This window comes from Pseudophryne corroboree, chromosome 4, assembly GCF_028390025.1.
Source record: "Pseudophryne corroboree isolate aPseCor3 chromosome 4, aPseCor3.hap2, whole genome shotgun sequence".
Taxonomy (NCBI): Eukaryota; Metazoa; Chordata; class Amphibia; order Anura; family Myobatrachidae; genus Pseudophryne; species Pseudophryne corroboree.
The window spans coordinates 495,636,967-496,730,136 of record NC_086447.1 but is presented as its reverse complement, the minus strand read 5'-3'; the positions used below and the strand labels follow the sequence as shown (position 1 = coordinate 496,730,136).

At 45.7% G+C, this 1,093,170-nt stretch overlaps 3 protein-coding genes and 4 long non-coding RNA genes across 9 annotated transcripts; 5 read left to right on the top strand and 2 right to left on the bottom strand.

The window, feature by feature from the left end:
• Positions 1 to 426,691: 426,691 nt before the first annotated feature.
• LAMA4 (laminin subunit alpha 4) lies at positions 426,692 to 648,978 on the top strand. The gene is made up of 40 exons (XM_063917152.1): positions 426,692 to 427,276; positions 462,873 to 462,974; positions 481,806 to 481,933; positions 484,310 to 484,390; positions 487,329 to 487,543; positions 489,444 to 489,544; positions 490,729 to 490,909; positions 501,664 to 501,756; positions 503,794 to 503,945; positions 507,839 to 507,949; positions 509,383 to 509,494; positions 516,741 to 516,908; positions 520,065 to 520,261; positions 522,061 to 522,177; positions 522,915 to 523,063; positions 524,751 to 524,892; positions 526,404 to 526,500; positions 527,976 to 528,074; positions 534,452 to 534,637; positions 537,522 to 537,661; positions 546,479 to 546,643; positions 547,667 to 547,812; positions 548,685 to 548,847; positions 551,182 to 551,315; positions 564,476 to 564,647; positions 564,729 to 564,860; positions 565,099 to 565,238; positions 566,891 to 567,026; positions 567,354 to 567,491; positions 585,796 to 585,929; positions 587,059 to 587,217; positions 592,315 to 592,468; positions 596,210 to 596,397; positions 597,627 to 597,816; positions 621,890 to 622,045; positions 622,239 to 622,398; positions 640,085 to 640,215; positions 647,021 to 647,114; positions 648,551 to 648,670; positions 648,787 to 648,978. The coding sequence occupies exons 1-40, from the start codon at positions 427,076 to 427,078 to the stop codon at positions 648,930 to 648,932; spliced, it is 5,730 nt and encodes a 1,909-aa protein (XP_063773222.1). The 5' UTR covers positions 426,692 to 427,075; the 3' UTR covers positions 648,933 to 648,978.
• LOC134909844 (uncharacterized) lies at positions 565,193 to 775,712 on the bottom strand. The gene is made up of 4 exons (XR_010176042.1): positions 775,571 to 775,712; positions 640,061 to 640,188; positions 584,392 to 584,806; positions 565,193 to 565,276 (listed from the first exon to the last, which is right to left on the bottom strand). It is a non-coding gene; the product is annotated as an uncharacterized LOC134909844 (long non-coding RNA).
• A 22-nt stretch (positions 775,713 to 775,734) lies between these two features.
• Positions 775,735 to 923,293, top strand: TUBE1 (tubulin epsilon 1). Of its 3 annotated transcripts, none has more exons than XM_063917154.1 (12): positions 775,735 to 775,858; positions 841,778 to 841,851; positions 842,983 to 843,035; positions 861,182 to 861,239; positions 863,679 to 863,794; positions 870,179 to 870,300; positions 870,649 to 870,836; positions 890,087 to 890,256; positions 892,508 to 892,648; positions 914,528 to 914,668; positions 920,972 to 921,146; positions 921,973 to 923,293. In XM_063917154.1, exons 1-12 carry the CDS (start codon positions 775,834 to 775,836, stop codon positions 922,129 to 922,131), a joined length of 1,422 nt encoding a protein of 473 aa, XP_063773224.1. In that variant the 5' UTR covers positions 775,735 to 775,833; the 3' UTR covers positions 922,132 to 923,293. The 3 variants fall into 3 exon arrangements, with proteins under 3 accessions (XP_063773224.1, XP_063773225.1, XP_063773223.1); XM_063917153.1 differs by lacking the exon at positions 775,735 to 775,858 and adding an exon at positions 786,248 to 786,472; XM_063917155.1 differs by lacking the exons at positions 841,778 to 841,851; positions 842,983 to 843,035.
• Positions 923,294 to 950,651: 27,358 nt separating this feature from the next.
• Positions 950,652 to 977,908, bottom strand: CCN6 (cellular communication network factor 6; the record flags this gene model as incomplete). The annotated part of the gene is made up of 5 exons (XM_063919696.1): positions 950,652 to 951,025; positions 953,834 to 954,027; positions 964,373 to 964,615; positions 972,832 to 973,120; positions 977,900 to 977,908. Coding segments are annotated over 5 exons (1,017 nt in total), but the record flags the coding sequence as incomplete, so codon positions are not given.
• A 56,874-nt stretch (positions 977,909 to 1,034,782) lies between these two features.
• Positions 1,034,783 to 1,089,760, top strand: LOC134911539 (uncharacterized). Its single transcript, XR_010176652.1, has 2 exons — positions 1,034,783 to 1,034,993; positions 1,089,493 to 1,089,760. It is a non-coding gene; the product is annotated as an uncharacterized LOC134911539 (long non-coding RNA).
• On the top strand, positions 1,036,435 to 1,041,649 carry LOC134911540 (uncharacterized). Its single transcript, XR_010176653.1, has 5 exons — positions 1,036,435 to 1,036,528; positions 1,036,667 to 1,036,771; positions 1,037,594 to 1,037,674; positions 1,038,079 to 1,038,262; positions 1,041,281 to 1,041,649. It is a non-coding gene; the product is annotated as an uncharacterized LOC134911540 (long non-coding RNA).
• LOC134911538 (uncharacterized) lies at positions 1,083,538 to 1,084,158 on the top strand. Its single transcript, XR_010176651.1, has 2 exons — positions 1,083,538 to 1,083,705; positions 1,083,878 to 1,084,158. It is a non-coding gene; the product is annotated as an uncharacterized LOC134911538 (long non-coding RNA).
• Positions 1,089,761 to 1,093,170: the final 3,410 nt, after the last annotated feature.

Genomic DNA, 1,093,170 nt, shown 5'->3' with positions numbered 1-1,093,170 from the left:
CTACAAAGTGTTCTGTAGGTATTCTTTGATAACTTAATTGGTCATGACCACAATCATTCATTACACTAATTGGATTCGTAATTGAGGAAGGCTTGTTGAGTTTGAATTGAAAGGTGTAATATAACTTGGAAAAAAAAAGCCATTGCTGTGCGTTTTTCAGCAAAAGCGTGTGCAATTTTAAGAGGAATGTGTAAATCTACGAGAAGTTAGGATTTTTACGATGAGGTTTGTGGAATTGCGATGGGTTCGCATTAGTGCGATGTCATTTGGCATACGCCTACTTTGTGTAATACTGCGTATGAAATAGCAAAAATACGTTGGGGTCGGTTATTCGCTATTGTGCAACGTGTTCGCAAAATTGCGAATATGTTGTGCGAACAAAAAAAATAGCGAACAACTCGGAATCACCCCCTATGATCTACACATATCAAATAAATACCTAAATATCCAGGATGAATTATATGGGGCAGCACCCGGCAGATGGTGAAACAGCATCATGCGTGTATCCAATGAACTACAAGAATATATATCAATGTGTAACTATATAATAAGACAGTCAATATAATCACAAGTAAGCCAAACCCCAGGAGAGATTACTTACAAACTTCAGCAGGTCGCCGCGTGTACCGAGGCAGCACACACTAGACTGATCCTGACCGGAAGTAAATATACCCCCCAACCCGGAAGTACCTCGGGCGGGTGCGTGCTGCATTAACCAATGGTATGTGTAATAAACAGTCACTAATGCTCAAAAATATCCAAAATACCTCTGGTCCCAAGCATTTTGGATAAGGGATACTCAACCTGTATAATTAAAAAAAATACACAATTAAAATAACACTCAATAGAGCCACTGGGATGATCTGCATACTTATTATTGAAAGTTGGTCACTTTGTATCGCTTTTGAATAAAGGAAACAATAAAGTATCCATGTGACTGTTCTCTTCTTTGTTAATATAGCAACAATTCTGGTGATACACTTTCAGAAATTTAAAGTTCCACACCATGAATTAGGATCTTCAATTAGCATTCATTTATGCATTATTGTTAACAGAGCTCAATTAACTGGATTTAGCATCCGGTTTTTCCAAACTCCGCAATTAATAACTGGTTCTCTGATTTTAAGCAATATGCAAACTGCCCATTAATAGTGGAATTTTGGAAATATCCTCTTTTCATTCACTAATCAGCAAATCAATAGGGACTCCTAATATACTCTGTGCTGTTGGGGACCCTGCTTCTCCCACTATATAACTCTCAGCATGTGGCTTCCTGCTACCTGCATTCCCCTCCTCACATCATGTCACTGCCACTGTCACATGAAGCCCTGTCATCACTGACATATCATGCATGTCCTGATATAGTCTGTGCTGCTGGCCCACCCCTAGGGGTGCTAGCAGTGTCTTACCCCCACAGTGTTTGTTCTCAGATTGTAAAGTCATATATGTACCAAGTTTGGTATAAATTTCTGCAGGCATTCTGGAATTATGCTGGAACATACATACATACATACATACATACATACATACATACATACATACACACATTCATTTTTGGCGATTTCCGTGGATGGGCAGTGACATTTGTAAAACCGGTTATTAGCAAGCACCTGGGACCTAAGGAGAAGCTACCTGCCAAGTTTCAAGATTGTAGGCCTTGTGGTTTAAGAGATTTTGTGATGAGTCAATCAGTGAGTCAATCTCCTTTTTTGCCTTTAATATACAGTATATAGATGAGTGAGGAACTTAACAAAGATACAGAGAGTGGTTAGAGATCTGAGTAACTTGGAACTGGGTTTGTGCCAGCCTCACACATTTTATATATTTTCATTTTTATTCTGTAGTTCATCTTTTATGTTTTGCATATTGACCTCTCCAGTTGATAATACTTTATTATTATGGTTATTAATACCATTTTCAGACAGAAAAATCTCAAAAACCCAGATTTTTCCAGGTTTTGTGAAACTGGGAAAAACCCGGGTTACAGTCCCTTACCCCCTTTCACACAGAACATTTAACCCGGATAATTCCCGGGTCGACCCCTTTCAGACAGAACACGTGTCAGCCTTGCAATAGACTTGTGTGTCATAAGAAATGGACTGTTTTTATGGTGCACAGAGATGAGGTCATGAAAAGGGGGTGGTGACTGATCACAGCATTGCATTAACCATGGCCGACGAGTTACTGTTGAGTAGCCCGGAGTTCCTGGCTTCTTGCTGTTTTTTGCTGTTTCACACAGCAAATGAAAGCCTGATGCAGCTGCTAGCACTGTGCTACCTGGCACAGTCTTATGCCAAGAGGAGAAGGGAGCAATTTCTGGTGGAGAGGGCTAATTCTCGACGCCGGTATTTGCGCAGGAGGAGAGCCCTGATTTTGGGCAGCATTATGTCTACCCTGAGATTTACCAGCTCAACTAATCGATCGTTGTGGGCCAGGGACCGCAGGCATGGACAAGCTTTCTGGGCGACCGTGAAAGCTTATCAGCCACAGGAGTGGATGGCACACTTTCGGATGTCGCGTGATATGTTTTACTACCTGCTGGAACTTCTCACTCCAGCACTCACCAGGGGAAACACCAACTACCGCAAGACCATTGAGCCATTCAGGAGACTGGTGATTGTGTTGTGGTAGTATGCAACCCCGGGGGAATACCGCACCGTTGCCTGCTTGTTCGGTGTTGGCATATCGACTGTGTGTGTGCTAGTACGGGAAGTGACCCAGGCATTGCTGGAAACCCTTTACCACCGCTTCATTTCCTTACCGCAAGGTGCCCGGCTGGATGATACTATAAAAGGTTTCCAGCAACGTAAATATTCCCAGTGTGCTAGAGCCATAGATGGGACCCACATACCCATTATTGCCCCCAGAGACAACCCAGCCGATTACTACAACCGAAAAGGCTGGCACTCCATCATCCTGCAGGCTGTAGTGGACCATAAGTATTGGTAAGTAGTATGGTGTGTTAATGTGAGTCATATGCTGGGCTCATGATGTGTATTGTTAAACACAGCTAATACGTATTCTATTCAGTTTCACAGATGTCTTCATTGGCTGACCGGGTCGTGCTCACGACTCCCGGGTACTTGGCAACTCAGAATTGTTCCAGATTGCAGAGGAGAACCAACATGGCTGGTTGTTCCAGAGAGAGGTAAATATATCTCTTTTGATGGGTTGTATTTTTCACAGCAGAATCATAATACAATAGATTGCAATTATGGTATAGGGCCGGCCTCTTACGTCATGTAGCAGGGGTGTCAAAATATAGCTGCTGTGGAACTAAACCTCCCAGCATGCCCATGCAACAAATTTTCAATTTGGGGGTGCTGCAACTGTGGCAAGGCATGCTGGCATGTCTAGTTCCACAGCAGCTGGAGGTTCGCAAGTTTAGGCTAGGGTTAGGCTGCAGAAAGGGAGGGTTAGTTGGTAGGAGAGGGGTGGGTGTGTTTAGGATACTTATCTCATCTATGTCAGGATTAGATTGTTGGTATTCCATAATTATTCCCTGTACTTTCCTGAACACTATGTATGCCACCTATACTATATATATTAAATTTTATTTCCCATTACAGAAATCAAAGTTTGTTGATGGAGTGGAGATCCTGGTGCACCTTATTGGAGATGCGGCATACCCTTTGAGGGGTTGGCTGATCAAGGGCTTCACACAGCATCTCCCACTCTCTCCGGAACAAGTGCATTTCACCCACACTCTCAGCTCGGCCAGGATGGTGGTGGAGAATGCTTTTGGAAGACTGAAGGGGCGCTGGCAGTGTTTACTAAAGTGCAATGACATTGCCATCACCCTGGTGCCGGATGTGGTTGCTGCTTGCTGTATCCTACATAACTTTTGCGAGATACAGAAGGAACACTTTTTGCCGGAGTGGAATGTTGTGGACACTGAACTGTGCGATACTCCGGTAGAAGCAGCAGAAGCAGCCTACGAGGGGGAGATAAGTAGTGGCAGTGCTGAGGAGATACGCAACACCCTCACTGCTAACTTAACTACTATGACACAGTAGAGGACACAGATATGTTGGCAAAACATTTTTATTGTTTTTTTCAAAAAGTTTGGGTTTTATTGTTTCAAAAAAGTTATGTACATTTTACCTCACATGTATCTTTTTAAATATAACATGTTTTCAGTTTAAAATGCTTCTTACATTTTTGAACAAAAATAGGCCATAATATGTGTAGACATTAGACACATAAATAGAGGGCATAATGCTTGTACATTTAGAGTAATTTACTTCCCTATTTGGAGAAGTGGCTGAGGTAATGGCCAGGTATGGGCCGTACACTTGACAGGCCTGTAAAGTGCTGAATACACATGAACACAGGAGCGGATAGGGATTGAACACCAGCCCGGGAAATTTATGGAAGTAGCCCTAATAGGGGCGCAGTCTGTTGAGGGGGAGGGGTCTGTCAAGAGGGCAGGGTCACTCCTCAGAGGTCCTGATTCTGAGATAGACACAGTTGGTGCCTCCTTTGCTTTACGTTATGCTAATGTTTACATGCGACTTTATGCATATGCTGCTACAATGCCCTTCCCTGATGTACATCTGTACGTCTGAATATACAAGGACTGATATGCCCACTTTCAGTGTCTACTGACACTGCAGTCATGCCTTTAATCTGCTTCTGATTTTATTGATTTTTCATTCTACAAACTCTATTTTTTTAACCTTATATGTTTCAAAGTACAGGTCCAGGTCCTATGTTGCTAGAATAGCTTCAACACTTTTCGCGGCTAGCGGCACCTGGAAGTCCTTTCTAGCCTAACTTACTAAATTGCATTCTAATGAACCGCAAGTACTGGAAGCAGCGTGAGCCAGCCCAGCCTGAGTGTGAATCAGCCTAACTGAAGGGGGTATGGGACCTGCCCATTGGAATCTGTCATGGTGTCCTGGTGGGCCAATCCGCCCCTGCATGAACATTTCAACTGTCTGTAAGAAGTGCTGCCCAGTGGACGGTTGTGAGTAGTGCCATCTGGATAAGTATGCTCAGTGCCATGTGGAGTATTATTCCCTGTGCCATCTGGATAAGTATACACAGTGCCATGTGTAGTATTATTACCCATGCCATCTGGACTAACACGCACAGTGGCATGTGGACTGCTATGCACTGTAACATCAGGACTGGTCTGCTTATTGGCATGTGGACTGCTACGTGCAGGGGTGTGTGAAAAATTATTCCCTGTGCCATCTAGATAACTAGGCACTTCGCCATAGTGAGAAGTATTCCCTGTGCCATCTGGACTATTATGTGGAGTAGCATTAGGTGGATTTGAGGGGTTTGTTTCCATAAACTGTATGCCTCTGCTATGACGCTGGTAGTTGGAAAAATGGCCCTCAGAATAGTGAGGAGTATACACTGGATAAGGGTGCGGAGGGTGCGGATTTGTAATCTAGACACCAGACCATTAAGAGAAGACTTTTGTGCATATCTGTTTTCCCTAGAAATGCGTTCATGCATACCCACAAGTTGCGTGAGAAATGAATTTTGTAACTCTTTCTCGTTGTCAAAAAAGTGTTGTAGTCGTGCATCCTCCTGTGCCTACATTTCAGCATCGGATTCTCGCAGCTGATTGACTAGGATTCTTGTCATTATGCGCGTAGCTTACTCCATCTTTGAAGTTTTTTTCTTCCATTCAGGTACGTCAAAGACTAGAAATGGAGGGAAAACAACAATTTTAGAAAATCAAATAGCAGTGATGTCAGCATATATGTGCTTGAGGCCTTGTTCATCCTGCACACTAGCTTCACACTGCAACATATATATTTTGAGTATTGGTCAGGACAAAGATATCATGTGTGAGTTATGGAAGTGCGCAATTGTACAAACACTGCATGCTATGCAAGATGTATCCTTTCTTCATGCGATTAGCATGCAGGTGTGGCCTATGATGTTGTTAGCAGTCGTTATTACTGATAAATGGTGCAACAGCTAATATGGCCTTCTGATATTGTTGAAATACAGAAACAGACAGGCACTGAATGTGTAACGCAGCATTCAAAACTAATAATAAGTGCAAACAACATTATTGTGGAATACGGCCCATATCATATACTAGATTTAAAATATAAGAAAAATCTTAAGTGTGTTTTTAAAAAAACAACTTACTGTTCCTACGCAACTTTGGCGTCTAAGTCTGCGCAGAAGTCGGCGTCCCAGCCGGAGTCACCATGCGGCTTCCACTGGCATCGACCTCGATAGTATTGGTGTCTGGGTCCCCCACAGCAGCCATTGAATCGGTGTCACTGATCTCAGTGATGTCATCATACAGCATTGGTGGCGTCAGTGGGAAGGATTGGCTGTTCTCCGGGGTAGCGCTTTGTGAGGACGCACAACTGGACGATGAAATGGCAATGGGATTAACCAGTGCAGAATTACCAAATACTTAATTGCACTGATCGTAATAAAGCCACTCCATTCTAGCAGCACCACTTTTCCTCCTGTTGTGGTCGTGAACTTTGTTGTAATATTTGCGCAGAGCTTTCAATTTATTCACTACCTGCTGCTGTGTCCGCATAATGCCCTTTGAGGTAAGTATCTTGTCAATGTTGGTGTATACTGTGGCATCCTGCACTGTCCCAGTGATCTGCTCCCGGATCTCCTCCTCCCCTCTAACAGAAAGCAGCTCCCTGATCCCTTCCTCCTTCCAATGCGCCATGCTATCTCCCTCCGTCTCCCCTGCAGCATAATGATGACCTCAGACGCCAGTGCCACGCCCGCTCAGCCAATCAGAGAGACCCTACTGCTCAGCCAATCGCCAGTGCCCCGCCAGCTCAGCCAATAAGCTCTGTTAACTGTGACCCGTTTCGAAAATACCGGGTCGGACCCTATCAGACAGCCACAGCCCGTGTAAGATCCGGGAAAAGCCCAGGTAAAAACCTGGGTCGAATTCCCGGGAACTCAGTGCCGTGTTGACCCTTTCAGACAGAAAAAAATCCTGGGTCGACCCTTCAAGAGCCGGGAAATAACGGGTTCTTTTCTCTGTCTGAAAGGGGTATAAGTCATTCATTTGTACTGCTTTGTAAAATATACTATTTGTCTCTATAAGAGCCTTTCAAAAATACTTGGCTGTACTAGGTAATAGCTGTAATTACTATATTTCAATTATTCTGATGTTACCTGGGTAATACAGAACACTGTAAGATAATTAATGATAAGACAGCCCCCTATAGCTTTGTAGAACTGTGATTAGTGACAAGTGATTCAGTCACTGCAGCTGGAGTTTGCAATGCAAAAACAGTTATTCCCAGAACAAAACAGAAAATGCTCAGATTTACTTAATTTTACACACACAAAAAATACATAATATAGACAGCTTTTTTTAACCATTTGAATAGCAGAGGTTATGTAAAACATGTTAAATGACACCAGGGGAATTTGCAAGGTTTTTACATCTGTCAGCTTAGGTCTTAGGACATCCCTCTACTCACATGCTGGGGGCCTCCCAGCACAGGGCAAGGCTTCCCAGCATGTGTGTGGTGCCACCACATGTTGTATTTGCAATTTAATTGCAAACGCATTGATTTAAGGTCAACCCCTGCCTGCGCTGGCAGGCGGTCTGGCGCCATTTTTTTCTTGAAGCGGCTGGATGTGATGTCATGTAGCCATCTTGAAAATTCTCCCGACATGCCCCCATTTTGAAATGCCATGTCGCTACCCACCCAACGCCCGCAGCTGTCAATCACCTTGCGGCTGCATTCATCAGGGATGCGGCTGCATGGTGAAGAGTCGTGCATATGCACTATTGTCAATGCTCAATAATTGTGTCATTGTGTCTACTCTACGTATGCACTGCACATCCACAAATTTATTGCACTTCCCTCATACTTTCAACAAAGCAGCTGCTCATCTTGTTTGGCCCTTGCCAGTTCAGACCCACACTAAATCAAATATACAAGCCCCAAGAGCGCACTTATGGTGCATAGATTTCAATAATCAATTAATAATGTTTCAATAAGCATTATTCGTAAATTCTTCAAACTTAACATATTTTTTTCTTATCTGAATATTTTCACCACTGCAAACATTGTCTTTTTAGTTTCAATCCTTTTTCCACTGTCGAAGTCAAAAATATTACATACAGAAAACATATAAATGCCACACGGATGAGTCGCTGTGCGTGCGAATACGCGCAGCGTGCATAGCGATATATGGTAGCATACGCACTCACACAGACATGCCACAAAGATATATTCAACACATATTTCATACCACACATAAATTTAACATGTCAAGCACTAGACATTATAATGTTTTAAATTATATAATGGAGTATAACATCATGTATATGTATTAATGGAACGGAACAAGATAAACATGTCATGCTTGGTGTCAAAGTAATCAGAGGAATGTGTGGATTAATTTGATACCTGTGGTTAGATTGTAGCACATTGCAATGAGTAGTTATAATTGAATGCATGAATATGAAGCCACAATTTTCTTTGATAACAAAGGAAAGCAGATAGACAGGAAACCAGTGCCCAACCCCTATGATGTCATCTTCAAGGCTGGACGTTGCTTGCATATGAACTGACCAATAACACATCATGAATGAGAAAGTTCCCTCCCCTGGGCCAATAACAGAAGACTCAGTCCCAGACCTGTACTCCCCCAATATACACAGAGTATAGCATTGCAGACACACAAGAAGTTCTGTTTGCTGGTTGCTGTTTGAGATGCTGTTTTTTTTGCTGTTCTGTGTAGCTGCTGTTGAGGCAGATCCAAAGACAGAGAAAAGTGTGCATTGAGGGACAGGGTAACGCATGTATGCTGGCTGTGGCTGTAACTGTATGGATTCTTTTGTAAATATCTGCTTCTTGTGTAATTGTAATCATGTAACCATATATATACTGTACATGTGATATATTGTATACATATCCGTTTAATATCAAATATATACATCACTGAGCATTGGAACTCATACAATGTGTGCGAGTGCTTGTTTTCTCTTAAGGCAGGCATGTCCAAACTGCGGCCCTCCAGCTGTTGAGAAACTACACATCCAAGCATGCCTTGACACAGCTTTAGCATTCTCTGACAGCAAAACTGTGTCAGGGCATGCTGGTATTTGTAGTTTCACAACAGCTGGAGGGCCACAGTTTGGACATGCCTGTCTTAAGGGATGTAGTGTTTGCAACGTACAGCGCACTTTTATCGTATATAGTAATATGATGCACCTTGCGTTTGCTGCATATATTAATGCTGGCATTTTAGATATTTATTAGAATTTAATCTGAACTTCTTAGTTGGGGGCTGCGTCAGGGATATCACGTACTTAATGATGCACTGTACACAGGAGCTGCCCTTGGTGCGGGCAAGCAGGGCCTGCACCCGGGGCTCTGCGGCCTGGGGGCGTGGCCGCAGTCACCCTGCAGGTACCGCCGCCAACCCGCACCCCGCTCCCAGGCTACAGCGGACGCCGTGGGCTGTGTGGGCGTCCGCTGCAGCCGGCTCCAGTGACAGACACTAGAGGTCAGTATTGACCTCTAGTGTCTGTGCGGCGCTGCTATGGGAGAGACGTCATGACGTCTCTCCCATAGAGAGGAGCCGCGGGAGGCAAGAGACGGAGCAGCAGCAGCAGCGGCTGCGGCGGTCAGGAAGCAGTGGTAAGTACTGTTTGTTTTTTGTGCGTGTGTCTTTTTTCAGTGGCAGGGGGCACAGCAGCAGAGGGCACAACTCCAGGGGCACAGCAGCAGAGGGCACCACTCCAGGGGGCATGCAGCAGAGGGAACAAATACAGGGGGCACAGCAGCAGAGGGCACAAATACAGGGGGCACAGCACCAGAGGGCACAACTACAGGGGGCACAGCAGCAGATGGCACAACTCTAGGGGGCATGCAGCAGAGGGCACAAATTCAGGGGGCACAGCAGCAGAGGGCACAAATACAGGGGGCACAGAAGCAGAGGGCACAACTCCAGGGGGCATGCAGCAGAGGGCACAAATACAGGGGGCACAGCAGCAGAGGGCACAAATACAGGGGGCACAGCAGCAGAGGGCACAACTCCAGGGGGCACAGCAGCAGAGGGCACAACTACAGGGGACACAACTACTGGGCAAATCTACTGGGGGCAAAGCAATAGGGGGCACAGCTACTGGGGGCAAAGCAACAAGCGGCGGGGCACAACTAATGGGGGCACAGCTACAGGGGGCAAATCTACTGGGGGGCACAACTACTTGGGGCAAATCTGGGGGCATAACTGTGGCCACGCCCCTATTTTTGGATGCACGCCTCAGGCGCGTACAAACTGTCTTGCCGCGGGGGGGTGGGGTGCCAGTGGAAAGTTTCGCACTGGGCGCCACAAGGTGTAGAACCGGCCCTGACTGTACAGATGCCGCTGTGGTCTACCAGCTAATGATGGATGCATCGACATGCTTCTGAACAACACGCCATTTGTTTTTTTGTGTTATCAGTAAGGCGCTGATATGAAATTCAAGGGACAATATATATTTCTTTGTTGTGTGAGTATGACAAAGAAATGCACTATTTGAAAATGCTACAGCGTATTTTTATTGTTGCAAAACAAGTTCAAATAAGTCATATTGTGTTTGATTCAGATTGTATTGTTTATCTGTTAAGTAAATTTAAAGAGCATTTAAAATTTGGTGCATAGGTATGATATAGCTGTGTTAGCATGCTGAGGCCAAGTCACATACTTTTAAACCCAGGCCTAAAGTAACAAACGTCCAGTGCTTGTATAATTTGTGATTTATTTGTGACAAAAGAGCTAGCCACATGGTCTGTCCTCCATTTTGTTCAAGTACATGGCTTGTGAATAAGGGGGAGGAGCAGCGGCCATTTTAGGAAGGTCACCCTATCCACCTAGCAAACAGCTGACTTTCAGTGTGTTTAAAACAATCAGTTTCCTTTGTCACAAATAAACAATAAATATGTACAAATACAACACCATTCAAAAGCTACCAATGAATTTAACAAACCCATGCCATAGTCAATTACAAATAGTTTCAATTGGGCCTAGTGAGAGTTAATAGTGAGGTGAATAATTACACACAGATATAAAGTTTGTTTGTTTTTTTCCCCCAGGCTTTGTTAACTCTCTGGTTGCTACAAGATAGGCATTGAAATATTAATTAACCTGTTCAACCACTAGTACAAGCATATTGTTAGGGTCTCCTGCCCTGTGCTGCCACGTCGTCATGGCAACCGGGAGACAAGTGCTAGCGGAGTAACCTGAGCGCAGCTGATACTCCGGTTCTGGTATTTTGCTGTGCAGTGGTTACAGGCTCTGTGCACGGCAGGGGATCCGGTGCTGGTTTTTGTGCTCACAGTCTGTGAGGTCTGAGTGGGGCGTGGACAGCACCTGCTTTATAAGGCCTCTTCTCAGGTTAAGCAGATGCTGCTGAATCTTTGTTGGTTAGTCAGTTCCTGAAAGTTAGCCAGTACTGTGTAGCTTTGTATTTGTTGTTGCTTACTGCAAATAGGCCTGGGGATTTGGTACTACACTCTGCCAATCCAGACCTAGCAGTAAGACTGGAGTCTGTCATTTAGCTTGCTGGGGTTCTTTTACTACTCTGTGAACTTAGCAAGTTTGCGGCTGTATTCTAAGACTTGCCTGCCTAAATCCTGTCTCACTGTGCAAGGTGTCAGGTGTCAGTTTAGTGGCAGTAAGCTGAACCTGTGCACTGCAAGTGAGAATTAGGATTGTGGAGACTCTCCTTGTGTCTATCATTCCATCTCTGACCAAGGAGTTTACTGCCACACCTGTTGGTAACCCTTTAGGGTTTTGCTGTTGCCCTTAGCAACAGCATTTCGGGTTCTCTACGTATTAAAACACAACATCTTGCTTTTCCCATCTGAGCATTACTAATACTAGGGAGACACCCAGTTCCTTAGCCTCTGGGCTTCTCTGTTCACTTTGTGTGTATTTTGTTACCCTATCACCTTCTGTGCACGTAATGTCATATTCCCCAGTCTGTCTGTGAGTTCATTTGTTTTGCATACCTATCCGTTCAGACACCAGTATATTCCTGCAGGCACTGGTGTGCATAACAGTTCAAACACCAGTACATTCCTGCAGGCACTGGAGTGCATAACAGTTCTGACACCAGTACATTCCTGCAGGCACTGGTGTGCATAACACATATGAACCTCTGTTGATATGCAGATTAGAGACGTTGGAGAAACTACATTCATTCAGTATGTGTTTACGAATACATATGCTGGGTGAGGGGTTTCATAGAAGTGTAGAGTCAAGTGGTATATACACTACTCAAAAAAATAAAGGGAACACCTAAACAACACAATGTAACTCCACGTCAATCACACTTCTGTGAAATCAAACTGTCCACTTAGGAAGCAACACTGATTGACAATCAATTTCACATGCTGTTGTGCAAATGGAATATACAACAGGTGGGAATTATAGGCAATTAGCAAGACACCCCCAATAAAGGAGTTGTTCTGCAGGTGGTGACCACAGACCACTTCTCAGCTCCTATGCTTTCTGGTTGATGTTTTGGTCATTTTTGAAAGCTGGCGGTGCTTTCACTCTAGTGGTAGCATGAGACGGAGTCTACAACCCACACAAGTGGCTCAGGTAGCGCAGCTCATCCAGGATGGCACATCAATGCGAGCTGTGGCAAGTAGGTTTGCTGTGTCTGTCAGCGTAGTGTCCAGAGCATGGAGGCGCTACCAGGAGACAGGCCAGTACATCAGGAGACGTGGAGGTGGCCGTAGGAGGGCAACAACCCAGCAGCAGGACCGCTACCTCCGCCTTTGTGCAAGGAGGAACAGGAGGAGCACTGCCAGAGCCCTGCAAAATGACCTCCAGCAAGCCACAAATGTGCATGTGTCTACTCAAACGATCATAAACAGACTCCATGAGGGTGAGGTGGGGGTTGTGCTTACAGCCCAACACCGTGCAGGACGTTTGCATTTGCCAGAGAACACCAAGATTGGCAAATTCGCAATTGGCGCCCTGTGCTCTTCACAGATAAAAGCAGGATCTCACTGAGCACATGTGACAGACGTGACAGAGTCTGAAGATGCCAAGGAGAACGTTCTGCTGCCTGCAACATCCTCCAGCATGTCCGGTTTGGCAGTGGGTCAGTAATGGTGTGGGGTGGCATTTCTATGGGGGGCCGCACAGCCCTCCATGTGCTCACCAGAGGTAGCCTGACTGCCATTAGGTACCGAGATGAGATCCTCAGACCCCTTGTGAGACCATATGCTGGTGCGGTTGGCCCCGGGTTCCTCCTAATGCAAGACAAAGCTAGACCTCATGTGGCTGGAGTGTGTCAGCAGTTCCTGCAAAACGAAGGCAGATGCTATGGACTGGCCCGCCCGTTCCCCAGACCTGAATCCAATTGAGCACATCTGGGACATCATGTCTTGCTCCATCCACCAACTCCACGTTGCACCACAGACTGTCCAGGAGTTGGCGGATGCTTTAGTCCAGGTCTGGGAGGAGATCCCTCAGGAGACCATCCGCCACCTCATCAGGAGCATGCCCAGGTGTTGTAGGGAGGTCATACAGGCACGTGGAGGCAACACACACTACTGAGCCTCATTTTGACTTGTTTTAAGGACATTACATCAAAGTTGGATCAACCTGTAGTGTGTTTTTCCACTTTAATTTTGAGTGTGACTCCAAATCCAGACCTGCATGGGTTAATAAATTTGATTTCCATTGATAATTTTTGTGTGATTTTGTTGTTAGCACATTCAACTATCTAAAGAACAAAGTATTTAATAAGAATATTTCATTCATTCAGATCTAGGATGTGTTATTTTAGTGTTCCCTTTATTTTTTTGAGCAGTGTATATATTATATAAATATATATATATATATATATATATATATATATACACTGCTCAAAAAAATAAAGGGAACACTAAAATAACACATCCTAGATCTGAATGAATGAAATATTCTTATTAAATACTTTGTTCTTTACATAGTTGAATGTGCTGACAACAAAATCTCACATAAATTATCAATGGAAATCAAATTTATTAACCCATGGAGGTCTGGATTTGGAGTCACACTCAAAATTAAAGTGGAAAAACACACTACAGGCTGATCCAACTTTGATGTAATGTCCTTAAAACAAGTCAAAATGAGGTTCAGTAGTGTGTGTGGCCTCCTCGTGCCTGTATGACCTCCCTACAATGCCTGGGCATGCTCCTGATGAGGTGGTGGATGGTCTCCTGAGGGATCTACTCCCAGACCTGGACTAAAGCATCCGCCAACTCCTGGACAGTCTGTGGTGCAACGTGGTGTTGGTGGATGGAGCGAGACATGATGTCCCAGATGTGCTCAATTGGATTCAGGTCTGGGGAACGGGCGGGCCAGTCCATAGCATCAATGCCTTCGTCTTGCAGGAACTGCCGACACACTCCAGCCACATGAGGTCTAGCATTGTCTTGCATTAGGCGGAACCCAGGGCCAACCGCACCAGCATATGGTCTCACAAGGGGTCTGAGGATCTCATCTCGGTATCTAATGGCAGTCAGGCTACCTCTGGCAAGCACATGGAGGGTTGTGTGGCCCCCCAAAGAAATGCCACCCCACACCATTACTGACCCACTGCCAAACCGGTCATGCTGGAGGATGTTGCAGGCAGCAGAACGTTTTCCTTGGCATCTCCAGACTCTGTCACGTCTGTGACATGTGCTCAGTGAGAACCTGCTTTCATCTATGAAGAGCACAGGGCGCTAGTGGCGAATTTGCCAATCTTGGTGTTCTCTGGCAAATGCCAAACGTCCTGCACGGTGTTGGGCTGTAAGCATAACCCCCACCTGTGGACGTCGGGCCCTCATACCACCCTCATGGAGTCTGTTTCTGATTGTTTGAGTAGACACATGCACATTTGTGGCTTGCTGGAGGTCATTTTGCAGGGCTCTGGCAGTGCTCCTCCTGTTCCTCCTTGCACAAAAGGCAGAGGTAGCGGTCCTGCTGCTGGGTTGTTGCCCTCCTATGGCCTCCTCCACGTCTCCTGATGTACTGGCCTGTCTCCTGGTAGCGCCTCCATGCTCTGGACACTACGCTGATAGACACAGCAAACCTTCTTGCCCGAGCTCGCATTGATTTGCAATCCTGGATGAGCTGCACTGCCTGAGCCACTTGTGTGGGTTGTAGGGAGGTCATACAGGCACGTGGAGGCCACATACACTACTGAGCCTCATTTTGAGTTGTTTTAAGGACATTACATCAAAGTTGGATCAGCCTGTAGTGTGTTTTTCCACTTTAATTTTGAGTGTGACTCCAAATCCAGACCTCCATGGGTTAATAAATTTGATTTCCATTGATAATTTTTGTGTGATTTTGTTGTCAGCACATTCAACTATGTAAAGAACAAAGTATTTAATAAGAATATTTCATTCATTCAGATCTAGGATGTGTTATTTTAGTGTTCCCTTTATTTTTTTGAGCAGTGTATATTATTATTATTATTATTATTATTATTATTATGTGTATATTTATATCAGCATAAGTTCTGCAAGATAGCTATCCAATTTGAATCATAGCATTTAAAATAGGCTTTTAATACCTACCGGTAAATCCTTTTCTCTTAGTCCGTAGAGGATGTTGGGGACACTTCAAGTACCATGGGGTATAGATGGGATCCGCAGGAGACATGGGCACTTTAAGACTTTAAAAGGGGTGTGAACTGGCTCCTCCCTCTATGCCCCTCCTCCAGACTCCAGTTATAGGAACTGTGCCCAGGGAGACGGACATTTCGAAGAAAGAATTTATTGTTAACCAAAGTGGGACATATACCAGCTCACACCTCAAACACGCCGTACAACATGGCATTTAACAGAAACTCCAGTCAATGGCATGAACAACGTCAGCAACAGGCTGACCATAACGTAACACAACCCGTGTGAAAACATAACTAACAACTGCAGATAGAGTCCGCACTGGGACGGGCGCCCAGCATCCTCTACGGACTAAGAGAAAAGGATTTACCGGTAGGTATTATAAACCTATTTTCTCATACGTCCTAGAGGATGCTTGGGACACTTCAAGAACCATGGGATTTATACCAAAGCTCTAGAACGGGCGGGAGAGTGCGGATGACTCTGCAGCACCGATTGACCAAACATGAGGTCCTCATCAGCCAGGGTATCAAACTTGTAAAATTTAGCAAACGTGTTTGAACCCAACCAAGTAGCTGCTCGGCAGAGTTGTAATGCCGAGACCCCCCGGGCAGCCGCCCAGGATGAGCCCACCTTTCTGGTAGAGTGGGCCTTCACTGATTTCGGCAATCCAGCCATAGAATGAGCCTGCTGAATCGTATTACAGATCCAGCGCGCAATAGTCTGCTTGGAAGCAGGCATCCCAATCTTGTTGGCAGCATACAGGACAAACAGAGCTTCCGTTTTCCTAAGTTGAGCCATTCTGGTGACATAAGTCTTTAAGGCCCTGACAACATCGAGAGATTTTGACTCCGCGAAGGCGTCAGTAGCCACCGGTACCACAATAGGCTGGTTCATGTGGAACGATGAAACCACCTTCGGCAGAAATTGTTGACGAGTCCTCAACTCCACTCTATCTTCATGGAAGATTAAATAAGGACTATTGCGAGACAAAGCCGTTAACTCAGACACCCGCCTTGCGGATCCTAAGGCCAATAGCATGACCACTTTCCAAGTGAGAAATTTCAACTCTACCTTCTGTAAAGGTTCAAACCAATGTGACTGAAGGAAATGCAACACCACATTAAGATCCCATGGTGCCACTGGGGGCACAAATGGAGGTTGGATGTGCAAAACTCCTTTCACGAAAGTCTGAACTTCTGGAAGGGAGGCCAATTGTTTTTGAAAGAAAACCGATAAGGCCAAAATTTGTACTTTAATCGAGCCTAACTTTAGGCCCGCATCCACACCTGCTTGCAGGAAATGGAGCAAATGCCCTAGCTGAAATTCTTCCGTAGGAGCCTTCTTGGATTCACACCAAGACACATATTTTCTCCAAATACGGTGATAATGTTTAGACATTACTCCTTTTCTAGCCTGAAGAAGTGTGGGAATGACTTCACTGGGAATACCCTTTCGGGCTAGGATCCGCCGTTCAACCGCCAAGCCATCAAACGTAGCCGCGGTAAGTCGTGATATACGCACGGCCCCTGCTGTAACAGATCTTCTCGTAGAGGAAGAGGCAAGGGATCTCTTATGAGTAATTCCTGAAGATCTGGATACCAAGCCCTCCTTGGCCAGTCCGGAACAATGAGGATCGCCTGAACCTTTGTTCTCCTTATGATCTTTAGCACCTTTGGAATGAGTGGAAGCAGACGGAACACATACACCGACTGAAACACCCATGGTGTCACCAGTACGTCCACTGAGGGTCCCTCGACCTGGAACAATATCTCTGAAGTTTCTTGTTGAGGCGAGAGGAATTACTCAAAGACTTGTCACTTCTGTGAAGACCTCTTGATGAAGACCCCACTCTCCTGGATGGAGATCATGTCTGCTAAGGAAGTCTGCTTCCCAGTTGTCCACTCCTGGGATGAAGATTGCTGACAGAGCACTTGTATGTCTTTCCTCCCAGCGGAGAACTCTTGCGGCCTCTGCCATTGCTGCCCTGCTCTTTGTTCCGCCCTGGCGGTTTATGTGCGCTACTGCTATTATGTTGTCTAACTGTATTAGGACAGGCAGGTTGTGAAGAAGACGTTTCGCTTGAAGAAGGCCGTTGTAAATGGCCCTTTACTCTAGAACATTTATGTGTAAACAAACTTCCTGGCTTGACCATTTTCCCTGGACGGTTTCCCCCTGTGTGACTGCTCCCCAGCCTTGGAGACTCGCATCAGTGGTTACTAGGATCCAGTCTTGGATCCCGAACCTGCATCCCTCTAGGAGGTGAGAGCTGTGCAGCCACCACAGGTGTGAGATTCTGGTCTTGGAGGACAGGATTATTTTCCGGTGCATGTGCAGATGGGATCTGGACCACTTGTCCAATAGGTCCCACTGAAACACTCTGGCATGGAATCTGCCAAATTGAATGGCCTTGTAGGCCGCTACCATCTTCCCCAGCAATCGAGTGCATTGATGGATTGATACTCTCGCTGGTTTCAGAATTTGTTTGACCAAACCCTGAATTTCCAGAGCCTTCTCTTCTGGAAGAAAAACTCTCTGTAATTCCATGTCCAGCATCATTCCAAAAAATGACAGCCGTTTCGTCAGATTCAACTGTGACTTTGGCAAGTTTAGGAGCCAACCATGTTGCTGCAGAACTGTCAGGGAGAGCGCAATGTCCTGCTCCAGCTTGTCTTTGGATCTCACCTTTATCAGGAGATCTTACAAGTAAGGAATAATTGTGACTCCTTGTTTGCGAAGGAGAACCATCATTTCCGCCATTACCTTGGTGAAAATCCTCGGAGCCGTGGACAGACCAAACGGCAACGTCTGAAATTGGTAATGACAATCCTGAATAGCAAACCTCAGGTAAGCCTGATGCGGAGGATATATGAGAACGTGTAAGTAGGCATCCTTTATGTCGACCAACACCATGAAATCCCCTTCCTCGAGACTGGAGATCACTGCTCGGAGAGATTCCATCTTGAATTTGAATTTTCTTAGGTAAAGATTGAGGGACTTTAGGTTCAGAATTGGTCTGACTGAGCCGTCTGGTTTCGGGACCACAAACAGGCTTGAATAAAAGCCTTCTCCCTGTTGTGACGGGGGAACCCTGATAATGACTTGATTTAGACACAACTTTAGTATTGCATCGCATTAGTGATGTGCACCGGAAATTTTTCGGGTTTTGTGTTTTGGTTTTGGGTTCGGTTCCGCGGCCGTGTTTTGGGTTCGAACGCGTTTTGGCAAAACCTCACCGAATTTTTTTTGTCGGATTCGGGTGTGTTTTGGATTCGGGTGTTTTTTTCAAAAAACCCTAAAAAACAGCTTAAATCATAGAATTTGGGGGTCATTTTGATCCCATAGTATTATTAACCTCAATAACCATAATTTACACTATTCTCAACACCTCACACCTCACAATATTATTTTTAGTCCTAAAATTTGCACCAAGGTCGCTGGATGACTAAGATAAGCGACCCAAGTGGCCAACACAAACACCTGGCCCATCTAGGAGTGGCACTGCAGTGTCACGCAGGATGGCCCTTCCAAAAAATACTCCCCAAACAGCACATGACGCAAAGAAAAAAAGAGGCGCAATGAGGTAGCTGTGTGACTAAGTTAAGCGACCCAAGTGGCCGACACAAACACCTGGCCCATCTAGGAGTGGCACTGCAGTGTCACGCAGGATGGCCCTTCAAAAAAATACTCCACAAACAGCACATGACGCAAAGAAAAATGAAAGAAAAAAGAGGTGCAAGATGTAATTGTCCTTGGGCCCTCCCACCCACCCTTATGTTGTATAAACAGAACATGCACACTTTAACGAACCCATCATTTCAGCGACAGGGTCTGCCACACGACTGTGACTGAAATGACTGGTTGGTTTGGGCCCCCACCAAAAAAGAAGCAATCAATCTCTCATTGCACAAACTGGCTCTACAGAGGCAAGATGTCCACCTCATCATCATCGTTCAATTCATCACCCCTTTCACTGTGTACAGCCCCCTCCTCACAGATTATTAATTCGTCCCCACTGGAATCCACCATCTCAGGTCCCCGTGCACTTTCTGGAGGCAATTGCTGCTGGTGAATGTCTCCACGGAGGAATTGATTATAATTTATTTTAATGAACATCATCTTCTCCACATTTTCTGGAAGTAACCTCGTACGCCGATTGCTGACAAGGTGAGCGGCTGCACTAAACACTCTTTCGGAGTGCACACTGGAGGGAGGGCAACTTAGGTAGAATAAAGCCAGTTTCTGCAAGGGCCTCCAAATTGCCTCTTTTTCCTGCCAGTATACGTACGGACTGTCTGACGTGCCTACTTGGATGCGGTCACTCATATAATCCTCCACCATTCTTTCAATGGTGACAGAATCATATGCAGTGACAGTAGACGACATGTCAGTAATCATTGGCAGGTCCTTCAGTCCGGACCATATGTCAGCACTCGCTCCAGACTGCCCTGCATCACCGCCAGCGGGTGGGCTCGGAATTCTTAGCCTTTTCCTCGCACCCCCAGTTGCGGGAGAATGTGAAGGAGGAGCTGTTGACGGGTCACGTTCCGCTTGACTTGACAATTTTCTCACCAGCAGGTCTTTGAACCCCTGCAGACTTGTGTCTGCCGGAAAGAGAGATACAACGTAGGTTTTAAATCTAGGATCAAGCACGGTGGCCAAAATGTAGTGCTCTGATTTCAACAGATTAACCACCCGTGAATCCTGGTTAAGCGAATGAAGGGCTCTATCCACAAGTCCCACATGCCTAGCGGAATCGCTCTGTTTTAGCTCCTCCTTCAATGTCTCCAGCTTCTTCTGCAAAAGCCTGATGAGGGGAATGACCTGACTCAGGCTGGCAGTGTCTGAACTGACTTCACGTGTGGCAAGTTCAAAAGGTTGCAGAACCTTGCACAACGTTGAAATCATTCTCCACTGCGCTTGAGACAGGTGCATTCCACCTCCTTTGCCTATATCGTGGGCAGATGTATAGGCTTGAATGGCCTTTTGCTGCTCCTCCATCCTCTGAAGCATATAGAGGGTTGAATTCCACCTCGTTACCACCACTTGCTTCAGATGATGGCAGGGCAGGTTCAGGTGTTTTTGGTGGTGCTCCAGTCTTCTATACGCGGTGCCTGTACGCCGAAAGTGGCCCGCAATTCTTCTGGCCACCGACAGCATCTCTTGCACGCCCCTGTCGTTTTTGAAATAATTCTGCACCACCAAATTCAAGGTATGTGCAAAACATGGGACGTGCTGGAATTTGCCCAGATGTAATGCACGCACAATATTGCTGGCGTTGTCCGATGCCACAAATCCCCAGGAGAGTCCAATTGGGGTAAGCCATTCTGCGATGATCTTCCTCAGTTGCCGTAAGAGGTTTTCAGCTGTGTGCGTATTCTGGAAAGCGGTGATACAAAGCGTAGCCTGCCTAGGAACGAGTTGGCATTTGCGAGATGCTGCTACTGGTGCCGACGCTGCTGTTCTTGCAGCGGGAGGCAATACATCTACTCAGTGGGCTGTCACAGTCATGTAGTCCTGAGTCTGCCCTGCTCCACTTGTCCACATGTCCATGGTTAAGTGGACATTGGGTACAACTGCATTTTTTAGGACACTGGTGACTCTTTTTCTGAGGTCTGTGTACATTTTCGGTATCGCCTGCCTAGAGAAATAGAACCTAGATGGTATTTGGTACCGGGGACACAGTACCTCAATCAAGTTTATAGTTGGCTCTGAAGTAACGATGGATTCCGGAACCACGTTTCTCACCGCCCAGGCTGCCAAGGCCTCAGTTATCCGCTTTGCAGCAGGATGACTGCTGTGATATTTCATCTTCCTCGCAAAGGACAGTCAATTGCTTACTGGAAGTAGTACAAGTGGTCTTCCGACTTCCCCTCTGGGATGACCATCGACTCCCAGCAACAACAGCAGCACCAGCAGCAGTAGGCGTTACACTCAAGGATGCATCGGAGGAATCCCAGGCAGGAGAGGACTCGTCAGACTTGCCAGTGACATGGCCTGCAGGACTATTGGCTGTCCTGGGTAAGGAGGAAATTGACACTGAGGGAGTTGGTGGTGTGGTTTGCGTGAGCTTGGTTACAAGAGGAAGGGATTTACTGATCAGTGGACTGCTTTCGCTGTCGCCCAAAGTTTTTGAACTTGTCACTGACTTATGATGAATGCGCTGCAGGTGACGTATAAGGGAGGATATTCCGAGGTGGTTAACGTCCTTACCCCTACTTATTACAGCTTGACAAAGGCAACACACGGCTTGACACCTGTTGTCCGCATTTGTGTTGAAATAATTCCACACCGAAGAGCTGATTTTTTTTGTATTTTGACCAGGCATGTCAATGGCCATATTTCTCCCACGGACAACAGGTGTCTCCCAAGGTGCCTGACTTAAACAAACCACCTCACCATCAGAATCCTCCTTGCCAATTTCCTCCCCAGCGCCAGCAACACCCATATCCTCATCCTGGTGTACTTCAACACTGACATCTTCAATTTGACTATCAGGAACTGGACTGTGGGTGCTCCTTCCAGCACTTGCAGGGGGCGTGCAAATGGTGGAAAGCGCAAGCTCTTCCCGTCCAGTGTTGGGAAGGTCAGGCATCGCAACCGACACAGTTGGACTCTCCTTGGGGATTTGTGATTTCGAAGAGCGCACAGTTCTTTGCTGTGCTTTTGCCAGCTTAAGTCTTTTCATTTTTCTAGCGAGAGGCTGAGTGCTTCCATCCTCATGTGAAGCTGAACCACTAGCCATGAACATAGGCCAGGGCCTCAGCCGTTCCTTGCCACTCCGTGTCGTAAATGGCATATTGGCAAGTTTACGCTTCTCCTCAGACGCTTTTCATTTTGATTTTTGGGTCATTTTTTTACTGATCTTTTGTGTTTTGGATTTTACATGCTCTGTACTATGACATTGGGCATCGGCCTTGGCAGACGACGTTGATGGCATTTCATCGTCTCGGCCATGACTAGTGGCAGCAGCTTCAGCACGAGGTAAAAGTGGATCTTGATCTTTCCCTATTTTTTTAACCTCCACATTTTTGTTCTCCATATTTTAATGCGCACAGCTAAAAGCCACCACAGGTATACAATGTAGATGGATGGATAGTATAGTATTATATTACTTATGGAGGACGAGTGACGACACAGAGGTAGGTACAGCCGTGGCCTACCGTACTGCTATATATAATATACTGTATAATAATAACGGACCTGGTGGACACTGTCAGCAGACTGCTAAACTAGTATGAAGAAAAAAAAAGCCACCACAGGTATACAATGTAGATGGATGGATAGTATAGTATTATATTACTTATGGACGATGAGTGCACTGACGACACAGAGGTAGGTACAGCCGTGGCCTACCGTACTGCTATATATATATATATATATATATAATATACTGTATAATAATAATGGACCTGGTGGACACTGTCAGCAGACTGCTAAACTAGTATGAAGAAAAAAAAAGCCACCACAGGTATACAATGTAGATGGATGGATAGTATAGTATTATTATATTACTTATGGACGACGAGTGCACTGACGACACAGAGGTAGGTACAGCCGTGGCCTACCGTACTACTATATATATATATATATATAATATACTGTATAATAATAACGGACCTGGTGGACACTGTCAGCAGACTGCTAAACTAGTATGAAGAAAAAAAAACCACCACAGGTATACAATGTAGATGGATGGATAGTATAGTATTATATTACTTATGGATGACGAGTGCACTGACGACACAGAGGTAGGTACAGCCGTGGCCTACCGTACTGCTATATATATACTGTATAATAATAACGGACCTGGTGGACACTGTCAGCAGACTGCTAAACTAGTATGAAGAAAAAAAAAAGCCACCACAGGTATACAATGTAGATGGATGGATAGTATAGTATTATTATATTACTTATGGATGACGAGTGCACTGACGACACAGAGGTAGGTACAGCCGTGGCCTACCGTACTGCTATATATATATATAATATACTGTATAATAATAACGGACCTGGTGGACACTGTCAGCAGACTGCTAAACTAGTATGAAGAAAAAAAAAGCCACCACAGGTATACAATGTAGATGGATGGATAGTATAGTATTATATTACTTATGGACGACGAGTGCACTGACGACACAGAGGTAGGTACAGCCGTGGCCTACCGTACTGCTTTATATAATATACTGTATAATAATAACGGACCTGGTGGACACTGTCAGCAGACTGCTAAACTAGTATGAAGAAAAAAAAAGCCACCACAGGTATACAATGTAGATGGATGGATAGTATAGTATTATTATATTACTTATGGACGACGAGTGCACTGACGACACAGAGGTAGGTACAGCCGTGGCCTACCGTACTGCTATATATATATACTGTATAATAATAACGGACCTGGTGGACACTGTCAGCAGACTGCTAAACTAGTATGAAGAAAAAAAAAGCCACCACAGGAGTGTTTTTCAGGCAGACAAACGTATACTGGACTGGTGGTCACTGTCAGCAAAACTGTGCACTGTACTCCTGCTATAACTGCTCCCCAGTCCCCACAATTAGGCAGTGTGAGCAGTGCACTCAGCACAGATATATCATGCAGCAGTGCAGCACACTGAGCACCGATATGGTGGAGCGTTTTTTTTCAGGCAGAAAACCAACGGATTAAACTGGTGGTCACTACTATTATAATCAAAACCCTGCACTGTACTCCCTAACAGCTGCTCCCCGTCCCCAATCCTCCCCACAATTATAACTAAGTCACTCTGTGTCTTTTCTACTATAACGGAGAGGACGCCAGCCACGTCCTCTCCCTATCAATCTCAATGCACGTGTGAAAATGGCGGCGACGCGCGGCTGCTTATATAGAATCCGAGTCTCGCGAGAATCCGACAGCGGGATGATGACGTTTGGGCGCGCTCGGTTTACCCGAGCCACACGGGAGAATCCGAGCATGGCTCGGACCCGTGTAAAAAGGCTGAAGTTCGGGGGGGTTCGGTTTCCGAGAAACCGAACCCGCTCATCACTACATCACTTACAACCTTCCTGTCCGGAAGAGAAGCTGGTAAGGCCGATTTGAAAAATCGGTGAGGGGGAACGTCTTGAAACTCCAGTTTGTACCCCTGGGACACTATTTCTAAAACCCATTGGTCCAGGGCCGAACGAGCCCAGAATTGACTGAAGAGCCTGAGACATGCCCCCACCGGTGCGGACTCCCGCGGAGGAGCCCCAGCATCATGCGGTGGATTTGGCAGAAGCCGGGGAGGACTTCTGCTCCTGGGAACCAGCCACGGCCGGAGATCTTCTACCTTTTCCTCTTCCCTTATTAGCAAGGAAGGAATAACCTCTGCCTTTTTTGTATTTATTTGGCCAAAAGGACTGCATCTGAAAGTGGTGAGCTTTCTTTTGTTGAGGAGGAACATAAGGCAAAAATGACGACTTACCCGCGGTAGCCTTAGGATACCAAATCAGTGAGACCCTCACCAATCATCAGTGAGACCCTCCTTTAGGTAGGCCGCAGCGTCCCTGATATAACCCAGAGTTAACAGGATGCTATCCCTATCTAGGGTATCTATATCAGATGACAAGTTCTTTTCGATAGCACTACTCACTCATGCAGATGCGATAGTCGGTCTGAGCAGTGTACCTGTGGTGACGTAAATGGATTTTAACGTATTTTCCTGTCTACGATCCGCAGGATCCTTAAGGGCTGCCCTGTCAGGAGACAGTAAAGCCACCTTTTTAGACAACCGTGATAGAGCCGTGTCCTCAATTGGGGATGACTCCCACTTTTCTCTATCCCCAGAGGGGAACGGATACGCCACCTGAATCCTTTTGGGAATCAGAAACTTTTTGTCAGGATTTTCCCAAATTTTCTCAAAGAGGGTATTCAGTTCATGAGAGGGAGTAAACGTTACCTCAGGTTTCTTTCTATTGTACATACAGACCCTAGTATCAGGAACAGCAGGGTCCTTGTATATATGCAACACGTCTTTTATTGCCACAATCATGTACTGAATGCTCTTTGCCAATTTTGGGTCTAATCTGGTATCACTATAGTCGACACTGGAGTCAGTGTCCGTGTCGGTATCTGTGTCTGCTAACTGAGCAAACGAACGTTTATGTGACTCCGAGGGGGTCTGGACCTGTGATAACATATCCTCCACAGACTTTTTCCATACCTGGTTCTGAGACTCAGATTTATCTAATCTCTTATTAATAAGAGCCACATTCGCATTCAAAGCATTCAACACATTTACCCAGTCAAGAGTCGGCGGTGCCGACAGGGTCACTCCCACAGCCGTTTCTGCCCCTAACACAGTCTCCTCCTGGGAAGAGCACTCCGCCTCAGACATGCCGACACACCCGTACCGACACCCACATACACACTGGGCCAAAAGGGGGACAGACCCACAGTAAAGCCTGTCAGAGAAACACAGAGGGAGTTTGCCAGCTCACAACCCAGCGCCTGTCCCTGATCTGAAACCTTACTATATAATTTCTCAGACCCTGCAGCGCTTTTTAAACACTTAATTTTTTCACCAAACTTGCTGTGCCCCCCCCCCCCCCCCCTCGTTTTACACCCTGTTACTTGTCAATAGCAGTGGTGAGGAAGGACCAGCGTCTCTGCAGCTCCGGAGAGAAAATGGTGCTGAGGAGAGCTGTGAGAGCTAAGCCCCGTCCCCTGCACGGCGCGCTTCAGCCAGCTCTTTTTTTAAAATAACACAGCTGGCGGGGGAACGAATTTAGTGCCAAGGCACACCAATATAACTTTGCCAGCCTATACAGAGGATTTTTCCGCTGCCCAGGGCGCCCCCCCCCCCCCCCCCCCCCCCGTGCCCTGCACCCTACAGTGCCGCTGTGTGTGGGAGCATGGCGTGCAGCGCGATCGCTGTGCGGTACCTCAGAAGCCATCACTGAAGTCTTCTTTTCTTCTTCTACTCACCTGTCTTCTGACTTCTGGCTCTGCAAGGGGGGTGACGGCGGGCTCTGGGAGTGAACCCCTAGGCGTACCTAGTGTTCCAAACCCTCAGAAGCTAATGGTGTCCTGTAGCCAAAAAGCAGAGCCTTTAATCTCACTAGAAGTAGGTCTGACTTCTCTCCCCTTGGTGGTCATTCCGAGTTGTTCGCTCGTTGCCGATTTTCGCTATATTGCGATTAGTCGCTTAATGCGCATGCGCAAGGTTCGCAGAGCGCATGCGCTTAGTTCTTTTACACAAAAGTTAGGTATTTTACTCACGGCATAACGAGGAATTTTCATCGTTCTGGTGATCGTACTGTGATTGACAGGAAGTGGGTGTTTCTGGGCGGAAACTGGCCGTTTTCTGGGAGTGTGTGAAAAAACGCTGGCGTTTCTGGAAAAAACGCGGGAGTGTCTGAAGAAACGGGGGAGTGTCTGGGCGAACGCTGGGTGTGTTTGTGACGTCAAACCAGGAACGAAACTGACTGAACTAATCGCAATGGCTAAGTAAGTCTGGAGCTATTTAGAAACTGCTAAGAAATTTCTATTCGCAATTGTGCTAATCTTTCGTTCGCAATTCTGCTAAGCTAAGATACACTCCCAGAGGGCGGCGGCTTAGCATGTGCAATGCTGCTAAAAGCAGCTAGCGAGCGAACAACTCGGAATGAGGGCCCTAAGTCCCACGATGCAGGGAGACTGTTGCCAGCAGTGCTCCCTGAACATAAAAAACCTAACATAAAGTATTTTTCCGAGAAACTCAGTAGAGCTCCTCAGTGTTCATCCAGTCTGCCTGGGCACAGATTCCAAACTGGAGTCTGGAGGAGGGGCATAGAGGGAGGAGCCAGTTCACACCCCTTTCAAAGTCTTAAAGTGCCCATGTCTCCTGCGGATCCCGTCTATACCCCATGGTTCTTGAAGTGTCCCCAGCATCCTCTAGGACGTATGAGAAATTAAAGTCATTTTAGATCTGCATAAAATCGGATAAGTAATTTGTTATATATTTATGGTATTTGTTTAGTGGGGATTTGTAAAAACACAGAATGCAGTTCCGGCCTAAAGGTTTAGGTAAGCACTCGGAGGAGAATTACTCTTGTGGGCGACTTCCAGCGAGTGCAAGGAACAAAAGTGTATTGGGTATTAATCGCAAAATATTTGCATTTTATTAGTGAAGCTCCGTTTCTGCCTAAAAGTTTGGGTAGCACGCAAGCGGAAACTCTCCGGCAGAGGACTTCCGGTGCTCAAAGGGAAAGTGGAAGAATTTATCTAACTACAACAATACAGTACAAATAGTGTTTTATTGTTGTTATTATTATTGTATTGCGGGACTTAGGTAAAACCATGTGGAAAGCTGCGTACAGTGGTATGCAGTGATACACACTCACGTACGCAGGTATACACGTGACATAGACAATAGTTTGTGGATGTGTATATAGCAACGCACGGATACGCACGTGACACTAGAGAAACGTGAGTGCATACGTACGCAGCGGAGGTAAGCGACATAATAGAAGTTAGTTTTTTTCATTTTAAAGGTGGGATAAAGGATTATAGTCGCACATTAACAAGTAATTATCCGATTTTAGACAGATTACTGAAAATTCTTATTATAAGTGTAGTACCTCTGGAACAAGTTACCGACCAAAGGGAGTGAGGTTTTTTTTTCTGTACAGAAACCTAAAAGTGTGGGGGTGTTGAAAGCAAGTGTGAGTGGATTGAACCAGGACAAAGCGGGATCTCGTCGGTGAAGGCACTGAGTTAGCAGAGGCTCGGTGGTGTGAAGGTTGGCTACCTTACGTTTTTATTGGTATTGAGGCACGTAGTGTGTGTGTATATTATTACAGGAAAAACGTGCAGAGGAGCATGATAGATAGATTGTGAATGTATTGTATTGATTAAAGACTGACCAAAGGGTTGGTATCACGCTCCGGCTGAGGAGCGCAGCTTGTGAATTCGACTCCCGTGATCGTAGGGCGTATAGATAACAACTATCTATAAGCCATGCGATTCGACCGTGCATCTGTGAGTGTGATACGTGGTGCAACGTGATACCATTTGCGTGATTTTGCGCAAGTTGCGTTATCATACGCGCTGTGTAAAGCATATGCAGACGTGATTTGTGTAAAGTGAAGGAATTTTTCGCTGACTCTCTCTCAGGAAATCTTCCTGATGGACATGGTGATCGATAAGTTGTTTCTCACCCAACAAAATTCCAGTGGATAGAAACCCAAAAAGGATCAGGCCTGTAACCTCCACTCAAAAAGGTGTTGTATTAATTTCTTGCTGTTAATATTTCAATACTTCCAGTGCTGAGGGGTCTGGTAGGGGCCTAGGCTGGGTACACGGAGGTCACTATTGGAGTGGACCATGGTACTGGCCAGCGGAGGCAGGAGCGGGTGAAAAGCGATCAGTAAGGACTTTTCACCGTCATCTCGTGTGGGCCATTTTGGTGTGTTGTGAAAAAGCTCACAATGGGAGCCAAATGGGCACGCGAGGGGCGATCTGGAGCTAGGGTTAAGGCTGAGGAGCAAAGACCAAGAGGGTGCGCTCGGTATATTATGAGTAGGAAGTACAGTCCCTACACGGAGGCTTTTTGTGACGCATGGATACTAGAGATGAGCGGGTTCGGTTTCTCTGAATCCGAACCCGCACGAACTTCATGTTTTTTTTCACGGGTCCGAGCGACTCGGATCTTCCCGCCTTGCTCGGTTAACCCGAGCGCGCCCGAACGTCATCATGACGCTGTCGGATTCTCGCGAGACTCGGATTCTATATAAGGAGCCGCGCGTCGCCGCCATTTTCACACGTGCATTGAGATTGATAGGGAGAGGACGTGGCTGGCGTCCTCTCCATTTAGATTAGGAGAGAGAGAGAGAGATTGACCTGAGGCTGATACTGTAGAAGAGAGTGCAGAGTTTAGTGACTGACCACAGTGACCACCAGCAGTGCAGTTGTTTTATTTAATATATCCGTTCTCTGCCTGAAAAAAACGGTACACACAGTGACTCAGTCACATACCATATCTGTGTGCACTGCTCAGCCCAGTGTGCTGCATGCCTGCATCATCTATGTATATATTATATATCTGACTGTGCTCAGCTCACACAGCTTATAATTGTGGGGGAGACTGGGGAGCACTGCAGTGCCAGTTATAGGTTATAGCAGGAGCCAGGAGTACAAGACAGTCACATACCATATCTGTGTGCACTGCTCAGCCCAGTGTGCTGCATCATCTATGTATATATTATATATCTGACTGTGCTCAGCTCACACAGCTTATAATTGTGGGGGAGACTGGGGAGCACTGCAGTGCCAGTTATAGGTTATAGCAGGAGCCAGGAGTACATATTATATTAAAATTAAACAGTGCACACTTTTGCTGCAGGAGTGCCACTGCCAGTGTGACTGACCAGTGACCTGACCACACTGACCACCAGTATAGTTAGTAGTATACTATATTGTGATTGCCTGAAAAAGTTAAACACTCGTCGTGTGACTTCACTTGTGTGGTGTTTTTTTTTTTATTCTATAAAAAACTCATTCTGCTGACAGACAGTGTCCAGCAGGTCCGTCATTATATAATATATATACCTGTCCGGCTGCAGTAGTGATATATATATATTTTTTATATCATTATTTATCATCCAGTCGCAGCAGACACAGTACGGTAGTTCACGGCTGTAGCTACCTCTGTGTCGGCACTCGGCAGTCCATCCATAATTGTATACCACCTACCCGTGGTTTTTTTTTCTTTCTTCTTTATACATACATACTACGACATCTCTTTATCAACCAGTCTATATTAGCAGCAGACACAGTACAGTACGGTAGTTCACGGCTGTGGCTACCTCTGTGTCGGCACTCGGCAGTCCGTCCATAATTGTATACCACCTAACCGTGGTTTTTTTTTCTTTCTTCTTTATACATACATACTACGACATCTCTTTATCAACCAGTCTATATTAGCAGCAGACACAGTACAGTACGGTAGTTCACGGCTGTGGCTACCTCTGTGTCGGCACTCGGCAGTCCGTCCATAATTGTATACCACCTAACCGTGGTTTTTTTTTCTTTCTTCTTCATACATACATACTACGACATCTCTTTATCAACCAGTCTATATTAGCAGCAGACACAGTACAGTACGGTAGTTCACGGCTGTGGCTACCTCTGTGTCGGCACTCGGCAGTCCGTCCATAATTGTATACCACCTAACCGTGGTTTTTTTTTCTTTCTTCTTTATACATACATACTACGACATCTCTTTATCAACCAGTCTATATTAGCAGCAGACGCAGTACAGTACGGTAGTTCACGGCTGTGGCTACCTCTGTGTCGGCACTCGGCAGTCCGTCCATAATTGTATACCACCTACCCGTGGTTTTTTTTTCTTTCTTCTTCATACATACATACTACGACATCTCTTTATCAACCAGTCTATATTAGCAGCAGACACAGTACAGTACGGTAGTTCACGGCTGTGGCTACCTCTGTGTCGGCACTCGGCAGTCCGTCCATAATTGTATACCACCTAACCGTGGTTTTTTTTTCTTTCTTCTTCATACATACATACTACGACATCTCTTTATCAACCAGTCTATATTAGCAGCAGACACAGTACAGTACGGTAGTTCACGGCTGTGGCTACCTCTGTGTCGGCACTCGGCAGTCCGTCCATAATTGTATACTAGTATCCATCCATCTCCATTGTTTACCTGAGGTGCCTTTTAGTTGTGCCTATTAAAATATGGAGAACAAAAATGTTGAGGTTCCAAAATTAGGGAAAGATCAAGATCCACTTCCACCTCGTGCTGAAGCTGCTGCCACTAGTCATGGCCGAGACGATGAAATGCCAGCAACGTCGTCTGCCAAGGCCGATGCCCAATGTCATAGTACAGAGCATGTCAAATCCAAAACACCAAATATCAGTAAAAAAAGGACTCCAAAACCTAAAATAAAATTGTCGGAGGAGAAGCGTAAACTTGCCAATATGCCATTTACCACACGGAGTGGCAAGGAACGGCTGAGGCCCTGGCCTATGTTCATGGCTAGTGGTTCAGCTTCACATGAGGATGGAAGCACTCAGCATCTCGCTAGAAAAATGAAAAGACTCAAGCTGGCAAAAGCACAGCAAAGAACTGTGCATTCTTCGAAATCCCAAATCCACAAGGAGAGTCCAATTGTGTCGGTTGCGATGCCTGACCTTCCCAACACTGGACGTGAAGAGCATGCGCCTTCCACCATTTGCACGCCCCCTGCAAGTGCTGGAAGGAGCACCCGCAGTCCAGTTCCTGATAGTCAGATTGAAGATGTCAGTGTTGAAGTACACCAGGATGAGGAGGATATGGGTGTTGCTGGCGCTGGGGAGGAAATTGACCAGGAGGATTCTGATGGTGAGGTGGTTTGTTTAAGTCAGGCACCCGGGGAGACACCTGTTGTCGGTGGGAGGAATATGGCCGTTGACATGCCAGGTGAAAATACCAAAAAAATCAGCTCTTCGGTGTGGAGGTATTTCAACAGAAATGCGGACAACAGGTGTCAAGCCGTGTGTTCCCTTTGTCAAGCTGTAATAAGTAGGGGTAAGGACGTTAACCACCTCGGAACATCCTCCCTTATACGTCACCTGCAGCGCATTCATAATAAGACAGTGACAAGTTCAAAAACTTTGGGTGACAGCGGAAGCAGTCCACTGACCAGTAAATCCCTTCCTCTTGTAACCAAGCTCACGCAAACCACCCCACCAACTCCCTCAGTGTCAATTTCCTCCTTCCCCAGGAATGCCAATCGTCCTGCAGGCCATGTCACTGGCAATTCTGACGATTCCTCTCCTGCCTGGGATTCCTCCGATGCATCCTTGCGTGTAACGCCTACTGCTGCTGGCGCTGCTGTTGTTGCTGCTGGGAGTCGATGGTCATCCCAGAGGGGAAGTCGTAAGCCCACTTGTACTACTTCCAGTAAGCAATTGACTGTTCAACAGTCCTTTGCGAGGAAGATGAAATATCACAGCAGTCATCCTGCTGCAAAGCGGATAACTGAGGCCTTGACAACTATGTTGGTGTTAGACGTGCGTCCGGTATCCGCCGTTAGTTCACAGGGTACTAGACAATTTATTGAGGCAGTGTGCCCCCGTTACCAAATACCATCTAGGTTCCACTTCTCTAGGCAGGCGATACCGAGAATGTACACGGACGTCAGAAAAAGACTCACCAGTGTCCTAAAAAATGCAGTTGTACCCAATGTCCACTTAACCACGGACATGTGGACAAGTGGAGCAGGGCAGGGTCAGGACTATATGACTGTGACAGCCCACTGGGTAGATGTATGGACTCCCGCCGCAAGAACAGCAGCGGCGGCACCAGTAGCAGCATCTCGCAAACGCCAACTCTTTCCTAGGCAGGCTACGCTTTGTATCACCGGTTTCCAGAATACGCACACAGCTGAAAACCTCTTACGGCAACTGAGGAAGATCATTGCGGAATGGCTTACCCCAATTGGACTCTCCTGTGGATTTGTGGCATCGGACAACGCCAGCAATATTGTGTGTGCATTAAATATGGGCAAATTCCAGCACGTCCCATGTTTTGCACATACCTTGAATTTGGTGGTGCATAATTATTTAAAAAACGACAGGGGCGTGCAAGAGATGCTGTCGGTGGCCAGAAAAATTGCGGGACACTTTCGGCGTACAGGCACCACGTACAGAAGACTGGAGCACCACCAAAAACTACTGAACCTGCCCTGCCATCATCTGAAGCAAGAAGTGGTAACGAGGTGGAATTCAACCCTCTATATGCTTCAGAGGTTGGAGGAGCAGCAAAAGGCCATTCAAGCCTATACAATTGAGCACGATATAGGAGGTGGAATGCACCTGTCTCAAGCGCAGTGGAGAATGATTTCAACGTTGTGCAAGGTTCTGATGCCCTTTGAACTTGCCACACGTGAAGTCAGTTCAGACACTGCCAGCCTGAGTCAGGTCATTCCCCTCATCAGGCTTTTGCAGAAGAAGCTGGAGACATTGAAGGAGGAGCTAACACGGAGCGATTCCGCTAGGCATGTGGGACTTGTGGATGGAGCCCTTAATTCGCTTAACAAGGATTCACGGGTGGTCAATCTGTTGAAATCAGAGCACTACATTTTGGCCACCGTGCTCGATCCTAGATTTAAAGCCTACCTTGGATCTCTCTTTCCGGCAGACACAAGTCTGCTGGGGTTGAAAGACCTGCTGGTGAGAAAATTGTCAAGTCAAGCGGAACGCGACCTGTCAACATCTCCTCCTTCACATTCTCCCGCAACTGGGGGTGCGAGGAAAAGGCTCAGAATTCCGAGCCCACCCGCTGGCGGTGATGCAGGGCAGTCTGGAGCGACTGCTGATGCTGACATCTGGTCCGGACTGAAGGACCTGAAAACGATTACGGACATGTCGTCTACTGTCACTGCATATGATTCTCTCACCATTGAAAGAATGGTGGAGGATTATATGAGTGACCGCATCCAAGTAGGCACGTCACACAGTCCATACTTATACTGGCAGGAAAAAGAGGCAATTTGGAGGCCATTGCACAAACTGGCTTTATTCTACCTAAGTTGCCCTCCCACAAGTGTGTACTCCGAAAGAGTGTTTAGTGCCGCCGCTCACCTTGTCAGCAATCGGCGTACGAGGTTACATCCAGAAAATGTGGAGAAGATGATGTTCATTAAAATGAATTATAATCAATTCCTCCGCGGAGACATTGACCAGCAGCAATTGCCTCCACAAAGTACACAGGGAGCTGAGATGGTGGATTCCAGTGGGGACGAATTGATAATCTGTGAGGAGGGGGATGTACACGGTGATATATCGGAGGGTGATGATGAGGTGGACATCTTGCCTCTGTAGAGCCAGTTTGTGCAAGGAGAGATTAATTGCTTCTTTTTTGGGGGGGTCCAAACCAACCCGTCATATCAGTCACAGTCGTGTGGCAGACCCTGTCACTGAAATGATGGGTTGGTTAAAGTGTGCATGTCCTGTTTTGTTTATACAACATAAGGGTGGGTGGGAGGGCCCAAGGACAATTCCATCTTGCACCTCTTTTTTCTTTTATTTTTCTTTGCGTCATGTGCTGTTTGGGGAGGGTTTTTTGGAAGGGACATCCTGCGTGACACTGCAGTGCCACTCCTAAATGGGCCCGGTGTTTGTGTCGGCCACTAGGGTCGCTAATCTTACTCACACAGTCAGCTACCTCATTGCGCCTCTTTTTTTCTTTGCGTCATGTGCTGATTGGGGAGGGTTTTTTGGAAGGGACATCCTGCGTGACACTGCAGTGCCACTCCTAAATGGGCCCGGTGTTTGTGTCGGCCACTAGGGTCGCTAATCTTACTCACACAGTCAGCTACCTCATTGCGCCTCTTTTTTTCTTTGCGTCATGTGCTGATTGGGGAGGGTTTTTTGGAAGGGACATCCTGAGTGACACTGCAGTGCCACTCCTAAATGGGCCCGGTGTTTGTGTCGGCCACTAGGGTCGCTAATCTTACTCACACAGTCAGCTACCTCATTGCGCCTCTTTTTTTCTTTGCGTCATGTGCTGATTGGGGAGGGTTTTTTGGAAGGGACATCCTGCGTGACACTGCAGTGCCACTCCTAGATGGGCCAGGTGTTTGTGTCGGCCACTAGTGTCGCTTAGCTTAGTCATCCAGCGACCTTGGTGCAAATTTTAGGACTAAAAATAATATTGTGAGGTGTGAGGTATTCAGAATAGACTGAAAATGAGTGGAAATTATGGTTTTTGAGGTTAATAATAATATGGGATCAAAATGACCCCCAAATTCTATGATTTAAGCTGTTTTTTAGTGTTTTTTTAAAAAAACACCCGAATCCAAAACACACCCGAATCCGACAAAAAAAATTCGGTGAGGTTTTGCCAAAACGCGGTCGAACCCAAAACACGGCCGCGGAACCGAACCCAAAACCAAAACACAAAACCCGAAAAATTTCAGGCGCTCATCTCTAATGGATACGTATGACTGTTGAGGACAGGGCATCATTTCCTAGAGTTTGTGGTTTTGATCCTGACGTATTGCAGGTAGTATGTTTAACCAAATTCATATAAGACAAGAACGAAAACATAATAACTGTTTGAACTTGTAGCAACAATAAATAAGTAGAAAAGAGAGAAAGCAAGTACACTACCATATGTGGATATGGAAGCAGTTATAGCCAGCATGCAAACTAGAGAAAATAATAAAAATAAAAATATGAATGTAACCTATATATGTACTAATGTATGTCAAAGTTTTATTTAGGAGGAGAAGGCAACCTGACTGGTTTCAGCCATTTCTCATGCACTCAAAAGGAGTATCCAACCGGTAAAAGAGTATCAGAAGCCTGCAGGGGAAGTGGCTGAGACCAGTGGAACTGGAGTCATTCAAGTACATAACATATATAGTAAAACCCAAAAAATAAAAAAACGAGAAAGTAACGTCATAAATGGAGAATATCCTGTCCGCACATTAGTATTTCCAAGTAGGAAAGCGGACAGAGATAGGGTAACTCCCGGGTATTTCTTTTAGTTACCACATAAGAAGTATCCATTTCTAGTAATGCCCCTAGTCAAGATAAGCTCGGAAATGTTTGTTGGACCATGTACAGACCCTTAATACGGGATGAGAAGGATTGAAGGAATACTTTGCATGACCTAGAAGCTTGTTGTTGTTGTTTTTTTTTTTTGTTTTTTTTTTTGCAGTACTAGAAAATTCTTCGTCAGGATAAGATCACTGGTAATTCGGCAAATGGGAGGAACGAGAGAAGTGCAACATTACCCTTTGACAAAACCTGCAGAAGTTACGATTGGGCCTCTATAAAGCTAAACCCTTTTTCTTTTTTTCCTAGCAGCAGTGGCCCCTGACTAACTTAATCGACAGATTTTGTTATGTAAATTGAAATGTGAAATATATATATTGTACTCCCGCTCAGGAAGTACAAGGTATGTTAGATACTCCTCAAAGACTAATGTTGCATTTCACTGTTCTAGATTCATGTCCATCACAGGTAAAGGAAATTATCTCACAGATACCAGGTTCCCTATGAACTTAGGATGGACAGGACACTGGATTGATGGTTGAGGTAGTCCCAGTAGTGACACAGCAAGCACAAGCTTTAAGGGGGTAGACCAAGTATTTAAGAATCAATTCCCCTTAGTGCCCAATCCAGTTGTCACTTTAATAAAATCCTCTCCATCTCTACAAACTTATCTGTCACCAACCTCTATTCTGTTTTTCTTCACAGTTTCCTCTTCATCGTTTGCGTTCACACATGGACCCGATTCTCCCAAGGTTATGAGTGACGGCCTGAGTATTGTCTCCCAAGCTCTACATAACTGTTTACAGTCCTTTCAGCCTGAGAATGGGTCGGTGCTGATACAATATGTTGATGACTTGTTGTTGTGCGCTGATTCATTTGAGTTGTCCCTGGCAGATATGAAGCAGTTTCTGTTTCATCTCTTCCAGACAGGACACCAGGTCTCAAGGGATAAACTACAGTTGTGTAGGACAAGGGTCAAATACCTGGGACGTAGTACTGGTACATGATTTGACAGTTCATACACCACATGCCGTATTGGTCCTTCAAAGTTCTGCCCGAACCCGGTATGTCTCATCAGGACGATGGCACCAGTATATTACTGTAGTGTGCCTTGTCATGCACAAAGGGTGGAGGATGAGAATACTGGTGAAGGGAAATTTTGTATATACACTGATATACATGATGGTATGGAATATCTGAATCAGACCTTTTCTTCGAGACCTAACAAAAAGGGACGAACGCAGACCTGATATTTTTCTTCTTCGTTTTCTCCTCTAGAGATGGTTGTTGTTTTTTTGAGTGATGCTCATGGTACTCTACCTTGCAAACACACAACAATTAAATTGAGATGCAAATTTGTGTTCCCTACAGGAAAAGGAGGTCTGGAAGGTGAAGGGGTATGGTCAGGAGTCCTCAGGACTCTGGAGAGATGGACAAGGTAAGCCAGTGGTCTCCCAAGCCTAGCTGAGGCGGAACATGGTCTGACTCATCTGGGTAAGGAAGGTATGTGCAAATTGGTAAGAGCTTACTGGCGTGCACCAGGGTTCTCTTCTCAGGCAAGCAGGAAAACAATGACCTGTCTCACTTGCATGAGGAAGACCATTTGGTAAGGTAGTACCAACAGAGCCATCCCATACTCCTCCTGCAGATGGACCTTTTTCAGGTAACACAAATCGACTTCGTACAGTTAACACCCTGTAGGAATTTGAATTATGTATTGGTGCGCACTGATGTTTTCTCAAACTGGAAGAGGCATTTCCTGCCACCACGGATACTGCTGTGTTTACCGCAAAGAAAATTGTGCAGAAATTTGTGTGTAGATATGGTGTCCTTAGGAGTAGGAGCAAAGTGATAGCTTAGCATGAAACTGGACTATTGTGGTCATAGACACTGCCACTAGTGTTATGTAACATCGGAACCACTCCCAGATCCCCACTTAACGAATCATCGTCTTTGAATTTTTTTTTTTTTTGGGAAGACAGCCTCATGTCATGATCGATGCGCACCATGATCAGAAATACACCAATGAGGTGACAGTACAGTACCTTATCGAGATGAGCCAGCATTTGAGAACTTAACAAAAGAACTTGAAACTGTTGATTCCTGGTATGCTAACTACTAACTGTCTTGATTGTGAACCAAGAGACTGTGTGATTGGTCTTACGCTCAGGTTGCCTAATAGACAGGTGGGAAGGACTGTACCAAGTTTTGTTGACAGCACGATCCCAGTGAAAGTAGCCGAGAGAGAGACTTGGGTCCACGATTCCCATCGCAGGAAAGTCAGTAGTCCGGAAGGAACTCGTAAATGGAGTGAGATCGCAGAAGTATCACCAGAGAGTCTGTTCCGTGATGACTGAGAGGCGGCATTGTTGAAGACTACCTGAGCATACTAAAGGAGTACAGAAAGACCAGTCGTTGTAATTGATTTGTTATGGAAAAGATTTGTTTTGTTTTAGCTTTCTTTTTTGCCGTTGACAAACATTTTTTTTTCAGGACATTCTATTTTTGTGAGGTTTTTCATGAGGAGTCGAGTGTGGGACTGGAACTGGTTCTGGAGAAAGGAGTGATGTCTTTATAGGATCCCAGGATCAGCCTATCACTTTGTTAAAGCCAGAGAAAATCAAAGGTCTAGTAGTTACGGAGTTCGGAGGTAACGTGATAGGCTATTGTCTGAGGAATACTGTATTTTGTAGTTATTGTGACCCCATATTTGAAGATGAGTGCATCCAGGGATGTCAGTCTAGCAATAAGGCAGCATTTGATAGACATCCCTTGAGTGATTACCACTCACTAGTGGGTAAGGTCTTAAACCAAACAGAATGTTGGATGTGCTCACAGGTACATCTAAGACCAAAATGATGCAGGATTAGTGCCATATTCTTTAGAGTTAGCTGAGGTACTTGAATTACATGGAAGGGGGAGGGGACCGGTGGACAAGGAATATAATATAACTAGACACCCTAGTCTTAACATCCACCAATACCATAGATAAATCCCTGGAATGTTTAAATCTCACCAATTTCAGGAAATCAGGAACAATCAGACAATGGCTATTTACACATAGCAGATAAAGAGCTCATTAATATATGTGGTAGAAAGGTTTATAAATGGCTCTCCTCGAACTCCGAAGGTTCATGTTATCTAGGAATGACACTACTAATAACCCATGTTCAATGATGAAACAGACATAGCATACGATCCAGAAATGGAAACAATGTTGAGGGAATGATAGGAATATATACCATGAACATTTTATATGTCTCTTTTACGATGTGTTTTCTCCCTCTACCCAGCAGAACCTCAATCAAATCCGAACATCAGTGTGCAAAGACGTAGGTACATGTATGTGTGAAACGTTCATTCAAATCAGACATCATAGGCCGTAGCACTGTTCCAGCATACCCTATAGGTTGAATGTCATCCCACACCCAACCAGTGATCCCATGACCGCCGAGTGCATATAGAGGATGTCCCATCCTCCTCTCTGTCTTTCCCAAATATGGTCAATGTCTGATTTGCGAAATGAATACATACGTGTGTCTAGGTCAGCGATTATTGTTTGAAATACTTTTCTTCTGTTAATAATTTATGGCAGTTATTGTTTACTGCCAAAGGGTTGACTGTCGAAGTCAAAAATATTACATACAGAAAACATACAAACTCCACACGAATACGCGCAGCGTGCACAGCGATATATGGTAGCATACGCACTCACACAGACACGCCACAAAGATATATTTAACACATATTTCATACCACACATAAATTAAACATGTCAAGCACTAGACATTATAATGTTTTAAATTACATAACGGAATATAACATCATATATATGTATTAATGGAATGGAACAAGATAAACATGTCATGCTTGGTGCAAAGTAATCAGAGGAATGTGTGGATTAATTTGATACCTGTGGTTAGATTGTAGCACATTGCAATGAGTAGTTATGATTGAATGCATGAATATGAAGCCACAATTTTCTTTGATAACAAAGGAAAGCAGATGGACAGGAAACCAGTGCCCAACCCCTATGATGTAGTCTTCAAGGCTGGACGTTGCTTGCATATGAACTGACCAATAACACATCATGAATGAGAAAGTTCCCTCCCCTGGACCAATAACAGAAGGCTCAGTCCCAGACCTGTACTCCCCCAATATACACAGTGTATAGCATTGCAGACACACAAGAAGTTCTGTTTGCTGGTTGCTGTTCGAGATGCTTTTTTTTGCTGTTCTGTGTAGCTGCTGTTGAGGCAGATCCAAAGATGGAGAAAAGTGTGCATTGAGGAACAGGGTAACGTATGTATGCTGGCTGTGGCTGTAACTGTATGGATTCTTTTGTAACTATCTGCTTCTTGTGTAATTGTAACCATGTAACCATATATATACTGTACATGTGATATATTGTATATATATCCTTTTAATATCAAATATATACATCACTGAGCGTTGGAACTCATACAATGTGTGCGAGTGCTTGTTTTCTTTTAAGGGATGTAGTGTTTGCGACGTACAGTGCACTTTTATCGTATATGGTAATAAGATGCGCCTTGCGTCCGCTGCATATATTAACGCTGGCATTTTAGATATTTATTAGAAATTAATCTGAACTTCTCACCACATTGTTTATTTGTGAGCTTAGTGGGACTCTTATTCCTGTAATCATATCCTTCTACCGAAAACACCCAAAAACATGGCCCAAAGCCAATCATTGATTACTTTAACCACTTGCATGGCATTGTCGTATCAGATGCGACCACACCAACAAGTGCCTTATCTGACCTGGTTGCACAGGATGCAGAAGAGAAACTTCTCTCTGCTTTCGCACTGAGAGAGACTGGAAGGTCCCTTTGCCTCCCAGCACCCTCCACCAGTGTTTGCCATGCTACCGATCATTACTGATCCGTCAGCATGGCAGGACCCCCCACCCTGCACTACACACAATAGCTGCCACTGGGGCAGTGTCAATTAGCCCCATTAAGCCCCCCAGGGTACCTGGTGGTTGTCACGGTTGTTAAAATGAAAGTCGCAATGTTTCTGGTGTTCCCGATGTTCCTATGGTGCTGACGGATATTCCAATGTTAGGATGGAAAAATATTTTTTTTACAAATATCAAAAAAATATATATTTTTTTTTTACTAAAATCATTTTGGATAATGTTAAATACACCTAATTGACTCATAAAAAAAACTGACAATTTCTGAGCAGTTTTTAGGAAAAACACCATCAGTTAAGTGGTTAATAAATCCTCTTGCTTAAAATCTTTCAGTAAAATACTGAACTCATGCAACAGTCTTAGATTAATTTAGAACTTTCAGCTTGTGTGCATGATTCAGTCACCTGTATCAGTCAATACATTTTGTTGTATCACCAAATTCTTCAGGGATTCAAGATAGCATGGGTGCCTGCACAATGGCCCTCATTCCGAGTTGTTCGCTAGCTGCTTTTAGCAGCCGTGCAAACGCTAAGCCGCCGCCCTCTAGGAGTGTATTTTAGCTTAGCTGAAGTGCAAACGAAAGGATCGCACAGCGGTTACAAAATAATTTTGTGCAGCTTCAGAGTAGCTCCAGACCTACTCCTAGCTTGCAATCACTGCAGACTATTTAGTTCCTGTTTTGACGTCACGAACACGCCCTGCGTTCGTCCAGCCACGCCTACATTTCACCAGTCACGCCTGCGTTTTTATCTGGCACGCCTGCATTTTTTCACTCACTGCCGGTCAGTTGACACCCAGAAACACCCACTTCCTGTCAATCACTCTGCGGTCAGCAGTGCGAGTGAAAAGCGTCGCTAGACCTTGTGTGAAACTACATCGTTCGTTGTAATAGTAGGACGCGCGTGCGCATTGTGCCGCATGCGCAGAACTGCCGTTTTTTTGCCTAATTGCTGCGCTGCGAACGAAAGCAGCTAGCGATCAACTCCTGGGTGTGTTATTATTATTATTATTATTATTATTACCAGTTATTTATATAGCGCACACATATTCCGCAGCGCCTTACAGAGAATATTTGCCCATTCACATCAGTGTGTTAAAATAAGCTGTTAGTCACTTGAGAATCAGCACAATGGGAGTAATTCAGATCTGATCGCTAGAGTCCCTCCTTCCAAATGTCTGGTCCCTCCTATGTTTTCCCTGCCACTCCTTTAAAATGGTCAGTTGCCACCCATAAACGCCATCTTCCTGTCAATCTCCTTGTGGTCGCCGGTGCGTTCAGAATTTTTGCATCATCCCTTTGTTGACTGTCGATCCCCGTTGCTGCGGATTGTCATGCCTGCGCATTGCGGTGCATACGCATGTGCAGTTCAGATCTGATCGCCCGCTGTGAGAAAACGCAGCCTAGTGATCAGGTCTGAATCGACCCTAATGCCATAGTAAAGTACAGCCGAGTAAAGTACAATGAAAAGAAAAGTGGTGTACAATGTGATTGTCCTTGTACCCTCCTACTCACCCTTATGTTTTATATTAAAAAGGGCATGCATTGTTTAACAAACTAAGTACTTCATCAGCAGGAACTGTCACTTTTTTGGCTAAAGTGCTTGGTTTGTTTGCGACCTACAAACCAAACTACCAGTGGGCTTAAGGTAACTAACAGTGTTGTTGTTAATCATCGTTACACTTGGTAAATGTCATTATCATCCTCATCATCACCCTTATCACTGCTAATATCATTAGACAATATTAGGTCATCCCCACTGGTATCAACAATTACAAAAGCATCTGTTGTCATTGGCAGCAAAGATCCTCCTCATAGAATTTGTAGTTCATTTTTTAGAAGTACTGTACAGTAACCTCTTACGCCGATCACTCACAAGGTTTCTGTCTGTGTTAAATAGTTTTTCTGCATACACACTGGAGGGTTGGCAGCTTAAGTACACCAAACTAGAAGGGGCTCCAAATTCACGGGTGTGGATCATAGGGTTTGACCACACTTAGATCGACGGTGTCTAGGTCGACCACTATTGGTCAACAGTAACTAAGTCAACGCCCAAAATAGGTCGGAACAAGCAATAGGTCGACATGACAAAAGGTAGACATGAGTTTTTTATTTATTTTTTTGTGTCGTTTTCTTCGTAAAGAGATCGGGAACCCCAGTTAGTGCACCATGTCCCCTTGCTTCGGGCAAGGTGCCTCGCTGCGCTCGGCAGAGGTTACCGTTCCCAACAGTAGTCCACGTGAATCGTAAAGTATGAAAACGTTCAACAAATGAAAAAATTGTGAAAAACTCATGTTGCTCTTTTGTTATGTCGACCTAGAAACCATGTCGACCTAATGCATGTCGACCAATAGTGGTTGACCTAATGACTGTCAACCTAAGTGTGGTTGACCTAGAGACAGGATACCCAAATTCACAGTAGAGGTGTCAATAATTGTGGCCAAATCTTTTAGCCTGACCTGATGTCATGATGTTTTACTCAGGTGCACTGAGTTAACCGATCATCACCAGTGAGTCTCTTGGAAAGATCCGTTTTTTTCATTGCAACATTTGAAGTAGAAGCTGAAGCAGGAGACATGGGTGGTCATTCCGACCTGATCGCACGCTAGGGTTTTTCACTGCACTGCGATCAGGTCAGAACTGCGCATGCGTATGCACCGCAATGTGCAGGCGCATCGCACGGGTACAAAGTGGATCATTGCTGAACGATGGATTTAATGAAGAATCCGTTCACACAGCCGATCGCAAGGTGATTGACAGGAAGAGGGCGTTTGTGGGTGTCAACTGACCATTTTCTGGGAGTGGTTGAAAAAACGCAGGCACGTCCAAGTGTTTGCAGGGAGCATTCCTGATGTCAATTCTGGGACCAGACAGACTGAAGTGATCACAGCGGCTGAGTAAGTTCTGAGCTACTCAGAAACTGCACAAACTATTTTTGTACCGCTCGGCTGCACATGTGATCGCACGCTTGCACAGCAAATATATACTCCCCAGTGGGCGGTGACTATGCGTTTGCACGGCTGCAAAAAGTAGCTGTCGAGCAATCAAATCGGAAGGACCTCCCTGGTCATGTATAATGTCCTACTGACAACTTAAGGTCCATACACACTTAACGATATAATGAGCGACGTCGCTCATTTTCCCCCTCCTTGAGCGACGTCGCTCATTATATCGTTAAGTGTGTATGCCGCCAGCGACGATCGATGCGCGGCCCCGCGGGTCGGCAACGATCGTCGCTGTCGGTAGGGCATGCATGAAGGATGTGGACTGTCGTCCACGACCTTCATGCAGGGCTGGCGGGGGCGTGACGTCACTGAGCGATATGAGCGGTCATATCGCTCAGTGCGTACAGGCGGCCGCCGACCGGCCGGCCTGGGAGGGGGAGACGTTAGACGATGTCGCTCACAGAGCGACATCGTCTAATGTGTATGGGCCTTAAGTCGCAAGGAGCTGTTTGCATCTCTAATGTCAGAAATAGAAAAATATTTGATGGTGTTTGAAACTAATTTATAATAAATAAGTGACAATGATAAAGGTAATAATATTCATTCACCTCCTGCTGCTCAATGCTGTGTAATCTACAGCATGGTTTAGTGAGGCGCAGGGTCATGTTTGTGGTATTGGCTACAAATTGCATCATCAAGACCCCACTCTGTGCACTTTAAGTGGCCAGCATGTCTTCTCTTTAAGAGTGTGTTAGCACTCCCTGACAGGAGAGAAGTCGCACACACAGCCACTGCGACCCAAAAGATGACTGGTTGCCATCTGCTAGTGTTGCGTAGGCAGAGGGCAACCCTAAACATATGAATGCATCGCTGTCATGCAATGCTTTTTTAATGTTTGCAGGGGGGCAGGACCAGGCATGCGGGGCAGACTTGACTTGTTCTGGGCATCTTCCCCCCCCCCCCGCATGTCAGAGGAAAGAGTTGTAGATGTGCGTGTTTTCTAGAGATGAGCAGGTTCGGTTCCCTGAGAAACGAACCCCCCTAACTACACTACCCGAACCCGGATCCTAGTCCGGCTCGGGTTTTCCCGCCTGACTCAAAAACCAGAACGAAGCAAACGTCATCATCCCGCTGTCGGATTCTCATGGGTTTTGGATTCCATATGAGAGTGTAGCGAGAGGACGTGTCTCTGTCCTCAGTGTCTGTGCGGGAGGGGTCGCGATTCCAGTGTTGTCTTGTGCTGCTCAGTCCAGTGTAGTGTCTTATGCTGCATCAGTCCAGTCACAGTGGTGGTGTCCTCTGCTGCCATATGTCCGATATAGCAGTATAAATCCAGTGCAGTGGTGCTGTGTTGTCCTGCATCAGTACAGTGGTAGTGTCTTGTGCTGCATCAGTCCAGTCACAGTGGTGGTGTCCTCTGCTGCCATATGTCCAGTGCTGCTGTATAAGTCCAATCCATTGCAGTGGTGCTGTGTTATCCTTCATCAGCCCAGTGGTGTTGTCACTGTGCTGCTGTATAAGTCCAGTGGTACTGCAATATATGTCTAGTGATATTGCTATATATCTCCAGTGATACTGCCGTATATGTCCAGTGGTACTGCCGTATAAATCAGTGGTACTAGCATATAAATCCGGTCCAGTGAAACTGCCGTATATGTCCAGTGATACTGCCGTATATGTCCAGTGATAATGCTGTATAAATCCAGTGGTGCTGACATATAATTCCAGTGATACTGCCGTATATGTCCAGTGGTACTGCCATATAATTCCAGTGATCCGGACGTATAATTCCAGTGATACTGCCATATAATTCTAGTGATACTGCCATAAAAATCCAGTGGTACTGCCATATAATTCCAGTGATACTGCCGTATAATTACAGTGATACTGCTGGATAATTACTGTGATACTGGCATATAAATCCAGTTATACTGCCATATAAATCCAGTCCAGTGGTCCTGCCGTATACAGTAAGTCCAGTAGTACTGCCATATAAATCCAGTGATACTGCTGTATAATTCCAGTGGTACTGGCGTATAAATCCAGTCCAGTGATACTGTCGTATATGTCCAGTGGTACTGCTATATAAATCCAGTGATACTGCCGTATATGTCCATTGGTACTGCTGTATAAATCCAGACCAGTGATGCTGCCATATAAGTCCAATGGTGCTGCCATATCATTCCAGTGATACTGCCGTATATGTCCAGTGATACTGCCATATAATTCCAGTGATACTGCTATATAATTCCAGTGATCCGGCTGTATAATTCCAGTGATGCTGCTGTATAATTCCAGTGGTACTGGCATATAAATCCAGTGGTATTGTTGTATAATTCCAGTGATACTGCTGTATAATTCCAGTGATACTGCTGTTTAAATCCAGTGATACTGCTGTATATGTCCAGTGATACTGCAATATAATTCCAGTGATACTGCCAAATAATTCCAGTGATACTGCCGTATAATTCCAGTGGTACTGGCATATAAATCCAGTGATACTGCCATATAAATCCAGTCCAGTGGTACTGCCGTATAAATCCAGTGGTACTGCTGTATAATTCCAGTGGTACTGCTGTTTAATTCCAGTGATACTGCCATATAAGTCCAGTGATACTGCTGTATAATTCCAGTGGTACTGGTGTATAAGTCCAGTGGTACTGCCTTTTAAATAACAGTGATACTGCCCTATAAGCCCAGTGGTACTGCCATAAAATTCCAGTGATACTGCCGTATAATTCCAGTGATAATTACTGTGGTATTGGCGTATAAGTCCAGTGATACTGCCGTATAAATCCAGTCCAGTTGTACTGCCGTATAAGTCCAGTGGTACTGCAATATAATTCCAGTGATACTGCTGAATAATTCCAGTGATACTGCCGTATAATTCCAATGGTACTGCCGTATAAATCCAGTGATACTGCCGTATAAATTCAGTCCAGTGGTACTGCCGTATAAGTCCAGTGGTACTGCAATGTAATTCCAGTGATACTGCCATATAAGTCCAGTGATACTGCTGTATAATTCCAGTGGTACTGGCGTATAAGTCCAGTGGTACTGCCTTTTAAATAACAGTGATACTGCCCTATAAATCCAGTGGTACTGCCGTATACAGTAAGTCCAGTAGTACTGCCATATAAATCCAGTGATACTGCTGTATAATTCCAGTGGTACTGGCGTATAAATCCAGTCCAGTGATACTGTCGTATATGTCCAGTGGTACTGCTATATAAATCCAGTGATACTACCGTATATGTCCATTGGTACTGCTGTATAAATCCAGACCAGTGATGCTGCCATATAAGTCCAGTGGTGCTGCCATATCATTCCAGTGATACTGCCATATATGTCGAGTGGTACTGCCATATAATTCCAGTGATACTGCTATATAATTCCAGTGATCCAGCCGTATAATTCCAGTGATACTGCTGTATAATTCCAGTGATACTGCTGTATAAGTCCAGTGATACTGCTGTATATGTCCAGTGATACTGCAATATAATTCCAGTGATACTGCCGAATAATTCCAGTGATACTGCCGTATAATTCTAGTGGTACTGGCGTATAAGTCCAGTGATACTGCTGTATAAATCCAGTCCAGTGGTACTGCCGTATAAGTCCAGTGGTACTGCCGTATAATTCCAGTGATACTGCCATATAATTCCAGTGATACTGCCATATAAATCCAGTGATACTGCTGTATAATTCCAGTGGTACTGGCGTATAAGTCCAGTGGTACTGCTTTTTAAATAACAGTGATACTGCCCTATAAGTCCAGTGGTACTGCTGTATAATTCCAGGGATACTGCCGTATAATTACTGTGGTACTGGCGTATAAATCCAGTGATACTGCTGTATAAATCCAGTCCAGTGGTACTGCCGTATAAGTCCAGTGGTACTGCAATATAATTCCAGTGATACTGCCGAATAATTCCAGTGATACTGCCGTATAATTCCAGTGGTACTGGCGTATAAGCCCAGTGATACTGCCGTATAAATCCAGTCCAGTGGTACTGCTGTATAAGTCCAGTGGTACTGCCGTATAATTCCAGTGATACTGCTATATAATTCCAGTGATCCAGCCATATAATTCCAGTGATACTGCTGTATAATTCCAGTGATACTGCTGTATAAGTCCAGTGATACTGCTGTATATGTCCAGTGATACTGCAATATAATTCCAGTGATACTGCCGTATAATTCCAGTGGTACTGGCGTATAAGTCCAGTGATACTGCTGTATAAATCCAGTCCAGTGGTACTGCCGTATAAGTCCAGTGGTACTGCCGTATAATTCCAGTGATACTGCCATATAATTCCAGTGATACTGCCATATAAGTCCAGTGATACTGCTGTATAATTCCAGTGGTACTGGCGTATAAGTCCAGTGGTACTGCCTTTTAAATAACAGTGATACTGCCCTATAAGTCCAGTGGTACTGCTGTATAATTCCAGTGATACTGCCGTATAATTCCAGTGATACTGCCGTATAATTACTGTGGTACTGGCGTATAAATCCAGCGATACTGCTGTATAAATCCAGTCCAGTGGTACTGCCGTATAAGTCCAGTGGTACTGCAATATAATTCCAGTGATACTGCCGAATAATTCCAGTGATACTGCCGTATAATTCCAGTGGTACTGGCGTATAAGCCCAGTGATACTGCCGTATAAATCCAGTCCAGTGGCACTGCCGTATAACTCCAGTGGTACTGCCGTATAATTTCAGTTATACTGCCATATAAGTCCAGTGATACTGCTGTATAATTCCAGTGGTATTGACGTATAAGTCCAGTGGTACTGCTTTTTAAATAACAGTGATACTGCCCTATAAATCCAGTGGTACTGCCGTATAATTCCAATGATACTGCCGTATAATTCCAGTGATACTGCTGTATAATTACTGTGGTACTGGCGTATAAGTCCAGTGATACTGCCGTATAAATCCAGTCCAGTGGTACTGCCATATAAGTCCAGTGGTACTGACATATAAATCCAGTGGTACTGCCGTATAATTCAATGGTTACTGTCATATATGTCCAGTGGTACTGCCGTATAAATCCAGTGGTACTGGCATATAAATCCAGTCCAGTGATACTGCAGTATATGTCCAGTGATACTGCCGTATATGTCCAGTGATACTGCCGTATATGTCCAGTGATACTGCTGTATATGTCCAGTGGTACTGCCGTATAAATCCAGTCCAGTGATACTGCCGTATAAGTCCAGTGGTACTGCCATATAATTCCAGTGAAACTGGCATATATGTCCAGTGATACTGCCGTATATGTCCAGTGGTACTGCCGTATAAATTCAGTCCAGTGATACTGCTGTATAAGTCCAGTGGTGTAGCCATATAATTCCAGTGATACTGTCGTATATGTCCAGTGGTACTGTCATATAATTCCAGTGTTACTGCTGTATAATTCCAGTGATCCGGCTGTATAATTCCAGTCCAGTGGTACTGCTGTATAATTACTGTGGTACTGGCATATAAATCCAGTGATACTGCTGTATAAATCCAGTCCAGTGGTACTGCCGTATAAGTCCAGTGGTACTGTAATATAATTCCAGTGATACTGCTGAATAATTCCAGTGATACTGCCGTATAATTCCAGTGGTACTGGCGTATAAATCCAGTGATACTGCCGTATAAATCCAGTGGTACTGCCATATAAATCCAGTGGTACTGCCGTATAATTCCAGTGATACTGCTGTATAAATCCAGTCCAGTGATACTGCCAGGGCCGTCTTAACAGCAGTGTAGGCCCCTGGGCACGGCAATGCACTGGGCCCCCTACCCATCCACCAGCGGTAGGGGTGGGGGGTTGCTATCAGTGGGAGCTTTGATGTACCGCGGGCGGTAGGGGTGTTCTATCTTCCACTCGGCATGTAGGACCTGGGGGCGGGGAGTTATCCAGAGTTGATCACAGCAGCTAATTTGTTAGCAGTTGGGCAAAACCATGTGCACTGCAGGTGTGCCAGATATAACATGTGCAGAGAGAGTTAGGTTTGGGTGGGTTATATTGTTTCTGTGCAGGGTAAATACTGGCTGCTTTATTTTTAGACTGCAATTTAGATTTCAGTTTGAACACACCCCACCCAAATCTAACTCTCTCTGCTCATGTTATATCTGCACCCACCTGCAGTGCACATGGTTTTGCCCAACTGCTAACAAATTTGCTGCTGCGATCAACTCTGAATTAGGCCCCTGGAGCAGTAATTTCTGCCAATTATTCCTTTACTGCACAGATGGGGCTAAACTGTAGAAGGGGACTTTGGGCTGAATGAAGAAGCCCTGATACATCACTTCCAGGGTGGTAGGGGGTGTTTAATACGTAGGGGAGGGGTGGATAGTGGAGTGGCCTTAATGTTTATCATTTTCTGGTGGGAGGGCAGCTTGCTTGACTGCAGATATCTCAAGTTCCTGAAAATATATTTCTTAGCTTTGAATGGGATAAAAAAAACTAGAGAGTCTCACCTTTCAGAAGGTTCTGGGGACTTGGGGATCAGAGTTCAGGAGCCAGACCAATTTACCAATAAAAATCTAAAACTGCATATTAGGTGTGTGTGGAGCTGGAGCAGGGACCAGCTGCTTGGAGGCTGATATCTCAGGTTCTGGGCACAGCAGAGACAAGCTGCCAAAGTCCACCAAAAGGGGAGAGTCACAGCTTTTGGGTTATACCCTCAGAAAAACTCTAAGTCAGACAGAACCCGAGATATATGGCTGGGAAGAGCAATTAACAGGCTTGGATGGGGACCACTGCTTTCAAGTCTGATATCTCCAGTTCCCCAGGGCCGATTTTCAAAAATCTGGTACCCCTGGAAAGAGGGGATCCTCAGCTATCAGCCTAGGACCCGTATACTCCTGGGGCCCTTGGGCAAGAGCCCATTGAGCCCATACGAAAAGACGGCCCTGGATACTGCCGTATATGTCCAGTGGTACTGGCGTATAAATCCAGTCCAGTGGTACTGCCATATAAGTCCTGTCCAGTGGTGCTGCCATATAAGTTCAGTGGTGCTATCCTGTGCTGTATATTATTTACTCCACATTAAGGGGTTATTAATATTTAATCAAAATAATTTTTACAGGGTTTGCCCTGTGTGGTAGAGAGGTACGCTCTCCGTTGCTGCATTTTGTTATATAACTCCAGAAAAATAATGGAGAACTAAAGTTTGGAGGATAAAATAGGGAAAGGTCAAGAACAACTTCCTCCTACTGCTGCTGCTGCCGCTGCTGTTGTTGCTGTTGGGAGTCGATCATCATCCATGAGGGGACGTTGGAAGAACACTTGTACTACTTCTACTAAGCAATTGACTGTCCAACAGTCCTTTGCGAGGAAGATGAAATATGACAGCAGTCATCCTCTTGCAAAGCAGATAACTGAGGCCTTGACAGCAATGTTGGTGTTAGACATGTGTCCGGTATCTGCCATTAGTGCAGTGGGACTGCAGTGCCAACCCTAGATGGGCCAGGTGTTTGTGCCGCCCACTTGTGTCACTTAGCTTAGTCATACAGCTACCTCATTGCACCTCTTTACTTCTTTGGATGATGTGTTGTTTGGGGACTATTTTTTTTAAGTGCCATCCTGTCTGCCACTGCAGTGCCACTACTAGATGGGTCAGGTGTTTGTGCCACACAATTGTCTCGCTTAGCCTAGTCATACAGCTACCTCATTGCACCATTTTTACTTCTTTGCATGATGTGCTGTTTGGGGACAATTTTATTTTAAGTGCCATCCTGTCTGCCACTGCAGTGCCAACCCTAGATGGGCCAGGTGTTTGTGCCGCACACTTGTGTAGCTTAGCTTAGTCATACAGCTACCTCATTGCACCTCTTTTACTTCTTTGCATGATGTGCTTTTTGGGGACTATTTTTTTTTAAGTGCCATCCTGTCTGCCACTGCAGTGCCACTCCTAGGTGGGACAGTTGTTTGTGTGGCACACTTGTGTAGCTTAGCTTAGTCATACAGCCACCGCGGTGCAACCTTTTGGCCTAAAAACAATATTGTGAGGTGTGAGGTGTTCAGAATAGACTGGAAATGAGTGGAAATGAATGTTATTGAGGATAATAATACTGTAGGATCAAAATTACCCCAATTTCTGTGATTTTAGCTGTTTTTATCATCCAGATCCAAAACCAAAACACGAAAGCGTGGTTTTGGCAAAACCAATCCAGATCCAAAACACGAGCATGGAACCAGAACCAAAACCAAAACACAAAACACAAAAAGTGCCCGCCGCACATCTCTAGTTTTTTCGCACATCTACAACTCATGCTGAATTAGGCAATATATACGAGTTCCAGATTGCATATACAATAGTAGTCACCACACTACAGAGAATTCTGCTAATCAATGTCTCAGCAGCAAGTATAGCCCATAAAGATATCTGGGACAGTGCAGAATTGATTAGCAGGATTCTCTGTAATGCAGTTTTTGCTATTGTGTGACTTTGTACTGCACAGTGGTTGAGATTCAGTCTATCTATTAGACATAAGGCATACATTATGCTGTATATGTAATCTGCACTTGTATGTAATGTTTTGCATACATTCCCGGGAGTGTGTTTAGATTTTCTGTAATTGTATTTTGATATGTAAATTGACATACTGTATACAGTATATACAGTATGGTTTTAATAAATAAGATATTTGATATTTATTGGTAATTGTACTTTTGTGTGCCGCGGTCCCTACTACTTTTCTATTTTTCTAGTTGGATGGTGACAACAGTCAATTTTTGTGTATACCAGGGTTATTGGTCCTGAGTCAGAGCTGCACCAACTGCCTTTTCAGACACAGGGAACTTGTGAAAATATGCTAATGACTCAGTCTCTGTCTTGTGTACAGAGACGCCCACCATCAGTGTCTCAGATCACCACTGAGAACATTGATACCATCATAAAACTTCTCTGCATCCATATTATGTCTGGGCGGATTGGTCAAGTAGAAAACCGTGTAAGTTCCTACTGGGCCAGTCAATCACCCACCTCTATGGGCCGGCTCATCACACTACCTGCCGGCCAGGCTACTTGTCTGCTATGCTTGCTTGCGTCTTATTGCCTTCAGACTGGACTCCTCCTCCCCGTAAATCTAAACTACCCACCTGGCTCCACTTTCCCATATGTCACACAGTGAGGGACTAGGCACCGAAACACAGCTCAGTGCGCAGAGTTGGAGTAAAGGGGGAAAGTACCCCTAGGCCCCCCCACCCCTTTTTCAGTTGAACCCTACTGGTAGGCACTGACCAGCCATAGAATGCCGCATCCGCTGGAGGAAAGATGCAGACGCAGGATGATGGTGACCATCTCTGTGACTGGTAAGTGCTCTTTCATGGATACCCCCTTGCCCCAGGAGTCATTGCAACAGGCACAGCAAACACACAGTTGGGAATGAGCACCTCCTGTTCTGCCTGTGGCTGCAACCATGGGCACAGCAGGTAATGCTCTGCGCTGTATTGCCCTCAGATAAGGCGCTGCAATGAGTGCAGGCTGCAATAGCAGGCAGGGGCATGTTTTTGTATTTTTCGTCTGTGCATGCATCTGAGTTGCACTTTACATGCTCCTCATTTGTTTCATACAGAGTTACAGTACAGATTCAGACACATGCACCAAGAAGTGTAATAGAAAAGTGTTGGACAGCTACAAGGGTTTGGCTAATCAGATTACAGATGTAATGTATTATTGCTGAAAGTGGTTGTGTATAGCGACGCTGAATAGCTCACATTGGAGGCCTTATTCAGACTGATGATCTGCACACAGTATAGAACTGTTCAAAGTTTTAATGGTGCGACTGATGGTAGCATCTAAAGATGCACAAATTATGACTGCAGCATCTGTAGACACTGAATGTGGGCATATAAGTCCTTGCATATTCGGATGCTTGGATATATAACAGAGAAGGGCATTGTAGCGGCATTAGCATAAAGTCATAGACACAACTGCAGCTAAAAGGTGCACAGAGTCCTACTCAGAATTAGGCCCTCTTGACAAACTCCACCCCATTAGGGCTGTTTTCATACATTTCCTGGGCTGGTTTTCCATCCCACTCTGCCCTTGGTGTCTCATCTAAGATGCCAGGGCCAGTCCAACTGCATGACTAGCTAGGATACACCCAGAAAATGGTGGTGACACACCAGTGGTTTTGTAGCCACCCCTGTTACCTCCCCCAACTGGGCACTACCCATCACTCACTTTGCAAAACATTCCTCACAGCATCTGCTGTCGCTATCTGAGGGTGTTGCTGATGGCAGGACATTCAGATACACATAGGCATCATCAGCTTACAGCGGGCATTTAAATACAATTGCTTAATGGGGTAGCGGCCACAAAGCTTCTAAACCTGTTAAAATAGTAGATACAATATTGCTGATCAACCATCATGGATGCAGTTAGATTGGTAGGGTCAGTTGTATTTTTATTCACATTTCCAATTTTACTATGTATGTAATTTTGATTAAAGCTTTTATTTACTTTATTCTAAAACATCCACCATAGAGAATGGTCATTTGTGTCTGAAATTAACCAAGGATTGGAAGTTTGTGCTCCCAATAAGTTTATACCCAACTATTTCCTCCCTTTCATCGAGTTATCCAGTCATCCAGTCACTATAGTAGGACCTATAGAGTGCAGTAGGTGCTGCCACCAAGGACAGACAGAAACACAAACTATAAAGCGGTAAAACTAATTAAACAATATTGATGGTATTTGTTATAATAGCAGCAAAAAATGTATCACATAGGTGTGCAAAATTCCATATTCAAAAAAAGCAAGGGAAGAAGACTTTTCATTATATAGAAGTACTACAACAGGCGCAATATTCTATGTAGCTAATTGCAACAAAACGCATTGCGTTCAGGACAGTATGGGTAGTGATGCCTCTCTGTTGCATGTTCTTTACCTAGTCTTTGAGATATCAATATAGTACTTAACAGTGTACTGTGATTAACAGTTTATTTTTTAGAATGTTTATCCTTTGTTTGTAATACGTGTTATTCTTATTATCATTAGAGTTAGTCCTTCTTTACCATTTACAGTAAATTCACCATTTAGTAAATCCCACATGCACAGACTATACATAAAAATGTTGCAACAAATGTGTCGTATTAGTGAACACACATCATCTGCCTGACAACGTTTACATTTTTTTGAGGGTGTATATAGAGGAACTCACCCTGTCTGATGCTGTGACTTTTAGGAGGGCTTTATGCAGTTTATGTCAACACAAAGAACTGTTTATTTACAAAGAAAAAACTTTGAATAAACAATTCAAAGATTTAATTATGAGACAAAAAACATGGTCAAGCATGGATCAAACCGGTAACCTAGCCCATATTTACCAGGGCTTCCAATTCAGAATATATTACTTCTGTTCTTGGTGCATTAAATGTATGATATGGTATGATCTATCTATCTATCTATCTATCTATCTATCTATCTATCTATCTATCTATCTATCTATCTATCTATCTCTATCTATCTATCTATCTATATCATCTACTGTAATAAAACAATATAAAACAATAAGGAATAAATCCATCAAATGGTGGCAAGTTTGAGATAAGCCTTTTATTCCTTACTAGCTGTTGTACTTCTCACAGGAGTTTGTTTTTCACATTTGTAAATATGGGTTCACTACGGCTGGCCGGCGGTCGGGCTCCCGGCGACCAGCATCCCGGCGCCGGGAGCCCGACCGCCGGCTTACCGACAGCTTGGCGAGCGCAAATGAGCCCCTTGCGGGCTCACTGCGCTCGCCACGCTACGGGCACGGTGGCGCGCTACGCGCGCCACACTATTTTATTCTCCCTCTATGGGGGTCGTGGACCCCCACGAGGGAAAATAAGTGTCGGTATGCCGGCTGTCGGGCTCCCGGCGCCGGTATACTGAGCGCCGGGAGCCCGACCGCCGGCAAACAGAAGACCACCCTGTAAATATAAATGAGTGTCAAGAATTTGGTAAATCTATAGAGATGTAAAAAGTGACAGGACCATTTTTGTAGTTTATTAAATTCTACCCACTGGTGGTACAATCCAAATTTTGATCCGATGATCCGTTTGGGTATTATCGTTCACGCAACGCAAGCCACGCATCTAATGATGTCGTCGTGGTATATTTACTAATATACGTGTTTCTGCCGATGTCAGCTGAGATCAATCTTGGCTGACATCGGCAGGGTGAGAATGCAACTTTTTGAAAAAAAACTTGGTCATTTACTAAACTCAGTAATTTACTAAACTACCGTGTTTTTTTAATTTGCACTCATTGATGTCGAAGTAATTCGTATTGCCGGCAGAGTTTTACGGGAGAGAATAGTAAAACACTGCCAGACTTAACACAATGAAGACTGTTCGGATCAGTGAGATCCGTGCAGGGCTTCATTGTGTACAGTATAGAAAGAGTTAAAGGTTTGAAAAAAAAGCCGGTCCTGGTTGTTTAAATACCGGTAAAAAATTGGACAGGGGTTCCCCAGTATTTAGACAACCAGCAGTGGTTCCAAAAATATGGGGGACAAAAGAAGTAGGGGTCCCCTGTGTTTTTTAAACCAGCACCGGGCTCCACTAGCCAGGGAGATAATGTCGCAGCCAGGGGACACACTTATGTAGGTCCCCGCGACCGTGGCATTACCCCCCTCCCCCCCAACTAATCACCCCTGGCTGGGGTTCCCTGGGGGAGTGGGGACCCCTAAAACCAATGTGTCCCCCCCCATCCAGGCACCCAAGGGCCAGGGGTGAAGCCCGAGGCTGTCCCCCCCCCCCCATCCCTGGGCCTTTTCACATTTAACAAAAAAGAATATTGCCTTTTGTTGTGGAACTACAAGTCCCAGCAAGTCTCCCCCACTTGCTGGCACTTGAAGCATCACAAGTACCAGCATGCAGGGAAATAATGGACCCACTGGTACCTGTAGTTCTACAACAAAATAACTACCCAAATAAAAACAGTACACACACAGTGACAGTAAAAATGTAATAAACATATAAGTACACTTACACACTCATACATACTTACCTACATCCCACGCTGCCATTCACATTCACTTCTCCATGTAGAATCCAATAGGGGTCAGTGGTGCAAGTAGAAAAAATGCACCAAAAAAATGGGTATGGCCAAATGCCACATGGGGTGTGGCCAATGAAAATGGGGGCGTGATACACATATGGGGGGAGGAGCAGTTACACATATGACCCAATAGTGCCAGATATACATTGCCCCACAGTGCCAAATACACATTGCCTCACTGTGCCAGATACACAAATGCCCCCAGAGTGCCAGATATACTGTACATTGCCTCACAGTGTCAGATACACATTGCCCCACAGTGCCAGATACACAAATGCCCCCAGAGTGCCAGATATACATTGCCTCACAGTGCCAGATACACAAATGCCCCCACTGTGTCAGATATACATTGCATCCCAGTGCCAGATACAGAAATGCCTCCACAGTGCCAGATATGCCCCCAGTGCCAGATACAAAAATGCCACCAGTGCCAGATACACATGTCCCCAGTGCTAGATATGCCCCCAGTGCCAGATATGCCAGTAGTGCCAGATACAGAAATGCCCCCACAGTGCCAGATATGCTCCCAGTTCCAGATATGCCCCCAGTGCTAGATACACATGTCCCAGCAGTGCCAGATATGTCCCCAGTGCCAGATATACATGTCCCCCCAGTGCCAGATATGCCCCCAGTGCCAGATACACATGTCCCCCCAGTGCCAGATACACATGTCCCCCCAGTGTCAGATATGCCCCCAGTGCCAGATACACATGTCTTCCCAGTGCCAGATATGCCCCCAGTGCCAGATATGCCCCCAGTGCCAGGTACACATGCCCCCCCTCCCCTGCTGCTCACCACTGCTGCTGTCCTGTGTGATGGGAGGAGAGTGCAGCGTGCGCCTCTCCTGCCCCTCAGTTTCTGGCGGCAGTGCAGGTGTCTACATTCAATTCAGCGCTGATCCGTGAGCCAATCAAAGCTCGCGGTCCGGCAGCCAATCAGGAGTCTTGGCCGCCTGTCCGCGAGCTCTGATTGGCTCACGGGCCGGTGCTGAATTGAAGGGAGACACTGAGGGGCAGGAGAGGAACACGCTGCGCTCTCCTCCCCTCAAGCAGCAGCGGCGGTGAGCAGAAGTGGAGGGAGGGAGGGAGCGGCGGCCCATCGGCGGTGGGTACGGCGTACCCACGGCTAAATTCTTAAGGGTACACCGCACCCACCCATACCCGCGCACTTGCACCACTGATAGGGGTACCTGTAAAAATTAAATATACTTACAAACAAGCCAGTGAAGCTCAGTCCTCTTCATTCCTGAAGTAATCCACAGGGTTTTAAAAAAAATAATAAAACGCAAAAATCCCGGTCCAACAAACTAAAGGGGTTCCATGTTTAGACATGGAACCCCTTTCCCCGAATGCCAGGACCCCTCATGACTCCTGTCACTAGAGGACCCGGCAGCCAATCAGGGAGTGTCACGTCATAGCGCTCTTCTGGCCTGTCAGTCAGGCGGAGTGTGCCGGCTAGAATGGAGCTGTGCAATGCTCCATTCTAGCCTATGATGGGAAAATTGCTGTCTGCGGCTAACCGCAAGGTTAATTGGGGTCGCTCTTGTGGGTGACCCCACTTAACCTCACGGTTAGCTGCAGACCGCAATTATCCCATCATAGGCTAGAATGGAGCATCGCACAGCTCCATTCTAGCCGGTGCGCTCCGCCTGATTGCCAGGCATGCACAGCCAATCAGATTGCCTAACAGACAGCTGAACAGGATTGATCAAGAAAGAGGACCACTCTAGAAATGTCAAAGAGGACAACCTATTGTTACCTCTATTCTATTCTATATATATTGGCTGGGACAATTAATATTATTAGGTTTCTACAAAGAAAACAGGTACCAGAGAGTTCATTCCCCATCAGCCACCTACTCGCTTTACGGATAGGAGGAGGCTTATAGCTATTGAGTAACAGTACATAACAACCTGAGCAAAAAGCATACTGGAGCACAGAGTAGCTGGAATTCCACCATTACTGACTCTTTGCCGTAGAATACGCCTGATGAAGTCTTTGATGACAAAACGCGTTGGTTGATATATTGTTTTACTATTCAAACTCAAAAGGAAAGAAAAGAACTGTCTTTCAAATATATGCTGAGAATTCAACTGTACTTATGCATTAGTACAAGGATTGTCTCTGCAGTTACAATTTTTCATATGAATTTTTAAAGAATTATTTTAATAAATACACTTATGTCACAACTGAGGGCTGAGGCTGACCTGGGGAAGCCTCAGATGTAGGGGCTGGCATGTAAGTGAACCATGAAGGTAAGATAGGATTCCTGGACATACAGGAGATCTAAGCACCGTCTGCCTGAAGGCGTGACCACAACAATGGAGTATATAAAAACAAAGTCAGTTAACTGAACACACAGTGTTGACACCTTGGTAATTCAATGACTTCAACTGCAGATGTGCAGAATGACATAACAGTACAGTTCTTAGGAGCGCAATGATAATGAGTGCTGTGGCTATGCACAACAAGATGACAAAGTCCTTGCGAGACCCAGAGTAGGTAAGTCCGTAGGCCACAGCTAACCACTGTAATGAGGAACGAGCTGGTACTGCCCAGCTGATGATACACAGGAAGCTTGGATAGGCACAAGGCACAGAGGCTGAAGTGGTACTTGCAAGCACTGCCAGAGACTACCCGATGGAAACGGTGCAAATGGAAGGTGTGCTGAACTCACCACTGAAGTTTAGAGTCCGATGGTGAGTATCGATGGAGACTGTAGTTCGATGTTGTGTGGAAGATGATGCAGAGCTGCGCCCATGTTTGAATCTGGAGGGAAAGTGTGCTTGAACTTTAGCATGTGGAAATCAGTGGTGATGGCGGCCGAGGCCGCAGAGGACAGGAGACGCCCTTCACTATAACAGAAGGGATTAACTGTGAATCTGCCATGACAACGCTGCCGGGATCATGGAGAGGAGACTGAGGCAAAGTTGTACAGCGCGCTGCACGCAGACAGCGCAGGCAGAATCAAGGCTTGGAGTGCTGGGCCAGTCTCAGGAGACAAAGAAAATGCACTAAGCGCTTAGGTGAGTATGACTGCAATTGAGTGTCAGCAGCCTCTTGGAAAGGGAATTGCCAATCCCTTAATGCACAAAAATACCAGAGAAAACCAAGTGGCGCTTAACAATCATGTAATAAAATACATTTAATAAAAATACAAATAAAATACAATACAACAACCTCCCGGGGGTGTGATACAGTGTTAAAACATCACACTAATGTTTATAAACAGTGTGATCTACCAAAACACCTGGTATTTGCTTAGAGCACTTGGAGACATATAATGAGGATTCAATTGCCAATATTATCACGGGGGGTCTCAGGTTTCAGCCAATGTGAGCAATGTGAGCAAATGTTGAAGTCAATGGAAATAAAAGTACCTGTTGTCGCTGGGCAGGAGCTTTCGATTCCTGCTCCCTGGTGCTATCCCGTTAGCCAGGGAGATGTTAAACACCAGAGCCTCAGGAGACACTTGGAAGGTAAGAAGTGGTGACAACTTATATCTTGTAAAAATTGCACTTCGTTGTATTTAACGAATAATCTGTCATAGTACTCTGAACAAACTTTGTACCTTATATGTGTTTCATAAATCTGAAAGGTATTACCCTGTAGAGATCCATATAATTAAGCGCCCCCCAAAAGAAACCATTCCTTTAGATCCATCCAATAGGTCCATTTAAGCAGAGGACCAATCTTAGGGGTGCTGCCGAACATACCCTAAGATAACTGTTATTCTTTATTACTGAACTATATTAAACAAAAATAATACGAAAGTTCATTAAGCGCAGTACTAGTTACCAAATACTCTCTCTCTCTTTCTCTATATATATATATACATATATATATATATATATATATATATATAAAATTCCTTAAAGAACGGCACTGGAGACTTTCAGCAAATGACGAAATTTATATTAAAGGTAGACGTTTCGGAGCTTACACTCCGTCCTCAGTACCAAACACAATCAAATGACATAAGACACACAAACATTTCAATACCTGTACAAAACCACGCCGTCCTCGCCGCCGCACACCGGGTCCTCTCTTCCGGCCATCACCTCGCACTTCCCCCTTTCCTCTGACGTCACCGTTGCCATAGTCACGCACAGCATGCGTGTCACCGGCCCCGCCGCCCGGAACTACAGGGAATTGGATCTGGAGCCGTCTGCAGGGAACCCTCCGTGCCAGCTGACCGAGACAGGCTGTAGCTGTGAAATAACAAAACATATATCAACATAAACATAACATGGACAATAATATAACCAAATACACAATACAAAAGCAGCACCAGGGAATATATACAATAACCGAAGGTGCCTATATGGGGGATATCGACATAGCTCTACAATGCATCAACCCATGATAGCACACTAATAGCCTAAATAATGACCCTAAAGAACAGTTACTATCAATACTAAAATGCCCTGAAGTGCTTAAACAAATTATTTATTAAATAAAACAGACTTAGAAAGCTATACTATAACACATTCCAATTGATCTTATCATTTAGACCACGTGGAGCAAAAGTGTTTAGCCGCATTATCCATCTGGACTCCCTTTCCAACAGCGCCTTTGCTCTATCTCCTCCTCTAAAGGTGGGTACACACTAATAGATATATCTGCAGATCAATTGATCTGCAGATATATCTATGGACGGAACGGGCAGTGTGCTGTGCATACACACTGCCCGATCCGTCGGGGACTGACGTCATGAACTGGGCGGGCGTGTACACACGCCCGCCCAGTTCAGCTGTCAAACACCGCCGGCCGCCGCAGCATGTGTACGGGCGGTCGGCCGGCCACCGCAGCATGTGTACGGGCGGTCGGCCGGCCGCCGCAGCATGTGTACGGGCGGTCGGCCGACCGCCCCGTACACACACAGCGACGCGCCAATATATCGGTAGATATATTGGCCGTCGGCTGTGCTGCACGGCCGACGCGATACGTCTGTGAACGACGGAGTTCACAGACGTATCGGCCGTACACACTGGCCGACGGTCCCGCAATATATCGGCCGTTCAAGAGAACTTTAGTGTCAGGGGTACATGATCAATTCCAAAGTACTTCAGATCGTCAAGAGTATGTTTTGCCAACTTAAAGTGGCGTGCTACCGGTTGGTCGATGGTTTTGCCCTCCAGAGTTAACTTGATGGCAGATCTGTGAGCTGCCATCCTTTCACTCAGGTTACGTGTAGTCTGTCCGACGCAAAAGAGACCGCACGGACAGACCACAACGTAGACAACAAAAGAAGTGCTTTCTAAGTCTGTTTCATTTAATAAATAATTTGTTTAAGCACTTCAGGGCATTTTAGTATTGATAGTAACTGTACTTTAGGGTCATTATTTAGGCTATTAGTGTGCTATCATGGGTTGATGCATTGGAGAGGTATGTCGATATCCCCCATATAGGCACCTTCGGTTAGTGTATATATTCCCTGGTGCTGCTTTTGTATTGTGTATTTGGTTATATTATTGTCCATGTTATGTTTATGTTGATATATGTTTTGTTATTTCACAGCTACAGCCTGTCTCGGTCAGCTGGCACGGAGGGTTCCCTGCAGACGGCTCCAGATCCAAATCCCTGTAGTTCCGGGTGGTGGGGCCGGTGACACGCACGCTGTGCGTGACTATGGCAACAGTTACGTCAGAGGAAAGGGGGAAGTGTGAGGCGATGGCCGGAAGAGAGGACCCGGTGTGCGGCGACGAGGACGGCGTGGTTTTGTACAGGTATTTAAATGTTTGTGTGTGTTATGTCATTTGATTGTGTTTGGTACTGAGGACGGAGTGTAAGCTCCGAAACGTCTACCTTTAATACAAATTTCGTCATTTGCTGAAAGTCTCCAGTGCCGTTCTTTAAGGAATTTTATGTTTGATTATACTGTGGCACGGAGAGGAGCTGCGCTATTTGTAGAGGAGTGCCGGCTGCCATGGACTGTATGTACTAGTGTCTTGGGACACCGTTTGCCGGGGCACCCATAATTATATGTATTGCAGGCCTTCAGATACCTGTTTATTTTACTGGAGCAGCACAGGGTCGGTGCTTGTGGAGGCTGTCCTGTGGTTGGGAATCAGCATACTCTGCGGTGTGCAGTGCTGCACTACATGAGAACTAACTAACAAACTGTATCCATCATCGGTGACATTAGTGTGAATCGTCTGGTGGGGCTTTTGGCTAGGTGACCAGTATGGATAGCCAATCCACTGCAGCACTTGACCCCATGGGATGCAACATCATGCAAGCCATGACCCCTGGGGAAACCTTTGGTTTTACGCCAGCACAAATTGAAAACATTTTGTTTAAAGACATGACATCAGCTATGGATCAAACTATGAAAGCGGATGATTATTTTTTTCAGCTTGTGAAGCTTAAACGTTGCGAGATAGATTTTTCCTTGTCTTTGTCGGAATATTACAGGGAACACAAGATACCACGCGGATTCAGGGTACGGAATGTCCCCACGATTGGGCGACATAACCCAGAGTTTGTTAGAAAATTGATCGGAATACTGAATCGATGCAGATTTGATCTCATGATTTTGGACATTGAGGAATCGTATCGAGAATTAGAGTTAACGAAGAATAAAATTGTAGCTCTGGAGAGAGATAAAACTCATACTGGATAAAGATACCTCCCAAGATTGGGTACAAAAATTGGAGAAACAATGCGACCAATATAGACGTGAACTGTTGAAGTTTAAATGTAACAAGAAATCACTGGTGGACCAAGACTATGAGGAAAATAAAGTTTACCGCTGGCTGATGGGTACAGAACCCACTGGAAAAGCAAGATCCTCCAGCAGACGGAGGCCGTGGCAAAACATTAGAAAGAAGGGTGACAAGGGTGGAGGCTCTAGTAGTGACAGCAAATTTATTTTCTCTGAATCAGAAGATAACATCCACCACAGAGCGGCCCCTTTAGATCAGAGTGGCAGAGATGGAGCCATAGGTACAACAGGCCTCCCACCCGCAGGGGTGGCCAGAACAAAAGGTGTAAGAAGCGTGACGCTCAAGAAGAACTCCTAATCTTCAATCTATATAAAAGACCGTTGTCAGCCATTGAGATGCAGGTCCTAAACAAGGGCCTTAGTTTTGTCCCAACCAATGGAAACGACCCTTTCAATTGGTCATGTGATTTACATAACTTCACACGTAAATTACGTCTCAAAGAATATTTCCAAAATTTCTTGTCAACTAACTGTTCTTCGATTTTTTACTAATTTCTCGATAAGGTCTCCAGATCACACTTTGATCCTAATTCACAAAATGCATCAATAAAGACTTTTAGTCGATTAATGGATGATTCAGTCACGAGATTCCTGGCAGCGCCAGCTAAAATCAAGTTTAATCTATCTCAGTGTGAACGGGTGGCTTTGGACCAACTTTCCTCATACCAGGACATAGTGATCAGGCCCGCCGACAAAGGCGGTGCCATAGTGATCCTTGATCTTGAATACTACAGAAATGAAATCAGATCACAGTTGTCAGAGGTAGGGGTCTATAGGAAATTAAGGGCAAATCCTGTCCTTGAATACCAAAAGGAGCTCTTTGGGATCCTCAAACAGGCCACCGATAAGAACTTACTTCCTGAGAAAATATTGAAGATCTTGTGCGTGAATCATCCAAAAAATCCGATACTCTATACGCTACCCAAGCTTCATAAGCATGCAACACTTCCACCTGGGAGACCAATCATTTCCGCGAGAGACTCTCTTTACCAACCAGTGGCCCAGCTCCTCGATAGTATATTACAGCCCTTGTTGATTACCCAGAGGACCTTCCTTAAAGATACTACTTCCTTTCTTATAAAATTACAGGAATTTGGAGAAGTTCCAGCTCACACCCTTCTCTGTTGTTTGGACGTGTGCAGTCTGTACACGTCAATACCACATGAGGAAGGGCTGCGGGCGATGAAGGCCTTTCTGGACTTTAATTTGTCTCCAGAATTATTTGATCATGAGTTGTTTCTTACATTGCTTGAACTTACACTGTGCAGAAATGACTTCCTGTTTGACTGTGATTTTTTCTTGCAGCTACGGGGGTGCGCAATGGGATTGCACACCCTCGTATGCAAATGTGTTCATGTTTGAACAAGAGAACAGGATGTTCTTGTTATGCACACCAGTGCCAGCAGGAATGTACTGGTGTCTGAACGGAGAGGGATGCAAAACAAATGAACTCACAGACAGACTGGGGAATATGACATTACATACACAGAAGGTGATAGGGTAACAAAATAAACACAAAGTGAACAGAGAAGCCCAAAGGCTAAGAAACTGGGTGTCTCCCTAGTATTAGGAATGCTCAGATGGAAAGAAGCGAGATGTTGTGATTTAATACGTAGAGAACCCGAAATGCTGTTGCTAAGGGCAACAGCAAAACCCTAAAGGGTTACCAACGGGTGTGGCAGTAAACTCCTTGGTCAGAGATGGAATAATAGACACAAGGAGAGTCTCCACAATCCTAGTCTTCACTTGCAGTGCACTGGTTCAGTTTACTGCCACTAAACTGACACCAGAACACCTTGCACAGTGAGAAAGGATTTTGGTAGGCAAGTCTGAGAATACAGCCGCAAACTTGCTAGGTTCACAGAGTAGCAAAAGAACCCCAGCAGGTTAAACGACTGACTCCAGTCTTACTGCTAGGTCTGGATTGGCAGAGTGTAATACCAAATCCCAAGGCCTATTTGCAGTAAGCAACAAACAAATACAAAGTTTACACAGTACTAGCTAGCTTTCAGGAACTGACTAACCAACAAAGATTCAGCAGCATCTGCCTAACCTGAGAAGAGGGTTTATATAGCAGGTGCTGTCCACGCCCCACTCAGACCTCACAGACTGTGAGCACAAAAACCAGCACCGCATCCCCTGCCGTGCACAGAGCCTGTAACCACTGCACAGCAAAAGACCCGAACCGGAGTATCAACTACGCTCAGGTTACTCCGCTAGCACTTGTCTCCCGGTTGCCATGACGACGTGGCAGCACAGAGCAGGAGACCCTAACAGTACCCCCCCTCTTACGAGGGGTCAAAGAACCCCTACCACCGGGTTTATCGGGGAACTGCGAGAAGAAAGAGCGTAACAGTCTGGGGGCATGAAGATCACAACTGCGCACCCACGACCGCTCCTCCGGGCCATACCCCTTCCAGTGCACCAAAAATGACAGCCGACCCCGAACCATCTTGGAGTCAAGAATCCTTTCAACAACAAACTCCCTCTGGCCACGTATCAGAAGAGGGGAAGGTCTTCCACTGGAAGAAGGATTACTAATCGCCCGTTTTAAAAGGGAACAATTAAATGTTTTATTGATACCCAAAGAACGGGGTAGATCTAACTGAAATGCCACCGGATTGATAACCCTAGTGATCTTATAAGGACCGATGAACCGGGAGCCTAACTTATGAGATGGCTGTCTCAACTTCAAATTCTTGGTAGACAACCAGACGAAGTCTCCTAATTTGAAGCTCCAGGGTCTCTTCCGCTTATCAAAAACCCTTTTGGTCACTAATGACACAGACACAAGGGCTTTCTTCACTTTCCTCCAAATACCTCTAAGGACCCAAACCACAGAGGAACCACCAGGCGTGGAGTCCAGGGGGTCAAAAGAATTGGCCTTAGGATGATGCCCATACACACAAAGGAAGGGAGAGATCCCTGTAGCAGAGTGAGCCGCGTTGTTATAGGCAAACTCCGCCATGGACAGATGAGCAACCCAGTCAGTCTGACACTTGGAGACATAACACCTGAGGAACTGCTCCAAGGACTGGTTCACCCTTTCAGTCTGCCCATTAGACTGCGGATGGTACCCTGACGACAAGCTGACAGAAATCTGGAGATTGGAACAAAATGCCCTCCAGAATTTGGCCACAAACTGGGATCCGCGGTCAGAGACCACATCAAGTGGCAACCAGTGGAGGCGCACAACATGCAGCATAAATAATTCAGACAGGCGTCTGGCCGATGGCAGCCCAACCAATGGAACGAAGTGCGCCATCTTCGAAAACCTGTCAACGACAACCCAGATGGCTGTCATCCCCAAGGATTTGGGCAAGTCCACCACAAAATCCATTGAAATGTGGGTCCATGGCTTAGATGGAATAGAGAGTGGATGTAATGGGCCAACAGGAACCCCTCTAGGAGTCTTATTTCGGGCACAGATGTCACATGCCCGAACCCACTGATCCACATCCCTAGCCACCGAGGGCCACCACACCGCCCTAGATAGCAACTCCCGAGTTCTGGCAATACCCGGGTGACCTGCCGACTTCTTGGCATGGAATTCCAGGAACACTCGCTGTCTTAACCTAGGAGGCACAAACAAAAGACCTAGCGGAAGGTCTGAAGGAGCCTGCTCCTGTGCTCTAAGGACTAATGACAAGAGGTCCTGGGTAATGCCCACTTTAATACATGATGGGGACACAATGGGAAATGGCTCCTCGGTGGTCTCCTGGATTGGAGCAAAACTCCGCGAGAGCGCATCAGCCTTGATGTTTTTTGACCCAGGGCGATATGTTATCAAAAAATTAAAGCGAGCAAAAAACAAAGCCCATCGTGCCTGCCTGGCATTGAGGCGCTTCGCTGACTCTAAATATGCCAAATTCTTATGGTCGGTGAGAATTGAGACCACAAACTTAGCCCCCTCAAGCCAGTGTCTCCACTCCTCGAGTGCATCCTTAATAGCCAACAATTCCCGGTTACCCACGTCATAATTCATCTCGGCAGGCGAAAATTTACGGGAAAAGTAAGCACAGGGATGAAGGCGATTATCAGACACCCCCATCTGAGAGAGCACTGCCCCAATACCCATCTCAGAGGCATCCACCTCCACCACAAAAGGACGCTCTGGATCTGGGTGTCGCAGCACCTTGGCCGAGACAAATGCCCTTTTGAGACGGGCAAAAGCCGCTTTGGCCTCACAAGACCAGTGAGCAACATCCGCCCCTTTCTTAGTGAGTGCCACCAAGGGCGCCACTATAGACGAAAATCCAGCGATAAATCGTCTATAAAAATTCGTAAAGCCCAGAAAACGCTGAAGCGCCTTCAAACTAGTGGGCTGCACCCAATCCAGGACTGCCTGTACCTTGGAACCCTCCATTTGGAAACCTTCTGGAGAGATAATATATCCTAGAAATGCGATTTGCTGAACTTCAAATTCGCACTTCTCCAGCTTCGCCCCAAGCCTGTGGTCTCTGAGTTTCTGGAGGACTAAGCGTACATGCTTCCGATGTTCCTCCAGGGAATGGGAGAAGATTAGGATGTCATCTAAGTATACAACTAAGAATCCATCCAAATATTCCCTGAGCACATCGTTCATGAAGTCCTGGAAGACTGCCGGGGCATTACAGAGCCCAAAAGGCATCACCAAATATTCATAATGCCCTGAGTGGATATTAAAGGCAGTCTTCCATTCATCCCCCTCTCTTATTCGGATTAGATTGTACGCACCGCGTAGGTCAATCTTAGAAAAAATGGTGGCCGTACGAAGCTGGTCAAACAAGACCGAAATGAGAGGCAGTGGGTATGAGTTTTTAATCGTGATACGGTTCAATTCCCTGAAGTCGATGCAGGGTCGCAACGAACCGTCCTTTTTACCCACGAAGAAGAACCCCGACCCAACTGGAGACTGTGAAGGTCTGATAAATCCCTTAGCCAAGTTCTCCTGAATGTACTCTGCCATAGCCTGAGTCTCAGGACGTGACAGGGAGTACAACCTGCTCTTGGGAAGCTTAGCATTCGGCAACAAATTAATGGCACAGTCATAGGGGCGATGGGGAGGTAGTACCTCTTCAACTCTTTTGGAGAACACGTCCGCAAAATCTGCATAACATCCTGGCAATCCTGGCAAACTTAGCTGCGAAAGCCTGACTGGAAGGCTCAAGCAACTCCTGAAACAATCAGTACCCCAACTAAGAATCTCCCCAGAGACCCAGTCAAATTGAGGATTGTGGGCCCTTAACCAGGGTAACCCCAACACCAATGGGGCAAAAGTACAGACAGTCACATAAAAGGACAATTTTTCAGAGTGTGTGGCTCCAATAAACAAAGAAATCTGGCTAGTGCAAGAGTTAATTTTACCCTGGGATAATGGTTCCCCGTTTAACCCACAAATCTCAATTTCCGATGCCAAGGGTACTAAGGGAACAGAGTGTTTCAGGGCGAATTGGTGGTCCATAAAAACCCCGTCGGCCCCACTGTCCACAAAGGCCTCAGTCTTGACAGTTTGACCGAGGATCTTCAAGGTCACCGGAATGATAAAAGTCTTCTTGGGAAATTCTGACTTCTGGCCTGACAGGATATTTCCCATCACCCTCAGGCCCTGAAGTTTTCCGGCTTTTCTGGGCATGATACTACCACATGACCTTTATTACCACAGTACAAATATAACCCCTGCTGTCTCCTCCGCGTCTTCTCACGCGAGGAGAGGCGGGTAGCCCCAATCTGCATAGGCTCCTCGGAAAATTCCTCAGAGTCTGAGGTTCCCTTGGGAAAGAAGGAAACCTCGGTCTCCCTTTCAAGCCTGCGCTCTCTCAGCCGTCTATCCACCCGAATGGATAACTGCATGAGCTGATCCAAGCTATCAGGCAAGGGATATTGTACCAGTTGGTCTTTTAACTGGTTAGAAAGACCTCTTCGGTACTGGTGTCTCAGGGCTGGGTCATTCCACTGGGTATCATGGGCCAACCTCCGAAACTCCGTACAATAAACCTCAACTGGCCTTCGCCCTTGCTTAAGGATCGAAATCTGAGCCTCGGCTGAGGCCGTCTTGTCAGGGTCATCATACAACATGCCCAGTGCCGTAAAAAAAGCATCAACACTTTTAAGCGACGGACAGTCAGGCTGCAACCCATATGCCCAGACCTGTGGGTCTCCTTGTAGCAAGGAAATCACTATGCCCACCCGCTGAATCTCCGACCCAGAAGACTGAGGCCTAAGCTGGAAATATAGCTTGCAGCTCTCCTTGAAACAAAAGAACTGCGAGCGATCTCCAGAAAAACGATCCGGGAGATTTACTTTCGGCTCCTTAACCCCTGAAGGTACTGCTGCTGCGGGAGCTCCGCCAGCGGCCTGCGAGGTGTGCATTTTAATGGACAAATCATTAAATTGTCGAGTCAGGACCTGCACCTGATCGACCACCTGTTGCAAAGTATTTTGAGGGGTATGCTCCATATTCCCACAAAATTTCAACAGAAGTATTAGGCTGCTGAATATGTTATGCACACCAGTGCCAGCAGGAATGTACTGGTGTCTGAACGGAGAGGGATGCAAAACAAATGAACTCACAGACAGACTGGGGAATATGACATTACATACACAGAAGGTGATAGGGTAACAAAATAAACACAAAGTGAACAGAGAAGCCCAAAGGCTAAGAAACTGGGTGTCTCCCTAGTATTAGGAATGCTCAGATGGAAAGAAGCGAGATGTTGTGATTTAATACGTAGAGAACCCAAAATGCTGTTGCTAAGGGCAACAGCAAAACCCTAAAGGGTTACCAACGGGTGTGGCAGTAAACTCCTTGGTCAGAGATGGAATAATAGACACAAGGAGAGTCTTCACAATCCTAGTCTTCACTTGCAGTGCACTGGTTCAGCTTACTGCCACTAAACTGACACCAGAACACCTTGCACAGTGAGAAAGGATTTTGGCTGGCAAGTCTGAGAATACAGCCGCAAACTTGCTAGGTTCACAGAGTAGCAAAAGAACCCCAGCAGGTTAAACGACTGACTCCAGTCTTACTGCTAGGTCTGGATTGGCAGAGTGTAATACCAAATCCCAAGGCCTATTTGCAGTAAGCAACAAACAAATACAAAGTTTACACAGTACTAGCTAGCTTTCAGGAACTGACTAACCAACAAAGATTCAGCAGCATCTGCCTAACCTGAGAAAAGGGTTTATATAGCAGGTGCTGTCCACGCCCCACTCAGACCTCACAGACTGTGAGCACAAAAACCAGCACCGGATCCCCTGCCGTGCACAGAGCCTGTAACCACTGCACAGCAAAAGACCCGAACCGGAGTATCAACTACGCTCAGGTTACTCCGCTAGCACTTGTCTCCCGGTTGCCATGACGACGTGGCAGCACAGAGCAGGAGACCCTAACAGTTCTTTAGCAATCCAATAGTCAATGCCAACATTCTAATGTACACAAGGTACATTGACGACGTGTTCCTGATGTGGGTTGGAGGACAGGAGTCTTTTGAGTCCCTTATGTCAGAGATCAATGATCTGGCGTGTCCTATTAAATTTACATATGCATGTAGCAACTGTGAAATTGATTATTTGGACGTCAAAATCAGATTAACAATGGTATCATCCAGACTGAGATCTACTACAAACCCACAGACAGGAACACGCTCCTTTTAGCCTCTAGCCACCACCCAGAGCCCTTAAAGAGGGGGCTACCAGCATCTCAAATGATGCTGGTGGCACGCATTACTAGTGAGAGCGCAAAAGTACCAGAATTACTTGACAACATGATTGCTAAGTTTGTGTGTCGTGGCTACGATAGGACCTTATTAGAAGAGCAGAAACAGCGGATTCTGCTTATGTCTAGAGCTGATTAATCTGGACCCAGGAAGAATAGGAATATCTTACCTTGGGCCTGTGATTATACAATGGCCAGTCCTATAGTCCGCAGAGCCTCTAAGGCCCTTTGGCCCATTGTAGCCTCCGACCCTGATTTACCAGTGTTTAAGGATACCAGGCCCATAGTAGCATTTAAGCGTGGTAGCAATTTAAGAGACTGCTTAGTGAAATAGGATATTACGGGGATGGGTGGTACTGTTATTCCAAATGTACATTACAAAGCACCGGGGTGTTATAGATGCCCTAAATGTGCAACATGTCAATACATGGTGGTATGCAAAGAGTTTAAGCATCCACACATTGATAAAATGTATACCATTAGACATGTTATTACGTGTAGCACTTCTTTTGTTGTCTACGTTGTGGTCTGTCTGTGCGGTCTCTTTTACATCGGCCAGACTACACGTAAACTGAGTGAAAGGATGGCAGCTCACAGATCTGCCATCAAGTTAACTCTGGAGGGCAAAACCATCGACCAACCGGTAGCACGCCACTTTAAGTTGGCAAAACATACTCTTGACGATCTGAAGTACTTTGGAATTGATCATGTACCCCTGACACTTAGAGGCGGAGATAGAGCAAAGGCGCTGTTGGAAAGGGAGTCCAGATGGATAATGCAGCTAAACACTTTTGTTCCACGTGGTCTAAATGATAAGATCAATTGGAATGTGTTATAGTATAGATTTCTAAGTCTGTTTCATTTAATAAATAATTTGTTTAAGCTCTTCAGGGCATTTAAGTATTGATAGTAACTGTACTTTAGGGTCATTATTTAGGCTATTAGTGTGCTATCATGGGTTGATGCATTGGAGAGCTATGTTGATATCCCCCACATAGGCACCTTCGGTTAGTGTATATATTCCCTGGTGCTGCTTTTGTATTGTGTATTTGGTTATATTATTGTCCATGTTATGTTTATGTTGATATATGTTTTGTTATTTCACAGCTACAGCCTGTCTCGGTCAGCTGGCACGGAGGGTTCCCTGCAGACGGCTCCAGATCCAATCCCCTGTAGTTCCGGGCGGCGGGGCCGGTGACACGCACGCTGTGCGTGACTATGGCAACAGTGACGTCAGAGGAAAGGGGGAAGTGTGAGGCGATGGCCGGAAGAGAGGACCCGGTGTGCGGCGACGAGGACGGCTTGGTTTTGTACAGGTATTTAAATGTTTGTGTGTGTTATGTCATTTGATTGTGTTTGGTACTGAGGACGGAGTGTAAGCTCCGAAACGTCTACCTTTAATACAAATTTCGTCATTTGCTGAAAGTCTCCAGTGCCGTTCTTTAAGGAATTTTATGTTTGATTATACTCTGGCACGGAGAGGAGCTGCGCTATTTGTAGAGGAGTGCCGGCTGCCATGGACTGTATATATATATATATATATATATATATATATAATTCCTAAGTGCGCTATATTCGTTGAATGTTTATTCATAAATTCTTCCAAGATGGACCCAATGGGTATAGACTGCAAATTGGAGAATTCTTAAAGATAATTTTTCCTGGGGTCATGAATCATATATCCCCTCACCAGAGAATCACAAAAACAAGAAGCCCAAGGCCAATTAGTACCAATTAAGGGTTTATTAACACAGATTTTGAACATACACATTAAAAAAGCTGTACAGAGATAAAATTTGTTTATCAGTGAGAAATGTCCAGAATATGATGATGGCAAGTTAGATCCTCCCTCATCTTTACAAGGTGTGAACTCAAAAGGGATAATCTTCACAAACTGGAGTGATAACTCATGGCTGACAGACCATACGCGTTTCATCTTATTGACTTCATCAGGGGTAGTTCTTTAAGGGTGAAAAAAATATAATTTCCTTGATATTTATTTAAAAAAACTAGCTGCAGTTAAGAATTCTAATTGATGTACCATCTAGTTAAATGTTTATTGTTGCAGTATATGCTGAGATCTTCTCTGTAGATTTTAATTTACACACAAGCTGTTTATAGCCATTGTATTGGAGATGCATTAATGAGCTATTGTTAAATGAATTTGTCTAAGTACAGTATGTATACTGAAACAGTTTCTTTTACTTTGACGATCCATTTGTGATTCTTACTGTGGAGGTTTCCATTGCCAAAAATGTTTTTTTCTTTTAGCTCCTGTTGTACTATTATGGTATGTATGTTTTTTTTTTTATTATTCTAGTTTGTTCTATGGTGGCTGACACACCCCATGCTAATGGTTTAGATCATTTATTGTATAAACATTTTTATAGAGTTTCTATAGATTAACTTTTTCCAAGTTCCATCAAAGCTATTTGGATGTAAAGCTTTCTAGTGTACTTATGTGTTTATGAAGCAGACACTTCACATATTAATATGAGTTAGTCAGATTTGTAATACACAATCTGTCCTTCATCCTTACCAGGTGCTTTCAAGGACACCTATATATGTACATTACCGAAACAGATGAGCTTCACCAAAGCTATTGGGATTAAAAACATTAATTGGTTTTTCTAAAAGGCATATTAAGGTATGTGTCAATGGAGTCAGTTTATTAGTTTAAAGCCCCCTTAGATAGACCCATAAAATAGTATGTTTTCCATTATTATTGGTAGGTACCTGCCACATAAAATTCACTCTTCTTTTATTATATATAGTTTTTTATAAATATCAAGGAAATTATATATTTTTCACCTTTGAAGAACTACCCCTGATGAAGTCGATAAGACGAAACGTGTAGGGTCTGTCAGCCACGAGTTATCATTCCAGTTTGTGAAGATTCTTCCTTTTGAGCTCACGCCTTGTTAAGGTATGGGAGGATCTAACTTGTCATCATAATATTCTGGACATTTTTCACTGATATACAAATGTTATCTCTGTACAACTTTTTTAATGTGTTTGTTAAAAATCTGTGTTAATAAACCATTAAGTGGTACTAATTAGCCTTGGGCCACTTGTTTGTGTGATTCTCTGGTGAGGGGATAACTGTTTCAGGACCCCGGGAAACATTATCTTTAAGAATTCTCCGATTTGCAGTTTATACCCATTGTGTCCATCTTGGAAGAATTTATGAATAAACATTCAATGAATATAGAGCACTTCAGAATTGTGTTTTATTCTATGTGTATTTGAGATTTAACAACAGAGATCTCTCGTGTAGTGCTGCTCCTGTTTTGGCGCAAGATAAGGATATTGTTTTTTATTGCTATATATACATATATATACATTGTGTATATATAAATATATATATATATATATATATATATATACAGTATATACATACATATACATTTATATATATATACAGAATATATATATATATATATATACGTATATATGTATATATATATATATATATATCTATCATATAGTGACAGTCTGGGGTATTTAGCTCAGTAGAGTGCTTAATGGTGAAGTGCTTAGGTGCCCAAATCAGGGTCCAAACATAGCTTTTACAGGTTCATTATATCAATTGAGTGGTGCTTTACTGTCAGCTTACAATATTAAATGAAAAACAAAAACAGCCTACAGTAGTCCTCACTTAGTGCACTAGCTCACTTCTTGGCCATTCTCTACAATGGGCAGCTAGTCTGCATGCAAAGTATCATAGTCTTTTGAGTCTTGTTGCTCACAGGTACAGTATGCTTCTTAGCCTGTCCTGGCTTTCACTATTTCACCTGCACAGTCCCAGAGTTGTGTGATCCTCTCTGCCTCCTGCAGATTTAGACACTGGTCATCTTCCCAGCTCTGGTCTTTTTCCTAATGTTATTGAACCAAATGAGGACATTGCTTTCTATATCCAGTACTTGATATTTATTCTTGAATACAATGTTAAACATTAGAATTCAAAGTAAATTTCTCCAACATAACATTCTTCATCTTTACTCTTGTCATCTACTGTACATCAAAATTATCCAAGTTCTTTTCCGCAGAATCTTCTGCTTTCATCGTAACAGACTAAAGGTTATCAAGCTTAAATCTTTTACAGGCACACCAATTAACCGACTTCTGCTTGAAACCTCTCTAACCTTCAACCTTGAAGCACAGTATGGACTACTGGCATCCTTCACTTTTAACTCATCCTCTTTTAAAGAACCCTTATTATCCTGAGGGCCACTAACATCATAATCTACAGATCTTGGCTTTATTTCATCAGAGAACATACTTACACTGTCACTCTCAGATTCTGAACTCTCTCATCCCTATAACATACTCATTAATTATTCCATTGACTCATAAATTTCATCTCATGGTTTTCATGGCTATAGGACACTTTTCATATCCCTCTGATCTTCTTGGGCAACTGCTCGGGTCTTTAAAATATAGTGAACAACTTCAACATGTTTCCTTTTACACAGATTGAGACTCACCCTCCACAGATGTCTTTCATTTCAGAATTTGTTGGTTTTCGTGCTTCTAGACTAGTAGTGTGAGACAAATTTATATTCACATCCTCACTAACAAATTCAGGTGCATAGCAAATTCTGACTTGATTGCATAAAGGCACTGTTTCATGTACAGGAGTACTACTATTCACAAGACTCAGTACTAATTAACTTCCTGCAAGGTTTTGCTTTCACACTCATAGCACTCTGATCACATGGCACAATTCTAGGCTCACCCTGGGAAGCCATAAATATGTTTATAGTCTTCTGTAGGTCTCTTACCTTTGTCTCATGAGTCAAATGATCACCAATTGTATTTGTCAGTTCCATATGATCAGCTTTAGACACAACTTTATCACCAGGAACTGTAACCCTTTGAGAGGACTACACAACTTCAGCTAATGTATAACGGTGAGCTGAAAGTCGCTGCAAGACATTTCTTCCTCTGCAGCAAGTTCCTTTGGGGAGTTTTGCAGCTTTGAAACATCAGTCCCTTCTTGCTCACGAGGTCATTAAGTGAGAACATCTCCATTGTCCCATTGTTGCCAACATCTATTATCCTTCTGGAACATCTTATTTTGTTAAAGAAATCATGGTTTATCTACTGTTCATTATACAGTACAAGTCCCTGTGCATCTTACCGGTTGCAGCATTGGGATCGCAAATGCAGCAAGGAGGTGTTTAACACTTCCTACTGTATTTGCATATTTAGTGATTGCATTTGCAAAGCTGCCTGCAAGCAGCTTTGCAAATGCAATCAACGTTGAATGAGGGCCATAGTCTTCCCATGGCAGATCCAGCACCATACACTGACCACACACACTGTTATACCCCTTTTTCCACCTGAGTACCGTGTCCGATTCAGTATGTTTAACACGGCTACAACCCGTGTTGGCCCCGCCGTTTCCACTGCACTTCGACACGGGTTATGCCCGGGTTGGATCTGTTTCCACTTAACCTGGGTAAGCACTGTAAAAGCTATTGATGTCACTTGTTACTCGGGTCTGAAAACACGGGTAATGACCTTTTCCCCTGCACAGTTACCCGGGTAATTACCGTGTTACCGTGTTCAACCCAGGTAGCTACCCGGGTAGGATTTCAGGGTCACTCAACCCATGTTGAGCTGTTTCCAACTACTAAAATCCTGTGTTGATGCGCGCCCCCGTGCAAAAACACAGGTAAATTTAGCTAGTGGAAAAGGGGTATTCGTTTTACTCTGCTTTGTCATTTTAATTCTGGATTTGTCTTACATTAGACTAAAGGGAGGGTACTCATGGAGAAATCCATGCTTAAAATCTAAGCAATCTGACTAGATTACTTATATTTTAAGCACAGATCACTCGTGTGTACCCCCCACAGCGATAGCCGCGCATCGCTATCGCCGGTGCTAGATTAAGCCTGCATGCAGGCAAATCTAGCACGTCGCTCATTTCACCCGCTGAGTGAAATGAGCGGCCCCCCGTCCTCCCCTGCATCGCTCAGCACACATTGCGCTGTGCTGAGCGGCAGGAGAGATGTGTGCTGAGCGGTTCTTTGAAAAACTCACGTCGACCTTTTGACCTGTCGACATAGAACATGTCGACCTAAAGACCCTGTCGACCTAGAAACCCTGTCGACCTAGTTACTTTTGACCAATAGTGGTCGACCTAAACATTGTCGGCCTAGTTACTGTCGACCTAGAGACCGGATCCCAATAGCAATGGGTCTGTCTCTTCATGCATACTGTACCATATGGCACAAAAAAAGGATAGGTACTGTATGTAAGGGTACAACTGTAGTTAAAAATATTACAGAAGTCTTAAAATAAATTAAGAGTTAGCATGTTTGCTTTGTACAACAGAAGCCACACCTGAAACTCGTACTATGGGGTGTATTCAATAAGAGTCGGATCCATTCCGACCTGCATTTGTCGGAATGGATCCGACAACCCCTATTCAATGAACGGCTAAATCCAACTGTTGGATTTCACCATTCCTGGTGTCCTGTCCTGCTGCTGCGGTCAGCAGCTGCCGGGTGCGCTGTCAGCGGCAGCAGGAGAAGCTGGCAGCGGCACAGGGGGTGATGTGTGTGGCGGTGGGGGGAGCTGGTGGCGTCTAATGTGTGCGGCGGTGGGCGAAGCTGGTGGCATTGGCTGGGGTTAATGTGTGCAGTGGCGGGGGAGCTGGCGGCGGCGGGGGGAGTTGTCTTCGGCAGAGGGGTGGCGCTGCATGGAGTAAGGAGCCTGGCCGGGGGAACGCCCTGCTCAATCCAACTTTTTTAAAGTCGGATTGAGATTGTCAGAAAGGGGGCCAAAACTTGTCGGATTTGGCCCCGCTTCCTACAGCAGCAGGTGGATCGGCGGGTATTCCACTGATCCACCTGCTTTCAAACAGCATTCCGGCAAGTCAGATTTCCCGACTTGTCGGAAAAAATGTGCCCGTATTGAATAGGTCAGAACCCCTTCCGACCTATTCCAGTTGGAAACTGACGTCTTTCCAACAAGACGTCAGTTTCCGACTCTTATTGAATACACCCCTATGTATAACTTATGGCAAAATATGAGTTAATAATATTAAATCTCAAAAATCCCTGTAAAAACAGTGCACCATTCCGAGGAATGTGTATAAGTGAGCAACACGTGTGATGTCACGTACTTTACAAATCCCACATACAATCATACCTACCATATGAGAGGTGTATTTAACTAGTCATTGCTTTATGTCCTGCAATTTTAATATAGCTGTATTTTGTATCTTCAAACAGCATGTACCATTACAGCTGCTTTGATATTTGTTTTACAGTATAAAACCCTACAATATCTAGTTTGTATCTTTGTTTCAGGAACCTTATGCACACAGGCCCAAGAGTAGGAGGAAGAGTAGAATGTAAATGGTTTCTTATCTTGTTTGATATTTGTTATTTCTGGGGAGGGTGGTTATTGTTATACTATTATTATTATTATTATTATTATTATTATTATTATTATTATTGTTATTATTATTCCTTTATGTATAATAGTATAGGGGGTAATTCTGAGTTGATCGCAGCAGCAAGTTTGTTAGCAATTGGGCAAAACCATGTGCACTGCAGGGGGGGGGGGCAGATATAACATATGCAGAGAGAGTTAGATTTGGGTGGTTTTTTTTGTCTGTGCAGGGTAAATACTGCCTGCTTTATTTTTACACTGCAATTTAGATTTCAGTTTGAATACACCCCACCCAAATCTAACTCTCTCTGCACATGTTATATCTGCCCCCCCCCCTGCACTGCACATGGGTGGTCATGCCGAGTTGTTCGCTCGTTGCCGATTTTCGCTATGCTGCAATTTGTTGCTAAATGCGCATGCGCATGGTACACAGGGCGCATGCGCTTAGTTATTTAACTAAAAACTTAGCAGTTTTGCTGTTGTTCGTGCGGCGCTTTTCAGTCGCAATGCTGATCAGTGATTGATGGACAGGAAAGGGGCGTTTCTGGGTGGTAACTGAGCGTTTTCCGGGAGTGTGCTAAAAAACACAGGCGTGTCAGGAAAAAATGCGGGAGTGTCTGAAGAAACGGGGGAGTGGCTGGCCGAACGCAGGGCGTGTTTGTGACGTCAAACCAGGAACTAAACGAACCGAGCTGATCGCAATCTAGTAGTAGGTCTGGAGCTACTCAGAAACTGCAAGAAAATATTTAGTAGCAATTCTGCTACTCTTTCGTTCGCTATTCTGCTAAGCTAAGATACACTCCCAGAGGGCGGCGGCCTAGCGTTTGCAATGCTGCTAAAAGCAGCTAGCGAGCGAACAACTGGGAATGAGGGCCATGGTTTTGCCCAACTGCTAACAAATTTGCTGCTGCTATCATCTCAGAATTAGGCCCTTAGTCCTTTAGATAAGTCCATGTTAGCCCAGGCCACACATATTGTTGTTGCACTGTATTAATATCACCATGTTCTAAAATGACCTCCTCTGGTTTTCATGTGTGTAGTGTGTAATTGTGTAATTAAGTGGTTGATGTATCAAGCAGTAAAAATAGGGAGAACTGGACCAGTGGAGTAGTTGCTCATAACAACCAATCATCTTCTATCTATCCTTTACCACATACATTCTATGATAGATAGCTGCTCATTGATAGCAATTGTCTACTTATCCACTCTTTTCACTGCTTGATACTGTACACTAACCTGTACATCTTATTGTAATGTAATGATGATGGCCTCACTAATACGTTATATTTGCTTCTTCTGCCATTCTTCTGCCATAGGGTTGGAAGCGGTGATACCCCCATCAGTTCTGCAGTTTGACACCGTCATTGAGATTACAGAAACGTAGAATATACCGAGTACCTTGCATTACATCCTAATATACTTAGTCCTGCTTGGTAAAGAAAGACAATACATTGTCTGAAAAAATAAATATCATGCATTTACAATCAATTATGTTTGGTTTACTTGATGGGAATGTATATGCTGCTAATGTGTAATGTTAGTGTTGCAGTGCCAGTGGGGTACTCTATACATAAACATATGATGATAATATAATAAAATAAAAAAATATTATTTTCACATGAAGTAATCCAAAGTGTGTGAAGTGATTAAAAAGCTCATAATATTTAATTGCCATGTGTGATTAGACCATAAATCCCTAGTGCTTATGTAATGTAATATTCTTTACTTGGTAGGAAACGAAGCTGTTTATTGAGTAATGAGCCTAATTAAGGACATACAGTAAGTGCATTGTGTTAGCCTGGGATGTAAATACACCTGCAGGAACTGTGCTTTATACTGTATACTGCCACTTACTGGCTGGGCTCACGTTTTTTTTGCAGTTGGTGTAAATAAGCTTCCCAGGCAGAGTGGGCTGTATCTCAGAAAAGTGCTTCCCTCTGCATATGCGCAAATGGCCCTCATTTTACTATATTACCACCTCTGCATCAAGCCATACAGGTAGCTCAAGTTACAGTAAGTGTAAAATACCTCACCAAAACACTATACTGGCCACAACAGAATACCTGCTGTACCAGAAAGGACCCAATGCTACTGTACTTAGGGGGTCATTCCGAGTTGATCGCAAGTAGCAACTTTTTGTTGCTCGTGCGATCAACTAGACGCCGCCTATGGGGGAGTGTATTTTAGCATAGCAGGGCTGTGATCGCTTGTGCAGCCCTGCTATGCTAAAAAAGTTTTGTGTAAAACAAGATTAGCCCTGCAGTTACTTACCCTGTGCGATGTATCCAGTGATGAAGGTCCCGGAATTGATGTCAGACATCCACCCTCCAAACACCTGGACATGCCTGCGTTCGGATCTCCAAGCCTGGAAAAGGGTGAGTTGATGCCCCAGAACGCCTTCCTCCTGTCAATCTTCTTGCAGTCGCCGCTGCGACTGCTTTCTTCATACGCGGCAGCGTCACCAGGCAGCGATGCGCCTGCACAATGCGGCCAATGCGCATACGCAGTTCCGACCCATTCGCACTGCTGCGATGAACCGCAGCGTGCGAACGGGTCGGAATGACCCCATTAGTGGTTTCAGCTACAGCACCTTGCCTCACACAACAATCTCTTTTTTCTGGTGTTATTTGTGGTGTGTTTGAATGTAGCACTTTATATTTTAACATGGAAACATCAGGGCAGCAAATAGTAACGTGGGACTTTGAAAAATAGTGATTTTGCAGTTTTTATTACATTTTGCTGTTTTAAGACTGCAAGACAAATCACAGAGAAAAAATATGCTACTCAGTTACCACGCATGATCCAAATTGATACATTCCTTAAAAAAGTGTCATTTTAATAATTGTATTGCAATTTGCCTGTAACTCCTTTCCACATTTTCAAGAGTTATTTGCAAAGCATTTAAAATCCAATTAAGAAAAGATCATTAGTCAGATATGCCTAAATAGAATCCATTGAATATGTTTATACTGTGAAAATTGAGAGTATTGAGAAAATAGATAATGTAGTTAATTTGAAACATCCAATTGTACATGTACATTACTTGCATTCTTGTCAACCCCTAAATTACAAATTGATGAGCGTAGAGCAGGAAATCAAGTTATTAGGAGGCACAATTTAAATTGTTCCTATTAATACCAGATTAACAACATAACACGCTGTTTTGCTCACTGGTACATAGAAAAATACTTAAGTGATCAGTCTTCCCTACTTCTACATTTGAAGCTATGATAATAACATAATAAAGAGTATAATATATTGTGCTACCATGTTGGAATGGCTCTATTTCTCTCCTTGCACATATGTATGAAACTAGATGCATGTACTAATAATGTTTGCATAACACAAAATAGTAGCAGAGCACTGACAAGCCTTCTGCATGAAATATATTGCCTCAGGGTATGGTATTAGAAAGTCATTAGCTCAACCCCATATAGTCGATATGCACTAGGTTGACAGGGTCAAAAAGGTCAACAGGGTCAAAAAGTCAACATGGGAAATGTAGACAGTAGAAAAGGTCGACAGGTACAAAGGTTGAGTGTTGTCAGTAATGGGGATGAGTTTGTGGCATGGAGCCTTTTTGGTTAATGTGGCTGGGCCACTTCAGGGCAATGTAACACTTAATGCAGCACCTTATTTGTTTGTTTTTTTTATCAATGTAACACTTTTAACACTTTTATTATTATCTCTCACCCATGTAACACCTAGCAGCTGCTATTTAGTTATCTAACACCCTCTAACACTTTACTTGCTATTTCTCACTAGTGTGGTGCCTTGGGGCAGTTTAGTTGGGCTGGCCTGGTGGTGTCCCATGCCATGGACTTAAACTTTTAGAATGTTAGGGATCTAACTGATGATGAGGTTACCTGTACACGGTGGGTAGGCCCGTACTTTTGGACAAAATTATGCACAAACCTCACTTTTACTCCATGTTAAATTGCAGAATTTATAACAATTATTCTTATTTGTATTGTTTAGAAAGCACACCAGCATTGTGTGTGTGTGTGTGTGTGTGTGTGTGTGTGTGTGTGTGTGTGTGTGTGTGTGTGATAGCACCTCTCATAATGTTTAGTAGGGTGTGCAGTCCAGCCTCCATTCCCCCACACATATAAAGTACAAAGGTTGACCTGGTCAAAAGGTCAATATTGAGATGTTCAACAATTAAATGGTCAACACAAGTTTATTTGGTGTCATTTTCTATGTTTCATGGTATGTGACCCCAGTTATAGCAAATGTAGACCCTTGTGGGCTCGCTTTGCTCGCCTTGCTCTGGGCGAGGTTATAGTTTCCAATCGTATAGTCCATATGGATGGTGGATAAAGCAGAAGTTGAGACTTATTTTTAAAATCCCCCAAAAACTGTCATGTCAACCTTGTGAACCTGTTGACCTTAAGCACTGTCTACCTTTTACTTGTTGACCTTTTGACCATGTTGACCTATTGACTCTCTATCCAGACAGTGTACTTCTATCATCCAGATACCATTGCCTCATGCAATATACTGTATTCTAGTAAATGGTACAAAAAGAAAAATTCCTAAACTGCAGATGCTGTAAAAATAAGATAATATATTGTATTTAAATCAAATGTGTGAATCAAGAAATGCAGATAATTAATTTTCAGAAACTGTTCTGTCATTTTTAGAAAAATCTATAACCCTAAATTGACTGCATTGCAATTTTGATATTTTATGCACTCTTTATAATGAAAATATCCCATTTAATAAATGTACTGTATAATATATTTCTAATAGAGAAATGTAAGCAGCAAGTATTAGGGGAAGGATGACATGGGATAGCCTAGCATCTCACTCACTTTCACTCACTTTCTTTTGCCCTAATTTGACCAACATAGCTACAAACTGCCACAGTGGTGACATAAGAAGATGAAGGATGAAGTCAGTAATAATAGTGACATTGAAAGTAAAATATATGAGACCACTGGTATGATCAGTTTGAGGAGGACAAGACTACTGATGCAATGTTGTAGTGCTAAATGGTCACTGGTTTTGCAGAGGATCAATTTCTTGTCATCGATGTAAAGCGTAGATGGCACCATTGATAGAAGCTATCGATAGTGATCCCTTCTTTGGCCATCCCTACCCCTGTGCAAGAAGAAGAAAGTGTGTATACCTGTGCTTCTCATCTGACAAAACAATGTAGGACCCATCCTTTCTCTTTAACAGCAAGCTCCTCCTTTTAACTATGTATCATTGCTGGTTATTTTCTGTAGTGTTTTAAACTTGTGTGGTACTGTACTTAAGTAACTTATGTTATTGAGCCATAGTGTACAGTTTGTAATTACACAAGGCCTCACCTGTCCTCCCCTATTTGAACCTGTAGCGTGCAGATAGTTCAGTGAGCCTCTGTCCAGCTCCAGACATAGCTCCAGACACTGATGGAACTGAAGAGAAGGGGAAAGTGACAATCTTTCTTTTCGCTTTTCTTCACTTTTCTTCACATAAATAGTGGAAAACTGCTCTAATCAAGCTGGTAACAAACAAACTTATTTTTGTAGCACTTTCTAACCCATAGCTTCTGCTTCTTTCTTAACACATATTAACACTTTAGTATTTCAATGGTGTGCTGCCCTGGGGTGGTCGGGCCTGAGCCGACTTTGTGGGGTCCAAGCCTTGGACCTATGCTTAGTTAGGGACCTCCAGCAATAGAGCAGCCGTGAAGTGGCCTGGAGGCTTATCATATCTTTTGCAAAACATATGTAACGAAGAGCTCTAAATTTCCTATTATTACATAGTATATAGTTCTTCTTACTAACAGCCAGCAGAGTGCGTGGGAAAAATCCCTTTTGTATTTCTTGTCTAGAGTAACCCCCTCCCGCAGCACCTGGGGATTGTTACCAGCTTGATTAGAGCAGTTTTCCACTATTTATTGCAGTTCAGAGAGGCATAGATGGAGCCAGCATTAGGAGGGCATGCTGGGTCCTGTAGTGCCATTTGGAGGATACAGGGGTGCCTCCAGGTAAACTAGCTCTCAATCTGGATATGTTCTGTATGTGCCATTATCATGTGGCCATATATTAAGCAACTGTATGACCCATAGTGGATGTTATTATTATTATGCTGTGTATGGGTTTGGGGAGTGGTACCCCCCGGGTCTGGTGGGGCTGGGCCACCTTGGGGTAGCATGCCATATTATTTATTTAGCACTTATGTAACACTCCTATTTTTTCACTAATATTACTCTTTTAAGTATTTTATTAACACCCTTATTTTTGTAGCACTTTCTAACCCATAGCTTCTGCTTCTTTCTTAACACATATTAACACTTTAGTATTTCAATGGTGTGCTGCCCTGGGGTGGTCGGGCCTGAGCCGACTTTGTGGGGTCCAAGCCTTGGACCTATGCTTAGTTAGGGACCTCCAGCAATAGAGCAGCCGTGAAGTGGCCTGGAGGCTTATCATATCTTTTGCAAAACATATGTAACGAAGAGCTCTAAATTTCCTATTATTACATAGTATATAGTTCTTCTTACTAACAGCCAGCAGAGTGCGTGGGAAAAATCCCTTTTGTATTTCTTGTCTAGAGTAACCCCCTCCCACAGCACCTGGGGATTGTTACCAGCTTGATTAGAGCAGTTTTCCACTATTTATTGCAGTTCAGAGAGGCATAGATGGAGCCAGCATTAGGAGGGCATGCTGGGTCCTGTAGTGCCATTTGGAGGATACAGGGGTGCCTCCAGGTAAACTAGCTCTCAATCTGGATATGTTCTGTATGTGCCATTATCATGTGGCCATATATTAAGCAATTGTATGACCCATAGTGGATGTTATTATTATTATGCTGTGTATGGGTTTGGGGAGTGGTACCCCCCGGGTCTGGTGGGGCTGGGCCACCTTGGGGTAGCATGCCATATTATTTATTTAGCACTTATGTAACACTCCTATTTTTTCACTAATATTACTCTTTTGAGTATTTTATTAACACCCTTATTTTTGTAGCACTTTCTAACCCATAGCTTCTGCTTCTTTCTTAACACATATTAACACTTTAGTATTTCAATGGTGTGCTGCCCTGGGGTGGTCGGGCCTGAGCCGACTTTGTGGGGTCCAAGCCTTGGACCTATGCTTAGTTAGGGACCTCCAGCAATAGAGCAGCCGTGAAGTGGCCTGGAGGCTTATCATATCTTTTGCAAAACATATGTAACGAAGAGCTCTAAATTTCCTATTATTACATAGTATATAGTTCTTCTTACTAACAGCCAGCAGAGTGCGTGGGAAAAATCCCTTTTGTATTTCTTGTCTAGAGTAACCCCCTCCCGCAGCACCTGGGGATTGTTACCAGCTTGATTAGAGCAGTTTTCCACTATTTATTGCAGTTCAGAGAGGCATAGATGGAGCCAGCATTAGGAGGGCATGCTGGGTCCTGTAGTGCCATTTGGAGGATACAGGGGTGCCTCCAGGTAAACTAGCTCTCAATCTGGATATGTTCTGTATGTGCCATTATCATGTGGCCATATATTAAGCAATTGTATGACCCATAGTGGATGTTATTATTATTATGCTGTGTATGGGTTTGGGGAGTGGTACCCCCCGGGTCTGGTGGGGCTGGGCCACCTTGGGGTAGCATGCCATATTATTTATTTAGCACTTATGTAACACTCCTATTTTTTCACTAATATTACTCTTTTGAGTATTTTATTAACACCCTTATTTTTGTAGCACTTTCTAACCCATAGCTTCTGCTTCTTTCTTAACACATATTAACACTTTAGTATTTCAATGGTGTGCTGCCCTGGGGTGGTCGGGCCTGAGCCGACTTTGTGGGGTCCAAGCCTTGGACCTATGCTTAGTTAGGGACCTCCAGCAATAGAGCAGCCGTGAAGTGGCCTGGAGGCTTATCATATCTTTTGCAAAACATATGTAATGAAGAGCTCTAAATTTCCTTTTATTACATAGTATATAGTTCTTCTTACTAACAGCCAGCAGAGTGCGTGGGAAAAATCCCTTTTGTATTTCTTTTCTTCACATAGCAGCATCTATATGGACTTCACTTCTCTCCAGGAGATATTGTCGATCACTGCCATCAATCCATCAAATGTACAAAGACCATGAAGACCATGGTGGGATAGTGAATGGTATTCTGGCCTACTGTAACTTCAAGCTGTGCAAATTATGGAAACATCAAACATAATGTTTACATTCAGCTATAGTTATTTACTTGTAGTGGGCAGAACATAATACTGTACAGTACTTTATAAACAGAGCAGGTATTCATACTTAATGCACTGCAGTTTTTTTTATTATGTTTGCACTACCACGTTTCTTTAATTTATATTTTGCTATGGCATATTAGGATTTGATAAGGTAAATTAGGGGCAAGAAGAATTAAATAGTTAACATTCTTGAGCTATTCTCCCACGTGAAAGCAGAAAACAAGTATTTCATTGATGCAAATTATTCCCAGCACTGTCCGTACATTTTCCCAGCCATCTGCGGCACCAAATATCTCAGTGCTTAACATCTGGCTTAGGAATGTGATCATTCTATTTCATTTCTGTGGCTTTGCTGGGGAACCACTTTATGACTTACTGTACATCATGAGGAAAATACATCATGAGAACTGTAGTTATGAAAAGTACAGATAACAGACATTATTATATTATATAGAATCAGTTGATCCTTAACCTATACACTATTTTTACAGCAAAAGTTGCAGTTATGTTTCTGCTGACATAAAAATGAAGTCACAATACGCCACTGCCTAAATTAATGGCAGCCCACCTGTCTGTATAAACATATATTTATTATATTATTGTTTCTTTGTTACTGGAGCTACAAATATACTGTACCTGACTAATTTGTAGTCCTTTCCTAGAAGGGATACTGATGCTTTTTCTAAACTGATTAAAACTGGACTGTGCTACAATAGTATGTCCATGACCTGAACTGAGGGAGGCAAACTCCCAACCGCTATTGTCACACTCAGCTATTCCTACCAGTGTGCTTCATTACTACAGCCTGTATACCTACTGCTGTACCACAGCCGGGATCCGGACTGAAAGTCGACAGTAACTAGGTCGACAATGTCTAGGTCGACCACTATTGGTCGACAGTAACTAGGTCGACAGGGTGTCTAGGTCGACGGGGTCTTTAGGTCGACATGTTCTAGGTCAAAAGGTCGACATAAGTTTTTCACAATTTTTTTCTTTTTTTGAACCTTTTCATACTTAACGATCCACGTGGACTACGATTGGAACGGTAATCGAGCGAAGCGAGCCATGCGAGGGGACGCGGTGCACTAATTGGGGTTCCCGGTCACTCTACGAAGAAAACGACACCAAAATAACATTAAAAACTCATGTCGACCTTTTGACCTGTCGACCTAGAACATGTCGACCTAAAGACCCTGTCGACCTAGACACCCTGTCGACCTAGTTACTGTCGACCAATAGTGGTCGACCTAGACATTGTCAACCTAGTTACTGTCGACTTTCAATACCACACCCACCACAGCCTGCATATTTCTGCATGCAGTCTTAACCTTGCGCATACCTGACTGCGGACTCAACCTGTATTCTACTGTGTGCAGTGTCTACCAGTATATTCCTGAAAACACTGGTTACCACTGCCTGCTAAATATCATTGTACAGTACCAATTTCATTCTGTGTATTCATTTGTACAGTTCAAGCTACAGTCTGCTAATATCAATGCACAATCCCTTCAGAGGGGACAACTGTACCGGCCCAAGGATCAGGGGGGCCCCAAGTTCATGCTGATAAGTACCCAGCAGGGATGTGACCCACCTTGTCCAAATAAGGCAGCGAGCTGTAGGCGTTGTGGCCACAGCCTCAGAGTGACAGGAGCCTCTCACACACAGTGACTGTGCGGAGGGAATATGTGTCCGCTCTTCCGCATTCTGCTCGGTTGCAGGCAGTTACGGGACATGGCAGCAGCTCCGCTGAACAGGATTCCCATGCCCTGCACTGGCCTCTTCTAGTAGGGTGTGCAGTGTGGTGTTCGGGTCTGTGGAGTGCAGCACAGGTGAGTCTCTCCCCCTGGTAAGAATGGATTGGTGTTGGGATACAGGGATTTGGGATGGGCTGGGGGAGATGGGAATGCAGCATTGAGTCATTGGGGAGAGACAGACTGTGGGGTGTGTGGGAGGAAGGAGAGAGGGAGACACAGACTGTGCTGTGTGAGGGAGGGAGGAGAGATATACATATTTATATAGTTGTATAAATAAATATATATATATATATATATATATATATATATATATCTGAACAAATGAGGTGGCACTGGGAGACTTGTATCCAAGCAAAAGTGGAGTTAATGTTTCAGGGACATACTCCCCTTCTTCCGAACAAATTACAAGTGACAAGAGTGACAAATAAATACCTTAACTTAAGGTCCATACACACTGGGCATTTTTGCCCAGCGTGTATGCACAGCGATGATCGCTGACATCGCTGGGCTGAAAAGCGCTCAGTGCATACACACTGAGCGCTTTTCCCCCCTGCCCAGCGATGTCAGCGGGAGTGAGCGGCTTTCCATATCAGGTCGCTATGGAAAGCCACTCACCCCGCCGTTCATCTGCTGGTAATACCAGTAGATGAACGGCGGCCGCCAGCGATGAAGCGGGAGCGTGCATCAGCAGTCACCGCTCATCGTTTGGGCATACACACTGGGCGGCTTTGAGCTGAAAGCAGCTCAACACACCAAAAGTGACCAGCTTTCATCTAAAAATCGCCCAGTGTGTATGGGCCTTTACCCCCATGGACCTCCCCACCGGCATTCTCCTCTGCCACGCCGTCCACGGGTGTGCCATTACACATTTCCGGCTTCCATATGTCCGGCGGAAGTGACGTCACGGGTCCCGGCTGCATGACCTAGGTAACTCTGAAAACTATAACAAACAGCGTTACAGACACTGACTGCTCGTACACACAATTTTACATGTGAACTGTGTTGCAAAAATGCATACTACCAATGTAAATAGCCCTGTTGGCATAATAACCATAGCTATGATCACTTCCCCACTACATCATTGATATATCTATACATGAATTTTACTCTAAAGCAATCCAAAATAAAAAATGCATACTGTGTGTGTGTGTATATATATATATATATATATATATATATGTCCAACAGAAAAGAAGGCACTCAGAGACTGTTTCAAAGCGATAAAGAAAGACATCTGTATTTAAGATGTTATGACATCTAACGTTTTCGGAGCGGTTGCCCCGTCCTCAGGATAACATCTACAGCAATAAACACATAGACAACACATACATAAATACCCTTACCTGTCCCTCCGTTCCCGCTCCGTCCAGCGCTCAGACCGCACGCCCACCGGAACCACTGCCTGCTGAACTTCCTGGTGCGCACCCTCCGTTACTGTGGTAACCGCTGTGCATGCGTTCCACAGCCAGCTTCATGCGCTCCACTAGCGCAGCAGAGGATCCCAGTGAGGTAGCAGCACAAGAGCTGAAAAGGAGAGGAACATAAATTGATATATAAAAAAAGCACCCACATAAAATAACATACAGATATTGCAGAGGATATATTCATGGTCAGGAATTACATAATGAAAAACATTCATGTAACAAAAAATAAACGCTGAATAATAACAGTGACTAAGACCTATTAAGACAAGCTATTCCAATTGATTTTTTCATTTAACCCCATAGGGCTCGTGGTGCCTAAACGGACAATCCAACGCGATTCTTTTAATAATAATTGTTTTGCCCGATCCCCACCCCGGAGGGAAAATGGTACATGATCTATAATATAGTGCTTAAGGTCATCCAATTTGTGACCTGCCAATTTAAAATGTCGGGATACCGGCTGATCAATATCTTTCCCATTTAGGGTCATGTTGATTGCCGACCTATGGGCATTCATCCTCTCCCTGAACTTCCTGGTGGTCTGGCCGATGTAATAAAGGCCACAAGGGCACACTATAATATACACTACATAAGCAGTAGTGCAAGTAAGGACAAACCTAATGTCGTAGACCTTGTCTAGATGTGGATGTTTGAATTCTCTACATGCTACCATATATTTGCAAGTAGTGCAATTATGGCATTTATAACAGCCTGGGGGTTTAATATACACATTGGCCGGTTTTTTAATCCCAAGCCCTGTAATATCAGCATGGACAAGTCTATCACGTAGGTTATTACCACGTTTGAACGCTGCCAAAGGTCTCATCTTTTTAAAGATGGGGAGCTCCTTATCCGAGCTCACAATGGGCCAGAGTGCATTAGTAGCTCTCCGGATAATTGGGCTGGCCGTGGTATAATTGCTGACCCAAGGAATAACCTTATCCTGATGGCGTTTAGTGGGTTTCAATAAACTGGATCTATCCATCGCAAGTACCTGCTGTTTTTGTTCCTCTAAGGTTATAGGGCAATATCCCCTATCCACAAATTTGGATATAAGACCATCTAAGGCCTCTGGCAAACGTTCAAAATCGCTGGTGATGCGCGCAACGCGCATCATCTGTGATAACGGAAGACCTTTCTTTAAGGCTACCGGATGGTGACTAGATGCCCTCAAAAAAGTGTTCCTATCAGTACATTTAGAGTAGACCTCTGTGGTGATTTTACCATTATTGACTGTCACCAGTACGTCCAGAAAGTTAGCACTATTGGTACTGTGTGTATAAGTAAATTTAATTGGCGAATCAAGGCCATTAATAGTAGTCATAAGCTGTACAAAACGTTCCTCCCCCCCGGTCCATAGAAGAAATACATCATCTATGTATCGGGTGAAGAACATAATATATTGACTCACATCACTGTCACTAAAGAACATATCAGCTTCTTGAAAAAACATAAAAATATTCGCGTACGAGGGGGCCACGGGAGAACCCATAGCACACCCTCGTAGTTGGAGAAAAAAAACCCCATCAAACAAAAAATAATTGCGCCTTAGAGTTAATTCCAACAGAGTCAAAAAAAGTACATGATCAAAACTTGATGCAGGAAGATGACATTCAAGAAAACGCCTCATCGCAATAAGACCTCCCTCATGAGGGATAGAGGTATACAGACTGGATACATCTAGGCAGCATAACAAGGTGCCACTCGGTATGCTGTCAATGTCTTCCAGATAATTCAAGAAGGAAGTAGTGTCTTTCAGGAATGTTTTTTCTTTCAACAAAAATGGCTGGAGGACACTATCCAAAAGTTGAGAGATAGGCTGTAACAATGAGTCCCTGGCAGAGATTATAGGTCTGCCAGGAGGCTCTCTCGGGTTTTTATGTATTTTTGGCAAAGTGTACAGCACAGGCACTTTAGGGTGCTGGACACAAAGAGCCTTAAAAACTTTTTGTGGGATTTTATTCTCATTGTATGCCTTCTCAAGAATTTCAAACAGTTCTTTTTGATAGGCGGCCGTCGGATCCATATGCAATTTCATATAAACCTCCCTATCTTGTAGCTGACGTTCAATTTCCAATCTGTATTTATCAAGATCTTGAATAACTATGGCCCCGCCCTTATCGGCGGGTCTGATGACAATGTCCTGGTATGAAGCAAGATCTTTCAATGCCAGATGTTCCAGTTTAGAAAGATTAGGACGTACTTGACAAGGGGTAGAAGTGAACTTATTCACCGACTCGTCCAGCAAGCGGTTAAAGGTTTTTAAAGAGGCATTGGTTGATATAGGATCATAGTTAGACCTAGAAGCAGACTTCAAAAAAGAAGAAAAGATGTTGTCATCCTGTATTGGGATGCTTGATTGAAAATGTTCCTTCAAACGTAGTTTCCTGGAAAAATTATGTAGATTGACTTTCCAGTCAAAATCATTATGCTTATTGGTAGGAACAAAGCTTAGTCCCAAATTAAGTACTCTTGATTCAGCTGGAGTAAGAGATCGTCTGGACAGGTTGAAGATCAGGTCTTCTTTTTGTTCACCAACGTGACTTTTCTGGGTTCTCTTGTTCTGACCACCCCGGCGGGTGGGAGCGAATCGTTTTGGCGTCTCGCCTCTTTCTCTGGTTGATCTAAAGGGACCACAGACTGAGATCCATTATCCTCCACGTCAGAGAACCTGAAGTCACTGTCACTGCTTGATTTATTCTGATCAAATCTTGCTCCTTGCGTTCTTTTCTGCCACGGTCTACGTTTTTTGCCGCCATCCATCATAGGTTGTGTAGTGTCACCACCATATAACCATTTGTATACGCGGTTGTCATCATAATCAGAATCGACTGCAAATTTCTTATTCCTCTTGAATTTTAGTAAATCTGTGCGATAACGATCACACTGTGTTTGTAATTTTTGTAGCCAATCTTGGCTGGCATCCTCCTCAAGTTTCTGGCGATTATCTTTTTCAAATGCAACGATCTTTGATCTAATGGCAGTGAGTTCTTTATTCGCTTCATCTACCACTAAAATCATGAGGTCGAATGCGCACTTATTGAGGATAGCAATCCACTTCCTCACAAAATCAGGGTTATTTCTTCCAATAGTAGGAACGTTCCTGACCCTGAAACCTCGTGGTATCTTATGTTCTCTAAAATAGTTAGACAAAGTGACACTGTGCAATAGATAGTCAGTTTCGCGTTTTTTCATTTTCAGCAACTGGAAGTAAATATCCTCCGCTTTCAACGCTGGATCAAAAGGGGTTAACAGTTCTTTAGACAGTATGTTTTCAATTTCGGCAGCCGAAAAGCTAAAAGTTTCACCTGGAGGAGTGAGTAATAACCCCTGGAAGCCTGATGTGTCACGTGCTTGTGCTGAATTGGCTTGATCCATACTGAACCTCCACAGTATTGCAGTGTCACTTATGCAAACAGATATAGATACGCCTGTAGTGATGTGCTATCAACAGGTTCAATCAATCAAATAAATTGACGGTGCCTTGCAACAGGTGCTGTAACACAGCACAAACATACCCATCCACAGTATGCCGGCACTCACTTTACAATGTCCCAACTGCTCAGGTGCCACTCAGAGAAGTAAATATCCAACAGAAAAGAAGGCACTCAGAGACTGTTTCAAAGCGATAAAGAAAGACATCTGTATTTAAGATGTTATGACATCTAACGTTTTCGGAGCGGTTGCCCCGTCCTCAGGATAACATCTACAGCAATAAACACATAGACAACACATACATAAATACCCTTTGTCACAACTGAGGGCCTGAGTTGATGGGAGGCAACCTCAGTTGTAGGGGCTGAGATGTAACGGAACCTGGGAGGTTGTATCAGACCCCTAGACATGTAAGTAACATGTAGAATAACTGCCCGAAGGCGTGACCACGACTACCAGGATAAAAGTCAATGATGTTTATTATGACAAACTCCGTAACACAGCAGAAAATAAGAAAACATAAAAGTCAGCAGGGCAATAATACAGTTCCTGGGTACTACAGGGTGGCAAGGGCCACAGGCACTGGTAGTGTGAGACAGTTCTAATAATCTTCTAGTTGGAAAGTCCTTACCAGGCCTGACTGTAGCAATGGAGAGAACCCAGGATCGTACCAGCTGGTGTTCCAGGAAAGGCTGGGCTGCTGAAGATACTGGCTGGAACCAGACTGTTGTTGGTACGGAGTGGATACTGGCTGGAACCAGTTAAATAATAAACGAACTTGAGAGCGATGAAATAATAATACCGGTGGAGAGTGGTAAACTGCAGAAAGGACACCGGCCCTTTAAGGGAAGCTGTACACTGCTGGAAGCTGGGCTGGAAGCAGGTGATTGACTTGAGAGCGATGAAATAATAATACCGGTGGAGAGTGGTAAACTGCAGAAAGGACACCGGCCCTTTAAGAGAAGTTGTACACTGCTGGAAGCTCGGCTGGAAGCAGGTGATTGCTGTAGCTGGAAACAGGTGAGTCCAGAATCGATCGGAGAGTCAGGCTACACCGCAGATGGAATGCTGGTGCGGGTCTCTATAGCAGAAGTCTGGAGACAGGAGCTGGAACCTGGAAGACAACCACAGGAGAGAGACAAACTGGAACTAGGTTAGACAACCAAAGCACTGACGCCTTCCTTGTTCAGGCACAGCTTACTTATACCTGCAGCAAGGAAGGGGTTGGCTAGGCAATTATGCAAATCAACAATACAGACAGCAGATTGGTGGAAATGATCAGATGACAAAAACCAAGATGGCTGCGCCCATGCAGACACTTGGAGGGAAGTTTGGTTTGTAATCCATGTGAGAATTGAAACAGTAATGGCGACGCCGGCCACAGGAGACAGGAGACACCAGACTGACAAGCGCACATTTAACCACGCGGGCACAGCGGAGGCCGCGGCTGATGAAATCACCACTCTGACATTCTGCATGTGGAAACTCAGAAACAGCGGGATCCGGTCCTGGAATGCTGAGCCAGCCTTAGGAGGCATCTGAAGGGTAAGTAATGGCGTCCAGATACCCGGATCGTGACAGCACCCCCCCCCTTTAGGAGTGGCCCCAGGACACTTCTTAGGCTTTAAAGGAAACTTTGCGTGGAAATTTCGGACCAAGGCAGGAGCATGGACGTCTGAGGCATTGGTCCAAGAGCGTTCTTCAGGACCATAGCCCTTCCAGTCAATGAGGTATTGTAACTGACCGTAACGGAAACGTGAGTCCAAAATCTTGGCCACCTCGTATTCAACTCCCCGTTGAGTCTGAACTTTGGGAGCTGGAGGAAGTGCGGAATGAAACCGATTCAGGATCAGCGGTTTCAACAAAGAAACATGAAATGTCCTGGGTATTTTCAAGAAGGATGGTAACTGTAACCTGTAGGCAACAGGATTGATGACTTGTTCAATCTTGAAGGGTCCGATGTAGCGAGGTGCAAATTTCATGCTGGGAACTCTCAACCTCAAATTCTTCGTGGACAACCACACACGATCACCCACCTTGAGAGCAGGAACCGCTCTACGCTTCCTATCGGCAAACTTTTTATACCTGAATGAGGCTTTAAGCAGGGCTGCGCGGACGTTCTTCCAGTTATTTGAAAACTGACGCAAGGTGACATCCACTGCTGGAACAGAAGTTGCGGGAAGCGGTTGGAATTCTGGGACTTTAGGGTGGAATCCATAATTAATGAAGAATGGTGTAGAAGAAGATGAGGAATGGTATTGATTGTTGTGGCTGAACTCGGCCCAAGGAAGGAGTTGAACCCAGTCATCTTGAGAGGAAGACACATATATACGGAGGAAGGCCTCCAAGTCCTGATTCACCCTCTCGGTTTGACCATTGGTCTGAGGATGGTAAGCCGTGGAAAACTTTAACTTGACTTGGAGGGCTTGACACAAACTTCGCCAAAATTTGGCTACAAATTGTACTCCACGATCCGAGATGATCTCTTCAGGAAGACCGTGAAGTCGGAAGATCTCTTGTATAAACACTTGAGCCAACTTGGAAGCTGACGGAAGACCGGTGAGAGGGATGAAATGTGCCATCTTGGTGAACCGGTCAACTACCACCCAGATGGTATTAAACTTGTTGCAGATAGGTAGATCGGAAACAAAGTCCATCGACAAATGGGTCCATGGTCGACGGGGAACAGATAATGGAACCAGTTGCCCCGCAGGCGACTGGCGGGAGACTTTGTGTTGGGCACACTTTGGGCAGGAGGCAATAAATTCCATAACGTCCTTCTTCAGAGTTGGCCACCAGTAGGACCTAGAAATAAATTCAAGGGTTTTCTGAATGCCTGTATGTCCAGCAAAACGGGAAGCATGGGCCCAATGCATGAGCTTCTTCCTTAGAACTGGCTTAACAAAACTTTTCCCTGGTGGAGGCGTAGAGTCCATCCCTACCGTGGAGAATGCCAACGGATTAATAATAGGATGCTTGTCTGCAGACTCGGACTCATTTTCTTGCTCCCATGAGCGGGAAAGGGCATCGGCCTTACGATTCTGAGAACCCGGACAGAACTGGAGTTTAAAGTCAAATCTGGAAAAGAAAAGTGCCCATCTGGCCTGACGAGGGTTGAGACATTGTGCGCCTTTGAGATATAAAAGATTTTTGTGGTCGGTAAGTATGGTGATTGAGTGGGAAGCTCCCTCCAACAGGTATCTCCACTCCTCCAGAGCGAGCTTGATGGCTAGCAACTCCTGATCGCCAATGGCATAGTTGCGCTCAGCTGGGGAGAACTTCCGGGAGAAGAAACTGCAAGGATGTAGATGTCCATCTTTGGCCCTCTGGGATAACACTGCTCCTACTCCAACGGAGGAGGCATCTACCTCTAAGATAAAAGGAGAGTCGGTGTCAGGCTGTTTCAGAACTGGTGCAGAGATGAACCGTTGCTTCAGAAGGTGGAAGGCCTGTGTAGCTTCCTCGGACCACTTGGACGGATTAGCACCTTTCTTGGTTAATGCAGTGATAGGCGCCACAATGGTGGAAAAGTCTCGTATAAATTTTCTATAATAATTGGCGAACCCTAAGAACCTCTGGACCCCTTTGAGGCTTAAGGGTATAGGCCAATTCTGGATTGCTTGGAGTTTCTCCATCTCCATCTCTAGTCCGGAACCGGACACAATGTAACCTAGAAACGGAATGGTTCTAACTTCAAACACACACTTCTCCAATTTACAATAGAGGTGATTGACACGGAGACGGGAAAGAACCTCTTTTACCCAGAAACGATGATCTTCGAGATTATTAGCAAAGATGAGGATGTCGTCTAGATAAACCACGACATGGCGGTACAAGATGTCCCTGAAGATCTCATTCACGAAGTGCTGGAAGACTGCTGGAGCGTTGCTCAATCCGAAGGGCATGACGAGGTACTCATAATGTCCGTCACGGGTGTTAAAGGCGGTCTTCCACTCGTCACCCTCACGGATTCGGATGAGATTGTAGGCACCCCTCAAGTCCAGCTTTGTGAAAATGGTTGCACCACTAACTCTATCAAAGAGCTCAGTAATCAGGGGTAAAGGGTATCGGTTCTTGACGGTAATGTCGTTCAGACCCCTGTAGTCGATGCACGGACGCAGACCACCGTCTTTCTTCTTAACGAAGAAGAAGCCTGCGCCGGCTGGAGAAGAAGATGGTCGGATGAAACCCTTCGCCAGGTTCTCTTTGATGTACTCTTCCATGGAGTGTGTCTCGGGCAGAGACAACGGATAAGTTCGGCCTCGCGGTGGAACCTTCCCTGGAATGAGGTCGATTGGGCAGTCCCATTCTCTATGAGGAGGAAGGATATCAGCAGAGGCTTTACTGAACACATCCGTGAAGTCTTGATATGGAGGAGGCGGAACATCAGTTGACCTGGGGAAGGAAGAACAAACAGGAAGAACTTTGGCTAAACAAGTCTCAGCACAGGAGGGACCCCATGCCAGTATTTGCGTAGTCGTCCAGTCAATTGATGGGTTGTGGAGACGGAGCCATGGAAGGCCTAAAACCACTGGATGTGTGGCTCTTGGAATCACTAAAAAAGAAATATACTCAGAATGAAGAACTCCCACTCTCAGACGAACTGGAAGAGTCCTTAAGGAAATGACTGCGTCAAAAATCTTGCTGCCATCCACGGCAGTCAAAGAGATGGACGAGGACAGTCTCTCGGTGGGTAGGGACCACCGTTTGACATAAGCTTCGGTTATGAAATTCCCAGCTGCTCCGGAATCAAGGAGGGCAATGACGTTCCTGTAACGTTGAGCAATTTGGAGCGACACTGGGAGGTTACAGTCATGAGGAGATGGAGAGGAGATCATCACTCCTAGCCGGCCCTCTCCTTGGCGAGCTAGGATCTGGAGTCCCGGACGTTTGGGACAGGCAATGATAGTGTGCGACGGAGCTGCACAGTAGAGACAGAGAGACTCAGAGAGACGTTTTCGGCGCTCAGCAGGAGATAGACGGGAACGACTAATTTGCATAGGCTCATCCTTGGATGGAGATGGTTGACGAGAAGGAGGAGCAGAAGATTTAGGAGTAGATGATCTTCCTCGCTCGGTTGCTCTCTCTCTAAAACGTAGATCAACCTTCGTGCAAAGAGAAATTAGCTCATCCAACTTAGAGGGCAAGTCTCTGGTAGCTAACTCATCCTTGATGCGTTCTGATAAGCCATGCCAGAATGCAGCATACAGGGCCTCGTCGTTCCATGCCAGTTCGGATGCCAGGATTTTAAACTGTATAAGATACTGTCCCACGGTACGTGTTCCCTGGCGTAAACGAAGAATCTCAGATGAAGCAGATGTTATCCGGCCTGGCTCGTCGAAGATGCGCCTGAATGTAGCTACAAAGTCAGTATAGGAGGATAGCAGGGGACTTCTCCCATAAAGGTGATGCCCAGTCAAGGGCTGAGCCACTGAGAAGGGAGATGATATAGGCAATTTTGGTACGGTCACTGAAGAAATTGCCAGGTAGAAGCTCAAAGTGGATTTCACATTGATTGAGAAATCCCCTGCAGAACCTTGGAGATCCATCAAATTTTGCTGGCGTTGGAAGATGAAGATGTGGACTGGAAATGGGTAAGGTGGGTGGGGTTACAGCTGGTGTCACTGTAGTGGACGCACCGGACGTGCCAGGTCCACGGAGGGTCGTTTGAATCCCATCCAGCCGTGTGGAGAGATCCTGGAGACAGCGGATGATGTGGCCCTGTGCAGCCTCCTGATGTTCAAGTCGGGCTGCCAGTTCTTGCATCGGCCTGGCCGCTTGATCCTGGTCTCCGGCTGGATTCATTAGGTCAGTGCTTACTGTCACAACTGAGGGCCTGAGTTGACGGGAGGCAACCTCAGTTGTAGGGGCTGAGATGTAACGGAACCTGGGAGGTTGTATCAGACCCCTAGACATGTAAGTAACATGTAGAATAACTGCCCGAAGGCGTGACCACGACAACCAGGATAAAAGTCAATGATGTTTATTATGACAAACTCCGTAACACAGCAGAAAATAAGAAAACATAAAAGTCAGCAGGGCAATAATACAGTTCCTGGGTACTACAGGGTGGCAAGGGCCACAGGCACTGGTAGTGTGAGACAGTTCTAATAATCTTCTAGTTGGAAAGTCCTTACCAGGCCTGACTGTAGCAATGGAGAGAACCCAGGATCGTACCAGCTGGTGTTCCAGGAAAGGCTGGGCTGCTGAAGATACTGGCTGGAACCAGACTGTTGTTGGTACGGAGTGGATACTGGCTGGAACCAGTTAAATAATAAACGAACTTGTGAGCGATGAAATAATAATACCGGTGGAGAGTGGTAAACTGCAGAAAGGACACCGGCCCTTTAAGGGAAGCTGTACACTGCTGGAAGCTGGGCTGGAAGCAGGTGATTGACTTGAGAGCGATGAAATAATAATACCGGTGGAGAGTGGTAAACTGCAGAAAGGACACCGGCCCTTTAAGAGAAGTTGTACACTGCTGGAAGCTCGGCTGGAAGCAGGTGATTGCTGTAGCTGGAAACAGGTGAGTCCAGAATCGATCGGAGAGTCAGGCTACACCGCAGATGGAATGCTGGTGCGGGTCTCTATAGCAGAAGTCTGGAGACAGGAGCTGGAACCTGGAAGACAACCACAGGAGAGAGACAAACTGGAACTAGGTTAGACAACCAAAGCACTGACGCCTTCCTTGTTCAGGCACAGCTTACTTATACCTGCAGCAAGGAAGGGGTTGGCTAGGCAATTATGCAAATCAACAATACAGACAGCAGATTGGTGGAAATGATCAGATGACAAAAACCAAGATGGCTGCGCCCATGCAGACACTTGGAGGGAAGTTTGGTTTGTAATCTATGTGAGAATTGAAACAGTAATGGCGACGCCGGCCACAGGAGACAGGAGACGCCAGACTGACAAGCGCACATTTAACCACGCGGGCACAGCGGAGGCCGCGGCTGATGAAATCACCACTCTGACATTCTGCATGTGGAAACTCAGAAACAGCGGGATCCGGTCCTGGAATGCTGAGCCAGCCTTAGGAGGCATCTGAAGGGTAAGTAATGGCGTCCAGATACCCGGATCGTGACACCCTTACCTGTCCCTCCGTTCCCGCTCCGTCCAGCGCTCAGACCGCACGCCCACCGGAACCACTGCCTGCTGAACTACCTGGTGCGCACCCTCCGTTACTGTGGTAACCGCTGTGCATGCGTTCCACAGCCAGCTTCATGCGCTCCACTAGCGCAGCAGAGGATCCCAGTGAGGTAGCAGCACAAGAGCTGAAAAGGAGAGGAACATAAATTGATATATAAAAAAAGCACCCACATAAAATAACATACAGATATTGCAGAGGATATATTCATGGTCAGGAATTACATAATGAAAAACATTCATGTAACAAAAAATAAACGCTGAATAATAACAGTGACTAAGACCTATTAAGACAAGCTATTCCAATTGATTTTTTCATTTAACCCCATAGGGCTCGTGGTGCCTAAACGGCACCTGAGCAGTTGGGACATTGTAAAGTGAGTGCCGGCATACTGTGGATGGGTATGTTTGTGCTGTGTTACAGCACCTGTTGCAAGGCACCGTCAATTTATTTGATTGATTGAACCTGTTGATAGCACATCACTACAGGCGTATCTATATCTGTTTGCATAAGTGACACTGCAATACTGTGGAGGTTCAGTATGGATCAAGCCAATTCAGCACAAGCACGTGACACATCAGGCTTCCAGGGGTTATTACTCACTCCTCCAGGTGAAACTTTTAGCTGTTAACCCCTTTTGATCCAGCGTTGAAAGCGGAGGATATTTACTTCCAGTTGCTGAAAATGAAAAAACGCGAAACTGACTATCTATTGCACAGTGTCACTTTGTCTAACTATTTTAGAGAACATAAGATACCACGAGGTTTCAGGGTCAGGAACGTTCCTACTATTGGAAGAAATAACCCTGATTTTGTGAGGAAGTGGATTGCTATCCTCAATAAGTGCGCATTCGACCTCATGATTTTAGTGGTAGATGAAGCGAATAAAGAACTCACTGCCATTAGATCAAAGATCGTTGCATTTGAAAAAGATAATCGCCAGAAACTTGAGGAGGATGCCAGCCAAGATTGGCTACAAAAATTACAAACACAGTGTGATCGTTATCGCACAGATTTACTAAAATTCAAGAGGAATAAGAAATTTGCAGTCGATTCTGATTATGATGACAACCGCGTATACAAATGGTTATATGGTGGTGACACTACACAACCTATGATGGATGGCGGCAAAAAACGTAGACCGTGGCAGAAAAGAACGCAAGGAGCAAGATTTGATCGGAATAAATCAAGCAGTGACAGTGACTTCAGGTTCTCTGACGTGGAGGATAATGGATCTCAGTCTGTGGTCCCTTTAGATCAACCAGAGAAAGAGGCGAGACGCCAAAACGATTCGCTCCCACCCGCCGGGGTGGTCAGAACAAGAGAACCCAGAAAAGTCACGTTGGTGAACAAAAAGAAGACCTGATCTTCAACCTGTCCAGACGATCTCTTACTCCAGCTGAATCAAGAGTACTTAATTTGGGACTAAGCTTTGTTCCTACCAATAAGCATAATGATTTTGACTGGAAAGTCAATCTACATAATTTTTCCAGGAAACTACGTTTGAAGGAACATTTTCAATCAAGCATCCCAATACAGGATGACAACATCTTTTCTTCTTTTTTGAAGTCTGCTTCTAGGTCTAACTATGATCCTATATCAACCAATGCCTCTTTAAAAACCTTTAACCGCTTGCTGGACGAGTCGGTGAATAAGTTCACTTCTACCCCTTGTCAAGTACGTCCTAATCTTTCTAAACTGGAACATCTGGCATTGAAAGATCTTGCTTCATACCAGGACATTGTCATCAGACCCGCCGATAAGGGCGGGGCCATAGTTATTCAAGATCTTGATAAATACAGATTGGAAATTGAACGTCAGCTACAAGATAGGGAGGTTTATATGAAATTGCATATGGATCCGACGGCCGCCTATCAAAAAGAACTGTTTGAAATTCTTGAGAAGGCATACAATGAGAATAAAATCCCACAAAAAGTTTTTAAGGCTCTTTGTGTCCAGCACCCTAAAGTGCCTGTGCTGTACACTTTGCCAAAAATACATAAAAACCCGAGAGAGCCTCCTGGCAGACCTATAATCTCTGCCAGGGACTCATTGTTACAGCCTATCTCTCAACTTTTGGATAGTGTCCTCCAGCCATTTTTGTTGAAAGAAAAAACATTCCTGAAAGACACTACTTCCTTCTTGAATTATCTGGAAGACATTGACAGCATACCGAGTGGCACCTTGTTATGCTGCCTAGATGTATCCAGTCTGTATACCTCTATCCCTCATGAGGGAGGTCTTATTGCGATGAGGCGTTTTCTTGAATGTCATCTTCCTGCATCAAGTTTTGATCATGTACTTTTTTTGACTCTGTTGGAATTAACTCTAAGGCGCAATTATTTTTTGTTTGATGGGGTTTTTTTTCTCCAACTACGAGGGTGTGCTATGGGTTCTCCCGTGGCCCCTTCGTACGCGAATATTTTTATGTTTTTTCAAGAAGCTGATATGTTCTTTAGTGACAGTGATGTGAGTCAATATATTATGTTCTTCACCCGATACATAGATGATGTATTTCTTCTATGGACCGGGGGGGAGGAACGTTTTGTACAGCTTATGACTACTATTAATGGCCTTGATTCGCCAATTAAATTTACTTATACACACAGTACCAATAGTGCTAACTTTCTGGACGTACTGGTGACAGTCAATAATGGTAAAATCACCACAGAGGTCTACTCTAAATGTACTGATAGGAACACTTTTTTGAGGGCATCTAGTCACCATCCGGTAGCCTTAAAGAAAGGTCTTCCGTTATCACAGATGATGCGCGTTGCGCGCATCACCAGCGATTTTGAACGTTTGCCAGAGGCCTTAGATGGTCTTATATCCAAATTTGTGGATAGGGGATATTGCCCTATAACCTTAGAGGAACAAAAACAGCAGGTACTTGCGATGGATAGATCCAGTTTATTGAAACCCACTAAACGCCATCAGGATAAGGTTATTCCTTGGGTCAGCAATTATACCACGGCCAGCCCAATTATCCGGAGAGCTACTAATGCACTCTGGCCCATTGTGAGCTCGGATAAGGAGCTCCCCATCTTTAAAAAGATGAGACCTTTGGCAGCGTTCAAACGTGGTAATAACCTACGTGATAGACTTGTCCATGCTGATATTACAGGGCTTGGGATTAAAAAACCGGCCAATGTGTATATTAAACCCCCAGGCTGTTATAAATGCCATAATTGCACTACTTGCAAATATATGGTAGCATGTAGAGAATTCAAACATCCACATCTAGACAAGGTCTACGACATTAGGTTTGTCCTTACTTGCACTACTGCTTATGTAGTGTATATTATAGTGTGCCCTTGTGGCCTTTATTACATCGGCCAGACCACCAGGAAGTTCAGGGAGAGGATGAATGCCCATAGGTCGGCAATCAACATGACCCTAAATGGGAAAGATATTGATCAGCCGGTATCCCGACATTTTAAATTGGCAGGTCACAAATTGGATGACCTTAAGCACTATATTATAGATCATGTACCATTTTCCCTCCGGGGTGGGGATCGGGCAAAACAATTATTATTAAAAGAATCGCGTTGGATTGTCCGTTTAGGCACCACGAGCCCTATGGGGTTAAATGAAAAAATCAATTGGAATAGCTTGTCTTAATAGGTCTTAGTCACTGTTATTATTCAGCGTTTATTTTTTGTTACATGAATGTTTTTCATTATGTAATTCCTGACCATGAATATATCCTCTGCAATATCTGTATGTTATTTTATGTGGGTGCTTTTTTTATATATCAATTTATGTTCCTCTCCTTTTCAGCTCTTGTGCTGCTACCTCACTGGGATCCTCTGCTGCGCTAGTGGAGCGCATGAAGCTGGCTGTGGAACGCATGCACAGCGGTTACCACAGTAACGGAGGGTGCGCACCAGGAAGTTCAGCAGGCAGTGGTTCCGGTGGGCGTGCGGTCTGAGCGCTGGACGGAGCGGGAACGGAGGGACAGGTAAGGGTATTTATGTATGTGTTGTCTATGTGTTTATTGCTGTAGATGTTATCCTGAGGACGGGGCAACCGCTCCGAAAACGTTAGATGTCATAACATCTTAAATACAGATGTCTTTCTTTATCGCTTTGAAACAGTCTCTGAGTGCCTTCTTTTCTGTTGGATATTTACTTCTCTGAGTGGCACCTGAGCAGTTGGGACATTGTAAAGTGAGTGCCGGCATACTGTGGATGGGTATATATATATATGTATACATATATATATATATATATATATATATATATATACATGCATATATATATATATATATATATATATATATATAATTGTGCACCGGAAATTTTTCGAGTTTTGTGTTTTGGTTTTGGATTCGGTTCCGCGGCCATGTTTTGGATTCGGACGCGTTTTAGCAAAACCTCTCTTAAAATTTTTTGTCAGATTCGGGTGTGTTTTGGATTCGGGTGTTTTGGATTCGGGTGGGTTTTTTTTACAAAAACCCCTCAAAAACAGCTTAAATCATAGAATTTGGGGGTAATTTTGATCCTATAGTATTATTAACCTCAATAACCACAATTTCCACTCATTTCCAGTCTATTCTGAACACCTCACAATACTATTTTTGGTCCTAAAATTTGCACCGAGGTCGCTGGATGACTAAGCTAAGCGACCCAAGAGGGCGGCACAAACACCTGGCCCATCTAGGAGTGGCACTGCAGTGTCAGACAGGATGGCACTTAAAAAAATTGGCCCCAAACAGCACATGATGCAAAGAAAAGAGAAAAAGAGGTGCACTGTGGTCGCTGGACGGCTAAGCTAAGCGACACTAACACCTCAATATCACAGGAATTATTTGTTCTAATCAATGGTATTATTGGTCCAAATCACTGGAAGAAAATGACAAAATCACTGGAATTATTCGTTCTAATCAATGGTATTATTGGTCCAAATCACTGGAAGAAAATTACAAAATCATTGGAATTATTTGTAAACATTTGTAGAAAGTCGCTGCTTTCTGATTACAGAAATGCTCAGATTGTTAGGTGCCGCGGTACGCGGCGCCGCTCGGTCTGCTTCCGAGCGACGCTCACGGCCGCCGCACCTCTCTCCCTGCCCGCCCGACACCTAGCAACGCCAGGACGCCGTGCGTACTGTAGCCGCCGGGTCCCTGGCAACGCTAGGACGCCGGGCGTCCACATCCGCTGGGTCCATAGCAACGGGGACGCCATTGGCGGACCGCGTTCCCCGTTGCCAGATAAAGATTGATTAGTTGCTCGTGCAGCAGGGCAGCTGCACGGCAACTAGTAATTAGGGTCTGGGGGCTGATCTTGCTGGCCCTCCTGTCATTGGCCAGCAGGGCCTTTTTATGGGAGCCAGCACACTACAGCCTCGCCGGTGATAGCTTCCTGTATGCTGTTCCTGCCTTGCAACGTCTGTTCCTGGTCAGCTGTATCTGGTCGATCCTGCTCCCTGCGCTCCTGAGTCCTGGAGTTCTGAAGCCAGTCCTGGAAATCCTTCCTGTCCAAGTGAACCTGTTGCAGTCATCTGGGGGTTCTTGCTTGTTGGGGTTCTCTCCCGGTTTCGTGAGTAGCGGCTTCTGCCGCGGGTTGCGGCCTAGGCCGCTTAAGTACTTGTGTTCATTTTGTATTGGTGGTTTTTGCGGAGGTTTCCGCTTTTTTCTGTCCTCCCCGGTACACGGCGGTGCCGTGTGGGGGTGTGGACAGTGGTGCCTTTTGTTGTTCTTTTCCTTTGGCGGCGTGCCGCACATATATTTAGTTTTAGGGCAGTTAGTAGCCCCTAGCTTTCTGTTTGCTTTAGTTAGAGGTCCCCTTGTTATTATCCTGTCTCGGCTCACGCCTTGTCTCACTCTAAGACCTGGGGGCATCGGAGTTGGGCAGACCTAATCCACCCTTCAAACGCGGCTGCCGTGGGCCCAAGAAACCATAGTCACTCAGGCGTGAACTGACCACACGGGTAAAACAATGGAGGTAGGGTGCTAGGGGCTATTCCCGTACCATCCCTTATTTCAGCGTCACGTCCTGGTGCTCTGGACTTACTACGCAACATCTCTCTAGTTCTGAGCATCAGGAACGTAACACAGATATTCTTGCGAATCCACAATCCCTTCCCAGAGGAAAAAGAAATTGAGAAACCGTTGTTTGAGAACGTTTCTTCTCTTTCCCTTACAAAGGAACAAACCACTTTCCAAGAAGACTGACGTTTTGGGGATTATGGAGACATAATGTTTTTGAATATAAATCCTAAAGCAGGTGGTGTATTAGAGCAAAAGAGTTCAAGAGACCAGCCATGCAGTTTCTGAAATATTATGACAAAATGTTACTGTATTTCATAAGCACTCATTCCTAACTCTGCTAAGTACTGTTTGGTATACTGTATCTGGCTTCCATGAGGTAGTTGTCCATTATTTCAGCTTCCATTGACATTTTTGAAAGCGGTAGAAGTTATCAATTCTTTTTTTTTTTTTTTCCTATTTTAAATTTTCTCCTGCATAGCCCAGTAAAATGTTGCAATGTTAAGTATTGACTTGTGCCTCCTGGGGGGTCCACTTCTTCACCAAACCCAGCCAAATCTCATCCTAACCCTCTGTTCCACGTTATCTATGTACCCCATCTGTGTCACCCATGTCTGTCTACCACTTCCCTTTAGATTGTAAGCTCTCACGAGCATGGCCCTCTTCCCTCAAGTGCTTATCCTTTGTCTTACTTTAATAATCTTCAACTGTACCACATCCAGCAGTCTTCTGCCACCTGATACTTATTCCAGTGTCATCTGCTGATGTAACTATGTTTATTTACCCTGTACTTGTCTATACTGTACTTGTCTATACTATACTGTCATCAACTGTAAGTTGCTGTTTTCCTGTTTGATTATTTATGTACTCTGTAATTGGGCGCTGCGGAACCCTTGTGGCGCCATATAAATAAAGGATAATAATAATAATAATAATAATAATAATAATAATAATATAGGGTGTATGATCCCCAGGTGTATCTCACACATCACACAGTACAGTATATAGGGTGTACAATCCCCAGGTGTATCTCACACATCGCTCAGTACAGATTACAGGATGTATAAAATCACCAGGTGTATAACACACGTCGCACAGTACAGTATACATACTGGTACCAACAATGCAGCAGATATTGAGCACTGATCAGGATACTAGAAGTGACACAGAGCTGCAAGATACAGCAATGGCCTACTGTACTATATGTGTACTGCTGGTCACCAAAATGCTGCACTGTCCTACTATATACTGCTCACAATAATGCAGCACAGAGATAGTATACTTGACACAGAGCTGCAAGATACAGCAATGGCCTACTGTATTGTACTACTATATATACTGGTGGTCCCCAGTCCCCACAATGCAGCACACTGAGCACAGATATTTGCAGCACACTGAGTACAGATATGGAGCGTTTTCAGGCAGAGAACGTAGATATTTTCAGCACACTGAGCACAGATATTTGCAGCACACTGAGCACAGATATTTGCAGCACACTGAGCACAGATTACTGAGCTTTTCAGGGAGAGAACGCAGCCACGTCCTCTCCGTTCAATCTCCAATGCACGAGTGAAAATGGCGGCGACGTGCGGCTCTTTATATGGAATACGAATCTCGCGAGAATCCGACAGCGGGATGATGACGTTCGGGCGCGTTCGGGTTAACCGAGCAAGGCGGGAAGATCCGTGGCTGCCTCGGAACTGTGTAAAATAGGTGAAGTTCGGGGTGGGGTCGGATCTCGGAGAACCGAACCCGCTCATCTCTAATATATATATATATATATATGTGTGAAAAATTCATTAAGGAAGTGTACAAAATTAATTAAAAATATGTAAAGAAAAATCTATGGATATGTGACTATAAATATAAATGTGTCCAAGTGCACAAATAAATACATGTGTACAAGCATAACAGTATATGCAAAAAAGAATATAAAAAAAATATGTGTATAAAATATCTATAAAAAGTGGTATAAAATATAGAAATACACAAATAGCAGCATGACACGTAGGCAAAGTACTGTATTATAAGTTAACTGATGGGGAAAAAAATCATATGACTTAAAACAAGACACTAATTAATTACAACAATGTTCCTCACAAAAAATTAATTACCACAATGTTTCTCACAAAAAATTAATTAACCCCAACAAGTGATTTAGCCCCTTAGGGTGTAAAGTTTGTAATCTAAAAATCGATTGAGATTCTAACTGCAAAAGTTTTTCCCCCCGATTACCTCCTCTTTTACTTTCCGGGACATGGTCAATTATTCTATGTCTTAACATGGCCATATTATGTTTCTTTTCCAAGAAATGCCTAGCCACTGTTTGTTCAGCCATACCTGTAAGCAAGGCATTCCTTATAGCTTGTCAATGCTGTGCCATGCGAATTTTAAATTGGCACTCCGTCTTTCCTATGTAATATGTGCCACATGGGCACATTATTGCATAGAGGACAAACTTAGTACTACATGTCAAAGGCCATTTGATGGGGAATTTTTTTGCCCAAGAATGGACCCGAAACTACTGGCCCTACACAACAATAGCTAATAACCTAGTTATACCAGAAGCCGTAATATTATAGATATCTGTTTAAGACATACATAACTAATTTTAAACAGACACCAACTCATTTTTTGACTAGGAAGATGTTACAAGTAGAGATGAGCGGGTTCGGTTTCTCTGAATCCGAACCCGCCAGAACTTCATGTTTTTTTTCACGGGTCCGAGCGACTCGGATCTTCCCGCCTTGCTCGGTTAACCCGAGCGCGCCCGAACGTCATCATGACGCTGTCGGATTCTCGCGAGGCTCGGATTCTATCGCGAGACTCGGATTCTATATAAGGAGCCGCGCGTCGCCGCCATTTTCACACGTGCATTGAGATTGATAGGGAGAGGACGTGGCTGGCGTCCTCTCCGTTTAGAATTAGAATAGATTAGAGAGACACTTGATTTACTAATTTTGGGGAGCATTAGGAGTACTCAGTAGTGTACAGTGCAGAGTTTTGCTGATAGTGACCAGTGACCACCACTTTTATTTATAATCCGTTCTCTGCCTGAAAAAAGCGATACACAGCACACAGTGACTCAGTCACATACCATATCTGTGTGCACTGCTCAGGCTCAGGCCAGTGTGCTGCATCATCTATTATCTATATATAATATTATATATATCTGTCTGACTGCTCAGCTCACACAGCTTATAATTGTGGGGGAGACTGGGGAGCACTACTGCAGTGCCAGTTATAGGTTATAGCAGGAGCCAGGAGTACATAATATAATCCGTTCTCTGCCTGAAAAAAGCGATACACAGCACACAGTGACTCAGTCACATACCATATCTGTGTGCACTGCTCAGGCTCAGGCCAGTGTGCTGCATCATCTATTATCTATATATAATATTATATATATCTGTCTGACTGCTCAGCTCACACAGCTTATAATTGTGGGGGAGACTGGGGAGCACTACTGCAGTGCCAGTTATAGGTTATAGCAGGAGCCAGGAGTACATAATATATTATATAGTGAGTGACCACCAGACACACAGTGCAGTTTATTTAATATATCCGTTCTCTGCCTGAAAAAAGCGATACACACAGTGACTCAGTCAGTCACATACCATATCTGTGTGCACTGCTCAGGCTCAGGCCAGTGTGCTGCATCATCTATATATATTATATATCTGTCTGACTGCTCAGCTCACACAGCTTATAATTGTGGGGGAGACTGGGGAGCACTACTGCAGTGCCAGTTATAGGTTATAGCAGGAGCCAGGAGTACATAATATTATATTAAAATTAAACAGTGCACACTTTTGCTGCAGGAGTGCCACTGCCAGTGTGACTAGTGACCAGTGACCTGACCACCAGTATATAATATTAGTAGTATACTATCTCTTTATCAACCAGTCTATATTAGCAGCAGACACAGTACAGTGCGGTAGTTCACGGCTGTGGCTACCTCTGTGTCGGCACTCGGCAGCCCGTCCATAATTGTATATACCACCTAACCGTGGTTTTTTTTTCTTTCTTTATACATACATACTAGTTACGAGTATACTATCTCTTTATCAACCAGTCTATATATTAGCAGCAGACACAGTACAGTGCGGTAGTTCACGGCTGTGGCTACCTCTGTGTCGGCACTCGGCAGCCCGTCCATAATTGTATATACCACCTAACCGTGGTTTTTTTTTCTTTCTTTATACATACATACTAGTTACGAGTATACTATCTCTTTATCAACCAGTCTATATATTAGCAGCAGACACAGTACAGTGCGGTAGTTCACGGCTGTGGCTACCTCTGTGTCGGCACTCGGCAGCCCGTCCATAATTGTATATACCACCTAACCGTGGTTTTTTTTTCTTTCTTTATACATACATACTAGTTACGAGTATACTATCTCTTTATCAACCAGTCTATATTAGCAGCAGACACAGTACAGTGCGGTAGTTCACGGCTGTGGCTACCTCTGTGTCGGCACTCGGCAGCCCGTCCATAATTGTATATACCACCTAACCGTGGTTTTTTTTTCTTTCTTTATACATACATACTAGTTACGAGTATACTATCTCTTTATCAACCAGTCTATATATTAGCAGCAGACACAGTACAGTGCGGTAGTTCACGGCTGTGGCTACCTCTGTGTCGGCACTCGGCAGCCCGTCCATAATTGTATATACCACCTAACCGTGGTTTTTTTTTCTTTCTTTATACATACATACTAGTTACGAGTATACTATCTCTTTATCAACCAGTCTATATATTAGCAGCAGACACAGTACAGTGCGGTAGTTCACGGCTGTGGCTACCTCTGTGTCGGCACTCGGCAGCCCGTCCATAATTGTATATACCACCTAACCGTGGTTTTTTTTTCTTTCTTTATACATACATACTAGTTACGAGTATACTATCTCTTTATCAACCAGTCTATATATTAGCAGCAGACACAGTACAGTGCGGTAGTTCACGGCTGTGGCTACCTCTGTGTCGGCACTCGGCAGCCCGTCCATAATTGTATATACCACCTAACCGTGGTTTTTTTTTCTTTCTTTATACATACATACTAGTTACGAGTATACTATCTCTTTATCAACCAGTCTATATTAGCAGCAGACACAGTACAGTGCGGTAGTTCACGGCTGTGGCTACCTCTGTGTCGGCACTCGGCAGCCCGTCCATAATTGTATATACCACCTAACCGTGTTTTTTTTTTCTTTCTTTATACATACATACTAGTTACGAGTATACTATCTCTTTATCAACCAGTCTATATATTAGCAGCAGACACAGTACAGTGCGGTAGTTCACGGCTGTGGCTACCTCTGTGTCGGCACTCGGCAGCCCGTCCATAATTGTATACTAGTATCCAATCCATCCATCTCCATTGTTTACCTGAGGTGCCTTTTAGTTGTGCCTATTAAAATATGGAGAACAAAAATGTTGAGGTTCCAAAATTAGGGAAAGATCAAGATCCACTTCCACCTCGTGCTGAAGCTGCTGCCACTAGTCATGGCCGAGACGATGAAATGCCAGCAACGTCGTCTGCCAAGGCCGATGCCCAATGTCATAGTACAGAGCATGTCAAATCCAAAACACCAAATATCAGTAAAAAAAGGACTCCAAAACCTAAAATAAAATTGTCGGAGGAGAAGCGTAAACTTGCCAATATGCCATTTACCACACGGAGTGGCAAGGAACGGCTGAGGCCCTGGCCTATGTTCATGGCTAGTGGTTCAGCTTCACATGAGGATGGAAGCACTCAGCCTCTCGCTAGAAAAATGAAAAGACTCAAGCTGGCAAAAGCAGCACAGCAAAGAACTGTGCATTCTTCGAAATCCCAAATCCACAAGGAGAGTCCAATTGTGTCGGTTGCGATGCCTGACCTTCCCAACACTGGACGTGAAGAGCATGCGCCTTCCACCATTTGCACGCCCCCTGCAAGTGCTGGAAGGAGCACCCGCAGTCCAGTTCCTGATAGTCAGATTGAAGATGTCAGTGTTGAAGTACACCAGGATGAGGAGGATATGGGTGTTGCTGGCGCTGGGGAGGAAATTGACCAGGAGGATTCTGATGGTGAGGTGGTTTGTTTAAGTCAGGCACCCGGGGAGACACCTGTTGTCCGTGGGAGGAATATGGCCGTTGACATGCCAGGTGAAAATACCAAAAAAATCAGCTCTTCGGTGTGGAGGTATTTCACCAGAAATGCGGACAACAGGTGTCAAGCCGTGTGTTCCCTTTGTCAAGCTGTAATAAGTAGGGGTAAGGACGTTAACCACCTCAGAACATCCTCCCTTATACGTCACCTGCAGCGCATTCATAATAAGTCAGTGACAAGTTCAAAAACTTTGGGTGACAGCGGAAGCAGTCCACTGACCAGTAAATCCCTTCCTCTTGTAACCAAGCTCACGCAAACCACCCCACCAACTCCCTCAGTGTCAATTTCCTCCTTCCCCAGGAATGCCAATAGTCCTGCAGGCCATGTCACTGGCAATTCTGACGAGTCCTCTCCTGCCTGGGATTCCTCCGATGCATCCTTGCGTGTAACGCCTACTGCTGCTGGCGCTGCTGTTGTTGCCGCTGGGAGTCGATGGTCATCCCAGAGGGGAAGTCGTAAGCCCACTTGTACTACTTCCAGTAAGCAATTGACTGTTCAACAGTCCTTTGCGAGGAAGATGAAATATCACAGCAGTCATCCTACTGCAAAGCGGATAACTGAGGCCTTGGCATCCTGGGTGGTGAGAAACGTGGTTCCGGTATCCATCATTACTGCAGAGCCAACTAGAGACTTGTTGGAGGTACTGTGTCCCCGGTACCAAATACCATCTAGGTTCCATTTCTCTAGGCAGGCGATACCGAAAATGTACACAGACCTCAGAAAAAGAGTCACCAGTGTCCTAAAAAATGCAGCTGTACCCAATGTCCACTTAACCACGGACATGTGGACAAGTGGAGCAGGGCAGGGTCAGGACTATATGACTGTGACAGCCCACTGGGTAGATGTATGGACTCCCGCCGCAAGAACAGCAGCGGCGGCACCAGTAGCAGCATCTCGCAAACGCCAACTCTTTCCTAGGCAGGCTACGCTTTGTATCACCGCTTTCCAGAATACGCACACAGCTGAAAACCTCTTACGGCAACTGAGGAAGATCATCGCGGAATGGCTTACCCCAATTGGACTCTCCTGTGGATTTGTGGCATCGGACAACGCCAGCAATATTGTGTGTGCATTAAATCTGGGCCAATTCCAGCACGTCCCATGTTTTGCACATACCTTGAATTTGGTGGTGCAGAATTTTTTAAAAAACGACAGGGGCGTGCAAGAGATGCTGTCGGTGGCCAGAAGAATTGCGGGACACTTTCGGCGTACAGGCACCACGTACAGAAAACTGGAGCACCACCAAAAACTACTGAACCTGCCCTGCCATCATCTGAAGCAAGAAGTGGTAACGAGGTGGAATTCAACCCTCTATATGCTTCAGAGGTTGGAGGAGCAGCAAAAGGCCATTCAAGCCTATACAATTGAGCACGATATAGTAGGTGGAATGCACCTGTCTCAAGTGCAGTGGAGAATGATTTCAACGTTGTGCAAGGTTCTGATGCCCTTTGAACTTGCCACACGTGAAGTCAGTTCAGACACTGCCAGCCTGAGTCAGGTCATTCCCCTCATCAGGCTTTTGCAGAAGAAGCTGGAGGCATTGAAGGAGGAGCTAACACGGAGCGATTCCGCTAGGCATGTGGGACTTGTGGATGCAGCCCTTAATTCGCTTAACAAGGATTCACGGGTGGTCAATCTGTTGAAATCAGAGCACTACATTTTGGCCACCGTGCTCGATCCTAGATTTAAAGCCTACCTTGGATCTCTCTTTCCGGCAGACACAGGTCTGCTGGGGTTGAAAGACCTGCTGGTGACAAAATTGTCAAGTCAAGCGGAACGCGACCTGTCAACATCTCCTCCTTCACATTCTCCCGCAACTGGGGGTGCGAGGAAAAGGCTCAGAATTCCGAGCCCACCCGCTGGCGGTGATGCAGGGCAGTCTGGAGCGACTGCTGATGCTGACATCTGGTCCGGACTGAAGGACCTGACAACGATTACGGACATGTCGTCTACTGTCACTGCATATGATTCTCTCAACATTGATAGAATGGTGGAGGATTATATGAGTGACCGCATCCAAGTAGGCACGTCACACAGTCCGTACTTATACTGGCAGGAAAAAGAGGCAATTTGGAGGCCCTTGCACAAACTGGCTTTATTCTACCTAAGTTGCCCTCCCACAAGTGTGTACTCCGAAAGAGTGTTTAGTGCCGCCGCTCACCTTGTCAGCAATCGGCGTACGAGGTTACATCCAGAAAATGTGGAGAAGATGATGTTCATTAAAATGAATTATAATCAATTCCTCCGCGGAGACATTGACCAGCAGCAATTGCCTCCACAAAGTACACAGGGAGCTGAGATGGTGGATTCCAGTGGGGACGAATTGATAATCTGTGAGGAGGGGGATGTACACGGTGATATATCGGAGGGTGAAGATGAGGTGGACATCTTGCCTCTGTAGAGCCAGTTTGTGCAAGGAGAGATTAATTGCTTCTTTTTTGGGGGGGGTCCAAACCAACCCGTCATATCAGTCACAGTCGTGTGGCAGACCCTGTCACTGAAATGATGGGTTGGTTAAAGTGTGCATGTCCTGTTTTGTTTATACAACATAAGGGTGGGTGGGAGGGCCCAAGGACAATTCCATCTTGCACCTCTTTTTTCTTTTCTTTTTCTTTGCATCATGTGCTGATTGGGGAGGGTTTTTTGGAAGGGACATCCTGCGTGACACTGCAGTGCCACTCCTAGATGGGCCCGGTGTTTGTGTCGGCCACTAGGGTCGCTAATCTTACTCACACAGCTACCTCATTGCGCCTCTTTTTTTCTTTGCGTCATGTGCTGTTTGGGGAGGGTTTTTTGGAAGGGCCATCCTGCGTGACACTGCAGTGCCACTCCTAGATGGGCCCGGTGTTTGTGTCGGCCACTAGGGTCGCTAATCTTACTCACACAGCTACCTCATTGTGCCTCTTTTTTTCTTTGCGTCATGTGCTGTTTGGGGAGGGTTTTTTGGAAGGGCCATCCTGCGTGACACTGCAGTGCCACTCCTAGATGGGCCCGGTGTTTGTGTCGGCCACTAGGGTCGCTAATCTTACTCACACAGCTACCTCATTGCGCCTCTTTTTTTCTTTGCGTCATGTGCTGTTTGGGGAGGGTTTTTTGGAAGGGACATCCTGCGTGACACTGCAGTGCCACTCCTAGATGGGCCCGGTGTTTGTGTCGGCCACTAGGGTCGCTTATCTTACTCACAAAGCGACCTCGGTGCAAATTTTAGGACTAAAAATAATATTGTGAGGTGTGAGGTATTCAGAATAGACTGAAAATGAGTGTAAATTATGGTTTTTGAGGTTAATAATACTTTGGGATCAAAATGACCCCCAAATTCTATGATTTAAGCTGTTTTTTAGTGTTTTTGGAAAAAAACACCCGAATCCAAAACACACCCGAATCCGACAAAAAAAATTCGGTGAGGTTTTGCCAAAACGCGTTCGAACCCAAAACACGGCCGCGGAACCGAACCCAAAACCAAAACACAAAACCCGAAAAATTTCAGGCGCTCATCTCTAGTTACAAGTGCCTCAGGTGCACAACTTGTACGTTCATGTCTCCGAGTGACACTAATACACATCCGTTCTCGGGCAAAAAATTCCCCATCAAATGGTGTCCAGTATTCTGTACCAGACATCATCTGCAGTAAGCACATATCCCAGTGTGTATTAACTAAATTTAATCCAGCATGTCAGACACTATCATATTGAGCACCCCTATTTATTAGTGTTCTAGGCCTCAGCAGTGTTTCTTTTTAATATAAACAAGTGTTGTTATTAAAAGTGTGGCTCTTATAAGTCTTATTATTTTCCGAGAATAGAGTGATGATTTTTAAGGAAATGGGAGTGGGCGGACGTTAGTAAATGCAAACATAAACCTACACAATTGTATCATTTGGAGATTTATTTAGATTACATTATTGGCTTTATGCACTGATTTTTATTAAACAGAATGAAATGGGAAGTTTTAGAGCCTCTGCCAGCACGTACCCCTCATGTGTTATTTAGAAGCTACAGTATCTGTAACAGCCTGGAATGATAACCCTGTAAGAATACATTTTGGCAATTGTATTTATCTTTTAATAACACAGTAAATATGTGTAAGCAGGAGGTCTATAAAAATACAGAGGGATATCTAGATAGAAAATGACAGTCATCTGAAGAGAACAGATTCCCAACAATGGTATAAAGACAGGATCCAACTCCTGTCACACAAAAACAAAGGTGTTGGATTTTAGAAATGCTGACTTTGCAAAAATGGGGAGATGTTTAAGTGATTCACTGGCAGACTGGTGGAATTTGGAAGGAGTGCACGAGAGGTGGGAAAAACTGAAAAGTGCAATACTAAGTGCAACAGACCTTTGTATCAAAAGGGTTAGGAAAAGCACCAGGAAAAGGAAACCAGTGTGGTTCACAAAAGAAGTATCAACTAGTGTGAAAGCAAAAAAGATGGCTTTTAGGAAATACAAACAGACTCAAAATAATAACGACAAAGAGGTGTATCTGGACAGACGGAAGGTTGCTAAGAAAGTGATAAGACATGCAAAGGCAGAAGCAGAGGAGAAAATGGCCCAGCCAGTAGATAAAGAGGGCAAAACTTTTTTTAAGTATATAAGTGAAAGGAGAAAATCAAATGGAGGAATAATTAGACTTAAGACGGAGAGAAAGCATTTGGTGGAGGGAGACGAGGCAATAGCAGATAACCTAAATAATTATTTTTGCTCAGTATTTACTACAGAAGAAGTAGTTAAGTTGCAGTTAAGTTGCAAGGACATTCATAAAAATATGGTAGATGAAAGTACATTTACAGAGGAGAAGGTCCTAGCAGAACTTTCAAAACTAAAAGTGGATAATCAATGGGACCAGATGGGATACACCCAAGGATACTCAAAGAGCTAATAGATGTTCTGGTTACACCTTTAACAGAATTATTTGACCAGTCTCTAAGTACAGAGGACTGGAAAAGAGCAAATGTAGTTTCACTGCACAAAAGTGTAAGCAAGGAAGAAGCAAGTAACTACAGACCAGTAAGCCTTACATCAGTAGTAGGGAAAGTAATGGAAAAACTATTAAAAGAAAGAGTTGTGGAATATCTTAAATCAAACAACTTACAGGATCCAAAACAGCATGGATTTACTGGTGGGAGATCATGCCAAACAAATCTTATTGACTTTTTTGACTCTGTGATGAAAATAATAGATCAAGGGGGAGCTGTAGATGTAGCATATCTAGACTTTAGTAAGGCATTTGACACTGTCCCACATCGCAGACTGCTAAATAAACTTGAAAGCGTGGGGGTGGATTATAGAACAGTTAAATGGATAAGAAACTGGTTGCAGGATAGGAAACAGACAGTTGTAGTTAATGGAGTGCAATCTATGGAGGGAAATGTTACCAGTGGAGTACCCCAGGGATCTGTACTCGGTCCAGTTCTGTTTAATATCTTTGTTGGTGACTTTGCAAATGGTATTGAAGGGAAGGTATGCCTTTTTGCAGATGATACAAAGATATGCAACAGAGTAGACCCACCGGGAGGGGTAAAACAAATGATTGATGACCTAGGTAGGCTTGAGAAATGGTCAAGAACGTGGCAACTACAGTTTAATGCTAAAAAATGCAAAATCATGCACCTGGGTCTCAAAAACCCAAAGGCTAAATATAGTATCAAGGGTACTATAATGGAAACTATTGAGGAGGAAAGGGATTTAGGAGTCACTATTTCAAGTGACTTGAAGGCAGGAAAGCAATGCAACAAAGCAATGAGAAAGGCAAGTCAGATGCTTGGTTGCACAGGGAGAGGAATCAGTAGCAGGAAAAAAAGAAGTGATAATGCCACTGTATAGGTCATTGGTACGGCCCCATCTGGAATACTGTGTCCAGTTCTGGAGACCATATCTCCAGAAGGATATAAATACATTAGAGAGTGTACAAAGAAGGGCAACTAAAATGGTGCATGGCCTACATCACAAAACTTACCCGGAAAGGCTAAAAGATCTTAACATGTATAGTTTGGAGGAGAGAAGGGTAAGGGTGGGACATGATAGAAACTTTCAAATATATCAAGGGTCTTAACAAAGTTCAGGAGGGAAACATTCTTCAAAGGAAGAGAAGTATTAGAACTCGAGGACATACACTGAGACTGGAGGGGAGGAGGTTCAAGGGAAATTTAAGGAAAAATTACTTCACAGAAAGGGTAGTGGATAAGTGGAATAGCCTCCCATCAGAGGTGGTAGAGGCTAAGACTGTAGAGCAATTTAAACATGCTTGGGATAGGCATATGAATATCCTTACAAAGAATTAAGGTTCAAAAAGGGTTGAGATTGCCTAAAGGAAAAAAAAAAAGGGGCAGACTAGATGGGCCAAGTGGTTCTTATCTGCCGTCAAATTCTATGTTTCTATGTTAATGACACTCAAGTCATGTGAAATTTTGTTATGTCTACAACGCCATCACTAATGATTATTACTAACTTTCTTTAACTGTAATTTATCTCTAAAGGCAAATGCAATAATATCTCAATGCAAAATATTTGTTTGGTACAACCACAATATAGTATCTACAAATTTAGCCTAGACTGCCATAATACCTTACGTAGCTGTGCCTTGAAAGGCTAAGGTTTGTACACACATTGAGATAAATCTGTAAGATTTTGACTATATAGTCAAAATCTTATGAAAAGTTAGTGCATATCTCAAGGTGTTAGGCAGCTTGCGATACAGATTCGATCCCGATGCTCGCTCCCGTGGGGTCGGTATCGCAAGGCTAGATAGACTGTGCAGGCAAGTCAATCTTGACTATCTAGTGTACTGTCTGGTACAAAGTATAGTCTAAATTGGCACTTAGTCAAAATCGTACATAGACAAAATCTCATGCACAGATAGTCACAATCTGTACAATCTGTGCTATCTGGGCTCTGAGGGAGTTCAAGGGAAATCGCATAGTCAAAATCGAACATAGCAAGGATCTCACCGTGTGTACACATCTTAGGAAATTGCATGGGGGAAGGGGGGGAAGGGATTATTTTGGAAATCTGTTAGTTACAGTAGGGTTAGGTGGAATGTTTTTTATACTAATTTTTACAATAGTGGAAATAGCTTTTAATCCCACTGTTTAAAAACTATGTACAGTAAATGAAAAAAACTTTTATGTTCTGTATGAAATTGTAATATTGAACGGAAGTTAATGTATATTTTGAACGGAAATTAATTTACACTTGTACCCTGGGGAAAACTGCTTTTAAAGACAGTGACATCACAAGGCAGCTGCTAGGAGATGACATGCTGTGGGGTGAACCGTGCAGCCTTTAGGGCAGTGATATTCCTGAACATTTATGTAGCATTTGCAAACACTTGTTCTGCTGATTTAACATTTAACCTTCTGTCACTCCAGTAACTATACAATCTGCAAACCACAAATTTAGTACAAAGTGAATGTCACTTAAGTATATGCAAGGACCACTGGAATACTGTTTCTGGATTACTAGCTGGCCTTATGCAGATATAGCATTGTTTCACAACACAGCTGTACCCAGTCGGACATCTGAGCAGATCAGAATTAGATCAGTGAGATTCATGTAGTGAAAATAAATGATTCTAGAAATTGTTGCCTTGCATGTGTTATTTGTGTTCAAATAACCATAAAATAGGCATTGTCTTCCTTTTTAGAAATCTAGATTCTTTGTTTGCTAATCAGAATAACGTGTTTGAGATGGTGATGAGTGACATACTAAGCAGTAATACACATTCATTATAGAGGGAGCTTGGTCTAATAGTAACTGTGTTCACAGTAGCGGATCTTGCCACGGGCAAGCAGGACTTTTGCCCGGGGCGCCGCCTTCCGGAGGGCGCCGCACCAGGGCAAGATCCGCTGCTGCTGTGCCACCCGCTGCCCGCTGCCCCCCGCTGCCGCTGGCCGCTGTGAAGGGAAACTAGAGTTTCCCTTCGTGGAGAGGTCCTTTACTGTGCGGTGCGCGATGATGTCATCGCGCACCGCACAGCAAAGGTTCTCTCCACGAAGGGAACTAGACGCTACGCGTCTAGTTTCCCTTCGTGGAGAGGACCTTTGCTGTGCGATGCGCGATGACGTCATCGCGCACCGCACATTAAAGGACCTCTCCACTAAGGGCTTCACAGCGGCCAGCGGCAGCGGGCAGCGGGGGGCACATTTCAGAGCGCTACAGTAGTCTGTACAGGGGGGCGTAAATGACCACGCCCCTGTACGAAGCCACGCCCCCCATTGCCGCCCGGGGTGCGCAAAGCCCCAGAACCGGCCCTGTGTGTTCAGCAGCATTACAGTATTTATTAATATATCTCAAAGGTGTAAAATGATATCAGCCAATTATTTATTTGCTTTTATTACCTAACATGAATAAGAAAAATAAAAAGAACCTTCACTCACTATATGAGTGTGTTTTGATGGTGTCCTTACATGTTGAAAGTAACACATGGAACATTGGGGGTAATTCAGATCTGATCGCAGCAGCAAATTTGTTAGCGAATGGGCAAAACCACGTGCACTGCAGGTGGGGCAGATATAACATGTGCAGAGAGAGTTAGATTTGGGTGGGTTATATTGTTTCTGTGCAGGGTAAATACTGGCTGCTTTATTTTTACACTGCAATTTAGAGTTCAGTTTGAACACACCACACCCAAATCTAACTCTCTCTGCACATGTTATATCTGCCCCCCCCCCTGCAGTGCACATGGTTTTGCCCATGAGCTAACAACTTTGCTGCTGCGATCAGATCTGAGAGGGTAATTTCAAGTTGATCGCAGCAGGATTTTTGTTAGCAATTGGGCAAAACCATGTGCACTGCAGGGGAGGCAGATATAACATGTGCAGAGAGAGTTAGATTTGGGTGGGGTGTGTTCAATCTGCAGTCTAATTTGCAGTGTAAAAATAAAGCAGCCAGTATTTACCCTGCACAGAAACAAAATAACCCACCCAAATCTAACTCTTTCTGCACATGTTATATCTGCCCCACCTGCAGTTCACATGGTTTTGCCCAATTGCTAAAAAAAATCCTGCTGCGATCAACTTGGAATTACCCCCTGAATTAGGCCCAGTGAGGCATCCAGCCTCTCATATATACTGTATATATATCCACAATAATGGGTATGATAAAATGCAACAACACAGATTTATATGGCAGAAATAGATTCCACACCAAGATCAAATACTATTTTTCACGCTTTAGTTAAACACAATGGGGGAGATTCAAATGTTTGAAAAGTCGGTTGGGTGTCTGTTTTTTTCATGTCTATTAGATAGGAATATACAGACTCCCAACTGACTTTTCAAACATTTGAATCTCCCCCAATGTATGCAATTTATTTTCATGGAATTTTAAGATATATAAAATACAAAAAAAATTATGAACGGTTTTGAAGGGAATAATCGTCAGTTAAGTGGTTAAATCGGTAGTTATTTACAAGGCAAAACCATGCTTTGTAAATGACTGCTGCTTTAAAAAAATGCCAGAGATCGGCCAGAATCCCGAACCTCCGCAGTCTCGGGCGCTATTACACCTCGCTTAATTTTTCCACTTACTGTTAAAAAGGAAATTTGATTTTGATCAGGTCAGAATTTCATTACATCTAGTTTTCAAAATCAAGAACTCGAAACAAGGACATTTGAAATAATAAGAAATGATTAGGCTGTCCACATACAAACCCAAGCACAACACTTAGCAAAATGCATGTTCTCTACAGGATTTACCTTTGTCTCCCCTCTGTTACCAGACTTTACTCTGTCTGACTTTTAAGTCCTGAATGATCCAATTACTCCTTGTAATATGGTTACTACACACTGAATATATATTTTTTTAAATCCCCGTTTTGTAAATAATCTATTATTATGGTGACTCACCAATAATTATGTTTTTGTTGCATGCAGGATAAAAAAAATAGTATTGGGGTTCAGCTGAATACATATTATATCAACTGAGAAGTACTTTGTATTAAGCAAATGAATGTGGCAACCATGTTTTTAATTTGGAACCCTTAGTTTTTTTTCTGCTTTTACTTTGTTTCTGAATTATGCAGAGCATGAGCAGAAGTGAATTGAGGATTGTAAAATGAGAACAAGTAAAAAGTAAAGACCCGCCACCTTGCACACCAGTGTGGAAAGGATTGGAACAGGCTTATAAATGTAGAAAACTGTAATCAGTTTTCCCTTCATATTATATTTAATTTAGGTGAAATGACAATATCTCTGCTTCTCATCTAACAAGTGTGTTGGAATGAGTATGTTCCTTCAATTCCATGTTTCTAGTAAGCATTCATATTTTTGAGTTTGTATAAGAACAGGGAAACAGTGCTTATATCTAGAACATACAGTATGTTCCAATTTCACTTCCATATTTTATTATGATTTTTCTATATAAACAGGTTTTATTATAGTTTTTCAAGATTTTTATGACAAAACTTAAATGCATCAAATGTTCAGTATAATATTGTAGAAAATGTGAACTTAGAAATACTATTATGGCTTTTTTGAGGTGTATTTGTACTTTGCACTTGTGAGAAATGTGTAAAATGACATACTGTATATACAGTACATAGGGCCTAATTCAAGTTTGTACGTAATGTGTGATTATCACACAACAAAGCAACAATCGTCATACTGTGTATGTGCTGTGATCACAATGCGCATGCACGAGGGTGTCATTGTGGTCCGGCTCGCACTGAGCAGAGTCGCAGAGTGATTGTCAGGCAGTGGCTGTTTGGATTTGTTAATGGGGAGTTTAAGGGGAGTGGTTGGGAAAATGCAGTTGTGTCATGGCCATTTTCAAGGCGTGTATCTTCTGATGGCTGCTTGATCGTCCGTGCAAATACATGGCATCTGAGTCACTACTGTTGTGGCCAGTCTGCATAGTGATAGAACAACCCTTAGCTTCAATGTTCTCTGTAATTGTGTATAGTTTGCTAATGTGTACAGTACGCAATTGAAATTGAGTTTGCAATGTCTCTCGGGAGATTCTCTTTTCATTACTGGGCGTCATTAGGCGTATTAGCCTAGAGTATCACAATTGCATTTGCATACAAACATGAATTAGGCCCATAGATACCAGACTGGGTAATGACTGTGGTTTGAACAGAAACAATAGACTTCATTGACCCTGCACATGGAAATTGCTTGAGCTAGATTTTCTTTATGTCATGGAAGGGCTAAAGGTATGTTTTTAAGGAGACAAGCAATAATACTATGATTGAATATGAAATTGTGCTTTTTAAACCAAGCTTTTTCTTAGCTAGTTTAAAGTAACTGTCTGATACATAATGAGACATTCAATCCACCTAGTGAGAACCTCTTACACACATCCACAGCCCCTCTGCAAAATAATAAACTCACTCTGAGTAAGAGACACCTCTAAACTATGAACAAGGAAAGGCACAATCTAATAAGAGAATGAGTACAACAACAGCACTTCAGTAGTCCAGGTGTAATTTGTACGATCAGCATTTGAATAGCAATATATTCATCAGCAATAACAAAGTAATACTGTAAGTGGTGATATATATGGTAATTGCACTTCTGCGCTGAATGCGCTCTCATCAATAGTATGGCTACTATACTCAGAAGCGTAACTAGGGGTTTTTGCAGAGGGAAATACGGGACACTTATCCAACCACTAGAGACACCTTTACCCCATCTCTATGAAGAGGACACCGCACTAATTGAGGATCCCGAACCTGGCTGGTTTATGAGCTACTACAACAGAGACACTCTTAAGGGACTACTCCTCTAGCGGCCATTGGGTAACGTGTACTGGTGTGACTACACTGATAGTCTGTCCCCCTCTGCCACTTAACCCAGTTGTACTAATAGGAACGGATGGTATCATGTTAGACAGTCACAATGTATTGACCCATACATGCAAATTTTTTTTTTTGTCATGTTTTAACTTGTTATATTGATCTCAAATCCAGTGTTTTATTGAGGCCTAAATTTATGTTTTATTAAATCAAATCATTTTTTCACTCAATCCTTTTCATTAAGAATTTTTAAGTAACATCATTAGCGCTGCTATTTTTTCTCTTGGTTTTCTTTGATGTATAGTTGGGGTGTGACTACCCCCAAATTATTGTAGCAGCAGCATTAGAGACACAGCACCTGAAAGCGCCCGATCATCCATTTACTTGGTATATCCTTTTTTGCTATACTCAGAAGCGTAACTAGGGGTTTTTGAGCCCAGGGCAAGATCAATAATGGCGCCCCCCCCCCCCCAAAAAAAAAATAATAATAATAATAATAATAATACAAAAGGAAAGTATGTGCGCACGCCAATGGCGATGTGCCAACATGACACGCCAGCTGTTTCAGGTCATACTGGGAGCATTCTTTTCAATTCCACATGCACCTTACCATCATCATCTCCTGCACTAATAGGTGTCACTGTATATAAAGATGTCAGGGTGTGTATGTATAGATGTAGGTGCAGTGGTCAAAGTGTAATTTTTGAAGGGGGATATGAAAAAGTGAAGGATCGAATTATGCGCTCGCCGAAGGCTCTGTAAAAGGGGGCGTGGCCACTCAGAAGGGGCGTGTCCTTCAGTGTAGTAGGACCCCTTATACTATCTAGTACTGGTGCCCCTTTCACATTATAACACACGGTAGGAGCCGAAATTTACATTATAGAGTGAGGGGATCCTACCCCCTTAATTAACAAAGCCTGTGGGGCACTGTGGTGAGGGGAGCCTACCCCCTTAATTGACTAATTGCAGAGTTTAGCAGCAGAAGGGTTGCAGTGATTTCTCACTCTAAGCTACGGCGCTTCTGCCACCTCTGACACTCCACGTCTTCGGCACCACCCGGGATGCAGAGCACCGCACCAGGGATGCACCCTTTTCAGTGTGGTCTGCTGCGCTCCAAAGAGGAATCTTCTCTCCTGCTGCAGGATCCCGATCTGCGCCGTCCTCCCCGATGTTCCGTGCCGTCTTCTTTAAGCCAGCCAGGGTCTTCCGCCGGTGCTCCCATCGCTGGTCAGTCTCCTCCATGGCTGCAGTGTCCCGGTCCACCGAAGTTTGGATGTCCTTCCCCGGTCCTGCGGCTGGCTGGACTCCTCTTCTGCGGCATCTTCTACACTCAGTGAGGATGGCTCTGGTCGCTCCGGTGACAGGTGCAGGCGTGAATCCTCCAGGGCCTCCATCCTACGCGCTGCTGCTGTCTGCTAATTAAAAAATAAGTTAGTTACGCCTCTGGTCGTCTCTCACTCAGCACACCATCACCTCCTCCTGTGTCGTCACTCAGCACACCATCACCACCCCCTGCGTCGTCACTCAGCACACCATCACCTCCCCCTGCGTCGTCACTCAGCACACCATCACCTCCCCCTGCGTCTTCACTCAGCACACCATCACCTACCCCTGCATCATCACTCAGCACACCATCACTTCCCCCTGCATCGTCACTCAGCACACCATCACCTACCCCACTGTGTCTTCTCTCAGCACACCATCACTGAGACTTGTAGTTTGACAGGATAACTCTGGCAGGTAGTCAGACAGCATGGGAAGGGGAGAGGGCGGTACTCTTCTGCTCAGGGCCTCAGGCACTGTCCACCACAGACTGCACCGCAGTCAGACACGCAGGCTGCGGATATTCAAGCAGGCTGGTGGTCGTTCGCTAGTGAGCGGGCCGTCATTCAGGCAAGTCCACGGCTCCACCTCAGTGCCTCACAGCTGTGGTGGCCGAGCGGATGAGGGTGGAGGGTGACGTGACATGCGATGCTGCAATGGTTGATACAGGGGGGCGGTGCCTGGGAGCTGCAGTGTGTGGAACGTCCTCCCGGTCAGCAAATGCATTACTGACCGGGAGGTGCGTGTCTGTCAGAGAGGAGGAGGGGAGGGAAGGGGAGTGGGCTCCCTCCTGCTCTTCCAGCTGGACGGCCTCCTCCTGTTCGTAATGCCCTGTGGCAGTGCGCACCAATATAAAATTCAGTGTAGAGCAATAGCGGGGGTGAGTGGGCATGATGCCCTGGTCGCCTGCGGCGTCCCCCTCTGCTGAGCCTGCCAAGGCGCCCAGGGCACGTGCCCTGCTCGACCCCCCTTAGTTACGCCTCTGCTGTAGATTACACACACACAGACTAACCACCCCCAAACCCCACACACACCCACTCAGACTACACACACATTCTCATACTTTCCCCTCCCCCACATGCACTGGACTGCAAAAATTGACACACAGTCACACTGTCCCACACACACACACACACACACAATTAACACACACGCACTCACACTGTCCCGCACCCCCCCTCCTCTCCCGACAGTAAACTGCTGCAGCCTGCTCACCTGCACCTCCGAGACCAATATGGAGACACTGCAGGGGGGGAGTAGGGGGAGGCTCCTAGCTGCCACTGCCTGTACAGTGTGACAGGCACAGCAGTCAGGGCCGAGGAGACAGGGAGCGCGCCACGGATAGCGCTGGCGAAAACCCTGTCACATGGGGCGAGCGGGCCATGTAGGTGCTGATGGCGCCCCCCTCTGCTGGGGCTGCCACGGCGCCCAGGGCATGTGCCCTGTTCGCCCCATGCTAGTTACGCCTCTGACTATACTACACTGCCTGGAGCACAAGGTAGCAGTGTCTGCTTTATAACTAGGGGTAAATTAAATATGTGTTTCAAAGAACAAATATATAAAGCTCCAGGAAACAAGCAGAACTGTTATGTTTATATTGCCCACAAGCTTCAGGGAAAGTAGAAAATAATAGCGTGCTTTTAAAGGATATATGTGTATAAACAGTGTTAAAATTGCTTTGTGAATTACCTATAGATTTAATAAGCATGAGATGATCACTAAGAAAATATTAATGGGGAGATTTAAGAGATTACCATCATCCCAGCAGGTACAGAGTCTTGGAAAACAATGTTGACAGTCATAATGTCGATACAATGGTGATAGTTATGTCAACCTTGATAAAATGTGTGAAGGCAATTTGTGATGCTGCCGAAGATACTTCCATTTCAGCCTGTTATTACAAATTCATATGTGTTAACTGTGCTCAGAAGGAAGATGCTAAAGGGAGAATACACAGAAGAGAGTGTTTCCTTGTGTTATTCATTATGGTATCTGCTGATTTCATTATAACATGCCCATCTGGGATCAGCGCTTTCCCATTGATTCTACTGGCTGTGTCCACAGTGACAGGTCATTTCAGGTTAGACACTACATAGTGTACAGTGCATATCCATGGGCTCTCATTCATTTTTTTTATTTTACCAAGACCTATAGATGCCTACATGAACTGAAGAGGAGGTCACCCATGGATTTGGTAAGTATGGAATTGATGTGTATGTGATGTGGGTTTCTTTTACTTTAAATGTATACAACCTTTGGTGTATAAGTCCTGTCTTTATTTTAATATTTTCTTTACAGACAGAGTAGAGGTGCTAGTGGCCCATAATGTCCAGGTATGCTGGCACATGTTCCATAAGTGATGAAATGTCAGGGCAGGCTTCCAGGTACCTGCATTCCACCTGTAAAGACTAATATTAACTGTGGCAATACCATTAACGCTGCACCCACTGTCACCAGGGGTGGTAGTTCCTTGGGAGGGGTGACCCCATTTTATATTTGGAGTCCTCACTTCCCGAGGGAATTCCATCCCTAGGCTGACCAGTTTGGGGCTGGTTTCCATTACAGCAGGGGGACCTGGATCAGCCTGGTGCTGGGTATTTGAAGTAAGAGGAACAACAAGCCCAGCCCAGTACAATACAGGCTCCCCCCTGTTTACTAGTATCAGCCCAGACTGAGAGATATAGGGCTGGTTATGGAATTGGGGGGAGCACACATTGTTTCTTTAAATTAACTTTTTATTCTATTTTTTACATATAACTAAGAATGCACATATCATACTGATCTGTGAAGTGCTTTCCGCCTGCCCTCAAGGGAGGAGCTACTTCAGGGAGGAGTTAGGAAGTAGACACGTAAGATCCAACATTTTTGGAATTACGATGTTTTGCATTGATTTGAGAACCGAACTTGCTGGGAGTTTGACTCGTAACCCCCAAGTTGGGTGTTTTTGGATTTCAACAATCCAAACCCGAATCTTTAGTCAATACAGTTTCCAGAAACTCTGGGTAGGGGAGAGTTCCTATGCATATTGTCGCACTTGGTTTGGCTTCCTCAGGGGTTGTGTACATTGGCAATCAAAATTACATAATTTTCATTAGACATTTCAGCAACATATCAGCAAATGCTGGGTAATATCTTGATTATTTTGTGACTATTTGGAACAATGAGACACTCCTAGACCTTAGCAGCTGGTAACTCACTTGATTTGGGAACAAGGGCCCTCATTCCGAGTTGTTCGCTCGCTAGCTGCTTTTAGCAGCATTGCAAACGCTAGGCCGCCGACCTCTAGGAGTGTATCTTAGCTTAGTAGAATAGCGAACAAAAGAATAGCAGAACTGCTACTAAATAATATCCTGCAGTTTCTGAGTAGCTCCAGACCTACTCCTAGATTGCGATCAGCTCGGTCTGTTTAGTTCCTGGTTTGACGTCACAAACACGCCCTGCGTTCGGCCAGCCACTCCCCCGTTTCTCCAGCCACTCCTGCGTTTTTACCTGGCACGCCTGCGTTTTTTAGCACACTCCCTGAAAACGCCATGTTGCCGCCCAGAAACACCTACTTCCTGTCAATCACACTACGATCACTCGAGCATTGAAAAAACGTCGCTCTAGCCTGTGTAAATCTACTAAGTTTTGTGTTACATAACTAAGCGCATGCGCGCTGCGTACCATGCACATGCGCATTTTCTACCTAATCGCTCCGTTGCGAAAAACGGCAACGAGCGATAACTCGGAATGACCACCAATATTCACAGTGCTGCATTATTGGATGTATATTGAATAGAGATGTGTAGCGGGCATTTTTCGGGTTTTGTGTTTTGGTTTTGGATTCGGTTTCGCAGTCGTGTTTTGGATTCGGACGTGTTTTGCCAAAACCTCCCTTTCGAATTTTTGTCGGATTCGGGTGCGTTTTGTATTCAGGTGGTTTTTTTTTAAAAAAACCCCCAAAAACAGCTTAAATCATAGAATTTGGGGGTAATTTTGATCCTATAGTATTATTAACTTCAATAACCATAATTCCTACTCATTTCCAGTCTATTCTGAACACCTCACACCTCACAATATTATTTTTAGTCCTAAAATTTGCACCAAGATCGCTGGATGACTAAGCTAAGCGACCCAAGTGAGCGTCACAAACACCTGGCCCATCTAGGAGTGGCACTGCAGTGTCAGACAGGATGTCACTTAAAAAAAAATAGTCCCCAAACATCACATGATGCAAAGATAAAAAAAAAAAGAAGTGCAAGATGGAATTGTCCTTGGGCCCTCCCACCCACCCTTATGTTGTATAAATAGGACATGCACACTTTAACAAACCCATCATTTCAGCGACAGGGTCTGCCACACGACTGTTACTGAAATGATTGGTTGGTTTGGGCCCCCACCAAAAAAGAAGCAATCAATCTCTCCTTGCACAAACTGGCTCTACAGAGGCAAGATGTCCACCTCCTCCTCATCGTCCGATTCCTCACCCCTTTCATTGTGTATATCCCCCTCCTCACAGAGTATTAATTTGTCCCCACTGGAATCCACCATCACAGGTCCCTGTGTACTTTTTGGAGGCAATTGCTGGTAAATGTCTCCACGGAGGAATTTATTATAATTCATTTTGATGAACATCGTCTTCTCCACATTTTCTGGAAGTAACCTCGTATGCCGATCGCTGACAAGGTTACCGGCTGCACTAAAAACTCTTTCGGAGTACACACTGGAGGGGGGGCAACTTAGGTAAAATAAAGCCAGTTTGTGCAAGGGCCTCCAAATTGCCTCTTTTTCCTGCCAGTATACGTACGGACTGTCTGACATGCCTACTTGGATGCTGTCACTCATATAATCCTCCACCATTCTTTCAATGGTGACAGAATCATATGCAGTGACAGTAGACGACATGTCAGTAATCGTTGGCAGGCCCTTCAGTCCAGACCAGATGTCAGCACTTGCTCCTGACTGCCCTGCATCACCGCCAGCAGGTGGTTTTGGAAATGTTATCCTTTTCCTGGCAGCTCCAGTGGCGGTAGAAAATGAGAAGGAGGAGCTGTTGGCAGGTCACGTTCCGCTTGACTTGACAAGTGTCTCACCAGCAGGTCTTTGAACATCTGCACATTTGTGTCTGCCGGAAAGAGAGATACAACTTAGGCTTTAAACCTAGGATCGAGCACGGTGGCCAAAATGTAGTGCTCTGATTTCAACAGATTGACCACCCGTGAATCCTGGTTAAGCGAATGAAGGGCTCCATCCACAAGTCCCACATGCCTAGCGGAATCGCTCCGTTTAGCTCCTCCTTCAATCTCTCCAGCTGCTTCTGCAAAAGCCTGATGAGGGAATGACCTGACTTAGGCTGGCAGTGTCTGAACTGACTTCACGTGTGGCAAGTTCAAAGGGTTGGAGAACCTTGCCCAACATGGAAATCATTCTCCACTGCGCTTGAGTCAGGTGCATTCCCCCTCCTTTGCCTATATCGTAGGCAGCTGTATAGGCTTGAATGGCCTTTTGCTGCTCCTCCATTCTCTGAAGCATATAGAGGGTTGAATTCCACCTCGTTACCACCTCTTGCTTCAGCTGATGGCAGGGCATGTTCAGGAGTGTTTGCTGGTGCTCCAGTTTTCGGCACGCGGTGGCTTAATGCCGAAAGTGGCCTGCAATTCTTCGGGCCACCGACAGCATCTCCTGCACGCCCCTGTCGTTTTTTTTTTTAATTATGCACCACCAAATTCAGTGTATGTGCAAAACATGGGGCGTGCTGGAATTTGCCCAGATGTAATGCACGCACAATATTGGTAGCGTTGTCCGATGTCACAAATCCCCAGGAGAGTCCAATTGGGGTAAGCCAATCTGCAATGATGTTCCTCAGTTTCCGTAAAATGTTGTCAGCTGTGTGCCTCTTCTGGAAAGCGGTGATACAAAGCGTAGCCTGCCTAGGAATGAGTTGGCGTTTGCGAGATGCTGCTACTGGTGCCGCTGCTGCTGTTGTTGCTGTGGGAGGCAATACATCTACCCAGTGGGCTGTCACAGTCATATAGTCCTTAGTCTGCCCTGCTCCACTTGTCCACATGTCCGTAGTTAAGTGGACAATGGGTACAACTGCATTTTTTAGGACACTGGTGACTCTTTTTCTAACGTCTGGGTACATTCTTGGTATCGCCTGCCTAGAGAAGTGGAACCTAGATGGTATTTGGTACCGGGGACACACTACCTTAAGCAATTCTCTAAGTCCCTGTGAACTAACCGCGGATACCGGACACACGTCTAACACCAACATAGTTGTCAAGGCCTGAGTTATCCGCTTTGCAACAGGATGACTGCTGTGATATTTCATCTTCCTCGCAAAGGACTGTTGGACAGTCAATTGCTTACTGGAAGTAGTACAAGTGGTCTTCCGACTTCCCCTCTGTGATGACGATCGACTCCCAGCAGCAACAACAGCAGCGCCAGCAGCAGTAGGCGTTCCACTCAAGGATCAATCGGAGGAATCCCAGTTAGGAGTGGACTTGTCAGACTTGCCAGTGACATATGCTAAACTCTCCACCAGAGAAAAGCGCCTTAGTGAGCCTTTGCTGATTTGCTGATTGCTGCTCTGAAATAACAGGATATTAGCACCCCTGTATACAGTAAAAAAAAAAAAGCACACAGAGAGCGCAAACAGACTGTATTGGTTTATATTATTTAGTTTAACAAAATTGGGATTCAAAGGTCCAATGTAAACTATATTAAATGAATATACACACATATAAATTCACATAGACATAATAAAAACAGGATCCTCCCTACCGCTCTCCATAGATTAGTATTGCAGTAGTGGTAAATGCTTACCGCTTCTAAGGGTTTAGGCTTCGGGACTCCTGTAGCTGCCACGGATACCATCCGCTACTGCACTGCATCGCACCGCACCGAGCTTTTGGATTCTAAGCCACCTGCAGTGGTCTCCCTTGCTAAACGGGGACTGTGGCCGACATTCATCCACTACGAGTGAGGAGCTTAACCAGTGAGCGCACGGGGACGCCCAGCGCCGCCGGTCTCAGACTCACTTAGAAGCGGTAAGCATTTACCACTACTGCAATAATAATCTATGGAGAGCGGTTGACGAAGCAGCTGCAGTGCCGAGTGTTATTTCTGCCCCAATGAGCGGAGCATCTGTTGCTAAATAAGTTTGGAAATTAACTGTACAATCAATGATATAAGAGCAAGCACATTGTATATGTGCTCTATGGTCATTTGGAATTCCCTAAGGAACTTTTTGAGCAACATTAATTTTTAAAGAAGCTGCATTATTGAATGAATTTTAATATGGGACATATTCCAATTTATTGCTAAAAAGCAAAAAAACATCAACCTGATTTTATAACACATTAATGTGTCTAGTTCCTTGGGATAATTACCGTGGACTCAGTAGGGAGGATCTTGTTTTTATTATGTCTATGTGAATTTATATGTGTGTATATTCATTTAATATAGTTTACATTGGACCTTTGAGTCCTAATTTTATTAAACTAAATAATATAAACCAATACAGTCTGTTTGCGCTCTCTGTGTGCTTTTTTTCTTTATTGCCAGTGACATAGCCTGCAGGACTATTGGCGTTCCTGTCTAAGGAGGAAATTGACATTGAGGGAGTTGGTGGGGTGGTTTGCAGGAGCTTGGGTACAAAAGGAAGAAGGGATTTAGTTGTCAGTGGACTGCTTCCGCTGTATAAGGGAGGATGTTCCTAGGTGGTTAGCGTCCTTACCCCTACTCATTACAGCTTGACAAAGGCAACACACGGCTTGACACCTGTTGTCCACATTACTGTTAAAATAATTCCACACCAAAGAGGTGATTTTTTTTTTGTATTTTGACCAGGCATGTCAATGGCCTTATTCATCACACGGACAACAGGGGTCTCCCCGGGTGCCTGACTTAAACAAACCACCTCACCATCAGAATCCTCCTTGTCAATTTCCTCCTCAGCGCCAGCAACACCCATATCCTCATCCTGGTGTTCTTCAACAGTGACATCTTCAATTTGAATATCAGGAATTGGACTGTGGGGGTCATTCGGAGTTGTTCGCTCGCTAGCAGATTTTAGCAGCATTGCACACGCTAGGCCGCCGCCCTCTGGGAGTGTATCTTAGCTTAGCAGAATTGCGAACGAATGATTAGCAGAATTGCGAATAGAAAATTCTTAGCAGTTTCTGAGTAGCTCGAGACTTACTCCTACACTGCGATCAGCTCAGCCCGTTTTGTTCCTGGTTTGATGTCACAAACACGCCCTGCGTTCGGCCAGCCACTCCCCCGTTTCTCCAGACACTCCCGCGTTTGCTTCCATCCTCATGTGAAGCTGAACCACTAGCCATGAACATAGGCCAGGGCCTCAGCCGTTCCTTGCCACTCCGTGTCATAAATGGCATATTGGCAACTTTACGCTACTCCTCAGATGATTTTAATTTAGATTTTTGGGTCATTTTACTGAACTTTTGTTTTTTGGATTTTACATGCTCTCTGCTATGACATTGGGTATCTGCCTTGGCAGACGACGTTGATGGCATTTCATCATCTCTGCCATGACTAGTGGCAGCAGCTTAAGCACTAGGTGGAAGTGGATCTTGATCTTTCCTTATTTTACCCTCCAAATGTTTGTTCTCCATTTTTTAATGTGTGGAATTATATGCCAGTAATATATCTGGAATTAGACAGCAGTAATGTCTGGAATTAGATACCACTAGATAGATACCAGATACCACTGTGACTGCAATGATGATGACCTATGTACAGTGACAGGACACTACCACAGCACCCTACAGCAGCAAGATGCAGCACAAGACACTGGACTTTTAGTAATGTACTGTAGTATACTGGTCACCACAATGCAGCACAAGACAATGAGCAGTGATACTGAGCACTGATGAGGATACTAGAACTGACACTGAGCAGCAAGATGCAGCACTGGACTATTTTACTGTAGTATACTGGTCACCACAATGCAGCACAAGACAATGAGCAGTGATACTGAGCATTGATGAGGATACTAGAACTGACACTGAGCAGCAAGATGCAGCACTGGACTATTGTACTGTAGTATACTGGTCACCACAATGCAGCACAAGACAATGAGCAGTGATCCTGAGCACTGATGAGGATACTAGAACTGACACTGAGCAGCAAGATGCAGCACTGGACTATTGTACTGTAGTATACTGGTCACCACAATGCAGCACAAGACAATGAGCACTGATCCTGAGCACTGATGAGGATACTAGAACTGACACTGGGCAGCGAGAACAGCACTGGACTATTGTACTGTAGTATACTGGTCACCACAATGCAGCACAAGACAATGAGCAGTGATCCTGAGCACTGATGAGGATACTAGAACTGACACTGAGCAGCGAGATGCAGCACTGGACTATTGTACTGTAGTATACTGGTCACCACAATGCAGCACAAGACAGTGAGTAGTGATACTGAGCACTGATGAGGATACTAGAACTGACACTGGGCAGCGAGAACAGCACTGGACTATTGTACTGTAGTATACTGGTCACCACAATGCAGCACAAGACAATGAGCAGTGATCCTGAGCACTGATGAGGATACTAGAACTGACACTGAGAAGGAGAGACACACTACTAGTATTACTGAGCAGCAATAAGTAAGCACTGATACTGAGCACTGATATTGAGATTTCCACTGAGAGAACGTAGCCATATCCTCTCCGCTCTCTTTATAATGCACGAGTGAAAATGGCGGCGACGCGCGGCTCTTTATATGGAATCCGAATATCGAGAGAATCCGACAGCGGGATGATGACGTTTTGCCTCGTTCGGGTTTTCCGAGTCAGGCGGGAAGAACCGAGTCTGCCTCGGACCCATGTAAACCACATGGAGTTCGGGGGGGGGGGGTTCGGTTCTCGGAGAACCGAACCCGCTCATCTATAATATTGAATAGTGTTAGGTACATTGTACAGTATGGTACACCATACCCATATGTGCTTGTTTGAGAACTACAGTATGAGCATTCCATTTAAGATGGACTACCCTTTGCTGTTCCTCCCCTCTTCTGAAAAGGCATTCCGCTAGGAACTGAGCAGGGAACTGTGTGGTTAAATTAGTTTTCCACTGTGAGTATTTTCACGCAAATCGTGGCATATGCTTAGTTCCAATGACTGTAATGTGGACACGAATCTTGAAGAGGGCTCGACTGACAAGTACAGTAGGAGCATTTAAACACATAAGAAGAATGGAACTGAGGTTCCCAAATGAATATCCTGATTCCAAACTTACATGGATGGCTTTCCAAAGTTGTAAATAGTTTATTTTACATTTTACTTTGTGTAATCTTCAGAGGAAATTTCTCATGCTTAAATGTAAACAACACAAGAAACAGGTTTTGTAAACAGATTAATTTATTAATATAACAGATGGTGCTCATCTTATAATAAACATAAATGCATGGAACATTTTATGGTGTATTATCTTTGCTAACCATAAATGACTACAATCTCTTTATTGTCTGTGTATCTTTTAAGGCAGACTTCTTACAAATAGACATTCTCATGCAATAGTAATATCTTTTGTATTTTATGTTTAGCCAGAAATGCATTGTTTTTATTAGAATTCATCCTTTTAATTTTATTGTACTGACCTTTTATCAACAAACATTTAGGGGGTCATTCCGACCTGATCGTAGCTGTGCTAAATTTAGCACAGCTACGATCACAGACACAGATATGCGGGGGGACGCCCAGCATAGGGCTAGTCCTCCCCGCATGTCTGGCCCAGCCCCACCGCACAAGTACAAAAGCATCGGCCAGCGGAGATGCTCTTGTAATTGTAGAGTTACTCCTGCGGCTGGCCGGGAGTTACTTGTCGCTGCCAGGGTCGCAGCGGCTGCATGTGACGTCACAAAGCCGCTGTGGACCGCCCCCCCGCATGGTCTTGCCACACCAGCATTGGACGGACCGCGCTCTGAAAACGGCGGCCAAATGCCCCCGTGCCGCCCCCTCCCGCCCAGCGACCACCTATGCCCGTCAATCAGGCAGAGGTGATCGCTAGGCAACGACGGCCGTTGGCTGTCTGGCATGAACCGGCGCACTGTGGCGCCGGCGCATGTGCAGTTCTGGCCCTGATCGCACTGCTGCAAAAACTGCAGCGTGCGATCGGGTCGGAATGACCCACTTAGTCTGGTTGAAAAGATACAGTATATATGTTCTGTTATTCAAATTAAAATAAACAAAATAGTTACTGTACGTACTTTTCCACTGTCTTGTATAATTTTAGCACAGGCAAATAGCAGATAATGGGGCTGATTCAGACCTAGACACAGCTGCACATTATACACGACAAAAGAGGTGATCTCCCAGCGACGCTATGTATGACTTCCTGATCCGTATATGTTCCTGTTCCTCAGAGAGAAAACACAATACGCAATATGTCCATTAGCATATGGTTGTACTTTGATGGACTTCTAAAGTCACTCCTCTTAGTGACTGACCTGGGTTAAATGAGATGCATTCACGTAACAGTTTCTTTAATACTGCATACACTTGACCTTCATCAGCTTATCTACACCAGGCTTACCTTTCTTATAAGCCCTATGTGCGTCAGTCTGGTGTCTTGGAATCGCTATATCGATGACATCATTTTCATGTGGAACGGTGATCATGATAGTCTGGAGGTTTTTTGCACCCACCTAAATAATAATCCATACAACATTAAACTTACCTTTGAAATAAGTGAAATTGAGGTAAATTTCCTTGACTTACGGGTCTATGCAGAAGATGGTATGTTGAAGACCAGTAATTACACCAAAAAGACCGATTGTAATTCCTTTATTGATTACACCAGCAATCACCACCACAATTGGCTGCAGAGTATCCCCAAAAGTCAGTTCCACCGTATTCGGCGGAACTGTACAGACATTAGGGAATATGACAAACATGCTGATATCCTACAGGATCAATTACAACAAAAAGGATATGATAAGGTGATAATAAGCAAAGCTAGAGATCAAGGCACACAGTTAGATAGGGAGGCCTGTTTGAATGTAAATAAAAATAAACAGAAAGATAATCGTGGCACGAGGGGAATATCTTTTGTCACTGATTTCAATAGCCAATATGGTCAGATTGAAAAGATTGTCAGACGACATTGGGATATCCTAAATAGAGATCCTTTACTAAGGGAACATATATCAGACCGGCCGAGCTTCATATATAGAAAAGCAAAAAATCTAAAAGAAAATGTGGTGAATAGTGTGGTGATGGCCCCAAAAATGCAGACCAGGATAAAATCAAAAGGTTTTTTCAGATGCGGCATGTGCATCATGTGCCGTCATTGTAAGGGGAATGGAAGCAAAATAACGGAATATAAGTCCATACAAACAAATGTGGTGTACCCAATTAGACAGTTTCTTACGTGTTCTACTAAAAACTGTGTATATTTGCTAGAGTGCCGATGCGGTACACAGTATGTGGGACGCACAACAAGGGCACTTAAGGTAAGGATGGCAGAACACGTCCGAAATATTAAGAAAGGCCTTGAAACTCACAGCGTGTCTCAACATTTTAAAAACAAACATGAGTGTAATATTAACCATCTGGTGAGTTTCTGTGCCATTTTAAGTATTCAATCTAATTGGCGAAAGAATGATGATGAAGATAGGTTGGCAAGGGCGGAAATGAGAAAAATTTATGAATTAAAAACACTCCATCCTAAAGGTTTAAACTTAGATTTCGAAACCAAGTGGTTTTTATAAATTCCCCCTTGTTTTTTAAACTATTAAATATATGCATGAGAATGATCGGATTGCACCCATTATAAATCATGTTATATAAAAAAAAATTTTAAGGATGTAAATTACATATAACTTATAAAAAAATCTGTGTATTAATGATAAAAGGTAATTACGGGTTAGAGACAAACTTATTGGTATTTTAAGATCATTGGATAAGTGTAAAAAGGTGGAGTGACTAGAAATGAGCATTATGATTGAATATAAATGTACTGATATACGTCTTTGTTTTTTTCCTGTATGGACACGTAACGTTTCCGATATGCGGTTCAACATGACAAGTATGAACTTCCGCGTTTGCGGTCCAACAACCGGAAGTAAGACGCATCAGGTGATAACAACATCCGGTTAGGACGGGCCGCGGACGAATCGGAAGATCAACAAACGGTCTCCAAGGAGACCTATCTACATCACGAATACGGACATCCGGTTGACGACAATGCGCGGGGTCACATGACCATCTGCTAACCGGGACTTTGTGGACATGGACACTCGGGATTTACAATGGACATTATCTGGAATGAACTATTCCTGTAGTCCATTCCGGACTTTCATTAATACCAATTTAATGAAATTAATGTTTTTTTATGTTATTTGGTAATTATTTATATAAATTGACAGCTGAATAGGACTATACAGTCATGTATTATAACTATATGGCAAATGTGAAAGAAGATCAGGTTTTTTATCATATTATTGAGAATAGTGGAACCCGATTGGCCAGGGCCGATATGTGGCATGGTCAGTCAGGGATAAAAGGGCGAGGAGACCACTTCCAATATATGCCCTGAGGAAGGATTGAATCCGAAACGCGTTGGCATTCTATAAGGGAACCCTGGACTTGACCCTTCCACGGTGGTTGGCGGTACTTTGTGGGTAATTTTTTCTTTATTGCCAAATTGCCAAAAATTGAGAACATCTACCCATATCCATCCTACCGGTATTATTGGAAGTGGTTTTTTGGTCTTAGAGAGAGGGTACCGTGTAAAACTGTTTTGTGTTGTATTGTACGAGTCTTTTTACGTCCCACAAAGTTGGTGGGTACAAATATTTTTTATTAAATACACTTTTTACTATTCGCTGTCATTTGGGATCCTTTTGAGTGGAGACAACAAAGATGTGGATATAAAGACCGGAAAAGATACCTTTCAACGCACATAGGGCTTATAAGAAAGGTAAGCCTGGTGTAGATAAGCTGATGAAGGTCAAGTGTATGCAGTATTAAAGAAACTGTTACGTGAATGCATCTCATTTAACCCAGGTCAGTCACTAAGAGGAGTGACTTTAGAAGTCCATCAAAGTACAACCATATGCTAATGGACATATTGCGTATTGTGTTTTCTCTCTGAGGAACAGGAACATATACGGATCAGGAAGTCATACATAGCGTCGCTGGGAGATCACCTCTTTTGTCGTGTATATTGTATTCATAGAGGAGTGGTGCTCCTCTTTTGGGGATCTGCCGAGCTGAAGCTAGGGCGCAAGTTATTGTTTCAATCCATTTTTTGTTTCTGGTTACAGCTGCACATTAGCATACAGTGGCTGCATCCAGGTGCTCTGCGCACATGCACTGGCTACTGTGCATGTGCGCAACGTTACACATTGCGGCCGTATCCAGGAATGAAGAGGCCGCAGCGTGACTGACAGGGGCATCATCATGGCATTGGGGGAAGGGCACCCCAAACATTGGCAGACTGGGACCATTTTTGATGCAGCTGCATGACATCACAGGCAGCCGCTCTGAAAAAAAATGGCGGCAGGGCCAGTGGCGTAACTAGAAATTTTCCTCCCCCAAGCCAAAAAATCCTTCGGCGCCCCCCCCCCCCCCATACCCCCCATAATTGGCATTAGCAAAGGGACAAATATGTGCGCGCCGTAGACGCGCGCCGCCAAAAAGGGGTGTGGCTTCGTTAAAATGGGCGTGGCTTCGTGTAAAGGGGCGTGGTATTGCAGGGAAAGACTACCTTATACCCCAGTTTTGCAACCTGCACGCCCAGACGTTAGCCACCACAGGAAAGAAAAATAATCCTGATTCATGCCCCTTACATTATTTGTCATTTTTCCTCCTTATAGTAATGCCCAGTATACATTATTCCACATACTGCAATGGCCCTTAGACATTATGCCACACACAACAATGCACATGACACAATATGCACACACTGTAATGCCCCCGACACATTATGCCACACACCGTAATGCCTGTGACACATTATGACAGGAATCGCAATGCCCGTTATACATTATGCTACACACTGCAATGCCCCTGATACATTATAGCACATACAATGTCTGTGACACAGTATGACACACACCACAATGATCCTGAGACATTATACCACATACCACAATGCCCGTGATATAGTATACAACACACCGTAATGCCCGACACATTATGACACACACCGCAATGTCCGTGATACATTACGCCACACACCGTAATGCCCATTACACATTAAGTTCTACAGTAAGGCTTCTAATTACTTTTAAATTACCTGCTCGTTGCCAGGGGTTTCATGCTCTTGGTTCCATGCATGGTGCCAGGGGTTTTCTTGCTCAGGGTGTCATGCTCGTTGCCAGGGGTTTCATGCACTGGGTGTCATGCTCGTTGCCTGGGGTTTCATGCACTGGGTGTCATGCTCGTTGCTAGGGGGTAGTGCTTGTTGCTAGTGCCGTGCTCCCAGTGCCACATATGCCCCCAGTGCCAGATATTCCCCAACAGTGCCAGGTATATGCCCCCAGTGCCAGGTACATGCCCCCAGTGCCAAATATACCCCTCCCCCAGTGCCACATATGCCCCCTCAGTGCCTGCTACCCCCAGTGCCAAATATTAATCCACAGTGCCACATATGCCCCCTCAGTGCCTGCTCCCCCACAGTGCCAGGTATATGCCCCCAGTGCCAGATCTTCCCCCACAGTGCCAGGTATATGCCCCCAGTGCCAGGTATATGCCCCCAGTGCCAGATCTTCCCCCACAGTGCCAGGTATATGCCCCCAGTGCCAGGTATATGCCCCCAGTGCCAGATCTTCCCCAACAGTGCCAGGTATATGCCCCCAGTGCCAGGTATATGCCCCCAGTGCCAGATCTTCCCCCACAGTGCCACATATGCCCCCTCAGTGCCTGCTCCCCCCAGTGCCAAATATTCCCCCACAGTGCCAGGTATATGCCCCCAGTGCCAGATATTCCCCCACAGTGCCAGGTATATGCCCCCAGTGTCAGATCTTCCCCCACAGTGCCAGGTATATGCCCCCAGTGCCAGGTATATGCCCCCAGTGCCAGATCTTCCCCCACAGTGCCAGGTATATGCCCCCAGTGCCAGGTATATGCCCACAGTGCCAGGTATATGCCCCCAGTGCCAGGTATATGCCCCCAGTGCCAGGTATATGCCCCCAGTGCCAGATCTACCCCCACAGTGCCAGGTATATGCCTCCAGTGCCAGGTCTTCCCCCACAGTGCCAGGTATATGCCCCCAGTGCCAGATCTTCCCCCACAGTGCCAGGTATATGCCCCCAGTGCCAGGTATATGCCCCCAGTGCCAGATCTACTCCCACAGTGCCAGGTATAAGCCCCCATTGCCAGATCTTCCCCCACAGTGCCAGGTATATGCCCCCAGTGCCAGGTATATGCCCCCAGTGCCAGATCTACCCCCACAGTGCCAGGTATATGCCCCCAGTGCCAGGTATATGCCCCCAGTGCCAGATCTTCCCCCACAGTGCCAGGTATATGCCCCCAGTGCCAGGTATATGCCCCCAGTGCCAGGTATATGCCCCCAGTGCCAGATCTTCCCCCACAGTGCCAGGTATATGCCCCCAGTGCCAGATCTTCCCCCACAGTGCCAGGTATATGCCCCCAGTGCCAGGTATATGCCCCCAGTGCCAGATCTACCCCCACAGTGCCAGGTATATGCCCCCAGTGCCAGGTATATGCCCCCAGTGCCAGATCTTCCCCCACAGTGCCAGGTATATGCCCCCAGTGCCAGGTATATGCCCCCAGTGCCAGATCTACCCCCACAGTGCCAGGTATATGCCCCCAGTGCCAGGTATATGCCCCCCAGTGCCAGATCTTCCCCCACAGTGCCAGGTATATGCCCCCAGTGCCAGGTATATGCGCCCAGTGCCTGCTCTCCTCTCCCCTCTCCCCCCCCCCCCCCGCACCTTTGTGTTGGAGGGACACTGAGCGCATAGCGCGTCTCTCCTGTGTCCCTCCTGGCTCTCCCCCGGCAAGTCTAATAAAGGAAGTGCCGGTTCGTGAGCCAATCAGAGCTCACGAACGGCACTTAGACCGGCCGGGGGAGAGCCAGGAGGGACACAGGAGAGACGCGCTATGCGCTCCGTGTCCCTCCAAGTCCTTACAGCAGGGTGGGAGACCGCAGATTGACATGCGGACGCTCGTCCGCATGTCAATCTGTGCAAAGTCAGTGGCGCCCCCGCAGCCCCTCGCCCCCAAGCCACCGCGAGGACTGCGGGGGCAGTAGTTACGCCACTGGGCAGGGCTCAACCTTAGTTCCGATGCGTCCGCGTATTTGGAGACAGACTCACACATGCTGGGCGGCCTTGCCCTGTGCTGGGCGGCCCAAGCATTTGAGTAGATGAACGCAGATCTGGCTGCATATGCAGCGATCTGCGTTCATCTCTGAATAAGGACCAATGTACTGTGTATTCAAGTGACCAATCTCAAAGTATCGATCAATTGGACATGCCGAATCATCCAATATGTCTGATAGATCCGATAATTGGTCGGCCTCATCTAGCAGTGTATGGACTGCCGTGGCCAACTGACCGACATTTCCCCAATTCCTTCACATGGGAGGAATGGGAAAATGTCTCCTAATTGGAACAGCCATGGCGAAGTAGTTTTTAATTACAGTAGTTACAGAATCCCAGAAAGCGGTGGATACCTTATAATCCATAAGGTCATGGCCAGTTTATAATGCTGGACAGATGTACTAAGCCCTGAAAATTTACAGTATACATTTTATGGTGATAAAGTACCAGCCAATCAGCTCCTAACTGCCATGTTACAGGCTGGGTTTGAAAAATGACAGGAGCTGATTGGCCATGAAGTTTATCACTTTTCAAGGCTTAGTATATCTCCACCCTCATCTTTATACCTACAAAGTCCTGGACCAGAACTTATATGCCTTAAAAAAGGTATTTCAGATTATTAGAAAATGCACTTCTCTAGTTTGCAATACAAATGTTTGGAGGAAAGATGGGTCACAATAATAGCTATTGCTGATAGCTATTAGTCATATAGGGGGTAATTCAGAGTTGATCGCAGCAGCAAATTTGTTAGCAGTTGGGCAAAACCATGGGGGTCATTCCGTGTTGATCGCTCGCTAGCAACTTTTCGCAGCGCTGCGATCAGATAGTCGCCGCCTATGGGGGAGTGTATTTTTGCTTTGCAAGTGTGCGAACGCTGTTGCAGCCGATGGCACAAAAAAGTTTTTAGCAGTTTCTGAATAGCTCTGGACTTACTCAGCCGCTGCGATCACTTCAGTCTTTTTGGTACCAGAATTGACGTCAGACACCTGCCCTACAAATGCTTGGACACGCCTGCGTTTTTGCAAGCACTCCCAAAAAACTATCAGTTGACACACAGAAATGCCCTCTTTCTGTCAATCACCTTGCGATCGGCTGTGTGAATGGATTCTTCGTTAAATCCATCGCCCAGCACGATCCTCTTTGTACCAGTACGACGCGCCTGCGCATTGCGGTGCATACGCATGCGCAGTTTTGCCGAGATTTAACCTGATCGCAGCGCTGCAAAAAGTTGCCAGCGAGCGATCAACTCGGAATGACCCCCCCATGTGCACTGCAGGTGTGGCAGATATAACAGTTGCAGAGAGAGTTAGTTTTAGCAGCCATGCAAACGCATTGTCGCCGCCCACCGGGGAGTGTATTTTCGCTTTGCAGAAGTGTGAACGCTTGTGCAGCAGAGCGCCGGCAAAATCATTTTGTGCAAAACAAGACCAGCCCTGTAGTTACTCTTTGTGTGCGTTGATTCTAACGACGGAGGGACGGCTTTTGACATCACACACCCGCACAGTGTTCGCCCAGCCACGCCTGCATTTTTCCCGACACGCCTGCGTTTTTCTAAGCACTCCCTGAAAACGTTCGGTTGACACCCAGAAATGCCCACTTCATGTCAATCTTCCTGCGTTCAGCCATGCGACTGAAAGCTTTGCTAGAACCTGTGCAAAACTCAGAGCCGGCCCTAGGCATAGGCAAACTAGGCAAATGCCTGGGGCATTTGGTATGCCTAGGGGCACCAGCAGCTTCTGCTGATTAAAATGATATGCGGCATGCCTATATTCTGTGTGTAGCATTTCATATGCAGATACAGCCACAGTCGCACACAGAATATAGGCATGCTGCATATCATTTTAATCAGCAGAAGCTGCTTGTGCATCCTAGCCACATAGCAATACACATAAGATGCATTTTCATTTAAAAAAAAAAGGCACCCGACGTTAGCAGAGCTGCCAGCTGACTCACGCCAGGCATCTCCTGCTGCATGGCATATTGAGGCAAGATGTATGAGGACATATCTGTAGCAGAGGCAGAGGTCACAGGGTTAGCGGCCGTGTGAGTGCTGTGTGTGGGTGGGTTGGTTGTGCAGTAGTTTGTAAGGGGCATTATGGGGGAAATTCAATTGTTTGAAAAGTCGGTTGGGTGTCTGTTTTTTCCTGTCTATTAGATAGGAAAAAACAGACACTCAACTGATTTTTCAAACAATTGAATACCCCCCTATGTGTGTCGTGTGTATAAATGCATTAATAATGTGCAGAAAATGTGTAAGGGACATTATGTGTGTCATTATGTGTATAAAGTCACTAATAATGTGCGGCATATGTGTAAGGGACATTATGTGTATAAGGGCATTAATAAAGGTTGTCAGAATGTGTAAGGCGCATTATGTTTATAAGGACATTAATAATGTGTGTCATATGTGTAAGGGGCATTACTGTGTGGTATTATGTGTATATAAAGGCATTACTAATGTGTGGCATTATGTATATAAGGTGTTCTACTGTGTGGCGTTACGTATAGACAGGGCACTACTGTGTAGTATAATGTGAATAAACAGCAATATGGTGTGGTGTAATGTGAATAAGGAGCAATTCAGTGTGATGTTATGTGAATAAAGGGCACTACTGTGAGGAGTAATGCACTACTACTACTGTGTGATGTAACGTGAATTAGGGAGACTATCGCATGATAAAATGTGAATAAAGTTGCAGTACTGTGTGGCATAATTTGAATTGGGGGTACTATTGTGTGGCCATGCCCCTTCCCAGCAAGAACACGCCCCTTTTTGGAGTGTGCGCCAAATGTGCGCACTGTTCCTTTTTAAAATATAGTGGGTAGTAACACCAAAATAAGGACTGCTATGGGTGAGGGGTGATGGTGCTGGGAAAGGGGTGCAGGGTCAGAAGTGGAACTAGCGGTGGTGCTAGGGGGCACCAGACAAAATCTTGCCTAGGGCATCATATTGGTTAGGGCCGGCTCTGGCAAAACTACAATGCTCTTTGTACCCGTACGTCGCGCGTGCGCATTGCGGTGCATACGCATGCGCAGATTAGCCATTTTTTTCACTGATTGCTACACAGCGAACAACGGCAGCTAGCGATCAACTCGGAATGAACCCCATGGTTTTGCTCCAACTGCTAACAAATTTGCTGCTGCGATCAACTCTGAATTAGACCTATAGAAAGGTTTCCATAAGGTGCATATACAGTCATTAGTACAGTTACTATTTTTCTTGTTTTTGTGTATATTACATGTATGTGTATTGGTTTTTAATAAAACTATTGTATTACTTACCACCATGTATTATTTAATTCTTTCATAAAGTTCTGAAATCATGGGAAGTAGATGGTGATCTTTAATAGTGATAGTGTTTAGTCCTTGACTATCAATACAGCGCCCCCCTCTCCCCATCCTGTTTCTTAACAAAGAAGAATCCCACCACTGCTGGAATTTGATTTTAGAATAAATTCTAGTTCCAGGTTTTACTTAATGTACTCTGCCATGGCTTGAGTGTCAGATAATAAGACACACATCCTCATCGGGGAACTTCCCCGCCATATATTAAATGGATTTTTAAAACATGAAGATGGAAATAAAGATGTAGTCATGCTCATCTTTGTTGCGATGCAGCATGCTGCAACACCGCTTGCTGCATGGCATGCCAGGCTGCGACTATTTGCAGCTAGCAACCGCTTTAATATTTAGGAATTAATGAAGCGATCATTGACTGCAAATAGTCGCAGCCTGGCATGCAATGCAGCATACCGGGATGCAACATGCTCCAGATCCTGGTAGGCCGACGTGTCTGTGGGGCCTGTTTTGTGTGTTGTCCTTTGGCAGCCCACTGCCCTGAATACACTGCTTTGTCCCCATTCATTCTGTTATTCCATCTCTGCAGTACAGCAACTCTGCCATCCAGTGATGCTGCCATGGCTACACAGTATGTTATTACCTCTTGTGCTACCCCTGTCAGGCCACTTCTACAAAATTTTACAGGGCCACTTTTAGTTCCCAATTCGCCCCTGGTCTCACACACAACTGCATCAAAAGACACAAGAAAGGCCGCAATTGCGTACAATTAGGCCCTATGAATAGGTGCCGCCTCCCTCAACAGACCCTACCCTCTCTTCAAACCACACCCCCCATTAGGGATGCTTCCATAAATTTCCTGGGCTGGTTTTCCATCCCAATCCATCCCTGACAAGACAGAAGATTAAATTACTGCATGTGTCCATTCCCTTCCCCATTCCTCAGCATTAACTTAGCATGAAATAAAGTGTATGCAGTTAGCATACAAGCTTGTAGGGGAAGCTGACACTGCATCACAACAAGCGACGGACTGGGGCTCTAATTCGGCTCGGGCATTCGTGAGCGCACGCGCACGTCACAGGGGCACGCTGCCACAATGTACGGGGGTGTGCTGCGAGTCATGGGGGCGTAGTGGCATGCCCCCGTTACCATGGTGACACTTGCTGGAGGTGGGGGCACACCGCGAGTCTGGGTGCGTGGACTCGCAGCACATCCCCATTTCCATGGAGACCGGTGGGGGGCGGCTGAAGCAGAGAGCCGGAGGCTGCGCTGTGTGCGCCCTTCTCTGCTCTCTGAGGGACTGGATCGGTCCACCTGCCCATCGGCCCTTCTGGTATGTGCCAGATGGCCAGTCTGGCACTGATTACAACACTGTATAATGGGCAGTAATCAGAATTAGAATACTTTAAAGCCTGTAAAGAGCACTGATTAGTGGTCCAGGGCAGCTGATGCCAGAAGCCTTCCAATTGCTTGGCTTCCATTAGTCATACTGCTAGTAATACACTTAGAGAAACTAGTGTGGTACCCCAGAGTCTGGCATACCACTATTATCACCCAGTGCAGCTCTGATAGCCAGAATCCAGCTTTGTCAGTCAAATAGGGCTGCTGTGAACTTTCAGTGACCCTACACTTTCACAGAAGCATACTCAAGTAATCATGTTGGCTTGTGCTACTCATCTCCACATTTCTAGAGGGTGCAGAAATGGTGGAAAGAAGCTACAGGTTGAGTATCCCATATCCAAATATTCCGAAATACGGAATATTCCGAAATACGGACTTTTTTGAGTGAGAGTGAGATAGTGAAACCTTTGTTTTTTGATGGCTCAATGTACACAAACTTTGTTTAATACACAAAGTTATTAAAAATATTGTATTAAATGACCTTCAGGCTGTGTGTATAAGGTGTATATGAAACATAAATGAATTGTGTAAATGTAGACACACTTTGTTTAATGAACAAAGTTATAAAAAATATTGGCTAAAATTACCTTCAGGCTGTGTGTATAAGGTGTATATGAAACATAAATGCATTCTGTGCTTATATTTAGGTCCCATCACCATGATATCTCATTATGGTATGCAATTATTCCAAAATACGGAAAAATCCCATATCCAAAATACCTCTGGTCCCAAGCATTTTGGATAAGGGAGACTCAACCTGTACTCTATGAGTACAGTAACAGAAAGGTGAGGCTCACACATAGCACTCGTGGACACACTTAGACTCTCCTCAGGGACTTGTGACATTTCCGTTTCTGAACACAGAGTTTGTTCTACTGACTTAGTGGTTTTCATTTTTTTTTACACCTCTTAAGACTCTGAATAAAAGGTCTTGTATCATCATGAGAGGCAGATGAAGGTGCCTCACTGACAGTTGCAGAACCACCACTCATAAAATAAAGGACAAGGATTGAGTCTTAACTTGCCACTGTGTGTGGTGAATGGCATGCTGGCAATTTTATGTTTATCTGCACTAAATTTTCCCATTAATAGAGTGTTTTTTCTTTACCACTGTACAATATTGTTTTTTGGATTTCAGGTGACCCTGAACATTGGCTTTAGTAGCTGACAATGAAGGAATAGTATCGTCATGATTGGTGGCAGCAGCTGCAGTGATAGTATTTGTTTGGTGCTCTTGTTCTTCTCTAAACTGATCTATGGGCCTAATTCAGACCTGATTGCAGCACCAAAATTGTTCTCTAATGGGCAAAACCATGTGCACTGCAGGTGAGGCAGATATAACATGTGCAGAGAGAATTAGATTTGGGTGAGTTATTTTGTTTCTGTGCAGAGTAAATACTGGCTGCTTTATTTTTACACTGTAATTTAGATTTCAGTTTGAACACAACCCACCCAAATTTAACTCTCTTTGCACATGTTATACCTGACTGCACATGGGTTTGCCCAATAGAGAACGATTTTGCTGCTGCGATCAGGTCTGAATTAGGCCCTATATCTATTATTACATTTGTAGCTCAGCTAACACTAAGGGGATTCAAAGGACTTTTCTATGTATGTAAACAAAGTTGCACTGAGGTACAGTTCACAGAACAGTACAAACATTAGAACATTTTTTATTTTTTTCAATTTGCATCTCAACTCACACCATGGGGATTCAATGGGCTTTTATATGTACATGAATAAACGCACTGTGGTACAGTACACAATGGGGGTATTTCAGAGCTGATCGTAGCAGCAAATTTGTTAGCAGTTGGCCAAAACCATGTGCACTGCAGGTGGGGCAGATATAACATGTGCAGAGAGAGTTAGATTTTGGTGGAGTTTGTTTAAACTGAAATCTAAATTGCAGTGTAAAAATAAAGCAGCCAGTATTTACCCCGCACAGAAACAAAATAACCCACCCAAATCTAACTCTCTCTGCAAATGTTATATCTGCCACACCTGCAGTGCATATTGGGCCTAATTCAGACCTGGTCGCATGCAGGCTATTTTTTGCACTGCAGCGACCAGGTAATCGCTGCCTACAGGGGAGGGGGTAATCGCTGTGCAGGGGTGCGATCGCTTGTGCAGAGAGCTGCACAAGCAAAAAGTTTGTGCAGTCACTCTCTGCATAGCTCAAGACTTACTCAGCCGCTGCGATGATCCTTGCTGTAGCTGATGTCAGGAACCCTCCCTGGAAACAGCCGGGCATGTCTGCGTTTTCCTGGACATTCCCAGAAAACGGTGAGTTGACACCCCCGGATGGCCTCTTCCTGTCAATCTTCCTGCGTTCGCAGCTGCAAACGCATTCTTCGTTATTTTCATTGCTGCCCGGTGACTGCCGTCGCCAGCGGTCAATGCGCTTACGCATTGCGGCCCGATTCAGACCCGATTGCACGGCTGTGAAAAAAGGCAGCTTGCGATCGGGTCTGGATGACCCCCATGGTTTTGCTCAACTGCTAACAAAGTTGCTGCTATGATCAGGTCTGAATTACCCCCAATGGTTGTACAAACTTTAAAAAAAAAAATATTTAACTTTAAAAAAAAAATGTATTTAACTTTTTCACATCTGACACTGCGGGGAGTCACACTGCTTATATGTGAACGCAGTCAGAGCCGGCCTTAGGCATAGGCAACCTAGGCAATTGCCTAGGACATCTGGTATGCCTAGGGGCACAAGCAGCTTCTGATGATTAAAATGATATGCGGCATGCCTGTATTCTGTGTGCAGCATTTCGTATGCAGATACAGCCACAGTCGCACACAATATATAGGCATGCTGCATATCATTTTAATCAGCAGAATCTGTATGTGCATCCTAGCCACATAGCAATGCAAATAAGATGCATTTTCATAAAAAAAATAGGCACCCGACATTAGCAGAGCTGCCAGTTGACTCACGCCAGGAACTATATGTGTCATTATTTGTATAAGGGCATTAATAATGTGTAACATATGTGTAAGGGGCACTATGTGTGTCATTATGTGTATAAGGGCACTAATAATGTGCAGCATATGTGTAAGGGACATTATGTGTGTCATTATGTGTATAAGGGCATTAACAAAGTGCGGCATATGTGTAAGGGAAATTATGTGTATAAGGGCATTAATAAGGGTTGGCATAAGGCGCACTATGTTTCTAAGGACATTAATAATGTGTGTCATATGTGTAAGGGCCATTATTGTGTGGTATTATGTGTATAAATGCATTACCAATGTGTGGCATTATGTGTATAAGGTGCTCTACTGTGTGGCGTAAAGTATAGAAAGGGCATTACTGTGTGGTCTAATGTGAATAAAGAGCAATATGGTGTGGTGTAATGTGACTAAGAAGCAATTCAGTATGATGTTATGTGAATGAGGGGCACTACTGTGAGAAGTAATGTATATAAGGTAAATTGGTACTACTGTGTGATGTAATGTGAATATGGGACACTATCGTATGATAAATTGTGAATAAAGTTGCACTACTGTGAGGCATAATTTGAATTGGGGGTACTATTGTGTGGCCATGCCCCTTGCCAGCAAAAACACATACCTTTTTGGGCTGTGTGCCGAATGTGCACACTGTTCTTATTTAAATTACAGGGGGTAGGAAAACAAAAAAAGGACTGCTATGGGTGGGGGGTGATGGTGCTGGGAAAGGGGTGCAGGGTCAGAAGTGGAACTAGCGGTGGTACTAGAGGGCACCAGCCAAAATCTTTCCTAAGGCATCATATTGGTTAGGGCCGGCTCTGAACGCAGTGGGGTATGGCCTGTGGAGTCAGTGCCTCACCACTGACAAAAATAATTAGACTAAGAGGACTGGATACAGTACAGCCACATGATTGGACACAGCACAGCTTGTGTATGGACAGTGACAGCACAGCTTGTGGATGGACCAGCGCTGTAACTACGTGTGTGCCAGGTGTGCCTGGCACACAGCGTAGTTGCCCTGAGGGTGCAGCGGCCAGTAGCTTGTAATGAGTCAAATTGACTCATTACAAGCCGCCTGTTCTGTGCTGTGTGCGCCGTGCTGGAGGAGAGCAGCAGGGGAGGAGGAGGAGGGAGATGGACTGGAGCCACAGCAGCGCTATGTAATTGGTAGTAGCGCCGCTGCAGCAGTCCCCTCTCCTTCCGCATTGGCTGCCCGGCGCTGCTGTGAATGCTGGGATGCGCTTCCCTCATCCCAGCATTCGCAGCAGCGGCCAGCCAATGCGGAAGGAGAGGGGACTGCTGCAGCGGCGCCTCTACCAATTACATAGCGCTGCTGCGACTCCAGTCCCCCTCCCTCCTCCTCCTTCCCCCTGCCCGGGATCTGGCAGCACCGAGGAGCCTGACTGCCAGCGGGGAGGGATGGAAAGTATCTCTCTATCTCTCTATCTCTCTCTTTCTCTATCTATTCTGTCTGCCACAATGTGTAAAAAGGGGGACTGGCTGCCGTAATGTGTAAAAAGGGGGACGCTGTCTGCCGTAATGTGTAAAAAGGGGGACGCTGTCTGCCGTAATGTGTAAAAATTGGATTTTAATACCTACCGGTAAATCCTTTTCTCTTAGTCCGTAGAGGATGCTGGGGACACTGCAAGAACCATGGGGTATACACGGGATCCACAGGAGACATGGGCACTTTAAGACTTTCAAAGGGGTGTGAACTGGCTCCTCCCTCTATGCCCCTCCTCCAGACCCCAGTTATAGGAACTGTGGCAAGGGAGACGGACATTTCGAGGAAAAGGATTTATTGTTAAACTAAGGTGAGATACATACCAGCTCACACCTCAAGCACGCCGTACAACATGGCATTCAACAACGCAAGTCAACGGCATGAACAACATCAGCAACAGGCTGAGCATAAACATCACACTACACGTGTGTAACCATAACTAATAACTGCAGATACAGTACGCACTGGGACGGGCGCCCAGCATCCTCTACGGACTAAGAGAAAAGGATTTACCAGTAGATATTAAAATCCTATTTTCTCATACGTCCTAGAGGATGCTAGGGACACTTCAAGAACCATGGGGTTTATACCAAAGCTCTAGAACGGGCGGGAGAGTGCGGATGACTCTGCAGCACCGATTGACCAAACATGAGGTCCTCATCAGCCAGGGTATCAAACTTGTTGAACTTTGCAAAGGTGTTTGAACCCGATCAAGTAGCCGCTCAGCAAAGTTGCAAAGCCGAGACCCCTCGGGCAGCCGCCCAGGATGAGCCCACCTTTCTGGTAGAATGGGCCTTCACCGATTTCGGTAACAGCAATCCAACCGTAGAATGAGCCTGCTGAATCGTATGACAGATCCAGCACGCAATAGTCTGCTTGGAAGCAGGAGCCCCAATTTTATTGTGAGCATACAGGACAAACAGAGCCTCTGTTTTCCTAAACTGAGCCGTTCTGGCGACATAAATTTTCAAAGCTCTTACTACATCGAGAAGCTTCGATTCCAGCAAGGCGTCAGTAGCCACTGGCACCACAATAGGCTGGTTCAAGTGGAACGTTGAAACCACTTTCGGCAGAAACTGCTGACGAGTCCTCAATTCTGCTCTATCTTCATGGAAGATCAAATAAGGGTTCTTGTGAGACAAGGCCGCCAATTCAGACACCTGCCTTGCGGATGCCAAGGCCAACAGCATGACCACTTTCCAAGTAAGGAATTTCAACTCTACCTCCTGTAAAGGTTCAAACCAATGAGATTGAAGGAACTGCAACACCACGTTAAGATCACATGGTGCCACAGGGGGCACAAAGGGAGGTTGGATGTGCAATACACCTTTCACGAAGGTCTGAACTTCTGGAAAGGAGGCCAATTGTTTTTGGAAGAAAACCGATAAAGCCGAAATTTGAACTTTAATTGAGCCCAACTTTAGGCCCGCATCCACACCGGCTTGTAGAAAATGAAGAAAGCATCCTAACTGAAATTCTTCCGTAGGAGCTTTCTGGGATTCACACCAAGACACGTATTTTCTCCAAATACGGTGGTAATGTTTAGACGTTACTCCTTACGGTGGTAATGTTTAGACGTTACTCCTTTTCTGGCCTGAATAAGAGTGGGGATGACTTCCTTGGGAATACCCTTTCGGGCTAGGATCCGGCGCTCAACCTCCAAGCCATCAAATGAAGTCGCGGTAAGTCTTCGAACAAGCACGGCCCCTACCGTAAGAGATCCTCCCTCAGAGGAAGAGGCCAGGGACCTCCTATGATTAATTCCTGAAGATCTGGACACCAAGCCCTCCTTGGCCAATCTGGAACAATGAAGATCGCTTGAACCTTTGTTCTTCTTATGATCGTTATCAGTTTTGGAATGAGTGGAAGCGGAGGAAACAAGTACACCGACCGAAACACCCACGGTGTCACTAGGACGTCCACTGCCATTGCTTGAGGGTTTCTCGACCTGGAACAATATCTCTGAAGTTTCTTGTTGAGGCGAGACGCCATCATGTCTATTTGAGGAATTCCCCAAAGATTTGTCACTTCTGCAAAGACCTCTTGATGAAGACCCCACTCTCCTGGATGGAGATCGTGTCTGCTGAGTAACTCTGCTTCCCAGTTGTCCACTCTTGGAATGAAGATTGCTGACAGAGCGCTTGTATGTCTTTCCACCCAACGGAGCACCTTTGTGGCCTCTGCCATTGCCGCTCTGCTCCTTGTTCTGCCCTGGCGGGTTTATGTACGCCACTGCTGTTATGTTGTCCGACTGAATCAAGATGGGCCGATTGCGAAGAAGATGTACCGCTTGCAGAAGGCCGTTGTGAATAGCCCTTAACTCCAGAATGTTTATGTGTAGACACATTTCCTGGCTTGACCATTTTCCCTGGAAGCTCTCACCCTGTGTGACTGCTCCCCAGCCTCGGAGACTCGCATCCGTGGTCACTACGATCCAGTCCTGGACCCCGAATCTGCATCCCTCTAGGAGGTGAGAGCTGTGCAGCCACCACAGAATTGAGATTCTGGTCTTGGAGGACAGGGTTATCCTTCGGTGCATGTGCAGATGGGACCCGGACTACTTGTCCAATAGGTCCCACTGAAACACTCTTGCATGGAATCTGCCAAACCGAATGGCCTCGTAGGCCGCCACCATCTTCCCAAGCAACCAAGTGCATTGATGGATCGATACAATTGCTGGTTTCAGAATTTGTTTGACCGGGTTCTGAATTTCCAGAGCCTTTTCCACTGGAAGAAAACTCTCTGTAATTCTGTGTCCAGAATCATTCCCAAAAACGACAGCCGTCTCGTCGGAACCAACTGCGATTTTGGCAAGTTTAGGAGCCAACCATGTTGCTGCAGAATCGTTAGAGAGAGCGTAATGTTCTGCAGTAATTGGTCCCTGGATCTCGCCTTTATCAGGAGATCGTCCAAGTACGGGATAATTGTGACTCCTTGTTTGCACAGAAGAACCATCATTTCGGCCATTACTTTGGTGAAAACCCTCGGAGCCGTGGACAGACCAAACGGCAACGTCTGAAATTTGTAATGACAATCCTGAACAGCAAACCTCAGGTAAGCCTGATGTGGAGGATAAATGGAAACATGTAAGTAGGCATCCTTTATGTCTACCGACACCATAAAATCCCCCTCCTCCAGACTGGAAATCACCGCCCGGAGAGATTCCATCTTGAATTTGAATTTTCTCATGTAGAAATTGAGGGATTTGAGGTTCAGGATTGGTCTGACTGAGCAGTCCAGCTTCGGGACCACAAACAGGCTCGAATAAAATCCTTCTCCCTGTTGTGACGGGGGAACCCTGACAATGCAATGACTTGATTGTGACATAATTTTTGTATTGCAGCGCATACCACTTCCCTGTCTGGAAGAGAAGATGGTAAGGGCGATTTGAAAAATCGGTGAAGGGGGACGTCTTGAAACTCCAGTTTGTACCCTTGGGACACTATTTCTACAACCCATCTGTCCAGGCCCGATTGAGCCCAGAACTGACTGAAGAGCCTGAGACGTGCCCCCACCAGTGCGGACTCCCGCAGAGGAGCCCCAGCGTCATGCGGTGGACTTGCCAGAAGCCGGGGAGGACTTCTGCTCCTGGGAACCGGCCACGGCCGGTGATCGCTTACCCTTTCCCTTTCTTCTAGTAGCAAGGAAGGAAGACCCTCGGCCTTTTCTCTATTTATTGGGCTGAAAGTACTGCATCTGATAGTGTGCTTTCTTTTGTGGTGCAGGCACATAAGGTAAAAATTATGAATTACCCGCGGTAGCCGTAGACACCAAGTCAGCGAGACCGTCACCAAACAATACACCACCTTTATACGGCAGAGACTCCATAGCTTTCTTAGAGTCAGCATCAGCATTCAGTTGATGAATCCACAATGCTCTCCTAGCTGAGACTGCCATGGCATTGGCCCGTGATCCCAAGAGGCCAATATCCCTCGCAGCTTCCGTTAGGTAGACTGCAGCGTACCTGATATGACCTAGTGTCAGAAGAATGCTATCCCTATCCAGGGTATCCATTTCAGATGACAAGTTATCTGCCCATTTTTTGATAGCACTACTCACCCACGCAGATGCAATGGCTGGTCTGAATAGTGTACCCGTGGTGATATAAATGGATTTCAATGTACTTTCCTGCCTACGATCCGCAGGTTCCTTTAGGGCTGCCATGTCAGGGGATGGAAGAGCCACCTTTTTGGACAGCCGTGATAAAGCTTTGTCCACAATGGGGGGTGACTCCCACTTTTCCCTATCCCCAGAGGGAAACGGATACGCCACTACAATCCTTTTGGGAATCTGCAACTTTTTGTCAGGATTTTCCCAAACCTTTTCACAAAGCGTGTTCAGTTCATGAGAGGGAGGAAATGTTACCTCAGGTTTCTTCCCCTTATACATACAGACCCTAGTATCAGGAACAGTAGGGTCCTCCGTGATATGTAATACATCTTTTATAGCCACAATCATGTACTGAATGCTCTTTGTCAGTTTTGGATCTAATCTAGCATCACTATAGTCGACACTTGAGTCAGTGTCCGTGTTGGTATACGTGTCTGCCAGCTGGGCAAATGAACGTTTTTGTGACCCCGAGGGGGTCTGGACTTGAAACAACACATCCTCTACGGATTTCTTCCAAGCCTGGTTCTGAGACTCAGATTTATCCAATCTTTTATTAATCAGAGCCACATTTGCATTCAAAGCACTCAAACAATTCACCCAATCCGGTGTCGGCGGTGCCGACAGGATCACTCCCACTGCATTTTGTGTCCCTAACATATTCTTCTCCTGGGAAGAGCCCTCCGCCTCAGACATGCCGACACACATGCACCCACCACACGCAGATACACTGGGCCTATAGGGGACAGACCTACAGTAAAGCCTGTCAAAGAGACGCAGAGGGAGATATTGCCAGCTCACACCCCAGCGCCTAATCCTGGTCTGAAAACACCACAGACAATGTCCCAGACCTGCAGCGCTTTTATAATAATAATATAATGCACCAAAATCACTGTGCCCCCCCGACCCGTTTTTCACCCTGTTACTTGTACAGCAGTGTTGAGGAAGGACCAGCGTCTCTGCAGCCTTGTGAAGAGAAAATGGTTCCGGGCTGTCTGCTGTGAGGGCTAAGCCCCGCCCCCGTACTGGCGCGCTTCAGACCCGTTCTTTTTTAAACTTTTTTATACTGGCGGGGGTCCGGACAGTGCCCTGGCACTTAGCACACTATAGGCAGTCAGATATTTGTGGTTTATATGCTGCCCAGGGTGCCCCTCCCTCCCCCCCCCGCGCCCTGCACCATGTAGTGCCGCTGAATGTGGGAGCATGGCGCGCAGCGCGGCCGCTGTGCGGTATCTCAAAGCCGTCACTGAAGTCTTCTGATCTTCTTCTACTCACCTGTCTTCTGACTTCTGGCTCTGCAAGGGGGGTGACGGCGGGCTCTGGGAATGAGCATCTAGGCGTACCTAGCGATCAGACCCTCAGGAGCTAATGTCGTCCTGTAGCCAAAGAAGCAGAGCCTTTAAACTCACAGAAGTAGGTCTGACTTCTCTCCCCTAAGTCCCACGAAGCAGGGAGACTGTTGCCAGCAGCCTCCCTGAAAATAAAAAACCTAACATAAAGTCTTTTCAGAGAAACTCAGTAGAGCTGAGCACAGATGTGCCTGGGCACAGATTCTAAACTGGAGTCTGGAGGAGGGGCATAGAGGAAGGAGCCAGTTCACACCCCTTTGAAAGTCTTAAAGTGTCCATGTCTCCTGTGGATCCCATCTATACCCCATGGTTCTTGAAGTGTCCCCAGCATCCTCTAGGACGTATGAGAAAAGGGGACGCTGTCTGCCATAATGTGTAAAAAGGGGAACACTTTCTGCCGTAATATGTAAAAAGGGGGACGCTGTCTGCAGTAATGTGTAAAAATGGGAAGCTGTCTGCCGTAATGTATAAAAAGGGGGACGCTGTCTGCCGTAATGTGTAAAAAGGGGACGCTGTCTGCCGTAATATGTAAAAAGGGGGACGCTGTCTGCCGTAATGTGTATAAAGGGAGATGCTGTCTGCCGTAATGTGTAAAAAGGGGACTCTGTCTGCCGTAATGTGTAAAAAGGGGACGCTGTCTGCCGTAATGTGTAAAAAGGAGGTGCTGTCCAGTGGCAAACACAGAATTTGCATAGGGGGGTTTCCAGAACTGGGTGGAGCCAAGCACGGGGATGGGGACTGAGGTGACCCAGTATATGCTGTGTCCGTAAAACTAGTGTGTCTGTGTATATATATACACTGCTCAAAAAAATAAAGGGAACACTTAAACACCACAATGTAACTCCAAGTCAATCACACTTCTGTGAAATCAAAATGTCCACTTAGGAAGCAACACTGATTGACAATCAATTTCACATGCTGTTGTGCAAATGGAATAGACAACAGGTGGAAATTATAGGCAATTAGCAAGACACCCCCAATAAAGGAGTTGTTCTGCCCAACACCGTGCAGGACGTTTGGCATTTGCCAGAGAACACCAAGAATGGCAAATTCGCCACCGGCGCCCTGTGCTCTTCACAGATGAAAGCAGGTTCTCACTGAGCACATGTGACAGACGTGACAGAGTCTGGAGACGCCAAGGAGAACGTTTTGCTGCCTGCAACATCCTCCAGCATGACCGGTTTGGCAATGGGTCAGTAATGGTGTGGGGTGGCATTTCTTTGGGGGGCCGCACAGCCCTCCATGTGCTCGCCAGAGGTAGCCTGACTGCCATTAGGTACCGAGATGAGATCCTCAGACCCCTTGTGAGACCATATGCTGGTGCGGTTGGCCCTGGGTTCCTCCTAATGCAAGACAATGCTAGACCTCACGTGGCTGGAGTGTGTCAGCAGTTCCTGCAAGATGAAGGCATTGATGCTATGGACTGGCCCGCCCGTTCCCCAGACCTGAAGCCAATTTAGCACATCTGGGACATCATGTCTCGCTCCAGCCACCAACACCACGTTGCACCACAGACTGTCCAGGAGTTGGCGGATGCTTTAGTCCAGGTCTGGGAGGAGAACCCTCAGAAGACCATCCGCCACCTCATCAGGAGCATGCCCAGGCATTGTGGGGAGGTCATACAGGCACGTGGAGGCCACACACACTACTGAGCCTCATTTTGACTTGTTTTAAGGACATTACATCAAAGTTGGATCAGCCTGTAGTGTGTTTTTCTACATTAATTTTGAGTGTGACTCCAAATCCAGACCTCCATGGGTTAATAAATTTGATTTCCATTGATAATTTTTGTGTGAGTTTGTTGTCAGCACATTCAACTATGTAAAGAACAAAGTATTTAATAAGAATATTTCATTCATTCAGATCTAGGATGTGTTATTTTAGTGTTCCCTTTATTTTTGTGAGCAGTGTATATATATATATATATATATATATATATATATATATACAGAATAGCAGAAACTTAGGTGCTTTAGTACAAATGTGTAATGATGGGGTAATATTAAATAACACTCCTTAACCCCTTTAAGGGTAGCAGCTCATAATACAAAATATTGTGTATGGTGTACACATAGACAAAAATTGGTAGTGGAGAAAATAAGCGCTTCTGAGTGTAACAATGAATTAAAAAGGAAATAGCCAGGTGGGTGAAATTATAAGCAAGAACACTTATCTGGTTGTAACAGAACTTCCAGCGAGTGTTCCTCAGTTTTGGATTAACATGTAGAGAGAAAAACACAACAGAACATGGGCCCTCATTCCGAGTTGTTCGCTCTGTAATTTTCTTCGCATCGCAGCGATTTTCCGCTAATTGCGCATGCACAATGTTCGCACTGCGACTGCGCCAACTAGATTTGCTATGCAGTTAGGTATTTTACTAACGGCATTACGAGGTTTTTTCTTCGTTCTGGTGATCGTAATGTGATTGACAGGAAGTGGGTGTTTCTGGGCGGAAACTGGCCGTTTTATGGGTGTGTGTGAAAAAACGCTGCCGTTTCTGGGAAAAACGCGGGAGTGTCTGAAGAAACGGGGGAGTGTCTGGGCGAACGCTGGGAGTGTTTGTGACGTCAAACCAGGAACGAAACTGACTGAACTGATCGCAGTTGCCGAGTAAGTCTGGAGCTACTCAGAAACTGCTAAGAAGTGTCTATTCGCAATTCTGCTAATCTTTCGTTCGCAATTTTACTATGCTAAGATTCACTCCCAGTAGGCGGCGGCTTAGCGTGTGCAATGCTGCTAAAAGGTAAAGAACACAGAGAAGCGCTGTCGTTGAAAGTATTATACAATTTATTAAAAAAGTAATTATCACAATTTAGTGAATAAAACCAGGTATCCTGTGGCTTGAAAACACAACAAATATTATGTACCAAACATTAATAGCTCAAATTTAAAGTAGCAGCAAATAAATAGCACATTCAAAAGCTCCCCTAAAACAATGTAACCACCTGTGCTTCAGATGGTAATATAGCACTTGTAATTATACGAAGCTCCTTGCTGAAAGCTCCACATGTGGGCTATTTGGACATATGAGCTCATTGGATGTTTTGAAGATTTGAAAGTCCATCCGTAGTGTAAATATAGTAAGCAGTTCACGTTTGTATTGTCCACTTAACAACTATCTGCTCCCAATATTCTCATTCAATATTTGAGAGGCTTTTATCGGGTAGCTTTAATAAGCGCAGTTTAATGCACAGCACGATGACATTTAAGCTTAAACCGCTATTTTGACAGTCTAGTGTTGTGCTTACCCCAGCCTCTGCTGAAATACAGTTGATCGGTAATTCCTTTCAAGTGGTGGGCGCCGGCTGCCCACACCGCTAAGCTGCGGCACCGAGGAAGTTGAAAAGAGCAGTGTATAATAGTGGACTGGACACTCGAGATGGCAATCAAAGACGTATGGATCCAAACCATATACCGCTCACTCGCGGTGATGTAGCGGGAGCCGCCAAAGACGTGCTTTTGGATATGGTCAGTCTCTAGTGATAGCAATCAGTAGGACACCGGGCGGGATGCTAGGAGGAATGCTTGACGCGTTTCTCAGCCTCAATCCTGGGGTTGTTTCATCAGAAGTCACCGCTATCACCAGAGACTGACCATATCCAAAAGCACGTCTTTGGCGGCTCCCGCTATATCACCGCTAATGAGCGGTATATGGTTTGGATCCATACGTCTTTGATTGCCATCTCGAGTGTCCAGTCCACTATTATACACTGCTCTTTTCAACTTCCTCGGTGCCGCAGCTTAGCGGTGTGGGCAGCCGGCGCCCACCACTTGAAAGGAATTACCGATCAACTGTATTTCAGCAGAGGCTGGGGTAAGCACAACACTAGACTGTCAAAATAGTGGTTTAAGCTTAAATGTCATCGTGCTGTGCATTGAACTGCGCTTATTAAAACTACCCGATAAAAGCCTCTCAAATATTGAATGAGAATATTGGGAGCAGATAGTTGTTAAGTGGACAATACAAACGTGAACTGCTTACTATATTTACACTACGGATGGACTTTCAAATCTTCAAAACATCCAATGAGCTCATATGTCCAAATAGCCCACATGTGGAGCTTTCAGCAAGGAGCTTCCTATAATTACAAGTGCTATATTACCATCTGAAGCACAGGTGGTTACATGGGCCCTCATTCCGAGTTGTTCGCTCGGTATTTTTCATCGCATCGCAGTGAAAATCCGCTTAGTACGCATGCGCAATGTTCGCACTGCGACTGCGCCAAGTAACTTTACTATGAAGAAAGTATTTTTACTCACGGCTTTTTCTTCGCTCCGGCGAACGTAATGTGATTGACAGGAAATGGGTGTTACTGGGCGGAAACACGGCGTTTCAGGGGCGTGTGGCTGAAAACGCTACCGTTTCCGGAAAAAACGCAGGAGTGGCCGGAGAAACGGTGGGAGTGCCTGGGCGAACGCTGGGTGTGTTTGTGACGTCAACCAGGAACGACAAGCACTGAACTGATCGCACAGGCAGAGTAAGTCTGGAGCTACTCTGAAACTGCTAAGTAGTTAGTAATCGCATTATTGCGAATACATCGGTCGCAATTTTAAGAAGCTAAGATTCACTCCCAGTAGGCGGCGGCTTAGCGTGTGTAACTCTGCTAAATTCGCCTTGCGACCGATCAACTCGGAATGAGGGCCATTGTTTTAGGGGAGCTTTTGAATGTGCTATTTATTTGCTGCTACTTTAAATTTCAGCTATTAATGTTTGGTACATAATATTTGTTGTGTTTTCAAGCCACAGGATACCTGGTTTTATTCACTAAATTGTGATAATTACTTTTTTAATAAATTGTATAATACTTTCAACGACAGCGCTTCTCTGTGTTCTTTACTATTTTTCATGATATTTTTTGAGGCTCAGCACCTCAATTTGTGAAGCTGCAGTCAGTGATAAGTATTTATATATTTGTCTCATAGCCATTTTACTAGCGCTCACCTGTTTTATTTTCCTTGTGCAAAGCTGCTAAAAGCAGCTTGCGAGCGAACAACTCGGAATGACCACCATAGTGTGTACCGTTCTCACAATCAAATAAGATCATTTGCATATGAGGGGCAGTAAATTAGGGAACATGCTTATTCCCATTTAGACATAATTAGTAGCCCGGACATTTAAAAATAGTAACAATTTAATATACAAAGACATACAATGGCTAGACAACACACGTACAAGATCAACATTTGATCTTGTACGTGTGTTGTCTAGCCATTGTATGTCTTTGTATATTAAATTGTTATAATAATAATAATAATAATAATAATTTTATTTATATAGCACTCTTTCTCCAATAGGACTCAAGGCGCTTAATAGATACATAGCATAATATAGTACAGAAAATAATGAAGTACATTTTCATAAAATACAGAAGCATGAAGATACTAAAAGGGACATTATGGAAATGCTTGAGTAAACAGAAAAGTCTTGAGTCTACTTTTGAAGGATTCTATAGTTGGGGCCTCTCGCACTGTTCGGGGAAGTGAGTTCCATAGAGTCGGAGCCGTATGACTAAAAGCTCGACCCCCAGATGAATTACGGTAGATTCTAGCTACTGCTAAAAGTCCTTCATCTACAGATCGCAGTAATCGAGTGGGGCAGTATGGGGTCAGAAGCTGTTTCAGGTACCTTGGGCCTTGGTCATGTAATGCTTTGAAACTTAGTAAGCCAATCTTGAAGATGATTCGCCATCGTACAGGCAGCCAGTGAAGGGAGTAGAGGATGGGTGTTATGTGGCTAGAACGGGGCTGGTTGGTTAATAGCCTGGCAGCTGTGTTTTGCACCAGCTGTAAGCGCTGCAATTCTTTTGCTGGTAGACCAAGGTAGAGGGCATGACAGTAGTCTAAACGAGATGATACAAATGCATGTATGACTTTTGGCATATCATCTGAGGGAATTAAGTGCTTGATTCTGGCTATGTTCCTCAGGTGAAAGAATGAGGATTTGATTGTGGCTGATATCTGATGTTTAAGTGTCAAGCCACCATCCAGGACAACGCCAAGATTCCGCACACGATCACTGGTCTGTAATTCTGAATCCCCGAGTGTAAGTCCAGTTGGTTGGCTATGCTGCAGTCTTGTCCTTTGATGTTGCGGTCGTATCATAAGGACCTCTGTTTTATCCGGGTTCAGTCGCAGCCAACTGGCGCTCATCCACTCCTGTAGCTCAGCTAGACAGCCATTTAGGGTTGCTATTGGGTTATCAGTGCCCGGAGCAAAGGACAAGTACAGTTGTGTATCATCTGCATAGCAGTGGTAGACCAGGCCATGGCGCCTGATTATTTCGCCCAATGGGAGCATGTATACTGCAAAAAGCATGGGGGATAGTATAGAACCTTGTGGGACACCACATGGCAATGGCACTGGTGGTGATGAGTATAATCCAGACGATACTCTCTGTGACCTGCCTAGGAGAAATGATTTGAACCAGCTTAGGACTGTTACTATTTTTAAATGTCCGGGCTACTTTTTATGTCTAATTGGGAATAAGCATGTTCCCTAATTTACTGCCCTTCATATGCAAATGATCTTATTTGATTGTGAGAACGGTACACACTATGTTCTGTTGTGTTTTTCTCTCTACATGTTAATCCAAAACTGAGGAACACTCGCTGGAAGTTCTGTTACAAACAGATAAGTGTTCTTGGTTATAATTTCACCCACCTGGCTATTTCCTTTCTAATTCATTGTTACACTCAGAAGCGCTTATTTTCTCCACTACAAATATATATATATATATACATATACATATCTACACATATATATCGTATATACACCTATATATATATATATATATATATATATATATATATACACACATGTGCATACATATATATATATATATACATACAGTACATGTATATATACGCATATATATATATCATGTGCGTGTGTGTGTGTGTATATACACATGTGTATATATGTATGCACATGGACATATATATACTATAATTAAAATAAAGTAAACTTTTATTAAGCACTTACAAGTGCCACCAGGAAGACAGCCGGATGCAGAGGACGCTAGACAGCCATTAATAATACTCATGCAGCAAAAAAAAAATATATATATATATATTTTTGGGTGGAGGGGGGTTTCTGGGTGCTCGGAAACCCCCTGGGTGCGCCACTGCTGTCTGCTGTAATGTGTAAAATGGGGACGCTGTCTGCCATAATGTGTAAAAAGTGGGACTGGCTGCCGTAATGTGTAAAAAGGGGGACTGTCTGCCGTAATGTGTAAAAGGGGCTCTACCTGGTGTAGCAGCGCTACTTGGCAGCGTAATTTGAATAATGGAGACTACTGTGCACCGTAGTATGAATTGGTATTATTTTGTGGCCATGCCCCTTCCCCATGAAGCCATGCCCCCTATATATTTTTTGCGTGCCTACGGCACGTACTGCCCCTATCTTGCATGTTGGGGGTGGGGGGTGGGGGAAGGGGGGCGCCAATGCTGTTTGTTGCACACAGCTCTAAAATGCCTAGTTACGGCACTGGAATGGACACAGTGACAGCACAGCTTGTGTATGGACAGTGACAGCACAGCTTGTGGATGGACACAGTGACAGCACGGCTAGTGTATGGACAGTGACAGCACAGCTTGTGGATGGACACAGTGACAGCACAGCTTGTGTATGGACAGTGACAGCACAGCTTGTGGATGGACACAGTGACAGCACAGCTTGTGAATGAATACAGCACTTACACACAGCAGAGCACAGAGAAGCACACAGCAGTGTGACTGGAGTTAAGTGGCGCCGAATCACCACAGTGGGGTCCTTATATTGAATCCAAAACCTACGTGAATCCAATGCCAGGATGATGATGTTTTGTCTTGATTTGGAATCCGAGCCTGGAGGGAAAACCCAAGCCAGGGCTCGGATTTACTCGGTTACCGGAAGTTCAGATGGGCTCGGATTTCCTAAAATCTCTAATGTGAAGGAGATAAGGCAGCAAATTTACCTAGGGAGATACTACTAGGCATATTTATAATGGGTGTAAGGTGTGCAGTGCACACGGACCCCTCGGGCTAGGGGGGCACGCACTGTACATCCATCACCCACATTATATGAACCATATGCGCTCGCAAGGGTTCCGGTATGAATGGTTGACCATGTTATGGTCGACAGTCATTAGGTCGACCACTATTTGTCGACATTGACATGGTCGACATGGACACATGGTCGACACATGAAAATGGTTGACACGTGAAAGGTCGACATATGAAAGGGTCGACATGAGTTTTTTAACTTTTTTGGTGTCGCTTTTTGCGTAAAGTGACTGGGAACCCCAATTAGTGCACCGCTTCGCTCGCCATGCTTCGGGCATGGTGCCTTCGCTCCGCTACCGCTTCGCTCGGCACACTTTACCGTTCCAATCGTAGTCCATGTGGATCGTAAAGTATGGAAAAGTTCCCCAAAAGAAAAAAAAGTTAAAAAACTCATGTCGACCTTTCCATGTGTCGACCATGTGTCCATGTCGACCATGTCAATGTCGACCAATAGTGGTCAACCTAATGACTGTCGACCATAACATGGTCGACCATGTGAACGGATACCGCTCGCAAGTAGGTCCCTCCTCATTTGCAGTGCCATTTTCCCAGTGACAATCATCTTGAGTTCTATTGGAGAAAGAGCACTATATAAACAAAATATTAATAATAATAATTATTATTATTATTATAATTATTATCATCATTAGGTAGATGGCGCCGCACAATGAAAATAAAGACGCCACTGCTTAGGAGTATCACATATCCCACCTGTATTCTTTGTGGACTTCTACACAGATCCCTATGAAGACCAGCATATTCCATTGCGTTTTGTAATTGGAAACAAAATAGTATTGCACGTGTGTGTATTAAGTTACTAGAAAACAAACATATGTAAAATGAGTACACTACAAGGTAGCATCACCAGAATTGCAAATTAGTTTGTGAACGGTACTGTAAAAATGGAATCTCACAATAAGAAGTCATTTTATTTTGATATTTCTGAAACATTCCCAGTCATGTCTGACCGAAAGAACCCTGGTGTCTGTCTACAATTACCCCTCCCTCTCATGGTTTCCTAAGTGACCTGGTGAATTTACTTGCTCCAAAATCTGTGTGCTGTTTGTTGTTTTTTTTTCAGATCAGCTTGTTTGGGACTAGAAATAATTTTCAGACGATAAAAAGGATGTTTTACTGCCATCTACTGTGTCTCACTGGCAAAGGCAAGGTAGAAACACATCCAGACTGCATACTAAAATGGTGGGCTTTATTTCTTTCTTTATTTGTTTATTTATTTATTTATTTATTTTTGGCTTATTAAATATTCAATTTGTATGTTTTTGATTGTTGGTTTTTAGTTACAAGACATTAAAAATAAATGTTTACCAATTATGGTTATTGCATATTTATTAAGCCACGAGCAGCTTTTACAATTTATTAGCTGCATGGGATTTATTTATCATGAAAGCATGGGATTTATTTATTGTGATAATAAAAACAATAATCACTGCAATTTAACAAAAAAATCTTAGAAAAGACAGCTGAGCAATACTGTCACGAAGCTGAAGGGGTTAAGTTGCTTTGCCTGTCCATCCTCTGTAGTTGTGTGGGCTGGCTTGACATCTCGTTTCTGTAGTGGAAGTGAAAGTCCACAATTTATTATGGGACTGATTCAGACCTGGACGCAGCCGCGCGTTCGGATGCAGTGGTCGCATCTAGAGAGCTGCACCCACATTGACTATTGTGTGCGTACGCAACTCTTCACTGTGCGATCGCATCCCAGAAGGATGTGAATGCATAGTGATTGACAGTGGTGGCCATCGGAGGGGGCGTCAATGCAGCATTTTTCGGGGAGTGGTCTAATGAACGCAGGTGTGTCTAGAGCATTTTTCGGGGCAGCTGCGTGACGTCACATACAGCCGCTGCAAAACAAAAGGGGGCATTGGACAGCGCAGCCAGGTCTCGTTCTCTATTCGATGCATTCGCAATTAAATTGTGAATGCATCCTGGGGAAGCGCAACACACATGCTGGGCGGCCCCCATAATGTTAGTATATGGATGCAGATTTTGCAGTGGAAGCAAGCTCTGCGTCCATCTCTGAATAGCCCCCTATGTGTCCAAATAAAATACAGTAAACAATTGTATGCAATGGTCTTAAAAGATTTTCATGGATCTATCCCTTGCACCTGGATACTAGGAGATCCCATACAGGGGCAAACGCAGGATTTTCAGGGGGTGGGGGGGGGGGGGGTTCTATATATGTTCCAAACTGGCGGCTCTCACAGCCCACAGAAGAATCACAGGTAGCTGCTTTGCTTCTGTCTTATCTGTAATATTGCATTGTATTGAACAATGTGTTATATCTGTATTCTTGACTATGGTTGAATAAACCGAAACCTAGAAGCAAAGCAGCTTTCTGTGTTTCTTGTGTGGTCTGTGAGTGACGAAATTTTGGAACATGTGCATCAATTTTATTATAGAGGGCACCCGGCAATAGTTATCATTTGAATTATACAGCACACACAACATACTTGCATTAATGCACACAGCATACATACAGACACATACACATAATATTTAAAAACACCCACAGGGCATACATACAGTATACACACACATAGCATACATGCACATAACATACTTACGCTCACATACACAGTTTACACACACATATACATACATAGCATACAGTGCATTACACATAGCATAGTTATATACACTAGAGATGAGCGGGTTCGGTTTCTCTGAATCCGAACCCGCCAGAACTTCATGTTTTTTTTCACGAGTCCGAGCGACTCGGATCTTCCCGCCTTGCTCGGTTAACCCGAGCGCGCCCGAACGTCATCATGACGCTGTCGGATTCTCGCGAGGCTCGGATTCTATCGCGAGACTCGGATTCTATATAAGGAGCCGCGCGTCGCCGCCATTTTCACACGTGCATTGAGATTGATAGGGAGAGGACGTGGCTGGCGTCCTCTCCGTTTAGACACTTGATTTACTAATTTTGGGGAGCATTAGGAGTACTCAGTAGTGTACAGTGCAGAGTTTTGCTGATAGTGACCAGTGACCACCACTTTTATTTATAATCCGTTCTCTGCCTGAAAAAAGCGATACACAGCACACAGTGACTCAGTCACATACATACCATATCTGTGTGCACTGCTCAGGCTCAGGCCAGTGTGCTGCATCATCTATATATATTATATATCTGTCTGACTGCTCAGCTCACACAGCTTATAATTGTGGGGGAGACTGGGGAGCACTACTGCAGTGCCAGTTATAGGTTATAGCAGGAGCCAGGAGTACATAATATTATATTAAAATTAAACAGTGCACACTTTTGCTGCAGGAGTGCCACTGCCAGTGTGACTAGTGACCAGTGACCTGACCACCAGTATATAATATTAGTAGTATACTATCTCTTTATCAACCAGTCTATATTAGCAGCAGACACAGTACAGTGCGGTAGTTCACGGCTGTGGCTACCTCTGTGTCGGCACTCGGCAGCCCGTCCATAATTGTATATACCAGTGACCTAACCGTGGTTTTTTTTTCTTTCTTTATACATACATACTAGTTACGAGTATACTATCTCTTTATCAACCAGTCTATATATTAGCAGCAGACACAGTACAGTGCGGTAGTTCACGGCTGTGGCTACCTCTGTGTCGGCACTCGGCAGCCCGTCCATAATTGTATATACCAGTGACCTAACCGTGGTTTTTTTTTCTTTCTTTATACATACATACTAGTTACGAGTATACTATCTCTTTATCAACCAGTCTATATATTAGCAGCAGACACAGTACAGTGCGGTAGTTCACGGCTGTGGCTACCTCTGTGTCGGCACTCGGCAGCCCGTCCATAATTGTATATACCACCTAACCGTGGTTTTTTTTTCTTTCTTTATACATACATACTAGTTACGAGTATACTATCTCTTTATCAACCAGTCTATATATTAGCAGCAGACACAGTACAGTGCGGTAGTTCACGGCTGTGGCTACCTCTGTGTCGGCATTCGGCAGCCCGTCCATAATTGTATATACCACCTAACCGTGGTTTTTTTTTCTTTCTTTATACATACATACTAGTTACGAGTATACTATCTCTTTATCAACCAGTCTATATATTAGCAGCAGACACAGTACAGTGCGGTAGTTCACGGCTGTGGCTACCTCTGTGTCGGCACTCCGCAGCCCGTCCATAATTGTATATACCAGTGACCTAACCGTGGTTTTTTTTTCTTTCTTTATACATACATACTAGTTACGAGTATACTATCTCTTTATCAACCAGTCTATATATTAGCAGCAGACACAGTACAGTGCGGTAGTTCACGGCTGTGGCTACCTCTGTGTCGGCACTCGGCAGCCCGTCCATAATTGTATATACCACCTAACCGTGGTTTTTTTTTCTTTCTTTATACATACATACTAGTTACGAATATACTATCTCTTTATCAACCAGTCTATATATTAGCAGCAGACACAGTACAGTGCGGTAGTTCACGGCTGTGGCTACCTCTGTGTCGGCACTCGGCAGCCCGTCCATAATTGTATATACCAGTGACCTAACCGTGGTTTTTTTTTCTTTCTTTATACATACATACTAGTTACGAGTATACTATCTCTTTATCAACCAGTCTATATATTAGCAGCAGACACAGTACAGTGCGGTAGTTCACGGCTGTGGCTACCTCTGTGTCGGCACTCGGCAGCCCGTCCATAATTGTATATACCAGTGACCTAACCGTGGTTTTTTTTTCTTTCTTTATACATACATACTAGTTACGAGTATACTATCTCTTTATCAACCAGTCTATATATTAGCAGCAGACACAGTACAGTGCGGTAGTTCACGGCTGTGGCTACCTCTGTGTCGGCACTCGGCAGCCCGTCCATAATTGTATATACCAGTGACCTAACCGTGGTTTTTTTTTCTTTCTTTATACATACATACTAGTTACGAGTATACTATCTCTTTATCAACCAGTCTATATATTAGCAGCAGACACAGTACAGTGCGGTAGTTCACGGCTGTGGCTACCTCTGTGTCGGCACTCGGCAGCCCGTCCATAATTGTATATACCACCTAACCGTGGTTTTTTTTTCTTTCTTTATACATACATACTAGTTACGAGTATACTATCTCTTTATCAACCAGTCTATATATTAGCAGCAGACACAGTACAGTGCGGTAGTTCACGGCTGTGGCTACCTCTGTGTCGGCACTCGGCAGCCCGTCCATAATTGTATATACCACCTAACCGTGGTTTTTTTTTCTTTCTTTATACATACATACTAGTTACGAGTATACTATCTCTTTATCAACCAGTCTATATATTAGCAGCAGACACAGTACAGTGCGGTAGTTCACGGCTGTGGCTACCTCTGTGTCGGCACTCCGCAGCCCGTCCATAATTGTATACTAGTATCCAATCCATCCATCTCCATTGTTTACCTGAGGTGCCTTTTAGTTGTGCCTATTAAAATATGGAGAACAAAAATGTTGAGGTTCCAAAATTAGGGAAAGATCAAGATCCACTTCCACCTCGTGCTGAAGCTGCTGCCACTAGTCATGGCCGAGACGATGAAATGCCAGCAACGTCGTCTGCCAAGGCCGATGCCCAATGGCATAGTACAGAGCATGTCAAAACAAAAACACCAAATATCAGTAAAAAAAGGACTCCAAAACCTAAAATAAAATTGTCGGAGGAGAAGCGTAAACTTGCCAATATGCCATTTACCACACGGAGTGGCAAGGAACGGCTGAGGCCCTGGCCTATGTTCATGGCTAGTGGTTCAGCTTCACATGAGGATGGAAGCACTCAGCCTCTCGCTAGAAAAATGAAAAGACTCAAGCTGGCAAAAGCACCGCAAAGAACTGTGCGTTCTTTGAAATCCCAAATCCACAAGGAGAGTCCAATTGTGTCGGTTGCGATGCCTGACCTTCCCAACACTGGACGTGAAGAGCATGCGCCTTCCACCATTTGCACGCCCCCTGCAAGTGCTGGAAGGAGCACCCGCAGTCCAGTTCCTGATAGTCAGATTGAAGATGTCAGTGTTGAAGTACACCAGGATGAGGAGGATATGGGTGTTGCTGGCGCTGGGGAGGAAATTGACCAGGAGGATTCTGATGGTGAGGTGGTTTGTTTAAGTCAGGCACCCGGGGAGACACCTGTTGTCCGTGGGAGGAATATGGCCGTTGACATGCCAGGTGAAAATACCAAAAAAATCAGCTCTTCGGTGTGGAGGTATTTCACCAGAAATGCGGACAACAGGTGTCAAGCCGTGTGTTCCCTTTGTCAAGCTGTAATAAGTAGGGGTAAGGACGTTAACCACCTCGGAACATCCTCCCTTATACGTCACCTGCAGCGCATTCATAATAAGTCAGTGACAAGTTCAAAAACTTTGGGTGACAGCGGAAGCAGTCCACTGACCAGTAAATCCCTTCCTCTTGTAACCAAGCTCACGCAAACCACCCCACCAACTCCCTCAGTGTCAATTTCCTCCTTCCCCAGGAATGCCAATAGTCCTGCAGGCCATGTCACTGGCAAGTCTGACGAGTCCTCTCCTGCCTGGGATTCCTCCGATGCATCCTTGCGTGTAACGCCTACTGCTGCTGGCGCTGCTGTTGTTGCCGCTGGGAGTCGATGGTCATCCCAGAGGGGAAGTCGTAAGCCCACTTGTACTACTTCCAGTAAGCAATTGACTGTTCAACAGTCCTTTGCGAGGAAGATGAAATATCACAGCAGTCATCCTACTGCAAAGCGGATAACTGAGTCCTTGACAACTATGTTGGTGTTAGACGTGCGTCCGGTATCCGCCGTTAGTTCACAGGGAACTAGACAATTTATTGAGGCAGTGTGCCCCCGTTACCAAATACCATCTAGGTTCCACTTCTCTAGGCAGGCGATACCGAGAATGTACACGGACGTCAGAAAAAGACTCACCAGTCTCCTAAAAAATGCAGTTGTACCCAATGTCCACTTAACCACGGACATGTGGACAAGTGGAGCAGGGCAGGGTCAGGACTATATGACTGTGACAGCCCACTGGGTAGATGTATGGACTCCCGCCGCAAGAACAGCAGCGGCGGCACCAGTAGCAGCATCTCGCAAACGCCAACTCTTTCCTAGGCAGGCTACGCTTTGTATCACAGAATACGCACACAGCTGAAAACCTCTTACGGCAACTGAGGAAGATCATCGCGGAATGGCTTACCCCAATTGGACTCTCCTGTGGATTTGTGGCATCGGACAACGCCAGCAATATTGTGTGTGCATTAAATATGGGCAAATTCCAGCACGTCCCATGTTTTGCACATACCTTGAATTTGGTGGTGCAGAATTTTTTTAAAAACGACAGGGGCGTGCAAGAGATGCTGTCGGTGGCCAGAAAAATTGCGGGACACTTTCGGCGTACAGGCACCACGTACAGAAGACTGGAGCACCACCAAAAACTACTGAACCTGCCCTGCCATCATCTGAAGCAAGAAGTGGTAACGAGGTGGAATTCAACCCTCTATATGCTTCAGAGGTTGGAGGAGCAGCAAAAGGCCATTCAAGCCTATACAATTGAGCACGATATAGGAGATGGAATGCACCTGTCTCAAGTGCAGTGGAGAATGATTTCAACGTTGTGCAAGGTTCTGATGCCCTTTGAACTTGCCACACGTGAAGTCAGTTCAGACACTGCCAGCCTGAGTCAGGTCATTCCCCTCATCAGGCTTTTGCAGAAGAAGCTGGAGGCATTGAAGAAGGAGCTAAAAGGGAGCGATTCCGCTAGGCATGTGGGACTTGTGGATGCAGCCCTTAATTCGCTTAACAAGGATTCACGGGTGGTCAATCTGTTGAAATCAGAGCACTACATTTTGGCCACCGTGCTCGATCCTAGATTTAAAGCCTACCTTGGATCTCTCTTTCCGGCAGACACAGGTCTGCTGGGGTTGAAAGACCTGCTGGTGACAAAATTGTCAAGTCAAGCGGAACGCGACCTGTCAACATCTCCTCCTTCACATTCTCCCGCAACTGGGGGTGCGAGGAAAAGGCTCAGAATTCCGAGCCCACCCGCTGGCGGTGATGCAGGGCAGTCTGGAGCGACTGCTGATGCTGACATCTGGTCCGGACTGAAGGACCTGACAACGATTACGGACATGTCGTCTACTGTCACTGCATATGATTCTCTCAACATTGATAGAATGGTGGAGGATTATATGAGTGACCGCATCCAAGTAGGCACGTCACACAGTCCGTACTTATACTGGCAGGAAAAAGAGGCAATTTGGAGGCCCTTGCACAAACTGGCTTTATTCTACCTAAGTTGCCCTCCCACAAGTGTGTACTCCGAAAGAGTGTTTAGTGCCGCCGCTCACCTTGTCAGCAATCGGCGTACGAGGTTACATCCAGAAAATGTGGAGAAGATGATGTTCATTAAAATGAATTATAATCAATTCCTCCGCGGAGACATTGACCAGCAGCAATTGCCTCCACAAAGTACACAGGGAGCTGAGATGGTGGATTCCAGTGGGGACGAATTGATAATCTGTGAGGAGGGGGATGTACACGGTGATATATCGGAGGGTGAAGATGAGGTGGACATCTTGCCTCTGTAGAGCCAGTTTGTGCAAGGAGAGATTAATTGCTTCTTTTTTGGGGGGGGTCCAAACCAACCCGTCATATCAGTCACAGTCGTGTGGCAGACCCTGTCACTGAAATGATGGGTTGGTTAAAGTGTGCATGTCCTGTTTTGTTTATACAACATAAGGGTGGGTGGGAGGGCCCAAGGATAATTCCATCTTGCACCTCTTTTTTCTTTTCTTTTTCTTTGCATCATGTGCTGATTGGGGAGGGTTTTTTGGAAGGGACATCCTGCGTGACACTGCAGTGCCAATCCTAGATGGGCCCGGTGTTTGTGTCGGCCACTAGGGTCGCTAATCTTACTCACACAGCTACCTCATTGCGCCTCTTTTTTTCTTTGCGTCATGTGCTGTTTGGGGAGGGTTTTTTGGAAGGGACATCCTGCGTGACACTGCAGTGCCACTCCTAGATGTGCCCGGTGTTTGTGTCGGCCACTAGGGTCGCTAATCTTACTCACACAGCTACCTCATTGCGCCTCTTTTTTTCTTTGCGTCATGTGCTGTTTGGGGAGGGTTTTTTGGAAGGGACATCCTGCGTGACACTGCAGTGCCACTCCTAGATGGGCCCGGTGTTTGTGTCGGCCACTAGGGTCGCTAATCTTACTCACACAGTCAGCTACCTCATTGCGCCTCTTTTTTTCTTTGCGTCATGTGCTGTTTGGGGAGGGTTTTTTGGAAGGGCCATCCTGCGTGACACTGCAGTGCCACTCCTAGATGGGCCCGGTGTTTGTGTCGGCCACTAGGGTCGCTAATCTTACTCACACAGCTACCTCATTGCGCCTCTTTTTTTCTTTGCGTCATGTGCTGTTTGGGGAGGGTTTTTTGGAAGGGACATCCTGCGTGACACTGCAGTGCCACTCCTAGATTGGCCCGGTGTTTGTGTCGGCCACTAGGGTCGCTTATCTTACTCACACAGCGACCTCGGTGCAAATTTTAGGACTAAAAATAATATTGTGAGGTGTGAGGTATTCAGAATAGACTGAAAATGAGTGTAAATTATGGTTTTTGAGGTTAATAATACTTTGGGATCAAAATGACCCCCAAATTCTATGATTTAAGCTGTTTTTTAGTGTTTTTGGAAAAAAACACCCGAATCCAAAACACACCCGAATCCGACAAAAATAATTCGGTGAGGTTTTGCCAAAACGCGTTCGAACCCAAAACACGGCCGCGGAACCGAACCCAAAACCAAAACACAAAACCCGAAAAATTTCAGGCGCTCATCTCTAATATACACACACAGCAAACACAAACATTACACTTGCAGAGGGCACACAGCATACTTACACCATTTGTCAGTTGTGGGGGCTAAGCTGCCATAGTAGCTGCGGACCTCTTTCGTAGCCCTGCCGGGAAGCTGGGCTGCACAAATCCTAAGGAGTCCCTCTGTGGTTGCGCCACGCTTCCCGGCCTCCCGCTGCAGGTACGGCTGTCAGCGCTCCGCATCAGGTATATGAAAGCCACCTGACACGGAAGCGCTGAGAGCTGACCCGGCAGTGAGAGACCGGCAGCGTTCTGATCTCCTCTGCCTGGTGCCCGGCAGCTGCTGCAGAGACGGAGACAAGGTTGTCTCCGTCTCTGGAAAAAAAAAAGAAGAGTTTGGTGCATCAGGGTAGGGGGTTTCTGGGTACTCAGAACCCCCCCCTGCGTGCGCTACTGCCATAGCAGCTGCATCCCCTGCACCCACTATAGTTACGTTACTGTGACAAAGTACTGATTCAGCTTGAACTTTTAGATGAGAGGACCTTCCTCTTTCAATAGCTTGCTCCCGGACACGTAAGTCCATCTTTGTTCATAAAGAGACTGCGGTGGCTATTCAGAGATGGATGCCACTCTTGCTTCCTGCAGCAAGATCTGCATCCATCTAATCACATGCTGTGGGCTGCCTAGCACAGGGCAAGGCCACCCAGCATGTGTATGGTGCTACTCTGCGATGCGTCCGCAATTTAATTGTAGACATATCGATTTAAGGTAGAACCTTGCCAGCACTGGCAGGTGGCCCAACACCATTATTTTGATCGGATCGGCTGTGTGTGATATCACAGTCACCACGAAAATGGCCCAGACATGCCTGTGTTGTCCGGACTGTGCCCACAAAATGCCGCAACGATGCCCCCAACGGCCGCTGCTGTCAATCACCTTGTGGCCGCATCCTGGAAGCGTGGCCAGTAAGTGTCCACAGAGCCCCTGGATGCGGCCACTGCATGCTGCCACTGCATGCGAACACACGGCTGCGTCCAGTTATGAATAGACCCCTAAATCCTCCAACTTGTCTGGGACAACACGAGTGGCAAGCTCGTCCTTGAATTTTTTCAGAAAGACCATTCCAGAAAGCCTCATTATTCTAGCTTAATTCAGAAGCCAATATTTGAAATTGGACCAGGTATTGATTGACCAGTGTGACGTGACCCTTGACAAAGGTGTAAGATGTCTGTGGTAGCAGATGTCACTCTTCCAGGTTTGTAAAAAATCTGATGGAAAGCTGTAACAAAGTCTTTATAGGAGGACAATAGAGCATCAGATTTTTCCCAGAGAGGGGATGCCCAGTCCAGGGCGGACCCAGAGAGATGACATCCGCCACTTTGGTATGCTCAGTAGGAAAGTTACTAGGTTGCAACTTGAAGTGGATTTCACATTGGTTTAAAAATCCCCTGCAATTCTTGGAGTTGCCTGCGTATTTAGTAGGGGTTGAAGCCAGAGTCAAGATTCTTCAGATGGAGATAGTGCTGGGGAACTTGGAGGCAACGGAGGAGTAGCTCCTGAAATTAGGCAGGTACTGAGAATATACGCTTAGAAGAATCATTGGTGTTCTAGCAGTGATAAGCCCTAAGCCAGGTATGACATGAGCAAAAACTTTATGAAACTGGAACTGTGGATCACTGTTGATTCTGTAAGAGGAATTCGATGAAACCAGATTGGTGATCATAATGCTGACTGGAATGGTACCAGAATGGCGACTGGAATGGAACCAGAATGCTGGCCAGAATGGACTGAGGTGCTGACCGAGCTGGAACCGGAATGACGACACTGGTAAGTCCTTGGGAGATGCAGATATACCTGCAGAGAATGGAGACCGGAATGGAACCACAATGGACTGAAGTGCTGACCAGGCTGGATCCAGAATGATGACACTGGAAAGTCCTTGAGAGATGCAGATTTAATTGCAGATATACTTGGAACTTGAAAATCACCAGAGTGGAACTGGATCAGAGCAAACAGTATGTAGGAACTCAGCACAGAGTTGTTACTTCCTGAGAAAAGACTGTTGTACTGGTGAGTTGATGTCAGCAGGAAGTCCCCTTTATGGCACAGATTGCTCAGAGATTGGAAGCTGTGATTTCCTGGTTGGAAGAAGTTCCTGGATTGGACAATGGAAGATTAGCTGATAGAATCCAATATGGCAGCGCCCATGTCCGGTTTTGGAGGGCACTCTGGACTAGGCCCAAACACCAGGAGGATCAATGCTGAGACAGTGGACAGTGACAGCAAGAGCTGTGCAGCACCGCTAACAAAGAATGCGGCAAATGCTGAGAGCTTCACATGGGGACAGCACCAGTGGACCCTGCTTGAACCGGGAGTGATGTGTGGAAGCAGAACGACCAGACCTCTGCGTCATCCATGACAGACACAGTAGAGGTAAGAAACCAGTTTTAAACTCTGGAGTGTGACAGAATGTAGATCAGGGGTGTCAAACTCAAATTCATCGGGGGCCGCATCAGCAGTTTGGTCCCCATCAAAGGGCCGGTTGTATCTGTAGGTCTATCCAAAATTTACCGCTCCACCTGCCTTATATGTGCCCAGCCATCTGCCCCCTTTTAAAGTGCCCAGCCATGTGCCCCCTTTTATAGTGCCCAGCCATGTGCCCCCTTTTATAGTGCACAGGTCCCCATTTTACACATTGCGGCAGGCACAGGTCCCCATTTTACACATTGCGGCAGGCACAGGTCCCCATTTTACACATAGCGGCAGGTACAGGTCCCCATTTTACACATTGTGGCAGGCACAGGTCCCCATTTTACACATAGCGGCAGGTACAGGTCCCCATTTTACACATTGTGGCAGGCACAGGTCCCCATTTTACACATTGTGGCAGGCACAGGTCCCCATTTTACACATAGCGGCAGGTACAGGTCCCCATTTTACACATTGTGGCAGGCACAGGTCCCCATTTTACACATAGCGGCAGGTACAGGTCCCCATTTTACACATTGTGGCAGGCACAGGTCCCCATTTTACACATTGTGGCAGGCACAGGTCCCCATTTTACACATAGCGGCAGGTACAGGTCCCCATTTTACACATTGTGGCAGGTGGTGGAAGGAGGGAGAGAGAGAGAAAGAGAGGAAGGGAGAGGGGCTGACTTACATTTGAAGCGGTTCTCGCCGCTCTTCAGCCGCCTCTCCCTCCTCGTCTGCGCGGCTCCCTTCTCCCTCCTCCGACGGGGTTTCGTTGAATGACGCGTTTGCGCCGTGACGTCACGACGCAATCGCGTCATTCCGCGAAACCCCGCCCCCCCGAGCTGGGCACTCGGGAGAAGGGGGTTTCATGGCGGCGGCACCGCGGGCCATCAGACGAGGTCTGGCGGGCCGGATTTGGCCCGCGGGCCTTGTCTTTGACACCCCTGATGTAGATGATGTGTGCATTTTAAAAGAGCTGTGTGATACAGACCTGCAGAAACATATGATTTCTATCATGGAGATAGTAAGTTTTTATTTCATGTCTGTGGCATAGATAAAAAAGTAAGGGAGAGTGTCTGCACTTGCCAAGTGTTTAAGTATGTAAAATGACAAGACTAGTGTGCCAGTAAACTGATTTATTATGCGAGTCATATTGCTCAATAAATAAAATGATCAACAAAATTAATGATGCATTATCTGCATCAGAAAAAAATATCAAAACAGAAAAAAATATCATAACATACATAAAAAGTCACTAAAAGATTATGTAAGCTGGAAAATGCAAGGGTAAATCAGGTCATGCAGTAGAAATGACAGGTAATTAAAGTTCCAATGTAACTGTTAAATCAACATAATCTTGGGAGTTATAACCTGCTGGTTATTAAAGTATGCTGTACAGAGAGCTGTGTCTGGAGGGCCAGTGTCCCATCCCCCACAGGTGTCTTACACATCTGGTGTCTTTGCTCTCACCAAGGGGTGGTTGCTGTAGTCAGATCCCTGCTGCTGCACCCGCGATGCTGCCCGCTATACACATTGGTATGGCCGATGTGTGTGCTCCACACACTCACCTGGTTGCTGTGGGGGCCGCTGGGTTCCCAAGACTTCCTTAAGCCGCACTCTACCAAGATTAAGAAGCTCTCTGCAGTCATCAGTGATTTCCTGGCCGCTTGACTTAAGAGGGTTTGCATGTGAGCAAGGGTGTAGTCCAATATCAGGATTTTGGTGGACTAATGGTGTGCTCCAACATGTATTCAGCACCCTGGCTTACTTCAGGGATAGTGTATGCATTATCTTTGTTTAGGGTTCCCTTATAAAGGCTAACTGGTGCCGTAACCTAATTGCAGCATTAACCCTTGGTGAAAAGCACACTGTTGTTGTTGTTGGGTTTTTTTGTCACTGCTCGCAGTGCGGCCCAGAGTGCCTAATACAGGGGCAGCATTAACCTTTGGTGCACACTGATGGTCTTTTTTTGCAACTGCCCGCAGTGCTGCCCAGAGTTCCTAATACAGTGCAGCATTAACTTTTTACTAGTGCACACTGGTGCTGCAACTGCCCACAGTGCAGCCCTGCATTACCTTAGGTGCACACTGTTGTTTTGTCACTGCCTACAGTGCAGCATTAACCCTCTATTGGTGCACACTGGTGCATGCCACATTACTATAATATAAGTACAGTGATTAAAAAGCACTGTAACAGTGTAAAAAAAAAGTTTTTCCAGAGCCAGGCCATGCCAACACATTAATAAATTTAATATGAGCACTGTGAGTTGCAGTCTGAAGTTGTCAATTATTACAAAACAGAAAAAAAGTTTGTTTTTTGTTTTTTAACTTGTGTGTGTCCAGGGCCAGGTTGTGACACTGTGCTAATAATATAAGCACTGTGAGTGCTTATAAAAAAGAAATATAAAAAAATATATATATATAATATATATATATATATATATATACTGTATATAAAAAAAAAGAAAAATGTAAAATAAATTGTGTGTGTTTAGGGCCAGGCAGAATATTTAAGCACTGTGAGAATAGCAGTGTGAAGTTGTTGTCAATTGTTGAAAAAAAGAAAAAAGTTATGCCACTGCATTAATAATAACAGCGCTGTTAATTTATGTGGATCATGTTCAGTCGACGGAAGAGCAGATGCAGCAACCAAGTACTAGTGCTGTGGCTGCTGAGAGTCATGCTGATTGTTAAATTAGTACAGTACTTTAAAATTTTCTAAAGCTGGTGCTCAAGGGCATAGAGGGTTTAAGATACGGCACCTGAAAGCAACAGAAAAAAAATCACCTCTAATAGAGAGAAAGTTTACAAAAAAAAATGTCCACTATACCACACACCACACGCAGTGGCAATTTATTTATGAGTGGTGATTCTGTAACTGTAAGTGAGGCATCTTCTTATGAGTCTCATGATGATGTAAGACCTTCTCACTCAGGGTCTAGAAGAGGTGTCATAAAAATAATAACCAGAAAATCAGTGCTGCTAAGGCAGTAGAACAAACTGTATGTTCAAAAATGTCACAAATCCCTAAGAAGAGTCTAAGTGTGTCCATGAGTGCTATGTGTAAGCCTGACCTTTTTGATACTGTACTTGTAGAGAAGCCTCCTTCCACCAATTATGCACCCTCAGTAAATGTGGGGATGCGCAAATTGAGGTTGCTACTGTGGAAGTGCAACAGAATGAGGGGGAAATTTGATACCAGCACCAATAAGGGAGCTTGATGATGAGGATGTTATGTGTGTAAGTCAGGCACCAGCTGTTCATATGTCACGGACCTGCCGGTCGCTTCTCCAGATACGCCAATCTAAAAATCACCATCTGTGACATGGAGGTCACTTTGGACACACGGGTTACAACACATTCGCTGCCACCAGCAAAAGTCTTATTAGCGCTAAAGCGAATGGTAAGCTTTTGCTCTTACCTGCAAACCCACTGCAATACTCTGAAAAATCGGCAACGTGGGCCAAAAGAGGCCTTGACTCTTAAGAAACACAAAATCAGAAATAGAATTTTCATATTAATTCCAAAAATACTTCAGAGCTTTAGTTACAAAAAGTGTTAGAAAGATTATTAGGAATATATTAAGAATACACACACACACAGTATGGTACAATCTCAAACAAAAATAATAGGAGATAATAATTCGGAAGCCTAAACTTACACACAAATTTATGATCCTGTTGTGGGGGGATTTCACAGATGAAAAGATTTGATGTATTCCCGGCCTATGCTAGTCAATTTCCCCCAAGGAATAAACACACATATTCAGGGAGATAGTTATACCCTCAGCTGCACTCACTCCCCCCCCCCCCCCTGCCCCCTTTTCCTGTTTTAACCAGCTCATTGCTGGACCATAGACTCAAGGTATCATACACCCCCTCCACCTAAAGATAGAGACGCGCTCAACTGAGGCAGCTCCATCGCAGGCGTGCACTCTCGGCGTGACTAGGCGATCCATCTGCCTAGTCACGCAGGGAGTGCACAGAGACATTCCCATACTGAGTGACCCTGTCCGGGCGCGGGTGCCCGCCCGGACGGAGATGCTCTCCCATTCTAGTGAATGTGGCGCGTCTCGATCACGGGCGCCCGGCCGGACAGAGATGCTCTCGGTATTAGGCGCGTCCAGGCACAGACGGAGCCACAACTAGCATGGCTCCATATGTGGCTGTCTTGCAAGAGTAAGGGGTGGACACATGGACACAAAAAATCCATGCCTCTTTGCTTTATTATCTCTGACCGAAGTGACCAGGTTGTTTGAAGATGAGAATTGAATGATGAGTCTTCCACCCCCCAAACATTTTTGACTGGTCCAGGATGAGAGATCATCTGCTGGCTGGACATAAATTTCTCCTTCTCCCATTTTATTGCTTGGGTGTGGTTAGATGCACTCCTGGGAAGAGTGATAACCTCTTAGCCCCCCTGGAGTTATGTCAACAGTACATTTACAACCTAGTAGAGGAGACCTGGTACTTGCAGAATGACATGCAGTTCAAGAAATAACATTTACCACACAGATAATACATTGATACCTCATGCAATTTGAAGAATACCATATTCTGGGATCCAATCATGTGATGGTTTCTGACATTGCCCATGAATGATATTGTCTTGCCTAGGCATAAAACCAAAATATCCAGCTCTTATGCATGGAATTATTTTTACCCAAATCTTGAATACACTTGTCAAGCCATCTGTAGCATTGTAAAGTCATAGTAAGTAGAGCTAGGGACATTAACCATCTAACAATCACCTCCCTGTTACGTAATTTGCAATAAGTTTCTGCACTCGTCTCACATCACACACCCTATTCCAATATATTATACTCATTTCATTGGCTCTGCAGAAATTACTGGAAAAATAATAATAATAATAATAATTTTATTTATATAGCGCTCTTTATCCAATAGGACTCAAGGCACTTAACAGACTTTATTATTTATTTATTTATTTATTAACAGTTTCTTATATAGCGCAGCATATTCCGTTGCGCTTTACAATTAGAACAACAGTAATAGAACAAAACTGGGTAAAAACAGACATAGAGGTAAGAAGGCCCTGCTCGCAAGCTTACAATCTATAGGGAAATAGGCATAGATACACAAGGATAGATGCTACCTATTGCATAATGGTCCACCAGATTGCTAGGTTCTTAATGGGTTGTATGATGATACCCCACAAAGTTAACCAAGTGTCAGGAGGTTGAGACTAAAGAAAGACAAGATATGTGATGTTATGAATACTCTACAGAGGATGTAATTAGATAGGGAAGCACTGAAGGTTATGTGGGTGGGTCTGGAATTTGATAGGCTTGTCTGAAGAGGTGAGTTTTCAGGGAACATTTAAAGGTTTGGAGACTAGAGGCGTGTCTTACTGTGCGTGGGAGGGCATTCCACAGAGTGGGTGAAGCCCGGATAAAGTCCTGTAATTTTGAGTGTGAACAAGTAATGCGTGTGGATGAGAGACGTAGATCTTGTGCAGAGCGGAGAGGTCGGGTAGGGAGATATTTTGAGATGAGTGAAGAGATGTATGTTGGTGCAGTTTGGTTAATAGCCTTGTATGTGAGTAAAAGTATTTTATATTTAATACGGTAGAATACCGGTAACCAATGGAGGGACTGACAGAGCGGATCTGCAGACGATGAACGTCTGGCAAGGAAGATTAGCCTCGCAGCTGCATTCAAAATGGATTGTAGTGGTGAGAGCCTATGTTTGGGAAGACCGGTCAGGAGACTATTACAATAATCAATGCGGGAGATAATGAGAGCATGGATTAGAGTTTTTGCTGTGTTTTGTGTAAGATAAGGGCGTATTAATCCTTCTGTATCTCTCAATGCAAGATTCCGCACATGATCAGTGGTTTGTAATCTAAGAAACATATCCAAAATACGACTTAACATAATACATTACAGAAACAATGAAGAACATAAAAAGCTTTTCACAAAATACATAGAGCATGTAGATATAAAGGGACAATTATGGATATGCTTGAATAAACAGGAAAGTCTTATTTCATTTTTAATGGATTCTAGAGAGGGGTCTCTCAAACTGTACAGAGAAGCGAGTTTCATAGAGTTGAAACCACATGGCTAAAAGCTCGACCCTGAGATGAATTACGGGAGATTCTAGGTACTGTTAATAGTCCTTAATATACAGATCGCAGTAATCTAGTGGGGCAGTATGAAATCAGAAGCAGTTTCAGGTACCTTGGGCCCTGGTCATGTAGTGCTTTGAAACTCAACAAGCCAAACTTGAAGACGATTCACCATTTTACTTGCAACCAGGGAAGTGAGTAGAGAATGGGTGTTATGTGGCTGGAACGGGGCTGGTTGGATAACAACCTTGTAGCTGCATTTTGTACCAGCTGTAAGTGGTGCAATTCTTTTGCTAGGAGATCAAAGTAGAGGGCATCGCAGTAGTCTTATCGAGATTATACAAATGCATGTATGACTTTAGGCAGATCTTCAAAGGGAATTAGCTGCTTGATTCTGGTTATGTTCCTCAGATTAAAGAATGAGGATCTGATTGTGGCTGATATCTGATGTTTAAGCGTCAAGCCACCATCCAGGACAATGCAAGATTCCGCACATGATCAGTGGTTTGTAATTCTGAATCCCCAAACATAAATCCAGTTGACTGGCTATGCTGCAGTCTTGTCCTATGATGTTGTGGTCTTATCATAAGGACCTCTAGTTTATCAGCATTCAGTCGCAGCCAACTGGCACTCATCCACTCCAGGAGTTCAGCTAGACAGCCATTTAAGGTTGTTATTGGTTTCCCAGTACCCAGGGCAAAGGACAGGTACAGTGGTGTATCATCTGCATAGCAGTGGCAGACCAGGCCATGGCGTCTGATTATTTCACCCAGTGGTAGCATGTATACTGCAAATAGCATGAGAGATAGTATAGAACCTTGTGGGACACCAGATGGAAGTGGCACTTGGGATTATGAGTGGACTCCAGATGAAACTCTCTGTGATCTGCCAGTGAGAAATTGAACCAGTTTAGGACTGTGTCGTCCAGTCCACAGAAATTTTTCAGGCACTCAATCAGAATTCTATGGTCCATGGTAAAAAATGCTGCAGAGAGATACAGAAGGATTAAGATGGAACTGTCACCCAGGGGTGTATCTTCCTATTGGCCAGGATGGCACTTGCCAGGGGCGCCGGCCAAAGGGGGGGGGGGGGGCGCCGCCTGGCAGTGCCACCCGCACCAGGGGGTAGAGTGACATAGTAGTTCTTACTGAATACATCCCTTAGCAGTGCTCATCCACTGCCGGACTCTCAGAAGCGTATTGCAGTCCGACACTCTCTGTGGCTACAGTCACAATGATAGTGAATATAGCCGGGGAGTGGAGCACTTCCAGTTATGGGGAGGGGCGAGGCACCTCCTCTTCCTCATCCGCTCCCCTTCTCATTGGTCCCACTCGGTCTGTCACCAAACAGCAGCCACTACAATCAGCACCAGTCACCAGTGCAGCATGAGCATACCTGTACATTTTCTGCGGTACCGTAGCTGCACTGCATGGTCTATCCTGGTAGTCTGGATCACTGGTTACAAAGAGCTCTGTATGGAGAGGTATCTAGACCAGTGACTGCCTGTCCAGCTGTGTTGAGACTATAAGTCCCAGCACACCTTGTCAACTGGATTTGCTGGGACATGTATTGCCATCACACCTAGGGAGGGGTTTTTAACTGTATGTATGTGTGCATATATCCCCTCGGTGTCCCTGCCTGTACCCTCCTTGTAATTCCCCCTCAGTGTCCCTGCCCGCCCCATCCATGCAACTGCCCCCTCAGTGATCCTGCCCATACACTCCTGTAATTCCCTCTCAATGTCCCTGCCCGCACCCTTCCCATAATTCCCCCTCAGTATCCCTGCCCGCACCCTCCCCATAATTCCCTCTCAGTGTCCCTACCCGCACCCTAACCATAATTCACCCTCAGTGTCCCTACCTGCACACTTCTTGTAACTCCCCTTCAGTCTCCCTACCTGCCTGCACCCTCCCCGTAATTCCATCTCAGTGTCCCTGCCCGCACCCTCCTCATAATCCCTCCTCAGTGTCCCTGCCTGCACCCTACCTGTAATTCCATCTCAGTGTCCCTGCCCGCACACTCCTCGTAATTCCCTCTTTGTCTCCCTGCCTTTACCCTCCCCGTAATTCCATCTCAGTATCCCTGCCCGCACCCTCCCCGTAATTCCATCTCAGTATCCCTGCCCGCACCCTACTCGTAATTTCTCTGCAGTGTCCCCACCTGCACCCGCCCTGTAATTGTCCCTCCGTGTCCCTGACCTCAGCCTCCCTGTGACTCCCCCCTCAGTGTCTCTGCCCACACCCCCCTGTAATTCCACCTCAGTGTCCCTGCCCGTAACCTCCCTGTAATTCCCCCTCAGTGTCCCTGCCCGCACACTCCTGTAATTCCCCCTCAGTGTCCCTGCCCGCACACTCCTGTAATTCCCCCTCAGTGTCCCTGCCCGCACACTCCTGTAATTCCCCCTCAGTGTCCCTGCCCACACCCTCCCTGTAATTGCCCTTCAATGTCCCTGACCTCAACCTCCCTGTAAGCCCTCCACCTCATTGTCCCTACCTGCACCCTCCATGTAATTCTCCCTCAGTGTCCCTGATCTCAGCCTATCTGCAACTCCCCCCTCTGTGTCCATGGATGGGGGAGGTGGGGGGCGCCAGTTCCTTACTTTGCCAGGGGCGCTCAGACCCCTAGATACACCCCTGCTGTCACCTCTATCTCTTGCCATCAGAAGATCATTTAACACACCAGGGCTGTTTCAGTGCTGTGTCTTCTCCTGAACCCTTTAAGGGTTCAGGAAAAATTCCAGTCTGCAGAGGGCATTGAACTGTTTTTGCAAATACAGGGACAATTACTGTATGTCCATACACCCTATTAGGAGCTTGGTTGAGACGGGTACAGAACACAGCTAATTGGATGCAACATTCGGGCAATTTCAACAATATCTTTTACCTCCATTGGGTCAAAGCTGGTCCAGGGTAACAGGTGGCTTATAGTGGCAGGCTTGGTAATTTGGCCCTCCTTTGATGGCACTGTGGAGATTCCAGCCCGGATGGTGGATACTTTATCTGCACAGAAGTTTGCGAATTCATTGCATCTTGCCTCAGAGAGGGTTTGATCAGGTTGCAGGAATGCTGGCTTGCAAAGCATCTCCACTGTACGGAAAAGCTAAGCTGGCCTATTGTTTGCTGCTGTGATCTCATGTGACACACAGGGGTTATAATATCCATTGCAGCTGTCACATCCCTATTATAGTATTGGACTAGGGAAACTGGATCTTCACATGTACCCAATACCACAGAGAGATCCAGATCTGCTGCAAGAGCCTGGGTAGTCACGCCTAGGGGATCGGCGGGATCGGAAACCGGCGAGGTCCCGGGATTTAGGCCAAAAAATGGCTGGGATTCAATCCCGGGGTTGGAAGCTCCAATCCCGAGGATTGCGGGATTTAGCTGCCCCATTGTTTTTGAATGCCAGGCAGCACTGAGCGTCCACAGGAGGCTCAGATGCTGCCCTCCTCCCAGCTCCCTCCTCCTGGTTCCCATGCCCCTGGCAGTGTGTACTGCGCAGCTGACATGATCTCAGAGGTCACGTTGCACAGTCTGATGCCAGCAGCCCACGCCACCTAGACTGCACCTCACCGCCTGCAGCCCGCAAGCCTGGCTCCCATCCACGATGGTGAGTATTTGTGTGGGCTGGGCTGGGGTGGGCTGGTCTTCAACCCAATCCCGGGTATCCTGGGAATCCTGGGATTGATCTTTTTTCAATCCCAATACCCAGGACCTGGGATTGGCCACCTTAGTCATGTCTCTCCTTGGATGATACCTGGTCAATTCCATGGGCAAAGAACTACTTTTAAGTATTGCAACATTGAACCAAATTGAGTGGTGTTCTGACTAAGTGACTGGGTTTATTTTTAGGTCAGAGACTTCTAGCTCAATCTGAAAGACAAGATCAAGAGTGAGACCACTTCTATGTGTGGCAGACGGAATGACTTGTGTGAAGCCCAGACTTTTTATTGTGCACAGGAGGTCTTGACCAACGCATGAGAACTCATCATCAACCCATGCATTGAAATCCCCAGAAATGAGCCATCTTTGATGCTCTAGAACAGTAAATTCCATTGTTTACTGTTACTATTACATTACACTATAGGAGCCAAAAGTAATAGCCTACAATTTGCAAGAGTCTGCATGATTCCAGCAAGATAGTCACCAGATTGGTTGGTTAGTTTTGCCTTCAAATTGATATTCACTTCAAATCTAATAAAACTTACCAGAAACATGCCAGCTCCCGCAAATTGCAGGCTATTGCATTTGGCCCTAGGTATGTTAAAAAGGCAATGAATACTTCCCCATTCCATTACAGACAACACAAGCTCCTCTAACATCTTTAGGGCAGTATCTCAATAAGGTCTAGTGCAAGTGAAAGTACAGCTGAGAGCTGTAAAATGATCATCTAAGGCATGACAGAACCTTTCTATGGAACATGTAAGTAATCGTTGGGCATTAGCATTTCTATAATGGGGGCACCCATGTTTTAATACATACCTTTCTGGAGTACAGGGTCGTGTGCTGCAGCCGCGCCAAAAATCACAGCCAAAATGGACGCTGCACATGAGCAGTAGTGAAATTAGCTTCGGGTATTTTCAGAGACCTGCACCTACTGCGCCGTACATTGGAGGGGTCCCACCCGGAGTCTACACATGGGCCCCCACCTCCAGAGACAGATTTAGACATCATGGGGTCCTAAGCAAGACCCCCCCCCTACCGGTAAGTGTATGGAGTCACGTACTCCCCCCTCGGTCAGTGTATGTGTATGCAGCCACAGTCCGCATCCCCTAACCCCCCTTCAGTCAGTGTATGTGTATGTATCTGTGCAGTCCACTCTCCCTAATCATCTCCCCACCGAGTCAGTGTATGTGCATGCAGCCAAGCAGTCCGCAGCCCCTAATTCCACCCACCTGGTTAGTGCATGCATCTCCGCAAACCCAACCTCCCCAAGTGGGAGTGATTTACTATTAACAGTTTATAAGTGCTGACATGCCTGTTTAGCTGACTGTCCACAGTCACCCGCAGTAACAATCTAAACACACACAGCCATAGTGCTCACAGGGGGTAATTCAGACCTGATCACTGGGCAGCAATTTTTGCAGCCCTGCAATTGGATAGTCGCCGTCTACGTGAGGAGTGTATTGTAGATGTGCAAGTGTGCGATCGCATGTGTAGCAGAGCTGCAAAAAACTGATTTTGAGCAGTCTCTGCGCAGCCCAGAACTTACTCAGCTGCTGCGATCACTTCAGGCTGTTCAGGACCGGATTTGATGTCAGACTCCCTCCCTGCAAACGCATGGACACGCCTGCGTTTTTGCAAACACTCCCTGAAAACAGTCAGTTGCCACCCACAAATGCCCTCTACCTGTCAATCTCCTTGCGATCGCCCGTGCGAATGGATCATTCGCACAAACCCATCGCTGAGTGGCGATCTGCTTTGTAGGCGTGTGACGTGCCCGCGCATTGCAGTGCATGCGCAGTTTGTGTCTGATCGCCCGCTGCGCAAAAACACCCAGCAGTGATCAGGTGTGAATCGGCCCCACAGAGCGCTGGGCAAACCCCCTCAATGATGAAAATAGGAGGCATGGCAGATGGTCACAGCATTCCCACGATGCCATGCCCCCTTTTACCAAGCCCACACCCCCTTTTCTGCCATACCCCCTTTTACCAAGCCCACGCCCACTTTTCAAGTGTGTGCGGCTTCGCTGCACAGAGGAGTCACGGGTCTCTAATAATGAAAGTTGGGAGGTATGCTGTGGACATGATGTCTCGATCAAAAAAATGCAATCAAACTCAGAAAACTTAAATTTTCTGAGGTTTACAACAATACAGTACATACAGTATGGTTCACCAAATGTATTAAAATTGTTAACAGCAGATATCGGGGATATACAGTACAGTACACTGTGGACCTTCGTCCAGTAAGCCCCATAGAATTGTATGGGGTTAGAACTAGAGATGAGCGGGTTCGGTTTCTCTGAATCCGAACCCGCCAGAACTTCATGTTTTTTTTCACGGGTCCGAGCGACTCGGATCTTCCCGCCTTGCTCGGTTAACCCGAGCGCGCCCGAACGTCATCATGACGCTGTCGGATTCTCGCGAGGCTCGGATTCTATCGCGAGACTCGGATTCTATATAAGGAGCCGCGCGTCGCCGCCATTTTCACACGTGCATTGAGATTGATAGGGAGAGGACGTGGCTGGCGTCCTCTCCATTTAGATTATAAGAGACTGAGAGAGATTTACTGGAGCTGACTAGGAGGAGTACTGTTACTGTAGAAGTGTAGAGACTGAGTGGAGAGAGTTTACTAGTGAGGACAGTGCAGTTTACTTTATAATCCGTTCTCTGCCTGAAAAAAGCGATACACAGCACACAGTGACTCAGTCACATACCATATCTGTGTGCACTGCTCAGGCTCAGGCCAGTGTGCTGCATCATCTATTATCTATATATAATATTATATATATCTGTCTGACTGCTCAGCTCACACAGCTTATAATTGTGGGGGAGACTGGGGAGCACTACTGCAGTGCCAGTTATAGGTTATAGCAGGAGCCAGGAGTACATAATATATTATATAGTGAGTGACCACCAGACACACAGTGCAGTTTATTTAATATATCCGTTCTCTGCCTGAAAAAAGCGATACACACAGTGACTCAGTCAGTCACATACCATATCTGTGTGCACTGCTCAGGCTCAGGCCAGTGTGCTGCATCATCTATTATCTATATATAATATTATATATATATGTCTGACTGCTCAGCTCACACAGCTTATAATTGTGGGGGAGACTGGGGAGCACTACTGCAGTGCCAGTTATAGGTTATAGCAGGAGCCAGGAGTACATAATATATTATATAGTGAGTGACCACCAGACACACAGTGCAGTTTATTTAATATATCCGTTCTCTGCCTGAAAAAAGCGATACACACAGTGACTCAGTCAGTCACATACCATATCTGTGTGCACTGCTCAGGCTCAGGCCAGTGTGCTGCATCATCTATATATATTATATATCTGTCTGACTGCTCAGCTCACACAGCTTATAATTGTGGGGGAGACTGGGGAGCACTACTGCAGTGCCAGTTATAGGTTATAGCAGGAGCCAGGAGTACATATTATATTAAAATTAAACAGTGCACACTTTTGCTGCAGGAGTGCCACTGCCAGTGTGACTGACCAGTGACCTGACCACACTGACCACCAGTATAGTTAGTAGTATACTTATATTGTGATTGCCTGAAAAAGTTAAACACTCGTCGTGTGACTTCACTTGTGTGTTTTTTTTTTTTTTTATTCTATAAAAATAAAACTCATTCTGCTGACAGACAGTGTCCAGCAGGTCCGTCATTATATAATATATAATATATACCTGTCCGGCTGCAGTAGTGATATATATATATTTTTTATATCATTTATCATCCAGTCGCAGCAGACACAGTACGGTAGTTCACGGCTGTGGCTACCTCTGTGTCTCTGCACTCGGCAGGCAGTCCGTCCATAATTGTAATACCACCTAACTGTGGATTTTTTTCATTCTTCTTTATACATACATAGTTACATAGACATCTTCTCTTTATCAACCAGTCTATATTAGCTGCAGACACAGTACAGTACGGTAGTTCACGGCTGTGGCTACCTCTGTGTCTGCACTCGGCAGGCAGTCCGTCCATAATTGTATACCACCTAACCGTGGTTTTTTTTCATTCTTCTTTATACATACATAGTTACATAGACATCTTCTCTTTATCAACCAGTCTATATTAGCTGCAGACACAGTACAGTACGGTAGTTCACGGCTGTGGCTACCTCTGTGTCTGCACTCGGCAGGCAGTCCGTCCATAATTGTATACCACCTAACCGTGGATTTTTTTCAGTCTTCTTTATACATACATAGTTACATAGACATCTTCTCTTTATCAACCAGTCTATATTAGCTGCAGACACAGTACAGTACGGTAGTTCACGGCTGTGGCTACCTCTGTGTCTGCAGTCGGCAGGCAGTCCATAATTGTATACTAGTATCCATCTCCATTGTTTACCTGAGGTGCCTTTTAGTTGTGCCTATTAAAATATGGAGAACAAAAATGTTGAGGTTCCAAAATTAGGGAAAGATCAAGATCCACTTCCACCTCGTGCTGAAGCTGCTGCCACTAGTCAAGGCCGAGACGATGAAATGCCAGCAACGTCGTCTGCCAAGGCCGATGCCCAATGTCATAGTACAGAGCATGTCAAATCCAAAACACCAAATATCAGAAAAAAAAGGACTCCAAAACCTAAAATAAAATTGTCGGAGGAGAAGCGTAAACTTGCCAATATGCCATTTACCACACGGAGTGGCAAGGAACGGCTGAGGCCCTGGCCTATGTTCATGGCTAGTGGTTCAGCTTCACATGAGGATGGAAGCACTCAGCCTCTCGCTAGAAAAATGAAAAGACTCAAGCTGGCAAAAGCAGCACAGCAAAGAACTGTGCATTCTTCGAAATCCCAAATCCACAAGGAGAGTCCAATTGTGTCGGTTGCGATGCCTGACCTTCCCAACACTGGACGTGAAGAGCATGCGCCTTCCACCATTTGCATGCCCCCTGCAAGTGCTGGAAGGAGCACCCGCAGTCCAGTTCCTGATAGTCAGATTGAAGATGTCAGTGTTGAAGTACACCAGGATGAGGAGGATATGGGTGTTGCTGGCGCTGGGGAGGAAATTGACCAGGAGGATTCTGATGGTGAGGTGGTTTGTTTAAGTCAGGCACCCGGGGAGACACCTGTTGTCCGTGGGAGGAATATGGCCGTTGACATGCCAGGTGAAAATACCAAAAAAATCAGCTCTTCGGTGTGGAGGTATTTCACCAGAAATGCGGACAACAGGTGTCAAGCCGTGTGTTCCCTTTGTCAAGCTGTAATAAGTAGGGGTAAGGACGTTAACCACCTCGGAACATCCTCCCTTATACGTCACCTGCAGCGCATTCATAATAAGTCAGTGACAAGTTCAAAAACTTTGGGTGACAGCGGAAGCAGTCCACTGACCAGTAAATACCTTCCTCTTGTAACCAAGCTCACGCAAACCACCCCACCAACTCCCTCAGTGTCAATTTCCTCCTTCCCCAGGAATGCCAATAGTCCTGCAGGCCATGTCACTGGCAATTCTGACGAGTCCTCTCCTGCCTGGGATTCCTCCGATGCATCCTTGCGTGTAACGCCTACTGCTGCTGGCGCTGCTGTTGTTGCCGCTGGGAGTCGATGGTCATCCCAGAGGGGAAGTCGTAAGCCCACTTGTACTACTTCCAGTAAGCAATTGACTGTTCAACAGTCCTTTGCGAGGAAGATGAAATATCACAGCAGTCATCCTACTGCAAAGCGGATAACTGAGGCCTTGACAACTATGTTGGTGTTAGACGTGCGTCCGGTATCCGCCGTTAGTTCACAGGGAACTAGACAATTTATTGAGGCAGTGTGCCCCCGTTACCAAATACCATCTAGGTTCCACTTCTCTAGGCAGGCGATACCGAGAATGTACACGGACGTCAGAAAAAGACTCACCAGTGTCCTAAAAAATGCAGTTGTACCCAATGTCCACTTAACCACGGACATGTGGACAAGTGGAGCAGGGCAGGGTCAGGACTATATGACTGTGACAGCCCACTGGGTAGATGTATGGACTCCCGCCGCAAGAACAGCAGCGGTGGCACCAGTAGCAGCATCTCGCAAACGCCAACTCTTTCCTAGGCAGGCTATGCTTTGTATCACCGCTTTCCAGAATACGCACACAGCTGAAAACCTCTTACGGCAACTGAGGAAGATCATCGCGGAATGGCTTACCCCAATTGGACTCTCCTGTGGATTTGTGGCATCGGACAACGCCAGCAATATTGTGTGTGCATTAAATATGGGCAAATTCCAGCACGTCCCATGTTTTGCACATACCTTGAATTTGGTGGTGCAGAATTTTTTAAAAAATGACAGGGGCGTGCAAGAGATGCTGTCGGTGGCCAGAAGAATTGCGGGACACTTTCGGCGTACAGGCACCACGTACAGAAGACTGGAGCACCACCAAAAACGCCTGAACCTGCCCTGCCATCATCTGAAGCAAGAAGTGGTAACGAGGTGGAATTCAACCCTCTATATGCTTCAGAGGTTGGAGGAGCAGCAAAAGGCCATTCAAGCCTATACAATTGAGCACGATATAGGAGGTGGAATGCACCTGTCTCAAGTGCAGTGGAGAATGATTTCAACGTTGTGCAAGGTTCTGATGCCCTTTGAACTTGCCACACGTGAAGTCAGTTCAGACACTGCCAGCCTGAGTCAGGTCATTCCCCTCATCAGGCTTTTGCAGAAGAAGCTGGAGGCATTGAAGAAGGAGCTAAAAGGGAGCGATTCCGCTAGGCATGTGGGACTTGTGGATGCAGCCCTTAATTCGCTTAACAAGGATTCACGGGTGGTCAATCTGTTGAAATCAGAGCACTACATTTTGGCCACCGTGCTCGATCCTAGATTTAAAGCCTACCTTGGATCTCTCTTTCCGGCAGACACAAGTCTGCTGGGGTTGAAAGACCTGCTGGTGACAAAATTGTCAAGTCAAGCGGAACGCGACCTGTCAACATCTCCTCCTTCACATTCTCCCGCAACTGGGGGTGCGAGGAAAAGGCTCAGAATTCCGAGCCCACCCGCTGGCGGTGATGCAGGGCAGTCTGGAGCGACTGCTGATGCTGACATCTGGTCCGGACTGAAGGACCTGACAACGATTACGGACATGTCGTCTACTGTCACTGCATATGATTCTCTCAACATTGATAGAATGGTGGAGGATTATATGAGTGACCGCATCCAAGTAGGCACGTCACACAGTCCGTACTTATACTGGCAGGAAAAAGAGGCAATTTGGAGGCCCTTGCACAAACTGGCTTTATTCTACCTAAGTTGCCCTCCCACAAGTGTGTACTCCGAAAGAGTGTTTAGTGCCGCCGCTCACCTTGTCAGCAATCGGCGTACGAGGTTACATCCAGAAAATGTGGAGAAGATGATGTTCATTAAAATGAATTATAATCAATTCCTCCGCGGAGACATTGACCAGCAGCAATTGCCTCCACAAAGTACACAGGGAGCTGAGATGGTGGATTCCAGTGGGGACGAATTGATAATCTGTGAGGAGGGGGATGTACACGGTGATATATCGGAGGGTGAAGATGAGGTGGACATCTTGCCTCTGTAGAGCCAGTTTGTGCAAGGAGAGATTAATTGCTTCTTTTTTGGGGGGGGTCCAAACCAACCCGTCATATCAGTCACAGTCGTGTGGCAGACCCTGTCACTGAAATGATGGGTTGGTTAAAGTGTGCATGTCCTGTTTTGTTTATACAACATAAGGGTGGGTGGGAGGGCCCAAGGACAATTCCATCTTGCACCTCTTTTTTCTTTTCTTTTTCTTTGCATCATGTGCTGATTGGGGAGGGTTTTTTGGAAGGGACATCCTGCGTGACACTGCAGTGCCACTCCTAGATGGGCCCGGTGTTTGTGTCGGCCACTAGGGTCGCTAATCTTACTCACACAGTCAGCTACCTCATTGCGCCTCTTTTTTTCTTTGCGTCATGTGCTGTTTGGGGAGGGTTTTTTGGAAGGGACATCCTGCGTGACACTGCAGTGCCACTCCTAGATGGGCCCGGTGTTTGTGTCGGCCACTAGGGTCGCTAATCTTACTTACACAGCTACCTCATTGCGCCTCTTTTTTTCTTTGCGTCATGTGCTGTTTGGGGAGGGTTTTTTGGAAGGGACATCCTGCGTGACACTGCAGTGCCACTCCTAGATGGGCCCGGTGTTTGTGTCGGCCACTAGGGTCGCTAATCTTACTCACACAGCTACCTCATTGCGCCTCTTTTTTTCTTTGCGTCATGTGCTGTTTGGGGAGGGTTTTTTGGAAGGGCCATCCTGCGTGACACTGCAGTGCCACTCCTAGATGGGCCCGGTGTTTGTGTCGGCCACTAGGGTCGCTAATCTTACTCACACAGCTACCTCATTGCGCCTCTTTTTTTCTTTGCGTCATGTGCTGTTTGGGGAGGGTTTTTTGGAAGGGACATCCTGCGTGACACTGCAGTGCCACTCCTAGATGGGCCCGGTGTTTGTGTCGGCCACTAGGGTCGCTTATCTTACTCACACAGCGACCTCGGTGCAAATTTTAGGACTAAAAATAATATTGTGAGGTGTGAGGTATTCAGAATAGACTGAAAATGAGTGTAAATTATGGTTTTTGAGGTTAATAATACTTTGGGATCAAAATGACCCCCAAATTCTATGATTTAAGCTGTTTTTTAGTGTTTTTTGAAAAAAACACCCGAATCCAAAACACACCCGAATCCGACAAAAAAAATTCGGTGAGGTTTTGCCAAAACGCGTTCGAACCCAAAACACGGCCGCGGAACCGAACCCAAAACCAAAACACAAAACCCGAAAAATTTCAGGCGCTCATCTCTAGTTAGAACTAGTGACGTGCGATGAGGTCAGAGGCTGGAGAGGTACACATGAGGGAGGGTCTGAGTGCTGGTAGTCTGTCTCACCCACTACGCAATGTAACAGAGACACACAGGGGGAGATTCAAATGTTTGAAAAGTCAGTTGGGAGTCTGTTTTTTCCTATCTTAAGGCCCGTACACACTGGTCGATATATCAGCCATTCTCTTGAGCGGCCGATATATCGCGGGACCTTCGGCCAGTGTGTACGGCCGATACGTCTGTGAACTCCGTCGTTCACAGACGTATCACGTCGGCTGTGCAGCACAGCCGACGGACAATATATCTACCGATATATTGGCGCGTCGCTGTGTGTGTACGGACCGCCCGTACACATGCTGCGGCGGCCGGCGGTGATTGACAGCTGAACTGGGCGGGCGTGTGTACACGCCCGCCCTGTTCATGACGTCAGTCCCCGACGGATCGAGCAGTGTGTATGCTGAACACACTGCTCGATCCGTCCATAGATATATCTGCAGATCAATTGATCTGCAGATATATCTATTAGTGTGTACCCTACCCACCTTAATAGGAATAGGAATAGGAAAAAACAGACACCCAACCGACCTTTCAAACATTTGAATCTCCCCCACAGAGTCATATCCCTACACTCACTACATAGCCAGGGACGTGCGGTGAGCTAAAAGGCTAAGGAGGCACTAACTAGCACCAGAGCCAGATTTATACACAAAATATGAGCCAAAGGGTACATCTGGGCATTATACACAGGTGCAGCAGTATAAACTCCAGGAAATTTGGTGAGTTTTGATCAGAGATGTGCTGAAAAGATAAGCAGGTGAGCACCATAGAATTTTTACTCCAGAGTTTTGGCTATAAAAATGATTAGAATAATGCATAGAAGATATTTCAAACATATTCTTTGTATTTTTCATATACCGTATATACTAGGGATGTGCACTTGCAATTTTTCGGGTTTTGTGTTTTGGTTTTGGGTTCGGTTCCGCGGCCGTGTTTTGGGTTCGACCGCGTTTTGGCAAAACCTCACCGAATTTTTTTTGTCGGATTCGGGTGTGTTTTGGATTCGGGTGTTTTTTTCAAAAAACCCTAAAAAACAGCTTAAATCATAGAATTTGGGGGTCATTTTGATCCCAAAGTATTATTAACCTCAAAAACCATAATTTCCACTCATTTTCAGTCTATTCTGAATACCTCACACCTCACAATATTATTTTTAGTCCTAAAATTTGCACCGAGGTCGCTGGATGACTAAGCTAAGCGACCCTAGTGGCCGACACAAACACCTGGCCCATCTAGGAGTGGCACTGCAGTGTCACGCAGGATGGCCCTTCCAAAAAACACTCCCCAAACAGCACATGACGCAAAGAAGAAAAAAAGAGGCGCAATGAGGTAGCTGTGTGAGTAAGCTAAGCGACCCTAGTGGCCGACACAAACACCTGGCCCATCTAGGAGTGGCACTGCAGTGTCACGCAGGATGGCCCTTCCAAAAAACACTCCCCAAACAGCACATGACGCAAAGAAGAAAAAAAGAGGCGCAATGAGGTAGCTGTGTGAGTAAGCTAAGCGACCCTAGTGGCCGACACAAACACCTGGCCCATCTAGGAGTGGCACTGCAGTGTCACGCAGGATGGCCCTTCCAAAAAACACTCCCCAAACAGCACATGACGCAAAGAAGAAAAAAAGAGGCGCAATGAGGTAGCTGTGTGAGTAAGATAAGCGACCCTAGTGGCCGACACAAACACCTGGCCCATCTAGGAGTGGCACTGCAGTGTCACGCAGGATGGCCCTTCCAAAAAACACTCCCCAAACAGCACATGACGCAAAGAAGAAAAAAAGAGGCGCAATGAGGTAGCTGTGTGAGTAAGCTAAGCGACCCTAGTGGCCGACACAAACACCTGGCCCATCTAGGAGTGGCACTGCAGTGTCACGCAGGATGGACCTTCCAAAAAACACTCCCCAAACAGCACATGACGCAAAGAAGAAAAAAAGAGGCGCAATGAGGTAGCTGTGTGAGTAAGCTAAGCGACCCTAGTGGCCGACACAAACACCTGGCCCATCTAGGAGTGGCACTGCAGTGTCACGCAGGATGGCCCTTCCAAAAAACACTCCCCAAACAGCACATGACGCAAAGAAGAAAAAAAGAGGCGCAATGAGGTAGCTGTGTGAGTAAGCTAAGCGACCCTAGTGGCCGACACAAACACCTGGCCCATCTAGGAGTGGCACTGCAGTGTCACGCAGGATGGCCCTTCCAAAAAACACTCCCCAAACAGCACATGACGCAAATAAAAATGAAAGAAAAAAGAGGTGCAAGATGGAATTGTCCTTGGGCCCTCCTACCCACCCTTATGTTGTATAAACAGGACATGCACACTTTAACCAACCCATCATTTCAGTGACAGGGTCTGCCACACGACTGTGACTGAAATGACGGGTTGGTTTGGACCCCCACCGAAAAAGAAGCAATTAATCTCTCCTTGCACAAACTGGCTCTACAGAGGCAAGATGTCCACCTCATCATCATCCTCCGATATATCACCGTGTACATCCCGCTCCTCACAGATTATCAATTCGTCCCCACTGGAATCCACCATCTCAGCTCCCTGTGTACTTTGTGGAGGCAATTGCTGCTGGTCAATGTCTCCACGGAGGAATTGATTATAATTCATTTTAATGAACATCATCTTCTCCACATTTTCTGGAAGTAACCTCGTACGCAGATTGCTGACAAGGTGAGCGGCGGCACTAAACACTCTTTCGGAGTACAGACTTGTGGGAGGGCAACTTAGGTAGAATAAAGCCAGTTTGTGCAAGGGCCTCCAAATTGCCTCTTTTTCCTGCCAGTATAAGTACGGACTGTCTGACGTGCCTACTTGGATGCGGTCACTCATATAATCCTCCACCATTCTTTCAATGGTGAGAGAATCATATGCAGTGACAGTAGACGACATGTCCGTAATCGTTGTCAGGTCCTTCAGTCCGGACCAGATGTCAGCATCAGCAGTCGCTCCAGACTGCCCTGCATCACCGCCAGCGGGTGGGCTCGGAATTCTGAGCCTTTTCCTCGCACCCCCAGTTGCGGGAGAATGTGAAGGAGGAGATGTTGACAGGTCGCGTTCCGCTTGACTTGACAATTTTGTCACCAGCAGGTCTTTGAACCCCAGCAGACTTGTGTCTGCCGGAAAGAGAGATCCAAGGAAGTTTTTAAATCTAGGATCGAGCACGGTGGCCAAAATGTAGTGCTCTGATTTCAACAGATTGACCACCCGTGAATCCTTGTTAAGCGAATTAAGGGCTCCATCCACAAGTCCCACATGCCTAGCGGAATCGCTCCCTTTTAGCTCCTCCTTCAATGCCTCCAGCTTCTTCTGCAAAAGCCTGATGAGGGGAATGACCTGACTCAGGCTGGCAGTGTCTGAACTGACTTCACGTGTGGCAAGTTCAAAAGGTTGCAGAACCTTGCACAACGTTGAAATCATTCTCCACTGCGCTTGAGACAGGTACATTCCACCTCCTATATCGTGCTCAATTGTATAGGCTTGAATGGCCTTTTGCTGCTCCTCCAACCTCTGAAGCATATAGAGGGTTGAATTCCACCTCGTTACCACTTCTTGCTTCAGATGATGGCAGGGCAGGTTCAGGCGTTTTTGGTGGTGCTCCAGTCTTCTGTACGTGGTGCCTGTACGCCGAAAGTGTCCCGCAATTCTTCTGGCCACCGACAGCATCTCTTGCACGCCCCTGTCGTTTTTTAAAAAATTCTGCACCACCAAATTCAAGGTATGTGCAAAACATGGGACGTGCTGGAATTTGCCCATATTTAATGCACACACAATATTGCTGGCGTTGTCCGATGCCACAAATCCACAGGAGAGTCCAATTGGGGTAAGCCATTCCGCGATGATCTTCCTCAGTTGCCGTAAGAGGTTTTCAGCTGTGTGCGTATTCTGGAAACCGGTGATACAAAGCGTAGCCTGCCTAGGAAAGAGTTGGCGTTTGCGAGATGCTGCTACTGGTGCCGCCGCTGCTGTTCTTGCGGCGGGAGTCCATACATCTACTCAGTGGGCTGTCACAGTCATATAGTCCTGACCCTGCCTTGCTCCACTTGTCCACATGTCCGTGGTTAAGTGGACATTGGGTACAACTGCATTTTTTAGAACACTGGTGAGTCTTTTTCTGACGTCCGTGTACATTCTCGGTATCGCCTGCCTAGAGAAGTGGAACCTAGATGGTATTTGGTAACGGGGGCACACTGCCTCAAGAAATTGTCTAGTTCCCTGTGAACTAACGGCGGATACCGGACGCACCTCTAACACCAACAAAGTTGTCAAGGCCTCAGTTATCCGCTTTGCAACAGGATGACTGCTGTGATATTTCATCTTCCTCGCAAAGGACTGTTGGACAGTCAATTGCTTGGTGGAAGTAGTAAAAGTGGGCTTACGACTTCCCCTCTGGGATGACCATCGACTCCCAGCAGCAACAACAGCAGCGCCAGCAGCAGTAGACGTTACACGCAAGGATGCATCGGAGGAATCCCAGGCAGGAGAGGACTCGTCAGAATTGCCAGTGACATGGCATGCAGGACTATTGGCATTCCTGGGGAAGGAGGAAATTGACACTGAGGGAGTTGGTGGGGTGGTTTGCGTGAGCTTGGTTACAAGAGGAAGGTATTTACTGGTCAGTGGACTGCTTCCGCTGTTGCCCAAAGTTTTTGAACTTGTCACTGACTTATTATGAATGCGCTGCAGGTGACGTATAAGGGAGGATGTTCCGAGGTGGTTAACGTCCTTACCCCTACTTATTACAGCTTGACAAAGGCAACACACGGCTTGACAAATGTTGTCCGCATTTCTGGTGAAATACTTCCACACCGAAGAGCTGATTTTTTTGGTATTTTCACCAGGCATGTCAACGGCCCTATTCCTCCCACGGACAACAGGTGTCTCCCCGGGTGCCTGACTTAAACAAACCACCTCACCATCAGAATCCTCCTTGTCAATTTCCTCCCCAGCGCCAGCAACACCCATATCCTCCTCATCCTGGTGTACTTCAACACTGACATCTTCAATCTGACTATCAGGAACTGGACTGCGGGTGCTCCTTCCAGCACTTGCAGGGGGCGTGCAAATGGTGGAAGGCGCATGCTCTTCACGTCCAGTGTTGGGAAGGTCAGGCATCGCAACCGACACAATTGGACTCTCCTTGTGGATTTGGGATTTCGAAGAACGCACAGTTCTTTGCGGTGCTTTTGCCAGCTTGAGTCTTTTCAGTTTTCTAGCGAGAGGCTGAGTGCTTCCATCCTCATGTGAAGCTGAACCACTAGCCATGAACATAGGCCAGGGCCTCAGCCGTTCCTTGCCACTCCGTGTGGTAAATAGCATATTGGCAAGTTTACGCTTCTCCTCCGACAATTTTATTTTAGATTTTGGAGTCCTTTTTTTAATGATATTTGGTGTTTTGGATTTTACATGCTCTGTACTATGACATTGGGCATCGGCCTTGGCAGACGACGTTGCTGGCATTTCATCGTCTCGGCCATGACTAGTGGCAGCAGCTTCAGCACGAGGTGGAAGTGGATCTTGATCTTTCCCTAATTTTGGAACCTCAACATTTTTGTTCTCCATATTTTAATAGGCACAACTAAAAGGCACCTCAGGTAAACAATGGAGATGGATGGATACTAGTATACTTATGGATGGACGAGCGACTGCCGACACAGAGGTAGCTACAGCCGTGGACTACCGTACTGTGTCTGCTGCTAATATAGACTGGATGATAATGAGATGAAATCAATATATATATATATATAATATCACTAGTACTGCAGCCGGACAGGTATATATATTTATTATGTAATGACTGATGACGGACCTGCTGGACACTGTCAGCTCAGCAGCACCGCAGACTGCTACAGTAAGCTACTATAGTAGTATGTATAAAGAAGAAGAAAGAAAAAAAAAAAAACACAGGTAGGTGGTATACAATTATGGATGGACCAGCGACTGCCGACACAGAGGTAGCTACAGCCATGGACTACCGTACTGTGTCTGCTGCTAATATAGACTGGATGATAATGAGATGAAATCAATATATATATATATAATATCACTAGTACTGCAGCCGGACAGGTATTTATATTTATTATGTAATGACTGATGACGGACCTGCTGGACACTGTCAGCTCAGCAGCACCGCAGACTGCTACAGTAAGCTACTATAGTAGTATGTATAAAGAAGAAAGAAAAAAAAAAACCACGGGTAGGTGGTATACAATTATGGATGGACGAGCGACTGCCGACACAGAGGTAGCTACAGCCGTGGACTACCGTACTGTGTCTGCTGCTAATATAGACTGGATGATAATGAGATGAAATCAATATATATATATATATATATAATATCACTAGTACTGCAGCCGGACAGGTATATATATTTATTATGTAATGACTGATGACGGACCTGCTGGACACTGTCAGCTCAGCAGCACCGCAGACTGCTACAGTAAGCTACTATAGTAGTATGTATAAAGAAGAAGAAAGAAAGAAAAAAAAACACGGGTAGGTGGTATACAATTATGGATGGACCAGCGACTGCCGACACAGAGGTAGCTACAGCCGTGGACTACCGTACTGTGTCTGCTGCTAATATAGACTGGATGATAATGAGATGAAATCAATATATATATATATAATATCACTAGTACTGCAGCCGGACAGGTATTTATATTTATTATGTAATGACTGATGACGGACCTGCTGGACACTGTCAGCTCAGCAGCACCGCAGACTGCTACAGTAAGCTACTATAGTAGTATGTATAAAGAAGAAAGAAAAAAAAAAACCACGGGTATGTGGTATACAATTATGGATGGACGAGCGACTGCCGACACAGAGGTAGCTACAGCCGTGGACTACCGTACTGTGTCTGCTGCTAATATAGACTGGATGATAATGAGATGAAATCAATATATATATAATATCACTAGTACTGCAGCCGGACAGGTATATATATTTATTATGTAATGACTGATGACGGACCTGCTGGACACTGTCAGCTCAGCAGCACCGCAGACTGCTACAGTAAGCTACTATAGTAGTATGTATAAAGAAGAAAGAAAAAAAAAAACCACGGGTAGGTGGTATACAATTATGGATGGACCAGCGACTGCCGACACAGAGGTAGCTACAGCCGTGGACTACCGTACTGTGTCTGCTGCTAATATAGACTGGATGATAATGAGATTAAATCAATATATATATATATATAATATCACTAGTACTGCAGCCGGACAGGTATATATATTTATTATGTAATGACTGATGACGGACCTGCTGGACACAGTCAGCTCAGCAGCACCGCAGACTGCTACAGTAAGCTACTATAGTAGTATGTATAAAGAAGATAGAAAAAAAAAACCACGGGTAGGTGGTATACAATATTATATATATATTATATACAATTTTATATATATATATATATATATATATATATATAACTGGTGGTGACTGGTGGTCAGGTCACTGGTCACACTATCAGCAACTTGCAAGTAGTACTCCTAAGCAGACAATCACAATATATATTATACTGGTGGTCAGTGTGGTCACAATGGCAGTGTGGCACTCTGGCAGCAAAAGTGTGCACTGTACGTTATATGTACTCCTGAGTCCTGCTCTCAGACTCTAACTGCTCCCCACTGTCAGTGTCTCCCCCACAAGTCAGATAATATACAGTCACACTATCTATCACTTCAGCAAGTAACTAGTACTCCTCCTAATGCTCCCCAAAATTACTACTGTGTCTCTCTCTACTGTCTTACTCTCTTCTCTATAAACGGAGAGGACGCCAGCCACGTCCTCTCCCTATGAATATCAATGCACGTGTGAAAATGGCGGCGACGCGCGGCTCCTTATATAGAATCCGAGTCTCGCGATAGAATCCGAGCCTCGCGAGAATCCGACAGCGGGATGATGACGTTCGGGCGCGCTCGGGTTAACCGAGCAAGGCGGGAAGATCCGAGTCGCTCGGCCCCGTGTAAAAAAACATGAAGTTGGGGCGGGTTCGGATTCCGAGGAACCGAACCCGCTCATCCCTAGTATATACTCGAGTATAAGTTGACCCGAATATAAGCCGAGGCACCTAATTTTACCACAAAAACCTGGGAAAACTTATTGACTCGAGTATAAGCGTAGGGTGGGAAATGCAGCTCTAGCCGTACACAGCCCTCAGTGCCAGATATGCCCTCATACTGCCAGATATGCCCCCATAGTGCCAGATATGCCCTCATACTGCCAGATATGCCCCCACAGTGCCAGATATGCCCTCATACTGCCAGATATTCCCCACAGTGCCTGATGTGCCAGATATGCCCTCATGCTGCCAAATATGCCCCACAGTGCCAGATGTGCAAGATATGCCCTCATGCTGCCAGATATGCCCTCATGCTGCTGCCAGATGTGCCCCTCATGCTGCTGCCAGATATGCCCCTCATGCTGCTGCCAGATATGCCCCTCATGCTGCTGCCAGATATGCCCCTCATGCTGCTGCCAGATATGCCCCTGCTGCTGCCAGATGTGCCCCTCATGCTGCTGCCAGATGTGCCCCTCATGCTGCTGCCAGATATGCCCCTCATGCTGCTGCCAGATATGCCCTCATGCTGCTGCCAGATATTCCCCTCATGCTGCTGCCAGATATACCCCTCATGCTGCTGCCAGATATGCCCCTCATGCTGCTGCCAGATGTACCCTCATGCTGCTGCCAGATATGCCCTCATACTGCCAGATATGCCCCTCATGCTGCTGCCAGATATGCCCTCATGCTGCTGCCAGATATGCCCCTCATGCTGCTGCCAGATATGCCCCTCATGCTGCTGCCAGATATGCCCCTCATGCTGCTGCCAGATATTCCCCCTCCCCAAGTGCCAAATATGCTCCCCCAGTGCTGTTACTTACCCCTCCGTCGATCCCGCGCTGTCTTCTGAAGGAGGGACACGGAGCGCACAGCGCACGGCTCTCCTGTGTCCCTCCTGCATCTCCGGTGGCCGCGGCGGGTCTATTAAAGGAAGTGCCGGTTCGTGATCAGAGGTCACGAACGGGTACTTCCTTTAATAGACCCGCCGCTGCCGCCGGAGATACAGGAGGGACACAGGAGAGCCGCGCGGTGTGCGCTCCGTGTCCCTCCTTCACACTGCACTCCCTGTCACTGTGCACTGACTCGAGTATAAGCCGAGGTGGCTTTTTCAGCACAAAAAAAAGTGCTGAAAAAGTCGTCTTATACTCGAGTATATACGGTACTTTATACAATCAAAACTCTAGTACAAACGTAAGTATGACAGGAAAGGCTCTGCCTCACCTGCCTCACCCCACCGCACATCACTGCTAATAAACACACACACACAGAGTCATATCCCCACACTCACTACGGATGACACACACACACAGAGTCCTGTCTCCTCACTCATTACAGTTGTCATACACACACGCACACTCACTATGTATGTCACGCACACACAGAGTCCTGTCCCCACACTCACTACAGATGTCACACACACACAGAGTCCTGTCCCCGCACCCACTACAGATGTCACTCACACCCACACACACACACACACACACACACACACACAAAGAATACAGATGCCACATGCGCACACGCACACACACACACACACACATACACATGCAAACACACAGAGTCTTGTCCCCACACTCACTATGGATGACACAAACATACACACACACACACAGTCCTGTCCCCACACTCACTACAGATGCTACACGCACACATACACATGCATACACACAGAGTCCTGTCCCCACACTCACTACAGATGTCACACATACACAGAGTACAGGCACTGGCTGCTACTCACCCAGTCACTATGCATGGGTGACTGCTGCTGGCACTTCGGGTCTCCATCTTCATCCTCCCCTGCCACGCAACTCAGCTGCGGTGTCTGTCTTCCTGCACTTCCTGTATTGGCCACATGACCAATCCGATGCGGCCATCAGAGCTAAAACACGCCCCACACTGTGAGGCATGCCTCCCATTTATCTTTTCTAAGCAGCATGAGTGGCCGCTGTGTAGCTCAACCTCGCTGTACAGGCAGTGTATGACAGTGTGAGAGATGAAGCTGAGCTCCCGCTGTCTCATATCTGTCTCTCCCTGCAATTCCAGGAGTCCTGCAACTCTGGCCAGATTTGACTATAAAAATGATTGCAATAATACAAAGAAGATGCTTATAAATTATACATATCTTCTTTGTATTATTCTAATAATTTTTACAGTCAAAACTCTAAAGTATGACAGGGAGCATGACAGGTGAGGCAATGCCTCTCGTAACTGCATGTCTCTGGGTAGAACTAGAGATGAGCGGGTTCGGTTCTCAGAGAACTGAACCATACCGGACTTTCATGTCACGAGCCCGGCTCCGAGTCAGGCTCGGGTTTTCCCACCTGACTCGGAAACCAGAACGAGGCAAAACTTCATCATCCCACTGTCGGGTTATCGCGGGGTTTGGATTCCATATAAGGAGCCACGCATCACCGCCATTTTCACTCCGGCATTGGAGAGTGTAGAGAGAGGACGTGTCTCCGTCCTCAGTGTCCTCAGTGTCCGTGTCTTGTGCTGCATCAGTCCAGTCACAGTGGTGGTGTCCTCTGCTGCCATATGTCCAGTGCTGCTGTATAAATCCAGTCCGTTGCAGTGGTGCTGTGTTGTCCTGCATCAGTCCAGTGGTGGTGTCCCTGTGCTGCCGGCCTGCCGTATATGTCCAGTAGTACTGCCGTATATGTCCAGTGATCCTGCCGTATATGTCCATTAATACTGCTGTATATGTACAACGGTACTGGCGTATAAGTCCATTGATACTGGCGTATAATTACAGTGATCCTGCTGTATAATTACAGTGATCCTGCTGTATAAATCCAGTGATCCTGCCGTATAAGTCCAGTGAACCTGCCGTATAATTACAGTGGTACTGGCGTATAAGTCCAGTCCAGTGATACTGCCATATTAGTCCAGTGGTACTGCCGTATATGTCCAGTGATACTGCCGTATATGTCCAGTGGTACTGCCGTATATGTCCAGCGGTACTGCCGTATATGTCCAGCGGTACTGCCGTATAAATCCAGTGATCCAGCCGTATAAGTCCAGTGATCCTGCCCTATAATTACAGTGGTACTGCCGTATAATTACAGTGATCCTGCCGTATAATTACAGTGATCTTGCCGTATAATACCAGTGATCCTGCCGTATAAGTCCAGTGATCATGCCGTATAATTACAGTGATCCTGCCGTTTAATTACAGTGATCCTGCCGTATAATTACAGTGATCCTGCCGTATAAGTCCAGTGATCCTGCCATATAATTACAGTGGTACAGGTGTATAAGTCCAGTCCAGTGATACTGGCGTATATGTCCATTGAAACTGCCGTATATGTCTATCTATATGTCCAGCGATACTGCCGTATATGTCCCGTGATACTGCCGTATATGTCCAGCGGTACTGCCGTATATGTCCAGCGGTACTGCCGTATAAATCCAGTGATCCTGCCGTATAATTCCAGTGATCCTGCTATATAATTACAGTGGTACTGGCATATAAATCCAGTGATCCTGCCGTATAATTACAGTGGTACTGGCGTATAAGTCCAGTCCAGTGATACTGCCGTATATGTCCAGCGGTACTGCCGTATAAATCCAGTGATCCAGCCGTATAAGTCCAGTGATCGTGCCGTATAATTACAGTGGTACTGCCGTATAATTACAGTGATCCTGCCGTATAATTACAGTGATCTTGCCGTATAATACCAGTGATCCTGCCGTATAAGTCCAGTGATCATGCTGTATAATTACAGTGATCCTGCCGTTTAATTACAGTGATCCTGCCGTATAATTACAGTGATCCTGCCGTATAAGTCCAGTGATCCTGCCATATAATTACAGTGGTACAGGTGTATAAGTCCAGTCCAGTGATACTGGCGTATATGTCCTTTGAAACTGCCGTATATGTCTATCTATATGTCCAGCGATACTGCCGTATATGTCCCGTGATACTGCCGTATATGTCCAGCGGTACTGCCGTATATGTCCAGCGGTACTGCCGTATAAATCCAGTGATCCTACCGTATAATTCCAGTGATCCTGCTATATAATTACAGTGGTACTGGCATATAAATCCAGTGATCCTGCCGTATAATTACAGTGGTACTGGCGTATAAGTCCAGTCCAGTGATACTGCCGTATATGTCCAGCGGTACTGCTGTATATGTCCAGTGATATATATATATATATATATATATACCCTGTTGCAAAGCGGATTACTATGCTGGTGTTAGACGAGTGTTCGGTATCTGCCATTAGTGCAGTGGGACTGCAGTGCCAACCCTAGATGGGCCAGGTGTTTGTGCCGCACACTTGTTTCACTTAGCTTAGTCATACAGTTACCTCATTGCACCTCTTTTAATTCTTTGCATGATGTGCTGTTTGGGGCTTTTTTTTTATATCTGCCCTCCTGTCTGACACTGCAGTGCCACTCCTAGATGGGCCAATTGTTTGTGTCGCTTAGCTTAGTCATACAGCAGCCTCATTGCACCTCTTTTTCTTCTTTGCATGATGTGCTGTTTGGGGCCTAGTTTTTTTTAAGTGCCATCCTGTCTGCAACTGCAGTGCCACTCCTAGATAGGCCAGGTGTTTGTGCTGCACACTTGTGTCGCTTAGCTTAGTCATACAGCCACCTCGGTGCAACCTTTTGGCCTAAAAACAATGGGCGGTCACTCCGAGTTGATCGTAGCTGTGCTAAATTCAGCACAACTACGATCATCTTCCCTGACATGTCAGTCCGCCCCCCCCCCCCGCACAAGTACAAAAGCATCGCACAGCGGCGATGCTTTTGTACTTATGGAGTAACTCCCGGCCAGCGCAGTTCCTGCGGCTTGCCGGGAGTTGATCGTCGCTGCACCTGGTCGCAGCGGCTGCGTGTGACATCACGCAGCCGCTGCGGCCCGCCCCCCACACGGTCCCCATAACGCGCCCCCATAACGGCATCCAAACGCTCCCACGCTGCCCCCTCCCGCCCAGCAACCGCCTCTACCTGTCAATCAGGCAGAGGCGATCGCAGGGAAACGACGGCCTTCAGCACAATTCCGACCCGATCACTGTGCTGCGATAAATTGCAGCGAGCAATCGGGTCGGAATGACCCCCAATATTGTGAGCTGGGAGGTGTTCAGAATAGACTGGAAATGAGTGGAAATGATTGTTATTGAGGTTAATAATACCGTAGGATCAAAATTACCCCCAAATTCTGTGATTTTAGCTGTTTTTATGTTTTATTCAAAAATCATCCAGATCCAAAACCAAAACACGAAAGGGTGGTTTTGGTAAAACCAATCCAAAACCAAAACACGAGCGGGGAATTAGAACCAAAACACAAAACAAGAAAAGTGCCCGCCGCACATCTCTAGGTAGAACCAATGTTTCTAAATAAACAATACTGTACCACTCCCATGCTTCAGAGATGCATTGTGATATAGCCAAGCATATATCATACTGTTTGCTTGGTAATCTGTCAAACTGGGTGTATAGATTAAATTGATTTATCTATCTTGACTCCTTGAGTAATCATAGTGGTAGCTTTTATATTCAGTTCTGTAATGAATCCTGTATTTTAGGTCTACATACTGTATGCAACAGTGATAGTGGGCAGTAAGGTAGTTTAATACCAAATGTTATTGAAGTAGCATAAAGGGTTTTAGTCCTAGGTCCTAGGTGTCAAGCTGCAGATACCATATACTCCTTCATGTTACTTATGGGTGCCTCTACATGTTATTCTGTATGTGAAGCTTCTAATGACTTAATTCTGGATATAATTTCGTAAGCGCTGTAAGTCACCTGAGCCTCAGTTTGAACTAGTGATGAGCGGGTTCGGATCCTCGAACTTCACCTTTTTTTTCACGGGTCTGAGCAACTCGGATCCTCCCGCCTTGCTCGGTTAACCCGAGCGCACCCGAACGTCATCATCCCGCGGTCAGATTCTCGCGAGATTCGTATTCTATATAAGGAGCCGCGCGTCGCCGCCATTTTTCACTCGTGCATTGGAGATGATCGTGAGAGGACGTGGCTGGCGTCCTCTCAGTTTCTATGTTCAGTGGGCTGCAAATTGTGCTGCAAATATCTGTGCTCAGTGTGCTGCAAATATCTGTGCTCAGTGTGCTGCAAGTGCAAATATCTACGTTCTCTGCCTGAAAAACGCTCCATATCTGACTTTTCTCAGTGTGCTGCAAATATCTGTGCTCAGTGTGCTAATTGCTTTATTGTGGGGACTGGGGACCAGCAGTATTATATAGTAGGAGGACAGTGCAGTGTTTTGCTGACCAGTGACAAGTGACCACCAGTATTATACGTTCTCTGCCTGAAAAACGCTCCATATCTGTGCTGCATTGTAGTATATAGTAGGAGGACAGTGCAGAATTTTGCTGACCACCAGTATAACTATATATATAGCAGTACGGTACAGTAGTCCACTGCTCTACCTACCTCTGTGTCGTCAAGTATACTATCCATCCATACCTGTGGTGCATTTCAGTTTTGCACAGTTTGCTGACCACCAGTATATACTATATAGCAGTACGGTACAGAAGGCCACTGCTCTACCTACCTCTGTGTCGTCAAGTATACTATCCATCCATACCTGTGGTGCATTTCAGTTTTGCACAGTTAGCTGACCACCAGTATATACTATATAGCAGTAGGTTACAGAAGGCCACTGCTCTACCTACCTCTGTGTCGTCAAGTATACTATCCATCCATACCTGTGGTGCATTTCAGTTTTGCACAGTTAGCTGACCACCAGTATATACTATATAGCAGTACGGTACAGAAGGCCACTGCACTACCTACCTCTGTGTCGTCAAGTATACTATCCATCCATACCTGTGGTGCATTTCAGTATTGCACAGTTAGTATATACTATATAGCAGTACGTACTATATAGCAGTACGGTACAGAATATACTATATAGCAGTATATACTATATAGCAGTATGGTACAGAAGGCCACTGTTCTACCTACCTCTGTGTCGTCAAGTATACTTTCCATCCATACCTGTGGTGCATTTCAGTTTTGCACAGTTTGCTGACCACCAGTATATAATATATAGCAGTACGGTACAGTAGTCCACTGCTCTACCTACCTCTGTGTCGTCAAGTATACTATCCATCCATACCTGTGGTGCATTTCAGTTTTGCACAGTTTGCTGACCACCAGTATATAATGTATAGCAGTACGGTACAGAAGGCCACTGCTCTACCTACCTCTGTGTCGTCAAGTATACTATCCATCTATACCTGTGGTGCATTTCAGTTTTGCACAGTTAGCTGACCACCAGTCTATACTATATAGCAGTACGGTACAGAAGGCCACTGCTCTACCTACCTCTGTGTCATCAAGTATACTATCCATCCATACCTGTGGTGCATTTCAGTTTTGCACAGTTTGCTGACCACCAGTATATACTATATAGCAGTATGGTACAGAAGGCCACTGCTCTACCTACCTCTGTGTCGTCAAGCATACTATCCATCCATACCTGTGGTGCATTTCAGTTTTGCACAGTTTGCTGACCACCAGTATATACTATATAGCAGTACGGTACAGAAGGCCACTGCTCTACCTACCTCTGTGTCATCAAGTATACTATCCATCCATACCTGTGGTGCATTTCAGTTTTGCACAGTTTGCTGACCACCAGTATATACTATATAGCAGTACAGTACAGTAGGCCACTGCTCTACCTACCTCTGTGTCATCAAGTATACTATCCATCCATACCTGTGGTGCATTTCAGTTTTGCACAGTTTGCTGACCACCAGTATATACTATATAGCAGTACGGTACAGAAGGCCACTGCTCTACCTACCTCTGTGTCGTCAAGTATACTATCCATCCATACCTGTGGTGCATTTCAATTTTGCACAGTTTGCTGACCACCAGTATATACTATATAGCAGTACGGTACAGTAGTCCACTGCTCTACCTACCTCTGTGTCGTCAAGCATACTATCCATCCATCCCTCTGGTGCATTTCAGTTTTGCACAGTTTGCTGACCACCAGTATATACTATATAGCAGTACGGTACAGAAGGCCACTGCTCTACCTACCTCTGTGTCGTCAAGTATACTATCCATCCATACCTGTGCTGCATTTCAGTTTTGCACAGTTAGTTGACCACCAGTATATACTATATAGCAGTACGGTACAGAAGGCCACTGCTCTACCTACCTCTGTGTCGTCAAGTATACTATCCATCCATACCTGTGGTGCATTTCAGTTTTGCACAGTTTGCTGACCACCAGTATATACTATATAGCAGTACGGTACAGAAGGCCACTGCACTACCTACCTCTGTGTCGTCAAGTATACTATCCACCCATACCTGTGGTGCATTTCAGTTGTGCGCAGTATATATAGTAGTAGGCCATTGCTATTGATAAATTACTGGCATATAATTCCACACATTAAAAAATGGAGAACAAAAATGTGGAGGGTAAAATAGGGAAAGATCAAGATCCACTTCCATCTCGTGCTGAAGCTGCTGCCACTAGTCATGGCCGAGACGATGAAATGCCATCAACGTCGTCTGCCAAGGCCGATGCCCAATGTCTTAGTAGAGAGCATGTAAAATCCAAAAAAATAAAGCTCAGTAAAATGACCCAAAAATCTAAATCAAAATCGTCTGATGAGAAGCGTAAACTTGCCAATGTGCCATTTACGACACGGAGTGGCAAGGAACGGCTGAGGCCCTGGCCTATGTTCAAGGCTAGTGGTTCAGCTTCACCTGAGGATGGAAGCACTCATCCTCCCGCTAGAAAACTTAAAAGAGTTAAGATGGCAAAAGCACAGCAAAGAAATGTGCGTTCTTCTAAATCACAAATCCCCAAGGAGAGTCCAATTGTGTCGGTTGCGATGCCTGACCTTCCCAACACTGGACGGGAAGAGGTTGCGCCTTCCACCATTTGCACACCCCCTGCAATTGCTGGAAGGAGCACCCGCAGTCCAGTTCCTGATAGTCAAATTGAAGATGTCACTGTTGAAGTACACCAGGAAGAGGATATGGGTGTTGCTGGCGCTGGGGTGGAAATTGACAAGGAGGATTCTGATGGTGAGGTTGTTTGTTTAAGTCTGGCACCCGGGGAGACACATGTTATCCGTGGGACAAATATGGCCATTGACATGCCTGGTCAAAATACAAAAAAAATCACCTCTTCGGTGTGGAATTATTTCAACAGAAATGCGGACAACTGGTGTCAAGCCGTGTGTTGCCTTTGTCAAGCTGTAATAAGTAGGGGTAAGGACGTTAACCACCTAGGAACATCCTCCCTTATACGTCACCTGTACTGCATTCATCAGAAGTCAGTGACAAGTTCAAAAACTTTGGATGACAGCGGAAGCAGTCCACTGACCACTAAATCCCTTCCTCTTGTAACCAAGCTCCTGCAAACCACACCACCAACTCCCTCAGTGTCAATTTCCTCCTTACACAGGAAAGCCAATAGTCCTGCAGGCCATGTCACTGTCAAGTCTGACGAGTCCTCTCCTGCCTGGGATTCCTCCGATGCATCCTTGAGTGTAACGCCTACTGCTGCTGGCGCTGCTGTTGTTGCTGCTGGGAGTCAATCATCTTCACAGAGGGGAAGTCGGAAGACCACTTGTACTACTTCCAGTAAGCAATTGACTGTCCAACAGTCCTTTGCGAGGAAGATGAAATATCACAGCAGTCATCCTGCAGCAAAGCGGATAACTCAGGCCTTGGTAGCCTGGATGGTGAGAAACGTGTTTCCGGTATCCACCGTTAATTCACAGGGAACTAGAGACTTGATTGAGGTACTGTGTCCCCAGTACCAAATACCATCTAGGTTCCATTTCTCTAGGCAGGTGATACCGAAAATGTACACAGACGTCAGAAAAAGAGTCACCAGTGTCCTAAAAAATGCAGTTGTACCCAATGTCCACTTAACCAGGGACATGTGGACAAGTGCAGCAGGGCAGACTCAGGACTATATGACTGTGACAGCCCACTGGGTAGATGTATTGCCTCCCGCCGCAAGAACAGCAGCGGCGGCACCAGTAGCAGCATCTCGCAAATGCCAACTCATTCCTAGGCAGGCTACTGTCACAACTGAGGGCCTGAGCTGACGGGAGGCAGCCTCAGTTGTAGGGGCTGAGATGTACCGGAACCTGGGAGGTTGTATCCGACCCCTGGACATGTAAGTAACATGAATAATAACTGCCCGAAGGCGTGACCACGACAACTTGGATAAAAGTCAATGATGTTTATTATGACAACTCCGCAACACAGCAGCAGTAAAAGAAAACGTAAAAGTCAGCAAAGAATAAATACAGTTCCTGGGTACTACAGGATGGCAGGAGCCACAGGGCACTGGTAGTGTGAGATAGTTCTTATGATCTTCTAGATGGAAAGTCCTTACCAGGCCCGACTGTAGCAATGGAGATAACCCAGGATTGTGCCAGCTGGTGTTCCAGGAAAAGCTGGGTTGCTGAAGATAAAACAGCTGCTGTGGATACTGGCTGGAACCAGACTGTTGTTAGCACGGAGTGGATACTGGCTGGAACCAGTTAAATAATAAATGAACTTGGGAGCGATGAAATATGAACTGAAATGTAGAGCTTGAGAGCGGAGAAATAATAATACCGGTGGAGAGTGGTAAAGTGTAGAAAGGACACCGGCCCTTTAAGGGAAGCTGTACTCTGCTGGAAGCTGAGCTGGAAGCAGGTAATGTTGTAGCTGGAAACAGATGAATCCACAATGGATTGGAGAGTCAGGCTACACCGCAGGTGGAATGCTGGTGCGGGTCTCTATGGTGGAAGTCTTGAGACAGGAGCTGGAACCTGGAAGACAATCACAGGAGAGAGACAAACAGGAACTAGGTTTGACAACCAAAGCACTGACGCCTTCCTTGCTCAGGCACAGTGTATTTATACCTGCAGCAAGGAAGGGATTGGCTAGGCAATTATGCAGATTATCAATACTGAGAACAGATTGGTGGAAATGATCAGCTGACAGAATCCAAGATGGCTGCGCCCATGCAGACACTTGGAGGGAAGTTTGGTTTGTAATCCATGTGGTAATGAAAACAGTAATGGCGGCGCCGGCCACCGGAGACAGGAGGCGCCAGGCTGACAGATGCACATCCAACCACGCGGACACAGCGGAGGCCGCGGCTGACGTAATCGCCACTCAGACACTCTGCATGCAGAAGTTCAGGGACGGCGGCGGAGGCTGCGGGAGACGCCATGCCAGGTGTAATATGGCGTTTACTGTGACAGCGTCCCAGAGTGACAGGAGAGGATACAGGAATGTACACATCAGGATAACAGATGGGATCCGGTCCTGGAGCGCTGAGCCAGCCTTAGGAGGCATCTGATGGGTAAGAAATGGCGTCCAGATACCCGGATCGTGACAGCACCCCCCCCTTTAGGAGTGGCCCCAGGACACTTCTTTGGCTTTTGAGGAAACTTGGAATGGAATCTCCGGACCAAGGCAGGAGCATGGACATCAGAAGCATTGGTCCATGAACGTTCCTCAGGACCATAACCCTTCCAGTCAATAAGATATTGTAGTTGACCGTAACGGTGACGTGAGTCCAGGATCTTGGCCACTTCATACTCAACGCCTCGTTGAGATTGGACTTTCGGAGTTGAAGGAAGTGAGGAATGAAACCGATTCAAGATCAGCGGTTTCAACAGGGAAACATGGAATGTCCTGGGTATTTTTAAGAAGGGAGGCAACTGGAGTCTGTAAGCAACAGGATTGATGACTTGTTCAATCTTGAAAGGACCGATATAGCGAGGTGCAAACTTCATACTGGGAACTCTTAACCTCAAATTCTTCGTGGATAACCATACCCGATCACCCACCTTGAGAGCAGGAACTGCTCGACGCTTCTTATCCGCAAACTTCTTGTACCTGAACGATGCCTTGAGCAGAGCTGATCGTACGCTCTTCCAGATATTGGCAAACTGATGCAAGGTGATATCCACTGCGGGAACAGAAGTTGCTGGAAGCGGTTGGAACTCAGGGACTTTAGGGTGGAATCCAAAGTTAGTGAAGAATGGTGTTGAAGCAGATGAAGAATGATACTGGTTGTTATGACAGAACTCGGCCCAGGGAAGTAATTGAACCCAGTCATCTTGAGAGGAGGACACATAGATGCGGAGGAAGGCCTCCAAGTCCTGATTCACCCTCTCGGTTTGACCATTGGTCTGAGGATGGTAAGCCGTGGAAAACTTTAGCTTGACTTGGAGGACTTGACATAAACTTCGCCAGAATTTGGCTGTGAATTGAACTCCTCGATCTGAGATAATTTCTTCAGGAAGACCGTGGAGTCGGAAGATCTCTTGTATGAATACTTGAGCCAACTTGGAAGCTGACGGAAGACCGGTGAGAGGAATGAAGTGTGCCATCTTGGTGAACCGGTCAACTACCACCCAGATGGTATTGAACTTGTTGCACATGGGTAAGTCTGTAATGAAATCCATCGACAAGTGGGTCCATGGTCGACGGGGAACGGATAGTGGAACCAGTTGCCCCGCAGGCGACTGGCGGGATACTTTATGTTGGGCACACTTTGGGCAAGATGCAATAAACTCCAAGACGTCCTTTTTCAGAGTTGGCCACCAATAGGACCTAGAGATAAACTCCAGGGTTTTTTGGATACCTGTATGTCCGGCAAAACGGGAAGCATGGGCCCAATGCATGAGCTTCTTCCTTAGCATCGGCTTCACAAAACTTTTCCCTGATGGGGGCGTAGAGTCCATCCCTACCGTGGAGAATGCCATCGGATTTATAATAGGATGCTTGTCTGAAGACTCTGACTCATTCTCTTGCTCCCATGAGCGGGAAAGGGCATCGGCCTTGCGATTCTGAGAGCCCGGACAGAACTGGAGTTTAAAGTCGAACCTGGAAAAGAAAAGTGCCCATCTGGCCTGACGAGGGTTGAGACATTGTGCGCCCTTCAGGTATAAAAGGTTCTTGTGGTCTGTAAGTATGGTGATTGAATGAGAAGCTCCCTCCAACAGATACCTCCACTCTTCTAGAGCGAGCTTGATGGCTAGCAACTCCTGGTCGCCAATGGCATAGTTGCGCTCAGCTGGGGAGAACTTCCGGGAGAAGAAACTGCAAGGGTGTAAATGGCCATCTTTAGCCCTCTGAGATAACACCGCTCCTCGATGTCAGGCTGTTTCAGAACAGGCGCAGAGATGAACCTTTGTTTTAAAAGATGAAATGCTTGCATGGCTTCTTCAGACCACTTGGACGGGTTAGCACCCTTCTTAGTGAAAGCAGTAATAGGCGCCACAATGGTGGAAAAGTCTCGTATAAACTTTCGGTAATAGTTGGCGAACCCTAAGAACCTCTGGACTCCTTTGAGGGTTAAGGGTACCGGCCAATTTTGGATTGCTTGTAGTTTCTCAGGGTCCATTTCTAGTCCGGAACCGGACACAATGTACCCTAGAAACGGAATGGACTTGACTTCAAAGACGCATTTTTCTAATTTGCAATAGAGATGATTGACACGGAGACGGGACAGAACCTCTTTAACCCAAAAACGATGTTCCTCTAAATCGTTGGCAAAAATGAGGATATCGTCTAGATAGACCACGACATGACGGTATAGAATGTCTCTGAAGATCTCATTGACAAAATGCTGGAAGACAGCTGGAGCATTGCTCAATCCGAAGGGCATGACGAGGTACTCATAATGTCCGTCACGGGTGTTAAAGGCGGTCTTCCACTCGTCACCCTCACGGATCCGGATGAGATTGTATGCACCTCGCAAGTCCAGCTTTGTAAAGATGGTAGCTCCGCTAACTCTGTCAAAGAGCTCAGTAATCAGGGGTAAAGGATAACGGTTCTTGATGGTAATGTCGTTCAAACCTCTGTAGTCGATGCACGGCCGCAGACCACCATCTTTCTTTTTTACAAAAAAGAAGCCTGCGCCGGCTGGAGAAGAAGAAGGTCGAATGAACCCCTTTGCTAGGTTCTCTTTAATATATTCCTCCATAGAATGCGTCTCAGGCAGAGACAACGGATAAGTTCGGCCTCGAGGTGGAACCTTCCCTGGAACGAGATCAATCGGACAGTCCCATTCTCTATGAGGAGGAAGGATATCAGCAGAAGCTTTACTGAACACATCCGTGAAATCTTGATATGGAGGAGGTGGAACATCAGACGACCTGGGGGAGGAAGAACAGACAGGCAATACTTTAAACAAACATGTCTCAGCACAGGAGGAACCCCATGCCAGGATTTGCGTAGTCGTCCAATCAATTGTAGGATTGTGAAGACGGAGCCATGGAAGGCCCAGGACCACAGGATGTGTGGCTCTTGGAATCACTAAAAAGGAAATAAGTTCGGAATGAAGAACTCCCACTCTCAGACGAACTGGTAGAGTCCTTAAAGAAATAACTGCATAAAAAATTTTGCTGCCATCCACGGCAGTTAAAGAAATGGACGAAGGAAGTCTCTCGGTGGGTAGGGACCACCGTTTAACATAGGCTTCGGTAATAAAGTTCCCAGCTGCTCCGGAATCAAGGAGGGCAATGACGTTCCGATAACGTTGAGCAACTTGAAGCGAGACTGGGAGATTACAATCTTGAGGAGATGGAGAGGAGATCATAACTCCTAGCCGGCCCTCTCCTTGGCGAGCTAGGATTTGGAGTTTCCCGGACGTTTGGGACAGGCATTAATGGTGTGAGACGGAGCTGCACAATAGAGACAGAGAAACTCGGAGAGACGTCTTCGGCGCTCAGCAGGAGTTAAACGGGAACGGCCAAGTTGCATGGGCTCATCTTTAGATGGTGACAGTTGACGAGGAGGAGGAGCAGAAGATTTGGGAGCAGATGATCTTCCACGCTCAGTTGCTCTCTCTCTGAAACGTAAATCAACTTTCGTGCAGAGTGAGATTAGCTCATCTAACTTAGAAGGTAAGTCTCTGGTAGCTAACTCATCTTTAATACGCTCAGATAAGCCATGCCAGAATGCAGCATACAGGGCCTCGTCGTTCCATGCCAGTTCGGATGCCAGGATCTGGAACTGTATCAGATATTGTCCTACAGTACGTGACCCCTGGCGTAAACGGAGAATCTCGGATGAAGCTGAGGTTACCCGGCCTGGCTCGTCGAAGATGCGCCTGAATGTTGACACGAAGGCAGTGTAGGAAGATAGCAGGGTGTCGGACCTCTCCCATAACGGTGATGCCCAATCAAGGGCTGAGCCACTGAGAAGAGAAATAATGTAGGCAATTTTTGTACGGTCACTGGGAAAAATGCCAGGTTGTAGCTCAAACTGAATCTCACACTGGTTGAGAAATCCCCTGCAGAATCTTGGAGATCCGTCAAATTTTGCTGGCGTTGGAAGATGAAGACGTGGAGCAGAAATGGGTAAGGTGGGTGGGGTTATAGCTGGAGTCCCTGTGGTTGACGCACCAGACGCGCCTGATCCACGGAGAGTTGTCTGAATCCCATCCAGCCGAGTAGAGAGATCCTGGAGACAGCGGATGATGTGGCCCTGTGCAGCCTCCTGATGTTCTAGTCGGGCTGCCAGTTCTTGCATCGGCCTGGCCGCTTGATCCTGGTCTCCGGCTGGATTCATTAGGTCAGTGCTTACTGTCACAACTGAGGGCCTGAGCTGATGGGAGGCAGCCTCAGTTGTAGGGGCTGAGATGTACCGGAACCTGGGAGGTTGTATCAGACCCCTGGACATGTAAGTAACATGAATAATAACTGCCCAAAGGCGTGACCACGACAACTTGGATAAAAGTCAATGATGTTTATTATGACAACTCCGCAACACAGCAGCAGTAAAAGAAAACGTAAAAGTCAGCAAAGAATAAATACAGTTCCTGGGTACTACAGGATGGCAGGAGCCACAGGGCACTGGTAGTGTGAGATAGTTCTTATGATCTTCTAGATGGAAAGTCCTTACCAGGCCCGACTGTAGCAATGGAGATAACCCAGGATTGTGCCAGCTGGTGTTCCAGGAAAAGCTGGGTTGCTGAAGATAAAACAGCTGCTGTGGATACTGGCTGGAACCAGACTGTTGTTAGCACGGAGTGGATACTGGCTGGAACCAGTTAAATAATAAATGAACTTGGGAGCGATGAAATATGAACTGAAATGTAGAGCTTGAGAGCGGAGAAATAATAATACCGGTGGAGAGTGGTAAAGTGTAGAAAGGACACCGGCCCTTTAAGGGAAGCTGTACTCTGCTGGAAGCTGAGCTGGAAGCAGGTAATGTTGTAGCTGGAAACAGATGAATCCACAATGGATTGGAGAGTCAGGCTACACCGCAGGTGGAATGCTGGTGCGGGTCTCTATGGTGGAAGTCTTGAGACAGGAGCTGGAACCTGGAAGACAATCACAGGAGAGAGACAAACAGGAACTAGGTTTGACAACCAAAGCACTGACGCCTTCCTTGCTCAGGCACAGTGTATTTATACCTGCAGCAAGGAAGGGATTGGCTAGGCAATTATGCAGATTATCAATACTGAGAACAGATTGGTGGAAATGATCAGCTGACAGAATCCAAGATGGCTGCGCCCATGCAGACTCTTGGAGGGAAGTTTGGTTTGTAATCCATGTGGTAATGAAAACAGTAATGGCGGCGCCGGCCACCGGAGACAGGAGGCGCCAGGCTGACAGATGCACATCCAACCACGCGGACACAGCGGAGGCCGCGGCTGACGTAATCGCCACTCAGACACTCTGCATGCAGAAGTTCAGGGACGGCGGCGGAGGCTGCGGGAGACGCCATGCCAGGTGTAATATGGCGTTTACTGTGACAGCGTCCCAGAGTGACAGGAGAGGATACAGGAATGTACACATCAGGATAACAGATGGGATCCGGTCCTGGAGCGCTGAGCCAGCCTTAGGAGGCATCTGATGGGTAAGAAATGGCGTCCAGATACCCGGATCGTGACAGCTACGCTTTGTATCACCGCTTTCCAGAAGAGGCACACAGCTGACAACCTCTTAAGGAAACTGAGGAACATCATCGCAGAATGGCTTACCCCAATTGGACTCTCCTGGGGATTTGTGACATCGGACAACGCCACCAATATTGTGCGTGCATTACATCTGGGCAAATTCCAGCACGTCCCATGTTTTGCACATACATTGAATTTGGTGGTGCAGAATTATTTAAAAAATGACAGGGGCGTGCAAGAGATGCTGTCGGTGGCCAGAAGAATTGCGGGCCACTTTCGGCATTCAGCCACCGCGTGCCGAAGACTGGAGCACCAGCAAACAGTCCTGAACATGCACTGCCATCATCTGAAGCAAGAGGTGGTAACGAGGTGGAATTCAACCCTCTATATGCTTCAGAGGATGGAGGAGCAGCAAAAGGCCATTCAAGCCTATACATCTGCCTACGATATAGGCAAAGGAGGGAGAATGCACCTGACTCAAGCGCAGTGGAGAATGATTTCAACGTTGTGCAAGGTTCTGCAACCCTTTGAACTTGCCACACGTGAAGTCAGTTCAGACACTGCCAGCCTGAGTCAGGTCATTCCCCTCATCAGGCTTTTGCAGAAGAAGCTGGAGACATTGAAGGAGGAGCTAAAACAGAGCGATTCCGCTAGGCATGTGGGACTTGTGGATGGAGCCCTTAATTCGCTTAACCAGGATTCACGGGTGGTCAATCTGTTGAAATCAGAGCACTACATTTTGGCCACCGTGCTCGATCCTAGATTTAAAACCTACGTTGTATCTCTCTTTCCGGCAGACACAAGTCTGCAGAGGTTCAAAGATCTGCTGGTGAGAAAATTGTCAAGTCAAGCGGAACGTGACCCGTCAACAGCTCCTCCTTCACATTCTCCCGCAACTGGGGGTGCGAGGAAAAGGCTAAGAATTCCGAGCCCACCCGCTGGCGGTGATGCAGGGCAGTCTGGAGCGAGTGCTGACATCTGGTCCAGACTGCAGGACCTGCCAACGATTACTGACATGTCGTCTACTGTCACTGCATATGATTCTGTCACCATTGAAAGAATGGTGGAGGATTATATGAGGGGTGTAGTATGGCTGACCGGCGGTCTCCTGACCGCTGGTCAGCTTACCGATGCCGGGATCCCGGCAGCATACCGACGCCGGGATCCCGGAGGGGAGGGGCGAGTGCAGCAAGCCCCTTGCGGGCTCGTGCGGGCTCGGTGGCGACCTGCGGTCACCACGGGTTCTATTCCCACTCTATGGGTGTCGTGGACACCCACGAGTGGAAATAGTCCCTGTTGGTCGGCATGCCGACCATCGGGATACTGAGCCGGCGGGATGGTGGAGGAGGTCATGTGACTGTCGGTCAGCAGACCGCCGGTCACATGAATACCACCCTATATGGGTGACCGCATCCAAGTAGGCACGTCAGACAGTCTGTACGTATACTGGCAGGAAAAAGTGGCAATTTGAAGGCCCTTGCACAAACTGGCTTTATTTTACTTAAGTTGCGCCCCCTCCAGTGTGTACTCCGAAAGAGTGTTTAGTGCAGCCGCTCACCTTGTCAGCAATCGGCGTACGAGGTTACTTCCAGAAAATGTGGAGAAGATGATGTTCATCAAAATGAATTATAATCAATTCCTCCGTGGAGACATTCACCAGCAATTGCCTCCAGAAAGTACACAGGGACCTGAGATGGTGGATTCCAGTGGGGACGAATTAATAATCTGTGAGGAGGGGGATGTACACAGTGAAAGGGGTGAGGAATCAGACGATGAGGAGGAGGTGGACATCTTGCCACTGTAGAGCCAGTTTGTGCAAGGAGAGATTGATTGCTTCTTTTTTGGTGGGGGCCCAAACCAACCAGTCATTTCAGTCACAGTCGTGTGGCAGACCCTGTCGCTGAAATGATGGGTTTGTTAAAGTGTGCATGTCCTGTTTATACAACATAAGGGTGGGTGGGAGTGACCAAGGACAATTCCATCTTGCACCTCTTTTTTCTTTCATTTTTCTTTGCATCGTGTGCTGTTTGGGGACTATTTTTTTGAAGTGCCATCCTGCCTGACACTGCAGTGCCACTCCTAGATGGGCCAGGTGTTTGTGTCGGCCACTTGTGTCGCTTAGCTTAGCCATCCAGCGACCTTGGTGCACCTCTTTTTTTCTTTGCATCATGTGCTGTCTGGGGACTATTTTTTAAATCTGCCATCCTGTCTGACACTGCAGTGCCACTCCTAGATGGGCCAGGTGTTTGTGTCGGCCACTTGGGTCGCTTAGCTTAGTCACACAGCGACCTCATTGCGCCTCTTTTTTTCTTTGCATCATGTGCTGTTTGGGGACAATTTTTTAAATCTGCCATCCTGTCTGACACTGCAGTGCCACTCCTAGATGGGCCAGGTGTTTGTGTCGGCCACTTGGGTCGCTTAGCTTAGTCACACAGCAACCTCATTGCGCCTCTTTTTTTCTTTGCATCATGTGCTGTTTGGGGACAATTTTTTTGAAGTGCCATCCTGTCTGACACTGCAGTGCCACTCCTAGATGGGCCAGGTGTTTGTGTCGGCCACTTGGGTCGCTTAGCTTAGTCATCCAGCGACCTCGGTGCAAATTTTAGGACTAAAAGTAATATTGTGAGGTGTGAGGTGTTCAGAATAGACTGAAAATGAGTGGAAATTATGGTTATTGAGGTTAATAATACTATGGGATCAAAATGACCCCCAAATTCTATGATTTAAGCTGTTTTTGAGGGGTTTTTGTAAAAAAACACCCGAATCCAAAACACACCCGAATCCGACAAAAAAATTTCAGGGAGGTTTTGCCAAAACGCATCCGAATCCAAAACACGGCCTCGAAACCGAATCCAAACACAAAACTAGTGATGAGCACCGGAAATTTTTCGGGTTTTGTGTTTTGGTTTTGGGTTCGGTTCCGCGGCCGTGTTTTGGGTTCGAACGCGTTTTGGCAAAACCTCACCGAATTTTTTTTGTCGGATTCGGGTGTGTTTTGGATTCGGGTGTTTTTTTCAAAAAACCCTAAAAAACAGCTTAAATCATAGAATTTGGGGGTCATTTTGATCCCAAAGTATTATTAACCTCAATAACCATAATTTCCACTCATTTTCAGTCTATTCTGAACACCTCACACCTCACAATATTATTTTTAGTCCTAAAATTTACACCGAGGTCGCTGGATGGCTAAGCTAAGCGACCCAAGTGGCCGACACAAACACCTGGCCCATCTAGGAGTGGCACTGCAGTGTCACGCAGGATGGCCCTTCCAAAAAACACTCCCCAAACAGCACATGACGCAAAGAAAAAAAGAGGCGCAATGAGGTAGCTGTGTGAGTAAGCTAAGCGACCCTAGTGGCCGACACAAACACCTGACCCATCTAGGAGTGGCACTGCAGTGTCACGCAGGATGGCCCTTCCAAAAAACACTCCCCAAACAGCACATGACGCAAAGAAAAAAATAGGCGCAATGAGGTAGCTGTGTGAGTAAGCTAAGCGACCCTAGTGGCCGACACAAACACCTGGCCCATCTAGGAGTGGCACTGCAGTGTCACGCAGGATGGCCCTTCCAAAAAACACTCCCCAACAGCACATGACGCAAAGAAAAAAAGAGGCGCAATGAGGTAGCTGTGTGAGTAAGCTAAGCGACCCTAGTGGCCGACACAAACACCGGGCCCAACTAGGAGTGGCACTGCAGTGTCACGCAGGATGGCCCTTCCAAAAAACACCCCCCAAACAGCACATGACGCAAAGAAAAATGAAAGAAAAAAGAGGTGCAAGATGGAATTGTCCTTGGGCCCTCCCACCCACCCTTATGTTGTATAAACAGGACATGCACACTTTAACCAACCCATCATTTCAGTGACAGAGTCTGCCACACGACTGTGACTGAAATGACGGGTTGGTTTGGACCCCCACCAAAAAAGAAGCAATTAATCTCTCCTTGCACAAACTGGCTCTACAGAGGCAAGATGTCCACCTCATCATCATCCTCCGATATATCACCGTGTACATCCCCCTCCTCACAGATTATCAATTCGTCCCCACTGGAATCCACCATCTCAGCTCCCTGTGTACTTTGTGGAGGCAATTGCTGCTGGTCAATGTCTCCACGGAGGAATTGATTATAATTCATTTTAATGAACATCATCTTCTCCACATTTTCTGGATGTAACCTCGTACGCCGATTGCTGACAAGGTGAGCTGCGGCACTAAACACTCTTTCGGAGTACACACTTGTGGGAGGGCAACTTAGGTAGAATAAAGCCAGTTTGTGCAAGGGCCTCCAAATTGCCTCTTTTTCCTGCCAGTATAAGTACGGACTGTCTGACGTGCCTACTTGGATGCGGTCACTCATATAATCCTCCACCATTCTTTCAATGGGGAGAGAATCATATGCAGTGACAGTAGACGACATGTCCGTAATCGTTGGCAGCTCCTTCAGTCCGGACCAGATGTCAGCATCAGCAGTCACTCCAGACTGCCCTGCATCACCGCCAGCGGGTGGGCTCGGAATTCTGAGCCTTTTCCTCGCACCCCCAGTTGCGGGAGAATGTGAAGGAGGAGATGTTGACAGGTCGCGTTCCGCTTGACTTGACAATTTTGTCACCAGCAGTTCTTTGAACCCCAGCAGACTTGTGTCTACCGGAAAGAGAGATCCAAGGTAGGTTTTAAATCTAGGATCGAGCACGGTGGCCAAAATGTAGTGCTCTGATTTCAACAGATTGACCACCCGTGAATCCTTGTTAAGCGAATTAAGGGCTCCATCCACAAGTCCCACATGCCTAGCGGAATCGCTCTGTGTTTGCTCCTCCTTCAATGTCTCCAGCTTCTTCTGCAAAAGCCTGATGAGGGGAATGACCTGACTCAGGCTGGCAGTGTCTGAACTGACTTCACGTGTGGCAAGTTCAAAAGGTTGCAGAACCTTGCACAACGTTGAAATCATTCTCCACTGCACTTGAGACAGGTGCATTCCACCTCCTATATCGTGCTCAGTTGTATAGGCTTGAATGGCCTTTTGCTGCTCCTCCAACCTCTGAAGCATATAGAGGGTTGAATTCCACCTCGTTACCACTTCTTGCTTCAGATGATGGCAGGGCAGGTTCAGGCGTTTTTGGTGGTGCTCCAGTCTTCTGTACGTGGTGCCTGTACGCCGAAAGTGTCCCGCAATTCTTCTGGCCACCGACAGCATCTCTTGCACGCCCCTCTCGTTTTTTAAATAATTCTGCACCACCAAATTCAAGGTATGTGCAAAACATGGGACGTGCTGGAATTTGCCCAGATTTAATGCACACACAATATTGCTGGCGTTGTCCGATGCCACAAATCCACAGGAGAGTCCAATTGGGGTAAGCCATTCTGCGATGATCTTCCTCAGTTGCCGTAAGAGGTTTTTAGCTGTGTGCGTATTCTGGAAAGCGGTGATACAAAGCGTAGCCTGCCTAGGAAAGAGTTGGCGTTTGCGAGATGCTGCTACTGGTGCCGCCGCTGCTGTTCTTGCGGCGGGAGTCCATACATCTACCCAGTGGGCTGTCACAGTCATATAGTCCTGAGTCTGCCCTGCTCCACTTGTCCACATGTCCGTGGTTAAGTGGACATTGGGTACAACTGCATTTTTTAGGACACTGGTGAGTCTTTTTCTGAGGTCTGTGTACATTTTCGGTATCGCCTGCCTAGAGAAATGGAACCTAGATGGTATTTGGTACCGGGGACACAGTACCTCCAACAAGTCTCTAGTTGCCTCTGCAGTAATGATGGATACCGGAACCACGTTTCTCACCGCCCAGGATGCCAAGGCATCAGTTATCCGCTTTGCAGCAGGATGACTGCTGTGATATTTCATCTTCCGCGCAAAGGACTGTTGGACAGTCAATTGCTTGGTGGAAGTAGTAAAAGTGGTCTTACGAGTACGACTTCCCCTCTGGGATGACCATCGACTCCCAGCAGCAACAACAGCAGCGCCAGCAGCAGTAGGCGTTACACGCAAGGATGCATCGGAGGAATCCCAGGCAGGAGAGGACTCGTCAGAATTGCCAGTGACATGGCCTGCAGGACTATTGGCATTCCTGGGGAAGGAGGAAATTGACACTGAGGGAGTTGGTGGGGTGGTTTGCGTGAGCTTGGTTACAAGAGGAAGGGATTTACTGGTCAGTGGACTGCTTCCGCTGTCGCCCAAAGTTTTTGAACTTGTCACTGACTTATGATGAATGCGCTGCAGGTGACGTATAAGGGAGGATGTTCCGAGGTGGTTAACGTCCTTACCCCTACTTATTACAGCTTGACAAAGGCAACACACGGCTTGACAAATGTTGTCCGCATTTCTGTTGAAATACTTCCACACCGAAGAGCTGATTTTTTTGGTATTTTCACCAGGCATGTCAATGGCCCTATTCCTCCCACGGACAACAGGTGTCTCCCCGGGTGCCTGACTTAAACAAACCACCTCACCATCAGAATCCTCCTGGTCAATTTCCTCCCCAGCGCTAGCAACACCCATATCCTCCTCATCCTGGTGTACTTCAACACTGACATCTTCAATCTGACTATCAGGAACTGGACTGCGGGTGCTCCTTCCAGCACTTGCAGGGGGCGTGCAAATGGTGGAAGGCGCATGCTCTTCACGTCCAGTGTTGGGAAGGTCAGGCATCGCAAACGACACAATTGGACTCTCCTTGTGGATTTGTGATTTCGAAGAACGCACAGTTCTTTGCTGTGCTTTTGCCAGCTTGAGTCTTTTCATTTTTCTAGCGAGAGGCTGAGTGCTTCCATCCTCATGTGAAGCTGAACCACTAGCCATGAACATAGGCCAGGGCCTCAGCCGTTCCTTGCCACTCCGTGTGGTAAATGGCATATTGGCAAGTTTACGCTTCTCCTCCGACAATTTTATTTTATATTTTTGAGTCCTTTTTTTACTGATATTTGGTGTTTTGGATTTTACATGCTCTGTACTATGACATTGGGCATCGGCCTTGGCAGACGACGTTGCTGGCATTTCATCGTCTCGGCCATGACTAGTGGCAGCAGCTTCAGCACGAGGTGGAAGTCGATCTTGATCTTTCCCTATTTTTGGAACCTCAACATTTTTGTTCTCCATATTTTAATAGGCACAACTAAAAGGCACCTCAGGTAAACAATGGAGATGGATGGATACTAGTATACTTATGGATTGACGAGTGACTGCCGACACAGAGGTAGCTACAGCCGTGGACTACCATACTGCGTCTGCTGCTAATATAGACTGGATGATAATGATATAAAAAATATATATATATCACTACTGCAGCCGGACAGGTATATATTATATAATGACGGACCTGCTGGACACTGTCAGCTCAGCACTGCAGACTCCTAAAGTAAGCTACTAGTAGTATCAAGAAGATAGAAAAAAAAAAACCACCACAGGTAGGTGGTATACAATTATGGATGGACTAGTGACTGCCGACACAGAGGTAGCTACAGCCGTGGACTACCGTACTGCGTCTGCTGCTAATATAGACTGGATGATAATGAGATATAATATATATATATATCACTACTGCAGCCGGACAGGTATATATTATATAATGACGGACCTGCTGGACACTGTCAGCTCAGCACTGCAGACTCCTAAAGTAAGCTACTAGTATCAAGAAGATAGAAAAAAAAAAAAAACACCACAGGTAGGTGGTATACAATTATGGATGGACTAGCGACTGCCGACACAGAGGTAGCTACAGCCGTGGACTACCGTACTGCGTCTGCTGCTAATATAGACTGGATGATAATGATATAAAAAATATATATATATATATCACTACTGCAGCCGGACAGGTATATATTATATAATGACGGACCTGTTGGACACTGTCAGCTCAGCACTGCAGACTCCTAAAGTAAGCTACTAGTAGTATCAAGAAGATAGAAAAAAAAACCACCACAGGTAGGTGGTATACAATTATGGATGGACTAGCGACTGCCGACACAGAGGTAGCTACAGCCGTGGACTACCGTACTGCGTCTGCTGCTAATATAGACTGGATGATAATGATATAAAAAATATATATATATATCACTACTGCAGCCGGACAGGTATATATTATATAATGACGGACCTGCTGGACACTGTCAGCTCAGCACTGCAGATTCCTAAAGTAAGCTACTAGTATCAAGAAGATAGAAAAAAAAATAACACCACGGGTAGGTGGTATACAATTATGGATGGACGAGCGACTGCCGACACAGAGGTAGCTACAGCCGTGGACTACCGTACTGCGTCTGCTGCAGTGCTAATATAGACTGGATGATAATGATATAAAAAATATATATATATCACTACTGCAGCCGGACAGGTATATATTATATAATGACGGACCTGCTGGACACTGTCAGCAGAATGCGTTTATAGAATAAAAACACCACACGACGAGTGTTTAACTTTTTCAGGCAGACAATCACAATATACTGGTGGTCAGTGGTCACTGGTCAGTCACACTGGCACTGGCAGTGGCACTCTGGCAGCAAAAGTGTGCACTGTTAAAATATGTACTCCTGCTATAACTGCTCCCCAGTCTCCCCCACAATTAAGCTGTGTGAGCAGTGAGCACTCAGCACAGTCAGATATACAGTATTACATAGATGATGCAGCACACTGAGGGCACACTGAGGCTGAGCACAGATATGGTATGTGACTGTGTCACACTGTGTATCGTTTTTTTTTCAGGCAGAGAACGGATTAATTAAACTGGTGGTCACTGGTCACACTATCAGCAAGTAGTACTCCGTCCTAATATGCTCCCCAAAATTAGTAAATCAAGTGTCTCTACTCTCTACTACTCTCTAGTCTACTCTAAACGGAGAGGACGCCAGCCACGTCCTCTCCCTATCAATCTCAATGCACGTGTGAAAATGGCGGCGACGCGCGGCTCCTTATATAGAATCCGAGTCTCGCGATAGAATACGAGCCTCGCGAGAATCCGACAGCGGGATGATGACGTTCGGGCGCGCTCGGGTTAGCCGAGCAAGGCGGGAAGATCCGAGTCTGCCTCGGACCCGTGTAAAAAGCGTGAAGTTCGGGGGGGTTCGGTTTCCGAGAAACCGAACCCGCTCATCACTACACAAAACCCGAAAAATTTCTGGTGCACATCACTAGTTTGAACGATCACATTTGAGGGCTTACATGCTAAATCTGCACAGTCATGCCATCATTGTCTTTCAGCGAGAGTCATTAAAACTCAGAAATGCCCATAGATAGAGTGCTTGGCTATGGAATATGTGCAACCAACAAGATCCATCATCAACATCAGTCATTTTGTGAGTAATCACAAGTAAAAGGGAAGGAAGGACAGAGGTTATATGCAAGAAACATTCAAATACTGTAAATTGTATGTTTTACAATGGTTCAAGAAGTCAGTATTTCTAAAACAAGGGGACACACTGTGAAATAGGAGGGAGGAAGACTGATAAGTAACACTAAAAGGTGTTTTTTGGCTTTTTTTTAACAGACAAGTTATAATTCCATAGGTTTTATCTCTTAGCAGATGTGGTTGGAGATTCCCACAGTAAAGGAATTCAAGAATGCATGGGACTAACACATGATTATTGTTAAGCCTACAGCCCTTTCACACATGCATTTAAACATGTGGATCTAGGCTAAACCCATGTTTCATAACAATGTTTGAAGTATATGGGAATGACGCACATATTTTAAAAATGGGAAGGAGCCAAGTTCTACTTTTACAAGTACATGTCTTAAAATACCTATATTTTTCCCCTTCAGAATATAAACTCTCACGAGCAGGGCCCTCTCCCCTCATGTGTTTTTTCCTATCTTAGACTATTTCTTATTCCATATCCCTTTCAACAACACATAACCCTCAATTTCTGCCAACCTACTGATAATTTCAGTGTCCTGTCCCCTGATGCAACATTGTTTATATACCATCTACTTGTCCTACATTGTTCTTGTACTGTAAGTCGTAGTTTTCTTATTTTGCTCATTTGTTTATTTACTCCGTTAGGTGCTGCAGAACCCTTGTGGCGCCATACAAATAAATGATAATAATAATAATAATAATAATAATAATAATAAAAATTGGGCTTGGTGAAGCTATTTTGGCAATTGAAGTACTTGATGTGTCTGCGTCCTTCACTGACACAGTAATGGTCCTGCAGGGCTCCTGTATTACACTACCAGATTACTAAACAGGGATTTAGTAACAGTGGGATTCCTTATGTCATATACCTTCAAACTGCTGGAGGGTAATAGCCAGTGTCAGACTGGGGCATGAAGGGCCCACCAAGGGAAGGAAGTGGTAGGGGCCCATGCTTAGGGGTGTGGCCAGAAACCTCAGAGGCTTGGCTAACCATTAGAGAGTGTATGGTCTGGGCATCTTTATAAATATGGGCCAGTCCTTTTTACAGTCACCGAGGTGGCATGCCCAGCGCTCTGTGAGCTGCTGGCATGCCCCCTCTCTAGAGATGTGCACTTGAAATTTTTTCGGGTTTTGTGTTTTGGTTTTGGGTTCGGTTCCGCGGCCGTGTTTTGGGTTCGACCGCGTTTTGGCAAAACCTCACCGAATTTTTTTTGTCGGATTCGGGTGTGTTTTGGATTCTGGTGTTTTTTTTAAAAAACACTAAAAAACAGCTTAAATCATAGAATTTGGGGGTCATTTTGATCCCAAAGTATTATTAACCTCAAAAACCATAATTTCCACTCATTTTCAGTCTATTCTGAACACCTCACACCTCACAATATTATTTTTAGTCCTAAAATTTGCACCGAGGTCGCTGGATGACTAAGCTAAGCGACCCTAGTGGCCGACACAAACACCTGGCCCATCTAGGAGTGGCACTGCAGTGTCACGCAGGATGGCCCTTCCAAAAAACACTCCCCAAACAGCACATGATGCAAAGAAGAAAAAAAGAGGCGCAATGAGGTAGCTGTGTGAGTAAGATAAGCGAACCTAGTGGCCGACACAAACACCTGGCCCATCTAGGAGTGGCACTGCAGTGTCACGCAGGATGGCCCTTCCAAAAAACACTCCCCAAACAGCACATGACGCAAAGAAAAAAAGAGGCGCAATGAGGTAGCTGTGTGAGTAAGGTAAGCGACCCTAGTGGCCGACACAAACACCTGGCCTATCTAGGAGTGGCACTGCAGTGTCACGCAGGATGGCCCTTCCAAAAAACACTCCCCAAACAGCACATGACGCAAAGAAAAAAAGAGGCGCAATGAGGTAGCTGTGTGAGTAAGATAAGCGACCCTAGTGGCCGACACAAACACCTGGCCCATCTAGGAGTGGCACTGCAGTGTCACGCAGGATGGCCCTTCAAAAAAATACTCCCCAAACAGCACATGACGCAAAGAAAAATGAAAGAAAAAAGAGGTGCAAGATGGAATTGTCCTTGGGCCCTCCCACCCACCCTTATGTTGTATAAACAGGACATGCACACTTTAACCAACCCATCATTTCAGTGACAGGGTCTGCCACACGACTGTGACTGAAATGACGGGTTGGTTTGGACCCCCACCAAAAAAGAAGCAATTAATCTCTCCTTGCACAAACTGGCTCTACAGAGGCAAGATGTCCACCTCCTCATCATCATCCTCCGATATATCACCGTGTACATCCCCCTCCTCACAGATTATCAATTCGTCCCCACTGGAATCCACCATCTCAGCTCCCTGTGTACTTTGTGGAGGCAATTGCTGCTGGTCAATGTCTCCACGGAGGAATTGATTATAATTCATTTTAATGAACATCATCTTCTCCACATTTTCTGGAAGTAACCTCGTACGCCGATTGCTGACAAGGTGAGCGGCGGCACTAAACACTCTTTCGGAGTACACACTTGTGGGAGGGCAACTTAGGTAGAATAAAGCCAGTTTGTGCAAGGGCCTCTAAATTGCCTCTTTTTCCTGCCAGTATAAGTACGGACTGTCTGACGTGCCTACTTGGATGCGGTCACTCATATAATCCTCCACCATTCTTTCAATGGGGAGAGAATCATATGCAGTGCCAGTAGACGACATGTCCGTATCCGTAATCGTTGGCAGGTCCTTCAGTCCGGACCAGATGTCAGCATCAGCAGTCGCTCCAGACTGCCCTGCATCACCGCCAGCGGGTGGGCTCGGAATTCTGAGCCTTTTCCTCGCACCCCCAGTTGCGGGAGAATGTGAAGGAGGAGATGTTGACAGGTCGCGTTCCGCTTGACTTGACAATTTTCTCACCAGCAGGTCTTTGAACCCCAGCAGACTTGTGTGTGCCGGAAAGAGAGATCCAAGGTAGGTTTTAAATCTAGGATCGAGCACGGTGGCCAAAATGTAGTGCTCTGATTTCAACAGATTGACCACCCGTGAATCCTTGTTAAGCGAATTAAGGGCTCCATCCACAAGTCCCACATGCCTAGCGGAATCGCTCTGTGTTAGCTCCTCCTTCAATGTCTCCAGCTTCTTCTGCAAAAGCCTGATGAGGGGAATGACCTGACTCAGGCTGGCAGTGTCTGAACTGACTTCACATGTGGCAAGTTCAAAGGGCAGCAGATCCTTGCACAACGTTGAAATCATTCTCCACTGCGCTTGAGACAGGTGCATTCCACCTCCTATATCGTGCTCAATTGTATAGGCTTGAATGGCCTTTTGCTGCTCCTCCAACCTCTGAAGCATATATAGGGTTGAATTCCACCTCGTTACCACTTCTTGCTTCAGATGATGGCAGGGCAGGTTCAGGCGTTTTTGGTGGTGCTCCAGTCTTCTGTACGTGGTGCCTGTACGCCGAAAGTGTCCCACAATTCTTCTGGCCACCGACAGCATCTCTTGCACGCCCCTCTCGTTTTTTAAATAATTCTGCACCACCAAATTCAAGGTATGTGCAAAACATGGGACGTGCTGGAATTTGCCCAGATTTAATGCACACACAATATTGCTGGCGTTGTCCGATGCCACAAATCCACAGGAGAGTCCAATTGGGGTAAGCCATTCCGCGATGATCTTCCTCAGTTGCCGTAAGAGGTTTTCAGCTGTGTGCGTATTCTGGAAACCGGTGATACAAAGCGTAGCCTGCCTAGGAAAGAGTTGGCGTTTGCGATATGCTGCTACTGGTGCCGCCGCTGCTGTTCTTGCGGCGGGAGTCCATACATCTACCCAGTGGGCTGTCACAGTCATATAGTCCTGACCCTGCCCTGCTCCACTTGTCCACATGTCCGTGGTTAAGTGGACATTGGGTACAACTGCATTTTTTAGGACACTGGTGAGTCTTTTTCTGACGTCCGTGTACATTCTCGGTATCGCCTGCCTAGAGAAGTGGAACCTAGATGGTATTTGGTAACGGGGGCACACTACCTCAAGAAATTGTCTAGTTCCCTTTGAACTAACGGCGGATACCGGACGCACGTCTAACACCAACATAGTTGTCAAGGCGTCAAGGCCTCAGTTATCCGCTTTGCAACAGGATGACTGCTGTGATATTTCATCTTCCTCGCAAAGGACTGTTGGACAGTCAATTGCTTACTGGAAGTAGTACAAGTGGTCTTCCGACTTCCCCTCTGGGATGACCATTGACTCCCAGCAGCAACAACAGCAGCGCCAGCAGCAGTAGGCGTTACACGCAAGGATGCATCGGAGGAATCCCAGGCAGGAGAGGACTCGTCAGAATTGCCAGTGACATGGCCTGCAGGACTATTGGCATTCCTGGGGAAGGAGGAAATTGACACTGAGGGAGTTGGTGGGGTGGTTTGCGTGAGCTTGGTTACAAGAGGAAGGAATTTACTGGTCAGTGGACTGCTTCCGCTGTTGCCCAAAGTTTTTGAACTTGTCACTGACTTATTACGAATGCGCTGCAGGTGACGTATAAGGGAGGATGTTCCGAGGTGGTTAACGTCCTTACCCCTACTTATTACAGCTTGACAAAGGCAACACACGGCTTGACAAATGTTGTCCGCATTTCTGTTGAAATACTTCCACACCGAAGAGCTGATTTTTTTGGTATTTTCACCAGGCATGTCAATGGCCATATTCCTCCCACGGACAACAGGTGTCTCCCCGGGTGCCTGACTTAAACAAACCACCTCACCATCAGAATCCTCCTTGTCAATTTCCTCCCCAGCGCCAGCAACACCCATATCCTCCTCATCCTGGTGTACTTCAACACTGACATCTTCAATCTGACTATCAGGAACTGGACTGCGGGTGCTCCTTCCAGCACTTGCAGGTGGCGTGCAAATGGTGGAAGGCGCATGCTCTTCACGTCCAGTGTTGGGAAGGTCAGGCATCGCAACCGACACAATTGGACTCTCCTTGTGGATTTGGGATTTCGAAGAACGCACAGTTCTTTGCTGTGCTTTTGCCAGCTTGAGTCTTTTCATTTTTCTAGCGAGAGGCTGAGTGCTTCCATCCTCATGTGAAGCTGAACCACTAGCCATGAACATAGGCCAGGGCCTCAGCCGTTCCTTGCCACTCCGTGTGGTAAATGGCATATTGGCAAGTTTACGCTTCTCCTCCGACAATTTTATTTTAGATTTTTGAGTCCTTTTTTTACTGATATTTGGTGTTTTGGATTTTACATGCTCTGTACTATGACATTGGGCATCGGCCTTGGCAGACGACGTTGCTGGCATTTCATCGTCTCGGCCATGACTAGTGGCTGCAGCTTCAGCACGAGGTGGAAGTCGATCTTGATCTTTCCCTATTTTTGGAACCTCAACATTTTTGTTCTCCATATTTTAATAGGCACAACTAAAAGGCACCTCAGGTAAACAATGGAGATGGATGGATACTAGTATACTTATGGATGACGAGCGACTGCCGACACAGAGGTAGCTACAGCCGTGGACTACCGTACTGTGTCTGCTGCTAATATAGACTGGATGATAATGAGATAAAATTAAAATATATATATATATCACACTAGTACTGCAGCCGGACAGGTATATATTATGTAATGACGGACCTGCTGGACACTGTCTGTCAGACTCAGCACTGCAGACTCCTAAAGTAAGCTACTAGTATCAAGAAGATAGAAAGAAAAAAAAACACGGGTAGGTGGTATACAATTATGGATGGACGAGCGACTGCCGACACAGAGGTAGCTACAGCCGTGGACTACCGTACTGTGTCTGCTGCTAATATAGACTGGATGATAATGAGATAAAATTAAAATATATATATATATCACACTAGTACTGCAGCCGGACAGGTATATATTATGTAATGACGGACCTGCTGGACACTGTCTGTCAGCACTGCAGACTCCTAAAGTAAGCTACTAGTATCAAGAAGATAGAAAGAAAAAAAACCACGGGTAGGTGGTATACAATTATGGATGGACGAGCGACTGCTGACACAGAGGTAGCTACAGCCGTGGACTACCGTACTGTGTCTGCTGCTAATATAGACTGGATGATAATGAGATAAAATTAAAATATATATATATATCACACTAGTACTGCAGCCGGACAGGTATATATTATGTAATGACGGACCTGCTGGACACTGTCTGTCAGACTCAGCACTGCAGACTCCTAAAGTAAGCTACTAGTATCAAGAAGATAGAAAAAAAAAAAACCACGGGTAGGTGGTATACAATTATGGATGGACGAGCGACTGCCGACACAGAGGTAGCTACAGCCGTGGACTACCGTACTGTGTCTGCTGCTAATATAGACTGGATGATAATGAGATAAAATTAAAATATATATATATCACACTAGTACTGCAGCCGGACAGGTATATATTATGTAATGACGGACCTGCTGGACACTGTCTGCAGAATGCGTTTATAAAAACACCACACGACGAGTGTTTAACTTTTTCAGGCAGACAATCACAATATACTGGTGGTCAGCAGACAATCACAATACTGGTGGTCAGTGGTCACTGGTCAGTCACACTGGCAGTGGCACTCTGGCAGCAAAAGTGTGCACTGTACTTAAAATATGTACTCCTGCTATAACTGCTCCCCAGTCTCCCCCACAATTAAGCTGTGTGAGCAGTGAGCACTCAGCACAGTCAGATAATGATATACAGTATTACATATGATGCAGCACACTGGGCTGAGCACAGATATGGTATGTGACTGTGTCACACTGTGTATCGTTTTTTATCAGGCAGAGAACGGATTAATTAAACTGGTGGTCACTGGTCACACTATCAGCAGCAAGTAGTACTCCTCCTAATAATATGCTCCCCAAAATTTGTGTCTCTCTCTAGTACTCTAGTCTAAACGGAGAGGACGCCAGCCACGTCCTCTCCCTATCAATCTCAATGCACGTGTGAAAATGGCGGCGACGCGCGGCTCCTTATATAGAATCCGAGTCTCGCGATAGAATACGAGCCTCGCGAGAATCCGACAGCGGGATGATGACGTTCGGGCGCGCTCGGGTTAACCGAGCAAGGCGGGAAGATCCGAGTCGCTCGGCCCCGTGTAAAAAAACCTGAAGTTCGGGCGGGTTCGGATTCCGAGGAACCGAACCCGCTCATCTCTACCCCTCTCCTTCTGTCACCTGTGAATAGACGCTGTGCGCATACACATAGCGCCTATTCACCACTGCTCTGCTAAGCAGAGCAGCAGTGACAGGAGCCTCCCAAATGCCCCCCCCCCCCCACTACTGGACACTGCGGCCCGTGGGTGGGACAGCGGGGCAGTCCCAAAAAAACGGGACTGTCCTGCGAAAATCGGGACAGTTGGGCAACTTCACTTTCTCTCTAAGGTTTGATACATCTATCCCACAGACACTGTACGCATTTAATTGTCTGGGGATCTCTCCATTAATATGTATGTAGGAGAGACACATTTAAATATGATGCATTGTCTACTACATAATAGTGGTGGTCAGTGACGTGCAGTGAGGTGAGGCAGGTGAGGCAGAGCCTTTCCTGTCATACTAACGTTTGTGCCAAAGTTTTGATTGTATAAAGTATATGAAAAATAAAAAGAATTTGTTTGAAATATTGTCTGTGAATTATTCTACTAATTTTTATAGCCAAAACTCTGGAGTAAAAAGTCTATGGCAGATGAGGCAGAGCTTCCCTTGCCTATCTTTTCCGCACATCTCTGATCAGAACTCACCAAATTTCCAGGAGTTTATACTGCTGCACCTGTGTATAATGCCCAGATGTACCCTTTGGCTCATATATTGCTTATAAATCTGGCTCTGGTGTTAGGCAGTGCCTCCTGAGTTATTTAGCTCAGTGCACGTCCCTGGAGGTGGTTACCCTTTACCATAGGCGTGCGCAGCACATTTTATTAGGGGGTGCACCGTTGGAGGGGTGTGTCTAGCACCGCCTTTTGGGCGTGTCTAGCACCAACTATTGACGGTCAGCGCAATATAAAATATCCACCCTTGTACCAATCCTAATAAAGCAGATACATTGTCAGATGTTGTGGTGTGCACCAAACAAACACCCCTGATGGCACTCACTGCAATTACAGTGCTCCTCCTCAGCCTGATATGGCTCCCCCTCTCTTTCCCCTGCAAGCTGCAGCAGCTTACTTACAAGTCAGTCACTCACTGACACTGTCAGTCGCAGACTAGTACTACTGCTGCTGCTGGAAAAACGAGTGACGTGTCAATGTTGCTGCCGACTACCTGCCAGTATTGAATTTGTCTTCCTAAGAGGAACGCTGGCTGCATGCTGCTCCTCATCAGTGGCTAGCGTTGGCATAGCATAGAAGGAGAGAGATGGGCTCGTGGCAGGTGGGCGTGCGAGCAGCATGACGTAATCACATCACGCTGTTTTTGTACATGGAAATGGAGCCGGGAGTTTGAAAGCCGGTGGCAGTGGCACCCTTGATTAACCCAGGCATCCGGTCAGTAATGCAGTCCTGACAGGGTGCAGCGCACACCTATGCCCTTTACCTGGGTCTGGGCCTGTTGGAAGTAACCGGAAGGGGCCTGGCTCCTGCTACCCCCCCCTTCCCTGTTGTAGACAGTGGCACTAGGGTGTGGGGAGAGAGAGGACTGACCGTTGCTGCAGCAGCTTCTCTCCCACACCCAGTACACAGAAGCAGTTTCCTCTCTTACCCTGTGTGATGTGCGGGTATGAGCGATCACACCCGTCAACTACCCCCCCCCCCACCACCACACACACACACACACACACACACTGCAGCTGCTGCCCACTGGTCCTCAACCGACACCCTTCTATGCAGAACAGAAGATACTATTTTTATATTTCCTACGGCAGGGGGCTGGTCACACCACCCTGCATTGGCCATGCCCCCTCCCAGTACTTGGGCCATGCACAGCTGTCAGTATCCCTGGCCAGAGCCAAACACTATGGGGCATATTCATCATGAAAAAATTGTGCAAAGAGAATTTTTAGTTTTCGAAAGTGTGATGAATGTCACAATTTCTACATCTTCTGTGGAGTGTAGAAATTGTGACATTTAAGTGATGATGAATAGACCCTATGAGTCACTAAGGGGGAATGCAATAGGGTGCGGGAACGAGCAAGTGAGAGTTCTCCTTTTTTTAAAGTGGCAATCGTTTACACGGAAAAACCAAGCTGATTTTGGCATGTAAAGGATTGCCACTTAAAAAAATAAAACAGAACTCTCATAAAATCTCTCACTTCCTGATTCTCACACCCTATTACAATCCCTGCTTGGGCTGAAGAACAAATCGAGACTAATACCCCTTTCACACCGCAGCTTGTACCCGGTAATTTGCCGTTTTTACTGGCTTCCTAAACGGTTCGAGCTGCGATGTGAAAGGGTCACCTTCAATTTACCGTTTACAAAATACCGGTATTTTGAAACTGTAAAAAAGCAGGGTCCTACCCGTTTCAGACCCGTTTAATTGTGCAGTGTGAAAGGGTCTGAAACGGTATTTGCAAGCCCCAGAAGGTGATAGGCTGTCTCCATGTGTGATCTCACCAGGCAGAAGCAGGAAATAAACATTTAAAATGACAACCACTGTTTTGTATGGGTGAAACGGGTTCAGTGTGAAAGGTACCAAAACGGTAATGAAATGGTAATATACTGGTTACAACATGCGATGTGAAGGGGGTTTAACTGCTCAGACCCGTTTTAAGAACCGTTTAAAGAACCGTTTCAAAAGCAGGTTTTGCGATGTGAAAGCAGCATAAAGGTATCCATGAGTACTATGAGTCTGGTATTTCTTATTCTGACACTGTAATCCTAGAGAAGCCTCCTTCCCCCATTTCTGAACCCACTGCAAATGAGTAGTAGTAAAAATAATGATGATGACGATGATGATGATGATTATGATGATGATGATGATTATGGTTTAGACATAAATGCTACTTTGGAAGCTATAAATCCTATAATCCTAGAGAAGCCTCCTTCCCCCATTTCTGAACCCCCTGCAAATGTGAAGTTGAGTAGTAGTAAAAATAATGATGATGACGATGATGATGATGATGATGATGATGATGATGATGATGATTATGGTTTAGACATAAATGCTACTTTGGAAGTTATAAATGTGCAACAGAATGAGGGGGATAATTGTGTATCTGACATTAATGAAGAGCATGATGATGATGATGATGAATGTTTGTCATGCCTGGGCAAAAGAGAAAAATCCATGTAATGACCATGCTATGATGATATGCTGCATGGAGTGCCAAACATTTCTCCAAAGCATTATATACAAGTATATATATATCTATATATACATACACACACACACACCATATTTTTTTTCCTTTTTTTATTTAAGGGTGGGGGAGCACCAAACTCCAGCTTGCCTCAGGGTGACTGGGTTAAACTTACGCCCCTGGCGAGGTATGTTAATCCTTTTACCCACTGCCTGATCTCCCACTGATTGAAAGCACTAGCTGGGGGAAGCTTGGGCTCTCACAACAGGAAGCGCTTAAGATACCACCACACGGGATCCTGTCGATCACAATGTCGGCACTGGAATACCGTCGTGGTAGGTAATTCTTCCTCTATAGATGTCCACAACACCCATAGAGGGAGAATATACTAGTGCTTGCCCCGCTGCCGGCATACTGGTGGCCAGGATGTTGCTGTCGGCAGGGTCGGACTGGCCCACAGGGGTACAGGGGAAACCACCGGTGGGCCCCACTGCCTGTGGGCCCTCCTCCTCCTCTAGTGATCAGGTTCCAGACTGTGTACATGAATTATACATTATACACATGTTACCTTATACTGCACAGGACTATAATGTATTTTCTACAGTGCATTGCCAATATTTATCTGGTACATTATCATGCACGCACAATAAGTTTTTATATATTTGTCAATGGGCCCAGCCCATGCCTCAATAATGGTCAGGCAATACAATGTAATGGCTGGTGACACCCCTTCTGGAGACTGACCACACCCCTAAACATCGGCCTCTACCAGTGCATTACCCAGTGGGCCCTTCATGCCCCAGTCCGACACTGGCTGTAGGTATATTGACGGCCGGCATCCCAGCCATCGGTATTGGATATCGAACCCCTCACAACATCTCTCTCTTCTTGCTTGCTGTTTTCCCAGTCTATTGGCAGGAGAGATGCTGGGTCTCTACTAAGTGACAGGAAGGAAGGTCAGCCACCTTCCCTCTGTGCACACAAGCTGTTGCAGGACATACACAGGAGATTTATTAATAACTAATATGGCCACTATAAACTGCAAGAGGTTTTATAATACACAGTCTATATTCTGTAATATACAAAGCTATTGCTGCCTGCTGCTGCCTTCCCAACCTACTAGGGGAAAAGGAGCCAGGGCTCTGCTAGGGAGGCGGTCGTTAGGTCGACAAGCATTAGGTCGACATACATTGGGTCGTCCACTGAAGGTCGACATGGTCACTAGGTGGACATGCAAAAAGGTCGACATTCATTTTTCACAATTTTTTTAATTTTTTCACTTTTCATACTTAACGATCCACGCTGACTACAATCGGGAACGGTAACCTGTGGCGAGCGCAGCGGTAGCGGAGCGAGGCACCTTGCCCAAAGCAAGGTGGACGCGAGGGGACGCGGTGCACTAATTGGGGTTCCCCATCACTTTACGAAGAAAACTGCACCAAAAACAGTAAAAAAAACTCATGTTGACCTAATGACCATGTCGACCTAATGACCATGTCGACCTAATGCATGTCAACCTTCAGTGGTCGACCCAATGTATGTCGACCTAATGCATGTTGATTTAATGAACCACACCCCTCTGCTAAATGATAACATCTGTATCTGTACTGACATGCTGAAGCAGGAGTTACACAGTGGTGTGCAGTGTACACATAATATATGGGGTGGAACAGAGCTTCTTTTTTCCATTTTGATGTGTTTTATATACTGTATAAAAAAAATGCCCACTGTTAGCTGCAATAGCTTGATTGTATAATATGGCACTCCGTGCCTCCCCAGCCAATGACCTCACCACATGTCACTTATTGAAACATAATCACAGACAGGGCCGTCTTTTCATATGGGCTCATTGGGCACTTGCCCAAGGGCCCCAGTAGTATAAGGGCCCTAGCCTGATAGCTGAGGGTCCCCTCTTTCCAGGAGTACCAGATATTTTAAAATCGGCCCTGGGGAACCAGAGATATCTGACTTCAAACAGTGGTCCCCATTCGAGCCTGTTAATTGCTCTTCCCACCGCAGCACTAGGTGGCGCCTTTTGCTCCCCGTCCTCCCTCTACCATAGTACTCCGCTTGGCCAGTGGGGTTTTGCAGAATGATGCGGTTGCATTGTGATGTCTTCACACAGCCGCGTCATTCCACGAAACTCGGCCCCTGAGCGGAGTAGTATTAGAGAAGAGGGTGGAGGGGGAGTGGGAAATATACTTACACCCTCTTGGCAATGAGCATTACCCTTGTCAACTAGCATTATCCTTGGCAACAAGCATGGATCCCAGAGCATGAAACCCCTAGAAATTAGCATGACACACAGCACGTGAAACCCTTAGCAACATGCATGACACCCATCGCGTGAAACCCATGGCAACCAGCGTAACACCTAGTGCGTGAAACCCCTGGCAATGAGCGAGACACTCTTTGTCTTGCTCACAGCCACAGACACCTTATCATTCTCAACCTCCTCTTCTGACAGAGGCTGCTGCACAGACACTTCCTCCACATCTAGCCCCATCTCTTCAGCCCTCCTGCTCCAACTCTCCTCTTTCATCAGAAAACAGTTAAGACTGATAAATCAAAGACAATAATAAACCTCTTCACCACCACCTATATCACACACACACACACACACACACACACGACACTCACACAACAAACACAAATAATGACAAGACAAAACTTAAAATGAAACAGGACAAATACATGACAAAACTTTAAAAAGGACATAGACAAAACAATAAAATAAGACAACTTTCAATTCCAGGCAACAATGACAAAATTAACTCTCCTCTAACTCTAACGCTGCCTAGGGGCGCCGGCCACTGGAGGACACCACTGAATTCATTAAAAAAACTGAAGGATGTCTCTGTACAAGGGTCAGTAATGAACTTACAGAATGGGGGATAGAACACAATAAGGAGAATACTGTATGTTTGTGCGTATAGATGTATATATACACATACAATTAAAGGGATGTAGTTGGCATCCCGATAGGACACCTGACCTGATTGACAGGCAGAGGCGTTCGCAGAGTGTGAACATGGCGGTGCGCGGAAAACTGCAACTGAAACTGAATAAGGCCCTTTATAAGGAAATTTCCTGATGGTATAGATATCCTTAAATCCTTAAACTTAGTACATAAAATGTTCTGAGTGGTCTCGATTAAGTTCTGGAGATGCAAGACATTTATGTGGGATTGCCTGAATCTTCTTTTTGGGAAGCAGTCTTTAAGTGTTCTGACACAATTCAAGGGACTTGGGATTCTGGCTTTAAAAATATCTCCTCTTCTGTGACTGGAACCTATAAGAAGTCTCTTCTCAAGCACCTTAACAATGCAGCAAAGGCAGTGATCCCGATCATTTGGAGATCATCCCCCCTCTATTTGGATTGATTACTACATGTGTGTGGATGAAATTTTCACTTTTTCCTTAGGAAAGCACACTGATCTATCGGCCACCTGGTTGCCCTGGCTGTAGTTCAAGAATACTGCTGTATATGCCTCCTACCTTTCAATCAATACTATGTCCTTCTCCTTCTCCCACTCCCCTCTAACAGACTCAGAATTGTACCTCGATGATCTATGTTTAGGCCGCAAAGTACAGTACATCCTTTGTTTATACGAGTGACTTACCTATTCCTCCTTTCCTAACCCCCTACCTTCATTCATTTCTCATTCATTCATCCTCTTTCCATCCCCCATCCCATATTTCTTTACTGTTTAATGTGTTTTTAATATGTTCTTTTATGTTCATATTGCTTTTATATCTGTTGCAATATACATGGTATGTCCAGACCATACTTGCCTACCTGACCCTCTCCATGAGGGAGAAAATGCTCTGTTCCTGGACTTTCCTGGTAATGTATGATTGCCATCACCTGTGGTGAGCTAGTTAATTGATAAGAAAAGTGTTTCACCACAGGTGATGGCAATCATACATTACCAGGAAAGTCCAGGAACAGAGCATTTTCTCCCTCATGGAGAGGGTCAGGTAGGCAAGTATGGTCCAGACATAAGACATAATATGTATTGTGATATTATCCACCTAATTTTCATGCTCCCCTGTGTTACCATATACTGTGTTGCTATATGGTTTTTTTAACCTTTCCTCATATCTCCACATACAGTATGTTTTGTGTATCATTGGGGGATATTCAATTGTTTGAAAAGTCAGTTGGATGTCGGTTTGTTCCTATCTAATAGACAGGAAAAAACAGACACCCAACCAACTTTTCAAACAATTGAATTCCAATATGTCCTATATGTCTTGTATACCATTTTTCTTCAATAAACACAGTTTGAATAATAAAAAAAAGAAGTGGTGTTCTTGGTGCTGTTTTCCAATGAACTTTCCTTCAGGAAAATGAAAAGATCACAAACATAGGGCAAAGTCAGTCATTGTGGGGCACTGTCAACCACACAGGCTGTATGGAATAGGCCCAATTAGTAGAAAAGAAGACTGCAATTTACATATGTCATACCTCCCAACATGACCCTCTCCAGGAGGGACAGAATGCTCTGTTCCTGGACTTTTCTCTTAATTTATGATTGCCATCACATGTTCTGAAACACCTTTCTTATCCATTAACCTGTTCAACACAGGTGCCAGCAATCTTAAATTAAGAGAAAAGTCCAGAAGCAGAGCTTTGTGTCCCTCCTGGAGAGGGACATGTTGGGAGGTATGATATGTGCTTACTTATTCCACTTTTTTATGAGTTGCCAAGCCTACATGTTTTACTGAGCTCCCATTGAAAAGACAAAAGCAATATAAAGAAATAAATATTAGTTGTAAGACAAGGAAATCATTCAGCCGACTAAAGAAATTCCTAGGAGTTCAAACTTCTTAGCTTCTTTTATACTAGTTGGAATTTAGCTTCCATCATAGTTGGAAATGCTGTAGGATTAAACTAAATCAAGTCCAAATATGTGTAGATATAATATTGCAAGGTTTGAGACTGATATTTATATTGATAATATATTACTCATTGCACCATACTTCATATAAAGGCATTCTATTACCTTTATGTGTTTCCTTCACAGTAATCCATTAATCATTTCAACATAATAGACTGCAGATATGCTTGTGCTCAGCAAGTCTATAAAGCCATTTATTTTATTTTATCTAAACTAAGGTTTCCTTTGGCCAAGCCATGCCGTATAATGTGGCTCAGCTTTTCAGAGCTTCAGAAAATGATTGATAATCTCACATAGCTTTACTGAAGTGGGCAGAAGGCAGACAAGCTCTATTATGTTCCACAAGAGATGAAAAAGTGTTAGGTTCTTGACAGCAATGTAATATCATACAGCCAGTACCCAGGGCCTTTTTTTTTTTCATTCAAGGAGGCTGTTGTATTGAAGAAACAGAGATAATGTGAGATGACTGCTCCATCCATCTGAGCTGTACAGTACAGGTTAGGTGGATGGCAGCAGACTACATTATTATGTGAAATAGGAATTTGATACATATACCTGTACTTCCAATATAGCATATTTCATATATTACAAAAATGCACTGGAATGTGCAAAATGCTGGGCAACAAGTAAGTCATATTTTGGATTCATTTGTAATTGATCCTTAATTGATTCTGTAGATGTCCACTCAAGCTAAGATTTCAGTTTTGGGGGGATTTAGACTTTAAGGTGTAACTTGAAATTTCAGCTGTGCATCAGTCATCGAGCACCTGTTATCGGACAGCCAACTTGGGTAAAGAATCTTAACTGTATTAACTGCAATAGGATGAATCCAGTTTGTGAATACAAATAATACTATGTATTAAAGTATACCTTTTGTATTAAATGTTGCTAGAGTTAAAAAAAAATTATCTTCTACAGTAATTAGGGGGTAATTCAGAGTTTATTGCAGCAGAAAATTTGTTAGCAGTTGGGCAAAACCATGTGCACTGCAGGGGGGCAGATATAACATTTGCAGAGAGAGTTAGTGGGTTATATTGTTTCAGTGCAGGGTAAATACTGGCTGCTTTATTTTTACACTGCAATTTAGATTTCAGTTTGAACACACCCCACCCAAATCTAACTCTCTCTGCACATGTTATATCTGCCCCCCCCCTGCAGTGCACGTGGTTTTGCCCAACTGCTAACAAATTTGCTGCTGCAATCAACTCTGAATTAGGCCCTTAGTCTTATGTATTGTGTGCTGAGTTATATCACAGTTTACCTAGCAATTTGCAAAAGTTTGGGCTTCTACGCTGATATTTTATTTATATTGTTTACCTGTCGTAAATTGATTAAGTTGTAAAATCAACAGGCTGTATTATATTCATTCAGTGATGAATTAGTCTATGGGTCAGGGTGATCATCCTAGTACTAGAAACACTGGCATTACTACTAGTAATTCAACATCTTCTACCAGTGCAGACAAAGTTAATGTGGAAAGAAGAAATATAAGCAAGGCCTTCAAAGTTATTTAAATCTAACTCAACGTCAAATAAAACATCAGCTTGTGGTGATGGGACTGGCAATGGAAATGTAATTGCTGATGAGTGTAGTGATTTGGAAAAAAATTAAATAACATTCCATACAGCACCCATGGTGGCAAAGAAATGCTCAGACCATGGTCACTGTTACTCTACATGGTACTAGTAGAAAGTGAGTGACCAACGCAGTCATGCATCTCCTGCAACTTCCCAAGCACGCTCCTCACTCTAAGTGTCACCTCCAACCCAGACATATCCATAACTGGAAATAATAACACTTAGGCTGAAGAACAAAATGTGACTGTATTCACAGAGGAATTGAGAGGAGAGTCCAAGGGTGTCCACGAGCGGTATGTGTGTGTGTCAGATTGCATTTTGATACTGTGATACAGATATGTCTATCGTCAGCTTATCAGCAACAATCTGCACCCACATGTGATCTGTTTGCTGGAGCATATGCATCATGTGATCCTATAGATCACGGGTGCTTACACAGTACACATGTTGGCAGGCATTGTAATCGCGGCAAACAACCCACGACTATTAGCAGCCGCGTATAAGTGGAGACAGGACTCATCTGTAATTTCTGAGCTGCATCCTTCCACAATTTCTAAATCATCTGAAAATGTGAAGATAAGTAATATTGCAGAAGATTAAGATATAGAGGGTGGAAATTAAAATATTATTAATCTGTAACAGGATAATAGCGATGAATGTATATCTGACAATGAGGATAATGATGATGATGATGATGATGACACTGTTATATGTGAAAAAGTTGATGATGATAATTATAATAATAATAATAATAATAATAATAATAATAATGATGGCGGTGAATGTATCCAAGTAAAGTAGCCACCAGTGGTCCCACCTCATACCCATGAAAAGCACATTTTCTACATGCAATTCGAATGGGCAGTTTTAAACACATTCTATTATTTATCCACACAATAAACTTTATGGTTCAGAATTCCTTCAAAAAAGAGGGTCCTCTGCAGTAGATGCTCTCCATGTACCATCTGGGGAAAAAACCCATACGATCTACCATATCATCAGCTAAAGCATACCTTCCAACTGTCCCGATTTTCACGGGACAATATAGTTTTTTGGGGGCTGTCCCACTCGTGGATCGCACTGTCCCGCAATAGGGGGAGGGGCAGTTGGGAGGCTCCTGTCAGCCGCTGCTCTGCCTAGCAGAGTAGCAGTGAACAGACCCTATGCGCACAGTGTCTATTCACAGCAGACAGAGGGACTGGGGGCATGCCAGCAGCTTACTGAGCACTGGCCATGCACCCACTGTGATGAAAACGAAGGCACCCACTGTGATGAAAGCGAAGGCTCCCTTTTCGGATGGGCGCGGCTCCACCGCGCGCAGAGTCCAAGTGGCCTCATACTAAAAGTTGAGAGGTATAGCTAAAGCAACAAGAATTAAGGCAGTAGAATGCCACACTTTATATACTTGAGCAACTGGAGAAACAGTTGCAAGCCATCAAAAGCTACATATCTAACCATGACGTAGAGAGAGGGGAGAGGAAGCATATTACCTTAAGGCAGGACGGCCTTTAAGTTATATGCAAGCTGCAAAAGCCATTTGAAAGTGTCGCAAACAAGGTGAGTTCTGGCACTGTCAGCCTGACTCATACCAGTAATTACAGTACTCAAAAAGCATTTAGAGAAGATAAAGGAGCATATGCTGAAAGCAAGCGATTCTGCAAAGTATGTTGACCTTTGTTATGACACTGGGGTTTTGCAGATGTGGATCGGGAATGAATGTCATGCCTGAGGGTCTGGCTTGGTTGGGAGATGCGTGTCTGACTGGGACAGAGGTGGACATAAGGACTGGAAGCTGGAAGGCCTAATCCATTTCCTACTCATGGAATAAATGACATGAATTCCAATGGGGTCCACAATGGTAGCAGGAACTTGTAAGAACTGTCTGATGGCATGCACCGATGCAGCACTAAGAATATATAAACTTTATTAAACTGAATAGTGCTGATGGTAACTTGAGCTAAGGCCAATGTACGCAGCAATAAGATAGAATACAGGAGGATGCATGGACTGGAACCAGAATGATGACCAGAATGAGACCATTATTAGAGCCGGACTGAAACCGGAGGTGACTGGACTGGAACTGGTATTGAAGCCTGACTGGAACCAGTATTGGAGCTAGACTGGGACCAGTATTAGAGCCAGACTGGAACCAGAAGGTGACACGACTGAGACTAGAGTTTGAGCCGGAGAGAAACCGGGAAAGCAACTGAACTGCACCCTGAAAGTCAACCAGACTAAACCCAGAGTGGCAAGCGGACTGGAGCTGGAGAGGAAACCAGAACCACAGACTGAACCCACACAGACAACCAGACTGGACCCTGAGTGGCAACTGAATTGGACTCAGAGAGGCAACCTAACTGGAGCTGGAGAGACAACTGGACTGGACCCAGAGAGGCAATCGGACTGAAGCTGGAGAGACATCCAGACTAGACCCAGAGAGGCAACTGGAAAGACAACCAGTAATCAGAGCAGCTGGAAGCTTAGAAACAGGTAGGCATCTCGTAGAATGTTTGGATGCTCTGAGTGGAGAAAACTGGGTCAGTGGACACATTCCATCATGGCGCATCCATGCTGTACTGTTGGCGGGAATTCAGGTGTGCATTGAGACAACCAAGCACACCATGACAAGGGAGAGACAACATAAAGGTAAATAACCCAGCTGGGAACTCAAGAGCATTACAAGGAGGATGTTTAAAGCTTGTAGCCCTGATAATGCTTCTACTCATGGAGTAGAAAACACAATAAAACAATAAAACAGAGTTCTTAAATGCACACAAGACTTATGCGGAGGGTTTCCAAAGTGGTTTCCTCCCACCTCCACCATAACAAATGCAAAACAGAGAGTTTAAAACCTCTACACCAGCACTAGCTGTATAATGAATAATAAATGGAAATGGTGTCACATTACTTGAAATAGAGAGGACTATCCTTCTACTCCTTTAGCAAATAGGTTCTCTGCAATAATCTGTCTCCAAAGAATGTCTACTCTCCTTCATACTGTTTTTACTGTAGATCACCAATCCTCACAATATCATAAATGTGCACCCAAAACAGAGGAGAAGATGGACATACTGTAGTGTAATCCATTTAATAAAAGCATGATAAAGCAACACAATAACATTAAGTATATAGACATTCTATGTGGTTAGAATCTCTTAGTGACTGAAAGGAAACAATTACTGACAGACAGACAAGAAGTGACAATCAGCAGTTCTTAAGAGCATGTTAGGTGATAGGCCCCAGCATCAGTCCCAGGTCATCCAGTTCCACCTGTGCCAGACAGTCCACAATAACTACAGTTGGGAACCCCTGTAATGCACCTATGCATTTTGACCCACCACGGCTCTTTCTGAAGGTGAGCCAAATGAATGTCTCCAATTGTCTCTTCTTCCCTTAAAAACCCCATCTAACCAATCCAATTGGTGCAGTGCAGCTGATCACTGAACAGAGATCGACTGCAAGTCCCATGAAACTTTACTGCACCAGACCAATCTCCACACGGCAGGGCGGCGCTCGTGACTTACATAAGTCACTGCCCACATACAGCAGTAACCGTGCAGAAGTCAGATGCTATCATCACTGCTTCCTGTTATAGTGTCAACCACAATGTTGATCTTGTTGAACAGTGTTCTGTGTCAATATCCTGTTTGGCATGGCAACCGCATAGTATCACTGGTGGTGGCCATTGTTAACAGTGAGCATGAATATTTATTGGTTCAGCGAGCAGGATTCTTTTCTGTATTAATTCTGTATTTAATCTTCCTGCAACTCACATATGCATGTAAATATGCTCTTTATTTTTACTTACGGTATGCCACGCCTACATGTGGGGGTAATTCAGACCTGATCGCTGGGCTGCTAATTTTGCTGTCCTGTGTTTAGATAGTCGCCGCCCAAGGGAAGTGTAAATACCGACCCGTACAAGTGTGCGATCGCATGTGAACGCCAAGATGCAAAAATCCAGTGTGTGCAGTCTGTGCGCAGCCCAGGACTTACTCCTACAGTGTGATGAGAACAGGCTGATCAGGGCTGGAGCTGACATCAGACACCCTCCCTGAAAACACTTGGGAACACCTGCATTTTTCCGGATACTCCCAGTAAACGGTCAGTTACCACCCACAAACGGCCTCTTCCTGTCAATCACCTTGCGAACTCCCATGCGATTAGAATTTTCACACCATCCTGTCGCTGGTGGGCGTGCACATTGCAGTACATATACATGCGCATTCTATTGCTGTGCAAAAACACACAGCAGCAATCAGATCTGAATCACCCCCATGGTTCGAGCACAAATGTGTGCACCTCTAAATGGGCTTTAGTCAGGGCCATCTTAATATATAGGCACACTGGGCAGTTGGCCAGGGCCCCACAATTCTATGGGCTGTCAAGCATGGGTGGTTGGTAGTCACACAATCAGAGCGGCCAGGCTGCATTCTCTACAAGCCTTCTGCCAGACAGTGAATGGCTGTTACATTCTGACTGGTGGATGGCTGGAGCTATTCACCAATAAGAGTGCTGACCAGTGGCGGAACTACCACAAGTACAAGCACTGTGAAGGGGCACAAAGCCAGCGGCATGTAATGAGTCAAACTGACTCATTACATGCCGCCTGGCTGTCGCTGTGTGCTGTGCCTGCGGGCCGCCTAAGAGCCGAGGAGAGAGCAAGGGGAGAAGGAGGAGAGAGCCGCAGCAGTGCAACGTAATTGGTGGAGGCGCTGCAGCCGTCCCTCTCCTTCCATATAGGCTGGCCGCTGCTGCTATGAATGCTGGGATACGCTTCCCTCATTACAGCAGCAGCTGCCAGCCTATGTGGAAGGAGAGGGATGGCTGCAGCGGTGCCTCCACCAATTACACTGCACTACTGCAGCTCCCTCCTTCTCCCCTGCCTGGGATCTGCCAGAAGCTGCACGAGGAGCCTGAGCCAGCGGAGATGGTAAGATCATCTGTTCTTTCTGTCTGTCTGTCTATCTATCTATCTATCCTGTCTGCCTGCTGTAATGTGTAAACAGGGGACTCTGTCTGCCGTAATGTGTAAAAAAGGAACGCTGTCTGCCGTAATGTGTAAAAAAGGGAGCGCTGTCTGCCGTAATGTGTATAAAATGGGACTCTGTCTGCCGTAATGTGTAAAAAGGGGATGCTGCCTGCCGTAATGTGTTAAAAGGGGGCTCTGTCTGCCATAATGTGTAAAAAATGGGACTCTGTCTGCCGTAATGTGTAAAAAGCGGATGCTGTCTGCAGTAATGTGTAAAAAATGGGACTCTGCCTGCCGTAATGTGTAAAAAAGGGGACTCTGTCTGCCGTAATGTGTAAAAAGGGGGGACGCTGTCTGCCGTAATGTGTAAAAAGGGGCGCTGTCTGCTGTAATGTGTAAAAAGGGGACTCTGTCTGCCGTAATGTGTAAAAAAGGGAATGCTGTCTGCCGTAATGTGTAAAAAAAATGGGACTCTGTCTGCCGTAATATGTAAAAAGGGACGCTGTCTGCCGTAATGTGTAAAAAAGGGGATGCTGCCTGCCGTAATGTGTAAAAAAGGGAACGCTGTCTGCAGTAATGTGTAAAAAATGGGACTCTGCCTGCCGTAATGTGTAAAAAAGGGGACTCTGTCTGCCGTAATGTGTAAAAAGGGGGCTCTGTCTGCCGTAATGTGTAAAAAATGGGACTCTGTCTGCCGTAATATGTAAAAAGGGACGCTGTCTGCCGTAATGTGTAAAAAGGGGGCGCTGTCTGCTGTAATGTGTAAAAATGGGACTCTGTCTGCCGTAATGTGTAAAAAAGGGAACGCTGTCTGCTGTAATGTGTAAAAAGGGGATGCTGCCTGCCGTAATGTGTAAAAAGGGGACGCTGTCTGCAGTAATGTGTAAAAAATGGGACTCTGCCTGCCGTAATGTGTAAAAAAGGGGACTCTGTCTGCCGTAATGTGTAAAAAGGGGGCTCTGTCTGCCGTAATGTGTAAAAAATGGGACTCTGCCTGCCATAATGTGTAAAAAAGGGGACTCTGCCGTAATGTGTAAAAAGGGGGACGCTGTCTGCTGTAATGTGTAAAAAGGGGGCGCTGTCTGCTGTAATGTGTAAAAAATGGGACTCTGGGGGTAATTCCAAGTTGATCGCAGCAGGAAATTTTTTAGCAGTTGGGCAAAACCATGTGCACTGCAGGGGGGGCAGATATAACATGTGCAGAGAGAGTTAGATTAGGGTGGGTTATTTTGTTTCTGTGCAGGGTAAATACTGGCTGCTTTATTTTTACACTGCAATTTAGATTGCAGATTGAACTCACCACACCCAAATCTATCTCTCTCTGCAAATGTTATATCTGCCTCCCCTGCAGTGCACATGGTTTTGCCCAACTGCTAACAAAGTTCCTGCTGCGATCAACTCAGAATTACCCCCTCTGTCTGCCGTAATGTGTAAAAAGGGGATGCTGCCTGCCGTAATGTGTTCAAAGGGGACTCTGTCTGCTGCAATGTGTAAAAAATGGGACTCTGTCTGCCGTAATGTGTAAAAAGGGGACGCTGTCTGCAGTAATGTGTAAATAATGGACTCTGCCTGCCATAATGTGTAAAAAAGGGGACTCTGTCTGCCGTAATGTGTAAAAAGCGGATGCTGTCTGCAGTAATGTGTAAAAAATGGGACTCTGCCTGCCGTAATGTGTAAAAAAGGGGACTCTGTCTGCCGTAATGTGTAAAAAGGGGGGACGCTGTCTGCCGTAATGTGTAAAAAGGGGCGCTGTCTGCTGTAATGTGTAAAAAGGGGACTCTGTTTGCCGTAATGTGTAAAAAAGGGAATGCTGACTGCCGTAATGTGTAAAAAAAATGGGACTCTGTCTGCCGTAATATGTAAAAATGGACGCTGTCTGCCGTAATGTGTAAAAAGGGGATGCTGCCTGCCGTAATGTGTAAAAAATGGGACTCTGTCTGCCGTAATGTGTAAAAATGGGAACGCTGTCTGCTGTAATGTGTAAAAAATGGGACTCTGTCTGCTGTAATGTGTAAAAAGGGGATGCTGCCTGCCGTAATGTGTAAAAAGGGGACGCTGTCTGCAGTAATGTGTAAAAAATGGGACTCTGCCTGCCGTAATGTGTAAAAAAGGGACTCTGTCTGCCGTAATGTGTAAAAAGGGGGCTCTGTCTGCTGTAATGTGTAAAAAATGGGACTCTGCCTGCCATAATGTGTAAAAAGGGGGACTCTGCCGTAATGTGTAAAAAGGGGGATGCTGTCTGCCGTAATGTGTAAAAAGGGGGCGCTGTCTGCTGTAATGTGTAAAAAATGGGACTCTGGGGGTAATTCCAAGTTGATCGCAGCAGGAAATTTTTTAGCAGTTGGGCAAAACCATGTGCACTGCAGGGGGGGCAGATATAACATGTGCAGAGAGAGTTAGATTAGGGTGGGTTATTTTGTTTCTGTGCAGGGTAAATACTGGCTGCTTTATTTTTACACTGCAATTTAGATTGCAGATTGAACTCACCACACCCAAATCTATCTCTCTCTGCAAATGTTATATCTGCCTCCCCTGCAGTGCACATGGTTTTGCCCAACTGCTAACAAAGTTCCTGCTGCGATCAACTCAGAATTACCCCCTCTGTCTGCCGTAATGTGTAAAAAGGGGATGCTGCCTGCCGTAATGTGTTCAAAGGGGACTCTGTCTGCTGCAATGTGTAAAAAATGGGACTCTGTCAGCCGTAATGTGTAAAAAGAGGACGCTGTCTGCAGTAATGTGTAAATAATGGACTCTGCCTGCCATAATGTGTAAAAAAGGGGACTCTGTCTGCCGTAATGTGTAAAAAGGGGGACGCTGTCTGCCGTAATGTGTAAAAATGGGGGCGCTGTCTGCTGTAATGTGTAAAAATGGGAATCTGTCTGCCGTAATGTGTAAAAAAGGGAAAGCTGTCTGCTGTAATGTGTAAAAAAATGGGACTCTGTCTGCTGTAATGTGTAAAAAGGGGATGCTGCCTGCCGTAATGTGTAAAAAGGGGACGCTGTCTGCAGTAATGTGTAAAAAATGGGACTCTGCCTGCCGTAATGTGTAAAAAAAGGGACTCTGTCTGCCGTAATGTGTAAAAAGGGGGCTCTGTCTGCCGTAATGTGTAAAAAATGTGACTCTGCCTGCCATAATGTGTAAAAAAAGGGGACTCTGCCGTAATGTGTAAAAAGGGGGACGCTGTCTGCCGTAATGTGTAAAAAGGGGGCGCTGTCTGCTGTAATGTGTAAAAAATGTGACTCTGGGGGTAATTCCAAGTTGATCACAGCAGGAAATTTTTTAGCAGTTGGGCAAAACCATGTGCACTGCAGGGGAGGGCAGATATAACATGTGCAGAGAGAGTTAGATTAGGGTGGGTTATTTTGTTTCTGTGCAGGGTAAATACTGGCTGCTTTATTTTTACACTGCAATTTAGATTGCAGATTGAATTCACCACACCCAAATCTATCTCTCTCTGCAAATGTTATATCTGCCTCCCCTGCAGTGCACATGGTTTTGACCAACTGCTAACAAAGTTCCTGCTGCGATCAACTCAGAATTACCCCCTCTGTCTGCCGTAATGTGTAAAAAGGGGATGCTGCCTGCCGTAATGTGTTCAAAGGGGACTCTGTCTGCTGCAATGTGTAAAAAATGGGACTCTGTCTGCCGTAATGTGTAAAAAGGGGACGCTGTCTGCAGTAATGTGTAAATAATGGACTCTGCCTGCCATAATGTGTAAAAAAGGGGACTCTGTCTGCCGTAATGTGTAAAAAGGGGGACGCTGTCTGCCGTAATGTGTAAAAAGGAGGCGCTGTCTGCCGTAATGTGTAAAAAAGGGAATGCTGTCTGCCGTAATGTGTAAAAAATGGGACTCTGTCTGCCGTAATATGTAAAAAGGGACGCGGTCTGCCGTAATGTGTAAAAAAGGGAACGCTGTCTGCCGTAATGTGTAAAAAAATGGGACTCTGTCTGCCGTAATGTGTAAAAAGGGGATGCTGCCTGCCGTAATGTGTAAAAAGGGGCGCTGTCTGCTGTAATGTGTAAAAAGGGGACTCTGTTTGCCGTAATGTGTAAAAAAGGGAATGCTGTCTGCCGTAATGTGTAAAAAAATGGGACTCTGTCTGCCGTAATATGTAAAAAGGGACGCTGTCTGCCGTAATGTGTAAAAAGGGGATGCTGCCTGCCGTAATGTGTAAAAAATGGGACTCTGTCTGCCGTAATGTGTAAAAATGGGAACGCTGTCTGCTGTAATGTGTAAAAAATGGGACTCTGTCTGCTGTAATGTGTAAAAAGGGGATGCTGCCTGCCGTAATGTGTAAAAAGGGGACGCTGTCTGCAGTAATGTGTAAAAAATGGGACTCTGCCTGCCGTAATGTGTAAAAAAGGGGACTCTGTCTGCCGTAATGTGTAAAAAGGGGGCTCTGTCTGCCGTAATGTGTAAAAAATGGGACTCTGCCTGCCATAATGTGTAAAAAAGGGGACTCTGCCGTAATGTGTAAAAAGGGGGCGCTGTCTGCTGTAATGTGTAAAAAATGTGACTCTGGGGGTAATTCCAAGTTGATCACAGCAGGAAATTTTTTAGCAGTTGGGCAAAACCATGTGCACTGCAGGGGGGGGGCAGATATAACATGTGCAGAGAGAGTTAGATTAGGGTGGGTTATTTTGTTTCTGTGCAGGGTAAATACTGGCTGCTTTATTTTTACACTGCAATTTAGATTGCAGATTGAATTCACCACACCCAAATCTATCTCTCTCTGCAAATGTTATATCTGCCTCCCCTGCAGTGCACATGGTTTTGCCCAACTGCTAACAAAGTTCCTGCTGCGATCAACTCAGAATTACCCCCTCTGTCTGCCGTAATGTGTAAAAAGGGGATGCTGCCTGCCGTAATGTGTTCAAAGGGGACTCTGTCTGCTGCAATGTGTAAAAAATGGGACTCTGTCTGCCGTAATGTGTAAAAAGGGGACGCTGTCTGCAGTAATGTGTAAATAATGGACTCTGCCTGCCATAATGTGTAAAAAAGGGGACTCTGTCTGCCGTAATGTGTAAAAAGGGGGACGCTGTCTGCCGTAATGTGTAAAAAGGGGGCGCTGTCTGCCGTAATGTGTAAAAAAGGGAATGCTGTCTGCCGTAATGTGTAAAAAATGGGACTCTGTCTGCCGTAATATGTAAAAAGGGACGCGGTCTGCCGTAATGTGTAAAAAAGGGAACGCTGTCTGCCGTAATGTGTAAAAAATGGGACTCTGTCTGCCGTAATGTGTAAAAAGGGGATGCTGCCTGCCGTAATGTGTAAAAAGGGGCGCTGTCTGCTGTAATGTGTAAAAAGGGGACTCTGTTTGCCGTAATGTGTAAAAAAGGGAATGCTGTCTGCCGTAATGTGTAAAAAAATGGGACTCTGTCTGCCGTAATATGTAAAAAGGGACGCTGTCTGCCGTAATGTGTAAAAAGGGGATGCTGCCTGCCGTAATGTGTAAAAAATGGGACTCTGTCTGCCGTAATGTGTAAAAATGGGAACGCTGTCTGCTGTAATGTGTAAAAAATGGGACTCTGTCTGCTGTAATGTGTAAAAAGGGGATGCTGCCTGCCGTAATGTGTAAAAAGGGGACGCTGTCTGCAGTAATGTGTAAAAAATGGGACTCTGCCTGCCGTAATGTGTAAAAAAGGGGACTCTGTCTGCCGTAATGTGTAAAAAGGGGCTCTGTCTGCCGTAATGTGTAAAAAATGGGACTCTGCCTGCCATAATGTGTAAAAAAGGGGACTCTGCTGTAATGTGTAAAAAGGGGGACGCTGTCTGCCGTAATGTGTAAAAAGGGGGCGCTGTCTGCTGTAATGTGTAAAAAATGGGACTCTGGGGGTAATTCCAAGTTGATCGCAGCAGGAATTTTTTTAGCAGTTGGGCAAAACCATGTGCACTGCAGGGGGGGCAGATATAACATGTGCAGAGAGAGTTAGATTAGGGTGGGTTATTTTGTTTCTGTGCAGGGTAAATACTGGCTGCTTTATTTTTACACTGCAATTTAGATTGCAGATTGAACTCACCACACCCAAATCTATCTCTCTCTGCAAATGTTATATCTGCCTCCCCTGCAGTGCACATGGTTTTGCCCAACTGCTAACAAAGTTCCTGCTGCGATCAACTCAGAATTACCCCCTCTGTCTGCCGTAATGTGTAAAAAGGGGATGCTGCCTGCCGTAATGTGTTCAAAGGGGACTCTGTCTGCTGCAATGTGTAAAAAATGGGACTCTGTCAGCCGTAATGTGTAAAAAGAGGACGCTGTCTGCAGTAATGTGTAAATAATGGACTCTGCCTGCCATAATGTGTAAAAAAGGGGACTCTGTCTGCCGTAATCTGTAAAAAGGGGGACGCTGTCTGCCGTAATGTGTAAAAATGGTGGCGCTGTCTGCTGTAATGTGTAAAAATGGGACTCTGTCTGCCGTAATGTGTAAAAAAGGGAACGCTGTCTGCTGTAATGTGTAAAAAAAATGGGACTCTGTCTGCTGTAATGTGTAAAAAGGGGATGCTGCCTGCCGTAATGTGTAAAAAGGGGACGCTGTCTTCAGTAATGTGTAAAAAATGGGACTCTGCCTGCCGTAATGTGTAAAAAAAGGGACTCTGTCTGCCGTAATGTGTAAAAAGGGGGCTCTGTCTGCCGTAATGTGTAAAAAATGGGACTCTGCCTGCCATAATGTGTAAAAAAGGGGACTCTGCCGTAATGTGTAAAAAGGGGGACGCTGTCTGCCGTAATGTGTAAAAAGGGGGCGCTGTCTGCTGTAATGTGTAAAAAATGGGACTCTGGGGGTAATTCCAAGTTGATCACAGCAGGAAATTTTTTAGCAGTTGGGCAAAACCATGTGCACTGCAGGGGGGGGCAGATATAACATGTGCAGAGAGAGTTAGATTAGGGTGGGTTATTTTGTTTCTGTGCAGGGTAAATACTGGCTGCTTTATTTTTACACTGCAATTTAGATTGCAGATTGAATTCACCACACCCAAATCTATCTCTCTCTGCAAATGTTATATCTGCCTCCCCTGCAGTGCACATGGTTTTGCCCAACTGCTAACAAAGTTCCTGCTGCGATCAACTCAGAATTACCCCCTCTGTCTGCCGTAATGTGTAAAAAGGGGATGCTGCCTGCCGTAATGTGTTCAAAGGGGACTCTGTCTGCTGCAATGTGTAAAAAATGGGACTCTGTCTGCCGTAATGTGTAAAAAGGGGACGCTGTCTGCAGTAATGTGTAAATAATGGACTCTGCCTGCCATAATGTGTAAAAAAGGGGACTCTGTCTGCCGTAATGTGTAAAAAGGGGGACGCTGTCTGCCGTAATGTGTAAAAATGGGGCGCTGTCTGCCGTAATGTGTAAAAAAGGGAATGCTGTCTGCCGTAATGTGTAAAAAATGGGACTCTGTCTGCCGTAATATGTAAAAAGGGACGCGGTCGACTTCCGGTTCCGGCATGGGAGAGTGAGCAGCCTCCCTTGTCAGCTCCGTTCCTCAACTCACCTGCAAGAACCGTAGCCCTGTTTACCAAGGGAAGACACCGCTCCCGGTCCCCACGCAGAACAGAGGGGACGATGGACAAGTTTTTAAATTCATCACCCTCTCCGAAAACATCCCCGCAGTCGCAGCCGCCGAGACAAGAGAAGCGCCGGGGAGATCACAATATGGCGCCGGGCGGCGATAACACGCCGGGGACGCCGGTGCACAAGAAATCTATTGTGGAGCCTGCAGTGGATTCTCCTTTGGCTACAGAAGGTTCAGGTACTCTTTCCTCCTCCTATGAGGATATGGTTTTGGCTATTAAGTCCACTATGACACCTTTATTGCAAAAGGCAGTTACCGATATTACGTCACAGCTGCAGGATTTAACCAGTCGTGTGTCAGTCACTGAAAGGCACTTAAGTGAAAATATGGATGATATTACTGCTTTGCAGAAATCTGTCAGGGCCCTGGAAATTGATAATAAACGCTTGGCAGAGAAGCTTGATAGTTTTGAAAACAGGGCCAGAAGAAAAAATTTAAGAATTACAGGTCTCCCTGAGACACTTAAGGGAGTTCCCTTAGAGCAATTTATCCACACTACTCTTCCTAAGTTGCTGCACGTGGAAGCAGCGTGCGCTGATATTTCTATAGAACGTGCTCATAGAGTGGGAGATATTTCAAAAGCATCTGCACAGAAACCGAGAGTAGTTGTTTTCAAGACTCTAAATTTCCTGCATAAGCAAGTTATATGGAAGGCGTCTCGTAAACTTCACCCCATTCAATGGGAAGGACATAACATTCGGATTTATCAAGATTTTTCGGTGGAACTATCCAAACTGAGACGTTCTTTTTCTGATGTTTGCACTACCTTGGTTCGGGCAAATAGGAAATTCATCATGTTTTTCCCGGCGCGTCTCCGTATATTTACTGGCGCATCATATTCTGATTTTACAACACCAGAAGATGCAGCGGCATTTTTAAAGGAAGAATCCTCTGAGAAAGAAGATGGTGATATTGCTGATGATGTGGTTGACTGATATCGGGACTACCCGGAGTATCTATGCTGATATACAAATATAAGTGGTATATTTTTTGGTTAAAGGATGCGGTATTTTAAACTACATGTCTATGACACCTTTAACGAGATTTAGCCATAGTATCTTTGCTTACCTGTTCTTTTTTTAAAATTATAGATACTAGGCTATAGGTAATCAATACCATTTGTTTTTGGTATAAAGAAGGAGCGGAGCTGAGCCGTTTTGTATTTTTATGTTGATGTTATTATGCTTACTATTTGCGACCTTAGTGTCGCAGATGGTAGAAATTGGCTGGAAGTCCAGTTTGGTTCAGGTTAAGATTAGTACTGCTCATAGTGATAGGTTATATATGTTTGTCCTTTTTATATTTATTTTTCCCTCATGTGTTTTCCTTCCCCCTCTATCCTATTCTTGCCGATTTAAACAATATCAGATTACTTTCAGACTTGTATATGATAATGTCTCTTAGAATAGGATCACTCAATATTAGAGGTATACACACACCTGCAAAAAGACGTAGACTTCTTGTATATCTTAATAAGTTGTCTATTGATTTGATATGCCTTCAGGAAACCCATTTAAAAAACCCGGAAGCGAATAAATTAAAAATGTTAGGTTGGGACTTATTAGCTGTAGCTTCTTACAATACTAAATCACGAGGTGTAATTGTTTTAGGGAAAAAATCATTGAATAGTAAAGTTTTATCTGTCTATCCTGATCCGGAAGGCAGATCTGTGGTACTCACTGTAGAAATACAGGGAAGCATATTCTCTATATGTAATGTTTATGCTCCAAATCAATATAGCAAATTCTTTTTTACTTCGTTATTGGCTAAACTTCATACCTATGATCCAGCTTCTTTAATTGTCTGTGGAGATTTTAATTTAATTTCATCTTCTTTCCTCGACCGTTCCCCAGCCCCAAAATCCCCGATTGTCCTCCCAAAAATAGGGGTTCCATTTTTTGTTAAAACTCTTAACCTAGTAGTTGATACATGGCGAGCAGTTTACCCAACTGAGAGGGAGTTTACATGTCTCTCCATGACTCATAATACCTGCTCTAGGATTGATTATGTTTTGATTGCGGAACCTTTATTTACAAAAATTTCTTCTGTAACTATCGAGTCTCCTATATTGTCAGATCATGGTATGGTATGGATTACCTTGGATCTCGGGAAGTCTGCTGATAATAAACCCCTGTGGAAATTCCCAGTACATCTTGTTAAAGCTAGGGGGTTTAAGGTATTTTTAGAAACAATATGGGAAAAATATCAAACACATAATTCTGATTGTGCTATATCTAATCCTTCCAATTTTTGGATGGCAGCCAAAGCTGTGTTACGTGGTGAATTAATCGAATATTCTTCCCGAATTAATAGGCGGCGGAATGCTTCCTACTTGGATCTACAAGATAAGCTTACTAATGCTTTTCAATTATTTAAACAGACCCCATCCTTAGAGAACAAAAATCGCTATAATGAAGCTAAAACTCATTTTTTAGAGCTTTTACAAACAAGTGGCGATAAATATTATTTTAATGTGAACTCCAAATATTATAAGTTTGGTAATAAGAATGGTAGACTTCTTACAAATTTATTACATGGTTCTCGGAAACGAAATGTGATTAGGCCCTTATTGAAATCAGATGGAACCTTTACTGATTCTGATTCTCACATACTAGATGTCATGAAATCTTTCTATAAAGATCTTTATTCAGTACCTACACGCCCCATCAGTGTTCCCATTGTTCCTGATGTCTCGGAAACCACCCCCTCTATTTCTGTTTCTCTTTCTTCTACTTCTTCTCCTTCGTCTGCTTATTGGGAATTACTTCAACTTCCACATCTACCAGATTCCTTTTTTCCTGCTTTGATAGCTCCTGTAACCCCTTTAGAGGTTATAGGGGTTATCAAGCGATTGAAATTGTTTAAGGCACCAGGCCCAGATGGGTTTTCCAATGAATTTTTTCGTATTTTATCTACACATGTTGCTGGTCCATTGACAGCGTTGTTTAATGGGATTATGGATGGGGGAGCTCTCCCTGCTCACTTCTCGGATGCCATCATTAAAGTTTTACCGAAAGAGGGACGTGATTTGAATTTGCCAGGGTCTTATAGACCAATCTCGCTATTAAATACTGATTATAAAATTTTTACTAAATTGTTGGCGGAAAGATTAAAACCCATTCTTCCGGTTTTGATACATAAGGATCAAACCGGTTTTATAACAGGAAGGCATTCGGTGGTGAATGTGCGGAGGGTTCTCACATCCATATTCCATGTAACATCTAATCCCACCTTGAGATCTGCCCCACATATGATAGTAACCTTAGATGCAGAAAAAGCGTTTGACTTAGTATTATGGCCCCACCTATTTCGTACATTAGAAAAATTTGGTTTTCCTTCTTATTTTATTAATATCCTTCGTGCTTTATATTCTTCCCCGCAGTCACAAATAGCATGTAATGGGCTTTTATCATCTGCTTTTACACTAGAGAGGGGGACGCGTCAGGGATGTCCTTTATCCCCTCTCCTTTTCGCCATTGCTATAGAACCCCTTGCTGTAGCTGTACGTACTTCTCCTTTGATTCATGGGATTAAAATTGGGGGGGAGGAATTGAAGATAGGATTATTCGCTGATGACACTCTTTTATTTCTCTCTGAACCTAAACAATCTTTACCTTCCTTACTTTATTTACTTGATTCATTTGGGGTGGTTTCCGGATATAAAATTAATAAATCCAAGTCGGAGGTATTATTGCTGGGAGGTTCTAATCCAGAGTTTCTGAAGTCTTTACCAATGCCATTTTCGATAGCTCCATCTAGGTTTAAGTATTTAGGGGTCCATATATGTGCAGATTTAACCCAATTATATTCGGCAAATTTTTCTACAACAATTACCAAAATCACTACAAAACTTGAGTCATGGAGAGACTTACCTCTCTCTCTTTTGGGACGGTTAGCTATAATTCGGTCTATTATCTTTCCAAAAATTTTTTATTATATGCAACAATTACCGATTGCCATACGTAAATTGGATATTAAGAGATTAGATAAATTATTTTCTGATTTTATTTGGCAGCATAAACGCCCGAGAATATCGCGAGCAAAACTCATTACCTCTAAAAGTAAAGGTGGGTTGGGATACCCAGATCTGGAAGCATATTCTCAAGCAGTGTTCTTTCGTTATATTAGTGCCTGGATACTAAATAAAGATCAATATGTAGATTTAGCGTTGGATTTAGCAGCTTTCTCCCCTTATTCTCCTAGTGCCCTTTTACAAACTAAATGGCTTTCTATCCCACTAAATCTTAGAAGCCATATTTTGTTCGTAGATACATATAAAGCATGGATTGGGCTAAATAAAAGATGTAGGTCCAATCCTTTTGTTACTCCTTTTATCCCTCTGTGGGGTAACCCGTCATTTTCACCATCACTTTCGAACTCATGGTTTGATGTTTGGAAAACAAAAGGATTGGATCTGTCGTGCAAAGTTTTTGATCCGGGTGGTTCTTTACTTACCTTCCAAGAGTTATGTTATAAATTCTCCCTACCGAGTTCACATAGGTTTATGTACTTCCAAATGAGACACTTTTTAACATCTATTAAGGCACCTAAACCTTTTACTGGGAACCGAAAGGTTACTGTATCTCAGATCAAATCTATTGACACAATGTTATATTTTCTGCTTGAAAAAGATTACAAAGTGAAATACTTATATAATGTTATAATCAGCTCTGTGGAGCATGTACATTGGCAAGAGTTGGTTCGGAAATGGACACGGGATATTCCATTGTTAGTTGATATTCAAGATTTGACTGAGATGTATTCCTACTCACTTAAGGTACTACAATCAGCCTATTTACAAGAAGTCCATATCCAAACACTACATAGGGCGTACATTACTCCATATCAAAGACGGTATATGGCTAAAGACGAATTGGGACATTGTATAAAATGTAGAACTGTAGTGGCAGATTTCTTCCACTGCATATGGGACTGTTTTAAACTACGTAAATTTTGGTGCAAGATACTGAACTTTATTAATAAAATGTTTGATCTTGATTTACAACTTGACCCTATGGCTTGCTTAGGGTTCAGTTTTAAAAACTGGAATTTAACGGGAAAAAAAAGATATATCTTTCCATTGTTGATTACAACACTGGTGGTATGTAAAAAATGCATATTATGCCATTGGATCAAGAAATCGGTACCTAGTCTTATGGAGGTCAAACAAAAACTACTTCAGATATTATATTATGAGCGGAAATATGCGGATGTTGACCTACTCGTGGGGGCTCAAAAGTTTTATTGTAAATGGGCTCCATTTGTTAGTACCTTAGATAGAGAAACTCGATTACATATATATAACTCTTTTGAATATTTTACTTTGGATATACATATGGTATCCTCTAATATGTGATTTTTAAAATTGGTGTACTCTGAGAGACATGTATTTCATGCGTATGCGTTTTATACTTTTTTTGATTATTTTAATAATTATGATATTGTGCTAAGGTAGTTGACGAATAGTATCTGATTTGTCCTCCCTATTCCCCTCTTTCCTCGCCTCCCTCCCGTGTCTTTGTCTTTGTTCCCACTTTATTTGTATGGTTTATTTCTATATGAATATCCCTGCATCACTATAAACTGGTATATACCAGTAATACTATGTTGATATACATTGGCAATTGTACTGGTGATATTTGGGATTAATGTTTGATTGTAAAGTATTTTGCTTCTTTTTCTGTATGTGCAAAAAATCTTTAATAAATATATTTAAAAAAAAAAAAAAAAGGGACGCGGTCTGCCGTAATGTTTAAAAAAGGGAACGCTGTCTGCTGTAATGTGTAAAAAATGGGACTCTGTCTGCCGTAATGTGTAAAAAGGGGATGCTGCCTGCCGTAATGTGTAAAAAGGGGACTCTGTCTGCTGCAATGTGTAAAAAGGGGACTCTGTCTGCCGTAATGTGTAAAAAAGGGAATGCTGTCTGCCGTAATGTGTAAAAAATGGGACTCTGTCTGCCGTAATATGTAAAAAGGGACGCTGTCTGCCGTAATGTGTAAAAAGGGGATGCTGCCTGCCGTAATGTGTAAAAAATAGGACTCTGTCTGCCGTAATGTGTAAAAAAGGGAACGCTGTCTGGTGTAATGTGTAAAAAATGGGACTCTGTCTGCTGTAATGTGTAAAAAGGGGATGCTGCCTGCCGTAATGTGTAAAAAAGGGACGCTGTCTGCAGTAATGTGTAAAAAATGGGACCCTGCCTGCCGTAATGTGTAAAAAGGGGACTCTGTCTGCCGTAATGTGTAAAAAGGGGGCTCTGTCTGCCGTAATGTGTAAAAAATGGTACTCTGCCTGCCATAATGTGTAAAAAAGGGGACTCTGCCGTAATGTGTAAAAAGGGGGACGCTGTCTGCCGTAATGTGTAAAAAGGGGGCGCTGTCTGCTGTAATGTGTAAAAAATTGGACTCTGTCTGCCGTAATGTGTAAAAAGGGGATGCTGCCTGCCGTAATGTGTTCAAAGGGGACTCTGTCTGCTGCAATGTGTAAAAAATGGGACTCTGTCTGCCGTAATGTGTAAAAAGGGGACGCTGTCTGCAGTAATGTATAAAAAATGGGACTCTGCCTGCCGTAATGTGTAAAAAAGGGGGACTCTGCCTGCCATAATGTGTAAAAAAGGGGACTCTATCTGCCGTAATGTGTAAAAAGGGGGACGCTGCCTGCCATAATGTGTAAAAAGGGGGCGCTGTCTGCCGTAATGTGTAAAAAAAGGAATGCTGTCTGCCGTAATGTGTAAAAATGGGGCTCTGTCTTCCGTAATGTGTAAAAAATGGGACTCTGTCTGCCGTAATATGTAAAAAGGGACGCTGTCTGCCGTAATGTGTAAAAAGGGGATGCTGCCTGCCGTAATGTGTAAAAATGGGGCTCTGTCTTCCGTAATGTGTAAAAAATGGGACTCTGTCTGCCGTAATGTGTAAAAAAGGGAACGCTGTAAGCTGTAATGTGTAAAAAATGGGACGCTGTCTGCCGTAATGTGTAAAAAGGGGGTGCTGCCTGCCGTAATGTGTTCAAAGGGGACTCTTTCTGCCGTAATGTGTAAAAAATGGGACTCTGTCTGCCGTAATGTGTAAAAAGGGGACGCTGTCTGCAGTAATGTGTAAAAATGGGACTCTGCCTGCCGTAATGTGTAAAAAGGGGGACACTGTCTGCCGTAATGTGTAAAAAGGGGGCGCTGTCTGCTGTAGTGTGTAAAAAAGGGAATGCTGTCTGCCATAATGTGTAAAAAATGGGACTCTGCCTGCCGTAATGTGTAAAAAAGGGGACTCTGTCTGCCGTAATGTGTAAAAAGGGGGCTCTGTCTGCCGTAATGTGTAAAAAATGGGACTCTGCCTGCCGTAATGTGTAAAAAAGGGGACTCTGTCTGCCGTAATGTGTAAAAAGGGGGCTCTGTCTGCCGTAATGTGTAAAAAATGGGACTCTGCCTGCCATAATGTGTAAAAAAGGGGACTCTGCCGTAATGTGTAAAAAGAGGACGCTGTCTGCAGTAATGTGTAAATAATGGACTCTGCCTGCCATATTGTGTAAAAAAGGGGACTCTGTCTGCCGTAATGTGTAAAAAGGGGGACGCTGTCTGCCGTAATGTGTAAAAATGGGGGCGCTGTCTGCTGTAATGTGTAAAAAAAATGGGACTCTGTCTGCTGTAATGTGTAAAAAGGGGATGCTGCCTGCCGTAATGTGTAAAAAGGGGACGCTGTCTGCAGTAATGTGTAAAAAATGGGACTCTGCCTGCCGTAATGTGTTAAAAAAAGGGACTCTGTCTGCCGTAATGTGTAAAAAGGGGGCTCTGTCTGCCGTAATGTGTAAAAAATGGGACTCTGCCTGCCATAATGTGTAAAAAAGGGGACTCTGCCGTAATGTGTAAAAAGGGGGACGCTGTCTGCCGTAATGTGTAAAAAGGGGGCGCTGTCTGCTGTAATGTGTAAAAAATGGGACTCTGGGGGTAATTCCAAGTTGATCACAGCAGGAAATTTTTTAGCAGTTGGGCAAAACCATGTGCACTGCAGGGGAGGGGGCAGATATAACATGTGCAGAGAGAGTTAGATTAGGGTGGGTTATTTTGTTTCTGTGCAGGGTAAATACTGGCTGCTTTATTTTTACACTGCAATTTAGATTGCAGATTGAATTCACCACACCCAAATCTATCTCTCTCTGCAAATGTTATATCTGCCTCCCCTACAGTGCACATGGTTTTGCCCAACTGCTAACAAAGTTCCTGCTGCGATCAACTCAGAATTACCCCCTCTGTCTGCCGTAATGTGTAAAAAGGGGATGCTGCCTGCCGTAATGTGTTCAAAGGGGACTCTGTCTGCTGCAATGTGTAAAAAATGGGACTCTGTCTGCCGTAATGTGTAAAAAGGGGACGCTGTCTGCAGTAATGTGTAAATAATGGACTCTGCCTGCCATAATGTGTAAAAAAGGGGACTCTGTCTGCCGTAATGTGTAAAAAGGGGGACGCTGTCTGCCGTAATGTGTAAAAAGGGGGACGCTGTCTGCCGTAATGTGTAAAAAGGGGGCGCTGTCTGCCGTAATGTGTAAAAAAGGGAATGCTGTCTGCCGTAATGTGTAAAAAATGGGACTCTGTCTGCCGTAATATGTAAAAAGGGACGCGGTCTGCCGTAATGTGTAAAAAAGGGAACGCTGTCTGCCGTAATGTGTAAAAAATGGGACTCTGTCTGCCGTAATGTGTAAAAAGGGGATGCTGCCTGCCGTAATGTGTAAAAAGGGGCGCTGTCTGCTGTAATGTGTAAAAAGGGGACTCTGTTTGCCGTAATGTGTAAAAAAGGGAATGCTGTCTGCCGTAATGTGTAAAAAAATGGGACTCTGTCTGCCGTAATATGTAAAAAGGGACGCTGTCTGCCGTAATGTGTAAAAAGGGGATGCTGCCTGCCGTAATGTGTAAAAAATGGGACTCTGTCTGCTGTAATGTGTAAAAATGGGAACGCTGTCTGCTGTAATGTGTAAAAAATGGGACTCTGTCTGCTGTAATGTGTAAAAAGGGGATGCTGCCTGCCGTAATGTGTAAAAAGGGGACGCTGTCTGCAGTAATGTGTAAAAAAATGGGACTCTGCCTGCCGTAATGTGTAAAAAAGGGGACTCTGTCTGCCGTAATGTGTAAAAAGGGGGACGCTGTCTGCCGTAATGTGTAAAAAGGAGGCGCTGTCTGCCGTAATGTGTAAAAAAGGGAATGCTGTCTGCCGTAATGTGTAAAAAATGGGACTCTGTCTGCCGTAATATGTAAAAAGGGACGCGGTCTGCCGTAATGTGTAAAAAAGGGAACGCTGTCTGCCGTAATGTGTAAAAAATGGGACTCTGTCTGCCGTAATGTGTAAAAAGGGGATGCTGCCTGCCGTAATGTGTAAAAAGGGGCGCTGTCTGCTGTAATGTGTAAAAAGGGGACTCTGTTTGCCGTAATGTGTAAAAAAGGGAATGCTGTCTGCCGTAATGTGTAAAAAAAATGGGACTCTGTCTGCCGTAATATGTAAAAAGGGACGCTGTCTGCCGTAATGTGTAAAAAGGGGATGCTGCCTGCCGTAATGTGTAAAAAATGGGACTCTGTCTGCCGTAATGTGTACAAATGGGAACGCTGTCTGCTGTAATGTGTAAAAAATGGGACTCTGTCTGCTGTAATGTGTAAAAAGGGGATGCTGCCTGCCGTAATGTGTAAAAAGTGGACGCTGTCTGCAGTAATGTGTAAAAAATGGGACTCTGCCTGCCGTAATGTGTAAAAAAGGGGACTCTGTCTGCCGTAATGTGTAAAAAGGGGGCTCTGTCTGCCGTAATGTGTAAAAAATGGGACTCTGCCTGCCATAATGTGTAAAAAAGGGGACTCTGCCGTAATGTGTAAAAAGGGGGACGCTGTCTGCTGTAATGTGTAAAAAATGGAACACTGGGGGTAATTCCAAGTTGATCGCAGCAGGAAATTTTTTAGCAGTTGGGCAAAACCATGTGCACTGCAGGGGGGGCAGATATAACATGTGCAGAGAGAGTTAGATTAGGGTGGGTTATTTTGTTTCTGTGCAGGGTAAATACTGGCTGCTTTATTTTTACACTGCAATTTAGATTGCAGATTGAACTCACCACACCCAAATCTATCTCTCTCTGCAAATGTTATATCTGCCTCCCCTGCAGTGCACATGGTTTTGCCCAACTGCTAACAAAGTTCCTGCTGCGATCAACTCAGAATTACCCCCTCTGTCTGCCGTAATGTGTAAAAAGGGGATGCTGCCTGCCGTAATGTGTTCAAAGGGGACTCTGTCTGCTGCAATGTGTAAAAAATGGGACTCTGTCAGCCGTAATGTGTAAAAAGAGGACGCTGTCTGCAGTAATGTGTAAATAATGGACTCTGCCTGCCATAATGTGTAAAAAAGGGGACTCTGTCTGCCGTAATGTGTAAAAAGGGGGACGCTGTCTGCCGTAATGTGTAAAAATGGGGGCGCTGTCTGCTGTAATGTGTAAAAATGGGACTCTGTCTGCCGTAATGTGTAAAAAAAGGAACGCTGTCTGCTGTAATGTGTAAAAAAATGGGACTCTGTCTGCTGTAATGTGTAAAAAGGGGATGCTGCCTGCCGTAATGTGTAAAAAGGGGACGCTGTCTGCAGTAATGTGTAAAAAATGGGACTCTGCCTGCCGTAATGTGTAAAAAAAGGGACTCTGTCTGCCGTAATGTGTAAAAAGGGGGCTCTGTCTGCCGTAATGTGTAAAAAATGGGACTCTGCCTGCCATAATGTGTAAAAAAGGGGACTCTGCCGTAATGTGTAAAAAGGGGGACGCTGTCTGCCGTAATGTGTAAAAAGGGGGCGCTGTCTGCTGTAATGTGTAAAAAATGGGACTCTGGGGGTAATTCCAAGTTGATCACAGCAGGAAATTTTTTAGCAGTTGGGCAAAACCATGTGCACTGCAGGGGGGGGCAGATATAACATGTGCAGAGAGAGTTAGATTAGGGTGGGTTATTTTGTTTCTGTGCAGGGTAAATACTGGCTGCTTTATTTTTACACTGCAATTTAGATTGCAGATTGAATTCACCACACCCAAATCTATCTCTCTCTGCAAATGTTATATCTGCCTCCCCTGCAGTGCACATGGTTTTGCCCAACTGCTAACAAAGTTCCTGCTGCGATCAACTCAGAATTACCCCCTCTGTCTGCCGTAATGTGTAAAAAGGGGATGCTGCCTGCCGTAATGTGTTCAAAGGGGACTCTGTCTGCTGCAATGTGTAAAAAATGGGACTCTGTCTGCCGTAATGTGTAAAAAGGGGACGCTGTCTGCAGTAATGTGTAAATAATGGACTCTGCCTGCCATAATGTGTAAAAAAGGGGACTCTGTCTGCCGTAATGTGTAAAAAGGGGGACGCTGTCTGCCGTAATGTGTAAAAAGGGGGCGCTGTCTGCCGTAATGTGTAAAAAAGGGAATGCTGTCTGCCGTAATGTGTAAAAAATGGGACTCTGTCTGCCGTAATATGTAAAAAGGGACGCGGTCTGCCGTAATGTGTAAAAAAGGGAACGCTGTCTGCCGTAATGTGTAAAAAATGGGACTCTGTCTGCCGTAATGTGTAAAAAGGGGATGCTGCCTGCCGTAATGTGTAAAAAGGGGCGCTGTCTGCTGTAATGTGTAAAAAGGGGACTCTGTTTGCCGTAATGTGTAAAAAAGGGAATGCTGTCTGCCGTAATGTGTAAAAAAAATGGGACTCTGTCTGCCGTAATATGTAAAAAGGGACGCTGTCTGCCGTAATGTGTAAAAAGGGGATGCTGCCTGCCGTAATGTGTAAAAAATGTGACTCTGTCTGCCGTAATGTGTAAAAATGGGAACGCTGTCTGCTGTAATGTGTAAAAAATGGGACTCTGTCTGCTGTAATGTGTAAAAAGGGGATGCTGCCTGCCGTAATGTGTAAAAAGGGGACGCTGTCTGCAGTAATGTGTAAAAAATGGGACTCTGCCTGCCGTAATGTGTAAAAAAGGGGACTCTGTCTGCCGTAATGTGTAAAAAGGGGGCTCTGTCTGCCGTAATGTGTAAAAAGGGGGCTCTGTCTGCCGTAATGTGTAAAAAATGGGACTCTGCCTGCCATAATGTGTAAAAAAGGGGACTCTGCCGTAATGTGTAAAAAGGGGGACGCTGTCTGCTGTAATGTGTAAAAAGGGGGCGCTGTCTGCTGTAATGTGTAAAAAATGGGACTCTGGGGGTAATTCCAAGTTGATCGCAGCAGGAAATTTTTTAGCAGTTGGGCAAAACCATGTGCACTGCAGGGGGGGCAGATATAACATGTGCAGAGAGAGTTAGATTAGGGTGGGTTATTTTGTTTCTGTGCAGGGTAAATACTGGCTGCTTTATTTTTACACTGCAATTTAGATTGCAGATTGAACTCACCACACCCAAATCTATCTCTCTCTGCAAATGTTATATCTGCCTCCCCTGCAGTGCACATGGTTTTGCCCAACTGCTAACAAAGTTCCTGCTGCGATCAACTCAGAATTACCCCCTCTGTCTGCCGTAATGTGTAAAAAGGGGATGCTGCCTGCCGTAATGTGTTCAAAGGGGACTCTGTCTGCTGCAATGTGTAAAAAATGGGACTCTGTCAGCCGTAATGTGTAAAAAGAGGACGCTGTCTGCAGTAATGTGTAAATAATGGACTCTGCCTGCCATAATGTGTAAAAAAGGGGACTCTGTCTGCCGTAATGTGTAAAAAGGGGGACGCTGTCTGCCGTAATGTGTAAAAATGGGGGCGCTGTCTGCTGTAATGTGTAAAAATGGGACTCTGTCTGCCGTAATGTGTAAAAAAGGGAACGCTGTCTGCTGTAATGTGTAAAAAAAAAGGGACTCTGTCTGCTGTAATGTGTAAAAAGGGGATGCTGCCTGCCGTAATGTGTAAAAAGGGGACGCTGTCTGCAGTAATGTGTAAAAAATGGGACTCTGCCTGCCGTAATGTGTAAAAAAAGGGACTCTGTCTGCCGTAATGTGTAAAAAGGGGGCTCTGTCTGCCGTAATGTGTAAAAAATGGGACTCTGCCTGCCATAATGTGTAAAAAAGGGGACTCTGCCGTAATGTGTAAAAAGGGAATGCTGTCTGCCGTAATGTGTAAAAAAAATGGGACTCTGTCTGCCGTAATATGTAAAAAGGGACGCTGTCTGCCGTAATGTGTAAAAAGGGGATGCTGCCTGCCGTAATGTGTAAAAAATGTGACTCTGTCTGCCGTAATGTGTAAAAATGGGAACGCTGTCTGCTGTAATGTGTAAAAAATGGGACTCTGTCTGCTGTAATGTGTAAAAAGGGGATGCTGCCTGCCGTAATGTGTAAAAAGGGGACGCTGTCTGCAGTAATGTGTAAAAAATGGGACTCTGCCTGCCGTAATGTGTAAAAAAGGGGACTCTGTCTGCCGTAATGTGTAAAAAGGGGGCTCTGTCTGCCGTAATGTGTAAAAAGGGGGCTCTGTCTGCCGTAATGTGTAAAAAATGGGACTCTGCCTGCCATAATGTGTAAAAAAGGGGACTCTGCCGTAATGTGTAAAAAGGGGGACGCTGTCTGCTGTAATGTGTAAAAAGGGGGCGCTGTCTGCTGTAATGTGTAAAAAATGGGACTCTGGGGGTAATTCCAAGTTGATCGCAGCAGGAAATTTTTTAGCAGTTGGGCAAAACCATGTGCACTGCAGGGGGGGCAGATATAACATGTGCAGAGAGAGTTAGATTAGGGTGGGTTATTTTGTTTCTGTGCAGGGTAAATACTGGCTGCTTTATTTTTACACTGCAATTTAGATTGCAGATTGAACTCACCACACCCAAATCTATCTCTCTCTGCAAATGTTATATCTGCCTCCCCTGCAGTGCACATGGTTTTGCCCAACTGCTAACAAAGTTCCTGCTGCGATCAACTCAGAATTACCCCCTCTGTCTGCCGTAATGTGTAAAAAGGGGATGCTGCCTGCCGTAATGTGTTCAAAGGGGACTCTGTCTGCTGCAATGTGTAAAAAATGGGACTCTGTCAGCCGTAATGTGTAAAAAGAGGACGCTGTCTGCAGTAATGTGTAAATAATGGACTCTGCCTGCCATAATGTGTAAAAAAGGGGACTCTGTCTGCCGTAATGTGTAAAAAGGGGGACGCTGTCTGCCGTAATGTGTAAAAATGGGGGCGCTGTCTGCTGTAATGTGTAAAAATGGGACTCTGTCTGCCGTAATGTGTAAAAAAGGGAACGCTGTCTGCTGTAATGTGTAAAAAAAAAGGGACTCTGTCTGCTGTAATGTGTAAAAAGGGGATGCTGCCTGCCGTAATGTGTAAAAAGGGGACGCTGTCTGCAGTAATGTGTAAAAAATGGGACTCTGCCTGCCGTAATGTGTAAAAAAAGGGACTCTGTCTGCCGTAATGTGTAAAAAGGGGGCTCTGTCTGCCGTAATGTGTAAAAAATGGGACTCTGCCTGCCATAATGTGTAAAAAAGGGGACTCTGCCGTAATGTGTAAAAAGGGGGATGCTGTCTGCCGTAATGTGTAAAAAGGGGGCGCTGTCTGCTGTAATGTGTAAAAAATGGGACTCTGGGGGTAATTCCAAGTTGATCGCAGCAGGAAATTTTTTAGCAGTTGGGCAAAACCATGTGCACTGCAGGGGGGGGCAGATATAACATGTGCAGAGAGAGTTAGATTAGGGTGGGTTATTTTGTTTCTGTGCAGGGTAAATACTGGCTGCTTTATTTTTACACTGCAATTTAGATTGCAGATTGAATTCACCACACCCAAATCTATCTCTCTCTGCAAATGTTATATCTGCCTCCCCTGCAGTGCACATGGTTTTGCCCAACTGCTAACAAAGTTCCTGCTGCGATCAACTCAGAATTACCCCCTCTGTCTGCCGTAATGTGTAAAAAGGGGATGCTGCCTGCCATAATGTGTTCAAAGGGGACTCTGTCTGCTGCAATGTGTAAAAAATGGGACTCTGTCTGCCGTAATGTGTAAAAAGGGGACGCTGTCTGCAGTAATGTGTAAATAATGGACTCTGCCTGCCATAATGTGTAAAAAAGGGGACTCTGTCTGCCGTAATGTGTAAAAAGGGGGACGCTGTCTGCCGTAATGTGTAAAAAGGGGGCGCTGTCTGCTGTAATGTGTAAAAAAGGGAATGCTGTCTGCCGTAATGTGTAAAAAATGGGACTCTGTCTGCCGTAATATGTAAAAAGGGACGCGGTCTGCCGTAATGTTTAAAAAAGGGAACGCTGTCTGCTGTAATGTGTAAAAAATGGGACTCTGTCTGCCGTAATGTGTAAAAAGGGGATGCTGCCTGCCGTAATGTGTAAAAAGGGGACTCTGTCTGCTGCAATGTGTAAAAAGGGGACTCTGTCTGCCGTAATGTGTAAAAAAGGGAATGCTGTCTGCCGTAATGTGTAAAAAATGGGACTCTGTCTGCCGTATTATGTAAAAAGGGACGCTGTCTGCCGTATTGTGTAAAAAGGGGATGCTGCCTGCCGTAATGTGTAAAAAATAGGACTCTGTCTGCCATAATGTGTAAAAAAGGGAACGCTGTCTGGTGTAATGTGTAAAAAATGGGACTCTGTCTGCTGTAATGTGTAAAAAGGGGATGCTGCCTGCCGTAATGTGTAAAAAGGGGACGCTGTCTGCAGTAATGTGTAAAAAAATGGGACCCTGCCTGCCGTAATGTGTAAAAAGGGGACTCTGTCTGCCGTAATGTGTAAAAAGGGGGCTCTGTCTGCCGTAATGTGTAAAAAATGGTACTCTGCCTGCCATAATGTGTAAAAAAGGGGACTCTGCCGTAATGTGTAAAAAGGGGGACGCTGTCTGCCGTAATGTGTAAAAAGGGGGCGCTGTCTGCTGTAATGTGTAAAAAATTGGACTCTGTCTGCCGTAATGTGTAAAAAGGGGATGCTGCCTGCCGTAATGTGTTCAAAGGGGACTCTGTCTGCTGCAATGTGTAAAAAATGGGACTCTGTCTGCCGTAATGTGTAAAAAGGGGACGCTGTCTGCAGTAATGTATAAAAAATGGGACTCTGCCTGCCGTAATGTGTAAAAAAGGGGGACTCTGCCTGCCATAATGTGTAAAAAAGGGGACTCTGTCTGCCGTAATGTGTAAAAAGGGGGACGCTGCCTGCCATAATGTGTAAAAAGGGGGCGCTGTCTGCCGTAATGTGTAAAAAAAGGAATGCTGTCTGCCGTAATGTGTAAAAATGGGGCTCTGTCTTCCGTAATGTGTAAAAAATGGGACTCTGTCTGCCGTAATATGTAAAAAGGGACGCTGTCTGTCGTAATGTGTAAAAAGGGGATGCTGCCTGCCGTAATGTGTAAAAATGGGGCTCTGTCTTCCGTAATGTGTAAAAAATGGGACTCTGTCTGCCGTAATGTGTAAAAAAGGGAACGCTGTAAGCTGTAATGTGTAAAAAATGGGGCGCTGTCTGCCGTAATGTGTAAAAAGGGGGTGCTGCCTGCCGTAATGTGTTCAAAGGGGACTCTTTCTGCCGTAATGTGTAAAAAATGGGACTCTGTCTGCCGTAATGTGTAAAAAGGGGACGCTGTCTGCAGTAATGTGTAAAAATGGGACTCTGCCTGCCGTAATGTGTAAAAAGGGGGACACTGTCTGCCGTAATGTGTAAAAAGGGGGACACTGTCTGCCGTAATGTGTAAAAAGGGGGACACTGTCTGCCGTAATGTGTAAAAAGGGGGCGCTGTCTGCTGTAGTGTGTAAAAAGGGGACTCTGTCTGCTGTAATGTGTAAAAAAGGGAATGCTGTCTGCCATAATGTGTAAAAAATGGGACTCTGCCTGCCGTAATGTGTAAAAAAGGGGACTCTGTCTGCCGTAATGTGTAAAAAGGGGGCTCTGTCTGCCGTAATGTGTAAAAAATGGGACTCTGCCTGCCGTAATGTGTAAAAAAGGGGACTCTGTCTGCCATAATGTGTAAAAAAGGGGACTCTGCCGTAATGTGTAAAAAGGGGGACGCTGTCTGCCGTAATGTGTAAAAAGGGAGCGCTGCCTGCTGTAATGTGTAAAAAATAGGACTCTGGGGGTAATTCCAAGTTGATCACAGCAGGAAATTTTTTAGCAGTTGGGCAAAACCATGTGCACTGCAGGGGAGGGGGCAGATATAACATGTGCAGAGAGAGTTAGATTAGGGTGGGTTATTTTGTTTCTGTGCAGGGTAAATACTGGCTGCTTTATTTTTACACTGCAATTTAGATTGCAGATTGAATTCACCACACCCAAATCTATCTCTCTCTGCAAATGTTATATCTGCCTCCCCTACAGTGCACATGGTTTTGCCCAACTGCTAACAAAGTTCCTGCTGCGATCAACTCAGAATTACCCCCTCTGTCTGCCGTAATGTGTAAAAAGGGGATGCTGCCTGCCGTAATGTGTTCAAAGGGGACTCTGTCTGCTGCAATGTGTAAAAAATGGGACTCTGTCTGCCGTAATGTGTAAAAAGGGGACGCTGTCTGCAGTAATGTGTAAATAATGGACTCTGCCTGCCATAATGTGTAAAAAAGGGGACTCTGTCTGCCGTAATGTGTAAAAAGGGGGACGCTGTCTGCCGTAATGTGTAAAAAGGGGGCGCTGTCTGCCGTAATGTGTAAAAAAGGGAATGCTGTCTGCCGTAATGTGTAAAAAATGGGACTCTGTCTGCCGTAATATGTAAAAAGGGACGCGGTCTGCCGTAATGTGTAAAAAAGGGAACGCTGTCTGCCGTAATGTGTAAAAAGGGAATGCTGCCTGCCGTAATGTGTAAAAAGGGGCGCTGTCTGCTGTAATGTGTAAAAAGGGGACTCTGTTTGCCGTAATGTGTAAAAAAGGGAATGCTGTCTGCCGTAATGTGTAAAAAAATGGGACTCTGTCTGCCGTAATATGTAAAAAGAGACGCTGTCTGCCGTAATGTGTAAAAAGGGGATGCTGCCTGCCGTAATGTGTAAAAAATGGGACTCTGTCTGCCGTAATGTGTAAAAATGGGAACGCTGTCTGCTGTAATGTGTAAAAAATGGGACTCTGTCTGCTGTAATGTGTAAAAAGGGGATGCTGCCTGCCGTAATGTGTAAAAAGGGGACGCTGTCTGCAGTAATGTGTAAAAAAATGGGACTCTGCCTGCCGTAATGTGTAAAAAAGGGGACTCTGTCTGCCGTAATGTGTAAAAAGGGGGCTCTGTCTGCCGTAATGTGTAAAAAAATGGGACTCTGCCTGCCATAATGTGTAAAAAAGGGGACTCTGCCGTAATGTGTAAAAAGGGGGACGCTGTCTGCCGTAATGTGTAAAAAGGGGGCGCTGTCTGCTGTAATGTGTAAAAAATGGGACTCTGGGGGTAATTCCAAGTTGATCGCAGCAGGAAATTTTTTAGCAGTTGGGCAAAACCATGTGCACTGCAGGGGGGGCAGATATAACATGTGCAGAGAGAGTTAGATTAGGGTGGGTTATTTTGTTTCTGTGCAGGGTAAATACTGGCTGCTTTATTTTTACACTGCAATTTAGATTGCAGATTGAACTCACCACACCCAAATCTATCTCTCTCTGCAAATGTTATATCTGCCTCCCCTGCAGTGCACATGGTTTTGCCCAACTGCTAACAAAGTTCCTGCTGCGATCAACTCAGAATTACCCCCTCTGTCTGCCGTAATGTGTAAAAAGGGGATGCTGCCTGCCGTAATGTGTTCAAAGGGGACTCTGTCTGCTGCAATGTGTAAAAAATGGGACTCTGTCAGCCGTAATGTGTAAAAAGAGGACGCTGTCTGCAGTAATGTGTAAATAATGGACTCTGCCTGCCATAATGTGTAAAAAAGGGGACTCTGTCTGCCGTAATGTGTAAAAAGGGGGACGCTGTCTGCCGTAATGTGTAAAAATGGGGGCGCTGTCTGCCGTAATGTGTAAAAATGGGACTCTGTCTGCCGTAATGTGTAAAAAAGGGAACGCTGTCTGCTGTAATGTGTAAAAAATGGGACTCTGTCTGCTGTAATGTGTAAAAAGGGGATGCTGCCTGCCGTAATGTGTAAAAAGGGGACGCTGTCTGCAGTAATGTGTAAAAAATGGGACTCTGCCTGCCGTAATTTTTTTAAAAAAGGGACTCTGTCTGCCGTAATGTGTAAAAAGGGGGCTCTGTCTGCCGTAATGTGTAAAAAATGGGACTCTGCCTGCCATAATGTGTAAAAAAGGGGACTCTGCCGTAATGTGTAAAAAGGGGGACGCTGTCTGCCGTAATGTGTAAAAAGGGGGCGCTGTCTGCTGTAATGTGTAAAAAATGGGACTCTGGGGGTAATTCCAAGTTGATCGCAGCAGGAAATTTTTTAGCAGTTGGGCAAAACCATGTGCACTGCAGGGGGGGGCAGATATAACATGTGCAGAGAGAGTTAGATTAAGGTGGGTTATTTTGTTTCTGTGCAGGGTAAATACTGGCTGCTTTATTTTTACACTGCAATTTAGATTGCAGATTGAATTCACCACACCCAAATCTATCTCTCTCTGCAAATGTTATATCTGCCTCCCCTGCAGTGCACATGGTTTTGCCCAACTGCTAACAAAGTTCCTGCTGCGATCAACTCAGAATTACCCCCTCTGTCTGCCGTAATGTGTAAAAAGGGGATGCTGCCTGCCGTAATGTGTTCAAAGGGGACTCTGTCTGCTGCAATGTGTAAAAAATGGGACTCTGTCTGCCGTAATGTGTAAAAAGGGGACGCTGTCTGCAGTAATGTGTAAATAATGGACTCTGCCTGCCATAATGTGTAAAAAAGGGGACTCTGTCTGCCGTAATGTGTAAAAAGGGGGACGCTGTCTGCCGTAATGTGTAAAAAGGGGGCGCTGTCTGCCGTAATGTGTAAAAAAGGGAATGCTGTCTGCCGTAATGTGTAAAAAATGGGACTCTGTCTGCCGTAATATGTAAAAAGGGACGCGGTCTGCCGTAATGTTTAAAAAAGGGAACGCTGTCTGCTGTAATGTGTAAAAAATGGGACTCTGTCTGCCGTAATGTGTAAAAAGGGGATGCTGCCTGCCGTAATGTGTAAAAAGGGGACTCTGTCTGCTGCAATGTGTAAAAAGGGGACTCTGTCTGCCGTAATGTGTAAAAAAGGGAATGCTGTCTGCCGTAATGTGTAAAAAATGGGACTCTGTCTGCCGTGATATGTAAAAAGGGACGCTGTCTGCCGTAATGTGTAAAAAGGGGATGCTGCCTGCCGTAATGTGTAAAAAATAGGACTCTGTCTGCCGTAATGTGTAAAAAAGGGAACGCTGTCTGGTGTAATGTGTAAAAAATGGGACTCTGTCTGCTGTAATGTGTAAAAAGGGGATGCTGCCTGCCGTAATGTGTAAAAAGGGGACGCTGTCTGCAGTAATGTGTAAAAAATGGGACCCTGCCTGCCGTAATGTGTAAAAAGGGGACTCTGTCTGCCGTAATGTGTAAAAAGGGGGCTCTGTCTGCCGTAATGTGTAAAAAATGGTACTCTGCCTGCCATAATGTGTAAAAAAGGGGACTCTGCCGTAATGTGTAAAAAGGGGGACGCTGTCTGCCGTAATGTGTAAAAAGGGGGCGCTGTCTGCTGTAATGTGTAAAAAATTGGACTCTGTCTGCCGTAATGTGTAAAAAGGGGATGCTGCCTGCCGTAATGTGTTCAAAGGGGACTCTGTCTGCTGCAATGTGTAAAAAATGGGACTCTGTCTGCCGTAATGTGTAAAAAGGGGACGCTGTCTGCAGTAATGTATAAAAAATGGGACTCTGCCTGCCGTAATGTGTAAAAAAGGGGGACTCTGCCTGCCATAATGTGTAAAAAAGGGGACTCTGTCTGCCGTAATGTGTAAAAAGGGGGACGCTGCCTGCCATAATGTGTAAAAAGGGGGCGCTGTCTGCCGTAATGTGTAAAAAAAGGAATGCTGTCTGCCGTAATGTGTAAAAATGGGGCTCTGTCTTCCGTAATGTGTAAAAAATGGGACTCTGTCTGCCGTAATATGTAAAAAGGGACGCTGTCTGCCGTAATGTGTAAAAAGGGGATGCTGCCTGCCGTAATGTGTAAAAATGGGGCTCTGTCTTCCGTAATGTGTAAAAAATGGGACTCTGTCTGCCGTAATGTGTAAAAAGGGAACGCTGTAAGCTGTAATGTGTAAAAAATGGGACGCTGTCTGCCGTAATGTGTAAAAAGGGGGTGCTGCCTGCCGTAATGTGTTCAAAGGGGACTCTTTCTGCCGTAATGTGTAAAAAATGGGACTCTGTCTGCCGTAATGTGTAAAAAGGGGATGCTGCCTGCTGTAATGTGTAAAAATGGGGCTCTGTCTGCCGTAATGTGTAAAAAAGGGGACGCTGTCTGCCGTAATGTGTAAAAAGGGGACGCTGTCTGCCGTAATGTGTAAAAAGGGGGACGCTATCTGCCGTAATGTGTAAAAAGGGCTCTACCTGGTATAGTGGCGCTACTGTGCGGCGTAATTTGAATGGAGACTACTGTGCACCATAATATGAATTGGTATTATTTTGTGGCCACACCCCTTCCCCTTGAAGCCACGCCCCTATATATTTTGTGCGCGCACTGCCCCTGTTTTACATAAAGGGGGACGCCGATGCAGTTTCTTGCACACAGCACTAAAATGTCTAGTTACGGCACTTTTGCTTGGTATCCATTTCCCTGGCCCTGAGCAGGTCACCCTCACCAGATCCTCACCAGCACAGTGCCCCCATTGCATCCAAATAATCACCCCCCTCTCCACATCCTAAATCTAGGACACATCCACATCCTAAACCTGAACGGATCCCATCTGTATGGGTAGCTCTTACCTGTTATGTCATACTGTACTTTGCATCGCTGAGTACCGCTGAATATTGTATATATATGTGTTTGTGTGTGTGTGTGTGTGTGTGTGTGCGTGCGTGCGTGTGTGTGTGTGTGTGTATGTATATATATATATACACACACACACACATATACCTGTGTGGCCAGCAATCCCATTTTTAAGATATATATCAATATCTATACATAAGATAGATATATGTAGATATATAGATATAGATATATATATATAGATATAGATATATATAGATATATAGATATATAAAATGCGGGAGCATGCAAAGAATCCCTAATTTGGAGTTGGGGGTGAGGGGGTGGACTTGGACGGGATGAGAGGGGGGGCCCAAAGCATCTTGTTGCACCTGGGCCCATCGCTCGCTAGTTCCGCCACTGGTGCTGAGTCATTCACTTTATAGAAGCATGTGGAACGACAGCACAAGACCGCAGGAGGGGTATGTTATGATTTTTTTTTTATATTATTGGTTCCCGTAAATGGGTGGGCAGGGGCCCCTGTGCATTGCTTTGCCCAGGACCTACAAATGCTGTTAAAATGGCCCTGGCTTCAGTATGTATAGATTTAAAGCAAACAAGCAGTTTCCTAGACATACATCTGATGCTGTAAATGTGTTGTCACCAATAGCATGACAGTTCTTATCTATTTCTTTCTTGTGGATTAGACAGAGCATATAAACATTCTCCAGCTGGTACATATTACATTTATGTAGGATTTGGCTGCAGTGAAATCAATGATTGTTGAGCAAACAGAAAAGACGGCTGGGCCCAGGATTCCTGGCTCCACTTCTCAATGGAGTGTTGGCAGGATCACCTAGGAATTAGGCTTAACATTTAAGACATGTTAGTTTGCATTTTATCATCAAAAAGTAAAATTATATTGAGATTATTTAAATTATTCTGCAAGCGCAAAATATAGCATTCTCAACAGCAATGTGGTGTTATACACAGTAGTATACCAAATTATCAATATTGATGCTAAAAGGAAGTCTATGTTATTTAAGCTGGTCCTCCAGATACTGTGTTCTTAGAAGTAGCACTGAAGTATTTATAAAGGCTTGTACACTGATAATGGGTTCTGGCTCCAAGTGTATCACTGTATTGGTCAGGGGCAAATGCAGGATTTGGCAGGGGAGAAGGGGGGGGGGTTCCATATATATACTCTCCTTTTCAAATGCTTATCGCTTGGGCATCCTCTGTATGGGTAAGGATATCCAAAAAGAAAACCAGCAGCACTCCAAGGTGTCTATTCAAGAAGCAGTGAAAAGTGCGGAGAAGTGCGCCAGTGGAGAAGTTGCCCATGGCAACCAATCAGCATTGAAGTAACATTTATAATTTACATACTATACAGTTGTACGGAGCATCTGATTGGTTGTCATGGGCAACTTCTCCACAGGCTCACTGCTCCACGCTTATAGGGGTTATACATATTGCTCAAACGTTTTCGGTCCACATGGGACCTTCATCAGGAGTCACTGCAGCACATCTTTGTTTCAACAGATGTAAGATCTCTCAGCAGTCCAGCAGCAAGGCTGGCTGTGTCTATCTGGCTCCTTAAATACCCTCCAACGTGTGTAAAAGGGTGCCAAAACCCCACTTCTGCATTCCAACATGGAACGTATATGACATCACATAAAAGCACCAATAGTAAGGATAATAGGGCAATACAGTGTAATCTTTATACTCTAATGTCCAAATATACTTTCAGACCACAAGCTTAATCATTATTACTTACTCCCTTGCCTTCCCAAATATATGGATATACAACCAAACAGGCAACAGGCGATCCTGTTTCTCCGGACTATGTCCCTGTACTTCCGGCTTCCGGTAGTTGGAACACAAGCACTCCACAGCCGGAAGTATTGTGGCCACCAATGGAATGCAAACTGCGCTAGTGCAGAATTCTGCACAAGCACAGCTCGCAATGGTCATGAAATGCGAAAACCAAAACAGAGGAAAAATGGTGGGAGAGGAGAACTGGTCAGGCTTACTAATGAATAAGACCCGATCACCCTATCAGTGAGTCATAAATGCAAGGTATAGTAACTAATACTTAAGTCATATGTGGTTTACATCCACAACAGCAATCCACATGATACCTATAGAGGGTAATGGAGCCAGATATTCACAGTAAATGTATCCTGCATACATGTATATATGATCAAAAAACTGAACACTACAACCACACATATCATTCAATCACCTCAGATAGAAAAAACATACATACAATAACTTGCTGGGGTCCTGTAATAATTTTTATTGTCATGCAGCATCCTAGAGCAAAATAGTTTGTGAACCCCTGCTCTAGATGCTCCAGCCCTACAAAACTACAAAACTAGTATATGCACCAGGGGTATACGTTCAGAATCGCGGCTGTCGGGATTCCCGCCAGCCAAAAAACGAACGCCAGAATCCCAACAACCATCAGACCACCGACACTGGAATCCCGACCAGGTCAGCATTCCAACGCTGGAATACCGAAAGTTGGGATCCCGAAAGGTAAAAATAGTCGAGAAGGTTAAGATTTGGATGCGGTGGGGGGAGGGGCACAGTTTAGGCAACCCCAGGGAGTGGATAGGGTCAGGCTGCGTGGAGGGTGGTTAGGCTTAGGCACCTCCGGGGGGGGGGGGGGGGGGTAGGTTTAGGCACTAAGGGGGAGGGATAGGGTTAGGCTGCAGAAGAGGGACGGTTATGTTTAGGCACTGAGGGGGGGAAGTTAAGGTTAGGCACTTAGGGCGGAAATTAGGGTTGGGGGGGAAGTAGAATACTTACCTCACCCCTGTTGGGATTCTGAACGTTGGGATGCCGGCGTCTGTATTGTGATCGAATACCGATCCCATACCAGGTTGACGACAGGAGTAACAAATCAGTATACTTATGCACTATGACAGCATTGAACTGTGATTTCATTGTGCTAGTAGTAAATGTGAAATTAGTATTTTCCTATTTGCACACAGAAAAATACATGACAAAGACTGGTGACTGGATAGTGTTATTAATGAATGCAAAAGTAGCGATTGCAACATCAATGTAGTTACAGTAAATACAGACATAAAATACAAGTACAAATGAAATAGAATTAAATGAAATACAAACATACGTTGTTCTCCACTTTAAGCATCTTCTTTTCTGCTGCAATACAAATTGGCTCATCAAATTAACACTGCATATACACTTCTGCAACTTTATATAATATAGTAGCAACACTAGTAAATTAAATACTGACATTTAACTGTGTTAGTGCATGGCAGACTGAGGTGCAAATTAAGATCCAGAGATTAAATTTGGAGCAAATGTTCTTACATTGGTTCTTACATTGGAGCTGGCACAGTCATTTGTAAATCCTCAGTTAGACATAATAAAATCACATCCTTTGGAAGAGCAATATTTGTATAACATTTTCTATAAATAATTATATACTTCAATAAAACACACTCTACAGACAAAAAAAAACAAATACATAAAATATTATAATTAAAACTATTACAATTCATTAAAAGACATTTAAGCTATTGTACCAGAAAGAATAAGAAATAGTATTTAACCTTTTCGATATTAATTTTCATACCTGAAAGAGTTGTCTACTTATAATTTATGAATAATTAATTTGCTACAGTTGTAACTGTTCAGTATACAGTAATTTACACTTCAAATGCTTGATATAAAGTCAGATCTACAAATTAGTTTTATGCCTTTATACAAACTACTGTATAATTCCGCAAGTAGTTATAAGAAAAATAACCACTAGGGTGCACTGCATTTCAGTATATTTTAGCTGTACTCTAAATGAGTGCTTCAGGAGAAATCATTGTTGATTATATTCATTGTACATTAAATACCTGAGCTAGAGCTTGCTATAAGTCTATTTTTGTATTGTTAATATATGTATCTCAGTACTGCACATGCACACCAAAATAGGTTTACATTTAGGTTTGCACATAGCTTACATTTTCAGCCCCTTATGCTTCGAGTGGCAGAAAGGGGCATGATTGAGTTGACACAAGAACAGCATGCCCCCCTGGAAATGTATTATAATTACATTTGGACATATGCCCAGATACGCTTCTTATGGGCCCTACACACTTAAAGATCCAAGTGAATGATATGAACGTTCTTAAAAAAAAAAAATATATATATATATATATATATATATATATATATATACAAGTCTTGAACGGCGGCACTCAGAACAAAAGAGACAAGACACTGCAAGTTGTTGCCAACGTTTCAAAGCAGACAGCTTTTTCGTCAGGGCATGACGAAAAAGCTGTCTGCTTTGAAACGTTGGCAACAACTTGCAGTGTCGTGTCTCTTTTGTTCTGAGTGCCGCCGTTCAAGACTTGCATATCTGGGGAGTTGCTATACTCTCCTAATTACGGAAGGCAACAGACGGAGTAATCCTATTATGCTGAGAGTGCCGGGCCAAAAGCGGTATATATATATATATATATATATGTATATATATATATATAGAGAGAGAGATATATAGATATATAGATATACTAGGTGATTCATCGCGCCCTACGGGCGCTCTTCACACCGTCGGAAGGGGCTACGCCCCCGTAACCCCTGCACGTAGTTGTGTGAGTGGGTAAATAGTGCACGACGAAAGTGCGTTTGATGTTGAAGTGGGCGAAGGCCCTTTAGTGGGTGTGAACAGTGGCTGCAGGGCATGATGTACAGAATGTAGCGGGTGCAGGGGTGACCGCGTATGGGGGAGGGTGTCTGTGGGTGGAGGAGGGGCGGATGCCGGGAGTGTGTGCGGATAGGAGAGGGGGGCGGGAGGTGGTGTGGGTGGGGGAGGAGCAGGGGACTGGGGGTGGTGGATGGGGTCTGGATGCGATGTGGGTGGGGTAGCGTTGGAGGGGGTGGGGGAGGGGTCGGTGCAAGGCTCTCGTGGATGTGGGAGGGGTTTTGGAAGCGTTGTGGGTGGGTAAGGGGTAGGTGTGCTTGCGGGTGGTGTTGGGGGTCTGGTGGTGGCGGGTGAGGGGCTGGGGTTCATTGGGTGGGGGAGGTGTAGGGGGTGCAGTGGATGGTCGAGGTGGTCCGTAGGTGGTGTAGGGGCAGCCGTGGGTTTGCTGTGGGTAGAATGGAGGTAGGTATCTCCTATATATTAGGACAGATCTGTGACTTTGTGACTCATTGCTAAAGCTGGGTGGAGTCACAATGCTGGGCGGAGTCAAGTTACAGATCTGGCCAAATATATAGGAGAAGCATAGGAGAAAATAGGAGAACACACTGGCCAAATATATAGGAGAGAATAGAAGAACACACTGGCCAAATATATAGGAGAGAATAGGAGAACACACTGGCCAAATATATAGGAGAGAATAGGAGTACACACTGGCCAAATGTATAGGAGAGTATAGGAGAACACATAACAGTACATTGTAATAACAGTACATACATAGTGAGCGCAGGAAAGGCAGCAGCAGCAGCATGGTAACGCGACATACAAGCACCGCCTCCAGGCACCAGCCATTGGACACATACTGAAGGGTGCGCTGTGATTAGCCACCCGTGGGTGTGATGGGATGTAGCTACTGCTGCTGCCCCCGTGGTACAGAGCATCCCCAACTCCCTACATATAGCGGGGACGCGGGGTGAGGGCGGGTACGAAGCGGGGCTCACTGCCAGGGGACGGAGCGCACAGGCATCTTACTGCACTCTCCGGCGCCTGGCACTGTAGTGTCCGCCAGCGTCTCCCTGTGTGAGCGGGGACCCAGGTGCTAGTTGCATTGGCGGCCAATCACAGCGCACTCCTCAGCCATGTGTCCAATAGCTGGTGGCTGGAGGCGGTGCTTGTATGGAGCTTTAACATGTGTCCAATAGCTGGCGGCTGGCGGCGGTGCTTGTACGGAGCATTAACATGTGTCCAAAAGGTGACGGCTGGGGGTGGTGCTTATACGGAGCTTTAACCTGCTGCTGCTGCTGTCTCTCCTGCGCTCACTATGTATGTACTGTTATCACCATGTACTGTTAAATGTTCTCCTATTTTCTCCTATATATTTGGCCAGTGTGTACTCCTATTCTCTCCTATATATTTGGGCAGATCTGTGACTTGACTCCGCCCAGCATTGTGACTCTGCCCAGCATTAGCAAATGAATCACAAAGTCACAGATCTGGGCAAATATATAGGAGATATAGATATATATATAAAAAAAAATTTTTTTTTTTTTTTTGCCAATTATTTTTTGGCAATGAATGGGTTAATTAACACTTTCTCCCCAAAACACTAGAATGAATGTAAGAAAGATGGATGAGGGGGGGGGAGGGGGGGGACACACACGACTCTTAGGAGACAGATGGTCACATACTCACCTCAGTAATGTCAGAGGGAATTTCCCACTGTTATGTGGGCCACTGTATGATCCTACAGAACTCAGTCAGCGGTCAGCAACAGAACACTTCAAGTTCTGTGTGTGGGTTAGCGGGCCGCGGGTGGGAGGACAGGACGGGTGGGCGTGAGGGAGCATGGTGTGACGTCAACACATCACACCATGGTCGGGAACACAGCACAGGGTGGCCAGGAGCACAGTACAAGGCGGGCAGGAGGGATTGCGGTGTGACATCAGCACGTCACATCGCGAGCCGGACGGTGCTGGTCGGGGCTGTGTCTCGGCAGTGCGACCATCCATTACACCCAGGAATTTTATTTTTACCCCATTTGGGGTAATTTACCCCTGTTCCCTGACTACTGATTTAGTCGAACCGACAGTCTAACCAGATCCTGAGATATGAAATCGGGAAAAGAATATTGCCACTTCGTCAAGCCTGTAATAACCGCTGATAAATCTATTTTTTTCCTAATGTGAGCATATAACAAGGAGGTGGAAAGAGGCCTGCCCTTAGGTGTAATTATTAACATATTTTCTCTTACGTCCTAGAGGATGCTGGGGTCCATATCAGTACCATGGGGTATAGACGGGTCCACCAGGAGCCATTGGCACTTTAAGAGTTTAATAGTGCGGGCTGGCTCCTCCCTCTATGCCCCTCCCACCAGACTCAGTTTATAAAATGTGCCCGGAGGAGCCGGTCACAGCTAGGGGAGCTCTACAGAGCTTCTTTAGAAAAAGTTTTTTTCGCTTACGTCCTAGAGGATGCTGGGGACTCCGTAAGGACCATGGGGTATAGACGGGCTCCGCAGGAGACATGGGCACTATAAAGAACTTTTAGTATGGGTGTGCACTGGCTCCTCCCTCTATGCCCCTCCTCCAGACCTCAGTTAGATTTTGTGCCGAGAGGAGATAGGGTGCATTACAGGGGAGCTCTCCTGAGTTTCTCTGAAAAATAATTTTGTTAGATTTTTTATTTTCAGGGAGCACTGCTGGCAACAGGCTCCCTGCATCGTGAGACTGAGGAGAGAGAAGCAGACCTACTTAAATGATAGGCTCTGCTTCTTAGGCTACTGGACACCATTAGCTCCAGAGGGAGTCGGAACGCAGGTCTCACCCCGCCGTTCATCCCAGAGCCGCGCCGCCGTCCTCCTCGCAGAGCCGGAAGATAGAAGCCGGGTGAGTATAAGAAGAAAAGAAGACTTCAAGACGGCAGAAGACTTCAGATCTTCATTGAGGTAAGCGCGCAGCGTTACCGCTGCGCGCCATTGCTCCCACACACTACACACACACTGAAGGCACTGATGAATGCAGGGCGCAGGGGGGGGGGCGCCCTGGGCAGCAATGTAAACCTCTGGACTGGCAACAGGGTACATTAGGCTGCGGAGGCAGTAAATGAAAAAAATCCCCCGCCATTTTTTGTATATTAGAGCGGGACCGAAGCCTGCCACTGGAGGGGGCGGAGCTTGATCCCTCAGCACTAACAGCGCCATTTTCTCCACAGAACGCTGCAGAGAAGCTGGCTCCCCGGACGCTCCCCTGCTGAACACGGTGACAGAGGGCTGAAAAGAGGGGGGGGGGGCATTTGTAAGGCACAGTGAGTGTATACACATTTATTATACATATAAAAAGCGCTATATCTAGGTTTTCATTCCAGTGTCAGTTGGCGCTGGGTGTGTGCTGGCATACTCTCTCTCCCTGTCTCTCCAAAGGCCCTTGTTGGGGAATTGTCCCCTTATAGATATATCCCTGTGTGTGTGGGGGTGTCGGTATGTGCATGTCGGCATGTCTGAAGCGGAAGGCTCGTCCAAGGAGGAGGTGGAGCAGATGAGTGGTGTGTCTCCGTCGGCAACGCCGACTCATGATTGGATATATTGGCATATGTTAAATGCAAGTGTGACCGCATTACATAAGAGAATGGACAAAGCAGAGTCCAGGGAAAAGGCAGGGAGTCAATCCACGGATTGGACTGGGTCACAGAAACGTCCCCTATCCCAAATAGCAGATACTGGTACCAACACAGATTCTGACTCCAGTGTCGACTACGATGATGCAAAATTACACCCAAGGGTGGCAAAAAGTATTCAGTATATGATTATTGCAATAAAATACATTTTGCATATCACTGATGACCCCTCTGTCCCTGACATGAGGGTGCGCATGTATTTGGAAAAGAAACCTGAGGTAACCTTTTTTCCCCATCCCATGAGCTTAACGAGTTATTTGAAAAGGTTTGGGAAACTCCAGATAAAAAACTGCAGATTCCCAAAAGGGTTCTTATGGCGTATCCTTTCCCTGCACAGGACAGGGTACGTTGGGAATCCTCTCCAAGGGTGGACAAGGCTTTAACACGCCTGTCCAAGAAGGTGGCGCTACCGTCTCCGGACACGGCAGCCTCCAAGGATCCTGCTGATCGCAGACAGGAAACTACTTTAAAGTCTATTTATGCGCATACAGGTGCTTTGCTTAGACCGGCAATAGCATCGGCATGGGTGTGTAGTGCAGTTGCAGCGTGGACAGATACCTTGTCAGCTGACCTTGATACCCTGGACAGGGATACCATTTTATTGACCTTAGCCCACATTAAAGATGCAGTCTTATATATGAGGGACGCTCAAAGAGACGCGGGGCTGCTGGGTTCCATTCTATTTCTGCGAGACGAGCTTTATGGACCCGCCAATGGACGGGTGATGCAGACTCAAAGAAGCATATGGAGGTTTTACCTTACAAGGGTGAAGTGTTGTTTGGGGATGGGCTCGCGGACCTGGTTTCCACAGCTACCGCGGGTAAATCTACCTTTTTATCTTTTGTTCCCCAACAGCAAAAGAAAACTCCACAGTATCAGATGCAGTCCTTTCGGTCGCATAAGTCCAGAAGAGGTCGGGGCTCCTCCTTCCTTGCCAGAGGTGAGGGTAGAGGAAAGAGAACGCCTGCTTCGGCTAGTTCCCAGGAGCAGAAGTCCTCCCCGGCTTCTACAAAATCCACCGCATGACGCTGGGGCTCCACTGAGGGAGTCCGAACCAGTGGGGGCACGTCTTCGACTTTTCAGCCAGATCTGGGTTCTTTCAGACGTGGATCCTTGGGCGATGGAAATTGTTTCCCAAGGCTACAAGCTGGAATTCGAAGAGGTGCCCCCTCGCCGATTTTTCAAGTCGGCCTTGCCAGCTTCACCCCCGGAGAGGGAAGTAGTGTTAGCTGCAATTCAAAAGCTGTGTCCACAGCAAGTGATTGTCAAGGTTCCCCTGGTCCAACAGGGAAGAGGGTACTATTCAACCCTGTTCGTGGTCCCGAAGCCGGATGGTTCGGTCAGACCCATTTTAAATCTAAAATCCCTAAACCTGTACTTGAAAAAGTTCAAATTCAAGATGGAATCGCTCCGAGCTGTAATATCCAGCCTGGAAGGGAGGGATTTTATGGTGTCACTGGACATAAAGGAGGCATACCTTCATGTCCCCATATATCCCCCTCATCAGGAGTACCTGAGATTCGCTATACAGGACTGTCATTACCAGTTTCAGACGTTGCCGTTTGGGCTTTCCACGGCCCCGAGGATTTTCACCAAGGTGATGGTGGAGATGATGGTGCTCCTGCGCAGGCAGGGAGTCACAATTATCCCATACTTGGACGATCTCCTGATAAAGGCGAGATCGAGAGATCAATTGCTGAAGAGCATGTCGCTCTCCCTGAGACTGCTGCAACAGCACGGTTGGATTCTCAATCTGACAAAGTCACAATTGGTTCCAATGACTCGGCTATCATTCCTAGGCATGATTCTGGACACGGAACAAAAGAGGGTTTTTCTCCCATTGGAAAAGGCCCAGGACGTCCAGAACATGGTCAGAGACCTGCTAAAACCAAAAAGAGTGTCTGTTCATCAATGCACTCGAGTTCTGGGAAAAATGGTGGCAGCCTACGAGGCCATCCCCTTCGGCAGGTTCCATGCGAGGACTTTTCAGTGGGATCTTCTGGACAAGTGGTCCGGGTCCCATCTACAAATACATCAGAAAATAACCCTTTCCCCCAGGGCCAGGGTGTCTCTCCTGTGGTGGCTGCAGAGTGCTCACCTTCTAGAGGGTCGCAGGTTCGGCATTCAAGACTGGTTTCTGGTGACCACGGACGCGAGCCTCCGAGGATGGGGAGCAGTCACACAAGGAAGAAATTTTCTGGACTATGGTCAAGCCAGGAGGCTTGTCTACACATCAACATACTGGAATTGAGGGCCATATACAACGGCCTACGACAAGCGGAGAATCTTCTTCGCGACCTACCGGTTCTGATTCAATCAGACAACGTCACAGCCGTGGTTCATGTAAACCGCCAAGGCGGGGCAAGGAGCAGAGTGGCGATGGCGGAAGCCACCAGGATTCTTCGCTGGGCAGAAAATCATGTAAGCGCTCTGTCAGCTGTCTTCATTCCGGGAGTGTACAACTGGGAAGCAGACTTCCTCAGCAGACACGATCTCCATCCAGGAGAGTGGGGACTTCATCAAGAAGTTTTTGCAGAGATAACAAGTCTTTGGGGAATTCCTCAAATAGACATGATGGCGTCACACCTCAACAAAAAGCTTCGGAGGTATTGTGCCAGGTCACGGGACCCTCAAGCAGTAGCGGTGGACGCCCTGGTGACACCATGGGTGTTTCAGTTGGTCTATGTGCTCCCTCCTCGTCATCTCATCTCAAAAATATTGAGAATCATAAGACGAAAAAGAGTGCAGACAATACTCATTGTTCCAGATTGGCCTCGAAGGGCCTGGTACTCAGATCTTCAGGAAATGCTCACAGAAGATCCGTGGCCTCTTCCTATCAGGGAGGACCTGTTACAGCAGAGGCCCTGCGTGTTCCAAGACTTACCGCGGTTACGTTTGACGGCATGGCGGTTGAACACCAAATCCTAGCTGGGAAAGGTATTCCGGAGGAAGTCATCCCTACTCTGATAAAGGCTAGGAATGAGGTGATGGCAAAACATTATCACCGTATCTGGAGGAAGTATGTATCTTGGTGTGAATCCAAGAATGCTCCTACGGAAGATTTCCATCTGGGCCGTTTTCTCCACTTTCTACAGACAGGAGTGGATATGGGCCTGAAGTTAGGCTCCATTAAGGTACAGATTTCAGCCCTGTCTATATTCTTCCAGAAGGAATTGGCTTCTCTCCCAGAAGTCCAGATGTTTGTGAAGGGAGTGCTGCACATCCAGCCCCCCTTTGTGCCCCCAGTGGCACCGTGGGACCTTAACGTGGTGTTAAGTTTCCTAAAATCTCACTGGTTTGAACCTCTTCAAACGGTTGAATTAAAATTTCTCACGTGGAAGGTGGTCATGTTACTGGCCTTGGCATCTGCAAGGCGGGTGTCCGAATTGGCGGCCTTGTCCCACAAGAGCCCCTATTTGATTTTCCATGTAGATAGAGCGGAGTTGAGGACTCGTCCTCAATTTTTGCCTAAGATGGTTTCTTCATTTCATATGAATCAACCTATTGTGGTGCCTGTGGCTACGGGGAACTTGGAGGACTCCAAGTCCCTCGATGTAGTCAGGGCCTTAAAAATATATGTAGCCAGGATGGCTAGGGTTAGGAAAACAGAGGCTCTGTTTGTCCTGTATGCAGCCAACAAAGTTGGCGCTCCTGCTTCTAAGCAGACTATTGCTCGCTGGATCTATAACACGATTCAGCAGGCTCATTCTACGGCTGGATTGCCGTTACCAAATTTGGTAAAGGCCCATTCCACTAGGAAGGTGGGCTCTTCTTGGGCGGCTGCCCGAGGCGTCTCGGCATTACAGCTTTGCCGAGCAGCTACTTGGTCGGGTTCAAACACTTTTGCAAAATTCTACAAGTTTGATACCCTGGCTGATGAGGACCTTACGTTTGCTCAGTCGGTGCTACAGAGTCATCCGCACTCTCCCGCCCGGTTTGGAGCTTTGGTATAAACCCCATGGTCCTTACGGAGTCCCCAGCATCCTCTAGGATGTAAGAGAAAATAAGATTTTAAACCTACCAGTAAATCTTTTTCTCCTAGTCCGTAGAGAATGCTGGGCGCCCGTCCCGATGCGGACTAAATCTGCAAGACTTGTATATACTTGTTGCTCCCATAAGGGTTATGTTACAGTTGGAATCTGTCTTTGACTGATACTGTTTTTTGTTCATACTGTTAACTGGTTGCGTATTTTCCAGGTTATATGGTATGATTGGTGTGAGCTGGTATGAATCTTGCCCTTAGATTAACAAAATCCTTTCCTCATGTTGTCCATCTCCTCTGGGCACAGTTTCTCTAACTGAGGTCTGGAGGAGGGGCATAGAGGGAGGAGCCAGTGCACACCCATACTAAAAGTTCTTTATAGTGCCCATGTCTCCTGCGGAGCCCGTCTATACCCCATGGTCCTTACGGAGTCCCCAGCATCCTCTACGGACTAGGAGAAAAATATTTACCGGTAGGTTTAAAATCTTATTTTTCTTTCTTTTCAGAGTATTTTGTATTACAGGGAGGCTGCTGGCGACAGCCTCCCTGCAGCGAGGGACTGAGGGGGGGGAGCAGTGTCCGCCCTGCGGGGTCTTGAACCACTGCTCCCGCTGACTGAACATTAGGCTTCAGAGTGGTCTGATCGCACCCCGCCGCAGGGAAACTCTCGCCCTGGCAGCTGGCCGCCACCCCCTCGGGAGCTGAAGATGGCGAGTGAGTCACTGTCCCCCCTTGCAAGTGGGGGGACAGTGTGAAGAAGGCGGCTTTAGGGTAGGGAGCGCGGTCTCACCCGCGCTCCGTGATGGCTCAGCGGTACTGCAGTGCGGCACTGGGAGGGGCGCCCTGGGCCAACGCCGAACCCTACACTGTCCACTTAAGTCTGTCGGGGTCTGCGGATCCAGGCCAGAGCAACTCCTCCAGCCAGTATAATCTTTCGGTGAGCGGGAAGACATCGCCATTGAGGGGGCAGAGCTTCTCCTCAGAACGGACCCAGCAGCGTTCAGCGCCATTTTCTCCTGCCTGCACTACTACAAGTGGAACCAGGTCCCTCCAGAGCAATCTCCAGCTATCTGTACGGTACCAAGGGGGTTGTAGAAGGGGGGGAGGCTGTATACAGGCTGTGTCACCTATTAAGGGACACAGTCAGCGCTGGTTAGGGACTCCCTATACCTTTGATAGTGCTGTGTGTGGGTTGGCACCAATCTCTGCCATTCTTGGGGGGGAAACTCTGTCTTCATAATACCCTGTGTGTTTGTGGGGTGTTTGAGTGTGTGTGCAACATGTCTAGGGACACTGTTTCATATGCTGCAGAGGATTTGTCTTCACAGATCCCAGCTAGAGAGCCAGAATGGTTAGTCTCTCTGAGAGGGACTATTTCTCAGGTTTCTGATAGAGTTGCTAGGACTGAGCATGCCACTTAGGTCCTCCAGTCCTCTATGGTGGTATGGTCTGATACTGCATCCTCGGGGTCCCCTGCGGTACATTCTCACAAACGTGCACTTGCAATTTTGCAGGATGACACGGACACCGACTCTGATGCTGCAGACGGTGACGGGGATGTGTTGAGGGGGACAGCATCACTTGCCAAGGGGGTGCAGTTGATGATTGAGGCTGTTAGGGATGTTTTACACATTTCGGCCACAGCTCCGGAACGGGTGGAGGAGGCCTTCTTTACAGATAATAAGAAGCCCCCCTCACTTTCCCGGCATCCAAAAAATTGAATGCTATCTTTAAAAGGGCCTGGGAAACTCCGGAAAATAAATTCCAGATTCCCAAGAGGGTCTTGGTGGCTTTTCCCTTCCCAGAGGAAGATAGGAAGAGATGGGAGTACCCGCGGATCGTTGACGCCTCCGTCTCCAGGCTGTCCAAACAGGTGGTATTACCGGTCCCGGGGTCTACTGCGTTAAAGGACCCGGCAGATCGCAAGGTGGATGCTACGCTGAAATACATTTACACGGCTTCAGGGGCTATATTGCGGCCTACTATAGCTTGTGCTTGGATTGCTAAAGCTATTGCCAGGTGGTCGACCACTTTACAGGAGGAATCGTCTACGCTGGACAAAGGTGATGTTGATTTATTTTTACATACTATTCAGGATTCTGCAGGGTTCCTGGTGGATTCCATGAAAGACCTGGGTTCCATGGCTGCGGGGATCTCCTCCATGTCTGTCTCGGCTCGCAGGGGTCTCTGGCTGCGCAACTGGTCTGCGGACGCGGAATCCAGGAAGTGTGCGGAGGGCCTACCATACAAAGGTCAGGCTCTCTTTGGGGAGGCGCTGGATGCGTGGATTGCCACGGCTACTACGGGTAAGTCTCCTTTTCTCCCCTCAGCTGCTCCACCTAAGAAGAAGCCTTTTTCATCTTCCACGTCACAGTCCTTTCGGCCCGCAAGGCCTAGAAAGAATAAGCCTTCGAACACCTTCTTCAGAGGTGGTCATGCGAAAGGAAAGAAACCTGATCCCGCAGGTTCCCAGACACAGAAGCCCATTTCTGATACCCCTAAGTCCTCCACATGACGGTGGACAGCTAGGCCTGGAGGAGGGACAGGTGGGGGCAAGACTCCGGCAGTTCAGCCACAACTGGGTATCGTCGGGTCTGGATCCCTGGGCTCTGGATATAGTGTCCAGAGGGTACAGACTGGAGTTTCAAAATCCCCTGCCTCACCGTTTCTTCAAGTCAGGCTTGCCAGCCTGGCTGGCAGACAGAACGATTCTTCTGGAGGCCATCAAGAAATTGGTGGTGTCAGAGTTCATTGTTCCGGGGCCACCTCAGCAGTGGACCAAGGGTTATTATTCAAACCTTTTTGTGGTACCAAAACCGAATGGTTCGGTAAGGCCTATTATAAACTTAAAGTCTTTGAACCCTTACCTCAGGGAGTTCAAATTCAAGATGGAATCTCTGAGAGCTGTCATCTCAGGACTGACAGAGGGCGAGTTTCTGCTGTCTCTGGACATCAAGGATGCTTACCTCCACATTCCCATTTGGGCACCGCATCAGGCATACAGTATCTCAGGTTTGCACTGATGGACGATCACTATCATTTCCAGGCGTTGCCGTTTGGTCTCTCTACGTCACCGAGGGTCCTCACCAAGGTAATGGTGGAGATGATGGTTCTCCGCAAACAGGGGGTGAACATAATTCCATACCTGGATGATCTCCTGATCAAGGCGTCGTCCAGGGAGCGGTTGTTGCGCTCCATCGTGCTCACGACACAGCTGCTCAGGAAGCGCGGTTGGATCCTGAACCTTCCAAAGTCTCATCTGGAGCCGACAAGGCGGCTGTCTTTCCGGAGAATTATCCTCGACATGGATGTGCAGAGGGTGTTTCTCCCGGTGGAGAAAGCGTTGGTGATTCAAACAATGGTCCGGGATGTCCTAAAACCTACCCGGGTATCGGTTCATCAATGTATACGCTTTCTGGGGAAGATGGTTGCCGCCTACGAGGCTCTGCAGTACGGCAGGTTTCATGCTCAACCTTTTCAACTGGACCTCTTGGACCAGTGGTCGGGCTTTCACCTACACGTGCACAAGAGGATATGCCTGTCTCTAAAAGCCAGGATTTCACTACTCTGGTGGCTGCAACTTCCACACCTTCCGGAAGGAAGAAGGTTTGGAATTCAAGACTGGATCCTTTTAACCACAGATGCAAGTCTAAGGGATTGGGGAGCAGTTGCTCTGGGGGAAAGCTTTCAGGGACGGTGGTCGGATCAGGAGTCACTCCTCCCAATAAACATCCTAGAACTCAGAGCCGTGTACAACGCCCTTCTGCAGGCAGCACACCTTCTACAACATCAGGCTGTTCAGGTGCAGTGAGACAATGTGACCACAGTGGCCTACATAAATCGACAAGGCGTAACAAAGAGCAGGGCTGCCATGGCAGAGGTGGCAAAGATCCTCGGCTGGGCAGAAAGGCACGCGGTGGTGATGTCGGCAATCTTCATTCCGGGAGTAGACAACTGGGAAGCAGACTTTCTCAGCAGACATGATCTCCATCCAGGGGGGTGGGGCCTCCATCCGGTGGTGTTCAAGGAGGTAACCAGTTGGTGGGGGGTTCCCCACATAGGCATGATGGCCTCACGCCTCAACAAGAAGCTACGGAGGTACTGCTCCAGGTCAAGAGATCCACAGGCAGTGGCGGTGGATGCAATGGTCACTCCGTGGGTGTTCAAGTCATTGTATGTGTTCCCTCAACTTCCTCTGATACCAAAGGTTCTTCAACTCGTCAGAAGAACATAGGTCCTGGCAATCCTCATCGCTCCGGACTGGCCAAGGAGGGCTTGGTACGCGCATCTGCTGGATCTTCTGCTGGAAGATCCATGGCCCTTACCTCTTCGGGAGGATCTGCTTCTGCAGGGGCCATTCGCTTTTCAAGACTTACCATGGATACGTTTGACAGCTTGGCGGTTGAACGCCAGATCTTAGCTCAGAAGGGTATCCCGAGCGAGGTCATTCCTACCCCGATACAGGCCAGGAAGGGGGTAACGTCTAAGCATTACCATCGCATTTGGAAGAAATATGTTTCTTGGTGTGAGGCCAAGAAGTTTCCGGCGGTGGATTTTCAACTTGGACGTTTTCTCCTTTCCCTGCAAGCAGGGGTGGATATGGGACTGAGATTGGGCTCCATCAAGGTACAGATCTCTGCTTTGTCCATCTTCTTCCAAAAATAATTGGCTGTTCTTCCTGAGGTTCAGACATTTTTGAAAGGGTTTCTGCACATACAGCCTCCCTTTGTGGCGCCTACGGCACCATGGGATCTGGATGTAGTGTTGCAGTTCCTGCAATCTGCTTGGTTTGAGCCTCTACAGGAGGCTGATCTCAAGTTTCTCACGTGGAAGGCGGTCACCTTGTTGGCCTTGGCTTCTGCACGACGCGTGTCGGAATTGGGGGCTTTATCTTGTAAAAGCCCCTATCTGATCTTCCATGAAGACAGGGTGAAACTTAGGACTCCTCCTCAGTTCCTGCCCAAGGTTGTGTCGGCTTTCCACATTAACCAACCTATTGTGGTGCCAGTGGCTACTGACTCCTCAATTACTTCAAAGGCCTTGGATGTGGTAAGGACTTTGAAGATTTACGTGAAGAGGACGGCTCGCCATCGGAAAAGTGACTCTGTTTGTCCTCTATGAGCCAAAGAAAATTGGATGTCCTGCTTCTAAGCAGTCAATTTCCCGCTGGATCAGGTTCACTATCCAGCATGCCTATTCCTCGGCAGGATTGCCGTGCCCGAAATCTGTAAAGGCCCACTCTACTCGCAAAGTGGGCTCTTCCTGGGCGGCTGCCCAGGGTGTCTCGGTGGTACAACTCTGCCGAGCAGCTACTTGGTCTGGGTCGAACACGTTTGCCAAGTTTTACAAGTTCGATACTTTGGCCTATGATGACCTCAAGTTTGATCAAGCAGTGTTGCAGGAGCCTCCGCGCTCTCCCTCCCATACTGGGAGCTTTGGTACATCCCCATGGTACTGATATGGATCCCAGCATCCTCTAGGACATAAGAGAAATTAGGATTTTGGTTACCTACTGGTAAATCCTTTTCTCGTAGTCTGTAGAGGATGCTGGGCGCCTGCCCAGTGCTTCGTTTTCCTGCATTGTTTTTTATAGTTCAGTGCTACCTGGTTCCTAGGTAAGTTCTGTGTTATTTACTGTTTCAGCTGTTGCTGAGTTGTTCTGGCATGTTGGCCGGATTTGCATGTTGTGTGAGCTGGTATGAATCTTGCCACTATCTGTGTAATTCCTTCTCTCGAAGTATGTCGTCTCCTCGGACACAGTTTCTAGACTGAGGGGGTCATTCCGAGTTGATCGTAGCTGTGCTAAGTTTAGCACAGCTACGATCGTTAACTCAGACATGCAGGGGGACGCCCAGCACAGGGCTAGTCCGCCCCGCATGTCAGTGCTGGCCCCCCCGCACAAATACAAAAGCATCGCACAGAGGCGATGTCTTTGTATTTGAGGAGTAACTCCCAGCCAGCACAGCTCCTGCAGCTGGCCGGGAGTTGCTCACCACTCCCGCTGGTCGCAGCAGCTGTGTGACACGTCACGCAGCCACCGCGGCCAGCCCCCCCCCCAATGGTCCGGCCACTCCTGCAAAGTCCCAGATATACCAAAAATTTGTTAGCCCAACGGAAAGGAAATGGTGAGTTCCATCCCAATTTAGCATTGGCATGGAATACCAGAGCCTCCATTTTATCAAAGTTAATCAAAAACCCTGATATCTTTTGAAAATCAGTCAAAATCGTTTGCAAGCAAGGCTCAGCCGTTTTCAGTTACTCATGTACAATAACAAATCATCTGCAAAGGCTGAGACCTTGATTTCTGTGTCCGCTAACTGTATCCCTTTCTATGCCTTCATTGAAGAAGGCACGGATTAACGGGTCTAAGGTCAAATTGAAAAGTAATGGTGAAAGGGGGCAGCCCTAACGTGTTCCCCTAAATATTTGGAAACAAGGTGAATTTAAGCCATTAATTGCCAAGTGTGCACAGTAGGGCGGGAATATAACATTTGAAAAAGATCTATAAAGCCTTTACCAAATTGCTGTATTTGAAGAACCCTATGACTATGGTACCAGGAAACCCTATCAAAAGCCTTATCGGCATCACAACTAACTATAATAGCTTCTTTATTGTTGAGTTGATTAATACGATGTATGGCTGCCACCATCATGCGTATATATTGTGCATGGAAGTACGCCATTTAACAAACCCATTTTGTGCAGGGTGCAAGATTCTCGGAAAGAATGGATTGTAGACGTTGGGCCATCATTTTTGTGAACACCTTTAAATCTTGATTCAATAAGGAAATTGGTCTGTAGGATTGCACTTTCGTGGGGTCCTTTCCAGGTTTTGGAAAGAAAACTATCCTGGCTTCATTAAATTCTGAGGGGGGCGGCTTTCCAGATAGTTTAGAATTAAATAAAGAAATAAGATAAGGTAGTAATTGGTCATGAACCATTTGATAATATTCATCCCCTAAACCATCTGGACTGGGGGATTTACCTTTAGCCAAAGATTTAATAACAGGGGATACTGTAGCTCTAAATCAGTGACAGGAGCCATTAAGAATTCTCTTTCCTCAGGTGTAAGTATCGACATATCAGGCAGCTGAAGAAAATGGTAGCCTTCCGTAGGAAGGTCCGGCGGAGCAGTATATAGGTGTTCATAGTATTTCTGGAACATATGTGAGATCTCTCCAGGATCAATAATAAATAATCCTGAGGTAGTATTAAGTTGTAAAATACGAGATGGGGTGGCGTGAAATCAAATTAAATTAGCCAATAACCTCCCAGATTTATTACAACCACGGAAATATTTATTACGTTGGATATTGTGGGTAAATTTGTCTCTCTCCGTACACAAGGTCTCATACATTTGTTTGGTAGCCAAATATAATCGTCTATTTTCAGCAGACTCATGTAATAGTAAATTATCATAAGCAACAGCCAATTGCTTGCTATAATCTGAGATAGTAGCGGTTAATTCCTTGCATTTCCTGGCCACATATTCCATTATTTGGCCTCGGACCACTGGCTTAGCTGCTGCCCAAAACAGGTTAATGTCATTGTCATGTTCTTTATTGTCCTCAATATAAGTAAGGACTGCTCTTTCTAAGTGACAGCGAAAGTCTGTGGATTTAGACAAATAGGAGGGGATTTTCCAGTTATAAGACGTTAATATCAGATCTTTGAGAGACAAGGTGAACCATATCGGTGCATGATCCGATAAGGCTATAAGATTAATACCTGATTCTTGTACTTTATGATATAAGGACATTGACATTAGCCAGTAATCTATTCTAGAAGAAGTATGATGGGGGTGTGAGTAAAAGTAATATTCGCAAGATAACAGATGTTGGCACCTCCAGGTATCACATAACTGTAGACATTCAGTCAGCATTGAAGTAGGGGAAGTATACTTCCTGACACTACTCTGAGCATCCCCTGAAGACCTATCCAACCCTCTAAATTGAACACAGTTAAAATCTCCACCCATTATTATCTCTCCCTCCCCCCAGGATTGTAATTTTGAATATACAGCTTGTAGGGGCATAGATTGCAGCTAAGGTGTGCATAGAACCAAACATTAAGAGTTTGATAAAAAATAAAATGACCCTCAGGGTTCAGCCACACATCTTTTATAACATATGGGAGATTTTTACGAAACAGAATTAGAATGCCTCTGCGTTTTGCAGTGAAAGAAGCCGCCTTAAATTCTCCTATCCAGGAGTCTCTAAGCATGTTAGGATCTTTAATATCCCAATGTGTTTCCTGCAGAAATGAAATATCAGGCTTAAGACGTTTCAGGTGGGTTAAAATCTTACGTCTTTTAATTGAGGAGTTCAACCCCTCAACGTTCCACAAAACAAATTTCAGTGAGGATTGTACTCTTGTTGAGCTATTAATTATGTGAGTCATATCTACCCAATACCTCTCCTAGGCCATGACATTGTGAATAATACTATCTGTGATAGCTTCCAACCTGTCCCAGTGAGCGGATTATGAAACAGTAGTAGAGAACTAAGAGATTGTATCATACCTGCATATAAAACAGTTTTCCTAAAATCAAAAAATTTAATAACATAGAAAAATATTTTAAACATTTTTAGAACCCAATAAAGCAGTTTCACAAACTGCATTAAAACAAGAAAAGATATGCGGTGCCATATGGGGAAAGTTCGAAAGTCAAAAGTGGGAATACATAAACAACGTGAATATACAATAACGATGGACTTACGGACAAGACATTGATCTGTAAGTCTGGTCATAGAAACCCTATATATCGAAAAATTATCAAGAATCATACAGTATGCAACATAGACCAACCATCCCTGTCTATGGGCTACAGCACTGACCCAAGGATTACATAAACAACAATATAATGAAATAAGAAGAAAAATTATATATATAAAGAGCCAGAATGTAAATTCGTTAAAGGATACGACAACAATGGAAACAATTTGTTATCAGTCGGTATCTGACATATTGGAAGCTGCTGGAGCAGGGAGAGAGTCTATGAAGTTCTTTGCGGCCTGTGGTGTGTCCAGAAAATATGTCCAGCAGTTTGGCTGGATATAGTAATGCAAATTTAATAATAATAATAATAATAATACTTTATTGTCATTATCAAGACAAGACAGTAATGAAATGTCAATGAAATTTTCCAATAAACATCCTGCACAATAAAACAAATAAAAAAACAAGTCTTACTTATAAATTATCTAGTTTCATTTAAACCATTTAGTGCACGTATAGCCGTTGGAAAAAACTATTAAGCATACGTTTTGTATGCATACATACACTTCTAAAACGTTTTTGTGATGGTAATCTCTCAAAAACTGAGTAATTTGGATGACTAGAATCTGCCAATATATTTCTAGCTCTTTTTAACACTCTCTTTTTATAAAGATCATGTACAAATGGAAGGGACACACCAATGACCCTGCCTGCGGTACTGACCACAAGTTCCAAGGAAACCCTCTCAGCCACAGTACAGTTCCCATACCATACTGTTACCCCGTAAGTCAGAACAATCTCTACTATACTACGATAAAACGTAATCAGCATATCTGTACTCAAACAAACAGCTTTGAGTCATCTTAAGAAAAAAAGGCGCTGTTGCGCCTTCTTAACTAAGAAGGTACAGTTTAAAGACCAGGTCTCTGGAAATATAGATGCCCAAAAACTTAAAAGAATCTACCTCCTCAATTTGCATATCATCCAAAAAAACAGGAAGTAGCGATCTTCGTTTTAGATGTATTTAAAAGCAAACAATTTTCCTTACTCCATTTTAACAATCTAAAAGCCTCCTGTCTATAAGCATCCTCATCATTTTCGCTAATCAAACCAACTACCGCTGTATCATCGGCAAATTTCACTGCCTTAACAGATTCGACAGCTGAAAAACAATCATATGTAAATATGGAATATAATAATGGGCTCAAGACACACCCCTGAGGCACACCAGTTTTTAACTGCACCTCGCTAGAAACAAAACTACCTAGCTTAACTACTTGCACGTAAACCCATTTAAACCTAAAGAAAAAAGCTTATAGACCAGAGATACTTGTATTATGGTATTAAAAGCAGAACTAAAATCCACAAATAAAATTCTAACGTATGTCCCCTTCTTCTCTAACTTGTTCTGCGCCTGGTGTAATACAGTCAGAACTGCATCATCAGTAGAGTGATTCTCTCTATATGCAAATTGCAAAGGATCAAAATTTGCTGTAAAATTAGATTTAATATGTCTTAACTTCAGGCGTTCAAAGCACTTCATAACCATGAGGTCAATGCAATAGGACGATAATCGTCTAAACTATTGGGCACACTCTTTTTCTCCACAGGAATGATGGTCAATTCTTTGAAACATTTGGGAACTATACATTGATGTAAAGATACATTAAAAAGCAACATAAGGATACACATTTACGACCCAGTTCAAAAAGCTTCTTACATGCAGGGGAGAATTCTCTACTTTTCATGGCCGCAAGGAATAACAAGTCTTGAAATAATAACAACTTCTTACCTTGATATTGAAGATAAGAGCATTTCCTGTACACATCTATGAGACATACTTTATCCGCATAATTGAGAATTCTGAATATAAATGGCCTGGGTCTGTCTCGTGATGTTTGCCTGTCCGGGCCAACTCGGTGCACTCGCTTCACCAGAAACGTACCAGTTGAAGGCATAAAGTCCAGTTCCCGTGGCAGCCACTCTGTGACTAGTGACATAAGGTCATGTTAGGGTCTCCTGCCCTGTGCTGCCACGTCGTCAAGGCAACCGGGAGACAAGTGCTAGCAGAGTAACCTGAGCGCAGCTGATACTCCGGTTCGGGTCTTTTGCTGTGCAGTGGTTACAGGCTCTGTGCACGGCAGGGGATCCGGTGCTGGTTTTTGTGCTCACAGTCTGTGAGGTCTGAGTGGGGCGTGGACAGCACCTGCTATATAAGGCCTCTTCTCAGGTTAAGCAGATGCTGCTGAATCTTTGTTGGTTAGTCAGATCCTGAAAGTTAGCCAGTACTGTGTAGCTTTGTATTTGTTGTTGCTTACTGCAAATAGGCCTGGGGATTTGGTACTACACTCTGCCAATCCAGACCTAGCAGTAAGACTGGAGTCAGTCGTTTAACTTGCTGGGGTTCTTTTGCTACTCTGTGAACTTAGCAAGTTTGCGGCTGTATTCTCAGATTTGCCTGCCTAAATCCTGTCTCACTGTGCAAGGAGTTCAGGTGTCAGTTTAGTGGCAGTAAACTGAACCTGTGCACTGCAAGTGAGGATTAGGATTGTGGAGACTCTCCTTGTGTCTATTATTCCATCTCTGACCAAGGAGTTTACTGCCACACCCGTTGGTAACCCTTTAGGGTTTTGCTGTTGCCCTTAGCAACAGCATTTCGGGTTCTCTACGTATTAAAACACAACATCTTTCTTTTTCCATCTGAGCAGTACTAATACTAGGGAGACACCCAGTTTCTTAGCCTCTGGGCTTCTCTGTTCACTTTGTGTTTATTTTGTTACCCTATCACCTTCTGTGTACGTAATGTCATATTCCCCAGTCTGTCTGTGAGTTCATTTGTTTTGCATTCCTATCCGTTCAGACACCAGTACATTCCTGCAGGCACTGGTGTGCATAACAGGTCAGCATTTTTGACTGATTTTGGTAGGCCGATGTTACGATTCTCCAAATCTTCTAATTTGTCATGGATGGAGGTAACCAACTTCTCCTGTGCAATGATTGTAGCTTTAGACGTCAAGAGTTCATCCTCTAAATCTGAAATACATTGCTCTGCTTCCGATAAATGCTGGTCATGTTGCATAAGCTGGGTTAAAGCAGAATCAATTGAATCTTTTAATGGTGCCAACTTCTGGTCAAGTAGTGCCGCAAGGATAGCGGTTAGTTCTTGTGTCGGTACAGAACCAGCAACTGTAGAGGGCAACGGATTAATATCTCCATCTTCTAAGGCATCTCCAGATCTCATAGCAGGAAAGGATGGAGAAGAATTAGAAGTATTGCTTTTCCCACATCCTTTATTCTGCTGGTCTCCATTTAGGCCTCTCTGTGGTCTAGCCATGAATTTATCCTGTCAGGGCAGGTGGTGTTTGTGGATCCGTTGGACTCAGTCCAACCGAAGGAGCAGATGCCCCTGATTGCTGGAAACAAGGAGGACGAAGGTAGTTCCTTTTCATATATTTATTGAGGACAAAATATATGAATGAGACTGCAGGGAGCTGGGGCTAATTAGTTCAAGACTGGGAAACAGGTCACTGAATGATATGAGGCAGAGGTTGTATAACTGTGAAGAATGTTTGTAGGTTGATATAAGGATGAGACTGAAGAATTGTGAAGTCGAGTTTGTAGAATGATGCGGTGGCAAGGCTGAAGAATTATGAAGACTGGTTGCTGGACGGTATGAAGACGAGGATGAAGAACGATTAATACTGGATGCTGGATGATATGAAGACATGGATGAAGAACTGTGGAAACTGGATGCTGGATGATTTGATGGAGACTGTGAAAACTGGATGCTGGATAATTTGAAGACGTGGATGAAGAACTGTGAAATCTGGATGCTGGATGATTTGAAGACATGGATGAATAACTGTGAAAAATGGATGCTGGATGATTTGAAGACGTGGATGAAGAACTGTGAAAACTGGATGCCGGATGATTTGAAGATGTGGATTAAGAACTGTGAAAATTGGAGGCTGGCGAACCACCACGGGGATCCTGCGGAATCCGAAGGCACTGGTGGGAGAGCGGGTGACTGTGACTGCACACGGGAGCGATGGCGGGCGTTGTACAGCGAGAGTCAGCAGAGGACTCGGACAGCGAGACGGGACCAATTAACCGGAGATGCACAGAACAAGCTGCGGGAGCACAGAGCTAAGGCACAGAGTAACTACAACAAAGCACTGGCACAGAATGCAAAAATCCCAGCCTACTTATAGGCAGCAAGGAATCAGGATTGGCTGTCACTCACCCATCACGCTCATTGGTGCTGCACTTTGGTCTCCAACATGGCTGCCCCCACACTGCAGACACACAGGGAAGCTTCGGCCACTCCTGCCACCAACCGCGCCGCACTCCCCCGCAGCCCAGCGCCATAGACAGCCGACCAAGCATGGACGGACCCCAGGACCCACCGCCCCAGCGGTAAGTGCCGCAGCCTAACAGTACCCCCCCCCTTTGAGGGTGGTCTCTGAACACCTTTGAGCTTTGTTGGGATTTTTGGAGTGGAAGTTTTGAATTAATCTTGGAGCATGGACATCCTCAGCAAACACCCAAGACAACTCTTCGAGCCCATACCCCTTCCAGTCAAGGAGATACTGAAGATGCCCATAACAATGACGAGAGTCCAGAATTTCTTTAACCCCAAATTCTTCATTTTGTAAACTGCGAATTTTAGGAGATTTAGGCAAAGATGTATGAAATGTTTTGAGAATCAAAGGCTTCAGGAGTGATATGTAAAAGGCATTTCGTATCCAAGTACACCACCAAGCAATTATAGAGAAGGTCCCAAAAAAGTTCATTCACATAACTCTGGAAAACGGCTGGGGCATTACAGAGACCAAACGGCATCACGAGGTACTCGTAATGCCCATCCCGGGTATTAAAAGCCATTTTCCATTCATCCCCTGCTCGGATTCTAATCAAATTATAAGCGCCTCGAAGATCAAGTTTAGTGATCCTAAACAGTTCAGGAATCAACGGAAGTGGATACCGGTTTTTGATAGTGATCTCATTGAGACCCCAGTAGTCAATGCATGGTCGCAGGCCTCCATCTTTCTTGACAAAAAAGAATCCGGCCCCTGCAGGAGATGACGACGGTCTAATAAACCCTTTGGCCAAATTCTCTTGTATGTAATCAGCTGTAGCCTGAGTCTCAGGGATCGACAACGGGTAAATTTGACCCCTGGGAGGAGTCCTGCCAGGCATCAAATCAATCGGGCAATCCCATTCACAGTGAGGTGGTAAAGAATCTGCCCCTTGTTTACTGAAGACGTCCAGGTAAGACTGGTAAACTGTGGGTATTTCAGAGACGTGAAGCGAACAAAATGGTTTAACTGAGGCCAAACAAGTATCGGTGCAGGATTCTCCCCAGGATTGGATCTCCATAGTTCGCCAGCAAAGTTTCGGATTATGTTTTTGTAACCAGGGCAGTCCGAGAATTACGTCATGAGAGACTTTGGAAATCACGAGGAAAGTGATGTATTCAGAGTGTAATACGCCCATTTTCATTCTAAGATAGGTAGTTTGAGTGGTGATGATACCTTCAGGGATTCGACTCCCGTCCACCGCCGTAACAGCGATTGCCTGCTCCAAGGGTACAGTCCGAATCTTACATTGCTGGTCGAAGGTGGAAGAAATGAAGTTCCCCGCTGCTCCAGAGTCTAATAGAGCTGAGACTAAAATGACAGAAAATGGAACTTCCAAATAAATGGGCAAAGTTTGCTTCTTTCCAGTACGTGATTCCAAGGTAACTCCTAGCTTAACCTCTCTGGAGTAAGCTAGGAGCGGGAGTTTTCCAGCCGGAGTTTGCAGGACTTCACAAAGTGATCTGAAGAACCGCAATACATACAGAGGTTCACCTGGCAGCGACGAGAACGTTCTTCCTCCGAAAGCTGAGAGCGACTGATTTGCATCGGCTCTTCAGTTGCTGAAACGGATGGAAATGACGAGGGATCTTGCCTTGGTCTTAACCGCAAACGAAGAATTGGACGCTTGAGTTTGGATTTCTTAAGACAACGTTCCCTATACCGCTGGCGGGCATTGTACAGTGAGAGTCGGCAGAGGACTCGGAGAGCCAGGCGGGACCAATTAACCGGAGATGCACAGAACAAGCTGCTGGAGCACAGAGCTAAGGCACAGAGTAACTACAACAAAGCACTGGCACAGAATGCAAAAATCCCAGCCTACTTATAGGCAGCAAGGAATCAGGATTGGCTGTCACTCACCCATCACGCTCATTGGTGCTGCACTTTGGTCTCCAACATGGCCGCCCCCACACTGCAGACACACAGGGAAGCTTCGGCCACTAGGTCCACCCTCCTGCCTCCAGGAAGTCGTCACTCCCGCCGCCGACCGCACTCCCACACAGCCCAGCACCGCACACAGCCACCCAAGCATGGACGGACCCCAGGACCCGCTGCCGCAGCAGTAAGTACCGCGGCCTGACATATCCATGATATCAATAATTATAGAAAAGTTTTACAGAGAATACCAAAATAGAAAATAGAAAGTCTCACTTGTTTCTTCAAGAGAGTGTGAGAAGGATTATAGCAGATGACAAATCAACAGAGCAGCAGTGCGCAGCTCCCCTGTCCAGCAGCGGTGAGCAGGGCTCTCCGAGACGCAATTTATTTTGTATAGGAGATGACCATCCACAATAGCTTTCTCCAAATAACACCTGGATGTGGTACGGTTAGGAGAAGAGGACAGGCAAAATACAGTATGATAGTGCAGGCACTCACCCAGATATGCTGCTGCGTGGGGTTTATGAGTTGGGTGGAAGTCTTAGAAATTATGTCTTAGCAGCAGCGCTGGAGAAGGGCGGCCTGTTTGAGGGTAGATGATATCACCAGCGAAAGCCTCCGTTGTGAGGTAGGGCGCATTTTCTTTTACCATAAGTTTCCTTGGTTAAGGTAGCCCATTTCTGGGTAATAGCTTGCAGGCAGGGCCGGCGCTCCCATTAGGCAGCTTTAGGCAGCTGCCTATGGGCGGGGGATCTGAAGGGGCGGCCCGCTGAGGCTGCCCAGAAGAAAACAGTGGACAAGTGACAGTAGAAGGTGAATGCAGTGGACCCGCGGCCAGGGGATAGAATGGTGTCAAAACAAGGCTGTGACAGCATGGGGGGTGCAGGGGGCACAGCTTGGTGTACACTGTGTCTGTGCATACCGATCGCCTACCACTCACCTGATGCAGCATAAAGAACCCGCTGTCAGGCAAGTTTGATCTCCGTTCAGCCAAGCTCCTGTGGCTTATCCCTCCCTTAAGACCAGCGACCAATGAGGTGAATCTCTTTCTAAACAGACCCGCCCCCCTAAACCCTTTCTAAACGTTCTAACTCCTGACATGCCTAAACACCACCTGCCCCGGGCCAGAGCTAGAGACTGATCCTAGAGCTAGCCGCGGATCCCTTGTGCGTTGTGACGGTGAGTTACAGTATATCAGCTCTTCTGAACAGTCTCATTCTCCTGCTCCCACTGTCTCCTTATCTGTACTCACCCACCCAGGAGCCTTTCATCTAAGAAAAGATTAGGATTTTTGCATGGTTACGCTGCTGTTCTGTGAACGGAGGATAGGAGGTCAGAGGTGGTGGGGACGGCAGCAATATCTGTAAAGTTATTTCTGCTGTGGAGACAGCTCCGATCCTAGAACTGCTGGGCTAAGAACACATAGCTCCTGCACAAGCCAGGCATCCAGGGCTGGGGGCTTTTCAGGGATCCTGGGGGAGGAAGCTGCTAAAAGTTCAGTTCTAGGAGCAGCACTTTGCAGAGTTAGATAAGTAATAGCAGCATCACACGTGATCCTGTCCCCTCTCCCTGGTCACACTACACCTGGGCTAATCTGCACCAGAATGTACTCCCTGCCCTGTCTCACTCAGGTAAGTGGCTGGAGGTTTGGACACCAGGGGGTATGTTTACAAAGATTCGTGTTTTGGCCGTTTTGAAGGGTTTTTGAACTCGAATGGTATCGGGTGCATTTTACTGTAACTTTTTGAATCCTGATACGATCATTCACTAAGCTGCCGAGTTTTGCTCAATCGTTTTTTCCGATGTCGATGTGATTCGTAATATCAGGCAGTGTTTTACGGGAGTGATGAGTAAAACACTGCCTGACAAAACACAAGGAATCCCGGCCGGATCTGTGAGATCCGTGCAGGGCTTCATTGTGTACCTTAAAAAGTTGTTTAAAGTCTTAGAAAATCTGAAAAAAATTGCGTGGGGTCCCCCCTCCTAAGCATAACCAGCATAACCAGCCTCGGGCTCTTTGAGCCGGTCCTGGTTGAAAAAAGATGGGGGGGGAAATGACAGGGGTTCCCCCATATTTAATCAACCAGCACCAGGCTCTGCGCCTGGTCCTGGTTCCAAAAATACGGGGGACAAAAAGCGTAGGGGTCCCCTGTATTTTTGAAACCAGCACCGGGCTCCACTAGCCAGGTACATAATGCCACAGCCGGGGGACACTTTTATACTGGTCCCTGCGGCCCTGGCATTACATACCCAACTAGTCACCAATGGCTGTGGTACCCTGGAGGAGTGGGAACACCTTAAATCAAGGGGTCCCCCCCCTCCAGCCACCCAAGGGCCAGGGGTGAAGCCCGAGGCTGTCCCCCCCATCCAAGGGCGGCGGATAGCCTTGTGAAAAAATGTGAATATTGTTTTTAGTAGCAGTACTACAAGTCCCAGCAAGCCTCCCCCGCAAGCTGGTACTTGGAGAACCACAAGTATCAGCATGCGGTGGAAAACCGGGCCCGCTGGTACCTGTAGTACTACTACTAAAAAAATACCCCCAAAAAAACAGGACACACACACCGTGAAAGTATACGTTTATTACATACATGCACACCTCCATACATACATACTTACTTATGTTCCCACGAGGCTCGGTCCTCTTCTCCATGTAGAATCCTTGGGGTACCTGTGAAAAAAAATTATACTCACATTATCCAGTGTAGAATCAGACCTTTGTATAATCTACGTACTTGGCAAAATAATAAAATAGGAAACCCGATCACGCACTGAAAGGGGTCCCATGTGTAAACATGGGACCCTTTTTCCAGACTGCCAGGACCCCCCCTGATTCCTGTCAAAGAGGGTCCCTTCAGCCAATCAGGGAGCGCCACGTCGTGGCACTCTCCTGATTGGCTGTGTGCTCCTGTAGTGTCTGTCAGGCAGCACACGGCACAGATACAATGTTGCGCCTATGCGCTCCATTGTAGCCAATGGTGGGAACTTTGCGGTCAGCGGTGAGGTTACTTTCGGTCATGTACTAACGATGTACTAACACTAAACTACACTAAAAATAAAAATGCAGTTTTCAGAGTTTTTACCTTTTTTTTTTTTTTTTTTATTGCACAAAGCTCCAGAAAATTGTGCCCAATAGGCAACACCATCTATAAATGGTGTTGCCAAAAGAAGCCTTTGGGCTTCTTTCAGTAGAAATCCTTAGAAATCCTTGAACAGGGATCCTTCAAATCCCTCCTTTTCCTCTAAATGCACTGGCCGACTGTCATAAACCTAGATGTCATACAGATGGAGCCACGCAGATGGGGGCAAGAGGCATGCCTATGTGCGCCTCGGCCCGCCGCCAAGCGTACACAGATGCTCCCATTCAAAGTGAATGGGGCACATCTACGACGCACGTGCGTCCCATTCGTTCCCGGCGGAGCGCACCTAGTCGCAGATGGAGCCACGATTAGCGTGGCTCCATCTGTACATCCGCCCATCACTGTTTACATTAAGGATCTTCCTCTCTATGGGGGTAATTCAAAGTTGATCGCAGCAGCAATTTTGTTAGCAGTTGGGCAAAACCAGGTGCACTGCAGGGGGGGCAAATGTAACATGTGCAGAGAGAGTTCGATTTGGGTGGGTTATTTTGTTTTTGTGCAGGGTAAATACTGGCTGCTTTATTTTTACACTGCAATATAGATTTCAGTTTGAACACACCCCACCCAAATCTAACTCTCTTTGCACGTTACATCTGCCCCCCCCCCCCCTGCAGTGCACATGGTTTTGCCCGACTGCTAACAAATTTGCTGCTACGATCAACTCTGAATTAGGCCCTATAACTCTAGATCTGGCAATCCTATTGCTTGCTCTCATCATGCTAGATTGAAAGCCATTCTGTTTACAATCTTATTTTTCAGCTCACTGGAGGGAAGAGGGGGTTGGGGGTGTTGCGGGCATAATGTGTAAGGGGCACTACTGTGTGGTATAATGTGTACAAGGGGCTCTAGTGTGCATCTTCATGTGAGCAACGGACATAACTGTGAGGCATGATGTGAATAAAGGACACTACTGTAGCAGTGACAGGGAAGCCGTCCTTTCTCCCGGGTACAAGTCATACTTCTCCACTGAGCTCACCCTGTGCCACAGCATGGTCTGGCAGTCATACCTCTGCTGCAGGGACAAGATCCACTAGCGATATTTATCGGTGCGACTTCATTTGTCTCTGATGTAGTAATGCCAGACCAGAGCTGCTCAGCCATCCACATCCTAATCCAGGAGCCCCTCAGCCGCCACCCCCAGGGAGCGGGTCCGATACACATTATCCACCATGGTCCCCGCTACACATCTGGAAGCCACTGTACACACTGAACCCTGCAGATACACTACCACTCTCGCACACGCCCCCACATCCATTGACCAATGACAGTGGCAGCAGCTGCGTGAGGTCCCGTACTGTGCACAGGAACAAGTTCACCAGCCAGCCAATAACAGGTCACCGCGCAGTGCCAGCATGGTGCGGTGAAGCTGAACCCTGACACAGATCTATCTCCTCCACGCTTTTTCACCTAGGGGTGTGTGTGAAGGGGGGGGGGGGGGAGCATAAGTTTTGCCTAGGGTGCTGAATTACCTTGCACCGGCCCTGCTTGCAGGGATGACAGAAGATAGTCAGAAAAGGTTCCGCAGCCACTGGCCTCACTGGGAGGAGAGTACTGGTATCTCTAGGAAATGAGCCCTTGAAGGAGCTCAGAGTGACAGGGCAGGGTGTTATACAGAGGCCAGGCAGGGTAAGCTGCTGCAGGAAAAATATTTTTTTTCTTTTAATCAGTGGTGGAGAGGAGATTCAGCACAGTGGCAGAGGGATTAGGGCAGTCTCCGCAGTCACTGGAGCTAGCGTCAGAACAGGAGGAGAGCAGTAGCCATATGGGCAGAGATTAAAGGCGAGCGGCCCTTCCCCAGCTTCTCCTCCCATCAGTGCAGAGACCCGGCTCACAGATGACAGTGGCCCTGGTGTGTCTGGTCCTCACATCCAGCTGCACTGAGCGCACGGAGGGCACCAGGATCCTGGAGCTCCGAGAGGCTGGGAAGTGTGCGGCTCCAGAGGATGGGCCCACCGAGTACACAGCTAAGCCACCGTGTCCCCCCAGGGTAAGTGCAGGAGGGCTCTACATCGGGGAGTGCTGTATCGGCAGGCAGTGGGGAAAACACTGCCAGACACTTCCGCAGCAGGTCAGCCGGAACCTAAACTTGAAGCCCCAGCTGTACAGAGAGGGGAAAGGCCACAACCTGCAGACTGGTCTAGAACCAATCCCGGCTCCGCGGACACTCCCTCCTGGCACCCGAGTATCGGGGAGCACCAGGGAGCTGAGACAAAACAGCACTGATCGCAGCTGACAGCAATTAGGGGATATTTAGAAAGAATCAGCCAGGAGCTCCTGAACCATGCGTCTTCATGAACTGGATGCCTAGCCACGCCCCCCTGACAATCATTTTTTATTTTATTCACCTTTGGAGAGTCTTACAGTTCCTTTTTGATGTTTTCTTTCCTCCCTTATTATTTTGCGGAACCTTTTTCTTTGACTATTCACACATACTGTCTCACTTTTAGAATTTGCACATTTAAATTTACCTGATGTTTATATACTGTACATTCAACACTTATTTTATCAGCTCGAGAGGTATTAAATATCAAACCTGACTCGACATTGTTTACTCTCATATTTACCCAATACTAACCTCGGTGGTCATTCCGAGTTGTTCGCTCTGTAATTTTCTTCGCATCGCAGCGAATTTCCGCTATTTGCGCATGCGCAATGTTCGCACTGCGACTGCGCCAAGTAAATTTGCTATGAAGATTGGTATTTTCCTCACGGCATTACGAGGTTTTTTCTTCGTTCTGGAGATCGGAGTGTGATTGACAGGAAGTGGGTGTTTCTGGGCGGAAACTGGTCGTTTTATGGGAGTGTTTGAAAAAACGCTACAGTTTCTGGGAAAAACGCGGGAGTGGCTGGAGAAACGGAGGAGTGTCTGGGCGAACGCTGGGTGTGTTTGTGACGTCAAACCAGGAACGACAAGCCCTGAACTGATTGCACTGGAAGAGTAAGTCTCGAGCTACTCAGAAACTGCACAGAGAAGTCTTTTCGCAATATTGCGAATCTTTCGTTCGCAATTTTGATAAGCTAAGATTCACTCCCAGTAGGCGGCGGCTTAGCGTGTGCAAAGCAGCTAAAAGCAGCTTGCGAGCGAACAACTCGGAATGACCACCCTTATCTTATTGAATCTGGATAACGAACCTGATTTTGACACTTATTGCACCCTATACTCACCTTATATTTTTATTTTCATAAATTTAGTCACAGCACCTAGCATTGCAATACTTACCTTTTTAATTTTTATTTCCAATTAGTCACACATTGTGTAGCTCCTTACTTCTTGGGTTTATTTATATTTATTTGTATCCATCAACTCACTCTCTGATCCTAAGTAATTAATCCTATCTGATACAGACATACTGTACACTGTATACTTACCTTACTTCATCCAGAGCCTCTGAAAGCCTAATTTGATCCAATAATGTTTACACATCATATTTACTGTATAATCAATATTTTTTATATATTAGGCTATAAACACATGGTAATTTTTACTTCACATAACTTCTCTATTTAGAACTAGCTTTATAGCTTTTGTTTTACCAAAATCTCTGAGTTCCATTTAGAACTTCCCATATTTTATTTTTTTAGTAGTTTTATATATAGTTATTTATTAATTATATGTATAATCTAAAACTGTCAAATCTAAAACTTACTAAATAGGAATTCATCACACATAATTAATACTTTTGAATAAACATGATGGATAGTGCATTTAAACCCACTGGACTGTTAATGCTGCAATAATCTAATATTATTCAATGTAATTATGGGCTAAATATGCTTCTAAAATAGCTACCCAAATTAATATAACTGTAATCCGTGGAACTGTATCAGATATGCGCAGCTGCATAATACATGCAGGATTATAAAATCTATACAGTGGACATATAACGGATTCAGAAGTTATCTATTGAGCCATATAATTACTACGTCATGCCCCTTTTGATATTACATCTAGTACGGATAGATATAAAAGAATGAAAGATACTCAATTAGTAATTCCTGCTCTGTGAACTGACGAATGGCTGAAAAGCCTACAGCCAGTTAGCACGATACCAAACGCTCCTATTGGCTGGTACACATATGAATGGGGAGGCTAACCTATTTAAACATAGCGGACCCACTCATCGGGTCAACTCCATGACTTAGCCATGGGTGAAATGCGCATCACAGTGATGTGACAGGGGCCCACTATGTACACTTGAATGTTATACAAACATTATAATATTATTGAGCTAACTGATGTGAACTCCATCGGCATTAGATCAGAAGTAGCAAGCGCAATAATGTTCTAATTGTGTGAGGACTTAATTTACAGAAACATCACAATGCTTAAACCTAGGGAATTTATTATGCTTCTCTGAACTTGAATGCATAGTAGCACAAATATCACTTAAATAGCAAACATATTTTTGTGTCTTGAGCTATAGCTATATTGAGCTATAGCTGCCAAATAAGTGGACACTGTGGGCCTAATTCAGAGTTGATTGCAGCAGCAAATTTGTTAGCAGTTGGTAAAAACCATGGAGGTCATTCTGAGTTGATCGCTCACTACGAATTTTTGCAGCGCAGTGATCATGGCAGAACGGGGCTAATCTGCACATGTGTATGCACCGCAATGCGCAGGCGTGTCATACAAGTACACAGCGGTCCATTACCCAGCGGTGGTTTCTACAACAATTCCATTTGCACGAGTATTCGCAAGGAGATTGACAGGAAGAAGGCATTTCTGGGTGTCAACTGACAGTTTTCCGGGACTGGTTGGAGAAACGCAGGCATGTCCAGACGTTTGCAGGGCTGGTGTCTGACGTCAATTCCGGACACAAACAGGCTGAAGTGATCGCAGCGGCTGAGTAATTCCTGACCTACTCAGAAACTGCACAAAATGTTTTTGCAGAGCTTGGCTGCAAATCCGTTTGCACACTTGCAAAGCAAAAATAAACTCCCCCGTGGGCGGCGACTATGCGTTTGCACGGCTGCTAAAAGTAGCTAGTGAGCGATCAACTCGGAATGAGGGCCCATGTTCACTGCAGGGGGGGGGGGGGGGGCACATACAGCATGTGCAGGGAGAGTTAGATTTGGGTGGGGTGTGTTCAAACTGAAATCTAAATTGCAGTATAAAAATAAAGCAGCCAGTATTTACCCTGCACAGAAACAAAATAACCCACCCAAATCTAACTCTCTCTGCAAAGTTACATCTGCCCCACCTGCAGTGCACATGGTTTTGCCCAACTGCTAACAAATTTACTGCTGCGATCAACTCTGAATTACCCCCTATAAGAGAAATAATTTCCGCTGTGTGTGTAAAGGCCCCAATCACATTACTGCGACTTGTCTGAGGCACAAGTCGGATCGAATTTACCTTGAATTCCCCTGGCAGCTCCCTGGGAGTGCTTCCATCTGATTTGGTACTTGATGTGCCATTTTTACATGTGATTTATTGCATATGATATATCGCATGCTGCTGCTTCCGCTGTATGGGTAGGTAGGAGGGTCCAGAGAAAAGCCACTCAAGTAAAGACATCTGAGAAATCATATGTGATATATCGCAGGTGCTAAGACACTAGCCACGATGTGCACCTGATGGCTGTGATTCTGATTTATTCTGTGTGCAGCACATCTGACCACCAACTCAGCCCCGATGCGCACGGGACTGCACATCGGATCGGATGTCAAAAACATCCGATTTGGCCACTTTTCACCCGATTTCTCAGCCCGATCCGTCAGAATTGGGTGAAAATTGCCAATATCGGACAAGTGTAAACAACTTACAAGCATCTGAGATCAGCAGCATGTATGCTGGCTGAGACAGGAAAATCTGTTACTTTGTATCCAACGAGCATTCTGAAAGTTACATGTGTTACTAAAAGCTGATAAATATTGAATACATACAGGTATCTACATGTAGTGTCAGGTTAGGAAATGAGACACACCGAAATATAGGACTGTTTGGGATAATGATTCAATTGCCGTCAATATATGTTTATAACTGGTATAACTATCTCTAATAAACAGCAATAGACTCATGATTATTCCCTTTATATGGGGAACAATATTCAATACTGCCTAAAAGTATAGGTAGCCGTGGGAACCCTATAATACCTGGAATTCAAATACACTTCTATAACTTGTCCTAATTTGATAAACAAATTATAATTTTGAATTTTAGATCACATCAATAACAGGTAAATAATATCACATGACTGTTGTGAAGCAAACAACACTACTTGACTCTATAAGCAGCAATTATAAAATTGCCTAAGCTACCATCCAGAGAGGGGCTTGTCTGTGTAGGTGCAATCTGAGTAATACTTACAGAACTGGACACCCAGCAGGTATATTTACCCCTGAAGCGGACATGATAACATTGTGAATAAAGTCTGGAAATTTACTGCCCCATTAGTGGGTGGATATTACTATTAATATACATTATAGCAAAAATCCTTTAATATCCTTGAGAGTGAATATAGATACTTCTGTTATCAACTAATATCTTTAGACCGGGACTATCAACGTGTATATATGTTTCTCTCTCTAGCAAGGCCGTATTAAGCCTTGGGGGTGCCCAGCGCATTTAAGACAAGGGGGCCCCCAGTGGAAGTGTATTTTAGATTGTGCATACCCCCCAACATGTCCCATTCCAGTAGGAACTGCTATACATGGACTTCCCTCTTAATATATGACTGGTGTCACCTGTGTTGAACTATTTAATAGATAGTAAAGGTGTTTCAACACAGGTGATTGCAGTCATAACTAAGACAGCATGTTATCCCTCCAGGACTGGGTCAAGTTAGGATGTATAGATTGTGTATATTAAATGTAACTCAATGGGGTATATTAGATTTAATCTGATAGTTTAATAATGCCTGGGTACTGTTTATAGCTCCACCTAATTGAATGACAACTATTTTATAAAATTTTCTTGCAGTGGAACAACGACAACATAAAAACAACTTTAGAATACACATAGAAAAAAAACTATAATTTATCTTGTCACATGCAAGAATAGCAGTAGCAGCCTCTGTACTACTTACACACTGATACAGGACTCAGAAGGACTCTGTGTATGCGTGTGCGTGTGTGTGTGTCTCTAGACCATCCGTGGCCAACCTGTGGCTCTTGAGCCGCATGCGGCTCTTTCTTTAGTCAAATGTGGCTCCTGACATGACCACAACAGATCGGGAAACTGCTGCACTCCAGAAAGACAGGCAGCAGCACTACGTGGGCTGAGAACTAAGGGAGCCAGATACTAGAGGTGAGACACTCACTGGCAAACAGAGGACACATAAGGAACTGTTGCAGTGGCACAAGGTGTGGGGGGGGGGGGGGAGCTGTAGTGACATATGAGGGTCCTGGAAGGAGTGACACAGGAGAGTGCTGGCAGGAATGACTCATGGGGGAGCTGGATGGAGTGACATGGGAGAGTGCTAGCAGGAGTGACACTTGAGGGAGCTGGCTGGAGTGACATATGGGGGAATTGAAGTGTATTATGTGAATCTAGCTTTTTCAATATATTTTATGTGGATCTTTCTTCCTCAATTATTTTATGTGGAAGTGGCTTTTAAAAAAAAAAAATATATGTTGGATCTGGCTATTTAAATGTATTTTATACCAGGGGAGTGGCCTAGCAGGCACAAGGAAACACCCCATTTTTGTATGCATGACTTCGGCTCGATGACGGCTTTTTGACTTACCTAATAAGATTTTTTGCTCTTTGCCTCTGACTGGCTGGCCACCCCTGCTCTAGACCATCATTAGATAACAGATTACACAGGACTCAGGCACCCAGTCAGGGAGGAGGAGAAGCTGGGATCCCTCTGTCACTTACAGCTCTCTCCACTCTCCTATCTCTCCTCCGGTTGGAAAGCTCAATCGGTAGCTCATAAACCTAATACTCTGCCTGCAATGCATACTGCCCTGCTAGCATTCTGGCTGTCTGGTTCTGCTACTGCATGAGAGGGAAAGCTAGCGATGCAGGTGTGCTCTGGCTGCCCCCCCCCCCCCCCCCCCCCAACAAGGGGGGGGGGGGGGGCAGGTACAGTATGCCCTTTTATTCCCCCCCTCCCCCCAATCTGGATATGCCCTCTAGGATTTATACTTTATACTAACTTCTAAATTACGATAAAATCTAATTGGTCTTATATTCTCCTTTTGACCACTAGATGTCGGGTATTTTTTTTATAAAGAAGACTATACACGGCTGACATAAGGGAACTCTCTTTATTAAATAAGTAAAGTAAGAACACACAGATATGAATTAGGAAATTGGATTTATTCAATTAATAAGTCACGTATGATTGATATATTATCATACCATCCACATCAAGGTAAAGCTTTGTGATATTCTATGACAAAAATTAAGCTCAAGGAATTGTAGCAAGTGTATAAATTGGACTCCTGACGCTGTTTTTAATACCTTCAACTTTATATCTACAGCATTTTCTATCATTGTAATATTTTTTGCTTTACTAATCATCTTTGTGGGGGAGCAATTTGTTTTTAATAAATTCTATTAAAAGGTACATTTTATGTGTTTTTTTTTTATTATTATTATTATTATAGATTATCGAACAGTCCACCATATTACTACCTTCTTTTTTCTTTAACATATTACTAAAACTATCATAATGCATCTGTATGCTTAACATGTGAATAACGCATACTGATTGGATGTATCTTGAAGCTGATTTACATCTATGCAGGTTATGCAAGTTACACTTGACCTCTTCCAGCTTAGTGAATTAAAGGTTAGGAAAGAGTAGTGGCAAATATAGTAAAGGCGTGTTCATGTAACTATGAAGCCACAGATATGTCTGTTCGGAGTTCTATCTGTTACAGGAACTCGACCCCTGATGTAATGACATATTTGTTTATGTGGCGCTACAGGTCCCATGAAGTGTTGGCAGCCACTGAACATGTGCGGAATCTTGGTGTTATCTTGGATAGTGGCTTAACACTTAAATATTAGCTATCAGTCACAATCAAACTCTCATTCTTTCATTGGAGGAACACAGCCAGAATCAAACACTTAGGGGCTGATGAATCCTATTACTGTAAGCAGTAGTAGCCGATACTGCTAAATTACGCTAATGCAGTAGAAGGTGTCGTGTGTAAGTAGATGCCTCCTTGCTGCTTCAGTGATCCACTGCTGCATCCAAGTACACAGTATTGGATCAATCTGTGCCAGACCATCAATCATCTGAGCAAACTTCAGGTTACTCAGAATGGCAATCTCAGATCCTTAGATGCCAGTAAGTCTGTATCCAAAGACCCAGGCACTGGCCTCAGCATTCACAGAAAACGGGGCCTCTGTTTCCAAAAACGCTGCCTGACACCAACCCCTACTCACCCACAAATGGCCACAGCCTATCAATCAGGGTGCAGGATCTGTTCTGCACCTGCGCACAATGGGTTCTGATGAGTCCATCAGGTTTACATACTAACCTGAAGCAGGCCCTTATCTCCCTCAGAAGATCTGCCTAAGGTCATACATGCATTTGTATCATCACACTTAGACTACTGTAATGCCCTCTACCTGGGTGGGTCTCCCAGCAAAAGAATTGCACCACTTACAGTTGGTACAAAATGCAGCTGCCAGGCTGTTAACAAACCAGACCTGTTCCAGCCATATAACACCCATCTAATTCCTTCACTGGCTGCCTATAAAATGGCTAATCTATTTCAAGATTGTAACTGACTTTCAAAGCCCTGCATGTTATGGATGAGTACCTGGAACTCAGGGGAGTATGTGACAACTGGGAAGTTACAGTACTCACAGGTAAAGCTGCAGCTAGAATTGATGTCTGCAGCAACTCGTGCTCTACCCCTGACTCCGTTATCCCTCTTAGTGGTCGGATGGTGCCTGTGGAGCTAGTGTTCTTCTGCCCACGGCAGCTGTGTTTGAATGGGTGAATTAGGTCCGCCCAAACTCCGATGCCCCCCGGTCTTATTAAATGACAAGGCACCACTCGAGACTGAGAGTGGGTAAGAGGGAACCTAACTAACCCTGCAAAACCAATGCACGAGTGATAATGAGAACAACAATGGTCTTAGATGTTATACGCAAATAAACAGTGAGAGCAACAATGCTCAGGGATGTTAAAGATATAAATATAAACAAAGAACTGTTAGCGTGGATACTCCACGAAAACCTGAACACCGGCTGGCAAGATCTGGTCAAGAATCGATCAGTCAAAGTCTCCATGTCACAGCACAACACAGGCAGGATCTCCAACGAGCTGACAGGCTCACACAGAAGTAAGAACTATCACCAGCATCTTTGGAGTGACCAGGAAGAGAATATAAATGGTGCTGCACCAATCACAGAAGAAACTCCTTAATTGTAAATATCATGCAGCTGTCCTGTTGAACGTCCTTGTACACAGCTGGGTACTTAGTTACCCAGCAATGGGGAACGCCGTCTGCTTCTGGCATCCCCGTTGCTAGGGATCCAGCAGCTCACAGCGCCCAGTGTCTGCCTGTTGCTAGGCCCCGGGCGAGGACCAGGAGACTTTGCACCGGCATCTGCTTGTTGCTATGCGCCGGGCGGGGACCAGAAACCCTTGCGCCCGGCGTCCGCCTTTTGCTAGGCACCAGGAGGGGGTCAGCGGGAGGTGCGGCATCCCGGCTCCACGGCAACGGCCGGGACACTCGCCTCCCGGCGCTAATACCAGGGTCCAATGTACCTGAGTAGGCTTCTGATTCCTTACTGCCCTGCTTGCTTACTGCAATCTAAATGAAGGGTCGTTAGCACTACCTAGAATCTCCTTTACAGGTGAAACTCAGAAAATTAGAATATCGTGCAAAAGTTCATTTATTTCAGTAATTCAACTTAAAAGGTGAAACTAATATATTATATAGACTCATTACATGCAAAGTGAGATATTTCAAGCCTTTATTTTAATTTTGATGATTGTGGCTTACAACTTAAAAAAAAAAAATCTCAGAAAATTATAATATTACATAAAATCAATAAAAAAGGATTTTAAATACAGAAATGCTGGCCCTCTGAAAAGTATAATCATGCATATGTACTCAGTACTTGGTTTGTGCCCCTTTTGCATGAATTACTGCCTCAATGCGGCGTGGCATGGATTCTATCAGCCTGTGGCACTGCTGAGGTGTTATAGATGACCAGGATGCTTCAATAGCGGCCTTCAGCTCTTCTGCATTGTTCGGTCTCATGTCTCTCATCATTCTCTTGGCAATGCCCCATAGAGTCTCTATGGGGTTCAGGTTAGGTAAGTTTGCTGGCCAACCCAGCACAGTATTCCCACGGTCATTTTCTGTTCATCTTACTGTGTTTTGTATGTCGTATTTTGTAACTGTAATGTTCTCTATTTCATTCTAATTTCCTGGCAGAGAAGGTAGACCACTGCCTTTCCTCATGGCCATTAGGCTGCACCTCATATCAGTCATACTGTCCCAACATCAAATGTAAGATAGTGGGGCTCGCGGAAACATGGTCAAGCATTGAGGTGAGTAGGGTCATCAGATTTCTGTGTCTAAAGGGCACATTAGCAGCTGAAATTCATCACCAACTTGTCGAGGTGTACGGTGATAAAGTCATGTCACAGAAACAGGTTTGGGCTTGGTGAACTGCCAGGACAGATGTTCAAGATGAGCAGCAATACAGCCAGCCAAGCACGTCCACCAAATCCAAACCTGTTTCCAGGACATGACGTCATCACTGTACTCCTTGACAAGTTGTCAATGAATTTCAGCTGCTGATATGCCCTTAAGGGGAAGCAGTGGTGTACCTGCTCTGGCGGGAAATTTGAATGAAATAGAGAACATTACTTACATGATAGGTCTTGTTACCTATTGAACCACCTTATTATTATTATTATTATTATTTTTATTATTATTATTATTTTCGGAATGCTAGTACTACAGCATATGCTTTATCTATTTTAATTTACATTGCACCAGCATATTCCAGAGTACTTTACAAATGGAAACAAACAGCAGGTAAACAGGATGCAGTGTCGAAGTCATGCTGTAATCCAACCTGTGTCAGCCCCGAATCATGTGACAGGGATATGACCACTTAGACCAGGAACAAGAAGAGTGCCCAGAGGACCCTAAGGACACTGCTGCAGGGTGGCTAGTATAGCACTGCCTTGTATGCAGCTCTGGGATCGATTTGTGCTGACTAGCTGGGCTCCTTGTTTCATCTGTGAATCACTGGCAGGGAGGGATGAGACGGACACTGTTGCCTGTCTACAATGCTAAACCAGCCGAGCATGTTATACATTAATACAGTGGTTCTCAAACTGCGTGCCGTGGCACCCTGGGGTGCCTCAGGACACCTGCAGGGGTACCTTGGTTTAGCAAATCCTGTCCCTCACCACACAATTGAACCTCAGGATGACATATAAACACACTTTTCTTCATTTAATATTTCTTTGAAAATTTATCAAGAAACTTTGGCCTAGGGATGCCGTGAAAAAAATTCTAATGCTCTAGGGCGACGTGATTCAAAAAAGTTTAGGAAACCACTGCATTAATAGAAGTAAAAACAAGGTAAAAGTACAAGTGCAGCAGGTGTCTATATAACCCGCTTCTGCTGTCAGTACTAAGAAGCATAAGGAGGACCTCAATAGCACCCGACCCTCCCCAACAGCCCAAATCCCCCCACCCCCCACCCCACCCCCCCATGAGCCAAGATCCCTAGGCAACTGCTTCGGCCCTGCCTGCAAGCCAAATGCAGATGCCATTTGGTAGTGACTGTGCTGCCTCCTGAAGCCTGCACTTTCCCTTACCTACAGCTCTGTAAGAAGGCGACACTTGGCCCTATGATTGTCATCAATGTCTTTGTATTTCACTGCCATTACTAATAAAAAATATATAATTAAAAAAAAATCATAGAAATGTTAATGCTTCACGAGTTTGTCCTTTCACTGGGCAATGCAAATATTCTCTATATAATTCCAATTGTAGTGTATGTGCCATGGCATTAAACATTGTATGGGTACATGCAGGGCTTAAAGTGGTCCTGGTGAGGTGGTGGAACTCATGGAGGAGGACCATGGAGGCCCCAGGACCTAAGGAAGGAATAGGTGGCTGCAGCTCATCAGTAGCACTAGTGCCGCCTGTATCATCAATTGACGCAGATGTTGGGTTGGGCTTTTCTGTTGGAATTACTGTGCAGGGCAATGGAGATGGTGGAACTAGTTCCCCCTACCATTACAGGTGGTGGAACTCAGTTCCACCTCGTTCCCCCCCACTTTAACCCCTGGGTACATGAATTCTGTATTAAGAACTGTGTCTACCTATCAACACAACATTACTGAAGATGAATTGATACAATTTAATATTTTTACTGTATGTTCTCCTAAAACAACACTTTCTGCAAAGGTCTATCCCATGCCAATGAGTTATATTCTGTACGGCACAGTCAATGTTTCCATATGTTCAGCCCCATACAGGCAAATATGTGACTAATGATCGTCTATATGGGGGTGGTGTACATTTGGCAGTGGGCTTCAATAGTTTAATATTTAACTTTTCAGAGCTTTCCCTGTTTGAGAATTTTGTCCAACATGATCTGGAAAAATGTTCATAGGGGTAATTCCCAGCCCTTTGCTGAAGAGAGGGCACATTGTCCTTGTAATCCATAGGCATTATGTCAGTTTAAAAGTATTCACAGTTCAATTATAACGGCAGATGCAGCTCAGGCATTACTAAATATCCTTAAACATTTTCTTCACACTACATTCCACACTTATCGTCCGCCTCTGACAACACTAGATACACATAGCCCTGGCCTGCACACACTATTACAAGTTAGCACTGTATTTCACAGTCTACATGTTCCAGCTGGGAATATTGTAGTATATATGACATGGGAAGATTTTCCTAGGAAATGAAGGAATTTTCTATGCAAACCTTTCAGACAACGACAACCATACTGCTTTGTAAAGCACATGCCGTTGAGTTGTAAAAATAAAGGATGCTCTATAACAGGCATGTCAAACTCAAAATCTCAACTGGGACGAATAATCAAGGTCTAAGTCTTGTGTGGGCCGCAAGAAAAAGAAAAAGTCTTATAAGCAATTTTGAAAGGTTTTTTAGAAAAACTAACAATAAAATATAATCAAAGAGATGTCAAGTATCAGGAAGAAAACAACATTAATAGTGTGGGCTGGGAGCTGTGTTATTCCCCCCTCATATATCACTTTCCTCTATAATACATACCAGTGTGAGCATCAGTACTTAAAGTGGAGTGGTCCTAGAGAGGCGGTGGAACTAAACCCCCCTCCTCCCCGGCGCCAAGGTAATAAAGGGATTGCGCGCACCCCAAAAAAGGGGCATGGTCTTAAAAATAAAGGTGTGTGGTCACATAATAGTATCCCCAATTAAAATTATGCCGCACAATAGCACAATCTTATTCACATTACACCACACAGCAGTGTCTCTTATTCATGTTATGACTAGTGATGAGCGGGTTCGGATCCTCGGAATCCGAACCCCCCCCCGAACTTCACCCTTTTTTGCACGGGTCCGGGCAGACTCGGATCCTCCCGCCTTGCTCGGTTAACCCGAGCGCGCCCGAACGTCATCATCCCGCGGTCGGATTCTCGCGAGATTCGTATTCTATATAAGGAGCCGCGCGTCGCCGCCATTTTTCACTCGTGCATTGGAGATGATCGTGAGAGGACGTGGCTGGCGTCCTCTCAGTTTCTATGTTCAGTGGGCTGCAAATATCTGTGCTCAGTGTGCTGCAAATATCTGTGCTCACTGTGCTGCAAGTGCAAATATCTACGTTCTCTGCCTGAAAAATGCTCCATATCTGTGCTCAGTGTGCTGCAAATATCTGTGCTCAGTGTGCTAATTGCTTTATTGTGGGGACTGGGGACCAGCAGTATTATATAGTAGGAGGACAGTGCAGAGTTTTGCTGACCAGTGACCACCAGTATTATACGTTCTCTGCCTGAAAAACGCTCCATATCTGTGCTCAGTGTGCTGCAAATATCTGTGCTCAGTGTGCTAATTGCTTTATTGTGGGGACTGGGGACCAGCAGTATTATATAGTAGGAGGACAGTGCAGAGTTTTGCTGACCAGTGACCACCAGTATTATACGTTCTCTGCCTGAAAAATGCTCCATATCTGTGCTGCATTGTAGTATATAGTAGGAGGACAGTGCAGAATTTTGCTGACCACCAGTATAACTATATATATAGTAGTACGGTACAGTAGTCCACTGCTCTACCTACCTCTGTGTCGTCAAGTATACTATCCATCCATACCTGTGGTGCATTTCAGTTTTGCACAGTTTGCTGACCACCAGTATATAATATATAGCAGTACGGTACAGAAGGCCACTGCTCTACCTAACTCTGTGTCGTCAAGTATACTATCCATCCATACCTGTGGTGCATTTCAGTTTTGCACAGTTTGCTGACCACCAGTATATAATATATAGCAGTATGGTACAGTAGGCCACTGCTCTCCCTACCTCTGTGTTGTCAAGTATACTATCCATCCATACCTGTGGTGCATTTCAGTTTTGCACAGTTTGCTGACTACCAGTATATAATATATAGAAGTACGGTACAGAAGGCCACTGCTCTACCTACCCCTGTGTCGTCAAGTATACTATCCATCCATCCCTGTGGTGCATTTCAGTTTTGCACAGTTTGCTGACCACCAGTATATAATATATAGCAGTACGGTACAATAGACAACTGCTCTACCTACCTCTGTGTCGTCAAGTATACTATCCATCCATACCTGTGGTGCATTTCAGTTTTGCACAGTTTGCTGACCACCAGTATATAATATATAGCAGTACGGTACAGTAGGCCACTGCTCTACCTACCTCTGTGTCGTCAAGTATACTATCCATCCATACCTGTGGTGCATTTCAGTTTTGCACAGTTTGCTGACCACCAGTATATAATATATAGCAGTACGGTACAATAGACAACTGCTCTACCTACCTCTGTGTCGTCAAGTATACTATCCATCCATACCTGTGGTGCATTTCAGTTTTGCACAGTTTGCTGACCACCAGTATATAATATATAGCAGTACGGTACAATAGACAACTGCTCTACCTACCTCTGTGTCGTCAAGTATACTATCCATCCATACCTGTGGTGCATTTCAGTTTTGCACAGTTTGCTGACCACCAGTATATAATATATAGCAGTACGGTACAGAAGGCCACTGCTCTACCTACCTCTGTGTCGTCAAGTATACTATCCATCCATACCTGTGGTGCATTTCAGTTTTGCACAGTTTGCTGACCACCAGTATATAATATATAGCAGTACAGTACAGTAGGCCACTGCTCTACCTACCTCTGTGTCGTCAAGTATACTATCCATCCATACCTGTGGTGCATTTCAGTTTTGCACAGTTTGCTGACCACCAGTATATAATATATAGCAGTACGGTACAGTAGGCCACTGCTCTACCTACCTCTGTGTCATCAAGTATACTATCCATCCATAACTGTGGTGCATTTCAGTTTTGTACAGTTTGCTGACCACCAGTATATAATATATAGCAGTGCGGTACAGAAGGCCACTGCTCTACCTAGCTCTGTGTCGTCAAGTATACTATCCATCCATACCTGTGGTGCATTTCAGTTTTGCACATTTTGCTGACCACCAGTATATAATATATAGCAGTACGGTACAGTAGGCCACTGCTCTACCTACCTCTGTGTCGTCAAGTATACTATCCATCCATACCTGTGGTGCATTTCAGTTTTGCACATTTTGCTGACCACCAGTATATAATATATAGCAGTACGGTACAGTAGGCCACTGCTCTACCTACCTCTGTGTCGTCAAGTATACTATCCATCCATACCTGTGGTGCATTTCAGTTTTGCACAGTTTGCTGACCACCAGTATATAATATATAGCAGTACGGTACAGAAGGCCACTGCTCTACCTACCTCTGTGTCGTCAAGTATACTATCCATCCATACCTGTGGTGCATTTCAGTTTTGCACAGTTTGCTGACCACCAGTATATAATATATAACAGTACGGTACAGTAGGCCACTGCTCTACCTACCTCTGTGTCGTCAAGTATACTATCCATCCATACCTGTGGTGCATTTCAGTTTTGCACAGTTTGCTGACCACCAGTATATAATATATAGCAGTACGGTACAGTAGGCCACTGCTCTACCTACCTCTGTGTCGTCAAGTATACTATCCATCCATACCTGTGGTGCATTTCAGTTTTGCACAGTTTGCTGACCACCAGTATATAATATATAGCAGTACGGTACAGTAGGCCACTGCTCTACCTACCTCTGTGTCGTCAAGTATACTATCCATCCATACCTGTGGTGCATTTCAGTTTTGCACAGTTTGCTGACCACCAGTATATAATATATAACAGTACGGTACAGTAGGCCACTGCTCTACCTACCTCTGTGTCGTCAAGTATACTATCCATCCATACCTGTGGTGCATTTCAGTTTTGCACAGTTTGCTGACCACCAGTATATAATATATAGCAGTACGGTACAGTAGGCCACTGCTCTACCTACCTCTGTGTCGTCGAGTATACTATCCATCCATACCTGTGGTGCATTTCAGTTTTGCACAGTTTGCTGACCACCAGTATATAATATATAGCAGTACGGTACAGTAGGCCACTGCTCTACCTACCTCTGTGTCGTCAAGTATACTATCCATCCATACCTGTGGTGCATTTCAGTTTTGCACAGTTTGCTGACCACCAGTATATAATATATAGCAGTACGGTACAATAGACAACTGCTCTACCTACCTCTGTGTCGTCAAGTATACTATCCATCCATACCTGTGGTGCATTTCAGTTTTGCACAGTTTGCTGACCACCAGTATATAATATATAGCAGTACGGTACAATAGACAACTGCTCTACCTACCCCTGTGTCGTCAAGTATACTATCCATCCATACCTGTGGTGCATTTCAGTTTTGCACAGTTTGCTGACCACCAGTATATAATATATAGCAGTACGGTACAATAGACAACTGCTCTACCTAACTCTGTGTCGTCAAGTATACTATCCATCCATACCTGTGGTGCATTTCAGTTTTGCACAGTTTGCTGACCACCAGTATATAATATATAGCAGTACGGTACAGAAGGCCACTGCTCTACCTACCTCTGTGTCGTCAAGTATACTATCCATCCATCCCTGTGGTGCATTTCAGTTTTGCACAGTTTGCTGACCACCATTATATAATATATAGCAGTACGGTACAGTAGGCCACTGCTCTACCTACCTCTGTGTCGTCAAGTATACTATCCATCCATACCTGTGGTGCATTTCAGTTTTGCACAGTTTGCTGACCACCAGTATATAATATATAGCAGTACGGTACAGTAGGCCACTGCTCTACCTACCTCTGTGTCGTCAAGTTTACTATCCATCCATACCTGTGGTGCATTTCAGTTTTGCACAGTTTGCTGACCACCAGTATATAATATATAGCAGTACGGTACAGAAGGCCACTGCTCTACCTAGCTCTGTGTCGTCAAGTATACTATCCATCCATACCTGTGGTGCATTTCAGTTTTGCACATTTTGCTGACCACCAGTATATAATATATAGCAGTACGGTACAGTAGGCCACTGCTCTACCTACCTCTGTGTCGTCAAGTATACTATCCATCCATACCTGTGGTGCATTTCAGTTTTGCACAGTTTGCTGACCACCAGTATATAATATATAGCAGTACGGTACAGTAGGCCACTGCTCTACCTACCTCTGTGTCATCAAGTATACTATCCATCCATAACTGTGGTGCATTTCAGTTTTGTACAGTTTGCTGACCACCAGTATATAATATATAGCAGTACGGTACAGAAGGCCACTGCTCTACCTACCTCTGTGTCGTCAAGTATACTATCCATCCATACCTGTGGTGCATTTCAGTTTTGCACAGTTTGCTGACCACCAGTATATAATATATAGCAGTACGGTACAGTAGGCCACTGCTTTACCTACCTATGTGTCATCAAGTATACTATCCATCCATACCTGTGGTGCATTTCAGCTTTGCACAGTTTGCTGACCACCAGTATATTATATATAGCAGTACCGTACAGTAGGCCACTGCTCTACCTACCTCTGTGTCGTCAAGTATACTATCCATTCATACCTGTGGTGCATTTCAGTAGTGCGCAGTATATATAGTAGTAGGCCATTGCTATTGATATATTTACTGGCATATAATTCCACACATTATAAAATGGAGAACAAAAATGTGGAGGGTAAAATAGCAAAAGATCAAGATCCACTTCCACCTCGTGCTGAAAATGCTGCCACTAGTCATGGCCGAGACGTTGAAATGCCATCAACATCGTCTGCCAAGGCCGATGCCCAATGTCATAGTAGAGAGCATGTAAAATCCAAAAAAAATAAAGCTCAGTAAAATGACCCAAAAATCTAAATCAAAATCGTCTGAGGAGAAGCGTAAACTTGCCAATGTGCCATTTACGACACGGAGTGGCAAGGAACGGCTGAGGGCCTGGTCTATGTTCAAGGCTAGTGGTTCAGCTTCACATGAGGATGGAAGCACTCATCCTCCTGCTAGAAAACTTAAAAGAGTTAAGATGGCAAAAGCACAGCAAAGAACTGTGCGTTCTTCTAAATCACAAATCCCCAAGGAGAGTCCAATTGTGTCGGTTGCGATGACTGACCTTCCCAACACTGGACGGGAAGAGGTTGCGCCTTCCACCATTTGCACGACCCCTGCAAGTGCTGGAAGGAGCACCCGCAGTGCAGTTCCTGATAGTCAAATTGAAGATGTCACTGTTGAAGTACACCATGATGAGGATATGGGTGTTGCTGGCGCTGGGGAGGAAATTGACAAGGAGGATTCTGATGGTGAGGTGGTTTGTTTAAGTCAGGCACCCGGGGAGACACCTGTTGTCCGTGGGACGAATATGGCCATTGACATGTCTGGTCAAAATACAAAAAAATCACCTCTTCGATGTGGAATTATTTCAACAGAAATGCGGACAACTGGTGTCAAGCCATGTGTTGCCTTTGTCAAGCTGTAATAAGTAGGGGTAAGGATGTTAACCACCTAGGAACATCCTCCCTTATACGTCACCTGGACCGCATTCATCAGAAGTCAGTGACAAGTTCAAAAACTTTGGATGACAGCGGAAGCAGTCCACTGACCACTAAATCCCTTCCTCTTGTAACCAAGCTCCTGCAAACCACACCACCAACTCCCTCAGTGTCAATTTCCTCCTTAGACAGGAAAGCCAATAGTCCTGCAGGCCATGTCACTGTCAAGTCTGACGAGTCCTCTCCTGACTGGGATTCCTCCGATGCATCCTTGAGTGTAACGCCTACTGCTTCTGGCGCTGCTGTTGTTGCTGCTGGGAGTCGATCGTCATCCCAGAGGGGAAGTCGGAAGACCACTTGTACTACTTCCAGTAAGCAATTGACTGTCCAACAGTCCTTTGCGAGGAAGATGAAATATCACAGCAGTCATCCTGCTGCAAAGTGGATAACTCAGGCCTTGGCAGCCTGGGTGGTGAGAAACGTGTTTCCGGTATCCACCGTTAATTCATAGGGAACTAGAGACTTGATTGAGGTACTGTGTCCCCGGTACCAAATACCATCTAGGTTCCATTTCTCTAGGCAGGCGATACCGAAAATGTACACAGACGTCAGAAAAAGAGTCACCGGTGTCCTAAAAAATGCAGTTGTACCCAATGTTCACTTAACCACGGACATGTGGACAAGTGGAGCAGGGCAGACTCAGGACTATATGACTGTGACAGCCCACTGGGTAGATGTATTGTCTCCCGCAGCAAGAACAGCAGTGGCGGCACCAGTAGCAGCATCTCGCAAATTCCAACTAGTTCCGAGGAAGGTTACGCTTTGTATCACCGCTTTCCATAAGAGGCACACAGCTGACAACCTCTTACGGAAACTGAGGAACATCATCGCAGAATGGCTTACCCCAATTGGACTCTCCTGGGGATTTGTGACATCGGACAACGCCACCAATATTGTGTGTGCATTACATCTGGGCAAATTCCAGCACGTCCCATGTTTTGCACATACATTGAATTTGGTGGTGCAGAATTATTTAAAAAAACGACAGGGGCGTGCAAGAGATGCTGTCGATGGCCCGAAGAATTGCGGGCCACTTTCGGCATTCAGCCACCGCGTGCCGAAGACTGGAGCACCAGCAAACAGTCCTGAACCTGTCCTGCCATCATCTGAAGCAAGAGGTGGTAACGAGGTGGAATTCAACCCTCTATATGCTTCAGAGGATGGAGGAGCAGCAAAAGGCCATTCAAGCCTATACATCTGCCTACGATATAGGCAAAGGAGGGGGAATGCTCCTGACTCAAGCGCAGTGGAGAATGATTTCAACGTTGTGCAAGGTTCTGCAACCCTTTGAACTTGCCACACGTGAAGTCAGTTCAGACACTGCCAGCCTGAGTCAGGTCATTCCCCTCATCAGGCTTTTGCAGAAGAAGCTGGAGACATTGAAGAAGTAGCTAAAACAGAGCGATTCCGCTAGGCATGTGGGACTTGTGGATGGAGCCCTTAATTCGCTTAACCAGGATTCACGGGTGGTCAATCTGTGGAAATCAGAGCACTACATTTTGGCCACCGTGCTCGATCCCAGATTTAAAACCTACGTTGTATCTCTCTTTCCGGCAGACACAAGTCTGCAGAGGTTCAAAGACCTGCTGGTGAGAAAATTGTCAAGTCAAGCGGAACTTGACCCGTCAACAGCTCCTCCTTCACATTCTCCCGCAACTGGGGGGTGCGAGGAAAAGGTTAAGAATTCCGAGCCCACCCGCTGGCGGTGATGCAGGGCAGTCTGGAGCGAGTGCTGACATCTGGTCCGGACTGAAGGACCTGCCAACAATTACTGACATGTCGTCTACTGTCACTGCATATGATTCTGTCACCACTGAAAAAATGGTGGAGGATTATATGAGTGACCGCATACAAGTAGGCACGTCAGACAGTCCGTACGTATACTGGCAGGAAAAAGAGGCAATTTGGAGGCCCTTGCACAAACTGGCTTTATTTACCTAAGTTGCCCCCCCCCCCCTCCAGTGTGTACTCCGAAAGAGTGTTTAGTGCAGCCGCTCACCTTGTCAGCAATCGGCGTACAAGGTTACTTCCAGAAAATGTGGAGAAGATGATGTTCATCAAAATGAATTATAATCAATTCCTCCGTGGAGACATTCACCAGCAATTGCCTCCTGAAAGTACACAGGGACCTGAGATGGTGGATTCCAGTGGGGACGAATTAATAATCTGTGAGGAGGGGGATGTACACAGTGAAAGGGGTGAGGAAGAGGAGGAGGTGGACATCTTGCCTCTGTAGAGCCAGTTTGTGCAAGGAGAGATTGATTGCTTCTTTTTTTGGTGGGGGCCCAAACCAACCAGTCATTTCAGTTAGAGATGAGCGCCTGAAATTTTTCGGGTTTTGTGTTTTGGTTTTGGGTTCGGTTCCGCGGCCGTGTTTTGGGTTCGAACGCGTTTTGGCAAAACCTCACCGAATTTTTTTTGTCGGATTCGGGTGTGTTTTGGATTCGGGTGTTTTTTTTCAAAAAACACTAAAAAACAGCTTAAATCATAGAATTTGGGGGTCATTTTGATCCCAAAGTATTATTAACCTCAAAAACCATAATTTACACTCATTTTCAGTCTATTCTGAATACCTCACACCTCACAATATTATTTTTAGTCCTAAAATTTGCACCGAGGTCGCTGTGTGAGTAAGATAAGCGACCCTAGTGGCCGACACAAACACCGGGCCCATCTAGGAGTGGCACTGCAGTGTCACGCAGGATGTCCCTTCCAAAAAACCCTCCCCAAACAGCACATGACGCAAAGAAAAAAAGAGGCGCAATGAGGTAGCTGTGTGAGTAAGATTAGCGACCCTAGTGGCCGACACAAACACCGGGCCCATCTAGGAGTTGCACTGCAGTGTCACGCAGGATGGCCCTTCCAAAAAACCCTCCCCAAACAGCACATGACGCAAAGAAAAAAAGAGGCGCAATGAGGTAGCTGTGTGAGTAAGATTAGCGACCCTAGTGGCCGACACAAACACCGGGCCCATCTAGGAGTGGCACTGCAGTGTCACGCAGGATGTCCCTTCCAAAAAACCCTCCCCAAACAGCACATGACGCAAAGAAAAAAAGAGGCGCAATGAGGTAGCTGTGTGAGTAAGATTAGCGACCCTAGTGGCCGACACAAACACCGGGCCCATCTAGGAGTGGCACTGCAGTGTCACGCAGGATGTCCCTTCCAAAAAACCCTCCCCAATCAGCACATGATGCAAAGAAAAAGAAAAGAAAAAAGAGGTGCAAGATGGAATTGTCCTTGGGCCCTCCCACCCACCCTTATGTTGTATAAACAAAACAGGACATGCACACTTTAACCAACCCATCATTTCAGTGACAGGGTCTGCCACACGACTGTGACTGATATGACGGGTTGGTTTGGACCCCCCCCAAAAAAGAAGCAATTAATCTCTCCTTGCACAAACTGGCTCTACAGAGGCAAGATGTCCACCTCATCTTCACCCTCCGATATATCACCGTGTACATCCCCCTCCTCACAGATTATCAATTCGTCCCCACTGGAATCCACCATCTCAGCTCCCTGTGTACTTTGTGGAGGCAATTGCTGCTGGTCAATGTCTCCGCGGAGGAATTGATTATAATTCATTTTAATGAACATCATCTTCTCCACATTTTCTGGATGTAACCTCGTACGCCGATTGCTGACAAGGTGAGCGGCGGCACTAAACACTCTTTCGGAGTACACACTTGTGGGAGGGCAACTTAGGTAGAATAAAGCCAGTTTGTGCAAGGGCCTCCAAATTGCCTCTTTTTCCTGCCAGTATAAGTACGGACTGTGTGACGTGCCTACTTGGATGCGGTCACTCATATAATCCTCCACCATTCTATCAATGTTGAGAGAATCATATGCAGTGACAGTAGACGACATGTCCGTAATCGTTGTCAGGTCCTTCAGTCCGGACCAGATGTCAGCATCAGCAGTCGCTCCAGACTGCCCTGCATCACCGCCAGCGGGTGGGCTCGGAATTCTGAGCCTTTTCCTCGCACCCCCAGTTGCGGGAGAATGTGAAGGAGGAGATGTTGACAGGTCGCGTTCCGCTTGACTTGACAATTTTGTCACCAGCAGGTCTTTCAACCCCAGCAGACCTGTGTCTGCCGGAAAGAGAGATCCAAGGTAGGCTTTAAATCTAGGATCGAGCACGGTGGCCAAAATGTAGTGCTCTGATTTCAACAGATTGACCACCCGTGAATCCTTGTTAAGCGAATTAAGGGCTGCATCCACAAGTCCCACATGCCTAGCGGAATCGCTCCCTTTTAGCTCCTTCTTCAATGCCTCCAGCTTCTTCTGCAAAAGCCTGATGAGGGGAATGACCTGACTCAGGCTGGCAGTGTCTGAACTGACTTCACGTGTGGCAAGTTCAAAGGGCATCAGAACCTTGCACAACGTTGAAATCATTCTCCACTGCACTTGAGACAGGTGCATTCCACCTCCTATATCGTGCTCAATTGTATAGGCTTGAATGGCCTTTTGCTGCTCCTCCAACCTCTGAAGCATATAGAGGGTTGAATTCCACCTCGTTACCACTTCTTGCTTCAGATGATGGCAGGGCAGGTTCAGTAGTTTTTGGTGGTGCTCCAGTCTTCTGTACGTGGTGCCTGTACGCCGAAAGTGTCCCGCAATTTTTCTGGCCACCGACAGCATCTCTTGCACGCCCCTGTCGTTTTTTAAAAAATTCTGCACCACCAAATTCAAGGTATGTGCAAAACATGGGACGTGCTGGAATTTGCCCATATTTAATGCACACACAATATTGCTGGCGTTGTCCGATGCCACAAATCCACAGGAGAGTCCAATTGGGGTAAGCCATTCCGCGATGATCTTCCTCAGTTGCCGTAAGAGGTTTTCAGCTGTGTGCGTATTCTGGAAAGCGGTGATACAAAGCGTAGCCTGCCTAGGAAAGAGTTGGCGTTTGCGAGATGCTGCTACTGGTGCCGCCGCTGCTGTTCTTGCGGCGGGAGTCCATACATCTACCCAGTGGGCTGTCACAGTCATATAGTCCTGACCCTGCCCTGCTCCACTTGTCCACATGTCCGTGGTTAAGTGGACATTGGGTACAACTGCATTTTTTAGGACACTGGTGAGTCTTTTTCTGACGTCCGTGTACATTCTCGGTATCGCCTGCCTAGAGAAGTGGAACCTAGATGGTATTTGGTAACGGGGGCACACTGCCTCAATAAATTGTCTAGTTCCCTGTGAACTAACGGCGGATACCGGACGCACGTCTAACACCAACATAGTTGTCAAGGACTCAGTTATCCACTTTGCAGTAGGATGACTGCTGTGATATTTCATCTTCCTCGCAAAGGACTGTTGAACAGTCAATTGCTTACTGGAAGTAGTACAAGTGGGCTTACGACTTCCACTCTGGGATGACCATCGACTCCCAGCGGCAACAACAGCAGCGCCAGCAGCAGTAGGCGTTACACGCAAGGATGCATCGGAGGAATCCCAGGCAGGAGAGGACTCGTCAGAATTGCCAGTGACATGGCCTGCAGGACTATTGGCATTCCTGGGGAAGGAGGAAATTGACACTGAGGGAGTTGGTGGGGTGGTTTGCGTGAGCTTGGTTACAAGAGGAAGGGATTTACTGGTCAGTGGACTGCTTCCGCTGTCACCCAAAGTTTTTGAACTTGTCACTGACTTATTATGAATGCGCTGCAGGTGACGTATAAGGGAGGATGTTCCGAGGTGGTTAACGTCCTTACCCCTACTTATTACAGCTTGACAAAGGGAACACACGGCTTGACACCTGTTGTCCGCATTTCTGGTGAAATACCTCCACACCGAAGAGCTGATTTTTTTGGTATTTTCACCTGGCATGTCAACGGCCATATTCCTCCCACGGACAACAGGTGTCTCCCCGGGTGCCTGACTTAAACAAACCACCTCACCATCAGAATCCTCCTGGTCAATTTCCTCCCCAGCGCCAGCAACACCCATATCCTCCTCATCCTGGTGTACTTCAACACTGACATCTTCAATCTGACTATCAGGAACTGGACTGCGGGTGCTCCTTCCAGCACTTGCAGGGGGCGTGCAAATGGTGGAAGGCGCATGCTCTTCACGTCCAGTGTTGGGAAGGTCAGGCATCGCAACCGACACAATTGGACTCTCCTTGTGGATTTGGGATTTCGAAGAATGCACAGTTCTTTGCTGTGCTGCTTTTGCCAGCTTGAGTCTTTTCATTTTTCTAGCGAGAGGCTGAGTGCTTCCATCCTCATGTGAAGCTGAACCACTAGCCATGAACATAGGCCAGGGCCTCAGCCGTTCCTTGCCACTCCGTGTGGTAAATGGCATATTGGCAAGTTTACGCTTCTCCTCCGACAATTTTATTTTAGGTTTTGGAGTCCTTTTTTTACTGATATTTGGTGTTTTGGATTTGACATGCTCTGTACTATGACATTGGGCATCGGCCTTGGCAGACGACGTTGCTGGCATTTCATCGTCTCGGCCATGACTAGTGGCAGCAGCTTCAGCACGAGGTGGAAGTGGATCTTGATCTTTCCCTAATTTTGGAACCTCAACATTTTTGTTCTCCATATTTTAATAGGCACAACTAAAAGGCACCTCAGGTAAACAATGGAGATGGATGGATTGGATACTAGTATACAATTATGGACGGGCTGCCGAGTGCCGACACAGAGGTAGCCACAGCCGTGAACTACCGCACTGTACTGTGTCTGCTGCTAATATATAGACTGGTTGATAAAGAGATAGTATACTCGTAACTAGTATGTATGTATAAAGAAAGAAAAAAAAACCACGGTTAGGTGGTATATACAATTATGGACGGGCTGCCGAGTGCCGACACAGAGGTAGCCACAGCCGTGAACTACCGCACTGTACTGTGTCTGCTGCTAATATAGACTGGTTGATAAAGAGATAGTATACTCGTAACTAGTATGTATGTATAAAGAAAGAAAAAAAAACCACGGTTAGGTGGTATATACAATTATGGACGGGCTGCCGAGTGCCGACACAGAGGTAGCCACAGCCGTGAACTACCGCACTGTACTGTGTCTGCTGCTAATATATAGACTGATTGATAAAGAGATAGTATACTCGTAACTAGTATGTATGTATAAAGAAAGAAAAAAAAACCACGGTTAGGTGGTATATACAATTATGGACGGGCTGCCGAGTGCCGACACAGAGGTAGCCACAGCCGTGAACTACCGCACTGTACTGTGTCTGCTGCTAATATATAGACTGGTTGATAAAGAGATAGTATACTCGTAACTAGTATGTATGTATAAAGAAAGAAAAAAAAACCACGGTTAGGTGGTATATACAATTATGGACGGGCTGCCGAGTGCCGACACAGAGGTAGCCACAGCCGTGAACTACCGCGCTGTACTGTGTCTGCTGCTAATATATAGACTTGTTGATAAAGAGATAGTATACTCGTAACTAGTATGTATGTATAAAGAAAGAAAAAAAAACCACGGTTAGGTGGTATATACAATTATGGACGGGCTGCCGAGTGCCGACACAGAGGTAGCCACAGCCGTGAACTACCGCACTGTACTGTGTCTGCTGCTAATATAGACTGGTTGATAAAGAGATAGTATACTCGTAACTAGTATGTATGTATAAAGAAAGAAAAAAAAAACACGGTTAGGTGGTATATACAATTATGGACGGGCTGCCGAGTGCCGACACAGAGGTAGCCACAGCCGTGAACTACCGCACTGTACTGTGTCTGCTGCTAATATATAGACTGGTTGATAAAGAGATAGTATACTCGTAACTAGTATGTATGTATAAAGAAAGAAAAAAAAACCACGGTTAGGTGGTATATACAATTATGGACGGGCTGCCGAGTGCCGACACAGAGGTAGCCACAGCCGTGAACTACCGCACTGTACTGTGTCTGCTGCTAATATATAGACTGGTTGATAAAGAAATAGTATACTCGTAACTAGTATGTATGTATAAAGAAAGAAAAAAAAACCACGGTTAGGTGGTATATACAATTATGGACGGGCTGCCGAGTGCCGACACAGAGGTAGCCACAGCCGTGAACTACCGCACTGTACTGTGTCTGCTGCTAATATATAGACTGGTTGATAAAGAGATAGTATACTCGTAACTAGTATGTATGTATAAAGAAAGAAAAAAAAACCACGGTTAGGTGGTATATACAATTATGGACGGGCTGCCGAGTGCAGACACAGAGGTAGCCACAGCCGTGAACTACCGCACTGTACTGTGTCTGCTGCTAATATAGACTGGTTGATAAAGAGATAGTATACTCGTAACTAGTATGTATGTATAAAGAAAGAAAAAAAAACCACGGTTAGGTGGTATATACAATTATGGACGGGCTGCCGAGTGCCGACACAGAGGTAGCCACAGCCGTGAACTACCGCACTGTACTGTGTCTGCTGCTAATATATAGACTGGTTGATAAAGAGATAGTATACTCGTAACTAGTATGTATGTATAAAGAAAGAAAAAAAAACCACGGTTAGGTGGTATATACAATTATGGACGGGCTGCCGAGTGCCGACACAGAGGGTAGCCACAGCCGTGAACTACCGCACTGTACTGTGTCTGCTGCTAATATAGACTGGTTGATAAAGAGATAGTATACTCGTAACTAGTATGTATGTATAAAGAAAGAAAAAAAAACCACGGTTAGGTGGTATATACAATTATGGACGGGCTGCCGAGGTCCGACACAGAGGTAGCCACAGCCGTGAACTACCGCACTGTACTGTGTCTGCTGCTAATATATAGACTGGTTGATAAAGAGATAGTATACTCGTAACTAGTATGTATGTATAAAGAAAGAAAAAAAAACCACGGTTAGGTGGTATATACAATTATGGACGGGCTGCCGAGTGCCGACACAGAGGTAGCCACAGCCGTGAACTACCGCACTGTACTGTGTCTGCTGCTAATATAGACTGGTTGATAAAGAGATAGTATACTCGTAACTAGTATGTATGTATAAAGAAAGAAAAAAAAAACACGGTTAGGTGGTATATACAATTATGGACGGGCAACCGAGTGCCGACACAGAGGTAGCCACAGCCGTGAACTACCGCACTGTACTGTGTCTGCTGCTAATATATAGACTGGTTGATAAAGAGATAGTATACTCGTAACTAGTATGTATGTATAAAGAAAGAAAAAAAAACCACGGTTAGGTGGTATATACAATTATGGACGGGCTGCCGAGTGCCGACACAGAGGTAGCCACAGCCGTGAACTACCGCACTGTACTGTGTCTGCTGCTAATATAGACTGGTTGATAAAGAGATAGTATACTACTAATATTATATATACTGGTGGTCAGGTCACTGGTCACTAGTCACACTGGCAGTGGCACTCCTGCAGCAAAAGTGTGCACTGTTTAATTTTAATATAATATTATGTACTCCTGGCTCCTGCTATAACCTATAACTGGCACTGCAGTAGTGCTCCCCAGTCTCCCCCACAATTATAAGCTGTGTGAGCTGAGCAGTCAGACAGATATATAATATATATAGATGATGCAGCACACTGGCCTGAGCCTGAGCAGTGCACACAGATATGGTATGTGACTGACTGAGTCACTGTGTGTATCGCTTTTTTCAGGCAGAGAACGGATATATTAAATAAACTGCACTGTGTGTCTGGTGGTCACTCACTATATAATATATTATGTACTCCTGGCTCCTGCTATAACCTATAACTGGCACTGCAGTAGTGCTCCCCAGTCTCCCCCACAATTATAAGCTGTGTGAGCTGAGCAGTCAGACAGATATATATATAATATTATATATAGATAATAGATGATGCAGCACACTGGCCTGAGCCTGAGCAGTGCACACAGATATGGTATGTGACTGAGTCACTGTGTGCTGTGTATCGCTTTTTTCAGGCAGAGAACGGATTATAAAGTAAACTGCACTGTCCTCACTAGTAAACTCTCTCCACTCAGTCTCTACACTTCTACAGTAACAGTACTCCTCCTAGTCAGCTCCAGTAAATCTCTCTCAGTCTCTTATAATCTAAATGGAGAGGACGCCAGCCACGTCCTCTCCCTATCAATCTCAATGCACGTGTGAAAATGGCGGCGACGCGCGGCTCCTTATATAGAATCCGAGTCTCGCGATAGAATCCGAGCCTCGCGAGAATCCGACAGCGTCATGATGACGTTCGGGCGCGCTCGGGTTAACCGAGCAAGGCGGGAAGATCCGAGTCGCTCGGACCCGTGAAAAAAAACATGAAGTTCTGGCGGGTTCGGATTCAGAGAAACCGAACCCGCTCATCTCTAATTTCAGTCACAGTCGTGTGGCAGACCCTGTCGCTGAAATGATGGGTTTGTTAAAGTGTGCATGTCCTGTTTATACAACATAAGGGTGGGTGGGAGGGCCCAAGGACATTTCCATCTTGCACCTCTTTTTTCTTTCATTTTTCTTTCCATCATGTGCTGTTTGGGGACTATTTTTTAAATCTGCCATCCTGTCTGACACTGCAGTGCCACTCCTAGATGGGCCAGGTGATTGTGTCGGCCACTTGGGTCGCTTAGCTTAGTCACACAGCTACCTCATTGCGCCTCTTTTTTTCTTTGCATCATGTGCTGTTTGGGGACTATTTTTTTGAAGTGCCATCCTGTCTGACACTGCAGTGCCACTCCTAGATGGGCCAGGTGTTTGTGTCAGCCACTTGTGTCGCTTAGCTTAGTCACATAGCTACCTCATTGCGCCTTTTTTTTTCTTTGCATCATGTGCTGTTTGGGGACTATTTTTTTGAAGTGCCATCCTGTCTGACACTGCAGTGCCACTCCTAGATGGGCCAGGTGTTTGTGTCGGCCACGTGTGTCGCTTAGCTTAGTCACACAGCTACCTCATTGCGCCTCTTTTTTTCTTTGCATCATGTGCTGTTTGGGGACTATTTTTTTGAAGTGCCATCCTGTCTGACACTGCAGTGCCACTCCTAGATGGGCCAGGTGTTTGTGTCGGCCACTTGTGTCGCTTAGCTTAGTCACACAGCTACCTCATTGCACCTCTTTTTTTCTTTGCATCATGTGCTGTTTGGGGACTATTTTTTTGAAGTGCCATCCTGTCTGACACTGCAGTGCCACTCCTAGATGGGCCAGGTGTTTGTGTCGGCCACTTGGGTCGCTTAGCTTAGTCATCCAGCGACCTCGGTGCAAATTTTAGGACTAAAAATAATATTGTGAGGTGTGAGGTGTTCAGAATAGACTGAAAATGAGTGGAAATTATGGTTATTGAGGTTAATAATACTATGGGATCAAAATGACCCCCAAATTCTATGATTTAAGCGGGTTTTGAGGTTTTTTTGTAAAAAAAACAACCGAATCCAAAACACACCCGAATCCGACAAAAAATTTTCAGGAAGGTTTTGCCAAAACGCGTCCGAATCCAAAACACGGCCGCGGAACCGAATCCAAAACCAAAACACAAAACCCGAAAAATTTCCGGTGCACATCACTAGTTATGACACACATTGGTGCCCCTTATACACAAAGCCCAGAGTAGTAGCGCTCCTAATACTCATTATGCCCACAGCAGCAGCGCCACTTATACAATGCCCACAGTTTTAGTGCCCCTTATGCAATGTCCACTGTAGCGGTAGTGCCCACAGTGGTAGTGTCCCTTATGTAGAGCCCATAGTAGTGGTGCCCTTTATGCAGTGCCGCCAGTAGTAGTGCCCCTTATATCCCCAGGAGTGATGCCCCTTATGAGGGGGCCCCCTATATAATGCCCTCTTTAGTAATGCCCCAGTAGTCATGCCCTTAGTGGTAATGCCCCTGTGTAGTAATGCCCCCAGTAGTAATGCCACCTCTAGTAATGCCTCCTGAAGTATTGCCCCCAGTAGTAATGCCCTGTAGTTATGCCTCCGTGTAGTATTGCCCCCAGTAGTTTAGTACCCAGTGGTAATGCCCCTGTAGTTATGCCCCCAGTAGTTTAGCCCCCTATAGTTTAGCCCCCAGTGATAATGCCCCGTAGTTATTCCCCCAGTAGTTTAACCACCTGTGGTAATGTCCCCTGTAGAGGCGCCACTTATACACACACACAAATAAAAAAAACACATAACTCACTTTAAGCCATGCTCCTGCGTCTGACCGCTGCCTTCTGTCTGGCCGCCCGCTCCTCGGAAGTATGGGAGAGATGTCATGACGTCTGTGCGGCTAAGCCACGTCTGTGCCTGAAAAGGGGGTGTGGCCTCATAAAAAAGGGTGTGAGGCTTCACTGGGATGCCGCATTCGCAAGCCACGCCTCCTAGTTTTGTCACTGAGGGGACCCCCAGCCCCTCTGTCTCCCATGAATAGATACTGTGTGCATGCAAAGTAGAGTGACAGGCAGTCTCCCAACTGACCCCCCCAACCACCACCACCACAACCACGGGACACTGCGGCCCGCAGGGACAGCGTGACAGTGCCCTAAAAATGGGGCTGTCCTGCGAAAATTGAGACAATTAGGAGGTATGGTGTGTGCACTTCCATACTCCCTCTGTCCCTCCAGTCGACCCACATGCCCCCTGGTATCCACTCTTGCTCCTTGTGTCCCCTCCAGCCACAAGCCCTCTGTGCTTCCTGTGTCTATTCAGCCTCCAACCCTTGTGCCAGCCCTCTCCAATTTACCTTGTTCGTTGAGAGACATTTTTCTAGCCAGACTCCAGAAGAATCCTCCTGCAATTAGGGCAGTTGGGTACACAGGACAGTTGGGCACACACACCTACAGGGTGTGACGGCTTCAGGGGTGCGGCAGGGGGAAGAGCTTTGCAAAGGCAGCTGGGCATGTGCAGCATCTCCCCAAACCCCACCACCACTACCACCCTTCACAGGACATTCCCCCATCTCTATCACTATCGTCTTGCGCATGTGCAAAACGGTTAATGCGCCCGATCAGAGCTGAGCTCCGTTCATGGCAGACGGGCAAACAGTAACTCATCCGGCGGTGGTGGGCCGCATTCCATTGATTTTAAAAACGTAAACTTGTGCCACAAAAGTATGTATTGTGGGCCGCAAGTTTGGCATGTCTGCTGTATAACATTTTTATGCTGTCATAGTAGAATCAATGTAATATTTGCTATGCTCTGTTGCTCTATACTACAGTATGCTTGAGCTGTATGTTTAAAAAATGCAACACTCCTTATTAACAGCCACCTTTTGCATTATCGGTGATCAGAAACGTATTATATAGCGATAGACAGACAGACAGACAGACAGACAGACAGACAGACAGACAGACAGACAGACAGACAGACAGATAGACAGATAGATAGATAGATAGATAGATAGATAGATAGATAGATAGATAGATAGATAGATAGATAGATAGATAGATAGATAGATAGCTAGCAGCAGTGGACCTTTTTCCATCCACTGCTGATTCACTAGCTAAGGTATCTTTGCTTACAGATGGACATTTTAGAGGACATCCTCAAGCTTCCTCAAGCTGGTAAATTTATACAACACTGCTGGTAGTGTTTCCAGAACTTTTGATTTGGTTACCTAATACTGTATACTGTATGTTACTTGCTATTTGCTACAGCTGTAAAAAAAATAAAAAAAAATCCCATTTTCAGTTGAGCTGGGAAAGAGGCAGAAGATTTATTCAAACAATTTGGACGTGGCCCAGAAAGCCATAGAAATACATCTACAAAACAAAATCTTATCAGCTTTAATTGGATATTGGACAGGCGGTCACCCTTTGCTTACAGTGTTACTTATATCAACATTCTCACTGCTGACAACAGATACAGACTATGGAGTGTGATTTCAAAGTCACGGCAATTCTACAAACATTATCCACAATGTTGATGCTGAAAATGCTAGAATTAATAAATACATGTATTTTAGATATAATAGTTAATGCTGGAGGTGTTTGCTGATTTGTTGCAGACAAAAAAAAATGGTGTTAAAGACCTAGCAGCATATTACATTTTCTGGCTGATTTCACTCTTATGCTTGTATCTGAGTAAATTGCTGTAATACAGACACATTGCGGTAAATGTACTAAGATGGGAGTTGTATTTAAGATGGGATGTTGCCCATAGCAACAAATCAGATTCCAGGTATTATCTTCTAGAAGGTGCTAGATAAATGAGAAGTAGAATCTGATTGGTTGCTATGGGCAACATCCCATCTTAAATAGAACTCCCATCTTAGTAAATGTACCTCTCTAAGTGGTTTGTGCAAATTGATAGAGCCAAAGTAAATACATACATGGTCGAGTCACATTATTATGACCACCTCGTACATTTGACGTCGGCAGCCCATAGCCCATGAAGTACGTGACGTGTCGTGCGCTGGCTTGGTGGGTATATAAGGTGTATAGGCTGACTGCACACACATCACTCGTTGCTGTCATGGGTAAAAGGAGTGATGTATCAGAGTCGCAAAAAGGGATTATTAACGGCTTTCGGGCCAAGGGTGGCAGTATTTCTGAAAAAGTGCAATTTGTGAATTGTTTGTGTGCTGCTGTGGTGAAGTGTATAGTGACTGGACAAATGGCACCATTGCGAATAACTGATGTGGAAACTGCGGAGCACCACGTGAAACTGACGTGAGAGGTGAACGTCGGCTACGAAGGTGCATGAGGGCCGACCAACACGCTATAGTGGAGCAGTTCACCATCAACATGAACCTGTGGTCTATCAAATGTGTGTCTAAAATGACAGTTCAGCCCATCTAGCTGCTGTCCGTGCTGCACACGGCGGTTACTCTGGCTATTAGCTGGTGGTCATAATAATGTGATTTGACCATGTAGTTGTATTATTTGTAGCATGCATAAATTTAAGATAGTGTACCAGCCCTGCCCCCTAAACACATGACATCATATTGTCACATCTAGGAGGCGTGGCCACTGCTCTTGGAAGCATCCTAAAGACACTCCAAGCAGCTCTACAGGCTGCAGGGTTCCTACCCAGCATGGGTGCTGAGGGTGGGGAGAGTCAGTACTTATTACCCAGGCACCTGGCGGGGGCCTAGCCTGGGCCAGGGCCTAGCTACAGGGTGACATTGTTCCCTGTGCAACTCTGCTGTGTAGTCGCACCCCCGGATTTGGCCACATCCCCTCAGTACCCTGGCCCATGGTCGCTCTCGGTGGCCCTGCTGAGCAGCTCTGCAGTAGCACCCTGCAAGCCACATACAGGTGCTATGGGGCACTGACAGTGTCACCCCCAGAACCCCTGCATCCTGTACAAAAGCACCGCTTGTCGCTGTCGTTTTTCGCAGCATTGCGATCAGGCCAAAAATCGGCTGTTCTGCGCATGCGTATGGTACGCAGCGCGCACGCGCAAAGTACTTTTACACAAAACTATGCAGTTTTACACAAGCTTGAGAGACGCTTTTCAGTCGCTCGAGTGTTCGTAGTGTGATTGACAGGAAGTGGGTGTTTTTGGGCAGCAACTCAGCGTTTTCAGGGAGTGAGCTGAAAAACGCAGGCGTGCCTGATAAAAATGCATGAGTGGCTAGGGAAACGGGGGAGTGGCTGGCCGAACGCAGAGCGTGTTTGTGACGTCAAACCAGGAACTAAACATTCTGCAGTCATCGCAAGGTAGGAGTAAGTATCGAGCCACTCTGAAACTGCATGAAATTTTTTAGTAGCAGAACTGCTAACCTTTCGTTCGCACTTCTGCTAAGCTAAGATACACTCCCAGAGGGCGGCGGCTTAGCGTTTGCACTGCTGCTAAAAGCAGCTAGCGAGCGATCAACCCGGAATGAGGGCCATAGTTCCAGCGCTGTGTGTTTGATATTTTATTTTCAGCTTTATATTTTAAAGGATCTGTGTTAATTTAAAACATATTCTTACAGACAATAAATATAGTTTTCACAATTGTCTGGAAAAAGCATTGTAATCTTATTTTATTGGATTCACAAGATCCCGGCAATGGTTACTGGTGGTAACTGTGCCACCAGATAATTTTCTCTACATTTGGTGAAAGGTGTTTCTTATATACAATATACTGCTCACTATACCCAATACATTCTGTAATTGTTTATCATTTCTGTAAAACTTGAGAGAGAAAAAAACAAGATGTTTGTAAGTCAAACTATTGTAAAAAAAGAATAATACAATGTTGATGACACATGCTCACATACACTAAAGCAATTTCCTTGAGAAATACAGCTAATGGTATATTCATAGAAAAAAGGTAAAGAAAAATTTTACAGTAACTGCATAATCACTGCAATATGTGACTATGAGCTTCATTGAAATATACAGTAGGTGTAGGGAAAGGAACTTTAATTTGAAGTTCATATTGCAATTTATAGGTTCTTTGGATTGTGATTGTGGAATGATGGGTAAATTGACTACAATATACAAGATTCCATACCTGCCAATATTAATTCACCACATGGAAAAGAAGCATATAGCACATTTGTAGGTTAGCTGACTGACTCTGTGCCTCATCGCTATACTCTATACTCCCCTTTTCTCTGGAGTTTCATTTCTTCTCATTTCTACGCTTCTCACCACCTAACAATTGGTAGTTTCTCCGGTATTCATCAAACAGAACCAGCCTATCGATGTATGACGACACCCATTCTCCTCAGCTTTCACTTTCTCTCTCACTGTCAGCCGAATACTGTAGCAAGACTTTTGTCTCCATCCTTCAGGGACATTTTTAAAATTTTTTAGAAATTAGTCCCAACAATTATAATTGCTTATCGATGATTATCAAAGCAAAAAGAAATGAAGTTTCATGTGAAGTTATCAAAAATCACATGCAGGGACAGAAACTCCAATAGAAGCCGATGTGTAACTTACTTCAGGGTTCGGACCCCGACACAACTACTGCATTTGTGAACGTTTGCCTGTGCATAAGTAAACAGACATTACCAGCGAAGGATTCTTCTCTGGAAAATGTTGGTATTTGTAGGCCATAGGCTATACTTTCCAGAGCTTGGAATACATCACAATTTTGCAGCTCCCATGAAAACCTATGGGGGCTGCTTTTGTAAGTGAAAATGAGGGACGGAGAGGGACCGTAGTTTATGTTCCCCGACATACATTCATGTTATACTTGATTTTTGCTGGTATCCCTTGAAAATAGCTGTTTACAGTACATGGAATTTTGCATACGTTTCTTTTGGTACATATGCCCTTAATCTGTATTGAACATTCTGGAGAAGGCAAGATTTGCCATGTCATCTAAAATCCACCCCCTTCATATATACAATTGCCCAGCTACATAAAAACATAAAAATTGCCAGATTAATAAACACATAAAATTGCCCAGCTTAATTAAAACATAGGGGGTGAGTCAAATGTTTTTCCGCCCACTCTCGCAACCAATCTTCTGTCACTTTAGATGGGGTAATATTTAATTGTTTATGCAGGTGGGTGTGAATAACTGAGTAACCAGGTTTAGCTGCATAAACTAGAGAACGGGGTGGGGGGTGGGGGGGTTGCTGCATATGCTTCTTACCACCCACAGCACTAGTTCCTGATCTGCAGAACAATTGTATTGCTTTGTGAAGGTCTTAAACTGCGTTCTCTTTAGAACACAGTCTAAGACCTGGCGGGGGGGGGGCAGTGACAGGGCATCGATGCCATGTTTTGTGGGCGTCGATCGCAGTCTAAGTTCCGTCAGGGGTGAAAACAGGGCAATGACGCAGCGTTTTGTAGGCACTGATGCGCCATTTGGGGTGTGCGGTCTGGAGAATGGAGGCGTGTCAGGATCGTTTGTGGAGCAGGCTGCTGCAGCTGCATGATGTCACACGCAGCTGCTGTGACCCAAAACATGGCTGCCCGGATAATGCTTTCACAGCTAGGCTGCGGGGGCAGGGGGCAACCCTTATCATGCGAGTGCATCACTGTTTAGCAATGCACTTGCATTTTAGTGGGGGGGAGGATCCAATATGAGGGACGTCCTTGCCCTTTAATGGGCGGCCCCCTCATGCTAGAGACATAAGTTGTAGTTTTGCCATTTATCGCAAAACTGCAACTCATGCTGAATTAGGCCCACAGTCCGGTCACTATATTGCTCCAGTTCTGCTACTATCCAGTTCCAGTTCAGTCACTATCTAGTTCCAGTTCCTGCTACTAATCCAGTGTCAGTCCAGTTACTACTTACACTTACCTGTATATCCTTTTTCTCTCTTTTTCCTCTCTCTCTGTTGTCTCTTCTCTTTTATTTCCTTCAACTGGTTTCTTCCAGTTAGGGAGCCAGCAGCCAGTGTTGGACTTTCTAGAACCCTACTTATATTCAGAGCCTTATCTAGACCTGTGCCATAAAAATAATTGGCGCCCCCCCCTTCCCCCCATATTTAAACTAGAGACAGTGCGCACCAAAAATATTGGGGCAAGGCTTTATTGGGAAAGGGTGTGGCCACGTAATAGTACCAATTCACATTACACTGCACAATAGTGTCCGTTAGGCACATTACACCGCACAGTGGTGTCCATTTGTGTTACGAACTGAGTACCTGGAACTCTGGGGAGTGGGTGGCAACTGGGGAGTTCCAGTACTCATGAGTGAAGCTGCGGCCAGTTATGAATGACCGCAGCAATGCCTACTCTAATCCATGACTCTGTTACTCCCCCCAGGGGTCGGTTAGTGCCTGCAGAGCTAGTCTTCTCCTATAGCAGCCGTGTTTGAATGGGCAAATTAGGTCCGCCCAGACTCCAATGACCCCAGGTCTTACGAGGTAACAAGGCACCAACTGAGACTGCGAGTGAATAAGGGGAAAGCTTACTAAGACTAGCGTGACTACCAATGGGAGGGCATACAGAAAGGACAATGAACAGATTACGTGCAGCGTGGCCGCCGAAATCTCAACATAGGAACCAAGGCACAGACTGAGGAGAGAGTGCTTAAAACAAATAAATTACATGTATCACAAGGCACAGATTATTGAAAGCAATGACACTAAATAAACTGTGGGAGCAACAATGCTCTAAGATGTTATAATACAGAAATATAAGCCAGGCAGTGTCTGTGTGGAAACTCCACACACTGCTTAGCAAAAACCTGAATACAAAGCTGGCTGGATCTGGTCAGGTAATCAATCTGGCAAGGTCTCTGGGTCACGGGTTCAACACAGGCAGACAGGATGTAACAAGTAGTTTTACAGCACCGATTGCACAGGTAAAAGGTTCCACCATAGGACAGGATAGAAGACCAGGGCACGAGTACAGACAGGAACATGAATCTATCACTGGCGTCAGTTGAAAGGCAGGCTGGGTAATAAAGGAAGCACACCCAAATCAGGATGGCTGGAAGCCAGACACAAGGTAATGAACTAATAAACTGACAGGTGAGACAGTACAGGCCACACATACAAGAGACAAGCTGCAGTTACACAGAATCACCACATAATGGCCTAACATCTGACAGGTGAGGCTGCACAGGCCACACAAACAGGCTGCAGTTACACAGACTCACCAAAGATGGCCCGCAACATTACTCTAAACAAGTACATGAGAAAACCTGACATGCAAACAGAACAATAACATAAAATACATAAACAGAATGCAAACAGGAATGAGCCACAGCAGTGGCTCATGACAATTAGTCACATTACACCACACAGTAGTGTTCATTAGTCACATTACACTGCACAGTAGTGTCCATTAGTCACATTACACCACACAGAAGTGTCCATTAGTTACATTATACCTCTGTAGTGTCCATTAGTCACATTACACCACACAATAGTGTCCGTTAGTCATATTACACCGCACAGTAGTCTCCAGTAGTCAAATTACACTGCACAGTTGTGTCCATTAGTCACATTACACCACACAGTAGTGTCCGTTAGTCACATTACACCACATAGTAGTGTCCGTTAGTCACATTGCACCACATAGTAGTGTCCATTATTCACATCACAGTTACACCGCACAGTAGTGTCCATTAGTCACATTATGTCAGCGGAATGCTGAGGGCCACGGGGCTGGCTTCACAGGCGGCTGGGCAGCGGCGGAGGAGGGCTGCAGCGCTGGGTCCGGGGGGAAGGCAGCGGTAATGGTGGCGAGGGGGTCCGCTCGTGGCGGCCCTCTCGCTAAACCGTTGCCTAGGAGACCAGGGGCAGTGTGCAGCATAATCATGGAAAAGGTCTGCATTACTGGGCGCCGCCATGTTGGAGACCAAGTTTCTGGTATGATTCTTGTTCCTGGTTCTTCCAGCCAATCCAGGGAAACTTCTTCCTATTAAAGGGGGCTGGTTTAGGACAGGGATGCCAGTGCTTCAAGTTACAACCCTGTTGTAGGTGCTTTAGCCTGTGCTCCCAGGATTCCTGCTGTATTCTGGTACTTCTAACCCTGCTTAGCTGGTTCTCAGTTGTTGCTGCAGCCCTGCCGTCCCTAGCCTGCTGCTGCCTGTGGAGACACTCCTGGAAAACTCGGTCCAGTAAGACCCTCTGGGCACGGACGACCCCGGGTCCCCTGCTTCGTCCTTCAAGCCACAGTCTGCAGATCCTTGTCTCCAGCCAAGTCCTCGAACCACCGTTCACAGTCCTCAGCTCGTTATCCCCAGCCTTTTCTTACAAGCCACAGTCTACAGTTCTCAGTCACCAGCCACGTTCTTGAACCACCATCCTCAGTCCCTTCTCCACAGACTCGTCTTGCAAATCTCCATCCTCGGTTCTCTGTCTTCAGCTACGTCTTTAACCATAATTCACAGTTCTGCAGTTCATTATTTACAACTTCGCCTTTCAAGCCACAAACCCGCAGTTCCTTGTCTACAACTACGTCCCAAGTCATCGTCCACCAGCCACAGTTCTCATCCTCAGCCCCGTCCTCAAGAACTACAACCCACAGACTCTGAGCCCCGCCTACGTCCCTCTTTACCCCTTGCTCCATGAGAAGGAACTATATCCAACCCCCTCGTCTTGTTCATCTCCAGTCTAATCCCTCCTTGGGTGAGTCTCAGCTGCCGGATCCTCAAACATTGCTAGACGTGACAGTAAGCACTGGCCCAATGGATTCGATGGGTGATCAGGCCTCAGGAGGGGATTCAACCGCAGATATTTGGTCTCATCTGAGTATGCAGGAGGCCACTCAGTCTCAAATTGTGCAGTTCATGCAGAGTATATCCGAACGTCTCGACTCTCTCTGTGTTGCCATGACGGCTCCTCAGGTATCTACACCTGCTCCCACATTAGCTCCCCCGGTTCCGTTTCCTCCGGTACCAGTACCCCTTCCACGGTTGCATTTGCCATCTCCCAGTAAGTTCGATGGGAACCCAAAGCAATGCCGCGGGTTTCTCAACCAGTGCGAAATCCAGTTTGAATTACAGCCGGTCAACTTTCTATCAGCACGAACCAAGGTGGCCTATATAATTTCTTTGCCTACTGGGCAAGCGTTGGAATGGGCGTCACCATTGTGGGAGAGGTCGGATCCCATCCTGTCTAACTACTCAGAGTTTGTGGCCGCCTTTCGAAGAATCTTTGGTGAACCGGGCAGGACGTCTGCCGTTTCATTGGAGATCCTGCGCCTGCGGCAGGGCACGCGTACGGTCAGTCAGTACATGATCCAGTTTCGTACTCTCTCCTCAGAATTGAACTGGAATGAGGAGGCTCTCATCGCAGCTTTCTGGAGCGGTCTCTCCGAAAAGATCAAAGATGACCTCGCGACGTACCTGATAAGTTGGATAAGTTAATTTCCCTATGCAATAAATTAGACCTGAGATACAGAGAATGCTGTATGGAGAAATCACGGTCTGATCGTCCCAGGCCTCGAATCGTTCTTCCGCCAACCCCATCATCTCCAACTACCGAAGAACCCATACAGATCAATCGTTCCCGTCTCTCCAACGAAGAACGACAGAGACGGCGACAAGGGAACCTATGCCTGTACTGTGGTGCTTCTGATCATTTTGTTAAATCTTGTAGGCAACGTCCGGGAAACACCCGCTCCTAGCTTGTGCCGGAGAGGTCAAGTTAGGAGAATTCTCAGAATTACTTGTCAAGAAAGAGTCCGTCCTGTTAACTCACCTAGAACTCCCTTCCTCCTCTCTTCTCATTCCTGCACTACTTGACTCCGAAGCCGCTGAAAGCTTTATTACATCAGCTTTGGTCAAACGGTCTGGGATACAAATGGTCCATTTGGAGCGTACCATTTCAATTACTGCTGTGGATGGAAGTCATATTCCTGAGGGGATTATCACTCTTCGTACTGTTCCTCTTAAGATGAAGGTCGGAGTCCTTCATTCGGAATACATCTCTTTCCTAGTAATTCCTAAAGCCTTTCACGAACTAATCCTAGGATTTCCATGGTTAGTTAAACACAATCCCCACATAGATTGGCAAACCATGGATGTTCTCTCCTGGGGACGAGACTGCTTCCAGAACTGTTTGCCCTCAGTAAGACCTCTCTGTTCCTCTAGCCCTTCCAGCCTTCCTGCGGAATACCAGGCCTTCCAAGATGTTTTTAGTAAGCATGGGGTGGACACCTTGCCGCCGCATCGCACTTGGGACTGCCCCATTGATCTGGCACCAGGCAAGACTCCTCCTCGAGGATGAATCTACTCTCTCTCACTCCCTGAGACACAGGCCATGTCGGAGTATATCCGGGAGAACTTGGATAAAGGGTTCATCAGGTCTTCCACCTCTCTGGCCGGGGCGGGGTTTTTCTTCGTCAAAAAGAAGGATGGGGGTCTGCGGCCCTGTATTGACTATAGAGGTCTCAACGACATAACAATTAAGAACAGATATCCATTGCCTCTAATTCCAGAACTGTTTGACCGTGTTAAAGGAGCTACTGTATTTACGAAGTTGGACTTACGGGGGGCCTACAATCTTATTCGTATTCGCCCAGGTGATGAATGGAAAACGGCATTTAATACCCGCGACGGCCATTATGAATACCTGGTAATGCCTTTCGGCCTATGTAATGCCCCAGCCGTCTTTCAAGAATTCGTTAATGACATCTTTAGAGACCTCCTCTATAACTGCTTGGTGGTGTATTTGGATGACATCCTCATCTTTTCTAGGGATCGGAAGACCCATCGAGAACAAGTCAAAGAAGTTCTAACTCGTTTGCGGAGAAATCAATTATTCTGTAAGTTAGAGAAGTGCACCTTCGAAGAACCCACAATTCCTTTCCTTGGTTACATCCTCTCAGGGCAGAGGTTACAGATGGAGCCCGCTAAAGTCCAGGCGATTCAGGATTGGTCGCTTCCAGCTACCCTTAAGGGAGTTCAACGCTTCCTGGGGTTCGCCAACTTCTATCGAAGATTCATTCAGAATTATTCCTCTGTCATAGCTCCCATAACAGCATTAACTAGAAGAGGGGCCGATCCGGCCAAGTGGTCTCCAGAGTCTTTAGAAGCCTTCTCGTCATTAAAGAAGGCCTTCATGACCGCCCCTGTTCTTCGACAACCCGATCTCAGCCGCCCATTCCTGGTGGAGGTCGATGCCTCCACGGTAAGAGTAGGAGCAATATTATCCCAGCTCTTTGAGGACAAGAAAGTCCATCCGTGTGCATTCTCCCCCGCTGAGCAGAATTACGCTATTGGGGAACAAGAGTTACTGGCAATAAAATTAGCCTTTGAGGAGTGGAGGTACTTGTTGGAGGGAGCACAGCATCCAATCTCAGTGACCACGGATCACAAGAACCTCCTGTATCAACAGTCAGCTCGATGTCTAAACCCACGCCAAGCAAGATGGGCACTCTTCTTTACCCGTTTCAACTTTAAACTTAGTTACCGACCAGGCCCCCTCAACAAAAAGGCAGATGCATTATCCCGTTCCCTAAGTTCTGAAGAATCCTCTGACTGTTCAAAGGAACCATTCATCTTGGACTCCACCTCTTTTTCAGCAATTAACACCTCTCCACTTCCTCCTCCAGGAAAAATCTTTGTTGCACCAAATCTTCGCAAGAAACTGCTTACATGGGCTCACTCCTCCTCCTTCATGGGTCATGCGGGTGGTCATAAAACGCTCAAATTCATTCAGCGCTTCTACTGGTGTCCTCATCTTAGGACTGATGTTCAGAAATTCGTGGCTGCCTGTCCAAAGTGTGCTCAGCATAAAAGTCCCAAAGGTCCACCAGCCGGGTTGCTCCATCCATTACCTGTGCCGCAAAAACCATGGACGAATATTTCTATGGACTTTATTACTGATTTACCTATGCCTGGTGGACGAAATACCGTATGGGTCATACTTGACCGGTTCTCTAAGATGGCACACTTCGTTCCCCTGGCTAGTCTTCCATCAGCATCTCAGTTGGCAAAACTATTTATAGCAGAGATTTTCCGACTCCATGGTCTACCGCAGGAGATCGTGTCTGATAGAGGTCCCCAGTTTGTGGGTAAGTTTTGGAGATTCCTATGTTCTGCTCTTGGCGTAAAATTGAATTTCTCCTCAGGATATATTCCCCAAACGGATGGTCAAACAGAGAGAGTGAACCAGGACCTGGAGACATTTCTACTGTTATTCATGTCCTCCTCTCAGGATGACTGGCTGGACTTTCTCCCATTCGCAGAATTCGCCCATAACAATCTCTATCACTCTGCTACAAAGTCTTCTCCATTTTTTATTAATTACGGTTATCATCCGAAAGTTCCCGACTTCCAACTCTTGCCTACACTTGAGGTCCCTGCCGCAGAATCAGCACTTCCACAGTTTACTAAAACCTGGAAACAGGTTCACAAGGCCTTGCTCAAGACATCCAAAAAATATAAGACCTACGCGGATCTGAAGCGAAGAGCTGTACCAAGTCTTAAAGTGGGAGATCGGGTTTGGGTTTCCACACGTAATCTAAGATTGAAGGTTCCTACTAAGAAGTTTGCTCCCAGGTTTAATGGGCCCTACCCAATCGAGAGAGTCTTGAATCCTGTGGCTTACAAAGTGAAGTTGCCTCCGCATTTGAGAATCCCTAACGCTTTTCATATTTCTCTCTTAAAACCGTTGGTACTCAATCGATTCAGAGCTGCTCTGCCTAAATCACGCAAGATCCAATCAGCACAAGGAGACGAATTTGAGATTCACAAGATCCTCGATTCCCGCAGACGATATGGTCGCCTCCAGTACCTTGTTGATTGGAAGGGATATGGACCTGAGGAAAGGTCCTGGGTAGAGGCAGATGACGTCCATGCCCCAAGACTTTTTCGGACATTTCATGACAAATTTCCAGCTAAACCATATAGGTGTCCGGAGTCCACCCGCAAAGGGGGGGTACTGTCAGCGTCCAGGGTCTTACCGGAATGCTGAGGGCCGCGGGGCTGGCTTCACGGGCGGCTGGGCAGCGGCGGAGGAGGGCTGCAGCACTGGGTCCGGGGGGAAGGCAGCGGTAATGGCGGCGAGGGGGTCCGCTCATGACGGCGGGACGCCGCTGCAACGGCTCCCTCTTGCTAAACTGTTGCCTAGGAGACCAGGGGTAGTGTGCAGCATAATCATGGAAAAGGTCTGCATTACTGGGCGCCGCCACGTTGAGAGACCAAGTTTCTGGTATGATTCTTGTTCCTGGTTCTTCCAGCCAATCCAGGGAAACTTCTTCCTATAAAACGGGGCTGGTTTAGGACAGGGATGCCAGTGCTTCAAGTTACAACCCTGTTGTAGGTGCTTTAGCCTGTGCTCCCCAGATTCCTGCTGTATTCTGGTATTTCTAACCCTGCTTAGCCGGTTCTCAGTTGTTGCTGCAGCACTGCCGTCCCTAGCCTGCTGCTGCCTGTGGAGACGCTCCTGGAAAACTCGGTCCAGTAAGACCCTCTGGGCACGGACGACCTTGGGTCCCCTGCTTCGTCCTTCGAGCCACAGTCCGCAGATCCTTGTCTCCAGCCAAGTCCTCGAACCATCGTTCACAGTCCTCAGCTCGTTATCCCCAGCCTTGTCTTACAAGCCACAGTCTACAGTTCTTAGTCTCCAGCCACGTCCTTGAGCCACCGTCCTCAGTCCCTTCTCCACAGACTCGTCTTGCAAATCTCCGTCCTCGTTCTCTGTCCTCAGCTATGTCTATAACCATCATTCACAGTTCTGCAGTTCATTATTTACAACTTCGCCTTTCAAGCCACAAACCCGCAGTTCCTTGTTTACAACTACGTCCCAAGTCATTGTCCACCAGCCACAGTTCTCATCCTCAGCCCCGTCCTCAAGAACTTCAACCCACAGACTCTGAGCCCCGCCTACGTCTTTACCCCTTGCTCCATGAGAAGGAACTATATCCAACCCCCTCGTCTTGTTCATCTCCAGTCTAATCCCTCCTTGGGTGAGTCTCAGCTGCCGGATCCTCAAACCTTGCTAGACGTGACACATTACACCGCACAGTAGTGTCCATTAGTCACATTACACCACACTGTAGTGTCCATTAGTCACATTACACCACACAGCGGTACCCCTTATACATGCAGCAGTGCTGGGGGGGAGTACTAATCGGAGCAGGCAGCAGGCAGCTTCTGCAGCTCCATGTGCTCTGAACTAAGATGGCTGCGGGAGGGCTGCCGAGCATGCCCTGCCACATACAGCTCCTTTCAAGGTCCTTTGCAGAGCTCGTGAGTCATACTTCTTGCTCCTGCATCCAAGGAGCTAGGTAAAAATGGGCGGCCACTGCTATAATTAAAAGTGAGTCACTGTGTGATAAGGCTGTCAAACTGGATGCAGCCCCCAGGGCCGACTCTACCATTAGGCAACTTTAGGCAGCTGGAGGGCGCCACTAAATTCACCTAGAAAAAAGATGTCTCTGTATGCAACCTCCTCCATTTACACTGGCTGGTTGCTGCAGGTCTAATCAGGTGCAGCCGCCGCTATCAGGCTGTACCACATAGTGTTTCAGCATTCCTCCATTCCTTCCAGGTTTAACATCAAGTCATGTGAAGGCACATAGGAGGCAGGTATAACTATAGTTCTCAAGGGACGCCCCCACAGCCGCTCCTCATAGCCCTGATGCATCTCCTCCAGGCCCCTGGATCCCGGCTCTCTAGCAGCAAGCAGCACCTGACTACATGTCTGCACCCAGCAGCAATGCTGTAATTCTGCTGCTGCTGCTGCCTGTAAGAGCACCATGCCAATTTCAAGAGAAAACAAGGAAACAACTTTTAGGTAAGTAACCCATGGAGGTCTCTGTTGGACCACAGACAGTACAGATGTAATAGCCCGATGGGTGGTTTGCACTTGCACACAGCATAATAGGGAAAACACAGGCAATGGGGCATAATACAGTTCATATGCAGGAGGGGGGCCAGTAATGAACTTACAGATGGGAGGATGGAACACAATAATGAGCATATAACGGCACTCAGCAAAAATATGATATTTGCCTCAGTGTCCTATACGATTCCTAACATGCCAGCTATAGGCAGAAAGATGGTCATCACTCAAGGTTTTGAAGTGAAAGTATATTGTGAACAAAGTTTGTTTGCAATATACTTATTGACTTTAAAAGTCCTTGAGTGTTGTCCCTTTTCTCTGTATATGTATAATGATGCAATTCAACCCAGCCTATCTAGTGGCCACCTGCATCTTCCATCCGAGAGATGGTGGTGTTGGGAATTTGCAGGTTAGAGGGCACTAGGCTGAAGCTTTACCTAAGGTGCAGACAGACATTGCACCACCCCTGGCAGCCCCATAATGGTTTTGAGGGCTCCCATCTTCCCTGATCTCAGTAGCAGATTTGTATTGCATGTTTAGTTATTACTGACTAAAGTGCTACTTTATATATAAAGATACATATTTAGAAATCAAAAATATATTTATTATGATTACACTATAAGCAATATGTTGTGTTATCTATGCAGTGCACAGTAAGTTATATGTAAAGAAAGTTATATGCATTGTGATATGTAATGGTTGTGGTGTGTATTCTAAACTAAATGTATTGTATGTGATATGCAATGTAAACATTATGTAGTGCACTGTAAGCAGGCCCGGCGCTACCCGCTCAGCAAGGTCTGCAAAGCACGTAGGCACCGGCCTGGAGAGGCGCTCCCCACTCTGCGTCCTTGCTGATACTGTATGCTGTTGCTGCCGACTGCCGCTGTCTGCGCCTGTCATACTGTATGATGGGCAGAAGCGGTGCCGACAACACAAAGAGCGGTGCCCATCTCCTCCTTTCTGGCTCCCTACCTTCTTGATTGTGCTCATAGGTGAAAGTAAGGGGTGGTCCGAGTGTGTACAGGACCAACCCATTAGGCATATCACTAACTTCAGCCGTCCGCCCAGCGAAAACCAGGAAAACGACTACAGTCGCTCTGAGTCACATCCTGAGCTCCGCCTCCCCTGGGGGCTGCTTTAACTCAAAGGCATAGCCACTGACTGAACGACTCAGTCCCAGTGGCAGCTGTCTCTCCCTAAAGAAGAGAGGAGGCACTTCTTAAGCAAGAATCAGGTAATTGACAATCGGGGGGGGGTGGGAGGGTTGGGGTGGTCTTCAAAGCATAGAGTCTGCATATGACATTTAGAGTTTTTATTTATTTTTCTAATAAAGCTATCTTTTTATATTGCACACACACACACATACATATTTTTATATACACAATTTTAAATACAATTCTGCCGAAGGCATACTGTATGTCAGAAACATGTTTTACTCACACACTCCCTCACCCTCCCACTAACTCCCCATCACCGTCCATGCCCTCACGCTCCATTTAACCTGCCAGTCACCATCCATGCCCTCACCCTCCCTCTAGCTCCCCCTCAGCATTCCTACCATCACACTGCCTCTAAATTCCCTCTCAGTATTCCTGCCCCCACCCTCCCTGTAACTCCCCCTCAGCATCCCTACCCTCACCCTCCCCTCTAACTCCCCATCACTGTCCATGCCCTCACGCTCCTTCTAACCCCTCAGTCACCGCCTATGCCCTTACACTCCTCTTACCCCCCAGTCACTGTCCATGCCCTTACTCTCCCTCTAACCCCCAGTCACCGTCCAAGCCCTTACCCTCTTTCAAACTCCCCCTCAGTGTCCCTGCCCTCACCATCCCTCTATCTCCCCCTCAGCGTTCCTGCCCTCACCCTCCCTCTATCTCCCCCTCAGCCTCTTCTGGCTTGCGTTCCATTGTGGAATTATGGAAAGCCTATATTGCCCAGGGCCCTATACTCCCATAAAGGTATTGTGTATAAGGGGCACTACTGTGGGCATTGTGTATAAGGGATACTACTGTGTAGCATAACGTGTATAAGAGGGCACTACCATGGGCATTCTGTATAAGGACTACTACTGTATGTTGTAATATGAATCATGGGGACTAAGTGCAGAGTAATGTAAGTAAGATTGTGCTACAGTGTGGTATAATTTGAGTTGGAGGTACTATTTTGAGGTGCTATTATGTGGCCCCTCCTCCTTGTGAGACCACACATCCTTTTTGTGATGCATGCCTTCGGCACGTGCTGTCCCCTTATGAGTTAAGGGAGGGAGTGCGCAAAATTATAGTTTGCAGAAGGGCGCTGAACACCCTAGCACCGGCCCTGACTGTAAGGAGTATGCTGTGTACTGTAAATGATATACTGTATAAGTGATATGCAGTGTAAGTGATGTACAGTGTAATCTAAATGATGTGCAGTGTCGGTGATATGCAACATAGGTGATATGCATTGTAAATTGTATGAAATTGATATACAGTGTAAGCGATGTGCAATGTAAATGATATGCAGTGTACTGTAAGCAATGTGTAGTGTGTGCAAGGGCGGATTGGGTGGGAAGGTTCCAGGTGCCATTAGTCAAAAGCAGCGGCGCTATGCAGACATTAAGCTATCCAGTCCTACTCCCTGGGACAGTTACATACAGTACCCATCCACCCACCAGCCTCCAGAGCATACCCTGAATTCTGAACATACCCTAACCCCTAACCTAAGGATCATACCCTACCCCCCTAGCATAGGGATGGTCAAAGTTTTAGTGGTGCGACCAATGCTGGTGTACAGAGCATTATTGTACTGCCTATATATTAACTGAAAGTGAGCGTCTCAGTCCTTGCATATTGGGAAGCACAGATGTACACCGGGGATGGACATTGTTGCTGCATTAACCGCAGACACAACTGCAGCAGAAGATGCAAGGAAGGTTGCAACTGCATCAAATTAAGATTGCAGCCCTATAAGGGAACCTCCTCAACTGACCCCGCCCCAATTAGAACTGCTTCCATAAATTTTCCCAGGCTGGTTTTCCATCCTAATCCCCGAGCATACTCTGCAAGTCTCTAAGCTCATCATTGCTCTGTTCAGACTCTGTGCTGTTTCAGTAATCCTCTATGCACCTGTGATTACCAGACTGCAGTTACTAATTACTAGTGTTACTAGTTGCTGGTTAATACACTCCTATGTTTACAACAGTGATCCTGAAATCCTGATCTGTTATTAACCTCTGAACATTTTGCATGTTCTCTGTAGCCATCTTGGACTCTGTCATTTGATTCATTCAGCCAACCTCTGTGCTGCAGCAGTCATCTGACTTCATGCTCCAATGGACTTCATCCTGTTCTTATTGTCAAAGTCAGAAAAATATCACTATGCACACTGCCATATTTGCACCTCATGCGAGCTCCCGCTGCGCGTGCAAGAGCTCTCCCATGCGTGCGCATACTCGCAGTCGCGTGCACCCGCAGGCGCACGATATGCGGATTTACGGTAGAGTTTGTATGCGTCTAGCGGGCGACTCAATCGATATATATTTTAACCATATAATGTATTTTGTAAATCATGGTCCCTTTGATAGATTCTGAAAGTTTAGTTAATATAGCATGTTCATGGACAAAGAGATCCCTCTTTGTTTGATACGAAGGGTCAGACATGGGTCATACAGTGGTGTTTAGTATCCATCGGAAGAGTATTTAATTAGCAATATTCCGGTGTTGGTTTGAAGCGGATTAATCGCTCGTGCGAATAGTTATGGACATAAGAAGTTTATGTCCATTTACTATTATTTGCACTTACTTATCCATGCGGCGGGAAACCTAGTTTCCCACCCACCTGAGCAGTTGGAAGTAGACACAGCCCACCTGTATGAATCAACCTATGACCTTTTGTTATAATGCGAAGACGAATTCCTGTGTCCAATGAACAATGAGATTGTAGGGACCATTGAATTGTATTGTGTGTGGGGCATAAATAGACAAGCCGATCGTATCCAGCTCATTCTCTTCAACGGTTCTCAGTGCTGATAATCGGGAGCTGGATATCCAGAGGCGCATGCGATTGTTTCCCTTTGTGCGTAAGTTTTCTCCGCGATCATATTGTCTTTCTTGTTATTGTGAGCCATATCTCTCTCTCTCTCGTCTCCCCTTTCCCTCTCTTTTCCTCTTAAAAGTGTTATTGTACTGTTATTGTATTTCATGTGTAGTTATCTGGTTAGGTAGTCTATGTTATATTGGTAGTGTATGACTTGTATTGTATTATTCTTTTGCAAGTATAAACATTCACATAAGGCGTTAGACCCTAAGATCAGTATCTGTATATTTCTTATATTTTTAAGTATACTCAGAGCCTCGGAGACGCTCGAACAGCTTTTGAGTTAATAAGGTTACACTGTGTTACATTCACACTCTATCTCTACACCAAGGTTTACTGCATAATACACTGTTTTATGGTATAGTTATAAAGGTTTAACATTGTGAGCGTCTGCGCCGCTGGTGATCTCCTCGTGGTCCCGAGCGTCCGCTACGCTATAGCGAATCATTACGTTAGTCGGCAGCCAATAGCGTGCCTGCCTGTGATCTCTTGGCCGTGAGCGAACGTGACGCTTGAGCGTCTCGACTACGGCTAAGCGATTGTTACGCGACGTGCGTACCCTTACGGTATTCCATACGTTAATAGCGTACAGTGTTCTTAGACCTCTTAAAGGGTTTTAAGTAAGATAAATATTTAGCTTTATCAATTGGCGGCTCGTCCGTCCTTCACATATCTCTGCTAGGTAATTTCAGCAGACATTATCCATCAGCAAAGGGCGGGAGATCATATTCCTCGCAGTGCTGTCTGGATAAGCGTCTGCTTCGCTTAGTAAAGGGTGCTGAGGGAATCCGGAACCGGAGGTAAGAACAACACGCTAGTGTCTTTTAAAACTGTTTATTTCTATCTTGCGTACGCACACACGCATATCTGCATTTCTTTTTATTCGTGTATTTTCATATATCACTCTCCTGTTTGCCATTTTATAATTGATAAACGTGCTAAGAGAGATTTGTCGCTATTTCATAGTTAAAGTGTAAAAGTAATACATTAAGGGATAAATTGCAAAGCACGCACGCAGCTCTACCTAAAGATACAAGGAGAGATTGGTGTGGTGCTCGGTAGATGATCAAGGATCATCTACATTGATAAACGTGTTAGTTGTGTTACAGTGGATATCTGCATTGCGTACACGTGTCTCTAACAAAAGGCTGAGACTCGCGCACGCAACTCAAAGGCCGACGCACGCAGCGTATATTACGCAACGGAGTGTCTGGGTACGCCCACGTAACTCAAATCACACGATAAGTGTTATTTTAGCAGGCGAAGAGGTGGCAACGCGATAAATAGCGCAAGTCTATTTCAGTGTCCGAAATTTAAGCTAATAGATCCTTCTCCAATTTACAACACATCTGGTCTAAAGGAAAGAAATTTCTGCGCAGAAATAGAAATAGAAACAAAAGTGTACATGTGGTGAGTGAGTGTTTGCATATATAAGTTTTTACAATTTTGGGGATTGAACCACAGAAATCATCGAGTTCTCGTGAAGTACATACGTGTAAGTGACATACATGGTGGCTAGGGAGGCATCCCTTGTTAAACATATAAAGAGCATTAGAGTGTAGCAGACCAGGAGGTCATACTGTAGCAGACCAGGAGGTCAGACCAGGAGGTCGCATAACAGACCAGGAGGTCCAGGTACAGCAGACAAGGAAGTCCGCTATAGAGTCAAGTAGCCCAACACCAAGAAGGGTTGGGGCGGAACCCATATAGGCCATAAAGCTCAGGCTGAAGGAATTCGCAGCTGCTGAATGTCGATTCCGTTGGTCGCTCCGTACATAAGATTAGTTGCTTATGTACTGAACGATTGTACCGCACGTAATTGTGTGCATTAGTTAGTAATCTGACCTAGTACCATATGTGTACGAAAAGGGTCATAAACGCTATTTGTACATTCTAACGTGATTTGTGTAATTTTTTATTTTTAAAAGGGAAGTTCGCTGGTCACTCAGGAATTATCCAACAACCCCACAGTTACTGGAAAGGCACATGTTCCAGTAAACAAAGGTTCATAGGGGCCCTGGGTCGAGTACGCCAGCACTATATCAGTGTGAAGGTCGTATTGGTCGGCGTGGGCGAGTAAGTGGGGTACTCGGTAAACTACCACCGTCAACCTATCTTTGAATATTTTGGTTTTTTGTAAGGGTTCGCTGAAGACCCTGATATAAAGGTCAGAGGTAGAGCAAGCAACACCTGCAAATTATGGGGGCCAGTTGTTCAGGAAGGGGGCAATCAACCTCGGTTCAGGTTGATTTAGTGAACCGACCAATCGGGTCGGCAAGGTACGTAATGTGTGAAAAATACGGTTCGCAGACAGAAGTTTTATGTGATGAATGGGAGAGAATGACGGTACATGACGGGGAGAAGTTCCCAAGAGTAGGCAGCTTTAGCCCAGAAGTGTTACAAAATCTAAGGAGGAGGATATGTCTCATTAAATCAGCAAAGAGACGAATCAAACATTATGATTATTTGCAGTTATGGCAACAGGAGGGTGAAATACAGAGAGGATTGGCTCAGGCGGCGGGATCTAATCCTATCAGGAAACTGATAGCCACGACCCCGCCGCCACCATACATATCAGGAGAGAAATTGGTTGCGGAGAATGACGCACTAGGGTGTAACAAACAAACACTTAGCAACTGTGTAAATGTTAATGAGTTAACCAATGCAAGTATTAACCCGTGCAAGTTGTACCCTGTTTTGAACTTTCCCCAGGAGTGTGATCAAGAAGACGAAGCATCAACAATATCGGCGCTCTCTCTAGCAGCCACCATATCAGAGACAACAGTAGGCACGGCCCAACCCTTGCGATTAGTAACAAAGGCCCCTAGCGGAGGGACAGGTGAGGTCGTATCAACGGGTAAGTACGGCACCTTACACTATGCTGAAACCATTTCACCACAGGCGGTAGAATCTAATCAGAATGAGGTTATTAAACTTGCTCCCGTTAGGGTAATAGCTGTTCCAAATGGGAAAACGGACACTACAGGAGTCACTCCCATTAGGAACATTGCCATGTATAGCCCATTTTCCCGAATGGAATTAAGAACCATAGTGTCTGAATTCCCTGATCCTAGGAAAGATCTAGTTGCTAGCCAGAAATACATCAGAGACCTAGGAAATACTGTAGAGCCAAATAACAAAGACTGGCAGATATTGCTGAGGGCATGTTTACCCTCCAATGTCGACTCAGCTCAATTTTTAGCTGACTGTGGATTGGATCAGGATGTACCCCTTACAGATGTGTACAACAAAGACAATGTAAAAAGAATAAATTTACAGTTAAAGGAGTATTTCCCAGCTGTAGCCAAATGGAATAGAATTTTTTCCATTAAACAAAAAGAGTCAGAAACAGCTGCTGAGTATTTTCACCGGGCACTATTAGAAATGGCAAAATACACTGGCATAGAGGACATTAGGACCAATGCAAATCATCAAGAAGTAGCAGTATCTGTGCTAATGGATGGTTTAAAAGAAGCATTAAAGACAAGGGTACAGACCACGCAACCATGTTGGCGAGGTCTGTCGGTGGCTACTTTGAGAGAGGCTGCTATTGATCACGACCGGAATATCACCAGACACAGGGAGTCACAAGGTGATAAGTTAATGGCCGTAAGTATACAGGCCCTGGCCACAAAGCAGCCTTTGTTTAAATCACCAAATCCGGTGGGTAAGTCAAATGTGGTAACATGTTATTTTTGTCATAAACAGGGACACATAGCACGAGACTGTAGAGCGAAAAATTCACAAAGATCATATCAACCCCCTAGACAACGACACGACACACGACATTGGGATCAGGGTCCACAGAGATGGAGTTATGAGCCACATACAGGGGAAACAAAAAGATATCCCCCAAAAGGAGACTGGCAAACTTCTGGCAGTTCCCATTTAACCCCTTCACAAGTAGTTGCTGCCAGCGGGATTCAGGGAGGTCACCATACCCAATAGGGGTGTGGCCATACCTGTAATCTGCAGCCAGTAAAATTGATTGCAAGTCTTGGAAGTGAACCCGAAATTGCAATAAATGTAGCTGGTAAATCATTAAACTTTCTTGTAGATACGGGGGCGGCCAAATCAGTGATAAATTCGACAATGGGCATGAGAACCACTGGTAAGACAATTCCAGCCATAGGAGTAACGGGAGTAGTCCAGCACTACCCTGTTAGCAAACCAGCCGAGATTACAATAGGGCCTTTACATACCAAGCATTCCTTTTTGCTGGCTGCATCGGCACCGACTAATCTCCTGGGAAGAGACTTATTTTGTAAAATGGGGTGCGTCATTTATTGTACTCCTGAAGGTGTATTCTTGGACATACCTGAGAATCACGCTCAGGAAGTGCGAGACATGTTAGACTCCCCATCAAAATTACTGTCACATACCATTATGACAAATAGGACTCCATCCCAAGTAGAAGAAATGACATCCCAGATACCAGAGTCACTTTGGACTAAAGATGGACAAGACACTGGATTAATGGCAAACGTAGCTCCAGTAGTTGTGCAAGTAAAAGATGGTAGGATAGCTCCAAAAATCCCACAATACCCTCTGAAGCCAGAGGTGGAGTTAGGAGTTTACCCAGTAATAGAGCGCTTGCTACAACAGGGCATTCTGGTAAGAACATCCAGCACTGCCAATAGTCCCATCTTCCCTGTGAAAAAGAGTGGGGGGAGGGGTTACCGGCTAGTGCAGGATCTAAGGGGGATTAACAAAATAGTTGAGAGTCAGTTCCCCGTAGTGCCAAATCCAGCTGTCATCCTTATGCAAATCCCTCCCACTGCGAAATTTTTCACTGTTATTGACCTCTGCTCCGCTTTCTTTTCGGTACCCCTGCATCCTGACAGCCAATATTTGTTTGCATTTACATACAGAGGAGTCCAATACACATGGACTCGATTACCACAAGGTTTCATAGATAGTCCAAGTATATTTTCCCAAGCTTTGCATGATTGTTTACTGTCTTTCCAACCAGAGAGTGGATCAGTATTGATACAGTATGTGGATGATTTACTACTGTGTTCAGATTCATTGGAAGCATCCCTGAAGGATACGAAACAGCTCCTGTTTCATCTTTCAGACACAGGACACAAGGTTTCCAAAGACAAGTTGCAATTATGCCAAACTAAAGTAAAATATTTGGGACACTGTCTAACACAAGGACTGAGACACCTGACCGCTGATAGAATTCAAGCAATTAGAGACATGACTCTGCCACAAACCCAGCAACAGATCAGAACGTTTTTAGGAATGTGTGGGTATTGCCGTAACTGGATCCCAGGATTTTCCATTCTAGCGTTACCTTTGCAGGAAATGGTCTCCTCAAACAAACCGGATCGGATTTCGCATACAGACGAGTCCGAGATGGCATTTGAGAGACTTAAACAGTGCCTAACGCAGGCGCCAGCATTAGGTATGCCAGACTATGGGAAACCCTTTGAGCTGTACGGAACAGAAAGTGCTGGTTGCGCGGCAGGCGTCCTAACCCAAAAGCACGGTGATGCCAGCAGGCCGGTAGCATACTACAGCGCTCAGCTAGATACGGTAGCGCAATCCCTCCCCACATGTTTGCGAAGCGTTGCTGCGATAGCATTGCTAGTAACGAAAAGCGAAGATGTAGTGCTAGGTCACAACCTCACAATTCATACACCACATGCTGTGTCAGCCTTGCTAAATTCTGCCCAAACCAGGCACGTCTCATCAGCGCGGTTTACAAGATGGGAATTGGCACTAATGGCCCCCGTAAACATCACCATAAGGAGATGCAGTGCATTAAATCCTGCAACATATCTCCCAGGTGTGCCTGGACAGGCACAAAGGGTGGAGGATGAGAGTGGTGGGGAAGTAGGATTTAATACAAAAGATGACATGCATGATTGTATGGAATATTTGACCCAAAATTTTACCGCAAGGCCTGACATCTGTGACAACCCACTGGAAGATGTAGATCTTACCTTCTACACGGATGGTAGTTGTCACAGACAGTCAGACTCGGGAGACTTGTGTACTGGATACGCAGTCGTAGACGACCAAGGCACCATAGAAGCTGAACCGCTAGGCCCACCTCACTCAGCCCAGGTTGCTGAACTGGTCGCCCTAACCAGAGCATGTGAATTGGCTAAGGGCAAGTCAGCCAATATCTACACCGACTCTAGATACGCATTCGGGGTAGTCCATGATTTCGGAGCCCTATGGCGCCTCAGAAATTTCATGACGGCAGCTGGTACACCGGTAGCGCATGCAGCTCACATCAAAAGGCTTCTAACAGCGATACAGGAACCCGACAGAGTGGCTGTTATCAAGTGTAAAGCACACACATATAGCCAAGACCCAGTATCACTTGGTAACAGCCGAGCAGACGAAGCTGCTAAGTTAGCAGCCGGTACCCCCAGACAGACAGACACCACACAATTGATGGTATTCAATACCATCAACACACAGAAGTTGTGTGAAATGCAAAATTTGTGTTCCACACAGGAAAAGGCAGTCTGGAAGGCAAAGGGATATGGCCAGGAGTCCTCTGGACTCTGGACAGATGGACAGGGTAAACCAGTGGCCCCCAGAGCATATCTTCCATGTTTAGCTGAGGCAGCACACGGGCTGACTCATCTGGGCAAGGAGGGGATGTGTAAGTTGGTAAGAGCATATTGGTGCGCCCCAGGATTTTCATCTCATGCAGGTAAAAGAGCAATGTCATGCCTTACCTGTTTGAGAAAGAATATCGGAAAGGCAATACCAACAGAACCATCTCATATCCCACCTACAGGCGGACCTTTTCAGGTAATACAGATTGACTTTATCCAATTACCCCCTTGTCGAAATTTGAAATATGTACTTGTTTGTATAGATGTATTCTCAAATTGGGTCGAAGCATTTCCTGCGGCCACAAATACCGCTATGTTTACTGCTAAGAAAATTGTGCAGGAATTTGTATGTAGATATGGTATCCCTAGAATAATTGAAAGTGATAGGGGTACCCATTTTACAGGTGATGTCTTTCAAGGAATGTGTAAGTTGATGGGAATTGATAGCAAGCTGCACACTCCATACCGTCCACAGGCGAGTGCGAAGGTGGAAAGAGTGAACAGCACTATTAAAAATAAACTGAGCAAAGTTATGGCAGAAACAGGATTGACATGGCCAGAAGCTTTACCCATTGTACTATACAGCATCAGAACCACTCCCAGGTCCCCTCTTAATCTGTCTCCCTTTGAAATCTTGTTTGGTCGACAACCGCATGTTATGATTAACCCTCAGGATGATTTGAAGTGTAACAATGAAGTGACTGTAAAATACTTGATTAACATGTGTAAACAGCTAAGGAATCAAAATGATAATTTGAAGTTAGTGATTCCTGATTTACCAGATAGTAATTGTCATGACATTGAACCTGGGGATTATGTAATGATACGGAATTTTCTACGCTCAGGTTGCCTTATTGACAGATGGGAAGGACCATACCAAGTCTTATTGACTAGCACTACAGCATTGAAGGTTGCCGAGAGAGAGACTTGGGTTCATTCGTCCCACTGTAAGAAGGTTGCTGATCCAGAGAGGTCCCGTGATAAGGAACAGACGGTAGAGGAAGTTGTATCACTGGAGTGTCTGTTCCAGGAGGACTGAGGCGGCACCGGAGCATTGAAAATCACAAGATCGAAAGCAGTTGTCGATTCCCTGTTCCCTTTTATTGTTTTTCTCCACTTCCCATCCCCTCTCCCTCAACTATTTTTTTTTCCCCCTTCTCATTCTTCTCCGTTTCCTCCTACAAGATGGACTTGCCTCAAGAGACTGTGATCCGGATTTTCCTGTTGACCATGATGTTGACCAGAGCAGTCTGTTCCGGCGAGAGTACCATGGAGGTCGAGAGAGGCTCTGGAATGGGTTCTGATGACAAAGATGGAGGCGTAGTTTTCCAAGAACAACATAATCAACAAGCAAAGGCGAGTATCAGAAAACGATCCGATAACATAGACCATAGAAGGAATTGTGAAGGATTGTTAGCTGAAGAAAACTGTATCTGTAGGCTCTGTGACAATGTAGTTGAGGATGGGTGCATCAAGAAATGCCAATCCAGTTTTAATATCCACATGGACCGGCATCCCTTGAGTGACTATCACTCCTTAGTGGGTAGTGTGTTAAATCAAACAGATTGTTGGGTATGCTCTCAAGTACCTCAAGGTCATAGCAAATCAGGACTAGTACCATTTCCTTTAACGGTAGGGGAGGTACTTGAGCTAAAGGGTGGGAGACCGGTGGACAGGAGGTTTAATATCTCCAGTCCTCCTAGTTTGAAGCTCCACCAATATCATGTGGATAGATCCCTAATATGTTTTAACATTTCCAATCCCCGAAAGCCGGGAAATTGGGAAGTGTCATGGAGTAACCAAACCATGACCTTTTCATATAGAGCAGATAGAATGCCGACAGATACAGAGCTTATACGCCACATAGCCAGTAGAGAAAAATCTTTCCGATATAGGTATACCCTAGGAAGTAGGATTACGAGAGTTGGAGAGGTATCACCAGGATACTGTGCACATATCGTACAAACTGATACGTGTACTAGACAGATGGGAGAATTAGGGTTAGGAGATCTCACATGGAAGATGTGTAATATGGTTATGTCCTACTCCGTCCCATATGTTCTCCCCGATGATGCATATTTCATATGCGGGAGGAAGGCGTATAAGTGGCTTGCCCCAAACTCTGAAGGATTGTGTTATATTGGAAAAGTACTGCCTGAGGTAATGACTGTATCACATGCCAAAATGAAAGATATACACCGTGTTGCCCAAGCTCCTTATACTCACACTCATTACGAGCACGTAGTTAAACGGCACCTGATAGAAAGGACAGAGCATCCGGCCTCTGACATGATCCATGAATCCACCGGGATTCAGGTTCTACTCGCATTAGACATCACTCGCACCGCCAGAGGAGTGTTGAATTATAAATACATATCTGCGCTAGCAAATTTGTTAGACAATATCACTGAAATGTATGACGACACTTTTAGGTATACCGGAAGGGAGCTTCAAGCTTATAAAATAGAACTGGTTCAGCATAGAATGGTTCTCAATTATCTCACGGCAGTGACAGGTGGATATTGTGTCACACTGGCAACGCAGTACGGCGTGAAATGTTGCACATATATTAGGAATAGTACCGAGGATCCGGTCGAGGTCATAGACCAAAAGATGGATGACATTCTCCAATTAAAGTGGGAATTTCGCAGGAGACACAATCTCACCCTTGCTGCTGTGGGTAATGAGCTGACTGGTTGGGTGTCATGGTTGAACCCGCGAAATTGGTTCTCTGGTTTAGGAGAATGGGCTCAAGGAGTCATAATGGATGTAGGGAAGTTTCTCCTATGTATCTTGGGTGTTGTCATAACGATTGGCTTGATATTTAGATGCGGTCAGGCTTTAATGAAGTGCAAACGTAGTACCAGGGTAATGAGTCTAAGGAGTGAGGAAATTGTAATTCCAATGGATTTGATCTATGACCCAACGGTAGAGACAATGATGTGATGAAAATGCGATTATACGGTCCGTTTCTTTCACCTGTTTTTCCGTTTTCTCCAAGGTAAAAAGGCCCACTTGGACGAGGAATTTGATGATCCTGTATACAGACAACAGATGGATTAAAGAAGAAGTTTTGACAACCTTATACACAGATATTTGATGAACTATGCCATAGACCCCCAGTTTCCCTAGAAATTTTAAAATTACGCTAGCCCAACACTTTTGTAAGTCTATGGACATTGACAAAGCTTTTTGCCCACACCTTTTGGCAAAAGCCCAAAGAAGACTGCATTCAACAGACACCAGACAAGACTTCAACCGACAAATGTTCATTAACCTGACATAGAATACCACTGCATTTACCATAATTGTTTCTTATCTTCATCTCTACAACCTTCAGGTAAAGCACACACATAGGCGATAGGGAATACCGGCACAGATATCAGCATTCACATATTCCCCCATTCATGTATCATCAACTAAAATGTGCTCCCCCATTTTTGTTACAACCAAAAGCCGAAAAGAGCTCGGTAAAGTTTGACAGCCCATCCACAGACCCTTAATACGGGATAAGAAGGAATTCAAATGTATACTTCGCAATACCTCGAAGCTTGATTTAAAACATGTACGGCACGATGATACATGACCCCCAAAACATGGATTCATACACACATGCTTCTGCTATCTCACTAGGTCATACCCTTTTCCTACCTTCTCCTCTCCTCCCCTACCCAACCATAGAAATATTTACACATGACATATATTTTTCTCGTTTTGAAATGTTTTAGGAAGTGGCAGTTATTGTTGACTGCCAAAGGGTGGACTGTCAAAGTCAGAAAAATATCACTATGCACACTGCCATATTTGCACCTCATGCGAGCTCCCGCTGCGTGTGCAAGAGCTCTCCCGTGCGTGCGCATACTCGCAGTCGCGTGCACCCGCAGGCGCACGATATGCGGATTTACGGTAGAGTTTGTATGCGTCTAGCGGGCGACTCAATCGATATATATTTTAACCATATAATGTATTTTGTAGATCATGGTCCCTTTGATAGATTCTGAAAGTTTAGTTAATATAGCATGTTCATGGACAAAGAGATCCCTCTTTGTTTGATACGAAGGGTCAGACATGGGTCATACAGTGGTGTTTAGTATCCATCGGAAGAGTATTTAATTAGCAATATTCCGGTGTTGGTTTGAAGCGGATTAATCGCTCGTGCGAATAGTTATGGACATAAGAAGTTTATGTCCATTTACTATTATTTGCACTTACTTATCCATGCGGCGGGAAACCTAGTTTCCCACCCACCTGAGCAGTTGGAAGTAGACACAGCCCACCTGTATGAATCAACCTATGACCTTTTGTTATAATGCGAAGACGAATTCCTGTGTCCAATGAACAATGAGATTGTAGGGACCATTGAATTGTATTGTGTGTGGGGCATAAATAGACAAGCCGATCGTATCCAGCTCATTCTCTTCAACGGTTCTCAGTGCTGATAATCGGGAGCTGGATATCCAGAGGCGCATGCGATTGTTTCCCTTTGTGCGTAAGTTTTCTCCGCGATCATATTGTCTTTCTTGTTATTGTGAGCCATATCTCTCTCTCTTTCGTCTCCCCTTTCCCTCTCTTTTCCTCTTAAAAGTGTTATTGTACTGTTATTGTATTTCATGTGTAGTTATCTGGTTAGGTAGTCTATGTTATATTGGTAGTGTATGACTTGTATTGTATTATTCTTTTGCAAGTATAAACATTCACATAAGGCGTTAGACCCTAAGATCAGTATCTGTATATTTCTTATATTTTTAAGTATACTCAGAGCGTCGGAGACGCTCGAACAGCTTTTGAGTTAATAAGGTTACACTGTGTTACATTCACACTCTATCTCTACACCAAGGTTTACTGCATAATACACTGTTTTATGGTATAGTTATAAAGGTTTAACATTGTGAGCGTCTGCGCCGCTGGTGATCTCCTCGTGGTCCCGAGCGTCCGCTACGCTATAGCGAATCATTACGTTAGTCGGCAGCCAATAGCGTGCCTGCCTGTGATCTCTTGGCCGTGAGCGAACGTGACGCTTGAGCGTCTCGACTACGGCTAAGCGATTGTTACGCGACGTGCGTACCCTTACGGTATTCCATACGTTAATAGCGTACAGTGTTCTTAGACCTCTTAAAGGGTTTTAAGTAAGATAAATATTTAGCTTTATCATTATTTAAACCTGAGACAGGCAAGTGTTCCTGCTCAGACCAATGCCTTCCCTCTGGGATAGTTCCTGATCACAGGTCATTGTTACCTGAATGCAGCTACAGCTATATCTCTGTTCCTCTCCAGTGTCAGCATGTTCTGTGTGTCCTGTCCAGCACTTTATCTGTGTATCCTGTCCAGCACTTCCATGTGGCCTGCTCAACACTACTAGCTAATCCTGGTATCCTGCTAAGCGCTGTCTCCAAGTACTATGGGGGTCATTCAGACCTGATCGCACGCTAGGATTTTTTGCTGCACTGCAATCAGGTCAGAACTGCGCATACGTATGCACCGCAATGCGCAGGCGCATCGTACGGCTACAAAACGGATCATTGCTGGGCGATGGATTGTACGAAGAATCCATTTGCACAGCCGATCGCAAGGTGATTAACAGGAAGGAGGCGTTTGTGGGTGTCAACTGACCGTGAAAAATGCAGGCGTGTCCAAGCGTTTGCAGGGCGGGTGTCTGACGTCAATTCCGGGCCAGAACAGGCTGAAGTGATTGCAGCGGCTGAGTAAGTTCTGAGCTACTCAGAAACTGCACATAACTTTTTTGTAGTGCTCGGCTGCACATGCGATCGCACACTTGCAAAGCTAAAATACACTCCCCTATAGGCGGCGACTATCTGATTGCAGCGCTGCAAAAAATAGCTAGCGAGCGATCAGGTCTGAATGACCCCCTATGTGTACTAATCAACACTGCTACATTTCCAGCATAAGTAGATTCCCTGCATCTACTTTCATCTCCAAGCTATCTGCTTCTCCTGTACCTGTTTAAGCATCTCCAGTCTAGTTGCATATCTGGATTCCTTGCATCTGCTACATCTCCAGTAATCCGTATTCCTACACCTGCAAGTATCTCCAATATATCTGCATATCCTGCTTCAACAAGTGTCTTCAGTATATCTGGACATCCTGTACCTGCAATCTTCTTGAGTATATCAGCATATCCGGCAAGTGTCTTCAGCAGTGGTGCAAGTAGAAACTTTTTCTTCGTAGTACTGATAGTAAAAATGGGCATAGTCATGTGTCATGAGGGGCGTGGTCACATGAACCTAGGGGAGTGGCTACATGACAATAGGGGCATGGCCACATTATGCCACACACTGTAATGCCCATTACACATTATGCCACACACCGTAATGCCCATTACACATTATACCACACACCGTAATGCTCATTAAACATTATGCCACACACTGTAATGCCTTACATATTATACCACACACCGTAATGCCTATTACATATTATGACACTATGACACACACAGTTATGCCACTGACACCATTTTATGTCCCACACACAAAAATGCTCCTTATAAATTATGCCCCAGCTGTGGGCTGGTGGTACTGAGTATCACCATCATATTTCTTAATGGTACTCCGTACCACCTCGTACCATCCTACTTTCAGCACTAGTCTTCAGTATATCTGCATATCCTGTGCCTGCAATCATCTTCAGTATATCTGCATATTATGTATCTGCTGCATCTTCAGTATCAGGGCCGTTTCTTGGGGCAGGCGAGCAGTGCAACCGGCGCTAACTGTGGCTCCCTGCTTCCCCCTCCTATTTCTCCCCGAGTAAGCCGCTCGGGGGGCGGAGTTTCAAGGAATGACGCGGTTGCGTCGTTACGTCACGACGCAACCCCGTCACTCCGCAAAACTCCCCCGCCCCCCCCAAGCGGAGTACAGAGGGGGATTCAAGTTAGGAAGAGGGAAAGGCCGGCGCGAGGAGCGACTGGTGAGGCGGGCCGAAGAGCGGTAATCGCCTCTGTAAGTATTCTCTCTCTCTCTCAATGTGTAAAATGGGGACACCTGCCGTAATGTGTGAAATGGGGACTCTTGCCTGCCGTAGTGTGGGGATTTAATGTATCAAGGGCATTGCGGTGTGTGGCATAATATGGTGCAGGGGGCATTACTGTGTGGGGCTTAATATAGTAGAATTTATTTTTCCTGTGGTGGTCGTGATCTGTTGGAGCAGGGTCAAAAACTGGATTGTGAGGTAGTCTTTTCAGACGAGGCCACACCCATTTAGATGAGGCCACGCCCCCCCCCCCTTGCCGGAGGCGCGCGCAAGGTTTTTTTTTATCTAGGTGTGTGGGGGAGGGGGGCACATTTTTTTTATGTCATAGGGGGGCGCATTTTTAAATCTCGCACTGGGAGCCAAATTGGCTAGAAACAGCCCTGTTCAGTATATCCAGATATCCTGCACCTACCAGCTTTCAGTGAATTTTATTACCTCTGTGTAACATCTATCAGCGATGCGGCTTACACACTGCACACAGTCTCACTTCCAACACTCCATCTTCAGTCCAGCCGTTTCATTTAATCTGTTGCTGTACTCACTGCTAACCATTCTTGTGGATTCCACTCTGCATTGTAGCGGATACTTTCATGGACTGTGGGAGTTGTTCAGAGTTGTTAGCAAACCAAAATAGTTACCAATTGGGCAAAACCATGTTGCAGTGCAGGTGGGGCAGATGTAACATATGCAGAGAGAGTTAGATTTGGGTGGGATGTGTTAAAACTGAAATCTACAGTAAGCTGCAGTGTCAAAATAAAGCAGCCAGTATTTACCATGCATAGAAACAACATAATCCACCCAAATCTAAATCTCTCTGCACATGTTACATCTGCCCCACCTGCAGTGCAACATGGTTTTGCCCAATTGCTAGCTTTTTTTGGTTTGCTAACAACTCTGAATAACCCCCTGTGTTTACAAGTATAACCTATACTCTGTGGTTCACTCATGTTATGGCATTTTCTAACTGATTATTATTGGTTTCCCAGTACTGTGTGCTGTTGTCTTGGGCTGGCAGTTTAATGTACAGGTTCCAGGGCTGGAGTACATGATCAGGTTACAGCATACTTGCCTACCTGACCCTCTCCGTGAGGGAGAAAATGCTCTGTTCCTGGACTTTCCTGGTAATGTATGATTGCCATCACCTGTGGTGAAACACCTTTCTTATCAATTAACTAGCTCACCACAGGTGATGGCAATCATACATTACCAGGAAAGTCCAGGAACAGAGCATTTTCTCCCTCATGGAGAGGGTCAGGTAGGTAAGTATGCAGTGTATAACACAGTGTTTCCCAACCACGGTCCTCAAGGCACACTAACAGTGCAGGTTTTAGTGATATCCAGGCTTGAACACAGGTGACTTAATTAGTACCTCAGTTATTTTGATTTAACCATCTGTGCTGAAGCCTGGATACCACTAAAACCTGCACTGTTGGTGTGCCTTGAGGACCGCGGTTGGGAATGCCTGGTATAACACTATACACTCTTGCGTTCAGTACTGTTTTACCTGGATTGTTCCTCTGTTCTGAGTTCCTCATCCGGATTCTGGGGCCAGATCTTGCAATACCAGGGATATAGCTTTCTCAAGCTCTTTCCTGGTTACATAAGACTCTGATTCCTGATTTGGATTCTGGTTTAGTGCTGCCAGTACTATACTGCTTTGAGTTCCAGTGGTTGTCTTGTTTCTGGAGTGGATCTCTGTCCTGACTGGTCTCTCTGATCATTAGCATACCTAGCAACTATCCCGTTTTTCATGAGACAGTTTTTTTGGGACTGTCCCACCCACCGGCCAAAGTGGAGGGGGGGAGAGGGGGGGCAGTTGAGTGATTCCTGTCATGGTGAATAGATGCTGTGCACATGTGCATAGTGCCTACTCACAGGTGACAGAGGGAGAGCATGCCAGCAGCTCACAGAGCGCTGGTCATGCCCTCTTCAGTGATGGTTAATGGGGGTGTGACTTGCGAGCACAGCTCTGCCATGAAGCCACGCCCCCTCTCATATAGGCCATGCCCCCTTTTCGGGCTCGCGCGCACGATTTCCCGCCAAGGTCCCGCTTTTAACTTTTAAAATGTTGGGAGGTATGCATTAGGTGAGAGGTTGCACGGTGACCTGGTTGTTTCTGGTTCCATTTTGTATCCTTGCATATCACCAGTCCATGGTTGCTACTTGTCACTAGTGTAAAACCATGAGCATGCCCATATTTCATCCACCTCACGTCACTCATGCGCCTATGTCAGCAGAGCCCAAGGGTTCCAATACGGATCACAGACCTCCTCATTCCGTGACATGTACTCTGTAACTGGCTGCTGCATATCCCTTGTTGCTTTATATAAAGAAGAAGAATAATTGGTGCGGCACACACACTGCAGAGGGAGTCATTTCTCATCTTCTACACCTTGCTGAGTCCTTCATACAATGCAAGGCCTGAAAACTGCCACTTGATGCTTTGCATGATTTGTACTTTTTCCATATGTAAATTTCAGCATTACAATTTCAGAACTGGTGCTTTGAAACAATGTGGTGTGATGTACGGTTTTGCTTTTATTAAACTACACAGCCGACAACCAATGCATTAAATCTTAAAGAAACATGCGCTTTCGCAAAACTAAAACTTAGTGATTGGTTTCTTACATACATTAGATCAGGGGAGGGGAACCTCCGGCCGGCAAAGCCGTTTGCTCCAGCCCACCCGATTGTGTTAGCCTCAGTCCGGCGGCAGCATGTCTCAGCTGTCAGGGCAGGGAGGAGAGCGCAGCTACATGTCCGGCGGCAGGAAAGATCTCAAACCAGCAGCCGGTTCATGAGCCAATCAGAGCTCGCGGACCAGCATCCAATAAGGAGGCACTGCTGCCTCTGATTGGCTCACGAACCGGCGGCTGGTTTGAAGTCCTACACGCCGCCACCCGACATAGCCGCGCTCTCCTCCCTGTCCTGACTCCCTGACACTCGAGACACGCCGCCGGATGGAGCAGCAGCAGCAGCGGTAAGCACCACATTTGTGGATCTGGCACTGTGGGGGCATTTGTTTACCTGGCACTGTGGGGGCATTTGTGGATTTGGCACTGTGAAGGCATTTGTGGATTTGGCACTGTGGGGGCATTTGTGGATTTGGCACTGTGGGGGCATTTGTATACCTGGCACTGTGGGGGCATTTGTATACCTGGCACTGTGGGGGCATTTGTGGATTTGGCACTGTGGGGGCATTTGTATACCTGGCACTGTGGGGCATTTGTGGATCTGGCACTGTGGGGGCATTTGTATACTTGACACTGTGGGGGCATTTGTATACCTGACATTGTGGGGGCATTTGTATAACTGACACTGTGGGGGCATTTGTGGATTTGGCACTGTGGGGGCATTTGTGGATTTGGCACTGTGGGGGCATTTGTGGATTTGTGGATTTGGCACTGTAGGGACATTTGTATACCTGGAACTGTGGGGGCATTTGTGGATCTGGCACTGTGGGGGCATTTGTATACCTGGCACTGTGGGGACATTTGTATACCTGAGACTCTGGGGGCATTTGTATACCTGACACTGTGGGGGCAATTGTATACCAGTCACTGTGGGGGCATTTGTGGATCTGGCACTGTGGGGGCATTTGTATACCTGGCACTGTGGGGACATTTGTATACCTGAGACTGTGGGGACATTTGTATACCTGACACTGTGGGGGCAATTGCATACCTGGCACTGTGGGGGCATTTGTGGATTTGGCACTGTGGGGGCATTTGTGGATTTTGCACTGTGGGGGCAATTGCATACCTGGCACTGTGGGGGCATTTGTGGATTTGGCACTGTGGGGGCATTTGTGGATTTTGCACTGTGGGGGCATTTGTATACCTGGCACTGAGGGGGCATTTGTGGATCTGGCACTGAGGGGGCATTTGTATACCTGGCATTGTGGGGGTATTTGTATACCTGGCACTGTGGGGGCATTTGTGGATCTAGCACTGTGGGGGCATTTGTATACCTGGCACTGTGGGGACATTTGTATACCTGAGACTGTGGGGGCATTTGTACACCTGACACTGTGGGGGCAATTGTATACCTGGCACTGTGGGGGCATTTGTGGATTTGGCACTGTGGGGGCATTTGTGGATTTGGCACTGTGGGGGCATTTGTATACCTGGCACTGTGGGGGCATTTGTGGATCTGGCACTGTGGGGGTATTTGTTTACCTGGCACTGTGGGGGCATTTGTATACCTGGCACTGTGGGGGCATTTGTGGATTTGGCACTGTGGGGGCATTTGTGGATTTTGCACTGTGGGGGCATTTGTATACCTGTCACTGTGGGGGCATTTGCATACCTGACACTGTGGGGGCAATTGTGGATCTGGCACTGTGGGGGCAATTGTGGATCTGGCACTGCGGGGCCATTTGTGGATCTGGCACTGCACTATTGGGGGCATATGTGTATTACGTCCCATTTTAATTGGCCACACCCACTTTTTGGGCGTGCGCACCTCCAGCGCGCGCACACAGTACCTCTAAGGGGCAGACCTACTGGGGGGCATTTGTGGATCTGGCACTGTGGGGGCATTTGTATACCTGGCACTGTGGGGGCATTTGTGGATTTGGCACTGTGGGGGCATTTGTGGATCTGGCACTGCACTATTGGGGGCATATGTGTATCATGTCCCATTTTAATTGGCCACACCCTCTTTTTGGGCGTGCGCGCGCGCCTCCAGCGCGTGCACACAGTACCTCTAAGGGGCAGACCTACTGGGGGGCAGGGTCATTTTTTAAGTTGAGAATGTTTGTATGGCCCCCGAAGGATTTTATCAATATCCAAATGGCCCTTGGAAGAAAAAAGGTTCCCCACTCCTGCATTAGATTCTGCAGAAATATTTTGCAAACTCTCATCCTACTTCAGAAATGTAGCATTTCCTGAAATCAAAACTGAAAGTATCAAAGTATACTGTATTTGGCATTTTGATATAAGAGCGGAAAATAAATGACATTCCATGTACTGTATGAGCCTACAGTGAGAAGCAGTGGTCAGCCCCGGGCAGTGCAGTCTGCCTTCATACACTAACAGCCTTGTTCCTGGTGCCTCACAAAGCATTTCTTTAAGGGGAAGACAGAACACCCTTTGTAAATAGAGGTTCACATTTCTGAAATGATGAAGTAACATTTAGGCACTGACTAGTTTACAGGAGGTTTTTCATTTTCCTGGCAACTGCCTGAAAAGTGCACTTGTTCTGATAAGTGCATAGTTTAATACAAGGTCAGATTTTGTTTGAATGAAATAAATTTTTAATGTTTTTGGAGGGGGCCTTACATTATCCGTCTGTGTGTGAGGTGGTTTGACAAAAGTGTATGTTCACTCTTTTCACAGAACAATATAAGCTGCTATTTGGAGCTTCTTGAGAGTACGCCTTATGAAGAGTATGGTTTCTCTGAGGTTCTAGGTTTTTTATTTTCTGGTAAATGTCTGAAGGGCGCATAGTTTAATGCAAGCATGTAGCTCAACACAAGGAAATAGCAAAGCGAGGTGTATATTTCCATTGTTTTTGTAAAATATGTTTTCTTTTTGTACGCACTGATTTTTAAAACCTATTTTAAAATATTGCTTTCTAAAAGTATGTAGTTTATTAGTTCAATAACTATACTGTATTAAAACTCCTTTTTACTACTACTACTACTACTACTACACAAAAATTACATATATTAGTTTTAATGAACTGACTGCGCTTTAATGCAAGGGCGTAGCTGCCATAGGTGCAGGGAGTGCAGCTGCTATGTGGCCCAGAGCTGAGAGGGGCCCACCTTGCCTGTCAATGGTATATGTGTCATATAATAAAATAAAAAAAATAGATGGTACATACAGCAGGGGCCCTTACAGACTTGCCTTTGGGCCTGCAATATATCTAGGTATGCCCCTGGACCTGATCATTGTAATGTGGTATAAAATTAACTGGTGTGCATTATAATTAGAGATGAGCGGGATCGGTTCTCCGAGATCCGAACCCCCCCGAACTTCACCTATTTTACACGGTTCCGAGGCAGCCTCGGATCTTCCCGCCTTGCTCGGTTAACCCGAACGCGCCTGAACGTCATCATGCCGCTGTCGGATTCTCGCGAGATTCGTATTCTATATAAAGAGCCGCGCGTTGCCGCCATTTTCACTCGTGCATTGGAGATTAAACGGAGAGGATGTGGCTGCGTTCTCTCCCTGAAAAGCTCCGTAATCTGTGCTCAGTATGCTGCAAATATCTGTGCTCAGTGTGCTGCAAATATCTGTGCTCAGTGTGCTGAAAATATCTGCGTTCTCTGCCTGAAAACGCCCCATATCTGTGCTCAGTGTGCTGCAAATATCTGTGCTCACCTCTGTGTCAAGTATACTATCTCTGTGCTGCATTATTGTGAGCAGTATATATATAGTAGGACAGTGCAGCATTTTGGTGACCAGCAGTATACATATATAGTACAGTACAGTAGACCATTGCTGTATCTTGCAGCTCTGTGTCAAGTATACTATCTCTGTGCTGCATTATTGTGAGCAGTATATAGTAGGACAGTGCAGCATTTTGGTGACCAGCAGTATACATATATAGTACAGTACAGTAGACCATTGCAGTATCTTGCAGCTCTGTATCAAGTATACTATCTCTGTGCTGCATTATTGTGAGCAGTATATAGTAGGACAGTGCAGCATTTTGGTGACCAGCAGTATACATATATAGTACAGTAGGCCATTGCTGTATATTGCAGCTCTGTGTCAAGTATACTATCTCTGTGCTGCATTATTGTGAGCAGTATATAGTAGGACAGTGCAGCATTTTGGTGACCAGCAGTATACATATATAGTACAGTACAGTAGGCCATTGCTGTATCTTGCAGCTCTGTGTCAAGTATACTATCTCTGTGCTGCATTATTGTGAGCAGTATATAGTAGGACAGTGCAGCATTTTGGTGACCAGCAGTATACATATAGTACAGTACAGTAGGCCTTTGCTGTATCTTGCAGCTCTGTGTCACTTCTAGTATCCTGATCAGTGCTCAATATCTGCTGCATTGTTGTGACCAGTATGTATACTGTACTGTGCGACGTGTGTTATACACCTGGTGATTTTATACATCCTGTAATCTGTACTGAGCAATGTGTGAGATACACCTGGGGATTATACACCCTATATACTGTACTGTGTGATGTGTGAGATACACCTGGGGATTATACACCCAATATTATTATTATTATTATTATTATCCTTTATTTATATGGTGCCACAAGGGTTCCGCAGCGCCCAATTACAGAGTACATAAATAATCAAACAGGAAAACAGCAACTTACAGTTGATGACAGTATAGGACAAGTACAGGGTAAATAAACAGCAGATGACACTGGAATAAGTATCAGGTGGCAGAAGACTCCTGGATGTGGTACAGTTGAAGATTATTAAAGTAAGACAAAGGCTTAAGCACATGAGGGAAGAGGGCCCTGCTCGTGAGAGCTTACAATCTAAAGGGGAGGGGTAGACAGACATGGGTGACACAGATGGGGTACATAGAGAACGTGGAACAGAGGGTTAGGATGAGATTTGGCTGGGTTTGGTGAAGAAGTGTACCCCCAGAAGGCACAAGTCAATACTTAACATTGCAACATTTTACTGGGCTATGCAGGAGAAAATTAAAAATAGAGGAAAATAAAAATTCAAAAAAAGAATCGATAACTTCTACCGCTTTCAAAAAGGTCAATGGAAGCTGAAATAATGGACAACTACCTCATAGAAGCCAAATACAGTATACCAAACAGTACTTAGCAGAGTTAGAAATGAGTGCTTATGAAATACAGTAACATTTTGTCATAATATTTCAGAAACTGCATGGCTGGTCTCTTGCACTCTTTTGCTCTAATACACCACCTGCTTTAGGATTTATATTCAAAAACATTATTTCTCCATAATACCAAAAATGTCTTCTTGGAAAGGGGTTTGTTCCTTTGTAAGGGAAAGAGAACAAACGTTCTCAAACAACAGTTTCTCAATTTCTGTTTCCTCTGGGAAGGGATTGTGGATTCACAGGAATATCTGAGCATTTCTGTAATCAGAAAGCAGCAACTTTCTACAAATGTTTACGAATAATTCCAGTGATTTTGTAATTTTCTTCCAGTGATTTGGACCAATAATACCATTGATTAGAACAAATAATTCCAGTGATTTTGTAATTTTCTTCCAGTGATTTGGACCAATAATACCATTGATTAGAACGAATAATTCCAGTGATTTGGTCATTTTCTTCCAGTGATTTGGACCAATAATACCATTGATTAGAACAAATAATTCCAGTGATTTTGTCATTTTCTTCCAGTGATTTGGACCAATAATACCATTGATTAGAATGAATAATTCCAGTGATTTTGTCATTTTCTTTCAGTGATTTGGAGCAATAATACCATTGATTGGAATTAATAATTCCAGTGATATTGAGGTGTTTGTGTCGCTTAGCTTAGCCGTTCAGCGACCACAGTGCACCTCTTTTTCTCTTTTCTTTGCATCATGTGCTGTTTGGGGACTAGTTTTTTTAAGTGCCATCCTGTCTGACACTGCAGTGCCACTCCTAGATAGGCCAGATGTTTGTGCCGCCCTCTTGGGTCGCTTTGCTTAGTCATCCAGCGACCTCTGTGAAAATTTTAGGACTAAAAATAGTATTGTGAGGTGTGAGATGTTCAGAATAGACTGGAAATGAGTGAAAATTGTGGTTATTGAGGTTAATAATACTACAGGATCAAAATTACCCCCAAGTTCTATGATTTAAGCTGTTTTTGAGAGGGTTTTGAAAAAAAACACCCGAATCCGACAAAAAAATTTCAGGGAGGTTTTGCCAAAACGCGTCCGGATCCAAAACACGCCCGCGGAACCAAATCCAAAACCAAAACACAAAACCCGAAAAATTTCCGGTGCACATCTCTGAATATAGTGTTATATAATATAAACTGGCGACACTGTAATGTGGCACCAGGGCCGGATTAACAATGGGGCGGGTGGAGCTGCAGCTCCAGGCCCCCCCATGAAAATAGGCCCAGATGGTGCTGGTAGACATCGGTGACAAGCAAAAAAATAATGTTTTCTTACTGTCACCACCGTCAGTGGCCGTCCGAAGCCCCGCCCACTATGTCCCTCATCCCTCCACCCCACCTGCTGTCCGACTCCGAGTTTACATGCACTTCTTCAGTAGTGCGACACAGTTGAATGGCTTCTCTGTGCGGATGCACTGAAGTGCTAAGAGGCTGGCCGCGGGCTGAGGCGGTCCGGCCTCTCCCCTCCACTTATGTTTCTTCCCCCTCCGCTTGGACGCTGCCATGTGCTTTTCGCCACGGCTCAAAGCCGCGAGATCCGAATGACCGGGACCCGCTGCTGCCGGCGCTTTGACCGGGACCCGCTGCTGCCTGCACAAATACGGAGAGCCGCTGCTGCTGCCGCAAATGACCGGGACCCACTGCTACCTGTGCAAATGACGGGGAGCCGCTGCTGCCAGCGCCACTGATGGGGACCTGCTGTTATCGAAGGTGCAAAGTACTGATAACAGGGAGAGGAAGAGGGAGGGGATGCCTAGTCACGTGTTAGCAAAGTGCCACCTGTACGGGGTTAGGGGATGCCTGTCTCAACCCATTACCCAGCCCCACCTCCCTTTGTCTTTTTCTCTCTCCCCCCCCCTCTCTCTCTCCTCTCTTTCTGTGTGTCTTCCCCCTTCTCTCTCACTGTCTCCCCCCTTCTCTCCCTCTCTGTCCCTCCCTTCTCTCTGTCTACCCCCTTCATTCACTCTGTCTCCCCCTTCTCTGTGTCTCCGCCCTCTCCCCTTCTCTCTCGCTCTGTATCCCCCCTTCTCTTTCTCTATCTCTCTGTAGCCCCTGTCTCTTTCTGTGTGGGTCTCCCCCTTCTCTCCCCGTGTGGGTCTCCCCCTTCTCTCCCCGTGTGGGTCTCCCCCTTCTCTCCCCGTGTGGGTCTCCCCCTTCTCTCCCCGTGTGGGTCTCCCCCTTCTCTCCCTGTGTGGGTCTCCCCCTTCTATCTCTGTCTCTCTCTGTTTCCCCCTTCTTTCTGTCTCCCCCTTCTCTCCCTGTGTCTCCCCACTTCTCTCTCTATGTATCCCCCTTCTCTCTCTCTCTATCCCCCTTCTCTCTCATCACCCCTCTCTACCCCTTTCTATCTCTAGCACTTCTCCCCCATCTCTCTGTTTCCCACTTCTCCCTCTTCTCTGTGTCTCCCCCTTCTTTTCTCCAAGTTTCCTCCTTCTTTCTTTCTCTCTGTGTCTCCCCCTTCTTGCTCTCTCCTCTCCCTCTCACCCTCTCTCTATGTCTTCCCCTTCTCTCTCTCTCTCCCCCTAATCTCTGTGTCTCTCCCTTCTCCCTCTGTGTCTCCTCCCATTCTCTCTCTGTCCCCCATTTCTCTCTCCTCTCCCTCTCATCCCCTCTCTACCCCTTTCTATCTCTAGCACTTCTCCTCCCTCTCGCTGTTTCCCACTTCTCCCTATTCTCTGTCTCCCCCTTCTCTCCCTGTGTGTCTCCCCACGTCTCTCTATATTTGTATCCCCTCTCTCTCTCTCTCTCTCTGTATCCCCCTTCTCAATCTTCCCTCTCTCTCATCACCCCTCTCTCCCCCTTTCTATCTCTACCACTTCTCCCCCCTCTCCGTCTCCCACTTCTCCCTCTCCCCTGTCTCCCCCTTCTCTCTCTCCATGTTTCCCCCTTTTTTCTTTCTCTCTGTTCCCCCTTCTCTCTCTCCTCTCCCCCTCATCCCTCTCTCTCACCGCTCTCTCTGTATCTTCCCCATCTCTCTCTCCCCATGTCTCCCCCTTTCTCTTTCTATCTCTGTCTCCCCCCTACTCTCTCTCCTCACCCCCTCTCTCACCTCTCTCCTCTCTCTGTATCTTCCCCCTTCTCTCTCTCTGTCTCCCCCTTCTCGGTGTGTCTCTCCCTTCTCCCTCTGTGTCTCATCCCCTTCTCTCTGTCACTCCCCCCCTTTCTGTCTCCCCTTTCTCTCTCCCTCTCACCTCCTCTCTGTCTTCCTCTTCCCCCTCTGTGTGTGTGTGTCTCTCCCCCCCCCCTTTCCTCTCTCTCTGTCTCCCCCTTTCTCTCTGCCTACCCCTTCTCCCTTTGTGTCTCCCCCTTCACTCTTTCTGTGTGTCTCTCTGTATCTACCCTCTTTCTCTCCCACTTCTCCTCTCTCTCTCCACCCTTTCTCTCTCTCTCTCCACCCTTTCTCTCTCTCTCTCTCTCTCTCTCTCTCTCTCCACCCTTTCTCTCTCTCTCTCCACCCCTTCTCTCTCTCTCTCTCTCTCTCTCTCTATGTCTAACCCCCTTCTCTCTGTGTCTCCCCCATTCTCTCCCCCATTCTCTCCCCCTCTCTCTCCCCCTCTCTCTCCCCCTCTCTCTCCCCCTCTCTCTCCCCCTCTCTCTCCCTCCCTCTCTCTCTCTCCCTCTCTCTCTCCCTCTCTCTCCTTTCACTAATATATAGTAAGTATGGCAGGGAAGGTTAGGGCGCGGGAGGGGAGGTTAGGGTTAGGCACTAGGGTGAAGGTTAGTGTTAAGCTGCAGGTGGGGGAGGTTAGAATTTGGCTGTGCAAGGGGAAGGTTAGGGTTAGACTGCATGAGGAGAGGGTTAGGGAGAGGGTAAAGGGTAGAGTTAGTTTACTTACCAAGACGTGTCAGTATTTTGACCGCCGGCATCCTCACTGTTGGGATCCCATACGCAACCAATAGCGGGGCACATGTAGACATATTCACATACGGACATATAAACACAGGTACATACGGACATACAGGAGCACATTCAGACATAGGCACATAAAGACATAGCAGAGCACATATAGGTATACTACAGACACAAAAGGATATACAGAAGCACATACGTATATAGGCACATATGAACATATAGGAGCACATACAGATATAGGCACATAAAGACATAGCAGAGCACATATAGGCACTACGAGAACATACGGACAAACAGGAGCATATACAGAAATAGAGTAACACATTTGGACATAGAGGAGCACATACAGAAATAGAGTAACACATTTGGACATAGAGGAGCACATACAGAAATAGAGTAACACATTTGGACATAGAGGAGCACATACAGAAATAGAGTAACACATTTGGACATAGAGGAGCACATACAGGCATAGGCACATAAAGACACATAAGGACACCCCTGGATGCCACCCCACAGAACAGGTCGCACCCCCTACATCACTAGTCACGCCACCACAGCACTGGTCACACTCCTGTGCAGGCACACAATAGGCCCTTCAGCAATTTCAGCTCCAGGCCCATGTGGACCTTAATCTGGCACTGTGTGGCACAATATGAAGTGGAGACACTATAGTGTGGCATAATATGAAGTGGAGACACTATAGTGTTGCATAATATGAAGTGGAGGCACTTAGTGTGGCATAATATGAACTGGAGAGTATTATAGTGTTACATAATAGGAGCTGGGGCACAGCAATGTGGTACAATATCAAGTGGAGGCTCTATAATGGGGTATAATTTGAACTGGGGGCACTGTGATGTGGCATAATCTGAACTTGGTACACTGTATGTTATTATGTAATAGGGGTTACTATGTCATAATGTGTACTGGCAGCCCTACAATATGACATCATTTATTTTTTTATTACTCCCATTTTAAAAAAACAAAATTCTGACCCTAATGCTCTCTCAAACTATCGCCCTATCTCTCAGCTCCCTTGTCTCTCTAAGCTACTTGAGAGACTTGCCTACACTCGACTCACACACTTTCTTAACTCATACACTTTGTTGGACCCACTTCAGTCAGGCTTCCGTTCCCAACATTCCACAGAGACGGCACTGACTAAAGTGGTTAATGATTTGGTCACTACGAAGTCTAAAGGCCACTACTCACTACTTATTCTTCTAGACCTATCTGCTGCATTTGACACTGTAGACCACTCTCTTCTCATACAGACACTACAATCCCTAGGTCTTAAAGACACAGCCCTTTCTTGGTTCCTATCGTACCTATCTAATCGCTCCTTCAGTGTTCGCTTCTCTGAATCTACCTCCTCTTCGCTACCTCTTTCAGTTGAAGTACCGCAAGGATCAGTCTTGGGTCCTCTGCTTTTCTCTATCTATACCTCATCTATTGGTAAACTAATCAGCTCTTTTGGTTTTCAGTATCATCTGTACGCAGATGATACTCAAATCTACCTATCCTCCCCTGACTTGTCCCTATCTGTACTGGAACGTGTCACTGAATGCCTTTCTGCCATCTCATCCTGGATGACATCTCGCCACCTCAAACTTAATATTTCAAAGACAGAGTTAATTATATTTCCACCGGCCAATAGTAGGTACCAACCTGATATCTCTATCACTGTTGAAAACTCGACTATCTACCCTACCCCACAAGCTCGCTGCCTAGGTGTCATCCTTGACTCTGATCTGTCCTTTGTTCCCCACATTCAATCTGTCTCAAGATCATGTTACATGCATCTAAAAAACATATCCAAAATACGACCATACCTTACACAAGACACTGCTAAAACTCTAATCCACGCTCTCATTATCTCCCGCATTGATTATTGCAATAGTCTCCTAACTGGTCTTCCCAAAACGAGACTCTCACCACTACAATCCATTCTGAATGCAGCGGCGAGGCTTATCTTCCTCGCTAGACGTTCATCGTCTGCAGATCCACTCTGTCAGTCCCTCCATTGGTTACCTGTACTCTACCGCATTCAATATAAAATACTTTTACTCACACACAAGGCCATTAACCAAACTACACCAACGTACATCACTTCGCTTATCACAAAATATCTCCCAACCCGACCTCTTCGCTCTTCACAAGACCTGCGTCTCTCATCCACACTCATTACTCGCTCCCACTCACGACTGCAGGACTTCACCCACTCTGTGGAATGCCCTACCACGCACAATAAGACTCTCCTCTAGTCTCCAAACCTTCAAGCGTTCCCTCAAAACTCACCTCTTTAGGCAAGTGTATCAAATTCCTGAACCGCCCACATAACTTTCATAAACCTTCCTATCAAATTACATCCACTCTGTACAGTCCACGCATATCCTCACATGTCTTTTCATTCTATGCAATAGATGGCACCTTTCCTTATGTACACATGCCTATTTCCCTATAGATTGTAAGCTTGCGAGCAGGGCCTTCCTACCTCTATGACTGTTATCACCCAGTTTGTTATTGTTATTTCAAATTGTAAAGCGCAATGGAATTTGCTGCGCTATATAAGAAACTGTTAATAAATAAATAAATAAATAAATTAACAGTTTCTTATATAGTGCAGCAAAATCCGTTGCGCTTTACAATTGTGAACTAGGGCATTACTAGGGGCATAACATTAACTAGGACACTACTATGATTCCGAAAATTAACTAAGGCACTATTATAGAGTATACAATTAAAAGTAGCTGCGGAGAGAGGTTTCTCTAGAAGCACTGAGACAGGGGCCCCTTCAAAATGTTGCTATGGGGCCTACAAAGTTCTGGCTACGCCTCTGCTTTAATGTTAAAATTTTCCTATAGATTTTAAATAAATGACATACAGTATGTGTTCAATAATTTGTAATGCTACCCCATACATATTTTATGCAGGGCTGGCTACAATCTCTTAGCTCGGGGAACAGTAACCGAGAGTATGCTGCCACTAGGAAATAAATGGGCAAGATGTGGAGAAAAGATGCTAAGAATTAAGGTGGGTACACACTATGTAATATGCTCCAGCAGCAGGGCTTAAAGTGCTCCTGGAAAGGTGGGGGAACTTATCTCCCCCACGACCGCTCCCGCTTAGCATGCGCCAAAGGTGCGCGTGCCGCAAAAGGGGTGTGGCCTCACAAGGAAGGGGCGTGGCCACACAAATGTACCCCATTTCAAAATAATGCCGCATAGTAGCACAATCTTATTCACATTGCCCACCCCACATACTAGTGCCCTTTAAACACACAATACCCAAAATAGCAGAGCCCCTTACACACACAATGCCCACAGCAGTGTCCCCCCCTCCCAATTTTAGATTTGATTCACACTATAGCAGTATATGTTGAACAACCTTTGCTCACCTATCTTATGTCTTCCATGTTTCCCTTCTGTTTCCTTTGTCTGTCACTCTCCTCATGTGTCCATATCTTCATCCTAGGTATCCCATACTCCCTATATGCTCTCCCTTGTGTCTGATCATCTGAATCTTTCTCTCCTTTTCTTAACCCCTACACCTCTCACTCCCTGTGCCTCACTCCCCCATCTCACCCCCTGCACCTCTCACTCGTTCCCCATCTCACCCCCTGCACCTCTCACTCCCTCCCCATCTCACCCCCTGCTCCTCGACAGAAATGGGACTCACAGTTATTGATAGCAACTGCAGGGTGCTATAGAAACATAGCAGGACAGCATCCATCCATGTGTTCATATAAACAGCCATAGAGCATGTCACTTACCAGGCTTGTTGAAAATACTGAAAGGTGATTTATTAATGCAAATCAAAACACCATAAGAGTCTACGTTTCATTCCCTAGGGATCTTAATCATAATATGCAGCTGTTGAACTTTGGAATATTATGTCATGGATCAATAAATCACCTTTCATTATCTTCAGCAAGCCTGCTGAGTGCCCTGCTCTATGGATGTTCATGTGAACACATGGATGGATTCTGTCCTGATATGTTTCTATAGATAGATGATAGATAGACATATATAGACAGACACACAATGTTACGTGGGAATAGAGAGTGAGAGAATAGTGAACTAATATTGTGTCCTGTCTCCACTTATTTCAGACAGAGGAGAAACTCTTGAGCTCAGTGCCCCTGATGCAGGAAAAACTGCCGGGGAAAGGGATGACATTGCTGCATACCTCCCCAGGCTAGTACCATGCAAGACCACACACAGGGCATCGCTCCTCTCCAGGGCAGTGTCCCCCAGCGACTGTCATGTGACGGTGAGGAGGTAGCAGCGGGGATCCCAGCATCTCTGTGCTCAGTACATAACCAGGCAGAGCTCCGTCCTCTCCTCCCATCTCTCCATCTGGCAGAGCTGCATGTACTACTCCCCTCTCTGTCCTGTCTCCGCACACTCCGGAGGAGGATGAGACTCCTCTCGCATAGGGATCTAACCTGCTTCTGTTTACAGTCACTCAGCCGCCTATGCTGGGTGATTCTGTGGGAGTCTACTCTGACCCATCCTGGCCTAGCAAACTTCTGACTCCTGTTTCTGCTACAGCGAGGAGAGAACACCTGGACATGAGCATCACTTCTGCAAACCACACTGCTGGATACTCACCTCTGCTGTAAGTGACCATAGGAAGGAGCACCCAGAAGCCAGGAGAGGAGGTGACTGTGGATGAGCTGCTCTGATCCCCTAGCATGCCTCGCACAGGGAAGAGCTCATACAGTGACCAGAAGCCGCTGTACTTTGAATCTGGTGCCGATTGTGCGCCATTCACGGCTCCTGGACCGCCAGCTAATGAGAAGCTGCCACTTGGCAGCTTCTCATTGGCTGGCAGTCCGCGAGCCGTGATTGGCTCACGCCAGATTTTAAAAAAAGTCCCTTCTTTTAATTGGTGCTGCAGCCGATCTGCGAGCCGGGATTGGCTGGCGGCCGCTGCCCCTTTACAATGCAGCAGGGACCTCATCATGTGGCCGGGCAGAGCCTGCAATTAGAGGTGAAGTAACGCAGTTCGCCCCGTTCCGGACCAATTTAACCACTGTCCAGGAGCGATATTGCATAGGGCCACCGACATAGTGCATACACACTATGCGATATCGCAAGTGATATTGCACAGTGACATCATGCCGCAGCCAGCCCAAAAATGCAACTTCTGATGATATAGGGGCAGATGTACTAAGCCTTGAAAAGTGATAAATGTCACGGTGATAAAGAACCAGCTAATCAGCACCTAACTTTCATGTTACAGGCTGGGTTTGAAAATTGGCAATTAGGAGCTGATTTGCTGGTACTTTATCACTGTGAAATGTATCATTTTTCAAGGCTTAGTACATCTGGCCCATAGTCAGATTGAGCTGCATGTACAGCCAACAGCGGGGGTTGTTAATGACCTCTGGAAGCGTGCATCGGGCATTGCTCGTAGCATACACACCATTAGACTATTCTGCAAACCCAAATGGAGTGGGAGAGGCTTGGAGAGCAATGGCTGCATCAGGCTGCAATTCAGATCCTGCCTTTATATATGTACCCCTTCAAATTGTTAACTATAATTTTTAACTGCATTTCAACCCGCTCTGACATGTCAGTAGTCTATATGTATGCTGTATGTGGATTGCATCATAGCTATCCCCTCGTTGTACAGGAAGTGTTTGTTACACAGGAAGTTTTTGTTATACAGGAAGTCATAGATGCCAACTTTCTGGCTTACCCCTGGTCGGCACAGTGGGGGGTGGGACGGGGTTGATTCGACATAGGGGCCGTGACATGGCATAGAAGGTGGTGTAGGGGGTGTGGCAGATCTGGTTGTGTCATTGTGACCATGACCCCACTATACAATGCTGAGATTAATGTCCAGACTGCCCACTTCGCTCAATAAGTTTTAGGCTAGGTGGCAGGTTTTGGTTGCCACCAAGTGACTTGCCCACACTATTGGGTGGCTGTGAGCATCACACGATTTTTGGGAGCCTCCCAGCCATTCTGGGAAAGTAGGCATCTTCTGGCCTCCAGACTGACGTCCTGGTCAGGGCTGTATCTAGGGGTGTGCCAGTGGTGGCATAACCCAGACTGCAGTACCCTGGGTGCAGCATCATTGCCTCTCCATGTCACCTGCATTTGGCTACTAGCGCTGGTGTACACTTGCACCATTCAGTGCTCTACTTCCTGGTGTCAGCAGTCCCATCCCCTTGGCATGACATCATGACAACACATGTTTGGCAAAGAGGTTGGCACAGAGCCCTGCTCTGGCACTGCTACTGTTTATTAACACGATTTGCATTGGCCACTACACTGCCATTCCTATTGCTTTCTGCATATTGCCAACTTTCACCTGCTGCATTGCCTCATCAGTTACTGATTTATAGTGCCAAACAGTTTTACTATGTTATGTATCCTTTGGTCATTACATCCTGAATCCAACTGATTCTGTTGGATAGTCTATACAGTATCAGCTAAATCCTGCTGTTCTTCAGAAGTACCTCGGAGTGTTATTTGTAAGTCATTCCTTTACTATACAATATCTATTTCCTTTGAAATAGATCCTACACCTGAGGACAAGTGCTGACGAACACATATTCTGTGAAAAAAACAGCAGTTGCTACTTTTTTCTTACAGTTTATCTTGTGCATGAGTTTTGTAACACACAGATTAATAATAATCCCCTAATACACTTACTGTACCTACTCCACTGTGCCTACCAGGAGTAATTTAGTGTTGAATACTCTGCAGGAAGTTGATAGATGGAGAAGGGAAAAGGGGTAGGAATGGATCAGTGGTATGATCTATGGCAATCCACTTTCAGTCAAGGAAGGGGCTGTAGATAGATTGTTCGGTCATAGAAGAAGTATGTGAGGGAAGAAAAAGGGGAGACTGATCCTGACCTGACATACTAATGGCGATGCCAAACTAGCATATACAGTATTGGGAAGTTCCTTGGAGTTTGAAAAAATACTTCCACTAGTGGTAACAAGCATGTTGTAAAGGAAAGACAGGATTTTGCAGTAGGGGATACTATTATTAGAAGGACAGATGGATACTTTGTCAACAGGCCCTTTGAATCCAAACAGTTTACATTCTCTATTGGGCTTGGGTTCTGCATAACGGGCTACTATCAGAAATTGTACAGACTGGAACTGACAAAATAGGCAGGCCCCACCCCTACAGGCAAAATAGACTGTGGTGACCCCCCATGCCCTCTCCCCCAACGGCACAGGTAGTAAAGTGCTAATAATCCTGCCATTTGAATAAAATATTCAGCATCATCCCCGTATTTCTACAACTTTAGCCCCACAGTGTCTCTCCAGCTCCAGCCAGCCTCCTTCTGTCTCTACAGCCTCCTTCTGTTTCTCCAGTCCCCCAGTGTCTCTCCAACCAGCACCCCTTTTGTCTCTCCAGTCAGTCTCCTTCTTTATCACTAGCCCGCCCTCTACTGCATCTCCAGCCAGCCCCCCTTTCTGTCCACCTAGCCAACCCCCCCGCTGTGTCTCCAGTCAGTAACCTCTTCTGTCTCTCCAGCCAGCTCACGCATCCAGCCCCCCAACACTTACTTTTTCTTGTGTCATCTGGCTGTGGCTGTTCTCTTCGCGCTGTGGCCGATTCCGCCTTGTGATATCGTTGTAGCACACGTGATGTCATGCACTCCTTGTCTCAACGAAAGAAAAAAACTTTATTCATTGTACCAGGCAGCTGCGGGCTAGAACCAGTGCTGCCCATCCCCGGACCCCACAATAGATAGTTCCATTAGTCTACATTGATTAGGAGCCAAGGGTGGGCCCCCTTCTCTGTCCAGGCCTGGGACTTCAGTCCCAGCAGTTCCCCCCTGATAGTAGTCCTGTCTGCATATAGCATATTTGATTGATATATTGGGAGCTGGAGAGACCCAAGAAGTAATAAATATGGGTACTTAAGCCAATGTTAAAGTCAAAAGAATGACACTCAAAACGGATGAAACTGCGAACTTAAAGCATAGACAACAGTGGAGCTGTAAGGATGTAAATTGATGTATTTTGGCTGAAGGCTCTATATTAGGGATAGGTTGCCCTCAATGGGGAGAGTACACTTATTTTGAGGAGAAGATGTTTAAAAAATGGAGGATATTTAAAACAAAGACCCATGAGAGGGTGAGTACAGAAACCGTTTGAAAGCCAGCAGAATAGAGGCAGAGGATCTAGGGAGAGTTAACCAGCATCCCTTGGATTGGTGTTTGTTACAAGACACCTAAAATAAATGATTATAATAATGAAATGCAATTATTATTTCAAATTCAAGTGACAGAAAAGAAACGTTAGTATAAATTGTGACAATAAAACTAGTGTTATGGAAAAATAAATCGTATTTTTATCAATTTGATAAATTGCAGCTAAGTTCAGTGAAGATTTTTTACATGTTACACCTCACACATAAAGGTAGTAGTAGTAGTAGTAGTAGTAGTAGTAGTAGTTTAGTAGTAGTAGTAGTAGTAGTAGTAGTAGTAGTAGTAGTTTATTTTTTAAAATGTATTATTATTATTATCATTATTATTAATAATTGATATTAAGCCACAAGGGTTCCACATCGCCTAACAGAATACATAAACAAATGAGCAAAACAATAAAACAATTACTTATAGTACAAGACAATGTAGGACAAGTGCATGATATATAAACATTTGTTGCATCAGGTGACAGGACACTGAAATAATCCTCATGGTGGCAGAAACTGAGGGTCAGGTGCCGTTGTAGGGATTATGGTGTAGGAAATAGTCTAAGAGAGGGAAAGCACGTGAGGGGAGAGGGCCCTGCTCATGAGAGCTTGCATTCTGAAGTGAAGGGAAAGGGGTGACAGAGAAGGGGTAGAAGTGAACATGTAACAGAGGGTTAGGATGAGAGATTTTATTAATTAATGGGTCTTGAGAGCCCATTTAAAGTTTTATAGAGAGGTGGAGAATCTAATAGGGAGAGGTAGAGAACTCCAGAGATAGGGAGCACCACGGTCAAAATCTTGAAGGCAAGAATGGGAAAAAGTAACCACTTGGCAGGAGAGGTGGCATGTATTTGTGGAGCGAAGAGGGCAGATGGAGGTGTAAAGGGAGATAAGGGCAGATTTTTTAATTGGGATCTGTAAGTGAGTGTCTGAAACTTAAATTGGATCGAGAAGGGAAAGGGGAGCCAGTGTAGGGCTTGCAAGAGAGGAGAGGTGGATGTAGTACATTTGGAGAGGAAGATGAGCCAGGCAGCAGAATTGAGGATAGATTGGAGTGGAGAAAGGCATTTGTCAGGGGGGCCAGATAGGAGGAGATTACAGTAGTCCAGTCTGGAGATGACCAGTGAGTGGATGAAAGTCTAAGTAGCATCCTGGGTGAGAAAGGGTCTGATCCTGGAAATATATTTGAGATAGAAACGGCAGGACTTGGGCCCTCATTCCAAGTTGTTCGCTCGCTAGCTGCTTTTAGCAGCATTGCACACGCTAAGCCGCCGCCCTCTGGGAGTGTATCTTAGCATAGCAGAATTGCGAACGAAAGATTAGCAGAATTGTGAATAGAAATTTCTTAGCAGTTTCTGAGTAGCTCCAGTCTTACTCCTACATTGCGATCAGTTCAGTCAGTTTCGTTCCTGGTTTGACGTCACAAACACACCCAGCGTTCGCCCAGACACTCCCCCGTTTCTTCAGACACTCCCGCGTTTTTCCCAGAAATGCCAGCGTTTTTCGCACACTCCCAGAAAACGGGCAGTGTCCGCCCAGAAACACCCACTTCCCATCAATCACACTACGATCACCAGAACGATGAAAAAGCTTCGTTATGCCGTGAGTAAAAAACCTAACTTTTGTGTAAAATAACTAAGCGCATGCGCTCTGCGAACCTTGCGCATGCGCAGTAAGCGACTAATCGCAGTATAGCGAAAATCGGCAACGAGCGAACAACTTGGAATGACCCCCTTTGAGAGGTGCTGAATGTGTAGTTTGAAGAAGAGGGAGGCGTCAAGGATAACTCCAAGACAGTGCACTTGAGGGTTAGAGGAGATAGTTTCTCTGTTGCTCTGAAAGGTAACAATCTTCAACATTACACTTTATTGGCAACAATATACTACTGTTTAATACTGTCTCTATTTCAACCAAATGCCTGAATTGTAATACAGTCAGCAATTATTTTTTTGTTCCAAATAGATTTACATACATAACAACATACTCTGGATGTATAATCCCTGATATACTTTGTAAAAAGAAATCTCAGACTTTATTCCATCTGAGAGAACTAGATTTGGATAAACCTAGAGGTGTTTACATCATTATTGTATTCAGGGGCATTTTAACAGAGGAGGGGGCCCCCTCCTCTCCATGGCGCAGTAGGCTCCAGTATTATGCCAGAGCCTACTGCGCATGCGCAGGTCTTCGGAAACATGGTGCCCTCCAAGCAGGTTCCACAGATGGGTGCATGGTCCACCAACAGATTTTAATCTATTTTAAAGCATAACTCATTTTCACAAGTGACAGAAGAAACAAAAAGTGAATTGCTTTGCTGGTCTTGGCATTAACTTTATATTTAATGTGCAGAAGAGGCAATGAACTGTATTACCATCTAGGAAACATTGTTGTTGTTTTTTAAATTGAATCTTTCATTCTAGGCTGAATTTTTGTTTCCTTTACAGATTTATCTGACAATCAAAGAGATCAGGTTTGTGATTGGTCCTCCTGTTCACGCCTTCTCCCCTATAGCCATTTGAAAATAGTAAACAAATAAATTTCACTGGTTCTGAATTAAAGAACACTCAGCAACAGAAAAGACTACTGTACTGTATGTAGCAGCCGTAAGGGTTCCTATTTTCCTAGGTAACAATACTGCTGTAAAGAAATAATGATCACTATATGGTAATATTTGACTTCAGTTTCAAATAAAATGTTGAAAATTATGTTACAAAAACTATGACAATTAACTCAGCTCAAAGATGTATTCATATACAGAAGCCAGGAACATGTAATTCTAACTAAAAGCACAAATATCAAATAGAAAAGCTAGAAAACAGGGGTTTTCAACCCGTGGCCTGCGGGCTATGAGTGGCCCGTGGAGCTGTTTCCGGTGGCCCTTCGACTGGTGCACAGGTTAGGGGGGAGAGAATGGTGGTGGGGACGAAGACGCTGGTGCGGCTTAATACCTCTGCTCTACCATAGGGGAGGGTGGATAGAGTGCCAGCATGCATTCCGACATCCGTTGATATCCGGCGATGTCGGAAGCCTGGGCTGGAGCGTGATGTGTCCTGAGGAGCCGAGCATCTGCTTCATCAGCCACCACCACCAGCAGGTAACCCCACATTGTTTCTTATATGCTGGTGCCCCTCACTGTCAGGCCCGACATTCCTGCCTGTGTGTGCCTGCAATGTAGCCAGCGCTGCAGGGACACAGTCTCCTGCGGGGGAATATGTGTATCTGGCACTGTGGGGGCATATGTGTATCTGGCACTATTGGGGACATATGTGTATCTGGCACTGTGGGGGCATATGTGTATCTGGCATGTGTATCTGGCACTATTGGGGACATATGTGTATCTGGCACTACACTATTGGGGTCATGTGTATCACGCCCCCATTTTCATTGGCTATGCCTCACCTATTTTTTGGCGCACGTGCCCTAGGCGCGCGCACACAGTACCATTAACACATTTTTATTCTTGCACCACTGTATAATATATATATATATATATATATATATATATTGTCAAAATGTATAACTGTGCGCTAATGTGGATCAAATATAATCTGTAGTAAAATATTAAAATATTGTCTTATAATTAAAATATTTTCACATACATTCCTCACAAACGTGGGTGGCAGCTGATAACAAATTATGGCGATTAGAATGTGTAAAAAATAGAAGTAATCAGCGCCTAATAATGCCCAGAAAATGACGGTGGGGACATAGAATGAAATTTAGTGAGAAAAAATGGGACAAGCACTTATCTCAGATAGGAATCTTCGGTCCTCAGACCAATACCATCACAGAGATATGCAAAAGAGAAAAAGAAACAACCAATAGTGTGTACCATTTAAACCTATATGTACTTATAGCATTTTTCTACTTAGTGAGTGTTAATTGAAAATGCTACCAGAATATCACACTTCACAATAGATAATTTTTCACATTTAATTAAGTACATAGAATATATCCACGGTTTAAAACGAGCAGGTATTGCATGTACAAGAAACAAATGATATAGAAGCTTATCTGTCCATAAAAATAGGGTCCAGGATATCTCCCTTCACATTTACTTTACTAAAAAAACAGATAAAAAATGACTGCGCTTAAGTACAAATTTTAACATTCAGATTCACCTGTTCACAGATTTCAGTAGAAAAAATTAGTTTCCTTTTAAATAATATTTATTACAACATGACATATAACATAAATTGCGACAAAAACATATAGATAAAATGTCTGCTCCCACTGCAAAATAATGGATAAAACCATATGAATCTTAGCATGACTTTATATCAAAGATTAGGAGTTTAGGGTATTTGCCCAAAGTAGAAAGAATTTAGTATCAAGTTTCAGTCAGCAGTTAAAAGAAATGAACAGAACGGTAGCAACATTCATTTAAATGTAATCTCACCACATACTAGCTGTTGGTCGCAGCATCCAGGGGTAGCGGTGGGTGTTTAAAAAGATAGAAACCTAGAAAACCTGTCCAGATCTGTTTTAGTGACTTGATAATAAATTATTGATCAGAGATCTCCTATAATGTTCAGTAGTAAGTGTAGAAGTCCAAAAATATTGCAGTACACACATCACGTACAAACTACACACAGATGGCATCCGTGCGCGTACTTATTCTGCCGTGCGTGCACATATTCGCAATTTGCGTATGGTCGCTCCCGCAGTCCTGCGTCTTAGCGCGTGGTATGGGTAATTACGGTAGAGTTTGTGATCGCATGGAAAAGCCATAAAAACACATAACATATTTAATCCAAATAGTGCACAATGTACACATAGTTTCCCTGCATCACACCAGCAAGTTACAATAGTTTAAATGGTATCAGAACAAAGGGATTCACCTTTACAGGATAGGAGGGGACAGAACAAGGTTATAAGGTGGTTTTTGGTATCCAGCTGTAGGGTATTTTAAGGGAAATATTCCGGTGTTGGTTTGCAGAAGATCGCACGCTCCTGCGAATAGTTATGTGCAGGAGTAGAATATAAATATTAACTGTATTTACTGTACATTTGGTATGCGGCGGGAACCCAGAGGAGACCACCTGCAAGTGCACCTGGAACAGACATCGCCCACCTATTCAAACCAGCCTATGACCTCTCCTGTACTGTAAATGACCATCCCTGTGTCCAATGGACAAAGAGATTACAGTATCCATTGTGTTAGGTTTTGGACTATTGTATAAAAGAGCCAGCTGCATGCCCGGTCAGACACAGACTCTGAAGGTCATCTACCTTGATGACTGAGGACCAGACTGGGAAGCGCAGGCGAAACCAAACACGTATGTACCATTGATTGTAGCCATTATTCTATTGTATTGTATTGTTATTGTAACCCCCTTTCAGTAATTATATGTTGGTGTGTCGGAACCTGGCATTTTAAGTACAATCTGGTGTCGTGTCTTCTTTCCCTGCTAAGGTTATAAGTGTATTACAGTCACATGTGTAGCTGCTAAGTGTTCACTGAGTATCTTTGGGTGTGTATGCACTGAGTGTACTTTGTACGGCCAGCGCAGCATTTGTACGCAAAGTACGTACACGGTATGGGGCTTGTACGCTAATGGTGTAAAAATTACATAGGCTAAGGATTGAGTACAGCGGCCGCAGTGGCTCCATTTAAAGTGTATTAAATGTCTTTTTAAAGTAGTGCTTTTAGTCCTGTAAGTAAACCGACGTTTAAAATTGGGGGCTCGATCCGGTTTTCACATGCTCACAGCCTAACAGGTCATAGCAGACTTAATCTAGCAGCAAAGGGTGGAAAGTTATCCTACGTAAACTTTTCCTGGTCGGTGGATGTTCTAGAAACCCTATTTGTGTGCTGTTAGATTACATCTGCTCTGCCTTGTCTGCAGAGGTGCTGGTAGAACCCGTAAAACAGGAAAAAAAGCTATTTAAAAATCTGTGAATTTTATTTTGGCGCCAAAAATGTACACAAAGGGCATCTATACTTTGCATACTCTCTCACATTGTTGCCGCAAGATTTAGATTGCTAGATTTGTTTAGATCTGTGTGAAATCGGATACATTTGTTGCTATATAGTTACATTTGAAATAAAAGTATTTAAGGAAGTAACTATAAAGCACAACACGCAAGTCTGGCCCTGTCATAAAGGGTTACACAGAACAAGCGGTTGTGCTTGTAAGCGATTATAGTTAGCATTGCTCACATTTATAGAGGTTGTGGGATTTGTTTTATTGCGGACGCACGGTTTTGTACACGTATCTCGGACAAAGTATAGGGCCGCACACTCAGTGTAAAAGACACGCATGGTCGGGTGTTTACGCAAAGTGCGTAAGAGTGCATACGCTAAGTACAAATTACACAATAGTTTTGTTCAGTTAAAAGTTGGGACAGTAGCCATGCTACAACAGCACATAACTATCCGGTTTCAAAAGCAGATTAGTAGAAAACTTTTGTTTAAACTGTATTGCCTCTGGGGGTAAAGCTGCCGATCAAAATGAGTGAAAATTTTCTGTACAGAAAAACAAAGCATATTTGAGTGAGTGAAAGTAGGAGTGAACGTATTGAATCCCGGGAATTCGGGATCCTGTAGTTTGTACACCAAGTGAGTGGAGGCTTGGCGGCATGAGGCGGCTGACTCACGTTAGTATAGATTGGAATGCGTAAGTCGTGAGGAGACTTACACAGGAGCTTGGTAGGGAATTGTGAACTTGGTGACCCATATAGTTTTGTTGATACGCTCCGGCTGAGGTTTCGCAGCTTGTGATTCGATTCCAGTGGTCGTAGGGCGGATAGGTAACAACTACCTATACGCTGTGCGATTGGACTGCATGTTTGTGGGTGCGATACATAGCGCAACTTGATACCCATTTTACGAGCTGTTGCGTAAAGTCACGGTATCATTATCGCTGTATAGAGCATACGCAAACGTGATTTGTGTACAAGTGCATAAAGGGAGTTTTTGCTGGTCTCTCTCAGGAAAATCTCCGATGGCAGATATTTACTGGAAAAGGTAAGTTACTCCTAAAAACTTCCAGTTAATATAGGTCAAATTAGGGGCCCTAAGTTGGGTACATCGTCTTCGCTATCGATAGTGTATGGTAGTACCGGCCAACGTGGGCAAGAGTGGGTGAAAGCCCTCGGAGAACTTTCACCGTCGGCTTATATTGAGTATTTTGGTGTTTGTGGGAAAAGGCCCACAATTATTGGAGCCAGTTGCTCAACTAAGGGACGTATGGTAGCCAGGCTTCAGGCAGAAGAGTTGCGGCCCAAGGGGTCCGCGAGGTTTATAATGTGTGAGAAATATGGTCCACATGCTGAAGTTTATTGTGATGAATGGGTACGTATGACTGACAACGATAGGGTATCATTCCCTAGGGTGGGCAGCTTTGAACCAGAGGTATTACAGAACTTAAGGATAAGGATATGTCTGATAAAATCCAGAAAACAAAGGATCAGACATACAGATTGCTTAAATCTATGGCAGCAAGAGGGGGATGTGCAAAGGGAATTAGCTCGCACAACAGGTTCCAAACCTAGCGGGAAAACAATGGCGACCGCACCACCACACCATATATTGATGGGGAGAAAGTGGCTACAAGCAATGGTGCATTGGTACAGGATAGCAATGTGATTGATAAATGTACTACTAACGCTAACCCTTGCCAGCTGTATCCCGTTTTAAATTTTCCCCAGGATTGTGAGCAGGAAGATGAGCCCAGCATGATATCGGCACTCTCTCTAGCAGCCACCATACAGGACACCCAGGTGGGCATGGCCCAACCACTCAGGGTTGTAGCAAGGCCCCCTAGTGGAGGGATAAGTGAGGTTGTGTCCACAGGTAAGTATGGCACTATACTCTATGCAGAAACAATAGCTCCTCACATTATAGAGTCAAACCAGAATGATGTAATTGAATTAAATCCTGTCAGGGTGATTGCAGTCCCCAATTGGAAGACTGACGCTCAGGGAGTAACTCCCATCTGGAACATTGCCATGCATTGTCCTTGGTCCCGAGCACAGTTAAGGTCAATTATGTCAGAATTTCCCGATCCCAGAAAAGATCTAGTCGGATGCCAGAAATTTGTTAAAGAGTTAGGTAACGCCCATGAGCCCACAAATAAAGATTGGCGAACAGTGCTACGGGTGTGTTTACACTCAAATATTGACACCACGAAATTCATAACAGATTGTAAGTTAGACGCAGAGGTACCTCTCACTGATGAATACAATCAGGAGAATGTACGGCAAATCAATCTGCAATTAGGAGTGTATTTCCCTACTGTTGTCAAATAGAATAAAATCTTCTCCATAAGACAAAAGGAAGGTGAAATGGCATCCGAATATTTCCATTGAGCACTGCAGGAAATAGCTAGATACACTGGGATCGAGGACATTAAAGATAATGCACACCATAGGGAGGTAGCTGTTTCCGTATTAATGGACGGGTTAAAGGAGGTACTGAGAACAAGAGTACAGATCTCTCTACCTAATTGGAGAGGTATCTCGGTAGCTGCATTGAGAGAGTCCGCTGTCGAGCACGATAGGAACATCAGTAAGCACAGGGAGTCATAGGGGGATAAGCTGATGACGGTAAGTATACAGGCTCTTACAACAAATCCCCATCAGCCAAAATCCGAGACCCCTGCTGTTTGGAAAAGACCGAGAATATGTTACATTTGTAAAAAGGAAGGACATTTTGCCCAGTATTGTAGGAGCAGTAGGACACATAACGTATACAGACCCCCTAGACCTGAATACGAACCACACTACAATTCACATAATTGGGATCAGGGAACACATAGGAGAAATTATGAGCCACATACAGGGGAAACAAGGAGGTACCCACCAAGGACAGACTGGCAGACCTCCGAAAATTCTCAGCTACCCCCCTCACATATCATAGCTGCCAATGCGCTGCGGGATAGTCCCACTACACAATAGGGGTTGGGCCACACCTGTAGTCTGCAGCCAGTGAAGTTGATTGCTAGCCTTGGTAGTGAACCTGAGGTCACGGTTGATGTAGCTGGTGTACCATTACCTTTTCTTGTAAATACAGGGGCGGCCAGGTCAGTGTTGAATTCCACATCAGGTGTAAACACCACGGAAAAAAATATTTCGGCAATGGGAGTAACAGGAACGGTGCAACAATACCCTTTGAGTAGACCTGCAGAGATTACGATAGGGCCCTTGCAAACCAAACATTCTTTTCTGCTGGCTGCATCGGCTCTGACTAATCTACTCGGCAGAGATCTGTTGTGTAAAATGCGGTGTGTCATATACTGTACTCCTGAGGGTGACTTTTTAGATATACCTGAGAACCATGCTCAAGAAGTACAAGATATACTAGACACCCCTCAAAGGCTAATGTCGCATTCTACTATTATAGACAAGTGTCCATCAAAGGTAGAGGAAATGATCTCGCAAATACCGGTTTCCCTTTGGACCAAAGATGGACAGAACACTGGATTGATGGTGAATGTAGCTCCAGTAGCAGTACAAGTAAAAGATGGTAGGATAGCTCCAAAAATCCCTCAGTATCCTCTGAAGCCAGAGGTAGAGTTAGGAGTGTACCCTGTCATAGAGCGGCTGCTACAGCAGGGCATCCTAGTCAGGATGTCCAGCACTGCCAATAGTCCCATCTTCCCTGTGAAAAAGAGTGGGGGGAGGGGTTACAGGCTAGTGCAGGATCTAAGGGGGATAAACAAGATAGTTGAGAGCCAATTCCCCGTAGTGCCCAATCCAGTTGTCATCCTCATGCAAATTCCCTCTACTGCAAAATTCTTCACTGTCATTGACTTCTGTTCTGCTTTCTTTTCTGTCCCTCTTCAACCTGACAGCCAATACCTTTTTGCCTTTACATACAGGGGAGTACAGTACACCTGGACTCAGCTACCCCAAGGTTTCATTGACAGCCCGAGTATTTTCTCCCAGGCCTTGCATGACTATTTACAATCCTTTCAACCTGAGAGTGGATCAGTACTAATACAGTATGTCGATGACTTGTTGCTGTGTTCTGACTCACTCGAATCATCCTTGAAAGACACGAAACAGCTTCTGTTTCATCTTTCCCATACAGGACACAAGGTTTCAAAGGATAAATTGCAGTTGTGCCGGACCAGGGTCAAATATTTGGGACACTGCTTGACTCAAGGACTTAGACACCTCACCGCTGATAGAATAGAGGCGATTCGTGACATGACTTTGCCACAAACTCAGCAACAGATCCGCACTTTCCTTGGAATGTGTGGGTACTGTCGAAACTGGATTCCAGGGTTCTCTATACTGGCTTTACCTTTGCAAGAAATAGTCTCTTCGAACAAACCGGAACGGATCCCTCACACAGATGAGTCCGAACTGGCGTTTGAGAGACTCAAACAGTGTCTATCACAGGCACCTGCATTAGGTATGCCAGAATATGAGAAGCCCTTTGAATTGTACGGTACTGAAAGTGCTGGGTGCGTGGCAGGTGTTTTAACTCAGAGACATGGTGATGCCAGCAGACCGGTAGCTTACTGTAGGACACTGTAGCGCGGTCTCTCCCCACTTGCTTGCGAAGTGTTGCAGCGATAGCTTTGCTGGTAAGTAAAAGCGAGGACGTAGTGTTAGGACATGACCTGACCATCCATACACCTCATGCAGTATCAGCCTTACTGAACTCCGCCCAAACCAGACATGTCTCATCTGCTCGGTTTACAAAGTGGGAATTATCACTGATGGCCCCGGTAAACATCACCATTAAGAGATGCAGCTCACTAAATCCTGAAACCTACTTGCCAAGAGTGCCTGGACAGGCACAAAGGGTGGAGGATGACAATGACGGTGAAGGAGAATTTAGTGCAGATACTGATACGCATGATTGTATGGAATACCTGAATCAGACTTTCACAGCGAGACCTGATATCAGTGACAACCCACTGGAAGGAGTAGACTTTACCTTCTACATTGATGGTAGTTGCCACAGACAGACAGAATCGGGAGACTTGTGCACTGGATATGCCTTTGGAGTGGTGCATGATTTTGGGGCCCTATGGCGCCTCAGAAATTTCATGACGGCAGCTGGCACACCTGTAGCGCATGCGTCCCACATCAAAAGGCTTTTGACAGCAATACAGGAACCAGACAGAGTGGCTGTTATCAAGTGCAAAGCACACACTTACAACCAAGACCCAATTTCACTTGGTAACAGCCGGGCAGATGAAACTGCTAAATCAGCAGCAAGCACCCCCATACAGACGAACATCACACCACTGATGACATTTAACACGGTCAACACACAACTGCTAATTGAAATGCAAAATTTGTGTTCCCTACAGGAAAAGGCAGTCTGCAGGTCAAAGGGATATGGCCAGGAGTCCTCAGGACTTTGGACAGGTGGACACGATACATCCAACCGGAAAAGACGTCAGCCCTACCCAAAATGTTTATGTGAATGTATTTTTATATATGTATCTTATCTTCATCTCTGCAACCTCCAGTTAATGGCACACATAGTCGACAGGTGATATCCACATATACTAGCACTCACATATGTTCCCCCTCCATGTATCATCAACTAAATGTGCACCCCATTTGTTGGAACAAGAAGCCGAAAAGAGCTCGGTAGTGTTTGTTGGCCCATTTACAGACCCTTAATAAGGGATGAGAAGTATTTAATGTATACTTCGCAATACCTCGAAGCTTATTTAGAACATATACGGCACGATGATACATGCCCCTCAGACATGGATTCATACATACATGCTTTTTACTATCCCACTAGGTCATACTTTTCCCACCTACAACTCTCCCCCGATCATCCAAGCTTCTGTATATATTGTATAGATAGTTTTCTGTTTATTGATTAGTTAGTGGCAGTTATTGGTGACTGTCGAAGTTGAAAAATATTGCAGTACACACATCACGTACAAACTGCACACAGATGGCCTCCATGCGCGTACTTATTCTGCCGTGCGTGCACATATTCGCAATTTGCGTATGGTCGCTACCGCGGCCCTGCGCATTAGCGCGTGGTATGGGTAATTACGGTAGAGTTTGTGATCGCATGGAAAAGCCATAAAAACACATTACATATTTAATCCAAATAGTGCCCAATGGGGGTAATTCCAAGTTGATCGCAGCAGGAATTTTGTTAGCAGTTGGGCAAAACCATGTGCACTGCAGGGGAGGCAGATATAACATGTGCAGAAAGAGTTAGATTTGGGTGGGTTATTTTATTTCTGTGCAGGGTAAATACTGGCTGCTTTTTTTTACACTGCAAATTAGATTGCAGATTGAACACACCACACCCAAATCTAACTCTCACTGCACATGTTAAATCTGCCTCCCCTGCAGTGCACATGGTTTTGCCCAACTGCTAACAAAATTCCTGCTGCGATCAACTTGGAATTACCCCCATTGTACACATAGTTTCTCTAACGTCCTAAGTGGATGCTGGGGACTCCGTAAGGACCATGGGGAATAGCGGCTCCGCAGGAGACTGGGCACATCTAAAGAAAGCTTTAGGACTATCTGGTGTGCACTGGCTCCTCCCCCTATGACCCTCCTCCAAGCCCCAGTTAGATCTCTGTGCCCGAACGAGAAGGGTGCACACTAGGGGCTCTCCTGAGCTTCTTAGTGAAAGTTTTAGTTTAGGTTTTTTATTTTCAGTGAGACCTGCTGGCAACAGGCTCACTGCATCGAGGGACTAAGGGGAGAAGAAGCGAACTCACCTGTGTGCAGAGTGGATTGGGCTTCTTAGGCTACTGGACATTAGCTCCAGAGGGACGATCACAGGCCCAGCTTGGATGGGTCCCAGAGCCGCGCCGCCGCCCCCCTTACAGAGCCAGAAGGCAGAAGAGGTCCGGAAAATCGGCGGCAGAAGACGTCCTGTCTTCAACAAGGTAGCGCACAGCACAGCAGCTGTGCGCCATTGCTCTCAGCACACTTCACACTCCGGTCACTGAGGGTGCAGGGCGCTGGGGGGGGGGCGCCCTGAGACGCAATAATAAACACCTTGGATGGCAAAAAATGCATCACATATAGCTCCTGGGCTATATGGATGCATTTAACCCCTGCCAAAATACATAAAAAAACGGGAGATAAGGCCGCCGATAAGGGGGCGGAGCCTATCTCCTCAGCACACTGGCGCCATTTTCCCTCACAGCTCCGTTGGAGGGAAGCTCCCTGGCTCTCCCCTGCAGTCACTACACTACAGAAAGGGTTAAAAAAGAGAGGGGGGCACAAATTAGGCGCAGTATTAACTATATAGCAGCTATAAGGGGAAAAACACTTATATAAGGTTATCCCTGTATATATATAGCGCTCTGGTGTGTGCTGGCAAACTCTCCCTCTGTCTCCCCAAAGGGCTAGTGGGGTCCTGTCCTCTATCAGAGCATTCCCTGTGTGTGTGCTGTATGTCGGTACTTTTGTGTCGACATGTATGAGGAGAAAAATGATGTGGAGACGGAGCAGATTGCCTGTAATAGTGATGTCACCCCCTAGGGGGTCGACACCTGAGTGGATGAACTGTTGTAAGAAATTACGTGACAGTGTCAGCTCTGTATAAAAGACAGTGGTTGACATGAGACAGCCGGCTACTCAGCTTGTGCCTGTCCAGACGTCTCATAGGCCGTCAGGGGCTCTAAAGCGCCCGTTACCTCAGATGGCAGATATAGACGCCGACACGGATACTGACTCCAGTGTCGACGGTGAAGAGACAAATGTGACTTCCAGTAGGGCCACACGTTACATGATTGAGGCAATGAAAAATGTTTTACACATTTCTGATAATACGAGTACCACCAAAAAGGGGTATTATGTTCGGTGAGGAAAAACTACCTGTAGTTTTCCTGAATCTGAGAAATTAAATGAGGTGTGTGATGATGCGTGGGTTTCCCCCGATAACAACTGATAATTTCTAAAATGTTATTGGCATTATATCCTTTCCCGCCAGAGGTTAGGGTGCGTTGGGAAACACCCCCTAGGGTGGATAAAGCGCTCACACGCTTGTAAGGGCTCTATCCTCTCCTGAGATGGCCGCCCTTAAGGATCCTGCTGATAGAAAGCAGTAGGGTATCCTAAAATGTATTTACACACATACTGGTGTTATACTGCGACCAGCAATCGCCTCAGCCTGGATGTGCAGTGCTGGGTTGGTGTGGTCGGATTCCCTGACTGAAAATATTGATACCCTAGATAGGGACAGTATATTTTTGCCTATAGAGCATTTGAAAGATGCATTTCTATATATGCGTGATGCACAGCGGAATATTTGCCGACTGGCATCAAGTCTAAGTGCGTTGTCCATTTCTACCAGTAGAGGGTTATGGACACGTCAGTGGTCAGGTGATGCGTATTCCAAACGGCATTTGGAAGTACTGCCTTATTAAGGGGAGGAGTTATTTGGGGTCGGTCTTTCAGACCTGGTGGCCACGGCAACAGCTGGGAAATCCACGTTTGTTCCCCAGGTCGCCTCTCAACATGAGAAGACGCCGTATTATCAGGCGCAGTCTTTTCGTGGATAAGCGGGCAAAAGGTTACTCATTTCTGCCCCGTGACAGAGGGAGAGGAAAAAGGCTGCAGAAATCAGCCAGTTCCCTGGAACAGAAACCCTCTCCCGCCTCTGCCAAGCCCTCAGTATACGCTGGGGCTTTACAAGCAGAATCAGGCACGGTGGGGGGCCCGTCTCAATGAATTTCAGCGCGCAGTGGGCTCACTCGCAAGTAGACCCCTGGATCCTTCAGGTGATATCTCAGGGGTACAAATTAGAATTCGAGACGTCTCCCCCTCGCCGTTTCCTAAAGTCGGCTTTACCGTTGTCTCCTTCTGACAGGGAGACAGTTTTGGAAGCCATTCACAAGCTGTATTCCCAGCAGGTGATAATCAAGATACCCCTCCTGCAACAGGGAACGGGGTATTATTCCACACTGTTGTGGTACCGAAGCCGGACGGCTCGGTGAGACCGATTCTAAATCTAAAATCTTTGAACACTTACATACAGAGGTTCAAATTCAAGATTGAGTCACTCAGAGCAGTGATTGCGAACCTGGAAGAAGGGGACTACATGATGTCTCGGGACATCAAGGATGCTTACCTTCATGTCAAAATTTACCCTTCTCACCAAGGGTACCTCAGGTTTATGGTACAGAACTGTCACTATCAGTTCAGACGCTGCCGTATGGATGGTCCACGGCACCCCGGGTCTTTACCAAGGTAATGGCCGAAATGATGATATTCCTTCAAAGGAAGGGAATTTTAGTTATCCCTTACTTGGACAATTCCCTGATAAGGGTAAGATCCAGGGAACAGTTGGAGGTCGGTGTAGCACTATCTCAGGTAGTGTTGCTGCAGCACGGTTGGATTCTCAATATTCCAAAATCGCAGCTGGTTCCGACGACTTGTCTTCTGTTCCTAGGGATGATCCTGGACACAGTCCAGAAAAAGGTGTTTCTCCCGGAGGAGAAAGCCAGGGAGTTATCCGAGCTAGTCAGGAACCTCCTAAAACCGAGCCAAGTCTCAGTGCATCAATGCACAAGGGTTCTGGGTAAAATGGTGGCTTCCTACGAAGCAATCCCATTCGGCAGATTCCACGCAAGAACTTTCCAGTGGGACCTGCTGGACAAATGGTCCGGGTCGCATCTTCAGATGCATCAGCGGATAACCCTGTCACCAAGGACAAGGGGTCCCTCCTGTGGTGGTTGCAGAGTGCTCATCTTCTAGAGGGCCGCAGATTCGGCATTCAGGACTGGGTCCTGGTAACCACGGATGCCAGCCTGCGAGGCTGGGGAGCAGTCACACAGGGAAGGAATATCCAGGACTTATGGTCAAGCCTGGAGACATCACTTCACATAAATATCCTGAAGCTAAGGGACATTTACAATGCTCTAAGCTTAGCAAGACCTCTGCTTCAAGGTCAGCCGGTGTTGATCCAGTCGGACAACATCACGGCAGTCACCCACGTAAACAGACAGGGTGGCACAAGAAGCAGGAGGGCAATGGCAGAAGCTGCAAGGATTCTTCGCTGGGCGGAAAATCATGTGATAGCACTGTCAGCAGTATTCATTCCGGGAGTGGACAACTGGGAAGCAGACTTCCTCAGCACGACCTCCACCCGGGAGAGTGGGGACTTCACCCAGAAGTCTTCCACATGATTATAAACCGTTGGGAAAAACTCGACAGGTATTGCGCCAGGTCCAGGGACCCTCAGGCAATAGCTGTAGACGCTCTGGTAACACCGTGGGTGTACCAGTCAGGGTATGTGTTCCTTCCTCTGCCTCTCATACCCAAGGTACTGAGATTGATAAGATGGAGAGGAGTAAGCACTATATTCGTGGCTCCGGATTGGCCAAGAAGGACTTGGTAACCGGAACTTCAAGAGATGCTCACGGAGGATCCGTGGCCTCTACCTCTAAGAAGGGACCTGCTCCAGCAAGGACCCTGTCTGTTCCAAGACTTACCGCGGCTGTGTTTGACGGCATGGCGGTTGAACGCCGGATCCTGAAGGAAAAAAGGCATTCCTGATGAAGTCATCCCTATCCTGATCAAAGGCCAGTAAGGCACGACGGTGGAAATTCAACTGGGTCGATTCCTACATTTCCTGCAAACAGGAGTGTCTATGGGCCTGAAATTGGGGTCCATTAAGGTTCAAATTTCGGCCTGTCAATTTTCTTCCAAAAAGAACTAGCTTCAGTCCCTGAAGTTCAGACGTTTGTAAAAGGGGTACTGCATATACAGCCTCCTTTTGTGCCTCCAGTGGCACTTTGGGATCTCAATGTAGTTTTGGGTTCCAAAAGTCACATTGGTTTGAACCACTTAAATCTGTGGAGTTAATATATCTCACATGGAAAGTGGTCATGCTGTTGGCCCTGGCCTGGGCCAGGCGCGTGTCAGAATTGGCGGCTTTATCCTGAAAAAGCCCTTATCTGATCTGCCATTCGGACAGGGCGGAATTGAGGACTCGTCCTCAGTTTCTCCCTAAGGTGTTTTCAGCGTTTCACCTGAACCAACCTATTTGTGGTGCCTGCGGCTACTAGGGACTTGGAGGACTCCAAGTTGCTAGACGTTGTCAGGGCCCTGAAAATATATGTTTCCAGGAGGGCTGGAGTCAGGAAATCTGACTCGCTGTTTATCCTGTATGCACCCAACAAGCTGGGTGCTCCTGCTTCTAAGCAGACTGTTGCTCGTTGGATTTGTAGTACAATTCAGCTTGCACATTCTGTGGCAGGCCTGCCACAGCCAAAAATCTGTAAATGCCCACTCCACAAGGAAGGTGGGCTCATCTTGGGCGGCTGCCCGAGGGGTCTCGGCTTTACAACTTTGCCGAGCAGCTACTTGGTCAGGAGCAAATACGTTTGTAAAATTCTACAAAATTGATATCCTGGCTGAGGAGGACCTGGAGTTCTCTCATTTGGTGCTGCAGAGTCATCCGCACTCTCCCGCCCGTTTGGGAGCTTTGGTATAATCCCCATGGTCCTTACGGAGTCCCCAGCATCCACTTAGGACGTTAGAGAAAATAAGAATTTACTTACCGATAATTCTATTTCTCATAGTCCGTAGTGGATGCTGGGCGCCCATCCCAAGTGCGGATTGTCTGCAATACTTGTACATAGTTATTGTTACAAAAATCGGGTTATTATTGTTGTGAGCCATCTTTCAGAGGCTCCTCTGTTATCATGCTGTTAACTGGGTTCAGATCACAGGTTATACGGTGTGATTGGTGTGGCTGGTATGAGTCTTACCCGGGATTCAAAATCCTTCCTTATTGTGTACGCTCGTCCGGGCACAGTATCCTAACTGAGGCTTGGAGGAGGGTCATAGGGGGAGGAGCCAGTGCACACCAGATAGTCCTAAAGCTTTCTTTAGATGTGCCCAGTCTCCTGCGGAGCCGCTATTCCCCATGGTCCTTACGGAGTCCCCAGCATCCACTACGGACTATGAGAAATAGAATTATCGGTAAGTAAATTCTTATTTTCCCTGCATCACACCAGCAAGGATTCACCTTTACAGGATAGGAGGGGACAGAACAAGGTTATAAGGTGGTGTTTGGTATCCAGCTGTATGGTATTTTAAGGGAAATATTCCGGTGTCGGTTTGCAGAAGATCGCATGCTCCTGCGAATAGTTATGCGCGGGAGCAGAATATAAATATTAACTGTATTTACTGTACATTTGGTATGCAGCGGGAACCCAGAGGAGACCACCTGCAAGTGCACCTGGAACAGACATTGCCCACCTATTCAAACCAACCTATGACCTCTCCTGTACTGTAAATGACCATCCCTGTGTCCAATGGACGAAGAAATTACAGTATCCATTGTGTTAAGTTTTGGACTATTGTATAAAAGAGCCACCTGCATGCCCGGTCAGACACAGACTCTGAAGGTCATCTACCTTGATGACTGAGGACCAGACTGGAAAGCGCAGGCGAAACCAAACACGTATGTACCATTGATTGTAGCCATTATTCTATTGTATTGTTTTGTTATTGTAACCCCCTTTCAGTAATTATATGTTGGTGTGTCGGAACCTGGCATTTTTAGTACAATCTGGTGTCATGTCTTCTTTCGCTGCTAAGGTTATAGGTGTATTATAGTCACATGTGTAGCTGCTAAGTGTTCACTGAGTATCTTTGGGTGTGTACGCACTGAGTGTACTTTGTACGGCCAGCGCGGCGTTTGTACGCAAAGTACGTACACGGTACGGGGCTTGTACGCTAATGTTGTAAAAAGTACGTAGGTTAAGGATTGAGTACAGCGGCTGCAGCGGCTCCATTTAAAGTGTACTTAATGTCTTTTTAAAGTAGTGCTTTTAGTCCTGTAAGTAAACCGACGTTTACATAAGCACCTGTTGTTCCACAGTTTATTGAGAGCATTCAAATAGAACCCGCAGCTTATATAAAACCATTGCAAGTTTAGACCGTGTATAGTTTACAGTACCATCCGTTTTAAGCTCACTTGCAGTGGTGTACAGCTTTATTGTTCGGTTCCAGTCCTGGTCTCTATCAGATCATACCCAAGGTTAACACTGTAGAGACCGCGGAACCCGAAGAAGAAAGGTAATTTTTATATATCACCTTCAGTGGATGTAAACCATCTTTGTTCCAGCAGTGAATCAGGCTTCGGGTGCACGGTAGAGAGTTTGCATACGGAAATGTCGGACGACTGTGGCCGCTGGTCATATAGAGTGCATGGCACTGTTCGCCCACTCCTGACTCTTTCTGCCCTCAGCTGTAATTATGCACAGCAGGGAAGGGGAACCAGTGTGCCGCTTCCACTGTTGTTGCAGGTGCCGTCATCCCAATTTGAGTCAGCAGCGGTTTAGGTAAGGAACAAGAGCCACGGAGCTACATGTGTCACAGCACAATACAGAGATGTCCTCTGGCATCATCGTGTTTCGTTCTTCTCCAAGGACTTTATTAAGATGTATTCTAAGCGTCATACTTGTCATCTTTATAGTGATCCTAAATTCGTAATTGGAAACCTATGTGGTTAACTGGATCCTGAGAGTAATTCGTTGCTACATAGAACATTAAAGTAACACATCAGAAAATCTCAATTATATCTTTAAACAGTGTAATTTAATGTAGATATATATTCATATTTCAAAGCTTCATTCATATAGATTATAACACTCAGGACAATTTGCACACATAAGAATATATGAATGTTCTGTATAAGTGATTCCACACAATAATCCCATAGCTCTCATATATATCTCACATATACAATATGGAAGTTTATTTAAATATACATTTTTATTATTTTATGGGTAAGCTAAGCAAAAGGGGGAGGGGTACAGAAAGGAGAAAAGGGGAAGGGGAAGGGTGAGGGGGGTACACAGTCTGCTCAACAAAAATACAGAATTACATAGATGATATAAAAAAGAACATCGCACAGGCATACATCGTGAGGCCAAATCCGACCAACAGTAAATACATAACGAAAAGACTACATATAATCCTAAGTGTCTGGAGGAGGTAAGGGAACTGGAGAATGAGTATGCCAATAGGTAGACCATGAAAACCAGCGGAGTAGTGGGCAGGATGGTGTAGAGGCATAGGCCACACCCGCTGTCTCAAACTCGTAATGCGACTGTACGGCCATCTCTATCGCTGATATGTGGGGTATCTTGGTGGAGCGCCGTTGGCGAGCAATCAATAGTTTTGTCGAGATCAGAATATGCCCTAAGATATAACGATCGCCCGGCGATAAGTCGCCATAATATAGATGGAGAAGAGCCAGTCGCGGGTGTGGAGCTACAGAATGACCCAGGACTAACTCTATGAGGTGGAAGACAGAGGTCCACATTGGGGTAAGTATAGGGCAGTCCCAGAAGGTATGCACCAAGGTACCGACCTTGCCACATTTACGCCAGCATAAATTGGATGTGGAGGGTTGCATTACATGCAAGCGGGATGGGGTGAAATATAAACGGTGGAGGAGTTTATAAAATAGCTCTATGTGTGATATGCATCTAGACACAGTATAGCAGGACCGAAAAATCATCCCCCATTCGTCCTCCGAGATAGAGCATCTAAGGTCTGCCTCCCATTTCAACTGGAAGGGGGCTTTCTGTAGCGTTTGGGAAGTAATAATATAGTTATACCATTTTGTGATGCCTCCTCTGCCCTCCCCGGTACCCAGGAACCTTTGAACAAAGTTAGGCAAGGGGGAGTGGGTGAGGTGGGGTGCTGAGGTTCCGTGGAGCCAGTGTCTGAGTTGCAAATATTTATAGAATTCCCTATGGGGCAAAAATAATTTTTCCTGAATCTGAGCAAAAGATAAAAGGGTATTATGTGCTGTTATATCCTGTAGAGACGGGATTCCCTATATGGAAGTTTATTTAAACTAGTGTTCATTTCCTATGGGGTAAATTTACTACGGTGGGAGTTTTTTTAGAACTGGTGATGTTGCTAATAGCAACCAATCAGATTCTACCTAACATTTATCTAGCTGCTTCTAATATAATAATTTTAAAAAGCCACTAACTATGATTTATTTATTTTTTTATTATTATGTATGCATATTTACTAAGTGGGACAGCTTTCAGGGGCAGTATGTGTATGTCCTACCCATTTACACTCCATTCTAGATGGCATATGGTTCAGTACAGTAGAATTATTCTGCAGTTACTGGTACTGTGTGGGCTAACAGTACCAACACAAGCATCCAAGTGCCACCCCCCAACAAGTGCCGCCCCCTAGGCACATGGCTCACGTGCCTAATGGAAAATTCATCACTGCCAACAGGTTTAGGTTTCCAGGATGTACAGTATGTGGAAGCAGGTAGGATTATTACTGACAAAGCAAAACACATTAACTCTCCTGTGCATGATTAAAGAAAGCCACAAAACATGACCTGTTGGTGATACTTGAAGACTGCAGTTGAGAACCCCTGCTTCGAGGTATTCAGCATGAGAGAGCTGACTTAAAATGCATTTTTCAGATGGATCTTATGATTTTTAGCACTACTCATGCTCCGGACCCAAGAGTACAGATGACATTCCACTTGTCACTGAATGGGCATAACTGGGGAGTAACGGAGCATTTGCACGTAGGCCGAATTGATTGACAGCTCGTTTTGGGTTAGTAGTTGGAATGATGAGATAAGCAGATATGCAAATATGCGTAAACAGAAGTTTATCTGAATCCCAATGGAACTCTTGTACCAATTAGAGACTGATGTAAGCGCACAGTTAAAATGATGATGGCTGTTTAAAAAAGTGTAAGGCTTAAGATCTGGCCCTCGTGTTCTAAACTCTGTTGGTGCCTCTGTTTCATGGATGGTCCTATCATGTATTTTTTTGGGACTGTCCTGTACTACATACATTTTTGTTGAAAATGTTCAACCTCATAAATGTAGTGCTAAGTCTCAACTTACACCGGAAACCATCTTGACGTTGCTACGTTGGTACCCAATAGCCATCCCTACATCTGATTGTTATGTTCGTGGACACATTCTTATATCTGCTACATCTTACCCACCCTTAGCAAGGTTATTATTACCAAAACTCATTTTCATTACAAGATGGAGACTTTTGAGGTTCCCTATTCGATGACTCCCTCCTTTCCGTTCATGAAATACAGGTTTAGTCTCCCATATCCAAAATTCTGAAATACTGAATATACCAAAATATGAACTCTATTGAGCACAGCTGAGATATTATTATTATTATTACATTTTATTTATAGGGCGCCACAAGTGTTTCGCAGCGCCGTACAAAGGACAGTACAGGGAGACAAAACTTAGCATAACAGTAAATAAATAACAAAAATGGAGTGCAGGTAACAAAGAGCAACACAGTTCTCAAAACATAATACAGCTTAGATGTAAGTAGCGAAGGAGTAATCATTGTACTACTTGGGGCTGGCGGCCATAGATAGAGATGAGTCTTTACCAGCAGGAGAGAAAGCAGGTAAAGATGGTCGCTGAGTGAAATGTGTCAAGAAGAGGGTTTAGACAAGAGGAAAGAGGGCCCTGCTCTGAAGAGCTAACAATCTAGTGGGGAGGGGCAACAGACAGATGACATGAGGTGCAAGCAAGCAGGTAGAAGCCTGATGGTGGTATGCGAGCAAAGCAGAGATGTCCAAGGCATGGGGCAGGGGGATGGAGGAGCAGCCTAAGGACTAGGTAATGCATTGGAGGGGTACGCTTTGATAAATAGGTGGGTTTTCAATGCCCGTTTGAAGCTTTGCAAGGTCGGGGAGAGTCTAATGGAGCGGGGGAGCGCATTCCACTGAAGGGGTGCAGCACGGGCAAAATCCTGAACTCGTGCATGGGAAGCAGTGACCAAGGCAGAGGAGAGGCGACGGTCATCAGCCGACTGTAGTGGGCGGGAGGGAGTATGAAGGGAGAGGAGGTTGGAGATGTAGGGAGCAGTGGAATTAGAGATGGCCTTGTATGTGAGGGTGAGGAGTTTGAAGAGGATTCTGTAGGGGAATGGGAGCCAGTGTAGATTTTGTTGAAGGGGAGTGGCAGAAGTGGAGCGGCGGGAGAGGAAGATGAGCCTAGCTGCAGAGTTGAGGACAGATTGGAGGGGAGCGATGTGGGAGCAAGTGAGGCCAGTGAGGAGCACATTGCAGTAGTCAAGTCGTGAGATGACCAATGAGTGGATGATAAGTTTAGTTGCACTCTGGGAGAGAAATGGCCAGATGCGAGCAATTTTGCGTAGCTGGAACCGACAAGATTGCGCCAGAGCTTGGATGTAGGGTGCAAAGGAGAGGGAGGAGTCAAGAGTGACGCCCAGGCAGCGGAGTTGGGGAACGGGGGAGATGATAGTGTTGTCAACAGTGATAGAGATATTTGTAGGGGGTGTTGCTCTGGCTGGGGGAAAGATAATAAGTTCAGTTTTATCCATGTTGAGCTTCAGAGAGCGCTCAGACATCCAGGAGGAGATGGCAGAGAGGCAGCTGGAGACCTGAGAGAGGACAGAGGGGGACAGATCAGGAGAGGAGAGGTAGAGTTGTGTGTCATCAGCATAGAGGTGGTATTGAAGGCCAAATGAGTTAATGAGCGCACCCAGGGAAGAGGTGTAGAAGGAGAACAGAAGGGGGCCTAGGACAGAACCCTGAGGGACACCAACAGGAAGGATGGAAGGGTGTGAGGTGGTTCCGGAGGCAGACACAGAGAAGGAGCGGTTAGTGAGGTATGAGGTAAACCAGTCAAGGACGGTGCTAGAGAGGCCAACATTTTGGAGTGTGCGGAGGAGGAGAGGGTGATCCACGGTGTCAAAGGCAGCAGAGAGGTCCAGAAGGATGAGCAAAGAGAAGTGGCCCTTGGATTTGTTCGAAAGCAGGTCACTGGTGACTTTCACCAGGGCAGTCTCGGTGGAGTGGAGTGGGCGAAAGCCAGATTGTAGTGGATCAAGGATGGAGTGGTCAGAGAGGTAGCTTGTGAGACGGCTGTAGACCAGTCGTTCAAGTAGTTTGGAGGCGAAAGGGAGAAGAGAGATGGGGCGGTAGCTAGTGAGTGATGAAGGGTCGAGGTTGGCTTTTTTGAGAATAGGGGACACCAGTGCATGTTTGAATGGTGAGGGAAAGATGCCAGATGAGAGCGATAGGTTAAAGAGGTGAGCAAGGTGGGAGCAGGCAGTGGGGTGGAGGGAGCGGAGAAGACGGGAGGGGAGGGGGTCCAAGTGGCAGGTTGTGGGGGGTGAGGATAAGATGAGGGAGTGGACTTCCTTGTCTGAGGTGGGACGGAAGCAGGACAGGGTGGGATAGATGGACGGGAGGGATGGTGGGAGCTGGGGGGCAGCAGAGGGGTGACGAGAGGAGATGTAATTGTGTAATAGTGAATACTTTGTTTTATTAAATTATTAATAAATTATTAATTAATAAAAATATTGTATAAAATGACATTCAAGCTATGTGTATAAGGTGTATATGAACCATAAATGCATTCGGTGTTTAGAATTGGGTCCCCTTCCCAAGATATCTTATTATGGTATGCAAATATTCCAAAATATGGCAAAATCTGATATCCAAAATGCGTCTGGTCCCAAACATTTTGGATATGGGAGACTCAACCTGTAGTACCCATAGCACTTGTATGTTACAGAGGGAAGGGTGTCCCCTCCAAACCCATGGTGTTGCCCTACTTTCCTTCTCCATTTAACCTGAATGAGTCTCCCTCTTTTGAACCTGACAATCAGGCTGTTGGAGTACTCTCCCCAAATCCAGATTAAGAGGAGGTGCAGGGGATACTGTCCTTGTGCCCCCATCTGTCAGGGGGGGCCTGTCCAAAGCACACTGACATCACTAGCTCTCCCTCTTGTGCAGCCATTAGCTCTCCCTCTTGTGCAGCAGTAGAACCAGGCAGCCAGATTGTGAGCAGGACAATATGCAGTGCAGGGACACAGGAGTCTCCAGTTTCATGAGCTACCGATGGAGCTTCCTGACCAGAGGAGAGTTAGGAGGGGGAGAGAGCTGTAAGTGACCCAGGGATCCCAGCTTGTCCTCCTCCCTACCTAGGTGTATGGGTTCTGTGTAACTTGTTATCTAATGAGAGGTAGGTCTAGAGAAACACACACAGGGAGCCCTCCTGAGTCCAGTCCCAGTGTGTACGTAGTGCAGAGACTGCTGCTATTCTTGCATGTGATAAGATAAATGATATATTTTATTTTTCTATGTGTATTTTAAGGTTATTTCAGTTGTCTTTGCCCCACCACAAGACAACTTTATAAAACATTTGTCTCTCAATGAGATGGAGCTATAAACAGTACCCAGGCATTATTAAGATATTTGTTTAAAAGTAATATACACCATTGGTTTAAATTACCACCATCGGAAAACTGCACAGAGAATTGTGATCCTTACTGAATCACCCGCTAACTTAGGTAAACAGGCAAAAAGCCAAAGGCTGATATGAGTGAGCCACATCATACCTCCCACCATGCTTCTTTTTATTTAATTTGCGACTTTATAATAACTCCATGGCATCTAATCGCACCATGGGCATAAGTTAGATGCGGTCGCAACTTCGATAACCAATTATCAACAGATCTTGCGAGTGTCGCGGTCTGTGCATGTGTCCTGACCGCAGTGTGCACATGCCAAGGTACTTTTTCGATGACGCTCGCAGTGTGGAATGAGTTGCAGAGTGATTGACAGGGATTGGTGGATGTGGCAGGGAGTGTCTACAAAAATGCAGGCGTGTTGTGACCATTTTTGGGCATGTCTTGGCGTGCAACTGCAATATTGTTTGCATAAAACATGGCACCAGCGTCGCTACTCATGCAGCTGTTCTGCAGCTTCCCCGTATCTGTGTTCCAATGTTGTACGCAGTTGCTGAGCAAATCTGTATACCATACTTGCCTAATAACACATAATGTCCTGGAGACTCCCTAATAGCAGGGGTATTGCAGACAAAGTTCTTGCAGGCACCACAATGTAGGCTCCGTTAAAGTGCTAACTGCCACCATTTTTGTTTACCGGAAAACTCTTCACGGATTATACAAGTGCTGGGTATTTGAAAATTAGTTGCTACTTTTTACAAATTTAGGGGTAGATGTACTAAGCGTAGGTGATAAAAGGGGTCATTCAGACCTGATCGCATGCTGCGATCAGGTCTCAAGTGTGTCTGCGCATGGGTCGCAATGCGTAGGCACGTCGCTCCCTGGCGACGCCCATTGCCAGGGAGCGATGAATCTAACGAAGAAATCGATCGCACCGGCGATCACTAGAAGATTGACAGGAAGCGGCCGTTCGTGGGCGTCAATTGACCATTTTCAGGGAGTGCCCATGCGAACACAGGCGTGCCCGGCCGTTTCCACGGAGGGATCCTGATGTCAGCTCCGTACTGGTTCATCGCAGCAGGTAAGTCCTGAGCTGCGCAGAGACTGCACACACTTTTGTTTGTGCAGCTCTCTGAACAAGCGTTTGCAGCCGTGCACAGCGAATCTCCCCTTCCCTGTGGGCGGCAATTACCTGGTTGCAGCAGTGCAAAAATAGCCTGCATGCAACCAGGGCTAGTATTTACTAAAAATCCGAGTTTGGCCGATTTGTGTTTTTTTTCTAAGTCCCAATCCGGGAATTCACTAAGCAGAAACATCGGCAGTGTCTGGTCTATTTGTAATAGTTTGATTGGCAAAGTTCAGAAATACGAATGAATAGACCATAGGTCAAACACGGCTGTTATTTCATAGAATACGGGCATTCACTATTCATTCGTATTTGGGTGTTAGTTTCTGAGTGCTCAAGTGCGGGTCTGGTTTTTTTCGATTCGTTAAAAAAAGCAGCAAAAAAATAAACCTGCTTTTTCCAGTCGAGTTTGGATAACCATGCACGGATCAGTGAGATCTGTGCATGGTTATCTATGGGAAAGGGTCTGTTTAGTGTAAAAACAGAAGAAAATTGCGTGGGGTCCCCCCTCCTAAGCATAACCAGCCTCGGGCTCTTTGAGCCGGTCCTGGTTGAAAAAATATGGGGGGGGGGAATGACAGGGGGTCCCCCATATTTAATCAACCAGCACCGGGCTCTGCGTCTGGTCCTGGTTCCAAAAATACGGGGGACAAAAAGCGTAGGGGTCCCCCGTATTTCTGAAACCAGCACCGGGCTCCACTAGCCAGGTACATAATGCCACAGCCGGGGGACACTTTTATAGTGGTCCCTGCGGCCCTGTCATTACATACCCAACTAGTCACCCCTGGCCAGGGTACCCTGGAGGAGTGGGAACCCCTTAAATCAAGGGGTCCCCCCCTCCAGCCACCCAAGGGCCAGGGGTGAAGCCCGAGGCTGTCCCCCCCCCCATCCAAGGGCGGCGGATGGGGGGCTGATAGCCATGTGTAAAAAATTTGAATATTGTTTTTAGTAGCAGTACTACAAGTCCCAGCAAGCCTCCCCCGCAAGCTGGTACTTGGAGAACCACAAGTACAGCATGCGGTTGAAAACCGGGCCCGCTGGTACCTGTAGTACTACTACAAAAAAATACCCCAAAAAAAACAGGACACACACACCGTGAAAGTATAAGTTTATTACATACATGCACACCTCCATACATACATACTTACCTATGTTCCCACGAGGCTCGGTCCTCTTCTCCATGTAGAATCCTTGGGGGACCTGTGAAAAAAATTATACTCACATAATCCAGTGTAGATTGTGTCCAATGTATAATCCATGTACTTGGCAAAACTAAAAAACGGAAACCCGACCACGTACTGAAAGGGGTCCCATGTTTACACATGGGACCCCTTTCCCCGACTGCCAGGACCCCCCCTGACTCCTGTCAAAGAGGATCCCTTCAGCCAATCAGGGAGCGCCACGTCGTGCCACTCTCCTGATTGGCTGTGTGCTCCTGTAGTGTCTGTGAGCCAGCACACGGCAGAGATACAATGTAGCGCCTATGCGCTCCATTGTAGCCAATGGTGGGAACTTTGCGGTCAGCGGTTGACCGAAAGTAACCTCACCGCTGACCGCAAAGTTCCCACCATTGGCTACAATGGAGCGCATAGGCGCTACATTGTATCTCTGCCTTGTGCTGCCTCACAGACACTACAGGAGCACACAGCCAATCAGGAGAGTGGCATGACGTGGCGCTCCCTGATTGGCTGAAGGGGCCCTCTTTGACAGGAGTCAGGGGGGGTCCTGGCAGATGGGGAAAGGGGTCCCATGTGTAAACATGGGACCCCTTTCAGTGCGTGGATCGGGTATGCGGTTTGTTTTTTTGCCAAGTACGTGGATTATTAAAAAAGGACACGACACACTGGATTTAGGTGAGTATAATTTTATTTTCAGGTACCCTGGAATCGACGTCGAGACGTGGGCCGAGTCTGAACATAGGTAAGTATGTGTGTGTCGGAATGTATGTAATAAAGTTGCACTTTCAAGGTGTGTGTGTCCTGTTTTTATTTGGGTATTTTTTTTGCAGAAGAACTATAGGTACCAGCGGGACCGTTTAACCCCCGCATGCTGGTACTTGTGGTTCTCCAAGTACCAGCTTGCGGGGGAGGCTTGCAGGGACTTGTAGTTCTTGTGCAAAAAAACAATATTCTTTTATTTTACACTTGTCTATCAGCACCCCATCCGCAGCCCATGGATGGGGGGGACAGCCTCGGGCTTCACCCCTGGCCCTTGGGTGGCTGGAGGGGGGGGAACCCCTTGATTTAAGGGGTCCCCACTCCTCCAGGGTACCCCGACCAGGGGTGACTAGTTAGTGATTTAATGCCAGGGCCGCAGGGATATAAAAGTGTCCCCCGGCTGTGGCATTATCTCTCTGACTAGTGGAGCCCGGTGCTGGTTCAAAAAATACGGGGGACCCCTACGCTTTTTGTCCCCCGTATTTTTTGCACCAGGACCAGGCGCAGAGCCCGGTGCTGGTTGATCAAATATGGGGGAACCCCTGTCAATTTTTTACCCATATTATTTCAACCAGGACCGGCTCAAAGAGCCCGAGGCTGGTTATGCTTAGGAGGGGGGACCCCACGCAATTTTTTTCAGATTTTTAAACACTTTAAAAACCTTTTTAAGGTACACAATGAAGCCCTGCACGGATCTCACAGATCCGGACAAGATTCCTTGTGTTTTGTCAGGCAGTGTTTTACTCATCACTCCCGTAAAACACTGCCTGATATTACGAATCACATCGACATCGGAAAATACGAATTGTGAAAAGTCGGCAACTTAGTGAATGCCCGTATCAGGATTCAAAAAGTTGCAGTAAAATGCACCCGATACCATTTGAGTTCAAACGCCCTTCAAAACGGCCAAAACACGAATCTTTGTAAATATACCCCCAGGTCTGAATTAGGCCCAAAGTGGAGAGAGATAAACAATCAGCTCCTGTTATTTTTCAAACACAGCCTATAACATGGCACTTAGGAGCTGACAGACTATTTTGAATTAAACAATAAACTATGTCACAATCACAACACACACAAAATATATGTGAAATACCGAAGTGTGATGTTCATATATACAGCTAGTGAAGAAGAAATGTCACTCAAATACGAATATAGGATGATTAACATATGATATCAGAAATTTCAATTAAAAAAAACAACAACTTTTAATTACACATAAATGTGACAAAAAAAGCACGCAGAGAATGTTTCTAATATTGAATTGAAGTCTTGGTTTTGTAGGGGTAATCCATGTCATGTACTGTAATCTGTCTCTTACAATACAGTGGGTACGTGTGAGTGACAGCATGCCTGGCTACATTATCTGTCACTTTGTTATCACTGATAAGACAGCACGGAGTAATGATATGGCTGAATCCGGTTCTGTAATAGCCGCATCATCATCATACTGTAGGAAGCTCATCGTGCTTCCAGAGGGAGGGTCTAAAATCGAAGGTAAACTTGATTGCAGTAAAGAAAAGCAGAGAGTGGAACACCAGAGTGTAGCAGCTGTATCCTGACACAGAAGATAAGGTGCCAGGGGGCTTGTGGAGCACTGCACACTGCTGTGTGAGACCTCAGCTCCCTGCTTGCTGCACTCTCATCTACATTATACTCAAGGGAAAGTCCAGCAACTGGCAAAAGCAGAGAACGGTTTCTTGGATGTTAGTGAAGGGGCAGCTAGCCAGTGACCAGCCTTCTTCATTGCATGACATCTGGAAAGTAAAGTCACAGCACGAGTTTATAAATGTTAGAAGAGAAGAGGGTGTGTGTCTGACTGAGAACTGGACTTGGATTTTGTAGAGCACGGGAAATATCACTGAATGCAAGAAAAGGATGGCTCACACTCTTCTAATGCGGTATGCTTTAGCGCTAATGGCTATTTTGGGGCACCTTTACCCTTGCAATGCTTCATTTGAAGGCAGCGCTATTCACTTGGAAGCTGAAGGTAGCACGTCAACCACCAACATACAGGACTTCAATGCTATAGTCGTGCAGCAGCCATCCATTCCCACAAGGCTGATTCCAGTATCACAGGTAACAAGTAATCCTAACTGTATCCATCATGGGTTACTGTTATGTATATGCTGTCATCTCATGTTCAGTTCACTGCAGCTGTGCTGTAGTATAATATGTTCTGTGGGTGTTGTTCTAGCCTAGCTTTACAGTTGTTTCTACTGTAAGTATTAAATAATAACAGTGGCCATTTAAAAACTGTAAATATTTAAAATAAGGGGAAGATATATGAACAGTATAAGCATAGGCTGAGCTGCAGAATATACTGGGTCAATAAACCTGGAGAAGTGATAAAGTTGAAGATGATAAAGCACCCGCCAATCCCGATTGGCGGGTGCATTGTCACCTGCCACTTTATTACTTCTCCAGGATTAATACATCTGCCATGTATAAAAAAAAACACCAGTGGTTACTACAAGCTTAACAGAAAATGAATTCATAGCTATGAAAATAGAATTGTATGCAATACAGTGATTTTATGACGTCACTAACTGCAGATTGGCATGTATCATTGGCAAGTAAAGCTGTAATATGAATGAAAATGAATATAGCTTTACAGTGCTTTTAAGTATTTCAATCGTACTAGTCAACCATTGCGCGAAATCGAGAAGAAAAAAAAGCCCCCCCACTCAATGATTTTTCAATGAGGAAAAAAAAAATCACAATTTTGAGGCGTTATTCCTCAACAAACTGAACACATTAAAATCCTGCGGCCTTATTGCACATCTACATCGCACACCCTATCAAATGAAATCGGAACCATCAAAATTGGTGGTGCCATTTCGGTGTATTTGCTCTCACAAGAAAAAATTGTTTAGGCGATAAGTATATGGATATGAATAATTACACCTTGCAGCATCTAACGTGGCAAAAAATGGAGTATGGTTATATTTCACACACCAACTTGTTCCTCATTGACTACTACAGAAGTTATTCATAACCTTTCTTGTCTATGAAAATTATTTCTTCCTGTTCAGCTCTATGGTAATAACTAACATGCTGCTTTCTGTGATTACATTAATAGCATTAGTATGTACAGTATTTATTAATGTTTAAATATAAAAATGTAACATATTTGGTTTTACTGCACTATACCTTTAAAACTTCACTACCTTAATAATCATCTGCACATGCGCCCCAATGTGTGAGCTACAGGTCAGGACCATGACATCATGGAGAACAGAATAACAGCCGTCACACTGTGTGGTTTAGAAGCTCCAGCTCCACAAGGGTCATTTATTAACTTTAAGTACCAACACTATAATAACAAATACCCCACAGTATATGTAAATAGTATCCTGTCCCTCTCTAAGGGGAACGCTAGTAACTGTGACACGCTGTAGAAACATGAAATATCTGGGAAGAAGGGCAAAGATCAGATTTGTACAGTATAAAATAGTGTGCGCGTGTGTGTGTGTATGTAAGTATGTATGTATGTATGTATATGTGTGTATATATATATATATATATATATATATACTGTATATATATATATATATATATATATATATATTTATAAAATGTCCATGTTGGCTAGTGAGACACATGCTTGTTTGATCATATCATTAGTCCCTGCAACAGTAAATTGTATATTATGTGTGTACAACTTTCCATATATTCTGTTTCACAAACCGTTACAGCAGGATCTACTACACATTTAGTATAAATACAGACATGGAGTGACCGGTAAGTACAAAATATCTCCACCTGCCTTGGGAGGCCCAGTAGTGTTGGATTATACCAAAGGAAGATGGGACAACTTTTTAGGTTCCAAAACCAATGGTCCCAGCCCCATTCAGATAAGAGATGTGCAGCCTTGAATTAAAGTACCGACACAATCTAATTGTCAAACTAATTGACAGCAAAATAAGGACAGGTGACAATGCGGACCAATAACAATGCGCTCCCTACTGGTCCATAAGGTCACACTTCCTAAACTGCGTGCATTACCAGCACAGGTGCCCCAGTAAAGTTTGTCTCAGCATACAATACATGGGGTTTCATTGATATTAGGAAACATGAAGCAGCAGAACTAAACAAAATGTAGAAGAGGCGGAGGGAGAAGGGTGGTTTTTGCATTGAGACCAAACTCCCACTTGGTGGTCCTGAGAATGATCTACGTATATCTGAGATATTTATAGACCCAAAAATAGGTGCACACTATTTGAAATATTATAATAACAGTTGCACATACTGTACTTACAGTACCAAGCTGGTTGGTTTGGTGAGTGTGAAATAGTGCGTACGTGTGACGAAACATACTGGGGGTAATTCAGAGAGGATCACAGCAACAAATTAGGGGCCTAATTCAGACCTGATCGTAGCAGCAACTTTGTTAGCAGTTGGGCAAAACCATGTGCACTGCAGGGGGTGCAGATATGACATGTGCAGAGAGAGTTAGATTTGGGTGTGGTGTGTTCAAACTGAAATCTAAATTGCAGTGTAAAAATAAAGCAGTCAGTATTTACCCTGCACAGAAACAATATAACCCACCCAAATCTAACTCTCTCTGCACATGTTATATCTGCCCCCCCTGCAGTGCACATGATTTTGCCCATCTGCTAACAAAGGGGGTCATTCCGACCCGATCGCTCACTGCAGTTTATCGCAGCGCATGCTGGACGGCCGAAGGCCGTTGTTCCCTAGCAATCGCCTCTGCCTAATTGACAGGCAGATGCGGTTGCTGGGCGGGAGGGGGCTGAATGGCGGCGTTAAGCCACCGTTTAAGGGGCGCGGTCCGGCCAACACAGGCATGGTCGGATCGTTGGGGGGGGGGGCGGCGGCTGCGTGATGTCACACGCAGCCGCTGCGACCCGGGCAGCGAAGCAGTTCTCTCGGCCGGCCGCAGGAGCTGCGCTGGCCGGGAGTTACCCCTCAAATGCAAAAGCATCGCTGCTGTGCGATGCTTTTGAATTTCTGCAGGAGGGTTGGGGGGGGGGGGCACTGACATGCGGGGCGGACTAGCCCTGTGCTGGGCGTCCCCCCGCATGTCTGAGTGCCTGATCATAGCTGTGCTAAATTTAGCACAGCTACGAACAACTCGGAATGACCCCCAAAGTTGCTGCTACGATCAGGTCTGAATTAGGCCCTAGGTTAGCAGTTGAGCAAAACCATGTGCACTGCAGGTGTGGCAGATATACTATTTGCAGAGAGAGTTAGATTTGGGTGGGTTATTTTGTTTCTGTGCAGGGTAAATACTGGCTGCTTTATTTTTACACTGCAATTTAGATTTCAGTCTGAACACACCCCACCCAAATCTAACTCTCTGCACATGTTACATCTGCCCCCCCCCCCCCCTCCCTCCCTGCAGTGCACATGGGGGTCATTCCGAGTTGTTTGCTCATTGCGGATTTTCGCTATGCTGCAATTTGTTGCAAATTGCGCATGCGCAAGGCACGCGGGGCGCATGCGCTTAGTTATTTAACACAAAACTTAGATTTGTAGTAGTGATTGCAACATACTGTTTTGTGCGATTAAATGAATATAATTAACATGTAATAATGTCTACAAAATAAAAGAAGCAAAGTCCACACATTTCTCTTACTGATGTATTTGATGATAGTCGTACAGGCTGGAGTCCAAGTAGACATTTAATGTTCTGAGAATCTCATAACCTTTTAGCATTGGGAAGATCATGCGCTGTACTGTACAAAGGGATATTTGAATTGTTAGAAACTCCCAGTTGTACAACATCCTAGTACAGATGTAGCCATGTTCATCTTACTGTGATTAAAGGAATGAATGAAGCGATTTCCGGCTGTGAATAGTCGCAGCCTGACATGCCATGCAGTATGCCGTGATACAACCTGCCGCATCGCAGTAAGACGAGCATGGCTACATCTGTATATTGGAATCCTTAGCATTATACAATATAAAAGTTAGTAATGAATGAATAAGTGTGCCTTGTGTATATGTAAGTGGTATGGCAGGTAGAAGATGCATGTACTGTAAGTGGATGTAGTAATTACCAATGGCTACATCCCGCCCCCTCTAAATCCCGACAGTCGGCATGCCGACTATCAGGGACTATTCCCACTAGTAGCGAGCGCAGCGAGGGACTATTCGCAGCGTGGCGAGTGCAGCGAGCCTGCAAGGGGCTTGTTGTGCTCCCCCCCTGCCAGCATTCCGCTGCCGGGATCCCGGGGTTGGTGTGCTGACCACCAGGATTCCCAGCAGGGGTAACGCCTGACCAACCCCATGTAACATCCTATATAATAACAGGCAGCTTCTCACCTCTATGGGGAGATCAAGTGTTTTGTGCACCAACGGCCACTAGATGGCGCCCAATGGAGAAATTCAAGTGTTACTCCGTTTGGGCGCTCACAGCCGCTGGTGCTGACATTACACTGGTGCTGGCATTACTGTTATGCTGTTCAATCATTTTGACGGGCTGGTAACTAGTGTAACATAATGAAACAAGTAATGCAGTGTTTACTTGAGTCAGTATGAAAAGCCAGCGTTCGGGATCCCGGCGGTTATAATACCAACGCCCGGATCCCGATGTTGAAAAGACCAACAGGGGTGAGTAGGTGGTGTTCTCCACCCTCCCCTTACCCCCTAACCCTTCCTTCTCGCAGCCTAACCCTAACCTTTTCCCTTGGTGCCTATCCCTAACCCTCCCCCCACAGCCTAAATCTAATCCCCCCTCCCTCGCCCTAAACCTAATCCGGCGGCTATACTTACTTTCGGGATGCCAGATGTTGGGATTCCTGCGTCGCTCTCCTGCCCCTTTTGGAGTTCCGTGTCAGGATTCCAACGCGTGTCGGGATTCCGGTGTTGTTATTTAGGCTGCCGGGATCCCGACAGCCGGCATTCTGACTGTATCCGCTTATTTCTATTTGTACTCAGCATGTCATTATAATTTATTACAAGGAATTAGCAGTTTCAGATCAATACTCAGATTATTGGGGGTAATTCCAAGTTGATCGCAGCAGGAAATTTTTTAGCAGTTGGGCAAAACCATGTGCACTGCAGGGGAGGCAGATATAACATGTGCAGAAAGAGTTAGATTTGGGTGGGTTATTTTGTTTCTGTGCAGGGTAAATACTGGCTGCTTTATTTTTACACTGCAAATTACTGTAGATTGCAGATTGAACACACCACACCCAAATCTGACTCTCTCTGCACATGTTATATCTGCCTCCCCTGCAGTGCACATGGTTTTGCCCAACTGCTAACAAAATTCCTGCTGCGATCAACTTGGAATTACCCCCATTGTCTCACTGAGTCCAGGGCATGCAGCATAGATATTTTGATGGGTTGGGTATGAAATCCCGGCAGTCTTGATCCCAGCAGAGAAGAATGACAGTGGAATCCCGATGCTAGAATACATAGTTTCATTATAAATGGTGAAACAAAATGGCAGATGTGATATGTGCAGATAGTAAGCCATTATGGACCTTGTTCAGTATGTATGCTATGCTGATTTTTTCGCAACTGAGCTATTATGGTAAACTGCGCAAGCATCACTGGCGCAATGCATATGCACAGTGATTGATCTGCGAATTAAGGGGGTCATTCCGAGTTGTTCGCTCGCAAGCTGCTTTTAGCAGCTTTGCACACGCTAAGCCGCCGCCTACTGGGAGTGAATCTTAGCTTATCAAAATTGCGAATGAAAGATTAGCAGAATTGCGAATAGACACTTCTTAGCAGTTTCTGAGTAGCTCCAGACTTACTCGGCATCTGCGATCAGTTCAGTGCTTGTCGTTCCTGGTTTGATGTCACAAACACACCCAGCGTTCGCCCAGACACTCCTCCGTTTCTCCAGCCTCTCCCGCGTTTTTCTCAGAAATGGTAGCGTTTTTTCACACACACCCATAAAACGGCCAGTTTCCACCCAGAAACACCCACTTCCTGTCAATCACATTAGGATCACCAGAACGAAGAAAAAACCGTGAGTAAAATTCCTAACTGCATAGCAAATTTACTTGGCGCAGTCGCAGTGCGGACATTGCGCATGCGCACTAAGCGGAAAATCGCTGCGATGCGAAGAAATTTACCGAGCGAACAACTCGGAATGACCCCCTAAGTTCGCAGTGAGGATTCGTTAGCAAGGGATTGACAGGGAGCGTCCCTTGTGTAGGAGGTAATGGTGCATACCAGCAAAATGCGGACCTGTTTTTTGGGCATGTGTCAGATGGTTACCGCGATCTTGTATGCAGGAACCAAGACTCTGGCATCTCAGCTGTGACGGCCATTCTGAGTGACTATAGACTGACTCATGGAGTTAAAGTGTTCTGGATCTGCGGCGATGCTGCAAATGTTTACGCAGTTGTAAGCAGCTGCAAAGGCTCCGGTGGCTGTTGGATTAGCATATTTTCACACATATTCTGAGCCAAAAATCGCATCTGCAGCAGCATTAGCGTACTACTCTGAATCGGGCCCCATGTACCCAATGCTAAAAAACGCTTCTAGAAAAAGTGTAAAATGCTATTTATGTGAGAAATATCACACTTGGGGTGAATGTAACCTTACCATCATAGGAGTAAATAGAAGGACTTGGTTTCTGTTATTCTCAACACACCATTTTTCAGAGTGCTATTCGCATTAGATGCACACAGTGTAATGCTGAGTGTTACTTTTATATGTGGCTGCGTTTGATTGGCTAGTCCGGACAGTAGCTCGTGTTGCCACAAGTCCACAGATCTATGACCCTTATGTAATAGCAAGCGAGTTTCAAAACTAACCTTTTGCCTTTTAAATTATTGCCATTTTAAATCTTTGGGCTAAGGGGCTAATTCAGGTTGGATCACAAAGAGAGATCCAACCTAAATTTTTACGATAGTCCCGCGGTCACGTGTGCAGGGCCTAACAGAGAATGCAAATGCCTCCGCCTGTGAATCAGGCAGAGTCGTTTGTGGGTCGGGGGGGGGGGGGGGGGGCAGCAACACTCTGTTTCCTAGACAGAGTATAGTGGGGGCGTGGCTTAGAAACAGTGGCGTGGTGGCACGGATGGGGGCTTGGTGTGGGCGTAATCGGGGCAGCAGCACGCAGCCGCTGCAATCAGAAATATGGCGGCGGGCCTCCTGCAGCAGGAGGGTTCCCTTTTTTTAGCGATCACGCTGAAATTGCGGTGCAACCGCAATTTCAGCGTGATCAATGGGGGGCAGACGGTTAGCATGCTGGGCAGACTTGCCCTGCAATGGGCGGCCCCCAGCATGCGATGAAAAGGATTGCAAATTCTGCTACTTACCAGAATTTGCAATCCTTACTGAATCAGGTCCTAAATCGCCAGAATCATGGTGGTTCATGCAATTCGCAGGCTATTACATATGGTCCTGTTTCTCATATTCACTACTATCAGAGTAAGTAATGCAAATTGTCTCATCCTCTTATTTTTTCAACATGAAATGTAGGCGAGTGCAGGTCAATTCTCAAGACTTGAGGTAATGATCATGTATGAAAATATAGCTTAATTCACAAATTTTTTGTGGGTGGAATTTAGGTTGCCGGCTGTTGGGATCCCGGCACACAGTATACCTGCGCCGGAATTCCGACACACAGCATACCGACACCTTTTCTCGGGGTCCACGACACCCCTGGAGGGAGAATAAAAAAGCATGGCACGCGTAGCGCGCCACCATGCCCGCAGCGTGGCGAGCGCAGAGAGCCCGCAAGGGGCTCATTTGCGCTCGCACGGCTGTCAGTAAGCTGGCGGTTGGGATTCTGGCACCGGTATGCTGGCCGCCGGCATACCGTACTACACCCATTTTTTGGTGCATCTTCTACTCCTGTATGAGATTTAAAGCTACACTGGACAGGAGATGAATGAAGGAGGTTGGGGGAGTAGATGAATTCACCCTACCTATGATACCATTTCCTGGAGACCTGGAGGTTACTTCTAACCATTTTTTTATGGGTGTCATTGTTCGGGTCACGGCCCTTATCATAAACCAGGGCGTTGTGATACGGCAGGGAATATGAGCAGAAGAACCCACCAAAAGCCACAATCTTTGTGATATCCTGTCACTAATAGTGTTATTTAAAAGTAGAGAGTATAAATTACTACAGCTTTCTAGAAGAACAGTAGAGATAGAAGCAGGGCTGTAGAGAGCCTGCCTGGGCTCCGGTAATACAGGGGGGGTGGCCTAGTCATGGAGATCATGTCTTCGTCCCATTCATTTCGGGGCGAGTCTGGATGCCTCAAAACCAACAAAGCAGCCTCAAACTCCCCCTGCTACCAGCTCCCGGACCAAAATGTTCTGCCTATTGTCAAATTCCCGTCAGTTGCAAAATAAAATATTAAAAATATAAGTCGTAATGACAAAAAAAAAAGTATCACCTGGCCTCATCAGCCTGCTGTGCCACCCCCCAACAAGTGCTGCCCCTAGTGGTAAATCTGCCAGTGGTGCTATCACTAACCATCCCCTGCAGGCAGAGGAGACTGCTGCACTCTGCAGCAGCAGCCTTCCTGGACTCACAACAGCCAAGCACACACTAGCGTGGCTGGACTAGGAAGAGAGGCTGCAGTGCTGCAGGCTGATAGGTAAGAAGGTGGAGGAGGCATACAGTATGAACTGGGGCTCCCGGCGGGCCCCTCCAACAAACCCAGGCCGAGGTAATTATTACCCGTTACCCTCCCCATCTCTGCGCCACTGGAAAGCAGTTTTATTCTTCTCTGAAAAGGCTGTGAATTTCCCAGCCAGGGCCATAACTAGAGGCTGACCAGGATTGCATCTGCCAGTGGTGCCGGTTGACGTGGGGGTGTCTTACTGGCCTTAGGCAAAACTGCAACAGTTCTCCTGGACTGAAAATCAATGGGACTCCTCTCAGAGGAGTCAGAATGGCTGGCCAGCTGTGCGCCTCCAGCATTATAAATGATGCTGGTAATGCTCCAATCTGTTGGCCAACCGTTTCTATTGCCTTCACCAGCCTGCATGGTGTGAACGAGACGTCACTTGGAAAAAGTGAGAGGACATGAATCAGTTCTGGAGCTGCTGCAGCATTCACAGTGTGGCACATAGGAATATATGTAATAGCCTAGCAAAACCAATCTTCAGTCCTTGAGTACATTATGTGAAAAGTAAGGGAAAATTATTTAATGTCAGTACTCAGTGCTGAACACCCTGCCAAATATGGAGGCATTTAATTAGCATCAGTTATCAGATGATTTTCTTAAAAAGCTCAAAAATAGGTTTCATTTTGTAGGTCATGTAGTTTGGGGTGTATAGATGGTAAAATTAGTTTTTCAACATGCAGTTGGGAGTTAGGAATATTTTTAACAATATTTTTAAAATGATTTCAAATGATTTAAATGCAAATTACAGACATAAGGGGTTATTCCGGTTTGTTAGCAAACCAAAAAAGTTAGCAATTGGGCAAAACTATGTTACACTGCAGGTGGGGCAGATATAACATGTGTACAGAGATTTCTATTTGGGTGGGTTATATTGTTTCTATGCAGGATAAATACTGGCTGCTTTATTTCTACACTGCAATTTAGATTTCAGTTTGAACACACCTGCAGTACACATGGGGGGGTAATCCTGAGTTGATCGCAGCAGGATTTTTGTTAGCAGTTAGGCAAAACCATGTGCACTGCAGGGGAGGCCGATATAACATGTGCAGGGAGAGTTAGATTTGGGTGTGGTGTGTTCAATCTGCAATCTAAATTGCAGTGTAAAAATAAAGCAGCTAGTATTTACCCTGCACAGAAACAAAATAACCCACCCAAATCTAACTCTCTCTGCACATGTTATATCTGCCTCCCCTGCAGTGCACATAGTTTTGCCCAACTGCTAACAAAAATCCTGCTGCGATCAACTCAGAATTACCCCCATGGTTTTGACCAATTGCTAACTTTTTTGGTTTGCTAACAAACCTGAATAAGGCCCATAGTCTAAAGCAGAGGTTTCCAACACCATGGTTCGCAAGACACACTAACAGTCCATGGTGTAAATTTACTAAGAATCATATTTTCCCGTTTGAGGTCAAAGTTCAATCACGAATGACATCGAAAGTGTAAATATGCAACTTTTTGAATTGATTACGACTAATTTACTAAGCTGCCGTATTCTGCATTTTCGGTTTTTCCGATGTCGATGTCATTCGTTTTTTTAGGCAGTGTTTTACGTGAGTGACTTGTAAAACACTGCCGACTTTAATACAATGAATCTCGGCCGGATCTGAGAGATCCGTGCAGGGCTTCATTGTGCACCTTGTAAAAAAAAAAAAAAAAAAATGTTTAAACTTAAAAAAATTATTGCGTGGGGTCCCCCCTCCTAAGCCAAACCAGCCTCGGGCTCTTTGAGCCGGTCCTGGTTGCAAAAATATGGTAAAAAAATTGACAGGTGTTCCCCCATATTTAAGCAACCAGCACCGGGCTCTGCGCCTGGTCCTGGTTCCAAAAATACGGGGGACAAAAAGCATAGGGGTCCCCCGTATTTTTGAAACCAGCACCGGGCTCCACTAGCTGGACAGATAATGCCACAGCCGGGGGTCACTTTTATACAGTGCCTTGCGGCCGTGGCATCAAATATCCAACTAGTCACCCCTGGCCGGGGTACCCTGGGGGAGTGGGTACCCCTTCAATCAAGGGGTCCCCCCCCAGCCACCCAAGGGCCAGGGGTGAAGCCCGAGGCTGTCCCCCCCATCCAATGGGCTGCGGATGGGGGGCTGATAGCCTTTGTTGAAAGTTATGAATATTGTTTTTAGTAGCAGTACTACAAGTCCCAGCAAGCCTCCCCGCAAGCTGGTACTTGGAGAACCACAAGTACCAGCATGCGGCGGTAAACCGGGCCCGCTGGTACCTGTAGTACTACTACTAAAAAAATACCCCAATAACGACATTAGACACACTCCTTGAAAGTATAACTTTAATGCATACATACACACCACCATATACACATACTTACCTTATGTTCACACAGGGTCGGTCCTCTTCTCCATGTAGAATCCATGGTGTACCTGTTGAAAAAATTCTACTCACCAAATCCAGTGTAGAGGGCTCCTCGGATAATCCATTTGTAATCCACGTTCTTGTAAAAATAAAAAAACGGGACACCCAACCACGAACTGAAAGGGGACCCATGTTTTCACATGGGACCCCTTTCCCCGAATGCCAGAAACGCCCTCTGACTGATGTCTAAGTGGGTTTCTTCAGCCAATCAGGGAGCGCCACGTTGTGGCACCCTCCTGATCGGCTGTGTGCTCCTGTACTGTCTGACAGGCGGCACACGGCAGTGTTACAATGTAGCGCCTATGCGCTCCATTGTAACCAATGGTGGGAACTTTGTGGTCAGCGGTTGACCGAAAGTGACCTCACCGCTGACCACAAAGTTCCCACCATTGGTTACAATGGAGCGCATAGGCGCTACATTGTAACACTGCCGTGTGCCGCCTGTCAGACAGTACAGGAGCACACAGCCGATCAGGAGGGTGCCACAACGTGGTGCTCCCTGATTGGCTGAAGAAACCCACTTAGACATCAGTCAGAGGGGGTTTCTGGCATTCGGGGAAAGGGGTCCCATGTGAAAACATGGGGCCCCTTTCAGTTCGTGATCGGGTGTCCCGTTTTTTTATTTTTACAAGTACGTGGATTACAAATGGATTATCCGAGGAGCCCTCTACACTGGATTTGGTGAGTAGAATTTTTTCAACAGGTACACCATGGATTCTACATGGAGAAGAGGACCGACCCTCGTGTGAACATAAGGTAAGTATGTGTATATGGTGGTGTGTATGTATGCATTAAAGTTATACTTTCAAGGTGTGTGTGTAATGTCTTTATTGGGGTATTTTTTTAGTAGTAGTACTACAGGTACCAGCGGGCCCGGTTTACCGCCGCATGCTGGTACTTGTGGTTCTCCAAGTACCAGCTTGCGGGGGAGGCTTGCTGGGACTTGTAGTACTGCTACTAAAAACAATATTCATAACTTTCAACAAAGGCTATCAGCCCCCCATCCGCAGCCCATTGGATGGGGGGACAGCCTCGGGCTTCACCCCTGGCCCTTGGGTGGCTGGGGGGGGGACCCCTTGATTGAAGGGGTCCCCACTCCCCCAGGGTACCCCGGCCAGGGGTGACTAGTTGGATATTTGATGCCACGGCCGCAAGGCACTGTATAAAAGGGACCCCCAGCTGTGGCATTATCTGTCCAGCTAGTGGAGCCCGGTGCTGGTTTCAAAAATACGGGGGACCCCTACGCTTTATGTCCCCCGTATTTTTGGAACCAGGACCAGGCGCAGAGCCCGGTGCTGGTTTTTTAAATATGGGGGAACCCCTGTCAATTTTTTTCCCATATTTTGGCAACCAGGGCCGGCTCAAAGAGCCCGAGGCTGGTTTGGTTTAGGAGGGGGGACCCCACGCATTTTTTTTTTTAAAAATTAAAACATTTCCCACCCCTTCCCACTGAAAAACATGCACGGATCTCATGGATCCGTGCATGCCTATACAAACACGGGATAAAAAAGCAGGTCTGTTTTTTTTTAGCACTTTTTCACGATTTGTATTTCATCACGGCAGTGTTTGGCTATTGTCGGCAGTGTTTGTGTTTTGCACTTTTTAGTAAATTCCCGATTTCTACCAAATTGCAGGCGTATTTGACCGATGGTGTATTGATTCGTGATTTTTTTCCTAGGACTTCCAAAATATTACGAATGCCCTCATCACTGCCGTGATTTTTGCTTAGTAAATTACCGAGATGACACTTTGAAGAAAAAACGGCATCTCGGTCAAAATCGGGACCTTAGTAAATATACCCCCATGTTTTATGGATAGCCATGCTGAAGCATAGGTGACTTAGGGGGTAATTCATAGTTAAACGCAGCAGCAAATTTGTTAGCAGTTGGGCAAAACCATGTGCACTGCAGGTGGGGACAGATATAACATTTGCAGAGAGAGTTAGATTTGGGTGGGTTATTTTGTTTCTGTGCAGGGTAAATACTGGCTGCTTTATTTTTACACTGCAATTTAGATTTCAGTTTGAACACACCCCACCCAAATCTAACTCTCTCTGCACATGTTATATCTGCCCCACCTGCAGTGCACATGGTTTTGCCCAACTGCTAACAAATTTGCTGCTGCGATCAACTCTTAATTAGTATCTCAGTTATTTTGAGCTAACCATCTGAGATCATGTATGAATATAAACCTGGACTGTTATTGTGTCTTGAAGACCAAGGTTGGGAAACACTGCTCTAGAGCATAGATTTTCATGACCCCAAACAGCGTGTGTTTTCTAGGTTCTTCATTACATTGTTCTGATGTGTACCATCATGGACATAATATGTCAGCCCATCATCCGCCATATCATTCGGGTATACATCGCTCTAGTCTAGTGTGTACCCAGCCTTGCTGTACTTTCATTCTGTTCCTGCTAGTTGCACTATTACCGGAAAGTACTTTCCTGGGTGCACTTCTACCAATGTTTTACAGATATTCAGCACTCTAATAAGTAATTTTAGAAGGTCCCAAAGTGTAAGTATTCTGACCCTTAAAACGATGCTCATGAGCTAAAATAATGGATGTCTATGGCTAACAGCTACACAGTCTAAAGCTGGGTACACACTATACAATAAATAGGCCAATCTTGGATCACAACGACCATCATATAATGCGTACCCCCTGTTCATAGTTTGATAAATTGTGTGGTCGTATTTCCAATCAGGTATGCTGCACATCAGATGGGACGATTTGATGAAAGACATGGTATAGCTACATTAAGCATGTAACGATACAGTATATCATGTTGTTGTAGTGTTGGAACTCTACATATGCTCACCCCTGAATAGCCTGCAATTATGTCTGTATATTCACAACACGCCCATGGCAAACTTATCCTACAGTATGTGCCAACACCCAGTTTTCCCAGTTTGAGTTATACCCTCTCAGCTGGAACTGGAGATATGAATGATACCCCTATGTCCCAAACAGTTATATTCACATGGTCGATCATGTTATGGTCGACAGTCATTAGGTCGACCACTATTGGTCGACATTGACATGGTCGACATGGACACATGGTCGACACATGAAAATGGTCGACACATGAAAAGGTCGACACATGAAAAGGTCGACATGAGGGTTTTTTTTTAAATTTCTTTTGGGGAACTTTTCCATACTTTACGATCCACATGGACTACGATTGGAACGGTAAAGTGCGAGGGGACGCGGTGCACTAATTGGGGTTCCCAGTCACTTTACGCAAAAAACGACACAAAAAAAGTAAAAAAACTCATGTCGACCTTTTCATATGTCGACCTTTCATGTGTCGACCATTTTCATGTGTCGACCATGTGTCCATGTCGACCATGTCAATGTCGACCAATAGTGGTCGACCTAATGACTGTCGACCAGAACATGGTCGACCATTCATACCGGAACCGTCCCAAAAGGGTATATTTACTAGAGGTCGATTTTAACTGGTTTTGTGTTTTTGACCGTTTTTTTCTTTCTTTTTTGTAGATTTTGCAAAATTACCAAAGACCAAAAAATCATTCAGGGGGAAAACCCCCCCCACTTGTGATCAAAACCGAACATCTGGAAAACAAAAATTTACTTCCAGACAGTTTTAAAATTGACCAAAAATCGACTTAAAAATGAACAGACAACCTGTCCAAACAATAGACCTGCTTGTGGTAGTCCAGTATGGGAGAAGCACTGCACAAATCATTATCATCTGTGTAGTGCCTCTTAGGGTTAAAAGTCAATGAAATGTGTAAAATGAAAATAAATCAGCGTGTGCCCCCCTCCGATTAAAAAACCCCCAATGCATAACGGTGGTTGGCATAATGGTGGGTACAGAGTTCATCGTGTTAAAAGTAGAAATAATATTGTTCATTACAGTGGGACTATAGGTCCCTGCATGCCAGCCCCAGCACCCCAGGACTTGGAGAACCACAAGTGCCAGGATGCCCGGACATTAATGGGCTGCTGGCACCTGTAAAGGAAAAATACATATAAAAAAAAAAACAAGACTCACACATCGATTATGTTAACCCTTTAATAAGCGCTCATGTGCACTCACACTCCGTACTTGCATACTCCATGGTGCTGGTTGGTCCTCTTCTCCAGGTAAACATCCAGGGGCCAACAATATTAAACAGTACAGTAGGCGCTGCTGAATTGCATACCAAAGAAACACATTTAAAAGTGCTTACAAATATAAACAAATTATTTAATAAAATTAACAATATATATAAATAAGTGATCACGCTGTTAGTGCATGCATAACTATGCAATCACATTCAGTGCATCTGGAAAGTATTCACAGTGCTTCACTTTTTCCACATTTTGTTATGTTACAGCCTTATTCCAAAATGGAATAAATTCATTTTTGTCCTCAAAATTCTACACACAATACCCCATAATGACAACGTGATTTTTTTTTATTTTTTTTTTAGATTTTTGCAAATTTATTAAAAATAGAAAACTAAGAAATCACATGTACATAAGTATTCACAGCCTTTGCTCAATATTTTGTTGATGCACCTTTGGCAGCATTTACAGCCTCAAGTCTTTTTGAATATGCTGCCACAAGCTTGTCACACCTATCTTTGGGCAGTTTCGCCCATAACCCTTTGCAGCACTTCTCAAGCTCCATCAGGTTGGAGGGGAAGCGTCAATGCACAGCCATTTTCAGATGTCTTCAGAGATGTTCAATCAGATTCAAGTCTGGGCTCTAGCTGGGCCATTCAAGGACATTCACAGGGTTGTCCTGAAGCCACTCCTTTGATATTTTGGCTGTGTGCTTAGGATTGTTGTCCTGCTGAAAGATGAACCGTCGCCCCAGTCTGAGGTCAAGAGCACTCTGGAGCAGGTTTTCATCCAGGATGTCTCTGTACATTGCTGCATTCATCTTTCCCTCTATCTTGACTAGTCTCCCAGTTCATGCCACTGAAAAACATCCCCACAGCATGATGCTGCCAACACCATGCTTCACTGTAGGGATGGTATTGGCCTGGTGATGAGCGGTGCCTGATTTCCTCCAAACATGGTGCCTGGCATTCACGCCAAAGAGTTCAATCTTTGTCTCATCAGACCAGAGTATTTTGTTTCTCATGGTCTGAGAGTCCTTCAAGTGCATTTTGGCAAACTCCAGGCGGGCTGCCATGTGCTTTTTACTAAGGAGTGGCTTCCGTCTGGCCACTCTACAATACAGGCCTGATTGGGGGATTGCTACAGAGATGGTTGTCCTTCTGGAAGGTTCTACTCTCTCCACAGAGGAATGCTGTAGCTCTGACAGAGTGACCATTGGGTTCTTGGTCACCTCCCTGACTAGGGTCCTTCTCCCCCGATCGCTCAGTTTAGACGGCCATCCAGCTCTAGGGAGAGTTCTGGTGGTTCCGATCTTCTTCCATTTACGGATGATGGAGGCCACTGTTCTCATTGGGACCTTCAAAGCCGCAAATATTTTTCTGTACCCTTCCCCAGATTTGTGCCTCGAAACAATCCTGTCTCGGAGGTCTATAGACAATTCCTTTGACTTCATGCTTGGTTTATGGTGAGACATGCACTGTCAACTGTGGGACCTTTTATAGACAGGTGTGTGCCTTTCCAAATCATGTCCAATCAACTGAATTTACCACAGGTGGACTCCAATTAAGCTGTAGGAACATCTCAAGGATGATCAGTGGAAACAGGATGCAGCTGAGCTCAATTTTGAGCTTCATGGCAAAGGCTGTGAATACTTATGTACATGTGATTTCTTCATTTTTTATTTTTAATAAATTTGAAAAAATCACAAAAAAACTTTTTTTTCACATTGTCATTATGGGGTATTGTGTGTAGAATTTTTGAGGGGAAAAAATGGATTTATTCCATTTTGGAATAAGGCTGTAACATAACAAAATGTGGAAAAAGTTAAGCTCTGTGAACACTTTCCGAATGCACTGTAAATAGTAACAGTATTATTCATATAATAAACAGACAAATAAAACAGACAAAAAAAAAACGGAATGCAATTAATTTGCCGGCTGACGGGATCCCGGCAGTCAGGGACAATTCTCACTCGTGGGTGTCCACAACGCTAATAGAGTGAGAATACAACCTGTGCGAGCATAGCTAGCCACCGAGCCCGCAAGGGGACCTGTAACGCTCGCCCCGCTGCCGGCATTCTGATGGGCGGGATACACTATAGGGATCTTGACAGCCGGCATCCCGCCCGCCGGGAAACAGTATGTATGCCAATAAAAACTATATCTAAATGTCTGGACTATCATACTCTGCATACAACTGTGCCGTTTGGTGCAGATGGTACCAATGGAGGTGTACGTTGGTAATAAATGGTATATTGCCAAACTGCACAGAGTGAGATTTTATTTAACAGTCACTGATGACTTATGTTCCAGCACAACCGGTGAACTTACAAGCTTTGATAAGCACAATCCTCACTGGAAATGTAAGTTGCACATATACTCACAACCGTCAGGTAACAGAGAAGGGTAATAATGTCCTGCTCAGATGACACATTGCAAAGCCCACTGGGCATTCAGCAGCATCTACTGTACTTTTTAATATTGCCTGCTTCTTGTACAGATAATTGGCACCTCTCTATTCAGTAAGGCAGCTGCAGTGTGCATGACCAAAAGGGTAATTTAGTGATTGCCTTAACCACTTGCCTGGCATGGTCGCATCAGATGTGACCAGTCAGAAACGCCGACTTAGCGGGACCTGCCATCCCTCCAGCACTTGCCGCGACAGTGTATCCCAATCACTGCTGCATACAGTGATCGGGCAGCCCTGCAGCAACACCCCCACCCAGTGGAAACTCTCCCTCTCTCTGTCCCGATCACTGTGTGCACAATGATCGGGCATCAGTGGCAGCGAAGCTCTCCCACCTCCTTCCTCTGTCCGGATCACTGCAGCCAGCAGTGATCGGGCAGGCAGCCCAGCTTCACCCCTTCCTGCCGGCATCAGATATAAGTATTAAAAACAAAACAAACAGCCGCAGCTCTGCACGTCCAAACCCCCCCCCCCCCTCCCCCGACCCGATCACTGTGGCAAGCAGTGATCAGGCAGCCCAGCCTCACCGCACTCTCACCGCACATCTCTCCTACCCCTTTCAGTATCAGTTGCATTGGTCGCAATGTTTAGATGTTCTGATGTTCACCGATGGTGGCCGATGTTCCAATGTTTTAAAATCTAATTTTTTATTTTTATTATTATTATTATTATTAAAAAATTATTTATTTTAAAAATATTATCTAATAAAATCTTTGTGGAGAACTCTAAAAACATGTTCTTCACCTAATCACTCATAAAACCCCCCAACATTTTCGTAGCAGTTTTCAGAGAAAACCCCCCGCCAGTTAAGTGGTTAAAGCGGGTGCTGTATGTTCATACTGTACATACAGTGCTTTCCCATGAATGACAGTTCCCACGGGGTTTCCAGCACCTTATCGCTGATTGGGTAACAGTTGGACCTCTCTTAGCCAATGAGTGGGCAGTTTCTATGGCAGCACCTGTGCAGTTCTTCTATTTGGAAGGGTTTCCCATAATTTTGTCCCTTCTAATTGCAATCGAGTTCGAACTTAAAGTTAAATATTGACAGCGGCAAAATCTGCATTTTATCATCCATCAGGTTTTAACTTAAATTGAAATCCGATGCGTGCGGATTTTGCCTTTGTAAATGCAGTCAATGTCAGTTGATTTGAAATTGATTAAAGATCAATCTAAAGATGACCCTTAGTAAATTTACCACCAAGTCACCTATAATTGCTGTAAGCTGCATATGCAGGCCCTGATATATGCGCACTGTGCACAAAATGGTATATCTGTCCGCATGCAGAATTATGTGCAACTCTGAATCAGGCCTTGTATGTTTGAGGGTATTGCACTATTTGTTTTGTATGACTGTTATATCATCTCATTTACCCTATGATGAGCCAGCTAATGCTATGGTCATAAGGGCAAGTGTGTTTTATTTCCTATGCTGGGTAACTGAGCCCCTGAGATTAGTCATACTGTTTTCTTTGATGGAAACGGCACAGTTAAAGTTAAGGGGAAATCTAAGCCACACGTGTTTTTGTTTAAAGTGTTTCAGTTTCTCACGGAGATATTAATGAAACTCAGCTGTCAGAATCTAAGTAATCAACTTGCACACAATTAATGGCACGACATAAGCTAAGCATTTACTGCCTGACATAGCTGCCTTCCATGCAGAGGGCCTCATTCCATGTGTTCCTATTTCATATGTAGACAAAAATCATCCGTTTTCTGTTGTCATCCTACAGAAGTTAGTTACACTAAGGTAAAATTGTATGTGATGTCCAAGTTCAACCATTATTAGCCAATCCATGCTTGCATTAAAATTATGCATTTATCATGTATTTTTTATACCCCTTTTATACCGCCGCTATAAACCCGGGTTATTGCAGTGATAACGTGGGAGTGGCTAGGTGTAAAAGGGTTCCGGGTTCAGTTACCCGGGAATCCAGCCTCGCTAGCTAGCAGGGTTGGTCCTGGGAAGTACCTGGGTCTCAGAGCAGTGTAAACGGGTAAGCTGGGTCGATGCGACCCGGTACCCGGCGTTCACCGCATACAGAAGAGGCGGCGCTTGGAGATCATCTGATTTTTCCACAAATTTCATGCAGTGGAAGGCACAGAACAGGCTGCCCGGATCAAAGTTTTGCCGAACATACAACAAAGGGTAGGTCTGACTGGGTCCTCAACTGGGTCCGTAACTCCCTAGTGTGTCTTCTGGGATACAATGTTACCACTTTGTGAAGTTTTCATCAAAATCCAGCCAGTGGAAAGTCCAGAAAAGGCTCCCCGGGTCAAATTTCTGCCCAGCATATACCAACGGGGGTCAGACTGGGACGCTAACCCCCTAGTACATCTTCTGGGATACAATGTTACCACTCACATTCTCTTCCAAATACAGCCAGTGAAAAGCCCAGAACAGTCTCCCTGTGTTAAAGGTGTACACAGCGTACACCAACGGGAGGTCCGATCGGGACCCCCTACCCCCAAGTATGTCTTCTGGAATTCAATGTTACCACTTTGTGACATATTCTTCCAAATCCATCCAGTGGAAGACCCAAAATAGGTCACAGTTCTGCCCGGTGCATTCCGCCATGATATCCGACTGGGGCCCTAACAACCCCTAAAACCTGGCCAGGATCCGACTGGACCACCTCGCATTGGTTTTATCCCAATCGGTGCAAGGGTGTCCGAATGCATAACTGGACAGTCTAACAAACAGAGCAATGAATTTTAAATATAAGATTTTGCATGACAGGCGATTATCAAATGACTGCACATGCGTATGGATTGCAATGCGCAGGCGCAAGGCCAAACTGCGAAAGAATGGATTGTACAGTTCATGAACTAAAACCCTATTATTTATCCTGTTATGTATTAAAGTTTTGAAGGGAATGAGATTACCGAGGAGAGTATGGGTTCTCTGTATATGTATATGTGTATATGAGTAGGTGGTCACAGCCCACTGCACCCCAACCTAGTGTGGTGGATTCCTGTATGTGTGTATATCTATATACCTATATATCGGTAGGTGTGGCACTCCAGTCAATAAAACACAATGGAAGGTAGCTTAATGTGAGCAACATTTCATTGCCTTTTTTTAGGCATTTTCACCAGGCTTAAATAAAACAAACAGGTTTCTTACCTTATAAAAGGCGTCACCACCAGTGAATGAGCGCGCCATTCCCGAAGCAGGACCACGCACCTGGCCGGGGACGTGACTCAGGTGACATTATGACGCACCACGTGAGCGCAGCTCCTGCAGATGATGTTACTGTGCAACCATCACCATAGAAACACTGTAAACCAAACAACACAGCAGTAACACTCTGCACACATGTACAAATTAACACAAATATGCTTATTAAAACTACACTAATAGACTAGACGGTAGATATATAATAAGCGGCAGATATCTTCTATATATTAGCCCAGTTCTGTGACTTTGTGACTCATTTGCTAACGCTGGGCGGAGTCACAATACTGGGCGGAGTCAGAGTCACAGATCTGGGCTAATAAGTATGACCCCAGTCGTGTGATTGGCGGAGTGTCTGAAGAGGGGTTGTGATCCCTCGGAGCTGTTTGCAAATCACCTGTCGGTGGGGCGTGGCGGCAGTCAACTTGGCACTGTGTGATTGACTGAAGGAGGAGGACGGGTAACGGGCCGCAACTGTCTGACGTGGCGGCAGCCGGTGAGTCTGAGGCGGCGGCAGCAGAGGATGGATCCGCCCGGGGAGGATGTGAGCGGGCAGCCAAGAGATGCGAGCGGGCGCAGTCTGAGGCGGCAGCAGCAGATGGACGGATCCGCCCAGGGAGGATGAGAGCGGGGAGCCGAGAGATGCGAGCGGGGAGCCGGCGCAGTCTGAGGCGGCAGCAGCAGAGGACGGATCCGCCCAGGGAGGATGAGAGCGGGGAGCTGAGAGATGAGAGCGGAGAGCCGGCGCCGAAGCATGGAGACACAGAGACAAGCAAGTGACCCGCAGTACACAGCGGCTGCAGCACCTCCTCCCCTCCCCGGCCATCACTCTGTGTATATACCTGCTCTATGTACTCCCTCCATACACACATACATACCTGCTGTACACACATCTACACCCCCACACACATACCTGTCTACCCTATGTACCCCCTCCATACACACATATGTCTGCTGTACACTCATACCTACCAATGCCTGCCAAACCCTCTCCCCCATCCACGGCACCCCTACACCCGCCCCTCCCCCACCTGCGGCACCTACGGACCCCCTACCCCACCCGCAAAACCCCCCCTTCCCCACCCGCAGTGCCTCCGGAACCCCTCCCCCATCTGCGACAGCTGCACCTGCCCCTCTCCTAACCGCAGAGCCTCTGGACCGCTCCCCCATCTGCGGCCCCCTCCCCATCGCAAGGGGCTTCGCCCCCTTCACCATCTGATGCCCTTTCGTCGTGCAATTGTAATTCTCTATATAATACAAATATTGAATGCCGAAAAGGCGTTCAGGGGTTAAGGGGGCGTAGCCCTTTGCGACGGTGTGAAGAGCGCCCGCAGGGCGCGATGAATCACCTAGTATAATAATAAATAGTGAGCATTCCCCCTTTAAACCAACCTCCCAAATAGCATAAATATAAATCATATACTGTGGTAACCTAATTCTAATAGAGCATATATAATTATGGGCCACTATAGTATAGATAGAATAATCCATGGATATTACAGGATACAGTATTTACGTCTATGTAAAAATGATACTTATACAACTAAACATACCATAGTTATGCTAAAGGGTCAGGCAGGTGTGGATATGTTAGTACACAAGAAATAAGATGGCTATTTACAGAAAATTATTAAGTCCCAGATGGTCATTAAGACCTCTAGGGGCCAAGGTACCTAAACAATGTATACAGTATGTACGGGGGACAATAGATGCGTTCGCCACGAGGTACCAGCACTTAAAGGGTCACTTCTCCTCCATTGCCCCAGTCTCCATCTGCCGAAACCACTGCTCTGTGTCCTGAACTTGTAGCTCGCCTGAACCATGTCCCCTACTCAGCCAGGAATGTTTCTGAAAGTGGTTGCTTATAGAGTTGGAGGCCATACTCTGACGGATAATCTGCACCAAGCATAAGGCTGGTGAAAGTTTCAATAGTATGACTGATGGTGGTGTCTAAAGAACGCATAAAGCTTGATTGCAGCATCTGTAGACACTGAAGGAGGAGGCACAGTCCTTGCATATTCAGAGGTATTGATGTACAGCAAGGAAGGACATTGTAGCAGCATTAGCATAAAGTCACAGGCGCAACTGCAGCAAAGGATGCAAGGAAGACCTCAGAATCAGGCACAATGATCCCACCCCCCTCAACAGCCCCAATCCCCAATCCTATTCCGTATGTGTGTGTGTATATTGTGGTAATCTGGGGAAAATAACTTGGTAGAGGGGTGCATTGGTTCAGTGTCTAAATGCCTAATCAGGGTCCCCACACATCTTTTCAGATACTGTAAATAAATAAAATAGTGTTCTACTGTCAGCATAAATGAAACAGAAAATAATAAACAGCCCCTGTGGCAAGCAAAAGGTCTACAGTCAATAGGCTGACCCCACAAGGTCGACATGGAAATGGTCGACAGGGTCAAAAGGTCGACATGGTCTTTTGGTCGATATGAGGAAGGTACATAGTAGAAAAGGTCAGCAGGGTTAAAAGGTCGACTCATGAAAAGGTTGACATGACAAAAGGTTGACACAAAAAAAAGGCTGACACATTTTTCATGTTTTTTTGGGGTCGCTTCGCCGTCACAGCAGGGAACCCCAATCAGTGTACCTCTTCCCCTCGCATGGCTCGCTTCGCAGGTTACTATTCCCAATCGTAGTCCACGTGGATGGTAAAGCACAGTATGAAAAAGTTTAAATATTGAAAAAATGCAAAAAACTCGACCATATGTGTGACAACCATTTAAACTTGTTGACCGTAAGCACTGTTGACCATTTACATGTCGACCTAATGACCATGAAGACCTAATGCACATCAGCCATTTGATGTTGACCTATTGACTGTATCTCTAAGCACTGTAAATCTATAGACCAGATACCCCCCCTGTGTAGGGCACTGTCAAATGCAGTGTCACAGTTTTTTGGTTGTCCCTGCCTCTTGCAGGTAAGAATGCAGCTTTCTAGCTCGCACTGGCCTCTGGCAGCACACTGGGCTGCCGGTGTTTCAACTCGGGTAGCGAGTGCAGTGTGAACGGGTTGGCTGGGTCTATGCAACCCATCTACTGTGCACTGAATAGGAAAGGGGGGGGGGGGGGCGCTTTGGGTCATCTCCAACCTGGCAATAAGCCGGGTTGGCCCACCAGTCTGAAAGGGGTCTCTTTCGGGTCACACCTGGGATGGATCTGTGTACAAATCACAGATGCGACGCGGCATAAGCAGTCTGAAAGGGGCATTAGCTAAACAATGGGGATTTATCAAAACTTGTCAAGAGATAAAGTGGAGAGAGAAAAAGTACCAACCAACCAGCTTCTACTGTAACTGACATGCTACAGTTTGAAAAATGGCAGTTTGGAGCCGATTGGTTTGTACTTTAGCTCTCTCCACTTTATCTCTTGCCAAGGTTTTTTAAAATATCTAATTAATATTTGTATTATATGGAGAGAGAAAAAAATTCAATCTTCCCAAGAAGAGACACAATATTATATTCCATGTTATGGGAGTATCGCGGGCATGTCACAGGAGTGGTTTCGGACTCAATGCTAGTTTCAAAGGAAGGGCTGAAACTAGCATTGGCATAAATTCAAAGGCGCAACTACCGTAAAAGACGCTAGAGTGTTCGCCCCTAAGCATTTTTATGATCCGATCCTTAAAATTCTCAAATACTATGAAGTAATTCACATCTGATACATGCCATACGAGCACTGGTGTATTTATAATGGGTACAGTGTGTGCAGTGCACACGGGCCCCCATGGTCCACACCGCACACCGTGCACCCATTTTTTTCAATACTTACCCAGCAGCAGCGCTGCAGAAATCACCAGGAATATGGTGTGGCTGCCATTTTCCCGGAGTTTCACGCATGCAAAGAAAGTTACTGGGAAAATGGCTGCCGTACCATTTTCCTGTAGACCTGCGCATGCGCAGTAGACTCTGGGAAAGTGCTAGTGTCTCCTAGTGACCCTAGTGCCCAGAGTATACACCGTGTTCCCAGATAAAAAGGAGGGGGCCCAGATGGAGTCTGCACAAGGGCCTCCTCCCCTCTTGATGCGCCCCTGCATACGAGGTAGTGATGTGCACCGGAAATTTTTCGGGTTTTGTGTTTTGGTTTTGGATTCGGTTCCGCGGCCGTGTTTTGGATTCGGACGCGTTTTGGCAAAACCTCCCTGAAAATCTTTTGTCGGATTCGGGTGTGTTTTGGATTCGGGTGTTTTTTTACAAAAAAATCCTCAAAAACAGCTTAAATCATAGAATTTGGGGGTAATTTTGATCCCATAGTATTATTAACCTCAATAACCATAATTTACACTCATTTTCAGTCTATTCTGAATACCTCACACCTCACAATATTATTTTTAGTCCTAAAATTTGCACCGAGGTCGCTGGATGGCTAAGCTAAGCGACACAAGTGGCCGCCACAAACACCTGGCCCATCTAGGAGTGGCACTGCAGTGTCAGGCAGGATGGCACTTCAAAAAAATAGTCCCCAAACAGCACATGATGCAAATAAAAAAAGAGGCGCACCAAGGTCGCTGTGTGACTAAGCTAAGCGACACAAGTGGCCGACACAAACACCTGGCCCATCTAGGAGTGGCACTGCAGTGTCAGGCAGGATGGCACTTCAAAAAAATAGTCCCCAAACAGCACATGATGCAAAGAAAAAAAGAGGCACACCAAGGTCGCTGTGTGACTAAGCTAAGCGACACAAGTGGCCGACACAAACACCTGGCCCATCTAGGAGTGGCACTGCAGTGTCAGGCAGGATAGCACTTAAAAAAAATTGTCCCCAAACAGCACATGATGCAAAGAAAAAAAGAGGCGCACCAAGGTCGCTGTGTGACTAAGCTAAGCGACACAAGTGGCCGACACAAACACCTGACCCATCTAGGAGTGGCACTGCAGTGTCAGGCAGGATGGCACTTCAAAAAAATAGTCCCCAAACAGCACATGATGCAAAGAAAAAAAGAGGCGCACCAAGGTGGCTCTGTGACTAAGCTAAGCGACACAAGTGGCCGCCACAAACACCTGGCCCATCTAGGAGTGGCACTGCAGTGTCAGGCAGGATGGCACTTCAAAAAAATTGTCCCCAAACAGCACATGATGCAAAGAAAAAAAGAGGCGCAGCAAGGTCGCTGTGTGACTAAGCTAAGCGACACAAGTGGCCGACACAAACACCTGGCCCATCTAGGAGTGGCACTGCAGTTTTCTAGCGAGAGGATGAGTGCTTCCATCCTCATGTGAATCTGAACCACTAGCCATGAACATAGGCCAGGGCCTCAGCCGTTACTTGCCACTCCGTGCCGTAAATGGCATATTGGCAAGTTTACGCTTCTCATCAGACGCTTTCAATTTTGATTTTTGGGTCATTTTACTGAACTTTTGTTTTTTGGATTTTACATGCTCTCTACTATGACATTGGGCATCGGCCTTGGCAGACGACGTTGATGGCATTTCATCGTCTCGGCCATGGCTAGTGGCAGCAGCTTCAGCACGAGGTGGAAGTGGATCTTGATCTTTCCATATTTTAACCTCCACATTTTTGTTCTCCATTTTTTAATGTGTGGAATTATATGCCAGTATCAATAGCAATGGCCTACTACTATATATACTGCGCACAACTGAAATGCAACACAGGTATGGATGGATAGTATACTTGACGACACAGAGGTAGGTAGAGCAGTGGCCATCCGTACCGTACTGCCATATATACTGGTGGTCACTGTCAGCAAACTGCAAAACTAAAATGCACCACAGGTATAGAATCTAGATGGATAGTATACTTGACGACACAGAGGTAGGTAGAGCAGTGGCCTTCCGTACCGTACTGCTATATATACTGGTGGTCACTGTCAGCAAACTGCAAAACTAAAATGCACCACTGGTATAGAATTTAGATGGATAGTATACTTGACGACACAGAGGTAGGTAGAGCAGTGGCCTTCCGTACCGTACTGCTATATATACTGGTGGTCACTGTCAGCAAACTGCAAAACTAAAATGCAACACAGGTATAGAATCTAGATGGATAGTATACTTGACGACACAGAGGTAGGTAGAGCAGTGGCCTTCCGTACCGTACTGCTATATATACTGGTGGTCACTGTCGGCAAACTGCAAAACTAAAATGCACCACAGGTATAGAATCTAGATGGATAGTATACTTGACGACACAGAGGTAGGTAGAGCAGTGGCCTTCCGTACCGTACTGCTATATATACTGGTGGTCACTGTCGGCAAACTGCAAAACTAAAATGCACCACAGGTATAGAATCTAGATGGATAGTATACTTGACGACACAGAGGTAGGTAGAGCAGTGGCCTTCCGTACCGTACTGCTATATATACTGGTGGTCACTGTGTCAGCAAAACTCTGCACTGTACTCCTCCTATATAATACTGCGGGTCCCCAGTCCCCACAATAAAGCAGTGTGAGCACAGATATATGCAGCACACTGAGCACAGATATGGAGCATTTTTCAGGCAGACAATGTATAATACTGGTGGTCACTGATCAGCAAAACTCTGCACTGTACTCCTCCTATATAATACTGCGGGTCCCCAGTCCCCACAATGAAGCAGTGTGAGCACAGATATATGCAGCACACTGAGCACAGATATGGAGCGTTTTTCAGGCAGAGAACGGATAAAACTGGTGGTCACTGGTCAGCAAAACTCTGCACTGTACTCCTCCTATATAATACTGCTGGTCCCCAGTCCCCACAATTAAGCAATAAGCACAAATATTTGCATCAACATTAATAAATGGAGAGGACGCCAGCCACGTCCTCTCCCTAACATTTCCAATGCACGAGTGAAAATGGCGGCGACGCGTGGCTGCTTATATAGAATCCGAATCTCGCGAGAATACGACAGCGGGCTGATGACATTCGGGCGCGCTCGGGTTAACCGAGCCATACGGGAGAATCCGAGTATGTCTCGGACCCGTGTAAAATGGGTGAAGTTCGGGGGGGTTCGGTTTCCGAGGAACCGAACCCGCTCATCACTAATACGAGGGAGGGAGAGATATAGAGTTTCAGTTTGTATGTATGCTTGTACTGTTGCTTGCTGACAACCTATTCATAAACAGTCATTATCAAATTAAAATGGAGTTGTACAAGGTGCTGCCCTTTTCCCAGTATACTGTAAATAATTTAGCCATTAACTCGGCTGTCCCTCAGATAAACCTCTCAGCACCACATTCCATACCTTCAGTGCAAGAGCAAGAGCACAGAAGATTTCCAAGATGAATGTGTGCCTCACTATATATGGACAAACACCTTCTATTTATATATAACATAGTTACACACAATCTTTGAGCCCAAACTAGTTGCTACAGTTCATTGTAGCCCCATTTCACAAAGATGAGAGATATGTACAAATGTAAAAGTACAGACTTGAGACCATAGAGTCTATTTCTATGGATAAAATCCCTAAATCCAACAATAAAATATATTTTCCCGGAAATAAGGTTACAATACTCCTCATTTAAAAAGCCCTAAGCCAGTGATAGCTATCCCCAGGTAATGCAGAGACCTATTTAAGATGGGTTGCTGTGGTACATCTACAAATGTGTCCTCATACAATTAGCCTCAATACGCCATACGAGGCGAGACTCCCTGTATGAGTGAGCCACTCTGGGAGGTGTAGCGTCCTATCTTATTTCCATTGCAGATGCAGCAAAACACCGCTAAAAGTGCACTAGAGCAACAATAACTGCACAGAAATGAGTTTTACACATGTACAAAGGGGGTCATTCCGAGTTGTTCGCTCGGTAAAAATCTTCGCATCACAGCGATTTTCCGCTTAATGCGCATGCGCAATGTCCGCACTGCGACTGCGCCAAGTAAATTTGCTATGCACTTAGGAATTTTACTCACGGCATTTTCATCGTTCTGGCGATCGTAATGTGATTGACAGGAAATGGGTGTTACTGGGCGGAAACAGGCCGTTTTATGGGCGTGTGGGAAAAAACGCTACCGTTTCCCGAAAAAACGCAGGAGTGGCTGGAGAAACGGGGGAGTGTCTGGGCGAACGCTGGGTGTGTTTGTGACGTCAAACCAGGAACGACAAGCAGTGAAATGATCGCAGATGCCGAGTAAGTCTGAAGCAACTCAGAAACTGCTACGAGGTGTGTAATCGCAATATTGCGAATACATCGTTCGCAATTTTAAGATGCTAAGATTCACTCCCAGTAGGCGGCGGCTTAGCATGAGCAAATCTGCTAAAATTCACTTGCGAGCGAACAACTCGGAATGACCCCCAAAGTTACAGATGAAGTACAATAGAACTTGTTGTTTTGCATTGTAGGAGAAACTGCAGGATAAGGAGGAAAAAATAAATCATTCTAAAATATATAATTAACCAAATAATATCCATTGACATGAGGTCTGTATTGTTACAGAATGAAAATTTTTGATGTTCTAATTTGATGAACATTTTTGATGTTCTAATTTAAACAGTACAAGGGACGTCAGTACCACACTGTAGAAGCAAATGTTTTATTTTTGTTGTTGATGTTGGTTGAAACAGTATAAGGCAGTCTATCAGTTCACTAGGAGCCTGTCATCTTTGCTGAGGCACTTCATGACCAATATTCACAGTGTACTGGTTTACTTGAATTGAGACTGCATTCTCCTGCACATTGCTTCAGCCCACAAACACAAGTTATGCGGTCCCTGACTTTCCCATTTTCCCATTAACGTAATCAAGCACTGTGTGCTTGTGGTTGCACACTAAACATAACTTGCCCTTTACCAGGAACCAGTACCAAAATTAAAATAATGTAATTTTGTGCTAATGATTAATCTAGTCTGATATGGATGAAATCATCACACATATATTCACAATTTTAATTAATAAAAGATTAATTACTAACTAGCATTTGCCCGTGGCTTCACTTGCGTGGATGTCTGTTATTGCTCAGCGGAACTAATTTTACAAAGACAGAAGTGCCATCTGATATTGTGATGTATATTTTATATTGCACACGTTGATCATAAAATTTATTGGAAACAATATTTGAAGTTTTTCTTCAAGGATTGACACAAAAATATGCTTGGGGCTACTAACTCATGAGCAAGCCTGATAAAGCCACCCATGAGAGAAGCAGCTGATCCTGAAGTCTCCGGCATTCTAGACCTTGTTTCTCCAGTCTTATCTTTGTCCTTACTCTTTAGTCCTTATATCTTTGGTTCTTCTGGTCTTTCCCCTGACAATACAGTGACATTCTATTTATCTCGTCATCTGTCTCTGAGTTTCTGATCTTTTCCTTAGGTCTTTCATTTTACCTGCATTGAATCGGGTCACTTGGGATTAAACTCATACTACCACCAGTGGCGTAAGTCCTGATGGCATCCCAGTACCGGTAGGCATATCACGCCTTATGGGAAGAGCGGCTATTATAGGCTAGAAGACCTACTGGTGAGTTGTACGAGTCTTAAACTGGGGTGTACAAGGGTCACTGCCCAGAAGATCTTCGGAGAGCACAGACTCTTTGGGAAGAGGATCCTTCAGCTGTAACATAAACACAGTCTCATCTGGGCCACATACCATTAGAATCTCTGCCTCAATTAGGTTCCTCTGCAGAGCAGTCACTTTAACTGAAATCTAAATTGCAGTGTAAAAATAAAGCAGGCAGTATTTACCGTGCACAGAAACAAAATAACCCACCCAAATCTAACTCTCTCTGCAAAATCCGCCACACCTGCACTGCATATGGTTTTGCCCAGTTGCTAACAAATTTACTGGTACGATCAGGTCTGAATTACCCCCAATATCGTCCATATTTAGCATGCAGGGCTATGGGGCTAGGTGACGTCAGGGAGTGAAGAAACTTCACTCCCCCCGTCACCCCCAGCCGCCTGGTCGTCCGTCGGCCGCATCGGCCATCGGTCACTTTGGCGGCAAATCGGCCAGTGTGTAGAGCCCATTATATACTTATAGCAACTACATAAGTGATTATACCTATAATTTATGTAGTTCTTTATAGAAAATGTAGCTAGAATCTGTTGGCACAAGTCTCCACTTTTCGTTATTAGAGGTTTTGATAAATCTCTCCCAAAATTGACAGCTGATTAAACCAAGTTGTACTACATGTTGCAGGTGTGGTCACCCTATTCTGGGCCACTATGCATGCTAATAACTGCTGAGCGGGGGCCACTTCTGTGGATGAATTTATCCAGTGTATGCACAAAAGAGCAAAGATCTCAGTAGGGTACAGTAGATCAGCATCACCGGGCCTTCCACCAAATTCTTCTATGGAACCCAATGATAGCATGTTCCACAACTGGCTTTGTGGACCACCGCTAGGTGCACGCAGTTCCACTTTCATAAGCTAAACGGGATGAAGAGGGACTTACAACCTGACTGCGTAATGCAATCAGCACTGACTAAAATACCATCCCCCTAAAGTCAGGACTGTTGAAAAACTGAGGTGCTCAATTCTACCAGTTCTTGCAGCTTTCTCTACCTGTCAGGATCCTGAGTTGGGGCCTGGTTTTGAAAAGTGATGAGTACATTATATGGAATGTGGAAAGCCCATCAGCAGAATGTGTAGGGAATCTCTACTCCCAACCAGCATCTACATTAAATAGCATTCATAGTTTAAAGATTAGGCATATTTCCCCTCTATCAGCTCCAGCAATCACAATAAATATGCATACACCCCCCCCCCCCTCCAATTAATCTCTGTATTAAATTAATAGCATTGATTGAAAGCATTATAAGGACACTTTCAATGAATAGTCACCAAACCACACCATTAAGGTAAAAGCCATCACCACAACATCATATGGCCAGTCACTACCATCATCCTCCAGTAGACTAAAATTCCCCACTCACCATTACATTAATAGTCCTTAACCCCCCCCCCCCCCCCCCTTTAAATTACTTGCCAATGCTCCCACTGACATTAAGAGTTCCCTCCTCGGTACCCTACTGTATGCTATCTAGAGCTTCTTCCTTTCCTAGTTAATGTAGCTGCTTATATTGGGTGATGTGTGCAGTTACTGTCAGTGGGGAAAGGGAGAGAAAAGGGATGTTATATACACAGAGATGTCAGAAGAAGATGGAGAACAGATTAGTCTGATCTGCACTATAAGGTGGCTGGACCCAAGAATGGGAGAGCAGCCATCTGGACCTGTCCCTAAATAGTTAAACAAAAACATAATTCTTAAGGCAGCCCATGATGTCATGGAAGCCTTCAGTATACAAAGAGTATTAGTGAGGTCTGTTTCCAACCGGATTACAGAGAAAGAAGTAGCAGGGTAGAAAATACCTGGCGCAACCCTATCGGACACTTAAACTGCCAGGGAGGTGTATCCATGCCTTCAAATTGTTGTGGCCAGGTCCCCATCAGTGGTGTTTATTCACACCATGACCTTGCACCCCTTAATACCTAGGGAAAATAATTTTTGTGGCACGCCTGGGGACCAATCTGGCCCTGCTCGAATGAATAAAGAATGCAATATATTATGCATGAAAAACATTTGATTAACATAAATACCATTTGTTTTATTTTTTAGAAATAAAAATGCATGAAAATCAAATGCAAAATGGAGCAGTCTAAAAAGATCTTATCTTGCAGCACTTTTGCTTAGGACACACAGAATACTGCCTGATCACACCCACTTGGGAAAAGAAGTCACCACAAGTTGGAAGTGTAAAATTGTTATGAGTTGTCCTGGCAAATTATCCATATGATTGAGGTTGTATCAGATTTGAAACAATGCAAAAAAAGATAGCTTTGTAAGTAAGCGCAGGTTAACTACAGCAAGAGAGAAATTGGAAAAATAGAGAGGTAAATAATGTAAGAAGTAAGATTAGATGACATATTACAGTATATGTACAGGTTCTGATTGGGAACTTAAATTGGGCATGGAAACAATTATGAAAGTGGCCTCATGTGTATGGGAACAGCTCAGCTGTAGGTAGGACCAACACAAAAGTACGTAGACAGGGTTCAAATAAATTTTCCCTAGCAGAATTGAAGAAAAAAAATCACATTGCTGCTGCCAAACGCAACCCAAAACTTAGGGCATTCCAGTTGTAAACATTACAGAGAGCATCCTAATCACTGACTTACAAAATACAAAGAACATCCTGCAGTAGTAAACACAATACAATACAGAAGGCTGTACACAGTGACTGACATATTACATAGATAACATGCTAGTGATCACCATACAATACATATAGCATATTAACAACCTCCATACAATACAGAGAGCACTTTGATGACTGCAATACTATATAAATACCTTCCTTCTGCCTGCTATACAATGCTGACAGCATCCCAAAGACTGCCACGTAATACAAAGAGCATCCCAGTTACTGTCACATAATACAGAGAGAAGCCACAGACCACAATGCAATGCAGAGAACATATTATCAACCATTTAATCATACAGGCAGCATCTTTATGCCCTAAATACAAAATGGAGAGCGTCTTAGTGACCACCATACAATTCAGAAAACATCTAAATGATCACAAAATAATACAGAGAACACCCTAGTAACTATCATACAATACAGGGAGCATACCAGTTATTACCATACAATAGATATCATCTTAACTGCCATACAACACAGAGTACATCTTAATGACTGTCATACAATAAAGAGACCATCTCTGCCTGAGGTACATGGATCCTGTTGCCTTTAATCTCTGCTTCAACCGCATGTCATCTCCCTTGTCTTTCATCCCATATAACAGATCAGTCCGTCAGTCCACCATTCATGACATACTGTAGATGGTTCTCACTGAGATCCAATCTTAACAAAAGGAATTTCTACTGTTCTTGCCTCCCCCTCCATCCTTCTTTATTCTTTTCATACTTCATCTTTATCTTCTTATTCCTTTATCCCTCTTTCATTCATGCAGAATGTGCCCTGATCTGCATATGTCTGCAGTAGTGCAAATATAACCCTAGTGCACTCAGTTTACATCAGAATTCTCCTTACCTCCCATAAACCTCCTTTCTAGGTGCAGGCTAGAGAAGGTGCCCAAGTCCCACAAATCTGCACCTTTCCAGGCATGCACAGATCAATTTCATGCATGATACCCGTAGTAAAACTTGGCATCCTTGACAAACGCCTCTCTCTACTCGAACCTACCCTCAATGCTACTGCCCACCTCATCTTCCTCACCAAACATATTATGTCCACCCCCGCTCTCTGACAAGCCCTTCACTGGCTTCCTTTCCCCTTAATAATCTAATTCAAGCTAATCACACTCACTTACAAAGCCCTCACCCACGCCTCTCCCATTTACATCTCTGGCCTTATCTCCCTTTACACTCCCACCCATCTTCTTCGCTCCGCTAATGCACTCCGCCTCTCCTGCCTACTGATTACCTCTTCCCAATCCTATTTCCAAGATTTTATATGTGCTGCTCCCTTTCTCTGGAATTCTCTACCTCTCCCCCTTAGACTCTCCACCTCTCTACAAAACTTCAAATGGGCTCTCAAGACCCACTTCTTTACCAAACCTAGAAAACTCTCATTTTAAGCCTTCTGTCCCATGCGCACTGTATACCCCATCTGTGTCACCCTGTCTGTTTTCCCCTCCCCTTTAGAATGTAAACTCTCACTGGGCCCTCTTCCCTCATGTATTTTTCCTTCTCTTACGTAAACTATCTTCTATTCCATACTCCCTTCGACGACACTAAATCCCTCGGTTTTCTGCCACCCTAAAACTTTGTTCAGTGTTGTCTGCTGACGCACCAATGTTTATATAACCTGTTCTTGTCCTATTTTGTCTTGAACTGTAAGTCACTGTTTTCTTTTTTCTGTACTCTGTAATCGGGCACTGCGGATCCCTTGTGGCGCCATATAAATAAAGGATAATAATAATAGCACTCACTATGCATCAGGCTCAAAGTTATTTACAATTATGGGGGTGCATACAGTTGGGAGTATTTATTTTATGCCTTGAGATCATCTATATAATTTATTTGTACTTTAATATAGCGGTGTAGTGCTCATTATCCCATCATCACTGGATTTTTCCTTAGTATTGTCGTCCATGGCATCACCAAGGGTTTACTCTTGCCATGCAATGCCTGATTGTATATTTAAATTTAAACTTGCTATTTAATTAACTTTCTGCAGATATGAAGTGTGGCAAGTAGCAATGTGCAATAGTGAGGAATCCCCGTTTTTGAACATGACCCCTTAATTTGCTGTAAGAGTAAAGAGATTGTATAACATAAATCGTACAAGATTTTTTTTATTTTATATTTTAACACAACAGATCATTTTCAAATAAAAAAAAAAATCTGAAAATTGCAAAAGAAGTTTGCAACAAATAAAAGTGTCAAAAAAGGGGACTGGTGCTTTACCATTCTTCACATTTCAATGGTAAACCAGTGATAAATGCAAGGTAATAAAGGCACCAGCCAATCAGCGCCTAATTGTTAATTTACATATTGGAGCTGATTGGCTGGTGCATTTATCACCTTGCACGTATCACTGCTTTATCACTTACTCCAGGTTAATACATCTGCCCCAGTAAGTGTAAGGAATCATCCTAGCATGAAACATAGTTCATTTACATGACTTTTCTCATTGCTGGCTTCAATAGCCAGAAATACCAACACCCTCTCAAAATGCTTAATATCTGATGCCATATTTGGATGGAAGAAATGCTCTTTCCAGCCCAGTGTTGAAAACAATTCCACTGACACTGAAAGCCAGTGGGCAGCATCCTTTTTCTTTGTGCCCTAAATGACTTTATACAGTATGTGTTTGCCCTGTGTCAGCAAACTACACAATTGTGATTCTGATAATGGTGCATACTATATAAGTTGAATATAAAAAACAACAATAACCTTTAATGTTTTTAGTATAAAAAGGATTCTTAATCTTTATACAACACAGCAGTTTTAACTCAGATGAGCAAAAATAAAAATCACAGTCTACAAATTTAAAAATAATGAAAACTAAATATGAAGTAACAAAAAAAAAAAGTCTTAAAGCTATTTACTAATCATGCCATATGTGTTTATTTGTGCAGAGATGTCAACCTGGATTTTACTATTCAGTTTCTGGAGAATGTTTACCGTGTGCATGCAATGGAAACTCACACACATGTCTGGATGGTTCTGGGTCCTGTATGGTAAGATCATTTTCAATCTATTTTCATTTTATTGTTGTTTGTTACAGTACTGTAACCATCTGTGTTTATGAATTGGGAATATGAACACCGTAGAAGATGCTGGCATGTAGCAATGTGTTTTTTAGCACATGCAATACACTCACGGTGCATATGGTGACCAGACATATCCTACTGTAAAGTTGTTATCCTACTGTAAAGTTGTGACATGCAATCCTTCACTATTCATCTTTCATGCATTTTTGTGTACTTTTTTAATAAGTTAGGTAAAACTATATTTTGTTTACTGTTTTATTAGTACAGGTGACATAATACACTTAATTGAAGCACTGACTTGACCTATGGGCTATTACGAAGTTTGTTGCCCCATAGTCAGTTCTCCACAAAGGCTCTATTTACAAGCCTACATTCCCCTGTGACTCACAGACATGGAGGACAGCCAAACTCTGGTGGATGCTGTGACAGTGATCCACATCCCATACCTAGGGGTATATTTAGCAATGGTGGCATTGGCAGTAAGGAATTATTTTATAGGCTATTTGACATTAAAATATTAACAGGGCCTGTCCAGACAAAGCAGTTTTTTATCGCTGCCATTTTACTGTCGGCTAGAAACTGCATTAGAAGAATGCGATCAACAGGAGGGGAGAGCATGGAGGCTGCAGGGATAGAATCAGAATATGGTGTTAGCAAAAGGAGTCAAGCTCCAAAAAGCTTTGCAAATCAGGCCACACAGCAGTCTCTATTGAGAATATTTGGGGCTGAGGTCTGTAGCCATGGGCGTAGCTATAGTGGGTGCAGGGAGTACCATTCCTATGGGGCCCCTGGAACCAGGTTATGTAGTTGCATACCAATTTTCCAGATTTTGCCTGCTAAGCAATTGAGTCTGACCCATTGTTTAATTAGCATGCATCAATCGGCTAGCTGGGTTACACATGCACTTATCCAGTAAGACAAAGCATAAAATAAGGCTAACTTCTCTTAGTATGAATGCAGATTTATAAATGTATCCGCAACTAAAATACATGTTTCCCATCATAATTTCCTCACAAGTGTTTGAACAGGTCAGGTAACCATGTCAAATTATATATGGAATTTTCCTCTGGAGACTTCACCAAATTACTGTGTTTAGGAAACATCTGTCTGCCACGTCATTATTTTAAGTCAGTATAGGATTCCCAAAATACAAATGAAACTTTTGAACTGAAGCATACAAATCTGATATTGTTGATGGGATTTACATAGTACTTGCTAAAGTCTTATAGTCCAGCACCATAATTGAAGTAGAAATGGAAACCTTTGTTACTATGTATGACTAATATCATTATTAATGTCTGCGATTTGCTCTCAGACTGACCACGGATCACTGTCGAAATAGTTAAGACAAGTGTTTACCATGACAATGCTTCCTCTTATTTTTAAGTTTCCATGTATTCCCTATTAAACCATTTTGAACAGGAAGTCAGAAAAGATGAATAGGAATCAACAAGTGAGTCAGTGTTTGGTGCTAATCCAGAGGAAGATGCCTGCAGTATAAAGTTAGATGGCCATGCTCATAAGAGGTCTATTTACAGTCCTTGAAATGCTAGCAGCAGCTTGAAAGTCTCATTTAATAAAGGGACATCGGACAGGAGTAAATTATGTTTTTGATGGAAGATTCCTGGTAATAAGAAAAAACATATTTAACAAACCCTCCAAAAATGATATAGTCAAAGCAGTGTCTCCTCTTCCCTTGCACCTGTATACTGTGGAGATCACTTAGGGTATGGCACATTTACGTGTATATATTTTGATTTTTACATATCATACAAACAAAATAGTCTGTTAAATGTGTCATTATGAAGACATGTTTACAGTGCACTTTAAGCTATTATGATACAGTAGTAGTTGTCATCATCATCATCTTGATACTGAAGCAGAATTACATGAATTCATGCCTCGCGAGTGGACAAATCACCAGTGCTCATTGGCTGATCTGGTTACTCCTAATACAGGGAGGCAAGTAGTAGGGCTGTCTGCAAATGCTGCATCGGCTAGGAGAGGCTGAGCTGTTTACACTATAATAGGGAATACCACTGCATGGGTTCCCTGTTATAGTGGGATATAGCCCCAGCTTGTTCAGCATTAATTCTAGGGGGATCCAGACCTGTAAAAAAGAATGTGCACACACCCCTACAAAAAAAATATCTCCTCCCAATGAGATTTTAAGTAATCAAAAACAACAACAAAAAGCATTTCTGTATGTGACACTACTAGTCCTAGCAGGCCCTGGCAACCATGGACTGCTTGGATATGTTGGGCTTGTACGACTAAAGTCCCACCATATTCAGTACATGTTTCCTGAGCATACTGTCACCTGTAGGGGAGGCAATCAATTTTCCGGCTGTCGGAATCCCGTTGGTCAGGATACCGACGCCGGAATCCCACCAGCCGTCAGTGCTGCCAGCCGTAACAGCGACTCACAGGGGCTATTCCCACTCTTGGGTGTCCACGCAAGGGGACTCGTAGTGCTCGCCACGCTGCCGGCATTCTGGCGGGCGGGATGCTGCTGTCGGGACTGACAACCGGCATCCCATCCGCCGGGAATACATATGTATTCCATCTGTATAACTGTAAACAGCATACAGGGCTTTCTGGTACCTGTAGTGTAAAATAGTGTAAAAAAAAAAACCATTGCTAAAAAAAAAAAAATTGGAGTCTGGCCATCAACTAACTAATATAGAGCTACTTTGCTATGAGTGGATAGAGTGTGAGAATGCAAATTTGATTCTTTTATATATTTTATGATGAAGACCTGCATTTTCATATAAGGTAAGTGATACATTTTGTTATTGAATCTCAATAGTACAATTCATTACATTGAGACCCCATTGGCACCATTGTTCCACATATGAAAATACCACTTTTTTCCTTTTTTTTGCTAGTCAGTTGTGTTTGCAGTAACTTCAGTGCTTTCAGTATAGTGCTGTTGTTTCCTAGGGTTTGGCAATTTCTCTTTACAGTCCCCATTCAGGGATTTGAGACCTCTGCTGTATAAGTTTGGGCTGTGTCTCCTTATAACAGAGTCTCATGCTGTAGGTTCCGTGTTATAGTGTGACCAGCCCAGCGTACCATGCATTACTTCTTCTGACTTATTCACAATTCATAAATATTGTGAGACACATCTGCAGTTTTTGCAATTTCATTGGACCTTATTTACATTTTACATTACATAGACAATGGATCCCAACTTTATTTACACTAATGCAAAATCTCCTTTTTGATGTTGATTGTCACCAATGTATATGGGGGCCTATTTACTAAGCTTTGGATGGAGATAAAGTGGATGGAGATAAAGTACCAGCCAATCAGCTCCTAGCTGTAATTTTTCAAACACAGTCTATAACATGGCAGTTAGGAGCTGATTGGCTGGCACTTTATCTCCAACCAAGGCTTAGTAAGTAGACCCCCATGGTTTGGGGAGCACGATACTGACATTTGCCAAAGAGCAGCACTGGCCACAGAAAGTAGTAAAACAGAGCTTGAGCGTTCCCTTCACACTTCAGAGCAAAATGATTCAAATGAGAAGGGATGGAGGGTCCACATTGTTAGGGACTCACAGATGCATGGCCATAGTGAGGGTGGTGAGATGAGTGCTATCGCCAATGAGTGAATGATCCCTCCTTCTCTACATTATGGGTCAGTGGGTCACAGGGCAATTAGTTGCTTGCACAACATCTGGGTGCTACAGTAATATGGTTAATAAACAGGTCAGTACTGCATATTCCTTTCATTTCCACACATCTTTAATTCAAGGAATGCATAAAGTTTTCCTTTCTGTCTACAAAACACATGTAAACAAATTCAGATAGTTTACAATAAGAATGAGATTGAACAGAAGATTCTGCTTTGTCAGTCCCAGATTTAGAGGGGAATTTTTAAAACTGTTCTGAGCAAAGATTGTTTTGCCTGAATGCAGCTCTGGGAAGTGGCCTATTCTGTCTAAAATTGTCTAAAATCTCCATTCATGCAAACTTTTATTTCACAACTGCACTAATCTCTACAAAACTCTGAATTTGCAGGATGTAATATCTTTTATATATTTGCCCAGATCTGTGACTCTGTGACTCATTTCGCAAGGCTGGGCGTGGCTAGGAGCTCTCATTGGGTTATCGTCAGGTCTATCACACCCAGCCACAGCTGATTTGGCCGAGAAATGCCCTCCCACACAGGTTACATCCAATGGGAGGCTCTGCTCTTTGCCTGCTGTGTGTTCCCTGGATTCCACTCGGCTGCCAAGGGACTCGCCGTTGAGGGCAAGCTGCGGTGCCTGGCCCGGGCACAGGAGCCTTCACCGCCTGCTGCAGGGAGCGCCAACAAAGGTCAGCAGCTTAGCTGCTTCCAGGAGGAGAAGCAGGAGAAGCAATACCTGCACCTCCACCACTCCCAGCACCACTGGCCCCCTTCACCATCCGTGGCACCACCACACCTGCACCTCCCCCACCCGCAGCACCCACGCAACCGACCCTCCCCCACCCGCAGTGGCTCCGGACCCCTCTCCCACCCGTGAAACCCCCGCACATGCCCCCCCCCCCCCCACGGCACTCCCGCACCCACTTCTCTCCCACCCACAGGACCCCTGGAACCGCCCCTCTCCCACCTGCGGCACCCCCACACCCGCCCCTCTTACATCTGCGGCACCTTCGAAACTGCCCCTCCCCCACCCACGGTGGCTCCGGTCTCCTTCCAGAACCCGTAAATGTAAAATGTCCCCACCCCCAAAAAAATTTAGCTCAACTTGCAGAGATCAAGATGCATCCAGCTCTGCATGGATAGCATATGTGCCAGTTTTATGACATAAACTCAAGATTGATAAAATCCAAGATGAAATGGTATGCTCTTCCTCAGCCAGTGACCTGCTCAATTCCTTAACCTGAAACCTCTGGCACCTTCTGCTCATTTGATTCCACAAGTGAAGATGAAGTATCTGCACTCTTCTCATCCTCCTATTCCACTGCCTTTCCTCTTGATCTTATACCCTCACAATCAGTAAAACTGTCTCCTGTCCTTATCCAAACCTTAACTAAAATCTGTAATTTCTCTCCCTCTCTACTTGTATCTTCCCTTCTCTGTTCAAGCAAGCAGTGATTACCCCCATTCTGAGAAAATACAATTATGATCCAAACTCTCTAACTACCGTGCCACCATCTCTCAGCTCCCATACTTCTCAAAGCTATTTCAGATGCTTGCCTACACTCACCTCACACACTTTCTTAACTCACACAACTTTTTGGACCCACTTCAGTTAGGCTTTCATTCCACTGACTAAAGTGGTGAAGGATCTGGTCACTGCTAAATCTTAGTCTTCTAGATCTCTGTGCTGCTTTTGACACTGTTTACCACTCTCTTCTCCTAGGTCTTCAGGACACCGCTCTTTCTTGGTTCTTATCCTTCCTATCTAATTGCACTTTCAGTGTTCGCTTCTCTGAATCCACCTCTTTGCTACCTCTATCAGTTGGAATACTGCAAGGCTCAGTCTTAGGTCCTCTGCTTTTCTCAATCTATAACTCATCTCTTGGCAAACGAATCAGCTCCTTCGGATTTTAGTATCATTTGTACACTGGTGATACTCAAATCTACCTATCCTCCCTAGAGTTGTCACAATCGGTTTTGATCAGTGTCTCTGAAAGCCTTTCTGCCATTTCATCTTTGATGTTATCTCGCCATCTAAAGTAAACATTTCTAAAATAGAATTAATTATATTCCTGCAAGCCAAGATTAGTTACCAACTCCATATCTTCATAACTGATAACATGACAATCAAACCTACTCTACAAGCTCGCTGCCTAAGTGTGATCCTTGACTCTGAACTGTCCTTTGTTCCACACATTCAATCTGTCTCTAAATTATGCAGTGGCTTAACTAGAAAATTTTCTCTCCCAAGCCAAAACATTTTTGACCCCCCCCCCCCCCACACACACACACCAATTGCCACTGGGAAAGTGAAGAATCTGCGCGTGATGCAGGCACGTGATGCAAAAGGGACGTGGACTCACTAAAAGGGGTGTGCCTTTGCTGCCAGGGGCATTGCATTGAAGGAAAAGACTACCTTATACTCCAGTTTTGCAATCTGCACACACAGACATTGGCCACAACAGAAAAAAAAATCTTGATTCATGCCCCTTACATTATTTGTCATTTTTCCTCCTTATAGTAATGCCCCTTACACATTATGCCACACACTGCAATGGCCCTTGAACATTATGCCAAACACTGTAATTCCCATTATACAATATGCCATACACCATAATGCTCCTGACACATTATGCCACACACCGTAATGCCTGTGACACATTATGCCACACACCGCAATGCCTGTTATACATTATGCCACACACCATAATACCTGTAAAACTTTATGCCACACACCACAATGCCCCATAGACATTATACTACATACCACAATACCCGTGACACAGTATTCCACACACCTGCTCATTGCCAGGGGGTTTCATGCTCTTGGTTCCATGCACGTTGCCAGGGGTTTTCATTCTCTGGGTGTCATGCTCGTTGCCAGGGGGCTATGTTGTCAGGGGTTTCATGTGTTAGGTGTCATGCTCATTACAAGGCAGTAATGCTTGTTGCCAGGGGTTTCATGCACTGGGTGTCATGCTTATTGCCACATATTTCAAGCACTGGGTGTCATGCCCGTTGCCAAGGGGTAATGCTTGTTGCCAGGAGTTTCAAGCGCTGGGTGTGTAATGCTTGTTGCCATGGGGTAATGCTTGTTGCCAGGGGTTTCATGTGCTGGGTGTGTAATGCTCATTGCCAAGGTGTAATGCTTGTTGCCAGGAGTTTCATTCGCTGGGTGTGTAATGCGCATTGCCAAGGGGTAATGCTTGTTGCCAGGGGTTTCATGCACTGGGTGTGTAATGCTTGTTGCCAAGGGGTTTTCATGCTCATTGCCAAGGGTGTAAGGCTGCCGCAGCTGCAAACAATACCCGACGCTATGCGCTTCCGGCATTTCCCGGCTCTGTCAGATGCTAGAGGTCAAGTATGACCTCTTGCATCTGTCTCCTCCATGGCAGCGGCCATTTTGGGAGGGACATGTAGCAGATAGACATGCAGACGGCTAGTCCGCATGTCAGTCTGCCTGAATCAGCGGCAGCGCCCCCATAACCCTGCACCTCCAAGCCTTCGCAGTAGTTGCGGGGTGGTAGTTATGCCACTGAAATCATGTTACATGCATCGAAAAAACATATCCAAAATTCAACACTCCAGAAACTAATCTGTGCACTCATTATCTCCGGCATTAATTATTGCAATAGTCTCCCTACTGGTCTTCCCAAGAAGAGACTCTCACCACTACAATCCATTTTGAATGAAGCTGCAAGGCTAATCTTCCTCGCTAGACGTTCATCATCTGCTTATCTGCTCTGTCATTCTCTCCATTGGTTGACAATATTCTACCGTATTCAATATAAAATACTTCTTCTCTCATATAAAGCTATAAAGCAAAGTACACCAACATATATCTCTTCGCTTATTTCAAAATATCTCCCAACTCGACCTCTCCAGTCTGCAGAAGATCTGCACCTCTCATCTGCACGGATCACTCACTCCCATTCACAATCGCAGAATTTTCTTCAGGCAGTACCCAGCCTATATAATCAATGCACAATAAGAATCTCCTCAAGCCTCCAAACTTTCAAGCGTTCCCTGAAAACTGTCCCACATAACCTTTAGAAACATTCATATCTAATTACATCCCATCAGGACTGTCTTTGCAATCTAGTGGGACCACTATGCAATAGATACCGCCTATCCTTGTGTATCCTTCATATTTCACTATAGATTGTACAGTAAGCTTGAGAGCAGGGCCTTCCTACCTCTTTGTCTGTCTGTTATTACCCAGTTTGTCTTATCACTGTTGTTTCCAGTTGTAAAACGCAACAGAATATGCTGTGCTATGTAAGAAACTGTAAATAAATAAACTCATGAATTATGCCAATATTATCTGGCTTGACATTGGGGGTAATTCCAAGTTGATCGCAGCAGGAATTTTTTTAGCAGTTGGGCAAAACCATGTGCACTGCAGGGGGGGGCAGATATAACATGTGCAGAGAGAGTTAGATTTGGGTGTGGTGAGTTCATTCTGCAATCTAAATTGCAGTGTAAAAATAAAGCAGCCAGTATTTACCCTGCACAGAAACAAAATAACCCACCCAAATCTAACTCTCTCTGCAAATGTTATATCTGCCCCCCTGCAGTGCACATGGTTTTGCCCAACTACTAAAAAATGTCCTGCTGCGATCAACTTGGAATTACCCCCATTGTTAGCAGTATATCTAAAGTTACAGTACACAATGCATACAAAATATAGTACTGTAATGAAGTATTATATACATAGTTCAGTGGGGTATATTTACTAAGGTGGGAGTTTTTTTGAAGTGGAGATGTTGCCCATAGCTACCAGATTCTAGCTATTATCTTCTAGAACCAGCTAGATAAAGTAGAATCTGGTAAGTTGCTATTGGCAACACACAGTTTGTCTGGACATTGATATTAATACCTAGTAAATCAGATTTACCATGTAAAATACATTAAAATAAAGATGCAAATACAAAATAAAAGTTCTGATTACGTTCAGTTATATACAAACATCAGTTGTCTTCCCCTTTCAAAAGTCAAATGGGAATATGCTTATCTGTTGTGGCTTGATTGCAAATATCTAATAAATAATGCAATTAGATTTTAGCAGTGGGCAGGATCAAGATTAACCAATCAGAAGTGGCTAATTAATATCAACTATATTTTCCACAGGGGGTTAAGCAACCACAAGAAATTAGCCTCCTGACTGCAGGCACATAAACATCTGTGCTGTGGCCTGCATGATGCACATTTGCATGACCAAGACCTTACTGTACTTGCATGCAGCTTCTATTTTCTGTTTCACTTATCCAAATAAGGAATCAAAAGCACAAAACATATCTGAATCTATATAGTCACAGATGTGTTAGAATGCACAGTACAAATAAGCAAAAAAAAAATCTACATCAGCTCAAGCTGTGCTTCTTAACTTATTTCCACTTGTCCTGTGAGTGTGATCTACTTGTTCTACAGCTACCCAGCACCTACGACCATAGGTGTCAGAACGGGGGGGGGGGGGGGGGGGGGGCGGTAAGGGGACCCCAAATATTTGAGAGTCGCCAGTCAATGTACTGGGTTGCAGGGTGCAGTTAGGCCGCCGTCTAGGGTTACTATGAGCAGTCAGGATGGAGAAAATCCCCTTTCCAGCTGCTCCACCTCCATCCGCCTCCGTGGCCCTTCTCCCCCCAGCATCCAGCTCCAGACCCTACAGTTCGAGATAATCTACTATGGGCTGGCCCCTCCTCTGGGACCAGCCCTGCGCCCTTCTCAAGAATATACTTTTGCGTACAGTATTTTCATAATATATACTAATATATATATATATATATATATATATATATTAGTGATGTGCACCGGAAATTTTTCGGGTTTTGTGTTTTGGTTTTGGATTCGGTTCCGCGGCCGTGTTTTGGATTCAGACGCGTTTTGGCAAGACCTCCCTGAAATTTTTTTAACAGATTCGGGTGTGTTTTGGATTCGGGTGGTTTTTTTACAAAAAACCCTAAAAAACAGCTTAAATCATAGAATTTGGGGGTCATTTTGATCCCATAGTATTATTAACCCCAATAACCATAATTTCCACTCATTTCCAGTCTATTCTGAACACCTCACAATATTATTTTTAGTCCTAAAGTTTGCACCGAGGCTGCTGGAAGGCTAAGCTAAGCGACCCAAGTGGCCGACACAAACACCTGGCCCATCTAGGAGTGGCACTGCAGTGTCAGACAGGATGGCACTTAAAAAAATAGTCCCCAAACAGCACATGATGCAAAGAAAAAAAGAGGTGCACCAAAGTCGCTGGATGGCTAAGCTAAGCGACCCAAGTGGCCGACACAAACACCTGGCCCATCTAGGAGTGGCACTGCAGTGTCCGACAGGATGGCACTTAAAAAAATTGTCCCCAAACAGCACATGATGCAAAGAAAAAAAGAGGTGCACCAAGGTCGCTGGATGGCTAAGCTAAGCGACCCAAGTGGCCGACACAAACACCTGGCCCATCTAGGAGTGGCACTGCAGTGTCCGACAGGATGGCACTTAAAAAAATTGTCCCCAAACAGCACATGATGCAAAGAAAAAAAGAGGTGCACCAAAGTCGCTGGATGGCTAAGCTAAGCGACCCAAGTGGCTAACACAAACACCTGGCCCATCTAGGAGTGGAACTGCAGTGTCAGACAGGATGGCACTTACAAAAATAGTCCCCAAACAGCACATGATGCAGACATAAATATATATTCTGCACTGTCCTCCTACTATATACTGCGCACAACTAAAATGCAGCACAAGTATGGATGGATAGTATACTTGACGACACAGAGGTAGAGCAATGGACTACTGTACCGTACTGCTATATATATACTGGTGGTCAGCAAAATTCTGCACTGTCCTCCTGCTATATACTGCGCACAACTAAAATGCAGCACAGGTATGGATGGATAGTATACTTGACGACACAGAGGTAGAGCAATGGACTACTGTACCATACTGCTATATATATACTGGTGGTCCGCAAAATTCTGCACTGTTCTCCTACTATATACTGCGCACAACTAAAATGCAGCACAGTTATGGATGGATAGTATACTTGACGAGACAGAGGTAGAGCAATGGACTACTGTACCGTACTGCTATATATATACTGGTGGTCAGCAAAATTCTGCACTGTCCTCCTACTATATACTGCGCACAACTACAATGCAGCACAGGTATGGATGGATAGTATACTTGACGACACAGAGGTAGAGCAATGGACTACTGTACCATACTGCTATATATATACTGGTGGTCCGCAAAATTCTGCACTGTTCTCCTACTATATACTGCGCACAACTAAAATGCAGCACAGTTATGGATGGATAGTATACTTGACGAGACAGAGGTAGAGCAATGGACTACTGTACCGTACTGCTATATATATACTGGTGGTCAGCAAAATTCTGCACTGTCCTCCTACTATATACTGCGCACAACTACAATGCAGCACAGGTATGGATGGATAATATACTTGACGACACAGAGGTAGAGCAATGGACTACTGTACCATACTGCTATATATATACTGGTGGTCAGCAAAATTCTGCACTGTCCTCCTACTATATACTGCGCACAACTAAAATGCAGCACAGGTATGGATGGATAGTATACTTGATGACACAGAGGTAGAGCAATGGACTACTGTACCTTACTGCTATATATATATACTGGTGGTCATCAAAATTCTGCACTGTCCTCCTACTATATACTGCGCACAACTAAAATGCAGCACAGGTATGGATGGATAATATACTTGACGAGACAGAGGTAGAGCAATGGACTACTGTACCGTACTGCTATATATATACTGGTGGTCAGCAAAATTCTGCACTGTCCTCCTACTATATACTGCAATGCAGCACAGATATGGAGCGTTTTTCAGGCAGAGAACGTAGATATTTGCAGCACACTGAGCACAGATATTTGCAGCACACTGAGCACAGATATTTGCAGCACACTGAGCACAGATATTTGCAGCACACTGATCACAGAAACTGAGAGAACGCAGCCACGTCCTCTCGCTATCATCTCCAATGCACGAGCGCGCGGCCATTTTCAAGAATATGAATCTCGCAAGAATCCGACAGCGGGATGATGACGTTCGGGCGTGCTCGGGTTAACCGAGCAAGACGGGAAGATCCGAGGCTGCCTCGGAACCGTGTAAAATAGTTCGGGGGGGGTTCGTATCTTGATGAACCGAACCCGCTCATCTCTAATATATATATATATATATATATATATCATATGGTGCAGCACTCTAAACACCTATAATTTCTCACAGCAGCTCAAAATATGGCATCAACGTTTCAATGCCATTTATTGAGGTGGCGATGTCATCCTGAGGAAGATGCCATTTCAATAAACGGCATTGAACTGTTGAGACCATACTTTGAGCCGCTGTGAGAATTTATTAGTTTGGAGTTCGTCATCTGCCAGATGTGTCATGACTCATGACTCCTTGTGAGGGCACCCGGTGCTTTACCTGTCTATGAGGCTGTGCTGTACCGACTGTATGTATATATATATATATATATATATATATATATATATATATATATGTGCATAGAAATATACAAAACAGTCTCTTTGCAGATATTATATTTATGTTCTAGGTTGGGACTTTCCTGTTTAATTGTCACTTTTTCCAGCAGTTGTTATAAAACATTCAGAAAAATAGTGTTGGAGAGATAAAATTTAATACTTTCCAGTGATGGTAATGGAAGTACTGTGCATTATCCAACTTTTACTCACAGTCACCATGATGCTGAACTGCAGCCAAAAACAATCTTGCTTTGGTTTGTAAATCACAGATGGCCTTTGTTGTCCTATATATGTATAGTTATGCTGCTGTGAGCATTAACCGCCTATGTCGTTTTTTCTTGACCAAGAAAAATAATTCTCAACACAGTGGCCCGTGCAAGTCTGGTTGTGTTGATTTAGTGTGCTGATGTCCACACAATGGTTCTGACCACATTAGTAAGTTCTATTCTGTTGTGAGGGATTTCCGTGGGGGTTTAAAGCACCTTAAGTCTGACACCCAGTATGGGGTAACAAATGGAATTATCTGACGAATTCCTAAACAGTATATTAATTGAAGTAAATTATGGTATTAGGTATATTGTAATAGTGTTAACTGTTAAAAAAAAATATATTACAAATAACATTCATTAATTGTACAAAAACAAACTATTAGGTTATGTCCATCAGTATACATTTTTAAGACATACATAGATTTTAATGTGGTTCCACATGAAAATCTATCATCTACATTCACAGCATGGTGAGCAAAAGTTTGGATGGATGCAATAAAATATATCTTAGTAAAAGCTCTGTCAGAACACACAGACACTTTTTCAAGTAAAGGGCAATTAAGCATACCTCCCAAATGTCCCGATGATCACGGGACAGTCGCATTTTTTTGGGACTGTCCATACCACCCTGGGAGGGCCAGTTGGGAGGCTCCTGTCACTCGCTGAGCAACGGTCTATAGACTCACTGAGCAGCGGTGAATAGACGCTGTGCGCATGCGTAGAGCGTCTATTCAATGGAGAAAGGGGGACTTGGGGCATGCCAGCAGCTTACAGAGTGCTGGGCATGCCCCCTCAGTGATGGAAAACAGGAACGTGGCTCACAAACACGGTGTCATGATTGGATGCCATTCTGACGTCAGAACGTGCATAACTGCAAATAATATTGTACTGATCAATCTCTGCAAATGCCCTGTGTGTGGTTATGTATAAATCCTGTGTGAAAAGGTCATTCTAACAGCCACTTCACAGCAGGAACTCTGCTATGTGTCAAGGTAGCCAAGCTCTTTGAAAAGTCAGGCAGAGAAGGCTTCAGGGAAGCATATTGTATCCCCTTCCTCTCTGTATCCATAAAACTATATTAAGTACTGTATGTGATCTATTGTATTGTATGTATTGTAAATGTCTTCTCAGGACAAATGGAAGAATAGTACTGACCTGATGTGCCATTGCTCCCATGCTGATCTTAAAGGGCGGGGTGTCATAATCCAGGCTATTTCAAGCAGAAATAGGCCTGTTAAAATCATGTATATGATATGAATATTCTGATCGATGTATCAGTGTACCAGTGTGTGATAACTGTCTTTGCATGTCAAATAGTTGAAGCTTGATTGATCTGCTGGCATTTGATTATAGTCACAGAACTCAGAGACACACTGGCTACTTAGGTGTGAAATTCCTCCTGACCAGAGCTAGTTTAATTACCCCAGAATCAGAACTGAGATCTTAAATTAAACGCAGGTCAGGCTTGAAATGTGTTTTCTCAACTGGCTTGTGTATCTCCCAACAGGTTGTTTACTGACCCCAGGGGGTCACCAGAGAGACCAGAAAGACATACTGGCTATGGAAAGTGATAAAAACTTCCTTCAGCTAGCTATAACAGTGTCTTAGTATGACTGATAAATCTGATTGCCCAGTTTCAAAAGGAATGGGGAAAGTAGTCAGCCAGCCCCTGTGTATATGACCAAGAGACCCCATGTCACAGTTGTGTTTACACAAGAACCATGGCCAGAGCTTCAAAGGCTATTAGAGGATAAGGCCATTCGCCCCTGAGCGAGTGGCTAGGAAGCCCAGTATGAGCTGACACTCAATACCTTCTCTGACTTTGGATGGGTTAAAAACAAACTCTCCAGAGGGAGGTGGGCTGCAATAGGAGAAACACAGACTGCAAAGTGTGCATTATCAAATAAGCGAGTCAGGAGAAGCATCCTGGCTCTGTAATGTCCCGAATATCTGAAGAGGCTTCACTTCATCCCATCATTCCACTCTGCATGTGATAAGATTGGTGGGTTTTATCTCCCTATTTTTATTTTTCTGGAAATTGTCTTTACTTATGTGACTTTGACTTTTTATCATTATATCTTGTAACTTTCTTTTCTGTAACATAAGCTTTGAAGTGCTTCACTTAAATTAAATAATTAATTTTAGCTCTGGTTTTATGTTGTGTATCCAACCCCACTCTCTGAAAGAGGCATTACCAAAATATTAATAATTCTGGGTGCAGGAAAAAGCTATAAATTTGTTTGTACTTTGGCTGGTGGCAGTGACCGTGTTGAAATTAACGCACGTGCTCAGGTATCCAGTAACGGTGTCACGTGGCAGGGATTCACAGCTTGGCATATCTGGGGAATCGCCGTGCCTAGGATCATGACACATGGTACTGCCGTGAGGCCATGCCCCCTTTCATATACTGTATTTTTTTTTTTTTTTAAGTTCACAAAATTGTTCATTTAGTTTGCTATCAAATATCGGGGGTTATTTAGGTTTGTTAGCAAATCATAAAAGTTAACAGTTATGCAAAACCATGTAACAGTGTAGGTGGGGCAGATGTAACATTTGCAGAGAGATTTAGATTTTCATTGCTCACGTGTGAGTAAAAATAGCGATAGAAATTGCGTACACATCGTGATCGCAATGCAGCCATTGTTTGACTGACAGTAAGCCGGTGTTTCTGGGCGGAAACCTGCCATTTTCTGGGTGTGTCTGAAAAAACGCAGGCGTGGCCCAGATGTTTTTAAGGAGGGCCTCTGATGTCAGAGATGACCACTTCCAGACTCTTTTTTTACAAGAATTGTGGATGACCTTGCCTGGCGCAGATAAGAAAAATATTTGATGTTCCGGGAATTGCGTATGGTTTTGCGATCAGCCCGCATATTGCGATGGATTTGCAATTTCTGCAATGGGTGTTTTTTCTCTATTTTTGGGCAGCAACTATTTGATCGCAGCAACTGCTCTTTAGTAAAATAGCAATCCTTACTGAATAAGGTCCTTCGTATATAACAACTATTTAAAACTGATTCAGTATATTTTTTATTAGCAAATAGAATTATACAGAATGAAGGTTATAAAGCTATTATTTCTGTAGCTTAATAATTAAGAAATATAACTCTAGGGGTAAATTTTAATATTTAAAATAAAAAGTTTTATATAGTTAAGGGCAATTCCAAAGTAACGGATATAACTCTCAGATACAATGTTTGTGATAAACATCTGGATCTGAAAAGCACATCAAGAAGCAAATTTTACCACAATTGTATCTACCACTGGTGAATAAAAATATAAAGTGTGAACAAGCCTCACCATTGTTTTCTGCTGTAAATAAATACATTGTTTAAATGTGACGGATGTAACCGGGATAGGACATGGTTATTCCTGAAACAAAATACATGTCTGATTTCTCTGAAATTACAACAGATATTTATTCCATACTGTTTTACAATAAAGTATAAACCACACAGATTGTTTTAGTACAATTTTCAGGAAAGTCATTCTTACTACCTAGACAATATTTAATGGAATGTACTGCATGTGTAACAGACGTAAGCCGAAAATCATCATAGACGTAACCATCAAATACATTAATCAGGAAATGAAAAAAGGCCCCTTGGATTAACTGGTACAGGGTCATTTACCTTTCTAACAATGTTTTCAGATATCTTATCATCTTTGTTTTAACTCTTTCACTAACATAAAACCACATGAAACACTGATTATCAACATATAATTTCTGACAATACGTGTCCTCAACTTTTGTTATAAACTTCAATAATCCAAGTTTCTTACCTTTGTTTTCATAAAACAGCAATAGATAATCAGTGGTCACAATCAGTGTCTGTCTGATGCTTGGTAACCATTACTGTTACCAACCCATTTTTAAACTACTATAGACCATGACCTATGTCCACCTTTGGTTGGAATTGCCCTTAAAAAACCTTTACTGTATATACAGTATTATTATTATTATTATTATTATTAATATTAATAACAGTTTCTTATATATATTCCATTGCACTTTACAATTTGGGCAACAGTAATAGAACAAAACTGGGTAATAACAGACAGACCTAGAGTAAGGGGGGGCCTTGCTCGCAAGCTTACAATCTATAGTGAAATAGGCACTGATACACAAAGATAGATGCTGTCTATTGCATACTGTTCCTGCCAGATTGCAAAGGTTCTTAATAGGCTGTATGATATGATCACCCAGGAGTGCTGGCCAAGGATCAGGAGAATGTGAAAGTGAAGAATGAAAAAATATGTGAGGTTATGTGTGGACTGTACACAAATATGTAATTAGATAGCAGACATTCAAGGTTACGTTGGTGGTTCTGGAATTTGATAAGCTTGTCTGAATAGGTGAGTTTTCAGGGAACGCTTGAAGGTTTAGAGAGTAGAGGTGAGTCTTATTGTGCATGGGAGGGCATTCCACAGAGTGGGTGCAGCCTGGAAACAGTCCTGTAATTTTGAGTGGTAGCAAGCAATGTGTGCCAATGAAAGACGCAGATCTTGTGCAGCGCAGAGAGGTTGGGAGGGAGCTATTTTGAGATGAACGTAAAGATGTATGTTGATGCACTTTGGTTAATAGCCTTGTATGCAAGTAAAAGTATCTTATATTGAATATGGTAGATTAGTTTGCCAGGAGATGTTGTATAGAGTGAGAAAAGCAGAGGACCTAAGAATGAGCCTTGCGTTACTCCAACTGATAGAGGTAGCGAAGAAGAGGTGGATTCATAAAAACAAACAATAAAAGAGCAATTAGATAGGTAGGTTGAGAACCAAGAAAGGGTTGTGCCCTGGAAACCTAGGGATTGTAGTATTTGTATGAGAAGAGAGTGGTCAACAGTGTCAAAAGCAGCAGAGAGATCAAGGAGAATAAGAAATGAGTACTGGCCTGTAGATTTAGCAGTGACCAGATCATTCAATACCTCAGTCAGTTCTGTTTCTGTTTCTGTGGAATGCTGGGCAGGTAAGCCTGAATGAAGGTCCAGTAAGTTGTGTGAGTTAAGAAAGTGTGTGAGGCAAGTGTAGGCAAGAATCTCAAGTAGCTTGGATGGGCATGGGAGCTGAGAAGTGGGACAGTAATTTGAGAGAGAGTTAGGGTCAGATTTTTTTTTTTTTTTTTAAGAATGGAAGTAATCACTGCATGTTTGAACAGGGATGGAAAGATACCAGTAAACAGAGAGAGATTACAGACTTTAGTTAAGATTGGGATCAGAGCTTTACTGATTTGTGAGGGTATAGGATCAAGAGGAGAGGTAGTAGAGTAGGCAGATTAAAAAAATGTAGATACTTCATCTTCATTTGTGGGATCAAATGAAGAGAAGGTGCCAGAGGGTTCAGGAAGGGAATTGAGTAGGTCACTGTCTATGGAAGAGCATACCATTTCATTTTGGATCTTATCAATCTTGTCCTTGAAATAGGAAGCAAGATGAACGATAAGACGTGATTTAAATGTATTAAAAAGTTGCTTCGGGTTAGAGGCTTCAGCAGAGGTGAAATATTGGAAATATGTTTGTTTGGCAGTGTCCAGGGCATTACGATAAGAGTGGTAAATGGTCGTGTATGTGAGGAATTCACTTGAAGTACGAGATTTATGCCACTGACCTTCTACTTTACCTGAAAGTTTTTGTAGGTGTCTTGTGAATTTAGAGTGCCACGTATGACATCTAAGTCTACGTGGAGTGTAATGGGTAGCTGTAGCCACGTCATCGAGTGTTATTTCTAGAGTCTGGTTCAGGTGTGATACAGCAGACTCAGGAGAAGTGAATATAGAAATTGGTGAGAGTAGTTGTAGCAGAGAGGTGGATAGATGTTGAAAATTAATAGTGTTGATATTTTTGTCGCAACACTTCGACCATATGGTGTAGACCTATTGACTGTCTATCATCAGGATACCTTGCAACACCTCCACAAACATACAAATATACATGTGACACATACCCAGGATCCCCTTCTATTCTTAGGCCATGCTCCCCCTTCACACCATAGGCAGCAAACTGAATAAGTATTAATAAATAATAATTTCTTTATTTATTATGAGGTAATTTTTAGCTACTAAATTCAACTGACTATTCATACAAATGCCGTAACTATTCCCTGAACAATTATGTATTATATTTGTAGAAGTGGAATATTGTAAATAACAGAAAAGCCAAACACCTCAAACAAACAACTTGATATATCTAGACATAAATGTTACTCCAAATGTTGCAAGTTCATTTGCTATGTAATCATTTCTATTAAACTACACAATAATCATTATAGTTTTAAGAATGTATTTTTTGTTAGTGATCTAATTGTAATTGAAAAATGTATTAATCTGTTACATATTTTCTTGAATTATGTGTTTCCTATTTATTTTGCATAGGACTGTCAAAGAAATACGACAGGGAAGCAATGCGAGCGATGTCCAACTGGTTATATGGCTGATGTGGTCCAAGGAGTTTTAAGATCCTGCCTACAATGTCCCTGCCCACTACAATTTAGCTCCAACAAGTAGGTGACATCTGTATGAATAGATTAATTATTGACAGAAAGAATCAAAAACACAGCTCTTATATCTGTTAAAAGCAGGACTTTCAAGTGGATGCTCAGTAATTATAGTTGTGTCCTCATACATCCAGCCTTAACATGCCACGCACAGAATCGTCTGACTCAGGGCCTAATTCAGATTTGTACACAAGCCCAATGGTTTACATACAAATCAGATGGTGTGGGGTCTGGCAGGTGAAAAACCCATTCTGCGCATGTGCAGAATGGGTCTTGCGATATCGCCCGCAGCCCCCTATCAGTTTCTTCAAAACTCATTGCCCCCGTTTTGAAGGCTTGATGGGTGGGTGTCTGGATCCGATCGCCAGCCTAAGTAAGCTTCATCTTACACAAGCTGACCGCTGCCTGGAAGCATGGCGAATTGCGAATGATGGTCGCAATGGTAATACGAGGCTGCATCCTCTGACACAACACTCAGATCTCACAAATGCATGCAGAAGGCGTTTATCTCCTACAGATACCTCCTGCTGCATTTGAATTTTAGAGGTCTATTTACTAAGCCTTGATAGGAGATAAAGTACCAGCCAATCAACTCCTAACTACCATGTCACAGGCTGGGTTTGAAAAATGACAGTTAGGAGCTGGTTGGGTGGTGCAATTTATCTCCGCCAACTTTATCTCCATCTAAGGCTTAGTAAATAGACCCCTTAATTACATGGAATTGCGGCTGTGTAATTCCATCCAAACATGAATCAGGCCCTTAGTAGAGTACACTGGGCCCAACTCATGTTTGTAAGGTAAACCAAAAAAGCAAGTAACTGTGGGGTTAATGTATGAAGCAGTTATAAGTGTGTAGAAGTGAGCCAGTGGAGAAGTTGTACATGGCAACAGTAGAGAAATCACTGGGAAAATGGCCACTGCGCCATTTTCCTGGAGATCTGCGCATGCACAGTAGTGTCTGAGCCCTCTAGAGCTCAGCCTCTACAGCGCTCCCAGCAGAGAGGAGGGGGCCCGAATGGAAAAGGCTGGACACGGGCCTCCTCCTCTCTTAAAGCGTCCCTGCCCCTAGTTGTATGTGGCAGCAGGGAAATGTAAGTCCTGCACCCAACATTCCTTGCATTTCACACTCTGAGGGCTCACTGTGACATTTCTACGGAGTAATATATTGTTATTTGTGTCTGCTAGAACTTAGTAAAGGCCATACACCACATAACCATGTTTTCTTACACACTCAAAATTAGAAATCCAGTGTTTAGAAAAGAAAATCCTTAAATGACTCCAAGCAACATGTCCCTGTGTACAGCTAGCCATAAGAGATACAGGACTTGCAGCTGTGTATGAAGCTTGAGCTTGGATTGCTATTGGCTTCATTCCTAAAAAGCATCACATTCTTACAGCCTTATTGTGCACATTAAGGGCTCTTACCAACTATACTTACACATGCATGACAATTGTAAGAAAAAATGAGTGGCTGTGCACATATCTATTCAGTACTCAGTGATAATAACTATGAATAATAGTGTGTACTACTGACACTTTATTCATAGGGTTTTATGAATCTTATTTGCAATGCAGGAAGAATTGTATTCACCAAGTGGTAAGCCCAGCTCCAAGCTAACGTACCGTGGGAGCAGGAAATGTATCCATGTGTATGACACATATTACATTTTATTTAATGAAATTTGTTTTAGCCATTGTATGATACATATTGTATAAAGATTGTATTTAAAATAGTGTTCAGATGTTTCCACTGTCAGGAGCTTGAGAGTTTGCTTTTCCTCTAGGGGGAGAAGGGGAGACACAGTACACATGATGTCATCACAGCTCTGATGGGAACCGTTACTTTCTGTATTGTTCCCATGAACTGGATTCTTATTAGCTTGTACTGGGAGGAAGCAGATGTAACAATTCCTCTTCATTACCCCAGATGTCCCATTTCTTTGTACAAAGCAGATATGCCTGATTACTGTAATACGAGTACACTGAACACTTATAGTAGCTCCTGACGTTATTTACTTTGGTATGAAGATAGTTCCCTGGAGCCGGATGAAGACTTATTATCGTGAAGTAAAACAATAGATTTGCACAAAAGCAAAATGCAGAAACAGTCAGCTAAAAAGTAGATATTAAAATGGCAGGATGTACAAAGAATGGGGAGGTCAAATAAGCAAAGATAATTGTAGGATATCCAGCTGTAAAGTAGTACTACATACACTATCAGGGATCCTTTTTACTTTATTTAGAATTGAAAAAAGTGTGATTATTTAACATCATTTTGATTAGCAACAATAATTTCGACTTATTAAATGTATCTAGACATGGACATATAGCCAACTATTCAATATTTGATTTTTTTTACTTTCTTCTTATTCCAATCTACAGCTTTGCTCTTACATGTTCAATTAAGAGAAGTTCTGTGCGCTGTATTTGCAGGGAAAATTTTGCTGGACCTAAATGTGAAAGGTAAGTACTAAAGTTCTGCCTTTACATATTTTGCACAATTAACTTACAGCCATTAAAGGGGCCAGGAATCAAAGAAGCAAGTTGTGTGCCATGCTTAGAAAGATCTCTTATGGTACCATGTGACAATCTGGTTTCCTGGTAAGTGACACCAAATAACTACTATACATCTGTAATTCAGTTCTCCTAATCATCTGCAAAAGTCCCTATGGTTCTATTGTTATTAAATATTAATTATTCTATTGCTGAATCAAACTGAAAATTAGCTTTGAAGTTATTTCTAATTTAGATCCCTTTAGAATGCTGTTGTTGTTGTTGTTGTTGTTGTTGTTGTTGTTGTTGTTGTTGTTGTTGTTTTTAATATGAGATGTTGTTCAAAAACATGTTAGGATAGAATTCTGATATAAAATGACGTTTGAACAGACAACGTTGCTGAAAAGTTCATATTTCTCTCAGCTTGGCCTTTGCAAAAGTATTCACAAGCTCATTGAAATTAAAAGGTCTTCAATCTTGTAGAATCACTTTGGTCACCTCCTGATGTAACATACAGGACATAACATTGAGATGCTCAGTGAATAGAAGGCGCAACCAAGCATCTGCCACAGTGCGTATACGCTGCACCGTGTGATCCTGTGCTGCATTTGCATAGTTTGCCTTTTCAGTAGGTGGTTCAGGATGGTGCAATTCTGCATGTTATTCACAGTTAGGGGGGCCAGCTGTGCCATTTGACCTGGAAAATTTTGTTCCATGAGTATGCAGCATATTCCAAAAACAACTAAAAACATATGGGAATGCATGTTAACCATCTTGATGATAGTAACACAGAACTACAGTAACAAGCTACTTGAACATCAATCTAATATCAGATTAATGGTGTGTCTCTTACTATGTATTCTGTTAAAATCCAGATGTCTAAAACCACAAACTAGCATAGGGGTGGACGGAAATTCCATGGAATGTACTGTCAGACTAGCTCAATGGAGTATTTCAAATGACCATATTCATAAACATATCTTTCTGAGTAGACAAAGCTGTAATTGTTTAACGCCTGCCAGTTTTGCAATATGTACTATTTCATTGATGTGCCTGTGTGAATTGCTTTCTGCCCTGGTGCACTGAAAGTTGAGCACAACAGGATTAAAATGTAATATAACTGTGTAATGTTAGCATTTGGGGCAAGAAGAAAATATGAAGCCCCCAAGCCCTGTTAATGGCTCTGGTCCCTGACTTTACTCTTGGGCTACAGAGTTTTTGTCAGGAAATGGTCCCACCACAGTACACTTCCTAATTATGGAGCATTCACAGGCTTCCATATTTGCCCAGATCTTTCTGAGAAGACTTGAGCTTCTGTTCTTAAAATCAAATTGTTTATCACTGGGAATGATTTAACGTTTTAATATAAAATATAGAAAGCCACCATTTAAAAGTCACATAACTTGTCACTGAGATAGGAAAAAACAGGAAACCCACCGGGATGTATAAATTAATTATATAAATAAATATTTTGTAATTCATTGTCATTAAGATAAATGAAAACGTTTACCGTACCTTGTTAAATTGAACCGGTCTTGTATATGGCAATATCAGACATACACACACTACATTTACGTTGGCTACTTTTGTAGTAGACATGTATAATGGTAGATGCTCAATCAGCTTAATGATATCATTCAGGTGCCCGAAAGGGAGGGGTATTTCTAAGCAAGAAAAAAAAAAGAGAGACATTGTTTCCCCCAGCCTGAATGATAACAGTAACCAGATATAAATCCGACATAATATTAGAATTCAGAGATCTTGGTTACACATATTTGCGCAAATGTGTGAATAAGCCCCAAAGCTACTTTTGTAGTAAACAGATGGACCATTTCATGTACTGTACAGCACATATATCATCACGTTACGTGCTGTTCCACCTTCTGCCCTATTGTGACACACATCTTATATCTTATTCAATAAAGCTATCAAATATTTACATATTGTTCAAAATATGTCATTCTTCTCATTTTACATTTCTAATATATATTTTAGCACTTTAGTGTAAACTGATACATTTCTACATTATATAAATAAACCCAATTAAACCTATGAATAATGAAGAGAGTTATCTTATAGAGGCAGTTTGATGATGTAATGGTTAGGATTACTGCCTCACAGCACTGAGGTCATGGGATCAATTCCTACCAGGACCCTAACTGGAGTTTGTATATTCTCCCCATGCTTGCGTGGGTTTCCTCCAAGTACTCCGGTTTCCTCCCACAATCCAAAAATAGATTTATCCTAGTGTATGCATGTACATGGTCAGACCAGATGGACTAAGTGGTTTCTATGAGGCAATTCAGTCATAAACATTTTATATGTTTCCTGCTCCAAGAACTGTAACAGCTGGCGCCAAATTTATGGCACTCTCATCGGGAGCTAATGACTGGCCTAAGCCCACTGACTGCGTCCAAAGAGTACGCCGGAAATACTGTATGCTGATGGCGCCTACTCAGATCAATGAAAAGACTCTGGCACAGTGCTGGCATTTTTGTCATCTTCATGGAGGACGGTAGCTGCAAAAAACAAAAACAAAAAAAAACAACCTGATTTTCCATAGTATAGTTTATTAAATTGATTAATCTCTACAGTAATAGCACCATTTGCTTACCATGACATTGTTTGTTATGGATTTTGTAACAAGTTTAGCTATAAATCCTGAAAGTTATTTCCCATGCCTAAAGAAGTAATTTTCATCAATATCAATATTAAATTACACTAGCCTATAAAAAGCAAATTGCTGAAAGATACAGTACAACACTAAAAACTGTTAACAAAATCTTTCCAAATGTTCAGAAGAAATCTAAAGTCAAACTGTTGCTACAGTACAGATTTACAAGGTGATTTACAAGGTTATTTCATCCAGAGAGTATAGTTTGTTATGGATACTTTCTTTTTATTGTAGGTGTGCACCAGGCTATTATGGAAATCCTCTACTCAGAGGTGGCACATGTAGAAAATGTGACTGCAGCGGTAACTCGGATCCTAACCTGATATTTGAAGACTGCAATGTGGTGACAGGACAGTGTAACAGCTGTTTTGCCAACACCACTGGCTATCACTGTGAGCACTGTGCATCAGGATATTATGGGGATGCTAGAGTGGCCAAAAACTGCACAGGTACTGATCATAGTATATGTGGTTTATAGCTTCAGCCCATGAATCTGCTTACACTGCATACTTACTTTTCATATCAATGTGTTTCATTAGCTATTACTTTACAGAAGATAATCAGTTCTGTCAGGCTGGCTGTTCTTCTTAAGAAATATAAATGGTGCTTGCCCTTACATGGAAGACCTCTAATACTCTAAATCAGACATGTTAAACTCGCAGCCCGAGGGCTGCATGCGGCCCACAATGCATACTTTTGCAGTCCAAGTTCAGGTTCTTTTTAAAAACAATGGAATGCGGGCCAACACCTCCGGGTGAGTTACTGTTGGCCCATCTGCCGTGCTCGGAACTTGTCTCCGATCGGGCAGCATTCACCGTTCTGCACATGCGCAATAAGATAATGATAGAGATGGGGAAAAGTCCACAGGGGGAGCTGCTGCACATGCCCAGCTGCCTTTACAAAGCTCTGCCCCTGCCACATCCTGCCTGCTCAGCCCCATTAACACTGAAGCTGTCACTCCCTGTATGTGTGTGTGCCCGACTGCCCTGTGTACCCAGCTTCCCTAGTTGCAGGAGGATTCTTCTGGAATCTGAATAGAAAAATGTCTATCAACGAAAAAGGTAATTGGAGGGTGCTGGCACAGGAGGCACAGAGGGCTTGTGGCTGGAGGGGACACAAGGAGCAAAAGGGGGATACCAGGGGACATGTGGCTGGACTGCAGGGACAGAGAGGGAGGCTGGAAGTGACACATTTTACTAGCTCACACACTGATATGTATTATACAGGAGACTGGACCGCACAGTTAAATATGAGGGGGAATAACACAGCTCCCAGCTCACACTGATTTGTGGTATTATAAATATATAGAGGAGAGGGGATCGCACAGTGATATATGAGGGGGAATAACACAGCTTCCAGCCCACACTGATTTGTGGTATTATAAATATATAGAGGAGAGGGGATCGCACAGTGATATATGAGGGGGAATAACACAGCTCCCAGCCCACACTGATTTGTGGTATTATAAATATATAGAGGAGAGGGGATCGCACAGTGATATATGAGGGGGAATAACACAGCTCCCAGCCCACACTGATTTGTGGTATTATAAATATATAGAGGAGAGGGGATCGCACAGTGATATATGAGGGGGAATAACACAGCTCCCAGCTCACACTATTACAGTTGGATTCTTCCCGATACTTGACGTCTCTTTGATTATACTTTATTGTTGGTATTTCTACTAAACCTTTCAAATTGCATATATAATTTTTTTTTCTTGCGGCCCACACAAGACTTAGGGGGACATTTACTAAGCAGTGATAAGAGCGGAGAAGTGAGCCAGTGGAGAAGTGCCCATGGCAACCAATCAGCACTGAAGTAACATCTATAATTTGCATGCTATAAAATTATACAGAGCTGCTGATTGGTTGATGGGGCAACTTCTCCACTGGCTCATTTCTCCGCTCTTATCACTGCTTAGTAAATGTACCTCTTAGACCTTGATTATTTGGCTCGGTTGGGATTTTGAGTTTGACATGCCCGCTCTAAATAATACTGTAGGCTGATTTATGTGGCTGTAATCTAGGGAGAGTTGCGCTAGTGGGGGCTGTACATGCATTGGGAAAAAATAACTAAGTCGTCTAAGCTCGTCACATGCACAGTACTGTCTAGAAGGGGACATTCAATCACCATAATAGCATGTTTACACAATTGGGTAAATTTCAATAAATACAATGTAACGAATGCAAGGAATCATTTTATTTAGTGTGAATTACATTGAGTATGTAGAATAAAGGGAAAATGTACTGTTTTTTTTTTCCCCATAGATACATTTTTAGACCTGGGGACTACAGTATACCTGTGAATTATGGGTAATTCCTTTCATAAATCCTGCTATTGTTTCAGAGTGCCGCTGTTCAAAGTGTGGGACAGAATTCTGCAATGATGTAACAGGGAGATGTCATTGCAAGCCGGGCGTCACTGGAACTGCCTGCGATCGTTGTGAAGTGAGTATGGGGTCACTTTGTATCGGGGGTCACTGAAACTTCAGTGATAGTAACATTTTCTATATTGAAACATTTTTAATAAAAAATATCTTTCAAGTAAGTATTTTTCCAACATTGTGAATCAATAGCAATTTAAATTATTTATCCTTTCATGGCATTGGTTTCCCCAATAACCAGTACTTTGGGGAGAGAGAAGAGACTGCTGCTGCCTCTCTCCTAAGCCCAGCACACATATCACCCCACTCCATCTTGGCTCACCTGCTTTCCTTGTTCCCAGCAGACGGTCACACATGATGGAGACATAACTGACCTTAAACTATTATTATTATTATTATTATTATTATTATTATTATTATGTAGATAGATAGATAGACAGACAGACAGACAGACAGACAGACAGACAGACAGACAGATAGATAGATAGATAGATAGATAGATAGATAGATAGATAGATAGATATGTAAAATTACTTGTAATGTTGGAAGAATAAAAATAGAGTGAAAAATGGATTGTGTAACGTCTGTAATATAATACAATAATTCCTCCCATTGACAAAAGGTAGCTGTTACACTTCCACCAGCAACATGTGTTTTTCCATTCTTAAGTTGCTCAGTGTGGAAACAGAGAACCATGGCCCTCATTCCGAGTTGTTCGCTCGGAGTTTTTCATCGCATCGCAGTGAGAATTCTCTTAGTGCGCATGCGCAATGTTCGCACTGCGACTGCGCCAAGTAACTTTACTATGAAGAAAGTAAGTTTACTCACGGCATTTTCATCGCTCCGACGTTCGCATTGTGATTGACAGGAAATGGGTGTTACTGGGCGGATGCACGGCGTTTTAGGGGCGTGTGGCTGGAAACGCTACCGTTTCCGGAAAAAACGCAGGAGTGGCCGGAGAAACGGTGGGAGTGCCTGGGCGAACGCTGGGTGTGTTTATGACGTCAGCCAGGAACGAAAAGCACTGAACTGATCGCACAGGCAGAGTAAGTCTGAAGCTACTCAGAAACTGCTAACTCGTTTGTAATCGCAATATTGCGCGTACGTCGGTCGCAATTTTAAGAAGCTAAGATTCACTCCCAGTAGGCGGCGGCTTAGCGTGTGTAACTCTGCTACATTCGCCTTGCGAGCGAACAACTCGGAATGAGGGCCCATGTCCACTCATGTTTCATTGTTTTGTTTCCTTAGATCGGGCACTATGGTTATGACAGTTGCTTGGGCTGTCAGAAGTGTGAGTGTGGTGCAGCATCCATGGATAATTACTGTGAACCCAGAACTCAACAGTGCAGATGTAGACCTGGTGCAGCTGGCCTGAAATGTGAGAGATGCCAGTCTGGATACTGGAATTACAGGCCATATGGTTGTCAGAGTAAGTGCCTCCAGAACAGCGGATGTGAATGCTAGTTATGTCACTCATAAATAAACAAAATGGCAGAATGACAAAATGACATGTAAGGAAGTGCCTAATACATATTTGCTAATCGTGTGGTATGCATCATTTCACAACATTGAAACATTTTGATCTTCATATTATATCTAGTACGTTTGCGCATGCAATGTATACAGTACATGTACTGTATATAAAGAGAGAAAGAGAGTAAAGAGAATAAAGATATTTTGGTTAGACTTTAAATAATAATCATTTCTCTATCGTCCTAGTGGATGCTGGGGTTCCTGAAAGGACCATGGGAATAGCGGCTCCGCAGGAGACAGGGCACAAAAAGTAAAGCTTTAGGATCAGGTGGTGTGCACTGGCTCCTCCCCCTATGACCCTCCTCCAAGCCTCAGTTAGATTTTTGTGCCCGGCCGAGAAGGGTGCAATCTAGGTGGCTCTCCTAAAGAGCTGCTTAGAAAAGTTTAGCTTAGGTTTTTTATTTTACAGTGAGTCCTGCTGGCAACAGGATCACTGCAACGAGGGACTTAGGGGAGAAGAAGTGAACTCACCTGCATGCAGGATGGATTGGCTTCTTGGCTACTGGACATTAGCTCCAGAGGGACGATCACAGGTACAGCCTGGATGGACACCGGAGCCTCGCCGCCGGCCCCCTTGCAAATGCTGAAACGAGAAGAGGTCCAGAATCGGCGGCAGAAGACTCCTCAGTCTTCTTAAGGTAGCGCACAGCACTGCAGCTGTGCGCCATTTTCCTCTCAGCACACTTCACACGGCAGTCACTGAGGGTGCAGGGCGCTGGGAGGGGGGCGCCCTGGGAGGCAAATGAAAACCTTTTTTGGCTAAAAATACCTCACATATAGCCTCCGGGGGCTATATGGAGATATTTAACCCCTGCCAGAATCCGTTAAGAGCGGGAGACGAGGCCGCCGAAAAAGGGGCGGGGCCTATCTCCTCAGCACACAGCGCCATTTTCCCTCACAGAAAGGCTGGAGGGAAGGCTCCCAGGCTCTCCCCTGCACTGCACTACAGAAACAGGGTTAAAACAGAGAGGGGGGGCACTAATTTGGCGTTAGAAATATATAAAAAAGATGCTATAAGGGAAAACACTTATATAAGGTTGTCCCTATATAATTATAGCGTTTTTGGTGTGTGCTGGCAAACTCTCCCTCTGTCTCTCCAAAGGGCTAGTGGGTCCTGTCCTCTATCAGAGCATTCCCTGTGTGTGTGTGTGCTGTGTGTCGGTACGTGTGTGTCGACATGTATGAGGACGATGTTGGTGAGGAGGCGGAGCAATTGCCTGTAATGGTGATGTCACTCTCTAGGGAGTCGACACCGGAATGGATGGCTTATTTAGGGAATTACGTGATAATGTCAACACGCGCCAAGGTCGGTTGACGACATGAGACGGCCGACAAACAATTAGTACCGGTCCAGACGTCTCAAAAACACCGTCAGGGGTTTTAAAACGCCCGTTTACTTTAGTCGGTCGACACAGACACAGACAGGGACACTGAATCCAGTGTCGACGGTGAATAAACAAACGTATTCCTTATTAGGGCCACACTTTAAGGGCAATGAAGGAGGGTTACATATTTCTGATACTACAAGTACCACAAAAGAGGGTATTATGTGGGATGTGAAAAAACTACCGTAGTTTTTCCTGAATCAGATAAATTAAATGAAGTGTGTGATGATGCGTGGGTTCCCCCCGATAGAAAATATGGGCGGTATACCCTTTCCCGCCAGAAGTTAGGGCGCGTTGGGAAACACCCCTTAGGGTGGATAAGGCGCTCACACGCTTATCAGAACAAGTGGCGGTACCGTCTATAGATAGGGCCGTCCTCAAGGAGCCAGCTGACAGGAGGCTGGAAAAATATCATAAAAAGTATATACACACATACTGGTGTTATACTGCGACCAGCGATCGCCTCAGCCTGGATGGGCAGAGCTGGGGTGGCTTGGTCGGATTCCCTGACTAAAAATATAGAGCATTTAAAGGATGTATTTCTATATATGCGAGATGCACAGAGGGATATTTGCACTCTGGCATCAAGAGTAAGTGCGATGTCCATATCTGCCAGAAGATGTTTATGGACACGACAGTGGTCAGGTGATGCAGATTCCAAACGGCACAAAGGTGTATTGCCGTATAAAGGAAGAGGAGTTATTTGGGGTCGGTCCATCGGACCTGGTGGCCACGGCAACTGCTGGAAAATCCACCGTTTTTACCCTAAGTCACATCTCTGCAGAAAAAGACACCGTCTTTTCAGCTTCAGTCCTTTCGTCCCTATAAGAGTCATATCTGCCCAGGGATAGAGGAAAGGGAAGAAGACTGCAGCAGGCAGCCCATTCCCAGGAACAGAAGCATTCCACCGCTTCTGACAAGCTCTCAGCATGACGCTGAGACCGTACAGGACCCCTGGATCCTACAAGTAGTATCCCAGGGGTACAGTTTGGAATGTCGAGACGTTTCCCCTGCGCAGGCTCCTGAAGTCTGCTTTACCAAGGTCTCCCTCCGACAAGGAGGCAGTATGGGAAAAAATTCACGAGCTGTATTCCCAACAGGTGATAATTAAATTACCCCTCCTACAACAAGAAAAGGGGTATTATTCCACACTATATTGTGGTACTGAAGCCAGAAGGCTAGGTGAGACCTATTCTAAATCTAAAAAAATTTGAACACTTACAAAGGTTCAAATCAAGATGGAGTCACTCAGAGCAGTGATAACGAACCGGGAAGAAGGGGACTATCTGGTGTCCCGAGACATCAGGGATGCTTACCTCCATGTCCCAAATTTGCCCTTATCACTAAGGGTACCTCAGGTTCGTGGTACAGAACTGTCACTATCAGTTTCAGACGCTGCCGTTTGGATTGTCTACGGCACCCCGGGTCTTTACCAAGGTAATGGCCGAAATGATGGTTCTTCTTCGAAGAAAAGGCGTCTTAATTATCCCTTACTTGGACGATCTCCTGATAAGGGCAAAGTCCAGGGAACAGTTGGAGGTCGGAGTAGCACTATCTCGGATACTGTTACAACAGCAGGGGTGGATTCTAAATATTCCAAAATCGCAGCTGATCCCGACAACAAGTCTCCTGTGCTTAGGGATGATTCTGGACACAGTCCAGAAAAAGGTGTTTCTCCCGGAAGAGAAAGCCAGGGAGTTATCCGAGCTAGTCAGGAACCTCCTAAAATCAGTGCATCATTGCACAAGGGCCATGGTAAAAAAATGGTGACTTCCTTCGAAGCAATTCCAGTCGGCAGATTTCATGCAAGAACTTTTCAGTGGGATCTGCTGGACAAATGGTCCGGATCGCATCTTCAGATGCATCAGCGGATAACCCTATATCCAAGGACAAGGGTGTCTCTCCTGTGGTGGTTACAGAGTGCTCATCTTCTAGAGGGCCGCAGATTCGGCATTCAGTTTTGGATGTTGGTGACCACGGAGGCCAGCCCGAGAGGCTGGGGAGCAGTCACACAAGGAAAAAATTTCCAGGGAGTGTGATCAAGTCTGGAGATTTTTCTCCACATAAATATAGCTAAGGGTAAATTTATAATGCTCTAAGCTTAGCAAGACCTCTGCTTCAAGGTCAGCCGGTATTGATCCAGTGGGATAAAACATCACGGCAGTCGCCCACGTAAATAGACAGGGCGGCACAAGAAGCAGGAGGGCAGTGGCAAAAACTGCAAGGACTTTTCGCTGGGCGGAAAATCATGTGATAGCACTGTCAGCAGTGTTTCATTCCGGGAATGGAAACTGGGAAGCAGACTTCCTCAGTAGGCACGACCTCCACCCGGCAGAGTGGGAACTTCATGGGGAAGTTTTCCACATAATTGTAAACCGTTGGGAATTACCAAAGGTGGACATGATGGCGTCCCGTCTGAACAAAAAAAAAACGGGACAGGTATTGCGCCAGGTTAAGAGACCCTCAGGCAATAGCTGTGGACGTTCTGGTAACACCGTGGGTGTACCAGTCGGTGTATGTGTTCCATCCTCTGCTTTTCATACCTAAGGTACTGAGAATTATAAGACGTAGAGGAGTAAGAACTATACTCATGGCTCCGGATTGGCCAAGAAGGACTTGGTACCCGGAACTTCAAGAGATGCTCACAGAGGACTTATGGCCTCTGCCGCTAAGAAGGGACTTGTTTCAGCAAGTACCATGTCTGTTCCAAGACTTACCGCAGCTGCGTTTGACGGCATGGCGGTGGAACGCCGGATCCTAAGGGAAAAGGCATTCAGGAAGAGGTCATTCCTACCCTGGTCAAAGCCAGAAAGGAGGTGACCGCACAACATTATCACCACATGTGGCGAAAATATGTTGCGTGGTGTGAGGCCAGGAAGGCCCCAAGAAAAAAAAATTTCAACTCGGTCGATTCCTGCATTTCTTGCAAACAGGAGTGTCTATGGGCCTCAAATTGGGGTCCATTAAGGTTCAAATTTCGGCCCTGTCGATTTTTCTTCCAGAAAGAATTGGCTTCAGTTCCTGAAGTCCAGAAGTTTGTCAAGGGAGTATTGCATATACAACCCCCTTTTGTGCCTCCAGTGGCACTGTGGGATCTCAACGTAGTTCTGGGATTCCTCAAAACACATTGGTTTAAAACCAGTCAAATCTGTGGATTTGAAGCATCTCACATGGAAAGTGAACATGCTCTTGGACCTGGCCTGGACCAGGCGAGTGTCAAATTGGTGGGTTTTTTTTTTTTCTCAAAAAAGCCCATATCTGTTTGTCCATTCGGACAGGGCAGAGCTGCGGACTCGTCCCCAGTTCTCTCCCTAAGGTGGTGTCAGTGTTTCACCTGAACCAGCTTATTGTGGTGTCTTGCGCCTACTAGGGACTTGGAGGACTCCAAGTTGCTAGATGTGGTCAGTGCCCTGAAAATATAGGTTCCAGGACGGCTGGAGTCAGGAAAACTGACTTGCTGTTATCCTGTATGCACCCAACAAACTGGGTGCTCTTGCTTTTAAGCAGACTTTTGCTAGTTGGATGTGTAATACAATTCAGCTTGCACATTCTGTGGCAGGCCTGCCACAGCCAAAATATGTAAATGCCCATTCCACAAGGAAGGTGGGCTCATCTTGGGCGGCTGCCCGAGGGGTCTCGGCTTTACAACTTTGCCGAGCGGCTATTTAGTCAGGGGCAAACACGTTTGTAAAATCCTACAAATTTGATACCCTGGCTAAGGAGGACCTGGAGTTCTCTCATTCGGTGCTGCAGAGTCATCCGCACTCTCCCGCCCGTTTGGGAGCTTTGGTATAATCCCCATGGTCCTTTCAGGAACCCCAGCATCCACTAGGACGATAGAGAAAATAAGAATTTACTTACCGATAATTCTATTTCTCGGAGTCCGTAGTGGATGCTGGGCGCCCATCCCAAGTGCGGATTATCTGCATTACTTGTACATAGTTACAAAAATCGGGTTATTATTGTTGTGAGCCATCCTTTCAGAGGCTCCGCTGTTATCATACTGTTAACTGGGTTCAGATCACAGGTTGTACAGTGTGATTGGTGTGGCTGGTATGAGTCTTACCCGGGATTCATAAATCCTTCCTTATTGTGTACGCTCGTCCGGGCACAGTACCTAACTGAGGCTTGGAGGAGGGTCATAGGGGGAGGAGCCAGTGCACACCACCTGATCCTAAAGCTTTACTTTTTGTGCCCTGTCTCCTGCGGAGCCGCTATTCCCATGGTCCTTTCAGGAACCCCAGCATCCACTACGGACTCCGAGAAATAGAATTATCGGTAAGTAAATTCTTATTTTTATATAGCACTTTTCTTCCACAGGACTCAAAGTCACTTTACAGACATCAAAAACCATAGTACATAGGATTTAGAATAGGATTTAGAATTACCGCACATACAAAACTACCGAGAAATAATAAAGAATAACAAAAACACTTCCACGGGTGTTCCATTCCATCCACAAAAGAAACCAGAGGCGGCAGTCGTCATGGTCACGCTACATAGGATTACCCTGGGTGGAATAGGTTACATCTAGAAGAGATGACACAAAGTGGGTGGTTGCAGCATACTAATGCTAGCAGTGGGGTCATCAGACAGGTCTTTTCCTCCGGCAAAGTCCTGAGGGGAACCGGTGGTAGAGGCAGGTGGATGCCAGCTGTGAGCGGTGGCCTCTCGCTCAGCACATGGAAGTGAGCAAGATGACGGCTGCAGCTCGATCCTGGTGCTTTCCCTCTTCAGCTCCCTGCTCACTTGGATAAAGATCCAAGAGCACGTTTCCCGGAGATGCAGAGTCCCTCGTTGGTGATAGCAGTAGGTGGGGACCTCGGCAGGTGCAAGGAGGAGGCGAGTGTTGTGGCGCAGATCCCAGATCTTTCTGCGGCACGGTGAAGATCTGTGGTGTTCCGAATAGGATGCAGGATGAAATGCAATCTGCAGGCTGAATAGTGATTGTGGGGCAGGAATTGTGATTGAGGAGCCAGGAATGGGAGCTTTGTGAGCATAAGAACATCCCCGATCCCACTGGAAGTCGTGACATACTAATGCCACTACTGTTAGATATTAATACATTAATTCACACAATAAGCTGTGTATTAATTATGGGGCTAGAATCTCTACCTGGAAAAATCGTATATTTTAAAGGGATGAATTTTAATAAGCAGATATATAAAATTACACAGGGTGATCTACTGTGGACTAACACATGTAAAACTACAGCTTGCAGGGTGAATTCCAGTAGCAAAGTAGCTACAGCCTCCTTACACTGATTAGTTTAGTCTCTCTGCTTGCAAGGCAGATAAACTGGGAAAAAAAATAATCAAACCAGGATAAATCTTGCTGGTTCTTCCTTCCATTGCTATTAAAAGAAAAGCATGTGTGTGTAGTATCGGGAGTTGTCCCTGGGTTTCAGCAGGGACAAAGTAGGATAAGTTTATGATCTACAGTAGCTAAACAAGGCAATTAAATCTCCTTTTCCACATCTCTGAAGCATAATGCACTTTTCTATGAGGCCAAGCTCCTTTGGGCCATGGGACATTGTGAGGGTCCTCTGAACAGAGTTGTAGCATGGAACCATGGTACTTGAAAAAAGTGCAATCCTTCTATTTTAGTAGTCACCTTTGATGGTGTAAAATTCACACCACCTTAGCTATGGCTCGGTACATAGTACTGTAGGTTTGATTTTACTAAGCACTACATTTTTTAATTCATACTGTATGTCCTACAAAATGACTATACTTTACCCTCTGTAATTCCCCTCATGCACCACCATTCCCAGATAGCATACTTCACCCACAAAAATACCCCTTACCATCACTCCCAGCCCCCTAACCTCACCTACTATAATTCCCCTCTCACTCTTACTGCCCCCAGCACATCAACATGACCCTGCACACTAACATGCCCCCTGCATACTAACATGCCCCCTGCACACCAACATACTCCTTCTGCACAACAACATATTCCCCGATTGCACACCAACATGCATCCTGCAAACCAGCATTCCCCCTGAAAACCAATGTAATCTTCCTGAACACCAAAATACTTTCCGTGCATATCATAGTTGCTTACCCTCCCGCATTCTGCAGGCAACTCCCTGAAATAGTAGCAATCACCCTATCTCCCTGAATAGTCCAGCAATCTCCCTGATTACACTTATCCCTAATATGTAGCTATTATATTCTTGGGAGGGGGGGGGAGAAATCAGAGATACATACATTCAAATAGGCTCATCAGTGTCATTTCCCTGCATTGGTTATAAGGCATAATGATCCCTATGGCTACATGCATTTTAAATAAGGTTTCTCGTAGCCACTTACAGTATATGGAACCTCTTGTAAAACACAAAACACAAACAAATCCTGAAAAGTATCAGTGTCTTTTCATCAACAAGTAGATGTTACAAACTTTAGGACTCATTTACATTTGGATATAAGTCATTATTATGACGTCTCTTAGATGTGGCAGTACACGTCCGCACTGATAGATGTTACTTTCACAATCTACAATTGTGAATACAGCGCTGAATAAATTGAATTATAAAAACACTTTAATAAGCAATTGATTAATAAAACAATGTCTCGTATATATAAGGAAACATATCTGTTATTAACACACAGGTAGGTTTTAGAAAGTCTCTGGGTATAGTCCACCATTTTGTGCACTCCCTAATAGAGGATGTCCAATATGGGGTAAATTCTTACTCACACATGGCCATGTTGTGACAATGGAACATTTAATAGCTGTGGATTGTTCTCCAAACTGTGTTCCAAATGTTAGGTCCTATTGTTATTTAGCTCATACAGCGATGGCAATCTTCACGATGTAAGGATCCTGGTTCACAGTGGATGTTATTGCTGATGCTAGTGTCCATATAATGATTCCTCACTTAATGGTTTGTGCTAGGTGGAGATGTCCAGTACCTTGTGTGCGGGAGTCTGGCGCGTTTTGCTGCACCAGGCAGCTTTTTTCAAAGGTTTTGGTCCATTAAACTGACCCCCCTTATAAAGGGGAAATTATGTCATCAATTAGGGACCATGATTAATTAATTACCATACATACATCCTTATAAACATTAATTTCATATTAAAATTGGAATAGGAACGTTAGTATAATTTAAATAAAAATAATAATATATAATTATTGTAATTTTAAATAAATAAAGAATGAATTCACTGTAGCTGGAGACAGAAGAGGCTTGTTTATTTACATTTGTTCTGGTCACATGACCGGACGAGATGTCACATGGGCCAGTCATTCAACAGTCAGACCTTAAGATGCTAAATTCCGCTTCTGATCACATGATCCAAATTGCGGTCACATGGTCAGACTGTGTTGTGATTGAACCCAAAGGAGGAAGTGAGTAAGTAGCGTTTGATCACATGACCGACGTCGTGGTCACATGATCGTGTGGAGTGTAAGCCACAACTTTATTGTCCCAAAACACACATTATTTGTCTAGGCACTATAATTTCCTGTCACGTGATCGGAATTGCGACTACGTGACTGGGAGAGTTGATAACAACTTTATTATACACAACGCTCGTAAGAGAGCTAACTAAGCCTTTGGTCACATGATCGAAGTTACGACCACGTGACTTGCGGCGGAGTTAACACAAGCAAATTCATTTTAATTCTCTATTTACAAATGTTAATGCTAATCATGGTAATATCTAACTTCTAGAAAAGTAGTAGAATTATTAGGTGGTCATCAAAAAATTCAATGGCTGATAAATCACAGCCGTTTTTGCCTATATTCCTAAGCCTAGTCATGTGATCAACGTAAGATACATCTATATACACAAATGCAGATGTGTAATACTTGTAGCGATTAATATATAGCAATAGATTAATTTATGACATAATATAGTCCTGTATTAACAAATTGTACATAAATTTACCATATTCAATATTTCTGAAACAATAATGTATCACAAACCCCCCCCTTCAAAAAAAAAAAAAAAAAATGGAAATGAAGGTTGTACCTGTTATCTAAATTTCATATTAAATAGAAAATTCTTAATTCAACATAAAGTTTCATTTTATGTCTTTACTGGGAATGGAAGGGGACAAAGGAAATTTCAAAAGGGACCTATTCATTTCCAGAGCCATTACATGTCAAAACAGAAATAGTATCCATCATAAGGGAACGAAAAATTCTAGTATGAACGTACACTATCTCTACTGCCACCACAGTGTATCCTAGGAGCTATTACAGTATGGAATTAAGCTCCAGGGCTTCATTTAGGCCCTCTGGATGTAATGAATATAATTGAAATGTCCAATATATTTCTTGCCTACAGAGTTTGGCAAATCTATCTCCTCTCCGCTTAGTAGAAATAATATGTTCTAGACCAATGACTTAGAAAAGTGTCTCGGGATGCTATGGTTATTTACTTTATTGATGATATTTCATCTGTGTTCCATAAAGAGGGATTTCAAAGTTCTCGTAGTTCTGCCTACATTTGTACTTCATATTTGCATCCACAGATAAGCAGATAAACCACCCAGCTGGAATCGCAATTTATGAAGCTGGTGATGGCATATTCTTTATTTGCTATATCTAATGATAATTTTAATGTTTTGTTAATTACATGGTGACATGTGGTACATTTTGTCTTTAGATGAAACATAGTTTAAAAAGCAGAGGATGGTAAAGGCCCATACATCTTTGATAATATTAGTGTAATTTTGAATTCTTATAGGATATGTAAAATACTGTAAAGTAAGCAAAGAGTAAAAAAAAAAAATTCTCTAGTCTTATTGAAAATAATAATGAGAGCAACACTCATATACATTTTTAAAACCTGCTGTTTCTGTTTTCATAATAATAGTTTAATAAATGGGATGAGTTATCTAAGCAAAATGAACCAGATGTTTACAACTAGCTATAGTGCTGTGACGATTTTTGCTTCATTGAAAGTAATGGGCTATTTGGAAATAATAGTTTGAGCCCAGTCTTTTGAAGTATATCCTGAATAGTTAATACTTAATTGAAAGTCAAAAAATAACATTTGTGGGCTCATTAAAACACAAAAATTACCATTTTGAACTTTGATAAACAGGCCCCCGATTGATAAATAAACATAGAGCATTTTATTATGGAGCCACTCCATATCTAAGACACATTTGCAGTTATTTCTGTTAATAAAAGTCAGTATTAAATTATTTGATGAAAACTGCTTCTGGAACACACAGATGTTCTGCATTATGTGTAATCCTAAACATGCGTATTTCCTTCCTGTACACAATTATCCTTCTTGTCTTCTAGAATGTAACTGTGGTGGCGGTCCATGTAACAATAAAACAGGAGAGTGTTTATTAGAGGACCCTGAAAATCCAAGTGGATCAGATTGTTCATTCAGTAAGTTACTATCAAGCAGAACTTTTTCTCTTGCTTTAAGAAAACAAGAAATTCTAAATAAAATTAGAGAAGAAGCTGCTGTCATTATTATCCTTTATTTATATCGCACCACAAGAGTTCCGCAGCGCCTAACAGTACTTAAACAAATTAGCAAAACAAGTAACCTGTGACTTACAATACAAAACAATGCAGGACCAGTACATACTGTAGTTTCTAAACATTGCTGCAACAGCAGTCATAACACTCAAATAGGTAGTAGGGTGGTAGAAGTCAAGGATTAGGTGCTGTTGTGGGGAATATGGAGTGTATTACACAAATAGTCAGGGGTGGCACCGATGGGGTAGATAGTCAGCATAGGACAGTTGGGTAGGATGAGAGCTGGTTGGCTTTGATGAAGAAGTGGGTCTTGAGAGCCCGGTTGAACGCTTGTAGAGAGGTGGAGATTCTGACAAGGAGAAGAAGAGAGTGATCAGTTGGCAGGAGAGGTGGCATTCATTTGCAGAGCAAAGCGGGTAGGAGGGTGAAGGGAGATAAGGTCAGAGATGTAAATGAGAAAGGATTGGGTGAGGCTTCCCTGAAGGGAAGGGGAGCCAGGGTGGAGCTTGTAGGAGAAGGGAGGCTGATATAGTATGTTTGTAGAGGAAGATAAGCCAGGCAGCACTATTGAGGACACATTGGAGTGGAGGGAAGTGGAATTCAAGGAGGACAGATAAGAGAAGGTTATAGTAGGCCGGTCTGGAGACGTCCAGTGAGTGGATGATGGTCTTAGTAGCATCCAGAGTGAGAAAAGGTCTGATCCTGAAAATATTTTTGAGATGGAAAAGACACGACTGAAAAAAGTACTGAGTGTACAGTTTCAAGGAGAGGGAAGAGTCAATTATAACTCCAAGACAGGGCACTTGGGACTAGAGGAGAAGGTTGTGCTGTCAATAGATAATTAAATTGTGGAAGGTGAGGTTATGCAGGATGGTGGCAATAGTTCATTATTAAGTTCATTATTAAGTGGAATGGTTGTGTTGATCTTTTTGGGTGCAGAAATGAAATATTAAAGTAGACAATGTTAGAAGTGAGGTTATGTGAGGTTAGGCAATAAAGCAATAGAAATTCAGACTGGCCTTTCAAGGGTTTAAAGGCAAAATTGATATTTGATACAGATATGCAGTCAGATGTTATTGAAAAAAACCCATATCAAATAGTTGCAAGCAAAGTGGTAAGTTCCTGCAGTGTTCATGTGGGGAGTTCAGTGGGCATTGTCAGGTTGCACTCAAGTGGTTGGATCTCGTGATATTTATCAACTGCGCATGCATTGGAGCCTGTAAACACAAAATTGAACACTTATGCTGGCCATACATTAAGTCAATATCATGTAGGAATACACAATATCGACCCATCATTCGACCCATTGCATGTACATCGTGCATGTTAATGGGTGCGAATATGATGTGATGCGCGGCCCCGCGGGTCGCACGTTGCATCAGCTAATCATATGTGCTGCTCATATGATCAGCTGATCCCGTCCCCCGGCAACTGCGCAGGTACGATAGATTGAACGGTGCAAAAGCACCGTACAATCTATCGCATGCCCGGTGGATGGCAGGAGGGATCATTAGTACGACTTGCATCTAATGGGAGTCATACTACTGTATGGCCAGCATTACAGAGATGTAATGATCTCAATTTTATCTCCATTTCTGGCTTAGTGTGTGCATCTGAGCAGCAACTGGGCGTTTGTACATATGATAAGGAATCCGTGGATGTGTTGTGGGTGTGTAGGTGGAATTGCAGTATGGTTAGATGTCTTGGACATGGAAAAGATGTGTGCTGATAACAATCACAGCTACACTCACAAGCGCCTGGATGGGATTGGTGCAGTTGCATAGTTGGGGCCAACTGAATTGAGATGGTTATTCATACTGATTTCTGAGCATGGAAAGTGCCCGCAATTGCATTTGGTTTATGTGCAGCTCTGACTCAGGCCAAAAGTGTTTTCATAAACATTATTGTACTATTGTACTAACTACCCTCCTGTTTTATTAGGTTGTGACAAATGTGTATGGGACCTGATTGATGACCTACGACTTAGTTCTTTACTAGTTAACCAAACTAGGTCAACGATACAGAGCATATCCACTGGAGTTGCAGTTAATAAAATTCTTAATGATATTAATTCCACCGTCTTTCTCCTCACGGTATAGTATTCATTTTGTTTTGCTTGTGTTTGGGGCTTCCATTGTTCTGCATTAATTGTTATCTGTGTCTGTTATGGTTTTGTAGGTTAATCCACTAAATGTCTAAAAACATCAGTATTAGTGCACAGTGGTAATAGGAAAGGCAAAATGTCTTTCTTGTACTGACATTGCAAAAGCTCATGTCACACATCTGCAATACAACAACATTCAGTTTCTCTTTGGCGATCCCCAGCTCTAATCTAACATAGACCACCTGAAAAGAATGGAGAAGTGAGCCTGTGGAGAAGTTGCCCATGGCAACCAATTAGATGCTCCGTACAATGGTATAGTTTGCAAACTATAAATGTTACTTCAATGCTGATTGGTTGCCATGGGCATCTTCTCCGCTGGCTCACTTCTCCACACTTTTCACTGCTTTATGAATAGACCCCATACTTTTTTAACTCTAAGCACCACCCAATTTAAAAGCAAGTATTTTTATTCCCTGAGTGTGATACCAGCCGATAGGACAGGGACACCATAGAGCCTATCTATAATGCAGGGCCAAAGCTAGGCTGTGCAAATGGTGTAGCAATTGAATTGCGATGGCGGTTGCACCAAGGAATTAGTCGCAAAGTGAGTGACAGGAATACAGCTTTTGGGGGTGGGAACATGGAGGTGTTATGGCAGGCAGTGGGTGTCCCTATGCTCAGGTTATCTTCTGCCCATATTAGCATATAATTGCAATTGCGCATGGAAAAAGATACAGTAGCAGCAGCAACAGCAGCAAGATCAACCACATTGCGTGTTTTTTCCCCAATAAATTGGAGAAACTCATGCAATTTAATTAGAAGCGTAAAATCACGATCACCATGCGATTATCACACGTTAACTATGCAGTGGATTGGAACTGCATGAAAGAATGGGAAAATCATATTGAACCCAAAAAAATAATTAGATAAAATATCAAGTGGGCATAAAGACAGTGTAGGGGGTTGATAGTGTCAATAAGAAAGAGTATAAAATTATGGGTATTGCAGCAAATAAGTGTTTAGAGAATTTGGGGGAACTACCATTGGTGCAGCAGGTGCATTGTGTCGGGCCCCTGAGGACTAAAAGGCCCACTGCTGCCCAGACCAGCAATGAGTTATTCCCTGGCCTCCCCACAGACCATTTTGAGCAACATCGGATGAATGGCCCAATGCAGAGAGCAGGGTGGTTCCCACTGCCTGACCGATCTACCGCTTACCTAGGGAGGCAGGGCTGACCTTGTGTATGTTGGGCTGATAGAGAAGTCCTGACAACTATCAGCCCAGATCATCACAGCCACTTACTGCCTCTAATTAACAGACAGCTGTGCATTTTTTTGATTCACTGCTGTGTGTAAATTAAAGGCAGCTCACAACCAGTATAACTGGCATTGTCAAAGTATACCTGACCGAGTGCCAAACTGAGGAAAGCACAAGGGGCGAGGGCCCCTGTCAGGGACAGAGCAGAGGCTGCTGTGTTACTACCCCCACCAATGTACATGCTCCCTGTTCTCCCCACCATGCAGGACATTGTGATTGTACCTCTTTCACCCTCTCCCTGTCACCCTCTGCCTCCCCCCTGCCTTTCGCTGTCACCCTCTGCCTCCTCCTGCCTTCCATTGTCACCCTCTGTCTCTCTGTGTCAGCCTCTGCCTCCCCTGCCTTATGCTGTCACCCTTTTCCTCTCCCTGTCACCCATTGCCATATGGCATATTGTGAACTTGGTATGGAGTGGAGGAGGGGGGCCCTAAAATTATATTTTTTGCACCTGGGCCCACCACTCACAAGTTCCATCACTGTAAGTGTATATATACAAATAAAAAAGTATTGGTGAAAAAACACTTGCAACTATAGTACCATCTATAATTTAGAAAAAAAAACTTTTCAGTAAAACAACACCTCAATATACGTGTACCACATTATTAAACTGATTTCTCTGCTTTTCAGGGAAAGTAACATGAAAAAAATTAATTGTCTTTATTGCCCATATTTTACTATTTAAACACATTTATATACTATACTTTACTGTGAGTCCCAACAATCATTCCACATGTAAAGTCTGTCAGATTGAGGCATTTACCTATTATTTCATGAGTGATGCATTTCATTAGTTTTTGCATACCTTTGCCTTTTTATTATACAGATTCAGACATCAGCAATATCTGCAGAATAGCTACATTGCATAAAATGGCCTAGTGTGTGTGTGTGTGTGTGTGTGTGTGGGGGGGGGGGGGGGTCATAATAATTTGTACTTGGTATATAATATCAATTGCAAAATATGTACAGTATATAGAATATAAATATATAAACCATGGTGCTGGTTTAATATGTTCCACCAAAAACTCTAGTAATCTCCAAAAATGAATTAGCATCAACCTCTTAAATAATCACACTCTAGACCGAAGTGTAAATTCTGTAAAGAAAAATAAAAAAGGATGTCTCCTGGTGCAATATCATAACACTCTGACACAGCATACAAATCTCAATTAGTCCTGTACCATTAAGATAAATACTGTAAAAATAGTTTATCTGAACCAGTAGCAAAGAACTCCAATTGTTTCTCTTCTTTATCCTAGATGGTATCTCAAGGGAATATAAAGGGCAAAATCATATCATTGTTTTTCATAACTTAAGAATCTCACGTACAATGTGAATAAAATCAGTTTGCTTATCTGAGTACACAGATGCAACTGAACATGATAGAACAACACTGAAGAAAATATCGGCCAATACGCTAGAATAACAAGAGTATTAATACTTACTGTTATAATTATTAATAACAGAATAATAATGTAAACCAATGCATTTGTCAGTATCACCGATAATTTAGAATGAAGATGTATACCATTCAGATGAAACATGTTGGTTGCACCTTGGCTACTGCAAGCCTGGCAAATCAGATAAGGTTTCTACAGCGCTGGTCATGTTTGGACAATCAAAAGGAAAAATGGAGAGCAAGAGCCACCTGCTATAGTATTATAGTATTATAGTTAACAAAAATAAGTGTCAAAAATGCATGTATACGAAAAAAATATATATAAAGATTTCCAGATCCTTATACTCTTGAAATAACGTATGGCTCTCTTATGCAGAAATAACCTAATATGGCATCAAAAAAAGTAGTTTAATGTTGAATATAAGTACATGCATAACAAAATTGTAGATATTTGAAGACTGGGTGTCTTTAAAAAGTCCTGTGAATTTCAGTCTTATCCACAAAAAAAGTCACATGACATTGACATCAATGGGTACTACAGTATATGTGAAAACAGCAACAAAACCCAGTATTCTAAACAAATGCCTGTGTACAAGAGATCAAATCTATACTTTTTCATCTCTCTCTCTCTCTCTCTCTCTCTCTCTCTCTCTCAAAACTCCCACATTGAGTATATCTGTTTCAATTTGAATAGCCCATAGTCAGCATAGTACAGGGCAAAAAGACTTTAATTACAGTTGTTTAATATCTGAACCTATTTGACAAAAGTTAAGAGTCATACTTTATTGAAAAGTAGAGAATATAGCAGTCATAGGGGGGTATTCAATTAGGTCAGTTTTTTTTTGCCTAGGCGAAAAATTCAGCAGGAGCGAAAAACATGTGGATCAGCGAATCCACATGTTTTCTTACCTGCGCCGGCGAAAAAGCAGGTAAATTTTGTCAATTTTGAGGCATTTTTCACCAATGCCGTTTTGCTAAAAAAAAATGTGAAAAGGCATTGGCACAAATGCCTTAAAAACGAAAATTGCCTGCAATTGAATAGTCATGGGGGCGAATTCAATAGCTCCAAGATTACCGGAGCTAGTTGAATACCCTTCATAGACTTGTGTTATACGCATGTGTTTTATCATGTATTTGTGATGACTATTGTATTTTGTTTATCATTAAAGGAAAGTCTAGAAGAAAAGAAGAACCACTCATTGTTTGCAGATCTCCAGATTGATAATATAGAAATAGACGTGGACAGTCTTCAGGCAGATGTCAATAATATTGCGCAGAAGGTAAGTACTATCGCTAAACAAGACATCTAAGTACTACAAGCTTAATTTAGAGTTATACAGTATGTAAAAATTACATCTATACAGTTGTATTTATATAGTACAGTTGATAAAGGTGTAAGAGATTAGCATACTGGATATTTATATTTCAATATATAATTTTTAATGAAATAAGTGCTGCTCTTTTTTATACGCAGCTTATAACAATTCTTGTTAGCCCCATAAATGTAATTATTATTATAGGAGAAATATTTTCTCATGTATACACGGTAGCCCATGAAGTATGCCACTTGTCATGCGCTGGCTTGGTGGGTGATAGGCTGTCTGCACACTTATCACACATCCAAGTTATCCAAGTTGCAAAAAGGGATGATTATCGGCTTTCGGACCAAGGGTGGTAGTATTTCTAAAATAGTCGTTTGTGAGCTGTTCACGTGCTGCTGTGGGGAAGGTGTATCGTGACTGAACAAATGGCACCATTGCACAAAACCGATGGGGAAACTGTGGAGCACCACGTGCCATTAATGTGAGAGGTGAACGTTTGCTATGAAGGTGTGTGACGGCCGAAAGGCATGCTACAGTGGAGCAGCTCACTGTGAAAATGAGCCTGGGCGCGACCAGATGTGTGTCTGAAATGACAGTTCTGAATCTGAAATGACAGTTCTGAAACGACAGTTCTGAAACGACTGCTGTCCATGCTGCACATGGTGGTTACTCTGGCTATTAGCGTGTAATAGGAAGGTGTACTGTGTTTCAGAAATGTTTCAGTAACTTGTATATGTTAAGGGTTTGATTTGACAGAGCAGTGGAATTTTCTGGTTCTTGTGTCCTCCTTTTTTAGAGGTACTATAAGTCATGTTTTGCACAGTTCATAGAGCCCAGTGTATGACTCTCGTTATTGAGAAAGCAATGCCCATTTAAATTGAATTATGTCTGGTTTACCTGGTAAATAAAGTGAGGGATATCACAAGTTTGGTAATACTGGGACTCACTTCCAATGAGAAAGGATATTCGCAACCTATAATTGAAGGGTGAGTTCCTTCCAAGGAGACTATTTATCATTAAATATTTTTTGGATATTTCCAGAGACAACACCCGTCTCAGGGGCAAATGCAAGATTTATAAAAGGGGGGCGGGTGCTTCTTTGCAAGTGTGTATGAGTATGTAATATATATATAAAATATATAGTCTTTGTTATGGATATTTCTTAACGTAAGTATTATTTGTGAAGCAATGACTTTTTTCCCATGTATTGCTTTGTTATGGTATTAGCTCAATGTAAGTATTATTTGTGTACTGTTATACTGTTCTTTATATCAGTGTTGTTTTCATGCAGCTGTGTGTGGTATGAGCTACCCCTAAAATGGAATGTAATGCATTTTGCATCAATTCGGAATGTAACCTTGTGAATTTATGTTGACATTGGCTACATGTAGGGAAATTTGGCAGAGATGGAAGGCCAGAAAATACAAAAAGAAACCTTGGAAACTTTGAGGCGTGCAAAATTGACGGGAGAACAAGTTAGTGATATACAGGATGGCATCCAAGGTAAACAAAATAATATTGTTAGCCCAGTTATTGTAAATTCTGTGTTATGGTATTACAGATGTGTTATTCTGTGATAGCTCTTCTCTGTTAATTTTGCCTCAGTATAGTAACTATGACCTATAATAAACACAGCGAATGACAGAAACTTGGGGTGCAGAGAGGAAGGGTAGCCATGCCAAGCCAGTATACAGCTAAGCAACATGTACTGTACAGAAGATCCTGGTATTTGCAATGTATGTGCATTGTGCCCATGCCCCACACGCTTAACCATGCCAGAGGCCAGTCAGATCTTGCCATCCTAAGAAACTACATTGGTTTACTTGTGGTAGTATCTGCCCTGCAGCCCTGATAATATTACATATATAACTATAAGTTATAATGCACATAATATAGGGACTGGTACAGCACTATCAAAGAATAGTAAGGGCCTGTTTTCAGAAAGTCTATTTTTCACTTATAACTTTATTCACCAAACTACTGTACCAACCTCTTCTCATCTAACTACGAAATGTCAGAAGTGTCTTTATTAAAACCAACTAAAACCTTACAAATTCCAAGCAGAGCTCTGCATGATCAGACTTTTTTACATTTACAAGGAAAGAAAACCGTATATAACATTTTTTACAGAAAATGAAGAATCCTCTGAAGGGAAACTATTTTCTGTTTTATTTTAAAAGTTTTTAGATTTATTTAATCTCTTTCCGCAATGCCTCGGTAAAAGAAGGTTCCATAATTGGGAGTACTGAATAACACTTGTATCAAGCAGGTGATATTTTTCTGTAAAACAAAGTGGCTGGAAATGGAGATTTAAAAGACACCTTTGTATTATATATTTACTATATGTTTCCAGTTACATTTCACATTTAATGCTCTATTTGTGAGGGCTGATGATCTGTAGAAACATCATGGTGGGGTTAACTAAATACCATCTAGCTGTGGATTACCTTGTTCAGGAAATTAATAGGGCATCTTGCGCCTTATTAAAAGGGTTCAGTGTATAGTCAGTAGAATGAGACAGACACATGAAAGTATTTCACTATTAAGTAGAACTCTCTGGGGGACTTTTAAAAGCTGTAATAATGTACAGGCTCAGTGAAAGCTTTTTATGTTCATTCTCACAGACACATCACACAACATTTTGTGTGACTGTGAATCCACTATAGTAATATCTATGGCTTCAAAAGTAATTATCCCTTTTAGGCTACAACACTTCAGGGCCAATGTGGAGTCAGATGCATGTGCATTAAAAAAAATAACTTCTAAATAACTGAATGGAAAAATAAATGGCCTCACAGGCTTCACCCTACTGCACAAAGAAATAAATCTGTGACTGCACATGTGCAGGATCAGCTATACGCTTACTGACTGAAAATGTTCTTGTGAACGTAATGAGCAGACCACACTTTACAAGTAATGGTCATTTCTGGGCAGTGACGTAGCAAACACATGCAAGTGTTCCATCTCATGGGAGCGTCAAGCGTGTGTAAGCCGACTTTCTTCATCAATCTTAATGTCCAGCCCCATCTCTCCATATGCTTCCATACAGTGAATGGATGTTAGCACTCTGATTGGTGGATAGCTTCAGCTATTCACCAATCCACCAATTAGTATGCTGGCAGCCATTCACTGTCTGGCTGAAGAGTGGGAGGCAGGTAGAGAATGCTGTTCGGCCGCTCTGATTGTGTGACCACCACCCACCCCTGCTCGAAGGCCCCTATAATTGTGTGACCCTGGGCAGCTACCTATGTTGCCTATATGTTAAGATGGCCCTGTGTGTGGACGGAGATAGGACGCCTGTTTCAGATAGATCTTGCACCCAGCATGGAGTGAGTGCAAGTCCCGATAATAATGATGGCTGTGGATGTAAAAAACAGTGAGTAGGATAGGCTTCCACATGTAGTTGCACAGATTTACGTTATATATGCAGGTGGATTCTGACATTAGCATAACAAAGTAAGAAAGATGCTGCAGCCAAACATAAAACCGGCCATGGATGTGTAAAACTCAGAATCAGAGCATGTATCCCCACATGGCTGAAGTGTAACATACCGCCCATCAGGATCCCGGCGGTCGCAATACCAATGCCGGAATCTTGACAGGGGTACAATGCTGCCGCCGGAATACCGGCGAGGTAGGTGATTCTCCCTCTGTGGGTGTCCACGACACCCCTAGAGGGAGAATAGATCCTGTGGCGAGCAAAGCAAGCCACCGTGCCCGCAGCGTGGTGAGCGCAGTAAGCCCGCAAGGGGCCGCGATGGACTAGCTCCAATGCCGACATTCTGGCGGACGGGATGCCACTGCCAGTATAGTGATAGCCAGCATCCTGTGCGCCGAGATCCCATTCCGATCCCGCTGATTCGTAGGCAGGGGCTGGCTGGCAACTTTCAGCCTGGGGGGGCAGACTCAAGCAAGTGGCCCAGCTTTTCACAGGGAATGCAATTCAAAAATGGCCCTGGAACACTTAAATTGCATTGGCCCGGGGGGGCAGATGGCACCCTGCCTAGCCAGCCCCTGTTCATAGGAATCGGAAGATACATGCAGCTCTGCACCTAGTTACATATGTGGCAGGTTTATGTAAGTTATACAGATAAGGTATATAAGTATGCAGCAGGGACGTGTGGTGAGGTAAATGGCTCAGGAGGCACTGGCTAGTACCAGAGCCAGATTTATACACAATGGGCCAGATGTAATAAAGTCAGAGCTGGCCGGAGGTGCGGGTTCCCGGCCAAACTTGGATGCTTTTTTAAAGTAGAAATCGTTTAGAAGGCATGGTTTTGCTTTGTACATGATTGCCGGTATAAAAAAACATTCATTTTCGGCCTGCAACCCGCACATCCGGCCAATTTGAAATTCATTACAACTGGCCCAATATATGAGCCAAAGGGTTCATGTGGGCATTATTCATAGGTGCAGCAGTATATACTGCAGGATATATGGTGAGTTCATCAGAGATGTGCGGACAAGGTAGACAGGGAAGCAAGGATCTCTCCGTGTGCATGCTCCACAGCGACAGCGTTGCGCGGCCCCGCGCGTTGCTATCACCGGTGTTAGATTGCCCCCCATCCACTCCCCTCGATCAGCACACATCGCGCTGTGCTGAGGGGGTAGGGAGATGTGTGCTGAGAGGGGAGATAGATGTGTGCTGAGAGGGGAGAGAGATGTGTGCTGAGAGGGGAGAGAGATGTGTGCTGAGTGGTCACTGATAGATCGCTCAGCACATATCTCCCCTGTGTGTACGGGCCTTAAGTATGACAGGAAAGGCTCTGCCTCACCTCACCATACATCACTGGTATGTAGATAAGTTTTATCAGATATACTCACACACAGTCAGGACAATAAAATGCATTACTACATTTTCTTTAAAAAAAAAAAAACTGTAATACAACAAATACAGTATTGTATTCCTATTTGTGTATAAATTATAGTAGAAAAAATACACCCCAAAACATCAAAGAACATAGTATAGGCACAATCAATTAAAAAAGTAACCTATTAATTTCAGTAGTGAACTCACAATCAGCCAATCAGAAGTGACTAAATATAGCTGTCGTCATCATCATCATCAGCAGCAGCAGCAGCAGTGTGTATCACATTAGAAGGTGTGCAAAAAAAGTCCAAAAAGACTCTATCTTTTCCTGCAAACAAACGCAATTTCTATACTTTGTCACAAAATCAGGCCGAGTACTACGGGTTTTAACAATCAGCATTCTGACCCACATACTGTATGTCCATTTACCTCCTTTTATCAAAAGAGCAATATTTTTCACACCTGGTAATGGACATTTTGATGCACTAATCTATGAACATGACCAGGGAAGCAAACACTGCATCTCCACACCTTTCAGGGCAGCTGGATTTTTCCAAAGTACTGTACCTAGATTCTTGTGGGGTTAATTCTGAGTGATCCAACCATATCCCCATCTGCCTCCCCAAATGGAGAATACATACATGCAGGCATTTAGGCACCGTAGAAGGAACTAGGGAGCATTGGGGGTTAGGAAAGTGGTATTCCTGTTATCATACTTAAAGGTATGTACAAAATATTATACTTCAAAGCATAAAGAGGTAATTGGGATAGACTGCACTTTATCATGTCTCTTCTTGCTCCTCAACATCCTGTTTCTGTGGTTTGGAATATTCTCTACTCTGAGCTGTATTTGTCTGACCTCTCTGTCACACTGTCGCTGACAGCTTTTGCTATCTACTAATCCTAGGTGTCACTTCTACTGCATGTTTTCAGTTCAAGAATACCTGACATTCTCTAACATGTGACATGAGGTGCAGTAATAAAATCCATGCTCTTATTCTGTGTAAGCGATAAATGTCAGAGATAACATCAATTACATAATAGGCTGCCACTTTCCTTTTCAGTGTTCAATTATCCAGTGTAACAAATATGCAGATGATTAAACCAGATAGCTGAGTTCTCAGTGTGAGAGAGGCAACAAGATTTCTCAATGTTAATGTAGAGATGGCCAATCATCAGTCCCGTATCAGTCTTTTGGATTTATGTAGGATCATCATCTCTATATTTAATACAGAGAATAATCAGCAAATTAATATTGGTTGATTTTATTCACTCATGTACAATTGGGAAGTCAGGGACTGCTCGAGCATGCACAGTTAAATAATAAAGAAAAGGATGAGCATGAGCAGTGGATGAAGAGACTCTGGGGACAAGTTAAGAAGATTGCTGCCAACTTCTGATTTTAGTATTGATCCTGTTCATACATTACAGCTCCAGAATAGATCCAAAACCTTGATACATTGGGCATTAAAATCAATCTTTCTGAAAGACGGGACATCGATGGCCATCCCTATTTTAAAGTACTGTAGATCAGTGATGGGAAACTTTATACACTTCATTGTTGACACCTGCTGCTGGCAAATGTGGCATTCGTTGGAGGCATTCCTGGCATCAAGACATTAGTGCTGATCCATTGAACGTAGGATAGTCCCCTCAAATTGGGACTGTGCCGAATAAATTGGGACAGTTGCGTGGAATACCACACCACATATCTTAATCTGCTCCCTGCTTTCTCCTTCTACCCACTGCATAGCTCACTAAACCCCAAATATATATTGTTTTCTTAAATGTAAAAAAAAAACCACCAAAATTACCTCTGCATCTGCACATCAGTCACGTAGTCATCCCAGAATGTAGCTAATTGCCACATTCACTTTCTGGATGTTACTCACATTCCTCACTTGAACATGCCAATCAGACCGTCCATTAACACCAAACATAAATTCACGTCTCTTCCTCCACCATGATAGCTGATTTACTTGAGCAGCAAGGGTGACCTCACCGCTGACCGCAAAGTTCCCACCATTGAAAGTAATGGAGGGAGCTGTGCAATGCGCGTCTGAGCTTAGATGCGCAGAGCCAATCAGGTGAGTGCCACGAAGAGACCTTTCTGTGACAGGAGTCACGGGGTCTCTGCATTCGGGGAAAGGGGTCCCATGTGTAAACATGGGACCCCTTTCAGTCCGCCTGGTCCGGGTGTTCGATTTTTTTTTTTTGCCAAGTACGTGGATTATAATCTGGACACTGGATCAGGTGAGTATAATTTTATTCACAGGTACCCCGGATCGTCGGCGACATTGGAGACGTGCCAGTCGGCGGGTCAACATAGGTAAGTATGTGTGTGTCGGCAGGTGTGAAATAAAGTTTTACTTTCACGGTGTGTGTCTCCTGTTTTTATTTGGGTATTTTTTTCCAGTAGAACTACAGGTACCAGCGGGCCGTTTTTCTCCCGCATGCTGGTACTTGTGGTTCTCCAAGTACCAGCTTGCGGGGGAGGCTTGCTGGGACTTGTAGTACTACTGGAAAAAACAATATTCTTTCATTTTTTCAAAAGGCTATCAGCCCCCCATCCGCAGCCCTTGGATGGGGGGACAGCCTCGGGCTTCACCCCTGGCCCTTGGGTGGCTGGAGGGGGGGGACCCCTTGATTGAAGGGGTCCCCACTCCTCCAGGGTACCCCGGCCAGGGGTGACTAGTTGAGTATTTAATGCCACGACCGCAGGGCGCTGTATAAAAGTGTCCCCCGGCTGTGGCATTATCTACCCAGCTAGTGGAGCCCGATGCTGGTGTAAAAAATACGGGGGACCCCTACTCTTTTTGTCCCCCGTATTTTTTGCACCAGCACCAGGCGCAGAGCCCGGTGCTGTTTTTAAAAATACGGGGGATCCCCTGTCAGTTTTTTCCCCGGATTTTTGGAACCAGGGCCGGCTCAAAGAGCCCGAGGCTGGTTATGCTTTGGAGGGGGATCCCACGCATTTCTTTTCTGATTTTACCCCATTCTATTTTTTTTTTTAAATAAAAAAATAATATTTTTAAAAATATATCAATAATACTTGTGCCTCCTAAATAGACAAACCATGTACCTAATCCCTTCTAATATAAATAGATATGCTATTACCAATAAAAAAAAACACAAAAAAAACATGTTTTTAAAAAATTTTATTAGATTCCGCCAGCAAAGTGTGGCGGATTGAAAATGACAAATTTACTGTCTAAAAGCACTGTTGTCGAATTTACAATCTTCAATTGAATATACTTTTGTCGAATTGCCGCATTTGTACCATTGCAGAAATGTCGAATTTGACAAATGTCGAATTTCAAAAAGTCGAATTTTGAAAGTCCGTTTTTTTGACAAAAAGTACTGAATTGCATTGTCGAATATTTTTTTTTGGCGAAAATGTCCCATTTTTCGACATTTTCGGGAATTCGACCGCAATTGCATATACCCCTATGGGTCTACTACTGTCTGTCAACTGTCAGCAATACCACACTGAACATGCTGACCTATTCCATTGTTTATGGAGTAACCCAATAATTAGACACTTCTCGCTATTGGTTAAACAGTGTACTGGCAAATTGGTTAGTTTTTTGGGTAACCTTCCTCCTTGTCAGTGTGTTTCTGGTGGGGGGGGGGCGTTACTGTCCGTGAGCACAGCAGCCCAAAGGTGAATTCTTGAGCTTTGGCTGCAGAAGGATGCCCCATCTTGGTCTCTTTTCAGAACAAATTGGAAAAGGAGACTAAAGCGGAGCACTAGTCATGCCAGTGGTTGCACACATGTATGACGTGTATGATCTCTACACTGAAAGTTCTGAATGTACTTATTTTACAAAATAAAAATGTTGTACTGAGTTTGACTTCAACTTAAATTTCAAAGTAAATTTGTTGATTTGTTTATACGAATATAGTCAAAGCTCTTACGGAACTAAATTCTTTCCACAGATACAATTCGAAAACTACAACATTATGAATCCCTTCAGGGGGATGTGAGCCCATCAGATCGTATTAAAAACATGAAGCAAGCAGAAATAATGCTCAAGGACCTTGTGCTCTTAAACTTTAACCTGCAACGTGTACTGGTCCAGGAGGAGGCAGGAAATGCAGAATACCGTAAGCTACACTGATCATTTTCATTTTATTACATTCAGAAATATGTTTTAGGACAATGCCTTTTGATAATATTAAAATATACCTAAAAATCAACATTCTGTAATAATAGTCATCTCAAGTTGTCTTCTTACAATTTAACTCTCTATCTTTTCCTTACCCTCCCATTCCACGTATCATATTTGGCTACATTGGGCATAGCATATGCAGGCCCTTTCAGAGGATCATAGAGGTCCAGGTAAACCCAAATTAAGAAGCTCCCCACCCCCTCTTTCTTTAAAAAAAAATATTTTAAATTGATTTTAATACTTAACTTTATTAAAATTCACAAATAAAGCACTGCATACATAGACCGAGGTACAGAATTATTGGATATTTCCAATTAGAAGTGCTTTTCTAGTTTAGGCACTCGGTTTGACCTTTTATTACTTGGAAATTGCGAAATTAGCAAATAGAGAAATATATATGTGAGAAATAGTGGATATAAGCGCCCAAGAGTGTAGGTATATAATTGAGTATATAAGGAAATATGCTAATGGTATAGATCCAATACACTTATCTGGTTGATGGAACTTCAATCAGATGACCGTCATATTGAACATATAGTATGCAAAAGAAAAAACAGCAAACATAGTGTGTACCAATATTGTATAAATGTCACTGCAAAAATAACATGAGGCAATATTAGGGAACAGGCTATTCCCAAGAAACACTTAGCAGCCTCAATATTAAAATGTTAAATACACAGTTTAATAAAAACAAGCAAATAAATACATATAAAAAAAGTTGGACTATAAAAACAAAAAGCTGGAAAATTTTGAGGCCTCCAGCCAGTCAGAGGCCTGGGTAAATTTCCCTCTGGAAGGGCTTGAGCATGTGATGCGATAAATATGACAGGATGTGTGTGTGTGTGTGTGTGTGTGTGTGTGCGTGCGTGCGTGCGTGTGTGTGTGTGTGTGTGTGCGTGTGTGTGCGTGTGTGTGTGTGTGTATAAGCAGGTAAGCTGTATCAGCACTATTCCTTTTTATTGTAAAGAGCAGGAACAATACTCAGAACACTGGCATATTTATAATGGGTGCATTGTGTGCACATGCGCCCCTGAGTCCAGGGGGGCCCCCACACTGCACACGCTGCACCCATTTTTTGAATACTCACCCCTCCGGAGTCCCGACCCAACATCAGCAGCGCTATTAAATCACTATATTAAAACCCTCTAGTTCTCAGACTCTCAGTGCTGCCGGCAGAGAGGAGGGGTCCCGAATGGAGGAGGCTGCACACGGGCTTCCTTCTCTATTAAAATGCCCCTGACTCAGAAGTATCTGTTGTACCACTAGCCACTCATGACACCTTACTTCTGGTTTTCACTGGAGTGGGTCATACAGATGTGTCTGGTGCGAGTGAAGTGCCAGATCTCGTGCAACTTTTCTAGCATCAGACGTCTTTTTTTGATGAAAATGCATCTTAGTTGCAACGTGATATGAATAGGACACATGAGAAAACGGTGCTGATTCATTTGATATGCGATACTTGCATATTGTGTGTGACTGAGTCTATACGGAGCACAACAGAACTTGTATTAGAATAAAGATGTGGCTGCTACTTTGTAGCACTTCATATACACATTCAGATACTCAGTCGCTCAGAGATATACAAGTGTCGTATTTCAAATTACTCAGCACAATCTACTGCAACTAAGATTCATGTTAAGGAAAAATGATGACCAACGCCAGCAAAATTTAACAGAGCCTGGTGCGCTGAGAGGGGCTGTTTGGTGCAACTGCAGCAATGATGTATGAGGACACATCTGTATATACTGTATCAGGGAATTCAATTTAAAGCTATAGCCACAAAGTGCCTATGGAATGGTCAGGTAATGGCACTTCATTGGAACAGTATCTTCCCCCCCCCATAAAGGTGCGAGCACAAATTAGTTAATGGGTTATACCGTAATTAACAGTACTGCTCACAGTAATGCCCAGATGCACATCATTGTGAATAGAATTCCCTATTGTGTTAGAATTCAATCCCAGGGATATTGCAGTTCCGGGAAGGGGGGAGCAGCTTTCTTTACTACCTGCGATGCCGGAAAGACCCTTAGGTTTATCTGGATTCATGTCCATATACTCTTTGACTTCTGACTTCCCACATATACATTACTGACTGTTTGTCATATTATTATATCACTACCTGTACTGTAGCTTCTTGTTCTTATTAGACAGATTCTTTCTTACTTATATTGTCTATGGATCTGTGAATAAAATCCTGGCCTGTTACCAACTACACGTCAACTTAATTTGTACTTTGTTTTCTTTTTAGTGTACTGCACTTATTCTATTTATGAATACTCCTTACCTTCCCTATATATTTCTGTCTGTTCAGCCACATGATTCTGATCCTGCTTGCTGGCAGAGGGTCTTAAATGGAAAAAAATGATATCATATGAGAGCATAGATTAAATATGAGCAAATATACACAACCGTGCACCTAAAAATTGCTGATCTCTAGCGTGTATTGGTGGTAATTAAAACTCTAGGCTACAAATTATACAGGGTAATTTTCTTACACTTTAACAAAACAAACTAAACTAAGTCAATAAATAATTGCTCAAGCAATATTTTCTCTGCAATCAGCCCAAAGTTACTTTTTAAGTTATGCACAGTTGTGTTTTCTAAAAGTGTGATTTTATGTACCATGTCTACCTTGTGAGGATCCAGTCAGTTTGTTGACATTCAGAATGTTGACAGGTTCTGAATATCAACAGTCAGAATGTCAACATTGACATAAGGTCTACTAGAGAAAGTCGACATTCGCAAATGTAGACATGGTAACAATGTCACCAAGTTGTCATTTAACATGTCAACATCAGAATTTCGACAGTACATTTTTCTGTTATTTTTAGGGTTAAGTTCAGATTTAGGGTAAAATATGCAGAAAACTCTGTAGACATTTTGGTGTTGACATGTTAAATGTAAACATTATGAACATGTCGACATTTTAACCATGTAAACATTTTGCTTGTCAACCTAATGTCCATGTCAACATTCTGTCAACAGTCAATGTTCTGTTGTCGACAACTACACCCACCTTGTGTATTCAGTTACAGTAAATTTAGGCTAAAATATATGTACAGTATAATGACATGGCCTCTTTATGTTTCAGTTTTAATTGAGGTCAAAGAGGACTGGTTGCAGATGTACAACAACACGCAATCTCTGTTTCCTATTGTGCTGGAGCCTATCACTGACTATAATAACAAACTCAGTGACATTGAAGAGGCCATAAAGGAAGCTCGTGAGCACGTCATGCAAGCAACAGATAAAAACACGGAAAACAGTGTCACGCTCCATATGCATAATGTAAGATTATACTTTCAATTTTTGTGGCAAGATAAGAAACATCTTCACAGTCAGAAAATAATTTAGGAGAGTAGCTCACCCTATAAGCAGGACTAGCTTGAGAGCCCTTCCTCCAGCACAGTCGAACAGGGCAGTCACCCTATAGAGGGTGCAGTATGGTAGCCACTGCTAGGAATCATACACATTCCTCCAGGACCCGTCATAGTGACAGTTGCAGTTGGTTACCAGCCAACCAGAGACGAAAGAGGAATGACATGGGATATTTAGTTTATCTTTATTACTCAGACTCTTAGCGGTTAAAGATAAACTACAAATCCAATTAAGCATTGTGCCTGTTGATGGCCGCCACTGGAGCTAGCCAGCTACTCAGACCATGCATGCTTGGAATTAGGAGAGAAAGGTGAGACATCTTGATGTGGGACTGGGACAAAATGGTACAAAATGGTACACATGCAGACTGATAAAACTTGAAGAAGGAGGAGTCTCTGCCATCAGGTAGGACAACCCAGTGGAGGATCTCTTCAAGTCTGCAGACTAACTCTGCAATGTAGTTCTGTTATTTGCTGCAGGTTGCAGATTGGATCAGTAAGCAGCACAATATGACACAAATTTGAAGTTAACATATCTCATAGTTCTAGATGTAGTGCTGAGTTGTACAAAGTCGGAAAAACAAAGTTCTTGATCTGTTGTCACCTTTGCATATAAGAAAGCAAAGAGCACACAGGGTATACATTTATTTGCAAAAAATACAAAGAGAGCAAGTAAGGGCAAGTGTTTCAATCCTGTTCCTTCCCGGCAATAATACAAATCCCATGCAGTCACGATTGCAGCAACCCACTGCCTTACCCTCTGCCTCTCCCCTGTGTCACTATCTCCCCATTACTCTCTCCTTTCACCCTCTGCCTTTCCAATGCATCACCTTTTCTCCGTCATATGGATACGGCATTCCCTTTAAAGCAATGCTCCTTGTTGCTAGGCCACATCCTCTTTTCCAGCTGGCCCTGCCCCTAGGATCGCTTCCCATTCAAGTGTGTAAGGCCTTGATAAGGCAATTTGCATCAACAAGATCCAGTAGTGCCGCAGCAGGACTGTGCATCTTGGTCCGGCACCATCCCACCTCTGGCGCCACACAGTAAGTGCTAGGGAAGCTGTGGCAAAGCAGAAAGGTGTCTGTCGGGAGCGTTCTAAGGACACGCCCTGCAGAGGCAGTGTGGTGGGGTTCCATCTGGGTAACGACTGTGCTGCCCCCTCGACCTTGTGTCCTGGATGACTGCACCAGTTACACACTTTATGCTACAGCCATTTCTCCCAGATGGGAAGGTCCAAAAGTAGGCAAGTATAATTTCATTTAAGTAGATTACATAATTGCTGTAGTGTTTTCCAGGTCTGTGATCTGACAAAATGTTTCTCAGCATTTTAAAGAGCAAAAATAATAAGACAACATAATTAAGGAAAGGAACTGACTTGTACTATCTTAATCAATTTTAGGCTATAACTTCCATCATTTTATTTTCTTATTTGGCACCAGATATTTGGCACTAAAATATATAGTAAAAACAGTCCAGTTGTGAGAACTATGTTAAATTCCAAAATGCCAAATTATCTTTAGAAATGTTTAAGTAACTAAATAATTTTAAATATATTTTTCTGTCTTACCAGTATTTAGTCAGACACATGTAATCTGGACTTTAATGGTTAGTTGATCCCAATACTCACATTTTATCAATATAAATAAATAAATAAATAAATCATATACTGTAGCTTTTTATTTTTGTTACTGAGAGCAACTTTTCCACTAGGCACAGACAGAAAATGTGAAAGAAACAGAAACATCTGTGAATAATGCACTGACAGAGGGCTGGACAACCCTGAATGACACCCACAGTATCATTGCCAATATAAACGATGTGATCAAGGTACAGTAATAACTATTGTCATAAAGTTTTTGGTTCAAATTTGAATGGAAACCAAGGTGTATACTGTATTTACTATGCAAGCCGCGGTTTGTCGCCAATTCTGGACGTGATGTTTAATGGGGCAGTAATATTACTGACAAAACCAAGACTATTATACATTTAATATTATTGCCCTTCTAAATCCCGTAGTTAGAGCAGGCATCTTTGAAAACCTGTCCTTTTGTATACTGTTTACACCCGTAATACTTACAAACACAAAAGATGTCATTTGCATGTACAAATGCAGAAGTTTGTTATCAGCCCTATATTTTGCTTGTTAATACAAATAGTATTTCGAAGTGCAGAAAACGGCCCATTCTCAAATTTTCATGAAGAATAGTCAAATATAGCACAAAAACTAAATACACAAATATTTTGCCATGATAAGTTCCCACATGTTTGCAAAGTACCAGGCAGTATTTTTTATTTTAGTAATCATAGATTGTAAATTTGTAATACACTCAACATATATTATAGAAGTAAGAAAAAAATAGATGTATTAAAATCTGACAAACCCATGTAAAAAGCATAATAGTCATTTATAATGTAGCTGTCACAGGACAATAGGATGCATATATCCACATACTGTATAAACGCAACTAAATAAAAATTTGTACTTTCAAGTTTTGGTATACCATTAGCATTACAATTGTGTTCAACAGTGATTATTCTAATTTACTGTACTCTGTTTTATATAGAACTTTTCTGGTCATCATGCTGAAATAGATGGAGCTAATAATACTCTGCAACATAAAATAGCTAATTTATCCCGCAATGTTGAAGATATAGTTCAGCAGGCCCAGATCCATGCACTTAATCTTCAAAGACAAGCAGATGGGCTAACCAGGTAGGTGATCTTAACAGAGGCAAAGATATGAGAAACTTTTACAAGTTATATTTATGATTGTTTTCATGATTAATGAATTGTTGTTCATGGGGCTCTGACAGTTTTAATACAAAACCGTTGAATCAGTTACATTTACTAGATGGCGGTACAGCTAACAGCTGAGATGGTCGTACATTACCAGTTTCACTGCTGCTATTTAGCCACTTTTTGGGCTCGTCACATTCCAACATCAATATCTGTCAGATGTTTATAGTGAGTGTAAAAACGGCCATAAAATTTGTATATAATTGCTCTACTGTATACTACTGTCAGTTGTCTTTGGATTTGCTGGATTGCATAATATCATTATACTAAATAAATAAATAAATAAATAAAATAAATAAATAAAAAGCATGATCAATATAATTCAAATAGGGTGTTACACAGGGGTGTATCTATAATGGTCAAAGTGTGTGTGGTACAGACGGGCCCCCTTCTCAGTGGCAGCTCTGCAAAATCACTGAGAAAATGGCATGGCAGCCATTATACTGCATTTTGCGCATGCACAGTAGGGCACTCACTGGGATAATGGCCACTGCACCATTTCCCCATAGGCCTGTGCAGGCGCAATACACTGTGGTACAGTGCCAGAGTCTACTAGCACAGAGGAGTCCCTGTCACAGGTGACACCGGAGGGGAGGGAGGGGGTAATGCAGTGTCCGCGTAAAGGCCGCGTGACAGCATAAAAGGGGCGTGGTCTCACGGGCAGAGGGCATGGCTTCGCAGGTAGGCCCGAGCCTCCGTTTTGTCACTCCGGGGGTTGTGGGCTTCACCCAGGGACTAGTGTGTGTGCGGTGCTGGCTCCCACACAGTGACAGGAGCTGGGTGCTGCACATAATGTCACAGTGCAGCACCCGGCTCCTGTGGCTGTAGAGGAGCCGGCACTTTGGTGACACCCCCATTGTGACGCCACTGTACTAGCATACAGTTGTGAACACATTGATATGCTGGCGGCTAGAGAGGAGGGGATCCGGATGGAGGTTACACACAGGCCTGCTCCTCTCTTGGAGGGGTCATTCCGAGTTAATCGCTCGCTAGCAACTTTTTGCAGCGCTTCGATCAGGTTAAATCTCAGCAAAACTGAGCATGCATATGCACCGTAATGCACAGGCATGACGTACGGGTACAAAGAGGATCGGTGCTAGGCAATGGATTTAACAAAGAATCCATTTGCACAGCCGATCGCAAGGTGATTTACAGAAAGAGGGCGTTTGTGGGTGTCAACTGACCATTTTCTGGGAGTGTTTGGAAAAACGCAGGCGTGTCCAAGCGTTTTCAGGGCAGGTGTCTGATGTCAATGCCGGGACCAAAAAGACTGAAGTGATCGCAGCGACTGAGTAAGTCCAGAGCTACTCACAAACTACTAAAAACTTTTTTGTGCCATCGGTTGCAAAAGCGTTCGCATACTTGCAAAGCGAAAATGCACTCCCCCATGGGTGGCGACTATCTGATCTTAGCACAGCAAAAGTTGCTAGCGAGCGATCAATTTGGAATGACCCCCTTAGTGCACTCCTGGTCTAACATTACATTTAAAAAAAATATATATTACATTAAAAAAATCACAAGTGTAAAACTGACAGCAGACTTCAGAAGGTCTTCTCCACACATTTGTACATAATCCTTGCGCCTTATATTTCCATAACTGCAGTGATTTAAAGAATATTGACACAAATGGACTGGTACAAAAAGCATTTGACGCATCCAATGTCTATGAGAAGATTGTAACTTTGGTTGAAGATGCTAATGAGACATCTGTTATAGCTTTGAACACTGCTGAAAGAGTTAATGATGTAAGTTACAATGGTTTTCTGTGTTTACTGAATCCCTATTGCTATCAACACCTGTTCCTAAACATTCCATGGCTGTGAGTTTGCAGTTCTTTGGTGTCATTGCCAGATCATTTATCTTCTTTGCTCTGATGTAACTTCATAATTACTGTAAATGTTCAGTCTGAAACAAGAGGCTTCATTAGCTTTTTTTAGAAGGAAAAATACATTGTATTTTATTTAAAATGTACTTTACCATTTAAAGTGTGAAAGAAAACAACTTATCGCGGATCTTATGTAGTATTGGGAGATCACGAAAAGGGGTATTAGAGAGTTAGAATAGGGGTAGGAGTAGTGAAGCAAGCACAGGCTGAGTCCAGTAAGGGTAATTACGCAAATGTGATTCATGCAGATCACCTCAGAGGTTCATATGTGCCTGTCAGGGGGGTATTAATTGCGGGTGCTTGAGTCCTAGTATAAATATGCACCGATAACATTGACACTCAGCATCCGCTTCTGATTTGCTGAAGATGCCTTGATCCCCCCATTGATACTGTTGTCAGTGTGGGTTCTGTGATATGTTTATGTCAGGGACGTGCGGTGAGCTAAATGGCTCAGGAGGCACTGGCTAACCCCAGAGCCAGAATTCCATGCAATATATGAACCAAAGGGTACATCTGGGCATTATACACAGGTGCAGCAGTATAAACTCCTGGAAATTTGGTGAGTTTTGATTAGAGATGTGTGGAAAGGATACACAGGTGAGGCACCTCCTCACCTGCCATAGACTTTTTGCTCCAGAGTTTGGGCTATAAAGATTATTAGAATAATGCAAAGAAGATATTTCAAACAAATTATTAGTATTTTTCATATACTTTATTCAGTCAAAACTCTGGTTTAAACGTAAGTATGACAGAAAAGGCTCTGCCTCACCTGCCTCACCCCACCGCACATCTTTATGTTACTTATTTGATATAAATAATAAGTCTGTGGGATGAAAGCAAATTCCCATTTGATTTTTTTTTAAAGGAGAAAGCACCAGGGTCTTGTAGTAACAGTAACTGAACAGTAATTGAATTTACAGTAATTATTACCTTTATTTGTATTTGCATGTGCATTTAATTTTCGTTTACATGGTAAATTTGACTTTAGTATGTATTAATAACAATGTCCAGACATAGACAGACTGTTTTATGTAATAATATTTAAATATTAAATCATGTACAAATGACGTACTACAATTTTAACATTTACTACTAACTCCTGGATTTAATTAGTCACATAAACAACTGTTATATACTAGTTTTAACCTGGTGCATATATAAGTTTCCCCTGGCACATATACTACACTTTCTAACCGTGCAAATTGTAAACATTTATGGGCACCTTTTGTACCTGCATTTTGACAGAAAAAGCTGCTTCTGACTCTACAGCAGCCACACTATAACAACAAAAATGTTAGGAACCATTTTAACATGTGTATGATGATTATAACAGAAGTCTGGTCCATTACTTAATGAGCATTGTTCTTCCAGGCTGTAGATGGTATCGATAACCAGATACGTTATCAGAAAGTTGAGAGTGACCGACTCTTAACTCAAGCTAAAGACCTGCGGGAGTCTTTAGATATCAGTAAGTATAAAAACCAAATGAATGCAATGCAAAAAATGAGTAAAAATAAGTACACTGATCATCTGCTCAAAATGATAATAGAAATCCGACAAGTTATTATTGAGCTAGCTGCTAAAGCCCAGTACACACTAGCCGATCCCCGCCGACGCCGATATTGGCGTCGGTGGGGACCCGACGGGGTACCAGCATCGGCAAGTGCATGCACACTTGCCGATGGTGGCAGGGAAGGGAGCGACGGAGGAGGGAAAGACAGCACTGTTGTTAACGAGGATCTCCCTCGTCTGTACATGTTCAAACGAGGGAGGGGGTCGTTAACATTGGCGGGAGCACGCATCGTTCACGACATTGAGTGTACACACTGGTCGAGATTGTGAAAGATCCCGTTTAGATCGGCCCTTCAGAGCGAGATCTTTCACTTTCTCGTCTAGTGTGTGTGGGGCATTACTGTGGAAAATGACAGATCACTAACAGTTCCTTATGTGGTGCATAAATTATTAAGTTACTGCACCTGAATGCAGATGCCCACCATTTCTCTAGTTTGGCTACCAACATGAGTAGTAGGATCCTGCTGTTTGTGGCCAGCTTTCTAGACATAGGGGGGTAACCAATTAGCCCCGATCCGTTTTTGGCCGAAGAAAACAGCCAGATATCGTGATTAATGACCGATAGTCATTATCGTGGTATCCTATTACAGGTGGTTTTTATCAGCTGAAAACGGACCCGCAATGGCGTGAAAACAAATGGGATTAGGAATAAGTCACCAAATATGTGTTATCGTGGCTCTGGCAGCATGCTTATTGCAGGTTATGCTTTGGGTGCCTGAGGCTAGTGCTAGCATTGGTGGGAGGAGTGCGCCGCATCAGGGCTAATAGGATAGCCCCCTGTGCTACAATTACCATCGCCCATTGACAACGGGTAATTGTATACTCCCCATAGTATTTAAAAAAAATATACAGTATCAGAATAATGCTATCGAGGATAAGCTTTGAGAAGGCTATTAAGTCAAGATGTCATAAATAGTTGCAAACAAAACTGGGGTTCATATGTAAAAATTGTCACATGCAATGGTAAAATGCATTGCCAATAGCAACCACACAGATGTTTGCATTCATTTTTTAAACTGCACATAAAATGACAGAATTTGAATTTTATTGGTTTCTATGGGCAACACCATTTCTTCACATTGCTCCAGATTTTCTTAAATGACAACTAATGCACATGCAATGCATAGTCTGCAAACGAATGCCCATAAACAGACACTGAAGTACTGTGCTTTCCCCCCATACTTCCATTTAGTATTGTTCGGCTGTCAGGATTTTAAGGTACCATTGAACCCCCCAATTAAATCTTTTTTGACCCACCCCTCCATGAAATCTTTTACTGTAGCTATCTGAAATCTCATTGAGTATACTGTAACATTGCTAAATCTGTTATTATGTTTCATATTCATACACATTCTTATGCCTTATGCCTAGCTGAGACCAAACAACGTGTTGATGCCGGTGTTTCCAGAAAAATTGCCTTAAATGAAAGATTGGCAAATATTATTGCTCAACTTCAAGTAACGGAGGAGGGTAAGCAGCAATACTTTACATTTTGGTCATTCTAAAATGTTTTTCTTTATCAATATTAATGTAAAGAAGATGTTATTGTATTGCAACATGACTAGAATTGTTGACTGCATCAGCAAAATGTATTCCTTATTTTTATTTAAGTGTATGTCACAGGGCCATATTCAATAGAAGTCGGAAACTGCCATCTTGTTGGAAAGACAGCAGTTTTTGACTTATTGAGGTCGAAATGGGTTCCAACCTATTCAGTGTTGGGCCTTTTCTTCAGACAAGTTGGGAAATCCGACTTGTCGGAAGAGTGCCGGAATGCCGAGCCACTTGTATTGTCGGAAGCGGGGCCAAACCTGACAGGTTTTAGCCCAGTTTCCTACAATGTCAATCTGACATTGACACTGTCAGGACCGGGCCAAACCTGTCGGGTTTGGCCTGGCATCGAATAGAGTGCTGTCGGGTCCTTTTCGTCGGAAAGGACCCGACAGCTATTGAATACAGCCCTTAGGGTGGCAGTGGGGCAATTTTCAGTCAGAGCTCACCAATCACTCTTATTGGTGGATAGCACTGACTTGTCACCATCAGAGTGGCAGCAGTGGCAGAAGGTCCACCATTTAGTGTTGACTTCCTGCACAGCCAATCCTAATCTACAGGAAGTCTCCAGACAGAATGGAACAGAAGACGAGGATATGTAATCTATTTTGGTCGGCATTTTATCGCCACCAGAGATTTTAGTAGGGACTAGGATGTCTACATTGCATAAACACCAATTCATTTTTCATCTGCATTTCAGAGCAGGAATGAGCGATAAGCAGCCCTGCTTATTGCTCACCCCTGTTCTACAAATATGGGGTTAGTTTGCCTTTTTACAGTCACTAGAAAACTAGGATCAACAATGTTAGACACTAGAGTTTGTAGCTGTGCATGGTACAGTCACCAGAGTTGTGCAGGTCTGCATTGTGTATTGCCCTTCTGGACAGAATCAGCACTGTACAAAGGTCATTAATATGCAATGTATTTTCTATAGTGACAACTTGAATGATGTATGAATTGAGTATCAGATAATATCTATATTATATTTTTTTAGTGGTTAGTAGAATGTCCTGTGTATTGAATAGAGGTCTGTAGAAGGCCTTGTGTACTGTATGGAGGTCTGTAGAGAGCTTTCTATTTTTATTAGAGATTTGCACGGACCCCCATGTTTTGGTTATAATTCATCATGTTTTGGTTTTAGCAAAACCACCCACAAGTATTTTGGTTTGGATTTGGTTTTTGGCTCGGCTAAAAAAAATTGATAATCATTGATAAAAATCAATAAAATCAGCTAAAATCATGTAATTTTTGCAATCTAAAACCCCAAATTTGGATTTAAAATCCAAATCCTGAACCCCAGGAAGATCCGAACAATGACTCGGTTCATAGCAGATCTCCCTGGGAGATCCGGAACAGGTTTTGGTTCGAATCCATAAAATTTGTGTGGATTCTGGTTTCTCTCGAACCGCACATCTCTAATTCTTATGTAGAGGTCAATAGAATTATCTAATTATTGTGTATCATACATATCAGTGAGCAGGGACAGCCTGGGGCCTCTTTCATCATCCATGTGCGCATGTGCCGACACTCAAAATGGGGGCGTGCCGTGAGTCAGAGTGCGTGGACTCGCAGCACGCCCCCATATTGCTTAGCAACGGGGCACTATGGGCGGGCGGAGGCGGCAGCAGGGTACAAACCAGAGAGCCAGGAGCTCCCGGCTCTCTGTGGACCGGACCTGCCCATCGGCCCTTCCTGCATTTGCCAGAAGTGCCAGATGGGCATACCGGCCCTGTCAGTGAGAGAATACTAACTAAACTAGGATAATGAATGGAGAAGTAGCTGTTCATCAGATACGTTTTTATGTTACTAGAATGTTCTTTGTATTGTATAAAGGTCAGAACAATGCTCTTTGTATAGTATATCTGTCACTAAATGATAGATCAATATTGTGCAGAGTTCTATAGAATAGGGTTAACTTTGAATACTGTTACCATGGAGCTCTGTTGTCTTCAATCTCTAGCTTATTTGAAATATAATACCTTCTCACATCAAAACATTCTGCTCAAAGAAATGTACTGTTATGTAACAAGAAAATCACCTCACCAGACTACGGTAGCGTCTAGATTCTCTTCGTGCAGAGGACCTTTCCCATAACCCCCTGGGTCCATGTCACAATCTATTTGGAATAGAAAAGTGTGGCGAGCGAAGCGGAGCGGAGCGAGACACTGTGCCCGATGCGTGGCGAGCGTCCAATGCTGCATAGAAAAAAAAAAATACCCCAAACGGACGGAGAACGAAGAAAACATTTAGGAGCTGTAAGGGCGGAAGTTCTCTCCTGCCCACTCGTTTTGTCACGTCCAGGTCCTTTGCACGAAGGCAACATAGACACAACCACCAGACTACATGTAATGGTGTTCCTGCCCTGACTCTATAATTAGATCAGAGAACTACAGTATGTTCATCATTTGTCATCAGTAGTGTTACGACTGAGCTACAGAAATATATTTTGACACCAAATTACTAGATACAGTAAGAGAAAATTTCTGAAAGATAATATCCAGCATATGTTGTTAACATTTTTAATCTATATTTATATCAGTAAAATACAGCCATTTCTTTTAGGTTAAAGTCTGAAGAAAATAATTTAAAAAAGCAAACTATTTTATAAAACGTATGTAGTAGTGAGAAGGAAAATGTTGAAAATAAGGGATTAAAACTAAAATTACTTGTATCACGTAATTATTCTCGCACATTGACAGAGCTAATCCTCCCTTTTTTTTCTGATATGCAATTACAATCCCAATGGGGTTCCATCTATAAATATATTTGACTCAATAAACAATTTACTTCTTATGTGGAATTTTTACTCTAGATTTATATATGCATTCAGATATAATGCCATCTGCTGGTGGCTCAGTTTAATTGCATTGTCTGTTCTCAGTTATAATTTTGACACAAATCTGACACAGGAATGATACAATATACAGTATCTCTATTAGCTGTCTCTTTCTTTCAATTGTAATCTTGTGGATACTCTCTTCCGCTGATCTTGTTAAATTAGTAGACTTAAGGTGCATACACAATTAGCGCAAATTTTTTCCCTCCTGAGCGATATAGTTTACTATATTGTCGAGTGTGTATGCAGCCGACAACGAGCAATGCGCGGCCCAACAGATTTTTAACCCTTGGTTTCAGCTGTGCATGAACCCATCATCCAAAGCTGCATGCTCCGGTCGGCCGTGATATGACGTCACTGTGCGATATCGCTAGTGATATCGCATAGTGTGTATGACGGGCAGCCCGGCCCGGGAGTGGAAACACTAGGCGATGTCACTCAACGAACACATCGCCTAGTGTGTACCCACCTTTACATATTTCTTCAATGAACTTATCTGATGCACCACTACGTCTATGTTTACTATCCTAGTTTGGTTAGTATTCAGTCACTGATACTGTATGTACTGTACAGTTTGAGATCTGACTAGACTTCATCTGATCAGTCACTAAAGCATATTCTTTTCTTGGATGAGTATGTATATTCTAGGCAATAATCAATGGCAATGACTTGCGCTTAAAACTAAAAACATAAAGATTATTATACCAGACACTGATGACAAGCAGGGGGGGAAGAAATAATAATTCCTTTAAACCTTTCTTCTGGCACTTATGCACTAATGCTTTATATAGTGTGGATGTCCCATATAAGACATATCAAAATAGCAATAATAGTGTAATAATGTAACACACAATTAAACAGTCAAATGCCCCATTTAAAAAAATATATATATTATTTGGATTCAGGGTATGTTCCGACCCCTTTGTTGTTATGCTTACATATACAGTAGGTGGAATTGTATGTGCATGGAAAAGATGCAGAGGGTTGATGGAATTCAGATGTTTTTCATTAGGAACTCTCTTCCAATATGCTCATAGGATAAAATGAAAAAAGCAGAGCAGAGTCTCAAAGGAGAGATAATAAAGTTGGGAGGCTCCGGATCCTCCTTCCTTATGTCCTTTGAAAGTCTGGTCCTTGGTTAGCCTGTTGCCTAGTTCCTGGGTGGGGTAGTCTTTAAAAGCTGACGCGTTCCAAGACATGGGCTCTTTACCAAGGCATCTTGTACTTTATATACTGTACGCTCTCTTCATTGATCCTGTTAAATGAGTAGGCATGCATATCTCTGTAATAAACTCATCTAATGAACCTATCCTAGTTTGGTTAATATTCAGTCACTGATATGTATGATATCTGAATTGATTTTGCCTGATCAATAACTCAAGCGTATACTGAATAGGTATAAAATAAATCTTTTACTGTACTGATAGAGTCAGTTTTCTACCTTTTAACACAAGCTATTTACTAATACCTTCAAGCTGTAATGGCCGCTAAACCACGTGCACGTGCTACGCACTCCGTACGCTATTTGCGTACAAAGACCTCGCACGTGGTACGCAAGTTACGTACACACGCTGCGCTGAGTGTACGGAATACACACAGCGAGCGTACACACAGATAATAACCTTTTAAACCTTAAACACAGAGTATGATTATACTGTAAGTCTTAGTATTGAGATACTGTAATGATATACCACTGGTTAACCTGGATATTTAAGCAAGCTGTTTGAGTGATTGAGATACTCAGAAACCCTTTGTACTAGCTAGAGAAACACAGACACCTTGCTGAGGTTCCAACACCTTTACTAACGAGATTTAGCTATGTAAAAAAGGAAAAATACAGTTAACAGCTTATACACTACAGCACTAACATAAAACACCTAAACAGAATACTAGACATAAATATACAATAGCATCTTAATCCTAAACAATAACAGTGAGAGAGAGAGAGTATGGCAAATACAGACAGAGAATAAGGTGGTCACAGAGAAACTTACACACGTGGGAATGATCGCTGCGCAGTCCTGGATATCCAGCTCTCAGTTAATCAGTGATGAAAACCTTGTGGAGAGTAGTGAGAGAGCTGGCCCAGGCTGGCTGCCTTATATACACAAAGTACAGTATACTACAAAGGGCCCTACAATCTTATTGTTCAGTGGACACAGAAACCTGTCTTCGCATCATAACAAAAGGTCATAGGTTAGTTTGAGCAGGTGGGTTGTGACTATTCCAAACTGCTCAAGTGGGAGGAATCCTCAGGACTCACACCACATGTGTAATAAAACAGCAAATACTTTTAAAGTCCATAATCTACTTTTACATATAACTATACGCTGGAGCGACCGATCTCTTCCTAACCAACACCGGAATGTTTCTAATAAAATACTCTTCGGTTAGGTACCAGACACCACTGCTCAGACCCTGTCTGACCCTTCGTATCATGCAAAGAGGAATTCCCTTGTCCATGAACCAGTTACACTAAACATACTTACAGATATTATAAAAGGGAATATTGCCTACAAAACACATTATATTTGTTAAATATGTAGCGATCGAGTCGCTCGCTAGTCGCACACAAACACCGCCGTAAATACACATCTCGGTGCGCAGGCGACGCCGGAGCGTCCCCTACGCAACCTGGGGGGATGCGTACGCACGGGGGAGTCCGTGCACGAGCAGCGGGTACGTACATTGGGGTTAGTACAAGGCAATGGTCAATCATGATATTTTTCGACTTTGACAGTACCCTCATATATAATTGTGGAATTGGGATTGCCATGCCATTTGATCAAATTTTGAAACAAGGCAGACTAAAACCCCTGACGAGCGTTTCGCTGATATACATTTTCCAGGAAATTCAAGATAAGCACCGCTTCAGCTGCTATTGAACTACATATCCTACAGCATGCCAAGCCACAGTGTTAGTATGCCCTGATAGCAAAACTGTGGAAGGGCATGCTGAGATGTGTAGTCTTACAGCAGCTGGAAAGCTGAAAAGCTGCGTATTACCCACTCCTGCTATAGTGGTAACTCCATTGGGATAACTCCATCATTTTGAAAAGTATATAATACAGCTTGGCTATGTTTTTTTCACTTATTTTTAACACTGTCATGCTTGATATCATAATTTTTAGATCAGTTTCATTAGTTTAGCCATTTTAAATAAAGAATTGTCCTCAGACCTTTTCCTAAAAGAAATTGATATGTTTAATGAAAAAAAAACCCTAAAAAATTACTTGTATATTAACTGTTGTATTATTTTCATGAAGTTTCTCTGTTCCACAACATTTGTGTCAATATTCATATATAAAAGTTGTGTCCCTCTACTGTAAACTGAATAGACTTGAATAGAAGCACAAGTCTTTCTACACCTATTGAAATAAAAATGGAGATCAAACTAAATGTGTTAGCCTATATACCAGTTCTGGTATTTATACTATTTTATTTAATGTACTTAAAACAGATAACACAAGAAAGCGCCTAGAAATGTCAAAACTTACAGCAGAGAAAGCTCTAAACATCAGTGCCACGGTATCCGAGGTTACTAATCCAATGTCAGAAAACGCAAACATGTGGGCAGAAAACTTAAGTAATTCGGATTTTGATGCCTCTGCTTATAACTCTGTTGTAAACTCAGCTGGAGAAACAGGTAAGACGTTATCTGTCAACACATCTAATATACAGTATGCGAACACTATGGGGGAGATTCAAATGTTTGAAAAGTCGATTGGGTGTCTGTTTTTTCCTGTCTATTAGATAGGAAAAAACAGACTCCCAACTGACTTTTCAAACATTTGAATATCCCCCTCTGTATTGTAAATTTCTTCAGAAATGTGTTATATGCATACAAAAAACAAAAGAAAAATTATGAACATATTTATTATAATAGGACAACTGCATGTTTTAGTTGAATAGTAATACAGTGGGAAGTTTAATATTAATGCATTACCTGGTGTTTCATTAAGTAGAACACCTGTAAAATCATGAACTGATTACTCTGTTGGGTGTTGCTAGAATATGGCAGTTTTAGCAATTGACAGACTATTGGGGAGAATCAATCATTTCCACTGGAACATATTATCTGGGATGGAAACATTGCTCGTTTCAGTGAAAGGCAACTCACACCTAATTAATTTCCTGCATACAATTCAATTCTCAAACTCCCCAAAGGAACTTGTTGGCTATAAAGGAACTGTACAGTGGGGGTAATTCCAAGTTGATCGCAGCAGGAATTTAGTTAGCAATTGGGCAAAACCATGTGCACTGCAGGGGAGGCAGATTTAACATGTGCAGAGAGAGTTAGATTTGGATGGGGTGTGTTCAATCTGCAATCTAATTTGCAGTGTAAAAATAAAGCCAGTATTTACCCTGCACAGAAATAAAATAACCCACCCAAATCTAACTCTCTCTGCACGTTAAATCTGCCTCCCCTGCACTGCACATGGTTTTGCCCAATTGCTAACTAAATTCCTGCTGCGATCAACTTGGAATTACCTCCAGTATACGGAAGAGTAAGTTACAATTTTGTCCGTTGATTTTTATTCTCTGGTGTTTCATATATTTATATAGTATAACTGTAATATATTAAAAAAAACTTATAAAAAAAAAACCTGGTCAATATTTTAAACATTTTAAAGGTGCAGTACAGGCTATGACACACACGTATAGTAGTTTAGCTAGTATTAATGTCATAAAAAGATGTGTGCAATTATTTTGATGAACATATAATGTAGTGATGCTCAGAAAAGTACATTTACTGTATCTGTTTCACTCAATGAGTGTGGTATATTTTGGATACCGATTACCAGGGCCCAGGCCAGCCATGTAGGAGATGGAATGCCCCCATTCTAACACATGCCACTGCAAAGCATAGTATTTTATGTCAAAGATTTAACAATGGGTGTGGCTACACCTCCATATTTGGTCACTCCTCCTCTAGCACCAGGCCCAACATACTGTTTACTGTATCTCAGCAGTTCTGGACATGATAAGAATGTTGACTAAATGTTCCTGGTCGTTTACCTGGTACAATGGGTCCGGTGGCACATATAATGTCTTCCGGGTCCGGCGTTCAGCTGATAATTAAATTCAGTGGATAGAGCGGCACTTCTGATAGTGGGTATGACTAACCCCTAACCCTCCCGTTAGTGATTAACCCTTAACTCCCCTCTCGTAGCCTAAGCCAAACCTACCCTCATGTAGCCTAACCCTCCACTGATGCACTGATGATCCATACAGAATGTCAGCATTTTATACTGTATGTCAAGATTGTGAACATGTTGACACACTACATATGCCAACATGTTCAATGTTGACATTTTAACAATGTCTATACCATAACTGTTGACATTGTGATATTGACATTATGAATCAACATTTTTTAATGTTAATAATATTTCAGATCTTTTTTAATTAATTTGTACCTTCAAGCACAGTATAAAAGGCAGAGGTATACTGTGCATTATACAGTTTACATATTTGTGGAGAAAGAAGCACAGTGACTAATTCTAGTTGTACTGTACATTACCATTAGCCATGTTTACCAAGATAATATTCATGTATGGGTTTCATACTGTACAATAATTTTGGTATTTCTATAGTTATTATCGAAGTTAATCATTTTAATGAATCATTAAATTGTAAAGGGCCAACATTTTAGGCAGTCCCGGACAAATGTAAATATATAATAGCCTGCATTATAGAGCTTATACTCGTGAGAGGAGGCATATAGTACACAATAGTTCCGCCTGTGAATGTACCCCACCTCCCACTAGAGTGTATGCTGTATAATGTGCCACTGCTGTGAGGTGCGCAATGTAGTGATATGACACAAGGTAAGCCATCATGGAGGAATGCTGTGGGATGTTCCCCAGTAATAGATATGACTAGGTGGACCCTGCAGGCAGCACTGTGGGGGATTTACAGTAGATGCTGTGTTTTTTGTACCACATACTTTAGCCCACACTCATCCAGCAGTTAGACGTAGTCATCTGATTACACCGACATATCATGTAACTAATTTTCCAGTTGGGATGGCTGTATTAGTGAGTTATTGGGACCACATTGTGGCATAATGTGAACTCGGGGCACTGTGTGGCATGATGTGAATTTGGGACACTACATTACAGCATAACATTTCATGGGGTATTATAATACCCCAGGAAATGTACCATAATATGAAATGGGGGTACAGTATGACAAAATGTGAACTGGGGGCACTATAATGTGGCATAATATGAACTGGAATCTCTGTATGGAATAATGTGAACACAGGTCACTGTAATGTGGCATAACATGAGCTACACTGTCATAATATAAACTAGGGAACTGTGTGGCATAATAATTGGGGGCACTACAATGTGGCATAATGTGAACTGGAGTCACTACACTGTAGCATTGTGTGGCATAATGTAAACTGGGGCACAGTGTGACGTAATATGAACTGGGGGACCTGTAATGTGGCATAATATGAACTGGGAGCATGGTGTGGCATACATACTTGAACCTTAATTCCTCCTTGTGTCCCATTACAGTGAAGAACCTAACGGAAGTTATGCCCTTGCTCCTGAATAAACTGCATACTGTTGAACACAAGTTTCCTTCAAACAACATCTCATCCAGCATTCACCGCATCCGTGAGCTCATTGCACAGACGAGGAGTATAGCTAGTAAGGTAGGAGGGTGATCAGAAGTATTCATGAATATTGAGTTCATAATATGCATCGGATTCAGTATGATATCCCGGCTGATGAATGCCGTTGGTCAGAATACTGATGCTGGCATTTCGATAGTGTAAATCCCAGATAGACTGTTTCTTCCTTTCCCATTACGCAGCCCAACCCTAACCTCCCCTTTAGTGCCTAAACCCTAATCTCCCCCTGGTGGCCAAACCCTACACCTCTCCAAAGCCTAACCTTAATCCACCCGGGTGGTGCCTAAACCTAACATAACACAACGCTATACCTATGGTCGGGATTTCTGTGTTGTTCTCCTGATCCTGTTGGAATTCCGGCGTCAACATTCTGATGGCTGTCGGGATTCTGGCGTCGGTATTTCACCTGCCGGGATCCTGACTGCCGGCATCTTGGCCGCATTCCTAATCATCTAGTATGTATTCTTTTCCTTATGTTATTCATTTTCATAATAATCCTGAGTTAACATTCGCTCTTTTCCCATATACTGCTGCTAGACATTCCATGTGTATCTAAGCCCACTGGGTTTTTTTGCAGCTTCTGATGAAAGCATGGAAATTTCTCACATTTTTCATATAACTTCTTTCTTTCCTTCACATACCTTTATTTTTCACTACAATAATTCTGAAATGTATTCTTCCTTCTTTTCTTCTCTTATCCTTGTCCTTTATATTCTTCTTGTCTCATCCACATTTATGAACTTTCCGCCGCACCTTTTCCTACTGTACCTTTGTTTGTTCCTAGATACTCCTGCAGGGGCAAGCAGAAGATTTTTATATGGGGGGCTGAAAACGTGTGTCTTTCACCAGTGAGTGATAATTTGTACAGTGTTATAAATAGCAGTTTCTAACACTGTACAATACAGTAAGTCTGTTCTAGATAGAGTTTTGCCTGACTATGCCATGATTGTCTCATCAAACATGACTCTTATCACTCACCAACCACTTATCAACATTATCTTAATGATATGGCAAAAACCTATTGCTGTCGACTCACAGGTAATACTTTGATACAGTACATCAACAGCAACACTTTCATATGCATGTGAAGGCAGGCAATTAATACTTGTGTATTTTTACTGTATTTTTACATAACAGCTGTAACATGATGCTGTGTTGATTTATTATATTCTTACAAATGTATTATGAGAGTGATTTGACAAGGGGCGCATCAAAACTGTAGAGATGAGCGCCTGAAATTTTTCGGGTTTTGTGTTTTGGTTTTGGGTTCGGTTCCGCGGCCGTGTTTTGGGTTCGAACGCGTTTTGGCAAAACCTCACCGAATTTTTTTTGTCGGATTCGGGTGTGTTTTGGATTCGGGTGTTTTTTTCAAAAAACACTAAAAAACAGCTTAAATCATAGAATTTGGGGGTCATTTTGATCCCAAAGTATTATTAACCTCAAAAACCATAATTTACACTCATTTTCAGTCTATTCTGAATACCTCACACCTCACAATATTATTTTTAGTCCTAAAATTTGCACCGAGGTCGCTGTGTGAGTAAGATAAGCGACCCTAGTGGCCGACACAAACACCGGGCCCATCTAGGAGTGGCACTGCAGTGTCACGCAGGATGTCCCTTCCAAAAAACCCTCCCCAAACAGCACATGACGCAAAGAAAAAAAGAGGCGCAATGAGGTAGCTGTGTGAGTAAGATTAGCGACCCTAGTGGCCGACACAAACACCGGGCCCATCTAGGAGTGGCACTGCAGTGTCACGCAGGATGGCCCTTCCAAAAAACCCTCCCCAAACAGCACATGACGCAAAGAAAAAAAGAGGCGCAATGAGGTAGCTGACTGTGTGAGTAAGATTAGCGACCCTAGTGGCCGACACAAACACCGGGCACATCTAGGAGTGGCACTGCAGTGTCACGCAGGATGTCCCTTCCAAAAAACCCTCCCCAAACAGCACATGACGCAAAGAAAAAAAGAGGCGCAATGAGGTAGCTGTGTGAGTAAGATTAGCGACCCTAGTGGCCGACACAAACACCGGGCCCATCTAGGAGTGGCACTGCAGTGTCACGCAGGGTGTCCCTTCCAAAAAACCCACCCCAATCAGCACATGATGCAAAGAAAAAGAAAAGAAAAAAGAGGTGCAAGATGGAATTATCCTTGGGCCCTCCCACCCACCCTTATGTTGTATAAACAAAACAGGACATGCACACTTTAACCAACCCATCATTTCAGTGACAGGGTCTGCCACACGACTGTGACTGATATGACGGGTTGGTTTGGACCCCCCCCCAAAAAAGAAGCAATTAATCTCTCCTTGCACAAACTGGCTCTACAGAGGCAAGATGTCCACCTCATCTTCACCCTCCGATATATCACCGTGTACATCCCCCTCCTCACAGATTATCAATTCGTCCCCACTGGAATCCACCATCTCAGCTCCCTGTGTACTTTGTGGAGGCAATTGCTGCTGGTCAATGTCTCCGCGGAGGAATTGATTATAATTCATTTTAATGAACATCATCTTCTCCACATTTTCTGGATGTAACCTCGTACGCCGATTGCTGACAAGGTGAGCGGCGGCACTAAACACTCTTTCGGAGTACACACTTGTGGGAGGGCAACTTAGGTAGAATAAAGCCAGTTTGTGCAAGGGCCTCCAAATTGCCTCTTTTTCCTGCCAGTATAAGTACGGACTGTGTGACGTGCCTACTTGGATGCGGTCACTCATATAATCCTCCACCATTCTATCAATGTTGAGAGAATCATATGCAGTGACAGTAGACGACATGTCCGTAATCGTTGTCAGGTCCTTCAGTCCGGACCAGATGTCAGCATCAGCAGTCGCTCCAGACTGCCCTGCATCACCGCCAGCGGGTGGGCTCGGAATTCTGAGCCTTTTCCTCGCACCCCCAGTTGCGGGAGAATGTGAAGGAGGAGATGTTGACAGGTCGCGTTCCGCTTGACTTGACAATTTTGTCACCAGCAGGTCTTTCAACCCCAGCAGACCTGTGTCTGCCGGAAAGAGAGATCCAAGGTAGGCTTTAAATCTAGGATCGAGCACGGTGGCCAAAATGTAGTGCTCTGATTTCAACAGATTGACCACCCGTGAATCCTTGTTAAGCGAATTAAGGGCTGCATCCACAAGTCCCACATGCCTAGCGGAATCGCTCCGTGTTAGCTCCTCCTTCAATGCCTCCAGCTTCTTCTGCAAAAGCCTGATGAGGGGAATGACCTGACTCAGGCTGGCAGTGTCTGAACTGACTTCACGTGTGGCAAGTTCAAAGGGCATCAGAACCTTGCACAACGTTGAAATCATTCTCCACTGCACTTGAGACAGGTGCATTCCACCTACTATATCGTGCTCAATTGTATAGGCTTGAATGGCCTTTTGCTGCTCCTCCAACCTCTGAAGCATATAGAGGGTTGAATTCCACCTCGTTACCACTTCTTGCTTCAGATGATGGCAGGGCAGGTTCAGTAGTTTTTGGTGGTGCTCCAGTTTTCTGTACGTGGTGCCTGTACGCCGAAAGTGTCCCGCAATTCTTCTGGCCACCGACAGCATCTCTTGCACGGCCCTGTCGTTTTTTAAAAAATTCTGCACCACCAAATTCAAGGTATGTGCAAAACATGGGACGTGCTGGAATTGGCCCAGATTTAATGCACACACAATATTGCTGGCGTTGTCCGATGCCACAAATCCACAGGAGAGTCCAATTGGGGTAAGCCATTCCGCGATGATCTTCCTCAGTTGCCGTAAGAGGTTTTCAGCTGTGTGCGTATTCTGGAAAGCGGTGATACAAAGCGTAGCCTGCCTAGGAAAGAGTTGGCGTTTGCGAGATGCTGCTACTGGTGCCGCCGCTGCTGTTCTTGCGGCGGGAGTCCATACATCTACCCAGTGGGCTGTCACAGTCATATAGTCCTGACCCTGCCCTGCTCCACTTGTCCACATGTCCGTGGTTAAGTGGACATTGGGTACAGCTGCATTTTTTAGGACACTGGTGACTCTTTTTCTGAGGTCTGTGTACATTTTCGGTATCGCCTGCCTAGAGAAATGGAACCTAGATGGTATTTGGTACCGGGGACACAGTACCTCCAACAAGTCTCTAGTTGGCTCTGCAGTAATGATGGATACCGGAACCACGTTTCTCACCACCCAGGATGCCAAGGCCTCAGTTATCCGCTTTGCAGTAGGATGACTGCTGTGATATTTCATCTTCCTCGCAAAGGACTGTTGAACAGTCAATTGCTTACTGGAAGTAGTACAAGTGGGCTTACGACTTCCCCTCTGGGATGACCATCGACTCCCAGCGGCAACAACAGCAGCGCCAGCAGCAGTAGGCGTTACACGCAAGGATGCATCGGAGGAATCCCAGGCAGGAGAGGACTCGTCAGACTTGCCAGTGACATGGCCTGCAGGACTATTGGCATTCCTGGGGAAGGAGGAAATTGACACTGAGGGAGTTGGTGGGGTGGTTTGCGTGAGCTTGGTTACAAGAGGAAGGGATTTACTGGTCAGTGGACTGCTTCCGCTGTCACCCAAAGTTTTTGAACTTGTCACTGACTTATTATGAATGCGCTGCAGGTGACGTATAAGGGAGGATGTTCCGAGGTGGTTAACGTCCTTACCCCTACTTATTACAGCTTGACAAAGGGAACACACGGCTTGACACCTGTTGTCCGCATTTGTGGTGAAATACCTCCACACCGAAGAGCTGATTTTTTTGGTATTTTCACCTGGCATGTCAACGGCCATATTCCTCCCACGGACAACAGGTGTCTCCCCGGGTGCCTGACTTAAACAAACCACCTCACCATCAGAATCCTCCTGGTCAATTTCCTCCCCAGCGCCAGCAACACCCATATCCTCCTCATCCTGGTGTACTTCAACACTGACATCTTCAATCTGACTATCAGGAACTGGACTGCGGGTGCTCCTTCCAGCACTTGCAGGGGGCATGCAAATAGTGGAAGGCGCATGCTCTTCACGTCCAGTGTTGGGAAGGTCAGGCATCGCAAACGACACAATTGGACTCTCCTTGTGGATTTGGGATTTCAAAGAACGCACAGTTCTTTGCGGTGCTTTTGCCAGCTTGAGTCTTTTCAGTTTTCTAGCGAGAGGCTGAGTGCTTCCATCCTCATGTGAAGCTGAACCACTAGCCATGAACATAGGCCAGGGCCTCAGCCGTTCCTTGCCACTCCGTGTGGTAAATGGCATATTGGCAAGTTTACGCTTCTCCTCCGACAATTTTATTTTAGGTTTTGGAGTCCTTTTTTTTCTGATATTTGGTGTTTTGGATTTGACATGCTCTGTACTATGACATTGGGCATCGGCCTTGGCAGACGACGTTGCTGGCATTTCATCGTCTCGGCCATGACTAGTGGCAGCAGCTTCAGCACGAGGTGGAAGTGGATCTTGATCTTTCCCTAATTTTGGAACCTCAACTTTTTTGTTCTCCATATTTTATAGGCAGAACTAAAAGGCACCTCAGGTAAACAATGGAGATGGATGGATTGGATACTAGTATACAATTATGGACGGACTGCCACGGTTAGGTGGTATAAAAAAACCACGGTTAGGTGGTATATATTATAATAATAATACAATTATGGATGGACGGACTGCCTGCCGACTGCCGACACAGAGGTAGCCACAGCCGTGAACTACCGCACTGTACACTGGTTGATAAAGAGATAGTAGTATACTCGTAACAATTAGGATGACACTATGACGGTATAAAGAATGAAAAAAAAACCACGGTTAGGTGGTAGGTATATAATAATAAATAATACAATTCTGGTCGGACGGACTGCCTGCCGTGTGCCGACACAGAGGTAGCCACAGCCGTGAACTACCGCACTGTACACTGGTTGATAAAGAGATAGTAGTATACTCGTAACAATTAGGATGACACTATGACGGTATAAAGAATGAAAAAAAAAACCACGGTTAGGTGGTAGGTATATAATAATAAATAATACAATTCTGGTCGGACGGACTGCCTGCCGTGTGCCGACACAGAGGTAGCCACAGCCGTGAACTACCGCACTGTACACTGGTTGATAAAGAGATAGTAGTATACTCGTAACAATTAGGATGACACTATGACGGTATAAAGAATGAAAAAAAAACCACGGTTAGGTGGTAGGTATATAATAATAAATAATACAATTCTGGTCGGACGGACTGCCTGCCGTGTGCCGACACAGAGGTAGCCACAGCCGTGAACTACCGCACTGTACACTGGTTGATAAAGAGATAGTAGTATACTCGTAACAATTAGGATGACACTATGACGGTATAAAGAATGAAAAAAAAACCACGGTTAGGTGGTAGGTATATAATAATAAATAATACAATTCTGGTCGGACGGACTGCCTGCCGTGTGCCGACACAGAGGTAGCCACAGCCGTGAACTACCGCACTGTACACTGGTTGATAAAGAGATAGTAGTATACTCGTAACAATTAGGATGACACTATGACGGTATAAAGAATGAAAAAAAAACCACGGTTAGGTGGTAGGTATATAATAATAAATAATACAATTCTGGTCGGACGGACTGCCTGCCGTGTGCCGACACAGAGGTAGCCACAGCCGTGAACTACCGCACTGTACACTGGTTGATAAAGAGATAGTAGTATACTCGTAACAATTAGGATGACACTATGACGGTATAGAGAATGAAAAAAAAAACCACGGTTAGGTGGTAGGTATATAATAATAAATAATACAATTCTGGTCGGACGGACTGCCTGCCGTGTGCCGACACAGAGGTAGCCACAGCCGTGAACTACCGCACTGTACACTGGTTGATAAAGAGATAGTAGTATACTCGTAACAATTAGGATGACACTATGACGGTATAAAGAATGAAAAAAAAAACCACGGTTAGGTGGTAGGTATATAATAATAAATAATACAATTCTGGTCGGACGGACTGCCTGCCGTGTGCCGACACAGAGGTAGCCACAGCCGTGAACTACCGCACTGTACACTGGTTGATAAAGAGATAGTAGTATACTCGTAACAATTAGGATGACACTATGACGGTATAAAGAATGAAAAAAAAACCACGGTTAGGTGGTAGGTATATAATAATAAATAATACAATTCTGGTCGGACGGACTGCCTGCCGTGTGCCGACACAGAGGTAGCCACAGCCGTGAACTACCGCACTGTACACTGGTTGATAAAGAGATAGTAGTATACTCGTAACAATTAGGATGACACTGTGACGGTATAAAGAATGAAAAAAAAACCACGGTTAGGTGGTAGGTATATAATAATAAATAATACAATTCTGGTCGGACGGACTGCCTGCCGTGTGCCGACACAGAGGTAGCCACAGCCGTGAACTACCGCACTGTACTGTGTCTGCTGCTAATATAGACTGGTTGATATTTAAAGAGATATTAGTAGTATACAACAATACTATACTGGTGGTCAGGCACTGGTCACCACTCCTGCAGCAAAAGTGTGCACTGTTAATTAATATAATTGTACTCCTGGCTCCTGCTAACAACCTGCAGTGCTCCCCAGTCTCCCCCACAATTAATTATAAGCTTTTAATTTATACATTGATGACTGTGCAGCACACTGGGCTGAGCTGAGTGCACACAGACTGAGTCACACTGTGTGACTGACTGTGCTGTGTATCGTTTTTTTTTTCAGGCAGAGAACGGATATAGCAGAGAGAAGTGAACGGATATATTATATTAAATAAAAGTTAACTAGCAACTGCACTGGTCACTGACTGTGGTAAACTAACTCTGTCTGCGACTCTGCACAATCTCTCTCTCTCTATCTAATCTATCTCTATTCTAATGGAGAGGACGCCAGACACGTCCTCTCCCTATCAATCTCAATGCACGAGTGAAAATGGCGGCGACGCGCGGCTCCTTATATAGAATCCGAGTCTCGCGATAGAATCCGAGCCTCGCGAGAATCCGACAGCGTCATGATGACGTTCGGGCGCGCTCGGGTTAACCGAGCAAGGCGGGAAGATCCGAGTCGCTCGGACCCGTGAAAAAAAACATGAAGTTCGGGCGGGTTCGGATTCCGAGGAACCGAACCCGCTCATCTCTAATCAAAAGAGGAGGAGACCCATGTGCAGTCTTCATCCAGGCCCCCTCCTATCTAGCTGGCAGAGCAATAGACTCTGGGTATTAGGAGAACCTAGCGCTGTCCCATAGTCTAGTGCGATATCCGGGAAAATGGTGCGGCGGTCATTTTCCCTTTGATTTTCCTACTGAGCTACTGCTGCTGATGCGGGACTCCGGAGGGAAGGTATTGATAAATGGGTGCGGGGGTGTGTGCAATGCGGGCCCCTAGGGGCCTGTGTTCACCACGCACACTGAACCCATTATATATATATATATATATATACACCAGTGGATTTGGCACTCAAAATGCTTATGTGTATCTTCACATGCTTTCAAATAATAACAATGTATTCATATTAATTAAATTTGTGATATAACCGGGGTAATTGATTATCCCTGTCAGAGCTACAGTAGAAAACCCCATCCCAGATGCTTAACCCTTTTGAATTCCTTCAAATTGGCCATTTTTTACACTCCTTACCTTCACTATCTGTTCTCCGAGCTCCTACCCCTTTTAAGAGTCTGTGTAACCATAGCCCCTTGTCTAAGAGCTTGATTTCTCAGCTTTATGCCCTCCTTCAATTCTTTCTCTGGCACAGGGCACCAAAAAGTTTAGTTACGGCTCTGTTGCCGCTAGTCCTTTAGCATGAGGAGGAGGACAAAACACAATTATTCCATAAATAGTATGTTTTTATCTGCTATGTCCTTTTACAACCAGTTGTTCTGTGTTTTAACCTCCAGGTTCAAGTATCAATGAAGTTTGGAGGCAAATCTGCAGTCAATGTGAATCTGAAAACAAATCTATCTGATCTAAAGGCTTACTCATCCATCAGCTTGTACATTAATCCAGATGCACATCAACAACAGCCGCAAGACAGATTCATCATGTACTTGGGACATAAAAATGTAAAGGATTATTCTGAACACACCTATTGTTTTGATTTCTTTATAAAACAGTCTTAATTTTAAGCTCCAAGGTTCAGTCTACACTTTTGGTGCCTTTCTCTATCCCCACCAAGATCGATAGGGGTCAATCAGATCTGATTGCTGCTGTGCGTTTTCGCACAGCGGGCGATCAGATCCGAACTGCGCATGCTTTTGAGCCACAATACACAGGTGCGTCAGACGACTACAATGGGCAACGGTGGTCAGCGAAGGGATGGTGCGAAGGATCAATTTGCACGGTGATTGACAGGAAGAGGCCGTTTGTGAGTGGCAACTGACCGTTTTCAGGGAGTGTCCAGAAAAACACAGGCAGGCTCAAGTGTTTTCAGGGAGGGTGTCTGACATCAGCTTCGGCCCCGATCAGCAGGATTCAATCGCACTGGAATAGTAAGTCCTGGGCTGCGCAGAGACTGCACAAACTGATTTTGAGCAGCTCTGCTACACATAGGAACACACATTTGCACAGCGACAATACACTCCCCCTGTAGGCAGCGACTATCTGATCGCAGGCAGCAAAAACGCAGCCCAGCGATCAGATCTGAATTAAGTCCCATGTTTGTTCCCTGGACACATTTTCTCTAGTATTGAGTGTAGGAAAAAGGGAAAGCGCTTTGTCTTCAGTTGTCAGTTGTTCAGCTTCAGTTGTCTTTTAGCAACACAATATCTTGGAAACAAAACTCTGGTGAATGATGTCACATAATTGCATTTTACTTTCTCACAGCAATTAGCAAGTTGCTACTGTAAATCTAATAATGGGATTATTTGAGGATGCCCTATAAAATACATACAATTAAGTATCTACAGTATGTTTGCTATTGTAAATCTAATAATGGGGTTATTTTAGGATGCCCTATAAAATACATACAATTAAGTATCTATGTTTGCTTTTAAGATTTATACATTAAAAGATTATAACAGCTTGTATTTTATGTTGTCAAAGAAGAACAGAGTTGTTGTTATTATTAACAAGACTTTATTTTATAGGCCAAATCAGACTACATTGGTCTCGCAATTAAGCGCAATAATCTAGTATATGTGTACAACCTGGGAAGTGGAGATGTGGAGATTCCTCTGGACTCTAAACCTGTCAGTACATGGCCAGGATATTTTAGTCTTGTGAAAATAGAAAGGTAATGTATGTGTGCCTAGCAGTGATGCATGCACAATGTGTTTTCTGGATACCGTAGCACTATATAAACAAGAGGTGCACATCAGAAGGAACAGAGAAGAATTAAATGACTTTTACAATTTAATTGCAGGAACAGATTTTCCTTAAAAATGCTAATTATGTAATAAGATAATCTTGCTTATTATATCACTTTTCTTTTTGACCTGCACTATTCCTTTGACTAGCAATTCTCAGCTAGCATATTTTCTTAGGTTCCGGTATGAATGGTCGATAATGTTAAGGTTGACAGTCACTAGGTCGACCACTATTGGTTGACATGGTCGACATGGACAAATGGTCGACACGTGAAAATGGTCAACACGTGAAAGATTGCCACATGAAAAGATCGACATGGATTTTTGCACTGTTTTTGGTGTCATTTTTTCCGTAACATGACCAGGAACCCCAATTAGTGTACCACGTCCCCTTGCGTCGCTCCGCTACTGCTGCACTCGGCATAGGTTACCGTTCTTAGTTGTAGTCCACGTGAATGGTAAAGTATGAAAAAGTTATAAATCTAATTTAAAAAAAAGCCATGTCAACCTTTCACGTGTCGACCATTTGTCCATGTCGACCATGTCAATGTTAACCAATAGTGGTCGACCTTAACATTGTTGACCATCTGAATGGATATCATTTTCTTAACAAAGTAACATATTTTCAACTTTTTGCAGTTTGATTATATAATTTCTAAAAAAATCTAAACGTTTCATCTTATATGTATCTAACTAGTCCATGATAGAAATGTGTTGCCATTTGTTCTACCACATTCATTTTTAAAAATATCTGATTAAATGTAAAATTTTATACTTTGTACATTATATTTTCTCCTAGATTGGGACGACACGGCAAAGTACTTTTGACTGTACCTAGTCAGAGCAGTACAGCAGAGGAAAAGTTCATCAAGAAGGACGAAGCTCCTGGGAGTGATTCTCTGCTTAATCTGGACCCTTTGAATACTGTGTTCTTTGTTGGGGGAGTGCCTAAAGGATTTAAGGTATGAGTTGGGGATCTAATCATTTTTACATGTTGTACACTATTAGGGGTATTCAATTAGTGCCGGTTTTTCGACCAGTCAAGAAAAAACACTTTTCGCCCATTTTTAGGTCGAATTTACATTCGACCTATTCAACGCCTGCGCCATTTTTTTCGACTGGTCGAAAATCCGGCATGGGCAAAAACCGCCAGTCCATGTGTTTTGTCGAAGTTGTGGGCATTTTCGACAGGTTTTGGGTCCGTTTTCTCCATGTCAATTTGACCCCAAAAAAACACGAAACGGCATGGGTGAAAAGGAATTAAAAAATGGGCGAAAACTCCCGTTATTGAATACATTGAGGTCGAATTTTCTGACTGACGAAAATTCTACACTAATTGAATATACCCCTATACAGGCATATTTTTACGACCCAGGACAAATGCTGTTTAATATGCATAGAAGTCCCCATTTTCCCTTCAATGGAATATAATATTCTTATTATTATTATTATTATTATTAGTAATAATAATAATAATAATAATAATAATAAAAAAAAATCAAATAAAATTAGATTAATAATGATGTAGCCAGTGTCTTTAACTGTTTGTTAGCATATTTGATTATGAGTTCCTGCACTGTGAACCTTTGAAAATGTATATTTTAGCATTTATTGTGTCACTGTGGTCTCAGCAAGAACTGAGAGCATTTGGACTTGTCACTTACAGTCCCTGATCGTATGTAGACTAATGTAATCCTGAGTTCACAGTATGTAGCTTTCGTATCCCAACTTCTGACCATTTAAGTGCATTTGGAGATTATGGTTGAACATCCGAAAACTACAACTATACATGATGAAAATACAGCATAAAAAAACAATTATGTGGTCATTACTGTTCAGTTGCAAATGAGAATGGAATATTTTAAGCCAGTGGTTCCCAAACCTTCTCGAAACATGGCTCCCTAGAGCCTCAGCATTTTTTTCACACCACCCATAAGACAAAAGTTTCTTATTGAGATAATCAGCATAACTCCCAGCTTGGAAACCACTGGTTTAAGAAATAGAAATAATGGATATATAGTATTATAAGTACCTTTACAGACATGAGATTTACCATACAGATAACGGGGTATTACTGACATGGCATATTTATTAGCAACTAATAACACGGTGGTAGGCTGTGTAAAAGGGTGTAGCTACCATAGGCACGGCAGTGCAGCTGCTATGGGGCCCAGAGTTGAGAGGGGCCCACCTTCCCTGTCACAGTTACATGTGTTATATACATTTTTCGCCATTGGGTGGTACAAACTTTGTCCTTGGGGCCTGCAATCTATCTAGGTATACCTCTGGACCTGCTCATTGTAGTGTGGTATAAAATGAACTAGAGGGCATTTTAATGTTATATAATATGAACCAGGGCACTGTAATGAGGCACAATATCATACCTCCTAACTTTGTCCTGGCCCAAGGAGGGACACACGCGCGCTCTCCTGAAAATGGGGCTGTCACGCAAAAATCGGGACAGTTGGGAGGTATGCAATATGAACGGGGAACACTATATATCATAATGTGAATTGGCAGCTGTGCGGGATAATGTGTACTGGCAGCTCTGAATTGTGACATAGGGTGAACTTAAGCACTAATACGATTCATAAAATAAACTAGGGCACTACTATGGGGCATAACATTAAATAAGTTCTACTTTGGTTCAGAAAATGAACTAGGGCACTATTATAGGGCATAAAATTAACAACTGCAGCAGAGAAGTGTCTCTCTAGAAGCATTGGGACGGGGACCCCTTCAAAATGTTGCTATGGGGCCCACAAAGTTCTGGCTACGCCCCTGGCTGTGTACCAGGCGGTATCCGGACTCCAGGTCAACACCAAAAAGGTTGACACACCTTAGATTGGCACCAATTGGTCGACACACCTTAGGTCAACATGGACAAAAGGTAGACAAGGTCGACATGGAAAAAGGTCGACATGAGTTTTTCAAAAAATTTTTACTTTTTCATAATTTACGATCCAGTGGACTACAATTGGGAACGTTAACCTTGCCCGAAGTTCTGCGAGGGGACATGGTGCACTAATTGGAGTTCCCGGTCACTCTACGAAGAAAACGACACCAAAAAAACATAAAAACCTCATGTCGACCTTTTTCCATGTCGATCTTGTTCATGACGACCTTTTATCCATGTCGACCTATTTCAGGTGTGAACCTAAGGTGTCGACCAATTGGTGTCGACTTAAGGTGTGTCGGCCTTTTTGGTGTTGACCTGGAGTCCCATACCCGTGCCAGGCATTGCTGGTACAGTGTGATTTACACCTGCTTACTGGTGATTTGTTTTGTTTTTTCAGATCCCGGACAGTTTAAACCTACCCGGCTTTGTTGGCTGTCTGGAGCTCGCCACTGTAAATAATGATGTTGTCAGCTTGTACAATTTCCAGAACATATATAACATAAATACAATCACAGCGCCACCTTGTGTCAGGTAAAGCAAATGTCACACTTTGACCAGAATTCATTTAATATTGTATACAATAATGATAACGCTGAGATTTATTTGTTAGCATAGAGGTGCCTGGTTTATGCAGTCCTGAACACAGAATGTTTTATCTTAAAATAGAATTGCTTAGTATATTTCTAGGTATTCCCTGCAACCAAGGTTAGCAGAATAGTAGCTGCTCCTACCATGAAGACGCACACTTACTAAAGTTGCACTAATAAAAGAATGCATTTCTGTTTAATATAGCAGTTCTGGAATTGAGATCAAACAATAGATTAATTATAAAAAAAAGTAATCAGTTATTTAAATGTAATTTGAGTGCAGACTATAACTTGTACAATTATATATAGGCAATTATATAGGCTTACTTGCTCAGAGACCAGTGCAATGTACTGATGTCTAAAATACAATAAGCAGTTGCCAAATTCACAAATAGGAATAGTAAGGTACTGTTCACACAGATGCACTGGGAAAATAGGCAAAACCCCTTCAGTGATGGAATTGTATGCCACTTAGCATGCATTACACTTTTACCAATGCAGTGTATTGTATGTATTGTGCTGGTAGCAAGCACCAATGCATGAGAAGCAGGGATTGCTGCATTATAACAATTTTAATGCAGCATTAAAATTTTAGAACATAATGCTAAAACCAACACTACTGAAACCTATTTGTATCATGTTTGTTGTGCATTCCTGTACATTTATTGCAAGATTTCTCTAAAGGTCCATACACATTAGACGATGTCGCTCTGTGAGCAACGTTGTCTAATGTTTCCCCCTCCTTGGTCAGCCGGTCAGCGGCCGACTGTACACACTGAGCGATATGACCGCTCATATCGCTCAGTGACGTCAGGCCTCCGCCAGCCCTGCATGCACTGGCGACAGCAACGATCGTTGCCGACCCGAGGTGCTGCGCATCGGTCGTCACTGGCGGCATACACACTTGCCGATAAAATGAGTGACGTCGCTCAGGGAGTGGGAAAATTTGTGACGTCGCTCATTTTATCGGCAAGTGTGTATGGGCCTCTACTCTAGTCTGTTTTTGCCAGTGCCTTTTTTAAATCTACACTTTTTTCTTTGATACATATATATATATATATATATATACATACATTTAATTTCTCTATCGTCCTAGGGGATACTGGGATGGATTAGTACCATGGGATACTGGGATGGATTAGTACTATGGGGTATAGATCGGGTCCAGTGGAGCCTGGCACTTTAAGAAATGTTCAGTGTTGCTGGCTCCTCTCCCCTCTATGCCCCTCCACCAGACTCAGTGTAGAAAAATGTGTCCAAGGAGCCTTGTGCATTCTCTGGAGCTCCAGAGTGTTTTCTTCAAAGTTTTTGTTAGTGTCTTGTTTTCAGGCAGTACTGGCTGGCACGAGTTTGCATCCATCTCGGGAATTAGGTGGGGGACCGAACCAACTCTTATAGGGTTAATGGTTCGCATCCCCGCTGACAGGACAATAGCTCCTGAGGCGCTGTTTCACATGCCCCAGGGTGTGCGCACACGCAGAGAGCATGCCGCCACCCTAACAGATACTGAAGACGTGGTGCGGTGAGTACAGACAGCGGGGTCCCGGTTAGCAGGTCCCCGGTGACAACGGCAGCATAAGGGTGCAGCGGGCACCTGACTGTGGGCTGCGGTGCCTGCTGAGGGCACCCGCACTGGTGTTAAAAAAGGGTTTTTGACTCTGTTTTACACAAATAATGGATAAAGCCAGTATAATCTTTATTGAGGGACCGTCCGCCATTATGGGGGTGGTGCTTCCCGGAGAGCAGGACCAGCGGCTCAGAGGCGCCATTTCCAGCGGCTGCTCGAGTACGGCACATCGCGGACCGGGTAGATAGATTGTTGGGAGGGGCTGGTAAAGACCCGGCGGTCTTGGTGCATGTTGGCACCAATGACAAAGTTAGTGGTAGGTGGGATGTCCTTAAGAAAGACTATAGGGAATTAGGCAAGAAAATAAAGGCAAGGACATCTAAGGTAATATTCTCAGAAATATTACCAGTGCCACGCGCTAGCCCAGGGAGGGAGATTAGGGAGGTAAATGTGTGGCTTAGAGACTGGTGTAGGAAGGAGGGGTTTGTGTTCTTGGAACACTGGGCGGACTTCTCAGTCAGGCGCCATCTTTTTTGTCAAGATGGATTGCACCTGAATGAGGAGGGGGCTGCGGTGCTGGGGGGTAGGATGGTTAGAAGGTTGGAGAAGCTTTTAAACTAGGAGCCTGGGGGGAGGGTTTAGCTAGTATCTACGGGACAAAGAGGGAGAACAGTAAAGATAGGGGTAAGGAACAATTTGGGGGAGGAGAAGAGGGGAGCGAAGGATCAGCAGGCAAGGGTATCTGCATGGGTATTGACACCGGAGTTACGGACACTGGTATTGTCCGTGATATTCCAAAATTATTACCTATGGATGAGTATTCCACAACAATGCAGAATATAGAAAAGAATGTCCAAAGCATAAGGGAAGATACTAACATCAGGGGGCAGGACATAGAAAGACTTATTATGTCAAATAGTGCTAGTAGTGAGGAAGGAGGTATTAAATATGATGAGGTGGTAATGGGGGGAGGAGATTAACAATAGGTAAGAGTAAGTCCAGAAAGACACTTGTAAATACAGATAAGATACCATTAAAACAAACCGTGAAGGGAAACACTATGCTAAAATGCGAATGCAAGAAGCCTATCAGGTAAAATGGGAGAATTGGAATGTCTTGCATTAAAATTCCAATACGATATTATAGGTATTACGGAAACATGGTGGGACGACTCCCACGACTGGGTTGCGTTTTTGGAGGGTTATTCTCTTTTTAGGAGGGATAGGGCTACCAAAAGGAGAGGAGGGATATGTCTCTTCGTTACACCATCTCTTAAACCATGCGTAATAGATACTATCTGCAAGGGGATTGGAGATAACGTGGAGTAGCTATGGGTTGAGATCACAAGTGAGGGCACTGAGGCAAAGAAACTAGTCATTAGCACGTGTTCCAAGCAACCGGATATCAGCATACATGAGGAGGAACAACTCCTACAGCAAATAGAAAAAGCAGCAGGAATGGGGGACATCCTAGTGTTAGGAGACTTTAACTATCCTGATATAAATTGGAGGAACGATTCATGTTTAAAAACTAGGAGCAACAGGTTTTTAAATACATTGAAGGATCAATTCCTGACTCAATTAGTCGAGGACCCAACTAGAGGTAAAACTATTCTGGACCTAGTTATTACCAATAACGTGGACATTATATCAAACATTAAAGTTGGGGAGAACTTGGGAAACAGCGATCATTATATGATCACTTTTGACATCAGTTTCAAGAAAAATAGCTATAAGGGAGCAACCAAAACATTAAACTTTAGAAAAGCTAACTTTAATATGCTGAGACGGGCACTAAACGGCATTGACTGGGATGAGTTGTTTCATGGCAAGGACACGTCGGAAATGTGGGATACTTTAAAAGGGTTGCTTGAAAGCAATATTCACAAATTCATTCCAATGAGCAGTAAACGCAGGAGTATTAAGCACAAACCAATGTGGCTTAATAAGGAGGTCAAAGAAGCAATGGCTAATAAGAGGCGTGCTTTTAAAACATTTAAATCTAATGGAGGGGAGGAGTCATTCCGGTTTTACAAGGAATGCAATAAAAGATGCAAAAAAGTAAAAAGAGCAGCTAAAATTGCTAACGAAAAGCAAATCGCTATTGAGAGTAAAACCAATCCTAAAAAGTTTTATAAATATATAAACAGTAAAAGGTTGAAGAAGGAGAACGTGGGCCCATTAGAGGATGAATTAGGATCCTTGACAAACGATGACAAATTAAAAGCTGAAATATTGAACAATTTTTTTTCGTCAGTGTTCACCAGGCAGGATGCACAGGTAACAGTATTGCTTAATGACAGTGAATGTAATGACTCTTGGCTAGATACCTGTTTAAGTGAGGAAGTAGTCCTGGAGAGAATAAGCAAAATAAAGATTAATAAATCACCAGGCCCAGACGGTTTGCATCCGAGGGTTATTATGGAGCTTAGGACACAGCTAGCTAAACCCCTATACCTGATTTTCAATAGTTCGATTAGATCAGGCATGGTACCAAAGGATTGGCGCATAGCTGAGGTAGTGCCTTTATTTAAAAAGGGAACTAAAAATAATCCTGGAAACTATAGACCAGTTAGTTTAACCTCTATAGTGGGTAAAATATTAGAAGGCATTTTGAGGGATAGCATAGAGGAGCACTTACATGCAACTAAGTTTATTACTAAAAGTCAACATGGGTTTGTAAGGAACAGATCATGTCAAACCAACTTAATTAGCTTCTATGAGGAAGTGAGCAAGAATCTTGACCATGGAAAAGCAGTGGACGTGGTTTACTTAGATTTTGCAAAAGCCTTCGATACAGTGCCACATAGGAGACTGGTCCACAAATTAAGGGAACTTGGAAAAGGAAATACTATTTGTACTTGGATAGGTAATTGGTTGGACAACAGGGAACAACGAGTAGTGGTAAATGGGATGTTCTCCAGCTGGGCACCAGTAGTCAGTGGAATACCACAAGCGTCTGTTCTTGGCCCACTGATGTTCATTATATTTATCAATGATCTAGGAATAGGCCTGGAAAGCACAGTGTCAATCTTTGCAGATGACACAAAACTGTGTAAGGTAATTAACTCAGAAACCGATGTGGAATCTCTACAGAATGACTTAGTTAAACTGGAATTCTGGGCGTCTAAATGGAAAATGAGGTTCAACATAGAAAAATGCAAAGTTATGCATTTAGGGACAAAAAACACACTTGCATCCTACACTCTAGATGGAGAAAATCTAGGGGTAACTATGGTGGAAAAAGATTTGGGGGTGCTCATAGATAATAGGCTTAGTAACAGTACACAATGCCAAACTGCAGCAAAAAAGGCAAGTAAAGTGCTTGCGTGCATTAAACGGGGCATTGAGATCAAGGATGAGGATGTAATCCTGCCGTTGTACAAATCATTGGTACGCCCACACCTGGAATGTTGCGTTCAGTTTTGGGCCCCATATTACAAAAAGGACATTGCGGAACTAGAAAGAGTTCAAAGACGAGCTACTAAATTGATTAAAGGTTTAGAGACACTGGAATACGAGGAGAGGCTTACTAAATTAAATATGTATTCACTAGAAAGGAGGAGACTAAGAGGAGACATTATTAATATCTTCAAATATGTAAAGGGGCATTACACGGAGCTAGCAACTGATTTATTTACTCTGTATAGGACGCGTGGGCACTCACTGAGGCTAGAAGAGAGAAAATTCTGTACGCAACGTAGGAAAGGGTTCTTCTCTGTAAGGGGAATAAAGATTTGGAACTCACTGCCGGAGGAAGTAGTAATGGTAGACTCTATAAATGCATTTAAAAATGGATTGGACAAATTTCTAACAGGAAAACGTATCAAGGGCTTTAGCATTTAGCATATTGACATTAAAATTATCTGGGAGTGGTAGGAATCATTGCTGTAAATCGGTACTAAACCATTACTTCAGCATGCACATTATAAAATAAACAGATTAATGCAGAATACAGGTTGAACCCGATGGGCATTTTGCCTCTTTTCAACCTCACTGACTATATAACTATGTAACTCCAGGCTGCATACAACGCGCTGCTCCTCCACAGACCCTACTAAATCGCCTTGTACTGGTACCAAGGGGATTTTTAGAAAGGGGGAAGCATATAGATAAACACTAACGCCAGCTGCCTTATCTAAGGCTCTGGTTTATGCCCGGCAGAGTACTGCTCTGACTGTGGCATTGTGTGCTGGTCTCATCCCTCTCTGCGTCACTCCATTCAGGCTGTCTGGGATTTTCTGTGTTATTTCACTGACCTGTGTTATTTCACTAATACTGTGTGTATTTCTGCTGTATCAGAATGTCTGGCAAAAAGGCTGTGTGTCCCTCATGCAACACAAAGTTTTCCCATTCATCCAGGGGATCTCTCCTATGTACTCAGTGCTCTCTCCCTTCACAGGGTAGCAGTATACAGGAGCAATAGTGGTTAGAATCATTCAGAGGAATGATTTCTAATATTAATACAGAGTTGGCTACTGCCAGACAGGAAAGGCAGATCCTAAAGAAATCTGTGGATGATTTTTTAGTCAAGGCTGCTGACCACAGACAGGCTCCTCAGCCCCCCCGGCTGGTCTCACATAAACACACACTACCACATGTACTCCAATCTGATTCTGAAAATTAAATGCCTGATCTGGGTGAAGGTGAAGTGGACATGGAGGGTGACAATACTCTGTCTCAGGGTGTGGAGGCCCTAATATATTCTATTAGGGAAGACCTCAACATACCACATAGAGAACCTGATGAAGAGTTGTTTTTTAATGTAAAACCAAAATCTACTGCCACCTTTCCTATCTCCAAGGAATTAAACTCACTCTTTAAAGAGGCGTGGGTCAATCCTGACAAGAAATTTCAAACCCCTAAATGGTTGCTAAATTCTTTCCCACCTGAGGATAGGAAGGTATGGGAGAACCCTCCGATTGTGGATATCTCAGTGTCCAGGCTGTCACTTAAGGTTGTGCTGCCTGTACCTGGTGCTATCTCTCTTAAAGACCCTGCTGACCGTAAAATTGAGACTACACTCAAATCAATTTACACGGCAGTGGGTGTCGCACAGAGACCCACTGTTGCTTGCGGTTGGATCACAAGGGCCATGGTCAAATGGTCTGGTAATGTAGTAGAGGGGTTTGACACTCTGCCTCAGGATGAGAACCTGACTCTATTGCAACATATCCAGGATGCTGCTAATTTCATGAGTGAGGCGATTAAAGAAATAGGCCTCATTAATGCAAGTGCAAGTGCAACCGCTATGGCTGTCTCAGCTCGCAGAGCTCTGTGGCTGCGACAATGGACAGCAGATGCTGATTCCAAGAAGGGAGTGGAAAATCTTCCTTTTACAGGGGATGCCTTGTTTGGGGAAGAACTAAACAAGTGGGTTTCTCAAGCAACGGCGGGTAAGTCTACATATCTTTCGTCTGCTGCGCCTCCAGCTAGACGTCACTATCCAGGGCCCTCTCTACAGTCCTTTTGTGTGGCCAGATTTAGAGGCAGAGCCAGAGGTGCCTCAAATGCTGCTAGAGGAAATAGAGGTAAATCCCGTAAACCAGCGGCTGCTGGATCTCTGGACCAGGCCTCCATATCCTCATCCACTCAAACCTCCGCGTTGGCCCCAGATGCAGGGTGACTTTCAGGTGGGTGATCGACTACAATAATTCGCCCATGTGTGGATGGAATCCTGCCAGGATGCTTGGGTGAGGGACTTCAAGCACTCCCTCCTCACAGATTCTTCAAGCCAAGCTTACCAGCTTCACCTGTAGCAAGAGTTACCTTGCAGGACGCCATTCAAAAACTACTTCAACGAGGGTTTATTGTTCCAGTCCCTCTTCTGTTGCACAACAGGGGATTTTATTTGTGGTACCGAAACCGGACGGTTCGGTGTGGCCGATCTTGAACCTCAAATCTCTGAACCCATACCTACGGGTGTTCAAGTTCAAGAGCGGTGGTCTCTGGTCTGGAGGACGGGGAATTCCTGCTTTCTCTCGATATCAAGGATGCATATCTACACATCCCAATATGGCCCCCTCATCAAGCTTATCTCAGATTCGCTATATTGGACCACCACTTCCAGTTTCAAGCCTTACCTTTTGGTCTCTCCACGGCTCCAAGGGTATTCACAAAAGTCATGGCGGAGAAACGTCCAACTCCACATGATGGGAGTCAACATAGTCCCCTACTTGGACGATCTCCTAATAAAGGGAGTGTCCAGGGAGAGTCTGCTGAACAGCATCAACTTGACTACTCATTTCTTACGGACCATGGGTGGATCCTACATTTACAGAAATCTCACCTGGAACCGTCAGTGACTTCAGTTCCTGGGAGTGATACTGGACACGGTGTTCCTCCCCATTGACGAGGCCTTGACAATTCGGGCTTTGGTCTGCTCTGTGCTCAGACCCCGCAAGATCTCAGTACACCTTTGCATCTGCCCACAAGGCAAGATGGTGGCCTCCTACCAGGCAATCCAGAACGGCAGATTCCTTGCCCGTCCATTCCAGCTGGATCTGCTGGACAAGTGGTCAGAGTCTCACCTGCACATGCACCAGAGTATATCTCTGTCACCGAAACCACAGAACTACAAGTTTCTCACTTTGTGGAGGGTCGGAGTTTCAGAACCCAGTCTTGGACTCTGTTGACAATGGATGCCAGCCTCCGCGGATGGGGAGTGGTGACTCAAGGGGCTCAGTTCCAAGGAAAGTGGTCAAGTCAGGAGTCTTCGCTTCCAATAAATGTTCTGGAACTCAGGGCAATATACAATGCTCTTTTGCTGGCCTCCTATCTCCTCCGATTTCAGGCCATACAGGTGCAGTCGGACGACGCCACAGTGGTGGCGTACATAAACCGACAGGGAGAAACAAGAAGCAGGGTCGCAATGCTAGAGGTGTCAAGGATATTCCTCGGGGCGGAAGCCAACGCAAGGGCCATCTCAGCCATATTCATTCTGGAACTGGACAACTGGAAAGCAGACTTCCTCAGCAGGCACGACCTCCATCCGGGGGAATGGGGCCTTCACCCTCAGGTGTTCCAGTAGCTGGTTCAATGGTGCGGCTGTCCGCAGATAGACCTGATGTCTTCTTGTCTCAACAAGAAGCTTCATTGCTACTGTTCCAGAATGAGGGATCCGCAGGTTGCAGCGGTGGACGCTCTGACGGCACCATGGACTTACCAGTTTGTATACCTGTTTCCTCCAATTCTCTGATTCCCAGAGTTCTAAAAAGACTCAAAAGGGAAAATGTTCAAGCAATTCTAATTGCCCCAGATTGGCCTCGCCGGGCCTGGTATGTGGACCTCCTGACCATGTCTCTATAAGAGCCCTGGTCTCTACCGCTTCTCAGGGATCTTCTTCAACAAGGGCCGTTTGTCTATCCAGACTTACTGTGGCTATGTGTGATGGCTTGGAGGTTGAAAGGGAGATTCTAGCCAGAAAAGGTCTCCCCTCCAGGGTTATCACGACTATGGTCCAAGCCCGGAAGGTGGTCACGTCTCAACATTACCACCGTATCTGGAAGAAATATGTTTCTTGGTGTGAGGGTAGAAGATATTCTACTGTGGAATTTCAACTCTGACACTTTCTGCTCTTCCTGCAAGCGGGAGTGGATATGGGCCTACGGTTGGGCTCCATCAAGGTTCAGATTTCGTCTCTCTCCATATTCTTCCAGAGGCAGCTGGCTGTAATTCCTGAAGGATGTCCTTCGCAATCAACTGCCCTTTGTCCCTCCCACGGATCCATGGGATCTCAATATGGTTCTGACCTTTCTCCAATTGGAATGGTTTGAACCTCTACACAGGGTGGAGTTGAAGTTTCTAACTTGGAAGACTGCCATGTTGCTGGTGTTAGCCTCTGCGAGGTGTGTGTCGGAATTAGGGGCCTTATCCTGTAAGAGCCCTTATTTGATATTTCACGAGGGTAGGGCGGAGCTCAGAACTCGCCCACAGTTTTTGCCGAAAGTGGTTTCGGCTTTTCACATTAATCAACCGATAGTGGTTCTAGTGATTTCTGACGCCTCAGTTGCTCCAAAGTCCTTGGACGTGGTTCAGGCTTTGAAGGTTTATGTCAAAAGGACAGCTTGTCACAGGAAGTTTGACTCCCACTTTGTCCTTTATGACACTGTAAAGTTCTATAAGTTCGATACCTTGGCTGGTGAGGACCTTCAGTTTGGTCAGGTGGTTTTGCAGGAGTCTCAGCACTCTTCCACCCATTCTGGGAGCTTTGGGACTTCCACATGGTACTAATCCATCCCAGTATCCACTAGGATGTTAGGGAAAGTAGGAATTTAATACCTACTGGTAATTCCTTTTCTCGTAGTCCGTAGGGGATACTGGGCGCCTGCCTCAGTGCGTTACTGCTTATCTGGTTGTTAGCTCTTGGTTGGGTCTGCTGTTGCTGTCCCTGTTACTGTTCTGGTTAGTGTTGCTATCCTTTGCTTTTGTTAGCGTGGCTATCCTTTGTTCTGGTTAGAGCGGCAATCCTTTCTTATCTTGTGTGCTGGTTCGTTGCCTCACCGCTATTGTATGTTTTCCTTCTCTCAAAGTATGTCTATCTCCTCGTGCACAGTTTTCCTAGACTGAGTCTGGTTGAGGGGCATAGAGGGGAGGAGCCAGCACGCACTGAACATATCTTAAAGTGCCAGGCTCCAATGGACCCGATCTATACCCTATAGTACTAATCCATCCCAGTATCCCATGGTACTAATCCATCCCAGTATCCCCTACGGACTACGAGAAAAGGAATTACCGGTAGGAACTAAGGGGGTCATTCCGAGTTGTTCGCTCGTTGCCGATTTTCGCAACGGAGCGATTAAGGCAAAAATGCGCATGCGCATGGTACGCAGTGCACATGCGCTAAGTATTTTAGCACAAAACTTAGTAGATTTACTCACGTCCGAACGAAGAATTTTAATCGATGAAGTGATCGGAGTGTGATTGACAGGAAGTGGGTGTTTCTGGGCGGAAACTGACCGTTTTCTGGGAGTGTGCGGAAAAACGCAGGCGTGCCAGGACAAAACGCGGGAGTGTCTGGAGAAATGGGGGAGTGGCTGACCGAACGCAGGGCGTGTTTGTGACGTCAAACTGGGAACGAAACGGGCTGAGCTGATCGCAATCTAGGAGTAAGTCTCGAGCTACTCAGAAACTGCTAAGAAATTTCTATTTGCAATTCTGCTAATCTTTCGTTCGCAATTCTGCTAAGCTAAGATACACTCCCAGAGGGCGGCGGCCTAGCGTGTGCAATGCTGCTAAAATCTGCTAGCGAGCGAACAACTCGGAATGACCCCCCAAATTCCTATTTTAAATGTCACATACAGATGTGTCTTCCTACATCCTTGCTGCAGTTACGTTAAACAGACCTTCTAGTCACACCATGCCATGGTGTGACTCTGTAACGACGAGCATCTTTATGTGTGACTTTTTCTATCTAAATGCATCTAAGTCGCATTGCTATCACAAGCATCTTTTGCTGATTAAAATGATATGCAGCATGCCTATATTTTGTGTGCGGCCACAGCTGTATCTACATATGAAATGCTACTTTACTGGTTTTTCCTGGAAATCACTGTAACGTAGCATTTCGTATACAGATATAGCCGCTGTGGCACACAAATATAGGTATGCCGCATATCATTTTAATCAGCAAAAGATGCTTGTGCATCCTAGTCACATCGAGATTCTTTTGTAAAAAAGACGCCTGACGTTAGCAAAGCTGCCCATTAGTTGCCGCCTGACTCACGCATCTCCTGCTGCATGGCGTATTGAGGCAAGCTATATGAGGACACATCTGTAGGCACTTTATTGTGGTGGTGATGAGGCCACTCCCACTTTTTAAGATAACTGTTAAAAATTTACGATCCGGACATTCAAATATTGGCAGAATATTTGTGAATGTCGCATTGAACTTTTCTTTGTTTATTTGCTAAACCACAACTTTTGTGATTGAGCTAGATCTGCTTTGTCTTTCAGAGATAGCAGATGTTTAATTTATTTGTACGGGATTTTACTATTTGATATACATAATTAACAAAGAACACAGCATGCACCATTCTTTATTGCCAGTAGATATAATCTGAATAACCAGCTCTAATAAATAGCTTTTTATACATATGAGAGACAGTGCTAGACTGGATCATTTTCATACATCTTAATTGCACTCTTTGGTGACCTCGCAGAGTTAGAAGTAAAATTATCATAGATTATCACGCCTCCCTCCCCCCCCCCAAAAAAAAAAAAGTTAACAAAACACTATGCGCGTCACCGCATGTCATGTAGAAAGTGAGAAACTGCTGCTTCAGCGGGATGGTATCGGGATCCAGATTCACGGCAGCTACAATGCCGACAGTGGCATACTGATGCTCGGGATCCCGACACCTAAGTGGTGAGTATACTATCCCCAATACCTAACCTCACTAACCCTAACCCTCCCTCCCTGCAGCCTCACCCTGACCCCCCCCCCCCTCCCCTCCACAGCCTAATCCTAACCTACCACCCTAACCTACCCCGGTGGTGCCTAATCCTATTCCCTCCCCGCAGTCTAAACCTAACCGTCCCTCCCTCGCGGCCTAACCCTAACCCTCCCCGCTGACTAAACCTAACCTCCCCCCCTCACCCGCAGTCTGACTCTAACCCTCCACCCACAGCTACACCTAACCTCCTCCCGCATGGATTACCAGATGTGGAGAACCAGCAGATTTTAGTTCAGGATCCTGGCGCCGGCATTTAGATCCATGGTGGGATTCCGAGCAGTGCCGGGTTTTCGGCATCGGTATTCCTACTGCTGGGATCATGACTGGATCCCTGCTACAGCAGCTGCACCCTGGACGCTCTGCAGCTTAGCACACAGCAGCAGTAGTCTACTCTCTCCAGTGTTACAAACATTGGACCTAGGCCCTGCTATTCCCCTCCAACAAGCTCTGGCCAAGTGGTACCCCCCATCCCCACACACACACTGCACCACTATACATTTCTCAGAAGACACATACATAGAATAAGTTTACATTTTCACACTTATTCTCATCTCAAGATGCATATGCCTCTGCCCTGGCAGCATATGTGCCTGGTTTACTACATGTGATCATCAGTGTGTTCTTACACCTGCTCTACTCTTGGCACAAAAGATAAAGCATATATATGCTTATGTGTTGCTCTGCATGGGCCACATTTGTGTGAGCGCATCCTTACTGAACTTTGCCTAAGTCAGCATGACCTTTCACAGTTCTGCCTCTTTGTCCTAAGGTGTAGACACTAACAGAATGCATAATTGCTTTTAAACATTTTATTTACATGAAATAGTATAGAATTCATTACATACTTACCTACATTAAGTATTAAAAGCGTTGTCCCTCGCTGTCCTGCCACAGTGGGAGAAGATCTCCAGCCACAGACAGCGCTCACTGAGGAGGGACTCTTTGTACTCCCTGTATTTGTGTATTTGTGTGTGACATACGTTGAGCTCTGCATGGTCCCATAATGCAGGATATGTATTCTACACTTTGTGATTTACTGTTACATATACAGTACCATCATGATAATAACTTTTTTTTTTCATAGAAATAAATTGGCTTTCACCCAGAGCCGTGCTGCCAGTTACTTCTTTGATGGTTCTGGCTATGCCGTAGTACGCAATATTGAAAGGAGAGGACGCTTTACACAAGTCACCCGCTTTGACATTGAAGTTCGAACACCTGTAGATAATGCGCTTATTTTCCTAATGGTTAATGGAGTAAGTACTTCTCTACTCATAATACTATAAAGGACTATAATTTTATTTCAAGTTACCCACAACATATTTATTATTCTTCAGACTAAATTCTTTAGCCTAGAAATTCAAGATGGCTACCTAAGGCTGACGTATGACTTCGGCTTCGGTAAAGGTCCTGTGCTTCTTGATGACTCAATGAAAAAAGCCCAGATCAATGATGCAAGATATCATGAGGTATTTTTTCAAGCTCCCACCATTATATTCCATGCTTGAGTAATCTGAAACTTTAAACCTGTCGTGCTACAACACTATATAAAGTAAATATGCTGGAGATTTACACTGGTGGGTAAAAGATAACATTTAATTATTGCACAGTATGCTAATGTTAAAATACAGTATCTGTAAACATTATTTTGCATAAATGAAGCTCACAGAGTAAACACAGACTTCACTGCCAAATTTAATTTTCCAGATATCTGTCATTTATCACAATTCTAAGAAGATGATCTTGGTGGTTGACAGAAAACATGTAAAGAGTGTTGACAACGATAAGACTTCAGTTCCATTCACTGACATTTACATAGGTGGTGCTCCTTCACACGTTCTGCAGAGGTATGTTCATTCTTCTCATTAACAGGATAGCAGATCGACTGTGGGCAAAAAAGCTGTGTCAATAAGCTTGTCATTGGAACAGAACTGTCAACCACATGCACATGTTGGGAGCACAGCAAGTTTATTCATGAGACTCACAGGAAACTGTCTTGTGAAATATCACATTTTACAAAACTATACTCCACAGTACAGTTAACAATATGTACAAGTAACTGTCCTAAGTCATTTCAAGATAATCATTATATTTTCTTATTTTAAAATCTGTTGTCATGTTAAATATGTTAGCTATACATACGAACAAAACTTCAAGGGATGTGTCTATACATAGACTGTTTATGAACTATGGAGACGGGGGAAAAAATCTGAATTTTTGTCTGTCTGTCTGTCTACTGAATGAATTTGGATTGCGTTTTCAGTATTGGATAGCTTAGTGACCTAGAATGAAAATGAGGTATGCATGATCTCGATGTGACATCAGGGAGAGGAGCAATAATGGAAAAACTAGATGCTTGACAATCGGCGTGTGCAATAGCACTACTGTCTTTGTAAAATTAGTTCCGCTGAGCAATAACAGACATCCACGTGAACAAAGCAGCACGCAAACGCTAGTTCCATATATAACGTAAAACTTATTAATTATTAACGCATGAAGTTGCTGGTACCAGAGGGGCTGATTCAGTGGTGAAAGCTATTAACGATAATTCCACAACTGTCCGATGGTTTGGGATCTGGTCATTCGCAGGCGCCGCACTGTGCGTGTGAAGATCCGGGGATACAACTTTATCACAGTTCCCAAACGCAGCAGTATGATTGATATGCTTTTGGGGGCATCAATGGGGCACCAATAGGAAGTGTCCTAGAAAAACGGGGCATGTCGGATTTCTGGGTGTGCCAAGCAACACAGCTTCACTGGCCCCGGCATCATGACCTGAGGGTTACTCAGATGTCCAATAGTCACAAAGTTGTTTCGATGTTGCATCTTCGGAACGCAGCATTGGATTAGACAAGCCTGTAGTGGGCGTCTTTTACTTGAGATGCCCCTGCGGCTTTTGTATAACTTTGCACAGCCGCTACGTACAAAGATGCAGCAGCTGTGCTATTACTGTCCACCTCTTAATCAGCCCCACAGTAAGCAAAGTAGATTATGAATTAATGATATTTTTTCTTCTAAAATAAAGGTGTTGTGAGCATTTTAAATAGTGTAGCTAGCAATTAGATTCTGATGTTGGTTCAATAAGTTATAAGTCTGTGTATAAAGTAATTATTTCAGAGTACATTATTCTGAAGGGGTTGGGGATGGAATGGCGGCGGCCGGGATCGCGGAGATCAGAATACCGACACGGGTTCCAACCGCCAGAATGCCGGCAGCGGGGCGAGCGCTAGAAAGCCCCTTGGCTTGTAACACTCACCACAAGTACTATTCCCACTCTGTGGGTGTCGTGGACACCCACGAGTGAGATGAGCCCTGGCATCGCTGCCAGCATTCTCGGCGGTCGGGATCCCGGCGTCGGTATCCTGAACGCCAGGATCCCAACCGCCGGGATATTGACTGCATCCCTTCTGAAGAACATTATCAGTAAAATGCATAAGCTATTATAAAAAAACAAGCTGCTACTATTAGTTATGTAGCAAATAATATGTATCTTCTGCAGTATGAGGACTCACCTGGCTGCAGACATTGCCTATCGAGGATGCATGAAAAGTTTCCAGTTCCAGAAAAAAGATTTCAATCTCTTAGAAGAACCAGAAACCATTGGTATTAGTTATGGCTGCCCTGAGGAGTCACTTGTAAGTTGCATCATACTGTAAATTTAATGAGGAGACAAAAGCTTCCTATTCTTTGCTTGTGACTGTTTGTAATCAAATTATTACATTCAATTTATAATCAGGAAGCTATGAATTTATTCATCCAATTCAAACTCTGTTAATGCATTTTGTGGTCTCCTCATGAGATCCAAAGTTTAACTAAAAAAACAATGTCAATTTCATATCTTTTAAAAAGAGGTAGTCATATGGGATAGAATAGTTTAATTTATTTATAGAAATATTGTTTACATAAATAAATTAAATAAATAGCTGTTTATTACATGACTGATTATTCCCTGTTGATCATAGATGTCTCGCAGAGCGTATTTTAATGGACAAAGCTATATTGCATCCAATCAGAAGTTGGCGCCCTTTGATGCTTATGAAGGGGGTTTTAGCTTTACAACATTACAGCCAAGTGGACTGTTGCTCTATCACTCTGAAGGGGTGAGTACAAATTCACCATAATAATAATTATTGTCTTTCATTAAATACAGTATTTTTCAATACAGACTATCATGTAAAATAGGTTAGATTATGTCTCAATAATGAGCGTAAATTATGTGTTTTCAAATATTTAGGGGCAACTAAGAGTAAGCGGGAGAATTTCTAAGAAGAAAATAAGATTTTAAACCTACCGGCAAATCTTTTTCTCCTAGTCCGTAGAGGATGCTGGGGACTCCGTAAGGACCATGGGGTATAGACGGTCTCCGCAGGAGACATGGGCACTCTAAAGACTTTAGAATGGTTGTGCACTGGCTCCTCTCTCTATGCCCCTCCTCCAGACCTCAGTTAGAGAAACTGTGCCCAGAGTAGACGGACAGTACGAGGAAAGGATTTTTGTTAATCTAAGGGCAAGATTCATACCAGCCCACACCATCCACACCGTATAACATGGAATATACGAACCAGTTAACAATATTAAACAAAACAGCATCAGCCCGAGACTGATCAAAACTGTAACATAATCCTTATGTAAGCAAAAACTATATACAAGTCTTGCAGAATTTAGTCCGCACTGGGACGGGCGCCCAGCATCCTCTACGGACTAGGAGAAAAAGATTTACCGGTAGGTTTAAAATCTTTTTTTCTCTTACGTCCTAGAGGATGCTGGGGACTCCATAAGGACCATGGGGATTATACCAAAGCTCCAGACCGGGCGGGAGAGTGCGGATGACTCTGCAGCACCGATTGAGCAAACATGAGGTCCTCATCAGCCAGGGTATCAAACTTGTAGAATTTTGCAAAAGTGTTTGAACCTGACCGAGTAGCTGCTCGGCACAGCTGTAATGCCGAGACACCTCGGGCAGCCGCCCAAGAAGAGCTCACCTTCCTAGTGGAATGAGCCTTTACCGAATTTGGAACCGGCAATCCAGCCGTAGAATGAGCCTGCTGAATCGTGTTACAGATCCAGCGGGCAATAGTCTGCTTAGACGCAGGGGCACCAACCTTGTTGGCTGCATACAGGACAAACAGTGCTTCTGTTTTCCTAACCCGAGCCGTCCTGGCTACATAAACTTTCAAGGCCCTGACTACATCCAGAGACTTGGAATACTCCCAGTCCCCCGTAGCCACAGGCACCACAATAGGTTGGTTCATATGAAACGATGAAACCACCTTAGGCAGAAATTGAGGACGAGTCCTCAACTCTGCCCGATCCACATGGAAAATCAGATAGGGGCTTTTGTGAGACAAAGCCGCCAGTTCGGATACCCGCCTAGAAGATGCCAAGGCTACCAACATGACCACTTTCCAAGTGAGAAATTTCAACTCAACTGTTTGAAGAGGTTCAAACCAGTGTGAAGTAAGGAACTGTAACACCACGTTAAGGTCCCATGGTGCCACTGGGGGCACAAAAGGAGGCTGGATGGGCAGCACTCCCTTTACAAAAGTCTGGACTTTTGGGAAAGAAGCCAATTCCTTCTGAAAGAATATATATAGGGCCGAAATCTGTACCTTAATTGAGCCTGACTTCAGGCCCATATCCACTCCTGTCTGTAGAAAATGTAGAAAACGGCCCAGGTGGAACTCTTCCGTAGGAGCATTCTTGGCTTCACACCAAGAAACATACTTCCTCCAGATACAGTGATAATGTTTTGCCGTCACCTCCTTCCTAGCCCTTATCAGAGTAGGGATGACTTCCTCCGGAATACCTTTCCTAGCTAGGATTCGGTGTTCAACCGCCATGCTGTCAACCGTAACCACGGTAAGTCTTGGAACACGCAGGGCCCCTGCTGCAACAGGTCCTCCCTGAGAGGAAGAGGCCATGGATCTTCTGTGAGCATCTCCTGAAGATCTGAATAACAGGCCCTTCGAGGCCAATCTGGAACAATGAGTATTGTCTGCACTCTTTTTCTTCTTATGATTCTCAATATTTTGGAGATGAGAGGAAGAGGAGGGAATACATAGACCGACTGAAACACCAATGGTGTCACCAGACCGTCTACCGCTACTGCCTGAGGATCCCTTGACCTGGCACAATACCTCTGAAGCTTCTTGTTGAGGCGTGACGCCATCATGTCTATTTGAGGAAGTCCCCAAAGACTTGTTATCTCTGCAAAAACTTTCTGATGAAGTCCCCACTCTCCTGGATGGAGATCGTGTCTGCTGAGGAAGTCTGCTTCCCAGTTGTCCACTCCCGGAATGAAGACTGCTGACAGAGCGCTTACGTGATTTTCCGCCCAGCGCAGAATCCTTGTGTCTTCCGCCATTGCCACTCTGCTCCTTGTCCCGCCTTGGCGGTTTACATGGGCCACGGCTGTGACGTTGTCTGATTGAATCAGAAGCGGTAGGTCGTGAAGAAGATTCTCCGCTTGTTGTAGGCCGTTGTATATGGCCCTTAATTCCAGTATGTTGATGTGTAGACAAGCCTCCTGGCTTGACCATGTTCCCTGAAAATTTCTTCCTTGTGTGACTGCTCCCCATCCTCGGAGGCTCGCGTCAGTGGTCACCAGAACCCAGTCTTGAATGCCGAACCTGCGACCCTCTAGAAGGTGTGCACTCTGCAGCCACCACAGGAGAGACACCCTGGCCCTGGGGGACAGGCTTATTCTCTGATGACTTTGAAGATGGGACCCGGACCACTTGTCCAGAAGGTCCCACTGAAATGTCCTTGCATGAAACCTGCCAAAGGGGATGGCCCCGTAAGTTGCCACCATCTTTCCCAGTACTCGAGTGCATTGATGGACTGACACTCTTTTCGGTTTTAACAGGTCTCTGACCATGTTCTGGAGTTCCTGGGCTTTTTCCATCGGGAGAAAAACCCTCTTTTGTTCCGTGTTCAGAATCATGCCTAAGAAAGATAGCCGAGTCGTTGGAACCAACTGTGACTTTGGTAGATTCAGAATCCAGCCATGTTGCTGCAGCACTCTCAGGGAGAGCGACACGCTTTTCAGCAACCGATCTCTCATCTCGCTTTTATCAGGAGATCGTCCAAGTACGGGATAATTGTGACTCCCTGTCTGCGCAGGAGCACCATCATTTCCGCCATTACCTTGGTGAAAATCCTCGGGGCCGTGGAAAGCCCAAACGGCAACGTCTGAAACTGGTAATGACAGTCCTGTACAGCGAATCTCAGGTACGCCTGATGAGGGGGATATATGGGGACATGAAGGTATGCATCCTTTATGTCTAGTGACACCATAAAATCCCCCCCTTCCAGGCTGGAGATAACCGCCCGGAGCGATTCCATCTTGAATTTGAACCTTTTCAAGTACAGGTTTAGGGATTTTAGATTTAGAATGGGCCTGACTGAGCCATCCGGTTTCGGAACCACAAACAGGGTTGAATAGTACCCCTTCCCCTGTTGAATTAGGGGAACCTTGACAATCACTTGCTGTTGATATAGCTTTTGAATTGCAGCTAAAACTATCTCCTTCTCTGGGGGAGAAGCTGGTAAAGCCGATTTGAAAAATCGGCGCGGAGGCACCTCTTCGAATTCCAGCTTGTATCCTTGGGATACAATTTCCATCGCCCAAGGATCCACGTCTGATTGAACCCAGACATGGCTGAAGAGTCGAAGACGTGCCCCCACCGGGGAGGACTCCCTCAGTGGAGCCCCAGCGTCATGCAGTGGATTTAGTAGAAGCCGGGGAGGACTTCTGCTCCTGGGAACTAGCCGTAGCAGGCATTCTTTTCCCTCTACCGTTACCTCTGGCGAGGAAGGAAGAGCCCCGACCTCTTCTGGACTTATGCGACCGAAAGGACTGCATCTGATATTGTGGTGTTTTCTTTTGCTGTGGGGGAACATAAGGTAAAAAAGTAGATTTACCCGCGGTAGCTGTGGAAACTAGGTCGGCGAGACCTTCCCCAAATAAAACCTCACCCTTGTAAGGCAAAACTTCCATATGTCTCTTTGAGTCGGCATCACCCGTCCATTGGCGGGTCCACAGGGCTCACCAAGCAGAAATCGCCATGGCGTTAGCTCTCGAACCTAGCAGCCCAACGTCTCTCTGAGCGTCTCTCATATAGAGGACTGCGTCTTTAATGTGACCTAAGGTCAATAAAATGGTATCCCTATCTAGGGTATCAATGTCAGCTGACAAGGTATCTGTCCACGCTGCTACAGCGCTACAAACCCAAGCCGACGCTATTGCCGGTCTGAGCAAGGCACCCGTATGTGTATTAATTGATTTTAAGGTAGTCTCCTGTCTGAGATCAGCAGGGTCCTTGAGGGCCGCCGTGTCTGGAGTCGGTAGGGCCACCTTTTTGGACAAGCGCGTTAAAGCCTTGTCCACCCTGGGCGAGGATTCCTACCGTAACCTGTCCTGTGCCGGGAAAGGATACGCCATAAGAATTCTCTTGGGAGTCTGCAGTTTCTTGTCTGGAGTTTCCCAAGCTTTTTCAAATAACTCATTCAGCTCATGAGATGGGGGAAAGGTTACCTCAGGTTTCTTTTCCTTAAACATGCATACCCTCGTGTCAGGGACAGAGGGGTCATCTGTGATATGCAAAACATCTTTTATTGCAATAATCATATAACGAATACTTTTGGCCACCCTTGGGTGTAACCTCGCCTCATCATAGTCGACACTGGAGTCAGAATCCTTGTCGGTATCAGTGTCTGCTACTTGGGACAGTGGACGTTTCTGAGAACCTGAAGGGCCCTGTGACACAGTCAAAGCCATGGATTGACTCCCTGTTCCATCTCTGGACTCTGCTTTGTCCAATCTTTTATGTAATAAAGACACTTTTGCATTTAAAACATTCCACATATCCAACCAATCAGGTGTCAGCGTTGCCGACGGAGACACCACAATCATCTGCTCCACCTCCTCCTTAGGTGAGCCATCCGCTTCAGACATGCCGACACACACATACCGACACCCCCACACACTCAGGGATATATCTATATGGAGACAGTCCCCCAATAAGGCCCTTTGGAGAGACAGAGAGAAAGTATGCCAGCACACACCCAGCGCCGCCGGACACCGGAATAAAATCCCAGTAGTACAGCGCTTTTATATAAATATATGTATAATTACACTCACTGCGCCAATTAAATGTGCCCCCCCCCCCTCTTTTTTGCCCTCTGTAACCGTGTTCAGCAGGGGAGAGTCCGGGGAGCCAGCTTCTCTGCAGTGTGCTGTGGAGAAAATGGTGCTGGTTAGTGCTGGAGGATCAAGCTCCGCCCGCTCAGCGGCGGGCTTCGGTCCTACTCAAATTATTTATACTGGCGGGGGGTTTTCAATATACCGCCTCTGCTGTATCTAATCTCTATGCCAGTGTCCCTTGAGGTTAATATTGCTGCGCGTTACCTCAGTAAAGATCTGAAGTCTTCTGCCGCCTTGGAAGTCTTCTTTCTTCATAATACTCACCCGGCTTCAATCTTCCGGCTCTGTGAGGAGGACGGCGGCGCGGCTCCAGGACGAACGGCAAGGGTGAGACCTGCGTTCCGACCCTCTGGAGCTAATGATGTCCAGTAGCCTAAGAAGCAGAGCCTATCATTTAAGTAGGTCTGCTTCTCTCCCCTCAGTCCCACGATGCAGGGAGCCTGTTGCCAGCAGTGCTCCCTGAAAATAAAAAACCTAACAAAAGTCTTTTTCAGAGAAACTCAGGAGAGCTCCCCTGCAGTGCACCCAGTCTCCTCTGGGCACAGGATCTAACTGAGGTCTGGAGGAGGGGCATAGAGGGAGGAGCCAGTGCACACCCATTCTAAAGTCTTTAGAGTGCCCATGTCTCCTGTGGAGCCCGTCTATACCCCATGGTCCTTACGGAGTCCCCAGCATCCTCTAGGACGTAAGAGAAAATGGTATTATTAAATAAAATTGCAAATGATGATGTCATTATCAAACAGTTTTTTTTCTCCAAACTTTAGTTTATTTGTTTAGTCTCTATAAAAAAAAAAGATCTTTTGATGTTTGTCATGTAACAGGACATTTCGTAAAGGAGTTGTGATTACAGTGTAACCAAAAGGGTGTGGCCTATTATCTCATATGAGCTAATGGCTCCATATTGCTGTAACTGTACCCTAGTTTTCCTTAAATAGACAATAATGGCCCTCATTCCGAGTTGATCGCTCGCTAGCTACTTTTAGCAGCCATGCAAATGCATAGTCGCCGCCCACGGGGGAGTGTATTTTAGCTTAGCAGGAGTGCGAACGTCTGTGCAGCCGCGCGGCTGCTAACACATTTTGTGCAGAACAAGACCAGCCCTGTAGTTACTTATTCTGTGCAATTATTGCTGCGACGAGTGACACGGTAATGACGTCAGATACCCGCCCAGCTAACGCCCGGCCACGCCTGCATTTTTCCAAACTCCCAGAAAATGTTCAGTTGTCACCCAGAAACGCCCATTTCCTGGCAATCTCCTTGCGTCCACCAGTGCGACTGAAAGCGTCGCTAGAACCTGTGCAAAACCACGATGCTCATTGTACCCGTACGCCACGCGTGCGAATTGCGGTGCATACGCATGCGCAGATTAGCCATTTTTTAAATGATCGCTACGCAGCGAACAACGGCAGCTAACGATCAACTCGGAATGCGGGCCAATATGTATAGTTAAAATGTTCAGAATCTTTAGACGCATATAGGCCCTCATTCCGAGTTGTTCGCTCGCTAGCTGCTTTTAGCAGCATTGCACACGCTAGGCCGCCGCCCTCTGGGAGTGTATTTTAGCTTAGCAGAATTGCGAACGAAAGATTAGCAGATTTGCGAATAGAAATTTCTTAGCAGTTTCTGAGTAGCTCCAGACTTACTCAGCCATTGCGATCAGTTCAGTCAGTTTCGTTCCTGGTTTGACGTCACAAATACACCCAGCATTCGCCCAGACACTCCCCCGTTTCTTCAGACACTCTCGCGTTTTTCCCAAAAACGCCAGCGTTTTTTCGCACACGCCCAGAAAATGGCCAGTTTCCGCCAGAAACACCCACTTCCTGTCAATCACAGTACGATCACCAGAACGATGAAAAATCCTTGTTATGCCGTGAGTAAAATACCTAACTTTTGAGTAAAATAACTGAGCGCATGCGCTCTGCGAACCTTGCGCATGCGCTGCAAGCGACTAATCGCAATATAGCAAAACTCGGCAACGAGCGAACAACTCGGAATGAGGGCCATAGTTTGTACAAAAATTGTGTGGGTATACCTGTAATGCTGTCTAGAAAGTTTTAATTTGCACAATGTCATTGTTGGTTTTGCTTCTGTTTTGTACATTTGCTCTTTTTCCTTTGTATTAAGCATGTCATTTAATGGGGTATCAAAATAAACAATAAGAATGTCTGTTTAGTAATCACATAAAAGTAGATGTATAAACTAACTTTATTAGTTTACAGATTTTCTATCCTCTGCTTTTCTATATCCTTTAGAGCAGCCTTTTTCAACTGGTGTGCCGCGGCACACTAGTGTGCCGCGACCAGTTGCTGAGTGTGCCGCCGCTCGCCGCACGGACCCGATCACTGCCGCCAGTAAGAGCTGTCACCCCGCCGCACGGACCCGCTCACTGCCGCCATTAAGAGCTGTCACTGGCGCTACCCGCCCCCGCTGCACGGACCCGCTCTCACTGTCAGATCTCCGCACGCCGCCGCCCGCCTGCCTCACAGACCTGCAGCATCCTGTTCATATCCATTCCGCAGAGTCAGCCGGACCGTGACCTATGACTCACCATAGGTCACGGTCTGGCTGTCTCTGCGCCCGCCCACTCACACGCTGCTCTGCTTGCTGATCCGTGGTGAGTTCCAGGCACTCCTCACCGCTATATATTATAAGGGGGAACTGGTGTGTGGAATTACTAAGGGGGGGGGAGCTGGTAAGGGGGAAGCTGGTGTGTGGAATTACTAAGGGGGGGGGGGGGGGGGGGGCTGGTAAGGGGGAAGCTGGTGTGTGGAATTACTAAAGGGGGGGGAGCTGGTAAGGGGGAAGCTGGTGTGTGGAATTACTAAGGGGGGGGGGAGCTGGTAAGGGGGAGGCTGGTGTGTGGAATTACTAAGGGGGGGGGGCTGGTAAAGGGGAGCTGGTGTGTGGAATTACTAAGGGGGGAGCTGGTAAAGGGGAGCTGGTGTGTGGAATTACTAAGGGGGGAGCTGGTAAAGGGGAGCTGGTGTGTGAAATTACTAAGGGGGGGGGAGCTGGTAAGGGGGAAGCTGGTGTGTGGAATTACTATTTGGGGCATGTGTGTGGAATTACTAAGTGGGGGAGCTGATGTGTGGAAATATGAGGGCATGTATGGGGCATTACTTGGGGGGGTGGCGGTGTGTGGCATTACTGGGGGGCAGGTGTGTTGCATTAAAACAACCGATGGTGTGCCTTGGCAATTTTGAAATCTTGTTTAGTGTGCCACGAGTTTAAAAAGGTTGAAAATCACTGCTTTAGAGACTAGGCCTTTACTGTGCATGTGCTGGAATCAATTGGTGCCGAATTCAGATGTGGTTGTCCTTTTGCGATTGCTGTTGCTACCTTTTGGCATAAGCAATTGTGATTATTAGGTATATTCAATGCTTATCTGATCTTTTCCGACGGAAAGGATACGACAATGCAGTATTCAATTCGCGGGCAAATCTGATAGGATTTGTCCGTTCCCGACAATGCCAATCCGACTTTTTTTAAAGTCGGATTGACATTATCGGAAGCGAGGTTAAAATAAGAATTTACTTACCGATAATTCTATTTCTCGGAGTCCGTAGTGGATGCTGGGGTTCCTGAAAGGACCATGGGGAATAGCGGCTCCGCAGGAGACAGGGCACAAAAAGTAAAGCTTTAGGATCAGGTGGTGTGCACTGGCTCCTCCCCCTATGACCCTCCTCCAAGCCTCAGTTAGGATACTGTGCCCGGACGAGCGTACACAATAAGGAAGGATTTTGAATCCCGGGTAAGACTCATACCAGCCACACCAATCACACTGTACAACCTGTGATCTGAACCCAGTTAACAGTATGATAACAGCGGAGCCTCTGAAAAGATGGCTCACAACAATAATAACCCGATTTTTGTAACTATGTACAAGTATTGCAGATAATCCGCACTTGGGATGGGCGCCCAGCATCCACTACGGACTCCGAGAAATAGAATTATCGGTAAGTAAATTCTTATTTTCTCTATCGTCCTAGTGGATGCTGGGGTTCCTGAAAGGACCATGGGGATAATACCAAAGCTCCCAAACGGGCGGGAGAGTGCGGATGACTCTGCAGCACCGAATGAGAGAACTCCAGGTCCTCCTTAGCCAGGGTATCAAATTTGTAGGATTTTACCAACGTGTTTGCCCCTGACTAAATAGCCGCTCGGCAAAGTTGTAAAGCCGAGACCCCTCGGGCAGCCGCCCAAGATAAGCCCACCTTCCTTGTGGAATGGGCATTTACATATTTTGGCTGTGGCAGGCCTGCCACAGAATGTGCAAGCTGAATTGTATTACACATCCAACTAGCAATAGTCTGCTTAGAAGCAAGAGCACCCAGTTTGTTGGGTGCATACAGGATAACAGCAAGTCAGTTTTCCTGACTCCAGCCGTCCTGGAACCTATATTTACAGGGCCCTGACAACATCTAGCAACCTGGAGTCCTCCAAGTCCCTAGTAGGCGCAAGGCACCAAAATAAGCTGGTTCAGGTGAAACACTGACACCACCTTAGGGAGAGAACTGGGGACGAGTCCACAGCTCTGCCCTGTCCAAATGGACAACCAGATATGGGCTTTTTTTGAGAAAAAAACCACCAATTTGACACTCGCCTGGTCCAGGCCAGGGCCAAGAGCATGGTCACTTTTCATGTGAGATGCTTCAAATCCACAGATTTGACTGGTTTTAAACCAATGTGATTTGAGGAATCCCAGAACTACGTTGAGATCCCACAGTGCCACTGGAGGCACAAAAGGGGGTTGTATATGCAATACTCCCTTGACAAACTTCTGGACTTCAGGAACTGAAGCCACTTCTTTCTGGAAGAAAATCGACAGGGCCGAAATTTGAACCTTAATGGACCCCAATTTGAGGCCCATAGACACTCCTGTTTGCAGGAAATGCAGGAATCGACCGAGTTGAAATTTCTTCGTGGGGCCTTTCTGGCCTCACACCACGCAACATATTTTTGCCACATGTGGTGATAATGTTGTGCGGTCACCTCCTTTCTGGCTTTGACCAGGGTAGGAATGACCTCTTCCGGAATGCCTTTTTCCCTTAGGATCCGGCGTTCCACCGCCATGCCGTCAAACGCAGCTGCGGTAAGTCTTGGAACAGACATGGTACTTGCTGAAACAAGTCCCTTCTTAGCGGCAGAGGCCATAAGTCCTCTGTGAGCATCTCTTGAAGTTCCGGGTACCAAGTCCTTCTTGGCCAATCCGGAGCCATGAGTATAGTTCTTACTCCTCTACGTCTTATAAGTCTCAGCACCTTAGGTATGAGAAGCAGAGGATGGAACACATACACCGACTGGTACATCCATAGTGTTACCAGAACGTCCACAGCTATTGCCTGAGGGTCTCTTAACCTGGCGCAATACCTGTCCCGTTTTTTGTTCAGACGGGACGCCATCATGTCCACCTTTGGTATTTCCCAACGGTTTACAATCATGTGGAAAACTTCCCGATGAAGTTTCCACTCTGCCGGGTGGAGGTCGTGCCTGCTGAGGAAGTCTGCTTCCCAGTTTCCATTCCCGGAATGAAACACTGCTGACAGTGCTATCACATGATTTTCCGCCCAGCGAAAAGTCCTTGCAGTTTTGCCATTGCCCTCCTGCTTCTTGTGCCGCCCCGTCTATTTACGTGGGCGACTGCCGTGATGTTTTTCCCACTGGATCAATACCGGCTGACCTTGAAGCAGAGGTCTTGCTAAGCTTAGAGTATTATAAATTTACCCTTAGCTCCAGTATATTTATGTGGAGAAAAGTCTCCAGACTTGATCACACTCCCTGGAAATTTTTTCCTTGTGTGACTGCTCCCCAGCCTCTCGGGCTGGCCTCCGTGGTCACCAGCATCCAATCCTGAATGCCGAATCTGCGGCCCTCTAGAAGATGAGCACTCTGTAACCACCACAGGAGAGACACCCTTGTCCTTGGATATAGGGTTATCCGCTGATGCATCTGAAGATGCGATCCGGACCATTTGTCCAGCAGATCCCACTGAAAAATTCTTGCGTGAAATCTGCCGAATGGAATTGCTTCGTAGGAAGTCACCATCTTTACCAGGACCCTTGTGCAATGATGCACTGATTTTAGGAGGTTCCTGACTAGCTCGGATAACTCCCTGGCTTTCTCTTCCGGGAGAAACACCTTTTTCTGGACTGTGTCCAGAATCATCCCTAGGCACAGCAGACTTGTCGTCGGGATCAGCTGCGATTTTGGAATATTTAGAATCCACCCGTGCTGTTGTAGCAGTATCCGAGATAGTGCTACTCCGACCTCCAACTGTTCCCTGGACTTTGCCCTTATCAGGAGATCGTCCAAGTAAGGGATAATTAAGACGCCTTTTCTTCGAAGAAGAATCATCATTTCGGCCATTACCTTGGTAAAGACCCGGGGTGCCGTGGACAATCCAAACGGCAGCGTCTGAAACTGATAGTGACAGTTCTGTACCACGAACCTGAGGTACCCTTAGTGAGAAGGGCAAATTTTGGACATGGAGGTAAGCATCCCTGATGTCTCGGGACACTATATAGTCCCCTTCTTCCTGGTTCGTTATCACTGCTCTGAGTGACTCCATCTTGATTTGAACCTTTGTAAGTGTTCAAATTTTTTTAGATTTAGAATAGGTCTCACCTAGCCTTCTGGCTTCAGTACCACAATATAATGTGGAATAATACCCCTTTTCTTGTTGTAGGAGGGGTAATTTGATTATCACCTGCTGGGAATACAGCTTGTGAATTGTTTCCCATACTGCCTCCTTGTCGGAGGGAGACCTTGGTAAACCAGACTTCAGGAGCCTGCGAAGGGGAAACGTCTCGACATTCCAATCTGTACCCCTGGGATACTACATGTAGGATCCAGGGGTCCTGTACGGTCCCAGCGTCATGCTGAGAGCTTGGCAGAAGCGGTGGAACGCTTCTGTTCCTGGGAATGGGCTGCCTGCTGCAGTCTTCTTCCCTTTCCTCTATCCCTGGGCTGATATGACTCTTATAGGGACGAAAGGACTGAGGCTGAAAAGACGGTGTCTTTTTCTGCAGAGATGTGACTTAGGGTAAAAACGGTGGATTTTCCAGCAGTTGCCGTGGCCACCAGGTCCGATGGACCGACCCCAAATAACTCCTCTTCCTTTATACGGCAATACACCTTTGTGCCGTTTGGAATCTGCATCACCTGACCACTGTCGTGTCCATAAACATCTTCTGGCAGATATGGACATCGCACTTACTCTTGATGCCAGAGTGCAAATATCCCTCTGTGCATCTCGCATATATAGAAAATGCATCCTTAAAATGCTCTATAGTCAATAAAATACTGTCCCTGTCAAGGGTATCAATATTTTTAGTCAGGGAATCCGACCAAGCCACCCCAGCTCTGCACATCCAGGCTGAGGCGATCGCTGGTCGCAGTATAACACCAGTATGTGTGTATATACTTTTTATGATATTTTCCAGCCTCCTGTCAGCTGGCTCCTTGAGGACGGCCCTATCTATAGACGGTACCGCCACTTGTTTTGATAAGTGTGTGAGCGCCTTATCCACCCTAAGGGGTGTTTCCCAACGCGCCCTAACTTCTGGCGGGAAAGGGTATACCGCCCATAATTTTCTATCGGGGGGAACCCACGCATCATCACACACTTCATTTAATTTATCTGATTCAGGAAAAACTACGGTAGTTTTTTCACATCCCACATAATACCCTCTTTTGTGGTACTTGTAGTATCAGAAATATGTAACACCTCCTTCATTGCCCTTAACGTGTGGCCCTAATAAGGAATACGTTTGTTTGTTTATTCACCGTCGACACTGGATTCAGTGTCCGTGTCTGTGTCTGTGTCGACCGACTAAAGTAAACGGGCGTTTTAAAACCCCTGACGGTGTTTCTGAGACGTCTGGACCGGTACTAATTGTTTGTCGGCCGTCTCATGTCGTCAACCGACCTTGCAGCGTGTTGACATTATCACGTAATTCCCTAAATAAGCCATCCATTCCGGTGTCGACTCCCTAGAGATTGACATCACCATTACAGGCAATTGCTCCGCCTCCTCCCAACATCGTCCTCATACATGTCGACACACACGTACCGACACACAGCACACACACAGGGAATGCTCTGATAGAGGACAGGACCCACTAGCCCTTTGGAGAGACAGAGGGAGAGTTTGCCAGCACACACCAAAAACGCTATAATTATATAGGGACAACCTTATATAAGTGTTTTCCCTTATAGCATCTTTTATATATTTCTAACGCCAAATTAGTGCCCCCCCTCTCTGTTTTAACCCTGTTTCTGTAGTGCAGTGCAGGGGAGAGCCTGGGAGCCTTCCCTCCAGCCTTTCTGTGAGGGAAAATGGCGCTGTGTGCTGAGGAGATAGGCCCCGCCCCTTTTTCGGCGGGCTCGTCTCCCGCTCTTTAATGGATTCTGGCAGGGGTTAAATATCTCCATATAGCCCCCGGAGGCTATATGTGAGGTATTTTTAGCCAAAAAAGGTTTTCATTTGCCTCCCAGGGCGCCCCCCTCCCAGCGCCCTGCACCCTCAGTGACTGCCGTGTGAAGTGTGCTGAGAGGAAATGGCGCACAGCTGCAGTGCTGTGCGCTACCTTAAGAAGACTGAGGAGTCTTCTGCCGCCGATTCTGGACCTCTTCTCGTTTCAGCATCTGCAAGGGGGCCGGCGGCGAGGCTCCGGTGACCATCCAGGCTGTACCTGTGATCGTCCCTCTGGAGCTAATGTCCAGTAGCCAAAGAAGCCAACCCATCCTGCACGCAGGTGAGTTCACTTCTTCTCCCCTAAGTCCCTCGTTGCAGTGATCCTGTTGCCAGCAGGACTCACTGTAAAATAAAAAACCTAAGCTAAACTTTTCTAAGCAGCTCTTTAGGAGAGCCACCTAGATTGCACCCTTCTCGGCCGGGCACAAAAATCTAACTGAGGCTTGGAGGAGGGTCATAGGGGGAGGAGCCAGTGCACACCACCTGATCCTAAAGCTTTACTTTTTGTGCCCTGTCTCCTGCGGAGCCGCTATTCCCCATGGTCCTTTCAGGAACCCCAGCATCCACTAGGACGATAGAGAAAACCTGTTGGATTTGGCTGCGCTCCCGACAAAACACGTGGATCGGTAGCTATTTCAACTTGTTGGAAAAACGGCAGCCAAATTGAATAGGTCAGAACAGTTTCCAACCTAAAAAAGTCGGAAATTGCTGTCTTTCCAACAAGACAGCAGTTATGACTACAATTGAATACACCCCTAAATGTTTATAAGGGCAGAAGCTAACCTGGGCATAGGGACACCCACTACTATCGCATTATTTCCATCCGACGGCGTATAATTGCTGATAATTGGTACCATCATCACACATTTATTTATTATTTATTACCAGTTATTTATATAGCGCACACATATTCTGCAGCGCTGTACAAAGAATATTTGCCCATTCACATCAGTCCCTGCCCCGGTGGAGATTACAATCTATATTCCCTATCACATGTACAGTACACACAGACACATTCACGCTAAGGTTAATTTTGTTGGAAGCCAATTAACTTACCAGTATATTTTTGGATTGTGGGAGGAAACCGGAGTACCCGGAGGAAACCCACGCAAGTACGGGGAGAATATACAAACTCTGCCCAGTTAGGGCCACAAATCCGGTCATGTCGCAAAGTCTGAGTGCCTGTGTAGATGTGCAGGCTGAGCTGCTCTCCAGGGATGCAGAGGGCTCTCCAGTAGCAAGTAAGATCACAACTGCTACTTTATGCACACCCAGAATGCTGTCTGAAAGGGACATAACATGCCTGCGTTTACCCGACCACCCCAAATGATGTCTCCCTGTCACTCACTTACGCATGCGCCGTAAGAAAACATTAACCAATTTGCATACAATAGCCACTTTGTGACCAGATCTTAATAAGGCCCACATTTGTTTGATAGCATAATGGGGTCTTCTGCATAAGTGGGTTCCTCAGAAAGGGGAGCTGAGGCGCCCTGTAACAGCTGAGAGTGGATGTGTCTTATTGAATGCAACTTTCCCATTTCTTGAAGTGAGCCAATAAGCGTTAATAAGCGTGATTCGATAAATTGGGCCGATATCCCAATTATTTGCAAATAGGCCCAATAATTATATAGTGTATAGCAGGGGTGGCCAACCAGTCAGAGGTAAAGAGCCAGAAAAGATCTATAGTTAAGGGCAAGAGCCAGTATCATGCGCGCGACGAAGGCACGCACGCAAAAATTGGGGCGTGGCCTAGTTTTCACAAAGCCACACCCCATTTTGTGCGCACACCTTTCGTTATGACGTTTGTAGCAGTATGACCTTGTGTCATAACTCCGTTTTTAGTCATGTTGTACAGTGCCAAATACATTTAATGCCCCAGTACAGTGCCACATACATATAAAAATGTCAAAAAATGGGCGCCTTCACACTGCCAGAAACATATGTCCCCACAGTGCCACATACACATATGTCCCCACAGTGCCAGATACATATATGCCCCACAGTGCCAGATACATATATGCCTCACAGTGCCAGATACATATATGCCTCACAGTGCCAAATACATATGACCCCCCAGTGCCAGATATACATGTCCCCCCAGTGCCAGATAAACATGTCCCCACAGTGCCAGATATATATGTCCCCACAGTGCCAGATATATATGTCCCCACAGTGCCAGATATGTCCCCCAGTGCCAGATATACATGTCCCCCAAGTGCCAGATATACATGTCCCCACAGTGCCAGATATATATGTCCCCACAGTGCCAGATATACATGTTTCCCCAGTGCCAGCTATGACCCCAGTGCCAGATATATATGTCCCCACAGTGCCAGATATGTCCCCCAGTGCCAGATATACATGTCCCCCAAGTGCCAGATATACATGTCCCCACAGTGCCAGATATATATGTCCCCACAGTGCCAGATATGTCCCCCAGTGCCAGATATACATGTCCCCCAAGTGCCAGATATACATGTCCCCACAGTGCCAGATATACATGTCCCCACAGTGCCAGATATATATGTCCCCACAGTGCGAGCTATGCCCCCCAGTGCCAGATATACATGTTTCCCCAGTGCCAGCTATGACCCCAGTGCCAGGTATACATGTCCCCACAGTGCCAGCAATGCCCCCCAGTGCCAGATATACATGACCCCCCCCCCCTTTCCCCGTGCTGCTCACTGCGCTGCTGCTGTCTGTGAGGGGAGGAGAGCGCAGCATGCGCCTCTCCTGCCCCTCACTCTCCGGCGGCTGTGTCTCTCTTCAACTCAACGCCGCAGCTGCCGGACCGCGAGCTCTGATTGGCTTATGGACCGGCGCTGTGAGCAGCACGGGGGAAGGGGTGCCCAGGGCAGCGGTGGCCAGGAGCCAGCTGAGCTGCATGCGGCTCGAGAGCCACGGGTTGGCCACCCCTGGTGTATAGCTTTAATACTTGCTTCACAGCATTATACTGGATTCAGTTATATATATCTCTTACAGCTGTGGGTATAATAGAAGCACTCTTAAGGCCCTCATACATTCCTAGGGAGAAATCGCAGCCTATGCCCCTTGAGCAGATCGCATGCGATATATCGCATGCAGTCCTTTTACATGTGACACCACCCGAGTCAGTGGTGGGACGTGCAGCAAGTCCGATCTCCGACTCCGATCCGATGTGCACGGTACCGCGCATTGGATTGGATGTCAAACATCCGATTTGGCCACTTTTCACCCGATTTCTCGGCCTGATTCATAAGAAAAGTGGCCATATCAGACAAGTGTGTGGCCAGCTTTAGATATTATATCAACAAATGGGATTTCTCCAAAAGCTCACCAGACGGTGTTCCAACTGTGACAGAGGACAGTGTGCAAAACCTTTTTGTGTGCTCTGTGTTTTAAACCTTACGGCTGCTTATAGCAGACCACGGGATTTGCAGCCTTGTAGATCTATTGAACAGCGGCTGTCAGGAGCTGTATTCTGTGGCCGCAATAGCATGCAGTCCCAGCGTCAGTTAGATCCAGTATGTAAGAGCTCATCCACTGCTTCCGCACTCGTCATCCAGGGCTCATGGCCTTAACGCTTTTCTCATCCTTTTGGACAGATGGCTGTTTCATCAGAAGTCGCTTTCCCTTCACATGAGACTACTGTTTATTCCCTACACAATCAATAGATATCTTCACAAGTTCAACTCTCATACAGTTGCTCCATCGAATCAAAGAGTATATTCCTGTTCTGATGCATCTGGGTTCTATGGTTCAAAACAAGAAAATATTTTAGTTGTCCTCCACTCAATAATCCCACTTCAAACACCCAAAGATTGACTGATCTTAAAAAAGATATCCCACCACATTAGCTTGCAGCAGCTCATGATATATAGATAGATATTTTATTTAAAGACACTAATAAATGTGAATATATGTTCTTTTGAAATTGTACTTTTTTGAGGGTCAGCTCCTCTTATCCATGGAGCTGTAGTCCATTTCAAAGGGTTTATATTCTTGTGAATAAACACAGGAGTTAGCACACACACCAACTAGCGCCTTCCAATTGTTGTTCTGTAATAATCTGAGGGGGCAGGGATTGGTTGTAAGTAGTGAGCATAGGAGCTGTACTGTATTCTGCAGACATGGAGTCTGTAGTATAACCATAGGGTATTGGATCCATAGTGCATACTGTGGACATACTAGCAATGTTATAAGTAGTGCTACCTACAGTACTAATGGCATATGAGTTATACTGTATAGTGTAGCCTAGGAGTATACTGTATACTGTGGGCATGGGAGTAGCAACATAACTGTGAGTACAGGAGATACAACATATACTGTACTATGGAAATGTCCATGTACATGTGTATGCTGATAATCAAAGCTCATTAGCACTTGTTTTTGTCCATATATTCTAATTAAAACATAAATACAGTATGTATCCAAAAATAAAAGGTTAAAGGAGAGAGCAATTGAAGAAAAAACAATCAAAGCTATGCCATGCACAACAGCTAGTGTACCGATAGTGGAACATACAGACGGGGGCCGGAGAGCTCATCATTAGCATTGCTAGTTCTAACTAGAGAAAAATTATCACCAGGCATCACTTTAGCTCATTCCCCCATAACTTTTTACAGATACAAATGCTCACTGGCCAAGATTATTGAACAGTAAAAGTACTGCTTGTACATGCTAATATAATGTGTTTGCTGCTTGTGGTATGATGCAAATATATTATGTTTATTTTTTGCAGGCTGATGTGTTTTCAGTTTCCATTGATAAAGGTTTTGTAGTCTTAACCATAAAAGACATAAAGGTCCAGTCGAAAAACATGCACTACAACGATGGTAATAGTCACTACATTGTTGCAACAGTTTCACCAACCAGGTACTGGGTCTTCATTGTTAAATATTTAGTCTTCCTTTGTCACTTAAGGTCCGTACACACTGGCCGATATATAGGCCGTTCTCTTGAACGGCCGATATATTGCGGGTCCGTCAGCCAGTGTGTACGGCCGATACGTCTGTGAACTCCGTCGTTCACAGACGTATCGCGTCAGCCCCGCTGCACAGCCAACGGCCAATATATCTACCGATATTGGTGCGTCGCTGTGTGTGTACGGGCGGTCGGCCGACCGCCCATACACATGCTGCGGCGGCGGTCGGCGGTGATTGACAGGTGAACTGGGCGGGCGTGTGTACACGCCCGCCCAGTTCATGACGTCAGTCCCCGACAGATCGGCCAGTGTGTATGCTCAACACACTGCCCGATCCGTCCATAGATATATCTGCCGATCAATTGATCGGCAGATATATCTTCCAGTGTGTACCCACCTTTACATTTTAAAGTAAACAGCAGATTTTCCTTTTTGTAAGTTTTATTAATTCTAGCTCTTTCACAGGAATATTTATGATTAGAAATACAGGTGTCTTCTCACACCTATGCTTTTGCGCCATATGGAGAGACTCAGACATTCTGCCACGGGTAGTGGTTCCCGTTCTTGAGTCATTTGTCACAAATGTTTGCTCTTAAATTTCTAATAGTGTACTAAGGGGGTTATTCAAGTTTGTTAGCAAACCAAAAAAGCACACTAATTGGCAAAACCATGTTGCACTGCAGGTGGGGCAGATGTAATATGTGCAGAGAGATTTAGATTTGGGTGGTTTATATTGTTCCAGTGCAGGGTAAATACTGCCTGCTTAATTGTTACACTGCAATTTAGATTTCAGTTTGAACACACCCCACCCAAATCTATCTTTCTCTGCACATGTTATATCTGTGCACCACCTTGTGGGAAGAGGCTGGGAGATGCCCAGCAGCTGCCAGAGCATTGGGGAAGCCCACTGCAGGTTCAGAAACGGGGGCGTGACTCATAGTCATACCCCAACCTGTCACCGATGTGCCCCTGACCCCTCTGATAATTTTGGGAGATATGGGTTAATAAGGATATCAAATAAAAAAAAACATAAATCTCAGCAGTTAATTTTACTGATGGACACATGTATTTTTCTTGTAGGTATCATCTGCTGGTGGATGAGTCAGATATAAATTTTCAGGACATGGATAAAAAAGACATATACCCTCCAGCGACAAGAAAGTTCTTCTTTGGAGGCTCTCCTAGTAGTGTATCACAAGCTAATTTTACAGGATGCATCAGTAATGCTTACTTCACCAGGTTTGTCCTCACTGCTCTTAATTGACCAGGTTATGTAAATGTAAAATCACTTATAATGATTATTCAGTTTTATATTCAGGGGAGTAAACAATATACAGGCTGAGTATCCCTTATCCAAAATGCTTGGGACCAGAAGTATTATGGATATCGGATTTTTCCGTATTTTGGAATAATTGCATCCCATAATGAGATATCATGATGATGGGACCTAAATATAAGCACAGAATGCATTTATGTTTCATATACACCTTATACACACAGCCTAAAGGTAATTATAGACAATATTTTTAATAACTTTGTGCATTAAACAAAGTGTGTCTACAGTCACACAATTCATTTATGTTTCATATACAGCTTATAAACACAGCCTGAAGGTAATTTAATACAATATTTTTAATAACTTTTTGTATTAAACAAAGTTTGTGTACATTGAGTCATCAGAAAACATAGGTTTCACTATCTCAGTCTCACTCAAAAAATTCTGTATTTCGGAATATTTGGATATGGGATACTCAACCTGTATAACTTTGTCAGTTTTATCACAGTAAATTCCTTAGAGCAAAAGTATGGATGTGAAGTCTCTAAGTGATAACCTCCATTCAGGTGGGTAAATCAAAACATACTGAAGAGCAGCAACATCTATTATCTGCCTTAATAAAATAACTCTAAGTGAGTATGTTTTGACGTCTGGGTTTCGGAATATTTCATACTGTGGACATGAGAATGTTGACTTGACATGGTTTAAAGTCTAAATGCACCGCGTCAACATTTATCATGCCAACACTGATGAAATGTCAACATGATTAGACTGTTGACAAAACATTCCTGAGGATCCATTGATGACTGGTTCAGCAGCTCCAGTGGTGTCTTCCAGTTCCAGTGGTCAGTTGGCGCCTTTGGTGGTAAGTATCTCTAACCCTAACCTTCTACTACCATAGCACAATCCTTGCTTCCGCTCCCACAGCCTAACCCTAGCCCTACAGTCCATGCAGGATGAATTTCATATGTTGACACTGTGAGCATAACTATCAATATAATTGCAAATGTGGACATAATGACTGCATCCCTCTTTCTGGATTTCTAAATTTCCCAGTAAAGTGACATTGCACTACACAAACAACTATGGTGCCATTTTGCACAGATTGTGAACTTGACAAATAACATAAAGTTCCATGGGTTTACTGTGAAGCCTCCAAAAAGAAAGCAGAATTTTTAGAAAATCGAGCCTTGTTACAGAACAGGTTGCTTCCTAGAGGTGCCCAGTACTAGAAATTCCTTTCCCATTACTCATAATGGCATTTCCACACTGTATTTGTAAATTCACAAAAAAAAAAAATAAGGAGAATTCCACACCCAACACTTAACATAACATCTTGCCAGTGAAACATGGGAATTTCCAAACATAAATGCAGGAGATGCAGTTAAGATGCTGTCCGTCAGGATTCCAACAGTCAGAATCCCAACACGTCAGAATGCAGACACTGGAATCCCGACAGGGTCAGGAGACCGACGCAGGAATCCTGACAGCCAGCATCCCAACCGTAACTATAGCAGGCAGGTTAGCATCACAGCCGGAAGCTTAACCCCAGGTGGATTAGGTTTAGGATGCGCAGGGGAAGGGAGGGGTTAGGGTAAGGCACCACCGTGGGAAGGGTAGTTTTAGGCACTAAGGGGGAGAGTTAGGCTGCAAGGAAGAGGGGGGGGGAGGGTTATGGTTAGGCACCCATGGGAAGGGTTAGGGTTAGGCACCCATAGGGAGGGAGGGGGAGGTTTAGGCTGCAGGGAGGTGGTGGGGTTAGGTTTAGTCACCACCAGGGGGAGGTTAGGGTTGGGCACTAAGTGGTGAGGTTAGGATTAGGCTGCCAGAAGGGAGGGTTAGGGGGTAGAGGAGGGGGAGAACATACTTACTTTGCCCCTGTCAGGATTTCAAAGATCGGGATGCGTTGGTATTGTGACCTCCAGCATCCCATCTGCCGGTCAATCATACTGAACCCAAATGCAGAATACACAGCAAAAACAGCTTTAAAAATTGAGGTAATCTCCAATAACAACCTTTGTCAGTGTTTTGTCATAAAGAATTTATGTGATGCACTAAATAAAGTTTAATGACATTGCTTCATCTTTGTGACATTACAGTAAACAGAACTTTCGTTTTGGTACAGTATAAATTATTTATTTTTATTCATTGCAGTTTGGGAATTGTTGACATTCTGGAGACCATACTGTGGAATAATGTCAGACAGGAAGAAAAAAAATTTGGAAAAGGCAGAAAGTCAGTATAACAATATCTGCGGGGAAATGTTATAGGGTCCGAGTTTGCAGAGATCTTTATTTTTAAAGCAGCAATCATTTACATTTACAAGAATATACTTGGTTTTGCCTTGTAAATGATGGTTGCTTTAAAAATAGGGTCAATCTCGGCTGAAATCGCAGACCTCTGCAAACTCAGACTCCGTTACATTTCCCTGATGATATTTATGGATGAAGAAAGGACTGATTAAAATACAAGCAAACAGTTCAATTAATAAGTTTTCTCAAACCCATCATTAATACTGCTAATCTTAACTGAGTAGCTAGTGCCAAGTCATAAAAGGTTTTCTGCTTCATTTATTTTTTTTCTTTTTGAAAGTTTCTGCACCTAAACTAAGCAGTTTTTTGGTCAGCAGTCAGCACTATAATGTGCATTACCTCAGTGATCATACATAGGAGGGAATTCAATTAGCTACTTTAATTTACTGCAGTTAATTAATTCACCCAAGGCTATTCAATTAGCCGACAATACCTATGTCTGTATTCTCATTGTGTTAAAAAAACACAAGACACAATTCCCCTTAATACAGAATATAATGGTTAATAATTAAGCCAGCCATATTTATTAAATGTATTAATTGATTTACAGGGATAAATGGCTACATGATCAAATACACAATAGTCATCTACAGTGATATGAAAAAGTTTTTGCTCCCTTCCTGATTTATTTTATTTTTGCATATTTGTCACACTTGGTTCACATCTTCAAACAAAACTGAATAGAAGACAGACAACCTGAGTTAACACAAAATAGAGTTTTTAAATGATCAATTGATTTATTGAAGGAAAAAAAGTTTTCAACACACAGATCACCCATGAGAAAAATTAATTGCCCCTAAACTTAAAAACTGGTTGTGCCACCTTTAGCAGCAACAACTGCTTCCAATAACTGGAGATACGTCTTTCATATCGCTGTGGAGGAATTTTGACCACTCTTGGGGGGTTTTCAAGCATGAACTGCCCAATTTAAGGTCCTTCCACAAGATCTTAATTGGGTTCAAGTCAGTACTTTGACTAGGCTACTCCAAAACATTAATTGTGTTTCTTATGAGCCAGAGGTGTACTTGCTGTTGTGCATCGGTTTGTTTGTCTTTATGCATAACCCTATTGTGCTTGAGCTTCATATCACAGGCTTATGTCTGGATATTCTCCCTCAGAATTTTCTGACAGAGAGCAGATTTTGTGATTCCATCAATTATGAGAAGTTGCAACAAAGTATTCCCACACCATCAAACTACAACCACCATGTTTGACTGTTGGTATAATGTTCTTATTGTGGAATGCTTTAAGACAGATGTAATGGGACCCATGTATTCCAAAAAGTTCAATTTTTGACTATTCAGTCCACAGAACATTAGCCCAAAATGCTTAAGAGGGTTGTAAATGTGTTTTTTTGGCAACTATGAGACAAGCTGCTATGTTATTCTTGGTTAGAAGTGGTTTTCGCCTTTAGTGCCCAAAAGGCTTGGGGGTCATCAACGTGGGTTTTTTTTTTTTTTTGCAAATGTGAGATGAGCCTTTATGTTCTCCTTGGTTAGCAGTGGTTTTCACCTTACAACTCTACCATGAATAGTATTTTTACCTAGTCTCTTTCTTATGGTTGAATCATAAACGCTGACATTAACCGAGGCCTGTAGTTCCTTAGATATTCATCATGGTTCTTTTGGGACATTCTGGATGAGTTGTAGAGTTGCAGCACCAAATCAGTCCAGTGTCAAGGTCAGAGTTAACATTTGGTCATTAACAGCTAGCTAAAAGTAGTTAACAAAACAACATTCAAATGGAGGTGTTTATCAAAGGAGAAGTGAAGGTTTTGCCCACAGCAATCATCCAGATTCTAGTTACCAATTTAGTACAGTCTATAAAATGATCGCTAGAATCTGATTGGTTGCTATGGGCAACATCTCAACTTGTGCTCATTAGAAGGTTTAAGAAATCTCCCCCCAAAAGAGAAGTTCAAATTCTAAATCAAATTCAGTGGGAGTCACATAACAGGCGAAATCAAACAGTGTCAAATGCCAATGAAATAATTAAAATCAGCACAATCAAATGTGTCTCTTATGGTCCCATTCAGACTTACTGTATATAAGATATGCCAACAAATCACATGCTATATTTCCCACTGCAGCTGTGAAACCTGACACACAACAGCACATCAGTTATTCACAAGAGCACCCAACACACGTGTCCCAGTATGCCAGGATTTGAAATTCATTGACCAGTCACACTTTCCCTGTCACACTGCAGTGGTGCAGTCTGACACATGGAACAACGTTGGCCATGTTATAAACCACATTCTGAGATATCAAAAGACTATGGGGTCTATGTTTTAAGACTTGGAGAGAGATAAGGTGGATGGAGATAAACTACCAACCAGCGCCTAACTGTCGTTTTTTTAAACACAGCCTCTGACATGGCAGTTAATAGCTGATTGGGTGGTACTTTATCTCCATCGACTTTATCTCTCTTCAAATCTTAGTAAATAGACCTCTGATGGAGTAAAATACTTAACTCTGTTCACAAGCAATATGGGTTGGAAGAGTTCTAATTAATACTTAATATTGTTTACTTTCTACTTAATTTACTTTTGCTAACAGCATATAAATGAGCTTAAACTGTTATCATGCATATCTGGTATTGTGTTTGAAAATGCCTGCTAAAATAATGTATATTGGGAATAAAAGTCTGCATTCAGATCACAATAGATTAACATGTAAATCACTTTTTAAAACAGTATTCATTTATATGTGTGTATATAATGTTTTGTCCTACTTGGCTATTTTGTAGAATTGACAGAGATGTGGAAGTTGAAGACTTTCAGAAATACACAGAAAAGGTCCAAGCATCTTTGCATGGGTGCCCTGTTGAAACACCCCCAATTGCTTTAATCCATAAACGTGGTAAAAACTCTTCTAAAGCCAAAGGAAAACAAAAAAATAGAGTAAGTAAAAATAATTAATATGTGGTTTATAAGAAAGAAAACAAATTAATTAACTTAACACAGGACAGTAATGGCAAGGGTTCTACTCACAGGATTGTTTTAAATGTTATACAGTATATTGGTGATGATAATGAAGGTTTCTAGTAGCGGAAACCAGTACTTGAAAATTCTCTTCCATACCCAATAATAACTAGTTAAGACTAGTGATGTGCACCGGAAATTTTTCGGGTTTTGTGTTTTGGTTTTGGATTCGGTTCCGCGGCCGTGTTTTGGATTCGGACGCGTTTTGGCAAAACCTCCCTGAAATTTTTTTTGTCGGATTCGGGTGTGTTTTGGATCCGGGTGTTTTTTTTACAAAAAACCCTCAAAAACAGCTTAAATCATAGAATTTGGGGGTCATTTTGATCCCATAGTATTATTAACCTCAATAACCATAATTTCCACTCATTCCCAGTCTATTCTGAACACCTTACAATATTATTTTTAGTCCTAAAATTTGCACCGAGGTCGCTGGATGGCTAAGCTAAGCGACCCAAGTGGCCGACACAAACACCTGGCCCATCTAGGAGTGGCACTGCAGTGTCAGACAGGATGGCAGATTTAAAAAATAGTCCCCAAACAGCACATGATGCAAAGAAAAGAGAGGTGCAATGAGGTAGCTGTGTGACTAAGCTAAGCGACCCAAGTGGCCGACACAAACACCTGGCCCATCTAGGAGTGGCACTGCAGTGTCAGACAGGATGGCAGATTTAAAAAATAGTCCCCAAACAGCACATGATGCAAAGAAAAAAAGAGGTGCACCAAGGTTGCTGGATGGCTAAGCTAAGCGACCCAAGTGGCCGACACAAACACCTGGCCCATCTAGGAGTGGCACTGCAGTTTTCTAGCGAGAGGATGAGTGCTTCCATCCTCATGTGAATCTGAACCACTAGCCATGAACATAGGCCAGGGCCTCAGCCATTCCTTGCCACTCCGTGTCGTAAATGGCATATTGGCAAGTTTATGCTTCTCATCAGACGCTTTTAATTTTGATTTTTGGGTCATTTTACTGAACTTTTGTAGTATACTTGACGACACAGAGGTAGAGCAGTGGACTACTGTACCGTACTGCTATATATATACTGGCTGGTCAGCAAAATTCTGCACTGTCCTCCTACTATATATACTGCGCACAACTAAAATGCAGCACAGGTATGGATGGATAGTATACTTGATGACACAGAGGTAGGTAGAGCAGTGGACTACTGTACCGTACTGCTATATATATACTGGTGGCCACAGCAACATTCTGCACTGTCCCCTCCTACTATATACTGCGCACAACTAAAATGCAGCACAGGTATGGATGCATAGTATACTTGACGACACAGAGGTAGGTAGAGCAGTGGACTACTGTACCGTACTGCTATATATATACTGGCGGTCACAGCAACATTCTGCACTGTCCCCTTCTACTATATACTGCGCACAACTAAAATGCAGCACAGGTATGGATGCATAGTATACTTGACGACACAGAGGTAGGTAGAGCAGTGGACTAATGTACCGTACTGCTATATATATACTGGTGGTCAGCAAAATTCTGCACTGTCCTCCTACTATATACTACAATGCAGCACAGATATGGAGCGTTTTTCAGGCAGAGAACGTAGATATTTTCAGCACACTGAGCACAGATATTTGCAAGCACACTGAGCACAGATATTTGCAGCACATTGAGCACAGATATTTGCAGCACACTGAACACAGAAACTGAGAGAACGCTGCACGTCTTCTCGCTATCATCTCCAATGCACGAGTGAAAATGGCGGCAATGCGCGGCTCCTTATATAGAATACGAATCTCGCGAGAATCTGACAGCGGTATGATGATGTTCGGGTGCGCTCGGGTTAACCGAGCAAGGCGGGAAGATCCGAGGCTGCCTCGGAACCGTGTAAAATGGGTGAAGTTCGGGGGGGTTCAGATCCCGAGGAACCGAACCCGCTCATCACTAGTTAAGACATAGCACTTAATGAGGAGGGGAATCCTCAAATAAAAATCCAATAATGTATGGCTCTTCAAAATCTAGAAAATAATTCAAAGGGAGATATATTTAAGGGATAATTCTTGTTGTTTGCAGTATTGCTTTCTTTTACATTTAGGTGAAATTTAATAAATGTTAATAAGTTTAATTTCATATATAAATGTTTAGTATCAAAGTATTAACAACTTGATGTCTGTATGGATAAATAAAAAAGTTGATCAGTTGATTGACTTATAGCTGTCATTTCAGACATACATTCAGACAGACAGATGTCTGTTCTAAATCCATGTAACCATCCTATCCAAACAGCCTTGATTTTACCTCAAAAAACAACATGTGGGTTACATGAATCATAATTAAGACTGAATGGATTGGATGCTTTTGTATACGCTTGCAATTCGGCTGCAAAGAGCAAAGTGGCTTTTCCCTTCACAGAGACCATTAAACTAATTTAATCTCTATTGAGAAAAAAATATTATCAATCCTGTAAAGCTCCATTCATGTCAGTGCCCTGTTCATTTCAGTGGCCTATTCATTTTATTTGAGATTCTACATGTAGCATACAACTTTATTGAAATTAATGTATACAGAAAGAATGAACACATAAGGATTTGGACACATAGGGGGGGAATCAAATGTTTGAAAAGTCAGTTGGGTGTCTGTTTTTTTCCTATCTACTAGACAGGGAAAAAAAGACACCCAGCCGACTTTTCAAACATTTGAATTACCCTGATAGAGTGAGATGTGTTTGATATTTACATGCATTTGTGTGCTTTAAAACGTAAGTTAAGTGCAATGTTTAACATCAGTATGAAGGAGCTGCTCTGTTAAATCTCTTCATATGGCTATAGTTTGTTTCTAGGATTGGTTTGAGAATAAGTATCTTTCATACCTGACATGTAAAAGTTATGTCATTTTGAAAATACTAGAGATGTAGTTTAGCAGGGGAATAGAACACTTACAGTATGAAGAAAACTTTATTAACTCATTTTAAGATCATTTAATACACCTGAACCTGACTAAACAGAGCCTTCCCCTTTCCCCACTATTCTTTAACTTGGCTGTTGATCCCTTACTTATACCACTTTCATACCGTCTGAGGCGGGTCGCACCCGGGAGCCTGACACGGGAGCTCCCAGTGTGTGACCAGCCTCAATACTCCCTTTCACACCGCAGACAGCAACTCGGCAATATGCCGGGTTGGTGACGTCGGCGGTGACGCGGCGTGGGCGGTGCTGGGAGATCACATGATCTCCAAGCGCTGCCCATCCACACACTGTGAACGGGAAACGGGTCGCACTGACCCAGCTCCCGTTCACACAGCACAGCGAACCACAGCTCGCTAGCAGGGTTGAAATACCGGGTCGCTCAATCCGGTATATTGCCCCTGGTACCTTTCACACCACACAGGAACAAGGGTTATGCGCGCTCATGTGCCAATAACCCGTGTTCAAAGCTGCTGGTATGAAAGGGGTATTAGGCATTTCCAACAAAAGTTTGTTATAAAGAAGTTACAGATCTGTAACAATTTTTTCATCCTCCCCTTAATCGGGTACATGCTTCATTGTTATTGTTGTTCTGATAAAAACACCTTTGTTATATGTATTGTAAGTGTGTCAACAAAAATTGTTTTTAAAAAAAAAAAGATAATTTAATACTTATTTTTATCATTTTGGTGTTTATATATATTTTTTGATCTCCTTCATATATTTATACAGGTTGGAAAACATAAAGCAAAATCCTCACAGAGAATAGTTGGGGCTATACAAACAGATGATAACACAGAAGGTGTCTCACAGTGTTCATCATCTAGCACACCAAGAACAGTCAGAAATGCCTATCTCTATGGTGGAACTGCAAGAAGTCGCCATGAATTCCAACACATTCCTAAACAATTCAACCAAAAGTAAGTTGTGGGCTGTGTGATCATCACATATGTGGTTACAGCATAGTATCCTACTCCTTGAGTATGGCTGCAATAAGGTATAGTGAGAGATTTGCCTCAGAAAAGGAAATTTAGAGGAGCAGCACAATAGAGGGTAATTCAGAGTTGATCGCAGCAGCAAATTTGTTGGCAGTTGGGCAAAACCAAAATTTTGCAGGGCTACGATCATGTCCATAGACATGCGGGGGGACGCCCAGCACAGGGCTATCCCGCCCCACATGTCAGTGCCGGCCCCCCCGCAGAAGTGCAAAAGCATTGCACAGCGGTGATGCTTTTGCACTTTAGGAGTAGCTCCTGGCCAGCGCATCTTTAGCGTGCTGGCAGGGAGCTACTCGTCGCTCCCCGGCCCGCAGCGCCTGCCTGTGACGTCACGCACCCGCTGCGGCCCGCCCCCGCATGGTCCGGCTACGCCTGCGTTGGCCAGACCGTGCCCACGAAACGGCGGCCAAACGCCGCCGTTCCGCCCAGCGACTGCCTCTGCCTGTCAATCAGGCAGAGGCGATCGTAGCGCAGCGATGGCCTTCGGCCGTCGGGCAGCGATGGCCTTCGGCCGTCGGCGCATGCGCAGTTCTGACCCGATCACGCCACTGCGATAAACTGCAGCATTCGATCGGGTCAGAATGACCCCCCATGTGCACTGCAGGTGTGGCAGATATAACATGTGCAGAGAGAGTTAGATTTGGGTAGGTTATTTTGTTTCTGTGCAGGGTAACTACAGGCTGCTTTATTTTTACACTGCAATTTATATTTCAGTTTGAACACACCCCACCCAAATCTAACTCTCCCTGCACATGTTATATCTGCCCCCCCCTGCAGTGCACATGGTTTTGCCCATCTGCTAATAAGTTTGCTGCTGCGATCAACTCTGAATTAGGCCCTATGTCGTAAATTAATAAAATATGCAAAATCAACCTAATGTTCGGTGCTTTGGTTTGCTTTTGAAATGCACCACTGCAGCATATACATTTTATTTCTTTATGTGCAATAATCAGAATTATCCAAATTAGCAGCAATACATACATAGTTAGTTAAATAAAATGACATAATCTTTACATTATATGACATTATGTGTCATATAAATTAATAGAGGATGAAGCGGTGTAGAGAAGCCCTCTGAAATCCCCAGGATTGTATAACAAAACGCATACAGAACTGGCTGTAAAACACAATTATTTTTTTATATTTGGCAGATCTGAATTGTCTTTCCGCTTGAGAACACTTTCATCCCATGGAATGGTCTTCTATGCATCAGATGAAGAAGAAAGGAACTTTCTAACGCTTTTCCTTGCTGATGGCCAGCTACACTTTATGTTTAACATTGGCCAACAAAATCTGACAATTACAAGCCAGGAAAAGTACAATGATGGTGTATGGCACACTGTAAGTCTTAGTTTTCACAGAAATAACTAATTATGGATTTTTTGTCTAATACTCCTTTAACACCAGGGTTTTTGCACATGAACACGCATCAACCCGGGATTTTGCGCAGGGTAAAAGGGTCCCAAACAAAAAAACCTGGGTCCAGTTACTTGGGAATCCAACCCGGGTAGCGACCAGGGTTGGACATGGTTAGGTCCCGTAATAAGGGGCAGCGTAAATGGCTTACCCGAGTCTTCCGACCCGGGACCCATTTACATATGCCTACAGCCCATACCTCCCTGACAGCAGTGTCCCTCGGGAGGTTGGGGGACACGGCGCATGCCGTCATCACTGGTGTCTGTCCTGCTGTGCAGACAGCAGTGCTTGGCCAGGACAGGTGTGTGCCAGAGGCTGGGGGCAGCCCAGCAGCTTCCTGGAGTGCTGGGTTTGCAGTGGGACAACTTCTAATGGGGGCGTGGCCTAATGGGATAGAGGCCACGCCCCAAGGTTTCCGATCTGCCGGTTTACCCGACACATGGAGAGGGCTTCATCTCCAAGTTGTGGCTAGAAGACACTGCACCGACCCAGGATATTCCCACATTGTGCAGCAGTGTAAAAGGGGTCATGTCCTGGGTCTATTCCAGCTTGGAACCGTGTTCCAAATCTCGGGTTGGAATCGGGACTTTGGTGTAAAATATACGTTATGGTAAAAACTTACCGTTGATAGCGGTATTTCTCCTAAGTCCAAAGGATAACAATGGGATATGAAGAGACAGCGGATTTGCACCAATCGGTCAAAGCTTTCCGGCCTCCCAGCATGCAACGGGCCCGTCCATATATCCCCGCCTCCTTGCTCAGGCAAATCAGTTGTATTCCAAAGCTCAAGGCAGGAGCATCATAGGCAGCCCTAATCAGGCGATAAGAACACACATGCACACCCTACCGTACAAGAAGGAAGAGGTTAGTGCAGTGGTTTCCAAACTTTTTTGAATCATGGTGCCCTAGAATATCAGAATTTTTTTCATGGCACCCCTAGGCCAAAAATTTCTTATTGAGAAATTTAGAAAGAAATATTACATTAAGTAGATCGCATTTATATGTCATCCTTAGGGTCAGTTGTGTGGTGAGGGACAAGATTTGCTTCTGTTTGGCCACATATTTTATGACTGGCAGCCACCAGCACTGGTTTTGCCTCTTACATTGACCATGAATAATTTGAATTGGTCCTGGACCACCAACCCAGGGCTCCCCTGCAAGTGTCCCGAGGCACCGCAGGGAGCCACGGCACACAGTTTGGGAACCTCTGGGTTAGTGAGTAAAATGGATCCTCAAATCAGGTGCGTCAGGGTGGGATTCCTGTGGATCCTGTGGACTTAGGAGAAATACCGTTATCAACGGTAAGTTCTTACCATAATGTATATTTCTCCGGCAGGGACCACAGGTTATCCACTGGATAACAATGGGATTTCCCAAAGCAATTTAGTGGTGGGGATGCTCCTGATTGGACAGGAGAATCCTTTGCCCGAATTCAGCGTCATGAGAGGTAAAGGTATCCATGGCATAATGTCTAATGAATGTGTTAATGGAAGACCATGTGGCTGCCTTACATATCTGTTCTGCTGAAGCACCACGTTGTGCTGCCCATGATGGACCTACCTTACGAGTAGAGTGAGCAGAGACATTATCCGGAACAGGGAGATCAACTGGAGAATATGCTTCTGAAATTGTCATCCGAAGCCATCTTGCCAGTGTCTGCTTATCAGCAGGTCATCCTCTCTTGTGAAATCCGTAGAGAATGAAAAGAGAATCTGTCTTTCTGATGGCACTGGTATGATCCATGTAGATGCTTAATGCACGGACCACGTCCAGCGATGTATCTTCCGCAGAAAGGCCCAGTACATGGAAAGCTGGGACTACAATTTTTTCATTAAGGTGGAATTTAGACACCACCTTCGGAAGATTCCCAGATCTAGTTCTGAGAACTGCTTTATCTGGATAAAAAATCAGAAATGGGGAACGACATGATAATGCCCCTAAATCTGATACTCTTCTAGCTGATGCCATAGCTAGTAGAAAGAGAACTTTAGCTGTCAACCATTTAAGATCCACTTTATTAAGTGGTTCAAATATGGCAACTTGAAGGGCTTTCAGGACTAGACTTAAGTCCCAAGGCACTGTAGGCGGAACAAAAGGAGGTGGAATGCGCAACATTCTCTGGAAAAAAGTATGCACATCCTGTAAGTTGGCAATTTTCTTTTGGAGCCATACAGTCAATGCTGACACTTGCACTCCAAAGAAGCCACCTTCAAACCTTTATCCGTTCATGCCTGAAGGAATGCTAAGACCCTGGAAACTCTGAAACTTAGGGTCCATTTTCCGTTCACTGCACCAATGAATATAGGTTTGCCATATTCGGTGATAAATGCGAGCTGAGGAAGGTTTCCTTACTCTGAGCATAGTTTGAATTACCTGTTGTGAGAATCCTATTGACTTCAGGATAGAGGTTTCAAGAGCTACGCCGTCAAAGACAGTCGATCCAGATGTCTGTGATAACAAGGACCCTGCATCAGTAGATCTGGACGTTGAGGGAGCAGAAGTGGAGCATTCATCTACATTCTCTGCAGATCTGTGTAGCAATGCCTTCTGGGCCAAGCCGGAGCTATTAGTATCACGTCACCTTTCCCTTGCTTTATCTTTCTCACCACCCTGGGTAATAGGGTGATTGGAGGAAACACATAAGCCAGATGAAAGTCCCATCCCACTAACAGGGCATCCACAAAGATCGCTCTGGGATCCCTTGTTCTTGACCAGTATGCGAAAACTTTGTTGTTCAGATGGGACGCCATGAGATCTATCTCTGGCAACCCCCACTTGTCTACTAGAGTCTGGAAAACCTCCGGGTGTAGAGCCAATTTGCTTGCCTGAATGGCATGTCGACTAAGAAAGTACGCTTCCCAGTTTAAGACTCCCGGAACGAACACTGCGGACAAGGCTGGATGATGAAGTCCTGCTCACTTTAGTAAGTAACTTACCACCTTCATCGCTTTTCGGCTGCGAGTTTCTCCCTAATGGTTGAGGTATGCTACTGCCGTCGCATTGTCGAGCGGATCTGGACTGGTTTTCCCAGAAGAATGTTCTTTGCCTGAATCAGTGCCATGTACTGTATTTGGCCCGAAGTTCCAATATATTTATTGGCAGGCACCCTTCTTCCTTGGTCCATTGCCCCTGGAAACACAACCTTCTTGACACTGCTCCCCAGCCCTGGAGACTGGCATCTGTCATCAGAACTTCCCAATCTGATATCCAAAAGGGTCTCCCCTTGTCCAGATGGAATGTCTGTAGCCACCAGGCTAATGACCTTCTTACTTCTATCATAAGAACCATAGTCTGTGTTTTTATCTTCTGATGCAACCCATTGCATTTGGAAAGAATCAGACGCTGCAGAGGCCTCGAGTGGAATTGTGCATACTCCACCATGTTGAATGTTGACACCATCAAACCCATCACACGCATTGCTGCGTGAATGGATACGTTTTGACTGTGTAGCAAGTCCTGAATCCTTGACTGAACCTTGGATATCTTGTTCAGAGGTAACATTACTCTCTGAAGACTTGAATCCAGGACAGCCCCCAAATGAGTCATCCGCTGTGACGGAACCAGAGACGATTTTGCCCAATTTATGAGCCACCCGTGCTTCTGCAGACACGTTATTGTCTGTTGCAGATGACATGGGAGCAATTCCTGCGACTGTGCCAGGATTAAAAGATTGTCGAGGTATGGAAAAATTCTTATCTTGCTGGCAGAGATAAGCTGCCATTACCACAATAATCTTGGTAAATACTCTGGGGGCTGTGGCTTACCCAAAAGGTAGGGCCTGGAACTGAAAATGCTGTTGGAGGATGGTGAACCTGAGATAGCACTGATGGGACAGTGCTATAGGAACATGTAGGTAAACATCCTGTATATCCAGGGATACCATATAATCCCCTGGCTCCATGGCTAAAATGATGGAACGTAAAGTCTCCATGTGAAACCGAGGTACCCAAATGTATTTGTTCAGCACTTTGAGATTGAGAATGGTCCGAAATGACCCATTTGGCTTCTGAACTAAAAACAGGTTGGAGTAAAACCCCTGTCCTTCTTGTACATGAGGAACTGGAATGACTACTCCTGACTGAAGCAATTTCTGAACTTCCTCTTGCAAAGCCCTGGCCTTCGTCTCTACCCGAGATGGGCTGGTACAAAAAAATCTTCGAGGAGGGTGCTTCTTGAAGGCAAAAGCTTAACCTAGAGATACCGCTTCCTGCACCCAGGCAACTATTGTAGACTTCTGCCAGATCTGTGCAAACTGAAGAAGTCGGCCCCCCACCCTGAGATCCCCCAGGTGGAGGCCCGCACCATCAGGTTGATGGCTTATCTGTCTTACCAACCGGTCCCCTGGTAGCCCAATGCTTTTTAGTCTTACCAGACTTGTTGTATTGGGACTGCCTGCTATCACTTTTACCTTTAGCTTTTCCTTTAGACCGAAAGGGCTGAAAAGCCGAAACTTTAGGTTTGAAATTGTATGTGGAAGGAAACTTTACTTTCTTGGAGTCTGCTACTGACTCCAAAATATTTGTCAACTCTTTACCAAAAAGAATATCTCCAGAAAAGGGCAAAGATTCCAAAACCTTCTTAAATTCTGAATCAGCTTTCCACGTACGTAGTCAAACTGCTCTACAAGAACCTATTGTTGAAGCTGATGCCCTGGAGGGAGTAGTACCCATATCCAATGCTGCTTATTCCAAGAACATTGCAGCCTGTTTCATATGTGCTATATGGGATTTTTGCTCTCTAGATGCTATTGAAAAATACCCCTCCAATGCATCAGCCCAGGCAGCCACTGCCTTTCCATCCAAGCTGAAGCCATGGCTGACCTTACGACTGCCCCCAGACAGGGAAAAAAATGTTTTTTTAGAAAACCATCCACTCTCCTATCCGTGACATCATTTAATGATGTTGAAGGCAAAAGTAATGTAGATTTTCACATTAATCGAATCACATGCGTATCTACTTTAGGAGCCATCTCCCTTTTTAAACAGTCCCCAGCTGGAAGAGGATAATTGGAATTCCATGTCTTAGGAATTCTAAAATTCTTATTAGGCGTAGCCTAAGCCTCTTCCATTATTTCCGTCAGCTGATCAGACCCTGGAAACTCAGTCTTAACTGTTTGGGGACATTTAAACACAGGTGCCTTGGTTTTTAACATAGGCTCCACTTAATCCTCTAAGGATAGAATGGCTTTCATTGCTTTAATTAGCTCAGTATATACAATGAGCTGAGACCTTCCTCCTCCTCTTCGTATGCCGAAGTAGAATTGAGCTTTCATCCTCTGATGAATCCTCATCTGAACCATGTGTAGCCTGTGAGGATGAAGATTTACTTACCACCGGCTTATCAGCCTGTTTCTTTTGAGAGGCAGCTGCTGGAAGTGATACACCACAGGTGGGAAGCTGCATGTAAGGGTTAATCGTGTAACCTATTCCCGGTACGGTACAGGAGTTGGAGGAATTATCCTTTCAGCTGTACTGGATAAAGTCTGTGCAAACATAGCCAAAGGTGGTTCAACATGCACCTGAATCTGCCTTGTATTTTTCAAGAACCCCTGGTGAAAGCTAAAACAATTTGCACACAAACCATCCTGAACCAGATCCTGAGAGGATAACACAGCTTTGCAAGACAAATATGATATGAGTGTTGGTGTTGCTATGAGTGTATCTTTCTCACCTTTGCTGCTCTTAGACATGATTAATAATCAACACTTCCACAGTGTACTACACAATTTGTGACAGTAATCACTTTAAGCTTTTTAAAGTGACCTACACTCCGACCCTACCCATGCACCAGCATTGAGGATTGGAATAGAACAAAACTGACAGAATCAGCAATCACACTAGCAGTCAGTCACATGTTATACATAAGTATAATAAGCAATATGAGCACATCATCAACTACAACTACATTTCAAGTATGTAGGAGAACATATTACTGAATCATGTTTAAACAGATCTACCGTATTCAGACGCATTGCGAAAGAAACAACAGTAAATGTATACAGACTCATATGCAATAGGCACTTATCTAACTATTCATACTCAAAAAGGTAGATAGAGACTTAGTGCTGTATTACCTGTACTCAGTAGAGTGGGATACAGGGAGACTCACCTCGCTTCCAGGACCGATCAATACGTTAGCGAACGCTGAGTGGATCCAGATGCTATTAGTGTACACTGCCGCTCCATGAACCTATAGTGAACACAGACACTCATTGAACACAGACGCACCAGTCACACAGCCGCCTATGCTGAGACTGGGTCCCCTTCGTGTACAGCATCTGAGATAGAAGCGGGAAACAGTTCATGGCGGGATGCAGAATGATGTGATAATACATACAAGCGCCCAGTAAAGGGACTTAATGGTGGTTCAGAGTCCTTCCACAGTCAATTTTCAGTTATATTAACATTGAAAATTGACTGTGGAAGGACTCTGAACCACCATTAAGTCCCTTTACTGGGCGCTTGTATGTATTATCACATCATTCTGCATTTTGCTTGAGATTTTCTCTGGGTGGAGGTACATATGAGAGTTACCTCTGTGTGATCAGTACACTAACTAGCTGCCTTTCTCTGAGCGCACTGTGAATTATCTATCCTTCTGTATTTCCAAAGTTCATGGCGGGAGACTCAGAGGAAACTGGTCATGAACCGGGGGGAGGGGCGACTATCTGACTCGCCACAGCTGACATCAACCCTAGGGATCGCGGCCTCATACTATTCCTGGAGCCTATGATCCCTAAGGCCTAGCGCTGGTGCACCCGAGGTGGCAGCTGCGTCATCGACTGTTTGGTAATCTCCTCCCAAAACAGTGCGGCTGTGTCCGTATTCCCCTTCTAAGCGGAACCAATGCCTTACCTTCTCCCCTTGTTCCGGCCACAGCCTGGTAACGTCTGCTGGAGCTGCTAGTATATCTGACACAGACGCCCGTCGAAACAGCACTGTACTCGTGGGTAAGCGTTGTCGCGACCCGGCGGAGAGTTGTTGGAGCGACTCTTTCTAAGGTACATATAAGACGCTGTTTAGAAAGATTGCTCAGAAAAATAGTAAGACTATAAAAATAAAATAAGAAAGCTTAGGGCTGCTAAAAACCAGCGGCCCTCTGACCATGGTCCGGCTCCTGCCGCACCAAACAAAAAACTGCTTTGCCTGATCAAGGAGGCGGGGATATATGGACGGGCCTATTGCATGCTGGGAGGCCGGAAAGCTTTGACCGATTGGTGCAAATCCGCTGTCGCTTCATCATATCCCAATGTTATCCTGTGGATAACCTGTGGACCCTGCCGGAGGAAAGGGTATAAGTGTCCTAGGGATGGATGGCCATCATTTTTTGAATGAAGTGAGTGATGGTATGCCAATGTACTATTCAAATTTACAGTATTCATTACAACTGTGAAAAGTTAATTTAACTAAAATAAAAGTTGCCTTGTACAGTATAAATCAGATTCTAATGACACATGCCAGTGTTCCAGTTTTAGGAGGATATTTACATTGAGGCCTAAGAATTATATCTCTTATGGAAGAAATATTTGTTTCCTATTGCAATATACTTTTCAGAATAGAGCTACTATTTATTAGAGATGAGCGGGTTCGGTTTCTCTGAATCCGAACCCGCCAGAACTTCATGTTTTTTTTCACGGGTCCGAGCGACTCGGATCTTCCCGCCTTGCTCGGTTAACCCGAGCGCGCCCGAACGTCATCATGACGCTGTCGGATTCTCGCGAGGCTCGGATTCTATCGCGAGACTCGGATTCTATATAAGGAGCCGCGCGTCGCCGCCATTTTCACACGTGCATTGAGATTGATAGGGAGAGGACGTGGCTGGCGTCCTCTCCATTTAGATTATAAGAGACTGAGAGAGATTTACTGGAGCTGACTAGGAGGAGTACTGTTACTGTAGAAGTGTAGAGACTGAGTGGAGAGAGTTTACTAGTGAGGACAGTGCAGTTTACTTTATAATCCGTTCTCTGCCTGAAAAAAGCGATACACAGCACACAGTGACTCACACTACTGCAGTGCCAGTTATAGGTTATAGCAGGAGCCAGGAGTACATAATATATTATATAGTGAGTGACCACCAGACACACAGTGCAGTTTATTTAATATATCCGTTCTCTGCCTGAAAAAAGCGATACACACAGTGACTCAGTCAGTCACATACCATATCTGTGTGCACTGCTCAGGCTCAGGCCAGTGTGCTGCATCATCTATTATCTATATATAATATTATATATATCTGTCTGACTGCTCAGCTCACACAGCTTATAATTGTGGGGGAGACTGGGGAGCACTACTGCAGTGCCAGTTATAGGTTATAGCAGGAGCCAGGAGTACATAATATATTATATAGTGAGTGACCACCAGACACACAGTGCAGTTTATTTAATATATCCGTTCTCTGCCTGAAAAAAGCAATACACACAGTGACTCAGTCAGTCACATACCATATCTGTGTGCACTGCTCAGGCTCAGGCCAGTGTGCTGCATCATCTATTATCTATATATAATATTATATATATCTGTCTGACTGCTCAGCTCACACAGCTTATAATTGTGGGGGAGACTGGGGAGCACTACTGCAGTGCCAGTTATAGGTTATAGCAGGAGCCAGGAGTACATAATATATTATATAGTGAGTGACCACCAGACACACAGTGCAGTTTATTTAATATATCCGTTCTCTGCCTGAAAAAAGCGATACACACAGTGACTCAGTCAGTCACATACCATATCTGTGTGCACTGCTCAGGCTCAGGCCAGTGTGCTGCATCATCTATTATCTATATATAATATTATATATATCTGTCTGACTGCTCAGCTCACACAGCTTATAATTGTGGGGGAGACTGGGGAGCACTACTGCAGTGCCAGTTATAGGTTATAGCAGGAGCCAGGAGTACATAATATATTATATAGTGAGTGACCACCAGACACACAGTGCAGTTTATTTAATATATCCGTTCTCTGCCTGAAAAAAGCGATACACACAGTGACTCAGTCAGTCACATACCATATCTGTGTGCACTGCTCAGGCTCAGGCCAGTGTGCTGCATCATCTATTATCTATATATAATATTATATATATCTGTCTGACTGCTCAGCTCACACAGCTTATAATTGTGGGGGAGACTGGGGAGCACTACTGCAGTGCCAGTTATAGGTTATAGCAGGAGCCAGGAGTACATATTATATTAAAATTAAACAGTGCACACTTTTGCTGCAGGAGTGCCACTGCCAGTGTGACTGACCAGTGACCTGACCACACTGACCACCAGTATAGTTAGTAGTATACTTATATTGTGATTGCCTGAAAAAGTTAAACACTCGTCGTGTGACTTCACTTGTGTGTTTTTTTTTTTTTTATTCTATAAAAATAAAACTCATTCTGCTGACAGACAGTGTCCAGCAGGTCCGTCATTATATAATATATAATATATACCTGTCCGGCTGCAGTAGTGATATATATATATTTTTTATATCATTTATCATCCAGTCGCAGCAGACACAGTACGGTAGTTCACGGCTGTGGCTACCTCTGTGTCTCTGCACTCGGCAGGCAGTCCGTCCATAATTGTAATACCACCTAACCGTGGATTTTTTTCATTCTTCTTTATACATACATAGTTACATAGACATCTTCTCTTTATCAACCAGTCTATATTAGCTGCAGACACAGTACAGTACGGTAGTTCACGGCTGTGGCTACCTCTGTGTCTGCACTCGGCAGGCAGTCCGTCCATAATTGTATACCACCTAACCGTGGTTTTTTTTCATTCTTCTTTATACATACATAGTTACATAGACATCTTCTCTTTATCAACCAGTCTATATTAGCTGCAGACACAGTACAGTACGGTAGTTCACGGCTGTGGCTACCTCTGTGTCTGCAGTCGGCAGGCAGTCCGTCCATAATTGTATACCACCTAACCGTGGATTTTTTTCAGTCTTCTTTATACATACATAGTTACATAGACATCTTCTCTTTATCAACCAGTCTATATTAGCTGCAGACACAGTACAGTACGGTAGTTCACGGCTGTGGCTACCTCTGTGTCTGCACTCGGCAGGCAGTCCGTCCATAATTGTATACCACCTAACCGTGGATTTTTTTCAGTCTTCTTTATACATACATAGTTACATAGACATCTTCTCTTTATCAACCAGTCTATATTAGCTGCAGACACAGTACAGTACGGTAGTTCACGGCTGTGGCTACCTCTGTGTCTGCAGTCGGCAGGCAGTCCATAATTGTATACTAGTATCCATCTCCATTGTTTACCTGAGGTGCCTTTTAGTTGTGCCTATTAAAATATGGAGAACAAAAATGTTGAGGTTCCAAAATTAGGGAAAGATCAAGATCCACTTCCACCTCGTGCTGAAGCTGCTGCCACTAGTCATGGCCGAGACGATGAAATGCCAGCAACGTCGTCTGCCAAGGCCGATGCCCAATGTCATAGTACAGAGCATGTCAAATCCAAAACACCAAATATCAGAAAAAAAAGGACTCCAAAACCTAAAATAAAATTGTCGGAGGAGAAGCGTAAACTTGCCAATATGCCATTTACCACACGGAGTGGCAAGGAACGGCTGAGGCCCTGGCCTATGTTCATGGCTAGTGGTTCAGCTTCACATGAGGATGGAAGCACTCAGCCTCTCGCTAGAAAAATGAAAAGACTCAAGCTGGCAAAAGCAGCACAGCAAAGAACTGTGCATTCTTCGAAATCCCAAATCCACAAGGAGAGTCCAATTGTGTCGGTTGCGATGCCTGACCTTCCCAACACTGGACGTGAAGAGCATGCGCCTTCCACCATTTGCACGCCCCCTGCAAGTGCTGGAAGGAGCACCCGCAGTCCAGTTCCTGATAGTCAGATTGAAGATGTCAGTGTTGAAGTACACCAGGATGAGGAGGATATGGGTGTTGCTGGCGCTGGGGAGGAAATTGACCAGGAGGATTCTGATGGTGAGGTGGTTTGTTTAAGTCAGGCACCCGGGGAGACACCTGTTGTCCGTGGGAGGAATATGGCCGTTGACATGCCAGGTGAAAATACCAAAAAAATCAGCTCTTCGGTGTGGAGGTATTTCACCAGAAATGCGGACAACAGGTGTCAAGCCGTGTGTTCCCTTTGTCAAGCTGTAATAAGTAGGGGTAAGGACGTTAACCACCTCGGAACATCCTCCCTTATACGTCACCTGCAGCGCATTCATAATAAGTCAGTGACAAGTTCAAAAACTTTGGGTGACAGCGGAAGCAGTCCACTGACCAGTAAATCCCTTCCTCTTGTAACCAAGCTCACGCAAACCACCCCACCAACTCCCTCAGTGTCAATTTCCTCCTTCCCCAGGAATGCCAATAGTCCTGCAGGCCATGTCACTGGCAATTCTGACGAGTCCTCTCCTGCCTGGGATTCCTCCGATGCATCCTTGCGTGTAACGCCTACTGCTGCTGGCGCTGCTGTTGTTGCCGCTGGGAGTCGATGGTCATCCCAGAGGGGAAGTCGTAAGCCCACTTGTACTACTTCCAGTAAGCAATTGACTGTTCAACAGTCCTTTGCGAGGAAGATGAAATATCACAGCAGTCATCCTACTGCAAAGCGGATAACTGAGGCCTTGACAACTATGTTGGTGTTAGACGTGCGTCCGGTATCCGCCGTTAGTTCACAGGGAACTAGACAATTTATTGAGGCAGTGTGCCCCCGTTACCAAATACCATCTAGGTTCCACTTCTCTAGGCAGGCGATACCGAGAATGTACACGGACGTCAGAAAAAGACTCACCAGTGTCCTAAAAAATGCAGTTGTACCCAATGTCCACTTAACCACGGACATGTGGACAAGTGGAGCAGGGCAGGGTCAGGACTATATGACTGTGACAGCCCACTGGGTAGATGTATGGACTCCCGCCGCAAGAACAGCAGCGGCGGCACCAGTAGCAGCATCTCGCAAACGCCAACTCTTTCCTAGGCAGGCTACGCTTTGTATCACCGCTTTCCAGAATACGCACACAGCTGAAAACCTCTTACGGCAACTGAGGAAGATCATCGCGGAATGGCTTACCCCAATTGGACTCTCCTGTGGATTTGTGGCATCGGACAACGCCAGCAATATTGTGTGTGCATTAAATATGGGCAAATTCCAGCACGTCCCATGTTTTGCACATACCTTGAATTTGGTGGTGCAGAATTTTTTAAAAACCGACAGGGGCGTGCAAGAGATGCTGTCGGTGGCCAGAAATATTGCGGGACACTTTCGGCGTACAGGCACCACGTACAGAAGACTGGAGCACCACCAAAAACTACTGAACCTGCCCTGCCATCATCTGAAGCAAGAAGTGGTAACGAGGTGGAATTCAACCCTCTATATGCTTCAGAGGTTGGAGGAGCAGCAAAAGGCCATTCAAGCCTATACAATTGAGCACGATATAGGAGGTGGAATGCACCTGTCTCAAGTGCAGTGGAGAATGATTTCAACGTTGTGCAAGGTTCTGATGCCCTTTGAACTTGCCACACGTGAAGTCAGTTCAGACACTGCCAGCCTGAGTCAGGTCATTCCCCTCATCAGGCTTTTGCAGAAGAAACTGGAGGCATTGAAGAAGGAGCTAAAAGGGAGCGATTCCGCTAGGCATGTGGGACTTGTGGATGCAGCCCTTAATTCGCTTAACAAGGATTCACGGGTGGTCAATCTGTTGAAATCAGAGCACTACATTTTGGCCACCGTGCTCGATCCTAGATTTAAAGCCTACCTTGGATCTCTCTTTCCGGCAGACACAAGTCTGCTGGGGTGCAAAGACCTGCTGGTGACAAAATTGTCAAGTCAAGCGGAACGCGACCTGTCAACATCTCCTCCTTCACATTCTCCCGCAACTGGGGGTGCGAGGAAAAGGCTCAGAATTCCGAGCCCACCCGCTGGCGGTGATGCAGGGCAGTCTGGAGCGACTGCTGATGCTGACATCTGGTCCGGACTGAAGGACCTGACAACGATTACGGACATGTCGTCTACTGTCACTGCATATGATTCTCTCAACATTGATAGAATGGTGGAGGATTATATGAGTGACCGCATCCAAGTAGGCACGTCACACAGTCCGTACTTATACTGGCAGGAAAAAGAGGCAATTTGGAGGCCCTTGCACAAACTGGCTTTATTCTACCTAAGTTGCCCTCCCACAAGTGTGTACTCCGAAAGAGTGTTTAGTGCCGCCGCTCACCTTGTCAGCAATCGGCGTACGAGGTTACATCCAGAAAATGTGGAGAAGATGATGTTCATTAAAATGAATTATAATCAATTCCTCCGCGGAGACATTGACCAGCAGCAATTGCCTCCACAAAGTACACAGGGAGCTGAGGTGGTGGATTCCAGTGGGGACGAATTGATAATCTGTGAGGAGGGGGATGTACACGGTGATATATCGGAGGGTGAAGATGAGGTGGACATCTTGCCTCTGTAGAGCCAGTTTGTGCAAGGAGAGATTAATTGCTTCTTTTTTGGGGGGGGTCCAAACCAACCCGTCATATCAGTCACAGTCGTGTGGCAGACCCTGTCACTGAAATGATGGGTTGGTTAAAGTGTGCATGTCCTGTTTTGTTTATACAACATAAGGGTGGGTGGGAGGGCCCAAGGACAATTCCATCTTGCACCTCTTTTTTCTTTTCTTTTTCTTTGCATCATGTGCTGATTGGGGAGGGTTTTTTGGAAGGGACATCCTGCGTGACACTGCAGTGCCACTCCTAGATGGGCCCGGTGTTTGTGTCGGCCACTAGGGTCGCTAATCTTACTCACACAGTCAGCTACCTCATTGCGCCTCTTTTTTTCTTTGCGTCATGTGCTGTTTGGGGAGGGTTTTTTGGAAGGGACATCCTGCGTGACACTGCAGTGCCACTCCTAGATGGGCCCGGTGTTTGTGTCGGCCACTAGGGTCGCTAATCTTACTCACACAGCTACCTCATTGCGCCTCTTTTTTTCTTTGCGTCATGTGCTGTTTGGGGAGGGTTTTTTGGAAGGGCCATCCTGCGTGACACTGCAGTGCCACTCCTAGATGGGCCCGGTGTTTGTGTCGGCCACTAGGGTCGCTAATCTTACTCACACAGCTACCTCATTGCGCCTCTTTTTTTCTTTGCGTCATGTGCTGTTTGGGGAGGGTTTTTTGGAAGGGACATCCTGCGTGACACTGCAGTGCCACTCCTAGATGGGCCCGGTGTTTGTGTCGGCCACTAGGGTCGCTTATCTTACTCACACAGCGACCTCGGTGCAAATTTTAGGACTAAAAATAATATTGTGAGGTGTGAGGTATTCAGAATAGACTGAAAATGAGTGTAAATTATGGTTTTTGAGGTTAATAATACTTTGGGATCAAAATGACCCCCAAATTCTATGATTTAAGCTGTTTTTTAGTGTTTTTTGAAAATAACACCCGAATCCAAAACACACCCGAATCCGACAAATAAAATTCGGTGAGGTTTTGCCAAAACGCGTTCGAACCCAAAACACGGCCGCGGAACCGAACCCAAAACCAAAACACAAAACCCGAAAAATTTCAGGCGCTCATCTCTACTATTTATGTATACACAAGGATGCACATTGCTTAATACAAGTCATTATCTCACCATGGAATTGCAGCTACTGAAGGAACACTCATGGCAACCAAATTTGGATTGTTTCTATTAATGTGTACACTTGTTTTTGTTTGTTTTGTTTTTAGGGGGTGGGGGTGTTGCCCTTCTCTAAAGGTGTGTACACATGGTGTGATTTTGACTATCTTTGATTTTCCCTGAACTCCCCGGAGCCCTGACCTGACTATCGTTACTTGAGATTTTGACTATGTGAGATTGTGACATAAGGGGACATTTACTAAGCAGTGATAAGAGCAGAGAAGTGAGCCAGTGGAGAAGTTGCTCATGGCAACCAATCAGCACTGAAGTAACATCTTTAATTTGCATACTATAAAATGATATAGAGCTGTTGATTGGTTGTTGGGGCCACTTCTCCACTGGCTCACTTCTCCGCTCTTATCACTGCTTAGTAAATGTCCCCCTAAGTGCCAGTTTTGACTTTACTATGTACTAGATAGTACACTATATAGTCAAGATTGACTTGCCTTCACAGTCTATCTTTCCTTGCAAGAACGACCCCACGGGAGTGCACATTGGTTTGACTCTATAGTCAAAATCGAACGGATAAATCTCACCATGTGTACACACCTTTAGATGGCCTGTTTCAGTATGTAGAATCTACAAATGTCTTAAGGCCAGTACTGATGGGAGAGATGTGTGCTGAGCGATCTTAACACAGACCGCTCAGCACACATCTCTCCCAGTAGCGGATCTTGCCACGGGCAAGCAGTACTTTTGCCCGGGGCGCCGCCTCCCAGAGGGCGCAAGGCGCCATCCGGAGGGCGCCGTACCAGGGCAAGATCCGCTGCTGCTGTGCCCCCCGCTGCCGCTGGCCGCTGTGAAGGGAAACTAGACACTACGCGTCTAGTTTCCCTTCGTGGAGAGGACCTTTGCTGTGCGGTGCGCAATGACGTCATCGCGCACCGCACATTTCAGAGCGCTACAGTAGTCTGTACAGGGGGCGTAAATGATCACGCCCCCTGTACGAAGCCACGCCCCCTATTGCCGCCCGGGGCACACAGCACCCCAGAACCGGCCCTGATCTCTCCCCCCGCTCAGCACAGCGCAATGTGCTGAGCGAGGGGGACGACAACAGGGGGCCACTCACTTCACACAGCGCTGAAGTGAGCAACCTGCTAGATGGAGCCTGCATGCAGGCTCAATCTAGCACCGGCGATAGCGATGCGCTGGGCCATGCATCGCTATCGCTGGGGGGCATACACACGACAGATCCGTGCTTAAAATCTAAGCAATCTAGTCAGATTGCTTAGATTTTAAACACGGATCTCTCTGTGTGTACCCCCCTTTACTGTATTTCTCGCTTCTATATGCTAGCTCAAGTTAATACATGGGTTAAAGACAAGGCACTGAGTACATCTCATGTGAGTCTTGTACTGTGCAACATCCCACAAGATTCAGATGAAAAGATTTCATCGTATTAAAAAAAACAAACCGTGAACATTGATAACAGTGCCAGTGTTATGAATAACAACTAGAGTATACCAGAAGAACACAACTTCACAAAATGTAGCGAGGAAACCTGAGATATTTATTGAAGAAATCACAAGAACAGCACAGGGAATTCCACTTGGGTGTGGCTCCATAACTGACAATTACTGTAGTATAGGAAATTCACAGTGGCTTGATTTGCAGAAACACTTGATAAACATTAAACAAACAGATAAGCACTTAGGGGGTAATTCAGACCTGATCGCTCGCTTGCTGTTTTTTGCAGTCCTGCATTCACATAGTCGCCGCCCATCGGGGAGTGTATTTAAGCTGTGCAAGTGTGTGACCACATGTGCAGCCGAGCGGTACAAAAAGATTTTGTGCAGTTTCTGAGTAGCCCAGGACTTACTCAGCCACTGCGATCACTTCAGCCTGTCCAAGACCGGAATTGACGTCAGACACCTGCCCAGCAAACGCTTGGGAACGGCTGTGTTTTTCCACCCACTCCCAGAAAACGGTCAGTTGACACCCACAAATTTCTTCTTCCTGTCAATCACCTTGTGATCACCCGTGCTAATGGATTCTTCGCACAAACCCATTGCAGAGCAACGGACCACTTTGTACCTGTGCGATGCGCCTGCGCATTGTGGTTCATACGCATGCGCAGTTCTGGCCTGATCGCAACGCTGCAAAAAATGCTAGCGAGCGATCAGGTCTGAATTACCCCTTTATTGAGAATGCTTGCAAAATGGAGCACGTATGCAGGGTTGGACTGGCCCACAGGGGTACAGTGGAAACCACCAGTGGGCCCTACTGTCTGGGGACCCACCCCCTCCTCTAGGAATCAGGTTCCAGACTGTGCTGTTACTAATCTAGTACATTATCTTGCATGCACTACAGTATTTACTGTATATATTTATCTAGGGGACCAACACTTGCAAAATGGTTAGGCAAACCAATGTGGTGGCTGGGTCACCCTCTCTAGAGACTAGCCACACCCCTAAACATGGGCCCCTTACCACTACATTCCCCTGGTGGGCCCTACATGCCCCAGTCCGACTTCACGTATGTACCAGGGATGTGTGGTGAGGTAAATGGCTGGGGAGGCATTGGCTAGTATCAGAGACAGATTTATACACAGTATATGAGCCCAAGGGTGAATGTGGGCATTACACTGGTGCAGCTGTATACTGCACAAAATTTGGTGAGTTTTAATGAAAGATGTGCGGAAGAGGTAGGCTCACCTGACATAGACTTTTTACTCCCGAGTTTTGACAATAAAAATGATTAGAATAATATTATTCAGTATACATTAGCATGGCAGGAAAGACTCTGCCTCACCCCACCGCACGTCACTGGTATGTACAGCAGTAAATATGACAAGCAGCAGTTGTTGAATACAGTTTGTTAGACCAGCATTAGACAACATTAATGACCAGCAACGCATGCTGGTCCAAAGCAGCCTATAAGGCTAGTAAACAGATGTCGTCCATGATTGCTGGATGTCAGGACAGCACCACCTCTGGCAGGACCCAGCCGCAATGGTGTAGAAACCCTGGCAGCAGTACTGCAACTCGCCCCCCATGGCCCGATTTCAGATTATATTGTACGCAGCACTGCGTACACATATATGCAAGGCTAGCAGTATCATAAGTGCAGCTAATTAGTTTGAGCCCAAAGAGTCCCTTGTTTAAACAATCAACATATACAAGGTGGCCATGATTAAACTTCCTCTATTCAGAGTAGTCTGTAGCTCGATCTAACAATGAGAAAATAAGAATTTACTTACCGATAATTCTATTTCTCGTAGTCCGTAGTGGATGCTGGGGACTCCGTCAGGACCATGGGGAATAGCGGCTCCGCAGGAGACAGGGCACAAAAGTAAAAGCTTTAGGATCAGGTGGTGTGCACTGGCTCCTCCCCCTATGACCCTCCTCCAAGCCTCAGTTAGGATACTGTGCCCGGACGAGCGTACACAATAAGGAAGGATTTTGAATCCCGGGTAAGACTCATACCAGCCACACCAATCACACTGTACAACCTGTGATCTGAACCCAGTTAACAGCATGATAACAGCGGAGCCTCTGAAAAGATGGCTCACAACAATAATAACCCGATTTTTGTAACAATAACTATGTACAAGTATTGCAGACAATCCGCACTTGGGATGGGCGCCCAGCATCCACTACGGACTACGAGAAATAGAATTATCGGTAAGTAAATTCTTATTTTCTCTGACGTCCTAAGTGGATGCTGGGGACTCCGTCAGGACCATGGGGATTATACCAAAGCTCCCAAACGGGCGGGAGAGTGCGGATGACTCTGCAGCACCGAATGAGAGAACTCCAGGTCCTCCTCAGCCAGGGTATCAAATTTGTAGAATTTTTTAAACGTGTTTGCCCCTGACCAAGTAGCAGCTCGGCAAAGTTGTAAAGCCGAGACCCCTCGAGCAGCCGCCCAAGATGAGCCCACCTTCCTTGTGGAATGGGCATTTACATATTTTGGCTGTGGCAGGCCCGCCACAGAATGTGCAAGCTGAATTGTACTACACATCCAACTAGCAATCGTCTGCTTAGAAGCAAGAGCACCCAGTTTGTTGGGTGCATACAGGATAACAGCAAGTCAGTTTTCCTGACTCCAGCCGTCCTGGAAACCTATATTTTCAGGGCCCTGACAACATCCAGCAACTTGGAGTCCTCCAAGTCCCTAGTAGCCGCAGGTACCACAATAAACTGGTTCAGGTGAAACGCTGACACCACCTTAGGGAGAAACTGGGGACGAGTCCGCAGCTCTGCCCTGTCCGAATGGACAATCAGATATGGGCTTTTGTGAGACAAAGCCGCCAATTCTGACCCTCGCCTGGCCGAGGCCAGGGCCAACAGCATGGTCACTTTCCATGTGAGACATTTCAAATCCACAGATTTGAGCGGTTTAAACCAATGTGATTTGAGGAATCCCAGAACTACGTTGAGATCCCACAGTGCCACTGGAGGCACAAAAGGGGGTTGTATATGCAGTACTCCCTTGACAAACATCTGGACTTCAGGAACTGAAGCCAATTCTTTTTGGAAGAAAATCGACAGGGCCGAAATTTGAACCTTAATGGACCCCAATTTGAGGCCCATAGACACTCCTGTTTGTAGGAAATGCAGGAATCGACCGAGTTGAAATTCCTCCGTGGGGCCTTCCTGGCCTCACCCCATGCAACATATTTTCGCCAATGCGGTGATAATGTTGTGCGGTCACCTCCTTCCTGGCTCTGACCAGGGTAGGGATGACCTCTTCCGGAATGCCTTTTTCCCTTAGGATCCGGCGTTCAACCGCCATGCCGTCAAACGCAGCCGCGGTAAGTCTTGGAACAGACATGATCCTTGCTGAAGCAAGTCCCTTCTTAGTATCTCTTGAAGTTCCGGGTACCAAGTCCTTCTTGGCCAATCCGGAGCCACGAGTATAGTTCTTACTCCTCTCCGTCTTATAATTCTCAGTACCTTGGGTATGAGAGGCAGAGGAGGGAACACATACACCGACTGGTACACCCACGGTGTTACCAGAGCGTCCCAGCTATTGCCTGAGGGTCTCTTGACCTGGCGCAATACCTGTCCAGTTTTTTGTTCAGACGGGACGCCATGTTCCTGCTGAGGAAGTCTGCTTCCCAGTTGTCCACTCCCGGAATGAACACCGCTGACAGTGTTATCACATGATTTTTCGCCCAGCGAAGAATCCTTGCTGCCATTGCCCTCCTGCTTCTTGTGCCGCCCTGTCTGTTTACGTGGGCGACTGCCGTGATGTTGTCCGACTGGATCAGCACCGGTTGACTTTGAAGCAGAGGTCTTCCTAGGCTCAGAGCATTGTAAATTGCCCTTAGCTCCAGTATATTTATGTGGAGAGAAGTCTCCAGACTTGACCACACTCCTTGGAAATTTCTTCCCTGTGTGACTGCTCCCCAGCCTCTCAGGCTGGCATCCGTGGTCACCAGAACCCAGTCCTGAATGCCGAATGTGCTGCCCTCTAGTAGATGAGCACTCTGCAGCCACCACAGAAGAGACACCCTTGTCCTTGGAGACAGGATTATCCGCTGATGCATCTGAAGATGCGATCCGGACCATTCGTCCAGCAGATCCCACTGAAAAATTCTTGCGTGAAATCTGCCGAATGGAATCGCTTCGTAAGAAGCCACCATTTTTCCCAGGACTCTTGTGCATTGATGCACTGACACTTGGCCTGGTTTTAGGAGGTTTCTGACTAGCTCGGATAACTCCCTGGCTTTCTCCTCCAGGAGAAACACCTTTTTCTGGACTGTGTCCATAATCATCCCTAGGAACAGCAGACGTGTCGTCGGAAACAGCTGCGATTTTGGAATATTTAGAATCCACCCCTGCTGTCGTAGAACTACTTGAGATAGTGCTACTCCGACCTCCAACTGTTCTCTGGACCTTGCCCTTATCAGGAGATCGTCCAAGTAAGGGATAATTAAGACGCCTTTTCTTTGAAGAAGAATCATCATTTCGGCCATTACCTTGGTAAAGACCCGGGGTGCCGTGGACAATCCAAACGGCAGCGTCTGAAACTGATAGTGACAGTTCTGTACCACGAACCTGAGGTACCCTTGGTGAGAAGGGCAAATTGGGACATGGAGGTAAGCATCTTTGATGTCCAGGGACACCATATAGTCCCCTTCTTCCTGGTTCGCTATCACTGCTCTGAGTGACTCCATCTTGATTTGAACCTTTGTATGTAAGTGTTCAAAGATTTCAGATTTAGAATAGGTCTCACCGAGCCGTCTGGCTTCAGTACCACAATATAGTGTGGAATAAGACCCCTTTCCTTGTTGTAGGAGGGGTACTTTGATTATCACCTGCTGGGAATACAGCTTGTGAATTGTTTCCAATACTGTCTCCCTGTCGGAGGGAGACGTTAGTAAAGCAGACTTCAGGAACCTGCGAGGGGGAGACGTCTCGAATTTCCAATCTGTACCCCTGGGATACTACTTGTAGGATCCAGGGGTCCACTTGCGAGTGAGCCCACTGCGCGCTGAAACGCTTGAGACGACCCCCCACCGCACCTGAGTCCGCTTGTACGGCCCCAGCGTCATGCTGAGGACTTGGCAGAAGCGGTGGAGGGCTTCTGTTCCTGGGAAGGGGCTGCCTGCTGCAGTCTTCTTCCCTTTCCTCTATCCTTGGGCAGATATGACTGGCCTTTTGCCCGCTTGCCCTTATGGGGACGAAAGGAGTGAGGCTGAAAAGACGGTGTCTTTTTCTGCTGAGATGTGACTTGGGGTAAAAAAAGGTGGATTTTCCAGCTGTTGCCGTGGCCACCAGGTCCGATGGACCGACCCCAAATAACTCCTCCCCTTTATACGGCAATACTTCCATGTGCCGTTTGGAATCTGCATCACCTGACCACTGTCGCGTCCATAAACATCTTCTGGCAGATATGGACATCGCACTTACTCTTGATGCCAGAGTGCAAATATCCCTCTGTGCATCTTGCATATATAGAAATGCATCCTTTAAATGCTCTATAGTCAATAAAATACTGTCCCTGTCAAGGGTATCAATATTTTCAGTCAGGGAATCCGACCAAGCCACCCCAGCGCTGCACATCCAGGCTGAGGCGATCGCTGGTCGCAGTATAACACCAGTATGTGTGTATATACTTTTTAGGATATTTTCCAGCCTCCTATCAGCTGGCTCTTTGAGGGCGGCCGTATCTGGAGACGGTAACGCCACTTGTTTTGATAAGCGTGTGAGCGCCTTATCCACCCTAAGGGGTGTTTCCCAACGCGCCCTAACTTCTGGCGGGAAAGGGTATAACGCCAATAATTTTCTATCGGGGTAAACCCACGCATCATCACACACTTCATTTAATTTATCTGATTCAGGAAAAACTACAGGTAGTTTTTTCACACCCCACATAATACCCTTTTTTGTGGTACTTGTAGTATCAGAAATATGTAACACCTCCTTCATTGCCCTTAACATGTAACGTGTGGCCCTAATGGAAAATACGTTTGTTTCTTCACCGTCGACACTGGAGTCAGTGTCCGTGTCTGTGTCGACCCGACTGAGGTAAATGGGCTTTTTAAAGCCCCTGACGGTGTTTGAGACGCCTGGACAGGTACTAATTGGTTTGCCGGCCGTCTCATGTCGTCAACCGACCTTGCAGCGTGTTGACATTATCACGTAATTCCCTAAATAAGCCATCCATTCCGGTGTCGACTCCCTAGAGAGTGACATCACCATTACAGGCAATTGCTCCGCCTCCTCACCAACATCGTCCTCATACATGTCGACACACACGTACCGACACACAGCACACACACAGGGAATGCTCTGATAGAGGACAGGACCCCACTAGCCCTTTGGGGAGACAGAGGGAGAGTTTGCCAGCACACACCAAAACGCTATAATTATACAGGGACAACCTTATATAAGTGTTTTCCCTTATAGCATCTTAATATATAATAATATCGCCAAATAAGTGCCCCCCCCTCTCTGTTTTAACCCTGTTTCTGTAGTGCAGTGCAGGGGAGAGCGTGGGAGCCTTCCTAGCAGCGGAGCTGTGTAGGAAAATGGCGCTGTGTGCTGAGGAGAATAGGCCCCGCCCCCTTTTCGGCGGGCTTCTTCTCCCGTTTTTCTGACAACCTGGCAGGGGTTAAATACATCCATATAGCCCCAGAGGCTATATGTGATGTATTTTTAGCCAGCATAGGTACTTTCATTGCTGCCCAGGGCGCCCCCCCCAGCGCCCTGCACCCTCAGTGACCGTTGGTGTGAAGTGTGCTGAGAGCAATGGCGCACAGCTGCAGTGCTGTGCGCTACCTCATGAAGACTGAGAAGTCTTCAGCCGCCGATTTCTGGACCTCTTCTCTCTTCGGCATCTGCAAGGGGGTCGGCGGCGCGGCTCCGGTGACCCATCCAGGCTGTACCTGTGATCGTCCCTCTGGGGCTAGTGTCCAGTAGCCTAAGAAGCCAATCCATCCTGCACGCAGGTGAGTTCACTTCTTCTCCCCTAAGTCCCTCGTAGCAGTGAGCCTGTTGCCAGCAGGACTCACTGAAAATAAAAAACCTAACAAAACTTTTACTCTAAGCAGCTCTTTAGGAGAGCCACCTAGATTGCACCCTTCTCGGCCGGGCACAAAAACCTAACTGAGGCTTGGAGGAGGGTCATAGGGGGAGGAGCCAGTGCACACCACCTGATCCTAAAGCTTTTACTTTTGTGCCCTGTCTCCTGCGGAGCCGCTATTCCCCATGGTCCTGACGGAGTCCCCAGCATCCACTTAGGACGTCAGAGAAAGCCTCCAAACTTGGTGGGGAGACTAATTAGAACATGGGAAGCAAGGCTCTGCGGAAAACTTTTTAGTGCAAAAAGTTGACGATAGCAGGATTATCAAATGAGTAACAAAACTAACCTGTAATGAACAATTACCTTTATTGTGTTACACAAGTAATGATGAACATTAGTTTTCACATTGTACAGTACCATATTCTCCCTATTGGTGACTTCTTGCCCTGAACATATTTTCCACAGAATCCTGCTTCCCATGCCCTAATTAGTTTTCTTACGAAATTTGGTCACATTCTGGTTATTAGATCAAACTACAGGTGGTTCTGAATAGGGGAAGTTTAAGTACAGCCATACAATATATGGAAATTCTATAGTGTAGAAGTAAAATGTTCCCATGCTCTTAGGGGCTCATGTGTCAGTGAGTGGTAAAACTTGTTGTGTATGATAAATGGTGCTCCAGCCAATCAGCTCTCAACTGTTGTGTTTGAAAATTGACCATTGTGAGCTGATTGGCTGGAGCACCATTTATCATATGCAACAAGTTTTATCATTCACAATGAGTTTTATCACTCGTTGATAAATGGGCACATTAATGTCTAATATTTTTATTTAATTTTAATTTCCTTACAAATCTTTTCTTGTGTATTATATTTCTAACTAGGTTATATGTGTCCGTGACAATAACAAGGGAAAATTAATAATTGATGGGCTACGAGTGCTTGAAGACAGTCTTCCTGCCAGCGATGCTACATGGAGTGTGGATGCACCGCTTTATGTAGGAGGTGTGGCCCCTGAGAAAGCTGTCAAGAATGTTCAGGTAATAATCCAATAAAGGAAGACAGATAGCAATGTTATGAATTAATATGGTGTAAATGTCATATTTTCTGTGTTGTGTCACAATGCTATGCTTGCGCTATCAAACTCATGGCCCTCCAGCTGCTGTGACACTACAATTCCCAGCATGTTTTACCAGCAAATCCTGATATTATTTCATGTTTCTTTTTTCTTAGATCAGTTCAGTGCACAGTTTCAATGGCTGTCTTGGAGACCTGCAGCTCAATGGACACTCTGTAGCCTCACCATCCCAGACATTTAGCGTGACACCTTGTTTTGATGGCCCCATGGAATCTGGATCCTATATCTCATCAGAAGGAGGATATGTCATTCTAGGTAATGGTCTAATGAATGAAAACACTGTGTTGTACCGTAGCAGTGCTCTGTCTTGACTGTGTGGACAAAAGCATTTCTTTGACAGAAACATGTTAGTCAATACTGCAAGTAGTTGGCTGGAATGACATATGACACCTTCAAGGTCAGCGGTGCATGAAGACCAGCATGGAATTCAGTAAATAGCAGCAGCTTCTTCTATACAAGATTATCTTTCTTACAGTAAAGGTAGCGCATGTAAAATATAGTAAGTCTCATTTATGAACTACACATAATGAAGAACCGCATTATTACTCTTCTGTGTTAGCATGTTTGTATCACATTGGTGAAAGTGTATCTAAAAATGTGCTCCTATTCAAAAATACAAAAGAGATCCCATTAAAAGTGCAGGGAGGAGAGCTTATTTTTCCCAGATGTGCTAGAATATATTTTGAGGGGGAGAAAAAGGCTGTGTACCTTCCTACAAAGCATTGAGCTCCCCTTAATTTTCACCCCTTTATCTAATTTAAATTATTCAAATTGACAATCGAAATACCATTTGTATATGGGTGTAAAAGTAAATGCACTAAAGCACTTAATTTGCACTCAACAAGAAATTCCTCCATTGGGCAGTACAATGTTTTGTGTGCCCACAGATGTCTCCTCACTGGTCAATACACTTAAACAGTCAATTTGCTTGTTCGTAAAAGGGTCACAAAGCAACATACAGGTTTGCACTTTTGGAAATTAGTCTTTTAGGTACAAATATTGTTAAATGCCACTAAGTTGTGTTGTGAATACTATGGATAGTTATGTAGTACTTCTGTTTAACTTAGGGAATGTATTTTTACAATATATGGGCTTCAAGGGGCTCCGTTCCGCTCAGTCCCTCCCCCCCGCCGGGCATCTGCAACCCGGGATTCCGGTGTTGGTATTGTGACACATACCCTACCCATTCAGACGTGTATGCCATCATGAAGGTTTTATTATAAAATTTTTATCAAGAGAATGTGGTTTAAGTAAAGATTGCAGTTTTCATGAGAATTAAATACAAATGAGCTGATGTAGTTGTAGAGTGATGCCCCTTTCACACCAAAATTCTGGTAAACTGAACACTGTTTCAGCCATGTGTTACAGCTCTTCATACCCCTCTCACACTGCACCCTGGAGCTGGGGTTATTCCCAGGTTGACCACTTTCACACTGACCCCGTGTCTACCCTGCAAAACAGTGTAGTCATCACAAGTGGACGTCACAGGCTTATGAGTGTTCCTAATCCCCCCATTGGCTCAAATTAAGCATGATCCAGATCAAATAACCCAAGTAGTACCGTTCACACTGAAGCTGGCCCAGGTTGGACACGGGAATATCCTGGGTAGCGGATCAGTTATACACAACCCGAGTTGAGCCTTTCACACTGAGGCTGGACCCAGGTTGCCCTCGCTCTTCCCTGCAATAACCTGGGTTATCCACTCGGTGTAAAAGGGGTATGAGTACTCTGCCATTGGTGTAGCGCAGCCATTCCAAACTCGCATCCTGCCGGGTGCTACTTTTACGGGGATGTACGATAAATTGTCAAAGTACACTACTAATACCATTCTAATACGATAAAATCTGGTCAGAAGTGCTACCGTCAAGACACTTGCTCAGTAACCATTTGGGAATTGTAATCAATATAATGTTTGCACAGTTACACAGTGACATGCTGCTTCCATCATATCAATAATGGGCAGTGCTTTTTTGTAGAATGAGCGTGCTGAATTGTACCTCTGATCCAGCGCGCAATAGTCTGCTTAGAAGCAGGACACCCAATCTGGTTGGGCACATACAGGACAAATAGAGCCTCTGTTTTCCGTATCCAAGCTGTTCTTGCGACATAGATTCTCAAAGCCCTGACCACATCCAGAGACTTTAAAGCAGCGAAGGTGTCAGTAGCCACTGGCACCACAATAGGTTGGTTTATATGGAAAGAAGAAACCACCTTTGGAAGAAATTGCTGACAAGTTCTTAACTCAGCCCTATCTTCACGGAAAACCAAGAAAGGGCTCTTGTGTGACAAGGCCCCCAACTCAGACACCCGCCTTGCGGATGCCAGGGCCAACAGCATGACCACTTTCTAAGTGAGAAACTTCAACTCTATCTCCTGTAGAGGTTCAAACCAATCCGATTGAAGGAACTGCAACACCACGTTAAGATCCCATGGTGCCACATGAGGCACAAATGGAGGTTGGATGTGCAGAACCCCTTTCATGAATGTCTGAACTTCTGGAAGGGAGGCCAATTGTTTCTGAAAGAAAATGGACAAGGCCGAAATCTGGACCTTGATTGAACCCAATCGTAGGCCCGCATCCACACCCGCCTGGAGAAAATGGAGAAAACGTCCTAACTGAAACTCTTCCATTGGAGCCTTCTTGGTTTCACACCAAGATACATATTTTCTCCAAATACAGTGGTAATGTTTAGACATTACTCCCTTTCTGGCCTGAATAAGAGTGGGAATGACTTCTTTGGAATACCCTTTTGGGCTAGGATCCAGCGCTCAACAGCCATGCCGTCAAACGTGGAAAGAAAAATGGGAGAAAATATGGCCGGGATCCCGCTGTTTGAAGACCTGTTTTCCCTGGGCGTGCACCGCCCGCTGCAATGTATGGGGAGAGACAGGTGTTAGTCACTTAGTTGGCAATTTTGTTTAAATTGTCTGTTGAAACATATACGTAACTGATGTGAGTTGTAAAATATAACACATGTGGTAATTCAGTGAGGATAGGGCTTTTATGTTTAATACACATCTTGTATATAGTGTATTTTATACTGGTTCACAATAAACATTCATTTTAATTTTTGACCCTTTGGTTGTGAATTGATCCAGGATTACAGTGTCAGAAAGTGTTGAGCGCTTCTATTTTCTCCCATTTTTCTTTCCAGCTTTCCAGCATAGGAGTAACACACAACTCCTTATAGAGGCGCACGTACATTTGACACTGGCAATCCTATGTTTAAGACATTAGCTCTGTTTAAATTCATTTAAGATAATTGATAGACATAGGCGCAGCAAAAAATCTCCCTTTCCCTTTCTTATGCCGTCAAACGTAGCCGCGGTAAGTCTTCATACACGTACGGCCCCTGCTGCAGCAGGTCCTCGTGAAGAGGCCGAGGATCTTCTATGAGTAACTCCTGAAGATCTGGATACCAAGCCCTCCTTGGCCAGTCTGGGACAATGAGGATCGCTCGAACGCCAGTTCTTTTTATGAGCTTGAGAACTTTCGAATGAGTGGAAGTGGAGGGAAGACATATACCGACTGAAACACCCACTGGGTCACTCGTGCATCCACTGCTATTGCTTGAGGTTCTCTCGACCTGGAACAATATCTCTGAAGCTTCTTGTTGAGGAACTCCCCAAAGACCTGTCACCTCTGCGAAGACTTCTTGGTGGAGGCCCCATTCTCCTGGATGGAGATCGTGTCTGCTGAGGAAGTCTACTTCCCAGTTGTCTACTCCCGGAATGAAAATTGCAGACAGAGCTCTTGCATGTCTTTCTGCCCAGAGGAGGATCTTTGTCACCTCTGCCATTGCTGCTCTGCTTTTCATTCCGCCCTGACGGTTTATGTATGCGACTGCTGTTACATTGTCCAACTGGATCTGTACGGGTTGATCTTGAAGAAGATGGACCGCTTGTAGAAGGCCGTTGTAAATGGCTCTCAATTCCAGAACGTTTATGTGGAGACAAGCTTCTTGACTTGACCACCTTCCTTGGAAGCTTTCCCCCTGTGTGACTGCTCCCCAGCCTCGGAGACTTGCATCCCTGGTCACAACGATCCAGTCCTGAATCCCGAACCTGCGTCCCTCTAGGAGGTGAGAACTGTGTAGCCACCCCAGGAGTGAAATTTTGGATTTGGATGACAGGATTATCCTCTGATGCATGTGTAGATGGGATCCGGACCACTTGTCCAATAGGTCCCACTGGAATACTCTGGCATGGAATCGCCCAAACTGTATGGCCTCGTTGGCCGCAACCATCTTTCCCAACAACCGAATGCATTGATGAATCGACACTCTTGTTGGTTTCAGAATTTGTTTGACCATTCTCTGGATTTCCAGAGCCTTTTCTACTGGAAGAAATACCCTCTGTACTTCTGTGTCCAGTAACATCCCCAGAAAGGACAATCTTGTCGTCGGTTCTAATTGTGACTTTGGAAAATGTATGATCCAACCGTGATGTTGAAGTACTGTCAGGGAGAGTGCAATGTTCTGCACCAACCTTTCCCTGGACCTTGCCTTTATCAAGAGATCATCCAGGTAAGGAATTATATTGACTCCTTGCTGTCGTAGGAGGACCATCATCTCCGCCATCACCTTGGTGAACACCCTCGGTGCCGTGGAGAGTCCGAACGGCAACATCTGAAATTGGTAATGACAATCCTGTACTGCGAATATCAGATAAGCTTGATGTGGAGGATAAATGGGAACATGTAAGTAGGCATCTTTTATGTCCACTGACACCATGAATTCCCCCTCCTCCAGACTGGAAATCACTGCCCTCAGAGATTCCATCTTGAACTTGAACCTTTGCAGGTAGAGATTCAGATTTTTCAGATTCAGAATCGGTCTGACCGAGCCGTCCGGCTTCGGAACTACAAATAGGCTTGAATAAAACCCTTCTCCTTGCTGTAACAAGGGAGCCAGGACAATGACTTGATCCTGACACAATTTTTGTTTTGCTGCTGCAACCACTTCCCTGTCCGGGATAGAAGCTGGTAAGGCCGATTTGAAAAATCGGCATGGGGGAATGTCTTGAAACTCCAGTTTGTACCCTTGGGACACTATTTGTACGACCCACTGGTCCAGGCCAGATTGAACCCAGACGTGACTGAAGAGTTTCAGACGTGCCCCCACCTGAGCGGACTCCCGCAAGGGAGCCCCAGCGTCATGCTGAAGCTTTGGCAGGAACAGAGGTTGATTTCTGCTCCTGTGATCCTGGAGACACTGTGGACTTTTTTCCTTTTCCCCTTCCTCTACCCGCAAAGAAAGGGGAACCTTTACCCTTTTTGTATTTATTGGGCCGAAAGGACTGCATCTGAGAGTGATGTGTCTTTTTCGCCGGTGCAGGAGCATAAGGCAAGAATGTCGACTTACCTGCGGTAGCCGCAGAAACTAACGCATCCAGCCCATCTCCAAACAAGGCCTCACCTTTGTACGAGAGAGCCTCCATATTCCTTTTGGAATCTGCATCAGCATTCCATTGGCGAATCCACAACGCCCTCCGTGCTGAGATTGCCATGGTAGCGGCTTTTGATCCCAAGAGACCAATATCTTTCATGGCTTCTAGCATATACGCAGCAGCGTCTTTGATATGACCTAATGTTAGGAGTATCTCATCTCTATCTATTGTGTCAATGTCTGATGACAAGTTTTCTGACCACTTTTAAATAGCACTACTCACCCACGCACAGGCAATGGTAGGTCTGAGTAGTGTCCCATTGGCCACGTAAATAGATTTCAACGTAGTCTCCAACTTGCGGTCTGCCGGCTCCTTAAGTGAAGCCGTGCCAGGCGCAAGGAAAATCACCTTTTTTGTTAAACGTGACAGGGCACTGTCCAAAACGGGGGGTGACTCCCACCTTTTCCTGTCCTCTGCAGGGAAAGGATAAGCTACCTGAATTCTTTTGGGAATCTGGAATTTCTTTTCAAGATTTGCCCAGACACCCTCAAAGAGACTGTTCAGCTCATGAGAAGGAGGAAAAGTTACATTAATCTTCATTTCTTTCTAAAAGTAAGCCTTTTCATGTGGTAAAGGAGGGGGCTCTGTAACTTCTAACACCTCCTTTATAGCAATAATCATGTATTGTATGTTTTTTGCTAACTTTGTATCTATTCCCCTGGAATCACTAGTGTCGACACAGGAGTCAGAGTCCGTGTCGGTATCAGTTTGTACTACTTGTTCAAATTACCTTTTATGTGACCCAGAGGGGTCCCCTGTGGATGAAAAAGCAGAACTCTGAAAAATCACATCTTCGACAGATTTTCTCCAACTTTCTGCATGAGACTTTTCTCTTACTGATATGATTCACACTATCACATAATTCTTTCACCCATTCAGGCTTCTGGTGTGCCGGCAGCGCCACCACATTACAACTCTGTGTCCCTAAAATGGCTCCCTCAGGGGAAGAGCTCCCTACCTCAGACATGTCACACGCGTGTACAATCACACCACAGACACTCTGGGGCTTATAGGGGACAGACCCACATTAAAATCTGTCAGAAGGACAGAGAAGGGACTTGCCAGTTCACAACTCAGCGCCAATGTAAAGAATCGCTGTGTATCTAAGAGACCTTTAGCGCTTTATATATATGCCAATTTAAGCACCACTTATCACTCTGCCCCCCTTAATATACACCCTGATACTTGATTCAGACGTTGAGGAGGGCCAGCGTGTCTTCCCCTGCAGCTTGCCTGGAGAAAATGGCGCTGAGTAGCGCTGGCTGACTGAGGAGGAAGCCCCGCCCCCTGCAATGGCGTGCTTCCCCTCAGAAAACATGAGGTAATATTTATACTGGCGGGGGTGTAGGATTGTGCCACGCCCAATATGCTACCTTTTTGCCAGTCAGATTAGGTTTTCAAGCTGCCCAGGGCGCCCCCGCGCCCTGCACCCTGCTGTGCGCTGTGTATGGATAGCATGTCCGTGCAGCGTTCCCGCTCGCTGCACGGTACCTTGAGCCATCACAATGACCGGAGGTCCCTCTTGCAGATCTCCGGTAATAATACTCACGCGTCTTCTGACTTCTGACTCTGTTAGGGGGGTGACGGCGTGCTGTGGGAGTGAGCGCATAGCCGCAGCTAGTGTTCAGTACCCTTCAGGAGCTAATGGTGTCCTGTCAGCAAGAAGCAGAGCCATGAAACTATTTAGGAAGTTGGTTCCTACTTCTTCCCCCTAAGTCCCACGAAGCAGGGAGACTGTTGCCAGCAGTCTCCCTGAAAATAAAAAGCCTAACAAAGTCTTTTAGTGAAACTCAGTAGAGCTCCACTAGAGTGCGACCAGTCTGCCTGGGCACATTTTCTAAACTGAGGTCTGGAGGAGGGGCATAGAGGGAGGAGCCAATTCACATTCTGGAAAAGTCTTAAAGTGCCCATGGCTCCTGCAGAACCGTCTATACACCATGGTACTGAAGTGGACCCCAGCATCCTCTAGATCGTATGAGAAAGTAACATTTATAACTTATATACTATAAAATTATACAGAGCAGCTGATTGGTTGCAATGGGCAACTTCTCCACTGGATCACATCTCCACCCTTCTCACTGCCTAGTACATTTCCACCTTAAGCTCTCATGCTCCACAGGAGTAGGCACCAGTGATCCTCTCAGCTCCATGCCCCCCATCCTTTGCTCACTGGAAATGGGCTGTAGATCCGCTTGTCACCACTGTGTAAATCCCTTAGCTGAGACTGATGTTTTCTGTTCTGATGTCTCTGGGAATCTGGCCCCTCTACTTCTTCTCTTAATTGCTGGGTTTTCTTCATGCTAAGAGAATATGATATTCACAACTATGAATGTTGCATCATTATATACAGTCATTCCACATAAGGAGGGAGTAGAGACTGTAAAAGAATCATTACTGTCAGTGGATTTTGATGACCCACCTGTGGAATATACAGTATTGGAGAGTTGATATATGCGATTTTGGCGAATAGCATTTTCAATACGTTGATCTATATTTTGTGCAGAATGGTGGGATGGCGATGGGGGGTCAAATTTAGCGCCAGCTTATGCTAATTTATTTATGACAAAATATAAGTGCACATACTGTACATATACCCAAAATATGGTCCCAGCATTCTGCACTACTTACGTTGAGTAGCACCCCCACACCATGAGAACTGAACTATCGTTAATAATATTTTGGGATTCTCATAGAGATAATCTAATACCTACTGGTGCAGAAGTTTGGTCCCTCCACCGTATCCCCTTGATATCATCTACTTTCACTTTATAGATGATATTCTTATTTTGTGGGGTGACACCCAAGAAGCATTTTTACAAATGGTAATGAATTTGAATTTGAACATGTTGGATAGTCCAAATAGATGTACTAGTAATGTTCAGACCGACCAGATCCAATTTTTAAATGTGCAGATCTTTCATTCAGGTATTACCCTTAGTACAACACTGTATCATAAAAGTATGGACAGAAATACTATCTTGTTTACAACAACGTCACCACCCCAGGGAGCTAAAGTAGGGACTACCAGTCTCGCATTTTATTAGATCTTTGCAGAACAATACTAAGCCAGAGACTGCTGAAATACAATTGCAGGAAATGGCAAATATATTCTATAGAGAGGCTATACCTAACAGACTTTTAAGTGCAAGACACATATTTAAGAAAGAGACTTTAAAAAAAAAAAAATCCTTGAACAATAGACTGGTGGTCCAATACCAAGGTATCAGCTTTCTCCAGCGCCGTACAACAGAATCGGCCCATTGTGGGTTCAGATAAAGGATTACAAAATCGTCATAAATCACCAGTGACATCTCTTTGCAGAGGGACAAATCTTCAACAATTGTTAAGGCGACCAATGTTGAATTTTCAAAATGATACCGTGGCTTTGCCAGAAAAAGTCAGGTTGTTTCAGGTGCACTGGATGTACAACCTACAATGGGATACTGACTAGCAAGGACTTTGCACACCTGGGAAGGAAGATATGCATCCAGCATTGGTTATCATGCACCACAACATTTGTGATATATCTTTTATTATGTCCGTGCAGCTTATATTACACTGTAGTGTTTTCGAGACAGAATGGCGTATAACCACTCTTCATTAAGACAAGCAATTAAGAATGGACAAAGTGATAAGCCAGTAGCCCCTCATTTTGTGGAGAAAAGGCATCAAACCTCTATGCTAATTGATCATGTACCGTCCCCGGAAAGAGTTAATGATAGGGAGAGAAAATTTGCAAAAAGAAGCTAAGTAGACACTATTTCACCAAGGGGTCTGAATGAAAATAATAACTTTGTGTTTCTTATGAACAGTGGATTTATGACCTGATAGGTTTATTATATGCAGAAGGTCATTTTGATTGTTTTGTTTATTTTTTGTTTTTATGTACAGTATTGCACTTTACATTATTGGCAATGGGATGGTTTAATACCTATTGCTGCCATAAACCCATATCCTTAGCTTTATTTTTGAATATTGGTTAAGATGTTTGTTCAGTAGTTACATTGGTGGGTTAATTGTTAAAACAGCCCTTTGTCTACTTATACCATAGAGGAAACATTGACGGTGCAGAGCGCAGGAGCAAAAGTGCTGTGAATGTTATTGAATAGCCTAATGGAAAGCATAGATGGTTCAGTGCGCATGCACGATTAGCGCTGTGCTACATGTTGTCAAACAGTGGAGGGAGGTGGGCTGCCCATATTGCCTGTTAGGGATTTACGGTTTGGAGCTGTGCAGTGCATATATAGGGGCATGGATTGCACACCTTAATTTTAAACATAATGATAGGTGCTTCCACAAAAAGAAAAGAAATATGGGCCCCCCAACCATGACCAGGCGACCTCATCTGGTTAGTCCCTAACACTAATGTTAAAGTGCAGTGCATGCGCCCCCCCCCCCCCCCCTTCCCCCCTATCCCCTGCCAGCACAAGCCAAGGCATCACATTAGTAAGAGGTGTAATTGTTAACAAGTGTGACAGTAGTATATATATATATATATATATATATATATATATACACATACACACACAACTGCGGTGGCCATTATCTGTGAGGGGCACTACTGTTGTGGGAATTGTGTATAAGGGGCACTATTGTGGACATTGTGTATAAGGGGATCTACTATGTAGCATAAGGTATATAATGGGTACAACTGTGTAGTGTAACGTGAATAAGGGGCACTACTGAGTGATGCAACATGAATAAAGGGCACTACTGAGTGACTTAATGTGAATTAGAGGCACTGCTGTGTGTCGTATTGCGAATAAGGGGCACTACTATGTGGTATAATATGAATCAGGGGCACCACGTGTGGTGTAATTTGAAGAAGATTGTGTTACTGCATGTCATTATTTGAATTGGGGGTACTATTGTGTGACCATGACCTTTATTTGTGAGACCACTGTCCCTTTATAAAGTATGGGGATTAGGGCACAAGAATCTATAGTTTGAAGGGGTTACTGAAAACCTTAGCAGTAGCCCTGGCTCTACCTAATGGGAGGGGGGGCGGGGGGTAGGTGGCAGGGGAAATGAGTTCCACCACCTCTCCAGGACCACTAAGTTCTGTATGTATAAATCATACATACTCAGTGCTCACCTAATTAAATTCCAAACTGTATGTCATGTAAAATCAGGGATTGTTAGTTTCCAAAATATTGCAATAAACTGTCATAGCTCTATAGTACTTGTATTGTGCATCTTTAAGTTAAAGAATATATATAAAAAATTGTCATAGCTCACCAACCAATTCACAATATTCACCTTCTGGTGAGTCCCTACATTAACTCTCAGCAAATGTGAGCATTGCTCAGCATTATTTTGCTCACTTTGATGCACAGATTTTAAATACAACTATGGTGCTTCACTGGGTTTAAGAACTGTCTCACTGGCTTAAAGAGACAGAACCACACCAAAGCATATTAATTATTGAGCACCCGGGAAATGAGCTGACACAACTTGATTTACATATGGGAAATAGGGGTGCAAGAGACCACAAACATTTACATAAACAATTGGCCTCAATTCACAGCACTCAGCCATACCATTGCAATTAAAAAAAATCATACATACTCAGCACTCACCTAAATTCGAAACTGTACGTAAGGAATGTAGATACTGTAGGTGAGTGCTGAGTATGTGTGGTTTTTATTTTTATTTAAATGGTGTGGACACATACCACTTGCACCGCAGTAGGTTGAGTGCTGTGAATTGAAGCCAGTTGTATAATTAAAAAAGAATATATACTGTATATATATGTGTGTGTGTGTGTGTGTGTGTGTGTGTGTGTGTGTGTGTGTGTGTGTGTGTATATATATACATATATATATATACTTGTTTTTGCTGTATTAAGCTGGCCATACATCAGAAAGATATTGTTCCAACCAGCCAACTAGTTGGCAAATTGGAACGATAATCTGGCAGTGTGTGGGAGCAAACGATTATCAGCCGTTTGCTCCCACACGCTAAAAAACGGCCAAAAACGGTCTGTCCAACTAGTTGGGAAAATCAAACCTGTTTGATTTTCCCAACTAATCCTTCAGGTGTATGGGGAATTGAACGATAAGTAGGCGGACACTGGCCAGCAGTGCCCGCCTACTTCTTTTCCTTCACTGCCGGATGGTCTGATAGATCCCCGGTAGCGGCAGAACTGTGGAGCTGGAGCCGGGCCGCGATGAGTTCAGGGGCAGCTGCGGCAGTCCATCACTGCTGCCCGGCTGCCCCTAATATCACCATGCACCCTCCCCCGCATTGACACCGGCGCAGCGTGATCTGATCACAATGCACCCCTCCCTCCATAACCTGCGATCATCATGAAAGCTCCCCATGGCAGAACCCCTGTGGCGGCAGCAGTAATGCGGGACCCTCGGCGGCGGTAATACGGGAGTCACCACAAGATCAGTGACAGCGCGGATGCGGGTGACACAGGTGCAGAGAGAGGTCCCCGTACACTGCAGCAGGCTACCGCTGCCTCCTCTCCCTGCTGTACAGCTCAGGTGACAGTGGTGACCAGCAGGCTCAAAGAAGCGGCTCCAGCATGGCGGGCCAGGTGTGATGCGGGAGACAGCTGCCACCTGCTCTCTCACCTGGGGCAATGATAGCAGGGTGCATACGCGCACGCAGGGGGGTTTCCGAGTACCTGGAAACCCCCCCTGCCCGCCATTACCTCAGCTTTTTTTTTCTACTAGATGTAAGAACGGAGGCTGCAGGCTGTCTGCAACGCCGCAGCCGTAGCCTCCTTATATTCAAACTTAAAAGATATATATTGATTAAATGTAGGCGAGCTGCAGCGCACAGCTCACCTTAGGCAGCCGCAGCTCCCATGGGGCTTTGACAGAGAGCGCCTGGTGAGGCGCTGACTCCGGCAGCAGGTCAGGTGTATGTCTGTCTTGCATGCCGGGGGGATGGCGGGTGGTGCCGGCGGGCGGCCGTGTGTGGGGACCCGGCTGAGAACTCACTTCGCCTTCTCTCTGATGTCCCGATAGCAACAGCAGCAGATGTGTGACTGATTGATATGTGTGTGTGTGTATTCAGAGGGGAGAAGGGGGGGAGCATCTATAATAAATGGGTTGTATATACATGCACAGTGTATATATACCATATATATATATATATATATATATATATACACACACACAGGTGTATATATACACACACACTGCACTATGTATAAACTGTGTATATATATATATATGTAAATATATATATATATATATTTTATTTTATTTTTTGTTCCACTGTGTATGGCTATATAACCCATGTACTAGAGAGATACAGGATAAGAGATGATGAGAGACGGGATGAGGGATATGTACACTGGATGATCATCCGGCTACAAGGGACCCACTGCAAGCTCCAGTCACATGGAGCTCCTCCTCACCACGGTCCATCCTGCTCCAGGCCGCCAAGGAAAAGGACCTCCTCACCGCGCTCCATGCCTGGTGTCCTCCTGACAGCAGCAGGATGAACACACTGGCACATGCTATGGTAGCAAGATTGCAGAGGAGAGGGGTGCAGATTTGATGTGAGTTTATGACAGGTGACATTCCATTCTTCCCTTCACTATCATCAGGGAGTCCCAGCTACAAACCCTGCTCTGGAAGGGGCTCTCCTCCTCTACTGACCGAAAAAGGGGGATATCCAATTATCCGCAGTAATTTACCGCGGGTAATGGATTCACCGGGGGCTATCCAATTTGCTGACGCTTATACCAATGCCAGTATTTATCAGGGATTATTTAAGGCACGCGAAGCATAATCCGTGATAAATGCCCGTTTCATCTGCGAAAAATACATTGCTTTTCAAGGAACCTAGGGTGGTCATTCTGAGTTGATAGCTCGCTAGCAGTTTTTAGCAGCCGTGCAAATGCTATGCCGCCTCCCACTGGGAGTGTATCTTAGTTTAGCAGAAGTGCAAACGAAAGGATCGCAGAACGGCGGCAAAGGTTTTTTGTGCAGTTTTAGAGTAGCTCAAAACCTACTCAGCGCTTGCGATCACTTCACACTGTTCAGATCCGGATTTGATGCCACAAACACGCCCTGCGTTCACCCAGCCACGCCTGCGTTTTTCCTGGCACGCCTGCGTTTTTCCTGGCACGCCTGCGTTTTTCCTGACACTCCCTGAAAACGGTCAGTTGACACCCAGAAACGCCCACTTCCTGTCAATCACTCTGCGGCAACCAGTGCGAATTATAGAATTATAATTTGATATTGTGAGAAAAAAGAAAAAAAAGTGAGATCTACAATTAAAATCAATTTCTAGATTACATTTAAATTACAGAGACTGACATAATATAAATATTTCATGTATCAGGTTTACGCCTGAAACAGTAGCAATACTTTGCCACCTGGCTTTATCCCATTTGGATACATCATTTGATACACTTTTTCTACACAAGCTGAAACAGTATTTATTACAGTGTTCTTTTATGAATAATCTAAACATATACAGATCTACATGGGCGCATCTAGAGAGGAGGAGGCCTGTGTGCAGGCTCCGTCTGGGCTCCCTGCTGTCTAACTGGCCTGTCCCGGAGTCTAGAGCGCATGTGCAGATCTCAGAGAAAATCGCACTGCACAAATTTTCCCAGTGATTTGGGATGTGTGCGCTATATAAATATTATAACTGGTAATAAATAAATATGTGTATCTGGCACTATACTGGGGACATTATGTGGACATTGGACCTGATTCAGACCTGATTGCTGCTGTGCATTTTCGCACAGTGGACGATTATCGATAGACGGCGTATGTACCGCAAAGCGTGCGCGTGTCACCAAACAACAATAGGCATAGCCGAATAGAAATCAGAATTTTTTTTGATCGCTAGGCGTATGCAGTTTGACAGGAAGCCAGCATTTGGGGGTGGTAACTGTCAGTTTTCTGGGAGTGTCCGGAAAAATGCAGGCGTTCCCAAGCGTTTTCTGGGAGGGAACATCACAAGTTGGACAGAAGTTGGCAGGTTGGTTGGTCTGATGAAAAGTTGGTTAGATGTGTGGAGCACTGGTAAAAAGTTGGTTAGATGTGTGGAGCACTGTTTTAGTTGAACAGACAAGTTGGATGGTTGGAAGTTTGGAGTGTTGGAGAAAAGTTGGTCTGATGTATGGCTAGCATTAGAAAGGTTGAAAGGTTTTGGGAGTTTAACTAATGCTTAACAATTTGATGATACTCTAGTTCAACTCCGATTTATTATATTTTGTTGTTAAGCAATTATTTCTAGACTTTTACATAAGGCCTGCCAATTTAAAAAAGCTAATTTACTAAACCATTTTCACCTCTGTAGTTATATATACAGGTAATGATACAAAAATATGAAAACAATACCTACTTGTTTAGTGAGACGGGGGAATTGAATCAAGCCTTCTAAAAAGTGGAGAAGTGGACAAATGGAGAATGTGCCCATAGCAACCAATCAGCTGCTAGCTATCATTTATTAAGTGCATTCTATACCGTGATAGGCAGAAGTTGGTTGCTATGGGCAACTTCACTCCTAGAAGGCATCATATATCTCCCCCAAATTCACTAAATGAAAATAACATGTTACATTCTTAATATTTACACCTAATAACTGCAGAATTACTGTTTGTACTATTGCTTCTATTGTTAATATTAATGACATAAAGACAGTGGCAAACAAACTTTACAGTTGCACATTTTAATATAAGTAACAAATATTTACTTGAAAGCATACACTGAGAGTCAATTATCAACTAATTATAAATATTCAGCCATTTGCTGTCAGTATCTCATTGTTTTTAAAGTAATTACTGACTGGTTTATGGTAACTACTTTTGACTCATTGATGTACACTTATATAAAAAAAGGACTTACTGTCATTGTTAAATGCTGGCTTTATTTATCACTGGAAGAAAAGTGAGAGCATGTGATAAATGTAAATGCTACTGCATTTATATGTCCAGCAAAACATATGAGAGGATGCACCTATGCTGGTTTTCAGTGATCATCTAGCCCTCAGGACCCCACACAGGTCACATTTTCCAGACCATCCAGTAGGTGCACTGTGTATCACCAAACATCACATTTTGTAAACCCACAGGTGACCTGGAAAACATGAACTGTGTGGGGTCCTGGGGACCAAGTTTGAGAACTTGTGAGTTTAGCATGTTAAAAAGGCATTTGTTTCCCCCAGCACCCTGAATGATAACCGTAACCAGATATAAATTCCACATAATAATAGAATTCAGAGATCTTCAGTACACATATTTGCGCAAATGTGTGAATAAGCCCCAAAGCCGCATCAAGGCGTCTCTGTATATTTGGGGTCCCTAGCGCTATATCTAGGTGCAGGGTGTGGCACCCCAAAACACCAGCATAAGCCAGAAAGCCCAGCGTAGCATACCAGTGAAAAAACTATAGTGTTAATAAATTAGTATTTAGGAAGCCGAAGCTATAGAGAAAGTGATACAAAAATGAAATGCAATTAAAATAGAGAAATAGTGTTAAAAAATAAATAAGTGAAAAGTGTTAAAAGAATGTAAAGGTATGCCACACTAAGGCCATCCAGCTCAGCCAGTCCAGAGGCACCACAGCTCACACCTCCATTACCCCAATCTGGGTCTAAGATTAACCAGCAAGGAGCCACATGATAATGGCTCCTTACTACAATATGTCTAAGCTAAGAGCTACCTACCTTGGAGCAACCCCATAATGCCCCATGTGGCATGTCAGGGCCTGCACCTCCTCCTAATGCAGGAACCTCTCTGCCTCTCACAACAAACATATATATTGGTAGATGCTCAATTAGCTGAGTGATATCATTCAGGTGCTCGAAAGGGAGGGGTATTTCTAAGCAAGAAAAAAAGGCATTTGTTTCCCCCAGCACCCTGAATGATAACCGTAACCAGATATAAATTCCACATAATAGAATTCAGAGATCTTCGTTACACATATTTGCACAAATGTGTGAATAAGCCCCAAAGCCGCATCAAGGCGTCTCTGTATATTTGGGGTCCCTAGCGCTATATCTAGGTGCAGGGTGTGGCACCCCAAAACACCAGCATAAGCCAGAAAGCCCAGCGTAGCATACCAGTGAAAAAACTATAGTGTTAATAAATTAGTATTTAGGAAGCCGAAGCTATAGAGAAAGTGATACAAAAATGAAATGCAATTAAAATAGAGAAATAGTGTTAAAAAATTAATAAGTGAAAAGTGTTAATAGAATGTAAAGGTATGCCACACTAAGGCCATCCAGCTCAGCCAGTCCAGAGGCACCACACCTCACACCTCCATTACCCCAATCTGGGTCTAAGATTAACCAGCAAGGAGCCACATGATAATGGCTCCTTACTACAATATGTCTAAGCTAAGAGCTACCTACCTTGGAGCAACCCCATAATGCCCCATGTGGCATGTCAGGGCCTGCACCTCCTCCTAATGCAGGAACCTCTCTGCCTCTCACAACAAGCATATATATTGGTAGATGCTCAATTAGCTTAGTGATATCATTCAGGTGCTCGAAAGGGAGGGGTATTTCTAAGCAAGAAAAAAAGGCCTTTGTTTCCCCCAGCACCCTGAATGATAACCGGAACCAGATATAAATTCCACATAATAATAGAATTCAGAGATCTTCGTTACACATATTTGCGCAAATGTGTGAATAAGCACCAAAGCCGCATCAAGGCGTCTCTGTATATTTGGGGTCCCTAGCGCTATATCTAGGTGCAGGGTGTGGCACCCCAAAACACCAGCATAAGCCAGAGTTTAGCATGTTGCCTTTTGCAACCTTTTCTATGTTTTGTTGTAAGTGATAGATATTTACCTATCTGTAAAAGTAAAAATGTCACGCAGCATAATGGCTGCTAACACACTTTGACCTCCCCCTTAACCACTGTTTGCATTTGAATACAGGAGCATATACTGTACATTTAAGTGTTACTTATGCGTATCACATATCAGCATTGTATTTACAATGGATTACACACGTAATACCAGCGGACGGGATGCCGGCTTTCAATAGCCCGACAGTGGCATCCTACCCACCAGAATGCTGTCAGCGGGGCGAGTGAAAGAGTCCCCTTGTGGGCTCGGTGGCTCACCATAGGATCTGTTCCCACTCTATGGGTGACATGGACACTCACGAGTGGGAAAAGCCCTGGTGCACGACGGGATTCCAGCTGGCGGGATTTCGGCATCGGTATCCTTAACGCTGGGATTCCGACAGCCGACATTTTAACTGCATCCCTTTACAATTACTGCATTGGGTGTAATGTCCGTTCTTTACTGCATTGCACACTATAGTAACAATGGCAGTATTTCACCACATACATCCGAGACATGGCGTTTTAGTGCAAAATCACTGCTGCGGCTGATGCAAATAATAGGCATTTACAAATGACATGGTAAATGAAAAGCAAGGTATGGTATGGTAAATGCTGTGCTATTATTTTAGGGAAGGTGAACATCTTATTTGTTTAGATGAACACAGGTTATTAAATGACAAGAAAGTACATACTTACAGCAATATGCTTTATGTTTTGTAGCGGAATCCTTCCATAGCGGAGCAGAGCTTGAGTTTGTAATAGAAGTGCGCCCTCGCAGTAGTTCTGGAATTTTGTTTCACATCCAAAATGTGAATGGGGACTACCTAAATATGCACATAAAAGATGGACAGGTAATAATGACATGTTATATTTAATTACTTTTGGTTATATGTAGAATAAAAGATCCAGCTGATCCTCCTCGCTGTTTATTTTATCATAAGACTTCTAGCAATTCCATTGTGCAGCACTTTTAAAATTTGTCAAGACACTGGTATGTTTATTGGGTACATAATGACAGACAGATGGATAAAGCAATGTGTTTTTATGTATACATTTTCAATAGTGACCAGTCACACAGTATTCTTATTTCCTGGACTTTCTGGGCCTGATTCTGAGTGAGACGCTGCAGCATTCCTGTGTGCATCTACTGTATTGCCCATTTTGCTTATGCAGCTTTATGAAAATACCACTGCAAGTCCTTCCTTGTTGTACATTTGTACGTCTGCATGTGCAAGAACTGAGATGCCTACTTTACACGCTCAAATACAAGTGGGTCTGTCTTTAGACACAAAATGGCTGCATCATCCAAACTTGCACCAGCTCTATGGCAGGTGCAGATTATCAGTCTGAATATAGCCTATGTGAACGATCCTGCATCTGTGTACACAACCACTGTGAGCGACAAACTCACAATACTCCCATAACATGCTCGTAAGGTACGCCCATGACACCCTCTTCTCCGTGTGTCTGCTTAGCCATAAGTCCTTCCCTGGTGTATATCTATGCGTCTGCACGGCCAAGGACTAAGATGCCCATTTTGAGCATCTTTAGACACTAAAAATAAGAATTTACTTACCGATAATTCTATTTCTCGGAGTCCGTAGTGGATGCTGGGGTTCCTGAAAGGACCATGGGGAATAGCGGCTCCGCAGGAGACAGGGCACAAAAAGTAAAGCTTTCCGATCAGGTGGTGTGCACTGGCTCCTCCCCCTATGACCCTCCTCCAGACTCCAGTTAGGTACTGTGCCCGGACGAGCGTACACAATAAGGGAGGAATTTTGAATCCCGGGTAAGACTCATACCAGCCACACCAATCACACTGTACAACCTGTGATCTGAACCCAGTTAACAGTATGATAACAGCGGAGCCTCTGAAAAGATGGCTCACAACAACAATAACCCGATTTAGTTAGCAATAACTATGTACAAGTATTGCAGATAATCCGCACTTGGGATGGGCGCCCAGCATCCACTACGGACTCCGAGAAATAGAATTATCGGTAAGTAAATTCTTATTTTCTCTATCGTCCTTGTGGATGCTGGGGTTCCTGAAAGGACCATGGGGATTATACCAAAGCTCCCAAACGGGCGGGAGAGTGCGGATGACTCTGCAGCACCGAATGAGAGAACTCCAGGTCCTCTTTTGTCAGGGTATCAAATTTGTAGAATTTTACAAACGTGTTCTCCCCCGACCACGTAGCTGGCTAGCTGCTCGGCAAAGTTGTAATGCCGAGACCCCTCGGGCAGCCGCCCAAGATGAGCCCACCTTCCTTGTGGAATGGGCCTTAACAGATTTAGACTGTGGCAGGCCTGCCACAGAATGTGCAAGTTGAATTGTGCTACCAATCCCACGAGCAATCGACTGCTTAGAAGCAGAAGCACCCAGCATTGTTGGGTGCATACAGGATAAACAGCAAGTCAGATTTCCTGACTCCAGCCAACCTGGAAACTATATTTTCAGGGCCCTGATAACATCCAGCAACTTGGAGTCCTCCAAGTCCCTAGTAGCCGCAGGTACCACAATAAGCTGGTTCAGGTGAAACGCTGACACCACCTTAAGGAGAAACTGGGGACGAGTCCGCAGCTTTGCTCTGTCCGAATGGACAATCAGATATGGCTTTGTGAGATAAAGCCGCCAATTCTGACACTCGCCTGGCCGAGGCCAGGACCAACAGCATGGTCATTTTCCATGTGAGATATATCAAATCCACAGATTTGAGTTGTTTAAACCAATGTGATTTTTTAGGAATCCCAAAACTACGTTGAGATCGCCCAGTGCCACTGGAGACATCAAAGGGGCTGTATATGCAGTACTCCCTTAACAACTTCTGGACTTCAGGAACTGAAGCCAATTTCTTTCTGGAAGAAAATCAACAGGCCGAAATTTGAACCTTAATGGACCCAATTTGAGACCCATAGACACTCCTGTTTGCAGGAAATGTAGAAATTAACCTAGTTGAAATTCTTCCGTGGAGCCTTCTTGGACTCACACCCTGGCACATATTTTCACCTAAGTGGTGATAATGTTGTGCGGTCACCTCCTTCCTGGCTCTGACCAGGGTAGGGATGACCTCTTCCGGAATGCCTCTTTCCCTTAGGATCCGGCGTTCACCCGCCTTGGCGTCAACGCAGCTGCGGTAAGTCCCGGAACAGACACGGTTCTTGCCGAATCAAGACCCTTCTTAGTATCTCTTGAAGTTCCGGGAACCAAGTCCTTCTTGGCCAAACCGGAGCCACGAGTATAGTTCTTACTCCTCTCCTTCCTATCATTTTCAATACATTGGGTATGAAAAGCAGAGGATGGAACACATACACCGACTGGTACACCGACGGTGTTACCAGAGCGTCCCAGCTATTGCCTGAGTGTCTCTTGACCTGGCGCTTCAGGTGGGACGCCATCATAACCACCTTTGGTCTTTCCCAACGGTTTACAATCATGTGGAAACTTCCAGATTAAGTTTCCACTTTTCCGGGTGGAATTCATTTATGCTGAGGAAATCTTCCCAGTTGCCCACTCCCGGAATGAACACTGCTGACAGTGTTATCACATGATTTTCCGCCCAGCGAAGAATCCTTGCTGTCATTGCCCTCCTGCTTCTTGTGTCGCCCCGTCTGATAACGTGGGCGACCGCCATGATGATGTCCTACTGGATCAGCACCGGTTGACTTTGAAGCAGGAGTCTTCCTAGGCTCAGAGCATTGTAAATTGCCCTTAGCTCCAGTATATTCATGTGGAGAGAAGTCTCCAGACTTGACCACACTTCCTTGGAAATTTTTTCCCTGTGTGACTACTCCCCAGCCTCTCAGGCTGGTATCCGTGGTCCCCAGAACACAGTCCTGAATGCTGAGTGTGCTGCCCTCTAAAAGATGAGCACTCTGCAGCCCCCACAGAAGAGACACCCTTGTCCTTGGAGACAGGATTATCCGCTGATGCATCTGAAAATGCGATCCGGACCATTCGTCCAGCAAATCCCCTGAGATCTGCCGAATGGAATCGCTTCGTAAGAAGCCACAATTTTTCCCAGGACTCCTGTGCATTGATGCACTGATACTTGGCCTGGTTTTAGGAGGTTTCTGACTAGGTCGAATAACTCCTTGGCTTTTTCCTCCCGGAGGAACACCTTTTTCTGGACTATGCCCAGAATCATTCCTAGGAACAGCAGACGTATCGTCGGAAAACAGCTGCGATTCTTGGAATATTTAGAATCCAGTCGTGCTGTCGTAGAACTACTTTAGATAGTGCTCTTCCGACCTCCAACTGTTCTCTGGAACTTGCCCTTTTCAGGATATCGTCCAAGTAAGGGATAATTTAGATGCCTTTTTTCTTTGAAGAAACATCTTTTCGGCCATTACCTTGGTAAAAGGCCCGGGGTGCCGTGGATAATTCAAACGGCATCGTCTGAAACTGATATTGACAGTTCTGTACCACGAACCAGAGGTACCCTTGTTGAGAAGGGCAAATTTGGACATGGAGGTAATCCTTGATGTCCAGGGACACCATATAGTCCCCTTTTTTCCGGTTCGCTATCACTGCTCTGAGTGACTCCATCTCGATTTGAACCTTTTATGTAAGTGTTCAAAGATTTCAGTTTAGACTATGTCTCACCAAGCCGTCTGGCTTCAGTACCACAATATAGTGTGGAAAAATAATACCCTTTTCCTTGTTGTAGGAGGGGTACTTTGATTATCACCTGCTGGATATACAGCTTGTGAATTTTTTCCAATGCTGCCTCCCTGTCGGAGGGAGCCGTTGGTAAAGCAGACTTCAGAAACCTGCGAGGAGAAGATGTCTCGACTCTCCAATCTGTACCCCTGGGATAATACTTGTACTATCTAGGGGTCAACCTGCGAGTGATCCCACTGCGCGCTGAGACTCTTGAGACTACCCCCCCACCTTGAGTCCGCTTGCATGGCCCCAGCGTCATGCTGAGGACTTGGCAGACGCGGTGGAGGGCTTCTTTTCCTGGGAAGGGGCTGCCTGCTGCAGTCTACTTCCCTTACCTCTATGTCTGGGCAGATATGACTGGCCTTTTGCCTGCATGCCCTCATGGGAAAGGAAGGATTGAGGCTGAAAAGACGGTGTCTTTTTCAGCTGAGATGTAACTTGGGGTAAAAAGGTTGGATTTCCCAGCTGTTGCCGTGGTCCCCAGGTCCGATGGACCGACCCCAACTAACTCCTTCCCTTTATACGGCAATACTTCCATGTGCCGTATGGGATCTGTATCACCTGACCACTGTCGTGTCCATGACATCTTCTGGGTGATATGGACAACGTACTTATCTTGATGCCAGAGAGCAAATATCCCTCTGTGCATCTCACGTACATATATATAGAATGCATCCTATTAAATGCTCTATATGAATAAAATATTTTCAGTCAGGGAATCCGACCAAGCCAACCCAGCACTGCATCTCCAGGCTGATGGCGATCGCTGGTCGCAGTATAACCACCGTATGTGTGTATATACTTTTTAGGATATCTTTCCAGCTTCCTATCAGCTGGCTCCTTGAGGGCGGCCGTATCTGGAGACGGTAACGCCACTTGATAAGCGTGTGAGCGCCTTATCACCCTAAGGGGTGTTTCCCAACGCGCCCTAATTTCTGGCGGGAAAGGGTATAACGCCAATATTTGCTATCGGGGTAACCCCACGCATCATCACACACTTCATTTTATTTTATCTGATTCAGGAAAAACTACAGGTAGTTTTTTCACTCCCACATAATACCCTTTTTTTGTGGTACTTGTAGTATCAGAAATATGCAACACCTCCTTCATTGCCCTTAACGTGTGGCCCTAATGAGAAATACGTTTGTTTATTCACCGTCGACACTGGATTCAGTGTCCGTGTCTGTGTCTGTGTCGACCGACTGAGGTAAATGGGCGTTTTTAACGCCCCTGACGGTGTTTCTGAGACGCCTGGACCGGTACTAATAGTTTGTCGGCCGTCTCACGTCGTCAACCGACCTTGCAGCGTGTTGACATTCTCACGTAATTCCCTAAATAAGCCATCCATTCCGGTGTCGACTCCCTAGAGAGTGACATCACCATTACAGGCAATTTCTCCGCCTCCTCACCAACATCGTCCTCATACATGTCGACACACACGTACCGACACACAGCACACACACCGGGAATGCTCTGACAGAGGACAGGACCCACACTAGCCCTTTGGGGAGACAGAGGGAGAGTTTGCCAGCACACACCAAAAACGCTATAATTATATAGGGACAACCTTATATAAGTGTTTTCCCTTATAGCATCTTTATATATATCTCAATATCGCCAAAATCAGTGCCCCCCCTCTCTGTTTTAACCCTGTTTCTGTAGTGCAGTGCAGGGGAGAGCCTGGGAGCCTTCTCTCCAGGCTTTCTGTGAGAGAAAATGGCGCTGTGTGCTGAGGAGATAGGCCCCGCCCCTTTTTCGGCGGGCTCGTCTCCCGCTATTTAGTGAATCTTGGCAGGGGTTAAATATCTCCATATAGCCTCTGGGGGCTATATGTGAGGTATTTTTCGCCAAAAAAGGTTTTCATTTGCCTCCCAGGGCGCCCCCCTCCCAGCGCCCTGCACCCTCAGTGACTGCCGTGTGAAGTGTGCTGAGAGGAAAATGGCGCACAGCTGCAGTGCTGTGCGCTACCTTTAGAAGACTGCAGGAGTCTTCAGCCGCCGATTCTGGACCTCTTCTTACTTCAGCATCTGCAAGGGGGCCGGCGGCGCGGCTCCGGTGACCATCCAGGCTGTACCTGTGATCGTCCCTCTGGAGCTGATGTCCAGTAGCCAAGAAGCCAATCCATCCTGCACGCAGGTGAGTTCACTCCTTCTCCCCTAAGTCCCTCGTTGCAGTGATCCTGTTGCCAGCAGGACTCACTGTAAAATAAAAAACCTAAGCTAAACTTTCTCTAAGCAGCTCTTTAGGAGAGCCACCTAGATTGCACCCTTCTCGGCCGGGCACAAAAATCTAACTGGAGTCTGGAGGAGGGTCATAGGGGGAGGAGCCAGTGCACACCACCTGATCGGAAAGCTTTACTTTTTGTGCCCTGTCTCCTGCGGAGCCGCTATTCCCCATGGTCCTTTCAGGAACCCCAGCATCCACAAGGACGATAGAGAAATACCCCTTGGTGCGTCTTTAGGTGCAACATTGGTTACACCAGCAAATGCTGCACCACCTTTATAGCAGGTGCAGAGTATCCATCTGTATGTCCTCCTATGTGAACGATTCTGCATCTGTGTACACAACCACAATCAGCAACATGCCTGCAACACTACCATAGCATGCCCATAACATACTCTTCCTATGTCTATGCATCCACTTACCTGCCTCCTTTCACCATCCAGTACATTTTTAAAACATTTCTGACACCATGCAGGAATATGGCGAATGCAACTAAGCATTTTTTCCCCTTTCCATGGCTCTAAGTCGCACTGCACATGCGCACAGAGTCCACACGCACAGAGTTTCAGTTGCAATTGAGACATATGGGGGTTGCAATAGCAAAAGCAACACACATTAGACAACAGAGTATGACTCTTATTGGTTATTGAGGATGATGATGATAATCCTTATTATATGGAATGTGTTCTTATCCCAGTGAAACAAATGGAGCATTGTTTGGTAGCATAATATTATTTCTATTAAAGATATGTTATGTTTCAACATAGGCTGTAGTGAAAGTGAAATTTGGCAAAAAGGAGTTCTCTACAAGTGTTGTACCAAAGCAAAGCCTCTGTGATGGCCAGTGGCACAGAATTGCAGGTATATACAAAGTATCGTTGTTGTAAATGTGTAAGTTTCTGCAAGTTAGCAAATCACTACTGTTTAGGTACATATTATGTGTATAGATTCTCAAGCACCATGTCTGCCTACTGAAAAAAATTGGGTATGCATTAAAGATACCGCCCGTCAGGATCCCAGCGGCCGCAATACCAATGCCGCAATCCCGACAGGGGTACAATTCCACCACCAGAATACTGGTGATGTAGGTGATTCTCCCTCTGTAGGTGTCCACGACACCCATAGAGGTAGAATACCGCACCTGCAGCATGGCGAGCGCGAGCCCGCAAGAGGCCTCAATGCGTTCACCCCACTGCCGGCATTTTGGCGCTCTGGATGCTGATGTTGATATATTGACGGCCGGCATCCTGTATGCCGGGATCCCATACCGATCCCAAAAAATTTAATTTATATGTTTTCTTCAAACAATATATTGCATATCTTCATCTGATTCCTGACATACTTTAAAAATAAAACAGCTTTTTTTTTATTGGTTTCCCAAAATGTAACGTTAATAAATATGCCCCATACAGTTGGCAGGGGACAGGGGTTGTGCAGACTTACCCACACTGCCTTTGCAGAATGCTGCTGTGATACAGAATGCAGCTGTCTGGCAGTGATCTCTGTGACTCTCGTGGAAAGCTTGCAAGACAAGGATTACATCATCTCACAAGACTATTAGCTCTGCTCTACTACAGAAAGCACAGTGAGCTGTGTGCCATACTCCTCACCACACCTCACTGTGGGAAGGGCTGCCCCTTTAGGACAGTTCTAGTTCATGATGACTGTTTACAGTGAGATCAATCTCCTCACAATTTACACCTGCCTTGGGTAAAATATAAATAGGGAGGAGTGTGAAAAAAAATATATCAGCCAGCCCCATCAGGCCATTGACCTGCCAGGAAAATTCCCAGTATGCCCTTTGTTCAATCCTCCCTTGACTGTACTGATGCAGAGCAGTGCTGTCATTTGTCTTACATCATTTTCCAGTACTCAATCTGCAAGTGCATGCAAACTTTACTTCTGAAAATGAATTTAAAATCCAATGTGTATTTTGGTTTTGATGCTTCCACAGTAGAACAAAAGATACAGTACATATTGTGAACAGATATTACCTATTCTATGTAATAGCAGACAGTATTAGAAGTATTGTGTTTTTGTACTTATAAATGTTTAGGATCCTGGAAATCCTGCTCTTTGGGGTCTATTTACTAAGCCTTGGATGGAGATAAAGTGGCTGGAGATAAAGTACTAGACAATCGGCTCCTAACTGACATTTTTCAAACCCAGTCTGTGACATGGCAGTTAGGAGCCGATTGGCTTTTACTTTATCTCCAGCGACTTTATCTCCATCCAAGGCTTAGTAAATAGACCCCTTAGTTGTAAAACTATGCTTACTTTCTTGTGTGTTCTTACAGTCATAAGGAAGGCCAATGTGGTGCAACTGGATGTGGACTCTGAAGTAAACCATGTGGTTGGCCCTCTAAACAAAAAGCTTGTCATCCTTAAAGAACCTGTGTTTGTTGGAGGAGTGCCAGGTAAGAATAGGGACAGAATAATGTACTCATGCTACTCACATTCTATATTTTTTTTACTATAGTTGCAGCATATTGACACTTATTGACATTTTTCTGTATTTTCTCCCCATCCTTAGAGTCTTTGCTTGCTCCAAGTCTGACTACAAGAACTTCATTCACAGGTTGCATCCGCAACTTTGTGATTGACAAGCGGCCAGTGAGCTTCAGTAAAGCATCCCTTGTCAGTGGGGCTGTCAGCGTCAATACCTGCCCTTCGTTCTAACATTCAATATGTGCAATAAAAGTTTGTAATAAATCTGTTTACTTTAGATTGTTGGTTTTACTACACATCAAATTCCGCACAGAGGAAACGTTTTGGCAACAAATTGCATATTCTGTGCTACAAAGCCCCAGACAGCAGCCCAATTACTATTATAAGGGTAAACAGTCCTCACATGTGTAACAATGGCTACAGTATGTTGGATATGGTCTCTATGTACAATACCTTTTAGTACAGACAGAATGGATTGCTCTTCATATATATGATAGTAACAGTCTAGTTTAAAAGCTTTGTCACCTATAGCTTGTTTTTTTTATTTTTATTTAAGCACATCTTAAACTGAAAATAAATCAGTTATATTGTGAAAATGATTGTGTTAGCTCACTTATATGGCAACAATTGCAGTGCCTACCTGTGAACTGGGTAGGATTTATAAAGAAAAGAATAGTGGGAATAGATGTTTTAATTAAGACACAGTGCTCTGTGAATTTCAGCGTACTCCTATGTGGAACACCCTTTGAAATATAGCAATATGGACTACTAAACGTCCACCATCCTGGAAAGTTCAAAGAACGATGTGGTGACCAGGATTATTCACGTTTGTTCCATAAGGGAGTACCCGTTAAATATAATACCAGTAGGAGACTTCTATAATTCCCTGGATCCAATAAATTCTATAGTATTTTATTAAGGATGTTATGAGAGTAAGCATCCTTTTCTTCACTATAGAGTAGACAGAGTTACTGAACCCTGTACCATTCACACTATTCACTCTGCTAATTTCATTTTATGGCATATACACGATTTACATCATTCTTATCATAGTGAGAACAGTTTATATTTTCTTTATTTAATAAGCTCAGAGAGTGGTACTGTACTTCTGTCTGCTTATTCTGCAGTTCCTATTACTGACACACATGCATTAGAGAGCGTGCCCTTTATACTGTAGGCAGTAGCGGATCTTACCACGGGCAAGCAGGACTTTTGCCCGGGGCGCCGCATTCCGGAGGGCGCTGGCGCCATCCGGAGGGCGCCGCACCGTGGCAAGATCCGCCACTGCTGCCCGCTGTGTCCCCCGTCCGCCTCCGCTGCCCGCTGTGTCCCCGCCTCCTGTGAAGGGAACTAGACGCTATGCGTCTAGTTTCCCTTCGTGGAGTGTACCTTTGCTGAGCGGTGCGCGATGACGTCATCGCGCACCGCTCAGCAGTCAAGCGGCGCTAGTAATGTACAGGGGGCGTAACTGACCACGCCCCCTGTATTAGGCCACGCCCGTTTCCTGCCCGGGGCGCAGAGCGGGCTTGAACCGGCCCTGACTGTAGGTAAGATGTATGCCTATATACACTCACACACATTTCGATCACCTCAACACAGGGTCGATGCTAGGGTGTTCGGCGCCCCCCTGCAAACTATAAATTTGTCCCTCCATCACATAACTTATATAGGGACAGCGCGCACCACACAATAGTACCCCCAATTAAAATAAGAATTTACTTACCGATAATTCTATTTCTCGTAGTCCGTAGTGGATGCTGGGGACTCCGTAAGGACCATGGGGAATAGCGGCTCCGCAGGAGACTGGGCACATCTAAAGAAAGCTTTAGGACTAACTGGTGTGCACTGGCTCCTCCCCCTATGACCCTCCTCTAAGCCTCAGTTAGGAAACTGTGCCCGGACGAGCGTACACAATAAGGAAGGATTTTGAATCCCGGGTAAGACTCATACCAGCCACACCAATCACACCGTATAACTTGTGATCTGAACCCAGTTAACAGTATGATAACAGAGGAGCCTCTGAAAAGATGGCTCCCAACAATAATAACCCGATTTTTTGGTAACAATAACTATGTACAAGTATTGCAGACAATCCGCACTTGGGATGGGCGCCCAGCATCCACTACGGACTACGAGAAATAGAATTATCGGTAAGTAAATTCTTATTTTCTCTAACGTCCTAAGTGGATGCTGGGGACTCCGTAAGGACCATGGGGATTATACCAAAGCTCCCAAACGGGCGGGAGAGTGCGGATGACTCTGCAGCACCGAATGAGAGAACTCCAGGTCCTCCTCAGCCAGGGTATCAAATTTGTAGAATTTAGCAAACGTGTTTGCCCCTGACCAAGTAGCTGCTCGGCAAAGTTGTAAAGCCGAGACCCCTCGGGCAGCCGCCCAAGATGAGCCCACTTTCCTTGTGGAACGGGCTTTTACAGATTTTAGCTGTGGCAGGCCTGCCACAGAATGTGCAAGCTGAATTGTACTACAAATCCAACGAGCAATAGTCTGCTTAGAAGCAGGAGCACCCAGCATGTTGGGTGCATACAGGATAAACAGCGAGTCAGATTTCCTGACTCCAGCCGTCCTGGAACATATTTTCAGGGCCCTGACAACATCCAGCAACTTGGATTCCTCCAAGTCCCTAGTAGCCGCAGGCACCACAATAGGTTGGTTCAGGTGAAAACGCTGGAACCACCATAGGGAGAAACTGAGGACGAGTCCTCAATTCCGCCCTGTCCGAATGGAAAATCGGATAAGGGCTTTTACAGGATAAAGCCGCCAATCCTGACACGCGCCTGGCCTAGGCCAGGGCCAACAGCATGACCACTTTCCATGTGAGATATTTTAACTCCACAGATTTAAGTGGTTCAAACCAATGTGACTTTTGGAACCCAAACTACATTGAGATCCCAAATTGCCACTGGAGGCACAAAAGGAGGCTGTATATGCAGTACCCCTTTTACAAACGTCTAAACTTCAGGGACTGAAGCTAGTTCTTTTTTGGAAGAAAATTGACAGGGCCGAAATCTGAACCTTAATGGACCCCAATTTCAGGCCCATAGACACTCCTGTTTGCAGGAAATGTAGGAATCGACCCAGTTGAATTTCCTCCGTCGGGCCTTACTGGCCTCGCACTACGCAACATATTTTCGCCAATTGCGGTGATAATGTTTTTGCGGTTACATCCTTCCTGGCTTTTGATCAGGATAGGGATGACTTCATCCGGAATGCCTTTTTTCCTTCAGGATCCGGTGTTCAACCGCCATGCCGTCAAACGCAGCCGCGGTAAGTCTTGGAACAGACAGGGTCCTTGCTGGAGCAGGTCCCTTCTTAGAGGTAGAGGCCACGGATCCTCCGTGAGCCTCTCTTGAAGTTCCGGTTACCAAGTCCTTTTTGGCCCATCCGGAGCCACGAATATAGTGCTTACTCCTCTCCATCTTATCAATCTCAGTACCTTGGGTATGAGAGGCAGATGAGGGAACACATACACTGACTGGTACACCCACGGTGTTACCAGAGCGTCTACAACTATTGCCTGAGGGTCTCTTGACCTGGCGCAATACCTGTCGAGTTTTTTAATCATGTGGATGACTTCTGGGTGAAGTCCCCACTCTCCCGGGTGGAGGTCGTGCTGAGGAAGTCTGCTTCCCAGTTGTCCACTCCCGGAATGAATACTGTTGACAGTGCTATTACATGATTTTCCGCCAGCGGAGAATCCTTGCAGCTTCTGCCATTGCCCTCCTGCTTCTTGTGCCACCCTGTCTGTTTACGTGGGTGACTGCCATGATGTTGTCCGACTGGATCAACACCGGCTGACCTTGAAGCAGAGGTCTCGCTAAGCTTAGAGCATTGTAACTGGCCCTTAGCTTCAGGATATTTATGTGAAGTGATGTATCCAGGCTTGATCCTAAGCCCTGGATATTCCTTCCCTGTGTGACTGCTCCCCAGCCTCGCAGGCTGGCATCCGTGGTCACCAGGACCCAGTCCTGAATGCCGAATCTGCGGCCCTCTAGAAGATGAGCACTCTGCAACCACCACAGGATGGATACCCTTGTCCTTGGTGACAGGGTTATCCGCTGATGCATCTGAAAATGCGACCCGGACCATTTGTCCAGTAGGATCCACTGGAAAGTTCTTGCGTGGAATCTAACGAATGGGATTGCTTCGTAGGAAGCCACCATTTTTTCCCAGAACCCTTGTGCATTGATGCACTGAGACTTGGTTCGGTTTTAGGAGGTTCCTGATTAGCTCGGATAACTCCCTGGCTTTCTCTTCCGGGAGAAACACCTTTTTTCTGGACTGTGTCCAGGATCATCCCTAGGAAACAGAAGACAAGTCGTCGGAACCAGCTGCGATTTTGGAATATTGAGAACCCAATCGTGCTGCCGCAACACTACCTGAGATAGTGCTACACCGACCTCCAACTGTTCCCTGGATCTTACCCTTATCAGGGAATTGTCCAAGTAAGGGATAACTAAAATTTCCTTCCTTCGAAGGGATATCATTTCGTCCATTACCTTGGTAAAGACCCGGGGTGCCGTGGACCATCCCTACGGCAGCGTCTGAACTGATAGTGACAGTTCTGTACCATAACCTGAGGTACCCTTGGTGAGAAGGGTACATTTTGACATGAAGGTAAACATCCTTGATGTCCCGAGACATCATGTAGTCCCCTTCTTCCAGGTTCGCAATCACTGCTCTGAGTGACTTAATCTTGAATTTGAACCTCTGTATGTAAGTGTTCAAAGATTTTAGATTTTAGAATCGGTCTCACCGAGCCGTCTGGCTTCGGTACCACAATAGTGTGGAATAATACCCCGTTCCTTGTTGCAGGAGGGGTACCTTGTTATCACCTGCTGGGAATACAGCTTGTGAATGGCTTCCAAAACTGCCTCCCTGACAGAGGGAGACGTCGGTAAAGTCGACTTTTGGAAACGGCGAGGGGGAGACGTCTCGAATTCCAATATGTACCCCTGAGATATTACCTGAAGGATCCAGGGGTCTACTTGCGAGTGAGCCCACTGCGCACTGAAATTCATTGAGAACGTCATACTGAGGGCTTGGCAGAGGCGGGAAAGGGTTTCTGTTCCTGGGAACTGGCTGATCTCTGCAGCCTTTTTCCTCTCCCTCTGTTACGAGCAGAAAAGAGGAACCTTTTGTCCGCTTGCCAACAAAGGACTGCGCCTGATAATACGGCGTCTTATTTTGAGAGGCGACCTGGGGTACAAACGTGGATTTCCCAGCTGTTGCCGTGGCCACCAGGTCTAAAAGACCGACCCCAAATGTCCCCTTTCAAAGGCAATACTTCCAAATGCCGTTTGGAATCCGCATCACCTGACCATTTTACTGGTAGAATTGGACAACGCACTTATACTTGATGCCAGTCGGCAATTATTCCGCTGTGCATCATGCATATATAGAAATGCATCTTTTAAATGCTCTATAGGCAATAATATACTATCCTTATCTAGGATATCAATATTTCCAGTCAGGGAATCCGACCATGCCAACCCAGCACTGCACCTCCAGGCTGAGGCGATAGCTGGTCGCAGTATAACACCAGTATGTGTGTAAATACCTTTTTTTGGATACCCTCCTGCTTTCTATCAGCAGGATCCTTAAGGGCGGCCATCTCATGAGAGGGTAGAGCCCTTGTTCTTACAAGCGTGTGAGCGCCTTATCCCCCCTAGGGGGTGTTTCCCAATGCATCCTAACCTCTGGCGGGAAAGGGTATGCACTATGCAGCCAATACTTTTTAAGAAATTATTAATTGTTATCGGGGGGAAACCCACGCAACATCACACACCTCATTTTATTTCTCAGATTCAGGAAAACTACATGTAGTTTTTCCCTCACCGAACATAATACCCCTTTTTTGGTGGTACTCGTATTATCAGAAATGTATAAAAACATTTTCCATTGTCTCAATCATGTAACGTGTGGCCCTACTGGAAATCACGGTTGTCTCTTCACCGTCGACACAGGAGTCAGTATCCGTGTCGGCGTCTGTATCTGCCATCTGAGGTAACGGCCGCTTTAGAGCCCCTGACGGCCTATGAGACGTCTGGACAGGCACAAGCTGAGTAGCCGGCTGTCTCATGTCAACCACTGTTTTTTTATATAGAGCTGACACTGTCACGTAATTTTCAACAGTACATCCACTCAGGTGTCGACCCCCTAGGGGGTGACATCACTGTTACAGACACTCTGCTCCGTCTCCACATCATTTTTCTCCTCATACATGTCGACACAAACGTACCGACACACAGCACACACACAGGGAATGCTCTGATAGAGGACAGGACCCCACTAGCCCTTTGGGGAGACAGAGGGAGAGTATGCCAGCACACACCAGAGCGCTATATATATACAGGGATAACCTTATATAAGTGTTTTTCCCCTTATAGCTGCTGTATGTTTTAATACTGCGCCTAATTAGTGCCCCCCTCTCTTTTTTTAACCCTTTCTGTCTGCAGGGAAGAGCCCGGGAGCTTCCCTCCAACTGAGCTGTGAGGGAAAATGGCGCCAGTGTGCTGAGGAGATAGGCTCCGCCCCCTTTTCGGCGGCCTTATCTCCCGGTTTTTTGTATATTCTGGCAGGGGTTAAATGCATCCATATAGCCCAGGAGCTATATGTGATGCATTTTTTGCCATGTAAGGTATTTCTGTAATGTTTTATTGCGTCTCAGGGCGCCCCCCCCCCAGCGCCCTGCACCCTCAGTGACCGGAGTATGAAGTGTGCTGAGAGCAATGGCGCACAGCTGCAGTGCTGTGCGCTACCTTATTGAAGACAGGAACGTCTTCTGCCGCCGATTTTCCCGGACCTCTTCGCTCTTCTGGCTCTGTAAGGGGGCCGGCGGCGCGGCTCCGGGACCCATCCAGGCTGGACCTGTGATCGTCCCTCTGGAGCTAATGTCCAGTAGCCAAGAATCCCAATCCACTCTGCACGCAGGTGAGTTCGCTTCTTCTCCCCTTAGTCCCTCGATGCAGTGAGCCTGTTGCCAGCAGGTCTCACTGAAAATAACAAACCTAAACTAAAACTTTCACTAAGAAGCTCAGGAGAGCCCCTAGTGTGCACCCTTCTCGTCGGGCACAGAAATCTAACTGAGGCTTAGAGGAGGGTCATAGGGGGAGGAGCCAGTGCACACCAGTTAGTCCTAAAGCTTTCTTTAGATGTGCCCAGTCTCCTGCGGAGCCGCTATTCCCCATGGTCCTTACGGAGTCCCCAGCATCCACTTAGGACGTTAGAGAAAATGACAGTACAATATTATTCACATTAGATCACACGCAATGCCCGTTTCATATTACACCACATAGTAGTGTCCCTTATTCACGTTATGACACAAAGTAGTTCCACTTATTCATGTTACACTACACAGTAGTACCCCTTATACACGTCACCTCACACGGTATTGCCCCTTATACACGTAAAGCTACAGAGTAGTACCCTTATACACAATGCCCACAGTAGTGCTAATTCCACACATAATACCCACAGTAGTAGTGCCACTTGCACACATAATGCCCACAGTAGTAGTGCCGCTTACACACATAATGCCCACAGTAGTAGTGCCACTTGCACACATAATGCCCACAGTAGGAGTGCCGCTTACACACATAATGTCCACAGTAGTAGTGACGCTTACACATACCTCACACGGTATTGCCCCTTATACACGTAAAGCAACAGAGTAGTACCCTTATACACAATGCCCACAGTAGTAGTGCCGCTTACACACATAATGCCCACAGTAGTAGTGCCACTTGCACACATAATGCCCACAGTAGGAGTGCCGCTTACACACATAATGTCCACAGTAGTAGTGACGCTTACACATACCTCACACGGTATTGCCCCTTATACACGTAAAGCAACAGAGTAGTACCCTTATACACAATGCCCACAGTAGTAGTGCCGCTTACACACATAATGCCCACAGTAGTAGTGCCACTTGCACACATAATGCCCACAGTAGGAGTGCCGCTTACACACATAATGTCCACAGTAGTAGTGACGCTTACACATACCTCACACGGTATTGCCCCTTATACACGTAAAGCAACAGAGTAGTACCCTTATACACAATGCCCACAGTAGTAGTGCCACTTGCACACATAATGCCCACAGTAGGAGTGCCGCTTACACACATAATGTCCACAGTAGTAGTGACGCTTACACATACCTCACACGGTATTGCCCCTTATACACGTAAAGCAACAGAGTAGTACCCTTATACACAATGCCCACAGTAGTAGTGCCGCTTGCACACATAATGCCCACAGTAGTAGTGCCACTTGCACACATAATGCCCACAGTAGGAGTGCCGCTTACACACATAATGTCCACAGTAGTAGTGACGCTTACACATACCTCACACGGTATTGCCCCTTATACACGTAAAGCAACAGAGTAGTACCCTTATACACAATGCCCACAGTAGTAGTGCCGCTTACACACATAATGCTCACAGTAGTAGTGCCGCTTACACACATAATGCCCACAGTAGGAGTGACGCTTGCACACATAATGTCCACAGTAGTAGTGCCGCTTACACACATAATGCCCACAGTAGGAGTGCCGCTTGCACACATAATGCCCACAGTAGTAGTGCCGCTTACACACATAATGCCCACAGTAGTAGTGCCGCTTACACACATAATGCCCACAGTAGGAGTGCCGCTTGCACACATAATGCCCACAGTAGTAGTGCCGCTTACACACATAATGCCCACAGTAGTAGTGCCGCTTACACATACTCCTCATAAAGGCTGCACTTATGTCTTGCCCACTGAACTGCAAGTTCATGCTGCCCCCAGTCATCTAGCCCGCCTTCATTTCTCACCTCATGCTTTGCGGCGTGTAGCAGGCAGGCACAGCCTGTAAATACAGACTTGCGGGGGAAGGGGGGTGCAGGGGAGTGACGGGACCTAGAGGCAGCCCGGGCTCCATAGCAGCTACACCCCCTGTACCAATTGTCAGCTGGTGGACTGGAGACTGAGGAGCTGTTCTTCATGCTGCTGTGCTGCTGCCTGTCATACAGTTTGACACGCTGTGGCAGTTGACAGCAACAGTAAGGACATCAGCAAGGAGGTAGAGAGAGGAAGCCGCTTTTCATGCTGTCCGTGCCACTGCCTGTCATACAGCAGGCAACAGCAACAGAGGACAGCAGCAGCGTAGCGGAGTAGGGAGAAATGCCTCTACATCCCAGTGTCACCCTGCTTTGCATCCTTTGCTGAGTGTGTTACAGCGGCCTTGCATCTACACTTAGGGCAGAAAGGGTGTAACTAGGTTGTGCAGGGGCGTTCTCACATGGCAAGGTTCAGTGATGGTGTGTTCACACAACTGAGGACTATGCATAGCTGGCAAAAATACACCTGTTTGGAGGCATATTTCTTTAACTATTATAGGGTAGGTGCAAGTGCTCACGGATGATGAAGACTGGTAGGAAGGCAGGCACACAAGCAGCTGCAGCTGCACACAAGATGCTTGCAGGTCTGCATAAGTGCTGAATATGCGCATGTCTTCCATTGATGCCTCTTTTGAGCAGTATCCACTATATTGACTTCCTCTACATCAGGCTCATTGTGTCTTTTGCAAAATACAGAAGCTGGTTCAGAACAACAGGTAAATTATTCAGTCATCATGTAAGTTACAGAAAGAAAAACTTTTAATTAGCCATAATTAATTTGACTTCTGCCTTACAATCATTTTGAACAATTATTATACAGTCTTTGTAATGTATATCAAACAGTAGCCCCTGTATTGTTCAGTAAAATCATTTTCAAATGCTTATCCATTAAGCTTTGTTGTATAAATTACTACAGGAACACTATAATATGAAAACCAACATAACCTAATAAAAATGCTGAAAATTATAAATACGTGAAATAAGAAACATTTCAAACAAAATTTATTAAAAACCACAAACAAACTTACAGAAACAAATACAGCTTTTAATACTATTACAAAATAGCAAAAAGACATATTCAGTTCTTTGTTCAGTCCATTGTGGGACATGGTCATTGAAGCCTTATTCTAATATGATTTTATCCCGATCACCACCTTTTCATCAAAGATTGCAAATGATCAATAGGCGAAAAAATAGGATTTTGGTACTTACCGATAAAGCCTTTTCTCCTAGTCCGTAGAGGATGCTGGGGACTCCAAAAGGACCATGGGGTATAGACGGGATCCGCAGGAGCTTGGGCACACTGAAAAGATTTAATCTGGGTGTGAACTGGCTCCTCCCTCTATGCCCCTCCTCCAGACCTCAGTTATAGGAACTGTGCCCAGGAGAGACGGACATTTCAAGGAAAGATTTTTGTTTAAACTAAGGGCTACCAACATACCAGCCCACACCACAAACATACCGTACAACCAGAGTAACATTAAACCAGATAACAGTATGAATTAACAACAGCAACAAGCTGAAACAAGAAATACACAACCCGTGTATAAACTAATTTAACTAGCAAGAAAACAATGCAAGTGACAGTCCGCACTGGGATGGGCGCCCAGCATCCTCTACGGACTAGGAGAAAAGGATTTATCAGTAAGTACCAAAATCCTATTTTCTCTTATGTCCTAGAGGATGCTGGGGACTCCAAAAGGACCATGGGGTTTATACCAAAGCTCCAGAACGGGCGGGAGAGTGCGGACGACTCTGCAGCACCGACTGAGCAAACGCAAGGTCCTCATCAGCCAGGGTATCAAACTTATAGAACTTAACAAAAGTGTTTGAACCCGACCAAGTAGCTGCATGGCAAAGCTGTAACGCCGAGACGCCTCGGGCAGCCGCCCAAGATGAGCCCACTTTTCTGGTAGAATGGGCTTTTACTGACTTCGGCACCGGTAGTCCGGCCGAAGAATGAGCCTGCTGAATCGTACTACAAATCCAGCGTGCAATAGTCTGTTTTGAAGCAGGATGACCAATTTTGTTGGAAGCATACAAGACAAAAAGCGCCTCAGTTTTTCTGGCAACAGCTGTCCTAGTGACGTAGATCTTCAACGCTCTTACAACATCCAGATATTTTGGAATCGCCACAGCCTCCGTAGCCACCGGGACCACAATAGGTTGGTTAATGTGAAATGAAGAAACCACCTTCGGCAGAAATTGTTGACGAGTCCTCAATTCCGCCCTATCCGAATGAAAAATCAAGTACGGGCTCTTATGAGATAAGGCCGCCAACTCTGACACCCGCCTGGCAGACGCCAGCGCCAACAGCATAACTACCTTCCAAGTGAGAAATTTCAATTCAACCTTACGCAAAGGTTTAAACCAGGAAGACATGAGAAACCGTAAGACCACATCAAGCTCCCATGGAGCTACAGGAGGCACAAACGGAGGATTGATATGCATTACTCCTTTCACAAAAGTCTGAACCTCTGGGAGGACAGCTAATTCTTTTTGATAGAAAATAGACAAAGCCGAAATCTGCACTTTAATGGAACCTAATTTCAGGCCTGCGTCTACTCCCGCCTGTAAAAAGTGGAGAAAGCGCCCCAAGTGAAAATCTTCCGCAGGAGCCATTTTAGACTCACACCAGGAAACATACTTTCTCCAAATACGGTGATAATGTTTCGCCGTAACCTCCTTCCTAGCCTTAATGAGAGTTGGAATGACCTCCCTGGGGATACCCTTACGAGCTAAGATCTGGCGCTCAATCTCCATGCCGTCAAACGCAGCCGCGGTAAGTCTGGAAACACGCATGGACCCTGCAACAACAGGTCCTCTCTTAGAGGAAGCGGCCAAGGATCTTCCACCAGTAATTCCTGAAGATCCGGGTACCAGGCCCTTCTTGGCCAATCTGGAACGACGAGAATCGCCTGAACCCTTGCTCGTTGAATGATCCCCAGTATCTTTGGAATGAGAGGAAGTGGAGGGAACACATACACCGACTGGAACACCCACGGAGACACCAGGGCGTCCACTGCACTGGCTTGGGGGTCCCTTGACCTGAAACAATACCTCGGGAGCTTCTTGTTGAGACGAGACGCCATCATGTCGATCAACGGAATTCCCCAACGTTTTGTCACCTCTGCAAATACCTCTTGGTGAAGAGCCCACTCTCCCGGATGGAGATCGTGTCTGCTGAGGAAATCTGCTTCCAAGTTGTCCACTCCCGGTAGGAAGACTGCTGACAGGGCGCTCACGTGTTGTTCCGCCCAGCGAAGTATTCTTGTGGCCTCCGCCATTGCCGCTCTGCTCCTTGTTACGCCTTGACGGTTTATATGTGCCACCGCTGTGATGTTGTCTGACTGTACCAGGACAGGTCGACCCTGAAGAAGGCTTCTTATTTGCAGCAGGCCGTTGTAAATGGCTCTTAACTCGAGAACATTTATGTGGAGACAAGCTTCCTGGAGCGACCATTTCCCCTGGAAGTTCCTTCCTTGGGTGACTGCGCCTCAGCCCTGGAGACTTGCATCTGTTGTCAGAAGTACCCAATCCTGGATACCGAACCGGCGTCCCCCTAGGAGGTGAGGACTTTGTAGCCACCACAGGAGAGAAATTCTGGCTCTGGGAGATAGACTTATCTTCCGATGCATGTGCAGGTGAGACCCGGACCATTTGCTCAGCAAGTCCCACTGAAACACCCGGGCATGAAACCTGCCAAATGGAATGGCTTCGTACGCCGCAACCATTTCCCCCAGAACCCGAGTACAGTGATGGATCGACACACTCGTCGGCCTCAGAAGTTCCCTGACCATCGTCTGCAGTTCCAGAGCTTTTTCTTCTGGAAGAAATACTTTCTGTAAATCAGTGTCCAGAATCATGCCCAGAAAAGGCAGCCGAGTGGTCGGAATCAACTGAGAATTTGGTAAATTGAGTACCCAACCGTGCTGTCGCAGAACCGACAGTGACAAATTTACACTTCTCAGCAACCGTTCCTTGGACCTCGCCTTTATCAGGAGATCGTCCAAGTACGGGATAATTGTAACCCCTTGTTTGCGAAGGAGAACCATCATTTCCGCCATGACTTTGGTGAAAAGCCTCGGAGCCGTGGAAAGCCCAAACGGCAACGTCTGAAATTGGTAATGAGAATCCTGTATCGCAACCTGAGGATGGCCTGATGTGAAGGACATATCGGGACATGTAAGTAGGCATCCTTTATGTCGACTGACGCCATAAAATCCCCCCCTTCCAGGCTGGCAATTACCGCTCGAAGAGATTCCATCTTGAACTTGAAAACTTTCAAGTATAGATTGAGGGATTTTAGATTTAGAATTGGTCTGACCGAACCGTCCGGTTTCGGCACAACAAAGAGGCTTGAGTAGAACCCCTCCCCCCGTTGGGACGAGGGAACGGGAACAATGACCCTCTGTAGACACAATTTTTGTATCGCTGCCAGCACCACCTCCCTGTCCGGAAGAGCTACTGGTAACGCCGAAATGAAGAACCGGTGAGGGGGTATCTCCCGAAACTCCAGCTTGTATCCCTGAGACACAATCTCTAGGACCCAAGGATCCAGACCTGACTGAATATTTGTAGACGGCCCCCCACCGGTCCGGACTCCCCCAGGGAAGCCCCAGCGTCATGTGGTGGACTTGGTAGAAGCAGGGGAGGACTTTTGGTCCTGGGCGCCTGACACTGCAGGTGGTTTCCTTCCCCTTCCTCTACCTTTTGAAGCGAGGAAGGACGAACCTTTTCCATGCCTGTATTTATTGTGACGAAAGGACTGCATCTGCTGATGTGGTGCCTTTTTCTGTTGTGTGGGAACATAAGGAAGAAAAGAGGACTTACCCGCAGTCGCGGTCGAGACCAGGTCAGCCAAGCCGTCCCCAAACAAGACAGTACCTTTGAAGGGTAACGCTTCCATAGCCCTCTTGAAGTCGGCATCAGCATTCCATTGATGGATCCACAACGCCCTCCTGGCTGATATCGACATGGCATTGGCTCTTGATCCCAAGAGACAGACATCCCTCACCGCATCCTTCAGGTAATCTGCAGCGTCCTTGATATAACCAAGAGTCAAAAGAACATTATCTTTATCAAGGGTATCCATATCATTAGCTAAATTCTCAGCCCATTTAGCAATAGCACTACTCACCCATACCGACGCCACAGCAGGTCTGAGCAATGCACCCGAATTAGCGAAAATGGACTTCAGAGATGTCTCCAGCTTGCGATCCACCGGATCTTTGAGAGCTGCCGTGTCAGGAGACGGAAGCGCCACTTTCTTAGACAAGCGAGATAGAGCTTTGTCAACATTTGGAGACGCCTCCCATTTTTCCCTGTCATCAGAGGGGAACGGATATGCCATGTAAATCCTCTTGGGAATCTGCCACCTCTTTTCCGGCGACTCCCAAGCCTTTTCACAAAGAGTATTCATTTCATGAGAGGGGGGAAACTTCACCTCAGGCTTTTTTTCCCTTAAACAAGCAAATCCTTGTTTCCTGTACTGCAGGTTCATCAGAAATGTGTAAAACATCTTTTATAGCCACAATCATGTACTGAATACTCTTAACTAATCGTGGATGTAAAGCAGCCTCAGTGAAATCGACCTCGGAATCAGAGTCCGTGTCGGTATCCGTATCTACCACTTGAGTAAATGGCCGCTTTTGCGACCCAGATGGGGTCTGTACCTGAGACAAAGCCTCTTCCATGGACTTTTTCCACACCTGTGTCTGTGACTCAGACTTATCCAACCTCTTTGATAAACAAGCTACATTCGAATTTATCGTACTGAGCAATGCGAGTAAATCAGGTGTCGGCTGCGTCGACAGTCCCAAATCTAGCCCCGCATCCGCTCCCCCAATAACCTCCTCTGGTGAATAACATTCAGCCTCAGACATGCCGACACGTAGTACCGACACACAGATACACACAGAACGTCCCAGCTAGGTGACAGGCCCACAATGAAGCCCAGATAGAGGACACAGAGGGAGTATGCCAGCTCACACCCCAGCGCCCATATATCCCGACAAAAGATATATGTATGTACCCAGCGCTGCTTAATTTATAATGATAAGAAGCACCACACTGCGCCCCCCCCCCCCCTTCTGAATATCTCCCCGTTACTTGTGAGAGGAATGTGGAGGTCCCGGCAGCATCTCCTTCAGCCGCGTGTTGAAGGAGAAGATGGCGCCTGAGAGCCGCGGGACGAAGCTCCGCCCCTTCCCGGCGCGCTTCGGCCCGCCAAATTTTTAAATAAAAAAGATGCCGGCGGGGGTTTAAGAAACGGTGCCGAGGCACCGAAAGCCTTCTGCCGGTCCCCGACCTCAGTGACATGCTGCCCAGGGCGCCCCCCCCCAGCGCCCTGCACCCTGTATCTACCGTTGGTGATGTGTGTGGGAGCATGGAGCACAGCATTATCGCTGTGCTGTACCTTCCGTTACTGAAGTCTTCTGCCGTCCGGAAGTCTTCTGATCTTCTCATACTCACCCGACTTCTTTCTTCTGGCTTCTGTGAGGGGGTGACGGCGTGGTTCCGGGAACAAGCAGCTAGGCGCACCAAGTGATCGAACCCTCTGGAGCTAATGGTGTCCAGTAGCCGAGAAGCAGAGCCCTTAACTAAGAAGAAGTAGGTCTACTTCTCTCCCCTCACTCCCACGCTGCAGGGAGCCTGTAGCCAGCAGGTCTCCCTGAAAATAAAAAACCTAACAAAAAGTATTTTCCAGAGAAACTCAGGAGAGCTCCCCTGTGAGTGTCCAGTCAGTCCTGGGCACAAAGTCTAACTGAGGTCTGGAGGAGGGGCATAGAGGGAGGAGCCAGTTCACACCCAGATTAAGTCTTTTCAGTGTGCCCAAGCTCCTGTGGATCCCGTCTATACCCCATGGTCCTTTTGGAGTCCCCAGCATCCTCTAGGACGTAAGAGAAATTTAAATGTAACAAAATGTCATGGGACAGGAACAGCAGAAATATCATTTTCTTTTGAAGTAGAAGTGGGGCTGATTCTGAGAGGGACGTGGCTGCATCCGTGTCTGCGCCTATTAGCCATCACCAGTGATGCAAATAGAAATATTTTTTTAGTGGTACTGAGTGTGCCGAAAAATGGGCGTGGTCACGTGTTGGGGCATGGCCACATGACACCAGGGGGAGTGGCTACATTACACTAGGGGTGTGGCCACACAGCATAGTCCCTTTTCTTTGCATTCTGGAGGCAAGACCAGAAATAATAAGAATTTACTCACCGGTAATTCTATTTCTCGTAGTCCGTAGTGGATGCTGGGGACTCCGTAAGGACCATGGGGAATAGACGGCTCCGCAGGAGACTGGGCACACTAAAAGAAAGATTTGGTACTACCTGGTGTGCACTGGCTCCTCCCTCTATGCCCCTCCTCCAGACCTCAGTTAGGATACTGTGCCCGGAAGAGCTGATACAATAAGGAAGGATTTTGAATCCCGGGTAAGACTCATACCAGCCACACCAATCACACCGTATAACTCGTGATATTTAACCCAGTTAACAGTATGAAATACAACTGAGCCTCTCAACAGATGGCTCAACAATAACCCTTTAGTTAGGCAATAACTATATACAAGTATTGCAGACAATCCGCACTTGGGATGGGCGCCCAGCATCCACTACGGACTACGAGAAATAGAATTACCGGTGAGTAAATTCTTATTTTCTCTGACGTCCTAGTGGATGCTGGGGACTCCGTAAGGACCATGGGGATTATACCAAAGCTCCCAAACGGGCGGGAGAGTGCGGATGACTCTGCAGCACCGAATGAGAGAACTCAAGGTCCTCCTCAGCCAGGGTATCAAATTTGTAGAATTTAGCAAACGTGTTTGCCCCTGACCAAGTAGCAGCTCGGCAAAGTTGTAAAGCCGAGACCCCTCGGGCAGCCGCCCAAGATGAGCCCACCTTCCTCGTGGAATGGGCTTTTACTGATTTAGGATGTGGCAATCCAGCCGCAGAATGCGCCAGCTGAATTGTGCTACAAATCCAGCGAGCAATAGTCTGCTTAGAAGCAGGAGCACCTATTTTGTTGGGTGCATACAGGATAAAAGGCGAGTCAGTTTTCCTGACTCCAGCCGTCCTGGAAACATAAATTTTCAAGGCCCTGACTACGTCCAGTAACCTGGAATCCTCCAAGTCCTTATTAGCCGCAGGCACCACCATAGGTTGGTTCAAGTGAAAAGCTGATACCACCTTAGGGAGAAATTGGGGACGAGTCCTCAATTCTGCCCTATCCATATGGAAAATCAGATAAGGTCTTTTACATGACAAAGCCGCCAATTCTGACACACGCCTGGCCGAAGCCAAGGCCAATAACATGACCACTTTCCACGTGAGATATTTGAGATCCACGGTTTTAAGTGGTTCTAACTAGGGATGTGCACTTGAAATTTTTCGGGTTTTGTGTTTTGGTTTTGGGTTCGGTTCCGCGGCCGTGTTTTGGGTTCGAACGCGTTTTGGCAAAACCTCACCGAATTTTTTTTGTCGGATTCGGGTGTGTTTTGGATTCGGGTGTTTTTTTCAAAAAACCCTAAAAAACAGCTTAAATCATAGAATTTGGGGGTCATTTTGATCCCAAAGTATTATTAACCTCAAAAACCATAATTTCCACTCATTTTCAGTCTATTCTGAACACCTCACACCTCACAATATTATTTTTAGTCCTAAAATTTGCACAGAGGTCGCTGGATGACTAAGCTAAGCGACCCAAGTGGCCGACACAAACACCTGGCCCATCTAGGAGTGGCACTGCAGTGTCACGCAGGATGGCCCTTCCAAAAAACACTCCCCAAACAGCACATGACGCAAAGAAAAAAAGAGGCGCAATGAGGTAGCTGTGTGACTAAGCTCAACGACCCAAGTGGCCGACACAAACACCTGGCCCATCTAGGAGTGGCACTGCAGTGTCACGCAGGATGGCCCTTCCAAAAAACACTCCCCAAACAGCACATGACGCAAAGAAAAAAAGAGGCGCAATGAGGTAGCTGTGTGACTAAGCTCAGCGACCCAAGTGGCCGACACAAACACCTGGCCCATCTAGGAGTGTCACTGCAGTGTCACGCAGGATGGCCCTTCCAAAAAACACTCCCCAAACAGCACATGACGCAAAGAAAAAAAGAGGCGCAATGAGGTAGCTGTGTGACTAAGCTCAGCGACCCAAGTGGCCGACACAAACACCTGGCCCATCTAGGAGTGGCACTGCAGTGTCACGCAGGATGGCCCTTCCAAAAAACACTTCCCAAACAGCACATGATGCAAAGAAAAAAAGAGGCGCAATGAGGTAGCTGTGTGACTAAGCTCAATGACCCAAGAGGCCGACACAAACACCTGGCCCATCTAGGAGTGGCACTGCAGTGTCACGCAGGCTGGCCCTTCAAAAAACTACTCCCCAAACAGCACATGACGCAAAGAAGAAAAAAAAGAGGCGCAATGAGGTAGCTGTGTGAGTAAGCTAAGCGACCCTAGTGGCCGACACAAACACCTGGCCCATCTAGGAGTGGCACTGCAGTGTCACGCAGGATGGCCCTTCAAAAAAATACTCCCCAAACAGCACATGACGCAAAGAAAAATTAAAGAAAAAAGAGGTGCAAGATGGAATTGTCCTTGGGCCCTCCCACCCACCCTTATGTTGTATAAACAGGACATGCACACTTTAACCAACCCATCATTTCAGTGACAGGGTCTGCCACACGACTGTGACTGAAATGACGGGTTGGTTTGGACCCCCACCAAAAAAGAAGCAATTAATCTCTCCTTGCACAAACTGGCTCTACAGAGGCAAGATGTCCACCTCATCATCATCCTCCGATATATCACCGTGTACATCCCCCTCCTCACAGATTATCAATTCGTCCCCACTGGAATCCACCATCTCAGCTCCCTGTGTACTTTGTGGAGGCAATTGCTGCTGGTCAATGTCTCCACGGAGGAATTGATTATAATTCATTTTAATGAACATCATCTTCTCCACATTTTCTGGAAGTAACCTCGTACGCCGATTGCTGACAAGGTGAGCGGCGGCACTAAACACTCTTTCGGAGTACACACTTGTGGGAGGGCAACTTAGGTAGAATAAAGCCAGTTTGTGCAAGGGCCTCCAAATTGCCTCTTTTTCCTGCCAGTATAAGTACGGACTGTCTGACGTGCCTACTTGGATGCGGTCACTCATATAATCCTCCACCATTCTTTCAATGGGGAGAGAATCATATGCAGTGCCAGTAGACGACATGTCCGTAATCGTTGGCAGGTCCTTCAGTCCGGACCAGATGTCAGCATCAGCAGTGGCTCCAGACTGCCCTGCATTACCGCCAGCGGGTGGGCTCGGAATTCTGAGCCTTTTCCTCGCACCCCCAGTTGCGGGAGAATGTGAAGGAGGAGATGTTGACAGGTCGCGTTTCGCTTGACTTGTCAATTTTCTCACCAGCAGGTCTTTGAACCCCAGCAGACTTGTGTCTGCCGGAAAGAGAGATCCAAGGTAGGTTTTAAATCTAGGATCGAGCACGGTGGCCAAAATGTAGTGCTCTGATTTCAACAGATTGACCACCCGTGAATCCTTGTTAAGCGAATTAAGGGCTCCATCCACAAGTCCCACATGCCTAGCGGAATCGCTCTGTGTTAGCTCCTCCTTCAATGTCTCCAGCCTCTTCTGCAAAAGCCTGATGAGGGGAATGACCTGACTCAGGCTGGCAGTGTCACGTTGTGCAAGGTTCTGCAACCTTTTGAACTTGCCACACGCAAGTTCAAAAGGTTGCAGAACCTTGCACAACGTTGAAATCATTCTCCACTGCGCTTGAGACAGGTGCATTCCACCTCCTATATCGTGCTCAGTTGTATAGGCTTGAATGGCCTTTTGCTGCTCCTCCAACCTCTGAAGCATATAGAGGGTTGAATTCCACCTCGTTACCACTTCTTGCTTCAGATGATGGCAGGGCAGGTTCAGGCGTTTTTGGTGTTGCTCCAGTCTTCTGTACGTGGTGCCTGTACGCCGAAAGTGTCCCGCAATTCTTCTGGCCACCGACAGCATCTCTTGCACGCCCCTCTCGTTTTTTAAATAATTCTGCACCACCAAATTCAAGGTATGTGCAAAACATGGGACGTGCTGGAATTTGCCCAGATTTAATGCACACACAATATTGCTGGCGTTGTCCGATGCCACAAATCCACAGGAGAGTCCAATTGGGTTAAGCCATTCCGCGATGATCTTCCTCAGTTGCCGTAAGAGGTTTTCAGCTGTGTGCGTATTCTGGAAACCGGTGATACAAAGCGTAGCCTGCCTAGGAAAGAGTTGGCGTTTGCGAGATGCTGCTACTGGTGCCGCCGCTGCTGTTCTTGCGGCGGGAGTCCATACATCTACCCAGTGGGCTGTCACAGTCATATAGTCCTGACCCTGCCCTGCTCCACTTGTCCACATGTCCGTGGTTAAGTGGACATTGGGTACAGCTGCATTTTTTAGGACACTGGTGACTCTTTTTCTGAGGTCTGTGTACATTTTCGGTATCGCCTGCCTAGAGAAATGGAACCTAGATGGTATTTGGTATCGGGGACACAGTACCTCCAACAAGTCTCTAGTTGGCTCTGCAGTAATGATGGATACCGGAACCACGTTTCTCACCACCCAGGATGCCAAGGCCTCAGTTATCCGCTTTGCAGAAGGATGACTGCTGTGATATTTCATCTTCCTCGCAAAGGACTGTTGGACAGTCAATTGCTTGGTGGAAGTAGTAAAAGTGGTCTTACGACTTCCCCTCTGGGATGACCATCGACTCCCAGCAGCAACAACAGCAGCGCCAGCAGCAGTAGGCGTTACACGCAAGGATGCATCGGAGGAATCCCAGGCAGGAGAGGACTCGTCAGAATTGCCAGTGACATGGCCTGCAGGACTATTGGCATTCCTGGGGAAGGAGGAAATTGACACTGAGGGAGTTGGTGGGGTGGTTTGCGTGAGCTTGGTTACAAGAGGAAGGGATTTACTGGTCAGTGGACTGCTTCTGCTGTCGCCCAAAGTTTTTGAACTTGTCACTGACTTATGATGAATGCGCTGCAGGTGACGTATAAGGGAGGATGTTCCGAGGTGGTTAACGTCCTTACCCCTACTTATTACAGCTTGACAAAGGCAACACACGGCTTGTCAAATGTTGTCCGCATTTCTGTTGAAATACTTCCACACCGAAGAGCTGATTTTTTTGGTATTTTCACCAGGCATGTCAATGGCCCTATTCCTCCCACGGACAACAGGTGTCTCCCCGGGTGCCTGACTTAAACAAACCACCTCACCATCAGAATCCTCCTGGTCAATTTCCTCCCCAGCGCCAGCAACACCCATATCCTCCTCATCCTGGTGTACTTCAACACTTACATCTTCAATCTGACTATCAGAAACTGGACTGCGGGTGCTCCTTCCAGCACTTGCAGGGGGCGTGCAAATGGTGGAAGGCGCATGCTCTTCACGTCCAGTGTTGGGAAGGTCAGGCATCGCAAACGACACAATTGGACTCTCCTTGTGGATTTGTGATTTCGAAGAACGCACAGTTCTTTGCTGTGCTTTTGCCAGCTTGAGTCTTTTCATTTTTCTAGCGAGAGGCTGAGTGCTTCCATCCTCATGTGAAGCTGAACCACTAGCCATGAACATAGGCCAGGGCCTCAGCCGTTCCTTGCCACTCCGTGTGGTAAATGGCATATTGGCAAGTTTACGCTTCTCCTCCGACAATTTTATTTTAGATTTTTGAGTCCTTTTTTTACTGATATTTGGAGTTTTGGATTTTACATGCTCTGTACTATGACATTGGGCATCGGCCTTGGCAGACGACGTTGATGGAATTTCATCGTCTCGGCCATGACTAGTGGCAGCAGCTTCAGCACGAGGGGGAAGTGGATCTTGATCTTTCCCTATTTTTGGAACCTCAACATTTTTGTTCTCCATATTTTAATAGGCACAACTAAAAGGCACCTCAGGTAAACAATGGAGATGGATGGATACTAGTATACTTATGGATGGACGAGCAACTGCCGACACAGAGGTAGCTACAGCCGTGGACTACCGTACTGTGTCTGCTGCTAATATAGACTGGATGATAATGAGATAAAATTAAAATATATATATATATCACACTAGTACTGCAGCCGGACAGGTATATATTATGTAATGACGGACCTGCTGGACACTGTCTGTCAGCACTGCAGACTCCTAAAGTAAGCTACTAGTATCAAGAAGATAGAAAAAAAAAAAACACGGGTAGGTGGTATACAATTATGGATGGACGAGCGACTGCCGACACAGAGGTAGCTACAGCCGTGGACTACCGTACTGTGTCTGCTGCTAATATAGACTGGATGATAATGAGATAAAATTAAAATATATATATATATATCACACTAGTACTGCAGCCGGACAGGTATATATTATGTAATGACGGACCTGCTGGACACTGTCTGTCAGCACTGCAGACTCCTAAAGTAAGCTACTAGTATCAAGAAGATAGAAAAAAAAAACCACGGGTAGGTGGTATACAATTATGGATGGACGAGCGACTGCCGACACAGAGGTAGCTACAGCCGTGGACTACCGTACTGTGTCTGCTGCTAATATAGACTGGATGATAATGAGATAAAATTAAAATATATATATATATCACACTAGTACTGCAGCCGGACAGGTATATATTATGTAATGACGGACCTGCTGGACACTGTCTGCAGAATGCGTTTATAAAAACACCACACGACGAGTGTTTAACTTTTTCAGGCAGACAATCACAATATACTGGTGGTCAGCAGACAATCACAATATACTGGTGGTCAGTGGTCACTGGTCAGTCACACTGGCAGTGGCACTCTGGCAGCAAAAGTGTGCACTGTACTTAAAATATGTACTCCTGCTATAACTGCTCCCCAGTCTCCCCCACAATTAAGCTGTGTGAGCAGTGAGCACTCAGCACAGTCAGATAATGATATACAGTATTACATATGATGCAGCACACTGGGCTGAGCACAGATATGGTATGTGACTGTGTCACACTGTGTATCGTTTTTTTTCAGGCAGAGAACGGATTAATTAAACTGGTGGTGGTCACTGGTCACTGGTCACACTATCAGCAAGTAGTACTCCGTCCTAAGCAGACAATCACAATATACTGGTGGTCAGTGTGGTCACTGGTCAGTCACACTGGCAGTGTGGCACTCTGGCAGCAAAAGTGTGCACTGTACTTAAAATATATTATTTATGTACTCCTGCTCTAACTGCTCCCCAGTCTCCCCCACAATTAAGCTGTGTGAGCAGTGAGCACTCAGCACAGTCAGATATACAGTATTACATATGATGATGCAGCACACTGAGGCTGAGCACAGATATGGTATGTGACTGTGTCACACTGTGTATCGTTTTTTTTCAGGCAGAGAACGGATTAATTAAACTGGTGGTCAATGGTCACTGGTCACACTATCAGCAAGTAGTAGTACTCCAGTCCTAATATGCTCCCCAAAATTAGTAAATAGTGTCTCTAACTCTCTACTCTCTTCTCTATAAACGGAGAGGACGCCAGCCACGTCCTCTCCCTATCAATCTCAATGCACGTGTGAAAATGGCGGCGACGCGCGGCTCCTTCTATAGAATCCGAGTCTCGCGATAGAATCCGAGCCTCGCGAGAATCCGACAGCGGGATGATGACGTTCGGGCGCGCTCGGGTTAACCGAGCAAGGCGGGAGGATCCGAGCCTGCTCGGCCCCGTGTAAAAAAAGCTGAAGTTCGGCGGGTTCGGATTCCGAGAAACCGAACCCGCTCATCACTAGTTCAAACCAATGTGATTTTAGGAAACTCAACACCACATTGAGATCCCAAGGTGCCACAGGAGGCACAAAAGGGGGCTGAATATGAAGCACTCCCTTTACAAAAGTCTGAACTTCAGGTAGTGAAGCCAGTTCTTTCTGGAAGAAAATCGACAGAGCCGAAATCTGGACCTTAATGGGACCCAATTTTAGGCCCATAGTCACTCCTGACTGTAGGAAGTGCAGAAAACGACCCAGCTGAAATACCTCTGTAGGGGCCTTCCTGGCCTCACACCACGCAACATATTTTCGCCAAATGCGGTGATAATGGTTTGCGGTTACTTCTTTCCTGGCTTTTATCAGCGTAGGAATGACTTCCTCCGGAATGCCCTTTTCCTTTAGGATCCGGAATTCAACCGCCATGCCGTCAAACGCAGCCGCGGTAAGTCTTGGAACAGACAGGGCCCCTGCTGTAGCAGATCCTGTCTGAGCGGTAGAGGCCATGGGTCCTCTGATAAAATTTCTTGAAGTTCCGGGTACCAAGCTCTTCTTGGCCAATCCGGAACCACGAGTATCGTTCTTACTCCTCGCCTTCTTATTATTCTCAGTACCTTTGGTATGAGGGGCAGAGGAGGGAACACATAGACCGACTGGTACACCCACGGTGTCACTAGAGCGTCCACAGCTATCGCCTGAGGGTCCCTTGACCTGGCGCAATATCTCTTTAGCTTCTTGTTGAGGCGGGACGCCATCATGTCCACCTGTGGCCTTTCCCAGCGGTTTACCAATAGTAGGAAGACTTCTGGATGAAGTCCCCACTCTCCCGGGTGTAGGTCGTGTCTGCTGAGGAAGTCTGCTTCCCAGTTGTCCACTCCCGGAATGAACACTGCTGACAGTGCTAGTACGTGATTTTCCGCCCATCGGAGAATCCTTGTGGCTTCTGCCATGGCCACCCTGCTTCTTGTGCCGCCCTGTCGGTTTACATGGGCGACTGCCGTGATGTTGTCTGATTGAATCAGAATCGGCTGGTTTTGAAGCAGGGGTCTTGCCTGACTTAGGGCATTGTAAATGGCCCTCAGTTCCAGAATGTTTATGTGTAGGGACGACTCCTGACTTGACCAAAGTCCCTGGAAATTTCTTCCCTGTGTGACTGCGCCCCAGCCCCGAAGGCTGGCATCCGTGGTCACCAGGACCCAGTCCTGTATGCCGAATCTGCGGCCCACTAGAAGATGAGCACTCTGCAGCCACCACAGTAGAGACACCCTGGTCTTTGGAGACAGGGTTATCAGTTGATGCATCTGAAGATGCGATCCCGACCACTTGTCCAAGAGGTCCCACTGGAAGGTCCTTGCATGGAACCTGCCGAATGGAATTGCTTCGTACGAAGCCACCATTTTTCCCAGGACTCGTGTGCAGTGATGCACTGATACCCGTTTTGGTTTTAGGAGGTCTCTGACTAGAGATGACAGCTCCTTGGCTTTCTCCTGCGGGAGAAACACTTTTTTCTGTTCTGTGTCCAGAATCATCCCCAGGAACAGTAAGCGTGTGGAAGGAACCAGTTGTGACTTTGGAATGTTTAGAATCCAGCCATGCTGTTGTAGCACTTCCCGAGATAGTGCTACTCCGACCAGTAACTGCTCCCAGGACCTCGCCTTTATTAGGAGATCGTCCAAGTACGGGATAATTAAAACTCCCTTTTTTCGAAGGAGTATCATCATTTCTGCCATTACCTTGGTAAACACCCTCGGTGCCGTGGACAGTCCAAACGGTAGTGTCTGGAATTGGTAATGGCAATCCTGTACCACAAATCTGAGGTACTCCTGGTGAGGAAGGTAAATTGGGACATGCAGGTAAGCATCCTTGATGTCCAGGGATACCATGTAATCCCCCTCGTCCAGGCTTGCAATAACCGCCCTGAGCGATTCCATCTTGAACTTTGATTTTTTTATGTATGTGTTCAAGGATTTCAAATTTAAAATGGGTCTCACCGAACCGTCCGGTTTCGGTACCACAAACAGTGTGGAATAGTAACCCCGTCCTTGTTGAAGTAGGGGTACTTTGACTATCACCTGCTGGGAATACAGCTTGTGAATTGCCTCTAGTACAGCCTCCCCGCTTGAGGGAATTGTCGGTAAGGCCGATTTGAGGAAACAGCGGGGGGGAGTCGCCTCGAATTCCAGCTTGTACCCCTGAGATACTACTTGAAGGATCCAGGGATCCACCCGTGAGCGAACCCACTGATCGCTGAAATTTTTGAGGCGGCCCCCCACCGTACCTGGCTCCGCCTGTGGAGCCCCACCGTCATGCGGCGGATTTGGAAGAAGCGGGGGAGGACTTTTGTTCCTGGGAACCTGCTGCGTGGTGCAGCTTTTTTCCCCTTCCTCTGCCTCTAGATAGAAAGGACCCGCCCTTTTCCCCGCCTGTTTTTCTGGGGTCGAAAGGACTGCACCTGATAGTACGGCGCTTTCTTAGGCTGTGAGGGGACATGGGGTAAAAATGCTGACTTCCCAGCTGTTGCTGTGGAAACTAGGTCTGAGAGACCATCCCCGGATAACTCCTCACCCTTATAAGGCAAAACTTCCATGTGCCTTTTAGAATTTGCATCCCCTGTCAACTGCCGAGTCCATAAACCTCTCCTAGCAGAAATGGACAATGCACTTATTCTAGATGCCAGCCGGCAGATCTCCCTCTGTGCATCTCTCATGTACAAGACTGAGTCTTTTATATGCTCTACGGTTAGCAATATAGTGTCCCTGTCCAGGGTGTCAATATTTTCTGACAGGGAATCTGACCAAGCAGCAGCAGCACTGCACATCCACGCTGAAGCAATAGCTGGTCTCAGTATAACACCAGTGTGTGTATATATAGACTTTAGGATAGCCTCCTGCTTTCTATCAGCAGGTTCCTTTAGGGCGGCCGTATCCGGAGACGGTAGTGCCACCTTTTTAGACAAACGTGTGAGCGCTTTATCCACCCTAGGGGGAGTTTCCCAACGTGACCTATCCTCTGGCGAGAAAGGGAACGCCATTAGTAATTTTTTTGAAATCACTAATTTCTTATCAGGGAAAGCCCACGCTTCTTCACACACTTCATTTAATTCTTCAGATGGGGGAAAAACTATTGGTAGTTTTTTCTCCCCAAACATAATACCCTTTTTTGAGGTACCTGGGTTTATATCAGAAAGGTGTAAAATCTCTTTCATTGCCTCAATCATGCCACGAATGGCCCTTGTGGACATTAAATTTGACTCATCGTCGTCGACACTGGTATCAGTATCCGTGTCGACATCTGTGTCTGCCATCTGAGGTAGTGGGCGTTTTAGAGCCCCTGATGGCCTTTGAATTGCCTGGGCAGGCACGAGCTGAGAAGCCGGCTGTCCCGCATTTGGCATGTCGTCAAATTTTTTATGTAAGGAGTCGACACTTGCATGTAATTCCTTCCATGAGTCCATCCACTCAGGTGTCTGCCCCGCAGGGGGTGACATCACATTTATAGGCATCTGCTCCGCCTCCACATAAGTCTCCTCATCAAACATGTCGACACAGCCGTACCGACACAACGCACACACACACAGGGAATGCTCTTAAAGGAGACAGGACCCCACAAAAGCCCTTTGGGGAGACAGAGAGAGAGTATGCCAGCACATACCAGAGCGCTATATAATGCAGGGACTAACTGAATTATGTCCCCTATAGCTGCTATAATATTTACTGCGCCTTTTTTACCCTTTTCTGTAGTGTAGACTGCAGGGGAGAGTCAGGGAGCTTCCTTCCAGCGGAACTGTGAGGGAGAAATGGCGCCAGTGTGCTGAGGGAGATGGCTCCGCCCCTTTTTCGGCGGACTTTTCTCCTGCTTTTTTCTGTATTCTGGCAGGGGTAATTACCACATATATAGCCTCTGGGGTTATATATTGTGGTTATTTTGCCAGCCAAGGTGATATTATTGCTGCTCAGGGCGCCCCCCCCCAGCGCCCTGCACCCTCAGTGACCGGAGTGTGAAGTGTGTATGAGGAGCAATGGCGCACAGCTGCAGTGCTGTGCGCTACCTTGGTGAAGACTGAAGTCTTCTGCCGCCGATTTTCCGGACAATCTTCTTGCTTCTGGCTCTGTAAGGGGGACGGCGGCGCGGCTCCGGGAACGAACACCAAGGACGGGTCCTGCGGTCGATCCCTCTGGAGCTAATGGTGTCCAGTAGCCTAAGAAGCCCAAGCTAGCTGCAAGCAGGTAGGTTCGCTTCTTCTCCCCTTAGTCCCTCGTTGCAGTGAGCCTGTTGCCAGCAGGTCTCACTGTAAAATAAAAAACCTAATATATACTTTCTTTCTAGGAGCTCAGGAGAGCCCCTAGTGTGCATCCAGCTCGGCCGGGCACAGAAATCTAACTGAGGTCTGGAGGAGGGGCATAGAGGGAGGAGCCAGTGCACACCAGGTAGTACCAAATCTTTCTTTTAGTGTGCCCAGTCTCCTGCGGAGCCGTCTATTCCCCATGGTCCTTACGGAGTCCCCAGCATCCACTAGGACGTCAGAGAAATATAGTACTGCCACCAGAATAATAGAAATATATAGCAATAACCCCAGTATAATACAAATATATTGTAATGCCCCCAGTAAAATAAACATATATATTGTAATACCCCCAATTTAATAAAAATACACAGGAATGCCCCCATTATAACAGGAATATATACTGTAGTAGTGCCCCCGGTATAATAGAAATATATAGTAGTGTACCACATAACGTACATGTAACTCACTTGTGTCCATACGGTATACCTATCTGTATGACTTTACTTGCCCCGCTCCCCAACTGCTTATCTGTTACCTACTTGCTGTTGTATAGCAAACCGCAGACAAATTCCTAGTATACGCAAGTATACCTGGCCAATAAATCTGATTCTGATTACAAAAGAAATATATAGTAATGCACCAAAAATAATAGAAATACATAGTAGTGTCCACATTACAATAGAATTATATAGTAATACCCCATAATAATAGACATATAGGGGGGTATTCAATTGTTTGAAAAGTCAGTTGGGTGTCTGTTTTTACCTCTCTAATAGACAGGAAAAAACAGACACCCAACCGACTTTTCACACATTTACTGGACTAGTCAGTCTGAGAGTTAATTGGTTTATGATTCTCTAGAAGAAAGTACAGTCATTATAATCTTTCTAATTTTTACATTAGAATTAGAATACATGTTAGAATACAAAATGATTGTCAGATTATTTTCTTGATATAAGAGACTTTCAAAGATCTATAGCAATACAAAGTGTACAATTTTATTACTGATTGTCGGCAGAAGGCATCTAGTGTTTTTTCATTTCTATTACATTTTAAGATCCTCAGATGCATGCTCTGGAGTACTAAAATGAGCATGGGCAGGGATCGTGGCCTCGCGGGCTGGGGATATGGCCTCATATCCCAAACCCCCCTTTTATCACTCCGGGGGTCCCGGAGAAGCGGGCTCCACCTGGGGACCAGTGTGTGTTCGTGTGGGCTCCTACACCGTGTCAGGAGCTGGGTGCTGCATGTGACATCACACATCTCCTGTCACCCTGTCACCAAAGAGGAGACAGCACTTTGATGTCACTGCATCCCCCCCCCCCCCCCCATTGTGACGCCACTGTCCCCATCATAAATGCTGGATAGGTTTATTGTTACACTGCAATGTTTTATATCTTCCCCACCTGCAGTGCAGCACCATACTGTATAACCAATTATTTTTAACTGATAAACAAGTTTCTTTCAGAAAATAGCAAACTAAAATAATAATGTAATAATCCAATTGCAATGAACAAAAAAAAGTTATTGAGTTTCATATCTGGGAAGCATTTTCTAAAATCCCAGATGGTGATAATGGTTCATGAATTAATTAAATACCATACATACTAGTCTTTTGACTTTCCACTATCAACAAATTCTACTAGAGGATGGACAAACCTTCCATACCATACATTCATTAACCCTAGAGTAGGTATAAATAGGATTTTAATTACCTGAACGGTAAATCCTTTTCTCGTAGTCCGTAGAGGATGCTGGGGTCCTTATTAGTACCATGGGGTATAGACGGGTCCACCAGGAGCCACTGGCACTTTAAGAGTTTAATAGTGTGGGCTGGCTCCTCCCTCTATGCCCCTCCTACCGGACTCAGTCTAGAAACTGTGCCCGAGGAGACAATATACTTCGAGAGAAGGAATTACACAGATAGTGGCGAGATTCATACCAGCTCACACAAACAGGAAAATCCGTCCAACATGCCGGAATAACTTCAGCAACAGCTGAAACGGTAAATAACGCAGAACTTACCTAGGAACCAGGTAACACTGAACCATAAAACCAATGCAGGAAAACGGCGGGCGCCCAGCATCCTCTACGGACTACGAGAAAAGGATTTACCGTTCAGGTAATTAAAATCCTATTTTCTCTTACGTCCTAGAGGATGCTAGGGTCCATATTAGTACCATGGGGATGTATCAAAGCTCCCAGTACGGGAGGGAGAGCGCGGAGGCTCCTGCAATACTGCCTGACCAAACGAGGTCATCAGAGGCCAGAGTATCAAACTTGTAAAACTTGGCAAATGTGTTCGAACCAGACCAAGTAGCCGCTCGGCACAGCTGTAGGGCCGAGACACCCCGGGTAGCCGCCCAGGAAGAACCCACTTTACGAGTAGAGTGGGCCTTAACCAATTTCAGACACGGCAATCCTGCCGTAGAATACGCATGCTGGATAGTGAACCTGATCCAGCGCGAAATCGACTGCTTAGAAGCAGGACATCCATTTTTCTTGGGATCGTAGAGGACATATAGAGTCAGATTTCCTATGATGAGCAGTCCTCTTCACATAGATCTTCAAAGCCCGTACCACATCAAAGGCCTTTGAAGCAATTGAGGAGTCAGTAGCCACTGGCACCACAATAGGTTGGTTGATATGGAAAGCCGATGCAACCTTAGGCAGGAACTGTGGACGACTCCTAAGTTCCGCCCTGTCTTCATGGAAGACCAGATAAGGACTTTTGCAAGACAAAGCCCCCAATTCCGACACGCGTCGGGCAGAAGCCAAGGCCAACAGAGTGACTGCCTTCCACGTGAGAAACTTGTTGTCAGACTTCAGTAGAGGCTCAAACCATGCTGATTGTAGGAACTGCAACACCACACCTAGACCCCAGGGTGCTGTTGGCGCCACAAAGGGAGGCTGGATGTGCAGGACCCCTTTCAAAAAGGTCTGAACCTCAGGGAGGACAGCCAATTGTTTTTGAAAGAAGATGGACAAAGCAGAGATTTGGACCTTAATGGATCCCAATCTCAGGCCCATATCCACTCCTGCCTGCAGGAAAAGGAGAAAACGTCCAAGTTGAAACTCCACCGCAGGAAACTTCCTGGCTTCACACCAAGAAATATATTTCTTCCAAATACGGTAGTAATGTTTAGACGTCACCCCCTTCCTAGCCTGAATCAGGGTAGGAATGACCTCACTCGGAATACCTTTCCGAGCTAAGATCTGGCGTTCAACCGCCATGCCATCAAACGTAGCCGCGGTAAGTCTTGATAGGCAAGTGGCCCCTGCAGCAGCAGATCCTCCCGAAGAGGTAAGGGCCTTGTATCTTCCAGCAGAAGATCCAGTAGATCCGCATACCAAGCCCTCCTTGGCCAGTCCGGAGCAATGAGGATTGCCAGAACCTTTGTTCGTCTTACCAGCTGAAGGACCTTTGGAATCAGAGGAAGTGGAGGGAATACATACACTGACGTGAACACCCACAGTGTTACCAGTGCATCCACCGCCACTGCCTGTGGATCCCTTGACCTGGAACAGTACCTCCCCAGCTTCTTGTCGAGGTGCGAGGCCATCATGTCTATGTGAGGAACCCCCCACCAACCGGTTACCTCCTCGAACACCTCCGCATGGAGGCCCCACTTCCCTGGATGGAGATCGTGTTTGCTGAGGAAGTCTGCTTCCCAGTTGTCTACTCCCGGAATGAAGATTGCCGACATCACTACAGCGTGCCTTTCTGCCCTGAGGAGGATTCTTGACACCTCTGACATGGCAGCCCTGCTCTTCGTTACGCCTTGTCGGTTTATGTAGGCCACCGTGGTCACGTTGTCCGACTGCACCTGAACAGCCTGATCCTGTAGAAGGTGTGCTGCTTGTAGAAGGGCGTTGTAAACAGCCCTGAGTTCCAGGATGTTTATTGGGAGAAGAGATTCTTGATTCGACCACCTTCCTTGGAAGGTTTCCCCCAGAGCGACTGCTCCCCAACCTCTTAGACTTGCATCTGTGGTTAAAAGGATCCAGTCCTGAATTCCGAACCTTCGACCTTCCAGAAGGTAAGGAAGTTGTAATCACCAGAGAAGCGAAATCCTGGCTTTTGGAGACAGGCGTATCCTCTTGTGCATGTGTAGGTGAGAGCCCAACCACTGGTCCAATAGGTCCAGCTGAAAAGGTCGAGCATGAAACCTGCCATACTGCAGAGCCTCGTAGGCGGCAACCATCTTCCCCAGAAGGCGTATGCCCGGGTAGGCTTTAGGACATCCCGGTCCATTGCTTGAGTCACCAACGCTTTCTCCACTGGGAGAAATACCCTCTGCACTTCCGTGTCGAGGATCATTCCCAGGAAAGACAGCCGCCTTGTCGGTTCCAGATGAGACTTTGGAAGGTTTAGGATCCAACCGTGCCTCCTGAGCAGTTGTTGTTGTGAACGCGATGGACCGCAACAACCTCTCCCTGGACGACGCCTTGATCAGGAAATCGTCCAGATATGGAATTATGTTCACCCCCTGTTTGCGGAGAACCATCATCTCCGCCATCACCTTGGTGAAGATCCTCGGTGCTGTGGAGAGGCCTGGAACTGATAGTGATCGTCCATCAGCGCAAACCTGAAATATGTTTGATGTGGCGCCCAAATGGGAATGTGGAGGTAAGCATCCTTGATGTCCAGGGACACCAGGAACTCCCCCTCTGACAGTCCCGAGATGACAGCTCTCAGAGATTCCATCTTGAATTTGAACTCCCTGAGATAAGGGTTCAAAGATTTTAAGTTTAGAATAGGCCGTACCGAACCATCCGGTGTCGGTACCACAAAAAGGTTAGAATAATAACCCTTGTTCCACTGCTGAAGTGGGACCGGAACAATGACCTCTGACACCACCAATTTTCTGATGGCCTCCAGAAGAATTGTTCTGACTTGAAGAAACGGTGAGGCAGGGGATCTTGAAACTCCAGTCTGTACCCTCTGGACACTATATCTAGAACCCGGGGGTCCAGACCCGACGACACCCAGACATGGCTGAACTGCCGGAGTCTTGCCCCCACCTGACCTTCCTCCAGGCCTAGCTGTCCACCGTCATGCGGAGGACTTAGGGGTATTAGAAGCGGGCTTCTGGGCCTGGGAACCTGCGGGAGCAGGTTTCTCTCCTTTGGCACGACCACCTCTGAAGAAGGTGTTCGAAGGCTTATTCTTTCTAGGCCTTGTCAAAGTCGGAAAAATATCATGCTACACGTTGCCATATATCCACCCCATGCGCGTGCCGCTGCACGTACACATTCTCTCCCGTGCGTGCGCATATTCGCAGTTGCGTGACGGCGCCTCCTCGGCCATGCGCTCGAGCGCATGGTATGTGCATTTACGGTAGAGTATGTGTGCGTCTAGCGGGCGACTCAATCGTTACATAGTAAATCCAAATAGTATGTTTTATAGATAATGTTCCCCTTAATAATAACTGAAAGTTTGTTTATTGTGACTGGTCCCTGGACAGAGGAATTCCTCTTTGCATGATACGAAGGGTCAGATAGGATTTGAGCAGTGGTGTTTGGTACCTAACTAAAGAACATTTTATTAGAAACAATCCGGTGCTGGTTAGGTAAAGATTAATCGCTCCTGCGTATAGTTATGTCTATAAGTAGTTTCTGGACATTTATTCATTGTCCATGTGTTGGAAATCCTGAGATTCCCTCCCACCTGAGCAGTTTGATATAGTCACAGCCCACCTGTTCAAACAAACCTATGACCTTTTGTTGTAATATGAAGACAGATTCCTGTGTCCAATGAACAATGAGATGGTAGGGCCCTTTGTAGTGTACTGTATGTAGTGTATATATAAACAGCCAGCCTGGAGCAGCTCAGGTCTCTCCCCACAACGGTTTTCATCATTGACTAACCAGGAGCTGGTAACCAGATTGTGCCTGCGATTCATTCCCAGTGTGTAAGTACTCTCTGTGACCAACTTATTCCCTGTTTGTATTTGCCATACTCTCTCTCTCTCTCTGTTATTGTATAAGATTGTGACGCTATTGTATATTTATGTGTAGTTATTCTGCTTAGATATTGATGTTAGTTTGTAGTGTATGAATTGTTAACTGTTTTCCCCTTTTTACATAGCTAGATATTGTTAGTAAAGGTTTTGGAACCTTAGCAAGGTATTGTGTGTTTATTACATTGCTGAGAGTATTCAGAGCGTCTCAATCGCTCAAGAGGCTTTCATACAATAGAGGTTAATTAGCATTGCATTGTGCTCACATTACAAAACCAAGGTTTACAGTATAGGCTCAGCCTTTCATTGAGTTGCATACAAGGTTTACTGAGTGTCATCCCGTGAGCGTCTGCGCCGCTCGTGTTCCCCTCATGGTCACGAGCGTCCGCTACGCTGGTGTTATGCACACCAGTGCCTGCAGGAATGTACTGGTGTCTGAACGGATAGGTATGCAAAACAAATGGACTCACAGACAGACTGGGGAATATGACATAACGTACACAGAAGGTGATAGGGTAACAAAATACACACAAAGTGAACAGAGAAGCCCAGAGGCTAAGGAACTGGGTATCTCCCTTGTATTAGAAATGCTCAGATGGGAAAAGCAAGATGTTGTGTTTTAATACGTAGAGAACCCGAAATGCTGTTGCTAAGGGCAACAGCAAAACCCTAAAGGGTTACCAACGGGTGTGGCAGTAAACTCCTTGGTCAGAGATGGAATGATAGACACAAGGAGAGTCTCCACAATCCTAATTCTCACTTGCAGTGCACAGGTTCAGTTTACTGCCACTAAACTGACCCCTGACACCTAGCACAGTGAGACAGGATTAGACAGGCAAGTCTTAGAATACAGCCGCAAACTTGCTAAGTTCACAGAGTAGTAACAGAACCCCAGCAAGCTAAACGACTGACTCCAGTCTTACTGCTAGGTCTGGATTGGCAGAGTGTAATACCAAATCCCCAGGCCTATTTGCAGTAAGCAACAAACAAATACAAAGCTACACAGTACTGGCTAACTTTCAGGAACTGACTAACCAACAAAGATTCAGCAGCATCTGCTTAAACTGAGAAGAGGCCTTATAAAGCAGGTGCTGTCCACGCCCCACTCAGACCTCACAGACTGTGAGCACAAAAACCAGCACCGGATCCCCTGCCGTGCACAGAGCCTATAACCACTGCACAGCAAAAGACCCGAACCGGAGTATCAGCTGCGCTCAGGTTACTCCGCTAGCACTTGTCTCCCGGTTGCCATGACGACGTGGCAGCACAGGGCAGGAGACCCTAACAGCTGGTAGCGTAGCATTACGGTAGTCGGCCACCTATAGCGTGCTCGACACCAAGCGTTAAGCTGTGAGCGAGCGTGCCGCATGTGCGTCTCGACCACGGCTAAGCGTCTGTTACGCTAAGTGCGTACCCTTACGGTACCCCATACGCCAATTGCGTACTGAGTCTCTTACCCATATATAGTGAATGTTATAAGATAAATATTTAGCTTTATCAATTGGGGGCAAGTCCGGTCCATCTCATATCCGCAGTCAGGCGAAAATGCGCAGACTTTATTGATCAACAAAGGGAGGAAAGGTAGTATCTTGTAGTGCTGATCAGATGAGAGTCTGCGTCTGATTCTTTTGGCTTGTAGGGATGCTGGTGGAATCCGAAGAAGGTAGGAACATTAAGCTATTGTCTTTGTAAATCTGGTTTTTATTTCTATTTGGTGCCAACTGCACACGCAGATTGGATGGCTTGTCTGTTTAAATAGGTTTAAAAGTATTTTTAATCGCTCTGCATAGCGTGATAGTTTTTACCCAGGCTTAAAAATAACTTCAGGGGCTGGCATGATGATTTTCTTTGTGACAAAAGGAGCCGCATGGTCTGTCCTCCATTTTGTGTAACCCTCATGGATGTGGAAGGGGGAGGAGCAGCGGCCATTTTGGGAAGGTCAAAAAAAATTTTTCTAAGCGGCTTATTTTCAGTTGACTCAGGAAATAATCAGCCATCCATTGTCAAAAAGAAATAATCATTTAATTAGTTTTTAATGCATTTGTTTAGTCCATGTCATGGTCAATAATGAGTGGTTCAGATAGAGTTTGATATAAGTTAATAGTGGAATGAGTATTTGATTTAAGAACGATACACAGATAAAACAAAGTTTTGGGGTTGTTGTTTTTTTTTGTTTTGTTTCTTTACCTCCCTATTCTAGGATTCTCTGCTTGGTGTAGGATAGCCATTGAAGTGCAAATTAACCTGTATAACTGGGTTTTTTTTTTCCCCTCTCCCAGCAGTGAAAGAAATCGCACATTCATATGCAAATTAGAAGCACTGAATAGGGTCTCATATATGTAATAGTGATTAGTATATATATGTAATATCTATATGTGCGTGCTTACATCAATGTATGTTATTAGATTAATTTAGAATTGCATTTTCATTTGTGTATTTTCACATATCTCACTTTCCTGTTTGCCATTTATAATTGATAACGTGCTGAGAAAGATTTGTTGCTATTAGTAGTTAAAAGTAAAAATAACACGTTAAGGGGTAAATTGTAAAACACGCACACGGCTTTGCCTAAAGATACAAGGAAAGATCTGTGTGGTGCTTGGTAGATGATTACAGTTAAAGATCATTTACATTAATATAAACGTGTTAGTTGTGTTACTGTGGACATATCTGGCCTGCGTACACGTGTCTCTAACAAGGGGCAGAACGAGCGTACGCGACGCAAGGGCCGACGCACGGAGCGTATATTACGCAACGGAGCGTCTGGGTATGCCCACGTGATACAAATCACACGATAGTATTGTTTTAGTTAGGCGATAAGGAGGCAACGCGATAATAGCGCAAGTCAAATCTCAGTGTCCAAAATTTTAAGCTAATAGATCCTTCTCTAGTTGCAACTCCTCGGGATTAGCCTGCGATACTGAATGAAAGGGATTTCTGCGCAGAAACGAAAGTAAAGAATATATGAGGTAAAAGTGTGTGTATACATATATATAAGTTTCTAATTTTTGGGTGGAACCACAGGAAATCATCGAGTTCTCGTGAGGTACATACGTGTAAGTGACGGCACGGTGGCTTGGGAGGCATCCCTTGTTAAACATATTAAAAGAAGAACATTAGAGTATAGCAGACCAGGAGGTCACGGACCAGGAGGTCCAGGTACAGCAGACTAGGAAGTCCGCTATAGATAAAGAGTAAAGGAGCACAACACCAGGAAGGGTTGGTGCGGTACCCATATAGGCCATTAAGCTCTGGCTGAAGGAATTCGCAGCCACAATTTTCGATTCCACTGGTCGCTCCGCACATAAGATTAGTTGCTTATGTGCAGAACGATTGTACCGCACGTAATTGTGTGCATTAGTTAGTAACTTGACCCAGTACCATTTGCGTACGCTAGAGGGGTCATAAACGCTATTTGTACATTCTAACGTGATTTGTGTAATTTTTTTTTATTTTAAGGGAGGTTCGCTGGTCACTCGGGAATTCTCTAACAACCAATAGTTACTGGGAAGGGTTAAGTGCTCTTCGGATCACACACACATGTTCCAGTAAATAGAAGTTCAGGTCGCAGGGGCCCTAGGTTGAGTACGCCAGCGCTAAGGCAGTGTGTGGGCGTATTGGTCGACGTGGGCGAGTGAGTGGAGGTACTCGGTAAACTTCCGCCGCCGGCCTACCCCGGACATCTTGGTTTTTGTAAGGGTTCGCTGAAGACCCTGATTTGAAGGTCAGAGGTAGTGAAAGCAACACCTGCAAAGATGGGGGCCAGTTGTTCAGGTAGGGGGCGATCAACCTCGGTTCGGGTTGACTTAGTAAACCGGCCAATAGAGTCGGCAAGGATAACGTGTGATACAGACCGGGAAGTCCGAAATGGATCACACGCAAAGGTAATATTCAATGAATGGGAAAGAATGACTGTGCATGACGGGGAAAAGTTCCCACGGGTAGGCAGTTTCAGCCCCGAGGTGTTACAAAATCTAAGGAGAAGGATATGTCTCATTAAATCTGCAAAGAGACGGATCAAACATTATGATTGTTTACAGTTATGGCAACGGGAAGGTGAGAGACAAGGAGGATTAGCTTACACAGCTGACTCTCACTGTGGTAAGAAAAATATGGCAACAAGAGAGAAGGTGGTTACAGAGAGTGGCACACTGGAGTATGATAAAAATGCCTTAGCAACTGTATTAATGATGATAAGAATAAAAGTAACAAATGTAACAATGATAAAAGTAAAACTGTTAAATGTACAACTGTTAACCCGTGCAAGTTGCACTCCATGTTAAACTTCCCTCAGGATTACAAGCAAGAAAGTGAGCCCAGCACGATGTCAGCACCTTTTCCAGCAGCCATCACACAAGACATCCAGGTGGACGCGACCAAATCGGTAAAGGCAGTAATCAAACCCCCTAACGGAGGGTCAGGTGAGGTCGTGTCCACAGGTACGTACGGTGTTATATATCACGCACAAACAAATGTACCTCATATTGTAGAACCAACACAAGATGATGTAATTGAATTTAATCCTGTCAGGGTGATCACAGTCCCCAATGGGAAGACTGACGCTCAGGGAACCATTCCCATCAGGGACAGTGCAATGCGCCGTCCCTGGTCCCGGATGGAATTGAGAGCAATTATGTCTGAATTCCCTGATCCTAGGAAAGATCTAGTTGCATGTCAGAGATTTATTAAAGAACTAGGAAACTCCGCCGAACCCACCAACAAAGATTGGCGGACAGTGCTGAGGGCATGTTTGCCCTCCAGTGTTGACCCTGCGAAATTTAATACTGATTGTAAATTAGACCCAGAAGTACCTCAAACGGAGGAAAACAATCAGGAATGTATTAAGCAGATCAACCGACAGTTAGGAGTATATTTCCCAGCCATTGTCGAGTGGAACAAAATCTTCTCCATAAGACAAAACGAAGGGGAAAGTACTTCTAATTATTTCCATCGGGCATTGCAGGACATGACTAGGTATACAGGTATTGAAAACATCGAAACAAGTGCACTGCATAGAGAAGTAGCAGTATTTGTGTTAATGGATGGTTTAAAGGAAGTGTTGAGAGCAAGGGTACAGACCACAAATCCAAACTGGAGAAATATCTCGGTGGCTGCATTAAGAAAGTCCGCTGTTGTGCATGAGCAAAACATCAGCAAGCACAGGGAAACACAGAGAAGTAAGAAGCCTCAGATCCCTGTGGGTAAGTCAAAGGTGATAAGGTGTTATAATTGCCAGAAGGAAGGTCATTATGCAAGAGATTGTAGATCAAGAAATAGACAAAGGTTATATAAACCCCCTAGACAAGAACACGAGCAGAGTTATGACACACAAAATTGTAATCAGGGATCATATAGGAAGAAGTTTGGGCCGCACCTGTAATATGCAGTCAGGAAAGGTGATCATTAGGACTGATAGTAAGCCTGAGGTTACAGTCAATGAAATTGGGAGGTCATTCCGTGTAAACGCAGGAACGGCCGGGTAAACTTTGTAATTTATCTGTAAATGTTTCTTTCTCCCCATCTCTGACGTTCATCGGCAGAACTCAAACATCACATAGCTACTTGGTCTTTGCAGAGGTCTACCTAACCCCAGTGTGACCTACCGACATCGGTGTGTCCTGGCCAGGCACAAAAGGGTGAAGTGTGGAAATACTGGTGGGGAGGGGACTTCGCAAAGATACCAGTGGATGTGTTGGTGTGACAGCCTGATGGTGAACGGAAGATCTGACAATGGTTTTTTGTTTGTTGTTTAATGTAAAATGTGATGAATTGTTCTCTCTCTCGTTTGTTTTTTGTTTTTTCTCTCTTCTCTCTCATGGGGGTATATTTACTAAGGTCCCGATTTTGACCGAGATGCCGTTTTTTCATCAAAGTGTCATCTCGGTAATTTACTAAGCAATAATCACGGCAGTGATGAGGGCATTCGTAATTTTTTGGAAGTCCAACAAAAAAAATACGAATGAATACACCATCGGTCAAAACGCGGCTGTTTAAGTATGAATCTCGGTAATTTACTAAGAAGTGCAAAGCAAAAAACAAACAAACACTGCCGTGAAAAATTACAACTCGTAAAAAAGTGCTAAAAAAAAACAGACCTGCTTTTTTTCCCCGTGATTGGATAGGCATGCACGGATCCATGAGATCCGTGCATGTATATCAGTGGGAAGGGGTGGGAAAGTGGTTATTTTCGGGGGGAAAAATGCGTGGGGTCCCCCCTTCTAAGCATAACCAGCCTCGGGCTCTTTGAGCCGACCCTGGTTGCAGAAATATGGGGGGGAAAATGACAGGGGTTCCCCCATATTTAAGCAACCAGCATCGGGCTCTGCGCCTGGTCCTGGTTCCAAAAATACGGGGGACAAAAAGAGTAGGGGTCCCCCGTATTTCTAAAACCAGCACCGGGCTCCACTAGCTGGACAGATAATGCCACAGCCGGGGGTCACTTTTATATAGTGCCCTGCGGCCGTGGCATCAAAAATCCAACTAGTCACCCCTGGCCGGGGTACCCTGGGGGAGTGGGGACCCCTTCAATCAAGGGGTCCCCCCCCTCCCAGCCACCCAAGGGCCAGGGGTGAAGCCCGAGGCTGTCCCCCCCCATCCAATTGGCTGCGGATGGGGGGCTGATAGCCTTTTGTGAAAATGAAAAGATATTGTTTTTAGTAGCAGTACTACAAGGCCCAGCAAGCCTCCCCCGCATGCTGGTACTTGGAGAACCACAAGTACCAGCATGCGGCAGAAAAACGGGCCCGCTGGTACCTGTAGTACTACTACTAAAAAAATACCCAAAAAAAGACAAGACACACACACCTTGAAAGTAAAGATTTATTACATACATCCACACAAACATACAAACATACTTACCTATGGCCCCACGCAGGTCGGTCCTCTTCTCCAGTAGAATCCAAGGGGTACCTGTTGAATAAATTATACTCACCAGCTCCATGGTCCCAGGCTCCTCGTAGCATCCATTTGTAATCCACGTACTTGAATAAAATAAAAAAACGGACACCCGAGCCACGCATTGAAAGGGGACCCATGTTTGCACATGGGTCCCCTTTCCCCGACTGCCAGAAACCCACTCTGACTGATGTCTAAGTGGGTTTCTTCAGCCAATCAGGGAGCGCTACGTTGTAGCACCCTCCTGATCGGCTGTGTGCTCCTGTACTGACTGACAGGCAGCACGCGGCAGTGTTACAATGTAGCGCCTATGCGCTCCATTGTAACCAATGGTGGGAACTTTCTGCTCAGCGGTGAGGTCACTTTCGGTCAACCGCAGGGCAGAAAGTTCCCACCATTGGCTACAATGGAGCGCATAGGCGCTACATTGTAACACTGCCGTGTGCCGCCTGTCAGTCAGTACAGGAGCACACAGCCGATCAGGAGGGTGCTACAACGTAGCGCTCCCTGATTGGCTGAAGAAACCCACTTAGACATCAGTCAGAGTGGGTCTCTGGCAGTCGGGGAAAGGGGACCCATGTGCAAACATGGGTCCCCTTTCAGTGCGTGGCTCGGGTGTCCGTTTTTTTATTTTATTCAAGTACGTGGATTACAAATGGATGCTACGAGGAGCCTGGGACCCTGGAGCTGGTGAGTATAATTTATTCAACAGGTACCCCTTGGATTCTACTGGAGAAGAGGACCGACCTGCGTGGGGCCATAGGTAAGTATGTTTGTATGTTTGTGTGGATGTATGTAATAAATCTTTACTTTCAAGGTGTGTGTGTCTTGTCTTTTTTGGGGTATTTTTTTAGTAGTAGTACTACAGGTACCAGCGGGCCCGTTTTTCCGCCGCATGCTGGTACTTGTGGTTCTCCAAGTACCATCATGCGGGGGAGGCTTGCTGGGCCTTGTAGTACTGCTACTAAAAACAATATCTTTTCATTTTCACAAAAGGCTATCAGCCCCCCATCCGCAGCCAATTGGATGGGGGGGGACAGCCTCGGGCTTCACCCCTGGCCCTTGGGTGGCTGGGGGGGGGACCCCTTGATTGAAGGGGTCCCCACTCCCCCAGGGTACCCCGGCCAGGGGTGACTAGTTGGATTTTTGATGCCACGGCCGCAGGGCACTATATAAAAGTGACCCCCGGCTGTGGCATTATCTGTCCAGCTAGTGGAGCCCGGTGCTGGTTTTAGAAATACGGGGGACCCCTACTCTTTTTGTCCCCCGTATTTTTGGAACCAGGACCAGGCGCAGAGCCCGATGCTGGTTGCTTAAATATGGGGGAACCCCTGTCATTTTCCCCCCCATATTTCTGCAACCAGGGTCGGCTCAAAGAGCCCGAGGCTGGTTATGCTTAGGAGGGGGGACCCCACGCATTTTTTTTCTCCGTTTTACAGTGTTTACTTAAAAAAAAAATGAACCCCAGCACGGATCACACAGATCCGGCCGAGATTCATTGTGATAAAGTCGGCAGTGTTTTGCTAATCACTGCCGTAAAAAACGGGAAAAAAACACGAATGACATCGACATCGGAACAAATGAAAAATCCGAATACGACAGCTTAGTAAATTAGTCGTAATAAATTCAAAAAGTTGCAGTTTTACACTTTCGATGTCATTCGTGATTGAACTTTGACCTTTTTCCGAAAATTACGAATGTTAGTAAATATACCCCATGTTCTTATGTTTTAAAGATGGTATGTCACACATCAGTTAGACAAATGGTAATGCAAGATTTTTGCTCCTTACAGAAAGATCGCAAATTTGGAAGGAATATTGTATCACCGGAATGTTCGTTTGGAAGACTGAGAGACAGCACCTTTGAGATGACAGCAGAGCAAGAGGAACAACAAGACTAGAGGACATAAGACATCGTAACATTTTTCTTTCCCCTCAAAGTATTTTTTTGTACCCCCATTACAAATTTCTCTTTCTCCTCCTGTAAGATGGACTCGCCCCAAGAGACTGCAGTCCGTGTTTTCCTGTTGACCATGATGTTGACCAGAGCAGTCTGTTTCGGTGAGAGTACCAGTGAGGTCGAGAAAGGATCTGGAATGGGTTCTGATGACAGAGACGGAGGTGTAAATTTACAATAGAAACACAATCACTGAGCAAAGGCGAGTACCAGAAAATGATCTAGCAGCCATGTTATTTATAGACATTGTGAAGGATTGTTAGCTGAAGAGAACTGCATCTGTAGGCATTGCGACAACATAGTTGAGGATGGGTGCATCAAGAAATGTCAGTCCAGTTTTAATATCCACATGGACCGGCATCCATTGAGTGACTATCACTCCTTAGTGGGTAAAGTGTTAAACCAGACAGACTGTTGGGTTTGCTCTCAAGTACCTCAAGGTCATAGCAAATCAGGACTAGTACCATTCCCTTTAACTGTAGGAGAGGTACTTGAGCTAAGTGGTGGGAGGCCGGTGGACAAGAGGTTTAATATCTCTAGTCCTCCTAGTTTGAAGCTCCACCAATATCATGTGGATAGGTCCTTAGTGTGCTTTAACATTTCCAATCCCCGAAAGCCGGGAAATTGGGAAGTGTCATGGAGTAATCAAACCATGACCTTTTCATACAGAGCCGACAGAATGCCCATAGACACAGAACTTATACGCCAGATAGCCGACCATGGAAAATTTTTCCGGTATAGGTACACTCTAGGAAGTAGGACCATGCGAGTTGGAGAAGTATCACCAGGATACTGTGCACATATCGTACAAACAGATACGTGTACTAAACAGATGGGAGAATTAGGGTTAGGAGATTTCACATGGAAAATTTGTAACATGGTAAAGTCATACTCCGTCCCATATGTTCTCCCCGATGATGCATATTTCATATGCGGGAGAAAGGCGTATAAGTGGCTTGCCCCAAACTCAGAGGGATTGTGTTATATTGGAAAAGTACTGCCTGAAGTAATGACTGTATCTCATAACAAAATGTAAGATATTCACCGCAGTGCCCAAGCTCCTTATACTCACACTCATTACGAGCACGTCGTTAAACGGCACCTGATAGAGAGGACAGAGCATCCAGCCTCTGATCTGATCCATGAATCCACCAGGATTCAATTCCTACTCGCGTTAGATATCACTCGTACTGCCAGAGGAGTGATAAATTATAAATATATATCTGCGCTAGCAAATTTATTAGATAATATCACCGAAATGTATGACGACACATTCAGGTACACTGGGAAAGAGTTACAAGCCTACAAAACAGAACTGGTTCAGCATAGAATGATACCCTAGCAACTCAATATGGAATAAAGTGCTGCACGTACATTACAAACAGCACGGAGGACCCAGCCGAGGTCATAGACCAAAAGATGGATGACATTCTACAATTAAAGTGGGAATTTCGAAGGAAACACAATCTCACACTCGCTGCTGTGGGTAATGAGCTGACCAGTTGGGTGTCATGGTTGAACCCACGAAATTGGTTCTCTGGTTTAGGAGAATGGGCCCAAAGTATTATTATGGATGTAGGGAAATTTCTTTTGTGTATTCTAGGAGTCGTCATATTGGTTGGCCTGATATTTAGATGCGTTCGGGCTTTAACAAAGTGTAAAGGTAGTACTAGAGTGATGAGTCTGAGGAGCGAGGACACTGTAATAACAACAACTAATTTGATTTATGACCCAACGATAGAGACAATGTTGTGATGAAAATGTGATTCCACGGTCCGTTTCTTTCACCCGTTTCTCCTTTGTATTCCTCCAAGGTACAAAGACATCCGCTTGGAAGAAGAATTTGACAACCTCTTTTAATACAGACCATTGATGGACTATACCACAGACCCCCAATATCCCTAGTGACTTTAAATTTTTACGATAGCCCAAATACTTTAGTGACTGTAACTTTCTGGACAATGGAAAAGCTTTTGTCGCCATTTATAGCAAAAGCACCGAGAGACATCAGACAACATGTACATCAAGACAAGACATCAGACAAGACCTCAATCGGCGACTGTTTGTTTAAACTCACATAGTTTACGACTGCATTTATAACGATTGCTTCTTATCTTCACCTCTACAACCTTCAGGTAATAACACATAGTCGATAGGGAATATAGACACAGATATCAGCACTCACATACCCCCCCATTCATGTATCATCAACTAAATGTGCTCCCCATTTGTTGCAACCAAAAGCCAAAAAGAGCTCGGTAAAGTTTGACAGCCCATCCACAGACCCTTGATACGGGATAAGAAGGAATTCAAATGTATACTTCGCAATACCTCGAAGCTTGATTTAAAACACGTACGGCACGATGATACATGACCCCTCAAACATGGATTCATACACACATGCTTCTACTATCTCACTAGGTCATACCTTTTTCCCACCTTCTCCTCTCCTCCCTTTTCCCAATCATAAAATGGTATTTACATGATGACATATATTTTTCTTTTGTTTGAACTGTTTTAGGAAGTGGCAGTTATTGATGACTGCCAAAGGGTGGACTGTCAAAGTCGGAAAAATATCATGCTACACGTTGCCATATATCCACCCCATGCGCGTGCCGCTGCACGTACACATTCTCTCCCGTTCGTGCGCATATTCGCAGTTGCGTGACGGCGCCTCCTCGGCCATGCGCTCGAGCGCATGGTATGTGCATTTACGGTAGAGTTTGTGTGCGTCTAGCGGGCGACTCAATCGTTACATAGTAAATCCAAATAGTATGTTTTATAGATAATGTTCCCCTTAATAATAACTGAAAGTTTGTTTATTGTGACTGGTCCCTGGACAGAGGAATTCCTCTTTGCATGATACGAAGGGTCAGATAGGATTTGAGCAGTGGTGTTTGGTACCTAACTAAAGAACATTTTATTAGAAACAATCCGGTGCTGGTTAGGTAAAGATTAATCGCTCCTGCGTATAGTTATGTCTATAAGTAGTTTCTGGACATTTATTCATTGTCCATGTGTTGGAAATCCTGAGATTCCCTCCCACCTGAGCAGTTTGATATAGTCACAGCCCACCTGTTCAAACAAACCTATGACCTTTTGTTGTAATATGAAGACAGATTCCTGTGTCCAATGAACAATGAGATGGTAGGGCCCTTTGTAGTGTACTGTATGTAGTGTATATATAAACAGCCAGCCTGGAGCAGCTCAGGTCTCTCCCCACAACGGTTTTCATCATTGACTAACCAGGAGCTGGTAACCAGATTGCGTCTGCGATTCATTCCCAGTGTGTAAGTACTCTCTGTGACCAACTTATTCCCTGTTTGTATTTGCCATACTCTCTCTCTCTGTTATTGTATAAGATTGTGACGCTATTGTATATTTATGTGTAGTTATTCTGCTTAGATATTGATGTTAGTTTGTAGTGTATGAATTGTTAACTGTTTTCCCCTTTTTACATAGCTAGATATTGTTAGTAAAGGTTTTGGAACCTTAGCAAGGTATTGTGTGTTTATTACATTGCTGAGAGTATTCAGAGCGTCTCAATCGCTCAAGAGGCTTTCATACAATAGAGGTTAATTAGCATTGCATTGTGCTCACATTACAAAACCAAGGTTTACAGTATAGGCTCAGCCTTTCATTGAGTTGCATACAAGGTTTACTGAGTGTCATCACGTGAGCGTCTGCGCCACTCGTGTTCCCCTCGTGGTCACGAGCGTCCGCTACGCTGGTAGCGTAGCATTACGGTAGTCGTCCGCCTATAGCGTGCTCGACACCAAGCGTTAAGCTGTGAGCGAGCGTGCCGCATGTGCGTCTCGACCACGGCTAAGCGTCTGTTACGCTAAGTGCGTACCCTTACGGTACCCCATACGCCAATTGCGTACTGAGTCTCTTACCCATATATAGTGAATGTTATAAGATAAATATTTAGCTTTATCAGCCTCGCGGGCTGAAAGCACTGTGACGTTGCAGATGAAAAAGGCTTCTTTGTAGCTGATGCCGCTGAGGGGAGAAAAGGAGACTTACCCCCGGTAGCCGTGGCAATCCACGCATCCAGCGCCTCCCCAAAGAGAGCCTGACCATTGTATGGTAGGCCCTCCACACACTTCCTGGATTCCGCGTCCGCAGACCAGTTGCACAGCCAGAGACCTCTGCGAGCCGAGACGGACATGGAGGAGATCCCCGCAGCCATGGAACCCAGGTCCTTCATGGAATCCACCAGGAACCCTGCAGAATCCTGAATATTACGTAAAAATAAATCAACGTCATCTTTGCCCAGCGTAGTCGATTCCTCCTGTAGAGTGATTGACCACCTGGCAATAGCTTTAGCAATCCAAGCACAGGCTATAGTAGGCCGCAATATAGCCCCTGAAGCCGTGTAAATGGATTTCAGCGTAGCATCCACCTTGCGAACACATCCCCATCACCGTATGCAGCGTCAGAGTTGGTGTCCGTGTCATTCTGCATAATTGCAAGCGCACGTTTATGAGAATGTACCGCAGGGGACCCCGAGGAGGCAGAATCAGACCATACCACCATAGAGGACTGGAGGACCTGAGTGGCATGCTCAGTCCTAGCAACCCTATCAGAAATCTGTGAAATAGTCCCCCTCAGAGAGACTAACCATTCTGGCTCTCTAGCTCGGATCTGCGCTAAAACAGTGCAATCCTGATTACATGGAATGGAGTCTTTCTGGGAAGACAAATCCTCTGCCGCATATGAAACAGTGTCCCTAGACATGTTATCACACCCACTCAAACACCCCACAAACACACAGGGTATTAAGTAGACAGAGTTTTCCCCCCAAGAATGGCAGAGAGACACAGAGATTGTAGCCAATCCACACACAGCGCTTTTCAGGTAAAGGGAGCCCCTTCCCAGCGCTGACTGTGTCCCTTAATAGGTGACACAGCCTTTAAGCAGCCTCCCCTCCCTTCTACAGCCCCCTTGTACCATACAGACTGCTGGAGAAAGCTCTGGAGGGACCTGGATCCAGTGTACCGTGACTGCAGGCAGGAAAAATGGCGCTGAACGCTGCTGGGTACGCTCTGAGAAGCTCCGCCCCCTTCAATGGTGCTGTCTTCCCGCTCACATGAGGATTATACTGGCCCGGAGGATTGTGCTGACCTGGATCCGCAGACCCTGACATGCCTGAAACGACCAGTGTAGGGTCCGGAGCTGGCCCAGGGCACTCCCTCCCAGTGCCGCACCAAGGTACCGCTGAGCCTTACCCGCGCTCCTGACCCTGTAGCCGCCCTCTTCACACTGTCCCCCCGCTTGCAAGGGGGGACAGTGACTCACATTTGCCACATCTTCAGCTCCTGAGGGGATGGCGGCTGGCTGCCGGGGCGAGCGCTCCCCTGCGGCGGAGCGCGATCGGACCCCTCTGGAGCCAACGTCCAGTCAGCGGGAGCAGTGGCTCAAGACCCCGCGGGGCGGACACTGCTCCCCCCCCCCAGTCCCACGCTGCAGGGAGGCTGTCGCCAACAGCCTCCCTGTAAAATAAAAAACCTGAAAAGGAAGAAAAATACTCTTTACCAAGAGAACTCTGTAGAGCTCCCCTAGCTGTGACCGGCTCCTCCGGGCACATTTTCTAAACTGAGTCTGGTAGGAGGGTCATAGAGGAAGGAGCCAGCCCACACTATTAAACTCTTAAAGTGCCAATGGCTCCTGGTGGACCCGTCTATACCCTATGGTACTAATATGGACCCCAGCATATAGTAACATAGTATTTGAGGTTGAATAGAGGCAAATTGCCCATCGTGTTCAACCTGTTTTAAGTTGTGATGATTCTACATACTTGTTAAATAATGTTTTATGACTAGATAGCTACTATAACTCATGTTACCCCCGGATTAACCACGTTGATATTTTATGTATTATAACCTGGGATAGCTTTTTCATTCAGAAATTTATCCATTCCTTTTTTAAATCCAATTACAGAGTCCGCCATTACCACCTTCCCTGGCAGGGAATTCCACATCTTGATTGCCCTAACAGTGAAGAACCCTTTCCTCCGTTGCGTTCGGAACTTTCTCTCCTCCAGTCGCAGCGAGTGCCCACGTGTCCTAAACTGTGTTCTTTTAATAAATAATTCCTCTGATAACTCTTTGTGATGTCCCTTTACATATTTGAAGATATTAATAACATCTCCTCTTAGGCGCCTCTTTTCTAGTGTATACATATTCAGCCTAGTAAGTCTTTCCTTATAGTCCAGTCCTTCTAGGCCTTTAATCAATTTAGTAGCTCGCCTTTGAACACTTTCGAGTTCACTGATGTCTTTTTTATACAATGGTGCCCAAAACTGAACACAATATTCCAGGTGCGGACGTACCAATGCCTTATACAGCGGCATGATTACATCCGAGTCCCTTGTCTCAATTCCCCTTTTTATGCACGCTAGCACCTTACTTGCCTTCTTTACTGCGTTTTGACATTGTGTACGATTATTAAGCCTATTATCAATGAATACCCCAAAATCTTTTTCCAACTCTGTTTCCCCTAGGCGTTCCCCATTTAATATGTAGGATGCAAGTTTGTTTTTAGTCCCAAAATGCATAACCTTGCATTTGTCTGTATTGAACCTCATTTTCCATTTAGACGCCCAGAGATCAAGTTTAGATAGATTATTCTGCAAGGACTCCACATCCAATTCTGAATTAATTACCTTACACAGTTTAGTATCATCTGCAAAGATTGACACTGTGCTTTCCAGGCCTATTTCTAGGTCTTTGATAAATATGTTGAACAGTAGTGGTACGGACCCTTGTGGTATTCCGCTGACTACTGAGGACCAGGTTGAGGACTTCCCGTTGACCACTACTCGCTGTACCCTGCTATCCAACAAGCTGCTTATCCATGTGCAAATAGTTTTTCCTAGGCCAATCTCCTTTAATTTGATCATCAGTCTCCTGTGATGAACTGTATCGAAGGCTTTTGCAAAATCTAGGAAGACCACATCCACTGCTTTTCCTTATTCAAGCATCCTCTAGGACGTAAGAGAAATTGGGAATATACCAATACGTTGATATGGTTTAAGTTACAACCTATCTCATTAATTTTTATTTTTTTTGTTCTTATTTACTTACAGATTAGTTCACTAAATACATATTGGGGGAGATTCAAATGTTTGAAAAGTCAGTTGGGAGTCTGTTTTTTCCTATCTAATAGACAGGAAAAAACAGACACCTAACCGACTTTTCAAACATTTGAATTCCACCCATTGTGTTCTCAGAATTGTCGCAATTTTCTATTTTGGCATATGTTATAAAAGCTTTCAATTCCTGTGTCATTCTTCACATTTTCTTAAATTATGGAATGAAACTGGATTTATTTATGGATTCTTACCACTAATCAATCCAAAATACATTGGAGATTGTTCATGAAGCACTGTCATTGCATCCTGGGCCTCTCTGCTGCTCCATTCTGCCTGAGGTGGCCTATTGCTCTGGGAGTCGTACCTGCCCCTTCTTTTGGCTCAGGCTCCGGAGATGAAGAAAGGCGAGCAGGGGAGTATGGCTTTATGGACATATTTTTTCAAAGCTTCTCTTTACTCTGACTCCATGGAACACTGACACCTCCAGTCATGTCTCAGCACCCTATTCTCTGGCATCCCCAGCCATCTCTCCAGCACCCCATTCTAAGAACCCCAGACATCTTTCCAGCATTCCATTACGACACCTCCAGCCATCTCACCAGCACATAATTCTAACACCTCCAGCCATCTCACCAGCACATAATTCTCTGACACCTCCAGCCATCTCACCAGCACATAATTCTCTGACACCTCCAGCCATCTCACCAGCACATAATTCTGACACCTCCAGCCATCTCACCAGCACATAATTCTCTGACACCTCCAGCCATCTCACCAGCACATAATTCTCTGAAACCTCCAGCCATCTCAGCAGCACATAATTCTCTGACACCTCCAGCCATCTCTCCAGCACATAATTCTCTGACACCTCCAGCCATCTCTCCTGGACATAATTCTATGACATCTCCAGCCATCTCTCTAACATGCACCACACTGCACCAAACTTGCTCTGGCTTCCATACACAATCGAAAAAAGGATTTTGGTTACCTACCGGTAAATCCTTTTCTCGTAGTCCGTAGAGGATGCTGGGGTCCACATTAGTACCATGGGGTATAGACGGGTCCACCAGGAGCCATTGGCACTTTAAAAATTTTGCAAGTGTGAGCTGGCTCCTCCCTCTATGCCCCTCCTACCAGACTCAGTCTAAAAACTGTGCCCGAGGAGACAGACATCTTCGAGAGAAGGATTTAAAACAGATAGTGGTGAGATTCATACCAGCTCACACATACAAGGCACACCAAGCTAACTTGCTTGAAACTCTCAGCAACTGCTGAAACATTACTTACCAAGTAACAATGCAGTACTCAAGTAAAACAAAGTGGTACTGAACCAAATAACATTTGCAGGAAAATGAAGCACTGGGCGGGCGCCTAGCATCCTCTACGGACTACGAGAAAAGGATTTACCGGTAGGTACCAAAATCCTATTTTCTCTTACGTCCTAGAGGATGCTGGGGTCCACATTAGTACCATGGGGATGTACCTAGGCTACCAGAACGGGAGGGAGAGCGCGGAGGCTCCTGCAGAACTGATTGACTGAACTTCAGATCATCAGAGGCCAAAGTATCAAACTTGCAAAACTTTGCAAACGTGTTCGACCCAGACCAAGTAGCAGCTAGGCAAAGTTGCACTGCCGAGACACCCCGGGCAGCTGCCCAGGAAGACCCCACCTTACGAGTAGAGTGGGCCTTAACAGATTTTGGACACAGCAATACTGCCATAGAATAAGCGTGCTGGATAGTGAACCTGATCCAGCGAGAAATAGTCTGCTTGGAAGCAGGACACCCAATTTTCTTGGGAGCACATACGACAAACAGAGAGTACGACTTTCTTTGACGAGAAGTTCTCTTCACATATATCTTCAGAGCCCTTACAACATCCAAGGACTTTGATGTAATTGAGGAGTCAGTAGCCACTGGCACCACAATAGGTTGGTTGATATGAAATGCCGACACAACCTTCGGAAGAAACTGTAGAGGTTCAAACCAATCCGACTGGAGGAACTGCAACGCCACGTTAAGGTCCCCCCGAAGAGGAAGAAGCCTTGGCTCTTCATGCAGTAGATCCAGAAGGTCCGCGTACCAAGCCCTTCTTGGCCAGTCTGTGGCAATGAGGATCGCAACCCTTGTTCTCCTTATGAGCTTTAGGATTCTTGGGATGAGTGGGAGTGGTGGAAACACGTATACTGACTGGAACACCAACGGAGACACCAGGGCGTCCACTGCCAATGCCTGTGGGTCCCTCGACCTGGAACAATAATGCTGAAGCATCTTGTTGAGACGAGAGGCCATCATGTCTATTTGAGGTAACCCCCAAAGATCTGTTATTTCCTTGAACACCTCCGGATGGAGACCCCACTCCCCTGGATGGAGATCGTGTCTGCTAAGGAAGTCTGCTTCCCAGTTGTCTACTCCCGGAATGAAGATGGCTGACAGCGCCAACGCGTGCTTTTCTGACCAGAGGAGTATTCTTGTCACCTCTGACATTGCCTCTCTGTTCTTCGTTCCGCCTTGTCGGTTTATGTAAGCCACTGTTGTTACGTTGTCCGACTGAACTTGAATGGCCCGATTCCTTAGAAGAGGGGCCGCCAGAAGAAGACCGTTGTAGACGGCTCTTAATTCCAGGATGTTGATGGGCAGGCCGGCTTCCAGGCTTTGACCACCGTCTTTGGAAGGTTACTCCTTGAGTGACTGCTCCCCAGCCCCGAAGGCTCGCATCCGTGGTTAGAAGGACCCAGTCCTGAATCCCGAACCTGCAGACCTCCAGAAGGTGAGGCAATTGGAGCCACCAGGGGAGTGAAATCCTGGCCTTTGGCGACAGACGAATTCTCTGGTGCATGTGGAGATGAGATCCCAACCACTTGTCCAGGAGATCCAGTTGGAAGGTCCGAGCGTGGAACCTCCCATACAGGAGAGCCTCGTAAGAGGCCACCATCTTTCCCAATAGGCGAATGCATTGATGAACCGACACCCGGGCTGGCTTCAGGACATCCTGGACCATAGCTTGTATCACCAATGCCTTTTCCTGTGGAAGAAACACCTTCTGCACTTCCGTATCCAGGATCATTCCCAGAAATGACAACCTCTGGGTTGGTTCCAAATGTGACTTTGGAAGGTTCAGAATCCAACCATGACTCTCGAGAAGTCATGTTGTGAGAACAATGGGCTGCAGCAGCTTCTCCTTGGATGATGCCTTTATCAGCAGATTGTCCAGATATGGAATGATGTTCACACCCTATTTGCGGAGGAGAATCATAATTTTCGCCATCACCTTGGTAAACACCCTCGGTGCTGTGGAGAGGCCGAGTGGCAGGGCCTGGAACTGGAAATGACAGTCCAGCAATGCAAAACGGAGATAAGCCTGATGCGGCAGCCAGATCGGAATGTGAAGGTACGCATCCTTGATATCCATTGATACCAGGAATTCCCCCTCTTCCAGACCTGATATCACCGCCCTGAGAGACTCCATCTTGAACTTGAACTTCTTTAGAAAGGGGTTCAATGATTTTAGGTTCAGAATGAGCCTGACCGAACCATCCGGTTTCGGTACCACGAAAAAGGTTCTAATAGTAACCTTTGTTATGCAAGTGAGGTGGTACTGGCACAATGACCTGTGCCTCCACCAGTTTTTGGACAGCATCTTGTAGTACAGTGCTGTCCGCCAACAGAGTTGGTAAGCCTGACTTGAAAAAGCGATGAGGAGGGAGACTTTGAAATTCCAGCCTGTATCCCTGAGACACAATATCTATCACCCAGGGATCCAGGCCGGACGATACCCAGACATGACTGAAGTGTCTGAGTCTCGCTCCCACTGGCCCCACCTCCGGGGCGTGCAGTCCACCGTCATGCAGAGGACTTTGGCGTACCCGAAGCGGGCTTTTGTTCCTGGGAACCTGCAGCAGCAGGTTTCTTGAACTTAACCCGACCTCCCCTAAAGAAGGTATTGGATGTTCTGGCCTTTCTAGGCTTGTTAGGCCGAAAGGACCGTGTTGCAGATGAAGAGAAGGATTTCTTCAGAGCAGGGGCTGCTGAGGAAAGAAACGGAGACTTACCCACTGTAGCCATAGATATCCACGCGTCTAGAGCTTCCCAAAGAGAGCCTGACCTGTATAGGGTAGGAACTCCACACTTTTTCTGGATTCGTCGGGCCGACCACTGGCGCAGCCACAGCCCCTGATGAGCTGAAACAGACATGGAAGAAATTCCCGCAGCAATGGAACCCAGGTCTTTCATGGATTCTACCATAAACCTGCTGAATCATGTATGTTGCGTAAATGTAATGCAACGTCATCCCTATCCATCGTATCCAAATCCTCAAGTAAGGTACCTGACCACTTTACTATTGCCTTTGCAATCCATGCACTAGCAATAGTGGGACGTAATATGGCCCCTGAAGCAGTGTACATTGATTTAAGCGTGTTATCAATTTTTCTATCAGCCGGCTCCTTTAAGGCGGTAGATCCTGGAACAGGCAAAACCACCTTCTTTGAGAGTCTGGACACAGATGCGTCAACAATTGGCGGGTTTTCCCATTTTTTCCTGTCCTCCTCAGGGAAAGGAAACGCCACATGGACCCTTTTAGGGACCTGGAATTTTTTCTCTGGGTTTTCCCATGCTTTTTCAAATATAGCATTCAATTCCTTTGACGCAGGGAAGGTTAGCAAGGTTTTTTATTTTCAGTGAAAAAAGCCTCCTCAACCTGCTCAGGTGTGGTATCATTAACAGTCAACACATCCCTGATAGCCTCTATCAACAATTGCACCCCCTTTGCAAGAGATGCAGACCCCCGCAACACATCCCCATCACCATCTGTGGTGTCAGAATCGGTATCCGTGTCGTCTTGTGTTTGTGGGGGTATATAACGGGGCGTACTGAGGTACCAGAAACTGACCATACTGCCATAGAGCTCTGAAATACCTGGGTTGCAGATTCATTACTTGCAACCCTGTCAGAAATCTGAGAAATCCAAGATTTGATAAAGGAAAACCCACTCAGGTTCCCTTGCTGGTATCTGTGCTAAACCAGTGCTATCCTGATTACATGGAATGGGAACATCCTGGGGGGATAAATCCTCTGCAGCATATGACACAGTGTCCCTGGACATAGCTAAAGGAGACCACCAAACACTACACACACACACACACACACACACACACACACACACACACACACACACACACACACACACACACACACACACAGTGAGGGCAGACAGAGTTTCCCCCCCAAGAATGGCAAGAGAGACACAGAAATTGGAGCCAACCCACACACAGCTCTTTTAGCAAAGGGAGACCCCTTGTCAGCGCTGACTGTGCACCTTAATAGGACACACAGTCGTATTACAGCCTCCCCTCCCTTCTACAACCCCCTGGTACCGTGTACAGATAGCTGGAGTTGCTGTGGAGGGACCTGTTCTTCCTCCCAGCGCTGTGCAGGCAGGAAAATGGCGCTGAAACGCTGCTGGGTCTGCTCTGAGAAGCTCCGCCCCCTTAATGGCGCTGTCTTCCTGCTCTTCATGGATTATACTGGCCTGAGGAAAATGTGCTGGCTGAGATCCGAGGACCCCGACAGGCTTCTGGACCAGTGTAGGGGGTAAGTGCTGGCCCATGGCGCCCCTCACAGCGCCGCACCATGTGCCTCTGAGATTTCCCAGGAGCACAGTTAATACTGCGCTCCCTACCCGCTGCCGCCATCTTTACACTGGCTCCCCGCTTGCTAGGGGGGTCGGTGTCTCACTCACCACATCTTCAGCTCTGTAAGGGGTTGGCGGCATGCTGCTGGGGTGAGCGGTCCCCTGTGGCGGAGAACGATCCAACCCCTCTGGAGCTCAGTGTCCAGTCAGCGGAGACAGTGGCTCAGACCCCGCAGTGTGGACACTTCGCTGCAGGGAGGCTGTTGCCAGCAGCCTCCCTGTAAAATAATAAACTCTAAAAAAAAAACATTTACCAGGAAAACTCAGGAGAGCTCCCCTAGTTGTGACCGGCTCCTCCGGGCACATTTTCTAAACTGAGTCTGGTAGGAGGGGCATAGAGGGAGGAGCCAGCTCACACTCTCAAACTCTTAAAGTGCCAATGGCTCCTAGTGGACCAGTCTATACCCCATGGTACTAATGTGGACCTCTGCATCCTCTAGGACGTAAGAGAAATATACTGTACAGTACACTGGTATGTTATCCCTATATGTGGGTCCATGTGACAGGGAATATAGATTGCACGCTCCACTGGGGCAGGGATTGATGTGAATGACTAAAATAGTCTCTAAAAAGTGATGTATAATATGCATATATGCACAACTACAGTTTGTCTTTCTTTTGGAGGTAGTTCTTATGGGGTGGGGGTGGGACCATATGTTAGCACCAGGGCTTATCACTCGCTAGTTCCGCCACTGGATGTAAGGAGGGCACTGCAGATGGTGCGGAGCTCACCATTCTCACCCACAGACATTAATCTCCACCATTGGCTGAAGAGATGTTTTGTCCAATAAGCTTGGACCATGGTACCAGGACAGGAAGGCGGCATGAGTTACACTGTCAGGGGAAATGCCAGAATCTGGAGCTGGCTGTGGTGTGCTGAGTGATAAGGAAGCTGCGATGTGGTGGATGCCTGATTGCTGAGGGCTTGTGTCTGTGCAGGCATTGCAGGTAAAACTGGAGATAATATCCAGTGGGCAGCAGTGCCCTAGTGACAAAATGTAAAAATGGAAATAAGAGAGCAGTTTGGCAGGAGGTGTGTGATGGTCACTGGAGCAGACTGTGTGACATGGTGAAAACATTACTGCTGGCTGCTATGTATGTGTGTTACATACATGTACGCGGGGATCAGCCAGGGTCACCCCCAGAGTAATAACACCATTGCCTTCCCCATGAGATCACGCCCCTTTTCTGTGCAAGCACAAAGGTCTCACATTCTACTTCCTGGGGGGAGATGCAAGGGGTGCAATTTGTCTTTTCACACTGGGAGCCAAATTGGCTAGAAACAGCCTGTGTACTAGCATTTCATGTTTCTAGGATACTTTCTTCTGTCCCTTCCAAGAGAGTTCCACGGGATACGCAGGGGTGATTCATGTCATACTAGCCCCATGGAGCAATATATTAGGGCGCTCCTTCGCTGTCTCCTCTCTATGCAGTGACCAGGTGAGGTGATGTCATAGTGCATGAGCGACCCGGCACATGCCACTATGTTAGCGTGCCACAGTACTGCATGGCTGTGCAGTGCGTAGCTTCTCAGGTTAGACCACACATTACTACTATTACCACTATCATAGCAGTCACTAGTAACTACTGCTGCTACTCTGCATCACTGTTTGGTAACGCTCAGGGCCGTCTTTTCATATGGGCTCAATGGGCACTTGCCCAAGGGCCCCAGGAGTATAAGGGCCCTAGGCTGATAGCTGAGGGTCTCCTCTTTCCAGGGGTACCAGATTTTTAAAAATCGGCCCTGGGGAACCGGAGATACGCGACTTCAAAGCAGTGGTCCCCATCCAAGCCTGTTAATTACTCATCCCTGCCAGATATCTTGGGTTCTGTCTGACTTAGAGTTTTTCTGAGGACATACTCCAAAAACTGTGACTCTCCTTTTGGTGGACACTGGCAGTTTGTCTCTACTATGCCCAGAACCAGAGATATCAGCCTTCAAGCAGCTGGTCCCTGCTCCAGCTCCACACGCCTAATATGCAGTTTTATATTTTCATTGGTGGATTGCTGTAGCTCATGAACTCTGATCCCCAAGTCCCCAGTACCTCCTGAAATGTGTGACTCTCTAGTTTTTATCCCATTCAAAGCTAAGAAATCCATTTCCAGGAATTTGAGATATCTGCAGTCAAGCAAGCTGCCCTCCCACCGGAAAATGATGAATATTAAGCCCACTTCACTATCCAACCCTCACCTACGTATTAAACACCCCCTACCACCCTGGAAGTCATGTACCAGGGCCCCTTCATTCAAACCAATGCCCCCTTCTACAGTTTAGTGTTCTGCCTCCCACCCCATCTGTGCAGTAAAGGAGTAATTAGCAGAAATTATTCCGCCAGGTCCTACATGCTGAGTGGAAGATAGAACACCCCCTACCGCCCGAAGGACATCAAAGCTGCCGCTGATAGCACCTCCACCCCTACCGCTGGAGGATGGGTAGGGGCCTAGTGCATTGCTGTGCCCAGGGGCCTTCACTGCTGCTAAAACGGCCCTGGTAACGCTGTTAACACTTTGTTACCAATAAACCTGCAAGCTTGGTTAAGGAGTTTGGTGTGGACTAAACTCTATTTCACATTTGACTGGCACCTATTGTACTCACACCAGTAGGTCATGTCAATACAATTGTGGTGAGATTCACTAAGATTTGAATTATAACGTCCCCAATCATGCCTATTTGGGAAACGGTTAATATGCAGCTAGTCAGAATACCTGTGCCACAGGCTATTCGCCCTCTGCGGGTGTCCACGACACCCCGGTGGCGAGCGCAGCGAGGGGCTTTCTAGTGCTCGCCAGGCTGCCGGCATACTGGTGGCCGGGATGCCGCCATCTGTATACTGACGGCCGACATCCCGGACGCCAGTAATTCATACTGAACCCGCCTATTTCACTAAGAAGTATATAAAGCAAAGAGCTTACAGCAGGATAGAGATGAACACACTCAGCATGTAGAAATTACAGTTGTACTATGCAGTTGTTCAATTAAAAAGGAATAGTTTGAAATATGAAAAACCTGGGACTGCAATTGGAAAATAAGATTTTAAACCTACCGGTAAATCTATTTCTCCTAGTCCGTAGAGGATGCTGGGGACTCCGTAAGGACCATGGGGTATAGACGGGCTCCGCAGGAGATAGGGCACCTAAAAAGAACCTTGACTATGGGTGTGCACTGGCTCCTCCCTCTATGCCCCTCCTCCAGACCTCAGTTAGAGAACTGTGCCCAGAGGAGATGGACACTACAAGGCAGGATTTAGAAATCCAAGGGCAAGATTCATACCAGCCCACACCAAGCATACCACGTAACCTGGATCATACAAAACAAGTTAACCGTATGAACAATAACAGCAACGGTCCAAGACCGATGTCAACTGTAACATAACCCTTATTTAAGCAACAACTATATACAAGTCTTGCAGAGTTTCCGCACTGGGACGGGCGCCAGCATCCTCTACGGACTAGGAGAAATAGATTTACCGGTAGGTTTAAAATCTTATTTTCTCTTACGTCCTAGAGGATGCTGAGGACTCCGTAAGGACCATGGGGTTTATACCAAAGCATCCAATCGGGCGGGAGAGTGCGTATGACTCTGCAGCACCGACTGAGCAAATGCTAGGTCCTCAACAGCCAGGGTATCAAACTTGTAGAATTTAGCAAAAGTGTTTGACCCCGACCAAGTCGTCGCTCGGCAAAGTTGTAATGCTGAGACGCCTCGGGCAGCCCCCCAAGAAGAGCCCACCTTCCTAGTGGAATGGGCCTTAACCGAATTTGGTACCGGCAATCCAGCCGTAGAATGAGCCTGCTGAATCGTATTACAGATCCAGCGAGCAATAGTCTGCTTCGAAGCAGGTGCGCCAATCTTATTGGCAGCATACAGGACAAACAGAGCCTCTCTTTTCCTAATTCTAGCCGTCCTGGCTACATAAATCTTTAAGGCCCTGACTACGTCCAGGGATCTGGAATCCTCCAGGTCACTTGTAGCCACAGGCACCACAATAGGTTGATTCACATGGAATGAAGAAACCACCTTAGGCAAAAATTGCGGCCGTGTCCTCAATTCAGCTCGATCCACATGAAAAATCAAGTAGGGGCTTTTGTGTGACAAAGCCGCCAATTCTGACACTCGCCTTGCTGATGCCAAGGCCAACAACATGACCACCTTCCAAGTAAGAAATTTCAACTCAACCTTGTTAAGCGGTTCAAACCAGTGTGATTTTAGGAACTGCAACACCACGTTGAGGTCCCACGGTGCCACTGGAGGCACAAACGGAGGCTGGATGTGCAGCACTCCCTTTACAAACGTCTGGACTTCTGGAAGAGAAGCCAACTCCTTCTGAAAGAAAATCGAGAGGGCCGAAATCTGTACCTTAACAGAGCCTAATTTCAGGCCCATATCCACTCCTGTCTGTAGGAAGTGGAGAAAACGACCCAGATGAAAATCTTCCGTAGGTGCATTCTTGGTTTCACACCAAGACACATACTTTCGCCAGATACGGTGATAATGCTTAACCATCACCTCCTTCCTAGGCTTTATTAAAGTAGGGATGACCTCTTCCGGAATCCCCTTTTTCGCTAGGATTCGGCGTTCAACCGCCATGCCGTCAAACGTAACCGCGGTAAGTCTTGAAATACACAGGGCCCCTGTTGCACCAGGTCTTCCCTCAGAGGAAGAGGCCAGGGATCTCCTGTGAGCATCTCTTGTAGATCTGAGTACCAGGCCCTTCGAGGCCAGTCTGGGACAACGAGTATCGTCTGTACTCTTCTTTGCCTTATGATCCTCAACACTTTTGTGATGAGAGGAAGAGGAGGAAACACATAGACCGATTTGAACACCCACGGTGTTATTAGAGCGTCTACAGCCACTGCCTGAGGGTCCCGAGACCTGGCACAATACCTCCGAAGTTTTTTGTTGAAGCGTGACGCCATCATGTCTATTTGAGGAGTTCCCCAAAGACGTGTTATGTCTGCAAAGACTTCTTGATGAAGTCCCCACTCTCCTGGATGGAGATCGTGTCTGCTGAGGAAGTCTGCTTCCCAGTTGTCCACTCCCGGAATGAAGACAGCCGACAGAGCGCTTACATGATTTTCCGCCCAGCGAAGAATCCTGGTGGCTTCCGCCATCGCGACTCTGCTTCTTGTCCCGCCTTGGCGGTTCACATGAGCCACTGCTGTGACATTGTCTGATTGAATCAGAACCGGTAGGTTTCAAAGAAGACTCTCCGCTTGTCGAAGGCCGTTGTAAATGGCCCTGAGTTCCAACACATTGATGTGTAGACAGGACTCCTGGTCTGACCAAAGTCCCTGAAAATTTTTTCCTTGTGTGACCGCTCCCCATCCTCGGAGGCTCGCGTCCGTGGTAACCAGGATCCAATCCTGAATTCCAAACCTGCGACCCTCCAGCAGGTGAGCACTTTGCAACCACCACAGGAGAGACACTCTGGCTCCTGGGGACAGAGTTACTTTCCGATGTAAGTGCAGATGGGACCCAGACCACTTGTCCAGAAGGTCCCATTGAAAAGTCCTTGCATGGAACCTTCCAAAAGGAATGGCCTCTTAGGCCGCCACCATTTTTCCCAGAACTCGAGTGCATTGGTGAACTGACACCCTTTTCGGTTTTAGCAGGTCTCTGACCATGTTCTGGATGTCCTGGGCTTTCTCTATTGGGAGGAAGACCTTCATTTGTTCCGTATCCAGTATCATACCTAGGAACGGTAGTCGAGTTGTCGGAATCAACTGTGACTTCGGTAGATTTAGAATCCAACCATGTTGCTTGAGCACACTCAGAGAGAGCGCCACACTGCTCAGCAATTTGTCTCTTGATCTCGCTTTTATCAGGAGATCGTCCAAGTATGGGATAATTGTGACTCCATGCCTGCGCAGGACCAGCATCATTTCCGCCATTATCTTGGTGAAAATCCTCGGGGCTGTGGAAAGTCCAAACGGCAACGTCTAAAATTGGTAATGACAATCCTGTACAGCGAATCTCAGGTATTCCTGATGGGGGGCATATATGGGGACATGAAGGTACGCATCCTTTATGTCCAGAGACACCATAAACTCCCCCTCCTCCATGTTGGCTATTATCGCTCTGAGTGATTCCATTTTGAATTTGAATATTTTTATGTACAGGTTTAGGGATTTCAGATTCAAAATAGGTCTGACCGAACCGTCCGGTTTCGGGACCACAAATAGGGTTGAGTAGTAACCTCTTCCCTGCTGGTGCAGGGGAACCTTGATTATCACTTGCTGTATACACAGCGTTTGAATTGCAGCTAACACTACATCCCTTTCCGATGTGGAAGCTGGTAGGGCCGATTTGAAAAATCGGCGCGGGGGCACCTCCTCGAATTCCAATTTGTAACCCTGGGAAACTATTTTCAACACCCAGGGATTCAGGTCTGATCTGACCCAGGCCTGACTGAAAAGTCGAAGACGTGCCCCCACCGGTGCGGACTCCCTCAGGGGAGCCCCAGCATCATGCTGTGGGTTTTGGAGCAGCCGGGAAGGACTTTTGTTCCTGGGCACCTGCCGAAGCAGGTGCTCTTTTGCCTCTGCCCTTACCTCTGGCAAGGAAAGAGGATCCCAGACCTCTTCTGGACTTGTGCGACCGAAAGGACTGCATCTGATAGGGTGGTACTTTCTTTTGCTCTTGGGGAATATATGGTAAAAAATTTGATTTACCTGCTGTAGCTGTGGAAACCAGGTCCGTCAGCCCATCCCCAAACAATACATCTCCCTTATAGGGTAGTACTTCCATATGTTTTTTGGAATCCGCATCACCCGTCCATTGGCGAGTCCATAAGGATCTTCTCGCCGAGATAGACATGGCATTGGCCCTAGAAGCTAGCAATCCAATGTGCCTTTGAGCATCCCTCATAAATAAGACTGCGTCTTTTATATGGGCTAGAGTTAAGAATATAGTATCCTTATCCATATTATCAAAGTGATCTGTCAGCTCATCTGTCCAAGCTGCAATTGCGCTACACACCCATGCCGACGCAATTGTCGGTCTTAGCACAGCACCCGTATGAGAATAAATACACTTTAAGGTAGTTTCTTGCCTGCGATCTGCAGGGTCCTTAAGGGCCGCTGTGTCAGGAGACGGTAGTGCCACTTTCTTGGACAAGCGCGTCAGGGCCTTGTCCACAGTGGGGGGTGATTCCCAAATCTACCTGTCCTGTTTAGGGAAGGGGTATGCCATATAAATTCTTTTGGGGATCTGCAGTCTCTTTTCCGGAGTCTCCCAAGCTTTTCCAAAGAAATCATTTAATTCATGAGATGTGGGAAAATCAATAATCTGTTTCTTTCCCTTAAACATGTGTACCCTTGTGTCGGGGACCGAGGGTTCATCCTCAATATGCAACACATCCCTTATTGCCACAATCATACACTGAATGGTTTTCGTCACCCTAGGGTGCAATTTTACTTCGTCATAGTCGACACTGGAATCAGAATCCGTGTCGGTAGTAGTGTCTTGTGTTAAGGGACGCTTTTGAGACCCCGACGGGCCCTGTGAGTCGGTCCAATCCGAGGATTGACCCCCTGATGTCCCCCCTAATTCAGCCTTATCAAGCCTATTATGTAAAGATGCCACACTTGCATTCAACATATGCCACATGTCCATCCAATCCTGAGTCGGCACAACCGACGGGGACACACCACTGATTTGCTCCACCTCCTCCTTGGAGAAGCCTTCCGCCTCAGACATGTCGACACACACGTACCGACACCCCACACACACAGGGATTAACCTATAAGGGGACAAAACCCCAACCAGGCCCTTAGGAGAGACAGAGAGAGAGTATGCCAGCACACACCCAGCGCTTAAAAACACTGGAATATATATGACCAGATAGCGCTTTTTATATATATAACCTCAATTCCCACTCACTGCGTCGCCAAAGTGCCCCCCTCCTCTTTTTTCCAGCCTGTGAGTTCAGCAGGGGAGAGATCAGGGAGCCAGCGTATCTCATGCAGTTTCTGTGGAGAAAATGGCGCTGGTTAGTGCTGAGGATCAAGCCCCGCCCACCCCACGGCGGGCTTCGGTCCCAGTAATTCTATATAATAAATGGCGCAGGATTTTAGGATTTACTGTCCCACAGCCTAATCCTGCTTTATATTGCCAAAAAATGAGGAAACTTGCTGCCCAGGGTGCCCCCCCCTGCACCCTGCACCCTTCAGTGCCTGCTTGTGTGTGTGTACTGGGAGCAATGGCGCGCAGCATACCGCTGCGCGCTTACCTCATGAAGATCTGATGTCTTCTGCCGCCTGATGTCTTCTTTGCCTTCTCATGGCTTCTATCTTCGGCATCTGTGAGGAGGACGGCGGCGCGGCTCCGGGACGAACCCCAGGTGAGACCTGTGTTCCGACTCCCTCTGGAGCTAATGGTGTCCAGTAGCCTTAGAAACAGTGCCCAACTTGACAAGCCAGCTCTGCTTCTGTCTCCTCAGTCCCACGATGCAGGGAGCCTGTTGCCAACAGGACTCCCTGAAAATAAAAAACCTAACAAATTCTTCAAAACAGATAACTCTGGAGAGCTTTCTGCATTGTACCCTTTCTCCTCTGGGCACAGAATCTAACTGAGGTCTGGAGGAGGGGCATAGAGGGAGGAGCCAGTGCACACCCATAGTCAAAGTTCTTTTTAGGTGCCCTATCTCCTGCGGAGCCCGTCTATACCCCATGGTCCTTACGGAGTCCCCAGCATCCTCTAGGACGTAAGAGAAATAATGAATATTTGAGATTATTAATTTGTTCAGGGCCAGTTTCACTTTGATTTTTGGCACCCCTACATATTGCACTCTCCGGGGATGTTTTAAATAACAATGGAGCTATGTGTTAAATCAAATTTCTGTTTAAAGCCAAATATTAACTGAACTGACATATTGATGCCAACAGTTACAGTTAGGCTGCGGGAGGGTAAATCTAGGTACACACTGTCAGATTTTATTTTTTTTGTCGGCTCGACCATTCGGATGATTTTTGGGAAACTGTAGGCACCAATATCTGAGCTACACACTTAAAGATTTTTTTTTTAAGTTACCAATTTTCTGCCACATCAAACTGCATTTGCATATGTCCGCCCACAAGGAAGATGACAAAGTGACATGAAAACATATGTGCAGATTATTGAGAAAGCACACACACTACTCAATATCGGGAGATTGTGGCCGAGATTTTTGGTCTGGGATGACAAATCGCAAAATCTATCGCTCGTGTGGGAAAGATTTTACAGAATTATTGGCAAAACGCAGAAACGATCATTCGGATACACTATACGATAAATCAAGCTATTGTCCCAATTATTGCCAGTGTCGGGATTCTATATTTCGACCGCTGGCATCCTGTACGCAATTCGATTTAGCCCATGCCAATATGTGTGCATTGAAACTGTATTTAAAGGGTAATAGAGCACCATGCAGTGTATTATGTTGACCAACTTGATGTGTATCATCTGAATATCTAAGAACATCTGCATGCTATGTATTCTTGGTAACTTTAACTGGGAAAACTGCATACCTCCCAACATGACCCATTGCAGGAGGGACAAAATGCTCTGTTCCTTGACTTCCCTCTAAATTTATGATTGTCACGCTGTGTTGAACTAGGTATTTGATGAGAAAGGTGTTTCAAGTTTCAACACAGGTGGTGGCAATTTAGTTAGGGAAGACCAAGAACAGAGCATTTTGTCCCTCCTGGAATGAGTCATGTTGCGAGGTATGAAACTGTTTCATGATATTGTATTGGAGATAATAAACACCTACTTGCTTCCAAGATTGCTGCATCTACTTTGTATCCTGTGACCACCAGATAAGCATAAACCCTAATTCTTTCTCTGGTGTTATAAGAAATAAGTTCAATCCAAATCAGTAAATAGTTTTACTTTCCAGATTTAATATGCACCAAATGTGCCCAAAGATAGGTGTGCCAAGGTTGTGGCATCATATTCAAAAAGACTTGAGGCTGTAATTGCTGCCAAAGGTGCATCAACAAAGTATTGAGCAAAGGCTGTGAATACTTATGTACATGTCTGGGAAAGGGTACTGAAAAATATCTGCTGCTTTGAAGGTCCCAATGGGCACAGTGGCCTCCATCATCCGTAAATGGAAGAAGTTCGGAACCATCAGGTCTCTTACGAGACTTGGCCTGCCATCTAAACTAAGCAATCGGGGGAGAAGGGTCCTAATCAGGGAGGTGACAAAGAACCCGATGGTCACTCTGTCAGAGCTACAGCATTCCTCTGTGGAGAGAGGAGAACCTTCCAGAAGGACAACCATCTCTGCAGCAATCCACCAATCAGGCCTGTATGATAGAGAGGCCAGACGGAAGCCACTCCTTAGTAAAAAGCACATGGCAGCCTGCCTGGAGTTTGCCAAAAATGCACCTGAAGGACTCTCAGACCATGAGAAACAAAATTCTCTGGTCTGATGAGACAAAGATTGAACTCTTTAGCGTGCTGAAAAATATCTGCTGGTTTGAAGGTCCCAGTGGGCACAGTGGCCTCCATCATCCGTAAATGGAGAAGTTCGGAACCACCAGGACTCTTCCTAGACCTGGCCTGCCGTCTAAACTAAGCAATCGGGGGAGAAGGGTCCTAATCAGGCAGGTGACCAAGAACCCGATGATCACTCTGTCAGAGCTACAGCATTCCTCTGTGGAGAGAGAACCTTCCAGAAGGACAACAATCTCTGCAGCAATCCACCAATCAGGCCTGTATGGTAGAGTGGCCAGACGGAAGCCACTCCTTAGTAAAAAGCACATGGCAGCATGCCTGGAGTTTGCCAAAATGCACCTGAAGGACTCTCAGACAAAGATCTTTGGCATGAATGCCAAGCGTCATGTTTGGAGGAAACCAGGCACCGCTCATCACCAGGCCAATACCTTCCATACAGTGAAGCATGGTGGTGGCAGCATCATGCTGTGGGGATGTTTTTCAGCAGCAGGAACTGGGAGACTAGTCAGGAAAGATGAATCCAGCAATGTACAGAGACATCCTGGATGAAAACCTGCTCCAGAGCGCTCTTGACCTCAGACTGGGGTGACAGTTCATCTTTCAGCAGGACAATTACCCTAAGCACACAGCCAAGATATCAAAGGAGTGGCTTCAGGACATCTCAGTGAATGTCCTTGAGTGGCCCAGCCAGAGGCCAGACTTGAATCTGATTGAACATCTCTGGAGAGATCTGAAAATGGCTGTGCACTGACGCTTCCCATCCAACCTGATGGAGCTTGAGAGGTGCTGCAAAGAGGAATGGGCGAAACTGCCCAAAGAAAGGTGTGCCAAGGTTGTGACATCATATTCAAAAATACTTGCAGCTGTAATTGCTGCCAAAGGTGTATCAACAAAGTATTGAGCAAAGGCTGCGAATACTTATGTACATGTGATTTCTTAGTTTTTTATTTTTAATAAATTTGCAAAAATCACAAAAAACCTTTTTTCACGTTGTCATTATGGGGTGTGTAGAATTTCGAGGGGAAAAATAAAATGTATTCCATTTTGAAATAAGACTGTAACATAACAAAATGTGGAAAAAGTGAAGCACTGTGAATACTTTCCGGATGCACTGTAAATCATCATTCCTGTACTGTGAGGGTACCTTGAGGGCTTCTCAGTATCTAATAAAGTGTGAAGAAATAGATTTCTCCACCTTTTTGTTTTTCAAATAACAAACAGCAGGCCACGTTGCTATGTTATTGATGAGTGTGTTTAGTTTCACTTGGGAATAGATTTATTAAGACACATTAGTTTCTATTGTTGTTAAAGCTACCAATGATCGTCATCTTGGGTAGCGACTAGGGTTGTACACAGCGTCAACTGGAGTTGCAATGCAGTGTGGATGGGTAAGCCGGGTTGGGGCTGCCAGTCTGAAAGGGGTCTCCCATACCCAGGGGCAGATTGGGATGGAAGACTAGCCCAAGAAATTTATGGAAGCAGCCCTAATAGGGATACAGTGTGATGAGGGGGTAGGGTCTCTTGAGAGGGGAATCTCTCCTCATAGAGCCTGATTGTACACAATTGCATCCTTGCTTGTGCCTTTTGCTGCAGTTGTGTTTGATACCAGGGGCGGATTGGGAACAAAAAGTGGCCGGACATGGGCAGCACAAGAGGTATAACATACCGTGTAGCCATGGCAGTATCACTGGAAGGAAGAGTTGCTGTACTACAGAGATGGAATAACAGAATGAATGGCGACAATCAATGCAGTGTACTGAGTGCGGTGGGGCCACATGACAACACACAAAACAGTAGGGATGGCCCTATCGATGTTACCATTGATGGATAACCTCGATGGTGTAAAACCATCTGTGAGGAAACATTGATGGTTTTACACATCGATGGTCATCCCTGCATTATTGTAAAATTAACTGTAGGCCAATCAGAGCTGGGTGCGTGGCTTTGCGGGTGTCAGGGGATGGGGCTAAGCTCCGTGCCCTGACACTTTGAAGAAAAAAAACAGGATTTTGATACCTACCGGTAAATCCTTTTCTCCTAGTCCGTAGAGGATGCTGGGGTCCACTTCATGACCATGGGGTATAGACGGTTCCGCAGGAGCCATGGGCACTCTTAAGACTTTTCAATGGGTGTGAACTGGCTCCTCCCTCTATGCCCCTCCTCCAGACCCCAGTTATAGAAACTGTGCCCAGGGAAACGGACATTTCGAGGAAAGGATTTACTTTAATACTAATGGTGAGATACATACCAGCTCACACCTCAACCATGCCGCACAACATGGCATTCAACATAACACACGCCAACAGGCATGAACCAATTACAGCAAACATGCTGAAACTAATAAAACACAACATGTGTAACTCTAATAAACAAAACTGCAGGTAAAGTACGCACTGGGACGGGTGCCCAGCATCCTCCACGGACTAGGAGAAAAGGATTTACCGGTAGGTATCAAAATCCTGTTTTCTCATACGTCCTAGAGGATGCTGGGGTCCACTTCATGACCATGGGGTTTATACCAAAGCTCTAGTATGGGCGGGAAAGTGCGGATGACCCAGCAGCACTGATTGACCGAACTTGAGGTCTTCTTCGGCCAAGGTGTCAAACTTGTAGAATTTAGCAAATGTGTTTGAATCCGACCAAGTGGCTGCTCTGCAAAGTTGCAATGCCAAGACCCCACGGGAAGCCGTCCAGGATGAACCCACCTTCCTAGTGGAATGGGCCTTCCCCGACGTTGGTAACGGCAATCCAGCCATAGTATGAGCGTGCTGAATTGTACTTCTGATCCAACGCGCAATAGTCTGCTTGGAAGCAGGACACCCAATCTTGTTGGGAGCATACAGGACAAAGACACTGTTTTCCGTATTCGAGCTGTTCTAGCGACATAAATCTTCAAAGCTCTAACCACATCTAGAGACTTTGACTCAGTGAACGTGTCAGTAACTACTGGCACCACAATAGCTTGTAAAGGCTCAAACCAATCCGATTGAAGAAACTGCAACACCACATTAAGGTCCCATGGTGCCACTGGAGGCACAAATGGAGGCTGGATGTGCAGAACCCCTTTCACGAAGGTCTGAACCTCTGGAAGAGAGGCCAATTGTTTTTGGAAGAACACTGACAAGGCCGAAATCTGGACCTTGATTGACCCCAATTGGAGGCCCGCCTCCACACCAGCCTGCAGAAAATGGAGAAAACGTCCCAACTGAAACTCTTCCATAGGAGCCTTCTTGGATTCACACAAAGACACATATTTTCTCCAAATACGGTGGTAATGTTTCGACGTTACTCCTTTCCTGGCCTGAATAAGGGTGGGGAAGACTTCCTTGGTAATACCCTTACGGGCTAGGATCCGGCGCTCAACAGCCATGCCGTCAAACGTAGTCTTGTAGTAAGTCTTGATACACGCACGGCCCCTGCTGCAGCAGGTCCTCGCAAAGAGGAAGTGGCCGAAGATCTTCTATGAGCAAGTCCTGAAGATCTGGGTACCAAGCCCTCCTTGGCAGGTCTGGGGCAATGAAGATTGCTCAAACTCTTGTCCTCCTTATGATCCTGAGCACCTTTGGGATCAGCGGAAGTGGAGGGAAGACATACACCGACCGGAACACCCACAGGGCCACTAGTGCATCCACTGCTATTGCTTGAGGGTCTCTCTACCTGGAACAATATTTCTGAAGCTACTTCTTGAGACGAGAAGCCATCATGTCTACTTGAGGAACTCCCCAAAGACTTGTCACCTCTGCGAAGACTTCTTGGTGGAGGCCCCACTCTCCTGGATGGAGATCTTGTCTGCTGAGGAAGTCTGCTTCCCAGTTGTCTACTCCTGGAATGAAAATTGCCGACAGAGCCTTTACATGTCTTTCTGCCCAGAGGAGGATCTTCATCACCTCTGCCATTGCCGCTCTTCTTTTCGTTCCGCCCTGCCTGTTTATGTATGCGATTGCTGTTACATTGTCCGACTGGATCTAAACGGAATGCTCTTGAAGATGTATCGCTTGTTGAAGGCCGTTGTAAATGGCTCTCAATTCCAGCACGTTTATGTGAAGGCAGGCTTCCTGACTTGACCATTTTCCTTGGAAGCTTTCCCCCTGAGTGACAGCTCCCCAGCCTCAGAGACTTGCATCCGTGGTTACCAGGACCCAGTCCTGAATCCCGAACCTGCGTCCCTCTAGTAGGTGAGAACTGTGTAGCCACCACAGGAGCGAAATCCTGGCTTTTGACGACAGGATTATCTTCCGGTGCATGTGTAGGTGGGATCCCGACCACTTATCCAACAGGTCCCACTGGAATACCCTGGCATGGAACCTGCCAAACTGTATGGCCTCGTAGGCCGCCACCATCTTCCCCAACAACCGAATGCACTGATGGATCGACACACTCAATAGTTTCAATATCTGTTTTACCATTTTCTGGATTACCAGAGCCTTTTTCCACCAGAAGAAATACTCTCTGAACTTCTGTGTCCAGAATCATCCCAAGAAAAAACAATCTTGTCGTCGGTTCCAACTGTGACTTTGGATAATTTATGATCCAACCGTGTTGTTGGAGTATTGACAGGGAGAGTGTGATGTTTTGTAACAACTGCTCCCTGGATCTCGCCTTTATCAGGAGATCATCTAGATAAGGAATTATATTGACTCCTTTTTGACGCAGGAGAACCATCATCTCCGCCATCACCTTGGTGAATACCCCCGGCGCCATGGAGAGACTGAAAGGTAACGTCTGGAATTGGTAATGGCAATCCTGAACCGCGAATATCAGATAAGCCTGGTGAGGAGGATAAATGGGAACATGCAGGTAAGCATCTTTTATGTCTACAGACACCATGTAGTTTCCCTCCTCCAGACTGGAAATCACTGCCCTCAGTGATTCCATTTTGAACTTGAATCGTTTCAAGTAGAGATTCAGATTTTTCAGGTTTAGGATCGGTCTGACCGAGCCGTCCGGCTTCGGAACTACAAAAAGGCTTGAATAAAACCCCTCCCCTTGTTGTGACAAAGGTACCAGGACTATGACCTGATCCTGACATAATTTTTGGATTGCCGCTGTTACTGCTTCCCTTTCTGGAAGAGAAGCTGGCAAGGTCGAGTTGAAAAATCGGCATGGGGGAACGTCTTGAAACGCCAGCTTGTATCCCTGGGACACTATTTGCAACACCCAGGGATCCAGGCCAGACAGAATCCAACCTTGGCTGAACAGTTTGAGATGTGCCCCCACGCGAGCGTAAAGGAGCCCCAGTGTCATGCTGAAGATTTGGCAGAAGTAGGGGTAGACTTCTGCTCCTGGGAACCTGAAGCTGCTGTGGACTTCTTTCCCTTTCCCCTTCCTCTACCCGCAAAGAAGGGGGAACCTCTCGCTTTTTTTGTATTTATTGGGCCGAAAGGACTTCATGTGCGGGTGATATGTCTTTTTTGCCAGTGCAGGCGCAGAGGGCAAAAATGTCGGCCTAACCTGCGGTAGCCGCCGAAACTAACGCATCCAGTCCATCGCCAAATAAGGCCTCACCTTTATATGGGAGAGCCTCCATATTTCTTTTGGAATCTGCATCCGCGTTCCACTGGCGAATCCACAACGCCCGCCGAGCCGATACTGCCATGGTAGCGGCTTGTGAACTCAAGAGTCCAATATCTTTCATCGCTTCTAGCATGTATGCGGCAGCGTCTTTGATATTTCCTAACTTAAGGAGTATCTCATCTTTATCAATCGTGTCAATTTCTGATGACACGCTTTCTGACTATTTTTCAATAGCGCGACTCACCCACGCGCAAGCAATTGTGGGCCTGAGCAGCGTACCATTGGCAACATAAATGGATTTCAATGTAGTTTCCATCTTTCGGTCTGCCGGCTCTTTTAGTGAAGCCATGCCAGGTGCAGGGAGAATTACCTTCTTTGTCAACCTGGACAGTGCACTGTCTAACACAGGGGGTGACTCCCATTTTTTCCTGTCCTCCACAGGGAAAGGATAAGCTATCTGAATTCTCTTGGGAATACGAAATTTATTTTCGGGATTCACCCACATCCCTTCAAAGAGTGTATTAAGCTTGTGGGAAGGAGAGAAAGTGACCTTAGATTTCTTTTCTTTATAGAAATAAGTCTTCTCCTGAGGTACAGGAGTGGCTTCCGTGACTTCCAGAACTTCCCTTATAGCCACAATCATATATTGTATATTTTTTACCAATTTATGATCTATTTCTCTGGAGTCACTATCGTCGACACAAGAATCAGTGTCTGTGTCGGTATCAGTATTCACAATATTCGCAAATGGTCTCTTATGTGACCCAGAGGGGTCACCTGCGGATGGAAGAACAGAGCCCTGAAAAAAATAAGATTTTAAACCTACCGGTAAATCTTTTTCTCGTAGTCCGTAGAGGATGCTGGGACTCCGTAAGGACCATGGGGATAGACGGGCTCCGCAGGAGACATGGGCACTTTAAGAAAGACTTTGACTCTGGGTGTGAACTGGCTCCTCCCTCTATGCCCCTCCTCCAGACCCCAGTTAGAGAAACTGTGCCCAGAGGAGATGGACAGTACGAGGAAAGGATTTTAGTTAATCCAAGGGCAAGATTCATACCAGCAACACCAATCACACCGTATAACTTGTGTTAAACTAACCAGTTAACAGTATGAAAAACAACACAGTTTCGGTCCAAAACCGATGAAACTATAACATAACCCTTATTTAAGCAATAACTATATACAAGTCTTGCAGAAGTAGTCCGCACTTGGGACGGGCGCCCAGCATCCTCTACGGACTACGAGAAATAGATTTACCGGTAGGTTTAAAATCTTATTTTCTCTAACGTCCTAGAGGATGATGGGACTCCGTAAGGACCATGGGGATTATACCAAAGCTCCCAAACGGGCGGGAGAGTGCGGATGACTCTGCAGCACCGATTGAGCAAACATGAGGTCCTCCTCAGCCAGGGTATCAAACTTGTAGAACTTTGCAAAAGTGTTTGAACCTAACCAAGTAGCCGCTCGGCAAAGCTGTAATGCCGAGACCCCTCGGGCAGCCACCCAAGAAGAGCCCACCTTCCTAGTGGAATGGGCCTTAACTGATTTAGGCAGCGGCAATCCAGCCGCAGAATGAGCCTGCTGAATCGTGTTACAGATCCAGCGAGCAATAGTTTGCTTTGAAGCAGGCGCCCCAAGCTTGTTGGAAGCATACAGGATAAACAAAGATTCTGTTTTCCTGACCTTAGCCGTTCTGGCTACATAAACCTTCAAAGCCCCGACTACATCCAGTGACTCGGAATCCTCCAAGTCAGTAGTAGCCACAGGCACCACAATAGGTTGGTTTATATGAAAGGATGAAACCACTTTCGGCAGAAATTGTGGGTGGGTCCGCAATTCTGCTCTATCCGCATGGAAAACCAGATAAGGGCTTTTATGTGACAAAGCCGCCAATTCTGACACACGCCTAGCCGAAGCCAAGGCTAATAGTATGACCACCTTCCACGTGAGATATTTTACTTCCACCGTTTTGAGTGGTTCAAACCAGTGTAATTTCAGGAAACTCAACACCACGTTAAGATCCCAAGGTGCCACTGGAGGGACAAAAGGGGGCTGAATATGCAGCACTCCCTTTACAAATGTCTGAACTTCAGGTAGAGAAGCCAGTTCTTTTTGAAAGAAAATGGATAAGGCCAAAATCTGAACCTTGATGGAACCCAATTTAAGGCCCAAAGTAACTCCCGACTGTAGGAAGTGAAGGAAAAGGCCCAGCTGGAATTCCTCCGTAGGGGCATTCCTGGCCTCACACCAAGCCACATATTTTCGCCATATACGGTGATAATGTTGAGCCATCACATCCTTCCTAGCCTCTATCAGCGTAGGAATGACCTCATCCGGAATGCCTTTTTCTGCTAGGATCCGGCGTTCAACCGCCATGCCGTCAAACGCAGCAAGTCTTGGAACAGACAGGGCCCCTGTTGCACAAGTCCTGTCCTAGAGGCAGAGGCCACGGGTCCTCTGTGAGCATTTTTTGCAGATCTGGATACCAAGTCCTTCTTGGCCAATCCGGAACAAAGAGTATTGTTCTCACTCCTCTTTTCCTTATGATTCTCAGCACCTTGGGTATGAGAGGAAGAGGAGGAAATACATAGACCGATGGGAACACCCACGGTGTCACCAGTGCGTCCACAGCTATCGCCTGAGGGTCTCTTGACCTGGCGCAATATCTCTGCAGCTTTTTGTTGAGGCGGGATGCCATCATGTCCACCTGTGGCAGTTCCCACCGACTTGCAATCTGCATGAAGACTTCTTGATGAAGTCCCCACTCTCCCGGGTGGAGGTCGTGCCTGCTGAGGAAGTCTGCTTCCCAGTTGTCCACTCCCGGAATGAACACTGCTGACAGTGCGCTTACGTGATTCTCCGCCCAGCGAAGAATTCTGGTGGCTTCTACCATCGCCACCCTGCTCCTTGTGCCGCCTTGGCTGAATCAGAACCGGTTGGTCGCGAAGCAGGAACTCCGCTTGACGTAGGGCGTTGTATATGGCCCTTAGTTCCAGGATGTTGATGTGAAGGCAAGTCTCCTGACTTGACCACAGCCCTTGGAAATTTCTTCCCTGTGTGACTGCCCCCCACCTTCGGAGGCTTGCATCCGTGGTCACCAGGACCCAGTCCTGAATGCCGAATCTGCGACCTTCGAGAAGGTGAGCACTCTGCAGCCACCACAGGAGAGACACCCTGGCCCTGGGGGATAGGGTGATTAACCGATGCATCTGAAGATGTGATCCGGACTACTTGTCCAGTAAGTCCCATTGGAAGGTCCTCGCATGGAACCTGCCGAAGGGAATGGCCTCGTATGATGCCACCATCCTTCCCAGGACTCGAGTGCAGTGATGCACTGACACCTGTTATGGTTTTAATAGATTCCTGACCAGTGTCATGAGCTCCTGAGCTCTCTCTATCAGGAGATAAACCCTTTCCTGGTCTGTGTCTAGGATCATGCCTAGGAGAGGCAGATGAGCTGTAGGAACCAACTGCGACTTTGGAATATATAGAATCCAGCTGTGTTGCCGTTACACTTCCAGAGAAAGTGATACGCTGTTCAGCAACTGCTCTCTTGATCTCGCTTTTATGAGAAGATCGTCCAAGTACGTGATAATAGTGACACCTTGCTTCCGCAGGAGTACCATCATTTCCGCCATTACCTTGGTGAATATTCTCGGGGCCGTGGAGAGACCAAACGGCAACGTCTGAAATTGGTAATGACAATCCCGTACCGCAATTCTGAGGTACGCCTGATGAGGTGGATAAATGTGGACATGAAGGTATGCATCCTTTATGTCCAGAGTCACCATAAAATCTCCCCCTTTCAGGCTTGCAATGACCGCTCTCAGCGATTCCATCTTGAACTTGAACCTTTTCAGGTATATGTTCAGGGATTTTAAATTCAATATGGGTCTGACCGAACCGTCTGGTTTCGGGACTACAACATGGTCGAATAATAACCCCCTCCTTGTTGAAGGAGGAGAACCCTGACCACCACCTGTTGAAGATACAATTTGTGAATTGCCGTTAACACTGTTTCCCTCTCGTGGGGGGAAGCCGGCAGGGCCTCGGTGAGGGGGCATCTTCTCAAAGTCCAGCTTGTATCCCTGAGACACAATATCTATTGCCCAGGGATCTAACAGGGAGTGAACCCACTTGTGGCTGAACTTACGAAGGCGTGCCCCCACCGGGCCTAGCTCCGCCTGTGGAGCCCCAGCGACATGCGGTGGATTTTGTAGAGGCCGGGGAGGACTTCTGTTCCTGGGAACTAGCTGTGTTGTGCAGCTTCTTTTCTCTGCCCCCGCCTCTGGCAAGAAAGGACGCACCTCGGACTCTCTTGTTTCTTTGTTCGAAAAGCTGCATTTGATAATGTCGTGCTTTCCTAGGCTGTGCAGGAATATAAGGCAAAATATCAGAATTACCAGCTATAGCTGTGGAGACCAGGTCCGAGAACCCTTCTCCACACAATCCTTAGCCTTCCATATGCGTCTTAAGTCGGCATCATCTGTCCATTTCATATTCTACAGGACACGTCAAGCAGAAATCGACATAGCTTTGACTCTAGGACCCAGTATACTCATGTCTCTTTGGGCATGTTTTATATATATATATCTCTTAAGACAGCATCTTTAATATATATATATATCTCTATATATACATATATATATATATATATATATACATACTAGGGTCTCAATCTCTGCTGATAAGGTACCTGTCCACGCTGCCACAGCGCTATAAACCCATGCCGACACAATCGCCGGTCTGAGTAGTGTACCAGAATGTGCACGCTATCTGCAGGATCCCTGAGAATAGCTGTTACGTCAGGGCTACCTTTTGGGCAAACGTGACACCCTAGGGGAAGATTCTCATCATATCCTGGCCCTAGTGGGGAAAGGATACTGCCTGAGAATTCTTTGTGGGAAACTGCAGTCTCTTGTCTGGAGATTCCCGCTCTTTTTCATCATGAGAGGAGGGAAATTTACCTCAGCTTTCTTCCCCTTAAACATGTGTACCCTTGTGTCAGGGACAGATGAGTCATCAGTGATATGCAAATCATCTTTTATTACAATAATCATATATTGAATACTTTTCTGCCATTTTGGCTGTAACTTTGCATTATCGTAGTCGACACTGGAGTCAAACTCCGTGTCGATATCAGTGTCTATTATTTTGGATAGTGAGCATTGAGAGACTCTGAAGGTCTCTGCGACACAGGGACAGACCTGGGTAGATTTCCTGTCTTATCTCTAATCTTTTGTGCAATAAATTCACCTTAGCACTTAATTACACATATCCAAACAGGTGTCGGCGTTGTCGACGGAGACACCCTCTCACACACATATTTGCTCCATCTCCTCCTTGGGGGAGCCTTTTACCTCAGACATGTCGACACACACGTACCGACACGCCACACACTCAGGGAATGCTCATCTGAAGACAATTCCCCCATAAGGCCCTTTGGAGAGACAGAGAGAGAGTATGCCAGCACACACCCCAGCGCTATTAACCCAGGAATAACACAGTAACTTAATGTTAACCCAGTAGCTGCTGTTTATATTGATTTTTGCGCCTAATTATGTGCCCCCCCTCTCTTTTTACCCTCTTCTACCGTGTAACTGCAGGGGAGAGACTGGGGAGCTTCCTCTCAGCGGTGCTGTGGAGAAAAAACATGGCGCTGGTGAGTGCTGAGGAAGAAGCCCCGCCCCCTCAGCTGCGGGCTTCTGTCCCGCGTTTTTGTGTAAAAATATGGCGGGGGCCCATGCATATATACAGTGCCCAACTGTATATATGCCCACTTTTGCCAAGAGGTCTCTAAAGTGCCCTGTCTCCTGCGGAGCCCGTCTATTCCCCATGGTCCTTACGGAGTCCCCAGCATCCACTAGGACGTTAGAGAAAATAATAATAATACAATTTTTGTATTGCATTCAACACTAACTCCCTCTCTTCGAATTCCAGCTTGTATCCCTGAGAAACAATTTCTATTGCCCAGGGATCCACCTGTGAATGAACCCAGATGTGGCTGAAAAGTCGAAGACGTGCCCCCACTTGAGCGGAATCCCCCAGGGAAGCCCCAGCGTCATGCGGTGGATTTTGCAAAGGCAGGGGAGGACTTCTGTTCCTGGGAACTAGCTGTGTGCAGCTTTTTCCCTCTGCCCTTACCTCTGGCAAGAAAGGACGATCCTCGTACTCATGTGCTTTTATTCGAACGAAAGGACTGCATTTGATAATGAGGCGCTTTCTTAGGCTGTGAGGGAACATAAGGCAAAAAATTTGATTTACCTGCCATAGCTGTGGAGACGAGGTCCGAGAGGCCTTCTCCAAATAACTCCTCACCTTTGTAAGGCAAAGACTCCATATGCCTCTTTGAGTCGGCATCACCCGTCCACTGTCGGGTCCATAAGACTCGCCTAGTAGAAACTAGTGATGAGCGGGTTCGGTTCCTCGGAATCCGAACCCCCCCGAACTTCAGCCTTTTTACACGGGTCCGAGGCAGACTCGGATCTTCCCGCCTTGCTCGGTTAACCCGAGCGCGCCCGAACGTCATCATCCCGCTGTCGGATTCTCGCGAGGCTCGTATTCTATCGCGAGACTCGGATTCTATATAAGGAGCCGCGCGTCGCCGCCATTTTCACACGTGCATTGAGATTGATAGGGAGAGGACGTGGCTGGCGTCCTCTCCGTTTAGAATAGAAATAGATAGAGAGTGAGACACTTGATTTACTGGAGCTTAGGAGTACTCAGAGAGTGCAGAGTTTACTAGTGACTGACCAGTGACCACCAGTGCAGTTTTATTATTATTTAATATAATCCGTTCTCTGCCTGAAAAAAAACGATACACAGTGACACAGTATACCATATCTGTGCTCAGCCTCAGTGTGCTGCATCATCTATGTATATCTGACTGTGCTGAGTGCTCACTGCTCACACAGCTTAATTGTGGGGGAGACTGGGGAGCAGTTATAGCAGGAGTACATTAACAGTGCACACTTTTGCTGCCAGAGTGCCACTGCCAGTGTGACTGACCAGTGACCACTGACCACCAGTATATTGTGATTGTCTGCCTGAAAAAGTTAAACACTCGTCGTGTGGTGTTTTTATTCTATAAACGCATTCTGCTGACAGTGTCCAGCAGGTCCGTCATTATATAATATATACCTGTCCGGCTGCAGTAGTGATATATATATATTTTTTATATCATTATCATCCAGTCTATATTAGCAGCAGACGCAGTACGGTAGTCCACGGCTGTAGCTACCTCTGTGTCGGCAGTCGCTCGTCCATCCATAATTGTATACCACCTACCTGTTGTGTTTTTTTTTTTTTTTCTATCTTCTTGATACTAGTAGCTTACTTTAGGAGTCAGCAGTGCTGACAGTGTCCAGCAGGTCCGTCATTATATAATATATACCTGTCCGGCTGCAGTAGTGATATATATATATTTTTTATATCATTATCATCCAGTCTATATTAGCAGCAGACGCAGTACGGTAGTCCACGGCTGTAGCTACCTCTGTGTCGGCAGTCGCTCGTCCATCCATAATTGTATACCACCTACCTGTTGTGTTTTTTTTCCTTCTATCTTCTTGATACTAGTAGCTTACTTTAGGAGTCTGCAGTGCTGACAGTGTCCAGCAGGTCCGTCATTATATAATATATACCTGTCCGGCTGCAGTAGTGATATATATATTTTTTATATCATTATCACCCAGTCTATATTAGCAGCAGACGCAGTACGGTAGTCCACGGCTGTAGCTACCTCTGTGTCGGCAGTCGCTCGTCCATCCATAATTGTATACCACCTACCTGTTGTGTTTGTTTTTTTTTCTATCTTCTTGATACTAGTAGCTTACTTTAGGAGTCTGCAGTGCTGACAGTGTCCAGCAGGTCCGTCATTATATAATATATACCTGTCCGGCTGCAGTAGTGATATATATATATTTTTTATATCATTATCATCCAGTCTATATTAGCAGCAGACGCAGTACGGTAGTCCACGGCTGTAGCTACCTCTGTGTCGGCAGTCGCTCGTCCATCCATAATTGTATACCACCTACCTGTTGTGTTTTTTTTTTCTATCTTCTTGATACTAGTAGCTTACTTTAGGAGTCTGCAGTGCTGACAGTGTCCAGCAGGTCCGTCATTATATAATATATACCTGTCCGGCTGCAGTAGTGATATATATATATTTTTTATATCATTATCATCCAGTCTATATTAGCAGCAGACGCAGTACGGTAGTCCACGGCTGTAGCTACCTCTGTGTCGGCAGTCGCTCGTCCATCCATAATTGTATACCACCTACCTGTTGTGCTTTTTTTTTTCTATCTTCTTGATACTAGTAGCTTACTTTAGGAGTCTGCAGTGCTGACAGTGTCCAGCAGGTCCGTCATTATATAATATATACCTGTCCGGCTGCAGTAGTGATATATATATTTTATATCATTATCATCCAGTCTATATTAGCAGCAGACGCAGTACGGTAGTCCACGGCTGTAGCTACCTCTGTGTCGGCAGTCGCTCGTCCATCCATAATTGTATACCACCTACCTGTGGTGTTTTTTTTTTTTCTATCTTCTTGATACTAGTAGCTTACTTTAGGAGTCTGCAGTGCTGACAGTGTCCAGCAGGTCCGTCATTATATAATATATACCTGTCCGGCTGCAGTAGTGATATATATATATTTTTTATATCATTATCATCCAGTCTATATTAGCAGCAGACGCAGTACGGTAGTCCACGGCTGTAGCTACCTCTGTGTCGGCAGTCGCTCGTCCATCCATAATTGTATACCACCTACCTGTTGTGTTTTTTTTTTTTTCTATCTTCTTGATACTAGTAGCTTACTTTAGGAGTCTGCAGTGCTGACAGTGTCCAGCAGGTCCGTCATTATATAATATATACCTGTCCGGCTGCAGTAGTGATATATATATATTTTTTATATCATTATCATCCAGTCTATATTAGCAGCAGACGCAGTACGGTAGTCCACGGCTGTAGCTACCTCTGTGTCGGCAGTCGCTCGTCCATCCATAATTGTATACCACCTACCTGTGGTGTTTTTTTTTTCTATCTTCTTGATACTAGTAGCTTACTTTAGGAGTCTGCAGTGCTGACAGTGTCCAGCAGGTCCGTCATTATATAATATATACCTGTCCGGCTGCAGTAGTGATATATATATATTTTTTATATCATTATCATCCAGTCTATATTAGCAGCAGACGCAGTACGGTAGTCCACGGCTGTAGCTACCTCTGTGTCGGCAGTCGCTCGTCCATCCATAATTGTATACCACCTACCTGTTGTGTTTTTTTTTTCTATCTTCTTGATACTAGTAGCTTACTTTAGGAGTCTGCAGTGCTGACAGTGTCCAGCAGGTCCGTCATTATATAATATATACCTGTCCGGCTGCAGTAGTGATATATATATATATATTTTATATCATTATCATCCAGTCTATATTAGCAGCAGACGCAGTACGGTAGTCCACGGCTGTAGCTACCTCTGTGTCGGCAGTCGCTCGTCCATCCATAAATGTATACCACCTACCTGTTGTGTTTTTTTTTTCCTATCTTCTTGATACTAGTAGCTTACTTTAGGAGTCTGCAGTGCTGACAGTGTCCAGCAGGTCCGTCATTATATAATATATACCTGTCCGGCTGCAGTAGTGATATATATATATTTTTTATATCATTATCATCCAGTCTATATTAGCAGCAGACGCAGTACGGTAGTCCACGGCTGTAGCTACCTCTGTGTCGGCAGTCGCTCGTCCATCCATAAGTATACTAGTATCCATCCATCTCCATTGTTTACCTGAGGTGCCTTTTAGTTGTGCCTATTAAAATATGGAGAACAAAAATGTTGAGGTTCCAAAAATAGGGAAAGATCAAGATCGACTTCCACCTCGTGCTGAAGCTGCTGCCACTAGTCATGGCCGAGACGATGAAATGCCATCAACGTCGTCTGCCAAGGCCGATGCCCAATGTCATAGTACAGAGCATGTAAAATCCAAAACACCAAATATCAGTAAAAAAAGGACTCAAAAATCTAAAATAAAATTGTCGGAGGAGAAGCGTAAACTTGCCAATATGCCATTTACCACACGGAGTGGCAAGGAACAGCTGAGGCCCTGGCCTATGTTCATGGCTAGTGGTTCAGCTTCACATGAGGATGGAAGCACTCAGCCTCTCGCTAGAAAAATTAAAAGACTCAAGCTGGCAAAAGCACAGCAAAGAACTGTGCGTTCTTCGAAATCACGAATCCACAAGGAGAGTCCAATTGTGTCGTTTGCGATGCCTGACCTTCCCAACACTGGACGTGAAGAGCATGCGCCTTCCACCATTTGCACGCCCCCTGCAAGTGCTAAAAGGAGCACCCGCAGTCCAGTTCCTGATAGTCAGATTGAAGATGTCAGTGTTGAAGTACACCAGGATGAGGAGGATATGGGTGTTGCTGGCGCTGGGGAGGAAATTGACCAGGAGGATTCTGATGGTGAGGTGGTTTGTTTAAGTCAGGCACCCGGGGAGACACCTGTTGTCCGTGGGAGGAATAGGGCCATTGACATGCCTGGTGAAAATACCAAAAAAATCAGCTCTTCGGTGTGGAAGTATTTCAACAGAAATGCGGACAACATTTGTCAAGCCGTGTGTTGCCTTTGTCAAGCTGTAATAAGTAGGGGTAAGGATGTTAACCACCTCGGAACATCCTCCCTTATACGTCACCTGCAGCGCATTCATCATAAGTCAGTGACAAGTTCAAAAACTTTGGGCGACAGCGGAAGCAGTCCACTGACCAGTAAATCCCTTCCTCTTGTAACCAAGCTCACGCAAACCACCCCACCAACTCCCTCAGTGTCAATTTCCTCCTTCCCCAGGAATGCCAATAGTCCTGCAGGCCATGTCACTGGCAATTCTGACGAGTCCTCTCCTGCCTGGGATTCCTCCGATGCATCCTTGCGTGTAACGCCTACTGCTGCTGGCGCTGCTGTTGTTGCTGCTGGGAGTCGATGGTCATCCCAGAGGGGAAGTCGTAAGACCACTTTTACTACTTCCACCAAGCAATTGACTGTCCAACAGTGCTTTGCGAGGAAGATGAAATATCACAGCAGTCATCCTGCTGCAAAGCGGATAACTGAGGCCTTGGCATCCTGGGCGGTGAGAAACGTGGTTCCGGTATCCATCATTACTGCAGAGCCAACTAGAGACTTGTTGGAGGTACTGTGTCCCCGGTACCAAATACCATCTAGGTTCCATTTCTCTAGGCAGGCGATACCGAAAATGTACACAGACCTCAGAAAATAATAATTTACTTACCGATAATTCTATTTCTCGTAGTCCGTAGTGGATGCTGGGCACTCCGTAAGGACCATGGGGAATAGCGGCTCCGCAGGAGACAGGGCACATCTAAAGAAAGCTTTAGGATCACCTGGTGTGCACTGGCTCCTCCCCCTATGACCCTCCTCCAAGCCTCAGTTAGGATACTGTGCACGGACGAGCGTACACAATAAGGAAGGATTTTGAATCCCGGGTAAGACTCATACCAGCCACACCAATCACACTGTACAACTTGTGATCTGAACCCAGTTAACAGCATGATAATAGAGAAGCCTCTCGAAAAGATGGCTCACTACAACAATAACCCGAATTTTTTGGTAACAATAATTATGTACCAGTATTGCAGACAATCCGCACTTGGGATGGGCGCCCAGCATCCACTACGGACTACGAGAAATAGAATTATCGGTAAGTAAATTCTTATTTTCTCTGACGTCCTAGTGGATGCTGGGAACTCCGTAAGGACCATGGGGATTATACCAAAGCTCCCAAACGGGCGGGAGAGTGCGGATGACTCTGCAGCCCCCAATGAGAGAACTCCCGGTCCTCCTCAGCCAGGGTATCAAATTTGGAGAATTTTACAAAAGTATTTGCTCCTGACCAAGTAACTGCTCGGCAAAGTTGTAAAGCCGAGACCCCTCGGGCAGCTGCCCAAGATGAGCCCACCTTCCTTGTGGAGTGGGCATTTACAGATTTTTGGCTGTGGCAGGCCTGCCACAGAATGTGCAAGCTGAATTGTACTACAAATCCAACGAGCAATAGTCTGCTTAGAAGCAGGAGCACCCAGCTAGTTGGGTGCATAGAGGATAAACAGCGAGTCAGATTTCCTGACTCCAGCCGTCCTGGAAACATATATTTTCCGGGTCCTGACAACGTCTAGCAACTTGGAGTCCTCCAAGTCCCTAGTAGCCGCAGGCACCACAATAGGTTTGGTTCAGGTGAACGCTGAAACCACCTTAGGGAGAAACTGAGGACGAGTCCTCAATTCCGCCCTGTCCGAATGGAAAATCAGATAAGGGCTTTTACAGGATAAAGCCACCAATTCTGACACGCGCCTGGCCCAGGCCAGAGCCAACAGCATGACCACTGTTTCTGTGAGATATTTTAACTCCACAGATTTAAGTGTGTCAAAACAATGTGACTTTTGGAACCCAAAAACCACCTGGAGATCCCAAAAGTGCCACTAAAGGCACAAAAGGAGGCTGTATATGCAGTACCCCTTTAACAAATGTCTGAACTTCAGGGACTGAAGCTAGTTCTTTTTTGGAAGAAAATTGACAGAGCCGAAATTTGAACCTTAATGGACCCCAATTTTAGGCCCATAGATACTCCTGTTTGCAGGAAATGTAGGAATCGACCCAGTTGAATTTCCTCCGTCGAGCCTTACTGGCCTCGCACCACGCAACATATTTTCGCCAAATGCGGTGATAATGTTTTGCGGTTACATCCTTCCTGGCTTTGATCAGGATAGGGATGACTTCATCCGGAATGCCTTTTTCCTTCAGGATCCGGCGTTCAACCGCCATGCCGTCAACGCAGCCGCGGTAAGTCTTGGAACAGACAAGGTCCTTGCTGGAGCAGGTCCCTTCTTAGAGGTAGAGGCTACGGATCCTCCGTGAGCATCTCTTGAAGTTCCGGTTTACCAATTCCTTCTTGGCCAATCCGGAGCCACTAATATAGTGCTTACTCCTCTCCATCTTATCAATCTCAGTACCTTGGGTATGAGAGGCAGAGGAGGGAACCCATACACTGATTGGTACACCCACGGTGTTACCAGAGCATCTACAGCTATTGCCTGAGGGTCCCTTGACGTGGCGCAATACCTGTCGAGTTTTTCCCAACGGTTTATAATCATGTGGAAGACTTCTGGGTGAAGTCCTTACTCTCCCGGGTGGAAGTCGTGCTGAGGAAAACTGCTTCCCAGTTGTCCACTCCCGGAATGAAAACTGCTGACAGTGCTATCACATGGTTTTTCGCCCCGCGAAGAATCCTTGCAGCTTCTGCCATTGCCCTCCTGCTTCTTGTGGCACCCTGTCTGTTTACGTGGGTGACTGCCGTAATGTTGTCCGACTGGATCAACACCGGCTGACCGTGAAGCAGAGGTCTTGCTAAGCTTAGAGCATTGTAAATGGCCCTTAGCTTCAGGACATTTATGTGAAGTGATGTCTCCAGGCTTGACCATAAGCCCTGGATATTCCTTCCCTGTGTGACTGCTCCCCAGCCTCGCAGGCTGGCATCCGTGGCCACCAGGACCCAGTCCCGCATGCCGAATCTGCGGCCCTCTAGAAGATGAGCACTCTGCAACCACCACAGGAGGGATACCCTTGTCCCTGGTGACAGGGTTATCCGCTGAAGCATCTGAAGATGCGACCCGGACCATTTGTCCAGTAGGTTCCACTGGAAAGTCTTGCGTGGAATCTGCCGAATGGGATTGCTTCGTAGGAAGCCACCATTTTTACCCAGAACCCTTGTGCATTGATGCACTGAGACTTGGTTCGGTTTTTGGAGGTTCCTGACTAGCTCGGAAAACTCCCTGGCTTTCTCCTCGGGAGAAACACCTTCTTTCTGGACTGTGTCCAGGATCATCCCTAGGAACAGAAGACAAGTCGTCGGAACCAGCTGCGATTTTGGAATATTGAGAATCCAATCGTGCTGCCGCAACACTACCTGAGGTAGTGCTACACCGATCTCCAACTGTTCGCTGGATCTCACCCTTATCAGGGAATCGTCCAAGTAAAGGATAACTAAAATTCCCTTCCTTCGAAGGAATATCATCATTACGGTCATTACTTCAGTAAAGACCTGGGGTGCCGTGGACCATCCCTACGGCAGCGTCTGAACTGATAGTGACAGTTCTGTACCATAACCTGAGATACCCTTGGTGAGAAGAGTAAATTTTGACATGAAGGTAAGCATCCTTGATGTCCCGAGACATCATGTAGTCCCCTTCTTCCAGGTTTGCAATCACTGCTCTGAGTGACTCAATTTTGAATTTGAACCTCTGTATGTAAGTGTTCAAAGATTTTAGATTTTAGATTTTAAAATCGGTCTCACCGAGCCGTCTGGCTTCGGTACCACAATAGTGTGGAATAATACCCCGTTCCCTGATTGCAGGAGGGGTACCTTAATTATCACCTGCTGGGAATACAGCTTGTGAATGGCTTCCAAAACTGCCTCCCTGTCAGCGGGAGACGTCGGTAAAACAGACTTTTGGAAACGGCGAGGGGAATACGTCTCGAATTCCAATTTGTACCCCTGAAATATTACCTGAAGGATCCAGGGGTCTACTTGCGAGTGAGCCCACTGCGCACTGAAATTCATTGAGAACGGGCCCCCACCGTGCCTGAACTTGTAAAGCCCTAGCGTCATACTGAGAGCTTGGCAGAGGCGGAAAAGGGTTTCTGTTCCTGGGAACTGGCTGATCTCTGCAGCCATTTTCCTCTCCCTCTGTCACAAGCAGAAAAGAGGAACCCTTTTGTCCGCTTGCCAACCAGGACTGCGCCTGATAATACGGCGTCTTATTTTGAGAGGCGACCTGGGGTACATCCCCTTTTTTTTTTTTTTAAGGCAATACTTCCAAATGCCGTTTGGAATCCGCATCACCTGACCACTTTACTGGTATAATTGGACAACGCACTTATACTTGATGCCAGTCGGCAAATATTCCGCTGTGCATCATGCATATATAGAAATGCATCTTTTAATTGCTCTATAGGCAATAATATACTGTCCTTATCTAGGATATCAAATTTCCAGTCAGGGAATCCGACCACGCCAACCCAGCACTGCACATCCAGGCTGAGGCGATTGCTGGTCGCAGTATAACACCAGTATGTGTGTAAATACATTTTAGGATACCCTCCTGCTTTCTATCAGCAGGATCCCTAAGGGCGGCCATCTCCAGAGAGGGTAGAGCCCTTGTTCTTACAAGCGTGTGAGCGCCTTATCCCCCCTAGGGGGTGTTTCCCAACGCACCCTAACCTCTGGCGGGAAAAGGTATACTGCCAATAACTTTTTAGAAATTATCAAATGTTATCGGGGGGAAACCCACGCATCATCACACACCTCATTTTATTTCTCAGATTCAGGAAAACTACAGGAAGTTTTTCCTCACCAAACATAATACCCCTTTTTTTTTGGTGGTATTTATATTATCAGAAGAGTGTAAACTTTTTCCATTGCCTCAATCATGCAATGTGTGGCCCTATTGGAAATCACGGTTGTCTCTTCACCGTCGACACAGGAGTCAGTATCCGTGTCGGCGTCTGTATCTGAGGTAACGGGCGCTTTAGAGCCCCTGTATGAGACGTCTGGACATGTACAAGCTGAGTAGCTGGCTGTCTCATGTCAACCACTGTCTTTTATACAAAGCTGACACTGTCACGCAATTTCAACAGTACATCCACTCAGGTGTCGACCCCCCAGGGGGTGACAACACTATTACAGACACTCTACTCCATCTCATCATTTTTCTCCTCATACATGTCAACACAAACGTACCGACACACAGCACACACACAGGGAATGCTCTGATAGAGGACAGGACCCCACTAGCCCTTTGGGGAGACAGAGGGAGAGTTTGCCAGCACACACCAGAGCGCTATATATATACAGGGATAACCTTATATAAGTGTTTTTCCCTTTATAGCTGCTGTATTGTTTATACTGCGCCTAATTTGTGCCCCCCTCTCTTTTTTAACCCCTTTCTGTAGTGTAGTGACTGCAGGGGAGAGCCAGGGAGCTTCCCTCCAACTGAGCTGTGAGGGAAAATGGCGCCAGTGTGCTGAGGAGATAGGCTCCGCCCCTTTCTCGGCGTCCTTATCATCCGTTTTCTTGTATGTTTTGGCAGGGGTTAAATGCATCCATATAGCCCAGGAGTTATATGTGATGCATTTATTTTAGCCATAAAAGGTTTTCTATCGATTTATTGCGTCTCAGGACGCTGCCCCCCCAGCGCCCTGCACCCTCAGTGACCGGAGTGTGAAGTGTGCTGAGAGCAATGGCGCACAGCTGCGGTGCTGTGCGCCTACCTTTATCTGAAGACAGGAAAGTCTTCTGCCGCCGATTTTTCCGGACCTCTTCGTCTCTTCTGGCTCTGTAAGGGGGCCGGCGGCGCGGCTCCGGTGACCCATCCAGGCTGAACCTGTGATCGTCCCTCTGGAGCTAATGTCCAGTAGCCTAAGAAGCCCAATCCACTCTGCACGCAGGTGAGTTCGCTTCTTCTCCCCTTAGTCCCTCGATGCAGTGAGCCTGTTGCCAGCAGGTCTCACTGAAAATAATAAACCTAAACTAAAACTTTCACAAAGAGCTCAGGAGAGCCCCTAGTGTGCACCCTTCTCGTCGGGCACAGAAAATCTAACTGAGGCTTGGAGGAGGGTCATAGGGGGAGGAGCCAGTGCACACCAGGTGATCCTAAAGCTTTCTTTAGATGTGCCCTGTCTCCTGCGGAGCCGCTATTCCCCATGGTCCTTACGGAGTTCCCAGCATCCACTAGGACGTCAGAGAAAAAGACTCACCAGTGTCCTAAAAAATGCAGTTGTACCCAATGTCCACTTAACCACGGACATGTGGACAAGTGGAGCAGGGCAGGCTCAGGACTATATGACTGTGACAGCCCACTGGGTAGATGCATGGACTCCCGCCGCAAGAACAGCGGCGGCGGCACCAGTAGCAGCATCTCGCAAACGCCAACTCTTTCCTAGGCAGGCTACGCTTTGTATCACCGCTTTCCAGAATACGCACACAGCTGAAAACCTCTTACGGCAACTGAGGAAGATCATCGCGGAATGGCTTACCCCAATTGGACTCTCCTGTGGATTTGTGGCATCGGACAACGCCAGCAATATTGTGTGTGCATTAAATCTGGGCAAATTCCAGCACGTCCCATGTTTTGCACATACCTTGAATTTGGTGGTGCAGAATTATTTAAAAAACGAGAGGGGCGTGCAAGAGATGCTGTCGGTGGCCAGAAGAATTGCGGGACACTTTCGGCGTACAGGCACCACGTACAGAAGACTGGAGCACCACCAAAAACGCCTGAACCTGCCCTGCCATCATCTGAAGCAAGAAGTGGTAACGAGGTGGAATTCAACCCTCTATATGCTTCAGAGGTTGGAGGAGCAGCAAAAGGCCATTCAAGCCTATACAACTGAGCACGATATAGGAGGTGGAATGCACCTGTCTCAAGCGCAGTGGAGAATGATTTCAACGTTGTGCAAGGTTCTGCAACCTTTTGAACTTGCCACGCGTGAAGTCAGTTCAGACACTGCCAGCCTGAGTCAGGTCATTCCCCTCATCAGGCTTTTGCAGAAGAAGCTGCAGACATTGAAGGAGGAGCTAACACAGAGCGATTCCGCTAGGCATGTGGGACTTGTGGATGGAGCCCTTAATTCGCTTAACAAGGATTCACGGGTGGTCAATCTGTTGAAATCAGAGCACTACATTTTGGCCACCGTGCTCGATCCTAGATTTAAAACCTACCTTGGATCTCTCTTTCCGGCAGACACAAGTCTGCTGGGGTTCAAAGAACTGCTGGTGACAAAATTGTCAAGTCAAGCGGAACGCGACCTGTCAACATCTCCTCCTTCACATTCTCCCGCAACTGGGGGTGCGAGGAAAAGGCTCAGAATTCCGAGCCCACCCGCTGGCGGTGATGCAGGGCAGTCTGGAGCGACTGCTGATGCTGACATCTGGTCCGGACTGAAGGACCTGACAACGATTACGGACATGTCGTCTACTGTCACTGCATATGATTCTCTCCCCATTGAAAGAATGGTGGAGGATTATATGAGTGACCGCATCCAAGTAGGCACGTCAGACAATCCGTACTTATACTGGCAGGAAAAAGAGGCAATTTGGAGGCCCTTGCACAAACTGGCTTTATTCTACCTAAGTTGCCCTCCCACAAGTGTGTACTCCGAAAGAGTGTTTAGTGCCGCCGCTCACCTTGTCAGCAATCGGCGTACGAGGTTACATCCAGAAAATGTGGAGAAGATGATGTTCATTAAAATGAATTATAATCAATTCCTCCGTGGAGACATTCACCAGCAGCAATTGCCTCCACAAAGTACACAGGGAGCTGAGATGGTGGATTCCAGTGGGGACGAATTGATAATCTGTGAGGAGGGGGATGTACACGGTGATATATCGGAGGATGATGATGAGGTGGACATCTTGCCTCTGTAGAGCCAGTTTGTGCAAGGAGAGATTAATTGCTTCTTTTTTGGTGGGGGTCCAAACCAACCCGTCATTTCAGTCACAGTCGTATGGCAGACCCTGTCACTGAAATGATGGGTTGGTTAAAGTGTGCATGTCCTGTTTATACAACATAAGGGTGGGTGGGAGGGTCCAAGGACAATTCCATCTTGCACCTCTTTTTTCTTTCATTTTTCTTTGCGTCATGTGCTGTTTGGGGAGTAGTTTTTGGAAGGGCCATCCTGCGTGACACTGCAGTGCCACTCCTAGATGGGCCAGGTGTTTGTGTCGGCCACTAGGGTCGCTTAGTTTAGTCACACAGCTACCTCATTGCGCCTCTTTTTTTCTTTGCGTCATGTGCTGTTTGGGGGGTGTTTTTTGGAAGGGCCATCTTGCGTGACACTGCAGTGCCACTCCTAGATTGGCCAGGTGTTTGTGTCGGCCACTAGGGTCGCTTATCTTAGTCACACAGCTACCTCATTGCACATCTTTTTTTTCTTCTTTGCGTCATGTGCTGTTTGGGGAGTAGTTTTTTGAAGGGCCATCCTGAGTGACACTGCAGTGCCACTCCTAGATGGGCCAGGTGTTTGTGTCGGCCACTAGGGTCGCTTAGCTTAGTCACACAGCTACCTCATTGCGCCTCTTTTTTTCTTTGCGTCATGTGCTGTTTGGGGGGTGTTTTTTGGAAGGGCCATCCTGCGTGACACTGCAGTGCCACTCCTAGATGGGCCAGGTGTTTGTGTCGGCCACTAGGGTCGCTTAGCTTACTCACACAGCTACCTCATTGCGCCTCTTTTTTTTCTTCTTTGCGTCATGTGCTGTTTGGGGAGTAGTTTTTGGAAGGGCCATCCTGCGTGACACTGCAGTGCCACTCCTAGATGGGCCAGGTGTTTGTGTCGGCCACTTGGGTCGCTTATCTTAGTCACACAGCTACCTCATTGCGCCTCTTTTTTTCTTTGCGTCATGTGCTGTTTGGGGGGTGTTTTTTGGAAGGGCCATCCTGCGTGACACTGCAGTGCCACTCCTAGATGGGCCAGGTGTTTGTGTCGGCCACTAGGGTCGCTTAGCTTAGTCACACAGCTACCTCATTGCGCCTCTTTTTTTCTTTGCGTCATGTGCTGTTTGGGGGGTGTTTTTTGGAAGGGCCATCCTGCGTGACACTGCAGTGCCACTCCTAGATGGGCGAGGTGTTTGTGTCGGCCACTAGGGTCGCTTAGCTTAGTCACACAGCTACCTCATTGCGCCTCTTTTTTTCTTTGCGTCATGTGCTGTTTGGGGGGTGTTTTTTGGAAGGGCCATCCTGCGTGACACTGCAGTGCCACTCCTAGATGGGCCAGGTGTTTGTGTCGGCCACTAGGGTCGCTTATCTTAGTCACACAGCTACCTCATTGCGCCTCTTTTTTTCTTTGCGTCATGTGCTGTTTGGGGTGTGTTTTTTGGAAGGGCCATCCTGCGTGACACTGCAGTGCCACTCCTGGATGGGCCAGGTGTTTGTGTCGGCCACTTGGGTCGCTTAGCTTAGCCACACAGCTACCTCATTGCACCTCTTTTTTTCTTTGCGTCATGTGCTGTTTGGGGAGTAGTTTTTTGAAGGGCCATCCTGCGTGACACTGCAGTGCCACTCCTAGATGGGCAAGGTGTTTGTGTCGGCCACTTGGGTCGCTGAGCTTAGTCATCCAGCGACCTCGGTGGAAATTTTAGGACTAAAAATAATATTGTGAGGTGTGAGGTGTTCAGAATAGACTGAAAATGAGTGGAAATTATGGTTATTGAGGTTAATAATACTTTGGGATCAAAATGACCCCCAAATTCTATGATTTAAGCTGTTTTTTAGGGTTTTTTTAAAAAAATACCCGAATCCAAAACACACCCGAATCCGACAAAAAAAATTCGGTGAGGTTTTGCCAAAACGCGTTCGAACCCAAAACACGGCCGCGGAACCGAACCCAAAACCAAAACACAAAACCCGAAAAATTTCCGGTGCTCATCACTAGTAGAAACAGACATAGCGTTTATTCTGGAACTTAGCAAACAAATGTCTCTTTGAGCATCCCTCATATATAACGCAGCATCTTTTATATGCCCTAGGGCAGGGGTGTCAAAGACAAGGCCCGCGGGCCAAATCCGGCCCGCCAGACCTCGTCTGATGGCCCGCGGTGCCGCCGCCATGAAACCCCCTTCTCCCGAGTGCCCAGCTCGGGGGGGGGCGGGGTTTCGCGGAATGACGCGATTGCGTCGTGACGTCACGGCGCAAACGCGTCATTCAACGAAACCCCGTCGGAGGAGGGAGAAGGGAGCCGCGCAGACGAGGAGGGAGAGGCGGCTGAAGAGCGGCGAGAACCGCTTCAAATGTAAGTCAGCCCCTCTCCCTTCCTCTCTTTCTCTCTCTCTCCCTCCTTCCACCACCTGCCGCAATGTGTAAAATGGGGACCTGTACCTGCCGCTATGTGTAAAATGGGGACCTGTACCTGCCGCTATGTGTAAAATGGGGACCTGTGCCTGCCACAATGTGTAAAATGGGGACCTGTGCCTGCCACAATGTGTAAAATGGGGACCTGTACCTGCCGCTATGTGTAAAATGGGGACCTGTGCCTGCCGCAATGTGTAAAATGGGGACCTGTGCCTGCCGCAATGTGTAAAATGGGGACCTGTGCCTGCCACAATGTGTAAAATGGGGACCTGTGCCTGCCACAATGTGTAAAATGGGGACCTGTACCTGCCGCTATGTGTAAAATGGGGACCTGTGCCTGCCACAATGTGTAAAATGGGGACCTGTGCCTGCCACAATGTGTAAAATGGGGACCTGTACCTGCCGCTATGTGTAAAATGGGGACCTGTGCCTGCCACAATGTGTAAAATGGGGACCTGTGCCTGCCACAATGTGTAAAATGGGGACCTGTACCTGCCGCTATGTGTAAAATGGGGACCTGTGCCTGCCACAATGTGTAAAATGGGGACCTGTGCCTGCCACAATGTGTAAAATGGGGACCTGTACCTGCCGCTATGTGTAAAATGGGGACCTGTGCCTGCCGCAATGTGTAAAATGGGGACCTGTGCCTGCCGCAATGTGTAAAATGGGGACCTGTGCACTATAAAAGGGGGCACATGGCTGGGCACTATAAAAGGGGGCACATGGCTGGGCACTTTAAAAGGGGGCAGATGGCTGGGCACATATAAGGCAGGTGGAGCGGTAAATTTTGGATAGACCTACAGATACAACCGGCCCTTTGATGGGGACCAAACTGCTGATGCGGCCCCCGATGAATTTGAGTTTGACACCCCTGCCCTAGGGTCATTAAAATGGTATCCTTATCTATGGTCTCAATTTCCGTAGATAAGGAGTCTGTCCATTCTGCGACAGCACTACAAACCCAGGCCGACGCCATTGCCGGTCTAAGAATTGTACCTGAATGTGTGTAAATGGACTTCATGGTAACCTCCTGTCTGCGATCAGCAGCATCCTTGAGGGTAGCCGTATCTTGGGATGGCAGCGCTATCTTCTTTGATAAACTTGTTAAAGCCTTGTCCACCTTAGGAGAAGACTCCCATCGTATCCTATCCGTTTGCGGGAAAGGATACGCCATAAGAATCCTTTTGGGAATCTGCAGCATCTTGTCTGGAGATTCCCAAGCCTTTTCGCACAGCTCGCTCAGCTCATACGAGGATGGAAAAGTGACCTCAGGCTTTTTCTCTTTGTACATGTGTACCCTCTTGTCAGGGACAGGGGGTTCCTCTGTGATATGCAAAACATCTTTTATTGCAATAATCATATATCGAATGCCCTTAGCCACTTTTGGCTGTAATTTTGCCTCCTCATAGTCGACACTGGAGTCTGAATCCGTGTCGGTATCTGTGTCCATTATTTGGGACAATGTGCGCTTCTGAGACCCGGAAGGTCCCGGTGACACAGGGACAGGCATGGTCTGACTACCTGACTGTTCCCTAGCCTCAGCCTTGTCTAATCTCTTGTGTAATAAATTTACACTAGCACTCAAGACATTCCACATCTCCATCCAGTCCGGTGTCGGCACTGCCGACGGAGATCTGACATTCATACACTCCGCCTCCTACTTAGGTGAGCCTTCCACTTCATACATGTCGACACACGCGTACCGACACACCACACACACACAGGGAAGCTCTTATCTGAAGACAGTTCCCCACCAGGCCTTTTGGAGAGACAGAGAGAGAGTATGCCAGCACACACCCCAGCGCTATATAACCCAGGCAAAACACAGAATGTTTCCCCAGTAGCGCTGAAATAACACGTTTTTCGCCAATTATGTGCCCCCCCCCTCTTGAAAAACCCACTGTCACCTCAGTAAGCAAGGGAGAGTCCGGGGAGCTTCCTCTCAGCGCTGTGCTGTGGAGAAAAATGGCGCTGGTGAGTGCTGAGGGAGAAGCCCCACCCCCTCGGCGGCAGGCTTCTGACCCGCTCAAATTATTAAAAAACATGGCGGGGGCTCTTTATATACATGTACAGTGCCCAGCTGTACATGTATATATGTGTTTATGCCATAATAGAGGTTTATATTGCTGCCCAGGGCACCCCCCCTGCGCCCTGCACCCTTACAGTGACCGGAGTGTGTGAGGTGTATGGGAGCAATGGCGCACAGCTGCAGTGCTGTGCGTTACCTCAGTGAAGATCACAAAGTCTTCTGCCGCCTTTGAAGCCTTCTTACTTCTATCTTCTGGCTCTGCGAGGAGGACGGCGGCGCGGCTCTGGGATGAACTCCAGGGTGAGACCTGTGTTCCGACTTCCTCTGGAGCTAATGGTGTCCAGTAGCCTAAGAAACAGGACCTTGAAACTCAGAGAAGTAGGGCTGTTTCTCTCTCCTCAGTCCCACGATGCAGGGAGTCTGTTGCCAGTAGTGCTCCCTGAAAATAAAAAACCTAATTAAAATGCTTTCTTAGCAGGAAACTCAGGAGAGCTCCCTGCAGTGCACCCATCTCCTCTGGGCACAGTATCAAACTGAGGTCTGGAGGAGGGGCATAGAGGGAGGAGCCAGTGCACACCCAGAGTAAAAGTCTTTCTTAAAGTGCCCATGTCTCCTGCGGAGGCCGTCTATCCCCATGGTCCTTACGGAGTCCCAGCATCCTCTAGGACGTTAGAGAAATCACATCTTCCACAGATTTTCTCCAGCACTCAGCATGAGATTCAGACTTATCTAATCTCCTATTGATATGATGCATACTATCACATATTTCTTTCACCCATGCAAGCTCTTGGTGTGCCGGCAGCGCCACCACATTACACTTCTGTGTCCCTAAAATGGTTTCCTCCGGGGAGGAAATCCCTGCCTCTGACATGTCTTACATACAGACACACTGGGACTTATAGGGGACAGACCCACAGTAAAATCTGTCAGAGGTACACAGTTTAGGAGCAGCCAGTTCACAACCCCAGCGCCAGTATCTAATGCCTGTGAACACAGAATGCCCACTGACATGCAGCGCTTTTTACACAGTAAAACACACTTGTAAAGCACCAAATTCGCTTGTGCCCCCCCCCCCCCTGTTTTGCACCCTGATACTTGTAGTCAGAAGTGAAGGAGGACCAGCAATGTCTCTGCAGCCTGAGGAGAGAGAAAATGGCACTGAGCAGTGTGCTGGCTGCCTGAGGAAGAAGCTCCGCCCTTTTTACCTCAGAAACTTTTCACAATATTTATACTGGCGGGGGTAGGGCTGTGCCTGGGCATCTTATGCCCCCTTTTTGCCATTTAATAGAGGTGTTTTTGCTACCCAGGGCGCCCCCCCCCCTGCACCCTGCAGTGCCTGTGTGTGTGGGCAGCAATGGCGCGCTGCGCTCCCGCCGGCCGCTCTGTACCTCAGCCGTCACTTTTCTTGTTAGAAGATCTGTCTTCTTCTACTCACCTGTCTTCTGACTTCTGGCTCTGTGAGGGGGGTGACGGCGTGCTGTGGGAGTGAGCATCTAGAGACGGCTAGCGTTCAGTACCCTTCAGGAGCTAATGGTGTCCTGTCAGCCAGAAGCAGAGCCATGAAACTCTTCAGGAAGTTGGTTCCTACTTCTGCCCCCTCAGTTCCACGAAGCAGGGAGACTGTTGCCAGCAGTTCTCCCTGAAAACAAAAAACCTAACATAAGTCTTTTCAGAGAAGCTCAGTAGAGCTCCCCTAGAGTGCATACAGTCTGCCTGGGCACATTTCTAAAACTGGGGTCTGGAGGAGGGGCATAGAGGGAGGAGCCAGTTCACACCCATTGAAAAGTCTTAAGAGTGCCCATGGCTCCTGCAGAACCGTCTATACCCCATGGTCATGAAGTGGACCCCAGCATCCTCTAGGACGTATGAGAAAATAAGATTCTAAACCTACCGGTAAATCTTTTTCTCCTAGTCCGTAGAGGATGCTGGAGACTCCGTAAGGACCATGGGGTATAGACGGGCTTCGCAGGAGACATGGGCACTATAAAGAACTTTAGAATGGGTGTGCACTGGCTCATCCCTCTATGCCCCTCCTCCAGACCTCAGTTAGAGAAACTGTGCCCAGAGGAGACGGACAGTACGAGGAAAGGATTTTGTTAATCTAAGGGCAAGATTCATACCAGCCCACACCATCCACACCGTATAACATGGAATATACTAACCTGTTAACAGTATGAAACAAAACAGCATCAGCCCGAGACTGATCAAAACTATAACATAACCCTTATGTAAGCAAAAACTATATACAAGTCTTGCAGAATTTAGTCCGCACTGGGACGGGCGCCCAGCATCCTCTACGGACTAGGAGAAAAAGATTGACCGGTAGGTTTAAAATCTTACGTCCTAGAGGATGCTGGGGACTCCGTAAGGACCATGGGGATTATACCAAAGCTCCAAACCGGGCAGGAGAGTGCGGATGACTCTGCAGCACCGATTAAGCAAACATGAGGTCCTCATTAGCCAGGATATCAAACTTGTAGAATTTTGCAAAAGTGTTTGAACCCGACCAAGTCGCCGCTCGGCAAAGCTGTAATGCCGAGACGCCTCGGGCAACCGCCCAAGAAGAGCCCACCTTCCTAGTGGAATGGGCCTTTACCGAATTACCGTAGAATGAGTCTGCTGAATCGTGTTACAGATCCAGCGAGCAATAGTCTGCTTAGAAGCAGGAACGCCAATCTTGTTGGCTGCATACAGGACAAACAGAGCCTCTGTTTTCCTAACCCGAGCCGTCCTGGCTACATAATTTTTTAAGGCCCTGACTACATCAAGGGACGTGGAATCCTCCAAGTCCCCTGTAGCCACAGGCACCACAATAGGCTGGTTCATATGAAAAGATGAAACCACCTTTGGCAAAAATTGAGGACGAGTCCTCAATTCTGCTCTATCCACATGGAAAATCAGATAGGGGCTTTTGTGAGACAAAGCCGCCAATTCGGATACCCTCCTTGCAGACGCCAAGGCCAACAACATGACCACCTTCCAAGTGAGAATTTTTAATTCCACTGTTTGAAGAGGTTCAAACCAGTGAGACTTTAGGAACCGTAACACCACGCTAAAGTCCCATGGCGCCACTGGAGGCACAAAAGGAGGCTGTATGTGCAGCACTCCCTTTACGAAAGTCTGGACTTCTGAGAGAGAAGCCAATTCCTTCTGAAAGAAAATTGATAGGGCCGAAATCTATACCTTAATGGAGCCTAATTTCAGTCCCATATCCACTCCTGTTTGCAGAAAGTGGAGACGACGGCCCAGATGGAAATCTTCCGTAGGAGCATTCTTGGCCTCACACCAAGATACATACTTTCTCCAGATACGGTGATAATGTTTTGCCGTCACCTCCTTCCTAGCCCTCATCAGAGTAGGGATGACTTCTTCCGGAATGCGTTTTCCAGGTAGGATTCAGCGTTGAACCGCCATGCCGTCAAATGTACCCGCGGTAAGTCTTGGAACACGCAGGGACCCTGTTGCAACAGGTCCTCTCTGAGAGGAAGAGGCCACTGATCTCCTGTGAGCATTTCCTGAAGATCTGAATACCAGGCCCTTCGAGGCCAATCTGGAACAATGAGTATTGTCTGCACTCTTTTTCGTCTTATGATTCTCAATATCTTTGAGATGAGTGGAAAAGGAGGAAACACATAGACCGACCGAAAACCCACGGTGTCACCAGGGCGTCTTCCGCGGGTTCACTACGGGTGGCCGGCGGTCGGGCTCCCGGCGACCAGCATCCCGGCGCCGGGAGCCCGACCGCCGGCTTACCGACAGCTTGGCGAGCGCAAATGAGCCCCTTGCGGGCTCGCTGCGCTCGCCACGCTACGGGCACGGTGGCGCGCTACGCGCGCCACACTATTTTATTCTCCCTCTATGGGGGTCGTGGACCCCCACGAGGGAAAATAAGTGTCGGTAAGCCGGCGGTCGGGCTCCCGGCGCCGGTATACTGAGCGCCGGGAGCCCGACCGCCGGCAAACAGAAGACCACCCGTCTTCCGCTACTGCCTGAGGGTCCCTTGACCTGGCACAATACCTCCGAAGCTTCTTGCTGAGGCGTGACGCCATCATGTCTATTTGAGGAAGTCCCCACGACTTGTTATCTCTGCAAAAACTTCTTGATGAAGTCCCCACTCCCCTGGATAGAGATCGTGTCTGCTGAGGAAGTCCGCTTCCCAGTTGTCCACTCCCGGAATGAAGACTGCAGTCAAAGCGCTTACATGATTTTCCTCCCAGCGAAGAATCCTGGCGGCTTCCGCCATTGCCACTCTGCTCCTTGTTCCGCCCTGTTGGTTTACATGAGCCACGGCTGTGACGTTGTCTGACTGAATCAGAACCGGTAGGTCGTGAAGAAGATTCTCCGCTTGACGCAGGCCGTTGTATATGGCCCTCAATTCCAGTACGTTGATGTGAAGACAAGCCTCCTGGCTTGACCATAGTCCTTGAAAGTTTCTTCCTTGTGTGACTGCTCCCCATCCTCGGAGGCTCGCGTCCGTGGTCACCGGAACCCAGTCCTGAATGCCGAACCTGCGACCCTCTAGAAGGTGAGCACTCTGCAGCCACCACAGGAGAGACACCCTGGCCCTAGGGGACAGGCTGATTTTCTGATGAATATGAAGATGGGACCCGGACCACTTGTCCAGAAGATCCCACTGAAAAGTCCTCGCATGAAACCTGCCGAAGGGGATGGCCTCGTAGGACGCCACCATTTTCCCCAGCACTCGAGTGCATTAATGGACTGACACCCTTTTCGGTTTCAACAGGTCTCTGACCAAGTTCTAGAGTTCCTGGGCTTTTCCCATTGGGAGAAAAACCCTCTTTTGTTCCGTGTCCAGAATCATGCCTAAGAACGATAGCCGAATTGTTGGCACCAACTGTGACTTTGGTAGATACTGTCAAAGTCAGAAAAATGTCTCAATGCACTGACAATGCTAAATTCCCTTGTCGTATAAACAACCCTTTATGAAGCTAAGAACACTGTACGCTGTTTGCTTAAGAAATACCGTATGGGTACGCTATCTGCGTAACGATCGCTAAGCCGTAGGCGAGACGCTCAAGCGTCACGTTCGCTCACGGCCCAGTGATCACAGGACACGTTATTGGTTATGTCTAGGGGAATGATTCGCTGTAGCGTAGCCTACGCTCGAGACCACGAGGAGGTCACCAGCGATGCAGACGCTCACAACACTATACCTTTATGTTAAAACCTTATACCAATGAAATACACTGAATACCTTAATGTGAGTACAGGGTGTAAGTGCAACCTTGTGTAACCTGACTAACTACAAAGCTGCTTGAGCGTCACCGACGCTCAAGTGAACACTTAACACTATAGAAAATACACAGATACTGGTTTAGGTTCCAAAGCCTATTAACTATGTATTATAACTAATATACTTGCAAAAAGGAATCACAGTACAAATGATACACTACAGTATAACATAAACCACCTAACCAGATAACTATACAGGAAACACACTACAATACAATACAGTTAAGTTTAAGGAGAAATAAGAGAAGATGAGAAGTCAAGAGAGAGAGAGAGATTTGAGAGAGATTGGCTCACAATAACATTAAAAGACAATATGGTTGCAGCGAAGCTTACACATGTGAGGAACAATCGCTGCGCAGTTAATCAATGCTGAGAATCTTTGTTTAGAAAGTACTTGAGCTTACCCATGCTGCCTGTCCCTATATACACAACACCCAGCTACACAATCGTCCCTACAATGCCGCATGGGGCAGAAGCTAGACTCCATTTTATTCCAAAATGTCCAAGCCTCAAAACAATGCATATGTTCTGATTTTACAATTCCAAACAATCTAAATCACCTTTCACAATTTCAAGCAAACACAGTATCTCTATAACCAGAGCATATGAGTTATCACAAGACCAGACCACCAGGTACTCACAAGTATCAGCCTGCCATTGCTACCAGCACATATTCAAAAGTACTGCATGGTGGTATTTATGATTAACAAGATCCCAGCTACCATCACAGATTCCACAGGGCACCAACACTAACACCCAACAATCATCACAGCCAAGTTACAATATCCTATTTAAACCAGAAAGCAATATGTCTATATTTCCTTCTATAGCCATGTGATTCTATACTTAGCCTTTGGGAAGGAATTCTGTCCTGGGGATGTAGCCGCCATGCTGCTTGATGCTAGCTTAGTTCTGAGTGTCAGTCAGCCCTGTGATCTCCAGTGGGTATATCATACCTGCATTCCAGCTGTGGGGGTGTGTCAACCACAGGAAGTGTGTGTCCCTCCCAGCATGTGAGCCAGCTGCATCAGTGGCCTTGGTTATGTAACACAATGGGTGATGACCAACACATTCCTGTCTAGTGAGAAGCTATTGTTTGGCGAATACAAAACAGAATCCTGTCTGGGTTTTGTTCTATATTCATGATGTCCACTTTCAGTTGAGACAATGACATCTCAGCCCTCATTCTCCTGTATACAAATCCAGCCCCATTTGTAAACACAGGTGTTGGCCCTCCTTATTGAGTCTCAAAAGCTCAGTGTAATTAAAGGCTATTGTACTCCGTCTGCGGGAAAGATACTGATTTGGAGTACAATTGATCTTCAATTACTATTCCTGTGTTTACCTTATGCATGTGTAGATATGAGGCCCTCTTAACATGCAAACTATTGTTTGGGGGATCTCTGAGGTCAAAGAGACATTTGAGACCTACTGATGCCTGTCTCCAACTGTTCAGATGCGTGACTAAGTAAGAACAAATAATAATAAATAAATGGACATAACTTCTTATGTCCATAACTATTCGCACGAGCAATTAATACGCTCCAAACCAACACCGGAATATTGCTAATTAAATACTCTTCCGATGGGTACCAAACACTGCTGTATGATTCCTGTTAGACCCTTCGTACGATGCAAAGAGGGACTCCTCAGCTCAGGGACATTCTATTTTAACCAAACTTTCAGAATCTATCAAAGGGACCATGATCTATAAACTACATTAATTGTGAACAGTTGTAACGAATGGGTCGCACGCTACGACTACGTAAACTCTACCGTAAATACGCATACCGCGCCTGCGAGTGCACGCTATTGCGGGTATGCGCCTCCACGGGAGAGCGCACGCATGCGCAGCACGGACCAGTGTGCGGTGCAAATATGGCAACGTGCATAGAGACATTTTTCTGACTTCGACAGTCCACCCTTTGGCAGTCAATAATAACTGCCACAAAACGTTTAAGGAGAAAAATGTAAGTCAGGGGTTAATTGATTTCCATGGTGGGGTAAGGAAGAAGAGAGGAGTAGGTGTGAAAAGGGTATGACATAGTGAGAGAGTAGAAGCATGTGTGTATGAGTCCATGTTTGGAGGGTCATGTATCATCGTGCCGTACGTGTGGTAAATCCAGCTTCGAGGTATTGCGAAGTATACATTTGAATTCCTTCTTATCCCGTATCAAGGGTCTGTGGATGGGCTGTCAAACTCTACCGAGCTCATTTTGGCTTTTAGTTGTAACAAAATGGGGATGCACATTTTAGTTGATGATACATGAATGGGGGAGGTATGTGGTTGCTGATATCTGTGCCTGTATTCCCTATCGTCTATGTGTGTTATTACCTGAGGGTTGTAGAGATGAAGATAAAGAACACTTATGGAGAATGCAATGATATTCTATGTCAGGGAAATGTACATCTGTCGTTGAGGTTGTGTTCGGTATCTGTTGAGAGTCGTCTTCTTTGCGCTGTATTGCTCCTTAGGCATGAGCAAATAGCTTTGTCTGAGCCATCAGATTTACAAAAAATGTTGGGCTAGCGTGAGTTTAAAAGTACTAGGGAAACTGGGGATCCATGGCAAAGTTCATCAAGTGTCCATATCATAGGTTGTCAAAACTTCATCTTTGGTGCTTGTCTGTTGTCTGTATAGCGTCTCGTCAACTTCCACGTCCAAGGGGGTCTTTGCATCTTTAAACCATGGAAACATGAGTGAGAAGAGAGAGAAAAAAAAAAAAAAACAAAAGAGATAGAGAACAATTCATGTGCATATATACATTACATAACTCGACAATAACCATCAATAAGAAAAGAGAAACAAAGCATTTTTAAACATTGTAAGAAAACATTGTTAGCATTAGAAAAACATTGTCAGACTTATTAGGCTGTCATATCTATGTGTCTAATGGTCTCCCTGAGCAGTCCCTTCCCACCAGCACCTGCATTACTCCACTGTCTGTATCTGGCCAGAAATACATTGTGGCGGAGGTCATGCTGGGGTTTGGTAGACTTCTGCAAGGACCAAGTGGATATGCAATGTGTGAATTCTTACCACTACTAGTCAGAGATGGGGATAGAGAGAGGGAGAGAAAAACATTTTTCACAAATACATTTACAACTTTTCACCTGGTCATTCCTGTGTCTTTAGTGAATGACCTCCCACTTCATTAACCGTTACTTCAGGCTTGCCTCTATTCCTAATAATCACCTTTCCTGCCTATGTGATCCTTGATTATAATGGTGTGTATTGTAATTTTGCTCATTTCTTGGTCTAGGGGGTCTAACTTTATGTGGGTTATTACAGTTGCTAGCACAATGCCCTTCTCTTTTGCACAGATCACAAATCCTTAAGTTCCTCCATGTGCCAATGGCCTGGGGTTTTGGTTGATTTGATGCCTCCTCAAACGCTTGGATGCTCATCACCATCAACCGCTTTCCCTGTACCTACCTGATTCCTTGGATACCATGATTATGTCGTTGTCTAGGGAGTTGATATACCTTCTGTGAATCTTTGATCATACAGTTAGATCTTTCCTAGGATCTGGGTAATCAGACATGATTGATCTCAATTCTGTCCGGGACCAGGGATGGCGCATTGCACTGTCCTTGACGGGAATGGTTCCCTGATCGTCAGTCTTCCCATTGGGGACTGTGATCACCCTGACAGGACTAAACTCAATTACATCACCTTGTTTTGGTCTTATAATATGGGGTACATTTGTTTGTGCGTGATATAAAACATTGTACGTACCTGTGGACACGACCTCACATGACCCTCCGTTAGGGGGTTTGATTATTGCCTTTACCAATTTGGTCGTGTCCACCTGGATGTCTTGTAGGATGGCTTCTGGAAGAGGTGCCGACATCGTTCTGGGCTCACTTTCTTGTTTGTATTCCTGAGGGAGGTTTGACATGGGGTGCAGCTTGCACAGGTTAATAGTTGTACATTCAACAGTATTACAATAATCATTGTTACATTTATTACACTTATTCTTATAATCTATATTACAGTTGCTAAGAGCGTTTTTATTGTTCACCCTTGTGTCTTTCTCTCCGCAATCAACCCCTCTCCTGATGCCACTGTCTCTCCTCTCAAGATAAGAGTCAGAAAAGTCAATAGACTCTTTTTGTAATTCACTTTCCTGTTGCCATAACTGTAAATATTCATAATGTTTATTTTGTCTCTTCGTTGGTTCAATGAGACTTATCCTCCTCCTTAAATTTTGTAACACTACTGGACTGAAGCTACCTATTCTTGGGAATTTGTCCCTGTCTTGTACAGTCATTCTCTCCCATTCATCACATAAAACCTCTGTGTGACTACCGTATTTTTCACACATTACATATCGTGCCGACCCAACTGGTCGGTTCTCTGAATCAACCCGAACCGAGGTTGATCGCCCCCTACCTGAACAAATGGCCCCCATAATCTGCAGGCGTTGCTTATTCCTCCTTGGATCTTTATCTCAAGGTTTTCAGCGAACCCTTACAAACAAACCAAGATGTCCTTGGGCAGGCCGGCGGTGGTGGTTTATCAAGTACCCCACATACTTCTCGCCCACGTTGGCCTGTGCTGCAATCACTGTATCCAGGGCTGCGGTACCCAACCCAGGGCCCCTGTGAACCTTTATTTACTGGGGCGCGTTCCCCAGCAAGTATCGGTTGTTGGATAGTTCCTGAGTGACCAGCGAACTTCCCTTCCAAAAATAAAAAATTACACAAATCACGTCAGAATGTACAAATAGCGTTTGTGACCACTTTACTCTAATGGTATTAGGTCAGATTACTAACTACTGCACACAATTACGTGTGGTCCAATCGTTCAGTACACAAGCACTACTTGTTATGTACTGAGAGATCAATGGAATCGATGTTTCCGGCCGCGATTCCTTCAGCAAGAGCTTATGGCCTATATGGGTTCTGCACCAACACCCCAGGCGTTGTGCCACTGGACTTTTATAGCGGACCTCTTTGTCTATTTTACCTGTTACCTTATGACCTCCTGGTCTGTTACCTTATGACCTCCTGGTCTGTTACCTTATGACCTCCTGGTCTGTTACCTTATGGTCCGCTATACTCTAATGCTCAAATATTATTTAACCAGGGATGCCTCCCTAGCCACCGTATATGTCACTTACACGTATGTCCCTTGACGAGTACCCGGCTTTCCTTTTGGTTCCACCTTACAGTTATATAAACTTTTGTATACAAAACACACTCACTCAACACATGTACACTTTTGTTTCTATATCTATTTCTGCGCAGAAATTTGTCTTTAGCCCAACAGTGTTACCAATTAGGAGCAGGATCTGTTAAACTAAATTTCAGATTCTCCAAAAATAGACTTGCGTTATTTTCCGCGTCGCGTTATCTACCGCTGTGCGTTACTTATCGCCTTTGCGTTACTTCACTTTATCACAACTTGAGCTACGTGGGCGTAACCGGACGCTACGTTGCGTAATGTACACTGCGTGCGTCTGCCTTTTGGATTGCGTACGCTAGTCTTTGTTAGCGACACGTGTACGCAATGCAAAGGATCCACCGTAACACAATATATTTTTATCAATGTAAATGATCCCTGATCATCTACCGCAATCCACACTGACTGCCTTGTATCTCAGACAAACCGTGTGTTTGTTCTATACTTTAACTATTACCTCTACTATGAAATAACAGCAAATCTCTTTTTAGCACTTTCTATCAACTATAAAATTGGCAAACAGGAATAGTGATATACGAAAATGAAACAGAAATGCAGATATATGCGTGCGTACGCAAGACAAAAGAAAAATAAACAGTTTTAAAAGGACACAAGCGTTTTGTTCTTACTTCCGGTTACCGGGTTCCTTCAGCACTCTTTATCTAAGCGAAACAGACGCTTATCCCGCCAGCACTATGAGACAATCTCCCACCCTTTGCTGGGGGATAATGTCTGCTGATCTACCTAGTGCAGATGTGAGAAGTATAGGACGAGTTCCCAATTGACAATGCTAAATTCCCTTGTCGTATAAACAACCCTTTATGAAGCTAAGAACACTGTACGCTGTTTGCTTAAGAAATACCGTATGGGTACGCTATCTGCGTAACGATCGCTAAGCCGTAGGCGAGACGCTCAAGCGTCACGTTCGCTCACGGCCCAGTGATCACAGGACACGTTATTGGTTATGTCTAGGGGAATGATTCGCTGTAGCGTAGCCTACGCTCGAGACCACGAGGAGGTCACCAGCGATGCAGACGCTCACAACACTATACCTTTATGTTAAAACCTTATACCAATGAAATACACTGAATACCTTAATGTGAGTACAGGGTGTAAGTGCAACCTTGTGTAACCTGACTAACTACAAAGCTGCTTGAGCGTCACCGACGCTCAAGTGAACACTTAACACTATAGAAAATACACAGATACTGGTTTAGGTTCCAAAGCCTATTAACTATGTATTATAACTAATATACTTGCAAAAAGGAATCACAGTACAAATGATACACTACAGTATAACATAAACCACCTAACCAGATAACTATACAGGAAACACACTACAATACAATACAGTTAAGTTTAAGGAGAAATAAGAGAAGATGAGAAGACAAGAGAGAGAGAGAGATTTGAGAGAGATTGGCTCACAATAACATTAAAAGACAATATGGTTGCAGCGAAGCTTACACATGTGAGGAACAATCGCTGCGCAGTTAATCAATGCTGAGAATCTTTGTTTAGAAAGTACTTGAGCTTACCCATGCTGCCTGTCCCTATATACACAACACCCAGCTACACAATCGTCCCTACAATGCCGCATGGGGCAGAAGCTAGACTCCATTTTATTCCAAAATGTCCAAGCCTCAAAACAATGCATATGTTCTGATTTTACAATTCCAAACAATCTAAATCACCTTTCACAATTTCAAGCAAACACAGTATCTCTATAACCAGAGCATATGAGTTATCACAAGACCAGACCACCAGGTACTCACAAGTATCAGCCTGCCATTGCTACCAGCACATATTCAAAAGTACTGCATGGTGGTATTTATGATTAACAAGATCCCAGCTACCATCACAGATTCCACAGGGCACCAACACTAACACCCAACAATCATCACAGCCAAGTTACAATATCCTATTTAAACCAGAAAGCAATATGTCTATATTTCCTTCTATAGCCATGTGATTCTATACTTAGCCTTTGGGAAGGAATTCTGTCCTGGGGATGTAGCCGCCATGCTGCTTGATGCTAGCTTAGTTCTGAGTGTCAGTCAGCCCTGTGATCTCCAGTGGGTATATCATACCTGCATTCCAGCTGTGGGGGTGTGTCAACCACAGGAAGTGTGTGTCCCTCCCAGCATGTGAGCCAGCTGCATCAGTGGCCTTGGTTATGTAACACAATGGGTGATGACCAACACATTCCTGTCTAGTGAGAAGCTATTGTTTGGCGAATACAAAACAGAATCCTGTCTGGGTTTTGTTCTATATTCATGATGTCCACTTTCAGTTGAGACAATGACATCTCAGCCCTCATTCTCCTGTATACAAATCCAGCCCCATTTGTAAACACAGGTGTTGGCCCTCCTTATTGAGTCTCAAAAGCTCAGTGTAATTAAAGGCTATTGTACTCCGTCTGCGGGAAAGATACTGATTTGGAGTACAATTGATCTTCAATTACTATTCCTGTGTTTACCTTATGCATGTGTAGATATGAGGCCCTCTTAACATGCAAACTATTGTTTGGGGGATCTCTGAGGTCAAAGAGACATTTGAGACCTACTGATGCCTGTCTCCAACTGTTCAGATGCGTGACTAAGTAAGAACAAATAATAATAAATAAATGGACATAACTTCTTATGTCCATAACTATTCGCACGAGCAATTAATACGCTCCAAACCAACACCGGAATATTGCTAATTAAATACTCTTCCGATGGGTACCAAACACTGCTGTATGATTCCTGTTAGACCCTTCGTACGATGCAAAGAGGGACTCCTCAGCTCAGGGACATTCTATTTTAACCAAACTTTCAGAATCTATCAAAGGGACCATGATCTATAAACTACATTAATTGTGAACAGTTGTAACGAATGGGTCGCACGCTACGACTACGTAAACTCTACCGTAAATACGCATACCGCGCCTGCGAGTGCACGCTATTGCGGGTATGCGCCTCCACGGGAGAGCGCACGCATGCGCAGCACGGACCAGTGTGCGGTGCAAATATGGCAACGTGCATAGAGACATTTTTCTGACTTCGACAGCACGTTGCCATATTTGCACCGCACACTGGTCCGCGCTGCGCGTGCGTACGCTCTCCCGTGGAGGCGCATACCCGCAATAGCGTGCACTCGCAGGCGCGGTATGCGTATTTACGGTAGAGTTTATGTAGTCGTAGCGTGCGACTCATTCGTTACAAATGTTCACAATTAATGTAGTTTATAGATCATGGTCCCTTTGATAGATTCTGAAAGTTTGGTTAAAATACAATGTCCCAGAGCTGAGGAATCCCTCTTTGTATCGTACGAAGGGTCTAACAGGAATCATACAGCAGTGTTTGGTACCCATCGGAAGAGTATTTAATTAGCAATATTCCGGTGTTGGTTTGGAGCGTATTAATCGCTCGTGCGAATAGTTATGGACATAAGAAGTTTATGTCCATTTCTACTATTTACTCATACTCAGGTATGCGGCGGGAAACCTAGTTCCCCACCCACCTGAGCTGTTTGAAATCGTCACAGCCCACCTGTATGAATCACCCTATGACCTTTTGTTGTGATACAGGGTCGAATTCCTTCATCCAATGGACAATGGGATTGTAGGACCAGGAGATTGCATTGTGTGTGGGGCATAAATAGGCAGGCCGACCACATCCAGCTCTCACTCTTCAACGGTTCTCATTGCTGAAAATCGGGTGCTGGATGTCCAGGCGCATGCGATCGTTTACCCTTGTGCGTAAGTTTCTCTCCGTTATCATTGTCTTTCTGTGAGCCAATTTCTCTCATCTCTCTCCGTCTCCCTCTCTCTCTTTCCCTTCTCTCTCTCTCTCGTATCTCCCCTAGACCAGTATTGTATTGTATTAGATAGTATTGTTTAGTTCTGTGGTTAGGAAGTCTCTGTTATATTGTAGTGTATCATTTGTACTGTTATCCCCTTTTTACAAGTATACTAGATATAATACAGTTAATAGGCTTTGGAACCTAAACCAGTATCTGTGTATTTTCTATAGTGTTAAGTGTTCACTTGAGCGTCGGTGACGCTCAAGCAGCTTTGTAGTTAGTCAGGTTACACAAGGTTGCACTTACACCCTGTATTCACATTAAGGTATTCCGTGTATTTCATTGGTATAAGGTTTAGACATAAAGGTATAGCGTTGTGAGCGTCTGCGCCGCTGGTGATCTCCTCGTGGTCTCGAGCGTCCGCTACGCCATAGCGAATCATTACTCTAGTCATAGCCAATAACGTGTCCTGTGATCACTGGGCCGTGAGCGAACGTGACGCTTGAGCGTCTCGCCTACGGCTGAGCGATCGTTACGCAACTAGCGTACCATTACGGTACTTCTTAAGTAAACAGCGTACAGTGTTCTTAGCTTCATAAAGGGTTGTTTATACGACAAGGGAATTTAGCATTGTCAATTGGGGACTCGTCCTATCCTTCTCATATCTGCACTAGGTAGATCAGCAGACATTATCCATCAGCAAAGGGCGGGATCATATTCCTTGCAGTGCTGATTGGATAAGCGTCTGCTTCGCTTAGATAAAGAGTGCTGAAGGAATCCGGGAACCGGAAGTAAGAACAAAACGCTTGTGTCTTTTAAAACTGTTTTATTTTTCTTCTGTCTTGCGTATACACGCACGCATACATTTATCTGCATTTCTTTTTCAATTTCGTATATCACTATTCCTGTTTGCCAATTTTTATAGTTGATAGAAAGTGCTAAAAAGAGATTTGCTGTTATTTCATAATAAAGGTAATAGTTAAAGTATAGAACAACACACGATTTGTCTAGGAGACAAGGCAGTCAGTGTGGATTGCGGTAGATGATCAGGGATCATTTACATTGATAAAAGTATATATTGTGTTACGGTGGATCTTTGCATTGCGTACACGTGTCGCTAACAAAGACTAGCGTACGCAATCCAAAAGGCAGACGCACGCAGCGTACATTACGCAACGTAGCGTCCGGTTACGCTCACGTAGCTCAAGTCACGGAAAAGGTGAATTAGCGCAAAGCGATAATTAGCGCAAAGGCGATAAGTAACGCACAGCGGTAAATAACGCGACGCGGTAAATAACGCAAATCTATTTTTGGAAAATCTGAAATTTAGTTTAACAGATCCTGCTCCTAATTAGTAACACTGTTGGACTGAAGACAATTTCTGCGCAGAAATAGATATAGAAACAAAAGTGTACATGTGTTGAGTGAGTGTGTTTTGTATACAAAAGTTTATATAACTTTAAGGTGGAACCAAAAGGAAAGCCGGGTACTCGTCAAGGGACATACGTGTAAGTGACATATACGGTGGCTAGGGAGGCATCCCTGGTTAAATAATATTTGAGCATTAGAGTATAGCGGACCATAAGGTAACAAGACCAGGAGGTCATAAGGTAACAAGACCAGGAGGTCATAAGGTAACAGACCAGGAGGTCATAAGGTAACAGGTAAAATAGACAAAGAGGTCCGCTATAAAAGTCCAGTGGCACAACGCCTGGGGTGTTGGTGCAGAACCCATATAGGCCATAAGCTCTTGCTGAAGGAATCGCGGCTGGAAACATCGATTCCATTGATCTCTCAGTACATAACAAGTAGTGCTTATGTACTGAACGATTGGACCACACGTAATTGTGTGCAGTAGTTAGTAATCTGACCTAATACCATTAGAGTAAAGTGGTCACAAACGCTATCTGTACATTCTGACGTGATTTGTGTAATTTTTTATTTTTGGAAGGGAAGTTCGCTGGTCACTCAGGAACTATCCAACAACCGATACTTGCTGGGGAACGCGCCCCAGTAAATAAAGGTTCACAGGGGCCCTGGGTTGGGTACAGCAGCTCTGGTTACAGTGATTGCAGTACTGGCCAACGTGGGCGAGAAGTAAGTGGGGTACTTGGCAAACCGCCACCGCCGGCCTGCCCAGGACATCTTGGTTTGTTTGTAAGGGTTCGCTGAAAACCTTGAGATAAAGATCCAAGGAGGAATAAGCAACACCTGCAGAATTATGGGGGCCAGTTGTTCAGGTAGGGGGCGATCAACCTCGGTTCGGGTTGATTCAGAGAACCGACCCGTTGGGTCGGCAAGGTACATCATGGGTGAAAAATACGGAAGTCACACAGAATCTTTATGTGATGAATGGGAGAGAATGACTGTACAAGACAGGGACAAATTCCCAAGAATAGGTAGCTTCAGTCCAGACGTGTTACAAAATTTAAGGAGGAGGATATGTCTCATTGAACCAACAAAGAGACGAAGTAAACATTATGATTATTTGCAGTTATGGCAACAGGAAGGTGAATTACAAAGAGATTCAATTGACTTTTCTGAATCTTATCTTGAGAGGAGAGACATGGCATCGGGGAGGATTATGGTTGCGGAGAAAAGCACAAGGTTGAACAATAAAAACGCTCTTAGCAACTGTAGTATAGATTATAAGAATAAGTGTAATAACTGTAACAATGATTATTGTAATACTGTTGAATGTACAACTATTAACCTGTGCAAGTTGCACCCCATGTCAAACCTCCCTCAGGAATACAAACAAGAAAGTGAGCCCAGAACGATGTCAGCACCTCTTCCAGCAACCATCACAAAAGCCATCCAGGTGGACGCGACCAAATTGGTAAAGGCAATAATCGAACCCCCTAACGGAGGGTCAGGTGAGGTCGTGTCCACAGGTACGTACAATGTTTCATATCACGCACAAACAGATGTACCTCATATTGTAAGACCAACACAAGATGATGTAACTGAGCTCGATCTGGCCAGGGTGATCTCAGTCCCCAATGGGAAGACTGACGATCAGGGAATCATTCCCGTCAAGGACAGTGCAATACGCTGTCTCTTGTCCCGAACCGAATTGAGATCAATTATGTCTGAATTTCCTGATCCTAGGAAAAATCTAGCCAAATGTCAAAGGTTTATTAAAGAACTAGGAAACGCCACAGAACCCACCAACAAAGAATGGCGGACAGTGCTGAGGGCATGTTTGCCCTCCAGTGTTGACCCTGAAAAGTTCATTGCTGATTGTAAATTAAACACGGAGGTACCTTGTATGGAAGAACACAATCAGGAATGTATTAGGCAGATTAACCGACAGTTAGGAATATATTTCCCAGCTGCTGTCAAGTGGAATGAAATTTTCTCCATAAGGCAAAACGAAAAGGAAAATGTTTCTAATTATTTCAATCGAGCACTGCAAATAATGGCTAGAAACACTGGGATCGCAGACATCAAGACAAATGCACAACATAAAGGAATAGCGGTTAAGGTATTAATGAATGGTTTAAAGGATGAATTAAAAACAAAGGTACAGACCACCAACCCAAACTGGAGAGAGATCTCGGTGGCCGCACTAAGAGAGGCCGTCATTAATCATGATCAGAATATCACCAGGTACAGAGAGTCACTAAGAGATAAGTTAATGGCAACAAATATACAGGCCCAAACCACAAGACCACCCCAACAAAAGCCACACACCCCTGCGAGAAATCCAGATATGGAAATCTGTTACAATTGTCATAAAAAGGGACACATTGCAAGAGATTGTAGACCAAGAAATGAGCAAAATTACAATACACACCATTATAATCAGGGATCACATAGTCAGGAAAGGTGATCATTAGGACTGATGGTAAGCCTGAGGTAATGGTTAGTAAATTGGGAGGTCATTCACTGAAGACACAGGAATGACCAGGTTAAACGTTGTAAATGTATCAGTGAAATGTTTTCTTTTCTTTCTCTCTCTCTATCCCCATCTCTGACTAGTATTGGTAAGAATTCACACATTACATATCCACTTGGTCCTTGCAGAAGTCTACCAAACCCCAGCATGACCTCCGCCACAATGTATTTCTGGCCAGATACAGACAGTGGAGTAATGCAGGTGCTGGTGGGGAGGGACTGCTCAAGGAGACCAGTAGACACATAGATATGACAGCCTAATAAGACTGACAATGTTTTTCTAATGCTAACAAGGTTTTCTCAATGTTGACAATGTTTAAAAATGCTTTGTTTCTCTTTTCTTATTGATGGTTATTGTCGAGTTATGTAATGTATATATGCATATGAATTGTTCTCTATCTCTTTTGGTTTTTTTTTGTTTTCTCTCTCTTCTCACTCATGTTTTCATGGCTTAAAGATGGTATGTCACCCCTCAGTTGGACCAATGGTAATGCCAGATTTTTGCTCCTTACAGAAAGATCGCCGGTTAGGAAGGAATATTGCATCACCAGAATGTTCGTTTGGAAGACTGAGAGACAGCACCTTTGAGAGGACAGCAGAACAAGAAGAACAACAAGACGAGAGAACTTATTATCGTAACAAGTTCTCTCCCCCTCAAACTGTTTTCTTATACCCCCTTTACAAATTTCTTCTTCTCTCATCCTGTAAGATGGACTTGCCCCAAGAGACTGTGATCCGGATTTTGATGTTAACCATGATGTTGACCAGAGCAGTCTGTTCCGGCGAGAGTACCATAGAGGTCGAAAGAGGTTCTGGAATGGGTTCCGATTATGATGATGGAGGCGTAGTTTTCCAAGATCAACCAAACCAACAAGCAAAGGCGAGTATCAGAAAACGATCCGATAGAAGAAATTGTGATGGATTGTTAGCTGAAGAAAATTGTATCTGTAGGCTCTGTGATAATCTGGTTGAAGATGGATGCATAAAGAAATGCCAATCTAGTTTTAATATCCATATAGACCGGCATCCATTGAGTGACTATCACTCCTTAGTGGGTAACGTGTTAAACCAAACAGATTGTTGGGTATGCTCTCAAGTACCTCAGGGTCACAGCAAATCAGGGCTAGTACCATTTCCTTTAACGTTAGGGGAGGTACTTGAGCTAAGTGGTGGGAGACCGGTGGACCGGAGGTTTAATATCTCCAGCCCTCCTAGTTTGAAGCTCCACCAATACCATGTGGATAGGTCCCTCTTATGTTTCAACATCTCCAATCCCAGAAAACCGGGAAATTGGGAAGTGTCATGGAGCAACCTTACCATGACCTTTTCACACAGAGCAGATAGAATGCCTACAGATACAGAGCTGGTACGCCACATAGCCAGTAGAGGAAAATCTTTTCGGTATCGATATACCTTAGGAAATAGGATTACTAGAGTTGGAGAGGTATCACCAGGATACTGTGCACATATCGTACAAACTGATACGTGCATTAGGCAGATGGAAGAATTAGGGTCAGGAGATTTCACCTGGAAGGTTTGTAACATGGTCATGTCCTTCTCCGTCCCATACGTTCTCCCCGATGACGCATATTTCATATGCGGGAGAAAGGCGTACAAGTGGCTTGCCCCAAACTCTGAAGGATTGTGTTATATTGGAAAAGTATTGCCTGAAGTGATGACTGTTACACATGACAAAATGAAGGACATACACCGTGGTGCCCAAGCTCCTTATACTCACACTCATTACGAGCACCGAGTTAAAAGACAACTGTCAGAAAGGTTAGAGCATCCGGCCTCTGATCTTATCCATGAATCCACCGGGATTCAGGTTCTGGTAGCGTTAGATTTCACTCGCACCGCTCGAGGAGTGATGAATTATAGATACATTTCCGCACTCGCCAATTTGTTAGATAATATCACTGAAATGTATGATGACACGTTTAGATACACTGGAAGAGAACTTCAAGCTTATAAAACAGAACTAGTTCAGCATAGGATGGTTCTTAATTATCTTACAGCAGTAACAGGCGGATATTGTGTTACATTGGCAACACAGTACGGCATAAAGTGTTGCACGTATATCACAAATAGCACCGAGGACCCGGTAGAGGTCATAGACCAAAAGATGGACGATATTCTCCAATTGAAGTGGGAATTTCGTCGAAAACACAATCTCACCCTTGCTGCTGTAAGTAATGAGCTGACTGGTTGGGTGTCATGGTTGAACCCGCGAAATTGGTTCTCCGGTTTAGGAGACTGGGCTCAAGGAGTCATAATGGATGTTGGAAAGTTTCTACTATGTATCTTGGGTGTCGTTATATCGATTGGATTGATATTTAGATGCGGGCAGGCTTTAATGAGGTGCAAACAAAGTACAAGAGTGATGAGCTTGAGGAGTGAGGAAACCGTAATTAACCTGGATTTGATTTATGACCCAATGATAGAAACCAGAATGTGATGAAAATGCGATTATACGGTCCGTTTCTTTCACCTGTTTTTCTGCTTTTCTCCAAGATACAAAGACCCCCTTGGACGAGGAAGTTGACGAGACGCTATACAGACAACAGACAAGCACCAAAGAAGAAGATTTGACAACTTTAAATATGGACACTTGATGAACTTTGCCATGGATCCCCAGTTTCCCTAGTATTTTTAAACTCACGCTAGCCCAACATTTTTGTAAATCTGATGGCACTGACAAAGCTTGTTGCTCATGCCTAAGGAGCAAAACAGCGCAAAGAAGACGACTCTCAACAGATACCGAACACAACTTCAACAACAGATGTACATTTCCCTGACATAGAATATCATTGCATTTTTCGTAAGTGTTCTTTATCTTCATCTCTACAACCCTCAGGTAACGACACACATAGACGATAGGGAATACAGGCACAGATATCAGCAACCACATACCTCCCCCATTCATGTATCATCAACTAAAATGTGCTCCCCATTTTGTTCAAAATCCGAAAAGAGCTCGGTAAAGTTTGACAGCCCATCCACAGACCTGCACCACAGGATAAGAAGGAATTCAAATGTATACTTCGCAATACCTCGAAGCTTGATGTACAACACGTACGGCACGATGATACATGACCCCCCCAAACATGGATTCATACACACATGCTTCTGCTATCTCACTAGGTCATACCCTCTTCACACCTTCTCCTCTCTCCTCCCTTACCCAACCATGGAAATCAATTAACCCCTGACTTGCATTTTTCTCCTTAAATGTTTTGTGGCAGTTATTATTGACTGCCAAAGGGTGGACTGTCAAAGTCAGAAAAATGTCTCAATGCACGTTGCCATATTTGCACCGCACACTGGTCCGCGCTGCGCGTGCGTACGCTCTCCCGTGGAGGCGCATACCCGCAATAGCGTGCACTCGCAGGCGCGGTATGCGTATTTACGGTAGAGTTTATGTAGTCGTAGCGTGCGACTCATTCGTTACAAATGTTCACAATTAATGTAGTTTATAGATCATGGTCCCTTTGATAGATTCTGAAAGTTTGGTTAAAATACAATGTCCCAGAGCTGAGGAATCCCTCTTTGTATCGTACGAAGGGTCTAACAGGAATCATACAGCAGTGTTTGGTACCCATCGGAAGAGTATTTAATTAGCAATATTCCGGTGTTGGTTTGGAGCGTATTAATCGCTCGTGCGAATAGTTATGGACATAAGAAGTTTATGTCCATTTCTACTATTTACTCATACTCAGGTATGCGGCGGGAAACCTAGTTCCCCACCCACCTGAGCTGTTTGAAATCGTCACAGCCCACCTGTATGAATCACCCTATGACCTTTTGTTGTGATACAGGGTCGAATTCCTTCATCCAATGGACAATGGGATTGTAGGACCAGGAGATTGCATTGTGTGTGGGGCATAAATAGGCAGGCCGACCACATCCAGCTCTCACTCTTCAACGGTTCTCATTGCTGAAAATCGGGTGCTGGATGTCCAGGCGCATGCGATCGTTTACCCTTGTGCGTAAGTTTCTCTCCGTTATCATTGTCTTTCTGTGAGCCAATTTCTCTCATCTCTCTCCGTCTCCCTCTCTCTCTTTCCCTTCTCTCTCTCTCTCGTATCTCCCCTAGACCAGTATTGTATTGTATTAGATAGTATTGTTTAGTTCTGTGGTTAGGAAGTCTCTGTTATATTGTAGTGTATCATTTGTACTGTTATCCCCTTTTTACAAGTATACTAGATATAATACAGTTAATAGGCTTTGGAACCTAAACCAGTATCTGTGTATTTTCTATAGTGTTAAGTGTTCACTTGAGCGTCGGTGACGCTCAAGCAGCTTTGTAGTTAGTCAGGTTACACAAGGTTGCACTTACACCCTGTATTCACATTAAGGTATTCCGTGTATTTCATTGGTATAAGGTTTAGACATAAAGGTATAGCGTTGTGAGCGTCTGCGCCGCTGGTGATCTCCTCGTGGTCTCGAGCGTCCGCTACGCCATAGCGAATCATTACTCTAGTCATAGCCAATAACGTGTCCTGTGATCACTGGGCCGTGAGCGAACGTGACGCTTGAGCGTCTCGCCTACGGCTGAGCGATCGTTACGCAACTAGCGTACCATTACGGTACTTCTTAAGTAAACAGCGTACAGTGTTCTTAGCTTCATAAAGGGTTGTTTATACGACAAGGGAATTTAGCATTGTCAATTCAGAATCCAACCGTGTTGCTGCAGCACTCTCAGGGAGAGCGCCACGCTTTTTCAACACCTGACCTCTTGATCTCGCCTCTATCAGGAGATCGTCCGACTACGGGATAATTGTGACTCCCTGCCTGCGCAGGAGTACCCTCATTTCCGCCATTACCTTGGTGAAAATCCTCGGGGCCGTGGAAAGCCCAAACGGCGTCTGAAACTGGTAATGGCAGTCCTGTACAGCGAATCTCAAGTACGCCTGATGAGGGGGATATATGGGGACATGAAGGTACGCGTCCTTTATGTCCAGTGACACCATAAAATCCCCCCCCTCCAGGCTGGAAATAACTGCCCGGAGCGATTCCATCTTGAATGTGAACTTTTTCAAGAACTGGTTTAGAGATTTTAAATTTAGAATGGGTCTGACCGAGCCATCCGGGTTCGGGACCACATATAGGGTTGAATAGTACCCCATCCCCTGTTGACCTGGGGGAACCTCGACCACCACTTGTTGTTGACATAGTTTTTGAATCGCAGCTAAAACTATCTCCCTCTCTGGGGGAGAAGCCGGTAGAGCCGATTTGAAAAAACCGGGGAGGAGGCATGTCTTCGAATTCTAGCTTGTAGCCTTGGGATACAATTTCCATTGCCCAAGGATCCACGTCCGACTGAACCCAGACCTGGCTGAAGAGTCGAAGGCGTGCCCCCACCGGCGCAGGCTCCCTCAGTGGAGCCCCAGCGTCATGCGGTGGATTTGGCAGAAGCCGGGGAACTAGCCATAGCAGGCTGCTTTTTCCCACTTCCCTTACCTCTGGCGAGGAAGGAAGAGCCCCGACCTCTTCTGGACTTATGCGACCGAAAGGACTGCATCTGGTATTGTGGTGTTTTCTTTCGCTGTGGGGAAACATAAGGTAAAAAGGTAGATTTGCCCGCAGTAGCTGTGGAAACCAGGTCCGCGAGACCTTCCCCAAATAAATCCTCACCTTTGTAAGGCAAAGCTTCCATATGCTTCTTTGAGTCGGCATCACCCGACCATTGACGGGTCCACAGGGCTCGCCTAGCAGAAATCGTCATGGCGTTGGCTCTCGAACCTAGCAGACCAACGTCTCTCTGAACGTCTCTCATATATAAGACTGCGTCTTTAATGTGACTTAAGGTCAATAAAATGGTATCTCTATCCAGGGTATCAATGTCAGCTGTCAAGGTATCTCTGGAGATGGCAGCGCCACCTTTTTGGACAAGCGCGTTAACGCCTTGTCCACCCTGGGTGAGGATTCCCACCGTACCCTGTCCTGTGTCAGGAAAGGATACGCCATAAGAATTCTCTTGGGAATCTGCAGTTTCTTGTCTGGAGTTTCCCAAGCCTTTTCAAATAACGCGTTCAGCTCATGAGATGGGGGAAAGGTTACTACCTCAGGTTTCTTTTCCTTAAACATGTGTACCCTCTTGTCAGGGACAGAGGGGTCATCAGTGATATGTAAAAATAAGATTTTACTTACCGGTAAATCTATTTCTCGTAGTCCGTAGAGGATGCTGAGACTCCGTAAGGACCATGGGGAATAGACGGGCTCCGCAGGAGATAGGGCACTTTAAGAAAGCTTTGGATTCTGGGTGTGCACTGGCTCCTCCCTCTATGTCCCTCCTCCAGACCTCAGTTAGGGAAACTGTGCCCAGAGGAGATGGACAGTACGAGGAAGGATTTTTGTAAACCTAAGGGCGAGATCCATACCAGCCACACCAATCACACCGTATAACTTGTGATAAACTACCCAGTTAACAGTATGAACAACAACATAGCCTAGGGTCAACCGATAAACTATAACATAACCCTTATGTAAGCAATAACTATAAACAAGGCTTGCAGAAGAAGTCTGCACATGGGACGGGCACCCAGCATCCTCTACGGACTACGAGCAATAGATTTACCGGTAAGTAAAATCTTATTTTCTCTAACGTCCTTGAGGATGCTGGGACTCCGTAAGGACCATGGGGATTATACCAAAGCTCCCAAACGGGCGGGAGAGTGTGGATGACTCTGCAGCACCGATTGAGCAAACAGGAGGTCCTCCTCAGCCAGGGTATCAAACTTATAGAACTTTGCAAAGGTGTTTGACCCCGACCAAGTAGCTGCTCGGCACAACTGTAATGCCGAGACCCCTCGGGCAGCCGCCCAAGAAGAGCCCACCTTCCTAGTGGAATGGGCCTTAACCGATTTAGGCAATGGTAATCCTGCCGTAGAATGCGCCTGCTGAATCGTGTTATTTCAGATCCAGCGAGCAATAGTCTGCTTTGAAGCAGGAGCGCCAACCTTGTTGGCCGCATACAGAACAAACAGAGCTTTAGTCTTCCTGATCCTAGCCGTTCTGGTCACATAAATCTTCAAAGCCCTGACCACATCCAGGGACTCGGAATCCTCCAAGTCCCGTGTAGCCACAGGCACAACAATAGGTTGGTTCACATGAAAAGATGAGACCACTTTTGGCAGAAATTGAGGACGAGTCCTCAACTCTGCCCTATCCTCGTGAAAAACCAAGTATGGGCTTTTATGTGATAAAGCCGCGAATTCTGAAACACGCCTTGCCGAAGCTAATGCCAACAACATGACCACTTTCCACGTGAGGTATTTCAACTCCACTGTTTTGAGTAGTTCAAACCAAGGTGACTTGAGGAAACGTAACACCACGTTAAGATCCCAAGGCACCACCGGAGGTACAAAGGGAGGCTGAATATGCAGCACTCCCTTCACAAAAGTCTGTACTTCAGGAATAGAGGCCAATTCTCTTTGAAAAAAAATGGATAAGGCCGAAATTTGGACCTTTATGGACCCTTATTTTAGGCCCAAATTCACTCCTGTTTGAAGGAAGTGAAGTAGATGGCCCAAATGGAACTCCTCCGTAGGAGCAGCTCTTGCCTCACACCAAGAAACATATTTTCGCCATATACGGTGATAATGTTTCAACGTCATGTCTTTCCTAGCCTTGATCAGGGTAGGAATGACCTCCTCCGGAATCCCTTTTTCCGCTAGGATCCAGCGTTCAACCGCCATGCCGTCAAACGCAGCCGCGGTAAGTCTTGGAACAGACAGGGCCCCTGCTGCAGCAGGTCCTGCCTTAGAGGAAGAGGCCACGGATCTTCTGTGAGCAACTCTTGCAGCTCCGGATACCAAGTCCTCCGTGGCCAATCTGGAACAATGAGGATTGTTCTGACCCTGCTTATTCTTATTATTCTCAACACCTTGGGTATGAGAGGAAGAGGAGGAAACACATAGACCGATCTGAACACCCAAGGTGTCACCAGAGCGTCTACCGCTACCGCCTGAGGGTCCCTTGACCTGGCGCAATACCGCTTTAGCTTTTTGTTGAGACGGGATGCCATCACGTCTATTTGAGGCAGTCCCCACCGACCCGTGATCTGTGCGAAGACTTCTTGATGAAGTCCCCACTCTCCCGGATGCAGGTCGTGCCTGCTGAGGAAGTCCGTCTCCCAGTTGTCCACCCCCGGGATGAACACTGCTGATAGTGCGCTTACATGGCCTTCCGCCCAGCGTAGAATCCTGGTCGCTTCTGCCATGGCCACTCTGCTCCTTGTTCCGCCTTGGCGGTTTATATGAGCCACTGTCGTGACATTGTCTGACTGAATCAGAACCGGTTTTCCCCGAAGCAATTCCTCCGCTTGACGCAGGGCGTTGTATATGGCCCTCAACTCCAGGACGTTGATGTGGAGACAAGTCTCTAGATTTGACCAGAGACCTTGGAAATTTCTTCCCAGTGTGACTGCTCCCCAGCCTCGGAGGCTTGCGTCCGTGGTCACCAGGACCCAGTCCTGAATGCCGAACCTGCGACCCTCTAGTAGGTGAGCACTGTGCAGCCACCACAGGAGAGATACCCTGGTCCTGGGAGACAGGGTGATCCTTTGATGCATTTGTAAATGGGACCCGGACCACTTGTCCAAGAGGTCCCATTGAAAAGTCCTCGCATGGAACCTGCCGAAGGGGATGGCCTCGTATGAAGCCACCATCTTCCCCAGAACCCGTGTGCAATGATGCATTGAAACCTTTTTTGGCTTTAATAGGTTCCTGACCAGGGCTATGAGCTCCTGAACCTTTTCGATCGGAAGAAAAACCTTTTTCTGGTCTGTGTCTAGATTCAGGCCCAAAAAGGTCAGACGCATTGTAGGGACTAGCTGGGACTTCGGATAGATTGAGAATCCAGCCGTATAACTGCAACGTCTTCATGGACAGAGACACGCTGTCCAGCAACTTCTCCCGAGATCTCGCCTTTATGAGGAGATCGTCCAAGTATGGGATATTTGTGACACCCTGCCAGCGCAGGAGCACCATCATTTCCGCCATTACCTTGGTGAAAATTCTCGTGGCCGTGGAAAGCCCAAACGGCAACGTCTGAAATTGGTAGTGACAGTCCTGAGCATCCTTTATGTCCAGGGACACCATCCAATCCCCCCCCTCCAGGCTGGCGATGACCGCCCTGAGTGATTCCATTTTGAACTTGAACCTCTTCAAGTACAGGTTCAGGGATTTTAAGTTTAAAATGGGTCTGACCGAACCGTCTGGTTTCGGGACCACAAACAGTGTTGAGTAATATCCCTCTCCTTGCTGGAGATGAGGAACTGTGACAATCACCTGTTGAATATACAATTTTTGGATTGCTGCCAACACTAGCTCCCTCTCTGACGGGGAAGCCGGCAGAGCCGATTTGAAAAACCGGCGAGGAGGCAAGTCTTCGAATTCCAGCCTGTATCCCTGAGAAACAATCTCTAATGCCCAGGGATCCACCTGCGAGTGAACCCAGACGTGGCTGAAAAACCGAAGACAAGCCTCCACTAGATCTGCCTCCCCCCGGGAAGCCCCAGCGTCATGCGGTGGACTTTGCAGATGCAAGGGAGGACTTCTGCTCCTGGGAACTAGCTGTGTGCAGCTTTTTTCCCTTGCCTTTTCCTCTGGCAACAAAGGACGATCCCCGTACCTTCTTGCTCTTATTGGAACGAAAGGACTGCATTTGATAATGAGGTGCCTTTTTTGTATGCTGCGGGGGGACATAAGGTAACAGCAGTAGAGACAAGGTCCGAGAGGCCGTCTCCAAACAACTCCTCCCCTTTGTAAGGCAAGGACTCCATATGCCGCTTTGAATCGGCGTCTCCCGTCCACTGTCGGGTCCACAAGAGCCACCTAGCAGAAATAGACATAGCGTTTATTCTGGAGCTTAATAAACAAATGTCTCTTTGAGCATCTCTCATATACAAGGCAGCATCTCTGATATGCTCTATGGTCATTAAAATGGCATCCCTATCTAAGGTGTCAATCTCCGTAGATAAGGAATCTGCCCATGCCACAACAGCACTACAAACCCAGGCCGACGCCATAGCCGGTCTAACAATAGTACCTGAATGAGTGTAAATGTGCTTCATGGTAATTTCCTGCCTGCGATCAGCAGGATCCTTGAGGGAAGCCGTATCCTGAGAAGGCAGTGCCACCTTTTTGGATAAGCGTGTCAGCGCCTTGTCTACTTTAGGCGAAGATTCCCATCGTATCCTATCCGTTTGTGGAAAAGGATACGCCATAAGAATCCTTTTGGGAACTTGTGGTCTCCTATCTGGAGATTCCCAAGCCTTTTTGCACAATTCGCTCAGCTCAAATGAGGACGGAAAGGTGACCTCAGGCTTTTTCCCTTTATACATGTGTACCCTCGTGTCAGGGACAGGGGGTTCCTCAGTAATATGCAAAACCTCTTTAATGGCAATAATCATGTACCGAATACTTTTTGCCACCCTCGGCTGTAATTTTGCATCTTCATAGTCGACACTAGAGTCAGTATCCGTGTCGATATCTGTGTCATCGATCTGGGATATGGTGCGCTTCTGAGACCCCGAAGGTCCTGGCGCCACAGGGACAGGCATGGTCTGGCTACCTGACTGATCCCTAGCTTCAGCCTTGTCTAACCTTTTATGCAATAGATTGACATTTGCATTTAAGACATTCAGCATATCCACCCATTCCGGTGTCGGCGTTGCCGACGGCGATATGACATTCAAGCACTCCCCTTCACATTAAGCGAGCCTTCCTCGTCAAACATGTCGACACACGCGTACCGACACACTTCACACACACAGGGAAACTCTTTTCTAAAGACAATATCCCCTTTAAGTCCCATTGGAGAGACAGAGAGAGAGTATGCCAGCACACACCCCAGCGCTATACCCCTGGAAAAAAAACACAGAATGCCCTTTTCCAGAAGCGCTGAGTAGTAATAAAACGCCAATTATGTCCCCCCCCCCCCCCCCTCTCCTTCAAACCCCCTTTCACTGTGTGTAAAGCAGGGGAGAGTCCGGGAAGCTTCCTCTCAGCGGTGCTGTGGAGAGAAAATGGCGCTGGTGAGTGCTGAGGGAGAAGCCCCGCCCCCTCGGCGGCGGGCTTCTGTCCCGCTCAAAGTTATTAAAAAATGGCGGGGGCTCTTTTATATACATGTACAGTGCCCACCTGTACATGTATATTGTCTTTTGCCATAAGAGAGGTGTTATATTGCTGCCCAGGGCGCCCCCCCTGCGCCCTGCACCCTTACAGTGACCGGAGTGTGTGAGGTGTATGGGAGCAATGACGCACAGCTGCAGTGCTGTGCGTTACCTCAGTGAAGCTCTGAAGGCTTCTGCCGCCTGAGATGTCTTCTGACTTCGTTTCTTCTGGCTCTGTGAGGAGAACGGCGGCGCGGCTCTGGGAGTGAACGCCCAGGACGAACCTGTGTTCACCCCCTCTGGAGCTAATGGAATCCAGTAGCCGAGGAAGCAGAGCCTATCATTTAAGAAGGTCTGCCCCTCTCTCCTCAGTCCCTCGATGCAGGGAGCCTGTTGCCAGCAGTGCTCCCTGTAAAAATATAGAAAAAATCCAAACAAAAATGCTTTCTAGGCAGAGAACTCAGGGGAGCTCCCTGTAGTGCACCCATTTCCCTCTGGGCACAGTGTAAAAACTGAGGTCTGGAGGAGGGGCATAGAGGGAGGAGCCAGTGCACACCCAGAATCCAAAGCTTTCTTAAAGTGCCCTATCTCCTGCGGAGCCCGTCTATTCCCCATGGTCCTTACGGAGTCCCAGCATCCTCAAGGACGTTAGAGAAACATCCTTTATTGCAATAATCATATAATGAATACTTTTGGCCACCCTTGGGTGTAACCTCGCATCATCGTAGTCGACACTGGAATCAGAATCCGTGTCGGTATCAGTGTCTGCTACTTGGGACAGGGGACGTTTCTGAGACCCTGAAGGGCTCTGTGACACAGCCAAAGCTGCTTTGTCCAACCTCTGATGTAATAAAGACACATTTGCATTTAAAACATTCAGCATGTCCATCCAATCATGGGTCGGCGTCGCCGACGGAGACACCACAATCATCTGCTCCACCTCCTCCTTAGAAGAGCCTTCTGCTTCAGACATGCCGACACATGCGTACCGACACCCCCACACACTCAGGGACATATATATATATATGGAGACAATTCCCCAATAAGGCCCTTTGGAGAGACAGAGAGAGAGAATGCCAGCACACACCCAGCGCCAACTGACACTGGAAACCAATTCCCAGACAAAACAGCGCTTTTATATAGATATACACTCACTGCGCCAATAAAAAGTGCCCCACCCCCCTTTTTTTCCCTCTGTCACCATGTTCAGCAGGGGAGAGTCCGGGGAGCCAGCTCCTCTGCAGTGTGCTGTGGAGAAAATGGCGCTGGTTAGTGCTGGAGGACCATGCTCCGCCCCCTCAGCGGCGGGCTGTGGTCCCGCTCAATTTTTCTATACTGGCGGGGGATTCTACAATATAGTGCCTCCGCAGCCCCTATATTATTATTAGCCAGTCCCAAGAGGTTTAAAATTGCTGCCCAGGGCGCCCCCCCTGCGCCCTGCACGCTTCAGTGTCCGCTGTGTGTGTTGTGTGTGGGAGCAATGCGCGTTACCTCAGAGATGATCTAAAGTCTTCAGCCGCCTTTGACGTCTTCTTTCTTCTTATACTCACCCGGCTTCTATCTTCCGGCTCTGTGAGGAGGACGGCGGCGCGGTTCCGGGACGAACGGCGAGGGTGAGACCTGCGTTCCGACCCTCTGGAGCTAATGGTGTCCAGAAGCCTAAGAAGCAGAGCCTATCATTTAAGTAGGTCTGCTTCTCTCTCCTCAGTCCCACGATGCAGGGAGCCTGTTGCCAGCAGCGATCCCTGAAAATAAAAAACCTAACAAAATTCTTTTTTCAGAGAAACTCAGGAGAGCTCCCCTGTAGTGCCTCTAGTCTCCTCTGAGCACAGGATCTAACTGAGGTCTGGAGGAGGGGCATAGAGGGAGGAGCCAGTGCACACCCATTCTAAAGTTCTTTATAGTGCCCATGTCTCCTGCGGAGCCCGTCTATACCCCATGGTCCTTACGGAGTCCCCAGCATCCTCTAGGACGTAAGAGAAATAATGAAAAATTCGGTAGCACTGAACCATCGATGGCGTGAAACCATCTGGTTCTCCACCATCGATGGTAGAAGTATTTTACACCGGTCATAGACCATCAATGATTTTGAATCATTGATGGTCTATGGCCATCCCTACAAAACAGGCCATGAAGACACACAAGCCTAGGGATGGCCATCAGTGTGGTTGCCATCGATGGTGATATGGAAAGTAACCATCGATGGCTGTTAACTATGCAGTGGATAACCATTAATGGTTCCCACTATCAATGGTCATCCTTGCTTTTTCACTGGCTGGCCCATATGCCAATCAGAATACAGGTGGCAGAGCTTCGCATGTGTCAGGGAGGAGGAGCTATGCTCCGTGTCCCGCCACCACATAAAAAAAATTTTTTTTAATAATAATTTGGCTATACCTTTCCATCCATGGAGGGACACCATCTGGTTCTCCCCCATCAACGGCTATTCTACATCGGCCATAAACCGTCAATGACTTTGAATCATCGATGGTCGATGGCCATCCCTACACCAGCCTACCAGGTATCTTCCTTGTAAGCCCTATGACAAATTCGCCCCTGCCCATGTACAAATATTGTGTGCCACTCGGTATTAGCAGTGTGAAAGGGTTATTAATTAGTACCAAAAGCTCAGTCAATTTGATTATACCATCGGTGCACAAGCATGGATATCCTTAAAACATGGACTAGGGATGGCAATCGTGGGCTGTCCATCGATGGTTGCTATCGATTACCCCAATAGTGATAACCATCGATGGTACAGAAACACTCTATGGCAAACCATCAATGGTTAGTACCACCCGATGGCCACCACTGAAGTGTGCTGGCTGTGTCGCGGACCAATTAAAAACCAGGGGCGGAGCTTAGCAGTGTCAGGGGTAGAGCTATGTGCCATGTCCTGACACCTTGCAAATAAATATCCGATTATGCTGTGCCATCGATGGAGGGAAACCATCTGCTTCTCTCCCATCGATGGCAAAAGCATTCTACATCGGCCACAAACCATCGTTGATTAGGTATGGTTGATGGCCATCCCTAACATGGACCGTTTCAGTGTTCCCTGAGGATAGAGTTTGAGTCTGAGTGCTGTATAATAATTCATAACATTACAACAGTAAATTTTTTTGACTGCAGCTGTTACTTTCTACTACAGTAATCCGGCGGCGTGCATGTACCAGCATCGACTCATCTGTCCGACATGGCCGCTCGTCTGCTAGAGACAGAGCTGAGTGTCTGTCTCAACTCTCCCGACTCCCGCGAACGGTGGGAAGGTGCCTGACAGTTGCTCAGTGAGGCGGAGCCGTTGCTATGGCGACAGGTGAAGGGAACGAGTCGCTTTTTTTTTTATAACGGTGCCACTGGTAAAACGGGCCCGCAGTGTACAGTGACACGAAACAAAGGTTCCTTTTGTAGTTTTGAAGTTCGCTCGCCCGGTGAAATGACCCAGTCTATAGTGGTACAAGGTGGGTGTCTGCTGTGCGCTTGGCAGGATTTCGAATGTAGGAATGTAGTTTATTTGATCTATAAGCGTTTACCCGTGGTGGAGCGCGGAGAGGGCATATACATGTGCTGCTGCTGCTGCTTGTGTGTGCCCCAGCGCCTCTGCCCCTTACCCAAGTGGCTGCTGCTTAGCTTAACTGAGTTATGTATAGAATGAGATAAACTAATAGGGTTATGTGCAAGAGGAGACGCGTATACCATGGAGCCTATATGCCAGGGTGTCTTATTATCTGAGTACAGCAGAGTGTAGCAAATGGCACTGCCAGCATGTCACCTTATCATACATCTCAACATGACCTTTTCCAGGAGGGACAAAGTGCTCTGTTCCTGGACTTCCCTTATAATTTATGATTGGCATCACCTGTGTAGAACTAGTTAATTCATGAGAAAGGTATTTCTCCACAGGTGATGGCAATTTTAAATTAAGAGAGAAGTCCAGGAGAAGAGCATTTTGTCCCTCCTGGAGATAGTCATGTTGGGAAGTATGCCTTATACCCCTTTAAGACCGCCTGAGGCAACCCGGCATGTTGCCACGTTGGTGACATCATCGGTAACGCGGCGGGGGCAACGTGATCTCCAAGCGCCACCCGTCCACACACAGTGAATGGTAAATTAGTAGCATCGACACGGTTCCCAGTCACACTGCATAGCAAGCCGGGTTGAACACGTGTTCAACCCTGCTCGCTACCCGAGTTGGAATACTGGGTCGCTTGAACCGGTATTTCAACCCTGGCACCTTTTAGACGGCACATGAATATGGGATATGCACGTTCATGTGCCAAAAATCCATGTTCATAGCTGGTGGCCTGAAAGGGGTACTACTTAGCATGTATAGTATTGTTAATGCCATTTTAGTACATGGTAGAGATGGCCATCGGTGAGTTATCCATCAATGGTACCATTGATGGATAACCTCTATGGTGGGAAACCATCTGTAAGGGAACCATCAATGGTTTTGACCATCGATGGTCACCTTACTTTAATATTGAGTGGGTTGCAGGCCTGTCAGGGCCTGGGGGAGTGGCTTTGTGGGTGTTGGGGGGTGGAGCTATGCTGTGTCCCTGATACCCTGGGGAAAAAAATATATATTTGATAGGTCTTTATTATCGATGGCGGAAAACCATCTGGTTCTCCCCCCATCTATGGTAAAAGTAGTTAATATCAGTCATAGACCATCGATGATTTCAAATCATCGATGGTCAATGGCCATCCCTAGTACATGGAAATGACAATATGAACTTTAGCCAATATATTGCAGGCCGCTTCTAGGCACAGCAGAGGCTGATTGAAACCAGGTGAAATGCAGGCTTGAATTTAGCGAGCCACAGAGTCTGTGTAAATGTGTGTACACACGGGACAAGCTTTTAACCGATTTTGTCCGGTTTAAACCGATCAGAACGACAAACCTTTAAAAACTGCCATGTGCACGCATAACAACAATGAAGATGCGCGCACCCGTGGGTCGCTAGCGACAGCTTCAGATCTTTTGTACAGGCTGTCTGCATCGATGCCGCTGACGATGTCGCATCATATGCACATTGCCCCGTGTGCATACCTCCCAACATGACCCTCTCCAGGAGGGACACAATGCTCTGCTTCTGGACTTCTCTCTTAATATATGATTGCTGGCACCTGTGTTGGACAGGTTAATGGATAAGAAAGGTGTTTCACCACAGGTGATGGCAATCATAAATTAATTGGGAAATCCAGGAGCAGAGCATTCTGTCCCTCCTGGAGAGGGTCATGTTGGGAGGCATGTGTGTGTACCCACCTTAACCACTTTCCTGGCATGGTCACATCAGATGCGACCATGCCGGCAAGTGCTTTATCTGACCTGCTTGCATAGGATACGACCAGTCAGATACACACTGTTTGCTGCTACAGGGAAGAGAAACTTCCCTCTGCTGCTGCTCTCAAGGGGGGTAATTCTGAGTTGATCGCAGCAGGAACTTTGCTAGCAGTTGGGCAAAACCATGTGCACTGCAGGGGAGGCAGATGTAACATGTGCAGAGAGAGTTAGATTTGGGTGTGGTGAGTTCAATCTGAAATCTAAATTGCAGTGTAATAATAAAATTTACCCTGCACAGAAACAAAATAACCAACCCAAATCTAACTCTCTCTGCAAATGTTATATCTGCCCCCCCCCTGCAGTGCACATGGTTTTGCCCAACTGCTAAAAAATTTCCTGCTGCGATCAACTTGGAATTACCCCCAAGGTCCCTTGGGAAGGGTAAATTAACCGCTCCAAGCCCCAAACTATTTTCTCTATCGTCCTAGTGGATGCTGGGGTTCCTGAAAGGACCATGGGGAATAGCGGCTCCGCAGGAGACAGGGCACAAAAAGTAAAGCTTTAGGATCAGGTGGTGTGCACTGGCTCCTCCCCCTATGACCCTCCTCCAAGCCTCAGTTAGATTTTTGTGCCCGGCCGAGAAGGGTGCAATCTAGGTGGCTCTCCTAAAGAGCTGCTTAGAAAAGTTTAGCTTAGGTTTTTTTATTTTACAGTGAGTCCTGCTGGCAACAGGATCACTGCAACGAGGGACTTAGGGGAGAAGAAGTGAACTCACCTGCGTGCAGGATGGATTGGCTTCTTTGGCTACTGGACATTAGCTCCAGAGGGACGATCACAGGTACAGCCTGGATGGTCACCGGAGCCTCGCCGCCGGCCCCCTTGCAGATGCTGAAAAGAGAAGAAGGTCCAGAATCGGCGGCAGAAGACTCCTCAGTCTTCTTAAGGTAGCGCACAGCACTGCAGCTGTGCGCCATTGCTCTCAGCACACTTCACACGGCAGTCACTGAGGGTGCAGGGCGCTGGGAGGGGGGCGCCCTGGGAGGCAATGTAAACCTATTTTTTGGCAAAAAATACCTCACATATAGCCTCCGGGGGCTATATGGAGATATTTAACCCCTGCCAGAATCCGTTGAAGAGCGGGAGACGAGCCCGCCGAAAAAGGGGCGGGGCCTATCTCCTCAGCACACAGCGCCATTTTCCCTCACAGAAAGGCTGGAGGGAAGGCTCCCAGGCTCTCCCCTGCACTGCACTACAGAAACAGGGTTAAAACAGAGAGGGGGGGCACTAATTTGGCGTTAGAAATATATAAAAAGATGCTATAAGGGAAAACACTTATATAAGGTTGTCCCTATATAATTATAGCGTTTTTTGGTGTGTGCTGGCAAACTCTCCCTCTGTCTCTCCAAAGGGCTAGTGGGTCCTGTCCTCTATCAGAGCATTCCCTGTGTGTGTGCTGTGTGTCGGTACGTGTGTGTCGACATGTATGAGGACGATGTTGGTGAGGAGGCGGAGCAATTGCCTGTAATGGTGATGTCACTCTCTAGGGAGTCGACACCGGAATGGATGGCTTATTTAGGGAATTACGTGATAATGTCAACACGCTGCAAGGTCGGTTGACGACATGAGACGGCCGACAAACAATTAGTACCGGTCCAGACGTCTCAAAAACACCGTCAGGGGTTTTAAAACGCCCGTTTACCTTAGTCGGTCGACACAGACACGGACACTGAATCCAGTGTCGACGGTGAATAAACAAACGTATTCCTTATTAGGGCCACACGTTAAGGGCAATGAAGGAGGTGTTACATATTTCTGATACTACAAGTACCACAAAAGAGGGTATTATGTGGGATGTGAAAAAACTACCTGTAGTTTTTCCTGAATCAGATAAATTAAATGAAGTGTGTGATGATGCGTGGGTTCCCCCCGATAGAAAATTATTGGCGGTATACCCTTTCCCGCCAGAAGTTAGGGCGCGTTGGGAAACACCCCTTAGGGTGGATAAGGCGCTCACACGCTTATCAAAAAATATCATATAAAAGTATATACACACATACTGGTGTTATACTGCGACCAGCGATCGCCTCAGCCTGGATGTGCAGAGCTGGGATGGCTTGGTCGGATTCCCTGACTAAAAATATTGATACCCTTGACAGGGACAGTATTTTATTGACTATAGAGCATTTAAAGGATGCATTTCTATATATGCGAGATGCACAGAGGGATATTTGCACTCTGGCATCAAGAGTAAGTGCGATGTCCATATCTGCCAGAAGATGTTTATGGACACGACAGTGGTCAGGTGATGCAGATTCCAGACGGCACAAAGGTGTATTGCCGTATAAAGGAAGAGGAGTTATTTGGGGTCGGTCCATCGGACCTGGTGGCCACGGCAACTGCTGGAAAATCCACCGTTTTTACCCTAAGTCACATCTCTGCAGAAAAAGACACCGTCTTTTCAGCCTCAGTCCTTTCGTCCCTATAAGAGTCATATTTGCCCAGGGATAGAGGAAAGGGAAGAAGACTGCAGCAGGCAGCCCATTCCCAGGAACAGAAGCTTTCCACCGCTTCTGCCAAGCTCTCAGCATGACGCTGGGAACGTACAGGACCCCTGGATCCTACAAGTAGTATCCCAGGGGTACAGATTGGAATGTCGAAACGTTTCCCCCTCGCAGGCTCCTGAAGTCTGCTTTACCAAGGTATCCCTCCGACAAGGAGGCAGTATGGGAAAAAATTCACAAGCTGTATTCCCAGCAGGTGATAATCAAATTACCCCTCCTACAACAAGGAAAGGGGTATTATTCCACACTATATTGTGGTACTGAAGCCAGAAGGCTAGGTGAGACCTATTCTAAATCTAAAAAAATTTGAACACTTACAAAGGTTCAAATCAAGATGGAGTCACTCAGAGCAGTGATAACGAACCAGGAAGAAGGGGACTATATAGTGTCCCGGGACATCAGGGATGCTTACCTCCATGTCCCAAATTTGCCCTTCTCACTAAGGGTACCTCAGGTTCGTGGTATAGAACTGTCACTGTCAGTTTCAGACGCTGCCGTTTGGATTGTCCAAGGCACCCCGGGTCTTTACCAAGGTAATGGCCGAAATGATGATTATTCTTCGAAGAAAAGGCGTCTTAATTACCCCTTACTTGGACGATCTCCTGATAAGGGCAAAGTCCAGGGAACAGTTGGAGGTCGGAGTAGCACTATCTCGGATACTGCTACAACAGCACGGATGGATTCTAAATATTCCAAAATCGCAGCTGATCCTGACGACACGTCTGCTGTGCCTAGGGATGATTCTGGACACAGTCCAGAAAAAGGTGTTTCTCCCGGAAGAGAAAGCCAGGGAGTTATCCGAGCTAGTCAAGAACCTCCTAAAACCAGGAAAAGTGTCAGTGCATCATTGCACAAGGGTCCTGGTAAAAATGGTGGCTTCCTACGAAGCAATTCCATTCGGCAGATTTCACGCAAGAACTTTTCAGTGGGATCTGCTGGACAAATGGTCCGGATCGCATCTTCAGATGCATCAGCGGATAACCCTATATCCAAGGACAAGGGTGTCTCTCCTGTGGTGGTTACAGAGTGCTCATCTTCTAGAGGGCCGCAGATTCGGCATTCAGGATTGGATGCTGGTGACCACGGAGGCCAGCCCGAGAGGCTGGGGAGCAGTCACACAAGGAAAAAATTTCCAGGGAGTGTGATCAAGTCTGGAGACTTTTCTCCACATAAATATACTGGAGCTAAGGGTAAATTTATAATGCTCTAAGCTTAGCAAGACCTCTGCTTCAAGGTCAGCCGGTATTGATCCAGTGGGAAAAACATCACGGCAGTCGCCCACGTTAACAGACAGGGCGGCACAAGAAGCAGGAGGGCAATGGCAAAAACTGCAAGGACTTTTCGCTGGGCGGAAAATCATGTGATAGCACTGTCAGCAGTGTTTCATTCCGGGAGTGGAAACTGGGAAGCAGACTTCCTCAGCAGGCACGACCTCCACCCGGGAGAGTGGAAACTTCATCGGGAAGTTTTTCCACATGATTGTGAACCGTTGGGAAATACCAAAGGTGGACATGATGGCGTCCCGTCTGAACAAAAAACGGGACAGGTATTGCGCCAGGTCAAGAGACCCTCAGGCAATAGCTGTGGACGTTCTGGTAACACCGTGGGTGTACCAGTCGGTGTATGTGTTCCCTCCTCTGCTTCTCATACCTAAGGTGCTGAGACTTATAAGACGTAGAGGAGTAAGAACTATACTCATGGCTCCGGATTGGCCAAGAAGGACTTGGTACCCGGAACTTCAAGAGATGCTCACAGAGGACTTATGGCCTCTGCCGCTAAGAAGGGACTTGTTTCAGCAAGTACCATGTCTGTTCCAAGACTTACCGCAGCTGCGTTTGACGGCATGGCGGTGGAACGCCGGATCCTAAGGGAAAAGGCATTCCGGAAGAGGTCATTCCTACCCTGGTCAAAGCCAGGAAGGAGGTGACCGCACAACATTATCACCACATGTGGCGAAAATATGTTGCGTGGTGTGAGGCCAGGAAGGCCCCACGAAGAAATTTTAACTCGGTCGATTCCTGCATTTCCTGCAAACAGGAGTGTCTATGGGCCTCAAATTGGGGCCCATTAAGGTTCAAATTTCGGCCCTGTCGATTTTCTTCCAGAAAGAATTGGCTTCAGTTCCTGAAGTCCAGAAGTTTGTCAAGGGAGTATTGCATATACAACCCCCTTTTGTGCCTCCAGTGGCACTGTGGGATCTCAACGTAGTTCTGGGATTCCTCAAATCACATTGGTTTAAAACCAGTCAAATCTGTGGATTTGAAGCATCTCACATGAAAAGTGACCATGCTCTTGGCCCTGGCCTGGGCCAGGCGAGTGTCAAATTGGTGGGTTTTTTCTCAAAAAAGCCCATATCTGTTTGTCCATTCGGACAGGGCAGAGCTGCGGACTCGTCCCCAGTTCTCTCCCTAAGGTGGTGTCAGTGTTTCACCTGAACCAGCTTATTGTGGTGCCTTGCGCCTACTAGGGACTTGGAGGACTCCAAGTTGCTGGATGTTGTCAGGGCCCTGAAAGTATAGGTTCCAGGATGGCTGGAGTCAGGAAAACTGACTTGCTGTTATCCTGTATGCACCCAACAAACTGGGTGCTCTTGCTTCTAAGCAGACTATTGCTAGTTGGATGTGTAATACAATTCAGCTTGCACATTCTGTGGCAGGCCTGCCACAGCCAAAATATGTAAATGCCCATTCCACAAGGAAGGTGGGCTCATCTTGGGCGGCTGCCCGAGGGGTCTCGGCTTTACAACTTTGCCGAGCGGCTATTTAGTCAGGGGCAAACACGTTTGTAAAATCCTACAAATTTGATACCCTGGCTAAGGAGGACCTGGAGTTCTCTCATTCGGTGCTGCAGAGTCATCCGCACTCTCCCGCCCGTTTGGGAGCTTTGGTATAATCCCCATGGTCCTTTCAGGAACCCCAGCATCCACTAGGACGATAGAGAAAATAAGAATTTACTTACCGATAATTCTATTTCTCGGAGTCCGTAGTGGATGCTGGGCGCCCATCCCAAGTGCGGATTATCTGCATTACTTGTACATAGTTACAAAAATCGGGTTATTATTGTTGTGAGCCATCTTTTCAGAGGCTCCGCTGTTATCATACTGTTAACTGGGTTCAGATCACAGGTTGTACAGTGTGATTGGTGTGGCTGGTATGAGTCTTACCCGGGATTCAAAATCCTTCCTTATTGTGTACGCTCGTCCGGGCACAGTATCCTAACTGAGGCTTGGAGGAGGGTCATAGGGGGAGGAGCCAGTGCACACCACCTGATCCTAAAGCTTTACTTTTTGTGCCCTGTCTCCTGCGGAGCCGCTATTCCCCATGGTCCTTTCAGGAACCCCAGCATCCACTACGGACTCCGAGAAATAGAATTATCGGTAAGTAAATTCTTATTTTTCCCCAAATATAAAAAAAAACCTTTTTTTTTAACTAAAATTATTTTGGATACATGTTCTTCACATAATTCACTTATTAAAAAACTGACAATTTCTGTGCGGTTTTTTGAAAAAAAAAGTCAGTTAATTGGTTAAATCATAGGTGTCCCAGATTAAAGAGCTAGTATGACAAGCCAATGCATGCACACCTTAACTAGTTGCCACAATACAATGAGACAAAGATTCCCTTGCACTCCAGCCTTCATGCATCAACCATTGAAACGTTTCTATTAGATATCGAGAAAGTATGATGTTTAGCGTGTAGAAAAACACTGTCATCAGGACAGATACAATTAAACATCTGTGAAATGCAGGAAACAAAGTATTCCACTGTGCTGATTGGTATCTAATTTGTTACTAATGCTGGCCATTCACTAGGACGACCAGCATCCGATCTGATTCCTGTCATGATTTCCCTTCAATACTCCTGGGAGCTCTGGACACCCGATTTGTGTTTTTTCTGTACACACAATGTGCATACGCTGAAGCATAAACTCTATTGAGCGATCATATGCCACACAAAAAGCATGTGATCACCTTGAAAAAAATGGCACTTAAAATGACGCTGATCGAATGTACCGTAGAACGATGCATCGTATGTGCATTAAACGTGGTCCAATGTGCATACGATTACGACGGATAATATGGGCTGCACATATGATCAGAGGATGCAACATTTGACCCGCGGGACCGCGCATTGCATCGTAAGCGTAAGCAAAACATGCACAATGTGCAGACAGTATGTTGAACGACTTGTTGCAATCGTACATGGTATCTTCCTAGTGTATGGCCAGCTTAATATTGTATCTGTGTTCTCATATAACGCATAAGGCTTACAATATCCATCTAATTCTGCATAAACATATACAGGTATATCCAATTAAAAACCAGTAAAATACCATAAATAGACTGATAATACACTTTCAAATGTGGATAAATAAATGAATTAAGACAGGTTGTATTGCTATGTTAGTTGCAGTCTAACAGTGTTAAAATCAATTGAGATTGATAAACCAGTTAGTATTTGCAGGACCTGTTTGAGCCTGTATTCCTTGGTAGTGGGAACAAATGGTTGTACAAGCATCAATGCCTTTCGTTCCCGATTTGAAAATGTATTCAAGGTTTTGAAAGAGAGACTCAGAACCTGATTTTGACTAATTGCGCATGCGCAGTGCCTCTTCAATTGTAAAAGCTGGATGCAGAAAGGAACTGCTGAGTGAAATCCTTTTCCGCCAGGACAGACCTATTTTGCAAGCTCTGTCCCGGCACCCAACTGTTAATACGTTCTAGCAATATTCTGTAATATTGCAGTGCGAGTGTGGGCACATTTTTCTCATCACACCCTGCATCTGAAATGTGGACTATGATACACGGGCACCATAGAAACATACATTTCTTTAAAGGTGTCCATATTAGTATAGAAACCCTAGATACAAGTCGATGACTTGAGCCAGAAAGGAGACACAATTGTCAGAAAATTGCTGGAATTCTCAGGGTGGTGTTCAGTCGGGTGCGAGAATTAGTAAGGTAAAAAAATTTGTCTACCTCACGCCCAATTTTGGATTACTACAGGTATATGCACTTCTGATACCCGTGGTATCCAATTAAAAAAAAAATGGTTGCAGGGATTCAGAGCTGAAAAGTCCACAGCGCATGAATAAAAAATAAATAAAAATTACCCACCCCTCCGGTGGTGTCTGCGGCTCCTGGTGTTCTCCCCTCCATCTTCCCACTAAGGAAGGGGCTGGCTGCTGGGAGATGTAGTTCTCCCAGCCATTGCCACAGGGGGGAATACACTGACACAGGGAGGAGGATCACAAACACACACATACTTAAACACACCCTCACACTCACTGCTGTGTACTTCCCAACTGTCCCGAATTTCGCAGGACTGTCACGTTTTTTTGGGGGGACTGTCCCGCTGTCCCACCCGCGGGTCGTAGTGTCTTGCGGTGGGGAGGGTGTGCAGTTGGGAGGCTGCTGTCACTCGCTGCTCTGCTTAGCAAAGCAGCGGTGAATAGACATAGACAATAGGGACTGGGGACATGTCCAGCAGCTCACAGAGCGCTGGCCATGCCCCCGTAGTGACGGGAAATGGGGGCGTGGCTCGCGATCGTGACATTACCACGAAACCATGCCCCCTTTTTCCGGGCTGGAGTCCTGATTCCGGCTCCTGAAAGTTGGGATGTATGCTGCTGCTCGCCACTGCTGCAGAAAACCTGACTCTCTATGCTGGATGTATAAGACACCACTTCGGAAGGTGAGTAATTACTGACTAATTAAGATAATTGGAAACTGACAGTCGCTTAATTAGTCACATTTTCTGTCCTTCGATTGAAGAGCAAAACCCTGCAGCTGTGAGAACAACCTCACAATGCAGAGGTTTTGTTTTTTATTCCCTGCCCTCAATTGGGGTGGGGTGTAGAGTTGGATCTTGATCCAGAGGCACCAACAGGCTAAAGCTTTGACTGTTCCCAGGATGCATTGCATGGCCTCCTCTATAACCCCGCCTCTGGACACTGGATCTCAGTTTGTAAGTTGGTGCCTGCATAACAGGTCACCTAACAGGGGGGCTGCGCTAGGCAGCCCTGAAAAGAGCTTTTTAGAAGACTTCAAGGGCCGCAGCACTTCCTATGTCAGGCTGACATGCTGTGCTGTGGCTCCATCACCTCCCCAGCAGCACTGCATACTCCCGCGGCCAGGTTCCCGGGTACTTGCAGTGGAGACGCACCGGTTCACAGGCACACCACCGCTGCCGCTCTCCAGGATCGCGTGGCTGCACATCACGGAGGAGGTAAGAGGGTCCCCCAGGTGGGACCTGCCGGTAAATCGCGGTCCCAGGAGATAGACCACGCCGCTGGCGTGGACACTGTACTGCACAGGGACCCCACTATATCCACCATGGCAGGGAGCACAGGTCGGATTTTAATAAATCCGTTTTCAATAGGCTTCACACTAACTGGTGGTGAGGACCAGAATAGGGGATAAGGTGCTGACCTGTAGCCCCTCCCCCATCTCCGGGCGCCATCTACTGCTGGTGTTCCCGCCCTGGAGCTGCATTTCACGCTCCCTCACTCCCTGACAGAGATTTTGGCGCCATCTTTACACAAGTAGCTGAGGCAGATCTCCGGGGCTGCAGGGCATTGGCTCAAAAAAATAAAGGGAACACTTAAACAACACAATGTAACTCCAAGTCAATCACACTTCTGTGAAATCAAACTGTCCACTTAGGAAGCAACACTGATTGACAATCAATTTTGCATGCTCTTGTGCAAATGGAATAGACAACAGGTGGAAATTATAGGCAATTAGCAAGACACCCCTAATAAAGGAGTTGTTCTGCAGGTGGTGACTACAGAACACTTCTCAGCTCCTATGCTTTCTGGCTGATGTTTTGGTCGCTTTTGAAAGCTGGCGGTGCTTTCACTCTAGTGGTAGCATGAGACGGAGTCTGCAACCCACACAAGTGGCTTAAGTAGTGCAGCTCATCCAGGATGGCACATCAATGCGAGCTGTGGCAAGAAGGTTTGCTGTGTCTGTCAGCGTAGTGTCCAGAGCATGGAGGCGCTACCAGGAGACAGGCCAGTACATCAGGAGACGTGGAGGAGGCCGTAGGAGGGCAACAACCCAGCAGCAGGACCGCTACCTCCGCCTTTGTGCAAGGAGGAACAGGAGCCCTGCAAAATGACCTCCAGCAAGCCACAAATGTGCATGTGTCTACTCAAACGATCAGAAACAGACTCCATGAGGGTGGTATGAGGGCCCGACGTCCACAGGTAAGGGTTGTGTTTACAGCCCAACACCGTGCAGGACGTTTGGCATTTGCCAGAGAACACCAAGATTGGCAAATTCGCCACTGGCACCCTGTGCTCTTCACAGATGAAAGCAGGTTCTCACTGAGCACATGTGACAGACGTGTGGAGACGCCAAGGAGAACGTTCTGCTGCCTGCAACATCCTCCAGCATGACCGGTTTGGCAGTGGGTCAGTGATGGTGTGGGGTGGCATTTCTTTGGGGGGCCGCACAGCCCTCCATGTGCTCGCCAGAGGTAGCCTGACTGCCATTAGGTACGGAGATGAGATCCTCAGACCCCTTGTGAGACCATATGTTGGTGCGGTTGGCCCTGGGTTCCTCCTAATGCAAGACAATGCTAGACCTCATGTGGCTGGAGTGTGTCAGCAGTTCCTGCAAGATGAAGGCATTGATGCTGTGGACTGGCCCGCCCGTTCCCCAGACCTAAATCCAATTGAGCACATCTGGGACATCATGTCTCGCTCCATCCACCAATGCCACGTTGCACCACAGACTGTCCAGGAGTTGGCGGATGCTTTAATCCAGGTCTGGGAGGAGATCCCTCAGGAGACCATCCGCCACCTCATCAGGAGCATGCCCAGGCGTTGTAGGGAGGTCATACAGGCACGTGGAGGCCACACACACTACTGAGCCTCATTTTGACTTGTTTTAAGGACATTACATCAAAGTTGGATCATCCTGTAGTGTGTTTTTCCACTTTAATTTTGAGTGTGACTCCAAATCCAGACCTCCATGGGTTAATAAATTTGATTTCCATTGATAATTTTTGTGTGATTTTGTTGTCAGCACATTCAACTATGTAAAGAACAAAGTATTTAATAAGAATATTTCATTCATTCAGATCTAGGATGTGTTATTTCTCTTACGTCCTAGAGGATGCTGGGGACTCCGTAAGAACCATGGGGATAGACGGGCTCCGCAGGAGACATGGGCACTTTAAGAAAGACTTTAGGTCTGGGTGTGCACTGGCTCCTCCCTCTATGCCCCTCCTCCAGACCTCAGTTTACTACTGTGCCCAGTGGAGACTGGGTGCATTTCAGGGAGCTCTCCTGAGTTTCCTGACAGAAAGTATATTTGTTAAGTTTTTTATTTTCAGGGAGCCTGCTGGCAACAGACTCCCTGCATCGAGGGACTGAGGGGAGAGAAGCAGACCTACTTCTGTGAGTTGAAAGGCTCTGCTTCTTAGGCTACTGGACACCATTAGCTCCAGAGGGAGCGGTACGCAGGTCTCACCCTCGCCGTCCGTCCCAGAGCGGCGCCGCCGTCCTCCTCGCAGAGCCGGAAGATAGAAGCCGCGTGAGTATGAGAAGAAAAGAAGACTTCAAAGGCGGCAGAAGACTTTATGATCTCCACTGAGGTAACGCACAGCAGTAACGCTGTGCGCCATTGCTCCCATACACCGCACACACGGCAGTCACTGTAAGGGTGCAGGGCACAGGGGGGGGCGCCCTGGGCAGCATATGAACCTCTCTTTGGCAAAAATATATATGTATACAGCTGGCCACTGTATATATATATATATATATAAGAGCCCCCGCCAATTTTTTGTGTATTTGAGCGGGACAGAAGCCCGCCGCCGAGGGGGCGGGGCTTCCCCCTCAGCACTCACCAGCGCCATTTTCTCCACAGCACAGCTGAGAGGAAGCTCCCCGGACTCTCCCCTGCTTATACCACAGTGAAAGAGGGTTTTAAAGAAGAGCGGGGGGTGCACATAATTAGGCGCATATATACATATAAACAGCGCTACTGGGTAAACATATATTTATTGTGTTTTTTCCTGGGCCATATAGCGCTGGGATGTGTGCTGGCATACTCTCTCTCTGTCTCTCCAAAGGGCCTTGTGGGGGAACTGTCTTCAGATAAGAGGATTCCCTGAGTGTGTGCTGTGTCGGTACGCGTGTGTCGACATGTCTGAGGTAAAAGGCTCTCCTAGAGAGGACGGGGAGCAAATGAATGTGGTGTCTCCGTCGACAACGCCGACACCTGACTGGATATGTGGAATGTTTTAAGTGCTAATGTAAATTTATTGCACAAAAGATTAGACAGAAGCTAGGGTACAGCCAGGGAGTCAACCCATGTCTGTCCCTATGTCGCAGGGACCTTCGGGGTCTCAAAAGCGCCCACTATCCCAAATAATAGACACAGATACCGACACGGATTCTGACTCCAGTGTCGACTACGATGATGCAAAATTACATCCAAAAATGGCTAAATGTATTCGATATATGATTATTGCAATAAAATATGTTTTGCATATCACAGAGGAACCCCCTGTCCCTGATTCGAGGGTACACATGTATAAGGGAAAGAAACCTGAGGTAACCTTTCCCCCCTCACATGAGTTGAACGAATGATGTGAAAAAGCTTGGGAATCTCCAGACAAAAAACTGCAGATTCCCAAAAGGATTCTTATGGCGTATCCTTTCCCGCCAACGGACAGGATACGGTGGGAATCCTCCCCTAGGGTGGACAAAGCATTGACACGCTTATCCAAAAAGGTAGCGTGGCCATCCCAAGATACGGCTACCTCAGGGATCCTGCTGACCGCAAGCAGGAGATTACCTTGAAGTCCATTTACACACATTCTGGTACCTTACTCAGACCTGCAATTGCGTCGGCCTGGGTTTGTAGCACTGTAGCAGCATGGACAGATACCTTATCAGCGAAAATTGAGACCCTAGATAAGGATACCATTTTATTGACCCTAGGGCATATAAAAGATGCTGTCTTATATAGGAGAGATGCTCAAAGACGCTATGTCGATTTCTGCTAGACGAGTCCTATGGACCCGGCAATGGACAGGTGATGCCGACTCAAAGAGGCATATGGAGGTTTTACCTTACAAGGGTGAGGAATTGTTTGGGGAAGGTCTCTTGGACCTGGTCTCCACAGCTACAGCTGGTAAATCTAATTTTTGCCTTATATTCCCTCACAGCCTAAGAAAGCACCACATTACCAAATGCAGTCCTTTCGATCACAAAGAAACAAGAAAGTACGAGGTACGTCCTTTCTTGCCAGAGGTAAGGGCAGGGGAAAAAAGCTGCACAACACAGCTAGTCCCCAGGAACAGAAGTCCTCCCCGGCCTCTGCAAAATCCACCGCTTGACGCTGGGGCTCAGCTAAAGGAGTCCGCCCCAGTGGGGGCACGTCTTTGAGTTTTCAGCCACATCTGGGTTCACTCGCAGGTGAATCCCGGGGCAATAGAAATTGTTTCTCAGGTTTACAAGCTGGAATTCGAAGAGGTGCCTCCTCGCCGTTTTTTAAAATCGGTCCTGTTAGCTTCTCCCCAGGAAGGGGAGATAGTGTTAAATGCAATTCAGAAATTGTATCTTCAACAGGTGGTGGTCAAGGTTCCCCTGCTTTAACAAGGAAGGGGATATTACTCAACCCTGTTTGTAGTCCCGAAACCGGACGGTTCGGTCAGACCCATATTAAAATTTTAAATCCCTGAACCTATAATTGAAAGGTTCAAGTTCAAGATGGAATCGCTAAGAGCGGTCATCGCCAGCCTGGAAGGGGGGGATTATATGGTATCTCTGGACATAAAGTATGCATACCTTCATGTTATGTTCCCACATACCCACCTCATCAGGCGTACCTGAGATTTGCGGTACAGGATTGTCATTACCAGTTTCAGAAAGGTAATGGCGGAAATGATGGTGCTCCTGCGCAAGCAAGGTGTCACAATTATACCGTACTTGGACGATCTACTCATAAAAGCGAGATCAAGAGAGCAGTTACTGAACAGCGTATCACTTTCACTGAAGATGTTACAGCAACAAGGCTGGATTCTCAATATCCCGAAGTCGCAGTTGGTTCCTACGACTCGTCTGACTTTCTTGGGCATGATTCTGGATACAGACCAGAAAAGGGTTTATTTTCCGATAGAAAAAGCTCAGGAACTCATGACTCTAGTCAGGAACCTATTGAAACCAAAACAGGTGTCAGTGCATCACTGCACTCGAGTCCTGGGAAAGATGGTGGCATCATATGAGGCCATTCCCTTCGGCAGACTCCATGCGAGGACTTTCCAGTGGGACCTACTGGACAAGTGGTCCGGGTCACATCTACAGATTCATCAGTTGATCTCCCTGTTCCCCAGGGCCAGGGTATTTCTCCTGTGGTGGCTGCAGAGTGCTCTCCTTCTAGAAGGCTGCAGGTTTGGCATTCAGGACTGGATCCTGGTGACCACGACGCGAGTCTCCGAGGTTGGGAAGCAGTCACACAGGGAAGAAACTTCCAAGGTCTTTGGTCAAGTCAAGAGACTTGTCTTCACATCAACATCCTGGAACTGAGGGCCATATACAACGCCCTACGTCAAGCGGAGACATTAATGCGCGACCTACCAATTCTGATCCAGTCAGACAACATCACCGCAGTGGCTCATGTAAACCGCCAAGGCGGCACATGGAGCAGAGTGGCAATGGCGGAAGCCACCAGAATTCTTCGCTGGTCGGAAATTCATGTAAGCGCACTATCAGCAGTGTTCATTCCGGGAGTGGACAACTGGGAAGCAGACTTCCTCAGCAGACGCGACCTGCATCCAAGAGAGTGGGGACTTCATCCGGAAGTCTTTGCACAGATTGCAAGTCAGTGGGGATTACCCCAGATAGACATGATGGCGTCCTGCCTCAACAAAAAGCTACAGAGGTATTGCGCCAGATAAAAAGACCCTCAGGCGATAGCTGTAGACTCCCTAGTGACACCGTGGGTGTTCCTGTCGGTCTATGTATTTCCTCCTCTTCCTCTCATACCCAAGGTGTTGAAAATAATAAGAAAGAGAGGAGTGAGAACAATTCTCATTGTTCCAGATTGGCCACGAAGGACCTGGTATCCGGATCTGCAGGAAATGCTCACAGAAGATCCGTGGCCTCTTCCTCTAAGACAGGACTTGTTGCAACAGGGGCCCTGTCTGTTTCCAAGACTTACCGCGGCTGCGTTTGACGGCATGGCGGTTGAACGCCGGATCCTAGCGGAAAAAGGCATTCCGGATGAGGTCATTCCTACGCTGATAAAGGCTAGGAAGGACGTGACTTCTAAACATTATCACCGTATATGGCGAATATATGTTTCTTGGTGTGAGGCCAGGAATGCTCCTACGGAAGAATTCCATCTGGGCCGTTTCCTTCACTTCCCACAAACTGGAGTGAATTTGGGCCTAAAATTAGGCTCCATTAAGGTTCAGATTTCGGCCTTATCCATTTTCTTTCAAAAAGAATTGGCTTCTCTCCAAGAAGTACAGACTTTTGGAAGGGAGTGCTGCATATTCAGCCTCCTTCTGAACCTCCGGTGGCGCCTTGGGACCTTTAACGTGGTGTTGAGTTTCCTTAAGTCGCATTGTTTTGAACCACTTAAATATCTCACTTGGAAGGTGGTCATGTTATTAGCCTTGGCTTCGGCTAGGCGAGTGTCGGAATTGGCGGCTTTGTCTCATAAAAGCCCCTATCTGGTTTTCCATATGGATAGAGCGGAATTGCGAACTCGTCCTCAATTCTTGCCTAAGGTGGTGTCATTTTTTTCATATGAACCAACCTATTGTGGTGCCTGTGGCTACACGTGACTTGGAGGATTCCGAGTCCCTTGATGTGGTCAGGGCTTTGAAAATTTACGTGGCCAGAACGGCTAGAGTCAGAAAAACAGAAGCACTGTTGTCCTGTATGCAGCCAACAAGGTTGGTGTCCTGCTTCAAAGCAGACTATTGCTCGCTGGATCTGTAACACGATTCAGCAGGCACATTCTACGCAGGATTGCCGTTACCAAAATCGGTCAAGGCCCATTCCACTAGGAAGGTGGGCTCGTCTTGGGCGGCTGCCCGAGGGGTCTCGGCACTACAGCTGTGCTGAGCTGCTACTTGGTCGGGTTCAAACACCTTTGCAAAATTCTAAAAGTTTGAGACCCTGGCTGAGGAGGACCTCCTGTTTGCTCAATCGGTGCTGCAGAGTCATCCGCACTCTCCCGCCCGTTTGGGAGCTTTGGTATAATCCCCATGGTCCTTACGGAGTCCCCAGCATCCTCTAGGACGTATGAGAAAATAAGATTTTAAACCTACCGGTAAATCTTTTTCTCGTAGTCCGTAGAGGATGCTGGGCGCCTGTCCCAAGTGCGGACTAATTCTGCAAGACTTGTATATAGTTTTGCTTACATAAGGGTTATGTTATAGTTTTCATCGGTCTTGGACTGATGCTATGTTGTTTTCATACTGTTAACTGGTTAGTATATCACAAGGTATACGGTGTGATTGGTGTGGCTGGTACGAATCTTACCCTTGGATTAACAAAAATCCTTTCCTCGTACTGTCCGTCTCCTCTGGACACAGTTTATCTAACTGAGGTCTGGAGGAGGGGCATAGAGGGAGGAGCCAGTGCACACCCAGACCTAAAGTCTTTCTTAAAGTGCCCATGTCTCCTGCGGAGCCCGTCTATCCCTATGGTCCTTACGGAGTCCCCAGCATCCTCTACGGACTACGAGAAAAAGATTTACCGGTAGGTTTAAAATCTTATTTCTCTGACGTCCTAGTGGATGTTGGGAACTCCGTAAGGACCATGGGGAATAGCGGCTCCGCAGGAGACTGGGCACAATTAAAGAAAGCTTTAGGTCACCTGGTGTGCACTGGCTCCTCCCACTATGACCCTCCTCCAAGCCTCAGTTAGATTTTGTGCCCGGCCGAGGTTGGATGCACACTAGGGGCTCTCCTGAGCTTCTAGAAAGAAAGTATATATTTAGGTTTTTTATTTTACAGTGAGACCTGCTGGCAACAGGCTCACTGCAGCGAGGGACTAAGGGGAGAAGAAGCGAACCTACCTGCTTGCAGCTAGCTTGGGCTTCTTGGGCTACTGGACACCATTAGCTCCAGAGGGACCGACCGCATGGAACTGGCCTTGGTGTTCGGTCCCGGAGTCGCGCCGCCGTCCCCCTTACAGAGCCAGAAGCAAGAAGAGGTCCGGAAAATCGGCGGCAGAAGACATCAGTCTTCACCAAGGTAGCGCACAGCACTGCAGCTGTGCGCCATTGCTCCTCATACACACTTCACACTCCGGTCACTGAGGGTGCAGGGCGCTAGGGGGGGGCGCCCTGAGCAGCAATAAAAAGACCTTGGCTGGCAAAAATACCACAATATATAGCCCCAGAGGCTATATATGTGATAATTACCCCTGCCAGAATCCAGAAAAAAGCGGGAGAATAGTCAGCGAAAAAGGGGCGGAGCTATCTCCTTCAGCACACTGGCGCCATTTCTCCCTCACAGCTCCGCTGGAAGGAAGCTCCCTGGCTCTCCCCTGCAGTCTACACTACAGAAAAGGGTAAAAAAGAGAGGGGGGGCACTAAATTTAGGCGCAGTATATATAACAGCAGCTATAGGGGACATAATTCAGTTAGTCCCTGCATTATATAGCGCTCTGGTGTGTGCTGGCATACTCTCACTCTGTCTCCCCAAAGGGCTTTTGTGGGTCCTGTCCTCTGTTAGAGCATTCCCTGTGTGTGTGCGGTGTGTCGGTACGGCTGTGTCGACATGTTTGATGAGGATAATGAGGTGGAGGCGGAGCAGTTGCATATAGAAGGGATGTCACCCCCTGCGGGGCAGACACCTGAGTGGATGGACTTATGGAAGGAATTGCGTGCACGCGTCGACTCCTTACACAAAAAATTTGACGACATGCCAAATGCGGGACAGCCGGCTTCTCAGCTCGTGCCTGTCCAGGCGTCTCAAAGGCCATCGGGGGCTCTAAAACGCCCGCTACCTCAGATGGCAGACGCGGATGTCGACACGGATACTGACACCAGTGTCGATGACGATGAGTCTAGTCTAATGTCCACTAAGGCCATTTGTTGCATGATTGAAGCAATGAAAGAGGTGTTACACATTTCTGATATAAACCCAGGTACCACTAAAAAGGGTATTATGTTTGGGGAGAAAAAACTACCCGTAGTCTTTCCCCCATCAGAAGAATTAAATGAAGTGTGTGAAGAAGCGTGGGCTTTCCCTGATAAAAGATTGGTAATCTCTAAGAAGTTACTTATGGCGTTCCCTTTCCCGCCAGAGGATAGGTCACGTTGGGAAACACCACCTAGGGTGGATAAAGCGCTCACACACGTTTGTCTAAAAAGGTGGCACTACCGTCTCCGGATACGGCCGCCCTCAAGGAGCCTGCTGATAGAAAGCAGGAGGCTATCCTGAAGTCTGTATATACACACTCAGGCATTATACTTAGACCTGCTATTGCGTCAGCGTGGATGTGCAGTGCTGCCGCTGCGTGGTCAGATTCCCTGTCAGAAAATATTGACACCCTAGACAGGGACACTATTCTGCTAACCATAGAGCATATTAAAGACTCAGTCTTATACATGAGAGATGCACAGAGGGAGATCTGCCGGCTGGCATCTAAAATAAGTGCACTGTCCATTTCTGCTAGGAGAGGCTTATGGACTCGCCAGTGGACAGGGGATGCAGATTCAAAAAGGCACATGGAAGTTTTGCCTTATAAGGGTGAGGAGTTATTCGGGGATGGTCTCTCGGACCTAGTTTCCACAGCAACTGCTGGGAAGTCAGCATTTTTACCCCATGTTCCCTCACAGCCTAAAAAGGCGCCGTTTTATCAAGTACAGTCCTTTCGGACTCAGAAAAACAGGCGTGGAAAAGGCGGGTCCTTTCTGTCCAGAGGCAGAGCTAGGGGAAAAAGGCTGCAACAAACAGCAGGTTCCCAGGAGCAAAAGTCCTCCCCCGCTTCTTCCAAGTCCGCCGCATGACGGTGGGGCTCCACAGACGGAGCCAGGTACGGTGGGGGGCCGCCTCAAAAATTTCAGCGATCAGTGGGCTCGCTCACAGGTGGATCCCTGGATCCTGCAAATAGTATCTCAAGGGTACAAACTGGAATTCGAGGCGTCTCCACCCCACCGGTTCCTAAAATCTGCCTTACCGACAACTCCCTCAGGCAGGGAGGCTGTGCTAGAGGCAATTCACAAGCTGTATTCCCAGCAGGTGATAGTCAAGGTGCCCCTACTTCAACAAGGACGGGGTTACTATTCCACACTGTTTGTGGTACCGAAACCGGACGGTTCGGTGAGACCCATTTTAAATTTGAAATCCTTGAACACATACATAAAAAAATTCAAGTTCAAGATGGAATCGCTCAGGGCGGTTATTGCAAGCCTGGACGAGGGGGATTACATGGTATCCCTGGACATCAAGGATGCTTACCTGCATGTCCCCATTTACTATCCTCACCAGGAGTACCTCAGATTTGTGGTACAGGATTGCCATTACCAATTCCAGACGCTGCCGTTCGGACTCTCCACGGCACCGAGGGTGTTTACCAAAGTAATGGCGGAAATGATGATACTCCTTCGAAGAAAGGGAGTTTTAATTATCCCGTACTTGGACGATCTCCTAATAAAGGCGAGGTCCAAGGAGCAGTTGTTGGTGGGAGTAGCACTATCTCAGGAGGTGCTACACCAGCACGGTTGGATTCTGAATATTCCAAAATCACAGCTGGTTCCGACGACACGTCTACTGTTCCTGGGTATGATCCTGGACACAGTCCAGAAAAAAGTGTTTCTCCCGGAGGAGAAAGCCAAGGAGCTGTCATCTCTAGTCAGAGACCTCCTGAAACCGAAACAGGTATCGGTGCATCACTGCACGCGGGTCCTGGGAAAGATGGTGGCTTCTTACGAAGCAATTCCTTTCGGCAGGTTCCATGCCAGAATCTTTCAGTGGGACCTGTTGGACCAGTGGTCCGGATCGCATCTTCAGATGCATCGCCTGATAACCCTGTCTCCAAGAACCAGGGTGTCTCTGCTGTGGTGGCTGCAGAGGGCCCATCTTCTAGAGGGCCGCAGATTCGGCATACAGGACTGGGTCCTGGTGACCACAGATGCCAGCCTTCGGGGCTGGGGGGCAGTCACACAGGGAAGAAACTTCCAAGGACTATGGTTGAGTCAGGAGACTTCCCTACACATAAATATTCTGGAACTAAACGCCCTAAGTCAGGCAAGGCCTCTGCTTCAAAACCAGCCGGTACTGATCCAGTCAGACAACATCACGGCAGTCGCCCATGTAAATCGACAGGGCGGCACAAGAAGCAGGATGGCAATGGCAGAAGCCACAAGGATTCTCCGATGGGCGGAAAATCACGTACTAGCACTGTCAGCAGTGTTCATTCCGGGAGTGGACAACTGGGAAGCAGACTTTCTCAGCAGGCACGACCTCCATCCGGGAGAGTGGGGACTTCATCCAGAAGTCTTCACGCTGATTGTAAATCGATGGGAACGTCCACAAGTGGACATGATGGCGTCCCGCCTAAACAAAAAACTAGAGAGATATTGCGCCAGGTCAAGGGACCCTCAGGCGATAGCTGTGGACGCTCTGGTGACACCGTGGGTGTACCAGTCAGTTTATGTGTTCCCTCCTCTGCCTCTCATACCAAGGGTACTGAGAATAATAAGAAAACGAGGAGTAAGAACAATACTCGTGGTTCCGGACTGGCCAAGGCGAGCGTGGTACCCAGAACTTCAAGAGATGATCTCAGAGGACCCATGGCCTCTGCCGCTCAGACAGGACCTGCTGCAGCAGGGGCCCTGTCTGTTCCAAGACTTACCGCGGCTGCGTTTGACGGCATGGCGGTTGAACGCCGGATCCTGAAGGAAAAGGGCATTCCGGAGGAAGTCATTCCTACGCTGATTAAAGCCAGGAAAGATGTAACTGCAAAGCATTATCACCGCATATGGCGGAAATATGTTGCTTGGTGTGAGGCCGAAAAGGCCCCAACAGAGGAATTTCAACTAGGTCGATTTCTGCATTTCCTACAAACAGGAGTGACTATTGGCCTGAAATTAGGCTCCATTAAGGTACAGATCTCGGCTCTGTCGATTTTCTTCCAGAAAGAACTGGCTTCATTGCCTGAAGTTCAGACGTTTGTGAAGGGAGTGCTGCATATTCAGCCCCCGTTTGTGCCTCCAGTGGCACCTTGGGATCTCAACGTGGTGTTGAGTTTCTTAAAATCACATTGGTTTGAGCCACTTAAGACCGTGGATCTAAATTATCTCACGTGGAAAGTGGTCATGTTATTGGCCTTGGCTTCGGCCAGGCGTGTGTCAGAATTGGCGGCTTTGTCATGTAAAAGCCCTTATCTGATTTTCCATATGGATAGGGCAGAATTGAGGACTCGTCCCCAGTTTCTTCCTAAGGTGGTATCAGCTTTTCACTTGAACCAACCTATCGTGGTGCCTGCGGCTACTAGGGACTTGGAGGACTCCAAGTTACTGGACGTAGTCAGGGCCTTGAAAATTTATGTTTCCAGGACGGCTGGAGTCAGGAAAACTGACTCGCTATTTATCCTGTATGCACCCAACAAGCTGGGTGCTCCTGCTTCTAAGCAGACTATTGCTCGCTGGATTTGTAGCACAATTCAGCAGGCGCATTCTGCGGCTGGACTGCCGCATCCTAAATCAGTAAAAGCCCATTCCACAAGGAAGGTGGGCTCATCTTGGGCGGCTGCCCGAGGGGTCTCGGCTTTACAACTTTGCCGAGCTGCTACTTGGTCAGGGGCAAACACGTTTGCAAAATTCTACAAATTTGATACCCTGGCTGAGGAGGACCTGGAGTTCTCTCATTCGGTGCTGCAGAGTCATCCGCACTCTCCCGCCCGTTTGGGAGCTTTGGTATAATCCCCATGGTCCTTACGGAGTTCCCAGCATCCACTAGGACGTCAGAGAAAATAAGATTTTACTCACCGGTAAATCTATTTCTCGTAGTCCGTAGTGGATGCTGGGCGCCCGTCCCAAGTGCGGATTGTCTGCAATACTTGTACATAGTTACTGTTAACTAAAGGGTTATTGTTGAGCCATCTGTTGAGAGGCTCAGTTGTTTTCATACTGTTAAACTGGGTGTTGTATCACGAGTTGTACAGTGTGATTGGTGTGGCTGGTAAGAGTCTTACCCGGGATTCAAAATCCTTCCTTATTATGTCAGCTCGTCCGGGCACAGTGTCCTAACTGAGGCTTGGAGGAGGGTCATAGTGGGAGGAGCCAGTGCACACCAGGTGACCTAAAGCTTTCTTTAATTGTGCCCAGTCTCCTGCGGAGCCGCTATTCCCCATGGTCCTTACGGAGTTCCCAGCATCCACTACGGACTACGAGAAATAGATTTACCGGTGAGTAAAATCTTATTTTTTAGTGTTCCCTTTATTTCTTTGAGCATTGTATGTGTGTGTGTGTGTGTGTGTGTGTGTGTGTGTGTGCGTATATATATATATATATATATATATATATATGTGTAGTTTTACTTGTCCAGTGCAGTTTTATTGTTTATCTGTAATAACTTCTGCATTGTACCTGTGACTGAGTGTGTCTGTAGCTGCTGTGTGGATTTCATTCTCGTGTATCACACTTATTGCTATCACTATATTCTGTTCCCTGGGGGGCTAGGTGCGTCAGGGTCTCATATATAGTGCTACACAGTATTTACTGTGTTGTATTTTTTACTGTGTATTCCAGTCACCTCATACCGATTTCATTCTCTGTGTCCTGTATTTACTGTCACATAAATCAGGGGGTTATTTGGAGGTATTGTGTTTGTCTGGCTATATTGTACTGTTACGCTCTATGGCTACATTCCCTATAATGTCTGCCACACAGGGCGGGAAATCCGCAGACGCTTCTGCATCATGCAGTGCATGCACCAAGGATTTACCTGAGGGGGAAGTTTTAGCTGATGGTTCAGGCACTGGGTGCCATACATCTCCCAGTCAGCCCGCAGCACTTGTGGCCAATCAGGAACCACCTTGGGCAGCGTTCTCAAGTATGCTGAATACACTTGTGACACGTCTTACACTCCCTGTGGGGCCTCCTGTACCATTGCAGCCACATATTGTCCCTGTAGTTAATCCGCCCCGGGCGGACACTCTGTCTACCCAGATTGATTTAATTGTTCTATCTTTGTTTATACAAAAGTCTACCCCACGCCCCTTTGGGGTCTTGGCGTCTTGGGGTCAGCTAAGCGGGCCGCTTCCTCTTCACAATCCACTAATATTTCAGATAATTCTTCTGCTGAGGATGGGGAATATACTGATCTGTCAGAAACTGATACAGTCGCTTCTGACGAGGAACCTTCAGCTCACGTTGATGTTCCTGACCTAGTGGAGGCTATTAAGCTGATTCTACAAATTGATGATGCGGTAGATCCCACTACTGCGTCTAAGAAACCTGATAAATTCAAACGTCAGAAGGTTACTAAAGTAGTCTTACCACATTCTGACCATTTAATTGACATACGTCAGGAATCCTGGTCGTCTCCAGGAAATAAATTCTCCCTGCCTAAAAAGATGTTAGCTCGTTATCCTATCCCTGCGGAGTTGAGTAACAAGTGGGAAATTCCACCGCCGGTGGACTCTCATGTCGCCTGTCTTGTGGTGTCATCTACTCTGCCTGTCACCAATGTCACCTTTCTGAAGGAACCGATGGATGAGCGTGTGGAGGGATGCCTGAAGTCTATTTACTCCCTCACCGGTGCTGTACATAGACCCACTATAGCAGCTTCCTGGGCCGCGAAAGGAATTGAAGCATGGGTTCAGGCATTAGAGGATGAGCTGCCTCAGGATATTTCTGACGCTGCCAGACAATATCTGTCTCATATTTCCACAGCCTCCCACTATATTCAGGATGCGTCCTCTGAGGAAGGTATAATGACGGCCAAGGCGTCTACTACATCTATACTGGCTCGCCGAATTCTGTGGTTGAGGTCCTGGAAGGTGGACCTTGACTCCAAAAAGACCTTGGAGGTGCTCCATTTAAGGGAGACATCCTTTTTGGGGAGGATCTGAATAAGAATGTGACTGACTTGGCGACTGCTAAGACTGCGTTTCTCCCAAGTACTAATCCTTCTGCACCGAAGGCAAAGAGTACCACTTTTCGTTCCTTTCGACCCCCAGGGAAAGCTAAGGGTCAGGCGTACCCAAGACAGGCTCGTATTTCAAAAGCCCAAACCTAAACAATCCTGGGCTGCCCGTCAGCCTGCTTCCAAACAAGACAAGTCTGCTCCATGACGGGGCGGGCCTCCCACTGGGGGACCCCAGGGTGGGAGGCCGACCTCTTTGCTTCGCCCAGGCCTGGTTAAAGACCACTTTGGATACCTGGGTGCGGAAAGTTGTCTTTCATGGGTACGCAATCTCTTTCAAGAGGCGTCCCCCCTCGCCAGTTCTGCTCGACGGTAATCCCTTCAGATCCGTTGAAAGCGCAAGCTCTACACATGGCTCCTAGACACAGGAGTGGTAGTGCCGGTACTTCTGTCCCAGAGAGCCAGGGGATACTATTCGACCCTGTTTCTAGTTCCGAAACCAAATGAGTCCTGCCGGCCTATACTCAACCTCATATTATTGCACAAATTTGTGAGTGTCCAAATTCCTTATAGGAAACCCGAAGACTACATGGTATCCCTGGATATACAGGATGCTTACCTGTACATACCTCTTGCCATATCGCATCAACAATATCTGCGGTTTGCTATTGGCATCCTCCATTATCAATTCCAGGCTCTGCCATTTGGACTGGCCACGACCCCTTGGATCTTCACCAAAGTCATGGCCGTGATGACGGCCCTTTTCCGCCGTCAGGGAATCAGGATCCTGCAGTATCTGGATGACTTGCTAATCCTGGCGAAATCCCAAAATGTTCTCCTCAGTCATCTGGAACTGACGGTCCAATTCCTGCAAGCCCACTGGTGGCTCATCAACTGGAAAAGTCCTCGCTGGTCCCTGCTCGGAGCATGGTGCACCTGGGGACACTTCTGGATACACACAGTCAAAGACTGTTTCTGTCCCCAGAGAAAGTCCTGAAACTTCAGGACAGGATCAGATACTTCCTTTCTCGCCTAAGAGTGCCGATACACTCGGCGATGCAAGTACTAGGCCTCATGGTGTCGGCTTTCAACATGGTGGAGTACGCTCAATTTCATTCCCGCCCTCTGCAGAGGTTAATCCTTTCCAAATGGGACGGCCTGCCTCATCGGATCAGGTCTCAAATGATCTCCTTGACTCGTCTGTGACTGAGCTGGTGGCTACAGGGCCAACAGTTGAGCAGGGGCCGACCCTTCTGGATCCCCAACTAGGTTCTACTGACTACGGACGCCGGTCTGCGGGGTTGGGCCGCGTGCTAGAGCAACACTCTCTCCAAGGTCGGTGGACCAAGGAGGAATCTCCCCTCCCAATAAACATTCTGGAATTGTGGACAGTGTTCAATGCTTTGACTCTGGCCCTGCCTCTGGTACGGAACAGGCCGGTTCAAGTACAGTCAGACAACGCCACCACGGTGGCGTACATAAATCATCAAGGCTGCACTCGAAGCCGCATGGCAAAGATGGAAGTTTCAAAAATCCTTTGTTGGGTGGAACGCCATCTGCCAGCAATATCAGCAGTGTTCATTCCGGAGTCCTCAACCGGGAAGCAAATTTCCTCAGTCGTCAGGATGTACACGACGGAGAGTGGAGTCTTCATCCGGAATACTTTCAACTCCTAGTGGACAAGTGCGGCCTACCAGATGTAGACCTGATGGCATCTCGACACAATCACAAGGTGTCGGTCTTCGGATCAAGGACAAGCGATCCTCAAGCAGCGTTCGTGGACGCACTGGCAATTCCATGTAACTTTCGGCTGCCATACGTGTTCCCTCCAGTGTCACTCCTGCCCAGGGTACTACGGAAGTTCAAGCAAGAAGGAGGAATACTGCTTCTAGTCGCTCCAGTGTGGCCCAGGCGGCATTGGTTCTCAGACCTGCAGGGTCTATCGATCGAGCGTCCTCTTCTATTTCCTCAACGCCCGGACCTCCTCGTTCAGGGCCCTTTTGTCTACCCGGACCTGGCCAGACTGGCTTTGACGCGTGGCTCTTGAAGCTTCACTCCTGAGGGCCAAAGGATTCTCCGAGGCGGTTATCCAAACTATGCTGAAGGCCCGCAAACCGGCTTCTGCGCGGATTTATTACAGGGTCTCGAATTCTTACTTCACCTGGTGTGCTGCTAAGAATTACGATGCATCCAAATTCAGAACTTCCAGACTTTTGGCTTTTCTGCAACAAGGCCTAGACTTAGGCCTTCGTCTGGCCTCCCTCAAGGTTCATATTTCTGCCTTGTCGGTGTGGTTTCAGAGAAAGATTGCGTCTATTCCTGACGTTCATACTTTCACTCAGGGCGTTTTACGGATTCAGCCTCCCTATGACCCTCCTGTGGCTCCATGGGATCTGTCTGTTTTGAATGCCCTACAAGAGTCTTCATTTGAACTTCTTGAGTCTGTGATCCTTAAATGTCTTACACTTAAGGTCGTTTTTCTGCTGGCTTTTGCCTCTGCTAGGAGGGTGTCTGACTTAAGCGCTTTGTCCTGTCGTCCACCCTTTCTGATTTTTCACCGTGACCGGGCAGTTCTTAGAACTCGTCCCGGTTATCTATCTAAGGTGGTGTCATCTTTCCATCTAAACCAAGAGATTGTGGTTTCGGCTTTTATCTCTTCTGGTTTGTCCTCCAAAGAGCGTACTTTAGATGTGGTACGGGCTCTCCGTATTTACGTGAAGAGGACTGCCTCTATCAGGAGGTCAGATACCATCTTTTGTACTTTTTGATTTTCACAAACGTGGCTGGGCAAACCTTGGGCAGATGGATTAGAATGGTGATTGCACAAGCTTATGCACATGCTGGTCTTCCAGCTCCTGCTGCTATCACAGCCCATTCTACTCAGTCTGTTGGACCTTCTTGGGCGGCCCGCCGAGGCGCGTCCGCTGAACAATTGTTCTTCCTTTTGGACGCCGTGTTCTTGTGCTCACTACGGTGCGTCCCTTCCCATGAGGAACTGCTTTAGGACATCCCCGATGTATTCCCTGTGGAACACTGTGTACCCCACTGCAGAAAAGGAGATTTATGGTAGACTTACCATAGTTAAATCTCTTTCTGCGAGGTACACTAGGTTCCACAGGGCGCCCACATTGATGCACTCCCTTTGGGTTGGTATGGCATTAGCCACTGGTCCCTTTTTCTGTCGTGAGAATGTGGTTCTGTGTGACTAACATCTGGCTTCTCTTTTACCTGCTACTGCATTGGACTGGTTAACGAAACTGAGCTCCAGTGTCTGGAGGCGGAGTTATAGAGGAGACCATGCAATGCATCCTGGGAACAGTCAAAGCTTTAGCCTGTTGGTGCCTCTGGATCAAGATCCAACTCTACACCCCAATGTATTCCCTGTGGAACCCAGTGTACCTCGCAGAAAGAGATTTAACTATGCTAAGTCTACCATAAATCTCCTTTTTTCTGTAGAATGATGACATATTTGCAAAAAAATCTTAAATCAGATTAAGTGATTAAGAGCATATGCTTAAATCATATACTTTCTCTTTCTGGGTAATTTATTTGTGACGACAGAACTGCTGCTTCCTCATAATGCTTCTTTGATGCCTTCTGTTCAGACTGAAAGGTCGAATCCAGCTGGTTTCTCTGGGTATTGAGAACATATGGGACTGTATACTAGTGTTTACTTTGAAACAGGTGCTTGTTTGCCTTTTATGATGCAGATATAATCTATGCTATTGTTTGATAGTGAAATGATGCAAATAATAGACAGCTGTAGCTTTCTGTCTCACAGACCTTCTAATATTTGTCTCTCTTGTAGAATTTAATTTTGTTTAAATATTTCCTTTTTTGCTCTCACTAATTGCCTTCACTCGGTTTGGACAATTTTCCTAGTTATATATGCCAGCTTTACACATGCCTCTTCAATAATCTGTAGCATTGGGAACATAAAGCATTTGTAGATTACCTTGAACTAGTGGGTGTAAAATTATTTAATGTGCGTGATATGGCAAAAGTAATGTTATGTAAATCAGAACTGGGTAAGGTATCATACAGCATGTCTACATGTTCAGTTTGTTAAAATCCAAAATGTCAACACTGACCTAATGCTAACATTTTCAGAATGTCGACATTGTGAGTACTGATCGTATTATTTTAACTTAAAGTTAACCCTAACCCCAATTGTCGCATAAACCATTATCTGTCAACATCCTAAACATGAAAACATTCTGAACGTGTTGACATTTTGATTATCAACATATATTGACTGGAACCTATAAAAAACAACTTTCTCTTACATCCTAGAGGATGCTGGGGTCCACATTAGTACCATGGGGTATAGACGGGTCCACTAGGAGCCACTGACACTTTAAGAGTTTGAGAGTGTGTGCTGGCTCCTCCCTCTATGCCCCTCCTACCAGACTCAGTTTAGAAAATGTGCCCGGAGGAGCCGGTCACAGCTAGGGGAGCTCTACAGAGCTTCTTTAGTAAAAGTTTATTTTAGAGTTTTTTATTTTACAGGGAGGCTGCTGGCAACAGCCTCCCTGCTTCGTGGGACTAAGGGGTGGAGTAGTGTCCACTCTCCGGGGTCTGAGCCACTATCTCCGCTGATAGGACACTGAGCTCTTGAGGGGAGAGAATGTTCCCCGTCACAGGGGATCGCTCTCCTCGGCAACATGCCGCCACCCCCTTACAGAGCCAGAAGATCGGTGGCGAGTTAGTCACCGGCCCCCCTAGCAAGCTGGGAGCCAGTGTGAAGATGGCGGCAACAGGGTATGGAGCACAGTACTAACTGCGCTCCCGGTCTCAGCGGTACATAGTGCTGCGCTGTGAGGGGCGCCTTGAGCCAGCGCCTACACCCTACACTGACCTCTCAAACCTGCCAGGGTCCCGGGATCTCTGCCAGCATAAATTCTCATGCCAGTATAATCCTATGAAGAGCGGGAAGACAGCGCCATTAAGGGGTTGGAGCTTCCCCTCAGAGCGGACCCAGCAGCGTTCAGCGCCATTTTCCTGCCTGCAGAAACGCTGCCAGTGATGTGCAGTCCATCCAGAGCAACTCCAGCTACCTCTCACGGGGGGTTGTAGAAGGGGGGGGGGGGGGGGGGGGGGGGGGAGGCTGTGTAAAGACTGTAACCTATTAAGGTACACAATCAGCGCTGGTTTAGGGTCTCTCTATACCTGGAAAGCGCTGTGTGTGGGTTGGCTCCAATCTCTGTGTCTCTCTTGCCATTCTTGGGGGTGAAACTCTGTCTGTCCTCCCCTGTGTGTATGTGTGGAGTGTCTGTGGTCTCCATTAAGCTATGTCCAGGGACTCTGTGTCATATGCTGCAGAGGATATGTCCTCCCAGGATGATCCCATTCCATGTAATCAGGATTGCACTGTTTTAGCACAGATACCGGCAAGGGAGCCTGAATGGTTATCCTCTATCAAATCCATGATTTCTACTAGGGTTGCACAGAATGAATCTGCAACTCAGGTTTTATAGAACTCTATGGCAGTTTGGTCCGGTTCTGTTACCTCAGGGCCCCCCTCAGGAGGTTCCCATAAACGTGCTCTTGCACAGATTATGCAGGATGACACGGATACCGACTCTGACACGGCATACGGTGATGGGAATGTGCTTAGGGGGGCCGCATCTCTTGCTAAAGATGATAGAGGCTATAAGGGATGTGTTGAATATTGCAGATACAACAACGGAACAGGTTGAGGAGGCTTACTTCACTGACAATAAGAAAGCCTCACTAGGGGACTTCCGGTGGGCGGGCCATCCAGCATGGCTGCTTTTTAGCTGGGCTCCGGCTTGCAGGATGGAAATCCACTAACATCCCCTGCTATCCACCCTCTATTCTCCCGAGAGACCCTCTCTGTCAACCCCTGCATCATAGGGAACCTGGAGACACCCTGCAAGGGTAGGAGCGTGATTGTGTGCCCCCGAAGTTCGGCCTTTAAGGAGACGGCCTGCATGACCGCCGGCGTGGGATCCGGCGCGAAGAGTGGAGGCCCGGTGATACCCATCCCCTGCCGCTCACGCGGGGATTTCCCTTTACTCCCTTTACCTGCGGCCCTTTGGTGGTGACCCATCCGTTCTGGGAAGGTGCGGAGGCTTCGTGTCCTGCTGGCGGCTCGGCGGCTTCTGTTCCCCGGTGCTCGTTTGCCCCTGCTGCCCCTGGACGCTCGTGGAGACTCCCACGGCTGGCTGTGGTGTGGCGTTGCACCGGCGGCGGTCTCTGGAGCGGTGGTCTTGGCCCAGCTCCCCCTCGCTTCTGCTCCCAAGGCTGTACTGCAGTGTCCGGAGGCGGGACCGAACGGCGGGACGGAAGTTCGACTGACGGCGGCGGGGCGCTGACCTGGAGACGGCCCCTGGAGCGGAGGACGCTGACCTTGCTCCCCCCTGCTTCCACGTCTGCGCTGCAGTGTCCGGAGGCGAAGCTGGGCGACGCGGAGGTGATCAGCTTCCGTGACGGGCGCCGGCTGAGCGGCGGCGGAGGATCCCAGGAGACACCTGTCATCACGGGCGAAGTGAGAGCCTGCTGAATCGAGCCTGTTTGCTACCTGGGGGGTGGCCGCTACTGCCCTCGGCTCCCGGGGTGTTAAGGTCCCTCTCCAGTCCTCTGAACCTGTTGCCAGAGTTTGGACATCCGGAATACTGAGACCTTGTATAGTGCAGCGGCGGTGATTGCTGGGGTAGGCCCTGCGCACTTGGACCCCTCGATATTGTCTGGGAACTGTCCTTGGGTGCACGCTGGCGTAGTGATCACTACTCTGAAAGATAGTGGCTGTTTGGAGTCTTGCCTGCCGCTGACCACTGGCTGCTTGGTCCTGCTGCCCGGGACTGCATCTCTACATGCGAGACTTATACAGCCTCCTTTTACAATGATTGATACCTGCCTGTTATGTGCCTCTCCCTAACCTCTCTTGTACTACCTCCATACCTCTTTAGGACGAATTGCTCAATCTCTCCTCCTTGCTCTGGCCCTTTCACCTTGAGGTGTGGGGGCCCAGGCCTCTCTCTTATTCTTTCTTCTGTATCTCGCTAGATTCTCCCCCTTTTATTTCTTCACTTTTTTCTTTCTCTATCTGCCCACCATTAACATTAATACTGTACTTATTATTACTGTTTGAAGCTGCCTCATGCGGCATTGATACATGAGTTCATTGAAGTTTCTGCAGCCCCTGTGCAGGAATTTCTGAGGTTACATCGCCACCTGGTGGCTACCTAGTGTTAGGACGCTCGGATACATTTAACTGGCTATATTAATCCACTGTCACCTTTTGCAAAGGTTTTTTTTTTTGGGGGGGGGGGGGGCAATTTACAATATTTCTCATATTATTTGTCTCACCGTTGTTTTGCCCCGACCTCTGCTTCAACCTGGAGGTTTCAAGGTGCAATGTCTCTGCAGTACCTTTATCTGTATAATATGAGTTAATGTCTATTTAAATTTTGTTTTTGTTTCTTCGCTGAGTAGCTCTGACATATCTTCTGACTCAGGCCCTTACGTGAGGTGTTTTATTATCATATACTACTGTGTGTTTGTACACGAGTCCCCAGCTTATTGCACATAGCGGTCTACGGACCGGGGGATGGACAAATACGTCCATAAAACTCCAGCGGTTAGATCTTCCCAATCCTCAGTCACTACAAGAATGAGTAAGAATAAGAACACAGTGGGGAAACCTAACCCCCCCACTCCCCCGGAGGTAGGGAACTCCCGGGACCAAACTCAGGAAATGGAGGCGCTACCTGGTCAGCCCTCTTTAATGCATATGGCCCAGGAGCTCTCCCGGCTTCTCATGCCCCAAATTGACAAGAAACTTGAAAATATCCCTTAATTGACAAAAGGCTGGAACAGATACAGACACTACTAGATTCAACACTTGCTAAAATTGACCACAACACCTCACGGATCACCTCATTAGAACAACGGGTTAGTGATGGGGAAGACCAGATACACACACTCCAGCGTTCCACTGACACTCAAGATTCCTCTCTTAAAACTTTACAGGCGAAAATAGATGAGCTTGAGAACAGGGATAGCAGATCGAATCTACGCTTTGTGGGCATCCCCGAAACAGTTAAAGACAGGCAGCTGTCTGATTTTATAACGACTGATCTATTCCTAGCTTTGGAAATTACAGATGCCCCATTCTTATCACATATTGAAAGGGTGCATAGAATTGGTCCTGCTCGCCCTGATGCTGAAGTGAAGCCGAGACCAGTCATTGCGAAATTCATGGACTTTCGTATGAAGGAACATGTATTGCGCTCTTATCGCAAACTCCCGCAACTGGTAGTGCAGGGAAAGCGTATTTTGATTTTTCAGGATTTCTCGGCCTCTGTTGCGCAGGAGAGACGGGAATTCTCGGATGTTTGCAAAATACTCCATGAGAGCAATACTAGATTCGCATTGATGTATCCAGCTAAATTGCGTGTTCATGACAATGGTCGCACATTGCTATTTGTTGATCCTGCCACTGCGAAATCCCATGTTACACACATGTTGAATCCTGGGAATCCATCACACCAGTACTAGATATATTGTTTTCTCTAACGTCCTAAGTGGATGCTGGGGACTCCGTAAGGACCATGGGGAATAGCGGCTCCGCAGGAGACTGGGCACAAAAGTAAAGCTTTAGAACTACCTGGTGTGCACTGGCTCCTCCCCCCATGACCCTCCTCCAAGCCTCAGTTAGATTTTTGTGCCCGAACGAGAAGGGTGCACACTAGGTGGCTCTCATGAGCTGCTTAGTGAAAAGTTTAGTTTTAGGTTTTTTATTTTCAGTGAGACCTGCTGGCAACAGGCTCACTGCATCGAGGGACTAAGGGGAGAAGAAGCGAACTCACCTGCGTGCAGAGTGGATTGGGCTTCTTAGGCTACTGGACATTAGCTCCAGAGGGACGATCACAGGCCCAGCCATGGATGGGTCCCAGAGCCGCGCCGCCGGCCCCCTTACAGAGCCAGAAGACAGAAGAGGTCCGGAAAATCGGCGGCAGAAGACGTCCTGTCTTCAACAAGGTAGCGCACAGCACTGCAGCTGTGCGCCATTGCTCTCAGCACACTTCACACTCCGGTCACTGAGGGTGCAGGGCGCTGGGGGGGGGGGGGCTCTGAGACGCAATAAAAACACCTTGGATGGCAAAAAATTCATCACATATAGCTCCTGGGCTATATGGATGAATTTAACCCCTGCCAGAATACATAGAAAAACGGGAGATAAGGCCGCCGATAAGGGGGCGGAGCCTATCTCCTCAGCACACTGGCGCCATTTTCCCTCACAGCTCCGTTGGAGGGAAGCTCCCTGGCTCTCCCCTGCAGTCACTACACTACAGAAAGGGTTAAAAAAGAGAGGGGGGGCACTAATTACGCGCAGTATTAAAGATACAGCAGCTATAAGGGGAAAAACACTTATATAAGGTTATCCCTGTATATATATAGCGCTCTGGTGTGTGCTGGCAAACTCTCCCTCTGTCTCCCCAAAGGGCTAGTGGGGTCCTGTCCTCTATCAGAGCATTCCCTGTGTGTGTGCTGTATGTCGGTACGTTTGTGTCGACATGTATGAGGAGAAAAATGATGTGGAGACGGAGCAGATTGCCTGTAATAGTGATGTCACCCCCTAGGGGGTCGACACCTGAGTGGATGAACTGTTGGAAGGAATTACGTAACAGTGTCAGCTCTGTATAAAAGACAGTGGTTGACATGAGACAGCCGGCTACTCAGCTTGTGCCTGTCCAGACGTCTCATAGGCCGTCAGGGGCTCTAAAGCGCCCGTTACCTCAGATGGCAGATATAGACGCCGACACGGATACTGACTCCAGTGTCGACGGTGAAGAGACAAATGTAACTTCCAGTAGGGCCACACGTTACATGATTGAGGCAATGAAAAATGTTTTACACATTTCTGAAATACGAGTACCACCAAAAAGGGGTATTATGTTCGGTGAGGAAAAACTACCTGTAGTTTTCCTGAATCTGAGAAATTAAATGAGGTGTGTGATGATGCGTGGGTTTCCCCCGATAACAACTGATAATTTCTAAAATGTTATTGGCATTATATCCTTTCCCGCCAGAGGTTAGGGTGCGTTGGGAAACACCCCCTAGGGTGGATAAAGCGCTCACACGCTTGTAAGAACAAGGGCTCTACCCTCTCCTGAGATGGCCGCCCTTAAGGATCCTGCTGATAGAAAGCAGGAGGGCATCCTAAAAGGTATTTACACACATACTGGTGTTATACTGCGACCAGCAATCGCCTCAGCCTGGATGTGCAGTGCTGGGTTGGCGTGGTCGGATTCCCTGACTGAAAATATTGATACCCTAGATAGGGACAGTATAATATTGCCTATAGAGCATTTAAAAGATGCATTTCTATATATGCGTGATGCACAGCGGAATATTTGCCGACTGGCATCAAGTCTAAGTGCGTTGTCCATTTCTACCAGTAGAGGGTTATGGACACGACAGTGGTCAGGTGATGCGGATTCCAAACGGCATTTGGAAGTATTGCCTTATTAAGGGGAGGAGTTATTTGGGGTCGGTCTTTCAGACCTGGTGGCCACGGCAACAGCTGGGAAATCCACGTTTGTACCCCAGGTCGCCTCTCAACATGAGAAGACGCCGTATTATCAGGCGCAGTCTTTTCGTGGGCAAGCGGGCAAAAGGTTCCTCATTTCTGCCCCGTGACAGAGAGAGAGGAAAAAGGCTGCAGAAATCAGCCAGTTCCCAGGAACAGAAACCCTCTCCCGCCTCTGCCAAGCCCTCAGTATGACGCTGGGGCTTTACAAGCAGAATCAGGCACGGTGGGGGCCCGTCTCAATGAATTTCAGCGCGCAGTGGGCTCACTCGCAAGTAGACCCCTGGATCCTTCAGGTGATATCTCAGGGGTACAAATTGGAATTCGAGACGTCTCCCCCTCGCCGTTTCCTAAAGTCGGCTTTACCGATGTCTCCTTCTGACAGGGAGACAGTTTTGGAAGCCATTCACAAGCTGTATTCCCAGCAGGTGATAATCAAGGTACCCCTCCTGCAACAGGGAACGGGGTATTATTCCACACTGTTGTGGTACCGAAGCCGGACGGCTCGGTGAGACCGATTCTAAATCTAAAATCTTTGAACACTTACATACAGAGGTTCAAATTCAAGATTGAGTCACTCAGAGCAGTGATTGCGAACCTGGAAGAAGAGGACTACATGATGTCTCGGGACATCAAGGATGCTTACCTTCATGTCCCAATTTACCCTTATCACCAAGGGTACCTCATGTTTATGGTACAGAACTGTCACTATCAGTTTCAAACGCTGCCGTATGGATGGTCCACGGCACCCCGGGTCTTTACCAAGGTAATGGCCGAAATGATGATACTCCTTCGAAGGAAGGGAATTTTAGTTATCCCTTACTTGGACGATTCCCTGATAAGGGTAAGATCCAGGGAACAGTTGGAGGTCGGTGTAGCACTATCTCAGGTAGTGTTGCGGCAGCACGATTGGATTCTCAATATTCCAAAATCGCAGCTGATTCCGACGACTCGTCTTCTGTTCTTAGGGATGATCCTGGACACAGTTCAGAAAAAGGTGTTTCTCCCGGAGGAAAAAGTCAGGGAGTTATCCGAGCTAGTAGGGAACCTCCTATAACCGAGCCAAGTCTCAGTACATCAATGAGATGGTTCTGGGAAAAATGGTGGCTTCCTATGAAGCAATCCCATGCGGCAGATTCCACGCAAGAACTTTCCAGTGGGACCTGCTGGACAAATGGTCTGGGTCGCATCTTCAGATGCATCAGCGGATAACCCTGTCACCAAGCACAAGGGTGTCTCTCCTGTGGTGGTTGCAGAGTGCTCATCTTCTAGAGGGCCGCACATTCAGGACTGGGTCCTGGTGACCTCGGATGCCAGCCTGCGAGGCTGGGGAGCAGTCACACAGGGAAGGAATTTCCAGAGCTTATGGTCAAGCCTGGAGACATCACTTCACATAAATATCCTGAAGCTAAGGGCCATTTACAATGCTCTAAGCTCAGCAAGACCTCTGCTTCAAGGTCACCCGGAGTTGATCCATTCGGACAACATCACGGCAGTCACCCACGTAAACAGACAGGGTGACACAAGAAGCAGAAGGGCAATGACAGAAGCTGCAAGGATTCTTCGCTGGGCGGAAAATCATGTGATAGCACTGTCAGCAGTATTCATTCCGGGAGTGGACAACTGGGAAGCAGACTTCCTCAGCAGACACGACCTCCGCCCGGGAGAGTGGGGACTTCACCCAGAAGTCTTCCACATGTTTATAAAACTCGACAAGTATTGCGCCAGGTCAAGGGACCCTCAGGCAATAGCTGTAGACGCTCTGGTAACACAGTGGGTGTACCAGTCAGTGTATGTGTTCCCTCCTCTGCCTCTCATAACCAAGGTACTGAGAATTATAAGATGGAGAGGAGTAAGCACTATATTCGTGGCTCCGGATGGGCCAAGAAAGACTTGGTAACCGGAACTTCAAGAGATGCTCACGGAGGATCCGTGGCCTCTACCTCTAAGAAGGGACCTGCTCCAGCAAGGACCCTGTCTGTTCCAAGAGTTACCGCGGCTGCGTTTAACGGCAGGGCGGTTGAACGCCGGATCCTGAAGGAAAAAGGCATTCCGGATGAAGTCATCCCTATCCTGATCAAAGCCAGGAAAGATATAACTGCAAAACATTATCACCGCATTTGGCGAAAATATGTTGCGTGGTGCGAGGCCAGTAAGGCCCCGACGGAGGAATTTTCAACTAGGTCGATTCCTACATTTCCTGCAAACAGGAGTGTCTATGGGCCTGAAATGGGGGTCCATTAAGGTTCAAATTTCGGCCCTGTCAATTTTCTTCCAAAAAGAACTAGCTTCAGTCCCTGAAGTTCAGACGTTTGTGAAAGGGGTACTGTATATACAGCCTCCTTTTGTGCCTCCAGTGGCACCTTGGGATCTAAATGTAGTTTTTGGGTTCCAAAAGTCACATTGGAACCACTTAAATATGTGGAGTTAAAATATCTCACATGGAAAGTGGTCATGCTGTTGGCCCTGGCCTGGGCCAGGTGCGTGTCAGAATTGGCGGCTTTATCCTGTAAAAGCCCTCATCTGATTTTCCATTCAGACAGGGCGGAATTGAGGACTTGTCCTCAGTTTCTCCCTAAGGTGGTTTTCAGCGTTTCACCTGAATCAACATATTGTGGTGCCTGCGGCTACTAGGGACTTGGAGGACTCCAAGTTGCTAGACGTTGTCAGAGCCCTGGAAATATAGGTTTCCAGGACGGCTGGAGTCAGAAAATCTGACTCGTTGTTTATTCTGTATGCACCCAACAAGCTGGGTGCTCCTGCTTCTAAGCAGACTATTGCTCGTTGGATTTGTAGTACAATTCAGCTTGCACATTCTGTGGCAGGCCTGCCACAGCCAAAATCTGTAAAAGCCCATTCCACAAGGAAGGTGGGCTCATCTTGGGCGGCTGCCCGAGGGGTCTCGGCTTTACAACTTTGCCGAGCAGCTACTTGGTCAGGAGCAAATACGTTTGTAAAATTCTACAAATTTGATACCCTGGCTGAGGAGGACCTGGAGTTCTCTCATTTGGTGCTGCAGAGTCATCCGCACTCTCCCGCCCGTTTGGGAGCTTTGGTATAATCCCCATGGTCCTTACGGAGTCCCCAGCATCCACTTAGGACGTTAGAGAAAATAAGAATTTACTTACCGATAATTCTATTTCTCGTAGTCCGTAGTGGATGCTGGGCGCCCATCCCAAGTGCGGATTGTCTGCAATACTGGTACATAGTTATTGTTACCAAAAAATCGGGTTATTGCTGTAGTGAGCCATCTTTTCTAGAGGCTCCTCTGTTATCACGCTGTTAACTGGGTTTAGATCACAAGTTATATGGTGTGATTGGTGTGGCTGGTATGAGTCTTACCCGGGATTCAAAATCCTTCCTTATTGTGTACGCTCGTCCGGGCACAGTATCCTAACTGAGGCTTGGAGGAGGGTCATGGGGGGAGGAGCCAGTGCACACCAGGTAGTTCTAAAGCTTTACTTTTGTGCCCAGTCTCCTGCGGAGCCGCTATTCCCCATGGTCCTTACGGAGTCCCCAGCATCCACTACGGACTACGAGAAATAGAATTATCGGTAAGTAAATTCTTATTATTTCATACTTTATGCCCTGAGTCGGTTTAATTTTCACATGAGGGGGACATTTGGTCTCATTACATGCTACTCAGCTTGAATTTAAATGTTGCATTTACTATTGATAGGTTTCTCGCCAGTGCTACTGGATGGTTTAGCACTTGCGTTGTTATTAGTTTGGCTTGGAAAAAATGAAAAATGTTTTGTGAAGCAATGTGTGTTTTTCTTGTTTTGTTTTTTTCTGTTTTGCCTTCCTCACCCGGTCTGTTCCTGAGCTCTATGGTGCAGTATGGTTTTGGTCGTTCCTCTCCGCTCGCTGGGAAGGAGGCGGAAGACTCTGTGACGTGATATTCCCGTTGGACGGTCACCCTCAGGTGGGTGTAGGTTAGTAGACTAATGACTGATCCCGGTGTAAGGACCTCTTCATCGGATTCTTGCTTTAAGATTTTATCCTGGAATGTGGGTGGCCTTAACTCCCCAATTAAACGTAAAAGAGTTGTCACACACCTGAAGCGGTTTAAACCTCAAATTATATTTCTTCAAGAGACCCACTGGGTGTCTGGCGCCTCCTCTACTCTTCGGGCACCTTGGTTAGATAGCTGTGTTTCCGCAGATAACACAAGGAAGACTAGGGGGGTGGCAATCCTATTTAGCAAACACCTACACTACACTGTTTTAAACTCTGTTATTGATCCGGAAGGGCGTTAGTTAATTTTGGATGTGGAAATTTGGGGTAACAAATATACACTGGTTAATGTCTACGCACCCAATGGTGAGACAGCTGCCTTCCTCCAAGAATTAAGCTCTCAGCTGTTACAACGCGATAATTTTCAATTTATCCTAGGAGGCGACTGGAACACAGTTGATGATCCTACTATTGATAAACGTCCTGTCCCACACACTTCCAGATCCTCTTTTTGGACACATCTCCAAACTTTAAGTCTCCCTTCAGCTTACTGATATTTGGCGTCTCCTCAATCCATCTGACAGATCATTTACTTTCTTTTCTGGGGTTCATCGATCCTGGGCCAGGATTGACTCAATCTTGGTTGCAGACTCTCTAGTTACACAAGTCGCGCAAGCTGATATCCACAACATTTTGATATCGGATCATGCTCCTGTGACATTGACGCTGCAAAGAACTCTTCAGTCGGGAGGCTCCAGGATTTGGAGATTTCCGAGTTATCTTTATAATTGTGATGATTTTAGGAAATTTTTGATTACTAATTGGGCCAACTATTCTTTGGGGTGCGGCAAAGACCGTTCTCAGTGGTCAAATTATTGAGTATGTTCATAGATTGAAAAAGAAGAATTTGGCGATTTATAACGCTTTACAATCAGAGTTAACTGATGCACTGCAGCGTCACCTTACCATGCAGACTGAGGAGTCTTTTTGCAGCTTTATCTACAGGCCAAGCAACTCTTGACCATTTGTTAGCGCAAGCAAAGCGTGACGTGGTATTTTCTTCTCATAAATATTACCAATGGGGAAATAAATCCGGTCGACTACTGGCAAATATGGCTAGGAAAAAACCCACTCGCAAATTCATAACGGCTGTTAGACACCAAGCCTCGGGACAACTCCTTACCAGCTCCCCTGCCATATTAAAACATTTTGAATCTTATTTTGCTGACTTATACTCTGATCTCCCCTTCAGCGAACCTACTCATACCACGTTTCTACCAGACACAGTAGAACCACCAATAACGAGTGCACAGTCGGATCTACTGGTGAGAGCTATCACTGAGGAAGAACTTGTCTCGGCAATGTCCAAACTCAAATTGCACAAGTCACCAGGCCCTGACGGCCTCTCCAATGAATTTTATAAAATCCTTCAGCCTCACGTAGTTCCGACTCTGCTGGAATTGTTCAACGGCCTTTTGCATCATCGCACCCCTTTTCACCACTTCACAACAGCACATACTATTTTAATCCCTAAACCCACACAGGACCCGCAATTGGTGACCTCATATAGGCCCATTACGTTATTAAACACCGACATAAAACTATTTACTAAGATTTTGGCAGATCGGCTACAAACTATTCTCCCCCACACTTTAACTAATCACCAGCTTGGCTTTGTTCGCAATACACATTCGGTTAAGGGAATTAGGGCTGCGGTCGCTGCAGTTATAGCCTTTGCTCAATCGCCCCAATCCAGGAATATACTCCTCAGTTTGGACACCACTAAGACCTTCGATACAGTACATTGGCCCCATCTATTCAAGGTCTTAGAACGTAGACTATTCCACCAAGACTTCATTGATATTATTCGCTATTTATACGATTCTACCTCCACTACCCTCTTACTTAATGGATATATTAGCAGCCCGGTGGTTATGCGCCGTGGCACGCGTCAGGGTTGTCCCTTGTCTCCCCTGCTGTTCAATTTGGCCATAGATCCCCTACATCGTTTGCTGTTAAGTGACACTCAGTTTCATGGAATTAAGATTGGTCGCAGAGACCTAAAACTTACTGCATTTGCCGATGATCTACTGCTCTCAGACCCGGAAGCTTCATTGACCCATATATTTAATTTACTGCAGGCTTATGGACAAGTTTCGGGCTTCAACGTTAACTGGGCAAAATCGGTGGCACTCAGATTGGGGAATGGTTCATTTCTGAAGCATGGGGTAGGGAACTTACCATTACAATAGAATTCAGATCAATTAACTTACCTAGGGATTCGAATATCGAGAAAGCCGGAGCGATTATATACCCTAAATTTTACCTCGGCCATCCAAACAATTGAAACAGAACTTGAGACCTGGAAATCAATGCCTCTATCATATATGGGGAGGGCTAGCTTGATTAAGATGATATCATTCCCCCGTTTGATGTACTTTATTCAATCCATGCCGCATGTACTTTTACCTAAAGACGTTCAACGTCTCAATTTTCTTTTTAGAAGATTTATTTGGCAGGGAGGGAGACCGCGCATAGCGTTGATCAAGCTCCAGCAAACTGCAGTAAATGGGGGAATTAATTTCCCTAATATTCTCTGGTACTCCCAAGCGGCCCAACTACGATACCTCCATGACTGGGTGCACAATGACAACACGTACACAAACACAGACTTAGATAGGGAATTTTTACAAGGGAGGGATCTAATCACCTTTCTGCATCTGCGCGCTCGGGGGGTGTCCGAGGAGCTGAGGAGAAACCCACTATTGTGGAGCATTAGGAAGCTGTGGACGGATATGCGACATAAACTTGATCTAAATGCCCACAAATCATTACATCTTCCGTTCATGGCTAATCCTGACTTCCAAGATGGTCGGGCACAATATCCGTTTAATATATGGCGGTTGGGGGGTGTTTCCAAGATCGGTGATCTAGTAGATATACAGGGCTTGAGGCCGCTCACATTCCAGGAGGCCACTACTAAATATCCAGTTTTGCTGGCCTATCCTGTGGCCTTTCTTTTGGCTCCACACTATGTTTCATCTACTATCGGATATTTTTCACCTGGGGATTGGGACAATCCGATAGATAGAATGCTGAAACAAACCCCCAAGGTTCGTAAGGCGATTTCGACTGCATATGGGAGGTATTATGTCTTGGAAGGATTGTCTCCCAGACATTGAGACTACGGACTTACTTGCGGCACATGTTAAGGCCTGTAAATTATTTCCCTCTTCTAGGTATAAAGAAATGTCTCTTAATATTTTACATATGACTTATTTAACGCCTCATAGACGATACCTGATAGGACTTTCTGACCAGGGCCGGTTCAAGCCGCTCTGCGCCCCGGGCAGGGAACGGGGGGGTGGCTTAATACAGGGGGCGTGGTCAATTACGCCCCCTGTACAGTAGTAGCGCCGCTTAAATGCTGAGCGGTGCGCGATGACGTCATCGCGCACCGCTCAGCAAAGGTCCTCTCCACGAAGGGAAACTAGACGCTATGCGGATCTTGCCATGGTGCGGTGCCCTCCGGATGGCGCCGGCGCCCTCCGGAAGGCGGCGCCCCGGGCAAACGTCCTGCTTGCCCGTGGCAAGATCCGCTACTGTTGCTGACACACATGCATGTTGGAAATGTGGCACTCTCCAGGCGGATCTCTTTCACTGCCTGTGGACATGCCCTATAATCAGACAGTTTTGGATACATATAAGAAACTACTTGACGGCCAATCTGGTGAACTATTGGAGGTTGTGTCCGGAGTGGGCGTTTTTCGGTATTTTACCACCGAATCAGCGCCTCTCTTTGGTCAGTAAAAAGCTGCTGCTGGCAGTTAGTATAGCGGCTAGGAAGGCCATTCTGCTAGTGTGGATAGCTAGGGATCCACCTACTTTATCATTATTTAAAGCCAAACTATTCTATCTCTTTAGGATGGAGTGGATAGGCATCTTGCTGGAAAAAGATACTAAGGTACAATTTTTTTTTGAAGTTTGGGAGAGCTATATAACGACCTTGTCGACATCGGTTAGGAAACAGCTCCATGACTCTTTGTCTAATACAGAATGGTTTCTATCTAGAATGGCTGCGGGGGATCCGCCGATTGTGCTTTAAAACTGATTGTCACTCAGGGCTTTGGAGGCGGATGGGTGGGGAATTAAAGTACGGACACGGGTTTTTTTTTTTTTTTCTCTTTTCTTTTCTTTCCTCTCATGTATAAGTCTGGGTCAATCGACTGAGCTAGATTTTGGATCAGTGGAACCTGTGGTCTCCGGGGACTTGTTTCATGCTGATATGATACTGTTGCTTTCTTATAATGGATATGTCTCTTGACTAAGGACTCCACTGCATTCTCCTTTGTTTCGTTTTCACATGTTACCCTTCTACCGAAGGTTTGAACTACAGTGAATGTTTATGTATGTATTGCATATATTGCTTCAATAAAAAAATTATAAAAAAAAAAGCCTCACTAACCTTCCCTGCGTCCAAAGAATTAAATGCTATATTTGAGAAAGCATGGGAAAACCCGGAGAAAAAATTCCAGATCCCTAGAAGGATTCTGGTTGCTTTTCCCTTCTCTGAGGAGGATAGGAAAAAACGGGGAAACCCACCCATAGTGGACGCGTCTGTATCCAGACTCTCAAAAAAGGTGGTTTTACCTGTTCCAGGATCTACCGCCTCAAAGGAGCCGGCTGATCGCAAAATTGATACTATGCTCAAATCCATATACACGGCTTCAGGGGCGATACTATGGCCCACTATTGTCTGTGCTTGGATTTCCAAAACTATAGTAAAGTGGTCAGGCACGTTACTTGAGGATTTGGATACTGTGGATAAAAGTGACGTAGAATTGTTTTTACGTAACATTCAGGATTCTGCAGGACCTGGGTTCAATGGCTGCAGGAATTTCTTCCATGTCTGTCTCAGCTCGTCGAAGACTGTGGCTGCGCCAGTGGTCTGTCGATGCGGAATCCAGGAGAGGTGTGGAGACCGTACCCTACAAAGGTCAGGCTCTCTTTGGGGAAGTGTTGGATGCGTGGATCTCCACGGCTACAGCGGGTAAGTCACCTTTTCTTCCCTCAGCTGCACCTGCTGTGAAGAATCCTTTTCCTTCAGCGGCATCACAGTCTTTTCGTGTTACTAAAACAAGAAAGGCCAAATCGTCCAATACCTTCTTTAGAGGAGGTCGGCCAAAATCCAAGAAACCTGCTGCTGCAGGTTCCCAGGAACAGAAACCTGCTTCTGGTACACCAAAGTCCCCAGCATGACGGTGGACAGCGCAACCTGGAGGTAGGGGGTGGTGGGGGCGAGACTTAGACATTTCAGTCACGTCTGGGTGTTGTCTGGCCTGGATCCCTGGGTATTGTGTCCCAGGGGTACCGGCTGGAATTTCAAGATCTCCCTCCTCACCAGTTCTTCAAATCAGGCTTGCCAGCTTTGCCGGTAAACAGGGCTGCCCTACAGGGAGTCATCCAGAAACTGGTGGAGGCACAGGTTATCGTACCAGTTCCTCCCCAGATGCAAAACAAAGGTTACTATTTGAACCTTTTCGTGATACCGAAACCGGATGGTTCGGTCAGGCCCATTCTGAACTTAAAATCACTAAACCCTTTTCTGAGGGAGTTCAAGTTCAAAATGGAGTCTCTAAGGGCAGTGATATCCGGTCTGGAGGAGGGGGAATTCCTGGTATCCCCGGATATCAAGGATGCGTACCTCCACATTCCGATTTGGCTGCCGCATCAAGCTTAGCTTCTATTTGCACTGTTGGACTGTCATTTTCAGTTCCAGGCACTGCCATTCGGCCTCTCCACAGCACCGAGGGTATTCACCAAGGTGATGGTGGAAATGATGGTTCTCCGCCGCAGATAGGGAGTGAACGTAGTTCCATATCTGGACGATCTGCTGATAAAAGCATCTTCCAAGGAGAAGCTGTTACGGTCCATAGCTCTCATGACCCAGCTTCTCAGGGAACATGGTTGGATCCTGAATCTTCCAAAATCACATTTGGAACCAACCAGGAGGTTGTTCTTTCTGGGAATGATCCTCGACACGGAAGTGCAGAGGGTGTTTCATCCAGAGGAAAAAGTGTTGGTGATACAAACATGGTCAGGGATGTCCTGAAGCCATCCCGGGTGTAGGTTCATCAGTGCATTTGCCTTCTGGGGAAGATGGTGGCCTCTTGCGAGGCTCTGCAGTACAGGCAGTTTCACGCTCGGTCCTTCCAGTTGGATCTCCTGGACAAGTGGTCAGGATCCCATCTACACATGCACCAGAGAATACGTCTGTCGCCAAAGGCCAGGATTTCACTCCTCTAATGGCTGCAATTACCTCACCTTCTGGAGGTCCGCCGCTTCGGGATTCAGGACTGGATCCATCTAACCACGGATGCAAGTCTCTGGGGCTGGAGCGCAGTCACTGAAGGGGAAACCTTCCAAGGAAGGTGGACAAGTCTGGAAGCCGGCCTGCAGATAAACATTCTGGAACTAAGAGCCTTCTACAACGGTCTTCTCCAAACGGCCCATCTTCTGAGAAATCGGGCCATTCAAGTGCAGTCGGACAATGTAATGACGGTTGCTTACATAAACCGACAGGGCGGAACGAAGAGCAGAGCTGCACTGTCAGAGGTAACAAGAATCATCCTCTGGGCAGAAAAACACGCGTTGGCGCTGTCAACAATCTTCATTCCGGGAGTAGACAACTGGGAAGCGGACTTCCTCAGCAGACCTGATCTCCATCCAGGGGAGTGGGGTCTCCATCCGGAGGTGTTCAAGGAGGTAACAGATCTTTGGGGCGTACCCCAAATCGACATGATGACCTCTCATCTCAACAAGAAGCTTTGGTCGAGGGACCCGCAAGCAGTGGCGGTGGATGCCCTATTGACTCCGTGGGTGTTCCAGTCGGTGTACGTGTTTCCTCCACTTCCACTCATTCCAAGAGTTCTCAAACTCATAAGGAGAACAAGAGTTCAGGCAATCCTCATTGCTCCGGACTGGCCAAGAAGGGCTTGGTACGCGGATCTTCTGGCTCTACTGCTAGAAGAGCCGAGGCCTCTTCCTCTTCGGGAGGACCTTCTGCAGCAGGGGCCATTCGCCTATCGAGACTTAACAAGGCTACGTTTGACGGCATGGAGGTTCAACGCCAGATACTAGCTCGGAAGGCATTCTGAACAAGGTTATTCCTACCCTGATACAGGCTAGTAAAGGAGTAACGTCAAAACATTACCATCGTATTTGGAAAAAATATGTATCTTGGTGTGAGTCCAAGAAGTTTCCTGCGGTGGAGTTTCAACTGGGACTTTTTCTCCTCTTCCTGCAAACAGGTGTGGATATGGGCCTCAGGTTAGGATCCATAAAGGTCCAAGTTTCATCCCTATCCATTTTCTTCCAGAAACAGTTGGCTGCCCTCCCTGAGGTTCAAAAATATTTCCGATATTGGTCAAGCATAAAGCTCCCACCAAATCAGGAGAGTAACCCGCACCGAGATAGAATAATTTAATTTATACTGTTGGGGTGCCTTCCATAATATCAATTCCACCCTTATTTTGGGGTCTCATATATGAATATGTGAGACAGGGATTAAGGCTCACAAGGTGCTACCAACTGGTTTGAACAGGGATATAGAATCAAATCCCCATAGAGAGGGGAAAGGAAGGAGAAACCAGGTACAATTTAAGGTGCACTCAACCCAACTTAACAAATTTAAATATATTTATTCCCAAAGATGTATATCCACACTGTAGTATCAAATAAAGGCTCAAGTGCCCATTACCTAAATTAATACTGAAGATTATTGTTATTCATGGGACTAAGAAATGTCCTTTATTAATAATAGAGCGAAATATTAAAATCCCAAAAAAAGGGGGGGGGGGAATTAGATGTGACAGAAATACAACAAATGTGAATAAAGATTTAAAAACAATGCTAATGTGTCGTATCCTTTATATATTCCCTTGGGAATTGTTCTAAATGTACATGAACGTATGTATATTTATAATGCACTGTAACAGTGCTAGATTTAATCGAGATCTATATTTTCTGTATTATTGGAGCTTGTATCATATGCCACAGAGGGAGATATGTTATCTTGCTTTTTAAATCACAAGCTACTGCAATGAGTGGCAGCAAATATAGCGAGATGATACTTAGTATTATATTTTAGAATAAATGAAACACTGTTTCTAAATATATGACTCATGTATTGAGTCCAGAGCACAGTATGACAGAGAGAGCTAGTAAGAGATGTGTCTGATGAAGACAGAATTTGTCAAATCATGTGCAAGTATGTGAATAAATATCCTGTTTGTAATATCAATACTGGATAATTGGCTGCCTTGTTACACAATACCTGTATTAAATTATATCTGCCCTGTGAATCACAGCAACATTAAATATCTATGGATCTTGTTAGTAATTAACATGTAGAAAGGATGAATTGATGTTTCCTATATCTTGTAGATCCGCAGTGAGGTTCAGACTTTTTTGAAGGGAGTTCTGCACATCCAACCTCCCTTTGTACCACCTACGGCGCTTGGGATCTTAACATGGTGTTGCAGTTCCTCCAATCGGACTGGTTTGAGCCTCTACAGGAGGTTGAGGTCAAGTTTCTCACGTGGAAGGCTGTCCGTTGGCCTTAGCTTATGCTAGACGTGTGTCGGAGTTGGGGGCTTTGTCATGTAAAAGCCCATACTTGAGCTTCCATGAAGACCGAGCTGAGCTTTGGACACGTCAGCAGTTTCTTCCGAAGGTTGTGTCGGCATTTCATATCAACCAACCTATTGTGGTGCCAGTTGCGACCGACTCCTTAATTTCATCAAAGTCCTTAGATGTTGTAAGGGCTCTAAAAATCTATTTGAGGAGAACTGCTCGTCACAGAAAATCGGACTCTCTGTTTGTCCTGTATGATCCCAAGAAAATTGGGTGTCCTGCAGACGATCTCTCGCTGGATCAGGTTCACTACCCAGCATGTGTATTCTATGGCAGGCTTGCCGTGTCCTACGTCTGTTAAGGCCCACTCTACTTGTAAGGTGGGGTTATTCCTGGGCGGCTGCCCGGGGTGTCTCGGCTTTACAGCTTTGCCGAGCGGCTACATGGTCTGGGTCGAACACGTTTGCTAAGTTCTACAAGTTCGATACTTTGGCCGCTGAGGACCTGAAGTTTGGTCAATCAAATCTGCAGGAGCCTCCGCGCTCTCCCTCCCGTTCTGGGAGCTTTGGTACATCCCCATGGTACTAATGTGGACCCCATCATCCTCTAGGACGTAAGAGAAAATAGGATTTTAATTACCTACCGGTTAATCCTTTTCTCGTAGTCTGTAGAGGATGCTGGGCGCCCACCCAGCGCTTCGTTATCCTGCAGTGGTTACTTAGTTCAGTACTGCTTAGTTCTTGGTTGAGTACTGTTTTGTTACATGGTTAAGTAATCTTGTTCAGCCTTTGCTGAGTTTTCAAGCTGGTTAGCTTAGTTTGCCTTGTCTGTGTGAGCTGGTATGAATCTCGTCACTATCTATGTAAATTCCTTCTCTTGAAGTTGTCCATCTCATCAGGCACAGTTTCTAGACTGAGTCTGGTAGGAGGAGCATAGAGGGAGGAGCCAGCCCACACTCTCAAACTCTTAAAGTGCCAGTGGCTCTTAGTGGACCTGTCTATACCCCATGGTACTAATGTGGACCCCAGCATCCTCTACGGACTACGAGAAAAGGATTTACCGGTAGGTAATTAAAATCCTATTATTTCTTCTGTTGCCTTTTATGTAACCTCACATATATTCATTTAACCATAATACCTATATACCTCCATTTAGCCTGTCTTGCCATCCAGATAGCCAGTGCACCTTTATAACACCCTCACATGCCACTAGTTAGTAGTCACATATATATCTTTATATAAGGACATACTGTATTGTATATTTCTCTAACGTCCTAGTGGATGCTGGGGACTCCGTCTGGACCATGGGGAATAGCGGCTCCGCAGGAGACAGGGCACAAAAGCAAGCTTTTAGGATCACATGGTGTGTACTGGCTCCTCCCCCTATGACCCTCCTCCAAGCCTCAGTTAGGTTTTTGTGCCCGGCCGAGAAGGGTGCAATCTAGGTGGCTCTCTTAAAGAGTTACTTAGAAAAAGTTTTTAGGTTCTTTATTTTCAGTGAGTCCTGCTGGCAACAGGCTCACTGCATCGAGGGACTTAGGGGAGAGATTTTCAACTCACCTGCGTGCAGGATGGATTGGATTCTTAGGCTACTGGACATAGCTCCAGAGGGAGTCGGAACACAGGGCTCGCCCTGGGGTTCGTCCCGGAGCCGCGCCGCCGACCCCCCTTGCAGACGCTGAAGATGAAGAGGTCCGGAACCAGGCGGCAGAAGACTCTCAGTCTTCATCAGGTAGCGCACAGCACTGCAGCTGTGCGCCATTGTTGTCAGCACACTTCACACAGCGGTCACGGAGGGTGCAGGGCGCTGGGGGGGGGCGCCCTGGGCAGCAATGTATAATACCTGTATGGCGAAAAATACATCACATATAGCCCTTGAGGCTATATGGATGTATTTAACCCCTGCCAGATATCTAAAACTCCGGAGAAGAAGCCCGCCGAAAGGGGGGCGGGGCCTATTCTCCTCAGCACACAGCGCCATTTTCCCTCACAGAAAGGCTGGTGGGAAGGCTCCCATGCTCTCCCCTGCACTGCACTACAGAAACAGGGTTAAAACAGAGAGGGGGGGCACTGATTTGGCGATATGTATATATATTAAAATGCTATAAGGGAGGAACACTTATATAAAGGTTGTCCCTGGATAATTATAGCGTTTTGGTGTGTGCTGGCAAACTCTCCCTCTGTCTCCCCAAAGGGCTAGTGGGTCCTGTCCTCTATCAGAGCATTCCCTATGTGTGTGCTGTATGTCGGTACGTGTGTGTCGACATGTATGAGGAAAATATTGGTGAGGAGGCGGAGCAAATTGCCTGTAATGGTGATGTCACTCTCTAGGGAGTCGACACCGGAATGGATGGCTTATTTATGGAAATTACGTGACAATGTCAACACGCTGCAAGCCGGTTGACGACATGAGAGGGCCGGCGAACAAATTAGTATCTGTCCAGGCGCCTCAAACACCGTCAGGGGCTGTAAAATGCCCATTTACCTCAGTCGGTCGACACAGACCCAGACACGGACACTGATTTCAGTGTCGACGGTGAAGAAACAAACGTATTTTCTTTTAGGGCCACACGTTAAGGGCAATGAAGGAGGTGTTACATATTTCTGATACTCCAAGTACCACAAAAAAGGGTATTATATGTGAGGTGAAAAAACTACCTGTAGTTTTTCCTGAATCAGATAAATTAAATGAAGTGTGTGATGATGCGTGGGTTTCCCCCGATAGAAAATTATTGGCGGTATACCTTTTCCCGCCAGAAGTTAAGGCGCGGTGGGAAACACCCCTCAGGGTGGATAAGGCGCTCACACGCTTATCAGAACAAGTGGCGGTACCATCTACGGATAGGGCCGTACTTAAGGAGCCAGCTGATAGGAGGCTGAAAAATATCCTAAAAAGTATACACACACATGCTGGTGTTATACTGCGACCAGCGATCGCCTCAGCCTGGATGTGCAGAGCTGAGGTGGCTTGGTCGGATTCCCTGACTAAAAATATTGATACCTTTGACAGGGACAGTATTTTATTGACTATAGAGCATTTAAAGGATGCATTTCTATATATGCGAGATGCGCAGAGGGATATTTGCACTCTGGCATCAAGAGTAAATGCGATGTCCATATCTGCAAGAAGATGTTTATGGACACGACAGTGGTCAGGTGATGCAGATTCCAAACGGCACAAAGATGTATTGCCGTATAAAGGGGAGGAGTTATTTGGGGTCGGTCCATGGGACCTGGTGGCCAGGGCAACTGCTGGAAAATCCACCGTTTTTTACCCTAAGTCACATCTCTGCAGAAAAAGACACCGTCTTTTCAGCCTCAGTCCTTTCGTCCCTATAAGAGTCATATCTGCCCAGGGATAGAGGAAAGGGAAGAAGACTGCAGCAGGCAGCCCATTCCCAGGAACAGAAGCCCTCCACCGCTTCTACCAAGTTCTCAGCATGACGCTGGGACCGTACAGGACCCCTGGATCCTACAAGTAGTATCCAAGGGGTACAGATTGGAATGTCGAGAGGTTTCCCCCCTCGCAGGTTCCTGTAGTCTGCTGTACCAATGTCTCCCTCCGACAGGGAGGCAGTATTGAAAACAATTCACAAGCTGTATTCCCAGCAGGTGATAATAAAATTACCCCTCCGACAACAAGGAAAGGGGTATTACTCCACACTATATGGTGGTACTGAAGGCTAGGTGAGACCTATTCTAAATCTGAAAAATTTGAACACTTACAAGGGTTCAAATCCAGATGGAGTCACTCAGAGCAGTGATAGCAAAGAACAAGGGGACTATATGGTGTCCCGGGACATCAGGGATGCTTACCTCCATGTCCCAAAATTTGCCTTTTCTCACCAAGGGTACCTCAGGTTCGTGGTACAGAACTGTCACTATCAGTTTCAAGACGATGCCGTTGGATTGTCCAAGGCACCCCGGGTCCTTACCAAGGTAATGACCGAAAGGAGGATTCGTCTTCAAAGAAAATGGACGACCTCCTGATAAGAACAAGGTCCAGAGAACAGTTGGAGGTCGGAGTAGCACTATCTCAAGTAGTTCTACGACAGCACGGGTGGATTCTAAATATTCCAAAACCGCAGTTGTTCCGACGACACGTCTGCTGGTCCTAGGGATGATTCTGGACACAGTCCAGGAAAAGGTGTTTCTCCCAGAGGAGAAAGCCAGGGAGTTATCCGAGCTAATCGGGATCCTCCTAAAACCAGGAAAAGTGTCAGTGCATCATTGCACAAGAGTCCTGGTAAAAATGGTGGCTTATTACGAAGCGCTTCCATTCGGCAGATTTCACGCAAGAACTCTTCAGTGGGATCTGCTGGACAAATGGTCCGGATCGCATCTTCAGATGCATCAGCGGATAACCCTATATCCAAGGACAAGGGTGTCTCTCCTGTGGTGATTACAGAGTGCTCATCTTCTAGAGGGCCGCAGATTCGGCATTCAGGATTGGATGATCGTGACCACGGAGGCCAGCCTGAGAGGCTGGGGAGCAGTCACACAAGGAGTGTGATCAAGTCTGGAGAATTCTCTCCACATAAATATACTGGAGCTAAGAGCAAATTTATAATGCTCTAAGCTTAGCAAGACCTCTGCTTCAAGGTCAGCCGGTATTGATCCAGTGGGATAACATCACGGCAGTCGCCCACGTAAACAGAAAGGGCGGCACAAGAAGCAGGAGGGCAGTGGCAAAACTGCAAGGATTTTTCGCTAGGCGGAAAATCATGTGATAGCACTGTCAGCAGTGTTCATTCCGGGAGTGGACGACTGGGAAGCAGACTTCCTCAGCAGGCACGACCTCCACCAGGGAGAGTGGGAACTTCATCGGGAAGTTTTCCGCATGATTGTGAACCGTTGGGAAAGACCAAAGGTGGACATGATGGCGTCCCGCCCGAACAAAAAATGGGACAGGTATTGCGCCAGGTCACGAGACCTTCAGGCGATAGCTGTGGACGTCCTGGTAACACCGTGGGTGTAACAGTCGGTGTATGTGTTCCCTCCTCTGCTTCTCATAACCAAGGTATTGAGAATTATAAGACATAGAGGAGTAAGAACTATACTCGTGGCTCCGGATTGGCCAAGAGGGACTTGGTAACCGGAACTTCAAGAGATGCTCACAGAGGACTAATGGCCTCGGGAGCTAAGAAGGGATTTGCTTTCAGCAAGTACCATGTCTGTTCCAAGAGGAACCGTGGCATCGGCCTTTAAGAAAGGACCTGCTCCAGCAGGGACCTTGTCTGTTCCAAGACTTACCGCGACTGCGTTTGACGGCATGGCGGTTTGAACGCCGGATCCTAAGGGAAAAGGCATTCCGGAAGAGGTCATACCTACCCTGGTCAAAGCCAGGAAGGAGGTGACCGCACAACGTTATCACCACATGTGGTAAAAATATGTTGCGTGGGTGAGGCCAGGAAGGCCCCACGAAAAAATTTCAACTAGGTCGATTTCTGCACTTCCTGCAAACAGGAGTGTCTATGAGCCTCAAATTGGGGTCCATTAAGGTTCAAGTTTCGGCCCTATAGATTTTCTTCCAGAAAGAATTGGCTTCAGTTCCTGAAGTCCAGACGTTTGTCAAGGGAGTATTGCATATACAGCCCTTGTGTGCCTCCAGTGGCACCGTGGGATCTCAACGTAGTGTTGGGATTCCTCAAATCATATTGGTTTGAACCACTCAAATCTGTGGATTTGAAATATCTCACATGGAAAGTGACCATGCTGTTGGCCCTGGCCTCGGCCAGGCGATTGTCAAAATTGGCGGCTTTGTCTTACAAAAGCCCATATTTGATTTTCCATTCGGGACAGGGCAGAACTGCGGACTCGTCCCCAGTTTCTTCCTAAGGTGGTGTCAGCGTTTCACCTGAAACAACCTATTGTGGTGCCTGCGGCTACTAGGGACTTGGAGGACTCCAAGTTGCTAGACGTTGTCAGGGCCCTGAAAATATATATATATATATATATATAATTCCAGGACGGCTGGAGTCAGAAAGTCTGACTTGCTGTTTATATTGTAGGCACCCAAAAAGCTGGGTGCTCCTGCTTCTAAGCAGACTATTGCTCGTTGGATTTGTAGTACAATTCAGCTTGCACATTCTGTGGCAGGCCTGCCACAGCCAAAATCTGTAAATGCCCATTCCACAAGGAAGGTGGGCTCATCTTGGGCGGCTGCCCGAGGGGTCTCGGCTTTACAACTTTGCCGAGCTGCAACTTGGTCAGGGGCAAACACGTTTGCTAAATTCTACAAATTTGATACCCTGGCTGAGGAGGACCTGGAGTTCTCTCATTCGGTGCTGCAGAGTCATCCGCACTCTCCCGCCCGTTTGGGAGCTTTGGTATAATCCCCATGGTCCTGACGGAGTCCCCAGCATCCACTAGGACGTTAGAGAAAATAAGATTTTACTTACCGATAAATCTATTTCTCATAGTCCGTAGTGGATGCTGGGCGCCCATCCCAAGTGCGGATTGTCTGCATTACTTGTACATAGTTATTGTTACAAAAAAATCGGGTTATTATTGTTGTGAGCCATCTTTTTTAGAGGCTACTTCATTGTTATCATACTGTTAACTGGGTTCAAATCACAAGTTGTACGGTGTGATTGGTGTGGCTGGTATGAGTCTTACCCGGGATTCAAGATCCTTCCTTATTGTGTACGCTCGTCCGGGCACAGTACCTAACTGAGGCTTGGAGGAGGGTCATAGGGGGAGGAGCCAGTACACACCATGTGATCCTAAAAGCTTGCTTTTGTGCCCTGTCTCCTGCGGAGCCGCTATTCCCCATGGTCCTGACGGAGTCCCCAGCATCCACTACGGACTATGAGAAATAGATTTATCGGTAAGTAAAATCTTATTATCCGTATATTGGGGGTAATTGAGACCTGATCGTTAGGCTGCGTTTTTGCACAGCGGGCGATCAGGTCCAAACTGCGCATGCGTATGCACCGCAATGCACAGGCGCATCACACAGGTACAAAGCAGATAGCCGCTCAGCGACGGGTTTGTGCGACGGATCCGTCCGCATGGGCGATCGCAAGGAGATTGACAGGAAGAAGGCGTTCGTGGGTGTCAACTGACCGTTTTCAGGTAGTGTCTGGAAAAATGCAGGCCTGTCTATGCGTTTGCAGGGAGGGTGTCTGATGTCAATTCCAGTCCCGGACAGGCTGATGTGATCGCAGCGGCTGAGTAAGTCCTGGGCTGCTCAGAGACTGCACAAAATCTGTTTGTATAGCTCTGCTACACATGAAGAAGATATAACATGTGCAGAGAGAGTTAGATTTGGGTGGGTTATTTTGTTTCTGTGCAGGGTAAATACTAGCTGCTTTATTTTTACACTGCAATTTAGATTTCAGTTTGAACACACCACACCCAAATCTAACTCGCTCTGCACATGTTATATCTGCCCCCCCCTCCCCCCTCTGCAGTGCACATGGTTTTGCCCATCTGCTAACAAATTTGCTGCTATGATCAACTCTGAATTAGGCCCAAAGTCCTCAGCGACTGTATACACATACGCAGCCTCGTCACAATAACGAAGAACATTGCCTTCTCAAGTGAGTCTATGGCATGCAGACTGGCTGCAGCAGTAGCAATGCTGGTGCCATGTTTCTTTACGTACATGATCACCAGATACATGTGGTACTGGACAAGACTTTTCTCCTTTTCCCTAATACATGAGCTAATTCGTACAAATGGCGGAGGGCAGTGTTAAACCCAATTGTGTTATACACAATTGGCACACGCAGGGCGCTGTCGGATGATTTTGTACTTTTCTTAATCAAGTTACCCATTAGGCTTCTAAAACTTTTACAATGATGGAAGCAGTAATAATAGAATGAATGCTTGTTTTCTGCAGCAGGGTACATTGGTTTCCACAGGAAAACATTGTGGTGTAGAGTGGATCTTGATCCAGAGGCACAAACAGGCTAAAGCTTTAGGCTGTCCCAGGATGCATTGGGGCCTCCTCTATAACCCCACCTCCAGACACTGAGAGCTCAGTTTCGAGTTGGTGCCTGCAGCAGCAGGTCACCTAACAAGAGGGCTGCACTGGGCAGCCCTGAAAAAGCTTTCTAAGAAGATTTCTTCTCTGGGCTGTCAGTGCTGTATGTCAGGGTGACACTTCAGCACTGCAGCTCCATCACCTCCCAAGCGGCGTTGCATACTTCCGTGGGTCAGTTCCTGGGTACTTGCGGTGGAGACGCTCCGGCTTAGGCACACGGTTGCAGACGCCCTCTTTATTAAATTGCATTCTTTCCACGACCTAGGGAGATGGGTCGCGGCGCTGCCGTGCATTGTCACCGAGCAGGGATCCCACTAGACCACCGGGGCGTCTGAATACAGGTCGGTTGTACTAACACCCTGTCAGGTCTCTGATTTTGTCTGTCCCCGGAGGGGGCACTAGTGGGTCAGTGTTGGTACAATATATAAAGCGTGGAGGCAAGATAAACGTCCTGCGCATATGCGCTGATGTTTAATGCACACAGAGGTCACAGAGTAGAGATGTAACAACAGATGGTACTTTGCATTAGTGATGGCAGAAAATAAATAATAACAATAACTGAATCTAATGTATAAAGACTCTGGCAACAGAATATATATGAAGAACACTTGACTGAATGCAGAAGATTTGAACGAAATAAAGTCTCTGATAACAAAACGTAAACGTAAATAACTTGGTAGTTGGAATAGTTGGAAACAGAACTCCGGAAATATTGATAAAAACACTTAGCTTAGTTCTTATCACTACACAGGGCCCAGGCAGGAGACATTCCCATTACAACAAGCTTGCATGAGTTGTATGATGTTAATGAGGTAAAGCAGTGAACAACACCTGAGGAGAAAGTCTCTTACTGCTGATGAGCTGCGGCTGGCTGTGGCTGGAGTCTGTAGCTGAATGAGGAAATGCAGTATGATGGAAAGAAGTGATGAGAAAATCACAAGGAACCACTGGAGACATGAACACGGGAACCAGGAGAACTTGAGGCACCGATGTGACTCGTCCGAGGCGATGTGTCTGAGCCACGGACCAAACTTTATACCCCTTGCTCTGTGGTGATTAGTTTCTGAACTCTGAGGGTAAGCACAGGACTGGATTGGATGCCTGGATCAGTTGAGGACAGGTGTCATGGCGGCATCCACATGGCCAGACACCGGCACAAGGCAAGGCACACTCGGAACTTGAATGAGGGGCACTCAGCGACACGGAAGGCTGCGCTCGCGGTCAGCACCTCCATGCGGCCGCAACTGGGGATGTGACCTCCGGAGGTCTGCACACCAGCGCACCGGTAGGTGAAGCGTTGCTGTATGCCGATTCCTGACACACCCCATTTAATAAGACTCACAGTACCCAGGGTGGATGTCCAGCATAAGGGAGGTGGCGCTTGACTTGTAGCCCCTCTTCTTAGCCCCTCTTCTTGCCCAGGGCGCCATCTCTGAGCAGATTTTCCTGCCCTGGAGCTGCCTCACACTCTCCCTCACTCCCTGACTGAGACGCTGGGCGCCATCTTCTGAGCATAGCTGCGACTGGTCTCTAGGACTGCAGGGCAAAGTCTCCTTTGTAAAGCCGCCTGTATACAGCGCTGTGACTTTACAAACACGAGTATTATACATGTCTTTCTACAGACAGCGTTAGTTAATAAAGAGTGTACCTTTTTGTAGTATCTACTGTACGAGTATTCTAATATATACCTACGGTCCAGGGCCGCGCTGTGCGCCTTGGGCGGAAAATTTATCTGAAAGGCTGCAACAATGAAATCAGTCCTTGGTTAGACAGAAATCTACTCCAGGTCACTCCCGTGTCTCTGTGTCATCTAAGCGGGCCACTTCCTCCTCACAGTCCACATATCTCTCTATTGTTTCATCTGAAGAGGAGGGGGAGCATACTGTCCTGTCAGACACTGAATCTGGTGTAACTGACGAGGATTCTCCCTTGCAGATTGATGTTCCTGCCTAAGTGGTTGCTATTAAACAAATCCTACAAATCTCTGATGATAAGGATTCCACTACTGTGGCAAAGAAAACTGATATGTTTAAACGGCAGAATGTGTTTAAAACTCTCATACCCAATTCTGACCATTTAGTGGACATCAGACGGAAACCCTGGTCTACTCCAGGGAAGAAATTACCTCTGCCTAAATGGGCTTTGGCTCGCTATCCTCTCCCTGTAGAGTTATGTAGCAAGTGGGAAGATTCACCGCCGGTGAATTCTCACGTCACCCGACTCGTAGTGTCGTCCACTCTGCCTGTCACCACTGTCACCTCTCTGACGGAACCGACAGATAAGCCTGTGGAGGGATGCCTGAAATCTATTTACTCTTTTACAGGAGCTGTGCATATGCCCACTATTACTGCCTCTTGGGCTGCAAAAGGTATTGAAGTGTGGGTTCAGGCATCAGAGGAAGAGCTGCTCGAGGATATTTCTGACAATGCCAGACAATACCTGTCTCACATTACCACCACCGCTTATTACATTCAGGAGGCGTCCTCTGAGGCGGGTGTGTTGGTGGCCAAGTCGTTGACTACGTCTGTCCTAGCTCGCCATATTCTGTGGTTGAGGTCATGGAAGGTGGACCTGGACTCCAAAAAGACGTTAGAGGTACTCCCCTTCACTGGGGACATTTTGTTTGGAGAAGACCTGAATAAAATTGTGTCTGAGTTAGCAGCTGCTGAGGCTGCATTTCTCCCAAATACTAATCCTTCTACACAGAAGGCAAAAGGTACCACCTTTCGTTCCTTTTGGCCTCAAGAGAAAGCAAAAGGTCAGGCGTACCTGAGACAATCTCGTGCTCCCAAAACCACAAAGCCCAATGCCAGACAATCCTGGGAAGCCCATCAGCCAGCTTCTTAACAAGACAAGCCTGCTGCATGATGGGGCTGGCCTCCTCCTGGGGTACCCCAGGGTGGGAGGCCGAATACTGAAGGATCGCCCAGGTCTGGTTAAAGACCACTTCAGACGCATGGGTGCTGGAAGTTGTCTCTCACGGTACGCTGTCTCTTTCAAGAGACGTCCCCCTCACCAGTTTTGCACCATGGTTCTACCTTTGGAACCGCTAAAGGCACAAGCTTTACAAACGATTGTCAGTTCTCTCCTGAGTACAGGAGTGGTTGTGCCGGTACCTCAGTCCCAGAAAGGCAGAGGTTATTACTCGACCCTGTTTCTAGTCCCGAAACCAAATGGGTCATTCCGGCCTATACTCAACCTCAAATGCCTGAACAAGTTTGTGGGAGTGTCCAGGTTTCGTATGGAAACACTGCGCTCCATTGTACTGGCTGTGGAACCCGGAGACTATATGCAATCCCTGAATATACAGGATGCATACCTGCGTATACCTATTGCCATGTCGCACCAGCAATTTCTGTGGTTTGCTATTGGCAACCTACACTATCAATCCCTGGCTCTACCAATTGGACCGGCTACGGCTCCTTGGATCTTCACCAAGGTTATGGCCATGATGACATCTCCGTCGCCAGGGGGTCTGAATCCTGCTGTATTTGGACGACCTGCTGATTCTGGCAAATTCCCACGATGTCCCCCTCAGTCATCTGCAACTGATGGTAAACTACCTGCAAGCCCACGGGTGGCTTATCAATAATGTAATAAAAATAATTTTGTCTTGTTTATCAGACAATATTGCACTAGATTCCTTTCTATTTTTATCTTTGAGATTGGGAAACCTGGTGGAAGTCTCATATGGAAGTCTTCATGATATATGTTTGAGAACATCTCTAGTTCATGATAAAATAACTTGGAGTCACCTATCTCTCAAGTTAACTGGAGTAAGAACTCTTATATTCTGTATAAAGTGATATGCGCCATTGTGAGAATCATTTTTGGAGGGGATATATTGTTATGGTAAATTTGTGAAGTACCATTGGTTTCTCATAGGCTGCAATTCACGGTTAAGCGCATTCAAGATCATTCTCTCTTTTATAAGGAAGAAGTCCTCGCTGGTACCAGCTCGGAGCATGGTGCACCTGGGGGCACTCCTAGACACACACAGTCAACGGCTGTTTCTGTCTCCAGAAAAGGTCCTGAAGCTTCAGAACAGGGTGGTCATTCCGAGTTGATCGCTATCTGCCGTTGTTTGCAGCGTAGCAATCGGGCTAAAAATCAGCATTTATGCGTATGGGCCGCACTGCGCACGCGCGACGTACGTTCACAAAAAACTATGCAGTTTCACACAAGGTCGAGCGACGCTTTTCAGTCGCTCTGTTGATCGGTGAGTGATTGATAAGAATTGGGTGTTTCTGGGTGGTAATTGACAGTTTTCCGGGAGTGTGCTAAAAAACGCAGGCGTGTCAGGTAAAAACGCAGGCGTGCCTGGGGAAACGGGGGAGAGGCTGGCCGAACGCAGGGTGTGTTTGTGATGTCAAAGCAGGAACAAAACAGACTGAAGTGATCGCACGTAAGAAATAGGTCTGCAGCTACTCTGAAACTGCTTGAAAAAATTTCAGCACTGTTCTGCTAACCTTTCGGTCGCACTTCTGCTAAGCTAAGATACACTCGCAGAGGGCGACGGCTTAGCGTTTGCACTGCTGCTAAAAGCAGCTAGCGAGCGATCAGCTCGGAATGAGGGCCTGGATAAGATGCTTCCTTTGTCACCGCAGAGTGTCGGTACACTCGGCGATGCAAGTACATAGATAGCAAACTAAGCAGCAGTACCCAAAGTAGGATTGCAGCAAAGAAAGCTAATAAGATATTAGCATGCATAAAACGGGGAATTGATGCAAGGGACGAGAGTGTTATACTCTCATTATATAAATCACTAGTGAGGCCACATCTTGAATACTGTGTACAATTTCGGGCACCATACTACAAAAAGGATATCCTGGAGCTAGAAAAGGTTCAGAGGCGGGCGACCAAACTAATTAAGGCCATGGTTAATGCTGAAATACGAGGAAAGGCTTGAAAGGCTAGGCATGTTTACACTGGAAAAGAGGAGACTAAGAGGGGACATGATTAACATCTACAAATATATAAGGGGACAATACACAGCGCTTGCGCAGGACCTGTTTTTGGTAAGATCAGCACAGAGGACACGTGGACACTCGCTTAGGTTAGAGGGGAGGAGATTCCGCACAAAGCAGCGAAAAGGTTTTTTCACAGTAAAGACAATACGTGTTTGGAATTCCCTGCCTGAGAGAGTAGTAATGGCGGACTCAGTCAACACCTTCAACAATGGGTTAGATAAATTCCTAATGGATAAGAATATCCAGGGTTATGGTGCGTAGTCGCGCACTATAGTTATTAAAAAAAGACGAATAAAACATAACATCTGACATCAGCATCAGACAAAATTTAGTCCAAAAATAACACTGCATAGGAGACCACAAATATGTTGAACTCGATACTATGTTACTTGGCCTGATGGTGTTGGCATTTCACATGGTAGAGTATGCTCCATTTCATTCCCGCCCGCTACAGAGGTTAATCCTTTCCAAATGGGACGGCCTACCTCACCGGATCAGATCTCAGATGATCACTTTGACTCCGGAGGTTCCTCTGTCGCTGACCTGGTGGCTGCAGGTTAACCAGCGATTAGGCAGGGGCCGTCCATTCTGGATCCCCGACTGGGCCCTGCTAACAACGGATGCCAGTCTGAGGGGATGGGGTGCGATGTTGGAGCAACACTCATTTCAGGGTCGCAGGACCAAGGAGGAATCAATCCTCCAAATAAACATTCTAGAGTTGAGGGCGGTGTTCAAGGCATTATCTCTCGCCCTGCCTCTGGTACAGAACAGGCCTGTTCAAGTACGGTCAGTCAACGCCACCACAGTGGCATACATAAACCATCAAGACGGTACGCGAAGCCGCATAGCATTGATGGAAGTGTCAAAAATCCTTTGTTGGGCGGAACGCCATCTGCCAGCCATATCGGCAGTGTTCATTCCGTGCGTCCTAAACTGGCAAGTGGACTTCCCCAGTCGACAGGATGTGCACGCCGGAGTGTGGAGTTTTCATCCGGAAGTCTTTCAACTCCTAGTGGACAGATGGGGCCTATCGGACATAGACCTAATGGCGTCTCGACATAATCACAAAGTTCCGGTCTTCGGATCAAGGACCAGGGATCCTCAAGCATGCGTTCGTAGACGCACTGGTGGTTCCATGGAACTTTCGGCTGCCCTATGTGTTCCCTCCAGTGTCACTCCTGTCCAGGGTACTACGGAAGTTCAAACAAGAAGGAGGAATACTACTTGTAGTCGCTCCACAGCGCCCGGACCTTCTCGTACAGTGCCCTTGTCTCTACCCAGACCTGACCAGACTGGCTTTGACGGTGTGGCTCTTGAAGCATCTCTCCTGAGGGCCAAAGGATTTTCCGAGGCAGTTATCCAAACAATGTTGAAAGCCCGCAAATCGGCATCTGCCCGGATTTATTACAGGGTCTGGAATTCTTACCACCTGGTGTGCTGATAAGAATTATGATGCATATCTATTCAGAACGTCCAGAATCCTGGCTTTTCTGCAACGAGGCCTTGACCTAGGTCTTCATCTGGCCTCCCTCAAGGTTCACATATCTGCCGTGTCGGTATGGTTTCAGAGAAAAATTGCATCTGTACCTGACGTTCATACTTTCACTCAGGGTGTCCTTCGGATTCAGCCTCCCTATGTCCCTCCTGTGACTCCATGGGATCTGTCTGTTGTACTGAATGCCCTTCAAGAGTCTCCATTTGAACCTCTTGAGTCGGTGGACCTGAAATGGCTCACAGCCAAGGTCCTGTTCTTGCTGGCTATTGCCTCTGCAAGAAGGGTGTCAGACTTAGGCGCATTGTCCTGTCATTCACCCTTTCTAATATTTCTCCATGACCGAGCAGTTCTAAGAATTCGACCGGGCTATTTACCTAAGGTGGTGTAATCTTTTCACCTTAACCAAGAGATTGTGGTTCCGGCCTTTATCTCTTCAGATTTGTCCTCCAAAGAGCGTTCTTTGGATGTGGCAAGCGCTCTCCGTATATATGTGGAGAGGACTGCCTCTATCAGGAGGTCAGATACCCTTTTTGTCTTGTTTGGTTTCCACAAACGTGGCTGGACTGCGAATAAGCAAACCTTGGCCAGATGGATTAGAATGGTGATTGCTCAAGCTTATGCACAGGCTGGTCTCCCAGCACCTACTGCTATTAAAGCCCATTCTACTCGGTCTGTTGGACCTTCTTGGGCGGCCCGCCGAGGCACGTCTGCAGAACAATTGTACAAGGCAGCTACGTGGTTCTCAGTGAACACGTTTATTAGGTTTTATGCCTTTAATACTTCCACCTCCCAGGATGCTTCCTTTGGACGCCGGGTTCTCATACCCGCTAAGGCGTGTCACCTCCCTTGAGGAACTGCTTTAGGACATCCCCGATGTTTTCCTGTGGAAACCAATGTACCCTGCTGCAGAAAAGGAGTGTTATGGTAGACTTACCATGGTTAACACTCTTTCTGCAAGGTACATTGGTTCCACAGGGCGCCCACCCTGACGCACCTTGCTTCTTTGAGTTTGTAAGGCATTAGCCGCTGGTACCTTCTCCTGTCGTGAGAATGTGGCTCTATGTGACTAACATCTGCCTTCTCTCTTCCCTGCTCCTGCATTGAACTGGTTAATTAAACTGTGCTCTCAGTGCCTGTAGGTGGGGTTATAGTGGAGGCCCCATTGCATCCTGGGACAGGCTAAAGCTTGCCCCAATGTTTTCCTGTGGAACCAATGTATCTCGCAGTAAGAGTGTTAACCATGGTAAGTCTACCATAACACTCCTTTTTTTCTAGATAAAAGGTACCAGTACCTGGAACAGAATTTCCAGTAACAACCTAAAGTTGGCACACGATTTATAGTAGCTTCTATGGGTTTGGTATGTTAACATGTCGACATGCACAATATTGGCATAAGCATGTCAAGCTGTCAACATTCATCATGTCTACATCAGGACCAAAACTAGGATTTTCAACACCCGGGGCATGGCAGTAATTTATTTCTCTCTCCCCTCCCCCCCAAAATAGTAAATAAATAAATAAACACCAAAACATTTCAAACTATGCCACACAGTAGTGCAACCCTTTTCTCATTACACTGCACATTTGTGCCCCTCATTAACATTACGCTGACCCACAGGGGAGAGAGATGGAAGAGGAGATAGGGGTGAGAGCGCGAAGGGGATATAATATACTCCAGACATTCCTCAGACCGGCAGATCCCCAGTAATAATAAGATCCCAGATCCTCCTCCCCAGCTCTCCCATAATATTATGCACCAGAGACAGTCCCCAGTACACACTGATAGAATGAGACCCTCGACGCTGCAGGCTGGCCAGGCAGGATGATGCTAAAATTAAATACTATTAGTATAAAAAAATAAAGCACAAGGTACATAAATAGACTACTATTGCAAAGGGGACAGGCAAGAGACAGTCCCGTGACTCTGCAAACTGGCCACCACGCCCGGCGCATCGGCACTGTTCTGCTGCTGAATATGGAGCCTAGACGGATGTTGGATATCTCTGACCTCACACATGCACATAAAGCAGGAAAGGGGCTGCGTCAGACTCTACTTGGCCCAGCATCAGCGGTGAGTGAGTCACTGCGCTGTCAATTGTGATCGCCAGCGAGTCCGGCGCAGGAGCTGTGTGTACGGAGGGCTACTTGAGACTTGAGGTGATTGCAGAAGGATGGGGTGAAAGAGCAGCTGGCTGAGGGAGCCAGGCAGAGTTCTCCGCGCCCCCTCAAATCCGGCGCCCGGGGGCATGTGACCCCTTTGCCTCCCACACCCCACAGTTGCAGCCCTGTCTACACTGATGGTGTTTACAAACAATCCCTGGTAGTCTAGTGGTGCCTTTAACTTCTCCCTTCAGAAGTGGCGTCTAAAGCATCTTCCAGGTCCCAGCGGTCACATGAGCTGTCCCGGCAGCGATGTCTGAGCAGCGGCATTCTGGTAAGTATTCTCTCCCTAATACCTACCCTTACCCTCCACAGACAATCCCTAACCTCCCCTGCAACCGAACCCAAACCATCCCAACAGTGCCTAAACCTAGCTGTCGGCATTTCTAGAATTTCCCCATTTCACATAGCGACATTTCAGATGTCGACATTGAGAACTTTCTGAGGATGTCGACCTGTTAACATATTGAACCATGTCAACATAATAACTGTGGACTATGTGACTGGATCTCGTCTCCATACTTTGGGCAAGCCTTCAGAATCTCACTATTTTCTTCTTGTTTCTGGAACTAAGAATTGAAAATAATACCCAAACAAAAGGTGCTATCGCTGAGTAACATTTGAGCAAATCAGAAATAAGCACTGATTATATATTGCAGAAGAGTAAAAGTGTAAAAGCTGTTATTTTTCTGTTCTAGTGGGACAGTGTGGGAATCAGATTGGCTGCAGGTTCTGGGACCTAGCTTTGAGAGAACATGCAGCTGTCAACAAGGTAAAATGGAGAATATAGCATTTTTTGAAATGCTATTTTATGAAATGCTAACAGGTGTATGTCCTTTTTTTTTTGTTTTGTTTTGTTTTTTTGTGTGTGTGTTTTTTTTATTGTTTGGTGACCAATATTCTATGTCTCATTAGTCTTATTACAATGCCTCTACAATAGGCATGGATATACTATTTTATTAATATAAAAGATTATTAATATAATCTATTCTAAGTTTATCTAATATTACACTGAATTTTGCAGCATTCCATAAAACATGAACTAGTGATTTTTTAAATGTCTTTTAAATATAGGCTAGCAAAAATAGAGGAGCACCCGGCTCTGCCTAGACTAGACTCTCCCCCAGCTGTCACTCTTCCAAGTGGTCCTTCAAACCCACCTATTTGCCAGACTCTACCTCCCCTTCACCAGATATATCTACTACCACACATCCAATCTGCCCCTACCCCAACAACACCTGTTTCCCTCCACACCCCTCCCCCTATGTCAGCCTTCATGAGCGAGGTCCCCAGATCACTATGTATCATGTCTGTACCCCATATCTACCCATTTGCACACTGTCCAGCCTCTAACTGGAGGCTTATTCCATGATTTGTGCATGCTTTGAATTTACACATACGACGTCCTGTATTGACACACAGCTGTTATTATGTGACTTATATGTTCTTGTCTTGTTTTTTTTTCTTTGCCTGACTAACACACAGAACTTCTGGTGCCTTATTGGATAACATTGATGATTACATTAGAAGATGCTCTATGGGTCTGCATTTATGGGTACTATATTAATATAATGCTGGGTAGTGTTCGTTAGAGTAGTTATCAGTTTTTATTTCACATTTTTGCGACTGTTTATGAAAACTAGAATAAAAGTGCTGTAACCTATAGCAACCATATTATAATTGTCCTTTTTTTCTGCAGCAGTTTGAAAAGGGAAATAAAACAGTCACTATACATTACTGAAACTTGTAACTTCTTCATACTATTTACAATGTTTTGTTTTTTGGATTGACCCAAACCACAGCCCTTGATATTTATCACATTAATTCAAAATTCTGTGATTTTGTTGTTTCTGCAGCTTTGTAAATGAAAACTAATACAGTACAATCCATTTTCTTTTTCCAGAAAGGAATTTATGATGAAGCACTCTGTAGCTTTTTTAGAAATATTGATACAAGGTAAATTTAAAAGACTTAGTATGATACAAATCTGTGTATGAATAACTACAATGGTAATGTTTATATTGTGAAAACAGTAATTTTCTAGTATCTTCAGACTTACATTTCTACAGTGCATTTCACATAGCGACATTTCAGCTATCGACATTCTGATATTGACGAGCTAGTGTCTGTTGACATGTTGAACCATGTAGACATGGTAAATGTGGACCATGTGACTGTATCCCATCTCCATACTTTGGGCAAGCCTTCAGACCCCACATATACGTGTCTGAAGAGGATGGAGATAAAGTACCAGCCAATCAGCTCCTAACTCTCCTGTTACAGGCTGTGCTTGTAAAATGACTGGTTGGTACTTCATCTCTGTCCACTTTCTCTCTCTCTCCAAGGCTTAGTACATAGACCCCATTTGTGTCTTGCTATACTCTTAGAAAAATTGTTAATTGCTTATTAATTGAATGTTCAGTCACTGTGTCACCAACCCGTGTTCTGTCACTGTGTCACACCGCCGTGCTCTATCTCTGTGTCGCACCTTTCCCCAGGGGCCATAAGACACTGGATAATTTGCTTGCTGCTTAATGATTATCCCAAATAAAATGTTACGTTTTAAAAGGGGACTGTACCTGCTGTAATATGTAAAAAGGGGTCTCTACCTTCCATACTGTGTAAAAGGGTACTCTACCTACCGTAATGTGTGTAAAAGGGGCTCTACCTGGTGTAAAGTGTGTAAGTGGTGCTACTGTGTGGTGTAATTTGCATAATGGAGACTATTGTGCAGCCTAATATGAATCTATATTATTTTTGGCCATGCCCCTTCCACATGAAGCCACGTCCCTATATTTTCATCACGTGGGGGGCACTGCTATTTTGTGTGCGGCCCTTGAATACTGACAGGAAAGTGTCAAGTGTCCCCTCAGCTGAAATTATTGCCCACCCCTGTTCTAACCTATTCTAATCCTTTCCCATTAAACTCAAAACTTCAGTTTCCTTTTATGTTTTCTGTACCAGGGAATCATTTTACTTATTTCTACAGGACCTAAATTGACCTAATGTGGATATTAGTACCTAAAATTACCTATTTTGACTGTTGAACCTGAAAAGACCTAATTCTGCTGCATAAGTTAAAACTATATAAACGTGTAGAATGAGTGGTATTCATATGTAATTCATATATACAGATGTGTATGCACTGCAAAGCATACGCAGTGCGACTGCTAGATCCCAAGATTCACAGATGCAATCTCACGCACACCCGTGACCCTTTCACATATATGAGAAATCCGCACTGCGAATGTATTGCAGCTTCCCGCAGCATAGTGCATTGCGGAAACAAACACTGCAAGGAGGTAGCACTTACCTCCCAACATCATGAGTACCCAGGACGAGACTCTCATGTGCACTGAAGGCGCACCTGTCCGAATGGGGGCGTAGCCACTGCAAAAGGAGTGTGACTTTGCAGGAATGCCAATGTGGGGGCATGTCCAGCAGTCTGTGAACTGCTGGCTATGTCCCCAACCCTTTTGTCTCCCGTGAGTGCTAATCACCGATTGGAGTGCACATTGGCTATTTTACCTATGGGAGGTATGGTAGCAGGAAGCATCTGTAATAAAGGCACAGTGTTTAAAACATAAGGATATGTTGCATGGTTTATATTCATACAGCGTATAAACACCTAAACTGATTTTTAACTGATTTTTAAAACCTATATAATCCTAAAACATCTGAAAGATCCCGGGTCTAATAATAAATAATGGTGCAGACATGTTGCCTTTTCAAATCAGTGTGGTGGGGGCTGGGCGTTATTTGAGGAGTTCTGATTCCATGTGGGGACATTTTATCCTGAACCCCAAAGAAGTGGCTAATAAGATAGCAGGACATTGTTAGTGGCCATAAGGAAAGTATGGGAGGCAGTTAACCTCTTAACCACCATCTTTTCTTATCACACTATGTAAATAATAGATATTTATACTCGATTCAGTATAATATAATAAACGAATATGCAGGTTTGTTAATAAAATTATAGTGAATCTGGTTTAAATAGCTATTGGGTATATCAGGCGTTCTCAATTGTAGTTTCCCAAAGTAATACCAACAGGTCATGTTTTGTGGACTTCCTCAGTCATGTGATGGCTACCATTACTGCCTCTCAGCATTTAAGCCTTGGGTTCAATTCCCACTACGGCCCTGTGTGGAGTGTGTATATTCTTCCCGTGCTTCTGTGGGTTTCCTATGGGTACACCGGTTTTCTCCCACAATCCAAAAATGTACTGGTAGATCTGTGCATGTGTGCATGTGTGCATGTGGTAGGGAATATAGACTGTAAGCTCCACTGGGTCAGGGGCTGATGTGAATGGCCAAGTAGAATGTGTGTGCGCCATATAAATAACGTAATTAAAAAATTATTTTAATAATGCACAGGTAAGTTAATCTATTTCTCTGACGTCCTAAGTGGATGCTGGGACTCCGTAAGGACCATGGGGAATAGCGGCTCCGCAGGAGACTGGGTACAACTAAAAGAAAGCTTTAGACTACTGGTGTGCACTGGCTCCTCCCACTATGACCCTCCTCCAGACTTCAGTTAGAATCTTGTGCCCGGCTGAGCTGGATGCACACTACGGGCTCTCCTGAGCTCCTAGCAAGAAAGTATATTTTAGGTTTTTTATTTTACAGTGAGATCTGCTGGCAACAGACTCACTGCAGCGAGGGACTAAGGGGAGAAGAAGCGAACCTACCTAACTGGTGGTAGTTTGGGCTTCTTAGGCTACTGGACACCATTAGCTCCAGAGGGATCGACCGCAGGACCCGACCTTGGTGTTCGTTCCCGGAGCCGCGCCGCCGGCCCCCTTACAGAGCCAGAAGCAAGAAGTGTTCCGGAAAATCGGCGGCAGAAGACTTCTGTCTTCAACAAGGTAGCGCACAGCACTGCAGCTGTGCGCCATTGCTCCTCATGCACACCTCACACTCCGGTCACTGATGGGTGCAGGGCGCTGGGGGGGGTGCGCCCTGAGGGCAATATAAGACACCTTGGCTGGCAAATCTACACCATATATAGTCAGGAAGGCTATATAGGTGTAAAAATACCCCTGCCAGAATTCCAGAAGAAGTCCGCCGGAAAAGGGGCGGGGCCATCTCCCTCAGCACACTGGCGCCATTTTTCCCTCACAGCTCCGCTGGAAGGACGCTCCCTGGCTCTCCCCTGCAGTGTCAAGCTACATAAGGGTAAAAAAGAGAGGGGGGGCATTAAATTTAGGCGCAGTATATATTATATAAGCAGCTATAAGGGAAAAACACTAATTTATAGTGGGATCCCTGTGTTATATAGCGCTCTGGTGTGTGCTGGCATACTCTCTCTCTGTCTCCCCAAAGGGCTTTGTGAGGTCCTGTCCTCTGTCAGAGCATTCCCTGTGTGTATGCGGTGTGTCGGTACGGCTGTGTCGACATGTTTGATGAGGAGGCTTATGTGGAGGCGGAACAGATGCCGATAAATGTGGTCACCCCCTGCGGGGTCGACACCTGAGTGGATGGTGCTGTGGAAGGAATTACGCGACAGTGTCGACTCCTTGCATAAAAGGTTTGACGACATACCAAATGTGGGACAGCCGGCTTCTCAGCCTGTGCCTGCCCAGGTGTCTCAAAAGCCATCAGGGGCTCTAAAATGCCCGCTACCTCAGATGGCAGACACAGATGTCGACACGGATACTGACTCCAGTGTCGACGACGATGAGACTAATGTAACTTCCAATAGGGCCACACGTTACATGATTGAGGCAATGAAAAATGTGTTACACATTTCTGATGTTACCCCGGGTACCACAAAAAAGGGTATTATGTTTGGAGAGAAAAAACTACCAGTGGTTTTTCCTCCATCTGAGGAATTAAATGAAGTGTGTGAAGAAGCGTGGGCTTCCCCTGATAAGAAACTGGTAATTTCTAAGAGGTTACTAATGGCGTACCCTTTCCCGCCAGAGGATAGGTCACGTTGGGAAACATCCCCTAGGGTGGATAAAGCGCTCACACGCTTGTCAAAGAAGGTGGCACTACCGTCTCCGGATACGGCCGCCCTGAAGGAATCTGCTGTTAGAAAGCAGGAGGCTATCCTGAAGTCTATATATACACACACAGGTGTTATACTGAGACCTGCTATTGCTTCAGCATGGATGTGCAGTGCTGCAGCTGTGTGGTCAGATTCCCTGTCGGAAAATATTGATACCCTAGACAGGGACACTATATTGCTAACCGTAGAGCATATTAAAGACGCACTCTTCTACATGAGGGATGCACAGAGGGATATTTGCCGGCTGGCATCTAAAATAAGTGCAATGTCCATTTCTGCCAGGAGAGGGTTATGGACTCGGCAGTGGACAGGAGATGCAGATTCTAAAAGGCACATGGAAGTTTTGCCTTATAAGGGTGAGGAGTTGTTCGGGGATGGTCTCTCGGACCTCGTTTCCACAGCAACGGCTGGGAAATCTACATTTTTACCCCATGTTCCCTCACAGCCAAAGAAAGCATCGTATTATCAGGTACAGTCCTTTCGGCCTAATAAGGGCAATCGGGTTAGGGGCACGTCCTTTCTGCCCAGAGGCAGAGGTAGAGGAAAAAAGCTGCAGCATACAGCCAGTTCCCAGGAGCAAAAGTCCTCCCCCGCTTCCTCTAAGTCCACAGCATGACGCTGGGGCTCCACAGGTGGAGCCAGGTACGGTGGGGGCCCGTCTCAAAAATTTCAGCAATCAGTGGGCTCGCTCACGGGTGGATCCCTGGATCTTTCAAGTAGTATCTCAGGGGTTCAAGCTCGAATTCGAGACGTCTCCCCCCCGCCGTTTCCTCAAATCTGCCTTACCAACAACTCCCTCAGACAGGGAGGCAGTGTTACAGGCAATTCACAAGCTGTATTCACAACAGGTGATAGTAAAGGTGCCCCTACTTCAACAAGGACGGGGTTACTATTCCACAATGTTTGTGGTACCGAAACCGGACGGTTCGGTGAGACCCATTTTTTAAATTTGAAATCCTTGAACACGTATATAAAAAAATTCAAGTTCAAGATGGAATCGCTCAGGGCGGTTATTGCAAGCCTGGACGAGGGGGATTACATGGTATCACTGGACATCAAGGATGCTTACCTGCATGTCCCCATTTACCATCCTCACCAGGAGTACCTCAGATTTGTGGTACAGGATTGTCATTACCAATTCCAGACGTTGCCGTTCGGTCTATCCACGGCTCCGAGGGTCTTTACCAAAGTAATGGCCGAAATGATGATACTCCTTCGAAAGAAGGGAGTTTTAATTATCCCGTACTTGGACGATCTCCTGATAAAGGCGAGGTCCAGGGAGCAGTTGTTGGTCGGGGTAGCACTATCTCGGGAGGTGCTACAACAGCACGGCTGGATTCTAAATATTCCAAAGTCACAGCTGATCCCTACGACACGTCTACTGTTCCTGGGGATGGTTCTGGACACAGAACAGAAAAAAGTGTTTCTCCCGGAGGAGAAGGCCAAGGAGCTGTCATCTCTAGTCAGAGGCCTCCTAAAACCAAAACGGGTGTCGGTGCATCACTGCACGCGGATCCTGGGAAAGATGGTAGCTTCCTACGAAGCAATTCCATTCGGCAGGTTCCATGCAAGAACTTTTCAGTGGGACCTGTTGGACAAGTGGTCCGGATCGCATATTCAGATGCATCGGCTGATAACCCTGTCTCCAAGGACCAGGGTGTCTCTGCTGTGGTGGCTGCAGAGTGCTCATCTTCAAGAGGGCCGCAGATTCGGCATACAGGACTGGGTCCTGGTGACCACGGATGCCAGCCTTCGAGGCTGGGGGGCAGTCACACAGGGAAGAAACTTCCAAGGACTGTGGTCAAGTCAGGAGACTTCCCTGCACATAAATATTCTGGAACTGAGGGCCATTTACAATGCCCTAAGTCAGGCAAAACCCCTGCTTCAAAACCAGCCGGTACTGATCCAGTCAGACAACATCACGGCGGTCGCCCATGTAAACCGACAGGGCGGCACGAGAAGCAGGACGGCGATGGCAGAAGCCACAAGGATTCTCCGATGGGCGGAAAATCACGTGTTAGCACTGTCAGCAGTGTTCATTCCGGGAGTGGACAACTGGGAAGCAGACTTCCTCAGCAGGCACGACCTCCACCCGGGAGAGTGGGGACTTCATCCAGAAGTCTTCCAACTGATTGTAAACCGTTGGGAAAGGCCACAGGTGGACATGATGGCGTCCCGCCTAAACAAAAAGCTAGAAAAGTATTGCGCCAGGTCAAGAGACCCGCAGGCGATAGCTGTGGACGCTCTAGTGACACCGTAGGTGTACCGGTCGGTTTATGTGTTCCCTCCTCTTCCTCTCATGCCAAAGGTACTGAGGATAATACGGAGAAGAGGAGTAAGAACTATACTCATTGTTCCGGATTGGCCAAGAAGAGCTTGGTACCCGGAACTTCAAGAAATGATCTCAGAGGACCCATGGCCTCTGCCGCTCAGACAGGACCTGCTGCAGCAGGGGCCCTGTCTGTTCCAAGACTTACCGCGGCTGCGTTTGACGGCATGGCGGTTGAACACCGGATCCTGAAGGAAAAGGGCATTCCGGAGGAAGTCATTCCTACGCTGATTAAAGCTAGGAAAGAAGTAACTGCAAACCATTATCACCGCATATGGCGTAAATATGTTGCGTGGTGTGAGGCCAGGAAGGCCCCAACGGAAGAATTTCAGCTGGGCCGTTTCCTGCACTTTCTACAGTCAGGGGTGACTATGGGCCTTAAATTGGGTTCCATTAAGGTCCAGATTTCGGCTCTATCGATTTTCTTCCAGAGAGAACTGGCTTCACTACCTGAAGTTCAAACTTTTGTTAAGGGAGTGCTGCATATTCAGCCCCCTTTTGTGCCCCCAGTGGCACCTTGGGATCTCAACGTGGTGTTGGATTTTCTAAAGTCACATTGGTTTGAGCCACTTAAAACCGTGGAATTGAAATATCTCACGTGGAAAGTGGTCATGTTGTTGGCCTTGGCTTCGGCCAGGCGTGTATCAGAATTGGCGGCTTTGTCATGTAAAAGCCCTTATCTGATTTTCCATATGGATAGGGCGGAATTGATGACTCGTCCCTAATTTCTCCCTAAGGTGGTGTCAGCCTTTCATCTGAACCAACCTTTCGTGGTGCCTGCGGCTACTACAGACTTGGAGGCTTCCAAGTTGTTGGACGTAGTCAGGGTCCTGAAAATCTATGTTTCCAGGACAGCTGGAGTCAGGAAGACTGACTCGCTATTTATCCTGTATGCGCCCAACAAGTTGGGTGCACCTGCTTCAAAGCAGACTATTGCTCGCTGGATCTGTAGTACGATTCAGCTTGCACATTCTGCGGCTGGACTGCCGCATCCTAAATCAGTGAAAGCCCATTCCACGAGGAAGGTGGGCTCTTCTTGGGCGGCTGCCCGAGGGGTCTCGGCTCTTCAACTTTGCCGAGCAGCTACTTGGTCGGGGTCAAACACATTTGCTAAATTCTACAAGTTTGACACCCTGGCTGAGGAGGACCTAGAGTTTGCCCATTCGGTGCTGCAGAGTCATCCGCGCTCTCCCGCCCGTTTGGGAGCTTTGGTATAATCCCCATGGTCCTTACGGAGTCCCAGCATCCACTTAGGATGTCAGAGAAAATAAGAATTTACTCACCGGTAATTCTATTTCTCGTAGTCCGTAGTGGATGCTGGGCGCCCATCCCAAGTGCGGATTGTCTGCAATACTTGTATATAGTTATTGTTTAACTAAAGGGTTATTGTTGAGCCATCTGTTGAGAGGCTCAGTTGTTATCATACTGTTAACTGGGTATTGTATCACGAGTTATACGGTGTGATTGGTGTGGCTGGTATGAGTCTTACCCGGGATTCAAAATGCTTCCTTATTGTGTCAGCTCTTCCGGGCACAGTATCCTAACTGAAGTCTGGAGGAGGGTCATAGTGGGAGGAGCCAGTGCACACCAGTAGTCTAAAGCTTTCTTTTAGTTGTGCCCAGTCTCCTGCGGAGCCGCTATTCCCCATGGTCCTTACGGAGTCCCAGCATCCACTACGGACTACGAGAAATAGAATTACCGGTGAGTAAATTCTTATTTTTGATGGGCCAGTAGTTATGCCACCTGCTTCCACAGACAGAAATCCTCTTGGGAAACAAAAATCCTGTTGGGAAAACTTGAGCTTTGAGGTTAAAAAACAAAAATTGCCAGCAGGACAACAAGGAGTGGACATTTCTGGGGATCATCTCTCACTGCTGCCTGGGGACAGGGAGAGAGAGAGAGAGAGAGAGAGAGAGAGAGGGAGAGGCACGGCTATAAAAGAGTCTCTTCCCACATACATTGGTGGGTTATCCTGTTAGGATTGCTGATCATTGTGGCTGCATTGAGCCGCAGTTGTAGGAGCCATCACAGTTTGGGCTGCAGGTAGATTCTCTTCCTGAAGCCATGGCCAAAGTGAGCAGGAGGAGAATGGGGGCATAGGCAGGGCAGTTTTTAGACAATTGGCTCCCAGTGCGAGCTTTAAAAAAATGTGCTTACCCCACCCCAGACATTCAAAATTGCGCCAAGCTGCTGGTTGCCAGCTCGCTAGCATAGATTTCCTGCTCCCTTTTCCCTAATACTACTCCGCTCGGGGGGGAACGGAGTTTCGCGATATGACGCTGTTGCATCATATCACAACGCAACTACATTATTCCGCAAAACTCTAGATCCCGAGCAGAGCTGTATGCTAGAGGGAGCAGAACGAGACTCAAAGTGCTGCGGCAGGCACCCCGTGGGTGGGTCAAGATGGGCTGGCCAGGCTGTGTGTTCCCTGCAGTCGCCGGAAGATTACCTTCAGGCAGCTGCTGGTGGGTGTTTCTGACACGATCACATCTAAGTACATTATTATTCATTGTTAGCAGTGTACTGTGTTTTTCACCTAGTCTGGAGATATCAACTAAAAGCTGGGGTAAATTAACATAGATTTCTAATTGAATAGCCACAGCCTTCGCCTGTATTAAACAGTTGTGCAGTTTAGTTTGCAGCTAATTGAATTTGTCCTTTAGTGTCTCATCCGTTGTCCACCCCTGTTATAGGTAATCTCTACTTTAATTACAATTCTCAATCTCTTAATATCATTACTAATCTAGTAAATAGTACCTTTTTGGCCAAAAATTATGCTAATTACCTCAATTTTGCTTTATGTTGGATTGCAGAGTTTATAATTCTACTGATTAGCAGTGCTTAGTGCTGTAGAGTGTGTGTATCTGCATTTTCTTTTATTCTGCATAAACACTGACATCTTTGTAGGTATTGCTTTTGCAACTTTATGCAAATACCACTATAAGCCCTTCCCTGGTGTACATCTGTTCTTCTGAGATACCCCCTTTAGACACTTAAATATCACTTGGTGTGTCTTTACATGCAAACATAGGTTGCACCATCGAAACTTTCCTAGCCCCATGCATCTGAGTCTGCTACATCTTACAGCAACACACCCACAACACTCTCATAACACACCCATAAGACGGACAATCTCTGTGCTTCTGAACAGCCACCTACCAGAGATGCCACTATGCGCACACACCACGTGATACATGCTCTGTGCAACTTTTTAGGAACTCTGGGGTCTATTTACTTAGCATTAGAGAGAGATAAAGTGGAGATAGAGAAAGTACAAGACAATCAGCTCCTAACTATCATGTTACAGGCTGTGTTTGAAAAATGACCGCTAGGAGCTGGTTGGCTGGTACTTTATCTCTTTCCACTTTATCTCTCTGAGGGATAGATGTACTAAGCAGTGAAAAGAGTGTGTAATGCTCTGTATAATTTTATAGTATGCAAATTATAAAAATGTTACTTCAATGCTGATTTTGTTTGCCGTTGGCAACTTCTCCGCTGGATCACTTCTCCACTCTTATCACTGCTTAGTACATCTCCCCCTAAGCCTTATTATTTATTAATTTCTCTTACGTCCTAGAGGATGCTGGGGACTCCAAAAGGACCATGGGGTATAGACGGGATCCGCAGGAGACATGGGCACACTAAAAGACTTTGACTGGGTGTGAACTGGCTCCTCCCTCTATGCCCCTCCTCCAGACCTCAGTTAGATTCTGTGCCCAGGAGTGACTGGACACACACTAGGGCAGCTCTACTGAGTTTCTCTGGAAAGACTTTTGTTAGGGGAGGGAAGCAGACCTACTTCTTCTTAGTTCAAAGGCTCTGCTTCTTAGGCTACTGGACACCATTAGCTCAAGAGGGTTCGATCACTTGGTGCGCCTAGCTGCTTGTTCCCGGAGCCGCGCCGTCACCCCCCTCACAGAAGCCAGAATAGAGAAGCCGGGTGAGTATTAGAAGAACAGAAGGCTTCAGATGGCAGAAGACTTCAGTGACGGAAGGTACAGCGCAGCGGTCGCGCTGCGCTCCATGCTCCCACACACACCAACGGCACTCACGGTGCAGGGCGCTGGGGGGGAGCGCCCTGGGCAGCAGGTTACTGAAGGCTTTTTTGCACTGGCACAAGGCGTATTCGGTGCCCGAGCACCGTATACGATACCCCCGCCAGTATAAAAATTTCAAATTTGAGCGGGACTACAGCGCACCGGGAAGGGGCGGGGCTTAGCCGCACAGCTTACCAGCGCCATTTTCTCTCTCCACAGCCGCTGCAAAGACGCTGGCCCGGATCTCCAAGCTCCTTACAAGTAACAAGGGAGCGAAACGGGGGGGAGGGCACATGCAATTTTGGTGCTTTATATGTATATTACAGCACAAACACCATATATTATTTGTTTGTAGCATATGGGCGCTGGGGTGTGAGCTGGCATACTCCCTCTGTGTTCTCTCTACAGGCTTCCCTGTTGGTCTGTCCCCTTTATTTCGCCGGTGTGAGTGTGGTTGTGTCGGTACTACGTGTCGACATGTCTGAGGCTGAGTGTTCCTCCCGGAGGAAGTTACTGGGGGCGCAGAAAAGGATTTGGGTATGACTCTGTCGGCACAGCCGACTGCTGATTGGGTGAATATGTTGAGTACACTGAATGTAAATGTGGCTTTATTGTCTAAGAGGCTGGACAAATCTGATTCTCAGACACAAACATGGAGGAAATCCATGGAGGACGCTTTGTCTCAGGTACAGACCCCCTCAGGGTCACATAAACGTTAATTTACCCAGATGGCAGATACAGATACCGACACAGACTCTGATTCCAGTGTCGATTTCAATGAGGCTACTTTACATCCAAAGGTTGTTAAGAGTGTTCAGTACATGATTGTGGCTATTAAAGATGTTTTGCATATTTCTGAGGAACCCCCTGTTCCAGATACAAGGGTTTGTTTATTTAAAGGGAAAAAGCCTGAGGTGAAGTTTCCCCCCTCTCATGAACTGAACGCTCTTTGTGAAAAGGCTTGGGAGTCGCCTGACAAATGGTGGCAGATTCCCAAGAGAATTTTTATGGCATAGCCTTTCCCCTCTGACGACAGGGAAAAATGGGAGTCGCCTCCAAATTTGGACAAGGCTCTATCCCGATTGTCCAAAAAGGTGGCACTTCCGTCTCCTGACACGACTGCCCTCAAGGATCCGGCGGATCGCAAGCAGGAGACGACATTAAAGGCCATTTTCGTTACTACTGGTGCATTACTCAGACTTGCTGTGGCGTCGGCGTGGGCGAGTAGTGCTATTGCTAAGTGGGCTGATAATTTAGCTTCTGATATGGATACCCTTGATAAGGATAACATTCTTTTGACTCTTGGTTATATCAAGGACGCTGCGGATTACCTAAAGGATGCGGCGGGGGATATTGAGCTCTTGGGATCAAGAGCCAATGCCATGGCGGTCTCGGCCAGGAGGGCGCTATGAATTCATCAATGGAATGCTGATGCCGACTCCAAGAAAGCTATGGAAGCTCTTCCTTTTAAAGGTAGTGTCTTGTTTGGTGATGGCCTTGCTGACCTGGTGTCTACCGCTACTGCGGGTAAGTCATCTTTTCTTCCTTATGTTCCCACACAACAGAAAAAGGCGCCCCATTACCAGATGCAGTCCTTTCGGCCTAATAAATACAAAAAAGGAAAGGGCTCGTCCTTCCTCGCTTCAAAAGGTAGAGGAAGGGGAAAGAGGTCACCTGCCGTGCCTGGCACCCAGGACCAAAAGTCCTCCCCCGCCTCTACCAGGTCCACCGCATGATGCTGGGGCTCCCCTGCGGGAGTCCGTGCCGGTGGGGGGCCGTCTCCGATTCTTCAGTCAGGTCTGGGTTCAATCGGCCCTGGATCCTTGGGGCTTAGACATAGTCTCCTAAGTGTACAAACTGGAGTTTCAGGAGATACCCCCCCGCCGCTTTTTCAAGTCGGCCTTGCCAGTTTCTCTTCTAGAAAGGGAAGTAGTAAATGCTGCAATACAAAATCTGTGTCAACAGAGGGTCATTGTACCGGTTCCCCCGTCCCAACGGGGGGAAGGGTTCTATTCGAGCCTCTTTGTCGTGCCGAAGCCGGACGGCTCGGTCAGACCAATTCTGAACCTAAAATCCCTCAATCCATACTTGAAAACTTTCAAGTTCAAGATGGAATCTCTTCAAGCTGTGATCTGCAGCCTAGAAGGGAGGGATTTTATGGCGTCAGTTGACATAAAGGATGCATACTTACACGTCCCGATATATCCTCCTCATCAGGCCTTCCTAAGATTTGCGGTGCAGGATTGTCATTACCAATTTCAGACGTTGCCGTTTGAGCTTTCCACGGCCCGAGGGTTTTTACCAAGGTAATGGCGGAAATTATGGTACTCCTTCGCAAGCAGGGGGTCACAATTATCCCGTACTTGGATGATCTCCTGATAAAGGCGAGATCAAAGGAAAAGTTGCTAAGAAATGTGGAACTCTCCCTATCGGTTCTGCGACATCACGGTTGGATTCTAAATTTGCCAAAGTCTCAGTTGATCCCGACAAATCGGATGCCCTTCTTGGGCATGATCCTATACACGGAACTACAGAGAGTGTTTCTTCCGGCGGAAAAAGCTCTGGTCAAGGAGATTCTGAAGCCGGCAAGAGTATCGATTCATCAATGCACTCGAGTGCTAGGGAAGATGGTTGCGGCTTACGAAGCCATTCCGTTTGGCAGGTTTCGTGCCCGGGTGTTTCAGTGCGACCTGCTGAACAAATGGTCCGGGTCTCACCTACACATGCACAGGAAAATAAGTTTGTGTTCCAGGAACATGATATCTCTCCTGTGGTGGCTGCACGGTTCTCACCTTCTAGAGCAGGCATTCCCAACCACGGTCCTCAAGGCACACCAACAGTGCAGGTTTTAGTGATATCCAGGCTGCAGCACAGATGGTTAAATCAAAATAACTGAGCTACTAATTAAGTCACCTGTGCTGAAGCCTGGATATCGCTAAAACCTGCACTGTTAGTGTGCCTTGAGGACCGTGGTTGGGAAAGCCTGTTCTAGAGGGACGCCGTTTCGGAATCCAGGACTGGGTCCTGCTAACCACAGATGCAAGTCTCAGAGGCTGGGGAGCAGTCACACAAGGAAGAAGTTTCCAGGGAAAATGGTCAAGCCAGGAATCTTGTCTCCACATAAATGTTCTTTAGTTACGAGCCATTTACAACGGCCTCCTGCAGGCAAAGAACCTTCTTCAGGGTCTCCCTGTCCTGATCCAGTCGGACAACATAACAGCGGTGGCGTACGTAAACCACCAAGGCGGAACAAGGAGCAGGGCGGCAATGGCGGAGGCCACAAGGGTTCTCCGCTGGGCCAAACAGCACGTGAGTGCTCTGTCAGCAGTCTTCCTTCCGGGCGTGGACAACTGGGAAGCAGACTTCCTCAGCAGACACGATCTCCATCCAGGAGAGTGGGCTGGCTCTTCATCAAGAGGTATTTGCAAAAGTAACAAGTAATTGGGGAATTCCTCAAATAGACATGATGGTGTCCGAAGTATTCCGAAGTATTGTTCCAGGTAAAGGGACCCCCAAGCCAGTGCAGTGGACGCCCTGGTAACTCCATGGGTGTTTCAGTCGGTGTAAGTGTTCCCTCCTCTTCATCTCATTCCAAGAGTGTTGAAGATTATAAGACGAACAAGGTTTCAGGCAATACTCGTCGTTCCCGATTGGCCACGGAGGGCCTGGTATCCGGATCTTCAGGAGTTACTAGTAGAAGATCCTTGGCCGCTTCCTCTACGAGAGGACCTGTTACTGCAGGGACCCTGAGTGTTTCCAGACTTACCGCGGCTGCGTTTGACGGCGTGGAGGTTGAACGCCAGATCCTAGCTTGGAAAGGTATTGCCGGGGAAGTCATCCCCACTCTCCTTAAGGCTAGAAAGGAGATCACGGCGAAACATTATCACCGTATTTGGAGAAAATATGTGTCTTGGTGTGAAACCAAATCGGCTCCTGCGGAGGAGTTTCATTTGGGTCATTTCCTCCATTTTTTGCAGGCAGGCGTGGATGCAGGCCTGAAATTGGGTTCCATCAAAGTGCAGATTTCGGCTTTATCTATTTTCTTTCAAAAATAATTGGCCGCCCTTCCTGAGGTTCAGACTTTCGTGAAGGGAGTGCTGTATATCCATCCTCCATTTGTGGCACCGTGGGATCTTGAAGTGGTGTTACAGTTTCTTATGTCTCACTGGTTTGAACCTTTGCGTAAGGTTGAGTTAAAGTTTCTCACTTGGAAGGTGGTCATGCTTTCGGCTTTGGCGTCTGCCAGACGAGTGTCAGAATTGGCGGCTTTGTCTCACAAGAGCCCATATTTGATTTTTCATGTGGATAGAGCGGAATTGTGGACTCGTCCACAATTTCTGCCGAAGGTGGTTTCTTCGTTTCACATAAATCAACCTATTGTGGTACCTGTGGCTATGGATGCTGTGGCAGTCCCAAAATCTCTTGATGTCGTAAGAGCTTTGAAAATGTATGTCGCCAGAACGGCTCTTGTTAGGAAAATGGAGGCTCTGTTTGTCCTGTATGCTTCCAACAAGATTGGAAATCCTGCTTCCAAGCAGACTATTGCATGCTGGATTTGTAATACCATTCAGCACGCTCATTCTTCGGCTGGGTTGCCGTTGCCGAAGTCAGTGAAGGCCCATTCTACCAGGAAGGTGGGCTCTTCTTGGGCGGCTGCCCAAGGGGTCTCGGCACTTCAACTTTGCCAAGCAGCTACGTGGTCAGGTTTAAACACTTTTGCTAAGTTCTATAAGTTTGATACCCTGGCTGAGGAGGACCTCATGTTTGCTCAATCGGTGCTGCAGAGTCGTCCGCACTCTCCCGCCCGATCTGGAGCTTTGGTATAGACCCCATGGTCCTTTTGGAGTCCCCAGCATCCTCTAGGACGTAAGAGAAAATAGGATTTTAATACCTATCGGTAATTCCTTTTCTCCTAGTCCGTAGAGGATGCTGGGCGCCCATCCCAGCGCGGACTGTTTCTTGTAGTTTGTATTGATACTTGTTGTTTTTGGTTGCACAAAGGTTGTGTATCAGTTGTGTTCAGCTTGTTGCTGTTGTTAGTTCATACTGTTATCTGGTATTCCTGCTATTCCAGTTGTACGGTGTGTTGTTGTGTGGGCTGGTATGTGTCTCGCCCTTAGTTTAACAAAAATCCTTTCCTTGAAATGTCCGTCTCCCCTGGGCACAGTTCCTATGACTGAGGTCTGGAGGAGGGGCATAGAGGGAGGAGCCAGTTCACACCCAGTCAAAGTCTTTTAGTGTGCCCATGTCTCCTGCGGATCCTGTCTATACCCCATGGTCCTTTTGAAGTCCCCAGCATCCTCTACGGACTAGGAGAAAAGGATTTACCGGTAGGTATTAAAATCCTATTACAGGTTGAGTCTCCCTTATCCAAAATGCTTGGTACCAGAGGTATTTTGGATATGGGATTTTTCCGTATTTTGGAATAATTGCATACCATAATGAGATATCATGGTGATGGGACCTAAATATAAGCACAGAATGCATTTATGTTTCATATACACCTTATACACACAGCCTGAAGGTAATTTTAGCCAATATTTTTTATTACTTTGTGCATTAAACAAAGTGTGTCTACATTCACAGAATTCATTAATGTTTCATATACACCTTATACACACAGCCTGAAGGTAATTTAATACAATATTTTAATAACTTTGTGTATTAAAGTTTGTGTACATTGAGCCATCAAAAAACAAAGGTTTCACTATCTCACTCTCACTCAAAAAAGTCCGTATTTCGGAATATTCCGTATTTCGGAATATTTGGATATGGGATACTCAACCTGTATTATTATTATCCTTTTATTTATATGGCGCCACAAGGGATCCGCAGCGCCCATTACACAGTACATAATCAAATGAGCAAACAAGAAAACAGTACTTACAGTTCAAGAAAATATAGGACAAGTATGGAAAACCGGGAGTCAGGTGCCATCAAAGGGAGTACAGAGTATAATATAGTCAGGGCCGGTTCTTGCCCTTGTGGCGCCCCGGGCAAAAGACAGGGGCGTGGCTTAATACGGGGGCGTGGTCAGTCACGCGCCCATTTGTAGCGCCGCTGAAAGGAAATTTAAAAACAAAAAAAAAAACAAAGTATACTTACAATCCCCGCTCCTGATTCCAGAGCTGCAGACCTCCGCCGGCGCCGCTCTTCTCCTCGGATCTATGGGAGAGACGTCAGTCATGACGTCTCTCCCATAGCACAGCATAGGCACTACAGGTCAATTATGACCCCTAGCGTCTGTGCCACAATGCTGTGCGGTGTGCGACGACGTCATCGTGCACCGCACAGCAAAGGTCCTCTCCATGAATGGAAACTAGATGTTTAGCGTCTGATTCCCTTCACAGCGGGGGGGACCAGCGCCACGAAGGGAAACTAGACGCGTAGCGTCTGGTTCCCTTCTCACAGCGCGGGGGGGGGCACTGCTGGGGGGCACACTGCACAGTGGCGGATCTTGCCATGGTGCGGCGGCATCCGGATGACGCCGGCGCCTTCCGGAAGGCGGCGCCCCGGGCAAAAGTCCTGCTTGCCCATGGCAAGATCCGCTACTGAAGATGGGCCCTCATTCCGAGTTGTTCGCTCGCTAGCTGCTTTTAGCAGCATTGCACACGCTAAGCCGCCGCCCTCTGGGAGTGTATCTTAGCATAGCAGAATTGCGAACGAAAGATTAGCAGAATTGCGAATAGAAATTTCTTAGCAGTTTCTGAGTAGCTCGAGACTTACTCCTACACTGCGATCAGTTCAGTCAGTTTCGTTCCTGGTTTGACGTCACAAACACACCCAGCGTTCGGCCAGACACTCCTCCGTTTCTTCAGACACTCCCGCCTTTTTCCCAGAAACGCCAGCGTTTCTCCGCACACTCCCAGAAAACGGCCAGTTTCTGCCCAGAAACACCCACTTCATTGTCAATCACACTCCGATCACCAGAACGATGAAAAAACTTCGTAACGATGAAAAAACTTTGTTACGCCGTGAGTAAAATACCAAACTTATGTGCTAATTTACTTGGCGAAGGCGCACTGCGAACATTGCGCATGCGCAGTTTGCGACTAATCGCTCCGTAGCGGAAAAAAATAACGAGCGAACAACTCGGAATGACCCTTAGTGTACAGTAAGTAAGAAAAGGAAAGACGCACGAGGAAAGAAGGCCCTGCTCTTATGAGCTTAAAATAGACCCTTAGACGTGCAGTAGCAAAACATCTTCGTACTCCATGAACAAGGGCATGCATGCGAATACGAGAGAGTGGTGAGAATCAGACCATTGCAGCTGTAAACATTTAAATATTTTCTCTGGGTGGTTTGAGGAACCATCTTTATTTTCTTCTTTGTCGTCGTGTTCATTCTAGGACACAACCTCAAAGTTCGTACTGCCTAGTGCATATTTAATAGCACAGTGAGTGTGGAATGAACCAGGACCAACTAACATCCCATTGACGTCACCGGGTGTATTTTGCTCATTTATTTAATTATCTTCAACCCAATGTTTGCTGAGAACCAGGAATGAGGGATACATTAACATAAAAACAAAAGCTGTTATGTAGAGAAACCCTCAAAGTATACGAGTATCTAATATTTTGAAATAGATATTTTACTGTACAACTAGGTTTTGAAACTTTAAAATGCATAGTGCTGTCTCTGTCATTTTTGCTAATAGTATATAAGAGAAGTTTATAAATGGTGAAGCTATTCGTTTTAATATGTTGCTTCTCTCTTTTTTTAGAGCAGAAACTGGTGGAACAGATGCTCAGCGAGGGAAGATTTGCTCACTTAAAGCACGAGTAAGACAAGTGATACTGATTACATCCTGAAGTGGCATATCTAGAACTGGCAGTACTATTAGACTTGCATGTAGTGCAGCTAATATGCTATCACTTAAAAACAAAATACATTAGTGCATGCGTGCAAATACTGTATATACATGTTTTTATTCTATTGCAAACCAATTTGCTCTCTTAATTTAATGGGTTTAATGTATATGTTTTGTTAAATTTACACTCATGAATAGCCTGCAGAATTTAGAATTTTCTGTATTAATATATTAAATATTTGTTACTGCAGTTTGTATATCAAAATCTTCAGATTTTGGGCCTAATTCAGCATGGAATGCATCTACTATGTGTTCACACGCTGAAGCCCTTCTGTAGTGTGTGTGCACACACAATAGCCGCACTGCGCGTGCGCACACAATGAGATGCGACTGCATCTCACATATGTGAACGACTCTGAATGATTAACAGGCAGAGGCGTGGGCGGGAGGGGGCTTTGACGAAACGTTTTTGAGGCAGTGTTGGGGGGGTGTGGTCTGGATGGGTGGTATTCAGTATACCAGTTGTTGGGATCCCGGCACACAGTATACCGGCGGCGGAATCCCGACAACCGGCATACCGACACCTTTTCTCCCTCTTGGGGGTCCACGACCACCCTGGAGGGAGAATAGATTGCGTGGCGCGCGTAAGCGGCCACCGTGCCTGCAAGGGGCTCATTTGCGCTGGCCCCCTGTTGGCGGGCGTGTCTGAACCGTTTGTGGGGCAGAGAGCGGCGGTTGCATGACCTAAACTTGGCGGGTAGTCTGCCTTTGCAGCTAGGCTGCACAGGCAGCGGGCTGTCCTTAACATGTGAGCACTTCGCATGTTAGCGGGGAGGAAGGGCCTGGCATGCGGGGTGGATATGCCCTGTGCTGGGTGTCCCCCTGCATGCTAGTGTAAAGGGTGGTAGTTGTGCGATTTTTCACACAACTACAACCCATACTGATTTAGGCTCTTTATTCTGGCTACATACACAAGCAGACATTGAATTAAGTGATTCAGTAGTACACTAAAACCTCAGACTTAATGTTAGGTACCCCCAGTACTCAGAGATGCCTTGAAGCGGCCTTGGGGCTTCCCATACCTTTGCAAATGTGTACAACTGAGATCTCTGAGATTTCTACCACCGTGTAGTTATGAAATCCTGTTGCTGATGTCATCCAGTGTGCTGGGGGATACCAATGTTTCTTGATCCAATTAACCTACCAGTATTTTTTGGGATTGTGGAAGAAAACTGGAGAACCCGGGTGAAACACACACAAGTATGGGGAGAATGTGCAAACTCCACATCCTTGGGGACATGGTGGGAATGGAACCCATAACCCCATTACACCATCCGTAGTGCCCTGAAACGCTGGTACAGGTGCCGAAGACTGCTAGTTCACAATTCCCTGCGGAAGCTGTCTATGACAAAATGCATTGTGTGGTTTATGTTTTGTTAAACTTTGTCACTTGTTTTTTTTTTGTGTCCATCACCCCTGCTATGGGTGGGGTGTACGAGTTGTATCATCTGAAGTTGTTAACCACATGACTCTGAAATCCAGCTTTATTGGAATAACCAGGATCCACCAAGTCATAAAGAAAGACTTGCGGACCATGGTCCAAATTCAGTAAGGATTGCAGATTCTTCTTTCCGCCCACCCGCTGTATTTGCGATCGTGCTTTAATTTCAGCGTGGTCGCAGAAACTGTGGATGCCTCCTGCCGGCACAGACTGGCTGCGACAGTAGGAGTTCCGACGCCATTTTTTCGATCGGAGCGGCTGTGTGTCAGGCTGCACCTAAAATGCCTCCGACCCTCCGTCATTTCCACGCCGCAGCCCTTAAAGCGCTTGGTTACCGCCCCATGAACACATCTGTCAATTAGGCAGCGGCATTCACAGTTAATGCGGGCCGACCTCATTAACTGCAAGCACATGTACAGGACGGGACCTACGCATGCACGGTGAGGGGGGTTTGTTGCTGAAATTGTGGTCACATCACGATTGTGATGTGACCTGAATTAGGCCCCAAGGAAATTAAAGACCCAGTTATATCAGTGATTTGAATGCATGCATAAATATTGTGGGTATTGATGATAAATTCAGTGTGTCTGTGTGTGGGGATGTAGTCATTAGGTTGACATTCATAATCACACTCACAAGACCGCCGGGACCCGGAAGAAACCACTGCAGCCGCTGGGAGAAGGTAAGTTACCACTGAGGGACGATATTTTGTCAGTCTAACATGTCAACATTTTATCAGTGTGTACATGATAAATGTCAGCATAGTAAATGTCGACATTCTTATGTCTACATTATGAATATTGACCCGTGTGTGTGTGTGTGTGTTCTTGCAATTCTGCAATTCTCATGGGATGGATACATGTATTTTTTTGTTCCTTAATTTTTCTATTATTTTTTTATTTTCCCTAGGCAGTCTTAATAGATATGGAAGAAGGAGTAGTTAATGAAATATTACAAGGCCCTCTTCGAGACTTGTTTGATAGCAAGCAGTTCATTACTGATGTATCTGGCTCTGGAAATAATTGGTAAGAGAGGCTGAAGGATAAACCTTTTGTAGCATGAACTGTGCCTCCAATGCCTGCTTTATTATCTTGGTGGACTTATATTGGTCAGACATGCATGCAGAAATGTCCGATTCAGTAAATTCTGACTTAGGCTTTCCCCATCCTGTCTGTAGCTTAGTCGAATGGTAGATCTGATACTCGGGATGCAACTGAATATGTAATGTGAGGGGATAAAGGGGGTCATTCCGAGTTGATCATAGCTGTCCTAAATTTAGCACAGCTACAATCAGTCACACTGACATGCGGGGGGACACCCAGCACAGGGCTAATCTGCTCTGCATGTCAGGCGCCCCCCTCCTGCAGAAGTGCAAAACATCACACAGCGGCAATGCTTTTGCATTTCAGGAGTACCTCCCGGCTGGCCGGGAGAATCTCTTCACTGTCCGGGTTGCAGCGGCTGCGTGTTACATGACGCAGCCGCCGCGGCCTGCCCCCCCAACGATCCGGCCATGCTCGCGTTGGCCGGACCACGCCCCCTAAGCGGCGGCGTTAGCCCCCTCCCGCCTGGCGACCGCCTCTGCCTGTCAATCAGGCGATCACTAGGCAACGACGGCCATCGGCCACCTTGCATGCACCGGCGCATGCGTAGTACTCACCTGATCACACCGCTGCGATAAACTGCTGCGTGCGATCGGGTCAGAATGACCCACAAAATGAGAATTATAAACAAATTAGAAAAAAGTTTTAATGAATTATTTTTAATGGTGATTTGCCTTGCAAGAGGAAACATAAAACCCGATTTCTCTGACGTCCTAGTGGATGCTGGGAACTCAGTAAGGACCATGGGGAATAGCGGCTCCGCAGGAGATAGGGCACATCTAAAGAAAGCTTTAGGATCACCTGGTGTGCACTGGCTCCTCCCCCTATGACCCTACTCCAAGCCTCAGTTAGATTTTCTGTGCCCGACGAGAAGGGTGCACACTAGGGGCTCTCCTGAGCTCTTTGTGAAAGTTTTAGTTTAGGTTTATTATTTTCAGTGAGACCTGCTGGCAACAGGCTCACTGCATCGAGGGACTAAGGGGAGAAGAAGCGAACTCACCTGCGTGCAGAGTGGATTGGGCTTCTTAGGCTACTGGACATTAGCTCCAGAGGGACGATCACAGGTTCAGCCTGGATGGGTCACCGGAGCCGCGCCGCCGGCCCCCTTACAGAGCCAGAAGAGCGAAGAGGTCCGGAAAAATCGGCGGCAGAAGACTTTCCTGTCTTCAGATAAAGGTAGGCGCACAGCACCGCAGCTGTGCGCCATTGCTCTCAGCACACTTCACACTCCGGTCACTGAGGGTGCAGGGCGCTGGGGGGGCAGCGCCCTGAGAAGCAATAAATCGATAGAAAACCTTTTATGGCTAAAATAAATGCATCACATATAACTCCTGGGCTATATGGATGCATTTAACCCCTGCCAAAACATACAAGAAAACGGATGATAAGGACGCCGAGAAAGGGGCGGAGCCTATCTCCTCAGCACACTGGCGCCATTTTCCCTCACAGCTCAGTTGGAGGGAAGCTCCCTGGCTCTCCCCTGCAGTCACTACACTACAGAAAGGGGTTAAAAAAGAGAGGGGGGCACAAATTAGGCGCAGTATAAACAATACAGCAGCTATAAAGGGAAAAACACTTATATAAGGTTATCCCTGTATATATATAGCGCTCTGGTGTGTGCTGGCAAACTCTCCCTCTGTCTCCCCAAAGGGCTAGTGGGGTCCTGTCCTCTATCAGAGCATTCCCTGTGTGTGTGCTGTGTGTCGGTACGTTTGTGTCGACATGTATGAGGAGAAAAATGATGAGGAGACGGAGTAGAGTGTCTGTAATAGTGTTGTCACCCCCTGGGGGTCGACACCTGAGTGGATGTACTGTTGAAATTGCGTGACAGTGTCAGCTTTGTATAAAAGACAGTGGTTGACATGAGACAGCCGGCTACTCAGCTTGTGCATGTCCAGACGTCTCATACAGGGGCTCTAAAGCGCCCGTTACCTCAGATACAGACGCCGACACGGATACTAACTCCTGTGTCGACGGTGAAGAGACAACCGTGATTTCCAATAGGGCCACACATTGCATGATTGAGGCAATGGAAAAAGTTTACACTCTTCTGATAATATAAATACCACCAAAAAAGGGGTATTATGTTGGTGAGGAAAAACTTCCTGTAGTTTTCCTGAATCTGAGAAATAAAATGAGGTGTGTGATGATGCGTGGGTTTCCCCCCGATAACAATTGATAATTTCTAAAAAGTTATTGGCAGTATACCTTTTCCCGCCAGAGGTTAGGGTGTGTTGGGAAACACCCCCTAGGGGGGATAAGGCGCTCACACGCTTGTAAGAACAAGGGCTCTACCCTCTCTTGAGATGGCCGCCCTTAGGGATCCTGCTGATAGAAAGCAGGAGGGTATCCTAAAATGTATTTACACACATACTGGTGTTATACTGCGACCAGCAATCGCCTCAGCCTGGATGTGCAGTGCTGGGTTGGCGTGGTCGGATTCCCTGACTGGAAATTTGATATCCTAGATAAGGACAGTATATTATTGCCTATAGAGCAATTAAAAGATGCATTTCTATATATGCATGATGCACAGCGGAATGTTTGCCGACTGGCATCAAGTATAAGTGCGTTGTCCAAATTATACCAGTAAAGTGGTCAGGTGATGCGGATTCCAAACGGCATTTGGAAGTATTGCCTTAAAAAAGGGGATGTACCCCAGGTCGCCTCTCAAAATAAGACGCCGTATTATCAGGCGCAGTCCTGGTTGGCAAGCGGACAAAAGGGTTCCTCTTTTCTGCTCGTGACAGAGGGAGAGGAAAATGGCTGCAGAGATCAGCCAGTTCCCAGGAACAGAAACCCTTTTCCACCTCTGCCAAGCTCTCAGTATGACGCTAGGGCTTTACAGGTTCAGGCACGGTGGGGGCCCGTTCTCAATGAATTTCAGTGCGCAGTGGGCTCACTCGCAAGTAGACCCCTGGATCCTTCAGGTAATTTTTCAGGGGTACAAATTGGAATTCGAGACGTATTCCCCTCGCCGTTTCCAAAAGTCTGTTTTACCGACGTCTCCCGCTGACAGGGAGGCAGTTTTGGAAGCCATTCACAAGCTGTATTCCCAGCAGGTGATAATTTAGGTACCCCTCCTGCAACAGGGAACGGGGTATTATTCCACACTATTGTGGTACCGAAGCCAGACGGCTCGGCGAGACCGATTTTAAAATCAAAAATCTTTGAGCACTTACATACAGAGGTTCAAATTCAAAATTGAGTCACTCAGAGCAGTGATTGCAAACCTGGAAGAAGGGGACTACATGATGTCTCGGGACATCAAGGATGCTTACCTTCATGTCAAAATTTACCCTTCTCACCAAGGGTATCTCGGGTTATGGTACAGAACTGTCACTATCAGTTCAGACGCTGCCGTAGGGATGGTCCACGGCACCCCGGGTCTTTACTGAAGTAATGACCGTAATGATGATATTCCTTCGAAGGAAGGGAATTTTAGTTATCCTTTACTGGGACGATTCCCTGATAAGGGTGAGATCCAGGGAACAGTTGGAGATCGGTGTAGCACTATCTCAGGTAGTGTTGCGGCGGCACGATTGGATTCTCAATATTCCAAAATCGCAGCTGGTTCCGACGACTTGTCTTCTGTTCCTAGGGATGATCCTGGACACAGTCCAGAAAGAAGGTGTTTCTCCCGGAGGAAAAAGCCAGGGAGTTATCCGAGCTAGTCAGGAACCTCCTAAAACCGAACCAAGTCTCAGTGCATCAATGCACAAGGGTTCTGGGTAAAAATGGTGGCTTCCTACGAAGCAATCCCATTCGGCAGATTCCACGCAAGACTTTCCAGTGGAACCTACTGGACAGATGGTCCGGGTCGCATCTTCAGATGCTTCAGCGGATAACCCTGTCACCAGGGACAAGGGTATCCCTCCTGTGGTGGTTGCAGAGTGCTCATCTTCTAGAGGGCCGCAGATTCGGCATTCGGGACTGGGTCCTGGTGGCCACGGATGCCAGCCTGCGAGGCTGGGGAGCAGTCACACAGGGAAGGAATATCCAGGGCTTATGGTCAAGCCTGGAGACATCACTTCACATAAATGTCCTGAAGCTAAGGGCCATTTACAATGCTCTAAGCTTAGCAAGACCTCTGCTTCAAGGTCAGCCGGTGTTGATCCAGTCGGACAACATTACGGCAGTCACCCACGTAAACAGACAGGGTGCCACAAGAAGCAGGAGGGCAATGGCAGAAGCTGCAAGGATTCTTCGCGGGGCGAAAAACCATGTGATAGCACTGTCAGCAGTTTTCATTCCGGGAGTGGACAACTGGGAAGCAGTTTTCCTCAGCACGACCTCCGCCCGGGAGAGTAAGGACTTCACCCAGAAGTTTTCCACATGATTATAACCCGTTGGGAAAAACTCGACAGGTATTGCGCCACGTCAAGGGACCCTCAGGCAATAGCTGTAGATGCTCTGGTAACACCGTGGGTGTACCAATCAGTGTATGGGTTCCCTCCTCTGCCTCTCATACCCAAGGTACTGAGATTGATAAGATAGAGAGGAGTAAGCACTATATTAGTGGCTCCGGATTGGCCAAGAAGGAATTGGTAACCGGAACTTCAAGAGATGCTCACGGAGGATCCGTAGCCTCTACCTCTAAGAAGGGACCTGCTCCAGCAAGGACCTTGTCTGTTCCAAGACTTACCGCGGCTGCGTTGACGGCATGGCGGTTGAACGCCGGATCCTGAAGGAAAAAGGCATTCCGGATGAAGTCATCCCTATCCTGATCAAAGCCAGGAAGGATGTAACCGCAAAACATTATCACCGCATTTGGCGAAAATATGTTGCGTGGTGCGAGGCCAGTAAGGCTCGATGGAGGAAATTCAACTGGGTCGATTCCTACATTTCCTGAAAACAGGAGTATCTATGGGCCTGAAATTGGGGTCCATTAAGGTTCAAATTTCGGCTCTGTCAATTTTCTTCCAAAAAAGAACTAGCTTCAGTCCCTGAAGTTCAGACATTTGTTAAAGGGGTACTGCATATACAGCCTCCTTTTGTGCCATTCAGTGGCACTTTTGGGATCTCCAGGTGGTTTTTGGGTTCCAAAAGTCACATTGGTTTGACCCACTTAAATCTGTGGAGTTAAATTATCTCACAGAAAAAGTGGTCATGCTGTTGGCTCTGGCCTGGGCCAGGAGCGTGTCAGAATTGGTGGCTTTATCCTGTAAAAGCCCTTATCTGATTTTCCATTCGGACAGGGCGGAATTGAGGACTCGTTCTCAGTTTCTCCCTAAGGTGGTTTTCAGCGTTCACCTGAACCAAACCTATTGTGGTGCCTGCGGCTACTAGGGACTTGGAGGACTCCAAGTTGCTAGACGTTGTCAGGACCCGGAAAATATATGTTTCCAGGATGGCTGGAGTCAGGAAATCTGACTCGCTGTTTATCCTCTATGCACCCAACTAGCTGGGTGCTCCTGCTTCTAAGCAGACTATTGCTCGTTGGATTTGTAGTACAATTCAGCTTGCACAATTCTGTGGCAGGCCTGCCACAGCCAAAAATCTGTAAATGCCCACTCCACAAGGAAGGTGGGCTCATCTTGGGCAGCTGCCGAGGGATCTCGGCTTTACAACTTTGCCGAGCAGTTACTTGGTCAGGAGCAAATACGTTTGTAAAATTCTACAAATTTGATACCCTGGCTGAGGAGGACCGGGAGTTCTCTCATTGGGTGCTGCAGAGTTATCCGCACTCTCCCGCCCGTTTGGGAGCTTTGGTATAATCCCCATGGTCCTTACGGAGTTCCCAGCATCCACTAGGACGTCAGAGAAAATAAGAATTTACTTACCGATAATTCTATTTCTCGTAGTCCGTAGTGGATGCTGGGCGCCCATCCCAAGTGCGGATTGTCTGCAATACTGGTACATAATTATTGTTACCAAAAAATTCGGGTTATTGTTGTAGTGAGCCATCTTTCTAGAGGCTTCTCTATTATCATGCTGTTAACTGGGTTCAGATCACAAGTTGTACAGTGTGCTTGGTGTGGCTGGTATGAGTCTTACTCGGGATTCAAAATCCTTCCTTATTGTGTACGCTCGTCCGGGCACAGTATCCTAACTGAGGCTTGGAGGAGGGTCATAGGGGGAGGAGCCAGTGCACACCAGGTGATCCTAAAGCTTTCTTTAGATGTGCCCTGTCTCCTGCGGAGCCGCTATTCCCCATGGTCCTTACGGAGTTCCCAGCATCCACTACGGACTACGAGAAATAGAATTATCGGTAAGTAAATTCTTATTTTAATACATTTGTTGCATATATTAATGTGTGTGTTATATTTTATTTATGCTAGCATGCTATTTTATTTGCATATGCAGGGCAGTTGGCCACAAGCTGTATGGTTGTCAGTACCGTGAGCAAATTGTAGAGAATTTGAGGAGGGCAGCAGAGCAGTGTGATTGTCTGCAGTGTTTTTTTGTGATTCATTCGATGGGAGGAGGTAAGCAGATTTAAACATTTACATGTCTAACAATGACAATGTGTACTGAGGCATAGTGTTCAACATTGGAAATGTATTTTGTTGTCTACTTTTATTTTGTAATCCTATAAAGCATGGGTCTTCAACCTGCTGCCCTCTACCTGCTGTGGAACTATACATCCCAGCATGCCCTGCCCCAGTTTTAGCATACCTTAATAGCAAAACTGTGGTAGGGCATTTTGGGATGTGTAGTTTCACAGCAGCTGGAGGGCCACAGATTGTAGACCCATGTTATAAAGTGAGCTCAAATAATAGATTACTGTCATTATGGTCCAGTCATTCATTATTGAAACTGTTTGTCCCTATCAGGTACAGGATCGGGGTTAGGCACATTCGTACTGAATGTGCTTGAGGATGAATTCCCAGAGGTGTACAGATTTGTTACCTCTGTATACCCATCAGCTGAGGATGATGTTATCACCTCTCCATACAACAGCGTATTAGCCATGAGAGAACTCACTGAACACGCTGACTGTGTGCTGCCCATAGAAAATCAGGTAAGATCCTTAAAATCTTACATCTGTCCGGTCTCTTGTTTTAAGACGTAATTCTTGAAGACGTAATTCCTGCTTGAAATTATGGTTAAGTGTACTTGTCAATGCTAGAATAGAAAGCAAAGTAATAATTTTTGTCTAAATCAGCTTCTGCTGCATTGAGTGTTAAAGGCTATGGGGGGTCATTCCGAGTTGATCGCTCGCTAGCAGTTATTAGCAGCCATGCAAACGCATTGCCGCCGCCCACTGGGGAGTGTATATTCTCTTTGCAGAAGTGCGAACACCTCTGCAGCAGAGCGCCTGCAAAAACATTTTGTGCAAAACAAGACCAGCCCTGGACTTACTCTTCGTGTGCGTTGATTCTAACATTGGAGGGAGGGCTTTTGACGGCACACACCTGCCCAGCGTTCGCCCAGCCATGCCTGCGTTTTTCCAAACACACTCTGAAAACGGTCAGTTGACACCCAGAAACGCCCCCTTCCTGTCAATCTTCTTGCGTTGTGCCGTGCGACTGAAAGCTTCGCTAGAACCCGTGCAAAACCACAAAGGACTTTGTACCCGTACGCCACGTGTGCGCATTGCGGTGCATAGGCATGTGCAGAAATGCCGATTTCTCTAACGTCCTAGTGGATGCTGGGGACTCCGTAAGGACCATGGGGAATAGACAGGCTCCGCAGGAGACAGGGCACTTCAAGAAAGAATTAGGAATACTGGTGTGCACTGGCTCCTCCCTCTATGTCCCTCCTCCAGACCTCAGTTAGAATATGTGCCCGGACAGAGCTGGGTGCACTTTAGTGAGCTCTCCTGAGCTTGCTAATAAGAAAGTATTTTGTTAGGTTTTTTATTTTCAGAGAGATCTGCTGGCAACAGACTCTCTGCCACGTGGGACTGAGGGGAGAGAAGCAAACCTACTAACTGCGGATAGGTCGTGCTTCTTAGGCTACTGGACACCATTAGCTCCAGAGGGATCGAACACAGGAACTCACCCTTGGTCGTCCGATCCCGGAGCCGCGCCGCCGTCCCCCTCGCAGAGCCAGAAGGCAGAAGCTGGCAAGAGAAGCAAGAAGACTTCAAAATCGGCGGCAGAAGACTCCTGTCTTCATATGAGGTAGCGCACAGCACTGCAGCTGTGCGCCATTGCTCCCACATTACACCCACACACTCCGGTCACTGTAGGGTGCAGGGCGCAGGGGGGGGCGCCCTGGGCAGCAATTAGAGACCTCTTGGCAAAGTGGGCATATATACAGTTGGGCACTGTATATATGCATGAGCCCCCGCCATTATTTTACACAAAATCGCGGGACAGAAGCCCACCGCTGAGGGGGCGGGGCTTCTTCCTCAGCACTCACCAGCGCCATTTTCTCTCCACAGCTCCGCTGAGAGGAAGCTCCCCAGGCTCTCCCCTGCAGAAGCATGATAGAAGAGGGTGAAAAAGAGAGGGGGGGCACATAAATTTGGCGTAAAAACAATATACAGCAGCTACTGGGTTAACACTACGTTACTGTGTGATTCCTGGGTCATATAGCGCTGGGGTGTGTGCTGGCATACTCTCTCCCTGTCTCTCCAAAGGGCCTTGTGGCGGAACTGTCTTCAAATAGAGCATCCCCTGTGTGTGTGGTGTGTCGGTACGTGTGTGTCGACATGTCTGAGGTAAAAGGCTCCCCTAAGGAGGCGATGGAGCTAATATGTATGTGAGAGGGTGTCTCCGTCGACAACGCCGACACCTGTTTGGATATGTGTAAGTGCTAAGGTGAATTTATTGCACAAAAGATTAGAGAACAGACAGGAAATCTACCCAGGTCTGTCCCTATGGCGCAGAGACCTTCAGAGTCTCACAATGCTCACTATCCAAAATAATAGACACTGATATCGACACAGAGTTTGACTCCAGTGTCGACTACGATAATGCAAAGTTACAGCCAAAATGGCAGAAAAGTTTTCAATATATGATTATTGTAATAAAGATGATTTGCATATCACTGATGACTCATCTGTCCCTGACACAAGGGTACACATGTTTAAGGGGAAGAAAGCTGAGGTAAATTTCCCTCCTCTCATGAGGAAAAAGAGCGGGAATCTCCAGACAAGAGACTGCAGCTTCCCACAAAGAATTCTCAGGCATTATCCTTTCCCCACTAGGGCCAGGATGTGATGGGAATCTTCCCCCAGGGTGTCATGTTTGCCCAAAAGGTAGCCCTGATTTAACAGCTATCCTCAGGGATCCTGCAGATAGCGTGCACATTTTGGTACACTACTCAGACCGGCGATTGTGTCGGCATGGGTTTATAGCGTTGTGGCAGCGTGGACAGGTACCTTATCAGCAGAAATTGAGACCCTAGTATGTATATATATATATATATATATATATATATATATATATATATATGTATATGTAGAGATATATTTATAGATATATTAAAGATGCTGTCTTAAGAGATATATATCATAAAACATGCCCAAAGAGACATGAGTATACTGGGTCCTAGAGGCAAAGCTATGTCGATTTCTGCTTGACGTTCCTGTAGAATATGCAATGGACCGATGATGCCAACTTAAGTGGCATATGGAAGGCTGAGGATTGTGTGGAGAAGGGTTCTCGGACCTGGTCTCCACAGCTATAGCTGGTAATTCTGATATTTTGCCTTATATTCCTGCACAGCCTAGGAAAGCACGTCATTATCAACTGCAGCCTTTCGAACAAAGAAACAAGAAAGTCCGAGGTGCGTCCTTTCTTGCCAGAGGCGGGGGCAGAGGAAACCAGCTGCACAACACAGCTAGTTCCCAGGAACAGAAGTCCTCCCCGGCCTCTACGAAAATCCAGGCGGAGCTAGGCCCGGTGGGGGCACGCCTTCGTAAGTTCAGCCACAAGTGGGTTCACTCCCTGTTAGATCCCTGGGCAATAGATATTGTGTCTCAGGGATATAAGCTGGACTTTGAGAAGATGCCTCCTCACTGAAGGCCCTGCCGGCTTCCCCCCCCCCCCCCCCCCCGAGAGGGAAACAGGGTTAACTGCAATTCACAAATTGTATCTTCCACAGGTGGTGGTCAAGGTTCCACTCCTTTAACAAGGAGGGGGTTATTATTCGACCATGTTGTAGTCCCGAAACCAGATGGTTCGGTCAGACTTATATTGAATTTTAAATACCTGAACATATACTTGAAAAGTTCAAGTTCAAGATGGAATCGCTCAGAGCGGTCATCGCAAGGGAGGGGGATTTTATGGTGTGTCTGGACATAAAGGATGCTTACCTTCATGTCCCCGTTTATCCACCTCATCAGGAGTACCTCAGATTTGTGGTACAGGATTGTCATTACCAATTCCAGACGTTGCCATTTGGTCTGTCCACGGCACCGAGAATATTTACCAAGGTAATGGCAGTAATGATGGTGCTCCTGCGAAAGCAAGGAGTCACAATTATCCCATGCTTGGATGATCTCCTCATAAAGGCGAGGTCCAGAGAGCAGTTGCTGATTAGTGTAGCACGCTCTCGGGAAGTGTTACAACAGCACGGCTGGAATCTGAATATTCCAAAGTCGCAGCTGATTCCTACGACGCGTCTGCCCTTCCTGGGCATGATTCTGGACACAGACTAGAAGAAGGTTTTTCTCCCGACGGAGAAGGCTCAGGAACTCATGACACTGATCAGAGACCTCTTAAAACCAAAACAGGTGTCGGTGCATCACTGCACGAGAGTCCTGGGAAAGATGGTGGCGTCATACGAGGCCATTTCCTTCGGCAGGTTCCATGCGATGACCTTTTCAATGGGATCTGTTGGACAAGTGGTCCGGATCGCATCTACAGATGCATCGGTTGATCACCCTATCCCCCAGGGCCAGGGTGTCTCTTCTGTGGTGGCTGCAGAGTACTCAACTTCTCGAGGGCCGCAGGTTCGGCATTCAGGACTGGGTCCTGGTGACCACGGATGCAAGCCTCCGAGGGTGGGGGGCAGTCACTCAGGGAAGAAGTTTCCAAGGGCTGTGGTCAAGTCAGGAGACTTGCCTTCACATCAATATCCTGGAACTAAGGGCCATATACAACGCCCTAAGTCAAGCGGAGACCCTGCTTCGCAACCATTCGGTGCTGATTCAATCAGACAATATCACCGCAGTGGCTCATGTAAACCGCCAAGGCGGCACAAGGAGCAGGGTGGCGATGGCGGAAGCCACCAGAATTCTTCGATGGGCGGAGAATCACGTATGAGCACTGTCAGCAGTGTTCATTCCGGGAGTGGACAACTGGGAAGCAGACTTCCTCAGCAGGCACGACCTCCACCCGGGAGAGTGGGGACTTCATCAAGAAGTCTTCACGCAGATTGTAGGTCGGTGGGAACTGCCACAGGTGGACATGATGGCATCCTGCCTCAACAAAAAGCTACAGAGGTATTGCGCCAGGTCAAGAGACCCTCAGGCGATAACTGTAGACGCACTGGTGACACCGTGGATGTTCTAGTCGGTTTATGTGTTTCCTCCTCTTCCTCTCATACCCAAGATTCTGAGAATCGTAAGGAAAAGAGGAGTGAGAACAATACTCATTGTTCCGGATTAGCCTAGAGGGACTTGGTATCCAGAGCTGCAAGAAATGCTCGCTGAGGACCCATGGCCTCTGCCTCTAAGGCAGGATCTGTTGCAGCAGGGACCTTGTCTGTTCCAAGACTTACCGCGGCTGCGTTTGACGGCAGGGCGGTTGAACGCCGGATCCTAGTAGAAAAAGGGATTCCGGATGAGGTTATTCCTACGCTATTAAAGGCTAGGAAGGACGTGACGGCTAAACATTATCATCGTATACGGCGAAAATATGTAGCTTGGTGTGAGGCCAGGAATGCCCCTACAGAGGAATTCCAGCTGGGCCGTTTCCTTCACTTCCTACAGTCGGGAGGGACTTTGGGCCTGAAATTGGGGTCCATTAAGGTCCGGATTTCGGCCCTATCCATTTTCTTTCAAAAATAACTAGCTTCTCTACCTGAAGTTCAGACGTCTGTAAAGGGAGTGCTGCATATTCAGCCCCCGTTTGTGCCCCCAGTGGCACCTTGGGATCTTTACGTGGTGTTGAATTTCCTAAAATCACACTGGTTTGAGCCACTTAAAACCGTGGAGTTAAAAAATCTCACGTGGAAGGTGGTCATGCTATTAGCCTTGGCTTCGGCTAGGCGTGTGTCAGAATTGGCGGCTTTGTCACATAAAAGCCCCTATTTGGTTTTCCATATGGACAGGGCCAAATTGCAGACTCGTCCGCAATTTCTGCCAAATGTGGTGTCATCTTTTCATATGAACCAACCTATTGTGGTGCCTGTGGCTACTCGTGACTTGGAGGATTCCGAGTTACTGGATGTAGTCAGGGCTTTGAAGGTTTATGTAGCCAGAACGGCTAGAGTCAGGAAAACTGAGTCGCTGTTTATCCTGTATGCATCCAACAAGCTGGGTGCTCCTGCTTCAAAGCAAACTATTGCTCGCTGGATCTGTAACACGATCCAGCAGGCTCATTCTGCGGCTGGATTGCCGTTTCCAAAATCGGTAAAAGCCCACTCCACAAGGAGGGTGGGCTCTTCTTGGGCGGCTGCTCGAGGGGTCTCGGCATTACAGCTTTGCCGAGCGGCTACTTGGTCAGGCTCAAACACCTTTGCATAGTGCTACAAGTTTGATACCCTGGCTGAGGAGGACCTTGTGTTTGCTTATTCGGTGCTGCAGAGTCATCCGCACTCTCCCGCCCATTTGGGAGCTTTGGTATAATCCCCATGGTCCTTACGGAGTCCCCAGCATCCACTAGGACGTTAGAGAAAATAAGATTTTACTTACCGGTAAATCTATTTCTCGTAGTCCGTAGTGGATGCTGGGCGCCCGTCCCAAGTGCGGACTTCTTCTGCAATACTTGTATATAGTTATTGCTTACATAAGGGTTATGTTATGGTTGTATCAGGTTTGTCTGATGCTCTGTTGTTGTTCATACTGTTAACTGGGTAAGTTTATCACGAGTTATACGGTGTGATTGGTGTGACTGGTATGAGTCTTACCCTGGATTCCAAAATCCTTTCCTTGTACTGTCAGCTCTTCCGGGCACAGTTTCCTTAACTGAGGTCTGGAGGAGGGACATAGAGGGAGGAGCCAGTTCACACCAGTATTCCTAATTCTTTCTGGAAGTGCCCTGTCTCCTGCGGAGCCCGTCTATTCCCCATGGTCCTTACGGAGTCCCCAGCTTCCACTACGGACTACGAGAAATAGATTTACCGGTAAGTAAAATCTTATTTTTTAGCCTGATCGCTGCAAACAACGGCAGCTAGCGATCAACTCGGAATGACCCCCCTATCTCTCTTACATCCTAGGGGATACTGGGAATCCATTTAGTACCATGGGGTATAGACTGGTCCACTGGGAGCCATGGGCACTTTAAAAAATTGATAGTGTGTGCTGGCTCCTCCGTCTATGCCCCTCCTACCAGACTCAGTTTAGAAAATGTGCCCAGAGGAGCCGGTCACATCTCTGGAAGCTCCTGAAGAGTTTTCTGCATTTATTTTCTGTGTTTGTTATTTTCAGGCAGGACTGGATGGCACCAGCCTGCCTGCTTCGTGGGACTTAGGGGGGGGGACGGGACCATTCAACTCTCCCAGGGTGAATGGTCCTGTTCCCCGCTGACAGGACACTAGATCCTAAGGGAACTATTTGCAAGCCCCACCATGGCGAGCATACATTCCCGCAGCACGCTGCCACCCCTAACAGAGCCAGAAGAATGAAGAGTGGTGAGTACTAAGCTGGTGTCCCGGTTAGCGGGTCGCCGGCCATTATGGCGGCATGAGGGTACGGAGACGCACAGCTTCTGAACGGGGTGGATTGCGTTGCCCGCTGTGTACGGACGCAGACGCTGAACAGTGGACAGAGTACTCAGACTGGCAACATAGCTAGCCATAAAAGGAGTCTGTCTCAATTTTATGCACAAGACACATACAGCGAGTATAAAAAATTTTGGGTAGACCGCGCGCCATTGAAGGGACGGGGCTTCACTATTAGCAGATCCAGCAGCTCACCAGCACCATTTTCCCTCTGCAGCTGACACAGACGCAGTTCCTCCGGAGAGACTCCAGATTACCTCAGCGGTACCAGAGGGTCATAGCAGGGGGGGAGCTTACTGAGGGGGTGATTCCGACTCGATCATAGCTGTGCTAAATTTAGCACAGCTACGATCAGGAACACAGACATGCGGGGGGACGCCCAGCACAGGGCTAGCCCGCTCCGCATGTCCAAAAGCATCACACAGCGGAGATGCTTTTGCACTTCAGGAGTAGCTCCTGGCCAGCGCAGTTTTTGCGTGCTGGCCAGGAGCTACTCGTCGCTGCCCGGCGTGCAGCGGCTGCGTGTGACGTCATGCAGCGGCTGCGGCCTGCCCCCCGAATGGTCCGGCCACGCCTGCGTTGGCCGGACCGTACCCACACAACGGCAGCCAAACGCTGCAGTGCCGCCCCCTCCCGCCCAGCGACCGCCTCTGCCTGTCAATCAGGCAGAGGCGATCGCTAGACAACAACAGCCATTGGCTGTCAGCCATGCGCAGGCGCATGCGCAGTTCTGATCGCTGCGCTTGTGAAGAACTGCAGTGAGCGATCAGGTCAGAATGACCCCCTTAGTCCCTAATCTAGGTACTTAGTCTGCGACCCGGCTAAGCTTGGCATTAGCGTTAAGGGCGTTGTGGCTGGTTCCATACTCCCTCTATGTCTCCCTGGAAGGGCTCTTTGTAGGTTAATTGTGCATTTAACCTTTTCCTGTGTGTGTGTGTGTGCTGTCACTATACAGTATGTCAGGCAAAGAGTGTGTTTCATGTAAAGCACAGTGTTCCTCTTCCCCAGCGAGTTCACTAGTATGTACTCAATGTAGTGTCCCTTCCCAGGCTAGTGGGGCAGAACCAGCATGGCTGGACTCCATTAGGGGAATGATTTCCACAATCTCTACTAAGTTATCTCGGAATGAGAAAGAGACGCAATATTTAAGGCAATCTATGACTGTGTTTATGAAAAGAGACTCAGTACCCAAACCAGCGTCTCAGTCCCCTGCCATTTGTCCGCAAAAACGCACTTTGGCCCATATCCTGCAGTCTGACTCGGATGATGAAGGGGGTCAGACATGGAGGAGGGTGAGGTGGACATAGAGGTGGGGGATGGTACTCTGTCGCAGGGAATAGAGGCTCTTATAGAAGCTATCAGAGCAGTTCTGAATATCCCCGATAAGGTGACAGAGGAGAGTGAGGAATCTAATTTTAATATAAAAAAGAAATCCTCAGCCACTTTTCCGGTGTCAAAGGAATTAAATACCATGTTTGAAGAACCATGGATTAATCCTGATTGGAAATTTCAAATCCCTAAATGGTTATTATCATCCTTTCCTTTTCCTCCTGAGGATAGGAAAAAATGGGAAAATCCACCAATAGTGGACGCATCAGTATCCAGGCTCTCATGGAAAATTGTATTGCCTGTCCCGGGTGCAGCCTCCCTGAAAGACGCGGTTGACTACGCTCAAATCTTTATATACAGCTGCGGGGGTGGCCCATAGACCCACTATAGCATGTGGGTGGATTACGTGAGCCATTGCTAAATGGTCGGGTAGCCTAATTGAGGGGTTAGATACCTTACCTCAGTGGGAGATTGTTTTGCTCCTGCAACATATTCAGGACTCTGCGAACATTATGGTGGAAGCCATAAAAGAAATAGGCTTGCTTAATGTACGCACTACTGCTATGGCAGTGTCTGCACGCAGGGGTCTATGGCTATGCCAGTGGACTGCGGATGCGGACTCCAGGAAAGGCGCGGAAGGCCTACCTTTCACAGACAAGGCCTTATTTGGAAATGAACTAGACAAATGGATCTCCAAAGTTACTGCGGATAGGTCGACATACCTTCCTTCTGCAGCTCCCACAGCTAGGAAGGCCTACTCAGGACTCAATTTACAGTCCTTTCGGACTGCCAAGTTTAGAGGCAAGCCCAGAGGTTCTTCTACCACCACCAGAGGCGCTAGACGTAAACCACGCAAACCAGCAACTGCCGGTTCACTGGAACAGGGCTCAAGCTTTGCTTCCTCAAAACCTTCAGCATGACGGTGGACCGAGAAGCCTGGAAGACTGTCAGGTGGGAGCCTGGCTAAAATTCTCCAGTCACATCTGGACAACATCGTGCCAGGATCCCTGGGTCATAGATCTTATTTCCCAGGGCTACAGACTGGAGTTCCTGGAGCTCCCACCTCACAGATTCTTCAAATCAGGCTTACTAGTTTCACAAGAGGCAACTTTAACTTTACAGAACGACATTCAAATACTGGTACAGACCCAGGTCATTGTTCCAGTTCCACCTCATCTGCAAAACAAGGGGTACTATTCCAACTTGTTTGTAATACCGAAACGGGACGGTTCGGTGAGGCCGATTCTGAACCTCAAGTCGTTGAACCCGTACTTACGAGTGTTCAAATTCAAGATGGAGTCTCTGAGAGCGGTGATCTCAAGTCTGGAGGAGGGGGAATTCCTAGTGACTCTGGATATCAGGGATCACATTCCGATCTGGCATCCTCATCAGGCTTATCTACGGTTTGCACTGCAGGACTGTCACTACCAGTTCCAGGCCCTGCCATTTGGTCTCTCCACGGCACCGAGAGTGTTCACCAAAGTGATGGCAGAGATGATGTTTCTACTCCGCAAACAGGGAGTGAACATAATTCCGTACCTGGACGATCTTCTGATAAAGGCACCGTCCAGGGAGCGGTTGTTGGACAGCATTGGCCTCTCAACCAGACTACTCCTGGATCACGGGTGGATTCTGAACTTGTCAAAATCTCACCTGGAACTGACACAGAGGCTTCCTTTCCTGGGAATGATACTGGACACAGAGTCTCCTAGAGTGTTCCTTCCCTTGGAAAAGGCAATGGTAATCCAGTCGATGGTGCAGGCTGCCCTGAAGCCAACCCGGATCTCGGTGCATCTGTGCATTCGCCTTCTGGGGAAAATGGTGGCCTCTTACGAGGTGCTTCAGTACGGAAGGTTTCATGCGAGACCCTTCCAATTAGATCTATTGTAGAAATGGTCCGGATCGCATCTTCACATACACCAGAGGATCCATCTGTCGCCAAGAGCCAGGATCTCCCTTCTGTGGTGGCTACAGACTTCTCACCTCGTCGAGGGTCGGGATTCAGAATTGGATTCTGCTAACCAGAGATGCAAGTCTCAGAGGTTGGGGAGCAGCCACCCAGGGGGTGCAGTTTCAGGGAAGATGGTCAAGTCAGGAAGTCGTCCTTCCAATAAATATCCTGGAACTCAGGGCTATCTACAACACCCTTCTGCAGGCCTCATCTCTACTTCGGAATCAGGCGATTCAAGTCCAGTCGGACAATGTGATGGCGGTAATGTACATAAACTGACAGGGTGGAACGAAAGCAGAGCAGCAATGTCAGAGGTGTCAAGCATTCTTCTCTGGGCGGAAAAACACGCCGTGGCGTTGTCGGCGGTCTTCATTCCGGGAGTAGACAACTGGGAAGCAGACTTTCTCAGCAGACACGACCTGCACTCAGGGGAGTGGGGCCTTCACCCGGAGGTGTTCCGGTGGTTGACACGTCGGTGGGGATATCCTCAGATCGACATAATGGCCTCTCGACTCAACAAGAAGCTCAAGTGGTATTGTTCCAGGTCGAGAGACCCACAAGCAGTGGCGGTAGACGCTCTGACAACTCTGTGGGTCTATCAGCTGGTGTACGTGTTTCCTCCACTTCCTCTGATTCCAAGAATTCTAAAAAGAAGAAAAAGGGAAAAGGTTCAAGCAATCCTCATTGCTCCGTACTGGCCTCGAAGGGCCTGGTACACGGATCTTCTTAAGATGCTGATCGAAGATCCGTAGCCTCTACCTCTTCGCGAGGATCTTCTGCAACCAGGCCCGTTCGTCTATCAAGACTTATCGCGGCTACGTTTAACGGCATGGAAGTTTAATGGCTGATTCTAGCCAGGAGAGGGATTCCTGACCATGTCATCCCGACTATGATTCAAGCCAGGAAGGGGGTAACGTCTAAACATTACCACCGTATATGGAAGAAATATGTCTCTTGGTGGGAAAACAGACAATATTGGGGGTAATTCTGAGTTGATCGCAGCAGCAAGTTTGTTAGCAATTGGGCAAAACCATGGGGGTCATTCCGAGTTGTTCGCTCGTTGCCGATTTTCGCAACGCAGCGATTAAGGCAAAAATGCGCATGCGCATGGTTCGCAGTGCGCATGCGGTTAGTATTTTACCACAAAACTTAGTAGATTTACTCACGCCCGAACAAAGATTTTTCATCGTTGAAGTGATCGGAGTGTGATTGACAGGAAGTGGGTGTTTCTGGGCGGAAACTGGCCGTTTTCTGGGAGTGTGCGGAAAAACGCAGGCGTGCCAGGGAAAAACGCGGGAGTGTCTGGAGAAACAGGGGAGTGGCTGGCCGGACGCTGGGCATGTGTGTGACGTCAAACCAGGAACGAAACGGCCTGAGCTGATCGCTATTTGTGAGTAGGTCTGGAGCTACTCAGAAACTGCTAAGAAATTTATTTTCGCTATTCTGCAAATCTTTCGTTGCAATTCTGCTAAGCTAAGATACACTCCCAGAGTGCGGCGGCTTAGCGTGTGCAATGCTGCTAAAAGCAGCTAGCGAGCGAACAACTCGGAATCACCCCCCATGTGCAGGGGGGGCAGATATAACATTTGCAGAGAGAGTTAGATTTGGGTGGGTTATATTGTTTCTGTGCAGGGTAAATACTGGCTGCTTTATTTTTACACTGCAATTTAGATTTCAGTTTGAATACACCCTACCCAAATATAACTCTCTCTGCACATGTTATATCTGTCCCCCCCTGTAGTGCACATGGTTTTGCCCAACTGCTAAAAAATTTGCTTCTGCGATCAACTCAGAATTAGGCCCATTCTGCGGTGGAATTTCATCTGGTACGTTTCCTGCGTTTTGTGCAGTCGGGAGTGGATGTGGGCCTACGTCTATGTTCCAGTCCAGATTTCGGTTTTGTCTATTTACTCTCAGAAACAATTGGCTTCTCTCCCTGAGGTCCAGACATTCTTGAAAGGTGTTCTGCACATCCAGCCTCCCTTTGTGCCTCCCACGTCACCTTGGGATCTAAATTTGGTGCTGCAGTTCCTCCAATCGGACTGGTTTGAACCGTTACAAGAGGTAGCCGTAAAGTACCTTACGTGGAAGACCGTCATACTGCTGGCCTTGGCTTCAGCAAGATGTGTGTCGGGGCTGGGGGGGCGTTGTCTTACAAGAGCCCTTACTTTATTTTCCATGAGGACAGAGCTGAACTCAGGACTCGTCAGCAATTTTCGCCTAAGGTGGTGTCCGCATTTCACATCAGCCAACCTATTGTGGTTTTGGTTGTTACGGACACCCCTGCTACTTCAAGGTCTTTGGCTGTTGTGAGGGCTTTGAAGGTGTATGTAAAGAGAACAGCTCGTCACAGGAAATCGGACTCGCTGTTCAATCTCTATGATCCCAATAAGATTGGGTGTCCTGCTTCAAAGCAGTCCATTGCACATTGGATCAGGCTCACTATCCAGCAAGCTTATTCCATGGCAGGATTGCCGGTTCCAAAATATGTACAGGCCCACTCTACTAGATCGGTGGGTTCGTCTTGGCCAGCTACCCAGGGTATCTCGGCTTTACAGCCCTGCCGAGCAGCTACTTGGTCAGGTTCGAACACATTTGCTAAGGTTTACAAGTTCGATACTTTGGCCTCTGAGGACCTTCAGTTTGGTCAATCAGTTCTGCAGGAACCTCAGCACTCTCCCACTCGGTTTGGGAGCTTTGGTACTTCCCCATAGTACTAAATGGATTCCCAGTGTCTGTAGGGGATACTGGGCGCCCGCCCGGTGCTTCGTTCTTACTTCACTTACTGTTACTTGTTTAAGTATTCTGGTTTGTTCAGCTGTTGCAGTTCCTGTTTCAAGTTTGGTTAGCATGGCTTTCCTCTTGTTCTGTGTGTGCTGCTTCGTAATCTCACCACTTTCCTTACCAATCCTTCTCTCAAGGTATGTCCGTCTTCTCGGGCACAGTTTCCTAGACTGAGTCTGGCAGGAGGGGCATAGAGGGAAGAGCCAGCGCACACTATCAATTTCTTAAAGTGCCCATGGCTCCTAGTGGACCCGTCTATACCCCATGGTACAAAATGGATTCCCAGTATCCCCTACGGACTACGAGAAAAGAATTTAGTTGGTAGGTAATTAAAATCCTATTTTCTCTTACATCCTAGTGGATACTGGGGAATTCTAGATTACCATGGGGTATAGATTGGGTCCACTGGAGCCTGGCACTTTAAGATACTAATAGTGTGTGCTGGCTCCTTCCATCTATTCCCCTCCTAGCAGACTCAGTTTAGAAAATGTGCCCAAGTAGCCGGGTGCATTCTGTTTCTCTCCAGAGAGTTTTCTTCAGAAATTTGTTTTAGTTTATTATTTTCAGGCACACTGGTTGGCAACCAGTCTGCCTGCGTCGTGGGACTTAAGGGGGGTACCAAACCAACTTCCTTAGAGTGACTGGTTCGTCATCCTAACTGACAGGACACTGAGCTCCTGAGGTGACACTCCTAGAGGGTGAGCCCACGCCGGCAGCATGTCGCTACCCCTTAACAGATGCCGAAGAGGGACCACGACGCAGTGCAATGAGTGATGGCGGCATAAGGGACAGTGTCCACCCGGCTCCGGGCCGTGGTGCACACTGACTACCCAGACTGGCAAGCAATTGACCGGGGGCTCTGTGCTCTCGTTTTACACAAATATAGACAGCCAGTATGAAAAAAAACGGATTCAGGGACCGCGCACCATTATGGGGACGGGGCTTCCCATAGAGCGGGACCAGAAGGCAAACGGCGACATTTCCTGCTGCTGCTGCTGCTTAACAGGACCCACTGAATCACCATTGTAAACTGCTACCAGGGGGTTATAGTGCGCTAGTTCAGTGGTTTACTGCTGTGAGGAAAATTACACTAAGAGGTCACCCAACTGCTCAGTCTGTGGTGAAGTGTGCAGGTTCCCATATCTCTCTCTGTGTCACTCCTTTCAGGGCGGTCCAGGTTAGTGTGCTTATCTCACTAATATTTCTGTGTTTTTTCATACAAATCTGTGTACAAGCATGTCTGCAAATAAGTCTGTGTGTACTTTATGCAAAGCTAGGTTTACACCTTCCTCACAAGGTTCACTGATGTGTACCCAATGCTCAATTCCTTCACAGGGTAGTGATGTGCAGTCACCAGAGTGGATGGAATCCTTTAAAACTTTGATTTCTAATATTAATTCAGAGCTAGCTATGGCTAAGCAAGAAAGGCAAGCCCTGAAACAAACTATGGACACGTTTATGGTAACTGCTGTCGACCACAGACGGGCTCTTCAGTCCCCCTGTTGGTCTCTCACAAACGCACTCTTCCTCAATTGTTACAATCTGACTCTGATTCTGAACTACCAGAGTTTGATGAGGGAGAGGTTAAGGTGGACGAGGATGATTCCCTGTCCCCGGGTGTTGAAGCCCTCATTTATGCCATTAGAGAGGTGCTTAACATCCCTAATAAGGAGAAAGCAGGCAGAGGAATCGTATTTTAATGTGAAGCCTACTGTAAGTCCTCTGCTACCTTCCCGGTTTCTAAGGAATTAGATTATTCCTGACAAGAAATTTGTTACCCCTAAATGGGTGTTAAATTCTTTCCCTGCAGAGGATAGGAATCTCTGGGAAACCCCATATGGGCAGAGTCCTGCCGGGATCCTTGGGTGAGGGACCTCATATCCCAAGGATACCGGCTGGAATTCCAGGAACTCCCTGCTCCTAGATTCTTCAAGTCTCGCTTATCACCTTCACAGGAAGCAAGGGTTTCCTTACAGCAGGCTGTGCAAAAACTGCTTTCTACAGGAGTTACTGTTCCAGTGCCTCCTCAACAGCACACAAAGGGATGTTGCTCAAGTCTCTTTGTGGTTCCGAAGCCGGACGGCTCGGTACGGCCTATCTTGAACCTCAAATCTCTGAACCCGTATCTTCGGGTGTTCAAATTCAAGATGGAATCCCAGAGAGCAGTGATAGCGAATCTGGAGGAGGGGGAGTTTCTGGTGTCCCTGGATATAAAGGACGCATACCTGCATATCCCAATTTGGCCCTTTCACCAGGCGTTCCTCATTTCTGGACCAACATTTCCAATTTCAGGCATTACCCTTCGGTCTCCACAGCCCAGAGGGTTTTCACAAAGGTTATGGCGGAAATTATGCTGCAGCTATGCATGAGGAGTGTCCAAATAATTCTGTACCTGGAGGACTCCTGATAAAAGCGGTGTCCAGGGAACAGCTGCTGCACAGTATAGACCTGACTACCCGTGTACTTACAGATCACGGTTGGATACTCAATTTCCAGAAATCTCACTTGGAACAGTCTCAGAGAACTCAGTTCCTAGGGATGATCCTAGATACGGTGTCTCAGAAGGTTTACTTTCCTATGGACAAGGCCTCAATTCAGTCTATTTACCTTTGCATCCGTTTGCTGGGCAGGATGGTGGCCTCCTACGAGGCAATTCAGTATGGCAGGTCCATGCGTGACCGTTTCAACTGGATTTTTGGACAAATGGTTGGGGTCTCACCTGCACATGCATCAGTTTATAGCACCACCACCGAAGGCACGGTTATCCCTACTATGGTGGCAACAAGTTCCCCATCTGGTGAAGGGTCGGAGTTTCAACATCCAGTCATGGACGCTGTTGACAACGGATGCCAGCCTCCGGGGTTGGAGGGCTGTGATTCAAGGTGCGCAGTTCCAGGGGACGTGGTCCTCTCAGGAATCTGCTCTTCCAATCAACATCCTGGAACTCAGGGCAATTTACAATGCTCTAATACAAGTCTAATCCCTCCTTCAAAATCAGGCCATCCAGGTGCTGTCAGACAACGCCATGGCAGTGGCATACATCAACCAACAGGGAGGAACCAGAAGCAGGGCTGCAATGCAAGAGGTGTCAAAAATACTTCTCTGGGCGGAAGCCAACGCAAGGGCCATCTCCGCGGTGTACATTCCAGGAGTGGACATGTGGGAAGCGGACTTCCTCAGCAGGCACGACCTCCATCCGGGGGAATGGGGCCTCAACCCTCAGGTGTTTTAACAACTGGTTCACCGGTGGGGTTGTCCACAGATAGACCTGATGGCTTCTCGACTCGACAAGAAGCTCCGTCGTTACTGTTCCAGAACTAGGGACCCGCACGCGGTGGCGGTGGACGCTCTGACGACACCGTGGACTTGCCAGTTCGTTTACCTGTTGCCTCCAATTCCTCTAATCCCAAAAGTTCTCAAAAGGGAAAGGGTTCAGGCAATTTTCGTTGCCCCGGATTGGCCTCGACGGGCCTGGTATGCAGACTGCCTGACCCTGTCGTTGGAGGAACCCTGGCCTCTACCGCTTCTCAAGGACCTTCTTCAACAAGGACCGTTCGTCTATCCGAATTTACAATGGCTACGTTTGACGGCCTGGAAGTTGAGAGGAAAATTTTGACCAGGAAGGGTCATCCCACTAAAGTGGTTTCCATTATGGTTCAGGCCTGTAAGGTGGTTACCTCCAAACATTACCACCGTATTTGGAAGAAATATGTTTCTTGGTGTGAGGGTCCAAAATGTTCTCCTGTGGAATTTTGTCTGGGACGCTTTCTTCTGTTCCTGCAAGCAGGAGTGGATAACAGCCTACGATTACGCTCCATCAAGGTTCAGATTTCGGCCCTCTTTCCATCTTCTTCCAGAAGCAACTGGCGGTACTTCCTGAAGTACAGACCTTTCTTAAGGGGGTGTTGCACATTCAGCCACCCTTTGTTCCTCCCACGACCCCGTGGGACCTAAGTGAGGTTTTGACCTTTCTCCAGTTGGATTGGTTTGAACCCTTGCATAGAGTTGACTTAAAATACCTCACATGGAAGACTGTTATGTTACTGGCCTTGGCTTCAGCTAGGTGTGTGTCAGAATTGGGGGCCCTGTCCTCTAAGAGCCCTTACTTGGTGTTTCATGAGGATAGGGCGGAGCTTAGAACTCGCCCACAGTTTTTGCCAAAAGTGGTATCGGCCTTTCATGTGAATCAACCTATTGTAGTTCTAGTCTTATCCGACTTTTCAGTTGCTCCAAAGTCTCTGGATGTTGTACGGGCTTTGAGGATTTATATCAAAAGGACGGCTCGTCACAGGAAATCTGACTCGCTTTTCGTTCTTTATGATGCTAAAAAAAAATTGGTTGTCCTGCCTCCAAGCAGTCCATTGCTCGTTGGCTCAAATTGACTATCCAACAAGCCTATACTTCGGCGGCTCTGCTGCAGCCGAGTTCAGTTCAGGCCCACTCCACGAGGTCTGTGGGTTCTTCCTGGGCGGCTGCCCTGGGTGTCTCAGCCTTACAGTTGTGCCGGGCAGCTACTTCGTCTGGTGGGAACACCTTTTGTTAAGTTCTGTAGGTTTGACACCTTGGCCAAAGAAGACCTTCAGTTCAGTCAGGCGGTTTTGCAGGGGTCTCCGCACTCTCCCACCCATTCTGGGAGCTTTGGGACGTCCCCATGGTAATCTAGAATTCCCCAGCATCCACTAGGACGTAATTCCCTTTCTTGTAGTCCGTAGTGGATACTGGGCGCCCGCCTCTGTGCTTCGTTTTCTTGCTTACCTGGATGTAAGTGTTCTTGGTTGGGTTTGCTTTTGCTTTCCCTGTTCCATGTTTGATTAGCATTGCTACCCTTCTATAGTTAGTTGCTTTTCTCTGTTTTGGTTAGCCCTGCTATCTTATTGTTGTGTGTTGGTTCGTTACCTCACCGCTTTATGTGTTATATCCTTCTCTCAAAGTATGTCCGTCTCCTCAGGCACAGTTTCCTAGACGGAGTCTGCTAGGAGGGGCATAGAAGGGAGGAGCCAGCACACACTATTAGTTTCTTAAAGGCTTCAGTGGACCCAATCTATACCCGTGGTATTCTAGAATTCCCCAGTATCCACAACGGACTACGAGAAAAGGAATTACCGGTGGGTATTAAATTCCTATTTTCCTCATGATCTCTCTCATGTGCAGGGCCCTCTCCACCCTTTGTTTTCATGTCTGCCATTATATAGTGTACTTTGTATGTCCCAGTTTTCCACACTGCCTGACACTATGGAGCAAAGTATTGCCGTACAAATAAATTACAATAATAATCTAACTGTATTATTCTTTTTGGTATAGTGTGCAGAAGAAGGAGGTATTAATAATGTTTTACCTACCTTATGTAGCTGTCCTTTTCAGCTGATTCTTTTGGGATTCTTGGCCAGGGCTGCCATCAGTGGGGGACTGCCGGACTGCAGTCCTGGGCCCTGTCACCTGGCAGAGAGGGGGAACCCAGCCCAATCCTACCAAAAGCGAGAGGGGGTCCCGGTACTACTACCCGCCAGAGCTCGTAAATCTCTGGTCCCTTGCTTAGTAGCTCCACCCACTACCATCGTGGTGTGGCCCCGCAGGGGCTGGCTGATCTATATTCGTCTGCCTTATACAGGACTTGCTGGCCTACCTGTATTCAGTGTTATACTAAAAACCTAATATCAGACATTTTTCAAAGCAGAAAAATTATCATTCATACACATCAGCACATAAGTCTTCAAATGTTAAGTCTTAGCAAAGGACAGATAAGGTGACAGTGTATATGCCTTTAACTTTCTACAGATCTAGCTGTTTACATCATAACGTTTGTTGAACAATTGCAAGATAAACAGTCCTGCTGTAATAGTTGCATAGTGTACAGATATGTGCTCTTACATCTTTGCTGCTCTCGCGCCAAACGGACCCTCTTGGCACGTGCTGCGTGGCATATTAAGGCTAGATGTATGAGGGCACATCTGTATGTATGATAAAGGGGCTTCCAAACATGTATCGAGTGATTAATTCATAAAATACAGAATGTTTAATTTACCATGGATAGAGAGCGATATTAACTATACAACACGAATTTGTCTTTTTGTCCTTGGCATCTGCAACTAGGATGGTGAAGTGAAGAGTTACATCCTGCCAGATGCCATATGGAAAAAGGCAAATGTCCAATAAAGCATCATTTTTGGCCACATGAACACCATCCTGTTCTCTGGATCTAATAACCCATGAACAATGGGCCTTATGTGCTGATATGAGTTTCTCATTTGAAAACTGAGTTCTTATTTTCGTCATACAGAAGTAATTCTTCATTTTGTTTTAACTATTAACTTTACATACCAGTTATTAGATACCTTTTGTATAATAGTATCTTGCCCTTTTTTCTTAAGTCATTAGTTGAAATTGTGAACAAAATCCATCAGATGGCTAATTCCGGAAAGCTTGGAAGTGTGAAACCCAACAGCCTTATTACCACTAATAAAGGCGGTGTGAAAGAGAGTGAGAAACCATTTGATGCCATGAACAACATTGTGGCTAATTTGCTTTTAAATTTGACCAGGTAATGTCTTTCAAGTAGCTCTAATTGACTGTATGTCAGAACTCTCCATGACTGATAGAAACAATATAATCTGTAAGGATCCCTGCTGCCTGTGCCCATTGTCAGCCTCTGGGCCCAGTGGAAAACAGTGCAACTAGAAAGTGGCCATTTTGGTTAATCACCAAATTGTAGGAGTTGCCTAGCTAAAGAGACAACCAGTAGTGTCTCTTTACACTGGGTGTAACCCAAACTTAGATGGCATAAAGTTTGATCAACATATGTGTATAATTGAAAAGATTCATAAGTCAAAAAGAACAACTTCTATACACATAAATAACATGACAATTGTGAATAAAGAGACTTACTGATGTGTCCACTTACATTTAGCCTCCCTGCATGTTAAACAGCCCCTCTAGTCACGCCATGCCTTGGTTTGACTTGGTAGCACCAAGTGGCTTTTTGTGCCACTTTTTCCATTAAAATGTGTCTTATTCGCAAAACTATGCGAATAGGATGCACAAGAGGCTTCTGCTGATTAAAATGATATGCGGAATCAGAGCCGTAACCAGACTTTTTGGTGCCATGCGCCAGAAACAGAATTGGCGTCCCCCCCACCCCTCCCCCCCCCCCCCCCGCGCACACACACGTTTTTCCAATAGGGACATAAGGCGCAGCCCTGCAAGGCATGACATAATTGATCCCAGAGAAAGGCCATGCTACGATACCCCTTCCCCCCCCCCCCCACACACACATATCTTATATATATATATATATATATATATATATATATATATATATATATATATATACTGGTTATGGGAGGCCCGGCACTCCTTTGAGCCTGAAGTATAACTGCTGCGGTGCCCTCCGGGTGACTCTGGGTCACAAGTATACAGCGTAGATTTACGGCGGCACTCAGACAGTCTCATCAATATGAAGAATCAGGTCATTTATTTAGACCATGGAAACCGACATGTTTCGGGGCAAAACCCCGTCCTCAGGGTCAGACAGCATATTGATGAGACTGTCTGAGTGCCGCCGTAAATCTACGCTGTATATATATATATATATATATATATATATATATATATATATATATTCCACACATTTATAGCACACTGCAAGAAAATGGCTTAAGACACAAATCCTCTTTATACCACATTCATGTGCTCAACCCGAGAGCTTGCCGCCATTCAGCCACAATACCCCTTCTTAATTAACACATTTCACTATACTGCCACATCCAGGGCTCAAACCCACAGCTTTATCCCGCATAAAATCGATGAGATTTCTAACTATATGAAGCTACCTGTACCCCGTAAAAAAAAATAACTAGCACCATAATTGAGCAGATCTATGCAGTGTGCAGCCACACATCCAACAACCTAGATCTACCCAGCTGCACAAAGTACAAGGTAAGCTTCAAATAGTTAAAACTCTCTAGCTTTGCATTCTCTAGCTTTCTATGCAAGGGCAAATAGCTCAATGAATAGAGTGTCTGCCTGCAATGTTATAGGCAATGGGTTCGAATCCTAGGCACATCAGCATCCCGAAATGTAATAAAAGACAGTACAACTGAACAACAAAGCTCTCAAGTCAAGTCCATAAATGCTGTATAGGTATTAGTGACAAAAGGGATGGGGGATGGAGACAGGGATGGTCTGGCCTTCAAAAAGGTGGGAAGCTGCAAATAAAATTAATTAGATCATTCATAACTGACAAATGCTGCCAACAGTGCTCCTTATCCTGCAACTTTATGTGCAGAGCATTCTCCACACACACTTAGTTACGGCCCTGTGCGGAATGATTATATTCTGTGTGCCACCACGGCTGTATCTGCATATGAAATGCTACGCTACAGTGTTTTCCTGGAAAGAAAACAGAGTTGCATGGGACCTTTCAGCTCACTCACACCAGGCATCTCTCGATGTATGAGTACACATCTGTTTAAATTAACTTTTCCACTACAATCTCCTTAAATACTTAAACATGAAAGCACATCTTATACATTGTTGTACTCAATGGATGCTCAAAAGCAATTCAATTTTTGTTTTTTAATCTACAAAAACTTGCTGTAATAACCCCTGCCTCTGGCTGCTACGGTAAATAAAAGCAAGGATTGGTTGATGTTGAATACACAGAAAAAAAATTAAAATACATGACAATTGAGTGTGTTGCATTTAAACATTATATGGTGCAAGCTAACATTCAATACTGTGCTGTATGATACCTTTTTCAAATGTTTTACGTTAACTTTCTTTGCCTTATTCAGCTCAGCAAGGTTTGAAGGGGCACTTAATATGGATCTGAATGAGATTAGCATGAACTTGGTCCCGTTCCCTCATCTACATTATCTAACCTCAAGCCTGACTCCTCTCTACACACTTGCTGATGTAAATGTGCCTACCCGAAGGTGAGATCTATGGCAAGATCCAACTGGATAGTCCTGCTCCACAGTACTGCATCTATCCAGCTGACTACTATTAATACAAACATATATATTGGTAGATGCTCAATTAGCTTAGTGATATCATTCAGGTGCTCGAAAAGGGAGGGGTATTTCTATGCAAGAAAAAAAGGCACCCTGAATGATAACAGTAACCAGATATAAATCCCACATAATAATAGAATTCAGAGATCTTCGTTACACATATTTGCGCAAATGTGTGAATAAGCCCCAAAGCCGCATCAAGGCGCCTCTGTATATTTGGGGTCCCTAGCGCTATATCTAGGTGCAGGGTGTGGCACCCCAAAACACCAACATAAGCCAGAAAGCCCAGCGTAGCATACCAGTGAAAAAACTATAGTGTTATTAAATTAGTATTTAGGAAGCCGAAGCTATAGAGAAAGTGATACAAAAATGAAATGCAATTAAAATAGAGAAATAGTGTTAAAAAAATTAATAAGTGAAAAGTGTTAATAGAATGTAAAGGTATGCCACACTAAGGCCATCCAGCTCAGCCAGTCCAGAGGCACCACACCTCACACCTCCATTACCCCAATCTGGGTCTAAGATTAACCAGCAAGGAGCCACATGATAATGGCTCCTTACTATTATTATGTGGGATTTATATCTGGTTACTGTTATCATTCAGGGTGCTGGGGGAAACAAATGCCTTTTTTTCTTACTATTAATACAATTTAGACTGCACAATATCTATGTATCCAAGTTACTACAACAAAGAAAAATAGCTAAATGGATTGCTTGAATTTGATGTGCTACTGAGCAGTGACATTTTTCATATGTAGTGATTGTTCCAGTTCAACAACAAAAAAATTGTCATACCAGTGCCTTGCACATCTAATAGTATATGGAACCTGTCAAAGGGTATGTACTGTATGTATGAATTTTACCAGCTCCCATGGTTCAGTCTGTGATGCATTCACAGTTTGGTGAATGCTACATAATTGACAACAACAGGGATCATTCAATCCAAAAAGGTATTAACAATGCATTGAGTTTTCAGAGGCAATGCTGAAAGTAACATGGACATAAGACGGGTGGTCTTCTGTTTGCCGGCGGTCGGGCTCCCGGCGCTCAGTATACCGGCGCCGGGAGCCCGACAGCCGGCATACCGACACTTATTTTCCCTCGTGGGGGTCCACGACCCCCATAGAGGGAGAATAAAATAGTGTGGCGCGCGTAGCGCGCCACCGTGCCCGTAGCGCGGCGAGCGCAGCGAGCCCGCAAGGGGCTCATTTGCGCTCGCCAAGCTGTCGGTAAGCCGGCGGTCGGGCTCCCGGCGCCGGGATGCTGGTCGCCGGGAGCCCGACCGCCGGCCAGCCGTAGTGAACCCACATAAGACAATAGAACTTACTGCATCCATGTATGGCAGGGTTTGCTCTGAATATTTCTATTCTCTGAATGCTCATAAATACCCTCAGCACTTACATCGGAGTTCAGTGATGCTTATTTACAGTGTGTTGAAGTCTTCACCAAGTAATGGCTGCAGTTCAGACCAATTCTAAGCGTGCATGTGAGTAAGAGGCTTAGGACTGTTGTTTTTCTCTAACGTCCGTAGTTGATGCTGGGGACTCCGTAAGGACCATGGGGATAGACTGGCTCCGCAGGAGACATGGGCACTTTAAGAAAGAATTTAGGTTCTGGTGTGCACTGGCTCCTCCCTCTATGCCCCTCCTCCAGACCTCAGTTTGATACTGTGCCCAGACGAGCTGGGTGCTTTTCAGTGAGCTCTCCTGAGTTTGCTGAGAGAAAGTATTTTGTTAGGTTTTTTATTTTCAGGGAGCTCTGCTGGCAACAGACTCCCTGCATCGTGGGACTGAGGGGAGAGAAGCAGCCCTACTCTCTGAAGCTAGGTCCTGCTTCTTAGGCTACTGGACACCATTAGCTCCAGAGGGATCGTACGCAGGATCTCACCCTCGCCGTCCGATCCCAGAGCCGCGCCGCCGTCCCCCTCGCAGAGCCGGAAGACAGAAGCCGGGTGAGTATGAGAAGCAAAGAAGACTTCACAGGCGGCAGAAGACTCCGTTCTTCACTGAGGTAACGCACAGCACTGCAGCTGTGCGCCATTGCTCCCACACACCTCACATACTCCGGTCACTGTAAGGGTGCAGGGCGCAGGGGGGGGGGGGGGCGCCCTGGGCAGCATTTGGGACCTCTTTTGGCAAAAGTTAAACATATATACAGCTGAGCACTGTATATATGTATGAGCCCCCGCCAAAAATTGCGGGACAGAAGCCCGCCGCCGAGGGGGCGGAGCTTCTTCCTCAGCACTCACCAGCGCCATTTTTTCTCCACAGCTCCGCTGAGAGGAAGCTCCCCGGGCCCTCCCCTGCAGATACACGGTAGAAGAGGGTAAAAAGAGAGGGGGGGGCACATAATTAGACGCAAAAAACAATATATAAACAGCAGCTACTGGGTTAACATTAAGTTACTGTGTTATTCCTGGGTTTATAGCGCTGGGGTGTGTGCTGGCATACTCTCTCTCTGTCTCTCCTAAGGGTCTTGTGGGGGAACTGTCTTCAAAAAGGGCATTCCCTGTGTGTGTGTGGTGTGTCGGTACGCTTGTGTCGACATGTCTGATGAGCAAGGCTATGTGGAAGCAGAGCGGGAGCAAATGAATGTGGTGTCTCCGCCGACGGCGCCGACACCTGATTGGATGGATATGTGGAAGGTTTTAAATGATAATGTTAATTCCTTGCATAAAAGGTTAGAAAAAGCTGAAGCCTCAGGACAGTCAGGGTCCCAACCCGTGCCTGATCCTATGTCGCAGAGGCCGTCAGGGTCTCAGAAGCGCCCACTATCCCAAATTGTTGACACAGATACCAACATGGATTCTGACTCCAGTGTCGATTACGATGATGCAAAGTTACAGCCAAAATTGGCTAAATCCATCCGTTATATGATTATAGCAATTAAGGATGTGTTGCACATCACAGAGGAAATCCCAGTCCCTGACAAGAGGGTACATATGTATGGGGAAAAGAAGCCGGAGGTAACCTTTCCCCCCTCACACGAGCTAAATGAGTTATGTGAAAAGGCTTGGGAATCTCCAGATAAAAAACTGCAGATTTCCAAAAGGATTCTTATGGCGTATCCTTTCCCGCCAACGGACAGGTTACGCTGGGAATCCTCCCCTAAGGTGGACAAAGCTTTAACACTCTTATCCAAGAAGGTAGCCCTGCCGTCACAGGATACGGCTACCCTCAAAGATGCTGCGGATCGCAAACAGGAGGTTACCCTGAAGTCCATTTATACACATTCAGGTACCTTACTGAGGCCGGCGATCGCGTCGGCCTGGGTGTGTAGTGCTGTAGCAGCATGGACGGATACCGTGTCTGAGGAAATTGATACCTTAGACAAGGATTCTATATTGTTGACCTTGGGGCATATTAAAGACGCTGTCCTATATATGAGAGATGCTCAAAGAGACATTAGTCTACTGGGTTCTAGAATAAATGCTATGTCAATTTCTGCCAGAAGGGTCCTGTGGACTCGGCAATGGACAGGTGATGCCGACTCAAAAAGGCATATGGAGGTTTTACCTTACAAGGGTGAGGAATTTCTGCAAACAAAGGTGTGATTCCGCACCAGTCCCAAAATGATATTGTATGAAACCAGAATTATATTCATATACAGGAATATTCCCTATTTCTCTGACGTCCTAGTGGATGCTGGGGACTCCGTAAGGACCATGGGGAATAGACGGGCTCCGCAGGAGACTGGGCACACTATAAGAAAGATTTGGTACTACCTGGTGTGCACTGGCTCCTCCCTCTATGCCCCTCCTCCAGACCTCAGTTAGATTTCTGTGCCCGGCCGAGCTGGATGCACACTAGGGGCTCTCCTGAGCTCCTAGAAAGAAAGTATATATTAGGTTTTTTATTTTACAGTGAGACCTGCTGGCAACAGGCTCACTGCAACGAGGGACTAAGGGGAGAAGAAGCGAACCTACCTGCTTGCAGCTAGCTTGGGCTTCTTAGGCTACTGGACACCATTAGCTCCAGAGGGATCGACCGCAGGACCCGTCCTTGGTGTTCGTTCCCGGAGCCGCGCCGCCGTCCCCCTTACAGAAGATGGTCCGGAAAATCGGCGGCAGAAGACTTCAGTCTTCACCAAGGTAGCGCACAGCACTGCAGCTGTGCGCCATTGCTCCTCATACACACTTCACACTCCGGTCACTGAGGGTGCAGGGCGCTGGGGGGGGGGGCGCCCTGAGCAGCAATAAAATCACCTTGGCTGGCAAAATAACCACAATATATAGCCCCAGAGGCTATATATGTGGTAATTACCCCTGCCAGAATACAGAAAAAAGCGGGAGAAAAGTCCGCCGAAAAAGGGGCGGAGCCATCTCCCTCAGCACACTGGCGCCATTTCTCCCTCACAGTTCCGCTGGAAGGAAGCTCCCTGACTCTCCCCTGCAGTCTACACTACAGAAAAGGGTAAAAAAGAGAGGGGGGGGGCACAAATTTGAGGCGCAGTAAATATTATAGCAGCTATAGGGGACATAATTCAGTTAGTCCCTGCATTATATAGCGCTCTGGTGTGTGCTGGCATACTCTCTCTCTGTCTCCCCAAAGGGCTTTTGTGGGGTCCTGTCTCCTTTAAGAGCATTCCCTGTGTGTGTGTGCGGTGTGTCGGTACGGCTGTGTCGACATGTTTGATGAGGAGACTTATGTGGAGGCGGAGCAGATGCCTATAAATGTGATGTCACCCCCTGCGGGGCAGACACCTGAGTGGATGGACTTATGGAAGGAATTACGTGCAAGTGTCGACTCCTTACATAAAAAATTTGACGACATGCCAAATGCGGGACAGCCGGCTTCTCAGCTCGTGCCTGCCCAGGCAATTCAAAGGCCATCAGGGGCTCTAAAACGCCCACTACCTCAGATGGCAGACACAGATGTCGACACGGATACTGATACCAGTGTCGACGACGATGAGTCAAATTTAATGTCCACTAGGGCCATTCGTTGCATGATTGAGGCAATGAAAGAGGTTTTACACATTTCTGATATAAACCCAGGTACCTCAAAAAAGGGTATTATGTTTGGGGAGAAAAAACTACCAATAGTTTTTCCCCCATCTGAAGAATTAAATGAAGTGTGTGAAGAAGCGTGGGCTTTCCCTGATAAAAAATTGGTGATTTCAAAAAAATTACTAATGGCGTTCCCTTTCTCGCCAGAGGATAGGTCACGTTGGGAAACTCCCCCTAGGGTGGATAAAGCGCTCACACGTTTGTCTAAAAAGGTGGCACTACCGTCTCCGGATACGGCCGCCCTAAAGGAACCTGCTGATAGAAAGCAGGAGGCTATCCTAAAGTCTATATATACACACACTGGTGTTATACTGAGACCAGCTATTGCTTCAGCGTGGATGTGCAGTGCTGCTGCTGCTTGGTCAGATTCCCTGTCGGAAAATATTGACACCCTGGACAGGGACACTATATTGCTAACCGTAGAGCATATAAAAGACTCAGTCTTGTACATGAGAGATGCACAGAGGGAGATCTGCCGGCTGGCATCTAGAATAAGTGCATTGTCCATTTCTGCTAGGAGAGGCTTATGGACTCGGCAGTGGACAGGGGATGCAGATTCTAAAAGGCACATGGAAGTTTTGCCTTATAAGGGTGAGGAGTTATTCGGGGATGGTCTCTCAGACCTTGTTTCCACAGCAACAGCTGGGAAGTCAGCATTTTTGCCCCATGTCCCCTCACAGCCTAAGAAAGCGCCGTATTATCAGGTACAGTCCTTTCGACCCTAGAAAAACAGGCGGGGAAAAGGCGGGTCCTTTCTGTCTAGAGGCAGAGGAAGGGGAAAAAAGCTGCACCGCGCAGCAGGTTCCCAGGAACAAAAGTCCTCCCCCGCTTCTTCCAAATCCGCCGCATGACGGTGGGGCTCCACAGGCGGAGCCAGGTACGGTGGGGGGCCGCCTCAAAAATTTCAGCGATCAGTGGGTTCGCTCACGGGTGGATCCCTGGATCCTTCAAGTAGTATCTCAGGGGTACAAGCTGGAATTCGAGGCGCCTCCCCCCCCCGCCGTTTCCTCAAATCGGCCTTACCGACAACTCCCTCGGGCAGGGAGGCTGTACTAGAGGCAATTCACAAGCTGTATTCCCAGCAGGTGATAGTCAAAGTACCCCTACTTCAACAAGGAGGGGGTTACTATTCCACACTGTTTGTGGTACCGAAACCGGACGGTTCGGTGAGACCCATTTTAAATTTGAAATCCTTGAACACATACATAAAAAGATTCAAGTTCAAGATGGAATCGCTCAGGGCGGTTATTGCAAGCCTGGACGAGGGGGATTACATGGTATCCCTGGACATCAAGGATGCTTACCTGCATGTCCCAATTTACCTTCCTCACCAGGAGTACCTCAGATTTGTGGTACAGGATTGCCATTACCAATTCCAGACACTACCGTTTGGACTGTCCACGGCACCGAGGGTGTTTACCAAGGTAATGGCCGAAATGATGATACTCCTTCGAAAAAAGGGAGTTTTAATTATCCCATACTTGGACGATCTCCTAATAAAGGCGAGGTCCAGGGAGCATTTACTGGCCGGAGTAGCACTATCTCGGGAAGTGCTACAACAGCATGGCTGGATTGTAAACATTCCAAAGTCACAACTGGTTCCTTCCACACGCTTACTGTTCCTGGGGATGATTCTGGACACAGAACAGAAAAAAGTGTTTCTCCCACAGGAGAAAGCCAAGGAGCTGTCATCTCTAGTCAGAGACCTCCTAAAACCAAAACGGGTATCGGTGCATCACTGCACACGAGTCCTGGGAAAAATGGTGGCTTCATACGAAGCAATTCCATTCGGCAGGTTCCATGCAAGGACCTTCCAGTGGGACCTCTTGGACAAGTGGTCAGGATCGCATCTTCAGATGCATCAACTGATAACCCTGTCTCCAAGGACCAGGGTGTCTCTACTGTGGTGGCTGCAGAGTGCTCATCTTCTAGAGGGCCGCAGATTCGGCATACAGGACTGGGTCCTGGTGACCACGGATGCCAGCCTTTGGGGCTGGGGCGCAGTCACACAGGGAAGAAATTTCCAGGGACTTTGGTCAAGTCAGGAGTCGTCCCTGCACATAAACATTCTGGAAATAAGGGCCATTTACAATGCCCTAAGTCAGGCAAGGCCCCTGCTTCAAAACCAGCCGGTTCTGATCCAATCAGACAACATCACGGCAGTCGCCCATGTAAACCGACAGGGCGGCACAAGAAGCAGGGTGGCGATGGCAGAAGCCACAAGGATTCTCCGATGGGCGGAAAATCACGTACTAGCACTGTCAGCAGTGTTCATTCCGGGAGTGGACAACTGGGAAGCAGACTTCCTCAGCAGACACGACCTACACCCGGGAGAGTGGGGACTTCATCCAGAAGTCTTCCTACTGTTGGTAAACCGTTGGGAAAGGCCACAGGTGGACATGATGGCGTCCCGCCTCAACAAAAAGCTAAAGAGATATTGCGCCAGGTCAAGGGACCCTCAGGCGATAGCTGTGGACGCTCTAGTGACACCGTGGGTGTACCAGTCGGTTTATGTGTTCCCTCCTCTGCCTCTCATGCCAAAGGTACTGAGAATAATAAGAAGGCGAGGAGTAAGAACGATACTCGTGGTTCCGGATTGGCCAAGAAGAGCTTGGTACCCGGAACTTCAAGAAATGTTATCAGAGGACCCATGGCCTCTACCGCTCAGACAGGATCTGCTACAGCAGGGGCCCTGTCTGTTCCAAGACTTACCGTGGCTGCGTTTGACGGCATGGCGGTCGAATTCCGGATCCTAAAGGAAAAGGGCATTCCGGAGGAAGTCATTCCTACGCTGATAAAAGCCAGGAAAGAAGTAACCGCAAACCATTATCACCGCATTTGGCGAAAATATGTTGCGTGGTGTGAGGCCAGGAAGGCCCCTACAGAGGAATTTCAGCTGGGTCGTTTTCTGCACTTCCTACAGTCAGGAGTGACTATGGGCCTAAAATTGGGTTCCATTAAGGTCCAGATTTCGGCTCTGTCGATTTTCTTCCAGAAAGAACTGGCTTCACTGCCTGAAGTTCAGACTTTTGTAAAGGGAGTGCTTCATATTCAGCCCCCTTTTGTGCCTCCTGTGGCACCTTGGGATCTCAATGTGGTGTTGAGTTTCCTAAAATCACATTGGTTTGAACCACTTAAAACCGTGGATCTGAAATATCTCACGTGGAAAGTGGTCATGTTATTGGCCTTGGCTTCGGCCAGGCGTGTGTCAGAATTGGCGGCTTTGTCATGTAAAAGCCCTTATCTGATTTTCCATATGGATAGGGCAGAATTGAGGACTCGTCTCCAGTTTCTCCCTAAGGTGGTATCAGCTTTTCACTTGAACCAACCTATTGTGGTGCCTGCGGCTACTAGGGACTTGGAGGATTCCAAGTTACTGGACGTAGTCAGGGCCTTGAAAATTTATGTTTCCAGGACGGCTGGAGTCAGGAAAACTGACTCGCTTTTTATCCTGTATGCACCCAACAAAATAGGTGCTCCTGCTTCTAAGCAGACTATTGCTCGCTGGATTTGTAGCACAATTCAGCTGGCGCATTCTGCGGCTGGATTGCCGCATCCTAAATCAGTGAAAGCCCATTCCACGAGGAAGGTGGGCTCATCTTGGCGGCTGCCCGAGGGGTCTCGGCTTTACAACTTTGCCGAGCTGCAACTTGGTCAGGGGCAAACACGTTTGCTAAATTCTACAAATTTGATACCCTGGCTGAGGAGGACCTTGAGTTCTCTCATTCGGTGCTGCAGAGTCATCCGCACTCTCCCGCCCGTTTGGGAGCTTTGGTATAATCCCCATGGTCCTTACGGAGTCCCCAGCATCCACTAGGACGTCAGAGAAAATAAGAATTTACTCACCGGTAATTCTATTTCTCGTAGTCCGTAGTGGATGCTGGGCGCCCATCCCAAGTGCGGATTGTCTGCAATACTTGTATATAGGCCCTCATTCCGAGTTGTTCGCTCGGTATTTTTCATCGCATCGCAGTGAAAATCCGCTTAGTACGCATGCGCAATGTTCGCACTGCGACTGCGCCAAGTAACTTTACTATGAAGAAAGTATTTTTACTCACGGCTTTTTCTTCGCTCCGGCGATCGTAATGTGATTGACAGGAAATGGGTGTTACTGGGCGGATACACGGCGTTTCAGGGGCGTGTGGCTGAAAACGCTACCGTTTCCGGAAAAAACGCAGGAGTGGCCGGGGAAACGGTGGGAGTGCCTGGGCGAACGCTGGGTGTGTTTGTGACGTCAACCAGGAACGACAAGCACTGAAATGATCGCACAGGCAGAGTAAGTCTGGAGCTACTCTGAAACTGCTAACTCGTTTGTAATCGCAATATTGCGCGTACGTCGGTCGCAATTTTAAGAAGCTAAGATTCACTCCCAGTAGGCGGCGGCTTAGCGTGTGTAACTCTGCTACATTCGCCTTGCGAGCGAACAACTCGGAATGAGGGCCCTAGTTATTGCCTAACTAAAGGGTTATTGTTGAGCCATCTGTTGAGAGGCTCAGTTATATTTCATACTGTTAACTGGGTTTAATATCACGAGTTATACGGTGTGATTGGTGTGGCTGGTATGAGTCTTACCCGGGATTCAAAATCCTTCCTTATTGTGTCAGCTCTTCCGGGCACAGTATCCTAACTGAGGTCTGGAGGAGGGGCATAGAGGGAGGAGCCAGTGCACACCAGGTAGTACCAAATCTTTCTTATAGTGTGCCCAGTCTCCTGCGGAGCCCGTCTATTCCCCATGGTCCTTACGGAGTCCCCAGCATCCACTACGGACTACGAGAAATAGAATTACCGGTGAGTAAATCCTTATTTAATTATACCTGGTGGTGCACCCAGAGTCAGAGAGAAACTGAGGAGAAAGCGAATTTACAGAAGACTCTTGCGTGGGTGCACTCTTGTGTTTAAATTGTTATATGACTAAAGATTAAAATATAACTTTTATTGGCTCATTTGTAAAATAAATCCACACTCATAATTCACCACAAATAACTAAATACTTATATACACAAATGTATTTGTATCACTCAGATTGGATATGACCTACAAAAAGGTGGATATAAGCAAAAAAAAAAAAAGGTGAGGAATTGTTTGGGGAGGGTCTCTCGGACCTGGTCTCCACAGCTACTGCTGGAAAGTCAAATTTTTTGCCATATGTTTCCTCACAGCCTAAGAGAGCACCGTATTATCAAATGCAGTCCTTTCGATCACAGAAAAACAAGAAAGTCCGAGGTGCGTCCTTTCTTGCCAGAGGCAGGGGCAGAGGAAAGAAGCTGCACAACACAGCTAGTTCCCAGGAACAGAAGTTCTCCCCGACCTCTACAAAATCCACCGCATGACGCTGGGGCTCCACAGGCGGAGCTAGGCCCGGTGGGGGCACGTCTTCGAAATTTCAGCCACAAGTGGGTTAACTCCCAGTTGGATCCCTGGGCAATAGATATTGTGTCTCAGGTATACAAGCTAGAATTCGAGGAGATGCCCCCTCACCGATACCTCAAATCGTCCCTGCCAGCTTCCCCCCACGAGAGGGAAATAGTGTTAACTGCAATTCACAAATTGTATCTTCAACAGGTGGTGGTCAAGGTTCCCCTCCTTCAACAAGGAAGGGGTTATTATTCGACCATGTTTGTAGTCCCGAAACCGGACGGTTCGGTCAGACCCATATTGAATTTAAAATCCCTGAACATATACCTGAAAAGGTTCAAGTTCAAGATGGAATCGCTGAGAGCGGTCATTGCAAGCCTGGAAGGGGGGGATTTTATGGTGTCTCTGGACATAAAGGATGCATACCTTCATGTCCCCATTTATCCACCTCATCAGGCATACCTCAGATTTGTGGTACAGGATTGTCATTACCAATTTCAGACGTTGCCGTTTGGTCTCTCCACGGCACCGAGAATATTTACCAAGGTAATGGCGGAAATTATGGTACTCCTGCGGAAGCAAGGAGTCACAATTATCCCATACTTGGACAATCTCCTCGTAAAAGCGAGATCAAGAGAGCAGTTGCTGATCAGCGTAGCACTTTCTCTGGAAGTGTTACGGCAACACGGCTGGATTCTAAATATTCCAAAGTCGCAGTTGGTTCCTACGACTCGTCTGCCTTTCCTGGGCATTATTCTAGACACAGACCAGAAAAGGGTTTATCTCCCGATGGAGAAAGCTCAGGAACTCATGACACTGGTCAGGAACCTATTAAAACCAAAACAGGTGTCAGTGCATCACTGCACTCGTGTCCTGGGAAAGATGGTGGCATCATACGAGGCCATTCCCTTCGGCAGGTTCCATGCGAGGACTTTTCAATGGGACTTACTGGACAAGTGGTCCGGATCACATCTTCAGATGCATCAATTAATCACCCTATCCCCCAGGGCCAGGGTGTCACTCCTGTGGTGGCTGCAGAGCGCTCACCTTCTCGAGGGCTGCAGATTCGGCATTCAGGACTGGGTCCTGGTGACCACGGACGCAAGCCTCCGAGGTTGGGGTGCAGTCACACAGGGAAGAAATTTCCAAGGTCTGTGGTCAAGTCAAGAGACTTGCCTTCACATCAACATCCTAGAACTAAGAGCCATATACAACGCCCTGCGTCAAGCGGAGACCCTGCTTCGCGACCAACCGGTTCTGATTCAGTCAGACAACATCACCGCAGTGGCTCATGTAAACCGCCAAGGCGGCACAAGGAGCAGAGTGGCGATGGCGGAAGCCACCAGAATTCTTCGCTGGCCGGAGAATCACGTAAGCGCACTGTCAGCAGTGTTCATCCCGGGAGTGGACAACTGGGAAGTAGACTTCCTCAGCAGACACGACCTCCACCCGTGAGAGTGGGGACTTCATCAGGAAGTCTTCGTACAGATTACAAGTCGGTGGGAACTGCCACAGGTGGACATGATGGCATCCCGCCTCAACAAAAAGCTACAGAGGTATTGCGCCAGGTCAAGAGACCCTCAGGCAATAGCTGTAGACGCCCTGGTGACACCGTGGGTGTTCCAGTCGGTCTATGTATTTCCTCCTCTTCCTCTCATACCCAAGGTGCTGAGGATAATAAGAAAAAGAGGAGTGAGAACAATACTCATTGTTCCAGATTGGACACGAAGGACTTGGTATCCAGATCTGCAAGAAATGCTCACAGAGGACCCGTGGCCTCTTCCTCTAAGACAGGACTTGTTGCAACAGGGGCCCTGTCTGTTCCAAGACTTACCGCGGCTGCGTTTGACGGCATGGTGGTTGAACGCCGGATCCTAGCAGAGAAAGGCATTCCGGATGAGGTCATTCCTACGCTGATAAAGGCTAGGAAGGACGTGACATCTAAACATTATCACCGTATATGGCGAAAATATGTTGCTTGGTGTGAGGCCAGGAATGCTCCTACGGAGGAATTCCAGCTGGGCCATTTCCTTCACTTCCTACAGTCCGGAGTGAATTTGGGCCTAAAATTGGGTTCCATTAAGGTCCAGATTTCGGCCCTATCCATTTTCTTTCAAAAGGAGTTGGCTTCTCTACCTGAAGTTCAGACGTTTGTAAAGGGAGTGCTGCATATTCAGCCCCCTTTTGTGCCTCCAGTGGCACCTTGGGATCTTAACGTGGTGTTGAGTTTCCTGAAATCCCACTGGTTTGAACCACTCAAAACGGTGGAGTTGAAATATCTCACGTGGAAGGTGGTCATGCTATTATCCTTGGCTTCGGCTAGGCGTGTGTCAGAGTTGGCGGCTTTGTCACATAAAAGCCCCTATCTGGTTTTCCATGCGGATAGAGCAGAATTGCGGACCCGTCCACAATTTCTGCCGAAAGTGGTTTCATCCTTTCATATAAACCAACCTATTGTGGTGCCTGTGGCTACTACTGACTTGGAGGATTCTGAGTTACTTGATGTGGTCAGGGCTTTGAAGGTTTATGTAGCCAGAACGGCTAGGGTCAGGAAAACAGAGTCTTTGTTTATCCTGTATGCTTCCAACAAGCTTGGTGCTCCTGCTTCAAAGCAAACTATTGCTCGCTGGATCTGTAACACGATTCAGCAGGCTCATTCTGCGGCTGGATTGCCGCTGCCAAAATCAGTTAAGGCCCATTCCACTAGGAAGGTGGGCTCTTCTTGGGCGGCTGCCCGAGGGGTCTCGGCATTACAGCTTTGCCGAGCGGCTACTTGGTCAGGTACAAACACTTTTGCAAAGTTCTACAAGTTTGATACCCTGGCTGAGGAGGACCTTGTGTTTGCTCAATCGGTGCTGCAGAGTCATCCGCACTCTCCCGCCCCGTTTGGGAGCTTTGGTATAATCCCCATGGTCCTTACGGAGTCCCCAGCATCCACTAGAACGTTAGAGAAAATAAGATTTTACTTACCGGTAAATCTATTTCTCGTAGTCCGTAGTGGATGCTGGGCGCCCGTCCCAAGTGCGGACTTCTTCTGCAATACTTGTATATAGTTATTGCTTCAATAAGGGTTAAGTTATGGTTGCATCAGGGTTTGACCTGATGCTCTGTTATTTGTCATACTGTTAACTGGTTGTTATCACATGTTATACGGTGTGGCTGGTATGAATCTTGCCCTGGATTACCAAAATCCTTTCCTTGTACTGTCAGCTCTTCTGGGCACAGTTTCTCTAACTGAGGTCTGGAGGAGGGGCATAGAGGGAGGAGCCAGTGCACACCAGAACCTAAATTCTTTCTTAAAGTGCCCATGTCTCCTGCGGAGCCAGTCTATCCCCATGGTCCTTACGGAGTCCCCAGCATCCACTACGGACTACGAGAAATAGATTTACCGGTAAGTAAAATCTTATTTTTTATTTATTTATTATTTGGTTTGTGTGAAATGACAAAAACAGCACCAAACATTCAGAACTTAAGGCGCATACACACTAGACGATGTCGCTCTACGAGCGACGTTGTATAGTGTTTCCTCTCCCGGGTTGGGCGGCCGGCCGGCCGTACACACTGATCGATATGACCGTTCTTATCGCTCAGTGACATCATGCAGCGGCCGGGCCATGCAGGCAGCTCCTGGATGACAGTCCAGATTGAGCATGCATGCACCTCCGACACCGAGGGTTGTTAACCACCCGCGGTGCCGCGCATCGGTCGTCGTCACCAGCATACACACTTGCCGAGAAAGTGAATAACGTCGCTCAGGAAGGGTGAAAATGAGCGACGTCGTTAGTTTTATCGGCAAGTGTGTATGCACCTTTACCTGAAGCCGTCGGTATTTATTTATTTTTCTCTTGCTTCCTAGAGGATGCTGGGGACTCCAAAAGGACCATGGGGTATAGACGGGATCCGCAGGAGACATGGACACACTAAAAGACTTTTACTGGGTGTGAACTGGCTCCTCCCTCTATGCCCCTCCTCCAGACCTCAGTTAGATTCTGTGCCCAGGAGAGATTGGACACACACTAGGGGAACTCTGCTGAGTTTCTCTGGAAAAGACTTTATGTTAGGTTTTTTATTTTCAGAGAGACCTGCTGGCTACAGGCTCTCTGCTTCGTGGGACTGAGGGGAGAGAAGTCAGACCTACTTCTGCTGAGTTAAGGGCTCTGCTTCTTAGGCTACTGGACACCATTAGCTCCAGAGGGTTCGATCACTTGGTGCGCCTAGCTGCTTGTTCCCGGAGCCGCGCTGTCAACCCCCTCACAGAAGCCAGAAGAGAGAAGCCGGGTGAGTATGCAGAAGGCAGAAGACTTCAGTGACGGCAGAAGACTTCAGTAACGGAGGTACAGCGCAGCGGTCGCGCTGCGCTCCATGCTCCCACACACACACCAACGGCACTCGCAGGGTGCAGGGCGCTGAGGGGGGAGCGCCTTGGGCAGCAAGTTACTGAGGTTTTTAACTGGCAAAACCGCATTAGAGGTGCCTGGGCACTATGTATGAGACCCCCGCCAGTATAATCATTTAAATTTGAGCGGGACTACAGCGAGCCGGGAAGGGGCGTGGCTTAGCCGCACAGCTTACCAGCGCCATTTTCTCTCTTCACAGTGCATTGCAGAGACGCTGGCCCGGACCTGCACTCTCCTTGCAAGTACTGGGAGCAAAACGGGGGGGCACAGTCAATTGGTGCTATATAATACAGCGCAGATATCATATATTATTTTTCTAGTAATATATGGGCGCTGGGTTGTGAGCTGGGTTGTGGCTGTGTTCTCTCTACAGGTGTCCCTGTGGGTCTGTCCCCTTTTGCCAGTGTGTGTGTGTCGGTACCGTGTGTCGACATGTCTGAGGCTGAGTGATCCTCCCCGGAGGAAGTTACTGGGGGCGCAGAGAAGGATTTGGGAGTGACTCTGTCGGCACAGCCGACTGCTGATTGGGTGAATATGTTGAGTACATTGAATGCAAAGGTGGCGTTATTGTCTAAGAGGCTGGATAAATCTGATTCTCAGACACAAACGTGGAGGAAATCCATGGAGGACGCCTTGTCTCAGGTACAGGCCCCCTCAGGGTCACAGAAACGTTCCTTTACCCAAATGGCAGATACGGATACCGACATGGACTCTGATTCCAGTGTCGACTTTAGTGAAGCCACTTTACATCCGAAATTGGTAAAGAGTATTCAGTACATGATTGTGGCTATTAAGGATGTTTTACATATCTCTGAGGAACCTGCTATCCAGATACAAGGGTTTGTTTATTTAAAGGGAAAAAGCCTGAGGTGAAGTTTCCCCCCTCTCATGAACTGAACGCTCTTTGTGAAAAGGCTTGGGAATCGCCTGACAAAAGGTGGCAGATTCCCAAGAGAATTTTTATGGCATATCCTTTCCCCTCTGACGACAGGGAGAAATGGGAGTCATCTCCCAATGTAGACAAGGCTCTGTCCCGACTGTCCAAAAAAGTGGCGCTTCCGTCTCCGGACTCGGCTGCCCTCAAGGATCTTGCGGATCGCAAGCAGGAAACGTCATTAAAGGCCATTTATGTTACTACGGGTGCACTCCTCAGACCTGCCGTGGCGTCGGTATGGGTGAGTAGTGCTATTGCTAAGTGGGCTGATAATTTGGCATCTGATATGGATACCCTTGATAAGGATAACATTCTTTTGACTCTTGGTTATATCGGGGACGCTGCAGCTTACCTAAAGGATGCGGCGAGGGATATTGGCCTCTTGGGATCAAGGGCCAATGCCATGGCAGTCTCGGCCAGGAGAGCGCTGTGGATTCATCAATGGAATGCTGATGCCGACTCCAAGAAAGCTATGGAAGCTCTCCCTTATAAAGGTAGTGTCTTGTTTGCTGACGGCCTCGCTGACCTGGTGTCTACCGCTACTGCGGGTAAGTCATCTTTTCTTCCTTATGTTCCCACACAACAGAAAAAGGCACCCCATTATCAGATGCAGTCCTTTCGGCCTAATAAATACAAAAAAGGAAGGGGCTCGTCCTTCCTCGCTTCAAAAGGTAGAGGACGAGGAAAAAGGTCGCCTGCTGTGTCGGGCGCCCAGGACCAAAAGTCCTCCCCCGCCTCTGCCAAGTCCACCGCATGACGCTGGGGCTCCCCTACGGGAGTCCGTACCGGTGGGGGCCCGTCTCCGATTCTTCAGTCAGGTCTGGGTTCAATCGGGCCTAGATCCTTGGGTCTTGGAAATAGTGTCCCAAGGGTACAAACTGGAGTTTCAGGAGATGCCCCCCCCCCCTTCTATTTTGCAAATCAGCCTTGCCAGTTTCTATTCCAGAAAGGGAAGTAGTAAATGCTGCGATACAAAAGCTGTGTCAACAGAGGGTCATTGTCCCGGTACCCCCGTCCCAACGGGGGGGAAGGGTTCTATTCGAGCCTCTTTGTTGTGCCGAAGCCGGACGGCTCGGTCAGACCGATCCTGAACCTAAAATCCCTCAATTCATACTTGAAAACTTTCGAGTTCAAGATGGAATCTCTTCGAGCTGTGATCTCCAGCCTAGAGGGGGGGGGGGGGGATTTTATGACGTCAGTCGACATAAAAGATGCTTACTTACATGTTCCGATATATCCTCCTCATCGGGCCTTCCTGAGATTTGCGGTCCAGGATTGTCATTACCAATTTCAGACGTTACCGTTTGGGCTTTCCACGGCCCCGAGGGTCTTCACCAAAGTGATGGCGGAAATGATGGTACTCCTACGCAAGCAAGGGGTCACAATTATCCCGTACTTGGACGATCTCCTGATAAAGGCGAGATCAAAAGAGCAGTTGCTGAGGAATGTGAAACTCTCCCTGACGGTTCTGCAACATCATGGTTGGATTCTAAATTTGCCAAAGTCTCAGTTGATCCCGACAACTCGGCTGCCCTTCTTGGGCATGATCCTAGACACGGAAGAGAGTGTTTCTTCCAGCGGAAAAAGCTCTGGAAATCCAGTGCATGATCAAGGAGTTGCTGAAACCGCCAATTGTGTCGATTTATCAATGCAATCGAGTGCTCGGGAAGATGGTTGCGGCTTATGAAGCCAATCCGTTTGGCAGGTTTCATGCCCGGGTGTTTCAGTGGGACCTGCTGAACAAATGGTCCGGGTCTCACCTGCACATGCACCGGAAAATAAGTCTATCTTGCAGGACCAGAATTTCTCTCCTGTGGTGGCTGCAAAGTTCTCACCTTCTAGAGGGACGCAGGTTCGGAATCCAGGATTGGGTCCTGCTGACCACGGATGCAAGTCTCCGAGGATGGGGCGCAGTCACACAAGGAAGAAGATTCCAGGGAAAATGGTCAAGCCAGGAATCTTGTCTCCACATAAATGTTCTGGAGTTAAGAGCCATTTACAACGGCCTTCTGCAAGCGAAAAACCTTCTTCAAGGTCTACCTGTCCTGATTCAGTCGGACAACATAACAGCGGTGGCGTACGTAAACTGCCAGGGCGGAACAAAGAGAAGAGCGGCAATGGCGGAGGCCACAAGAGTTCTCCGCTGGGCGAAAAGCACGTGAGCGCTCTGTCAGCAGTCTTCCTTCCGGGCGTGGACAACTGGGAAGCAGACTTCCTCAGCAGACATGATCTCCATCCAGGAGAGTGGGTCCTTCATCAAGAGGTATTTGCAGAAGTGACAAGGCGTTGGGGGATTCCTCAAATAAACATGATGGCGTCTCGCCTCAACAAGAAGCTTCCGAGGTATTGTTCCAGGTCAAGGGACCCCCAAGCCAGTGCGGTGGACGCCCTGGTAACTCCATGGGTGTTTCAGTCGGTGTATGTGTTCCCTCCTCTTCCTCTCATTCCAAAAGTGTTGAGGATCATAAGACGAACAAGGGTTCCGGCAGTACTCGTCATTCCAGATTGGCCACGGAGTGCCTGGTATCCAGATCTTCAGGAATTGCTCATAGAAGATCCTTGGCCGCTTCCTCTCAGAGAGGACCTGTTACTGCAGGGGCTATGCGTATTTCAGGACTTACCGCGGCTGCGTTTGACGGCGTGGTGGTTGAACGCCAAATCCTAGCTCGTAAAGGTATTCCCAGGGAAGTCATCCCCACTCTCCTTAAGGCTAGACAGGAGGTCACGGCGAAGCATTATCACCGTATTTGGAAAAAATATGTGTCGTGGTGTGAAGCCAAAGAAGCTCCTGCGGAGGAGTTTCACATGGGTCGTTTCCTCCATTTTTGCAGGTAGGCGTGGATGCAGGCCTGAAATTGGGTTCCATCAAAGTGCAGATTTCGGCTTTATCTATTTTCTTTCAAAAAGAATTGGCCGCTCTTCCTGAAGTTCAGACTTTCGTGAAGGGAGTGCTGCATATCCATCCTCCGTTTGTGCCACCCGTGGCACCGTGGGATCTTGAAGTGGTATTACAATTTCTTATGTCTCCCTGGTTTGAACCTTTGCGAAAGGTTGAGTTAAAATTTCTCACTTGGAAAGTGGTCATGCTTTTGGCCTTAGCGTCCGCCAGACGGGTGTCAGAATTGGCGGCTTTGTCTCACGAGAGCCCATATTTGATTTTCCATGTGGATAGAGCAGAATTGAGGACTCATCAACAATTTCTGCCGAAGGTGGTTTCTTCGTTTCACATAAACCAACCTATTGTGGTGCCTGTGGCTACGGATGCTGTGGCAGTGCCAAAATCTCTTGATGTCGTGAGAGCTTTGAAAATTTATGTCGCCAGAACGAGCCGTTCTGGCGACATAAATTAGGAAAACGGAGGCCCTGTTTGTCCTGTATGCTTCCAACAAGATTGGAAATCCTGCTTCCAAGCAGACTATTGCACGCTGCATTTGTAATACGATTCAGCACGCTCATTCTACGGCTTTGTTGCCGTTGCCGAAGTCAGTAAAGGCCCATTCTACCAGGAAGGGGGGCTCATCTTGGGCGGCTGCCCGAGGGGTTTCGGCACTTCAGCTGTGCCGAGCAGCTACGTGGTCGGGTTCAAACACTTTTGCCAAGTTCTACAAGTTTGATACCCTGGCTTATGAGGACCTCATGTTTGCTCAATTGGTGCTGCAGAGTCGTCCGCACTTACCCGCCCGGTCTGGAGCTTTGGTATAGACCCCATGGTCCTTTTGGAGTCGCCAGCATCCTCTAGGATGTAAGAGAAAATAGGATTTTAATATCTACCGGTAAATCCTTTTCTCCTAGTCCGTAGAGGATGCTGGGCGCCCATCCCAGTGCGTACTGTTACTTGCAGTTGTATTGTTGATTATTGGTTTCGGTTACACGAAGGTTGTGTTTCGGTTATGTTCAGCTTGTTGCTGTTTTTCGTTCATACTGTTATCTGGTATTCCTGCTAATCCAGTTGTACGGTGTGTTTGTGGTGTGAGCTGGTATGTATCTCACCCTTAGTTTAACAAAAATCCTTTTACTCGAAATGTCCGTCTCCCCTGGGCACAGTTCCTATAACTGAGGTCTGGAGGAGGGGCATAGAGGGAGGAGCCAGTTCACACCCAGTAAAAGTCTTTTAGTGTGCCCATGTCTCCTGCGGATCCTGTCTATACCCCATGGTCCTTTTGGAGTCCCAGCATCCTCTACGGACTAGGAGAAAAGGATTTACCGGTAGGCATTAAAATCCTATTTTTTTCTTCTTGGTAGTGATGTACTACTTGTGAACTATGAGAATAATGCACTTTAGCACTCATGAGTTATGAGAGAAGATAAAGTCAGCTGCTGTGACATTTTATTTCTGTGACTGAAATTAAGCCAATGCTATAACAGTGCTATAAGAAAGTTAAGCCCCGTACACACGGGGAGAGATGTGTGCTGAGCGATCTAGCACAGACTGCTCAGCACACATCTCTGTCCCCACTCAGCGGGATGTGTGTGTGTGTGGGGGGGGGGATGCTCACTTCACACACCAGTGAAGTGAGCAATCTACTAGATTTGGCCTGCATGCATGCCAAATCTAGAGTCAGCGATAGCGCCGCGCATCACTATTGCTATGGGCATACATATGGAGAGATCCGTGCTTAATTTCTAAGCAATCTAGTCAGATTGCTTAGAATTTAAGCATGGATCTCTCCGTGTGTACCCCCCTTTAGTCTCTGCGATTAACCAATATTAGGATAAATTGAATTAGCTCCTGTAAATTACAGCAGCTAATTGATCCCTGGGGAAGGGGGGGGGTGTTAATTGAATTATCCCTGATAGCAGACACTATCAGGGATTTTGTTTCACCTGCCCAGAGGCAGGAGAAACAAGATCCCCCTATACAGTAAATGGGGGTACTCATGGCGCGATATTCTAAGCAATCTGACTAGATTGCTTAGAATTTGAGCATTATCGCTCCGTCTGTACCCCCTACAGCGATAGCGATGCGCAGCCCCGCGCATCGCTATCGCTGGTGCTAGATTGGCCAATCTAGCGGGTCGCTCACTACACCCGCTGGGTGAAATGAGCGCCCCCCCCCCCCGTCTCCCCCTGCACGCTCACACTGTGCTGAACGGCGGGAGAGATGTGTGCTGAGCGGTTCGCTCAGCACACATCCCTCCCGCATCGGCCCGTCTATATGGGCCTTAAGTGCCGTGTTTTTGTGGGTGCAATCTTGAAAACCATGGATCCGGAAATTTATCCTGGACCCTGTGTGTTTTCACACGAAAACATGCGCAAAAAAAAAAAAAGGGTAATTGAATTACCCCCCCCCCCCCCCCAAAAAAAATTGCGATTTTAAACTGCAAAAGCGGATCGCGGGTAATTGAATTCCCCTACTTTGTGTTTAAAATGCTGATCAGCCACCCTGACATGCGGGGAAACGCCCAACACAGGGCTAGTCCACCCCGCATGTCTGGCCCTCCCCCCGCCGCACAGGTACAAAAGCATCGCACAGCGGCAATGCTTATGTACCTGAGGGGTAAATCCCTACAAGCGCAGCTGCTGTGCTGGCAGAGAGCTACCTCTCGCTCTCCGGGTCGCAGCGGCTGCGTGTGACATCATGCAGCCGCTGCGACCCACACGTTCCGGGCTCGCCAGCATTGTCTGGACCGCGCCCCAAAAACGGCGGCTCAACACCTCCCGCCCAGCGAATGCCTCTGCCTCTCAGTTGGGTAGAGGCGATCACTGGGCAGAGATGCCGATCGCATCTCTGGCATGCGCCGTTGCACACGCAGTTCAGACCTGATCGCCCGCTGTGCGAAAACACACAGCAGCCATCAGGTCTGAATTAGGCTCATTGTCCTTTGACATTGGTGAACTTCATGTGTAATGCCCTACTCATACATTGTAGGCACTATATTTATTTTCATAGTTCCATTAACAGAACCGCTGTCTACCTCTCTCCCATTGCCAAGAAATGCAGGATAAGGCTGAAGCTAGCCTCTGTACAAAATACAACACATCTCCTTAAACTAAATATGATGGACTAACTTAATTATAAAAATGTTATTTATGTAAAGTATTTTATTTTATTTACACTGTTCAATATCATGTTTCCTTGCTTCACACCTTGTATGTTTAATTTAAAGGTTGGATCAAATGTTTTCCGATGCTTTTAACAAAGATCATCAGTTAATTCGAGCTGACCCTAAACACAATCTGTATCTTGCGTGTGCCTTGATGGTCAGAGGAAATGTCCATATTTCAGACCTTCGCAGAAATATCGAAAGGTTTGTATCAAATACACATCTAAAATTATAATTGTTTTTTGGTATATAATACACCTAATGTAATTGATATCCTTATAACACAAGTGGAGTGGATCTTTATATAAACAGATGTGAAAGCTATACTTTATTGTCATTTCTCTAGCATCCATAAGGAATATTGGGGAATTAGTACGATGGGGTATAGACTGGGTCCAAAGGAGCCGGTGCACTTTCAGTTTCTTCAACTGGGTGTGCTGGCTCCTCCCCTCTATGCCCCCTCCCACAGGCAGTTTATAAAAAAGTGCCCTCAGGAGAGGATGCATAATCTGGAGCTCCAGAAAGTTTTCTTCAATTTCTTTTAAAACGTGATTATTTTCGGTATGCTGTTTGGGCAACAGCATACCTGCACCGTGGGAGTTAGGGGAGGACGGTTACCGGTCTCTTCAGGCTACAGAGCCACTTCCCCACTGCAGGACCACCGTCCTGAGAGGTTGTTGTACAGCGGGGTACTGCTCCTTATCGGTCACAATCGCAGCACGCCTCACACCCCTAACATTGCCTGAAGGTGACGACAGTGGTGAGTACAAACCAGGGGCCCCCGGTTCTTGGTGCGGCAAAAAAGCGGGGGCAGCATACGGGACTCTCCTGGGGGGGACCCGCTATAGCCCCCCTATGTACACTGGCAGCGGTAGTGAAAACTAACACTTGCTGAGATGTTTTACACTTATAGGGAGACTTTGCCAGTATAAATATCACTGGAGCTCCGACGCCAGTACAGGAGGCGGAGCTTCCTTCAGAGCGGGACCAGAGGCGTTTTGGCACCTTCCTCTGCTTAGAGCTGCAGCAGCAGGCACACACAGCTCCTCCAGACAGTAAGGATACGCAGGAAAACTGGTACAGGGGTGTAGCAAAGGGGGAGAGCCGCTACTGTACACAATCTGTGTCCTGAAAAGGACAAATACTCCGGTGTTACACCGTGGTATAACAGCTTGCAGCCTCACTGGGGCTGTTTAGCATGGGTGTGCTGTTCCCTTCTCTCTGTCTCCCTATCACATACAGTAAGGCAGGCTTGCTTTTCTATTACTTGTCTGTGTGTATGTGTATATAAGTGTTGTTTTCTGTAAGCATGGTAAAACACCAATTATGCAGTGTATGTCACACCAGATTCTCTCCATCTACATCTGGGTCCATATCATGTAAACAATGCAGCCAGTCCTCACAACTCAGTGAGGGGGCTGGGGGTGAGGGTCAAGAGCCTTCCTGGCTAGGTGATATAAAATCCATGATATGTCATCTCAGCTCGCTGCTGATACTCAGAAAACTCAGTGACTGCAGCAGGCTGTTGCAGACCTAGCTGCAAGGGCAGATGTTCCACAGCCCCCCCCCCCCCCCCCTTCCATCTCTAGATCAGGACCAAAAAAGCGTGGGTTAACTGCTTTACTCTCAGACTCTGATGAGGAGATACAGGAGGAGGGGGAGGAATTGGATCCTGTTCCTGGGGATTCCCCTTCTACACAGGGTATTGAACCCCTCATTCTTGCTATACGGGACGTGTTGCAACTCCCTCTAGAGGATGCTGTGGCACAGCAGTTGTTTTTCTTAACACAGAACAAACTCGGTGTCACTTTCCCTGATTCTGCAGAGTTAGATGATCTGTTTAAGTTAGCCTGGAAAAATCCAGATAAGAAATGCCGAGTGTCAAGACGGTTTTTGCACACTTTCCCATTTGCTCCTGAAGGCAGGTAACTCTGGGAAAAACCCCCGGTTGTTGACGTATCAGTCTCTCGCCTATCTAAAAAGGTGGTACTGCCTGCTCTGGGTTCCTTTACCCTGAAGGATGCTGGGGATAGAAAAATAGAGACTACACTGAAGTCTGTCTACACAGCAGCAGGTATATCACAAAGACCGGTCATAGCAGGTTGCTGGATGACTCATCCCATTCATACGTGGGCTAATCAAATTCAGGAGGGCCTTTCAGGGGATATGTCCCTGGTCACTACGGTGACTCTCCTAAAACACATTCAGGACACTGCACACATCCTATGTGACTCTCTCAAGGAGATAGGCAATATTAATGGTAGGACTACTGCTATGGCAGTGTCGGCGCGCAGAGCTTTGTGGTTGCATGAGTGGATAGCGGACGCAGAGTAGAGTCTCTCCCTTTTTCAGGGGATTAGCTCTTCGGGGTGGAATTGGATACGTGGATTTCTAAAGTTACTGCGGGAAGTCCACGTTTCTCCCCTCTGGGGCCCCGCCGGCTAGATGTTCCTACCCACGGCCATCTACCCAGTCCTTTCGGTCTAACAAATTTAGATCTAGGGCCAGAGGTGCCTCCAATACGGCTAGAGGCACCAGAGGTAATACAAGAAAACCAGCAATCGCAGGTTCTCAGGAGAGCACCAGTTCAGCTTCCACTAAGGCCTCAGCATGACGGTGCCCACCCACCCCGAGGGGATCTCGAGGTGGGAGCTCGGCTGCGTCACTTCAGCCACATCTGGGAAAGCTCCTGCCAGGATACCTGGGTAATAGACCTTATTTCTCAGGAGTACAAGCTGGAGTTCGACGGCGCTCCTCCCCAACGATTTTTCAAATCAAGCTTACCAGCTTTGGAGGATATGCGTGTTACGCTGCAACAGGCCATCTGAAAATTGGTCCAGTCCCATGTCATTGTTCCAGTGCCACTGCAACAACACGGGAAGGTTTACTACTCCAACCTGGAGTAGTCGGACGGTTCGGAAAGGCCCATTTTGAATCGAAAATCCTTGAACCCATTTCAAGTTCAAGATGGAATCCTTGCGAGCAGTGATTGTGGGCCTGAAAGAACGGGAGTTCATGGTCTCACTGGATATAAAAGATGTCTATTGATAATGCCGATTATTTACCTTAGAACACAAGCTATTTATTAATATCGTGAAGCCGTAATGGCCGCTGTCCCTCGTGCACGTGCTACGCACTTCGTACGCTATTTGTGTACAAAGACCTCGCACGTGGTATGCAAGTTACGTACACACGCTGCGCTGTGAGTACGGAATACACACAGCGAGCGTACACACAGATAATAACCTTTTAAACCTTACACAGAGTATGCTTATACTGTAATTCTTAGTGTTGAGATACTGCAATGATATAAGGCTGTTTAACCTTGGTCTGTAAGCTAGCTGTTTGAGCGATTGAGATGCTCCGATTACCCTCAGCAATGTAATAAACACACAATACCTTGCTAAGGTTCCAACACCTTTACTAACAATATTTAGCTAAGTAAAAGAAAACAGTGAACAGTTCATACACTACAGGCTAACATTAATATCTAACAGAATAACTAAACAAAAATATACACAATAGCGAACGATCGCAAACACAAATACATCGACTAAGAATGAATGGCTAACATTAAAACGGGTAACAAAGTGGCCACAGAGAAACATACCATACGGGGAACACTCGCAAGCGCAACCGGAATCCAGTCCTCCAATTATCAGAGATAAATGTTGAAGAGAGAGAGTACTGGCCGGTCTGGGGACAGTGACCCTTATATACACAACACACAGTGTACTACAAAGGGCCCTACAATCTTATTGTTCATTGGACACAGGAATGTCTCTCTGCACTGTAACAAAAGGTCATTGGTGGATTTGAACAGGTGGGCTGTGGCTATTACAAACTGCTCAGGTGGGAGGGAATCGCCGGATTCCCGCCGCATGGATAATGAACTGCAAATATGAGAAATGTCCAGAAACTTCTAATGGGCATAACTATATGCAGGAGCGATTAATCTTTACCTAACCAACACCGGATTGTTGCTGTTAAAATACTCTTCGGTTAGATACCAGACACCATTGTTCAACCTTAATCAGACCCTTTGTACCACGTAAAGAGGGATTCCCAAGTCCGTGAACAAGTCACATTACACAAACTTACAGTTATCATTAAGGGGAACATTACCTATAAAACATACCATTGGGTTTTATTATTTAACGATTGAGTCGCCCGCTAGACGCACACGAACTCTACCGTAAATGCACATACCATGCGCTCGAGCGCACGCCCGTAGAGGCGCCGTCACGCAACTGCGATTATGTGCACGCACGCCAGAGAAAGTGCATAAGGTGAATTTATGGCAACGTGTAGCATGATATTTTTCCGACTTTGACACTATCTCCATATCCCGATTTGGGCACCTCACCAGGCTTGCCCTGCTGAACGATCACTACCAGTTCCAGGCGCTACCCTTCGGCCCGTCCACAGCTCCGAGGGTGTTCACGAAGGTGATGGCAAAGATGATGTTCCAACTCCGGATACAGGGGGTCAATATTTTCTCTTATCTGGACGAGCTCTTGATAAACACGAGATCCACGTAGCTTTTATTGCTCCATATAGGCCGCACTATCCAACTTCTGTCACACCATGGGTAGTTCCTCAATTTTCAGAAATCCTACCTGGAGCCAGCTCAGCGGCTCCTGTTCCTGGGAATGCTGCTAGATACTGTGGCTCAGAAAGTGTTCCTCCCAGAGGACAAAGCGAGAACACTTCAGGAGATGGTCCGAATGGTTCTCCAGACTACTCGAATATCCATCCATCTTTGTATAAGATTGTTGGGGAAAATGGTAGCCTCATACGAGGCGATCCAGTATGTAAGGTTCCATGCCAGAACATTTCAATTGGATCTCCTGATCAAAGTGGTCCGGATCACATCTTCAGATGCAACGGATAATACGGCTGTCACCTCATGCCAGGATTTCCCTCCTGTGGTGGGTGAAGTTCTCAAACCTACTGGAAGGTCGAAGTTTTGGGATACAGGATTGGATCCTCCTCACGACGGATGCAAGTGTGAGAGGATGGGGAGCTGTCACCCAGGGGGCTCAGTTCCAGGGCAGGTGGTCAGCCCACGAAGCCCTACTTCCGAACAACATTCTGGAACTTCAGGCGATCTACAGTGCTCTCATTCAGGCCTCTTCTCTACTCAGGGATCACGCAATCCAAGTTCAGTCGGACAACACCACGGCATGGCACTACGGTCATGACGTCATGCGCGCAGTACAGGAAAAAACTTTATTGTGCCAGGCAACCCAGGTCACAGTAATGATGCCGGGGCAGAGGCTTTCTGGCCCCTCTGGCGGCGCAAGTATGGAGGCGGGATCCGGTCACAGAGGTGGCAGCAGCAGCCAAAGCAGCAGCGCCAGCTATCTCCCCTGCTCCCCCTCCTCCTGTCATTCTGCTCCGTTCGGGGGGCTGAGTTTCGTGGAATGACGCGTTTGCGTCTTGACGTCACGACGCAAACGCATCATTCCACGAAACTCCGCCACCCAAGCGGAGAAGTAGTAATGATGACAGGGAGGAGGGGGAGCACACCAGAAAAGAGTCACCAAAAGAGCTGCGGTGGGCGCCCCGTGCAAAGGCACGCCTCGCCCGCCGCAAGAAACGGCTCTGCTGGTGGCAGCAACAGAAATCTCATTGAGAGATACAAAAATCACTTGAGTGATTTCCTCTTAAGGTTTTGCAACAAAATATTAGGTTAAGGGTTCCATCGTATTTGTCTATACCACAAGCAACCATCGAGCATGGAGATGGGAGGATGATGATTTGAAGTTGTCTTGCAGTCATGGGAGCAGGTTCTTTTGTAGGTTATTGTTAACATGAACTTAGATTTATAATATGTCAGCTCTTTGTGACGACTAGATAATTGTAATTATGATTTGCAGTAGACACAAGAAAAGAAGGTGCACTTTTTCACATAGTTGCATATTGGCGGTCTGGACATCAGTCTGAGTGTGACTCTATATTTTAAGCATAAAAACAGTACATTATAATTAACGGGTGGTCTTCTGTATGCCGGCGGTCGGGCTCCCGGCGCTCAGTATACCGGCGCCGGGAGCCCGACAGCCGGCATACCGACACTTATTTTCCCTCGTGGGGGTCCACGACCCCCATAGAGGGAGAATAAAATAGTGTGGCGCGCGCGTAGCGCGCCACCGTGCCCGTAGCGTGGCGAGCGCAGCGAGCCCCCAAGGGGCTCATTTGCGCTCGCCACGCTGTCGGTAAGCCGGCGGTCGGGCTCCCGGCGCCGGGATGCTGGTCGCCGGGAGCCCGACCGCCGGCCAGCCGTAGTGAACCCTTAATTAACCTAGCTTTCCATTCCTTTCATGGATGCGTCCATTTTTCTTATCCTGATAATTTACAGAACGTGTCAGTTATTATTGATAGTTAGTGACAAGTAGGACTGCTAATGTTTTCAAAGTTATAATATACAGTCTAAAATGGATATAATATAATTTATGCATGCACATACAGTATGTAATAATAGTTCACTGAAATTATATTCTTCAGGCTGAAACCCTCTCTGCAGTTTGTCTCCTGGAACCAGGAAGGATGGAAGACAGGCTTGTGTTCTGTTCCACCCGTTGGCCATTCCCACTCACTGCTGGCACTAGCAAACAACACCTGTGTGAAACCAACATTTATAGATCTCAGAGACCGATTTAATAGACTGTACAAAAAAAAGGTATGTATGTATGTAAAGGGTAGCAATAATTCCATACACGTCTTAGGATGTGCTGTTGTCATTGAATCATTGAGTTGTATCAACCTGATATTTTTATTTTTATTTTACCAAAATGCTCAAATAAATTTAATGGTAAAAAATACACTTTCAATAAAAGTTCTATAAGTAGACCATAGTTAATATCTAGTCTGTATCCACGTTTAATTGCTATTTGCAAAGGTAATTACTTTCTTTATACACCTTTCAGATTAAAATGCCGGGTCGCACCCAGGTTTTCGGATACGGGACCATCCTGGGTTGCGACCCAGCTTAGACCCCTTTCAGACTGGCGACAGGACCCGGCTATTGCTGGGTTGGCAATGTCACTGCTAACGTGTGCAGTGCTGACCCTTGGAGATGAGATCATCTCCAAGCGATGGCTCTTACTATGCTGTAAACGGGTCTCGGGTTGCATCTACGTGGTTTACCCGTTTACACTGCACCGCGACACGGGTCCTTCCTGAGACCAACCCTGCAAGATACCCGGGTTGGATTCCCAGGTCATTGGACCCGGGTTAACCTTTTTCCACTGGGCTGCCCCCAGGTTATCACGGCAATAACCCGAGTTTTACTGGCAGTGGAAAAGGGGTATAAGTGTTTAGAAACAAAATGACCTAGTATATAGGGTGACTTGATGCAGTTGCAGAAACATTGTGTGTCACTTGTCACTGCATACAAGAGCTACTCAAGTCTTTATTTTCCAATAAGTGATTGTACACAAACATGAATAGTATCAGATATGTTTTCTAGACTTCTGTATTTTAGTTTCATATTTTCATTCTCATAGGCTCACCTTCACCATTACTTACAAGTGGATGGCATGGAACAAAGCTGTTTTACAGAAGCCTTCTCATCTTTATCATCATTAATCGAGGAGTACAACCAACTTGATGCATCGAAAGGCATATGTATGCCGGATACGCCTAGACTTAAGATAGCAGTATAAATATCCTTTTTTATTTAATTTTTTGTACTTTTTAAAGCAATCAGTCGGAGCAAGTCAATTACATGTGAAATCCGCCATAGAGGTGCCCATGAAACCTCGCCTTATTGCACCTACCTCATATGGCAAAAATGTGCCCAACCAAGCATTGCGGCGTTGCTCAGTTACACATCGCCTGTAATTGAATTGATCCTTAAGAATATATATATATATATATATTTTATGTATATAACGAATTAAGTGATTATCAACACTAAACTTTTTGTGCACTTTTTGTAATACTGTGAGTGGATGATAAACATTGGATAAAGAACGTGTAAGTGACCTTCAATCAGTGACCAGATGTCCAAAATATTTATTGTGAAGAAAATACCTGAAAAGAACACAAATAAAATTATATAATCTTAATTGACGTAGCTGAATAAATTATAAGAATTTTTTTTATCAATCTTTTTGTGTAGACAGGGAGTTTTCAACTTCAAATCTCAAGTACCCTCAACAGATCATGTTCTCTGGATTTCATAAACCATGCACAGGTCTGTTAATCTGTTTTGCTGGGTCAGTAATGATCACATATTTCGGCAAACAGAAATTCTGAAAACATGACTTGGGGGAGGGGGGGGTACTTGAGTTGAAATTCCTTGGTGTAGTGATTCTGCAGCCATGTAACCGATGGTAGTAGTAACCTGCTCTATACTGCAGTCTAACTAAATTAAGCTGTATATATAGTATATTCTGCCCTCTATCGGTAATCCATGCTCTGTTCTTCCTCAGCCTTGTTGGTCAGCTTTATGCTCAGGGCCCAGTCTTTTATAGAAACATTAACCCACATCAACTTTTCTCAGAGCCTGCTTTGGACACAGTGGTCTCTGGGGAGATCATTCTCTGCCTCCAAACTTGTTTACACAATGCCGAGATCAGAGGTTTACAATGTAGAATGAATTTAGCCTTAATAATGCAGTACACTACTATGAAACCTAATGGTTGCACTATTGTTTTGGATAGATTTACCATCCTGAACAAGATTGTATTATTATGAAGACAAGTAAAAAACAGTAAATGGTGATTTCAATATTTTGTATATAGAACACTATAGAAAGCTACACATTTTATTTGTAAAACTTAAATTGTACGATTGTATTGCATAAACATTTTTTATATTGTTGTTTTGTGAGTTTCTTATTTGTGTACATTTTCTGAATAATCCAAAACTAGAGCCAGAAGGACTTTAAAAAATAAAGGCCGGATGTAATGCAGTGCGAGACGTCCGGAACTCCCGAGATTCCAGGCGTATGTTTCTTTGGGGGTTTTTTTAAGCGCTTATCATATACAAGGCAAAAACAACCTGGGTTTTGCTTTGTAAATGTTTGCTGCTATAACAAAAAGTATGAGTTTGGTCAGAATCTTGGAGCTCCAGCCATCTTGCACTACATTACATCCGGCCCTAAATATTATATATATATATAGACTAAAAGAATGTCCGGCACTCCAAATAAGGATGACAAAATGTCGTAAATAGACATGAAACGTTGGAACAGTACCCTGGTTATCTGACTCTTTGTCTTCGCCGGGGATTTATTCTTTGTTACAAGTCTGTGAGTGCAGCTCAATCTTCTGGTATATATATATATATATATATATATATATATATATATATATATATATATATATATATATATATATATATATATATATAAACGCGTTTTTGACCGGCACTCCACAATAGAGACAGTAGCACCTGGGTGCCCTCCCAATGACCTTTGGCGGACTGCATGTAATGGAAACAAACGGGCGGCACTCCACAGGATTTCCAAAAGTAACACAACAGCAAACAGCTTGTTATATCAACGTTTCAGGCACGCTTTATTGGCGCCTTTCGTCCTGCCGCCCGTTTGTTTCCATTATATATATATATATATATATATGTGTGTGTGTGTGTGTGTGTGTATATATATATATATATATATATATATATGTGTATATATATATATATATATATATATATACATAGATCATATTATATTGGACATATATTACACACACATAATAAAGCTGTAATTGTGTGTGTACATAGCAATTCATTTTGTTTGATTTTTTGAATTATAGTTCTGGGGTCTGTTTGAACTATGGAGGTGAATACTTTTGATCAGAACTTGTGTCTGTTCTTTCCAGCATCACACAAAAACTACTAGATTAATTTGGATCATGTTTTCACTATGGAAAGAAACTGAGTTATGTATGATCTCCATGTGACATCAGGGAGAAGAGCAATAAAGGAAAAACCAGACACTTGACACTCGGTGCGCGCGGGCTCCTCATATCCAAATATATATATACATACAGTCAGGTCCATAAATATTGGGACATTGACACAATTCTCATATTTTGGGCTCTGTACACCACCACAATGGATTTGAAATGAAACAAACAAGATGTGCTTTAACTGCAGACTTTCCGCTTTAATTTGAGGGTATTTACATCCAAATCAGGTGAACGGTGTAGGAATTACAACGGTTTCTATATGTGACTCCTACTTTTTAAGGGGCCAAAAGTAATGAAACAAACTAAACAATCCTAAATCAAACTTTCACTTTTTAATACTTTATTGCAAATCCTTTGCAGTCAATTACAGCCTGAAGTCTGGAAGGCATAGACATCACCAGACGCTGGGCTTCATCCCTGGTGATGCTCTGCCAGGCCTCTACTGCAAATCTCTTCAGTTCCTGCTTGTTCTTTGGGCATTTTCCCTTCAGTTTTGTCTTCATCAAGTGAAATGCATGCTCAATCGGATTCAGGTCAGGTGATTGACTTGGCCATTGCATAACATTCCACTTATTTGCCTTAAAAACCTCTTTGGTTGCTTTTGAGGCTATGAACAATAAAAAGACATATGAAGACTGGTGAGTGCTCCTGAGATTTTATTGCTACATTGGAATGGACTGGTCCAGGTGTCACATGTCTAATTATGGATGCAACCCCAGCAGCTGCTTTATAAGGCTAGAGTGTGGACTATACAAGGATATATATATATATATATATATGGCATGCATGTGCATAGTACGGTAACAATAGGGAGACAAAATAGTAGTGGGATGAAATAATCCAGAGAACCTCATACAGAAGGACATACAAGTCTTATAACGCAATATATCAACTAAATTGTAATGTAACAAAAAATATGTTAAATTATCAAAATGTAACAAGAGCGTCGCAAATACCTATAACCCCCATGTTTAGGGCAGACCCAGGTCACCTAGTGGGTGTGTACAGAATGTAATGGGTCCCCCTATTCTTATGAAGGTCAGATAACGATGAATTACAGATACAGATGTAGCCACCTTTATCTTGATCGATTCTCCGCCTAGACGGACGTTTAGTCACGCTAAGGCGATAGCTGAGTTTAATCACAGGCAGGCGCGTTGAGGCGATTCTAGATACTCAGCATGCATTACACATCTCCACCACTGGGTGGCTAATGCTCCACTAATCCAGTACTTTCGATCGTACAGTATAGCGGCGGATTGATCTACAGCTCTGGCAATTGGTCAGTGACGACTGTAATGTTAATACTGTAGGCGTAACGGGAGGCGGTGGAAAAAGATGGTGACCTATGGAGACGCAACTAATTGTGTAAAAGGAAGAATGTACAGTACAATGTATAAACACCGTGCTTTTAAAATACATGTACAGTACATGAGCGTCTGAGTTCCCTAAGGCATAATAAGAATGGTGGGCTAGCGGGAGGCGGTGGAAAATACCGTGCTTTACAAATGCGAGCGTCCGAGTCCCCTAAGGCATAAACCAACACCAATGGGGAGGGGGCCGGGCGCTGTTTGCTGTACTTTTACACACGAATTTGGGAATCTCTCATGAGGCTCCGTGGGCTAGCGATGAAGGCTCCCACTTTCCACGCTGGGGGTCCAGGGTTCGAGACCTGATGTGCCTTCTTTTTTTTTTTTTTATTGTAATAATATACTGTATTACTTTATTTTCATTGTAAGACAGTCAATGGAAAGCTGCACACAAGTTACATACAGTATAAATCAGAGTACATCTGCAGGAGCGATTCTTTACGCTAAATGCAACTACACAGCGGCAATGAGTAGAAATGAGTGTACAGTATTCTGACGCAACTAATTGAGCAAAACAGTACTGTAGATCTTCGGCGTTTGTGTATTGCACAGGACCTGAATTCCCTCCCTGTCCACTGCATGATCTGTGCAGGCTCCCAGGGGGGAAGGGCGATGGGGGTAGGGGGAGACGATGGAAAATACTGTGCCTTTGAAATGGAATTATATGAGCGTCCGAGTCCCCTACGGCATAAACCAACACCAATGGGAAGGAAGTGCCAACCTTTTTTTTTTTTATATGTGTTCCCGTGACATTCACTTTAATATTTTTTTTTCCCTCTCTAATACATCCAATGGAAGGATGCACACAAGTTTCACATAAATCAGAGTAGATCTGCAGGAGCAATTCTTTACGCTAAATGCCACTACACAGCGGTAATGAGTAGAAATGAGTGTATTCTGAGTGAGTAAACCAGTACTGTAGATCTTCGGCGTTTGTGTATTGCACAGGACCTGAATTCCCTCCCTGTCCACTGCATGATCTGTGCAGGCTCCCAGGGGGGAAGGGCGATGGGCTAGCGGGAGGCGGTGGAAAATACCGTGCTTTACAAATGCGAGCGTCCGAGTCCCCTAAGGCATAAACTAACACCAATGGGGAGGGGGCCGGGCGCTGTTTGATGTACTTTTACACACGAATTTGGGAACCTCTCATGAGGCGTCGTGGGCTAGCGATGAAGGCTCCCACGCTGGGGGTCCAGGGTTCGAGACCTGATGTGCCTTCTTTTTTTTTTTTTTTATAATATACTGTATTACTTTATTTTCATTGTAAGACAGTCAATGGAAGGGTGCACACAAGTTACATATAAATCAGAGTACATCTGCAGGAGCAATTCTTTACGCTAAATGCAACTACACAGCGGCATTGTAGATCTTCGGCGTTTGTGTATTGCACAGGACATGTGCAGGCTCCCAGGAGTGAAGGGCATAGGGCGAGACAGTGGAAAATACCGTGGTCAAACAAAGGGCATATTCAAAACTAAGAGAAACTGTCACACAGTAACAACGCTGAATGCCTGGAACGCACGACGTCTGAGACGCTCATTGCGCATAAGGACGGTGTCATGGCTGCTGTAAGGGACCGTCCTTATGCTCTCGGTGAGCTGCGTCTCCTCGTGCGCTGGCGGGACAGAAGTCTCGCCAGCAACGAGGAGAAAGTCAGAGCCTACAGGAGGGCCAGCAGGGAGATCCTCCGGACTTACAATCGGAGGATATCTGTGAGGTCCTTGCATAGGAGGTGGAGTGACCTCGTCCGCAGGACTCCAAGGCGCCTGCAGGCCATAAGGGATTGTAAGTACAGTACATTACTGTAGATTACTGTACTTTAAGTTACTGTAGTTACAGGTACAGTACATTATAGCAGGTGGCTGCTGTAGCAGAAGGTATCCGGTCTATACAGCACTGTATCTGTGGTAAACAAATGGTTAAACAAGGCCCAAACATTAACCAGGGTCAAAAGGTCAATTTGTTTTTTTTTACACTTTAAATTTTTCTTACATTTACTATCCATGTCAAAAGTGACACCATCTAGGTCGACACCATGTCGACCTATATCTGGTGTCAACCAATTGGTGTCGACCTAGATGGTGTGGCTTTTGAAATTGGTTGACAACAGTTATACTGTAGGTTGACATGGCCGTTAAGTTGACATGGAAAAAGATCGACATGAGTTTTACAAAAACTATTATTATTTTTTTAACTTGTGTGTATATATAGTTCTTTACAATCCACGTGGTCTACAATTGTGCAGCGTATCATGGAGTGTACAGTATATGCAGTGTATCACAGTGTATCGTGCTGCGTAATTGCAGCGTGTCATGCAGTGTACATTCAGTATATGGTATTGTGCAGTGAGTGTAATGCATAGTGAATCACATCGTGCAGTGTACTGTATACACATGTGGTAATTGCAGTGTTTTGTGCAGTGTACATTGTATCATATTTTTCAGGGAAATGTGCAGTATGTCAACGTTTCGGTCTGTTCACAGACCTTTCTCAAAACAGGTGATACATCAAATTAGGTATTCAGTCATGTCAGCAGTAAACAAAGTTTCATCTGTAAAGGACAATATTTACAATTTCAATCACATGCCTCACCGGTCCCCAGAAGACTTCAAAAACCGAATATGCCAAACACCCTAATAATTACACGAGTGGTGCCAATCAAAAATCACATGTGCCCCTAAAATACACACCCTCTCATACCTGTAAAGGTAAGTAAGTCGTGTGAAGCCATCTAACAAACTACCAAGCAAAGGTAGAAAAAGGACTCAGCATCCAACAAGCTGTCATGAGAAAACATTACAAGTGAGAATCATACAGGCAAATACAACCAAATATCTAAACCAATCACCCGATCAGTGTGAAATAACAATCACCACTAATAGTGGCCAAATACCTGTACAGGAGTCCTCATAGGGTATAGATACAGCCACTAGTGCTACTCAAGCAGAGCACTGCCTACGGAAAAGACAGTATTACAGTCTAATAAACACTACTAAAGACTAGCTAAAAGCTAAAACAGCAATAGGAAAACAAGGGCTGTACTTACTCAAGACAGGAGGCATCATGCATGTGACTGTATAACCCCACTGGTCGGTGTGGGAACTATAAATAGTGCGCCAGCCGGAAGTGACTTCCGTGGCCGGAAATAACTCACAAAGTCTACAAACTATGGTAACCAGTATCAGAATGCCAATAAATATACCAAAATCAATTAACACATACACAGGGTACCCATCTGTGTAAACAAAGACATCAGGGTCCTCCTGTAGCCCGTGCCGCAGCCGCTTATCGGGGCATGCGGTTCACTGAACAGGAAGTGACGCCGGCATGCGTTCCAACTAACGTGGAAGTGCGCGTCAAAACCCCGGCGGTCGAACACAATCCAGGCATCTATGTATAAAAACAGATAAGTCATACAGAGCCGAATAGTGGTGAGCTTAAGGCTCTGAAGGACCCCTCAGTGATGTGTGATACAGTAACAATAAATCAAAAAAGATACAGGCACCAGACTACAGGACCATAGGAGCCCTGTGTCTAAGGATGCCATAGTAACCGATGTATACAAAGAAATGTCACCAACAGCTTTCACTCTCAGGTGTGGATATCAACTCAGCGGATATCACGGGGGACATAATAGGGCATATATGGGATATAGTACAGGTCAATGACTAGTACCGCACAGAAAAGACTATATATATATATATAGGCAATGGACGCGGCACTCCTGGTGTCTAAATCAATAAGAACTCGTAGTAGGCAAATGATAGTGAACAACGTTTCAATGACGTTTATTATGTCATTTTCCTCAGGTCATAATAAACGTCATTGTTGTTGCCTATATGCTTCATTCATCACGTAGGCACCCGGTGCAGCAAAGTATACTAAAGGAGAGCAGGATCACATGGACAGTATATATATATATATATATATAACGTGTAGTTCCAGTTTCCTGGGGGGCACTCTCCTTCACAAATGAACTCCAGTCACGGTCTCATTGGTCATAATTGGCTTTATTGGGTCGACGTTTCGGCTCAACAACCAGAGCCTTTATCAAGACAAACCACACACATTTTCTTATTTCGATATTGGATTAAGCAGTCATTACTAGTATAATACAGCTCAACCGCATAGTACTGAGGTAGAACGGACGGCCATATCAGCCCATATATCCTATAGATTCACAAATAGTTCCACTGTTGACTTTTCAACAAATGAACAAATCAGTCTAGTGTCCCTCACTAGGTATTCCCAGCTGGCATCCGTTCAATGAGACTGGGTGCACCCCCACTGCTGATTCTATACCAATGTGAGTGCAGGACTATCCTGGATATATATATATACTGCTCAAAAAAATAAAGGGAACACTCTCTAAAATAAAGGGAACCTCTCTGCTGCCTTTGACACCGTGGATCACCCTCTCCTCCTCCGCACACTCCAAAATGTTGGCCTCTCTAGCACCGTCCTTGACTGGTTTACCTCATACCTCACTAACCGCTCCTTCTCTGTGTCTGCCTCCGGAACCACCTCACACCCTTCCATCCTTCCTGTTGGTGTCCCTCAGGGTTCTGTCCTAGGCCCCCTTCTGTTCTCCCTCTACACCTCTTCCCTGGGTGCGCTCATTAACTCCTTTGGCCTTCAATACCACCTCTATGCTGATGACACACAACTCTACCTCTCCTCTCCTGATCTGTCCCCCTCTGTCCTCTCTCAGGTCTCCAGCTGCCTCTCTGCCATCTCCTCCTGGATGTCTGAGCGCTCTCTGAATCTCAACATGGATAAAACTGAACTTATTATATTTCCCCCAGCCAGAGCAACACCCCCTACAAACATCTCTATCACTGTTGACAACACTATCATCTCCCCCGTTCCCCAACTCCGCTGCCTGGGCGTCACTCTTGACTCCTCCCTCTCCTTTGCACCCTACATCCAAGCTCTGGCGCAATCTTGTCGGTTCCAGCTACGCAACATTGCTCGCATCAGGCCATTTCTCTCCCAGAGTGCAACTAAACTTATCATCCACTCACTGGTCATCTCACCACTTGACTACTGCAATGTGCTCCTCACTGGCCTCACTTGCTCCCACATCGCTCCCCTCCAATCTGTCCTCAACTCTGCAGCTAGGCTCATCTTCCTCTCCTGCCGCTCCACTTCTGCCACTCCCCTTCAACAAAATCTACACTGGCTCCCATTCCCCTACAGAATCCTCTTCAAACTCCTCACCCTCACATACAAGGCCATCTCTAATTCCACTGCTCCCTACATCTCCAACCTCCTTTCCCTTCATACTCCCTCCCGCCCACTACGGTCGGCTGATGACCGTCGCCTCTCCTCTGCCTTGGTCACTGCTTCCCATGCACGAGTTCAGGATTTTGCCCGTGCTGCACCCCTTCAGTGGAATGCGCTCCCCCGCTCCATTAGACTCTCCCCGACCTTGCAAAGCTTCAAACGGGCATTGAAACCCCACCTATTCATCAAAGCGTACCCCTCCAATGCATAACCTAGTCCTTAGGCTGCTCCTCCATCCCCCTGCCCCATGCCTTGGACATCTCTGCTTTGCTCGCATACCACCATCAGGCTTCTACCTGCTTGCACCTCATGTCATCTGTCTGTTGCCCCTCCCCACTAGATTGTTAGCTCTTCAGAGCAGGGCCCTCTTTCCTCTTGTCTAAACCCTCTTCTTGACACATTTCACTCAGCGACCATCTTTACCTGCTTTCTCTCCTGCTGGTAAAGGCTCATCTCTATCTATGGCCGCCAGCCCCAAGTAGTACAATGATTACTCCTTCGCTACTTACATCTAAGCTGTATTATGTTTTGAGAATTGTGTTGCTCTTTGTTACCTGCACTCCATTTTTGTTATTTATTTACTGTTATGCTAAGTTTTGTCTCCCTGTACTGTCCTTTGTACGGCGCTGCGAAACACTTGTGGCGCCCTATAAATAAAATGTAATAATAATAATAATAATTAAACAACACATCCTAGATCTGAATGAATGAAATATTCTTATTAAATACTTTGTTCTTTACATAGTTGAATGTGCTGACAACAAAATCACACAATTATCAATGGAAATCAAATTTATTAACCCATGGAGGTCTGGATTTGGAGTCACACTCAAAATTAAAGTGGAAAAACACACTACAGGCTGATCCAACTTTGATGTATTGTCCTTAAAACAAGTCAAAATGAGGCTCAGTAGTGTGTGTGGCCTCCACGTGCCTGTATGACCTCCCTACAACACCTGGGCATGCTCCTGATGAGGTGGCGGATGGTCTGAGGGATCTCCTCCCAGACCTGGACTAAAGCATCCGCCAACTCCTGGATAGTCTGTGGTGCAACGTGGTGTTGGTGGATGGAGCGAGACATGATGTCCCAGATGTGCTCAATTGGATTCAGGTCTGGGGAATGGGCGGGCCAGTCCATAGCATCAATGCCTTCGTCTTGCAGGAACTGCTGACACACTCCAGCCACATGAGGTCTAGCATTGTCTTGCATTAGGAGGAACCCAGGGCCAACCGCACCAGCATATGGTCTCACAAGGGGTCTGAGGATCTCATCTCAGTACCTAATGGCAGTCAGGCTACCTCTGGCGAGCACATAGAGGACTGTGCGGCCCCCCAAAGAAATGCCACCCCACACCATTACTGACCCACTGCCAAACCGGTCATGCTGGAAGATGTTGCAGGCAGCAGAACATTCTCCCTGGTGTCTCCAGACTGTCACGTCTGTCACATGTGCTCAGTGAGAACCTGCTTTCATCTGTGAAGAGCACAGGGCGCCAGTGGCGAATTTGCCAATCTTGGTGTTCTCTGGCAAATGCCAAACGTCCTGCACGGTGTTGGGCTGTGAGCACAACCCCCACCTGTGCACGTCGGGCCCTCATACCACCCTCATGGAGTCTGTTTCTGATCGTTTGAGTAGAGACATGCACATTTGTGGCTTGCTGGAGGTCATTTTGCAGGGCTCTGGCAGTGCTCCTTCTGTTCCTCCTTGCACAAAGGCGGAGGTAGCGGTCCTGCTGCTGGGTTGTTGCCCTCCTACGGCCTCCTCCACGTCTCCTGATGTACTGACCTGTCTCCTGGTAGCGCCTCCATGCTCTGGACACTACGCTGACAGACACAGCAAACCTTGCCACAGCTCGCATTGATGTGCCATCCTGGATGAGCTGCACTACCTGAGCCACTTGTGTGGGTTGTAGACTCCATCTCATGCTACCACTAGAGTGAAAGCACCGCCAGCTTTCAAAAGTGACCAAAACATCAGCCAGAAAGCATAGGAGCTGAGAAGTGGTCTGTGGTCACCACCTGCAGAACAACTCCTTTATTGGGGGTGTCTTGCTAATTGCCTATAATTTCCTCCTGTTGTCTATTCCATTTGCACAACAGCATGTGAAATTGATTGTCAATCAGTGTTGCTTCCTAAGTGGACAGTTTAATTTCACAGAAGTGTGATTGACTTGGAGTTACATTGTGTTGTTTAAGTGTTCCCTTTATTTTTTTGAGCAGTGTATATATATAAGGAATGCATGTGTATAATACGGTAACACATAGGGAGACAAAATAGTAGCGGGATGAAATAATCCAGAGACGGGCAAGTTCACAGGAGGGATAACCAGAGACCTGTAACCATTTACAGAAGGACATACAAGTCTTATAACGCAATATATCAACTAAATTGCAATGTAACAAAAAAATATGTTAAATTATCAAAATGTAACAAGAGCGTCGCAAATACCTATAACCCCCATGTTTAGGGCAGACCCAGGTCACCTAGTGGGTGTGTACAGTATGTAAGGGGTCCCCCTATTCTTATGAAGGTCAGATAACGATGTATGACAGGTAGTGGTAACAAAAAAAAAACTAATGTACTTAAATAGCCCTATCCCTTCTTCGAAATACCTACTGAGACCAAACTCCAGTAGTAATTACAGAAATACATTAAGGGGGTTACCCTCATTGAGGCTTCTCGGGGTCACTTTATCCAAAGTATGGATCCAGTAGCTCTCACGTTGTTTCAAGGCCAATGCTCTGTCCCCTCCTGTCTGTCTAGGTAATATATATATTCTCTTACGTCCTAGAGGATGCTGGGGTCCACATTAGTACCATGGGGGTATAGACGGGTCCACTAGGAGCCATATGTCACTTTGAGAGTGTGGACTGGCTCCTCCCTCTATGCCCCTCCTACCAGACTCAGTTTAGAAAATGTGCCTGGAGGAGCCGGCCACAGCTAGGGGAGCTCCATAGGAGTTCTTTTAGTTTTATTATTTTTAATAGAGTTTAGGCACAGGGAGGCTGCTGGCAACAGCCTCCCTGCTTCGAGGGACTAAGGGGGGGTGTAGTGTCCGCCCTGCGGGGTCTGAGCCACTATCTCTGCTGACAGGACACTGAGCTCCTGAGGGGTTTGAACGTTCCCCGCCACAGGGTATCGCTCACCCCAGCTGCATGTCGCCACCCCCTTACAGAGCCAGAAGATCTGTGGTGAGTTAGTCACCAGCCCCCTGGGAAGATGGCGGCAACAGGGTATGGAGCGCAGTACTAACTGCACTCCGGGGCTCAGCGGTCCATGGTGCGGTGCTGTGAGGGGCGCCCTAAGCTAGCACCTACACCCTACACTGACCACCAAGCCTGTCAGGGTCCCAGGATTGCTGCCAGCACAACTCCTCAGGCCAGTATAATCTTCAGAAGAGTGGGAAGACAGCACCATGAAAGGGGGCAGAGCTTCTCAGAGCGGACCTAGCAGCGTTCAGTGCCCTTTTTCCTGCCTGCAGAAGCACTGTCAGTGAGAGCTGTCCCTCCAAATCAACTCCAGCTGTCTTACATGGTACCAGGGGGTTGTAGAAGGAGTGTGTGGGGGGGGGGGGGGGGCTGTATATCTGTACTGTGCAACCCATTAAGGTGCATAGTAAGCGCTGGATAAGGGTTTCGCTATATCCTGAAGCGCTTGTGTGGGTTGGCTCCAATATCTGTTTCTCTCTTTCCATTCTTAGGGGGGAAACTCTGTCTGCCCCTTCTGTGTGTGTGTGTGTGTGTGTGTGTGTGTGTGCGTGTGTGTGTGTGTGTGTGTGTGTGTGTGTGTGTGTGGAGTGTGAAGCCTGTGTGTCCTCTCAGGATGATCCCATTCCATGTAATCAGGATTGCACTGTGTTAGCGCAGGTCCCAGCAAGGGAGCCTGAGTGGTTAGCCTCTATTAAAAGTATGATTTCTCGGATTTCTACTAGAGTTGCACAAAATGAATTTGCAACTCAGGTTTTACAGAACTCTATGGCAGCTTGGTCCGGTTCTGTTACCTCAGGGCCCCCTACTTTATGCTCCCAAAAACGTGCTCTTGCCCAGATTATGCAAGATGACACGGACACCGATTCTGATGCGGCAGACGGTGATGAGGATGTGCTGCGGGGGGCAGCATCTCTTGCAAAAGGGGTGCAGTTGATAAAGGCCATTAGAGATGTGTTGAATATTGCTGATACAACACCTGAGCAGGTTGAGGAGGCTTACTTCACGGACAATAAGAAAGCCTCGCTAACCTTCCCTGCGTCTAGGGAATTAAATGCTATATTTGAGAAAGCCTGGGAAAACGCAGAGAAAAAATTTCAGATCCATAGAAAGGTTCTGGTTGCTTTTCCTTTTCCTGAGGAGGATAGAAAAAAAATGGGAAAACCCACCCATAGTTGATGCGTGTGTATCCAGACTCTCAAAAAAGGTGGTTTTGCCTGTCCCCGGAACTACCGCGTTAAAAGAACCGGCTGATCGCAAAATTGACACTACACTAAAATCCATATACACAGCTTCAGGGGCAATACTCCGTTCTACTATTGCCTGTGCATGGATTTCCAAAGCTATAGTAAAGTGGTCAGGCACATTACTTGAGGATTTGGATACAATGGATAAAAGTGACGTTGAGTTGTTTTTATGTAACATGCAGGATTTATGGTGGAATCCATGAAAGACCTGGGTTCAATGACTGCAGGGATATCTTCCATGTCTGTCTCAGCTCGTAGAGGACTTTGGCTGCGCCAGTGGTCTGCCGACGCGGAATCCAGAAAAGGTGTGGAGACCCTACCCTACACAGGTCAGGCTCTCTTTGGGGAAGCGTTGGATTAGTGGATTTCCACGGCTACAGCGGGTAAGTCACCTTTTCTTCCCTCAGCTGCACCTGCTACGAAGAAACCTTTTTCTTCAGCTGCCTCACAGTCCTTTCTGGATTCTAAAACAAGAAAGGCCAAGCCGTCCAACACCTTCTTTAGAGGAGGTCGGCCAAAATCCAAGAAACCTGCTGCGGCGGGTTCCCAGAAACAGAAGCCTGTTTCAGGTACGCCTAAGTCCTCAGTATGAGGGTGGACAGCGGGGCCTGGAGGTTGGCCCGTTGGGGGCGAGAATCAGGCATTTTAGCCACGTCTGGGTGTCGTCCGGCCTGGATCCTTGGGTGCAAGATATTGTGTCCCAGGGATACAGGCTGGAGTTTCAAGATTTCCCTCCTCACCGATTCTTCAAATCAGGCTTGCCAGCTTTGAGTCACAGGTCATTGAACCGGTTCCACCCCATTTGCAAAACAAAGGTTACTATTCGACCCTTTTCGTGGTACCGAAACCGGATGGTTCGGTCAGGCCCATATTGAACTTAAAATCGTTAAACCCCTTTCTGAGGGAGTTCAAATTCAAAATGGAGTCTCTGAGGGCGGTGATATCAGGTCTGGAGGAGGGGGAATTCCTGGTATCCCTGGATATCAAGGATGCATACCTCCACAATCCGATTTGGCCACCGCATCAAGCTTTTCTCCGATTCGCACTGTTAGACAGTAATTTTCAGTTCCAGGCCCTGCCATTTGGCCTCTCCACAGCACCGAGGGTATTCACCAAGGTGAAGGCGGAGATGATGGTTCTCCTCCGCAGACACTGTTACAGTCCATTGTTCTCACAACCCACCTACTCAGTGAACATGGTTGGATCCTGAATCTTCCAAAATCACATTTGGAGCCGACCAGGAGGTTGTCCTTTCTCTGAATGATCCTCGACACGGAAGTGCAGAAGGTGTTTCTCCCGGAGGAAAAAACGTTGGTGATACAAGCAATGGTCCGGGATGTTCTGAAGCCAGCCCGGGTGTCTTTTGGATCTACTGCTAGAAGAGCCGAGGCCTCTTTCTCTATGGGAGGACCTGCTGCAGCAGGGGCCGTTAGCTTATCAAGACTTACCGCAGCTACGTTTGACGGCATGGAGGTTGAACGCCAGATATTAGCTCGGAAGGGCATTCCGAACAAGGTTATTCCTACCCTGATACAGGCTAGGAAAGGAGTAACGTCTAAGCATTACCATTGTATTTTGAAAAAATATGTATCTTGGTGTGAGTCCAAGAAGTTTCCTATGGTGGAGTTTCAACTGGGATGGTTTCTCCTCTTCCTGCAAGCAGGTGTGGATATGGGCCTGAGGTTGGGATCCGTAAAGGTCCAGATTTCAGCCCTATCTATTTTCTTCCAGAAACAGTTGGCTTCCCTCCCGGAGGTTCAGACCTTTTTGAAAGGGGTTTTGCACATCCAGACTCCCTTTGTGCCGCCTACGGCACCATGGGATCTTAACGTGGTGCTGCAGTTTCTCCAATCGGATTGGTTCGAGCCTCTACAGGAGGTTGAGGTCAAGTTTCTTACATGGAAGGCTGTCACTTTGTTGGCCTTAGCTTCTGCGAGACGTGTGTCGGAGATGAAGGCTTTGTCTTGTAAGAGCCTACTTGATCTTCCATGAAGATAGAGCTGAGCTCCGGACACGTCAGCAGTTCCTTCCGAAGGTTGTGTCGGCATTTCATATCAACCAACCCTTTTGTGGTGCAAGTTGCTACTGACTCCTCAAAGTCCTTGGATGTGGTAAGGGCTCTGAAAATCTATGTGAAGAGGACAGCTCGTCACAGAAAATTGGATTCTCTGTTTGTCCTGTATGATCCCAAGAAACTTGGGTGTCCTGCTTCTAAGCAGACAGTATCTCACTGGATCAGGTTCACTATCCAGCATGCGTATTCTACGGCAGGATTGCCGTGTCCCACATCTGTTAAGGCCCACTCTACTCGTAAGGTGGGTTCTTCTTGGGTGGCTGCCCGGGGAGTCGCGGCTTTACAGCTTTGCCGAGTGGCTACTTGGTCTGGGTCGAACATGTTTGCAAAGTTCTACAAGTTCGATACTTTGGCCTCTGAAGACCTGAAGTTTGGTCAATCAGTTCTGCAGGAGCCTCAGCGCTCTCCCTCCCATTCTGGGAGCTTTGGTACATCCCCATGGTACTAATGTGGACCCCAGCATCCTCTAGGATGTAAGAGAAAATAGGATTTTAATTACCTACCGGTAAATCCTTTTCTCGTAATCCGTAGAGAATGCTAGGCGCCCGCCCAGCGCTTTGTGATCCTGCAGTGGTTACTTAGTTCAGTACTGCTTAGTTCTTGGTTAAGTACTGTTTTGTTACTTGGTAAGTAATATTGTTCAGCCATTGCTGTTGTTTCAAGCTACTTAGCTTGGTTTGCCTTGTGTGTGAGCTGGTGTGAATCTCGCCACTATCTGTGTAAAATCCTTCTAAGTTGTCCGTCTCCTCGGGCACAGTTTCTAGACTGAGTCTGGTAGGAGGGGCATAGAGGGAGGCGCCAGCCCACACTCTCAAACTCTTAAAGTGCCATATTTATGTATATATATATATATATATATATATATATATATTTTTTATTTTTATTTTTTTATATGTGTTCATCCAATGCAATTTTATTGTCATGAAAATATCTGCATTGCAAACGTGACTGTGTGCCTGTATCTGCTATGTGATTTCACTGCGGTGTATTCCAGATATATCTATCACTGTATGCTGTACCCTAGGGGACTAGGTGCATCTGGGTCAATATATAGTGTGTCACAGTATTTACCTATTATGTGTAATCTACTGTGTACTCAGTCACATAATACCGGATTTATTCGCAGGTGTTATGTACTGGGTACATGCTGACGGATTTATTCGCAGGTATTGTACTCTGTCTGGCTTCATCGTACTAAGCCGTTCTCTGTTGCATTTGTGAATAATGTTTAACATGTAGGGCAGTAAATCTGGAGACACTCCTGCATCCTGCAGAACATGCGCAACGGATTTACCTGAGGGGGAAGTTTTGCATGATGGTCTGTGTACTATGGGGGTAATTCTGAGTTGATCGCAGCAGGAACTTTGTTAGCAGTTGGGCAAAACCATGTGCACTGTAGGGGAGGCAAATATAACATGTGCAGAGAGAGTTAGATTTGGGTGTGGTGTGTTCAATCTGCAATCTAAATTGTAAAAATAAAGCAGCCAGTATTTACCCTGCACAGAAACAAAATAACCCATCCAGGAGGGGCATAGAGGGAGGTCAACTCAGAATTACCCCCTATGGGCCTAATTCTGAGTTGATTGCAGCAGCAAATTTGTTAGCAGTTGAGCAAAACCATGTGCACTGTAGGGGGGGGCAGATATAACATGTACAGAGAGAGTTAGATTTGGGGGGGGGGGGGGGGGTTCAAACTGGAATCTAAATTGCAGTGTAAAAATAATGCAGCCAGTATTTACCCTGCACAGAAACAAAATAACCCACCAAAATCTAACTCTCTCTGCACATGTTACATCTGCCCCCCTGCAGTGCACATGGTTTTGCCCAACTGCTAACAAAGTTGCTGCTGCGATCAACTCTGATATACCCCCTATGGGTGGTATTCATGTGACCGCCGGTCAGCTGACCGACAGTCACATGACCTCATCCGTGAGCCTGACGGCTCACTATCCCGATGGTCGGCATGCCGACCAACAGGGACTATTTCCACTCGTGGGTGTCCACGACACCCATAGAGTGGGAATAGAACCCGTGGCGACCGCAGGTCGCCACCGAGCCCGCAGCGTGGCGAGCGCAGCGAGCCCGCAAGGGGCTTGCTGCACTCGCCCCTCCCCGCCGGGATCCCGGCGTCGGTATGCTGCCGGGATCCCGGCGTCGGTAAGGTGACCGGCGGTCAGGAGACTGCCGGTCACCAGTACTACACCCCCCCCTATGTCTCATACATCTCCCAGTCACTATGGGACCACCTGTCACATTACAGTCACTGATGTTCCCATGGTTACTCCGCTTTGGGCGGGAAAATGTTACCTCACAGGTTGTAGCGTATGACTCCTTGGTCAGGCAAAACCGTATTCCAGGTCACACTCATGTCTCTGGGTCATCTGAGCGGGCTGCTTCTTCCTCCTTATCCAATAATCTCTCTGATATTTTATCTGAAGAGAGGGGGATCATGCTGTCCTTTCAGTCCCTATATTAGGTGTTTCTGACAAGGATTTTCCATTGCTAAATGATACCACTGCCCTTGTGGTTACTGGGAAACAAATCCTACAAATCACTGATGATAAGAGGATTTCCCTACTGTGGTTAAACAAACTCATATGTTCATACGTCAGAGGGTAAAAAAAACAAAACACACTGTTACCACAATCTGACCATTCAGTATACATCAGACAAGACCCCTGGTCTAATCCAGGGAAGACAACGGGCACAGTAGCGGATCTTGCCATGGGCAAGCAGGACTTTTGCCCGGGGTGCCGCCTTCCGGAGGGTGCTGCACCATGGCAAGATCCGCTACTGCTGCGCCCCCCGCTGCCCGCTGTGTCCCTCGCTGGTTCCCCGCTGTGAAGGGAACTAGACGCTACGCGTCGTTTCCCTTCGTGGAGAGGACCTTTGCTGTGCGGTGCACAATGACGTCATCGCGCACCGCACAGCATTGTAGGACTGACAGATGCTAGGGGTCATAATTGACCTCTAGTGTCTGTCTATGCCAGATCCGAGGAGAGGAGCAGCGCCGGCGGAGGTCTGCAGCGGTCGGGAGTGGTGATAGTAAGTTTTAATTATTATTTTTTTCAGCGGCGCTACTCTACTGTACAGGGGGCGTAACTGACCACGCCCCCTGTATGAAGCCACGCCCCTATTTCCCGCCCGGGTCGCCAAAAGGGCAAGAACCGGCCCTGAACGGGCATTAGCTCGATATCCTCCCCCTGCAGAGTTATATAACAGTCGTCCACTCTGCCTCTCATCACTGTTCCCTCACTGTAGGAACCGACAGATAAGCATGTGGAAGGATGCCTAAAGTCTATTACTCCCTTACGGGTGTTGTACATAGACCACAATTGCGCCCTCTTGGGACTGCAAAATAGATTGATGACTGGATCAGGCATTAGAGGAAGAGCTGCCCAAGGATATATCTGACAATGCCAGACATTCCCTGTCTCATAATACCACCACCATCTTTTTCTTTACCAGGAGGCATCCCCTGAGGCGGGTGCGTTGGCTGCCAAGGTGTCGAATACGTCTGTCCTGGCTCGCTGTATTCTGTAGTTGAGGTCGTGGATGGTGGACCAGGACTCCAAAAGTCCTTGGAGGTATTCCTCTTTTACAGGGGTCTGAATCGGCGGCTACTACGACTGCCTTTCTCCCAAATGCTACTCCTTCTGCACAGAAGGCATAAGGTACCACTGTTCCCTGCTTTCGGCCTTAAGGGAAAGTGAAGGTCACGCATACCCGAGATTGTCTCGTGCTCCCAACAACCACTATGCCGAAGGCCTAACGTTTCTGGGCTGTTCGTCAGCCTGCTTCTCATGACAAGCCTGTTGCATGACGGGACAGGCCTCCCCCTGGGGGATCCCAGGGTGGGGGGCCGACTTCTACGATTCATCCAGGTCTGGTTAATGACCACTTTAGACGCATGGGTGCGAGAAGTTGTCTCACGGGTACGCAGTCTCTTTCAAGAGACGTCCCCCTCGCCAATACCACACAACGGTTATCCCTTCGTATCCGTTAAAGGCGCAAGCTCTACAGATGGTTGTGCGTTCTCTCGTGTATACAGGAGTTGTAGTACTGGTACCTCTGTCCCAGAGTGGCAGAGGATACTGCTCAACCCTGTTTCTAGTCCCAAAACTTGATTGGTCTTTCCGGCCTATTCTCAACCTCAAATCACTGAACAAGTTTGTGTGAGTGTCCAAGTTCCGTATGGAAACACTGCGTTCAATTGTACTGGCCATGGAACCCGAGGTCTATATGGTATCCCTGGATATACAAGCTGCTTACCTGCATATGCCTATTGCCATATCGCATCAGAAATATCTGCGGTTTGTTATTGGCAAAGGTGGTGCTATCTTAAGATAAGGTGGTATTATTGTTTCACCTTAATCTAGAGATTGTGGTTCCGGCCTTCATCTCTTCTGGTTTGTCCTACAAAGTGCAGTCTTTGGATGCGGTACGGGCTCTCCATACAGTATATATGTGGAGAGGACTGCCTCTATCAGGAGGTCAGATTCCCTATTTGTACTTTTTGGTTTTCACAAACGTACCTGGCCTGCGACTAAGCAAACCTTGGCCAGATGGATTAGAATGGTGATTGCACAAGCCTATGCACAGGCTGGACCTCCAGCTCCTGCTGCTATTAAAGCCCATTCCACTCTGTCTGTTAGACTCTCATGGACGGCCCGCCGTGGCGTGTCCGCAGAATATTTGTGCAAGGCGGCTACATGGTCCTCAGTGAACACGTTCATTGGGTTCTATGCCTTTGATACTTCCGCCTCCCAGGATGCTTTCTTTGGATCCCGGGTTCTCATACCTGCTAAGGCGCGTCCCCTCCCTTGAGGATCTGCTTTGGGACATCCCCAATGTATTCCCTGTCGAACACAGTGTACCCCGATGCAGAAAAGGAGATTTATGGTAGACTTACCATTGTTAAATCTCTTTCAGCGAGGTACACTGGGTTACACAGGGCGCCCGCCCTGACGCACCTAGCTTCTATGGGTTTGTATGGCATTAGTCGCTGGCTCCTTCTCCTGTCGTGAGAATGTGGTTCTGTGTGACTAACATCTGCCTTCTTTTACCTGCTTCTGCATTGGACTGGCTAACAAAACTGAGCTCACAGTGCTTGGAGGCGGGGTTATAGAGAAGGCCCCAATGTATCTTGGGACAGCTAAAGCTTTAACCTGTTGGTGCCTGGATCAAGATCCATCTCTACACCCCAATGTATGCGCTGTGAACCCAGTGTACCTCGGAGAAAGAGATTTAACAATGGTAAGTCTACCGTAAATCTCCTTATTATTTCTATAAACAGTGAGCTGTTGTTTCAGTGATCATTAAGAAAACTTGCTTATTATGATAGTGTAAATTATTAAATATATTAGAAGACACCTTGGGTTTCTCTTACTTTTATAAATGGACTGAACATGCAGCCTCATGCCTCTGTTTGCTCACAGAGCTTCTCCAATAGCCGTATACGTTAAAGAAACAATTATCCGCTATACAATTAAAAAATTTTAGAAATTGTCTTTAAATTTTCCCTACTGCATCTTCCACTCATTCCCATCTGAGTGTCTTACCAGATAATATGAATTTTGGAGTCAATTCAATTACGCGCAGAGGTCACAAGATGTCCTTGCAAGGGCAATTCCATGACTATGCTGGCACAGCAACTTACACCTATTGCGGCCTGGATTTTCACACTCTTGCTTGCAGCACTGTGGGGTCACAAACAAAATTCTGTGAGTCTGGAAGTACTGTAAGTGCACAATATAGCCACATTTACTTGGGGACACGCAGATACCACATAATTGAATCAACCCCTTTGCATGTTTTACCACAATCTTGCTACATCAGTGTGACAGGAGCATCACATCTCTGTTATATGCTATTTGGGTAGCTAATCTTTTAATCTGTATGCACAACATACATTGCAAGCAGGAGATGAACATCAAATAGTTGCACAGCAATAAAATACTGCCTTTTAAACTCTATTTGTAAAATATAAATATTTGTATATTAAGAGTACTGCTCTCCCTACTGTGAAATATGCATTAGATAATGCACACCCTACAATAACTATATATGGATAGTATACATCATTGAGTAGCTCTGTAACAATGTATAAGCTTGAGGGGGCAGTAGACTAGTGACAGAAAATCTGATAGTCCTCAGTCTTCAAAAGGTACAAACATTACTTAGGCTTGGTAGTAGCGTAAATGTTATATTTTTAATCAGACACCTATGTACATATACATTAGCATCACCCACTTATTCTAAATATCTCCGAAATTGCCTCAGAGTGCCATGAAATATAAAACACTTATAATGCCTTGTAATTGTAGCTGGTCATACCACGGCTCAGCTCACTTAAAGAAATGTACCATACGTGTTATAGGGCCTAATTCAGATCTGATCGCAGCAGCAAATTTGTTAGCTAATGGGCAAAACCATGGGGGTAATTCCAAGTTGATCGCAGCAGGAATTTTTTTTAGCAGTTGGGCAAAACCATGTGAACTGCAGGGGAAGCAGATTTAACATGTGCAGAGAGAGTTAGATTTGGGTGTGGTGTGTTCAATCTGCAATCTAAATTGCAGTGTAAAAAGAAAGCAGCCAGTATTTACCCTGCACAGAAACAAAATAACCCACCCAAATCTAACTCTCTCTGCAAATGTTACATCTGCCTCCCCATGCAGTACAAGTTACATCTGTTAGGTGCCGCGGTCCGCGGCGCTGATCGGTCTGCTACCGAGCGATGCTCACGGCCGCCGCACCTCCCTCCCTGCCCGCCCGGCGCCTAGCAACTCCAGGACGCCGTGCGTACTGTAGCCGCCGGGTCCCTGGCAACGCTAGGACGCCGGGCGTCCACAGCCGCTGGGTCCATGGCAACGGGGACGCCATTGGCGGACCGCGTTCCCTGTTGCCAGATAAGATTGATTAGTTGTTCGTGCAGCAGGGCAGCTGCACGACAACTGGTAATTAGGGTCTGGGGGCTGGTCTTGCTTGCCTTCCTGTCATTGGCCAGCAGGGCCTTTTTATGGGAGCCAGCACACTGCAGCCTCGCCGGTGATAGCTTCCTGTTTGCTGTTCCTGCCTTGCAACGTCTGTTCCTGGTCAGCTGTATCTGATCGATCCTGCTCCCTGTGCTCCTGAGTCCTGGAGTTCTGAAGCCGGTCCTGGTTTTGCGGAGGTTTCCGCTTTTCACTGTCCTCCCTGGTACACGACGGTGCTGTGTGGGGGTGTGGACAGTGGTATCCTTTGTTGTTCTTTTCCTTTGGCGGCGTGCCGCACATATATTTAGTTTTAGGGTTGTTAGTAGCCCCTAGCTTCTGTTTGCTTTAGTTAGAGGTCCCCTTGTTATTATCCTGTCTCGGTTCACGCCTTGTCTCACTCTAAGACCTGGGGGCATCGGAGTTGGGCAGACCTAATCCGCCCTTCAAACGCGGCTGCCGTGGGCCCAAGAAACCATAGTCACTCAGGCGTGAACTGACCACACGGGTGAAACAATGGAGGTAGGGTGCTAGGGGCTATTTCCGTACCACCCCTTATTTCAGCATCACGTCCTGGTGCTCTGGACTCACTACGCAACATCTCTCTAGTTCTGAGCATCAGGAACGTAACAAAATCTGCCTCCCCTGCAGTGCACATGGTTTTGCCCAACTGCTAAAAAATTTCCTGCTGCGATCAACTTGGAATTACCCCCCATGTGCACTGCAGGTGGGGCAGATATAAGAACAAACAAAAGTAAAAAGCGCTGGTAAGCTGCATAAATGTATAAAATACTTTATTGATCCAATTTAAAACATACCAATCAGATAAAAATATTTCATATAACACCTTACCCCAAATGTACATTTTTTAAAAATTGACATATATATTTCTCTCTTTTCCATTCTGCAGAGACCTACAATTATTTAGTCTCCGCAAGCTGTGAAGGAGAAAATGCAATGGCTGCAAATCTGTAACAGAGTTGCCTAATATCAAACAGATAAGCACACCGATAAAGAAACAATTATATTCAGCTATGTAGAAAGGATACTATTTGTATCCACAATACTTTCGCAGATTAACTTTCATTAGATGGAATTGAAAAGATTTCATTCTTTCTTTTTTTTTTTTTTTAATCCACAGTGCTGTAGTGTTCTTACTTAATTTGCAATTAGCAGTCTGTTCTGGTAACGGCCGATTGTAGCAAAACTTTTGCCCAGTCTATTAATAGGATACTGTGCGCCACGGCTACAAATTGCTAAATGTCTATTTAAAATGTCCTTTGTATATTTTATAACATGGCCATGCTATCTTTATAAAGAACAAATTACCACATTTGCCTTACCTCCTTCACGTTGTGGCACTGGACTCGGACCCCCGGATATGGCTCACGAAAAAGGAATTAGCTACCAGGGCCGGGAGTAAAGCAGACCAGTGATTCCCAAATCTACGGAGGACGGATGTGGTAATTTGTTCTTTATAAAGATAGCATGGCCATGTTTTAAAATATACAAAGGATATTTTAAATAGACATGTATCAATTTGTAGCCGTGGAGCACAGTATCCTATTAATGGACTGAATAACCACTTGGCAAAAGTATTGCTACAATCAGCCGTTACCAGAACAGACTGCTAATTGCCAATTAAGTAAGAACACTACAGCACTGTGGATAAAAAATAAAATAAAATAAAAATCTTTTCAATTCCATCTAATGAAAGTTAATCTGCGAAAGTATTGTGGATACAAATAGTATCCTTTCTACATAGCTGAATATAATTGTTTCTTTATCGGTGTGCTTATCTGTTTGGTATTAGGCAACTTTGTTACAGATTTGCAGCCATTGCATTTTCTCCTTCACAGCTTGCGGAGACTAAATAATTGTAGGTCTCTGCAGAATGGAAAAGATATATATATATATATATATATATATATATACATATATGTCAATTTGTAAAAACATACATTTGGGGTAAGGTGTTATATGAAATATTTTTATCTGAATTGGTTTGTTTTAAATTGGATCAATAAAGTATTTTATACATTTATGCCGCTTGCCAGCGCTTTTTACTTTTGTTTGTTCTTTGGTGTGTTTTAAGGGCTGAGCTCCCTATTGTAAAAGGCTGCTGCAATTCTGCCATAATTACCGGGTATTTGATCTGCGCCGGGAATATTCCTTTTCTTTTCTTTTTTCTTGATTTCCAGGCAGATATAACATTTGAAGTGAGTTAGATTTGGGTGGGTTATATTGTTTCTGTGCAGGGTAAATACTGGCTGATTTATTTTTACATTGCAATTTAGATTTCAGTTTGAACAAACCCCACTCAAATCTAAAGGTGTGTACACACGGTGAGATCCTTGCTATGCCTGATTTTCTCTATGCGATTTCCCTTGAACTCCCCCAGAGCCCAGATAGTACAGATTTTCACCATCTGTGCTTGAGATTTTGTCTATGTACGATTTTGACTATACTTTGTACTAGATAGTATACTAGACCAGTGGTTCTCAACCTCGGTCCTCAAGTACCCCCAACAGTTCATGTTTTCCAGGTTTACTCATAGGATTGCAAGTGAAATAATTTGCTCCACCTGTGAGTCTTTTATAATGTGTCAGTGAGTAATGAATACACCTGTTCAACTGCTAGGTGACCTGGAAAACATGAACTGTTGGGGGTACTTGAGGACCGAGGTTGAGAACCACTGCACTAGATAGTCAAGATTGACTTGCCTGCACAGTCTATCTAGCCTTACAATACCGACCCCACGGGAGCGCGCATCAGGATCAAATCTGTATCGCAAGCTGCCTAACACCTTGAGATATGCACTAACTTTTCATAAGATTTTGACTATATAGTCAAAATCTTACAGATTTATCTTAACGTGTGTACACACCTTAACTCTCTCTGCACATGTTATATCTGCCCCACCTGCAATGCACATGGTTTTGCCCATTAGCTAACAAATTTGAGATCAGTTCTGTATTACCCCCTTAGAGTGGAGTTTTCCGTAGAAACCAGCTTATAGCTAGCATTTAGCAAGCACATAGGATAGATAGAACTGATTGGTTGCTGTGGGCTACTGCTCTAATTGTCTACATTTCACACTTTATATGTCTGTGTTTCCCAGTAGGCTAGCAATATGTCATATATGACTAACTGCAGCCTGTACAAACCATGAGCGTTTATCTCTGTATAATTTCAGTATTTATTACCTTCTTAATTGCTGTATAGTTTATGCTTTGGTTTTACTAATAATTTATCTAATTATCAAGTGGATTTCAGAATGTTTTTGAAGTCTTACAACAGATACTGTAGATATATTTTCTTTGTATTTCTGTTGAATTTTATTTTATTGATTAAATACAGTATATGAAGAAATACATTATTTATTCATAGTTATGTTTCCACAATTATATTCAACCACTAAATATAATAATAAGTTATTGTTAAAGTTCTCACATATGTAACTTAATTAAATTACACCATTATATAGGTCACCTTTGGATAATTGATAGCAAATATTTTGGGGGGATATCCTATTAGCAGTGGTACTTTACCGCTGCTAATAGGTGAGCTGGGGGCTATCCAATTAGCCCTGATGCCGGTTTCCTTATCCCCCGATACTCGCATTTATTGGGGATTATGCTCAGGTACGCAAAGCGTAATCCCCGATAAGTAGAGGTTGGAGCCGTGATAACACATGGGACTGAGAAGCTATCCCCAATCTACTGTGTTTTCATGCGATCGCAGGTCAATTTTTGGACGTTAAAAAACGATCTGTAATTGGACACCGTAATAATGACCATCGGTCATAAATTGCGATATCCAGCCGTTTATAGTACCCGAAAATGCAACGGGGGTAATTGGGTACCCCAATCTTTTAAATTGTTTAAGAACTTGCCATTCTCTTACGATTTATAGCTGGTGATGCAAGTTTGAAATTTAAACTGTAGTACAGGTTACATTACACACTTTGGAATACTGGCCCTCATTCCGAGTTGATCGGTCGCAAGGCGAATTTAGCAGAGTTACACACGCTAAGCCGCCGCCTACTGGGAGTGAATCTTAGCTTCTTAAAATTGCGACCGATGTATTCGCAATATTGCGATTACTAACTACTTAGCAGTTTCAGAGTAGCTCCAGACTTACTCTGCCTGTGCGATCATTTCAGTGCTTGTCGTTCCTGGTTGACGTCACAAACACACCCAGCGTTCGCCCAGGCACTCCCACCGTTTCCCCGGCCACTCCTGTGTTTTTTCCGGAAACGGTAGCGTTTTCAGCCACACGCCCCTGAAACGCCGTGTTTCCGCCCAGTAACACCCATTTCCTGTCAATCACATTACGATCGCCGGAGCGAAGAAAAAGCCGTGAGTAAAATTACTTTCTTCATAGTAAAGTTACTTGGCGCAGTCGCAGTGCGAACATTGCGCATGCGTACTAAGCGGATTTTCACTGCGATGCGATGAAAAATACCGAGCGAACAACTCGGAATGAGGGCCACTGAATGTACATGCTCAAAATCTTAACATCAGTGTTGGTATAAGTATATTATATACTGTGTGCATATATATATATATACATATATAATATATAGTGTGTGTGTGTGTGTGTGTGTGTGTGTGTGTGTGTGTGTGTGTGTGTGTGTGTGTGTGTGTATATATATAGCTGTTAATTTTAAAACATTTGCATTCCTGATCTTTTTATATTTTTGTATGTATCTGTCATATCTCCAGTGTCCTGATCAGCTTTGTTATGCAGACCATGCACTATTTTAGTAGCCATCCTACGAATTTTTCCTTTTTTTTTTTTTAATGCATGTTTTTTCGAGGTCAGGGCCTCCAGAACTCTATATAGTACTCAAGGTTAAGTCTTACCAGTGACTTATAAAGTGACAATATAACACCCCCCTTCCTCAGACTCTATTTCTTAGTGCAGGAACTCTGCACCCTGGACCAGCACACTTTGGGGTACATGTGTTTTCATTATGTCACACACCAATATGCTTCTTAGTTATGAAGCCTGGGTTAGAGACCTAAAAGAGCTTCATAAGAGAGAGGTGTTGTCATTAAAAGACAACAGACCAGTTATTTCGGATGTTTTAGCGGTGGACATGATGCTGGTTATCAATATCCTGACTCTTCCTAATGTAATATTAAAATATTTTGCTTTGAAATGTAAAAAAATTAAAAAAAGAACTTTCTGCATCACACTTTTGCTGGTATTCTCTCACAGACATTGTGTTGGGACAAAGCATATCACTTTTCTTATCAAAAATTTGGTTAAGCAGAAACAGTGCTGGAGGAAGAGAGATGCAGATGCACATTCCTAGCACTAAGAACACTGATAGTAAAAATGATTTAGATAAACCCTTACATGGAGTATAACTGAAGTTCTTAGCACACATTTGCGCAAATATGCGGGCCCATGTACCGTGACCAGGTGACTTCATCACATGGGTCCCTAACATTCCTAATACTATCACATTCTATAAATTTATCCAGGACTTACCTCTAAATGGGGCCTTATCAATGTGTAATCTGAAATGCAGGAACCCAGCTAATTAAAACAGAAGCAGTGCAAGCAACATTGGTCTCATTTCTGCTGTGCCAGTTTATACCATTATATTTAAATTCCAAAATAAACACTACCATCGATGTACAGATGTGTCCACATACACCTACCCTCAAATCGCGCCAACAGCCCTGTTTAGCGTGCCATGGACTCTGCCGCACCAAAATTCTAATCCTAAGTGCCTAGTACAGTATAGGCCTGATTCAGGGTCACATGCAATGATGCCCCAGATGGTATTACAGTGTCTACAGATGGTGACAGTGGGCTTCTCGGTCCTTGCACGCTCATACACATGGATGAATATACTAGGGAAGGACTTTGTATCAGCATTTGCATAAAGTCACAGACAGGTGACTGCAAATAGATGTCTGCGTTCCCCTCTGAATCAGGTCCTATAAGCGAACTAATAACTGGAAAAAGCAGCTGGGCACTGTACCATTCTCTGTAATTCCAGCAGGTGTCCTATAGCATTTATATCCTGGAGGAAACCAGGCCAAATTATTTCCTGTATGATTACAAGAAATTTCGCATTGGGTACGTCTATAACATTTCATTTTCTGGTCCCTGATTTTTTTATTACATACTACAATTTCAGTGTCAAATCTACCGGCAGCATTAACATTATGAAGTCATTCACAAGATTTTAAGGTGAGCAAATATGTCTCCTGGGTCAGTGCAAGTCTTTTGGCAAACACAAGATGTGATCCACATCATTTTCCAGGTGAACGCGCCCTCATTTGGACAATGGAATTGGACCATTATCATTTTAGATTTGTTTGGAATGCAGCATCTTCGATCTGTACACACTCCACAGTAAATGGGCTGATAACTTTGCACCGTGGAACACTGAGATAAACTCAGCTGAACAGGTTGAGGATCACGGAAGGTAGGCTGGCAGGTTTTCCCTTTCGGAATCTGTAAAATGATAAAGGATTGTTTAAGTCTGTACTGCTGTTTATAAAATGTACATGTGCTACATTCAATTATAGTGCCAGTAAAGTAACATTGTATGATATAAACCATAGGGGCTGCAGCTTAATTGACAAAAGAGCAAATCTTCTAAATTTACAAAGTTGTCTCTAGTTAGTCCCAGACAAAGTCAGTAGGATAGCTGCATTTCCGAACAAGAATACCGCAGTGCAGTTCTGCATATGCTCTAGTAGCCCTCTGTATGTCGTGTGCACTCAGTTCTTCCTATTGTTCTGGAGTAAACAGCAGTAAGTATTAATAGTAAGAATCAAATACTATACCATTTGACTTACCATGCACAATAAACTATCATATCATTCTGTATAATGGAACATTGATAAATAAGGCAATGTAAGCTGAGGTGGCGGTTTTTACCTGGGGGGGTGCAGTCCTGCAGCTCATAGGTAAAATTCACCACTGGTTGGCAGCATCCTTGCAACCCCTATACACAGGGGCGGATTTAGGGGTGAGGGCGCCCCTAAGCACAACAGTAAAGGCTGCCCCCGCCTGCCTAATTTTATTATTTTTATTGATTGGTAATAAACCCTCATTTGATGATAACCAATTTAATAAAAACAATAAAAAAACTATAACATTTTTATTATGTATACATATTTACTAAGTAGGACAGCTTACAGGGGCTGTATGTGCATGCCCTACCCATTTATATTCCATTCAAGATGGCATATGGAACAGTACAGTGCAAATATGTTGCAGTTGCTGGTACATTTTAGGCTGACCGTACCAACACAAGCATCCAAGTGCCACCCCTAGGCACATACCTCAAGTGCCTAGTGGGAAATTTGTTACTGCCTATACAGTACAGCCATTTGTGAAAAGTATCACCATCAGCAAGCATTTGCATCAGCCCTGTCTTTGGTGTAAATGATCCATCTAAAATCAGCCCAGTCTTGGCATACGCTTCACTCTGAATAGCTGGCAATTTCATCTCCACACACTCAGCACATTTACCATATGTGCAAACACCCAAATGCCGCTCAGTTATACCCACTCAGCTGCAAATGGAGCTGCATATGACTCTAAAAGCGGTATCCCTATCAGACTAGTTATTGAGTGGATATAATAGCTGTATGCATACATGCCTACTGTTTGGCGGGTGGCCAGGGGGTGATGTGGCACAGGCTAGTGGGTGGGACGAGGGGAGTTTTGCACTGATCGCATCATTGTGGCCCTCTCCCCCACTATACAGTACTGCGACATTGCAAAGTGGGCAGCAGGACCACAGATCAGTTCAAATTGTACCATCAAGCTGTCCCAGACCACCCAGTTCACTTGGAAATTGTGTGACTGCAGGAGCACAGTTGGCCTCCAGGAAACTTGCTTAGCCTTCCGGGTATCTAAGAGAGCCACCTTAGATTCGGGAGTCTGACGGATGAACCGGCTGAGTAAGCAAGTATGTATATATGAGAATGTTTATAGATATATGATAACAATGGTTTACAATACTACAGGTTGAGTCTCCCTTATCCAAAATGCTTGGGACCAGAGGTATTTTGGATATGGGATTTTTCCGTATTTTGGAATAATTTTCTACCATAATGAGATATCATGGTGATGGGGCCTAAATCTAAGCACAGAATGCATTTATGTTTCATATACACCTTATACACACAGCCTGAAGGTCATTTTAGCCAATATTTTTTATAACTTTGTGCATTAAACAAAGTGTGTGTACATTCACACAATTCATTTATGTTTCATATACACCTTATACACACAGCCTAAAGGTCATTTAATACAATATTTTTAATAACTTTGTGTATTAAGCAAAGTTTGTGTACATTGAGCCATCAAAAAACAAAGGTTTCACTACCTCACGCTCACTCAAAAAATTCCGTATTTCGGAATATTCCGTATTTCGGAATATTTGGATATGGGATACTCAACCTGTATTACATTGTTTACTCCATAAAAAAATCAGAGGAGGATATCAATCATTTCCTCTTCTATTATGTCAAGCTTACAGTGCAGGACATTGTGTGACAATGCTTCATCTGTGAAAATGTCACAGAAATAATAATTGTTACAGATAAAGCTTGTATTTTAGATGGGACAAAAGGTATACTATGGTTTACACCATGGATCAATATTGTTGTTGACAATTGGCCTATTTGAGGTTGGTTCACAGTGTGTGAAACAACCTCAAATATTGAGAAAAAGATAAGGGCGCATGCAACCGCACTTTCTGTGTGTGTGTGTGGGGGGGGGGGGGGGGGGGGCCAGAAAATGCGATCACCTCTGCCTTAATCAGGCAGAGGTGGTGGTGGGGGGGTGGGGTGGCAACACTCCATTTCCAGGGCAGAGGCGGCGCAAACGATGGGCGGAGGCGGCCAAATGGGGGCATGACCACGGCGGCTACAGACGCTAGCACAGTAAAAAAAAAAAAGTTTGCCTGATGCAAATGGACTTCCTTCCAGCACTAAAGCAGGGTCATGATTTACTGATTTGTACTAAGGGATTCTATGACATGCATACTAGTATATGCATTCACATAAGATGTGAATAGTAAACAAATGGCCCGCCAAACTCAGACTTTTTTTTAAAGGGGCCATCACTTACAAGGCAAAACCATGCTTTGTAAGTGATTGCCCCTTTAAGAAAACACTGCACGGCCGCCGAACTCGGGCGTCATTATATCCGGCCCTTACTGTTTATATGTAATGATTTTTATTTTTTTTATAAAAACCATAAAAATTCTAGAAAGTGAATGATTTTAAATCCACATTAGCTTACCTTCACACTGCTAACTAGAGTAGCATTACATGGGCGGAGGAGACAGAGTCTTCTGTCCTTTCTCATTTCACACTTGCTGTTTTCATTAGTTACACGTATAGATATCCCCATGTCACACGTTTTTGAGCACGGGCTCCATTGAGTTGCTTGAACAAGACATTTTTTTTTCCAAACAAGTGGCAAAATCTTGTACACTGGAATACAGTATAGTATGATTATTACATATAAAAAGGCATTATTTCTCCAATAAAATAACTATTAATGATGCACAGCTGAACACAATGCAGCTACAGATGCAGGCATAGAAATACATTCTAATGCACAATATGCCGAGTTCTATGTCTTTGCAAGCTGACAGACGATGGGGGTTATTCCGAGTTGATCGTAGCTGTGCTAAATTTAGCACAGCTACGATCAGGCACTCAGCCATGCAGGGGGATGCCCAGCACAGGGCTAGTACATCCCGCATGTCAGTGCCGCCCCCCCACAGAAATGCGAAAGCATCGCACAGCGGCAATGCTTTTGCACTTGAGTAACTCCCGGCCAGCGCAGCTCCTGCGGCTGGCAAGAGAACCTCTTCGCTGCCCCGGGTCGCATTGGCTGTGTGTGATGTCACGCAGATACCGCGCCCACCCCCCAGCGGTCCAGCCACGCCTGCGTTGGCCGGACCGCACCCCCTAAATGGCGGCTTTACGCGATAAACTGCAGCGAGCTATTGGGTCGGCATGACCCCCGATATCCGTATGCTTGGTTTGTTACTCGTCATCATCAGCATGCATTTGCGCCAGCCCTATCTTTGTTACAAAGACTCACCTGAAAACAGGAATGTATTATCTCTTCTGGAGAAATCTGCACAGACCCCAATTCCATCAATACCCCCTCTCTGAACTCTGTTACTGTGAGAATACCTGCTACACAGAGGCGGAACTACCGCCAGTGCAAACAATGCGTTGCACTGGGGCCCGCCTCTGTCCAGGGGCCCAAAGCATGTAATGAGTCAAACTGACTCATTACATGCCGCTGTGCGCTGCGGGCAACCGCTGCCCGCAGCGCACAGCCACCCGGAGAGAGGAGAGGAGCAGCGGTACGGGGGAAGGAGGAGGAGGGAGGTGAAGGAGGGAGCCGCAGCAGCGCTTTACTACTGGTGGAGGCACTGCTGCTGCTGCTGCTCTTTGCTTCACTATAGGCTGTCTTCCGAGAACAGCCTATAGTGAAGCAGAGGAGCAGCATCGCCTCCACCAATAACACAGCGCTGCTGCGGATCCCTCCTCCACCTCCCTCCTCCTCCTTCCCTCCTGCCCGGGAATCGTCAGAAGCTGCACGGAGGAGCCTGAGCCAGCGAAGAGGGTAAGTATAGTTCTTTCTTTCTTTCTTTCTTTCTTTCTTTCTTTCTTTCTTCTGCCTGCCGCTATGTGTAAAAATGGGGGACTGCCTGCCGCAATGTGTAAAAAGGGGGAATCTGCCTGCCGCAATGTGTAAAAAGGGGGAATCTGCCTGCCGTAATGTGTAAAAAGGGGGAATCTGCCTGCCGCAATGTGTAAAAATGGGGAATCTGCCTGCCGCAATGTGTAAAAAGGGGGAATCTGCCTGACGCAATGTGTAAAAAGGGGGAATCTGCCTGCCGCAATGTGTAAAAAGGGGGAATCTGCCTGCCGTAATGTGTAAAAAGGGGGAATCTGCCTGCCGCAATGTGTAAAAATGGGGAATCTGCCTGCCGCAATGTGTAAAAAGGGGGAATCTGCCTGACGCAATGTGTACAAAGGGGGAATCTGCCTGCCGCAATGTGTAAAAAGGGGGAATCTGCCTGCCGCAATGTGTAAAAAGGGGGAATCTGCCTGCCACAATGTGTAAAAATGGGGGACTGCCTGCCGCTATGTGTAAAAATGGGGATTCTGCCTGCCGCTATGTGTAAAAGGGGGACGCTGTCTGCCGTAATGTGTAACAAGGGCACGTTGTCTGCCGTAATGTGTAAAAAGGGGACGCTGTCTGCCGTAATGTGTAACAAGGGCACGCTGTCTGCCGTAATGTGTAAAAAGGGGACGCTGTCTGCCGTTATGTGTAAAAAGGGGACGCTGTCTGCCGTAATGTGTAAAAAGGGGGACGCTGTCTGCCGTTATGTTTAACAAAGGCACGCTGTCTGCCGCTATGTGTAACAAGGGCACGCTGTCTGCCGTTATGTGTAAAAAGGGGACGCTGTCTGCCGTTATGTGTAAAAAGTGCACACTGTCTGCCGTAATGTGTAAAAAGGGGGACGCTGTCTGCCGTAATGTATAAAAAGGGGACGCTGTCTGCCGTAATGTGTAAAAAGAGGAATCTGTCCGCTGTAAGGTGTAAAAGGGTCTCTACCTGGTGTAGTGGTGCTACTGTACGGCGTAATTTGAATAATGGAGACTACTGTGCACCGTTTTATGAATTGGTATTATTTTGTGGCCACACCCCTTCCCCACGAAGCCACGCCACTATGTATTTTTGCGCGCGCCTACGGCGCGCACTGCCCCTGTTTTGCATGCAGGGGTGGGGCTCCGATGCCGTTTCTTGCACACAGTGCTAAAATGTCTAGTTACGGCACTGTTGCTAGGTATCCATTTCTCTGGCCCTGAGCAGGTCCCCCTCACCAGATCCTCTCCAGGGGTGAGGGGGTGGACTTGGATGGGATGTGTGTGTGTGTGGGGGGGGAAGCAAAGCATTTTGACGCACCTGGGCCCACCGCTCGCTAGTTCCGCCACTGCTGCTACAGCCCAGTTACATGGAAATACAACTGAAATGTGTACGCCCCTGTATTACCCTATGCTTGCATACACTTGGTTCCGAAGCATGCAAATTGCAAAGCACATAGGATACTCTGCAAATAGGTGTATATTCAGATTCGCACCTACCCCTTACATACAGTGCAGTACAGTACCGTTAAGGGGGCACCAAATGAATGTGCTTGAATACCAAGCTGCACAAATGGTTTAACTTGCACATGCAAACTGCAATGCAATGACATCTCATTAGTAGCAATCATAAAATATGCATAAATATTTCAAAATAAATGCTTTTTTTCACCTTTATAGTTTTCACTGCAGGTACTGCCTGGTACTTTCAGGACAACCAGAGTGCATTTCTAATATAAGTTTACAGGTCATTCATTTCTCATTGATTGCAGATGATCAAATAAATATATTTGAAAATGGTCCTGGCATGTTAACTTTTCCTGGCATTGAGCATCAACCCAGTTTATACATAATGATACATAGCCGAAACTCTGAAGAAAACAGCTTATGTTAAAGTGCAATGCAGTCCGTTGTATATGACTGATTTGCAGTAAAATCACAATTTATTCTTATATAAGACAAATGGAAACTGAGATACACTCAGACAAATTCATGATTTAAAAGGTACTTTTTGGATATGATATAAGATGACTCCACCCTGGTGTTGATTGCATCAGGGCAATGCATTAAAGTGTTGGGACTTGTAGGATTATATTTGGCCAGATTTATAGGTGTACCTGGAAGGTAGACATTGGTTTAAAGATGTCAGAGCAGGAAGCAGGTTAGAAGCCCAGCATATATCTGCAATACATAAAGGCATGTTATAATCTTGTTATTTCATATGCAAAATACATGTTGTCATGAGAAAAAGCGAAAGCTGGCATAGGTTAAAGCATAAGATAGTAATGAATCCCCCAAAAATTGTGGAGTAGGTAAAGCAACTTTTCTCACTGCCTTTAATGTACCTGCATGTGTTAAGAGAATTACGAGTGTATGGAATTTACTTTGCAAACATATTGTCCAAAAGATATTAATAGGATTATAATGGGTTTTTTTAATCCTGGTTATAACCACCATCCCTTTTGTTCAACCCATATAATATTATACAATATTATTTGTAAACTAAAGCAAGACTCATTGGTGATACTAAGGTTGGATCTTGTCCACTGTAACTTCCTATGAATGGTGTCACTTAGGAAGACTGAGGAAGTAAGTCATTGGAGAAGGCAGTTGTGCTGACTACCACAACATCGCAGGTACTTCCGTGTTAAGCAAATAGGATCATTCAACACATTCCATTTGAAGAATTTCCTCAGGGATACACTATTGATGCTCAGCAGTGGACTTTGGGCCTAATTCATGGTTGATCGCAAAATCTTCCTCTAATGGGCAAAACCATGTGCACTGCAGAGGGGCAGATATAACATGTGCAGAGAGAGTTAGGTTTGGGTGCGGTGTGTTCAAACTGAAATCTAAATTGCATTGTAAAAAGAAAGCAGCCAGTATTTACCCTGCACAGAAACAATATAACCCACCCAAATCTAACTCTCTCTGCACATGTTGTATCGGCCCCCCACCCCCCTCCCGCAGTGCAGCATGGTTTTGTCCATTAGAGGAAAATATTGCCCGCCCCGCATATACTATTTCAAGTGACTTGAAGGCAGGAAAGCAATGCAACAAAGCAATGAGAAAGGCAAGTCAGATGCTTGGTTGCATAGGGAGAGGAATCAGTAGCAGGAAAAAAGAAGTGATAATGCCACTGTATAGGTAATTGGTACGGCCCCATCTGGAATACTGTGTCCAGTTCTGGAGACCCTATCTCCAGAAGGATATAAATACATTAGAGAGTGTACAAAGAAGGGCAACTAAAATGGTGCATGGCCTACATCACAAAACTTACCCGGAAAGGCTAAAAGATCTTAACATGTATAGTTTGGAGGAGAGAAGGGAAAGGGGGGACATGATAGAAACTTTCAAATATATCAAGGGTCTTAACAAAGTTCAGGATGGAAACATTCTTCAAAAGAAAAGAAGTATTAGAACTCGAGGACATACATTGAGACTGGAGGGGGGGAGGTTCAGGGGAAATTTAAGGAAAAATTACTTCACAGAAAGGGTAGTGGATAAGTGGAATAGCCTCCCATCAGAGGTGGTAGAGGCTAAGACTGTAGGGCAATTTAAACATGCTTGAGATAGGCATATGAATATCCTTACAAAGAATTAAGGTTAAAAAAGGGTTGAGATTGCCTAAAGGATAAAATAAAAAAGGGGCAGACTAGATGGGCCAAGTGGTTCTTATCTGCCGTCAAATTCTATGTTTCTATGTTTAATATGTGTGTGTCATCCCCCCCCCCCGCATAAGTATAAAAGCATTGCACAGCGGCGGTGCTTTTGTACTTGTGGAGTTACTCCCGGCCAGCGCAGCTCCTGCGGCTGGCCGGGAGTTGGTGGTCGCAGCGGCTGCGTGTGATGTCACGCAGCCACTGTGGCCCGCCCCCAGCACGGTCCAGCCACGCCTTTGGCCGTCTGGCATGAGCCGGCGCACTGCAGCGCCGGTGCATGTGCAGTTCTGACCCTGATCGCACCGCTGCAATAAACTGCAGCGTGCGATCGGGTCAGAATGACCCCCATAGTATGATCTGGGTTACTCCTGCATAGCAAGCCTTCAGATTCTAACTCTATGAAGCTATTAGTTCAAATTGTCAGTTGAAAACCATTGCAGCTTGGCAGATCTATGTAGTGTGCAGGCGGACACTACATAGATCTGCTCAGTCACCCACAATGCTGATTATTTCTCTGACAATTATTTTGCAAGTGTCATACCCAGGATTAGAACCCATGACCTATTACACTGGAAACATGCACTTTATTGATGGAGCTATCTGCTCTTGCATAGGATGCATGAGAATTAATTTCTAACCATATGAAGTTACGTGTAATTGTCTAAGAAGTACTTCATATAGTTAGAATTCTCATGCTTCCTGTACAGGAGCAAATAGCTCTATCAGTAAGGTATCCGTCGTGGGTTCTAATCCTGGGTATGACATATATAAAATGTCTATCTATATTAAAGCAGTTGTGACACCTAAGGTGCAGGGACTAGTGGGGGAGTCAGCCACAAAAAAGATTGCGGCAGCTGTCAATTAAGGAGGGAGGAGAGTGGCCCCCTTTCAGAGCAGGAGGCCAGTGGCAGCTGACTCCGTTGCCACCAACAGTTACGCCTCTGTATATACACATCCTATTGAGTGCCTCATATGTGCGATGAGTCAGCTCCACAAAAATGATGGAAATGTGAAATGAGACCTTAAATAATAAAGATAATAAATAAGGTATATTATATGTATGTCATTTGAGTAGTATTAGAAACTGGAGGTTGTGGTTTGGTGAGCAGTCCATTCAGATTTTTAGCACCAAAACTTAGCTACATTTAGCTATACAAAAGGAGTTTTTGCTCTTATTTTTAACTTATTATCAGCAGGGTATCTCTTTCCATGAGGTGACAACCTTGTCCCAACTGGCACAATGTTAGAAATGGAAGTAGTTAGAACTTGGCTGTCCCAGCAGCCCCCTCCTATCTTCCAGAGCGACGACCAGTTTCCTGAAGCCATCTAGATGGATGAAAAATCTGTAAACCAGGGGAGGACAGGTATATGGTTATCTCCTTCCAGGGGTAATGTGCTGCAGCAAAAGGCTGAACAGCCCCTGTCTCTATTCTGGTGTCTTCTCCTCCTTACTGCCTTGGTGGGACTTGCCTGTTTCCTGAATGCTGCTGTGTCTGCAACTAGAGGAACAGATGAGTTTACCAACAAGTAAGCTAGGGTATAGGAATGTGTGTGGGTATATCTTAAGGCGGTAAGAATAATGGGGTAAGGGAATAATGGTTTATCTGGGTTAATTATATATATTTTTTTTAATAAGACCAAGGTACAGTAGGTAAGGAAGTTAATGTACATGAATTAAATTATTTTTTGATGTTGGGAATAATTAATAAAGGGGATTATGAAGGTAATGGTTATAAAGAGGATGATGTTGAAGAAGTTAATGTTTTTGAAGAAGAGTTAATTATTATTTAGAGAATGAAATTGTAAGGCGTAAGATCAAAATACTCTCGGAATTATATGATGTTCACTGAAACTTTCTGTATTTTAAAATGGTTGCTGTGATGTTCTCTGCATTATATGGAAGTCCCCATGAAGTTATCTGCATTATATGACAGTTACTGTGATGTTCTCTGCATTATATGGCGATCAATGTGATGTTCTCTGCATTATATGGCGGTCACTGTGATGTTCTCTGCATTATATGGCGATCAATGTGATGTTCTCTGCATTATATGGCGATCAATGTGATGTTCTCTGCATTATATGGAAGTCACTGTGATGTTCTCTGCATTATATGGCAGCCACTGATGTTCTTTGCATCATATGGTGGTCGACGTGATGTTCTCTGCATTACACAGTGACCAATGATGCTCTCTGCTGCTCTGCATTGGTATACGGTCATTGCAACATTCTGTGTTAGCTGAGGTAAAGTAGTAGAAGCAGCTATGTACAAGCTGTCCCGTACCACAGAGTGCAGGTGGCACCGTCACTGCCCTACGGCCCCTGCATTTGGCTAGCAGGGTGCCTAGAACAGGATCTGTGCTGCAACGCTGTCTGGAGTGTCTTTCGATGCTCCAGGCAGTCATCCGTCAGTATCTGCAGCCCCCTGGAGGTCCTGAGGACTCTCCAGGCAATGCTGCCAGGCACCAGTGGCCCCACCCCCTTTGTTACATAATTGGGCTGGCAGTCCCACCTCCCTTGTGCCGCCATTGGTGGGGGCATGTCTGGCACAGGGCAATTGGCAGCCCTGTTACGGCTCTGCCCACAAGACCTACACCATTCATGTAGACTTGATACTTACTAATAAATCTCTAAACATTTAATTAGTGTCTTTGTGTTTAATTACCTTTAATTACCATTTGATTAACTGTATGCTTCAAGGCCAGTACTGATGGGAAAGATGTGTGCTGAGTGATCTTAACACAGACAGCTCAGCACACATCTCTCCCCCCGCTCAGCACAGCGTGATGTGCTGAGCGAGGGGGGGATGACAACGAGGGCGCTGCTCACTTCACACAGCGCTGAAGTGAGCGACCCGCTAGCTTGAGCTTGCATGCAGGCTCAATCTAGCACCGGCGATAGCGATGTGCGGGGCCGCGCATCGCTATCGCTGGGGGGCATACACACGGCAGATCCGTGCTTAAAATCTAAGCAATCTAGTCAGATTGCTTAGATTTTAAACACGGACCTCTCCGTGTGTACCCCCCTATAGACATGCAGGAAACCAGCTATCCTCCCACAGTAATTGTGTCATTAACCCAATAGGGCAATACTTTATAATTCAAAGACATGATCATTTTTTTTTAAATGTCACCTAAACTGTTCCCATAAGCCTGCATGGGAAATATGTTTTAAGGACTGATCTTTTTCTATTGCGCAGCTTCCGCAATAAGAGGGCACATTCTTGTCTACAATATGCTGCATAAGCTTTATATGTAAAGTTTACTTCACATGTTTGTCCTATAATGGTTATTTAATAAAATTTATATTTTAAACTACAACCTTTCTTCATGTAAATATATATATATATATATATATATATATATATATATAACTAAAAGTGTCCCAAAAGGAAATCCTCTCTTTTGCCACAAGTGAAAATGTCATGTGACTCCAGAGAGCACCACCAACCCTCATTATCATTGCTACATGTATTAGTGATCTTTACCATCATAGCTTTGTTTCATCTCACTCAATATGCTTTTTATACATATTGGTGATAGGGGGTTATTCAGAGTTGGTTGCAGATTTTGCTAAAATTGCATGCTCAGCACAGGGCAAGGCCACCCAGCATGTGTGGCTCCGGTCCGCGATGCAATCACAATTCAATTGTGATCGCATCGCAAAAACCTCAAATAAAGATTGACCCCTGTCGCCATGTTTCCAGTAGCTGTAAACACAGGCGATGTCATCGGCCGACCCTGAAAAAATGGCCATGAAATGTCTGCATTTCCTGGTGCACTCCCCCCCCCCCCCCCTCACCCCCCCAATGCTGCATCTCCGCCCCTGGATCATGATTGTTTGCACATGCGAGCTGCAGCTGCTGCGTGTGCACAGATGGCCGAAAAGTGCCCGTCTGTATGGTCTCAGCAGCTGTGATAGGATCTGAATAAGGCCCCTAGTGCAGAATCCTTCTTCTCCACCAAAATTCATACATTTGTAAGCAAAAATTGGTACCATAAGGGAACAAAAACAAATTACTGAAATCTGATATAGATACATATAAAAAAAATCTACAGCGCAATCATGAAACAGGTCATTAACTGAAAACAAAGAAAGCCAAAAGCTCTATGTATACGGGATCCGTTTAATTGCTGGCTGTCTGGATCCTGGTGGTCAGGATACGGATGCCAAAATCCTGCGAGCCAGCAATGGCGCCAGCCAGAATACTGGTGCTACAGGACTAATCCCACTCGCGGGTGTTCACGACTGAGCCCGGAGCATGGCAAGCACAGCGAGCCCACAAGGGGACTTTTTGTGCCCGCCCCGATGTCGGCATACTGGATGCCGGTGTTGGTATATTGACAGCCGGTATACCAGCCGCCAGTAAATCAAACTGAATCCACGTATAAAACCTAAAGGATGCCAAAAACACAGTACACCTATGTGTTCTCACACCAGCATCAGTCCAGCTAGCTCTGGTCACTCAGCCAGAAAACACATATTTTTAGGCAATAAAATATGGCAAAACAACTTAAATTGATATACTCTGATCACAAAGTATAACCACCTCAGGCCTATTCCTAACTTGCATCATATACAGTAATATTGAGATGGAGAATATTTCCAAATATTGTAACTAAAATTATATTTCCATACTAAAGAGGGCTAATAACAATAAAAGGACATAACCCATAAAGCATTTCATATTGCAAGTTACCTACTTAATCGACACATAATAAAAACCCCAGACATTTATTGCAGTATAATAGGGGTAGTTTCAGAAAGTACACAACATGCGTATGCAGTTTCTGCCTGTGCGGGCTAGAAGCATGAATACACGTATTATAAACTCACATGCAAAGACCAGAGAATGAGATTTAAGAGATGCGGAACTTCGGAAGGCTATAGTAGGGGGATGTTCGCTATTTGCCTTTGGGCTGCAGAAGGACATAACTCATTACAGGGACTTTTCAGCACACTCAAAAAGCTTCTAATTGCCTGTTTTACTGCGGTCTGCAGTAGGCAAAGTCACAGAAAGTACTGAAATCCCTTTTGTACATATTTGAAGAGCCGAGCGGATGAATGTGTTACATTGCGTTCAGAAGAAACTGAGAAATTTACAGTTAAAGATAAATTAGAAGTAAAGAACTAAACATTGCACTTTTATCCACAACATATATCAGTAAATATACTACCAACATTTAAAATAACATTGTTACTATGATCCATAGGGCATAACTCCTTTATCCAAAAAAAACTAATTTTTCTGAAAAATGTTACATAAGATATTCATCCACTCGCCTCTTCACTTATTTATAAACTTTTTAGAGAAATCATGTGGGTAAGCTTGAAAACAATGGGTTTGTGTGTCTTTAAATAGTTATGTTATAATAATACTGATAATTGTTTACAATTTGAATATTGATTAAATGTTCACAGTTAAGTTTACATCTGTGTATTGACATTGTGGCTTTGGCATTGTAAGGAATGAACACAGAAAGGAAATATTTGTAGCATACCAGGTATAAATTTATAATCTGACGTAGCAGGGTCCTTCTCGAGAGCGCAGTTTGACAGCTCAGATTTCTTCTTGGTGACATCTGTGGGCTCTGCACACCTGCTTCCATCTTGCTTGAAATTGAGTAATGGGGTGCATCCGATTGTATCACTTACGCAAAGACATGTGTAAAATGGACTTGGCTGAAAAGACTGGCCATTTTGATAAAGGACACCATTGAGTTCACATCCGACAGCAAATATATCTACAAGATCAAACATCTACATATCAGTTACTGGCATGTATTATAGAATTGACAGCACATCAGAATTATAATATTCTCCTGTCACTGTGTATATATATGCAGTTTATTAAAACTTTCTCTCTATCTTTCTGGGGAGGCATTCTATCTCTGACCCCATTTTCATGACAATTCCACCAAAGTTGGAATTCTTTAGGCCACACACTTTTATTATTTCAAAATACTGTACAATAGTTGTTATGCACTGGACATGACTTATAGTTTGAGCTTTTCATGGCCACCATTAAAAAAAAAAAAAAAGCTCCCTAACCTAGTGTATGCACACATAACATACTTGCCAATATTTTAAGGTCATTTCCATGACACTTTGCGACTGATGCAACCCAGGGACGTGCGGTGAGCTAAATAGCTCAGGAGGCACTGGCTAACCCCAGAGCCAGAATCCCATGCAATATATGAGCCAAAGCGTACATGTGGGCATTATACACAGGTGCAGCAGGATAAACTCCTGGAAATTTGGTGAGGTTTGATCAGAGATGTGTTGAAAAGATAGGCACTGCCTCACCTGCCATAGACTTTTTACGCCAGAGTTTGGCCTATAAAAATTATTAGAATAATGCAAAAAAGATATTTTAAACAAATTATTAGTATTTTTCATATACTTTATTCAGACAAAATTCTGGTTTAAAGGTAAGTATGACAGGAAAGGCTCTGCCTCACCCCACCGCACGTCACTGATGCAACCAAAAACCTCATGCTTGCTTCAGTTAAGGTGGATCTTGGTGCAGTACAGCCCCCCATTATGTTGTAGCTGCTGAGATTCATGATAATCTTTTTCATTTTATATTTTGTTTAAAAATATATATACAAAAAGTTATCATACAAGCGCAACTGAAGCAACAGTAATAAAGGACATAGATGTAATCTAATAAGACAAAAGGCTAAGCCGGCTCCCTTGTAAATTATTTCCTTCTGGAAAGCAAGCTAGGAAAGAAAACCGGCCTTTACCAGCTCTCAAGTATGCAAACTTTTTTAGGTCTATGTGGCCTACTTCATCTTCAACCTCTTACCACCTCACAGACACAGTAACTTCGCTGAATAATCTCTCTGTGGCCAAACCAGGGAAAGCTAAAATAAAAACTGACAAAGCAAATTAAATTATTATATAAAGTTGGTAGTGACGTGCAGTGGGGTGAGGCAGATTCTTTCCTCTCATACTAACATTTGTACCAGAGTTTTGACTGTGCAGGGGTGGCCGGACTTTTGGGACCTGGGATCTACTTTTTGTTCACTTACTTACCAGTGCTCTACCGGCATCAAATAACACCAATAATAACGCTCACATTTAAAAATAGCATTAATAATGATGCTATCAAATAAAATCACCAATAATAACGCGCACATTTAAAATAGCATTAATAATGATGCTATCAAATAAAATCACCACTAATAACGCGCACATTTAAAATAGCATTAATAATGATGCCGTCAAATAACATCAACAATAATAACGCACACATTTAAAATAGCATTAATAATAATGCCTTCAAATAACATCACCAATTATAATGCACACATTTAAAATAACATTAATAATGATGCCATCAAATAACAACACCAATAATAACGCACACATTTAAAAATAACATTAGTAATGACAACATTAAGTTACAGCACCAATAGCAATGTCCACATTACAAAAAAATACATTAATATCAATAAACACAATCTAGCAATACCCCTCCCCCTGTGCAGAACACGTCCTCCCTATCCCTGTGCAGAACAGCTCGATGTGCAACATCCCCCTCTATGCAGATCCCCCCTCCTTTGTACAGATACACCCATGTGCAGAATACCCCCCTTTCCACTCCCATTGCAGAACAGCCCGCTGTGAACATATCCCCCCATGTGCAGATGCCCCCCTTGTGCAGACTCGCCTCACCCCGCCCCCCCAGTGCATAACACACCCCTGTGGAGAACTCACGCTGGTCGGCTTCAGTAGCTCCTCGCTGGCTGGCCTGTGAAGAACTCATGCTGGCTGGCTTGCGTCAGAGGCTCCCTGCTGGCTGGCTCAAATAACTCAGTAGCTCCCCACTGGCTGGCCTGGGAAGAACTCACGCTGGCTGGCTGGCTTGCTTCAGAGGCTCCCCGCTGGCTGGCTCAAATAACTCAGTGGCTCCCTGCTGGCTGGCCTGGGAAGAACTCATTCTGGCTGGCTTGCTTCATGCTGGCTGGCTCCCCCGCTGTCACACTGTGCCTGCTCCTGAGTCCCAGTTCCCGCTGTCACTGACTGGATCTAACAGGATCCAACAGGCACACAGGCTCCTCACATCGCGGGTTGCGGCTGACGTCATGACATCATCCGCACACCCGCGCAGTGCATCACTAGGAACGCTCAGAGCCGGCAAATGGTCACGATCTACCCGCAGGAGCTCCGGGAGCTACCAGTAGATAGAGATCGACATTTTGGCCGCCTCTGCAGTATATGAAAAATATAAAGAATATGTTTGAAATATTTTCTTTGCATTACTCTAATCCTTTTTATAGCCAAAACTCTGGAGTAAAAAGTCTATGTCTAGGTGAGGCAGCGCTTCCACTGCCTATCTTTTCCGCACATCTCTAATCAAAACTCACCAAATCTCCAGGAGTTTATACTGCTGCACCTGTGTATAATGCCCAGATGTACGTTTTGGCTCATATATTGTGTGTAAATTTGGCTCTGGTGCCAGCACCGCACGTCCCTGAAACTTGGATGTACCTCATAGCAAGCCTGTCCCTCAGGTCCCACAATTTCAGCTTCTCTGCCTGACCTTTATAGTAATGTACGAGACATAGTACTTTCCTTCCGATATCCTATCTTACCTGGAAATCATGAGAGCACACCCACAATTTACGTTACCACACAGTAGTGCCCGTTATTCACATTATGCCACAGTGGTGTCCCTCATTGGAATGCAGTGTCTCAGCAGTCAGGTATGACCTCAACAGACTCACCGCTCAAGCTCCTCTTAGCAGGGCCACCATCAGGGGGAGACTGTCGGGAATGGAGTCCTGGGTCCAGAGAGAGAAGGGGGGCCAGCCGTGGTCCTACAACTATTAGAGTGAAATACAATAGACCCCTACCGGACCCATGAGAGTCTTTCCAGACCCATGAGGTAATGGTTATGCCCCTGCAATCTGGCCCCATGCTGTGCAGCAAGCAACTGCACAAAACTACATGTCCCAACCACCTAGGACCAGACTAGTGTAAATGATGCCTGATGCAGCTCTCAGTGAAAACTGCTGCTCAGGACAGGAGAAGAGGAGTGCTGCAGGGAAGTGGGACGATGTCTGTGAGGAGAGGAGGAGGTCGACCAATCAAAATGTGTATCTAAAGAGTATGACTGGGTCAAAAGGAAAACAATGCAACCAGAACCACCACCTCAGCCCCCCAACCAAGCTAAGTACTTGTCTGCTGTATTCTAATCAGGGCTGTGTCAGGACGCTCTCTCTCTCTCTCTCTCTCTTTCTTATACACACTCTCTATATCTGCCATGTTCAACCCTATGCATCCTCTCTCTCTTCCATTTCCACATATTCCTTCTCTCTCTCTCTCTCTCTCCATCTTACTCTCTCACTCATTTCCCATATTCCTTCTATCTTTCTCCCACCCCCTCTATTCCTCTCTCTCTCTCGCTCTCATTTCCCCTCTACCTTTTCTCTCTCCCACCCCCTCTATTCCTCCTTTCTCTCTCTTATTTTCCTCTTTCTTTCTTTCTTTCTTTCTTTCTTTCTTTCTTTCTTTCTTTCTTTCTTTCTTTTCCTCCTCCATATCTCTCTCCTATTTACAGTATTTTTTCTCTCTCTATTTATTCTCTCTCTCTCTCTCCCATTACCACTTATTCCTCCACTCTCACCCTGCCTCACCCAATTCCTCATCTCTCTCTCTCCAGTCTTCCACTATTCCTTCTCTCTCTCTCTTGCATCAATTCCTTCTCTACATTTTCCCTCCATTGCTCTCACTCCCCTTCCCCCATGAGAATCACAATGGGGGGCAAGGGGGCCCGGCCTATTTGCTTGTGCCCTGCCCTGCCTATTTGCTTGTCCCAGGTCCCACAATTTTTTAATGGCAGCCCTGGCTCTCAGTCACAAGCGTTTCAGACCAGGCTCTGGCTTAGGTCTCCTCTCAGCAACACGGACACAGTTATGAGAGTTGAGCCCGGAGCACGCTTCAGCAGTGGCAGTATACTTACCCAAGTCTGGAGTGGAGAGCGGTGCCGCAGTGCTAACGGCAAATACTATACAGTATCTAAAAGGGGTAATTAACTACACAAAGCCGGACTGTTGATTTGGAGAATCTATAATGGATCCTGTGTAAACTGTATTGAGCTCATGCAACTATCCACACTATTATGGAACTTGTAGCTCCACAGACTATTTCAACATTTGGATGCAGTGCTCACATTTTATTATCTTATTGAACTTAAAGTGGTGCTTCATCAACATTCAATATAAATTTTATTACAGCGTAAGATAGATGAATTTACTGAAAGTGCTGTTTTTATGTATGCATACGGAAAATGTTTTTTTCTGATTAGAAATTCTCTAATATGTTTGTGGTGTAGATATTAAACATATATAATTTTTATATTGTGTTTTAACTACTTAATTTTGCCATATTGGTGGGTATTTAAAATATATATTTATTTTATTATCACTGGTCCATTTTTTGTCCAGCACAGACACTGCCACCATGTTCTCTCCTCCTGTGTTACTGATGCTTAATCCGTGCAACCCAGGTCGGCTGACATCAGGGCTAGGGTTGGAGGTAGGACCCAGCTCAGATGAGGCAAAGAGGAGAAGCCAAGGGTGATGAGCAGTGGGAATTGCCTCCTCCTGCCTCTTTGATATTGCCCGTGGCTCTAATCCCCTTTCTGCTCAGTACCACCTCCTCCTGACTCTGTTCTACCTCTCAAAGCTGAGGTCTGTTAGAGGGCTAATGTTCTGTGTCCTGGCCGAAATAGGCATCTGGAGCACAAGCTCCACTGGCTGAGTCTTGGCTTTACCACTGATGCTTCCCATTGTGCACTTGAACCCATTATACAACTAGCAGTAGCATTTAAATGGAGATCAAAGTACGGTAATTTTCATGTTCATCAGTTTAGTCCCCAATGTAATTTTTCGTCCGTTATCCTATTAGCTGTGAAAATGAGGCGATTTATTACAGGACAAAATTTCACACCTATCATGTAAAAGTGCCGCCAACACGGGAGAAATGCAAAACACAGGATTTGCTCAATAATTCTAGCAGAAAAAAAACTATGAAAAGCGTAGGGGAAAATGGGGATATCTGCCTGTACCCACAAAAAAGCTAAACTAATATAGGATTACAAGAAAAAAAGTCTAGAAAGTGCTAACAAACTAAAAAGATTTTTTATTTTTTATATAGTTATCATAAAACAAAAATAGATATCTGTCTGTAAACCTTTATAGCTGGTTTTTGAAGGCAATTATTAATTTCCCCCTATTATTTGTTCAAAAGATACAATACATACACATAAACAATTAGTAAAAGTACAAAGAAAACTATTCACAGTCATCTTATTACATGTATTATGATAAATATATAAAATATTAAAAAATCTTTTTAATTTTAGTTTGTTAGCACTTTCTAGACTTTTTTCTTGTTCTTTGGTTTTAAGGGCGCAGTAGTCCCTTTTGTATTAGAGAGCTGCAGGCAAACTAGTATTTTATACTTAGCTTCTTAATTGGTGCCAGGAGGTACTTGGTACCTTGTTGGGTTTTTTAATATAGGATAATAGTATAGAAGTGTATTAGTGGCCATAACAAAAATATTTATGGTAGTTAAATTGGGTCAAATGGCTGTTATATGCATTTTTTTTTAAAGTGAACAAAGTTAGAAAGTAATAGTTTTTCAGCAAAAAAGTGCTCAAATTAAATTGGGGTACATGAAAATGGATAAACAATATATTTGGGTCATTTTAAGCAACTTTCAATACAATGTAAAAAAAAAAAAAGATTACTCCCACCTGCAGGCCTAAAAACACTCGTCCCACTCATAAAGCACCCCAATATATATGTCCCACAACTTGTACCCCAATCTTCATCATTGTGCACCTTTTCATCCGAAAAAATGACATGTTGACATTATTGGCTAATTAAAAATAATTAATTAAATAAATAGAGATTTACTGTAAACCAACTTCTCACCTGCTCAGAGGTGGTGAAAACCAATTTGTGGAAAAAGCTATGGAGAATTACCACGGGTCTGTTTTCACAGACAATTGGATAGGGGGTTTCGCGATTTGTGATAAAAACCTACTTTGTATCGAGAAACTGTGTTTTCGCTACTAATAGTATACCCCCTTAGTGTTCCAAATGTGTCCCAGAACTTACCATTCAGATGCTTTCAAAGTTGGCCTAATGGTAACCTTGTATAAAGGGCCAGCTTTGGCTTAGCCTACCCCTTATTTGGAGAAACTGGATACTCTCTAAGTTCACTTCCCCTGTATTCTCTTCCATTTTGATGATCCTCATGCTTTTGATGATCCACATAGGATCATCACCACAGCAGAGACTAAACTAGTCAGTCTAAGACAAGGGTATCAAGATCATTTATCGTGTGTTAGGGAATTCCCACTATAAGTTCCAGTGGGGCAAGAACTGCTATGAATGACAAATATTCTTTGTACAGCACTGTGTAGAATGGTGGCTCTATGTAAATAAAATTACAATCATTATAAAAACCCTGGTAATTGATTTACAAATCTGTTGTACAAATGCACTAACCAATAGTGGGTTATAATACTAATACAGGTTGAGTCTCCCTTATCCAAAATGCTTGGGACCAGAGGTATTTTGGATATGGGATTTTTCCGTATTTTGGAATAATTGCATACCATAATGAGATATCATGGTGATGGGACCTAAATCTAAGCACAGAATGCATTTATGTTACATATACACCTTATACACACAGCCTGAAGTCAATTTTAGCCAATATTTTTTTTAAATTTGTGCATTAAACAAAGTGTGGTCTACAGTCACACAATTCATTTATGTTTCATATACACCTTATACACACAGCCTGAAGGTCATTTAATACAATATTTTTAATAACTTTGTGTATTAAACAAAGTTTGTGTACACTGAGCCATCAAAAAACAAAGGTTTCACTATCTCACTCTCACTCAAAAAAGTCCGTATTTCGGAATATTCCGTAATTCGGAATATTTGGATATGGGATACTCAACCTGTATACTATAATTCAAATTAGTTTACTATATACCAGGAGACCCTATTGATTGATAGGAAAAGTGGCTGTGTAGACCAATAGCAAGTGACGGACTGGGTCATGAAGGGCCCACAGGGGGAATGCAGTGGTAAGGGCCCATGTTTAGGCGTGAGGTCAGTCTCTAGTTGAGGTACATGGTCTGGGCCCCATGATAAATATATAATGCAAATATTACTAGTGCATGCATGATAATGTACAACATTAATACAGGTTGAGTATCCCATATCCAAATATTCCGAAATACGGAATATTCCGAAATACGGAATTTTTTGAGTGAGAGTGAGATAGTGAAATCTTTGTTTTCCGATGGCTCAATGTACACAAACTTTGTTTAATACACTAAGGTATTAAAAATATTATATTAAGTGACCTTCAGACTGTGTGTATATGGTGTATATGAAACATAAATGATTTGTGTGAATGTACACACACTTTGTTTAATGCACAAAGTTATTAAAAATATTGGCTAAAATTACCTTCATGCTGTGTGTATAAGGTGTATATGAAACATAAATAAATTCTGTGCTTAGACTTACGTCCCATCGCCATGATATCTCATTATGGTATGCAATTATTCCAAAATACGGAAAAATCCGATATCCAAAATACTTCTGGTGCCAAGCATTTTGGATATGGGATACTCAACCTGTACCAGAAATGTACCATAGTCCTGTGCAGGATAAGTTAACATATGTATAATGTATAATTAAAGTTTACAGTCTGGAACCTGATCCCTAGAGAAGTAGGTGGGCCCCCTAGGCATTAGAGCCCAAGAGTGGTTTCCCCTGTATGCCTGTGGGCCAGTCCAACCCTGCCAATAGCTTTGTCACCACAATTACAACCACTATTGGAAGCCCCAAGAAACATCCACACCAGAGTTCATTACTTAAAATCCAAATAGAAAAAGACTTAGGAAGTTACTTACATTTACAAATTCCAACTTCAAATTTAGGTGAATCAGTGGAATAGTCACAATATAGACCTCTATGGTGATCACAAACATCTGCTTCATTACAAGTGTCCCCCAGCTGTTTAGCACAGATTTTACAACATCCACAGCCATCCTTGACCAGACTTACTCCCACCGGACATGTGCGCTTACGCGAGCATTTACATGGCCAGTGACAAAACTCTTTGCGCTGAAAAACCGCTGTCTCTGCTGCTGTGTCCCCAGTCATCACTGAATTTACAGTCTCTTCAGCACTAGAAAGAAACTGGAACAAATGGCACTATATGAGAATATGGACAACACTTTGATTAAACAATACATGTACTTTAGATAGAAAAAACTTAACTGATATTTAATATTTCCTTAGTTACTTTCCTCCTGGCCAATATCATCACAACGAGATTAAGTAGGTCTGTCTGTGAAATGGCAGAGAACCATATTGCAGAGAATAGTTATTTTACCAGCCACATTTTGATATTGTGTCAAATAATATATTGCCATTGCTTGAGAAAGACGGAGAAGACAGAGGAGGTACAAGTACCTCTACATCTCAGGATGGCATTAACAAAACCAGGGCCATGCATATTAAACATTAAAACTTATGTAAAGTAAATTGAAAAATATTTGCAAAAAAAAAAACCCACATAAAATGAAATACAATATAAATGGTGTGAAGTCATAGGTTCTATTCAGGTCCCAACATATCTGTGGCAACATTCGCAAAGTACTGATGTTCGGTACTTTGCAGTACAGATCCTGCGTTGTCGGATGCACTACAACTGCAAATGTGAAGTGATTGACAGTCTGCAGCCGTCAGGGGGCGGTGATGGCAGCCTTTCACACCTCCATTTTGTGGGAGTGCTGAAGCCATGATCTATGTCTTCTGACTGAGATTCCCTGGCCTCTTGGAAGCAGCTAGTGCGGCTGGCTTTAGTGACCTCATGGGTCACTGAGCCAGCTCATGGTTTCGCAAGTAATCTGATGCTGCACCCTAGAACGCAGCACTGGATCACAAATGCATGCAGGAGGCGTCTACATACTGTATATCAGATGCCTCCTGCTGCATTACCATATCTGAGCATCGCAGCTGCTTCCAAGTAAGCAGCAGCGATGCTCCCTCCAACCACATCTGAATCAGGCCCATGATGTCAACATTCAGAATGTCGACATGGTCTGAATCTTGACCTGAACATAACGTTAACAGTTCACATTGTGAGTGTTGACAGACAAAATGATGACAAAGCATATTAGAGTTACCGTTAGGGTTAGGTTAGGCTTAGGGCTATCACCTGAGAAGGCTGTGTCTGCATGCCAACTGTCGACATTTATGGTGCTAACATTCTGGTAATGTCGACATTATATATATATGTTGACATTGGGGGTAATTCAGAGTTGATCGTAGCAACAAATTTGTTAGCAGTTGGGCAAAACCATGTGCACTGCTGGGGGGGGGGGCAAATATAACATGTGCAGAGAGAGTTAGATTTGGGTGGGTTATATTGTTTCTGTGCAGGGTAAATACTGACTGATTTTTACACTGCAATTTAGATTTCAGTTTGAACACACCCCACCCAATCTAACTTTCTGTGCACATGTTATATCTGCCATCCCTGCAGTGCACATGGGTGGTCATTCGAAGTTGTTCGCTCGCTGCTATTTTTAGCAGAATTGCTAATAGGCTAAAATCCGGCAGTTCTGCGCATGCGTATGCGCCGCAGGGCACACGCACTAAGCAATTTTACACAAAACTATGCTATTTTACTCACGGGCGAACTAAGCTTTTCAGTCGCTCTGTTGATCGGAGAATGATTGACAGGAAGTGGGTGTTTCTGGGTGGTAACTGAGCGTTTTCCGGGAGTGTGCTAAAAAACACAGGCGTGCCAGCAGAAAACGCAGGAGTGGCTGGAGAAACGGGGGAGTGGCTGGACGGACGCTGGGCGTGTTTGTGACGTCAAACCAGGAACTAAACGGACTGAGGTGATCGCAATCTAGGAGTAGGTCTGGAGCTACTCAGAAACTGCAAAGAAATACTTAACAGCAGAATTGCTAATCTTTCGTTCGCAATTCTGTTATGCTAAGATACACTCCCAGAGGGCGGCGGCTTTGCTTTTGCATTGATGCTAAAAGTAGCTAGCGAGTGAACAACTCGGAATGACCACCATAGTTTTGCCCATTAGCTAACAAATTTGCTGCTGCGATCAACTCTGAATTAGGCCCATTGTTATATAGATATTTGACATGTTAACATAACATCTATATCAACATGAATGTCAGCATTCATACCATGTTGATCTTTTGAAGGACGACATTTTGTACCACACACACATATAATATATTTTATTTATAATGTTTGTGTGTATTTGTTTTTAAATAGCCTACTTTATGTCATTTATGTTACATTCATGCTGGCTTACTCTCCTGCAATGTTGGGAATGCACGGAATTTCTTCTACACTGAGGAGAGAAGGCGATCATTCTATATCATGCTCCACTTGTTTGTGAAGTGTTTATGGACTTGATAAAGCAAATTGTGCCATCAGGTCTCACCTCCTCTGTGAGTGGATGTGATTCACACTATCATGCAGCTATAGTGGGTCATTCCAAGTTGATCGCTCGCTGCCGATTTTCACAGTGCAGCGATCAGGTGAAAAATCTGCATTTCTGCGCATGCGTATGGGCCGCAGTGCACACGCTTGTCATACAGGTACAAAGCTCTTTGTGGTTGTGCACAGGTTGTAGCAAAGTTTTCAGTCGCACTGGCAGCCGCAAGAAGATTGACAGGAAGTGGGCTTTTCTGGGTGTCAACTGACTGTTTTCAGGGAGTGTTTGCAAAAATGCAGGCATGTATGAAAAAATACAGGCGTGGCTGGGCGTTCGCTGGGGGGTGTATGACGTCAAATCCGGATACGAATTGGCTGAAGTGATCGCAAGGGCTGAGTAGGTTCAGAGCTACTCAGGAACTGCACAAACTGTTTTTGCAGAGCTCGGCTGCACAAGCATTCGCACTTCTGCTAAGCTAAAATACACTCCCCAGTGGGCGGCGGCATAGCATTTGCACGGCTGCTAAAACTAGCTAGTGAGCGATCAACTCGGAATGACCCCCATAGTCCCCGATGGTACACATCATCTCATTGTGGCCCTCCCACATGATGATGCAGTTGTATTATTGCAGGCAAGGGTATGGGGCTATGATGATGCCCCATGCACTAACCACTTGGACTTTCCCTGCAGACAATTATGGTTTATTGCTACTTTAAAAAGTGTTAGAACACAAAAAAAAAAAGTATTCCACATTGGGGCACTCATCTGTAACTGTTACAGATGAGTGCCCCAATGTGGAATACTTTTTCTTTTTGTGTTCTAATATGATTAATTTATTCCAGGGAGCACCCCCAAACTAATGATTAATACTAACAATTTCTTCTAAGAACTGTTTTTGACTATAAACAATGGGAAGTAACTGATTGAAATGAATATATGACCCATATGATCTGTGCGGATTTTTTCTTCGTTTGGAATCTACTTTAAAAAGTGGCAATCATTTACAGGGCAAAACCAAGGCGCAATCTCGGCTTAAGTCCCGAACCTCTGCAAACTCGGACCCTATTACATTTCCTGAATGTATCTGCTACAAACAAAACTTCCGCTATTACCAAACTCATACGGATATTCCCGGCTGTTGATTTCTCAGAGCAAGAAGTTCTACAACCCATTCACCTCTCTTCCCCTGATCAGAATGAATAATGTCAGCTTTCAGCATTAGGTTAAAAGCATGACTGACAAATTGGGTAGGCTAAACTCCATTTCTTTCAGTTACAGTATATTAGTGAGCTAATGTCAACAAATATGAAATCTATAATAACTGTACTAGCTTTTAAAAGAAGAATCTCGTCATTTTATAACATATTCAGTTTTTGTGCAAATCTTAAGATTGATAATATTTAAACAAGTGTAAAATATTACCAATTAGTAAAATGATCACACATAATCAAATATTAAGTTAACATAATTTATGCACATATAGGTGACGCTGCAGAGTTGAACGCAAGCCATCCCTAATTACACGTGTAGTATGCAGTGAGTGCATGGATAAAAGTGCTTAGGTTCGCCCCTTCACAGAGCTGTACACAGCACCGTAACAGGGCAGCAGTGTGCCTTGTGCCGGCCCCTACCTCCTGAACCCATGATGACACGCTTAATGTGGTGGGCAAATGGTTCTTGGAAGTAGAACACTTCCCAGAGTGTCCTAAGGACACTCTGGGCAGCTCCACAGGCTGCATGATGCATGCAAGGAGCATTCCTTGTAGCATCCATGTGCGCTATGCTATGGCACTGCTCGCATACCCCTATTTACATCCCTGATTGTACGCATCTATGCAACTATTGGCCCATACACATGGTGAGATTCGGGTTATGCCCGATTCTCACTTTGCGACATGGGCTAGGTTGGTACATATTCAGTATCGCAAGCACATAATGAATGTGCTTGCGATACTGACTATGTGTGATTTTGGCTAAGTGTCAATTTTGACTATCTCTTCTATAGAGAGAGTCAAAATTTACTTGCCTGCACAGTCTATCTATTCTTGTGATGCTGACCACGCGGGACCACGCATCGGCATCGAATCGGGATCGCAAGGTGACTCACCTTGCGATCTGCACAAACCTTTCTTACGATTTTGACTATATAGTCAAAATCATAAGAAAAAATCTCACCGTGTGTACACACCATGGGGGTCATTCCGAATTGATCGCTAGCTGTTTTCGGTCACTGTGAAATGATCAGGCAAAAAAAGGCACTTCTGCGTATGCGGAGCAATGCGCACGCGTGTCATACTATTACAACGAACGATGTAGTTTCACACAAGGTCTAGCGAAGCATTTCAGTCGAACCTCTGGCCGCAGAGTGATTGACAGGAAGAGGGCGTTTCTGGGTGTCAACTGACTGTTTTCAGGGAGTGTTCGAAAAAACGCAGGCGTGCCAGGAAAAAACGCAGGCATGGCTGGGCGAATGCAGGGCGTGTTCGTGACGTCAAAACAGGAACTGAATAGTCTGAAGTTATCACAAGCGCTGAGTAGGTCTGAAGCTACTCTGAAACTGCACATAATTTTTTTGTAGCCGCTCTGCGATTCTTTCGTTTGTGTCTTCTGCTAAGCTAAAATACACTCCCAGTGGGAGGCGGCTTAGCGTTTGCACGGCTGCTAAAAACTGCTAGCAAGCGATCAACTCGGAATGACCCCCCATATCCCTTATATTTGGTTTCAAAGTCTTCATCATTGTCAGGGCACACTTGCTGTACACCAGCCCTAACCCCATTGTAAGAAATCAGTGTAGAAACACAAAATATCCGTTGCCAAATCTTACTTGTATTCAACTTTGCATTGGCCCCTTAATGTATGCATAGGATTACCATAATATCCCTTTAATCCCGGACACCTATGATATACACAGCTTCTGTGGCTGATTAAAACCATGTGACATGCAGGCTTGAACCTGTGTAAATCATAGGTGTCCCAGATTAAAGGAATATTATGGCAAGCCAATGTATGCATTTTAATGGGGAGCTTTCTGGCTTTAGTAAAAAAAGACATGTGCAATACTGTAAATAAGACCAAAAGACCAAATTTAATTAAGCTGCCCATATGCCATAAGATTATCTGTCCAACCATCTAACTAGTTGGCTGGTTGTAATAAAAATTTGGTAATGTATAAGAGCAACTGACAATGAACGATTAGCAAACCATGAATTATAAAAATTTTATAAAGTCCAGAAATCTGCAAATCCAACCAAAAAAATTACAGCTAAATGAGGGAAGGAAAGAACGTTTTTGCAGTGCTGCTCTTAGGAAGGGAAGACATCTGCCATTTCTGCAGCCTTTTTTTTCCATGAACTATGTTTAACTAACCGTGGTCAGATATAAAGAGAAACTATTAACTGTTTTAAAACTTACCTGCTGATAGTATGCAATAAGGAGAGAAAGAAGGAGCCACTGCATGTTCCTGGAGCCTGAAATATAAGTGAGTGATAAAAAGTCTGCAGAGCAGAATATGAGGCTGTACACAAAGCTCCCCTGTCTTCCCTGAGCACACATAGATCCTCACACTCATACATTCAGGAGTGCAGTCATCTGCGTCATGTACCCACAGGCTCAGGAGGCCTCACGCTCACCTCTTTGCTTTTCCTTTATTTTTGTCTATGTACTAAGCCTTGGTGAGAGATAAAGTACCAGCCAATCAGCTCCCCACTGCCATGTTACAGGCTGTGTTTGAAAATTGAGAGCTAAGAGCAGGTTGGTTGGTAGTTTATCTCTCTCTCTACGTTATCTCTCTCCAAGGCTTAGTACATAGGGCCTAATTCAGACCTGATCGCACCTCTGCATTTTTGCAGAGATTTGCGATTGAATAGTCGCTGCCAAAATAAAGTGAATACCCGCCCCATGCAAGTCTGCGTACACTGTGCGAAAAGCTTTGCATACGCCGGTCAGCTGCAAATCCGTTTGCAACTCACTCACCATCTAATGATTTTTCCAGTGTGTGCGTAGCCCAGGACTTACTACTACGGTGCAATACAAACAGGCTGATCATGCCGGAGCTGACATCACTCACCCTCCCTGAAAACGCTTGGGAACGCCTGCATTTTTCCAGGCACTCCCAGAAAATGGCCGGTTACCATCCCCAAATGCTCGCTTCCTGACAATCAGCCTACATTCACCTAGCAATCAAAAAAGATGCAGGATTTTTTCCCAGGTTGGCCTTGCACCTGCGCATTCTGATCCATATGCATGTGCAGTCATTCGGTAATCACCCGCTCTGCGATTTTGCACAACAGCGGTCAGGTCTGAATTAGACCCATAGATGCCAAAACCTGGAATTATTATTTTTTTCAGTTGGCTTGCATAAGGTATGATTCAATTATTAATTTTAAATAGTTTTTTGGTAATGTTTATAATGGCTTACTTACAGTTTACCGTTTTAGTATTTGTATTAGAAATTCTTCTTCTTCCTCTTCCTCCTCTTCCTCTTCCTCTTCCTCTTCTTCCTCTTCCTCTTCTTCTTCTTCTTCTTCTTCCAGAGATTACCGGCAATGAGATGCAGGGGGTAGGACTATGATGACGCAATGCCATGCGAATCGCATAATCTGACACCCCTGGACCGCCCACCCCAGACAGCAGCATGGGGGGTTGCTGGGCAATGTGGGATGATGCAGGATGACAGCGCCCAGCCGGTAGGCAAGTATGGTCTAAGTAAGTAGCATAGTAGCATTAAACACGTCCATGCCCAGGAACATGTGCACAACAAAAATGGCTTACACTACTCTAGACAATGTGCCTGATTCAGAGTCGCATGCAAGATGGCAGCAAGTGCTTTCATTCAGAGTTGGCCATATTTATGCTGCTGCTCTGGTTCTATCCATCTGATTTTTGTCACTGTTAGTTCGTATTTGCACCAAACCTGTTGCTGGTGAAAGTAATACAATGGATCTCTGTGCAAGCTTAATCTTAATAACCGTATAAATCCATGACACACACACACAGAACACTTAGACTAGGGGCCTAATTCATGTTTGTATGCTATGCCTATGTTTGCACAATGGAGCAATTATCAGCAGACTGAGCATGTGCGGTGAACGCAGAGCGCACATGCCAAGGTGCCGTTGCAGAGAGGATTTTATCGCAGAGTGACTGATGGCAAGTGACCATTTGGGGGAGTTAACGGGGAGTGGTGGCAAAAACTCAGGCATGTCATGGCCGTTTTTGGGGTGTGTATCTGCCTTCAGCTGCAGTCATGTACAGAGAGAACATGGCAACAGCATTGCTGAGTAACCATAAGGCCACTCTTCCTCATTTTGGCATATAGGCTGTGAATATATACGCAATTGCAAATGGTTCTGTTGGGTGTCTCTTCTCATTTCTGGGTGGCAGCTTCACTTGCTAACATTAGTAGTTCTGTAGCCTAGAAAATAAGATTTTACTCACCGGTAAATCTATTTCTCGTAGTCCGTAGTGGATGCTGGGTACTCCGTAAGGACCATGGGGAATAGACGGGCTCCGCAGGAGACTGGGCACTCTAAAGAAAAGATTAGGTACTACATCTGGTGTGCACTGGCTCCTCCCTCTATGCCCCTCCTCCAGACCTCAGTTAGGGAAACTGTGCCCGGAAGAGCTGACATTACTAGGAAAGGATTTGGAATCCAGGGTAAGTCTCATACCAGCCACACCAATCACACCGTACAACTTGTGATAATTATACCCAGTTAACAGTATGAACAACAAACTGAGCCTCATTAAACTGATGGCTCAGAACAAAAAACCCTATAGTTAAGCAATAACTATATACAAGTATTGCAGAATTCCGCACTTGGGACGGGCTCCCAGCATCCACTACGGACTACGAGAAATAGATTTACCGGTGAGTAAAATCTTATTTTCTCTGACGTCCTAGTGGATGCTGGGTACTCCGTAGGACCATGGGGATTATACCAAAGCTCCCAAACGGGCGGGAGAGTGCGGATGACTCTGCAGCACCGAATGAGCAAACTCAAGGTCCTCCTCAGCCAGGGTATCAAACTTGTAGAATTTTGCAAACGTGTTTGATCCCGACCAGGTAGCAGCTCGGCAAAGTTGTAAAGCCAAGACCCCTCGGGCAGCCGCCCAAGAAGAGCCCACCTTCCTCGTGGAATGGGCTTTGACTGATTTAGGATGCGGCAGTCCAGCCGCAGAATGTGCAAGTTGAATCGTGCAACAGATCCAGCGAGCAATAGTCTACTTAGAAGCAGGAGCACCCAGCTTGTTGGGTGCATGCAGGATAAACAGCGAGTCAGTTTTTCTGACTCTAGCCGTCCTGGAAACATAGGTTTTCAGGGCCCGGACTACGTCCAGCAACTTGGAAGCCTCCAAGTCCCGAGTAGCCGCAGGCACCACAATAGGTTGGTTCAAATGAAACGCTGATACCACCTTAGGGAGAAATTGGGGACGAGTCCTCAATTCTGCCCTGTCCATATGGAAGATCAGATAGGGGCTTTTACATGAAAAAGCCGCCAATTCTGACACACGCCTAGCCGAAGCCAAGGCCAAAAGCATGACCACTTTCCACGTGAGATATTTCAACTCCACGGTCTGAAGTGGCTCAAACCAATGTGATTTTAGGAAATCCAACACAACGGTGAGATCCCAAGGTGCCACTGGGGGCACAAAAGGGGGCTGAGTATGCATCACTCCCTTAACAAACGTCTGAACTTCAGGCAGTGAAGCCAGTTCTTTTTGAAAGAAAATAGACAGGGCCGAAATCTGGACTTTAATGGATCCCAATTTTAGGCCCATAGTCACTCTTGACTGTAGGAAGTGCAGAAATCGACCCAGCTGAAATTCTTCTGTTGGGGCCTTCATAGCCTCACACCAAGCAACATATTTTCGCCATATGCGGTGATAATGTTTTGCTGTCACATCCTTCTTAGCTTTTATCAGCGTAGGAATGACTTCAACCGGAATGCCCTTTTCCATCAGGATCCGGCGTTCAACCGCCATGCCGTCAAACGCAGCCGCGGTAAGTCTTGGAACAGACAGGGCCCCTGCTGTAGCAGGTCCTGTCTGAGAGGCAGAGGCCAAGGGTCCTCTGAGATCATTTCTTGTAGTTCCGGGTACCAAGTCCTTCTTGGCCAATCCAGAACGATGAGTATAGTTCTTACTCCTCTCTTTCTTATTATCCTCAGTACCTTTGGTATGAGAGGAAGAGGAGGGAACACATAAACCGACTGGTACACCCACGGTGTCACTAGAGCGTCCACAGCTATAGCCTGAGGGTCCCTTGACCTGGCGCAATATCTTTTTAGCTTTTTGTTGAGGCGGGACGCCATCATGTCCACCTGTGGCCTTTCCCAACGATTTACAATCAGCTGGAAGACTTCTGGATGAAGTCCCCACTCTCCCGGGTGGAGGTCGTGCCTGCTGAGGAAGTCTGCTTCCCAGTTGTCCACTCCCGGAATGAACACTGCTGACAGTGCTATCACGTGATTTTCCGCCCATCGGAGAATCCTTGTGGCTTCTGCCATCGCCATCCTGCTTCTTGTGCCGCCCTGTCGGTTTACATGGGCGACCGCCGTGATGTTGTCTGACTGAATCAGCACCGGCTGGTTTTGAAGCAGGGGTCTTGCCTGACTTAGGGCATTGTAAATGGCCCTTAGTTCCAGAATATTTATGTGTAGGGAAGCTTCCAGACTCGACCATTGTCCTTGGAAGTTTCTTCCCTGAGTGACTGCCTCCCAACCTCGGAGGCTTGCATCCGTGGTCACCAGGATCCAGTCCTGTATGCCGAATCTGCGGCCCTCGAGAAGATGAGCACTCTGCAGCCACCACAGCAGAGACACCCTGGCCCTCGGGGACAGGGTGATCAGCCGATGCATCTGAAGATGCGATCCGGACCACTTGTCTAACAGATCCCACTGAAAGATCCGTGCATGGAACCTGCCGAATGGAATTTGCCTCGTAAGAAGCTACCATCTTTCCCAGGACTCGCGTGCAGTGATGCACCGACACCTGTTTTGGTTTTAGGAGGTCTCTGACCAGAGATGACAACTCCTTGGCCTTCTCCTCCGGGAGAAACACCTTCTTCTGTTCTGTGTCCAGAATCATACCCAGGAACAATAGACGCGTCGTAGGAACCAGCTGCGACTTCGGGATATTCAGAATCCAGCCGTGCTGTTGTAGCACTTCCTGAGATAGTGCTACTCCTACCAACAACTGCTCCCTGGACCTCGCCTTTATAAGGAGATCGTCCAAGTACGGGATAATTATAACTCCCTTCTTTCGAAGGAGTATCATCATTTCGGCCATTACTTTGGTAAATACCCTGGTAAGGTGGGTAAATGGGGACATGTAGGTAAGCATCCTTGATGTCCAGTGATACCATGTAATCCCCCTCTTCCAGGCTTGCAATAACCGCCCTGAGCGATTCCATTTTGAACTTGAACTTCCTTATATAAGTGTTCAAGGATTTCAAATTTAGAATGGGTCTCACCGAACCGTCTGGTTTCGGTACCACAAACATTGTGGAATAGTAACCCGTCCCTGTTGAAGGAGGGGAACTTTTATTATCACCTGCTGGAGGTACAGCTTGTGAATTGCCGCCAGTACTACCTCCCTGTCCTGGGGAGTAGCTGGCAAGGCTGATTTGAAGTAACGGCGAGGGGGAGACGTCTCAAATTCCAGCTTGTATCCCTGAGATACCACTTGTAGAACCCAGAGATCCACCTGTGAGCGAACCCACTGGTCGCTGAAGTTCCGGAGACGGGCCCCCACTGCACCTGGCTCCACATGTGGAGCCCCAGCGTCATGCGGTGGACTTAGTGGAAGCAGGGGAGGATTTTTGTTCTTGGGAACTGGCTGTATGGTGCAGCTTTTTCCCTCTACCCCTGCCTCTGGGCAGAAAGGACGTGCCTCTAACCCGCTTGCCTTTCTGAGGCCGAAAGGACTGTACTTGATAATACGGTGCTTTCTTAGGCTGTGAGGGAACCTGAGGTAAAAAAGTCGACTTCCCAGCTGTTGCTGTGGATACGAGGTCCGAAAGGCCGTCCCCAAACAATTCCTCACCCTTATAAGGCAAAATTTCCATGTGCCTTTTAGAATCAGCATCACCTGTCCACTGCCGAGTCCATAATACTCTCCTGGCAGAAATGAACATCGCATTAATTCTAGATGCCAGCCGGCAAATGTCCCTCTGTGCATCTCTCATATATAAGACTACGTCTTTAATATGCTCTATGGTTAGCAATATAGTGTCCCTGTCAAGGGAATCAATGTTATCAGACAGGGAATCAGACCACGCTGCTGCAGCACTGCACATCCATGCTGAAGCAATAGCAGGTCTCAGTATAGTACCTGAGTGTGTATACACAGACTTTTTTGATAAGCGTGTGAGCGCTTTGTCCACCTTAGGGGATGTCTCCCAGTGTAACCTATCCGTTGGCGGGAAAGGGTACGCCATTAGTAACCGCTTAGAAATTACTAGTTTCTTATCTGGGTAACCCCACGCTTCTTCACACAATTCGTTTAACTCATCAGATGGGGGAAAAGTCACTGGCTGCTTTTTCTCCCCAAACATAATACCCTTTCTTGTGGTAACCGGGTTAATGTCAGAAATGTGCAACACATTTTTCATTGCCGTAATCATGCATCGGATGGCCCTAGTGGATTGTATATTTGTCTCATCCTCGTCGACACTGGAGTCAGACTCCATGTCGACATCTGTGTCAGCCATCTGAGGTAGCGGGCGTTTTTGAGCCCCTGACGGCCTCTGAGATGCCTGGGCAGGCGCGGGCTGAGATGCCGGCTGTCCCAAAGCTGCGTCATCGAACCTTTTATGTAAGGAGTTGACACAGTCGGTTAATACCTTCCACATATCCATCCACTCAGGTGTCGGCCCCGCAGGGGGCGACATCACACTTATCGGCACCTGCTCCGCCTCCACGTAAGCGTCCTCATCAAACATGTCGACACAGCCGTACCGACACACCACACACACACACACACACACACACACACACACACACACACACAGGGAATGCTCTGACTGAGGACAGGACCCCACAAAGTCCTTTGGGGAGACAGAGAGAGAGTATGCCAGCACACACCACAGCGCTATATAAACAGGGATTTACACTAACAAAAGTGATTTTTCCCTATAGCTGCTTAATATACTCAGTTTGCGCCTAAATTTAGTGCCCACCCTCTCTTTTTTACCCTTTGAGCCTGGAAACTGCAGGGGAGAGCCTGGGGAGCTGTCTTCCAGCGGAGCTGTGAAGAGAAAATGGCGCCGGTGTGCTGAGGGAGATAGCCCCGCCCCCTTCTCGGCGGACTTATACTTTTATGGCGGGGGATTATGCACATATACAGTTTATTAGACTGTATTATGTGCTTTTTGCCATGTAAGGTACTCTAATTGCTGCCCAGGGCGCCCCCCCCCCCCCCCCAGCGCCCTGCACCCATCAGTGACCGGAGTGTGTGGTGTGCATAGGGAGCAATGGCGCACAGCTGCAGTGCTGTGCGCTACCTTAATGAAGACCGAAGTCTTCAGCCGCCTATTTCCTCCGGTTTCTTCCGTCTTCTGGCTCTGCAAGGGGGACGGCGGCGCGGCTCCGGGAGCGGACGATCGAGGTCGGGCCCTGTGTTCGATCCCTCTGGAGCTAATGGTGTCCAGTAGCCTAGAAGCACAAGCTAGCTGCAAGCAGGTAGGTTTGCTTCTCTCCCCTAAGTCCCACGTAGCAGTGAGTCTGTTGCCAGCAGATCTCACTGAAAATAAAAACCTAACAAATACTTTTCTTTCTAGGAAGCTCAGGAGAGCCCCTAGTGTGCAACCAGCTCTGGCCGGGCACAGATTCTAACTGAGGTCTGGAGGAGGGGCATAGAGGGAGGAGCCAGTGCACACCAGATGTAGTACCTAATCTTTTCTTTAGAGTGCCCAGTCTCCTGCGGAGCCCGTCTATTCCCCATGGTCCTTACGGAGTACCCAGCATCCACTAGGACGTCAGAGAAATTTACAATTGCAAATGCAATTGTGTACAAACATGAATTAGGCCTATATGCAAAAAATCCAGTTGCTGCCCAGTTGGCAATTACACCCATTCAGCCACAAAAGGAGATAGCCTCGACTTGGATGCATCTGCAAAAGTTTGTCTGCAAAAGGGATTTCCATTAATCAGTCCATTAGCACTCAGGCAGTAGGTGCCCACCAGGGCTGCACAAGTGCGGGGTAGACAGGAGAAAGGAGGGCGATGCTCTTCAGTGCTTAGATTCAGAACAGTCACAAAATAGGGCGACACACAATAGGTGAGTTGGTGTGTGTAGATGAGGTTGAAGATGTAAGGGGGGATGAGTAGGTGATGGTGAGGAGTTTAAACATTCTGAGTGGGACAAGGAGCCAGCCTAGCAAGTGACTGAGTGGGAAGACAGAAGCAGAATGGAAAAAAAGTGAAGCAGCAGTATTGAGGATGAATTAAAGTAGAATAATGAAGGCTAAATTTGAGGCTGGATAGAAGGAGGCTGCACAGATAGTTGAAAGATTGGATGAGAGTTTGGGTGAGAGTGAGTCTAATCATGGAGCTCTTGAATATGTAGAAGTGTCAGTAATGGGACACAGACTGGCCAGTCACTCTTTGGCTCCAAATTCAAACCTACTGAGCAGATCCAGCACCTTTTAGCTTAGTAACTGACTTCTGTGCATCAGTATTCTGCTTGTTCCTGACACTTGACCCTGTGCCTGTGTCCCTTATCTCTCAAATGATAACAAATCCACAGATTACGATTGATGACCTGCAGGCTCCCTGAAGTGACACTCATAACACCTTACAGTGGTTCCAGAAGAAGGAACTAGGGGGTCCTTTAGACTCCTTCCCTTGTTCCTGCCTTTTCCTTTATTGCCTTTTCAACAGAGGATGGAGTTTGTTCTATGCACATGCTATGCCATCATCCTTGCTCTTCCCCCTGATCTCACATTTCACCGGGTCCACTGAGTTGTTTAGGAACCACCCCATTATGTATACTTCTTAAGGGCCTAATTATGATTTGTATGCAATGCCAATGTTCATGCAACTGATTATCAGAAGACTGGGCATCTGAAGGGGCCGTATGGATGGAGAGTGAGGGTGGGCTCCATCCAGTAGGCCTAATTTGGGTTTTAGGGCCTGGCAGCCTGGTCATTCTCTCTCTCACTGTCTGGGGGAAAAGAGACAGCAGAGTATCTGTGAGAGAAAGCTACACTTGCTGAAACTTTCAAATGTTTCTGTTTAGCTATTGCTGGACAGGCAAGGTGGTTATTTTGATGTCTCATTTCATTTTTCTTCTTAATAAAAATGGCTGAGGCCAGTTGCACCAGAAACCTTGGACTGGTGTGATCTCCAAGGCACCTCAGCAAAGCCAAACCCAGTGAAGTTATATTTACAGAGTGAGTGACAGGAATGGTCTGTTTGGGGGAGGTAGCGGGGAGTGGCGGCAAAAACACAGGCATGTTGTGACCATTTTTGAGGCATGTCTCTGTCTACATATGTGATTCCATATGGAAGAAACATGGTGCCAGTTTCTCAGGTTCCTGCGGCCAGATTATAGTAGTGACGTGCGGTGGGGTGAGGCAGGTGGAACAGAGCATTTCCTGTCGTACTAACATTTGTGCCAGAGTTTTGACTGTATAAAGTATATGATAAATACAAAGAATATGTTAAAAATATCTTCTTTGTATTATTGTAATCATTTTTATAGTCAAATCTCTGGAGTAAAAAGTCTATGGCAGGTGAGGCAATGCCTCACCTGCTTATCCTTTTCGCACATCTCTGATCAAAACCCACCAAACTCCAGGAGTTTATACTGCTGCACCTTTGTATAATGCCCACATGTACCGTTTGGCTCATATATTGTGGGTAAATCTGGCTCTGGTACTAGCCAGTGCCTCCTGAACCATTTACCTCATGGCACGTCTTTGGATTATAGACTCCCTTGGGGAGTCAGTGGTCCTCATTTCTGCGTCAATGTTACCTATGCGTACCGTGACAAAAACACTGCAAAAGTTTTTGAGGGCATTTATATTTGTTCCAGGTTAAAATCCCATGAAAGTGTTTAAGTTGTGTTATTAACAGCTTTTAGGCTTTGATAAAAGCCAGCTGAGGGGGTTATGGATGGAGAGTGAGGGCGGGCTCCATCCATTAGGCCCAGTTCAGGTCTTAGGGCCTTTAGCCTCAGAGTAAGCTAATTAGTGATTGCACCTTCATGAGGGTGTTAAAAGGCTGTTAGCCTGGTCATGTTCTCTCTCACTGCCTGCAGTAAAATAGACAGCAGAGTATCTGTGAGAGAAAGCTACACTTGCTGAAACTTTTTGAATGTTTGCAGTAGTCAGGAATGTTTCTGTTTAGCTAGTGCCAGATAGGCAAGGTGGCTATTTTGATGTTTTATTTAATATTTCTGTTTAATAAAAATAGCTGAGGCTGTGTGATCTAGGAGATGGTACATTTTTCCCTAACCCCTGTGCAGTGACGTGAGGTGAGGCAGAGCCTTTCCTGTCATACTAACGTACATGACAGAGTATTGACTATATAAAGTATAGACAAAATACATAGAATATTTTATAAATATCATCTTTGTATTATTCTAATTAGTGTTATAGTCAAAACTCTGGAGTAAAAGGTTTACGGCAGGTGAGGCAGTGCCTATCTTTTCTGCACATCTCTGATCAAAACTCACCAAATTTCCTGGAGTATATACTGCTGCACCTGTGTATAATGCCCACATGTACCCATGGACTCATATATTGTGTGTAAATCTGGCGTCTTCAGCACTCCCCAAACATCCACTTTTACCCCCTGCCCTACACCAGCATCTGTTCTTTTTGCCCTGTACTTTTTCCAGCCACCCACTTTATCTTCCACTCTGGGTTTCTACACTCTTTATTGCCCTCCTCCTTTTCTGCTGTTATCTCTGGATCAGAAGCGACATGATGTACCTGGCAGGTACCTTGTCAGTGAAGGCAATCCTCATTTAATGGCACTAAATTTATACATATTCATTTTAAAACAACTAAACACTTAAAAATTATTTTATTCTTAAAATAAATATGTTTTTAATGTATAAAGGTTTTACAAGAATATGTTTACATTTTTGAAATTCATGCATATTTTTTTTTAAACTTCGAAGTTGAGCTTGCTTGGGAAAAGGCTGCATCAGAAAAAGTAAGTTCTTACCCCTGGCTATGGCGGGCTTGAATCTGTGCAGATTCAAGCCCAGCCAAGCAGAATGGCCATTTGAACTTGTCACCGGCTGAGAATCTGGTTGACTAATCATGAGCAGTCATAGCTCTGTCCCCTCGCTCTGGGTATTATTAGCTGGCACAAGTCGGGAGCTGAAAACTCTGTGTTGAAGCGGTAGTGGAGAAGAGCTCCCAAAGGTTGCTCAAAGAAGGCACCTGATAGAAGAAGAAATGAAGAGCCATTTGAAAAAGGACCCAAAGATGGAGGTCATGGCACGTCAAGTGATTCTCCTCACAAAAGAGCTCATCCTTGCCCCCATGCCTATCTGGTGAAGATGCCATGATCAAGATGTTTTTCGAGATCAAGAGAGGATCCGGCACTGGCCAATCCTGAGGTTTTTGAATGAACACGCAGACTCCTGCTGAAAAGGCTAGCACAAGGGCTCCCCATCTAAAAGAGCTCCTAGGAGTGCCTCTCTGGGCAGTTAAGATCACAGCCAGACCTATCTAGCTTATAAATCACTCTAGATCACTGGATGCTTGTATCAGGCATTAGCAGCACGGACTGGGGTCCGAATTCAGCCCTGGCATGTGCGTGCATGGGAGCGCGCGGGCACTAAAGTCGGGGGTGCCATGAGTCGGGGGGGGGGCGTGGACTCATTTCCATGGAGATGTGCAGGGTGGCAGGGGCGCGCAGACCAGCACAATGGGGCATGCCGCAAATCATGGGGGCATGGAATCATCGCATGCCTCCATTTCTATGGAGACGGGAGGTGGGGGACCGACAAGAGCAGAGAGCTGTCACACCTCGCGGGCAGCGGCGGCCGCGCTTGCCTCTGCGGGTGTCCTGTATGGCCTGGCGCCTCTCTTCTCCGGCGGTCTCGGGTGTCCGGCGTCGGGTCGGCGGGTCTCTCCGGCGGCTTCCCGGAGCGAGGGCGCCGCCATGTTGACTGGGACTAGGTAGGCGGAGCGGGGCTGACGTCATCTGCCCGCTCCGCCAATTAGGCAAAGGCGGGAGGTTTAAAGCCAGACGCCGAGCAGAGATCCGGCGCCTGTGTATCATCAATTCTGCCTGTCAGAAACCGTGATCTCCAGAGCTCCCTTGTCCCTGTTACCGCTGTGCTTCCAAGGATATCTGTGTTTCCAGCATCTCAGCGTTCCCGAGCACCTCCGTGCCTCCCAGCACCTCCGTGCCTCCAAGCGCCCGAGCGCCATCACGCACCTCCGTGCCTCCCAGCACCTCCGTGCCTCCAAGCGCCCGAGCGCCATCACGCACCTCCGTGCCTCCAAGCGCCCGAGCGCCATCACGCACCTCCGTGCCTCCCAGCACCTCCGTGCCTCCAAGCGCCCGAGCGCCATCACGCACCTCCGTGCCTCCAAGCACCCGAGCGCCATCACGCACCTCCGTGCCTCCAAGCGCCCGAGCGCCATCACGCACCTCCGTGCCTCCAAGCGCCTGAGCGCCATCACGCACCTCCGTGCCTCCAAGCGCCCGAGCGCCATCACGCACCTCCGTGCCTCCAAGCGCCCAAGCACCTCTACGCACCTCTGTGCCTCCCAGCACCTCCGTGCCTCCAAGCGCCCGAGCGCCAACACGCACCTCCGTGCCTCTAAGCGCCCGAGCGCCAACACGCACCTCCGTGCCTCAGCGCCCGAGCGCCTCTACGCACCTCTGTGCCTCCCAGCACCTCAGTGCCTCAGCACCTCAGTACCTCAGCGTCTCTGTGCCTTCAGCACCTCAATATCACCAGCACCTCTGTACCTCAGCACTCAGCACTTTTACAAGTCTTGTTTTCCAGGAGACCTTCAAGCATTCCTCTGTGCTTCCTGCTTACCGTCTTCATCCTGTATGAGGAAGACCTACATCCGGCCATCTCTACTGCGACCCAGTAGCGGTTCCTCTTCCCGGTCACCGGACGAAGCCCCGAGTCCACAACACCCTCCGACCAGGTCAGTGGGGTCGATTCTATTCGGCAACTAATGAATAGCGCCGGGAATTAGCTCCCGACGCTATTCAATTCAGCAACTAGTTACGTCGGCGATGGCCCGTTCTCGCCGACAAAACAGGTTGAATTGTCGGGAGAACGGGCATTCTCCGACTTAACTCCCCGGCGCGAGGCTGATTCCCGACAGAATCAGCCTCGCGCCGGCCGCGAGGCAGCACTTTTGTCGGGTTTCTCTTCTCATCCCCCGGGGATGAGAGAAGAATTCCCGACAATTGCAGGTAATTAGTTGCTGAATTGAATAGCGTCGGAAGCTAATTCCCGGCGCTATTCATTTATTGCCGAATAGAATCGACCCCAGTGATAGTATACACAGGCCACATGGACCCCGGGAATCGGAACCCAGAAGCGAGTGCCATCCAAGATCTGGTTTCCCGTGTTCAGAGTCAGGAAGCGGCGCAAAACCAGGTGATGCGGTATCTCCAAGAACTATCCGGCAGGCTGGATCAAATTCAGGTTTCCCTGGCTTCAGTAGTTCCGGTTCCAGCTCCGGTGCCCACTCCGGTAGTCGCCCCCGTTAATGCTCACGCAGTGTCCGGAACCAGGTCACGCCTTCAGCTTCCCACTCCCTCTCGCTACAACGGCAACCCGAAGAATTGCCGTGGTTTTCTTAACCAGTGCGAGGTACAGTTTGAACTCCTCGCGCACAACTTTCCCACGGATCGATCCAAAGTAGCATACATTATTTCCTTGCTTGAGGGCTCAGCGCTGGAATGGGTGTCTCCGTTATGGGAGCGATCTGATCCTTTGGTTTCCAGCTACACCAATTTCATCTCATCTTTCCGCAGGATCTTTGATGAGCCTGGCAGAACGACCGCTGCCTCTTCAGATCTTCTCCGAATTCGACAAGGCTCCCGTTCAGTGGGTCAGTATGTGATTCATTTTCAGACCATAGCCTCCGAATTGCGCTGGGATAATGATGCCTTACGGGCCGCTTTCTGGAACGGGCTGTCCGACCGTCTTAAAGACGAATTGATTACAAGAGATTTGCCAGATTCTTTGGAACAGTTGATCTCGCTGTGTGAAAGTGGATCTCCGCATGCAGGAACGAGTTGGCGAACGTTCTCGGTCTGATCGATGCAGATTCCGGGCTCCTCCGTCTAAACAATCGGTTACGACAGCTCCAGACGCACCCATGCAGATTAATCGGTCTCGACTGTCTCCAGAGGAGCGACAGCGTCGGCGTGAGAATAGACTTTGCCTCTACTGTGGAGCCGCGGATCACTTTCTCAAGTCTTGCAAGGTTCGCCCGGGAAACGGGCAGTCCTAGCCTGTTCCGGGGAAGTCAAGCTGGGTGTGGTTTCTCAATCTTCTCCAGAAGTGGACTGTTTACTCTCAGTATCTTTGTCTACTGAAACAGAAGTCAAAACTGTTATGGCTCTTTTGGATTCAGGAGCTGCGGGGAATTTTATTTCTCTCCCCTGCGCTCAGAGTTTGGGCTTGAAGTTACAGTTGGTCGAACGACCTATTACGATAACAGCTATTAACGGTGTTCAAATTCCTAACGCCTTGATTACGAGTCAGTCTGAGTCAATTCAGCTACAAGTGGGAGCTTTGCATCGAGAACAACTGAAGTTTCTGGTTATTCAGGAGATGTCTCATGATCTCGTTTTGGGTCTTCCCTGGCTCAGGCTTCACAACCCTCATGTCGACTGGGGGTCAGCACAAATAATTTCTTGGAGTCCTTTCTGTCGATTGAATTGTCTTACTCCTGTCGTTCCACTCCGTGCATCGGCCAAGTTGGACGTGGAGTCAGTTCCTGAGGCTTATCGAGAATTTTTAGATGTCTTCTCGGAACAGGCGGCTGATAAATTACCTCCGCATAGGGCCTGGGACTGTCCTATTGAGCTCATTCCTGGGAAAATGCCGCCCCGAGGTCGCACTTATCCTTTGTCGGTTCCAGAGACACAAGCTATGTCAGAGTACATTAAGTCGAATTTGCAGAAAGGGTTCATCCGTCCCTCCACTTCCCCAGCGGGAGCTGGCTTCTTCTTTGTAAAAAAAAAAGATGGAGGCCTGAGACCATGTATTGACTATCGTGGTTTAAATGAAGTCACCATTAAGAACAAGTATCCTCTGCCGCTCATCACAGAGCTTTTCGATAGAGTGCGTGGAGCTCGAGTATTTACTAAGCTTGACTTAAGGGGAGCATACAATCTGATACGTATTCGACAAGGAGATGAGTGGAAGACGGCATTCAATACTAGAGATGGGCATTACGAGTACCTGGTAATGCCATTTGGCCTCAGCAACGCCCACGCCGTCTTTCAGGGATTCATTAATGAAGTCTTTCGGGACATGTTGTATCTGAATGTAGTAGTCTATTTGGATGACATTCTGATTTTTTCAAAGAATCTTTCTGAGCACCGACTACAAGTTAAGGAAGTACTCCTTCGGTTGCGCGAGAATCATCTTTATGGCAAAATCTCCAAGTGCACCTTTGAGGTTCCTTCTATTTCATTTTTGGGCTACATTATTTCTGGAACTGAATTGCGTATGGATCCGGAGAAACTCTCGGCCATCCGAGATTGGACTCAACCTCTTTCCTTGAAAGCAGTGCAACGATTTCTAGGATTCGCAAATTATTATCGGAAATTTATAAGAGGTTTCTCTACTATCGTGGCACCTATTACGGCTCTGACTAAGAAAGGGGCTGACCCAAGCAATTGGCCTTCTGAAGCAGTAGCAGCGTTCAAACAGCTGAAGACAGCCTTTATATCCGCTCCCGTACTTCAGCAGCCAGATTTCCTAAAACCATTCTTTCTGGAGGTTGATGCTTCCACGGTAGGCATAGGTGCTGTACTTTCGCAGTACGCCTCAGATGGGAAGTTGCATCCGTGTGGGTTTCATTCTCGCAAGTTCTCCCCTGCTGAATTAAATTACACCATTGGAGACAAAGAGCTACTGGCAATTAAATCTGCATTAGAAGAATGGAGATATCTTCTGGAGGGTGCTAAACACTTAATTACAATTTTTACGGATCACAAGAATTTACTGTATCTAAAGACGGCCCAATGTTTGAATCCCCGTCAGGCAAGATGGGCGCTCTTCTTTGCCAGATTTTCCTTTGTTATCAAGTATGGGCTGGAACTCTTAATACCAAGGATGCCCTATCCCGTTCAGTGATGGCTTCGGATGAGGAGAATACAATGGAGAAGGCATTAATCCTTAGTCCCATCTCTATTTCTGCAGCTCCCACTAGGTTGGGCCCTCCTCCTGGAAGAATGTCGGTACCAGTTAAATTTCGACCGAAACTGTTGCAGTGGGCTCACACTTCTAAGTTTTCTGGTCATCCGGGAGTTCAGAAAATGTGGGAATTTCTGCGAAGATCATACTGGTGGGACACTATAAAAAAAGATGTTCAAGAGTATGTCAATTCGTGTCCTCAATGTGCTCAGCACAAATCTCCACGTCTGCCACCTGCGGGTTTGTTGCATCCTTTATCCATTCCAAAAAGGCCTTGGACTCATATCTCGATGGACTTTGTTACTGAATTACCTCTCTCTAAGGGTCATAACACCATTTGGGTGATCATTGACCGATTCTCTAAGATGGCACATTTTGTTCCGTTGACCGGATTACCATCCGCTTCCAAGTTGGCCCTGTTATTTATCCAGTAGCATTTCCGCCTGCACGGGTTACCTCTGGAAATAGTCTCAGATCGGGGAGTACAGTTTACAGCAAGATTCTGGAGAGCCCTCTGTTCGACTCTACAAATTAAACTCAAGTTCTCTTCTGCTTACCATCCACAGACTAATGGGCAAACTGAACGCGTCAATCAGGATCTAGAGACTTTTCTCCGTGTTTACCTTTCACCTTCTCAAGATAACTGGGTGGAGTTGTTGCCTTGGGCTGAGTTTGCCCACAACCATCTATATCATTCTTCAACTGGTGAGTCTCCATTCTTTATTAATTATGGATTTCATCCCCAAGTTCCGGAGTTGCCCATTTGTCCTCCAGAAGAAGTTCCTGCTGCAGCTTCAACTCTCCGACATTTCACCCAAATCTGGAGTCGAGTTCATGCCAATCTTAAGAGAGTTTCCGGTCGCTATAAATTCTTTGCGGATAGGAAGCGACGAGCAGCTCCTCAATATAAGGTTGGTGACAAGGTATGGCTCTCTACCCGCAATCTTCATTTGAAAGTACCTACTATGAAATTTGCCCCAAGGTTCATTGGTCCTTTCTCAGTGCTGCAAGTCTTAAACCCAGTCGTTTGCAAATTGGAGTTGCCTTCCCACCTTCGAATTCCAAACTCCTTCCACGTCTCTCTCCTCCGCCCACTCATTCTGAATCGGTTCCACTCAGCGTCTCCTAGGCGAACTACTATAGTGTCTGAAGCTGGGACAGAATTTGAAATCAAAGCTATTCTTGACTCTCGTTATCTTCATAAAAAACTACAGTACTTGGTAGAGTGGAAAGGTTATGGTCCTGAAGAGAGAAGTTGGATCAATGCTACTGAGGTAATGGCTCCCCGACTGGTTCGGATCTTCCATTCCAGACATCCAACTAAGCCCGGAAAGTGTCCAGGGGCCACTCCTGGAGGAGGGGGTACTGTCACACCTCGCGGGCAGCGGCGGCCGCGCTTGCCTCTGCGGGTGTCCTGGATGGCCTGGCGCCTCTCTTCTCCGGCGGTCTCGGGTGTCCGGCGTCGGGTCGTCGGGTCTCTCCGGCGGCTTCCCGGAGCGAGGGCGCCGCCATGTTGACTGGGACTAGGTAGGCGGAGCGGGGCTGACGTCATCTGCCCGCTCCACCAATCAGGCAAAGGCGGGAGGTTTAAAGCCAGACGCCGAGCAGAGATCCGGCGCCTGTGTATCATCAATTCTGCCTGTCAGAAACCGTGATCTCCAGAGCTCCCTTGTCCCTGTTACCGCTGTGCTTCCAAGCATATCTGTGTTTCCAGCATCTCAGCATTCCCGAGCACCTCCGTGCCTCCAAGCGCCCGAGCGCCATCACGCACCTCCGTGCCTGACAGCACCTCCGTGCCTCCAAGCGCCCGAGCGCCATCACACACCTCCGTGCCTACAAGCGCCCGAGCGCCATCACGCACCTCTGTGCCTCCCAGCACCTCTGTGCCTCCAAGCGCCCGAGCGCCATCACGCACCTCCGTGCCTCCAAGCGCCCGAGCGCCATCACGCACCTCCGTGCCTCCAAGCGCCCGAGCGCCATCACGCACCTCCGTGCCTCCCAGCACCTCCGTGCCTCCAAGCGCCCGAGCGCCATCACGCACCTCCGTGCCTCCAAGCGCCCGAGCGCCATCACGCACCTCCGTGCCTCCAAGCGCCCGAGCACCTCTACGCACCTCTGTGCCTCCCAGCACCTCCGTGCCTCCAAGCGCCCGAGCGCCAACATGCACCTCCGTGCCTCTAAGCGCCCGAGCGCCAACACGCACCTCCGTGCCTCAGCGCCCGAGCGCCTCTACGCACCTCTGTACCTCCCAGCACCTCAGTGCCTCAGCACCTCAGTACCTCAGCGTCTCTGTGCCTTCAGCACCTCAATATCACCAGCACCTCTGTACCTCAGCACTCAGCACTTTTACAAGTCTTGTTTTCCAGGAGACCTTCAAGCATTCCTCCGTGCTTCCTGCTTACCGTCTTCATCCTGTATGAGGAAGACCTACATCCGGCCATCTCTACTGCGACCCAGTAGCGGTTCCTCTTCCCGGTCACCGGAAGAAGCCCCGAGTCCACAACACCCTCCGACCAGGTCAGTGATAGTAGCCGGAGGCTGCGATGCACATGGTCTTCCCTGCTCTCTGCCTGACAGGACCGGCCAACATTTGCCAGAAGTGCCAGATGGGCAGTCCGGCCCTGGGCATTAGACGTGTACTACAGTGGCCAGTATGCCTCTATATACATCTATAAGGGCCTAATACCTAAAATAGAACAGTCTTTATGCCTTATATAAACATCCAGTGGTCTACAGTAATTTAAAAGCTACTATGATCTAACCAACCTTAACTCATGGCATAATCCGAGCACTAGGCACTGGTAATAGGTTTGGCACATGGTCCTATTACATGTTCGGACGCCAAGTCTGTGGCATGCACTGTCTACCTATCAGTCATTTTGTGTCAAGGGGTTTGCTGCCCCCACACCAGCCATTTGTCCACCAGGGATACAAATATTACTGTGCCTTTTCCCTTCAATATTAAACAGTGCTCGAGGCTGTCCACAATTAGTAAGAGGGTACTAGGCTCTAGTCCTACTACATTGAGAGACCACCTAGGCCTGCAGATTGCTAGGATGTTTCCATCCACCTGGATACCTGTGCAATGTACACATGGCAAACCTGTTGTTCAGGCAAATTGGTTAAGTCCATTTTATAAAATTTGGGAGCAAATTTGTCATTTGCTCTTATCCATTACCAGATTTTCATTCCAACCAGCCAGATAATTGTATAGTGTATGCCCATACTAATTGATAGAAACAGCTGTAATCCCACTGTGGCAAAAGTATTTAACTTGCCCCCACAAGCTGGCCATACTCCCCAGCCCACTTCAATAGTGGGGGAGCACCATAGCACGTGCTTGCTCTGTATGCAATGGCTCCATGTTATGCCCCTGCATCATGATGCTGATACTCGGCAACACACTTACCTGCTTGTTTATTTCTGCAGTACAGTTCAAGAAAGATACTTCTCTCCATTTTAATCAGCACGGTGGTGTCATTACATGTCAAGTTGGCTGAAATGGGAGTTGCTATGCAAGCTCAGTTACAGCTGCTCCTCCTATTGGCCATTGTGGAGCCATTTATCTTTATTAGGTGAAATTATACCTGTTGTTGGGTAAGATGCTCATTTTAGGGCCACAAACAGAAATTGAACTAGAATAAATTGTTAAATGAAATTACTACATGTACGATCATTTGTAGAAAGTGATTTTTAATCCACTTATTGAATTTAATCACTTGGCTGGGTCAGAACAGAAATACAGGCTTTATTTGTTTGTCTGGCTGTCATAGAATATGATCCAAATGTCACTTGTACAGGTTAATGGTGTCAAATGCTTCTAGAAATTATAGCAGTGAACTGCAGAGCTACAACCATTTACTATCCAGATGTTGCCTTCTATTGGACATAACATAAGCAGACACAGTAAACAATTATAATAAGGACTGGTAATAATAATGTAAGGGTCCGCAATTAATAAGGACCAGTAATAATAATAATAATAATAATAATAATAATAATACTACAATAAGATAATAATTACTACCTACTCTAGTCCAGATAGTAGTGGTCATACAGTACTTTGCAGCCACTCCCTGGACTAGAAAGACCTCTGAATTGATGATTGATGATTGTTTTTCATATACACCCTCATTGCCTTGTTCCCTTGTTTCATGGAATAGATGGTTTTCAAGACATGGGCGCTAACATTAATCCATCCTAGGTACTTGTATGTGCCTAGGGCACTAATTGTTAGTGGGCACCTAAAAGACTGAATGTCACTCATCAATTGATTTCAATGCCCCCACATGGAGCACTGGTCACTGACATGAAGGAGAAGCAGCCAGTCAAGCACATTGCCTGTCAAAGGAGCTGAGGATGCTTCCCTATCTCCTGTCTGCCAAGTTAAGATGCAGCGAGTGTGAGTTGCAGCTTCCAATAGATGGAGGAAGCTGTCTAAAGTGGGTGCCCATTGTACTTACACTAACCCTGCCTCTAGATATTGATTAAGTTTAGTCATATGTTAGACGTATATGGAAACCTTGGTTTTCCAGCCACACTGATTATCACACACCTACTGAAAAAATTAATTTGCAGAACCCCAAAGGAGTATTGAAATAATTGTGTTTGTGTTTGTTATAGTTTTTTTACACACACCGCAGAAACAGACTGTCACGATCCGGGTATCTGGACGCCATTACTTACCCTTCAGATGCCTCCTAAGGCTGGCTCAGCGTTCCAGGACCGGATCCCGCTGTTCCTGAGTTTCCACATGCAGAATGTCAGAGTGGTGATTTCATCAGCCGCGGCCTCCGCTGTGCCCGCGTGGTTAAATGTGCGCTTGTCAGTCTGGCGTCTCCTGTCTCCTGTGGCCGGTGTCGCCATTACTGTTTCAATTCTCACATGGATTACAAACCAAACTTCCCTCCAAGTGTCTGCATGGGCGCAGCCATCTTGGATTTTGTCATCTGATCATTTCCACCAATCTGCTGTCTGTATTGTTGATTTGCATAATTGCCTAGCCAACCCCTTCCTTGCTGCAGGTATAAGTAAGCTGTGCCTGAGCAAGGAAGGCGTCAGTGCTTTGGTTGTCTAACCTAGTTCCAGTTTGTCTCTCTCCTGTGGTTGTCTTCCAGGTTCCAGCTCCTGTCTCCAGACTTCTGCTATAGAGACCCGCACCAGCATTCCATCTGCGGTGTAGCCTGACTCTCCGATCCATTCTGGACTCACCTGTTTCCAGTTACAACAATCACCTGCTTCCAGCCCAGCTTCTAGCAGTGTACAGCTTCTCTTAAAGGGCCGGTGTCCTTTCTGCAGTTTACCACTCTCCACCGGTATTATTATTTCACCGCTCTCAAACTCCAAACTTCATTATCAATCACCTGCTTCCAGCCCAGCTTCCAGCAGTGTACAGCTTCTCTTAAAGGGCCGGTGTCCTTTCTGCAGTTTACCACTCTCCACCGGTATTATTATTTCACCGCTCTCAAACTCCAAACTTCATTATTATTTCATCGCTCTCAAGTTCGTTTATTATTTAACTGGTTCCAGCCAGTATCCACTCCGTACCAACAACAGTCTGGTTCCAGCCAGTATCCACAGCAGCCGTTTTATCTTCAGCAGCCCAGCCTTTCCTGGAACACCAGCTGGTACGATCCTGGGTTCTCTCCATTGCTACAGTCAGGCCTGGTAAGGACTTTCCAACTAGAAGATTATAAGAACTGTCTCACACTACCAGTGCCTGTGGCCCTTGCCACCCTGTAGTACCCAGGAATTGTATTTATCCTCTGTTGACTTTTATGTTTCCTTTACTGCTGCTGTGTTACGGAGTTTGTCATAATAAACATCATTGACTTTTATCCTGGTTGTCGTGGTCACGCCTTCGGGCAGTTATTCTACATGTTACTTACATGTCTAGGGGTCTGATACAACCTCCCAGGTTCCGTTACATCTCAGCCCCTACAACTGAGGCTGCCTCCCGTCAGCTCAGGCCCTCAGTTGTGACAGTAAGCACTGACCTAATGAATCCAGCCGGAGACCAGGATCAAGCGACCAGGCCGATGCAAGAACTGGCAGCCCGACTTGAACATCAGGAGGCTGCACAGGGCCACATCATCCGCTGTCTCCAGGATCTCTCTACACGGCTGGATGGGATTCAAACGACCCTCCGTGGACCTGGCACGTCCGGTGCGTCCACTACAGTGACACCAGCTGTAACCCCACCCACCTTACCCATTTCCAGTCCACATCTTCATCTTCCAACGCCAGCAAAATTTGATGGATCTCCAAGGTTCTGCAGGGGATTTCTCAATCAATGTGAAATCCACTTTGAGCTTCTACCTGGCAATTTCTTCAGTGAACGTACCAAAATTGCCTATATCATCTCCCTTCTCAGTGGCTCAGCCCTTGACTGGGCATCACCTTTATAGGAGAAGTCTGATCCCCTGCTATCCTCCTATACTGACTTTGTAGCTACATTCAGGCGCATCTTCGACGAGCCAGGCCGGATAACATCTGCTTCATCTGAGATTCTCCGTTTACGCCAGGGAACACGTACTGTGGGACAGTATCTTATACAGTTTAAAATCCTGGCATCCGAACTGGCATGGAACGACGAGGCCCTGTATGCTGCATTCTGGCATGGCTTATCAGAACGCATCAAGGATGAGTTAGCTACCAGAGACTTGCCCTCTAAGTTGGATGAGCTAATTTCTCTTTGCACGAAGGTTGATCTACGTTTCAGAGAGAGAGCAACCGAGCGAGGAAGATCATCTACTCCTAAATCTTCTGCTCCTCCTCCTCGTCAACCATCTCCATCCAAGGATGAGCCTATGCAAATTAGTCGTTCCCGTCTATCTCCCGCTGAGCGCCGAAGACGTCTCTCTGAGTCTCTCTGTCTCTACTGTGCAGCTCCGTCGCACACTATCAATGCCTGTCCCAAACGTCCGGGAAACTCCAGATCCTAGCTCGCCAAGGAGAGGGCCGGCTAGGAGTAATGATCTCCTCTCCATCTCCTCATGACTGTAACCTCCCAGTGTCGCTCCAAATTGCTCAACGTTACAGGAACGTCATTGCCCTCCTTGATTCCGGAGCAGCTGGGAATTTCATAACCGAAGCTTATGTTAAACGGTGGTCCCTACCCACCGAGAGACTGTCCTCGTCCATCTCTTTGACTGCCGTGGATGGCAGCAAGATTTTTGACGCAGTCATTTCCTTAAGGACTCTTCCAGTTCGTCTGAGAGTGGGAGTTCTTCATTCTGAGTATATTTCTTTTTTAGTGATTCCAAGAGCCACACATCCAGTGGTTTTAGGCCTTCCATGGCTCCGTCTCCACAACCCATCAATTGACTGGACGACTACGCAAATACTGGCATGGGGTCCCTCCTGTGCTGAGACTTGTTTAGCCAAAGTTCTTCCTGTTTGTTCTTCCTTCCCCAGGTCATCTGATGTTCCGCCTCCTCCATATCAAGACTTCACGGACGTGTTCAGTAAAGCCTCTGCTGATATCCTTCCTCCTCATAGAGAATGGGACTGCCCAATCGACCTCATTCCAGGGAAGGTTCCACCGCGAGGTCGAACTTATCCGTTGTCTCTGCCTGAGACACACTCCATGGAAGAGTACATCAAAGAGAACCTGGCGAAGGGTTTCATCCGACCATCTTCTTCTCCAGCCGGCGCAGGCTTCTTCTTCGTTAAGAAGAGAGACGGTGGTCTGCGTCCGTGCATCGACTACAGAGGTCTGAACGACATTACCGTCAAGAACCGATACCCTTTACCCCTGATTACCGAGCTCTTTGATAGAGTTAGTGGTGCAACTATTTTCACAAAGCTGGACTTGAGGGGTGCCTACAATCTCATCCGAATCCGTGAGGGTGACGAGTGGAAGACCGCCTTTAACACCCGTGACGGACATTATGAGTACCTCGTCATGCCCTTCGGATTGAGCAACGCTCCAGCAGTCTTCCAGCACTTCGTGAATGAGATTTTCAGGGACATCTTGTACCGCCATGTCGTGGTTTATCTAGACGACATCCTCATCTTTGCTAATAATCTCGAAGATCATCGTTTCTGGGTAAAAGAGGTTCTTTCCCGTCTCCGTGTCAATCACCTCTATTGTAAATTGGAGAAGTGTGTGTTTGAAGTTAAAACCATTCCGTTTCTAGGTTACATTGTGTCCGGTTCCGGACTAGAGATGGATCCTGAGAAACTCCAAGCAATCCAGAATTGGCCTATACCCTTAAGCCTCAAAGGGGTCCAGAGGTTCTTAGGGTTCGCCAATTATTATAGAAAATTTATACGAGACTTTTCCACCATTGTGGCGCCTATCACTGCATTAACCAAGAAAGGTGCTAATCCGTCCAAGTGGTCCGAGGAAGCTACACAGGCCTTTCAGCTTCTGAAGCAACGGTTCATCTCTGCACCAGTTCTGAAACAGCCCGACACCGACTCTCCTTTTATCTTAGAGGTAGATGCCTCCTCCGTTGGAGTAGGAGCAGTGTTATCCCAGAGGGCCAAAGATGGACATCTACATCCTTGCAGTTTCTTCTCCCGGAAGTTCTCCCCAGCTGAGCGCAACTATGCCATTGGCGATCAGGAGTTGCTAGCCATCAAGCTCGCTCTGGAGGAGTGGAGATACCTGTTGGAGGGAGCTTCCCACTCAATCACCATACTTACCGACCACAAAAATCTTTTATATCTCAAAGGCGCACAATGTCTGAATCCTCGTCAGGCCAGATGGGCACTTTTCTTCTCTAGGTTTGACTTTAAACTCCAGTTCTGTCCGGGTTCTCAGAATCGTAAGGCCGATGCCCTTTCCCGCTCATGGGAGCAAGAAAATGAGTCCGAGTCCGCAGACAAGCATCCTATTATTAATCCGTTGGCATTCTCCACGGTAGGGATGGACTCTACGCCTCCACCAGGGAAAAGTTTTGTTAAGCCAGTTCTAAGGAAGAAGCTCATGCATTGGGCCCATGCTTCCCGTTTTGCTGGACATACAGGCATTCAAAAAACCCTTGAATTTATTTCTAGGTCCTACTGGTGGCCAACTCTGAAGAAGGACGTTATGGAATTTATTGCCTCCTGCCCAAAGTGTGCCCAACACAAAGTCTCCCGCCAGTCGCCTGCGGGGCAACTGGTTCCATTATCTGTTCCCCGTCGACCTTGGACCCATTTGTCGATGGACTTTGTTTCCGATCTACCTATCTGCAACAAGTTTAATACCATCTGGGTGGTAGTTGACCGGTTCACCAAGATGGCACATTTCATCCCTCTCACCGGTCTTCCGTCAGCTTCCAAGTTGGCTCAAGTGTTTATACAAGAGATCTTCCGACTTCACGGTCTTCCTGAAGAGATCATCTCGGATCGTGGAGTACAATTTGTAGCCAAATTTTGGCGAAGTTTGTGTCAAGCCCTCCAAGTCAAGTTAAAGTTTTCCACGGCTTACCATCCTCAGACCAATGGTCAAACCGAGAGGGTGAATCAGGACTTGGAGGCCTTCCTCCGTATATATGTGTCTTCCTCTCAAGATGATTGGGTTCAACTCCTTCCTTGGGCCGAGTTCAGCCACAACAATCAATACCATTCCTCATCTTCTTCTACACCATTCTTCATTAATTATGGATTCCACCCTAAAGTCCCAGAATTCCAACCGCTTCCCGCAACTTCTGTTCCAGCAGTGGATGTCACCTTGCGTCAGTTTTCAAATAACTGGAGGAACGTCCGCGCAGCCCTGCTTAAAGCCTCATTCAGGTATAAGAAGTTTGCCGATAGGAAGCGTAGAGCGGTTCCTGCTCTCAAGGTGGGTGATCGTGTGTGGCTGTCCACGAAGAATTTGAGGTTGAGAGTTCCCAGCATGAAATTTGCACCTCGCTACATCGGACCCTTCAAGATTGAACAAGTCATCAATCCTGTTGCCTACAGGTTACAGTTACCATCCTTCTTGAAAATACCCAGGACATTTCATGTTTCTTTGTTGAAACCGCTGATCCTGAATCGGTTTCATTCCGTACTTCCTCCAGCTCCCAAAGTTCAGACTCAACGGGGAGTCGAGTACGAGGTGGCCAAGATTTTGGACTCACGTTTCCGTTACGGTCAGTTACAATACCTCATTGACTGGAAGGGCTATGGTCCTGAAGAACGCTCTTGGACCAATGTCTCAGACGTCCATGCTCCTGCCTTGGTCCGAAATTTCCACGCAAAGTTTCCTTTAAAGCCTAAGAAGTGTCCTGGGGCCACTCCTAAAGGGGGGGGTGCTGTCACGATCCGGGTATCTGGACGCCATTACTTACCCTTCAGATGCCTCCTAAGGCTGGCTCAGCGTTCCAGGACCGGATCCCGCTGTTCCTGAGTTTCCACATGCAGAATGTCAGAGTGGTGATTTCATCAGCCGCGGCCTCCGCTGTGCCCACGTGGTTAAATGTGCGCTTGTCAGTCTGGCGTCTCCTGTCTCCTGTGGCCGGCGTCGCCATTACTGTTTCAATTCTCACATGGATTACAAACCAAACTTCCCTCCAAGTGTCTGCATGGGCGCAGCCATCTTGGATTTTGTCATCTGATCATTTCCACCAATCTGCTGTCTGTATTGTTGATTTGCATAATTGCCTAGCCAACCCCTTCCTTGCTGCAGGTATAAGTAAGCTGTGCCTGAGCAAGGAAGGCGTCAGTGCTTTGGTTGTCTAACCTAGTTCCAGTTTGTCTCTCTCCTGTGGTTGTCTTCCAGGTTCCAGCTCCTGTCTCCAGACTTCTGCTATAGAGACCCGCACCAGCATTCCATCTGCGGTGTAGCCTGACTCTCCGATCCATTCTGGACTCACCTGTTTCCAGTTACAACAATCACCTGCTTCCAGCCCAGCTTCTAGCAGTGTACAGCTTCTCTTAAAGGGCCGGTGTCCTTTCTGCAGTTTACCACTCTCCACCGGTATTATTATTTCACCGCTCTCAAACTCCAAACTTCATTATCAATCACCTGCTTCCAGCCCAGCTTCCAGCAGTGTACAGCTTCTCTTAAAGGGCCGGTGTCCTTTCTGCAGTTTACCACTCTCCACCGGTATTATTATTTCACCGCTCTCAAACTCCAAACTTCATTATTATTTCACCGCTCTCAAGTTCGTTTATTATTTAACTGGTTCCAGCCAGTATCCACTCCGTACCAACAACAGTCTGGTTCCAGCCAGTATCCACAGCAGCCGTTTTATCTTCAGCAGCCCAGCCTTTCCTGGAACACCAGCTGGTACGATCCTGGGTTCTCTCCATTGCTACAGTCAGGCCTGGTAAGGACTTTCCAACTAGAAGATTATAAGAACTGTCTCACACTACCAGTGCCTGTGGCCCTTGCCACCCTGTAGTACCCAGGAATTGTATTTATCCTCTGTTGACTTTTATGTTTCCTTTACTGCTGCTGTGTTACGGAGTTTGTCATAATAAACATCATTGACTTTTATCCTGGTTGTCGTGGTCACGCCTTCGGGCAGTTATTCTACATGTTACTTACATGTCTAGGGGTCTGATACAACCTCCCAGGTTCCGTTACATCTCAGCCCCTACAACTGAGGCTGCCTCCCGTCAGCTCAGGCCCTCAGTTGTGACACAGACTTCTTTTCTGAGCCCCTGTCCCTGCATGTGAACAGTGGTACATTCAGGTGATGTATCGTTTCTTATTGTTACAAATTTCAGCAATATGAAATTATAATTATTGGGTCTGAAGAATACTAGTAAATATGGCCATTTTTGGTACAGGTTGAGTATCCCTTATCCAAAACGCTTGGGACCAGAGGTATTTTGGATATCAGATTTTTCCGTATTTTGGAATAATTGCATACCATAATGAGATATCATGGCGATGGGACCTACAGTAAATCTAAGCACAGAATGCATTTATGTTACATATACACCTTATACACACAGCCTGAAGGTCATTTTAGCCAATATTTTGTATAACTTTGTGCATTAAACAAAGTGTGTATACATTCACACAATTCATTTATGTTTCATATACACCTTATACACACAGCCTGAAGGTCATTTAATACAATATTTTTTTATAACTGTGTATTAAACAAAGTTTGTGTACATTGAGCCATCAAAAAACAAAGATTTCACTATCTCACTCTCACTCAAAAAAGTCTGTATTTCGGAATATTCCGTATTTTGGAATATTTGGATATGCGATACTCAAACTGTATCTGCAAAAACATACAGGTATATACAATGAGAAACAAATATATAAGTGCCTAGGGGGGAAAAAACAGCACTTTTCACATTTTTTTTTACGGTGAATGAGGATTTGCCCTATGTAATAGCAGGGCCATTTTTTCGCCTAGGTGAAAAATTCAGCAGGAGCAAAAAACGTGGATCCGTAAATCCACGTGTTTTTTCACCTACACCAATTTTGAGGCATTTTTCGCCAATACCTTTTAACTAAAAACAAAAAGGTGAAAAGTAGAGATGAGCGGGTTCGGTTTCTCTGAATCCGAACCCGCACGAACTTCATGTTTTTTTCACGGGTCCGAGCAGACTCGGATCTTCCCGCCTTGCTCGGTTAACCCGAGCGCGCCCGAACGTCATCATGACGCTGTCGGATTCTCGCGAGACTCGGATTCTATATAAGGAGCCGCGCGTCGCCGCCATTTTCACACGTGCATTGAGATTGATAGGGAGAGGACGTGGCTGGCGTCCTCTCCATTTAGATTAGGGTTGAGAGAGAGAGAGAGAGATTGACCTGAGGCTGTGATACTGTAGAAGAGAGTGCAGAGTTTAGTGACTGACGACCACAGTGACCACCAGACAGTGCAGTTGTTTGTTTTATTTAATATATCCGTTCTCTGCCTGAAAAAAACGATACACACAGTGACTCAGTCACATACCATATCTGTGTGCACTGCTCAGCCCAGTGTGCTGCATCAATGTATATATATATCTGACTGTGCTCAGCTCACACAGCTTATAATTGTGGGGGAGACTGGGGAGCACTGCAGTGCCAGTTATAGGTTATAGCAGGAGCCAGGAGTACATAATATTATATTAAAATTAAACAGTGCACACTTTTGCTGCAGGAGTGCCACTGCCAGTGTGACTAGTGACCAGTGACCTGACCACCAGTATATATAATATTAGTAGTATACTATCTCTTTATCAACCAGTCTATATTAGCAGCAGACACAGTACAGTGCGGTAGTTCACGGCTGTGGCTACCTCTGTGTCGGCACTCGGCAGCCCGTCCATAATTGTATATACCACCTAACCGTGTTTTTTTTTTCTTTCTTTATAGTCATACTAGTTACGAGTATACTATCTCTTTATCAACCAGTCTATATTAGCAGCAGACACAGTACAGTGCGGTAGTTCACGGCTGTGGCTACCTCTGTGTCGGCACTCGGCAGCCCGTCCATAATTGTATATACCACCTAACCGTGGTTTTTTTTTCTTTCTTTATACATACATACTAGTTACGAGTATACTATCTCTTTATCAACCAGTGTATATTAGCAGCAGACACAGTACAGTGCGGTAGTTCACGGCTGTGGCTACCTCTGTGTCGGCACTCGGCAGCCCGTCCATAATTGTATATACCACCTAACCGTGTTTTTTTTTTCTTTCTTTATACATACATACTAGTTACGAGTATACTATCTCTTTATCAACCAGTCTATATATTAGCAGCAGACACAGTACAGTGCGGTAGTTCACGGCTGTGGCTACCTCTGTGTCGGCACTCGGCAGCCCGTCCATAATTGTATATACCACCTAACCGTGGTTTTTTTTTCTTTCTTTATACATACATACTAGTTACGAGTATACTATCTCTTTATCAACCAGTCTATATATTAGCAGCAGACACAGTACAGTGCGGTAGTTCACGGCTGTGGCTACCTCTGTGTCGGCACTCGGCAGCCCGTCCATAATTGTATATACCACCTAACCGTGGTTTTTTTTTCTTTCTTTATAGTCATACTAGTTACGAGTATACTATCTCTTTATCAACCAGTCTATATTAGCAGCAGACACAGTACAGTGCGGTAGTTCACGGCTGTGGCTACCTCTGTGTCGGCACTCGGCAGCCCGTCCATAATTGTATATACCACCTAACCGTGGTTTTTTTTTCTTTCTTTATACATACATACTAGTTACGAGTATACTATCTCTTTATCAACCAGTCTATATATTAGCAGCAGACACAGTACAGTGCGGTAGTTCATGGCTGTGGCTACCTCTGTGTCGGCACTCGGCAGCCCGTCCATAATTGTATATACCACCTAACCGTGGTTTTTTTTTCTTTCTTTATACATACATACTAGTTACGAGTATACTATCTCTTTATCAACCAGTCTATATTAGCAGCAGACACAGTACAGTACGGTAGTTCACGGCTGTGGCTACCTCTGTGTCTGCACTCGGCAGGCAGTCCGTCCATAATTGTATACCACCTAACCGTGGTTTTTTTTTCTTTCTTCTTTATACATACATAGTTACATAGACATCTCTTTATCAACCAGTCTATATTAGCAGCAGACACAGTACAGTACGGTAGTTCACGGCTGTGGCTACCTCTGTGTCTGCACTCGGCAGGCAGTCCATAATTGTATACTAGTATCCATCTCCATTGTTTACCTGAGGTGCCTTTTAGTTGTGCCTATTAAAATATGGAGAACAAAAATGTTGAGGTTCCAAAATTAGGGAAAGATCAAGATCCACTTCCACCTCGTGCTGAAGCTGCTGCCACTAGTCATGGCTGAGACGATGAAATGCCAGCAACGTCGTCTGCCAAGGCCGATGCCCAATGTCATAGTACAGAGCATGTCAAATCCAAAACACCAAATATCAGAAAAAAAAGGACTCCAAAACCTAAAATAAAATTGTCGGAGGAGAAGCGTAAACTTGCCAATATGCCATTTACGACACGGAGTGGCAAGGAACGGCTGAGGCCCTGGCCTATGTTCATGGCTAGTGGTTCAGCTTCACATGAGGATGGAAGCACTCAGCCTCTCGCTAGAAAAATGAAAAGACTCAAGCTGGCAAAAGCAGCACAGCAAAGAACTGTGCATTCTTCGAAATCCCAAATCCACAAGGAGAGTCCAATTGTGTCGGTTGCGATGCCTGACCTTCCCAACACTGGACGTGAAGAGCATGCGCCTTCCACCATTTGCATGCCCCCTGCAAGTGCTGGAAGGAGCACCCGCAGTCCAGTTCCTGATAGTCAGATTGAAGATGTCAGTGTTGAAGTACACCAGGATGAGGAGGATATGGGTGTTGCTGGCGCTGGGGAGGAAATTGACCAGGAGGATTCTGATGGTGAGGTGGTTTGTTTAAGTCAGGCACCCGGGGAGACACCTGTTGTCCGTGGGAGGAATATGGCCGTTGACATGCCAGGTGAAAATACCAAAAAAATCAGCTCTTCGGTGTGGAGGTATTTCACCAGAAATGCGGACAACAGGTGTCAAGCCGTGTGTTCCCTTTGTCAAGCTGTAATAAGTAGGGGTAAGGACGTTAACCACCTCGGAACATCCTCCCTTATACGTCACCTGCAGCGCATTCATAATAAGTCAGTGACAAGTTCAAAAACTTTGGGTGACAGCGGAAGCAGTCCACTGACCAGTAAATCCCTTCCTCTTGTAACCAAGCTCACGCAAACCACCCCACCAACTCCCTCAGTGTCAATTTCCTCCTTCCCCAGGAATGCCAATAGTCCTGCAGGCCATGTCACTGGCAATTCTGACGAGTCCTCTCCTGCCTGGGATTCCTCCGATGCATCCTTGCGTGTAACGCCTACTGCTGCTGGCGCTGCTGTTGTTGCCGCTGGGAGTCGATGGTCATCCCAGAGGGGAAGTCGTAAACCCACTTGTACTACTTCCAGTAAGCAATTGACTGTTCAACAGTCCTTTGCGAGGAAGATGAAATATCACAGCAGTCATCCTACTGCAAAGCGGATAACTGAGGCCTTGGCATCCTGGGTGGTGAGAAACGTGGTTCCGGTATCCATCATTACTGCAGAGCCAACTAGAGACTTGTTGGAGGTACTGTGTCCCCGGTACCAAATACCATCTAGGTTCCATTTCTCTAGGCAGGCGATACCGAAAATGTACACAGACCTCAGAAAAAGAGTCACCAGTGTCCTAAAAAATGCAGCTGTACCCAATGTCCACTTAACCACGGACATGTGGACAAGTGGAGCAGGGCAGGGTCAGGACTATATGACTGTGACAGCCCACTGGGTAGATGTATGGACTCCCGCCGCAAGAACAGCAGCGGCGGCACCAGTAGCAGCATCTCGCAAACGCCAACTCTTTCCTAGGCAGGCTACGCTTTGTATCACCGGTTTCCAGAATACGCACACAGCTGAAAACCTCTTACGGCAACTGAGGAAGATCATCGCGGAATGGCTTACCCCAATTGGACTCTCCTGTGGATTTGTGGCATCGGACAACGCCAGCAATATTGTGTGTGCATTAAATCTGGGCAAATTCCAGCACGTCCCATGTTTTGCACATACCTTGAATTTGGTGGTGCAGAATTTTTTAAAAAACGACAGGGGCGTGCAAGAGATGCTGTCGGTGGCCAGAAGAATTGCGGGACACTTTCGGCGTACAGGCACCACGTACAGAAGACTGGAGCACCACCAAAAACTACTGAACCTGCCCTGCCATCATCTGAAGCAAGAAGTGGTAACGAGGTGGAATTCAACCCTCTATATGCTTCAGAGGTTGGAGGAGCAGCAAAAGGCCATTCAAGCCTATACAATTGAGCACGATATAGTAGGTGGAATGCACCTGTCTCAAGCGCAGTGGAGAATGATTTCAACGTTGTGCAAGGTTCTGATGCCCTTTGAACTTGCCACACGTGAAGTCAGTTCAGACACTGCCAGCCTGAGTCAGGTCATTCCCCTCATCAGGCTTTTGCAGAAGAAGCTGGAGACATTGAAGGAGGAGCTAACACGGAGCGATTCCGCTAGGCATGTGGGACTTGTGGATGGAGCCCTTAATTCGCTTAACAAGGATTCACGGGTGGTCAATCTGTTGAAATCAGAGCACTACATTTTGGCCACCGTGCTCGATCCTAGATTTAAAGCCTACCTTGGATCTCTCTTTCCGGCAGACACAAGTCTGCTGGGGTTGAAAGACCTGCTGGTGACAAAATTGTCAAGTCAAGCGGAACGCGACCTGTCAACATCTCCTCCTTCACATTCTCCCGCAACTGGGGGTGCGAGGAAAAGGCTCAGAATTCCGAGCCCACCCGCTGGCGGTGATGCAGGGCAGTCTGGAGCGACTGCTGATGCTGACATCTGGTCCGGACTGAAGGACCTCACAACGATTACGGACATGTCGTCTACTGTCACTGCATATGATTCTCTCAACATTGATAGAATGGTGGAGGATTATATGAGTGACCGCATCCAAGTAGGCACGTCACACAGTCCGTACTTATACTGGCAGGAAAAAGAGGCAATTTGGAGGCCCTTGCACAAACTGGCTTTATTCTACCTAAGTTGCCCTCCCACAAGTGTGTACTCCGAAAGAGTGTTTAGTGCCGCCGCTCACCTTGTCAGCAATCGGCGTACGAGGTTACATCCAGAAAATGTGGAGAAGATGATGTTCATTAAAATGAATTATAATCAATTCCTCCGCGGAGACATTGACCAGCAGCAATTGCCTCCACAAAGTACACAGGGAGCTGAGATGGTGGATTCCAGTGGGGACGAATTGATAATCTGTGAGGAGGGGGATGTACACGGTGATATATCGGAGGGTGAAGATGAGGTGGACATCTTGCCTCTGTAGAGCCAGTTTGTGCAAGGAGAGATTAATTGCTTCTTTTTTGGGGGGGGTCCAAACCAACCCGTCATATCAGTCACAGTCGTGTGGCAGACCCTGTCACTGAAATGATGGGTTGGTTAAAGTGTGCATGTCCTGTTTATACAACATAAGGGTGGGTGGGAGGGCCCAAGGACAATTCCATCTTGCACCTCTTTTTTCTTTTCTTTTTCTTTGCATCATGTGCTGATTGGGGAGGGTTTTTTGGAAGGGACATCCTGCGTGACACTGCAGTGCCACTCCTAAATGGGCCCGGTGTTTGTGTCGGCCACTAGGGTCGCTAATCTTACTCACACAGTCAGCTACCTCATTGCGCCTCTTTTTTTCTTTGCGTCATGTGCTGTTTGGGGAGGGTTTTTTGGAAGGGACATCCTGCGTGACACTGCAGTGCCACTCCTAGATGGGCCCGGTGTTTGTGTCGGCCACTAGGGTCGCTAATCTTACTCACACAGCTACCTCATTGCGCCTCTTTTTTTCTTTGCGTCATGTGCTGTTTGGGGAGGGTTTTTTGGAAGGGCCATCCTGCGTGACACTGCAGTGCCACTCTTAGATGGGCCCGGTGTTTGTGTCGGCCACTAGGGTCGCTTATCTTACTCACACAGCGACCTCGGTGCAAATTTTAGGACTAAAAATAATATTGTGAGGTGTGAGGTATTCAGAATAGACTGAAAATGAGTGTAAATTATGGTTTTTGAGGTTAATAATACTTTGGGATCAAAATGACCCCCAAATTCTATGATTTAAGCTGTTTTTTAGTGTTTTTTGAAAAAAACACCCGAATCCAAAACACACCCGAATCCGACAAAAAAAATTCGGTGAGGTTTTGCCAAAACGCGTTCGAACCCAAAACACGGCCGCGGAACCGAACCCAAAACCAAAACACAAAACCCGAAAAATTTCAGGCGCTCATCTCTGAAAAGACTTTGGTGAAAATGCCTTAAAAATGGGTGAAAATGGCCTGCAATTGTATACGCAGGGGGGCAATTTCAATATCTCTGAAATTATAGGAGCTAATTGAATACTCTTAATAAACTGTTATCAATGTTATGTTATACATGCCGTACTACAGAATGTGACCTGAACTCTTCTAGTATGTACGCTGTTGTACCAAAGTGTGACATGTTGTTGCCACAAGAAAGTATCTTTTTATTTTTTCTAGTGGGTAACTCAGACTTCAGCTCAGCTAATACTGAATTTGTCCTATAGTCACACACAACTGATCAATCCTCTATTTGTCTGTTCTTAGTACTTGTAGAGAAAAACTACATCTTTGACTTTTGTTCCAGTATACCAGCAATATCCAGAAGCAATGTTTGTCATTTAAACACCAGTGTACTATTCAACTTAGAATATTGCACCCAAATCAAGAGAGTGTTTGTATGTGTATGTGTCTGTATGTGTATTAATTCCAGTACTAGTCCTATGTTTCCTGCTTTGCTACAAAAATATCTATTACGTGTCCTATTGATCTGGGCAGAGATCGCACAAACAGAACAGATTGTCAGGGAGGTTTTTGCATGGCCCATGAATGTATACATACACAGTGAACACATACTATGTTAATATATCTTCTCTCTAACTTAAATAAATATGGTCAGTCTTTCATCATGTCTGAAATCTCAGGTTAATGTTTCCTCAGTTCTGTTCAGGTTATTTCATAACTATGAACTTTGGTAACCATTATTATTTTAGTCATACCTCCCAACTGTCCCGATTTTCGAGGGACAGTCCCGTTTTTTTTGGTAGTGGTGCAGCAGGGACTGTACAAGAATGTACATTGTGGATGCAGTTCCCCAGTGTGCATCCTCAGCAGTAGTAATAATATATTGCAGAGCTCAAGGTCCACAAATAAAATACACATAAGCTCTGTGCAGCAAACTACACATACACAAAACCTATAACGTCACAAGATGCCCTAATTGATTGGTTGAACATGATGTCAGTTCTCATTTCATGAACCCCCTGGAGTACCTGAAGGCTACTGGTGGACGTCTCCCTGGAAGAAGGAAAGTGGTGCCCCTTTCCTGAGAGTCTGGGGGATGCCGCTCTCTCACTTCCTCCATTGGCACGAGGTCTCCTCTGCCCAGTGGCGAATTTAAAGGGGGATGGAAAGGGCGATCACCCCCATCGTACACCTGCCCCGCATATTTGGCAAGCCACCGCCGGCATTGCTGGGCACTCTTGCGCCTGCGATAGCCTCTATTAGTGACATGCAGCTTGTGTTCCAGCTGGCAGAAGTGCCGAGATCCCTCCCTGTCATATACCACAAGCGGAAGTGACGTTGTGCTGTCATATTCCACAAGTGGAAGTGACGTTTCATTTACCTGTAATGGAATGCATGCTGGCAGTAAAGTACCGCTTATGGAGACTCACCCAGTGCGACCACCACCAGCAGCCCCACATCTGGACCCCCACCGCCGGGAACCGGACGCCCCTGGAGAGCTCTTAGGACATCGAGTGCCCCACAAAACGTACTGGTTACATAGGTAAGAGACCACCAGGCAATAGGCAGAATGTGTAGTGTGTCTGTGTTTATATACTGTATACATGTGTTTATATGTGTCTGTATGTGTACGTGTGAGTCTGTGAACTTCTTTAGGTTATGCCTGTGTATGAACTGGGAAGATGGGTGTGAGTTTGGCTGTATGCGTGCAAATCAAAAGATACAAAAAAAAAAAAGGATTGTAAAATGATAAATAAGGATAGATGAAGACATGAAAAAAAGGTCTCTCTTGTATGGCAATGAGACACTCACAGTACATATACAGTATTTTGCTACAATACATGTTTTAATCTACTAACAATTGGAGAAAGTGACGTTTTGGCACCAGCATTAGATCTGTGAGCATCTCATTGCCACAAAGGCAATTTTCTATCCTTATTTTTTTTCTTCAAAAAAGGCTATTTACAGTAGCGCCATTGTATCGCACCACTTGTATCAGCAGTAACGGCACTCTGACCTGCTTCCAGCCACACTTTCCTGTCTCTAGCACACACAGTCTGTCCACTTCCTCCCACTGTCACTGCCTGCCTAGGGGCAGCATGCTGCAGCAGTCTGTGGTAGCAGATCTCCTGAACAGGTTTCTGGGTGATTACGTGGAGAACCTGGACAGAAGCTGGGCATCCGGGGGAGGGGGGGGGGGGGTAGTGTCTCTGTACTGATCTCTTTCTCTGACCATTGTCTCTCTCTCTCTATCTCTGACCTCTGTCTATCTCTCCACTGATCTCTCTTTCTCTGACCCCCCCCTCTCTCTCTCTGACCCCTGTCTATCTCTCTGACCCCTATCTCTCTCTCACCCCTGTCTGTCTCTCCACTAATCTCTCTTTCTCTTACCCAGTGGCGTGCGGTGAGGTCAGTGGCTGGGGAGGCACAAGCAACTAAAATTCTGCCCCCCCCCCCCCCATAGAGTGGGGGGGGGGGAAGTGTAGCCCCCCCCCCCCTACATTCGTGAAACCAGCACAAGGCAGAACCAGCCAGGGGGGATAATGCCATAGCAGGAGAGACACTAGGTATGGGGTCCCCCTGCCATAACATTAATCTGTCCCCCCAAACTAGTCAGCCCAGTGCTATGCCCCGCACCCCTGGTGGCGGTGGGTGCGGGGTTCATTGTTAATATTGTTCTTTACAGATGGCCTACAGGTCCCAGCAAGCCTGCCCCCAGCATGCTGGCAATTGGAGAACCACAAGTGCCAGCATGCCCGGATATAAATGGTCCGCTGGCACCTGTGGTCCACCTGTAAAGAACAGTAATATTGTTCTTTACAGGTGTCCAACAGGTCCCAGCAAGCCTGCCCCACCATGCTGGCACTTGGAGAACCACAAGTGCCAGCATGCCCGGACATAAATGGCCTGCCGGCACCTGTTGTCCACCTGTAAAGAAAATATTAAAATTAAAACACCACACAGTCTTTAAAAAAGAGTTTATTTGACAGGGTCTTCACCTGGGGGCGGCGGCCTTTAAGCTCTTTTGCATGGCCGCCACCTCCCCAGGGCTTCCGGCATCTTCACCTGAGGGGGCGCCACCACCCCAGGGCTTCCAGCGTCTTCACCTGGGAGGCGGCGGCCTTAAAGCTCTTTTGCACGGCCGCCGCCTTCCCCAGGGCTTCCAGCGTCTGCACCTGGTGGGCGGTGGCTGCTAAGCTCTTTTGCATAGCTGCCGCCCATCCAGGACTTCCGGCGTCTTCTGCCTTCAGGAGGTCTTCTCCGCTCTTCCTCCGCCGTCGGACTGACAGCCGCTCCCTCGCACTGACTTATATAAGTCAGCTGGAGGGGGCAGGGCGATGACGCAGCGAGCCGTGATTGTCTTGCGGCGGCCATCTTGAATTTAAAAAATGACGCGGAGGCGCCATTTTTGAAATTGGTACCGCTCCGCTGCCCAAACTCTACAAAGCCGCCCGCACCTCTGCCGCCTGCATCTCCGCCACCTACCGCCGCCTGCACCTCCGCCGCGCCCACAACAGTGATTGACAGCCGATCCAGTGACGGATCCGCTGGCCAATCACTGTGGCCTCACTGACAGGGGCTTGCTTTCATGGGTTGAAAGCACGTTCCTGTGTGAAAGCGGCACCTCTAATGGTGCCGCTTTCCCATGTTATTTCAATGGGCTTTAATGCCCATTGCTAGGCCCCGCCCGCGCCTGCCCCCCGCTCCCCATACCTTTCCCTTTCTGACCGGGAGGCACCACGATCGGTGCCTCCCAAACACATTTACACAGGGGTAATGATTAGGATAATATAAAGCAGATACTCATGACACAGAATATGTATCATAAGTATCTTCTTTATATTATTTTAATCATTAATGACAGGGGAGGCACTGCCTCCCCTGCCTCCCTTGACTGCACGTCCCTGCTCTGACCCCTGATCTCTCTCTCTCCTGATCTCTCACTCTCTCTGGGAGGAGAAGTGGGAGGAGTAATGAGTGGAGGGGGAGGAGTCAGGATTCATTCATAACACCCCCTCCCCCCTACAAGAAAAGTCTGGATCCGCTCCTGCCTCTGCTTCAAAAGCAGCAGCACATGGAGGCTAGCATAGCACTACCTTGTATGCAGCTCTGGCATCGATTTGTGCTGTCTGTCTGCAATGCTAAACCAGCCAGGCATGTTATACATTAATAGAAGTTTCACCAGGGTAAAAGTACAAGTGCCGCACTTTGCCTGTATTTGATATGTTTCATTTCTAGAGCAGCTCCTTTTTATCCTTTTTAGTTGTCCTGCAGGAATCGATTGGAGCCAATTGTGGCATTGATATAACTTAGAGAGTCAGTATTTTTAGTATAGGTTTTCGGCTGTAATTTCCCTTCTTCTACATATATGGTAATGTCCAGGAACGTGTTTTGTTTACACCACATGACCGGACTGACGGATGATGCAAAGGTCACATGATCAGAGTACCTGCCAAATGGGCGACTTACTCACTAAAGGACGGATGAACACGTAACCCTTAAGGGCGGCCCAGAGGAAGGAGAGAGACACACATTGGAGGCCGATACATGATGACGTAGATGAGGGAGTTCCTGGCACACGAGCGTCACAGACTATTAGGACTTTTTTTGTAATTAGCCACTGTCCTTCCCTTGACAGGATTCAGTCCTACCATGAATGCCATATTTATTGTGCTTTAAAATCTATTGGCACTATTTTACTGTGTTCCACTGTGAATATCAGTTTGCATGGTGCTGTTTAAAATCTATCTGGCACCTATTGTTTTTAATTTATTTGAATTTGTCCTACTTGAGTAATATTAAATAAGTGTTTTTAAAAAGGTTTTACACTATGTTCTACTTATCTCTTTCCATTTCCGGTACTCAATTGAGTTAAAAACCTAATGTGAGAAAGAGACTACAAGGGAGTAACATACATTCCAACCCCATACACAGCGCTGGTGCAGTGGTAATTCTATGTATCCTTATTCTGTCCAACCCAGTTGTAAGCTTGGACAGATCTAACCTACGTCTGGTATGTGCATGGATCAAAGATGTAGAATAGAAAGAATAATCATTCAATCTCATCTGTTTATCTAGAGGGAAGGTTAAATCAATCGGTCGTAAATGAGAAATCAAATGTGTCGCAAAACCTCTCACCTGGAAGTAAGCAAAAAAAGGGGGAAATTAAGAGTTGGGAATTTTTGTTTGAGTTGAGTCAGGGTGAGAATTTCAGAACAATCTGTGTTGAGAAACTGGTATACCGAACGTAGACCTCCGAGACACCAGCTTTTCACTACTATATCGATCTCCCCACCTTGATAAGTCAGATTAAATAAAAGACGTTGGAATAAGGAGTGTGCCACAGTAAGGCCCATACGTTTCCTTACCTGAGTCCAAGCTCTATAAGGAGAAGATAATAATGTATTTAAACGTATGGAAGCCGATACAGTAGGATCTGAAAAGTGCAATACAGCTAGCAAATCACCGCGTGGCAACATAGACTGTTCAAATGTTTAATTGACAGAGGGGGTCATTCCGACCCGTTTGCATGCAGCGGTTCTTCGCTGCAGTGCGAACGGATCGGAACAGCTCATGCGTGGTGGCCGCACTGCGCACGCGCACTGTTGCCCGGAGACAGCCATTGCTGGGCAGCGTCCAGAACAAATAAGGAAGTGATCGCTAGCGCGTTCGCAAGAAGATTGAGAGGAAGGAGGCGTTCAGGGCATCTACTCACTGTTTTCTGGGCGTGGAGATCTGAACGCATGCGTGTCCAGGCGTTAGGAGGGCGGATGTCTGACGTCAATCCCGGGACCTTCATCACTGGATCCGTCGCACAGGGTAAGTAAGTCTGACCCTAGTCTTGTTTTGCATGAAACTTTTTTAGCATAGCAGGGCTGCACAAGTGATCGCAGCCCTGCTATGCTAAATTACACTCCCCCATAGGCGGCGTCAAGTTGATCGCACGAGCAGCAAAAAGTTGCTACGTGCGATCAACTCAAAATGACCACCATAGTTATCTTGGCCCCCTACCCAGTCTACAGCATACCTATAATTGTCCGCAAGAGAATAGTCTTCCGGGCAAGGTAAATTTACACCCCCTAATAACGTTGATTGTTTTAATTTAAAAAGAGCGATGCATGGGCGTTTATTTGCCCAAATAAATTTGGTGAGGACTCTGTTGATTACATGTATATCCCGTTTGGACAGTAAAAATGGAAGCATCTGAATTGGGTATAGCAGGCGAGGAGAGGAAATCATTTTGTATAAATGGTACCTACCGAAGTACGAAATCGGGAAATGTTGCCACTTAGCAAAATCATCCATCATTTTATTAATAAAATAGGAAAAATTTAAAGAGTAGACTATCACGCTTGGCTTGGTTTGAGTATCCGGCAATGAGGTTTGCCCAAGGAAGTAATTGTCTGCGGATGAAGAAGACGAGGAGGCTGGATATAGTTCCTTCTCATGAGACACGAGACAGATGGAGAACATAGGCAGGTCTAGAAGGCAGATATTCGTAGCTTGAGCGAAACTGAAGACAAGGGTCTGCGGGTTAGCAGGTGGTGGCTTGGAATGACGAGGCTGAACTGTGGCCTTGTGAACTGTGGCTTGAATGACGAGGCTGAAAGGCACGGCCTTGTGAACTGTGGCTTGAGAGACGAGGCTGAAAGGCACGGCCTTGTGAACTGTGGCTTGAGAGACGAGGCTGAAAGGCACGGCCTTGTGAACTGTGGCTTGAGAGATAAGGCTGAAAGGCACGGCCTTGTGAACTGTGGCTTGAGAGACGAGGCTGAAAGGCATGGCCTTGTGGACTGTGGCTTGAGAGACAAGCTGGAAGCACGGGGACCGTCCTTGCCCAGAGGCACTTACTGGGTCGGGGTTTCCAGGAGCGCTTCCACAGGCGGCAGTAGGTTAGAAACGGCAGGGCTGTGGCAGCAACTAAGAGACGGCAAAGCAGAGCCAGGGAGTAACCAGGACATGGCAAGAATCCTGGGAGCACAGAGCTATAGCACCTACAACTGGGTTGCAACTTGAAGCACTGGCGCCCCTGTCATAATCCAGCCCCCTTTTATAAGGAGAGATCTCCCTGGATTGGCTGGATACGCAGGAAGCCTGCACTATTGCTTTAGAATTGGTCTCCAACATGGCGGCTCCCAGTAAAGCAGACCTTTCTGCTGGCACCCAGACACTCCCCCGCCCCTGGTCTCCTAGCAACCGCCCTTGAGTGTGATCCGCTGCAACGGCATCCCGCCGCCACGAGCGAACCCACCGCAAGCAGACCCGCCGCAGCAGCCCACCTCTGCCGCTGCCCACAAGCCGCCCGCACAGCAGACCTCACGGCCCCGGCGTGCCGGTAAGTCCCCGGATGCTGACAGTACCCCCCCTTTGAGGGTGGACTCCGGACACCTATATGGTTTGGCTGGAAACTTGGCAATAAATGCCCGAAGAAGTTTTGGAGCATGGACATCTTCTGCTCCCACCCAAGACCTCTCCTCGGGTCCATATATCCCTTCCAATCAATAAGGTATTGGAGGCGGCCATACCGTCTGCGGGAGTCGAGGATCTTATGAACCTCAAATTCGTCTCCTTGTGCTGACTGGATCTTGGGAGACTTAGGCAGTGCAGCTCTGAATCGATTAAGTACCAACGGTTTTAAAAGAGAAATGTGAAACGCATTAGGGATTCTCAGATGCAGAGGTAACTTCACCTTGTAAGCCACTGGATTTAATACTTTCTCAATTGGATATGGCCCAATAAACCTGGGAGCAAACTTTTTAGTAGGTACCTTCAGCCTCAGGTTAAGTGTGGAAACCCAAACTCGATCTCCCACTTTAAGGTGGATAGGTTTTATACCTCTTGGATGTCTTAAGCAAAGCCTCGTGAACTTGTCTCCAAGTTTTGGTGAACTGTTGAAGTGCTAATTCTGCGGCAGTCACCTCAAGCGTAGGTATAAGTTGAAAGTCAGGAACTCTTGGATGATAACCATAGTTTATGTAGAATGGAGAAGATTTTGTAGCAGAATGGTAGAGATTGTTATGGGCAAATTCTGCAAATGGGAGATAGTCCAGCCAGTCGTCCTGAGAGGAAGACATAAATAAACGTAGGAAAGTCTCCAAGTCCTGGTTCACTCTCTCCGTCTGGCCATCTGTTTAGGGATGATACCCTGGGGAGAAGTTCAGCTTCACACCAAGGGCAGAACATAGGGACCTCCAAAACTTGGCCACAAACTGAGGACCCCTATCTGATACAATATCCTGTGGTAGACCATGAAGTCGGAAGATCTCTGCTATAAACAACTTTGCCAACTGGGACGCTGATGGGAGACCAGACAGAGGAACAAAGTGTGTCATCTTAGAGAACCGGTCAGCTATGACCCACACGGTATTTCGTCCGCCAGAAACAGGTAGATCTGTAATAAAATCCATAGAGATATGAGTCCATGGTTTTTGCGGCACAGGTAATGGGTGGAGTAAACCGGATGGAGGACCTTTAGGACTTTTATGCTGGGCACACTTCGGACAAGCAGCTACGAATTCTTGAACATTAGTCCTGAGACAAGGCCAGCAGAAGGAACGCTGAATGAACTTGAACGTTTTATGAACACCTGCATTGCCCATAAAGGAGGAGGAGTGAGCCCATGTAAGAAGTCTCTTGTGAAGATTCGGGGCGACGAATATTCTTCCGGGAGGAGGAAGCTGAGACATACGAGTTGCTGAGAAAGAGGTGGTTTCCAAGATAAACTGTACCTTTGAATGATCAGTGGGTTCTTCAGAACTTAGGGAACGAGATAGTGCATCTGCTTCTCTATTGAGAGAGCCTGGTCGGTAGCTGAGTTTAAACTTGAAACAGGTAAAGAAGAGAGCCCATCTTGCTTGGCGTGGGTTCAGACATCGAGCTGATTGTAAATATAGGAGGTTCTTGTGATCCGTGGTTAACGAGATTGGATGCTGAGCTCCCTCCAACAGATACCTCCACTCCTCAAAGGCTAACTTAATCGCCAGTAATGTTTGTTCTCCAATAGCGTAATTCTGTTCCGCGGGAGGGAATCTTCGCGAGAAGAACACACAGGGATGGACTTTCTTGTCCTCGAAGAGCTGGGACAACACTGCTCCTACTCGTACAGTGGAAGCATCAACCTCAACCAGGAACGGACGACTGAGATCGGGTTGACGCAGGACAGGGGCGGTCATGAAGGCTTTCTTTAAAGATGAAAAGGCTTCCAAAGCCTGCGGGAACCACTTGGCAGGATCTGCTCCTTTTCTAGTTAATGCGGTAATGGGAGCTATGACGGACGAGTAATTCTTAACGAATCTCCGGTAGAAGTTGGCGAATCCCAGAAAACGTTGAACCCCCTTAAGGGTAGCAGGAAGCGACCAATCCTGGCTTGCCTGGACTTTAGCAGGATCCATCTGTAACTTCTGTCCCGAGAGGATGTAACCGAGGAATGGAATCGTGGATACTTCGAAGGTACACTTCTCTAATTTGCAGAATAACTGATTCCTTCTTAAACGGGTTAGAACCTCTTTGACTTGTTCTCGATGGGTCTTCAGATCCCTAGAAAAGATGAGGATGTCATCCAAATATACCACCAAGCAGTCATAGAGGAGGTCTCTGAAAATTTTGTTGACGAATTCCTGAAAGACAGCTGGGGCATTACACAGGCCGAAGGGCATTACCAGATATTCGTAATGTCCATCGCAGGTATTAAACGCTGTCTTCCATTCGTCTCCTGGGTGAATACGTATTAGATTGTAGGCCCCCCTTAAGTCCAATTTGGAGAAAACAGTAGCCCCTTTAACTCGGTCGAATAGTTCTGGAATCAGAGGCAACGGATATCTGTTCTTAATTGTTATGTCGTTGAGACCTCTATTGTCAATACAAGGCCGCAGACCCCGTCCTTCTTCTTGACAAAAAAAAAAACCTGCCCCAGCCGGAGAGGTGGAAGATCGGATGAAACCTTTATCCAAATTCTCCCGGATATACTCCGACATTACCTGTGTCTCAGGGAGTGAGAGAGGGTAAGTTCGACCCCGGGGAGGAGTTTTGCCTGGTACCAGATCAATGGGGCAGTCCCAAGTTCGATGCGGAGGTAAGGTGTCTGCCCCGTGTTTACTGAAGACATATTGGAAGGCCTGGTACTGTATTCCACAGGAAGGCTGGAGGGGCTGGAAGAACAGAGGGATCTTACTGTGAGCAAACAATTCTGGAAGCAGCTTCTCCCCAAGAGAGAACATCCATGGTTTGCCAATCTATGTGGGGATTGTGTTTAATCAACCACGGGAATCCTAGGATCAGTTCGTGAGAGACTTTAGGAATTACAAGGAAAGAGATGTTTTCCGAATAAAGAACTCCAACCTTCATCATGAGAGGAATAGTAAGAAAGGATATAATCCCCTCAGGATTATGACTTCCATCCACCGCAGTAATAGAAATAGTACGATCCAAACGGACCGTTTGTATTCCAGATCGTTTAACCAGAGCTGAGGTAATGAAGCTTTCGGCGGCTCCAGAATTGAGTAGTGCAGGGATGAGAAGGGAGGAAGAAGGGAGCTCCAGGTGAGTCAACAAAACAGACTCTTTCTTGGCAAGTATTTCTGGGGATTCTCCTAACTTAACCTCTCCGGCACAAGCTAGGAGCAGGCGTTTCCCGGACGTTGACTGCAGGATCTAACAAAATGATCGGATGCACTGCAATACATGCATAAGTTCCTTTGTCGCCGTCTCTGGCGTTCTTTGTTGGAGAGACGGAAACGATTGATCTGCATGGGTTCTTCTGTGGTTGGGGATGGCGGTCTAGGCGGCGGGATGACTCGAGGCTTGGGACGATCTGACTGCGATCTCTCCAGACAGCGTTTTCTGTACCTCAGGTCTAGTTTATTACACAAGGAAATTAGCTTATCCAACTTGTCAGGTACATCCTGAGTTGCTAGGTTATCTTTGATCTTTTCGGAGAGACCGATCCAGAAAGCTGCAATGAGAGCTTCTTCATTCCAGTTCAGTTCTGAGGAGAGGGTACGGAACTGGATTACGTACTTACTGACCGTACGTGTGCCCTGACGCAGGCGCAGGATCTCCAGTGAGGCGGCAGAGGTCCTGCCCGGTTCATCGAAGATTCTTCAAAAGGTGGCTACGAACTCCGAGTAGTTAGAAAGGATGGGATCCGTTCTCTCCCACAAAGTTGAAGCCCATTCCAACGCTTGCCCAGAAAGCAGAGAAATTATGTAGGCTATCTTGGTTCGTGATGATGGGAAATTGGCGGACTGTAGCTCGAACTGAATTTCGCACTGGTTAAGAAACCCGCTGCATTGTTTAGGATTCTCATCGAACTTACTGGGTGATGGCCAGGGACGGACTGGGACTAAAAATAGGCCCTGGCATTTTTGAAGCACACAGGCCCACCTCTGTGACTCCTCCCCTTACTATTCCTGACTCCTCCCACTTATTAGTCTATGTTCTTACAAATATAATTAATATTCTAACAACATACAGGCGTACATCATTCTCTATTAAAATATACACAACCAGTGGTTGAAGTGGACATTTTTAAGTGGGGGTATGTAAATGTGAGGCTTGTAATTAAGCGCGCGTCGAAGGCGCGCGCGCTCCGGAAAAGGGGGCGTGGCCACTCAAAAGGGGGTGTGGTCTTCAGTGTAATTTACCACACCATACACCCCTTATACGCATTATGCACCACAATAGTAGGACCCCTTATACTATCTAGTACTGCTGCCCCTTTCACATTATACCACACAGTATGAGACAAAATTCACATTACAGCACCCGGTATGAGTCGAAATTTACATTATATGCCCCCGATAGTGCAGTGCCAGGTATACAAATGCCCCCACAGTGCCAGGTATACAAATGCCCCCACAGTGCCAGGTATACAGATGCCCCCACAGTGCCAGGTAAACAATTGCCCCCACAGTGCCAGGTAAACAATTGCCCCCACAGTGCCAGGTACACAAATGCCCCCACAGTGCCAGATCCACAAATGCCCCCCACAGTGCCAGGTATACAAATGCCCCCACAGTGCCAGGTATACAAATGCCCCCACAGTGCCATGTATACAAATGCCCCCACAGTGCCAGATCCACAAATGCCCCCACAGTGCCAGGTATACAAATGCCCCCACAGTGCCAGGTATACAAATGCCCCCACAGTGCCAGGTATACAGATGCCCCCACAGTGCCAGGTAAACAATTGCCCCCACAGTGCCAGGTAAACAATTGCCCCCACAGTGCCAGGTACACAAATGCCCCCACAGTGCCAGATCCACAAATGCCCCCACAGTGCCAGGTATACAAATGCCCCCACAGTGCCAGGTATACAAATGCCCCCACAGTGCCATGTATACAAATGCCCCCACAGTGCCATGTATACAAATGCCCCCACAGTGCCAGGTATACAAATGCCCCCGCAGTGCCAGGTATACAGATGCCCCCACAGTGCCAGGTATACAGATGACCCCACAGTGCCAGGTATACAAATGCCCCCACAGTGCCAGGTAACCAATTGCCCCCACAGTGCCAGGTAAACAATTGCCCCCACAGTGCCAGGTACACAAATGCCCCCACAGTGCCAGATCCACAAATGCCCCCCACAGTGCCAGGTATACAAATGCCCCACAGTGCCAGCCAATTGCCCCCACAGTGCCAGGTATACAATTGCCCCACAGTGCCAGTCAATTGCCCCACAGTGCCAGGTATACAATTGCCCCCACAGCAGCCAGTGCTGCAGCTGCTTACCGCTGCTGCACTGCTGCTGTTGCTGCTGCTGCTGCTCCTCCTCCTCCGGGCTGTGAGGGACGGGGGTGAGAACGCCGGGCGCCCGCCAGCACGGCTGTGTCTGGCGCGGCAGCGTATAGCGTTCAAACCAGCCGCCGGTTCGTGAGCCAATCAGAGCTCGCGGACCGGCGGCTTCTGATTGGCTGCCGGTCCGCGAGCTCTGATTGGCTCACGAACCGGCGGCAGCTTTGAAGTCCGCTATACGCGCCGCGCCAGACACAGCCATGCTGGCGGGCGCCCGGCGTTCTGACCCCCGTCCCTCACAGCTCTCCAAGCCTGACAGCTGAGACGCGCTGCCGTCGGACTGAGCGGCAGCGCGTCTCAGTGACCGCTGGACCGGCCCACGTGGCCATCGGCCCTTCTGGCATCTGCCAGAAGTGCCAGATGGCCAGTCCGGCCCTGGTGATGGCAAATGCAACTGTGGAAGTGGTACTGGCACAGGAGGAAGCGGAGCCGGAGGCGCTATTGTGGGAGCAGCCGTAGATACTTGGGGTGCCGTCATGGCAACACAGAGAGAGTCGAGGCGGTCAGACATATTCTGCATGAACTGCACAATTTGAGATTGTGTGGCCTCCTGCTTACTCAAGCGGGACCAAATATCCACGGTGGAATCACCTCCTGAGGCCTGATCACCCGTCGGATCCATATGGCCGGTGCTTCCTGTCACGCTTGGCTGGGTTTGAGGATCCAGCAACTGAGGTTTGCCCAAGGTAGTAATTGCAGATGAAGAAGACGAGGAGGCTGGATATAGTTCCTTCTCATGAGACATGAGACAGATGGAGAACATAGGCAGGGCTAGAAGGCAGATATTCGTAGCTTGAGCGAAACTGAAGACAAGGGTCTGTGGGTTAGCAGGTGGTGGCTTGGAATGATGAGGCTGAACTGTGGCCTTGTGAACTGTGGCTTGAATGACGAGGCTGAAAGGCCCGGCCTTGTGAACTGTGGCTTGAGAGACGAGGCTGAAAGGCACGGCCTTGTGAACTGTGGCTTGAGAGACGAGGCTGAAAGGCACGGTCTTGTGAACTGGGGCTTGAGAGGCGAGGCTGAAAGGCACGGCCTTGTGAACTGTGGCTTGAGAGACAAGGCTGAAAGGCATGGCCTAGTGAACTGTGGCTAGAGAGACGAGCTGGAAGCACGGGGACCCTCCATGCCCAGAGGCCCTTACTGGGTCAGGGTTTCCAGGAGCGCTTCCACAGGCGGCAGTAGGTTAGAAACGGCAGGGCTGCGGCAGCAACTAAGAGACGGCGAAGCAGAGCCAGGGAGTAACCAGGACACGGCAAGAATCCTGGGAGCACAGAGCTATAGCACCTACAACTGGGTTGTAACTTGAAGCACTGGCGCCCCTGTCATAAACCAGACCCCTTTTATAAGGAGAGAGCTCCCTGGATTGGCTGGATACGCAGGAAGCCTGCACTATTGCTTCAGAATTGGTCTCCAACATGGCGGCTCCCAGTAAAGCAGACCTTTCTGCTGGCACCCAGACACTCCCCCGCCCCTGGTCTCCTAGCAACCGCCCTTGGTGTGATCCATTGCAGTGGCATCCCGCAGCCACGAGCGGACCCCCCCGTCGCCTACCACCCGCAAGTGGACCCGCTGCAGCAGCCCTCCTCTGCCGCTGCCCACAAGCCACCCGCACAGCAGACCTCGCAGCTCCGGCGTGCCGGTAAGACCCCGGACGCTGACATAGAGTTCAGTGAGTTTAGATGATAATCGTAACCCCAAATAGGGTATGTAGTCAGCAGCCTACTTAAATGGAAATGCAGAACCCCAACCTAGCCTTGCCTGCGGATCCAATGCCAATGCCTCCATTTTATCAAAATTCACTAAAGAGCCAGATATCAAGTTGAAATCCTGCAGTATGGTCAGTAGTGAGGGGAAGGCTGCAATGGGATCATTAAAGTAAAGTAATAAGTCATCTACAAAGGCAGATACCTTCACAGAATACGGGCCAATTGCTATGCCTTGGTATGCAATTTTATATTTTCGTTGGTGGATTGCTCTAGCTCTTCAATTCTGATCCTCAAGTCCCCAGTACCTCCTGAAAGGTGGGATTCTCTAGTGTTTTACCCAATTGAAAGCTAAGAAATCTATTTCCAGGAACTGAAGATATCTGCAGTCAAGCAAGCTGCCCTCCCACTAGAAAATTATGAATATTAAGTCCACTCCATTATACACCCCTCCCCTGTGTATTAAACCCTGCCCTACCACCCTGTAAGTCATATAATGGGGCCCCTTCATTCAAGCCAATGCCCCTTCTACAGTTTAGTGTTCTCCCTCCCACCCTATCTCCCACCATCTGTGCAGTAAAGGAGTAATTATCAGAAATTACTGCTCCAGGTCCTACATGCTGAGTGGAAGATAGAACACCCCCTACTGCCCGCGGGCAGGGCCGGCGCTACCATTAGGCAGCTTTAGGCAGCTGCCTATGGGCGCCGGCACTTGGAGGGCGGTGCTGAGTGGAGTGCAGTACAGTATGTCACAGGATGTGCGCTGTGAGGGATGCGAGGCGCCCGCTCCCTGTTCACCTGGTGTTGGATGTCCGGGTCCTGTCCCCACCTCCCCCCCTTCCATGCTGCTGCGATGACCAGGGAGAAGTCCGCTCCCTACCTACACTGACAAGCAGAAGGCGTCGTCTGATTTACAGGAGGAGCGAGCCGGCGGGTAGATCAGCACAGTCCGCAAAGCAGCTCTCCCTGCTCTGCTACTATACTGCAGCCGGCTGCCGAAGCCTGCGCCTGTCACGCAGCGGCGCCGGCAGCATGAAGAGGTGCTTCCCCCTCCCTGACTCCTTACTGAATGGGCAGTGACTGTCCCCCCACTCGCCTGCATGTAGCTGACCGCTGCCTCTTCTGTCACTGTGTATTACAGGCAGCGGCGCCCGCACCATGCAGAGCGGCTCCCGCGGCCCGCCTCCTCCATCTCTGTCCCTCTGCCCTGCCTCTAGTCTATGGCTCCTGTCCTAACTGCTGCTGCCGGCTGCCTCAGTCACTGCCTGTCACAGTGTATTACAGGCAGTGGCGCTGGCAGCATGAACAGGCCTTCTCTCTGCGACAGATGCAGGCAGGGCCCCGCACGGCCAAACCCCCCCCCCCCCTCCCTTTCCTTACTTAATTTCTCCTCCCTCCTGTCCTGTCAAAGTCAAACTAGTTGACAGATAGGCAGCAACACCACCCCCTCTTCTTCCCTTCTCTCTAAAGCCACTGCAGTCTTCAGCACTGCCCCCCCCCCTCCCTCTTTTTCTTCTCTCCCCTCACAGGAGTGGAGCGTAATGGCGTCCAGCAGAAGAGGAGCCTATGCAGAAAGAGGAGGGCCATCAAGAACAGGAGTGGAAAAGACAGAAGAAGCACACTGCTGCAGAAAAAAGGTAAGTTTTTTTTTTAATTGCAAATGTTTGTAGCTATTTAATAAGGGAATATTTAAAACAACTTGGGTTATAGAAAATCGTAATGGGTGGGGTGAGGTGAAGTGGGGTACAGATGTAATCAAGCATGTTGTGGCTATATCTAGGTGCATTTGTGCCTCGTTTGCCACGACCGCGTGCGCATCTTAGATTTAGATGTGCACTCACCCCATTCACAGTTCACCCTCCTAATCCCCCTCAGTGTCCCTATAACCCCCGTTAGCGTCCCTACCCTCACCCCCCCTCTAACTCCCCCTCAGCGTTCCTGCCCTCACCCTCCCTCTAACCCACCTCAGTGTCCCTACCCTCACCGTCCCTCTAACCCCCCACAGTGTCCCTACCCTCACCCTCCCTCTGTCTCCCCCCTCCCTCTGTCTCCCCCACAGCATCCCTACACTCACCCTCCCTCTAATCCCCATCAGCGTCCCTATCCTCACCCTCCCTCTAACCCCCGTTAGCGTCCCTACCCTCACCCCCCCTCTAACTCCCCCTCAGCGTTCCTGCCCTCACCCTCCCTCTAACCCCCCTCCGTGTCCCTACCCCCACCCTCCCTCTAACCCACCTCAGTGTCCCTACCCTCACCGTCCCTCTAACCCCCCTCAGTGTCCCTACCCTCACCCTCCCTCTGTCTCCCCCTCAGCATCCCTGCACTCACCCTCCCTCTAATCCCTATCAGCGTCCCTATCCTCACCCTCCCTCTAACCCCCGTTAGCGTCCCTACCCTCACCCCCCCCTCTAACTGCCCATCAGCGTCCCTGCCCTCACCCTCCCTCTAACCCCCCTCAGTGTCCCTATCCTTGCCGTCCCTCTAACCCACCTCAGTGTCCCTACCCTCACCGTCCCTCTAACCCCCTTAGTGTCCCTACCCTCACCCTCCTACTGTCTTCCCCTCTGCGTCCCTGCCCTCACCTTCCATCTAACCACCTCAGTGTTCCTACCTTCACCCTCCCTCTAACCCCCCTCAGCGTCCCTGCGCTCACCCTCCCACTAACTCCCCCTCAGCCTCCCTGACCTCACCCTCCCTTTAACCCCCCTCAGCCTCCCTACCCTCACCCTCCCTCTAATCCCCCTCAGCGTCCCTATCCTAACCCTCCCTCTAACTCCCTGTCCTCGCCCCTACCCTCGCCCTCCCTCTAACCCCCCCTCAGCATCCCCGCCCTCACCTTCCCTCTAACTCCCCCTCAGCGTCCCTGCCCTCACCCTTCCTCTAATTCCCCCTCAGCTTCCCTGCTCTGCCCCTTCCTTGTGAGACCACACACCCTTTTTTCAGCACGCTGTCCCTTTATGAGTTAAGGGAGGGTGCGAAATGATAGTTTACAGTGCTGCTTCTTTACCAGGCGGTGGCTGTGGAACCTATAAGATGGCGCCCCCACACTTTTTCACCTAAGGGACTGTGTATTTAGGATTGGGGGGGGGGGGGTGTCCCCGAAGATTTGCCTAGGGAGCTGAGGATCCTTGCACCGGCCCTGCCCGCGGGACATCAAAGCTGCTGCTAGTAGCACTTCCCACCCCTACTGCTGGAGGATGGGTTAGAGCCCCAGTGCATTGCTTTGTCCAGGGGCCTACACTGCTGTTAAGATGGCCCTGTGCAGGAGCGGTGCAACCGGAGTGTTAGGGAGGGAGCTGTGCAGCCGGGTTGTCAGGGGGCGGGCAGTGCTCATACAGTGGCTGTAACTGGCTGGTGCACAGTGATTGAAGTGCACCCAAGGCAATGGAGAAGGTGCCCTCTTCTCTGCTGGAGTCCGGCGGCAACTGACTCCAATGCCTCCTGGACTTCTGCCCCTGCATAATCTGCTTCTGGGCCAGGATGTAATGAAGTACGAGTTTGGTAGGCTTATGGAATGCGGGTTAAACCATGCATTGTACATGACTGCCCCTTTAAAAAAATTCTGAGTTAGTACGGCATCTCTTACTATAGTACAGTATGTTTCCGCACCAATAAACAATCAGAGCAAAGATTGGTATTATATTAATGAAACCAACTCTAAATGTTCTAAATGCTAACATTGCCAGTTATACTTAGTTGGTGGTGCACCAGGGTACAGTATAATACTACTGGCAGTCGATGTACCAAGGACAAGAAAGAAAGACCCTTTGTTGGCGCACTCGTTAAAAACCATATGTAAATTAAAACCTAACTTTTATTAGCAACCATATAAAAACCTTTTTAACAAAACTATTTAATAAGCCCTTTGTTCACTATACCATGCAAAATTACATATTCATTTTGTTTACATGTACGTGAGAAACAGACAATCTGAAAATATTAATTAATTAGGGCAAAAATAACCCAATATGCAGCAGGATGCCAGTCAGACCCTACATTAGGGAATTTAGAGTGCAGCACCCTCAAAAAAATGTGTACATATATATATATATATAATGAATACAGTAATCAGTAATTGAAAATTATTAATAGGTTCACAATTAGGACCAACACATTCTAGTGGTAATAAATATGAATATAGAAAAAGACAGAAGTAAGAAAATGTATGAATCTGCTGTCAACATTAGGCTGGATTTTAGATTTAACCTAAGACCTACTACACCGGATAGTCTCTGGGGGTCATTCTCCAGGTACTGGTCCGGCCCAGCACTTTATTGCTTCCTAGATCAGATGTGATTGGGCATTTTAAGTGTGGTTTGGTAGTAGAAACACCTCCCGTATCTTACCCAGGATCATTGATGAGAGTTCATGAATAAGAGCAAAGGTGAAGTATTTAGTGAAGATGAAAAAAAGAGAGGATCTGCTTTTGACATTATACTGTGAGCTGTCTGTCAGTTATCAACTGAACAGGACCTCACTGAATCACCAATGAGAGTCCTGAATATAGAAAAGTCTGAGAAATTAAATGAGTGAAAGTATGTTACTTCTCTTAATGAAGAAATATATCAGACAAAATGGTATTGGTATCCAATTGCCAAAATTTTACCCTGCCAGAAGGATATCGTAAAGATGTTTTGCCAAACAAAGCAACATGGGTTAGCAATCAAGCTTATAAATAGTACTGGCTGAATCAGAGTAATAAATAGTGAAGCCAGCAAAATTGTTTAAGCACACCTGAAACAAATAACCATGCAGTCACAATACACATATGTTGGCTGGTTAAATTGGTACACAGCTAGGAATGTTACAAAGTCATGAATAGAAACATACTGAAGGAGATTTGAAACAATGAATGCATTTATATCCTTTACCCTTGTAAGGTTGACACATAAGTAACAGGATTTTGCACAGTAACACATTAGAAGGGTGTAGCATGGTATGCCGGCGGCCGGGCTCCTGGCGACCAGCATACCGGTGCCAGGAGCCCGACCGCCGGCATACTGACAGCGTCGCGAGCGCAAATGAGCCCCTTGCGGGCTCGCCACGCTGCGCTATTTATTCTCCCTCCAGGGGGGTCGTGGACCCCCACGAGGGAGAATACCTGTCGGTATGCCGGGTGTCGGGATTCCGGCGCCGGTATGCTGTGCTCCGGGATCCTGACATTTGGCATACTGAAGACCACCCCATTAGAGCATATCAAAGTACTTTCAAAGTTGCATATCCTTAAACACTAATTAGTGCTGTGAGTCATAAGAGTGCCGACTGAAACAAAATAGAAAAACAAGATTTTAAACCTACCGGTAAATCTTTTTCTCGTAGTCCGTAGAGGATGCTGGGGACTCCGTAAGGAACATGGGGATAGACAGGCTCCGCAGGAGACATGGGCACTTTAAGAAAGACTTTAGATCTGGTGTGCACTGGCTCCTCCCTCTATGCCCCTCCTCCAGACCTCAGTTAGAGAAACTGTGCCCAGAGGAGACGGACAGTACGAGGAAAGGATTTTTGTTAATCCACAGCATTGTGGGACTCGCACATAGACGCTAGGGGTCATAATTGACCTCTAGTGTCTATGCTGTGCTATGGGAGAGACGTCATGATATCTCTCCCATAGATCCGAGGAGCGGCGCCGGTGGAGGACAGCAGCAGTCGGGAATCAGGAGCGGGGATAGTAAGTATTATTTTTTTTATTTTTTTGTAAGCAGCGCTACTCTACAGGGGGCACAAATGGGGGCACAACTCTACAGGGGGCACAAATGGGGGCACCACTCTACAGGGGGCATAACTGACCATGCCCCTGTATGAAGCCACACCCCTATTTTCGCCCAGGGCGCCACAAGGGCTAGAACCGGCCCTGATAGAGGTATGAGGGAATAGGATAGTTATAAAGAATAACAAAATATATTAGAAACACATCAATTAATGGAGACCAAAATTTAAAAACAAAAGGAAGATAGAGTAAATGCAAGTATAAAGAATAAATAAAAGAAACAGAAACAAAGAAAAAAAATTTTATGTAAAGGATGTATATTCCAGAAAATAGTAATAAGTAAAACTAAGACAGATGGAAATTAGTACTCACACGGGTGGAGTTATAAATATATAAAAAGGGAATATTGGGTCCTAAGTTTATACAAGCAAACTAAATGAGTGGGGAAAAAGTGGAGCATGCTAGATCAGGAGTGCATATATTTATGGAGGTGCTACCATTAACATTGAGGAGGGAAAGTGGAGTGATATATTTATATTTTTGGCCAATATATCTATATAGGAGTTTCAAAATATAATTTGATAGTGACAGGAGTATAGTGATAAGTGAAAGCGAAAATAAAGGATAAAAAAATAATGGAGTGCAGCTGAGGGGGGAAAGGTGTAGGGAAAGAAAAGGAAGTGGTGGAAGGGGTTGTGGGAAAGGGGCCAGGGAAGAAGGATGCTTGCAAATACATATACTGTTGAGGTGTGATAGGGGTTAGAGATGTTGAACCTATTATGATCCAACCTGTGGTGAATCCCAAATGAACATTGAAAAATGAAAAAAATGTGATCCACAGGTTGGATTTTATGTCCTTTTGTAAATCTCTCAGTTTACAAAATGCCTCCAAGAAAACTTGCGGTTTTATAAATACACACTCTATTACATTTCCCACATAGAGTTGTTCATTTTTGTTTATGGGGTGTTGGGTGGGTCTAACTTCTAGCATTTATTCATAATTTATAGTTTGTTTACAATTATTACCATGGCAACCGCGGTGATGTGACATTTTAATACATAGCCCCGCCCCCTCTGCCATAACTGCCAACTGAGATGCTGTGTAACTGTCAGACGCAGACTGTCGGTCACACTCTCCTGGGAAAAAGCAGAGACTAAAGGGGTTTTTTATTAGATTTTTTTAAAGTGGACGCCATACACAGTATCAGTTCCCCAAAAAAAATATTTTTCAGAGGGAATATCGAATTATAGGAAAACCTACTGGAGAGATGACAGTCAGCTCCCGCTTCATGTTACAAAGGTACAACATTTTGAAGTTAGCATACTGTATCTGAGATTGTACTTTTCAGTTTTTTCCTAAATTCTGCTACTGTTACTCTGTGTCTTACACAGACATTTAGGGGTAAATTTACTTAGAATCATGTCTCACCCATGCTTGTCCGAAACCTGTTTTGAACTTCTATTTGAGCCAATACTCCCGTGTTCTGTGTCTGTTAAATTTCTGTGATTTGCAAATTCGGACAAACACTGAGCTTAGTAACTTTACAGCTATAATAAGTATATTGCGGTTAGGTAAACGTATTATTAGACAAACGTGCCTGTGAAGCCGCGATCTCCTATCTGGCCTGGTAGAAAATGGTGATATGCTGCTAAGAGGTACGTTTGGTTTATATACTAATCAAAACCTTGTTATAACCCATGAAAGGGGGTGCGTCTGGTGCCATGGGGGTTACTGGGGATAACTATATATTTGCTACAAATGTATTTTAATACTATAATAAAACGAGTAAAACCTCTCCAATGTGGCGGTAACAACAAATGATCGTGCGCGTGCAATTTTTATTTGCATACACAGGCACATAAAAGCATAAAATATGCCCACTAGTCGATAAATCAACATCTGCGGAATATTCCTCGTTAACCACAAAAGGATCGCCGCTCCTAATACCTTTAATAATCTTTGATTTTTCAACTCGGCCCTGACCAACCACAAACCATACGTTCTTTCCCAGAGGTGTATTAGTTTTTGCCTTGGTCAGTGCACGTTTTCAAAAGTTCAATCATATCCTTACAATACCCGGCCTGCCTTAGAATGTCCTCCCCTACCCCGTCCAATCATTCTGGTACAAGAAGGTCAAACTAAGAGAACTGCATGCACCCACTTTTCCTGCCATGAACAGAGTGAAACCCTGCAGCTTACGTTATGAAAACTAGTGTAGCACTCACTCTGCATCTGCTCAAAATTGCCTGCGGACTACAACAACCAGAAGAGCTTTTGGATCTTCTGACAATAACGGAAGCACATACTGTCCCAAAATGCAAAGTACACAGCATTGTGAACAGAAAAGCCAATGTTGTAGTGGATTATTGAAAATGTCAATCTACTGTAAGTTTATCTCTGCCTCACTATTTAATAAATGTATATTTTTGTTACTGTATTCATCTTACCCTATGATATTTAGAGAAACATGTTTAAATCCATATTTCAGGTTGCAAATGGATAATAACAGCTCACAGCAGGTCCCAGGTCTTATGGAGATAAAAGCCTAAATTCTGAGCTGCTGCAGGGGGTAAGTGCCCAATAGCAAGGCCGGAGATTGAGTCTCCTTCTTGTTTAAAGATATTCTAGTCCTTTAAATGTAGAGACTTTTCAATCATCATGACAAAGACCGTCCAAGATCTTCATCATTAAGATTGCAATTTTTACTACTAACAAAATCTATAACCAATCTTAGCACTATATGTTATCAGGCGAAACATCTTGGATCAGGTGGAACCTTTGCACAGCCAGAAAAATGGAAGATTGCAGCTGACTTACAAACTGTTGCAAAAAAAGTAAGTTGCAAATCGAATTCCTACTATGAAACCCGAAAACTCGATTAGTACATTTTTGGCTAATTCTATTTCACACTCATTGTCTTTCCATTGCAGATGGATTGCAATCAAATATGTATATACTTTTCCTCTTAACAGATATGTAACGGGAGCCCTGTTGTACCTGTGAGGGAAGACAAACATGCCTGTGAAGCCGCAATCACCTCTCTTGCCTGGTAGAAAATGGTGTCATGCTGCTAAGAGGTACGTTGGGTTTATTTACTAATCAATTTCTTGTTATAACACATGAAAGGGGGTGCGTCTGGTACCATAGGGGTTACTGGGGGTAACTATATATTTGCTACAAATGTATTCTAATACTATTATAAAACCAGTAAAACCTCTCCAATATGGCGGTAACAACACATTATCGAAGTATATTGCGCATGCAATTTTTTATTTGCATACACCAGCACATAAAAGCATAAAATATGCCCACTAGTCAATAAAATAACATCTGCGGAATATTCCTCCTTAATACCTGCTAATAACTTTAATAATCTTTGATTTTTCAACTCGTCCCTGGCCAACCACAAACCATACGTTCTTTCCCAGAGGCATATACATTTCTGCTCTGGTCACAACACATTTCAAAAGCTCAATCACATCCTTACAGTGTCCAGTCTGCCTTAGAACGCCCTTTCCCATCCCATCCAATCATCCTGTAAAAAAAGGTCTAAGAGAATTGCTTGCGCCCACTTTTCCTGCCATGAACAGAGTGAAACTCTGCAGCTTCCACTATAAATACTAGTGTAGCACTTACTCTGCATCTGCTCCAAATTGCCTGCGGACTACAACAACCAGAAAAGCTTTTGGAATTTCTGGCAAGAACGGAAGCACTTACTGTCCCAATCCGCAAGGTACACAGCATTGTGAACAGAAAAGCCAACATTGTACTGGATTATTGAAACCGTCAAGCTACTGTAAGTTTATCTCTGCCTCACTATTTAATAAATGTATATTTTTGTTACTGTATTCATCTTAACCTATAATATTTAAAGAAACATGTTTGAATCCATATTTCAGGATGCAAATGGATAACAACAGCTCGCAGCATGGCCAAGGTCTTATGGAGATGAAGGCATAAATTCTGAGCTGCTGCAGGGGGTAAGTGCCCAATAGCAAGGCCGGAGATTGAATCTCCTTCTTGTTTAAAGCTATTCTAGTCCTTTAAATGTAGAGACTTTTCAATCATCATGACAAAGACCGTCCAGGATCTTCATATTGAGATAGGAATTGTTACTACTAACAAAATCTATAACCAATCTTAGCACTATATGTTATAAGGCGAAACATCTTGGATCAGGTGGAACCTTTGCACGGCCAGAAAAATGGAAGATTGCAGCTGACTTACAATCTGTTGCAAAAAAAAGTAAGTAGCAAATCGAATTCCTAGTATGTAAACCCAAAACCTCGGTAAGTAAATTTTTGGCTAATTCTATTTCACACTCATTGTGTTTCCATTGCAGATGTATTGCAATCAAATATGTATATACTTTACCTCTTAACAGATACGTAACGGGAGCCCTGCTGTACTTGTGAGGGAAGACAAATGTGCCTGTGAAGCCACAATCTCCTCTCTGGTCTGGTAGAAAATGGTGTCATGCTTGCTTAGAGCCTTTAACCAGGTTTCGGACCAGTCCCCCTTCTCTCATCAGTCTATGCTTGCACACATTACGGTGATCCCTAAGGAGGGTAAGGATCCGGCCCAATTTTCCAGCTATAAGCCCATTTCCCTGTTAAATGTAGACTTAAATCTCTTTGCCAAATTAATGGCGAATTGCCTAAAACTCTTTCGTCCTAACCTAGTGCACTCGGACCAAGTGGGATTTGTCCCAGGCCGTGAGGCCAGAGATAGCATCACGAAGGTCCTGGACTTAATCTCTTACGCCTCAACCTGCAAATCTCCTTCTATTCTCCTCTCTACTGACGCAGAAAATGAATTCAATAGAGTCAATTGGGATTTTCTGTTGGGGATAATGGAACACTTGGGCTTGGGCCGAGTAGGTTTCCAGAGAATTCGGGCCCTGTACTCTGGGCCTGCGGCTCATGTCCATATAAATGGGGAGCTGTCCGACCCATTCCAGATACGGAATGGCACTCATCAGGGTTGACCTTTGTCACCGCTTATTTTTGTACTATGCATGGAGGCCCTGGCGAGGGCCATTCATCAGAACGTGAACATCACAGGGCTGCAGGTGGGAAAGAAAGAATATAAGCTTGCCTTGTTTGCTGATGATCTTGCAGTGATATCTCATCCTCTGACCTCCATACCCAATCTCCTTAAAGAATTTAAGCGTTTTGGCACTCTCTCCAATTTCAAAATTAACTTGCATAAGTCCACAGCATTGAATTTAACATTGGATCAGACGAGTCTTCAAGTTCTCCAATCCATTTTGCCCTTCGCATGGCATCCAACACAATTAAAATATTTTGGGGTGATCCTCCATAGGGATCTTTCTCAGATTTACCATTCAAATTTTTCCCCACTCTTATCCAAACTCCAATCTGACCTTACCAAATGGGGTGGGGGAAAAAAATCATGGATAGGTAGAAAAGGAGTCATTAAGATGAATATCTTACCCAGAATCCTTTACCTGCTGCAAACATTGCCCATCGCTATCCCCCGATCATGGTTTACCTCACTACAACGTAAGATTAGAGACTACATTTGGGCAGGACGCAAATCACGATTTAAGCATGATATTCTTTTTAGACAAAAACACTGAGGAGGTCTCCAACTTCCCCATTTTTTCTCATACTACCAGGCAGTACTCCTTACGATAGTTATGGAGTGGAGTCGTGAACTCCCCAAGAAACAATGGGTAGACATTGAATTGGCCTCTCTCCCCTCCCTTAGCTCAGATTCCCCTTGGCTCTCCAAAGTCCCCCGGGTGCTGCACCCGATAGCTGGCCCTATATTTATGTGTTGGCGCCTTTTACGTACTCTACCTCATGTTTCTGCGCCCTCTTCTCCACTTTCACCATTGTTTGGGAATCTTGAGTTTCCCCCAAGCTGCCACTCCTTGTCGTTTTGTCTATGGCGAGAAAGAGGCATCCTGAGAGTAGATCAGCTGCTGGATGAATCTGGCATAATACCCTTTCCCGAATTGAAGGCTAAATGGAATCTACCAAACAAGGAAATATGGATATCTCCAAATTAAACATTACCTAATGACTTTTTGCTTTTCTGGGAAGGGTAAACGAGCTATGACTTTGTTTGAGCATCTGTGTTTCTCCCAAACATGTCCCAGACACACTCTCTCTATGTTTTATAAATGGATAATAGACCACAGATTTTCTTCCCAACTTAAATATGTCAAGGATTGGGAACTAGATCTCGCGGGTTTAGTGACTACTGATGATTGGGAAGATATCTATAATAATACCTTCTCCTTAACTGCCAATGTTTTGGTTTTGGAGACTCACTACAAAATACTCACAAGGTGGTATAGATGCCTGAATCTCCTTGCGAAAATCTATCCCGGAGTACCCAACACATGTTGGCAATGTGGGATAGCGGTAGGTACCCCCCTACATGTATGGTGGGAATGTTCTCTTCTTCAATCATATTGGCACAAACTGGTGGAGGCAGCTAACATTATTCTTGGCGAAGATCTACCCTTTTGTCCTAGTTTTTGGCTAGTAAATCTTACGCGTATACCCAGACATCAACTTAAGAAATCACTTTTACGCCATATTTTAAGTGCCTCCAAGGCAGTCATTCCAGTACACTGGAAATCTACAGTGATTCCTAATATGAAGGAGTGGAGCGCCCGCCTAGATCACTATATGGCAATGGAAGACTTCATTGCGTCTCTAGAAGTGAGAAACACATCCTTTACTGCCACTTGGAGCCCTTGGCTGGAATACAAAGAGACAATCCATTATAAATCTTCCCTTTAAAGGAAAAAAACTAATTTTCTATTAAATTCAAGTAGTCCCCTGCTATTGTTATTTGAGGGATCCCCGAGTTGGGAGGAGAGAACCCCCCCTTCCCCCTCCCATTTCCCTCTAAATCTTTTCTCTTGGGATACCCTTTCCCCTCCTCCTCTATCCTGGGAGTAACTTTACTCCCTTTCTCTCAGCTTTCTCTTTCTTGTTCTTTATCTTTCCTCTCCCTCTTCCATTATCTTCCTTTTTATATATGTATAAGAAGTTGTAATTCTAGCTATGTTTTTAGAGATACGATATGTTAGTGGAAATGCAACATTCCCTTTACGGATCTTGTTAATGTTTATGACTCTGGGAATTTTTGATGTGGTATCTCTGATATTACTACTTGATGTTGGCATTCTTAAAAATAATAAAAATTTAATTTGCAAAAAAAAGAAAATGGTGTCATGCTGCTAAGAGGTACGTTTGGTTTATTTACTAATCAAAACCTTGTTATAACCCGTGAAAGGGGGTGCCTCTGGAACCATGGGGGTTACTGGGGGTAACTATATATTTGCTACAAATGTATTCTAATACTACTAAAAAAACAGTAAAACCTCTCCAATATGGCAGTAACAACAAATGATCTTGCATGTGCAATTTTTTATTTGCATACACAAGCACATAAAAGCATAAAATATGCAAATTAGCCGATAAATTAACATCTGCGGAATATTCCTCATTAATCACAAAAGGATCATTGCTGCTAATACCTTTAATAATCTTTGATTTTTCAACTCGGCCCTAACCAACCACAAACTATACGTTCTTTCCCAGAGGTGTATTCGTTTGTGCCCCGGTCAATGCACATTTTCTAAAGTTAAAACACATCCTTACAATACCCGGCCTGCCTTAGAATGCCCTCTTCTACCCCGTCCAATCATCCTGTTACAAGAAGGTCAAAGTAAGAGAACTGCATGCACTCACTTTTCCTGCAATGAACAGAGTGAAACCCTGCAGCTTCCGCTATGAAAACTAGTGTAGCACTCACTCTGCATCTGCTCCAAATTGCCTTCGGACTACAACAATCAGAAGAGCTTTTGGATCTTCTGACAAGAACGGAAGCACTTACTGTCCCAAAATGCAAGGTACACAGCATTGTGAACAGAAAAGCCAACGTTGTACTGGATTAATGAAAACGTTAAGCTAATGTAAGTTTATCTCTGCATCTCTATTTAATAAATGTATATTTTTGTTACTGTATTCATCTTACCCTATGATATTTAAAGTAACAAATTTGAATCCATATTTCAGGATGCAAATGGATAAAAACAGCTCACAGCATGGCCCAGGTCTTATGGAGATGAAGGCCTAAATTCTGAGCTGCTGCAGGGGGTAAGTGCCCAATAGCAAGGCCGGAGATTGAATCTCCTTCTTGTTTAAAGCTATTCTAGTCCTTGAAATGTAGAGACTTTGCAATCATCATGACAAAGACCATCCAGTAACTTCACCATTAAGATTGCAATTTTTACTACTAACAAAATCTTTAACCAATCTTAGCACTATATGTTATTAGGCAAAACATCTTAGATCAGGTGGATCCTTGCATGGCCAGAAAACTGGAAGATTGCAGCTGACATACAGACTGTTGCAAAAAAAAAAAACAGTAAGTTGCAAATCGAATTCCTACTATGAAACACCATACCTTAGAATGCCCTTTCCCATCCCATCCATTCATCCTGTAAAAGAAGGTCTAAGTAAAAGAACTGCTTGCGCCCACTTTTCCTGCCATGAACAAAGTGAAACCCTGCAGCTTAAGCTATGAAAACTAGTGTAGCACTCACTCTGCATCTGCTCCAAATTGCCTGCGCACTACAACAACCAGAAGAGCTTTTGGAATTTCTGGCAAGAACATAAACACTTATTGTCCCAAGATTACAAGTTTTACTACTAACAAAATCTATAACCAATCTTAGCACTATTAAGTCACCCATATGTTTTATTTATTACACAAACTAGAACCAATAAACCTAGAAATAATGACACAGACAACTGTATAAATTGGAAAAAATGGAGGTCACAGCCAGATTTATTAAATTCTAATCAGAATTGAAAATATTATTCACCGGTGGCGAAAAAGCAGTGTCAACTCGGCCATGGCTTAAAACTTTAATTTTTAAACAAATGGGGCGGAGTTTCCGCCCCTTGCGCAATCCGTCCTGGGTAGAACCATCTCCCCTTAATTAGCACAGTGCTGGTCCCTCCATAAGATGGTGACCTGGTCCTCCCCTGAGGTAGTGACCGACTCGCCTTTTCTCGAAGGGGAAATGCTAGCCAAGCTCTGCTGCGCTAAATTAAGCCGCCGAATAGCACTGCTTTCCGCCAAATTCGGAGGCTCTAGACTACGAAAACCGCCACCACAACCTAAAACCTCAAACCTCCTTTCAACACCTCAATAAGGTTGTGACAAATAACTCCAAACCACTCTCAGATAAATGCACTCCATCCAACCTATATAAATATTCCTACTCGTAACGCAAATCTGGGTGTTTAACAACTTTTCCACCTAAACTAATGACATATCTGGAGGTTGGGCATTGAGTTTCCTTTTTACTTTATCTAAAGCCGCTCCCCCTTGGGTGCCCCTCCAAAATCTACACGGTACCACTTCTGACCATACCACCTTAACCAAAGGCCAATGCTCTGTGATTATCTGAAAATCCTTTTTTTATGGCGTTAATAAGTTCTATACCTTTAAATGTACCCAGATCATTGCCACCTAAATGTATCACCAAACAATCAGGGGCACCCCATTTTTCTTCGAAGTTCCACACTTAATAGGTTGTTTCATCTCATTCCCCTTAAACCTATCCACCTCACTTCAAAAGGGAACGACTTGGACATCCTGTGCCTACTGGCCCAATAAATATATGAGTAACCCACAATCCACACCCGGCTTGATAATGTCAAACAAAAACCTGTAGGAAAAACAACAAAACAAAGAACATTTTATTCAATATTACTATAATCTTTAACAAAACTGCTAAAGAGAAACAGGGAAGGATAAAAACTTAGTTGTTTAGGCGACCCAGATGGAGGTGAACAACACCAAACCTCAAAAATGTTGTGAGGAAAAAGGTGAAAAGAACTCCAATCCCCATTTAACGGCGGGTGGCTTATGGCCCTGGGATTCCGAAACAACAAACTCGCAGGACGCCTACCACTAATGCAACTTATCACTCCTAATATATCCCTTATAAACATCCGACTTCCAGCACCCTAACCTTTTAATATCCTCGCTGGAAGAACCTGTCGATGCTGCGCAAGTTGCTGCACCTATCCTAAAAGAATGGGTCCCATAACTCTCCAGCGGAAGGTCAAACGCTATCAAACACATATTGAAGACACTTGTGCATTGAAATTTGGATAAAGGATTAAGATCCTTATGACCCAACCATTGCTCCTGAAGTTGCTGCCAATGATTTTATCTGATTGCTGTTTTTATCGGATGAATAAAATCGTGGACATTCACCAGAAAAATGAGTTTGTTCTGTTTCCTGCCGTCTGCTTCGTGAGAGATACGAAAGATACCTTTATGTGCACGCGAGACAGGATAACAATGTAAGTGACATTCTAAAAGTCCAGCTTACTCTAAGTGACCAGACACCTGATACCCACCGACTGAAAGATACCTTTATAGGAAAGCGAGATAGAACTATAAAGTGAGTGTCTTTCTGATAGCGGGGAAACAGCTGAATGGTGTTCTGGATGCGGAGATTCTCACTTCAAGTTTTCCGTTTTAAAGTTTTAATACTTTATAATAGCGCTAGTTTGTAACCATCTTTTGTTCCATATGTATTTGTGTTTTTGGGTTTTATGAGGGAAAAGCCCATGAGTTACAGACCAGCAGCACAGAGCTTGGTAGCGCAGGGCTGCTCACACACTTTGTTTCTCCACATTGCTCCCCCCCTTTTGGACGAAACTGACCATAAGCCTCTGCTAATCTTACTGGGCAAATGCTCGGCTCCTTATGCATAGGAAAAGAAATCCATTTACCTCTCCCTAGTTGATCCGTTTTGGAATGGTGTATTTTAATAAGCAGCTTATTATCCTTCAACACTACATTATTTAACAACATGCCTGAATCCACTGAACTTTTGCTTTTTGCCGCTATCTCACCTAATCTAACAGCGCCGAAAAAAGCTATAGCCAATGCTAAACTAAAAAAGGGCGACCTCAAATTCCCCTAATGCAGTACCAGAGACCGCGATAATTAACTCTTTCAATAACTCAATGTCGATTGGTCTACGTGCGCCACTTACACCTGCTTGCTCCTTAGCCCAACCCCTCAAAGCCTTTGATAAAATAAAAGATTTAGTTGGGTCTGACAACCCTCTCAAACGCAAAAATTATGAAATTCCTGCTAAAGCACCCAACATCGCTGCTTTATAACGACCCCTCTCATGCCATAACCATACAAATTCTAATATAGCATCGTGGATACTCTTACCCCTACCTCCAGAATTCAAATACGCCTGCCAATCCTCCCAAGCTGCAGAATACGATCTCAAAGTTCCCGGGGCCAACGCCTTCAATGCTAAAGCTTTCATGCCGGTTTGATGATCTGCCATACAAATTCGGGACATGATAAACCTTCCATTTTTGCTGCTGGGGCTAATGCTCTAAATCTATCCCATTGAAAACGAGCTAAAGCATCCGCTATCCCGTTCTCAACCCCAGGGACATGCCTAGCATTCAAATCTATATTCAACTGTAAAAACCTAAAGGTCAAATGCCGTTGCAACCTCAAAGCGTGTGAACACGAAGATTTTTGAATATTAATCGCTTGAACCACCCTTAAATTATCACACCAGAATAAAATCCTCTGATTCCTAAGCCTAAAACCCCATATCTCAATAGCGACAATTATTGGAAAAAGCTCAAGCAAAAGTATACTGTCAGTAAACTTCCTTGTGCGCCATTCCTCAGGCCAAACTTCGGCGCACCATTCCCCTTCAAAATAAGCACCGAAACCTAACGACTCTGATGCATCTGTGAAAAACTGCAGCTCACGATTACTCATTTCTTCATGCAACCAAAGCGTACACCATTGAACTCACTGAAAAATGTTACTGCAATAAAATTTTCTAACAAGATCCTTAAATTATTCACTTTCTCCGCTGGCAATCTACAAAGGCCTGCCTCAGTATCAATTTCTATGCCCAGATAAGATAAACGGGTCACAGGCCCCTCTGTTTTATCTTTAGCTATCGGTACACCTATAACCGAAAAAAACGCTTGAACTGAAAAAAATTATTCCTGGCACACTGAGCTACCCGCAGGACCTGCCAACAAGAAGCCATCCAAATAATGGGTGACTCCCAACTGACCGGTGCCTGCCCGCACACACCACTGTAGAAATGAACTAAAACCTTCAAAATAAGAACACGAAACTGAACAGCCCATAGGCAACACCTATCTACATAAAATTGACCATCCATCTTGAAACCCATAAACTTAAACGAATCAGGGTGCAGCGGTAACAGTCTAAAGGCTGATTCTCTACCCACTTTTGCTAACAACGCTCCCGAACTAAAACCTTTAACCATAGCCACAGCTTCTTCAAAAAGACTGATATTTTACGCTATACAAAGAGGGGTCAGGAGCCTCGTTTATTGAGCCCCCTTCCGGGTAGGAAAGGTACTCAATTATCCTACATTTTCCTGGCTCTTTCTTTGGAACTACCCCCAATGGAGAAACGCAAAATTCAGCTAGAGGTGGACTTTCAAAAGGGCCACACATACGCCCTAAAACAACTTCAGCTGCAATCTTCATTCTTACTATCCCTGGAAAATCTGTAGCTGACTTTAGGTTTCTCTGGCCAAAACTATAACCGGCCTAACTACAGGTAGATTGAAACTGAATTTAAAACCTTGTAATAAAAATGCTGCCTCCTCCCTAAGAGGATAGCGGCCTAACCATCGTTCTAAAACTTCTAAATTCACTGGTGACTCCGCTTGATCTAAGAACGGTTCTCTGCTCACCCCTACCCGCTGACTGAACTGCGGGTCTGTTGCAGTCCTTTGCTGGGTGATTTCCTCCGCACAGCATACAGATGTGCCTATATCGACACAATGTTCCCCTATTACATTGTGCGTTATTAAACGCGTAACATTTTCCTCCTCCTGCCGTGTTAAAACATGGTCTGACCAGGAAGCCTATTGCTTTGAGTCACTTCTAACCATACCTCCACATCCTTAAACCCCAAACTTAAAATCTTTTGGCCATCCTGCTTTTTCCTAAATAACTCATCATACTGCCTCCAAACATTTTGCCTCGCCGTAAGATACATATTATGTACCAGGTGAAAATACTTCAGAATATTCATGATTTCTGATGGACGAGACTCCATATAGCAAGCCGCAAATATATAAATCCCCGCAAGCCAGTTAGGATAATTCCTTCTAGCTTCTTCAGCAGCCGCCCCCCCCAGCCTTTGCTGTGCCCAACGCTTTTTTAGCGTCATGCGTAATCGCAAACATATCTACAAATCGGCCTTTCTTTATTCTTTCCCTAACCTTAGACCTAACTCCTCTTAGAATTGCCATATTCGCGCAATGTACGCTATCACCTGTTGCATCAGGAGCCGAGCTGCTTGCTACGCTACACCCTCCCTTTGAACTTTTACGCTTCCCTCTAAGATGCTGAATGAATGTCCGCATAAATTTGCGCGGATTCTCCAGTGAACTAGACGTATCAGATGATTCGTCGGAATGAGAAAAATTCGCGCTAAGCTGAACTTCTGAATTTTTCTCACCAGTTCCAGAAGTAGAAGGACCCGCGTCCGCGTCTCCTGCGTCCAGTGGAATCTCGCCTGCTGCTGATGTGTCCAATGAAGCTGTATGATATGCTAAAACCTGCGGACTCAATAAAACAGCATTACTTCCTGCTTGAGCGGCCCCTTCTGACCAGCCGGTCACTACAGACGCCGCTCGTACTTGAGATTGCGCACGTGCAATATTCACCTCCAACTGCCGTGGTGATGGGGGTCTGGCCGGTGGAGGAACTTGGGGCAGGGTCGGCAAACCTATCTGATGAGCGCTCATGAATCGATTAGGTGCAGGCTGCAACCAATGTGCACATTGATTGCCTGCCTGCCGGGGGGGGGGGGGGGAGGGGGGAAATTGCACAACTTGAAGTACGGCACAGGGTTGGTAAAACTGACTTAAATGAGGCATTTGAGTATTAAACAAATGCTGCTGCCCTGCCACATGCAGATGCATTATATTCTGTGGAGCCCCTTGGCTGAAATATGGGGACCATGAAACCTGCGGGGGCTGAAAACCCCCCACCGGCCTGTATTTGTAATTGAGAGGAAGGAGGGGGAGGGGGGGGGCTACTAAGCAATCCCCTTGCCAAATCTGAGCCTGCCACCGCAGGCTCTGGAGAATTGAAATTCTCCCTTATTATATTTTCCTGCCTAACATTCTGGGCTCCTGATATGGGAGAGGCTAATATACTGCCTCTCCCCTGGAGCCCTGCTGGATAAATAATGATGCCCCCTGCAGCCGTGCTCCCCCCCCCAGCTCCTGAAGCTGTGGAAGGAGGGCTAACGGCTGCCATGTTATTTGACATGGCGGCGGGGGCGGGGCTTTTAGCAGCAGGGGCCGATGCACCTAACCCGCTGCTTGCTATTAATGGAGGCCGGGGTGTGTGCTCGTGGGGCTGGCCGTCATGCCTGACAGCCAGGCCCGCAGCACAGAGGGAGAGAGAGGCGGGTGAGCGCTCACCGCTGCCTCTGGCCGAGCAGCGCGGGCGCTGGGGACTGCCCGCCTGGCTCCCCTCACAGCGTAATGCCGTGCTCCTCTCAGCGCCGGAGAGGCAGCGGCTGCAGTGAGAGGCTTAGATGCCTCAACCAGCCAGCCGGAGGGGGCGCACTGCGGCGGGGGCGAGGTATACTAAGTAAATAGAAGCTAACAAAGTTACCTCAGTACAGGACAAGAAAATTAACAGCCTTGACTAAATTAAACACTTATGAAATTAACTAAATAAAAAACAGCTACACCACAATAATAACTAATTTAAAGATGAATAACAAAAACCTAAGCTATAATAACAACCTAAGCTAAGCTATAATAACAACCTAAATAATATTGATAACCCTGCAGAGTGATACCAGTTACATTACCAGTCCTGGGATCACAAAAAATGGCAAGAGGAATCAGATTACCTCAGCCCTCACTTAAATAAACTAATATAACCCGCCTACCTAAACCCTTCTCATTGGATAACTTATTTGATTGACAAACTTCAATGACCTATCAACTAATATCAACACAAAGGCCCTCATTCCGAGTTGATCGGTCGCAAGGCGAATTTAGCAGAGTTACACACGCTAAGCCGCCGCCTACTGGGAGTGAATCTTAGCTTCTTAAAATTGCGACCGATGTATTCGCAATATTGCGATTACTAACTACTTAGCAGTTTCAGAGTAGCTCCAGACTTACTCTGCCTGTGCGATCAGTTCAGTGCTTGTCGTTCCTGGTTGACGTCAGAAACACACCCAGCGTTCGCCCAGGCACTCCCACCGTTTCTCCGGCCACTCCTGCGTTTTTTCCGGAAACGGTAGCGTTTTCAGCCACACGCCCCTGAAACGCCGTGTTTCCGCCCAGTAACACCCATTTCCTGTCAATCACATTACGATCGCCGGAGCGAAGAAAAAGCCGTGAGTAAAAATACTTTCTTCATAGTAAAGTTACTTGGCGCAGTCGCAGTGCGAACTTTGCGCATGCGTACTAAGCGGATTTTCACTGCGATGCGATGAAAAAGAACGAGCGAACAACTCGGAATGAGGGCCAAAAACCAGATCTATCTAGCTTAGTTACATAAACAAACAGGGTGCTTATATTCACTCTATCCTATGCAGTCTTTCGTTCCTTTATGTTATCAGGCGAAACATCTTGGATCAGGAGGATCCTTTGCACGGCCATAAAAATGGAAGAGTGCAGCTGACTTACAAACTGTTGCAAAAAAAGTAAGTAGCAAATCGAATTCCTAGTATGTAAACCCAAAACCTCGGTAAGTACATTTTTGGCTAATTCTATTTCACACTTATTGTGTTTCCATTGCAGATGGATTGCAATCAAATATGTATATACTTTTCCTCTTAACAGATACGTAACGGGAGCCCTGCTGTACTTGTGAGGGAAAACAAATGTTCCTGTGAAGCCGCAATCTCCTCTCTGGCCTGGTAGAAAATGGTGTCATGCTGCTAAGAGGTACGTTTGGTTTATTTACTAATCAAAACCTTGTTATAACCCATGAGAGGGGATTCATCTGGTACCATAGGGGTTACTGGGGGTAACTATATTTTTGCTATAAATGTATTCTAATACTACGAGAAAACCAGTAAAACCTCTCCAATATGGTGGTAACAACAAATGGTCTTGTGCATGCAATTTTTTATTTTTCATACACAAGCACATAAAAGCATAAAATATGCCCACTAGTCGATAAATCAACATCTGCGGAATATTCCTCGTTAATCACAAAAGGATCGTTGCTGCTAATACCTTTAATAATATTTAATTTTTCAACTCGGCCCTAACCAACCACAAACCAAATACATTCTTTCCCAGAGGTGTATTCGTTTTTGCCTTGGTCAGTGCACATTTTCAAAAGTTCAATCACATCCTTACAATACCCGGCCTGCCTTAGAATGCCCTCCCCTACCCCGTCCAATCTTTCTTGTACAAGAAGGTCAAAGTAAGAAAACGACATGCACCCACTTTTCCTGCCATGAACAGAGTGAAACCCTGCAAATTACGCTATGAAAACTAATGTAGCACTCACTCTGCATCTGCTCCAAATTGCCTTCGGACTACAACAACCAGAAGAGCTTTTGGATCTTCTGACAATAACGGAAGCACTTACTGTCCCAAAATGCAAAGTACACAGCATTGTGAACAGAAAAGCCAATGTTGTACTGGATTATTGAAGACGTCAAGCTACTGTAAGTTTATCTCTGCATCTCTATTTAATAAATGTCTATTTTTGTTACTGTATTCATCTTACCCTATGATATTTAAAGTAACATGTTTGAATCTATATTTCAGGATGCAAATGGATAATAACAGCTCGCAGCAAGGCCCAGGTCTTATGGAGATGAAGGCCTAAATTCTGAGCTGCTGCAGGGGGTAAGTGCCCAATAGCAAGGCCGGAGATTGAATCTCCTTCTTGTTTAAAGATATTCTAGTCCTTTAAATGTAGAGACTTTGCAATCATCATGACAAAGACCGTCCAGGATCTTCATCATTGAGATTACAATTTTTACTACTAACTAAATCTTTAACCAATCTTAGCACTATATGTTATCAGGCGAAACATCTTGGATCAGGTGGATCCTTTGCACGGCCAGAAAACTGGAAGATTGCAGAGGACATACAGACTGTTGCAAAAGAAAACAGTAAGTTGCAAATCGAATTCCTACTATGAAACCCCAAACCCTGGTAAGTACATTTTTGGCTAATTCTATTTCACACTTATTGTGTTTCCATTGCAGGTGAATAGCATTCATTTACGTATATAGTTACTTTTCTTCTTAACAGATACATAGCAGGAGCCCTACTGTACCTGTGAGGGAAGACAAACGTGCATGTGATGCCGCAATCTCCCCTCTGGCCTGGTAAAAAATGGTGTCATGCTGCTAAGAGGTACGTTTGGTTTATTTACTAATCAAAACCTTGTTATAACCCATGAGAGGGGGTTCCTCTGGAACCATGGGGGTTACTGGGAGTAAGTATATATTTGCTACAAATGTATTCTAATACTACGATAAAACCCGTAAAACCTCTCCAATATGGCGGTAACAACAAATGATCTTGCGCTTGCAATTTCTTATTTGCATACACAAGCACATAAAAGCAAAAAATATGCCCACTAGTCGATAAATCAACATCTGCGGAATATTCCTCGTTAATCACGAAGGATCGTCGCTGCTAATACCTTTAATAATCTTTAATTTTTCAACTCGGCCCTGACAAACCACAAACCATACGTTCTTTCCCAGAGGCGTATTCGTTTATGCCCCGGTCAGTGCACATTTTCAAAAGTTCAATCACATCCTTACAATACCCGGCCTGACTTAGAATACCCTCCCCTACCCCGTCCAATCATTCTGATAGAAGAAGGTCAAAGTAAGAAAACGACATGCACCCACTTTTCCTGCCATGAACAGAGTGAAACCCTGCAGCTTACGCTATAAGCACTAGTGTAGCACTCACTCTGCATCTGCTCAAAATTGCCTGCGGACTACAACAATCAGAAGAGCTTATGGATCTTCTGACAAGAACGGAAGCACTTACTGTCCCAAAATGCAAGGTACACAGCATTGTGAACAGAAAAGCCAACGTTGTACTGGATTATTGAAAACGTCAAGCTACTGTAAGTTTATCTCTGCATCTCTATTTAATAAATGTCTATTTTTGTTACTGTATTCATCTTACCCTATGATATTTAAAGTAAAATATTTGAATCTATATTTCAGGATGCAAATGGATAATAACAGCTCACAGCAGGTCCCAGGTCTTATGGAGGTGAAGGCCTAAATTCTGAGCTGCTGCAGGGGGTAAGTGCCCAATAGTAAGGCCGGAGATTGAATCTCCTTCTTGTTTAAAGCTATTCTGGTCCTTTAAATGTAGAGACTTTGCAATCATCATGACAAAGACCGTCCAGGATCTTCATCAATGAGATTGCAATTTTTACTACTAACAAACTCTTTAACCAATCCTAGCACTATATGTTATCAGGAGAAACATCTTGGATCAGGTGGATCCTTTGCACGGCCAGAAAACTGGAAGATTGCAGCTGACATACAGACTGTTGCAATGTAAAACAGTAAGTTGCAAATCGAATTCCTACTATGAAACCCCAAACCCTGGTAAGTACATTTTTGGCTAATTCAATTTTACACTTATTGTGTTTCCATTGCAGGTGAATTGCATTCATTTACGTATATAGTTACTTTTCTTCTTAACAGATACATAGCAGGAGCCCTGCTGTACTTGTGAGGGAAGACAAACGTGCATGTGAAGCCACAATCTCCTCTCTGGCCTGGTAGAAAATGGTGTCATGCTGCTAAGAGGTACGTTTGGTTTATTTACTAATCAATACCTTGTTATAACCCACAAAAGGGGGTGCCTCTGGTACCATAGGGGTTACTGGGGAAAACTATATATTTGCTACAAATGTATTCTAATACTTCGATAAAACCAGTAAAACCTCTCCAAAAAATTATCAAATTATAATGCGCGTGCAATTTTTTTATTTGCATACACCAGCACATAAAAGCATAAATTATGCCCACTAGTCGATAAATCAACATCTGCGGAATATTCCTCGTTAATCACGAAGGATCGTCGCTGCTAATACCTTTAATAATCTTTGATTTTTCAACTCGGCCCTGACCAACCACAAACCATACGTTCTTTCCCAGAGGTGTATTCGTTTATGCCCCGGTCAGTGCACATTTTCAAAAGTTCAATCATATCCTTACAATACCCGGCCTGCCTTTGAATGCCCTCTTCTACCCCGTCCAATCATTCTGGTACAAGAAGGTCACAGTAAGAGAACTGCATGCACCCACTTTTCCTGCCATGAACAGAGTGAAACCCTGCAGCTTACGATATGAAAACTAGTGTAGCACTCACTCTGCATCTGCTCCAAATTGCCTTTGGACTACAACAATCAGAAGAGCTTTTGGATCTTCTGACAAGAACGGAAGCACTTAATGTCCCAATATTTACATATATTATTACACTATATTTGTGACAGGGGCTCCCTCTGTGCTTTCCTCAGCTTGGCTTTCGGTCAGACAGACTATGACATTGGCAATTACACAGGTTGTGAGCTGCCTTTAATTCACAGACAGCAGTGAATCGGAAATAGTGTACAGATGTCTGATAATTAGAGGCAGTATGTGGCTGTGATCAGTGGTGCCGAGAGAGGGGGGGAGAGGTTATAAATTACCCCAGCCCAGGTCTGATAGAGGGGCCCTCCCGCTTACCTGGCAGCAGCTGCTGCAACTCTACTCCTCAGCCCAGCACATGCTGCAGTGTGGCCATGGATGCACTTTAATTACACATTTTTACAGTATTTTTTTCTAAGGGTGCATGACCACGCCTCCTGTGATTAGGCCACTCCCACTGAAAAGTACCTGGGCCCAGCCAGGCTCTCTACTGCCCTGGCTGTGATCATCTGCTGATAGGTGGCATGACTACTCTATCAGTCCGGCACACACTAGGCCAGCCTTGTCTATCAAAAGTAAGGTGCAGATTCCTTGGGGGGGAGGGGGGCACCCTGCTCTCTGCACTGGGCCATTTATTCGACACTGCTCAAAATGGTCTGCGTGGTGGAGTGGGATTTATATCTTATTGCTGGCCTAGGCAGCAGTGGGCCCCTTAGTTCTCAGGTGCTCACCTGCTGCACCAATTGTAGTTCTGCCCTGCTACCACTGCATTCCCCTGGTGGGCCCTTCATGCTAATACTATGACAATAAAGTATAATATAGTACTGTACCCCAAGTGCTTTTTAAAAATGTCAATCATCTTCCTAAATTAAATATATTTAATTAGTGATTTATATTCATTTTTGTCTAGTATTCTGCTAAGATGTGTGTGGATTGTTACATATCATGTAGAAAAGCACAAGTATGTTTCCACTTCTGTTACTTGCCCTGCTGTGTTGTTGTTGTTTTTTTAAATATTGAGAAATAGAGTATGTATAGCAATTGTTGTTAATCATTTTTCAACATGAGATACCTTTTCAATATGCTTCAAGATTTACTAGAAGCACTAAGCCTGTTTTCAGACTGACTCATGAAATGTCAGATTACAACTGATGCAGGCCTGGGCATTTCCAAAACGTCCCATGAGGTCCCATGACAATTAGCACCAGTTCAATAAATAAATTTGCAGATTTGCAGATACATAATCCAATGTAGTCTAGTTTTTTTTTTTTTAAACTAGCCATGGCTACATGCTAGGTGTGCCATATACAGATGGGTGCACGGTTATCTTGGCTAATTTGCTGCGCATATTATTATTATTTATTATCCTTTATTTATATGGAGCCACAAGGGTTCCGCAGTGCCCAATTAGAGTACATAAACAAATAATCAAACAGGAAAACAGCAATTTACAGTTGATGACGCCTAGGCACAACATGGTTTATTAACATAAACCTTTCATCTATTGTTCTCAGCTGCAATACGATACAGAGAACAATACAGCATGGGATTAAGGGGGTCATTCCGAGTTGTTCGCTCACTAGCTGCTTTTAGCAGCAGTGCAAACGCTAAGCCGCCGCCCTCAGGGAGTGTATCTTAGCTTAGCAGAAGTGCGAACGAAAGGATCGCAGCGTTGCTACAAAAAAAGATTGTGCAGTGTCTGAGTAGCTCGAGACTTACTCCGAGCTAGCGATCACTTCAGACTGTTTAGTTCCTGTTTTGACGTCACAAACACGCCCTGCGTTCGGCCAACCATGCCTCCATTTCCCCCGCCATGCCTGCGTTTTTATCTGGCACGCCTACGTTTTTCCGCACACTCCCTGAAAACGGTCAGTTTCCTCCCAGAAACACCCACTTCCTGTCAATCACTCTGCGGCCAGCAGTGTGACTGAAAAGCGTCGCTAGACCTTGTGTAAAACTGCATCGGCTTTTGTGTGCGCAGTGTGCCCCATACGCATGCGCAGAAATGCCGATTTTTGGACTGTTCGCTGCGCTGCGAACAATGGCAGCTAGTGATCAACTCGGAATGAGGGCCTAAGTCCGACTGCCAGTCTCAGTTAATCCTATTAAAGATCAAGATAAACATGGACCCATCTTTGTGTGTATATATATATTTATTATTATTATTTTCTTGAAACTACAGAAGTAAAAAAAAAAAAATTTAATTTTGCCCTTTAGAAACGATAACTACAGGTTTATTAGTAGTAAACAATTATTAGATAAAATGGATATTTGGATATTTGTAGCACAAACAGCATTGGTTTACTGTATACTGTATTTACCATATATTGCTGACAAGGTTTGATGTCCACTAAAAAATTCAACTGACTTTAAAACATCAATAAGTACAGTCAGTCTGCCACCTGCTGGAAACAGATGATAAATTGCCAATTTCATTTCAAAAGTTGTACTCTCTGCTAATAAGATACAGCATAATACAGTGCATTTGACAAGATCTCAATTTTTAGCCATTTTTTGGGTAAATTACAAACTTCTAGATGTATTAGGGTCAAAATCATTTATTTTAAAACAGAACTTGATGCAAATTAAAATCTTGTTTTTAATGTCAAAATTATAAATTGCCTAATCTATGGTTTCTCAAAACACAGCCAAGACCGTTGCTAAAATTGCAAAACAAAAACAAAAACAAGAGGAGCCTCTGGGGGGAAAGACATTTTTAGCCATGGACCAGCTCCAGAAAGACCTTGACAGATCAAGTTCGCTACTTCAGATGGTGGCCTGTCACAGCACTTAAGCCCAGCTTTTGAACTGGTGTCTTCGGTTAAATAGCCAACTTTAACACTGAATATCTCCAGTTCCTGGAGGGCTGGGGACATGCATCTGCTAATACCTGATCAAAATCTTCAATCTCTACATTGTAATCCTTAGGGCAGCCCAACAAGACTGTGACAAGGCAAGTTAGCTGCTTCTGACTGTAGTCTGTCACAGCACGTAGCCCACTTTGAAAGAGTCTTTGGTTAAAATAGTCAACTTTAGTGCTCAACATCTTCCGATTAGAGGGGGCATGTGGACATGCCACAAGTAATCCCTGGTAGCAATCATCATCCTCTCTATTTGAAGCCCTAGGGCAGCCACAGAAGGCTGTGACTAGGCAAGTTCACTGCTTCCGACTGTGGCCTGTCACACCATTTACCAGGCTTTTGAAACTGTGTCTTGGGTTAAAATAGCCAACTTTAATGTTAAATATCTCTGATTAGTGGGTGGCTTTGGACATTCTGCCGGTAGTCAATGGTAAAAACATCTATATTTTAAGCATTGGCGCAGAATGAGAAGTCTTTGACATCATGAGCTTGATACTTCCGACCAAGGTTTGTCACAACACTTAACAAGGTTTCTAGAACTGTTCCCCCAGTTGAAAATCCCAACATTAACGCTGAATATCCACGGTTCCTGGGGGAAAGGGCGGGATATCTATGCTGCAGGTAACACCGTAACACTTGTTAGAGCTCTTCAACCTCAACTTTTTAAGCCCTTTAGTGGTCCCAGAAGCCTATAGGACTCTGAGCACCCTGCTTCTGACCGCAATGTTTTACTACACTTAGCCATTGCTTATGGAACTGTGTCCCTGATTAAAATGCCCAATTTTAATGCAGATTATCTATGGTTTTCATCCAGGGGCTAGATATATGCTGTAGGTAACCCCTGGTAGAATTCTTAAACCTCTACATTTTTCTGCTCTACATATTATGCCCTGGAGCATCCTCCAAGCCTGCGGCTCCATGCTTCTGATGGTAGCCTTTCACTGCACTTAGCCAGGCTTTTGTGTCCCTGGTTAAAATGCCCAAATATAATGATGAAAATATCTGCTGTTCCTGGGGGTTAGAGACATGTCACAGGTAACCTCTAGTAGCTTGCCACTTCAGACTGAGACCTTTCACAGCATTTAGCTGGGGTTTGAAAATGAGTCCCCAGTCAAAATGCCCAACTTTAACACTGACCATTTCTGGTGCCCAGGGGTCTAGGGACATGGCTCTAAGCCATGGAGCAGGTCCAGAAACCAGTGGCAGGGTGAGTTTTATGCTACTGACCAAGGCCTTTCACAGCACTTAACAGAACCTCAAGAAATGTGTTCCCGGTCAAAAAGCACAACTGTAATGCTAAATATCCCTAGTTCCAGGGTGACTGTCACACGCCAGAGGCGGCGTTCGCCGCGCTTACCCCTGCGTGCTTGCTGGTCTGTGTTGCGGCCTCCACCTTCGGTGGTCCACGGGCTCTGGCGTCTGGCTGGCGCGGCTTCCGCCGGTTCTCCGGGGCAGGGGCGCCGCCATGACACCCGGCATCACGTGGGTGGGGAGCAGGTGACGTCATCAGACTGTTCCGCCAATCCAGCGGAGGCGGGAGATTCAAAGTCAGACGCCGGGCAGAGCCTCGGCGCCTGAGTATCATCTCTTTTCTGAAGTGGATGCCAGAGCTCCCGTACGCAGTGTGTTTCCCAGCAGCTATACTCCAGTGCATCTAGCATTCAGGGTGCCTTCCTGTAGCACAGTCTCCAGTGATCCGAGCAACTAGTGTGTTCCTCTGCTGTGCAGTTGCCAGCGCTCCCTGGATTCAGCAAGGCCTGTGGGCCGAACCAACTTTAGTGCTTCCAGCATTCAGTGTCATTTACCATCGCTCACAAGTCCTTCATTCATCAGTGTCCTTAAACACCGCTCACCAATTCTTCAGTGTCATTTACCATCGCTCACAAGTTCTTAATTCATCAGTGTCTTTAAACACCGCTCACCAATTCTTCAGTGTCATTCACCATCGCTCACAAGTTCTTCATTCATCAGTGTCTTTAAACATCGCTCACAAATTCTTCAGTGTCTTTCATCATTGCTCATGAATTCTCCAGTAACTTTTTGACATTGCCTACAAGTTCACTTTCTTTCATGTGCCGCTGTATTGCTCCCTTCCCTTAATAAAGTTCGTCAGCATTCTTTTACCAAACCTAACTATTAGAGTCTTGTATGAGGACCATCCCTGCTCCGACCCACCTGTGGTTCCATTTCCCGACCATCGGAAGAACCCAGAGTCCACAACATCCCCAACCCAGGTCAGTGACAGTATACTCAGGCCTCATGGACCCGGGGGATCGGAACCCAGAGGCAAGCGCCATCCAGGATCTGGTTTCCCGAGTTCAAAGTCAGGAGACGGCACAAAGCCAAGTGATGCAGTATCTCCAGGAGTTATCTGGTCGGCTGGATCAAATTCAGGCTTCTCTGGCTTCAGTAGTCCCGGCTCCAGCTCCAGTACCCGTCCCTGTGGTTGTCCCTAGTAATGTTCAATCCCTGTCTGGAACCAGGTCACGCCTTCTGCTTCCCACGCCTTCTCGCTATAATGGGAATCCAAAGAATTGCCGTGGTTTTCTCAACCAATGCGAGGTACATTTTGAACTTCTCTCACACAACTTCCCCACAGATCGGTCCAAGGTGGCGTACATTATTTCCTTGCTTGAAGGTTCAGCGTTGGATTGGGTGTCTCCGTTATGGGAGCATTCTGACCCGTTGGTTTCCAGTTACACCAACTTTATCACGTCATTCCGTAGGATCTTCAATGAGCCGCTGCTTCTTCGGATTTGCTCCGAGTCCGACAAGGCTCCCGTTCAGTGGGACAGTATGTGATTCATTTCCAAACCATAGCCTCGGAACTGCGCTGGAATATTGATGCTCTTCGGGCCGCTTTCTGGAATGTGCTCTCTGACCGTCTAAAGGACGAACTGATCACTAGGGACTTTCCAGATTTGATCTCACTCTGTGTAAAGGTGGATCTTCGTATGCAGGAACGAGGTGGTGAACGTAGTCGGACTGAACAATCCAGATTCCGGTCTCTCCCGACTAAGCAAATGATCACCCCAAGTCCAGACGAACCTATGCAAATTAATCGATCTCGGCTGTCCCCGGAAGAACTACAGCGCCGTCGTGAGGGTAGACTCTGCCTTTACTGTGGAGCTGCGGATCACTTTCTCAAGTTTTGTAAGTCCCGTCCGGGAAACGGGCAGTCCTATCTTGTTCCGGAAGAGTCGAGTTAGGGGTTACATCTAAACCTTCTCCGACAGTGGACTATTTACTCTCCATGTCTCTGTTTTCTGGGTCTATAGCCAAACCTGTTAAGGCCCTGCTGGACCCCGGGGCTGCAGGGAATTTTGTTTCTCTTTCTTGCGTTCAAAAACTGGGTTTACAGTTACAATCCGTCAAACGACCTATTACGCTGACTGCCATCAATGGTACCCAAATTTCTAATGGTCTTATTTCAAGTCGCACAGTGCCAATCAAACTGCAGGTTGGAGTTCTACATCAAGAACATCTGGAGTTCCTAGTGATTCGGGAGATGCCTCACGATCTGGTTCTTGGTCTTCCTTGGCTTAAAGTACACAACCCTCACGTCGACTGGAAGTCATCACAAATAGTATCTTGGAGTTCATTCTGTCATTCTAATTGTCTCACTCCTGTCTATCCGCTCCGTGTATCTTCCAAGTCGGAGGAGGAGCTCATTCCGGAGGCCTATCGGGAGTTCGCAGACGTGTTTTCGGAACAGGCGGCCGATCAGTTACCACCCCATTGACCCTGGGACTGTCCCATTGAGCCACCCCGGGGGCACAGTTATCCTTTGTCATTGCCAGAGACCCAAGCCATGTCGGACTATATCAAGTCTAATCTGCAGAAAGGATTCATTCGCCCCTCTACTTCCCCGGCGGGAGCAGGCTTCTTCTTTGTGAAGAAGAAGGACGGAGGGTTGAGGCCATGCATTGACTACCGCGGCTTAAATGAGATCACCATTAAGAACAAATATCCTTTGCCGCTCATCACGGAACTATTTGATAGGGTTCGCGGAGCCCATGTCTTCACAAAGCTCGACTTAAGGGGAGCTTATAATTTGATTCGTATTCGACAGGGGGACGAATGGAAGACGGCCTTCAATACCAGGGACGGGCATTACAAATATCTGGTAATGCCGTTTGGGCTCAGTAATGCCCCTGCCGTCTTCCAAGGTTTTGTGAATGAAATCTTCTGAGATATGTTATACCTAAGTGTAGTGGTATACTTGGATGACATTCTGATATTTTCTAAGAATCTCACGGAGCATAGAATTCAGGTCAAGGAGGTACTTCTTCGTCTACGAAGGAATCATCTCTACGGTAAGATCTCCAAATGTACCTTTGAGGTTCCTTCAAATCCATTTCTTGGTTACGTCATCTCAGGTACGGAGCTTCGCATGAATGCGGAAAAACTCACTGCTGTTCGGGACTGAACACAGCCTCTTTCTTTGAAAGCGGTACAAAGATTTCTGGGTTTTGCAAATTACTACCGGAAATTCATAAAGGGATTCTCTACCATTGTGGCACCTATTACTGCTCTAACCAAAAAGGGGTCTGACCCAAGTCACTGGTCTTCTAAAGCTGTAGCAGCGTTCGCCCAGTTGAAAGCAGCCTTTATGTCCACTCCGGTACTCCAGCAACAAAATTTTTCAAAACCATTCTTCTTGGAGGTCGATGCTTCCTCAGTCGGCATCGGTGCCGTGCTCTCACAGTACTCCTCTGACGGGAAGTTACATCCATGTGGTTTCCATTCTCGCAAGTTCTCTCCTGCTGAACGAAACTACACCATCGGAGATCAGGAACTCTTGGCAATAAAATCTGCCCTGGAAGAATGGAGATATCTATTGGAAGGTGCTAAACACCTAATTACGATTTATACCGATCACAAGAACTTGCTGTATCTCAAGACAGCCCAGTGCTTGAATCCCCGTCAAGCTAGATGGGCGCTCTTCTTCACTCGATTCTCGATTGTCATTAAGTACCGGTCCGGGACGCTTAACACCAAAGCCGTTGCTTTATCTCGTTCCTTGATGGCTTCAGATGAGAACTCCATTGGAAAGGCTTTGATTCTCAGTCCAGTTTCTATTTCGGCAGCTCCCACCGCTCTGGGTCCTCCTCCTGGGAGAATGTCTGTGCCAGCTAAATTCCGACCAAGGTTGTTGCAGTGGGCTCATATTTCCAAGTTTTCCGGTCATCCTGGAGTTCAAAAGATGTGGGAGTTTCTACGAAGATCTTACTGGTGGGACACTATGAAGAAGGATATTCAAAGTTATGTCAACTCATGTCCTCAGTGTGCTCAGCACAAAATTCTTCATTTGCCTCCTGTGGGGTTGTTGCATCCACTGTCCATTCCTAAGAGGCCTTGGACCCATATCTCTATGGACTTTGTCACTGAATTGCCCCTCTCCAAGGGTCACAATACCGTCTGGGTAATTATTGACCGTTTCTCTAAGATGGCACATTTTGTACCTTTGACCGGGTTACCATCAGCTCCCAAGTTGGCTTTGTTATTTATCCGGGAACATTTCCGCCTGCACGGGTTACCAGAGGAAATCGTCTCTGATCGGGGGGTACAGTTCACTGCAAGATTCTGGAGAGCCCTCTGTACGGCCTTACAAATAAAACTCAAGTTTTCATCCGCTTACCATCCACAAACCAATGGGCAAACTGAACGCGTCAATCAAGATTTAGAGACTTTTCTCCGTGTTTATCTCTCTCCCTCGCAAGATGATTGGGTGGAACTGTTGCCATGGGCCGAGTTTGCCCATAATCATCTGTACCACTCTTCGACTGGTGAGTCCCCATTTTTCATTAATTATGGATTTCATCTCCAAGTTCCAGAATTACCCATTTGTCCTCCGGAGGATGTTACTGCTGCAGCCTCTACTCTCCAGCACTTCAGTCAAATTTGGAGTCGAGTCCATGCTAACCTCAAGAGAGTCTCCAGCCGTTATAAGTTCTTTGCGGATAGGAAGCGACGAGCTGCTCCCCAATATAAGGTTGGTGATGGGGTATGGCTCTCTACCCGCAATCTTCGGTTAAGGGTGCCCACTATGAAGTTCGCTCCAAGGTTTATTGGTCCTTACCCCGTGTTACAAGTCCTGAACCCGGTTGTCTGCAAATTGGGATTGCCTTCCCACCTCCGGATACCAAATTCCTTCCATGTCTCTCTCCTTCGCCCCCTTATTTTAAACCGGTTCCATTCAAAGTCCCCAAGGCCAACCTCTGCAGAGACTGAAGCGGGAACGGACTTTGAAATCAAAGCTATTCTTGACTCTCGTTATCTTCACAAGAATCTGCAGTATTTGGTGGAGTGGAAAGGTTTTGGCCCCAAGGAGAGGAGCTGGGTCAAGGCTACGGAAGTTATGGCTCCCCTACTGGTGCGGATCTTCCATTCCAGACATCCAACAAAACCTGGAAAGTGTCCGGGGGCCACTCCTGGAGGAGGGGGTACTGTCACACGCCAGAGGCGGCGTTCGCCGCGCTTACCCCTGCGTGCTTGCTGGTCTGTGTTGCGGCCTCCGCCTTCGGTGGTCCACAGGCTCCGCCGTCTGGCTGGCGCGGCTCCCGGCGGTTCTCCGGGGCAGGGGCGCCGCCATGACACCCGGCATCACGTGGGCGGAGAGCAGGTGACGTCATCAGACTGTTCCGCCAATCCAGCGGAGGCGGGAGATTCAAAGTCAGACGCCGGGCAGAGCCTCGGCGCCTGAGTATCGTCTCTTTTCTGAAGTGGATGCCAGAGCTCCCGTATGCAGTGTGTTTCCCAGGAGCTATACTCCAGTGCATCTAGCATTCAGGGTGCCTTCCTGTAGCACAGTCTCCAGTGATCCAAGCAACTAGTGTGTTCCTCTGCAGTGCAGTTGCCAGCGCTCCCTGGATTCAGCAAGGCCTGCGGGCCGAACCAACTTTAGTGCTTCCAGCGTTCAGTGTCATTTACCATCGCTCTCAAGTCCTTCATTCATCAGTGTCCTTAAACACCGCTCACCAATTCTTCAGTGTGATTTACCATCGCTCACAAGTTCTTCATTCATCAGTGTCCTTAAACACCGCTCACCAATTCTTCAGTGTCATTTGCCATCGCTCACAAGTTCTTAATTCATCAGTGTCCTTAAACACCGCTCACCAATTCTTCAGTGTCATTTACCATCGCTCACAAGTTCTTCATTCATCAGTGTCCTTAAACATCGCTCACAAATTCTTCAGTGTCATTTACCATCGCTCACAAGTTCTTCATTCATCAGTGTCTTTAAAACATCGTTCACAAATTCTTCAGTGTCATTTACCATCGCTCACAAGTTCTTCATTCATCAGTGTCTTTAAAACATCGTTCACAAATTCTTCAGTGTCATTTACCATCGCTCACAAGTTCTTCATTCATCAGTGTCTTTAAACATCGCTCACAAATTCTACAGTGTCTTTCATCATTGCTCATGAATTCTCCAGTAACTTTTTGACATTGCCTACAAGCTCCCTTTCTTTCATGTGCCGCTGTATTGCTCCCTTCCCTTAATAAAGTTCCTCAGCATTCTTTTACCAAACCTAACTATTAGTCTTCTATGAGGACCATCCCTGCTCCGACCCACTTGTGGTTCCTTTTCCCGACCATCGGAAGAATCCCCGAGTCCACAACATCCCCAACCCAGGTCAGTGACAGTGACTAGGGATATGCTGCAGATAACCTCTAATAGAACTCTACAACCACTATATTATAAGACCTGAATTAACCACAGAAGTACGTACAAAGTGAGATTGCTGCTTCTGTCCGTGGTCACTTTACTTAACAGGACTTCTAGAACTGTGTCCCCATTAAAACTCCCGACTTTAATGTTTAATATTTCCATATTTTTTTTTTTTTTTTTGGGGGGGGGGACTGTCCTGCTGTCTCACCCACGGGCCGCAGTGTCCTGCAGTGGAGTAGTAGTTGGTAGGCTCCCTGTCACTCGCTGCTTAGCAGAGCAGCAGTAAATAGACGTTGGGGCTGGAGACAGAGGGGCTAGGTGTATGGCCAGCAGCCCACAGAGTGCTGGACATGCCTCCACAATTATGAAAATGGTAGGTATGGCTAATGATCATGGCATTCTCACAAAGTCAATGCCACTTTTGTGGAGGCCATGCCCCTTCCCAGACGCACGCACCTTCAGTGTACACAGGAGTCCCTACTATGTCCTGCAGAGTGTTGGGAGGTATAGATAAAGTAACAGTCAATCAGCTTAAGACATATCACAGGGTATGTTTGCAAAATGACAGGTAGAAACTGACTGGTTGGTACTTTATTGACTTTATCTCTCTCCAATGTAGTGCAGAGATGTACTGCATTGGAGAGAGATAAAGTCGATAAAGAGAGAGATCCATGATACAGTACATCCATCTATGACTCAAAATATTAAAATATCAATTTAACTTACTATGCTGGTGCCTAAGAAACCAACAAATACTGATGGCCCACCCATCTAGACATTTGTGACAAAACTACAGGAAACAGCCATGGCCCAAACAGACAGATCAGAAGGGATGTTTCTCTATCGTCCTAGTGGATGCTGGGGTTCCTGAAAGGACCATGGGGAATAGCGGCTCCGCAGGAGACAGGGCACAAAAAGTAAAGCTTTTTCCGATCAGGTGGTATGCACTGGCTCCTCCCCCTATGACCCTCCTCCAGACTCCAGTTAGATTTTTGTGCCCGGCCGAGAAGGGTGCAATCTAGGTGGCTCTCCTAAAGAGCTGCTTAGAGAAAGTTTAGCTAGGTTTTTTATTTTACAGTGATTCCTGCTGGCAACAGGATCACTGCAGCGAGGGACTGAGGGGAGAAGGAGTCAACTCACCTGCGTGCAGGATGGATTGGTTTCTTGGCTACTGGACATCAAGCTCCAGAGGGACGATCACAGGTACAGCCTGGATGGTCACCGGAGCCACGCCGCCGGCCCCCTTGCAGATGCTGAAATCAGAAGAGGTCCAGAATCGGCGGCTGAAGACTCCTGCAGTCTTCTAAAGGTAGCGCACAGCACTGCAGCTGTGCGCCATTTTCCTCTCAGCACACTTCACACGGCAGTCACTGAGGGTGCAGGGCGCTGGGAGGGGGGCGCCCTGGGAGGCAAATGAGTACCTATAAAGGCTAAAAATACCTCACATATAGCCCTAGAGGCTATATGGAGATATTTAACCCCTGCCTAATTTTTCTAAATAGCGGGAGACGAGCCCGCCGGAAAAGGGGCGGGGCCTATCTCCTCAGCACACGGCGCCATTTCCTCTCACAGCTCCGCTGGTCAGGACGGCTCCCAAGTCTCTCCCCTGCACTGCACTACAGAAACAGGGTAAAACAGAGAGGGGGGGGGCACATTTATGGCGATATTTTGATATAACAAAGCAGCTATAAGGGAGCACTTATTATAAGGCTATCCCTGATATATATATAGCGCTTTTGGTGTGTGCTGGCAAACTCTCCCTCTGTCTCCCCAAAGGGCTAGTGGGTCCTGTCTTCGTTAGGAGCATTCCCTGTGTGTCTGCTGTGTGTCGGTACGTGTGTGTCGACATGTATGAGGACGATATTGGTGTGGAGGCGGAGCAATTGCCAAATATGAGGATGTCACCCCCTAGGGAGTCGACACCAGAATGGATGCCTTTATTTATGGAACTACGGGATAGTGTCAACACGCTAAAGCAGTCGTTTGACGACATGAGACGGCCGGACAATCAATTAGTGCCTGTCCAGGCGACTCAAACACCGTCAGGGGCTGTGAAACGCCCTTTGCCTCAGTCGGTCGACACAGACCCAGACACAGGCGATGACTCCAGTGGTGACGGTGACGAATCAACCGTATTTTCCAGTAGGGCCACACGTTATATGATTTTGGCAATGAAGGAGGCGTTACATTTAGCTGATACTACAGGTACCACTAAACAGGGTATTATGTGGGGTATGAAAAAACTACCTATAGTTTTTCCTGAATCAGAAGAACTAAATGACGTGTGTAATGAAGCGTGGGTTGCCCCTGATAAAAAGCTGATAATTTCAAAGAAATTATTGGCATTATACCCTTTCCCGCCAGAGGTTAGGGAGCGCTGGGAAACACCTCCTAGGGTGGACAAGGCGCTAACACGCTTATCTAAACAAGTGGCGTTACCCTCTCCTGAGACGGCCGCACTTAAAGATCCATCAGATAGGAGGATGGAAAATATCCAAAAAAGTATATACACACATGCAGGTGTTATACTACGACCAGCTGTAGCGACTGCCTGGATGGGCAGTGCGGGGGTAGTTTGGTCAGAATCCCTGATTGAAAATATTGATACCCTGGACAGGGACAATATTTTACTGTCGTTAGAACAAATAAAGGATGCATTTCTTTATATGCGTGATGCACAGAGGGATATATGCACACTGGCATCACGGGTAAGTGCTATGTCCATTTCGGCCAGAAGAGCTTTATGGACGCGACAGTGGACAGGCGATGCGGATTCAAAACGGCATATGGAAGTTTTGCCGTATAAAGGGGAGGAGTTATTTGGAGTCGGTCTATCAGATTTGGTGGCCACGGCTACAGCCGGGAAATCCACCTTTCTACCTCAAGTCACTCCCCAACAGAAAAAGGCACCGACTTTTCAACCGCAGCCCTTTCGTTCCTTTAAAAATAAGAGAGCAAAGGGCTATTCATATCTGCCACGAGGCAAAGGTCGAGGGAAGAGACAGCAACACGCAGCTCCTTCCCAGGATCAGAAGCCCTCCCCGGCTTCTACAAAAGCCTCAGCATGACGCTGGGGCTTCTCAAGCGGACTCGGGGACCGTGGGGGGTCGTCTCAAAAATTACAGCGCGCAGTGGGCTCACTCGCAAGTAGATCCCTGGATCCTGCAGATAATATCTCAGGGATACAGGTTGGAATTAGAGACAGATCCACCTCGCCGTTTCCTGAAGTCTGCTTTACCAACGTCCCCCTCCGAAAGGGAGACGGTGTTGGAAGCCATTCACAAGCTGTACTCTCAGCAGGTGATAGTCAAGGTACCTCTTCTGCAACAAGGGAAGGGGTATTATTCCACTCTTTTTGTGGTACCGAAGCCGGATGGCTCGGTAAGGCCTATTCTAAATCTGAAGTCCTTGAACCTGTACATAAAGAAGTTCAAGTTCAAAATGGAGTCACTCAGAGCAGTGATAGCGAACCTGGAAGAGGGGGACTTTATGGTATCCTTGGACATCAAGGATGCGTATCTCCACGTTCCAATTTACCCCTCACACCAGGGGTACCTCAGGTTCGTTGTACAAAACTGTCACTATCAGTTTCAGACGCTGCCGTTCGGATTGTCCACGGCACCTCGGATCTTTACAAAGGTAATGGCCGAGATGATGATTCTTCTTCGAAGAAAAGGCGTATTAATTATCCCATACTTGGACGATCTCCTAATAAGGGCGAGGTCCAGAGAACAGCTAGAGATGGGATTAGCACTGTCTCAGGAAGTGCTAAAACAGCACGGGTGGATTCTGAATATTCCAAAATCCCAGTTAATGCCGACAACTCGTCTGCTGTTCCTAGGGATGATTCTGGACACGGTTCAGAAAAAGGTTTTTCTCCCGGAGGAAAAAGCCAAGGAGTTATCCGAGCTTGTCAGGAACCTCCTAAAACCAGGAAAGGTGTCTGTACATCAATGCACAAGAGTCCTGGGAAAAATGGCGGCATACAGGATTGGATCCTGGTGACCACGGACGCCAGCCTGAGAGGCTGGGGAGCAGTCACACAAGGAAGAAACTTCCAGGGAGTATGGACGAGCCTGGAAACGTCTCTTCACATAAACATTCTGGAACTAAGAGCAATATACAATGCTCTAAGCCAGGCAGAACCTCTGCTTCAGGGAAAACCGGTGTTGATCCAGTCGGACAACATCACGGCAGTCGCCCATGTGAACAGACAGGGCGGCACAAGAAGCAGGAGTGCAATGGCAGAAGCTGCAAGGATTCTTCGCTGGGCAGAGAATCATGTGATAGCACTGTCAGCAGTGTTCATCCCGGGAGTGGACAACTGGGAAGCAGACTTCCTCAGCAGACACGATCTTCACCCGGGAGAGTGGGGACTTCATCCAGAAGTCTTCCACATGCTGGTAACCCGTTGGGAAAGACCAATGGTGGACATGATGGCGTCTCGCCTCAACAAAAAACTGGACAGGTATTGCGCCAGGTCAAGAGATCCGCAGGCAATAGCTGTGGACGCGCTGGTAACGCCTTGGGTGTACCAGTCGGTGTATGTGTTTCCTCCTCTGCCTCTCATACCAAAAGTATTGAGAATTATACGGCAAAGAGGCGTAAGAACGATACTAGTGGTTCCGGATTGGCCAAGAAGGACTTGGTACCCGGAACTTCAAGAGATGATCACGGAAGATCCGTGGCCTCTACCTCTAAGGAGGGACTTGCTTCAGCAGGGTCCCTGTCTGTTTCAAGACTTACCGCGGCTGCGTTTGACGGCATGGCGGTTGAACGCCGGATCCTAAAGGAAAAAGGCATGCCGGAAGAAGTCATTCCTACTTTGATTAAAGCAAGGAAGGAAGTAACCGTGCAACATTATCACCGAATTTGGCGAAAATATGTTGCGTGGTGCGAAGATCGGAGTGCTCCGACGGAGGAATTTCAACTGGGTCGATTCCTACATTTCCTGCAATCAGGATTGTCAATGGGTCTCAAATTGGGATCTATTAAGGTTCAAATTTCGGCCCTGTCGATTTTCTTTCAAAAAGAATTGGCTTCAGTCCCTGAAGTCCAGACCTTTGTTAAGGGAGTGCTGCATATACAGCCTCCTGTGGTGCCTCCAGTGGCACCGTGGGATCTCAATGTGGTTTTGGATTTCCTAAAATCTCATTGGTTTGAACCACTAAAAAAGGTGGATTTGAAATATCTCACATGGAAAGTGACCATGCTTATAGCCCTGGCTTCTGCCAGGAGAGTGTCAGAATTGGCAGCTTTATCTTACAAAAGCCCATATCTGATTTTCCATTCGGACAGGGCAGAACTGCGGACTCGTCCGCATTTTCTCCCTAAGGTGGTGTCAGCATTTCATCTGAACCAGCCTATTGTAGTGCCTGCGGCTACAAGTGACTTGGAGGACTCCAAGTTACTGGACGTTGTCAGAGCATTAAAAATATATATTGCAAGGACAGCTGGAGTCAGAAAATCTGACTCGTTGTTTATATTGTATGCACCCAACAAGATGGGTGCTCCGGCGTCTAAGCAGACGATTGCTCGTTGGATCTGTAGCACAATCCAACTTGCACATTCTGTGGCAGGCCTGCCACAGCCTAAATCTGTAAAGGCCCACTCCACAAGGAAGGTGGGCTCATCTTGGGCGGCTGCCCGAGGGGTCTCGGCATTACAACTTTGCCGAGCAGCTACGTGGTCAGGGGAGAACACGTTTGTAAAATTTTACAAATTTGATACTCTGGCTAAGGAGGACCTGGAGTTCTCTCATTCGGTGCTGCAGAGTCATCCGCACTCTCCCGCCCGTTTGGGAGCTTTGGTATAATCCCCATGGTCCTTTCAGGAACCCCAGCATCCACTAGGACGATAGAGAAAATAAGATTTTACTTACCGATAAATCTATTTCTCGGAGTCCGTAGTGGATGCTGGGCGCCCATCCCAAGTGCGGATTATCTGCATAAATTGTACATAGTTATTGTTAACTAATTCGGGTTATTGTTGAAGGAAGCCATCTTTCAGAGGCTCCGCTGTTATCATACTGTTAACTGGGTTTAGATCACAAGTTGTACGGTGTGATTGGTGTGGCTGGTATGAGTCTTACCCGGGATTCAAAATCCTCCCTTATTGTGTACGCTCGTCCGGGCACAGTACCTAACTGGAGTCTGGAGGAGGGTCATAGGGGGAGGAGCCAGTGCATACCACCTGATCGGAAAAAGCTTTACTTTTTGTGCCCTGTCTCCTGCGGAGCCGCTATTCCCCATGGTCCTTTCAGGAACCCCAGCATCCACTACGGACTCCGAGAAATAGATTTATCGGTAAGTAAAATCTTATTTTCTGTTATTTCCTGTTTTCAAATGTACTGTGGATCTGAGTTAGACTGTGCAAGGCTGCTAAAATGACCCGTGTTTCCCCCAAGCCTTCCCTCTAACTCACCTCTGCTTTCGTTTGTCTGGGTTGCTTTGCAAAATAAATTAGATTGAATAAAAAAAAATGAAAAGAATTTCACAAAAGAGATGAATTGAATCTTGAGTACAAATTGGGAATTGAGGCAGAGGAACGTGTGTGTGAAATCCCTGTAAGGGAAACTACTGCATCATAGCCCCATCAATCTGTGTATCATTCTGCTTCAGGCTCTTTTCCATATATTCCAATAATAGTATGCATCAGTATGATTCTCCCCCAAAAGGCTTCTCTGCTTGATTACTCATGAAAGAATGTCGAAAAGAATAAGAGCGCTTGATTCTGGTCTCACTTGATGAACTGTGTGATCCCGGGAAGAAAAGTGTATTTTCCTTTTCATTCTTCAAGGCATGTATATAATCAAATCTTTCACAACTGGTTATAATTCAATGACTAACAGTCCTCTTAGGCAATGAAAGATGGCATCTTAATGAAACATACTCAGGGGGACTATTCAGCACATTACAGTCCATCTAGAATTACCCAGAAATACTGGTACCCAGGGACCCCAGGCCACTGTGTTGCATTTGCAACTGTGAGATTCTGGTAGCTAAATTTATAAAATGTGCCCAATAGTCAATTAAAGCAAGAAATAAGTTTATTTATTGTAAACCTACATTACTGAATATGTTAAAAACAAATAAGGTACTGCCGTATAAATCCAGTGGTACTTGCGTATAAATCCAGTCCAGTGATACTGCCATATAAGTCCAGTGATACTGCCGTATATATCCAGTGATACTGCTGTATATGTCCAGTGATACTGCCGCATAAATCCAGTGGTACTGGCATATAAATCCAGTCCAGTGATACTGCCATATATATCCAGTGGTACTGCCATATAAATCCAGTGATACTGGGGTATGAATCCAGTCCAGTGATACTGCCGTATATGTCCAGTTGTACTGCCATAGAATTCCAGTGATACTGCCAGATATGTTCAGTGGTACTGCCATATAAATTCAGTGGTACTGGCGTATGAATCCTGTCCAGTGATACTGCTGTATATATGTCCAGTGGTACTGCCATATAATTCCAGTGATACTGCCGTATATGTCCTGTGGTACTGCCGTATAAATCCAGTGGTACTTGCGTATAAATCCAGTCCAGTGATACTGCCATATAAGTCCAGTGATACTGCCGTATATGTCCAGTGATACTGCCGTATATATCCAGTGATACTGCCGCATAAATCCATTGGCACTGGCATATAAATCCATTCTAGTGATACTGCCATATATGTCCAGTGGTACTGCCATATAATTCCAGTGATACTGCTGTATATGTCCAGTGGTACTGCCGTATAAATCCAGTCCAGTGGTGCTGCCATTTAAGTCTAGTCCAGTGGTGCTGCCATATAAGTTCAGTGGTGCTGACCTGTGCTGTATATTATTTACTCCAAATAAAGGGGTTATTAATATTTAATCCAAATAATTTTTACAGGGTTTGCCCTGTGTGGTGTAGAGGTACTCTCTCCTGTGCTGCATTTTGTTATACAACTCCAGAAAAATAATGGAGAACAAAATGTTGGAGGATAAAATAGGGAAAGATCTAGAACTATTTCCTCCTACTGCCGCTGCTGTTGTTGCTGCTGGAAGTCGATCGTCATCCCAGAGGGGAAGTCGGAAGACCACTTGTACTACGTCAACTAAGCAAATGACTGTCCAACAGTCCTTTGCTAGGAAGATGAAATATAACAGCAGTCACCCTGTTGCAAAGCGGATTACTGGGGCCATAACAACTATGCTGGTGTTAGACGTGTGTTCGGTATCCGCCATTAGTGCAGTGGGACTGCAGTGCCAACCCTGGATGGGCCAGGTGTTTGTGCCGCACACTTGTGTCGCTTAGCTTAGTCATACAGCTACCTCATTGCATGATGTGCTGTTTGGAGACTATTTTTTTTCAAGTGCCATCCTGTCTGCCACTGCAGTGCCACTCCTAGATGGGCCAGGTGTTTGTGCCGCACACTTGTGTTGCTTAGCTTAGTCATACAGCTACCTCATTGCACCTCTTTTTCTTCTTTGCATGATGTGCTGTTTGGGGCCTATTTTTTAAAAGTGCCATCCTGTCTGCCACTGCAGTGCCACTCCTAGATGGGCCAGGTGTTTGTGCCGCACACTTGTGTCGCTTAGCTTAGTCATACAGCCACCTCGGTGCAACCTTTTGGCCTAAAAACAATATTGTGAGGTGTGAAGTGTTCGGAATAGACTGGAAATGAGTGGAAATGAATGTTATTGAGGTTAATAATACCGTAGGATCGAAATTACCCCCAAATTCTGTGAGTTTAGCTGTTTTTATGGGTTTTATTTCAAAAATCATCCAGATCCAAAACCAAAACATGAAAGGGTGGTTTTGGCAAAACCAATCCAGATCCAAAACATGAGCATGGAACCAGAACCAAAACCAAAACACGAAAAGTGCCCGCCACACATCTCTAATTTAAAGTATATTATTTTTGGTTTGTTTGTGTAATGTGACTTACAGAAGTTTTATTAAGCTCTGATTTTTTAAATATCTTTGGATAATGTCAACTAAAAGAAATATTAAGTTGATTCTCAATATGACAATGACATGAGAAGATCTTCAATAGTGAACAGCACACAGAGTGAAACATGTTAGAATGGGGAATTCAGGGTCCACCATACAGGTGATAATATATTATATTTAGCACAATATTTTACATCACAAATATACAGTACATTATTATGAAACGTGGACTTATTTGGGTAATTATTTTATGTTATCAGTAGTCAGTAAAGAAATGTTGCTTCTAATGACCATTATCCAAATGGGAGGATTATTTGGTATGACTGGTAGACAAACTCTATAAATCAGGAAAACATGAAAAGTCTCTGGGCCTGATTGAGTTACACACAATGCCAATGGGGGGTCATTCCGAGTTGTTCGCTCGTTATTTTTTTGTCGCAACTGAGCGATTAGTCGCTAATGCGCAAGCGCAATGTCCGCAGTGCGACTGCGCCAAGTAAATTTGCTATGCAGTTAGGTATTTTACTCACGGCATTACGAGGTTTTTTCTTCGTTCTGGTGATCGTAATGTGATTGACAGGAAGTGGGTATTTCTGGGCGGAAACAGGCCGTTTTATGGGTGTGTGCGAAAAAACGCTACCGTTTCTGGGAAAAACGCGGGAGTGGCTGGAGAAACGGAGGAGTGTCTGGCCGAACGCTGGGTGTGTTTGTGACGTCAAACCAGGAACGACAAGCACTGAACTGATCGCAGATGACGAGTAAGTGTGGAGCTACTCAGAAACTGCTAAGAAGTGTGTATTCGCAATTTTGCTAATCTTTCGTTCGCAATTTTGATAAGCTAAGATTCACTCCCAGTAGGCGGCGGCTTAGCGTGTGCAAAGCTGCTAAAAGCAGCTTGCGAGCGAACAACTCGGAATGACCCCCAATATTCACAGAATTGAGTGAATTTTTGCAACTGGGCACAAAAATTATTGCAAATTCCTATAGAATGTGTCCAGGCCTGTTTCTAGACAATTTGGCTGCCAGTGCGACATTAAAAATTGCGCTCCCCCAATAGACATTAAAAAAACTATTCTTGGTGCTCCCAGCAAGGGGGCGTGGCCTTGCTAAAGTGGGAGTGTATCTAAAATGGGCGTGGCCTTGCAGGAAAAGATGACCTTACACCCTAGTTTTTGACCCTGCAACAACATACCTCGGCCACCACTGTAAAAAAATAAACATTGCACCATATTAACCCTCTACGGTAATGCCCTTTGCACCATATTATGCCATACACCACAATGCCAGTGATACATTATGCCCTACAGTAAAGCTTCTAATTACTTTTAAATTACCTGTTTGTTGTCAGGGGTTTCATGCTCTGAGTGTCACACTCGTTGCCAGAGGTTTCATGCGCTGGGTATCATGTTCTGGCATCCATGCTCGCTGCCAAGGGGAATGCTCGTTGCCAAGGGGAATGCTTGTTGTCAAGGGGGTATTACATATTGGCTGGCGGGCATAGATTTCCCGATCCCCCTCCTCCCTCTTACCTTATACTACTCCTCTCAGGGGGCGGAGTTTCACATAATGATGCAGTTGCGTTGTGACAACATGTCATTCCGCAAAACTCCCCCCCCCCCCGAGCAGAGTACTATGCTAGAGGGAGGAGGGGTCAAATTTAAACAAAGAACTGTGTGTTATACCCTGCACTTCCCTGTTTAAACATGTGATAGGGACAGCTTCACCACAGTGACATATTATTACACAGATATACACAACGTGGATCACGCAACAAGGATAAAAAATATTAAGCTTTTAATTTTGATGAATTAGTCTATCATCTGCTCCGGATGATTCATAAATTGTGATATAGATATGATACGTCCTTTTGGTGGGTATCTGAAACAATATACAGTAAGTTCTACCCTCCCACAAGCTTATTCAGCAATGGAGGGAAAAGCATACGCATAAAAGTAATAGTGCAGCAAGAAACAAGAAAAGTAGATTTAATACAGTTTTGCACTTACAAGACAGAAAATAAAAATAGCATATAAAACATCCTCTACTGGCATAAACAGCAACGCTTCTAGTGTCTCACAGAGTCAACTGATGTTCAATGTGGTAGGCAGGCAAATGCATGTCCGAAATCTACAGCCGCGATCCCAGACAATGTTCAGCGTTGGCGGATGTCCAGAATGAGGTTTCACAAAAGTCACACTCTTAACGCATTGCGGACCACAGCGGGTCCTTCATCAGAAGTGTGGCACTAGTAGACCTTCCCAGTCCTTATAAAGGTACCTCCAATTACTCCAAATACAGTGCACCGGGACCAGCGCTTCATTTCCTGTGAGGGAGGCAGAAGTGACGTTTTACCGGAAGTCAGCCCTCGTCCTAGCGCCGGCTTGCATTCCAAATATGCGTTCCACCTCATAGTTCCGGTCACAAAGTCAGTTTTCATATTAGATGTTTTAAAAGTCCATAAATTCTATAAAAATCCTATGTAGACAACAATGTGGGTAAACAGATCTAGCTAGTATAATAAAAATTATTTAAGCCATCACCATAATTCACATATAGTCAGACTTTATTTAAAATGATTTAGTAAGTTTAAAATGACAAGGCATATATAGTATAATACATTCAAGTTAAAAGAATGAAGTGAAAAAGACAAGTTAAAAAGACGAAAGGGATGGTCAAGTTAAAAAACACACCAATTCGAACTCCCTGTTAAGACCTTTGGGAACTAATATTTTTAATTGGTCAATCCATCGCATTTCGGCTTTTGACAACCTTTGTTCTAAATCTCTGGATCTATTTCTTGGATCTAATACCTGTTCTATACCACAAAAACTTGTGATACTGTATGATACTCTTTCTTATCATGATTTTTTTTTTAAATGTGCCGAAACCATATGTGTGTTCTGGCCTTTTCTTATATTATACACATGCTTGGCCAGGCGTACTTTTAGTGCCCTTGTTTTTCTCGTACCAACCTATCTAAGTCCGCAACTACACTCAAGGACATATACAATGTTCCTTGTGTTGCCCGTTATGAATTGATTGATTGTATAGGTCTTATCATTAATAGTGAGTTCTTTGAATTTACTGGTGTTGCTTTTAACTGTCCTGCACATTAAACACGACCCACACCTGTGGAAACTAGAGATGTGCACCGGACATTTTTCGGGTTTTGTGTTTTGGTTTTGGATTCGGTTCCGCGGCTGTGTTTTGGATTCGGACGCGTTTTGGCAAAACCTCACCGAAAAATTTTTGTCGGATTCGGGTGTGTTTTGTATTCGGGTGTTTTTTTTTTAAAAAACTAAAAAACAGCTTAAATCATAGAATTTGGGGGTCATTTTGATCCCATAGTATTATTAACCTCAATAACCATAATTTCCACTCATTTACAGTCTATTCTGAACACCTCACACCTCACAATATTATTTTTAGTCCTAAAATTTGCACCGAGGTCGCTGGATGGCTAAGCTAAGCGACACAAGTGGCCGACACAAACACCGGGCCCATCTAGGAGTGGCACTGCAGTGTCAGGCAGGATGGCACTTCAAAAAAATAGTCCCCAAACAGCACATGATGCAAAGAAAAAAAGAGGCGCACCAAGGTCGCTGTGTGACTAAGCTAAGCGACACAAGTGGCCGACACAAACACCTGGCCCATCTAGGAGTGGCACTGCAGTGTCAGGCAGGATGGCACTTCAAAAAAATTGTCCCCAAACAGCACATGATGCAAAGAAAAAAAGAGGCGCACCAAGGTCGCTGTGTGACTAAGATAAGTGACACAAGTGGCCGACACAAACACCTAGCCCATCTAGGAGTGGCACTGCAGTGTCAGACAGGATGGCACTTCAAAAAAATTGTCCCCAAACAGCACATGATGCAAAGAAAAAAAGAGGCGCACCAAGGTCGCTGTGTGACTAAGATAAGCGACACAAGTGACCGACACAAACACCGGGCCCATCTAGGAGTGGCACTGCAGTGTCAGGCAGGATGGCACTTCAAAAAAATAGTCCCCTAACAGCACATGATGCAAAGAAAAAAAGAGGCGCACCAAGGTCGCTGTGTGACTAAGCTAAGCGACACAAGTGGCCGACACAAACACCTGGCCCATCTAGGAGTGGCACTGCAGTGTCAGGCAGGATGGCACTTCAAAAAAATTGTCCCCAAACAGCACATGATGCAAAGAAAAAAAGAGGTGCACCAAGGTCGCTGTGTGACTAAGATAAGCGACACAAGTGGCCGACACAAACACCTAGCCCATCTAGGAGTGGCACTGCAGTGTCAGACAGGATGGCACTTCAAAAAAATTGTCCCCAAACAGCACATGATGCAAAGAAAAAAAGAGGCGCACCAAGGTCGCTGTGTGACTAAGATAAGCGACACAAGTGGCCGACACAAACACCTAGCCCATCTAGGAGTGGCACTGCAGTGTCAGACAGGATGGCACTTCAAAAAAATAGTCCCCAAACAGAACATGATGCAAAGAAAAAAAGAGGCGCACCAAGGTCGCTGTGTGACTAAGCTAAGCGACACAAGTGGCCGACACAAACACCTGGCCCAACTAGGAGTGGCACTGCAGTGTCAGGCAGGATGGCACTTCAAAAAAATTGTCCCCAAACAGCACATGATGCAAAGAAAAAAAGAGGCGCACCAAGGTCGCTGTGTGACTAAGCTAGTATACTTGACAACACAGAGGTAGGTAGAGCAGTGGCCTACGGTACCGTAATGCTATATATTATATACTGGTGGTCAGCAAACTGTGCAAAACTGAAATGCACCACAGGTATGGATGGATAGTATACTTGACGACACAGAGGTAGGTACAGCAGTGGCCTTCCGTACCGTACTGCTATATATAGTATACTGGTGGTCACTGTGTCAGCAAACTGCAAAACTAAAATGCACCACAGGTATAGAATGTAGATGGATAGTATACTTAATGACGACACAGAGGTAGGTACAGCAGTGGCCTTCCGTACCGTACTGCTATATATACTGGTGGTCACTGTGTCAGCAAACTGCAAAACTAAAATGCACCACAGGTATAGAATGTAGATGGATAGTATACTTAATGACGACACAGAGGTAGGTACAGTAGTGGCCTTCCGTACCGTACTGCTATATATACTGTTGGTCACTGGTCAGCAAACTGCAAAACTAAAATGCACCACAGGTATAGAATGTAGATGGATAGTATCCTAAATGACGACACAGAGGTAGGTACAGCAGTGGCCTTCCGTACCGTACTGCTATATATAGTATACTGGTGGTCACTGTGTCAGCAAACTGCAAAACTAAAATGCACCACAGGTATAGAATGTAGATGGATAGTATACTTAAGGACGACACAGAGGTAGGTACAGCAGTGGCCTTCCGTACCGTACTGCTATATATACTGGTGGTCACTGTGTCAGCAAACTGCACAACTGAAATGCACCACAGGTATAGAATCTAGATGGATAGTATACTTAATGACGACACAGAGGTAGGTACAGCAGTGGCCTACTGTACCGTAATGCTATATATTATATACTGTTGGTCACTGGTCAGCAAAACTCTGCACTGTACTCCTCCTATATAATATTATACTGGTGGTCCCCAGTCCCCACAATAAAGCAGCACACTGAGCACAGATATGGAGTGTTTTTCAGGCAGACAACGTATACTGGTGGTCACTGTCAGCAAAACTCTGCACTGTACTCCTGCTATATAATACAGCTGCTCCCCAGTCCCCACAATTAAGCAGTGTGAGCACAGATATATGCAGCACACTGAGCACAGATATGGAGTGTTTTTCAGGTAGACAACGTACAGATGTAGCCAACTTTATCTTGACTGATTCTCCGCCTAGACGGACGTTTAGTCACGCTAAGGCGATAGCTGAGTTTAATCACAGGTAGGCGCGTTGAGGCGATCTAGATACTCATCATGCATTACACATCTCCACCACTGTGTGGCTAATGCTCCACTAATCCAGTACTTTCGATCGTACAGTATAGCGGCGGATTGATCTAAAGCTCTGGCAATTGGTCAGTGACGACTGTAATGTTAATACTGTAGGCGTAACGGGAGGCGGTGGAAAAAGATGGTGACCTACTGTAGAGTACTGTATGTGTATGGAGTACTGTATGTGTATGGAGACGCAACTAATTGTGTAAAAGGAAGAATGTACAGGACAATGTATAAACACCGTGCTTTTAAAATACATGAGCGTCTGAGTTCGCTAATGCATAATGGGAATGGAGGGCTAGCAGGAGGCGGTGGAAAATACCGTGCTTTACAAATGCGAGCGTCCGAGTCCTCTAAGGCATAAACCAACACCAATGGGGTGGGGGCCGGGCGCTGTTTGCAGTACTTTTACACATGAAATTGGGAATCCCTCATGAGGCGTCGTGGGCTAGGGGTGAAGGCTCCCACCTCCCACGCTGGGGGTCCAGGGTTCGAGACCTGATGTGCCTTCTTTTTTTTTTTTTTTTAATTGTAATAATACACTGTATTATTTTATTTACATTGTAAGACAGTCAATGGAAAGGTGCACACAAGTTACATATAAATCAGAGTACATCTGCAGGAGCGATTCTTTATGCTAGATGCAACTACACAGCGGGAATGAAATGAGTGTATTCTGACGCTACTAACTGAGCAAAACAGTACTGTAGATCTTCGGCGTTTGTGTATTGCACAGGACCTGAATTCCCTCCCTGTGCAGGCTCCCAGGGGGGAAGGGCGATGGGGGTAGGGGGAGACGATGGAAAATACTGTGCCTTTGAAATGCAATTACATGAGCGTCCGAGTCCACTACGGCATACTGTAAACCAACACCAATGGGAAGGAAGTGCCAACCTTTTTTTTAATGTGTTCCCGTGACATTCACTTTAATATTTTTTTTTTCTCTCTAATACATCCAATGGAAGGATGCACACAGGTTTCACATAAATCAAAGTACATCTGCAGGAGCGATTCTTTACGCTAAATGCAACTGCACAGCGGCAATGAGTAGAAATGAGTGTATTCTGACGCTACTAAGTGAGCAAAACAGTACTGTAGATCTGTGCAGGCTCCCAGGAGGGAAGGGTGTAGGGCAAGACAGTGGAAAATACCGTGGTCAAAGAAAGGGCATATTCAAAACTACAGTAAGGGAAACTGTCACACAGTAACACCGTTGAATGCCTGGAACGCACGACGTCTGAGACGCGCTACGCATAAGGACGGTGTCATGGCTGCTGTAAGGGACCGTCCTTATGCTCTCGGTGAGCTGCGTCTCCTCGTTTGCTGGCGGGACAGAACTCTCGCCAGCAACGAGGAGAAGATTAGAGCATACCGGAGGGCCAGCAGGGAGATCCTCCGGACGTACAACCGGAGGAGAACAGTGAGGTCACTGCAGAGGAGATGGAGTGACCTCGTCCGGAGGACCCCAAGACGCCTGCAGGCCATAAGGGATTGTAAGTACAGTACATTACTGTAGATTACTGTACTTTAAGTTACTGTACTTACAGGTACAGTACATTATAGCAGGGGCTGCTGTAGCAGCAGGTATCAGGTCTATACAGCACTGTATTTTTGGTAAACAAATGGTTAAACAAGGCCCAAACATTAACCCGGGTCAAAAGGTCAATTTGTTTTTTGGTGTCGACCTAGATGGTGCGGCTTTTGAAATTGGTTGACACCAGTTACTGTAGGTTGACATGGTCGTTAAGTTGACATGGAAAAAGATCGACATGCGTTTTACAAAAACAATCATTATTTTTTTAAACTTGTGTATATATACAGTAGTTTTTTTACAATCCACGTGGTATACGATTGTGCAGTGTACAGTATCATGCAGTGTACAGTATATGCAGTGTATCACAGTGTATCGTGCTGCGTAATTGCAGCGTGTCATGCAGTGTACATTCAGTATATGGTATTGTGCAGTGAGTGTAATGCATAGTGAATCACATCGTGCAGTGTACTGTATACACATGTGGTAATTGCAGTTTTTTGTGCAGTGTACATTGTATCATATTTTGCAGGGAAATGTGCAGTGTAATGTGCAGTTTGTCGTATCACGCAGTGCATACAGTATGCAGTGTCGTACAGTGGATTGTGTGGTTTAATTGCAGTGTGTCGTGCAGTGTACCTGCAGCGTATTGTGCAGTGTAATGTGCAGTTTGTTGTATTGTGCAGTGTACTGTATCACATAGTGCAGTGCATATGCAGAGTCGTGCAGTGCATCGTGTGACTGAGACGCTCTTTTATTCACATTCACACAAAAGGAATTCTTCCCGCTGTGATTGGTGCCAATATAGGCGCATTCATCCCTACACCAATCACAGAGCATACTTTCAGCGGGAAGAATTCCTTTTGTTTGAATGTGAATAAAAGAGCGTCTCAGTCACCGCCCGCTACCCACTTTGCAAAGCTGTTTCCTCATAAGCAGACTTGCTGTGTGGATCGTCTCCGACCTTTGCGAAATCTCCTGATAATTTGCTCTCTGTTTCTGCATTTGAAAACTTCTGCTAGGCTCACGTGTTCCAGCTCATTGACACAGTTTCGTTATACAGTATTTGATTGGTAATTCTTTCATTTACTCTTTACAATTATTTATATACGTAAATGATGAATGTCCCTGTGCATTGCTCCCTGGCCTGTACAATTTATCCCGGTGTATTTTAAATTTATACCATCTCTCACTCCATATCCGAGCGCTACCACGTGCTGGGGGTTCACGGTCAGCGGCCATTTTGTCAGGTTGCTATGCGATCGAGCTCGGTGCAATGTACTGTGCATAGACCTTGCTTATCCCGGTGTATTTTAGCTAGGGGATTGTGACGCTCCTTCAGCATTGCCCCTTGGCCTGTAAAACTCATGCCATCTCTCACTCCATATCTGAGCGCTGCCACGTGCTGGGGGTTCACGGTCGGCGGCCATTTTGTCAGGTTGCTATGCGATCGAGCTCGGTGCAATGTACTGTGCATAGACCTCGCTTATCCCGGTGTATTTTAGCTAGGGGATTGTGATGCTCCTTCAGCATTGCCCCTTGGCCTGTAAAACTCATGCCATCTCTCACTCCATATCCGAGCGCTGCCACGTGCTGGGGTTCACGGTCGGCGGCCATTTTTAATGTGCATAGAACTCGCTTATACCCATGGGCCCCTGTGTTTTTTAACTACCATATTGAGATGCACATTTCTAGGCCTACAGTATTTAATATACAGTAAGCAGCATTGTTGTTAGGCAATAATTGAAGAATTTACATACAGTACTGACATGTACTGTATGTAATGCTTGTACATCATGTCAGTCGCCCCTTATGCTGTACACTACTGTAAGTCTCACAGGGCCCATGCACTTCCAAGGAGGGTTATTTACTGTATCTGTTTTATACAGGAAACTAATTGCAGTCCATAACACTGATGTGGTATTTTCAGTACTGTACAGTATACAGTACTAAAATTTGAACATCAGGTACTGTATAGTAAACATGTACAGTATTAACTTTTATCATAAAACTCTTACAAATTTTCAGATGTGTAAATTTTAGACTACAGTATTCACAAATGTTTTTTTCTCCATACAGGAATTCCAGTTGGACAACATGCCAGTAACTATCAACAAAACGATGAGCAAGATAATCGCCAACATGAAAAAAGAAAATAAAACCATCAAAGAGATCCATGCATGGCTCAAGGAAAGTGGCATTATAGTCACTTTAGAAACGGTGTGCTATCATGCATTCGAGAGAACAACGCCCAGATTTGTATTTCCTACAAAATGCACATGGTACGTACTGTACACTACTGTAATGTTTAAATTACTTGCTTTATACCATAGACAATTTTTTGGAAATAAAAAAAAAACTTCATCTAACTGTGATTGTGCTGTTCATTAATTCATATTTTTCATACTGTATTGTACTGTAGGAGAGTGCAACAAATTGTGGAGGAACTAACTCGTGAGGATGATGAGCGTACTGCTTTGCAAATAAAACAAATTCTCCATTCCAAGTATGACCTGGACATATCGGCCACCAGCGCCAGAAGGATGCGACGGAAAATGGGATGGACCTTTGGCGCAACAAGGTAAAATACTGAAAGCAGTATAAACCATACAGTAAATGCACTGTTAATAATCCCTTGATACGTGATATAACAATGCCATAAATCATTATACAGAGTGTGTACTTTATACTATATACAGTATGTGTGTGTGTATATACTGTATATATTCTATCCCAAAAGAGATACCTACTGTATAGGCACTCAGAGACAGCAATGAAGCATTGCCGGTTTATTGTGATGATTACATACTGTATAGTGTGTGTGTGTGTGTGTGTGTGTGTGTGTGTGTGTGTGTGTATATATATACTGTAATGTATACTGTAATGTATGTACAGTTTAATGTATACAGTAGGTATATAATACAGTATACTGCACATACAGTCTACTGTATATACAGTAATCTGTAAATCTGTAATTTCATAACTGTATCTGATTTCATTATTTTTGGCTCTTCACGGGATATCTCCCATGATAAGAGATGTGAATAAAGAAAAGAGAGTGGAACAGGCACGGCGATGGATTGAGAGTGGTGAAACATTTCATGATGTCATTTTCACAGATGAATCGTCTGTTGCCCTTGAGCGGTTCTCCAGAATGTCATTCCGGAAACGTAACCATATCTCATTAAAACCACGCCCAAAGCATCCATTGAAAGTCCATGTATGGGGAGGCATATCACGATTAGGAGCTGGTCCCCTATTATTTTTCGAAGGTACAGTACTATACTTTATTCTGTGCCTGTGTTCTGTAAAAATACATGCTGTACTGTAGAGTACATGTAACTGCACAATAAAATTAGTTGCTTATTAATGAACAACATTTTTTGATTTCTGTAGGGATCATGGATAAGAAATTTTTCCAAGAAACAATAGTAGAGGGATGTATGGTGCCATTTGTGAATAAATATTACCCAACTCACCATAGGATATTCCAAGACAATGATCCTAAACACTCCGCCTCAGCCAAATTTATGGAAGAGAAAGGTATGAATTGGGAACGCACACCACCAGAGTGAGTATTCTTTCAACAGTGTACAAGTAAAATTTTGGATAGCACTCTAGTACTGTAAATGTATTTTTTTGTTTAATAAACAGTACAATATTGTATGTTTAATTTTCTCTATTTACTGTAATGTCATTAATTTTTTCTATACGCTTTTTTTTTTTTTTTTTTTAATATATAGATCACCAGACATGAACCCAATCGAATTAGTGTGGGCTCAATTGAAGAGGTACATTAGGAGTGTTGCGAAGCCAACAACAAAACAGCAGCTGTTGGATGGGATAAAGAAATTTTGGCTAGAAGTACTCACACCTGAACATTGTAATAATTATATAAATCACCTGTATAAAGTATTACCTGTTATAGTCGAAAGAAATGGTCAAGCCACAAATATGTAGTTCTGTACTGTATTTTCTGTTTAAAATTTTAAATTGGTGCATTATTAAAAATGTTTATAAAATTGCCTTTGTCTGATTATTGCATAAACTAATGTAGAATATTATACAGTAGTAATGTTATTGATGTGTATGAACAGTTATTTTCAGTTTTATAAGTCCTGAATAAGAGTACTGTACATTTTGATCAGTGCAGTACATGGAATCGGATGTTGTAATAAATACTTTTTTTTACATTAATATTGATGCTTTTCCAATAAATATTCCATTTTACAGTATGGTACGGTACAGTACATGAGGGTACCTGTACAGTATGATACGTCATTATGGGGGAGAAATACTGTATCCACTAAATGTACAGTAAAATGTTTTTTTCTTATTACAAACACACAAATGCATCCCAGATGGAAATCTGCTATACACAGCAGACAGCTTATGGTGACAGAACTTCCCTACTGTATCCCCACCCATAGTCGTGGTATATTTTAGATTGCCTAATGAGACACTCCTGCAGCATTGCCAATGATTCATGTAAAACCTGTGTGCAAACAGTATCTGTATTGAATGCAAAGTACAGTAAGAGTACAGTATACAGTATTATCAGAGCCATACCTGACCAACATGATGCCCTAGGCTAGATTTTGGCTGATGCCCTCTTGCACAGATGCTACGTAGTTCCGCCTCTAACCCTGCACACCTTTCCCAGCACCATCACCCATTTTGGCGCTCCTACCCCCTATAATCTAAATAAGAACAATGTGCACATTTAGTGCCAGCCCAAAACAGTGTACAGTATGTTCTTGCTGGGAAGGGGCATGGTAACACAATAATACCCCAAGATGATATGACACAACACAGTACTGCAACTTTATTCACATTATATCATGCAGTAGTGTCTCTTATTCTCATTACATCATATCATAGTACCACATTACTCCTAACAGTATTGCCCCTTATTCACATTACACCCCACCACATTGATCTTTATTTACATTAGGCCACAGGTTCTCAAACTCAGTACTCAGGACCCCACACAGTGCATGTTTTGCAGGTCTCACAGAATCACAAGTGAAAAAATTAGCTCCACCTACTGTATGGACCTTTTAAAATGTGTCAGTTAGTAATTAATACAGTACACCTGTGCACTTGCTGGTTTACCTGCAAAACATGCACTGTGTGGGGTCCTGAGGACCGAGTTTGAGAACCACTGCATTAGACCATGCAGTAGTGCCCTTTCCTTATGTTACACCAGAAAATATTGTAGTACACCTTATACACATACAGTACAGTAATGCCACACATTAGTAATGCATTTCATATTTACATTTTCTGATTTAATTTCATAGAGCCGCAGTCACTCACAGAATATAGGCATGTACTGTAGCATCTCATTTTATTCAGCAGAAGCTGATTATTCCCGTTTGGCTAGTTTGCCGCCTCTGTACAGTATATTACAATAGAAAAAAGTTATAGTGTCAGTGAAAAAAGCACCTCATGACAGATACTGTACACAAGCTCATGTCTAAATACTGTATACTGTAAGCAGTGATATTAAGGGGTACAGTATATGCAATTGCGGTCGAATTCCGGCAGGAATACGGGGAAAAAATGGACACGGGATCCCCCATCTTTTTAGAACCAGCACCGGGCTCTGCGCCTGGTCCTGGTGCAAAAAATATGGGGGACAAAAAGCATAGGGGTTCCACCTATTTTTTGAACCAGCACCGGGCTCCACTAGCTGGACAGATAATGCACAGCCGGGGGACACTTTTATACCGGTCCCTGCGGCCGTGGAATTAAATACCCAACTAGTCACACCTGGCCGGGGTACCCTGGAGGAGTGGGGACCCCTTAAATCAAGGGGACCCCCCCTCCAGCCACTCGATTATCCCTATCGCCCCTGTGTATTGTAGCTAGGGGATTGTGACGCTCCTTCAGCATTGCCCCATAGCCTGCAAAATCTGTGCTGTTACTTGCTCCATAGCTGAGTGCCTCCTAGGAGCTACTGTAGGAGTCACAGGCGGTAGCCATTTCAATTGAGTCTGCCCTGCTATAGAATTGTATGTGTACCGTACGGTGCATAGAACCTTTACAGTAGAAACTCTCCTGCAGCTTTGGCCTGCTTTATGTAAAACTTGTGTTTTGTCAGTTTGCTATGCGATCGAGCCCGGTGTAACGTAATGTGCATAGACCTCGCTTATCTCTGTGTATTTTGGCTAGGGGATTGTGACGCTCCTTCAGCATTGCCCCGTAGCCTGCACAACTTATGCCATTTCTCACTCCATACCCGAGTGCTGCCTGCCACGAGGTGGGGGTTCAGGGGTAGTGGTCATTTTGCCAGTGTGCTATGCGATTGAGTCCGGTGTACCGTAATACTGTATGCAGACCTAGCTTATCCCCATCGCCCCTGTGTATTTTGGCTAGAGGATTGTGACGCTCCTTCAGCATTGCCCCATAGCCTGCAAAAGGGTTCAGGGGCGGCGGCCATTTTGCCAGTGTGGTATGCGATCGAGTTCGGTGTACCATAATGTGCATACTGTACTGTAAACCTCGCTTATTCCTGTCGCCCCTGTGTATTTTAGCTAGGGGATTGTGACGCTCCTTCAGCATTGCCCCATAGCCTGTACAATCTGGACTGTTACTTGCTCCGTAGCCTAGGGTCTCTGTGGGCAAGGAGTCATAGGTGGTAGCCATTTCTATTGAGTCTGCCCAGCTACAGAATTGTATGTGTACTGTACGGTGCATAGAACCTTAACAGTAGAACCGCTCATGCAGCTTTGCCCTGGTTTATGTGAATAAAAATAATAATAAAGTGCCTGAAAAAAACTAACATGCATTCGTACTTTAGGAATCGAACCCGGGACTCTGAGTATAGGAAGCGGAACACTTCACCACTTCGCCGCAGACAGATGAATAAATCCATTGGTTTTGATTATGCTGTAATGGCTACGGGATTAGGACGCTAACATACTGTACAAAATTCCTAATCTGGAGAGGCAATAGTCAACTTCTAACACATCCATTTGCGACAGTGTACACTACTGGTTTTATGTTGTTTTGTCTGCGGGACTTGGACGCTCACATCTTCATAAAGTACTGTAGATGGATCATATACTGTATGCTGTACTATTTGCGTCTGTGTCGTAGATACTGTATTAAATAATGCAGCGTAATGAGTATTTACTGTATGCAGCGTAATGAGACGCCTTAGTAAAGTAGTCCTTATTATATATTTCAGTATTGTATTTTACGGGAGACCACACGCATGCTCAGTGGTGATTGTAAAAAGCGACATCTGGTGGCTGATCGCAGGTATTACACGTAAAGGTAACGCCAAACGCTCTGTCTGCCTCCGTGCGATTAGGTACGCCTCTCTGTGACTAGGCGCGCCTCCCTACGCTGCGTATGCTCGATCGGGACAAACGCCTCAGCCACTCAAGATAAAGGTGGCTACATCTGTATTACTGGTGGTCACTGTCAGCAAAACTCTGCACTGTACTCCTCCTATATACAGCTGCTCCCCAGTCCCCACAATTAAGTAATAAGCAAGCACAAAATATTTGCAATGCATCAACATAAACGGAGAGGACGCCAGCCACGTCCTCTCCCTAACATTTCCAATGCACGAGTGAAAATGGCGGCGACGCGCGGCTGCGTATATAGAATCCGAATCTCGCGAGAATCCGACAGCGGGATGATGACGTTCGGGCGCGCTCGGGTTACCCGAGCCATACGGGAGAATCCGAGTATGGCTCGGACCCGTGTAAAAAGGGTGAAGTTCGAGGGGGTTCGGTTTCCGAGAAACCGAACCCGCTCATCACTAATCATCAGTACAATTTCTTTTCACGCTTGAGAACTGGCCATAGGGAATCCCCTCAAGCCAGCTCTCATGGTGTAAAATAGATCTCTCGCTGTGCTGAGCGGCGGGAGAGATGTGTGCTGAGCGGTTCGCTGAGCACACATCTCTCCCGCATCGGCCCGTCTATTTGGGCCTTTAGATACTTTGGTAAAACAACAAGGGCACTAAAAGTACGCCTGGGCGAGCATGTGTATAATATAAGAAAAGGCCTGGACACACATACGGTGTCGGCACATTTAAAAAAAATTAATGATAAGAAAGAGTGTTATACAGTATCACAAGTTTTTGTGGTATAGAACAGGTATTACCAAGAAATAGATCCAGACAGAGTCGGACAGGGGAAACAACCGGGAGGCCCCACTACCTGTGGGCCCTCCTCCTCCTCTAGGGATCAGGTTCCAGTCTCTAACCTAGTGCACATGAAATATGCATTATACAGTACATGTGTTACATTATACTTCATAAGAACATGGTTTATTATATATTTACCAAGGGGCACAGAACATGTACTCTGTAATGGTTAGACAAACCTCTGTGGTGGCTGGCCACACCCTTAAGCACGGGCCCCTACAACAACATTCCTCCGGTGGGCCCTTCACTCCCTAGTCCGACACTGGATCCAGAGATTTAGAACAAATGCTGTCAAAAGTCGAAATGCGATGGATTTACCAATTAAAAATTTTGGTTCCTAAGGGTCTTAATAATAGTGAGTTCGAACTGGGGTGTTTTTTAACTTGACCTTTCTTTCGTCTTTTTAACTAGTCTTTTTCACTTGATATTTTTAACTTGACTGTATTGTACTGTATATGCCTTGTCATTTTAAACTTACTAAATAATTTTATATAAAGTCTGAGTTTGGAGTATATTCAATAAGAGTCGGATCCATTCCGACATTCAGTTGTCGGAATGGATCCGACAACCCCTATTCAATGGACGGCCAAATCCGACTGGTCCTGTGCTGCTGTCAGCGGCTGCGGATGCGCTGACAGCAGCGGCCAGGGGGGCAGATGGCGACGTCCAGCGAGGGGATTAACGGCGGTGGGCATGAGCGGGACAGCGGCGGGGGGAGCAGAGATCAGCGGCCGGTGGGGGAGAGCTGGCTGCGGGGGGACATGTCTGCGGCGGCGGGGGGAGGCGCTGCAGGGAGAGCTCCCTCAGCCGCCCTCAGCACCACTCGTCTCATCACCTCAATCCGACTTGTTTTCAAGTCAGATTGAGTTTGTCAGAAAGGGGGCCAAAACCTGTCGGATTTGTCCCCATTTCTGACAGAAGCACCCGGATCGGCGGCTATTTCGCCGTTCCACGTGTTTTCCGGCAAGTCAGGAATTCCCAACTTGTTGGAAAAAATCAGCCCCTATTAAATAGGTCGGAACCCCTACCGACCTATTTCTGTCGGAAGCTGCCGTCTTTCCGATAAGACGGCAGCTTCCGACAGTTATTGAATACACCCCTATAGGTGCATTATGGTGATGGCTTAAATAATTTTTATTATACTACCTAGATCCTTTTACCCATATTGTTGTCTACATATGTTTTTTATAGAATTTATGGACTTTTAAAACATCTAATATGAAAAACTGACTTTGTGACCGGAACTATGAGGTGGAACGCATATTTGGAATGCAAGCCGGCGCTAGGACGAGGGCCGACTTCTGGTAAAAGTCACTTCCGCCTCCCTCACATGAAATGAAGCACCGGATATTGTTTCAGATACCCACCAAAGGACGTATCATATCTCTATCGCAATTTATGAATCATCTGGAACAGATGTTGGTCTAATTCATCAAAATTAAAAGCTTAGTATATTTTATCCTTGTTGTGTGTTCCACTTTGTGCGTATCTGTGTGATAATATGTCACTGTGGTGAAGCTGTCGCTATCACATGACAGGGTAGTGCAAGGTATAACACACAGTTCTTTGTTTAAACTTGTGTCTTCTGGGGTGTTGGATGAACACCCAATCTGTGTGTTTATCCAGCTGAATGTCCTGTTTTTAACAGCGCATAATTTTAGCAACATTTTTTTCAATTTAGAGGGAGGAGGGCGAGCAGAAGGAGCCACATAGTGCGGCGGCGGGTGCCCAGTGCAATTGCACGGATCACCTGCTACAACAAACGGCACTGCATGTGTCCCATGGTGTGTTCACACAAAGGTGCAGGTGCGAATTGATATCCATAGTATCAGAAAAGTTCAAGGCATATCCTGGTGGTGACTGGGAGGTGGCTATTAATCCCTGAAAAATGGTCAGTCATGGGAGTGTCGCAGGTGGGTCAATAAAAGCAGCTGCGTACAAAAATGCACACCCGCAGGCCATAGTCAGATTGCGAAACTGCACTTGGTGGGTGCTTCAATGGTGCTACCAGTAGTTGGCATTGACAGTATTACAGCATGTAACGATGCTCAAAGTGGGTATTTCAGTCGGGTCCGGTATGATATACCGACAGACGGGATGCTGGCTGTCTTCCGGAATACTGGCAGCGAGGCAGCGTGTCCCCTCGTGGACTCACTGCACTTGCCATGTTGGTAGCATTGACCCACCACTGAGTGGGAATTGGTGGTGGGTGTCGGTATGGTGACCATCGGGCAAATGCTGCCGGTCGGGATTCTGGCGTTGGTATCCTGAACGTTGGTATCGCGACCGCCGGCACTTTGACTACAATCCTTGCAGTCCTTGTACATTCAGACACACTCTTGTACACATGGGGATGGGCTTACATTAGCATTTGCACAAAGTCACTGATGCTACTGTGGCAACAGAAACATTGGTTCTCCACCATTGATGGCAAAATCATCCAATATTGGTGAATCAACAGTTGTTGGCCAACACTGCGTATGAGGACCTGCTCTTATGCTGACTCACAGAAGTATTGGCTCACAGCAGCATCAGCTGATGGAGAGCACAGGCATACTACAGCCATGCAGGTTAGTGTAAAGTGGAGGACAGTGTCAGTCAGCAGGATCCATGCAGGGGGATGACTGTGCGTACCATATTAAAAATGGGAGTGTCTATATTGTGCAGAATTGGTTCCACCTCCATGCCTCCCATGCTGCAACTCTCTCCCCCTGGATGACAAGTGCAATGCAGCATGATTTGAGGAACCACAATGCCATGCTCATGGCTCCTCTTTCAGTGAAAAGTCAGACTCCTCCTGTCCCAATGCCAGATGTTGATGACTGGAGAGGGGACTTTTGTGAGTGGGGATGCTGGTGAGAGGTGGGGGGATTCTGGTAAGAGTGATATCTTGGTGAAATGATAGGGTCACTGGTGAGAGCAAGTGGATTCCGATGAAGGGGGATTCTGGTAAGACTGGGGCACTGGTGAGAGGAAGGAGGACACTTTTGAGAGGGGACCCTGCGGACAGGAGGTGCGAACTGGTCGGTGGAGGGGAGTATTGGTGACATAAAGGGGAGTGCTAGGGTAAGGATGGGGTGCAGGTGAGAGGAAGTCTAGGCATTGATGAGAATGGGAGAGTGCTGGTTTTGGTGATGTGGGGGCCCATTCATTTTGTAAAACGCACCTGGGAATCAATCAGTGTATTGCTGTCCGAAGGCTGCAAAAGGTTTGATACACATTGCACTGACACGTCAGCAGACCCGCCATCGCGGTGACCGAGCGCCCGATTCTGGTAAGCATATACACTTTCCGAAGCTGGGTATGCATTTGAATTTGTCCGCCCAGTTGTGACTTTAGTCTCCGTACACACAGCCAGAATCACCCATATATCTGCTATTATATCGCCCAACGGCTATGCTGCACTGCCGACGCTATATGTCTGTGAACAACGTCGTTTACAGACATATTGGGTGTACACACACAATGAACATCTAGCGTTATATAGACCAGTGTGTACCCAGGGTAAGATTTAAGTGTGCTTTAATATGAAGGTGATAATGGGTTTAATAGAGTTAATATGAAGGGATTAATGCTGTATTGGGGTTAACTAAGAAGGTTGCTAAAAAAGTCAATAATTTATGTGTGTAGTGCGTGTTGCTTACCCCCATGTCAACAGCTAGCAAAGCCACTGCCCCATGTAACATTAACAACCCACTCTAACATAACATTAATATCCTTCCACACAAGGCTCAATATACTGTAACATGATACGCCAGTCATTAATACCAGCACACAGTAATCCCCCACATAACATTAAGATCACACCACATAAGATGGATGTCATCATCCTCTTCACATAAAAAGTAAAAATTTGCAGTTGCTAGCTTCCCCATGTAGCTTATTACCCACAGTCAGTGGCAAATTTCCCCATTAGGCACTTGAGGCACGTGCCTAGGGGTGGCACTTGGATGCTTGTGTTGGTACTGCCAGCCCAAAAAGTACCAGTAACTGCAAAATATGTCCACTGTATTGTACCATATGCTATCTTGAATGGGGTGTAACTGCCTCTGCAAGCTGTCCCGCTTAGTATATATTTATACATAATTAAAATAGGATTTTAATACCTAACGGTAAATCCTTTTCTCCTAGTCCGTTGAGGATGCTGGGGTCCACTTCAGTACCATGGGGTATAGATGGTTTCCGCAGGAACCATGGGCACTTTAAGACTTTTCAAGAGTTTGAACTGGCTCCTCCCTCTATGCCCCTTCTCCAGACCTCAGTTATAGGAACTGTACCCAGGGAGACGGACATTTCGAGGAAAGGATTTACTTTTATACTAATGGTGAGATTCATACCAGCTCACACCTCAACCATGCCGCACAACATGGCATTCAACATGACACACGCCAACAGGCATGAACCATTTACAGTAACATGCTGAAAACAAATGAAACACAACTTGTGTAACTATAAAGAACAAACTACAGGTAAAGTACGCACTGGATCGGGTGCCCAGCATCCTCTACGGACTAGGAGAAAAGGATTTACCGGTAGGTATTAAAATCCTATTTTCTCATACGTCCTAGAGGATGCTGGGGTCCACTTCAGTACCATGGGGTTATACCAAAGCTCCAGTACGGACGGGAGAGTGCGGATGACCCTGCAGCACAGACTGACCAAACTTGAGGTCCTCATCGGCCAAAGTGTCAAACTTATAAAATTCAGCAAATTTGTTTGACCCTGACCAAATAGCCGCTCGGCAAAGTTGTAAAGCCGAGACGCCCTGGGCAGCCGCCCAGGATGAGCCCACTTTTCTAGCAGAATGGGCCTTCACCGACTTTGGTACCGGCAAGCTTGCTGTAGAATGAGCGTCCTGAAATGTCCCTC

What these genes read in the sequence shown, in the direction of transcription:
- LAMA4 (XM_063917152.1), top strand. Translation starts at nt 427,076, where the DNA reads ATGGCTCACACTCTTCTAATGCGGTATGCTTTAGCGCTAATGGCTATT. An exon ending in CTGCCTGCGATCGTTGTGAA is followed by an intron (nt 489,545 to 490,728) that starts GTGAGTATGGGG and finishes TTGTTTCCTTAG; the next exon opens with ATCGGGCACTATGGTTATGA. An exon ending in ATGATGCAAGATATCATGAG is followed by an intron (nt 564,861 to 565,098) that starts GTATTTTTTCAA and finishes TTAATTTTCCAG; the next exon opens with ATATCTGTCATTTATCACAA.
- TUBE1 (XM_063917153.1), top strand. Translation starts at nt 786,325, where the DNA reads ATGCTGTGCTGTGGCTCCATCACCTCCCCAGCAGCACTGCATACTCCC. An exon ending in TCTGGCTCTGGAAATAATTG is followed by an intron (nt 863,795 to 870,178) that starts GTAAGAGAGGCT and finishes TTGCATATGCAG; the next exon opens with GGCAGTTGGCCACAAGCTGT. An exon ending in ATAGACTGTACAAAAAAAAG is followed by an intron (nt 921,147 to 921,972) that starts GTATGTATGTAT and finishes TCATTCTCATAG; the next exon opens with GCTCACCTTCACCATTACTT.